This window comes from Lissotriton vulgaris, chromosome 4_1 (assembly GCF_964263255.1).
Source record: "Lissotriton vulgaris chromosome 4_1, aLisVul1.2, whole genome shotgun sequence".
NCBI lineage: Eukaryota > Metazoa > Chordata > Amphibia > Caudata > Salamandridae > Lissotriton > Lissotriton vulgaris.
The window spans coordinates 617,122,910-618,275,567 of NC_141691.1; the positions used below are offsets into that span (position 1 = coordinate 617,122,910).

General features: G+C 47.2%; 1 protein-coding gene and 1 long non-coding RNA gene across 3 annotated transcripts; one reads left to right on the top strand and one right to left on the bottom strand.

Moving 5' to 3' along the window:
* Positions 1–63,395: 63,395 nt before the first annotated feature.
* On the top strand, positions 63,396–905,029 carry CDK13 (cyclin dependent kinase 13). 2 transcript variants are annotated; one of them, XM_086964864.1, is made up of 16 exons: positions 63,396–63,629; positions 336,498–336,557; positions 378,164–378,238; positions 412,974–413,816; positions 444,650–444,817; positions 445,034–445,173; positions 495,095–495,265; positions 581,171–581,360; positions 623,403–623,459; positions 688,680–688,781; positions 688,878–688,955; positions 724,604–724,720; positions 774,954–775,085; positions 800,225–800,430; positions 829,252–829,692; positions 903,663–905,029. In XM_086964864.1, exons 1-16 carry the CDS (start codon positions 63,619–63,621, stop codon positions 904,499–904,501), a joined length of 3,630 nt encoding a protein of 1,209 aa, XP_086820990.1. In that variant the 5' UTR covers positions 63,396–63,618; the 3' UTR covers positions 904,502–905,029. The 2 variants fall into 2 exon arrangements, with proteins under 2 accessions (XP_086820990.1, XP_086820989.1); XM_086964863.1 differs by lacking the exon at positions 63,396–63,629 and adding an exon at positions 267,909–272,681.
* Positions 141,802–271,128, bottom strand: LOC147722338 (uncharacterized). Its single transcript, XR_015309870.1, has 3 exons — positions 270,904–271,128; positions 219,275–219,523; positions 141,802–145,379 (listed from the first exon to the last, which is right to left on the bottom strand). It is a non-coding gene; the product is annotated as an uncharacterized LOC147722338 (long non-coding RNA).
* Positions 905,030–1,152,658: the final 247,629 nt, after the last annotated feature.

The window sequence follows — 1,152,658 nt, forward strand, 5'->3', positions numbered from 1 at the left end:
ATTGGACATTTACAGGGCAAGGGGGGTGAGTGCAGCCCTTTATGGATCCGAATTATGTGGTGTTCAGAACATAGACCTTTTGACCAGATCGGAAAACAAATTCCATAAAGACCTCATGGGCCTGCCGTATAGCACACCTGCCCTTCCAATTTTGCTAGACGCAGGCACTCGTCCAATAGGGGATCAGGCGAGGTTGCGCCCCCTCCTCCTCTGGGCACGAATCTGGAGGGTACCAGAATTATCTAGCTATGCTGAAGGCTTAAGGGAACTGCTTTTAACATCTGGTTGGCCTAAAATCCGTTGGCTAAAGGAAGTCAAGTGTCTTCTTACTGAACTGGGCCTCGAGGATGCATGGGCTAATAGAACTGCCCCGCCTAAGCAGACCCTAAAGACGCTTTATTGGTCATGGGTGATGGACACCAGAAATTGCAACTCAAAACTTTGTAGAACTTCTGTTGAATTTATGATGATTAAGGATGTCCCTTATTGTGAACCATATATGGACTTGATTACCAAATCTTGGGATAGGGCGCTATATATTAAATTTAGGTTGGGGTTACTGCCAGTGGGAAAATTGATTGCCAGCTGGAGGGCATTCTCGCAATCATCATCATTTTGTCCCTTCTGTATCAATAGGCCAGAGTCTGTCCCCCACCTACTTTTTGAGTGCCCAGCCTACATTGCCCCGCGCCGCATCTGGCTAAAGCCTTTGTGTAGGAGCCTTGGCACTAGATCCCACCTTGAGGCTCTACGAATCTTAAGATCTGACCCCCGCCCTCTGTTTGCTTGTTGCCTTGCTAAATTTTTGGGCTGGGCATGGCGGACCTGATCCCTGAGGCTATTAACAGTGCCCCAATAATCACCCCCCTATTCTGCATTAATGCCCAAATTGTCTTTTTGTAAATAATGAATTGAAATGTTTTATCATTGTACTGAGTTTTTTTATATTTTATTGTATTGTAATGCTTTTTAAGATATGTGCAATATATCGAAATAAAGCTTGTTTCTACTACTACTACTACTACTTTCTCTAACTTCAATTTGAAAGAATGTATGCGAAAATCCTGCTGAGCATCCATGTAAGAGGAGAGGGTGTAGGATTTTTTTCGTAGTACATAATACCATTGACTGTTAAAACATTGACATGGCAAAAGGTAAAGAAAATGCAGGAGAGTGGTTGGATTGTGTGGGGAGGTGCAGATAAGTTTAGCCTAATCGATGCTAATAATGAAGCATAGGGGCATGTGCCTATTTGCCTAAACTGGAATCCCAGGTAACTATTTGGTCGTTTTTCCTATTGGAGTATCTGGGCAAGTCCCATTCATTGTTTGTAACTCTTAGAGCATTTGCTAACCATCTTGTCTTCAGTTGCAGGTATGCAGTCTGTAAGGTATTTGGATTTGAATGGTCAGGCGTGAGTACCCACAAGGATAAGGTAATTATGTTTATGTTCCACATTGGATTTGGGGGGTGCTGGGAAAATAGATTCACAATCTGCACCCCTTTTCTTTTGCAGGTTTGTGAGACCGTGCTACAAATACAGTTGTACAGGCAGACGTGAGTACAGGCAAAACAAACAGTTAATTGTTTGGTAGAGTTAAACTGTGGTGCATGTTGTGTATTGCAGTATAACAATATTCCTTACCCATGTTTTCTTGTGTTGTAGGTTTCACAGATAGTACCCCTCACATTTGAACGGGCACATGTGAGTACAAGCAGAGCAGGTAATTGTTTGGTAGAGTTAAACTGTGGTGCATCTTGTGTATTGTACTATAACAACATACCTTACCCATGTTTTCTTGTGTTGTAGGATTCACAGACAGTACCCCACACATTTGAACAGGCATCCGTGAGTACAAGCAGAGCAGGTAATTGTTTGATAGTTAAACTGTGGTGCATCTTGTGCATTGTAGTATAACAACATACCTTACCCATGTTTTCTTGTGTTGTAGGTTTCACAGGCAGTACCCCACACATTTGAACGGGCATGCGTAAGTACAAGCAAAGCAGGTCATTGTTTGGTAGAGTTCCCTTGTGGTGCGCATGGTATATTGCTTTATCACAAATTCACAATGTGCTAAAACAATCTTAACTTCTATTGCAGGCTCTACGGACAGTGCTACATTTAAGTTTGAAAGGGCAGGGCAGTGGACAGAAAAATCCATGTAATTACACTCTACGTTTTTCCGGGGATGCCTCCGTTTTATGTGACAGGTTGCAATCATGAGCATAGGCATCAACTTCAGACATGTTCCTTTATTTTGCAGGCTTTGTGGCATAGCAGGCTAAACCCAGTTATCACAAATATGTTCAAGCGCAAAGCTGTACCTTCTGCAGAGTGTGATGCTTCACCACAAAGGAAAAAATGTTGCCTTGTATTCAAGGAAGAGTGGATGAAAGAAATTGTGGAGGCTGAGACACAGAAATCATGAAGCATGCAACTTGGGGGAACTATTTCAATACAGTCCAGACGTGGGCTTGATTTGCAAAGCATGTGCTGAAGCCAAGATTGTTGGGGACTTTTCTACAGGTAAGAAATGGAGTGTTGGCTGGAAACTGGATTACCTGAAACGTCATCTAATTAGCAAAGTTTATGAGTCTGCCATGGTGACATTGAGAAACAGAAGTGCTGCTGCCAAGTTTGGTTTTGGAGTGCGGGCAATGCTGACAGAAACTGCCACTGACAAAGCAAATAGAATGGAAGTAGTTGAACGACAAAGATCCTTGCCTGAGGAGATAAAGATACTCATCAACAATGTGTTGCTGGCAGTCAAGATGAATACTTCAATGTTATCTGAACAAGACATCCATGACCCCCTAGCTTTGTATGTGAAGATACCAGACAGCTGGAGGAGTAAGAACTATGCCTTTGAGTTCCTTGAGGCTATCAATAGCGTGATACACTGTGAAGGTATGGCAGAACTTTGTAACGCTTTGTATCACACATTGATAATTGATGCGAGCACTGATATTTCTGTTACAAAAATGCTCATCCTGTACTTCAAGTTCCGACCTGTAACCTCAACAGAGCACAAAACACTGTTTGGGGGCATAGTCAAGCTGACTAGTTGTAATGCTGAGGCTATCACTGCTGCTGTGAAAAAATTCTACACTGCCAATGAACTGGACCTTATGAAAATGGTCATGTTCACATCCGATGGTGCGTCTGTGATGCTGGGTAAGAATAATGGTGTTGCTACTCGCCGTAAACAATCCATTCCCCATCTAGTTGAGCAGCATTGTGTCGCTCATCGAGAAGATTTGGGAGTTGATGATGCCTGGAAGACATTATTGAGGACTGTCTACACTGTGTTCTCCAGAGCTCCTGCAAGGAAGTCCAAGCTGGATGAAATGGCATCTGTCACTGATTGTGAAGTGGTCTCTTTTCGACCATTGAATGAAGTCTGGTGGCTTTCAAGGCATTTTGCAGTTGGTGCACTAATTCGGAATTACGAGGCTGTTCTTAAGTACTATGAGCATGAGAAAGCTGAAGAGAATGATCCAGTTGCTAAATATTGTTACAAAAACCTATCTGTCTCTAACTACCATATTTCCCTTGCAGTACTTAATGACATTCTGAGTGAATTTGCATCTTTATGCAAACTGTTCCAAAAAAGTTCTTTGACTACTTTTGAAGCTGTACAGTATGCAAGAGCAAAGATTGGGCAAATTAAGGAACAGTATTTAGGGGAAACTGTCTTTTGGAGCAGCAATGTAAGAGATATGATGTTGTTGTATGAGAATACACAAAGACTTGTTGAAAAGTATAAAAATGTCTTGGTCCTGGGTGATTGTGAAACACCAGAAGATGTTGTCCGACAATACAGAGACTATAAATATGTGGTGGCAGAACATGTAAAGGGTGGGTTATTTACCACCTGTCAAGACATGGTGAATTTCACTGTACGCAATGCTGCTCAGTATAGTGTGGTGTCTCAGCTTGTTGATGTCTGTGCAACATTTCAAGCATCTAGTGCAGATTGTGAACGAGGATTCAGCCTTATGAAAATATCAAAAGTAAATTGAGGAATAGACTAGAGCAGAAACATTTGGATATGCTGATGAGGACAAAGGTCTACCTCCTAAATGGGAAAGTTGACCTAGATAGAGTTTATCAGCACTAAAAAAATGGCAAGGATCGCCGTGAGAAGCAACCCTGTCACCCATCTAGTGATGCCACTTGACGTGTCTGAACGGCCCTCTCCTACAGTCCCTGTTTGCCTGGATGTCAGAGTTTCACAAACTATCTCTGGTGGGATAGCCCAACATTACTCAGTAGCTTTCAGATCAAATTGTAAATATGTTATGTAATTGTGCACTTTATTGTGCATATGTGATATTGTATAGGCTCTCAACATTTCCCCACCCAATGAACAGTGCTCCAGTTAAGAATATTTAGTAAAAATCTTATGATTGTACCACCGGTGGAGTCATGTGCTTTTCTAAACCTGAAGTGTACTTGCCTGTGTAACCAATTCATGTCATGGCGTGTTTATCCAATTTGCAAACCGGCCTTAAGACCCTTAACGTGGCGCTGTATGTGTGAAAATGCACCATCTTTTCACTTTTTTAAGTAAACCTTTAGAGTGACATTTGGGGCTGCACACACGTGTGGTCTGGTTCCTGGCGCCCATAGCCATGGTTGCAGCGCACAGAGACCCTCCACTGCCACACACAGAGGAAAAAAATGAGAGGGAACATTGTTCAGGAGCAAGAGAAAGACAGTCACTATACCAATCCAAAGGACTAGGAACAGTAAACCAATTGCAAAGCGGAGCTGTAGCCAGGAAAAAACGGTAAGTAAGTATTTTTCAGCAAAAGGTAGAAATCATGTATTTGTTATTTGTGCGGAACAGGCGGTGGCAGTAACTCTGGTTCTCATGGATCCGATGAGAAATCATCAAAATTGATGAAGTACCCAGAGGCAGTCTGACCTATCATTGGTAGCTCAGCTGGTTTTGTGGAACTGGCAGATGCCTCCTTTCGAGACATATTCATATAGATGTCGGTATTTGGCCGAATTCAGATCTGTGTGTCATTTGTAGTTTGATGATGCTCAGTTTCAACAGGTACAAGTTGCATTCCATTGTTGCTAACTCCTTCACTTCGAGGAGTAGAGTCTTCAAAAGTTATTAATCTTTCCATCTGAACTTCCTGTGTGGTAGTGAGTGGAGATCGGTAGCTACCCAGGAGCCCACACGGCCTACTGTTTGGTATCGGCCACATAGCATGGTTTGATCAGAGCAATTGAGACAAATCTCTTGTCTTTGCAGCAGGCAATAGGCGGAAGAAGTACTGTTCTTGTTCCTTGGACAGCCAGGACAGGTACAGGCGCTCTGTAAGATTGTATCTTGTGTGTTTTGCTCTGTAAGATTGTCCAAATTTTTTTTTGTCCACAATCTTTTCTCTGACCAGGTCTTCAACTTTCAGGACCTAGGCAGGTCTTGCCGGAACAGCTTTCGCTTCTCGATTGGCGATGTTTTTTACTTGGACGTTACTTTGTAATGCCCATAATTCATTGAGTTCCTGTAAGACAGCCAAACGATCATTGATGTCAAATATTTTTTCATCCGCCACTGGGCTGCCACAATCTAGGTCTGGTACCCACATTCTTATCCCAAACAGGACTTTATATGGAATATGGCCCCCAGGGATTTTCATGTTGTTAAGGGCCCTCTGGACCCCATATAGGAGATTGACCCAACTGCTACACCGAGCCTTATAGCCTAGCTATTAAGGATTGCTTTAAGCCCCAGTTCTTCCTATCTACAATCAAATATAACCATTAGCTAATGCTCTAAATTCCATGGACATTCTTTTCCATATGTTTGCTGATGACACCCAACTTTATCTGAAAGTATCCTACCCTGACAACATCATTTCACTCAACACTACCCTATTGATTACTCAAAACTGGTTAACTGAGAAACACCCCCTGCTCAACACCTCCAAAACAGAATTCCTTCTCATTTCTCCTCCAAATCACACTCCTAAGTTAGAACTCTGGATGAACCACCTCACCGCCTTCAACTGCTCCCCCCTCATTAATGACTCCGCTAAATCCCTCGGAATCACCCTGGACAAGCACGTGAACCTGAAGACTTATAATAGCAATGTTTGCAAGGGAAGTAACTACCTGATGAGGACACTTAGGAATCTCAAACCTTTCCTCCCACAAGCTAACTTCAAGCAAGTGGTTAAAGGGCTGGTTTTGCCTTATGCTAGACTATGGCAGTGCTACGCTCTGTGGTCTCCCAAAATATACCTTGGCTCTACTAAGGGCATCATTGAATGCGGCGGCCTGATTGGTCACGGGTACCAAAAGAAATCCGCACATCTCCACAGTCTTAAAATCACTAAACTGGCCCCCCTACGAAGCAAGAATACAGCTAAAGATTGCCTGCCTATCACACAAAAGCCCCAGTTATCTAGCGCAAAAGCTGGAACTATCCGGAGGGTGTAGACCCTCCAGGAGTACTAACTCCCCCCTCCTGAAACCTCAGATCTTTCACAAAAGGAGAACGGGTAACCGAGCTTTCTCTGGCTCTGCACCGAGGATCTGGAACTCTCTCCCACCAGAAATACGGAGAATCTCCTCCAAGGTTGCTTTCAAAGTGGAAGTAAAAAGATTCCCTATGAACAAGTTCTTACCTTATTAGGGTGCTGGATTGTTCTGCTCTAAGGCATTGGACTTACACTTTTAAGCCCTACGTTGGATGTTATTCTTGTATTTTACTTTATTTTTCCTTCTCAAATCATTTGCTCCCCTCCTATTTTGCTATGTACCAGTTATTATCTTACTCTTTGTCGACCCCTTGCATTTGTATACGTTCTTGTTCTGTGGGTTCTATTTTAATATGTGCTCTGTTTGGTATCTCGATTTGCACATGTAATGCAACTTTTACCTTCCTCTCCCTCCTATTGTACAGCACTCTGATATCCCTTGGGATCATGTTCGCGCTATATAAAACTTTATAAGTAAATACATTAATTTCCCTCGGGATGATGCAGGAATGAAAACCGCAATGCTACACCCAAACTTCCCTGACTTCTTTTGAAGGGCGTCAGCAGAGTGCTGAGGCCAAACCCACAGGAATCTGGAGCATGAATCCACTGCCACCAAGATGTACTTAGTAGCCCGGTCAGATTTTAAGGGGCCACAGAGGTCTAAATAGACACATGCGAGGGGTCTGCCTGATATCAATAATGGTGTTTGAGTTGGACATGCTGTGGTGGAACCTTTCATTTGCTGACAGATGTCTCACTTGAGGACAAAACCATTGCTCTGTTTAGCAAGACTTGGCCACCAATAACGCTGCTTCAGTAGTGAAACAGTCACAGCGATACCTGCGTGTGCTGAACGCAGACCCTCTTGTGCAGCTAGAATTAATTCTAATCTGTGATCCACGTTTGGTATTACTCTATCCCCCACTCCAATTTGAGCATACAGAATATTCTGCGCATCCAACTTGTAGGAGTACTTGAGTGGAAATTCTTTTCGTAAGGCTGAGTAGTTGCGCGCAGCTTTTACAGCTATCATTATTTTTCCATCTGTCCTCCTGCTGGAATGGTTGATTGCAGCAATGGCAGCAGTTTGCACTGTTGCCTTGGCAGCTTCAACAGCTAAATAATTCCCTTCAACGTGCACACCAACACGCTGATGACTGAATGTGTGAATTACATGAGCCTGTGGCACGCATTCTTTCAGTTTTGCCACCTGTTCCCAAAGCAGCTTCTGCTTTATTGTGCAACCTTTGGAATCTCAAACTCATTCTGGCCCCAATAGTGAGGATATTCATTGTATGACTGGGCACAATAAAAGGTCGGGAATTCCCGATCCGTATTTTGTAGTGCCAGTATCAGGACTTTAAGTTCTGCCAGCTGCGCATTGCAGTCCCCTAGATATTGCAAGTGCGTTTAATCGGGTCAGAACTTTCCGTCATGCATGTGCCCTTTAACGAATGTGCAAGCCGCGGAGTATTGCATGTTAGTTACTATGGCGGGCAAAGCAAATCCTTCAGTATAAATGATCCATTCATACTGATCAAGAGGCAGGATTTAATTTGGAGAGGATGTTCTTGTTTGTACTGCTGAAATGCTTGTGTTTTCAGTGTGGGATCATATCTGTAAACTACATCTGTTGCAGTGAGAGAATTAGCCCATTGTATCCATCTTTTGCGCTTGGAATGCTTGCTTTTGGTAACAGCCTCTAAGGTTGGTACTGGAGTCACAACATTTATGCGTTTCCCCTGTGCTAGTGCTCTTCCTCTCACAACATCAGTTTGTACTGCTTTCAGTATCTTTTCCATTGATGTAAAACGCATTTCATAGTTTGTGTACAAATGTGATTTGTATCTAATGGGTACAGTTTCTGTGAGGTGATTCAGCATCCCTCCCTACATTATTGCAGTAAAGTGCGGGAGATAGCGTTAATGCCCACTCCTGTCCTTATGAATATTTAAGCGACTCTGGAAAGAGTTTGGAGAAAGCTGGTAAAACGACATCTTCCACCTTAGGGCACTCCATACTGAACTAATGTCTTTCAGCCAAAAGAATGTTGTATCCATATGTCAGGTTCTTCCAAAAGAGGCCTTTCACTTTCCTGGATATGTTCCCCTCCATTTGGAGCGTAATTTGGTATACATTTTGAGGGACACTTACCTTTATATCCGGTGTCTCCACTGTTATATGTTCATTCAACGATGCTGTCACCAGAAATTCCATCAGGTTCTGGCGAGCTGTTGTTACTTCTGCTGTGCTGTCTAGCATTGTCAGAGCCCTTTCCCCATTTAGAAGCAGAGTCCTCAGAAGCTTGGGCATTTCCATTTTTAAGGCCAGCTTCCTTCTTCTTTTTGAGGTTTAGTTGTGTGTTTATCTTCTAGTTTTTATTTGTAGTCTGAGGTGTGATGTGTCTCTTTTTTTGGCTTGACTTGCTCTTCTGATCTATATTCTGGCTGCCCTTCCCTTTCCGAGACTTTTGATGAACTCTGAAAGGATCCTGCGTCAGTATCCTGATACCTGTTAGGTTTTTTGATATTATCACAGTGTCTAAGATTGTATCTTTTTTCAGAGGGCTCCTTTTGAGGAGACTCACCCCGGCGATCATGGTGCATTTTGCCTATTATTTTTTGATTGTTTGTTATCCCATTTTTTTACATAAGACTCGAGTGCTGGCTTTGAGTTATTCTTTTCAAAATTATACGCTACTTCTGTATTCCCAGGTCTGGCTCCCAAGTTATAATATAACATAACATATGTATTAGTAAAGTGCATGTTCACCTGTAGGTATCTTGGTGCTGAATAACAGATGTTTATTGTTACCCAACTCAACTGTACTCATTTTATTGACCTCAGATGGATGAAAAGCTGAGTGGGCCTGCTCAGATTTGACACTACTGGCCATGAGGTCAAACACAGGCCCCTGCAATGGACACATTAGTCCACTGACCCACCAAATCTCTAGCCAGCGAAGCAAAGCTTTCTTCGATAATCTTAGGTAGTTCTCGCTCCTGTTGTGCAGGAGTAAATTCTCTCAGGCGTTGGTGTATAGCCACTGCTGCTGCCTTCCCTTTTCTGTTACCTAACATAACTGCTGATACCCGGGCAAATTGCCCATCAGTTTCATCCCCAAGTTCAGGGTAGGTTCTGCCCCATACTCATTCTGTATTTGTTTCAATACATTTGGTGAAACTGCTATTAAGGGGATACCATGAGTTCTGGTATAAACAGCAGCGAAAACTGTATCCCAAGTGGTACTGTTATGTTTCATAGGGTACCCTAATATAGGCTTGAGTAATCCCATAACCCTTCACCTACATTTACCATACCATTAAACTATATAACAGGCTTTGGTATTGACATTTTACCTAGTTAAGCGCTACATAAATGTTGTGTGGTTTTCCCCAAAACCTCATTAATTATGTGTGAAGATTCTCAGAAACACAACAGGATTACCATCTTCTGCATTATAACTATGTATAAGAGTCATCCCTTCCGTCATCCTCCGCCGACATGACACAGCAAGGTAGAGTCACCTGAGGGTACCTTTTGGGTATATATACATCATATCTTTGCCAAGTCAGGCAGAGGAGAAAGACTTCCATGCTGACCCACTGATGCAAGACGCTGAGGTTCCTGCATGCAGACACTTAGGCTCGCAGTGGTCTGACATCCCTTGCAGGGTGTCCATCTCGAGACCAAGACAGGGTCCCACAGTCTCTTACTCTAGGTAATTGGCTTCAGCCTAGGTGGACTCTTGGCTCTACACCTACATACATGCTAGGTACACTTAGGTACATTTAGTTAGGATTGCATCATAGGAGTACCATGATTACTGTCATGTACTTATATGCTTGCAAATATTCATTTTTTAGCACTATGGTAGAAATCTACCATCCATTTACTCTGTTGGTGCTTATAATCGTTTTTAGCTGCTTCTGTCTTATTGTTGTTTCAGCACACCTATTTTACACTAGAATGATGCTGGTTAAATAAATACATATTGAAAAAAGTCCCCACCGTTTATTCTGTGTATCTCTCTGAGACAAAGCGAGCAATAGTGACTGAGCAAAAAGTACTGTACTGTTTCCACGATCCCTGATGAGACAGAGTTGTCATGTTTGATAGTTGCCAGGAATTATTCTCTCCTTGGTAAGAGGAGTTTACAGTGGCTCTGTGAGCTAGCTAGGTATACTAGGTATACAGGCATACTGGGTGGGGTTGTCTGGAATCAATCTAGATACCAATCCCAGAGTCTATGTTGTCTAAACACGCAGATCCTATGTAGGTTTATAGAAAATAATCGACATGGCGCCGCTAACGTTGGCTTGGTTCCTATTTAATTGTCAAATCTGAGTAGTTCAGTCGTGCTTTCTCAGAGACCCCTACTCACATTTACCCAGAGATGTCTGGGTGGGAAGGGAAAAGTCTGCCACAGTTGATTAGGCAAATTATATGTATTGACTGTAGGTTTTTTCAAGCTCGAAGGACAAATAATTCCCTATTGTGCGTAAAACCTTATCTCAGTTTCCTTGAAACTTTTTTAACAATGACTGAAGAAGACGATGCTGCAGCGATATTATGAATGAATGCAGCAAGGGAGGAAGAGCAGGAAGGAGCACTAAACATTTCAGAAAATGTTAGAACTACCCTTACTTTAAAACTAGCAGACTATGAACTCACAGCTAGTGGTGGGACAGTAACTTTCGTGACCAAGGCACACGAGTTCTACAGAACAGAGGTATTATATTGATGGATCAAATTCCGACCACCAGATGCGCGCACAAACACATTTAATTTTATACTGAAGATGAAATACCAGAGGAATATTGTCCATACAAGTACATTGAAGTTCTGCTCACCTACCAGGAGCACATAAACTGGTTTAAAGGCGCCCTCCCACACACAAAAGATAAAGTAAGACTCAGTCTGCTCAGTAGAGATGGAGCAACTTGGTCGATCCTAGCGGCTTACACACCACATCCAGACATTGACACAATGGCGGTAGCAGACCCGTCCACTACACAAATAAATTATAAAACTTTACAGAAATATGACACAATGAGTGATGAGAACACTCACACTTAACCCAACAAGGGCTACTACAGCAGGACAAATTCAGGGGTCTGCAAATCAAATAACTCCACAAACGCTAAACGCAGTTATGGGTAAAATGCCCACTAGACGTGAGCATATGCCATTCTGAATAGCTCTGAAAATCACACAGTTAGAGGCAGTGTATCCACACACAAGCCCTTAAGAAAAACACAGAATGCTAACAATCTGCTTGCCATTAGGGATGGCTCCCCAGATAGAGGAGTGTACCTCTTGGGGTACAGTGTTTGCTGCCATATATGCCAGAACTCATGGTATCCCTTCAACAGCAGTGATACCAGATGCATTAAGGCAAATACAGAAGGAGTATGGAGCTGAACCTGCTCTGAACTAAGAGATGAAATTGCTAGGAAATGTTGCCTAGGTATCAACTATTACATTAGCAAACATAAAAGGGGAGGCAGAAACAGTGGCAATATGCCAACACCTGAGGGACTTCACTACTTTACAACAGGACCGTGAGTTACCTACAATTATCGAAGACACATATGCTGAAATAGGTAGAGATAATTTGGGAGCTAGAGCAACAAAACCTCAACTTATGGGTGGCCCTTAAAAAAAGGACAACACCAAACAAGCACCTGATTCTTCCAAGAAGAAATGGGACAATAAAAAACAAAAGACTAGAGAGAATAGGTCATAATCCATGGGTGAGTCTCCTCAACAGGAGCCCTCCGAAAGAAGGTACAACCTTAGGAATCGTGATAACTTTAAAATAACTGACAGGTATCAGGATGCTGATAAACATTCCTCTCATTCCTTTCAGGGTTCATCAAAAACTCTGAGACGGAAGGACAGTCAAAACACAGACAAGAAGAACGGACAAAGTCCAGATCACCCAGCGTACTTGGGACTATAATATCAAAAAAGAAGATAAATAAAAAATGTATTTAAAATGAAGAAGGTAGCAGGTCTTAAAGGTAGACGTGCCGAGAATTCTGAGGAACCAACTTCCCGAAAGGGGAATGGGCTTAACAATACCAGACAGCGAGGAAGAAGTGAAAGGTACACGTGAACACCCAATTTCTATGGAGTGGGCGCACTAGAACTCTATGACTTTTTGGATTGTCACAAACCGGATTTGTTATTCTTGACTGAAACCTGGTTCTGTCCTGATTCCCTTCCTAACATCCTTGCATCACTTCCCTCCACTTACTATGCCTTACGGGCCGATCGACCGCCGGGCAGGGTAGGCGGAGGAGCTGCTCTGATCGTCCAGTCGGACTTCCATTTCCAAATTCTCTCCTGTCCGGTTATCAAGGGAACTGAGTGCTTGGTGATGCGCTCAGCGTCTTTTCAAACCCCCATTACTTGCGTCCTTGTTTACCGCCCCCCTGGCTCCGCTCCTCACTTCTTAACTGAGTTTGAGGAGCTACTGGCCACGTTAACAGTCACCAACTCCTCTGTTTTGGTCCTTGGTGACTTTAACTTTTGGCCCTCTGATCCCGCAGAAGATGCAGCATCTAGGAATTTTACAGATTCCCTCCTTAGCCTTAACTTTATCTCTCACGTATCCGGTCCCACTCACTCAAAGGGCCACGTCCTAGATCAAATCTGGTCATTGAATATTCTGGTCTCCCCCCCCATCATTACACCATGTTTGTGGTCCGATCACTTCTTGATCTCGTTCACTTTAGACCTTCACCGACCCAAACGCCCAGCCCTTTCCAGGAACATCTAGGCCCGCAACTGGAACAAGGCCGATATTCCTGCCCATTGCCTCACTCTTCAAAATTCCCACCCGGCCCTGGAGGAACTCTCCCCGTCATCGCAGGTCACCACTATTAATGATTGGCTATCCAGATCCTGCAATCAGGTAGCTCCCCTGAAACGCGTTGCGGTGAAACGCGCCCACAACGTAAATAAATGGTTCACTGATGAACTCAAGGGAAAGAAACTAGCTGCCCGCCAGGCCGAACGCGCATGGAGCCGCTCTTACTGCCCAATCTTAAAAGCCCAGTACTCACTTCTGCTTAATGCATATAAAAAGGCAATCCTCTCAGCCAAGACTGACTACTTCTCCGACACAATACTCTCATCAGGAAACCAGTCCATAGAAATTTTCTCCACCGTACATGAGCTGGCCCTGTCAGACAGAACCTCCCTAAAACCTTCCCCTTCCCAAGCCCTCTGTGACTCCCTAAACAACTACTTTATGGAGAAAATTGAAGCCATCAAAGCCAATATACCCCCACCCCCCTCCGGCTCCTGAACCCCCTCCCAATAGGTTCTATCTAGACCACATCCCTCAACTGACTAGAGAGACGTTATCTTCTCTAGCGGTAAAAGTCAAATCTGGCTCCCCTTCAGATGCTTGTCCAGCGCCCATCCTGAGAGAAATCTTCTGGCCCTGCCCTTCTCCCCCCTTGACATTCCTGAATGACTCACTTGAGATTGGTACAGTCCCAAAGCCTCACAAATCAGCCATAATCATCCCCCTTCTGAAAAAACCTGGTGCTGACCCTGCTTCCCTGACTAATTACCGTCCCATTTCCCTTCTCCCTTACCTGGGAAAAATCCTGGAGTGCCACGTCGCCACCGTCCTCAGCTCTTTTGTGGAGGACAGTGGCTACCTGGCCTCCTGTCAGGCTGGATTCCGCCCTCGCCACTCTACCGAGAAGGTTGTGGTTTCGGTCCTGGACAGCCTCAGGGAGGGAATGGACGGGGGCCATCCTCAGGCCTTGGTCCTTCTTGATCTGTCCGCTGCCTTTGACACGGTTGACCACTCCATCCTTCTCACCCGTGTCAGGGCAGCGGGCATCAGGGGGCCTCCCCTGGCTTGGCTCACCTCCTTCCTGAGGGACCGTACCCAGGCCGTCCATCTAGAAGGGTTTTCCTCTCCCCCACGTAAGGTGAAGTGCGGTGTTCCCCAAGGTTCTTCCCTCTCTCCTCTTCTATTCAATCTCTATATTCTCCCCCTTATTTCTGCTCTACAACAACTGGAGGTCACCGTCTTCAATTACGCGGATGACCTCCAGTTGATTTTTAACCTTTCACACTCTCCTGAATCTATCTCTAATTTCCAATCAATCATGATTTTCATCAGGGACTGGATGAACTTCAACCACCTCAAAGTCAACCCAGACAAAATTGAGCTGGCTTTGACTGGTGGTGCATCCAGTCCCTGGACTTCTATGTTTTGGCCCCCTTCACTTGGTTCCCCCCTTCACCTTCTCATTCTGTTAAAACACTTGGGATCACGTTAAATCAAAATCTAACTTTGCACTCTCAGATCAGTATGGTGGTGTCCTCCTGCTTTTTCACTCTTCGTACTATCAGGAAAATCTCTAGATTCTTCTCTCTTCCCGCTCTCAAACTCATCATGATGGCAATGGTCTTATCACGGCTGGACTACGGTAACATCCTGTACAATGGCGTCCCAGCCTATGCTCTTCGACGGCTACAGCTGGTACAGAACCAAGTGGCACGCCTCATTTATGGCCTCCCTAAATTCCATCATGCCACCCCTGTACTAAAGAACTTGCACTTGTTGCCCATTAGGGAGAGGGCTCTTTTCAAACTGGGTTGCACTGCGTTCCAGGCCCGAGCTGGAACTGCCCGAGCCTTCATAAATTCGGCAATCTCCAGCTATACACCAGTTAGAGAGCTCCGCTCCTCTTCTCAGTCCCTTCTTTCTGTCCCTCGCTTCAGGAAGATGAGGATGGGGGGGTGAAGTTTGCGGTCCTTGGCCCTACTTTCTGGAACTCCCTCCCCCCCAACGTTCGTTCTATCCCACTTTACCCTGATTTCCGTAAGGCCTTAAAAACCTATCTCTTCCTGCAGGCATTCCCAGCCTAGTCCTCCCATAGCTGCCATTTGGGTTCTAAAAGTCCTTAGCGCCAAGAAACCGCTAGGTAAAAGCACGCTTTATAAGTGTTTTTAAATTAAAATTCAAATTATTAATCCAATTCAAACAAGAGACTACAGCAGGAGAGACACCGGAGACAACACAGCCCCCGCCCTGCGACTCTTCTCAACCCCCCAGGTCACAAGCCCCAATACCGACCAAGTGATGCCCCGATGGGAAGATAGAATAGGTTAGGCAGTTAGTACCACCGAGACTGTTGTCTGCCCCCATGGCAGATCCTTCCCCCCCTCCCGGGTTACACTCAACCCACAGCTCAAACCAGTAGCCAGCTCACGCACCGCCCGCCGCAACCACTTGTCCTCGTCTGCCGCTCGTGCTTCCCCTCCCCTCCCTTTCTGGGAGACGTTTGTTCCCACGGTTTCCAGTTATGTTCCTGTCGGCGGTTTGGAAGCCGACTTATTCATAGAGTACTAATGATCAGACACATAGCAAGGGGTAGCACAAACAGACAGAGGGGAGGAAGCTACACCAGTCCTCACCACCATTTTTTTTGTAAATATCTTTTTATTGCAGCAAAATCAGAAAGGCATACAGTGGATTTAATCCATTCCCCTTGGAGCTCAGTGAAAGCGCCGCTCCCTCACCCTTGTATCACACAGCCATTTAGCTCACACCCCGGAGGTCGAGCGGCAAAGTCACGGGTATAATGAAACTTCGCTGGAGCTTTCTGAATATGGCTGTAGCCACCATGTGGGTGGGAAATGGCAGAGCTGCTTTTTGGGTCCTATCACTCCCTCTACCATGTCCCAAGTCCAGTTTGAACCAAGAGTCACTGTACACCCTCCTTGCATAAACCCCCCCCTCCCCCGTAACACCCTCATCCCCACCTACCCCGCCACCCTCGTCTAGGATCCCCCCTGACCACCCCCTACCCTTGCCCGGACCCCCCACCCCCCCAGGCGTGCCAGAGTATCACCAACCGAGCTCTCTACCCCTCCACCAAGATCAGATCCGAAGCATGACTCCAGGATTCATCAGCAAACATTCGTATATCATCACATTGGAACGCAAGGGCAGTGAAGCAGCAAAGTGGGCCTAAGCCGTCCCCCCGTCAGGCGGGTGCCCCGCCGGAGCCGGACTATGCACCGGGGAGTCCTCCTCTTCCACGTCCAGGAGCATGAGATCTAGGACCAGCCCCTCCCACGCCCTGGCTCTCTCCAGTGCCATGTCATTGTCTATCCTGAGCGCGGCCTGCAGGCGAAGCTCACCCTCACATCTGGCCCATTTTAGCAGCTCAGCCTTCCAGCGCTCTACCACGGGGCCCCGGGACGCCTTCCATTGGGACGTAATGGCCCGCTTCGCCAGGAGGAGCCCCAAGTCCAGAAACTTGCTAGTGACTTTATTCTTTGATGTGTGTGGGAACCAGTGTAGTATGCAATGTGCCATGGTGAGTTGCAGGTCTCTCTCCGTCACCTCCCTCAGAACCTCCACTACTTCCTCCCAAAAGGGCCCCAGCTCAGGACAGGACCAGAACATGTGTTGGAAGTCGGCGGGATCCGCCGGGCAACGTGGACAGGACGCCGGGTGTGCCGGGAAGTATTTATGTAATTTATCAGGGGTCAGGTATGCCCTATGTAGGACATAAAAGTGCACCAGCTGGAACCTTGCGTTGCGCGTGCCATTCCGGGCCCCCTCCAGTATACCATTCCAGGCCTCCTCAGGGATCTCAGTCGCCAAATCGGCTTCCCATTTCGCCTTCAAGGCCAGCAGGGGAGCGGTGGACTCCGAGACCATGCGTCGAGACAGGCACGTGACAGCCTTGACCGTCCCCGCCATCATCACGACGTACTGACAGCCCAGGGACAATGGCGGCTCTGACATGCCCGCCCCCCAGTGTTTGCGGATCGCCGCCGTTAAAGCCGCATGGAGGAGGAAGTCTCCACCCGCCAGCTCAAAACGGTCCTGCAGGAGGTCGAAGGGCAACATCACCCCGTTTTCGTACAGATCACCCATGGATGACAGCCCCTGCTGATCCCAACCGTCCAGCCCGTGCCACGAGCCCCAATGCGGAAGCGCCCCGCAGAGTCTAAGTGGGATCTCAGGTGCGTACGGAACCGTAACACTGCATCTCCGGCGATATCTGTTCCAGCATTTCCGGGCCGTCGCAAACTCCTGAGGGAGGTGGAAATCCCCCATCGGAAGTCCCAGGACAATCCGGGACAACACCTGGACCGGACCCGCCGGCTCTCCCGATCCGTCCGCCTCTCTCCTGGCCCGCGCCACCCACTGTGTCAGCCACTGCAGCTGCGCCGTCAAGTAGTAGAGCTCATAGTCCGGCACTGCTAGACCTCCGTCCGCCCTTGGGCGGAGAAGTGTGGCATAGGCCACCCTGCGCCTGCCCGCCCCCCACAGGAAGCCGATGACCATCGATCGCAGCCGTCGAAAGTAGCTCGCCGGGATCCAGATTGGGAGGGTCCCGAAGAAGTAAAGCAGCCGCGGCAGGGTTACCAACTTGAGTAGCGCCACCCGTCCCATGAGTGACAATGGGAGCGTGCTCCAAAAGTCGAAGTTCCCTTTAGTGTGCCTGATCGCCGTACCGATATTCCCCTCAAGGATATCGGCTCTGTCATGGAAGATCGAGGTGCCAAGGTATCGCAGGCCCTCCGTAGTTTGCGGGCATGCTCTCCGTGGGCGGGCCGGGAATAGGTGGGACTTCGCCCAGTTCACTCGGAGGCCCGAGATTGCACTCAGCGATTGCAGGAGAGTCTTAGCTCCACGCAGGGAGTCCGTCGAGTCCGCCAGGAACATCAGCAGATCATCTGCGTATAGTGCGATGTGGTGTACTTGGCCATAGACGCCCAGTCCCCGATACGCCCGGCCCAGCCGGGCCCGCGCCGCAAGGGGCTCGACAGCCAAGGCAAACAGCAAGGGGGAAAGAGGGCAACCCTGACGGGTGCCCCTGCCCACCCCGCACATCTCAGAGATGACCCTCCCCGTCCTGACCCTCGCCGTCGCGTTCGTATAGAGCAGTCTCGTCCAATCTACGAAGCCTTCGCCAAGGCCCAACGCTCGTAGAACATGGAAGAGATAAGGCCATTCCAGGCTGTCGAAGGCCTTCTCCATGTCGACAGCAAACACCACTGCCTCGTCGCCGTCATAGGTGTCGGCCTCTAGTATATGCAGGAGTCGCCGCACATTAAGCGCCGTATTGTGGGCCGGGATAAAACCCGATTGATCCGCATGTACCAGCATGGGCATGTGGGGGAGCAGACGCATCGCCAAGATCTTGCTCAGAATCTTGTAGTCCAGGTTGAGCATGGACAGTGGGCGGTACGCCGATCTGTCCCATGGCTGCTTACCCGGCTTCAGTAGGGGGACAATCAGCGCCTCTCTCGTGGTCGCAGGGAGACAGCCCAGCCGCTTCGACTCGTTGTACAGCCATGTCAGCCGGGGCGCTAGGAGATCCGCATAGGTGAGATAGAATTCCGTAGGGAATCCATCGGTGCCCGGCGTCTTATTCCTCGCCATGCTCTTGATGGCGACCCGCACCTCTCTCTCCTCGATCTTGTCCCCGAGCCGTTTCGCGACCTCCTCTTCCAGTTCCGGCAGGTCAAGACCCTCCAGAAAGGCCCGGAACTCCTCCACCGAAGGGAGGACCCTACTGCGGTAGAGCTCTGTGTAGTAGTCGTAAAACAACGCGTTAATCCCCTGTTGGTCAAATCTCGCCGCCCCCGCATGGTCTCTGAGCTCAAGAATGACCGAGCTCCGGCGGGTCGGGTTGGCCAGCCAGGCCAGGAGGGCCCCCGATTTGTCGCGTTCCGAGTGCGCTCGCGTGAGGTAGGCCTTGTAATCAAAGCATCGGAGACGCTCCACCGTCGCCTCCCGCGCCCCCAGCAGGGCCTCGTGAGTGTCCGGTCGCTCAGGCCTCGCCCTCTCCAGCCTCCGTAGGGTCTCGTCCTCCTTCTCAATTTCTTCCAGTAGCGTTCTCCGCACTCCCGATGTTGTCGCAATGCACTGGCCCCGTAGTACCGATTTAAAGGCGTCCCATTCCGTCGCGGCCGAACCCGCCGTGCCCGCGTTCACCTGGAAATATGCCTCGATGCCCGAGGCAATCGTGGTACGGAAGAGCTGATCGTCGAGTGCCTCAGGGCGGAGTTTCCAAGCCGGAATCCTCGGGCGGATCTGCGACCAGCGCAGCCGCACGAGTAGCGGGTTGTGGTCCGAGATCAAGCGCGTGAGAGACACGTCGTGCGAGCATAGGAAGGCGTCAATACGGACATGTAATTCGTGGAGAGCGGAGAAGAACGAGTAGTCCCTGTCCGACGGGTGGTTAGCCCTCCAGGAGTCGACCAGTCCCCACTGGCGTTGCCAGGCCGAGCGCGCGAGTGCAAGTCTACCAGCTGGTGCGTTCGGAAGGGGGGGGGGTGGGATCTATCCAGAGCAACGTCGGCCACGCTGTTAAAGTCGCCGCCCAGGAGCAAGGGCTCCACCAGGAACTGAGCTAGTTTTTTGGACAGTAGTGAGAGGAATGCAGGTTGGTCCACATTTGGGGCGTACAAGCAACCCAGGTTAAGGTCCCTCCCGTCCAGCTTGCCACGCACCATTACGTATCTCCCCTCCGGGTCAATTACCTGTTGTGTGCACTGGTAGGGTACCCCCGCCCGTACCCAGACGGCCACCCCCCTAGCATAAGCAGAGTAACCAGTGTGAAAGACCTGCCCCCTCCAACGCCGCTGCAGTGCCCTCCCTTCTTTATCCAGCAGATGAGTTTCCTGAAGGAAGGCGATGTGTATGCCCCGCCAGACAAGATAGGAGTGGATCTTATGACGCCTATGCATTGAGTGCATCCCCCTTACGTTCCATGTGAGACATTTGTAGCCTAAGTCGGATCCCATGATAGAGTCCACCAAGCCCCATCCACTCTCTCGGCAACCCCCCCAGCACGCCTAGGCCCCCCCCCGTCCACCCCCCAACTTGCATAACCAAACTACCCCAACTCCCACACCCCCGGACAGACAACCAACGTGGAAACCCCATCCAAACTCAAGTATCAAAAAGCGGATCACTACAAAATAGGGCTGGAGTGGCAGCGATGCCGGCTCCAGACAGGCCCGAAGCCCCCCGCCCCCGCCCCACCTCCCCTAACAACAATCAGGAGAGTTCCCCCGACTCCCCCCGTCCCCAAGGTTTCAGTAAGAAGTCCCGGGGGGCATCCGCACCCCACTGCATAGCGTCCAGAAGCGGCCCCCCCCCCGCCTGCGAACCCCAGTACCTTACTCGTGTGGCCAATGTCTCACGAACCGTCTCAGCCAAGGATATCATCCGATGTCTGGGGAGTCACCACCGGCAGGTCCGTTTCTGACAGTTCGTGCCCACTGCTGGAGCCAGGGCTGGGAGTACTGGCCTTCGACTGCTCCGACGCGCTGCTGGAAGGACTGGCGTCCCCCTGGCTGATGGCCGCCACTGCTTGCACCGCCTTCGCTCGCTCCTGTTGCCAGCCCGATGGGGAACCAGATCGTCGCGTCGGCGTCGCCTCCGTGGAGTGTCTCCCAGGAGGGGTCCGTGGCGTGGGGCCTGCGCCCAGCTCCCCCCTCGCGTCCATCCAGCTCCAAGCTTCCTGCGGCGTCAGGAAAAAGTGGGTGCGCTCTCCATCGACCACCCGCAGCCGCGCCGGGAACAGCATGGCGTAGGGCAGTTGCAGTGATCTCAATTTCCGCTTGACCGCCAGGAAGGAGGCCCGCTGCTTTTGCACATCTCTGGTGAAGTCCGGAAAGACCATGACCCTGCTGTTGTCGATCCTCAGGTCCGGGATGTCCCTCACCCTCCGCAGTATATGGTCTCTGTCCCTGAAGTGCAGGAGCCGCAGTACAATCGGGCGCGGAGGCGCCCCCGGCTTGGGGGGACGCGCAGGGACCCTGTGTGCGCGTTCAATGGCAAAGAACGGCGAGAGTGCCTCCGGGGCCACCTCAGATCGTAGCCAGCCCTCCAGGTAGGTGACCGCGTCTCGCCCCTCCGCGTTTTCAGGGACCCCCACGAGGCGGAGGTTATTGCGCCGAGAGCGCCCTTCACTGTCCTCAGCTCGGAGCTCTAGCACCCGTACCTTCTGCGCCATTTCCGCCAGTGTCGTTTTTAGCTCCGCCACATCCCCTGGCAAACTTTTCAGGGTAACCTCGGAGGTCGCCACCCGCTCCTTCAGCTTCCTGTGGTCGTCCTTCAGCAGGGTCAGGTCCGAACCAATGGTGTCTATGCGCTTCTCAAGAGCCTCCCGCGACGCCACAATCGCCTGCATTATGTCCCCCAGGGAGGGATCCCGTGGGCGGGACGAGCTCCCGGCCCCCTCCCCCGGTGGGACGTCGTCGACTAGGTGCCCCGGGTCGTCCAGCCTCAGGGCCTCGAAGCCTTTCTTCCTGCTGCCACGTACCATCCTGGCGGGCAGCGATCGTCAGGTGCCCCTGCGGTGGTCGCCGATTCTCCCGCTCTCCGCCCTTGGTCCGCCTCAAGTCTATCGTTCCCTCCGACCTCTGGGCCCGCGCCTCGTGGGGTCCAGTTCGTGTAGCCGTTCAAGGGCCAGGTCTCTCTTCACCAGGGTCGTGGGGCACCAGTGCCCCGGGTCCGGGCGCGTAGAAGGCTCAGGCAGGGTGTGCACCTATGAGCACCAGTCTCGATGTGGCCCGCTGCACTCGGGCGCCCCCGGCCAGGTAGGCACCTCTTCCCGCCCGGAGATTCAGTGCCTCGGGGGGGCGGGGAGCCAGCACCGCAACCCCTGCACCCCTTGTCGACCTCTTCGCACGTGCTCCGCCAACCACCAGTGGCGCAGGCTCCCTGGCAATTCCACCGCCAGGAGGGCGGGACAGGTGCTCCCCGCAGACCCAGCTCTCCACTCGGTCCCTGCGGCTCCGTGGACGGTCACCGAGGCCACCAAGGCCAGGTAGGCGCTTCTTCCCGCCTGCTGCGTCAGTGCTTCATGGGGGAGGGCAGCCAGCCCCTCGTCCCCCGCTCTCCCCGTCGTCCTCTGCACTCGTGCGCCCCCCAACCACCTGTGGTGCAGGCTCCCCGGCAATGCCACCACTAGGAGGGCGGGTCGGGTGTCTCACGCAGATTCAGCGCTCCACACGGGTCCAGCGCGATCACCGGGTCTCCTTCGGCGCCATCTTAGGGTCAGGCAGGGCAGTCGTCTCCCGTCCTCCAGATCCGCCCGCGAGGGTGCCAGCCAGTTCCCCTCACCTCTGCCCGCTCTCCGGTGGTCCCCGCCGGCCAGCGATCAGCCGCCACAGTGCTAGGGGGCTCCTCTTCGCCTCACAGGCTCCTCCGCCAGGCGCATCAGAGCGGGACGGCGGCCGCCATTTTGAGCGCTGTTTTCTCCGGGTGCCGCGCTCGGCTCCGAAAGTCCAGCGGGGGTAGTTACAGGGGCCCCCAGTCTTCCAGGATCACCCTGCGTGCCCCCGATGCCCTCCTGGGCCCTTTTGAGGGGTCGGGATGTGAGTCGGGGCGCAGGATATGTGGTGGTGCGAGGCGGGCACAGAGGAGCTCCGGAGTCCCGCTTCCACCTACATCGGCGCCGTAGCCACGCCCCCCACCAGTCCTCACCACCATATAGCCCAAGGGACCAGACACAACAGGATACATCATCATATAACGACCCGACCCAGTAATAGATCTATGAGAGATGATGTGAAACCACACTTGGAGGAATGGAACCTAAATGAAAATGATGTTCTGTAACCATCGCTGATGTTTAACAATTACATATGTAATGATTGAACTGTGATCAGTCTGACGTCCCACATGGGAATGTATAATGTAAAACCCTAATAAAAAGCTTTAAACAAAAAAAAAACCAATACCAGACAGCCCAGCAGAAGTAACAATAGCTAGCCAGAACCTAATGGAATTTCTGGTGACAGCAGCGTTGAATGAACACATCACAGTGGAGACACCTGATACTAGGGTGAGTGTCCCACATCTGTTATATGAAATAACACTCCAAATGGAGGAGGACAAACCCAGAAAAAATAACGGTCTCTTTTGTGAGAATCTGACTTATGGCTGTGCCAGCCTTTTGGCTGAAAAAGATTGCCCGCCTAAGATTGTTATGGAGTGCCCAAAGGGAGAATTGGTAATTTTACTGTCTTTGTCCGACCTCGTTCCAATATACTTACAACATTCATACGCACAGGAGTGGGCGGTAGCACTTGCTCCGGCATTATATCACAACCATGTAGGGTGGGATGCTGAGTCACCTCACAATGTAATCCCAGCAAAAACTTCTCCAACTCCACAGAGACAGTGCTCTATTAAACAAGAAGTGAAGAAACCGGTCAGGGAGATCTTAGATCAACTTGAATACCAATTTGTAATAGAAACTTGCATCTCTTCAATTAATAATCCTTTGTTTCCTGTAATGAAACCCGATAATTCATACCATCTAGTTTTAGACTACAGACATCTGAACACTTGCACAAAGACATTTGCATTACAAAACGCACACAGTGCCGCATTAATGAATAACATTGTGTGGAAAAATACAAAACAATACTAGATATCTCAAATGGATTTTCCTGCCAAAATATATCACCTGAGAGCAGATATTTGAAAGCATTCTTAACTATCGTCTCTCAGCATCAACTTCCCCAAGGGTATAAAAATAGTCCTGGGTTGTTCTCAGCTAGGGTAACAGTTACTTCAAAATTTTGCAGAAGAGGAATTATCCGATGCAGATGACATTTATCTGACGCATTATGATTTAAAGGATCATTTGACCAGGGTGAGCAACATCATTTTGGGGTTCGCCTCTGAGGGCTACAAATACAACATTAAAAAATTAAGAATAGCCCACCTCAATGTCCTATTTTTGGGACACAAGTTATCAAGTGAAGGAAAAAGCCTAGCGCCTAACTTTTTAGAAAAGCGCGTGCTGCTCCAACCTCCAAAAACTCAGAAAAACTTACAATCCATATTGGGATTCCTAAAATTTTGGCAAAACATACATTTTGGATTACCGCAGAAAAAGTAAAACCTTTCTACAAATTAATCAGACCTGATTTTTCAATTAGACATTAGACACAGGAACACACGGATGTCCTATGTTCCTTACAAGCTGACATGATAGCTTCAAAACAACTACACACACGTGTAAATACCACAAATTTGGTGATCGTTGTAATCGCGGGTCAATCAGGATACACTTACCTAACCTTCAATGAAGGAGAAAGAGTACCCATAGCATACAAATCGCACTTGTACGCAAACGCTGAAATGCGTTTTGCTTCTACGGGGAAACTTTTGACAGCAGTACAGACTAGGGAAACTAATAATTGTTGTGATTACGGTACCAGCCTTAGAGGCTGTTACAAAGGCTAAAGCTTAACATTCAAGATGGATACAGTGGGCTAATTCTCTCACTGCAACAAATGCAGGCTACAAATTTGATCCCACACTAAAAACAGGCATTCCTGCAATACGTACAAGAATATCCTCTCCCTAATTAAATTATGCCACTAGATCAGTATAAATACATAATTTACACTGATGGTTCTGGTCAGCCTGCCATAGGAAGAGAACATCAATAGAGCACAGCTTGTGCTATTGTAAAAGGACATATGCAGGATGGATAGTTCCATCCTAGCAGTATGAAGACGCAGTCTCTAGGAGATTGCACGGCACAGCTGGCAGAATTAAAAGCACTATTACTGCCACTAATACAAATGGATCAGGGAATTCCCCACACTTATAGTGTGTGATTCGTTTTATTGTGTCCAATCCTATAATGAATATCTTCATTACTGGGGTCAGAATGGGGTTAAAGACTCAAAGGTTTGCACAATAAAGCACAAAATGGTTTGGGAACAAGTGGCAGAGTTAGAAAAAGACTTGCAGAGAGCTCATGTGATACACACGCTGAGTCATCAACGTGATGGCGTTCATGTTGAAAGGAATTCATTGGCTGATGAAGCTGCAAAAGGGACAGTACGAACTGCTGCCATAGCTGCAATCACTCGTTCTAGCAGGAGAATACATTGAAGCACAATGATGGCTGTCATTGCTTCACACAAAAACAGCACATCCTCGCCAAAAGTCTTTCCACTTAAGTACTCCTACAAGTTAGATGCAAACAATATTCCGTATGCTCAAATTACAGGAGGAGGGATAGAGTTATACCAAAAATGGATCGCAGATTAGGTTTAATTCTAGCTGCACACGAGGGTCTGGGTTCTGCACATGCAGGGATTACTGCGCCGGTTTCATTTCTGAAACAACGCTATTGGTGGCCAGATCTAACTAAACAGATGAAAGTATTTGTACTTAAATGTAACATCTGTCAGCAGATGAGGGGTTCGACCGTAGCACGTCCACCACAAACACCATTACTGACATCAAACAGACCTCTCGCATGTGTCTATTTGTACCACTGTAGCCCCTTACTATCCGATGGGGCTTACAAGTACATCTTGGTGGCAGTGGATTCATGTTCTAGTTTCTTGTGGGTTTGGCCTCAGCGCTCGGCTGATGCTCAAACTGTTCTAAAAGATTTGCGAGTCTTCATAGGGACATACACAGTTGGCACTTTACATTCTGACCGTGGCCCTGCATTTAGCACTAGGGCTTACAAGGAAGCGATGTGAAGTTTGGGTGTTGCATTGGGGTACTCCTCTCCGTACCATACCGAGGGAAATTCGGTTGTGGAGAGGAAAAAACAGGACTTAAAGCAATCTTTAACAGCAAGTTTATTAGGTTCGGGTGGTAATTTGGCCAATCACCTATATGGGGTCCAGAGGGCACTGAATAATATGCCAAGAAGTTCCCTAGGAGGTGTCAGCCATACAAAGTCCTATTTGGGACAAGAATGTGGGTACCTGATCTCGACTATGAAAGCACAGTGGCGGATGAAAAACCTTTTGACATCAATAAACGTTTGGCTGTTTTTCAGGATCTTAATGAATTCCGGGCACTACAAAGCAACGTGCAAGTAAAATGCACCGCCACTGGCGAAGTGAAATCAGTAACAACAAGATCTACGTGGATCCCAAAAGTCGGGGATTATTTTTCTGGGTTTAATACATCAGACCTGCACTCATAACATTATAAGCTCGCACTTACGTCTGCAAAGAAAAGTATGCTCACTAACACACATCAGATTTATTCAGCCTCCTTCATTGCCCAACTGTCTGAACAGTGTATTGACTTATGGATGGACAACATTGACATAAAATCAATCTGGAGTACTAAGGAATGGCACGTTCACAGAACTAAGGCACTATTTAGAGCATGCCTTATACCACAACAGATGATTTTCCTGAACGCACTGTGCAACAGACTTCCTGTCTTGGGTTAGCCAACATTAAGGATCTAAACACACCTTGTATTCCCATTCTAACACACTTTGAGGGATGGCAAAACTATACAGACAATGGTGGGAAAGCACTTGATGATATCATGCACGAAGTTTCATACAATTCAACAGGCCAAAATTGGAAAGTTGGGTTTTCCACACAAATAGGTTAAATTCAAGATTCAAGGGTACCATCGAAGGGTTTAGTATCCATAGGCCTGGCTCACGCTATGTAGAACAAGAACATCATACAGTATTGGAAAGTTATGACTAGATTGGCAAAGAACCTCAACACTGTCACAGGTGAGATAACACATATCCCTACTGTCAGATGACATGAATCCTAGGGATTCTTTACTAGGTTCCCGAAAGCCACATCAGAAACGCTTCTTATATGCTGTTTATAATGAAATTTGGAAAATCTCTCAACAGGAAGCTGCGGAGAGATTGCGTGAAATTGACAGAATAAACTTGGAAATGGTTTTGGCTGTGGTTGACAATGGCATGACCACACTAACATCCAGAATTTATTCTCTGGGCAACATTGAATCTTCTGCTATAGATATAATAGAACAAGATCAGTTCATCTTACACTACGGACAATCACAGTTATGTTCCATTATGATATTAAGTTGGACGCCACAATCACTGCACTCTGTTTATATGCCCTGGCAATATATCAATAGAACGTCTCTGTTCTCTGCATATAATTTGACGGAAAGGCAGGCAACAATGGCACAAAGGGATATGAAATATACAATGCTGCGCATTTCAAAATTAAAATCAAAATTAAACCAATTACCTTTCACCGTGGCAGGGTCACCATCCACAGAATGGTTAATTCATGGCCATATAACATTGCCAGTAACAATTTTCCAGTTTCAATATTGCCTAGAACACCACCAGGTAGGCAGGTCTGATGCAATGGGTAGGGAATTCATCCATGAATCTTGGAAATTACTGTACAGATTTTGATACAGGAACGGGGACACTGAAATGTTTCTCAGCGGTACAGATTGTGAGAATTCTTTGAGCGGATCTCTAATTTGCCAGGATATTATGCTTCACGGGGCCTGTAATGGTTCAGTAGCTAACTTATCCTGTCATCTGAAAGATTCCCCGGCTGCTGTGATTAATCCAGTGTTCAGGCTGCTCTCAAATGGGAGTTACTTAATGCTGAATGAACAAGTTGTTGTGGGATGCTTCCAGGGATCGCATATCTTGTCATTGTAAGTTCCAGAGTTACTTGTTGTATGCAAGTATTGTTTCCACCGACCCACACGGTCAGGAAGTTGCCATTATGGCCTTTGTTGAATATTTCCTTTTGATACTGTGATCTGAATGAAAGACTCTTGATCTACAGGTTGCAAGGTCCTCCGCTGAGATACAGGCACTGGTACGGACTAACTGCCCTTTCCATTTCAGATAAATGGTTCAGCATATCTTTAAAATGTCTGATACAAAGGGTATAGTACACCTATTTAAGATCATAGGTCCATAAGCACATTTCAGACAGTCTTCGGAGTGATTCTAGTTTCCATACAGCATTTTTGGAGGGCTTCCGCTAATCCTGCTACTAGTAGTGGGTATCCTGATTTTAATTTTTCTGCTACGCAATGGACGTCCCAGTCACCAAGGAAATGGAAAAAGGAGCAACGTTATTGTGATCGCATGGTATTCCATCTTGGCTCACCTCAACTTCAGAAGCTAAGCTTGTCTTGGTTCCTCTTGTTTCAACCAGTCTGGATTGACAGTGTTTTGCCTGTCCTCCGCTGCTTGTTCTGCAGCTATGAATGGTTGTTGGACCTCTGTTTAACACTTCCATGGGTTGTGCCACTGGAAGGATGCATTGCTGAACCCGTAATGGCACATGTACTGCAGCGTCCCCAGCGTATTCTAATATTGATGTCTCCCGTCTTAGAGCTACCATGGGACGCTTCAGCTCCTGCTCGGTTGAATACTCGCTCTAATACAGGCACACAGGCTTTGGATGTTACAAATGCTTCCCCAGCATCGGCTGTGGGAACCAAGGAAGATCATCATTACTCAATTGACCTGATCTGTGAGGTGTTACAGGGACCGTCATCTGTGAAGGCAAGCCGCAGTAATATAGCATTTCCCACACAGGACACATAATCATTTGGCTCTCTGTGTGCTGGGAAGAATTCAGACTTTTTTTTAAAACAACCGAAATTGGAATTTAAAAAAATTCTTTCAATGCTATTACTGAGCTCCATGGCTTTTAGGCATACTCAGTGGCTCAGACTATATATATATGAACATATTTTAAAAGACTTTTGAAGTTGATTGTTTTGAGATTTTATGAATTTATAGAAGCTTTTTTAACGCCTTTTTACCAATGTTTAATGCTTTGAAGGTTTGAATGATTAGAAGGGCATTCCCTTTTTAGTATGTTGTCCAGTCAGATGAGGAGTGGGTGTTATGTTTCATAGGGTACCCCAATATAGGCTTGAGTAGTCCCCTAACCCTTCACCTACATTTACCATACCATTACACTACATAACAGGTTTTGGTATTGACCTTTTTTCCTGCTGCATAAATGTTGTGTGGTTTTCCCTGAAAACTAGCCTAATTAATTATGCATGAAGATTCTCAGAATCACAGCAGGATTACCATTTTCTGCATAATAACTATGTATATTGGTCATCCCTTCCATCATCCTCGACCAACATGACACAGCAAAGTAGAGTCCGCTGAGGATACCTTTTGGGTATATACACCATATGTTTGAAAGGGCAAGCAGAGGAGAAAGACTTCCATGCTGACACACTGACGTGAGAAGCTGAGCTTCCTGCAAGCAGACACTCAGGCTCGCATTGTTCTGACATCCCTTTCGGGGTGTCCATCTCGAGACCAAGCCTCCCCACAATCTCTTACTCCAGGTAATGGGGTAGGCTTCAGCCTAGAGGGATTCTTGGCTCTATACATACATACAAGCTAGGTACACTCAGGTACATCTAGTTAGGATTGCATCGTAGGAGTACGCATTATTACTGTCATATTTATATGCTTGCATATATTAATTGTTTTAGCACTATGGCAGAAATCTATCATCCATTTACTCTGTTGCTGCTTATAATCGTTTTTAGCTGTTTCTGTCTTATGGTTGTTTCAGCACATCTATTTTACCCTAGAATGACGGTGGTTCAATAAATACTTATTGGAAAAACATCTTCACTATTTATTCTGTATATCTCTCTAAGACAAAGTGAGCACGAGTGAGTGAGCGAAAAGTACTGTACTGTTTCCACGATCCCTGATGGGATAGAGTTGTCATGTTTGATAGTTGCCAGGAACTCTTCTCTCCTTAGTAAGTGGAGTTTACAGTGGCACTGCGAGCTAGGTAGGTATACAGGTGAACAAATCAGTTGGGGATGTCTGGAATCATTCTGGATACCAATCCCACAGTCTATGTTGTCTAGATGTGCAGATCCTATATAGGTTTATAGGAACTACACAACAGTACAATCCTCTATCGGGGGAGCTATCCCCATTGGCAAGCAAATTGTCAGTATTCTGTGTTTTCCTGCGTGCCGCCCGTAGGGGGAAATACTGCTTCAAGCTGCACTATTTTCTGTGGTATTCAGAATGGCATTCGCTCCTGCTTGGTGGGCATTTTTCCCATAATTGCGATCAACAATTATGGGCTGAAATTTGTCGTAGTCAATTGGGGTTGACCAGCTTGAGCTGTCCTCGCAGGTTAAATTGTAAGTATTCGCATTACAAACTGTGTAAGATTTCTGTATAGTTTTACTATGACTCTGTCAAGGGTAAGTAATTCTGCTGCTGACAATATGTCAATCTCTGGATGTGGAGTGCAAGCAGCTAGGACCGGGCTGGTCACTCCTTCTCTGGTGAGCGGACCGAGTTTCACATTTGTTGTGGTGTGGGGGAGGGCGCCTTTAAACCAATTAATATGCTTTGGTACGTTAACAGGACTTCTACGCCCACTTTTGGAAAGTTTTCTTTGGGTGTGTCCTATTCAATGTAAGTATGCAACAACTGTGTGCGTGCATCTGCAGGTGGGAATTTGACCCAAGAATAGAATACCTCTGTTCTGAATGCCCTGTGTGCCTCAATCATGAAGGTAACACCACCACCCATTGCCGGGAGGCCTCATTATAATATTTTCATAGTAACTGCATGTCTACTATTTTCTGTAATGTTAAGAGCAACTTCTTGGTCTTCTTCCCATGTACCCACGACCCGTCTCCATTAATAGACATTATCAATCAATCAATCAAGACATTTATACCGCGCACTACTCACCCGGAGGGTTTCAGGGCGCATAGGGGGGGGGTCTGCTACTGCTCGAACAGCCAGGTCTTGAGCTTCTTCCTGAAGGAGAGGTGGTCTTGGGTCAGGCGCAGGTCGGTCGGGAGGGAGTTCCAGGTCTTGGCGGCCAGGTAGGAGAAGGACCTTCCTCCTGTTGTCGCTCTTCGGATGCGGGGGACGGCGGCGAGGGCGTGACTGGTCGATCGGAGATGGCGTTTGGGAGCGTAGAAGTTGACGCGGCTGTTGAGGTAACTCGGGCCTTGATCGTGTAGGGCTTTGTGTGCGTGGGTGAGGAGACGGAAGGTGATTCTCTTGTTGACGGGGAGCCAGTGCAGGTCTCTCAGATGTCCGGAGATGTGGCTGCGTTGGGGGATGTCGAGGATGAGTCTGGCTGAGGCGTTCTGGATCTGCTGGAGTCTTTTCTGGAGCTTGGCGGTGGTTCCGGCGTAGAGGGCGTTGCCGTAGTCCAGTCGGCTGGTGACGAGGGCCTGGGTGACCGTCTTCCTGGTCTCGGTGGGGATCCCCGGAAGATCTTACGTAGCATGCGCAGGATATTGAAGCAGGACGAGGAGACGGCGTTGACTTGTCTGGTCATGGAGAGGGAGGAGTCTAGGATGAAGCCCAGGTTGCGTGCGTGGTCTGTCGGTTTGGGTGCGGTGCCCAGGGCGGGGGGCCACCAGGAGTCGTCCCAGGCGAAGGGCGAGGAGCCCAGGATGAGGACTTCCGTCTTGTCTGAGTTCAGTTTCAGGCGGCTGGTCGTCATCCACTCGGCTACGTCTTTCATCCCTTCGTGTAGGTTGGCTCTGGCGGCGGCGGGGTCGTTGGTCAAGGAGAGGATCAGCTGGGTGTCGGCGTAGGAGATGATGTTGAGGTTGTGTTGGCGTGCGATGGCCGCAAGGGGGCTCATGTAGACGTTGAAGAGGGTGGGGCTGAGCGAGGATCCTTTGGGGAAGCCGCAGATGACTTCGGTGGCCTCTGACTTGAACGGTGGTAGGCGAACTCTCTGTGTCCTTCCGTCGAGGAAGGAGATGATCCATTCCAGTGCCTTCTCCTGGATTCCGACGTTGCTGAGGCGCTGCACTAGGGTGCGGTGGCAGACAGTGTCGAATGCTGCGGAGAGGTCTAGGAGGATGAGGGCCGCTGTTTCTCCGTTGTCGAGCAGGGTTCGGATGTCATCGGTGGCAGGAGGAAGTTGGAAGGAAAAGGGATAAGGTTTTGCAGGGTTTGGGGAACGATAATCCTTCAAGCTTGAAAAACTTACTGCCATTGCAAAGGGTCTACCTACTCAGCTGCAGCGGATTTCCCTACCCACTCCAGACGTCTCTGGTTAAATGTGAGTAGAGATCCCTGAGTTAAATAAGAACCAAACCAACGTTGGCAGTGCCATGTTTTGTAGTTCCTAAAAATACATGGGATCTGTGCGTTTGTTCGACAACATAAACTAAGGAATTGGTGGCTAGACAGATTCTAGACACCCCCACAGGATAAACGTCAACGGCGCCGGGAACTATAGGAGGGGGATTACAAACAAAGAGGTGTACCCGCCTTTTTACTATTTGAGCGCTACTGCCTCAAACAAATCTCAACTACCACTTTCATCTCTTCTCCTCCCGGTTAAAGCTCCAATTGAATATAAAAGATACAACCTACTACGCAAGCAACTTTCACGCATTTCATACTTCACCCGAACCGGGTGTTTCAGACCACTAAATTTTCGCCCACATTCTATGAGGCCCTGAAGATTCGCAGTCTGTTCCCTGCGATGAAACACGTGTTGGCCTGTACAGAGGAACATTAAACTGGTGGACAACACCAAGAACATTACGTCTTTTGAACTTTTATATTTGCACTAATGTTCTCCTACCTTGAATGCTGACGCTGAAAGTCTTGATGTGCACAGCTAACTAGCTTAACCAAGACCGAATTTACCAAGAAAATATTGACCACATATAGTGCAGGGGCTGCGTTGTGTTTTTGCAATTTGTGTGGATCTCCTTGGTCCAACCTTGAGCGGTTGTGAGGGATTACCGCCCGCCCCTTTTGCCTATACTCTTTACTTTGTGTTACTTTAAACTTTGCGGTTACTCAGGTTGTGCGCCTAGTCCGTCTGGAACACCCTAAAAACCCTCTTAGCTGTATAACCACCCCCACAGGATATGTCAGCCTATAGATCAGCTAGCTAACAGTGCCACTATAAGCCCCCGAACCCTACCAAGGAGAGAATAGTTTCTGGCAACCATTGAACGTGACAACCCTTGACCCTTCAGGGATCTTGGAAACAGTATTGTACTTTTCCTTCAATCAATCGTGCTCACTTAGTCTCAGAGAGATACACAGAATAAAGGTTGGGGACATTTTCAATAAGTATTTATTGAACCAGCGTCATTCATGTATAACACATGTTTGCTGCAACAATCAAAAGCCAGAAACAAACGTAAGAGATTACAAGCACCAACAGAGTAAACAGTAGATACATTTTTACTGTGGTGCTGAGCAACGGATATATGCGGGCATACATGAAAAGAGTAATCTAAGCGTACTCCTACTATGCGTACCCTACCTAAGTGTACCTCGATGCACCTAGCATGTATGTCGGTGTGAAACCAAGAATCCCCTAGGAAAGAGCCAACTTGATGGGAGAGAATGTAGGACCCTGTCTTGATTATGAGTTGGACACCCCGCAAGGAACGTCAGACCGCTACATGTTGAAGCCTCAGTGTGCAGGGACCTCCGTGTCAGCGTAGAAGCGTCTCCTCTAGTTACCTAGTGAAGGTGCGGTTCTTTTTTACCAAAAAGGTAGCCTTGGGGTTCTATCACAATCGATATGTTGTGAGTACTATTATGTAGATGAGCTAAAATAATTAATTGTAATTATGCAAAGTAGCCCTGTCATCCTAGGAAGAAGATAGCGATGACTGTTATAGAGAGTATGTTAATCCTGTTATGATTGTCGTGTGCAGGGGATTAAGATATCATGCTAAGAATCTTCATGCATAATAAATGAGGCTAGTTTCAAGGAAACCAATCAACATTTATTCAGCACATAACTGGGTAAAAGGTCAGTGCTAGAACCGTTATGCATATCAAGGTAGAACAAATGTATGTAAAAGGTTGTTTTGCTACCTAGACTTAGGTTAGGAAACATAACATCCTCTCCTAAAAACACAATCTCTGGACCCCGATGACTTCAACAGCTTCCAACCTATTTCCACCCTGCCTCTCCTAGGCAAGGTGATAGAAAGTTATGTTTCCTCCCAACTGTCATCCCACATCCAGGACAACAACTGCCTCAATTCCCTTCAATTCAGATTCCGTCAGGACCACAGCACTGAGACTGCAATTGTGCAGATTGTGGATGACGCTCTCCGCATTCTAGACACAGGCAATTCCTGCCTACTTTTGCTCCTCAGCCTCTTTGATGCTTTTTACACAGTCAAGCACTAGGAGCTGCTAGACACCCCATAGCATCCAATGGTTATTGATGGTGTTGTCCTTAAATGGTTCACCTCTTACCTAACTAACTGCTCCCAAATTGTAAAAATTGGGAATGCTGTCTCAGATACAACCAGCCTGCAACAAGGGGTCCCACAGGGTTCAATTCTCCCCTCAACCCTTTTCAACCTCTATCTCAAACCCCTCTGCACATTCGTCAGGAACTCTGGAGGCCTCTTACACCTTCACAATGACACCCAAATCTACTTGAAGGTCGCATGCTCAAAAGTCTTCACCCACTTATTCAACTCCTTGATTATAATTCAAACTTGGATGGCTAACAACCACCTCAACCTAAACCCAGCGAAAACAGAATTTCTCCTCATCTCTCCGTAGAAAGCTAACTTGCCGATCCAAGACTGGATGTGATCTCCTCCCGGACATGGGCAGCCTCCGTTCCATCATACAGAATACCACATCTCTGGGATTTACCCTTGACATATGTCTTAATCTTCAGAACCATATCTCCTCCATGGCTAAGAGTGCCCATTTCCAGCTAAGGCTTCTTTGGGGAATCAGGAACCTCATCCAACACACAAACTTAATTCTGTTGATCAGGAACTTATGGTCTCTAGACTATAATACTGAATTGCACTTCTTTCAGGCATGCACAGTTTACCTAGGTCTCCTCAGAGCAGTACTGCATGTGGCAGCCTACTACATTACAAAATACATGAAATTCAACCACATCGCCCCCATTCTACGGACCGTTCCCAGAGAAGCAAGAGATCAATTTAAAACTTCCAGCATCACTCATAAAGTTCTGCATGCTTCTTTACCCTCATGCCTCTCCAAAATACCAAAAATCACAGGCGCCAGGCAAAATTCACAAAATGCTAAATTGCTCATCCTTAAACCCCCGACCTTCAAGTACAAGCGATATTTGAGCAATCCTTCTCCGGAAGAACCTCTCCCACCGAGCCCCTGCCTCACCACATCAGGCCACCTTCATAATAGACCTCTCTTTAAACAACATCTCTCTTAAACTGCTCCTACCTCCTCAAGCTTCGGCTAAGGGCAGACTAACCTCATTCAGAACAAATTATTTCTATCCAGCTCGTGGTACTGTAGTACCTGCTTGTCACTGCTATGTTTTACAATGAATACATGTGAAGCGCTCTACTTCACCGGAAAGCTAATCTGGTGTTCTCTCCACCTTTAACGTTTCATGTACATTTTCTATTTGTTTCGATATGTTCTGGCTTTTTAGGTTGAGCCTGAGCCAGCACGCATGCACTGCTCTGGCAATCTGCTGTAGTAGAGTATGGAAGAGAAGCCCTGCCCACTTTCCACCCATATTTTTCATTGGCTTGTGTCTTTGTCCTTCGTAAATGCTGGCTTCTGCTTCTGTAATTAGCTTGTTAGTCCCTCCTTAGTATGACCATGTTGTCATTTGTAACCTCCTATAGCTACTGGCCCCTTTACTTCGGTTGTTAAACAATTTGTGTTATTTAGTCTTATAAGCACTATTTTCTTTATTGGGTTTCCCCTACTTTAGGCACGACGATGTACTTTGCTTACATTCAGCGCGACATGCATGCTTTCACTTTCAAAGCAGCCTCTCTCCACTTTTTTTCGCGTGGCGCTAGTGGATGATGTTGTGCAACTGACATCGCAAGCTGTGCAGCCTGCTATTGATTCTGTTGCTGGGGAGGGAGAGGCTAGAGGTCGGAGCAGGGAGACAAAAGGGACAGCATGTTCCCTACAGCTGCTGGAAGCCATGTCCTACAGCTAGCGGGAAGGTGCAGCCAGGGAAGGTTGGTGTGACCAAGGGGACTTGTTTGAGAACTGACCAGTTAGGGATAGGTGGCAGGTTTTCAGGTCGTCTGTGTGCGACGCTTCCATTTGTGGTTATGTATGATACTTAGGGCAAAGCATTATCACCTGCGATACTGAGCTGATACCTCTGTGCAATCAGAAACATTTCAGGAATTATGAAGCTTTAGAAATGCAATGTGGAGCTTTGGAAATACAAGAAAAGATTTAGCGTATAGATTGGAAGTCCTGGCCCAGACAGCAGGTACATTTTGTGCTACTCTCTAGAGAACTGATATTGATTTAGAGGCTTGCAGTAGAGTTAAAAGCACACTACTCCCCAGTGGAAACAATATCTGCCCTGTGATTAGAATGGGAACAGGGGAAGCAATGGTCACGCTGCTGGCATACAGTGGGAAGCACCTGCATTCTGGTTCTGTCAGTTTTTGAGCTGCAATAATGTCGGCCACAGTAAATGATCTAGAGATGGTCTGATGATGTGTGCTGACACTGTAATACATTTAGGGAGCTCCCTTCATAGTGCCACTATTGGCAACGTTCCCCACCCACACAAATAAAAAGCATGCATGCTATATAAATAAATACACAACACAACTTTTGTTTTGGAAAATATTGCTGCAGGTTTATTCCATACAAATGGAAGCAATATGGTGGGTTACCTTGCGGGCGATCCAAGGGCAGGACGATGTAACTAACCTGTGCTGTCCTGCCCGCCTGATGAGCCAAGCACTGTGGAGAACCCAATCAGTGCTATCTTATGGGGTGATCCTCTTTCCGTATCACGTGACACATTGGTCCCTTATTACTCACGACTCTTTCAGAGCGGAACGAAGCAAGGCAAGCCCCCGGTTGTTCAGACCCACAACCGCCCGAAGGACTAATAGGGCGCTGAAGCGGTTTTCCAGGAACCTACCATGAGGCTCCTGGTATTTGGCTCTGGCACCTCTATTGTGCTGCGCAGAGATACCCTTCTATACCCATCTGCTTCCAGATCACCCTGTAACTTCACCACAGCTCTGGTGGCGGCCCCCGTTGTCGCCAGAGCCCCCCACCAAAACAGCTATATTCTCACCTGCAACCTGCTTTCTAGGGCCTCCTGCATGTTCCAGTGGAATGTGTCCATGCCCACTCTGACAAGTGCACTCCATGTTTGTCAACTTAACCTTAGGCGTATGACTGGATTGCCCATGCCTGAATGAGCCCAAAAGGGATCACATGTCTCTTCGAGCTCAATCCAGCTATAGACCTAGCTCCCTTTGTTATCCCTGGAATGATTCACCTCCCTTAAATCAAAGCCGCATTCGGCTTACCTTTTGGTCACCTTAAAATTCAGGGTGGAACATACATACCCCGCATGGCCACGAGTCGTGCGTATATTAACACTGATAGTGTTAGCATCTAATATTCCCAGTTGCAAGTATTGTAGCATCCCTCTTTAGCAGAGAGCCGGTTCCACACTTCCTCACCGCACGTTACATCCTCTCTTATGAAACTCCATTATGCTCTTGTGTGTCCCTGAAGAGGACCCGGCAGGCTATCTGATGAACTAGGAGTGAGTGACAATAAGAAAGTGTGTCCTCTTGTACTCGCCATGTATCCCCTTATTTCTTACGGAAGTTACCTTGTTCGGTGAGAAAGGGAGGTCTAACCTTAGCCACGGCTATATTACCCTTTCTGGCTAATGTAGGTTCCAACCTTCTGCAACCTGTAGTTGCCATACATCTAGCACTGTATGTGCCTGAAGACCTGTGTCGCCAATCTATGGAACAGCAGCCTACTTCATTTATTTATGTCATTTGTAGAGTGCTAAACGGGGTATCTCAACGCTAAGACAGCCCTAAACAGCAAAACCTGGAGATTAGAACAGTGAGGTTTTTAACTGCTTCCTGAAAGATAAATAGTTGGTGGAGTGGCAAATGTGAATGGGGAGCTGGTTCCAAAGAGATGGAGCTACATAAGAGAAGGATGTTCCTCCTAACCGGGTTTGTTTTATGCGGGGCACAAAAAAAAGCTCTTTGGCTCCAGATCGGAGGGTCCTCGAGGGGTTGCATCGGATCAATTTATCTGCGATGTAATTAGGTCCCAAGTTGATAAGGGCTTTATAGACCATGCAGCAGATCTTGAATTTAATCCTATTCCGAATGGGGAGCCAGTGCAGTTTACGAAGTAGGGGGAGAGAAGGAATTCTGGGGGTGCATTAGTCACCAAGCGAGCTGCTGTGTTCTGAACTACTTGTAGTCTGTTCAGGGAAGATTCCTTAGTGGAAATCAGCAGAGCATTACAGTAATCTAGTCGACTAGTTACTAATGCTTGGATTACAGTTTTCCATGTGGGTGACGGAAGTAAGGGGAAGACTCTGTGAAGTAGGCTCAGAGTATGGAAACAGGCCTTAGCGGTAGAGGTGACATGCTCCTCTAAGTTTAGCTTCTGATCCATTTTTACTGCTAGATTCTTTACCACTAGTTTGGAGGATGGAGATGGGCCCAGTTCTCCTGGCCACCAGTTGGAAGACCACCTTGTTACTGCTTCTATAAATAGCATAATTTATGTTTTCTCAGCATTCAACTGGAGGAAGTTGTTGCTCATCCAGTATGGTTCTCATGCCTTCCGAGAAGGTGGTCTGAATGCTGGTGTTTTTCTTATCAAATGAGAGAAGTAGTTGTGTGTCATCAGCATAGGAGATTGGGGTGAACCCTAGATTCCTTATCAGTTTAGCGAATGGCGTGACATAAATGTAGAATAGAGTGGGGCTCAAGCATGAGCCCTGAGGTACCCCCTTGGTGACATTGGTGGTTTGTGATCTAAAAAGGCCAAGATTATTGGTTTGGGTTCTTCCTGCTAGGAAGTTTGCCATCCATTTTAGTGCAGTCCCCTCAATGCCTATATCACTAAGCCTTCCCAGCAGGATCTGGTGTGAGATGGTATCGAATGCCGCAGACAGGTTGAGCAGTATAAGTACAGCCTGGCCCCTGTCTGCTAGCATTCGGATGTTGTCTGTGGCTGTTACTATTGCTGTTTCCGTACGGTCTAGGACGGAATCCTTACTGTGAGAGATCGAGGCTATTGGAGGATTCTAGAAATCCTGGTCAGGTGTTTATTTTATATGTTTCACTAGTAATTTACTTTGTAGTGGGAGTAATGAGATAGGTCGGTAGTTAGTAACATCATTTGGGGGGAGCTTGGCGTTTTTCCTGATGGGCAATATCTGAGCTGCTTTCCGTTCCGCAGAGAGCCTACCTTTTTTTAACCCCTTCAGCGCTAATGACAAGGGTAACTCGTCATGGAGTTTCCATTGATTTCAATGGAAATTACATTGAAGCAGCAGAAGAAGCATAGCATCCAAGTGGTTAAGGAGCTATTTAAGATGGAGCAGATAGGGGCGGCGAGCTCATTTGCTAGCAAGGCGGAGATCTTGGCAGAGATCAGGTCTGAAGGGGAGCCGGATTTAGTCGTTAGCAGTAGGGTTTTGGTTCCCTCAAGGGAGAGTGGAGGAAATTCCTCTAATTTGTGCACGTTGGGCAAGATTCGGGGTTGTTGCTTGATTGGGCGCCATTAGTTGCCGTAATCTTATCATAGATGTTGTCTATTTTGGAGGTGAGGTGTCTTGCAATGTTATCACATAGAGTCTGGGATGGTTCCTCTTCCGTGGTGCATGCTTTGGAGTTAGTACATGTGTTGAGGACTTGAAATAGTGCTTTGGAAGAGTTATCTGCCTGATCAAGTAGGTTTGGTAAGTCACAATGGGGTAACCCAGTATCCCTCAGAACCTGTGCAAAGTTTAAGGTATAGCAACAGTGGTCCTGTCGGGTACGAACAAGCTTCTTAGCACAATCTACTGAATAGTTAATACTTCATTTCTTTCCAATGGGTCAATCCAAGCCACAAAGCCAAAAAGCCAAGAAAATTTTGAAAATAAATACATCAAACAAATAAATAAATCCAAACCATATCGGGTATCTCAGACTATTTTATATGAATTATTTGCATTCAAAAGATACCTTATTTGCATTGAAAAAAACCCACAGTTTAAATAATTTACATGATTAGAATGGCGCATCAGTTGTGGGAACAGTGAAGTTCAAGTTCTCAGTGATATAGCGTGCAGTGATTTAGTCGTGACTTATATACAGTGAGAGGAGGAAGGGAGGTTTTGGTCAGTCAAATTTTCATTCGGTGATCAAGTAGGTTAGCAATATGTTTTTTGCTAGCTGTTTTTAAGTTGCAGTGGTATTTGGTAAGGGCGGACTTAAACCTTTCTCTATCGTGGCGTTCGTGTGTATGTCGCCAGCGTCGTTCAAGTTTCTTGCATTGGCTTTTTTCAGTCCTGAGATTGGTAGTATACCAAGGTGCCTGTGGGCGTTTAAGGACTGCAAAGTGTGTTTTCAAGGGTATCAACATATCTAGTGTAGACGCTATGTTTTCCTGAAAGGCGCTGAGGCGAGATTCAACACTGTCTGCATAGGTATACTGTGGTGGAACAAAAATGTCTTGGAATAGAGTAGGGGTGAGTTTATGCCAATGTCTGATTTTCCTGGCGGTGTGATATTTTGGGACGTTTTTCTCTTGAGGTCCAGTAATGCAGAATTCAATTTTAGAGTGGTCTGACCACTGACTTCTTAGGTGACTGCTACCCCAACTCGCCCGTCTAATTTGCCTGAATGCTTCCTCTTTAAATATATTTTTTAGCTCTACTGCTCATTCTACTAGGCCTTAACCTTTAAATAAAACACGGTACGACTGATATTTATATTCCCTCCTATATGCTATTTAATTTAACTTGGTCTTTATGTACTTTGTTTAATTCCGGTACTGTTTTTTGTTCTGTTCCATGAATACTTTTTACTCAAATGTTCAAATCTGACCTGCTTACACTTGATAATCCTGTACTATTACTGTCTACCTTTGTCATTTATTTTGATCTCTCTCTCGCATCTCCCTCTCTGTACCCTCCCCTTCCACTATTACCCCACCCATTGATTCCCAACCCTCCCTTCTAACTCCCTCTCATACACTCATTTCCGATCTGCTCGGAACCTACCCTCACAAGACCTTTCCCTTGCTCGCAGTTTCCTCTTCCTCTCCCAAAGCTCTCCTTCTCCTCACTTCTCCACACTATTTCTTATCTAATCAGCCTGTTTCCTAAACTGGATGTATTTTATTCTCTCACCTACAAGCTATTGTCCCTTCCCTATCACTCACTAACACTCTAATCCACCTCTACTATTTAATCTGATCCACCGCCATATGCACTTTAACACACTTGTTATGGTTCTTCGACTTTGTATACATGATCAAATGTCTGTATTGATACTATGTTTATTAACTACGCTGTTATACTGGACTTCCTGCATACTTGAACTCTTATTCTCCCTACCCCCATCCCTCCTGATTTCCTCCTCTTTTCCCTCGCTACAAATCCCTCCCCCCTACCTGATTACACATTGACCACCCTGGGCGTTAACCTCTAACTCTTGGCCTATGCGACACAGCTACTGTGACCACCATAATTTGCCTCATATCCCTCCCCTCCTACCTGATTAACACATTATACCACCCTGAGCGTAATCCTCTACCTCTCTGTCCCGTGCGGTGCGCCTCCTGGGACCCCCAAAACTACCCTCCCTCCTCTAAACCTCCCCCTTCTTTTAGCCTACCTGCCTATTCATTCCCCTGCCAAACCCCTTTATCATGTCTCACCTTAATTCTGCCCTTGCTCCTTGCCCTCCTCCAGCCCCTACAGACAAGTTTCCCGTCCTCACCAAACAGGGACCCAACTCCTGGACCATCCCATACCCTCCCCACCTCACCGAAAATGCCAAAAAGAATCTTAAACACAAACTCCTAGTCCGTCTTCCCGAAACCCTAATCGAAGACAACTACCACAGCCCCACGTCCCCTATTAAAACTAACTATATCTTCTACACCAAACGCCCCTCCAAATGGAAGAGCACCTTCTTACGGCACCTCCCAATCTCTAGCGCAATTAAAATCCTCCATGGCTACAAACTCACCACCTCCCCACCTCTCCCCACCCTGGTGAAATATCCATTTCCATTTACAAAACTGGAAATATCCTGATACAAGCCTCCGAACAGCACCTCACATACTTTGAACTTCTCTTCAGCACTCTCTCTGTCCAGCTATCACTACCCACACACTCCCCAATCACCCTCCCAATCCCCCAACACCTCCCAGCTATCTACCGCCACCACAATGCCAAACCCCCTCCCCAATAACATCCCCCCTCTTGAAACCTCCCATGTTGTAATTCGCTCCCCCCTCCCCGCACCCTTGCATGCCACCTACCAGTCCTCCACCGCCTCTCTTAGACAGACTCCTCACCCCCTGGACATAACCGCCCCAACTCACAACCTCCTCCCTAATGACTTCCCCCCTCGTGAACCCTTCCCTGTCTCAATCTGCTACCCTAGCCCCACACCTGCTCCCACTCTTGACCCCGTCCTGCTCTCCCCCTCCTCTTTAGGACAAACCCTACTCCCCCTGGACTTTCCCATCAGTAAGGGAACTTCAATCCCCTTTTCCCCTATCCTACCCCCCCTTGAACCTAGCCCCCCTCTTACCCCCTACGACACTCCTCCAAATTCCCCTGATCCCTAATGACAGCCCTCCCCCAACTCCCTTCCTCCTCCCTAGCTTCCCTCCTACCCCTCTGTGAGCTTTCGTGCGGGTTATCGAATAAACTCACGGACAAAGGTGATCTGGGTAACGAGGGTTTTATTGTTTTATATTGACGTCTCTTCTGTACAGGCACTCTGTAAAAGGGGAGCGGGTTTTCGGCGTCCTCTGCCACTTGTTTCGCAGTTCCAAACCGCCGAGATTCCGGTGCCTCCTGGGAGTTGTAGGCCTTGCTTCTGCCGTCTCGACTCCCGTCCGGAACGCCGCCCCAGAAAGAAAGAAACCAATATTAGGCAAAGGTTGTGATGGCTGTTTAGGGTAGGGGAGTGAGGGACCACACGTGTTCTCAACGATTAAGGTGCCGATAGGGTGAAGGGTGGGGTATTGGTGCACAGAGGGTCGGGTGTTCTGTCTCACGGTGGTTTGCCCCACTTACATCCCGCCCACCCCGTGAACCGTGACCGTACCTGCTCTAGCCACACTTCGTGGGAAGTGTGGCTGGGCGATGCGCCTTCCCGTTGGCCTCCCGGCTTGTCGCAGTCGTCTCGATTCCTTCTCCCTTCCGCTCCGCGGGTCAGTGAGTCACTGTCTTCCTCTTCTCCTGCCTCCGTCCTCCGCTGTTCCTCTCCCGCGTCCTCCTGCCGATGTTCTACGCTCTTCTCCTCTCCCGTCCTCCTCCGCTGTTCTCCCGCCTCCTCCACACTCGCAATCGTCTTCCTTGGTTCTCCTTCCTTCGTCCGCCACTCCGATCCTTCCTCACGCCACCACTCTCCACTCCCTCCGGGTGTAACACACACCTGAGTGTGCTTTGGGCGTTGTTTTACCTCCGGCTGGTGGGCGGGTTCAGGGTCCAGCTCAGCCCAATTAAAGTAACATGGCTCTTCTGGGTCCTGTGCGGGGTTGAACCAGTCTTCGGCCGTCTTCCATGTGTTGGTATGCTGTGCAAAAAGAGGGGACACAGGTAAAGGTAAGCCTGGAGGGCCCGAGTCCGGGTCCTCCTCGTCACACCCTCCTAACTGCCCCATAACGTCCATAGCCCCTCTTTCCCCTGCCCCTTCCTCCCCAAACTCTTCCCCCTATCAGTACGCCACTACCACATCCCCCCTCACCCCCCGCTCATCTCCCCCTTTCCTCCCCTCTCCACACTAGTCCACCTGCCATCTTGCCCATCCCATCCTCCCAATTCCGGTCCTCACCCCTCCCTCCTCCCCTGGCCTTCCCTACTCCTCATACTTACACTGCACCCCTGTCGCCAAAGCCTCCTAGTGTTCCACTATCCTCTAGCGGTAATCTTTCCCTCTCTAACCAATCTGTCCCCTACTCCCCCTCCATTCCAATCACGCCCAACTCCCTCCTATCCATCCTCAACCAAGCACTTCGTAACATTGACTTCAACCTATCTACATTAGTGGATGAACTTACCCTACTCAGGAAAGACTTTTATCGGCTCAAATCCGACAAATTCACAACAAGCCCCTCCTGTCCACCTGCTCCCTGCGCCAACCCTCGAAAACGTCCATACCTCAAACATTGGTCAACAACGCCTCTCCTACCCTGCTCCCACAGACCCCCTCGAACCTTGAATGCCTACTCCGCCCATGATCTCTCCGTACTCTGCAACACTTACACTAACAAACCCGCGCCTAAAGATCTGCCTCCCCCTCACTCCATGATCCTTGTTATCCTGGGGATGAACAGAACCCCCGACTATCCCAACTCCCCCAGACCCCCCCCCCCGGCAACTCACCTCCGTTCAACTACTCCCTGTCACTAGCAACAACCCTAAACCCCTCAACTGCATGCTTGTGAATTGCGTCTCGGCCGTTCGACATGCAACCGAAATCTCTGAAACCATTCTAAATGAAGATACAGACATCGCATTCCTCACTGAAACCTGGCTCAAAGACCACTCACGCCCATCCTTGACCTTCTCGCCCCCCCTGGCTAGTCTATTCTCAGAAAAGACAGACCTGTAAAAATAGGTGGTGGACTAGCAATGATTTTTAAAAAAGAAATTCAACTTTCCCCAATCACCAATGACGACTATTCAACATTTGAATACTTAGGAGCCGAACTTAAAATGAAAAGCTCCCCCCCATTACGACTTCATAATATCTATCACCCTCCCGGTGAACCCCTTCCTTTTGCTGAAGAACTCTCGGACCTAACAAAATCTCTACTCTCCAACTCCAAAGATATCTTCCTAGGAGATCTTAACCTGCACTGGAATGAACCGGATGACCCTCAATCAACCTTCTTGAGATTAGTGACCTCAAGCAACTCTGCCACTCCCCTACCCACGCCAAAGGAGCCATTCTTGATGCCATCATCTCCAACCCTGACCTGACATCCTTATCCAATATCATCCCTATCGACTGGTCTGACCACCATCTCATTCTGTTCAAAATATCCCCTCCAACCCCACCTGTTCCTATCAAAAACAACAAAACTATTATCTTGAACAGAAATCTTAAGCAAATCCCTCCCGGCACCCTTGAACTGAAACTCCAATCCCATCTCATCCTCACCCCCCCTCCCCCACCCCCCCTCTTCAAATCCAATTGAACTCACGGAACACTTTAACAAAACGGTCGCAGAGGTCTTAGACGAGCTTGCCCCGCTGAAAAGCAAAACGCTCAAAAACAACCCTTCCAAATCATGGTTTACCCTCGACCTTAATAGAGAGAGACGCTCACTCAGATTAGCGGAAAGAACATGGAAACAACACCCTACACCTACCCACCTTGCTCTCCTTAGAAATGCCAGATCCTCTTATAAAAAACACATCTTCTCTGAAAAAGCTTCTTACTTCCGCCTTCAACTCTCACATGCCAAAAACAGACCCAGGGAACTGTTCAACATTATTAGAAACCAAACCTCCCCTGCACCACCCAACCCAGTGGCCTCTATTAACAAGTGTGAAGAAATTGCCTGCTTTTTCGCCGAAGAAATTGCCAAAATCGACCGCACTTTCCTTAATACCCAACCCCCGCCCATCCCTCAACCTCCCCAGGATACTACACCTAATACCCCGCCCTTGAAATCTCCCACAACACCTTCACGCATCCTCCCCTCTCTTGCCCCCGGAACACCCCCTACTACCACTCTGCTTAAAAACAACGCCTCTTGGCTTACTTTCCGCTCCGTGTCTGAACGGGAAGTCTATAACATCCTATCAAATCTCAAACCATCCGCACACACTAAAGACCCTCTCCCCTCCTCACTTGTCCAAGATCTCAAACACATCATTGTCCCCTACTGGACCACTATCATTAACGCCTCCCTCTCAACAGGGAATGTCCCCCCTCCCTTCAACTCGGACAAATCACCCCTATTCCTAAACATCCTAAGCTGATCCTAATGACCCCAACAACCTCCGCCCCATCTCCAACCTTCCCCTCCTCTCCAAAGCTCTCGAAAAATGCGCCCTTCTTCAACTGGACGAACACATTAACACATTCAACCTTCTTGACCCCCTTCAATCGGGCTTCCGCAAAGGTTGTAGCACGGAAACTGCGCTGCTCAACAGTCGATGACATACACCTGGCCCTGGACAAGGGTGAGACTTACCTACTCATCCTTCTAGACCTCACCGCTGCTTTTGACACGGTGTATCACCCGACTCTACTCAATACACTCAGGGATCGCTTTGACCTGAATGGCACTGTCCTTAACTGGTTCACCTCCTACTTCCAACACAGAACACAACAAGTTAAAATTCTTAACTCCCTATCTTGCCCAACCCCTGTCTCCCTTGGTGTACCGCAAGGATCCATCCTCTCTCCTGCTCTGTTCAACCTCTTTATGGAACTCCTCACCCTGGTACTCAAACAAGCCAAAATCAATTACCATCTGTACGCTGATGACACTCAACTGTACTATAAAGTTAAAACCCACTCTGACATCCTACACCTTAACTCCGCACTTACTAAGATCCAAACCTGGTTCCACAGCAACCATCTTAAACTCAACCCTAACAAAACTGAGATTATCCTCTTCTCGCCCAAGAACAACCCTCTCCCCATTCAGTCATGGATAGCGGACCTCAATGCCCTAAATTGCCCTGTCTCCCTTGCAGAATCTGTCAAATCCTTTGGCATCACCATCAACAATAATCTTACTCTTAACTCCCACATTAAAAACACAGCAAAAAGTGGACTTTTCAGTCTCCGGCATCTCAAAAAAATCAAACCCTTTATTCCGGCAGAAGACCTCAAAGTTATTACCCAATCACTGGTCCTCTCCAAAATTAACTACGGAAATGCCCTTCTCTCTGGTACCCCCAAAATCCATCTTGCCCCCATCAAATCCGTCCTTAACCTTGCAGCCAGACTCACCACCAAGCGTTTCGAACACATCTCACCCGCCCTCAAGGCCCTCAAATGGCTCCCCATTGAAGGTAGATCCTCCTACAAAATAGCCTGTATCACACACAAAGCCCTCTATCAGAAGACTCCATCCTACCTATCAACTAAACTGAAAAAAGCGGGCATCTCCCGAACCCTGAGAAGCACCAATTCTCTCTTCCTCATACCCCCTCTCCTCAAAAAAAGCTTCTCTCAATCCTGCTCCTTCTCTGGCAATGCCCCAACCATCTGGAACAACCTCCCCAAAGACCTTCGCTGCAACCCCTCCTATTCCAACTTTAAAAGAAACCTTAAACTACACTTCCTCACTAAATATTGGGGAAAGTAGACTTCTGCTCTCCTCTCTGTATATTTGTTGCCTGCATCGCATTGCTGCCTTTTTTAGTCCTCCTTGCAGACTGTAAAATAGCTATATACTTTGACATTTTTGTTTCTTGTAATTGTCATTCTGCATATATGATCTGTACTCCTCACACTATGTACTCTAAATGGTTCCTCTAACTTGTATCTAACCAAATTTGGAACTTGTGTTGCTGCTTTACTGTGTATTTTCCCTGTTATGTAAAGCTCTCTGATACCCTTGGGTGGAGCTAGCGCTATATAAAACCTTCAAATAAAAAATATGCTTAACTAAAGCAACCCGTAAACTGCCCTGTGTCCCCCATTTATGGGACAGCAGCCCACTCATTAGGTGACCTCTCCCACAAGCAGCTTGTCTACTTTGGTTATCAAGTCGAGAAGTTTCTCTGCTTCACTGGGGCAACCCGTAACCTGCCCATGGGGCAGAGTGCACACATTTGCACAGTCCTCTTTGATTGCTAAATCATGGCGAACAGGAATATTCATAACAAACAGTATGTGACCCTGAGCAAGTGTGTCCTCAAGCACTTTGCTTATATCCTTTATTCCTTATGGGAATTTCGCCTGTTTTTGTTCCCTCTGGTGTAACCCCCTAGGCTTCCCAGGTTCGTGATCCCAAACCCTGCGGGGAAAATCTCAGACCAGCAGAGCTCACATTGTCCCATGTATTTACTGATCTCCCCAAGTCAGCGGTTGTTGTGAACAACAAGGTGGATGGGCAGGATGTTTTTTGGGACCTCCCCCCTATCACTCTCTGCTGTAGTTTGTGGTATGGGCTAAAATGTTCCTATGGAAGGTCCAGATTTAAAGCTTGAACCAAATGGCGCTATACAGAGACCCAGAGGATCCCGCAAATGGACGACCCCTGTGCCTAAACTATGCCCCTACGTGCTTTTGCATTGTAGGCCAGCGTGATACACAGTGTTCTGGAGCCCCCCTAATGGAACAGCCCGCTGTAGCTCAGCGGACTGGTGAAATTGTATCGCAGCCGTCTAATGTGTTGTTCACATGGTGAAGATTGGGGCTACTTTTAAAATCACTGGTGGTGGAGAACTGGTGGAGTACCGCGGACCTACTGCCAGCATCTCCCCTGCTCCGTTAGGGTTTCCTAAGCACCAGTCCCGTACCCTCCTAGTCCCCCTAGGATTTAACAGAGTTAACCCCCCAACCCGGGGTGCGATGACCCACTAGCCAATGGACCAGTGTGTGAGTACTGTCAGGGACCTAAAGCTTTCATCTATCTCAAGCAAGGAATGGCCACCCGCAGCGCTCCTTCGCTCCCTAATAACATTATCTTCACTGGCAAGTTAGCATAGCTAAATTATCACTTTGATGTCCAGTATGGGTCCAACCCAACACTTGCTTGCTTCCTCAGTGTAGGTGATGCAGCCTGCATATACTACACTAAGAGCAAAGTGCACCTGCTCTATGATCCCCTGCCTGCTTGTCTGGCCTTCCTTTATGCCCAGCGATACCTCAAGCAACGCTCTAATTCCGAAATGATGGGACTGTGCAAGAACTGTAATGAGTCCTCGCCTGCCCGAGTCACCCAACAGAGAAGTTGGCCCTGACTAACATTGTGTTCTGGTGCCAGATTTGGGAAAGCGTTTCCCATGTTCTGTCAACTACTGTGCTGTTGGAATGCTGAATGCAAGGTAGGGATGCTAACCTGCCTCAAACTCTGCGGGCACAACAGCCTTTACAAAATTGCATCAAACATCTGAGAAGCTTGACAACCAACAAAATCGTCCCCAACACCCGTGGGCCATGCCGCCATGCCTTGGCCTGCAACCATGCACAGATAATAGAAAATTTATAAACGTTCCGTAAATGTGACATATTTGGACTTGTCCCTCAAATTTAAGCCAGGCACCCCTAGGTGAGGTCTGGCTCGCCCAAACTTCTGCTAATCTGTACCAGGGAGCAGACAAGTCAGTGGGATAGTATGTCCAGCTACCTGCCCATACTTTAATACTGGGAATGCCTGGTGCTCCTTACTGCGTTGTTGCCTCTTGTGCTCTAAACCAGTGTTTCCCCAACTTTTTAAGCACAGCGCACTTGTAAGGTGACAAATCCCAAACTAGCCAAGCTGCCATGGCTAGAGGGCAGGTGATTCTAGCTTAACTGAAGCAACATGTCCATACTTGGTGGCATCGACCAGACATCAGCGCATGCAATTTTTGTGCTACACTACGGCGGCAATTGAATGGTGTTACTCTGGTTTGCGGATGTATGTCTATTGTGCATCAGACACGAAGTGCCCTACTGTTTCAGCTGGGTTAACTTGTTGCCTGCCCACCCTTACGGCCTATGGAAATTGTGCAAAACTCTAGCTTCCTACACTGCTGAGTGAGCCCACAGCATATCACAAAATTTCTTTAAAATTTCCATTTCTGACTATTGTGAATATGTTCATCCCATGGTATTTTGGCGCTGAACAACATGGTTATTGTTACCCAACTCCATGGTACTCGTTTCATCGACCTCTGAAGGATGAAATGATGAGTGGACCTACCGGGTTCTGAACTTGTGACCAGGAGGTCAAACCCAAGCCCCCTTCTGTTCTGCCGCTCCACAGACCTGTGAAATTGTATCCAAGCGCCTGCTTCTGGCACTTGGACCCTTACCTGGACAGGCCCGAGCTAGAAACCTACAACATCTAGAAGGCCTGCCAGCTGGCTGACCACTTCCAACCCCGAGTGTAACTCAGCCACCCCTTAGCCTGGATACTAAACCAGGTATAGATGTATCGAAAGACCCATCTCTTGTCGCCTGCCTGCCAGGGTCAGACTGATTTGCATATGGCCATGTCTGAACTGGGGTGGCTGAGTGAGCTAAAGAATGGTGATGGATTAAACACAGATCAGTTGACTGGGGGTGAGTGTTTGATTTGCTCAAACGCTCCGTCCATCATCCCCTTTTGTTTCGCTTTTTTCGCCCTAAGTTGGCAGGGTATGCTCAGATGTGAGTCCCTTGCTCACTTGGCCACTGGATTCAAGATAGCCTGGCTGATGAGGATTATGAATCCGAAACCGGTCCCAGGATGCCTGTTTCCGGACCAGGGAAGACATGGCTTGGCAGTTTGGGCTGGACTGTTCCCATGAGGCACAGGGTCAGACTGATTTGCATATGGCCATGTCTGAACTGGGATGGCTGAGTGAGCTAAAGAATGGTGATGGATTAAACCCAGATTAGTTGACTGGGGGTGAGAATTTGATTTGCTCAAACGCTACGTCCATCATCCCCTTTTGTTTCGCTTTGTTCGCCCTAAGTTGGCAGGGTATGCTCAGACGCGAGTCCCTTGCTCATTTGGCCACTGGATTCAAGATAGCCTGGCAGATGAGGATTATGAATCCGAAACCCGTCCCAGGATGCTTGTTTCTGGTCCAGGGAAGACATGGCTTGGCAGTTCTGGCTGGACTGTTCCGCTGAGGCACAGGGTCAGACTGATTTGCATATGGCCATGTCTGAACTGGGGTGGCTGAGTGAGCTAAAGAATGGTGATGGATTAAACCCAGATCACTTGACTGGGGGTGAGTGTTTGATTTGCTCAAACGCTCCGTCCATCATCCCCTTTTGTTTCGCTTTGCCACAAGTTCTGCTGCATGTCCTAGTCTGTTAAAACCAGGCGCAGGGTAGCCTGCAAATCTAAGGCCCCGAAGAAATCTCCCGCCAAGCCCCAAGACACTTCCTGACCACAAACAGTAAACAGAGCAGTTGTTTTTGTGTACTGTAGGATATGAGGAGCTCCCACTGTGCCTATCAATTTGACGCTGCTTTGGCAGGGGGGGGTCCTGTACTCACGCTTCAGTTTTGAAATGACAAGACAGTGCAGGATCTATGAAGAGATTCGTAGAAGCTACATTATAGTCGCAAAACTATCAATCAGTGACACTTATATAGCGCGCTACCTACCCGTAGGGTCTCAAGGCGCTGGGGGGGGGGGGGGTGCCGCTGCTGCTCGAACAGCCAGGTCTTCAGCTTCTTCCTGAAGGAGAGGTGGTCTTGGGTCAGGCGCAGGTCGGTCGGGAGGGAGTTCCAGGTCTTGGCGGCCAGGTAGGAGAAGGACCTTCCTCCCGTAGTCGCTCTTCGGATGCGGGGGACGGCGGCGAGGGCGTGGTTGGCTGATCGGAGGTGGCGTTTGGGAGCGTAGAAGTTGATTCGGCTGTTGAGGTAGCTCGGGCCCTGGTCGTGTAGGGCTTTGTGTGCGTGGGTGAGGAGGCGGAAGGTGATTCTTTTGTTGACGGGGAGCCAGTGAAGGTCTCTCAGATGTCCGGTGATGTGGCTGGTTCGTGGGATGTCGAGGATGAGTCTGGCTGAGGCGTTCTGGATCCGCTGGAGTCTCTTCTGGAGCTTGGCGGTGGTACCGGCGTAGAGGGCGTTGCCGTAGTCCAGTCGGCTGGTGACGAGGGCCTGGGTGACGGTCTTCCTGGTCTCGGTGGGGATCCACCAGAAGATCTTCCGTAGCATGCGTAGGATGTTGAAGCACGCCGAGGAGACGTTGTTGACTTGCCTGGTCATGGAGAGGGAGGAGTCCAGGATGAAGCCCAGGTTGCGTGCATGGTCTGTCGGTTTGGGTGCGGTGCCCAGGGCGGGAGGCCACCAGGAGTCGTCCCAGGCGGAGGGTGAAGAGCCCAGGATGAGGACCTCCGTCTTGTCAGAGTTCAGTTTCAGGCGGCTGGTCGTCATCCACTCGGCTACCTCTTTCATCCCTTCGTGCAGGTTGGCTCTGGCGGAGGCGGGTCGTTGGTCAGGGAGAGGATCAGCTGGGTGTCGTCAGCGTAGGAGATTATGCTGAGGTTGTGTTTGCGTACGATGGCCGCGAGGGGGCTCATGTAGACGTTGAAGAGGGTGGGGCTCAGAGATGACCCTTGAGGAACGCCGCAGATGACTTCGGAGGCCTCTGACTTGTACGGTGGTAGGCGGACTCTCTGTGTTCTTCCGTCGAGGAAGGAGATGATCCATTCCAGCGCCTTGTCCTGGATTCCGACGTTGCTGAGGCGCTGTACTAGGGTGCGGTGGCAGACAGTGTCGAATGCCGCGGAGAGGTCTAGGAGGATGAGGGCCGCTGTTTCTCCATTGTCCATCAGGGCTCGGATGTCATCGGTGGCGGCGATGAGGGCGGTCTCGGTGCTGTGATTGGCTCGGAAGCCGGACTGCGAGGGGTCGAGGGATCCGTTTGTCTCGAGGAAGGCGGCCATCTGCTTGTTGACGGTCTTCTCGATGACTTTGGCTGGAAACGGGAGGAGCGAGATGGGGCGGTAGTTCTTGAGTTCGGTGGGGTCCGCTGTTGGTTTCTTGAGGAGAGCGCTGAGTTCGGCGTGTTTCCAGCTCTCAGGGAAGGTGGCGGTGTCGAAGGAGGTGTTGATGATGTCCCGCAGGTGGGGTGCGATGGCAGCGTCGGCCTTGTTGAAGACGTGGTGAGGGCAGGGGTCGGTCGGTGATCCGGAGTGGATGGAGTTCATTGTGCGGATGGTGTCTTCGGTGCTGATCGGGGTCCAGGCGTGGAGGGTGGTGGTGGGGGGTGGTTGTTCGGTCATGGTGTGCGTTGGTTGGTTGTTGAAGCTGTTGTGTATGTCCGCGATCTTGTTGTGGAAGTATGAAGCGAGGGAGTTGCAGAGGTCTTGCGATGGGGTGATGTCGTTGTTTCCTGCGCTGGGGTTGGAGAGCTCTTTCACGATGTTGAAGAGCTCCTTGCAGTTGTGTGCGTTGTTGTCCAACCGGTCCTTGAATGCTGTTTTCTTGGCGGCGCGGATCAGCTGGTGGTGCTTCCGGGTGGCAAGCTTGAGGGATGTCCTGTTGTCCGGTGTAGGTTCCCTTCTCCAGACTTTCTCAAGGGCTCGGCAGTTCTTCTTGGAGCTCTTGAGTTCGTCGGTGAACCACGGGGCTTTCTTGCTGCCGGGTCTGCTGGGCGGGGTCCTCAGCGGGGCGAGCTCGTCCGCGCAGTTGCTGATCCACTTCGTGAGGTTGTCGGCGGCCTGGCTGGGGTTCGCTGAGCTGGCAGGAGGGTGCTGGCTCAGGGAGGTGGCGAGCTGGTCTGCTGTGATCTTGTTCCAGCTTCTGCGGGCGGCCTGTTGCTGGTGGTGGTGGGTCGTCGTTCTCTTGAAGGTGAAGTGGACGCAGCTGTGGTCCGTCCATTGAAGCTCTGTGGCGTGGCTGAAGTCGATGTCTGGGCTGGAGGAGAAGACTGCGTCCAGTGTGTGTCCGGCGAGGTGGGTGGGGGTGGACACCAGTTGCTTGAGTCCAAGATTGGCGAGGTTGTCGAGCAGGGTGCTGGTGTTGCGGTCGTTGCTGTTCTCCAGATGGAAGTTGAGGTCCCCCAGGAGGATGTAGTCAGCGGAGGGGAGGGCATGCGGGCTGACGAAGTCGGCGATGTCCTCGCTGAATTGTGTGCGTGGTCCAGGGGGTCGGTAGATCAGGGTGCCTCTGAGGGTGGTGTTCGGGCTGGTGTGGATCTGGAAATGCAGGTGTTCGGCGGTGGTCAGGGTGTTGTCGGTGCTGGTCGTGAGACGGATGGTGTTCCTGTGGATGATGGCGATGCCTCCTCCCATCTGGTTGGCGTTGCGGTCCCTCCGGACGATCTTGTAGCCCTCTGGGATAGCGATGGCGATGTCGGGAGCTGAAGAGGCATTCATCCAGGTCTCCGTGAGGAAGGCAACGTCAGGGGCTGTGGCGTCTAGAAGGTTCCAGAGTTCGATGGCGAGTCTGTGGACGGAGCGGGTGTTGAGCAGGATGCAATTGAGGTGGGTGCTGCTGGCGTTCGACTTGGCGGGTGCTGGTGCGAGGCAGGTCCGGATGCAGGTGAATTTGCAGGCGTGGCAGCTGAAAGGTCCGTGGGTGCGTCGTGGAGTGGCTTGATGGCATTCTGGGAGTCGGCCGGTGTTGAGTGCGATGAGGGTGGCGGCGGAGTACGTCAGGCGAGTCGGTCGGGGTCTTCGTGGGCCAGGGGTCCTGGCGCTGGTCGCGATCCGGTCGCGGACGGGCGTAGACGGGCTTACCTTTGGCGCGCCTTCGGCGCACCCGCTGCGCGTGACCGCTGCGCGTTCGCACGGTCGCCATTTAAGGCGAAGTGCGCGGGTGGGTGGAGCAGCTGGGAGGCGGGAGCTGGGAGGGAACAGAAGAGAAAAGGGGCGGGGCCAATGGCGGTGGCGGGAAGCGGGGAGGGAGAGCAGAGGGCGGCGAGGTAGGCGGGCAAACAGGAAGGAAACTGGACACGGCACAGAGGTTACAATTGAATTAACAGGCACAAATGGAGGGCAAAATAAAAGGCAAAACAGAAAGGAAAACGATGTTACGGCACAAGGAAATACAGGCACAAATGACGGGCAAAACAATGGAAAAACAGCTAAATAAACGATCAGACGGCACAAAAGAAACAAGCACAAATTTAGGGCAAAACAACTGGCGAAAACCAGAGGGCAGCGACCAAGGCGTCAGCGAGGCCGGCGGCGAGGCAGAAGGCAGGCAAAGGGAAACACACGCAGCAGCTGGTGGCCATGCGGCGCGGGGGTGTCCCACAAGTGGGTCACACTCACCTGCGTCGCACGGTCGCCATTTAAGGCCAAGTGCGCGGGTGGGCGGAGCAGCTGGGAGGCGGGAGCGGGGAGGGAACAGAAGAGAAAAGGGGCGGGGCCAATGGCGGTGGCGGGAAGCGGGAAGCGGGGAGGGAGAGCGGAGGGCGGCGAGGTAGGCGGGCAAACAGGAAGGAAACTGGACACGGAACAGAGGTTACAATTGAATTAACAGGCACAAATGGAGGGCAAAATAAAAGGCAAAACAGAAAGGAAAACGATGTTACGGCACAAGGAAATACAGGCACAAATGACGGGCAAAACAATGGAAAAACAGCTAAATAAACGATCAGACGGCACAAAAGAAACAAGCACAAATTTAGGGCAAAACAACTGGCGAAAACCAGAGGGGAGCGACCAAGGCGTCAGCGACGTCGGTGGCGAGGCCGAAGGCAGGCAAAGGGAAACACACGCAGCAGCTGGTGGCCGTGCGGCGCGGGGGTGTCCCACAAGTGGGTCACACTCACCTGCGTCGCACGGTCGCCATTTAAGGCCAAGTGCGCGGGTGGGCGGAGCAGCTGGGAGGCGGGAGCGGGGAGGGAACAGAAGAGAAAAGGGGCAGGGCTAATGGCGGTGGCGGGAAGCGGGGAGGGAGAGCGGAGGGCGGAGAGGTAGGCGGGCAAACAGGAAGGAAACTGGACACGGCACAGAGGTTACAATTGAATTAACAGGCACAAATGGAGGGCAAAATAAAAGGCAAAACAGAAAGGAAAACGATGTTACGGCACAAGGAAATACAGGCACAAATGACGGGCAAAACAATGGAAAAACAGCTAAATAAACGATCAGACGGCACAAAAGAAACAAGCACAAATTTAGGGCAAAACAACTGGCGAAAACCAGAGGGGAGCGACCAAGGCGTCAGCGAGGCCGGCGGCGAGGCAGAAGGCAGGCAAAGGGAAACACACGCAGCAGCTGGTGGCCGTGCGGCGCGGGGGTGTCCCACAAGTGGGTCACACTCACCTGCGTCGCACGGTCGCCATTTAAGGCCAAGTGCGCGGGTGGGCGGAGCAGCTGGGAGGCGGGAGCGGGGAGGGAACAGAAGAGAAAAGGGGCGGGGCCAATGGCGGTGGCGGGAAGCGGGAAGCGGGGAGGGAGAGCGGAGGGCGGCGAGGTAGGCGGGCAAACAGGAAGGAAACTGGACACGGCACAGAGGTTACAATTGAATTAACAGGCACAAATGGAGGGCAAAATAAAAGGCAAAACAGAAAGGAAAACGATGTTACGGCACAAGGAAATACAGGCACAAATGACGGGCAAAACAATGGAAAAACAGCTAAATAAACGATCAGACGGCACAAAAGAAACAAGCACAAATTTAGGGCAAAACAACTGGCGAAAACCAGAGGGGAGCGACCAAGGCGTCAGCGAGGCCGGCGGCGAGGCAGAAGGCAGGCAAAGGGAAACACACGCAGCAGCTGGTGGCCGTGCGGCGCGGGGGTGTCCCACAGTGTGATTCACCTGCCTGCATGCTGCACGTGGGTCACTGCCGGGAAATTTTCCTCGCCAAATGCCCCCGCGTAGTGTTCTATATAATTAATTATATAGCTTACCTCTGTTCTATATTGCCTGGGTGCATCCAGCAGGAGAAGGAGCACTCTACATGGGCAAAGGTTGCCTCACACAAACTCCTTCACAGCGCCATCGAGCCGGAAGGACACCAGGATGTCCCATCCAGGACACTAAGGTACCAGGAACCCGACGAATCACCAATTGGTCAATTCACCGGAACTCTGGCTCCGTTCTTAATTGTGAGCAATAGCTCCTCGCACCTGAACTAAATCACCTAATTGAACTCCACTTGGTTGCTGCCTTAATTACTGGAACCTACTATGAACAGCTGATGCCTCGCACCCCTGTGCGCCTTCATTCCTCTACAGGCACCAAACCTTGCCTTCGTCCCATTACATCGTATCTTCACCTATGCCACGTACAGAGCTCTACAAGGCTTTGCAAGTTCAGGCAATCTATTTGAGTCCTGATGATGATCCTTCATTGTACATAGGATCGAAACGCTGTCGACTGTTCATGTAGTAAACGCATAAATTGTCATATGTGTAAACTACATGAGGCTAGCTAGTTAAATTTTTTATCTTTCACTAACGCCTCCTTCTTGAATTGCCTGCAATCCCCTCTCCTTTTTCCCTTGTTTTGTCAATTATGTTTTATATACTGGATACAGGACTGTATCCCACTGTTTAATTGTTCGCTTTATACCTTCTCTTAAATTTTGAACATTGATTAAATCAGTGTCCGGCTGGACACTTGCTTACTTATAGTACAGATTGGTGTCTATAATTGCATCTTTTTCATTAATTGTTTATATTAAGGACCACTGTTGCTTGCTATACATCACACAAAGGCAAGGGCACCTCGGAATTGTACCTCATGCCTCATAGGGACCAGAGGCAGGCAGGCACTCAAGGTGCGAGGTCGGTGCCTTACATGCGTGTCTGAAGATAGTAAGCTGTAAATTGGAGCTGCTTAGTGTGCCGCCGGCTGGTACTTTACGTCTTCTGTCATTGCCTCAGGCTACATACCAAAAGTAACACCACATTTGCAATCCCAACTTAATAGGTGATAGTTGCAGAGACAGAACCACAACTATGACACTGTAAGCTGAAAAGTGGTGCTATGCTCCGTGTGCCGCCGACTGGCAATCTGCGGCCTCTGTCATTGCCTCGAGCTACCTATTACAAAAAAGACCCTACACCCACAAGCTAGACTATGCATCAGAAAATTAGCACAATTATGATTCCGTCGTAAGAATATTGAACATGCTACGGTTCTAGAAGGAAGAGGCAGAGCAAGGACATAATCAGTCACTTTGAAGCTATATCACGTAACAGCCGTCTACAAAACTACAACTTTATTGACGCGTTACTCCAGAGTGCACACTTCAACACCAGCCACCGTCGATACACCTAGCTAACAGCCACACTCCTTCTGTTACTCCTCTCCCAAAACCACAGGAGCCCGCAAATAATTGCCCATGTACTACCAAAGGTGCCACACCTCAAACTTGCTACAGTCCCCAGCTGCGCCACAACGTAACATAAACATTATCAAAGTGAAAATGCGTTTCCAATATTAGCGCTGTGAATGCCCCCCATTGCGGCATTTCCATTACACACGTCCGCAGTCATAAATTAACTTGTGATAGAATTGAGGCGTAGGTGCCCTCCTAACTATTGAATCAACCGCGCATTTTAGGCTTTACGTGCTTATTCTCAGTTCAACTTAACACACACAAAACTTGGACAGACCTGACGATCTACCAACAACAATAGCCCTTGAACTCAGCGTGACCTTGAGCAAAAACCTCTGTTGGCTCGCACGCAACTCAACCATTCATGAAGGATGGCCCCCGAAGGACCCGGCCTCCTTACTGCCCCCACAACATTCGGTCCCCTTGGCCCTTCTGCAACAATGTTGACCTCCCCATGGACTTTCAACTGTACAAAAAAGCTGGCCCTGTGCTTCCGGCACAATATTGGCCCTTGACCGGTCACCTGCGGCCGCCATCTTGGAGCGTGAGCATGCACTTAATTACCTGCACCCTTGCACCGTCACGGCCCCCTATCCAACTTCGCGCTACAAGTCCCTGCAACGCAACAAGAACGTCATACACATTTATACAATTAGCAAAACATTTAAAACGTGCACAGGGACAGCGCAGCAAGCCTTCGCACTCGCGGTCAGCGGCAGCCGGTGAACCGCGACCACCGCCTCTGCAGGCGGCCACATGCTTGTGGCACCTTCACCCAGACAGGGCACCCCATTCCTCCTGTCAACAACCTGCGCGCCCCAGGCTCCGCTGCTCTGTACACCCAACCACGCGCCCTGCCTCCATCGAGCGGCGCAAAGCAGGGGAATCTAGAGAATAGGAAAGGCACGTGTGTTTAAGGTATTCAAGAGCAGGGGCGGCTCTAGGGTCATGGTGGCCCTGGGCAGGGAGCGTAGGTAGGGGGCACCGGAAGAGTGGGTCCGGGTGGGGCAGAGCGCGGAGGCCAGTAAAGAGGGGGAGGGGGTCAGGGTGTTTAGAAGTGGAACTGAGCCGGAGGCCCCCGAATTCCTGCCAGGGGCCGCCACACAAATATGTATCCATCCTCAAAGGATAAATATATTGAGGATATATATTGGTGTGGTGGCCCCTGGGGTTTGGTGGCCCTGTGCATGTGCACAGCTTGCACATGCCTAAGGCCGGCCCTGTCAAGTGCCACATAGAACAAAAAACTCTCCATTGAACACGCATCAAAAGTGGGTTTTCAACCCCTGTTGGATGGATTGCATTCACCTGAGGATGATATCGACGTGAACCAGCATTAGAAATATCTCTTCCTAAGGGAACAATGCCGAGAGAGACAGCGAGGTGCAGGGTCCTGTGATCTGTGACATGCAGAGCTCACAGTGAATCCTGTGGCGTGTAATGTGGACATCACATCCAGAGATGAACCAATTAAACAAAGTGCGTAGAAACTGTGAATGACCCAGCAACAATAAAATGTAGTGATAGCATAAACACTACACTGCCGACTAATGCTCAAGAGAGTGGAGGAATTGAAAATGTGTGCATGCCTTGGTGACAGTAAACGCTGATCATGCTCTGATTAACCAATTGACGCAATGGACTGCATTTACAAGTGAAGCCACCATGGTAACATATCAGAGCGAATCCTAATACCACGCGTATCAAACAGGGTGGTGAATCACATCTTCAAATTACCGTACAGTAATAACACGCCCTTGTTTAATGGGATCTCAACCATTTCTATAATGAGAGCTACTTGTGCCTAATGAAGATTGTCTCGAGCTATTATATTATTAATGCAATAACAAGGACCACATCAGGCAGGGGTACATTAGTGGCCCCTATGGGCACGATTACTAGCAATGAACACATCTGTGCAGCCCGCAGGGTTGACAGACTGTGCAAACGGAAGCGAGACCCTTACGATGCCCACTACTTTAACTAAGGTGATCGCCGCCTGAGCACCAGAAAGGCTGTGCCCGGCCGCAAACCCTCCCCCTGCCGCTTCCCCGTGCAGAATCCAGACTTGGGGCCTTGGGCCACCGGGAATCATGGAAAAGGATGCACTCACCCAGGAAAATGATGCCAGGCCAAGGACATGACCGTGTGACCACCGCCAGACCAGCGATCCCTATTATGATGGGAAACGCAATCGGAAATTGTTTGTTCTTCTGACTCTAACGGTTGGTCCCACTGAGCGGCCTCCTGCCCCTTGCAGCGTTGACGCTGGAACCCTCATGGGGGGGGTGACAGCCACTGTAAGGGCCGCGCAATTAGAGGCTGGCGGGGGGAATGGACGAGGAGCCAGAGAAGCTCCGTGTACCGTTGCTTGGCAGGTCGGCCCATCATGAGGCCGAGACTAGACTCCATTTTGCCCCGACCCCTGGCCCCATCGCTAGCCACACCCTTGCAAGCTCCAACCCAGCGGGCCTCCAAGCGCGGCTGGGCCAGGGAGCGCCCGGGATCCTGCAGCTGGTTCAGGGTCCAAATTGATAATGGTCTACATGATAGGGCGGGGGGCTCACCTCGCTATTCACACGGCAGACCTTACAACCTCAGGACCCCCAAGGCCAACAGCAATCCCATACGACTAAACCGACGGCGTGTCCATCAACCCCACAAGACGGCGTGTCAGGGGCAACAGAGGATGCAAGGCTGGCGGGGGAAGCCATCTATTCGGCGCGCTGAATAGACGCGCCTAGCGCGCCACAGGCAAGGAGGGGGGACTCCTCTGTTATGATGTTAAGTTATCTATTCTTGTACTGTGTTCCTTACAATGCTTGTGATGTCATTCTTGTAGAATGTATGGTTATGTACCATTCTAGTTCTTGTTCAAGATAATGGAGTACAATTTATGTCTAGGATGGCAAAGGATTATTTTGAGAAGTGTGGTGTTAAACATAAGATTACAGCCTTATATACCCCAAGTGGCAACGGCACAGTGGAAAGACTTAACAGAGTAATTAAAGGTATCATTCAGGTGGCTGTTAACAAGAAGTTGGAATGGGAAGTTCAGGTATAGAAGGCTGTGTGGTCTTACAGAATAACATCTCAGATCAGTACTGGGTTATCCCCATTTGTCATGATGAGAGGCAGGTTGCCTAGATGCAAGGTCAACCCTGGTTGGCTTTTGGAGGGAAAGGTTACACCATGGTCTCTGATGGAGGTCAAGAATGAGTTGGATTGTGTTCATGCTAAAAACAAAGAATTCTATGACAAACATCATGGTACCAAGGATGTTGAAATCAAGGCAGGTGATTGGGTATGGCTTAAAAAACTTTTAAAGTACCGAAAGGTGAGAGCCGTTATGAACCACCTAGACAAGTAGCAGAGGTTTTGAGGAATTCAGTAAGGTGGAGTGACGGAAGAGTGTGGAATTTTAAAAGCATTGCTATTAATCCAGAACAAAATAGAATTCTGGATTCCCAAGAGTTGAACAGTCAAACTGGATTGAGGATCACTTTGAAAATAGTTATTTGCAATCTCAACTAGCTGGTAATTATGCGGATACAAATGAACGGGCTAATGACCTTTCTTCGGATGATGCATCCTCTTCCTGTAAGGTGGGGAAGGGGTTGGAGGTTGCAATTCTAAGGTTGTTGATACTGTTCATGGAAAAAGAACAAGAGTTTTACCAGGCTGGCTTAAAGGGTATGTTATGTAATTTACTTGTAGAAAGATACATTAGGTATTTCATTTTTTTTTTTATCTTCTCCTTTCTCATTATTATTTATTTCTTTTGTTATAAGGGGGGATGTGTTATGATGTTATCTATTCTTCTACTGTGTTACTTTAAATGCTTGTGATGTCATTCTTGTAGAATGTATAGTTATGTACCATTCTAGTTCTTGTTCAGTTATACAGTAGCATCTGAATGTGTTACTGCTTTCTTGGCACTCACCTGTTATTTATGAGACTCACCTTTATATATACACCAATAAAGGTATTTAATTCAACCTGACTCCTTCTCTACATCCTCCCTGAGTCCCAGCATTAGAGGGGGGTGGGTTAGTGTCCAAATGGCACTAAAGGGCCACCCGTTTGAGAGGCCCCCTGTGGGGTCCGCGGGCAGCCGCGAAGTGAAGATCAGCAATCTGCAACCATGACAACAAGAAGCACTTAAAATAAAGGAGCTATTGGCAATGATTAAGCTATGTTGTATAGCAGCAAGCCTGCTGTGCAGCATGGCTAAAAATAAATGTTAGGGGAGGGGTGGGGGGGGGGCTATGATGTGGCCAGCGGTAATATGTTTTTTCCTTCAGATTAAAACAAGCGTTTGTAATGCAATAGGTCTCGCATTTGCGAGAATTTAAGCTATTAGTAATGTAATTCACAATGCCTTTTATTTATGTTTTAAACCCGAAAACATAAATGTCATTGTCATTTACAATGCCAATAGCCAGGGCTTTAAGTGGGATGAAAAAACTGGGAGGGTCTCTCAAAGGGGCGTGGTAACAGTAATTAAGGGCTTGGCTTAAATACACGTAAGCTAAAAATCTGTGTATAGCACAGTGTGCGGCCCGACTTGTATTTTGCTGTTCCTATCATTGCGTCCAGATACATGATACAACAAGTCACATCATACCTACAAGTCAGGACTATTGGCTTTGTCAATGGTTGCATAAGATAAATAAGCAGCAACTATGGCTTGTATATTATATTGAAAACACTTCCACTTTTAAAGCCCTGGTAGGGACACAACGACAATGTTGCTGCTCCTGAGATTCAAAAAGAGAAGGGAAATCCAGAGTGAAAATGACTCTCTTTAAACGATTTCCCTTCCCCTACAACGCTCATCACGTGCAAATCAACGGCTGTCACTGCAGTCCAGGAAAAAAATAAACAGACCGCCTGTGCCAGGGCTCAAAACAGAGCCAGATAGAGACCCGTTTCGAGGCCCCCTAAAAAAGAACTGCTGGTGCTCAGAGACCCGGCCCACTTAAAGCCCTGCCAATAGCTCAAACTCGAATAAATGCGAGACCTATTGCATTGCCCATGTTTGTTTAAAGAGCTCTGCTGTCTACTGGCCATGTCACATGCTAAATCACTAAAATAAATAAAGACTCTGGGAGTGACAGTGCCAGCAACGCTTAGAGGACAATGTTCGACCTGGCCCGGAGAGCTTGGATAAAAGACACAGACGACAGCATTTTAGTAGGGCACTAATAGACTGCGACCTACCGATTTCTGGCCGTTCGTTCGCCTGACTCTGAGATGGCTTCCCAGGTTACACAGCCACGCCCCCTGTGCTTGGGACTGTAAGGAGCTCATGATGCTGTGGAAACAGAAGAAGGACTATCACGGTGGACGGGGCAATAAGGAGTACGCATCCCGTAAAGATGGGACGAAGGTATTGGATGGGCCGCTGCTCCCCTGTCAGCCTGATTATTGACCAGGCGTTTACTTTGGTAGTAGCGCGGCCTTTCTGTCACCTTTACGGTGACCAATTGGGGCCGTGCTGCAAGCCAAGTGTGTACGCCAAAACCCCTACAACCTTCCTGAACTGCGACAGGCCATTGGAAAAGCTGGTCTGACGAGCAGATATACAGTTGTCCGAATGAGGGAGCTCTCAGTGCCTAGTAGCAGCTGTAGTAGGAAAGCAAGGGGTGGTGGGGATAAAAAAAGTTACGTGGTTTAACAGACTAACGTTTTGTGGTGAGACTATACTAACGTGTCTTTTAGAGTGACTAATCAGTAGTCTGTGGGTGCGAGAATCGCTATATGTTAGTGGCTCTTCGGATGCTTGTATGGCTACAGCTTGAGCCTGCTTACCTGAGCTGTGTTTAAAAACGCTGAATTCCCGTCAGTTTCATGAATGGCCTTCTTTCTTTAATCTCAGCCGCGGTTCCGAACTTGAAAATGTTGAAATAAAACGCGACAAATACAGTGGATTTCGCTTTTGGTGGTGGTGTCCTCCTGTGCCCACGGGGGAGAGCTTGTTAGCGGCAGGTGTTTGTTGACTTTTCCCATCCGTGAAGTTCAAGGCACTTTGGCAAAGAGTTTGCAGAGCTGAGCCAGCAGTATACGCAGTGTTCCTGGTATCAAAGTCCTCAAAGCCTTGTTTGAGATCACAACCTGCGGAAAGGTTATTTTTACTGTTTCCGCCCTTTGTAGATATCGGGGAAAATGTGAAATGCTCGTATTGTCTTAACGTTTTAATAAACATTTACTGCTAGTATCTATATAGTATACATGTATCTATAAAAGTGGCAGGCATTAACGTTTTCCTTGCACTGCACCCACAGAGCTGCTTTAAGATGTTTAAATAGAAGTCCGATTTTTTTTTAATAAAATGCGGTTTGTATATTTAATTTAATAGATATTGCCATTTGATAAGGTACTTGTTCACAAAGTTTTATATTCACGAAATCAATAGTGATGACATTTTAAGGCTTTGATTCGGTTAGACAGATAGGTTGGCAATATCCCATGAATCTACTGCTACTTGTTTATTCTCTTTTACGTTTTTGTGTCTGGAAGTAAGAGCAACTTAGTCCTTTAATGGGCAGGTACCGAGCACCTGCAAATTCTGTAATTAGAAAGGAGTAGTACCCAGAAATCCACCACTTTTCTTCACTGGTGCAATATTTTCAATAGGAGAGCACCTGCACTTCTCAGTAGCAAACATGAACGCAGGGATAGTAAGTACCTGCTTTTTCTTTATTTACATTCAAACCCTGGCTTCTGAAACCTATTAAAGTGAAGTGTGATTAAAGTGACCAGAGGCACACAGTCGTTATAACCTTAATTCTGACTGCTGCAAAAGAGCTCCTCAATTGCAGTGGATTGTGGAGTAATGCTTTTTGACAATCGGTAAGGAAGCACACAGTCACTTGTGTAATTCAACCTCTCCACCCATTTCAGCAGTGCGTTGCTTTGTTCCCTGGGCGCCAATCTTTAATGTTAAATCCCCTCTTTACTCTCTCTGTGTCGACGGTCCCTCACCTAGATCTTTGTATCTCCCAGTCTTCACTGTCACACCATTGCCTGCAGTTTCTTGGGACAATGCTGACCTTTAGTAGATGGATAAAAAAGGCCCTTATTTATCTCACAGTTCTTATGAAAATCTCTCGAAAGACATTACTTTTTAACACTGTAGACATGCCAGACCAGCATCTGAAAATGTTGCACTGCTATGGATAATGAGGGATCATCTTGGTTTTGCCACTGCCCTGCCAGATTTCGGTGTGTGTGTTTGTGGAGCTGCTGCCCTTCAGTGTCTACTTATGACATGACATAGAAAAAATGAAACTTGGGGCAGTGCAGCTTTAAACCTACATAGTTTGAGGATACATGTGTGTAAATGGGAAGTTGGACATAGGAGGAATTTTCTGGACATACATGACTAGAAGGGAGGAGAAAAGGAATCGCCAACTAGAGTGTATTCTTCTAAACAGTGCGGTGCAAACCAAAAGTACTCTAGGGTAAGAAGCAACATAGAGATCCTGTTGTTTGGTTTTAAAGTTAATTAAGTTGTCATATGATGTGGAAGCAGTCCACACTTGTTAGTATGATCATTTGCTTCCTAGGCCTACTTTTTATAAAACAAACCACTGAGTTTTCATTTTCAATCATGTTAAAACAAAACAGAACATAAACGAGCACATTCTTGACTGACAGTCATAAAATATAAACTGTGTTACAGAACCTGAGTTTGATTTTAAATGTATCTCTCATTGTTAATCAACTAAGACTTTGAAGAACCCCTACGTCTGGGCAGGTGTGGGTGAGCATGTGTGTCTTAGTTTTGTGGTGTGTCCAATGGGTAGTATGTTAGTGAATGGGCCCTGATACATGGATCTTGTGGGTTTCCCTGCATTTGTGGCATTCATGTATGAGTATTCCGATCAGGTGTCTCAAATATGTGTGTGCTGGTTGGGGTATTCCCTAGCCGTGTACATTTATTTCCTAAAATTGAACAGCAGTCCATAATTCTGGCCGAGTCTTGGAGCAAAGGGAGGAAGTTCATCTCTCCACTTTTGTGCTATATCCCTCTTTGTAATTAAGCAGCTGTTCCTGATGCTTCCCGTAGTCCCTGGAGAGCAAGTTTGAATGTAAGCCTAATGTATTGTTCCATTACTTTAGTCTTTCATCAGCTTTAAATGTTTAGACTCTGGAGAAGTGGAAGGGTTGAGGGTTGGTAAAAGTGATTTGTAATGGGTAGATCTGTATTCTTTGCCCCAGTGAAGATGTACTATCTCTGGCTTGTAGGATAGGGAATAGTCTGACCGACCTATCCTTGACAGCGAGCCAGTAAGATTAGGTTAATAGCCTTGTCTCTAGAGTCATAGACCCTGCTGTAGGAGGCTATCCAGTTTCGTCTGGCAGTGTTTGGTCAAGGAGGTTTGTATTTGTCTCCAGAATGGTTGGCTTTGGAGGCAACCCCATGACCTGTAAGAATGTCAATAGCTGGGCACCCTAAGCATGTTGGGGTCCCCGTTCCCTTCTTCCATGGCCTGTTGTGACTCTAGTATGTTCTGTACAAATAACTGAGTTGTATCAGGCAGATATGGCAAGAGTATGCAGAGCCATCTTAGCCTCAGTCCAGTCTTTGTCTTCAAAGGGGCCAAGATTGGTTTCTCAGCCTGACTTGGCGGCCTATAGTGGGGTCGTAGCATTATTCACTAGTGAGTTATAGAGCTGCAAGATTTCTCTTCAGCCCCCTGTGCCTAGCATTGACTTGGCCTCTAGGGGAGTAAATGTGAGATGTTTGGTCAGTTGGTCTTTGTAATTCTCTAGGTTTTGTCTTATTTGCAGAAAGCTGGATATTGGGAAATGTAAATTGCACATTCTTCTTTAAGATCTGGGAGTCTAATTGTCAAAGTCCCTTCCCAACTAAATTCTGCATGCACCCTTTCTCCACAATGCCACCCTCTAGCCCTTGGTTGAGTGTGCAGCTGCCCCTAACAGTTTAACTGGTTGCTATATTACATTACAACTTGTTGGCATTAACCACGTGGACCAGCCCGGTCATAGCCTATGCTGATGCGTGACTCTAATATTCGTCCTCCTTTTCTTTTGTACTTGCGTCCCCAACCTCTCTTTCTCCTTGCTCTTTGTCTTTTTCTTCCCCCTCTCTGCCAACTCCCCCCTTCTCCCTCCCCTCGAATGTAAGGATACGACCATGGATTCCTGGCTTGTTTCAGTTTCTCCCTCAACTTACTTTTGTTGTTATTCTTCCCAGTCCCACAAGGGTCTCTGTTTGACCTGTGGCCATTCTTTTGCCTAGTTTTCACTGTACTCATTGATGCTGTAAACTTGTTTCACTATTGACTTTTTGAATGCCTCGCTCCCACCCCACCTTTTTGTAATGTCTTGATTTGTCCTTCAGTAAAGAATTGCGAAACAAAAAAATCCTGCATGGTGACCAAGGATGATTTGCCCCACTTTACATTCATCCCAGAAGCCTCTCCATATAGGTCTAGGATTATCATTGCCCGTTCGTACATTTTCAGGGATACTCTATAAAACAGAGGACATCATCTGAGAGATATGTGGTCTTCTGTCGGATCATTCCAATAGAAGCCTGTTATGCACATTTCTCTCCTAACTCATTTGGTTATTTGCTGTTTTGCAAGGAGGAAGACTAGCGGGGAGATCGTGCACCCCTACATTGTATGAATACAAATTGATCCGCCAGGTCTGGTGGCTTAGTGGACTAGTGTGTCCACTGTAGGGGGCCTGTGTTTGACCTCATGGTTACATGTTCAAATCCCAGCAGGTCGACTCAGCCTCTCATCCTTCTGAGGTTGATAAACTGAGTACAATTGAGTTGGGTAACAATAAACATCTGTTGTTCAGCGCCAAGATGCTCTTCATGGTGAACGAGCTCTCTACAAATACACCTTATGTAATGTTATTGGAAAGTACCCCACTTACTCTCACTTGGGCCCAAGTTGCCACGTATATGGTTCTTAGTCTGTTTATGAATTGGGACCCAAAGTTAATCTTATTTACACTTGAGGCAGAAAGTCCCAGTTTATGGAGTCAAATACCTTTTCAAAGTTTATAAGGACCACCACACAAGGCCCCTCAAGTTTGTGGCTTCTGGCAAGTGCTAATTCCAAGTGTCTGAGGCTTTGTTTAGTATCCACCTGATGGGAAACCATTCTGGTCTCGGTGTACCAGGGATGTGGTGACTTTGATCAGCCAAGTCACAAGTATCTTTGGAACTATTTTGCCTTCTTAGTTAATAAAGAATATAATCTGATAAGAGGAGGGGAGATCTGGAGGTCTTTCTTGTTTTTGGCTCATCACTATTGTTGTCTCCCCTGTAGGTTGTTCTGTAAGTTGCAAGAGTGGGTTGCTTCATTTAATAAAAGTAAGGAATAGGGATTCACAATGGAGGCAGATTTCTTAAAAAAATTCAATTGGGAAGCTGTTTGTGCGTAGGGTCTTTTCTGATTGCATTCCTGTAGTTTCCTCTGATATCTCCTTGGTGGTGGTGGGTAAATCTAGCATCTTGTTGTCTAAGGGGCTTAATGTTTTAAGTGGTAGACCTTTGATCCAAATGTGAGGGGTTTGGACATAAAGTGATTTTTAATATGTAGGAAAGACATTTGCTATGTATTTTGTGCAAGTGACCGTGGTACTGTCTCTGGCTTGAAGGATAGGGATTAATCAGACCAATCTATTCTTGACAGTGAGCCAGTTAGATTAATTTACTAGCCCTGTCTCCAGAGTCATAGACCCTGCTGTGGGAGGCTGTTGGAACTGGCACGTTCTGGTTGGCTGAAGCAAGGCCTTTCCCAGGCAGAACCTACCACCCCTGTCTGGGATGGGTGACTACACTCACTGTATAACCTGCGCTCAACCTTGGGTAACTTGGCACTGAGCAGTCAGTCTTATCAAATAGGCAAAGTGTAAAGCATTTGCACAGCATTCACAAAAGAGACTTCACAAGTGGTGTATGTAAAAAAAAGTTTGTATTCAACACCCATTAACTAACAGCATAAATCACATTTGGAAATATCACTAGGCCAATTGTGTTAAAATGAAATCAGTAATATGTACACTTGGGAAATATCCTATTTTACCCCATCACCCTTATTCAGTGCGAAATGTTGTCAGAACAAAGCCCCACCATGGCAATTATTATAATCCAATACCACATAGTTATAAGGTGGACCCCAGATTGTAACAACATTAGAAATGTGTACTCGCAGATAATTACAACACTTTTAAACTGCACCGAGGGCCAAGGCTGCATAGGTAAAAACCAATGTCAAATGAAGTATTCTTTCAGCAGGGAATTAACATGCAGGGCAACACCACAGTGCTTTGTAATTAATAACAGGCAGTCACTCCTGCATACTCACTCAGCACGGATACGCAGTGCCTCGAATATCGGGCAGGTCCGTATGGAGCGCACTCACACAAACACACAGCACTGTAATGCAGTGCAACTGATATCCGGCAGGTCAGTAGATAATGAACATGCTGACCCTGTGGCCCCAAGCCACCCGTCGGCTAACCCGGACTACCCTACAGCCACGGGCTGGAGATAAAGAAAACCTTCCCCCCTGATACTAGGCTGATCACAGCCAAAGTCACACTTAGTCAGGGTCCCAGGGAAGAAGGTGGGAGTAGGCAGCAGGACTAGGAAGTAGTTGACAAATGGGGGTTTGGCCACTACGTGGGAATGACACCCACAGTATGCAGAGCAGAAGCAGGGTTAGAGACATATGTGTTCAATTAAAGGATTCAAACACATGTGGAGCGTCTTACTGCTCCTATCGAACGCACAGCTTCAGTCCTTAAAGAAAGGGTAACTCCATTTATCTGTTTGGTTAATTTCTATTATTTTCAAGTTAATCCATAGATCAGAATAACTTCAATCCAGTTTTTCACGTTCACATGTGTGACAGTTCATGAATTTTAACACTTCAAATGCTGCAGATTGCCCATCCAGGCCTTTCTACTGCAACACGGTGAATACATTTAAAAACATCCTCGTTGTTAATCCAATGCATTTCGGGCTATATCCTCGCCCTTCATCAGGGATTCACTACAAATTAAAAAAAACACAGTGTTAACACAATGGCTCCATATCTTAATCTCAATGTTAATTGCCAAAACGACATTTCTCGATTTTTCTTACATGCCATGTTATGTTCTCGCTCCTATTTAACGTGTTCCCTCTAATCATTTAACACTGCATCAATATCTAGATCACAACCAGTTATTTATGCTGCACAAGACTTTTCCTTCTGATATCGCTTATAGCTATTGCCCCTCTTTCCCTCCCTTTGACCTAACGGTTTTCTCACGACTTACTTCAAACAACTTGCCCTCGCGCTTCCTGCCTTCACTGCAATGATGTACTCAGCGATATATCAAACCTTCCACTGGTTACCTCCCACTTTTATCTCGGTGTCTGCCTTCTCTCCACCCCTTCAAACTACTCAGTACTTCGTTACGATGTTAAAACTACTAGTCCCAGAACACCTTGCTTTTGGTTTGATGCATGAATCTTATCGACATATGTTCACTTTGTCGAAGTTGAAATGACTCTCATTCCCCGCCCGCCCTAGAGTGTTACACAACACATTAAATATGACATTTAAGCACAGAGTTTACTCATCGATATTCAAAATAATATGTTTTCTCAAATATGGAAAAAAGGCTCCACTGTGGCTCTTAAAACCTGTTGAATGTATGTCCGAGTCTCACATGTGTAAATCGAATTGCTTTCTTGATGCCATGGTGGGTGCAACATGTCATGCGGGCAAACATAATTATAATTACACACATTAGTGACGAAATGCGCACCTATATTTTTCTGAATGCTTTTGGTTTCAATTGATCTTTCAACCTTCTTGCGTGCAGTCCAGATATAATGGTTTTTGCCCATTTAACCATTCGAGTAAATAATCAAACACATGTGGAGCATCTTACTGCTCCTATCAAACGCACAGCTTCAGTCCTTAAAGAAAGGGTAACTTCATTTATCTGTTTGGTTCATTTCTTTTAGTGTCCAGTTAATGCATAGATCAGAATAACTTCAATCCAGGGCAATAGCTATAGAGATATCAGAAGGAAAAGTCTTGTGCAGCATAAATAACTGGTTGTGATCTAGATATTGATGCAGTGTTAAATGAATAGAGGGAACACGTTAAATATGAGTGAGAACATAACATGGCATGTAAGAAAAATCGAGAAATGTCATTTCGGCAATTAACATTGAGATTAAGATATGGAGCCATTGTGTTAACACTGTTTTTTAAAATTTGTAGTGAATCCCTAATTAAGGGCGAGGATATAGCCCGAAATGCATTGGATTAACAACAAGGATGTTTTTAAATGTATTCACCGTGTTGCAGTAGAAAGGCCTGGATGGGCAATCTGCAGCATTTGAAGTGTTAGAATACATGAACTGTCACACATGTGAACGTGAAAAACTGGATTGAAGTTATTCTGATCTATGGATTAACTGGACAATAAAAGAAATGAACCAAACAGATAAATGAAGTTACCCTTTCTTTGAGGACTGAAGCTGTGCGTTCGATAGGAGCAGTAAGACGCTCCACATGTGTTTGTTTATTTACTCGAATGGTTAAATGGGCAAAAACCATTATATCTGGACTGCACGCAAGAAGGTTGAAAGATCAATTGAAACCAAAAGCATTCAGAAAAATATAGGTGTGCATTTCGTCACTAATGTGTGCAATTAAAGGATTCCACACTGTCTCTTCTGGCACCAGCCTAGTTCTTCGAAGCACAGGGGTGTTAACGCAGTCTTTGATCTTCATCCTGTCGCTCTCTGAAGCATTCTTTAGCCCAGTCAATTACTGTCACCTCTCAGGCCTGATCTTGCAATACTACCTGGCAACATGAACTTGTCGTGGCGGAGTGAGGAGAGGGCAGTTGGTCCGCTGCACTGAGGGCACAAAAAGGCACAATCAATGGATGGGGGATGAAGCAGGGGAGCCTCTCAGAAGAAGGAGCCACCATGTCAGACACACATTGATCAAAGTAACACCCAAGCAATCCAAGAACTTTTGGGAACATGAATCCGCTCCTCCGTGCCTCCCTGAAAATGAGGCCCAACTTTTGGTGCCCATTCGTACGAGTCTCACCGGACAGTTCTGATCACCCACAAGGTAGAGTCGCAAACTCAGTACCTCTCTGGAAATGAGGCATAGCTTCTGGTGCTCGTTGAGCTGAGTCACACGAGACTATTCCGTCACACAACGAATAGTTGCTAATTCCTTACTTCCCTGGAAATGAGGCACAACGTTTGGGCGCATTGATCCGAGTCACATAAGAGAATTCCGGTCAGACACACAGTTGCATGATCAGCAGTACCGCACTATCTAGAATGAGGCACTACTATGGGTACTCATTCTCATCTGAGGGTCGCAACCTGTAAATTGGACACTGCACACAATGAGCATGCAGTCAGCATGTCTCACGATGGAGACGTGGCACGATCGACGTAGCAGGCCACGTGTGATCAAAGAACCAGTGAATCAGATCACCACCAACAGACGCTTATGTGTGTCGAGGTCCCACGATGCAGGGGTCACACTCCATAAATGTAGACAATCCAGTCTCCAGTCACTACCTTAGGTCTGCGCTCACACCGCCCTACCAGTTAGGATCCAGCAGATGATATGGGTACTTAAGAGGGCACCGGTTTCCAGGTGTCACAGGTAAATGGTGTGGTTTCTTCACTGGAGATCTTTGATGTCCCCGAGACCTCCACAAGAGAACGGGGCAAGCCAACATGCCCTTGTAGAGCACACTTCAGGGTGTCACACAGCAGCAGGTGGTTAGCCCAGGCCAGCCATTATTCAGGAAGGTTGCACAGTCCTTTCCAATGGCAGTAATCCTCCTTGTGTACAACAGATTCCTCCGAAAGTGTGTACCGCCCATTTACAGGATCTCCAGTCCTACATACCCACAAGTGTATCACTCCCTGGCTGAAGTATGGCACCAGTAGTTCTACTGAGGTGTGTCTTTGAAGTTTGGTGTTTCACAGGGTTTCCCTTTGAACCACAGATAACTCCCATAAATTTCATTCCTGTCTGCCAGAGGGCCTTGGAATGCAGATCTTAATCTTTACTGATGCCAACACCTTGCTCCCAGAGGCCAAGTATCAAAGCCTCTTCATCCAGTCTATCCAGCCAGGCCCTCAAATGGCAGAGGCCTCTCATTCTAGTTGCGTGTCCAATATTTCTAGCTGTCTCTGGGGAATGCTCACGGAGGCTCCAAAATCGTCATCAAGGAGCCACCATGCTCTCAGATGTCACATGCTTCTATATGGTTGTCAATATCCTCTTCTGTCTGAAGATTTTCCTGGATATTAGTATGTACTAATCTGTGTCTGGTTCAATGCTGTGGGGAAAGATTTATGCACAAGTATTGCTACTCCTCTGGAACAAGATGTACTCCCAAAGAAAGGGCATGGATGAATGGCCAGAGCCACCGACTTCTGTGTCTCTGTATTGGCTCACCATCCTGTGATTCTGGTCAAATCACTTAAACTCCCTGTCCCTATGGACAGCGCCTAGAGACCCTCACGGGTGATAAGCTGCGCTCATCAAATCTGAGTATTATTATTATTTACCAGAGCAGAATCCCCATAAGAGAGAGTATCCGGTGAGGCACCCACATTATGAGCCCATCACGTGTCTTTCCTGTAGGAAAAGCACATCTGGAGAAGGATGCTTGGCATATTGTAAGCCTGCAGGTCTCTTAATCTTCTTGTTTAACCTGTTGACATTCCTGGAAAGGAGTTTGTATGTATTGGGGGTTTCTGTGTGTTTATCTTGTTTCCTAACGAGGACCGTTGGCCCTGCCTGTCAAACCATTATGAATTAACTTGTTTTACAACTAATTCCACTTCCTCCAGCTCCCACCTTCCTAACACGCCTACCTCTGCAGCACCTGCTGCCTGAACTCTGAAACATCCTATAAAGAGATAAAATAATATAAGTTAGCAGTTCTTGATCAGTTTCTAGTCTTAGATCAGGGAGGGGCTGCTTTAGGTTGTAACCCAGATTGATTTACCAGTGGAAAAACATCGTGCCTGTTATCATGTATATTGCTATATGGTGTCTGTCTTGAGGTAGGGGTTTGAGGATATTCCTGGACGGACGGTTTGTACCCCACATTTGGGTTGTCTTCATGATGAGACTCTCTAGTCCTTAGGTTGTTCACCTTTTATTAAGAGGTCTTCATTTGATTGAGTTCTCTCTTTCTGCCAGGGGGTCTTTTCCCCATTACCCACTCCCAAGCACTTTCAGGCATGTCAAAGAAATGAAATTTACCCCAGATGTATCACTTTGAGGTTTGTGGGGTATAGCAGCATGTAGCTCAACTGCATGCCTCTTATTTTCTGCTTTAGTTCGAAAAAGGACTCATGTTGTTGCTGTAGTCGGGAAAGATCATAACCTTAAATGAGCCATGGTGTATGGTGTCTTTCTGTCTAGCTGCGCTCAATATTAGATCTTGGCCCAGGTGATTTAGAATACATGTAGTAAGGGGTCCAGGAGGCATTCGGATGGGATGTTAAGAGCCAAGGAATAGTGCATCCTCTAGATCACAAAGCAATAGGATAGTTCTTCTGTTAAGACCCATGATTGTAGTCATGTTGATACATAGTTTGTGAGATGAATTCCTTCTGTGCCCTTTGCGATTCCTACATTTTTGATATTGTTAAATCTACATCGTCCTTCAGCATCTCGTGCTTTATTGTTTAGTTGCTCAGATGCTTTTAGCATGTGTGTACTTTACTCTGGAGGGACTGGATCATGTCCTCAACACCAGTGATTCTACCCTCTGTCCCATAGACGCAGTCTACAATATTGTGGGGGTCTTGGTGCAGGGCTAAGGGTGTCATTGGTTCCCATCTCAAACAGTGCATGGGTTGCAAATATTTGTTGACAGTTAAGGCTATGATGGGCCTGGCATACCTGTTAATTTCCCCCTTTGTCCTTGGTCATTAAGTCAGGGAAGTGTGGTTGGTTTGTTTCACTTAGACAGGGGTACTGTTTTTTTAGGTCTCGCCTAGGCAGCGCATGTGGCATCTCTTTGAGACATGCTGTATTCAGAATGTGGGCTTGAAGCTCTGCCCATCTTTTTAATTGGCTCCTTTGACTGTTCTTCCTAAATGCTTTGTGTTTAATTAATTTGTTCATTAGTCCCTCCTTTTCTACTGTTGTAACCTCACATGAGGACCGCCCCTGTTACATGTGATCTTACTCTGTTTGCTTTTTACAGTTTTGTAGCACTCTTTTTTTTTTTACTGACTTTTTGGAGCTCGTGTTGGAGCCACATAGAAAAGCGCTCGCCCGCTCCAGTTCCTAAATTTGTTCACGTTGTTGCTTCTTTGCAGTTGGCAGCAATGCACTTCCCTTCGATTGTGCGTATAGTTTTTTTTATAGGCATTTTCTTAAAAATGTTGCACTTACAAGCTGACCTGTTCACATGTTTGTTGTTGCTTCTTTGCAATTGGCAGTGCTTCATTTCCTATATTCGCTCTCCCGCCCTTAATAGTTTTAACTAAAGGGGCTTTGCAATATTAAGCGTGGAGGGCTCCAGCGCTCCTTATAGGAAATGCTGCGCTCAAAGCGTAGTCCCTGAGGCTACCGGAGGTAAACTGCAGTGACTTTTATCTTCAGACCTGGGGACTGTCTTTTTACACACCAGCCCCCCAGCCTCTTCTTCCTCCTCCCTGGACTCTCACCGTAGTCCCTAAGGTTGCAGAAGTCAAACTGCAGTGACCTTCCTCTTCCAACCTGGAGACACAGAATCTGTACAGCAGATTCATTGTAATCTGCTGGTTCAGGGTCACCACTCTTGCCACTGGTCCTTATCAAGTAAGGAGGAATCCACACTGGAGCGAAGTAAAACCATAGGTTATTTATTAAGCATTCATGAATGGGTCTCCATCCGACAAGTACCATAGAGATACTTGAGGAGAGAGCACGCTTGAACGATGGGTACATGGGTTTTTATAGGGAAGATCACAGACAAGGAACACCCAGTGGTCAATAGAGCTCTGGGAAAAACACACAAATGAGACCATAAGTAAGAATCAACAACCTTGGTGCCTTGTGTAACTGTCGCGTCCTGAAGCTGCACGACAAGATAGGTTATCTGAGCAAACTTTATCTAAGGCTTTACCATTGTTTAAAAAACCCACAGTGCAGACATCGGCAGTTCTTTTGTGCTGACTTTGCATGTTTACGAACCCTTCAACGTCTCAATTTTAGATTTGTTACCTAATATTTATGCAAGTGTGGTGTCAAGGACAGAGCCAGGCTGAAAACAGGACAAAGGTGAGCATAGATGGAGCACAGCTAAATAAAAATATAAGAATTAGATTTTACATTTTAACAGTCCTTCCTTTTCAGCTATGCTGAATCTATCAGAAAAGATACACGTGTTAGTTTCATATACTAATATTCATTAGTTTATCAATTTCAAGTTGCAACATAATTTCTCGATTCAGTTCATGAACCCTGACTAGGGAAGGTTTAATACTACTACAGGTGTTTATACAGGTGGTATATACCATAGGGGAACATTGAATACAACAGCAGCAAGTGAGAACGATGGCTCCTATGATTACTATTCCCATTAATAACTTCCAACCCCAAGTGGAGATAAGTCCCTGTAACCATTCAGACCAGGACCATTTTCCTCGGTCGTGATGTATTTCTGCAGCTATTTTATGTAACTTTAAAATGGCGTTATAGACAGAAGGGGCGTAGTCAGGTATGAACACGCAACAACTACTACCGATGATGTGACATGCTCCACCACGATCGGCGAGCACTACATCAGGGACCATTCGAGTCTGAAGGGTTACAATCCTTGTAATTTGGAACTCTTCTGTAATATTTCCTAAAGCCATTGCTGTTAGATTAGTTGCTGCTTCTACTACTCTGGTTAGGCGTCTAATTTTTCTACTATTTAGGGGTGCACCAACAAAGAAAAAGAGTCCCAGATTAAAATCAACGTATTGCTGCAAAGCTGTATCAGTCTGATCTACTTCATCACTATTTATGGTTCTTTTGAATCTATTTAAAGAGATGTCATTAAACAATTTCTGGTCTTTGTGCTAGGAGGCAGGTGCTAAGAACACAAGGGGAAGCAAAAAGGACACATAGCAAATCCCAGACCAACTGACGGGTAATTAGTATTAACCCTTATTTCCACAATAAAGTAAGTATTGTGGAAAGACAGAAAAGTGCTATTGTTTGTTCCAGTAATATGTAAAACAGTGGTACAGTCACTTTTTCCCACAGAGATCCTGCCAATACTGCTCACACAAAGTTCTGCTCTGGCACTGGTTACAGCGATAACAGGAGGCCCATTACCCTTAGCTGTTCGGGTGTTGGGGAAAACGTATCTGGTGGAGGAATTTCCTCTGCGTTTTTCCTCCATTTCCCATACAGTTCCTTTGGCTTGGGGATCTCCTTCTTTAACGGACCCTGTTGAGCTGGGCATTGAGTCTACCCACATCAGCAAAAACCTTGTGACTTATTTCAGTGGCCCACAATAATGCAAACCAGGCTGTAGAGGAACCATTATATGAGATTGGCAAGGGAATAAAAGGTGTTCCTTCCTTTTTCTGATGAGCTGGCATCATTCCACATACCCAACATACCCAAGAGTTGGTAATGTTCGTAGCATTGTGGGTTTGATGTAGCATTTATTGAGGTAAGGCACCCAAAGTTTCTGTTCATGGTAGGGAAGGGAAAAATAAAAATGTTCTGTGGGAACAGGAGTAGTAGTGGGCAATAGGGTTCGAGCAGGAATGATTTTTTCCATTGTCCAAAAAACTGCTGCCAACATTATCAATGGTATGATCAGAGTCACCATACACAGTCTTGTTTTTGTTTCGCAACTGCAACTTGGATCCCAATTTCTGCATTTCTCCTTCTCGGTATCGATACAATCACAGGTCGGAGAGAGATCCAGGCAACACTGAACACATATCACAACCCCCTCGGAACCTCGTTCAGCCGATTCTGTGATCCCACAGTGCCGCAGCCAAACCATTACACTAATTGAAATCGGTCCTCCGGTATCTCTATCTGCTCCTTCCCTTCCTTGGTCGTCTATCGTACCTTGCTACTGGAAGCGTAGTTTGATCAGGAAACAAAGTATCTTCATTCAGGGCAGCAACACTTTTTTGGGTTTGTAAGATATCTTTCAGATCGTTTCTGTCTTCTGGCTGGAAAACAGTTGCTGGGATTCTTTTGCAGTGGCTCCCATGTATCCAGTGACGTCTGTTGGTGACATGGACAGCAGTTCGGGTTACCAGCAACACTTGCTCGACGTTTTTCCAGAGAGGTTCAGGATTCTTAGAACGCTGGAAGTTTTTTAGGACTACGAACTCTCCAGGTTGGAAACTATGGCCCGGACCCTCTGATTTGTCTGGAATAGCTTCACGCACCTGCTGACGAATCCGAAACAACCGTTTTTCAGTCAAGTTTCTAAGATAAACACTCAAAACAGGGTACTGTATTTCTTTAATCATATTTGGTCTTGGGGTCCCCATACATTCATAGGCCTACCAAAGACTCTCATAGGGAGAAAGTCCAACCTTACTGTGTGGCATGGAACTAACCGATAATGCTAGGGGCAAAGCATCTGGCCATTTAAGGCCCGTTGTTGCTTGGATTTTAGCTAGTTTGAGTTTCAGGGTAGCATTGTATCTTTCTACCAAACCCGCTGCCTGAGGATAAAAAGCAGCATGAAACTTCTGTTTTACCCCTAAACCTTTCATTAAGTACTCTATTATCTGGCCAGTAAAGCGGGGGCCATTGTCACTCCTTAAAATTCTACAAACCCCGAAACGAGGGAAGAATTCATTTAACAGAATTTACGCTGTTGTCAAGGCTGTGTTGTTTGGTGGGATAGGCTTCTACTCACTTACTGAAAGATCAGACTGCAACTAATACGTACTTTAGATTGTTACAGTGCTCCAATTGGATGTAGTCCATTTGGAGTGCTTCAAAGGGAACCTGAGGTGGAAAAAATCCACCTGTAGGGGTTGATACTTCCTTCCCAGGATTGTACTGTAAACAGATCATACAATTTTTAACCAAATGTTCAGCCATTTTCCGAATAAACGGACTGTCTCAGACTGGATCAAATTGGGAAATAATGTTCTTGGCACTAACATGAGCAGGTCCATGAGCCATAGTTACAAAAGGCGATACACAGGCATAGGGCAGTTTCCATTTCGACATATTATTTGATCTCCAACATTCTTAATTCTCTAACTCCTTTCTTTTGCCATTCTGCCCTTTCTTGTTCAGTGGCTGATTGCTGTATATCCTTAATCTCTGTATACATGTTTTCCCATCTTTCAGCTTGGGATCGTAGTGCATACATTTTACTTGCAAGTGCACTTGCAGTTTCTCGTGCAACTTCATCAGCAAAAGCATTTCCTTGTCCCACTTTGTCTGTAAATTTTTTGTGGGCTTTACATTTGATAATGGCTACACTCTTTGAAAATGTCAAAGCAGTAAGAAGACTATTTACCAATTCACCATGTTGCATTTTAGAGCCATGGGAGGTTAGGAATCTCCGTTCCTTCCAGAGCTTGCCAAAGTTGTGTGCCACACCAAATGCATACTGACTATCTGTATAAATGTTTACTCTTAATCACTGAGTAGGTTTGCAAGCTCTCGAGTGCAATGAGTACAGCTGCTTGGGCAGATTTTTGGTGGGATACTGGCTATTTCCACCACAGTCTGTAATGTAGTTCTGGCATAGGATACAGAGGTAGTGCCATCAGATAGTCTAAGACAAGAACCGTCCACCCATAGTTCTCCCTCAGGGTCTAACAAAGGTGTATCCTTCAGATCTATACTTCGTTTAGTTTGTTCTTCTGTGAGAAAAATAGTCATGTAAATCATGAGCTTGTTCTGCTGGCAAAGGTAACAATGTAGCTGGGTTCAATGCAAAGCATCTCTTAAGTGTGATCTGAGGTGCTGAGGTGCCAAATGTGTGAGTTTGTATCCTGTGAGTCTAGCGCTAGTCAAGTGCTGTGTCTTAGTCTGATTCAGGAGTGTATCCACAGAAGGTGGTACCATGACCAAAAGCTTGATACTCAACACTATTGCCTCAGATTGCCGTATAGAAATCGCTGTGGCGGCAACTGCTCTGAGACAACCTGGAAGTCTTCTGGCCACTGGGACTAATACAGCTGACAAATAAGCACAGGGACGATGCTTATTACCATATGGCTGTCTCAAAACGGACAATGCACATAGTCTGGAGTGCCTAACACTGGAGCAGAACAAAGGGATGCGCGAAGCTGCTGATATGCTTCCTGACATGCAGATGTCCATGGTAGAGGAGAGGGAGTGTCTTTAGTAACAAGAGACACAAGAGGTTTGATGATAAGGGAGAAATTTGGGGTCCACTGTCTACAGTAGGAAGTAATTCTAATAAGCGCCCTGACTTCTTTTTGGGTACTTGGAATAGGAATTTTTAGGATAGTTTGAATTCTGTCTTTAGTCAGAGTGCGACCTTCCTTAGACAAGAGGCAGCCTAAATAAGTGACCTCAGATTGACAATATTTCATATAAAACTTTATAAATAAATATTCTTAGAGACTTTGTCCCTTGACAGCAAGGTGCTGTAAAAGAGAAAGAGTGGCCTCTTTACAATGCTCAACTATGTCTGCAGCTAGCAAAATGTCATCAACATATTGCACTAGTATAACTCCTGGTAGCAAAAGAAGTTCATGCAACTGTCGCTTAAGTGCCTGACTGTAAATGCTAGGGCTTTCTGTATAGCCTTGTGGAGCCCTACAAAATCTAAATGAGCGACCTAGTAATGAAAACCCAAAAAGATATCTACTGTTTTCATTTACAGGAATAGAGGAAATGGCAGTTTTGAGGTCGATAACAGAGAATACAGTTGCTGTAGGTGGGATTAATGTCAACAAAGTCGTAATATCAGAGACAGGATATTGAGGGATCACTATTTTGTTGACCTCTCTCAAATCGATCACAAATCTGTCAATCTTATTCCTTGTTCCATCGCCCCGTTTTAGAATGGGGCTATTGCATACATTAGAGGAACTTCCTCAACAACTCTTGTACATATCATGTTGTCAATGATAGATATCAAAGCATCCTCACCTTCTTTTGATATTTATATTTTGGGACCCTTGGTAAGGAAGCATCCTCTCTGACCTGTATATATACTGTGGAAATGTCCATTCTTCCCACATCTGTGCCAGCAGTAGCCCAAACACATGAAGGGACAGAATCAAGATCCGAACATAAAGAAAAAGTATATTGTTTAGGCAATGTCATTTCCCCAAAAATAACACTTACTCCAGATGGGGAACAATGTATAGTAGCATGGAAATATTTCAAAAGATCAAGTCCCATCAGATTATCTGGAGCATGAGAGGGAAGTAAAAAAGGAGCTGTAGTGATGACATTCTCAACCTGCAAAGGTAGTTTTTGGGACACAGGACTAGGAGTTGGTGTTCCATCAAACTTTATTAATGTGATCATTTAGCCAGACAAGGGTGTCCCAGGTACCAGTTTCTGAGATATCGCACTACGTGTTGCCCCTGTATCCACAAAACGATTCTGATCTTGCCCAAGTATGGAGGCTGTTATATAGGGCCCTGACTGATCTACAGGTATCTCAACTGGTCCGCCTCGTTTTGCGCTGTCCTAGGCAAAATGTGTTCCCACAGTTGCCACTGATTCCCAATTCTCCATAGAATATTGATTATTTTGTTGATCAAAATAGTTTCCTGACCTATTCCTCTCTGGAGCTTGAACCTGCTGTGGCTGTTGTCGAGGAGCTGAAGTCTCTCGATTACTATTCACTTGTCCCCGTCCTCTCCCACCAGCAGCCAAAACAGGACATTCAAAATACCAATATCCTTTCTCTTTGCAAAAGGCACACTGATCCAGCCCTAATGTGTGTGTCTACACGGTGGCCCTACTGGAGGCACTTGTCTATAATTCTGACCATAATTTTGGCCTCGACCTTGGGGTCCATAGGCCTGAACCATCATCACCTTAGTATTCAATTCTTTTAATGGTCCTTCTTTTCGTTCTAGCTGAGGGGTAACCGGATTCTGGTAATAGTGAGCCATATCTAATATAGCTTTCGGAGTCACTGAAGCCCATGTGCTCTCAGAATTCTTTAAGCAAACCGATATCTCAGGAAGCAAATTTCTCACGAATCTATCTACAAATAAATGGGCACCCATAGGCGTAGATGTATCTTGCCCACTAAAATCATGGAACACTTCCTCAAAGCGAGTAAAGAAATCAGGGACGGCCTCTCCCTGTTTTTGTTTACAAGCAGTAAGGAATGCCCAATCTATTTTCCTAGCTGGAACCATCGTTTTTATGTAAGTAAGTATGTTACCAGGAAGATCCAGTATGAGCTAATTGGGTTTCTGATCAGGTTTCCTATCTCTATCAGCTGTTATTATGACAGGCCAATCTCCTCCCAAATCAACAACATAATCCTGTTTCTGGGTAGGTCGCCACATATCTGGTGGCAGGATCATTCTAAAAAACATATCAATATCTGCTAAAGTCATGCTACAACTAACAATGGCTGCCTGTACATCATCATAAAATCCTCTAGGATTTTTCCGTATGTCTGGTAGGGAGGCTTTTAAAGTAAGTTCAACCGTCCTTTTCCAGAGCGTATATATCCAATTATACAAAAAATGAGCTCTAGCATCAGATCTATTTGGGTCATCATAATTGTATTCCGTCTTCCAGGAAAGAACTGTGGTGCAGCTTCCCTCATAAGTCTTATTTGGGGAGAGGAATAGAGTTCATTACGATATCCAATTATCGTTGCTATGGCAGCATTAACTCTACTCACAGGGAAGGCCCCTATCTGACATTGACAATTAATAGCTCTAACATCATCTGGGCCATTCTGTCCTGTAATCATCTCCCACTGAACCATGAATTGATGAGAACGCTTATTTATTAGACAATGGAGCTAGCCTTCAGAAAATCCTTTATCTGATCAATCATTTCTCCTACCTCCATTTCTAGATCACTCAACCAATGTAATATCATCAATCTTATTGCATCCTGATGAAACTGAGGTACAGTAGAACGAAGAGCTCGAGGGTTCAGAACAGATACAGGAGGTACGGGATCATCAGTCATTTCAGGTGCAGTAGCCTGAGGTGGAAGCGCAGAGGTCTGGGATGGGGGTGCAGTACCCTGGGTTGGAGGGGGTAAGGAATGTACAGGTACTGGTTGGAGCTAGACAACCGCGGGCAAAGGAGGGGAAGCCGGGGGTACAAGGGGGTGACATTTGGTGGTCCCGGTGGAAGAGATGTTAAGGGTACATATGGGGGCGGGGGTAGTTCTATCAACGACCCATCAATATCTGAGTCCACATCTTCTTGGTGGACCTGAACTGCTATGGTTGGTCTAACTATATATTCTTTAGATGTTAGTAATCTATGCTTTCTATCTAAACATTCCTTTTTCTCCTGAACTTCCTTATCCTTCAATTCCTTATACTTCTGATACTCTGTTTTCCTTTCCTGCTTCCTTTGTACCTTCACTGCCTTGAGCTGCCGCTCCTTCACTTCTTTCCTCCACATACGCAAACTATCAAACATAGCTGACCTAACTTTCTTTAAAAACAATAATTTCTCTAAATACTCAAGTTTGTAAGGTTCCATGGTTCCCTCTAATGGCCATTGTAACTGGGGATCCCCTTTTGTATATTTGTTCCAGAATGTACTATACATGATGGGACAAATACCATATTTGATGTACATCTCCGAATTCAGCGTACCTGCTGGTGGCGCCGGCTGACTTGCTTCAAAAATTCCCTGCTTATTGTAGCAGCAACAACAAAACTTCCAAAGGGTGCTAAACACAGGTATGTTATATAAGATATAAAAAACTTATAAACACGGAGAAATAAAAAATATTCACACATTTACCTGTAAGAATAAATGTTAATCAAAACGAATAGCAAGTTCCAAAACAAAGTCTAAATTTCACAATTTTAAGCAGATACCAGACAGATACCAAACCAAGCAAATACTAGGCAAATCCTAACGAATAAACAAATGAACCTGTTCAATACAGATTTACCTCATGTGTAGTCTTCAACACCCACCTGTCGATCCTCCCTGATCCAAAAATGACCGTCCGAAGGTCCCAGTCAAGGCCAGCAGCCGCAAGAAAGATCCGAGTCAGAGAGCTGAAAAATCACCTTGGACCAAGAGCAACTCTAATCTCTTCAGGTGGTGCGCCCCTCAGCAAAGTTTGTCTTACCGACCCAATCTCCTCCCCTGTTCCGACTGCAAGCCTTTGAAGGGGCTCCGCGTTCGAGCGCAAATTTGTGGAGCAGATTAATTTTAATCTGCTGGTGCAGGGTCACCACTCTTACCACAGGTCCTTATCAAGTAAAGAGTAATCGACACTGGAGCAAAGTCAAACCATAGGTTATTTATTAAGCATTCCTGAATGGTTCTCCATCCGACAAGTACCATAGAGATACTCAAGGAGCGAGCACGCTTGAACGATGGTTACATGGGTTTTTATAGGGAAGATCGCAGACCAGGAACGCCCAGAGCTTAATAAAGCTCTGGGAAAAACACACAAATGAGACAATCAGTAAGAATCATCAACCTTGGTACCTTGTGTAACTGTTGCGTCCTGAAGCTGCATTACAAGATAGGTTATCTGAGCAAACATTATCTAAGGCTTTACCATTGTTTAAAAAAACGCACAAAACCCACAGTGCAGACATCATCTGTTCTTTTGTGCTGACTTTGCATTTTTATGCAGCCTTCAATGTGTCAATTTTAGATTCGTTACCTAATGTTTATGCATGTGTGGTGTCAAGGGTAGATCCAGGCTGAACACAGGAGAAAGGTGAGCATGGATGAGGCACAGCTGAATTAAAAAACAAAAGAATTAGATTTTACAATTTCACAAATCCACTGCTGGAGCCTGTTTGGGACTAAATAACCTCTCTGCCAAGCGAGCGGGGGGTCTGATCGCAGTCCTTCGCACCGTTTGACCAAGGTGATACTTCCTTAATTGTTCCCCGAGCACCGGCAAAGATAGCTCTCCAACTTTTTCTGCATGCCCACAGGGAAAAGCGAGCGCCGTGCCCCACCCCTTATTGTCCGGAAGGGACACCAACAACGCTATCCTCAAGGTACTGAGGTTCAGAGGGGATTTGCGCTACAGTCCTCACAGCTAAAGTGCTTTGTTTACTGAAATCCGACCTGAGTGGGCTAGGAGGTAGACCTGAGTAGTCTTTGCATTATTGTTCTGCGTCCCACGCAGCCTATTGTATATCCTGTGTTTTGTTTTCTTGGATTGGATCCGAGTGGTCCCATGACCTTTTTAATATTAGTTTAAAGCCTGTTTCCTTCATAGATGCCACTGATAGCCTTGCTTTTAACAATGAATAGTTTGTAAAATCGCATACACATTGTTCATCAGTATAATGAACCACAGAATTAAATATTTTCTTAGTTGTAGAGTTGGAGCAGCAGCCTTGGCAATATTGAGTTTTAACTCTGCGATTCATCTATGTTCAGGCTTCGCTGATAAATTCCATCTTCATGTTCAGTTTTTTTTCACTTCGTTTCTGATGCCTGGTTGGAAAACAGTGGGGTCTTCTTTCCTTCAGTCTGCTGGGCAATCTCTTTCCTCATTTCCTGTAAGATTGTTTCTTTATATCTCGGCGTATAAGGCCTACAGTTAACGCAGTCCCTCATTTAGAGTATCACCCACAAGCAGTTGCTTTTGACTTGATTCTATATCAGATAGTCACTAGTCACACTGCGGGGTACAGCTGGGGGCCGGAGCCCACAATTGGAGCATAGCCTATCAGCACCATATGGGTCCAGTTGGCACACTGGTGAGGGAAGCTACAGAACACTGCACCTTTTATATTTAAAAAAAACATATTGCTGAAGACTTAGAAAGGGCTTTTTTTTTATTCAGTAATACTTTAGTGTGACCGATTTGGCTAATTGGATCCTGTGCTAGAAAAAAAAAAGTAAAGGTTGTCTACTAGTGACATGGTTATTATTGTTATTTTCAGTTTTTTTTAAAGGTGTTCCTATGACATTTTTGTTTAGATAAGTCATTTATAATTTTCACAGACAGTCCTGTGATGAAATAGGATTTTCACAGATTCCTGAAGGTGAAAACACTAGTAACCCTCCAACTTTAGGATGATAAGCTGTATCTTTGGTAGACGCATAGTGATTTAGGTTAGAGAGGCCTCGGATGGGGTGCCCAAGCTCATAAGCCACACAAAGTCTTCAAACAAATTTAATTCAGTTTTCAAAATGACAAAAGTCCAATAACAGACGCTGCTAAGAGACAAATTGTGTTCTCGGTTGACAATGAGAAAGGATTGGGCTTGAAGTAGAGACGGAGATATTTTTGCCAGGCTTTTATTGCCTAGAGGGGTTTTGTGACTGAAGAACTTCGGCATGAGGCAGAGATTTCTAGAGCTAAACATGCAGGATAAAAGTGGTGTAAAAAGAGGAGGTAAGCTGTTTTGATTACCGTAACAGCAGCTTCCTTCCCAATTAAAAATTGAGTTAAAAAATATACCCTCTATATAGATTTTCTCCTTTGTCAAATATGTTTTCTGTTTCATATAAAGAACTGACTTCCATCATTGCGCTTCTGCACTGATTTTAGGAAATTAGGCCACAGAGGTCTGAAATAGAAGTAAAGTACTTGACTGCATAACAAAATCAATGTGGCAGGCCTGGACACCATGTTGGTGAAATAGAAGTTGTGGAATACACAGCAAGTTGCAAGAAATGCACATTGTGTGGCTTTTTGTACTGGTGTGTTATTTTTTTTTATCTTAGCTGGTTAAGAAGAGTGTGTGATTTGTGTAGGATTTAATCTCGTAAAAAAAGATTAAAGCATCGAGATTACCGCCATGTCTGCCTAGCACTTCTATCAGATTAGTTCTGTTTTTTTAACCCCCAGAGACACAGATCTGGAGTTTAGCTCCTACCTATTTTTTTTCGTCACCAAAAAGGCAAACTTATCCACACAGTTATACGTCACACAATTCGACTCCACACATTTCCAATCCACACTACAGAATTCAACACCAAACCACATAATTAAACTCAACAACACAATTACACATCAGCCCACATACATACCACACCACAGAATTTCACATCATGCCACAAAATTCAACAGAACACCACATAATTAAACTCCACTACATACTACTCGCATATTTTCGGTACACTCAATACCACATAATTACTATCCACACAATTCCACTGTACACCATGCCACATAATGCCACTCCACAAATCCACTCCATACAACAGAATTCCACAACTAACAATGCCAAACCAACTATTGAATGCCACTACACACCACAAACGTACATTCCAAAACACATATGTAAAAAACATTGTTTTTTTGTGGGGGTAGTAAAGTTGATGTGAAGTGGAGATTTGTTATTCTTGTCTCCAAGTTACGCTGGGTGTCTGGTAGGGGTTATAAATCCAATTTCCCTCTGATCAAGGCTAGGGTTCCCCTTTGCCTAATAATAATAGTGTACAAATAGGTTGCACAGTGCCGCTTTATGGGCAATAGATTTTGTTGCGGGCCTGGTTTGACTGTCCAGGCAGACTATCTCTGACGAGTGTATTCAGAGGGCGGCGGCTAGCCTCGCACTCACAGTTTTTTTCTTTACCCCTTTTTCCTGGAGGGGCAGGGCATGGCATGAGCACCACCATCCTCTCCCACTGACGACCATGCTGAACTCAATCCAGTTTGGGGTTTGAGGGAGAGGTCCTTTAAATGTTCCTTCTCACCTCCATTTTCTAAGCAAACATCTCCTGTTTGGTGGCAGGGAGGGGAAAGGTCTGTGTTGACTCCTCTATCGAGGGCCAGGGATATCAGACCTCCACCCGCCACACTCCAGCACCTCTCGAGAGTGGGAGCGGCTTGTGAGAGGGTAGTAAGATGCACAAGGCCATTGGTCAGCACAGGATGAGTTCAGGCCTAGTTCTGCACTTTACTGCTGTACCTAGTCGACCCAAATTAGTAGGGTGTTGAACAACAACAACAATTTTAGCTTGTGCGTCAAGAATTTTCAATTCTATTAAGGACACAGATGCGAGGATTATGCTTCTATTTTCTTTAGTGACATTTACAGCAGCCAATAAAACTTTGAACTTCCAATCATCACACTCCTTAAGGTATATTACTCAGTTCCAACAGATATCGTCCTCTTTGCGAGTAGTCCAACATGAAACTCCACTTCAAAACTTTGGGTCCTTTAACTGCCTTCTTAACCGGGAATTTCAACGAAAGAATCCTTTGTTTTCCTCGCAGCCAGATCTCTGGCTTAACCAAATCCTTCAGGTCGCCTTGCTCTCTGCACCTGAAAAGAAAATCTAAACCATAATATCTCTTGTCTCAACGATTTCATCCACAATGGGCGGGTATCTGTAATATGCCACAATCACAAGTGATAAAAGTCATTAACCATGATGCAACCATCTATTATTCCATATCTCAATATAACATTACTCAAGGTGGGATAATCCTCGCCTCCGTTTCCTTAATAGAATTGAAAATTCTTGACGTGCAAGCTAGAATTTCTTTTTATTCTATGTCAGGAAATGGAGGCTTCTGATTATGCTAGTTTAATGTTTTTCCACCACATTTGATACCACATTAGTTTATAATAAAATGTCTTAAACGTTGAAGCAGACGACCAATCCGGCGCAGTCCTAATGTCCTCAACGAGAACCAGCCATAAAGGCTTTAGAAGCCATAGCCCCTCTAGCAGAATGAGCTCCAAATACGGAGACGTCAATACCGGCTTTACTCGGCAGCGATTTGACCCATCTGGCCAGTCACTGGAGAGACTGGGCGAAAAGGTTTCTGAAGGGAATATTAATAATTGACCTGATACATCATTCCTAAATTCACAAGTACACACCTTGTAACATTTCAAACATTGGACTACACATAGTTTACTATGATGTGGGAAAGCAGGATAACTCACACATTTTGATTTTGTCTTAGTTTGTTTAGAAATTGAGAAAGAAACTCCAGAGGGAATAAATGCTCTAGTTGCCAAATGCAAGGCCCGTACATCCGAGACTCGACTACAGGAAATGAGGCATAATAACAAGGCGCGCTTTACTGACTGTTTCCATGAAAGTCCCTCATTCACCCGCCAACTTCTTACAAAACGAAGCACAACATCTACATACCAAAGGGTATATCTGGGCTTCCGAATTGAGTGCCTGAGGGTCCGGCCTCCAACTTTAAAACTGAGGCAACTCCGTGATCAATCGGTATGCAAAGAGATCTATTGTGCTGGACCCCATTTCAGATTCAGTTGCTGAAACACTCTGGGGTGCAGTCTCCAGTCGCTGGAGTCCCGAAGAAATCGGGAGTTCCAATCTGCTATTACATTGGAGCTGCCTGGAATATATTCTGCAGTGACTGAGATCTGATGTTGAAGACAATAGTGCCAGAACCTTTTGGCTATTTCCGCCAATAGGCGAGAACTTGTGCCCCCCAACCGGTTGATGTACCTCACTGCAGAAACATTGTCCATCAGCAAAAGGATACTACAACATGTTTTCTGTGGGGAAAGAGCCCGCCAAAAGGGCCAGACAATTTATGTTTAATTTCAGTTCCTCCGGGGACCATCTGCACCCTGACTCCACTGGCCCGCATCGTGCTCCCTAGCCCCACCAACTGGCGTCCGATTCTATCTCTACCTCTGGAATAGAAACAAAAATGTCTTTGCCATCCCAGGCATCCATGTGCTCCAAGCACCAGGATATTTCCATCCTAGCTTCTGAGGAAAGGAGGATTTGTGCAAGTGCATGATCTTCAGTCATTGTAAGGCCCGGTAATGCAGTGGGCCAGGAAAAATCACCTGAATGGATGAGGCTAACAGACCTTCTAGGTGAGCTAATATCCTCAAGGATATAGTGGAGGGGCAAGCACTCTCCTCAATTCCTTCTTGATCTAAATCCTCTTTTTCAGAAGTAGTAACAGTTGTGTCAACACAGTCCACTTGGAACCCCAAGACCTTCATAGATTGGGAAGGAATCAGGATCAACTTGTCCAATTTGATGATGAAGCGCAAGTCCTGAAGGCATTGGATCGTCCTTCATAAATGTAGTAGGATTATTTCCCTGATCTGCGCCATGATCAGGACATCGTCCATATAAATATTCAATCTCACCCCTCTTTCGCAGATCTTGCACTACTGGTTTGAGCAACTCTGTGAAGCACCAAGGGGCGGAAGAAAGGCCATTGCTATAAATTCGAACCATCAATGATGCCATTGAAACTGGAGGAAGCTCCGATGAGGTGGAAAGATTGGAACCGCCAAGTATGCGCCTACACACCATCCAGTCCTTTTCTAACAAGTCCCTCAAAAGGTGTATGCCATCCATTTTGAAATGGCGATACACCATCCAGGAATTTAATTCCCTGAGATTTAACACTCAGCAGAATCCCTGATCTTTCTTTGGCACTGGAAAAATTGTGCTGACAAAACCGTGAGGGTGAGGTGAAGACTCTATGATCGGCCCTTTTTTCAATAGGGATACAATCTTGTCTATGAAAGGCCTTTCTGTCAGGGAAAAATGAAGAGGTTGAGGCCTCTGCAGTTGCTATGGGGAGAAATAGAACTCCAGTTGAAAACCCTGTACAGTCTGAAGTACCCACGGGTCTGGTCTTAGTGTTTCCCAATTTTAAGGAACAATCCAATTCTTCCACCCACCAACACCTCCCCGGATTATACCATGCTTACCTGCATAGGAAGTGCCACCGGCGTTGTTGTTTCCGCCTCTGTAGGCACCCCTGTTGCGGGTGGGGTAGAAGTTGGATTGGGTGGTGCTGCCACGCCCTATGTTGGCAAGCTATGGAGGCCTGGAAGTTTCCTCTGCTGGTTGCTTGACCCCTGAAGTGCCCAGCACTGGTAAAAAGGCCACTGTGAAACACTCTTTTAATCAAAACCCGGGCCTTGTCCAGGGCAGTAAAGCTGGCCATGTACTTTCCTAATTCCTTGACAAACTTGTTGCCAAACAAAAGCCCATTAGTCCGCATGCCTGCTTCCTTATTGGCCATATCCACCAATCGGGGATCCAATCTCATCAAGAACAAGAACTATTTTCAGTGCTCTGTGTATAGCGCACAATTGGCGTTCCCTGGAAAGCACAAAGCTCTCTGCGCCCACTCTAGTAACTCTGTCGTACCAAGGGATGTGTTTGAGTCTAGAATCTTGGTGAGGGGCCCTGATACATCTAGCAATTTATCTTGACATCCCTACCATGCACTGTCTAACCCCTTCTTTGGATCCTTAGCAAATTTTTTAAGGTAGGTCGCCACTTTAGGGGCTAGTTCCGGGGTGTCCGTCACTTTACCTAGTAAGGAAGGTCTGGGACAATCTGACCTTAAAGTACTTCGCACCTCGCGCTGAAACTCATGCCTCATGTTCTCCTGCACATAGAGTGCCACCTTTTGAGCAGTGCACCCATTCCGTGGACCTCGGGGGGAATGATGTTTTTTGGATTGAATAAGAGAATTTTATTCAAAGTCTCTGCTTCCACATTTACGCTTGCGTTTTGCTGTTTTTTTTTTTTTTGGCTTCTTAGTGTCCTTGTCTGATTCTGAAGTATTATGCGCGTAAGGAGATGGCTCCTCCGCTTTCCTTGGGGTAGAAAGGGAGGAATTACCAAGGGAGGGGACTGCCATAGCCATGGTCTTTAAGGACCGTTGATGCCACCTTGGACAACACCTCAGCCGAGGCATTAAATGAGGGTCTCTCCTGACCGAAGGTTTGCTCCCCAGAGAGCACAGATTTTGCTGATGATTCTGAAGCGCTCAAGACTCTTTTCCCATAGTTTTTTAAGGGTTTAGCGAAAGACTGTAACGCCCTACTACCGAATGCTCCATGTGGGAATCCAGGTCCTCTACAAGCTGTGCCTCCTTTTGGTGCTCGTAAGACACCTCTTCAAACTCAGCATAGTCATTGTAATCGGCATATTCATCAACCTCCTCAGCGTACTTATCTCGCTGCTGCAGCAGCAGAGAATGAGGACGATGACTGTTGGAACAGTTATATATCTTAAGTGGTGTGGTGATGGGGCGTGGCTTGGCAGCCGACAATGGCGGACATCTGAGTACATAGCTCTGCACCGACCGTCCCTTTATTAGGGGGAAAACGCTGTCTCTTGTTCCCAGCCAGATGTATGACGTAACAACGCATACTTTTTCAACGCACACCATTACAACGCAATTTGTACAACGCAGGATCCTTTACAACGAAAGCCTTTACAACGCATGACATTACATAGCAGATGCTATTACAACGCATGCCATTACAACGTAAGTCTAGGTAAGTATATATATTTTTTTTAAATGTAATGAATAAATATTTACTTAATTTTATTTATTAAATTAATTTTTTATTAATATATTTGTAAATATATTTATATATTTTTTTAAATAGTGTAGGTGTTTAAAAATAATATACAAAATCCAGTTAGTGTAAAACCCAAACCCAGCCCTGAACCCTAAAAATACCCCTGTACCTCATAACCCAGCCCTGAACCCTAAAAATACTCCTGTACCCCATAACCCAAACCCAGCCCTGAACCCTAAAAATACCCCTGTACCCCATAACCCAAACCCAGCCCTGAAGCCTAAAAATACCCCTGTAGCCCATAACCCAAACCTAGCCCTGAACCCTAAAAATACCCCTGTACCCCATAACCCAAACCTAACCCTGAACCCTAAAAATACCCCTGTACCCCATAACCCAAAACTATATATATTAAATTACTTAAATTAATTTATTTAATTTATTTTTAATATTTATTAAATTAATTAATTTTTTGGATTTAAATAAATGTTTAAATAAAATGATATACTTACCTATACTTACGTTGTAATGGCATGCGTTGGAATAGCATCTGCTATGTAATGTCATGCGTTGTAAAGGCATTCGTTGTAAAGGATCCTGCGTTGTAGTAGGTGCGTTGTAAAAGTAGTTTGTTGTAAAAGTTGCGTTGAAACGGTTGTATACCTTCTCAGCTGCGCTCGCTAGCGCGACCGGAGTGTTCCTGCTGTCCCGCTGGACCTGCTGATGACCTTCTGAGGACAGCTGGACCAGGCCTTCCAGCTGCAACAGAGGTCTGCATGGCTGCCAGACAGGGTTTGTTGAGACGGCAGGCGACTGACCCGGGAGGCTGGGCCGACGCTGGGTCACGGCGCCCGGAAGCCCGGCAATTGAGGGGAGGCGCGCTGCACCAGGCCAGAGTGGTGTGATGCGGTCACAGCTCCAGGGCATATTTCCAGCACTGATGGGGACTGAGTATGGCTTGTAAAAGAAATGGTAACAGCTTAAAGGAGCGCACAGCACAAATCAAGGTATATGTAATACAAGCAAAGCAATATTAAAATATCAATGATGGTGCTCAGGAAGAGGTGGGGGACTGGTTACCACAGTCACCAAGACAAACCAAGGTTCCAAACATTAACTGTGTTCTTCCGAGCACTCAATTGTTATCAACAAAAGTCCTTATATAGTTTTCACTATTTCTTTTTATTTTCCAATCTTCATTCAGATCAAGTCCAATTTCCAACCAATAGTTGCTCGCAGCCAACGCGCTATTCGTCAAATCCGTATAGGAAAATTTGACTTCTTCAGGGCTGCAACCCAAATAATAACAATCAATCTTAATTCGCGCAGCTTAAGTTACAAAACATAAACATTTCATAAATTCTCAACACATCAAATTAGGACTATCACATTGATTTTTCCATCTCAAAACACGATCTAATATAAAAACAAATATTAACACATTGATTTCTCCAAGAAGGAACATATCTGCCAAAGACATGAATCTCAACATAAAGCAAAGCAAACCAATGTATTACAAACATTACCAACTCCATTGAATACGAGTCATGTATATACAATTAGTAAGTCTAAGGTTTGTGGTTCCCGATAACACCCATAGCTGACAGATCACAAGTATATAGCTCACCTAGTTGGTGGTAGATGTCTACATTCAACTCATCTTCACGTAGCAATCTATGATTTCATCTTTATTCAGTATATTCTTATGTCCTCACCTATAATTTAGATTAATATTTCAAGTATGGCTTGTAATGACGCAGATCAACGTTGGAGCGGTGCCCGGAGCTGCGTGCACTCGTGACTGGGCAGGCTTGTGAGAAGGCCTGCTTGGTGGTAGGAGCGAAGTTCTCCGGGTTCCCCACCAACTGCGAGGGACTGTACGTGGTGCGGGCGCCCCCGCCCACCTGGCTTTTGGGGTCCATCTGGCTCTTGGGGCCCATCTGCCATCTGGGCTGGAGCTGTACACGGTGAGAGCGTGTGAGAGGTGAGCCGATCCCGGTCCTTGCGCTCCCTCCCCCGCCTCTTTTGTGACACTGGACTGGCTGGCCAGATTGGAGGAGACTTGCAGGCCATTGGGTGACTGGTGGGCCCTGATGCCTGGGGGTGTGCATTGCGGTATAGCTGGACACGCCCGAGCTATTTGGGCCTTGGGATACCTGAGAACCCTGGCCCGGACCCCTATAGAGAAGCATTGCCTGGCTGCGGGAAGCTAGACCATGGGCCAGTTCTGGAGGACTATAGCCTGGATGTCTGTGGCCTGCGATGTGGCCCCCCTCTAGGCTTGTGGAGCTAGTGTTGCCAGAAAACGTGTGCATGCTCCCGGATGGTGAAGAGGAGGTTTTTCGTGGAGCGTGGGTGCATGGTGCATGGCACTAAAGTGAACTACGGGCGCTCTGTGAACTCTCACCTGGGAACAGTGGCTTGGGCTGCGACTGTCCCCAAGGAATGCGTCCCACACGAGGTGACCCCACTGTGTCCCACAGAAGTTGGGGGTCATATGCCCGGGGATCTTGACAGCTGTTCCCACGCTACCTGGTTTTTGTGGTGTGTGGGCTGAAGAACGTTTGGGACTGTGCTAGGTCACTGATGGCCTTGCAGTACAGTCATGGGCAAACCCAGAGGGAAGACACAGGAGTCTGCCCCGGAGCTGGGAGAGTAACTGCCCTGGAGACACAAGTGACAGAAGATTCTGTACAGCAGCAGTTTGCAAAAATCTTGGAGGCAATTTCGGACACTAAGTAGACACTGCACCAAGATATCATCACAGTGTCTATGGGACTGGGCCTCCTGCACGCTGAGCATCAAACTTAGTGAGCTAGTGAAGGTGGTGGAATCCTCCCTTGGGGAACTGTCTCCGGCCCACCAGGTGACGATTAAGCAGATGGTGGCCGTCACCAACAGGGTTAAACTACTTGAGCGTGGAGCGGAGCACAGTGAAGAGTGCAACCGAAGGAACAACATTCGCGTCCTGGGTCTCCCGGAGACAATTGGAAATGGCGACATGATGTCCTACCTCGAGTCCTGGCTGCGCACACTGGGACTAACAGAATTCTATACTCTGGCAAGAGCGCACTGTGTCCCGGCGAGGCTACCGGCGCTGGGCCTTTCCCCGAGGCCGGTGGTGGCCAAATTTCTACACTACAGGGACATCCTACCATGGCCGTAGGAACCGTGGGGACCATATCCCCCCCAGATTTTGGAATGAGGGGACACAGGGAACAAGGGTAGGGGGGACAAACAAATTCCCCCTCTCCCTCCCGAGATTGGCAGGCCATTTAGCGTGCCCTGCACTTGACCTTGCTGTGACCTGCTGCCTCTCCAGTTACCTGTGTGTGGCCAATCCGATAGTGACAGTATAAGGTGATGTCAGAGGCCACCCGCCCCCTGCCTCTGCCCTTTTGAACTGTTGGTTTGCGATTTTGCGCAGCACCCCTGAGGCTCCGGAAGTTATTTATTTCTCACCTCAGCTGCCTGCAGCCAGTGCACTGATTGATTTGCTGACTGACCTGACCTCGCCCTCGCCCTCTCCCTGTATCTGCTGCCGGCTTGAAGACGGAAGGGCCGCAGCAGCACGCTCCCGCGAAGTGTGAGGTCCCTCCTGCGTGATGAGTACCCATCCATAATCCCATTGAAGGGACTGAGGTTCAGTTAACTTGTAAGTAGAGCCAAGGGCTGTTACACTGCATTCATCTGTCGATCTGTTGTACTCGTTTTCCCCCCTCATTCTTTCTCTCTTTCTCATTGCGACTCTCTTCTGTGACTCCACTTTTCGATTGCTATTTGCTGAACTGATTTTACTTACATGACATTGACATGATTCTTCGGGTCAAACGTGTGTATTTACCCTTAGGGGCAGCCATGTTGTCAGCTTGTCCAGCTAGTTTATAAAGTGCGTGTTAATATGATTGGGAATTGGGGCTGGTGATAACTGCAAAGCCTGTCTCTAGACTCAGTGCGCGCTCAGACGACCCTGGACTGCCATTAAAACATTAGCTAGGTCAGAAAATATTTCGGTCATTCAAACCTTTTCACTCTAATTTGCCCTAATATTTTAATCCGATATTTATTTACGGAGGGTAATATTACAATTAGATTGTTTGTGGCTAGAAATCCGGGGCTTGCTATTTAAGGTTCAAGAACTCTTAAATTTGTTCTGACGTTTGCTGTATTTTTTAAAAGACCAGCAGTTTGGTGTTTTAAAATTAAAAGAAATGCGTAATTCCCCCCTTCAAGAGGTGAGCTTTCGGTGGAGGCGTTCTCTTTTGCTGAGCAGTGGGAGAAATATGTCCTTGAATCTGCCCCTAGGTGTAGCTAACAAAGGCCCCCCTGATTCCACCCAGCACCTGACAGTGATATCGGGGAGGGGGGTTGAATTACTACTAGTGAAACAGCAATAAAACCAGCTGATATGAAAAAATAGAATGATCCAGAAAACCAAGATGCTGTTGTGATTGGATATGTTCCGTGCCACACATTACATGTTTTTTTTTATAATACATGTGAAAAACACATGACTTTAGTTTTGGTTAAAATTCTTAATTTAGGGGAACAATTACTAATTTAAGGAATAAGCTACTTCCAGTGAATTTTGAAATGTATACACATACCTACAGTCTCTGCAAAGATTTTGCCTCGTTAGTACCAGTGTAACATAAAAATGCAGCAATAAGAAAGGTGACCAGTCAACCTTTGCAAAGGGCCCTCTACTTTGCAGCATCATAAGTCACATTTTATCTGTAATTTTTGATCCCTGTGAGCTACAAACCATTTTTTAGTTAAAATTGCCAGGTTATGCAGCACATGATGAATTATGTGGCAAATATGGCACAACTATAATTAAGTGCAAAACATTTGCAAACGAGGATATTTTGCTATTCATATTTGAACTGCTGAAAAGGGAAAAGTACTGATGACAAACTGCTTGGCTCAGAGACAAATGGCTTGTGATTCCACTTTTAAGCGTATTTGGGACATTCTGTGATTGGAAACATCCCACTTTGTGAATTTATTTTAATATCAATAACTCATATTAAACCTTAAATAAGCAAGTGTGTCTATTGGTTGAGTTAGATAGAGTAGTAGTTTGTAACTGGTCAGTGAAATTCCGAACAAATCCTAAAAATAGGGAAGTTTTGCTTTCTGGCCACCTCTGACTCTCCCCATAAATCTAATCATCAGGTTACGTTATTCTGAGCCTCTGATTCACTGACCACAGTTCTCCCCCCCCACCCCCCGCGACCACTGCGTTCAAGTTATTATGTTTTGAATGTCAAAGCCCCACAAACTGGAGTATTATCAGAGTTTGACTGTGAGGTTAAGCACACTAGTCTCAGATCACAGTTGGCTCGGGTGGGAACTGGGGCTTGAAATTATGAATCACGGGCTGCATAGGGCCCTTTCCCTATGCCTTGCCATTTTACTAATGAAGCCTAATAAAGGTACCAGATGACACTGTTTCAATAAAAACGCTATTTTGTAGTAACTGATGTTCCTTAAGCACAATAATGCATCCTGGGATGTGTAGTCTTGCATTACACCAGCTTAACCAAGTGGACTAATACACCTGAGAGCAATATCAGGAAAAAGGCAGACCCATGGCTTGACCACTGTGTTGTCTTGGTGCATGAAGATGCAAGATTCATATACATATTTATTTCCCATTTGGTCTTTATTGTGAATGTAAATGACAATAAAGTATACTTGCAGACTGTGACTACATGCCTGCCTTTCTCAATATTTCTCTTCATACTATGCGATTGTATATGTTTAACAGACGTACAGTCATACACAGTGGGCGATTTGCATATGGTCACTGGAAAGTTCACAAGGTTGTCCCTGCCCTCCCCCCCCCTACATTTTGTGTCTCCTATGCCCACGCATCCTACTCCAGAGAGCTTGCTCCAATGGTCCGTTTGATGAGAACAACAGTAAGGGCTCCCTATTCCCAGATTATACCCTGGAAGTACAACAGAATCAAGCCTCCTTCCTAGAGGTCAAGAGGGCGTTGAGAGCGGAAGGTCTCCAATATTCTCTTCTCTTCCCGGCTTTGCATCATTGAGGATGGCACAACGCACTTTTGTGATACTGCTTCTGCGGCCTGGGATTGGCTGGAAGAATACAAGACTGGGGTGCCCCGAACGGTGAAAGAACAGGTACCACCTCATCAGACCCGGTGATTGTCGAAAACGATCCAGGAGACGGCTGCAGCAGAACGCCCCAGAGAAACGGAGTGCGAACGGGCGGCTGTGGCACTACAGGCGGTGGCAGAGATGATGCTAGACGACAAGCAGTAGTCTGAGGTGGGCTCGCTTCATCGAGGGGCACGGGCGGGGGATCAGACACAAACTCTTTGAATATGGACATTTAATCTTGCCAGAAGTCACTCCGCGAACACCAGATGACATCATTTAGAGGGGAATGTCAGGTGGTGTGGACCAGCCTGTGGAGCTTGGGCTTCGGGAGGTGGCAGTACCACACAAGAACAATAAGGTCACATGGTCCAGATTTGATTATAGAGACGGTCGGTGCTCAGCATATCCCTTTGGTACACAACCTAAGTACTTTAGACTTTTGCCTGGGTCACGATCCCTCCCCCCCCCCCCCTTGAAGCTCCATACCATAGGTGGTTTGGGCCTCGACTGACTGTACATGATGCGGAGGGTTTGGGTCGGTGGCGGTTGCCAGGCTGTTCTGGGGACGGGGAGTTGGTCCATGTTGGGATCTGTTAATTTCTTTTTGTCCTTTACTTCTTTTGCCCTGGCTTGGTTTAGGCCTAAGACCTGTCTTGCCTATGATGTGGGTGCTGTGTTGCATTTTTTGGCCGGGGGAATACTTAATTGTTAAATGAATGCACAGCCTCTGAAATTTCTTATGTGGAATATTAGGGGGTTGGGATCCATGTCTAAACGTCATAGCATTCATAACTATCTTAAGAGGTGGGGGTCCAGGTGGCCTTCCTGCAAGAAAGCCATTTGTTCCAAAATGTGGTGGAGAGGCTACGTAGGCGATGAAGGGGGCAAGTTTCTGCTACGTCATTCTCGGCCTAAGCCCTGTGCTGTGGTCTTTACTTTGGATCTGGGAGGGAGTGTCTTTTGTACTTATAAGATCCGTTATAGATGAGGAGGGCAGGTTTGTCTTCCTATATTGCGGGCTGTATGGCAGGGAGGTCACCCTGGGTTGTGTGTATGCCCCCAATCAGAACCAATTAGCCTATATGGCTGACATTTCGACTCGAATGGCAAACATGATGGCGAGCCCAGTACTTATAGGTGGGGATTTCAATGGGGTAATTGATGTGAATCTGAATCGCTCACATCCCCCTCTTCCTGGTCCCCAGACCCGCAGAGTGGCGACTGGTCTGTGTGATTGGATGTCCCATTGGGGGCTGAATGATGTCTGGAGAATACAGGACAGAGACACACGAGAATATTCCTTTTACTACCCCATGCACCAACTCCACACCCGTTTGAATGCCTTTAGGTGCTCCCGCAGCCTTAGTGACTCTATCATATATACAGAATATCTGAGACGCACGTTGTCTGATCATAGCCCATTGTTGTTGACGTTCCGCCCTCATGGGCACACTCCCCCCAAACCAACATGGCGCCTCACTCCAGCGACCCTTGAGGATGATCCCTTTGCTGACGCCCTGCTATCCTTAATTTGTGACTACTTTATCGATAATGAGCAGTAGGCCTCTACTGCTTTGATTGAGTGGGAAGCGTTTAAAGTGGTGGTGCTGGGACATTGCATGGGACAAACTGTGGGGGTGCTCAAGGAGCTACACAGCGAACTGCTAGAACAAGAGGTGTTAATACAGGAGTTGGATAATCTCCTTGGATGCGACGCCCGAACTTGTGGGCGCCCACTGGATAAGCGCGAACAATAAACCTCCACAATGTATCGGCTTAAGTTATACGATTACAAGTCTTATATGGATGGGGTACTAGGAGAGGAGGGACGGGCTGGTTGCTTGTTGTCCTGGCCGGCCCAAGACACAGGGGTCCCCGATTATACGCATAGGGAGGTTAGATGGTGTGACCCTACTCGACCCAAGCAATATCAATGCATTGTTTAGGGATTACTATAAATCCCTGTATGCTGCCCTCCTGGGCCCTTCTAGTATAGCTATTGAAACTTTCCTGGAGCCACTCGGTTTTCATACATTAGACGAAGAGGCAGGTGTGAACCTAGGTGGGCCAAATACCCTGAAAGAGGTACAATGCCCTAAAGTCGCTATGGCCAATGGGAAGACTCCATGCCCCGATGGCTTCCCGGGGGAATTCTATAAGAAATATGGGAGTGAATTAGCGCCAAGGCTGGTGACGCTACATGCAGAATCCCTTCAGGTGGGTTGCCTCCAGGATACTACGTGCGATGCGTTTGTGGTCCCACTTCCTTAGACGAAGTCCCTGGATGCTGAAGTGACAGACTTCAGGCCTCTCTCCATGCTCAACACTGATTTTAAGATCCTCAGCAAAGTGCTGGGGTTTCGGCTGTTCCCACACATGTGGGACCTGGTCCACCCGGACCAAAACAGATTTATGCCTTCTCTGTTGATTGTATTCAGTACTTTACCACCCTGAGGCGCCAACACTTCAACAGGCTGCTATTCTATCAATTAACCTGGAAAAGGCCTTTGATACCGTAGTATGGGATTATCTGCTGGCGGTTATGAAGCGTTTTGGCATGGGGGATGATTGGGTGGCTTGGGTACAATTGTTATATACCTCCCCCTCGGCCAGGGTCAGAACTGGTAAGTCCATTTCCTCCCAATACAGGGTTGCCCTTTGTCACCACTTCTATTTGCCTTAGCGATAGAGCCTCTGGCTGAGCTGTTTCGGCAGGGAGGTGAGGGAGTGGGGTTCACCCAGGGGCAAGGACACATATTATCATCCTATACGCTGATGTTTTACTATTGTACCTCAGTGATGCGACTAGGGGGACAGATACAGCTCTGCATCAATTGGAGATGTTTGGGGACTTGTCAGGATTACGAGTCAATAAACGTAGGACACATCTTTTCCCTGTGGTTGGGCCTGTAGCGGGCCCGCCGGGGGTGCCTGCAGACATATATTGGGCATCGGAAACCTTCCAATATTTGGGCATTCAGATCTTCCATTCTTTGGAGGACCTGAGAGAAGGGAACTTGAGAAAGCGCTGAAATCCCTTAAATCTAATGTCCAGTTTTGGGGCTCATTGTATCTCCCCATCATGGCCAGGATATCCTTGATCAAAATGATTATGCTCCCTTGAGTGGTATATTATTCTCCAATACACCAGTTCTATTGTCCACAGCGTGGTTTCGTACCTTGGAATCCATGGGGAGAGACCTGGTGTGGGGGGATGGCAGGCGCAGAGTTTCACTTTCGATACTGCAACTCCCTATCGATGTGGGAGGTTTGTGAGTTCCTGACTTCGAGCAGTACTTGCGCATGGCCCAGATACAATGGCTGGCCCAATGGCTAGAAGGACCTTTTCTACAGAACCCGGCCAGATACCCAGCCTGATGTTGGCAAAACTCCTAATGCACACGACACGAGTTCCTTACACAACTGTATTACAGACTATGGTGTTGCAGTGCTGGAGGCGGAGCCTCAGGAGAATACCTGAAACTCCGAAATACTCACCAGAGCTGCCCCTGGTGGGACTGCCTCATGGCGAACCACAGCAGGTGATGACTGCTGAGCAATTGGGCCCTTGGGCGGCGGTGGGACTTGAAACTGCGTGGTACTGTTATCAGGAGAAGATTTTACTTCCCTTAGTAGAGTTGGTGGAGGGGTGTGGACCACCCGCAGGCCAATTTTTAGTATATGAAACGCTACAGAGGACATTTGCTCTGCTACGGGGCCAGAATAGGGAGGAACCTGAAACACTTGCTGTGCTGCATTCCTTGATTACCTTGGGAACAGCGAGACACTAAATTAAAAGGTTCTATGCGTCATTACGCAAGGCCTCACTGATACCCCTTGACCCGGTTGCGTGGGAAATGGGAAACTCATTTGGAAAGGGACCTCACAGACACGGAGTGGGGCAGGATCTATGCATCCCCTAAGAAATTAGCATGAAACACAAGGTTGGAGTACTTATAATTCAACTATGTGCACATGACGTACTTAACACCGCATCAGATTTTTGTAATTTTTGGGGGAGAACTACGGCGTTGCCCGAGATGCAACTGGGAGGACGCAGATTTGCTCCATATGACCTGGGCATGTGGGGTCCCGTAGACATTTTGGCACAAAGTACTTTAGGCGCTCAACGATACACAAGACCGTGTGCTTCCTTGCACTGTGGCGGTCTGCCTGCTGAGACTCTTCCCTAGGCCACTCAAACGTAAAGCTGGAAATAGATTCATAGATTTGGCCCTGGTGCATGCCGCCTGTAGGACCGCAAGCCACGGTGTGGCGAAGGGAGGTAACAACATGGCTGGGGCAGAGGAGAGAGCCCTACTTAGGTAAGAGTAGAGAGGGCTGCGACTGCGTCCGATAGCAGATCAATGGAGAGACATATTACATGCATGGGACCACCCCGAAACCCTGGGCGCCACGAACGGAGACCGCAACACCTCTCCGGAGACCAGAGGCAATGACTGACTGGAATAGATTTTTTCACCCTCTCTCCCTCCTCCCCCTTTCTCCCCCCCCCCTCCCCGAAGGGGCTAGGTTTGTTATGTGAGAATGACTGGTGAGGCGGGTTTGGGGGGGGGGTTCTCCTGCCTACCCCCCCTTTCTTTCCCGACCCTTTTTCTTCCTCTCCCTTTCCCCTCCTTACCTGGGCACTAACTGAGATTTACGATGCACCGCACATGTATAGTGCCCTACTAGGCACTGACAGGCAACTACTTTCCCAGATTTTTTTCGAATCCTCATTTGATGTGTTTTTAATCACTAATATGGCCATCGGGTTACGAAGTGGTGGTAACTCCACATGCCCAGACATAAACACGTTGCATGCTTCAGAGGGTGTATGTTTATATGGGACCAAGGAGCCAGAGGAACAGGCGTATAAAGTGGGGGCCCCGGAATGCCTGAATAAGGTACCTCTAAATGTTGGTATACATACCTGCTGGCCCATTCAAATGTTGAAATGACTGTTCGGAGTATTTGGTTAGTGTACTGACCTTTGTAATACTACTTCTCCAAGAACGATTGTATCATGTATGTAATGGGTACTGTATTATGGAGATATTAATAATGTATGTGGACTACTGTAAGATAAAATGTTAAACACATGTTTAACCCTTTGCGCGCTAGCGGTTTTCCCGCTGTGTGCTGGGTTTTTCGAAAACCCGCGTTACATGGCGAGCTCAGCAAGTTATCAGCATACGAGCGCCGTAGCTGATGACGAGCTGAGCTCGTCATCAGCATCGAAGGGGTTAAAAAAAATTGTACCTGCAGGGTAAGACAATTGATACACACATTTTTATAACGTTTTTGTGTGTATTTAACATGATGTATACTGGCTAGTGATCGTTTGATTGGATTTGTTTGCTGTAGGTTGCTACTATTCTGTTTGGTCCTGATCAAGACCCTAGAATTAACATCAGGGGGTCAAAACATTGACATTTTATATTGCTGACTGTTGAACTCCAATGCAACCAAAATCGTACTGTTATTAGGTTGACAGTGTTTTGTCCTTTTGTAAATAACACTTCTTATTAATCACCCTTCTCTTGATTCACTAGAACTGTGCCTTCTCTTTGTAGCACCTAACTGTTATATATTTTGTGTATAATTAAATACCATGCAAAGACAAAAAAAGGGGGGTGTGATGATTGGTGGAGACAGGGCATTCTATGCCTGATGGTTATTCTAAACCGCTAAAACACACATATAAACATTACAAACTTTTAATGTCAAAACTGCTAATTGGAGCAAATAACCAAGAATGTTTCCGTATATAAGCTGCATTTGGGGGCTACTCGATGGATATTTTATTCAAAAAAGGGAGAACTGTATCAACTCTGGATTTGCTTTGAAGTAAGTAATATTTTAGGGGAGAGAAAGTTTACAAAAATTAATCTTTTGTGTTAAAAAAAATGAGTCTCCCTTCTAAATAGCGGACAAGTAGCAGAAAAGTGCTGTACTTTTCAACAACGACTACTACAGGTGCCAACATTTGTCATCTAGTTTCTTATTCACATTTTATATCTAAAAAAACCGTGAGCCCAAATTTTAGCTCACAAAAAAGGCCAGCAGTGTGTGCCATGTTGTTGGTCGGAAATAGTTTGGGGTTTTTCACATTCTTGTCTAGCAACAGTTTACTTAGGAGAGATGTGTAACAGTTCTATGACAAACAGACTTACAGTTCAGTGCCCTCAAACTAGACAGATGTTAGTTTTATTTCTATATATATATATATATATTTTTAATAACCTTTATTTTTCAGTTTTGATTATTGACAAATGGAAGCCGCATCGAAATAGCACATATCACTTTACAGCACAAGGATAGGAACATCACTTTCCAATTAGCAACTACACAAGCAATAACAACACATAATATGCCAGGTTACTTGCATACACTTCATGCTTTCGTACCCATCATTCTGCTTTCATCACATCTATATCCCAGCACCCTGGACATTCACACCATCCTCCACACTCACATTCTATGTCGGGATCATCAGACAACCCCGTATTTGGTTCTAAAAACGCATCACACACCTCTCTGCACATTTGCAGCCCATTCTCTAATTTCTCTTCTCGTCTGTGTAATTTTATGTGGGATTCCTTGGATAGGGACCACTCCCGTACATCTCTTAGTCAGTTTTTAAAACTTGGGATCACACTGTCCCATCCACATGATGGCTACCTTACGTCGGGTTAGTACCAAAGCCAACTGCAGGACTTCATATCCCATCTTGCGCCCGTTTGGCCTCTTTTGTATACCCCAGCAGACATTGAAGTGACTGACAATCAATCCGCACATGTGTAGACCTCTACAACTGAATCACCACCTGCGTCTAGAAGGTCTGCACCATCAGGCAATGCCATGCAAGATGCAACAAATCTGCCCCGCCATCCATTACAGCGTGGGCAGACATCTGGCCATGAGAGAGATGTGCAGTGGAAATTTTTGGGCGTCATGTAAGTTCTATGGAGGAAGTTGTAGTGCACTTGTTTAAAGCGAGGATTACAATAGACCGTGTGTATAAGCCCATCAACAGTGATCCAAGTTTGTCATCTAAGGGTGTCCCCTAAATCCATCCTCCAAGCCTCACGCTCCGCCGGGTGGTAAACCCATGACATCTTCCCTCCTTGCTCTCTATATCTGAGTAATCCGTAGTCTTCCAGCTCCGCATGTCAGCAGGCTATGTAAGGTCTGCTTAGTCCGTGGCGAGGCGGGATAGGTTGGCCTGGTCACTCTAGCAATTTCATTCAAGTCAGCGTATTGCAAAAATGTACCATGTCGCAGAGCAAAAGGTTTGCAGAGCTGTTCATATGTGATATTCTCTCCGGTGTACACATCTCCCAGCTGGCTACAATCCGTCTAATCTCCAAGTATGAAAGGACATATTGTCCCTTAACAGTCTTACAGGCACCAACACCCATATAGGTAATTCATCATGGAAAGGGGCATATCCAAGGACCAACACTACAAATTGCTGCCTTATATGAGCTTGATGTCACACAATATAGGGCAAGTCCCCTACTGCTCCCGAACCCTCTATCAGAGTTCAACTGATTGAAATTCCTCCTTGGAATGGGACAGAGTGAGTTCTGCAAAGCATATAAGTATTGTGGTAATACCAACATTTAGACACCACAAGCCTGGCCATCAATGAAAGTGTTAGTGTGATCCAGATGGCCCTTGACTTCCATATTGCTGTTAGACCACTGTTATGTTATGTTATGTTATGTTATGTTATGTTATGTTATGTTATGTTATGTTATGTTATGTTATGTTATGTTAAAAAGACTTGTCACCGCGCACGGACACCAATTGGTTTCATGGCGCTCAGGGACAAGTGGAAAGAAGGAGCAGATGTAAGTGAGGGGATTAATCGTAAGCTAGCTGGAACAAATAGGTTTTCAGATTTCTACGAAAAGTGATGTAGTCAGGAGTAAGCCGGATTGAGAGAGGGAGAGAGTTCCAGGTAGAAGGAGCAAGAAAAGAAAAACAGGCACCACCATGTTTCTTGCGTTTGTACCTGGGGGTAATTAAGAGATTGTGGGCAGAGGACCTAAGATGCCTTGAGGGAATGTGACGGTTGAGGCTAAAAGAGATAAAGGCTGGGGCAAGTGCAGAAAGAGATTTGAAAACGGTGCAGCCCATTTTAAAGATACAGCGGGACGCAACTGGGAGCCAATGCAGTCTTTTCAACAGGGGCATGACGTGTTGGTGCTTAGGCTGTTGGAAAACCAGTCTGGCCGCCTGGTTTTGTACCAGCTGAAGCCGATGAAGGTGGTACGCGGGGATCCCCACATACAAGCTGTTCGCATAGTCAATGCGTGAAGTGACAAGGGCCATAATAACAAGTATGAGAGCCTCTGAGGATAGAAACCTTCGGATTTTACCAATTCTGCGTAGGTGGTAAAAGCAGGCCGAGGTGACGGAATTGATTTGAGGCCTTATCGACAAATCACTTGAGATGATGACACCAAGGCTCTTCACAGACTTGACTGGACAGGGGGGGGACCAAGAGCTTGGGGCCGAAGCTAGGACTCCAAGGATTTAAGGGCCCTCCTGTCAGGACCAACTCAGTCTTGCTGGGGTTGAGCTTCAGTGTCTGTGTTTAAATTTCCCTCCTGCCATGGCACAGTAAATTGGTGGAGAAACATGTAAACAACATTCTCACCAATCATCTCGAATCAAACAGTCTGTTGGATGACACCCAGACTGGGTTTCGACCTAACCATGGTACGGAGACTGCACTGTTGCTAGTAGCAGAAGAGGCAAGGAAATTGGTAGACTCAGGAGGAAGGGCAGTTATCATCCTGTCCTGGACCTCAGTGCAGCGTTCGACGCTGCCAAACATTCCATCTTGACCAACCGCCTCAGAATGAGCGGGGTGTCGGGCGCTGCACTGAATTGGATTGCCTCCTTCCTCAGTGATCGCTATTTCCAAGTCTTTGAGGGAGATATAGTCTCATCTATTCAACTGTTGGAATGTGGGGTTCCACAGGGTTCGGCATTGAGCCCAACACTATTTAATATTTACATGAAGCCGTTGGCAGCTGAGGTACATCCATTCGGGATTAAGATCGTCAGCTACGCAGACGATACCCAACTGGTGGTATCGCTGCGCCAAGATGCGGGTTCGTCTGATAGGCTGACACCCTGCCTTGAAGCAGTAGCCGGATGGATGGAGGACTCTGCCTCCGTCTTAACGGAGAAAAAACTGAAATCATGTTGTTTGGCAATGCCGCCCCTACTTCCACATGCCCTCATGGCCCACATGTTTGGGTCCAGCTCCACTACCCAAACCGCACATAAAGAGTTTGGGAGTGTGGCTTGATGACAAATTGACCTTTAATCACCAGGCCACAATACTATCATCAACATGCTACAGCCTGTTAAGGATGATGCGAAAAATTCTCCCTCTCCTCCCTTTTGTAGCACGAAGAATCATGATTCAGGCCTTAATTCTTTCCCGGCTGGATTATGGGAACTCACTATACCTGGGAGCTCCTCTGTCCACCATTAACAAATTACAGTTGGTACAAAACAGTGCAGCCAGACTACTCCTCCAAGTCCCTAGGAGACAATCAGCCAAACAAGCTCTTCGTCAGCTACATTGGCTGCCAATGAATGCCAGAATTCAATTCAAAACACTGTGCATAGCCTATAAAGCCATTTGGAAAACAGGCCCTAAAATTCTCCACCCATTAATGCCACTCTATTTACCATCTAGGCCGCTTCCATCCAGCAACCAATTTTTAGCCTCCACTAGAAAGATAAAGAAAGCAAGATGGGGGGGGCCGCTCCTTTTCACACCTAGCGGCTAAATTGTGGAACACCCTTCCCCTGTCTTTAAGAGAGACACGTAGCCTGACTGTCTTCCGCAAACATCTGAAGACACATCTCTTCAACTAGTGTCTTCACTGAATTGTCACTCTTGGTTCTGAAGCGCTACGAGGCCTCCGAGTAGTCTGGCGCTATATAAATACTCTTTCAATTCAATTCAATTCAATGTCATTGTTGTGTTTCAGAGCATGACACCTGTAGAACGAAATACCTAAAATGAGCTAGTTCCCAGTGTAAACCCTGGTTTGGGATGTGCCCCAAGGGTCTGGTAGCCAGGGGGCAAATCAGTGATTTGGCACGATTCAGGTGAAGGCATGAACATTTTCCAAATTCCTCTAATAGTTTGAGCAATTTAGGAATGGCTTCACTTTGGGAGAAAATGTTAAAAAAAGCACATCATCTGCATATAGCGATATTGTGTGGCAGACCTCTCCCAGTCATATTCCCCATTCATGCCAAATCTCATCACACCCAAACCGCCAAAGGCTCTATCGCCAGAACAAACATGAGTGGTGAGAGGGGATAGCACTGATGCGTCCCCATTGTCAGAGTCCATGATTGTGATCGACTCCATCCCACACACACCCTGGCTGTAGGTTCTGTATAAAGTAGTCGGATCCATCCTCAGAACTGTGGGCCCAAGTCCACACTTCGCAATACTTCCTGCAAGTAACCTCAGTCCACAGTGTCAAAGGCCTCTTCCAGGTCAAAAGATAGTAAGGTCATCCCCTCATCTCGATATGTTCTATAGTGAAGGACTTGGATCAACCTGCGAACCTTCATGCCCGTATTTCGACCTGGTATGAAGCCACATTGGCCTTCATGTACCAAAAGGGGCATGTAGGACGCCAGACGGTTAGCGAGTAGTTCACATAGTATATTTATATGTGTTTAGCATATTAAGTGGGTAGTAAGCAATAGGGTTAGACTCAATACCACCCTGCTTAAGGAACATACAATTATCTCCCTCTCTCATTGTGGTAGGTAAACACCTTTCTCAGATGCATCTAGTAGGACCTCACAGAGACCCTGTGTTACCACCGCTGAGAAAACCTGATAAAATTCTGATGGAAAGCCATCACCACGCAGAGCTTTTGCCCTAGGAAGCATGGTCAATGCATCACATATTTCTTCCAAGATCACTTTGTTCATCCAGCTCCTCGACAGCTTGCGGGTCGAGCTATGGAATTGGTGGACTTTCCAGAATTGGGACATAGCGGTCTGGTGTGACATCCTGGTCAGCAGCATAGACTTGCTGTAAGAGTTGTTTAAACACTTCTACTATATCTGACCTGGTGGCAACCCTTGCACCATCTGCCAATACCAGCTTAGTGGAGAAGTGTGGCTCACTGGTTAGAGGAGGCAGACCTGGAAGCAGAGGTCAGCCCGGGACCAGGGTTCAATTCCTGGCTCGGCGGGGTCTTAAGTCCTAAAATGTCCATGGACTTGACAATTCTCGCTCCGGTGCCTGCTCGATTCACGGGTTCACACTCTGCGACTCTGGGAAATAGCTTGCTTAATCTCCACAACGGCCCCTCGCGGCGGGATGCCTGGCTTTCACCATGCGGATACCTTGCCGGGGTTATCTCACAGGGGAATACCAGGACGGGTTCCCTAAGCAAGCGCTTAGAAACCGCTCGGTGATTTGCGCTACATAAATTCCTGTACATTTACATTTACATTTAGTCAGCTGCGGTGAACACTCCCTGAGTATCCAAGCCAGTAGGCGACCGGACTTGTCTGCCTCCCTAGGAAGTCACTGCCTGTATTGCTTAAGGATATATTTGTCAAGGCGGTCCCAAATATCACTTATGCACCCATGCACAGTCGGTTTCCTGTGGTTTACATCCAAGTGTGATTGCTCTTCTGTCGGAAAGAACCCCTCCTTCACCTGTAGTTCCCTTTGTAACCGCATGTTAAGTCATCGTACCCCAATTTGAAGTCATATATTCTGTTAATGACTGGAAGAGTGTTTTCCTTCTAACTGGATCCTCCAGGATATCCACTGCCATTCTCTAGGATCATGATTCTGACATGGCAGCCCCCAGTGTACTACACCGCTAACTGGTTGTGGTCAGACAGAAGATGTGCCAGATAGGCCACTTCTATATTATCCACTCTGGGGGAAGTCAAACACTAGGATTCTGTCAAGTCTGCTGTATCTGTTGTGAGTAACTGAATAGCAGGTGTATACCCACTGTGTTTGGTGGTGTCTACGACGACAAGCATCTTCATTACTTATAATATGCATCAACGGTTTAGAACCCAGTCTGGGTGTGTGTCTGTCCAGATCTGATGCCAGTATGTGGTTAAAGCCGCCCATCCACAATAGTTTCGTATCCATATCCTCCATTAACATATCTTGTAAATTATTTAAAAAATGGGTAATCAGTTTTAGAGGCATATGTGTTAAGGATTGTCAGTCTCAGTCTATCCAAGACCTCCTTAAAAGCAGAAACCGACCACTCGCCTCCAGATACATGAGAGAAAAGGAGATCCTGGGAGCCATCCAGATAAGCGTACTCCTGGCTCATGTTGAGTAGGAGCAGTGAAAAACTTGATTGTGCCATTTCTTGGCTAAGTGCGCAGCACCCACATCATCCAGATGTTTTTCCTGCAGACATACTATTAAGATGTTATGTTGTTTAAAAAAACATTAGTACCCTGTAATGCTTCATGTAAGTACCTAACCCCCTGACATTCCATGTCAGGAATTTAATATCTGCTCCAATCTTAGATGCAAATAATTGGTAATCGCCTCCTTTCCACCTACCATGCTCCAGTGCATTCCAATCACTGCTAAACATGAGAACAATAACGTGCAATTCACAATAAACCCCCCCCGCTCAACCCACCCTCGGACAATATACGTCAACTTCATGACTATCAATGCCCACCCCCATGCAAGCACCAGGACACAGTGCTCCAATCAGTCCAACAGGAACTGATATTTACACTCCACTGACCAACTCTCCATCCAGTCACTTTTCCTACCAAATAATTCAGGCAAAGTTATATTTACGACATTCCTCTCAACCTTGAACATCTCCCAGGTACGGAACAACCGCAGTGTCTGGCACAATGTCATGTGAAGAATTCGCTGTCTCAACATCCAATGTCTCGGGTTCTGGCAGCATGTCTACAATGCCAGTTCAAAGCAAAAGAGGAAGGTCCAGAGGTCCTGGATCTGGATATTAATTCCTATTATGATAGAGAAACTGTGCTCAAGGCTCTGGACCTTTTCAGCCTCAAATTGTTGAGTAATGGTGGGGGTGTGAGCATGTGTTTCTCTTTTCCTCGTAATCAAGTTCAGTCAATAGGATAATACCTTTTTTGTAACACAAGACAATAATCATCAGCGATTTGAGTAGAAGAAGTAATTTTGTTGGCATCAGCCACTTTGTCATTTCATTGTGCAAGAAATGCACTTTTTTAGAGTAAAGGAACAGCTTTTGCCTTTCGTGGCAATTTGAGCCAGGGCTTTCTCAAGGCTAATTATTGTATTCAGCAGTCATGCGGTCAGAAGATGCATATATGCATTCATATTTGCTTCAAAGGACTAATGTCAACATCAAAAGTATATGTGTCTGTACAACCGAAAGTGCCCCGGGTAATCCTGAGTAGGGTCGATCCAGTGGTGTTGTTCCTGTGCTTCCACAGGGCTATGCTGCATGGTGCCATCCTCACTGATACTTACCCTTCTGTCTCCTAATGGGATAGCATTGAGATCATCTCCGGTCAAGCCACAGCGACGCTGCATTCCCTTGGTCCTTGTGCCCCCATGTTCGCCTCTGGCCACGGAATGAGTGTGGAGGCAGGTCATCCCCCAGATCTCTAGCCATTCCCAGACATCTTTCAGAGTGTCAAAGAAGTGTGCTTTTCCTTGAGCCAGGACCTTTAGCTTCGCTGGATATATTAACATGTGATGTAGCTGGAATTCCCTTAATTTTTGTTTTACTCCTAGGAAGGACTGGCGTCATTCTTGGACCTGCTTGATGTAATCTGAGTAGATGGTCATTGTACTGCTGCCAAATTTTGGATTTGACCTGGCCGCCCGCAGTATACAGTATCTGTCACGGTAGTTAAGGATTTTAGCAATTATGGCTTTTGAGGAGGCACTCGGCAGAGGCGGGGCCCTAAAGCTCTGTGTGCTATTCATACAACAAAGAAGTCCGAAAGTCCCTGTGGACAAAGTTCTGTGTTCAACCAATCCTTTAGGAATTGTCTTTGACCCCTTTCCCACATTTTCTGGAAATCCCAAAACACAGATGTTACTGCACCAGGATCGACCCTCCTTATCCTCTGCTCGACGTTCCAGCACCTTACTTGTTTTAGTCATCTGGGCGATTTGTTGTTTGAGGGTGGCCAACTCTCCTTGTAATTCCTTTATATTGCCCTCTGATGTCATTACTTTATCCGGACCTTTAGTCAGATGAGCTCGTCAAATATTAACATCAATCAACACTGTCTCTATTTTGTTTTCTAATGCTTCTCCAGAACCCTTAATAATTGGCAATGGTTCTGCTCAGGAGAGCTCAAGATTTCCATTGGGTGTCTCTGTGTCACCATTTGAAAAAGTTTGCCACATTATTCTTTCGGTGGGGTGGCATGGCATAGTATATTGAGTAATAGTATTAGCAGCACTGGAACGAGACGCCTTGTCTTTGCCCATGTTGCAGTTTTACCAGAGGTCAGTCCCCCTTTCCAAGCTCCGGTGTAAACCAGTGCTACCCACCACCTTGGGTGTCTAATGTGTCCGATAGTTTACCTTCTTCCCAGCAAGAGAGCCACAGCGAGCCATTGGTCACTCACTGCCAGCTGCGCTGACAAAATTACATTTGCAATGCCTCCTCTGCAGTTAGGCCCTTCTGGGTTTGTTTGTCCATACACATCTGACCGGGGGACCCACTCATATAATCACGATAGGACTCCACATCTCCCTCGCTGGATATGGGGCAGCCCCTCCGGCAAGTTAATCTGGCACAAACACGTCCCAGAAGACTATGTTGCAAGTTCAAGGTCACAGGGCGCTCCAGCACACATATGCAACAGAAGAAGTAAAGGGGGCGCGCAATGAGTCAATAGGCTGATGCCTGCCTGCACCTACCAGTCGAACAACAGAGGCTCTACTTATGGGCAATTCCAACAGCTGACCCTGGTCCCAGTCTGATGTAATGCATACCTCAATACTGGAGATTGTGATTTTGCACATCCACAGTCAAACGTTCACCAATGAGCTCAGCCCCCCTTTCCTAGTTCTCTTCTGGGCCACAGCAGCTCACTAGGTGTGCCTATTCCAGGCGATGTGCTCTTGTCCAAGTGACTCCAATAAAAATACGCAAAGCAGCACTTGCAATAGGCTGCGTACAGAGCCCCACTCGAGGATTCTGCTGGTCTCGCCTCTTTCACGCTGCTGGCTGTCGGGCGATGCTAGCAGCCCCACAAGCCTCCCGGTCAGACAGGGCGCGCACCTTTAAGGGCCATCCACCCCAGAGGTGAAAAGATGGAATGGGAGAAGGGCGCAATGATGGCGGCACCTTGTAACTCTGGTAGGACAGTAATGACTGGTCTCTCCTCTGTGGATGAGACAGACTGCGACTCCAGCCACAGTGCGGGACCCAGATGAGGCGCAACAGGAGGCAGAGCGAGTAGCCCGAGCAGGTGTGCATGATATCCTGGACCGGCTTGATAAATATACCTTGGGCCAATACAGACAGAGGCTACATAGGGAGGGTGATAAGACGGCCGCCTGCTGGCCTGGATCTTACGGAGGGAAATGGCCCCGGAGAGGATTATCGCGCTGCGCAATGCAATGGGCATGGAGGTGCACTCTGAGGAGGCCTTACTTCGGGTCCTACAGTCCCACTTGCAGACGGTGTATACGGCTGACCACACAGTATCCGCAGACTCGTACCGGCCGTACTTGCAGGATGTAACCCTGCAGACCCTCTCTCGGGAAGAGGTGGAGGAATTAGGCGCAGCGATGACGATGGGGGAGATGCGGGTTGCCGTGGCTGGCCTCCCGAGGGCCAAAGCTCCAGGGAGTGACGGGTTCCCCCCGGAATTCTACCAGAACTTCATTGATACTGTTGCCCCTGGCTTGTTGCAGGTGTTCCTTGAGGCTTTTGAGAAAGGTGAATCAAGGCGAGATCTGCATGATTCTGAAACCGGGGGGCGACAAATGCGATCCGGCGGCATACAGACCCATTACGATGATTAACACGGACGTCAAGATCCTGACTAAACCATTAGCGAACCGCTTAGCACCGCACATGACGAACCTGATACATTTGGATCAGTGCGGATTTATACCAGGGCGCAACACGGCCATGAATTTGAGACGGCTGACGCACATCCTACATGAGGTTCGCGATCGGGGAGACAAATTGGTTGTCGTATCTATCGATATTGCCAAAGCGTTCGATACGGTTGACTGGGGTTACCTCCTGGAGGTCCTCAAGGCGGTGGGCTTGGGGCCCAATTTTTGTCGCTGGGTTCGCCTATTGTATACGGCTCCCTGCGCCAGAGTGAGGTTGGGCGCAGGGCGTTCTGCGGAATGGCGGCTCGGGCAGGGGACGCTGCAGGGGTGTCCCCTCTCGCCGCTCCTATTTGCATTGGCGATAGAGCCGTTGGCTGTCAGGATACGCGCGGAGATGGCACAATGGGGAGTCCTGGTGGGGGAAACGTCTAATGTGGTCTCCTTATATGCAGATGAAGCTCTTTTTTACCTGAGGGCGCCGGACGAATCGCTACCTATACTACTGCAGCACCTCGACCGCTTTGGAGAGGCGTCGGGTTTGCGGGTTAATCGTGTCAAATCCTTGATCTTCCCGCTGGCGGGATACGGGGACGACCCGACGACGGGCGCTCCAGATCTTGGACTGCGCTGGGAACAGGAGGCCTTTCACCATCTGGGTGTTCAGGTGGCCCGGACAGACTCGCAGCTGCTGGATCGGAACATAGGCCGGATACTTACCTCCTTGCAGAGCTCGGTAACTTTCTGGAACACATTGCCGCTCTCCCTTATGGGTAGGCTCGCTGTCGCAAAAATGGTGATGCTTCCTAGGACACTATATGTCCTTCGGAATTCACTCTGCCCTATCCCACCGCGAATCTTCCGCACCCTTAATACCTTACTGACATCGCTGCTCTGGGCGGGCCGACGCAGCCGGGTGGCGTTACACACCCTTGTTCGGAGCTGGGAGGAAGGAGGGCTGGAGGCTCCGAGGTTTGAATTATATTACTATGCAGCGCACTTGTTGCCGGCAGCGAGGTGGTTCGTGGATGAGGAGGGGTGGGAGATGCAGCTGCTGGCCGGGAGAGCCTCCGGGCAGATGCTACAGGTGGCGTTGATGAAGGGTAGGGGAGCGGACGCGACTCTTCCTTATGTGGTGCGGCATACGACTGCACTCTGGCAGAGATGTGTGGTGCGGATTCTGCGGCGGGCCTCCTTCCATAGGGAGTTGTCGGTTTGGATTCTGGCGCCTATTGTAGCTATGGAGGAACATATGTCTTTTCGAGATTGGAAGACAGGAGGCTGCGATACTCTGGCGGACCTGTATCCGGGCGATTCGTTTGTCTCTTACGAGGAGGCTGTGGAGGCCTTTGCCCTAGGTGGAGGACAATATTTACATTACCGCGGTCTACAGGAGGTGGTGAGAGAAACGTGGCCCCAGTATCCGGAGGCGCCTAAGACCTCTCACACTTTGAACATCATTCTCACCTGTGGTAGGGGTCGCAGGTTGATTTCCTTGCTCTACTCCGCACTCCGGCAGGACTCGGAGCCACCTGTCCAGCCCGCGTGGAGTGCATGGGAGAAGGACCTGGGGGTGACACTGGATGCCGGGCAGTGCAAGCGTGTAGGGGTCTCACACGTAAGGTCTCTTGTAACGCACGGTTTAAGCTCACACACTTTAACTTCATGCATCGCACATACTTGACACCGGTCTCTCTACAGCGCATTGTGCCAGACAGGTAGGACACTTGCCCTAGGTGCGGGTCAGAGGGAGCGGGGTTTCTCCACTTGGCCTGGGAATGCGCCTTGGTGCGGGACTTTTGGACGCAGGTGGTGGGACGGATAGCCGCCGCTACCGGCCTTAGCATAACCTTGACACTGCTCCACTGTTTGCTAGCTCTGGTCCCTCGGAGGAGGAAGTTCCCCTATAAACTATTGCAGCTTATGTTGGTCCTGGCACGGCGTAGGGTAGCCATTACCTGGATGGGGCGGAGGGCCCCTGAGATTTCTGCATGGCTGCGGGATGTCTGGGAGTGGACGCTAGCAGAAGAGACTCATATGCAATATACGCGTAGATATGGGAAGTTGCAGGAAGACCTATTGGCATGGAGAGTGATGTGCACGGCTGGGTTGACCATGAGTGACTCCGAGGGGAATAGCTCAGAACTGTTTACCCCTGAGGGATCGGGGACTGAAGGGGAGGGGGAGGGGGAGGGTATTGGGGAAGATCAGAGTCGGACTGTCTTGGTGCGATCGCCGTTGCCTTAAACTCACAGCTGCCCCAACATGTTCATAACGTAAGATTGCTTTTACAAGCCCAAACGTCTAACCGAGGATCAGCGGCGCATTGATCCCTATTGTGCCTTAATGAGGTTGTCGTCCTGTATGCAACGGTTCCGTGTGATGCCTCATTTGGGGGGGAATGTTTATGTTTTACTTGCATGATCAAAAATAAAGTTAAATAAATAAATAAATAAAATAGTGAAATGTGTCTAACCCAAATAGCACAATGTATCTATCCCAGATGGCACATAATATCAAGGAAGAGTCTTGTGATTATATATGACCAGGAAAGCTAAAAGCCAGTAGCTTAAACTCTCGCAAATGCGAGACCTATTGTATTGTTTTTATCAAAGCCCCCATGCAGCACTTTCACGTGCATGAAGGCGACTCCCCTTTCTTTAGAAGACCAGTGTCTAAGGAAAGGTGCGTAGCCACCATTAAAGTGAAACCGTGGCAGGGGGGCTTTTACAAAAAAAAAAGCATGTTTGATAAACGGATGTTTTTTTTTTTTGTGTAAAAGTCCCCATGCAGCTTTTTCACTTTAATAGCGGCCATATCCCTTTTGTTTGACACAGCTTTTTTAAAGATAGGGGGCGTGGCCTTCATGTATTTAAAAGTGTGGCATGGGGGCTTTGACAACTTTACAATGCCAATAGCTCAAACTCTCGTAAATGCGAGACCTATTACACTGCAAACGCTTGTTCTTTTCTGCAACCTGTCTTCATGTGTAGAGGTTCCTCCTCAAGCTTTGGGCGAAAGTGTAACACAGAGCTGTAAATGATAAGAGACATTTTATTGCAACCTTTGGGGCAGGCCTCCGAATAAGAGGGAGCATCAAACACGATGTCGCCGTTACAGATTTACTCTTCCTACAGTAACTGCGTTAAAACGCTGTCCCTGGACTATTCTGTTTTTATAATGATGTTCACCTTTATTCAGTCTTAAATGCAGGGCAGCGCAAGGCGTTGTTGTCTTGGAGGCCTCTGCTGTTTAATCAGTGAAAGAAGCGTTTTGGAAAGTGTGAAGATAGTTCACAATCGTCAAATTCGGGGTTTGAAACTGCCACACGCTCTAATCGGAGCACATAAAGAGTAATGCAGTTGCTACAGAATCTATTGTCTTAATATTTTACTAGTTAAATACGAGAAGAGGATTGACAAGCATAGAAAAGACACATTTAAGAAAATATGTTAGAACAGATTTTGAATTGTGCTCATGCCTTGATTGAAAGTAATGGTGTTGGCCTCAATTAGCTTCTTATCACTATTAAACAGTTAGGATCTGACAATTTTTTTTTAATATCATAGCTCGGTCAACGAAACAGCTCTTTATGGGCTCTCCCATTGGTGTTCATAAACCTCCTTCAACGTACTGTGTGCAGTCAAATCCCAGTGACTTGCTGGATAAACCCCTGGTATGCCATTTTCCTGTTTCCAGCTAAGTAGCCCGATTGTCTATTCAGGTTTTAAGATTTTCATCAATTCTGTGTGAGATCATCTGTCGAAGTACACAAAATGAATTCAACTGCACAGTGAAAAGATAGCAACGTTATCTATTGTTAATCTCGCAAGAGAGTCAAGGGAGGGTAGAATCTATGGTTGGTATTGAAGCCCCAAAGCAGTAGAGCCATTTGGCACTAGATGTTGACAATCCATTTCCAAGCCACTGTCACTTTTTGTTTTGAAACCAGAAATCTCTTTTAAGCTTGTGGTATGCTACTGTTTGCACTGCTTGGAAGACGAATTTAGATTTATTTTAGATACATGTAGGGAGTTGTTTTAGTAGAAAGCAAAACCCATTAACCAAATCTAGAATGAGGGAATATGAAGGTAGTAAACCATCCACCTACCAACTAGAACCAGTTTGTGGACACGGTAGCGGTCTGGATTTACATTGCGTACCCTGAAGTAGGACTGTAAATAATAATTTGAATAAAGAGCATGACGGGGAGGCTGTAACTTAGTCTTTACGCCTATGTTGCAGTTTCTGTTCTGAACTGCGGGAGCAGTATACGCTTGAAGCGCACACAGAATGAATTAGCTCATGAAACATCTTGGGAAATTCTGTTTATTCATTTTTTTAGCTCTGGCTTAGATACAGCTCAGTTTCGCAAACCTCTTGTTCTCAAAAAAAAAAAAAATAATCATCTATATGTACACATACTGGGGATTTTTGTCCGCCCTCTTTCTCCTTTAATCTGATCAAGTGTCATTCACATTTTGTTTCCGTCCACCACAGCATTCAGCATGAGGCAATGGGTCAGCCCACTACAGCCATTGGCCCTTTTTACTTTGAGTGGAAGCATTTTGCTTATGCACAACTGCCTATAAAGTAGGACCCTTCAGTGTCCGTGCTGGTTTCAAAACTGTGCTTTCATTTCATGTTTACTTTTGTGATGGGTCATTTCCTCTTTTTTTTTTTTAAACATATGACACCATTAGTTGATGTCATTTTTACTTGTTGTTTTTAAAACGTTTATATTGCAAATATTTGGGAAAAAACACCGCAGGCTTAACTATTGGCTTTGGCATTGATTTTTACCATTAGATTCAGGTACTTTATGAAAATGGAACTTAGTGTCATGGAGTACCAGAGAGAATGTGGATTTGCTATTTGACAATTTGGCCACCTGTGCCTCAAGGGGAATCAATCTAGAAATAATTGAGCTAGAACGGTAAACAAATATTTTTGGCACATAAATAGGTAACTACTTATATAGTTATATTTCATAGGGACTTTATTATCCAACATGCATGCTAATAATGCACCCTGAAAGTTTTTGTGTGTGTTGGGTGATATTAGCAGGCGAGTCTGGCGCACAAAGCAACCATTGGAGGAAATCCATTTATATAGCTGCAGTGTGCCCAAACCATGATATGTCCAATGTGCCCCTACAATCTAGATCCTTAAAAAGAACATCCAGAAGTGTGTCAGGTGAGCTAAGTGCAGCTGGTTCAGAGAAGCATTGAGCTTTATTCCCTGGTATTGATGAGGAGAGGAAGATGTCTGAAATCCTTACGTATGGGCTGTGGGCAAATTTCATCTGTGAGCATTGGGATACCCAGACCTGTGCTTTTGAGAAATTGATGAGGAATCCTGAGGCTTTGTCAAAATCTCAGAGTTTTGGAGATAAATGTGGGAGGAACTACGCAGGTTGCATTATGAAGCATACGATATCATCTGCAAAGTGTGCCAATTTATATCTGTTGGGACTCACGGTTCTATGTTGAATAAGGGGGTTATTAGTTATTTTTTGGACCATCGTCTTCATGACGGGGACAAATAGGGACTTGAGAAGGCATAACCCTGTTGTGTACCTCTTGTGAGTGTTGTGCTAGGAGTCTGCGCACCATTGATCTTAAGTCTAATGTTTGGATTTTTTAGGAAGTAATGTTGGGACCCAGTTCTAGTTTATCTAAAAGCTGCTTCTGGAACCTCCAGTTGACTCTTCCAAATGCCTTATCCCCATCCATCGAGATAAGGAGCATTTGAGACTTTGTTATGGACACCATGCGCCCAGGTCCATGGGCAGACTAACATTGTCCGTTGCTTGTCTATACTTAATATAGCACAATTGAGTTGCGTGAATCAGGATGGGCTAAAAGACCTTTAAACAAGGCACCAGAATGTTGTATTAATTTTTATAATCGACGTTCAGTAGTGCTATGGGATGATATGAGCCACGTTTTTGGGGTTTTTAATAGGTTTTAACAAAAGGATCGCTACTGACTCAGTCACTGTATTAATGACCTTGTGAGAGGTTAAGCAAAAGTTAAGGACTTTCACCAGACATTTCCCAATTCTTTATAATACGTGGCCATGAACCTATTCTGTCCTGGTTCCCTTGTTATTAGGGAGGCCTGTTATGGCAAATTTGACTTTATTAGGGGAGATATAGTCAGAAATGCTAACTATTTTTTGTTAAAAAGGAAGTGATTTAACATTGTACAAGTAATAGTTTTGGATTGTCTGTTATTTCTTCCCTTTAGATAGAATTGCAGAAAAGTCATAGAAGCATTGAGAAATATGTTTGGGAGACTCTGCTATGTCTCCTAAGGGTGTAATGATCTGCCCAATGACTGTGTGCAGATTGTATTTCCAATTTATGGACTAAAAGCAGATCAGCCTTATCAACCGTAGCATAAATTTGATGGTTTATTTGAAAAATATTGCGAGCTTTCTCACCCATTGAAATGAGTTATATTTCACTTTGTGCGAACCAGAGCTTCTTGTGTATATATGCCTAGATCCAAGCATTCATGGTGCAGTTTCAAGCCTCCATTTTTTTTTCTCTAATTCTTTTTTGCTTACCTTATTCAAGTGTGAAAGGTGGCTGTATGGGATATGAGTTTCCCACAAATACCCACTTTGATAGCATCCCAAATTGTGTCCGAGAAGTAATGTTCTATAGTTTCTCTAATCAAAGGAAGAACTACTGGGTCTCGGAATGCTATCTCATTGATACCTCATTGCCTAGTGTATGTTTGCATAGGAAACACTGCATTTTTTAATTCCTGAATCACTTGAGCATGGTTGTAGAAAAACTGTGTCCCTATTTCACTTGTTAAGATGATGTGAGTGACTTTCTCTTCCATAGACACGTAATCCATCCTTGAGGATGTTCTATGAACGTAAGAGTAAAACGTACAGTTCCTATTATTTGAGTGAATGTGACGCTTGGTGTCTGCCATACTTAGATAGGTTAGTCCAAGTGTCACGGCCCGCAGGGGGTTGAAGTGCCCACTTTTTGAGTCAGAAGAGTCCTCTTTTGGGTGTATTGTGGTGTTAAAATACCCTTCTATATTTATCAGAAGACCTGTGTAAATCCTGCAATATGATATGCAAATATACCTCTCCCCAGCTCATAGCACGTTACACTCTCTGCACCACCCCAATTAACCCTCCACCCCTCTGTCCTCCACCTCACTCCCGCTGAGCCTCTCCCCCCGCCCAGCCAAGATGCCCCCAGCCACACACTCGGTCACTCATCTTGGCCCCTCCTCTAACCTCCTTTCCCCCCAAGGACCGAACACCTTCGCTATATCGTTCCCACGAACCCTCTCTTTCAAATCTAAAAAACGCTTCAAACAGAACATAATAAGGCAACACCCCGAAACGCTAATTGTTGACATTTACCACTGCACAACTAGAGGTCAGAAAAAAATGGACTTCATTTTCCACACCAACAGACCTGACGTATGGGCCACCATCTTTAATTCATCCCTCCCCGTCTCCAAAACCACCTTCACTGATCACAACCGCAAACTAACAATCACCCCCCTGAATCATCTATCCCTGTCAGGAGACATCTCCATCACCATTTATAGGAACGGCACCATTCTAATCCAGGCGAAAGAGGAGAACCTAGAGTTCTTTGACTCTCTCTTCCCCACTCTTAGGATGGCTACCACCCATTACCCACTCAAAACTCCCCCCGCCCAACCTTCCGGCTCCGCTCAAACTCTCATTCTCCAGAACTCGCCTCCCCAGTGTCCTTCCACTACACTACCAAGTCCCTCCACCACCTAGCTGCTACCGACAGCCCTAGCCCCCCATAACTCACAACTCCCGCCCCCCGCCCGCCTCACCCAACCTCCCCCCACTCAGCCCCCCTCGCTCCCCCTAGGGACCCCCAACTCACCCCTCCCCAGCCCCCGTAACTCCCCCTACTCTCAGTCCTACGCCCTCATTGACCCGCCCCAGCGTCCCCTCCCGTCCCTATCCCTCCAACCTGTCAATCTCTCGTCCTCACCAGACCCAGCTCCCCCTTTCTCCCTAGCCCCGCCCCCCCCCATTGCGCCCAATCTCATCCCCAAAGGACCCCAACCCCCCTACTCCCTAGCCCACAAAGTTCCACTAACTCCCAGCCTCCCCCCCCTCGTGATCCTAGACCATTCCCTAGCTCCAGAAGCATCACCCGCTCTCTGCCTCCACCCCTCAGTGATCCCAGACCCCTCATTAACACCAGCGCTCAATCCATCCCCACCAATCCCCACCCCTCTTGTTCACATTGTACCCTCTAACGAAGAGAACACGCACCCCCTTTTGGCCAGCAATCCACCCCACCCTTTAACCCTCCCACAATTGATATATAGACCTGACAACCCCATCACTCAACCACCTAACCCGCCATCCCTCTCTCCTCTAGCTCTCACTTCCCCCTCCACTGAAGATATCTCCCTCCCCCGAAGGGACCGCAAAACCACACCCTTAACAGCCCTCTCACAACTTAACCCTAATCCAGATCCTGCCACCTCCCGTCCTTTTATTCCTCCCAGTGGAAACTCGCCCTTAAGCCCCTCACACCCAGGACCCAGTTTCACTGATCCTCCTCTCCCCCCCTCACTCGAGATATCGCACCGCCTCGACCTTGTTGAAGCACAGATCTCGACCCTGATACTAGGACTGAAGGAAACCCTTTCTGCCCTCGGGAATCTCCAGCTACCCCCCTCCCCCTCCGCCCCACCCCACATCCCCCCGCCTCCCCCTAGGAATGACTATCCCCGCACCGTCCAGGCTCATACTCTCCCTTGTGCCCTGCCTCCTCTCACGAAAGTCCAGACGAAGCCGCGAGCAGTCATTCCCAGCAGAAACGTAACCTCCCTCTCCCCTCTAGAAGTGAGCGCACTCGTCGCTTCATACGAACTCCCCCCGAACCAGCCTGCCCTGGCCCCACCCGTGAATTCGACCCTCTCCTCCTCGATCCAAGTCATCACCGGAGTAGGTAGGGACCTGCCCTCCCGTAGAACCGTCAGACCCCCACTCTATCTGTCCCCCATTCCCAGAGCCAACCCTGACAATCTGAAAGCAAAAGAAGACCCGCCCCACTTGAATTGCATGCTTATCAATAGCCGGTCTGCAGTCAAACATGCAACGGAAATAGCTGAATCCATCCTCTCCTATGACCTGGATGTAGCCTTCATAACTGAAACGGGGCTAAACTCCCTATCCCACCCCATTCTGGATATGCTGGTGCCTCCCGGCTTCTCAATTATCCGCAAAGACAGGCCCATTCACAAAGGTGGCGGCATAGCGATCATCTACAAAAGCAACCTCGCAGTCTCTGAAGCTCCCTCCTACCTGCACAGCTCCTTCGAATGCCTGTCGGTCAACATCAAATCTCACGGTCATAGCTCTCGTCAGTGCAACCTCCTCTACCATCCCCCAGGCAATTCCAACAAATTTAAAGCTCAGTTATCGGATCTGATCACCCAATCCGCACTTAATGGCGACGACAATCTTATTATGGGCGACCTCAACCTTAGATGGAACGACCACAAAAACCCGCTGATTCAATCTCTCAACACCCTTCTACAAGACAACAACTTGGTCCAACATTGTTCAGAAGAAACACACTACAGAGGAGCGACCCTGGATGCCATCATTGCGAACAAAACTGCAGTCTCGATTGACCACATCATCCCGGTGGACTGGTCAGACCACCACATAATTTTATTTCATATCATCCAGCCGGCTGTGTCACTCCCACCCACTCAAGCCCCCCCCAAATGGGTCAGGAACACCTCCAGAGTTCCCCGAGACAAGCTTGAGGAAGGACTCAGCACTCTCCTCTCGAACACGTCGGAGCCCCTCTCTACCTCGGAACTCACCTCGCTCTACCATTCCAATCTAGAGCTCGTCCTAGATCAGCTGGCACCTCTGAAACTAAAAAAACCCAGAAGCATCCCCTCCAGAGCATGGTTCTCTACTGACATTAATGAGGAAAGAAGACACCTTAGATCCTTGGAAAGAACTTGGAGAAACAACCCCTCCGCCATGCATCGGGACCAACTCAAGGCAGCCCGCAAAATCTACCATACTCACATCAAAAGTAAGAAGACTTCCTTCTTCAGTTCTGCATTAGACAATGCGAGAAACCGCCCCAAGGAACTCTTCGACATCATTAGAAACCAAACCTCCATTCCCAAGGCAGCCAACTTAGCTGCCTCCAGAACCCAATGCGACAACTTCGCAAGCTTCTTCAATGAAAAAATCGCCAAAATCGATCGCTCCTTCATCCAGAGCACTGCAATCATCCACAACCCCCCAGTAACCTCATCTTTCCGCTGGTCTTCTTTCCAGCCGGTCGAGGTTGAAATGATAAGCAATCTTATCGACGCAGCGAAACCCTCCTCTCACTCTCTCGATCTACTTCCCTCGAGACTGACCAAGGACCTGAAGCTCACCCTAGCCCCAATCTGGGGCAAGATCATCAATAGCTCCTTAAGCGAGGGCCTCATCCCTGACTGCCTTAAACTAGGACAAGTCACTCCTCTGCTCAAAAAACCCGGCCTTGATCTCACAGACATGAACAACTTCAGACCGGTCTCGAATCTTCCGTTCCTAGCCAAAATTCTGGAAAGATGTGTGCTTTCACAATTAAACCAACACTTAGAGAATTCTAACCTACTGGATCCTCTCCAATCCGGGTTCAGAAAGGGCTGCAGTACGGAAACCGCTATCCTAAATGTCCTTGATGACTTGCACATGTCACTTGACTCCAACCAATGTAGCCTCCTCATTCTCCTTGACCTCTCGGCTGCGTTTGACACAGTTGATCACTCCCTCCTACTTAATGTCCTCCGAGAAAGAGCGGGCATCGAAAACACAGTCCTAAAATGGTTCGCCTCCTTTTTTAACAAACGCTCTCAAAGAATAAAGATCAACAGTTTCGAGTCAGACCCCCTCCCCATCAACTGAGGTGTTCCCCAAGGATCAGTACTCTCCCCGCAACTTTTCAACATCTACATGGAACCCCTCACCTCTCTCCTAAGGAACTCTAACATCCCCTTCCACCTGTACGCGGATGACACGCAACTCTACTTGGAAACCACTTCGATCGCTGACATTCACAGACTGAATGCCACACTCATGGAGGTTCAACACTGGCTCTCAGCCAACCACCTCAAACTGAACGAAGAGAAAACGGAAGTCCTCCTAATTTCGAACAAAGATGAAAACCCACAAATAGTGGAATGGCTCAAAGCCTTAAATGCCCTCAATATCTCTCTTACTCCAACGGACTCATCAAAATCACTAGGAATCACTCTCGACCGCAAACTGGACATGAAGAAGCACATCTCCAATACCGCCAAAAGCGCGTTCTTGAACTTGAAACTTCTCTACAAAATTAAACCCTTCCTCCCCCCCAAAGATCTGAAACATGCCACCCAGGCACTTGTGCTCTCAAGAATTGACTATGGCATTGCTGTACTGACTGGAACAGCCAAGTCACACCTGGGACCCCTCAACTCCACCCTCAACGCTGCCGCAAGAATGATCACAGGAACTAAGAAATTTGACCACATCTCACCGGCACTCAAAGAACTGAAATGGCTCCCGATTAACCAACGAGCCAACTTCCGCACAGCTTGCCTCACACATAAAGCCCTGCATACAGGCAAACCAGAATACCTGGCCTCAAAACTCAAAAGGGCTGGACAATCCAGGAACCTCAGAAGCTCCAACACACTCCTGCTCATCCCGCTGAAATCACAGAAACGCAAGACCTCAAACAAATCCTTTGCGGGGAACGCTCCCAGGATTTGGAACTCCATCCCCCCACATATCAGAACGACCGCCTCCTTCCCACAATTCAAAACGCTACTTAAAGCCCTCTTCCTTGAACGCTCCGGTGCTTAGCGAGAAGCCCATCTCCCAACAGCAGAAATCTGATAGCCTTTGCGGAACTCAGAACTAACTGATTCGCCCCCGAACTCCGTCTCTTACTACGTTATCATTGTTGTTGTTCTGTTGGTGTACAGGCTATATTTCCCTCCTATCGTTTCCGATTCTTGTTTTCTATGCTTATTGCCCTGGTTGCATCTCTCTATTTGCTGTGAAGCGCTCTGATACCCTCGGGTCCAGCTAGCGCTATACAAAACTTCAATAAATAAAAAAATAAATAAATAAATGAAGGAATAAATTGGATAAAATTCTCTTTATTCTCATTCAGGCATAGAAGTTCATATGTTCTTTGGTTCCAAATATACCCTTTGTGAGGAGATATCTGCCATTTACACCCCACTGCATCCTGGTGAAGGTAAATGAGACTCCTCTTCTACATAGTGTTGGCATATTTGTTTTCAATGGAGATAAAGAGTCAAATAGTAAGGGATACAGTGGTGGCCTCATAGGTATATCGCACTGCAGTAAGTGTGTTTCTTGTGGTAAAGCTTTATTAATTTCCTGAGTACCTAACCATTTTAGTATGGCCCTGTGTTTTTAAAGGAAAATTCAACCCATACTTTTTTTAAGTTTAAATTATTGGACAATACATTGCCTTATCTGGGTCACTTTAACAATCTACATCAAGCAATCTGTAACCCTTACAGGGTCTACCTTAAATCCATAACCTGCAGCTAATAAGCATATTTCCTGGGGGACATGTAATTGCTACTGCATTCTAAATAGTGATAATGTAAAACTTGGAATACAAAACGACAGTAACAAAAACATGGGTGTAAACATTAGAATAAATTGGGGTGAATGACTACCCACCTCAAGGCATACTCACAACAGTTGTCAGGGTGAACCCTAAACGTTTCTAAATTAACCTGAGCTCAAACCCCGGGTAGCTGTGGCACAGAGCAGACAGGCTTAACTTAAGGTAATGTATAAAGTATTTATGCAGGACCGAAACAATAATGAAGTCAAAATGCAAAACAATAACAATTCTGAACCAAATTAGAAAAATAGAGTAAAATGTAATAAAAAAAAATACTCAAATGAAAAAAATCCAAAAAGGGTTATGTGGCATGGGGGTGTCCCGGGAAGTGGAGCAAAGTGTGGGGGCCCTAGAATTTGTATAGAGAGATATCTGCACCCTGCCAGCTCCCCTAAACAGCGATGAGACTCTAGAAATCCGATAATTGTCATGTTTCGCATATTGGAAATTGATTCACTGTAACCAAGGCTGGAAAATTGGATGATGTATAATCTCTTGCTCATGTTGTAAAATGATATGTAATGTTGATTTGTTTTATAATAAAAAGATTTATAAAAAAAATAAAATCCAATAAGGGAAACCAGAGTTATGAGTTTTTGAATTTCTTTTAAAGTAGAAATAGTGCCACAAAGCACTAATGATCGTGAATGGTCACACCAGAAGGGGACCTAGGCATAATATGAGACTAAACTAATTGGGGCATAAGTAGGATACACCAACCAGGTTCGTCCTAGTGAAAGATTTTGCCTTCTGTCTTAACAGACTATGTCCCAACCAACCACAGGAGTACACTTCTAAGGCCCAAGCAACCTCCAAGGAGGCACTTTGAAACTCACAGGTAGAGGCTAATAACATGGTCCAGTCCATGTCCAGTTGCCACTGGTCAGCTGGGTAGTTCCAAGAAAAGGCCTGTTGCAGCTTGTTGTCTCCCTGTTAGTCAACTGACCATTGGAATCCAACTTTTTGTTCTGGGTACAAGAGGGAGAAGGCCCAGTCCTCCAGGGCTCTTCTCGGTTCACAGACAGAAGGTCAAGCTCTCCTATGATCTTTCACAAGTTCTGAGGTGGTTGCCTGGAGATACTGCATGTATACCTGGCCTGAGCTAGTGGGTGAGGTGACTCTTGGCTCCTCTTAAACTAATGGGGTAGATCTTCCAGCCATGCCCACTTTGTTAGTAGTTCCTGTTTGCCTTACTCCAAACAGGTTCAAAATACAATTTGTCAAGTCATTTTCAAGATGAGAAAAGTCTTCTGCCACACTAAATTGGGCCCTGAGGGTTCGGTTGGGATGTGTGTGGGAAGTGTGCAATGGTAATCCTACTGTCCTCCCACATCTAACACGAATATCCAGTTTGGAGCTGGAACTGAACCCACAACAAACCTAGAGACAGAAGTCTTGTAGAAAAAAAGCAGGGTCCTTTAGCAACTAGACAGTGAATACACAATAATTGTCTTAGCATCCTGTTCTTTCCCTTACAAGTACACCCCAAGTGTTATGTGAACCCAGCAGACCTGTCATTCGGGATTTTGCACTGTAGTGTAAAAAAGGATGCCCACAGCACCGCACCCATCCTTCATATTCTGTGGCGTTCAGAGGAGTCTTTTCTGCCCATTCAGGTCAGCATATTCTTGTTCCTGGGAGGTATTTCACACCTTTATCATCACTACTCAAGGCTAATAACTGGCTAGGAGAAGATGGAGAGCCAGTGTAAATTAGCCCCCAGGAACGTCCGCTATAGGAAAGGTTCTGAAGTAACTTTTCCTTAATATTTATTCAAATCCGACTTCACCAATTGAATTGGATTTTTATTTTCTATTAAAAATAGTTGTTTAAATATTTTTGTAGCTGGTCCCATTCACTCAATACAGTATTAATATTTTACTAAAGCTCTCTGGTTTTATACATAGGACAGTTGGGCCTGCTACAGTGCAAAGCTACCTTTCTGGGCCATGTTGTGGTAAGGACATGGTAATATTAATTGTGCGCCCTTCTTTGTAGGCTAAAATGCTTACATGGGGCGAGTTGTTAATGTTTAAAACTGAGGTGTTCTCTTGTCAAAAAGGGTAATTTTGACGGGTCGGGCTGCAGGTTTAAAACTGCAGCAGCCTACACTGTAGGCCTGACTCCATGTTTGCATTGCCATGGTAGTGGATGGCACAATAACTACTGCTGTCCGCTAGTGCGTTTAACTTCCATGCCCTGGATACACCTTGTACCAAATGCTAGGGACTTATAAGTAAGTAGGTATATGCCAATTCGACTATGTTTTAAGGGTGAGCATAGGTACATCACCAACGGTTAGTAGGGGTAAAGTGCACAGAGTTCTAATGGCAGCAAAAATATAGGGTCCAGCAAAGGGCAAAACATCAAAAGTGACCACGCAGCAAAGGCAGATTTCCTACAATGGGGTATAAATTAACATGGTAATTGGGCACCAACGGGCAGGGAGAGGGAAAACTACCAATTAGTCTGCTCAGGCCTGAGGGGCAAATAGCTTATGTAGAGAGCAACATAATATAATGGGCTTGATTACCGTAGAAGGGACTAATAAATTGCAGGTATGTTCTTTGGTAGAGAGATGGCACACAAAAATTAGTCAAACTCTTGGCAGTACCAGCCTGAAACAATTGTAACTGTACATCAACCACAAAGGAATTAGTGAGTGCTGCATCAAACCATGATGTCTATCTAGATCCTCAAGGATTTTGCGCCTTCAAGATTTGCAAACAAATAGTAAAATCGAGACCTGTTAAAGAAAAAAATGCGATGACTTTTACAAAAGACCCACAAAATCTGAATTAAACCCTTTATTTAACCCTCCTTTTATTTATTTTTTTTAATTTAAAAAAAAATACTTTATTGTGCAAAAATAGCATTACAAGTATGGGCCTACAACCACAAGGGCCGGCCGCTAGAACATGTGAGGCATTTATGTAATTCACAAAGCAGCGACCGCTCTTCCGTGGTCTAACTTAACACAGGATACCTTTTCGGCAACACAGGATGTAGGCAGGATATAGAAATTTTAAATTTTTTAGAAAGAAAACGAGAAAAAAAAAAAAGAAAACAAAGGAAAGGGACTCAAGGCGAGAGACGTTATAGACAATGTCAAGCTCCGATGGGGGGGGACCCACAGTACCAAACAACGAATCAGGAGGGCATGAAAGATAGTTGGGGGGAGGCAGTGGGGAAGTCAGACAATAGGAGAAAAGGAATAAATCGTTCCAGGAACCTCCGGATCAGGGGGAAGGTGGAATGTCCAAAGTGTCTTCGAGGGGGGGTGAGCAAATGTTCCCTCGGGAGGCGTTCCACTGACCCCAGGTTTTACTCCACGCCCAAGGCTTGCCCCTAGCCAGATATACCGTCTTCTCTCTAAACATGCACCAGTCCATATTCTCCTTCCATGCCGACACGGTGGGAGGCCGTGGGGAACCCCACAACTGCGCAATATCTCTTTTTGCAATCATGTTCCCCAGTGCCGCCCACCGGGCCTGGGCAATGTTGTAATCATTCGGCTCTCACACATTCAAGAGACATCTACGAGCCTCAGGCAGCAGAGCAACCCCGGTAACAAACTCCATGACCGCATGCACCCGCTGCCAATACGCCGCCACCTCACGGCACTCCCAGAGGATGTGGAGAAAGGTAGCACTCATACCACATCCACGCTTACACAACCCATCCAAGGAAAAACCCATCGCAACCAAACGAGGACCAGTAACATATACACGATGGAGAATCTTGAGCTGGACAAGACGGAGACGGGCCGGAATGGCGACCTCTTTTGGGGAGGATAAGGCGGCCTGCCAGTCCTCGTCGTCCAACTCCAACCCGTCTACGGACCAGACTTCTCTGAGACGTACAAGAAGTTCTGCCCGATTGTTAATTAGTTTCTTATAGATCAAGGAGATTGTACTATCGGGCAGATGACCATCAAGTATACGGTCCTCGAGTGGGGAGGATTCAGGAACTGAATCACCAGCTGTGAAGACAGACAGCAAAGCGTGGCGAACCTGCACATATCTGAAGAACTCTCGATTCCCCCAACTCGTACTCACTTTAAAGCATCGCAAAGGTCTTCACCGCGCCTTTCACCCAAAGATCACCCACTCTGCTGATACCAATCATGTCCCAGTTCTCAAAACCTTTCGTTGTCCAGAGGCATCCCAATCGTTCCGATGCATACAATGGGGTCGCTTGCGTCAATCGATCATTCCATTCCATAGCCGCATGTGCATCTTTCCACACTCGCACCGCAATCTTAGTGGGTCCCGTGAGGTTCCTCCCCGCGGTCCGAGAGTAGAGTGTTCTATTGAAGTTACCACCGGGCAACTGATGTTTGTCCATCTCGAAAGCAGGAGCCGGACCGGGTTCATACGTGGCATGGTTGATGGCGGACAACTGAGAGGCCCAGTAATACCTCCTGATGTCCGGGAGCACAATGCCCCCGTCACACCATGGAAGAGTGAGCTTTGCAAGAGCGATGCGAGCACGACCGTCCCAAACGAGCCTCCTCTGCAAACCTTCCACTTCCCGAAAATACGCCGGCGGAATAGCGTCAATAGAATTTTGAAGCGCATAGAGAAAGCGGGGCAGAGACATCATTTTAAAGAGTGCCGCTCGACCAAGTGGCGACAACGGCAGTTTACGCCACCGAGCCACGTCCACCTTCAGTCGTCGGAGAGGAGGGAGGAGATTGTGCTCGTAGCGGGCAACCGGGTCCAACGATATATAGACTCCCAAGTACTTGAAGCCCGATTGCGAGATTTGAATGGGAAACCTACCCGGTAAGGGGGGAAGGCCGCCCGAGATGACATACACACACGATTTGGACCAATTGATAATCAGGCCGGAGTACTTGCCAAAAGAAGTGAGAACATCGAACAGGACGTTAAGGGATTTACGAGGGGAGGTAAGGTATAGAAGGATGTCGTCGGCGTACAACGAAACACGGTCTTCAAAATCGGGGGACCACTGGATGCCCTTTATCGACGGCTCCCAACGGAGCCAGGCTGCGAGCGGTTCGAGAGCAAGAGCAAAAAGCAAGGGGGACAGCGGGCATCCCTGCCGCGTACCCCTGCCGAGAGCAAAGGACCGGGACACTCTGCCATTGACGACGACCTGAGCTAACGGATACGAATACAAGAGTTTAACACAACTAATAAAGTCCGCACCGAAACCAAACTTCGCCAGAGTGGCCCAAAGATATCGCCATTCAATCGTATCAAAGGCCATCGTGGCGTCCAAGGAAGCCAAGATGGCCGGCTCCGATAGGGACTCCGCCCGAGCGAGAACACCGTGTATGCGCCGCAAGTTAAGAGCAGTGTTTTGGTGCGGAATGAAACCGGATTGATCCGGGTGGATCAGGTCACAAATTACCGTGAGTAAATGATTGGCAAGGACCTTGGCAAGGATCTTAGGCTCGGCATTCAGTAGGGAAATAGGCCGATACGACGCACAGCGATCACGAGGCTTGCCCTCCTTAGGAATCACAACTATAGTAGCCAAACGCTGATCACAAGGGAGGGCGCCAAGCTCACGTGACTCCCTGAACATTGCGCGAAGGTAGGGCGCAACTTTGTTCGGGCGCAGTGTATTAAGTTCGACAGGTAGGCCATTAGGGCCCATGGCCTTACCAGAGCGGAGGGAACGGATTGCGGTAGCAATCTCATCAACCGACAACTGGGCCTCCATTCGCTCTCGGTCCTCCTCAGACAAACAAGGCAAAGCAATGTCCCTCAGCAGCAAACGAGAGTCATCTTCATCTCCGTCGGACACCGGGAAGTAAACCACACGAAAATAATCGGCAAACCATTCCACAATCTCGCCAGGGTCAGTCACGCACACACCATCCGAAGTCCGTAGCACGGGAACCACACAATTCGCTCTTTCCTTTCTATCAAGCCATGCGATCAATTTACCCGCCTTATCATCAACATCATACAATCTACCCTGCTGTTCCCTGAACATTGTCTTGGCAGCATCCGTAACATGGGATTTATAATCAAACTGCTTCAAACTGAGGGCGTGGAGTTTCTCCCGGGTGACGCCTAATTCCAGGTCGGCCTCCAATTCAAGTATTTCTGCCTCCAGACTCTCAACCTCCATATTTTGGGCCTTCCTGGTCTCGGCTATTAAGGATAGGGCCTGACCACGAATGACAGTTTTGAAGGCCTCCCACAGGGACACAGAGGACGAGACAGACCCCTCGTTTTCCAGGAAGTAAGAATCTAGTGACTTTATCAGGCTGCTACGGGTCTTGCGGTTGCGCAAATACCATGGATTGATAGGGGTGATCCGCCCTGCGGCGTGTATCCCCGTGTCAAAACTAAGCCACAAAGGAGAATGATCAGAAATGCCTTGGGCCAAATGTCTGATCTCCTTGACGTAAGAAGACTAGACCGCGGGCATAAGGACATAATCGAGCCTGGATAGACTCCCATGAGCCCCGGAGTGAAAAGAGTACTGACATTGCGTCGGGTGCATTAACCTCCAGCAGTCCACCAGGCCAAAAGTGTCTATGAACCCACCAAGCCAAGATTGGGAAGTGGGAAGTGTCCTGGGAGGGTGGCGGTCCAAACTGCCTGAAAGCACAGAATTAAAATCCCCGCCCAAAAGGAGGAGACTGTCAGGGAGGCCCAGCAGCATCCGGCCAACATCCGAGAAAGTAGAGGTCTGGAGACCCGGGGGAATGTATACTGTAACCAAGGAAAGAGTTTTACCCTCCCACCTACCAGTGATAGCGGCGTAGCGCCCTCTGTCATCCAGGATAACATTATCTATCTCAATTGGGAGAGAGGACCGGATCAAAATACCAACCCCTCTGGAACCAGTGGTAAACCCCGAGTGAGCAACCAGTCGGTAACCCCACCTGTTTAAAGCATGACACACGTTTCTCACCAAATGTGTTTCCTGCAAGAGTACCACATCAGGAGACAAACGACGCAAATATTGCAACACAACACCCCGTTTGATACGATCCCCCAATCCATTGACGTTCCATGATACCAACCTCAACCCACTACCCACCATCCCCACAAGTGATGCATAGGTCACCCCACCAAGAGCCGGACACCAGAAGCAAAGAAAAGACCAATTTGTCGCCTTGGGAGAAAAAAACACACACCAGAACACCCCATCCCACCCCCCAACCAACACCTGTTACAACTCCCCCTTCCCTGCACCCCTGCAGTAGACCAAAAAGCCACCCCAACATGCAGTGTGCCTGTCGCCCTAAGAACCCCACTCTACAAAAAGACCCCGGAGGAGGAAAGAGACCCGTCGCCACCCGCCACCCAGACGTGGACCGCAATTAAACATATTAGGAAAAGAAATAGTACCCAGCTGAGAAATGTCTAATGTTCGGAGGTCAGGGACCAAAAAGTCACTTCTGCGTAGGCTCACCACCTTCGGCACCGCCAGGGTGCTCCGTCCGATCACCTCGGCCAGGGAGGGTGCCCAGCCAGTCACTTACATTGTCCGGCCGATCAAAAAAGAAAGTCCGCTCCTCATACTCCACTCGAAGCCTAGTAGGGAAAAGCATTGCATACTTCAGACCAAGGTCCCGAAGACGTCGTTTTACCCCCTGGAAAGCCATCCTTTGTCTCTGAACATGTTGAGTAAAGTCCGGGAAGAAGTTGACAGAGGAGTTCTCAAAGTTTACCGGGCCATGTACTCTCGATGCCTGCAGGATCGCGTCTCGATCTCTGAAGTGGAAGAGTTTTGCAATGATGGGCCGCGGAGGAGCGCCCGGCTTGGGCTTTCCACCGGGCACACGATGCGCACGCTCTACTGCAAAAAACTTGCTGAGTCCAGAGGGAGAAAGATGGTTCAGGACAAGATCCTCGACCAGGAGATCTACCGGGTGATGCTCGGGATTTTCTGCCACACCTATGACGCGAATGTTGTTGCGTCGCGCCCTGTTCTCAAAATCCTCCAGCCGATGGGACATCAAGTCATTGGCAGATTTCAAATTACCAACTTCTGTCTGAAGTTCCGACACATCGGCCGTGAGGCTGGAAGTCTTCAGATCCAAAGACTTCACTTTCTCATTGGTCTTGGACAGGTCAGCCCTGATCAAGGTGACATCAATGGCGACCGTGTCGATTTTACGAGCCAGTGCCTCATATTGCTGACCAATGGTCTCCTTCATATTGGAGATGGCGCCCATGATGTCCTGCAGGGACAGATCAACAGGAGCGGATGGGTCCTCTTTGGCATCCTCTGGGGTACGACTGGAGAGTCCGGGGGATCCTTTGGGCTGAGTGTAGCGATCGATGACATTTGTCTGGACCAGTCCCCCACGAAGAGATGTCTTTGTCTTTCGCTTCTCAGCGTCACCCTTACCAGCCATGTTGGAAGACGCGCCCCAGAGGGGCCCGCGAGACCTGGTGAAAATGGCCGCCGTCAGGCCGGGCACCAATAGACCACAAAGGCCAGCTCGTATTGCCAAAACAAAGGCACAAAAGTGATCCAAACGGCTGCGAAGTTAAGGCAGTGGGTGCATTAGATGGAGGCTGGAATGGCCCCAAGCCGAGGTATACGGTCTCACAATCAAACCGTGTCGGGATCCAGAAACGAAACCGAAACTGGTGATGGGGCTACTGAGGAGACCCCACAGTCGTTGTTGTTCGACTCCGTCCCGGATCCACGAGTCGCCCAATCCCCGGCTCGCCTCCCGGTGGGCCCAAGAAGTTCAGATCAACGCAGTTTCGGTTGCCCAAGTCCGATTTAAGTTCTGAAAAGAGTTATGAACTCAGCCGAGGTTCACCTCAAATAATCCGTCCAAGAAATCAGGATAACTTATGGATAGATTGCGAAGGGTGGCGAGGGTCCGGGGAGCCCTGTGCTCATGCGACCATCTTGGATGCGCGCTAAGCTCCTCCTCTCTAACCCTCCTTTTATTGACTCTGCGCTGCCGCGCTGGGCCTGTAAAAGAAGGCCTGGCAGTAGAGGTGTGTTTTCCTACTCTCTCTGCCTCAATAACATAGCAAATCAAAAGGCTGCAGGAGACCGGTACTAAACTGGTATTATAACGTCCCAGACTCATTTGGCAGGGTTTGGCTCTTACATCCCCACCATGGCACTGATCTGTGCTCTTCCCACCTCTAGATAACTATCACCCCATCTCCGGGACACCCATTACGCACAATCAGCGTGAAATACATGGCGCAGGAGGGGAACTGTTCTTCTAGCCCCCCTCTACCCTCCTCATACCTTAATTTATGGCGGGAGATGAGCAGAGGGGGTTAAAGTAACAGCTCCCATCCAGCACCATATATTTGATATTGGAAAGAATGACACCGGAGTGGTGACAGAGAGAGTACCTCTTTAAAATGTAAATCTGCGCACTCTCTGGCACCAAACATGTCTTCCCACCTCTGGGCAGTGCTGTTTTTTTACCCCATATCTGAGCCACAGTATTTTTGTGACAGGCATGTTTAGTGCCTGTCGCAAAAATTCTCCAAATGTTGCCCTTTTGAGATGGAATTTTTTTTTGAGACCGCAAAATGGACCTCAAAAGTTTGGTGGCAGGGGCCTATCTATCTGTCAATCATCCTCAGAGGAGGCATCTCCTGTCTCTTTGTTTTGTATTTGGTGAAAAGGTGTGGCTTATCTTTTGTCTTCCCCAGACATGTGCAGTATCCCAAGTATTTGTTGAATTTCAAATTTAGAAGTGATAGTGGTACTTTCCTTAGTAGGTAAACAAGAGCTGGAATTTGAAGCCCCATTAGGAGAGAACTTTTTCACAGCGAAGGTGGGCTGTGATATCTTTCTTCTCACATCTTCTCATCAGCGTGTAAGGAGAAACGTGTTGGAAAATTATGACCGACTCTTACCTCAAAATTAATGTTATCAATTCCTTTAGCAGCAACAGCAATTTCTTCTTTTCTCTGGTAGAAGTGGATCCAGGTCAGACATCTGGGGATACGTTTGTTTGATGTTGAAAAGTTCCGTAAACTCTGTGGGTCTAATTCAGAATAATTTCTGTTTCTTCAGGTGTGTCAAGAATAGTTCTAAAAAATTTCTGGACATGTTGGTGTAGGTCTTTATTTATTTTATTGGAGTGGATGCCTCCAATCCTTAGGTTGTTTCATCTTGACTGATTTGCTCAGTTAGCGGTTTTGTCTATCATCTCTTGTTGGTGTTTTTCGAGTGTGACTATTCTATCATGCATTTTATTCTCTACATGAGAACGATCTGCTGACGTCTCTAGCTTATGCATTCTCGTTTCGATCTTTTGGAGATGGCGGTTATAGTCCGATTTGGAGACGTCTTAGCGAAACAAAGATATATCTTTCCTTAATCCTGGTATGATCAGGTGGATGCCCCTTTTGGTGGCCGCAGATTGTAAGTCTTCTGTGATGGCTGTCTGAGTAGAAGAGGGGCATTAATCGAGGGAGCCTTAGGATTCTTATTCTTGTTGGCATTGTGTTCAGCAATCTGGCCCTTTGCTGACTGTATCTAAGTCATTGTAAATTATTGATATGGAAGTGCTAACTTATTATCAGTGTTCTCGTAATTGTTACAATGTGGTGTCCATACCAAGCCCGAGAGGACAAGTGAACAGGGCCACACAGTGAAGTGGAGGAGGTTACAGCAATCTAAATTAACAGGCCCCATTGATACGGACATTACTTCCTCTGAGGGTTTCAGCGTTCCCTTTTTTGCTAATAACGCTGCTTCACAATTTCCATTTTGAGCTTTAGTGTTGAAGTGCAAACTGCAGAGGGATAGCCACTTTACACAATGTGGGAAGTTCAGTATCCCCACTTACATCAAATGTGATTGACTTTTTCAGTCTCCCTCTGCAGGTGTCACAAGGTCCCCGGAAAGACTACTGCAATATGGTCTGTGTCTCAGGCCCAGGCAGGCCCGGAGCTAATAGCTGTATGGACCACCCCCACCACTCACTGCGTCTAAGATGGATCTTTTCAGGGGCCCTGTATCTCTGGGCAAAAGTCCGATTGTTCACAGCAAGTCTGCAGTCCATCTCCTAGCTTCTCCCGAATCCCCGGCAACCACTGAGTACAGCTGCCGGGAGTCTCCTGTGCAAGCGTGCCCTCTTTCTCTCATATGCTAGCCCACTCCTGGCACTCACTGGTAAACATCTATACTCTTTCAGTGCCAGTGAAAGTCCCTACACGGCTTTGTGGCCTCAAAAGAGCTCGGGGCTGCCACAGGAATTCACAGCGGAATGTTCTCTAGACCTACACTCGGAACCGGAATATCTCCAAGCTGACTAGAGATGGTCGCCGATCGCCATCTTGAACATGAGGCCTTCTCTCCGATTGGTTCTCTAGAGCAGGATCAAAGCTCCTTAGCTCTAATGATACCAACCCTCTATCAGCGTCCCGCATATACAGCATACAAGAAGATGACGTGGACTTGTCCATTTATGCCCATGCTGTGCACCATGGAGTTCCATGCATCTTGACCAGGGGCTGTATGGCCAGGGTAAACAACAGTGGGAATAAAAAACATCCCTGCTGCACCCCCCCTTTCGGTCAGCCAGGAATCTGGTGTCACTCTCCCAGTTTTGCCCTGAGATATGGAGCTTGTGTATAGTAGTTTGATACAGGGTAGGACCCCTTCACCCAATCTCCTGTTCTGTACGACCAAGAACTTGTACTCCCAGCCATTTGTGTCAAATGCCTTCTCCACATCGATTGAAGCCTCAACCGAATGTATGCAATTAGCAGGTGACGCTTTTATTAATTACTCAAGAGGCAAGTCAGTTGTCTTGTTTCTTCTACATAAGCCTTTCCTTTTTTATTGATTGAGCAACGTTATGGCCTATTTAACCATACACAAAAGAGGCTGTTGTGCAGAGTGCATCCTGGACTATTTCAAGGTACTCTCAAATATGATGGTTGTGGAAAAGGAGGAACATTGAAGAAAGGAAGAAAGTAATTGTCTAGGGTCACGCTGTTTGGTTAAGCTTGGAGGCTGGCAGTGCAGTTCTGATCTTGGATGTATATCATTCTTTCCCTCTTCTGCCTTGATAACAGTTCTATTAGTAGCCCAAGGGTCATGTATGTTGTCTTGTACCACCTTACAAAGCTTTTATTGTTCTAGATGAAACAACATTATGTTCTAGTAAACTACATACACAAGAGGTTTCTGTATAGTGAACATTTTGAACTGAACTATTTCAGGGTGCTTTCAAATGTGATATCTGCTGAAAGGGTGGCAGAGGAAAGAAAAGTAATTGACCAGGGTCAGTCAAATTGATCAAGCGGGGAAGGTGTGACTGACACCAGGCGCTCTAGGCCAGGGCCCCGCAACTAGTCATGCTCTCAAAGAACAGATACAGCTTGGGCGAACATAGTGGATGCTTCCCTCCTTCGGAGGACAGGTACAGCTAGGGTAGTATCAGCACAAGCTTTTCCCATCATAGGACAGCTACAAATAGAGAAGCAGCAGCAGTACACGTTTTAATGCTTCACAGAATAGGGACAGTATAGCAGTAGTAAAACAAGCTTCCCTCTCTCACAGAAAGTACCAAGTGCAATCTTCCATTTCCCGAATAACAGATCCAAAAGGGCATAGTTGCATAAGCTTTCATTGCTCACAGAACATGTACACTTAAGGCGCGAGTGTCCTGTACATGACTAGAGTTGGGGAATCAACAAGTAACATGGAGAGCCGGGCCAGTGGCTCTAAGAGCCCATGCAGGAACCAGACCTTAAAAATATTTGGGGTATCAATCATGCGACAAAGATGATAAGGTGTCTTCAAAATTCAACAAAGACAATTTCTTTAACAAGTGGAAGACAATTTCTTTGATAAGTGGAAGCATTTCACCTTAGTACATCAGATTGCTGGAGAAGTATTTATTAAAAGTGAGGACTGTTAAACATGAACTGAGAAACATTCCTGTCTCTGCCTTGATGACAATGCTATTAGTGAACTAAGAAGCAAATCAGGTTTCAGATTCATGTGGTAGAAGGAGAAACATTATAGGCTATTAAATTAAATGCAAGAGGTTTGTTTACAGCACACAGCCTAATCTCACATATTTGAAGGTTCTCTCTCATTATCGTAAACAAAATGAGGCCCTGTGAAAATAGAGTATTTGCCTAGGATAACAAATTTGGTCAAGTAGGAAAGCCAAGATTGGTCCCACAGCTTCTAATTACACACTGCAATTCAGCCACTGGATGAGTATCTCATTCTGACATCAAAGGTTAATACTTTGTCCTTAATGCTTGGAGGAGCAGATTAGAGAGTGAGTGACATGCAGAATCCACCTTTTATTTTAGGCAATTTTACATAACGCAAACCTTGCCCAAGGACATAAGGCACTTCATCACAGACCTAGATTATACTACACTTTTTTCTGCACAGGGAGTTTTGCCGCTATTCACAGGATGCTGAAACAATTCCAGTATTCAAACCTGGCTCCCTGTGTTATAAACCAGCTCATTTTGTGCTTGGGTTTCCAAGAGTATCCTGAGCTGAACTGAACCAGGCATGTGGCTCACGCTTTCAGGGGCTCGCCCACCTCTGTAGGAAACAGACAGAACTCTAGAGTGGGTGCTAAATTCACTGAGATGAATTTATAGATGGATAAAAGAGTGAATATGTGAGTTCTGACACCATTCTCACTTAGGTAATATTCCACATCAGCACCCTGAAAGTCATGCTGCAGTCACTCTTCTGTTTGTGTTGATTCTTTAGTTTTCCACGTATTGAGAAATTGCAATAACTAGTAGGTCACTGCTATTTGGAGCAACCTCACCACAGTCTAAGTAACTATGCTGTAGACCGGCACTGGTGCCAATCTTTTAGAACCGGTTAGTGAATGCATGCACAACAGGCTCTGTGTAATTCCTGAAGATGATTTATTTTGGGCCCCCTCTTTGGAGGACCTTTGAACATATTATCCATTTTCACAGCATTGAAGCTCTCCTGATGCAAAACAATATTGAATTAAATGTTGAAAGCTTCAAAAATGGGGGCACACAAAAAGCAGCCTACATCTCTAGTTGACAGCTGTCCACTAGTCAAATGGTACCAAAAGAAAGCTTGAACATGAATTCATAAGGCCATTTCTTTTTGAACATTTTATGTGGAATTTAGTATCTAACTCACATGTACGTTCCATTATAGGAAAAACATGCTACGGGTGCCTTGTTAGATGTTTAGTGGACTAGTGGTAGTAGTAGTAGTAGTATAAGCTTTATTCGAGATACCTTCTCATAAAAGCACAACATATAATCAAGTACAATACAGATAAAAACAGTTAATTCATTCATCAATATACATATACATATTCTAAAAGCAGTTGTTAGATGTTTAGTGGACTAGTGTTTAACATGAAAGTAAGGCTTGAAATGGTACTTTTAGTTGCTGAGTTTTTGTAATCACATGTATATTTGCCTTCATGGCATTGTTGTTGCTACAGTGAAAATCAAAGCACTACTCTGGCGATTTTCACTAGTTTGTCCTGCCTTGTCCCTCTGCTCCTCTTTATATGTGTTCTCTTCTCAGGCTTGAAAGCTGCCTGTGACCCTGCTGAATAGGAGAAATGGGATGGCACAGTTTACAACAGATGGACAAAGACATATAGAGAACAGTGTAGTGAGCGATGTGAAGTAGAGAAATAAAAGGATACAGATAGAGATAATGTACAGAGCTATGTGATGGAGGGAGAGAAGTAAACGGAGAAATATGATGTAGCCATTAGCAAAGAGAAGGAGAGGAAGATGTAAGTAGAGTAAGAGAGAGGAAAGTAAGGTTTTAGAGTGAAGTAGTGTGAAATAGAGCTTAGGAAAGAAAATGTATAGAGAGGATGAAGAGTACTGTAACCCTAGAGGTGAGGTAGAGAGAGATGTAATATAGAAATAGAGGTGAATTAGAGAAAGATAAAGGCAGTGAGAGGTAGCAGACAAGGAAAAACAATGAGATGCACAGTATAGAGGGACCAAAAATCAGAAGAGATATAGAAAAACGTGCCATGTAAGGAGTAGTGGGGAAAAGAGAAAGGTAGAGTGAGGGGTAAAAGGTAGGAATAAAAATGTGTAGAGAGAAAAGAGGAGGTTAAGAGACTAATGAATTAGACAAAGAGAAGTGAGGTTTATAATGAGGTAGAGAGGTGTGACAGAAAAATGAGTCTGATGGGATAGAAAAATCTATACAAAAGAGGGTGAGAGACTGCTGAGGGGGAGGGGTTGAGTGAAAATGGAAAGTGAAGTCCAGAGCGAGATATGCATTTGTGAAAAAGAGAGAGAGGCAGAGAAGCTGATGTTAGAGAAAAGGGGGTAGGTAGAGGCAGAGAAATAGAGCCGTCCAAAAAGGATTCAGATATTTCGAGGGCTGAAGGAATGCGAACTGAAGTAGAACAAGAGAAAGAGGATATGAAGAATGTAGAGTTCTAATCGTGGGGTAACCTGAGAAGTTAGGCAATGGAAGAAAGAGAGGTGGGTATAGACAAGTGAGGTAGTGAGGGAGATGTGAGGTAGAGTGAAATATAGAGAACTGAGAGGGAGTAGAGAAAGGATTGAGAGAGTTATACAGTTAAGGTTAGTAGTGACATGAAAAAGCACAGGTATGAGGTAAGCATAGGGATGAGGTTGTGTGAGAAGTGAAGTGGATGGAGGCTAGATGCACGTGGAATAAGTGTAATGAAGTACAGCGAGGAATGGGGTAGAGAAGCAGTTGAGGTAGACAGGGAGATTTATAGAGATAGTTATCAATATAGGCACAGAGTGCTAGAGAGAGGGTGCAAGGTCATGAGAGAGGAAGAGAGAAATTAAGTTGAGTGAGATATACTGAGAGAGGTGAGATGAGCAAAGGTGAGGTTGAGAGAGCTTTGAGAGAGGATACAAGTTCATTGAGAATCAGAGAGGGATGCTAAGAGAAAGGTAGATGAGGTGTGGTAGAGTAATGACTCGGAAAGATTATTTGTCAATGTAATTGCCACCAACTGCTGGGGAGTGTGAGAGTTAAGGCTGGGCTGGTCAGGTATCCACACTACTGGGCAGATTTTCATAACACATAGCTGCGCTGATTTGAACAGAGGGAAGCAAGCACCATGAAGCTATATCTTTTAAAATTTGCCTGCTACTGCTCATTACCCCTTTCCAGGCTGCTTAGCACTATGCACAACCTTGGCACCATAGTGCAGAGGTGTGTGTGTGTTTATGGTCTAGCACAATATTTGTACTGGAAGCATAGTTTACCAGTAAAAAATCCTTTGCCTAGACAAATTCTTAACCAATACACTTGTCTATATTTTGTGTAGTGCTGCTTACATGCAATGTGTAGAAAGGTTGCAGAAATCAAACAATTGTCAATGTTAGAATCTGCTTCAAGGAGGTGGTGTTTTTTTACACGAAGCCTTGTCAGGCTATCTTGTTAGTATGAGTGCTAGTGCTAATCTGTCCAAGTTATATACAAAAGAGGGGGGCCAGGAGCATTTAAGTCCAGCATACGAGCTACTAACACCATCTAAAGATTAAACAAGAGTATGCAATTCCTTGTGAAGATAATAGGGATAGTGTGTCTGAGAACAATTTGTTAGAGAGGGGATACGTACCAGTAGGAGCAAGGGCTCTCCCACACCCAGATGGGTGCCATGCTTCATCATTGGGCTAGCTCCTCATTGGGCCGGCACTGCAATGCCCGACAGGTACCCACAAAGAGGAACTTTGCCCGAAATCTTTATATAGGACAGCCATTCGATGAGGTGAGGGTGTGTTGGCTATTAGTGTAGATCAGTAAAACAGATGTGAGACCAAAAAAGGTTTATTAAAATAGAGTAAGGGATTATCAGAGACAAGGCATTTTAAGGAATGTGTTCACTTGCCTAGTTAATTTGGTGATTGATTTCAAAGGATAGAATGATCCTAGATAGCTTAATGGGTTTTTAATGGGTCAACGTGTTTCCCAGCTATTGTGTCAACTAAATAATGTGGCAATTCTTCAGGACCAACAAACGACCCTAATCTACACAGTGCCAGGAATCTCTGGGTGTTTATTCTCAAGAGGAGATAACCAATCACTCAACCAAGTTTATGACAAATCGTGTACCTCTAAGTCAGTAAAAACAATCCCAAATAGGGATATGGTTATGCCCTCGCAAGTGAAGGCAGAGTGAGCGCTAGTTAGCATCATGGACGCGGAACCGCAAAACCTACTGTGGCACTGCTTCTTTGGAATGTATCCGCCCTCTAACAAACTGTTCCTAGACACACTATCCCCACTATCTTCACAATGAACTGCATACTCTTGTTTAATCTTTACAAGTTATATCCAAGCAACGCTCCCTTACTACAAAGTGGTGCAAAGCAGCACCCAGTGCTGTTTTCACAGACACATGGGCATTTTTTCAGTGCAAATAACTTTGGCACTGGAATCTAAATAACCTTGGAAGAGTTTGTACTGATTTGTAACACTTTTCAAGACTGCCCCTTCACAAGTTCTTAGTAAATGTGCCTCCAGGTTTCGGCACAATGTACTCATCTGTAAAATTAGAAGACTTGCCTGTATTTTTTATGAGCAATGTTATGATGGCAAGAATTTCTACTTTTATTCTCACTTTACCAGGGGACTCCTTGGAAGGTGGGGGCCCAGTTAGTTGGGTTCACATGAGAAGTATCATCCAGGCCACTGCTGCCCCTGTCCAGCACAAACAGTTCTCCAGGTGCTGATACTGTCTGCTGCTGCCTCATGTTGCCAAAGTAAGTTTCCAGTCGGCTAGTCTCCTTGGTGTGTTGTGTCCAGATATTTGATGGCATGCCTTGGCTGGAAAAAAATGCAGAAAAATCAGCCAAAGATGGTATTTGTTTTTCTGTTTTCTCTAAAATTAAAGAACCAAAAATAACCAGAAATAATTCTAAACATGAACGTGGGCTACCTAAATGATTCCTGAATATTAATAATAGAAGAGAACTAAGTTCAAAGTTCAAAGTTCAAAAAGTACTTTATTCGGTTAACAAGACAATAACCATAAAAGCGACAAATTAAGATTCCATTTACAGTGAATAATAAAACAGTTTTTGTCTAAAGAGAAGGAGACACAATTTTTCCCTAAAAGAACAATTAAAATTCATCCGTACAGATCGATTTCCGCAGTTTAAAAACATGTTAAAAAAACTCTGATAGTGATGCAACAATAAAAACAGTGTCCATTCTTTGCAATTCATAAAATGCTGGGCGACATCTATTTAAATGAATCTCTTTAAGGATAGGGACAATAAACTTCCTACGAGGCAAAGTGTAAAATTTACAAAAAAATAAAACACGAATATCAGATTGCAGGGACAATTCATCACATGGGCACAAACACAATTCATTCGACCAAGAGTTAATTTCTGGGAAGATCAGTAACCTAAAAACAATATTAAGTCTAAAACGTGTAAGAAGAAATCTATCGTATTTAGACATAGGAAGGCTTAGGTATGGCTGTAATTTATCTCCGGTTAAAATCAGCTGGTGTGAGCAAACCGTCTTTTTCTTTGTTTCCTCTGACAATCTTTTTTCCCTCAGGTGTTCCATACACAGTTTTTTCAATAATTTTCTGGATATGTGTACCATTGTAGGTGGGTCCTCATAATATTGTAGACAGTCAATTTCTGTCAAAAAAGTTTAAACATAATTTAACCACTTAAGACCATTAACATTTTCAAGTTTTAACACATCCTGAGTATAGGAGAGTAGGGTCTGCAATCCTATGATCACCCAGATTTTTTGCTTTTGTTTCACTGGTTTACGACTTTCTCTGGCTGTGGGCCTGCTAATCAGACCCACAGCCTAGCTGTTCTCTCACTAAATTGACACGTGTACCTTAGGTGCATTATCCAATTGGTACTGGGCCACCTTATCAGACCCTGTAACTCAGGGCATAGGTGTACCCAGGGCCTACCAGGGGCTGAAGCATGTATTATGCCACCCCTAGATGGCCATCTAAATCTGACACAACTGGCTGCGCGACAGCTGGGGCAAGTTGGTGTAATCACCCTTTGCTTTAGATATAGTATACCTATATCTAACCCTAAAAATGGACACACAGATTCATATCAGTCACTCCTATGGCAGGCCTTGACAATCCTGAAGGCAGAGTGCTTGGAATCGTGTGAGATGGTGCTCTGGCATGAGCTGAGCCCGTTTGCAGCTTCCGGAACCAAGTCCTAATAGCTGTTCCATGATAACGCGTACATATACTCTTAAGTGCATTATAATCCTCGCGGTTAAATGCTATCTTTGGTATCGTTTTATCAAAACATGTCGAGTAAGGTGTCATACGAATTGAAATACTAACCCCTCGCCAATTCTGGCGACGGGGTTAGCATTCCACCCTTCTAGAGGGACATGACATGTATGTAACTGTGAACCCCGGTTAAAGTTAACTCAAGCCTCAGCATCACAAAATGGATGCTGCCACCACAGACACGAGTCTGACCCCCTGCAGCTGGGAGTCCTTCCATCGAGGGGAGCTCGGACAAAGGGTTTCCTGTCAGGGGCGGTGCTAGCACCATCCCAGACAGGGTTTTGTGTATCCTGGGTAGGCAGGGCTTTACAGGAAGGTGACTGCAAGTGGCACCCCGGTGCTCACTACGCATCTGCCGGCTAGAACCAGTTCCAGGGGCACACCAGCCCCTGGCCTGGGGAAAGTCCGGCATGGGAGAGGGGTGTAACCACCCCCCTTCCTGGTCCCACCCCTAGGGCAGGACCTAGTCGCGAACCCACCCCTTTCTTTAGGATAAAGGCAGGAGCGGGGACCCTTCCAAATTAGATCATCTTTGAATCAAGAAACTACTTTCCACGAAAGGAACTCTCGACTCTTCTCAAGATTTCTCCCTTGTGACTAAGGAGTAGTCACCCTGCATCCGCAGGCACCATCCAAGAACACTGCGGTTTGCTGCACGTCCTTCCTCCGGAATTCGACTGACCAGCTCGATGAGACCCGGCTTCCCTGGCACCTCTGACCTCTACCTACCTCTACAGCTAAGCTGAGAACCGTAGGTGCGACGAGACCTCGAGGGACCGGCCATCATCAGAACTGCACGACTTCTATCCAGCACGACCGCCGAGGGATCCTCTGGTGAGTGCTTTGGGGTCCGAGAAGCCCCGACCCTGAGCAGCTCCAGCACCGAAGTCCAGCCTCCCAGCATCCGCGAGATCTGCGTGGGGCCCTTCTGCTTTTTGCTGCTCACCGCGTTGTTTGGCTACTAGCCCGCTGCTGGTCTGGTTGCTCCAGACTGGCCCTTGCTCCCTTCCAAAAGAGGAGCACCCCGGACCCTCCTGGTCCACTCCAGACGCCATTTTGAGTCCACCGCGTGGGCTTGAATTTGCCAAGACTTGTTGCCCCAATCCTGGGTCCAGCGACGTCGACAGCATCATCCATCGTGGGACAGCTCGCACCTCCATCCTGGTCGCCGACAACGCCTCCTGGTCCGTGAGACTGCAGAACCCAGCGTCGCCCACTCACCTGGTCGAGGTGACTACCATCCGGTGCCCTCCTGGTGCCATCTGACTACTGGCTAGTGGTCACGAACTTGGTCCCCTCTGCTTTCAGGTGTCATCCATCTTCGATCCAGGCTTGGATCACTTCGAACAATCTTCACTGGTCGCCTGCCAGCAACTTCTTTCTTCAGGCTCCTGGTTCGTCAAGGAGGATTCCCGACGTCTTTTCAGACCTATGCAGCTGCAGCCCCTGGGCTAGGTAACTTCGGCATTTCGGTGCCCCAGCATAGCCTCACGATCCAAGGGTCAGGATCCACTGTCGTTTTCGATCTACCTTATCGGGTTCGCCCGAGAACACTAACTTTGCTTTTACTAGCTCCCATAGACTTTGTCCCGCATCCCGTGTGAGAGTGCACACTCTGCACCCGAGTCCCCTGGGCCTCCTACTAGTAATCGGAAGGTTCAGTAACGTAGTTCTAGCGATTCCAAAGCCTATTAGTCCAGTACTTACCTGCTAGTAATTTCGCATTCTACTTCCATAGTATATGGTCTTCCGTGCCCCTCGGGCATTTGTGTAAATTGTGCAACTTAAAGTATTTTCATAAGAGTTTTGTTGTGTGCTTAGTACCCTGTCCTCATAAAGAGTACAGGGCTGTTGTGATCTAAATAAATACACTGTTTATTTTCATAACACTTGTGTGATGTCCTTTCACTTGGTGTTCAAGGGGTATATGTGATGGTATAACAGCTGGCTCAACACGCCCTCTAGAGTTTAGCCCGAAGACTGCTCGTATCCACGCTACTAGGATAGCTGGTCTATAAGGTTGACTTACAACCAATCATCAATAAGGGTTGTTTGGACTGATACATAGTGATCACTAGAATAGTGAGCACTGCATATCAGGCCAACTTCTCACACTGAGTATGGCACGATTTACTACACACTCATTTATAGTCCATACCCTATGCCACAGGAGAATGGGCTGGGTTCTAATTACATCTGAGATATACGTCTGACCCAGCTCCGCGTGACAGATAAGGGTTGCAATACTTTCGGGTATGGACAGAATATACCGCAAAAACTTTTTTTTAACTAGTTGAATTGATTTTATGTTGGCATACCCCCAGAGTCCTGATCCATACAAAGCCACCGATAAACACGTTGCATTATAAATAGTTAAAATTTCCCTTATCGGTTTCTTTCCCAGTTTTTTTTTATTAAACTCTTTAAGGCCATTGTCTTAGAGAACAAGAGAGTTCTTGCCTTTACCGCACTTGTCCAGGAACCAGTCTCATGAAACAGGATGCCTAGATAAGGAAAGGTGGACTTATTTTCTAAGGAAGCATTATTTATGAACATCGTTTTCATTTGCTTCTTTGTTCGTGTTCCAGAGTTCATGGAAAAAGTTTTGCTACAATTGATTTTTAAATCCAAACTGAGCATAAACTTATTGAAGGATGGTATCCGGTTTTGCAGGGCCATGGGGGTACGAGCCATTAAAAAAGCGTCGTCTGCATACAAGAGTGCAGGGATAGATCTTTTACCAACCATGGGCATATCACTGCACTCTTGTAGGAGACGAGGCTCCAGGCCATTTATATAGATCCGGAATAAAAAAGGCGCCAGGACGCACCCCTGGCGTACTCCACGGCCTATCCCAAATGATCTACTACATTCCCCCCCTTTTCCATAGCGAACAGTAGCAGTGGCCCCTGAATACAATTCCCTCAGGAAGCGAATGATCGGTTCTTCCACGCCCAGCCATAGCAGCAGTTCCCATAATTTATTGTGAGATACACAATCAAAAGCAGATGTGAGATCGACAAACGTGAAATATAAACGCTCCCTTTTTATCGTTATGTATTTCTGCTGAACAATAAATAAATTTAGGCCCTGCTCAATGGTTCCTATGCCCTTTTGGAATCCGAATTGTAGATCACTTATTACCCCATTATCCTCTGCCCAGTTTTGTAATTTAGCTAAAATAACTCTACCAAGGATCTTTATAGATGAGTCGAGTAGGGATATTGGCCTATAACATGTACAGTTTTGTCTAACTTTTTTCTTGTAGATAGGAACAATGATCAATGTAAACCATGATGGACTCAGACCCCTCACTAATGCTGCGTTAAAAAGCTGTACCAGCATGGGGCCCCAGATGTCACTGTTGGCTTTATACAGATCTGCTGGGATCTCATCTGGACCTGCCGCCTTTCCACCCTTTATAGCTTTCAGACTCATTAAAACTTCGGGCAGAGTTACCACCAGTTTTTGTGCATCATCCCCTTTCTCGTGCATTAGGTTAGGTCCTATTTCTGGAGTTTCCTCTAGGGACATGTAGAGAGTGGAGAAATGTGCAACTCAGTCATCTTCACTAATCGCAATTTCCATGCGGGCTTTGGTATTATCATAAAGGAAGGGGGCATTTACCGCCCTCCAAAAAGCAGATGTGTCTTTAGATTGTGAAGCTGCACATAGATCTTCCCAAGCCACCCTCTTTATGGCATTCTTCCTGTTGATCCACGCCAGATTGTAGCATTTCCTTAGGTCTCTTATCAAAGAGGGGTCCCGGGGCACCCGGTGGATGGCATGTTTAAGCTCAGTGAGGGCCTTGGTGCATGCCTTATCAAACCATCTTCTACTATTCTTGGGCCCATTCCTTGACTCCACCCTCAGACTCTCTTTAATAGTAGATGCTATAATATTAAAATGTTCTATTATGTGTTCACTCTTGGAGTCTTCATCCAGGCAAATTCTGAAGCTATCTGTACAGTTATTCACCAGCTTAGCTAGGAATTCCTCCGGGACCACCTTACTCCACTTGAGTGTGTATCCATTTTGCCTCCCCAGCGTCACGTCCGGGGCTGCCTGCATAGGGGGCTGGTCATTTTCCCATACCACAAATGGGATATTAATCTCAAGTATTTGTGGGAGATGATCACTCATTGGTGAGTCAAGAATCTTGAAGCTACTTATCCTATGACCATAACTATTTGAGCAGATGCTAAAATAAATAGTAGTCGATGCTCCCCTGCCAATAAAGGTTGGGCAAATGGTGTTGGTCGATGGGCCATTTCATTTGCGTATCCCAAATCATAATTAAATAATATCTAATTTAACAGATCCCCGATTAAAGTATGATCAAAATGTGTAAGGTTAATGTCCTGCTCTAACATTAAGCCACAAATGCCTTTATGGCCCTTTTTGCAAAGTGGACAGTTAAAATCCACTCCCCACAAAATCATTACTTCCTTCTCCTTACTATCTATTTCACATTGTAAATCGTTACCTAACATTTTCAAAATATCCTGGATCGCACAACTTGGGATATTATTACAAAAATGTATGATAATGACACTAGCTCCTCTCCTAGTATCTATCACCATTTTATGATGAAAACTACATTTAGAGTAGAAAAGTACCCTCTCATATGTTAGACGATTTGAGAGGTATGTGATTAAACCGCCCTTAGGTCTCCCGTATGCTCCCCCCACTGCTGGCGTACAGTAAGTTTTGTAGCCGTTAAGATGTATAGGATCAATGGTCCAAGTTTCTTGCAAGGCCAAGATATCCAGACTATTTGTAACAGTTTCCCAGGAGGGATTAGTGGTTTTCTGTTTTAAGCCTGCCACGTTCCAAAACATCAGGCTACAGATTTCTTTATTCTCAGCCACTGCTGCCTCATCCATGACGGCATGTCCCATTTTCTTCCCATGTTTTTCAGATGTAGTTTTACCATGGGTTTTTGTGGACACAGAGATCTGATTACTCTTACTCTTAAGACCTACTCCCTTTTTGCATATATTAGTCTCCCCCACCAAAATGTTTGTCAAATTTATGGTTTCATTGCCAAGTGGGGCCCTCTTATCACTTGAGCTTCTTCTAATTATGTCAGGCATTTCCTGTAGTAAGCTACTATCAGATGGATTTGAGGGAATGGATAAAGAAGGGGAAGACTGGGGGGCCTCTTCACTCTCTGGGCGTCAGTCGACAGCCTCTAATTCGCTAAACCGATTGTAGCAGGGGATAAAGGGTGGAGCAAACTGTGGGCCCAACCATTCTCCACAGTGCTGACGGCCACCATGATGGGTTCTCCCAGCCCTTTGTTGTATTAAAGTTCATCCATCTTCTCCGCCCCCTCCCCAGCTATTTTGGTTGGAATCCCTATACATTTCATGCCCCCTCACTCCCCTGGCGTAGTTGGAGTCCCTAGTCCAGCTCCATCTGTTGTCTGGTTGCTCTACTGGCATATAGAAGTAGGACAGGGGTATAGCCACAATCGTTGATCCATGGTTTCTAGATACCCTCAAGCATATATGATCCACTGTTCGAGGGTCTTCAAAGGTTACAACCACACAATCCCCCTCAGATCTTTTTCTATTGTAACCCACCCAGGGAACCCTCTGAACCATTAAGATGTTACTAGTTATTGCTGGTGGTAAAGGATGACTGGAGTTTAACCAATGGAGCACCTTATTTCTAAGTGCCCAAAAGGGTTCCGTAATTTGAGAAGCCAATTCTGGAACCCCAGTCAAGACCACCATGTAGGGGCATGCTTCTGGTGGTAAGTTGATGCTTCTACGTTTTTCGGTCTTGTCTTGTTGAGCTTTGTCGGGATTATGAGTGGGTACATTGGGGCCAGCTGGTTTATTTGTGGTTGCCTCGATTGTCGGAGTGGATTTGGCACAGGTTTTACTTGCTTCAGAGCAAGTGGGGTTTGGCAAGGGGGTTTTAGTTACTGTTTTTTTCCCTTCCGTTACACATTTATTAAGTGTTTGGGGTTTATTAGCCGGTAAAATTGCATGGGCTACTCTTTTTGCCTGGCTAGTATACTGTGCTTTTATGTCCTTCTGCAGTTCCTGGAGTTGGGTTTCTATCCCATGAAGCCTCTCTTCTAGGGGAGTGAGTAGGGATTTAATTAATATCATCAAAGTACGTATTAAAGGATCTTCCCTTTCTGCTCTTGTACCTGTGCTATTAGCTGTGGTACTATTAGAAAAGATGTCAGCTAATGTGTCATCTAGGGTGGTGTCATTTAAAATGGTCATGGGCATAGTTTTAGAACCAACCTCTTCTTTCCCTGACTCATCCCCAAGAATTTCCCTCGCTGCCTCTTTACTACTATCATCACTAATACCCCCCGCATTTGCTGCTTTTGCCTTCTTGGCAGTGGAGTTGTTATTGTTAATACGCTTATTTTTAGGGATTGCCCCCTCCCTTTTCCCTCTCATTTGACTGTTGCTACTCTCAACCTGGGTATCTAATTGTACTGCAGTCATAATATTTCCCGAAGGTGCCAGAGCCTGAGGATCATGAGAGATCGAATCTTGAAGAGCAGGCTGGGTACAGGCGATATTATGGACCTCCACGTGTGTCTGCAAGGAAATAGATTTACTTAAGGTGTTTTCAGGGCTACGTGCCACGGCAATGTGGCCCATGGACGACCTCTTAGCAAACGCTAGGTCTTGAGATACCCTTCACTCCATGAGCACAATTCCTTGATCTATCAATGAATTTGTGCGTACTATGAAATCGTCAAGTGTTCCCGTCAACTTTGTCCCTCCTGCCGCAGCCTTACTTCTAGTTTCGCATGTCATTTTTGTGAGCTGCGGATATCAAAGTTCACAAAAAATAAGAGAGCTATATTCTAATGAGGCTATTTTTGGAGCATGTAGAAAATAGGTGAGGTAGACAGAGGCTATATACAATCAAAGTGATATGCTCCAAATATGTGCAATTAGCTGGTGCAGACTAAAGGATCCTCGATGGGATCCACAGTTCAGGGGTGACGATTATACTTTTAGACAATGTCGAGGACTCCCAAGGAAAAGGGTAAAAGAAGTACACTACGAAAAGGAGGATTGCTTACAGTTCCGTAGTCCTCAGACGAGTTAACAACCAGGGTCTCTGGCCCAGCCCAGTCTCCTCAGGCCTCTGAGGGCCTAAGAGGGCCCGCCCTTTGCCCGGGCTTCGCCCGGCTAGTCCCGCGATGCGTTGAGAGGGCGTGAAGAAATACACAACACTGCACGGGAAGAGGCACCAGCTGCAGGTTACTCTAAGAATGCTGGTCCTCGCAGTCCCGGCGTTCCGCTGTTGTAGTCCCACAGAATCAGGCTCAGGAATCCGCCGTCACCTCCGCACCTCCGACGCTGTGGCCAGAGCAAACAGCCAGCAGAAAGGGTCCAGTGAAGAAACAGGCAAAAAGATGGCAGGAAATTGCTGTGAGCGGCTCCCGTGGAGCGGGGGCCGCGAGCAGTTAAGGGCTGGCAAAGGTAGGCGGGACGGCACGGGAAGAGGCACCAGCTGCAGGTCACTCTAAGACTGCTGGTCCTCGCAGTCCCGGCGTCCCGCTGTTGTAGTCCCACAGAATCAGGCTCAGGAATCCGCCGTCACCTCCGCACCTCCGACGCTGTGGCCAGAGCAAACAGCCAGCAGAAAGGGTCCAGTGAAGAAAGAGGCAAAAAGATGGCAGGAAACTGCTGCAAGCGGCTCCCGCGGAGCGGGGGCTTCGAGCAGTTAAGGGCTGGCAAAGGTAGGCGGGGACGGCACGGGAAGAGGCACCAGCTGCAGGTCACTCTAAGAATGCTGGTCCTCGCAGTCCCGGTGTCCTGCTGTTGTAGTCCCACAGAATCAGGCTCAGGAATCCGCCGTCACCTCCGCACCTCCGACGCTGTGGCCAGACAAAACAGCCAGCAGAAAGGGTCCAGTGAAATGCCATTTTATAAAAGAATGCAAAGGAGTTTACATCAGGTAAAGTAGCCTGTCCCCATTCTTATAGAATCTTAAAACGTAAATAACTGCCTGGTTCTTTTTCCTGACAAAGGTAGCAATCCGTAGGATTCAGGCATGCAATCCCGGCATCCCCCCACTGGAGCACCCAGGCCTTAGAATGCCTTCAGTGGTGGTGACTTTGCTTTCAGTACCCGGCTGTCATATTAGACCTAGGTTTCCATTGAGTTGCTCGTCCTGCCTAGGATAGTGCCTCGCAGACATAACATATGCTGTTTGGTGACATTCCCCACAGTGCTCTGCCACCTACAGTGCCGCCACCCAGTGGCAATACCTGATTAAAAGTGTCTCTAAGTCGCTAAGAAATAATCGATAGCAAGTGTGATTAGTAGAGAGATGTTTCGTAATAGGCCTCAATAATAGGGAGAGTCTGATTGCTGCTGTAAAGAAGCAAAACAAGCAATCATTATTGTATGCTGAATCCCAGTCAGTGATAATTGTAGACATTTTTATGTTGAAGCCTACCTGCTGTCTGGTATGCTATAGACCTCTTGGGGACATTCAGAGAGCTTCTGTGGGAATGTATTCTCACCGTGGCTTTATGGCTAGTAACTCACGTTTTCTGGCTTTATATTTGCTGGCTTTATTTGTTTTTAGACTATCCAGGGTGAGTATGTTCCTCTCCAGGAGCAAAGCCTTTTCACACCAACTCCTTTGTATTCTTCCACAAGCAGTCCATCTGTAAACAGGCATGTAAATCCTGTTCTTATCTTGTCATGTTTGCAGTGCATTTAAAGACATAGCGAAATGTCAGGCTTTGTCCTCCGGGGAGCTTGGTGTTTTACTTTTCTTTCTCTGACTTCTAAGTGAGAGGATTTATGTGACAATCTTGCTCGATATTGGGGTAGGAAAGTTATTTTTTTTAGAACACAACCCCATTTAAATGAACTGCAATACTTCAGAATAAGGAAAGCACATATAAAGCACATTTTTTGTTAATTTTAAAGTATGTTGGAAACAAATACCTGAATATGAGCAAAACAAACCAATACACTAGTGGATGCCAATTCCACATTTTATCATTTGTGCGCTGTATAGTTTTATAAGTCAAACTGCGCGTCTGTATATATTGAATGGTCATTTCAGTTGAAAATGCGTTATCTGTAATGGCAGTGTGCTACCACACCATGCATACTGCACTATATACACCTCCACTCTAATCTGCCCCACTCCACGCAACAGGTTACATCACTCTGTGCCACCGCACTCTACTCCTCTCTGCACCACGCCTCTGCGCCTCTCTGCTCTAAACCACTCTACTATATGACAGTACACTCTATGCCTCTACATCTCTACAGCACTCCAGTCTTGCACACTCCACAACACTGGACTGTATGCCAGTACACTCTATGCCAATGCACTTTACTCTGTAACACTCAAATTTATGCCCCTGCACTCTACACCACTTTACTTTACGCCACTGCATCCTACTCCAATTCACTGTACGCACCTCTAATCCATTCTGCACCACTGCACTCTACAATATTCCACTCTACACCACTTCCTTTTACTCTGAAACAGTCTACTCTATGCCATTGCACTCTACTCCACTGTAGAGTGTAGTTTTGCCGCTACACTCTAGACCACCGAACTCCTCTCTATGCTACTCCACTCTGTGCCACTCTACACTAAACTACTGCACTCTACCCCTCTCTACTCTGCATTACTGCACTCCCCTCTGCACCACTACTCTACTATGCACCACTCTACTCTCCACTGCATTCTGCTCCACTGAATTCTATGCAGCCTCCCTTGGTACCACTGCACTCTACCCTACACTCTACTCCACTTCACTGCACTCTACTCCACTTCACTCTACCCTGAAACAATCTATTCTACACCACTGCACTCTACACCATGGTACTCTACACAACTGCACTCTACGCAACTGCACTCTACACAACTGCACTCTATGCCACTCTAAACCACTTTAATCTGAAAGAAACAATTAGTTATAGATTTCCTACCTTAGAATTACTCCCAGGCATCAGATTGGATCTGCAAAGTTTTTCGTCAGCAGAACCCCTGCGTGTCGGAAGTTGGCGTCGGTTGAATATGTATTCGTTCATTGTTGGCGTCGTGCTCACCAGCCAGATCCGAAGAGAGCGGTACCTCCAGTCACTTTTTGCCGACTTTGGTCGACACCATTTTCAAGTCTTTGACTCCTGGTGCATGTCAGAGATGCCCGGCTTCAAGACTTGCGGTTCCTGTAGCCGACTGATGTCGGTGACGGATCCGCACCGCGTGTGCCTGTAGCGGGATAACAACTCCAAGTCGTGCTCCGAATACCGGACCATGAATCCGAAGACTTTGCAGGAGCGGTCCCAAAAGCTTCTCTAGGTCCAGCAGTCAGCTCCGTGCCATTCAAGCTGCCGGTTGCGTAGGAAATCGAGGGACCGGCAGCGGAGTCATCATCACTCTTCTTCCAAGTCTTCGCACTATTGGCCTATTTCGCGACAAGGCAGGCAACGTTCTGGAGCGCTTTAAGGACTCTCTGGCTACGTACTTGGGCCTCTCCACCACACGCGCTGTGCAGTCTGCCTTTTGCCCCTTTCGTGGCTACGGAAGTGGTGCCCGCCACGTCCCGCCCAGAGCCATAGGCCAGTGCAAGCTGTTCAGACCCTGCGCGGCAGGGGACGTGAGAACAATCGCTGTGGTTCTGGGGGCCAGTGGGCGGGCCTATCCACCACAGCCTCCAAACCAACCTAGTCCGACCTTTCAGGGCCACCAAACGTCAGTGGGCAGCAGGATTCATCATCATCTCCCCCACTGGGGCACCATCACATCGGACAGGTGGGATTTGCAAATAGTCCGAAGGGGCGACTCCCTCCCCTTCGAGACTACCCTTCCTGTCATGCCACCTCAGTACCATCGCATGTCGGAGGATCATTCTGCCCTTCTCCAACAGTAGGTTTCAGCACTCTTGGCTAAGGGAGTCATTGAGCAAGTTCCTGTCCCAGAAGTAGGTCGTGGTTGCTATTCCCACTACTATCTGGTGCCCAAGAAGGACAAAGGCCTGCGTCCGATCTTGGATCGCAGGAATGGCAAACCCTTCCTACGGAAGGAGAAGTTCAAAATGTTGACGCTAGATCAGGTCCTGTCTGCCCTCGACCCTGGAGACTGGATGGTAGCGTTGGACATGCAGGACGCTTATTTTCACATCCTTGTCCTGACGGCCCACCGGCGTTACCTGCGGTTCATGGTAGGCCACAAGCACTTTCAGTTTACAGTGCTCCCCTTTGTCCTTACCAGCGCCCACCGGTGTTCATGAAAGTGATGGCGGTGGTCGCAGCTCATCTGCGCAGATCAGTCGTTCCAGTCTTCCCCCATCTCGACGACTGGCTGTTGAAGGCGGGTTCGCCCCAGGCAGTCGTCTCCCACCTCCAGACTACTGCTGACATCCTGCATTCGCTGGGGTTCTCTACCAACTTGCCAAAGTCACACCTGACTCCCTCTCAGAAGCTCCTCTTCATCGGAACAGTACTGGACACAACACGGTTTCGGGTCTATCCTTCCGAACAGCGAGGCCAGGATATTCGGGCTATGATTCCGATCTTTCAGCCTCTATCCCGGGTTTCGGTCAGGATGACCCTCAGGCTACTGGGCCTGATGGCCTCCTTCATCCTGCTGGTGGACCATGCCAGGTGGCATATGCGGGCCTGCTGTGGGACCTGAAGTGGGACCTGAAGTTCCAGTGGGCACGGGGCTGACACCAGAAGTTGGCACACTAGCGTACATCGCACAAGGGGCTTCTGGGAAACCTTCCGGCTGAGGATGGGTGTAACACCCTATGCCGGTAATCACCCGCTGGAACAACTATTAACCGTCCTCCATTGTTCAGCGGAGCCGCGGGGAGGCCAGACACGGCAGGGCAGTGTCCCAGGAGTAATTGCTACTACAGGCACCCCTCTCACCCATAACAGGCTCATGGGGACATTTTCTCATTTACGATCAAATAACAATATCAGGTACCTAGTTAGGAATCGTATAAAGTGCGGTGAAAATTCACATGCGCTTCACATAACCATTATTTGCATTAACACATATTGCAGATAAGTTTAGCAAATCACGCTCCACGTTAGTAAGTGAGTGTAAGAGGGATCCTTTTGGTCCTGAAGAAGGAGCCAGGGGAGGGCTTCGAAACATGTTGACAGACATAGGAGGCACAGCTCATTGAGGCAACATACCTCCTTCCCCATATTTTAATAATACCAGCTTAAAGGTATATTAACGTTTTTTTTGACCAACGAGCAAGGTATTTTTTAACTTCACCTTTCCATTTACCGCCATGTGGTACTGCAAAAAACAAGGAGGGGTGGGGTCGTGGACACTATGTCACTCCGCCTCTGGACATGGCTGGAACATCAGGGCATATCCCTGGTAGTTCAACACCTGGCAGGTTCGCTTGATGGATCATGAATGGCGTCTTCACTCGGAGGTGGTGCAAGTCTCTTTTAACAGTGGGGAGAGCCTTGGTTAGATCTATTTGCCACCGAAGAGAACACACAATGTCAGCAATTCGGCGTTCCAAGGCGCCACTCGCTAGGCTCCGCTTTTCGTCGCAAGTTGAGTTGCGGTCTTCTACATGCCTATCCGCCTTTACCACTTCTGCCTAGACTGCTAAAGAAGATAAAGCGCGACCGGGCCCAAGTCTTTCAATTGGCTCCGGATTGGGCATGAAGAGTCTGGTATCCCGAGCTGCTACACATGGCCATCCGTCCTCCGATCCGACTACCTCTTCGGGAGGATCTTCTGTCGCAGCAGCAGGAGACGGTACTCCACTCGAACCTGTCCAGCTTCCACCTCCTTGTGTGGAGATTGAGCGGTTGCGGTTGCAGTTGATGTCGTTTGACCAGCCTCCTGAAGTCTGTGATTTTATCTTGGCAGCCAGGCGTCCCTCCACTAAGATGGTATTCGCCTGCAGATGGAAAAAATTTGTGGCATGGTGCACAGCAAAGGCTGTGGATCCCCTAACTGATGTCCTCTTGTTCCTCCTTTCTTTGGCCCAGCAGGGCTCAGCTCTGGACACTCTTAAGGGCTACCACTCGGCCATTTCAGCCTTTCTTAGTCTTCCTGATCAGCCTTCTCTTTTCAAGTACCCAGTTGTAAATCGCTTCCGCAAAGGCATTGCTTATCTTTTTCCTCCTGTTGCCTTCGTAATGCCTCAGTGGGACTTGAGCTTGGTTCTTGCATATCTTATGTGTGCTCCCTTTGAGCCGCTACATAACTGTCCTCTCAGGCTTCTAACTTTAAAAACTGCCTTTCTGGTGGCCATCACCTCTTCGCGCAGGGTGAGTGAGATCCAAGCACTTTCTTCTAAGCCTCCTTTTCTGACTGTTCATCCGGGCAAGATTGTCCTACGAACTCGTCCTTCCTTCCTTCCCAAAGTGGTTACTCCTTTCCATATTGGACAGACCATCACTTTTCCCACCTTCTTTATGCCTCCACATCCTTCCAAATAAGAAGAGAGGCTCCACCATCTGGATCCAAAGCGTGCGCTTTCCTTTTACTTGGATCGCACAAAACAATTCGGGGTGGATGACCAGCTCTTTGTAGGCTACGTGGGTGCCAAAAAAGGTCGGGCCACGCACAAATGGATCATTTCTAGATGGCTTGTTCTGTGCATTTAAACTTGTTATTCCTTGCCAAAGAAGGACCCTCCTGTGGGTTTGCGTGCCCATTCCACCAGGGCGATGGCAGCTACCACCGCTTTGGACGTGGAGTCCCCCTTAATGACATCTGTCAGTAAGTTTCTTGGGCATCGCTGCACACGTTCACTAGACCCTACTGCCTGGATAGCCAAGTGCGAAGAGACCGCTTCTTTGGCTGTTCTGTTCTCCAGGACTCCTGGTGTGAAATTAGTTCGCAGACCCACCTCCGGGGTTGGTATGCTGGGGTATCTATTCTAAGGTAAGGAATCTATAACTAACTGTTTCTTTCAGATGAACAAGTTACTTACCTTCGGTAACGATATATCTGTAAGAAACATAGGTTAATTATAGATTCCTTACCGCCCAATCCATACTCCCCATTCTGCAACTGACTTCTAGGGTTAAGGACTTCCTTTCAGAGCCCTAGTTTTGTGCACCAGTGGTCAGTGTCTTGCATTGCTCTGAACTTCTGGCGTGGAAAGTCGTGTACAGAATGGATGTCAGCACCCAAGGGTGGCATCTATGTAGCTACTGCAATGTCATTCCGGCGACCACAACACCAACGACTAACGCAGAGTCGACTGACACCACCTTCTGACGCACAGGGGTACTGCTGTCGAAAAACTTTCCGGATCTAGTCTGACGCCTAGGGGTAATTCTAAGGTAAGGAATCGAAATTTGCCTAGCATAGTAACGGTAAGTTTAAATTCTATTAAGGACACAGAGGCAAGGATTATGCTATTTTTACTTAGCTTCATTCATGCCATAAAACCACAGCAGCCAAAAAAACCACAATACCTTGATATTTTCCCAACAACCAGGAAAAACGATCATTTGTGCAAAAACTAACACAAGTCCACGTTATGAAACTTCAAATCCCATCAGGCCATAGAAGACCGCTACATCCTTAGTCCTACAACAGTGTCCATGCAGTGTAGATAGCCCCCTCCATCTTGTCTGACCCTCCTCTTTCTTCGCGCGAGTCACGCCAACAAGTCACCAATCCTGTTTTGAACCGTCATTTCCTGAAACATAAAGAGACGGGTAAAACCACTCGATAGAGTGAGGAATATGAAACACAAGCCATCACTTAATACAGCATTTACAACATTTAACCTACTAAGAAAATATTTGCAAAAAACCTAATTACTTACACAGTTACGGGAGGGTTCGCACTGTGGCCTGCATCGGGAGGGATAATCTTCGCCTCTGTGTCCTTAATAGAATTGAAACTTATCATTACTATGCTAGGCAAATTTCGATTCTATGTCAGGACTGGAGGCTCCGATTATGCTAGTTCAAAGCTTACTTACCACTAACTGAGCCATGTCCACTACCGGTTTGAAATAAAACCGCTTAAAAGTGGAATCTGATGACCAATCTGCAGCGCGCATGAGATCCTTTAAACGGGCTCCCAGAGAAACACCTTTGAAAGCCATCGCACCCCTGGCTGAATAAGCTCTGTACTTCTTGGTATCAATCCCCGCTTCTTGCATGGTCCACCGCACACACCTGGCTATGGTGGGAGAGGAGACCGCTTTGTGGGGTTTCCTTAAAGTAGTTGTTGTTCGCCCGGAGGGCGAAGTTCAAGTGTCATATCCTCATATATTTTTAAGCAATTCACCACACACAGTTTTGACACGTCAGTAAAAGCTGGGTATGAGATCGTTCTAGATGATGATTTAGTACGACAACCTATTGTAAATGTTACCCTTCCGGGGAGAAAAACCTGGCAGAGATGTCAAATACCCGAACATACGACACTCTGCGGCAGGAAACAAGGCAAAGTAGCATTGCCAGGTTGACAGAAATTTCCTTAAATGAAAGGTATTTATTGGGTTGCCAAGAAAGGAAGAGATTCAGCACCAGATTGACGTCCCACAGGACTCAATAACATGGCTCTGGAGGCACCGAAAGGCGGATACCCCTAAGGAGCATGCAAAAAAAAAGGGTGTTCCCCGATCGGGGTGCCCTCAATTGGGCAGTGGGCCGCTGAAATTGCGGATCGTATTGCATTAATATACCGGTATGCCAGGCCATCAGTTGCCAACTCCGCCAAAAAATTCAAGACAAGTACGACGCCTCCGACCATGGGATCCAAATCCTGTAGAAGACCCCAACGCATCCATTTAGTCCAGGCTGATCAATAGCGCTTTGAGGTACTGTCTGCCCAGGCCTTGGACAGGAGCATCTCAGCCGATCCTGAAAGGCCTGGGAGCGACGCCTGAAAGCCGCCATGCCATGAGGTGGAGAGACCCCTTGGTGACAAGGTGGTGACATTCCCCGCTCAGACTCAGGAGGAGGTGAGCAAACAGGGGGAGTAGGATTGGAAAATCCCAGGAAAGTTCCAGAAGAACTTGAAACCAAACTTGGGACCGCCAATACGGGGTCACCATTACAACCTCCAATCTCTGTCGCCGTCTGCACCTCAATCGAGAATGGGGGAAAAGCGTAACCGTCTCCTGACTCAATCCTTGAAGGAAGGCATCCGTTGCCTCCGCGAGTGGGTCTGGCCTCCGGCTGAAAAAACGTGGGAGTTGGTGGTCCAGACTCCAGGCGAACAGATCCACTGTAAACGGGCCCCATAGATCGTGCAACCACTGGAAGGTCTGTACGTCCAATTTCCACAGGCTGGAATCCCTCAGATGTCTGGAGTGCCAGTCCGCCACTTGGTTGGCCTGACCCGGCAGATACTCCGCCGATACAGACACGTGATGACTCAGGCAGTAGTCCCAAAACACCTTCGCCCAGTTCGCTAGGGCTGTGGAGCGAGGGCCTCCCAAATGATTGATTTAGCGAACTGCCAAAACTTTGTCCAATTTTAACAGGTCCAGAACCGATCCGAAGATCGCCCGGCCATTCCACGCCTCCATGTGGGTGAGCCACCAAGGCATCTCCTCTTTCACTTCCTCTGAGAGGGGCACCGATTGATCGTACGATAAACCTCTCCTGAGGTGGTACGCCTTTAGACGTTGTAGGCTCGAAAATGAAGGAGTACGGGGAAGATTGCCTGAATGAACTAGGCGAGAAGGCCCACTACCCGGGCAATCTGCCAGAGCGAGGTTTGGGTCTTCGTGATGGTCGTCTTAGCACATGTCGAATCTTGGCCATTTTCCGGGATGGTATACTTAAGGAGCAACGGACTGAATCCACCACAAAACCGAGGATCACTATACTCTGGGTTGGGGAGAAAACTGGCTTGTCCCCGTTGATGACAAACCCGAGTCCTTGTAGAAGGGAGACCCTCTGCCGCAGTTGCAGAGTTGCAAACTGCGGCGGGGTCTTGTCCTTACGGGACCGAGTAGGATAGATATAATTTTAATCATACAACAATAACTCGGTCTCGATTTTGTTTTGGGCTACTCTATTTATTTTTGAGCAACCTGAGCATCTAGATAAACTTATTCTTAGATGCTTGTATTTTTATCATCAATTACTTTGTCATTTCACTTAGATCCATTTATACTGTTTCAAATGTCCCAAGTTTGACACACTACAATACATACAAAAATCATAAACAACTATAAAGAATTAAATCTAAACAATAAGGCATAAACAAAATGATTTTTTTTATGATTAATTAATATTTATTTTTAATATTAATCTACATATGATACACCATACAATCAAATGGAAATAATTAAATAATGTAAAGTATAATTAAACTGGTAAATAATTACCAATTTTGAAATAAATGTATATAATGTAATATCAATTTAAAAAAAAAATTTTTTTTTAACACCTTTATTGAAGTGGACCAAGTTATACACAGATATACGCCTACAACCCTCCGGCCGGCGATGCGACAATGATGTAATAGTGCATACAGACCATAAACCGTATATGTGAAGTACACAGCCCTATGCCGTCAACCCGGGGGTACGGCAGCGCAACATCACCTTATCATGGGTCGAGCCCCCATGAACTACTGTCCACACTATGACGATGTATCTGAGTATATCTCCACGCTCATGGAAGGAATTATACGTAGGTCGTATGCCGTGAAACTGGGAATGTAGGTGCATTTTGCATTTTATCCTCCCTCCACCACCTACGGAAACCTGCCCCCCCCCACAAACAAAAATAAGTAGGAAATTCCCCTTGAACTCCCCCTACCCCTCTCCTTCTCTCGTAGTATCCCGCCCGTGCGCTGCTCGGGCTGCTACTGAATTTGCCATATGTTAGTCTTTGTGTTGGTGTCCCCTTCTCTCGCCCCTAGTATAGCTCCCACTTGTAGGCCCGGGAACGTATCCACCTGTCCCTTTGTGTGACCACCACTCTATACTAGCGTGCGCTCCTCGCCCCACGACAGCCAGGCTTCGATACTCCACCCAGCCGTCGCCCTGTCTCTCCTGTCCCCGTAACTTCGCCCTCGACTAAGGTCCTGCGGCGGAGGTATATCAGTGTTGTTTATTGTGTATCCCCTTCCCCCTCCCGCTGCGCATCCCCCGTGTCCCCCCTAGTGGTCCTGAAAATGTTATATAATTCCCAGAAGTTCTTAGGTCTGCTAGTGGGGGGAGGAGTTCGCTGTAGTGTTCCGCCTGTGTGCAGCAGTATACCATGTCCCTGGCCCATCGCTTTTTTGTCAAGGTCGGGCCCCTCATCCAGCACTGCGCCACTGTACGCCTCGCCAACAGCAGACCCATGTCCGCCAACCTTCTACATGCTACCGGCAGGGGTTTCGAATAGCCCAGCAGGGCCATCGCCGGATCTATCGGCAGTTGATGTTCGAGTATCTCGCTTAATTCTGAAACAACCGCCACCCAGAATTCATATATCTTGCGGCAGCCCCACGCCATATGTAGGAAGTCTGCCACCGGAGCGTGGCAGCGCTCGCATTCAGGGGATTGTCTAAGGCGGTATCGATGCAGGCGTTCCGGAGTATAATAAACTCTTTGCAGGAATTTAAAGTGCACCAGTCTGTGGCGACCATTCAGGGATACCTTTCTAGAGTTGGCACAACAATACGCCCACATCGAATCATCTATTTCCATCTCGAGGTCGATTTGCCAAGCCAGTCGGGCCCTGGAAGGCTCCTGCGCGCTGTATGACACACTGCTCTTGTAGAGATGTGTCGTCAGATGTCGTGGGGACGCCGTCACTATGACGTACGAGAGTTCTGGGATGTCCGGTGTCTCAGCTAGATCCGGGCCCAGGACGTCTCTCATGGCACTCCGAAGTCGGTGGAACTGGAACCGCTGCAACAGAGTCGGGTCCTCTGCGCCCTGGGCGACCTGGTCCCACGTTTTTACCTTGCCATCCTCAAAGAGGTCCCCCGCTGACTTAAGCCCCATTTCTTGCAACGCTCTGAGTACGTTCCTGTCCCCAATAGGAGCCAGCCACTGCAGCCACTCCACCGCCATCGCAGGGGAGTATAGTAGCACTTCTTCCCTCGCCTGCAGCAAGGCGTTCCAGGCGTATTTCGTAGCCGTGATCGAGTCCAAAACGCCCACTCTACGGTCAATCGGGGTACAGATCGTGGCCGGAAGTGGAAGCGGTTCCGCAAAAAGTCGCTCTATCCGTACGTGCCGGATGTTACCATCACCATGGATCCATGTGTGCAGGTGTGCCGCCTGGGCCTCTCTATAATACCTCTTCAGATCCGGCGCACCCAGGCCACCTAATTCACACGGGAGTGTAAGAGTGCTCCATCGGACCCGTGGTTGTCTGCCCCCCCAAGCCAAACGGATCATGAGTTTCGTTAGGTTTCGAAAGAAGGCCTTCGAAAGAATGATGGGCAGAGTGTTGAACAGGAATAAAAAGCGCGGGAGAATCACCATCTTCATGATGGCTACGTGGCCCATCAAGGAAAGCGGGAGCTTACACCATCTGTCCACGTCGTCCTCACACGCACTGAAAGTCACCCCATAGTTTTCATTGAAAAGTACCTCTGGATCAGTGTGGATCATTATGCCAAGATACCGTACCGGGTCCGCCGACCATCGTAACGGATATTCAATGTCGAAGCAATCCGTCACGGGGGTCAAGGGAAACGCCACCGATTTCTCCCAATTGACCTTTAGGCCCAAAAGGGCTCCAAAGCGCACTACATCGCGGAGAACCGGCGAAAGGTTGGATTCCGGATTCCGTACATATAGTAGCGTGTCATCCGCGTACATTGAGATAACTATTTTGTAGGACGGAAAGCTAACTCCCCTGTGCCAATGATACTCTCGCAGCGCGCACGCGAGCGGTTCAGCCACGAGAGTGTATAACAGCGGAGACAGGGGGCAGCCCTGCCTCGTGCCTCTGCTAATGGGGAAGGGGTTCTAGACCTGATATCCAAGTCGTACCCTAGCCACTGGCCGCCAGTACAGTGCGCCGATCATTTGTAAAAACTGCTCCCCGAACCCCATATGGCGCAACACCTTCAGCATGAATGGCCATTCGACAGAATCGAACGCCTTTTCCATGTCCAGGAAGATGGCGACGGCCTTCGCATCCTGACGCACATGTTGCATGGTACCTAGCACCGTCCGTATATTATAGGACAAGTTTCGACCTGGTACAAAACCGGACTGCTCCGGAGCAACCACCTCCGGCGCGATCAGGGACAGTCGGGCGGCCAGGACTTTGGCGTAAAGGTTAGCGTCGACATTCAAGAGCGATATCTGTCTGTATGAACTGCAGACACCGGGGGGTTTACCCGGCTTTAGTATAGTAACCAGGAGGGCTTCCCTCATTGTGCCGGGCATGCTACCTTCCTCGCATATCTCGTCATACAGGGACAAAAGGTGTGGAATAAGTTTGTCCTTGAAGGCCTTATAGAAGCCGACTGTCAGGCCATCGATCCCTGGAACGCTGTGTGCTCTCATGGTAGACAGGGCCTCCAAGAGCTCGTCAGCCTGTATAGGCGACCTGAGAAACTCCCTATCCGACTGCGCCAAGAATGGTAGTTGAATATGCTCTAGATAATCGTCCATGTCCGCCTCCAGATCGTACGTTTTGGTAGTGTACAGGTCAGAGTAGTAGTCCCGAAATGTAGAGAGAATGTCCTTGTCGGACGTGACCGTGCCTCCTCCCGAGGCCTCCAGTTCCGTCAGTCTCGGGGTACGCTTATCTTCCCGTATTATTCTGGCTAACCGTGAACTCGGGCGTTCGCTCTCGCCGTATGTTCTCGCAGAGGCGTATTTCCCCATATAACAGACCTCCCTGTCCGCTTCTTCGTTGAATTCTGAGATTAGGGATCTCAGCATGTCCGCCACCGTGGGGTCCGAGTCAGTCAAAAGTTTCAACTCTAAATCCGCCAGTTGAGACTCCAATGTACGGAGACGCTGACGTATATCCTTCAGAACACTTGAGTGTTTGGACATGGCTACTCCGCGAATGAAGACCTTGAATGCCTCCCAGACCGTGTGAAAGTTGTCCACTGAGCCCAGGTTCTTCTCAAAGAAGAGATCTATCTCCTCCGCCAGTTCCCCTCTAAAGGTATCATCCAAAAGGGCATATGGCGGGAAGCGCCAGGTGACCGGGGGATCCTGCGATTCGGTGTCGCAAGGACCAGTAATATTGGCGAGTGGTCCGACAACGTTCGCGTGAGTACAGTGCATTCTACGATCTTGCTGGTGATGGAATGAGAGGCCAACCAATAGTCGATCCTAGTATGAATGTCATGGAAGGAGGAGTAGTGTGTAAACCCACCTCTGCCCGCATTCCTGCTTCTCCACACATCCACTAGATCTAATGTCAGCAGCTCTGCTTGTAGGGTTACCGCCGCCGCAGCCGGTCTACGCGCGGGACCAGAAGACCTATCCAGCCCTGGGTCTAGCACTAGGTTAAAATCACCCCCCCAGAGCATGTGCGCTGAAGCATAGGTCCTACAACTGAGTGCCAGCCGGGAGTAGAAGTCAGGGGAATCATAGTTCGGGCCATATATATTCACTACAATGAGATCATGTCCCTTACCCTCGCATCTCGAAATTAAATAGCGGCCCTCGGGATCCACCTGAAGCAGTCGTACAGTTAAGTTAGAGCGCGGATTCACCCATGTTAAGACACCCCTAGAATGTGTGGTGTAGCCCGCCACTGTGGAGTTCCCCTGTAGGCCCCTGTGCTGTAGGATTTTGCTGGTGAGTGGTAAATGTGTTTCCTGAATGAGCGCAATATCTATATGATGTCTCTGTAGATAATGGAGTACTTTCCTTAGCTTCCTGTGGTCATTAAGCCCCCTAACATTCTAGGTCAACACCCTTAAGGAATCAGGAGGATTATCCAAGTTCGTCACCCAGGCACTAGCCATCGGAGCCAGCTGAGGTCATACAGTAGTACAATGTCGCTATGACACAACATCACTCAAATCATCCAGAGGGAACAGCGCACAAGTCACAAATAACCTCTTTCCTCCCTCCCCTCCCCACCCCCCCCCCCCCCAGAACATCACCCTCCAACCCCCCCGTCCACAGCAGACCCACCCCAACCCGGTCCGGCAGTGTATTGCCCACCCCACTCCCCAGAGCACCCACCCCAACTAAAGTCAACCAACAAACCAATACGCTGAACGCGCGGGGGCCCAGGTAGCCAAATGTCATAGTCTCAACCTAAGTCTCAGAGCTCATGTCAGCCTTTCTACCCGCTCCCACCATGCATAAGAACCCTAATTAGTGCGACGTTCTACAGATTAACAATAGCCATTATCACATCGCCCCCGTGCGGGACCCGCCCATGACCTTGACCGGCAAATTGTCCCAGGTCCAGTGTCCGCACTCCTTGATGTCCACGGAAAAGTTCCATGTAGTATGCCCTTGCTGGTGTCAGGACTGTAGTCGCGTGGAACGCGAAACCAGGGTAGCCCCCCTCCCAGTCCGCCCCCACATCACTTATCTGTGCAGCTGGTAGTCCTCAGAAAGAGCATCGTGAGATTCTACACCCCGCCTGGAGACGGCCACAACGAGAATAGTCCAGGATCCCGCTTGCCATCCACCCAGCGAGTCGCGGGGGTGCCCCAAACCAGAGAGACTCAGTCCTGATCGTCCAGACGGCTGTCGCCATCACCGTTCTCGTGGTTCCCGTCCGAGCTCTCTTTCGCTTCCCTTGACCATCGTTTCGTTTCTTGTTGCAGCGCTTTGGGATCCGTGAAAATATGAGAGTGGCCTCCTTTGTTGACACGTAATTTGGCCGGATACAGTAGCGCGTAGTCCAACCCCATCTCCCTCAGACGTTTCTTGTGTGGTATGAACTGCTTCCGCTCCTCTTGTACCTTAGCTGTAAAGTCTGGGTACAGTGATATAGCCGACCACTCATACTGCAGGTTCTGTTTCGTGCGTGCCAGACGAAGAGCAGTGTCTCTGTCCCTGTAGTTGAGAAGTTTCGCTATGACAGGGCGCGGAGGCGCGCCTGGCTGCGGCTTGGGCGTCAGCGATCTATGTGCTCTCTCCACTGTAAACATATTGGAGAATACTCCGTCCCCCAGAAGTTTCACTAGAAGCTGTTCCACAAAGCGCTCCATAGGGCCCGTCGCCGTAGACTCCGGAAGGCCCGTGATGCGCAGGTTACAGCGCCGAGAACGCGCTTCCAAATCCTCAGTTTTGTCTTGCAATGTTCGCATCATCCGTTCCATCTTTTTCTGCGCCGTGTCCAGATCAGTTTGCGCCTCCTCCACCTCCGTCATCCTGCGTTCGGCCATATCATGCCTCTCAGCATGCTTGTCCAGCCTCTCCGCCATTCGATCCATTCTGTAGGACATTGCGTCGATCTTGGACCCCAGGGCTGATATGCTGGTCTGGATGCCCTGCTCCATGTAGAGAAGCATAGTTTTCAGGTCTGAGTCCACGCTCGGAGCCTCCACCACTCGCTCCGTCGAGGCGCCCTCTGCAGCCGGGCTCTGTTGCAATAGACGCTTCTGCGAGAATGGGAGCTTACTTTGGGTCCTGTCTCCTTTCCCCATGATGCCGCCACTCGCTCCCAGGGACCACTCAAGAACGCAGGGGCGCCGGGGTAGGCCTCAGGTCGGATCTTCACCAGACTCAGGCGCTTGCAGTGTGCCCTACCCCTCGCACCACCCCCGATTGGGGTTCAGTGGTATAGCTGGCCATCGGTATCGGGCCGCTGGCCGCCGGAGAAAGGATCAAACCTGGCTCACCTCTGGCGGGCGAGTCGGAATGCTTGAGGTTTCCGTCGGTCAGGTGGCCGTCCTCCTGGAAGTCAGTGGCCACTGTCTCACTCAGGAGCGATTGCAGTAGCCTCCTTGAGGTCTCCCCGCTCCTCCGGCTTAGCAGGCGCCGTGTGTAGGGAGGGCGCGTAAATAGCACGATGGGCAGCTCCTTGCCCCGCGCGAGTCCTGCAGAAGAGTAGCGCTCAAACTCTCTGACCCCTCAATGCGGATTGTTAGGAGGCCCCCGGGGTCCCTCTACCTCTGGCACTTCTCAGCGTGATCCCCGGAAGGGGGGGGGGGGCTGCAGCACCTCCTCGCCCCTTATCAGTGTCCTCGGAGGGGGCGAGGGGAGGGGGGCGAGGGCGTGGTTGGTCAATCGTAGTTGGCGGGTGGGAGTGTAGAAGGTCAGGCGGTTGTTGAGGTACCTGGGGCCTAGGTTGTGGAGGGCTTTGTGTGCGTGGGTGAGGAGGCGGAACGTGATTCTTTTGTTGACGGGGAGCCAGTGCAGGTCTCTCAGGTGTCTGGAGATCTGGCTGTGGCGGGGGATGTCCAGGATGAGTGGTGCGGAGGCGTTATGGATGCGTTGGAGTCTTTTCTGAAGTTTGGCTGTGGTTCCGGTGTAGAGGGTGTTTCCGTAGTCTAGTCGGCTGGTGACAAGTGCCTGGGTGACCGTCTTCCTGGTTTCGGTGGGGATCCATCTGAAGATCTTTCGGAGCATGCGTAGGATGTTGAAGCATGAAGACGAGATGGCGTTGACTTGTCTGGTCATCGAAAAGGTGGAGTCCAGGATGAAGCCCAGGTTGCGCGCGTGGTCCGTTGGTTTGGGTGCGCTGCCTAGGGCCGGGGGCCACCAGGAGTCGTCCCAGGCTGAATGTGTTGATCCAAGGATGAGAACTTCCGTCTTGTCTGAGTTCAGTTTCAAGCGTCTGTTCTTCATCTATTCGGCTACTTCTTTCATCCCATCGTGTAGGTTAGTTCTGGCGGTGGCGGGGTCGTTGGTGAGGGAGAGGATCAGCTGGGTGTCGTCGGCGTAGTAGATGATGTTGAGGCTGTGTTGGCGTGCAACGGCTGCGAGGGGGCTCATGTACACGTTGAAGAGGGTGGGGCTGAGTGACGAGCCTTGTGGTACGCCGCAGATGACTTCGGTGGCCTAGGATCTGAACGGGGGATGCGGACTCTCTGGGTTCTTCCGGCGAGGAACGAGATGAGCCACTCCAGTGCCTTCTCTTGGATTCCGACGTGGCTGAGGCGTTGAACCAGGGTGCGGTGGCAGACAGTATCGAAAGCTGCGGAGAGGTCCAGGAGGATGAGGGCCGCTGTTTCCCCGTTGTCGAGCAGGGTTCGGATGTCGTCAGTGGCTGCGATGAGGGCGGTCTCGGTGCTGTGATTGGCTCGGAAGCCGGACTGTGAGTGGTCGAGGGATCCGTTCGTCTCGAGGAAGGCGGCCAGCTGTCTGTTGACCGTCTTCTCGATGACTTTGGCGGGAAACGGGAGCAGCGAGATGGGGCGGTAGTTCTTGAGGTAGTTGGGGTCTGCCGATGGTTTCTTCAGGAGGGCGCTGAGTTCGGTGTGCTTCCAGCTCTCCGGGAAGGTGGCGGTGTTGAAGGAGCAGTTGATGATGTCTCAGAGTTGGGGTGCGATGACGGAGTCGGCCTTGTTGAAGATGTGGTGAGGGCATGGGTCGGTTGGTGATCCGGAGTGGATGGTGTTCATCGTTCGGATGGTGTCTTTGGTGTTGACTGGGTTCCAGTCGCGGAGGGTGGTGGTGGGGGGCGTTGGTTCTGTAGTTGGGTGCGTGGTCTGTTTGCCGAAGCAGTTGTGTATGTCTTCGATCTTGTTGTGGAAGAACGTGGCGAGTGAGTCGCAGAGGTCTTGTGAGGGAGTGATGTCGTTGTTTCCGGCGCTGGGGTTGGAGAGCTCTTTGACGATGCTGAAGAGCTCCTTGCTGTTGTGTGCGTTGTTGTCATCTCGAAGTGTTGATACACAAGCCACCCATTGAATTATTTGAAGTTTATTACCGGTAGTTTCCTCCCATCGGTTTTTTCCACCAGAAAAATGTTGCTGAGGAACCCGTTGGGGTGCTGAGCCGTCCGACAAATGGCTACTTTGTGTAGCAATTAGGCCACTTCATCGTCGACCAGCTGCGCATCCGCTACTGAAAAGTTGATGGGGCGTGGGTAACTGGTTCGCCGGGGAAGATCGTAAAACTGGATATGGAATCCCCGCACTGTTCTCAAAACCCAAGCATCTGACGTGATCTGAGCCCACGCTTCTTGAAAACTCGCTACACGGCCCCCAAACACACACCTGTTCTGCAGGTATAATACTTACTGGTGGTTCCATTGCCGCCTGAATTATGCTTGAAGCCGCCACGTCCTCGGAAACGCTGTCCTCTGGTAGGATAAAAGTTGTTGTACTTCACGGTGGTATGATATTGCCCCCGCCCAGAGCGTTGTCCCTTACTAAGGTTGTGCTGACCTCCGCGGCAGGTCGCGCGGCCCCTACCACGACCGGCCCCTTGGGAGAAACGTGACTGAAAAACCCTTTTGATGTTAGACTAGGCCTTATCTAAAGAGGTGAAAGTAGCCACGAACTTCCCCAACTCCTTGACGAGGGGGTCGCCAAAGAGGCCCCCTTGTGCCACTGCTCCTGCCTCCGAAGAGGCCAAGTCGCCCAATTTTGTTTCGAGTTTCATCAAAAGGGAGTGCCGACGCTCCGTTGGTAGGGCACAATTGGCATTCCCCAAAAATATGACTGCCCAGTTTGAGAGAACGTAGGGGGATATGGCGGAGCTTGTCGCTTTTGCCTCCTCCGCCATATCTAGAATCTTTGTCAGGGGCCCTATTGTGTCAAGAAGCTCGTCCTAACAGGAGCGCCAGGAGCCATCGATACCCTTGCAGGGGTCTTTCATGTATTTGGCCAGGAAGGTGACCATTTTTTAGTCTAGTTCTGGAGTCAGTCCTACCATTCCTTCAAGTGTGGGGCATGGGCACTCTGCTCTCAAGCTTTCCCTGGCCTCCTTTTCTAGGGGCTTGCGAAGGCGACCTGCCATGAACTTGGCCACCTTGTCCCCAGGCTCCCAGGCTTCAGACACCGGATGAATGATCTCTTCTGGGTCCAGCATGTCTGTGCTGTCCTGCGGCAACGCGGCCGAAGAGGTGGACGGACACTAAGACCGCGAAGGCCCTTTCTCATCATCCGTGTCCCCCGGCGTATCCCCTGCAGGAGATGGCGGGGGCAATGGAGGGAATGCTGCAGACTCCAAGGTCAGAAGGGGAGCAGGGCCAGGCGTGACCGCCTTTGCCAAAAAAGCACTTCTGAAACGTGCTCGAAGGCGTCTTTGTCCACCCCCTGTGTCCCCTCCAGGCCACCCGTGCAGGGCTTCTTCGAGGCTGGGGACTCTCCCCAGGTGTTGTGGTAATAGCAGGGACCAGGGTCCACAGGTGGGCTTGCGCTAGTTTTGCGCTCTCTACAATGATGTGATTAGAAAGACGCTCTTACATAGGGCCGACGACCTCATTAACGCATCTGTAAATGGAGTCGTCCACTGCGTCAAAAAAATCATCATCTAAAGGAAGGTACTGTTGTACTTCCTCCTCCTCATAATACTCTCCTTGGTCCATGACAGGAACCGTGAATCACCCCCTAACAAAGAAAGGGAATTAAAGGCCACTGAGGGGCAGGCGGGTAACCCAATAGTTGTGACCAGTCTGCTGTGCCAGACCAAAATATGGGCAGGACAGAGGTCTGCAGGGTTTACATGCGGTTCAAAGAAGTGCTAATCATGGTGGCACCAGCCTCCAGTGCATGCAGTCCCTCTCTACAGACCGGGACCAGGCTCGCCACCCAGCTTGCACTCAGAAATGGCCTGTAAGGCCTGTCAGTATAAACTGTGCCCAACGTGCCCGCAGGCGATTAAAGTGGCAGAGCAGCGATACGGACCCCCATAGGTGTACAACTAATAAAAATGGCCAATACTACCCCGTAGATCATCAAGGTGTGGCGGCAGAGGGGACAAGGCTCGCGGTCCAACCGTGTCTTGCAGCACGGCTCCTCAACTGAGACCGCGCCGCGCAAGCTCCCCCTAGCGGTGAAAAAATGTTGCGTCAAGTTGAGAATGGCCACGGAAGGAGCAAGAACGCTCCCGCGGCTGAAGGGAATCTGTGGGGGTGATAAGAATCACCAACAACACAACAATATACAAGAACAGAATACCCCGGAACCCGAAAACTGAAGAAAACCGCTCCGGTCCCAGATATACAGAATATACAATCCTTTTGTAGAGAAAACAAAGAGGAGTACTTAACTGGCTGTGAAGCAGCGTAGAAAGAGGAGGGTCAGACAAGATGGAGGGGCTATCTACACTGCATGGACACTCTGGTGGAACTAAGGATATAGCAGTCCTCTATGGCCTGATGGGATTTGAAGTTTCAGAACGTGGACTTGTGAACGTTTTTGCAAAAATGATCGTTTTTCCTGGTTGTTGGGAAAAGATCAAGATATTGTGTTTTTTCTGGATGCTGTGGTTTTATGGAATGAATAAAGCGTAGTAAGAATTGCATAATCGGAGCCTCCGGTCCTGACATAGAATCTATAACTAACCTATGTTTCTTACAGATATATCGATACTGAAAGTAAGTAACTTGTTTCTCTTTGACACTGCACTCTACAACACTTTACAACACTGCACTCTCCTCTACTGAACTCTACGCCACTCTACACTTCACTAATGCACTCTACACTACTCTTCTCTGCATCACTGCACTCTGCAGCATTCCGCTCTACACCACTGCACTCTCCACCACTGAGTGTTTGGAATTAAATAATGCGAAAGGACGAAAAGTGTTCTGGTGTTGTGAGCTGTTGACCTTGAGGGTATAAACCCTGACTGATCTGGCAATATTAGTGGCTGTAATCTGGTAGCTAGAATTTTAGCTAATATTTTTGTGTCTACGTTAATTAGTGATAAGGGTCTATATGAGTCACAGTATTCCGGGTCTTTGTTTAGTTTTAGGAGGGCAATCAACATGGCTTCTCTCAACGTGGGAGGTAATAACAGCTTGTCATGGGCATCACCATACATCGCAACCAAATGGGGCGCTAACTGATCAACAAAAGACTTATAAAATTCACAGGTGAACCCATCTGTGCCTGGTGCTTTACCATTGGGACACGATTTAATTATTTCTGTTACCTCCTCCACTGTTATTGGTTGAGACAGATATTTTCTTTGTGTGTCTGATAACCACACTATTACCACATCTTATAAGTACTCCATGATTTCAGAGGGTGAGGCAGTGGGCTGTGACGTGTATAATGCACCATACGTTTTCATAAACTCCTGCACTATCCCTTGTGCATCATTATGTAGTTTCCCATTTGTATTCCTGATAGCTAGGACTGTCTGTGGCGCGTGTTCCTCAAAGATTTTAGAACTGTTATGTGCCGCTGATGAATGCGTGGCCTCCATACGCCCTGGGTTTCTGGTTCTCCAAATGTCATTAAGGTGCATCTCAGTCATAATGTCTTTGGTGCGGTTCTGTTGACGTACCCGATCTTTCAAGATGCTCATCTAGAACAAGTTTGAGATCCCCCCTCCCCAAAGTAAAGTCCTGTCTGATAGATCATTGATTTTGCGCCAGATCGCCTGATAGAAATCAGGGTCGTCAATATTTGGGCCATATGTATTGATTAATGCTAACCGCTGCCCTCTGAGTCTCCCTGTAATAATGACGTATCTCCCCAGGTCATCAACGATAGTAGTTTCTACACTGAATTGCGTCCCTTTTTTGATTAGGATAAGAACTAACCCTGGGCGTAGTACTTCGCTACGCCCACGGAGTGGTCGTAGTGTTGCCTACTTCGCCATTTGCGAAGTAGGTGTAGCAGGTAACACTACGCCCACCCCGCGGGCGTAGCGAAGTTGCCCGCCACCCACCTCCCTCCCGCCCTCCCTAAATACTTAAATTACATTTTTGAAATGATTAAAAACCACTTACCTTGTCCGCCGCGTCATGCGAGAAATGCGCATGCGCGGGCGGCCGTGCATGCGCATTACTATCCAAGATGGTGGCGCGAATCGCGCGATGACGAGCGGGAGCCCCGGGGATGCGGCGGACAAGGTAAGTGGTTTTTAATCATTTCTAAAATGTAATTTAAGTATTATTTAGAGAGGGCGGGAGGGAGGCGGGTGGCGCGTAGCAGGGCTACGCGAAGTGCGTAGGTGGGCGTAGTGTCTCGCCCACTTCGCGTAGCTTCGCGAAGCCCCACTATGCCCACTACGCCCACCCTTAATAAGAACCCCTCTGGAGTAGGAGGTGTATGTTGAACTATGTATTGTCTCCGCCCATTTACGCTTGGTGTGACTGTTAGAGTGAGGTGCAAGGTGTGTTTCCTGTAGACGGGCAACGTCAATATGGAGCCTGTCGTAGTATACAAAGATTTGTCTGATTTTTTTCGGGTTGTTAAGCCCCCTGACGTTCCAAGTGATCAAGTTCAAATGCGCTGGTTGCAAGTTATAAGTGGTCATCTGTTAGTCATTAAGACATAGTGCAAAATAGTGTAACTTTCGTAGCTTGTGCCTCTCATGTATTTTTAGGAAAAGTTTGGTAACAATATACAGCATGAAAATAGTCTGGATATCCGCGATGTATCTCAAGTACAACAGTGTGCATAACATTTTCCAACTCCCCATGCACAACCCACCCACCCACCACCCACTTCAGCATCCCAACAGTGCCAAAGACAGTCCCCTATGTAAGAAGACAACATAACAAAGTACTTCGTGGGGAACACCCTCTTGGGGGGTCCGCCGAGTGCACACAACTTCATCCAACATAGTGGATGTGGTCAGGTATATGTTATTAATGCAGAGTTAAAGTTTCATACAACATAGTAGTTATCACAGTAACCTCCTAACTTTAATGCATCCTGTCGCTTGCAGAAGCGGTCGCTCCCTTCGCCCACAGCCATCACCTGGTATCGTTACTCACGCTCTGAACCGATCTGTTGTTATTATTTGCTGGCTCCTAGATTGATTATCGCTATAGCGCGATAACCATTGTTTGAACTTAAATCATTTGTAGCGCTTTTGGGGGTTTGTAGCACTGTGCTCGGAATCGCGCATTTACAGCTGTAGCGCTATTTGTGCAGCTTTGTTTAAAAGAGCATTGCCTGTATTTTAAAGCGATAGTGGTCGCAGTCGCCAGACAGATTGTCCCAGTCATTGTTTGACTCTGTGCCCCAGCCTATCGCCACTTTCGATTCTCGCGGCCATTTTGCTTGTTGTTGTGCCGAGGAGCCTGTCCTCCATAGCCCGCCCCGCCTCCCAGCTGACCCTCCCTCACCCCTCCCCTTCCACTATCCACATATGACAGATGCTTTCGCGCGCAGCGTTCACGCGCAGCGATCGCGCCCTATGCGCGCCGAAGGTGCGCCAAAGGTAAGCCCGTCTACGCCCGTCCGCGCCTGGACCGCGCCCAGCGCCAGATCCCCTGGTCCTCACAAGACCCACTCCTCCCGCATATCATATGACGCCGCCACCCTCCTAGCCCTTACCGCCGGACGCACACCTCAATGCTACGAAGCCGCCCCAGGACGTACCCACGGTCCCTTCGCTTGCCATTCCTGCAAATTCACCAGCATCAAGACCCATCCCACATCCACCAACCCCAAACACGGCTCCGACTCTAACCACCTGAAGTGCATCCTGCTGAACACCCGCTCGGTCCACAGACACGCCATCGAACTCTGGGATCTACTCGACACTACATCACCGGACGTCGCCTTCCTTACTGAAACATGGATGAACGCATCATCAACACCCGACATCGCCATAGCCATCCCGGACAACTACAAGATCATCTGAAATGACCGCACCGCCCAAACAGGTAGAGGCATCGCCATTGTCCATAAAAACACCATCAAAATCACGATCAGCTCCGACGATCACCTTACTACCGCCGAACACCTCCACTTCCAGATCCACACCGACCCTAGGACCACACTCAGAGGCACCCTCATCTACAGGCCTCCAGGAACACGTAAACAATTCAGCGAGGACATCACTGACTTCATCAGTCCACATGCCCTCGCCTCCGTGAACTACATTCTACTAGGAGACCTCAACTTCCACCTGGAAAAGAAAAACGACAACAACACCACCACCCTGCTTGACAACCTGGCCAATCTCGGCCTCAAACAACTTGTTGACACCCCCACTCATATAGCCGGACATACGCTCGACCCAATCTTCACTTCCAGCAAACACATCTCCTCCGATCGCACCACAGCTCTCCATTGGACGGACCACAGTTGTGTTCACTTCAGCTACAAAACCACCTCGACCCACAACACCCCACAACCTATTCCCCGAAGAAAATGGAACAAAATCACCACCGACCAACTCCTCACATCGCTCAACCAAAACCAACCCGCCCCCTCATCGGACCCAAACCAAGCTGCCATCAAACTCAAACAATGGATCACTCACAGCGCTGACGAATTAGCACCCTTGAAAAACCATCACACCAAACAAGACAGCAAAAAGGCCCCCTGGTTCAACGATGACCTCAAGAAATCCAAGAAGCTATGCCGTACTCTCGAGAAAACTTGGAGAAAAAACCCAACCACCGACAACATGACCGCCTTCAAGGCAGCCACCCGCAAACACCACCAGCTGATTCGATCCACCAAGAAATCAGCATTCAAAGATCGAATCGACAACGACGCCAATAACAGCAAGGAACTATTCAACATCGTCAAAGAATTCACCAACCCCACTGCAGCCTCAAACGACATCACTCCCTCCCAAGACCTCTGCGATTCGTTATCCTCCTTCTTCTACAACAAAATTGCCGACATACATAACAGTTACGAAAACAGTTCCAACGAGCAATCCTCTCCACCTCCCTCAGAACCCAAACCACCCTCCAACAATCTCAGTGCCTGGAACCCAATCACCACCGAAGACACCATCCGCCTAATGAATTCCATCCACTCTGGCTCGCCAACCTACCCATGTCCCCACCACATCTTCAACAAATCAGACTCCATCATCGCACCCCATCTCCGTGATGTCATCAACTGCTCCTTCAACTCTGCTACCTTCCCAGAAAACTGGAAACATGCCGAAGTCAGCGCCCCCTTGAAGAAACCCACAGTAGACCACTCTAAACTCAAAAACTACCGTCCCATATCCCTCCTCCCTCCTCCCATTCCCGGCCAAAGTCATCGAGAAAGCCGTCAACAACCAACTCGCCGCCTTCCTCGAATCCAACAACTCCCTCGATCCCTCACAGTCCGCTTCCGAGCCAAACACAGCACCGAAACCGCCCTCATTGCAGCAACATACGACATCAGAACACTACTGGACAACGGAGAAACAGTGGCCCTCATTCTACTCGATCTTTCCGCCGCCTTCGACACTGTCTGTCACAGCACCCTCATACAACGCCTCAGCAACATTGGCATAAAAGGAAAAGCCTTGGACTGGATCATCTTGTTCCTAGCTGGGACAACTCAGAGAGTCCGACTTCCCCCATTCAAATCAGAGGATACCAAAGTCATCTGCGGTGTACCACAAGGATCTTCACTCAGTCCCACCCTATTCAACGTTTACATGAGTCCACTTGCTTCCATCGCGCGTCAACACAACCTTAACATCATCTCCTACGCTGACGACACCCAGCTGATCCTTTCCCTCACCAAAGACCCCAACACCGCCAAAACCAATCTTCACGAAGGCATGAAAGAAGTAGCCGTATGGATGAAAAACAGCCGCCTAAAACATAACTCAGACAAAATGGAAGTGCTCATCCTAGGATCATCCCCCTCTGCCTGGGACGACTCATGGTGGCCTTCGGATCTGGGCTCAGCACCCATACCCACAGACCACGCATGCAACCTTGGCTTCATCCTAGACTCCTCCCTCTCGATGACCAGACAAGTCAACGCCGTCTCATCCTCTTGCTTCAACGTACTTCGTATGCTCAAAAAAATCTTCCACTGGATCCCCACCGAGACAAGAAAAACCGTCACCCACGCACTGGTTACGAGTCGACTAGACTATGGAAACACCCTCTATGCCGGAATCACAGCCAAATTACAGAAAAAACTCCAACGCATCCAAAACGCTTCAGCGAGACTCATTTTGGACATCCCTCGCCAAGATCACATTACCGGCCACCTGAAAAACCTCCACTGGCTTCCCGTCAACAAGAGAATAACATTCCGTCTCCTCACCCACGCACACAAGGCTCTCTATAAACTAGGGCCCGAATGCCTGAACACTCGACTATCCTTCTACACACCCACCCGCCAACTAAGATCCTCCAATCAAGGCCTCGCCGCAGTTCCACGTATCCAAAGATCCACCATGGGAGGTAGATCCTTCTCCTACTTAGCGGCCAAGACCTGGAACTCACTCCCCACTCACCTCCGCCTTACACAGAACCACATCTCCTTCAGAAAATAACTTAAAACCTGGCTATTCGACAAATAACGAACCCCTTCCCCAAGCGCCTTGAGACCCTCTGGGTGAGTAGTGCGCTATATAAATTCTTGAACTTGAACTATCTGAGTATTATACAATATAAAGAAGCATTACTCTCCCCCTCTCAAATTCAGAACAATTCACAGGAGCTGTCAGCTTAGTAGTTCAAGTAGAGAATGCCATAGTATATTCTCCTAAAAGTACGGTGCGTTCAGAGCCCAAATAGACGCCTCAGTTTATCCCCAGCTCCCTGATACAAACGTATTACTGTTCATTGAGATCCGCTTAGTGCTTAGTTCTTAGTTCGTCTTGATGTAGCTGTCAAGTGGCCAGCTTCCCAGAGCAGTTTAGGCATAGTTAACTGTTCTCTATGCCCGGGACATCAGCAATTCTTGTCCCCACCTAATACAGAACATTATAAGTACACTGCATACATTACCACCGAGTGTTCCAGCATCACCATTCTCTACCAGAAATAGGTGATCTAGCCACATGGTGTCCGGTCATCTCTTTTGTGACTCGATGCAGGCCAGGTAGCGTATCTGTCCAGCAGCAATCTCATGTAATGAAACCCATGTAGTTCCAGTTCCATGAACCTAATAAACAGCATGATTGTTCTGTCGTCTCTGACCATTACCACGATGAGCCTCACAGTCCCAACAGTCCATATCGATAGGGATCTAGGGATACACCCCCCGTCGGTCCGAATCTTGGTTCTGTTCAGCCCGTTTTTGCTCTTTATGCTTATTTGCAATTTTTTTTAATGGAGTCTTGGGCTGCCTTTGGTGTTTTGAGAATCGTAGAGTGACCATTCCACGTCACCTTCAGTCGAGCTGGGTATAGCATAGCATACTCTATACCCAATTCACGTAATTTGTTTTTTGCTGGGTTGAAGTCCTATCGTGCGAGTTCTACTGTCATCGTAAAGTCCGGGTAAAATGCCAGGGTGTTGCACTGATAGGTTATTTGTTGTTTTTCCCGTGCCATCCGCAGGACTGCATCCCGATCCCTGTAATTAAGGATACGCGTGACAATGGGCCTCGAAGTAGTGCCTGGCGGTGGCTGTGGGGCCAAAGATCTATGTGCATGCTCCACTATAAGGACCGTCGATAAATTTTCTGCACCAAACTCTGAGCGAAGCATATCTTCCACATAGGTTTCCATCCATCCTGTGTTGGTGGACACCCGCAATTCGAATGTTATTGCGAGGGGATCTCGCCTCTAAATCTTCCGCTTTCTTTTTTAAAACCTCCAACAATTTCTCCATGTCTGCGCATTTACTAGTCATGGCATGTGCTTCGTCCTCTACTGCAGTAATACAATTCTCTGCCTCATCCAGAGGCTCTCCTTGCTTGTCCAATTTCGCCGACTTGTTGTCAACCCACTGGGTGAGAGAATTCAGTTTCCCATTTATGTTTTGCAGACTTTGTTGTATTGCCTGAAGAGCATTTTCCATGACGTTGCATTCTCAGTTTCAAGTTCGGTGTCAGAATGTGCAGTCACACCCTTGGCCTGCCGTTTCGTTTCAAATGTCAGCTTGGACTGTTGCCTATCTGGCTTACCCATGATTCCGCTAGCCAACACTGCAGCTTATGATGTAGGTTGTCGCAGAATACTACAGTTCGATTTTAGTACTGTATGCCATTGCCACCTCCCAGAGTACTGCGCCCCTAGGCCGTGGCTCCGTCAGCCGTCGTATATCACGGACTCCGCAACTCCGAACATAAGCAATTGGTAGCGGTAGTGGTATATGTATGCAGAATCGTTTTGCCTCGGAACTAATCCTCCACACCGTATTTGCATATCCTCCAATGGAATCCCCAGGCATATAGTATCTCATTATAAGTCTCCTCTGGGCCTCAATCTTTTGTCACATATAGCGGTTTCCAGCAGCTCTATCTAGTTTGGAGTAGTAGGCCACAAGTCGCGTAGTCCCCAGTTTGCAGCACAGGCAGTTTCATCCGTGCACGTGGTGTAGATTCTGCATATATGGAGCTACACAGCACTGTTCGCCGTCATTCGCCCCACCTCAGCACCAAATCGATCTCTGCCCAGATTTGCATGCATCGAGACCTCAGATCCCAGTGTGGCGCAGTTGGTACGTGGTTTGCAGCAGATTTGCAACACTCGCCATCAAAAGCACCGCTAGACCAACATATCACTGCAATTCACACATCGCTAGCAGTGGGGCAGGCTGACTAATAGCACAAAGCAGAAACGCTTTACATTCGCATCTACATCTGCCATTGAATCGCTGTTGGAGAGCGGCAGTCATCAGTCACAGTTCCGCCGTTATTGCAGCCACCATTTTGTAGGGGGGTCTGAAATCCTCACTGCGTCTGCCTATCGTGCTTTTGCACTCCGATAGGTACATAAACTGAGAGTCTCCTCTCTTGGGGCAGGAAAGCCAGCAAGTACTACCGTCCCTGGTGCCTTGCACAACCTAACTGTGCTTCTCACCTGCTCCGACTCTGCAGTTTTTCAGGGCGCCGCCATTTTGCTTGTGTCGGTCAACCCACACCGCCAGCGCGCACTCACAGTTATACCGCTTCCAACGTGCTCCGCAGTACTCCCCTCCTGCGCAATTCAGGGGCCAAATATTCCGACTCTCACATTACCAAACCGTTGTCAGTGTTGGGGCCGAGCGACAGCCCTTATCACCCAATGTTCAGTCCCGCCTCAGGGCGCCGCCATTTTGCGTGGTTCAGTCTCCGCCACACAGTCAGCCCGCAATCACAATTTTACAGTGTCCACGATTTTCCACAGGTCTCACATCCTGCACAAGTTAGAGACCATCTATTCCGATGATCATTTCTGCAAATATCGATCAGTTTTAAATCTGCATGACTGTTTTTAGCGCAGATGATTTAGCCTGACCGGCGGAGCCATCTCAGAAGGCAGCCATTCCGCAGTGCGCCCTCTAGCGCCCCCTAGTCTTTTACAGTTAGTTGGATATTATTCACCCACTGGGAATAGCAAATAACGTTGGCCCCACTGGCTGGATAAGTCATATCAAACTGTTGAACGTAGATAAGCCCTTGGAAAGGAAAATAGATACAGCCATGATACCCTTCGACATGGAGAATTCGTGCTCTTCCCAATTCAGTATAGTGAGGGCCGGGAAGATGGTGGGTGTAGATCATATGGGCTTCCATATTTAAAATAGATGTTTCCTTTTCGTCCTTATGGGTGATCTCACTGTTCTGATCTGCTTTCCAAAAGCAGTTACTCTAGATTAATGTTACACCGATTCTATAAGAAGGATGATTCAGAGGATCCCTAATACTATCTACAAGTTGACCGTATTAATGTGGATGCTAAGGCGTTTGCTAAGCTTTTATTTTATTTAAAGATGGGGCATCAAAAAAGCCACATCTTCCCTTTAGTGAAACTGAGTTATTATTCCAATTGGCAAGTTAATTGCGGTTTACTAGCAGACCCCCTCAATATGCCAGCTCCCTTGGGCATGACTTTTTGTCTCTGTAATAAATATTGTAAAGTTGCCGTGTTTATGGTATTTATTTTTTTCCACATTTGTCTGTATTGATCTATATTTCGTTTTTGCTCATTTGTATCTGTATGCATTTTCACTTTTATTTAACCACTTGAATGCTTGGCAGAATTCAATGCTTTGACCAACTATAGGTGATGAATCAATACAATCATATGACAAAATGTACATTTCAGTAACATCTTTGTGCAGATCCAAAGCGGTTTGTCTCGTCAGGAATTGTGTTCTTTTTTTTTACTTCCTTACTTATTGCCCCTCACAACTATTGCCCTGATTGTTATGAATGACAGCATTTAGAATCACTCAAAACAAACTTTTTTTCTGCTTTTATTGGTTTTTCTCGTTCAACATTAGGCAATGCAAATAAACATACACCGTGATGATACAATGAGGGTATTACAGGGAGGATGGTATTTAACACTTGTTAAGAACCTGGGGAGGTAACAATGACGCAGGGTAAGAAAACAAAAAAGGCAAGCTTGGAGGGCTAGGCATGTGTTACAGGAGATATGGAACTTATGCTCACTGTGGCTGGGCCCCAAAGGGTGGGTTGAGGGTTAGCTACATGGTGAAGGGGGGGGGGGGGGGGGGGGGGGTAAATCTGCATTGCATCGTTGTAGCTGCGCCAGCTGTAAGTGCCAGATGTGCCTAGTTAAGGATCAGATGCCAAGGGACCTCATCTGAAGTGTTGGGAGGCAGAGGTAAGGGTTCGCTGTGTGCTACACACAGATAGATCTCATCATACTATGGGAGCTTTGATAGGGGTGCAATCAAGAATTAGTAGAACTGTCCGTCTGCCATCTCCCGGAATCTGAGCAGCAACGCGTTTAGAAAAACAACCTAATTTCGGTTTTTATCCATATTTAAAAATGACAGATGGAAAATAATTATTTTCTGTCTGTATTTATCTGTAAAAAACAGAAAATGTAGGTCTGAATTATAGTTAGAGATCTTGGCTTTATGGTAATTATTTTTTTATCTGTATTTATCCATACATATTTTTTGATAATTTTATGTGTATTTATCAATATTTATTTTGGGTTTTGTTAAAAGATGAAGCTTAAAATAGTATGTTTCCATATTTAGCTAGTAAATATACACTCCTACTTTAGGGCATGTCAGGTTTCAGTGATATAAACACCCACAGGTGATACATCAATACACATAAATGAAAACTAGCAAAGTTTATAATCAAGGTGAATATCTTCCCATTTGTATCCATATTAAAAAATAAATACCGACGGGGAGTAAATGGTTTCCTGTTTGTATCTGTAAAAATCAGTAAAACCGAAAAACAGGGACCCTTAATTGTAGTGCAGCATTCAGTGATGGTGACAGGGTCTTGGGCTGAGAAGGTTGCCATCTCAGGAATTGCTCATCTACTATTAAAATGATCCAGTCCCTGCACAAGAGGCCTGGATGTGGGTAAAGACAGATTAGGAATGTCTAGTCTCGGATGGTATTTTACTAACTGGAGGCGGAACCAGGGTTTCATACTCCTACATCTGCTTTTCAGCCTTTGTATGTAGGCTTCAGATCTGTGCCATCCAGGCTGACAGCCTTTCGACCTAAGTTAGGGGAGCAGATTATTTAAGTATTACAGGCTGTGGATGACATGGTCATTCTGGGCTGTAGGAGAATTTCACTGTAGAGAGTATAATGTACAGTAGATTAATATAACCCGACTAACAAATTTGCTGCAAACGGTGGAAAGTTAAGTAAAGGGGGGTTCACCCAAGTAAGTCACTGGGACCTGGGTACATATGTTGCTGAGAGAAAGGGGTCCCAGTAAACAACCACAGAATTAAATACAATTAACAAAAATCAATTGACAACAGTTTGCTAACATTGTTTTTATTTTCAATGTAGCTCAGCCATAATATTCAGGCAATTGAAGTAACACTTATAGTTTACTATAAAGTGCCCTGAAAAAGGGGGAGGGGATTAGTGCAGTGAGTGTAGGAAGGGTAAGTGACATAAAAAACAGAGCCAGAGGCTACAAACAGTCAAAGGAATTAAAGCTAGTTCGAATTGGTGATGACCATAGGTTCCAAATTATTATTTATAATATAACATGCTTCATGTAAGTATTAGATATCGTTGTTCATGGGATGAAGCTGAGAAACACACAAAACAGTCGACGTTTCGACCCCTATTGTGACCGCAGGAAGAAGTTGATGCCTTGCAATGGGGTCTTCATCAGGACGAAAAGAAGGGGGCACAACCGTAGATGCTTGTTATTGTTGGTGGAGAGCGATTTACTCCCACAAAGCAGAAACATGCAAGGACTAGATGGAAGGCATAAGTCTGGTCTCAAAACCACTGAAGAGCGTTGGACAGAACGCAGAACGTAGTTCTGGTTGGTCGAGTCGGTGTCTAGTACAAATAAGGGTACCGGTCCAGATTAATCATGGAAGAAGCAGCAGTCTCTGGTTATACACAACGTATTCTCCTGGTTAAACACAACGCATTCTCCTATGGATAGTAATCTCAGTGATCATACTACGTAAAAAATGCATCAGCGAATGAAAAAACTGATTGGACAACTTCGTGTCTACTATGGAAATTGTCACAATAAATATACTTTGTGGCGGGAAAATCCGCAAGTCTTATACAACATGACGAGATGTCATTTCAATAATAACCTCAATGAGCCTGCTACACACTAAGTGGATCAGCAGTTGAATGGCGGTCACCGTATCAGGAGGAGAATTCGGTGAGCTAGTTCAGGTCATAAGAATGTACAAGCAACATCTGCATCAAAGGGAATGAATCACGGAGTCGCCAAAAATCGGTGAACTAATTCAAACCATACCAGAGTGCAGGCGGCATCTGAAGCGAACAGAATGAATCCCTGAGTCGGCAGCCCTCGCGTAGCAGAAACGACTCTGAAGCCAAACGGTGGAAAGACAAACATTATGATCTTTGGTAGTGGCTGCCAAAATAGGGGAACCTGGATAATACTTATAATTATTTAGGTATCTGTTTATGCAAACTTGGGTTCCCCTGCTACCATCTTTAGAGTTTGAAAAATTAAACGTTTTCTTTGATCTTTACTTATTGCAAAGTTTAAGCTAAATTGTGGAGTCTATTGGCAACCACTCTAATTGAAAGAACATTTTTGCTGTCCCTCATATATGAGCCAGACGGTTATCCAAGGCAGTTAATGTGAGAAGTTGGCCTGATATATGATGGTCACTATTTCTAGTGATCACCTTGTATCAGTCCAAACAACCCTTATGGTGATTGGTTGTAAGTGAACCTTATAGACCAGCTATCCTAATGGTAGCATGGACAAAGCAGTCTTAGGCTAAACTCTTTTGGCATGAGAAGCCAGCTGTTTTACCATATATAACCCCTTGAACACCAAATGAAAGGACACCACACAGGTTGTTATGAAAATAAACAAGATATTTATTACTAACAAAACACCTCTGAACTCTTTATGAGATCAGAGGGCTAAGCACATGACAAGACTCTTAAGAAAAATACTTTAAGTTGCACAAATTACAATGGTGCCCTAGGGGCACGGCAAACCATATACTAAGTAAATGGTATAAGGAAATCGATAGAAGGAATGGAGCTGTCCAGAGGCTGTAGGTTCGCTGGGACTACACTACCCTAACCTTAGGTAAGGAGCAGGAGGCCCACGGGATGCGTGTGCAGAGTGTGAAATCACACGCGAGATGCGGGACAAAGTCAATGGACAGTACAAATTACGAAAAGGTAAGTAAAAGACAGTTCCAACTAGTTAGGACTAAAACGACTGGATACCTGGACACTAGGAGAGTCAATCTACCCTTGAGCACCGAAATTCTCTTGTTACCTCACCCACGGGCTGCGGGTGCATAGGTGTGAAAGTGTGTCGGGTTTCCGCGTCGAAGTCTATGGAGCCTTGAAGAAAGATGCTGCAGGCAACCAGGAGGAAGATGTCCGGAGCGATCCAAGAGTGGATCGAGGAAGATGAAGACCTGAAAGCAGAGGGGACAATGTTCAAAGTCACTAGCCAGTGACTGGAGTGGAACCAGGAAGGAACCAGGTGCTGTTGTCGCGATCAGGTGAAGAGTGGACGCTTGACACTGCAGCCAAGTGGACCAGGAGGGGTCTTCGACCACGATGGAGGCACGAGCTGTCCCACGCAGGCTCTCGCTGTCGGCGGTGTTGGTTCCGGATTCGGCGTCAACAGGCCTTGGCAAAGGCAACCCACGCGGTGAGTGGAAAAGGCGTCTGGTGCGGACCAGGAGGGTCCGGGGTGTTTCTCCTTTACAGGGAAGCAAGGGCCAGTCTGGAGCAACCAGACCAGCGATGTAGATTTTGTGGATCATTGTCTAGGAGGTCACTAGCCAGCCGGCAAGTGACCAGACAACGCGCGGACAGCAATCAAGCAAAAGGACCCCACGCAGATCTCGTGGATGCTGGAGGGCTGATCTTCTGTGCAGGAGCTGCTAGGGGCTGGGGCTTCTCAATCCCCAAAGCACTTTCTCGAGGATGCCTCTGAAGTCGTGCTGGAAGCGAAGTGCAGTTTCTTCAAGATGGCCGGTCCCACGTGTCTCCTTGCACCCACGGATCTCAGCTGTGCTGCAGATGTAGGTAGAGGTCTGGAAGTCCGGATCTCGTCGGGCTCTGAAGTCTAGTTCCAGGCAGAAAGGACGACAAAGTGAACCGCTAGGACGCTTGATGGTGCCTGCTTGTGCAGGGTGGTCACTCTTTGGCCACAAGGGAGATTTTCTTCAGTCTTCTATGGAGCAGAACGTCAAAGTCCAGAGTTTCTTCTTTGTAGAGTTTCAAATCAGGATAATCTAATTCGGAATTTGACCAGCTCCTACCTTTACTCTCCTAAAAAGGGCTGTACTGTGACTAGGTCCCTCCTATGGGTGGGACCAGCAAGGGGGGTGGTTACACCCCCTATCCTTTGTCCGGTTTCACGCCAGAGCTGGGGCTGGAGTGCCCCAGCAACTGGTTTGAACCGGTGTATGCACAGGGACACCTTGTGTGCCCCAGGCATGTCTCATTTTTTTCAACATGTCCTACCTCAATACACAAAATCCTGTCTGGGGTGGTGCTAGCATCGCCTCCCAAGGCAGGAAACCCTTTGTCCAGGCCTCCCTCGCTGGAAGGACTCCCAGCAGCAGGAGGTCAGACTTGTGGTGGCAGCATCCATTTTGTGATGCTGAGGCTCGAGTTAACTTTAACCGGGGTTCACAGTTACATACATGTCGTGTCCCTCTAAAAGGGTGGAATGCTACCCCCGTGACCGGGAACTGTCGAGGGGGTAGTATTCTAATTCGTATGACACCTTACTTGACATGTTTTGATAATGCTATGCCAAAGTTAGCAATAACCGCGAGGATTATAATGCACTTAAGAGTATATGGTATAGCGTTATCATGGAAACAGCTAAAGGACTTGGTTCCGAAAGCTGCAGAAAGGCTCAGCTCATGCTAGAGCACCATCTCACATAATTCCAAGCACTCTGCCTCCAGGATTGTTAAGGCCTGCCATAGGAGTGACTAATAGGAATATATGTGCCCATTTTAGGGTTAGATATAGGTATACTATATCTAAAGCAAAGGGTGATTACACCACCTTGCCCCAGCTGTGTTATCAGCCAGTTGTGTCTGTTTAGATGGCCAGCCAGGGGTGGCACAATACATGCTGCAGACCCTGGTAGGCCTTGGGTGCACTTATGCCCTGGGTACCTATGGTAGACTGTACAAGGACATACAAAAGTGACCCAATACCAATTGGTAAATGCACCTAAAGTACATGGATGTCAATTTAGAGAGAGAACAGCTAGGCTGTGGGTCTGATTAGCAGGCCCACAGCCAGGGAAAGTCGTAAACCAGTGAAGCAAAAAAGCAAAAATCTGGGGTGACCATAGGATTGCAGACCCTACTCTCCTACAGTTAAGTTCATCATTTATTTGGCACTGCATGGACACAAAAAAACAGTCCTTGGACTAAGTTTCTTGAAAGTCCTGTTGAAATTGTGGAAGTTAGCAAGACCTGATCGAGCGTCAAACCATTGTTGTTGTTCAGGCAGGCAATTTAGAACTATTTGATTACTGAATCAAGGATTTTTGGTGAGAAAATGTTTCATAAGGAAAAAGATTACCTGCTGTTGTATTTCTTTCTGGGAAACTCAAATGAAACAATGATATTTGGAGGAAGCAATAGATTGGGTAATAAGATATAAAATAGCTTGGGAACGCACAAATCAGGTACACTTGTCCGTTAATGAGAGACAGCAATCAAACACAGTTGTGGAGGTGTATTTATTTAAGCTTAGGTCTGAGAGATATGAAGCATTGTGCTTCCACGTATACTCTGCCAGACGCAGCTGACACAATCCTTTTATACCGTTTAAACATCATTGACATATTTTGATGTAGCTAAATAAGACATGTGTGCACAAAAAAAGTATGTATGTTAAGCTGAAGAAAATCATTAACAGGAATCTTATCAAAGCATGAATAAATGCTCACAGTGCTGACGACAGTTGTGATTTTGACATCTGCTGTTTACTGTCCTTTCTTACCTACCTGATCTTTCAATTCTTAAAAACAAGGAGACACTACAAGAATAAACAGTTCATGGATGATTTTTACCCTCCTGCAAATGCCAGGGTTGGTACAGCTGCAGGGTTTATGAAATCTCAGTCAAGAAAACATGAAGAATAATTATCTAATATCACATTTCTGCTCCTACAGACCACCAACTGTTCAGCATAGTTGAGATAACTTTTGCTATTCAGTATTTTTTTTGCATTAGTGCAGCCACTTCTTCCCGCTGTATTGTGACGCTTGAAACATGAACGCATAATTACACATAAACAAACAGCTAATATTGCAATACCTATAACTAAAAATACCTTTAATATAGACCAACCCTAGGCACAAAATGGTGAAAAAATAGTATTCCTTGTGACAATTAACAGAACTCCTGGACAGAGGTATCCATCTGCTCCACCTCTTTCCTCCTCTCGCTGTACTGTTTGTTTGCAGATATTTACCAACATGTTCCTTAGAATGGTGTGTAATATGGGGAAGCACAGATAACAGGACCTTCCACAACCCATGGGCAGCCAAGGGTATGCCTTTTGTCCACAAAGGAATAAATGCCCTCCCCTGCTGCTACTGATAACGAGGACAAAAAGAGGCACTGGCCAGACTGAGTACATGGGTGCAGTTACTCCATGAATTAAAAAGAGGGGGACTAGGAGCCATATTAAGGTCCAGCACCCGTGCTCCTCACTATAATTGACATGTCTAATCAGTGTGGGTACTTGTTCCTATGTGGAGAGAGTATAGAAAACATTAAAGAAAAGGTGTGGTTGGAATATATGGTTCCAGTGGGACCTTCCTTATTTAAAATGGTGGTCGTGCAGAACTTCAGTGAGCATGGTGTTTAAACCCAATAATTTCAGGAATAATAGATGCTGCACGTAGATGATGCTTTTAGGGTAGTAATGATGATCAGGACAGATGGTATGCACAATTTCCTTGTCAGCATTGTTCCCTTCAATCCTAATTATTCCTCCTGAGCAGTTGGGCATCTTTGCAGGGCTCGAAAAATCCAAACAATGTTACTAAACCTGCAGGTCTAGAGACTTAAATAATCTACTTGACCTAATTATAATGCTCTTGACCCATAAACTGGTTTCAAATCATTTTTTTTTTTTTTTTTTTTTTTTTAAATATATTTTTATTGCAGGAATCAGTAAATCAATACAGTATCGACCAGCATTGTGTTATGAACGATATGTACAACAGAAAGCCCACTGATCCCCCTCCATAACGTTTGTACACAGCCAATTAGCCCATATCCCTGGGGTCGGGCGGCAAATAAGCTGGGGTCAGTAGAATGCTGGAGCTGGTCCGGATGACACTCTGTCCGTCTTCTGCTTTTCTAAACAAACCCAAAACCCCCACAGTAACCCCCCCCCTTGAACTGCCCATTAACTACGGAACTCTCCCCCCCCCCCACCATCAGCGCCAGGGAGCTCATCAACGTAGGATCCATTGCTTGACCCACGGTGAAGGTAATAGTGCTATCAATGCTAATGGTTATCGGGACTCGGGGCGAGTTGCCTCATCACAATCGGAGTCGCTGGGGGTACAATAATCTCTGAGGGCCTGCACCAGCGTTTCCCACTCTAACGCGGCCTCCTGCGCCTTCTCGTTACCCTGCCTCCAAGCCAGCTGGTATCTCAGCGCGCTCTCACCCGCCGCCCACTTCAAAAGCTCACTGTGCCATCTGCTGCCTGCCGGACCAGCCCGTGCCTTCCAGTTCCTGGTCACCTCTCGCTTAGCAAGTAGGAGCCCCAGGTCAATGAATTTACTGGAGATTTTATTCCGGGGGGTGTGGGGGAACCAGTGCAAGAGCCCCACCGCCACATCGAATGATAGATGCCTCCCCGTCACCTCCTCTAAGGTCGCCTCTACCTCCTGCCAGTAGGACGTCAGCCCTGGACAGGCCCATAGCATGTGTAAAAGGTCCGCCTCCTGAGCCGGGCACCTAGGGCATTCTGCTGAAGCCGTGGCAAAATAACGCCTGATCTTTACCGGGGTCAGGTACGCTCTGTGGAGAACATAATAGTGGACCAGTTGGAAACGGGCGCTGCGTGTACCCTTCCAGGCACGCCTCACCAGCTGGGCCCAGGTCGTCTCCGGTATCTCCCTACCAATGTCCTCCTCCCAGCGGGATTTCAATGTGGTGAGAGGAACCAACCCCTCGGTGATCAACCTGCCGTAGAGGCAAGTGACCGCCTTCACCGTGCCCGCCGACATCATCACGTACTGGCATACCTGAGATAATTGGGGTTCCTCTAGCCCGTTCTGCCAGTGCGCCTGGGTCGCTCGCACAATGGCCGAATGCAGCAGAAAGTCGCCCCTGGAGATCCCAAAGCGGTCAATGAGATCCTGAAAGGACAAGAGCGCTCCGTCCTCATACAGGTCCCCGACGAGCTGTAAACCTGAGTCCTCCCAGTCCGCCAATCGTGACCAATCCCCTCCGTGGGGGAGGGCCGTCAGCATCCCCAACGGTATTTCAGGTGCATATGGATTCCGTGAGTGGCCTCTAGCGTGAGCCCGGTTCCAGCACAGTCGGATAGTCCGCTCCTCCATCGATAGGTCCCGTAGGATCAAGCGTTGTCGCAGCGCGATAAAGGAGAGGATGTGCCTGGCCATACCCGTCCCCCTTCCGTCTTCCGGGCCTCTGAATTCCCTGGCTATCTCCTGGGTGTAGGTCTGGAGCTGTGCCGCCAGGTAGTACTTCTCGAAATCCGGCACAGCAAGCCCCCCCTCGTCCTTTGGCCTCATCAGGGTGTTGAGGGCCACCCGCCGCCGGCCCGTTCCCCAGAGGAACCCGATCACCATAGAACGCAGGCGACGAAACGTGGCCGGTGGGACCCAAATCGGCAAGGTTCGGAAGTAGTACAATAGCCGGGGGAGCGCCACCATTTTGAGCAGGGCAATACGTCCCGCCACTGAGAGCGGCAGCGTGGCCCAGAAGTCCATGCAGCCTCGGAGCGCTCGCATGCAACGGGCAATGTTCCCATCTAGGAGGTCGGGTTGGTCATGATACACAAATACCCCGAGGTATTTAAAGCAGTCGGGCTCCCACCTGATCTCCTTACTTAGCGTAGGAGCGGGGGTGCCCCTGCGCATTGGGAAGAGGCAGGTCTTAGACCAGTTCACTTGGAGACCCGAGACTGCTCCGAACTCCGTTAGCGCTACTTCCGCTCCCCGCAAAGCGTCGACCGGATCCTCCAGGAAGAGCAACAGATCGTCCGCATAGAGCGAGACATAATGCGGGCCCGCCGCCGTCCATAAGCCCGTGTAGTGGGCTCCCGAGCGGAGGTGCATCGCCAGCGGCTCTACCGCTAGTGCAAAAAGAAGCGGGGATAAAGAGCATCCCTGCCGCGTGCCCCGTTCCACCGGATATCGCGACGAAATCAAAGGGCCCGATCGAACCCTGGCCGAAGCGGAAGCGTAGAGGACTGCGGTCCATTTGACAAATCCCTCCCCGAGGCCGAATCTCCGTAATACCGTGCATAGGTAGTCCCATTCCAGGCTATCAAAAGCCTTTTCCAGGTCTACCGACAAGACCACCGGGGACGGGGCTTCCACAAATGGTTCCCCAAGCAAGCGGAACAACCGTCGGATGTTCATAGTTGTATTCCGCCGTGGGATGAAACCGGCTTGGTCCTCATGTACTAGGGAACTCATATGTCCCAGCAGCCTCGAGGCTAAGATGCTGCTCAATATTTTGTAGTCCACCGTCAGCATGGATAGGGGACGGTAAGACCCCGGGTCGGACGAGTCCCGGCCCGGTTTGAGGAGAGGAACCACCAACGCCTCACACATCGAGCCAGGGAGACGACCCAACCTCTTCGCCTCCCTGTAGACCACTAGTAACCGAGGGGCCAAGAGGTCAGCGTAAGCTGCATAGAACTCCACTGGGAGGCCATCTAGGCCCGGGGTCTTGTTTCTCGCCATCCGTTTGATGGCCCCGCGGATCTCCCCTAAGTCGATATCGGATCCCAGGGTTTCAGCCACTTCCTGTCCTACTGTGCGGAGTTCCAGTGGGCTAAGATAGTTGTCAAGCCGATCCGGGTCACGCGCGGAGCGACTACGGTACAAACTTTCGTAGTAATGCCGGAAGCAACTAAGAATCTCCGGTTGGGTGCAAACCTCGGTCCCATCTGCCCTACGCATGTTTGTCGTTGTCTGGGACTGGCGCGTGGGGTTGGCCAACCACGCCAGCAACGCACTTGACCTATCTCCCTCCGCAATAGACCGGACCGTATAGGCCTTATAATCAAAACAGCGGAGCCGCTCGACCTCTACCGCTACCTTCTCCCTCGCCTCTACCGTTTGCGTTTGTAATTCCGGGTGCCCGGGACGGCTAACCTCAAGTTCGCGGAGTGCCCGGTCCGCTGTATCTAAATCTGCCAGGATAACACGCCTCATGCCCACCTTCTTAGAGATACAGTAGCCCCTCACCACCACCTTAAAAGCGTCCCATTCGAACGCCCTAGTACTCGCGGAACCGCCGTTGGACGCAAAATAATCCGCGATTTTCTCCCCTAGGTCCGCCTTGAAGACACTGTCCTCGAGGATCTCGGGGCGCATCTTCCAGGTGGGTACTGCCGGCGTCCCGGGGAACCAGCGAACGTCCAGCAGGAGGGGGTTATGGTCCGAGATGGTCCGCGATAGGTACTCCGAACGGACCGCTGCCGAAACTAGTTCGGGCGAACCAAGAAAGCCATCTAGCCTGACATGTAGCTCATGGAGGCTCGAAAAGTATGAATAATCTCTAGTCGCGGGGTGATGCGCCCTCCAAATGTCCGTCAAACCCCAGCGGGTCTGCCAATCCTGACGACCCTTGGCCGTACGCCGGACCGGGGAATCGGGGAGCGGGGGGTGCGAGCGGTCCATGTCCACATCTACTACGGAGTTAAAGTCTCCCCCCAGCAGGAGGGGCCCGGCAAAAAAGTGGGCCAGCGAGCCCGATAACCCGGAAAGGAAGGCAGTCTGGTCAACATTAGGAGCATACACACAGCAAACGTTCAGATCCCTCCCTCCTAGGGTGCCTGAGATGGCCACGAAACGCCCCTCTGGGTCCAACACTGTCCTCGTGACCTGAAAGGGGACTCCTGCCCTAATCCATATTAGCGCCCCCCTGGCATAAGCAGAGTACGCCGTGGAGAAGACCTGCCCTCGCCACCTACGCTGAAGCGCCGCCCCTTCCGCCTTGTTCAGATGCGTTTCCTGCAGCAGCGCCATTTGCACTCCCCTACGCACTAAATAAGCATGGACCTTGTGACGCCTGGACATAGTGTGAAGCCCCCTCACGTTCCAAGTAACACATTTCAAGTTAGCAACATCAGCCATTGTCCCATAGTGTTCTTGCACAGTCTTCCCGTTTGGGTCCCCCCAAAGAAAAAGCATCAATCCACTCAGCGCTGATGGCGGCCATTTTCCCCAACCAAAACCAAACCACCCAAAAACCAACAAGGCCCCCCCCCCAACCCCCCCAGAACAGGACCCAAACTGCACCATCTAGATCCCATCCAAACCTCGGCGTGTATCAACCCCAAAACCTCCCCTAGTCCCACGGTCGCCACCGTAGGAAGGCCTTATGGGCCAGGTGCGGGCTGGGCGGAGGCAGTGGGCTCTCGTCGCCCAGGCTACCAGGACTATAGCAAGCCCCCCCCGGTATCAAACCCTCCTGGGGCAAGAGCAGAGGCCCCCCAACCCTCCCTCCTCCGTTGTCAGCAATAAAGAACGGCAACCGCCTCCCCCCTGCCGGGCCCCCACCCAAAACAAGGCAGCGTACCCCGTCACCCTTGTCCGTCTAAGAGGTCCTCCACCGACTTCGGTGTGATCACCGGTGTATGGGTACTGTCTGCCACTGAATCCTCCGAGTCCGATGGTGCCCCCTGGGCACCCGGGTTTTCTTCCTCCTCCTCGAGAGTTTCATCTCTTGCTCCCGATAGTTCCGACAGAACCTCCAACACTCCCCTCCGCTCCGATGATGTCTCCGCAGTCGATGGCCCTCCCGTGCGGCCGCGGCGATTTCTGACTCTCTTGGATCGCCTCCTTTGTTCCGGCTCATCCTCCCGTTGGGTCGAGGCGCCGAAACCATCTTTCCCTGTCCGATACAGTTCGAGCCAGTTACAGACCTCCTCCGGGGTGTCGAAGAACTGGGCTTTGTCGTCGACAATGACGCGGAGCTTCGCGGGGAATAGGAGGGAATATTGGATGCCCTCACTTCTGAGTTCACGCTTAACCGCCAGGAAGGAGAACCGCTTGCGTTGCGTCTCGTAGGTATAGTCAGGGAAGATGTTCACCTGACTGTTCGCGACCTGGAACGGACCATTGTGCCTGGCGGCGTTTAGGATCAAGTCTCTGTCCCGAAAATGTAGCAACCGCGCCACCACCGGCCTTGGAGTGCGTCCCTGCTGTAGGGGTCGTGCTGGAACTCTGTGGGCCCGTTCCAGAGTGTAGAAGGAGGACAGCCCCTCCGGGACCACCGTGTCTCGGAGCCAGGTCTCCAAGTATCGCACCATATCACCATCCTCGATTTTTTCCGGTAGGCCCACCACTCGGATGTTGTTCCTTCTGTTGCGGCCTTCCGCATCCTCCGCCCTCCGTTCGAGGGTCTCGATTCGGGACATGGCATCCTTTATCGTCGCAGCTAAGGTTCTCTGCGCCGGTTCCAAAGTTTTCACCGTGCCCTCCACCTCCTTGACCCGGTCCGAGAGTTTACCATGGTCCGCCCTAAGGAGGCCCAGGCCTGTCGCCACCTGAGCAATGTCCTGTTGGAGGGCCGACCGAGTAGCCTCTATCGCCTCCAGTATTCGGTCGAACTGTTGCTGCAGCGGAGCGCCATCAGGTCTTTTGGGGTCTCCTTGCTCTTCCTTGTCCTGGGCTTCAGAGTCCGAGGTGGTCTGGGTGGATCCCTTGGCTCCTCTGGGTTTCCCCATGCTGCCGGGGGCTCTCCGTAGGTGTCCCGGAGTAAGTGTCTCCGCGTACAGGAGTCGATCGCGACCTTCCCGGGAACTCCGTCTCACATCGGGTCTGGGCGATCTCCTTCTCCAGTGCCTGTAGGGGCTCCGCCGCCTCGGCTCACACCACCGCCACGTCGTCCGAGGGCACCGATGAGGGGGCGGAGACAACCGTCGCCTGGACGGGCAGGCCTGTTCACCCACTATAGCTCCCGGGTGAGGGCCACCAACTCCCTCGGTCGTTCCGTGGCGCCAGAGTGTCGCGCCTCCCATGTAGTTGAATTGGCCGGGAGGACGTATCTGGCTGCGGAGTCGCGATGCGGGCCACCACCTGTAGCCGAAGGCTCCCACACCCGGTGCCCTCCAGTGCGTGGGCACCCGCCCAGTCGTCTAATCGAGTGTGAACCCGTTGCATAAAGTCTGAGCCCGTCAATGTCCACTGTCCAAAACAACCGAGGATGATGAAGCCGGGTGCCAGCCGACATCCGCGAGTCCTCCTCAGCTCAGTAGCTCCGATCGAGGGGACAAAGGGATCCGGGCGCCATGTTGGGTCGCACTCCGCCACTCCGCAAACTTCGGCATTTCTTCAGAGCAGTCCCCGTCCAAATTCCACTAAGGCCCCCGGCAGGGTGTCGTCGCCTCGCACAACCGAATGCGGGGTTTGGGGTGCCCCTCAGCCACCGATTTTCAGGATAAACTCGGGCTTAGTCCCGGAGCCGAGCTCTCAGGCGACCATCGCCATCGGCGCCCAAGCCACGCCCCCAACTGGTTTCAAATCATGTGATCCTGGGCAAATATTTTAATTGACTGAGACACCATTTTCGTCTTTAACACATATAAGAGCACCTTAAAATACAGTTCAGCGTGTCTGCTGTACAGAAAACGCTTTTGTTAGGTTTAATAGACTCACTAAACCTTGGCTCCATATAGAATTCAAATCTAGCCACATAAAAGATACACTTGATTGCAGACTTGCCTCTTAATTCATTAAATGCATTGTCATCAAGGCTTGGCCAGGAATGTCTCTCAAGTCATGTTTAAAGGCTATCACTTTAATTAAATACATGACAAAAGCATAAAGTAGCAGCCCACTGTTATTTGCAATCACCAGATTTTACAGGGAAATGGCCACAGACATGTGGGTTTAAAACTATACAGTGTACAATGTTTGGAAATAAAGTGTCTGCAAATATTTATCATCTGCACATCACCAACTAAACTGTCCTGACTTGTTTTCCTCCAGTTTAAATCTTTGTTTAAATCACACTTCTGACTTGCAAAAAAATATTTTTTCATAATTTCAGATCTACTTGTACTATTCATTTACACGCTGTTAAAATGTTATGGACTGCATTTTTTTTCACAATTATTGTAACATAGCTCATTTCAGAAAAAGCATTAACTGTACAAAGAGAAGGAAAAGTAAACACCATTTTCCAGGAACACATGAGCAGCAATTAGTAAAAAGACAAACTAACATTTCAATCAATCAATCAGGGAATTGTAAGCGCGCTACTCACCCGTTAGGGTCTCAAGGCGCTGAGGGGGGTCCACAGATCTGTTTAGCCGAAGAGCCAGGTCTTGAGGGTCTTCCTGAAGATGTTCAGGGAGGGGGCGCGTCTGATGGTAGCTCGTTCCAGGTCTTGGCTGCAATGTGAGAGAAGGATCTTCTGCCTGCTCTGGCTCTGTGGATGCATTGGTTTCGGCCAGTGCGAGGTTGAAAGATCGGAGGTTTCTTTTGGGTACTTGGAAGTTGATTCTGTCGTTGAGGTATTTGGGTCCGTTGTTGTGTAGGCATTTTTAGACGTGAGTGAGGATTTTGAAAGTGACTCTTTTCTCCACGGGGAGCCAGTGGAGACTTCGTAGGTGTTGGCTAATGTGTTCGTGCCTGGGAATGCAGAGGACGAGTCTGAGGGCGGTGTTCTGTATTGTCTGGAGTTTACAGAGTAGGGAATTGTTGATGCCGGGGTAGAGTGCGTTTCCATAGTCCAGTCTGCTGGTGATGAGCGCGTGGGTGACTGTCTTCCTTGACTCAGGGGGGATCCACTTGAAGGTCTTGCGGAGGATGCGGAGGGTGTTGAAGCAGCTGCAGGTGATGGCATTGACCGGTCGGCTTATGGTGAGTGATGAGTCTAGAACGATGCCAAGGTTCTTGGCGTATTCTGAGGGGGAAGGTGGGCTTCAGAGGGCAGTCTGCCACCAGGGACTGTCCCATGCAGAAGGGGTGGTACAGAGGACAAGTCTTCTGTCTTCTCGGCGTTAAGCTTCAGGTAGCTGTTGGTCATCCAGACTGCGACGTCTTGCATTCCTTTACGGAAGTTGAGTTTGGCAGTGGTGGGGTCTTTGGTGAGGGAGAGGATGAGCTGCATGTCGTCGGCGTAGGATACGATGTTGAGGCCATGTTGTTGGACGATGGCTGCGAGGCGGGCCATGTAGATGTTGAAGAGGGTGGGGCTCAAGGATGAACTCTGTAGGACTCCGTAGGTGATTTTCGTGGGGTCGGAGAGGAAGGGTGGGAGTCTGATCCTTTGGCTTCTTCCGGTGAGGAATGATCGGATCCAGTCCAGGGCTGTTCCTTGTATGCCTGTGTAGTGTAGTCTGGCAACTAGTGTGTGGTGGGAGACGGGGTCGAATGCCACTGATGGGTCGAGTAGGATGAGGGCTGCGGAGTGACCTTGGTCCAGGAGGGTGCGGATGTCGTCTGTGGCAGTCTTTGTACTGTGGTTGCTTCGGAATCCATATTAGGACGGGTCGAGGACGGCGTTCTCTCCAATGAATCGGGTCAGTTTCCTGTTGACTGTTTTCTCTGCAACTTTGGCTGCGAAGGGGTGGAGCGAGATGGGCCGATAGTTCTTGAGGCCGGTGGGGACAGCTGTGGGCTTCTTGTGCTAGGGTCTGACTTCTTCGCGCTTCCAGTCATCTAGGGGAAGGTGCCTGTTTTGAAGGTGGTGTTGATGGTCCTTTGTAGTTCGGGTGCTATGGCGAATGCTGCTCTGTGGTAGATGTGAGGGGGGCAGGGGTCGGTGGGGGCCCCAGAGTGGATGCTTTTCCTGATTGAGGCGGTATCTTCAACCGTGATCGGTGTCCAGTTGGAGATGGTGGGCTGGCTGGTGTTTCTGGGGGGCGGGGGGCCATCTGTGGCGCCTGGTGGATGGTAGATGAAGTTGTCGTAGAGGTTTTTGATCTTGAGGTGGAAATAGGTTCCAAGCTTGTTGCATAGGTCTTGGGATGGGGGGGGGATGCCTAAGGCTTCGCTGCGTGGGTTGGTGAATTCTTGAATGACACTGAAAAGTTCCTAGGAGTTGGTGGAGTTGGCCAGGATTTTGTTGTGGATGAATTCCTCTTGGTGGCTCTGATCTGGTTGTGGTAGTCCATCATGGAGTCCTTGTAGGTGGTGTGGTTTTCTTTTGTCTTGGTGTTTCTCCAGTTCTTTGCCAGGCGTCTGCAGGTGGGCCTGACTTCTTGGAGAGCTGTGGTGAACTAGGTGACTTTCCTGGGGCATTGTCTGTCAGGGTTGCGTAGCGGGGTGAGCTCATCTGCGCAGTTAGAGATCCAGATGTGGAGTTCTCTGGGTGCGTTGTTTGCGTCGGGTGCCCAGGTGTGGTTGTCTCAGGTGAGGGTGAAGTTAAGTTGGTTCATGGTGGGCGTGGGGCTGGTTTGGGTGCCTTGGGTTTGTTGATGGTGAAATGTACGCAGTGTTGGCGGTCCATGGCGGCTATGTTGTGTGGCTGAATTGGACGCTGTTTCCTTCTGCGGAGATGGGGTTGATGGTGTGTCCTGCTCTGTGGGTCGGTGTGTTGATGAGTTGTTTAAGTCCAATGCTGGCGAGGTTGTCTCGAAGGATAGTGGAGTTGGGGTCGCTGGGGTTGTTGAAGCGGAAGGTCAGGTCTACAATGAGTATTTAGTTTGTTGATGCGATGGCGTGGGGTGTGATGAAGCGGTGATGGTGGTGGCGAAGGGTGTTCGGGCCCAGGGGGTCTGTAGACTAGGGTGCCTCGGGAGTGTGGCTTTGGGGGTGGTCTGGATCTGGAAGTGCAGGTGTCCGGTGGAGGGGAAGGTTTGGCTGGAGGTGGTGAGGCGGAGGATGCTCTTGTGGGTGATGGTGAGGCCCCCTTTTGGGAGGTTGGGCGGTCTGCCGTCTGGATCTTGTATCTGTCTGGGATAGCGGTACTGATATCGGGGCGGAGGATGCATTGGTCCAGGTCTCTGTGAAGAAGGCCATGTTGGGCGAGAGAGAGTCGAGTAGGTTCCAGATTTCCATGGCGTGTTTGTGTATGGAGCGTACGTTGAGGAGGATGCATTTTAGGGTATCGCCTGTGCTGGCATCGGCTGTGTTGGAGGCCAGGGTGGCGGTGAGAGAACTGGCCATGGGTTGTGTTCGGCAAGGCCTGTTGGCATTCTCTACATCTTCCAGGGTTGAGTGTGAGGAGGGTGGTGGTGTCGTAGCGATGGGTAGTGGGAGGTCCAGGGTTACTGGTGCTGGCCGCAGTGGGGTCGCGGACGGGCCCAGACGGGCTTGCGTTTGGGGTGCCGGCAGCGTGCATCCCCTGCACGACCGCACAGCGGCTGCCATTAAGTAGGGGAGGTGGGAGGGAGGAGAGGCTGGGAGGCGGGAGCGGGGGAATACCGGGGGGGGGAGGGGTGGCAGGTGTAGCAGCTGCAAAAGGTGAAAGGAACAGCCAGGCACGAGAAAATAAAAACAGCGGTGGAATTAGAGCAAGATAAAACAGTGGTGGAATTAGAGTAAGACACAGATGGGCACAATAACAGTGGCACAACAGGGAATAATTAAGGAAAAAACATCTAAGAAAGGTTACGGTGGTTGCAGGCAGTCTGGTTCCAGTTGGAGCGGGCAGCAGCCTCGAACCTCCCAAGGAGGAGGTCGGGGTCTGGAGGCAAGAGACGGCACAGCGAAGCTGCGGGGAGAGACTGCTTTGTTTCTGGTTCTCCACCATCACTAGGCCGTGATAGGCAACTAGTATTTCGCGTCTCTGGACCCGATAGTAAACTATAATTGGTTGGGTCAAGAGGATGGACTTACTGTAGGGCATCAGTGCATGTTGTATCGACAGCCCACGCCCTTTATGGGCTGAGGTGGCACAGTCATTGGGGCAATCCAGTGTGCTGCAGTCGGTGGCAAGGTCTGAAGAAAAGGAGCTCTTTTCACATTTTAGGCATGAATCCAATTCTTATTTCCTGTGTATTTCATGCCTGTTTGAGTTGCCAGCAGAATTTGTACAGGATCCTTTCAGCGTGGGTGTAGGCAATTAGATCTCTGAAATATCTTGGCCATCACTCAATAGTGAGGCTGAATATTGTGTCTAGGCCCCTGCAGAGGCAATGGCAAGGCGTTTTTCACCTGTTTATTAATGGCAGAACCACATTCTGCCCATTCAACACAATACTCTCATAGCAGAGTATCAGTTATTTGTGTTGTAAGCAATGTTTTTGGGCCCCACTAACCGGTGAGGTTCGATCCAGTCACTATTTCATGTGGGATGATGTGTACAGTATCAGGGGTAGTTTGCATACTCATAAAGGGAAGTGGCAAGTCATCCACCCAAGTCAGTGTGGATTCTGCTCATATGTTGTTATTGTTATTTGACATTGGTTAAGCGCATATATCACCCTTAGGTCTCATAGCGCTGATACGAGCAATCAGAGTAAGTAACAGAGAGGACGAGCTGAGGGCGAGAGGAGTTAGAATAATAGGGTTTTGAGGGACCTACAGAATTTCTTATGCTCACTTTCTGTTCTGAGGTGTATGGGCAGCGTGTTCCAGATAGTAGGGGCAATTTTGGAGAATGATCGGCCGTCATATTTTCGGGTGCGGGTTGGTATGGTTAGGAAATGTTTGCTGGCTGAGCGGAGGGTTCTTGTGGGTTGATAAGTGATTAGTTTCTGCGCAAGGTAGCGGGGTCCCTTCCTGTTTAGGGTGTTATGTATGAGACAGCATATTTTAAAGGTGATCAGTTTTTTAATGGGCAGCCAGTGGAGGGACTTGAGACTGGGGGCAGAGGGCGAACTAGTCAGGCCGCAGTATTTTGTAGGACCTGAAGTATTGTTAGGTGTGTTTCATTGATGGATGCCAACAAGGCGTTGCCATAGTCAAGGCGGCTGATGGTTAATCCTTGCACTAATGGCATACGTGAGGAGAGTGGTATCCATTTAAAGATTTTTGTCAGGCTACGCATTAGCCCATAGCATGTGCGCACTACCTGATTGACGTGGTCAGACATTTAAAGTTTGGTGTCTAATATAACGCCAAGATTGCGTGCTGCCTTTTTAGGTGCAGGGCAGGGCCCTAAAATAGAGGGTCACCAGTCGTCGGTCCACAGTTGTTGGGCCTTTCCGAAGAGTAAGATCTCCGTATTTCTGGCATTAAGTTGGAGGTGGTTGGCGGTCAGCGGTGGTGAACCCAATTCGAAAGAATGCAGCCTTGCCATGGTCGGACCTTTCCAACCTCCGTCCTATTTCCCTCCTTCCTCACATCAGTAAGATGACCGAGAAACATGTGAATACCTATCTATCTAAGTTTATCGAGGCAGCGGGTGGTCTGGACCACTCTCAATCTGGGTTCAGACCTAACCACAGCACTGAGTCGGCCCTCCTCTCCGTGACCAATACCATCAGGATAACACAGGATAGAGGAGGTTCCATGATGTTGGTGCTGTTGGATTTATCCGCTGCCTTCGATACGGTTTCACATGACATTCTTCTCGGTCGTCTGCAAAAGGTGGGAATAGGCGGCTCTGCTCTGGCCTGGCAGGAAAGCTTTCTCTTGGGACGATCTCAAACCGTCAAGTTGGGCTCCCACTATTCGAGCTCCAGGGAGCTCACTAAGGGGGTCCCTCAGGGCTCATGCCTAAGCCCCACACTTTTTAATGTGTATGTGGCCCCCTTGGCGGATATTGTAAGAGAATATGGGTTCACCCCAGTATCGTATGCTGACGATACCCAGCTTTTGTTTCCTTTCCACACCATGACACCGGCAATTAAACATGCATTTGCCACCGGTATGAGAGCAGTATCCGACTGGATGACCTCCAATTACTTATAATGCAATGTGAGCAAGACGGAGGTCGTGCTTTTTGGAGAAGCCCCCCTCCTATGGTCGCCTGAGTGGTGGCCTACGGACTTAGGAGCTGCTCCGTGCCCTAAACAGATAGTAAAAAATCTGGGAGTGCGGCTTGACCAGACATTACTACTAAAGGAACATGTAAATCTGGTGGCGGGAACCTGCTTCAGGACCATTGGGCTCCTGAGGCGTGTATTCCCTTTTCTGGATGATTGCTGCAGGAAAACACTGGTTCAGACATTGGTCGTCAGTAGATTGGACTACTGCAATGAACTGCTCCTCTCAGTCAACGAGGAGCAACTGAGCCGATTGCAGGTGGTCCAGAATACGGCGACCAGATTAGTCCTTGATGCTCCAAATAGGTCCCCGTCCCGCCCTCTCTTGCATAAACTCCACTTGCTGCCCATCCGCCAGAGAATTGAGTTTAAAATCTGTTGTATAATTCACAGATGTCTTTGTGGATCTGGTCCAAAATATTTGGCGGAACTATTCAGCCTTATATTCCGACTCGCTCCTTGCGATCTAGCAATCTATCATTGCTGCAGATCCCACGGATTAAGAAGGCAAAACAAGGAGGTCGTGCTTTGTCTCATAAGGGCCCCACTCTCTGGAATACTTTGCCCCTAACTTTAAGACAAATCACCATTCTTGATGCTTTTAAGAGATCTTTAAAAACTCATTTGTTTCCTGCTGTGTAAGATCTAGGGCGCCTATGACCATGGCTTTATGATCTGGTATCTTGGTAGAACCTAAAGCGCGGAGATACCTGTTGGGGTCGATTCCGGCGCTATATAAGCAACAAAATAAATAAATCCTTGATGTTTGTCATACATTGTTTAAATTTGAGTTTCGTAGAGGTGGGATCTGGACCATGGGTGATTAATACTGTATCAAAGCCGTAAGCTTTGATTATTTTAGCCAGGGGGGATAGGTACAAGTTAAAGAGGGTGGGGCTCAGTATGGAACCCTGGGGAACACCCATATCTATAGGCTGGCTACTGGAGGTGAAGGCTCCTATTTGGACTTTAGATGTGCGGTCGACAAGGTAGCTCCTGAGCCAGTTCAGCGCAGTGCCCTCGACACCAAGCTCCCACAGGCGGCCCAGGAGGATGCTATGGGAGATGGTGTTGAAGGCTGCAGACAGGTCCAGTAGCACCAGGATGGCAGGTTGTTTGACGTCGAGGGCGAGTTTGATGTTATCAACCATCTCCAGTAGTGCCGTTTTGGTGCTGTGGAAGGCCCGGAACCCGGACTGCGAGGGATCAAGCAGGTTGTTATTCTCAAAGTGTTTGGACAGTTGCTTGTTTACTAGTGTTTCCAGGACTTTCCCAAAGAGAGGTAGAAGGGAGATCGGTCTGTAATTATTGTGCTCTTTGGGGTAGGGGTTGGGCTTTTTTAGGATGGGTTTCACTATGGCCTCTTTCCAGATGGTAGGTACAGTGGACAGGGACAGTGAGTTATTAAGTAGCTTGGTCAGTCTGGGTTTAAGGGCTGGTCCGATTTTGGATATAATCTGGGCAGAGGCTGGGTCAGTGGGGGAGCTAGATATGATCCTAGAGAGGGTTGATAGGACTTCTTCCTCGGTTGTGGGGTGGAATTCTTTGAGGAGGTTAAGATGCAGTCTGGAGGTAACCAGATTCCTAGCTGAAGGGGGTGTTCCTTTGGCTGTGAGAAAGAGCTATGGATGATACTGATTTTATTCACGAAGAAGACTGAGAGAGAGTCAACCCACTCTTGTGAGGAGGTCTGAATTAGTTGACAAGAGGGGGGATTGGTGAATTGTTTCAGGATCTTGTAGAGCTCTTTCTGTGGGTTGGATGCTCGATTGATTCTATCCCCCAAGTAGGTTTTTTTGGCGGCAGCTATATGGTCCATATAGCAATGGTGTCTTGTTTTATAGTCCTGCTTCTCAGAGCCGCTTTGTGTGTGCCTTTCTGGCTGCTAGTTTGTCATTTTTCAGGTTAAGTGTGAACCAGGGGGAAGTTTGTGAGGGCATTTAGTTTGTTTGACCTGGGCAATTTTGTCGAGGGCGGATGTGATGGCTTGCTCGAGCGACTTGGCTGCCTCATTTGGGAGCTCTAGTTTGGGTGGTGAAAGGAGGGCAAAGTGAGTGGAGAAAGAGTGTAAGTTTATTTTGTTCCAGGGCCTGCTAGGACGCGATTCTATTGATGGATTTGGTTGGGCCTCTATACCCAGTATTTGAAACTTAAGGACATGATGGTCAGACCACAAGACAGGGACTAGCTGGTCGACCTTTACTTGGGGAGAGTTAGTAAATAGGAGATCTAAGGTATGACCTGCTGTATGGGTGGGGGCCCTTTACCAGTTGGTCAAGGCCGAGAGTGTTGAGGATTGTCACAAGATCATCTGAGTGGGGGTCAAATGGTAGTTCTGCGTGGTAATTAAATTCCCCCAGGAGGAGGAAGTTGCCCACAGCGAGGACCTGCAGTGCAATTGCCTCCGTTAAATGGCTGGTAAAGAGACTTTTGTTGCTGGGGGGAGGGGGAGGGGGGCGATAGAGTAAGGCCCCTCTCCATGTTCCTTACCTAATGCTGTTTATTTTAAATATGCAGATTTCTCCCCAAGACGCTTGGACGGAGTCAATGGTTTGTATGCCAGTGTTGGCCCTAAAAGCTATCCCTATGCCACCTTTCCTGTCCAACCTGGTCAGCTGATAGTCAGGAGGAAGGGCTAAGGAGATATCGGGTTGTCAGGCCTTGTGGAGCCAAGTCTCTGTGATGAAGAATGTTATATATATAAATATTATGTTAGCTATATTGTTCTTCAGGATGTATTTCTCCTTTCAATGGCACCTGCTGCTTTGGGGTGATATAATCAATGAAACCTCTTTGGTACTCCCATTGCCTTAAAGACCACTTCCATTACAGTATTGACAAAGTACACCCCATGGCCACTTGAAATCATCTGGGGCAAACCCAAGAGAGGAAATCATTCTTTTAGCAAGCATTTAGCTGTGGTCATAGCATTACATTGCTTAGTAGGGTAGCCTTTGATCCACATTCACGTATACTAACCTTTTCTCAAAACAGTTTCATGCTGTTTTACAATGCAATCTCTTCTCAAATGGAAAGGGTCATGCATCATAAATGTCATAGGATATAATAGTTTGTCAGGTAGCATGAAATGATAACCATGTTGATCCTTCCAACAGCCATTCACAAGAATACCATTTTGTTGCCATTTGTGCATCTCTTCTTTAGTTGCTTGTTTTTTGCAAATCTGCGTTTTCCCCATCACTAAACACACATTATTTCTCTTTAATAAACATTCAATGGGAAACATGTGCGTATAACATAACATTCTGTGCAGTCTCTTTGTCTATCTCGTCAGCAAAAGCCATCTACTACCTTTTTGTGTGCATGATGATAGATACTCTTTTTGGCAATGATGAGCATTCAGTAATTTATCAGTGGACCATGTTGTAGTTTTATTCCTTAAGGCATGAGGACACCTCTTTCTGCCCAAAGACTGCAAAAATGTTGTGCAACTCCCAAAGCATACTGGCTATAAGTATATATATATATTCACATTTAATTCAGTGCTCAGCTCACAGGCTCTTGTTAATGCTATTAACTTGGTTCATTATGCTGATAATTCTAATAGTCTACAGGTTTTAATGACCTTGTGTAAGGTGGTAACCGCATAGGCTGCAGTAGTTGTCCCATCCTTAAAATCAGCCCATAAGTCACAATCTCTTTCTTCCACCGGTGTGAAATGAAATGAAAAGAATATTTATAAAGCGCAGTAGCTACCCTGAGGCGAACTAGCGCTACGGACAATCGCGTGTGGGAGGGCAGGGGGAGCCTGTCCTAGTCATTGAACAGCTGGGTTTTGAGCTTTTTTCTTAAAGACAATAAGTTGGGTTCCCCACGTAGATTGAGGGGTAGGGAGTTCCAGAGTTTGGCTGTGTTGTAGGAGAAGGAACGTCCGCCACATCTAACCTTCTTGATTCTGGGTACTGTGAGAAGGTGTGAAAGGGTAGATCTGAGCTGTCTGTTTGGTTGGTATGGGGTGACCAATGTGTGGTTGATAGTAGCACCTGATTTCCAGAAGGCTCGATTTGTGATGCACAGGGCTTTAAATGTGATTCTGTCCCTGATGGGGAGCCAATGGAGCTTCCTAAGTTCTGTTTTAACTGGGGTGCGACGTGGGATCTGAAGAAGGGTGCGAGCTGCACAGTTCTGGATAACCTGCAGCTTGTTCAAGGTGGACTGTGGAGCCCCTAAGTAGAGGGCGTTTCCAAAGTCCAGACGTGATAGGATTAAGCCTTGGATCATGATCCGTCTGGCATTTAAGGGTAGGAGGAAAGTAATTTTTCATATAAGCCTGAGTAGACCAAAGCAGGTGGCTGATAGTTTTGCTGCTTGGTAGTTGAAGTTGAGGTACTTGTCCAGCCAGTCTCCAAGGCTCTTGATTGTGTCCTTGGACAGCGGAGGGGGTCCAAGGCAGGTAGGCCAGAGGTGGTCGATTTTGGGGTTGGGGCGGTGACCTAGTAGCATTAGCTCGGTTTTGTCTCTGTTTAGTTTCAGACAGGAAGATGTCATCCAAGAGGTCACAGCCTCCAAGCAGTCCCTAAGATTAATGCGGGCGATGTGGGACTGACTCAGGGCCACCACTAGCTGAGTATCGTCTGCGTAGGTGATTATTTTTAGCCCGAATGGGCGGACGATCTCAGCAAGGGGGCTCATGTACACATTGAAAAGCGTAGGGCTTAAGGAAGATCCCTGCAGCACGCCACAGTCGAGGGGTTTGCTGATGGAGGCAGTGTCGCCTTCGAAGACCTGGAAGGATCGCTCCTTCAGGAAGGCTTCGAACCATGAGAGTGCTGTAGATGAGACTCCTAGGTTGGTGAGTCGATGCAGTAGTATGCTGTAGTTTACAGTGTCGAAGGCGGCACTTAGGTCTAGCAGGATGATGGCTGCAGTGCCTCCCTGCTCTGTGATCTTCCTTGCCTCTTCTATCACATTGATAAGGGCAGTCTCGGGACCGTGCATGGGTCGAAAGCCTGTTTGGGTAGGGTGGAGCAGCTGGTGGGTCTCTAGGAACTCCGTCAAGGTCTTATTGACGTGTTTCTCCAAGATCTTGCTGAGCCAGAGCAGCAGGGATATATGTCGATAGTTTCCTGGAATATTGGGGTCTAGGTTGGGTTTTTTGAGGAGTGCTCTGACTATGGCCCGTTTCCAAGGAAGCGGGACACTTCCGGTGGCTAGTGAGGTGTTGAGTAGTTTAAGATGGTGGGAAGGATGTGTGGGGTGGCTGCCTGCAAGGAACGTGGATGGTGCTGGGTCGTTGGGAGATCCGGATTTTACACGGTGCATTATGGATTGTAGTGAGGGTAGGTCCAGTAGGGGGAAGTTGACAATTGTCACTGGTATGTGTGGTAGTGGTTCAGAAGGAGTGATTAGTGGAGTTGGGGCTTGGGTATGGCGGAAGGAGGAGTAGATGGTTTGTATTTTATTGTGAAAGAATTCTGCCAGGTCGTTACAGCGGGCTTGGGGATTGAGGGGGGTTTGATGTTTTTCTGTAGGTTTGATTTGATTTTGCCTTTTTGTAAATTTTCCTTTGGTTTGGATGCAGCTGCATTGATCTTGCTCTCATAGAAAGTAGCTAGTGCTGTTCTAATTTCATTTTTATAAGTGTGTATTGCGGCTCTGTACGCCGTTTTCCTGGGGAGAGAGTAGTCTAGGCGCCAATGTCTCACAAGTTTTCTGCATTGGTGTTTCTTTTCTCGTAAGTCCTGGGAGTACCAGGGGGCGCTCTTAGTGGTGCGCTTTGGTTTCGTTATAGTGATGGGGAGAACGGAGTCTAGGGAGTTTGAGATCCAATTGTTGAAGTTCTCATTGGCAGTGGAAGGATCCGCATTGCAGGGTGGTTTGAAGGAGTTTAAGGCTGATGTCCACTCTGCTAGGGGAAGTTTGGACCAGTTGTGTTCCTTCCGGGTGGCTATGTTGGATGCTTGATGGTGGGCTGGGCATCCCCAGGAGGCAGGGATTAGAAAATGGTCAGTCCATGGCAGGGGCAAAGGATTTCCTGCCAAAAGACCTGGGCAGTTGGTGAAAATGGGGTCTAGAAGATGACCCTTAGAATGGGTAGGTTTTAGCACTAATTGTTGGAGCTGTAGTGCAGCTAGACTGGAAATTATTTCTGAGGCGTTGTTTTCTGAGGGGTTGTCAAAGTGGATGTTAAAATCTCCCAGGAGAGTGAAGTTAGAAGAGCTACACACTAAGTTAGCTATGGAGGATGGAAGGGAGTCAAGGATCTGTCCCTGGGTCCCAGGAGGATGGTATATAAGTATTCCTGACAGAGTGTTTGTGGGGGAGAAATCTAAGGCGAATAAAAGACTTTCGCAGTTGGAGTTTCGGTGAGGGGAGCTGCGACAGCTGTAGCAATCTTTGTAGATGATCGCTAGGCCGCCTCCTCTTCCAGTTGTGCGGTCTTCGCGCACAATTTGGTATCCTTTGGGTAGGGCCTGGACGATGTCGGCGTCTGCTCGAGATGGAGCCAAGTTTCGGTTAGAAACAGGGCATCAGGGCTATATTCTTCTAGTAGTAGTGAGATCTCAGTGGTGTGTTTTGGGAGGGATCTACAGTTTAGAAGGAGGATACTTCGCTGTGCAGTTTTGGTTGGGAGGGTGGAGGAGGGCTGGAATCCACACTGGGGGCAAGTTAGATTCTGGTATAGTGGATTGCAGATGGTGGGGCAGGGTGGTGGGGCTTTTGCTCTGAGTCTGTGCAGTGAGTCAGAGCTATATCTTCTGGCTAGGGTGGAAGAAGGGGCAGGGTTTGTGGCCCCTAGCCCCGGTCGGCCGCAGACGGACTTGCCTTTGGTGCACCGGCGGGGCGCCCGCTGCGCGGGACAGCCAGCATCTGATTAATGTAGAGGACGGGGCTCTAGGTCTCGTGACCTTCGGAGCTCTGCCTCTCTACGTCCCACCGGTAGTAAGGCAGGCAAGGGATTCAATTTACCTGTCACCCTCCACATCAATCAGGCTGTTAATTCTGCGGTGGACCTGGGTGAGTACAAGTGATTTTTTAAAAGGTATTCAGTGCAATTCAGTGGTTAAAAAGAAGCGCCTAGAACAAGCGGCGATTTTTAAAAACAATGTCTCTCTTGGCGTCTAATGACTTACTGTGCTCGCTGCACTCCTAGTGGGCGTCCGCTGCGCGGGACAGCCACCATCTGATTAATGTAGAGGAAGGGGCTCTAGGTCTCGTGACCATCGGAGCTCTGCCTCTCTACGTCCCACCGGTAGTCAGGCAGGCAAGGGATTCAATTTACCCGTCACCCTCCACATCGATCAGGTGGTTAAGCCTGAGGTGGACCGGGGTGAGGACAAGGGTGTGCCCTATAAATCTATTCTCCCTTTGGTCTGTTCTTCTGTGATCAGTACACAATCATGGGGCATGTCAGTATTATTCTGGGGAAAGTGCAAGAGGGTTGCTGGATTAAGTGTGTTACATTGATGTATGGTAACATGAGGGCTGAACAAACATAACTCATAATTTGTTAGTGTGGAATTTGTCAAATGTTGTGTTTACATTTTCACAGTATGTCTCTAAAGTGAGGTACATAAAGATGCACTGGGTAACCAAGAATCTCTTTAGTTGTGACATTTTTGCAAGGGTTTGGAAAGAAAGTTTAGGGATCCATTGTCGGCAATAATCTGTCCTACTCAAGAAGGTTTGTCCTTGTGTTGTAGGGGGTTGAATATTCAATATAGCTTTCACTCTTTTAGAGTCCAGTCTCATTTCCCCATTGAAAGGTGTCTAATTGTGCTTTTTTTAATACTCAATCTTTATTGATTTTTTAAGTGAACAAATGAAACAGTACATCACATTTAGGCAATGCAAATAAAAACAGTGATAGATTGTTTCCCTGCAGGGCTGTGACATACATTACGATTCATATTCCCACAAGATTTCGTACAGGTTAGTCAAAAAGAAGAGATAAGTAACTCCTTTACTCAATCTGTCCCAACCACTTGCCCCATATCCTGTGGTATTTGGCTGGGCATCCCCTGGCCTTCTAAAGAGGCTTCTCCTGCGCGGCGCACCAGTCCACCCCTCTATGCCACATATTTACACTTGTTTTTTTTTCCAGGCAGTAATGATGTCTCTCTTGGCCACCATAATAGCAGTATGAATGAATGAATACACATTTATATAGCGCATGGCTAGCCAGGGGCATCCCAGAGCATCTAGAAACCTAGACATTCCTCACTCTTCAAGGATACAGGAAGGTCTTCAGCAGTTTCCTGAAGCTGAAATAGTTGGGTTCCAACTGAATGGTGTCGGGGAGCTGGTTCCAGAATTTTGCAGCATGTAGAGAAAAACATCGGCCACCCATACGTGCCCGTTTAATCCTAGGGACTATTAGACATTTTTTATGGTTCGATCCAAGAGTCCGGGTGATCTGATGGAGTGGAAACATAGGCTGGATCAAGGCCGGTCCGTTGTCCGAAATGGACTTATGAACAGTGCACATGGCCTTGAACCAGATCCTTTGCTGCACTGGCAGCCAGTGCAACTAACGTATAGCTGATTTGGCCGAACTCCTCTTAGGGACATCCATTAACAGTCGAGCGGCACAGTTCTGAACAATCTGTAGGATTTGAATAGTTCCCTGAGGAGCGCCCAGATAGACTGCATTCGCGTAATCATGACGCGATAAAATAAGTGATTGGACCAGCAGACGCCTGGCTTCAAAAGGAAGGAGACTCAGGATCTTTCCTATCAGTCTAATCGGGCCATAACAGGTGGCCGCAACCTTGTGAGATTGTACAAGGAAACTTAGATTGGGATCTAGCCAAACTCCCAGACTCTTGATTTGTTTTTTTGGGGATGGGGGCGGGCCAAGGCAACTAGGCCACCAAGGGTCTAAATTGTTAGGGGCCATATGTCCTAGCATCATGATATCGGTTTTAGATCCATTAAGTTTAAGAAAGGACTCATCCATCCATTCAAGTACTTTGCTTAAACAAGAAGAAAGGTTATTGCCATAAGCGTCATGCCTGGAAAGGGAGACTGCCATCTGGGTATCATCACCGTAAGTGACCAACTGGACCCCCCAGGGAAGTACGACCTTAGCCAACGGCCTCATGTAGATGTTAAACATGGTAGGGCTTAATGAGGATCCCTGGGGTATGCTGTACTGCAGGGGGATCTGTTTAGAAATTGCCTCATCTTTAAAGACAGCAAAGGTTCTGTCAGTGAGAAAGGACTGTAGCCATTTAAGGGCCATACCTGATACCCCCACGTCACTCAGTCTCTGAATCATAATAGAGTGATTTACCGTGTCGAAAGCTGCGCTGAGATCTAACAGAATAATAGCAGCGCAGCTTCCGGAATCCACGATTTTCCTGGCTTCTTCCACTACGGCAATAAGGGCAGTCTCCGTGTCCTGCTTGCGTCTAAAGCCCGTCTGGGTGAAATGTAGGGCCTTATTATTCTCCAGAAAAGTTGATACCCAGAAATAGTTTATCCGCTCTAGAGGCGTCCAACCTGTCCATGACCCCCAGGGAGCATGTTCAGGGGGTTTTATGGAACCTCCTAGCCCAAGACTTCAGTAAGCTCAGTTTCTAGTGTTTTCCAATACGGGGAGAGATGGGGGTATGTCCACAATATGTGGTAGAAGTATGCCGGTTCTAGCCCGCAGTGACTACAGGATGAATTTGATCACAGGCCTAATCTGGAGTGAGGTAAGCAGTGTGAAGATAGTACAATTGGACCAGGCGGAGCCTGGCTGAGGCAGTGATAGTTTTGGGAGCCATCAGGGCGTCCCTCCAGTCCTCCACTTCCTGAGAACCCACCCAATTCTCCCATTGGCTTAGGAGCCGGTCTAGTGTAGTTGGGCCGTTGTTAGTTAATGACCGATACATTCATGATTCCCCTTCTTTCTCTAGGTTTACCATTATGGTCTGTGCTTCTATGGAGGTGTATTCTGTGAGTTTTGTGCCGTTTGGTATACATGTGTTAAGAGTGTGGCGTAATTGCAAATATTTATAGAATTGCGATGGATGGAGGGAATGGCAAGTTGGCAGATCCTGGAATGAGCGTATGTGCTCTCCGACCCATATATCACCTAACTGCAAAATATTAATAAAGTCCCATGCCCGGAACCCCTCTAAATCTCCCACTTTTTTAAGCCAGATGACTTGCCAGAGAGGTGTTTGTTGGGTCAGATATTCTTCCACCAGGTATAGCGCAGGGACGCACGCCAAACCGGCAAAACCGCGTGTGTCACCACAGCAAGGCCTTGGGTACTGGTCCTCCGTGCATCATTGCTTGGATTTTTGGGAGGCCCAGCTCTCTCAGTTCGACCCTGTATGCTGGATCCAACCAGCCACCATTGAACCAGTCATGTAAGGTCTAGTTGTGCTTTTAGTGCATGTGAATAAAAAACACAAACCTCCAAAACATCTTCGTTAATTTTTTCCAAATAATACAGGAAGGATCAGGGTATTGCATAGGGAGCCCTATATCTCTTTTACCACTCTGTTCTTAAATAAGTCCTGTATCACTATTTTCATTCGCTGTTCTCTCTGGTGATATTTTGTATTTTGGCACTCGTGGGAGGGGAACATTTTGTTTCACAGTTATTTGTACAGGTGCTATTGTCATATGTCCCACATTGTTCTTACCAGAGGCCCAAACATTGTTATCTACTTTGTCATACACCCATAGAAGTACTGTAGTTTGGGGTTGGGCTAAGAAGAAAGTGGGAAAAGGAGAGTTTTCAGTACATTCAAGTTATAAGTCATCTGAGGTGCATTTTATTGTTGAGTGTAATTTTTTAAGTCTTTGCCCAGCAAGTTAAGGGTGCATTTGTCTGTCAATACAAAACAATATTTATTTGTTATTGGGCCAATGGTATATGTCAGCGGGCCGTGAGGAGACTATGCACAAGTATATTAGAAAACCCCACAGATGTATTATATTTTCCTGAGAAGGGTGCATGTTGGATAATTTTCCCAGAAATTTAGCAATTGGCAGCCCCAATGTTCAGGAGGAATTTCACCTTCTGTCCTTCTACTATTGCTTCAACATAGGACCTTATGTGGCTCCACTGGATTTCTCTCCCATTACTTTCTACCTTCAGGGTCACCCTAGTGGGCAAAATCATAATCCGGCAAGGAGCCTGTTACCATCTAGGATCCGTTGGCCTGTCTGTCAGAGTAGTTGTGTTGGTGTCCCCTATGAGTGGTGTCATTAGTATAATATAAATAATTACATTGTTCAGCATTCTGTCCAATTGTTCTTTTTGCATTTGTGAACCCGAGTGGGCCGGGCAAGCTCATCCATGGGTCCTGTGCTTTACATGCCACTGGAGTCAAGCAAGCCTAGCTGATGAGGAGTGATACCCCGAAACCAGTCCGAGGAGGCTTGTTTCCAGTCCAGGGAGGACCAGGCCTGACAGTTCAGGCTGGAATGTTTCCATGGGGAGCACAGTCAAGACTGATTTGCATATGGCTGGGTCCAAGCTGGAATTGCATAGTGAGCAAGAAAAACAATGGATTTAGGCCCAGATCTCTGTACTGGGGGGAATGTCTGACATTATTCAGCATTCCGTCCATCAATTTTTCTTTTTGCATTTGTCACCTCGAGTGGGGTGGATATGCACAGACGCAGGTCCTGTGCTCTCCATGCCACAGTAGTCAAGCTAGCCTGGCTGATGAGACGTGATACTCCGAAACAGGTCCCAGGATGCTTGTTTCTAGTCCGGGAAGGACCTGGCCTGGCAGTTTGGGGTGACCTGTTTCCATGGGAAGCAGGGTCAAACCTGATTTGCATATGTCTTGGTCCAAGCTGGAATGGCATGGCGAGCAAATAACAAATGATTTAGGCCAAGATCTTTGTACTGTGGGTGAATGTTTGATATTGTTCAGCATTCCGTCCATCATTTGCTCTCTTAGCATTAGTATAATATTCGGCATAGGTGCCATTATTGGACATGTCATTATGTTGTGAATTTCTGTATGCTCTTTGGGCATGTCCTTGTGACATAGAGTGCCCTCTGTTAGTTTTCTGTAGTAACGGACATGCTCTAATTCAATTATTAGGGTCTTTGCAATTGTGGCACCCATTATCTATTTAGACAGTCTGGAGTCTGTAAATTGGTGCAGAGGATCCCCTTGTCCCTCCTCCCCAACCCTGTTGTCCCCAAATGTGGAACTGACTCTCCCTTGCTGTTGTTGTTGGAGCAATTACCTTACTCTTTATCCCCTTGTGTTTCTTGTCCTTATTCTGTTCTTCCTATGCCTTTCTCTCAGTATTGGTTAATGACCGATAATTCTGTTAGTGGCTTTTACTACCATGTATGGATGGATAATCTTGAACACTCTTGGAGGCCACTTGCAAAGCTGGAGGGGGGCTTGTTTGGCCCCATCGTGGGCAGTATCCGTCCCATTATGGGCAGAGAATACCTTTTGTATTCAGTAGAAGAAGGCAGTCACATTTCCATCCTTTTATTTTTTACAGCTGTTCAATTTTGTTCCATCTAGTCTCTTAGGGGCCACCAATTCTTACATTCTAACCATTAATTTGCCTGAGAAGTCTGCTACTTTATCAGTCACTTAACCATCTGCTTTCTGGGCATGTCTTGTAGCATATATTGGTCCAGTCGGCATCTTCAAAGTTTTCTTTCCGGTACGTCTTTCATATATCAAGCAGGAGATTGCAGGAAAAATTTGATTTATGTCATTTAATGTTAATTGGCCTATGTGCTATATATATCTTTATGTCCTGGTATACTATTCATCTGAGCTTTCCCTTATATCAGTATAGCCTTTGGAAAAGGCAATGAGTTTGGTTTTAGTCTAGGGACATGTACATGATAACTAGGGTTATTGGCATCGAAACCTGGTACTTCATGTATTGGGGCCATCATAGAGCCTCATTAGAATTGGTATGTGTCAATCCATTCAAGATTAAGGGCAAACGCAGTATTACATTAAGTGTCTATCAGGCCAGATGTCTCAGATTTGCTGTTATAATGGGTGAAATCATTAGACAGCGTCCGCTCCTGCGGCTGACCCTGTTTAAACCTTATTTAATTCTAACTATTGCATAGGGATGCATAACCTCTCCCATTTCTTGTATTATACAGTTTTTCACTGTATTTGTAAAAGGTATTCGAATTGCTATCCTCCTTATCTGCATATTGCTTAGTGCCATGTTTTTGGTGTTATGGTCCTTCTTAATAATTTAATACTGGGAGCAGTTCCCCTTGTAGGCAGCAAATTGGGGGGAGCAGGAGGCAAATGAGGGCGTTTCTAAGTCTCCCAGTTCTTCTAATGCAGACATATCAGAACTGAAGGTTTCTGATATGACCTGTGTTTGCTTTAACTGATCAGAGGTTGCTTGATAGGGTGGTGGGTGTGGTCTGTTAGTGAAAATGTGTGCAATCATAGGGTCCTTCGAATTGGAAGGAGCCGAGGCAATCAGTTCTGGTTTATATACAGCAAATGTCTTACTTTCCTTCATATAATGTTCCCTCATCTCCAGCAAATTCATCCCCTTGTTTTCTCCCTCTCTGTCTTCATTACTTCCTTCAAAAGTTTTTGCCTAGCTTATTTTTCCCACCTATTTAGCACACCAAACTTCAACAGTCTAAATTTCCACTCTCCTTTCTCAAACATACATTCTCTTTGATAATTCAATTTACCATAACCAAAAAATGCCATTCAATGGAAACTGTAATGAGGGATACTCTTCAGTATATTCATGCCATAAATTCAAAAACAGTGCAGTCTCCATCCCTTGTACAGTCATCATCTCCCATTTTGGATTTCCTTCTACTGGACATGGCTGTACTTAGTCTACATAATGTTTATTTACATCACACAATTTGCTACGATGACTACCCATTTTTCACTACTTTTATAAGATAATTATTTTTGTGTAGTAATGGTGAATCCTCTTTGTCACAATGAAAATGCTTCCCGTCACACCACTAGCCACTAAAAATTATCAACATGTGGGAATTTAACATAAGAAAGTACAGCGTGCTGTACTGTCCCTATTGCCATATTTATCATTAGACGTCTCTCATATCAATCCACATCATTACACACATCCATGATACTCCTTACCTGGTCTCGACGACTGTGTTGCCTCTGAGTTCTTTGGATCCAGCCCAGTCAACCTTGTGTATCGTAGCACTGGTCATCTCCGCAGTCTGCGAAAGCGGGAAACGCATTCCGCTCTGCGGGTACGCAGTTCAAAGTCAGTTGATTCACCAACCGGCCCCTTGACCGCGGCTCCTTCTGGTCCGTCTGGATTGACTTGGTGATCCCCGGATGAGCCTCCAGTTTCTTTACACACTAACCAGGTACACTTTTCTGTTAATGAGAGACAGCAATCAAATACAGTCCTTGAGGTATATTTATTTTAGCTTAAGCCTGAGAGATGCAAAGCATTGAGCTTCCAAGTATACTTTGCCAGACGTAGCTGACACAATCCTTTTATACCGTTTAAATATCATTGACATATATTGAAATAGTTGATTCAGACGTGTGCACAAAATAAAATATGCAAGTTAAGCTGAAGAAAATCATTAACAGGAATCTCATCTAAGCATGAATACGTTCTCACAGTGCTGAGGACAGGTGCAGTTTTGACATCTTCTGTTCGTCATCCTTTCTTATCTACTTGATCCTTCAGTTCTTAAAAGCAAAGGAAACCCGACAAGAATAAATAGTTTATGGAATTTTACCCTCCTTGGCTTAACTGTAAAATCCAGGGTTTGTACAGTTGCAGAGTTCATAAAAATCATGATGAAGGCAACAACATGAAAAATAGCTGTTCAATATAAAATTTCTGGTTATCCGTGTTCTCTTTTTAGGGTGGAGCCTACAAAAAGCATGCAACAGTGCGCTTGTGTGACACTGTTTTTTTTAGAGTTTTATATAGCGTGAACTAGACCCAAAGATATCCGGCACCAGTTGCGTTACAGACGGATACATTCATTTTTGTTGGGCACGCAAAAAAGGGCTTGGAGCCCTCCCATTGCTTACCATTTGTTGGTTTCAGTGTCGCTCTTCTTTGCAGTCTCCTTAATTGGCCAGTACTGGCCAAATGTTACTCCTGATCCTTTCAGTGGAGCAGGGGCAGAGTACAGATTTATTCAACGTAATTAGTGCCCATCCTCTGCTCCCAACGTGAATAAGGTACTATTTCTTCCCCCCCTACTGTGGTCTCCTCCATATATTGTTTTTTGAAGCATGTTGCGTCCATCTGGTTAAACCAAATGTTTCAGCGTGGTGGGCTCTAGCAATTTGTCATGGTACCCATTAGTTGTGAAACACTTAAGTGCACAACTTGCATGCCACCTCATAATTCATATATAAACAATGTCTTCACACAGTACTTCGACGTTTTGATTTTACCAGGCATCTTATCGTCATTGTTTTTATTCTTAGAGACCTCCCCCCACAAGCACTTGCCTTGTATAATAAGTATCCAGATTATAGTTTCGAAGTCTGAGTTTAATGCTTATTATGTTTAATTTATTGTAGGTGACACATTTTTTGTTGTTTTTTTTTTATAAATCTTTTTATTAACTTTGCTCATATCACCAGACATTAAAGAACATTGTTCAAATAGCATGTGATACTCAGACATTTCACAGTTTATCACAAGGCCGGCATAAAGCACAAACAGAATATTCAATTGGGAATCCCTGAACCCGAACCACCCCTCTTCTCCCTATACTTCCGCCAAGGCCCTCAAATCTGTTTCCATTTCTTGGTACAGCCTCTGCTCTTGTAAATGGTCTCCTCCGCTCTCTGACACTAATCTAGGTCACGTAACCACTGGTTCCATTGCGGAGGAGCCTGCGCCCCCAGGCACTGGCAGTTTCTTTTCGCAACCCTGGCCGCCAGCGCCAACCATATTTCATTATGCCTGGACCAGTCAGTAGCCCCAGTAATCATTAAAAGTAACCACCAGGGCTCCCGTAGGACCGGACAGCCCACCACCAACGTCATCGTGTCTGTGACCTTGATCCAGAAGGGCACGATCTTGGGGCACTCCCACAATATATGGTAGAAGGAGCCATCCTCCCGACATCCCCGCATACAGAGGGCCGACTGACACTCACCCCAATTATACAAGTGAGTGCGAGGGTGGTACATGCGGTGTAAAATTTTAAGCTGCACCAGCCGGAACCGGACACGGATCGCTATTTCTCGTGGGCTTTGCAGGGCATCCATCCAGTGGTCATCCTCCAGTGGACCAATATCGCAGGCCCATTTCTCCCGCAACAACACTAACGGGTCAGGCATGTTGTTTATAAGCTTGCGTTAGCTAGTGGAAGTGGGTTTCTCAGTGATGGGATCAAGGAGCAGTCTATCCTCCATGGGGGAATATTCCCGAATAGACCTGCCACTCCAGATCTGTGAGCGTAGGGTGGGTGCGTGAGGCGCAGGTATTGATAGCGCTGCAAGTCTAATAGGTCATTCTCTTTTTTTAGGTAGTCAAACGAGCGGTGGCGTTCCCTTTCCATACATCCCCCAAGTATTCTATGCCCATGAGTTTCCAGCCCCGAACACCATCCTGTCTGGCCACGAGCCATAGAGGATTTCTGCTCGTCAGGGAGCCCGTCCACCCCAGGAACCTGTTCGCCTCCCTCCAACACCGAACCACCACTCCTGTGTGCGGGGGCCAGTCTGCCCGTAGCCTACGGGCATACAGCATTGTCTCCCAGTTGCCATCCGGCATTACCAGTTGGTCCACCCTGTAGGCTGGTTCTGACCTGTCCGCATACATCCAATCGTTGACCACCTACAGCTGGGAGGCCCACTAATATAGTTGCACGTCTGGGAGGGCCAGCCCCCCGTTGTTTGGTGACACATTTTTGAAAGACAAATATATATGCTGACTTTAACTTGGTGATTTCCGGCACTGTGCAATGCCGACATCTGTTTCTCCAGTCCTATGGTCCAGTTCAGGGGAAAAATAACATTTCTTTTTTGTCAGGTTCATGGAAATTTATAGTTCAAATCACTTTTAGCCTATAACTATGCCAAAATATGGGAACCTCTTGGTTCAGTGGGGCCCCGTTGTGGTGATTTGGTAATCCTGTAGTGCACAGTCTGAAAATCACTAAGGCATCACATCGCTTATAGTAGTACAGGGACTACTATGAATTGTTTTAGGGGAGTGTTTTTTTAGATTGGAGTTTTATTTGATTTGTGGATATTTTATCAGTAGTGTGAATGAGTTAGTGTGACACCAGAGAAATGCCAGTCAGCGTACATACCCAAGATGTATGTGTGTTAAGCAGCTTGTGGTGACATGTGTTGTTGACTGCCATAATAACAAGTTAGTTGCATGTTTGGGCTGTGTTTGATGTGTATTCAGAGTTGTATCTTGTTAGTAATGGGGTATCTAGTGGGCAGAGGTAGGTACCTTTGTCCAAGTAGGCACCCTTCTTCCTAGTCAGGGTAAGGGGGATACACTTCTAAAATAACCCCTGCTCACCCACTTGGTAGCTTGGCACAAGCAGACAGGCTTATCTTAGAGGCAGTGTGTAAAGCATTTGTGCATGCATACAGTAACACAGTTAAAACACCACAAATGGACACCACACCAGTAGCTCCTTTTGGGGTACTGCGATACTGACCACGATAGAGTCTAACAATTCCAGCCAACCGCGTTGGTACGAGTTAGCTAAAGCGTGGACAGACTCTGAGACAGTACCTCCCTTGTTGCAGCCACCGCGTTGATGTGAGTCGGTCGGGGCAGCCGTTGTGGTTGCGATGTGAGTTGGAAGCTTTGCAGCGTGTGGTGTCTTCCCGGGGCGATGCAGGCAGCGGCTCATTGATGGAGTCGGGAGACCAAGGCTTGCATTGCAGGGTGAGATGGTGCTCGATGCGGGGCTGGCAAGTCACGGTGCAGTGACAGAGCTGGTTGATGTTCGAGTCGGGCAGCAACGGAGTCTGTGACGTCTGTGCAGCGTGTAGTGAAGCCCACAGGACGCGGTGCAAGCAGCGGCTCGTTGATGAAGTCGGCGAGACCAGGGTTGCTTTGCAAAATGAGGCGATGCTCTGTACAGTGCTTTCAGGACGCTGAGTCTATGACAGACTTGGAGATGGAGCTGGCTGCTCTTTTCTTCTGGGGCGACTGGAACCAGCGGAACCAGCGACTAATCCCAGAAGGATGGGGAGGTCTTTGCTGTTCCTGAGACGTCTTGAGCCGGGGGCAAGCTCCACTTCAAGCCCTTGGAGATGCTTTCTTAAGCAGGATGCACGCACAGTTTGGCAGAAACAGCCACTGTAGACCAACCTTAGACAGCACATAGCAAAGGGGCAGTACTCTTCCTCGAGTTTCTCCAGCTTTTCTCCTTGGCAGAAGTTCCTCTTGAATTCCCAAAAGCATTCTAAAATTCTGGGGTCTGGGCCACACTATTTATACAGGCACGTTTTTTGTTCTCTGGTGGCAGAGAAGATCTATGCCCAGTCAAAACCAATTCTGTCCTTTCTGGTGCAGCTTCCTGGTAGGAGGTGGAGACGACATTGTGTAAGACAGACCAGGGCCATTCAGGTTCAAGAAAATCTCCTCCCCCCTACTCTAAAGGCAGCCCAGGTCTATTAAGCTCAGCCCTGACTCACCTTGGAAAGGCTGGACACACCTAACACCCCCCCCCCCTCAAGTGGCTGTCTGAACACAATGCACATCCCCAGCCCCTCTCACTTCAAAGCCAGACAGTCAAGATATTTATAGAGCGCATAGCTACCCTAAGGCATCCCAGCGCTAATAGGAGCAGCAAACAGAGAAGACTGGTTACTAGGCGGGTTTTGGAAAAGCCATGTTTTGAGAAGTTTCCGTAAGGCCAAAAGATTGAACTCCAGGCGTAGCTGAGGGGAGAGGGCATTCCAAAGCTTTGCGGCGTTATTTATTTTATTTATTTATTCATAAAGTTTTATATAGCGCAAACTTAATCCCGAAGGATATCAGAGCGCTTTACAAATTGAGGGAATGAGGTAACATATCTGTACGAGATTCAAATAGGGAATATACATAGGCAATGCATAAATCGTCCACAAGAAAAGACCCAATATAGGCCTTGGCTAGGCGTATAATGTGCTAGGCATTGAAACATAACGGCAAAGGGGAGAAAATACAATAGTGAAATAACAGAATTACATCCTTTCTTGAAGAGTGTCCAATGCGCTAAGAGCTGACATTCGCTCTTCTTATGAAGGTAATAATTTGTTCATGAGGAATCTTTTTGCTTCCAGTTTGAAAGCAACCTTGGAGGAGATTCTCGGGATTTCCGGTGGAAGAAAGTTCCATATTTTTGGAGCGGAGCCCGAGAAGGCTCGTTGACATGTTCTCTTTTTGCTGAAGATCTGGGGTTTCAGGAGGAAGGAAATAGCACTCCTCGAAGGACTACCCCCTCCGGATAGTTTTAACTTTTGTGCCAGGTAAACGGGGGTTTTGAAGTGGAGGGCTTTGTGTGATAAGCATGCAATCTTTAGTTGAATTCTAGCTTCGTAGGGCAGCCAGTTTAGAGATTTTAGGACCGGGGAGATGTGGGCATTTCGCTTTGTGCCCGTTATCAGTCTGGCCGCAGCGTTCAATGATGCCTTTAGCGGAGCCAAAGTGTATTTTGGGAGACCGCATGGCGTAGCATAGTCAAGTCTCGGTAGAACAAGCGCTTGAACCACCTGCTTGAAATCGGCTTGAGGTAAGAAAGGTTTGAGGTTCCTGAGAGTTCTCAGAAGGTGGTTAGCTTCCTTTCTTATGTTGCTGATATGGGACTTCATATTCAGATGTTTTTCCAATGTGATTCCTAGAGATGTGCGCACATAATTGAGACTGGACGCATTTTTCCAAGAGTTTGGCTAGTGTAGGGATGCTGAAGATGGTGCGGAAGTTGATCTGTACTGTCTGCTGTAGGTTTTTTAGAATAGGTGTTACCTGGGCCTCTTTTAGACAGTCTGGGATTGTATCCTATGAGAGAGAAGCGTTGACGATGTTTGTCCAGATGGGGGATATAGAATCTTTAATTGCTTTGAAGATGGTGGGTGGTAAAGGGTCACTGAAATGATTAGATGGGTTGATACTCCAAAGGACCTTATTGATTTAATTTTCGTTTAGGATGGTAAAGGTGTTCTAGGAAGCGTTGTGCTTGATACCTCTGCTAAGTGGAGCAGCCTTGTCTGGTGTGGCCAGGGAGGTTGCCGGACCGTTGGATGTTAAAAGAAACCTCCTGGTTTCTAGATCAATGTTAATAAGTCTAATTTTTTCAGTAAAAAAGTCGGCCAAGTCAAAACATGAGGGAGGACTGACATCCGAAGCTGATCGGTTGGATTTTATGACAGATTGTTGTTTAACCAGTTCGAACAGTTTCTTGGGTCGATTAGTCGCTTGGTTAAGTTGGGATCTGAAATATTCTGCCTTGGCTGTCTTGATTTGTTTGTTATAAGAGCTTCTAGCTGATCTAAGGTTTTTTAGATGGTCCGCTGAAGGAGTGGATCTCCAGGAGCGCTCTAAGGCCCTAAGACTGCGACGTTCCGAATTTAGGTTGCTATTACTCCAAGGTTTCGATATTTTTGAGGGTACATTTTTTTGCTGGAGTGGAGCAATATCGTCCATGATGCTAAAAATAGAAGAGTTATAGAAGTCTGTGAGTGCATGTACTTCAACTAAGTCTCTGTGAAGAGAGAGGGCACACTTACAGCGGGTTGCTAGGTCAGCTGTGTTAATGTCTCTGAGATCTCTTCTCCAGATCTTTTTTGTTTAGTAGTTTGAGGTTTACTCTGAGATACCTCCACGTTGATATGGAAGGAAATGACGTGATGGTCCGACCAGTCGTAGGGTATGATGGAGTCCAGAGTAATTGAATGTCCTTTAGAAATGAGGTCAAGAATTCCCCTTTCCTGTGGGTAGGCTGGTCACAATATTGAACCAAATTGTGATCCTTCAAGAAGGAATTGAGGCATGCTACAGCTTGGTCGTTAGGGTTTGATCAATGAAGGTTAAAGTCTCCCAGGTAGATTTGGGGCTACCTTGAATCCACGTTGTCAGATATGATTTCTATTAATTGTTCAATGAATGGTAGGTTGTCGACCGGAGAGTGATAGAATGTATGGAGTTTGCAAACCAGATGCTTGTTACTGGAAATGTTGAGGCAAAGGTATTCGCAGGTTAATGGGGAAGAGGATTCTGAGAGGGAAATCGCAAGTGTCCTTCGATGTATACAGGCTAGGCCACCTCCCAATTTCGTAACTCTGTCCAGACGAATTATGTCATGGGAGGGGGCACCAAGAGATCTAGGATCGGAGTGGACGAAGGGTTGAGCCAAGTTTCTGTCAGGATAATGATGTCTATCTCATTATGTTCTATGAGGTCGAAGATCTCAGAGGCATGTTTGTTGGCAAATCTGCAGTTGAGTAGTATGCATTTGAGTGTAGCCGGAGTATGGGGGGAAGGAGGCTGATTGATGTTCACTCTCTTGAGGTTCTCATTATTTATGACTCTGCGGTTGTGGTGGGGTTCTCTGTTCGGGTTAGAGTGAATTGTTTGAATTATTCCCTTCGTACTCGAGTTGGTGTCTGTGTTTGAAGAATAGGGCTTGAGGAGGCTATCAGTTTCAATGGACGCAGCCCCTGACACTGAGCGTCTGAGGAGGGAAGCTGTGTTATGAAGAGGTACGGTAGAGGGGGAAGAGGGATGGTCATGGGCAGCTTTATCTGTGACATTGGCGGTGGTACTGGGCCAGTTTGGATGAGAGAGGAGGGGACTTGACAAGGGCAGATATTGAATTGAATTGAATTGAATTGAAATGGTATTTATGTAGCGCATGGCTACCCAAAAGCATCCCAGCGCTTGTAGACCCCCGGGCAGATGATACACGAGATTTATGGGAATAGCCACGTCTTGAGGGATCTGCGGAAGGAAAGATGATTGGGTTCGAGAATTCCACAGTTTTGCGGCATTTAGAGAGAATAGTCGACCTCCACTTCTGGTTTTCTTGATTTTAGGAATGGAGTCCAGGAGTAAAGATTTAGAGAGGAGGGTTCTATTAGGCTCATACCGCTGTACAATGTTCTTCAGAATGGGAGGGCCTTGGTTATGGAAGGATTTATGAACAATACCTAGTGATTTGAAATTTATGCGCTCCTGGATAGGAAGCCGATGTAGAGCCCTGAGAGCTGGTCTGGCTGATTGAGCTTTAGGAACATTAAGCAGTAATCGGGCAGCCTGATTCTGGGTAGTTTGTAACCTGGCGATGGTAGCCAGCGGAGACCCCAAATATAGCACGTTGGCATAATCCAACCTGGACAAGACCAGAGCTTGTACCATGATTTTCCTCGCCCCAAACGGTAGAAAGGGAAGAATTTTTCGCGCAGTTTGAAGAATGCCGAAACAGGTTGCGGCTGTCTTTCTGGCTTGGGGTTTGAAGGAAAGGTCTTGGTCCAGCCAAACATCCAAGCTTTTAAGCTGGGGTTTAGGCGAGGGGGCAGGACCTAGAATGGTAGGCCAAATATCTTTCACGTTGAATAATAAGCGATTTCCCAAGACCATGATTTCACTCTTATCTCCGTTAAGTTTCAGGAAAGAGTCACTCATCCAAGAGGCTATCTCTTGAAGGCACTTGTAGGGATCAGGGGAGGTACTGTCAGATTTGTTAAGTCCAATCACCAATTGTGTATCGTTAGCATACGTGACGATGTGGATCCCAAAAGGAAGAACTGCCTCGGCTTGGGTGCAGGTATAGGCATTAAAGAGGGTGGGGCTCAATGACGTGCCCTGTGGGACTCTACAGCAGAGGGGGGTTCTCTTAGAGATAGCTCAGCTGTGGAAGACTTGGAAGGACCTATTTTCGAGGAACAACTGGATCCATGCCGTCGCGGATCCGGAGATACCCAAGTCGTGCAGCCTTTGAATTAAAATCTGATGGTTCACAGTATCAAATGCTGAACTGAGATCGAGCATCAAGATTACCGCTGGGCCGCCCGAGTCCACTACTTTCCTGGCTTCCTCCACAACCGAGATCAGAGCAGTTTCTGTTCCCTGAAGAGGGCAGAAAACCTGTCTGGGTTCGATGGAGGAGATTATGGGTCTCCAAGAAGGAGGAAAGTAACCCATTGACATGTTTTTCCGTGATTTTACTGATCCCAGGTAAGAGTGAGATTGGACGATAGTTTCCCAGGACCAAAGGGCCAAGGGAGGGTTTCTTCAACAAAGCCTTCACCATTGCCTCCTTCCATGCATGAGGGACCACTCCTGATGCGAGTGAGGAGTTGACTAGGTCTAGAATCACCGGGAGCCCTACCCCTGCTACTTGCGTGAGCGCTCGTAAGGGAACTGGGTCTTTAGGTGAGCCGCTCTTGACTGTAGCAAACAGGATTTATAACTCTGGTAGATCTAATAGTGGAAGAGAATCCAGCAGCGGCTGAGTTCTACCTGAAGAAGAGGGTACCAGAACCTTGATCCAATTGTATTATTAGTTCTTTGTTTATTTTATGGCCAAGGCCACAGACAAGTCCTATTTCCATGGCGCTGTTTAGTGCAAAGTTTTGGTAAACAAGACGACAATTGTGGAGTATAAATCCCGATAGGGTTGCCGTATAGGCACCATTTTGAAGTAATTGGGTTGATGATTATTAAGGGCCAAGCGAGTCTTAATAGAAGAATGGACCCTATTGAGAACTCAGATACGGCCAGGTTATATAATTCAAATAGTATGCCTTTACAGGCCAAAGAAAACAAAAAGTTCACACAAGATAAATACACTGTAAAAACTGGAGAGCTAATTGGCCGTGTACTGTCCCAGACTCTGGGTCAAATTCCAAACAGGATTTCCCTAGGTGGGCGGTGGAGCATACCTCTGCTTAACACACAACTGGGATTAATCGTTCACTGTCCCTTTAAGACAGTCCCAGTTTCAGAGTCGATTTCAGGCCGTGACTCCTCTGGTCTGGCTCTGGAGCGTCCGCTGTAAGCACCCAGTCGGCTGCTGGGCTCCGTCGAGCTGCGTACCCCCAAGAGAACCAAGGCAAATGCACATCTCACCCCAGGCAAACATATCAACGAGAAAGAACCACAATGATTAGGCGGGCGGGCGCCCCGCCCTAGAGCCATTCCCCCGCTCGGCCAGTCACCAGCAGCAAGCGTAGCATGGATCATGGGACTCACCGGAGCTATGTAGAATGGGTCTCAGCTTTGACGCTCTGGATGGCGGCTCCCTGCAGTCATCGGGCGCGGGGGCTCAACACAGAATTACCGTACCTAAATCCTGTACAACTGGAGACCAACAGTCGTCCGCTGGTCTCCGTTCAGCTGTTCGCCGCTCCTGTTCCAGAGGGAGCTCGGTCCCCAAATTCCGCAGTTACTTCGGGCCTGGATCGTAAATAATTGTGATGGGCCACGGGCACGTCCCCCTAAAGAACATCGGGCATCGGGGGCTCTGTGTCGTCGTTTAGCCGCTGCGAGGCGAGGATCCGGCGGCAGAGGGCGATACGTAGAGACTTAAATTTGACTCTCTCTGATACAGGTAGCCAATGAAGAGCCTTCAGCACCGGTTTAGCGGATTGATGGTAGGGGGATCTGGAACAGCAATCGAGCTGCACAATTCTGAACAATCTGCAACTTGGAGGTGGTTGTTTGGGGAGCTCCTATATAAAGGACATGCCCATAGTCCAGGCGGGAAAGGATCAAGGCCTGGACCATTAATCTTCTAGCCAAAAAGGAAAGGAGAGGAAGGACTTTATGCAGCATCCTGAAAATGCCGTAATAGGTGGCCGCTAATTTTGTCATAGACACCCAAAATTCAGGGAGCGATCCAGCCACATGCCCAAACTTTTGATCTGATTTTTTGGGGCAGTGGTGGGGCCAAGACAATTTGGCCACAGCGACCCTGAATTGAAGATGGGAGAGTTGCCTAGGAGCATTAAATCCATCTTTTCTCTGTTCAGTTTAGGGCAGGAGAGCTTCATCCACTTAGCCACCTTCTCCAGATAGGGTCCCAAGCCGGAAGATTAATTCTCCGGCTGCTTTAAGGCCACAACTAGTTGCGTGTCATCAACATATGTGACTATATAAATTCCAAATGGATGGTCTATCTCAGCCAGCGGGCACATATATACGTTAAACAATGTAGGGCTCAGCGATGAGCCTTGAGGAGCTCCGCAGCTGAGAGACATACGCATGGAGAGGTTATCTCCTTTGAAGACCTGAAAAGTCCTATCCTCTAGGAAAGACTGCAACCAGGTGATGACCTCCCCATACACTCCAAGACTCCTGAATCTAAGGATCAGCATGTTGTAGCTGCCGGTGTCAAAAGCGGCGCTGAGGTGTAGGATGATGGCGGCTATACCTCCTTGGTCCAGGCTTTTCCTGGACTCTTCAACCACTGCTAAGTGAGCAGTCTTGTCCCTTGTTGGGGGTGGAAACCAGTCTGGGAGGAGTGCAGAAGGCTGTGGGTACTTAAAAACCCGGACAGGACTGAGTTAACATGTTTTTCAAGGATCTTGCTAATCCCTGGGAGTAAAGATATGGGTCGGAAGTTCCCCCAGGAGGTCAGGGTTAAGATTAGGGTTTTTGAGGACTGCTTTCTCCATGGCACATTTCCATGGCGGAGGGACTAATCCAGTAGAGATGGAAGAGTTGATCAGTTCAAATATCACTGTAAAAATTGTTCCAGTGGCTAGGTTCATAGAGTGAGTGGAAGATGGATCTCTGGGAGAGCCAGATTTTACAAGGGCCGAGATATCTTCTAATCAAGAGGATTTCCTCCAACAGAAGCTCAATATAATGGGGAGCAGTATCCATAAGGAGCGGGTCAATTTGGCAGGCCCAGAGACGGAAGGCGATACATATATCTTGAATTTTTTTGTGGAAATACTCTGCCAGTTCGTTGAAACGGGCAAAAGCATCATCAATTGGGGCTTGTGGGGAGGGAGGTTTGAGAAGACACTTTGCAATGCAGAAGATTTCCCACGAGGCTGATTTTTTCTTCATAGTAGGAGGCTTGTGCGGATTTGATTTCAGCTTGATAAAGTTTGATGGCATCTCTATATTTCAGTTTGCTTGATGCAGTATAGTCCCTTCTCTATTTTCTTTGTAGTCTTTTGCAGACTTGCTTATGTTCACAGAGCTTAGGGGAGTACCATGGGGAGTTATTGGTCCTGAATTTTTTGCGGATACGTTTTTTGGTAAGAGCACAGTCTAGAGAGGACTCAATCCACTGGTTACATTTATCGTTGGCAATGATGGGTTTTGGTTTGAGGGTAGGCCTGGTAGCTTCAAGAACCGAAGCCCATTATTCTAGTGGGAGTTTAGACCATGTGCATTCCTGGCTACTGACCGTGCCGAAGGAGGAAGATGGTTGGTGGTGCTCCAGGAAAGGGGAATCAGAAACTGATGTGACCATGGCACAGGGATAGCACCCCCCACTGATAGTTCCTCACTATTAGTAAAGATGGGGTCAGGTAAATGACCTTTGAAGTGGGTTGACCCAGTTTGAACTGAAACGCCAAGAGATTTCTAACTAACTCAGAGGCAGCTGAGTTCACTGGATCATTTAGATGTAACTTAAGATCTCCTAATATTGTAAAATTAGAGGGGGAGCTGGCTAAATTAGTGGCGGTTTCAGGAAGAACTTTGAAAAGTTGTCCATGGGCTCCAGGGGGATGATAAATTAAGATGCCTGAGAATGTATGAATAGGCAGAAACCTACTGCAAAAGAGAAATTCTCAGAGTCAGGTAAGTGGTCTGCTGTAATGTGGCACTTAAACTGACTTTTATATATAATGGCAACGCCAACACCTTTGCCTTTTTCGCAATCTTTCCGCTGGATGTGGTAAACAGGGGTAGGGATTGTACAAGGTCAGGGCCAGACTCAATGTTAGGCCATGTTTCGGTTAAAACAGGGCATCAGGATGTTCCTCTTCTAGTAGGCTAGAGATTTCAGCAGAGTGTTTGGAAGAAGACCTACAATTCAATAAAAACCTTTTGTAAAGTGCGGTGTTCTGCAAAGTGAGCTGGGGTTTAGGGGTCGGATGGAGTTTAAAAGACCAATGGAAACAAATAGTCATCTCTCATTAAAGATGAGGAGTGTAAACAATTTCCATTGATTTTTTTTAAACAATTTTTATTAGTTTCTTAATATTCAGTTACAAGATACCATTGCATCCGCTTTTAGCCATCTCTGCCCACCTTACGGACCCATATTCTCTTGACCTTGTGTCATCCTTATGTTACATGGTATCATTCGATAGTATACATTTGTAACCCCCTACTTATACTACTGTAACCCCTTCCCAGACCCTCCCTCATCCCTCCCCCCAGTGTGTCGCACAGCAAGCACCCAGTTCAAACCTTATTTTGCATATGTACTGCAATGTATCCATTCCTAATGTGTACCTGGAAAGGGCTTTGCAATGTCTAGTAGTCTCCTCCTATTCCCCTTCCTGGTTGACATCGGCTAGTGCTTGCACCATCATTTCCCAGGCGCGTGCTGTTTCAAATGCCTTCTCATTTTTCGAACGTCTCACCTGTTGTAATCTAAGTGTGCTCTCACTGTTGTAACCTCATTCAGTATGTTTCCCACTTCCGTCCAATAATCTCCTAAATTTGGGCACTCCCACAACATGTGTTCTAATTCCACCACCTCACTCCTACATCTGGGGCATGCCGCTTCTCCCACTTCGAAGTACTTCTTAATCTTTCCAGGTGTCTGGTATGCTCTGTGCAATATAAAAAAATGCACCAATTGAAATCGCGCATTCCTCGTGCCCTTCCAAGCACTACGCACTATTTGCTCCCATGTAGTTTCTGGTATCGATTTCCCAATTCCGGTTTCCCACTTTAACCTCAGATCCTCTAGGGGCGCTAAACCTTCATTTAACATTCTGGAGCACAAGCATGTGACCGCTTTAAAAGTTCCTGCCGCCATTACCACATACTGGCATGCCATCGTCGTTTTGGGTTCTGTTGGCCCTTCCCGCCACTGCAGCCGTATTGCATGCGCTAACTCCGCATGCAATAAGAAGTCTCCCCTGGGAAGATCATATTTATTTATTTATTTTGTGTGTTTTGTAAAGCGCACAGCTGCCCCAACGGGGCGTCCCGGCGCTGATAAATCTGGGAACAGAGAGGATCAAAACAGAAGAAGCATTATGTGGAAAAAAGGTAAGTCTTCAAAGACTTTCGGAATGCTGATTCTGTTTGACAGGCGCGTAAGGCAACCGGAAGCTTGTTCCAACACTGAGTGGCGCAAACCTCGAATGTTTTCCCTCCAGCACGAGTTCGTTTGAATCTTGGGGTTTGTAGGAGAAATAAGGAGTTAGAACGTAATGTCCTAGTGTTGACATACGGCCTCAGAGTGCTTTTCAGATGGGCCGAGCCATTGCCCTTAGAAGCGCGAAAAGCCAGAGTCATGGCCTTAAATACACATCTCTTGGCAATGGGTAACCAATTCAGTTTAAGGAGGTGAGGGGAGATGTGATGTCTAGCTGGAATTCTCTCTACCAGCCGAGCGGCAGCATTTTGGACAGTCTGTAGTTTATGACATAGGCCTGCTGTGATACCAAGGTATAATGCGTTGGAATAGTCAAGATGAGATGTTATCAATGCTTGTACCACAGTCTTACGGCAGTCCGCCGGCAGATAGTTGATAAGCCGGTTGATAGTCTTGATCTTTGCAAAACAGGATGCTGCTACTGTTTGAACCTGGGCGTTAAAACTAAGATGGTTATCCCAGCGCACTCCCAAATTTCTCACCGAGTCTTTAGGTGTGGGGGCTTGGCTCAGATCCTCTGGCCACCACAGGTTGGAATCTAAAGGGGATGGTGAGTTAAAAAACAGGATCTCCGTCTTTGCTGCATTGAGTCGGAGGGAGTTAGAGTCCATCCAACTAGAGATGTCTCTGAGACAGGATTTCAGCGGGTCAAAGGCAGAGGCGGAGGGTGTATCAAAGGTAAAAAGTAACTGAATGTCGTCAGCATAGGAGGTGGATTTGATCCCAGTTTGCGCAATCAGTTTAGCCAGGGGGGTAAAATAAACATTAAACAAGAGCGGGCTCAGGGATGAGCCCTGTGGAACTCCCCATTTGAGTGGTCTAGCGGAGGAGGTATAAGGAGAGGTATATACCTGCTGTGTGCGGTCGCATAGATAAGAAGAGAGCCACCTCAACACAGTTCCGCCTATACCCAGGTCCCCCAGCCTTTTCAGCAAGATCTTATGAGAGACGGTGTCAAATGCTGCTGAGAGATCCAGCAGCACTAACACCGCCCTCGACCCTCGGTCCAGCGTCCATCTCACTGAGTCAGCCATTTCAACAAGGGCTGACTCCGTGCTATGGCCTGACCGAAAGCCGTGCTGAGAATCATGTAGGAGCCCATTGGACTCGATGTAATTCGCCAGCTGGGAGTGTGCCAGTTTTTCCAGGATCTTAGCTGGGGCTGGCAGAAGAGAGATAGGCCTGTAATTACTGGGGTTGTCAGGGTCTAAATTGGGCTTCTTCAGAATGGGGACCAGAGAAGCATGCTTCCATTTGGCGGGGAAGCTGCCCATTCTCAAGGATTTATTCCAGATATGATTCAGGTAGGGATTGAGCAGGGATGCCAGTTTTTTATATTGTTTGGCTGGCCAAGGGTCATTTGGAGAGCCAGATTTACATTTGAGTAATTCTACCATAGTGTCGGCCTCAGAAATGTCTGCAAATTCTAACAGAGTGGGCGACTGTAGCGTGTAGGTAGTGGATTCCTCTTCCAATCCTTCACTGTTGGAAATGGGGAAGGAGGTGTAGATAGTCTCGATTTTGTCCTCAAAGAATTGCGAAAGTTTATCGCACAAAGACTGGGAGGCAGGTTGAATTCGAGTCAGCGTGTGGGGGTCCGTGAAGGATCTGACTATGTTGAAAATCTCCCTAGCACTGTTACTAGCATGTTTGATTCTGGAGGCCAGAAAGTCACTTTTGTGCTCCTCAATCATTCTGCGGTATTCTTTGAGGGCTGTCTTATAGGTGGTTTTGCTATCCGGGGAATAGTTCTGCCTCCAGGAGCGTTCGAGAAATTTACACGAGGCCTTTTTTTGACGAAGCTCGTCAGAGTACCATGGTGCTGATGGCGCAGCCCTGTAGGTTTTAATAGGTTTAAGAGGGGCCAACGCCTCTAGGGCTTGACCGATCCAGGTGTCCAAATGGTCAATACCACTATCTGGGTCAGACGATGGGATGGGTTGGGAGTTTTTTAAGTATTCCTGGAGCGATTCTGGGGTAATGAGGCTCAAGTTTCTGCCGGATGCTTTAGGAGTGATAGTGGGTCTGATGGAGCAAAAAATATCAATCTCAAAAGGGATGAGGAAGTGGTCCGACCAGATAACCGGGATGGGAGAGGCTGCCAGAATATTTGATAGGTTGGAACAGATCAAATCTAGTGTGTGTCCCGCTTTGTGCGTGGGAAAGGCTATTTTTTTAACTAGATTGCAGGCCGCCAGCGTAGAGATAACATTTTTGCTGTGCGTGCAAGATTCTTCATTTACGTGGAGATTAAAGTCCCCTAAGCCAGTGAAGTTGGCGTAGCGTGTGCTAAGCTGGATAATATAATCCGCCAGAGCCGGCAGGTAAGAGATGTTGGAATGGGGGGGACGATAGATAAGAATTCCCGAGCAGGAGGTAGACGGGGAGATTTGAACACTGAACGGGAGACTCTCTATGCAGTCAATTGGGTCATATATAGGGAAGGTAGCTGTCCATTTGGATTTGTGGATTAAGGCAACGCCACCCCCTGTTTACCTTTGGGTCTATTGGCACAAACAATACTATAGCCCTCCGGTAGGGCAAGGGTGATGATAGGGTTCGTGGTCTCATTCAGCCAAGTTTCTGTTAAAAAAAGCAGATCCCAATTGTTGTCCCGAAGGGGCTGACAGATGTCAATGGCATGTTTGCTCAACGACCTGCAATTAATCAGCGCAGCTCTGAGGGTCAGAGGAGGGCGGGCTCCACAAATGGAGGCAGAACTCGGAGCGTGGGCCGGACTGTATGTTAAATCGAGGGATGGAAAGGAAAAATGGCAGACTTGACATACGTAAACGTGGCTCCGAGCGTCAGGGATAGACCAGAGGCAGGTCGAACATGGGGAAGGTCTCAGGGACATCATCGCAGTCCGAGAGTATGTTACGGTGGTATTGCTGGTGCATCGGGCAGGGGAACCGGCCCCGGTCGCGTCAGGATCTCGGACGAGCGCAGACGAGCTTGCCTTAAGCGCGCCTTCGGCGCGCAATCGTCGCGCCCGCAGCGCTCGTCCGCTGCGCTTCCGGTAGATACACATGTATATAGTGGGAGGGCAGGTACAGGGGGCGTGGCCTCGAAGTGGGCGTGTCCCTGTCTCGGCGAGGGTAATGGCGGGAGAAGCAGGTCGGCGAATTCGCCCTTTCCAGCGCTCGTTCCGCTTTGTGAGGGGTGCCTGCACACTGTAATCGTGTGTCAGGAAGGGTAGGTAAGTGATTTTAAAAAGCAAAATTTTACTGGTAAAAACAGTGCATGCGCTAAGTTCTGTCTACTCCCGGCTGTGCCTCAGGAGGTTCCGAGAGTTATCATACCGTTCCTGCAAGACTCCGTAAGGCAGCAGTTCCCCGTCTTCATATAGATCCCCCATTACCTGAACCCCAGCTTGTTCCCAGTTCATAAAAGGTGTCCAGTCACTCCTATGTGGTAATGCTGTAAGCATCCCCAGCGGTATATATGGCTGTAGCACTCCCGCTTTACGTTTGCTACGATTCCAACACATTCACAGTTTTTTCTCCTCCAGGGAATGGTCTGCAAGGTCTAGTTTCTGTTGTAAAATTATAAAGGACAAAACATGGCGTGGTATCCCCTTCCCTCTCATATTTTCAGAGCCCCTAAACTCCCTCGCAACCTCTTGTGTTAGCACCTGGAGTTGTGCTGCTAGGTAGTACAACTCAAAATCTGGGACCGCTAGGCCCCCTTCTGCTTTTGGTCGTATTAGAGTTGCCTGGGCAACTCGTCTCCTACCTGTTCCCTATAGGAAGCCTATTATCAAGGATCGCAAAGATTCAAAGACTGAGTTCGGTATCCAAACAGGTAGCGTCCTAAAGTAATATAACAGTCGTGGTAAAGCTACCATTTTTAGTAAAGCTATGCGGCCCACCCCCGACAATGGGAGTGTGGTCCAGAAGGCCATATTACCCTCTAAAGCTCTCATACATCGGCCGATATTCCCCTCTAGCATATCCGCTGTCCCATGGTATATGTTTATACCTAGGTATACCAGGCCTGTAGGCTCCCAGCGCACTTCTCTCGATCTTTCTGGTGGGCGCCCATCGCACCATATCGGGAACAGGCATGTCTTGGCCCAATTTACTCGGCGTCCGAACACATCTCCAAAGTCCGACAACAGAGTCGCCGCTCCATCCAATGCCTCATCAGCGTCTCCCAGAAACATCAGTAGATTATCCGCACATAGTGAAATATACTGACGATCCCCCCTGAAATCTAGACCCTCTTAGTGCCGCACCAGTCTCGCTCACGCCTCTGCCGGAGAGAGCAAGCAGCCCTGTATTGTGCCACGAGCTACTCCACACTGTGGGGATATCAGTCCTCCTACCTTCACCCTGGCCCCCGCAGTATTATATAGCACCTTCGTCCAGCCCACAAAGTCTTCGCCTAGTCCAAAATGACCCAACGTCACATGTAGGTACCTCCATTCTATGCTATCAAAGGCTTTTTCTATATCCACCGAAAGCACCATCGGGTTCGGGATGTCTGGTCGTTCCTCTCCCATAATCCTTATCAGCTTCCGTATATTGTTGGCTGTATTCCTAGTAGGAATAAACCCCGCTTGGTCTTCGGGGATCAAACCTGTCATGTGTTGTAGCAGGCGGGTCGCCAAAATCCTGCTCAAAACCTTGTAGTCTGTGCTCAACATTGACAGTGGCCTGTAAGCCGCAATATCTGTGCTATCCCTCCCAGGTTTCAACAGCGGGATAACAAGCCCCTCTCTCATGGTACTAGGGAGACATCCCAGCTTCTTCGCTTCTCTATAAACCTCCAGCATTCGCGGAGCCAAAACAAAATATACTGGAGATAAAATTCTATTGGTAGCCCATCCACACCTGGTGTCTTATTACGGGCCATGTGTTTAATGGCACACCTAACTTCTTGCAGTGTGATCTCCTGACCCAAACATTTTGCCTGCTCCTCTTCCACCTACGGGAGGGGCATGCTGTCCAAAAAGGCTTCTATGTCTAAATCCCCAGCTACCAGTGAGCTTTTGTATAACTTATCTTAATAATCTAGGAACCTATCTAAAAATGTTCGTTGTGTGAAGACCGTGTCACCTCCTTATTCTGTTAATGCCAATATCGATGAACCCCGTGCCACAGGGTTGGCTAGCCAGGCCAACAGCGTCCCTGCTTTGTTACCCTCAGCATGCGCTCTTGTAAGATAGGCCTTGTAGTCATAGTTTCTCAATCTTTCCAATTCCCCCGCCACGGATTCCTTGGCTGTCACTACCTCCTCCTGCACCTCAGGGTGGCCAGGTCATGCTAACTCAGCTGCCTTCAGCTTGCTCTCAGCTCCATCTACATCCTGTAGCAGGACCTTCCTCAATCCCACATGTTTGCTGATCACTACCTTAAATGCATCCCATTCTATTGCCCTCGTGGTTGCTGTGTTCGCGTTCTCATTAAAGTAATGTGTTATACCCTCGCCTACTGTGCTGTGAAATACCGGATCGCCTAATGTCTCAGGTGGAGCCTCCATGTGGGGATGTCAGTCCGCGCTATCATCCAACGCATGGTGAATAATAGTGGATTATGGTCTGATAGCGTTCATGTGAGATATTCTGTGTGCGCTATAGAGGGAGCCATCTGCGAAGAACATAGGACAGCATCCAATCTAACATGTAACTCGTGCATTGCTGAAAAGTAGGAATTCTCTCTGGCTTGCGGGTGTTGTGCTCGCCATACGTCTATCAAACCCCATCTAGTCTGCCAATTCAGTCTACCCTTGGCCAATCTATGGACAGGGGAGTCCAGTAAAGGTGGGTGCGATCTATTCTGTGACACATCAACAATAGAGTTAAAATCTCCCCCCATTATCACCGGACCTGTGCAGTAATGCACTAGTGAACCAGACAGACGTACAAAAAAGCACGCCTGTTCAATGTTTGGAGCATAAATACTACACAGCGCTACCTCCTTCCCTCTCAGTCTCCCTTCCACTGCCACAAATCTGCCATCAGGGTCAATGGTTTGCTTCGTGGCTTGGAATGGCACCCCTGCTTGTATCCATATAAATGCCCCTCTAGCAAATGTGGAATATGCCGTGCTGAATACCTGTCCTCTCCATCTTCGTTGCAATGCTAATCCCTCTGTCTTTGTGAGGTGCGTTTCTTGGAGTAGTGCTATATGTATTCCTCTTCTAACCAAGTATGCATGTATCTTGTGCCGTCTCGTCATTGTATGCATCCCCCTCACATTCCAGGTAATACAACGTAAATCAGGTGTCGTCCCCATTGCTACACAGTACTGCCCTCATCACTTCACGCTTCGTAGCAGACACACCGGTGTTTCCCCTTTCCCTTCCCCTCCCCCAACTCCATTGAACCCTCGCCCTCTCAAGAACAGGACCTAGAGCAACATTGCTAGCACCCATCCAAACCTGTTTAACAACTAAGTCGTCACTTAGCCCACTAGTATTCACTGAGGGTAAGCCTTATGGGCAAAGGGGGGTGCTTAGTGCCAACCGGTGACCCTGCTCTCTTCGAATCCAATACCGCTGTCAAACTCCTTCGTCAGAGAGGCCTACGACCCGAAGTTCATCTCTTCTATAAGTCCAGGTGCCCCCATAATGAATCTGCAGCACTATTCTTCCAACGTCCCCAACCCCCAACAATTATGTTTCACTCGCTCAGTATACAGTTTTACTCATCCAGCAGTTCATCCGCCGCCCCTGGAGTGACCAATGGTATATGTACGCTTTCCGCCCCTGATGAGTCAGAGTGTTCATCTTCCTTCTCAGTGTCCTTGCCGTTCTGTGAGTGCCCTAACAGTTCACTGGATATAGCGGTTACTGCTTTCAGGACTCCCTGGCGCTCTACCTCAGTTTGCGACACTGACGGTTTGTGCAATCCCCGTCGTTGGTGTCTTATTCTCTGCGATTTGCGGAGCTGATTGCCCTCTGCGGGTTCATGTGCTTGGTGCTCTTGTCCGTCCTTACCACCAGCTCTGTAAGACTCCAACCATTCCCACGCTTCCTCAGGTGTTTCATGGAAGTGAGTCCTCCCATCCAGTGCTATTCTCAGTTTAGCTGGGAACAACAGAGAGTACTGCAATCCTTCCGCTCTCTGTTCCTTTTGGATCATCTGGAATGACGCACGGCGGCGTTGAATCTCAAAGGTGTAGTCCGGGAACAGTGTGACCTTACTATTACCTACATGGAAAGGGCCATCAGTTCGGGCCCTCTGGAGTAGCAAGTCTCTGTCCCTGAAGTGTAGTAAACGTGCTATAACCGGTCGAGGGGGACGTCCCTGTTGCGGAGGTTTCGCAGGGACTCTGTGCGCACATTCTAGAGTGTAGTAAGGCGACAATCCCTCAGGAGCTACCACCGTTTTCAGCCACTCCTCCAGATAGCACACCATGTCGGTCCCCTCCGCTTTTTCAGGCAATCCCACTACGCGGATGTTATACCTTCTGTTCCTACTTTCCACATCTTCAGCTCGCTTTTCCAGCACTCCAATGCGCTCCATTACCGTTGCCATGGTTGCTGTCAGCGCGGTCTATGCCGGTACTACCTCCTGGAGCGCACTTTCCACGGCCTTCACTCTGTCCGTTAATTTGGAGTGGTCCGCACGCAGGAGGCCAAGTCCCGCCGCCACGTGTGCAATGTCTTGTTGGAGGGCTGCACGAGAGTCTGCTATGGCTGCCAAGATTTGATCAAAATGTTGTTGTATGCCAGAGTCCTGAGGCTTTCCCTGTACCTCCTGCTCGGCTTGGTTCTGGGGTTCAGTGTGTGACTGCTGCTGCATCTCTTCTTTCTTCGCTCTGGATTTGCCCATGATAATGTGTATCTGCTGCCACCTACATAGTCTTATACTCCTGCACCGCTCTCGTTTATATAAGCGGGAATCAGAGTTCTCACCTCCGCGGTTTCTCATTGAGTGTTCGACCCAGTAGCCTGCTCCACTTGCAGGCACCAGTTCAGTTCAGCCCAATTTCGCCAGTTACCACCACGCTATGGCCGGCCCTTTGTCGCATCCGTCCAAAAGGGTGTCTGCCAATGTAAAGGAAGGTTGTGCACATGTGTCGCCATCTTTTCTAGTAATTACGGTTGCGTCGTACCATTGCTTTTTATCCTTCGTCAGTGCACTTGACAGCTCTAGCCCCTATCCAGGATATCCTGCATACCTCCTCCGCTTCAATTCCTAGCCGCGGTCCGTCTACCCCTGAGGTGCGTCGCTCCTCGGATCTCCCATAGGTCCTGCAACCAGCCTCTATTCTGAGGTGTTCCGCTTGCTGTCGTCGTCCCCCAATGCAGGCAAAATGGCGCCCCTCCTCCCGGGCTCTTCCACAAACGTCCTGTTTCCAGGTCTGTCGATGCTGGGGTCCCCAGAACTACACTTCGGTTCCTTTCTTGTCCCTCTGCCGCTTACCAGGGATCAGTCAACACCCCATGGCCCTTGTTACCTCCCCTCAACCCACGCTCACAGGAACAATTTCCATTGATAGCCCCTCTTAATCGTAGGCGGTGGTCAGAAGAGTAAAACCGTTTACCTGTAGGAAAACGAGCAGCGGTTATGGCCGCTGGCTCCAGTTGGATGCGGATGGGTACAGCAGGCTTGCCTTTGGCGCGCCTGCTGCGCGTCTGGGTTTAACTAGACCCCTAAAGCAGCTAGACTGCTAACCCTGTGGCTCTACCCCCTGCCTCCTGCCCAGAAGTGAAAGAAACTCTACCGCTAGTTCCCTCCACACAACCGGGAAAACCTGTGGTGGACCGGGGAGAGGAGCGGTGAGTCGCTGCAGGCGGGGGAGAAATGACAGTAAGACAACGACCAATGGCTAAGCAAGAAAATACCTACTTTATAAAAGTGGTATTTTCAAACACAGAATGTAAAAATCACCCTCACGAAAGATGAATCTTAATATTCTGAGTTCAGGCATGCTAAACTTTCTTTTCCTACCTTGTTCCCAGGGGTAGTTATGCTTACAAGATGTTATAAGCAAACTCCCCACTCTATCGTAAGGGAACAGATAGCCTTACACTAGCAAAAAACGTAATCTTGCAGTATTTCACTATCAGGACATGCCACACGCACTAGGGCATGTCCTACCTTTCACATACACTGCCCACAGTGGTTCATTGGGCCTACCTTAGGGGTGACTAACATGTAAGAAAAGGGAAGGGTAAGGTCTGGCAAGGGGGTGCACTTGCCAAGCCGACATGGTGGTACCAAACTGCTCACAGATACTTCAGTGGCAGATCTGGGTTACATTTACAGGTTCACAGATACTTCAGTGGCAGATCTGGGTTACATGTTCAGGCTGCTTATGAGCCCACTAGCAGCATTTGATTTACAGGCTCTGGACACACACAGTGCGCTGCAACTAGGGACCTACTAGTAAATCAAATATACCAATCATGGAATCACTAATCCATAAACACAATTTACAGGGAACACTTGCACTTTGGTACTGAACAGCAGTGGTAAAGTGTCCAAAGCATTTAGACCAGCAAAAACAAAGTCCAACACACAGAAAAATAACAGGAGGCAAAGGCAAAAATACAGGCAAATCCTAAGCCAAGGATGCCAGGTTTAACGTATCTTAAAGTTTCTTTTCTAAAAGCAACTGAAGTCTGCTTAACTCCCTAGTGTACTGTCATTTTCACATTTGGTTTTCTAAATATATAAAAAAAAAATTTTTATTGCACAGAGTAAGGAAATACAGTTTACACAGCTTCTGGCCCACAACCCCTCCGGGGCCGGCCGCGACATAATTAGTAGCTTCAAGCCTCAGGGCCGACAACCCGGGGGTCCGGCGGCGCATAGGTGCATCCAAGGTCCCTTATGTAGTGCAGGTCCTATCAATGGGCAGTTGCCCGACTTTCTGTGCGTTTTCTAATTTTCGCCCCCCACACCAACCCCTAAACTCCCCCCGAACAACTCCCCCCCCTTTAATCTTGCCCATAGCCTTTACCCAAGTATCTCGCACCTCATAGTGTAGCCAGCTCTGCAATGACTGCGGTCGCACCCCGTCCCCTCCCTCCATCCACGACCAACTCCTTGATAGCAAAGGGGACATGAAAGGGGGGGGTTTGATCTTGAATCACTCCGTGTGTACCCCTGCTAGTAATGAAATCGGACAGTGTGTGGTCCTCCCCGTAAAAATACCCCCCTCACAGGGCCCTTACTTCCCCTAACCGCACCCCCTGAGCCCTCTACTCCCCTGGTATCCTCCCTTCCCGGTGTCAGTACCCTATTCTAGATCGTGTGTGGGATCTGTAGCTGCCCTCGAGGGGGTGCTGTCTGTGGAGTCATCCTGCTCTGTCTGCTGTCCCTGCAAATAAGTCCTATAAAGGGCCCAGAAGTTCTTCGGGCGGGACCTGGGGGGTAACAGCTCACTGTATGCCTCTGTCTGTGTGGAGCAGAACAGCATATCTCGTGACCATCTAGCTTTGGTAGGAAGAGGGCCCCGCATCCAGCACTGAGCTACTGCTCTCCTCGCCATCAGCATCCCCATGTCCGTAAGCCTGCGCATCGCCCCCGGAAGTCTTTTTGAGTTGCCAATTAGTGCTAATCCCGGGTCCATGTCTAAGTCGACTTCCAGAATCCTGCTCATCTCAGAGAAAATGTCCCGCCAAAATCTATTTATCCCCGGGCAACCCCACGCCAAATGCAAGAAGTCCGCGTCTGCCGCTCTGCAACACTCACAGTGTGCCTCCGAACGCAGCCCGTACCTGTGAAGTCGCACCGGGGTGTAGTACACTCTTTGAAGGAATTTAAAGTGTATAAGTCGGTGTTTTCCATTTAGGGAAATACGCTTCTTGTTTTCGCAGCAGTAGCTCCACGTCGAGTCATCTAACGGGGTACCTAGGTCCCTCTGCCACTCCAAGCGAGCTTTCATAAGTTGATGCTCCCCCTGGGATCTCGCTATACTGTAGAGGTTCGTCAAGAGTTTCTTGGGGTCTTTACGTGTGATCACATATGTTAATTCCGGCATGTCCGGAGGCTCCGACATATCCGGACCCAGGAGTTCGGCGAGGGCACTCCGCGTTCTGTGGAAGTGGAACCTCTGAAGCAGCGGAGGGTCATCTCCATTTCCCCGCGCCTGATCCCAGGTTTTGGCCGAACCGTCTAGGAAGAGGTCTCCCGCCTTGTTCAGTCCCAGTTTTGCGAGTTCCCGAGTGGTCGCTTTGTCCGCCATAGGGGGGAGCCAACGCATCCACTCTATCGGCATTTCCGGTGAGTACAGCAGTGCTCCTCCCTGGCGAAATAGGAATGAGTGCCACGCGTGGTTAGTGGAGGATATGGAATCCAATATCCCCGTCCGGCGATCCTGCGGTTGGCAGATCATGGCCGGGAGTGGTACAGGGTGAGCGAATAATCGTTCGAGGCGGACATGTGGGACTAGCGGATCGCCATGTACCCAGGTATGGAGATGAGATGCCTGGGCGGCCCTGTAGTACAGTTCCAGATCCGGCGCTGCCAGCCCCCCCAATTTATATGGGAGGGTGAGCGTAGTCCATTTGACTCGCGGCTGTTTGCCTGCCCATGCCGATTGGATCAGCAGACTAGTTCGGCGATGGAAGAAGGATTTAGAGAGCACGATCGGTAGTGCGTTAAACAGGAATAGAAACCGTGGTAGTACTATCATCTTCATTAGGGCTATGCGGCCCATCAGCGTTAGAGGTAGTTTACACCATAGTTCTATCTCGTCTTCGAGCTTGCTGACCGCTCGTCCGTAGTTCTGCCCCAGAAGCAGATCCGGGTCCGTATGAATCTGGATCCCGAGATACCTGATCGGTTCCTCCGTCCATTGTATAGGAAACTCCGTCTCCACTCGAGTCGTCACAGGAGTCAGGGGCAGTGCCACAGATTTCGCCCAGTTAACCCTGAGCCCCGAGAGCGCTCCGAATCGGACCACCTCTCTCAGGAGTGGGGGAAGTGAGACGGCCGGGTCGTGGGCGTATAGCAAGGTGTCGTCCGCGTACATAGATACGACCAGTTTGTATGTTGGGAACCGAACTCCCCTGTGACTTTGATACTCTCTCAGGGCACAGGCGAGGGGTTCAGCCGCAAGCGCGTATAGTATGGGGGACAGAGGGCATCCCTGGCGGGTGCCTCTCCCTATGAACAAGGGGGGACACACCGCATTGCCTACCCGGACCCTTGCCGCCGGGCCATCATAGAGCGCACCAATCATTTCGATGAAGGGTTCGCCCAGGCCCATTCTTCGCAGTACCTGTAGAAGGAATGGCCACTCTACGGAGTCGAACGCCTTCTCCATGTCTAAAAAGAGCGCTACCGCCGGCGTGTCTTGTTTCACATGTTGAATGGCACCCAAGACAGTCCTGATACTATATGTCAGATTTCTAGATGATATGAATCCCGCCTGTTCTGGAGCTACTAAATCCGGGGCTAGAAGAGCCAGTCTGTTCGCAAGTACTTTCGCATATAGTTTGGTATCCACGTTCAGCAGCGAGATCGGGCGATATGAGCTACAGTCGGCGTGCGGCTTACCCGGCTTAAGAATGGTAACTATCATTGCTTCCCTCATAGAGCTAGGCATAGTACCTTGGGCCCCTATGTCGTCTAGGAGGGCATGGACGTGTGGCAGTAGTTGGTCTTGGAACGCCTTGTAGAAATCGACAGAAAGGCCATCCATGCCCGGCGCACTACCCGATCTCATGGAGGCTAATGCTTCCCCAATTTCATCCAACTGGATGGGGCACATCAGGAATTCCCTGTCCGAGTGCGGGAGAAACGGTAGCTGTATATGCTCTAAATAATCCCGTACTTCCTCCGTCAGATCACCGCTTTTGGAGGAATATAGCTCCGCATAGTAGTCCCGAAAGACTGCCGCCATCTCCGCCTCATCCGTCACCCTATCTCCGCTAGCGGTCCTTAAATAAGGAATATGCGCCTTTCTCCTCTGGCCTTTGACAATGTTAGCCAGGACAGCGCCCGGTCTCTCTCCCTCGCCGGAAGTACGTGCCGTGGCATATTTGCCCAGGTGTAGTACCTCTCTGTCGGCCGCCTCGTGGAATTCTATTAATAAACGCTTCATTTCATCCTCCACGGTGGGAGCGGGATCTCAGTTCCAAAGCGTGTAATTGCCGCTCAAGGTCGGCCAGAGTGGCTCTGGTAGTCTTCAAGACACTGGAGTGCTTGGACATCGCTATCCCTCGAATATAGACTTTGAATGCCTCCCACACCGTTTGGAAGTCGTCAACCGAGCCTTTCTAAATATATAATTAACCCCTGAAATGCCAGGAAAATGCATGTAGTGCGGGCAGTTGTGTCTGTTAATTCATTGGTTTGCGTGGTGATGTCTGGTGGAAGGTTTTTTCCTTCATAAAACGTATTTTTTTTCCGGGGGTCAGACATCAAATTGCTGCTGGCCCTTCTGCTTTATAAATAAAAGTGCTGTTGTGCTACTTCATTTTAATATTTTTTTATTTTCGGATCCATACTGGATCGGTAAATAAAAAAAATGGCATCAGAGCTGCATGCATGGGCCATAACTTGTGCGCTCTTACAAGATGGTGCAGCGTCATCACACCTCTTTGTGGGCCTTTTGTTTATGCTGTAGAACAATAGCATTTTTGGCAATGATGTACTGCATAAACAAAAGACATTAGGAAAGCCATTGGAGCTCAAAGGTGACCAATGGTCGTTTCTACTGCCTTTAGGAGCTTTAATGTGGTGTTGGAGCTCCTTTCCTGATAACAGTGGGGCTTTTAGATTACACAAACTCTTTTTAATTATTTTTACATATCCTATGTATTTTCAAACACGAGATCAGGTAGAACAGTGGTTCTTAACCTGTAGTCCAGGGACCCCTGGGAGTCCTCGAAGCCTACCCAGGGGGATCCGTGACTGCTTAGAATATTATATAACATTAACAAATTATTAAAGTGCATATAAATAAAGAAGACAACAAAATATGGTTCCCTTTTTCCATATATATATATCTATCTATCTATCTATCTATCTATATATATATATATATATATATATGGTGTGTGAACAAAAGTACAACGTACTCGAAACGCGTCAATTTGAAGGGTCCTAAATAAATATAACATCCTGCCTGTTAAACGTGGGGTCTGCCTTCTTCTTTCGCCACGCTGCCTGCGTGGAGGTTTGAGGATTTGCACTGTATATATATATATATATATATACACTCTGTTTCCGCAATTTTGAGAAAATAAAAAAATAAAAGCACTCGCGAGAGACATGTTTGGTTCGGAATAAATTGATGCCGAAGAAAATGTCTCGTGAGTGCTTTTATTTTCTCAAAATTGGTGAAACAGAGCTACAATATTTAGTGGCTTGCACCGCCACTCAAGAGCACCCGCCCGAGAGTGACCTTGTATCTGGTGCAGCTAGAGCGTGAATATATATATATCTATATATATATTTCTTAGAATAGTTAGGCACTAAAACTAACAGCCTTTTAATAAGTTACTTGAGGAAGCAAATTAACAGAATCCTGCACAGTTTATTTGACGAGCAATGGTGTTTCAGAATCCTTCAATGTAGATTGTAAACCACAGACTAGGTATATGACCAAGAATTTTCAAAACCCCAAATTTAATATAAAAACTATTTGCTTTTATTGTTTTCACTCGGTTTGTCGAACAAAACTCCAATAAAATACATTAAAAAGTTTAAAGCATATACATCTTTGACTATTTTAAAACATATTGAGTACATATTCTTCCTAAGAACCCATCATAATGTTAAACAAGGGTATCAAATTTCACAATTTAAATCCTTAATGACAATCGGGAATAAAGAAAAGGAATATATATAAAATTCATATAAAGAAACTGGCAGGTGGTTCTGTGGGTGGAGTTATTTATATATCTGTGATTTGAAATCCATTTCTAACCATAGTAAGTTGTTGTTTTACATTTAATTCTGCTTTAAGTATATATTTTAACGTATTGACGTACAAATTAAAATTTTACACAAAACCACGTCATATATAGGCAGTTAAGATGTGGCCTAAGGACTAAGCGTTTTACCTCGAAGCTGGGAAACCCGTGTTCGAGTCGCAGCAAAGATTGCTTGAGACTTGCTAGGTATTTGTGGGCACATCACTTAATCTCCTTATGCCTAACAAAATGAATGTGTCCGTCTGTAACGCAACTGATACTGATGTAAAGCACTCTGATACATTCGGGTTGAGGTCGTGCTATATAAAACTCCCCCCAAAAAAGCGATGGTCCCTGTTCTTAGGGTTTGCAAAGGATGACATTTTTTTGGGCGTGCCAGAGCTCAACTAGAATCAGGACATTCCATCTTACCCTGTCCAGTGACATCAAACCGGTGTAAATGATAACAAATTCAAATTACTGTCGCAGTATGCGATCATTTTCTTTTTTGAACGCAGAGGGTCAATTAAGAAGTTATATGTTAAGATATTTGATCCGATCTGGTTGGAAAATAGAAAACGGGGAGGAAGAATTTTACTCCCTTTATTAGAGCCTATTATGACTGATTGGGAAGAATCAACCTCGTCCAGATATTATGGTCCATTTGCCGCCACCAACAGTAGCTGGTTGTAGAACAGGGTGTAAAAGTGTCCAGAAAACAAGTGCAAATTACTTGGCAACTCTTGTTTTGTATAGTCAATCTTATGGCCGTGCTTAGGGGTCGATTATAATGGCGGACGGGTTGCCTCCGCAGGGCAATCCGTCCGCCATTCTCCCTGCAATGACCCCCTGCCACATTAGGATGGCTGAGGGTCCGCGGCGGACGGCAAGACCGTCCGGCGCTTTTCCGCCGGTCGCCTTTCGCGACCGGCGGGCAAAGTGCTCACATATGGTGGCGGTGTCTGCGAGACACCGCCAACCATATTATGATGCTGGCGGTCCAATGCCTTTGCACGGCGGCAATAGGCATACGGTCTTTTCTTTGGGGGCCTGTTGTGGGCCCCCAGGGTGAAGGGGGTGGGGGGTGCACATGGGGGGTACCTATGGTACCCCCCTGCAGTTGCATGCACCGCGCGGTGCCTGCCGCTTTGTGCATGCAAATGCACAGCATGCATTTTTAACTGCTTAAAGCTATTGGCTCTGTCAATGGTTGTTAGTTGCATAAGATAAATAAGCAGCAACTATGGCTTGACGATATGGCTTGGATTTCCCTTCCCTTACAACGCTCACCTAGCATGACGTCATGCCCTAACCTCCACTTGTGAGAAGTGAGCACACACACATCGATTTGCCTGCTGTCCCTGCAGTCCGGAAAAAAAGAGGACTGCCTGTGCCAGGGCACAAAACAGAGCCCGATAGAGACCCGGGTGGAGGCCTCCTCAAACAAGCATTGGCATAGCCAATAGGTCAAGCCTTTGGGGAGTTAAAAGTGTTCAGCCAGAGCTATTGGCTTTGTTAAACGTTTTTAATATGTTTTGTAGAGCATTGTGAATAGTGTGCAGCATGTTGAAAATGAATAAGTTATAATAAAAAAAGTGTTATAACCATTTCTGGCACCTTATATTGTTGTCTACTTCCACAACAAGATCACGGACATACACAACAGCTTCAGCACTCAACCAACGAACACCGCGACCAAACCACCGCCCCCCACCACCACCCTCCGCGCCTGGACTCCGATCAGCACCGAAGACACCGTCCGCACAATGAACTCCATCCACTCTGGATCTACGACCGACCCCTGCCCTCACCACGTCTTCAACAAGGCCGACGCTGTCATCGCACCCCACCTGCGGGACATCATCAACACATCCTTCGACACCGCTTCCTTCCCGGAGAGCTGGAAGCACGCCAAACTCAGCGCCCTACTCAAGAAGCCATCGGCTGACCCCACCGACCTCAAAAACTACCGCCCCATCTCGCTGCTCCCGTTTCCTGCAAAAGTCATCGAGAAGACCGTCAACAAGCAGCTGGCCGCCTTCCTCGAGACGAACGGATTCCTCAACCCCTCGCAGTCTGGCTTCCGGGCCAACCACAGCACCGAGACCGCCCTGATCGCAGTCACCGATGACATCCGAGCGCTGCTCGACAACGGAGAAACAGCGGCCCTCATCCTCCTCTACCTCTCCGCGGCCTTCGACACTGTCTGCCATCGTACCCTAGTACAACGCCTCAGCAACGTCGGAGTCCAGGAGAAGGCACTGGAGTGGATCATCTCCTTCCTCGCCGGAAGGACACAGAGAGTCCGCCTCCCTCCGTTCAGATCTGAAGCCACCGAAGTCATCTGCGGCGTCCCTCAAGGCTCCTCGCTCAGTCCAACCCTCTTCAACATCTACATGAGCCCCCTCGCAGACATCGCACGCCAGCACAACCTCAACATCATCTCCTACGCCGACGACACCCAGCTGATCCTCTCCCTTACCAACGACCCCGCCACCGCCAGAGCCAACCTTCACGAAGGGATGAAAGAGGTAGCCGAATGGATGAAGAACAGCCGCCTGAAACTGAACTCCGATAAGATGGAAGTCCTCATCCTGGGATCCTCACCCGCCGCTTGGGATGACTCCTGGTGGCCCCCCGCCCTAGGCAGCGCACCCAAACCAACAGACCACGCACGCAACCTGGGCTTCATCCTGGACTCCTCCCTCTCCATGACCAGACAAGTCAACGCAGTCTCCTCGTCGTGCTTCAACATCCTGCGCATGCTACGTAAGATCTTCCGGTGGATCCCCACCGAGACCAGGAAAACGGTCACCCAGGCCCTCGTCACCAGCCGTCTGGACTACGGCAACACCCTCTACGCCGTAACCACCGCCAAACTCCAGAAGAGACTCCAGCGGATCCAGAATGCCTCAGCACGACTCATCCTGGACATCCCCCACCGCAGCCACATCTCCGGACACCTGAGAGACCTGCACTGGCTCCCGGTCAACAAGAGAATCACCTTCCGTCTCCTCACCCACGCACACAAAGCCCTTCACAGCCAAGGCCCAGGATACCTCAACAGCCGCCTCAACTTCTACGCTCCCAAACGCCAGCTTTGATCGACCAGCCACGCCCTCGCCGCCGTCCCCCGCATCCGTAGAGCCACCACAGGGGGACGGTCCTTCTCCTACCTCGCCGCCAAGACATGGAACTCCCTCCCCACCCACCTCCGCCTGACCCAGGACCACCTCGCCTTCAGGAAGCAACTCAAGACCTGGCTGTTCGAGCAATAGCAGATCCCCCTCCCTCAGCGCCTTGAGACCCACTGGGTAAGTAGTGCGCTATATAAATGCGATGATTGATTGATTGATTGGTCTTAACAAGTTGCTGTAAATAAGATGCCACGTTTAGTGTAAAACGTGTCCAATCATAGAGTGTAGAATTAGGATAAATTCATGCAGTGCAGAACTGATGTAAACTGATGGAGTGAAGAACTAAGTGAAATTCCCAATGTAGATAAATGTCTCTAATTGATGGTGTGTGTTATTGGGGGAAACTGTATACATGTTTGAACATCCCGGAGTTTCCGGAATTCAGAAAGTGCAAAATTAGAGTACACATCCAGCGCACTATTGGAGTTAATATAAGACTACGCTGCATGCCTCTGCATGCGTGTTCTACTGTGGCAGACTAATCGAAGGGTCGTTATGGAAGTTGCATGCATCACACAAAGCTGCGTGTTGCACATATTCTGCAAAGGATTATTACCAGGCCATTGGCAGGAGAGGCCCAAATTATGTGGCAGGATTATGCGACTGGAAAGGACCAAATAATGTGATAGGGAGGACCAATTATGCTGCAAGAAAGAGCAAATTATGCGACCTAATTTGGTACCTTTACTGATAGTATTTTTTTTATAATTTTGTCCTTTTTTCCACTGTATTTTTAAGTGGTACATAATTGTACTGTGTCAAAAATATTCTAAGATATCACAAAACAGATGAGATCATAAAATACTAAAAACAAGACTTTGGAGCTTGAAAAATTCGAATTTAGGAAATCATTTAACCTTTTCTCAAAAATGAGGAGGTCTGTGTTTACTTCCCGATATTGTGTTACTTCTAGTTCCCTAATTATTACTGTGAAAAAATAAAATTTAGAAAGTGAGAAGAACAATTCGAACTCGAGTAGACACCACGAACTGGTAGTGAAAATGGAAGATGCTCTGAAGCGAGACAAGACAAAAACACTGACAAAAGTAGAAGGGAGACAAAGCTTACCGGAATGAGAGAGTGGCACTTGGTAATGAGGAGCTAGCTAACGAGGGGTGAAGAATAGCAGGGCACATTTGTTACAGAGAGGGTGGGGCAGCGATACGGGAGCTGATAAGAGGAATGACAGAGGCAGAAAATAGGAGCCAAAGATAGGGAATAAATGGAGCACAAACCACTTGCAAGGATAGTGCAGAAAAAAAATACTTGGGGGAGAAGGGCAGCTGGGGGACTTTAGTGGGGTGGGTGAAGGGGGTAAATACTGAGGAAGAACTCAGACTTCCGGGAGGGTGAGACTGAGTGCTCATGGAGGATGAGCACTCGAGCTCTTAAAGCCATCAGGTACTTAATTAATTTTGGAGAGTAGGGGATGTTTTCAGGACAGTTGAACCCGCTGAAGTCTAAGGGGAGGTGCTTTGATTGCTTAACCACAGCTGAAAAAGAATGCCACGCAGTACCACGCACTGAACCTGCTGTACTATTGATTGCTATGCACCTGTCCTGGTGACATATTCGATACTTCAGATTGTGGTCGAGTGCTAAGCGCCTGTTTCTCTGCAGCAACACATTGTGGGTGTGTCCCCACAGCAGATGCATGCTGCTCCCACCAGGATACTGCTAGCATCGGGTGGGCAGGGACTTCCCCCTACACATCCCTCTCCAGGAGGGTGATAATTCTTAAATGAGAGTTGATAGAGGGCTGGCATCAATCTGTGAGGGGTTCTGATTAGTTGGCATCTACAGAAAGTGTTGTATGTTTTGTCGATGGCCTATGCAACAAAACGAACAACTACAAGAAATGAGAGTAAAGATGCAGTGAAACAGACCTCCAAAGCAAGCACTGGTGGAGTGGGGGTGTAGTCAGAGGTGGAAAGTGTACTGGAGAAGAACACACAAGCAGGCAGAGGCATCTGGGTGGGGGGGAGCAAATTTCCACCAACTAACTGGGACGTAACCGGGTACACATCCTTAAGTGGGGTTCGAGATGGGCGTACACAACAGCCCTTTAGCAGAAATGTTTTGTGTAGGTTGAATTATCCTAACGAGGAGAGTGGGAATACTAGCACAACAAAAGAGAGCACTATTCGGCAGAGGGTGCTCTCAGAGGGGGAGGGGGTGTGTAGAGCAGATACACTTGTGCCAATGAAACTGCATTGTATGTTAGAGGTGTAGACAATAGGGCTGTTTGACCCCACTGCCATAATAACATACACAGAACTACATCGCCACCTCAAATTGGAGAAATCCTGTTACACGTAAAAACACACACCGTTTTCTGCGGCACTGCCCCCAAATCGGACCCTCGGATCAGTGTGCCCGCAAAGTCCCACGGGAGGGTTGGAGGAGATGTAAGTCAACAGAAGAGAGCAGTGGAGGAAAGTGCGCCACACAGGAGCAAACATCTACCATACAGTGCAGAAAAGCAGAGAATGGGGCCCGTGAGCACTTACACCGATGGCCGAGCAGAAAACTTTTTCCAAGCTTCAGCTCCTCCCCAACACACACACACATATTCACTCGAAAGGAATGCAACACCGCCCGAGAGAAATATCACACCATCCAGCCAGGTACCACACACACACTCACGTAAAAAGGTCCCTCAACAGCACACTCAATTCACGCAGGAGTAGGGAGAGCAGCTCCCTCCCATTTACCAACCAAGAGGGGCCAGGGGCCCTACGGGGCAGTATGATGTGGGGGGGGGGGGGTGAGGAGGGGCGTGGCTTGGACGCCACCGAGCAAGGACGCGTGAGCCGAAAGCTCTGTGTCGGCCTCGGACCTTATCCTGAATAAGTGACCCCCTGGCTGTGCTGGAGGCCTCAGTGGGGGCCCTCCGGGACTGAGGGGTGCCTGCGCTCGGATCGGGCCTTGATCCGGACGGCGGGGGCTGCTCGAGCGGCGATTGCTGCTACTGCCTTTTGAAGGGGCCCGGCCGTCTTGATTGCGGCCTACATCGGGCCTAGTATCCCCGGACTCGCACGTGGCTTTGCCCGCCGACGGTGGCCCGGTTGGGGAGCCGCGGCGGAGTGCGGGCGCTGACCGCACCGCTACGGAGGGCGGCGCCTGGGCGGACTGTGGTGGCTGGAGCGGAGAAGGGGTCGCCTCTGTGACGACCGATATTGGCGGTTCGGCAGGGCCAAAACTCGCCAATCCGAAGAGCATCTTGGACGGCGACGCCGTCTAGAAAGAGTCGTGGAGGCACCTTGTGGGTGCGGGCGCCTCGGGGACCTAGCATCGTGGGGTGCCCCCCCCTCACTCACTCACGTCCCAGTGCGCGGGCTGGAGGATCGAAGGACCCATTGGAAGGTGAGAGCGGGCAGGGATGCTCCTGCTGGCCCCCTGCCCTACAGCTCTGTGGCCAGCTTTCATGACTAGTGCCTGACGAATGAAGGGCCTACCGGAATGACTGCGCCAGACTAGGGAACACACTGACACTAGAGCCAAGGGGTGCTGGGCTCTGGCTGAGGACTAAAGCGGATCATGGGCAGAAGATTGTAATGCACCTGGAGTGGAGGCCAGAAATGCGGTGAGAACACCTGTGGGAGCCTCGCCGTGGCGAAGAAGAGGGCAGCCACAGTGGGCGGATCACCAGTGGGGTAGAGCGTGGCCTTCTCCTGGCGGACCTGACGAGGGGGCTCGGTGGAGCCATACCCCTGGCCGAGAGTAGCTGGGCTTTGACCCCCACTATATGTGCGACGAGCAAAGGGGCACCACCGTGGTGAGGCTGGGCGACGAGAACCACGGACGTTGAGGAGTATCATTGGTGCACGCCTTATCGTTCCTTGAGGGATGCGACTGGGAGCGCTTGGCCCAGGCTTCCTGCGTTGGGTCCCGGACACTGAGGTTGGGCCATGGGGAAACTGCGGCGCACTCCGGAGGCAACACAAACTGACCCCATTGACGAAATGCCAGAGTCTCCGGATCGGAGCTCGGCTGGGGGCATAGCTGCGGGGCTGCAACAATAGCAACTTGACCAAATCCTCAAGGCCATAGCGGACACGAAAGAATCATTGCACCACGACATAACGCAGGTGTCCACAAGTCTTGGATTATTGCGGGCTGACCACAGTAAATTAGCAGACCGCGTCAAGAACACAAAACTTGCGATTGAAATGCTGGAACCTGCCCAGAAGGCAATGGACGTGTCGCTGAGTGACCTGTCGCGCAGAGTGCAACAGTTGGAAAGGAGGGCTGCAGATGCATAAGGGCGCAACAGACGCAACAACATACGGGTAGTAGGCCTTCCCGAAAAGTGCGAAGGGGACAATATGGTTGATTTTCTGGAAAAGTGGCTGCGAGAGGTGGTCGCCCCTGAAGGCCTATCACAGTTTTATACCCTGGAAAGAGCCCATCGCGTGCCGGCCCGTCCTCCGGCCCAGGGTCGACCTCCCAGACCGGTGGTCGCACGCCTGCTTCACTTTAAGGACCGCGATCTCATACTGCAGAATGCCCGGACATCTGGCCCCTATAAAGTGGACAATGCCTCAGTCTCCCTCTACCCTGATTATTCCCAGGAGGTCCAGCGAAGCCGCTTTTTCTTTCTGACGGTCAAGAGGGCCCTCCGAGAGGAGGTCATACAATATGCTTTGTTCTTCCCAGCACGCCTGAAGGTGATGGTGGATGGAACTGCTACCTTCTTTGACACCTCAGATGATGCTTGGCAATGGCTTTAACAATACCGTGCGGGCAAGGACGGCCCGGGACAACGGGACTCTGAGGCTGAGATGCGGCCTAGACTTCGAAGGAGCCGCCGCACCAGGAAACGCAGAGTGCATGGACGATCCCCAACAACCTCCCAGACTGGGCTAGAGAGGCAGGCGGCACTACAGGCGGTCACTATCATATCTGGATCAGCGACTGCGCCCTCACAGGCGGACACAGAGTCTCAACAGGGGTCGGAGGAGGTGGGGTCGGAGGGTTCTGAGGAGGACGATGGCCATCTGCCTCAGGTTACCCCAGGGACTGCTGATGGCCTACTGGACGAGTGATGGTGCCTGACTTCAACATGCAAACAATAAGGGGGGACATGCCAGACGCGGCACTATGCCACTGAGAGGGGTGGATGTGGTTCGGCCGGAGATGGCGGGGGTTGGATGCCTGGCCCGGGTGGGGTGGGCGGTTGCTGTGGGGTTAGGGGGGGAGGGTTTCGATTGGGGGGCTCCCCTGGGGCGAGGCGTATCCAGGAGGAGGGGAATTTTGCATATGAGGCTCGACCGTTAGGCTGGACTGGTAAAGTTGCTGTTCGGCTCGTGCTGGTGTTGGACCACCCTCTCTACCTCGCACTTATTGCAAGACCCTGGTAGTTACCCGGGTATTTCCCTTAGAGGGGACTGTGTTTGGATGGGTAAATATGGTTTAGAGCCTGTTCTGGAGAAGGATGGGGTGGGGGGTTGTTGGAGATGTTTTGGTAAGGGGGTGTTTGTCAGTGTGCCCGCTGGATTGTGTTTTGTGAAACCCTTTTCTATGGCAACCCGACTTGAATTGAAATGTGTCACTTGGAACATGCGAGGGCTGAACTCCATGAGGAAACGCTATAAAGTACATGCATATTTGGTCCGCAGGGGGATCCAGGTGGCCTTCCTGCAGGAAACGCACATTGATCAGACAGAGGGGCGGGCGTTACAAAGGAGATGGAGGGGACAGTTGTTCTATACCACGTATTCTGCATTTGCCAGGGGGGCCTTAGTATGGGTGAAATCAGGGGTCCCTTTTCAGCCTACGAACACTATTGTGGACCCGGAGGGGAGGTTTGTGCTGGTGTTAGGACGCCTGGATGGCAGGGACGTGACATTCTGCAGTGTATATGCTCCAAACTCTGAACACACCGCATTCTTTGCGCGGCTCGCTGGGAAGCTAGCATCTTTCTTAGTTGGCACAGTGTTTATGGAGGGGACTTTCCGTCACTAACGTGGAGCTGGATCGCTCTCACCCTCCACTGGCTCAGTTGGTAGCACGGAGAGTGGCCACGGTGCGACAGGAATGGCAGGAAGCCTGGGGCCTTGTGGATTTATGGCGGGCACAACATCCCGCGGATAGGGACTATTCCCTTTATTCGGCGCCCCATGATTTGCATGTGCGGCTTGATGGCTTTTTGTGCACCCCGGGGGCATTGGAACTCACGCGTCATAGCGAGTACCTGGCGAGGACACTCTCAGACCACAACCCCTGCTTGATAACCGTGCTCTGGTCGCGGCAGCAGCAGGCGATCCCGACATGGCGGTTGAATCCGGCGGCGCTGGAGGACCCCACATTTACCACAGAGGTCGGGGAGGGCGTAGAGCGTTACTTCTCGGACAACTCGGGGACGGCATCGACCAGAGCCCACGAATGGGACGTGTTTAAGGCAGTGGTGAGAGGCATTGCATCTCCTCTATCGCGGGGACGCGTAAAGTGCTGCTGCAGGATGTAGATCGGGCAGAGGCTCGTCTGCGCCAGGCAGAATTGGATAGCCACGTGAATGGGAGCGGCCATTAGGAGGTGACGGCATTGCGCGAGGAAGTGGCCACGCAGGTCGAGCGGCTCCGCTGCTATGAATATAGAGAATACATGGCCCGTGCTCATGCTGAGCGGGACAAACTAGGGTCGTTGTTGGCCTGGCTGGCTAACTCGGCTGTCCGGGGATCCCCTATAGTGTCGTTGACCACGCCCGCAGTGGACCTAGTCTTTTCACAAAAGGGGGTCAATGACCAATTTTTGGATTATTATACTCTGTTGTATCAGAGCAGGATGAGGGACACTCGTGACGGCCTGGATGACTATCTGGAGGCCGCGGAGCTACCACAGTTGGACCCGGAGCAGGGCGCCAAGCTGGGTGAACCTGTATCGCTGGGAGAAATCAGGGCGGCGGTTAAACATATGGCTAGGAAAAAGACGCCAGGGGCTGACTGACTCCCGGTGGAGTTCTACGCCGCGTATCTAGACATCCTGGCGCCGCACCTGCAGTCGGTTTATAGAGAGGCGTGGGAACTGGGCAGGTTGCCGACCACCATGAGAGAAGCGATCATAGTGCCACTGCTGAAGAAGGGTTGGGACCCCACGTCTAGGGGGGCATACAGGCTGCTTTCCATGCTTACGGTGGACTACAAGATCCTTAGTAGGATCCTGGCCACGCGCCTTTTAGACCACATGGGCACTTTGGTGCACCCAGACCAATCGGGTTTTATCCCTGTTAGGCACACCGCGACGTGCATACGGCGGCTGATACGGATCTTGGGGGATGGAGGGGAAGGCTTTACGAGGGCAGCGGTGCTGTCGGTGGATATCGAAAAGGCGTTTGATAGTGTCGAGTTGTCATATCTGTTCAGAGTGCTGAAGGGCTTTGGACTAGGCGATCATTTTATACGCTGGACCAGCTTGTTATACAGGTCCGCCACAGCTAGGGTTCGTACAGGACGCACAATCTCAGCAGCTTGCCAGGTGGAGAGGGGTACTCGCCAGGGCTGTTCCCTGTCCCCGCTATTGTTTGCGCTGGCAATAGAACCGCTAGCGGCGCACGCACGACAGGGTTGATTGTACGAGGGGGTCCTGCTGCGTGGGGAGCCACATCACATTTCCTTCTATGCGGATGATCTCCTTTTATATCTGGCTGATACAGGGAATTCACTGCCGGGTGCTAGAACCTTGCTCAGAGACTTCGGTCGCTTGTCTGGCCTGTACGTGAATTGGAATAAGACCTATTTTATTTCCCCTGTCCCCTGAGGGCCGGCCTCCACCAGCGTTGGCTGACCTGAGGTGGGAACCAGACTGCTTGCTGTATTTGGGGTCCGCATCTTTCACGCCCCGCCGACCTCTTGAAGGGAATGTGGGAGGCGCGCTAAGGGGGCTCACAGGTAGCACAGCGTTCTGGCGCACTCTCCCTATATCGATGGCTGGGCGCGTAGCGCTCTTGAAGATGGTGGCGCTCCCTCGGTTGCTCTACTACTTTCGCACTTTGCCGCTTTGGATCCCTGTTTCTTTTTTTAAGACACTCCGGACGCTGATGACAGGGTTCATCTGGGGTTCTGGCAGACGGAGGGTAGCGTAGAACACCCTGATGTGACCAAGGGAAGAAGGGGGGCTGGCGACCACAGACTTCGAGTGGTATTACCTGGCGGCGCAGCTGCAATGGCTTACGCAGGCAGTGGTGCGAGAGTTCAGAGGGCCGGATGGACCACAGGGTAGGGTCATCCCCAGACACGTATTATCGTTCATTATCCTTCGGCAGAAACTTAGACTGGATCAGCTCACTCTTGAGGAGCGCACCCTCCGGTCATGTTAGATACGTAGTCAGAAACGACCAGGTTTTGCGAGGTTTCAACTGGTTCAATTTTGTACTCTTCACAGGGCTTATTTAACTCCGGTCAAAATTCTGCAGTTCTTTGGGGGGACCCAATCGTTGTGCCCTAGATGCAATGCAGAAGGCACTAACTTCGGCCACATGTTTTGGTCCTGTGCCGGGTTAGGGTCTTACTGGGCGGATGTGCTGGCGTGCTTGAATCAAGTGACGGAGCGGGAGCTGGAGGTAGAGATGGGAACCTGCCTTCTGCTGTGGTTCCCGCACAACCCCAACACTAAAATAACCAGCAAATTATATGATTTGGGTTTGATAATGGCGAAGAGGGAGCTTACCTTGCACTGGAAGTCGAGGACGGGCCCTAGCTTTCGGAGGTGGAAGGCGAGCTTCTTAAACTGGGCAAGGAGCGAGGGGACACTTTGGCTTCAGCTGGCCAGGCGTTCCTCTAATAACAAGGCGCTGGAAGCTGCAAGGGCTTGGGAGTTACTTGTAACGGAGCTCCATTCACTAGATGAGTTGAACGAGGAGGACGAGGTTCAGGCAGTTATAGATCAGAGTGTGGAGACCAGGGCAGGGACTCCTGGGAATGCTGAGGGGAATGTTTTGGATGGGGATACTTGAGCACATATGGAGAGGAGTTTGGCACGGCACGACACGTTCAGAAATACTGAATAGCCGGGAGGAAGAACTGGAGCACACATGGGTTGTCTGGCGGAGTTTCCCGTCTCTTGGGATCACTGCTGCTGTTATATTTTATTGGTTGCATTAGACTTGGCAGAACCTAGAGCTCTGGGAGCCTCCATACAGGGAAATAAATAAGGGTACACTGACAGGGGGGGTGGGGTTGGGGAGGGAGGGGGTGGGGGCGGGGGAGTTAGGGAGGGGAATAAAAATGTTGATTACTGGTTTATCCTGTTTTGAATACTGCCTACTGAACAGCCTTTCAGATGTTCTTGCATGTGATATTGATATGACGATATGCTGGTTTGAACCTCAATAAAAAATATATTTAAAAAAAATAAAATGATGTGGAGGGGTGAAGAGTAGGGGCCGTGACAGGGAAGAGGTGCATCGCCCAGGGGGAGAGAAGTAGAGGATATGTGCAGCCGCAAGGGCCCTCCAATAGTGCTGCTCAGCACAGGAAGTCGCTAAAGCTACGCCCACCCTCGAGAGGGGGGCGGGGAATGACATTTTAGTAGGAGGACGAAATGGTATTGGCAGGGTCAGACCGCCCCCCTCCCCCCCACACCACATACAAAACAACTGTCTCCACGCTGTGTTTAATGATCCAGAAAGGAATGTGTAGTAATGTGTTTTCCCCGATGTCTCAGTAGTAATAGATTGTTCATACTCTCTTGGAATATTGTGATAGCAGTGTCCATAGAACAACGGTTGGCTTCAGTCCTGTTTGCCGGGGGTACTGCTTATAAACCTGATTAAAGCAACTTTTACTCAACAACATTGTAAGCCACTTATTTCATGTGGCGACAAGCTGGAACGAAGTACCCCCGAAAAATGAACCCACTGGTAAAGCAACATAGAAGTTATTGGTGAAACACGGTACTCACCACATCTCTGTCGTGCTCTTCCGAAAGGGTCCAGTGGGCTGCCGTGCACTATGGATGGAGGAAGTGTGTCTGAGCAGCACCGCATGTTGTCGGAGGAGTGGTGTAGACCAAGACCGGCTACGGATGAAGGAGGAGTGAAACGAGGTGAACCCGGGCCCACCGCTGTAGTTTTGGTTTAACCAGGCTCCGTGCGTGGATGCCGTTGTAAGTGGGAGGCTGCAGGTACGATCTAATGACTTGTGGAGAGGAGTTGTGTTGCTCCGTTGTGTCAGAGACTAAGTCGGAGCTGGCTGGAGGCTGAGTGTAGCAGCTTTTCCCAAAAGACCTTCAAGGGTGATTTCTGCACGTGCGCGAGTGGCAATCTCAAGATTTCATGCCCTATTTCTTGTGAAAACATACGAGAAACACAGCGGCAATCTTATGAAGTTGGGAAGGAATATCCAGTACATTTTAGAACTTGATGTGCCAACGTACATTAGAAACAAGTAAAACCGGCGGCCATCTTTTAACTTTTGGGTTTAGTTTTCTTTGTAAGAAATACAGCAAGATCATTGATAAGACTACTTGGATCCCGCACAGCCTGCCCACGGTGCAAACTGGAAAATGCTCCACTTCTCCACATGCTCTGGGAATGCCCTCTGTTATACGGGTTTTGGGAAGGACATGGGCAAGCTACAAGAGGTAACAAATAGGGAATTGCAGCTGAGGCCAGGAGTTTGCCTGCTACATTGGTTCCCTCACACGGCTCGTAATAAGCTCACCAGTAAATTCGTAGACCTAGGGTTAGTCCTAGCTACACGAGAGATACTAGTCACTGGAAAGCGGTCACTAGGCCCAATGCAGCAAGATGGTTACTGGAATTAATAAAATGGGCCGAATGTGAGGGGATCTTCCGGCTGCAGATGGCTCGGAGAACCAATAATGACAAATTGCTTGATGTGGCTAGGGCCTGGGGGGCGATGGTGGACCAGCTCAAGACTCCAGCTGACTGGGATGGCTGACCTTCTGAAAGGGGTGACTTTTTCTACTGATAGGGAGCCTTACCTTGATACAGTGGGTGGGAAAGGTGCCGGATAAGGTGATTGACCTGGGAGCATCCTCCTCATGGAGACCTTGATCACTGACAAGGTATTTGGAAGTGGATGACAGGAGTACAGGCTCAACAGCGTAAGAATTGAAGGAGGGAAGCGACATGTCTGACGGGTGGTGGGGGCCCTGGGGGGAGGGGGGAAGGGAGTGAGGTTGTTGTAGGTTGCTAGTTATTTATATGATGTGAAGAGGAATGAGATTATGCGCCAGCCTAGAACAGTATGGGCTTACCGCCCAGGACAACATTGAAGGTTATAATAGCATAGACAACTCCACTGCATAGATGGCATATATGAAGTAATGAGTGCCGAGGGCCAAGAATGAAGTGGAGGGCGGAGAGAGCAGATATGACCAGACCAACATTTGTCAATCATGATACGATGAAATGTAATATGCAATTGAAATATGAATGTCTAACTGATTGAAAATTTGAATAAAATATGTTTTAAAAAAATCATTGATTAGACTACGCTTCAGGCATAAGATCTTACTGTTTCTGTAGATGGTTGAAGAAATGTGTGTTTTGTGTTATCACACTAATTTAGAAATCTAGAATTTTGGGAGCGATGGGTGCATCTAGATACAGGCCAGAGAAAAAAAATATTTGCTTCTACACTTGTTAGAATTTGAGGAGAGATCAACTTTTGAGCATTTACCTGATGTTCAGATCGAAGGAGGACTTGAACTACACGTTTTTGAAGAAGTTGTAAGGAAACTTGTCAACCGATTTGATGTTGCTCCCAGTTTAGTTGTTTCCAAGCATACATTTGTCAAAAGAGAGCAGAAACAAAGTGAAGATGTTGACACTTGTATTTCTGCTCTGCGTAAATTAGCTGCGGAATGCAAGTATGAACATTTCGGAGATCAGCTCATTCATGACCAGTTCATCTGCCACTGCACTGACAAGTCTATGAAGCAGAAATTACTTTCGTTAAAAAAATCCTTCTTTAACAAAAAGCATCAGTATTGCGACTTCTTTCAAATCAGCAAGGGAATTAGAGGACACAAGTGATGATTGTGTTAATGGTATTTCAACCAAGAATGACCAGGAAAACTTAGTTAAAATGCCTTTTTCATCATCTTCAAATTCACGATCTTAGTTTGTTCATCTTACACAACAAAACTCTTTTCTTAAGCAAAGCAATTTCTGTTCCAAATGTGGTTTTCCACAACATCAAAAAGGGAATTGGGTGTGCCCGGACAGAAATGCACAATGTAGGCTTTGTGGGAAATTTGGGCACTTAGCAAAAGTTTGTCTAACTAACAAAAGCAAGAATACTAGGGTTTCTGTTGTTGGTGAGGATTCTGCGGTTGATGTTGAAAATCAGTTGTCTGAAGTACATGACATGGTTGTGGTGGTGGGCGAAGACATGATGGGACAGACAGTGGAAGAAATGTGTGTTGATCCTCACGTGTATGTTGAAGTTGGTGACCAACAACTTTACCTTTTGGTGGATTCAGGTGCTAGAATAAACGTGCTCACCCATGAGCTCTTTAAACGAAATTGGCCTGAGCAGACTTGGTTTCCACCTGGTAGGTCACCCTTTTCTTGTGAGGGGAAAAAAATCGATCTTCAGTGTTATTTTGAAGATTCCATGATGTTTTAAGGAAACATATCTGTGGGAAGATGTACGTTGCGGTCAAGGGCCTAACCATCTTGGGATGGTTCAATCAAGGTTTATTTGATATGATCCTTCGCCCTGGCACTAAAGAACAAGTCTCTGTTATTAGAGACTCTAGTGGTATTGAGCTTTTATTAAATGAATTTCCAAGGGTGTTTTCAGGTGAACTTGGAATGATCAACAGTTTTCAACACAAGATAAAGGATAATGCTGTTCCAGCTAAATATAAGTTGAGAGGTGTTCCTTTTAGATTGCGTAGTGATTTAGCGAAGGAATTGGAGGGTCTGCAGACAAAAGGAATTATTGAGCTTGTGGAGTCATCATTATGGCTTTCTCCATTAGTTGAAGCTATAAAGGGAAATGGCGAATTTAGGGTTCGTGTTGATCTTAGGGCCCTTAACAACGAGATATGGGTGGATTCTCACCCCTTCCCAAAGATTAGCGAAATGTTGTCGTCTATTTATAGTGTCAAATTTTTCACAAAGCTTGATTTAGCATCTGCCTATCATCAGGTAGTTTTGGCAGAAGAATCAATTCATCTCACTGTTTTATCTCACTCTTAGGGACATTTCAGTACTGCTGTATGCCTTTTGGTTTGGCATCGGCAGCTTCTGGTTTTCAGACTGAAGGAGCCAAGCCATACTGGATTTGAATTGCTTGTAGCCTGTCCCTTGAAACAACAACAGCATCGGCGCCCATGCATCCCTATGACGCCATTTGAAGCCTGATATACTTGAATAACAGAATCTAATACGAAATCAGAGTTTTTATCCCTGTGCCCGTCCCAGTATACTGCCCCTTGCCCTGACGAAGGTGCGGCCCAATTGGCCTGTCACCGAAACGCGCGTCGGCGTATGTCTCCAGGAATACGGTCATTGTCCTCATTACATAAGGACCCGTAGCTAAAACCATCTATCCGGACGAACATCCCGATTTGACCACCTATGTGCTGTATTCGCAAGGAATAGTAGAATGAATGATAGAACGAATGGTGTATGATATTAGGAGAGAAAGAGTGAGTAGGGATTGAAGTGAATGATACTGTGTGTGTAAAGATTGGCTGTTACTGGGTAGGACGAACTGTCTTGATATTGTTGTTTTTATATCTGTTTGTTTTATTTATGACTTATATGTACCTATGATATACAAAAAAATATATTTTTCCCAAAAAAATCTTTTGTAATATCCCTGTTATCAGAAAACAATAATAAAAAAATATATATATTTTCTAAACTTGAACTGTATAGTCCTTTTGATTTGACCATGTGATTGTTATATGTAGTGTCAACCCCTAGGTTAATCACCCCTCCATATACATCAGTTAGGACCCCCTAGCCAGGGCCTGTATATCCTGAGGCAGGGTACTCTCCTTCTCTATTTATATTGGTTTTTCCCCCCTACTACCTGCCCATATCCTAAAGCTACCCACGGGGAACCCCCTTCTTTGTCTACTGCCCCATTATCTCTACCCGTCCTGAAGAAGACCCGTATGCAAGGAGTTCAATCAATCCTGCGTCTATTGGGTCGAAACGTCGACACACGTCCTTGTTTTTTAACACAGCCCCCTCCAACCCACTACGCTTGTATAATATGGACATTGGGGCATGTGCTATTTGAATTTTTTCAATGATTAATCATCTGTTTCACTGAATATTGGACATTGAACTCATATTATTGTTTGATCAATATCGTGTTTTTATTGTCACGAATTCCCCTCACTCTACCCTCACTACATCACATCCCTTCCACCCCCAGGGGCACCTATACCACTACAATTTTGTATGCTTTGTAAATGCTTATTACTGCCTTTTTCCTATAATGTGAATTAAACATTATAGAGGTATTCTTTGTTGACTAGATTTACTCAAATGGCTTTTAAATAATATGGTCTTTTCTTTCTCTGGGACTCCCTCATTCTTAACGATAGTCACCCAGGTCCCAGCGACTTTATTGGGTTAACCCATATCTTTATACCATACTCAGAAGAATGTTCATTCTGAATACACCATTGGCTATGCTTCCAGAGTATTAAGAGAGCCTGAAGTACATTACTTTGTTATAGAGAAAGAACTTTCAGCTTGTTGGTGGGCAATAGAATAATTCAAGTGTTATTCTGGGAGAGAAGTTTTATCTTGCAAACTGATCTCTAACCGTTAGTTTCAATTCTCAATGGTACCAATTGCAAGACTAGTTCTCCTAGAATCGCAAGACTTGCAGCAAGACTTCTACAATTCAATTTTGAGGTAATTCATATTTCGGGAAGAAGAAATGTGAGAGCGGATTATTTGTCAACAAATCCTATTGTTGAGAAGGATGAGTTGAATGGTGAGTGCCGTTTCATTTCTGCTTTAGATGTAGAGAATTGTTGTCAGTTCACGGAAGAAGCGTGGAGAGGAAGTTTGAAATGTGATGTTGTTTTAAATAAAGTCACGGAAATAGTCATCTCTGGTTGGCATAGAGAAAAAACTTTAGAGCTTAATTTACAACCTTTTTACAAAGTGTCAGAGGAGTTAACCATAGAAGATCGTCTTTTGTTAAGAAATAATAAGTTAGTTCCTCCTTCTGAGCTGTGGCACAGTATCTTAACCAAAGCAAATGAAGGTCATTTGGGTTCTTCTTTGACCAAGAGGGGAGTGAGAGAGTCATTTTGGTGACCGCTGATGGATGGTGAAATTGATAAGTTGGTCAAGAATTGTTGTGAATGTTCCACTTCTGATAAATCTTTCAAAATGTGTAATCCACCGTTGACACCCATTGATTGTCCTTTGGGGCCTTGGAAAAAGTTAGGCATTGTGCTAGTTGGCCTTTCAACACCCTTTCACTTAATTCTCATTTTGCTTTGGTCCTCATGGATTACTATTCCAAATGGCCGTTTGTAAACTTTGTCGGAGAGCCAGATTGCAAAGCTGTCATTCTTTTCCTCAAATATGTTTTTATGAGTGAAGGCTTTCCTGAAGAGATCATCTCAGACAATGGTGTCCCATTTGTCTCCGGTGAGGTTGAGACATTTTTATGTGAAAGTTCCATTCGCCCTCCTAAGAGTTCCCTTTACAACCCACAAACTAATGGACTTGTGGAACGTTTTAATAGAGTGCTGGGTGAGTGTGTAAGGATGGCTTTTGCCAATAAATGGGATGTCCATAATGCCATCCAATCCATGTTGTGGTTTTATAGAACCACTCCGCATTCCACAACAGGTTTCTGTCCTTTTGAGGCTCTCAAAGGATGGAAACCTGTTGTATTGATCAGCTTCTTCGCAATGTGGAGTGTGCTCAGCAAAAACAAAATGCATTATGATAGCAGAAAACATGTCAAAGTATGTCCGTTTAGTGTAGATGATCTTGTTCAGATTATAACTCCTACTTTGTGAAGAAAGGTGAGGCAAAGTTTTCCAACCCTATGGTGATTGACAAAGTGTGTGGGAACGTTGTAAAGGTCCAAGGTCGAAATGGGTGGAATTCCTCTCGAATTTTCAAAGTTCAAAAAAGAGATGTTTTGGTTCCTCAGTATGTTTGTGATGATCCTGTAAAATCTGCAGATTCACATGCGAATGCTAGACAACCTCTGCAGGTTCCCAACACGTCTCGCGGTGTTTGCGTTAGACACAATGAATGTGCTTTGATTCCTGATGAGTATCCACGGAGGAGATTTAGAGTACGGAAGATTCCCAGCAGTTAACATTAGTACTGTTAATCAATTATTTTCTATATTTTTAGTTTTGCTGTTTTCTTTATTGGGAAAGATATGTTTATTGTGTATATATAGCATAAAGTGATAAGTACTATCCTTTTCTTGCTTATGTTATTTCCATTTCATTTTGTTATTGCAATTTTAGTTTTTTTTTTTAGTTTTCTAGCTTTGGTTTTTTTTTCTTTACATGTTTTTGACAAGGGACTTGCCTTTTAAAAAAAGGGTAAACTCAATGTAGTAATGTTTTATCCCTGATGTCTCATTAGTGATAGATTGTTCATACTCTTTTGGAATACTGTGATAGCAGTGTTCCATAGAACAACGGTTGGCTTCAGTACTGTTTGCCTGAAGCGGTCGGGGGTACTGCTTGTTAACCTGATTAAAGCAACTTTTACTCTACGACATTGTAAGCCACTTATTTCAGAATGCAGCTGGCACCGTGCTCAACGCTGCTCGCTCCCGACATCTGTAGGCCGTGGAAGTGAACATTTACAGAAAAGGTGGGACATGCACCCACCTTTGGCCAATTGTGTGCTTTCATTTTTGAAAGCCACACGCAAATGCCAATAGAATGTGACATTCACACGCACGCACTTTTAGAAAGCTTTCAGAATGTCTGGAGTGATTCCAAGAGGCCCTCTCCTAGAGCCGCGCATGCGCATACATGCCAATAGAAATAGACCTGATTCAAGCGGGAGGATACCGATTTTTCAAGTGAAAAATAGCTTTATTTTAGCTGTCTCCTGCCTGAAATTGCAATTTCTACAATAGAAGTCAATGGATAATTTTCATTCTCCCGATTTTTGTATTTGAAATCTTCCATGTCCCTGACCTAAAATGTTGGCATTTATGCATGCGCGCTAGGCTCGACCAAAAAACTTCCGGTACTCCGCACTAGTGAGACCCGGCCCACTTTAAGCCCTGATATTAATAACTAATTGATGTTATGGCCATCTCTAATTTCAATAATACATTTATGCAAACTTTCAGCAGGAATTATCCTTTCACCTCTCAACAGAGTATTGTGAGAGACAACTCTGATCTGACCTCCCGAAAAGGTGTATTAGAATTGTTCAATAATTCTTTTTTTTTTTTTTTTTAGGCCAACCATTGATAACAAATGAAGATACAGACTTGAGAAGAATGTCATTCTCGTATTCTTTGTCCCATTCTTCTCTATCAATGGCAAAAAAACCCTTGTCATGGACAAAGGCAACTTGTAATTCATTCCATTCATTACTTTTGCACTCTTCAAGGATAACAGGCATTCTTGATAAAAAATCGGCAACCACATTATTCTTCCCTGGAACGTAAATTACATTATAAATCTGGAAACCATCTCATTCATTTTGGGTAATGGAAATTTATCTACAACTATATTGTTGTTCAAATGTCTTAAATCTACACAGAGGCGGATATTACCATTACTTCGTTTTGCTACGACGATCGGAGAAATCCAATCGGAGGCTTCAATCGGTTCAATAATATCAGATGAGACTCATTTGTCAAGTTCCTTACACACTTCATCTCTCACCATAATAGCAATATTGCGACATGTGTGTACTTTAGGAGAAGAATCGTCTTTTAAAATAATTTTGTGTTCAAAACCTTTTTGGTTACCTAACTCTTTGCTGAAAACTTTTGGAAATTGTTTTAGAATTGCTTTACCAGCTTCATGGCTCTCATCTATCAACAAAACTTGTTCCTTACTATTAGGATCTAAAATGATGTGTGGTTGCTTCTGATCAAACCAACCCAAAACTGGTGGCCCCTTTTTTGCAATGTATAATTTTCCTCCACACTCTCTACCTTTAAACTTGAAGAGAAACCAGTGATAACCAATTAGATCGATGGTTTCACCTCCATATCCTTCAGGGTGAACATCAGGCTCCAATAACCGACTTCCGACTTTCTGTACAAAAGAAGATTTCCAAAGTTCCTCATTAATAATTGTGTAGGGGGAGCCTGAATCGGCATAAATCTTTAACTGCACACATCCAATTTCCATAAGACATATAGGCTTGTTAACACATGACTCATCTCTGATATTCAAAACTAACCTATTCTGTACATTCATTACTAAATCGCCATCCTCTCTTGTTCCATTCTCTCCTGTATCATCATCATTCCCATCATCCATATTGTTTACAAATTTTACGTTTCTTTTCCTTTTACAGGCTTTAGTGAAATTACCTTCAAGTCCACAATTGGTACATTTAGCTTTGAGTGCAGGACAATATTTGCTATCAGCTAAATGTTGCAAACTGCCACACCTATAACATTTTGGTTTGGTTCCCATATTGCAATTAGACTTATTATATGGAGATTTCATATGAGTATTATCCTTAAAAGGTTTCTTTTTTTCATTCACATTCACTTTACCAACAACCTCACAAGAACTATTATCTTGCTTAAGAACGCTTGCGCACCTACCAGAGATTTCAGTTTTGTGTACAATGGCAATGATATCATCCAGAGAGGAATCACCATTTATCCAAAGCCCATCCTCAATGGAAGGGTTAAAAGCATGCATGACTATTTGGATCCTAATGAAATCCTCTTGAAGTACACCAAATGTACAATCTAACGCTAACTTTTTCAGTTCTGCAAACTAGAGATCAATACTTTCATCTTTATGCTGTTTCCTAGAAAATAATTTATATCTAGTGACTCCAATACACACTTTAGGAGCAAAGCAAATATCCAGATGAAGTAAAGCTAAAGAATACACATTTAAATCACCAGGAAAACAAAGTTTAGTCATGCCATCATATACTTTTAATCCAACTGGACCTAAAGAGTGCTAAAGTAGTCGTCTTTTTTTGAACAGCTGACATTTTTCCTTCTTCATCTAAGGCATCAATATAGTTAGCGAAATAAGATTTCCATTCAAGCCATTTTAATGGAGGTTCTGTCCCAGACACCCAAACTGGCTGAGGAGGGTTGCTATTATAAGACTGATGGCTCATGGTGTAGCTTTAAAGTGTAGTCTCCTGGAGTTAAATATTATTTGATGAAAATGAGGAGAAAGTAGACAACAATTAAGTTTGTAAAGTATTTAAAAAAATGCACTGTGGAGGTACAGTTCCTCACGAATGTCTTGGTTTACAAATAAAAGAGAGTTGCCAAATGCGGAAACAGTTTACCTTCTGATAACTTTCCAGTAAGGAATCCGCAAGATCCGACCTTCCGATATGACTTCAAGTAGAATCGGAGAGATCGTGTCAGTGAAGACTATTTCAATAGTTATAACAATAATGTTCTGTCGCCAGGCACCCAAAACCATCTGCTCAAATTAAGCACCGTAGGGACAAATGCCATTTACACTGCGTAGTTCTACTCCTAACCGTCCTTAGAAGTGGTTCTTATGTAAAGCGCTCTGACACCTTCGGGTAAAGTTCGCGCTATATAAAATCGCTTTAAATAAATAAATAAATAAATAATAAGTGCTACACTCTTGCTACCTGCTAGCCCATTCCTGTGCATTTGCATACTATGTTCTTAGATGTTTGCGTGGCACTATGAATAATCCAGCAACATAGTATCCGTGACTTTCTGTCTTGGTCGCATTTAGAATCAAAATTGAATGTGTAGGCAGTCCAAACGTTGTAGCTTAAAACACTGCTAATGTTTTGGGACGCCATTAGCACTGGACACGCATTGGCGTCATACGCACGTTGACGCTTTCTTGGGACTGCTGCGCAGCGTGCGCCGGAACAGGAAACCATCACTGACGGCCGGCTCTGGGGGAGGAGGAAGAGTAGGGGGTGGCATTACGCTTTAACGCCAGGCGACGACAGCGTTAAAACATATAAGGGCAGGTGGTGCCATCTTTAAACTGTCCCACTCCCCCGTCTCCGGTGAGAGTCTTGATACAGCCCGAATGAGCGTAGAGGCGATCTATTAAGAGGCACGGGGTATTAACAAAGAATACTTGACGTCCCCTTCCTCTCGTTCTGTCAAGGCGTGACGTCATTGACCCCCAATAGAAATCGGTGTCAAGAGACTGAGATCCGCGTCACAATCTCGCTCACTTTAATCCCGGGGGCTCTCCCCTTAATAGTAAACCCGATCGTACCAGAAAAAGGTCATCCGAAGGGGACACGGTCCAGGCAGCATACGTCCCTGGAGCCTGTCCTGGTGGTGTGACAGGACTGATCAACGCTCCACTGCAAGTCCTATCTGCCCCGTGTTCGGGGGTTAGCGGCCAGGATGTGAGGATCTCTCCTGAGTAGTGCGGACACGGCACAGGTTCAAAAGGGCTCGGAGTCGCCGCTCTCTAAGAGGCCGCGCTCCCCATGCCGGGCGGCGCCGAGCTGTTGCCCCTGCTGGGGGGTGGCCGGCGGCATCGGGGCGGTGTGGATCGGAGGAAAAAGCCTAAGAAGAAGACAGGGGGTCGCCGGTGGCGGCTGGGTCTGAGACGGTCACCGCTGCCGCCGCTGCTGCCCCCGGAAGCCTACGTGCGCCCGAGGGAACGTCCCTCTCTCCTTCAGCCTGACTACATCCGTGCTGCCGCACAGCCACAGCAGCCGGTCTCTACATCGCCGGTGCCGCAGCCACCGCCACAGTACGACGACGTGAGTTCACAGTCAGAGGAGGAGGAGGGTCTTTGCGAGGCTCAGAGCCCGTCCCCGGTGTCCTCCCCTAGCCGCCTCCGAGCGGCTCTGCCTTCTCTGTTGGACTGGGAACCGCTGCAACGGCCCAAACCCTTCCACTTGTCCGCGCCCGGGCTGGCGGCATGCAGCAGCCCCTATGGCCTAACCAGCATGGGATATACTGGGACGCCGTCCCTACTGTCTGGACTCGCTTCTCCCGCTGCCTTTAGGAGGAGCCCGGTCTCCAGCAACCTGTACGGCACCACCAGCTCTCCTAGCCCCTTCCAGTCTCGCTACAGGCGCTCAAGGAGTATCAGCCCCATGGCCAGGTAAGTGACATCAACACATACACGTGCTTTCATAGACTTCCTATTTCACAACTTGTTGTCAGCTTGTCCTATCTACCTTCACAGCTCAAACTATAGTAGATTCGTACAGAAATGAGTCCCCGAACCAGTAAAATCTTCTTTTAACCTGAAAAAATGTAAAACTGTGCTGCCGTATGTTGTATCTTGTTTTTATGCTGTATTACTTTCTTGACACTGTTCCTTTAACCTGTACATTCCTTTTGGATCCTTCCTTACTCTCGTGTTTTCTCTTTGCTTGGTGTGGCAGTTGCCTGCTAGCCTGGAGAGGGACACCAGCTGATACCTGTAGCTTACAATAAATATACCTCTTTATACTATTATTCCATGATGGACTTTTTATCTCTTTCCCTACAACATTTTGGCGACGAGGATGGGATGAGTCATCTTTGTGTGAAGGTTCAGTAGCACCAGTGGGTGATGTTGAGTTCTGTTAAGGTGCTGTAGGGAAGGAGAGATGGAATGAGAGCATGGCAAGTGATGGTGTGTTGCGTAAGGTGAAGGAATTGATTGTTAAGGGGACACGAAGAGAGAGTACTCTCGAGTGTGCGGTCAGACCTTTTCTGAAAGTGTTAGATGAATTGTCTATTTTGGACAAAAAGGAAAACATTGTAATGAAGGGTGACAAGTTTATACCACCACTGGATTTGAGATTCACTTTATTCAAATTGGCACACGAAGGCCATTTGGGTCAGTCACTCACCAAAAAGAGGTTGAGAGAATATTTTTGGTGGCCGTCCATGGATCAACATGTGCCTGATTGGGTTGAGAGATGTTCTGACTGTTTTGAGAGTGAGAAGAGGTTAAAGTTAGGCAGTCAGGCACCTCATGGCACTATTGAGGATCCTTTGGCTCCTTGGCATTCGGTTTGTATGGATTTTGTCAGTCCTTTCAATGGTCTGAGTGTGGATTTGAGGTTTGCCCTTGTACTGATTGATGTCTATTCTAGATGGTTAGTTGTGAAGTTTTGCAAGGAAATAACCACTAAGGTGACAATTCAATTGTTAATGGAAATTTTTAGGGAGGAGGGGTTTCCATTAAAGTTAATAACCGATAATGGGACTCAGTTAACCTCTGAGGAAATGAGAAAGTTCTTGTGCGCTTGTGGGATTGTTCAGAGTAGGACATCCTTTTACAACCCACAGGGGAACGGAATGGTTGAGAGGGCTAACCGCATGGTGAAGGGTGCAATCCAAATGGGTACAGCCACTGGAGGTTCTGTGAAATGCATGGTGGAGGAATTAATCTGGCATATCGCACGATTTAGAATTATTCTTCTGGTATGATTCCTATCACTGTGATGAGGGATCGTGCTGCTGGCACAAAGTTAATTCCGGCTTGGATGAAAGAGTGTGTGGGATTGGGGAATCCCAGTGGTGAGAAGAGTGCTGTGGAGGTGGTATGTAATGACTCACAGAAAGTCAGGGTGAATGATTTGGTCAAAGTGAAACCTGGGCGGATTACGGGTGGTTTGACAAAGTTTAGGGGTCTATTCAAGGTTAAATCTGTACATGATAGATATGTAATTTTGGACAATGGTGAACATTGGAATTTTAGAAGAGTGGCTCTTTACTAAAGACATGTCGATGTGGTTGATGTTTGTTCAGAAGAGGGACATAGTTCAACAAGTAGGGTCAGGAAGCCTCCTTCCTACTTGCAAGATTATTATTGTGATGATCCTTAGTTTTTTTTTGTTTGGGTTTCTTTTGTTTATTCTCTTTTTATAACTGAAGGAAAGAGGATATGTTGTATCTTGTTTTTATGCTGTATTACTTTCTTGACACTGTTCCTTTAACCTGTACATTCCTTTTGGATCCTTCCTTACTCTCGTGTTCTTTCTCTTTGCTTGGTGTGTCAGTTGCCTGCTATCCTGGAGAGGGACACCAGCTGATACCTGTAGCTTACAATAAATATAACTCTTTATACTAATATTCCATGATGGACTTGGTATCTCTTTCCCTACAACACCGTATTTAAGCAAAACATCAATTGCCACAATCCCGAATGCCCCGCTCGCTAACTTCACGCAGCGTATGATGGTGATCCAAAACCCGCCTCCAACTTTCTTTTAAGGGCCTGATACTTTTTTTTGACAACGTTTGCATTAGTTTATATTTTCAACCTGCCTTTCTGCATTTTATTTTCTACATGCTTGGGAATAACGTGAAAAGTCATGGTTTGTTTTCTTAGTCTAATTTGGGCCTAGATCAAAGCTAAAACACAGAATCCCTGTTTTATAAATCGTTTTTTGACATCACTTTACAATTTTTGGAAAGTTGAATAACCGTTTAATCAGATTTCCCTACTTGGTTAGTTTGCCCAAAGCTTATACCTTGCCGTTAATGTTGATTGCTGCTTTTTGAAAATCGAGAAACTGATTTTTATTGCTGAGCAACCTTTTTGAGTGATAATATGTATTACTATATATTAGTGAACTGTCTCAATGGAAGAAATAGTAGCATTATCTTCTGTTTCAGTGGAGTTGGGTCGGTATCTTAATCTTACTATTCAAAAGGCTGTACACAATTACTTTTGTTGCTTAATGTAGGTTAAGGGGTTGTGAAATAGATTGTTTACAAACTTTTTTTTTAATGTGAGAAGGAAATGGCGTTCATTTTATACTTTTTGTGTCCGTTCCCAACGAGATTTAAATAAAAAAAAAGTGTTTCATTACTTTACAGTTCTCTCTAAAGTTAGACCGAAATGTATATGGAACGCAGGATGGTCATTTGGGTTGAAAAAGGTGGCTGATATGGATGTACTTACGTTTACATCTGTGGCTGATGTAGTGAAGCACATCCCAAAAGCTTGTACGATGTTTTCACGGTGTATGTATGAATCATGTTTAGGTATGAACATATTTAATGATGTACGGTGTTAGGCAATCTCAATACAGCATTTATATTTAGGTCCTGTTAGCCAGTATTTAACAACGTAAAATACTTGCCCGTTTTAAAAAAAGTTGTGTAAGTCGCACGTTTTACGAAAATGCCGTATCGGTTCATTTGATGAATTCATCCTGCACCCAAATATTTTCTATGGATGTTCAATTGTGACGTTTCAGCACTAAGGAATCGTCCAATAATTACCTTGCTTTTTTGTCTTTTTCTCATGATTTCTTTTGTGTGATGTTAATTCCACTGCACTGGAGTCTCGACTCACGTGAATATCCAATAAGTGCAGAAGAAGTGTCTTCTGATTTTGTGCCCTCTTTAACTTTTGGGTGCATCATCAAACGCTGAAGAAATCTACGCGAGCTTGATCCCACCTTCTAGGTCTTAGTTTAGGGTTTTCTGCTCTGCTTCCTTACCTATTTCAACGCAATTATTGAGTAAAATGTGCTTTTCACACCAAGAGCCTAGCCATTGTCATCAGTTAAAAGCAGGACTTAACGTGAGAAGTGAAGGGTTGGTGGTCTTTAAAATGGGCGTGGCTTATGTCATTATAAGCGTGGCTTAAAAAAAAATCTACATTTCTGTGATTTGTGGTGTGCCATTCAACAGGTATTTGGTTTCTCTTTGATCTGTTATGCAATGTTCCCATGTATCAGCTCTGCTCCTATTGTGAAGCGCTCCGACGCCTTCCGGTCAAGTCAGCGTAATCTAAAACCCATTCCGTATCCTAGGTCCCCCACGTTCGTTATTCCTGGGTCTGAGAAGTAATAATCTGAAAGCCACATACAGCTAAATTGGACAAACTGATAGTACTAGAAAGCTCTTCCCTTTCCTAATTGCAAAATGAGTGTCAGTGCAGAGTGCGTGTAGAGTGAGTGCAGGTGCAGAGTGAGTGCAAAGTGAGTGTGACTGCGATTGCAGAGGAACTGCGACTGCAGTATGTGAGTGTGCATGGTGAACAGTATGTGAGTGTGCATGGTGAACAGTGTGTGAGTGTGCAGGGTGAACAGTGTGTGAGTGTGCAGGGTGAACAGTGTGTGAGTGTGCAGGGTGAACAGTGTGTGAGTGTGCAGGGTGAACAGTGTGTGAGTGTGCTGGAGACGAACACTCAAACTAAGTCCACCACACACATACATAAGACCACACACAAAACCACACCACACCACACACACATACACCACACACTCATACCACACTCACACACACCACACATCACCACTCGCCACCGCACACTCGCCACCGCACACTCACCCCCACAGACTCACCACCACACACTCACCACTACACACACAACCACACACCACCAGCCGTCAGTGCATGCTTTCACCAGGCGCAAACACCACCAGCCATCAATGTAGGCTTTCATCAAGCACAAACACCACCAGGCGTCAGTGCAGGCTTCCACCACGCACACAACACCAAATGTCAGTGCATGCTTTCACCAAACACACACACACACACGCCACCACCAGCCGTCAGTGCACGCTTTTAACAAGCACACACACCACCAGCCATCAGTGCATGCTTTCACTAGGCGCACTCGCCACCAGCTGTCAGTGCACCCTTTCACCAAGCACATACACCACCAGCCATCTGTGCACGCTAGTAACAAGCACACACACCACCAGCCATCAGTGCACAATTTCTACAAGAACACACACCACCACCCATCAGTGCACACATCAATTGTTAACGCATCTACAATTAACTATTGTAGCAATCGCAATATGGTGCCCTTTACTTTTAAACATATTTATCTAAAGCGCAGCATGCCACCATTCCTACTATTCCAATCCAACACACATTTCCACTACACACCACATGCATACACTCCATAACACATGGCTAAAAGACATTGCCATTTACAATTCCATTAGCTCTAACTCAAAAAAATCCGAGACCTATTGCATTTCTAATGCTTGTTTTAAGAGCGGGGGGACGAGAAGAAGAGCTTGTGCTTCTCAACGTCCGGGCGCAACCTGCTTTAGTGAGTTTGTTAGGGAGGTAGATTGGTGTCTGTTGAAGGGCTTTGTGTGTAATGCAGGCGATTTTTATAGGAGGATCTGCCTTCAATGGGAAGCCATTTGAGGTTCTTGAGGGCAGGTGAAATGTGTTCGGAACGCTTAGTGAGTTGTAAGCCTGGCTGCTAAGTGGAGGACAGATTTGAGGGGGGCAAGGTGAACTTTAGGTGTTCCAGAGAGTAAAGCATTTTCCGTAGTCCATCTTTGAAATCCTGGATAATCCTGCTGGGTGCTTGGAGCCAGAGTGCAAACTCTCTTTCTGCCTGCTTGCTTGAAAGGACTAGAAATTGGATATCCGATTTTGAAATCTTACGCTGGAATTACCAGTTTTATTTTTTTGAGGTGCAGGAGAGTGAAGAGTGCTCCTTTTGCCGAGTTTTTTATATGGGCATTGTGCGCAAGCTTATTGTTAATGGTGATGCCAAGAGATTTAGCTGATTCGGTGAGGGATAGAGAGCAGTTAAGGGCATTAAGGTCAGCGATCCAAGCTTGAATGTGGAGAGGGTGGTTTTTAGGAGAGAAGAGAGTGATTTCAGTTTTGTTTGGATAAAGTTTGAGATGGTTGGTGAAGAACCAGGATTGAATCTTGGATAGGGCAGTGTTGCGGTGTACGATGTCAGAGTGGGATTTGATTTTATAGTACAGTTGGTTGTCGTCCGCATACAGGTGGTAGTTAATTTTGGCCTGTTAAAGTATGAGGGTGAGGGGTACCATAAAGAGGCTGACGAGGGCGGGAGACAGGATAGATCCTTGGGGTACACCGAAGGAGACAGATGTGGGGTTGGAGAGGCAGTTCTGAATTTTGATTTGTTGGGATCGATGTTAGAAGTAGGTGGTGAACCAGTTTAGGGCAGTGCCATTTAGGCCAAAAAAATCTTTTGTGTATTGAGTAAGGTTGCTGTCTCCATGTTCTTTCAGCAAGTCTAAGTCAGGGGTGTGGAATGTATTAAAATATCTACTTGTCCATGGGACGGGTTGCTTCATAAACCTACTTGTCCTGTAACAAAATCCACTTGTCCCTTTGGTGCCATGTAGTGCGGAAACACATTACGGCAGCAATCTCATTATATAAGAGCTCTTATATAGTCTCTCTGACTATGCCAGGGCTCATACCATAGTAGTGTTTGAATACTAGCTATCCCTTTTATAGTGCCGCGTTTTGGCAGATCTACATACTGGGACAGAAGTTAGTGGTAAGCAATAGTTCCAGGGTTGGAATGCCCTTTTGAGTCTGTGCAAATCTACTAACTTGCATGTTTTAAGGGTTTTCAACAACTCTTCTCTAATCTTTTCTAATACTGAGAAATGTTGGTAATTTACTCCTGATAATGGCAGACGTAAACCTTCTTCCAGAGTTGGGAAAGAAGCGGTTGGAGGGAGAATGAGCTTGCAAACACTCAGGTTTTCGCATGAGCAAATCTACACATGCAGATTTGCTCATGCTAAAATGCAGTTCACAAATTTTCTAGGAGTACAATTTCGTGCTCTAATTCTTTACATTCTTGTGAATGTACGAAAGTCATATAGCTTCACTTAATGCAAGGACATATACCAAGGGTGCACTTTTGAGACTTTATTTAATAATTGGGCCCCTAATTTGGACTGGCGTAAACCATGACCTTTTGGGTTTATTAAAATTCTCTCTCTGTATCAGCTGCCTTCACTGTGAGTGACAGCATTCTGCTCTTTCGCAAGGATCATATCCGCACTCAAAATAGTTTTGTTCAGTGCCAATAACTAATGTGGCAGCGTGTGCTTTTTTGAGACTAAAACAATTTTTGCTTTTGCCAATATTTGTTATAATGGGGAGGGCCCGGCAGCTCTCACATTAATAAGGTTTTACAAAAACCATGTCAAAACAAGTCACACATTGCCAAAACTATAAAGCTGACCACCAATTTCAGACCTACTGGTGTTGCCAATGCTTATGTTTCCCATAATCATATTGAAACTTGTTACATTGATTTTCCAATATGAATATTTTTGGGAAGTACTAGCATGCATGAACATATTTTACTAAATGATGCTGCAAAGAAATGGTACCTGAAATGTTACAGTAGTTTAGCAAAATGTTTTTTTCCCTACTTTCATTTTAATTTTTTTAGGAACATTTTATATTGTAAGCAAAGAATCAATAATCTTGCATTCATGCTTCTGCAAATATTTGCATTCTGGCAGGATTTTGTAGGGCCATATTGCTAAACTTTGAAACTGTGTGCACCTATTTTTATACTGGAACCACTGTCAGTTGTGCAGTCAGAATTTACATTTACTTAGAGCGCTCACCCTAATAATAAAGGCTTTAAAATATTGAACCATAAATAAAAATTTGAACAGCATTAACATATGCACACAAATATTAACTTAACTGCAGGCACTGCCTTTCCCTGACCCTTAATGTGGTACTGCACCTGGCAGCCAAAGGGTTTGTGCTGCAGGGGGTTGGGCCTACTTGTCCCAAGGACAAAATATACATTAAAACGTGTTGCCCATGACCCCAAACAATATGTCCTGGGTGTCGGGCTATAGAAATTCCACATCTCTTCTAAGTGAACGTCTTTCCTTGTTGAGGTCAGAGGTAAACCATGATTTGGAGGGTGAACTTTTTGTGTTTTAAGTTGGAGCGGGGCAAGTTGATCTAAGACCTCAGCAACAGTTTTGTTAAAGTGCTCAGTAAGTTAGTTAGCATCGAGAGAGGGTGGGATGAGACTAAGTTGGGATTGAAGTTTGCCAGGGGGGATTTGCTTAAGATTTCTGATCATAGTCCTATCTTTATTGTTTTTAGCTGGGGCGGGCGAGATTTGGGGGGAGATCGTGAACAATATGAGGTGATGGTCGGACCAGTCGATAGGGATTATGTTTGATAGGGCCGCCAAGTCAGCGTTCGAGATAATGGCGTCAAGGATTGCTCCTTTAGAGTGGGTAGGGGAGTAGCAAAGTTGTTTGAGGTCGATAGTCTCAAGAAGATTAGAGAGAAGGCTGATTGTGGGGTCATCTGGATCATTCCAGTGGAGGTCGAGATCTCCTAGGAAGAGGTTTTTGGAGTTGGAGAGTGACGATTGTGTGAGAAGGTTTGATAGTTCCTCTGCAAAGGGCAAAGGTTCACCAGGTGGGTGGTAGATATTATGTAGTCTTATTGAGGGGGAGCTTTTCATCTTCAGTTTGGCTCCAAGGTATTCAAAGGTAATAAAGTCTGTGTTATTTACTAGTGAGAGTTGTATTTCACTTGTAAAGATAATTACTAGACCTCCCCCCTATTCTTTCAGATCTGTCTTTTCTAAGAATGGAGTAACCAGGGGGTGGTGAGAAGGTTAAAGATGAGTGTTGAGTGATCTTTGAGCCAGGTTTCTGTGACAAAAAGGCGATGACAATATTGTCGCTAAGGATGGTTTCTGATATTTCCGTTGCATGTCGGACAGCTCAGCGGCAGTTCAAGAGCATGCAGGACAGGGTTTTGGGGATGGTATTGGGAGGAGGGCATAAGTGAATGGTGGTAAGTTGAGGGGGGGTCTGGGGGAGCTGGGTGAAGAGTGGATTCTGCAAGTCCCCATAATGACAGGGATGCTGGAGTGAGGGAGGGATGGATCATTAGGTGGGGAATTGTTAAGGAAGGAGTTGCAGAGGTTCAAGATGTCGGAAGTGGAGTAGTCCCTCAAGGTGCGAAGAGGTCTGTGCGTACGGCTGTGAAGAGGCGTGGTTGACCAACGCTTGGGATATGGACGTTTTGGGGGGCCAGAGCATGAGGGTGGGGGGGCGCCCAGGCGGAGCGGATATTGGAGCTAAAAGATTTGAATTGATATCTGTTCTGAGTCTGGATGAGGAGGGGAGAGGGCGTACAGGGTGTGAGGAGACGTAGAATCAGAGTAGGGGGTAGGAGTGCAATTTGTGGAGGGGGTTTGGCAGGGCAAGAAGGGATGTCTTGTCAGAGGTTTGGTCTAGAGGGGAAGGAGGAGGGTTTAGGAAGGGATAAGGAGTAGGAGAGGGCCGGTCATTAGGGGGCAGGGTATTTTGGGGGATGATATGTGGATTAGTTGAATTGTAGGGGGGTTGAGTCAAGGGAGGGAGTTAGAGTAGAGAACAGAGACAAGGGTGTATCTTAAAGGACTGGAATGTCAAGAAGGAGAGGGGTTAGCATTGGTGTGGCGGGAGAGATCCCGGGGGAGTCTTGGGGGTGAGTAGGTGGGGTAGAGGAGTAGGAAATGACTCAAAGGGGGGTTCAGGAGAGGTGAAAGAATAGGTCAGAGGAAGGGAGGTGGCATTGGGGTTAGGTGTGACAGGAGGGAGCGGGGTTAGTGTCAGGTAGGCGGGGGAGAGCCATGGGGCGGGGGAGAGCCATGGGGCGGGGGCTTGGGGATGCATAGGTGTGGGGGGAGGAGTAGGTGTGGACAACTGGTGGGGTAAGGTGCTGAAATAGTGTTCGAAGATGGAGAGGTGGGGTCTGGAGGCTTGAATCAGGATGTTGCCGGTTTTGAAGATGGAAATGTTAATATCACCAGGAAAAACTGAGGAAGGAGTGGTGGATCGTTTATAACCAAAAGGGATTTTGCTTGATTTAGTTACTGGGAGGTGGCACAGGAAGGTACTTTTCCATTTGGAGGGTCGTTTGGTATAGAAAATGTAGTTGGTTTTAATGTGGGACGTGAGGCTGTGGTAGTGGTCAACAATCAGGGTTTCGGGATGTTGGATAAGTTGATTATGTTTAAACTTTTTCTTGGCATTTTTAGAGAGATTGGAAGGGTAAGGGATTGTCCAGGAATTGGGTCCATGTTTGGTGAGGGAGGGGTGTTTGGAGGTGGGGCAGGATTGAGGAGGAACGGATGAATGAGGTTGAGGAGGGACATAATGAATCAGTAGATAGGGAGGCGGAGGGGAGAAAAGGGGAGATAAAGAGAATTTAGCGACAGTGAGGGGTGAGGTAAGCGCTCAGATTAGGAGAAGAGGAGAGGTTTAAAGCTGAGGTGCGTGAGGACGTAGGTGAGAAAGGCAGTAAGAGAAAATAGATTTGGGGGGGGGGGGTATGTACACCGTGAGATGATTAAATGAGTGTTAAGCAGAGAATACCCCTTAATAGAACATAAGGCAAAACATTTGTAGTACTATGGGGCGTAATATTATAATTCCTAACTGTGTGATGTAAATATTCAGTCACGTCCAATTTGTTGGCAACAGCAGTTTGTACACCACCTTCTAACAAACGGTTTGCACTTTCCAAAAAACCATTGGATGCTGGACTAACAAAGGTGCACAAATATGCTTGATGTAATTTTTTTTTAAAAACATGTTCATCTCTCCAGCTACAAAATGCGTCCCATTATCTGTAACAATTTCTTCAGCCAAACCTTCAATAAAAAAAAAAAGCTCCAAGTATCAGCATTTTTGACAAAAGCAAAATACAACCACTTTGAAAAATAATCAATGGCAACAATAAGATATCTTTTGTCACCACTATGAACATTAAAAGGACCAGAAAAATCTAGACCTAACTTTTCCCATGCGCCTTTAGGCCATTCCACAGGACACAATGGTGCTGTAGATATCTTCCAATATTTATCAGAACACAAACATTCAGAGCACTATTCCACAAAAAGCTTGACTTGACCATCAACACCTGGCCACCAATACGTTTGTTTAATCTTCCTAATAGTGATACCTAAATGTCCATGGTGGACCAATGCAATGATTTTCCCTTGCAAACCTATATACTGTCTAACTAAAATGTCGTTGATGCCTCAGGAAAAAAACGTTACATGATGCCTGAGGAAAAAAACGTTACATCAGAAGACCTACTTCTATTACAAGGCCATCCTTCAATAAGAAATGTCTTAACACAATTGAAACAGTCATTCTTTTCACAGTTCTCAAACTATTCCTATGTTGTTTTCTTCTGTAATATCACCCACAGTCAAAACAAACTCCTAGTCACTCTTATCAGTATCAGTATCATAATCATCATTATTCTTTACAGGTAGACGTGATAAGCAGTCTGCCCTGAAATGTATCCCCTTTGCAACTATTTAATGTCAAAATTGAACTCTTGCAGTTGTGAAATAAGTCTGAGTAATGAAGATGGCTTATTAGACCAACGACCTCCCAACATATAGATCAAGGGTTTATGGTCTGTATATAACTGAAACTTAGTGCCCCAAATATACATTTTAAATTTCTCGGCAGCGCATGAACACGCTAACGCTTTGCGTTCTTTGGTGCTATAATTTTTTCAACCTGACTGAGTGTTCTAGAGGCGATCGATACAGTCCACTCTAGTCCTTTTAATAATCTGATTTAACACCGCTCCACTTCCTTTGGAACTAGCGTCTACAGTTATAACACTCGTTTCATCATGAGTAAAAGGGTTGAATGCATTAGCATTCATTATCAACTCTTTAATAGACATAAGAAATTCCTCCATACAAACATACTTGACATTTTTCCTTAATCGATTCCTCAGTGGCTGGACAATAACCGCTTACCCATGGACAAATCTGGCATAGTATTCACTTAAACCAAGAAATGTTCTAAGAGAATCTTTGTCAGGAGGTACAGGTGCATTATTAATAGCATTTAACAAAGACAATTTAAGTTCAATACCTTCATGGGAGATGTTATGGCCCAGATAATTCACTTCTTCCATGATAAATTTACAGAGGTCAATATTCAATACTTTTTCTAATAATAATACACATTGATCCAAACTCTCAGTATGTATTAGTATATCATCTTGAAAAGCTTGGATACCTTTTTCCCCTCCGAACATTTGATCCATATGCCTTTGAAATACACTGGCAGCGGAAGCCAATCCAAATGGCATCTTTTTGTTCATGTTCACACCAAATGGTTTCACAAAGGCTGTCAATGGCTGTGAATTAACTGATAAAGGAATTTGTTGGTACGCAGAACATAAATCTACTGTGGTAAAATACTTACTTCGCCTAGCTTAGCTAGCTTCTTGTGAATTCTCGGAAGGGTATGACCGTCTACACGGATATTTCGATTTGAGAACTCTCAAATCTGCACACAAGCGTACATCACCTAAACTCTTCCGTGCGACAAGAGCAGCTCAAACCCATTTAGAAGACTAAACAGGTGTTATTCTACCTTGAGCACACATCATTCAATACTTTTTAAGATGACCCCTGACAGAAAGGGGAACAGGTCTGAACTTATGTACTACAGGAGTGGCATTACTTTTCAGTCTAATGGTGTGTTGTAACCCATTGACTACCCCAACCTTATTGTCGAAAACATTGGTAAATTTAGAACGTCAATCATGCAAACATTTTCATATTGATTTTTAAGTTCCACAGACAAAATAGGTAAATCCCCACAGAATGTCCAGGTCTAAGTATAATACCAAGCTTACCCAGATCTTGCCAACCTAATATCACGACCATTGACAGCCACGTACATTTTAGTGTAAATATCTGTCCTCTTAAGATGTTGTATTCACCAAATGTCTTGGGATTAACACTTGTAGGTTTAAGTAACTTATTGGACCCAAAACGTATTAAAAGTATTTTCTGCTAGAATTGTTATAGGTGATCCAGAATCTGCCATGATTCAAACTTTAATTCAACCTATTTGTACTTCACAAATTGGTCCCTTACATCTTTTCTCAGAATCCATTAAAGCACTGACTTCCACACTCAATTGCATCACATACAGACCCTTCCTCCACATCAAGTTGACTAACTATAAATTTGTTTTTTATTGACCTGCACACCGTATAAAAATGCCCAATTTTTTTAACAGTAGCATTTTTTCCTTGTGCACGACGACTAGTGTTGTTTCCCATATGAAATTTTGATCCAGACCTATAACATGCTGCATTCATTCTGATTTCAAAAGGTTTCTTAGTATTGTTCTTATGAGAAATTGATTCACTTGAATTGTTTACTGAAGCGTCTGCATAAATTGTAGTATGGTTCTCCTTGGGAAACAGCCAGACGAAGTGTAGATTTCCACAAAGAAGATTATTCGGCAACAGGACCCATGACAGCCAGCCACAGCAGCAGGGCAGTCTATGAGCCAACATTCTTACAATCTAGAATTTCTAATAACGCACATTTTAAATTTAATACATCACATATTTAACCCCTTGCGTGCGTCGGATTTCCCCCGGCCGTCCGATGTCACGATGGGCGTGTGTGGAGGACGGCCAGGGGCCGTCAGAACTCCGCCAACTCAATACAACTGCTGCACTGCGTGAAAATTCGCACGTAAAGGGTTAAAGATATAATACCCTATGAATAAACATAAGAGAACTTTACCTACTCCCTTATTACAGTACACTATAAAAGAGTAATGTGCTACACGACAAAACACAAAGACACAGCAACCTGGATATAGCTTAAACAGGAACTAAATCACTGACGTGGATTACCTTTACAATTTAGGTTATTTGTAAAGTCTACCCCCCTCCCCCCTTTCCCCCCGGCACGGTTAAGGCAATGAATATAGGAATCCGTCTAAATGCCCTTTTAAAATTACTATCTGGTCGGGCACCCAAAGGGACCTTGCCCTCTTAAGGCCGTACATATATACGCTTTATACGCATCTTGTGTTATAGACTATAGTAGATGTGTTAAATTACAAGGATTATAGCTAATATAATTATTGGAAAGTTATGCATAAATGACCTTCTGTAATATAACTTGAATTTTTGCCTAATATTCGTTTTAAGCTAGTTTTTGAAGGGCCATTACCAGACCAGTTGGACATTGAGTTTTCTGGGTGCTTTATCTCCAGCTCTTAAACCTTATGGTTTCTTTGTTGCCACGTAGTCTCAAACTAACAAATATAAAATGATGTAATTTATATTTATACTATATTGTTGGATAATTGAACAATACACAGACTGCCCTGGGATCGGAAATGTTCTGAAAAACTGCGATTCCCCTACCCCCTTCACCCCTTACATGCTGAATAACAACATTTGTCACCCCGAGTGGGATGGGTATGCCCAGACGTGGGTCCTGTGCTCTCCATGCCACTGGAGTCAAGCTATCCTGGCTGACGAGGGCTGAAAGCCCGAAACTTGTCCTAGGAGTCTTGTTTCTAGTCCAGGGACGACCTGGCCTGGCAGTTTGTGCTGGACTGTTCTCATTGGGCGCAGGGTCAAGACTGATTTGCATATTGCTCGGTCCAAACTGGAATGGCATGGTGAGCAAAAACACAATGGATTTAGGCCCAGTTCTCTGTACTGCGGTGAATGTATGACATTGTTCTACATTCTGTACATCAATTTTTCTTTTTGCGATTAACATACACTGTCATGACCAGATCATTGAGGTGGAAGTTTTTATTGCTGCACAATTTTGAGTGACAATTAACTTTGAATATTAAAGATTTTTATCATGATTTTCAAGACGTAACTGATGAATGATTAACATTGCCCTTTAAATGATTTAAATGTCATTAAGAAGTGTTAACACGATTTTAGGTGTGCCTCATTTCTTGACTAGGACACCATTTTTAATTTATATGGATACTTTTCAGATATGTTCCTCTTGCTCCTACTCATTACCCCTTCCATTAAGTCCCCCTGCATGTCTTCTGTCCCCTGATTCTTCGCAGAGCACAAGATAATGTAACATAACTCTTTATTTTCCTCATAGTGCGTGCATTGGGAATGACCCTCTCATTCGTGTATTAAATGTTACAAACCCAACGACGTTTCCGCAGCAGTTCCAATGATTTGTCCAATATGTGTTATCACCAGCCAAGCAATGCTGAATTTACAGTTTTTGCTTATAAGTTTATAAAATACTAGCAGCCCGCCCCGGCGTTGCCCGGGGCAGAAGGGGCTGGGGGCAGCATCACAGCAGGAGAGACGCAGCAGAGCGGCCGTTTTGTTGGTCCTGTCCGCCTCTGCCCACGCTTTGTTTTCCCCGATGTCCCGAGTTTGTGGAAAAGGCTTTCTGAGCACTCAGTGTTCATGGCCCCCGCCCGTCGTAGGTCCTGGCCGCCTCTGCCCATGCTTTGTTTCCCCCGACGTCCCGACTTTGTGGAAAAGGCTTTCTGAGCACTCAGTGTTTATGGCCCCCGCCCGTCGTAGGTCCTGGCCGCTTCTGCCCACGCTTTGTTTCCCCCGACGTCCCGACTTTGAGGAAAATGCTTTTTGAGCACTCAGTGTTCATGTCCCCCGCCCGTCCCTTGGTGCGCACCCGCGGCTGCTTCACTTACCTCATCTGCCTCTCCTCCCCGCGCTGCTGAGTTTACCGCTCCACTGCTCCTCCGCTTCTCGCCGCTCCTCACCGCTTGTCCGCTCGCCGCTCCTCCCCACCTGTCCGCAGCTCCTCCCCGCGCTCATGTCGGCCACTCTTCCTCTTGCTCCTGAACGCCGCTCCTCCCCGCGCTCCCGATGTCATCACGCACGTCGAGGCCGGCGCTACTTCCAAGGGACTACTTTTTTTTTTTTTATTCGTAAATTTTTTAAAGATCGTATATTTTTTATTTTTATATAGCCTATGTCCTTCTGCTTGCCATGAAGTTTTCAAAGATGTCTTGGGTGTTTGAATTGGTGGTGTACTTTTCGAGTTTACCTGGCTCAAAGGACACAGTTCTCTCTTTATAATAGTAGTATAGATGTATAAAAACCCGAGGTTTTGTGGGTGAGCCAGAGACTTTCACTTTTCTCTTGAGATGCTGTCTGTTTTGCTTGTGAATCTGTCGTAGAATTTTCTGAGTCCAACCCCTTTTCTCTAGGGACACTGTGTGTTCTATTTATGGTTTGGCTGTTTATTGAGATTTTGAATAATTCTGATTTCTTAACTATGTTCTTTGTATCAGTCTTCATGACATATATCATAAATCTATTTCTCTGTGTTGCTTAAATGGAGTTTTTGTAATAACACTTTTTCCCATGATCTAGAAATCAGTTATTGAGTGGCTGCATTTACCTATTTATTACTCTGCTAAACTAATGTTGGGTCTGATGTTAAGGAAGGTGTTCTTTAACAACAGATCAAGGGTGCTAGTGCAGAATCTTTGAAAATAATCTTTTGGGGTGTCTTTAAGATTTTGTGGGTCTGAGTTCTGCTCCTACATTTGCTTGCTCTTATAAAATATGACACTTCCCACAGAAGTGTTAATAAAGAATAGATTCTGACCATTTGCATTTTTAATACATTGTATATTAATGTTTAAAATATATATTTGGAAAGGACAGCACTCATTTTATAAAAAAGAAAAAAATAAGTTTTAGGTACCTTATCAGTAACACAGATGTCCCTTATATTTAAGTGCATAATGACACAAAAACATGGCTCTATTTTAGATGATTGTATTAAACTTGTGTATTTTCTATGTTTTAAATGTGAACTGCTCTTATGGTTTTTCTTAGACCGCCTTCAGGGGCTTTTTTTTGTTAGGAAGGCATCATTACCTGCACACTTCTTAATAACCATTGCCATGCATCTCATGTTATTAACTTCACTGATGATTTTCATATGTAATTTTTTTGTTTATTTCCAGACATAAAGCATGCAGATATTTATTTTTTTAATATAGTCGCCATCTGTTAAAACAGAATCACTGATAATTTCCCTTGGCTGTAATCCCGTCACTGTTTCTCCCCCCCCCCCCCCCCCTGCCCCGTTTACTCTGACAGTACAGCTATGAATCAACTGTATGTAAATTAACTTCGCTGCACCTTGAGAATGACAGTCTAGTCCGAACTTTCCACCAGACCACATTCTGTATGGTAACATGCAACCCCCAAACACATTTCAAGCTAGGTGGGCCTTATCAATGAGGTTGAACTTGGTGGTTTGATTTCTGTGGCACAACATGCTAGGAGTAACGGGTGTGGTGCATAGGCATAACTGTCGTACTGGGACTATTTGCTTGTAGTAGAACAGTTAAAAAAACTACTGGAATGCAGACTAGAGTAATTACTAGTGGCTCAAATTAACTGAACTTTTCATACATCACATTTTATTCTTAGTGTTTGTAAGTAGGGCAAAAGAGCATTGGCTAACTCTGGCTTCTCCAGCGAGTTGCATGTAAAATACTGGTAGCATTCACCATCTCCAACGAGTAGCTTGTAAGCTACTATTAGCTCTCCATCTACCTGTAAGTAGCTTCCTCTGTGCAGCCCAGTTTATTAAATCTACATTTTTGCTTGGTTGAACATATACCAAAATTGAGATTGTGTTCGAAATGAAAATGTTTCTTTCAGTACTTTTAAGCTGATATTTGAGGAGAAATGGCTGAAATCTCAAAATATATATAAAGCTGGTATTTGAGTGATAAACCATGTGGCTTTGGGGATATGTTTTACAAATATTATTACCAGATGCATTGCAATTATGGCTGTTAAGTATTATTAACATAGAGGCATTCCATATGAACAAAGCCTTTGTTACATTACTGCTGACCGTTACGCCTGATGCATTGAAATGCTTGTTGGTGGCCACTAATTTAATCTTGTCTGATTTGGACATTTTTACAACACTAATAATATTAATGGCTCTCAATGAGTTAATTGCACATAAAGTAGCTCTCATTACAGAAAAGGTTGGGAGACCCCTGGGCAAAATGTTTATCCCTATGTCTGAATCCTAGTAGGTCAAGCGCTTCTGCCCTTCTAGCTGTACCTAAAATCTCCACACTAGATCATGTCGGTAAAATATACAAGTTTGTGAATTATGGAAACTTTTCCAAAAGATGTTGGGGACCTAAAAAATGTAGTTGGTTGCTAGCATTGATCCTAATTTTATTATATAACTGCGGTCAACTTGTGGAAAATTAAAGCTGTCATTCATGTTGTCTGTCTGACACGTTTTTGCCTATGACCAACTACTTGAAAAACATTTAATTTGTTACATGTCCCAATCTGCCATGAAAGCTCTCCTAGTTGTTTACTTACTAAACTTTTTCCCTCTTCTATCCTTCCAATCCAAGTACCTGACTAACCTATCCACCACTCAAATTACTTAATTATTTTCACTATACTAATTCACCACTAATTATTTATGGGTTCCGGAGTAGCATGCTACTTGCCGAAAAAGCGATTTGATGCCTTGTCTGGGATAGTAAGTGCTATATAAATGCAATTACAATACAATACACTTTTTTTAAATTAAAAGCAGCATTGGCAATACCAATACAAGTTTAAGTACCTTGTGTGGTTTTAAGCACGTAAGTCCTCATACAGGCTCTCTGTAACTCAACTTTGCACTTGTGCATTTATTAATACATCTGCCGACTCATTCATTTATTCAACATCTGACAATATCAGATTAAAATGCAAGCTCAACAACACATTCAAGACCAATTAAAATACAAGTAGAAAATGGAAGACATGCCTCTGCCTAAACACTTTGGGCATATGCTTCGAATAACAAAACTAGCATGTTGTCCATCTTGGAATGGTAAAACCTTCATAAACTATGGTCAATCGGCTTTAACTTGTGCAAAACCCTCTTAACAAACCACCAAAACCCTGTCCAAACTAAGCCAGCTATATTGCAGACATAAAGTAACATTGCATCCATCATCATCAATTCCAGTACCCTCTCATCCTGGTAAACCTAAATTTCCACCTGGCAGACTGCACCAACCCAAAATTGATTGCTTTCCTTGAAAATATCAGTAGCTTTGGCCTCACCCAGCCTGTCACCGGTTCCACTCATGTTTCTGGACTTCTCCTGGACCCAATTTTCTCATCCAACAACATCACTGTTCACAAATCATCCAATACCATCTGTTCCCACAACATCAACATTCTCTCATACACACAACTCGTACTACCCCCCTGACAAAAAGACTCTACACCAGGAACAAGCTCATCTATCGCCTGCACGACAGAGGCCGCCACCTGGATGAAATGCAACTGTCTAATGCTTACCACTGACAAAACATAAGTAAAAAAAACTAACCTCATTTTAGGACTCCACCTGGTATCTGTCCAATTTTGGACTCAAACCCACTCCTGCTCCTAGTTCAGGAACCTTGATATCATCATTGACAACACATTGGACATTTCTGCACAAGTGAAAGGCTGTCAAGGCATACTACTGCCACACTCTTAGGAAGCTGAGGTAGATCTTCAAATGGCTCTGGAACAACATCAAACAAACCCTCACCCTCTGGCTGGACTACTGGAACTGTGTGCTGGAATCTCCAAGCAACTCTCCAGGAAGAGTAAAACCATCCAGAACATGGCAGCCAGATTCGTCCTCACTCTTCCATTTAGGGCTCACTTCACACTACACCTTAGGGAGCTCGACTGCCTACTAATACACATGTGCAATCAGTTCAAACTACTCACCCACATTCAGAGTACTACACAACACCAGCCTTGCCTACCTGAAATATCTCCTTTCATCAGCCATTCAGAAACCTCCACTCAGTTTGACTTTAGTTAACGCACAACCCATGAACACATAAAAAAATGAATTGAAGGTCGAACTCCTACATCGCTCCTAAAATGTGGAACATCCTTCTGATACATACTAAAATCTCCTTTTTTTTCTTTCTTAAATTCCACAAGAAGCTGAAGGCTAGGCTCTTCCAGTAACCTTTTACTTTGAGGCGAGAGACAGCTCAGCATGAGAATACCTTTGCGGGTAATAACACGTTCTACAAATGCACATAAACTCACTGCAGAAGTCCATACTATCCTCCTGGTTTTCCGAGGAGATGGCCGTGTTGGATTCAGCACCCTGTAGATTAAATGAGCAGCAAGGAAGTGACCAGTTGACAGTGCGTGGAGACTAGTAGCATCCTCTAAGAAACATTAAAATGCAAGCTATAAAATGAAAGAGGAGCTATTAAAGGATAAACTAGAAAGCTAAAAGCCTGGCCAACCACCCGTAACACTACCTCGGTAGTGCTGCGCACGTCCGTTGGCGGACGCGGCCCCGCCCTCTTAATAGAACGTTCCGCACTGGCGCGGAACGTTCTAAGCAGCAAACTGGTTAACCCCTTGAGTTCTGAGGACGTTCTTGGCTGTGGCTCTAGTGTAACGGGGACCTAACCATTACATGCTCAGCACACCACCACCACCTAATCCCTCTGCTGTAAACAGCAGAGGGTGTTCCTTTTCCTTTCTGTTTTTTTTTAAGCCTGGCAGTGAGAAAGTTTCCCCCAACCTGCAGGGGTATATTTTTTTTCCTCAATGTAATGGCAATGGGTGCTAACATTAGAATTGGGCTTGTTTCAGTTTCAAATGGCTTGTTTCAGTTTCCCTGCTTTGGTCCTCTTGGGGCTATCTCGGCCCCCTAGCACGGAAAGACACTGGAAAGGTATTGTTGGAAAGGGGAGAATATCCCCTTTCCGATGGTACTCTTACCTAGTGGATCCCTGCTTGAAGATCTCCGCAGGAGAGAGATCCCCAAGCAGGGATCCACTACTAGATACCAGGGAGGGGGATGTGGCCCCTTGGGAAAGTTATGTTATGAATTTTCTAAAGCGCACAGCTGCCCCAGCAAAGAGGCGTCCCGGCGCTGGCAAATCTAAATGGTACATAATCCACCGAGAGCTAGCCAGTCATCATAATCCACAACACTATGTTAGAGGGAAAAGGAGGGTTTTAATTGCTTTCCTGAAAGCCAGAAAGTCCTCCATTCAGCGAATATGGACCGGCAAGGAGTTCCATAGCTTGGCTGCCATGAACCGAAACGACCGACCACCAAATCGGCAGAGTTTAGTCCGTGGTACAATCACCAAGTGTTGTCCCAACGAACGTAGGTTTCGGTGAGGAACATATGGGGTCAGAATTCCGGGCTCCCAGATTTAAGGATCTTAAATGCCAGACACAGAGCTTTGAGCTGATTCCAGGCATAAATCGGAAGCCAATGCACCCTCTGATCGTAGCTCTAACCGAACATCGGTTGGGGAGTCCCACCAAAATTCTCGCTGCCGAATTTTGGACTCGTTGTAGTCATTGTGTCTCGGCTTTATTGGCCCCCAAGAATAGCACACTAGCATAGTCCAGTCGCGATAATATAGTGGATTGGACAATGGGCTGTCGCACTGCTGGTTCAAAGAACTTCAGGAGAGGATTGAGGCCCCTTAGCAGACCCACACATGTGGCAGCCACTCGCTCAGTATGGGTCTGAAAACTAAGCGAGGAGTCCATCCAGACTCCCAAGTTCTTAACCAATGTCTTAGGCGTTGGCATAGTCCCCAGAGATGCCGGCCACCAATGCTCATTCCAAAGGGCGGTGTTCTTCCCCACCAGTAGGACCTCAGTTTTGTTCGCATTAAGCTGAAGACAGTTGTCTGCCATCCATTGGGCTACTGCTGCCATCCCGTCTCTGAACCTAGTGGCCGATGTAGATGGCCCTTCAGCTAAGGTGATCACAGGCTGGGTATCATCAGCATATGATACCATTGTTAGGTCCCAATCCTTTGTACATCCGCTAGTGGCTGGGCGTATAGATTGAACATAGACAGGCTTAATGCAGAGCCCCGAGGGACCCTTTGACCTATGGAATGGGATTGTGAAAGAAACGGCGGGCAGATACCCGAAAAGATCAGCCCCTCTGGAATGATCTGAACCACTCTAAGGCGGTTCCGATAATCCCTACTACCTCCAGACGATGTCGAAGAATGTCATTAGATACCGTATCAAAGTGCCTTTGCTCCCCCATATCAATGTGGGCATTTTTAGTCTTTTTGCCCCCCACCACCACGGGGGGAGCAGGGGATACAGTAGCTCCCAATCTGCCCCCAGGGGACCATGAAGCACACCAGACCCAAGGGATTATTTGTTAGTATTTAGGGGTGGGGGTTGCTCTAAATGGGCACTATAAGTTCGTTCCACTGAGCCATCAGTTATAGATTGTGCCACTGGTTACAGAACTATTTTGATTTGCCTCAAAGTTGCTGAGTTTCCCAGATCCAATGCGTGATGTGCTTCTCCAGTCCAGGTTTTTTCGTTTAGATTCTGGGTTTTGTAGTCTTGTTTTACAATGGCATATAGCTATGCAAGACTACAAGCCCACAAATAGGAACAAACCTAGAATTGAACACCAAATCGCACATAAAGTAGGGAAAGTTGACAGGGCTGCTGTCATCTTTATACTTAATTCCCCTAAGATGGGTCAGTGTAAGGGCCGTTTCTCCTGATTTTCTGTTTAGACTTTTAACCATTCATTACTCCAGACTATCTGCTGACACTACCTGGAATTCTCCTCCATGTCAGAGGCGTCAGCCTATTGTAGGTAAGCTTAGCCCGCAGCGATAGAACCCCGTTCCTCAAGCTGGGTGGGCTTTTCAAGGTAGTCTAGCCCAGCAGATCGAGGAATACAAATTTACACCACAGAAGAATGAGAACGGAGCTTATGGGTACAGAGCTGGTGGCAGAGGTAGTCCGGAAAAGATACTGAACAATTTGGGGGAAAGTAGGCAGCGCTGAGTGAGTGTGGGCAGCTGACCCCTCCCCGCGGAGAAGAGGAGGAGGGGCCATGACAACCGGGAAAGGACACTGTACGGACTGCGGTAATTAGGGATAACAGAGCAGGAGCTGCAGAACATGACTCTACTTACCAACACGCTCCCCTTCACGCGGTTCACCAAGTCGTCCTGTTGGCCGTGGCGTACACCTGCTAAGCAATCATTTGATGACGTCTCCCGAGCCCGCGTACTGATGGGAGGTGGGGCTTGCAGCAGCTTCATACTGCACCACTAGACCGTCTATATGTACGAATGCCACAGCCTAGGAACTGAATGAGATTTTTTTCTCCACATTTACATCAACTTCTGCCGTTCTCGTATCCCATGTGGCCAACCGTTTCCCCACCCATAGCGCAATAAGTTACTGTCGGTGCAGGAATGGAAGTTTAATTCTGATGCTGTGTAACATTTTCTCATTTCCACCTAAAATGCGTTGGGGCCTGCTTCCCGGCTGTTTTCACATTTCTGCCGTATTTACCAACGCCGACGGATGCAGCACTGCAATCCTGCCCACTAGAGGAGAGACACGCTTCAGCCCTGCGCCACGAAGAACAGGCAGAAGGAGCAGCGCTCCGATCAGAGATATTGCTAGGTATTCATTCATCGCTGTCCCTTATAGGTCTTCAAACGTTTTGCTCTGAGCCCCAATTAAGTGGAGTACTTTGAAGTCCGGCCCAGTGTTTTAAATGGGACAAAGTGCATACTCATTAACACGAGCGTTACGGGCACCTTATGAAAAAACAAATACATTAAAAACGATAGCGAGTGACTGTTACATATATATAACAAGCAGCTGTGTCTCCGAGCGTCATAGGGAAGGGTCTGCTCGGGGAGAGAGGCAGAGGTAAAGAGAAAATAAATTTTGCTCACCTCGTAATTAATGGCCATTGTGTAACGCTGTCGGTAAACGATCCAATCCCGGTGGGCGGTGCCGAAACGAGACAAGGCGGCAACAAGGATGGACTAAGAAGCCACCTTAACAGTGAGAAGCCTGCGTTTAGCCTAAGCTATGACGCGTTCCAGTGGGAAGAGGGGGCGGGGCTTTAAGTCCCCTTCCTCAACCGTATTGATTTCAAGAAGCTCTCTGATGCCGAGAGCTAAAAAAGAACCGTCTTCCTGCCCGCCCTGGAGGACAGATGATGGTTATTAGAAATCACACTAAACATCCACATTTCTTTTCTTTATAAAAGAGGGGTGGGGGTCGGCAATAATTGGCGATGCCAATGGCCCCCTCCAAAAAACAGCCACGGTTTTTAGGCTCCCTGACGGGTCAGAAAGTCCACTAGGCAGCAGAGATATGTTTATGGGCATATCAGGGAGGGACTCCTTAATAATGGTTTCCCTCCCTTTTTGGCAGCTTTGGGGGCAGATCAGCGATATTTTTAGGCATATCTGCTCCTGGGGGGGGAGGGGGGGTGGCAGAAAACCACTAGACACTGGGGAAAGTTTGTGTATGTGTGTGAACTGGAGTTTAGCTGACGTTCTGTGTTTGGCTGGCGATGTGCGTGGACTGCCGCTTGGCTAGCGATGTGCGTGGACTGCCGCTTTGCTGTGTGGAAAACTTGTCTGAACACTACGCTGGCACAAAGTTTCCATCACCCAGCATTTCTCGCAGTCTTCAGAAAAAAATGATACATCACTTGTATGGGTTCCCAAAGCAGAGATCCTTAAAACTTATAAAAGGAAAAACTGAGGGGGAACCAATGTGGGCCCAAAGGGGTAGTTCTTTTCATACTTTGTTTAGGCTGTCGCTGCTTTGGGCACCCACAAGTGAGGTATGATTTTTATTGGAAGACTGAGGGGAACACTGGGTGGTGGAAAATCTTTGCCTGGGTGGTGGTCACAACACTTCCCACACACAAATGTGAGGTAAATGTGACCTGTTAGCAAAGCTTGAGGTATTCAGGGCATTCTTGGTAAGAAAACTTAGGTAGAGCCACACATTTCTTGGACTAAGAGGCTGATACACGCAATTGCGAATGGAGCTCGTTGCGGGACGCGATTAATCTCCTTGATCGACTAACTACGAAGCCTTACCCTGACTTAACCAGACCGCCATCACATTTTTGATCGCGTGTATCAGCCTCTTAGTTCCGCCTCACCCGACGATACCTTGGACCATGCCATTAGATTAAATCAGGGGTCGTCCATTTACCCACTCGTGGTGTGTCCCCACCCCTGTCCTGATGAAGACCCCACAGCAAGGATAGCAACTCTACCTGCACACTAGGGGGTCGAAACGTCGACAACTATTCGGATTACCAACTCCACGCCGCATTGTTTTCATTTTCTGAACCATGTGGAGTATGTTGTTGTATGGAAATAATTATTTGAACCTTGTGGTCCCCATCTCTACACACACTGTGTAGTGAAGACAAATGATGTATATATACTGATTAAATTGTCACTTGAGAATTTCTTCTTCCTCCCCTCCACTTCCTCCTCACAGGATCACTTCCCCTTCCCTTGTCTCTTTGCTATACTCGGGGCACTGCGAAACCATGTTCACGTTTTGAGACTAAATTATATATTTGTTATATACATTTCACATTGTGATTAAAACAATGTGGACAGATTTGTTTCTTGGTTGATTTATTTGTTATCATTTAGTAAACTGTTCCTTGATTACTGGGACCCCTTCCTCTTATCACTTTGATAGCCCAGGTCCCAGTGACGCTTTCTGGGTACAACCCTTTGTTTATACCGTTTTTGCAAGGGAGGCACCTGCGTTTTTGGTCCTGGGCTCAGCGTTCAAAACTAGACACCAGAGTGAGTCCAAGGAGGTGTGACTTGCGTGGATCCCTCAACGTTTTCTGACCCAGAATACTTTGCAAACTTCATATTTAGCGGGGAAAATCCCAGTCTAGTTTTGAGAAATGACTGGGTTTGGTAGGTGAATATTATTTTTTTACGTCTCCTCAATAAGTTTTGGGCCATTTCCTGCTGCAGGCTCTAGGCCTACCCACACAAGTGAGGTACCATTTTTATTGACAAACTTGGGGGGATGCTGAATAGTAGAACAAGTGTTATTACCATTTGTCTTTCTATGAATTCCTGCCTTCCAAATGTAAGACAGTGTAAAAAAAGTCATTTTGAACAATACCCTCTAATTCACATGCTAAAATGGAAACTCACAAATTCAGAGATTCAAATATCATACCCGAGAGGGCCTAATAAGGTTTCTGACCTTGCAAATATTGTATAACCTCAGTTTGTCAGATGAGTAGGCACCAAACCTTTTGCCTCCTCCACCACTCATAACTGCAAATGGTTCCCATACTAACTCAAGTGCTAGAGGAACATTGTATAGAGCAGTACTGGTGAAGGCAAGAACACACAGAGGCTTAATGCAACTGGTGCAGTAATGGTGAATAGAATAGAAAAACCAGTGTGTTCCTGCATCCGTCACTCCGTATGAAAGGGGGGCCACAAACTGAGATTGACGAGGTGTTTGTGCCTTCAGAAATGTCAGAGCGTGGTCTTGTGGATTATCCTGTCTTGGCTGTTAGTAGCCACTGGGGCTAGCCCTTAATGTCCTCTATTGGAATGTTGCTGGTTTACGCCAAAAATACATTATGAATGACTGGGTGGACTCCATGTCCAAATTTAACATCCTTTGTCTACAGGAGACCTGGGCAGTTGAGCCTATCCATCTAAATGGTTTTCAAACATTTCACAGCCCAGCGACGGAGTCCAAGCACGGGCAACTAAAAGGGGGGCTGTGTATTTGTCTGAAACATTTTGGCTCCTTTAAAAACTACAGCAATTGTAACGAGTTTTTTTTACCAGATTGTGTCTCTTGTAATCTCTGCACATGCTTCTCTAGCTATTGTTAATTTTGACAACAACGCGTGTTCAACGGATGTTATTACAGCTCTCCACCGAGTAGATCATGACCTAGAGAAGGCTTTTCCCTCTAACTGTAGTGATCAAATTATTTTATGGGGTGGAGATTTCAACATAAGCACATTCCCCGTGACATCTAATAAGGCATGTGGTATGACATCCCCTGACCATTGTGAGACTACTTACTTTCTTCATTCGGAGTCTGGGGATACTCTAAACGATTTTATTTTGAAATACAACTTGGGGTTTTGTAATGAACTAACTAGTATGCCGGTCACAGTGAGGTGTACTTACAATGTAAGGGGGATAACAGTATGATAGACTTCCTACTGTTCTACCAGCGTTCTACAATACGGTTTCTAGAGTTCACTGTTTATGACATAGCACTCAGTGATCATTTCCCCCAAAGTGTCTTCCTGAATTTCGACCTTGCTGGACAGTCACGTGGCACACAGAACGTTACTGCATTAGAGGAAATTGCGATCTCTCCGCAATGGGTACGCGTTAAGGTGGTCCCTAGTGGATCCATCTAACTTCCCAGCAAAATTGATCTAACAAAGAGAGGGAGGATTTTGATGTTTGCCTAGATGAAACTACATAATCCTAAGGAGTTGGGTCCATCAGGGCATGGAGTGGGCTGGACCCTTTTTAAAGTAAACAGCAGAAAGTGTGCCCACACCACCCTTATTTTTACGCAACACAGTTTTTATATAGGTCAAAAATATTTATTGAATTTCGACCTGGTATTTTTATTTTATACCATTCATTTTTTGTTTTTTCAAAAACTTTTTTTGGCATTAATTAGCAAAAAAGGAACAGCTGCACATTCATTTATTTACACTATTGTACATAATGATTTACAAACATAGATCAAAAAATCAATAAACATCATCCATACAAAAAACAATTCTTACACAAAAACACATTATGTACATGTATATTTGATATCAGGTAATGAAAGACAAAATCAAAAGACGAGGAATACAGTCAAATGGATGAGATTAATCAATACTTTCTAGTCTAGTCACTGCTAGGTTCTACTGTAATAGATCATTTATTCCTCCAAGCTTGACGACACGTTTCGAGGCCATGAAACCAGTTCCTGGACTCTCATCAGGGCTTTTTCTTTTGTCTGTAAGTGATGTAAAGAAAATAATCAAGTTTTATTTACACGATTCGAAGCTAGTCTCCATTTAGCTACACAAAGGTCCTTACAGACTGTATCTGACTCAAACTGAGTATGCATACCGAATTCTTTTAAGGCGGGGGACTGTAGGGAAGATTTCCTTATTCTCACAAAGACCTTCTCTTTTAGATTCGAACGCGATATGCGCTGACTCCTGGTTCTATAAACCACACAACTCTAATCAAAAAAATGACATGTATTAGTCATTTGTGTTTATCGTGTCTTTACTTGATTTAAAGGAGGTATCCACACTTCGGCATACCTTTCTCGTAGTGTTCGTTCTTTTACTGTTTCTCTTTTGATACTTAAAACAGCTGTATTGCTTGCACACTGGCAAACGAGCCAGTTAGCCCACCATGTTGCGTATCCTATGGTAACTGTATCTACAGAGAGCCGAAAACAAGAACACGTTTAAGAATTATCGGCAATAATCGCCATGTAACTATGTAACAAACCGCTCGTGCGGAGGAAAGGGGACATACCCGTCTTATTTCGTGTAATGCCTCAGTGTGATATTTAAGATGCGCTCTAGTCCTGTGAAAAAAGTATATACCGGCGTTTTAGGATAGTATTCAAAACCAATGATCTTTCAAATGTACCCACTCGTTCCGCTGTCACATTACCTTTTAAACAAGTCTCCCTGCCGCCTGGATCCCAATTGAATCAAGATGGCGGCTTGGTTTTTTGCTCGTTTTATTTCGAAGAGCTGTGCATAAGGATTGTGGGACATGTAGTCACCCATTTAATGTATAAAATATAGCGCGCTCGTATGTAATGTGATTAAATCAACAAACACTGCCCTTATCCTTGCATGTTTTTGATCGGCAGAGTGGATGTTTCTAAAGCAAGAAGCGCACTCGTTCTTTATTGGACATGATGTCCATTCTAAATGGCAACTAGGTATTTACTATCCGTTTCTTTTGAAAGTAAAATCTTTCGAAATTGTGGGACATGTGATAGCCCGGTTCATATATGAGCGCGCTCTACGGCCAAGGCGCTGGGCTCTAAGGACTCCTTTATTTTTATACAATAGCTTATGGGCTTATTTGATAGACGCACATGCTTTATGGAGCACAATCTGTCGTGTAGTTACATTTTAATCACGCTTATGAATGTAGAGGTGATGATCTTTACGATGGCGCTAAGCTAGATCTTATTTTACAAACTGCCAAGTATGTGTACCAGCAACCAAGTAACTCCGAGAAAATGAAAAATTACACCACAACTATCGGTGGCTTCTGTCTCATAGGGATTTCACAATCTCGCTACCTCAGATAAATTGTTCAACCCTGTCTGTGCACTGTAAATTTCAAAATAAGGTAAGCCTCCTTTTGTAGTAGCGTTCGTCCTACATCTAAGGAACGATTCATTTGGTTCATTGTGAACAAGATGGACCATTTGTTATGTTATGTTAAAAGGATTTTTACCGTGCACGGTCACCTGTCGGTTTCATGGCGCTCATAGACAAAGCGGGGAGTATAGGCAGTGAGGTTTATTCGTAGGCTAGCTGGAAGAGCTGGGTTTTAAGAAGTTTGCGAAAGCAGGTGTAATCGTGACAGTCGTATGGTAGAGGGAAGGGAGTTCCAGGTTGAGGGGGCAAGAAAGGAAAAACAGGAGCCACCATGTTTTTTCCGTTTGAACCTGGGGACGATTAGAAGGTTGTGAGCAGAAGACCGAAGATTCCTCAGGGGAATGTGACGCTTGAGGCTGAGGGAAGTGAAGGCTGCGGCAAGGGCAAGGAGTGACTTAAAAAAAGTACAGCCCAGTTTGAAAATACATTGAGAGGCTACCGGGAGCCAGTGCAGTCTCCTCAGCAGGGGCGAGACATGTTGGTGCTTAGGCTGTTGAAAGACCAGTCTGGCCGCCTGATTTTGCTCCAGCTGAAGCCGATGAAGGTGGTAGGCAGGGATCCCCACATACAGGGAGTTAGCATAGTCAATACGGGAGGTGACAAGGGCCATGATGACAAGTGTGAGAGCCTCTGTAGTGAGGAACCTTCGAATTTTTCAAATTCTGCGCAGATGGTAGAAGCAAGCAGAAATGACGGCGTTAATTTGAGGTCTCCTGGATAAGTCACTAGAGATGATAACGCCAAGGCTCCTCGGGGTATTGACGGGACAGGGTGGGGGGCCCAGAGATTGGGGCCAAAAACTGGAGCTCCAGGGGTTGGAGGACCCTCCTGTCAATACCAACTCCGTCTTGCTGGGATTGAGCTTCAGCTGGCTAAAATGCATCCACTCAGAGATGGAAAGCATAGGGGATTGGAAGTTGGTACAAGAAGAAGGGGAGGAGTCGATGGGGAAGATTAACTGTAAGTCATCCGCATAGTTGAAGATGGTGACGGGGGTGTGACGGAGGGAGGCTAAGAGGGGTTGCATATAGAGATTAAATTAGAGGGGCGAAAGAGCAGAACCCTGGGGGACACCACAGGAGAGTGAGGAGTAGGGGGCAGAGAAGGTGGATAGATGAACCGATTGGGAGCGCTGGTGCAAGAAGGAACGGATCCATGTTAAGGCCAAGCCCTGAATGCCCGCGTTTCTGACACGGTCGATCAAGATGGCGTGATCGACTGTGTCGAAAGCAGCCGACAGATCTAATAGGACAAGGGCTTGGGCCAGGTTCTTATCCATTTGAACTCATGTTCCTCGTGTCCTTTTCAACGAAATGCTCAACCATTGGGGCTGTCATCACTTTCTTTTTTTTTATCCGAGATTTATGTTGGCTGATTCACAAGTTAACTTGTTGGCTTGTTTTGCCAATATAAATCTTCAGGCAAGGACATAGTATCACATGGACTACATTTTTAGTTCTACAATTTGAAAATTCCAAGTGCTTCCATTTTGTACCAGAATGACAAAATTATTTTCCTTCGATGGTATTGGCACACGCCACACAATTCCCACATTTATGGTGGCCCTCAATCTGTTTCATATTCCACTGTGATAACAAATTACTCTTTGGCCTTGGCAATAGCACATCTGCTGGATGATCTGTTGGCCTATACTCTGGTTCTTCCTATAGGCAAATATTAGCTTGGGAAAAGGACAGTCCAAGCCCTCCAGGAGGTGCCAGTTCTTCAAGACAGCCTGTCTCATGTTGTGTGTGTCAGGACCGAATGTCGTAACACACACCAATGGTTCCAGTGCTGGTCTCTTTTTAACTTGGAGCAGGCATTCACAGGGCGTAAACCGTGCTCTCTTGAATGAATGTTTCAGAGGTTTTTTGGGGTAACCCCTTTGTTTCATATCATTACAGAGATTGTGGGCATGTACATCATAATCTCGCACATTAGAGCAGTTCCTCCTAATTCGTAGTAGTTGCCCATATGTGAGATTTGCTTTTAAGTTTCTTGGATGTGAACTTTTGTAAAATAGTGTTCCTATCAGTGTTCATTTTGTATAATGATGTTTTTAATTGTCCCTGGACACATGTGAGTTCTACATCTAGAAATGTCCTTCTAGAATTGCTATACTCAATGGAAAATTTTATGTCCCCATGTATGGCATTGAGCCAGTCATGGAAGGCCAACAGATCGGTCTGACTCCCCTGCCACAGGAGCCAGACGTCGTCTATGTAGCGGTAGCACTGTAAGATGTATTTTTTGTACGGGTTATTGGTCTCCACAAATTTTTCTTCATACTGTGCCATGAAGAGGGCTGCCATCTCTGGGGCATAAGGACACCCCATGGCAGTGCCCTTCACTTGCATGAAGAATTCACCATTGAAGGAGAAGTAATTCTTTTTTAATGCGATTTCAGCTAGACTCAGGATGAAAGATGTTGGCACCCTATGGGGTCTCTCTTTTGTCCAAATACATCTCCATCACCTCCAATGCTATCTGCGTATAGAGGGATGTCCCGTCCATTGTTACCATTATCTGTGACTCAGGATCAAACTCTGAGCCCTCTACTTTCAACAAAAAATCTGTTGTATCCCTATGGTAAGATTTTACCTCCTTAAGAAAGGGCTTCAGAAAGAAATCTACATATTTAGCGATAGGTTTGAGGCATGAATCGCAACCCGAAACTATCTGGCGGCCAGGAGGCTCCTTTAGATCTTTATAACTCTTCGGTAGAAGATATAGCACGGGGGTCCTAGGGAATTTTTTAAGAAGATAGTCCTATTCCTTTTCACCTAGGAATGCCCCCCCCCCGTCTTTGCCTAGTTGTAATGTTTGGGCAATTTGACCTTGAATTTTCTTTACTGGATCCTCAGATAGTCGACGGTACCAGGTGACATGTTACTTGTTTAGCTCCTTCTGCTAAATACATATCGCGGGGCCAGATGACTACCGCCCGCGGCAGCTTGTTTGATAACAATCGAAGGGTCCTCTTTAAGGGACTTTATTGAGGCACGTTGTTTTTGACCTACATTCTGTTTAGTATAGCTCTTACTCCTCTCTAGTTTATTAATGGCTGATAGCAACACCTGCTCAAAAGCGTACACTTGTTTAGGAATATTATTATACGGAACAAATTTAGATTTGTTTCTAAGCCCTGTTTCCGTATTCTGAATTGCTGGTGTGTTTGCAAAAAAGGCTTTGAGTCTCACCTTTCGGCAAAATTCAATAGCCTCGAGTTTTAGTAAAATCAGTTTTTTTACAAGGTACAAATTTGAGGCCCAAATTCAACACAGCCTCTTCATCAGCAGCTAAATCTCTTGACGATAAATTTACCAAAGTACTAGGGCCACCTAAGATCTGTAAAAGCGGTTCCTCGTTCTCATTTCCCATGGTGTTTTGTAACAGGGCTTCGTTTGCTGTGCCTGGTCTAAAAAAGCTACACCTTTCTTTTTGTTATTTCTATTGTCTGATCCAGATGAAGATGTTTCAGAAAAAGTTGTGAACCTATTTCTGGAACGGCCCTGGTAGTTGGACAATGCCCTACGTGAATCAAGCAGACTATAATAGTCTTCCTTCAAAAAAGGGTAAACCTGTTCGATCTTTAATGCTTTTATATCCCTTTCGTATTTTGCAATTTTGTCATTAATTGTGTTGTCTCTGAAGACCTGAACCTTTTTCTATTTTCTCAAGGAGTGACTTGGCGTCAGTAACCCCCTGACCCTAATGGAGTTGGGTCCATCAGGGCATGGAGTAGGCCGGACCCTTTTTAAAGTAAACAGCAGAAAGTGTGCCCACACCACCCTTATTTTTGCGCAACACAGTTTATATAGGTCAAAAAATATTTATAGAATTTCGACCTGGTATTTTTATTTTATACCATTCATTTTTTGTTTTTGTTCCCCCAGACAATGCATGACAAGCTGCTCCAGTGAAGGGTTTTGCTTTGAATTCTGCTATGTGTATACCTGGATTTAACACTATAAATCCTAAAATAAAAGAATATTGACTAAAACTCCTGGTCACACATGCAACTGGTAAACTTGGGATGGTTGTTTGTAGTGTGGCTCAAATGGTGCAAGTATTCAGAGAACCAAATTCAGACACTTGAATAGGGTAATGGTTGAGAGTGGAGGTCTGAGGCTGCAGAAGATTGTTTGTGGCAGGCTGGATCAGGAATCCAAACTAGGGTTGACAGGGGATGAAGCACACATGCTGATAGGATGTGGAACAGGAAATCTGACCAGGTGTGTCCTGGCTAGCAAGGAATGAGCGGGAAATCTGGAGCTCCAATAACACCACTCCGCCACTAAGCTTTGAAGCTCGGCCTCACCCAACTGGACACCGAACCCACTCACAAATCCGGCCGCACTCTGCCCCATTTTAACCGACAGCGACATAATCAAATCCAGCCACACCTCAGAACTCGCTTAGACTAACCTCACCATCGTACACATCACCGACGCCCAGCACACCATCACCAGTATTCAGATCCCGCTAACCACAGCTGGAGCAGTCTCACCGAAAGCCCGTGGCCACAGGCCCTCACCACCTCAACAGACCTCAACCAGGCCACCCAGAACTACAATGCCTGGATCACCGATCGTGCCGACAGTCGCCCTACTGAAACCTACATCATACAACAAGACTTCCAAACTTACCATCTGGTACACTCCAGAACTCGGGACCACCAAGCTCAACAACCACCAACTGGAAAAGCGATGGCGCACTAAGAACCCCGCTTACTGAGCAGCTCGCAAAACAGCACTCTTCAAATATCACCGGCACACCAAGGAAGCCAAAAAAAGCAGCCATCACCACCTGCATCAACTCCACGGCCAACCACACACAAGGAGGTCTTCAAAATAATCAAAGAATTCTCCAACCCTTAAGCCATACAGAACACCATCCACGCCTCTCAAGAACTCTGCCACACACTTTGACTACTTCAGAGGTCTTCAAACTTCTTGATGCAGAGATCTCTGCCAAACTTTTTTAGACGTAAGGCCCTCCTCCCCCTAATCCCCACCCCTTTCTGACAAAAATATCTTGAACCTAGTACTAGTACTCCTCATTATTGACAACTATCAACAACCATAAACGCCCTACAGCAAATACTTTTAAACGTGTAATAATGATATTAAATAGTGTTTAGCAAACCAAAGGTCAGTGAGCATGGCGTTGTAGTAAAAGTTGTAGCTAAAAACAAAGGGACTAATTTATGAGGAATTGGCGTCGGGCAGCACCACAAGTCTTCTTGCTGCGCTGCCCTGCCCTGCCCTATGCCAATATGAAAGGGCAGGAATGCACAGTATTTATGAAATACGGTGCATTCCTGTCCTTTTCCTTTGCGCTCAAATTGCTGCCTAGCACCAACACAGGCAGGATTGTTTTTGTTCAGGAAGGGACACCTTCCTTCACAAAAAAAAATCCTGAGAGGAGTTTTCCTCTTTCTATGTGAGCTGTAGAATGTAGCACACATGGAAAGAGGAAAAAACAGGAGAAATGAAAGCATTTCTCCATGTCTCGCCTCCACTGGTGAGGTGTCCTTATTGGAGCTGCCCCAGGTTTACATGATTTTGTAAATACGGGACAGCATCTAAGTCCATGGGTGTTGCGTGGGAACCCCATCAAACGTCCACGGAACACCTCCTTAACGCGGAGTAAGGCAACGCAGTGGCCAGCGCTGCTATGTCTTACTCCATATCTATGAGGCCATGCAAAGCCAAGCAGGGTGACTTTGCACGGCCTCGTTGGTATGGTTGAGACACTTGTGCCACCAGCGCGTCAAAAAAAGTGATGCTCTGGTGATGTAAGCCTCTCATAAATAAGCTCCAAAATATTCTGTAAGTTCTTTAGGTCATTCACCATCCGGTATCTACTCATAAAATAATGGGCAGCGTAAATGAAAAATTAAAAAAAAAAATTGTTACTCAGTGGGAAATGCACTGAATTACGTTATGAAACCTCCATTAGATAGTGCCCTGGAGAGGTCTGTGCGTATCCAGAGAGCCACAGAATTAAATCTTGATTGGTGCATTGGAGAATAGGGATGTGTATTTTTAGTGTTACGAGGTTACAGCCTGTGACAGAAAGCCCTGTGAATATTTAAGTCATTATTTTATACTTGCATTACACACAGTGTAAGAGAGAATGCTGCAAAACGTGCAAATAGATTTAAGATAAAATGGTGGTTTCGAAATGTAGATTTTAGTAATAGCGGAACGTATGTATTGCAATTTAGTTTTTTTAGGCCAAGGACCGTAGGCTGCGCTTGCGCAGTCTCTGTCCGAGATTTAATGTTTCTTAGTATGTGGGCTTGAACCCGTCCCTCTTCTCCATTGCCTGGCTTCCTAAACGGAGGCCAGCCATTGGAGGAGAGGGGCGTCACTCAGTTCAAGCCCCGTCTTTTTCCGATTCGGGGGAGTCTTTTTACGCTTCTTTCTTGTTTTCTCTCTCTCTCCTCTTCCCATTGGCTGGAATTTTACCTTCCAGCCAATGGGAAGAGGTGAGAAAGTAAACCACGCCCGAATCAGAAAATTACGCTGCTTTCTCCGAGGTATTTCTGCCTCGCCTCGGAGAAAGATGGTGGTGTCATGGCGTTGTGCAGATAAGTTTTTTGCTGTCTGTTCCCTTTGTTGTGCGTCTGTTCCCTCGTGCTTTCTGCCCCCCCCTCGTTGTGTGTCTGTTCCCTCGTGCTTTCCGCCCCCCCCTCGTTGTGCATCTGTTCCCTTGTGCTTTCCGCCCCCCCCCTCGTTGTGCGTCTGTTCCCTAGTGCTGCCCCCTCGTTGCTTGTGCTTGCTCTCCTGCCCCTGCCCCTGCCCCCTCGTTGCTTGCTGTGCCTCTGTGCCCGGCTTGTGATACGGTTTTTGTGCCTCTGTGCCCTGCCCTGCGTGTGATCCGGTTTTTGTGCCTCTGTGCCCTGCCCTGCTTGTGATCCGGTTTTTGTGCCTCTGTGCCCTGCCCTGCTTGTGATCAGGGTTTTGTGCCTCTGTGCCCTCCTGCCCCCTCATTGCTTGTGCTTGCTGCCCGCTCGTTGCTTGTGCTTGCTCTCCTGCCCCCTCGTTGTTTGTTGTGCCTCTGTGACCTGCTTGTGATCCAGTTGTTGTTCCTCTGTGCCCACCTGCCCCCTTGTTGCTTGTTGTGCCTCTGTGCCCTGCCCGTGATCCCGTTTTTGTGCCTCTGTGCCCCCTGCCCCCTCGTTGCTTGTGCTTGCTGCCCCCTCGTTGCTTGTGCTTGCTCTCGTGCCCCCTGCTTGTGCTCCGGTTGTTGTGCCTCTGTCCCCTTCTTGTGCCTCTGTGACCTGCTTGTTATCCGGTTGTTCGTGCCTCTGTTCCCTAGGGCGTTACTGGGCAGAGAGCTCTGTCTGTGTGTGGCTCTGTCTGTGTGTGGCTCTGTCTGTGTGTGGCTCTGTCTGTGTGTGGCTCTGTCTGTGTGTGGCTCTGTCTGTGTGTGGCTCTGTCTGTGTGTGGCTCTGTCTGTGTGTGGCTCTGTCTGTGTGTGGCTCTGTCTGTGTGTGGCTCTGTCTGTGTGTGGCTCTGTCTGTGTGTGGCTCTGTCTGTGTGTGGCTCTGTGTGTGTGTGTGTGTGTGTGTGTGTGTGTGTGTGTGTGGCTCTGTGTGTGTGTGTGTGTGGCTCTGTAATACTCTCTACTGCTCTCTAATGCTCACCTATTGCCATAGTAAATGACAATACCATTTATTTATGTTTTTAAAAAAAACAAAAACTGAAAAAAATACCATTTGCAATGCCAATAGCTCTAACTTCAATAAAGCCGAGACCATTGCATTGTAAATGCTTGTTCTTAACTGTCGCTTAAACACATCTTTAGGGGTACTAAGGGCTGTGTAAATGCAGTCAAAATTAAAAGCAAGTGCTTCCCAGCCCAATTGTTAACTCTTTGCACTTCCACTCAAAAAAACAAATCTTTGTCATCACAAATCTTCGAGTGATATGATCAGTTAAAGCCAAAACTGCTTCCAAGCATCCTTTTCAATTGCAAGTCAACTGATAAGCCCGTTTGCAATTCATTGAGCCAAGCACCTGATAACGATCGGCAGTCTTTTTCCAAGTGGAAATGAAAAACTTTGGATTGCAGGGACTTGTGAAGCTGGTAATGCGCTAGCCCTTTACCAGGATTCCACACGCACCCGGGTGGTCTCGCCACACAGATTGAAAATCTATGGACTACTTCCCCAGCAGATGACCAGCTTAAACAATTTAAACCTCCAACCTGTCGCCCTCATCCAACCAGCGAACATCGGCTAAACCATTACCACCTCCGCATGCGGCCCCTGACCACCTCAGCCATCCTGTATTCCATCCACTCTGGTTTCTCCCACGACCGCCCCCCCCCCCCTTCCCCCCCTCCCCCCCCCCCCCCCAACCACCACCACCTCTACAACCTCACGACGGACCCAATCGGCAAGCAACTCACAATCTCCACAGCAACATTCCCGGACAGGTGGAAACATGCAGACGTCTGTGCCCGCCGACCCCAGCATTCTAAAAAAAAAAATCATCTGATATCCTACTCCCCTGCCAAAGTACCTGAAAAAACCATCAACCAGCAGCTCACCGAATTCCTACTTAACACCTCCAAGTCAGTATTCCATGCTAACCACAGCACTGAGTCTGCTCTTATTGTTGCAACAGATAGCATCGGAACATTCAACCCTGGAGCAACTGTGGCTCGATCCTCTTCGACCTCTCCGGTGTTCGACACCGTCTCCCAGAAAACCCTCATCAACAAGTTCTACAACATAGGCATACAGCAAGACGCCTGTAAAGTGGATTGCAACCTTCCTTACAGGATGCACACCGAGCATCCCACTGCCTCCTTTCACCTCCACCCCCAAAGACGACATGTGGCATGTATATGTATGTATGTGTGTTCTTATATAGCACTCGATGTACCCTTGGGCATCTCGGCACTTGCCTTGGGAACCCGTCCTGGTTTTTCCCTGTGAGATCACCCGTGCTGGGCATCCACAAGGTGAAAGCCAGGCATCCCGCCGCGGGGGGGCCGTTGTGGAGATTAAGCAAGCTTGTTGCCCAGAGCTGCATAGTGTGAACTCTTGCTTAGAGTGGGCACCGAAGCGAGAATTATCGAGTCCGTGGACAATTGAATTCAGGACCCTGCCACGTCGGGAATCGAACCCTGGTCCCGGGTCTGACCTCAGCTTCAGGGTATGCCTCCTCTAACCAGTGAGCCGCACTTCTCCACCATACCTAATGGATCATCCCTCAGCCACACCCTGTTCAACATGATTCCCTTCTCAGATGTCGTCAAATCCCACGTACTCCACATAATCTACGCAAACACTCAACTGTTCCTCTTCCTTACCGAGGACCCCCTCCAATGCCAAAACAGACTTCTGCAACGCCATGACCAGCCAAATGAATGAGACCACTGCCTCCAACCCAACAAAACTGAAGTACTGGTCTTTAGGAAGAAAATTGATCGACCATGCATGCTACCTCGGCATCATCCTGGACAGCCAACTGACCATGAAACAAGTCCACGCAGTCGCCCCCTCCTGCTTCCACACACTTTGCAGTGTCTGCAGAATCATCAGATGGATCCCAACTAACACCAGAAAGACTGCCACTCAGGCCCTCATCACCAGCCTCCTCAACTACGCTGACACCCTGTACGCCGGCATCGCCATGCAACTCCTCCAAGACTCAACATACAAATACAGAACATGCAGCCAGACTCCTCCTGGACTTCCCCAAACAAACCCACCTCGCCCCTACCTGAGAGACCGCCATTGGCTCCCCATCCAGAAATGATGCCAGTTTCCTCACACAAAACTACAAAGTGCTCCACGACCTAGGACCTGCCTACATCAACCATTGACTGAACTTCCACGAACCTTCCAGACGCTTGCGCTCATCTTCGCTCACCCTCTCCCTTCACCGCATCCTTCAACGTTGGCCGATCTTTCTCCTTCATCGCTGCCAATACCTGGAATGACCACCCCCTCCAGCTCTTTACAGCCCTGTTAGTGGCCGAAAGCACATGAAATGCTCCTCATAACCCCCAACTCTGTCAACTTTTTCCACTGACTGCATTTGCTGCCAAAAGGTAATGAACAATGTGATCCACAAGCTGCTGCCTGCTTAAATATTACCTTCAGGATCGCAAACTGGCTCCCACCCATTCCCTCATGCCTGCATTTCAATAATATATTTTAGAGTAACCTGTGCATTTAATTCTGTTCGACCGATTCTTTCCTAGGCCAATGAACTCAAGTAATAAGTTCCACAAGACATTTAGTAGATATCCTACATTTCACACTGTTAATGGATTTGCTTCATCTTCGCTGTTTGACGGTGAGCACCATGGTGCCCTTGCTTGTCTTGCAACCATAAAAAAAACTTGAGGCAGCACCTCAGATTGTAATCTGAACTACATGAATGTGTGGCTGTACTAGGAGGGCACGAGATAATGTCTGATGGACTAAAAAAATTACATTTCTTGTCACCAGCGAGAATCCCCTTTATGTACACGGAGGTTTTGAAAATAGAAATATCAGCTGTAATATATTAATTTTAATAACAATAACTGCTTGTTATAGGGAGTGTAAACACTCATTCTTATAAAAAAATCACCACATTTTATTTGTCAATAGTGGACAGAATCAAAACAAGCATTTACAATGCAATGGTTTCGCCTTTGGAAAAGTTAGAGCTATTGGCATTGTAAATGACAAAATTTGTATTTATGTGTTGGTTTTAAAAACAGATAAATAAATGGCATTGTCATTTACATTGCCATTAGCTTAATCTCTCGCAAATGTGAGACCTATTGTACCCTACGGACGAGCTCAGCAGACAGCAATTACTACCACACACACACACACACACCCAGAGCCACACAGACACACACACCCAGAGCCACACACACCCCCCCAGAGCCACACACACACACACCCAGAGCCACACACACACACACCCAGAGCCACACACACACACACACCCAGAGCCACACACACACCCAGAGCCACACACACACCCAGAGCCACAGCCACACACACACACACACACCCAGAGCCACAGCCACACACACACATACCCAGAGCCACAGCCACACACACACATACCCAGAGCCACAGCCACACACACACACATACCCAGAGCCACAGCCACACACACACACATACCCAGAGCCACAGCCACACACACATACATACCCAGAGCCACCCCCAACCACCCAGAGCCACACACACACCCACCCAGAGCTACACACACACACCCACCCAGAGCCACACACACACACACACACACACACACACACACACACACACCCAGAGCCACACACACACACACACACCCACCCAGAGCCACACACACACACACACACCCAGAGCCACACACACACACACACCCACCCAGAGCCACACACACACACACACCCACCCAGAGCCACACACACACACACCCACCCAGAGCCACACACACACCCACCCAGAGCCACACACACACCCACCCAGAGCCACACACACACCCACCCAGAGCCACACACACACACACCCACCCAGAGCCACACACACACACACCCACCCAGAGCCACACACACACACACACCCACCCAGAGCCACACACACACACACCCACCCAGAGCCACACACACACACCCACCCACCCAGAGCCACACACACACCCAGAGCCACACACACCCACCCACAGCCACACACACACCCTCCCAGAGCCACACACACACCCACCCAGAGCCACACACACACAGGAGAGTGCTACAGGAAATGTGGAACAAACAATAGAAATAAGAAAAAAAATGTGCCATAGCTTACCAAAGCAAAAGAAGAAAAAAAAACTAGATAGTCGTTTTTAAGAAATGCGATAACGCCAGGACACGTGGCTCAGTGATTAAGTTAGATGTAAAAATATATACACAAATTCGTTGCTGACACTAAAACCAAGATTCTGAAGTTTTAGAGCTGGCTTTCCCACTTGTGATCCTGGACAAATCTGTTACCTCCCTGCCACACGCTCCTCATCTAAAAGACACACCGACTGTTTACTCAGACTAGCTGCCACAAAAAATAACCACAAAACAAGAGATTTGCATAGATCTAACAGCTAAAAAAAAAAATCAATAATTATGAACAAATATGGAGGAGAAAAACCTTGAAGTTTCTGGCTTTAAAGAGAACGTTTCCCCAGGACCACAAATACACCGCACACCCCCTTCCCTACTTCTAACAGGAGCATTCACCCCAGAATCAAAGCACTGGCAGGGACCCACTGCAGCTGCCAAGCAGCATTTACAAGATCATCAGAGGTGTCTGCCGAGCTGCCAATCACATACATCTGATAGTGCAGTCCTCAATCACACTTCAGCTCTTCTCCTCACTTATACCCACTCATGTGTGGAGACAGAAGGGGCCACTAGAGAGTCACTGGGAGACAGACAGCAGAGGGCGAAGGCATGGACACGAGGAACACACACTGGGAGACAGAAGGGAGTCACAGATGTAGGGGAAATGGAAACGCAGGAAGAGGCAAACACAGGCAGTTACAGACAATGGGAGACACAGACACTAAGACACACAGACAGAGGCGGACCACAGAACCTGCTGACACTGGGAGAGAAAGACCATGGGAGATGTGGACACATGGGAGGTAGACACAAGAAATCACAGACACTGGGAGACACAGACACTAAGAGACACAGATACAGATGTGGACCACAGAGCCTGCAGACTCTGGGAGAGGCAGACCATGGAAGATGCGAACACATGGGAGATGCACATGGGAGAAACAAGCCCATGGGAGAAACAAGCACATGGAGACACAGAGGTGGCCCACAGAACCCGTAGACACTGGGAGAGACAGACTTTGGGTGATGCAGGCACATAGGAGATGTACACTGGAGACCAGACACATAGGAATCATAACGCAGAGACACAGAATATGGGAGACACATACACTAAGAGCGACACAGATGGACCACAGAACCTGCAAACACTGGGAGAGACAATCCGTGGGAGATGCATATGGGATATGACGGCACGTGGGAGAGAAAGACACATGGGTATCACAGACAATGGGAGACACAGACACTAAGACAGAGACACAGTGATGGACCACAGAACCCGCAGATACTGGGAGAGAGAGTCATATGGGAGAGGCAGATACATGGGTATCACAGACACCGGGAGACACAGAGACTAAGACAGAGAGACACATTGATGGGCCACAGATCGCGCAGACACTGGAAGAGCCAGACATTGGGAGATGCAAATGGTAGATACCAGGACATGGCAGAGAGAGATACATGGAAGAGAGAGACACATGGGAGAGGCAGATACATGGGTATCACAGACACCGGGAGATACAGACACTGTGTCACAGAGAAACATTGATGGACCATCGAACTCGCAGACAGTGGGCGATACAGACCTTGGCAGATGCAACACAGGGAGTATCAGACACATGGGAGAGGCAGACAGAGTGACTCACAGACACTGGGAGACACAAACACCAATAGACAGATGGACGACAGAGCCTGCAGACAGCAGAAGAGACAGACTTTGCGAAATGCAACAAGCAATACAGGGAGACTCACACATATGGAAGAGGCAGACAGAGTGACTCAGACACCGAGAGAAAGACACTAAGGAACAAAGAAAAAGAGATGGGCCACAGACACTTGGTGATACAGACTTTGAGATGCAACAAAGGGAGAATCAAACAAATGGGAGATGCAGACACTAAGAGACAGACGGACAACAGAGCCTGCAGACACTAGAAGAGACACACCTTGGGAGATGGCAACACAGGTAGAAACAGAGGACACAGTCACACAGACAAGAGCTGCACACACAGAGAGACTAAGAGAGACTAAGACACAGAAAGCAGACAAATATATGGACCAGAAAAGCCAGACACTGGGAGAGAGAGACAGAGAAACATCGGCAGCCACGAACACCGAGACACACGCTGCTGCGCACTTTTTTTTTTGAGACAGAGAAACACCAGCAGCCGTGAACACCGAGACACACGCTGCTGCGCACACTCAAGGGGGTGAAGACTGCAGCCAAACACAGATCACACCAGGGGCAGGAAGTTAAAAAAAAAAGTTTCAAAAGTGGCAGCTGGTAATCTCTCCCTGCGTCCTATCTGTCCGCACTGCTCTCGCCCCCTGCGAGGGGGGCCCAGCACCCCCTGGCCCCTCTTCACTGTGACCGGAAGTGGCCCCCGTAGCCCCGCGCCCCTCAGCACTGCACCGCTGCCTGGAGTCTACCGATAAAGGCTCGGAAGCCGCGGCCCAGCTTTCATACCTTCACCGTCCCCCGCACCCCTTACCCTGTGACGGTCACAACAGAGACAGCCAGAGGACTCAGTCGACGGCGGCAAGCAGGCGGCCACGCATGTTAACGGGCACCACGTGTGCTCTCTTTAAAGTTTGTAGGGGGACAGGTGCTGTCCGCACACTGGAACCAGCAGGGAGAGTTCGAGCACTGGAAGAATGGCTCCCTGATCGAAAGAGTGCGGGAACAAAACAAATGCATCAGAGGATGCAGTTTAAGTGGACGGGCACAGGACAGGGGCTAGCACAGGGAGGGAGGGTGGCGGGAACGGGCACAGAACAGGGGGGGGCGGGAAGCGGGAGGGGGGCAGGAATGGACCCGAGCTAACGGGCACCACGTGTTCTCTCTTTAAGGTTTGTAGGGGGACAGGTGCTGTCCGCACACTGGAACCAGCAGGGAGAGTTCGAGCACTGGAAGACAAAAACAAATGCATCAGAGGATGCAGTTTAAGTGGACGGGCACAGGACAGGGGCGAGCACAGGGAGGGAGGGTGGCGGGAACGGGCACAGAACAGGGGGGGGGCGGGAGGGGGCAGGAATGGACCCGAGCTAACGGGCACCACGTGTGCTCTCTTTAAAGTTTGTAGGGGGACAGGTGCTGTCCGCACACTGGAACCAGCAGGGAGAGTTCGAGCACTGGAAGAATGGCTCCCTGATCGAAAGAGTGCGGGAACAAAAACAAATGCATCAGAGGATGCAGTTTAAGTGGACGGGCACAGGACAGGGGCGAGCACAGGGAGGGAGGGTGGCGGGAACGGGCACAGAACAGGGGGGGGCGGGAAGCGGGAGGGGGGCAGGAATGGACCCGAGCCGAGCTCCAGAAACAAATCCCTTGCACACGGGGAGGGGGGCGGAACGGACACACGGGGAGGGGGGAGGAGGGGGCGGGAAGGCAAGATGAGCAACTGCACACGCACTTCCGAGCGGGAGGGGGGAGGGGGGGGGGGCGGGAAGCGGGAGGGGGCGGGAATGGACCCGAGCCGAGCTCCAGAAACAAATCCCTTTCACACGGGGAGGGGGCGGAACGGACACACGGGGAGGGGGAGGAGGGGGCGGGAAGGCAAGATTTAACACGCACTCACCAGTGAATTGTCTCAGGGAATTATCCCGCTATCACCATAGGGGCAGTGCGCGACCCGCCTGGATCTCTCTCTGTTTTCACTCGATCGCATGCTGCCCTCGTTATGGCCCCCGTTCTGCCCGCACCAGTCTCTACCTTCTGTGCCTGCTCCGGGCCCTTGCTCACCTCGACCTCGCCTATGTCGCCGTCCAACACCTGCCCGGCAACGTCCTCCGCTTCTTCCGGGGCTCCCTCCAGGCAGGCCACGGGAGCCCCGCGTGGGCCGCCATACTTGTTGTGGGCCGCCGTCTTCCTTCTTCCCCTGGGCGGCGGGGGGGCGGGCACTTCCGGCCGGCCGCGCTAGGATTGGCCGGCCGGCCAGTCACGGGGCGGGAAACGGGAAGAAGAGACGCAGTAGTGCCGGCAATGCCGGACCAGACACGGGGGCGTTCCCGGCGTCCCGTGACGTCGGCAAAAGCCAAAGAATGTCGGGAACGCCCCCGTGTCTGGTCCGGCATTGACGGACAGGCCCCTCGTCCAATGGCAAGGCTCCGTTTACGGAGCCAGCCAATCAAGGACGAGGGCCGGACAAAGCCACACTATGGAACTCAACAGGATTTCGCCTGCGCCGAAAAGGATGCGCAGAGCGCATCCTTCGGCGAGGCGAAACCTAACAAGCATTTACAATGCAATGGTTTCGCCTTTGGAAAAGTTAGAGCTATTGGCATTGTAAATGACAAAATTTGTATTTATGTGTTGGTTTTAAAAACAGATAAATAAATGGCATTGTCATTTACATTGCCATTAGCTTAATCTCTCGCAAATGTGAGACCTATTGTACCCTACGGACGAGCTCAGCAGACAGCAATTACTACCACACACACACACACACACCCAGAGCCACACAGACACACCCCCCCAGAGCCACACACACACCCCCCCAGAGCCACACACACACACACCCAGAGCCACACACACACACACCCAGAGCCACACACACACACACACCCAGAGCCACACACACACCCAGAGCCACACACACACCCAGAGCCACAGCCACACACACACACACACACCCAGAGCCACAGCCACACACACACATACCCAGAGCCACAGCCACACACACACATACCCAGAGCCACAGCCACACACACACACATACCCAGAGCCACAGCCACACACACACACATACCCAGAGCCACAGCCACACACACATACATACCCAGAGCCACCCCCAACCACCCAGAGCCACACACACACCCACCCAGAGCTACACACACACACCCACCCAGAGCCACACACACACACACACACACACACACACACACACACACCCAGAGCCACACACACACACACACACCCACACCCAGAGCCACACACACACACACACACCCAGAGCCACACACACACACACACCCACCCAGAGCCACACACACACACACACCCACCCAGAGCCACACACACACACACACCCACCCAGAGCCACACACACACACACCCACCCAGAGCCACACACACACACACCCACCCAGAGCCACACACACACACACCCACCCAGAGCCACACACACACACACCCACCCAGAGCCACACACACACACCCACCCACCCAGAGCCACACACACACCCAGAGCCACACACACCCACCCACAGCCACACACACACCCTCCCAGAGCCACACACACACCCACCCAGAGCCACACACACACAGGAGAGTGCTACAGGAAATGTGGAACAAACAATAGAAATAAGAAAAAAAATGTGCCATAGCTTACCAAAGCAAAAGAAGAAAAAAAAACTAGATAGTCGTTTTTAAGAAATGCGATAACGCCAGGACACGTGGCTCAGTGATTAAGTTAGATGTAAAAATATATACACAAATTCGTTGCTGACACTAAAACCAAGATTCTGAAGTTTTAGAGCTGGCTTTCCCACTTGTGATCCTGGACAAATCTGTTACCTCCCTGCCACACGCTCCTCATCTAAAAGACACACCGACTGTTTACTCAGACTAGCTGCCACAAAAAATAACCACAAAACAAGAGATTTGCATAGATCTAACAGCTAAAAAAAAAAATCAATAATTATGAACAAATATGGAGGAGAAAAACCTTGAAGTTTCTGGCTTTAAAGAGAACGTTTCCCCAGGACCACAAATACACCGCACACCCCCTTCCCTACTTCTAACAGGAGCATTCACCCCAGAATCAAAGCACTGGCAGGGACCCACTGCAGCTGCCAAGCAGCATTTACAAGATCATCAGAGGTGTCTGCCGAGCTGCCAATCACATACATCTGATAGTGCAGTCCTCAATCACACTTCAGCTCTTCTCCTCACTTATACCCACTCATGTGTGGAGACAGAAGGGGCCACTAGAGAGTCACTGGGAGACAGACAGCAGAGGGCGAAGGCATGGACACGAGGAACACACACTGGGAGACAGAAGGGAGTCACAGATGTAGGGGAAATGGAAACGCAGGAAGAGGCAAACACAGGCAGTTACAGACAATGGGAGACACAGACACTAAGACACACAGACAGAGGCGGACCACAGAACCTGCTGACACTGGGAGAGAAAGACCATGGGAGATGTGGACACATGGGAGGTAGACACAAGAAATCACAGACACTGGGAGACACAGACACTAAGAGACACAGATACAGATGTGGACCACAGAGCCTGCAGACTCTGGGAGAGGCAGACCATGGAAGATGCGAACACATGGGAGATGCACATGGGAGAAACAAGCCCATGGGAGAAACAAGCACATGGAGACACAGAGGTGGCCCACAGAACCCGTAGACACTGGGAGAGACAGACTTTGGGTGATGCAGGCACATAGGAGATGTACACTGGAGACCAGACACATAGGAATCATAACGCAGAGACACAGAATATGGGAGACACATACACTAAGAGCGACACAGATGGACCACAGAACCTGCAAACACTGGGAGAGACAATCCGTGGGAGATGCATATGGGATATGACGGCACGTGGGAGAGAAAGACACATGGGTATCACAGACAATGGGAGACACAGACACTAAGACAGAGACACAGTGATGGACCACAGAACCCGCAGATACTGGGAGAGAGAGTCATATGGGAGAGGCAGATACATGGGTATCACAGACACCGGGAGACACAGAGACTAAGACAGAGAGACACATTGATGGGCCACAGATCGCGCAGACACTGGAAGAGCCAGACATTGGGAGATGCAAATGGTAGATACCAGGACATGGCAGAGAGAGATACATGGAAGAGAGAGACACATGGGAGAGGCAGATACATGGGTATCACAGACACCGGGAGATACAGACACTGTGTCACAGAGAAACATTGATGGACCATCGAACTCGCAGACAGTGGGCGATACAGACCTTGGCAGATGCAACACAGGGAGTATCAGACACATGGGAGAGGCAGACAGAGTGACTCACAGACACTGGGAGACACAAACACCAATAGACAGATGGACGACAGAGCCTGCAGACAGCAGAAGAGACAGACTTTGCGAAATGCAACAAGCAATACAGGGAGACTCACACATATGGAAGAGGCAGACAGAGTGACTCAGACACCGAGAGAAAGACACTAAGAAACAAAGAAAAAGAGATGGGCCACAGACACTTGGTGATACAGACTTTGAGATGCAACAAAGGGAGAATCAAACAAATGGGAGACGCAGACACTAAGAGACAGACGGACAACAGAGCCTGCAGACACTAGAAGAGACACACCTTGGGAGATGGCAACACAGGTAGAAACAGAGGACACAGTCACACAGACAAGAGCTGCACACACAGAGAGACTAAGAGAGACTAAGACACAGAAAGCAGACAAATATATGGACCAGAAAAGCCAGACACTGGGAGAGAGAGACAGAGAAACATCGGCAGCCACGAACACCGAGACACACGCTGCTGCGCACTTTTTTTTTTGAGACAGAGAAACACCAGCAGCCGTGAACACCGAGACACACGCTGCTGCGCACACTCAAGGGGGTGAAGACTGCAGCCAAACACAGATCACACCAGGGGCAGGAAGTTAAAAAAAAAAGTTTCAAAAGTGGCAGCTGGTAATCTCTCCCTGCGTCCTATCTGTCCGCACTGCTCTCGCCCCCTGCGAGGGGGGCCCAGCACCCCCTGGCCCCTCTTCACTGTGACCGGAAGTGGCCCCCGTAGCCCCGCGCCCCTCAGCACTGCACCGCTGCCTGGAGTCTACCGATAAAGGCTCGGAAGCCGCGGCCCAGCTTTCATACCTTCACCGTCCCCCGCACCCCTTACCCTGTGACGGTCACAACAGAGACAGCCAGAGGACTCAGTCGACGGCGGCAAGCAGGCGGCCACGCATGTTAACGGGCACCACGTGTGCTCTCTTTAAAGTTTGTAGGGGGACAGGTGCTGTCCGCACACTGGAACCAGCAGGGAGAGTTCGAGCACTGGAAGAATGGCTCCCTGATCGAAAGAGTGCGGGAACAAAACAAATGCATCAGAGGATGCAGTTTAAGTGGACGGGCACAGGACAGGGGCTAGCACAGGGAGGGAGGGTGGCGGGAACGGGCACAGAACAGGGGGGGGCGGGAAGCGGGAGGGGGGCAGGAATGGACCCGAGCTAACGGGCACCACGTGTTCTCTCTTTAAGGTTTGTAGGGGGACAGGTGCTGTCCGCACACTGGAACCAGCAGGGAGAGTTCGAGCACTGGAAGACAAAAACAAATGCATCAGAGGATGCAGTTTAAGTGGACGGGCACAGGACAGGGGCGAGCACAGGGAGGGAGGGTGGCGGGAACGGGCACAGAACAGGGGGGGGGCGGGAGGGGGCAGGAATGGACCCGAGCTAACGGGCACCACGTGTGCTCTCTTTAAAGTTTGTAGGGGGACAGGTGCTGTCCGCACACTGGAACCAGCAGGGAGAGTTCGAGCACTGGAAGAATGGCTCCCTGATCGAAAGAGTGCGGGAACAAAAACAAATGCATCAGAGGATGCAGTTTAAGTGGACGGGCACAGGACAGGGGCGAGCACAGGGAGGGAGGGTGGCGGGAACGGGCACAGAACAGGGGGGGGCGGGAAGCGGGAGGGGGGCAGGAATGGACCCGAGCCGAGCTCCAGAAACAAATCCCTTGCACACGGGGAGGGGGGCGGAACGGACACACGGGGAGGGGGGAGGAGGGGGCGGGAAGGCAAGATGAGCAACTGCACACGCACTTCCGAGCGGGAGGGGGGAGGGGGGGGGGCGGGAAGCGGGAGGGGGCGGGAATGGACCCGAGCCGAGCTCCAGAAACAAATCCCTTTCACACGGGGAGGGGGCGGAACGGACACACGGGGAGGGGGAGGAGGGGGCGGGAAGGCAAGATTTAACACGCACTCACCAGTGAATTGTCTCAGGGAATTATCCCGCTATCACCATAGGGGCAGTGCGCGACCCGCCTGGATCTCTCTCTGTTTTCACTCGATCGCATGCTGCCCTCGTTATGGCCCCCGTTCTGCCCGCACCAGTCTCTACCTTCTGTGCCTGCTCCGGGCCCTTGCTCACCTCGACCTCGCCTATGTCGCCGTCCAACACCTGCCCGGCAACGTCCTCCGCTTCTTCCGGGGCTCCCTCCAGGCAGGCCACGGGAGCCCCGCGTGGGCCGCCATACTTGTTGTGGGCCGCCGTCTTCCTTCTTCCCCTGGGCGGCGGGGGGGCGGGCACTTCCGGCCGGCCGCGCTAGGATTGGCCGGCCGGCCAGTCACGGGGCGGGAAACGGGAAGAAGAGACGCAGTAGTGCCGGCAATGCCGGACCAGACACGGGGGCGTTCCCGGCGTCCCGTGACGTCGGCAAAAGCCAAAGAATGTCGGGAACGCCCCCGTGTCTGGTCCGGCATTGACGGACAGGCCCCTCGTCCAATGGCAAGGCTCCGTTTACGGAGCCAGCCAATCAAGGACGAGGGCCGGACAAAGCCACACTATGGAACTCAACAGGATTTCGCCTGCGCCGAAAAGGATGCGCAGAGCGCATCCTTCGGCGAGGCGAAACCTAAAAAGGAGCATCCCTGTAATTCCATATTAAAAAGAACTTCTGTCTTGGTTGTATTCACCTTGTATTCTCCCCAGTGCAAAAAAGGAAGCAATTGATTTCAATGCTAATTTAGTATTGTGAGTTTCAATATAAGAAAGGCTCCTTTATGGTTGAAAAAAGTACGATCTGGTTGGTATATAATTTTAGTTTCGGAGAGCCTGTGTCGGCATGGTCTAAAGTATTTACTATTTGTTCTTAGTACAGTGGCTGGGGGGGGTCCTGCAAGATTGGCTAATAAAATATTGGCGGCATAGGACATCCCTGCTTTTGTCGCCTGTAAAATTCACCATGATATAGAGTTTTGTCCGTTTGAGCTGGGATGGAAACTGGATCACTTACAGTATATTGACTAAAAAGTTCGACCTCATGAGGCCAGATCCCTTCTCAGCATAGCTCTTATTTTTAATGATTGTGGTCAGGAATTTGTTAGACTAAACATAACCCAGGAAGTGAATTTTAGAATGCAGTTGACGTGAGGGAATTAATCTATTTTGGTGGGGGTGCATCAGAATGTAAGTGAATGAAATCATTAAATCGCCTCACAATTTTGTAAATAATTTGTAATCTAAATTGAGGATTATGCGTCGATATGTATAAATTTCCAGAGGTTCTTTATTTTTGTTCAAGAAACAAATTAAAGTACGCTTATGAAGGAAAAGCAGGAACATTTTCCCTACCTTTGTATGTACCTTTTGTATGAAGTATTTGCTTGTTCTCTAATATTTTAGGGAAATGTTTAAAAAGAGAGAATATGTAATCTATCGGAGATTAGATATTTGAATGAGTCTTTTAAAGTGAAAATTATGTGCCTGGCAGTCGTATGTTTTGTCTTGCCATGCCACCAACTCCTTTGTGTTCTCTCCTTCTTCATAGACTTGCCCACTTGTCACAGAGAAAAGTAGTATTTCCTTCTCAACTAAGTAAAATTACATTTTATCTTTGACCGTTTCCCCTCTTGGAAATGTTGTTCATGTTGCAAAGTTAATATAATTCAGCTTCATAAAGTGACATTTTGTTGCAAGCTTAATTCACTTTTGTTGTTTTACTTCAGCTCTACTTTCCTATCTTAATGTATACCATCTAGCTGGACTGACTCCTCCATTTTTAGGTCTCGCCTAGCCCATTCCGCAAGGAATGGATAGTCGAGAATTATAGGAGGCAATAAAGTTCTCAAACCATCGGGCGGATTTCAAACAGTTCACGTGAACACAAGCACGCTTATTTCCCCACATCAAAGCCATCAGCTTCCCTCCTACAGGCTTCCCCCCAATTCAGGCACTGGCCTCAATTCTCCTCCCCCTAATTGCTTGCATTTTCACGGCTACTTCAAAGGGATCCTTTCCTGGCCGCCCGTCCACAATGGCTTTATTGAAACCACCTTAGGGCACTGACATGAGTTATTTTCTTTCTGTGCCATTCAGTCACTTTTTTTAGTTTTCGACCTGGCGATCTGCGCAAGCAGTTTGCGCAGGCGAAATCTATTGTTTACATATATTGGCTCAGGAACGTCCCCCGGCTCCCATTGGCTAGCTCCATAAATGGAGGCTAGCCATTGGGAGCCGGATCTGTCCGTCAAGGCCGGACCAGATTCGGGGGCGTTCCCACGATTATTTCCCTCTCCGCCTCTGCGATGTCGTCATCGCGGCGGTGGGTGTGTTATTTTTTTTTTTAGTCTGCCTGTTTTCGTCTTTTTACAAGTGTTTGTTGTTGGAGTTGGCTGCAAGATTCGAGTTCCCACGAGGCGATCAGGTAAGGAGCATTTTTATTTATATAATTTCTTTTTTTTGTTTCCTTTGTCGGTTCCGCCGTGTCGTGTGAACTGTCATGTACTTTGGCTCGTGAGCTCTGTTTCCCGCCCCCCCCTCCCCCTCCCGCTGTCCGTGTGTCTGTTCCGCCCCCTCCCCATGTGTCCGTTCTGCCCCCCTCCCAGTGTGCCCGTTCCCGCCCCCCCTCCCCTTTCACTCTCCGTTGAGTGTTTTCAGGTGCCCAGCTGATAACAGTGCGGAAGGAAATTTGTATTTGGAAAGGGTTTAGAGGAGTTTGGTAGAGGCCCGACTCTGCGTGGAGTGATGCCACGGCACGGCTTTCGAGCCTGCGAGGGCCTTCCAGACCACCTACCCCCGCTAATCCCCTGCTCTGAGCCGGCCTCAGCGTGCACGGATGCCACTGCAGGGGGTTCCAGGCAGCGAGGAGTCTTCTAGACCCTGCCGTGTGCACCGGGACCCTCACAGCCAAAAGTCAGGGGACCTCACCAGTCTCACGGTAGTCACGTCCCTTTTTACTCATAAATGCATGGGGTATTATGTAGACACCTGATCAGGCCGCTTTCTTACGCAAAGATCCGTGGGAAGGGGCCTCCAAATGTAGGTGTCTGACGGCCTCCCCTCGCAAGCTGCTTTCCCCCGACGTGCGCACAGACCTCGGGATCTTCGGCAGGCCCCTCTCCACTCTCCATCACCCCGCCCTCCCAGCCCGGGTCTGGATAAGCACTCCAATGCCCGAGTGAGACTGATCGGTTTCTAGTGAGCCTCCCCCGCCCAGACCGCAGCAGGCCAGGAGCGCTTATCGGCTTTTATAAATACACACACTCGGCTGTTTAGGCTGGAATTAACTGGGTCTTTCTCTAGTCGCAGCGCCTGTGTGGAGAGCCGGGCCGCAAGGTGGCAGAGGTGGGAAGGAACGGGAGGGAGGGAGCGGCAAAGGTAAAAGAGGGGAGGGGACCGTGGGACGAGGGTAGGAGGATGACTCCGGCATTCTGAACTGTCACTGGTTACACACTCAATATGTCTGATACTGTCACTGTTAGAAGAGCCACTAGTCGCAAGAACAGGTTGCGTGAAGGTGGTGTTATGATAAATCAAAGTGGGAGCAGGATGACGCCACAGTTCCAGCATTCTAAAATCACAGTGCGGCCATTGGCCATCACAAAGTCGGGCACAATGATGTCAGGAACGAGTAACGGAGAGCTCGGAAACTTGCAAGCTGGACAGTTCTCAAAGTCGAGTGCAAGGGGCACGGGGCGATACAGGGTGGGTCATCATGACGTCATAGGAAGTGGATAGTGACATCTCAGTAACTTTCATTCCTCTTTGGGCGAAGGTGTCAATGAGTACATAATCCATTATTCTATCACCTTAACTGGGTTTTTGACGTCGCAGATGGTGAGCCATGACATCACAGTAACTCTACCATTCATGTTCAGCGTAACTGATGCAGTGTAGCTTGCCCGAGTGCAGGGGGGGATACTTAGAATAAGGGCCCGCAGGTCCTGGCATCTGGACTTCCAAAAAGGTCACGTGTGACGTCACAATGCGCGATCTGAGATCACAATAGCTCTACCATCCTACTGGGTGGCCGGTGTAGCTTGCCACAGTGCAGTAGAACGGGGGGCCTGGGCATCACAGCAGTGCAGCATGGCATCACGGTACCTACACTATTTCTTCTTAAAGGGAGGGCTATTATGATGTCACAATTGTGAAATAAGGCGACATGGAGGGCAAGTTATGACATCACAATAACTCTAATGTTCTTGTATAACTGAAGTGCTAGTGCGAGGTAATTTGTCACAGTGCATGAGCAGTGGAAGTTACATAAGAATCTCGGGAGAGCTAGCATGAGACAACGCAAGAAGGTGCATTTTGCATCACAGAGATGGGTTTTGACTTCACAGTAGGGCTGATTTGTTACACTTTCAGTAGAAACACCAGCACTGCGTACCTGGCTATTCTGCATGAGGGATAGAGCAGGCAATCGCGTAGTGCTTAATTAGGAATACAATGTGCGCCATGGACCTTGTCCGGTGGCCACTGCAGCTTTAACCACCCATTGCCCCAGCCAGCACTGCCAAAAATACCTGCACAACTATTAACCCTAACACTCCTACAAATGTGATAGTTCAAACATTTACAGGCACCAAAGCTATAGGAATGGCTTGAGCAGCAGAAATGAATCTTTTTAATATATATTGAATTAATAAACAGTTGTTACTCTGTGTATCTCGAAATTACACAGGCAGCGCCACCATGTGGCTGACTGTCATACGTGCTGGTGTTCACAATTATGTGCCAGTGCCTAGCACAGAAACCACCAGCTCAAATTAAGCATTGCATGAACGCAAGAGGATCGTTACCATTGCATGCACGCAAGAGGATCGTTACGAGTCCACAACATGGTTATGACGTCACTGTAAAATAGCAAATAAAACATCTTGGGCGCATGCGGAAAATGGAAGTTGAATGCATTACAACAGTGGTTGTTATAAAGCCACAATTGCTTCACGATGACCTCGTGGTTCGTATGCACATGGACTGTGGGCCTTTTCATTCTGACATTTGCCACATATTTCTTACACAATGAGGATGTTAATTAATTCTTCCATTTCTCAGTTATTCAGCATTCATTAATCGCCGAGAATAGGCAAACACTGCCCAGGCTTACATTTGGTCATACAATAATACTTACGCTTTTGCTTCATTTCCTGGGCTTGGTTATCATTGCACAAAGCCACCAGTGACACTTCCAATCTTGATGCCCCATTTCATTGTGAACATAACAGCAAACAACCCCAGCATGCCACACCTGATTAATAGTCGGATAGTAACTGTTGCTGATGCAAGAAGGGAAAATGTTGGCAATTTGATTGTGTTTGGGCTGCCCGAAGTGGCACAGCAAGGATGCCCTTGTACCCAATAGAATCTGGAAAATGGGCATACTCCCCTGATTTGGTAGTAAAAAGGCAGTAGTGTTTGAGGTGCAGTAGGCCCTGCAGACCCCTGTGCCTCCATGCCAGCACACCTGCTGTTCTATTGATGTGGGGGGGCTCGCAGTGTGTGGGGGGGGCTCGCAGTGTGTGGGGGGGGCTCGCAGTGTGTGGGGGGGGCTCGCAGTGTGTGGGGGGGGCTCGCAGTGTGTGGGGGGGCTCTGTGTTGGGGGCTCTGTGTTGGGGGCTCTGTGTTGGGGGCTCTGTGTGGGGGGGCTCTGTGTGTGGGGGGGCTCTGTGTGTGTGGGGGGGCTCTGTGTGTGTGGGGGGGCTCTGTGTGTGTGGGGGGGCTCTGTGTGTGTGGGGGGGCTCTGTGTGTGTGGGGGGGCTCTGTGTGTGTGGGGGGGCTCTGTGTGTGTGGGGGGGCTCTGTGTGTGTGGGGGGGCTCTGTGTGTGTGGGGGGCTCTGTGTGTGTGGGGGGGCTCTGTGTGTGTGGGGGGGCTCTTTGTGTGTGTGGGGGGCTCTGTGTGGGGGGGCTCTGTGTGTGTGTGTGTGTGTGTGTGTGGCATTTGCGAGAGATTAAGCTATTGGCATTGTAAATGACAATGCCATTTATTTATCTGTTTTCAAAACCAACACATAAATAAAAAAGTTGTCAGTTACAATGCCCATAGCTCTAACTTTTGCAAAGGCGAAACCGTTGCATTGTAAATGCTTGTTTTTATTTACATTTAGTTTTTTTTACCCTTTTGCCCGTGAGTACGGCTGGTTTCAAGCCTCGTGCCGGGTCACCAGCAAATTTCGGTAACTGACCCACACCTTGTCTCCCTCTCCTGTCTTGAGCGCAATCATGACGTCAAGACCTGCGTCAATTTTTTCGCCATGCACCCCAAGACCTTGAGGGAGCGGTATCTTAAGCTCCTTGCTGCTCGACGTGCAACACTATGATTCTCTCGGTCGAGAGGAAGGTCCCGGGATCAGTCGCCTAGTCACTCAAAGCGCTCTGCTTAAGAAACAGTCATCTGTGTAAATCCCAAAGCGCAAAAAGAACAAGAAGTCAAAGAGGTCTTTGACTTAGCCCTATCAGAAGCCATCCGACGAGATGAGGGAGTGTTTGCATTCGAGCCCTAGCTTTGTAGTTGAGCTTCCCTCCCTAAGTTTCCAGGAGCCGAAGCGACCCCATGTGAATATGAGTCCATGCACATCATATTTGGTCCTTGCTGGAGCTCTTTCATACTCCGTAGGTTTGTCCCCAGTGCCATTCGGGCTCCTTGGATCCATGGACTGATCCGGACCAATGCTGGTTGAGCCACCTTGTACTTCTCATGCTCCACTGCTGGCAGCGTCCAACTCAGAGCCGTATGGGCATCGTCTTGTGCCGACTGGAGGCATTCCATCCAGGCCTTAGCATGCATCGTATTCCTATGGACTGAAGAACCGTAATAACCCACTTACAGGGTCTCGGCGGCAGGGGAACCGCCCAAATCTTTCATACCCTTCATACGTACTAAAAAGAGACACAGGAGCCTTCGTCTGCAGGAGGTACCCAGATTTATTTCAATATCCCGAACTATGGAACAGAGTCCAAAGCCAGTCAAAGACAAGACAGAGGAGGCTGCTACTTCACTCGGTAGCTTACATGCCTTTTTATATGTTTCTTAGTACATTCATTTGGCTGTTAGTCCATTATTCACTCAGGGCAGTGTTTGTTGTTGATTAGCTGGACCCAGGTGGTGTTTGTAGTTAGTGACCTGGTCAAGGCTTGGTACACAGAGCATTGTCCACTCTGCTTTGATCAGGGCTCTGTTAGAAGGGGCGATCCCAGAGGCCAGGTTATGTCTACCCGACTCCTCCGTGACCCACCTCTCCCACTAATAATGCCGATCCTTATGAGAGATCTCCACAGGGGAAGACCTCAGGTAGCGAATCGTACACACCAGGACCACACCACACTTACGAACAGACACCACAACGTGGGTTTCGTTATCAACTTCTTTATAAGCACATAAAAAGGATTATCACTTTTAGATACAATGATCGAGGGATCGCAGAAAGTCTCAAGTCTTTAGGGATGGGGTAGCGGGACAGTCTTAGTATCGTAGGCCAGTACGGAGCGTACCCTGCGCACAGCTCTAAATCCTCGAGCCGGGGGGATACGGAAGATGGGAACCCCGCTGGTGGTCCTACTCACTTGCCGGTGATTCACCTCGGGTTGGTAGCGTCGATAGTCCAGCCGAACTAAATTGTTCCTTCAGCCGTGACGTCGGCAGGGCTCGCTCTGGAGAAAGTTCTGGGGTAGCCGCGACCACGTCAGCAGGGCTCAGCAGGTTCGGTAGAGGTCTTCAAGATTCAAGCTCAAGCCGCGACGAGGTCAGCAGGGCTCCGATGGTTCAGTTCTAAGAACGAGCCGCAACAGCGTCAGCAGGGCTCAAAGAGTTCACGAGGTTCAGTTCAGCCGCGATCATATCAGCAGGGCTTCCTTGTCCAAGATACAACTCCCGCTAGTTCAGGGGTGGGCCTTGATATAGTCCAGTGGCCCTTTGATGTCCGGACCCTCACAGGCGGAGGTCCGAGACTTTGGGGGGCGGCCCGTGGGCGAGGTCCGGCGGTTGGTCCTTTGATCCCTTTGAGGATGCGTCCGGGAATTCCCAGACGCCAGCAGGTCTGGAGCCAGCACTCTGGGAAGCCAGCGGTGTGATCGAAACTGGCCCCCAGGGAAAGGCCAGAGGTGTGACAGAAACCAGTCTCTCAGGGGAGGCCGGAGGTGTCACCGAAACTCCTTGTCTTCGCTCACTAGGGTAGCCCTCACCCTCCCAACGGGGGCTGGTGCGTCTGGAGCCTATGCTGCGCTGGGGCTGGGGTCATGCTAGGCCCATGGAATCAGGGATCTCGGGAAGGGAAAATGGCTGCCGGGGGGCTACGGGGCCTTGCGGGTTCAGGGCGGGTGGGCTGGGAAGGTGGCCGGGGACAGGCCAATGCGGGTAGTGGGCGTTTGGCCGGACATGGCTAGGGCCGCTAGGGGTCTCTGGGTACGGAGCTGGGTTACCGGGGAGCCGTGTTGCGGGGGGGGGGGGAACCACGCCACGAGGCCAGGTCCAACAGGCTCTTTCTTTCAGGTGATTGTTCAACTGCCTGATCAAAGCCAGGTCTTTCAAGTCCTTGTTTACCCACCCTGATTAGGAGCCAGCAGTCAGACCATTGTCCAGATAACCTGATCAGGATGTCAAGGATGTGTTATCAGGCTGGGAGCAGGAGAGGAAAGATGAGTCATTAACTTCGGGTGAGGGCTATGTGGCTTTCTGATGAACTGCAGAGAACAGGGGGTTGGGCGGGTGACAGTTCCTGGGCAGAAATGCAGGCCTGCAAAAATGGATTTTTGTCGTGGTGATAAAATTTTCCTCGTACATCAGAAAAAACGACCAGGTTGGTCGTGTGGAAAGTGTTTGCCAAGAGATGGCAATGTAAAAATCAATGGAGTCCTGTAAAAATGATTGTCATTCAAAAAATACATTTCCTCAGGACTACGACTTGGAGAGGCCACTGGACCCTGAAGAATACTGGACCAGAAATGTGACATAGGACACCTGGTTGCCAGTGGACTGGACCCCTCCACAGATACTGGCTTGATCTGTTCTCCTACTGTGACTACAGAGGAGGGAGCTTCATTTGCTATGGCGGAGAGGAGGGTGGCTGAGGTCCTGGACCTTCAGCTGCTCTCCGTGGCTGTCTAGATAAACGTCTTGATGGAGGTGCTTCAGCCGGGAGTCACTCATTCCGAACCACTTCTCCCATTATAATAAAGCCCCCAAAAAAGTTGTACTCTGTGCCATAGAGTCTTGTGTGAATAAGACAATTGCCTAGCACCACTCCCTGGAGAGCTTGGTGATCCAAGCCCCTGCTTCTAGAGTACATCCTGGTGGATTCCATACCACTCCACGTACAGGGAATCCAAGAGACTGGATACCTTGGGATAGAAGATATTTTCTTCTGACAGTCTGGCACTGTGGTCTGTTAACACAGTGTGCCTTTTTAGGCTGATACTCCTATTTGCTCTATGATTCAGTTGTGCAGGTGTCGCCTGTGGTCTAGGAGGAGACTCTGGTCAGATTTCTCCGACGCTATTGCTGATGGGAGGGATGCAGCTAAGTTTGCCATTGGTTGCCTTGTTGCTCCACACCTGGCTGAAGGCGACAGGCATTTCTGGAGAAGTCCATTGATGGCTCCTGAAGCTCTGAGGACCAGGCAGACACTGCTTAGGAGCATTTCAACGACAGCAGGGCTAAGACCAGTTCTCTTGGCCTTTCCATGGTCTCTTGCCAATCACTGTCCACCTTCAATTCCCCTCCGACCATCAAGGGCATCCAGTGGTAGGCAGGAAATGCCATCACCTGCACCACTGATGGTTGAGAACATTCGACCGCTAGGTTCGTCATATTTTCCAAATGGGCTATTCCCTCCCCTTTGTGACTACCTCTCTAGCCACTTCCACCAGGCTGATGGAAGGCCATAACTTATTACACCACCAGGAAGTGGCAAACCTCTTGGCCAAGGGGGCAATAGAGAGGGTGCCAGCATCAGAAGTAGGCTGTAGTTGTTGTTCCTGTTATTTTACATCTTCTCCACGCTTGATCCCACCAGCATACTGGACGGCTGTGGAGAAGATTGAAGATAAAGGTTCTCTATACCAAGTGATTTCATATACCACCCACGGTGTCAAAATAGAGTTCCATATAAGGAATTGGGATGGCACAAGATTATCTATTGAAGATATTTTCAATGCTTCACCTATATTACTCGGAAATACATTTAGGGTACTGAATGTTAAGCCCTAATGAAGTATGCTTTACCAGGAACACCCTGAGACGAGACCCAAGTTGGCAAAGGGTGCATAAAACTCAAAGGAAATAAAAACTATTGAAATTGCGACCTATCTCTGTGTGCCTGGATACTCTTGTTTAAGACTTCTAAGTTAAGGTATCTGTGGCAAGATAGTCTCTAACAGATATGGGGTTACTGAGAGTAAGTAACTTGTTCTTTGGGTAGGTACTGGACGTCCAGGTCTGGATAGTGTGCAGAAAGTGTTTCCCATATTAAATGTCTGAAATGGTGGAGACTTCCTACCAGTTATGCTGACATAGGATGAATTTTGATGGTTATTGTATAGCCCTCAGGAACTCCCTGTTAAAGATAGTGAGGGACAAGTCTTTGAAGGATTACTCCGTTTTGACATGACCTTAGTTGTTAATGATGAGCAGGGTAATGTTCATGGTGAACCCAGTCCTGTGGAATATTGTTTCCATTGAATAGTTGGTGGTGTCGAAGTTTTGCATTTGAATAGATGAGTTTAATGACGTGAGAAGGGTGTGGTTTTCTTTCTTTTGGGGGGGGGGGGGGGGGGGGTTAGTATATCAGATCGATATAATAATGAGACCTGAGAATTAAGCTATAATGTCCATGCTAAGTCCCAGAGGGTGAACTGTGTTGTGATGGGCTTGCATGAGGCTTGAATGCTTTCAGTGGATGATTGGTGATGTTGAAAAGATAATTTAGAATGTGTTCTTCAGAATGTTGTGATTGAGAAAAGTTGTGCCATGTAGCATGCTGATGAGGTTGAGGACAGTGCAGTGTCTTGTTCTTCTCTTGCTTGAGCGTTGGCATGTCGGATGGATGAGGTGGTGCTTAAGTACAAGCATTTGTCTGTGAAGTCCTTTTTTTGAGTACAGGAGTTCTGTAGATGAGGTTGAAGGTGACCAACTGAGTTCCATGGAGTTAAAAATGTTGTGAGGTGCTTCGAAGATTTTTTGCGTTGCTTGCTTCGTTAGGGTGCAGGCCCATAAAAATGTATGGATGACAGCAAGGACTATTCCCTTCTTATGTACTCAGTCGAGATGTTGTAGCCTGTGGAAGGGAGAATGTCTGCATTTGTAAGGATGTGGGGCTGAGCATATTTCTGAGTGTGTCAGGAGTGTGATTTTTAATTCAGTCTGCTATGTCTGGGATGCAGAGTAGTGCAAATTATGCAGGTTGGAGTGTTTGCTTGATAGTTTGTGGTGAATTGATGGTTAATGAGATGTGTATGAAGTTGTTTCTGTTGAAAAGATGCAGGTAGTGTTTGTATTGTCTCGATATGATTGTGGAGATGGGCAATCTGAGTTGTCGGGTGTGGCACGTGGTGGGTATCGTGTAGATGCTCACTGTTGCAATTCGTTAAGTGTTAAGGTTTCATCAGGCCACATCAGGAAATGACCTTTTCCCTGTATGCCCAGGCTCTAACAGGAGACACCTTTATCTATTGTCTGCCTTTTGCTGAGGACACACCAAGTACGTTATTAAAGAGGGAAGTTAGGGAAGAAATTACAGATGGGAACCTGTGATGCCACTTCCATCGAGACGGATAGGATTTTTTTCCCTTTGTTTCCTGTTTTTGGAGATGGCAAATTTGGTGCCCGAACACTGCTTTGTGAACCGTTATCAAACTACCAAAATGATGCCCAATATAAAATATCCAGTTGAATTGGAGGCTCTTTAACAAGCTAAAATGTTATCTATTTGTACTTTTCTCTTTACAAAACACAAAAAGAGCTGGCCACACATTCCCCTAAGTAATAAATATTCATCTTTCCCATCGTATTTGCTTTATACATGTGCCAACATCTCTATGGCCTCATTGTGTGCCCCTCTCTTAGCCTGCTATTTTTTTTAAACAAATTTGTATTCCATTTCCTTCAGTCATCTTACAGTCGTACATTTCAATCAGGGCCATCACTTCAATGGGACTATCTTCAGAATGTAAATCAGCAGTACTCAATATCCAGTGTCTCTCGGCCAACTCCCCCTCTACCCCCACCCTCCCATGTCAGTGTGCCCTCTTCTAACCCCCCAATGAAATGGCATAAACCCCTTGTGCTCAGGTACCTTACTCCCTTTTGAGGCTATGTGCAACTATGTCCAATTCGGGAATCCGGTGGTTCCAGCTAAATGTCCAGGTGTGCTTTGTGCCCCTGCGCCAGGTCCGCATCTCGTCTCAGCTCAATGTGCGGCAACCGTCGCGTGACTGCGTGGTTCTAGGTGGTCCCGTCCGAAGTGTGCTCCCCTGCGTTCCACGACCCAGTCGCTAGTCCCTGACTCGCTGGCGCTTCCTCCCCATCCTCTTCATCTGCCTCTGCTGTATTCTCAAGTTCTACTACCAACACGCCCCAAGCCCTTACCGCTTCTAGCGCCTTGTCATTAGAGGTGCGTCTGGCTATTTGTAGTCTGAGCGCCCCTTGTCTTGCTGGAAGCTCCCTCGCCATCTCCGAAAGCTGGGTCCCACTCTAGACTTCCAATGCATAGTGAGCTCACTCTTAGCCATAATCAACCCCAGATCGAAGAATTTGCTAGTAATTTTGGTGGCAGGTGTATGTGGGAACCAAAGCAGGAGGCAAGCCCCCATTCCCACTTCAATCTGCCGCTCTGTTACTCTGTTCAGACCTGCCAAGACGTCCGTCCAATACGAACCCAGCCCCGCGCAAGACCAAAACATATGACCAAAATCAGCACCCTCCGTATTACATCGGGGACACATCGAAGGAGTCCCCCCCTCCCCCCACAAGCTTGTTGAATTTTAACCGACGTTAGGTAAGCTCTGTGTAATGTAAAATATTGAACTAATTGAAACCGGGCATTGCGCGTGCCTTTCCAGGCCCTCAGCACTAGCTGTGGCCAAGCAGTTTCAGGTATCGACTGGCCGAGGTCATCCTCCCAGTTACCCTTTAACCTGTCCAGGGGCGGTAGTCCCTCCAGCGCCAGTCTCCTGTATAAACAGGTGATAGCCTTGAAGGTGCCAGCAGCCATTGTGACATATTGACAGCCCAACGATGTGGGGGGCTCCACCAAGGCCAATCTTTAATTGTTTCTGGATTCCTGACACTAGGGCGGCATGTAACAAAAAGTCTCCCCTTGGCAGATCAAAGGCACTCTGCATCTCTCGGAATGGCAACAAGGCGCCGTCCCTAAATAAGTCCCCTATCATGTGGACTCCACATTCCTCCCAGCCCGCCAGCGCCGACCAATCCCTGCCATGTCGGTGCTCATGCCCAGAGGAATCTCCGGCGCGTACGGAACGGGGATTCTTAGCGTGCTATATACCTGGTGTTGTATTACTCTCCTCTGACCCCTTGTCCTGTAATTTTGTAATTATTCATGTTCGTTATTCTTACTTGATGTCGATATTGCATTTATTACCTTCATTTATTACCTGCCTTCCATCCTTTCGTAAAGCGCTCTGATATCCTTCGGGATCTTGTTTGCGCTATATAAAACTTTATAAATACATTAGGACCCTCCGCATATCACAGAACTCTGAAGGTTGGGTGGAAGTGTTTTTTTACCCCACAATCGATGTTTTACAGTACTGTCCTCTGTATCTCCATTTCATGTGGGCATTAATACTAAAGGCAAACGCAAATGTAATACGAAATCCATCTAATAATAAAGCTGACCTAAAAATCATATAAATTCTTCTTAGTGAGCACATATGGGGTCAATACTTTATGACTTGGTGATTTTGAGCGCTCTTGTCTTAAAGGTGCGGGCCCATGTTAAATGAGGATTGGAACTAACCGAGCCTCCAAACTAAGCTTGAGAAAAAGGTGACGGAGCTGCATAATCTGCCGACTTTCTAATGTTTTAACATTAATTCCACCAGTCTGTGGCATACTGGAAATCATTTCCCTATGTATTAAAGAGTTGCAGACTTAACAATGGAAAACCATTCTTTTAATTTTTAAAGGGGAGAAATGATTTTGGAAGCTTGATAACTGTTCTCGTAAATGCTTTTTTTCCTGTTATTTCCCAGTATCATCCTGTTAGTTTACAAACAGCAGTTTATTTTTGTACAGAAACAACCGGTCACAGTTTTAAGAAATTAATGTTTATTATTTTTTGCAGACATCTAACACGCAGGGAACGCAGTCGAAATCGTGACAGAAACGCTGGCTCTAAAGAAAAGTAGGTGCTTTAACTTTTATTGAATTGCACTGGGATTGTCTGTTGACTATACGTACATGATTTTGTCCTGTGAGGCAGACGGAAGCAGGGACCACATTAGAGAAAGAGAGCAAACCCTTCAGAGTGCTATAATTTGATTTTACTTAAAGTACTACTCCTATAGTTATGATTGGATACCCACCTCTATTTCGTAATCTTTCGTTTATTTTTAAGCCCTTTGCAATACCTTTTCAGTACTCACACAACATACATCCAGTGGTAGATTTTGTTACCACAATGTCATAGGAGTATAGTATAAAACGTTTTTGTTTAATACAAAAAGAAATTTGGTTAATGAGTAGAAAATTCAGAAGGCAAATTAAACAAAAGTAAACTAAGAAAAGATCAGAAATATATCAAAAGATATACAGTTAGTGCAGTTATTCTATTTAGCTTTCACTTTTTATTTTTTTAACCAGGTGACATGTTTTTCTTGATAGTAGGCTTTAAAAATCTACTTGTTGCAGAGATGACCTAATATACAGAATACAGTTGTTGACAATGCTCAGGATATAGTCTGTAATCTGATTTGAGGGTCTTTATGATGCTGTTGGTTTAGCTTGCTCATTTTTAAATAATGAAACAAAAATACATCTGACAAACACAGAAATAGACTGCAGATGATGTGTTGGAGCATCCAAGTTTAAACTGATGGGTGGCGTGTGTGTTTTGGTTGTGACAAATTACCCCAAGACTTGGGGATTTATGGGACACGTGTGTCTACTCCCAACTGGACAACTTTTAGGTAGCTTTTACTGCTGCCTAGTAAACCTATAATATCAACAACGTTTTCATATAGTGCTGTATAATGCACTTCTGGAATTGTAGCCAGATGACACCAAATTACCTTGTTGGAATGTGAGCTTTAGATTACAGCGATGCACATTTAACTCACTGGGTATTTTGCTGTTGTGAAATGTAAGATACTTTTATAATCCTGTAACTATTTTACCCCTTAGGGCCTGATTACGAGTATGATGGACGGGTTGCTTCGTCGCAGGCGTGACGGATGTCCGTCCGCCGTATTGCCAATTCCATTACATCCAATAAAAAATATGATGGAACTGGTGGTGTGGTGGACGGGGTGTCCGTCAAGTTTGTGATTGAGTGGCCCGTACGCCAGACTCCTAACCTCTCCCTTAGTGAGGTGTGTGTTGTAACTTTAACATCCTAGAGACACGCGCTGTCTGAGAGGACTGCTTGTGGAGATTGACAATATCGGCGAGGGAGCCAGCAGCTGGCCCTTGAAGATGCAGAGCGACTGCGCTGATAGGACACTGTGGTTCTGCGTTTGCCAACATACTGAATACTGGTCTCTGAATTGCGGCTTCTGTGCACTATGTGCCCTGCCACTGTAGTGTGTGTAGGAAGTATGTTAGAATCACCTGCCTGACCCCAAGATGGCTGCCACAGTTTTCCCTTCCACCAGACTCCGACCAGACCATGATCTCCTACCCCTATATGGTAGCCCTAGCTTCCTCTCCGGCTTGTTTTTACGCCCTCCCCCACCTTCTTTTTTTACCTCTATCCTCGTAGTCTATTCAAAACTTTTTTTTCCCGATCGTTGAGACCTGAGCAACATGGCTGATGCCGGGAGGAGTTGCTAGACAACTAATGAGGATATTGGCCCTGGCTTCCCCCTCGACCGTCACCTACCCAGCCGGACATGGACACAGTTCTTTCTCGTCTCCCTGCTAAGGCTCCTTCCTCCCCTCCTTTCCTACAAATTCTCTCAACTTCGTTGTTTGCTCTACCTTACCTCGCTATTGTAACTGATGTAATTTGTACTGCAATGTTTCTCTGTTATAGCGCTCTGATACCTTCTGGTCTAGCCAGCGCTATATAATCCTTTTGATGTACCTTATAATGCAACAATCCCCTGGTTAAGCGCTTTGATACCTCCGGGTCTAGGCAGCGCTATATAACCTCCGCAAATCAAATAAATTAATAATTGGTTTTCCTGAATGCTGAGGCCTGAGCAACATGGCTGATGTCCGGTGGAGCTGCTTGACCGCTAATGAGGAGATTGAACCTGGTTTCCCCCTTGACCGTTACCTACCCAGCCAGGCATTGGGCATAATTCCTCCTCGTCTCCTCGCTATTACTACCCCCTCCCCTCCCGAATTATTGAAACATTGTTTGTGTACTGTACCTTACTCTGCTCTTGTATCTGATGTTACTTTTAACGCAGCAATCCAAAATGTAAAGCGCTCTGGTACCCTCTTGGATCAAGTTTGCGCTATATAAAACTTTATAAATAAATAAAATCATGTTGGCTCTGGTTTTAGATTTTTTGTCTTATTTTAATTTTCTTTACTCTTTATCTTTCTACCAATCCTGATCCCCTACCCCTAAGAAAAAACACTACTAGAGGATCCATTTCTGGGGTTAGTTTTTCCTTGACATTGCGGACACATGTTGACCTACTTGGTGCATATGTGGAACTGCAGGTGATCTTTCTGCCACTTTCACCTCGGGTCTGCAATAAAATATAAGGACCCATAGAAATACCGCTGTTTCTTTCTGAGGAGAAGTTAGAGGAGGAAAGATTGTAGGAGGACATAAACATTACTGGTAATCATTACTTTAGATCAACACTGGTCATGGTTATATTTAAAAAAAAAATCTTTTTATTAAACAATAAGACACATTACAACAAAATGAAGAGAAATTAACTCTCAGGCGAAAGCATACGATTTCAACTCACGGGCCTAAATGGCACAATACAGAATTTAGTAAATGACAGTTAGCACTGGGGTCAAGGGGATTCCTGTGCTTCTAGGTCAGGCACCGGCATGGGCGGCTCGCAAAGTCCCCCCCCCCCCGGTAACTGTTCCATGCTCCCCAGATCTTCCCCTATTTCCGCGGGCAACCCCTGGCCACATATACTGATCTTTCTCGTAACATACACCAGTCAAGGTCTTCCGTCCACTTGCCGATGCGAGGCGGTTGACTAGCGCCCCAAAGCGGAGCAATATTACGCTTGGCCACCATATATGCTAGCGTGACCCACTGCTTTTGGTTCTCATTCAAATCAGTCGGCTCCCACACGTTCAACAAACATCTCTGAGCCCCAGGCCGCATCTCGACCCCCAACACCTCTCTCAAACTTGTCATGAATCTTTATCCAACACGTCTGTATCACATCACAGTGCCAGAGGATATGCATCAAGGTACCCACGTCTCTGAACTCTCTCCTAGAGTCTCCACTCTCAGCACGCCCCATTCGCACCAGGCGCGGCCCGGTAATGTAGGACCTATGCAATACCTTCAGCTGTATCAATCTAAGCCGCATCTGGATAGGGACTACCCTGGGGGATGATACCGCCTCCGTCCAATCTTCATCATCTAGCTCTAACCCATCCGTACTCCACGGAGTCCTGATCTTCAACAGCGGGTTTTCAGAGTTATTAACCAACTTCCGATAAATCAACGAGATAGCCTTCTCTGGGAGATGCCCGTCCAGTACCCGGTCCTCGAGAGGAGATGCCTCCGGGAGCTCCGTGCCCCTGGGGACTTGAGCGGCAAGAGCGTGCCTCACCTGCACATATCGGAAGTATTCGTTCTGGTGCAGACTATGCTGTTTGACAAGGGAGTCGGACATATGTATAGAGTCCTTCCCCCACACATCCTTAATCTGGGTAATACCTATAAGGTATCACCTATCGAACCCCTTGGTCTTCCACAGACTGCCCAACCTCTCAGACCTTAACAAGGGGGTAGCAAGTGTCAATCTGCCCTCCCACCCAAGACATTTAGTGGCAGCGTGCCATGCATGTACCGCATGAGCAGTTGGACCTGTCAACTGAAATCTCCCTGGCTTAGAGTACAAAGCTCTGTCTATCAGTCCCCCCTCTGGGGACTCAGAATGAACAAATGCCCCGAAGCCCTCTTAGGGATTTACACAATAAGGATGCCGCCTTGATGGAGTCCCTCACGGGGGACTCAACATTGCAATTGCCCCCAGGAAATGCGGCAACGTAGGAGCCCCGCTCGGGGGCTCAGACACAAAGATATGCCCCCTGAGCCTCAACAGGCTCTACACACCGGAGGGGGGGGCGTGGGCACCGGCAATGTGCCCCGACGGCCCCCCTTTCCCCTCTGAGCTGAACTCACCGGTTCTCTTGCCGCCGGTGTTCTTTCTGGTGTGGCCCAGTGCGGGGTAGGCTCTCGCCTGGGTCTGGACTCTGGTACCGGTCTCCTTCTCTTCACGGCAGCAGGCAGGGCTCCCCCTCGGTCTGGGGAGCCCCGGGAAGGCAGGCGCCGCTCTCCCTCTTCACCGGGCAGCTTCAGGCTTCCTCTTCCTGGTTGCACGTCAGGTCCCGGGCCAGCAGCTGTTCCCCGCGATTGTCCGTGGCAACCCCCCTTGCAAGGTACTGTAAAAGTGTGTGCTCGAGGGCGCAAGTCGAGGACTCGAAGGTCCGCCCCTCTTGGAATCTGTTGCTGGATGTTAACCCCTTGCAGGGCCTGATAATCTGCTGGTGCCCCAGTAACACGAAGCGCACAGAACAGCGCCTTGAAGCCAAGCAGCTTTCCGTAAAGAATTTGAAACAAAGCATCTTTTAGTCAAGAGTTCTGTCACAATCGCTTTTGAGGGCCTTTAAACCTGTTCCCCTTTTCATAAAGACGCTTTGCTGACAGAACACTGTTTTAAGGAAACCGGAAACCCCTTTGTCGTCTTTACTGATTTTAAGACGCTTTGCTGAGGGAACTGTATTTTAAAGTAACTTGAATTGAAGCATTGAAGCATTGAACAAGCCAAGAAAAGTATCAATTCCAACCCCAACAAAAGTATTGTGTGCATCCTGATTTAATGTTATTTATGGTCTTGTGATAAGTCTACAAATCAACTATTTTTACATAAAGTACCACTATTTTTATACATACCACAGCCTGGTGTCCATTTGTGGGGTCAGTGTTATTTAATGTGTGTGATTATAAATGCTTAACTAAATGCGCCCTGAGGATTAGCCTTGACTGCTCGCGCCACGCAACCTAGAGGGTTAGCAGGGGTTATTCTTAAAGGGTAGTTCCCTTGCCCTGACTAGAGGAGAGGGTCCCTGTTTGTCACAAGTGCATACTTGCGCCAACCAGAGACCCCCAATTCTAACAATTGCGCACCCGCCAACCGTCCACCAGCCCTGGGATGTCCAGGAAGTCAGAGAGCCATCTCTGTGCCGGCGCGAGCACTCGCGGCGGTCTACAATCTATCTCCCCATCTAATACAGAGTAAGTCACCACCCAACACAAGATCACCAAGGGGTAGCGTTAGGAAAATAGTTGTGAGGTCTCGGAAGGTCTCTGTCTGAAGGCCAGGCGGCACATAAATGGACAGGAGTGTGATCGTCCGGCCCCCAACCTGCCCCGAGACACCTGCATACCTGCCCCTTTGACCAATCCAAGTCGACTGCACTGACAATGGAAAGGAATTCTTGACCAGGATCTCAACTCCCCTGGAACCGGATGTAAATCCTGCATGCACCACCAGCTTATAACCTCCCTTATGAAGGGCCATGCATTTATTACCAACCAGGTGCGTCTCTTGAAGCAGGACCACATCCGGGGAATGTCGCCTGTAAAGTTGACCAACCATCCCCCTCTTGATGTTATCACCCAAACCGTTCACATTCCAACTACACACACTCATCCCGACCCTCGACTATATCGTGCCGCCGAACCCATGTGGAAAGCATGTCAATGAATTTTTGTCGTCTGAGACAAAAAAATAACTGAATAAACCACACACAATCCTCTTCAAACCCCACATCCAACAGGTCCGGCGGTTGGTCCTTTGATCCCTTTGAGGATGCGTCCGGGAATTCCCAGACGCCAGCAGGTCTGGAGCCAGCACTCCGGGGAGGCCAGAGGTGCAATCGAAACTGGCCCCCAGGGGAAGACCAGAGGTGTGACAGAAACCAGTCTCTCAGGGCAGGCCGGAGGTGCCATCGAAACTCCTTGTCTTCTCCCACTAGGGTGGCCCTCCCTCTCCCAACGGGGGCTGGCGCTTCTGGAGCCTAAGCTGCGCTGGGGCTGGGGTCATGTTAGGCCCACGGAGTCAAGGACCTCGGGAAGGGAAAATGGCTGCCGGTGGGCCTATGGGGCCTTGCAGGTTCGGGGCGCGCGGGGCTGGGAAGGTGGCCGGGGACAGGCTGAGGCTGGTCGTTTGCGTTTGGATGGACAGGGGCAGGGCGACCAGGGGTTCCTAGGTACCGGGCTGGGCTGACGGGGGGCTAAGTAGTGGGGGGGGAACCACGCCACGAGGCCAGGTTTAACACTCAAGTCGAGCACCCTCGCAATCATCGGCCGAGGTGGAGCCCTGGGCCGCGGCTGTCCCCCCCCCTCCGGAATCCTATGTGCCTGCTCCACTGTGAAGAAGTTTCCCAACCCCTTCGGTTTCAGGTGATTGAGAATGATGTCCTCCACAAACAGATCGGGAGCGTGACCCTCGGCCTTCTCCGGAACTACGATGATGGGCACATTGTTACTCTGGGCCCTCCCTTCGTATTCGTCCAGCTTATGGCTCGCCATTTCACTGGAGGCTTTAAGGTTCCGAACCTCTTGCTGCATTTGCGCTACGTCGTCTGTCAAACTCGCCGTTTTGATATCCAACGACTTTACTTTCTCGCTCGTTTTGGTGATATTGGCTCGAATTAGATTAACCTTGATGGTTACAGTGTCCAACTTGTGGTCTAGGGACTCCATCTTTTGACCAAGGGAAGTTTTAACCCCGTCTATTGCTGCCATCCCATCCAATAATGTGGGCTCCGACGCCGGGTCGAGGTCTCTCCACTCCCGTCCTGTGGCCTCCCAGACCCTGTGGGCGAACCCCTAGGTTGCGTGTAGCAATGTAGTTTATTCCATTGGACGAGTTGGGTCCCCCTGGAGGTTTTAGAGTGCTGTTTCTCTGTCTCCGGTTTAGTCACTATCTCACTATTGGGTTCGGGCCCGGCACCTCAATGTCTTGACGCTCAACAATTAGCAGGGGCTGTGCTCGGCGCAGGTAGATAATCTGGGCATCTTTCGGATTCTACAGATACTGTCGCCGCTGGGTCCGTGCATACAGAGCTGTATGGCCAGCCAGGCTCTCGGCGACCCTGTCGTGCTGCATCCGGGCTTAGCCACTTCCACCGGCCTGCACAGCAGCCACCCGGGTAGATTGCCCGCTCCGCAGCCGGGCACCAGTCGTCCTCCAACGATTAGGCACGGAACCCAGGGTCATTCCCTGCTATCCGCTTCGCAAACCATCCAGCAGACTGACAATGGCGCGCCATCCGGTCCGGCGCCCACCTCTGCAGGCGTATCTCTTATCCAAGGGGTCTGCGTCGCCCCCTCCAGCCCCAGCCACCGAGCAACAATAGACCCTCCGGAGGATCTCTCCTGGGCCAGTCCGGTGTCTCCCTTAGACTTCGCAGGGCTCAGCTGCCTCATCAAGCCACTTCGCCGCATCCATACACCATGTGGGCTCGCGCGGGTGGGGGGGAGTGGGGGGGTGGGGGGGGACGAAGTCCGAACTAACCACCAGGAGACCGCAGCCACGCCACCACACAGGAGTCTTTGGGCGTCTCCCTAGCCTGCCAGGAGTCTTCCGCCGGCCGCTCCCTCCACGCCACAGCCGGCAGTGATTTGCGGCCGCGGCACCAACAGGGGAGAAAAGGGTCTTCCCGCCCACAGTGTGTGGCCAAAGGGAAGGCCAGAGACCAAACAGGCTTTTGGCGCGATAGGCCGTAGGCGCCGGGTCAGACCGGCGACTTCCGGTTCTTGGGCCTGCTGTTGTTCGCTTTCAGCCGGGGTCGATATTTACTCGAGACTCCGGCTCCCACGGTCCGTAGGCCCAAATCTCGCCGACGATATTGCTCGGCTTCCCAGCGGCGAAATCGGCCGCGGAATGCAGCCACCGGCACCGCTTCATAAAGGCTTCAATTATCTGCCCATCAATGCCAGGATAGTTGTCAGGATAGTATCTGGCGCCGGGGGTCTCTGGAACCCCGAGCTCACGCGGCCATCTTGGACGCGCGCGAAGCTCCTTACTGGTCATGGTTATTTAATGGTTTACAAAGATGGCAAAAGAATTGAAGATGAGAAGGCACACTAAAAATAAGATTGCACGATTTTTATGTAGGATGTGAGGTTATGTTATCAGTACTAGTTAATGCCAATTTGCTTTTGATAAGGAAATTGATATATCTTGGGAAAGAATGAAGGATGATGCTCTTCCTTGGTGCAAATTACTTCAGTCTTTTTTATTTCTTGCACTTTGAGATACCCCTATAGAAACCTTGTATTCAGTATTTGCAAGCCTCACTTACGAACTTGTAGTTTACGAAAGAGCAAGACCAATGGGGAATGGAGACAGTATACCTACGACATAATTGAAGCCTACTCTACTTTGAAACGCTAGCCCTACTGAAAGTTATCACAGGTTTAATCACTCAGGTTATTGAGGAATCAAAATAACCTGTCTAGGCTGATTCCTAGAAGCCTGCATTTCGAAAGCACCAAATTTGTCTTCCTAGACTGGCTCCACACTGTGCCAGTGGATCCAAGCTATATCTGACTGATGAGCCCCTGAGGACGAAACTGGTCTTGGGTTACTTGCGTTCTGGTTCAGGGAGGACCTTGCAGTTCGAGCTGGACTGTCCTATTTGGAGCTATGCCAAGACTGATTTGCTTATGGCTGGGTCCACACTGAGGGGGTATGGTGTGCAAAATAAAGATGTACTGGAATGTGGTCTGAGTAATTACCAATGGCTGAGATTAATTCAAGCGTTACATCAATTACTTCTTTGTATACTTCAGTAGATCTTAATGCATCGCCATTCTCAGCAGAGCTGAAGTCCACCCTAAGTTTATTTCCTAGATCTTTCTCCCCCACCCGCACCCGACTCTCCAAACCAAAACAGCCGTGGCAAACCATTACCTTTTGCAGCGCAATTCCTTCACTTGAAATTGACGCACTAAACACCTTCCAAACCTTTATTAGACAATGGGAGAGTGGGTGGGCCTAGTGGGTTTTGCCAAATCGCTGCAGCCGCTCCCGAGATGTGCCTAATTACATTAAGCTGCTGCGCGATAGTCAAGCCTGTTCGCCCCACCCCTCCCCCACCTTCGCCCTAAAGTTAAAAGGATGGGCCTGTCGGAAGTCACCCAGGGGATACCAACTGGCGCTTCGCTCACTCGGGTCCCAACATTCTTATTCCCTCACTTGCTCCGTACACGAAACTGTAAAACATTCAGTGTCTTTGGTAGGTTGCAGCGAGTACTAGGCAGTGTTTCCATTTTGTCAGTAGTGAGGTACTCAGCTGGTGTTGTGGGCAGGCCTAGATGGCGATATGGACAGTATTTTGCCAGCTATTATACCAGGCTGCTCTGGCTAGGTTTGTTTTTGTGAAAGGCAGGTAAGTGATATGAAACCAGTAAATGGGGGTAGCTTATCAGAGAACATAATGTCACAAGCATGCTTTGTGGTAAGGAGGAAGGACTCACTGTTGACTTATACTCATGGTAGATAACACTTTCCTAATGATTTGGGGAAGGTGGAAAGACTTCGGGTCAACTCGTCCGTGCTCTAACTGCACAGCACTATCGCTCATAGCCCTGCAGCCGCCAAGCAGCAGCACCACCACATGTTTGCCATCATTGTTCTTTCAGCCGGAGAATCTGACAAGGATGAGCCCAATACCGCTCATAATGTCAACAGACCCAAAACAGTTGACCATATCTGTATTTGTGAACTGAAGGCAGCTCGGGAAATGGGTAGACTGTCCCCAGCATCCTGTTTGCTTCTATGAGACCATAGTTTCCCAGGTAAATCCTGCGAGCAGAATTAGGAAAGCCAAAAAATGCAGGTCAGGTGAGTAGGTATATTAAAGAAGTGCAGTACACCCCCTCTAGAGTAACCCCTAAGACTTTTGACTGCAATCTGAAGGAGGCATGGATGAAAGGTGCTTCAGGGACCTACATCACCTCCTCAATCTGCATCGTGAAACGTTGTGACTGGCACCAATCACAAATAATCTGATATGTAAGTTTATTGCTCTCATGTCTTCACATGGATGTCTACTGCTACCGGGTCACCTTCGCGGCGGTGATTTTCACCCAGTCCTGTTTTTTCAGTAAAAAGAAGCAAGCATGCTCTGACTTGTGAGAAAGGTGAAACTACAAGTCCCATCCTGCCTAGTGCTTTCGGCTGGAACCCAGGTTTTCTGTTCATCCTCACACAGGAGCTACAGCCCTTGACAGCTTGGACTCCAGTTCCCCTGTTATGACGTTGTGTGCCACAGCTTTGCTGATTGTTTGGCACCTGAACATTGTGTTTTGGTTCTAACTAGTGTCCTCTGTGATTTGTAGTTTTGGCGGGTTGCTTCTTTTAAATCAGTGGACCAGAGGAGCAGATTCTGCAGTTCTTAAAAGAAATACCCAGTACTGTAAACATTATATAAGAGTGGCATCCGGCTCAGATTACCAGGGGGTCTTCTTACTATGCAAACCGCAATGGATCAAAAAGGGTCTGATGTTATGCAGTTTTTGTCCTTCAGTAAAATTCCTTCAGAACTTGAAAATGGTGCTTTAGAGCTGAGCACCCATTACAGAAAGAATTAGTTTCCTATGTTTTGAAATGCATTTATTTTAGAAGATTTACGTTGAGTAGACCAAACCATAACAGACTCGTGCAACCTACAGGTTACAAACAGAAAGGCCTCAGTTGATTGAGTTATATTACATTACCTCCTCACAATCAACCCAAGGCTGGTTTCACCGTAGTTTGGGATCTTCAGTCAGGTGCAGCTCGTTTCCAGTGGCAAAGTGAGCTCAGGACCCACGTCTGGGTGTTCCTGTCACTACTGGGTGTAAGAACTGGGGTCACCAATTCCAAGGCGGTAACTTGGCACGAGCGGGAAGGCACCCGAAAGCTAGGTGTAAAGAAGTGCAGCACACACTCACACTGACACAGGGAAGCACTCGCAATAAAATGACACCACACCAGCTAGTCGTTTTAAAACTAGATTATTTTATCTAGCTTTGTCTCAATTAAAGCATCAATCCATCAGGCAACATTTCATTGTGTAGGCATAGGTAACAACATTGGGCCTAAGCAGATTCAGACTTGCAACATCTCATAGGACCCTTCAAGATTAAACATTTCCTAGTTTCAATTGAGAACATTTCATTATAAACTACTTTCAGTATAAACCATTTCTGGTGAAAGGGGGGGGGGGTATGACAAGAGCAACAGGCACATCCCCCTGTAATCATGGGCTTCAGAAACCCTAATTAAGCACTATCAACAGTTCCCAGGCAGGGGCACTCCGGAGAGAACCTTTCCCCTGGCAAGGGGTGGCTTCAGCCCTAACACCACTGAGGGCAATTCTTGCGTCTAATTCAGGGGTCCTTAGTCCCTTTCCTCCTTACTACACGCTTTTATCAGAGTGACAGGGGCCAACTGGGCCCAACTATAGTTCCCTAAGGGGAGGTTACCTCTTTCTTCAGCCTCCGAGAAGGCTCTTGCGGCGTGCTGCGGCGTGGGGCAAAGGGGGAGCTCTCGGTGACTGGGGAGCCCCCTCGCCGGTACTCTGGGCCTCCATGCGGTGTTGCGGCCACCCGGGGCTTGTGCTTGTTGGAGGGGTGGGCTCTTACCCTCCGGCGGGCCCTGCGCTGTCGTTGGACTGATCCCGGGCCTCTCAATAGCTCCTCCGGCCCGGGACCAGTCAGGACGCGGCAGTGAAGGAGCACGCCCGCCTCTGCCAATGTCTGGGCAGCTTCCTCCGGTGTCAAGCCTCAAGAGCCAGTAGGATCCTCTCCTCTTCGCAGGCGGGGACACGGACCGGCACGGGGGGGGGGGGGGCACGGCCGATGACTTGGCCCAGGCCCAGCGCGGCCTCCCCTGCTACAGCGATGCGCGTCGGCCCAGCGCGGCCTGCACTACTACAGCGTCTGCCCTCCCCTAGCTTTGGGGGCCGCAGTGGAGTCTCCGCTCACCTGGCGCAGCGATGATGACCGGCCCTCAGGCGCACTCCAGAGCAGCGCTGTCTCCAGCAACCGGGCCGGGCCCACAGCGGTGAGTTTCGCCCCTCAATAGAGCTTAGTGTGACAGGGTGCCACGGGGCGGACTCGATGCCACGGTTCTTGGCAACGCATATTGAGACCGGTGCTGTGGCGTTGATTCAGGCATGCAGCGCTTTGATGGGCACAGCGCTTTCAGAGGCAGGATGGTGCTTGGCAATTACAGCGCTCAGGGGTTCACATCACTTTAGGTACACGGGTAGTCTCTTGCAGTTCTGGGCAGTCCAGGGCAAGACAGCGGAGGCAAGACCGCACAGGGGGCACAGGTCTGGCAGGGAAGCGGTTGGATGGTGCAGAGCTGTTACCTGGTTGATCCCGCAGCAGTCCTCACTGTGGTAGGTGTTTCCTTGCGGTGCCTGGAGGTTTCAGCGCCCTTATTATGTAGTTTCTGGGGGGGGAAAGGGGGAGGGTGGGTAAGGGGGGGGGGTAGAGAAGAAGGGGCGTTGAGTTGGTGGCTCAGAGGCAGGATGGTTCACTTGGCTCACTGGAGGTGGTTCCCTGGGAAAGGGCAAAAAGTACGGGGTAAGACCACCCTAGGGCTGACGGGTCTAACACTGCTTCTTTGAAATGAAACCTGTCTTGTATTTACAAGAATTTGAGCTGTTGGCATTGTAAATGCAGAAGCCTTTTATTTATGTGTTAATTATCAAAACAGATGAATAAAAGGCTTGGTCATTTTGCAATGCCAATAGCTTTAACTCTCGCAAATGCGAGACCTAATGCATTGCAAATGCTTGTTATTGTAGGCTTTGTGTCCCACAAACTGCCACCACACCAGAGCAAGCATGTTTTCGGAATCTAGAAGTACAATTGCCAATGGGTTGTTAAAACTCTGGCTGTGTTAGATCAGAAAGGTGGCTAATTTAACATGCTAAATTATATCTCCGCAATCTTCAGTTCCTTGCTAAGGAGAAAGCAAGCACTCTAGCACGTCCTCTAGTCAGTATTTTGGAATCAATCTTAAGGCTGAAGTTTAAAAAGGATAACAGTTGGTAAGGACTGTAATCCTGCAGATCTTTGTGTTTTTTTGTTGTTGTTTTTCCCAGAAGTGTTGTAATGTTTGCTTGTTCAGGTTTCAGGTGTCTGACTTGGTGCATAAATTACTTCACACATTTAGCAAAAGTGGGCTTATTTCCGTAATTGATTTGTATGCACCTTGACCGGTATTTAATCACTACCAGTGTCGCTACTGAGGTGTAAGCTTTTAAAGACTACACTGTTTCTGCTAAATTGAATTCAGCTTTCAGCTGTTCTGTGTAGAAGATTATATGCAGTTAAATGTATATTGTTTTGATTGCTCACGCATAAGGCTTCTCGGGTGCGGGTGCAGGTCAATAGCTTCCATTTTTAGGTCCACGCCTACCAGACAGTGCAGTTGTCTGGTTTGCTAAAGGCATTTTGGTGACATTCAGGAACCTTCTTTGGGAATGTATTTAACCTGTTGCTTACTATTGGTTTTGTAACTCGCATTTTGGGGCTTTCTACTTGTTGGCTTTATTTGTGTTGGGCTGTTGAGGTTCAGTTTTTCCGGCCTAATGAGAAAAGTCTTTTCACACTTCCTCTCATTGTATTCTTCCACAAGTGCTACTTTCTGTAATCACGTTTGTAAATCTAGTTCTTTTCTTATCACATTTACTGTGCATTTAAAGACTGAGTTCAAAATGCCAGTTTCTGTCTTTCGCGGGAGCTTGGTGCTTACTTTCCTTTCTTCAAAGTGAGAGGATTTATGTGAAAAATCTTGCTGGATACCAGGGGGAAGAGGAAAGGTTTTCTTTCTAGCACACATTTTAAATGAAGTGTGCAAGTATTTTAGAATATATCAGAATTACCAAAGCCCTGATGAAGCACGTTTTTTTGTTAATTTGCATGTGTGTTGAAAATCCACTAGGCCAGTGGTTCTTAACCTGTGGGCTGGGTACCCCTCTTGGTCCACAAAGCCTTCTTGGAGAGTCTGCAACTGTTGAAAACAAATTATTAGCAGATAAATAAACTATTTATGAATAAAGAAGTAACATTGAAAATCTTAATGTTCTGTAAATGTGATGGAATTCGAAATTGAAGGCTAAAAATTAAGTTTGTTTCCTCATATTGAACTGTGGGAGCCCTGCAAATGCATCAAACAAAATATAGCATGGACGATGAGTGGCTTCAGGTGAATTTTGAACAGCTCCAACCTTTCATTAAAATTATTTCATTATAGTTGTTTTTGTGATTTAAATAAAATATTGCTGCATTTATGTTTTTATTTGAATGCTTGTTTCTGTATTTTTGTGTGTATTGTTTTCCGGTACAAATCATCAGATGCTAAAGCTGGGGCCCCCGTCTTCCAGTAATGACTAGTGGAGGTTCCCAGATTCCAAGAATTATTGAACAGGGGTCCCTGGCTTCTTGTAATGATTAAGTGAGGGTCTACAGAAGTTAATAGGTTAAGTACCACTACACTATGTGATGCCATTTCCATACCTTATAATTTGTGCGCTGTATAGTTTTATTGATATCTCTGGATGTCTGTGCAGATGGAATGTAATTTCAATTGAAAATATGCTGTCTAACTGAAGTATGCTACAACACCATGAATACGCCATTCTATGCCACTGAACTCTGTTCTGCACCACTCCATGCTACTTCAGTCTATGCCTCTCTAGTCTTTACCACTCTTATTCATGCCAGTGCACTCTACGCCACTGTACACCAGGCTATGCCAGTCCACTCTGCACAACTCCACGCCACTCTGCAACACTACCTTTCGCCACTGTACTCTACTTTGTACCACTCCATTCTACTCTGTAGCGCTCCACTCACGCTCTTTCACTCTGATTGAATCCACTGTACTCCTCTCTAATATATGCTTCACTCTACACCACTTTACGCCATGACAATATGCCACTGCACTTTACCCTGAATCACCCCACTTTACGCCTGTTCACTCTACACTGAAACAGTCTACTCTATGCCAATACGCTATATGCCAATGTACTCTGCCCCTGCCCTCTCTGACCCTGCTCTCTCCGCCCCTGCACTAGATGCCACTCCACTCCACACCACTGCACTGAACTCCACTTCATGCCACACCACTGATTTTTATGCAGCTGTACTCCAACACTGACGATGCACTTTACGCCTGTCCACCCTACGCCTGTCCACCCTCTCTCCCCCTCTCCCCCTCTGCCACCCTCTCTCCCCCTCTGCCACCCTTTCTCCCCCTCTGCCACCCTCTCTCCCCCTCTGCCACCCTCTCTCCCCTCTCTCGCCCCAACATCCTCCTCTACGCCCATGCTCTCTTGACAACTGCTCAACATCCCTCAACGCAGCTGCACTCTGCAGGGCTTCACTGTACCCAGCTGCACTCTGCAGCGCTTCACTGTACCCAGCTGCACTCTGCAGCGCTTCACTGTACCCAGCTGCACTCTGCAGCGCTTCACTGTACCCAGCTGCACTCTGCAGCGCTTCACTGTACCCAGCTGCACTCTGCAGCGCTTCACTGTACCCAGCTGCACTCTGCAGCGCTTCACTGTACCCAGCTGCACTCTGCAGCGCTTCACTGTACTCAGCTGCACTCTGCAGCGCTTCACTGTATGCAGCTGCACTCTATGCCGCTCTGCCCCTCGCAATGCGTGCAAGCAGTGCTCTCCTACTTACTTTCGCTAGTTTGCCTGTGGTGTGTGGAGCGGGCCCACGACTTCAAGTCCTGCTAAGACATCCGGGCCATGGCACTGAAGGCTTTGAGTGAGCGGTCCCAAAAGCTGCTATTGGCCTAGCATGTGATGCCATTCCTCTAAAGTCTCAGGTCTGGTCGAGAGAAAGGTCCTGGAACCGTTCCAGGAGTCCCAAGTTTTCTTCCTCCTACTCAATCATCAGGACTTTCAGTAAGAGGCACAAGAAGTCAAAGACTGCTCCCCACCCGTCTGCCGATGCGACAGAGGAACATCTGTGTTCAAAGGCTCGTTCTCCGGAAATTGCGCATGGATCAGCTCCTCGCCTCCCTTTTTTTCAGGAACCGGAGCGACCCCTGCTTAGTATAAAGAATTTGAGGTCCTGCCCCTACTTTTTGAGCGGCCTGCCCTGCCAGTGCTCTTCCGGGGCCCCGCTGGGTCAACCTGCGGCTACAATGGATTCCGCGCCAGTGGCTTCTGCCCTGGAGCCAATGCCCCCCAATGGATCGAATTCTAACTCCCAGCCATTGTTGAACCCCCGACAATACACACAGACTTTGGAAAATTCGAATACTCCCTAAGAGGCCGCCGCATCCCCACCACACACCTAATATCATAATAGCAACGGCATAACAACCCCCATGCAAAATGCACCCGCTTGGACACAACCCAACCCCTTTTACCTGACCCTAGTTTGACCCACAGTTAATGGTTAAGAAATCACACCAGTGGTTTAGAGACCGGAACGTACCTCCTAGAGACACTTAAGAGCATGCAACAACACCATCCGTTATGCATATAAACTCACATTCTTTTCACATTATTTGTTTCTCTTACCTTCCTGTCAACATTGGAGAAGCGTGGCTCAATGGTTATCACCCCTAGGCTATACGGAACAACCTCAAACGTATGATTTTACCATCTGTGTATCATCTGTGTATCATAACGATTTACCATCTGTGTATCATCTGTGTATCATAACGATTTTGACCTCCGGTTCCAGACCTCCAGTGCCCTGATTGGCTGGCCAGGGAAATGCATTGAAAAAGTTTCAGCATATTTTTCCTCAGAACCCCCTAAATTCCTCCTCGCACTGGAGCATTTGACCTAGCCTGTGTTTCCCTTGGTCTTTTGAGCTTGTGGTTATGGGACGTGGGTCTTACATTTTATGAGAAGCAATTCACACACTAAATACAAAATATTTTTGATGGAGTAGAATCCACATAGCCTATCTGCAGTATTTGATTCTGGGTCGGCTTGCACCCAGGATGACACACCAACCCCAGAATTTTTTTTAAATAGAAGAAAAAGGGGTAACTAGGGTAATGTGGCTTGCCTAAATCTCAAAACGTTTTATTCCCCGGAATCCCCTGCAGATGTCAAAATATGGGTAAAATAATCACAATATTGTCACTTCTCTGTGACTGGAAAACTACAGTAAATCAGACCAAAATCGGAGCAACCAATGTTTCTACACTTCTCCCGATTAAAAATGGTACCCCACATATGTGTTTCCCATTCCATTAGGCAGGGCAAGGCCAAAATGGACTTCAGACTGTCAAGAACGATGTACAACCAAACTGCACAAAATGAACCACGTTCAGAGTGTATGTTTGAAATAAAAAAGCACTACATAAAAGAACGGACAATTATTGGATCAGATTAAATGTTTTCTATTAAAACAGGAGGGCAGATGATTATAACACACATATAAAAATTGAATGCCAATAAACGATAACCAATGAATAAATTAATGTGCGCACAGATAAAAACACACATAAAGATAACATATATATATATATATATATATATATATATATCAATCAATGATCAGAGAAAGTACATCTCCGGCTGCAATATATTCATCTTGGCTCCCCCAAGAGTAGGGGGTCCCATAGACAGTCCTAGGGTCAAGAGACTCTTCAAGCCGGAAAACGCAGCACTGAGCAGATGCCAGTCGTGATCCCATTCTAGAAACCCCCGTTTTTAGGTCTCGGCTAGCATAGGCTGCGCACATGCGGAGACTCGCTGGCGAGATTTAATGTTTTGGAGTAGCGAGGTTAAGCCCCGCCCCTCTTCTCCATTGGCTGGCCTCCTAAACGGTGGCGAGCCATTGGAGAAGAGGTCCCAGTGACGTTTTTTTCTCGATCTAAGCCCTGTCCTTTTGCGATTCGGGGGCGGGGGTGGAGGCGGGTTTTTTTACTTTCTTTCGCCCTTTTCTCCATTGGCTGGAATGTAAACAACAGTCAAACACGCCTGTTGTTTACTTTCCAGCCAATGGAGAAGAGGGGACAAAGAAAAACATGCCTCCCAGTCTGAATGATTGAGACCGTTCTAATCTATTCCCTGGATTGATTTCAGCAGTAGCATTGAACTCACGAGATGGGGATGAGCTCTGGAACCCTGTTCTTTAATCGAAATAGGTGGTGCCCTACTTCCAGGCTGCATGTGGTCATGCGGCGCTGCGTGGCAGGATTCAGGGGCTTCGTAGCACTGTGTGTTGGTGCCTCTGGAGTCATGGAAGGAGAGTTGCATGTCCGGCTGACAGAGTTGTGTGTTCGTCCCAGTGCTGGAATGCAATGCTGTGTTTATACTTAGTGCGCCATGCCGCAGTTTAGCAATGCTAGGCGCTGTAATAAACGTGTTATTATGCAATGGTTCTCAAAGTACCAATCTCCCGTGTATTAGTGAGTCGGCTTCTTGGTCCTAATTTGCACTTCATGCGGCGCCGGGTGTCATCAGCCCAGCCCCAGGGTTGCTTGCTCTGCAGGGCTGGGCTGGGCAGAACGGCGCGTAGGCGTTGGGGCTGAATAGTAGGAGTTCTGCAGGATCTGGGGCACAGCAGCGGCAGAGCAGTATACATAGTTGTGTTATTGTTTACTTGATTCCTAGTGTCAGTGTTTAGTTGTCGTAGTAGCTCGCTCCTCTGCACATCAACACACCTCTCCGCTCTGCCCCTCCACTGCCGCCTCTCCATCACCTCACACAGGCAACAGGCAGAGCACTTACACGGGGGGAGGAGGGGTGGCGGGGTGGGCGTGCAACCTGACATAATTGATCCTTCATAGGGTCTGAACCGCACCCTCCAGCCTGCCTTTACACCAATCCACGCTCGACAGGATCAGCCGTAGAGCGCTGGGAAAATGCAGCAGCGTGAAGGTGAAACTGTTAAATAAATCTGTCCAGCACTTACCAATGCAGGGATAAATGTTCTGTCTAATTACAGCTCTATAAAACCTCCCTTTACAGCAACATCAATACTATCAAACATAGATTCAAGGGGAGGACGCCCGTCCCGACCCCCAGGTACGTGAAGCATAGCTCTCTGCAAGCTCGAGGAGATTCCATTAGTCTCGTCTCCAGCTCTGCCGAGGCTTCGCAGGCATGCTGTGACTGCACTTCCGGTCTGCTCCACTGCTGGAGCTCTCGCCCCCAGTAAAGTCTTGCAACACTCCAGCTGTCTGATCCACTCACACTCTGCCAACCTAACCAGTAGTGAGCGCCCCCTGATAATGCGGTACGGGGACACTCACACAACCCTGTCAATCACATCAGACCTGACCAGCAACAATTCCTACTTTTCCAGGAGTGGGGCCCACGCACAACTCTATCAACCTAGCCAGCCGCAACCCTGGGTAATGTGGTATTGTGGCACGCATGGCTGTGCCAATGTAGGTGAGATCAGACTGGCAACTTAGCGCTTAGAGACCCCTGTGGTTATAACGCGCCATATAAATTAAATAAATAAATAAACTCCTAGTCTGCTCCTGCACTGGCACCATCCCATGGCGCTCCCAGTTCAATCAACAGCTAGCAGGAGCATCTCATCACATGTCGGTATTGTGACCCTCAAGTGTGTACAGAAGGAGCGCCTGTGCCACAGAATGCCCAGAAGATGTTACTGCAGTGTAGTGGATTTACCATATCACCTCAAACGTAGCCAACATACCCTGCCTGCTATGTATGTACTGGCCCTGTCCAGCTCCAGCATGGCCCTGCTGTTCATGAGCTGGGTGCCACCCACATCTCTGTCCGTGTACCTCCGACCTAGCCAGTAGACCTCTTATATGCCTGTACTGGGGCCACACGCAACTTTTTCACTGCATCCTAACCTTGACAGCAGCATCCTACCATGTGCCAGCGTGGGCATCCTCATACCAGTGGTGCTGAAACAATTTTAACAATTTACAGAGTGGGGGTGCTGCCATCAATGTTGTATCACTGAACTCACAGGGATTTCGAGAAATCTGAGCGTCACAAAAAGAACAAGTGTAGCGAATGAGAAACACACATTTGGAAAGAAAGTGGTAGCAGGGCACCAGTTCTAAAAAAAAAAAAGTGGGGAGACTAATCAAGCAAGGCACTATTCATGGCACTTGACATCACAGCACATGACATCATGTTGAGTGACATCGCATGTGGAATCACAGGAATTGGCATTACAACCTATGACCTCACAGGAGGTGACATCACAAGAAGTGACATTAGATCTTGACGCCTCACACATGTTTAGCATATATATCGCAAGTACATTTAAGCGCATTATGAGATTTAACAAATGAGATTTTGCGTCACGGTTGTACCAAAATGCAACCTGCTGCAAAATCGTGGCCTCAACTTCTACATTTATTTTTTAGAAACTGACAAAAAAAATTGGAATCAAGGAGAAATATGACAGTGAATCTGTTCTGCTTAACTGCTTGAAAAATCTGCATTATAAAATATCTTATGGGGTTAAAGCACCTGCTGCAGAAATCTTTTTCTGCTAAGTACATTTCAAGGAATAATGATAATGGTAAGATAACTCAGGAGTTTAACGCAGTTGCTGGAGAGATCTGTTTTGTGTAGTCCCAGTTTTGACTCAAACTAGCATAGAGGGTTAATGTGTCTCCTGTAAAGCACATGATGTAGCATGCAGATGACAGATTTTTTATTTTATGTAGCCAGGCAAGTGGCTTACTGATTTTAACACAGCAATACCTTTGTTACTTCGTGTTCATAAGTTGTAATCCTTCTAATATAGCACATTAAACTATGAAAGACATGCGACTTACACCTTGTAAACATCACTGTCTTAAGTAACACATCCTGTAAATTGATTTACATAGCTATCTGATTTATTGTCAATGTATAATGTGAACTTGTGATATAAAGCGCGGTGACACCCTGCAATGAGAGGAGTAGCGCTATAAAAGAAAAAACAAAATAGTGGCATTTAAATTGTTATGCGTGGAAATACTGGGACAGACCAATACATCTGACATTCTTACAGTGCATGCATATCTCCTATATACAGGGCCACTGTATTTTTTTTTTTTTTTTGTAAGACCATTGTCATTCAGTAACAGTACACAGCGAGAAGCCTACAACCCGGAGGCTGGCTGCGTCTTTCCGAGTTAGTGTATAAGCTATATGTTACACAGCCCCTCAGCCGACAACTTTCAGTCCGGCGGCGGTCACTCAAGGAAATATCATCATCACATTCGTCTCGCTTACTCATTAAGAATTCGCGTCTTACTTTTACAATTTTTTTGAGTGAATTATAACCTACTTAAACAAATTGTTCTACATAAAAATTCAAGTACTAAATCAAACCGCAGCTGTGGCAGTGTCGACATTTTCACAGTTCTACCATTAATGTTAACGTGTAAACTGTGCGGGTCCAACGCTCGCTGACCACAGTCCATCATCCACACTCGACGGTTTCTATCTTGCTGTAAGTGTCACAACCCCCCCGTTTCTCTGTGTAGGATTGTCGCCTTCCGACTCCCCCTCATCGTCAGAACTTTCCATATCGTCCTCCAGCAATGGGTCACACAAGTCCCCCCGATACCCGTTCCAGTACAGCCACATTTTATTCCATTTACGAGGGTTCGCCCTTAACTGATATACTGCTCTTTCAATCAACATTAATACGTCCATATTTTTACACCATTGCAGCAAGGTAGGTGAGTCTGCTGCCCCCCATTTCTGAGCTATATCTCTCTTCGCGACCATTATGCCCACAGTTGGCCATAGCGTGTTACATCCTTCAGGTCCCATACATTCAATAAGCATTTTCGGGGGTCTGTTGGCAGGTATACCGACAGTGTTTGTGAGATTGTGCGAATCACCTGTTTCCAATACTCGGATATCATTGGGCATTCCCAGATCGTGTGAATGAAGTGTCCTTCCACCCCACATCCCCGGAGACAATAGGGGTGTTGCTCCCTTTGGAGTTTGTGAAGGGTAGTCCTGGTGTAATATACCCGGTGCAGTATCTTGAGTTGCACCAGTCTGAACTTGGCCGAAATGCCTGCCTCCTTTGGGGACGCGAGAGCTGCGTTCCAGTCTGTTTCGTCCAACTCCCCCAGTTCACCCACCCATCTCTCTCGCAGCTTAGGCGTAGGATCTGGTAGTTATTTAGCAACTTGCGGTACGGTACGTGAGTGAGGTGGCGCTCTGCTGCATAAAGTCAGTTAATAATCGGTCCTCCATCGGGGAGGCTTCAGGGACTACCGTGCCTTCTGGGATTGATGTCAGTAGTGCATGCCTAATTTGAACGTATCTGTATGTTTCAGTTGGGTCCAGTCCGTATTGGCGCTGGAGCTGGGAAAAGGGGACAACCGTCCCGTTCGCCCATAGGTCACCCACCGTAGAATTGCCAATATTGTCCCACTGTGTAAAGCCCTTGCTTTGCCACAAGCAGCCCAATGCCTTGGTGTCCCATAACGGAGTGAGTTTCGTGATTACGCCCCCCCCAGTTCCATTTCGTCTGTGCCCTATACCACAGCGCCACTGTGTGCTTGGTCGGTCCTATCAATGTCACCGCCAATCCTTTGTGATAGAGGGGCGCTAACACGCTTTGTGTGCCCAGTTGTACTCTATACGCCCGGTATGCTGAGTCATCCTGAGGGATATGCAGCCAGTGGTTGATGACTTTGAGCTGCGCAGCCCAGTAGTACATGTGTATGTTCGGCAGTGCTATCCCTCCCTCGTACCAACTCCTGGTTAGCTTCACGTGCGCGATCCGTGCAGGGCGGTCTCCCCACAACAGATCCGACACCAAAGCAGTCACCTGCTGAAAGTAGCGTGGCGGCACCAAATAAGGGGTGTTTTCAAGCGCGTAGAGGAAGCGCAGTAGCGCCATCATTTTAAATAGTGCCGCCCTCCCCAGCAGTGTGAGGGGCAGATCTCTCCAGTGCCGCACGTCCCTTCGCAGGCGGTCTAGTGGAGGGTTTAAATTTTTACCGTAGAAGTCGGACTCGGTCTGAGTGACATGAATCCCGAGATATTTAAAGGAGGCCTCCGCCATTTCCAACTGACAGCCGGGGGGAGGACCGATGCCGGGCCGCGCAAAACATAAACGATCGATTTTGTCCAGTTAATCGTGTAGCCGGACACCTTCCCATGAGTGTCACATAGTATTAGGAGTTCAGGTATCCCGCGTTCTGGCTCTGTCAAATAAACCAGCATATCGTCTGCGTAAAGGGAGATTCTATCTTCCAAACCCTCCTTCCAGCCAATCCCTTTCAACAGCGGGGTAGTCCTAATTAGGGTTGCTAGTGGTTCCAGCACCGGGGCAAACAGCAAGGACGACAGTGGACAGCCCTGGCGCGTGCCCCTAGCCAGATGTATCTCGCGAGAGATATGTCCGTTCGCCGTGACGTGCGCCACCGGGCTAGAATAGAGGAGTTGTATCCACGCTATAAATTTGGGGCTGAATCGCATACGGGTAAGCACTGCAAATAAATAATTCCATTCGACCATATCGAATGCCATTCTGGCATCCAAGGACAAGATTACTGCTAGAACCTGCAGTTGCGGCGCACGCGCCAGCGCCCCGTGAACGCGGCGAAGATTTAACACGGTACTTCTGTGTGGCATAAAACCAGACTGGTCCGGGTGGATCAAGTGTGTGAGGTGAGGCATCCATCTCGTCGCCAGCAGTTTCGCCAGAATCTTGGCTTCTGCGTTGAGGAGGGATATCGGGCGGTATGATGTGCATTGTGTTGCGGGTTTCTCTGGTTTCGAGATTGCCACAATCGTGGCCCCGCGTTGATCCAGGGGTAGGTCAGCAAGCTCCAAACTTTCAATGTACATTTCCAATAGTGGCGTACTCAATGTTTCTGACATCATCTTGTACCATTCAATTGGGATCCCATTGGGGCCCAAAGCCTTGCCAGATCGCATGGCGGCTATGGCCAGTTGTATTTCTCCAGTCGTGAGTGCGGTGTCTAGTTCATCTGCCGCTTCTGGAGTAAGTGTTTGTGTCGGTATGTTTTGGAGGGCATCCAGTGCCGCTTCCTTTGTCATCACCCCATCAGGTGTGTGGACCTTCTGGAAGTAGTCGGCTAGTTCTTAGACTATATCTGCCGGACGTGTGATGCAAGTTCCGTCCTAAGCGCTGAGCTGCAATATACTCCTACTGTTACCCCTTTTCTTGTCTAACCAAGCCAGCATCTTCCCTGCCTTGTCCCCCACATCGTAGACTCTGTGTGGTTGCCGTTATATTTTCCACGGTCCAGCGCTTCAGGTGATCACCGTGTTGCTGTTGGCATAATTGTAATGTATGGAGTGTGGCCGGTGTCGGGTCAGCCATATGGGCAGTGTTCGCCGTGTGCAGAGCCAGTTCCAGCTCAGTTAATCCCCCTCTTTGGGACCGCTTATATCCCGCTATTGATGCAATGGCTTTCCCCTCAAAACCGTCTTGTACGCTTAGGACCGTGGGAGACTCTACTGAAGCCATGTTCTCTGCGAAATAGTACCGGGTCGCCTTTTTTAGGTCTTTCTTAATAGTCAGGACTTTGAGGTATCCCGGATGAAGCGGGAATATTCTCTTGCGAGTCCTCTCCTGACAGGACAGAGTCAGCGTCATGGGGGAGTGGTCAGAGATACCCCTGGGCCGGATGCTTACATCATCAATAGTTAAGAGACCATCACCCAGTGTCAGGAAGTAGTCTATGCGGGACAAAGTACTGTGCGTAGCGGAGTAGTAGGTATACTGCTGTGTGGTGGGGTGCATGTGTCTCCACACATCTGTCAATCCCTGCGCCTCCAAAAAGCCGCTGAACCGAGAGGGGCCAGCCGTGTGTGACCGGACTGGGAACCGATCCAGTGTATCGTGTGCTACTGCGTTCAAATCCCAACCAAGGATAAGGACCCCTGCCGGGAGGTCTAGGATAAATTTCCCCAATGCTAGAAGAGCAATGGAGTGGAGTGCTGGAGGAATGTAGACAGACACTATGGTTAATGGCCTCCCCTCCCACTGTCCTTGTATGGCCGCGAAGCGGCCCTGGTCGTCTGTTTTGGTATGTTGGAGTATGAAGGGGGATGATTTGCGGAGTAAAATACCTGTCCCCCGTCATCCAGATGTGAACTCAGAGTGCACTGCCATATGGTAACCCCTCCTAGCCAATGCCTGACACGCCCTGCCAGTGAGATGAGTCTCCTGGAGGAGAACCAACGCTGGACCCAGTCGCTTTATACATTGCAGGACTAGTCCCCTTTTAATCTTGTCACCAAGGCCCCTCACGTTCCAGGTCATGATCTGTAACGGTGCCACTTGTGTAATTTGGGTTCTCCCTGTGGGGGCATATTCCCGTGTGTTGTGGGTCATTCTGAAGCTGGATGTGCGCAGGCGCGCATATCTTGAGTAGTAGCACGCATGGTGTATCTCCCAGTAACGTCGTCGCTGCACTTAAGTCGCTGTGCAGGGCCATTGTATTTTAGTAATCAAAAACAGAGGGAAAATTAAACGTAAATTTGGCACACAGTTATTTATTTATTAAGTTTTTTCCTTTGTAACTTCAGTTGCACATTGAGTGCTGTAGTTTCATTCTGCATGAGTATGCAAACCAATCGTGCATGTGCTTGAGAGTGAGATTTGACTTCCATCTATTTTTGGAGTTTACCATCACACCGTATGTACTTGATAAGGAGCTGGGACAAGTCAAATCTGAATGAGAGTAAAGCGTAAGAATCACCATGCACACGTGGTTGTAGGAAACTAAATTGCCTGGTGGGGCTAATTCTCCCATGACTACAAAAATAGCTCCTAGACCGGTAAAATCACCTTGTTGACACTAAGCAAGATGGCTTCTTAAGAGAATGCCCCTTAAGTTTTTGCATTTCTAACTTAACACTGGAATAAATCACTGTGAAACTCCCATGTAAAACGAAAAGGTTTTTTATGTTTAAAATAAGGCCAAAATACAAAAATTTAATTGGTCACTGATAATTTCAGAATAATCATTCCGTTCTGCACTTCTCCATTCTACTAGGATAGTCAAAGTAGTTTCTGTCTGTTACTAAGTGACCACTGGAGGCTTCCTTCATCTCCAAGAGCACAGTACAATTTCCTGATGCATGCTGCCTTTTACTTTAAGTCCGTCTGGAGTGACTGGATAAGTCAATAGCCTTGTACTGCCAGGCACACTACACAGCTTCCAAACTTCAGCGTTCCTATGGGGATGCTTCTTGCTTGCTTCTTCCCGGAAGACCGTCTCTTCTGATCCTTCAAAGTTTACTTAAGCCAGTAGAAGTTGCCTTTGCAGTTTCAGGTTCAGTATATGGTGCAGACAACAGAGTTCTTGCCTTCTATTGGGGAGTTCACCTTGTGGATGCCAATTCACAGCGAGTGAATGTTGTCTTGAATAGGTCTTGCATTTGCGAGAGATTAAGCTATTGGCATTGTAAATGACAATGCCAGTTATTTATCTGTTTTCAAAATCAACACATAAATAAAAATGTCATTTACAATGCCAATAGCTCTAACTTTTGCAAAGGTGAGACCGTTGCATTGTAAATGCTTGTTATAATATTCTCTCTGCACGAGAAGTTTAGAAAAGACACGCTGCAGGTTGTTGTTTTCTTGGAAGAAGTCTTTGTAGTCACGAGATAGATGACTCCGCCCTTGGACAATACTGCGCATGGTCATCCACTCCATCCTAAGATTGTTTTTTTTCCGCCACTGGGTTCGGATGAAAGTTTTCCGCTCCGGCTGGAAAATACTTTTTCAGCAACTCCGAAGCATGAAACTTTATATAAAAATTTTTGACATCGAATAGACTTTTTCGACATCACCAGCTACATTCCGGTGCGTCGACGCGGGCCGTTGGGCCTATTGGCGCCCTACGGCCTACGCCTCATGGACAGAACTCCATTCAAGAGATGCCCAGTATGTCAAGTCAAGTCAAGTCATAAAATTTGTATAGCGCACTACATACCCAGAGGGTTTCAAGGCGCTTAGGAGGGGAGGAGGATTATTTGTCAAATATCCACGTTTTAAGCTGCTTTCTGAACGCTAGGTGGTTCTGGGTGAGGCGCAGGTAAGCGGGGAGTGAGTTCCATGTTTTAGCAGCCAGGTATGAAAAGGATCTGCCTCCCATGGTGGTCTTGTTGATGCGAGGTACAGTGGCGAGGGCTTGGCTGGAAGAACGTAGTTGGCGGGGGGGGGTGTAGAAGGACAGGCGAGAGTTGAGGCAATCTGGTCCGATGTCGTAGAGTGATTTGTGTGCGTGGGTAAGCAGTCGGAAAGTGATCCTTTTATTGACGGGTAGCCAGTGGAGGTCTTTAAGGTGACCAGAGATGTGTTCGTTGCGTGGGATGTCTAATATGAGTCTGGCTGATGCGTTTTGGATTCGTTGAAGTTTCTTCTGGAGTTTGCAAAATGTCGAGCAAAATTCCCTCATAGCGACCATCACGAGGTGTGCAACCTCTGTCTATCGCTGGAACACGACGAGTCTTCCTGCAAAGCCTGTGCCTCCTTCCGATCGAAGAAGACCACTCTGGATCGGAGGGCCCTTCGACACGAAATGAGGAGATCAGCGCCAGCACCGGAGGCCATCTTTGAGGAGGAGATCGTCGGAGAGGACGTCTCCGGGGACGAAGAGCCACTCAAAGATATCTCCGAGGACAAGGCTCCACTCGTCACCGAGGTCGACTCGCCTAATCTCCAGATCATATCGGGGGCAGAGGACTCGGACGACTAGATTCCATCTCGACAGCCCGTGAGTACCCTTCCCCCGCACAACATACACTACCCAAGACCAAGGCAGCGGTCGGCACTCCGCCCATGGGGCCCAGTCGAGACCGAAATCTACCCGGCTCGGCTCCGAGGAAAAAGACTACACCTTCCGGTGCCTCGGCACTGAAAAAACATGTGCCAATTCCACCTCCTCCAATGGCACCGAAACATCCTTCGACACCGAAGGACTCTTCGACACCGAAGCCAAAACGCCCTTCGGTGCCCAAAGACAAAGACCCTTCGGCACCCACACTAAAAGATACATCGGCGCCGAAGCCAAAAACTGTACCGAATCCGAAAGATTCGACTCGAGAACCTTCCGGTTCCAAAGATAAAGATGGAAAGCCAGAGTCCGGCGCCGCAGGCCCAACAAAACCTGTCTCCACGCCGAAATCTCCAACATCCGTACCGAAAACTTAAAGGCCTGATACAGACACGCCTAAAAAGCCTACCAAGCCTAAACCACCTTCTGCACCGAAAAATTTGCCACAGGACTCCATAACGCCTCCTAAAGCAAAGGATACTAAACAGCCACTGTCGGCAACGAAAAAATAGACGCTGAAAAAGACTGTAGAAGAGGAAGAACTGTTTAGACCAGATCCTAAACAGAAAAAAATCCATAACAACCCAAAAACTGGACATGTGGAAGCAATTCCTTACAAGAAAAGACCAGCAGACACACCACTTCCACCTGTGATTCCTGCCAAAAAGGATTGTGCAACTTCTCCAATGCACCCTTCCCCTCCTTCACCTTCTTCCTCTCCTATCCCTCCTTATTTTGAACCCATAGCTTCTCCTGTTCAATCTCCTGCATCATCACACCACACTGACTGGGGGGGAATGACATACCAGAACCACACGCATACCCTTTAGATGAGGATATCAATCCAGAATATCCGAAGGATGACTACATATATGGTTTTCCACCACACAATGTGCCAGACTTTCCTGATCCTCAGTACTACCCAACAAAACATTCCCCTCCAGAAGATAGTATTGGGTTTAATCAGCTTTTAAATAGAGCTACCCTTTTACCATGAAGTTCCAATGCACTCTGATGCCATTGATGAGGATTTTTTACTGGACACTTTTGAGCAGTCACAAAGGTCTACACAAATACTACCCATGGTCAAAGGAGTCATTAAACATGCTCCAGACATATTTAAAGATCCGGTACGTTGTAGGGTGTTAAATCCCTGAATAGAAAAAAAGTATAGACCAGCACCATCTGATCCAGTCTATATAAAGGGACATCTGCCACTAAACTATTTGGTAGTGTCTAATGCACGTAAAAGACAATTCCCAGACCTCTGGTGACACGCCCCGCCTGACAAAGAATCTAAAGTTATTGATGTGTCAGGGAAACTGATTGCTGCGCTGGCAACAAACATATGGCGCATAGCAAACACACAAGCCTTACTCTCACGCTATGACAGGGCTCACTACGACCAGCTAGAAAAACTCATGGAGCACCTCCCAGATCAATACAAAGATCAGGCAGCAGAGCTCTTACAAGAAGGCAAATTGATATTCAATGCCTCAATTAAATGTGCACTAGATGTAGCTGACACAGCAGCCAGAGCAGTCAACACTAGTGTCATACTCCGACGTCATGCGTGGTTACGCATTTTAGGTTTCAAACCAGAGGTTCAGACTACCATCTTGAACCACCCCTTCAATCAGAACCAGTTGTTCGGGCCGGAAGTAGACAACACACTAGAAAAGATGAAGAAAGACACAGACACAGCTAAGTCTATGGGTGCATTACAATCAGCACAGACTAGAAGTTCTTTTCGCCGCTCCTTTTATAGAGGAGGCTCCAAGCAGACCGGCGCAGGCACATCATCTTTTAAGACGCACACACAGACCTCCTCTAATAAGGGTTACTTTAGAGGAGAATACAGAGTCAACAATAATAAGGGAAGAGGTAGATGTAATGACAACCGCTCCTCTTCCACTCCCAAACAGGAACTTCCCTCTGCCTCCCCTACAGCATTCCACTCCTGTGGGGGGCAGATCATCACATTTCCTACCTGTCTGAAATTCCATCACAACAGACAGGTGGGTAAGACAGATAATCCAACATGGCTACTGCCTAGAACTTACAGCAAACCAGCCCCCCCCCCCCCCCCCCCCCCCCCCCTCCAAACATACCACCCAGGCAGCGTCCAATGTCCACAGAACATATAAACCTGCTTCAGCAGGAACTTCTAGCACTTCTACAAAAGGATGCTATCCAAGTAGTTCCTTTAGAGGAACGGGGAACAGGCGTTTACTCCCTGTACTTCCTAATTCCCAAGAAGGACGGGACACTAAGACCAATTCTCGACCTCGGGCCCCTCAACCGTTACATACAATCAGATCATTTTCACATGATCACTCTACAACAAGTACTCCCATTACTACAACAGGGAGACTTTTTATCAACACTAGACCTAAAGGACGCCTATTTTCATGTTCCTATACATCCTGCGCACAGGAAGTATCTAAGGTTTGTCATACAAGGACAGCACTATCAGTTCAAAGTCCTTCCATTCGGGGTCACAACAGCACTACGAGTGTTTACAAAGTGCTTGGCAGTAGTAGCAGCACATCTCAGAAGACAACAGATACATGTCTTCCCTTACCTCGACAATTGGCTCATAAACGCAAAATCGTTCAACCAGTGTGTACAACACACAAAACAAACAATTCAGACATTGCACGACTTGGGGTTTACAATAAACTACACAAAGTTGCACCTAGAGCCTTCGCACGTTCATCAATATCTAGGAGCTACCATAGACACATCTACAGCTCTAGCGTATCCCAGTCAAGCCAGGATACAGAGCATTCAGACCTTAGTCTCCTTTTTCAACACCAGCAGTCTCTCCAAGCCAGAGTGTTCATGAGACTAATAGGCATGATGGCATCTTGCATCTTCATAGTTCCTCACACGAGACTGCAAATGCGACCATTACAAGAATGTCTAGCACAACAGTGGAATCAGGCTCAAGGTCAGCTCACAGACCTGCTGTTGGTAGACAGCCGTACATATCGCTCTCTGCAATGGTGGAACACTAAACACTTGACAAAGGGACGGCCGTTCCTAGACCCTGTTCCACAGATAGTGCTCACAACAGATGCATCCCTCTCAGGATGGGGAGCCCATCTCTTGCATTATACGACACAAGGCCAATGGAACAACCCACAGAAACAGTTCCATATCAACCATCTAGAGCTGCTAGCAATTTTTCTAGCACTCAAAACGTTTCAGGTACAAGTACGAAACAAGCTGTCCTAATCCGGACGGACAATATGACAGCCATGTATTATATACAATAACAGGGGGGGGACACACTCTCTGCAACTGTCCCAGCTTGCACAGAACATTTGGAGATGGGCCATTCCTCAAAACATACACCTGACAGTAGAACACCTTCCAGGAATTAACAATCCGATAGCAGATCTGTTGAGTAGTCAGTCACAACAGATTCACGAATGGGAGATACACCCACAAGTACTTCAACCATTCTTCCAAAGGTGGGGGCATCCACAGATAGATCTGTTTGCCACCCACGAAAATGCAAAATGCCTAACCTTCGCCGTTGGGTTTCCACACCCACGGTCGGAGGGCAATGCGATATGGATGAACTGGTCCGGCAGATTTGCGTACGCTTTTCCGCCTCTCCCACTCATTCCACTAGTAGTACGCAAGTTCAAACAACAGTCTCTCAAACTAATACTAGTGGCTCCCACATGGGCACGTCAGCCGTGGTTCACCACACTAATAGATCTCTCACTGGTTCCACATCAGAAATTACGGCTCAAGCCATCCCTGTTAACACAGAACCATGGAGAAATAAGACACCCAGACCCAAACCAACTGAATTTGGCGATCTGGGTCCTAAAGTCTTCGAGTTCGGTTACTTAAACCTACCACCAGACTGTATGAACATAATTAATGAAGCTAAAAGATCCCACTACCAGAGCATGTTATGCCGCTAAGTTGAAAAGATTTGCGATATATTGTAACAATAATCACATTGATCCACTGGATGTTTCCATCCGAAATATTATTTGCTACCTTCTACACCTACAAAGGTCCAATTTGGCTTACTCTTCGATACGCCTGCATCTGGCAGCAATTGCAGCCTATTTACAAAATAGACAACATCTATCTCTCTTTAGAGTACCTGCAATAAAAGCATTTATGGAAGGATTAAAACAAATAATCCCACCTAGGTTACCTCCTGCTCCAGTATGGAACCTAAACGTGGTCTTTACAAGACTTATGGGACCCCCTTTCGAGCCTTTACACAAATGTGAGTTGCAATTCCTTTTTTTTTTTTTAAAACACCTTTATTAATACAGTCTGGGACATACACAGCATACCGCCTACAACCCCCTCGGGCTGGCAATGCGATAATAATAGATGTGGTCAATAAACAGGCAGCTAGTAGTACACAGCCATATGCCGTCAACCCTGGGGTACGGCGGCGCAATGGAACCTTAGAGAAGGCGTTCAAACCGCTAGAGACTGTAGTTGCCATGACAGTGTATATGTTAAAGCCCCCGTTCACACAGAAGTGGTTCGCGTAGGCCGTATTCTGCAAAGTCAGGAATGTAGGTGTATTTTATATTATAAGATACCCCCTCCTCCCAAAGGTAAACTCCCCTCTCCCCCCCCACCCAAAAACTCCCGAGAAACCCCCCCCCGTTATCCAACCAGTTCGCTAACCTACGTGCTGCATGAAATGCCTCGTTGTATCTTGTGCCAGTGTCCATGTCCCCCGCCCCGAGTGTAACCTCTTTGGAATGTTTCGTGTGTAGCCCGTTCTCTCCCTGTTTAATATCCCGTGTGTGCCACAACCTGCCTCACACCACAGTACAGCCGGTCATCAATACTCCGTCCAGCCGTCGCTGTTTCCCCCAGGTCACTAACACACCCCCCGCTCCTTGATTCCACAGGGGTCCACCGTCAATGTGTAAGTTATTGCGCATCCTCCACCTCTTCCCGCTGTGTGTCCGCCATGTCGTCCCTAGTGTATCTAAAAGTGTTAAATAGACCCCAGAAGTTTTTCGGCCTGCTGGTGGGAGGAAGGATCTCACTGTAGTGTTCCGCTTGCGTACAGCAGTATACCATATCTCTAGCCCACCGTTTCTTGGTCGGTGTCGGCCCTCTCATCCAGCACTGCGCTACTGTACGTCTCGCCAGTAACAGTCCCATATCTGCCAATCGCTTGTACGCCACCGGTAAGGGCTTCGAATAGCCCAACAGTGCCAAGGCTGGGTCGACCAGAAGTTCATGATCTAGTATCTCGCTTAGTTCCGAGATGACCGCCACCCAGAACTCATGTATCCTACGGCAGCCCCACGCCACGTGTAAGAAATCCGCCACAGTCGCATGGCAACGCTCGCATTCGGGGGAGTGCCGGAGACCGTAGCGATGTAGGCGCTCTGGAGTGTAGTACACCCTCTGCAAGAATTTAAAATGTATCAACCTGTGTCGCCCTTTCAGTGACAGCTTCCTAGTATTGACACAACAGTATGTCCACATAGAGTCGTCTATCACGATCTCCAGGTCATTCTGCCAGGCCAAACGGGCCTTGGAGGGTTCCTGCGCTCTATAGAAGGCAATGCTCTTGTATAGGTGCGCTCAATCAATCAAAGCATTTATATAGCGCACTACTCACCCGGAGGGTCTCAAGGCGCTGTCATATGTCGTGGAGATTCAGTAGTTATAACGTGAGAGTTCCGGAAGGTCCGGTGGCTCTGCCAGGTCTGAGCCCAGAGCATCCTTCAAGGCGCTCCGGACCCTGTGAAATTGAAACCGCTGTAACAGCGTCGGACTATCAACTCCCTGTGCAATCTGGTCCCACGTTTTAACTTTCCCGTCCGTAAACAGCTCTCCCGCAGTCTTAAGCCCCAGCTCATGTAGGGCTCGGATCACGTTCCCGTCCCCGATGGGGGCCAGCCACTGCAGCCATTCCACCGCCATCGAGGGGTAGTATAGCAACTCTCCTTCCCTGGCCTTCAGTAACGCGTTCCAGGCATGCTTTGTAGCCGTTATCAAGTCTAGTACACCGACCCTACGATCCACAGGGGTGCAGACCGTGGCTGGGAGCGGAAGAGGATCCGCAAAAAGCTGCTCCATCCGCACATGTGGGATGTTCCTATCACCATGAATCCACGTGTGCAAGTGTGTGGCCTGAGCCACCCTATAGTATCTCTCCAGATCAGGCGCACCAAGCCCACCCAGCTCGTACGGGAGCGTGAGCGTGTTCCACTTAACCCGCGGCTGCCCACCACCCCAGGCCAAACTAATCATGAGTTTTGTTAGGTTCACAAAGAAGGCTTTCGAGAGTATAATGGGCAGGGTGTTAAACAGAAACAGAAATCTCGGCAGAATCACCATCTTCATGATGGCTATGCGGCCCATCAAGGAGAGTGGGAGCTTACACCACCTTTCCACGTCCTCACATTTACTGAAAGCCACCCCATAGTTCTCACTAAATAGCACCTCTGGGTCCGAGTGAATCATTATGCCAAGGTATCGTACCGGGTCCGTTGACCAGTGTAAAGGATATTCCATCTCAAAGCGATCCGTCACCGGGGTCAGTGGAAACACCACTGATTTCTCCCAATTAACCTTTATGCCCGAGAGGGCGCCAAAACGCACCACCTCTCGTAGAACGGGGGAAAGATTCATTTCCGGATTTTGCACATAGAGTAATGTATCGTCTGCGTACGTCGAGATGACTATTTTATATGTTGGAAAACTAACCCCCCCGGTGCCAGTGGTATTTTCGCAGCGCACACGCCAGTGGTTCAGCAACGAGGACGTATAGTAACGGGGATAGGGGGCAGCCCTGTCTCGTGCCTCTGCTGATGGTGAAAGGGTCTGATACGCGATCCCCCAGTCGCACCCTGGCTAAAGGTCTCCAATACAGCGCGCCTACCATTTGTAAAAACTGCTCTCCCAGACCCATGCGACGCAAGACCCTCAGCATGAACGGCCACTCGACAGAATCAAACACCTTCTCCATATCCAGTGAGTTGCAATTCCTAACATGGAAAACTGCTTTCCTTGTTGACATCACCTCTCTTAGAAGAGTTAGTGAAATACAAGCATTCACAATACAAGAGCCATTTTTTCAGATACATCCTAACAAAGTGGTTCTTAAGCCTAATCCTAAATTCCTGCCAAAAGTCATTACCCCTTTTCACCTTAACCAATCAGTAGAGTTACCAGTGTTTTTCAAAAACCGGACTCTGTTGCAGAAAGGGTTTTACACACCTGAGATGTTAGAAGAGCTCTACTATACTACACAGACAGGACTAAATCCTTCGGAAAGACAAAACAACTATTTGTATCTTTCTCTCCCCCACACAAGGGCAATCCCATCTCTAAAGGAGGAATTGCCAGGTGGATTGTAAAGTGTATACAAATATGCTATCAAAAAGCTAAACGTACACTAACGGTTCCTCCTAGAGCACACTCCACTTGCAAACTAGGAGCCTCTATGGCTTTCTTAGGAAATATACCACTAGAGGACATATGCAAGGCAGCAACCTGGTCTACAATACACACCTTCACTAAACACTATTGTGTTGATGTGCTAGCCAAGCAGCAAGCTGCAGTAGGCCAAGCTGTTCTTAAAACACTATTTCAGTATGCTGCAACTGGTACAAGCGACCAACGCTAGGGGAGACACTGCTGCACAATCGATGTTAAGTGTACAGTCTGCAGCTCATATGCCTCGAACGGAAAATGCTACTTACCAGTATGCATCTGTTCTTGGCATGTGGAGCTGCAGATTCGTACACGCCCTCCCGCCTCCCCGGGACTTGTATCCGTTCCAGTACTCATCCTACTTAGATGCACACGCATGGACATCCTTTCTCTTTACTTCTACTAACTCCATCATTTCCCATCATGGCGAAAAACAATCTGAGGATGGAGTCGATGACCGTGCGCAGTATTGTCCAAGGGAGTAGTCACCTATCTCGTGACTACAAAGACTTCTTCCAAGAAGACAACAACCTGCAATCATCCGAGCCCAACACCAGGTGGCGATCTATTGCTAATTGTACAAATCTGCAGCTCTACATGCCAAGAACAGATGCATACTGGTAAGTAGCATTTTCCTTCCCAATGTACAACACAATGCACATTAGTGCACTATCGCACTACATCATGTCCGTTTCGAAAGGCTACTGACATATTTAAGGTTCTGTTTTCAGCAAAAGTGTGAGAGCATTAGGTGGTGTGAGTTGTGTAGTTTCCCCACAAATTCCAGATTTTTTTTTTAGAAATGTGAGAAATATATACAAAATATGTGATGCGCTGCAGGGGAGCAGACCACAGGGAGGAGAGCGCCCGGGGAGGTCCAGCAACACTTACCAAGTGCCGTGAGGGGAACGGCCAAAGAGACTCTAGCGCCACATTAGCGCCAGCACCCTGACCGCCGCGAGGGCAAGGGACTACATCCCCCAGGTGCCCCGGCGGTCAGGTGTCGTCAGCGGAGCGCCCGGAGGCGCCGGCAAAAGACAGGAGAGCCAAGCGCTGGTGGCGAGCGCTGCAGGGGAGCAGACCACAGGGAGGAGAGCGCCCGGGGAGGTCCAGCAACACTTACCAAGTGCCGTGAGGGGAACGGCCAAAGAGACTCTAGCGCCACATTAGCGCCAGCACCCTGACCGCCGCGAGGGCAAGGGACTACATCCCCCAGGTGCCCCGGCGGTCAGGTGTCGTCAGCGGAGCGCCCAGAGGCGCCGGCAAAAGACAGGAGAACCTCTCGCAACGCGAGTCGCGCGCGGGAGCGCCGGGCTAAGTCCGGGCAAAGGGTGGGCCCTCTACGGCCCTCATCGGACAGAAGAGGCCGGGACGGGCCACCCCCCCTGGCCGTGCACCTATAATAGGTAAGACATCTCGTGCCAAACCACTCTCACTCCTCGTAGGTGCCTACTGTTACTTACAACATGCCTCGTAAGGGGGCCCCGAAGATTCCCACTGTGACTAGGGACTTGGCAAAGGGGTCGATGGTTCATTATTTATTCAAAACAACACCGCCTCTTGACGCATCACCAAACTTATCATTTCTGGAGGAACTTAACAGTTTATGCAAAACTAAATATGCGGCCGTTAAGTCGACTTCGGAGCATATTAATGCCTCCTTTTGCCCCTCAGCCATCACAAGCCCCCATCCCAGTACATCATCCCCACCCTATAGAAATCTCCTGGCTACTTCCCCCTGCCCACCTGAAATAGGCAGTACGAACCCTATAATGTCCTCCCAGGACATTTCAGGTGCAAGAAAACGATCAGCCGAAAACCAAACAGACTCCCAAGCCAAGGAAAATAAATTGCCTGCACCCCCAACTTCACTAACCCTCTTGGCCCAGATACAGACTATGTTTAATGCCGCAATACACCCTTTAATAGAAAAAATGAACGATCTTGGGGACAGGATTGCGGCAATAGAGGAAATGACTAGGACAAACTCGATACTCCTAAAAAACAAGGCCGACCCCAACCAACCACAGCCTTTACGCGATATTGTAAAGCCTCTGACAACTCCACAAAGTAGTGTTCTTCAACTCCATCGGGCATCACCAGGCACACTAACCCAAGCTACCGAGAAAGTCTCCACCAAAATAAAAACAGCAAACAGCTGTTCCTATAAGTCGGGACAGAACAAAGTAACCACGCCACCTAAAGGGTCACCTTCCAAGATAAGGAACATACAAAGAGGAACAAATCATATCCACCTACCACCAGAAGCTGCCCCGTTCGTGGGTGTCCTTTCTGGGGTCCCTGAACTCACAAAGGGAAAAACTGAAAGTGAACAGGAGCTGAGAAATAAGGCCCTATTTTGGTTAACTAAAAATAGACCCCTACCCCCTGACATTGATGGTAGTATACAATGTGTTAGAAGGGTGGGATGGTTGGGTCCGCTCCGAAAAGAGAGATCCGGTGACCTGGTTCTGATAAAGTTTATAAACAGTAATGTCGTGCCTTACCTCCAGTCCTGGAAACCACAGATAGGAGATGGTCCTATACATACCTGGGGATTATCTGACTTTTATCCCAGAGATTCACTTTATCCCCACACAAGAACATCGAAGAGGCCAATTTTTGGTTGGACCAAAACGGCTCCGGGTTGAGGGGTTTCTAATACCCAGACTCTTACTTGATACACTGTTCATTTGGGACCTGATTTTTCTTAAAGATTTTTAGCTGTAACGTTATTTACCGTGATATGATTTGAAATGTAATTGTGTATATATTTTGCAATGTGCTTTTATGATTTTATACCTAAAAATCGAATAAAGCTAAAGTTCAGTTCAGTTCAGTGATGCTATGCATAGGAAAAAGTGATGACATCTACACAAGGCACACCAGCTGAGACCTTCTCCAAGTGTTCAGAAACGTGAGAGGTTGGCAAGTTCCCTAAGTGGTGGCTGAACCTAAGCCCAAATGTTCCCCCCTACCCACATTCCAAAAATCACCCCATTTCTACGCTACTTTCTTGGGCTTTCCATGGTCACTTGTTGCCCTGTCCTAGGTAATACACTTGTGGATATCTGTTATAATGTGGGGGAAAAGTGTGGGATCACAGGACATTTCATACTGTTTAATGGGTTTCTTTTTTTTGCTTCCGATTATATTTGACTGTTCACAAAAAAAACACTTTGCAAAAACTTCTTCAGAGTTGCATGGCGTTATGGGCAATCTACATTGTGCTTGGTAAATATTTCCCAAGCTCCAATTTGGTTTTGTGTGTACATTTAAGAATTAAATAGCTTTCAGTCAACCCCTGCGTCCATTTCAATGTATTAGATTTTCCTCATCAAGTAATGCATCTAAAAAATCTTTGCAATCATTGCTCATTTGCTGGCTCTGGGTATCATCATTTTGTTTTTTAACAAAGTACGAACACAATGCATGTCTGCCGGAGGGAATGTTGGCTGTAATTATGTATTTTTGGGGAGAATGTACCTCCTGTGGAAGAATGGGCATGTGCAAACTTAGTGACCCTTTGCTCTTTTTCTGAAAATTGTGTGCCCAAGGAAGATGCTAGGGGCAGTTAAGAATCTTAGTCTAGGATGAAATCAAGACTGCATTTGGCTCCTTGCTGAGATAGCATTTGCCCCATTGGTTGGGCACAGGCACACATGGCTCTAGCCCTGTGAGGAGTCGAATGCTGGTTAGATTTTTTTTCTTTAGCTAAGTTAAAGAAAAAAAATCCAGGCTGCTCCTTACCAGGGTTTTTTTGTCCGCCACGGTCTCCTGGGTAATTTTCTCTATTGTTAGGGAGTAAGGGGTCAGAGGAGCTGACTTGTTCTTACTGCTCTCTCATTTGCTTCCCTTCCTTCTGACCAACAGAAAGTGCATTGAGCTGGTGACATGGCTAGGGAAGAGCTGGTGCATTAATGTCTTTCCTTGGCCCGTCCCATTGCCATTCCAACGAGTTTGATCCTTGAATTGACCTAGGTGAGGGAGGGGGGCTAGGCAATCATTCCCAGGTTAACACCTTGGCTGCTAGGGATATTTTTCCCCTGTGCTGGGATTCTGTAAAGTCTATACTTCATGACGAGCTCAGCTCGTCATCAGCACAGCTCAACCGTGCCTCATGACGAGCTGAGCTCGTCATCAGCATCGAAAGGGTTAATCCATGTGTGTGTAATATCACTTTTGTCATAACTCGCATAATAATGATGGTGCCAGGAAAAGAGCACTGGGTCCAGAAGGGTTTGTGGGCCAACCAGGTCCCTTCCAAACCCCCAGTTACCACCAGGAATCTTCTCCCATTGAGGTACAAAAATATGGATGCCAGCAGTTGTTAAAAATATCACACATGCACACTTCATAAGTGCCTTCTGGCGACACATTTAGATGACACGCAGTTAAATGGTCGTATATCGTTATGGCAGCAAAGAGGTTAAAACGGTCTGAAAAACGTAGTAGATTCTTGGTTTTTTTGTGGCTGGAAAAATAGTTACTTTCAAACAAGATGTTGCCAGGTCGAGGTATGCGTGCCGCTGCATTTAACTGTTTCTTTAACGTTTACTAAATATTTGCTTGGGGATGTTGGAGCCCATCACACTTAAAGATATGACCATGTGCTTGATGTAAAGTTTGTGTTGCATACATTTTTGAAGCATCTCTATTTTTGTTGGCACTTCTATACAATCAATGTAAAATGAACATATACCATTTTTTGGCTCCAGGTTAGATTAAAGATGAAAGAAAGCGGAGAAAACCCGCTGTGAAAAAGGCAGGTTTCAGGGATTTAAGATCATTGAAATTCTATTTGTATTGTGACCGGATGGTGCATAAAATGTTCAGATAAGGGGGTACCACATCCTGTGACTTAAAAGGAGTCTACACACTTGCTTGAAACATGAAATAACAGTTTATGTTAGTGAATGGGATGAGGACAAGCAATGATGGATCACAGCAAATGTTGTCATAGAGTACAAAACCGTATTATGACCCATAACATACAGTACTTAGTGAGACCTGTACCTGAGGTACAGTGTACTTAGTGATTCAAGCACAATTATGCTACTTATTGTAAGTTAGTGCAAGTTTTTATTTTTCTATAGAAATTGGTTTGTTTTAACGTAGTTCAGTACATTTTAGATGAGTAGCAAATAAAGTTTGCAAATGAGTCCTCTTTCAATATGTGACGTACAGAAGCAGTAATTACTTACATATTGACACTTTATTACAGAGTATTACAACTGAAAATACCGTCCATTTCCACCCTCCCAGATATGTGTATAGCTCCCCATGGCTCTTGGTATTCCCTCATCTCAGACTCCGATTTGTGAGTTTTTTTAAATACCTTCTAGCAAGGCAGGCAGTGTTGATAGTCTGACCTGAGTGAGAAACACTAAGAGCCCTTGCTTGATGCATGTAAGAAAGACTCCCCTTTGTAAGAAAAAAGTTGTATTTTTGCAAGGGAAATGGTCAGTTTTCTCAGAAAAAAAGATGGATCTCCCAAAGTAAATGGCCCGCATTGGGATTGGCATTTGAATAGGCTATAGTTCAAAATGTAAGTGAAGTTCATTTTTAGGTCTTACTGTGGCCCAAATAATGAGACTTGCCTAGTGCAACAGTTAGGTCTGAGTAATTTACCTATTATATGGTCAGGTGACCTTTACAAGCGAGTAGACTGGCCTTGTAATGTAAATGTGTTGTACTTGTATAGCGCACAGCTACCCTGGACCGGGGTCTCCCGGCGCTTGTACTCATACCGCTCAGGAACCCTTCCTGGCTTTCCTTGTGAAGTGTCCACTCCTGGGCACCTCCATGGTGAAACCAGGCATCCCTTGCGCTGTCGGGCCCTTGTGGAGATTAAGCAAGCTATTGTCCAGAGTTGCAGCGTTCGACCCATGATTAGAATAGGCACTGCAGCGAGAATATACAGTCAGAGGAATTTATGAGCACGAGACCCGCGGAGGCGGGAATCGAACCCTGGTCCCTGGCCAGAACTCTGCATCAAGGTCTGCCGCTTTAACCATTGAGCCACACTCCTCCACTATGGCCTTCTGAAGTTGAGTAACCTCATTTGTTGCGCAAGTTCATATTTCCAGAGTTATACATATCTTTCCAATCAACAATGTTAATATAGATTAATTCCATTTTATTTCTAAAAATCTGTTTATTGGATTCTATTTTAACTGGAAAAAGATCAACATAAGCACCATACGGCTTAGGATCAACTGTAACAACGGGAAAAATTACAGTGCAGGATCCATTTTAATTCACCATTTTCGTCACCCTCTTGCAAAACCTATATTATTTGTCCATCAATTACTGTTCTCAGAAGTCATTTTAACTGAAACTTTGTTTGTAGGCGCAAAAGCTACAAAAGCAAGAATCGGGATAGAGAAAAGGGTCGCACCGCTAATGGGAAAGAAAAAAAGTCCAAGTAAGTGTATATTTGCTAATTCATTTACTCGTTTCAAATGATGGCTTCCGGAATTTAATGAAATGAGGTATGATGACCTTGCAGATCAACATTTGCAAGCTAAAGCTCATTTTACATTAAGGTTGGTTTAAAAAAAGTAACACAAATTGGGGGAAATCCAAACCCAAATTTTGTGGTATCTCAAAGCTGCACATTGAATTCATTGTTTTTAATTTATTTATAAATGATCTGGTGTATTTTTCAAATTCTTTTTTTTGGGGAAACTCTAAACCGAATTTAAAAATAAGGACGTGTCAGAATGTAAAGAAAAATGCTTCACAAGGCCTAGTTTATTTCCCACAGGCTTAAGCCATTTGCACTACCACAGAGAGTAGTTTAATGAGTCTCTAGGAAAAATGTCATGCTAAGTACATCTCTGTTTCAGATGGATGCAGCTAAGTAAGTGCAGTGGACAGTTCAATCCTCCAGTGCCATGAAAACCATTGTGTGCCAAAGCTTGCGTTTGTGAAATCCGGGAGTTGGAAAAAGAAACCCTTATTTATTTTTTGCCTTACCCCAGCAAACATATCCCTGTTGCTGTACTTCCACAGGCAAGCTGGGAGTGGCGGGGTCAATGCAATATGGAGGGAGGGGTCATATTTTAGGTGTGAAGCAGCACAAGAGGGAAAAGGCTAGTAAACATGTACTTTCATGGAGTGCTGAATGGAAAATGAAAAAAGTGGTACATTATGTGAGCAGTGGAAGGCTACAAGTCAATAAACGAAAAGGATTGTAAAGAGGATATGATCAAGAGGAGAAAAAAAAAACAGGAAGGCACGCCACCAAGTATTAATTTCTATAAGGCCAACCTATGGTAAGAGAGGAGTGGGCTGGAGAGTAGGCTCGCAATAGATCTTTTGCAGCCAGACAGCTGTGCTGTATGGTAGGCTTGACGTAATTTTGTTTTACAATTAAGACCATTTATTTGCATCATTCTGATACACCTTACTGAGTTCATCATGACCTATATAATGTGAGTTACTGGGAGGAAGAGCTAGTTAATGCCTGCAGAATCTATTTTCTATTTGTAGATTAGCTGCATTTTTATAACCCCAAACTCTGGCATCATTCCTGCAGTGGATAAACATTTAGTTCCGTGGACCTCAGTAATGGGCTTTAAAGACTTGTGCTTAAGTCTAGTTTCAAAATTAGAAAATGAACCTTTTGCTTCCTTCTCAATGATAAGTTAGACCAAATATGATCTCAAAATAAAAGAATGATTGTACTATAGTGACTACCTTCTTTTTAATGTTTTTAATCATGAACGTGGGACACTTAGTACATTTATGACCTGTTCTTGTGAATTGACAACCTGTTCTTGCAAAGGTTTTAAATATGTTTGTACTAAGATTAGGTTTGTCCATAAAAGAAAGAAATACTTAGTTTTTTAGGCCATCAACTGTGCATGCTATTTGTTCAGTATTATCTGCATTTAGCAAGGCAGAAATGTGATGAATGCCTAACAGGGTATTTCTTGGCCCTGCACCCCTTGTGTTTTTCCAAATTAATGTTCAACATGAAGAGAAGTGGTGCCAGGAAAAAGTCATGTTGCACAGTTCTCTCCAAACTGATAGCCCAAAATGGTGCTAATGGTGAATGTACTGAGCCCATCAGAGAGAAGAAAATTATTAAGGTCAGAGTCAGCCCCCATAAAAATGAGGGTTATGCGAAATTGAAATTTTTCTTAATTACTTGAAATTGTGGGTAAAGTACATAAAATGCAAATCTGCCAGCGCTATATTTTAGTGTCAAATGGGTCTTTGAGATTTTTTTGGGTGCAAGGATGCATTTCACACTAAAAATAAAAAGTTGACAAATGATGGGTGTGGCCATGCAGCCAATATGGCTCTCTCAGCTTAGGACTGCTCCTGACCTCCATCTTGATCCTCCTTCATCCTCAATACTGCTAGTGACTGGGGGCCCACACTGCTCTTGTGCCAACAACGCAATAAGCTTTGGCCTTCGCTGCTTGTGCAAGTGGGCCAGGACCCCACCGGAGCCTCGCACCGCGGGTCCGAGAACAGGATCTTGGGACTGTGGCAGTGGCGCTTGAGCGGGCGGGCACTTGTGATTAAGATCTTGGCTGCTCGTGCTGCCCCTTGTGTTAAACTGGTTAAGACCCATCAGAACTTTTACCGACCACCACCCTGCTGGCCGCTTGGCAGGCACTGTCCATGCTGCGGAGGTCCTACCCTTGAGAGACTGGATCAGGGGGACATAAGATTTTCTGCACTGGAGGCATTCTGGAACTTGACCCTGGCTACACGTGCTGCCCCCTGTGCAAGCAGGCCAGGACACATCGGATCGCCCCATGTTCAGTCTTAATGTTTGGTGCCTCATGACGATCGTGAGAGTCCACTGAGTGCCCATACACAAACTAAGATGGCTAGATATTCTGCAGGTGCATTTGGATTGAAGGTAAGGAGTAGAAACTACGGTAGGAGAAGTTTAGATTGACTTGTGCCACTACCTTAGGAATAGAACCCACCGATTCACAGAGGCTGAAATGCATGTTTCTTCAGTGGGAGATGAAGTTGCCACGCTCCAAAAACGGGTCTCCAAATTACTCTCTTCTACCGGGACCCTGATGGAATGTGCTGTGAACACTGAAAACAAAAGTGGACAGGAGCTACTCAAGATTTTTGGGAATCCCTAAGGGTTCAAAGGCCTCTGATGCAGATACATTTCTTGAGCAATGGCTAGGGTCCTGGATCCTTTTAGATGTGCTGTCACCATGGAGTGGACCCACAGGTCACTGGCCCAGAGCCCCCTTTCTGGGGCTCCGGTGCGCCTGCTGATTACCAAACTGTTTAATTACTGGGATAGAATGCCATACTCAGATAGGCCCGGAGGCACCCTGATCTTTGCTTTGACAACTTCTGTATTATGATTTTTTTAGGCTACTCGAGCTTGGTTCAACAATGACAGCGATCTTGATTAGGTTAGGCAAAAGCTCAGAGCCTTCAATCTCTCATTTGTGGTGTTGTTCCTAGCCAAATTAATTGATTTGTAATCCCACAGCTCACATCTTTGAGCAACCCAAGCAAGCTTTGGAGTGGGTGACAAGAGGGGGTAACTTCATTGGCAGACAGGAGCTAAGGACACTGAGACCAGAGTGCCTCGGGGGTGGGGGCTCGCTGCCAGGGCCCGAAGCCTCCCAGGAAGAAATGCACAAGATCTTGAAAGAACAGTGTCTTTACTCACAGTTGCGGGGAATCTTCTGGCTCAGAGGACAAACCAGCGGCTGCCAGCGGGGACTTTTATGCTAAATCAACTATACGCACGGTAGACTCCGTGCCTTGAAGCAACACTACTATTGCCCCATCTTACAAGACATTGAGATGTTGCTGTTCAGTGGGGTGGTGAACCAAGCAAACCTTCAATGATGTTCAGCAGCATGATTAGAGGCTGATTTGTTATCCTGTACAGAATGAGGTCCCCTATACTAACGACAAATTTCTTTTTGTTACTTGTGAATGGTCTGGGGTTTTGAAGGGAGGGCATTAGTTGAATGCATGATGGGTAGGCCTACAGACCTTTCCCAAGTTGGGAACGTGGGTAGTAAAAAACCCATATAAGGGAAATGTTGGAAGGGGAGTACGGTTGGGCTTCTTTGTTCAGTTGATCAGAGATAGGTTCAATAAGGCACACAGCCGCTTGAACTCACCTCTGCAGGGACCGAGGGAGACCCCTAGTGAGCCATCCACAGACCAAGGAGAGTACAATAACCTTGCAAATGGCCCTATTGCACAGTGACATATGGATGGTCCTCTCGTGTGGCATCAATGGATTGGGTTCAAAATTAAATGGGGAGTGGTTATGCAGTACATACGACTGCAATCTCCTCACCTAGTGCTCCTCCAGTAAAACACTTAACTTGGAGCACAGAGTGCTGCCCCCCAAAGCAGTAAATATATAGTGATGGCTCATGCGGGATTCAAGAGGGGTTGTTAGGGAGTAGCGATTCTTGCTAGGAGGCCCTCCTTTTCTGGTTGAACTTCAGTGGAGCAATAAAGTCCTCATAGTCCGCATATATTCCCTCCTGAGACTACAGAAACGTGTATTGGAGGCTCTGAGGCCTATCCTTTTAGACACATCCAGTGATGTACTTCTAAGGGGGAGCATAGGGGACTTTAATTAGGACTTAGATTGGAATATGAATAGAAGACTACCTCAACCTAGAGCACCAACTGCACTAGCACGATTCGCCCACCATTGGGCCTGGGAGACGTTTGAAGGTACATCCATCCTGACCACAGACCGTTTTCCTTCCTTTCCGGGGCCCTTGGGACACGGATGTAACTGTTCCTATGATAACAGAAAGGGACTTTGATAGAGAGATAGAGACGTTCAATATTTAGCCCGTGGGATATCCGATCATTCGTCATTACTGGTTCGAACAGATGTCTTGTCTTGTGATAGGACACAGATCTTGATGCCTGGGCCCTGAAAGATAAAGAAATAACTGTCACTGACGGTGGTCACCCAAATTTGTTTCGAGGAAAATGAGGGGTCGGTTTCCTCTCTGGTCACCCATGGTGGGGCGTGCAAAATGGTGGTTAGAGACAGAGCCCCGAATATAATTGCTCCAAAGAGGCAACATAGGGACGAACCAATGCTCCTGCTGGAGTGCTGGGTCCTTCAACTGGAAAAAGCTTGGGTGTAGACCGGTAACCAGAAAACGTACCTGCTCCTGGGAGTGACATGCCAACTATACCAAAACAATACAACAGTCATGTACCCAGACAGCCGTCAGCATTACTTGTGGATTCGGTGGAAGATGTATGACACTGGGGATAAAAGGTGACGGAAGTGCGGTGGGTGGCCCAAGGACAGACTGGTGGGGGAACGTCACTTGCAGTGACATTGATATTGTCCAGGCATTTGCAGAATACTATCAAGCATTTTATGCGCCTCAATAAGGACCACACAGACCGGGGGAGGTACCGGTTCCTTTCCTCAGTGTGGCCAGTAAAGAGGAACTAGAGGCATACTTCATGGTGAAGAAAATGGGGGAGGCAGTGCCATCTTGGAAAATGCCTGGGGCTAACTGTCTCCCAGTGGAGCTTTATAAGTTTCTGGTCTCCCTTCTCAACCCCCCCCCCCCCCTACTTAATCTCCTTGATGCAGCGTTCCACAACGGGAGCTTGCATCCAAATCTGAATCATGTTACCATAGGGGTTATCCTTAAGGGAGGGAAACCGGCGGTTATTCATATAGACCCGTTTTCTTTCTGAGCGCCGAGTAAGATTCTGGCGTCACTCCAAAAAATGGTGAAATCCAACTTGATAACACCCGGATCAGACTGGCTACATGCCCAAAAGGGCGACACGCTCAAACGTCAGGCGGTTGCATTGTGGGTAGTAAAGATCAAAACCAACTGAACATAGTGATACTGTCGTGGTCTCCAACCCTTTCTGTATTAAGAGCTACTTAAGTTCAATGCAAATCAGCCCGAGCTACTAATATTAGTGATGTAATAGTGACAACCTCATCCAAGGTTGTCAGCAGTGATCACATCAGTGTATGAGGCAGGGTTTCCAGCAGTAATGTAAAAAAATCTTTTGAGAATTTGAAATGACTGGACATGGGCAATACATAAAATGCAATCTTCCTGGCAACAAGGTAATATGAGCAATAAACCTTCCTGACTCAATAATGGCTTTAAAAACATTTGGAAACACTACTTTTTTTTTTTGCAACATCAGCCTATGAGTTCTGAACATGTTAGTTCTTTCTTTCATCTTGAGAACATGCATTTTAGTATACATATAATAGTTCAACCAAGCAAAAACGTCTGTATTATTAGGCTTGGCTGAACACAGGAGAGCTACTCACGGGTAGCTGGAGAGCCGCTGGTAGCTCACAAGCTAGATACCTTCTCTAGACACTGAAAAAGCGTTTGATTTCATAGACTAGCGGTATTTGCTTGGAACTCTGAAACGATTTGTCAGTGGGTGGCCCTCTTATACAAAGCGCCCGCTGCAGTGGTGGGAGAGAACTGGGTGGTTTTGGAAACCTTCGAGATGGGGAGAGATGCAAGACCGGGTGTCCGCTGTCGCCTCTGATGTTCGCACTATGCTTGGAATCACTGGCCTGCTGTGTGCGGCGTAGAGCAGATATTGTAGGCTTTCCACAAATAATGGATGCCCCGGAAAACTACCCTCATATGATGACGACGCGCTGATATATTTAGTGGACCTGGAGTGGTCGATCCCAGCTGGACTACTACTGGTACCGAATTAATTGGTAATGTCAGTACATCACTAACTAGGAGGGTATGCAAATAATGAGTGACCTCACTGGCCAGGAACGGCTTCAGATACTTGAGCATAAAAATTAAGACAAATGCGGAGCGCTTCCTGGAAATTAACTTGGGTAGAATCCTAGGAGACTTCTGAAGAGTTGCAGAAGGATGCTTCAAGATTCCCCAAACACTAATGGGTGGAGCCGCCCTGTACAAAATGTTTACCCCACCCAAACTGCTCTTTGTGCTACAAAGCACTCCATTTACCATTATAGATAGCTACTTTCTCAGACTAGACAAAATATTCTGAATACTGCTGTGGGATGGGAGCACCCCTAGAGTAGCCCTGCAGACACTGTACTGCACAGTTTACAATGGAGGACTAGCACTACTTGATGTACAAGCGTACCATAATGCGTCGCTGCTTAAAACCATCAATGAGTGAGGGCCCATATGATGAACCGGCATATAGGGTGGAGAGAGCGGCAATGGATGCGAGGACTCACATCCACTACATATATGATAAACTGGACAGGCAGCCCCCTACCTGAGACAATCTGGACAATAAGGGCTTTGGACCAGGCTAGAAGGGCCCTGGGTTAGAAAAAAAGACGTATCACACTGGCTACTCTTCTTTGGAAGGGCGCACTCTTGACTGAAGTGGGCAGGCTCAATATTTGTCATCAATGGGAGTAGATCTGTATAGAGACAGTGGGAAATGTGCTAATGGGGGGGCTGGGGGGTGGGGGGAGATTGCAGCTTGCTCCAACCCAGCAATTCTGATACCTGCAGCTCTCCCATTCCCTGAGGGCAGAGAGGATTCTAGGAGTGGAACTTCCGCAGTGTAGTCCTTTGGAGAACTGCGAAACGGGATTACCCATTAGGCAGTGTCTAAGTTATACTGTACTAGTCTTAATAATACCCTAGATAATCTAGGTACATTTTGGGAATGATGCATATCGGATTTTGGTCCTCTAGAAGATATTGACTGGGAACCAGCTTTGATGCACCCCAGGGAAATGGCCCTCCCAGCTAAACTGAGATTAATTCAATTCAACATTCTTCACAGGTGCTATTATAACAGGCCCGGTTTACTCAAAATGGGGAGAGCTGACAGCCCCACATGTCTCTGGTGTGGAAATGGGTACCTTTTTATATATGTTCTGGGACTGTCACAGAATGCATTTTTATTGGGGTGAAGTTGTTACTGATTTGAAGACTGTGATGGAGGTAGACCTCCTCACGGCACCCCAATTGATAATCCTAGGCATACCCAATGATGAAACATCTCTCAGAAGCAATTGTTGTCTTCATGCTGGGGTTTCTCGAGGCAAAAAGAGATATCGTCAGATTATGGAGACAGGATCCGGCCACCATTAGCAATGGATAGAGAGTGGGAATAAACCGATGTATGGAGGTGGAGAGGGTTGTATATGCAAGCCGGGGATGCGCTCGAAGGTTTTCAAAAGTTTAGGGGAGATGGAGATCATACCTTGGTTTGTTGGAGGATATGTATGCTGCTGAGAAAAAGATGCCGCCTTCATGGCCCACCATGAGAGGGAGCATGCTGGTGAATTGTCTGGGAGAGATGGAGCTCAGCTTGGTGGGTCGACTGAGGAGAGAATGGAGGACTTAGATGGGGAGGTATGTGATGAGGGGATGAGTGCCAAAAGCATGTGCAAGGTTATGGAAATGAAGCAAATAACAGTTTTGCCGCATGAATCCTTATCTGGATTCACCTGCTGTGCATCATGCTGCCATCTAGTGTTTTTTTCTATTTCTTTTTTCTTGTTTTGGTCGCTGTGGACCTACATTTGGTGTCCGGTATGTCCCCTGTATGACTCCGAATGCATCCTGGAGGTCGACGTGCGTGGTGGCCATCTTAAGATTCCTTTTCTGCCGTTGGGTCTGGAAGCAAGACTGGAAGCTACGAAGAAAAGTATGGTTTTCCCGAAAAAACTTAGAGTAAAGAAGATAGTCATTGATAGGATCAACGAGAAGAGATCGATCATCAACGCAGATTCATAAACCGAAGCAGAGCGCCCTGTTTTTTCAACAACCGAGGAACTCTCCGGGCCACAAATGGCAAGGTAGGCTCCATGGAGAAGACCCCTTTTAAATTCTGCCCAAAGTGCCATCACAAATAAGCACAGCATGATCCACACACCGTGTGCAACCTCTGCCTACCCAAGGATCACCAGGACAAAGACTGTGAGGCCTGTGCAGCGTTCCTGCCGAAGACTCTTAGGACACGCAGAAACCAGAGACGGGTCCACTACACCTTGATGTTGATGCCAATCAAGAAACCTTCCATGAGGGAGATGGGTTTCTCAAGCGACAAAGAGGAGCACGCATCTCCTGCAGAATCCACACATGAAGGATCGGACATCGAAGTTATAGAAAAGGACACGTAAAAAAGCCTCACTGAGAAGAAGGTGAAGGAGTATAAGAAAGACAGACAAGGTAAGAACCAAAGATACGTCTGAGTCGAAGGGCCACAAACCAAAAACGGCCAAGGCAGCTCCGACGCCAAACAAAAAGGCGATCGAAGGTCAGCTGCGAACAAAACAAACCCACGGCAACCACCCAAGGGTTGCTGAAGAGGGGAAATCACACAAGGCCCAATGCCAAGGGTCAACGACAATGGACGCCAAAAACTAACGTCGACACCGAAAAGGAAGACCCCGGCATCAGACGCCAAAAGGGCCCTCAAAGTCAAAAAGAAGACTCTAGGAAGAAATGGCTGCGCTATTACATATGAAAAAGGAATTAGACAAATCATTAAAGGAGTATCGAATCCCTAAGGCTCCAGAAGTCCAACAGGAAACCGTTGACGCCGAAAAGGCTGAAGATGCCGAAGAAGAGGAGGATGCTATCCTCTAAACCCCGCCAAGAACGGAACCTCAAGGCGAAGATCCTGTGGAATACGACAACATACCGGAGTAAGAAGATGACAAAGAAAACTTTGAGGACGAATGGAACGGTCTGTACACAAAGAGTCCAGAATAGGAGATCTGCAACTATCCCTCGAAAGCATCTCCCCCAGATGACATTGTCTCCTACAATGAAATCATTAAAAGGGCTGCAAACCAGTTTGGCGTGCCCCTAGAGGAAGAAAAGGGGGATACATGTTTTCTGCTGGAAACCCTGGCACCTGCAACTAGGGGAACACTAGATCTACCCATGTTGCCAAGTATTATGGACCAAGGCAAGGAAGCCTTCAAAGAGCCAGTGTCTAACAGAGAAGTAACTCCTAGAGTGGATAAAAAATATAAACCCTCTTCAAAAGACCCAAAATATATACAGGGAATTATAACACCAGACTCCATCATTATAACAACAGCCAGAAGGAGAGCTAACAGTCTCCAACACAGGATCTCTACCAGAAAAGGGGAGCAAAGCATCAACTTGGTAGGTAGAAGAATGGAGACAGAAGCAGCATCGAAGTGGAGCATTGCTGATACAAATGCCTTGCTGAACAGATATGGCCACCAACAGTGGGATGAAATGGAGGAGTTTATAAACAAACTCCCAGAGGAGGACAAGAAAAGAGCAAGAACAGTAGCCCGGGAGGGAAAAATTTAGCTGATAAAGGCCTAAAATCTGCACTAGATACTGCAGGTATCGCAAGCCGACAAATGTTCACGGAAACCATAATCCAAAGACCTGCCTGGCTCAGGATCTCTATATTCAAACAAGAAGTTCAGACATCAATTATCAACAGGCCTCTGAACGGGCAAGAGTTATTTGGCAAGGAAGTGGATGAATCCCTTCAACAAATCAAGGACAATGAAACATCTAGGGCAATGGGGGCCCTACAACAAAGAGGATCTTTCAAAAGTGCAGGCTTCTCTAACAGAAAGACCACAGGAAGAGGCAGCTTTGGCCAAAACCAGCAGATGCCGCAACAGTCTCGGGAGCAAAACCCAAACCAACAAATGGGTCAACAATCTGGTTACCATGGCTGGCAACAACCAAAGCAGCCCTTTCGAGGGCGAAGAAATGGCAGAGGAAGAGGTAGTACCTCTAACTAACTTCCACACAAAAAAGGACCCACACAAGACACCAGTGGGGGGGAAGAATATCCTTTTTCCACAAGCAGTGGGAAAGTATCACAATGGGCAAATGGATATTAACTTTGGTACAACATGGATATTGAATAGAGCTAACAAACACACCACCTGCAAATCCACCAAGGATAAGATAATTATCGAAATTAAAACAAACACTGCTAATTGCAGAGATCCAAGAACTGGATCTAAAACAGGCTATAGAAACAGTACCAAAACAGGAACGGCACAAAGGAGCCTGCTTACCACACTTTCTTGTAACAAAACAAGACCTAACCCTAAGGCCAATTTTGGACATAAGATTCATAAACAAGTTCCTACGAACACAGCACTTGTGTGTACCCTTCAAGAAATAATCCCACAAATCCAAAAAGGAGATTTCCTAGCAACAATAGACCTCAAGGATGCCTATTTACATATTCCAATGAACAAAAGACACAGAAATTACCAAAGATTCCTACACGACGGAACACGTTACCAATTCAAGGTACACTCGTTCGGAATAAAGTCAGCTCCACAGGTGTTAACAAAGTGTCTAGCCGCAGTGGCCACCCACTTAAAAAGGGAAAAAATCCATGCATACCCTTATCTGGACGATTAGCTAACAAGGGGACGCACAAAACAAATATGCCACAATCCGGTTCAGAAGACGATCCAGACACTTCAAAGTCTAGGTTTCTCAATAAACCACAAAAATAATCAACAAACTCAGAAAGGGAAAAAACCTTTGGCTCACCTCACACAGAACAGGATACAAGCTATCTACAAGTAAACAGCCCTCTGCCAGAAGGGATGGTCTCTGACAGTGAGGAAAGTAATGAAACTGATGGGCATGATTGCATCATGCATCCCACTCATTCCTCACGCTCTACTACACATGCGACCATTCCAAGAATGGATCACCAACAGCTGGTCACAAGCCACAGGGAGTTGAGAAGATCTAGTGGTTGTTACACAAGGGAATCAAACAGAGACACAATGGTGGGCATCCAACAGCATAGCACAGGGGAGACCTTTCAGGAACACACCTCCATCTGTGACAATCACCACGGATGCATCCCTCAACGGTTGGGGAGCACATCTGAACCAACTACAGATTCATGGGCAATGGAGCGAAGAAGACTTCATAAAACGCCTCAATTTCTTAGAAATGAAAACTGTTCTCCTAGCACTCAAAGCATTCCAGAAACCGATTCAGGGGTAAGAGCTCTGCAATGTTTTACCTGAACAAACTGGGTGGAACGAAATCCCTTTCCCAAACTTGCGCGAGAAATCTGGCAATGTGCAATACCACAGCAAATCACTTTGCAAACTGTAGATCTACCAGGGGTAGACAATGTCACCTCAGACCGGCTAAGCAGGCAAAACAGTTCCTCACACAAATGGGAACCAAAGTAAACAGTAAAATACCTGTTCAACATCTGGGGAACACCAGTGTTGGATCTCTTTGCAACCATGCAGAACAAGAAATACAGAATCTTTGCATCCAGGTTACCACACCACCTGTCAAAGGGAAATGCGCTTTCACTTAATTGGTCCCAGACATTTGTCTATGCCTTTTCACCAATTCCCCTGATGCAAAGAGTACTACTAAAAGCAAACTAACCAGGAACAAAGATGATTCTCATTGCCCGCCGTTGGCCAAGACTGACATGGTACTCAACTCTCCTAGAACTCCAAAGGAGAGATGATCAGCATGTAAGCTGACAAAGACCTGCTAACAATACAACAGGGCCAAATCCTTCATCCAGAACCAGTGACGCTACAACTAGCAGCCTGGCGCCTGAGTACCTAGAATTTGGACACCTCAAACTGCCATCCAGAACCATGGAGAGTCTAAGGGAGGCAAGAAAACCGTCAACAAGGAAATGCTTTACAGCTAAATAGAAGCGATATACCACATGATGCACCGCTAACAGTACTAATGCAATAAATACACAGGAAACGGTAGTCACATATCTTACCTACCTTTTAGACAGCAACATTTTTTTTCAGCCTAAAGGTACACCTCGCGGCCACAGTGGCGTACACAAGAGGAAAAATATGCGAAAGCTTCTTTACTAGACCACTCATGAAAAGATTTTTGGAAGGAGCAAAAAGAATGGCTCCACCAAGAACTGCTCCTGTACCAACATGGAGTTTAAATACAGTGCTGTCTCAGCTAATGAGAAAACAGTTTGAAGCCATGCATACAGTGGATTGCAAACATATTACTCTCTAAACAGCATTTCTCATTACAATAACATCACTACGGAGAGTAAGCGAACTGAAAGCATTAACTATACAAGATCCCTATTTACAAATCCACATGGATAAGGTAATCTTAAAAACGAACCCACAGTTTTTACCAAAGCTGGTAACTAAGTATCACTTGAATCAAAACAACATCTTGCCAGTTTTCTTCAAGGAACCAAAAACTAAGGCAGAAAGAAGCCTCCACACTGTGGATGTAATGAGCGCTCCACTGTACTATCTGCAAAAGACCGAACAAGTAAGAAAAACAAAATAGCCGTTTGTTGCTTATTCACATACCACCACAGGATCAGCTGTCACTAAAGCAACCATTGTAGGATGGATAGTACAAGCTATACAACTAAGCTATACCAATGCCAAAAAAGAACTAACAATACAACCAACAGCCCACTCCACTAGGAAGAAAGGAGCAATGCTAGCTTTCATGGCAAATGTACCCATCAATGCCATCGGCGCAGCAGCAACATGGGCATCACCACAGACATTTATAAAGCATTATTGTGTCGATATACAAATGAATAAGGAAGCTCAAATTGGACAAAGGGTGCTTCAGCACCTGTTTGCTAAATCTTCCTCTCACCACAGTCTCCCAAACACGGGAGAAACCGCAACATAATCTGTTGCACATCATGTGAATCCAGGAAAGGATTCACGCTGCAAAACGAAATGGTTACTTACCAGTAGGAGAACTTTTTCAGCTTGAAGAGTTTTCTGGATTCACATGCGACCCACCCAGCCTTCCCCTAGAAGGAACACAAACGGATGGGGAAGCAAAGTACAACATTAAGAACTATAAATAAGGACCATCACAAGGATTAAACCACATAACAACAGAAAAAAGAATCTGAAGATAGCCACCACGCACGTCGACCTCCAGGATGCCGTCTGATGTCCTACAGGGGACGTACCTGACACCAAATGGCGGTCAACAGCGACCAAGACAAGAAAAAAAAAAAGACCATTCTGGACTCAACCACTAGATGGAGGAGTGATTCACAGCATGTGAATCCAGAAAAATCTTCAAGCTGCAAAACTACTCCTACTGTTAAGTAACCCTTTCAATATTTTATATTGAAAAAGGCATGACGAGCAGAAGTGTCATGTACAACTACTTGCGTTCTGTTTGCATGCATTATTCCTTTGCTAATATTTTGCTCGGAACTGGGCTTTAAATACACAGCATGGTACAATGGATTCATTTTGGGTATTACAATTCAGTAAATTAGAAAATGAACACTTCAAATAGTTTTTAAGGATGCAACCCAACAAAAATATATAAAACACACACTTAATCTTTAAAGTACTTAGTGGCACCATTAAGCAAAACATACATCCTCACTAGACAACACCGGATTACCTTACCTACAGGCTAGAGCTGGAAAGGGTCCACTTTAAATGTAAAAAAAGAATGTATAAGCAGCAGAACTTCTTTCTGCAAAAACCTTGCTGTATTGTAAAACAAACTCTTGGCCTACAATAAGGTAGACTGGTTAAGAAGGTGTATATAAAAGAAAAAAAACAATGAGTTAGTAAAATACAATCCTGAAAGAAAACAGTATTTTCAGGAATGCAGAACAATCAAAATTACATAGATGCTCAGGGTTATAAGTAATGCGCTATACAAGTATCAATTTATAAGGATTGCGAATATGCCATATGTCTAAGCAGTAATGAGACCCATCGTACAGTATTTCCCATATGGGAGAACCGGAATAGTAAAAGTCCACCCCCTATCTTAATCTAGAACTCCTAGACACAGTAGAAGCACTAGTCGAGTTAGATGTACCTATTATGATAGCAGTCTTGCCCAGCAATTGTATAAGCAATCGACAGTTAATGATCTTGCCAGAAGCTTGTATGGTCTAGTCTAAATTCTGTAAATGGTTTTAAGTTTTGAGATTGCTATTAGTCTACTGAATGATAAATGGCAAAAATAACTATCATGCTAGGTTTTCCAAGAGAGCTTAATACCTCTAATTAGGATACAATTGTTCTGCCAAATGAGTAATCTCGTTTGTGTGTGTTTGTAGCTTGTTCACTAGTGTATTGTCTGGCAGTCATTTTAGAACCACCCATAGTGGAGGTGGATCTTGTCTGTAGAGAAAACAGGCGAGCTGTGACAGATGATGTGCAAGATAATAGTAATGCATTTGTGGAACACAAAGCCCACCAGGGAGTCCATCTCCGGCAATTCCGTTTTAATATAAACATTTTAATGCTGCAGCCAGTAAAGGAAGTGACCTGATTAGGGCCACCTGGGTCACTCACGACCACTTCACAGCCTTCCATACAAATGGTCAGTCCGACAGTAGCAAATACAAACCAAAGTTAATTTATTAGGATTCACTCGAGCAAAGTCCAGTCTGACCAGCCTTCAAGGATAGCTGCCGAGAGACTGACTCCTGTCCACAAGGTAAAGTTAAATATACATTTCCAACAGCCCTAAGACACGCCCAGACTGGAATTTTCCTGCCTGGGCATGGATAAACAAAGGAGGCACTACCATCCTGAGACCAGATACACAATATCTTAGCTTCAAGGTTACTCAGCTCGTCCAAGTCTCTCTGAGAGGAGGAGCAGGGCTAAATAAAAAATTGCATGCAAACACAGAACAAGCTATTCATTAGTGCAACGAAGCTCAACCTTGAGTAATAAAAAGAAACAATCTAGGCTACTTTCTGCTGAGGCAGAAAGTATGAGACACAAGCTTAATTTCGATCATGGCACAAAATGGAGGCTGAATACAAAATGGTACCGCAAATGCTAACTTAACTGGCACAATGCTAGAAAGAGTCAGCTAGACATGTTTTCAGTCCAACAGACCCACCGGTTAGCATTTGCTAACAATTTTGGCTAATGCATAGGAGAGTAATAAGTGTTCACATCAGAAAAACTACTGGTACTATTTTTATTCATACATTATCAGTATTAATAAGTGCCTTCGTCAATGGCCATTAAATCGTGGACTACTTGCATCATCATAGTCAAAGACTTCACATCATGCATGGGGGCCTATGGTGTAGGTGTTTACTTCCCAATACATTAAGCACAACAGGCAGGAAGGCAATAGATGCATAAGCAACAAGTAAAAATAACACCAGCCATTACTACTAGAAAGATCAGGATCTTCCAACCCTAGGATGCTTCGAAACCCCACAATCAACCAGAAAAGGTCCAAGTACCTTTCTCTTGGTGAATGCCGGATGCAAGCCTGTGTAACTTCTGTATCTCAGGGTATACATTTGGAGCGTTGTCCGGTATGTATACACAGCAGCTGCTACCGATAACGTGACAGGCCCCACCCGATCAGCAAGGATGACATCGAACGCCATCCTGTTCTGAAGAGCAACAAGCCTCGTAGCTCAGCTGTAATATTTGTTAGAATTCCAGCCGTGGTATTAATAACCCCTTTTACTACCCTTGTGAGGCGACAAATATTAAGGCTATTAGACATAGGGCCCCAAAAGCAACAATACTCTTCATGGCATCAGTGAACTGCTGTAGGGTAGTATCTGTTGGATCAATGTCTTCTGAATTGATGACCCTTCTAATACAGGATAAGGTGGACATCCCTATGCTGCAATCGATGATCCCTACGGTAGTTGGATGAAGCTATATACACCGGGGGATGGAGGAAAGACATAAAATATGCCAGACCACACCCTTAGGAAGACTCACATAAGCTTGGGACCTGCAAACCAAATAAACATTATGGAGTGGAAGTAAAGGTGGGCTACCTATTGTGCTCAACACACAGGTATAGTTCCAAGTAACTCTGCTCGCTTGAACTATTCAAAAACATGGAACACTCTTTATGGCAGGTTAACTTCCAGTTGCTTTTATAGTACTCTCCTATTCTGTCATTACTTAATGCAGTCTGATTGTAACCGATTCTGCTTCTGACCCCTAGAACTTCACTAGTGTGCAGCCAATTTAGAACATGGCATTCAGACACCTTCTACCATGAAACAAATACTTTGAGACTAAGGCATTGTTGAGACAGGAACGTCCTCTGCATGGTAAAAGACGTGTACCCCTGCCCTGAGACTACACTGTTGTCTGGATCCCTAATGCTGATCTGTATTGTCATAGGGAAAGAGGGATCATGCTTGTGAGCCATGACATAGGCCTTTCTCATGTATTGCGGTCTTGTTGGACCGGTAGGGATGCTCAAAGTGCTACCCTCCTAGTAGTGGAAGGTTACTTCCTTCACCAAGATTTAAGCAGGGTGGTGGCAGCAGCATACCATGTAGTGATGAGCAGGAGTGAACAAGTCCTTTTTACCCTGTGTCACTGGAGTGAGGCCTACATGCTCACTGATCTTGTTTTAAAGTTTTATGTTCCTAACTCACCCTTGCCGTATATCCTTTAGATGTAGAGTGCAGCGCAGTAGTGGTGACTGCTGAACGTGTGTGTCTCTTGGAAGGGTACAGTATAGGACTAGGGCACTGCTGTGCAGTACAATCAATCCATTAGAATTAATGGGGTAACCCAGTAACCCTCAGAACCTAGGTAAGGAAACTAAACAACAACAATGGTTCTGTTGGGGATCTCACTTAAATTGAAGACTTATTGAATACTTAAATAGAACAATATATCCGGTGAAGGATATACCAGAAAACAAACACTGACCATAATGGACCATAAAGGTACATCTATAGTATTACCCTTTTAGCGGATTAATTCAAATTGCATTTGAGAAGCTGTCCAAACCAAACACATGGACTAAATATACATTGGGTGAGTGAGTTGTGACTGAGTGCTCAAAATGATTAAACAAGTGCCAAAATAATCATACATATAGACAAAACATTACATCATAAGTATCCACTGTAAATTACAATAGTCTCAGACGGATACATTATTTCTTTAGTTCGTTGAGACTCTGTGTGGATGGATACATAAACAGAACGTCGGCGTTTCGACCCTAGATGAAATGCACTGATTTATGTGCATCTATGGCTGGTCTTCATCAGGACTCCAAGGAGGTAGGCTGCATAACATCCTAAAGTTCACGAGTAAGTGGATGTCCACCAACTCCTTGAAGATCAATCCAGAGAAAACAGAAGTGTTGCCCATCACCATCTCGGGCAACCCATGGAACGATGGTTTCTGGCCCAAGGAGTTGGGTAGGACCTCAGTGCCAGCAGGCGTGGTGAAAAGCCTGGGCATCCATATTGATGGTAACTTGTCCATGAAGAAGCAAGTGTCCTCTGTGGTGGGCTCATGCGTTGGCCCCCTTAGGCAACTGCGAAAAATTTCCCAATTGCTGTCCTTTTCCACCTTAAGGAGTGTGGTGTCTGCAATGATCCTAGGACGTTTGGATTATGGGAATGCCCTGTATGCTGGGCTTCCCCAGCAACAACTCTCAAGACTACAAATAGTCATGAATGATGCCGCTAGACTGATTTTTTTAAAAACCCAGGAGCACGCATGCCTCTCCTCTCCTGTGTCAACTACATTGGCTTCCCATTAAGCAGAGGATAATATTCAAAGGCCTATGCATTGCGCATAATGCAGTCTATGACAATGCACCTAGCTATATCAAAGCCAGAGTGCCGCTGTATACCCCTAGGAGGGCCCTGTGTTTATCTGAGGATACTCTTCTGGCCAGCCCCCGCTACCGCCTGTCCACCCTTGGCGGACGAGCATTTTCAACTACTCTTCCGGCAGCTTGGAATAAATTACCACTCTGCCTTCGGAAGGAGTCTAATCTATTGCCGTTTAGGCGGATGCTAAAAACGGTGCTCTTCCGAGATGCATGGGGCGTGATATAATCTATAGCCCCTATCTCAAGGGGATTGTTTTGTAGATTAGGAATGTTGTACTACTGCGAATGTGTAGAGGTAGAATTAAAATGCCACTTTTTCATATAAAAGCAAGTATTTGACTGGGCATTGATTTATTAACATTACTTAGGGCACTTTGAGTTAATAGTTGTGTTCACTAACCTGTATCTATGCTCGCTCCCCTACCCCATCAAAATGGGAGCCCTTGACTGCTTGTCCACAGCTACCACTGAAAGACAAGTACAGAAGGTGCACTTGACCTACTTGCCTAAGATCCATAGTAGGTCGGGCACCTGGACATTGAAAGTAAACTACCTCAACCACCACTGTATCTGAGTATTAGGATGCAAGGGATTGTAAGAAACTAGAACGCTGTGTGGAGATTTGAAGGTATAATGTTAGAACAAAAATCTGTGAAGGAAAACTTATATGGGAGAATTCAGAAGTGTTTTGAATGAAATCTTACACATGCACCACTGATAATTATATGGAATGGATTTGAAGTGGTCTCTCACGGTTGGTTTATTACTTGGGAGATATGGAATTATAAGAAACATCAGTGTAAAAGAATAATTATTGGATAGGATAACGTTTGCAGCTATCCCATAGAAAATCTTAGCTGCCACAAAGCTTCTAAAACTAGTTATGAACTCGCGGCCGGGCAGCGCTGCTGAATGTACTCGCTCCGATGTGGTCCTGACAAAAACAAGCGGACCGCATGATTAGCTAACGCATCTGGAGGAGCCACGAAACGGACATAAAAATAATACACCGACTGTTTGGAAAGCCCCGGATGTCCCAGTCACTTTCAGCCACAGAGGAACCGATGATGGTCCAACCTTAAAGGCCACTGGACGGCCCAACAATAAGCACTCCTGCACCTTTAAGTCCTGAAGAAGACCCCAGCATGAGGCTTCAATCAACCCTTAATCCAGGGGTCGAAACGTAGACCGGATTGCATTTACCCTCTTAACATAGGAAGCAACCCATGGATAAATACAGATCCTATGTTAAAGAGTTTTTTGGAACTAATGAACAAAATTAGTCTGTAAAGGTTGCATTGAATACCACTGTGATTGTAGTATGGTCACAACATCCTTTACCCAGTCTTCACCTTTACCCAATCACACCCATCCCACCTAACTGTCTCTTTTTCTTGTCACTTTGAGCACGTCGAAATGTTACTATGTAGACAATATGTGTGAACCCACAAGGAAGTTTTTATACCAATTCCACTGAGACTCATGTCCTTCAGTATGTGCCTGACCCAATGAAGTAATTGGTCTTTTGCATATCTTATTACTTGTGGTACTTTTTTGAATGATACTAAGTACACCGATCACTAAAATGTTTGAATACATGGTTTTGTACTGCACAGAAGGAATCTTAAATAATTCATTAATGCTAAAGTTTTCTATGATATATTCTTTGTTGTAATCAATAGACCCTGACCACTGCATACATATCTACCTTAACTGACCCAGGTCAGAGAGTTCTTAGGGTATACCCCGTTGTAAACTCACTAGTTATGAACAAGAGCAGCGACAAACATATGAATAATTAGACAATTTATGAAGTAGGTAGCAAAGTTTGTAATATTAGTTTAGCAAGCTAAAAAGAAAATTAGAGCAGTGAAATTAAATGTATCGAAGATGAGGATAATCTAGCATTAGTTCATGAACCTCATAGATAACTGTGCTCTTTCATATACAGACGATGTTAATCTATATCTGGCCCCAGATTGTGGAAGTGTATAAAGAATCTTAAAAGCAGTTTTATAGTTTTCTACAGTATGAAGATACACAACCATTCACTCCTGAATGGAGCTGTTGGAGATTAGATTTGGAAGGAATAATTGCCTACACCAGTAAATGTTATCAAGACTAATAAGGATGTTTGATATATTTGGATATGTGTATAAATATTTTGAAAAATAGGATTTAAAGTTTTTAGCTGATAAAGAAAATCTACTACCCACTGTAGTCGTGGAGTCAACGTATCTGTTCTTTCACTGGAGGAAATGAGTGGTTCTTTTTAAGTGTTGCAGTCCTAAGTATTTTTAAAAAAATTAAGCAGAGTACTTTTAGGTGACTGTCTAAAGATAAAAGAAGCTTACAGGATAATGGCCCAATGTGCGATAAGTGTTTGGGTTACCCTACTGCAGAATAATGAATTCAAGCTCCAGAACTACTTAAATTGCATAGGTGTGGTACATTCTTTAAACATTTACAATTATAAGATTGGTGGCGAAGGACTAAACAAGTATGGGCAGTTTAACAAACCAAAAAGAATAATAGACCTTTGTAAGGAGCATCGATTCTCTTCCAGGGGATACTCATTAATAGTCAGAACCCGGAACATATAATAAAATGTGTGTGTGTGTGTGTATATATATATATATATATATATATATATATATATATATATTAGTACATAGTACTAAACCAATTATACACATATATATGTATAACCAATAAAATGCAGCCCAACATAACCCATAGTCGAATGAAGCCACAATTACATATTTTCTGCAGTATGAAAATAAACCATATAAACAATGCAATAAAAAGGCATGAGCCTTAAAAAGCATTCCATAATCAGCAAAGAAAACTTTTATTTTCATCAAAGAATTTGTAATAAAAGGCAATTAGCCTAAGAAGGCTGCATATAGAAAAACTATCCCTGTACAGAAAATCAGACTGACACCTCGCCTTTAAGGCCTCAGAGAATCTGAACACTTTGCCTTTAAGGCCTCCAGGGGAACTCTGTTCCCATCATGCACCACAGGTGACAGTTAGGTCAGTTCTTTTTTCCGTCTTGATCTGTGAGGAACCTGGAACTTGAGCTCGGCTGAATTTGGCTGTTTTCAGTCAGAATTTGTTTTTTTCCTGTCTTTTTTGACAGTATTGGCTTTTGGTGGTGTTTTTCTACCTTTTCTGACTTAATCTTGAGAAAAAGTTTAGTCAGTTATGCCACCTTTATTCTATAAGTGTCCTTCCTTTGGGAAGAAGATGTCCAAAACAGATCCTCGGTTTGTCTACCTTCCACACATGATGTGGAAAATGTTACCATTGCCTCAAGCTTTCTAGCAAAACTTTGAAAGAGAGAGAAAATGTTCGGCTTTTGGGGCTTATGGAGAGGACATCGTGAAAAGGGGGCAAGGAGTGTTTGTCATCTGGAAGGCCCCCTTCTCACTCAAACCGTCGAAGATCTGCTTCTCCGGAAGGTAAAAGCAAGAAAAAACGACATCAGGAAGAGTCTACGTCAAAGAAAGTAAGTGCGGCGTCAAAATCAAGATCACCGTTGACGTCGAGACCAGTGAAAACTGCATCGACGTTGAAGACCTCGCCGGTGAGGCATAAGTCGGCGTCGAAGCAGAGCTAGAGGTCGCCATCGAAGTGTATCTACGTCGGGACATCCGGTGTCGATTGCTGTGAGGACGACGTCGAGAGCAATGCGTTCGACGTCGAGAGGAAGAGTTCGATCGGCGTTGAGAGAGAAGTTCAGATCGACGTCGATAGACGAAGGTACGATGTCGAGACCTGAAAAGAGAAGACGATCCAGATCGCCATCGAGACATGGTTCGACGTCGAGGCATGCCTCGGGCTCGAGGCTTGAGATGGTTCAGTCGGCGCCGAGAAAATGTCCGACGTCGAGGAAGTCGACGTCGAGATCTCCGCTGCGTGTCTCACGGTCGACGTCGAGACATTCTAGATCAGCCTCTCGGACCTCTCATAGGTCTTTTTTCGGTGTCTGAAGCAGCGTCGAGGGTGTTGTTTGACCCTCCAAGGTCTGTTTCACACGACCTGCAGTCAAGGGCATCGGTGAACAGATCTCCAGGGGTTGGAGCCTCTCCACACCAAGATTCTTCAGTGGTGGCTCATTCTGACTCCATGTCCAGAAAGTCCGCGTCAGGAGAAAGACAGTTTGGCCCCAGAAAGGTGCAGGCTTCAGCTTCTGGGTCTCCATATTGAATTAGGAGTGCTTCCTCACCTGCTCCTTCTGCTTCTTCGTTGGGAGTGGAGATTGTGCAGGTTTCTCCGGAGGGCTCTCCGGTGCGTAAAACACCTCCTGCAGGTATGTCTCCAAGATGGCTAGTGAACAGCTGTCATTGGAAGATGCAGCCAAGGCCTAATCGGAGACCACTAACTATGGAGGCTTCGAGACCACCGGCTGGTGGGTGTCCAAGGAGATCCAGATCTCCAGTGCGAAGGAGTTCATGGAGACAAAGATCTCCTGCTTCTTCTTACAGAGACTATTCGCCCACGATGTAATCAACACCACCCTCCAGGGTTTCGCCTCTAGATGATTTGGGAACTTTCAATAAAGGTTTGTGTCGTGGGGCGAGTAAATTCAAGATTACTATGACAGTGCCTCAGGTGAAATCTTCTGTCATATTTGAGACTTTACATCAAAAGTTCTCTGCTAGGCCTCTTCTTCCACTGGTGCCTGGTTTGGTGGAACCGGCAATGAAGACATTTTTGACGCCAGCGACAGTAGGATCAGGTCTCAAGGATTGCGAAAAAATATAAGGCACCTGATCAAGACCCTATGTTCCTGCGTACAGATCCACCACCAGATTCTCTCATTGTGGCTGCAGCCAGGAAAGCCCATTCGGCTATGTCTGTCTCATCTGCCCCACCTGAGAAAGACAGTAAAAATATGGATTCCTTGGGCCGAAGGATGTGTAACACAGCTGGTTCGGTCATGAGGGGGGCCAGTGCTGCGGCTTTGCTGGGTCGCTATGATCGCCTCTTATGGGACTCTATGGCGAGGTTTGCAGACAATCTTCCAAAGGAAGATCAGAAAGATTTCCTGGAGATTGCGGAAGAAGGTGGTTTGGGGTTAACCAAAGTATGTGCGGCTGCGGATTCGGCTGATCTAGCAGCTCACGGTTATGCCCACGGCATATGCTCCAGAAGATCGGCTTGACTGCATCTCACGGGTCTTAAGCCGGATGCCCAAAGAAAGATAGTTAATCTACCCTTCAACAGGTCGACCTTATTTGGATCTCATGCGGATGATGAGATGACCAAAATGAAGTAGGAGCTGGACACTCTGAAGGCAGTGGGCCTGGAGAAGAAGAAAGACTTCTGCCGGTTTTATTTTTGTCCTTATGACAAGAGGTCGTTCCAGCAACGTGGGCAATCGTCGAACTGGTCATTGCAAAATCAAGGCCAGAACCAACAGAGGTCTCAATTTCAACAGCCTAGACCTGGGTGAGGCAGGGGAGGAAACAGACAACAGTCCTCTGCTGCAAAACAGCCTCAGAAGCAATGACAAGAGACTTCCTGCGCAACCGTTGTCCACTCCGGTAGGAGGAAGCATTGCGTTATACTTGGACGAGTGGAGAAGAGTAACAAAGGACAGGTGGGTCATCGGCATTATCCAAAATGGCTACCTCTTAAAATTCAAGAAACCTCCTTCCATTATCAATCCGAAGGTACTTTTTCATCAAAATCTAAAGCTTTTGCAAAAAGAAGCATACCTCCTTCTATTCAAGAAAGCAATAGAGTTCCTCGTCCACAGCGAAACCAAGGTCTGTACTCCCGGTTTTTCCTGGTGAAAAAGAAAGGTCCCAAAGCAGAATTCCGGCTCATACTGGATCTGAGACTGCTGAATAGGTTCATTCGAAAGGAAAAGTTTATTATGTTAGCGCTCCATCAAATATTCCCTCAGTTACATCAAGGGGACTGGATGTGTTCCATCGACCTGAAGGATGCATATTTTCATGTTCCAATCTCCAAAAGACATAGCAGATTTCTCAGGTTTCAAGTGTCTGTTCATCACTACCAGTATGCAGTACTTCCATTCGGGCTAAAGTCAGCTCCTTGAACGTTTTCCAAGTGTATGGCGGTGGTTGCTGCCTTCCTTCGAAAGCAGAGAATTTTTATTTATCCTTTCTTGGACGACTGGCTCTTAAAGAGTTCGTCCCAATCTCCGTTGGAAGATCATCTGTCCATATGTCTTCATCTCGTGCGCAAGTTTGGTCTCCAGGTCAATTTCAAAAAAATCAATTCTGAATCCTGTTCAGTGGATCCACTACCTGGGAGCTCTTCTGGACACAGAAAGAGAAAACCGTGTGTCCCTTGGAGGAGAGGTGGTTATCAATCAGGTCGAAATGTCAACTGCTTCGTCAATCCACTTATCCGACAGTTCGTCAAGTATCTTCTCTTCTGGGATCCATGGCGTCGTTCATCTTCATAGTGCCCAACGCAAGGTTGCACATGCGTCCTCTACAACAGTGTCTAGAGGATCAGTGCACTCAGAGGACGGGATATTGGGAGGATCGAGTTCTTCTTCATCAGTCCGCCAAAGATTCCATCAGGTGGTGGATGAAGAAATCACGCTTGATAAGAGGTGTTCCGTTTCATCAAGACCCTCCGGTGCAGACTCTGATCACGGACGCTTCACTCCAGGGTTGGGGTGCTCATATGGGCCCTCTGCAAGTACAAGACCTATGGTCCGACTCAGAGAAGGGCTATCACATCAACCTGCTGGAGCTGTGGTCTGTTCATCTAGCTCTCAAGTCCCTCTTTCCATCATTCCAGTCTCGGTCCCTCCTGGTGCAAACAGACAATACAACAACAATGTATTATGTAAGCAAGCAGGGGGGTACTCGGTCCAGGACTCTGTCCATAGAAGCCCAGACCATCTGGAAATTGTTATTGGCGAGAGACTTGTCGATAACCGCTGTACATCTGCCGGCAGCTCTCAACTCGCAAGCGGATTTCCTAAACAGAGACTTCCTCGAGGCTCACGATTGGGTCCTCAAGGAGGAAGTCACAAACAGTATTTTTCAGGCATGGGGAACACCAGATATCGATCTGTTCGCAGACGTGTTAAACGCAAAATGCCCAGTCTTCGCGTCCAGGTTTCCCCAGAACGGGTCTCGGGGAAATGCCCTTTTGATAGACTGGTGTCAGAACTTACTGTACGCTTTTCCACCGACCCCCGTTGATACCAACAGTAATCAACAGGATGTACAGAACCGACTCCAGGATGATTTTGATTGCCCCAGAGTGGCCACGCCAATGGTGGTTTCCAGATCTCCTTCAGTTGTCGGAAGTACCACACAGGAGATTGCCGTGTCGCCCGGATCTTCTGTCCAAACAGAAGGGGAGAGTGTTCCACCCCAATCTGTCCTCCCTGCGCCTGGCAGCATGGCTCCTGAAGTCATCCAGTATGGACACTTGCAGTTGAATCCTGACTCTGTGTACATCCTTAAGGAGGCGAAACGGCCTTCTATGAGGAAATCCTAAGGATTTAAGTGGAAACGATTTTATCTGTGTTGAGAGTAAGGGGTTTGACCCTATCCATGGTCAAGAACAGGTGATTTTGCCCTACCTCTTACATTTAGCAAGATCTGGCCTTCAATTTAATTCTATTAAAGTCCATCTTGCTGCAATCACAGCCTACAGAAAATCACCTACTCGGGTCTCCTTTAGGATGCCTGTAGTAAAGGATTTTCTGGAAGGTTTGAGAAAGGTGTATCCGCCAGTCAGGTCTCCTTCTCCACCGTGGGAGCTTAATGTGGTGTTAACTAAGTTAATGGGTGCTCCTTTTGAGCCTATACATAAGTCTTCCTTGCAACACTTAACTTGGAAAGTAGCGTTCCTGGTGGCTATTACTTCTGCTCGTAGAGTGAGCGAAATTCAGGCTCTGTGTTGCAAAGAACCATTTACTGTGTTTCATTCTAATAGAGTGGTACTCAGGACACATCCTGCTTTTCTGCCCAAGGTAGTGTCAGATTTTCATATTAATCAAACCCTAACCTTGCCTACCTTTTTTCCAAATCCTACTGGTTCTGCTGAAAGGGCTCTTCATTCCTTATATCTGAAGAGCGTCCTTAAGTTTTATTTAGATAGAACAAAGACTTTGAGACATTCAGACTGTTTGTTCATTAACTATGGTCCTGTTAATACAGGCTCTGCAGCATCTAAGAGGTCCATTGCTAGATGGATTGTTTCTTGTATCCTTCTAACTTATTAGTTGTCAAATAGGTCTTTATCAGGAAGACCAAAAGCACATTTTACAAGAGGGAAAGCTTCTACCATAGCTCTCCTTAGAAATGTTTCTATGGCAGAAATTTGTAAGGCAGCTACTTGGCGTTCAGTGCATACTTTTACTCGCCATTATTGCCTTGACTCAGATACACAGGCAGATGCACAAGTTGGGCAAGCATCTCTTAGAAATGTATTTGCTAATTCTACCTGAGATCTGTGTGTTTTACAGCTGTTTTTATTTTCTCTGTTCGCCCGCGTTTTGTGGGTATGAGCTTGCTACTCTATTCAGTGCTTATGACTATTAATGAGTATCCCTGAAAGAGAAGGATTAGGTTCGAGGCATGTGGGCTGCTGAATTCATATCTGTGCATAGATCGCCGCCTAGTGTTGGGTCCGGATGATTGCACATTGTTGTCCTGGAAGAGTCTTCGAAGTATCACAAGATAGGTGGCTCCTCCCCTGGACTACAGTGCGCATGGGCATCGACTCCATCCTCAGATTGTTTTTTTCCGCCATTGGGTTTGGATGTCTTTAATTCCCTCTTGTCGGAATCGATAGAAAAACTTTCTTAAGACCAAAAGGTCTTTCGTTCGGCTTCACTTCTTCTAGCTCGGCTCCGAGCCGGTTTCTGTACTTCCGCGTGCTTTCGGCGCGAAAGGCCTAGTCGACGCTCCTGACTTATCGACCATCCATCATGGAACGAAGTCCATTCAAAAGATGTCCGGTCTGTAACTCGAAGTACCCACACATCGACGTCCACCCGGTGTGCAACAAGTGTCTGTCGCCGGACCACGATGAGGCCAAGTGTATGGCCTGCTCACGATTTAGGTCCAAGAAGACACTCCAGCTCCGAAGAGCTGCGCGCCTGGAGGCCCAGCAATCTGCTCCGGCGCCTACGGACATTTTCGATGCTTGGGATGTCGGGGAAGAATATATCCAGGACGTTTCGGAATCGAACCCCGCGTCGGACATCGAAGAAGTCTACGACGTTGATGCTGAGGTGTTCGAAAGCGAAGAAGTCGTCGAGGAGGTAGCAGACGACGACGGTGCCCTCGGGGCCATGGAGGATAGCTCGGACGAGGAGCTCCCTCAAACAGACTCTGGGGCCGTGCCTATCTATAAGGCCCAGGTCGAGGGATCGCCTTCGGGCCTTACCCAAGACCTTGATATGAGTTCCAAGCCCCGCCATTGGGCCGGGCCACGGACAATGTTATCGAGCCACTCCCGGTCAAAACGAAACTGAAAGTGAAACCTACGGTCTCGACGCCAGATACTGCGCAGGTGCAAGTATTGAAACCGAAAGTGGGCATCGCATTGGTCGGATCAAACTTCTGAGGCCTCGGCGCCGAAGAAACCAAAGATGGCGGTCGAGCCGAAAGGGCAAGTCAAGGGCGCCGAGACAGTCTGCCGCGCCGAAGACTAAATCGAAGATAGTCGATACGGGCGCGTCGGCGCCGAGGACGGTCGCCGCCGGCAAGGGCCTTGTCGACCCGAAGAAGGCTGTCGACGACCCGAAGCAGACTCTCGGCGACCCGAAGAAGCGGCCCGATGACCCGAAGGTCCTCTCTGCCCCGCGTCCACACGACAAAGCCAAGGGTGCTGCGCCCCGAGAGTAGACTCCGAAGGTGGCCTCAAAGGACTCCACTCCAAAAGTGGCCTCAAAGGACTCCGCTGAACTGGGGCGTCCATCCGCCGCATTCACCAAGAAGGTCACGGACTCCCTGCAACGCATCAGGGACGGCACCGCGGCGGCCGAGCCGAAGGAACCTCCACCTGCGAAGCCTGTGGAGAAACTGGTTAAGGCGTCCACGCCGATCCTCTTTACCTTGCCGCCTAAGCTTTTGCTCCTAAGCCAGGGGCCGGCGTGCCCGAGAAGGTCTCCTCGGTGCCGAAGGCGTCGTCTGTGGTCCACGGCCCGCGACCTCGACACCCTTCGGAGGATGAGCGTCATGAACACTTCGACTCCGAAACGGGCAGGCTTTCCCTTCTGAAGCGGAAAATCACCCCAGAACCTCAACTGAAGTCTTACAAGATCCCTCTCAAGAAGAAGGACTCTGCTTGCTCTCCTGTCTTGGTGAAACTCCTTTCACCACAGACTCATGATGTGTCGCCCACTTACTCCGATGTGGACGCTGGTGAGGGTGATGAGAAGGATGAATACAGTTATCCAGTCTATACAGACCCTGAGGATACAAATAAGCCCTGGGCAGCTGGTGGTGACCCTGGGGATCCTCAATCGGGACAAGACCCTCAACTCTTTTCTGCTAAGACTTCACCTACTGAAGACTCTGCTGCTTTCAATGCCCTCATTGAACGGGCTGCTAACAATCACATTGTCCAGCTGCATGCTGACCCTGTGGATGTGGATTTCCTCTTTTACACTTTTTCAGTATCGGAAAAGACTGTGAAAACTCTGCCTATGCTAAAAGGTGTTTTAAAGCATGCTGCTGAGGTCTTTAAGGAACCTACCAGGGCGCGGGTGATAAACCCTAGGATTGACAAGAAATACAAGGCGGCACCTACTGATACTACCTACATTAAAGGACAGTTGCCTCTGGACTCCCTTGTCGTCTCAAATGCCCGGAAGAGGGCCAATTCTCAGACTACGGGTGATGCTCCTCCCCCAGACAAAGAATCCAATGTCTTTGAGGCTTCAGAGAAGAGGGTAGCAGCACAGGCAGCCAACATATGCATCTCTAACACACAGGCGCTCCTAGCGCGTTATGACAGGGCGCACTACGATACACTAGAGACCCTGTTGCAACACCTGCCTGATCAATACAAAGAAGGGGCTGAGATGCTAATTCAAGAGGGGAAGCTAATCTCCAACGCTTCCATTAAGTGCGCTCTGGATGCAGCCGATACCGCTGCCAGAGCTATTAACACCAGTGTTATGCTTCGGAGACATGCCTGGCTGAGAATCTCTGGATTTAAGCCAGACATCCAAACCACCATCCTGAACCAAACGGTTAACCCAGATCACCTGTTTGAACCAGAGGTTGACACCACCCTAGAAAAAATGAAAGAGGACACTGACACTGCAAAATCCATGGGTGCCTTGCAGTCCCAGCAGTTTCGGGGTGGGTCCTTTCGTCGCTCCAACACTAGAGGCGTCTCAAGGGGTCAGCTTTCCCAATCCACGCAATACTACAAGGGCAACACCCAGACTACTTATGCAAACAAGAGTCGAGGTGGATATCGCGGCAACAGCGCCAAGGGCAGAGGACGTGGCAACAACAGCTCCAGGTCCTCTACCGCCAGCAAACAGTGACGCCTTGTCACTGCCCCCCGACCATACAACACCGGTTGGGGGAAGACTCCAGCAGTTCATGCCCGTCTGGAAGTCTTATCACCACGGACAGGTGGGCCAGAAAACTTATCCAATACTGTTATTGTCTGGAGTTAACGTCCACTCCACCCAACATGCCCCCAAAACACCGTCCTATGTCGGACGAGCACTTGCACTTATTGCAGCAGGAGGTCTCAGTCATGCTGCAAAAAGGGGCAATAGAGCTTGTGCCTGTGCAAGAGAGGCACAGGGGTCTACTCCCTGTACTTCCTGATACCAAAGAAGGACGGGTCCCTCGGACCCATCCTGGACCTCGGGCCACTCAACTTCTACATCCTGTCGGAGCACTTCCATATGCTGACCCTGCAGCAAGTGCTCCCGTTGCTCAGACAGGGGGATTTTCTAGCAACTTTAGACTTAAAGGATGCGTACTTTCACATTCCACTGCACCCTTCACACAGGAAATACCTCAGGTTCACCATCCAAAACCAGCACTACCAATTCAAGGTTTTGCCTTTCGGTGTCACCACGGCACCCAGGGTGTTCACAAAGTGCCTGGCGACAGTGGCGGCACATCTCAGGAGACGAAACATCCACGTCTACCCCTATCTGGACGACTGGCTTATCCAAGCGAAGTCAGCCCAGCAGTGTGCCGCCCACATGTCCCACACCATTCACCTCCTGCACGATCTGGGATTCTCACTGAATTACCCAAAATCCCACCTTCAGCTCGCCCACATACGACAGTATCTGGGTGCGACCATAAACACTCTGGCGGCCACAGCACAGCCGAATTCAGTGAGAGTCAGCAGCATTCAATCGCTGATCCAAAAATTCTGGCCTCAACACTCACTTCCAGCAAGAGTGTTCATGCAGTTGATAGGCATGATGGCCTCCTGCATTTCCATAGTCCTGCACGCGAGACTACATATGCGCCTGCTTCAGGAGTGCTTAGCACGTCAGTGGACTCGGGCTCATGGGCAGTTGAAGGACCTAGTGTTGGTGAGCGGTCGGGCATACAACTCTCTGCATTGGTGGAATCCACGAAACCTTTGCAAGGGCCGACCGTTCCAAGAGCCTGTGCCACAGATTATCCTGACGACGGATGCTTCCCTCCAGGGTTGGGGAGCGCATGTACTCCATTACACTGTGCAGGGCCTATGGACGCAACAGCAAAGGAAGATGCACATCAATGTTCTGGAACTGATGGCGATCTTCATGGCCCTGAAAGCCTTCAAAGTACATCTGTGCAACAAGGTCGTGTTGATCCGGACGGACAACATGACGGCAATGTACTACATTCAAAAACAGGGAGGGACACACTCTCCGCAGTTGTCTCATCTGGCTCAGAGCATGTGGAAGTGGGCCATTCAGAGGAACATCTTCCTCATGGCAGAGCACCTCCCGGGCAAAGACAATCAGATGGCGGACCTGCTCAGCAGGCACAGCCACCAAATGCACGAGTGGGAGATACATCCATCAGTTCTCCAACCGTACTTCCGAAGTTGGGGTCATCCAGAGATCGACCTCTTCGCCACAAGGGAGAACGCAAAATGCCAAAGCTTCGCCGCCAGGTTCCCACACCCACACCCACAGTCGCAGGGCAATGCGATATGGATGAACTCGTCAGGCAAATTTGCGTACGCTTTTCCCCCAGCACCTCTGATACCGCTGGTGGCATGCAAGCTCAGGCAGCACTCGATGACTCTCATCCTGGTTGCTCCAACGTGGACTCGCCAACCATGGTACACCACGTTTCTGGTGGTACCGCATCAGAGGCTACGTCTCACACCCAGCCTTCTGACGCAGAGCCATGGCGACATTCAGCATCCGGATCCGCAACAGCTCAACCTGGCGATCTGGCTCCTGAAGTCCTAGAGTTTGGCTACCTGCACTTGCCTTCCGACTGTATGGACATCATTCGGGAGGCAAGGAAGCCCACCACTAGAGCATGCTACGCAGCGAAATGGAAGCAGTTTGTAATTTATTGTGCAGACCACAACATTAACCCGCTAGATGCTTCTATTCAGAATATCATCTGTTACCTTTTCCATCTGTACAAATGTAATCTGGCATATGCTTCCATTCGCATTAATCTATCTGCAATGGCCGCTTATCTCCAGAATAGGCAGCACCTCTCCCTCTTCAGGGTGCCTGCCATTAAGGCTTTTCTGGAAGGACTCAAACGAGTCATTCCTCCGCGTACTCCACCAGCTCCGGAGTGGAACCTCAATGTGGTCCTCACCAGGCTGGTGGGGTCCTCCCTTTGAACCACTGCATTCCTGCGAGATTCAGTTCTTAACGTGGAAAGTGGCTTTCCTCATAGCAATTACATCGCTACGGAGGGTTAGTGAATTACAAGCCCTTACTATCCAAGAGCCATTCATTCAAATTCACTCCAACAGGGTAGTGCTTCGCACCAACTCTAAATTTCTTCCCAAGGTTGTGTCTCAATTCCATATCAACCAGGCTATTGAGTTACCTGTTTTCTTTCAAAATCCCGAGTCATTGGCGGAGCGGATGCTCCACACCCTTGACGTCAAAAGGGCCCTAATGTATTACATCGATAGGACCATCGATTTCAGGAAAACTAAGCAACTCTTTGTCGCCTTTGCACCACACCACAAAGGTAACCCTATTTCCAAGGCCGGTATTGCTCGGTGGATCGTTAAATGTATCCAGATCTGCTATCTGAAAGCAAAACGTACCCTTACCATTCCACCAAGAGCCCACTCCACCAGAAAGTTGGGGGCCTCTATGGCATTCCTTGGAAACATTCCTTTGGTAGACATATGTAGAGCAGCCACATGGTCTACCACACACACATTTACAAAGCATTACTGTGTTGATGTGCACTCCAAACAGCAGGCAGCTGTAGGGCAGGCTGTTCTCAAAACACTTTTCCAAACTGCTGCAGCTGGCACGGGCGGCCGCCGCTAATGGAGGGACTGCTATGTATTCTATGCACAGATATGAATTCAGCAGCCCACATGCCTCGAACCGAATATGCTACTTACCAGTATGCATCTGTTCTTGGCATGTAGGGCTGCTGACATTCATATCGCCCGCCCTCCTCCCCGGCGCCTGTAGCAGCTGCAGAATTCACATATTCTTCTAGCATGGTCATCATTCACTGAGTTTCACTCCATCTTGGCCACAATGGCTAAAAACAATCTGAGGAGGGAGTCGATGCCCATGCGCACTTTAGTCCAGGGGAGGAGACACCTATCTCATGATACTTCGAAGACTCTTCCAGGACAACAATGTGTAATCATCTGGACCCAACACTAGGCGGCGATCTATGCACAGATATGAATGTCTGCAGCCCTACATGCCAAGAACAGATGCATACTGGTAAGTAGCATATTCGTTACTTACCTGTAATCCTAGTTCTCTTCCAGGGGTATACTCAGTCATAAGCAGCCTCCCTGGGCGAGCAGTAGCTTTATGATGGTAATATTGTGTTTCTAGGTGCAGATTCCTGCTAAGTTTACTGTACCGTACAAAAGAACTGACCTAACTGTCACCTGTGGTGCATGATGGGAACAGAGTTCCCCTGGAGGCCCTAAAGGCAAAGTGTTCAGATTCTCTGAGGCCTTAAAGGCGAGGTGTCAGTCTGATTTTCTGTACAGGGATAGTTTTTCTGTATGCAGCCTTCTTAGGCTAATTGCCTTTTATTACAAATTCTTTGAAAATAAAAGGTTTTTTGCTGATTATGGAATGCTTTTTGAGGCTCATGCCTTTTTATTGCATTGTTTATATGGTTTATTCTCATACTGCAGAAAATATGTAATTGTGGCTTTATTCGCTTATGGGTTATGTTGGGCTGCATTTTATTGGTTATACATATATATGTGTATAATTTGTTTCGTACTATGTACTACTATTATATATATTTACACACATATATATATATATATATTTTATTATATGTTCCGGGTTCCCGCTCATGGGCGGAGATTATTTAGTGCTTATGACTTTAATGAGTATACCCCTGGAAGAGAACTAGGATTACAGGTAAGTAACTAATCCATCTCTTCTATAATAAGATTCTGATTGAGGAGCAAGAAAAAGTTTGAAAGACAAGGGAGAAATGTTCAAGTGCAGTAATTGTGATACTAGCTGAAGTAATTTCTTATGCATGCAAAAAAAATTCTAACGTGGTGCTTATCAATGTATTGCTTAATCCTCCTTATTTATATGATATCATACCCCAGAGAAGGTTTGTTGCTCCCCAATGCTTCCGCAAATTGTCCTAGAGCTACGGATATAGGTTAATGGGAACAAAGGTTTCTAGAATGTGATACGATACAAGAATTTTAGCAGGGTATTCAGCTATCTATTACGCTATTATGTAAAATGCACTTGTGGATTAATAAAGAAAAAACTGCCTCATTGGGGCTACCGGAGTGTCGAGAGAGAGGTGGCTCCTTACGGATAAAGTAACATATTTTAAATTGTGTTATAAAATGTAAATTTTCTAACCTCTTGGTCTTTTGAAGAAGGGAAAAAAAGGTATGAAAGCTGGCGAGGTGGAGGCAGACTCCTCTAAAAAGCAGGCTTACCCTTAATTAAGGAAAAGGTGTGGGGTTTCTACTTGCTTAGGATTAAAACTATCCGAATAGACATTTAGAGGCCGTAACTGAATTGGTTTCCTGGGACAGATTTGCACAAGACAGGGACATTAAAATGGATTAACTGTTTATTACTCGGTTCAACTCGGTGTATGTTATTTGATTAGGTTGACGGTATTAAGTACACTCCTGTCATAGTAAACCAGAAATGGATAAATATTTAAATTGACTAAAAGAAATCATGTTCTCCACATTATTGTGTAACATCCTACGGTCTAGGTGCTTGGTCTAAATTGTATACTGTTCAAATTTACTTTTCAAAGTATTTATTCTTCTATTGTGACAGTCCTTATTTTGAGTTCATGTAAAAACGTACTGAATATGCCATTTGAAAATGTAGCTAAGGTGCTAAATGTAGATGTTTCTTCATGTAAGTATAGCTAACTAAATATTCTTTCTTGAATCCAGGCGGGCAGGTAAATCGAGAAGCAGAAGTCCCCATTCATCTCGACGTTCAAGATCTCGCAGTAGGCACAGATCTAGAAGTAGTCATTCAAGCATTTCTCCCAACACATTGATCATGAAAAGCAGCCTAGCTGCAGAGCTGAACAAGCACAAAAAAGCAAGAGAAGCTGAAGCAGCAAAAGCTAATGCAAAAGCTTCCAACACATCCACTCCCACTAAAGTTAATGTCGACAGTAGTGCACCTTTGAGCAAAGTAAAAGAGCAGAAAATGAGCAAAACTAATCACACACCATCTCCTCAAAAGAACAGTGTGAAAGAGTTGAAAACATCCAAAAGGGAGATTTTACCATCCCCTCAAAAGAGCAATGTGAAAGAGATGAAAAGAAATAAGACTGCACGGACACCATCGCCTCAAACTGAGGTGAAAGAGCCTAAAAAAACTAAGATGCAGCAACCACCCTCCCCTCAAAGTAATAGCATGAAAGAACAGCAAAAAATTAAAACTGAGCGTATGCGATCTCCACCTGCTGCTTCTTCTGCTTCTGTGTTAAAAACTGAGAAAGTACAAGAAAAGATTAAAGTTGACAAAGTGAAAGAGAAGCCGCCTAGCAACGCTTTAAAGGAAAAAACCACTGTCGTTGTGGACAAACCAATTAAACAAGCAGTGACCGCAGTGAAAAAAAAGACACCTGTTGTAGTTAAAGAGGAGCCTGCTGTACCTAAAGAGAAGAGCAAACCACATCCACCAATCACAGGAACCAAGGACAAAGTTAAGAATGCTGTACGTTTGGGTTCAACACTGCCAGCCTTACCCTTTCCTCCTCTGTTAACTGGAGACTTTGAAAGGTGAGCTTTAACTCCTTCAGATTTTTTGTGACCTACCCAAAACTTCCTGGAATGACCGGTATGGAACCTTTTGCATCACATATTGTTATAGGGGAAAACTGTTGTAGCTATGCATAAGAGTATCAATTTTTTTTGCTTGGGTAATGAGGAATGGAGTTAATATATTTAGCCTCAATTCATACTTCAGTTGATTGTTTCCACAGAAATGTAGAGACTATGAAGCGGGCGGGTGGGCGTATGTGCGTGTGCCTCAGTCTCCCTTGTTTGCACTGGTGGAATAATGAATACTTGAAATAGAAGCCCTGTAGTGCTGCTTCTCTGCCCTACAATCCTACAGCATATCTGGAGTAGACATGTTGGAGCTCTTGTGAAATATATATATATATGTGTGTGTGTGTGTGAATATATTTTATATATATTCCTTCGCCTGTACTCTTGTTGCTTGCTGCTGCTTCTCCTAATCGAAGGGTGCGTCGTCTTGGCGGACTTCACAAGAGAGGGTCCGTAGTAAATTAACTTCGCCTTCACAAAAAAGGATGATACACCACGTGTTAATACTTTAGACTTTTAATGTCGGCCCACCATCTAACGTGTTTCGGCTTCACCAGCCTTGCTCACTGATGCCGAGGTGCCATTACAGATAGTCTTTTAGCTATTTTGTTTACTGTGTGCATTGCCCTCTACGTGAACTATAGTGAAAACAGACTGGTAGTTTTTTTACTCATAAACATTTTTGTACCATTTAAACTCATTTGTCAGCTGATATTTCATCATGATATCACAATCCTTTTCAAACTTGTGAAAAATGTAACACAAGTGGGTAAACCAGTCAGGAATTTACTTTCGACTTTGTAATCAATAAAATGAGTACACAATCATTATTAAATGTTATCACGCCATCGGCCTCTCAATGCAATTCATATCAAATGCTGTGCAATGATTGAGCCCAAGTAGGCATTACTAAATATAGTTTTATTCATGGTACAGTACACACTTTTCTGCTTCCCCAGTCAAAAAAGGTGCTATATATTCGTGCTCTGTGCTATTTAAAATCTAACTTACATATTCAAACCAAGCTGTAAAGACACAAGAGATTGATTTCTATATCCTGTAGCTGCAACAATTTTATAAATGAGTGTTCGAGGCATATGGGCTGCAGATGGTACATTATGAATAGATCGCCATCTGGTGTTGGGCTCGGATGATTGCACTTTGTTTTTCTCTTGGAGAGTCTTTTGTATCTTGGTGACTCCTCCCTTGGTTGGTAGTGCGCATGGGCATCGGCTCCATCCTTAGATTGTTTTTTTCCGCCATCGGGTTCGGATGAGGATCGAGACGCTCCAGATCAACTTCAGAAGAAAGTGATTTATCGGCGCGTATTCCCTTTCCAATTCGACGGTATTGTTATCGAACGCGGTCATTTCCATTCCGACGCGTTGCAAATTAAAAATCAAAGTGAAAAACTTGGATCTACGTCGAAGAACAGGAGGCCTTTCTCGACGCAGTCAAGCCCGGAGTCCATGGAAAGGACTCCATTCAAAAAATGTCCAACGTGTGGTGCTAAGTTCCCACACAAGGACCTACACGAGGTGTGCAACCTCTGTCTATCGCCTGAACACGAATCCAGGGACTGCGAAGCCTGTGCAGCATTCTCCTCCAAGCTAACGATTAGAAATCGTCGAGCTCCAAGACACGAGGTTTCCAGAATGCAGGCGGAAGCGATCCCAGAGTTGTTCGGAGACGAGCAAATCGAGGAAGAAGAAGAACAGTCGGGGTCGGAAGGGGACCAGTCGGAGACCGAAGAACTCATCGATCAACAAACCGTGAGTGACGACGTCCCCTTACCGAAAAACCGACCCCGTGCGGTAACGACCCCGCCCTCGGGCCCGGTCAAACCGCTGAAAAAAGTTTCCGACGCCCCGCCCTCGGGCCCGGCAACGAAACCGAAACTGAAACCGAAACACTCGGACTCCCACCATGTCGGATCCGAGAAAAGGGCGACATCGACTTCGGCACCGAGGCTACATGCAAAAGAGAGCTCGGTATCGAAACATTCCATGTCGAAACATTCCATGTCGAAACATAAATATGACTTATCGCCCAAGAGACACTCGATACCAAGAAAGTCGGAATCGAGCAGGCATTCGGTGTCGAAAACAACAAGTCTGACGATCGAAAACAAAAGCAACTCTCGGAACCAGGACCTTCGGTACCGATTCAGGAGCAACAGACAGATCCCAAACAAAAGATCTTGTTTATTGATCCACAAACTGGGAAAGTGGTCACAAAGAAGAGAAAGAGTGAACAGTCAGAAGATAAACCTCTTCCTTCAAAAAAGAGAACAATGGGGACGAATATAACTCCTCCTGCTTCTCCTCGTCCTAGAGTTACACCCTCTTCTCCTATTCCTCACAATAGGCCAAATATTCCTACACCTTCCACACCAAGACCAGCTACACCTCAGTCAGATGTAGACAGTGATCTAGGGGAGGGAGAACCTCAGGGGGATGACGAAACTATCCCAGATGAGGAGGACCCATGGGAAAATTATGATGTAGGGTCAGATGAGGACAACGACCCAGAGCTATATCCCTCAAAGCCTTCACCACCTGATGATAACACAGGGTTTGTGCAGCTCATTAATAGGGCAGCAAAGTATCACAAACTAGATATGCACACAGAACCTCAAATAGAGGATTTCTTGTTAGAGACTCTACCTAATGCACAGAGAACATCAGGTACTCTTCCTATGTTAAAGGGTCTTCTTAGTCACACAGAGGAAATATTCGAAAACCCAGTGAGAGCCAGGGTGTTAAACCCGAGAATTGATAAAAAATACAAAGCGCCTCCAAAGGACCCAATATTTATTAGAGGGCATGTACCTCTAGACTCGCTGGTGGTCTCAAACGCTCGTAAAAGAGCAAACTCATTATCTACAGGAGAGGCTCCTCCACCAGATAAAGAGTCGAAGTTAATAGATGCATCAGGCAAAAGAGTAGCATCACAGGCAGCGAATAGCTGGCGTATAGCCAATACACAAGCACTACTCGCACGTTACGACAGGGCACATTACGATGAGTTAGAAAAACTTCTCATACATCTCCCAAAAGAACACCAGAAAAAGGCAGATCAATTAATACAGGAAGGTAAAATAATAACCAATACTTCCATTAAGTGTGCATTAGACGCAGCAGACACTGCAGCAAGGTCTATTAACACCAGTGTCATGCTAAGAAGGCATGCATGGCTTAGAATCTCAGGATTCAAACAAGAAGTACAAACAGCCCTATTGAACAAACCATTTGATCAGAAAACATTGTTTGGTTCAAGCACAGACGAGACATTAGAAAAAATGAAGAAAGATACGGAAACGGCTAAGTCAATGGGAGCATTGCAACAGCCAACACACAGAGGTTCCTTTCGTAGATCCACCTATAGAGGGGGCTCAAAGAACACAGGAACGAATCAGCAATCCACATCTTTCACACCAACATCACCCAGAGGTAATTCAAGAGGCAGTTACAGAGGTAACAACAATAAGGGTAGAGGCCGCGGAAATAATAACAACCGCAACGCCTCAACACCAAAACAGTGACTTCATAGAACTCCCCCCAGACCACATAACACCGGTCGGGGGACGTCTATCACAGTTCCTACCTGTCTGGGAAAACATCACGTCAGACAAGTGGGTGAGACAAATTATCCAACATGGTTATTGCCTAGAACTCACAGCTACCCCACCAAACATCCCCCCCAAACAGCGTCCAATGAGTCAAGATCATCTGACATTGTTAAGAGAAGAAGTGCTAGCACTTCTACAAAGGCATGCAATAGAGAAGGTCCCAAAGGATCAACAAGGAACAGGAGTATACTCTCTATACTTCCTGATCCCCAAAAAGGACGGGTCCCTAAGACCAATATTAGACCTCAGACCTCTCAATGCTTACATAAATTCGGAGCATTTCCAGATGGTCACGCTCCAACAAGTACTCCCTTTACTGAAGAAAGGGGACTTTCTTTCTACACTGGATCTAAAAGACGCTTACTTTCATATCCCAATTCACAAAGCCCACAGAAAATACCTAAGGTTTGTGTTAGAAGGACAACACTATCAGTTCAAAGTCCTTCCGTTCGGTGTCACAACAGCACCAAGAGTTTTCACAAAATGTCTAGCTGTGGTGGCAGCACACCTAAGAAGACAACAAATACATGTCTTCCCATACTTGGACGATTGGCTAATAAAGGCCAAGTCAAAGGAAGAATGTCTTCACAACACACAGAAGACAATCCAATTGCTGCACCACCTAGGGTTCACGGTGAACTACAAAAAATCACACCTGCAACCAAACCAGATTCAGCAATACCTGGGGGCTACAGTAGACACAGAGAAGGCAATAGCATACCCCAACCCAATCAGAGTACAGACAATGGTCGGGTTAATACAAAGATTTCAACCACAACACTTACTACCAGCACGAGTGTTTATGCAACTATTAGGCATGATGTCCTCCTGCATACTGCTAATACCACATGCCAGACTACAAATGCGCCCACTACAAGAGTGTCTAGCGACACAGTGGAATCAGGCTCAAGGTCAGATTACAGATCTGGTGTTGGTAAACGACCGGACGTATCGCTCTCTGAAGTGGTGGAACACAGAAAACATTTCCAAGGGACGGTCGTTCCTAGAGCCAATTCCACACGTGATAATAACAGCGGACGCATCGCTCTCCGGATGGGGAGCGCATATAGACAAATACACAGTACAGGGGAAGTGGAGTGTGCAGCAAAAGAAACTGCACATCAACTACCTAGAACTATTAGCAATATTTCTAGCACTAAAAGCTTTCCAAATGCAAATAGCAGGAAAAGCAGTCCTGATCAGAACAGACAACATGACTGCAATGTATTATATTCAAAAACAGGGGGGGACACACTCTCTCCAACTGTCCAGACTAGCACAGGACATATGGAGATGGGCCATTCCTCAAAAGATCTACCTGTTAGCGGAACACCTACCAGGAGTTCAAAATCAAATAGCAGACATCCTAAGCAGACAGTCAGAACAAGTACACGAATGGGAGCTTCACGACCAAATACTACAGCCATTCTTCCAAAAATGGGGGCAACCAGAGATAGATCTGTTTGCCAATCATCAGAACGCAAAATGCAAGGAATTCGCATCCAGGTACCCACACCAAAGGTCCCAGGGCAATGCACTGTGGATAAATTGGTCCAACAAATTTGCTTACGCGTTCCCTCCTCTACCACTAATTCCATTACTGGTTCGGAAACTACAGCAACACTCAATGACAATGATACTAGTGGCACCCACGTGGGCAAGACAGCCGTGGTTCACCACGCTGCTACAACTATCACAAGTACCACATCAAAAGCTAAGGTTATTACCCATGCATCTTACACAGAACCATGGAGAAATAATGCACCCAGATCCCAAACAACTGAACCTAGCGATCTGGCTCCTGAGGTCATAGAGTTTGGGTATTTAGATTTACCACCAGAATGCATGGAAATCATTAAGCAAGCAAGACGTCCTACCACCAGAGCATGCTATGCAGCAAAATGGAAGAGGTTTGCTATACACTGTAACAGTAAGAACATCAACCCTCTGGACGCATCCACTAAACAAATCATTTGCTATTTATTACACTTACAGCAATGTAACCTAGCATATACCTCTATCAGAGTTCATCTCGCAGCTATAGCGGCGTATCTACAAAACAGGCAACATCTGTCACTGTTTAAGGTACCAGCAATTAAAGCTTTCATGGAAGGACTCAAAAGAGTCATTCCACCAAGAAGACCACCTTCCCCAGTCTGGAATCTCAACATAGTGCTTACCAGACTAATGGGGCCACCCTTTGAACCTATGCATAGGTGTGAAATACAATTCCTCACATGGAAGGTGGCCTTCCTCATAGCTATCACGTCACTTAGAAGAGTAAGTGAACTGCAGGCTTTTACGATTCAAGAACCATTTATGCAGCTACACCAAAATAAAGTGGTTCTTAGAACAAACCCAAAATTCTTACCAAAGGTTATTTCAGCATTCCACATCAATCAGTCAGTGGAATTACCGGTTTTCTTTCCAAAACCACAAACAGTAGCTGAAAGAGCCCTACATACACTGGACGTTAGAAGGGCCATATTGTACTATATAGAAAGAACACAAACTTTCAGAAAGACAAAACAGCTATTTGTTGCGTTTTCTCCTACACATAAAGGCAATCCCATCTCCAAAGCGGGCATTGCCAGATGGATTGTAAAATGCATTCAAATATGCTACTTAAAGGCAAAGAGAACATTAACTGTTCCTCCTAGAGCTCACTCTACACGTAAACTAGGAGCATCTATGGCATTTCTGGGAAACATTCCACTAGATGACATATGCAAAGCGGCTACCTGGGTTACACCGCACACCTTCACAAAACACTATTGTGTAGATGTGCAAACAACACAACAAGCTAGAGTGGGACAAGCAGTATTGAAAACATTGTTTCAGACAGTTGCAACAGACACGGGCGACCACCGCTAGGGAGAGAACTGCTGTATAGTCTATTCATAATGTACCATCTGCAGCCCATATGCCTCGAACGCAATATGCTACTTACCAGTATGCATCTGTTCTTGGCATAGAGGGCTGCAGAGTGGTACATGCCCTCCCAGCCTCCCCGGAAACCTGTGTCTGTTCCAACATTATCTTATTTAGATACACTTACATGGGCACTCTTATCTGTATTTTACTATACTACTCCATCTAACCCTACTATGGCAAAACAATCTAAGGATGGAGCCGATGCCCATGCGCACTACCAACCAAGGGAGGAGTCACCAAGATACAAAAGACTCTCCAAGAGAAAAACAAAGTGCAATTATCCGAGCCCAACACCAGATGGCGATCTATTCATAATGTACCACTCTGCAGCCCTCTATGCCAAGAACAGATGCATACTGGTAAGTAGCATATTCCATACAAATCTTCTTAAATATTAATTCCCCCCCCCCGGGGGTCTTTGTATCGAGTTCTATTACATAGCAGGATTCCAATTTCCTCAATTGTTTTTCTCCATTACCCCCTCTGATGTTTGACGCCACTGCATCTATCACATAGTATGTCAAGTCTTTTATATCTCTATTGTGAAGTGACTCAAAATGGCGTGCCACTGAGTAGGTTTTGTCACCATTTTTTATGGCAAACATATGCTGCAAAAGCGCTTGTGCACCTCCAAAATTAAGTAGCGCAAACCACATGGGCACTGCAGTACATAGATGGCAAAATCCGTTTTGCATGTGTATCTGCCTTTGATCTTTTTCGTGTTGCTTGATAATCTATGTGAGAATATCTCTGTATTCTTGCCATGTAGACAAGCTTTATATTTGAAACATTTAAAAAATCCCGGTTTTCTACTTAACCATATCATCTTTGTTTTCTTAGTGTCTTTGATGGTATTGCTTACTAGTGTCTACTTCATCGATTTCCTCTTCTAAATGCGATTTGTGGTTTGCCTGGTACTACTTTCCCCAATAGAGGGCAATTTCTAATGAGGTACCAATATTTACTTGAAATGCCGTGCAGTGTGTTCTGTTTGCTATATATTATTATCATAAATTGTGTCTTCCAAGGGCTGTTTACTCTTCACCTTGTCCTTTTTGAACAAGATGTGTTCTCTAGACTGTTTGCTTGCTTTCATTACCGCTTCCTCAATGCAGTTTTCTGTATACCCACACACTCTAAATCTAATTTTTAGGTCTCGCCTACGCAGTGCGCATGTGGTGCTTAGGAGGGCCTTTAGGCGTCGCTCTGCTCATTTTCTTTTTTTTTAAACAATTTTTATTGCAGATACAGACATAATAAGGACCACATTGGCATTGTTATGCAGTCAAGAAACAGTTACATATTGAAATATAGATCATGGAACCCCCAATGTCACACCAGCGCGCAGAGCAACAGTCAGTTTATCAGTATCATCAAGTCTGTCTCGGCGGAGCCCCGCCACAGCATAGGGAGTGTCTATATTAGTCATCTGGGCATCTGCTTTTTGGTTTTTATTTGTACCCCTCCCCTCCCCCCTCTCAACAATCAGTACTATGAATCGAAACAACATCCTCTCAATCAACATTTAACGGTACAGTCATGGTGATAGCATACACAGTTCCCGCCAGCTCCAACCCTCCCCACCCCCCCGTACCAGGTACACAATTGGCACAAAGACATTCAAACATACAGTGTGTGTCTGGCTCATTAAGGTCCACTCCTAGCGTGTCCTATTGTACCCAACTCGCCCTTCCTCCGAACCCTGGGTCCGCTCATAGTTCTCCTCCCCCGACCCACTTTCTAGCCCATGGTATTGCCTCCACTTTGACCAGACCCTTTTAAACTTTTTAGGGCAACCCCTTGATTTATATGTCACTCGCTCCGCCGCCATGTAGAGGTCTGACCCTCTTCTCCATTCCTCCATAGTGGGGACGGACGCAGCCCCCCAATATTTTGCAATGTCTCGTTTCGCTACTAGTAAGGCCAGTGTCAGGAACATCAGTAGGGGACAGGGGAGGTCAACATCATTAGTCATTCCCAAGATGGCCAGTTTGGGCTCCTCGTCAAGTGGCACATCCAGGACCCACCTAGTTCAGCAAAGACGAGCGTCCAGTAGGATTGTATTTTACCACATGCCCATAGAATATGGAAGAAATCCCCACCCTCGTGTAAGCATCGCAGGCATCTATCATCTGGTGTTTTTCCCATCCTGAACAATCTTACCCTATCAAAGGATGTCCTGTGGAGCACATTATATTGGATAAGGCGGAGTCAGGATTTAATAGCCATATCCCTCGGGTGCATAAGGAGGAGGTCCCAGTCAATCTCCTCCAGTGTTCCTACGTCGTGTTCCCATGTGGCCCTAAGCTTCGCCAAATCTCCCAGCATGTTGTTTGTGAGTGTTTTGTATGTAAGTGATACGGCCTTGTTGGGTATCTGCTCCTGTAGTAGTCTGCCCTCCAGTGGCGCATATTCCGGGAGACCCTCTAAGATTATAGCCTGTGCCCTCCACGCATGACGCAGTTGAATGTATTTAAAAAACTGCGAGCGATGGAGCCCATACTCTGCTCTCAATGTAGCGAATGATTTTAGTTCGCCCCTGGCGATTACATCTCCCACTGTGGAAATCCCAATGTCATCCCATTGCTTGAAGCCAGTGAGTTTACGCAGCTCGTGGAGCCACGCGCAGTGCCAAAGTGGGGTCTGTCGGGTGGGCTTCTGATCCCAACCCATGCGTCTCGTGGCCATTCTCCAGGCCCGGAGCGTAATATTCGTGGCCGGAAGTAGGGGCTTCCTCGTCAAGCCCCCGTATAAGTACGAAAGCAAATTATGTGGGGACAGTTTGGTGCGCTCCAGCACATACGTGGGGTGGTCCGCCGGGGCATGGAGCCAGTCATTAATGGGGGACAGGTGCTCTGCCCAGTAATAGGCCTCAATGTTCGGCAGTGAGATTCCACCGCTGTACTGGTGGCGTTGGAGGGTGGTTAATGCTATTCTTGGCTGTTTACCCAGCCAAATGAAAGATCTACCTTCGGCATGTATTCTGCGAAGGAGGCCGTCTGGAATTGGGTAATATTCGTTTTGTAGGGCATATAAATATTTGGGCAATATTACCATTTTATACATTGCCGCCCTACCCAGGAGGGTCAAGGGAAGCTGGCGCCAGCGGGTCATATCATCTGCGGAATTCACAAGTATTCTTTCAACATTTTTGGAATGCGACAATTGCCTGTCCAGTGTGACGAATACTCCCAAATATTAGAAGCCCTCTACGGACACCACCAACCTATCCGGAAGGGCGCCCCTACTCGTTTCCCCTTTGGGGTCGAAAAGGACGGACTTGTGCCCATTTATTGCATATCCGGAATAGCTGCCATAGCCGTCCAACTCCGGGAACAGTTCAGGCACTGTGGTCTGTGGGTCAGTAATATAGAGGAGCATATCATCGGCGTAGAGGGACAGTTTTTCTTGTGTGTCATCTGCGGCTGCAACCCGGAAACCGGAGATCCCCTGGTTCTGTCGTATCCTGGCCGCCAGTATCTCGATCGTCAGTGTGAAGAGAAGCGGTGACAAGGGACATCCTTGACTGGTGCCTCTTTGGATCAAGATTTCGCGGGAGAGTTTCCCGTTCACCCGCTCCTTGGCCCTCGGGTTGGTGTAGAGCAGTTGTACCCATGTGCGAAATTTGGGGCCGAAACCAAATTTTTGCAGGGCGGCCTCAAGGAACGGCCAGTGCACGGAGTCAAAGGCCTTTTCTGCATCTAAGGAGAGGAACCAATGTGGCGGGTCCCTATCCTTCACCTCCTGTAGCCAGTTATGTGTGTGCCGGAGGTTGAATTTCGTGGCCCTGTCCGGCAAAAAGCTGGTTTTGTCTAAGTGTATCAGGTCAGGTAGCACTGTTCTTAGACGTCGCGCCAGGACCGTGGCAAGGAGTTTCACCTCCGTGTTCAGTAGGGAGATGGGACGGTAGGAGGCGCAGTCCCCCCCGTGGCTTACCCGCTTTGTGGATAGGGACTATGGTTGCCAAGGTGAGGTCAGGAGGTCGACCTCCCTCCTTATAAGCCTCAAGGAAGAGATTCTTCAGGTGTGGAGCTACGATGTCGGCCTTGCATTTAAAGAATTACGGGGGAAAACCGTTCGGTCCCGGCACCTTACCCGGCTTTATTCCGGTAATGGCATTTTTGACTTCTTCTAAGGAGATGTCGGCCTCTAACGCAGGTAGGGCCTCAGCGTCCACCACGGGGAGGTCGACCTGCGACATATATGAGTGAGTCCTCACACGAGCCTAGTTGTCTGGCTTCGTAGAAGCGTTCATAATAAGCTGCGAACGTGTCCGCAATGTGGGGGTCAGAGCGCACAATCCTCCCCTGTTCATCAGTGACTTCATCCACCCACCGCGCCGACCTCTCTTTACGACTAAGCCAGGCTAAAAGTTTACCTGATTTATCTCCCACGTCGTAAAGTCGGTGCAGTGTGGCCAGGTTTTGTGTTCTCGCCTCCTCCGACACCAAGTCCCGATATCGTCTCTGATTGTCCAACAGTTTACGCAAGGTCGTTGTGCATTTAGTACGCAGGTGTTCCCTCTCCAACTCCACTATAGTTCGTTCCACAGTCCCCACCTCTTCCAATAGTCTCCTCCTCTCCTCCCCCAGTCTGCCATTTATCCTGTCTCTCAGCACCGGCTTCATCGCCTCCCATAGGGTTACCGCCGAGTCCACCGACCCCTCATTTTCAGCCAGATAGACCCGTGTATCCGCCCTAACGCCTTTAAGTATTGTCTTGTTCGCCAAGTCCCAAGCGGCGAGTCGCCACCTGGCCTCCTTCCTGCTTCTAGTCCGGCCTATCGATATTAATAGTGGCGAGTGGTCTGAGAGACCCCTTGCCAGATATTCCGCCGCGTCCTCCATAGTTATTGCCTGCCGAGGCATAAAGACATAATCCAGTCTGGAGAACACCTTGTGCGCTGCCGAGTAGAAGGAGTAGGCCATAGTGTGCGGGTGTAATAGTCTCCAGACATCGGTCAGGCCTATCTCAGACATCATTTGAGCCAGTGGAGTCGGGGTACCCCGATTGCTGGCCGCCCCGGATCTATCCATATCCCGATCTATTACATCATTGAAATCACCCCCCACTATCTGTATTGTATCTGAGGTGTCTAAAAGTATGGTCGCAAGCAGCTTTAGCGCATTCGCTTGTAATTTGGGTGGAGCATAAATTGATACTAGAGTGTAGGTGCGCCTGCGTCATGACCCCTGTACTCCCACACATGTTCCCAGCGGGTCACCCCAGTACGTGTGATACGGAATGGGGAGGTATTCTTAACAATAATCGCTACACCCCTGGAGTCAGTTGTGTACCCCGCATGGCCCAGTACCTTATATCTACCTCTCGCTATGAATGCGCAGGCCGTGCCTCTCAGATGTGTCTCCTGCAGGAAAATGATGTCTGGGCCTACTCTCTTAAGAAAATTGTTCACCAAACCTCGCTTAATCTCATTACCCAGACCGTTCACATTCCACGTCAAGACATTCCGCGTTTCAGTGGCCATGAGTACAACAGTAAGGCACTTGCACCCCAGGACGTGGGGTCAGGCAGGCGGGCAAGCGCTCGTGACGGTAGAACCACAAAATACGCCAATCCTCATGACTGTTTTCCCCCCACACCGCATCTCCCCCCCCCCCCCCCCCCTCCGTAAACAACCAAACTGTATGAACAACCCCTGCCCCCCCACCCCCACCCCACCTGCACCTCCCGGCCATCCCGCCCGTACAACCATCGACGGTTCGGAATACCAGGCAGCAAGGTCTGTCGCCCACCCCTCAAACAACCCCAACTAGGAAATATCTAGCTGTCCGAACTCAAGTTCTGATGTGGTGTGTTTCCACCCCACAAGACAAAGAACGTTACTTGCGTGTCCCAAAACAAAGAACTCCTAAGTTGGATCTCAGTCCCGTAGCTTCTCAGGAGTGGGAGTCTTGCGTTTCAGTTTCAGTACCCTCTGTGTTGCTCGGCTCTCCCTGTTCCAAGTCGCGGATGGCCACAGCCAGTGGGTGTAGGGATTGCTCCGTCCGTTCTTCCACTTCCGAGACGTTCGTATCCTCCTCCTGGTCAGTCACATTTCCTGATCCTGGGAGCAGGTACCTGAATCTCGACCCCCGAGCGGGGTCCCCAGCGGCCACGGCGGCGCCACCTCCCCGGCCTCCTCCGGCCGCGCTCTGGTGTGACGGGTATGGTGTCCGTTGCGATTGTCTGCCCGCTCAATGTTGTAGTGATCTTTGTGACCCGCTCGGGTTTCTCCTGAAGTTGGCCGCCGCCAGTTCATCGCGGATTCTACGACCCTCCTCCTCCGCCTCTCTCAGCAGTGGTCTCTCCGCCAGCCAGTGCCAGGCCTCCTCAGGGCGAGTAAAGAAGTGCGATTTGCCCTTGAACAGGACCTTTAGTTTCGCAGGAAAGAGTAGCATATAGGATATGTTCAGTTCTCGTAGCTTAGCCTTCACAGTGTCGTAGGAGCGCCTTTGCTTTTGCACATCCTGGCTGTAGTCAGGGAAAATCATGACAACGGTGTTTTCAAACTTGATTTCTCCCATTTTCCGGGCCTCTCTAAGGATGAGATCTCTGTCTGCGTAATTGAGAAATCTCGCAATGATTGGGCGAGGTCTCGCTCCTTCTGGCAGCCTGGCCAGGAGTGCCCTATGCGCTCTCTCAACCACGAAGCAATTAGAGAAGTTAGCCTGTGGGAACATGGACTTGAGCCAAGAGTGAAGGAAAGCCGCAGTGTCGTTCTTCTCAATCCCTTCCCTCCATCCCTTCCCTCAGGCCCACGAAGCGCCGATTGTTTTGGTGTGCCCTGTTCTCCGCATCGTCCACTCGCCACAGCAGCTGTCTATGTGAGCCCTGTAGTTCCGCCATATCTTTTTTGAGGGAGGTAACGGAGTCCTCTGTTTCTGAGATCCTGTTCTCCGCAGTGCCCACTCTGTCCGATAAGTTCCTGAGATCTTGACGGAGCAGGAGAACTTCAGAGCCCACCTCTCCGATCTTGGTCTCGAGGGCCGCTCTAGAGTCCTGGATGTCGGTTCTCGAGGCCTGGATCGCCTCCAGGAGCATAGCGGTATCTGTGTGCGGTTCCCGGGTTCCCACAGTCGCATCTGTGTGCCCGCGTGGTGGTGAAGGTCTCAATTGATTCCTGCCTGGTGGGTCGCGGCGCCGGATCTCTCTTGCCCATGTTGTCTCCCCGGGGGTCCCCCAATACTGGCAGTCGGGACGCAGGAGCAGGAAGGCGGCAATGATCTCAGCCTCCTAAGGTGGTAGCCATACAGGGTCCGCGACCGGCCTCGCGTCCCTCCGGCACTGCCGTGATGTCTCAGCACAACACCCAGTCTCGTGAGCCCTCCACAGGGAGAGCAAAGCTAGTCCGGCTCCCCTCCCCAATGCAAGGCCCCCGATGGTTCCCCGAGCCCTCCGGGGGGTTGGGGGACGGGGGGGAATGGAAGGAGCTGGTGACGATCTTCAGGCCACCAAGGTAGAGCCCCAGTCAAACTGGCACTTCCGGATCCAGACCGGGGCCCTGTGTGTGTTCGCCGTCGTCTCCGTTAGCGAGGGGCGGGGGGGAGGGCCAGGTTATCCACCGCACCCAGGCCCCTCCGCGACTCCCGTAGAGCAGCGCCGGGCCCAGGGGATTGCCGTCTCTCACCGGTCCCGCAGACTGGGACACCCACTCGGCAGCAGGCAGCCGCAAATCCAGTCCCCGGCCTCACAGGCCTCGGCCCGCTTCCGCCTCCAGGGCTGCCAGAGCACCGGGGTGGGGGGGCCCCTCTAGCAGGAAGGCAAGGCCCAGGATCGCCCATCCTCGCGCGGGTGGGAGAGCACGCCTCCTGCCGCCTCACCTCCGCTTTAGTCGAGGGTCCCGATGCTACCGGGCGCCGCCATCTTAGGTGTCCCGGGTCTCGGGGGAGAAGCCGTCGAGTATTCCGCCTCCGTTCAGATGTAGGACGGAGCTGAAGGTCTGTTCAGGTGCCCCACGCCTTCCGACACCTCCCCAGCCGATTTTTATGTATTTTTTTATGCTTTCAGGTAGTTAGAGCGCCGGATCAAGTGCAGTTTTGCCGGGAGCTACGCCGGGGCACGTCTCACTCAGCCATGCAGTTGGCCACCCGCTCTGCTCATTTTCAAGCACACACTCGTGCTTGTGCTGGCATCCACCTTGCGGGAGCGAGCACCGGCGCACATGCTAATTGGATTTTGCTCACGACCCCAAGGCGGATGGTGCCACAAGCACAAGTGTGTTTAAAACCGCTGCATTAGTCCTTCTGCGTTACGTGTGCGCACCACTCGACTTGCGGGATGCTGCAGCTGCATTCGCGAACGCACTTGTCTTATTAGATTTAGCTTTCACTTTCGTGCTTTCTTATTTTCGTTTTGTGTCAGCCGCATTCACGCCTCTGGACATATATGAGTGTCTCTGTCAGGCTGTGTCATTATGTGTGTCACTAATGAGCTACCTTGTGCCCGGTCTTGAAAAGCGCCTGCTCTTGAGCGCTAGAGATGCTCTTGTTTTTTTTTGAGAAATGGCTGTCATTGGTGCGGTTGGAAAATCCACGCCCACCTACCAACAACACGATGAAAGGGTTTATGTTAATGGAAACACGGCCTAATTGTTCAATGATTGGTCTAATCAGTTTGGTCAAAATTTAACATATCCAGTTTAAAGCCAAACGCTTGAACAAATTCATCAATACTTTTGAGGCAGGAGACATGATCACGACGGATCCATTCTGTAGTGCCGCTTCTGCCAGCATCAACTGGCGTTCAGCTTTCATTTCCTGTTCCTCGACTCCGGGCATAAAACACTCCACAAATCCCAACAGTGTCAGGCAGCTATACCGCTGGACATCGCTGCCACACATAAATGCCATTTTATACATTTAGGCCTTTACCCATCCCACCACCTGCCAAAAGAACACGCCCGGTCACCAAATACTGAGAAATATCTTAATGTGAAGTAAAAGGTAACAGCTGATCACAATGTGTGTGGGGCTCCATCCAAAATGTATATTCTGCCTTTTTTCTGCAATTATAGTCATCGCAGGGTTCAGCTACATTAAAATGGGTTTCTTCTCATTCAAATGTTGCCACAAGCAGAGAAATTCCTCCTCTGTACAGAGAGCCACAGTGGCTAATCGACAACATTGCTAGGTAACAGCCACACTGCTGCCTCTACAAGTGCCATACCGAGTCAATTTATATTGTTTTGAAATGCATCGCATGCCTATGGAAGCAAAAAAAAAGTTTGTGCTCCTTCGCTGTCTGCAGGCTGAGAGCAGTAATGGTGCAAAAAATGACCACACACATATCTGGCCAACTGGTGAGGGCACCGTACGGAGGTAAAGCACCTGCTCTTGAGCGCGAGGGATACTCACATTTTGTTTGTATCAGGTCAGAGCCCTGTGGAGGTGGGTGTCAAGTGTTGCTAGAGCATGAGTGAGTCTTCCAAGGGGGGGGGGGGGGGGGGAACCATTTGCGGCCGTGCGCATCAGATGTCAGAAATATCGGCACCTCTTCCACCTGTCAATATGTTCTGAGATTGTCCGTGAGCTGCATACGGGTAACACAGATAAAAGGAGCGATAGTGCAAACCTACGTAACCGGGCTTGAAAATTCCACTCGACCGCTCACATAGTCGAGCTAAATTTAAGGTCGAGCTGTTTTTTAAGTCCTACTCGCCCTTTCTGGCGAGTAGGAAAACAAACCAACTTTTGTCCTCCGTCTGTCAAAACGGAGCAAATGTGACAAGATAGCCAGATTTAAAGGCATTTTTATTGCTCATAAAGTTAATGAGCAATAAAGATGCCTTTAAATCTTATCTTGTCACATTTGCTCCGTGTGTGGGGTGTGTACTGTATTTAATATAACACTGATAATTTCGCTGCCACTAGGCCCTCGCCTTAATTGTGCGTACAATGTTACAATATTCGCTGCTGTACTCACTAGGTAGGTGGTGTAGTGCATCACACGGACATGCCTGCCGCTACTAGGTGGTGTGCTGAATATCACATGCTGCTAAAGTGCTGTTTGCTTTACTGTTCTGGTGTACATTTTTAAACAAAAACAGATGCTTAATTTATTGTTTTATTCTGTATATTTATTCAGTGTTCTTGTACATTAGAGGGCCCGACTAGGACCAAGTTACCCCCAAGTGGACATTCTGGGAAATGAATTGATTCTATGTATTATATGCAAAGGAAGTGTGTTGATATTTTTATCCACCCGCTATTTTTATGTACTCAAACTAATTCTCTTTTTTATTGTGATATGATGTATTATAATTAAATGTACTGTATCTTACAAGGTTTTTTAAACCGAATAAAGATTGAATGAATGAATATCACATGTGAATAGTGTAAATAGGTGTATTGTGGCGCACTGACACGTGCACTGTTATTAGATGGCAGTGTTTTGCATCACGTTTGTATGAATGCTGATAATAATGTACTGCTTCACATTTATACAGACTGCTATTACAGAGGCATGCACGCTGCTGTATTTATTAACATCATAGCGGTATATACACTGGTGTTGGTGTTTTCGATGGCAATAGTGTGCACTGGTGTTAGAATTCCTGTTGGTGTTAATCACATTAGAAAGTACACAGGTGCTCTATGCCTCATTCAATATCACAGGGACATGTTATTCCCCCGCTGTGCTGGGGGGGGAGGGGACGCGCATAGCGCCCGCATGCTCATGACGAGCTGAGCTCGTCGCAGGTGCATTGGCTCCGTGGAACGTTCAGCACAGCGGGGGAATTCTCCCCACACCTGAGCCACGGGCCATGACTAGCTGTGCTTGTCATGGGCACTGTGGCTCATGACGAGCTCAGCTCGTCATGAGCATGCAAGAGGTTAAAGCTGCTGCAGTCTGGGTATGCACAGGAAACCTTCTGCACTGCTTGAATCCGCCTACATCGCACAAGGCACTTGTTCTGTGCCTGCAACAACGCACACACCCCCACCGTGTGCCCAAATGATCTCCTTTACACACCATCTACTAAGTAAGGGAGGAAAAAAAAACACCAGGCCTGAGTTGTGGATCCAGAGCAGAGGGTGGGGGGCAGGGCTCTTTCAGCACACTGTGCCTGGTTAGACTGAGGACCAGTCTAACCTTCCTGTGATGTATTGCTTGTTAAGAGTGTGCACTATTTAGCACCTGTACTGAAGAGTCATGCAGCATACTCTAGGTTGGGTTGTACAACGATACGTAAACATACAAAAGCGCATACATACATTGTCCTATGTATATACAGTTCTGTCCACACATCAGTTGCACAGATCTACAAAATAGTACTTACTGAAAGCAAACATATACAAACTCATAAACGGTGTAATATAATTATCCACACAATTGCGCACACACATTTACCACTGTCACACACACCTCCGCCTTTAATGACACACAGCAATAACCTACCTAAAACAATGAAACCTGCATCTCCTAGCCACTGCCGAAATACGCACCAACATGGTCACCACCTGCATCACACCTGTACTTTAGCAAAATGCACAATAATGATTATTTTGATAATTGCTGTGTAACGGCACCCTGCTCTAATTTCTTGCACTGTGCAGCACATATGGCTCTCCCAACCTCTCTTCGCCCTATGTACTTTCACATGTAGTACAGATCTCTTGGGTGTTATGGAAGTGGCGGAGATCAAGTCAGATGTAAGCGTAGTACCACTTCCAGAAAACTCTCAGGCTGCCCCATTTTTATATAGGCTGTGATGCTATTATTCTTTTGGTTGACTATGCATCTTGAGGTAAGTTAAAATGCCATGTACTGTATGTTAACGTACGCGTACAGCGAAAAGTGAGACACCGGGGAGTCCCGATGTCTATGGTAACACCTTGCACACTTTCACGTGAACCACTGGGTTCTCCTCTGGTGTATGTGTATACCAAAATAATGATAATTCAAACTTTTTCATTTGTATCAATATTCTTTGTTTATTCTTTCTTTTTCATTCACTTAAATCCTTTCGTTTTCAAAACAATCTTGGGTCTCATCTCTCATATACCCAATGCATTTCGGGTCTATGACCCTTCTTCGGGGGTCTCTATTAAAGAAAATCAAGAAAAGGTCGCAATCAGCCCTTAAACTTAGATTACATTAATGCATATTATACTGTGTCTAACAATGTGAACAAACATTTACGACTCTCCAAATATCCTCATAATCACTATTTACATTACACATCCTTGTTTGTGTCAGCGCTAGAAATTTTCAAACACCAAAAAAGCCGTATTTAACATAAAATACTAAAGTCCCATGTTAAAGGATAAAAATAACATTCATTCAACTGTGCCGCTTAAATAACACGGAGTTTTACTAGGGCAAACATTTTAAGCGCGCATTCTATCCCTCCTTCGTGTTATGTACTTACTGAGAAATGAAAACTGAAAAGCGTCCCTCGCTCGCATGTTCTCCACGAATCCGCTGTTACCTGACATACTGGGTGTCGCTATTTAAAGCTATCTATGCGCTGATTGGCTTAGTTAGCGATCACATGATCGCGACCTCGGACTCTGTAGCAGTCCTTATTCTATATTGTTTAAATCCGTGTAAATGAGGATCCTCTCTCACAGACTCTGCGCAGCTATGAAATTAATCTATTAAAAAGCAAACTATATTTTCTGAAACGGTTAAATTTTCTGAAACAGTTAAATTTTCTGGAACAATTAAATCATGCTAAAAGTTATTAATATTGCGGTAATGTTCAGCATTATATTATATGACTGGGCTCACACATGGTCAAAACTATATTAAATAAAAATATATTGAAATGAATCAAATTAACTTTGGTGTCGACCATTTTGGATAGGGAAAGTCTCATTGTCATGCAGGAATTAATAAACTCGGCTTCCCACAATGTCTTTATAAGAAGCAGGATAATTCTATCCTGTCATTGAGTCCATTCGGTTGTAGGCTTCCCATTTTCTTTATCCAGAAGTATTCTGATCTTAGTCTTGATATGAGTGTCTCTTTCAGGGTGGTGTTTAATGACTTCCAGTATTGTGAAGCGAAGTTGTGCTATGTTGTGCCCGGCTTCTAGCCAATGTGTAGCCAGTGTGGATTTCATATTTTTCAACCGAATATTGCTTTTATGTTCAGTTATTCTTATTTTGATTTTTCTCTCTGTCTGTCCTATATACAATTTTCCACATGGACACTTGATTCCATAAATAACATTCTTCGTATCACACGTTCCTGAGTGTAATAAGGTCACTTTTTTGCCTGTCATGGGATGGGTGAATATCTGTCCTGTCATCACATTATTACAATGAATACAATTTTCGCACCTCTGCATGCCTTTGTGGTTGGTTTCTTTTGGTGAATTTTTCTTTTTTAGCAGTTCTTTTAGATTCTTAGATCTGTTATATGCAAAAGTGATATTTTCAGCAAACAGTGGTTCCAGATCCGGTTCTTTAGTGATAAGTACCCAATACTTTTTCATGATAACTATTTTTGCTGATTGTAAAGAATGCTTTAGAACACATACTGTTTTCTTAGTATCTCTTTTTTCTTTGGTGACTAGTAGAGACTCTCTTTGCATATTCATAACTTTGGTTTTAGATTCTTCCAATAAAGGAGTGGGATAGCCTCTTTGTTTGTATTTTAGGATCTGTTTGTCGATGGTGGAGAGCAAGTCTTGTGGATCAGATGTGATTCTTTTCTGCCGAATGAATTGGGATATAGGAAGATGTTTCTTTAGTGAAAAATGATGAAAGCTTTCATAATGTAAACCACTGTTTCTGTCTGTTTCTTTGGTATATACACTTGTTCTCAACCTGTTCTGTTCAAGAAGAATTTTCACATCCAAAAAAGCCAATTCTTTTTGATCCATTTGGTGAGTAAATTTGATCCGGTCGTGTACACAGTTCAGTCTCTGAATGTTGTTAACCAATATGTCTTTATCACCCTTCCAGATTAGGAAAATGTCATCAATGTATCTTTTAAAGACCATAAGTCCCGATGACCAGTTTGTGTTATGAATTATGTGATCGTGCTCAAATTTGGCCATAAAGGTATTTGCGTAGGACGGTGCCCCCGCAAAACCCATAGATGTTCCACTGCATTGTTCATAAAAGTCACCTTCCCAATTGAAATAACTATGAAGTAGAGCAAACTGTAACAGTTCAAGCATTAATGTTTTTTCTCCTCCACTTATTTCATTGTTGAGTAAGCACCATTCCATAGCTTCGATGCCCTCCCTGTGAGGGATTGAGGTGTATAGAGCTGTCACATCTATAGAACATAGCCATATTTCTTCATTACTTGGAATGTTAATAGTAGATAGTATGTTCAAAAATGCAGTGGTGTCCTTTATGTGTGTACTCCATTTTTGGACTAGAGGTTGTAGGAACCAGTCTAGGTATTGGCCCAGTGGTTCTGATAGTGATCCACAAGCTGAAACTATAGGCCTGAAAGGAGGTTTTATTGGGTCCTTATGCACCTTCGGGAGCATGTAAAATTGAGGTCTTCTGGGATGTTTGATCTGTAAAAATTGATATGTTTTAACCGTAATCCATTTCATCTCCAGAGCTTGTTTTGAAAACGAAAGGATTTAAGTGAATGAAAAAGAAAGAATAAACAAAGAATATTGATACAAATGAAAAAGTTTGAATTATCATTATTTTGGTATACACATACACCAGAGGAGAACCCAGTGGTTCACGTGAAAGTGTGCAAGGTGTTACCATAGACATCGGGACTCCCCGGTGTCTCACTTTTCGCTAGACATTGAAGTAGTGGTTTCAGACTAAACCACCAAAGGTAACAGTGCACAAAAACGAATGAGTTTAATTAGGAACAAGTCAAATACAAGAGTGCTGGACGGACCCTATCACGAACGTACGCGTACACTCATGCATGCAGTCATATATTCAAACACGTAGGGCAGAATTTATAAAGATGCCACTGTGTCTTACTCTTCTAGTATTCAAGACTTAATCCCGAATTTTAAAAGTAAGACAGTACTCCGCGTGGCATGGCTAAACAGTTATGAGGTCCTAAAGGCGAGACCTATTGGCTGTGCCAATGCTCGTTAGCCTCTGTCACTTCACTGCAATTCCATCACACCCTCAAGCTTTCCCTATGAGGAATCCTCCTGATCAAATTTTTGGGGTGAGAACTAGTTGCATATAGCAACGTATTCCCTGCTGTAGGGTTTCTGAACAGCTTATTCTCCAGTTTAGATCTAGAAAGTTCACACTTTGTGTACTGATATTAATTGTAAAATGTAGGTTCAAATCGTTGTCCTCAATTTGATCCAAAAAGCTTTTGGCATCGCTCTCTGTCCCCTTCCAGACGACAAAGAGGTCATTGATAAAACAACACCAGTATATGACACGATTTTCCCAAATTTCGTGGTATTTAGATCGGACCACCTTCTCCTCCCACCATCCCATATGCAGATTAGCATTGCTGGGGATGAAGCAGGTACAAAGTGCTGCACCACACACTTTATGAAAGAGCTCCCAATTGAACACAAAATAATTACTTGTGAGACATCTTCCATCATATTCTAGCATCTGAGTGTGGTGCTATAGTTTTTTTTTTTTTTTTGAAAACCTTTATTTTGTAAAAAAGAAGTACAGTTACAGACCTACAACCACGGAGGCTGGTCAGAAGCAATCAATACCAATAGTACAATAATACACAGCTCATCAGCCGACAACCCGAGGGCCCAGCAGCGATAACGCACAATATTATAGAGAGCTTATGGCGATAGGAGGATGAATGAAAGGTTTCACATTTTATATTTTAGAAATAAACAAAAAAAAACACACAAAAAAGGGTTGAGGCAAATACTATACATCGTAGTGACTGTCTCATACGGTAGGGGGAGCCGATTGAATAATGAGCAATGCTATAAGGGAGGAGAGATCTGAAGGGGGGAGGGACCGAGAGCAAACCAATAAGTCCTATACAAAAGGAAGCAAATGACCTGAAACGCACAGTTAAGGGGATTGAGGAATGTCGGAAGCTTCTATAAAAGGGGGAGTTCCATACGCAAAAGACCACCCGCATAGCAGGTGGGAGCAGTCTGAGCTCTTTTGGGGTATGGGTATGTAAGAACAAATGCGGTAATGTGCTGCCTATGACCATCGTTCCACCTGGCATGCTGCGTCATTTCTATTTTGTACCACCAATCGTTCAGCACCAAGAGATGAAATACTGCGTGATATGATTGACTATCCGGTATCGCTCTCCTCCCCCACAGTAGGTAGACTAAAAGCATATTTCTAGCACGACCCTAGTGGTCTGATCATTCCAAGGAAGCCGCTTGATCTGAAATTAGGCTGCCTGAACCAGGCGGGCGGGATTTGAAAGGGATGATTCTGCAGTTGGTAAAGAAGGTGCGGGAGTGACACTAGCTTGAAAATCGCCAACCTACCCAATATAGATAGGGGCATACGTGCCCATGACTTCATTTCGATCTGGGTACGCAGCCCGATAGGGGTGATTTTCTCCAGCCCATGCACCAAATTCCGAGCCCCCGCTCAGAGGCCAGAGTATAGACTTACAGGCGTTCATATATAATCCTGAGGTCTCTGCAAATATCTGCATTATGTGGAGCAAACGAGGTCCTCTCCGATGCCGCTCTCATAAAAAGAAAAGGACATTGTCTGCATAGTGTGCAATCCGATCAGATATCCCCGCCTCCATGCCACTCCAATGCCCTGAGCTGTACAACAATCCAGACCCATGAGGCCAGTGGTTGCAGTGCCAGCCCAAATAAGTGGAGAGAGGGCACCCCTGACTAGTGCCACGCTCTATAGAGAAGGGGTCAGAGACTGCACCCACCACTCTAACCGAGGCTGTGAGATCTGTATATAGCAGCCGAATATAGGACAGAAGACGTTGGTTGTACTTTTGGTTGTACTTATGTTAAACTATAACTTGTGGCCTAAAGTTACTTAATGTCGAATTTCTATGGTTTTGTGTGAGTAAACCGTGAACCTAACTATAAAGTCTCTTTAACCTTTGTTTTATTCAGTGAGTTTGTTTTTTTCACACAAAGTAATATACAGCATTACTGTACGTTAATGCAACCTGCAGCGGGGCTTGGCTGCCTGCCCTGGGCTACGGCCAGGCCCTGCAGCCACCCTCCCAGCCCCTCAAGCATGCACCCACCCCTACGCTGCGCATTGCCTTTTGCCGTGAACGGTGAGGGGGGAGGGGGGGAATATTGTGTGGGAAGCGGGTGAGTTTTTATTTTTTTTTATTTTTTACCTCCAATGGACTTCAGATCCGAGGGTGCCGGCGGGATCCGTGTCCCTAGATATACACATTTTTATTTCTTTATTAACTCAATAACTACTGAACAGAGTTGAGAAAAATTACAAAAGGCCACTTTCTAAGCCAATAGCTAGTTTTCTGCCAAATGTGGAGTAAATCTGTTCAGCTGTTCGGCCTGTAGTCGTGTTAAAAGAAATGCGAATTCCCCATAGAGAATGCATGAGGAGAAAGTGTTTTGAGATCCCCACCCCCTTTTCTCACCCCCAGCTTGACAGATCACCCTGAAACTTTTCACCTCAGATCAAGGTACAAAAGGGCACGTTTTTGGGAGGAAAATTTCATAAAGATTCGGCAAATTGCGCCAAAGTTATTAACAGAACAAAAAACGCTCTGTCTATGGAAAAAGTTGGTCTTAACTATAATATATATATTGCAGTGATGAGGATGCTAACACTAGTGTGCATTGAGGTTACATGCCGAAATGCCTGTGAGAAGGGAACAAACAAGTGTGCCTCTCACTATTTGATAGAAGCCAAAAATCAGGGCGTTTGAAGACGCTATTTGTCGTATTCAACACGGTATTTTTATTTTTACCATTAACTTAATAATTTGTCAAAAGTTTGTCGCAGACAACATATGATCAGCAGAAAAGAACTGTAAAACACGACAGTTTTTACACAACGTTTGTATCAATCATTGCAACACATTGTCAAACTTAAACATAGACCTGAATGCGGTCAACAGATAGAGACATAAAACATGTATAACAAAGTACAGAGTGCAACACATAATATTTGTATCAGTGCAAAATTTGGTTAAAGCAAAAGCATGGTGAATGAGAGAAAGGATTAGAAAAGATTAGAAAAAGGAACGCGAGTGAATTCAAAACTCAATATTATCATCAGCAATAGCTTGGGTTTAAATTGTCCTTTTCTAATTCGCCGACGCGTTTCGAATCCGGAAATTAACTGTCGGGATTCTCATCAGGGCAAAGTTTATCTATCGCTTTTTAAGGGAAGCAGGTTCCAGTCTGGGGTTGCGGGTGCAGACTCAAAAGTGGGTCCAAAACTGAGGCGCCGTTGTTGGGTTGAAAGTCAATCAGAACGGCTGCTCGATGCGGGACAAGGGCTCCGCGGCGTTTTCGCTGCCTGTGGCTGGGCTGAAGCGCTTTGGCGTTTGCCGCCGCTGTTGTCCAGTAAGGGATCCTGTTTTCTGAAATTAGGCTGCCTGATCTTGGGAAACCAAACAGTATGCTATGAGCCGCCAACCGAAACACTTCGAGCGGAGTTGGAACACGCCGATTAAATATTAAAACGAGGACTGCGCCCCTCAGAAAACAGGATCCCTTACTGGACAACAGCGGCGGCAAACGCCAAAGCGCTTCAGCCCAGCCACAGGCAGCGAAAACGCCGCGGAGCCCTTGTCCCGCATCGAGCAGCCGTTCTGATTGACTTTCAACCCAACAACGGCGCCTCAGTTTTGGACCCACTTTTGAGTCTGCACCCGCAACCCCAGACTGGAACCTGCTTCCCTTAAAAAGCGATAGATAAACTTTGCCCTGATGAGAATCCCGACAGTTAATTTCCGGATTCGAAACGCGTCGGCGAATTAGAAAAGGACAATTTAAACCCAAGCTATTGCTGATGATAATATTGAGTTTTGAATTCACTCGCGTTCCTTTTTCTAATCTTTTCTAATCCTTTCTCTCATTCACCATGCTTTTGCTTTAACCAAATTTTGCACTGATACAAATATTATGTGTTGCACTCTGTACTTTGTTATACATGTTTTATGTCTCTATCTGTTGACCGCATTCAGGTCTATGTTTAAGTTTGACAATGTGTTGCAATGATTGATACAAACGTTGTGTAAAAACTGTCGTGTTTTACAGTTCTTTTCTGCTGATCATATGTTGTCTGCGACAAACTTTTGACAAATTATTAAGTTAATGGTAAAAATAAAAATACCGTGTTGAATACGACAAATAGCGTCTTCAAACGCCCTGATTTTTGGCTTCTATCAAATAGTGAGAGGCACACTTGTTTGTTCCCTAAATTTAGGCCCAGCCTTCTCACTTGTCCCCTAAGGGCCAAGCTCCCCTTGTTCTACTAATGCCTGTGAGAGTCCAGACAAACATAGTCTCCCAGTGTTTCTCTGCATCTTGCGGCTCCCTGCCCCCTGGTCCCCTGTCCCTAGCCGGAATTACAGCGAGGGAACAGCGACTGTCGGACCTCAGGACAGGAACATAGTGCTGCATACCTGAGAGCTTGGAGGAACTTGGTGGAGCGGGCGAACGAGGACGTAGGAGGCGGCATGTGAGACTTTATTGCAACGTATGACCGCCAGCAGCCGCAGAAATGGCCGGCATTAGGCCGATTTGACTTGCTCTTCCTGGGAGGGCCACACTTCTCCTTTTTAGTTGCCTCTTTTTTTCTCACCACGCTGAGTGCAGCAAGGAAGGAGAGGAGAACGAGGAGTGGAGATGCGAGGAGGTTGAGGACTGTTTGTTTGGCTTTGCCCATCTACAGCGGGTGCTGTTGGGTTTTACCGCCCTGCTATGTGGTCTTTTGCCTCCCCCCCAATACACCCCCTCTCCCAAGACCCTACTATGCCATCGGCCACTGGGTGCCTTTGCTGTCAGCCGCAGAGGCTGTTTCCCGCTGGGCTGCGTGGAGGCTTTGCTGTTGCTGCCAAGAGGAGAGGAGAACCTAGTTTTTTAGAGTCCAAGAGCTCTCCCTCTGTCAAAAGTCTGTTGGAGCGTAGTCTCTCTCAAGGCTGTGAAGTCCAGGTTGGCCCGATATACCATTGCTGTTGCTGTACTGAGCCGAATCTTGGAATCTTGAAACGTCACCCCTGACCTACCCCTCCATTTAGAGATCAGAGTTATAAAGTTTTTTGAAAGTTACAAAATTAAAAGTTAATAATGACTGTGAGAAAGCAGGGATCGGTTTGTTTACCAAATGGTAGACATGAGCAAAGAATAAATCAAACCCTCTCCAGAACAAAGATGCCCCTGTACGATGCGGTAAGGGAAAAATCAGATGTTCAATGTATGGGAAAAGGGACAGTAGAAACCATTCCAAGTGGAGCCAAATGCTTTGGTTGAATCGAAGGGGGGGGGGGGTCTAATGCTAATACCAATGTTATTGCCACTGATAATTTGCATTCTATGGAATCTGTTAAGGGGATGAGTTGACTATATTGCAGAAAGATTCCACACAGTATTGTGGGTATATTTAGTCCATCCCTTACCATACTTCCTTAGGGTCTCCCTCTGTCAGTGTAAGTAATTCATAGCCCTCATATAATTTTTAAAGGAGTCCCCTCGTCCTCTGATGGTAGCACATGTCCAGGGTGAGGATTTTACCTTGCCAGATTTGGACATAGCTATGTAGGAGGTACAGCTTATGTGATATTATTAAGACTGTGGGTACACCTGCTGTGATAGTTCCCAATGGAATTAACTTGTTCAGGAGCCCTCCTTCAAATAATTCTTCTTTGATACCTCATCTCTCTATTACCCTGATTTTGTTAAAAGTCGTATCTAACCCTGCCACCCTCCAAATGAAAAGGTAAAAGTATCATATTGCGTAGAGAGCTTTAGAATTGAGGATAATAGCCTTTCTAAGCAGTTAGAAAAACGTGTTGGTGGTTCTGATTGCGTTCTTGATACTGTGATAAAAACATTAACATTTTCCATGCGTCGGGCGTGTGTGGAGAACGGCCAGGGGCCGACCGAACAGCGCAAGCGTGGAATTCCTCCGCACCGCGGGGGAATTCCGGCCGCAGCGAAGCGGTTATAGAAGCTGGTAAGCATCAAAAAGGGAAAAGATGCAGACCCAGGGAACCAATAGAAGTAGAACGGGTTTAGATGTCCTGTAGAGGTAAATTATCAGACGGATGTTGTTTGTGAAATAGATGTTTGTGCTCAGTCTGGTAAACCATAAGGAAGAAAATGGTTTAAAAAAGTTACTTTCCGAGGATTCATTTCAATCCATAAAATCTATCTCCAATATTAGTCCTAATAGAAGAGTCTGGACGGTAACTCTCTGAGGTATGCATAGGAACTGTTTGCAATCATTAAATCCCAACCTAGACATTAAGTACATTTTGGTGATTTAAGTGCCCCACTGGTAAAGGGGAAGGAGAGGAAGGAAAAGCAAAGAGGAAAGAAGATAAAAAACCATGTACAGATTTGCTAAAAAGAGACAAAGGAGACTTTCAGAGAAGACCTAGACACATATGGTATACTTAGTGCAGAAGGTATAATCCAACTCTTGCAAGTAGTTAATCAAGTCATGGACCGTGAAAGTGTCCATGTTAACATATCAGCAGAGGGGTTTGCTTATGGGGCACCCTCCCCTTTATATACCATCTTCATTGAATCCAATGGATTCGGAAAGTGATCATACTAAAGTATTGGCTGAGGGGTCTACAGTGATGCCAATTGTAGACCAAAGGGCATCCCTCTCTTATACACCATCTTCTCTAAATCCGATAGCTACTCCTTTCTTAGATACTGGTATAAAGAGATGCCCTCCAGTGTTAAAAGGGTTAGAATAGTTATGTAAAGTGATCACTAATCTATTTTATTCCCCTGTTCAATGTAGATTCAATTCTAAATAGGGCTTTATTGCTTAAATGTTTCTGGGAGATTGAGAATTTGGAGCTTATCCAAGGTAATGATATGAATATGGTTTCCTTCTGAAGCCGTTTTTAAATCGAGGGTAACCTTTTATTCTAAAATTACTGCAAATCTGATATTAAGACTGTCTGAAGGTCTACACAGTAGGGGGATTTTGTGCCTTGGCTAAAAGGTCCCCATCATATTAATATCTACCTTTTCAGTAGTGGGATGCTAACTGATGTAAAGGGGATAATAATCTGGTGCATTAGCTAGTGTTTCCCAAAGCAGCCACTCGCAATGTCCCTCGTATTTGCAATGAGTTCAAAATGATATCCTGGAACGTGGCGGGAATAAAGTATAGTAGGGAGAAGTTCTATTACCAGAGTTCATTAGAGGCAGGCGCGGTTTGTCTCCAGGGGACTTGGTGTATGGGTGAATTGATTTGTGATGTTTTTATCATTTTGAATTGTAAACCAATACCCTCAAGGAAGGGGACATGCAAACGGAAGGGTTCCCTTTATAGGGCCACAGGGAGAAGACATTTTGCACTTTTATTGGAGGTTTATCGTGCTTCTGTTCCTGCCTCCTTATTATATGGCACAGAATTGATTGATGTATCGAAATGGGGCTTTGAAATACAATGGAAGGCCGAATTCTCAGAAGCCTGGCTTCGGTTAACTCTGCTCTTTCTGTGGCACCTTTAAGGCTAGAATGTGTGTTAAGTGCTTTGGTGCAGGGCCTCGCCGGGTAGTGCATTGGGCCGTGTGCCTAGCAAGGAGTGATTACGGTACACTAAGGGTCTGGCTACAAAAAAAAAAATTTGATGGCCCAAAAGAAAATTCATTCATTTACAGAAATTTTGTGACTACGGAAGATCTGCCGCAATTAGACCCTTCTCTGATTTTTACTTTGACGCCTCAGGAACTAAATGTTACTCTAAAACAGGCCACCTGGTCCTTAAGTTTTAATATGGACATGGAGGCCCGGTATTTTAAAAAGGTGTCATCGTCCGGCTTCTTTTTTCATGTTTGATAAAGTACAGGCATATATTTCATGGAATCCGCATCTTGGAGTGTGCCGTTTCTGGATACTGCTGAGGCAGGACATGCTCCCTTTAAACCCCCTCCTGGCTAAATGGTATGGTTCATCAGCGGTTTGTAACCTGTGTAAAAATGGTTCACAAAATATTAACCACGTTCTGTTTATTTGCCCTGCTTTGCTCTTATGTTGGCGGAAATGACTGAGGTCAATTTGTTTGCAGTTGTCTATTCTCTCAGCGTCAGCAGTATTGCTAAGTATTACAATCACTTTATGTTCCTCCGTATGAAATATTTTGTAATAGAATTATTTACGAAGTGTTTTTTAAAGTTATATTAACTTATACCAGTTTGCACGTAGTAGAGGTTGATGGTGTTTCATATGTGGACATTCTTTGCCTCTTATGTTTCAGATATTTGAATTGTCTTATTGCTACTTTGTGGTATACAAATCAATTTGTTATGTAATTCTTAAATCCTTGCATTGACTGCACGAATGACACGTTATAGCCCGTTTTGTAGAACAGGCTGTTGCTTGCTTGGATTTTGTTTTTAGAACCCTGGATATTTTCTATGATTGTTGCATCTTTGGGTGGATTGATGCATTTTACTGTGTGTATTCAATTATGAATTAGAATTTTATTTTATCTATATGCATGTAATTTTGAGATTTTATGCAGACTTCTTCTGAGTTTTTTAACATAAATAAACTTGAACTATATATCTTCTTACCATGTGTGGCTTTAGATACACAAGTTGTGTATGCTCCTGCCATCTAGTGTTGTGCTCGGACATTGCAAGTTGCAAGAGCATTGCCACCCCTCCTGGGTGTTGTGTGATGAAGGCAAGGGTGTGTTTTAATAGAAAGGAAGTATGTGAGCAAGCCATGTAGGCGGGGTGTTCCTCGCTATGGCTTCAGATTTAATAAAGCTATACAAACTCTGTGGTCCTGTTAACTGCTTCAGGATTCTATTGGGTGATTTAAATGAAGCTCAGCATTGGGAATTTTTATTAATCTCTTGTGCTGGACTTGATAATACAATCTGATCCATATGTGACTATATTGCATGCCTCAGTCCACTGTAATTTTTGTTAACCCCTTCGACGCTGATGACGAGCTGGGCTCGTCATGGCGTAGCCTCCTCGCACGCTGATGACGAGCCCAGCTCGTCACGTAAAGTGCGTTTTTTAAAAACCCAGCGTGCAAGCGGAATTCCGCTAGCGCGCATGCGGTTAAACGTGAGGTGTACAGAAAATTAAGAAAAGTAGGAGTGCTTGTACCTAGAAATACTAATCAGTTGATTTTCTTTTTTCCGTCTAGTTTTCGAGGATGCATTCCAGCATTGGCAGTTCAGAAAGAAGTGGAGAGAAAACTGCGGTTCTTACTTGCAGACTTGCCGTTGCCACCTTATGTTCCAGGAGTGGAGAATATCTCTGGGAGTTCTGAAGCAAAGAGAAAAACTCAGGCACAGCCCAAAAAAAGGCCTAAGTATGTAGAAAGCTTCCCTACAAATACTAACAAATCCTGAATTTTGTTTTGTCAGTAGTTTAAGATTTAGTTATTCTATGTTTTGATCATCTGAGCCTGCTTATACCATTAATGAATCCGAAGGCCGCATTCCATATTCTGTGTAGACTACAATCCATTGTTCTAATAAAATGTGTTTAATCATAGAAACAATTTTCTTTTTAAATTATTCTACAGAATATGTGGACCACGTTGTGGTGAAATCAGTGAAAACAGTATTGACTGGGGAAAGCGTTGTGTTGACAAGTTTGATATCATCGGTATTATTGGGGAAGGCACTTATGGACAAGTTTACAAAGCCAAGGATAAAGATAAAGGTAAGAGTTGAAATAAATATTCATAGTACACCTTTATGAACCCTAAACTGTAACCGGTGTAAGTGAAGACCTTTTAAAGAAAGCAACACAAGCAGTTTAGCAATATCGGTGTTCCTATGTAACAGTACTGTACACAGAAATGTAATGCATTTCTGCTCTAGCCTCTGCCAACATTGTAGCTTGAGAGTCTTGGGTGCAAACTCTGTGCAGGCCTCGCGGGTTTCATCCTTGTCTTTCAGGAGACAAAGATTTCAGACTTCATGGGGTTTTCTTTGTGTGAACCTGTTGTGGCAGTTATGGCAGAACTTAAAAGGTGTTTTTTCCATAACCCGTATCTGCCTCTCATTTTTTCATTCTCCGACCATGTGGTTAACTGCAGGGCCCCCTGTCAGAATCAAGAAGATTCCTTTTCTCTGTTAATCACTTTTCTGGCAGCCTTGGTTCATTTGGTAGTTTTTCGTGCTTTTTTTCTTCTGTTTCCCAATATTATTTGACTTATTGGCGGAAAAAATAATCTAAAGATGGTGACTAGGTACAGGAACCAACGGGACGCAGTCTGACGTCACAGGGGATGGACAAACCATCAAATGCTGGTCTCAGACGCTCGCAACAAAAAAAACAAGCATTTACAATGAAATATGTCTCACAGCATTAAATTTTGAATTACTGGCATTGTAAATGACAATACTTTGCATACATTTTTTTTTTAATTTGCAATTGGTATATAAATATTGTTTGTGATAGTTAGCTGTTGCTTATGCTAAGCAAAGTTGGCAGTAATACAGAGTGCTAGTCTTGCTTGTTATAAGCATGCTGATTTAAAGCGCTCTCAATAACTGTAAACAGACTTTACAACTGGCCCCGATCTTTATATTCTTAGTAGATTTACAGGCAAAAGCATTGACCATTTTCTCAGCAATTGCTCATTGCGGTTAACAAATTGTTTAATTGTTTTTTGACGCGACATGCAGGATTCTTGCTCGGTTCGTATTGTTGACCCGAGTGGCCTCCAGGTACCGGGCGGGTCCGCATTGATGGTGGTGGTTTCGGGCTGAGGCTGGTCTGTCGTGGGCGTCTCTGCATATGCACCAGTCGTAGTAGTGTAGCGGGTTTGCAGGGAGTGCACTGACGGAGCCAAATGAAAAGTGCTTACAGGTGAAGGGTGGGATGCGTGGGTGGTGGAGGGGGTGATCGGAAATACGTAGGTGAGAGAATGGACGGGCTGAGAAGGAAAGGGATGACGCATGAAGTATATTCAGAAACATACGGGAGCAAAATGAGCGCAAGTCGAGGCTGCTGCAAACATAAAATATCCAGGAAAATGCAAACCTAAAATATCCAGGAAAATGCAATGTCTAATAAGGGATTTGACTAAAAGATATTAAAAACTCACCGCCGCAGCCCTGCTTGAACAGGAAGCCAGGCAACCTGTGTTGGGACGGGGGCGGGGCCGCAAAAAGACAGGAAGCAGACGGGAGCCTACCCCACGCTTCAGGTGTGTGTGTGTGTGTGTGTGTGTGTGTGTGTGTGTGTGTGTGTGTGTGTGTGTGTGTGTGTGTGTGTGTGTGTGTGTGTGTGTGTGTGTGTGTGTGTGTGTGTGTGTGTGTGTGTGTGTGTGTGTGTGTGTGTGTGTGTGTGTGTGTGTGTGTGTGTGTGTGTGTGTGTGTGTGTGTGTGTGTGTGTGTGTGTGTGTGTGTGTGTGTGTGTGTGTGTGTGTGTGTGTGTGTGTGTGTGTGTGTGTGTGTGTGTGTGTGTGTGTGTGTGTGTGTGTGTGTGTGTGTGTGTGTGTGTGTGTGTGTGTGTGTGTGTGTGTGTGTGTGTGTGTGTGTGTGTGTGTGTGTGTGTGTGTGTGTGTGTGTGTGTGTGTGTGTGTGTGTGTGTGTGTGTGTGTGTGTGTGTGTGTGTGTGTGTGTGTGTGTGTGTGTGTGTGTGTGTGTGTGTGTGTGTGTGTGTGTGTGTGTGTGTGTGTGTGTGTGTGTGTGTGTGTGTGTGTGTGTGTGTGTGTGTGTGTGTGTGTGTGTGTGTGTGTGTGTGTGTGTGTGTGTGTGTGTGTGTGTGTGTGTGTGTGTGTGTGTGTGTGTGTGTGTGTGTGTGTGTGTGTGTGTGTGTGTGTGTGTGTGTGTGTGTGTGTGTGTGTGTGTGTGTGTGTGTGTGTGTGTGTGTGTGTGTGTGTGTGTGTGTGTGTGTGTGTGTGTGTGTGTGTGTGTGTGTGTGTGTGTGTGTGTGTGTGTGTGTGTGTGTGTGTGTGTGTGTGTGTGTGTGTGTGTGTGTGTGTGTGTGTGTGTGTGTGTGTGTGTGTGTGTGTGTGTGTGTGTGTGTGTGTGTGTGTGTGTGTGTGTGTGTGTGTGTGTGTGTGTGTGTGTGTGTGTGTGTGTGTGTGTGTGTGTGTGTGTGTGTGTGTGTGTGTGTGTGTGTGTGTGTGTGTGTGTGTGTGTGTGTGTGTGTGTGTGTGTGTGTGTGTGTGTGTGTGTGTGTGTGTGTGTGTGTGTGTGTGTGTGTGTGTGTGTGTGTGTGTGTGTGTGTGTGTGTGTGTGTGTGTGTGTGTGTGTGTGTGTGTGTGTGTGTGTGTGTGTGTGTGTGTGTGTGTGTGTGTGTGTGTGTGTGTGTGTGTGTGTGTGTGTGTGTGTGTGTGTGTGTGTGTGTGTGTGTGTGTGTGTGTGTGTGTGTGTGTGTGTGTGTGTGTGTGTGTGTGTGTGTGTGTGTGTGTGTGTGTGTGTGTGTGTGTGTGTGTGTGTAGCCCGATGATTGGTGGGGGGAGGGAAAGTGAAAGTAAGCAGCAGGCTTGCAGTGGAGATAGGAGATGGATGTGTGTGTGTGTCTGCCCGCGCCAAGCAGAGCCGGTGACAATAGGTCTCTTGCAAGACCGCGCTTTCGCGTGGTAATCGCCACGAGACCTAAAAATGAGAACGATTCTGGACCCAACCACTAGATGTTGGAATAATGCACAGTATGAGAATCCAAAAAGACTCGTACTACAAAACTACTCCTACTGGTAAGTAGCCATTTAGTTTTGGAATATCAGTCCTTCTGTATAACAGTACTGTATACAGCGATGTACTGATGGATTAGGGTAAATAAAATACTATTGTAAAGGAAATTTAGAATGTCATTGAAACTCAAGTTGTGCATTTCACTTTGCAGTGCTGGGCTCTGGGCTTCAGAGTAGCAATTTTCAAATAGTGAAATATTTTGGTGGGTAGCACTAACCTGGGAATCTATTTTCAATTAATAATATATGAAATGCAAACATTTAAAATATAAAAATTGACGGTTTTGCAGTGTGTGTGCTTTAACTGAAGAATAGCGACTTGCAGTTCATTAAGGTTTGTAAAATATCCTTAAAAAAACCTCTTCTAGTCTAGACCTTTCAGTTCAGCCCTTGTGCTGAATTCTCAAGTACTCTGAACAGATGTCAGAACTTTCAATTTTCTCTGGTCCATGTGAGTAACTTTTCAGTCCAGACATTTTTGTTGAATTATGTGACATGTGGTCCTAGCTTTGCAATGGATTAAATAAAGCTACAAGTTATGTGCATGCAGTGGAAAAAACTTGGAAAGAATAAGGTCCTTATTTGTGGAACTGGGAAACTTGACAACTCTATAGTCTCCTACAAAATTTTTATAGATTCCCTAGTCTGATTTGCCATTAGCTCTACCACCCTAAGACAGTGTGTGAGAGCTCGGACTATAGATTTCAATGGCACACCAGTGGATCTAGACATCAAAAAAGCGCTCAGTACTTCAAACTGGAAATATGCGCTGAGTGTACTAAAAAAAGATGTGATTGGGTCACACTTTTTTGGCCAGGTAAAACTGCTATACACACTGTTGGTTGGGTGATGTCCAGAGGTATTGTATCAGCTAAATCGACTATAGAGTGGTGCAGAATGTCCCTTATCACCCTTACTATTCAAGTTGATGGTTAAACCATTGGCGGTCATTCTTACAGATGTGTATCTTGAATGGGAGACACAGTGCACAGGATATAAAGACAGAACAGGGGGTATCCATGAAGGGATTACCCCTTTAAGATCTTGCATGAAAGTTTTAATCACAGGAACTTTGCTTCTTATTTTGTAGCTACACAATTACTGGCAAGTATGTGCTATAGACAAACCCAGTGTAGCACATAACTGTTCTGTATAATTCCATGAACCGGCTTAATTTGTTGACTTGATAGTAAACCATAAAATGTAGCCGCAAAACATGCGCCAGTTGTAAGTTTTCTAGCTTCTTTCAGGATTTGCATACATACCTTGGATCATTATAAATGTTAAGACCATAGGTGCTAAATGGTCAGACAATGTGACTTAAGGTCTGGATTTGAGAAGTGCCCGTGATCTTGGCTTAGAAGTTGTGGGCCGAGTGCCAATCTTTACGTTTCATTGACTCCTGTGTTATGTTGTATTCTTAAATAGATGCCAATGAGTAGCCCCTCTGACAGCTACATGTTTTCCTGCTGCATTTGCAGATAGAGTGGGGTCTGGGAGGGACAGGCAAAGGGCTATTGGCTTTTGCACATCAGGTCTGTATACATTTGAACAACCATGGGCTATTTCTGCTTTTAGAGAGAGAACAGCCCTAGTGTGATTCAGAGAAAGAAACAAAGAGCTGCTGTGTTTTATAGAAGGTTTTGTCCTGTCCTGTCATGTATTAACATGCGGGACCTTTTGACATCTAGTGCACGAACAACCGCCTGGTCTTGGGGGGCTTTGGTAGGATAGAGGTTCAGGCCAATGTTGCCAGGTGGATCTAAGTCTATCATCCTGAGGTTCGGGGTCAAAAGGGGCCTCATAAGGATGTAAACGACCGGAAGGCTTACTACCCACCCCACCCGATCCCACCCCACCTAGTGATGGGTGTGGGGAACCCCCATTAAAGTGTGATATGGGGTGACCTTGCGGTGGAGAGGATGAAGAAGGAGGAGGATGAGAAGGGGACAGAGTTGGTTGGATGTGCGCTAGTCCCCTGATCCTGGTGCTTCCTGGGCTTGGCTGGTGGCTCAAGCTCCAAGGCAGGAGCCTTCTCAAAAGTCAGCTTCTTCTTGTGAGAAACTGTGTCCAGACCCTTGTGAGGAGGCTGCGTGAAGGTCCTGCCAGTCTGCAGATGGATTTGGACAGCTTCTGCTTCGCATAGAGTTCCTGCTGCAAGCTATTAAAAATTGGCTGCTCCTGATCATCTCAGGCACTGAAGATGGTATCTGGCCTGACTGAACAGATTGTGTTTTTGGTCCCGAGGTCGGCCTCAAGGCCAGTTTTGGTGTTGGTGCCGAGGACGATCTTGGCCGACCGTTTTGGTGCCGAAGGCTGGATTGGTGCCAGATCTGAAGCAGTGGGTTTGTTCCCACCATAGCCCTCAGCAGTGACGGACCAGAAGCTTGGAGTCTGGGTTAGATGTCCGACCTCGGGAAGGCAGTGCTGAGCCTGAGAGCGGTATTGGGATGGAGATGGAGGAGTGGTGGTGGTAGTCACGGTTGAAGTCTTCTTCACAAGGACTTCAAAAATGTGAAGCTTCTCTGACTCTGATTGCAAGCTCAGGGCTGACGTGAATGGCCTGCTTGGCCGAGGCTGTAAATTATTGTCCCACGATGTTGTGGTCCCCCAAAAAGGCCAGGTTAACATCTGTTGTCGCTATGCCCTTGTGAACGAGCGAACAGCCGTTCACGTCAATACCTAGCGGTCCTATTTTTTAGAGTGGAAGCCGAGACTGGCCATGCAAGACGTCTCATCCTGCTCTGGGACAAGGCAGGTTGCAAACCTGATGACTGTCAGTCTGGGGGTACTTCGCTCTACATATTGGGCGGCAGTTCTGGAAATGGGCCCTTCCCATCATCATTGCATTCTACAGGACCAAAGATGGAGGATGAAGGCTCTAGGAGGCGCAGGCCCCTAAAGGTTTTCAAGACTAACTCCCTCGCCAAGCGGACAAAGGTCTCAACAAAGCTGAAGATTGTGCAGACGGCTGTATCTTTTTTCCTACAGGAATGGAGAAGTTCAAAGGCGACTGATTGCGAACAATGGAGCTGATGCCCATGCTCATTACCGGTAATAGGTGGAGTCACTATACATCGGGACTCAGTCTTCTTTGAAGAAAAACAGGTTGCACATATCCAAATCAAACTATATGCAGCAGAAGCATGAACATCATGTGTCTATGCAGCTACACATGCCACAAACATATATTTGAGAGTAGACTAAAGCGAGACTGTAGTTAAGGTTCAGTGACCCTTTAGATACATCAATTTCAAGATGGTCAGATATCTCCCTCTCTGAAAGTGTATAGAGCCAAGGCGTATGGCAGTGCATTGTATAGGGCTGAAGTGTGGGACAATGCTGATCTGACCACATCCAGCGTGGCTGAAAATACCTTTATCAGAGCCCTTACACGTCTACCAAAAAAACCACATTGATACCCCTCTGACGTGACTTGAGCCTCAAGCCCCTTTCTTTTCAGGATGTAGCTTCTCACAATAAGGCTAGCAATATCAAATGACTCTTGTCAAAAATATGCTGCATAAGATAGGCCTTTGTGAATTTTGGTCCTTATGCCCTGTTTCAAAGCACTTGGACATAGCTCAAAAAGGCCTTTTGGGAATATATGTGGACTGAAGAACTCAGACACATCTCGGAGGGATCATTTGCAGACACATTTTAAGAGTTCAAGATTTATATAGTCTTTGTGCCTCTCCTAGATTCTACAACCCGGATAGCTGCTAAGAGCATGTACCTGACATTTCAATATGGCACTCTTCTGCTACAGACGCTCCGAGCAAAATGGAACCTAGGTGGCACTGGGACTACTACATATTCATGTCAAAAAGCAGAGGAATCTCTAGCACACTTTATATTCTTTTGCCCATCATGTTTGTGCCCTAAAAAATCCTGGATTATTCCACTATGTAAACAACTCTGTCGGCAGCATTAGGATGCTGTACGGCTGCTGTGCACTGAATTCAGTCAGGCTATTGTCTGTACAGCTTCAAAATATTTATACTGTAGCTGGTGCATTAGAATAAAAGCATTTGTCTGACCTTCTGGATAGCATAGTTTTACCTGACAATGTGACAAACTTTGCCTGTCTTTTAAACCCTTTTTTCCTCATCGATTTTGGTTAAAAACCATCTTTTTAATAGGGTTCTTTTTTATAAATGATATGATTCAATTTTTAATGCTATTGTCCCTTTTTAAATATCTCTTTATAAGTTGTGGAAAACTCAGAACTTTTGAGGTGGTCCATCTCACTACAGGGAATGGACTTTACAGTGGAACACAGACCTGGGACTGACCATGCCAGAGCAGACGGCCTTCACATATTCTTTTGCGCAGACAATGAAGACTGGCTTGGGAAAGGTGGGCAAGGTTGTGTAGGAAAGTTCCTGTTTTGACATGGTTACTGTGACTTTTTGCCTGATATCTGGTGCAACTGTGACTGAAAGTGTACTGGATTCCTGCTAACCAGGTCCCCAGTGCCAGTTTTATTTCCCTAAACTGTACGATTGTCCCACGGATGACATCCCTTTAGGATCCTTGCAAGTCTCTAGTAAGTGGTAGCCCTGGTACCTAGGGCCTTAGAACTAAAGAGGGTTCATTAGGACCGCAGCACAAATTATACCACCCTAAGAGACCTCTCACCAGGCTCATGCAAACTCCCACTTACGCCTGTGTGTCTTTGTGCATAGAAAAGCGAAGAGTTGACATGACTCGCATCCCTGTGTGCCTTGTCTACGAAGCACTGCCATGTGCTATAGGCAAGTTGCCCCTACGGCAGGTCTTACAGCACTATACCCACATGTGGGCATATATGCGGGAGTGTATATGTCCCAGTGATACCTAAGCTCACTCGAAGATATTACACTTGTACAGGGAAGCAATGACGAGTACTTGGATTGGACACTTATGATTACGAGTTGATAGCTTCACTGTACCCTAAGGTGTTTGGTACCAACCACATTGTTTTGATAACCCCACACTGATGCCGGAGTTAATAAATACACCCAAAGAGCACATTAGAGGTGCTCCCCTGAAAATCTACTCACTACTGGTGGGTTGACTGACAGGTCTCGACCAGTCAGTCAGTCACAATAGGCTGGTTGCTGGCCTCCTGAGGTGAGCGACTTCATTCTAGGAGGCCAGGAACAAGGCCTCCTCTGGACGAAGGTGTTCACACCTTCTCCATGCAGGATGTGCATTCCATGGTAAGAAGCTTTAAAGGCCCTGATGCCTTTGTTATGTGACCCAGGCCTCTCCAGATAGTGAATATGCCCACCCCTTGTCCTGACCCCACTTTTTGGTGACCAGACATGTGGGAAATATAGTAATATTGAGGTGTACCCACATTCAGCCAGCAATGCCCTTAGAGTTGGCCAGCCAATGTGGACCCCATTATTTAAATTCCTCTATCTGGTTTTGGGCGCAATTCGCATTCTAGGGTCAGGGATATGCCTGCTTTAGGGTGTAGACACCCTAAAGGTAGGCAGCCCATTGGTTACTACCTGTCACTCTCCTTAACACCCCTAATTTGACTATTTAGATGACACCCCTGAACCCACGAAATAGGATTCAATGGATAAGGACGAAGAAGAGTCCATGCCTGGCGAGAACTGCGGCAGACCTGTGGACTTTGGCGAGAAACCCTGCGCATCATCCGCCCTCTCCTGACAGTCGTGACAGTGACTCATCCTGCGAGCTGGAGAACTGCCAAAGCCTTGGATAGCCTGCCAGCAGTCTCCCTTGGAGTATAGGAGCTACCCCCTACAGTCCGCTGGTACTGACGAGAAGGGTCCTGTCCACCGCCTTGCAGCTCCGTGCCCAATGCCACAGATGACCGGGTGATTCGTGCTCTGGAAGGTCAGATCTGTCTTCCCACCGAGTGTGAAGACAACAGGAACAACCGGAGCTGTGCAGCAGCAACCCCCACCCTGCACCAAACTCCCAACAGTGAGAGTCCAGATTCTCACTGCACCAGGACCAAGCAGCCGTCTCGGGACATCAGCATCCATCCATGAGACCCACTTCGAGAGTGGCCTAGCTGCCTATATTTAGCCCTTGCCAGCTGTTTGTCCCTGACCGTGGGGTACATCTTTGCTCGCCCAGCTGAGCAAACAACTCTGCACCCGAGCTGCCTAGCCCGGGTCCGGACAAACTTGCTTTGCCCAGTTGCTCAAGACCCCTTACGACCTATCATGAATCAAACAAATTTGTAGAGAGCGCTACTCACCCGCTAGGGTCTCAAGGCGCTGGGAGGGGGGAGGGAGGGCGGAGTCGCTACTGCTCGAACAGCCAGGTCTTGAGTTGTTTCCTGAAGGAGACCTGGTCCTGGGTCAGCCGTAGGTGGGTGGGGAGGGAGTTCCATGTCTTGGCCACCAGGTAGGAGAAGGATCTTCCTCCAGCGCTGGCCCTGCGAATTCGTGGGACGGTGGCGAGGGCGAGGCCGGCGGATCGGAGCTGGCGGTTGGGTGTGTAGAATGTGAGGCGGCTGTTGAGGTATTTGGGGCCCATGTCGTGGATGGCCTTGTGTGCGTGGGTGAGGAGTCGGAACGTGATCCTCTTGCGGAGCCAGTGCAGGTTTCTCAGATGGGCAGAGATGTGGCTGTGACGAGGGATGTCAAGGATGAGTCGTCCAGAAACGTTCTGTATGCGCTGGAGTCTTTTCTGGAGTTTGGGGGATCCGTTTGTCTCTAGGAAGGCGGAGAGTTGTTTGTTGACGGTTTTCTGGATGACTTTGGCAGGAAAAGGGAGGAGCGAGATGGGGTGGAAGTTCTTGAGGTCCGTGGTGTCAGCGGTGGGTTTCTTCAGGAGGGCGCTGAGCTCGGCATGTTTCCAGCTCTCCGTGAAGGTGGCGGATGCGAAGGAGCTGTTCATGATGTCCCGGAGTTGGGGTGCGATGATGGAGTCGGCTTTGTTGAAGATGTGGTGTTGGACAGGGGTCGGTTGGGGATCCGGAGTGGACGGTGTTAATCATGCGGGTGGTGTCTTCGGTGCTGACCGAGGTCCAGGTGCAGAGGGTGGTGGTGGGGGGGCGCTGGTTCGGTGGTTGGGTGCGTGGGTGCGTGGTCTGCACGCCGAAGCTGTTGTGTATGTCGGCGATCTTGCGGTGAAAGAACGAGGCGAGTGATCCGCGGAGGTCTTGCGAGGGAGTGCAGCAGGTTTTCTTGGAGTTTTTGAGGTCGTTTGTGAACCGCAAGGTTTTCTTGCTGCCGGGTCTGCTGGGAGGGTTCTTCAGTGGTGCAAGGTCATTGGCACAGTTGGTGAGCCACTGTGTGAGGTTGCGGGCGGCTTTGTTGGGGTCCGTCGTGTTGGTGGGAGGGTTCTGGCTGAGGGAGGTGGTGAGCTGGTCGGCGGTGATCTTGCTCCAGCTTCTGCGGGGAACCTGTTGCGGGTGGTGGTGGGTCGTGGTTCTCCTGAAGTTGAAGTGGACGCAGCTGGGATCTGTCCAGTGTAGTCCGGTGGAGTGGCTGAAGGAGATGTGCTTGCTGGAGGAGAAGATGGGGTTGAGCGTGTGACCGGCGTAGTGGGTGGGGGTGTTCACCAGTTGCTTGAGTCCGAGGTTGGCGAGGTTATCCAGCAGGGCGGCGGTATTGCGGTCATTGTTGTTCTCCAGGTGGATGTTGAGGTCCCATAGGAGGATGTAGTCTGTCAGAGAGCCCCTGTATGGGAGCTCTCTGACTTGTCCTCAAGCCCCCCTGTGCAGCCTAGTTCCAGGTGACCCCTGCGACCCCCCCCCCCCTTCTCCTTCTTACCACGCCAGCTACCAGCCTCACCTGCAACCTGATCCCTGTAGATCCCGAGCGGTTGTTGGACTGCTGGTAATTCTTTGGACCATGGCCCACTACAACGCCGAACCCTGAAGGTGAACCCCTGAAATAGACTGCCCCTAACTTTAGGTATCTTTGACTTTTTCATGTTGTTGATCATGTTGTCAGCATACTGTGACATACATTGATCCTGTGATATTGATCACATTAGCTATTGGTTCCAAGGTTAATGCAAACCGCATTGGCTTTAGTAGTCACCCTTGTCTGGTGCCTCTGCTGCCCATGTAGGTGTCAGGTATGACACAGCCTGTCTTAATGCAGGGCATTGGATTTGTGTAAAGTAGCCTAATCCAAATGATGAACCCACTGCGCAATCCCTTGCCCACCATTGCGCCATAGATGAAGGCCCTCCTCGTTCTTGGCAATATAGTTCGCCTCGCCTCTTGCATGCTACTTGGAACTTCTCTTGTGTTCCGAGCCATATTAAAAAAGATGGTCAACCTGGGAGCCAGTTGATCCAGGTAGGTCGCATAAAATTAGACCGAGGGACGGTCAATGCAGCACCTTCTATATAGAGCAGTGAGGTTGCATGTTGTCTTCTGGTTAGCTCGCAAGTACGTTAAAGTCTCATGTGAATTGTGTGTTTGATTTACCTAGGACTGCATTGCACCCTTGTCCAGCTGCTCCATGATGGCATCACTCAATGGGACCACCTCTGTTGTTGGGAGTGCTCCTGCTGCCTGCTGAGGATGTATTTGTGAATCGGTTGCGCCTTTCACTGTGCGTTTGATGCATACAATTGCTTGTGCTATTCCAGAAACTCTCAATTAATTTCAATTTAAGTTGACCACCTATATTCTTGCATTCTTCTTGCTGAGTATTGGAGATCCTCTCTTTTCAGGTTTGGCTTGCCAAGCAAGGAACCTGCCAGTTTTATCACACTCCACACGTCTACTAGGGACTGTCACATCGCCTAGTTTCATTGACCGGATTCGCACCCCATGTTTCTTCTTGTCAGTGTAGTAAGTCTTCCTGCTTCAGGATATCTCCATTCAGTTGTGCTCAGACGCTACATGTCCCTTATAATCACCATGCTTTGACCTCGTAGCACCACCTTACACATTTCTCACTCATGCAACCTGTTGGTTGCCATTCTCTCAATCTCCAAACAATAATTGTTGGTAGTCTCCTCCAGTATTTGCTGGAAAACAGAGTCCTCCAGCAATACAGTGGGTTTCAAACATGAGACTAGGGGCCTTGGAGTGTCCCATTTGAGGGTTAGCATTAGCGGGGCTTGATCATATTGTGTCATGGCTTGGTATTCCACCGTCGGTACTCTCTCTTGCAGTGATGCATTGCAGAGGAACTTTTCTAGCCACATGTGCAACAAATTTATTTCCAAGAAGTAGAAGTACCCCTCTGCCAAGAGTATTTAGCACCATTCCTTATCCACCATCTCCAACTGAGGCTTGAAAGAGACCCATGGGCTGTTCCATAATCAGCACCTCCTTTGCAAATGCAGAGTATCTTGTATAATGCACTTTGACCTCCATCGTTTTTTGCAATGCCTGGCCTTCTGCGCAAGTGTCTACTGCAAGAAAACTACTTGAGCCTTCCTTTTAAGGCACTGGTGGAGTTAAGTCCCCTTGCATTCCATGTTAAGACTCACACATGCATTATTATCCAGTTGCACAATATCGTAGCAAGACTCGACCACTGCGAAGCCCTCCTTGGGTTCACAGCTGCATCTAACTTTCTCTCTAGGAATGGGTAACAATATTTCTGTAGTAGGGGATCTCTGTGTATAGTCATAATCTAGTGAATAGTCCCGCCCATGTGCGTGGACCCCGGCAATCAAAAATAATCTCTTAAATTGTCAAATCCTGCAGAAACTGCAAAGACACTTAAGAGAGAATTTAAAGACAAATAATGCAGCCTATATCCACAGGCTACACTGTCCAGTACTTCAACTAGAAATTCCACCAAACATCACCACACACAACACATCCTGCCCAGTTTCTACCATAGAGAAACTTGCCTCCACCAGTAAAAGACTCTGGAATGATAGAGAGGAAGGCATGGACAGACAACCCCCATAGGCTGCCTTTATGTGGCTTAAATAGGATACTGTGCCTTTAAGAGAACTTTCCAGAACTTTCTCCCAGTATCCCAGAATGCATAGCAGGTCCCTCTTACTTTCAGTTCTTTTTTCCGGCTCCTGCTAACAGGACCCTGGCATTGAGCTCTCCCTTGTTTCAAGGATTTATTGGATTTTTGTCACTTTTTTGGATAAAAGTGTTTGAGTATTCTTTCTTGGTGCTTTTCTTCTCTCCTGTGTGTTGGTTCAGGCTTTTTAGGGCTCTAAAATGCCTGGTCTTTTTGACAAATGCCCAGCATGTGGAAGGAAGAAGGCCAAGAGTGATCCACACGACGTCTGCATCGTTTGTCTCCCTGACACACATGTCCCTGAAGACTGTGACATCTGCCAGCAATTTTCAGCAAGGACCCTGAGGGACAGGCTGAAGATTAGGCTTCAAGGCCTTGAAGAAAGACGACTGCAGGCTGCAGGTGGGTCTGGGCAGGCTGGGAGGGTTCCCTCTGCCTCTGCTGAGGCCTCTGGGGGGCTCCCCAGAGGCAGGAAGGCCAGCAAACTGTCCCGGTTTCCGTCTGCGTCAATTGCATCGACGACGACGTCCAGAGGGATGACGACGGTGTGTTCCCCATCTCCCCGGGGCTCCGGTTCGAGGCGGCGTGAAGATTCGACGTCGAAGGGCCTGGATAGGCCGCCGTCGAAACCACCGTCGACGGCGTCTTCATCGTCGACGTCTGAGATGGAGAGACAAGCATTGGCGCTCGCCGTCGAGGTGACACCGCCGATCGCCGTCGAGACAACGGTCGGCGTCGAGGGGCTCCTCTACGTCGAGGACCTCGAGAAGGAGGAATCGACGCTCGTCGTCGAGGATGGAACGGTCGACGTCGCGGAGGCGGCGTTCGACACCGGAGTCGCGGAGGCGACGTTCGACACAGGAAATGCGACGGTCAGCTTCGAGAGGAAGAGATCGGCGTCTAGGAGTCGCTCCTCCTCTCCTAAGCGGCGCAAGAGGAGTTATGGCGCCAGAAGTCAGGCTGGATCTAGTGGAGGACGCAAGAGGAAGAGATCGCCTGCTGAAGGGCCTGGGCCACAGTCCCCTTCGCAGAAGGAGTCACCGGGCTCGGTGTACTCGGTGGTGTACACACCAACTCGGCCTAGGTCTCCCCCTCCTCCTATACCTAAGGAGGACCCTCCCACCAACCCTCCACTTCCACCAGGCTGACCACTACCACCACTTCCACCGCATGGGCCTGCCCCTCGGTCGGTGATACCTCGGGTCCCTCCGCCGAGGTCGACGTAATTACCTCCCCTGCCGACACCTCCTAAGGGGACCCCGAAACCTAGACCCCAGGAGGAACCGAGGTAGACTCCCCCACGGAAACCTGTGGAGCGTCCACGGGCTGGGAGATCACGCGCTCGCTCTAGGAGGAAGGAGCTATCGCGCCACAGATCGTCCACGCGGTCGAGACACCGCCATAGGAGGCACAGATCTCGCTCTCGCACGAGGTCCTCAGGGACCAGGGACTACTCTCCAACCTTGTCGGGAACACCAGACACGAGGGTGTCTCAGATTGATGACCTGGTAGCGTTCCATGATGTTCTTTTGAGGGGCGCTGCAAAATTGGGCATATCTTTTACGGTGCCCACGCCGAAGACATCAGTCATTTTCGAGACACTGCACCAGAATCACCTGTCTCGTCCACTGCTGCCTCTGGTGCCGGCGTTGGAGGAACCGGCCATGGACCTTTTCCTCACCCCTGCGGTGACCAAGGCGGCCCCATCGAGATTGCTGAAGAAATACCGGGCTCCCGATTCGGACCCGGCCTTTCTAAGGGCGGAACCTCCTCCGGATTCTGTAATTGTGACGGCGGCCCACAAACAACATGCCACCACCCCGTCATCAACGGTTCCCCCGGATAAAGAGTCTAGATGGATGGATTCAGCGGGTAGGAAAGTATGTGGAACATCGGCGACCTCTATGAAGGCTGCGAGTGCCACGGCTATGTTGGGGACGCTACGACCGCGCCCTCTGGGACTCCCTCCAGCAGTTTGCAGAACACTTGCCCCGCGAGAAGCGGGAAGACTTCCAGGAAGTGCTGAATGAAGGGATGCTGGTAGCGAATCAGATTATCAGCGCTGCAGCAGACTCGTCCTTATTAGCGGCGCATGGTTTTTGCCATGGGGTTAACCAGCGACGTCACGCCTGGCTCCGCCTTACGTCACTAAAACCGGACGCACAGCAAAGGGTAGCCAACCTTCCATTCTCTGGCGAGACCCTTTTTGGGAAACATGCGGATGACGAAATCGTACCGCCCATTCCAACGGCGGTTCGGTGGACAGGGCAGAGGACGTGGCCAACCTTCGGCACAGTCACAGCAACATAAACAGTTCCGTAAGCCGTTCCAGAAACGCCAGAAGGGCGGAGGAGGCCAACAGTCGGCCCCAGCGACCAAAGGCCCGGCCGGGTCTAGGCCCTGAGCACTTACTTCCCCCGGATCTGTTACCCACTCCGGTAAGGGGAAGCATTCAATTTTTTCTGGCAGAGTGGAGAAAAATAACTCCGGACAAGTGGGTGCTGAATATTGTTTGCAATGGATACAGTCTTCGGTTCACCAGCCCTCCTCCAGCAATTCCACCGGTCAGCTGGCAGTTTCAGCTGCGCGAGCTCCAGGCGGAGGCAGATATCCTGTTAAGGAAAAGGGCGATAGAAGACGTACCTCTGTCTCAGAGAGGAAGAGGTCTGTACTCTCGTTTCTTCCTGGTTCGCAAGTAGGACAAGAACAAGTTCAGGCACATTCTGGACTTGCGACAGGCAAACAGATGGATTCGCAGGGAAAAGTTTTGCATGCTGTCGTTGCATCAGATTTATCCTCAGTTGCAACAGGGAGACTGGCTATGTGCTATAGACCTACAGGATGCATACTTCCATGTGCCCATTGCACACAATCACAGGAAGTTCCTGCGGTTCCAAGTCGGCGCCAATCATTATCAATACACAGTACTCCCATTCGGACTGAAGTCTGCGCCGAGAACATTCTCGAAGTGCATGGCGGTGGTAGCAGCACACCTACGGAAGAACAAGGTGTTTGTCTACCTGGACGATTGGTTGATCAAGGCATCCTCCTTCTCGGAAGCGCGAGCACACTTCCAGAAGACGTGCTTTCTCTTGAACAAGCTGGGGTTGCACATCAACATGTCCAAGTCTGTCCTGACTCCGGTCCAATGCATACAGTACTTGGGAGCCTCCATCAATACGCTGTCAGCAAGCGTGTCTCCTTCGGAAGAGCGACGATTATCACTCCTTCGGAAGGCTCAGGCTCTTATGACGACTCCATCTACAACAGTGAGGACGGTGTCTCCTCTACTGGGATCGATGGCCTCTTGTATCTTCCTGGCGCCACATGCACGGCTGCACATGAGACCGCTGCAGGAGTGCTTGGAAGACCAGTGGGATCAGAGGAAAGGATCTTGGGACGTCAAGATACGACTGTCTCTGCATGCTCTGCAGTCTCTGAAGTGGTGGTGTTCAGCAGAGAATCTCCTCAGAGGGGTTCCCTTCCACAAGGACATTCCCACGCAGACTGTCGTGACGGATGCTTCTCTCCTGGGGTAGGGAGCGCACTCCGGAAACCTACAGATTCAGGGAACGAGGTCCCCGATGGAGGCCACGTATCACATCAATTTCCTGGAACTCAGAGCTATTCACTTGGCACTGAAGGCCTTTCTTCCGTCCTTTCAGACCAACTCTCTGCTTGTACAGACGGAAAATACCACCACGATGTATTACCTCAACAAGCAGGGGGGCTCGAGATCACGCACTCTGTCGCAGGAGGCACAGACGATCTGGCACTGGCTTCTGGCCAGAGGACTGACGATAACCGCTACCCATCTGCCAGGTGTGCAGAATGTTCAGGAAGACGCACTGAGCAGGCTGGTTCAGGAAAACCACGAATGGGTCATAAACGACGAAGTACTAGGAGAGGTCTTCGCAAGGTGGGGAACTCCAGAGGTAGATCTGTTCGCCACCGCCGAAAACAGCAAATGCCGAGCAGCTTTGTGTACGCTTTGCCACCCATTCCCCTGATTCCAGCGGTGCTCATCAAGCTGTCCCAGTCCAGGGCACGGATGATCCCGATTGCCCCGGAATGGCCCAGACAGTGGTGGTTCACGGACCTGCTTCACCGGTCTCTCCTTTCTCACATTCGGCTGCCGTGCAGGCCGGACCTTCCCACGAAGTTCGGGGGACGGATGTTACACCCCAACCTCTCGTCTTTGAGTTTGGCGGCATGGCTCCTGAGATAGTGCAATATGGCCATCTGAATCTGCCCGATGATTGCATGGACATACTGAAGGAGTCTAAGAGAACTTCCACTCGGACTTCCTATGCTTACAAGTGGAAGAGGTTCTGTATCTGGTGGCAGTCTAAGAACCATGACCCGACTACGTGCAAGGAAGATGTCATCCTTCCTTACCTTCTACATTTGGAGCAGTCTGGACTTAATGTTCATTCCATTAAGGTTCATCTCGCTGCATTGACTGCCTACAGGAAATGCCCTTCACAGACTACCTTCTTCCAGATCCCTGTAATCAAAGATTTTTTGGAAGGCTTGAAGAAAGTATTCCCTCCTGTCAGGCTTCCTTCGCCTTCATGGGAACTGAATGTGGTGCTGTCCAGGTTGATGAAGGAGCCTTTTGAACCTATTCATAAGGCTTAGTTGCAGCACCTGTCCTGGAAGGCGGCGTTCCTCGTGGCCATTACATCGGTCCGCAGGGTGAGTGAAATTCAGGCGTTGTGTTGCCAAGAACCTTATACTGTATTTCATGCTGCTAAGGTTGTTACGCGTACTCACCCTAAATTTCTTCCCAAGATTATTTTAGATTTTCATGTCAACCAGACCATAACTTTGCCTACGTTTTTTCAGAATCCTTCGTCTCCAGCGGAAAGGTCTCTCCATTCCCTGGATGTTAGGAGGGTGTTGAAATTTTATCTGGATAAAACCAAAGATATTCGTAGGTCTGATCAGTTGTTTATCAATTATGGATCAGTCAGGACGGGTCTTGCTACCTCTAAGCAGTCCATTTCTAGGTGGATTGTGTCCTGCATACAATTGTGTTACAAATTGTCTTTCAAAGCTCTACATGGCACAGGCCCCAAGTACATTGGGAAATGCCTTTCCCGGTATTTACCCAGCAGGACCCTGAGGTCATCCTGCTTGTCCAAGATGACAGTTCCTGCCATTAGGCGCGTAAGAATGGGAGGTCGGTCGTTCCGTTACCTAGCCCCGAAGGCTTGGAACGAACTACCACTGTCCCTGAGACAGGCTCCCAGCCTTCTTGTTTTTAGGAAGGACGTGGCTTTTTACTAAATAGTTTTTTCCTTCTTCTGTCTGCGTTTTAGCTGTTATGTTGTTGTTCTACCTGCTGATATTCTTCGCCAAAGCGCCGGGATGCTCCTAGGAGTAGCCGAGCGCTATAGAAGAAATAAATTAACATAACATAACAAAAAGCTAATAAGACCTTAGGAGGTAAGCCTAAGGCTCATTCCACCAGGGGCAAAGCTGCCACGACCGCCTTGCTCCGTAACGTGCCGATTGCTGAAATCTGCAAAGCAGCCACTTGGAAGCAGGTTCATACCTTTACTAAGCATTACTGTCTGGACACTGATGCCAGGGCAGATGCTCAGGTTGGACAGGCTTCGCTGCGTAATTTATTCGCACAATAGTGGTGTTAATTTCTTTCTCCACCGCCGCTTTGGTGTGGGGATGGCCTTGCCATTCTATTCACTAGATTATGACTATACACAGAGATCCCCTACTACAGAAGGAGTAGTTTCTGTCCTGTAACTCCAGTTCTGAAGTAGGGGTATCTCTGTTATAGTCATAAGCGCCCTCCCTCCTCCCCGGTGGAGATATTTATTCATGTAAGGAATGCTACAGGTCTGGCGTGCTTCGCCTTCAAAAAGAACTGAAAGTAAGAGGGACCTGCTATGCATTCTGGGATACTGGGAGAAAGTTCTTTTAAAGGCACAGTATCCTATTTAAGCCACATAATGGCAGCCTATGAGGCTTGTCTGTCCATGCCTTCCTCTCTATCATGTGGTGATGTTTGGTGGAATTTCTAGTTGAAGTACTGGACAGTGTAGCCTGTGGATATAGGCTGCATTATTTGTCTTTAAATTCTCTCTTAAGTGTCTTTGCAGTTTCTGCATGATTTGACAACTTAAGAGATTATTTTTGATTGCCGGGGTCCACGCACATGGGCGGGACTATTCACTAGATTATGACTATAACAGAGATACCCCTACTACAGAACTGGAGTTACAGGACAGAAACTACTCCATCTCAATCAAGCGTCAGTGTACTTGAAACATCCCCAGGTCCCCCACCCAGGTCTTGGGGGTAGAAACACCCTGTACAAACTGATGAAATTGTCCACAATGGTGCGCAGGGCTGAGACCCACCCATCAGCCGTACAAGCATGTCCCCATCCCCCATGCAGAGGCTTGTGTCCTAGTTCATCTGAAGATGAGAAGCATGTCTCTGAAGCAGTTGGCATTCTGTTTTCCAGGTCCTAATTCTCCCCACCATGAACCGGTTAACCCCATGTTCGCTTCGTTTACCGTGGGCACACAACTGGCTCTGGTCATTTTCAAATCTAAATCACTGGTCTCCGCTGCCGTGCCCTACCCAACCCTAGCCAGGATCCGAGTCTAACACCTCAAACAAGTTTTGTTGTAGTGCTTAACTTCCTCTACAATCTGTCTCTCGCTTTGGCAGACTGCTCCTCCTCTGAGTGGCTTCAGGCAGGCTGGTTGGGTTTTCCCTTTGAAAAATTGCATTTCCAGCTTCCCACGTGAACCAGCTAAGACCATCCCAGTTAGCCATTGTTTTAGGAAAAGTTTTATGTTGGGGCCTCTGGTATTAGTATTAGTATTATTAATTTTTATTTATTTATTTGTATCCTGAAGATCCGAATGGTCTTCCAACTAAAGCAACCTTCACCATCTTTCTTTCTCATCTGGAGTTCTTTCACCTCCTTGACTACCTGCAGCAGTTGAGCTTGTAATTCTGTCACTGTGGGATGCAGTGCTGTTAATGAAGATTTTGTGTCTTCTGAAAGGAGGTTCTGTGCTCAGTCCACCTTGTGGCTTAATGCAAGCTTCCTGCCAAGGAGAGGGATGTTTTGTGAAACAGGCACTGCGTCCCCACCTTGTTAGTGCTCTCAGATCACAGCTGATGCCACATGACTGGGTGGGTGGCACTGGGTCCCAACAGGAGCTCCTTGTGACTAGGGGAGGTAGGCTCTGCCTTTACCTCAAGCTTGACGACCACCAGGCCCTCAGAAGGGCAAGGCTCGGGCCATGTCTGGTTGGCCACTGCAACCCTGTGCCTTTTACAAAGTGAAGGGGTCAGCGTTTCTCTCACCATCATTGGTCATGTTCCCAGCACTCTAGCAAGCACTTTGGTTCCACAGTGGCTGCAAGGGCAGCTGCACCACCTCCAGAAACTTTGATCCATAAGGCCCTCAGTAAGTGGATCCTGTCTCCGGCGCCCCCAACCTGTGACTGCCTGGGAGGATGGTGCCTCTCTCAGTAGGTATGCAGAAGCAGTAGTGGGGCCAGTCGGCAAGGCGCCATAAGGTCAGTCGTGCAGCCCTGACTAGTTTGCGCCTGGTCCCCACCATCACACCTGCAGAGCTTGGTCCCGGATAGAGCTATAATACAACTAGCAATGGCTTATTCCTGGGTGCCGCTGAACTTGTTCTGCAGCCCCGCTGCTCCCTAGGGCTGCAGCCTTGTGCCCGGTTCTCCTGCCGGCATGGCATCTGAGTCCATTTTGTCTCTCCCTAAGATCACCAAGTCGGGGGTCAGGGCGCTGCTAAGAACAAGGTCTCCTGCAGCGACAGCTCTGGTGGACTCTGTGGCGGGGGTTCCAGGAAGTAGGGGGTTGCACCATGATAGAGGATTTACTCTGTCACACTCTGACCCAGGGGTCAGAGCATCCGTTCAGATCGATGTCTTTGCTACGCCCCTTAGTTCGATCTAAAACCAGCACTGGCATACAGTGGAGGCTAGGATTCGCCATCACCTGCCCCACTGGTAGTCCATAACATCAGACAAGTGGGTTCTACAAATCGTCCAGCGAGGCTACTCCATTCCCTTTCAGAAAACCCCTGCCACCCACCTACGACCGGCTTGCGGCGGACCATCTTGCCTGCAGGAAGTGTTGTCCTTTCTGTCTAATGGGGCTATCAAAGGGATTTCTGCATCAGAAGTAAATTACGGTTGCTATTCCCGCTACTTTCTGGTGTCCGAAACAGGACGGAGGGCTTTGTCCTATTCTAGATCTGCACCGTCTCAAACTCTTCCTGAAGAAAGAGAAGATCTGATTAAAACTTCTAGCTTCAGATTCCTTACCTTAGAATTATTCTCCGGCATCATACTGGTTCCGGCAAATTTACGTGATCAGTACCCCTGCGCACCCATAGGTGGCTTTGATCTACTCCGCGTGGCGTCATCCGCGCTGGATGTGACACGCGCGGTGCTTGTATAGGCGTCTACCCTGTGTTGACATCAGTTATTTTCTTTACGTACAGTCATTGCAGATCTGGTGAGAGCTACTCTTTAATCCATTTATGACTAACCTTTTCTGACTTTTTGTCAAGACTTTTTTGAGGTTATCCTCCTTGTGTAGCATGGATGTGCTCTCTGAAGGCAGGCTTCAAGCCCTGTGGCACCTGTCACCGCTCTGTTGATGACAGACCTATACCGTGCATTACTTTGATGCCTTTAGCGCAACCACGACCTGAAGGCCTGATTATATTGCTGGGCCATGAACCTGAAGGTTTTGGGGGAGCGATCCTTGAAGCTCCTGGGTCTTGACATATGACGGTCGAGAGTAAGGTCCCCTGAATCGGTCGTGGAGTCAGATCCTTGTCGTACCCCAATGTCGTCGGGTTATTCAGGTAAGTCCCACAAGAAGCAGTCATTGACGAGGTCTTCAACTTCTAGTCCATTGGCCGATGAGATGAGAGAGTGTCGACATTAGAGGTCTGGCTCTCCTCCTTGGCCGTATCCACGCCTCCCTGCGTTTCCGAGAGATGGAACGACCCCCTGACCCAATTAAGAGTTTTAAGAGGCCATGTGCCTCATATTTGGGCGGCGAGTTTTGTCTGACTTTCCTTCATTTCTTGGTGGGGCCCCTACTGGATCCGTGCCTGTGGCGGCGAGCCCTATGAATCCACAGATAGATCTGGCCCGGCGCCAGCTGTGCCATCTCGACTTTCCCCGATGCTGACACTCGTGTTGTTGCCGTCCCCGTTCTGATCTCCGACACTGAACTCAATGGGTGTTGCCCGACTAGATTCTTATTCTTATGGGCTCAGGGCGGAGTGGTAGGAGCTGCTGGACCCTGAAGAATACCAGCAATATGACCCTAACATGGACGGGTGTGACGGTTTGGCACATGCCAGTGGGCTGCATACTTCAAATACTGGCATGCTGCATCCTCCTCCTGGCTGCAGAGCAGGGTGCATCATTTGCATTGGCGGTGACCAGGGCAGCAGAAGTTTCGGACCTTAGCTTGCCCTTGGTGACAGTCAAGACCAACGTCTCGACAGAAGTGCTTCAACCAGGAGTGTCCCTTTCAGAACTGCTTCTCCTGTTTAATGAGGCTCTTACTGACGTCCTGCTTGGGACTTGGTTGTAGCCCAAAGCATGGACTCCTGTGAGCAGGACCGTTGCCCACCAAACACCTCCAGTCCTAGGGGATACCAACTTACTACGCAACACCCTACCCGGGTGAGCTTGGTGGTCCAAGCTTCCACTTCCCACGTAAAGCCAGGCGCATTCCCAACCGCACTATCATATCGGGAATCCAAGTGGCGGGGCAACTTAAGCAAGATGAATGTTTTCTTCCATCAGCTTGGCACTGCAGTCTGTGAACACTGCGTGCTTTTTGAGCCGCCATTCCCTCACTTTTGGGGGATACCGTTGTGCCAACGGTCCCGGAGGAGTCCCAGGCTGTACTCTCCCAGGCAGTTGCCAATAGGAGAGATGCAGCTAAGTTCACAAACCGATGTGTAATGGACACCAACGACTCACTGGGTGCAGGGGTTTTGTCAAAAGAGGGCTTAAGGTGCCACACCTGGATGATGATGACTGCCTTTCCTGGGATGGCCAAGCATTGCTGATTGACATGCCCTTTGATGGCCATCACCTCTACTGAGTCCAGGCGGATTTAGCTTTTATTTTTCTTTTCTTTTTCTTTTAAGAGTTTTATATAGCGCTGGTTAGACCTGGAGGTATCAGAGCGCTTTACATGAGGTTCCACAAAATTACAAGAATACGCCAGTTCCAATTTACATCAGTTGCTAGACAAACAATTACAAGAGCATAGAAAACGAGATAAGTGAAGTGTAGAGGGGAAGGGGGTAAGGGTAAAGGGGTGGGAGGGAGATACGGCAGAAAGACGAAGGAAAGTATGCCCAAAGTCGGGCTGGGTAGGTGACAGTCGAGGGGGAAGTCCCAAAACCCATCTCCTCTATAGCTATCAGGTAGCTCATCGGGCTTTGGCCAAGTAGCTAGGTCTTAATGGGAAACATATAAAGAACATGGAGGGCAAAATAAATGGAGCGTAGAGGTGAGGGGACAAGGAAGGTGAGAAATGGAGGAAGAGACGAGGAAAGACGAAATGAAGTCTGGCTAAAGGGTAGGTGACGTCCAAGGAGGGAATCCCCAACCTGTCTCCCCTATAGCTAAACAAGGTATCTCCAATGGGCATCAGACAAAATAGCTAGATCTCAAATGACTAGGGAAAATTCACAGGTAAACAGGGTGGGGACTAGGGTGAGGAACAGGTGAGGGCAGAGGTCAGTAGCAGGAAAGTGGAGAGGAGTACAGCGGGGAGGGGTATGGGGTAGGTAGTCCGGTAACAATTACATGGCTACAAACAGTTACTGGAGCATGGTGATGCATACTCAAAAAAAGACAAACAAATAGCAATGTTACAAAGGTACATGATACAAGACTAATGTGGCATGGGAGGAAGAGGTGTGAGGTAAGGGAAAAGAGGTAGGGCTATAGACGATGAGAACTATGTCCAAGGTCCGGCTGGGTCTTCACTCTGTTCCTCTGAGGACCCAGAGGCCTCTGGCTTTTGACCTCCCACTTATCTGGTGCCTCCTAGGCCTCTGTGACTGGGGTTTGTCCGCCTTTGTGCTGCAGCCGCCACGTTGGGATCAGGCGCGCCGAAAGAGGGAATCTGCTCCACGCTTGAGGTTGCCTCCTTGTATGTGGCTAGGAGTTATTGGCTTTGGAGAGTGCAGGTAAGTGCGCCCCAGCTGAAAGCACCACGTACACAACTCCTCTGGCTCACTCAGTGCCCCAAGAGGTGCCAGAAGTCTAAGTTTGCTGGGACCTATATAGTATCCCTTCTGTAAGACAAAACCAACAGGTTAATGTACCAGAAAAAAACATTCCAATAGCGTGAATGTAGAACCACATAGGAGAGGAAGCTCAGAAAGAAAGACTGAAAAAATGCTTGAAAGAATACCCATCACCCCACTCAATAGCGGAACTTCGTCATCTGGGTTTGTTTGGTTGAAATAGTGGTGTCCAGCATGTCCTTCCTCAGGACAAACCCGGGGCTAGCAAACCTGGAACCACATGATTGACCCTCAACCATAGAAGATGAGCGAGTACAGGCTGTAGGGGCAAAGTTGCAGTGCTCAAAAGAAAAGTAAAGATAAGGAAAAATTGTGATCAAAGTGTGATAAAAATACCTATCTTGATGTCATAAGTATAACTTTATTGGGTCTGTCCATCAAGATGGTATGGTTAAAAGCAGAGTGATAATAGCATGCAAGGAATTGCTATTTACCAAGATTGTAAGTTGGTCGACATGTTTCAGCCTGGGTAGGCTTTCTTCAGGACCTATGATTCACTACTGCAACACTTACTTTCTATATTGTGAGAAAAACAAATCCAATCTCTTGAATAAGAGAATTGGTGTATCCTCTCCTGTGTGGAAAAAACAAATAGACATAAGCTCCAGTTAGAGTTCATGTTCTCAGGACTATCTTATGTCCTTATCAACCTTCTAGTTACATTGTGTTCAACTCACCCAAATTGTAGGGAGGAACCACCTCACCTCACCTGGCGCCCGCTCAGGAAAAGGGAGGCCACGCACTGGAAAAATAATAAAAACACCTATTCAATTCATCTATAAAATGAGGACTTTTTGATAAAAAATCCAAATAGTTTCTTTCAACAGTGACATATGAACGGCAGGTCAGGAAACCATAGGCAGGATGAAATTCTTCCTATCTGGGTAAGGTACAACATACCTAAGGCAGTCTGCAAACTCCCTATGGTCAGAGACAAGGTTATTATCTGACCTTGAAGCCCTAAGACTGCCCACATAGGACAGAGCCTCCTAAGTAGTATAAAGGATTTATCATCCAAATAAATTCTTATAAATTCTTAATCCCAAATTTTGGTTCTAACAAAATGAAATGAAGTATTGCTGTACAGGAAGATATCTGAAAAGAGCTCCTATTTTAAAGAAAACTAACTCCATGCTCTCTTCATTAGGACTCTAAACTCCCTGCGCAGCTGATCTTACCCTTCACTTCTTATCAAAAGCGCTCTCACCTCTCCGGCGTTGCCTCGGTCTTTGTGCTGAGCCGAGGGGGAGGTGGAGACGCTGTGTACTAAACCGCGTGATATACGGCTCATGCAGACCTAAGAGCGAGCCGGATACAGTAATGCTCTAATTGGATAATCATCAGCCAAATGTCTTACTCTGTTCTCAAACCTATCCAATACAGCCGCGGCTCACATACAGAGCTTCAAGTAGCAAGTTATGACACCCATGAGGTAGAAAACTTTGTGATTGGTCCATTACCAAAAGCCGGAAATAAAGAAACCGGAAATAAAATAACAGCCCGCTTTGTTTGCATAGGAATCATTCGAAGAAACCGGAAATAAGGATACCGGAGATGTAATCCCAACCCGCTTTGTTTATACGCGAGTCATCCACCTAGTTGTAAATGACGGGCAAAACACTAGGCCAACCGATATGACTTCTGACTCCACTAATGACCTGGTGGTCAATCTCAGCACCCGTGTTCTAACCCCTATGGAGCAAGCAGTACTGAACAAAGGTTTGGGTTTTGTTCCCACCAATACTGGAGAACCGTTCCAAGCAAGAAGAGAGATTGAACGATTCTTCAGGACTGTAAGATTACACTACTTCTTCAAAAACAAGGAACATGAAATTCCGGTGGATACAAACACAGGACTAAGGGTAAAATCTACCTTTATGCCCATGCTCCAGCAAGTACCTTCGAAAGTTGGTGCTTTCGAGGCCGCAGTTTTACATGAAATGAAGTCCCTCAACTTCACCAAACAAGGGGAGTATCAAAATCTATCGAAAATAGAAAGGACTGCACTTGAGACTCTGTCCAGAGACACTAATATCACAATCAAATCAGCGGACAAGGGTGGGGCCATTGTCATTCAGGACACCACAGCTTACTGCACAGAATGCTTGAGACAATTAGAGAATACTAATTTTTACATCCGTCTCAATGAGGACCCAACTGTCAGACTCACAAATGAGATCAAACATCTAGTAGAAGAAGCAAGTACGGAGGGATGGATCACACCACAAGAGGCCGTATACTTGGTGGCAAGGTTTCCAACTACCCTATACTTCTACACATTACCCAAGATTCACAAGCCGACCAGACCACCTCCAGGTCGGCCAATTATCTCGGGTATCGGTTCTTTATTGGAACCCTTATCGTCATTTGTTGATGTTTTCTTACATCCTCTTGTTAAAATGATGCCAACATATCTCCAGGACACGAAAGACGTTTTACGTCTACTGCCAGAGGTACAGTTCAATACAGATTCTGACATATTAGTAAGCTTTGATGTAGAATCATTGTATACCTGTATACCTCAAAGAGAGACTCTGCAAACGATCCAAGAACTCCTGGAGAATTCTTCCCTGGAGAGTGTGACACCTGTTCATTTCATAACAGAATTAGCAAGGATTGCCATGACAGAAAATGTTTTTGCATTTGAGGATTCCCTGTATCTCCAGAGGTCTGGGACCTCAATGGGCAGTAAATTTGCGCCAAGTTTGGCAAACCTCTATGTCCACCAGTTTGAAACTCAATGTATCCTCACGACCACCAATCCACATCATCAACAGTTGGTGGTGTGGAAGAGGTACATTGATGACATCCTGGTGGTATGGCGTGGAGATAAACACTCTACAGGTTTTTTATGAATGGCTCAATAGCCAAAATCCTTACCTGAGGTTTACCTTAGAGCATAGCAAGATGAGACTCCCATTTTTGGACCTATTGATCTTCCCAGAAGATGGGCATCTAGCCAGCTCTTTATATCGAAAACCTATGGCGCGTAATGCATTACTGAGATTTGATAGTTACCATCCCCGGTCTCTACGAGAGAACCTCCCCTTTGGACAGTTCCTGAGGGTGAGGAGAAACTGTTGAGATATTGCAGACTTCCATTCTCAGGCAAAAGATCTTTCTACAAAATTGAAGATGCGCCGGTATCCTGGCCATCTAATCAGAAAATCACTGAAACGTGCCTCAAATAATCATCGTGAGTCACTCTTCGAACCCCCAGTGGAAAAACCACCATTGAACAAATTAGTTTGCGTCACTACCTTCAACACTTCCTCGTCTAAACTCCAGAAAATCATAAGACAGAAGTGGAAGATTTTGAATAGCTCAGGTGAGAACATCCCTCTACCACTATTCTCGTTCAAAAGAGGGATGAACCTGAAGGATGAATTGGTTCACACCAGACCCCGACAAAGCACGGAAGACTCCACATCTACTTTGTGGAATCTCCCTCCGGTACAAGGTCATTATCCGTGCGGGAATTGCTCGGTGTGCCCGCAAACAAAAAAAAACGTATCAGTTGACATAGGCACCAACCGACCATGGTTGCCCAAGCGCCACACGAACTGCAATAGTGAGAAGGTGGTGTATTTAATTACTTGCCCATGCGGTTTGAGATACATTGGGATGACAACGAGAAAAATTAAATTGCGCATACAAGAACATAAGAGTACAATCAGGCGCAGTAAGCAGGCAACTCGGCTCACTTCTCATTTCTTGACTGAGAAACATCAGGCAGAAGACCTTGAGTGGGTAATTTTGGAACAACCATTCATACCCAACCATATCACAGACATTTCTCAGTTTCTACTAAGAAAAGAACAAAGATGGGTGTTCAAACTCAGAAGTGATACGGAAGGATTGAACGATGAGATCCCTTGGATGCAACTATAAACTGATTTCTAAGTTTATATTCCTAGGCATTATATGATTGGGATAACAAAATACTATGACCTTTCTTTACTCCAATTGTTGATTCCCTATAAGAAAGGATCTTGTCACCTGCACTCTTATAGTCATAAGGGTAGATGTTCTTTCTCACACAGTGCATTGCACGTTTGATGAGGCTGAAAATTACAATAACAAGTTATGACTTCGAGTGAAGATATCTGTTAGGACATGTCTGAACAGACACTGGTATGGTATTCACTTAGTCCAATATACTCGGTCTAGGGTTACCATCCAGAAAATCATTTTTCAACAAAATAGAAGGGAAGCACTGGGAGTTGGTATCTGCTACACACACTCAGTTTGCTAATGGGATTCCATTTTAGTCTCAGAGAACAATGTAAAGGTATACCGTCTGGTGACTACAACGTACTCGATGCGCGCCACACGACATACCTAAGACACACACACGGATACATGGTGTGTTGTGTGATTATATTGATTGACATTCAATTATATACTATGCAATAATTGGATTTGGGGCCGTAACATTGGATAAGTACAAGACACTAAGGGCACATGGCCAGATACACAGACTGTTGTGTCTAAATGATGCACATATAATTGAATTGTAAGGATATGTATGACACACTAAGGGCACATATTTAGATATATAGACTGTTGTGTCTTAATGATCTACACATAACTTAACATCCACGCTACAGTCAGATTCTGTGAGCTTCAAGATCGGGCATGTAGACACCCGTCATACTAATCGATACACTACATCTAGGTCATGCCTAGATTTGAACATAAGGGAATTCGATAAAATGCCTGTCTTAGAGTTATGTTTAAACGGGACATCTATGTATGCTGAGTTTTGGGATTGATTTCTCTCCCTAACGACTACACAATATGGTCACATATGTAATTATGTTTCCGGTCGAGTTGACCTAATGATTATCCCGCTGGTTCAAACACAGGCTAGTGGATTTACAGACTCCGCGATCTCGTTGGAAGTCAGATTTTGGCCCCCAGTCTGCCCGTCATTTACAACTACGTGGATGACTCGCGTATAAACAAAGCGGGTTGGGATTACATCTCCGGTATCCTTATTTCCGGTTTCTTCGAATGATTCCTATGCAAACAAAGCGGGCTGTTATTTTATTTCCGGTTCCTTTATTTCCGGCTTTTGGTAATGGACCAATCACAAAGTTTTCTACCTCATGGGTGTCATAACTTGCTACTTGAAGCTCTGTATGTGAGCCGCGGCTGTATTGGATAGGTTTGAGAACCGAGTAAGACGATTGGCTGATGATTATCCAATTAGAGCATTACTGTATCCGGCTCGCTCTCAGGTCCGCATGAGCCGTATATCACGCGGTTTAGTACACAGCGTCTCCACCTACCCCTCGGCTCAGCACAAAGACCGAGGCAACGACGGAGAGGTGAGAGCGCTTTTGATAAGAAGTGAAGGGTAAGATCAGCTGCGCAGGGAGTTTAGAGTCCTAATGAAGAGAGCATGGAGTTAGTTTTCTTTAAAATAGGAGCTCTTTTCAGATATCTTCCTGTACAGCAATACTTCATTTCATTTTGTTAGAACCAAAATTTGGGATTAAGAATTTATAAGAATTTATTTGGATGATAAATCCTTTATACTACTTAGGAAGCTCTGTCCTATGTGGGCAGTCTTAGGGCTTCAAGGTCAGATAATAACCTTGTCTCTGACCATAGGGAGTTTGCAGACTGCCTTAGGTATGTTGTACCTTGATGGACAGACCCAATAAAGTTATACTTATGACATCAAGATAGGTATTTTTATCACACTTTGATCACAATTTTTCCTTATCTTTACTTTTCTTTTGAGCACTGCAACTTTGCCCCTACAGCCTGTACTCGCTCATCTTCTATGGTTGAGGGTCAATCATGTGGTTCCAGGTTTGCTAGCCCCGGGTTTGTCCTGAGGAAGGACATGCTGGACACCACTATTTCAACCAAACAAACCCAGATGACGAAGTTCCGCTATTGAGTGGGGTGATGGGTATTCTTTCAAGCATTTTTTCAGTCTTTCTTTCTGAGCTTCCTCTCCTATGTGGTTCTACATTCACGCTATTGGAATGTTTTTTCTGGTACATTAACCTGTTGGTTTTGTCTTACAGAAGGGATACTATATAGGTCCCAGCAAACTTAGACTTCTGGCACCTCTCGTGTTTTTTACTGTCAAGTTGGGGGACAAGGTACCAAGAGGTCTATAAACACGTTTCCCCTTAGGCCCTCCATTACTCTTAGTTGTATGTGTCACTCAGTGCCCAGCCATCCACGGCAACCAAGACAGCGTACCCTGCAACACCTCTAGTACCGTCCCAGTTCCCGGTACCTCTTGCCCTGTATTCGCTCACTTAAAGAGCACAATATGGACGGTGAAATCAACACTGTATAGTCCGGTGTTTGCGCCACGCGCTTCACTTGGCGCGGGACAGTGTGGCCCCTCAACGCACGGCTGCCGCGATGATCTGCATGCCGCCCCCAGCAGCCTACAACAACACAATGTTGTGATCCTAAACAGCAGCGTTGGCTTGCCACTGTCACCGGTGTTCCTCCCACAGTCCACAATAGTACGCACTTAGTCACGAGGTCGGCCAGCGTTTAATTCCAGGGTGCCCAGATAGTAGGACAAAATCACCATTAACACTGTAACGTGTGCGACGCCGTCATCTCCAATGTACTTATGAAGTAGATTATATGAGTTGTGAAGTAACTTGCCATTGATGCTTATGCCGTATAAGTGCTGTAGTGAGACGCACTCTCCCTGCACACCACAACTGCCTTCCACATTATTAGCCATCTTTACTCAGCATTATTGCATTTGCCCCAAAGTTCGTGGAGACAGCCGCCTCCCATAGATATCTGCCGCCCCCACACCTTACTTGGAGGACTGTGCATTTCTTAGGTTCCACCCGCGCCGTTGATTCTGCCATTTACACCAGGGGCCGCCATTTTAATAATCCAAACCGGTCTTCCCGGATGTGGCCTACAACCTGGCGATTGGAGCGCACAGTCTGGTACCTGATGGTGTTAGTATAGTGTGCAATGAAGGAGCGCTCCCCGATCCATAGCCCCGATTGTACCGGTATTGTACGCCCGCGCAACACAGGACGCTGCCACATTGGGTCCCGTCCGCCATTTTGTAGAGGTGCTCAGGGAGTCCCACGCACCAGCCCTCCGTAAATACTATCAGGCGGCCATTACAGTGCCCCCAGAGTTCGCTCTCCTCCACGTACAGCCGGTACATCGGCGCCCTGCTACCATGCGTTGTCCCACACGTTCTGCGCTCAAGCGTCAGCTCGTCGCTCTGAGGATGCGAAGCGGTGCCATCTTCGCCAGCGCAAAGCCGCTCCCAGAGCCGACCCGTGATGGCCAATTTCGCCCGCACTCGTTGGCCAACATTATGGACAAGAGGGCTATGGCCTCATCCATGGGTCTTTCCATTCCCCTCGCCACCTCAAATTTGCCTTTTGTGGCCTTGGAAGGAACTTCCAGCTGCGTGTCTTCCTGCCAAACCACCGCAGCGCACAAGCTTCTGCGTTACGGAGGACGGCCTACCCACAAACCTTGTTGGTCGAGCCAGTTCACCACCCCCTCTGCCGCAGCCTTCAAGCCCTTATAATCTGCCCCCTTTTCATGGGCACCTAGTGGGCAGCAGGATCTGCCATCTCCTACACCATGGCAGTCTGTCATATTGGACCAATGTGTTTTGCAGATTGTCTGGAGATGATTCTCCCTTGTGAGATAGTGGCTCTATATATACTGGACCAAAGTAAGGTACAGTGTGTATAGAGTCCACAATCCCCAGAGGTTAGTCAGGTGTGACCTTACTCTCTAAAGTGGTAGCTTGGTCGAGCAGTAAGGCAGTACCAGAGGACAGTGTAAAGCATTTGTTGTACACACTCAGTCAGCAAAAGGTTTCACACACTCAAAAACTGAACTCCAGGCCAATTGTTGTTATATCAAAAGATATAGTTTTACTTTTAGAACCAACAGGTATCAAAATATACTGTTCGAGGCATATGAGCTGCGGATCTCACACTGTGCATTAAATCGTCACCTGGTGTTGGGCTCGGATGATTGCATGTTGTTGTCTTGGAAGAAGTCTTTGTAGTCACGAGATAGGTGACTCCTCCATTGGACGATAGTGCGCATGGGCATCAACTCCATCCTTAGATTGTTTTTTCCCGCCACTGGGTTCGGATGCAACTTTTCCGCTACGGTTGGAAACTACTTCTAAGTAGTTCGACGCGTCAGAAAACTTACTTCAAACTCTTCTAAACAACTTTCGACATCAATAAACATCGACTACATCTCATCAGCTCGATTCCGGTCATCGACGCAGGCCGTTGGGCCTATCACACCGTGAGGCCTACAACTTATGGAAAGGACGCCGTTCAAGAAATGCCCCCAGTGTGGAGCAAAATGACCGCACAGTGAACATCACAAGGTCTGTAACCTGTGCTTATCACCAGAACACGACGGGTCCAGCTGTCCGGCCTGCACATCCTTTCGATCCAAGAAGACTATTAGAGATCGAAGGGCCCGTTGACAAATCATGCAGAGATCAGCTCCGGAACCAGAACACCTTTTCGAAGGTCCAGATGTCCCCGAGGAAGGTACTGAAGATCACGAAATCTTATCTGGGGCAGACGACTCCGATGACTTCATACCTTCAGGTCAACGCGTGAGTACCACTGCCCCAACACCAACACCAACCCCAACACCCAACACCCAAATCGAAGGCAAAGGTCAATACACCGCCTCAGGACCCAGTCTCGACCGAAAAACTACTACAGAAGCCTTCGATCGAGCTCGGCTCTGAAGAAAATACAAAAGCCTTCCGGTAGCTCGGGACCGCATGTGCCGATACCACCAGCTTTATCGGCACCGAAACCGAAAAAAAGTCCAGGTTCCGAAAATAAGTCCGAAACCGTAGACTCCGAAAGACAGATCTGCTACGAATGTAAAAAAAGACTGCTTCTGATGCTACCACGCCGACTAAACCAGCTTCGGCTTCAAAGCCAACATCTTTGGTGCCAAGTTCTACGCCAAAGGACTCTGTCACGACTCCTAAGGCTAAAGACATACAAAGGACACAACCACGCTCGGAAGTGGAAAAATCTGCACCGAAAGCGGTTCCTGAAGAAGAGGGGCTTTTTCACCCATATCCTCTACACAAAAAGATCTATATTGACCCAGACACAGGACATGTGTCTACTGGGCCACACAGAAAGAGAAACCTATATACAGCACCTCCACATCCAGTGCCTGTAAAGAAGGACTCTGCGACATCACCTATGCGCCCTTCTTCTCCTATACCTCAATCTCTCTCCTCCTCTTCTTTCACCATCTCACAATTCTCCAACGCATTTCTCACCACAACATACCCCTCCTAATAATAATAACGATGATATTATAGGGGGAGGGAATGACCCAAATGACCCTTTTAACTGCCCAAAAGATCACCTGACTGGGAGTACCCAATCCCACCATATGTTCCACAGGATGTACCACATATTCCTGATCCATAGGCATACCCATCCAAACCTTCTCCTGAAGATAATATTGGGTTTGGACACTTACTCAATAGAGCTGCCATCCATCATGGGGTCACAGTGCACTCCGATGAGGCAGAAGAGGATTTTCTACTTGACACTTTTGAGCAAGCCCAGAGGTCAGTGCAAATTCTACCTATGATCAAAGGAGTAATTAAACACGCACCAGAAGTGTTTAAAGACCCTGTACGGGCTAGGATCATAAACCCCAGAATAGAAAAGAAATATAGCCCTGCTCCTGGGGATCCTACATACATTAAAGGTCCGTTACCTTTAGACTCACTAGTCGTTTCCAACGCTAGAAAAAGAGCAAACTCCCAAACATCAGGTGATGCACCACCGCCTGATAAAGAGTCAAAGATGATAGACGCTTCAGGCAAGAGAATAGCTGCCAAGTAGGTAACACGTGGCGCATAGCTAACACACAAGCCCTCCTCGCAAGATTCGACAGGGCTCATTATGATCAGCTAGAAATACTCCTACAGCATCTACCTGACCAGTATAAAGCACAGGCTAATGACCTTTTACAAGAGGGTAAGCTAATTTCTAATGCTTCTATCAAGTGTGCACTTGATGCAGCAGACACTGTGTCTAGAGCAATATATACTAGCGTCCTCCTCAGACGACATGCATGGCTACGCATCTCAGGTTTTAAGCAAGAGGTGCAAACTACCATATTACATCAACCATTTAATCAACAGCAGCTTTTTGGCCCAGCTGTGTAGACAGCCCTTGAAAAAGTGAAAAAATACTGAGACTGCCAAATCTATGGGAGCTTTGCAGTCCACACAAACAAGAGGCTCCTTTCGTCGCTACTTTTTATAGAGAGGCTCCAAACAAGCTGGAGCAGACAATTCAGCTTCTTTTAAAAACAAAACAATCATCCTCCAATAGAGGATATTTTAGAGGAAGCTACCTAGGCAATAACAAACAGTGGAGAAGTGTGGCTCACTGGTTAGAGCAGCAGACTCTGAAGCAGAGATCGGGCCCGGGACCAGGATTCAAGTCCCGACGCGGCAGGGTCTTGGGCTCAATGTCCGCGGACTTGATAATTCTCGCCTCAGCGCCTACTCTAATCATGGGTCCCACGCTGCAACTCTGGGCAATAGCTTGCTTAATCTCCACAACGGCCCCAACTACACTGGGATGCCTGGCTTCACCTTGGGGGTGCCCAGGAAGAGCATCTAACAGGGAGAGCCAGGAAGGGTTCCACAGCGTTATACAGCGCCGGGACACCCCGTTGCTGGGGCAGCTGTACGCTTTACAAGTATACTACATTTACGTTTACATTTACAAAGGCAGAGGGAGACGTAATAACAACAATCAAACCTCTCCCAACACAAAGCCGTGACTTCCTTCTGCTCCCCCAACAGCATTCCACTCCTGTAGGGGGGAGAATAGCACAGTTCCTACCTGTCTGGTATTCCATCACAACAGACAAGTGGGTAAGACAGATTATCCAATATGGCTACTGCCTAGAACTCACAGCTACCCCTCCACATATACCACCCAGACAGCGTCCAATGTCTGCAGAACATCTTGCGCTGCTCAAACAAGAGGTTCTATCATTGCTTCAAAAAGACGCAATAGAAATAGTTCCATTACAACACCAAGAGACAGGGGTTTACTCTCTGTATTTCCTAATACCCAAGAAGGGCGGGACACTAAGACCAATTCTCGACCTCAGGCCCCTCAATATGTATATACACCTAGATCATTTTCATATGATCACTTTACAACAAGTGCTCCCATTGTTGCAACAAGGCGATTTCCTTACTACACTAGATCTCAAGGACTCCTATTTTCACAATCCCATTCATCCTTCTCACAGGAAGTATCTAGGTTTGTGCTAGAAGGACAACACTATCATTTCAAAGTCCTTCCATTTGGGGTCACAATCGCACCAAGAGTGTTTGCAAAGTGCCTAGCAGTAGTAGCAGCACATCTCAGAAGACGACACATCCATGTCTTCCCATACCTAGACGATTGGCTCATAAAAGCCAAGTCATTCAACCAGTGTGTCGAACACACATCTCAAACAATTCAAACAATGCACGACTTGGGATTTACAATCAACTACACGAAGTCGCATCTCCAGCCCTCTCATGTACATCAATACCTAGGAGCCACAATAAACCAGTCTACAGCTCTGGCTTATCCCAGTCCAGCCAGGATACAAAGCATTCGAGCCTTAGTCACAAGGTTTCAAAACCAACACTCTCTCCCAGCCAGAGTGTTCATGCAACTAATAGGTATGATGGCATCTTGCACTTTTATTGTACCATATGCATGACTGCAAATGCGCCCACTGCAGGAATGTCTAGCACATTATCAGATGATATAAAAATTAATTGTATAATTTTTAAATAAGTAAAAACCTATCAAAAAAGAATATTCAATAAAAATAATATTTTTCTATCTCCTTGTTCAGCGCTATTTATAATTAGAAGTGTTCAACGTATGTTGTTTGTATAAATTCATGCACGTAACCCGGTGCAATTTGTCCTTTTTAGGTCGAGCATTCGAGACCTCTTGTATACTTTAGTATTCCTCTTTGCTTACTTGAATATGTGTACACGAGTCGGACGCGTGCTTTTTCAATGTCAGATTTGTCCTTGTGAGCGCGCCTTTGCTGCTGGCATGAGCTGTCAGCGTGTACGGCGGCGTCAGCAGCGTCTGTTCTCGCGTTTCCCCATGCTTTCACTTTTGCGACGCCACATGAGCCTCTCGCAGGAACCTTCACTGCCGCCGACCTCTCCCCCACAGTGCCTGTTTTTATTTTTTCCCGACTATTCAGCTTATACTGCTTATGCTCCCCTGATGAACATTGACAGTCAAGTGATATCGCCACCACACAACGCGCCCCCGCTTCTCACCTTCTGCCTTTCGCCTCCAGCAGGCTGATCGCCGAGTCGAACATTGATAGCTCCAAAACAAGAAACGGAGTTAGGGCGTGGGGTAAAGGCAGCCATCAGTGTCTTTTGAGATTCAGCAAGTTTTTTCTCCGGCGAGGCTTTTTCCCACAGACCACCCCTGTACAAGACACCAGCCGGCAATATCCAAGAGTATCAGCGGTATCTTTCAGGTATCCGAAGGTATCAGCTCAACCGAGAACTGTAAAAAAAAAAAAAGGGCCAAAGGACAGCTGGCTACAGTTTTCCTGCAGTTCCTTTCGCGATCCTTTCCAATGGATTGTTTTTTATTCCTACAACAAACAGAAAGATAGCTGGAGGGTCTGAGCGAGTGTTTAACGACCTCAGCACAGTTACAATCCCCCTAACAAGCTATAGAAAACACAAAAAGTAACTGTGGGTCTTTGACAATGGGAAGGCTATGTGTGTATGGAGATGACTGTGTCTGCTTCCAAATTGGAGTGTAAACTACCGGACATTTACCCTATATGAAAAAATGTCCATCAGTTACTCTTCCTGTGCCACCCAATTCATCATTTGGTCTACTTCACATAGTAGGTAGTCCGTATTTTACCATCTCCAGAGGTATTACAGAGAGATGGTTGGTTCTGGTGATGTTAATATACAAGATAATTGGTGGATGTTGTTTGTTCGTAACTGAAAGCAGTGCATATGTGATTAGTGTAAAGAAAGAAAAGTGCTTGTGGTAAAATTGGATAGTGTACGCAATATAATTTTATTCTGTAGTCGTGCACTTCCAACAATAAAAACAATAGAGTGCAAAAAAGTCAAATGGTTTCAAACAAATAACTTTTGACTGGGTTATCTGGTCGACATGTGTCTGCGGACATTTAAAGGCCCAAAATGGTACATACCGCTTCTTCAGGACCCATAAACTTAATTGCTACTGCTCTTGAGTGATGAACTAAAAATCAATAGTGAACAACAATGGTAAATGTCACCTGTTCACTTCTGGTAGTCCTCCTTGTTAGATGGAAGAGGTCCAGATGTCGAATCACCATAACACACACACATAGACAAACACAAGAACAAAGTAGGATAACAAACCATCATTAGTATGGGTTACCGCTAACTTGACTAGATTATTATTCTTAGCATATACGGTCAAGTGACCTTCATTTACAACCTATTTTACAAAGTACCATAGGCTCACCTTGGTTTCAAGGGGAACGTGCTTCACCTCACCTGGCAAGCAGCTCAGGACAATGGGGCACCGCTCTAGAGGGTAGAAAATTGTATAGTTGTGAAACTTTGTGACTACTCAACAGACAGAGACTCATAGGAACAGTACATTTGAAGAACTAGTTTGGTGTTTGTTCTCCTATATTTTGGTGATTATATTGGCTTTTAAGGAAAAGTGTCACGTTTTCTTATTCTTATCTTTGTTCTGATTTGAAAGTGCTAACATCTTTGCAAATTGATAAATTAACAGAGCGTATTATGGCTTGTTGTCAGAGATAGTGCTAGTGTTTTTGAGCATATCTCCGCTGTTAGCACTGGGGGGGTCGATGCCACGCTTGTTATATGTCGGATTTATTTCTCTCCCTCATTCGCTCTCCTCTATTAGCATTGAGGGAATGGATAACACGCTTTTTTCAAACAGGGCTCTTTACTCTCACCCGTAATGGGGGCCCGCATTTGGAAGACGCAACAAGATCCAACCGCTTAACTCCGCTACTATCTATGTGAATTGGATAGCACGCTTGTTACTACGAGGGCTGCATTGTCTCACCCTGAATCGGGGACCGTATTTAATGGCTTGTTATTGCCCATTTCTTTTACATCGCGCGCCTCGTTTATTGCGCGACAGCTGCATCGCCTGGCTCTTACCTGTCCGTCGCTACTATCTATGTGAATTGGATAGCGCGCTTGTTACTACGAGGGCTGCATTGTCTCACCCTGAATCGGGGACCGTATTTAACGGCTTGTTATTGCCCATTTCTTTTACATCGCGCACCTCGTTTATTGCGGGACAGCTGCATCGCCTGGCTCTTACCTGTCTGTCGGGACTCCTAGCAGCCTACCGGGCTGTTTGGGGAGGTACCGTGGCAGGAGCTGGCTACTTCCTTATTGACTTCTGCTGGATTCTCATTGGGTGCGGATGAGAATCATGGGAAATGTAGTCCACAACTGAGAGCACTGGACAGCGAGATGAATTGGCGCTTATTCGGTAAGGGTTATTCAGTGGAATAAGTATCGCTTAATACTTCCATTAACTACAGTATATCCCTGTATGTTTTTTGTAAGGTAACTGCTTGAAACCACAACCTTTATAAAAACGGGATTTTTGATTGTTATGGCACCCTGATTAATTCTGACATTCAACCCAAACTACGTATATATTTGGAAGACAAAGACCAAGTATGTGAAGTATTAGAAATTGTCTATCTGTGTATAAGGTGTTAGAAATTGACTCAATGACTCTCCGTATACATCGCATTTTAGAAGAATGTTATCAGGGGATTATCAATGACGTCCGGGATAGCTCCGTGACGAGGTGATGCACAGGTTTAGAGATGCGGTTGTTTCTATACCTAGACCTGTGACACAAGCCGGGAGAATGAACCCATTTATGTATGATGTATTATGGTCATACTCCCTTCCAACATAATGCACTCGAGAGGCCAGCATAGATGGTTGTTTTCATTTCCTTCTGCTAAGAGGACCGCTTACCAAGATCGAGGATTTCATAGTGACAACCAGGGGATGTCCTCGTTAAGGCCAGCCTTGTCGCAGTTTAATTTGTACACCCACTTTTGCTCTATTTTAAATAGATGTTTGGACACGTCAGTTATGTGTGCTGGAATAGTTGGTTGTTCCAGTACGGTCCATTCGAAGTCAGTTGGTTTGTGACCTACTTCTAGGAAGTGATTCGTTAATCGAGTCGCCTGCTTTTTGCACCTAATCGTGCTTTTGTGTTCGGAAATCCTTGTTCCTATTTTGCGAGTAGTCATACCGACATACCTGAGTGAGCAGGGACAGGTGATGAGATAAATCAGTTGACTACTATTGCAGTTCGTGAAGTGCCTTTGCTCCCAAGGGCGACCAGTCCCTATGTCGATAGTTGTGGAGCGTTTAGTCTGTGGGCATGCAGCACAGTTCCCGCACGGATGGTGCCCTGTCACTGGTGGCATATTCCATAATGTGCCTACTCGATGTGCCTCTCTAGTTGGTGGGATACTTTGTGGCTTGAATCTTCGACTGCAGCGACTCAGCAGCAGCTGAATTTCCTTTCTTCTCCGCCAGCAACTCGCGGTACCCGCTTCGCGGGTCCCGCGTCGTGGGGGCTGCTATTTAGGAAACCATTTGCCAGCAGAGGAGCCATTTGACACCTGAACCTGCAGGGCTGCGAGCGAGCGGAGGCGCAGGACTACCAGTCCCAGGAGCGCCCGCCTGCCCGCCCTCATCGCTTACACCTGGGCAGCTCTCCCTGCAGGCTCCTCCCCAATTGGATCTCTAAAAAGGCTGCTGAATCAGACCCTCGGTGGGATACTTAGTGGCTTGAATCTTCAACTGCAGCGACTCGGCAGCAGCTAAATTTCCTTTCTTCTTCTCATCGCTTACACCAGGGCAGCTCTCCCTGCAGGCTTCTCCCCCTCACTCGGTTTCCTATAAATACATTGGTTCAGTCCGGGAGCGCCCGGGAGAAGCCCGGGACAAGGGCGGGACCGTCTAAGGCCGTCCAAGGGCGATCAAGGACGGGCCGGGCCCATTCTCTTTCTTCGTGGATATGAGGACTCAAAGTACTCGTTTTAATTACTGTTATTAGGTATTTTACTTGTTCAGGTTTAGACCTATCGCCTTTCTTAATCTTGTAAATTGTACTGTTTAAATTTTCATGATGTCCTTACGATCAGGGAAGGGTAGGCAGGTAACTGTAAAGACGAGTAGTGGGAAAGCAACTGGAACTTTAGATGATTTTATTATTCAGGCAACAGGGATATTAGAAAAAGAAATTGCCCTTACAGAAAAGCGTTTGTCACTAGACTTGGTAACAGGGAAACGCTCCTCTTTGTGACGAATTGGCTCTACAATTACTCCCGAAAAGAGTATACCTAATAATTTGGAAGTCAGCCCAACTCTTGTAATAATTTCTGATTCCCAAACAACCACTGTTGATGATATAGTGGACTTTCCAAATGAAGACCGTATATCATCAAGTATCACGGGGGATAGTACCCAACATTGTAATTTGAGTGCCGCTGGGCCTATCCCCACGCAACCCCAGGTCTTGGACTCTGATCCAGTAGTTACAAAAACTAGTAAACGAAAAAGAGGGGAATCATAAAAAGGGAAGCAGAGCCAAATCAGCAAAGACGGCTGCATCAAGAGTCTTAGCAAACTCAGTTAGGCAAAAGGGAATACCCCCGGGAGATGTGGGACATACAACCCTTTCTTGTCCAAATAATAATGAAGAACTATTGGTAAATATTGAAAACATGGTAAAAAACCTCCTGTTGCCCCTCTTAGAGAGAACACAAATTGTTAATTTAAAACTGGATCAATTAGAACATCTTATTTCACTTAACACTCACTCTCTTGAAATTTTGGCTAATAAGAGCAAACTCCCTGACACTGCGGGTAATAGTACTACAACAAAGAAAGGGGGCCAGAAAAATCAAAGTAAAGCTCCCCAAACCCCTACAATTGCAGACCCTCAGGAAGTCCCTGTACAAATAGTTTTGACTAAACCTGCAGTGGCTACTGTGGGTTCTCAAGGTAAGATTGTAGCAGCCACAGCATCAACATCTAAGGCAACTACATCTAAGCAGGCAGTCACTTCTGGGTCCAAGCCAACTCCATCGCAGGGAGTGACAGTCTCTAGTGAAAGAGCTCCCTTAAAAAAACAATTTTGCGTAAACTTGCCACCCGACTCTGCCCCTTTTATGGCAATCCTGACAGGAGTCCCAGCAGTTGTGCCAAACAAATCGGAATCAAATCAGGACCTCATAAATAAAGTAACATTCTGGCTTAATAATAATAGGCCACTTCCCCCTGTTGCTAAAACAAAAATACTTAGTGTGCGAAGGGTCCCCTGGGTGGGGCCAAGTGAGAAAGACATAGAAGGGGATTGTATCCTGATTAATTTTAGGGACAGCTGGGTTAAAGATATGATTTGCCGTAAACCGAGGTTCGCCAGATTGGGAGATATTCAATGTATAGGTTTGGAATACTTTTACCCTAATCTGAATCATGTTCCTCCGAACCTATATCAAAACAATTCTGGGTTAAGATTTCAGAGTGAAAGACATCCTGGGTGGACACAGAGAAATGTTGTTGCATGGCCGACCCAAAATCACCCTGGAATGAGGTACCAGGGTGATGGTTACTTTAGGGGGCCGCCATGTAATGATAATAGTTTCCTGCAACCACCCTACAATGACCCAAGACTAAGATTTCAGGGAGAGGAATATCTAGGGTGGATGCCAAGTAATATTCCCCTAAGAAACCGCTTTGATCCACTTGTGGGAATGGAGGGGCTGGACTGACCATCAGTTAACCGAAAGGAAAATGTTTTCCCCATAGGAGAGTTGAGCTTGAGGGAGAAGGGGGATGAAAGATGTCACGATACCTTTGTGGAGGATGTCTCAGTCTGTGAAGCACAGATTACTAACCCCCTAGAATTAGAGGTCCCTGTTATCTCAGAATGTGAGCCAAATTTACCCATCCAAAGGCAAGATTTGGCAACACGACCAGAACCTGTGGGTGGTAATATAGGGGAACCAAGGCTTTGCCTGATCTCATGGAATATCGCTGGACTTGCTGGTAGATTAGAGGATGAGGCTTGGTTGGATTACGTAGGCTGCCATGATATCCTGTGTTTTCAGGAGACATGGAGCCGAACGGTCCAGGACATTAATGGCTTTCAACCATTTAACGTCCTGGCGGTGCCATCACCAGCGGGGAGGGCAAAGGGTGGGATAATGACAGCAATCTCTCTTAAATTGAATAACCTGGTAACTTCTAAGATAGTTGACACCCCATGGTACCAACTGCTTTTGTTGGAAAATCTGTTCCCTGAACCGCTGTTACTGGTCAACTGGTACCACAATATCTTTGATGATAATGAGATATCCATAATTACGAGCTTGGAGGAGCAATATCTAAGGCACGCTGTGACCGGCCTCTACATTTCATTATATGGGTCGGGGATTTCAATTGTTCATTGTGTAAATATGGTGGCTCAAATGTGTGCGGTTTGGAGGACTTACATGAACAACCCCTGATACGTTTTAAACATACACCCCAGGGGGATGCACTAAATAACATCATTGTTTTAAATGATTTATGCATAGTAGAGCCTTGGGTTGCCCCTAATTCATCCCCAATACCAACCTTTCAGGAAAGTAGAGGTTTGATGAGTGTTATTGACTTTGCAATTGTGTCTAGTGGCTATTTCCATTACGTTGACAAGCTTGAGATAATTGCAAATGCTGCAAGTGATCATAACCCCCTAATGTTCTCCTTGTGTTGTCCTGTTATCATAAAACATCCAGTCTGGGAGCAACCCATAAAATATAACAGGAACCAAGGAGTCATCTTGAAATGGGGGAAAATAGATGCTGTGGGCTTAGAGGCAGAGATCTTAAACACTTACAGCTCCGAAATTGAGTCATGTTTATCGCCTACAGCTAACCCTGAAAAGATTATTGGGAATTTTGAAATTCTGTGTGGGCATGTGGCCGAGCATCTCAAAAAACCAATTGGGAAAAACAAACCAAAGGGCTTCAGATGGTTTGATGCCGTGTGCTCTGCATCGCATAAATCCCTAAAAATGGCACTAAAACAAAAACCAAGAAATTAAGAGTTGGTAAGAACGACTCGAATTACCTATAAAGAGGCCATTAGAAAAAGGAAGCAGGATTTAAAAAACCTTGCATGGGAAGATCTAGAGAAGGCCTCGGAGCTAAAAGATAGTAGGCTCTTCTGGGAAGTAGTCAATCGCCCTCTTTTTACGAGCGATGGAAAAGATAATATAGTGATGCAGATTACTGGTGAATCATGGGAAGCCCATTTTGGAATTTTTTTTAACCCAAATGTAATACCATCTCTGGGCCTGCCGGAGGACTCTAGGGAGTTGGTGGCCTCACAGACAGCTCTGTCTCTGAGCTCTTCGCTTACACTGCAAGAGGTGGAGGAGGCCTTGAGGAAAGGCATATTACTAAAAGCCCCTGGTCCCGATGCAGTACCTTTGGACTTCTTTAGGCATAATATTGATGTATGGGCACCATTGTTATTGAATGTGTTTAGGGCAGTTGTTATTGGCCGTATCCCGGCATCATGGAAGGAGGCAGTGGTGGTGCCGATTTTTATGAAGGGTGATAGGTGTGACCCCCGATGCTATCGCCCTATAGCATTAATCGATGCATCATGCAAATTGTTGGGACGGGTTATCTTGGCCAGACTGGAAACATGGGCAGACTTGGTGGGCCTTATCGTGAATTCCCAATATGGGTTCAGAAAAGGAAAGGGGACGGTCGAACAGTGTCTGAATTTGGCACTAATTATAGGCAAGTATATGAAGGCAAGGAATTCCTCCATCCACCTTGCCTTCATGGACCTTTCAAGTGCATTCGACACTGTTCGTAGAAGCAAGCTCTGGCAAATGATGGATGATCTGGGCTTTGAGGAACTTTTAGTAACATTGCTTCGCAGATTGCATGAAGCGACAACTGTGGCTATAAGGTTCGGACCGGGGGGGGGTTTCGACACTGTTTGTAGAAGCAAGCTCTGGCAAATGATGGATGATATGGGCTTTGAGGAACTTTTAGTTACATTGCTTCGCAGATTGCATGAAGCGACAACTGTGGCTATAAGGTTCGGACCGGGGGGGGGGGGGGTTGGGGGAACAAAATCTATTCCCACAACCGAGGGTGTGCGACAAGGCTGCATTTTGGCGCCTTTCTTGTTCCTAGTGTATACAAATGGCCTGGAGAAGTACTTGTTGGATCATTGTTGTGATTTCCCAAAGGTAAATAGCAGGAGTATCCCCATGCTCTCTTACGCCGACGACACGGTATTAATGACCCTTACAGGAAATAGTATGCAGATTTGTCTTGACCCCTTTAATACCTTCATGCTGGACCTGGATCAGAAGGTAAACTTTGCAAAATCTTTTGCAATGGTCTGTGGGCCAAAAGGGTCAAAAACTAGGAAGTTCATGGTAAATAACTTCACCATTGAAAAGGTAGATAATTTTAATTACCTGGGAAACCTTTTCAATAACAAACTGAGCTGGGCCCCACTTATGAAGGCTCGAGTTCAGAGTGCCAGTCGTTCCATAGAAGGTCTGTTCCGCTTTTGTGGTAAGCTAGGTCAAAAACCGGTCGCACACCTAAAAACCCTGTATAGATCTAAATGTCTGTCTGTGGCAACCTATGGGGCAGGGGTATGGGGGACTGAAAGCCCTGCCACGATACAGGTCATGGAAAACAAATTTTTAAAGCGTGTATTATTAATTCCATTGGGTTCACCGAATAGTTTGTCATGACGAAATGGGAATGAGTTATGTGAGTGATATCATTCGCCTCTCGCCCTTATTATTATGGGGCAAAATATGGTTATCCGAGGACCTCCAGCTTTCCAGAGATATTCTCCAAGACTGTAAGAGCCTTAATAATGCAAAGCAGATCCCTTGGTTGTCATATGTCAGTGACATGTTACATAAAATAGGCCTGGGTCATGTTTATGACAATCCTGAAAATATCCAGGGAGACATTAAAGCCCAAATTAAAACAAGTTACTGGAAATCTTCACACACTTTTTCCTTGGTCAGGTCAACAGGATGTGTGGTTAAATTACAGCACCAGTTCTACTTAACTTTTACAACCCATGTGCAATGGCGGTTTTATCTTACAAGGTTCAGGCTAAATACTCTGCACTTTCTTTTCGCCTTTCCTAAACAAGGGGGTCGGTGTGAAAGGCTGCCCCCTTGTCCTTGTAATAACAAAGTTAGTCAGAGTACCTTACATGTTGTCCTCTTTTGTTCTTTATATAAGGAACCAAGGACCAGATTTATTAAGCCCATTTTGAAGGGGCGGCAACCATGTAATTATAAAGAAGGTTATGACTACTTGCTAACATTATCATCTTCTGGAGTATGTTGCGCCATGTTAAACTTTATACGAGTGTCACTCCTGATTAGGAAACGGTATGGCTAACTCGGCCTTAGACCTGTACATTGTTGTGGGAATTTGTATTTACTTGCTGCTGTATGAAGGCCATTCAATTATAAATACTCTGTGAAATAACACTTGCTGACTAAGGTGATCAGTACGGGTTCTATTGATAAATGACTTGTGGAATATATCAATTTGTTTTAATTTTCTTTATGTGTAATTTTAGATGGTTCATTTTAAAATTAAAATTGTAATCATGCTTTGTAATTTAAAATGTATACTTTTATGATTCTCTGTTCGAATCGAATAAAGTTTTTGAACCGAACCGCCTACTCGATGTGCCTCTCTAGTTGGTGGTCTGGTATGTGTCAATTGGTCTCTTAGGCTAATGCCTTGTTTAAAGGCAAAGAGAGGTTGTTCAAGAGTCGGTTCTAGTGTTCAGGATCTTCCAGTGTTTTCGAATTATGCGCTGGATTGCATTGGATCTTGTGCTAAAAGTATTGACACAAGTCATTCTTTTGTTCTTCTCCTTTTGGACAGATGGCTCCAATAGGGCCTCCCGGTTGTTATTGGCTGCTCTCTTTTTGGAGCGTTTCATTCGTTTTTTGGGGTAGTTTCTGTCTCCAAGTTGTTCTTCCTAATCCTTGGAATGTTTATTGAAACCCTCTTTTGTTGAGCAATTCCGCTGTATACGTAGAAGTAGAAACTGCCCATATGGCAGATTATCACGTAGTGACTTAGGGTGGCAGCTGTTGTATTGTAACAGGGAGTTGCGAGCCATCAGCTTCCTATATAGCTCAGATTTGAGACCTTCTGGTGTTACTTTGATTAGCAAATCAACGAAGGCCAGTGAATGTTGGTTATGTTCTACTGTGAAACGCAGAAAGCCATTGCGGTTGTTTAGCCAGTCATGGAACGACAGAAGGGAGAGTTCCGTGCCACGTACACCTACAAAATATTGTCAATATATCTCTTCCAGACCCGCACTGATGTTAGATACGGGTTCCTGGTATGTAGTACGTGATCTTATTCGAATTTGTGCATATACAAATTAGCCAGGCTCGGCGCAAAAACGCTGCCCATGCTAGTCCCAGATGTTTGTAGGTAGCATGGGCCTTCAAATTCAAAGACATTTTCTTTCATGGTTATTGTAGCCAGATTCATGATCACGGAGATGGGCGTTATAGAGTCCAGATCTTGTTCACCTAGTTGGGTTTCTATAACCTCTAGTGTTTCATTCTGGGGAATGGAGGTGTACAGTGACTCCACGTCAAAGGACACTTAATTAAGATACAAACCGTGAGAGGAGTGGGTGAAGCAAGACAGAAAGGCAGACGTGTGGAAGGGCAGCGTATTAAAGTAGAAAAATGCAAAACAGTCCGAACAAGGACAACCATAAGGAGTAGAGGGAGAAGCTAGGAAAGGGGGGGGGGGGCGGTGGGAAAATGTATATAGCAAGAACTGGGATATATAAGACAGATGTAAAATGAATCAACCATGAAGAAAAAAAGTAATTTGAGCAGATAAAAAAACCAATTGTGCAAAATAACATAACAGCCAAAAATGGGATAAATAAAACTGATGTAAAATGTAACATGAGGAATAAAAAGCAATTTGCACTGATATAAGAACAGATTGTGCAAAATAACATACAAAATGAAACATGGGCGTAGCATACAATAAATGCAACTAGCATAAATTTCGAGAGGAGCAAATCTTTTCCAAATGTCTAGTACAGCAGGGCTCACATCAAAGATGGCCGCAAGTTTTGTGGAGGAAGAATGAGTCCTTTCTCCCTGTTTATTCCTCAGCGAGGCCGGGGGACAACAACAACAAAAAATAGGAGGGAAAATGGCGGCCCCATAGGCAACGATCGTGAACTGGGGACAAAATGGGCACCATAAATCTGTGACCAAGTGTCAAACAGCGTCGGAAATCGCCTGTAGAGGGAGCGGCCGTAGCGCGAGGGAGGGGAGGGTAGAGGGCGCCGGGTGGGGCCGGGCGAGTCCATGTCGAGCCTGTGCCGTGAAGGAGGGAAAGGTGGGGGGGCGTCGTCACACAGCCTCGAAAGCAGGGTGGCCCGAAACTGAGCCGAGGGCACCACACAGCCTCCCAACAAAAGACCCCTAATTTCTGCAACATTCTGCCTGAGATTGTGTAGGCAGGCCTTGAATTCAGATTTGAGGGAGACAATCCCCGTTTTTTCTCTCTTCGAGAAAGTTATTCATGAACGCCTGTGCGAGGGGGCTTGTCGCAGGCTCACCAGGGGCTGTTGCCTGCAAAGGGTCAGAGGGGACCGAAGTAGAGGGGCCCGACTTAAGCCACATAAAGACAACCATATTATCTCTGAATGAAGCGACTGATGCCTCTTTGCCAATTTTGCTGTGGGCATAGTCTGCAAGAGGCCCCTCCAAGTAAGATGCTCTGGCGAAGATTGCAGACTTGCATTGAGAGCGGACAATAGTCTGGGTAGGTGCTCATTCGTTGTGGGTTGGCCCACTCGTGACGGGTGCCCTGTAGGGGTTGGGGCCCTGCTCAGATCTGAGGTCGTCTCTCCTGTCTGGTCGTATGGTTGGGAGGCCTCTGGGATGGGGAAGGGATAGCCCTCTCGTGCCTATCAGATTGTGGCAGTACCTCCTCCTGAGTGTGGTACCCCCAGCTTCCCCAGCACCCGTAGAAGTTCGGGGAGTGCTGAAGCGATGGAGACCCAAGGGGCATGAGTTATCCAGGGAGGCCAAGGGGAACACCGGCTCTCCAACGAGACCGCAGGATCAAGGTGCACAAAGGGGTGTCCAGCAAGATGTCCTCTGTGCTGCCGGGTGAGTTGAGGCAAAGGTAGGGCAGATAAAAGACCCCGGATGGAAACCTGAATGGAAATCCAGGCCACTTCAGCCTGCAGGACCAGTACGTCCCTGGGGCAGTCAAACCAGGGTTTCAGTAGTCTGTCCCGAAGTAACACAGGCTGCTCTAAGGGCGCATAAGCAAGGCTAGGCCCTAGCTCAGATGTTTGTGTGAGGGAGGATGCCTGCTGCTCGACGTTGCGGCTGATCGCCCCTTAACTTAGTGGTGAAGTCCCTTCTTCAGTCGACGCCCGCCTGTGTGATTCATCTTATTAGGTCCGGGATACAGTTTCCGCGGGCGTAAGGTCTGTATGCTCCCTGCCGCTGCCAGGGAGGTGCCACAGGAAGGCACTCCCAAATATGGGGCGTTCCTAGGGGGCACTTGGGAGGGCGTGGGGGGGGGGCAGCACTCCATATCAGGTAGCCGACCCGATCAACAAGCCTCCCAGGGCTGGGACCAACGAGGCAGGGTCCATGCGTAGTCCACAAGCTGCGCAGGAGATGGACTACAGGGTGCAACGCGCACCACCGTAGTAAGCCCAGGGTGCCGGGAGACCAGTAGTCCTGGCCCTTTGGTTTCGCTTCAGTGGCATACATCGCACTGTGATGCAGTTGGCCCCTCTCTGTTCCCCAGGAGGCAGGGGTGTTGCGTTGTGGCTCAGCAGTGCCCCTGGTACAATCTTGCATGGGGCCAACAAGAGGAACGTGGGTCAGACACCAGGCCCTGATGCTGCAAAATGGCAGTGCAAGTCAGTTCGAATCTCGTGTCAGGCTTATCCCCCCGAGACGGAGGGGAGGAGACACCAGGGACCAGTTTACACCCCACCATCCTTACCCCCCCCCCCAGCCACTCCTGACCCGCCGCAACAAGGAGACTGGGAGCAAGTCCGCCGAGGACTCCCAGGATCAGCAGCGGATCTCCCCGCGGACCTCAAGATGGCAGCTCTAGTGGCGGTTGCTTGTCAGGTAGAGGCCAGTCGGTCCGGCAACCCCCGGCACATCAGACTGCAGCAGACAGCGGCAGGAGGGTTGCAGCAGTCTTGATGGGCATTTTCCTGGTCCCGATGCTACAGGATCCGCTTTGACCAGCTGTGGGGGTGCAGAGACACCGCAAGGTGAGTCTTACTCCATTGGCAGCCTAGCTACGCTCCCTTTAGAATTTAAGTTTTGAAATCTGTATCAAGCTCAATAATGCAAACATTGCTTTAGTTTGCTATCCTGTGTACTTAAAATACTTTATTTTTTGTTATAGGAGAAATGGTGGCACTGAAAAAAGTGCGTTTGGATAATGAAAAAGAAGGTTTTCCAATAACAGCTATAAGAGAAATTAAGATCCTCCGACAACTGACCCATCAGAGCATCATCAACATGAAAGAAATAGTGACAGATAAAGAAGATGCTGTGGATTTTAAGACTGATAAAGGTATTTACTTATAATTTGACATATTGGGGTCAGTGAATGTTTTGTGCAATTAACCATTTTATCTAAGGTGTATTACAACTGTCTCGAACATATAATCACCCCCTTTATTTAACATGCTCCAAAGATTCACCAGCTTTTTTCCAGAAATATTTTTTTCCAAGCTTGACAGTAGTAGGGCTTGTCATTTTAGAATATACATGGTGAGTGCTTGGTGCCAATTTATCTGGCATGACTTTTATGGATGCCCTTAAAATTAGAAAAAAAGCAAACATAATGGTGATGCTTCCAAGATGACTTTCCAGCTGTTCGATTAGAATTTGAGTTCTTTTAACTAGAATCGAAGGCTTTAATTCCCTTGGTTACTCCAGTATTGGAACTTTCACAGATTCCCATGCTTGTATCATTCCCCGTCATCTGAATGGGAGTCCCCGGTATACATAAAATAGCAATTGAAACCATCACTAATATAGAACCTAGGCCCATTCCTGTTTTGCAACCTAGCCACCTTTTTGTAAAAGAAACCAAAAAATAAAAATGAACAACCAATCAGATTAGCCTCACCCTGTAGAACCCTCCTGAGAGAAGCTCAGAAGCTCAGATTTTCTAATGCACATTGTGCAAGGGAGTCCCAACTGAGCTTTACTCAGTTTTTACTAGAACTTTGTTTCTACAACCTTTTCAACAGTTTTTTCTACAACAACTTCTTCAGGATGTCGGATAAAGAAGGCCCTCTTTAAAGCATGTGCCACTTGTGCTAAGAAGAGGTTATACATTGAAGACAAGCACAAAGATTGTATTTGCTGTCAGTACCCAGACCATAAGGCTGCAGACTGTAAGATGCCGCACCTTTTCTCCCAAGACTTTGCGTAATCGTGTAGGGCGTCTTTTGACCTGGCTCCAGAAGCTAAAGTCAAGAAAGGAGCCAGTGACCGCGACAAAACATCTTCTGCGACCTCTTCCAGAAGGTCTGTAAAAAGGGGTAGACCTTCTCCTTCACCTTCTAAGAAAAGCTCTGGTAAGGCCTTGAAAAAGACCTCCGATAGGTCTAAAGGGCTTAGTCCTCTCGAATCTCCTCACCAAGGTGTAAAGGAGAGGGAAGGGCTATCAAAAGGAGTAAGTCTTGAGAGGAAATCCAGTTCTCTTCCAGGGGATACTCATCAATAGTCATAAGCACTGAATAGTCCCGCCCTCGTGTGGGACCCCGGAGCAATAGCCAATAATATGCATATAAAGCAAGCGGCGAAGATAGAAAATAAAAAGAAGTTTTCACCACATTGTTGTCATCTCCTCTCCAGACGAAGTGTTGAGGTTGAGTCCGTAATATCTAAATATATATATATAAAACCAAATAAATACGCATAAAATAACCATATATATATAGATAATATGCATATACATATGCAGCCCAATATACACCATACTAGGCTCCAAAACTGCCATTACTGACTGTAAATCTTTACATTTGCTAAATAAAGACATATAAATTACATTATATGACAATGCAAAGAAGAAAACACTGCCCTGGTTTTCTCTGAAACACACAACCTTTATTTTCAAAGGTAAAACAGGCAGGGTCATAGTGGCAGCTTTAGCCTAGATAGGCTGCATAGTAACAACAGAAAAAACTGGCACTCTGCCTTTAAGACCTCTGTGAGCCTCCAGCTCCCATCATGCACAACAGGTGACAGTTAGGTCAGTTCTTTTTTTCCGGCTCCTTCCGTGAGGATCCTGGAGCATTGAGCTCGCCAGTTGGTGATATTTTTTCACTTTCTTCTGGTATTTCTCTCATTTTTTCGTCTTTACTCGACGACTTTAGTCATTATCTGCCTAATCCAACAATTGTTTGCGTTTTTTTGGCTATTTCTCCAGTCATAATGCCGGACTTATTTGTTAAGTGTCCGGCCTGTGTTAAAAAAATGGCCAAGACTGACCCACATTCGGTCTGTGTAGCTTGTCTACCATCTTCTCACAAGCCAGAACTCTGCTACCACTGCAGCAATTTGTCAAATAGAACTTTGAGAGAGAGAGAGAGAAGAGCAGGCTTCAGTCTCTGCATGACAGCCGAGAAACTGTGAGTGGAAGAGAAGAATTTCATTCCAGGAAGCCTTCTCGGCGCAAAGAGCGCAAGGACAGAGGGCAGAAGAGAAAACATCGGTCTCCTTCAACTTCTAGGGACAGATCTTCTTCTAAGGTACCTGTGTGCTCAAAATCTGTATCTAAATAACTGTCGCGGCATCAGTCGACATCGAAATCGCCTTTGAAGAAGAATTCGCCGTCGAAACAAGGTGAGAAGCGACATGAGCGTAGGCGGTCCAGGTCTGGCTCCCCTACGACTGTGAGAGGACGGGAATCGACGTCGTTTCATCGACGTAGATGGTCACCACCGAGAGACTCGAAACATCAGTCAAGGTCGCCGTCAAGTGGCGCAATGACGTCAACTTCGAACCAGGCAGTAGAGGTTTCGATGTCGAAGAGCCCAAGTCATGTGGCGTCGAGGCACACGACACCGAGAAAATCATCGCCGTCGAGGCGCATGACTAAAACGCCGAAGAGACAATCGTCGTCTAGGAGGTGGCCGCCCGAGGAGGTGGCCGCCCGAGGAGGTGGCCGCCCAAGGAGGTCGCCGCCGAGGAGATCGCCGTTGGAAAAATCGACGTCGAGGAGGCTGTCGTCGACGTCTCCTGCAGCTGAGAGGCCTAGAACGGTGTCCAAAGACCGATCTAAGGTTTCTGTTGTGTCTTCTGGGAGTTCCTCTTCCTCCCCTGGGCTGCGGATTGTACAAATCTCTCCAGAGCCCTCAAGAGCACCTTCACCTACAGGGGCTAATGTCTCACCACAATGGCTGGGGGAGATCAGAGACTGGAAGAGAAGGAGGATTAACCTTCTAAGATCTTATTCCAGGTCTCCTGTGTCGGTAAGACCTGTTTCAAGATCAAGATTGCCTCTTGTACAGTTGGTCCACTCTCCGAGAAGACGTGAGCGTGCTCCTCCGAGAAAGTCTCCATCAGAGAGGAGGCCGGCTTCACCCTCTCCTAGGTCTTCGCGTCACCGTTCTTCTAGGAGACGCGATACTAGATCATCGACAAGGTCTACAAATTCGAAGAGGGACTACTCACCGATGCGGTCATCAACTCCTCCAAGTAGGATATCACCGATTGATGACGTGATTACCTTTAATGAAGTTCTCTGTCGTGGAGCAGCGAAACTTAATATCGAGATGCCGGTCTCTACTGCCAAGACAACGGTCATTTTCGAAACGTTACATCAGAAATTATCATCAAGGCCTTTACTTCCTCTGGTTCCACGTCTGTTGGAGCCTGCGGAGCACAAGTTCTTAACTCCTGCATCTTTGGGAGCGTTTTCTTCGCGGATCGCAAAAAAGTATAAGGCTCCGGACAATGATCTATTATTTCTGAGGTCTGAGCCACAACCTGATTCGGTCATCGTCTCAGCGGCACGTAAGAATCAGGCAGGAGCGATGTCATCCTCTCTGCCTCCTGATAAAGACAGCAAAACTATGGACTCAGTAGGGAAGAGAATGTGGGCCACCTCCGCTTCCTACATGAAGGTCGCCAGCGCCTCCGCTGTACTGGGTCGCTATGACTGCGCAATATGGGATTCCTTGTCTTGGTTTGCAGAGAATCTTCCCAAAGAAGACCAGCATGATTTTCGTGAAATTCTTCTTGAAGGTGGGCTAGTGGCTAACCAGGTGATTAGCGCAGCTGCTGATGCTTCCGACCTGTCTACACATGGTTACGCTCATGGACTCTGTGCCAGGCGCTCAGCTTGGCTAAGGCTTACGGGCCTTAAGCGCAACACCGAATACTTAATCTACCGTTTAATGGAAAATCGCTCTTTGGCTCTTATGCTGTCGATGAGATGTCGAGAATGAAGTCGGAGCTTGATACTGTGAGAGCTGTTGGTCTCGAGTAGAGAAAGGACTTTAAGAAAAAATACCGTCCTTATGATCGGAGACGGAACCAACAGAGGGTTCAAACCCCTCAATGGTCGTCACAGCAGAATCAGGGAAGATCTCAGTTCTCCCAGCGTCATTCTGGTAGAGGAAGGGGTGGCATTTCCAGACAGTCTGCACCTGGAAACAAGCAGCAGCAACAAAAACAGTGAGTTTTTGCTTCCCCTGAGCCCGTTACCCACTCCGGTTGGGGGGAAGTTTTCGTTTTTTCCTGGAAGAGTGGAAAAACATCACAATCGACAAATGGGTGCTGAATATTATAAAAAATGGATATACAATCAGGTTCAAGTCTCCTCCACCTTCCATTCCTCCTCAAACGACTGTGATCCATCAACTTCATCTTTTGAAGCAGGAAGTGTCTGCATTAATCCTTAAGAAGGCCATCGAGGAGGTCCCGAGGGCACAGCGTCGACAAGGCATTTACTCCCGATATTTTCTAGTTCCAAAGAAAGGTCTAAACAAGGAGTTCAGGCCCATACTAGATCTCAGACGCCTCAATTAATTCATTTGGCGAGAAAAGGTCAGAATGCTGGCGTTACATCAAATAATTCCACTGTTGCATCAAGGGGATTGGATGTGCTCTATAGATCTTCAAGATGCTTATTTCCACATCCCCATCGCTCCAAAGCATCAGAAGTTTCTAAGGTTTTGCATACAAACCAGCCATTACCAGTTCACAGTCTTGCCCTTCGGGCTAAAGTCAGCTCCTCGCACCTTCTCAAAGTGCATGGCAGTCGTAGCGGCTTTCCTAAGGAAAAGACATATTTTCGTCTATCCTTATCTAGACGATTGGCTGCTAAAGAGTGCGTCTTGGATTCTGCTTCAACAACTTCTCACGTTCTGCATACATCAGCTACGGAGACTGGGCCTGCACGTAAACTTCAAAAAGTCTATCCTCAATCCCACGGAGAGGATGCACCATCTGGGCGCACTTCTGGATTTAAAGGACGCAAAAGCGTATCCTTCGGACGAGAGACTATCCTCCATTCTCCTCAAGTGTCAAACCTTGCTAGAGACTCCTCGAACAACGGCCAGACAGATCTCGTCTCTGCTAGGGTCCATGGCGTCTTGCATTTTCCTCGTTCCGAACGCCAGGCTGCACATGAGACCTCTGCAGGAGTCTCTGGAGGATCAGTGGTCCCAGTTTTCAAACCGTTGGGAGGACAAACTTTCACTACCTCGGTCAGTGCGGATCTCCATTCGATGGTGGATGCAGCGGAGTCATCTGGTAGTGGGAGTGTCTTTTCAAGAGAACATGCCCAGACGTTCGCTGGTGACAGATGCGTCCCTTCAGGGATGGGGCGCCCATCTGGGGTCCCTTCAAGTTCAAGGAGTGTGGTCGGAGAAAGAAAGACTGTATCATATAAACATGTTGGAACTCTGAGCTGTCCACCTAGCTCTCAAGGCTTTCTTTCCCGCGATCAAGACATCCTCACTGTGAGAAGTTGGCCTGATATGCAGTGCTCACTATTCTAGTGATCACTATGTATCAGTCCAAACAACCCTTATTGATGATTGGTTGTAAGTCAACCGATAGACCAGCTATCCTAGTAGCATGGACAAGAGCAGTCTTTAGGCTAGACTCTAGAGGGCGTGTTAAGCCAGCTGTTATACCATCACATATACCCCTTGAACACCAAGTGAAAGGACACCACACACGTGTTATGAAAATAAACAGTGTATTTATTTAGATCACAACAGCCCTGTACTCTTTATGAGGACAGGGTACTAAGCACACAACAAAACTCTTACGAAAATACTTTAAGTTGCACAATATACACAAATGCCCGAGGGGCACGAAAAACCATACACTCTAAAAGTGGAATGCGAAATTACTAGCAGGTAAGTACTAATCTCATAGGGTTTGGAATCGCTAGGACTGGCCTACTGAACTTTCAGATTGCCAGCAGGAGGCCTAGGGGACTCGGGTGCAGAGTGTGCACTCTCACGCGGGATGCGGGACAAAGTCTATGGAGGCTAGTAAAAGCAAAGTTAGTGTTCTCGGGCGAACCCGACTAGTTAGGCTGAAAACGAAAAAGGATCTGGACCCTTAGATAGTGAGGCTATGCTGGGGCACCGAAATGCCGAGTTTACCTAGCCCAGGGGCTGCGGCTGCATAGGTCTGGAAAGACGTCGGGAATCCTCGTTGCAGTCTATGGAGCCTGAAAGAAGAAGTTGCTGGCAGGCGACCAGTGAAGATTGTTCGGTGGATCCAAGCCTGAATCGAAGATGGAAGACACCTGTAAGCAGAGGGGACCAAGTTCTGAATCACTAGCCAGTGATTAGATGGGCACCAGGATGGCACCGGATGGAGTCACCTCGACCAGGTGAGTGGGCGACGCTGGGCTCTGCAGTCTCACGGACCAGGAGGCGTTGTCGGCGACCAGGATGGAGGTGCGAGCTGTCCCACGATGGTTGCTGCTGTCGACGTCGCTGGACCCAGGATTGGGGCAACAAGTCTGGGCAAATTCAAGCCCACGCGGTGGACTCAAAATGGCGTCTGGAGTGGACCAGGAGGGTCCGGGGTGCTCCTCTTTGGAAGGGAGCAAGAGCCAGTCTGGACCAACCAGACCAGCAGTGTTGTTGTCGTTGATCGTCGTCGGGAAGGCCACAAGCCAGCGGGCTAGTAGCCAGACAACGCGGTGAGCAGCAAAAAGCAGAAGGGCCCCACGCAGATCTGGTGGATGCTGGAGGGCTGAACTTCGGTGCTGGAGCTGCTCAGGGTTGGGGCTTCTCGGACCCCAAAGCACTCACACGAGGATCCCTCGGCGGTCGTGCTGGATAGAAGTCGTGCAGTTCTGATGATGGCCGGTCCCTCTAGGTCTCGTCGCACCTACGATTCTCAGCTTAGCTGTAGAGGTAGGTAGAGGTCAGAGGTGCCAGGGAAGCCGGGTCTCGTCGTGCTGGTCAGTCGGATTCCGGAGGAAGGACGTGCAGCAAACCGCAGTGTTCTTAGATGGTGCCTGCGGGTGCAGGGTGACTACTCCTTAGTCAAAATGGAGAAATCTTGAGAAGAAGTCGAGAGTTCCTTTCGTAGAAAGTAGTTTCTTGATTCAAAGATGATCTGATTTGGAAGGGGGCCCGCTCCTATCTTTATACTAGGAAAAGGGGCTGGCACGTGACTAGGTCCTGCCCATTGGTGGGACCAGGAAGGGGGGTGGTCACACCCCTCTCCCATGCCGGACTTTCCCTAGCTCAGGGGCTGGAGTGCCCCTGGAACTGGTTCTAGCCGGCAGATGCATAGTGAGCACCGGGGTGCCACTTGCAGTCACCTTCCTCTAAAGCCCTGCCTACCCAGGATACACAAAACCCTGTCTGGGATGGTGCTAGCACCGCCCCTGACAGGAAACCCTTTGTCCAGGCTCCCCTCGCTGGAAGGACTCCCAGCTGCAGGGGGTCAGACTTGTGTCTGTGGTGGCAGCATCCATTTTGTGATGCTGAGGCTTGAGTTAACTTTAACCGGGGTTCACAGTTACATACATGTTGTGTCCCTCTAGAAGGGTGGAATGCTAACCCCGTCGCCAGAATTGGCGAGGGGTTAGTATTCCAATTCGGATGACACCTTACTCGACATGTTTTGATAAAGCGATACCAAAGATAGCATATAACCGCGAGGATTATAATGCACTTAAGAGTATATGGTACGCGTTATCATGGAACAGCTATTGGGACTGGGTTCCGCAAGCTGCAAACGGGCTCAGCTCATGCCAGAGCACCATCTCACACGATTCCAAGCACTCTGCCTTCAGGATTGTCAAGGCCTGCCATAGGAGTGACTGATAGGAATCTGTGTGTCCATTTTAGGGTTAGATATAGGTATACTATATCTAAAGCAAATCTAAATCTAAACACCACCTTGCCCCAGCTGTCGTGCAGCCAGTTGTGTCAGATTTAGATGGCCAGCCAGGGGTGGCATAATACATGTGGCAGCCCCTGGTAGGCCCTGGGTACACCTATGCCCTGAGTTACAGGGTCTGATAAGGTGGCCCAGTACCAATTGGATATGTACCTAAGGTACATGGAATCCATTTTACAGAGAGAGCAGTAGGCCTGGGGTCCTGATTGGCAGGGTCCCAGGCCAACTAAGTTGGAAAACCAGCAAAACACCAGGCAAAAAGTTGGGGGTAACCATAGTCAGGTATCCACCTCCCTACACTCACTGCTTGTTCAAACAGACAACTCAACAACGATGTACTATCTGAACAAGCAGGGCGGAACGAGATCCAGACCTCTATCGCTGGAAGCGCAAGCAATCTGGAAGTGGCTTCTGGCTCGGAGTATGAAAATTTCAGCTGTCCATCTGCCCGGTGTCCTCCACATCCAAGCAGACACTTCGCAGAAGCACACGACTGGGTCTTAAAAGACGAAAGTGATGAGATGTCTTCCAGGCCTGGGGGTCACCAGAAATCGATCTCTCTGCGGACGCCGAAAACGCTAAATTCTGCGTCTTCGTGTCCAGGTACCCACAACGAGGGTCCAAGGGAAATGCTCTATGGATGGACTGGTCAGAGACATTACTCTACGCTTTTCCACCGATTCCACTCATTCCCTTGGTGATCACGAAGCTGTACAAGTCCAAGACAGACATGATCCTGGTAGCTCCGGATTGGCCTCGCCAATGGTGGTACCTGGGTCTCCTGTATCTATCCAAAGTACCGCACAGGAGGCTTCCTTGCTGTCCGGATCTGCTGACCAGAGAGAACGGCAGGGTGTTCCATACCAACCTGCCCTCCCTGAAGCTAGCAGTATGGTTCCTGAGTTCGTCCAGTATGGACATCTAGGCCTCTCGCAGGACTGTATGCACATTTTAAGAGAGGCAAGGAGAGCTTCTACAAAAAAGTCGTATGCTTTCAAGTGGAAGCGGTTTTTCATGTGGTGTGCTGCTGAAGGTCATGACCCTATTAGAGGTCAGGAACAGGTACTGTTACCTTACTTACTTTTTTGGCCAAAGCAGGTTTACAATATTCTTCTATAAAGGTCCATCTGGCAGCAATAACAGCATATCGAAAGTCCCATGCGCAGGTCTCTCTTTCAAATGCCAGTTGTGAAGGTTTTCTGGAGGGTCTCAGGAAAGTGTATCCTCCCGTGCGGGCTCCTTCTCCTCCTTGGGAGCTTAATGTGGTTTTGTCTAAATTGATGGGTCCTCCATTGGAACCTATTCATAAGGCCTCCCTTCAACATCTATCGTGGAAGGTGTCCTTCCTTGTAGCTATCACTTCTGCGCGCAGGGTGAGCGAGATTCAGGCCTTTTGTGCTACAGAACCCTATCTCGTTTTCCATGCGAATAGAGTGGTGCTTCGGACTCATCCAAGATTCCTTCCTAAGGTAGTCTCGGATTTTCACATTAACCAGTCAGTTACACTGCCTACGTTTTTTGCTAATCCGAACACTCCAACTGAAAAAGCTTTACACTCTTTGGATTTGAAAAGAGTTTTGAAGTTTTATCTTGATAAAACTAAATGTGTTAGAAAGACTGATCATCTGTTTGTGAACTACAGTCCTCTGAATACGGGCTTGCCTGCGTCTAAGAGATCCATTTCTAGATGGATTGTGTCATGCATTACGTTATCTTATCAATTGGCACGGAAACAGCTCCCGGGCAAACCGAGAGCGCACTCCACTAGAGGAAAGGCTGCTACGATAGCAATGCTTTAAAATGTTGCTGTTCATGAAATTTGTAAGGCAGCTACGTGGCGTTCGGCTCATACCTTCGCTCGCCATTACTTCCTTGATTCTGATACTCAGGCGGATGCTCAAGTTGGTCAAGCATCCCTGAGGAATTTGTTTGGGTAATATATATTAGTATACTGTTTAGAGAGTCTGGTTTTCGTCCGCTGGGCATGGGATGGGCTTGCTACTCTATTCAGTGATTATGACTATTTTGTTTTTTTTTAACAAATCTTTATTGAGATTTTTAACTTTTTTTTTTTTTTTTACATCACGGTTACCCCGCCCTCCCCCCCTGAAAGCCCTCCTCCCTGTACAGGTAACATTTTGAAATTTGAAAATTAGCAGTAAAAGAATAAAAAAATATAAAGAAAAAATAGGAAAATACAGGCTTCGAAGAATAAGAAGAAAAAACAAAAAGAAATACATCGTTACATTCCTAAAGCACTCGATACATCTCGGCCTAATTGATCTATGCTGGGCTCACTAGCCATAATCTAACTGGGTCCCACATTTTTAATCCCTTAATTTTTTTCCTGATACCTTTCCGGCTATAAATGGCAATTTCAAGATTATATGTAGCTAAGAAGCGCATCCGCCACTGTTGAAATGTGGGTGGATATTGATCCAGCCATGCGGAAGTCAAACAGATTCTTAAGACTGCCATAGCAATATATATTGATTGACTATTGATGAGTATCCCCTGGAAGAAAAGGATTAGTTACTTACCTGTAATCCTAGTTCTCTTCCAGGGGTATACTCATCAAAGTCATAAGCAACCCACCCTCCTCCCCGGGCGAATACCAGAGCTGTCTATTTTACATGTTACCCATGCAGTTATCACACTGTTATACGCCGTCCAAAAGAACTGACCTAACTGTCACCTGTGGTGCATGATAGGAGCCTGGAGGCTCACAGAGGTCTTGAAGGCATGGCGCCAGTTTTTTCTGTTGTTACTATGCAGCCTATCTAGGCTAAAGCTGCCTCTATGATCCTGCCTGTTTTACCTTTGAAAATAAAGGTTGTGTGTTTCAGAGAAAACCAGGGCAGTGTTTTCTTCTTTGCATGGTCATATAATGTAATTTATATGTCTTTATTTAGCAAATGTTAAGATTTTACAGGCAGTAATGGCAGTTTTTGACCCTAGTATGGTGTATATTGGGCTGCATATGTATATGTATATGATATATATATATATATAGTTGTTTTATGCGTATTTATATGGTTTTATATATATATGTAGATATATGCATATTATTGGCTATTGCTCCTGGGTCCCGCACGAGGGCGGGACTATTCAGTGCTTATGACTTTGATGATTATAACCCTGGAAGAGAACTAGGATTACAGGTAAGTAACTAATCCTTCTGTTTCTCCAAAATCTCCTCCTGCGGCTTCATACACCTTCAGAAAGCCATCATCGTTGACTTCTGAGGTAAAATCATCAAAAAAGACTCCTTTGACGACACCGTTATCGATTCTGTCGACGAAAACATCAAAGGTACAGTCTTCATATTTCACCTCATCAACAGTGGTTTCCTAGTCACTGGTACTGGCACCGGGCTCTGTGTCGAGTTCAACACAGTTGAACATTTTTCGATCTTGTTCAAAAAACACCGGAGACTACTTCGCCAAGGAGGGTGACTCCTTTACCTCCTGCACTTCTCCTCAAAGAAGAGGAATCGGATGAGGAGGAAGGACCTTTTGGCTATGCTGATAGCTCTTCTCAGCTACACGACAAATGGCAGGACACAGATTCTGAAGGGGAGTACGAGGATTTTGAACAGTATGGTGCTCCCTCTCAATATCAGGAGATGGTCCAAATGCCCTCCTCCTTACTGACAGACTTACAAGCTATACTCTTGGATTACAGGAAAAGATTTGCAACACAGCCTCCTCTTCCAGTAGGAGTGCCGGTTACTGTCCTGTGGCCCCACAATTACCACCGCTTCCGCCAATGCTGGAAGCGCAGGATGTTCCACCTGTTGCGCCTACCGTCCAGGATGACACCTCTGACGACGACCAAGGAAACGTCACGATACCGGATCCAGATGCGGAGTTGGATGACTGTTATTCCAGATCTAGCTTCTCCTGCTCCTGTTGATTACCCCCTCTGTAGATATAGGGGGTTTTCATGACTTAATGGAGAGAGCTGCCTAATGGTTCGAACTGACCAAGGTGTAATTGGAGTGCTTCCTTTATGACTTTAAGGAACCTTATAAGGAATTGGTCCAGTCAATTCCAATTGTGGGGCATGTTTGGGATGAAGGCTTAAAGGTAATGAAAAATCCAGCCACGGTCATTCCAGTTCCACCTCGCCTGGATAAAAAATATAAGGCTCCGGAGGATCAGCCAGCCAGCCTAGACCGGACTCTTGCAGGCTGCCCAGAGGAAACTTAGAAATCCTTCAGCTCCCCTTACCACTCCTTCAGAAAAAGAGGGCAGGCGTCTGGATAATGTAGGCAGAAGATTTTCTCTATGTCCAGCCTGCTGGTCAGAGCAGCTAATTCTTTGGCCATACTTGGATGATACGATTGTCAGATGTGGTGCGACCTACCCCCCTCAAGTCAAGTCAAACACTTTATTCGATTTAATTAAAATCATAAAAGCAGGTAACAAATACATCATTTCATCTCTCCAATAAATACAAATATGGGTTCAAGTTCATCATACAATATACAATAAAAGTAATAAAAATATCATAATATGGGTTAAATACAGTCTACAAGCAAATAATAAAATCAAACAGGGAGATCACTAGCCTCTATTCTTTTTGCTTTGTTGCGAACAGCGGCCACCAAGAAGCAAGCAACCCCATAAACCCTGGTACTACTTAACAGTTGTAAATAAGTGAGGGCAGGCCTAACTTGAACAAACCCAGCCTCTCTCAATAGTGGTACCAAGAACTGTTTCCTTATGTCAACGTAGTGCTCACAAAACATAATGAGATGCAACGTATCTTGGAAGGAAAAATTGTTACAACTGTAGGGGGTGGAGGATTCGGGTTTGCCCCAAACTGGAAAATAACCCAGAGTAAAATGAATTATGTTAAACCTGAATCTAATTAAAAGGTGACGGTGAAAGGGAATAGTGACAATCTTAAGGTATGGCTCAATAAGTAATTAAGTTGAAAGGACATAATAAGCTCTAACACAGGTTTCTTCAGCTCCATTTCCTCCCGTTCCAGTGTCAACATACCCAAGAAATCTTTCTTAACCCAGCTCAAGTCATCCTTTCTAATCAAATCTGGAAACCTATACATTTCTGGGCGTCCAAGTTTAAGAAACATCTCCTGAAGATAGACTAGCCAGGGAATATTCTTAACCTTCTCTAATTTTTTTTTTTTTTTTTTTTTAAATATATTTTTATTGCAGGAATCAGTGAATCAATACAGTATCGACCAGCATTGTGTTATGAACGATATGTACAACAGAAAGCCCACTGATCCCCCTCCATAACGTTTGTACACAGCCAATTAGCCCATATCCCTGGGGTCGGGCGGCAAATAAGCTGGGGTCAGTAGAATGCTGGAGCTGGTCCGGATGACACACTGTCCGTCTTCTGCTTTTCTAAACAAACCCAAAACCCCCACAGTAACCCCCCCCCTTGAACTGCCCATTAACTACGGAACTCTCCCCCCCCCCCCCCCCCCCCCCCCACCATCAGCGCCAGGGAGCTCATCAACGTAGGATCCATTGCTTGACCCACGGTGAAGGTAATAGTGCTATCAATGCTAATGGTTATCGGGACTCGGGGCGAGTTGCCTCATCACAATCGGAGTCGCTGGGGGTACAATAATCTCTGAGGGCCTGCACCAGCGTTTCCCACTCTAACGCGGCCTCCTGCGCCTTCTCGTTACCCTGCCTCCAAGCCAGCTGGTATCTCAGCGCGCTCTCACCCGCCGCCCACTTCAAAAGCTCACTGTGCCATCTGCTGCCTGCCGGACCAGCCCGTGCCTTCCAGTTCCTGGTCACCTCTCGCTTAGCAAGTAGGAGCCCCAGGTCAATGAATTTACTGGAGATTTTATTCCGGGGGGTGTGGGGGAACCAGTGCAAGAGCCCCACCGCCACATCGAATGATAGATGCCTCCCCGTCACCTCCTCTAAGGTCGCCTCTACCTCCTGCCAGTAGGACGTCAGCCCTGGACAGGCCCATAGCATGTGTAAAAGGTCCGCCTCCTGAGCCGGGCACCTAGGGCATTCTGCTGAAGCCGTGGCAAAATAACGCCTGATCTTTACCGGGGTCAGGTACGCTCTGTGGAGAACATAATAGTGGACCAGTTGGAAACGGGCGCTGCGTGTACCCTTCCAGGCACGCCTCACCAGCTGGGCCCAGGTCGTCTCCGGTATCTCCCTACCAATGTCCTCCTCCCAGCGGGATTTCAATGTGGTGAGAGGAACCAACCCCTCGGTGATCAACCTGCCGTAGAGGCAAGTGACCGCCTTCACCGTGCCCGCCGACATCATCACGTACTGGCATACCTGAGATAATTGGGGTTCCTCTAGCCCGTTCTGCCAGTGCGCCTGGATCGCTCGCACAATGGCCGAATGCAGCAGAAAGTCGCCCCTGGAGATCCCAAAGCGGTCAATGAGATCCTGAAAGGACAAGAGCGCTCCGTCCTCATACAGGTCCCCGACGAGCTGTAAACCTGAGTCCTCCCAGTCCGCCAATCGTGACCAATCCCCTCCGTGGGGGAGGGCCGTCAGCATCCCCAACGGTATTTCAGGTGCATATGGATTCCGTGAGTGGCCTCTAGCGTGAGCCCGGTTCCAGCACAGTCGGATAGTCCGCTCCTCCATCGATAGGTCCCGTAGGATCAAGCGTTGTCGCAGCGCGATAAAGGAGAGGATGTGCCTGGCCATACCCGTCCCCCTTCCGTCTTCCGGGCCTCTGAATTCCCTGGCTATCTCCTGGGTGTAGGTCTGGAGCTGTGCCGCCAGGTAGTACTTCTCGAAATCCGGCACAGCAAGCCCCCCCTCGTCCTTTGGCCTCATCAGGGTGTTGAGGGCCACCCGCCGCCGGCCCGTTCCCCAGAGGAACCCGATCACCATAGAACGCAGGCGACGAAACGTGGCCGGTGGGACCCAAATCGGCAAGGTTCGGAAGTAGTACAATAGCCGGGGGAGCGCCACCATTTTGAGCAGGGCAATACGTCCCGCCACTGAGAGCGGCAGCGTGGCCCAGAAGTCCATGCAGCCTCGGAGCGCTCGCATGCAACGGGCAATGTTCCCATCTAGGAGGTCGGGTTGGTCATGATACACAAATACCCCGAGGTATTTAAAGCAGTCGGGCTCCCACCTGATCTCCTTACTTAGCGTAGGAGCGGGGGTGCCCCTGCGCATTGGGAAGAGGCAGGTCTTAGACCAGTTCACTTGGAGACCCGAGACTGCTCCGAACTCCGTTAGCGCTACTTCCGCTCCCCGCAAAGCGTCGACCGGATCCTCCAGGAAGAGCAACAGATCGTCCGCATAGAGCGAGACATAATGCGGGCCCGCCGCCGTCCATAAGCCCGTGTAGTGGGCTCCCGAGCGGAGGTGCATCGCCAGCGGCTCTACCGCTAGTGCAAAAAGAAGCGGGGATAAAGAGCATCCCTGCCGCGTGCCCCGTTCCACCGGATATCGCGACGAAATCAAAGGGCCCGATCGAACCCTGGCCGAAGCGGAAGCGTAGAGGACTGCGGTCCATTTGACAAATCCCTCCCCGAGGCCGAATCTCCGTAATACCGTGCATAGGTAGTCCCATTCCAGGCTATCAAAACCCTTTTCCAGGTCTACCGACAAGACCACCGGGGACGGGGCTTCCACAAATGGTTCCCCAAGCAAGCGGAACAACCGTCGGATGTTCATAGTTGTATTCCGCCGTGGGATGAAACCGGCTTGGTCCTCATGTACTAGGGAACTCATATGTCCCAGCAGCCTCGAGGCTAAGATGCTGCTCAATATTTTGTAGTCCACCGTCAGCATGGATAGGGGACGGTAAGACCCCGGGTCGGACGAGTCCCGGCCCGGTTTGAGGAGAGGAACCACCAACGCCTCACACATCGAGCCAGGGAGACGACCCAACCTCTTCGCCTCCCTGTAGACCACTAGTAACCGAGGGGCCAAGAGGTCAGCGTAAGCTGCATAGAACTCCACTGGGAGGCCATCTAGGCCCGGGGTCTTGTTTCTCGCCATCCGTTTGATGGCCCCGCGGATCTCCCCTAAGTCGATATCGGATCCCAGGGTTTCAGCCACTTCCTGTCCTACTGTGCGGAGTTCCAGTGGGCTAAGATAGTTGTCAAGCCGATCCGGGTCACGCGCGGAGCGACTACGGTACAAACTTTCGTAGTAATGCCGGAAGCAACTAAGAATCTCCGGTTGGGTGCAAACCTCGGTCCCATCTGCCCTACGCATGTTTGTCGTTGTCTGGGACTGGCGCGTGGGGTTGGCCAACCACGCCAGCAACGCACTTGACCTATCTCCCTCCGCAATAGACCGGACCGTATAGGCCTTATAATCAAAACAGCGGAGCCGCTCGACCTCTACCGCTACCTTCTCCCTCGCCTCTACCGTTTGCGTTTGTAATTCCGGGTGCCCGGGACGGCTAACCTCAAGTTCGCGGAGTGCCCGGTCCGCTGTATCTAAATCTGCCAGGATAACACGCCTCATGCCCACCTTCTTAGAGATACAGTAGCCCCTCACCACCACCTTAAAAGCGTCCCATTCGAACGCCCTAGTACTCGCGGAACCGCCGTTGGACGCAAAATAATCCGCGATTTTCTCCCCTAGGTCCGCCTTGAAGACACTGTCCTCGAGGATCTCGGGGCGCATCTTCCAGGTGGGTACTGCCGGCGTCCCGGGGAACCAGCGAACGTCCAGCAGGAGGGGGTTATGGTCCGAGATGGTCCGCGATAGGTACTCCGAACGGACCGCTGCCGAAACTAGTTCGGGCGAACCAAGAAAGCCATCTAGCCTGACATGTAGCTCATGGAGGCTCGAAAAGTATGAATAATCTCTAGTCGCGGGGTGATGCGCCCTCCAAATGTCCGTCAAACCCCAGCGGGTCTGCCAATCCTGACGACCCTTGGCCGTACGCCGGACCGGGGAATCGGGGAGCGGGGGGTGCGAGCGGTCCATGTCCACATCTACTACGGAGTTAAAGTCTCCCCCCAGCAGGAGGGGCCCGGCAAAAAAGTGGGCCAGCGAGCCCGATAACCCGGAAAGGAAGGCAGTCTGGTCAACATTAGGAGCATACACACAGCAAACGTTCAGATCCCTCCCTCCTAGGGTGCCTGAGATGGCCACGAAACGCCCCTCTGGGTCCAACACTGTCCTCGTGACCTGAAAGGGGACTCCTGCCCTAATCCATATTAGCGCCCCCCTGGCATAAGCAGAGTACGCCGTGGAGAAGACCTGCCCTCGCCACCTACGCTGAAGCGCCGCCCCTTCCGCCTTGTTCAGATGCGTTTCCTGCAGCAGCGCCATTTGCACTCCCCTACGCACTAAATAAGCATGGACCTTGTGACGCCTGGACATAGTGTGAAGCCCCCTCACGTTCCAAGTAACACATTTCAAGTTAGCAACATCAGCCATTGTCCCATAGTGTTCTTGCACAGTCTTCCCGTTTGGGTCCCCCCAAAGAAAAAGCATCAATCCACTCAGCGCTGATGGCGGCCATTTTCCCCAACCAAAACCAAACCACCCAAAAACCAACAAGGCCCCCCCCCAACCCCCCCAGAACAGGACCCAAACTGCACCATCTAGATCCCATCCAAACCTCGGCGTGTATCAACCCCAAAACCTCCCCTAGTCCCACGGTCGCCACCGTAGGAAGGCCTTATGGGCCAGGTGCGGGCTGGGAGGAGGCAGTGGGCCCTCGTCGCCCAGGCTACCAGGACTATAGCAAGCCCCCCCCGGTATCAAACCCTCCTGGGGCAAGAGCAGAGGCCCCCCAACCCTCCCTCCTCCGTTGTCAGCAATAAAGAACGGCAACCGCCTCCCCCCTGCCGGGCCCCCACCCAAAACAAGGCAGCGTACCCCGTCACCCTTGTCCGTCTAAGAGGTCCTCCACCGACTTCGGTGTGATCACCGGTGTATGGGTACTGTCTGCCACTGAATCCTCCGAGTCCGATGGTGCCCCCTGGGCACCCGGGTTTTCTTCCTCCTCCTCGAGAGTTTCATCTCTTGCTCCCGATAGTTCCGACAGAACCTCCAACACTCCCCTCCGCTCCGATGATGTCTCCGCAGTCGATGGCCCTCCCGTGCGGCCGCGGCGATTACTGACTCTCTTGGATCGCCTCCTTTGTTCCGGCTCATCCTCCCGTTGGGTCGAGGCGCCGAAACCATCTTTCCCTGTCCGATACAGTTCGAGCCAGTTACAGACCTCCTCCGGGGTGTCGAAAAACTGGGCTTTGTCGTCGACAATGACGCGGAGCTTCGCGGGGAATAGGAGGGAATATTGGATGCCCTCACTTCTGAGTTCACGCTTAGCCGCCAGGAAGGAGAACCGCTTGCGTTGCGTCTCGTAGGTATAGTCAGGGAAGATGTTCACCTGACTGTTCGCGACCTGGAACGGACCATTGTGCCTGGCGGCGTTTAGGATCAAGTCTCTGTCCCGAAAATGTAGCAACCGCGCCACCACCGGCCTTGGAGTGCGTCCCTGCTGTAGGGGTCGTGCTGGAACTCTGTGGGCCCGTTCCAGAGTGTAGAAGGAGGACAGCCCCTCCGGGACCACCGTGTCTCGGAGCCAGGTCTCCAAGTATCGCACCATATCACCATCCTCGATTTTTTCCGGTAGGCCCACCACTCGGATGTTGTTCCTTCTGTTGCGGCCTTCCGCATCCTCCGCCCTCCGTTCGAGGGTCTCGATTCGGGACATGGCATCCTTTATCGTCGCAGCTAAGGTTCTCTGCGCCGGTTCCAAAGTTTTCACCGTGCCCTCCACCTCCTTGACCCGGTCCGAGAGTTTACCATGGTCCGCCCTAAGGAGGCCCAGGCCTGTCGCCACCTGAGCAATGTCCTGTTGGAGGGCCGACCGAGTAGCCTCTATCGCCTCCAGTATTCGGTCGAACTGTTGCTGCAGCGGAGCGCCATCAGGTCTTTTGGGGTCTCCTTGCTCTTCCTTGTCCTGGGCTTCAGAGTCCGAGGTGGTCTGGGTGGATCCCTTGGCTCCTCTGGGTTTCCCCATGCTGCCGGGGGCTCTCCGTAGGTGTCCCGGAGTAAGTGTCTCCGCGTACAGGAGTCGATCGCGACCTTCCCGGGAATTCCGTCTCACATCGGGTCTGGGCGATCTCCTTCTCCAGTGCCTGTAGGGGCTCCGCCGCCTCGGCTCACACCACCGCCACGTCGTCCGAGGGCACCGATGAGGGGGCGGAGACAACCGTCGCCTGGACGGGCAGGCCCGTTCACCCACTATAGCTCCCGGGTGAGGGCCACCAACTCCCTCGGTTGTTCCGTGGCGCCAGAGTGTCGCGCCTCCCATGTAGTTGAATTGGCCGGGAGGACGTATCTGGCTGCGGAGTCGCGATGCGGGCCACCACCTGTAGCCGAAGGCTCCCACACCCGGTGCCCTCCAGTGCGTGGGCACCCGCCCAGTCGTCTAATCGAGTGTGAACCCGTTGCATAAAGTCTGAGCCCGTCAATGTCCACTGTCCAAAACAACCGAGGATGATGAAGCCGGGTGCCAGCCGACATCCGCGAGTCCTCCTCAGCTCAGTAGCTCCGATCGAGGGGACAAAGGGATCCGGGCGCCATGTTGGGTCGCACTCCGCCACTCCGCAAACTTCGGCATTTCTTCAGAGCAGTCCCCGTCCAAATTCCACTAAGGCCCCCGGCAGGGTGTCGTCGCCTCGCACAACCGAATGCGGGGTTTGGGGTGCCCCTCAGCCACCGATTTTCAGGATAAACTCGGGCTTAGTCCCGGAGCCGAGCTCTCAGGCGACCATCGCCATCGGCGCCCAAGCCACGCCCCCCACTTAACCTTCTCTAATGCCATACAGTCTCTTAAAATAATATGATTTAATGTAATCTCGCTGTTAATCCACGTTTTTGCCCAGCAAATCAATGGGGCCACTTTCAGTTGGTCAATAATGTACCTCAGCCCTAGTTCAGAATGCAGGGAAAATGTGGGGGTCGATTGGGGAACCACCAATGAAGATCTTAAAAATGTTTTTATTTTTTATTTATTTGGGGTAGAAAGCCCCACAGTGAGGCACCATAAGAGGCTATGGTCAGACATTTAGACTTGTATACTTTTAAAAGAGCTTCAATGGGTCGTGACCCCAGCCGCTTTGCAAAGCCTAATAATGCAGATGTTGACCTTGCTACAGAGTTGCATTTAGCTTTCTGTTGAGGACCCCAAGTGCCCTTATCGTCAAAAATGATGCCTAAGTAAACAAACACCGGTACCCTAGATACCTCCGCCCCATTACAAGTTAATCGTTTTATTTTCAGGGCCTTAGAGCGTCTGCCCACAACCATGACGTGCGACTTTCTGTTATTCACCTGCTGGTCTAAAAAACCCATAAAACCTCCGAACCATCCAGCAGATTCTGCAATCCCCGGCCAGTACGAGGCAATAGCACTGCGTCATCCGCGTAAAGGAGGACTGGGATTGCAGAATCTCCTACACGCAGGACGTCAAGGGATGCCCCCTCCAAGGATTTATCCCGAACATTTATATACAAAGTAAACAAAAGGGAACCCTGCCTGACACCCGCCTGGACTTAAAATAACTAGTGCAACCCCCCTCCTTATTAACCCTGATTGATGCTGAGAGCTCCTTGTGAAGGTCAGCTAAAAAATTGACTAAAGATGGATCTATCCCTAAGTGCAATAAAATTGCCCATAACTTGGCCCGATTAACCAGGTCAAAGGCCGATGAGAGGTCCATAAAACTCATATAGAGCATTCCATCCTTTGCCTGGGTATATTTGCTTATTAACAGGTGCAAATTTAGACATTGATCAAGGGTACCTCTTTTAGCCCTGAACACGTATTGAAGGTTTGAGAGGACCCCTCTCTCCTCCAGACAGTCTATGAGCTTATGCAAAATGACTCTGCCCAAGATTTTAACGGCAGAGTCAATCAGATAAATAGGTCTTTAGCAGGAGGGGTCACTCCTCAAGCCCTTTTTAAAAACTGGGATTATTATAGAGGTCGTCCAGGATAACTGGAACCCATTAATGCTTGAGGCATTAAAAACATTTGTTAGGATCTTTGCCCAGAACTTAAGAAGAGACCCATATAAGTCCGCGGGGACGCCGTCCGGTCCTGGAGCTTTGTTTTTGGACATCTCTTGAATCGCCCTTTGAACCTCAGTCTCAACAAATTGTAAAGGTGGGGCTAATTGCGTAGGTACATTGCCCCGGTCTGTCGAGGCACCACCCTCGATACCATAGATCTTACTAAAGTGTAGGTGCCATTTTTCATCAAGGATCACACAATCTAGAGCTGATTTATCTTGCCCAGAAAAAAAGGGGTAGTTAACGGCTGCCCAGAATTTACAACTGTCCCTTAAGATGTCAGCTGACAAGAGGTTGTTCCAGTTCTCGGTCTTAATGTCTTTTTTCCGATTAGCAATAGCTAATTTGTAATTCTTCCTCAAGCCAGCAACGAGCTCTCAATATCTAGGTTTTTGTTTTAATGCTTGGAGGAGAACCCTATGGGCTTTGGAACAACAACCATCAATCCATCTAGGATGATCTTTAAGATTCCGTTTTGTTTTTGCCTTCAGGTCCTTACAGATCTGGGTACTGACGTCAACATAAGCACTAATAATTTTGCAACCTAGAGCAGAACTATCTAAACACACTACCAGGTCCGCGTCTGCCTTAACCAAAAGATCCTCCATAAAGGCATCTGGAACCACCCTAGCCCAATTGAGCCTCCTATCTTGGTCTTTAGGGATTACGGTGTGAGTATCCACTGAACTCACCACCCTACTAGCGGTTACGTCCCCCAAATCCAAGACCAAAGATAGAGGATTATGATCACTGTACACTGAAGCAACTACTTCGTAAAGGGTGATACTTGGTTCCGCCTGGAAGCCCAGTATAAAATCTTGGATATGCCTTTTGATGGGGAAGCGGTGTTTGGAAAACATATTGATGATGCGCTCCAAGATATTAAGAAGGATACAGAAACAGCAAAATCCTTGGGGACTCTGCAGTACCGCAAATTCCCATTCCAAAGATCGAGGGGAAGAGGTAACTACTTATAGGGGAGGTTATCAACAACAGCGTTACTCCTTGTATGGTTCCCAGTCACAATGCTACAGGCTGAACTATAATTAATGGCAGAATCCATCTTCGTCTTTCTCTCGCTCGAACAACGGAGGTAGACCAGATCGCCAGGGAAGAGACCACTCTAAGAGCAAAATGCGGCTTGCTGGCTCTGACTACTGCCCCCTCTCCTCCTGTGTCATCAGTGGGAGGGAGTGTTAAATATTTCCTCCACAACTGGTAGAAAATAACATCGGAAGGTTGGGTATTGAGCATCATTCATTATGGCCATACCCTGGAGTCGGTCCAACCACCACCATCCAAGCCAACTCGCGCCACGGTATCGAAACATCTCCGTCTGCTACGGTTAGAGGTCCATCAAATGCTCCTCAAAGGGTCTATAGAACCGGTAGGGGAAAGGGGTTTCACTCCGGGTTCTGCCTGAGCCGGAAGACGTTAGAGAAGTGGCGCCCTATACTAGATTTGAGGGAGCTCAACACCTATCTCATCAAAAAATCCTTTCGGATGGTTTCTCTACAGTACATCCTTCGACTTAACTCAGGGGATTTCAAGGCCACTCTGGATCTAGAGGACGCCTATTGTCACGTCCCCCTTCACAAAGCTCACAGGAGGTATCTTCGCATCACAGTAGCCAAGAGCCATTTTCAATTCAGGGTTCTTCCCTTTGGACTGTGATCTGCTCCACGGATCTTCACAAAGGTATTATCTCCGGTAGTAGCCTTTCTGTGGAAATAAAAGCTTCAAGCCTTCCCTTACCTGGACGACTGTTTGCTAAAAGCTCCTACCAAACAGGCAGCACAAGAATCAGTCATAACATGTACATGCCTGTTTGCCAAGCTCGACCTAACACTCAATGAGCAGAATTCTTCTCTCCATCCGTCAAGGACAGCCAGATTTCTGGGAGCCATTCTAAACACATCCGTAAACAAGGCTCTCCCGACCTTGGAGAGGCAAGAGAAGCTAATGTCTAAGGCAGGGCTCGACAAATCCGAAAAATGGTACTAGTCCTGCAGGTCTAGTACCATGGAAAATCCCCTCGACCTGACTGCAACCCACTTGACCTCCAGTCTCTAAAAACGGAGCAAAAGTGACAAGATAACAAGATTTAAAGGCATCTCTATTGCTCATTCCCGTTAGGAGCAATAAAAGTGCCTTTAAATCATGTTATCTTGTCACTTTTGCTCTGTTTTCAAAGACAGAGGACAAAAGTTAGTTTGACTTCCTACTCGCCAGAAAGGGCGAGTAGGACCTAAAAATAGCTCGTCCTGATCCATTCTCCCTCGCAAATGCGAGCGGGCGAGTGGATTTGTCGAGCCCTGTAAGGCTTCCTGATTGTTCAAAAGATCACTTTCAGTTCGCCTCTACCATTCCCTGCTGGGTTCCATCTCCCCATGCATACCCCTGATTCCTCACTGCAGATTACGAATGCAATCTTTCCAGGAATAGTTAGACTTGCAGTGGCGCCAAGTAGATGGATCCTTTGACGTCAAGATATCACTTACCGAGGCCATGAGAGACGCCACATCATGGTGGATGACCAAAGAAATAATTTCTCAGTGTCTCTTTCAGGCTAGCCCCGGCTTCACACATAATAACTACGGACGCCTCTCTCGAAGGCTGGGAAGCTGTGTTTTCAAGACCTTCGTGTAAGCGCCCGATTGCGGCCTCAGCATTGTCTGTTGCATATCAATCTGCTGGAGCTCAGAGCGATTCGCCTAGCCTTGCAAGCCTTTCTTCCACGAATACAACAGTTGACAGTTCTTGTACGTACGGACAACACAAAGGCCATGCATTATATAAACAAAGGAGGCACCAGATCTCTACTGTTGTCGCAGGAAGCCCAAACTATCTGGGAGTGGGCAATTCAGCAAGAGATATCACTCTGATCAGAACATCTTCCAGGTGTCCTCAACAAAGCAGCGGACACGCTCAGCAGACTGAAGTCGGTCAGCCACGAGTGAGAACTGGACAACTTCACTGTATCGAAGGTTTATCACTGATGGGACGTGTGAGAAAGTGAGTTTCTGTTGCAGTACCCCTCAATTTTTGCCTGATACCTGATGCACTTTTCCATGGTGTGCCCTGGGTCCCTGCCAATCAGGTACCCAGGGCCTGTGTTCCTTCCCTAAAAACTTTACTAAAGCCTAAACCCAATTGGCATCTCTGGCCACATGTCTGCCCCTAGTAAATGGTACCCTAGGTACCCAGGACATTGTGACCGGAGAAGACCCCTAAGGGCTGCAGCATTTATTGTGCCACCCTTAGGGGCCCTGTACCCTGACACACAGACACACACAGACACACCCAGACAACCCCCCCCCCCCCCTCTTTGCAGGCTGAGTGTACTGGTGCAGAACTAAAGAGAGTTCGACACGGCACACCTCAGTGTGCCATACCCACTGCCCTGGCATACATCAGCCACCCCTCTAGCTGGGTGCCCTATGCCAGTTGTGTGGGCACAGGTGCAGGAGCCCTGTGCCCCTACAGTACCCACGGCCATTCCTGGGCACTGTAAGTGCAGTGATGCCATTAAGAGTATATGGTGCTAGGAGGTTGTCATTACAAACTCCACAGCACCATAAAGGCTACACTGAAGGCTGACACGTTTGATATCAAACTTCTCAGCACATTAAACCCACACTGATGCCAGTATGGGATTTAATGTAAAATGCACTACAGAGGGAATCTTAGAGATGCCCCCTGAAACGTAACCTGCAATCCACTTCTTGTCTGAGAGGCTGCCACACAGCAGACATGTTGCTGTTCCCCTGGGTGGAGAGCCCCCGCTCTCCTGGGCCTGCAACAATGCACATCCTGGGACGAGGTGCCAATCCTCTTCCCCCAGGATGGGCTGGGGAAGCTTCAAAGGCATTCCGCCTTTGTGAGCTTTTCCAGACCACTTGCTCTACTCGGCAACTGGCCGCCACCAGTTCTGACCCCCACTCTAGCGGGAAGACTGGTGGGAAACCCTACGTCAGAAAGGGGGGTGTGCCAGCCTGTTCCAACTCCACTCCTCATGTGGGAGAGGCGAGGTGATGCCCGACCCCGGGCTCCGGCCATCTTGAAGATGGGATGCCCTGCCCAATCACAGCTAGGCTCCTGCCACCCTCCCACAGGAGAGGAGCAGGCTAGGAGGTGTGCCCATCCCAGGACAGGGACCCATTGGTCCCTGCCCTTGCCCTAACTGTAACACCCCTAAATTTAGTATTTAGGGGCACCCTGAACCTTCTTCCTTAGATCCAGATTCCGAAAAATGTAAGAAGAAAGAATAAGAAGACCTACCGTGCAGCTGCTAAAAAGAGATCAACTGATTTCGCCCCAGACCTGACTGCCTGTCGACCCTCGAACCTGCTCCTGCTAAACCCTGGCGTCTCCAGTGGCCAGCAACTTCACAAACCCCGGAGGACCTGACTGCCTTGTGACTCTGAAACCTGGGTCTTCCACGAGCAGTGGTACTGCTCAAAGCAAGTAACGAGCCCTGGCATCAGCCCGGAACCTCAAACCCTGCCCACTCTACACCTGCCAAGCCTGGCCTGTGCTGGAGTGAATCAAGACCCTGAGGACGTCCCCCGGTGATTCTGACCTGGAATCCAGTGCCCAAGGACCCTCCTCGACGACGCCTGCAGCCTCAGGACAAGGGACCCCTCCAACCGCGACCAGCTGGGGGTAAGATTTCCCGACCTCAAAAGACACCCCTGCACCCGGCACCCCACTGCTCCCTGTGCCCAACTCCTGTGTGCCTACCTATCCTCCAAGATCCCAATTTACCCCTCGAAGTTTCGCACCAGAAGATCCTCCGTCCCAGAGCCTGTAGCCTTTGTTCCCTTGTCAAGGTCTCCATTGAATAGCATTGAGCGCCTGACGGCTCAAAAGCACCCTGTACCCTGCCGCCCGAGTGCCCCTGGCAGTGCAACCTTTGTCCTGATCTTCTTCCCCATTTGCCCTGAGCAAGTGACCAGGAGCCCAGCTTCCACAGCCGCGTGGCCTGCTAGGCAGCAGGCACCAACCGAAGGCCCCCTGCCTCGCATTAGATAACATTGGGCCTAACTACCTCTGCACCCGGCTGCCCCTGTGCTGCTGAGGATGTATGAACTGTACCTACCTGACCCTGGGAGACCCCTGAGTCTATGCCCAGAACCTTAACTTCACCAGTCGAGTACTCACCTGAAAACCGATACCTCACTCTCCTGCCATAGGATAACATTGACTGGTTTGATTTGAAAAAATCTTTGAAGTTTGAAGTTTTGAAACTCTAAAATATTCTTATAAAACCAGCTGAATACCGAATTCCGAAGTACTCACCTGTGATCAGGAGAGAAGCCAGTACTGTACCTTGTAGCCCAGTACTGAACCGCATCCGTAATCCTAACCTGGTTTACTAGTAACCTGAATTTTCTCCATTGGAATCCATTTTCTGCTTTTCTATGAAATTTCTTCTAAGTGTCTATTTTTGTAAACTTAAAATATTCCTTAAAAATCGTACCAACTACTAAACGTAATGACTTACCTGTCTTAGGTAGAGACCCCGGTGCTGAACCTAGGAGTCCAGTACTGGATTGCAAAAGTAATGAGAACCTCCTTTACCTGTGACTTGAATTTCCTTCCTTTGGATAACATTGCTAATTTTTCACTGCAAAGTTTCCAAGTGTCAACTTTTAAAATACCTTTATATTCTTTCAAAATCATTGCAATAACTAAAACGTTTTTACTAAACTGTTTTCAGCTTAGACCCCAGGACTGAATCTAGGATCCAGTCCTGGAGTTACAAAAGTAATCTATAAAGTAATCCGCTGCATTTATGTAGAAAAACCGATTGAGCTCAATGTTAAGTGTTTAGAATTGTGTTGCCTACTGCAACCACTGTACCTAATTGTATTTTCAAAGTTTATTGCCTCTTTGCAAAGTAATGATCTGAGAGTGCTTATATCGAGAAGCATATTTTGATGCCTGTTGGTTCTAAAAATAAAACAACTATATCTTTTGATATAAAAACAATTGGCCTGGAGTTCAGTCCTTGAGTGTGTGAAACCTTTTGCTGTCTGAGTGTGTACAACAAATGCTTTACATTGTCCTCTGGTATTGCCTTACTGCTCGACCAAGCTACCACTTTAGGTAGTAAGGTCACACCTGACTTTAACCTCTATTATACCTCTGGGGATTGTGGACTCTATACACACTGTACCTTGGTCCAGTACATATAGAGCCACTTTCTCACAGGGCGCACCTTCCATAGATCTCTTTGCCACTCGGGAACTAGAAATGCCGGTTCCGTGCAGGCAGGATTCCTTAGCTGCTGACGATGTCCCAGGGCCAAGTCTGGCATCCGGATCCTCAGTCTCTTCAGCTCTCGGCATTGCTCCTGAGCAGCGAGAATTTTTTTGGCTGAATCTCTCAGCAGAATGTAAAGAGGTGCTTTCTCAGGTAGGAGCCCCAATTACGGTTAAGTCTTACAGATTGAAGTGGAAGCGTTTCTGTATTTGGTGCCAGCACACCGGCCTCCATCCTTGTAAATCTGAGCCGCATGAAGTTCTTCCGTACATTCTATCATTAGCAAAAGCGGGACTGGCCCACTCTTCTATCAAGGTGCATCTGACCGCAATTTCTCGCGTCAGACGCACGTCTTCAGACCCTTCCCTCGAGTCGGCAAGGATTATTAAACAGTTGCTCAAGGGACTTTTCTGAGTTTTCCCTCCAGTCAAACCTCCTCGTCTTTGGCATCTGAACTTGGTTCTCGCCCAGCTTATGAAGCCTCCTTTCGAATCTATTCATAAAGCAGAGTTGAAATTCCTCTCCTGGAAGGAAGTGCTTCTTCTAGCTTTTACTTTTGCGAGGCGTGTAGGAGAAATGAAGGCTCCCACCATTCAGGAACCCTTTCTACAGTTCAAAAAAGGAGCAGTGATTCTATGTACTAATCCAAAATTCATTCCTAAAGTTCGGACTTTCATTTGAATGAGCCGGTAATTCTTAAGACTTTTTTTTCCCTCAACCAGCTACTCCAGCAGAGAAAGCACTTCACTCTCTGGACATTCAGAGGTGCTTAAAGTTCTATCTTCAACGAACTAAAGACTTCAGAAAGTCTTCATAAATGTTTGTGTCTTTTAGTGACCCTTGTAAGGTTTTCCCCTTTCCAAGCAGCGGATCGCTCGTTGGATTACCAATGCTATCCAGTATTGTCACAAGGCAGCGGGCAAGCCCCTGGAAGGTTGAGTCTGCTCATTCCAGAAGGGTGATGTCTTCTTCTACAGCCCTCTTTGCTGGTGTTCCTATCCGGGAGATCTGCCGTGCAGCGACCTGGAGCAGTACACATGTGTTTACAAGGCATTACTGCCTGGATTCTGCGACGCAGTGGGACACAGCAGTCGGCCAAGCAGTCCTGAGGAACCTCTTTCAGTAGTGGTGAGCTTCCCTTTCATCCCTCCTTCCAAGTTACTGTTTTATCAGCGCTGCCACATTTTTGAACCTCATGTGTTTGTTTTCTGAAGTTTCTAAGTATGTTATTGACCATTGAAAATGTATTTGATATATTTACTATGACTTTGTTCCCAGTTTGATATTAGCCATGGTTCCAAAAAATGTGCGGGTAACTACTAGCTACTCTGATACAAGCATGGGAATCTATGAAAGTTTCCAATACTGTAGTAAGAGAACAAGTTACTTATCTGTAACTTTGGTTTGCCATTATTGGAAACTTTCATAGATTCCCATGCGACCCACTCGCCTCCCCCTGGAAAGCTCAGCCTCTTCCATCTTCAGTGGTTTGGTTACACAACAGCTATGAAAATCTGAGGTTCTGAGCTTCTCTCAGGAGGGTTATAGGGGATGAGGCTAATCTGATTGGTGGTTCATTTTTTGTTGTTGTCTCTTTTACAAAAAGAGGTGGATAGGTTGCAAAACAGGAATGGGCCTAAGGCCTAGGTTCTGTTTTAGTGATGGTTTCTATTGATATTTCATGTATACCGGGGACTCCCATTCGGACTATGGGAAATGATACAAGCATGGGAATCTATGAAAGTTTCCAATACTGGAGAACCAAAGTCACAGGTAAGTAACTTGTTTTCTTGCGTTGGGATTGAAATCAGGTTAAATACGTTTAATGTGATGTCGCATTTGACTTATTCTAATAATTGAGCAGATTTCTCATCTAAGTATGGTACGTTTTTGGTTTCTGCAAAGCTTGCCCCTGTCTCACGAAGTCAAAGCTTGGAGAGTGAAGAAAAATATCTAAACAGCCTATTTACATCAAATAGAAGAAGCCTTGTGCATTAGTTAGAATTTTTCAGATTAGAAAGTCAAGAGAAGAAACTCTGTGATAATATAATTGGAAAGTTAAAATACTCGGTGTTCTACTTATTCTGTACATAAAAGGACACAAATAATCTTCAGCCTATTTGAAATTTATTTATGTTGTACTGAGGTCCAGCTTTCCCATTTGTAAATTTGCAGGATAGTCATTCTGAGTTACTGTGCTAAAACACTGATATGACATCTTTCAGCTGTTATGATATTTGGCATTAGACTGGATTTGTTGTTTCCTTGATCACAGAGGAAAGGCAGTCTATATACCCCCTATTCATCCTTCACCAAGAATTTTAACCAGGGTGTACCATTGGCTGCATTAGTTGAGTCTTTTGGTGTTAAGGTTATTTCCTATGCTGATGGCACTCAGCTTGTTCTATGATAATAGCTCTTCGACTGCACAAGAGCATTATTCTCCGCATTTGTGTGTGCAGTAATGATTTGGGTGCAGACCAAAAACCTGGTATGTATGCCTGGTAAAATGGAAGATCTTGTGTTTGTCCCAGCCCCCACCTGCTGATGGGAGAGTTGTTAGCCAGTCATGCTGCTTCCCTCACACCGCAGCTGCCTGGAATTCGGTAGTTTGATTTGACAATCATTCTTTCAAATCTCTGGTATTGATGGTGGTTGGATCGTGTTTTGCGAGTGATAGTGCTAAAAGAAGTGCTAAAAGAAATGTATTCTCTACCATTTGATGCCCAGAGAATGGTGTTTCATAACTTAGTTATGTCTAGGCTGAACCATGTCCATGCACTTTGCCTTTCCTCCGGTATTATCTCATTAAGCACCTGCAAGTGTCTAGAATGCACCTGCATGGCTCTTACTTAAAATACTACATTGTTCCTCTACTCATCTTGCAGAGCAGCATTAGTTGCCAGGTAGGAAGAGAATTCTGTTTAAATCGCTGGTAGTGGTACACTGTGTTTTTATGATTCAGGTGCCCAGTATTGACGGAGGCTCTGACCTTACTGTCCGGTGGGGGCACTATGCTCCACTGAAGCTCTTTTCATAGTAGTCCCCTGATTCATACGCTCAAGCAGAGGCTTGTCTTTTTCTTATCTGACCTCGCAAGCCTAGAATCAACTTTGATCGGACCTGCGTGACACCCAGAACAAATTCAAATTTAAACTTAAACCCTATTGTTACCCTACATTAAGAAGCTGACTGTGTTGCTAACCAGTCCTACAAGTGTCGGGACACTTTTTAAGTAGCTTGGGTGTTACGTCAACACATTCATTCATGATTAGATTGAATTTTGAAGTACACCTACACACATTACCTCCCTGCCACATTACTAATATTTCCCTAAACAGAAAGGCATTTTCTAGTGGATACTGCTAACTGCAAATTCCTTACATTCGAGTACTCCATAGGTGCCCGATTGGATTTGGATAAGATTGACTAACAAAGCTCCTGCTTGCCCCTAAGTGGTACTGTTCTGCTCATTGTTGACTCTATTCCACCCTAGCAGTGACTGATTGTAGCCACATTTAAGTGCCCCACCTGCGCTATGACATCTGTTACCTTTTACCTGTACCTTCCGATGTGGATCTGGAGCTCCACTCCTTATTTAGTCTGCCTTCTGATGACTTCTGATACTGATGAAAATCCCGTATGCTAGGTAATGATACCCTCTCCTAAGACTTTAGGTTTCAAACCATGCCCACTACTGTAGAAAACAGATGTTGGTCACAAATCTGTGCAATGTGTGTAGCTGTTGCTGGTGCTTGGGCTCGGTCAGGACTCTAAGCCATACGACAAGTGTCCCTCTAAGGCGAAATCAAAGTCCAAAAGTAAACAAAAGAAACCAAAGTAGGACTTAACTCTATCCTGCCACGCTGTATCTAAACAGAAGGCATAAACACATAACAAAAAGGGGGTTGGGAGCACACTGCCTCACATCCCAGCGCAGTTCGTCTCTTTGCATCCTGGAAAATGCAGTACACAGTTCATACTTACTTGTAATTAGCTGTAGTTTTTCACCAAAGTTGGTGCAGACATTGCTGTATTTCTCTAGAAACTGGGTTGAGCTCTTCATCAGTAGAGAGCAGCAGTATTTGAGAGCAAAGAAAAGTCATCTGGGGTTGCTGGAAATGCTGCCAAATTCCTCGAAGGTCACAGTACCACACACAGATGCATCTCCAAAAGCTTGTCAGCTTGCTGGCTCAAGGGAGCCTTTTAAACAGAATGGGGGTTGGGAGCACACTGCCTAACATCCAAGCACAGTTCGCCCCTTTGCATCCTGGTAAATGCAGTACACAGTTCATGCGGTCTTTCAAATCTCCGGTTGTAGAGCAGATTTTACAGTTATCACGGTGTGTCCCTTATTCCTTGAGCTATCGCCTAAGACGTTGCCAAATTGGCCCCTTTAAGAAGGGGCCCTCAGGCAATTGCCAGCTAATAAGTATTTAGCCCCATCTGACCCCCTTAGACGTTACAGGATGCATACCAACGCCAACTCCAGCTCTGATTCTGACCTAAGCTTGACACCACCAAAAATTGACGACGATAGTTGGGGGGGCAGGGGGTGGGGGGGAGGGGGGGTATAATTTAGAACCTAATCATGATGCAAAATTTTACATAAACTTATAAGAGACCTGTGGGCTTCATGAAGCTCTCTGATGCAGGGATGATCTCTGTTTTAGCCTCCAAAAGAAGAGTACATCACTTTCAGTGATAATCCAATTAGCAGCTAAGGTCCTGGACCTACAACTTCCCTCTATTGAGGTTACAACAAATGTCCTTATAGAAATCTTGCAACCTGGGCTAGAGCCACATCTGAGCCCTTGCTCCCTTTCAGTGAGGCTCTCACTGACACCTTAATGGCTAGCTAGTGAAAGCCCTGTTCTTGCACAATGGTAATTAGATAGGTGGCTAGACATCAGCACCTGATAACTCTGAGGTTCGAGGCATGTGTACTGTAGATACACATGATTTGCATAAGTCTGCCATCTAGTGTTGGGGTTAGATGATTGCAAGTTGTTTTTGTTCCAAAAAGATTTCTTTGAGTCACAAGACTGTGTGACTCCTCCTCTTGGGAATACTTCGCACGGTCGTTTATGCCATATTTAGATAGTTTTTCCACCAACTTGTTCGGATGTTGTATCTCTCTCCGGTTTGAGGCTCCTTTGATCCATATATATCTCTACTGTATTGTCTCAATTCATATCGTATTACCTCTCATACTTAGACTTTCGTAGCAGGTTTTCAACTGGTTCACTTGGCCTGCCGGCCATACCTGTCCGGGTAACACGTCTCTATTTCCAACGAGATCGAGAATGCCCGGCTAATGGAACACACTCCGTTCCGTTACCGCCTGAAGAGCTACTCCAAATACCCTCACACAGACCAACATCCTGTTTGCAACTTGTCTCTCGCCTGAACATCGAGAAGACACTTGTGAGGCCTGCAAATCTTCCCGGTCAAAACAGACTCTTTGAGGACAAAGGGCTAGATTACAAGAAATGGAGCACAAGCAAATGTACAATGTCCCTGATACCTTCGCTCGACAAGATGAGGAAGGGAAGGCGACTTCAGCGGCACAGGAGGAATCACTTTCCATACATGACTCCTAGTCTCAGTCAGAAGAGTACTCGGCCACTCCATCCAGCACAGAAACAATGCACCGTGAGTACTTTTACCCCTGCTCCGAAAACCAAGTATCCGTGAGGACGATCAGTCTTTTGTGGTATTCTAAGTGACAAAGAAAGGGAAGACTATAGAGAAGAGGACCCTGTTGAGGTTGATTGTCCTCTGCATCAAGCTTTGCTATGCACTGGCCAAGATGCAGCCTCCAGAAGGTCTCTAATCCAAAATATCGGACATCGCATCATGGCTTAGCCTAAGACCAAGTCCACCTCAAAGGTTTCATCTTTGTCTTCATTAGAGTCCAAATGCTTCAGCAACCGCTACTACCCCATCTTGGCAGGGACTGCTACTATGTCCTACCCTTTGGATTTTCCATTGTATCATGTAGGTGAAAATGTATTCCTAACTGCATCATCTCAAAAATAAATTGCATAGCTTTTCCAATCTGGTAATTTATTTCTTAGTTTTTAGCAATGTCTCTCCTCAGGTAAGCAGTTTTAAAACTCTTGAAGCAGCCAATGATAGTTCTGTTGCTTAAGGAGCTTAATTTCAACCTCCCTTTATCCCTGCAATTGTCCTTTCAGTGGGTTTCCAGCTATCAGCAAGACTTTAGAAAAAGTAATAGCCAGACATCAGAAAGCCACTGTTTGACTTGGCCTTTGTGCAGGGTCATCCCTGAACATTTTGCCTTCCTCCTGTATTTTGTCTGACCTGTTTTTGTTGGTTCTATGACTGGGCACTTTACCACTGCTGATCAGTGCTAAAGTGCATATGCTCTCCCTATTGTAAATTGATATATTAATCAGTGGTTCCATGTTTAGCTATTTGGTTTACTTGTCAGACCCTAGTCTAGAGTGTGCCCAGGGTGTGTAAATCCAAATGCTGCTGGTGGGCCTGCAGCACTGGTTGTGCTACCCACAGAAGCAGCCTTGTAAAATGTGTCTAAGATCTGCCATTGCAGAGCCTGCGTGCACTCTGTTACTGTCATGCTGACTGGGCAAGTGCACCCACTTGCCAGTCCCTAAACCTTCCCCTTTTCCCTTTTCTTCATATCAGTCACCCCTATGGTAGGCCCAAGGGCAGGGTGAATTGTAAGTTTAAGGTAGGATAAGCCCTGGTGTGTGTGGCATGTCCTAATAGTGAATAACCGCAATTTTCGTTTTTCACTATTGCAAGGCTACCTGTTCTCCATAGGCCAGAATGGGCTGTTAGATTATTACATGTTTATAATCCGAACACTCGGAGACCATGGTAGAAAATAGAGTTTAGTATGCCTGAATTCAGAATAATAAAATACATCTTTTAGTGAAGTTTATTTTAATATTCTTTGTTTGCAAATACCACTTTTAAAAAGTAGGTATTTGCTTGCCTAACCTTTCAAGCCTGCCTCTGCTAGGTTGTGTATTCCTTGTCTGGTTTTGTGAGTGACAGGGCTGGGGGATTCCAAGAGACAGGATGAGTCACCCAGTGGTGAATAGAGATCTGCATCTAGATGGGAGGGAGGAGTTGCACCTGAACCTTGAATAGGGCTGTGCCTGCCTTCCACAATGCTGGCTCCACCCCCTGGGGAGCGGCTGATGTCTGCCCTGCACACTAAAAAAAGAGAATGAATCCTGTAAACAAAGTGCTCCAGGACTGTACTTGGCTTCCACAATGCTGGCTCCACCTCCTGTGGGGCGTCTGATGTGCCTGCCCTGCACTGTGAAAGGAAAGGAGAAGTCTGGTAAACGGAGTGCTTCAGAACTGGTTTGGACTGGGCAAAGTCCCCTCTCCCCTCAGAGAACAATGGATTTTGGGTTTTAAATATTGGGACCCTGATCCCATGAAATTAGATCACTTTGGACTACAAAAAGAAACCTTTACTGAGGAGAGGAGCCTGAAGAAACTAAGGAGAGACTATTCCCAAGCTGAAGTGCTGCTTTGGGGATTGGCCTGCAGTGGTTGCCTTACTGCCAAAGGAAGTAGAAAGGAACTTTGTGTACTTTGCTTTCCACTTGTGATAGATCTCCAAGGGCTTGGAAAAGAGCTTGACTCCTGCTGAAGTCTCAGGGACAACATACTTCAACACCCAGCTCCCCAGAGTTCTTGTGGAATTGCCTGCTGCTGTTTGCAAAAACAACAGTTGATGGACAGAATGCAGAACAATGTCATACATTCACCCCAGTTCAGAGATCTGGGCCTAAATCCATCGTTTGTTTTGCACTCCCCACCATCCCAGTTCAGACATGGCCATATGCAAATCAGCTCTTGACCCTGTCTCTCATGGGAACAGTCCAGCCCGAACTGCCAAGCCATGTCTTCTCTGGACCGGAATCAAGCATCCTAGGACCGGTTTCTGGCTATCAGCCGTCATCAGCCAGGATAGCTTGACTCCAGTGGTGTGGAGAGCACGGCACTCATGTCTGAGCATACCTGTCCCACTCGGGGTGATAAATGCAAAAACAGTTGATGGACAGAATGCAGAACAATGTCATACATTCACCCCACTGGAGTAAAGCTATCCTGGCTGATGACTGCTCAGTGGCGGCATCCGATTTTTACTGCCTTCTGTGTTCTTGGGCTGTTATGTTCTCTTATGTGTGTTTTCTAGATAAATGCAATTGTATACATAAATGAAATGACAAAATTAATTTTGTATGGCTCTTCTTTACTATTTAAATGTGATATAGAACTGCATGAGATTTAAAACAAAAATAACAATTTGAAAAATATTCAGCTGTTCTGTGAGCGTTTTGGCTTATATTTGGAACCTCTATGTTCCTTTTACATTTGGGAGTCCCCTTTTCATGTTATTCAATATTTACTTTGCACTGGTGGGTTGGTTCCCCTCCCTTTATCCTATTTAGGCTTCAGGGTCCCTCTTCTGTTCTTTGCATCGCGGCATCCGATGGTGCCGTCGGTGAGACCAGGGTGGCGGTGTGAGTTGAAGACGGTGCTCGTCACGGCACCAGCAGCGGCGTTGTCGGCTGACGAGCTGGAGTGGATGGTGCCGGCGCCGGTAGGCCAAGGCTGGGGTGCGGGATAAGGGTGGTGCATCGTGTGACTTACGAGTGGTGCCCTCGAACCATGGTGCAAGCAGTGACTTCTATTTCGGCGTGGAGTGTCAGGGAGGCCAAGGTGTCCTCGTGAAGCAAGGCGGTGCGGAGTGCGGTGCCCACAGGTTGTGGTGCAAGCAGTGCTCGGTGGCAGGGTCGACAGGCTTCATCGGTGAGACCAAGGTTGCGTTGCCCTCCGCGGTGCCTTCAGGACACTGAGTCGGCAGCGTCGTCGTAGACTTTGTCGAGTTGCTTTTCCTCTAATACAGCACAAAACACTCATTCCCGGTGTTGAGGGCAGAAGAGCTTCAAGTCTTTGCTGTTCCTGAGACTTCGTGCACAGGGGGCAAGCTCTATTTCAAGCCCTTGGAGAGACTCTCAAATTAGGTTGCAGAAAGTCCAGTGCAGGCCTTTCACTGCCCAAGACAGAAGTAGCCACTGCAGGTCAGCCCAGCAAAACACACATCAAAGTGGTAGTTCCTCCTCACAGCTTCTCCAGATCATCTTCTTGGCAGTCTTCTTGATCTAGATGAGGTCTAAAGTTCAGGGGTCTGGGCCCCAGTATTAGTACACAAAAATCCTTTGATCTGGCAGGAAGAGGGTGTCTGTGCCCGGCCAAAACCAGTTCGGCCTTCTCTGGTGTGATTTCCTGTCAGGAGTTGTAGACGGCATTGTCAGAGGTAGACCAAGCCCTTTGAGGTGCAAGGAAATCTCCTCCCCCATCACCGCCCAGTTCTATTCAGCACTTTCCTGACCTACCTAGACTCTCTTGAGATCCTCTTGCTCCCCAGTCTTCTGTCATCCAAAACTCAGACAGGCAATCCACATTTCAGCAGAGGCGCACAGGATGACTGAGCAAGAAAATACCTACTTTCTAAAAGTGGTATTTTCAATCACAGAATATAAAAATCACCTTCACCAAAAGGTGCATCTTTAAATTCGGAGTTCAGGCATACTAAACTTAATTTTTCTACCTAATTCCCTGGGTCAATTAAGTCTAGAAGATGATATAAAGAAACGTCCCATTCTCTCCTATTGGGAACCGGTAGCCTTGCAATAGTGAATTACGAAATTGTCTGTAATTCACTATCAGGACATGCCACACACACCCGGGCATGTCCCACCTTTCTCATACACTGCACCCTGCCCACAGGGGTACCTTGGGCCTTAGGGGTGCCTGACATGTAAGAAAAGGGATGGTTAGGGTGCTGGCAAGTGTGTGCACTGGCCAAGTCGACATGGCAGTTACAAACTGCGCGCAGACTGTGCAATGGCAGGTCTGAGGTACCTTTTCAGGGCTTATCACGTGGGTGGCACAATCAGTGCTGCAGGCTCACAAGTAGCATTTGATTCACAGGCCCTGGCACACTCAGTGCACTTTACTAGGGACTTACAAGTAAACCAAATATCCAATCGTGGAAACACCAATCCATAACGCCATTGACACAGAGAGCGCCTGCACTTTACCACTGAGCAGAGCGAAAAAGTGCGCAGAAACGTTACACCAGCAAAAATCGTTAGATCAGAAAGTAAAAACTCAGGGAAACACGCCAAAAGATGCCAAGTCTAACATAAGTATTAGGGAGGGGTGACTTTTCGAAGGTGTTGGGAAAAGTGTGAGTGACAGGGGAAGGAATTGTGTCAGTACAGACACTAGTTTGGGTCCCTAGTGAGCTGTGTGCTGAGTAAGGGGAGATGTTTAATAGTAATGGCCTTCAGTTCTCTTGAGTTCTTTTGTGAGAAGACGCAGGTGACACAAGATTTCATCAAGACAAACGGCCCAGTCTGGTTTTTGGTAGTTGGATAAGGGTTGTGTGGGTGGTTCCAGGAGGGTGGTGGGTCCGTGAGTGATCGCTGCGGGCCCAAAGTGGCATAGAGGAGGTTAAAGGGAGTGCATGAATCCGTGTGGTCTTGAGTCCCTGTTAAGGAGGGGCAAGGAGCCGTTCTTAAGTGGCGGTGATAGGGTTTATGTGTGACAGGTGGGATGAGGACAAAGAAAGGGGTGTGGTAGATCAAGCACCGAGGTTCACCAGAAGAAGAGGGTGAGGAGTATGGAGAGGGATCCTCACCAAATGATCCAGTTTGGAACCCTTGTGGAGCCCGAGGAGGTGTGAGGGACTGTAGGTCCAGTAGCAGCTTGGTTTGTAGTTGATGTAGGCTTTGAAGGTGTTAATGATACTGAGTCAGGGGACTGAATGGAACCGAGGTCGCTTCGGGATTGAGGGGGGTTATGATCAGATTTGTTCACACCAGGCCTGAGGAGGGATGGGAAATTTCTAACGTTGTAAGATCATGTTTTAATGGGGAAGGAGAAGACTTGGTATTAACAGCTGTCTTGAGGGTCTGGACGATATTATCCTTCTCCAGTATTGGGGTGTCTTTCATAGATTTGCATGCCTGAATCATTCCCCGTCGCCGGAATGGGAGTCCCACCGTACATTAAAAAGCAATAACTATCCACATAATAACCAAAAACCCTTGGTAGCATAAAACCAGGAAGTAAAGTAGCCCAAAGCTTCAAGGGAAACACTTCCACACCTATAACTATCCTAGTCATTATATACAGTCCAAACTGCAGCCAATCAGGTGACAGCACCCACCAGAATGTTCTCCCCCTGAGGCTCAGGCTCTCAGATTTTCTACTGCAAGTCACATGAAGGGAATCTCCCTCAGCTCTGCTCAGTACTTCTCTATTTTTCTGGATTTCACCTCCTTTTCAGGATGTCATCTGCTAAGAAATCTCTTTAGACCTTGTGTATCTTGTGGGAAGCTCCGGCTATTTTCAGAAGATCCCCACAAAAAGTGCATCTACTATCTTTATCCAGATCATTTGGTGAGAGATTGTAAGATTTGTAGGACCTTCCCTCAGAAGACTCTCAGAGATAGAGAAGGACGCCTACTTCTTTGACTACAGAAGATTAAAGATCAGGATAACCCTTTATCTGAGGTGGGAAGTGTGGCCTCAGGTTCATCTGTGTCCTCCCGGAAGAAGATGGCTGAGGGAGATTTATCTTCTCCTGGGGCTAAGGTGTTGAGAAAAGTTCAACTCTCTAAGGGTTCTAGCTTGCCTTCTTCAAAAAAAAGCTTTTCCACCTTCAAAATCAGCTCCTGTTTCACCCCCAAGAAAGACTGGAAAGTCTCTGGCATCAAAAAGGCTTCCTGAGAAAGATTTTCCTGAGAAGAAAACCCTGTCTTCGACAGCGTCGTCGACTGCTCATCCGTCGCCGATTTCTCATCGTCAACGGTACTTCAATGTCGACAGTTACCTTCTCGTCGCCAAGACCCAAGGTGATAATGTTGTCCGCTTCATCTCCGTCGACGCTTATCTCTGTTGCTGTTAGACCCATCTCGTCGACTAAGGAAGTGTCATCTATTGTCGACACTCCGTCAACACCGACGAAGGTTAAGAAGATCCTGTCGACGGTTGCATCGTCGACGAAGATTGCCTCGTCGCCGAAGAACACTGCCTCGTCGCCGAAGACAACTGCCTTGTCGCAGAAGACAACTGCCTTGTCGCCGGTCACTATCCTAACATCAACTCCATCGTCGACTGCAAAATAGTCTACGCCTTTTCTGCCCCACTGGCTACGGCAGCTTCTTTGCTGGAAAGACGTGGCTCTTCATTCGAAGCTCTCTCCCCACTGAAGGTACCGGAACAATTGCTGGATTCTGAACATGACGAGGAACAATCAGATGTAGACGACAGATTCCGCACTGCTACGAGTCAGTCAGAATTGCTCATTAAGTATCAGGATGAAGCTCAGGAGGAAGAACAGTTCCCTGAGCCTGTATATCAAGCTCCTGCCACGGTGCCCACAGCTCAGATGCCTTTGGCCCTGCTCAATAACTTACTGGATGATTACTATCGCCGTTTCCCTCCATCTGAATCGGCAGAGTCTCTCCCATCGACACCCATGCCTCAGAACTCTGTATCTTCTTTAAGATCTCCAAGACCACCTTCTCGAGCACCATCTCACCATTCCCAGGATGCTAACACCACGGACGAGGACAGAGAGGAGGGAGAGGTGGATGACAAATCTGTTCTGTCGGAGTGGGATGAATACCAAATTCAAACTCCATCACCATCTGCTCCAGCTCCTGCTAACTCTCCTCCAGTAGACATCGGAGGTTTCCATCTCCTGACGGAGAGGGCTACAAAGAGATTTCTAATACTGATGGAGATAAAGGACGATTGCTTTCTTTATGATTTTAAATATCACCCGCAAAAGCAAGTAAGTACCATTCCCATCATAGATTTCACCTGGAAGGAAGGGTTAAAGATAGTGACAACACCTAAATCTCTTCCTGCAGTCTTGCCTCGTTTGGACAAAAAGTGTAAGGCACCAGGCTACTCACCTGCATGCCTCATAGGACAGCCTAAAGCTGATTCGATTGTCGCCCAAGCGGCACAGAGACGAGCCAGGAACCCCTCTTCGCCTATAACTGCTCCACCAGATAGAAATGGCAGACAGCTGTATTCCATTGGGAAGAAAGTCTCCACAATGGCAGCAGCAACTGTCCGTGCCGCAAACTCTCTAACACTATTAGGGAGATATGACAGGCAGATGTGGTCAGACATCTCACCCTATGTTGAAATGCTACCAGAACCTGCAAAATCCGAGGCAAGGAAAATCTTATGGGAAGGAGAATGTACTTCTGTGGAAACGATCGGCACAGCAGTGGATGTGGCATCTACAGGATTCAGGCAGCTAGCGGGTGCCGCAGTGCTAAGGAGGCATGGTTGGCTGAAATCTACATCCTTTCGCCAAGAAGTCCAAGCTAAAATAATCAACATGCCATTTGATAGAGAGTTTCTCTTTGGCCAGCATGTCGACCAGACCCTTCGGGCTATCAAAAAGGACCCGGAAACTGCAAGATCTCTGGGTAGCCTTCAGTTTCGTAAGTCGTCCTTCCAAGGTGCTAAAGGACATGGATCCTTCTCCAATAGAGGGGGCTACAATCAACAGAGGTCATACCAAACCTCTCAAAGTAATCAGAGATACCAACCCTACAAGCAACAGTCGTACAGACAGCAAGGTAACTCCTAATCTCAATCAAGAAGGAAGCCCTCCTACCGTGGACGAGAGTCCACCAAGAAACAATGAGGCACACCACCTGCCACCATCTCTGCTCCCCCCCTAGTCAAAGGTTGGAGGAAAAATATCCCAATTCAACTCGAACTGGTCCGCAATTACTACAGACAAGTGGGGTGGATATTGTGGCCAGAGGCCACAATTTGGAATTCATCAAGATCCCTCCAAACTCTCCTCCCAAGGGCCCACCTCCTGCTCATCTCAAGGAGCTGTTTTCCCAAATAAATGTGATGATTTGTAAGGGAGCGATCGAAAAGGTCTGTCATTTGCAAAGAGGAACAGGATTTTACTCAAGATTTTTCCTCATACGGAAAAAGTCAGGAGAATGGCGCCCCATTCTAGACATGCGCGCCCTCAACAAATAGCTGAAAAGACTGTCCTTCTGGATGTTACCACTTCAAGAAATCCTCCAGCTTCTTTCGGTAGGGGATCACATGGCCACCCTCTACCTTCAAGATTCTTATTTTCATGTGCCGATCCTCCCCAGACGCAGAAAATTCTTACGATTCAGAGTGGCTGGCAGGGACTTTCAGTTCAGAGTCCTTCCCTTTGGACTACGGTCAGCACCCTGTGTGTTTACAAAAGTTCTAGCTCCGGTGGCTGCACACCTTCGCTTAGAAGGCATTCAAATTTTCCTATACTTTGACGACTGCCTTAACAAGGCAAAATCTTTTTCAAGGGCAAGCGCGCACGTTCAAAGATGCCTATTGCTGTTCCAATCTCTGGGTCTCTCCATCAACTTCGACAAATCTCATTTGATTACGTCGCAAAGAAAGACCTTCTTAAGAGCCACGCTGGACACCCAACTCACTCAGGCTTTCGTCGCAAGAGAGACGACACAGGATCTGCAAGCTAGCTCGCCTATTGCAAGAAAAAGAGTATGTTTCAGTTAGACTATTCAAATCTTTCCTGGGGATGATTTCATCCTGCATCCCTCTGATACCCAACTGCCGTCTCAGAATGACGGCTTTGCAAGAAGAACTTAACCTCCAATGGTTGCAGGTTTCAGGGTCGTTCGACGTCATTCTCATAAATCCACGGATGTTAGAAGCCTTTCTCTGGTGGACTCTGTAGGAAGGTGGATACCGGACTATGGTTACCCCCAACTTTTTGCCTAGTGTTTAGCTGGTTTTCGACTTAGTTGGCCTGGGATCCTGCTATTCAGGACCCCAGGCTATCTGCTCTCTCTGTAAAATGGACTCCATGTACTGTAGGTACATACCAAATTGAATATTTAGTCACCCTTGAGAGTCCCTGTATAGTGTACCATAGGTACCCAGGGCATAGGTGCACCCAAGGCCTACCAGGGGCTGCAGCATATATTATGCCACCCCTGGCTGGCCACCTAAATTGTCACAACTGGTTGATCACTCAGCTAGGGCAAGGTCGTGTAATCACCCCTTGCTTAGGTATAGTATTCCTATACCTACTTATATAGACACATACTTACCTATAAGTCACTCCTGTGGCAGGCCTTATCAATCCTGGAGGCAGAGTGCTTGGTTATGTGTGAGATGGTGCTCTAGCATGAGCTGAGCCTGTCTTCAGCATTCAGAACCATGTCCTTATAGCTGTTCTATGATATCGCCATTCCATATACTCTTAAGTGCATTATAATCCTCGCGGTTAATGCTAACTTTGGTTTGGCTTTATGTAAACATGTCATGTAAGGTGTCATACGCTTTGGAATACTACCCCCTCACCAATTCTGGCGACGGGGGTATCATTCCACCCTTCTAGAGGGAGAAGACATGTTGTTGCTGACTATCCCGGTTAAAGTTAACCAGAGCCCAGCATCACAAAATGGATGCTGGTGCCACAGACACAAGTCTGACCTCCTGCTGCTGGGAGTCCTTCCAATCACAGAGGTTTGGACAATAGGTTTCCTGCCTGGAGCGGTGCGAGCACCACCCCAGAGAGGACTTTGTGTATTGGGACAGGGAGGGCTGAATAGATTGATACACTGCCTGGGGCACACTAGGTGCTCAGTGCATACCCCAGTTCAAACCGTTTGCTAGGGCACTCCCGCCCCAGCTCTGGCGCGAAACTGGACAAAGGAGGGGGGGTGCAACCACCCCCCTTCCTGGTCCCACCCACAGGAGGGACCTAGTCAGTAATCCAGCCCCTTTCAGTTGTATAAAGGTAGGAGCTGAGTCCTGAGACTTAAGATTAGATCCTGACTGAAACACGAAACGAAACTCCGGACCTTCGACATTCTGCTGAAGCTGAAGACTGAAGAATCTCCCTTGTGGCCAAGGAGTGACCACCCTGGGCAACCAGGCACCATCCAGCAAATCAACGGCTTGCTTTGTCGACGTTCCCGCCGGAACCCGAGCACAGAGCCTGTCAAGACCCAGACTTCCAGACCTCTCTGACCCTCTCTTCACGTCTGCAACATAGCTGAGATCCGTGGAGGCGACGAGACACGTGGGACTGGACATCTTTAAAGCCTGCAACTTACTACCCGAGCAGCTCCTGAGGCATCCTCGAAGCTGTACACTGAGGACTGAGAAACCCCGAACCCGAGCTTCACCTGCACCGAAGATCAGCCCTCCACACTCCACGAGTTCTGCGTGGGGCCCTTCTGCTTGTGTTCTGCTCAATGCGTTGTCCGGTTGCTGGCCCGTTGACTAGTAGCCTCTGTGACGACAATCCTTTCGAATCACCTCGCTGGTCTGGTTGCTCCAGACTGGCCCTTGCATCCCTGCAAAGGTGAGGTACCTCAGACCTTGCGGGTCTGCACCAGAAGCTCTTTGAATCCTGCGTGGTTTGCCTTTGCCAAGGCTTGTTGACGCCAATCCGGCAGTCAACCCCTCCATTTGCGAGAACCTTCGTGGGACAGCTCCTCGCCATCACCTGGTCGTCGCCGACACCTCCTGGTCCGCGTGGCTGCAAAGACAAGCTTCAAGACAGCACCTGATTGCTCCTCGACATAGTCTATTTTCTTCCTGGTTCCACCCGGTTGTAGGAAGGTTGATATCGGACTATGGTTGCCCCCAACTTTTTGCCTCGTGTTTTGCTGGTTTTCGACTTAGTTGGCCTGGGATCCTGCTATTCAGGACCCCAGGCTTCCTGCTCTCTCTGTTCAAATGGACTCCATGTACCTTAGGTGCATATCTAATTGGATACTGAGTCACCTTATCAGTCCCTGTACAGTGTACCTTAGGTACCCAGGGCATAGGTATACTCAGGGCCTGCCAGGGGCTGCAGCATGTATTATGCCACCCCTGGCTGGCCATCCAAAACTGACACAACTGGCTGATCAATCAGCTGGGGCAAGGTGGTGTAATCACCCTTTGCTTTAGATATAGTATTCCTATATCTAACCCTAAAATGCACACATATCCTCCTATCAGTCACTCCTATGGCAGGCCTTATCAATCCTGAAGGCAGAGTGCTTGGAATTATGTGAGATGGTGCTCTAGCATGAGCTGAGCCTGTCTGCAGCTTTCGGAACCAAGTCCTATAGCTGTTTCCATAATAACGCTATACCATATACTCTTAAGTGCATTATAATCCTCGCGGTTATTTCTAACTTTGGTATAGCATTATCAAAACATGTCGAGTAAGGTGTCATACGAATTAGAATACTACCCCCTCGCCAATTCTGGCGACAGGGGTAGCATTCCACCCTTCTAGAGGGACACAACATGTATGTAACTGTGAACCCCGGTTAAAGCTAACTCGAGCCTCAGCATCACAAAATGGATGCTGCCACCACAGACACAAGTCTGACCTCCTGCTGCTGGGAGTCCTTCCAGTGAGGGAGGCTTGGACAAAGGGTTTCCTGCCTTGGGAGGTGGTAGCACCACCCCAGACAGGATTTTGTGTATTGGGTAGGACAGGGCTGAAAGGAATGAGACATGCCTGGGGCACACAAGGTGTCCCTGTGCATACACCGGTCTACACCAGTTCCTGGTGCTCTCCAGCCCCAGCTCTGGCGCAAGACCGGACAAAGGATAGGGGGTGTAACCACCCCCCTTCCTGGTCCCACCCAGAGGAGGGACCTAGTCGCAGTACAGCCCCCTATAGCCGGATAAAGGTAGGAGCTGGCCCCATTCCAAATTAGATTATCCTTAAAAACTTTACAAGAAGAAACTCTGGACTTCGACGTTCTGCTCCACAGAAGACTGAAGAATCTCCCTTGTGGGCAAGGAGTGTCCACCCTACAACTGCAGGCACCATCAAGCGTCCAGCGGCTTCACTTTGTCGTCTTCCCTCGAGTATCCAGACTTCAGAGCCCGACGAGACCCGGATTCCCAGATCTCTCCGACCTCTACCTACATCTGCAGCACAGCTGAGATCCGTCGGTGCGACGAGACACGTGGGACTTGTCATCTTGAAAGAAACTGCACTTCGCTTCCAGCACGACTTCTGAGCTAATCTCGACGAAGTGCTTTGGGGATTGAGAAGCCCCAGCCCCGAGCAGCTCCTGCACCGAAGATCAGCCCTCCAGCCTCCAAAGGATCTGTGTGGGGCCCTTCTGCTTGCCTGCTGCTCGACGCGTTGTCTGGTCACTTGCCGGCTGGCTTGTGGCCTCCTAGACGACGAACCTTGAAATCTTCACTGCTGGTCTGGTTGCTCCAGACTGGCCCTTGCTCCCTTCCAAAAGAGGAGCACCCTGAACCCTCCTGGTCCGCACCAGATGCCGTTTCCACTCACCGCGTGGGTTGCCTTTGCCAAGGCCTGTTGACTCCAAATCCGGATCAGACGCCACCGACAGCGAGAGCCTGCGTGGGACAGCTCGTGCCTCCATCCTGGTCGTCGAAGACACCTCCTGGTCCACGTGGCTGCAGAGACTAGCGTCCACTCTTCACCTGATCGCGACAACGACATCTGGTTCCGCTCCTGGTTTCACTCCAGTCACTGGCTAGTGACTTTGAACATTGTCCCCTCTGCTTTCAGGTTCTCCTCTTCACCGATCCACCCTTGGATCGCACCTATATCTTCCTCCTGGTCGCCTGCAGCATCTTTTCTTCCAGGCTCCATAGACTTCAACGCCGGAACCCGACACGACTTCGCACCTATGCACCCGCAGCCTGTGGGTGAGGTAACAAGAGCATTTCGGGGCTCAAGGGTAGCTTGACTCTCCTAGTGTCCAGTTCCATTGTCTAGTCAGGATTGTCCGTACTCACCTTTTACTTGAACTGTACTGTCCATAGACGTTGTTACGCATCTCGTGTGTGAGTTCACACTCTGCACACGCATTCCGTGGGCCTCCTATTACTTATCTAAAGTTAGGGTAGCGTGGTCCCAGCGATCCTACAGCCTCTGGACAGCTCCATTCCTTCTATCGACTTTCACATTCCACTTACTTAGTATATGGTTTGTCGTGCCCCTAGGGCACCATTGTAATTTGTGCAACTTGACCGTATTTTTCCTAAGAGATTGTCATGTGCTTAGCCCTCTGATCTCATAAAGAGTTCAGAGTTGTATGTTAGTTAATAAATATATTGTTTATTTTCATAACAACTTGTGTGGTGTCCTTTCACTTGTTATTCAAGGGGTTATATGTGGTAAAACAGCTGGCTTCACATGCCAAAAGAGTTTAGCCTAAGACTGCTTTGTCCATGCTACCATTAGGATAGCTGGTCTATAAGGTTGACTTTACAACCAATCACCATAAGGGTTGTTTGGACTGATACAAGGTGATCACTAGAACTAGTGAGCATCCTTTATCAGGCCAACTTCTCACACCGGTCACTGGCCCGTGACCCAGACTCTGTCCCCTCTGCTTTCAGGTCCTCTTCATCCTCGATCCACTCTTGGATTCACCCGGACATCTTTCTCCTGGTCGCCTGCAGCATCTTTCTCCAAGGCTCAATAGGACTCAACGACTAAACCCGACACATCTTCACGCCTATGCACCGGCCGTCCGTGGGTGAGGTAACGCGAATACTTCGGTGCTCCAGAGGGTATTGACTATCCAAGTGTCTAGGTTTTCAGTTGTTTCCTCCTAGCTAGACCGGAAGTGTCCTAAATCCTTTTAAATCTAACTTCTAAGTTCCAATTGACTTTGTATTGACTCACGCGTGTGTGTAAAGACACTGCACGCGCTGCCTGTGGGCCTCCTACTCCTAACCTAAGGTTCAGATAGTGTAGCCCCAGCGATTCTCTAGGCCCTAGGCCTTCCCTTTTCTCGTGACGTGGTACTTATACCACTTTCTTAATTTATGGTTTGCTTCGCCCCTAGGGCCTAACTGTAAATTGTGCAACTTAACGCATTCTGACTAAGTATCTTGTGATGTGCTTTTGCCTCTGATCTCATAAAGAGTTCAGAGGAGTGTGTTAGTAAATAAATACATATATATTTTATATATATCCTGTGTGGTTTCCTTTCATTTGATATTCAAGGATTTACATATGGTAAAACAGCTGGCTTTACACGCCCTCAAGAGTCTTTTAGCCTAAGACTGTTCTGTCCACGCTACCTCTAGGATAGCTGGTCTATAAGGTTGACTTTACAAACATCACCATAAAGGTTGTTTGGACTGGTGCAAGGTGTTCACTAGAATAGTGAACATCCTATACCAGGCCAACTTCTCACAGACTCGGATGAAGAACTTGCAAGAAGGATGTACATTCCTGGCCGAAGTATCAAATTTCACCATCACCATGGAAGCTTCCCTTGAAGAATGGGAGGCACACCATCAGGGAATGATGGTCAAGGGAAAGTAGAATGTACAGCAAAGGAAGTGGCACATCAACCTCCTGGAGTTGCAGGCCATTTTCTTGACCTTGATGTCCTTTCGAACGGTCGTCCAAGGGGCTTCAGTACTATTTTAGACAGACAACACTACGAGTATGCATTACTTAAACTAGCAGGGTAGTACGAAATCGGCCCTGCTCTCAACAAACCCAGGAGATCTGGTCACTGCGTCACAAGATCAACCTTTTAGCTGTCCATGTTCCAGGGTCTCCAATGCCCTAGAGGATTCACTCAACAGATTTACAATATCCAATCACGAATGGGAGATGCATCAACCAACATTGGATCGAGTCTTCCGGAATTGGGGCCATCCCGATCTGGACCTGTTTGCAACCAGCCAGAACCACAAATGCCCACACTTTGCAAGCTGGCTTCACCACAAGGACTCACGCGGGAATGCGCTTTCGATGAACTGGTCACAGATATATGCCTACGCCTTTCCTCCAATTCCGTTGGTTCCCAGAGTCATCCGCAAGATGAAGAAACAGCCTTGTCGCTTCATTTTCATTGCCCCCAGATGGCCACGCCAATACTGGTTCACCGAACTTCTCCTTTCGAAGTGCAATCCCATTCAGTTTCCACCAATACTGAACCTTCTGTCCATCCAAGGGTCAGATCTGTCACCTGGACCCAGCATCCTTGAGATTAGCAGCCTGGCTCCTCAACACCTTGAATTCGCACACCTAGATATTCCTGTGGACTGTCAAGAAGTTTTAGCCAATGCTCGAGCACCTGCCACGATTAAGACATATAAACTCAAATGGAAGAGATTTTGCACTTAGTGTCAGTCTGTCAATTTACATCCAATTCATGCCAAACCAGAACAGATCTTACCGTTCTTTCTTCAATTGGCAAAATCGGGTTGATCTCATTCCACGTTGAAAGTGTTCTTGACAGCTGTTTCAAGGTTCCGACAGGATGGTTCCAACACTCTCTACTCTACTAGAGTTATTCAACAATTCTTCAACGGATTATTTTGAATGTTTCCCCCTATTCGGCGTCTCCTTCCATCCTGGCATATAAATGTTGTGCTCGCGCAACTTATGCGGCACCCCTTTGAACCTATTCATAAAGTGGATTTAAAGCTTCTTTCTTGGATGGTATCTTTGCTTTTGGCGCTGACATCAGCAAGGAGGGTCAGCGACATTCAAGCATTCATGATTAAGACACCTTTTCTACAGTTCACCTCAAATTCAGTGGTACTTCCTGCCAATCCCAGCTTCATGCCTAAATTACCTACAGATTTTCAACTTAATGAAACGATAATTTTGAAAACTTTCTTTCCAAATCCTCAAACATGTGCTGAAAGAGCCTTGCATTCCCTTGACATCAGGAGATGTCTCAAGTTCTATCTTCAACTAACTGCTACAATTCGGAAATCAGGTCCCCTATTTGTAGCATACGGAAGAATACGTCAAGGTTACTCTGTATCCTAGCAGACCATAGCTCGTTGGATGTCTGCGGCGATTAGTCTGTGTCATCAGCAGGCGGGAAGACCTTAACACACAATGCCGAGAGCACATTCTACGAGATTGATGTTCGAGGCATATGAGCTGCAGATCCTACACTTATCAATAGATCACCACCTGGTGTTGGGCTCGGATGATTGCAGGTTGTTGTCTTCTTGGAAGAAGTCTTTGAAGTCACGAGATAGATGACTCCTCCCTTGGACAATACTGCGCATGGTCATCGACTCCATCCTCAGATTGTTTTTTCCGCCACTGGGTTTGGATGAAAGTTTTCCGCTCCGGCTAGAAAAGACTTTTTCTGCATTTTCTAAGCGAGAAACTTAAGATAAACTTAATTTGACATCGAATAGACTTTTCGACATCACCAGCTCCATTCCGGTGCGTCGACGCGGGCCGTTAAGCCTATCGGCGCTGTACGGCCTACGCCTCATGGACTGAACTCCATTCAAGAGATGCCTGGTATGTCGAGCAAAATTCCCTCATAGCGATCATCACGAGGTTTGCAACCTCTGTCTCTCGCCAGAACACGACGAGTCGACCTGCGCAGCTTGTGCCTCCTTCCGATCAAAGAAAACTATTCGGGATCGGAGGGCCCGTCGACACGAAATGAGGAGATCAGCGCCAGCACCGGAGGCCATCTTTGAGGAGGAGATTGTCGAAGAAGACTTCTCTGAGGATTAAGATCCGATCGAAGATATCTCCGAAGACGAGGCTCCACTCGTCGCCGAGGAAGACTCGCCTGATCTCCAGATCATATCGGGGGCAGAGGACTCGGACGATTCGATTCCATCTCGACAACCTGTGAGTACTACTGCCCCCGCACAATACACACTACCCAAGACAAAGGCAGCGGTCGGCACGCCGCCCATGGGGCCCAGTCGAGACCGAAATTTACTCTCCGACGCCCGCCTTCGGGCTCGTATCAGAGGAAAAAGACTACGCCTTCCGGTGCCTCGGCGCCGAAAAAACATCATGTGCCAATTACACCTCCTCTATTGGCACCGAAACATCCTTCGACACCGAAGGATTCTTCGACACCGAAGCCAAAACACCCTTCGGTGCCCAAAGACAAAGACCCTTCGGGACCTGAACCAAAAGACACATAGGAGCTGAAGCCACGAACCGTACCGGACCGGATAGCTTCGACTCCGAAACCCTCCGGTTCCAAAAATAAGGAAGGGAAACCAGATTCCGGCGCCGCAGGACCAACAAAACCTGTTTTCACGCCGAAATCTACAATGTTCGAGGCATTAGGGCTGCTGAATTCATATCTGTGCATAGATCGCCGCCTAGTGTTGGGCCTGAATGATTGCACATTGTTGTCCTGGAAGAGTCTTCGAAGTATCACGAGATAGGTGGCTCCTCCCCTGGACTACAGTGCGCATGGACATCCTCTCCATCCTCAGATTGTTTTTTTCCGCCATTGGGTTCGGATGTCCTTATCTTGACTCCAGTTTCCAAAACTTGTACTCTTTACTCCTAAGGCCAAAAGGCCTTCTCAGCGTCGGTATTGTATCGTTCGGTGCCTGTCCCTTTCGAGTTCTTCAATCCACGTCGAAAGACTAATTTATTTCGACAACACCGGCCCAGACTACATCGACGATTAAACGGACCCCGTTCAAGCGGTGTCCCTTTTGTAATTCGAAATACTCCAACTTAGATGTGCACCCAGTGTGCAATACATGTTTGTCCCCCGACCACGACGAGTCAAAATGTTTCGCCTGCTCGAAGTTCCGCTCGAAGAAAACTATCAAACTTCGACGCGGGGGGGAGGCGAGGCAGTCGGCCCAACAGTCGGCCCCTGCACCTGCGAACATCTTCGATGCCGGAGACGAAGAGGTCCTCCCTGAAGAGGAGGAAGTTGAAGAAGACGTTCCCGAAGAAATGTCGGAACCGGCGTCGGAGCAGGACTCCAACTTCGAGGCGGACGAGCAAGCTGAAGAATACGTCCACAATCAAGACGTCGTCTAGGTAGGGGACGACGATGAGGCCCTTGGGGCCGTCGATGACGACTCCAATGGAGAGCCGAGCCCGCCCGCAGTTACGGGGCCTATCACTACCATACCGCCCCCTCCGGCTCCGGTCGAGGCATCGCCGAAAGGCCTTAGCCAAGATCCTTCTGCACGGTCTACAGCCCCGCGCCAAAGCCAGGCTAAGACCCTTTCCAAGGAGCCATCGGTCGATTCCACGAAATCGAAACCGAAACAGTTGGAGCCGAAATCGAAACCGAAACTACTCAAGATGGTGGTCGGTTCGACGTCGACGCACGACCAAACAAGGGCTGTCGACGATCCTTCGGCATCGAAGATGGCCGTCGGCTCCAAGACTGGGTCATCGAAGCAGGCCTCGACCAGCAAGCACGTCGCCTCGAAGGGCTCGGCGTCAGCGTCGACGACCAAACATGGCGAGAAGAGCAAAGACCTTCCGTCGAGGAAAAGTCTCGAGACAAACCTGCTGGACTCAAGACTGTGTTTGGAAAACGCGCTGAACCAACAACCAAGGATGCTCCGAAGGTGTCGGCGACGCCCAAAGATGGGGTCCAACGCCCCGGGACCTCGATTCGACGCGAGCAAGCGAGCGGCCTACACAGGCGTCGAAAAGGCCCGAATCAGCCGCTTCATTCTCGAAACCTACGGGCTCGGCGCAAATAAAGTTTGGACTTCCGCCTACAGCCCGCCCAAAGCATCTCGAATGCCATGAAACCGCAGAGGCTTCCAAGACGTCGAAGGTGTCCTCCAAGTCCACGCACGAACAGGTCGTCTATCACGAGCCTTCATATGATAACCAGGCTAAACTCATGATTGACTCGGAGACAGGCAGACTTACCGTCCACAAGCGGAAGGTCGCGCCTGAACATCCGTTGGAGGGTTACAGGATTCCCCTCAAAAAGAAGCTGGTCTCATCTACATCTCCTGTTCTTTTTGAGCCTGTTCAGGACTATTCGCAACATGTGCCTCATTCTCCAGCTCAGAGTGAGGAGGACTTTAATACAGACTATGGCCAAATGGCATACTCTTACCACACAGACCCTGATCAGGATGACTCGCATCAATGGTCAGGGACGGGGGATCAAGGCGATGACCCTGATGACCCCCATACAGCTCCGGACTCACAGTCCTACAATGTTAAACCATCTCCAACTGAGGACACCGCAGCATTTAATGCATTAATTGAACGTGCTGCCCTTAACCATGACGTCGACATGCATGCTGAGCCAGTGGATGAGGATTTCTTATTGGACACCTTCTCAACATCTGAACGCTCCACTAAAACACTACCCATGCTTAAAGGGGTCCTCAAGCATGCGACAGACATTTTCAAGGAGCCTAACAAAGCCAGGGTTATTAACCCCCGGATCGACAAGAAATACAGGCCTGCCCCAGTGGACCCCACCTATATCAAAGACCAGCTCCCCTTGGACTCCCTCGTGGTGGCTAATGCACGCAAGAGGGCTAACTCTCAAATCAGTGGTGACGCTCCCCCTCCGGACAAAGAGTCAAAAATCTTTGAAGCGTGTGGCAGCGCAAGACGCTAATATTTGGAGAATAGCCAATACACAGGCCCTGTTGGCTAGATACGACAGGCCCCACTACGATACACTAGAACAGTTAGTGCAGCACATGCCTGATATGTACAGAGACGGTGCAGAAATGGTTATACAAGAGGGGAAATTAGTCTCCAATGCGTCAATCAAATGCGCTGTGGACGCAGCAGACACAGCGGCAAGGGCAATTAATACTAGCGTGATGCTGCGACGCCATGCATGGCTGCGCATCTCAGGCTTTAAACTACTCTTCTCAACCAGCCGGTTAACCCGGACTTCCTGTTTGGACCGGAGGTTGACACAACACTTGAAAAAATTAAAAATTAAACTGAGACGTCGAAATCCATGGGGGCTCTGCAGTCCCAGCAGTTTCGGGGCACTTCCTTTCGTCGCTTCGGTAACAGGGGAGCTACAAGAGGACAGGCTCTACAGCACTCCCAATACGCCAAGGGCAACATGCAGTCTACCTACATGAAAAACACCAGGGGTGGATACCGTGGTAACCGCGCCAAAGGGAGAAAACGTAGCAATAACAACGCCAGATCCTCCGCTCCCAACAAACAGTGACTTCTTGTCACTGCCCCCCGACCATCTAACACCTGTCGGGGGAAGACTCCAGCAGTTCCTGCCTCTCTGGGAAGACATTACAACAGACAGGTGGGTGAGACAACTTATCCGGTACGGCTATTGTCTAGAACTAACCTCCACCCCCCCCCCCCCCCCCCCCCCCCCCCCCCAACATACCCCCAAGAAACCGTCCTATGTCCGCAGAGCACACACACTTATTGCAGCAAGAAGTACTCTCCATGCTGCAAAAAGGAGCCATAGAACTCGTGCCTGTAGAAGAGCGGGGTACAGGGGTGTACTCTGTACTTCTTGATTCCAAAAAAGGATGGGTCCCTGCGGCCCATTCTAGACCTCAGACCCCTCAACCAATACATCCTTTCAGAGCACTTTCACATGCTAACCTTACAACAGGTCCTGCCGCTGCTTCGTCAGGGCGACTTCCTAGCCACCCTGGACCTCAAGGATGCATATTTCCACATTCCCATTCACCCAAGTCACAAAAAATATCTCAGGTTCACTATCAACAATCAGCATTACCAGTTCAAGGTTCTGCCGTTCGGGGTCACTACTGCTCCCAGGGTCTTCACCAAGTGCTTAGCGACTGTGGCAGCGCACCTTCGCAGGCAAGGTGTTCACGTGTATCCCTACCTGGACGACTGGCTCGTTCAGGCCAGGTCAGCCAAGCAGTGCGGCCACGATATGTCGCGGACGATTCACCTCCTTCACAGTCTGGGGTTCTCACTCAAATACGCGAAGTCTCACCTGCAGCCTGCCCATGTGCAACAGTACCTAGGCGCGACACTAAACACCCAGTCGGCCACAGCGCAGCCGAACTCTGCCAGGGTCAACAGCATGCAGCTGCTCATTCGGAGGTTCAGACCTCAGCAATCCCTCCCAGCGCAGGTGTTCATGCAACTGATCGGTATGATGGCATCCTGCACATGCGTCCCCTTCAAGAATGCTTAGCCCTACAGTGGAACCAGGCTCATGGCCATCTAAAAGACCTAGTGTTGGTGACCGGTCGTGCTTACAACTCTCTGCATTGGTGGAATCCACAAAACCTTTGCAGGGGACGACCAATCCAAGAGCCTGTCCCACAAATAGTGCTAACGACGGACGAATATCTCCAGGGTTGGGGAGCGCATGTCCTCCACTACACGGTGCAGGGACTATGGACAACACAACAGCAGAAAATGCATGTCAATGTGTTGGAGTTGATGGAAATCTTCATGGCACTGAAGGCATTCAAGTTGCACCTGTGCAACAAGGTCGTGTTAGTCCGGACGGACAACATGACCGCCATGTATTACATCCAGAAGCAGGGAGGCACGCACTCCCCGCAGCTGTCTCATCTAGCCCAGAGCATGTGGAAGTGGGCCATTCAGAGGAACATCTTCCTCATGGCGGAGCATCTCCCGGGTGTCGACAACCAGATGGCGGACCTGCTCAGCAGGCACAGTCATCAGATGCACGAATGGGAGATCCACCCGTCAGTACTCCATCCATACTTCCAACGGTGGGGTCATCCAGACATCGACCTCTTCGCCACAAGCGAGAACGCAAAATGCCCAAACTTCGCCGCCAGGTTCCCACACCCGCAGTCTCAGGGCAATGCAATATGGATGAACTGGTCAGGCAGATTTGCGTACGCTTTTCCGCCAGCCCCCCTCATACCTCTGGTGGCGCGCAAACTGCGACAGCACTCCATGACACTCGTCCTGGTTGCTCCAACGTGGGCACGGCAAGCTTGGTACACCACGTTCCTGGAACTTTCAGTGGTGCCTTCCAGCGGCTGCGCCTCACTCCCAGCCTCCTCACTCAGAGCCATGGCGACATTCAGCACCCAAATCCCCAACAGCTGAACCTTGCGATTTGGCTCCTGAGGTCATAGAGTTTGGATACCTGAACTTGCCTCCTGAGTGCATGAACATCATCAAGGAGGCAAGACGACCGACTACCAGGGCCTGCTATGCAGCCAAATGGAAGCGGTTTGTTATTTACTGCTCCAACAATGACATTAATCCGTTGGACGCATCTACGCAAAACATCATATGTTACTTGTTGCATCTGTACCAATGCAACCTGGCATACAGTTCAATCAGGGTCCATTTGGCGGCCATAGCCGCTTACCTTCAAAACAGGCAGCACCTTTCCGTTTTCAGGGTGCCTGCCATTAAAGCCTTTTTGGAAGGACTTGAGAGAGTAATCCCTCCCAGACACCCCCCTTCACCAGTCTGGAATCTAAATATCGTTCTCACCAGACTCATGGGGCCACCCTTTGAGCCACTCCATTCCTGTGAAATACAGTTTCTTACATGGAAGGTGGCCTTCCTCATAGCTATTACATCGCTGCGGAGGGTCAGTGAGCTGCAAGCCCTCAAAATTCAGGAACCCTACCTGCAAATTCATGCAAATAGGGTGGTGCTTCGCACCAACCCTAAATTCATGCCAAAGGTGGTTTCGCAGTTCCACCTTAACCAAAACATAGAACTGCCAGTTTTCTTTCCTAACCCTGACTCAGTGGCAGACAGAGCCCTGCACACCTTGGATGTCAAAAGGGCTCTCCTGTATTACATCGACAGGACAAAAGACTTTCGAAAGACTAAACAGCTGTTCGTTGCCTTCTCTCCACAACATAAAGGGAACCCCATCTCCAAGTCAGGTATAGCCAGGTGGATTGTTAAATGCATCCAGATCTGTTATCAAAAGGCTAAACGCACGTTAACAGTTCCCCCTAGAGCGCATTCCACACGCAAGTTAGGGGCTTCCATGGCTTTCCTGGGTAACATTCCTCTAGAGGATATATGTAGAGCAGCCACATGGACCACCATACAGTATATTTACCAAACACTACTGCGTAGATGTACACTCCACACAGCAAGCTGCTGTAGGACAGGCTGTTCTCAGAACTCTTTCAGACTGCTGCAGCTGGCACGGGCACCCGTCGGTAAGGAGGTAACTGCTATTTATTCTATGCACAGATATGAATTCAGCAGCCCTCATGCCTCGAACGGAATATGCTACTTACCAGTATGCATCTGTTATTGGCATGAAGGGCTGCTGACATTCATATCGCCCACCCTCCTCCCCGGTGCCTGTCGCAGCTGTAGCTCTCAGAATCATTTTCAGGCATGGTCATCACTTTCAGTATTACACTCCATCTCTGCCACAATGGCGAAAAACAATCTGAGGATGGATCGGATGCCCATGCGCACTGTAGTCCAGGGGAGGAGCCACCTATCTCGTGATACTTAGAAGACTCTTCCAGGATAACAATGTGCAATCATCCGGACCCAACACTAGGCGGCGATCTATGCACAGATATGAATGTCAGCCGCCCTTCATGCCAAGAACAGATGCATACTGGTAAGTAGCATATACCATCTGTACCAAAATCTCCAAGGCATGATACGGAGAAGCCTAGACTATCTTCGGCACCGAAAAAATTGCCACAGGACTCGATCACTCCTTCTAAGGCAAAGAACACTAATAAACCTCTATTGGCACCTAAAAAATCGACGCCAAAGAAGATTATGGCACAAGAAGAACTGTTTAAACCAGATCCTAAACAAAAAAAGGTCTATATTAATGCAAAAACTGGACATGTGGAAGCAATTCCATACAAAAAAGACCAGAAGCAATTCCCTATTGTGAGAAGTTGGCCTGATATATGATGCTCACTAGTTCTAGTGATCACCTTGTATCAGTCCAAACAACCCTTATGGTGATTGGTTGTAAAGTCAACCTTATAGACCAGCTATCCTAATGGTAGCATGGACAAATCAGTCTTAGGCTAAACTCTTTTGGCATGTGAAGCCAGCTGTTTTACCACATATAACCCCTTGAATACCAAATGAAAGGACACCACACAGGTAGTTATGAAAATAAACAAGATATGTATTAACTAACAAACACCTCTGAACTCTTTATGAGATCAGAGGGCTAAGCACATGACAATCTCTTAAGAAAAATACGTTTAAGTTGCACAAATGACAATGGTGCCCTAGGGGCACGACAAACCATATACTAAGTAAGTGGAATGTGAAAGTCGATAGAAGGAATGGAGCTGTCCAGAGGCTGTAGGATTGCTGGGACCATGCTACACTAACTTTAGGTAAGTAATAGGAGGCCCACGGAACGCGTGTGCAGAGTGTGAACTCACACATGAGTTGCGTAACAATGTCTATGGAAAGTACAGTTCAAGTAAAAGGTGAGTACGGACAATCCTGACTAGTTAGGACTAAAACGACAATGGAACTGGACACTAGGAGAGTCAAGCTACCCTTGAGCACCGAAATGCTCGTTACCTCACCCACAGGCTGCGGGTGCATAGGTGCGAAGTCGTGTCTGGTTCCGGCGTTGAAGTCTATGGAGCCTGTAAGAAAAGATGCTGCAGGCGACCAGGAGGAAGATGTCCGGTGCGATCAAAGGGTGGATCGGTGAAGAGGAGAACCTGAAAGCAGAGGGGACAATGTTCAAAGTCACTAGCCAGTGACTGGAGTGGAACCAGGAGCGGAACCAGATGCCGTCGTCGCGATCAGGTGAAGAGTGGCTCCTTGTCTCTGCAGCCACGTTGACCAGGAGGTGTCTTTGACGACCAGGATGGAGGCACGAGCTGTCCCACTCAGGCTCTCGCTGTCGGCTGTGTCGGATCCGGATTTGGAATCAACAGGCTTTGGCATCTGGTGCGGACCAGGAGGGTCCGGGGTGCTCCTCTTTTGGAAGGGAGCAAGGGCCAGTCTGGAGCAACCAGACCAGCAGTGAAGATTTCAAGGTTCGTCGTCTAGGAGGCCACAAGCCAGCCAGCAAGTGACCAGTCAACGCGTCGAGCAGCAGGCAAGCAGAAGGGCCCCACGCAGATCTTTTGGAGGCTGGAGGGCTGATCTTCAGTGCAGGAGCTGCTCGGGGCTGGGGCTTCTCAATCCCCAAAGCACTTCGTCGAGGTTACCTCAGAAGTCGTGCTGGAAGCGAAGTGCAGTTTCTTTCAAGATGGCCGGTCCCACGTGTCTCGTCGCACCCACGGATCTCCGCTGTGCTGCAGATGTAGGTAGAGGTCGGAGAGGTCTGGGAATCCGGGTCTCGTCGGGCTCTGAAGTCTGGATCCTCGAGGGAAGACGACAAAGTGAAACCGCTGGACGCTTGATGGTGCCTGCAGTTGCAGTGTGGACACTCCTTGACCACAAGGGAGATTCTTCAGTCATCTGTGGAGCAGAACGTCGAAGTCCAGAGTTTCTTCTTGTAAAGTTGTTAAGGATAATCTAATCTGGAATGGGACCGGCTCCTACCTTTATCTGGCTAAAGGGGGCTGTACTGCGACTAGGTCCCTCCTCTGGGTGGTACCAGTAAGGGATGGTGGTTACACCCCCTTCCTTTGTCCGGTCTTGCGCCAGAGCTGGGGCTGGAGAGCCCCAGGAACTGTTTTAGAATGGTGTATGCACAGGGACACCTTGTGTGCCCCAGGCATGTCTCATTCCTTTCAGCCCTGTCCTACCCAATACACAAAATCCTGTCTGGGGTGGCGCTAGCACCTCCCAAGGCAGGAAACCCTTTGTCCAAGCCACCCTCGCTGGAAGGACTCCCAGCAGCAGGAGGTCAGCTTTGTGTCTGTGGTGGCAGCATCCATTTTGTGATGCTGAGGCTCGAGTTAACTTTAACCGGGGTTCACAGTTACATACATGTTGTGTCCCTCTAGAAGGGTGGAATGCTACCCCTGTCTCCAGAATTGGCGAGGGGGTAGTATTCCAATTCGTATGACCCCTTACTCGACATGTTTTGATAATGCTATACCAAAGTTAGCAATAACCGCGAGGATTATAATGCACTTAAGAGTATATGGTATAGCGTTATCATGGAAACAGCTAAAGGACTTGGTTCCGAAAGCTGCAGAAAGGCTCAGCTCATGCTAGAGCACCATCTCACATAATTCCAAGCACTCTGTCTTCAGGATTGATAAGGCCTGCCGTAGGAGTGACTGATAGGAGGATATGTGTCCATTTTAGGGTTAGATATAGGGATACTATATCTAAAGCAAACCTTGCCCCAGCTGATTGATCAGCCAGTTGTGTCAGATTTGGATGGCCAGCCAGGGGTGGCATAATACATGCTGCAGCCCCTGGTAGGCCCTGGGTGCACCTATGCCCTGGGTACCCAAGGTACACTGTACAGGAACTGATAAGGTGACTCAGTGACTCAGTATCCAATTAGATATGCACCTAAGGTACATGGATGTCAATTTAGAGAGACAGCTAGGCTGTGGGTCTGATTAGCAGGCACACAGCCAGGGAAAGTCGTAAACTAGTTGAAGCAAAAAGCAACAATCGGGATGCCCATAGAATTGCAGACCCCACTCTCCTACACCTATAACAAAAGACCAGCAGACAAACCACTTCCACCTGTGGTTCCTGCCAAAAAGGACTGTGCAACTTCTCCAATGCACCCTTCCTCTACTTCACCTTCTTCCTCTAACTCTTGCATTGAACCTTTAACTTCTCCAGTTCAATCTCCTGCATCATCACACCATACTGACGAAGAGTATGATTTAGGTGGGGGCAATGACGTAACATACCCTTTAGATGAGGATGTCAAACCCCAATATCCCAAAGAGGATGAGGCATACGGTTTTACACCATACATCCCTGAGCCTCAGTACTACCCAACAAAACCTTCCCCTACAGAAGTTAGTATTGGGTTTAATCATTTATTAAACAGAGCTGCTCTTTAACATGGGGTGTCAATGCACTCTGATGCAATTGAGGAGGATTTCTTACTAGACACTTTTAAACAGTCACAAAGGTCTACTCAAATATTGCCTATGATTAAAGGGGTTATTAAACATGCTCCTGACATTTTTAAAGATCCAGTAAGATGTAGGGTGCTAAATCCCAGAGTAGAAAAAAAGTATAGACCGGCACCAGCTGATCCGGTCTATATTAAGGGACATCTGCCACTAGACACTTTGGTAGTGTCAAATGCACGTAAAAGAGCTAACTCCCAAACTTCTGGTGACTCGCCCCGCCTGACAAGAAATAAAAAATTATTGTTGCGTCGGGAAAAAGGATTGATGCACAAGCAGCAAACATATGGCGCATAACAAACACATGAGCCTTACTTTCACGCTACGACAGGGCTCACTACGACCCACTAGAAAAGTTAATGGAACATCTCCCTGATCAATACAAAGATCAGGCAGCAGAGCTCTTACAAGAAGGCAAACTAATATCTAATTCCTCAATTAAATGCGCACTAGATGTAGCTGACACTGCATCCAGAGCAGTCAATACTAGTGTGATTCTCAGACGTCATACATGGTTACGCATTTCAGGTTTTAAACCAGAGGTACAATCTACCATCCTGAACCAGCCCTTTAATCAAAACCAGTTGTTTGGGCCGGAGGTAGACAACACACTAGAGAAGATGAAAAAAGACAATGACACAGCTAAGTCTATGGGTGCATTACAATCCACCCAAAATAAAGGTTCTTTTCGCCGCTCCTTCTGTAGAGGAGGCTCAAAGCAAACCGCACAGAGACCACATCATCTTTTAAAACGAACACACAAACCTCCTCTAATAAAGGATACTTTAGAGGAGGATACAGAGGCAACAACAACAAGGGAAGTGGCAGAGGTAATAACAACCGCTCCTCTTCCACTCCCAAACAGTGACTTTCCTCTGCCCCCACTACAGCATTCCACTCCTGTGAGGGGCAGACTTTCACAGTTCCTACCGGTCTGGAACTCCATCACAACAGACAGGTAGGTAAGACAAATTATCCAACATGGTTACTGCCTAGAACTCACATCAACTCCCCCCAAACATACCACCCAGGCAGCGTCCAATGTCCACAGACCATATAACCCTGCTTCAACAGGAAGTTCTAGCACTTCTACAAAAAGATGCTATTCAAGTAGTTCCTTTAGAGGAACAAGGAACAGGAGTTTACTCACTGTACTTCCTAATTCCCCGAAAGGACGGGACATTAAGACCAATTCTCGACCTCAGGCCTCTCAACCATTACATACAATCAGATCATTTTCACATGATCACTTTGCAACAAGTACTCCCATTACTATAACAGGGAGATTTTCTGTCCACACTAGGCCTAAAGGACGCCTACTTTCACATTCCTATACATCCTGCGCACAGGAAGTATCTAAGGTTTGTCATACAAGGACAACACTATCAGTTCAAAGTCCTTCCATTCAGGGTTACAACAGCACCATAAGTGTTTACAAAGTGCTTAGCAGTAGTAGCAGCACATCTCAGAAGACAACAAATACATGTCTTCCCTTACCTCTACGACTGGCTTATAAAAGCAAAATCGTTCAACCAGTGTGTACAACACACAAAACAAACAATTCAAACATTGCACGACTTAGGGTTTACAATGAACTACACCAAGTCGCACCTAGAGCTTTCGCACGTTCATCAATATCTAGGAGCTACTTTAGACACATCTGTAGCTCTAGCGTATACCAGTCAAGTCAGGATTCAAAGTATTCGGAACTTAGTCTCCCTTTTTCAAGGCCAACACTCTCTCCAAGCCAGAGTGTTCATGAGACTAATTGGCATGATGGCATCTTGCATCTTCATAGTTCCTCACACGAGACTGCAAATGCGACCACTACAAGAATGTCTAGCACAACAATGGAATCAGGCTCAAGGTCCGCTCACAGACCTGGTGTTGGTAGACAGCAGTACATATCGCTCTCTGAAATGGTGGAACACCAAAAACTTGACAAAGGGACGGCCTTTCCTTGACCCTGTTCCACAAATAGTGCTCACGACAGATGCATCCCTCACAGGATGGGGGGCCCATCTCTTGCATTATACCACACAAGAGCAGTGAAACAATCAACAGAAACAGTTCCACATCAACCATTTGGAGTTGCTAGCAATTTTCCTAGCACTCAAAACTTTTCAAGTACAAATACAAAACAAAGCTGTCCCTGTCCGGACGGACAATATGACAACCATGCATTATATACAAAAACAGGGGGGGACACACTCTCTGCAACTGTCCCAGCTAGCACAGAACCCTTGGAGATGGTCCATTCCTCAAAACCTACACCTGACAGTAGAACACCTTCCAGGGATTCACTATATGATAGCAGACCTGTTGAGTCGTCAGTCACAACAGATTCATAAATGGGAGATACACCCACAAGTTCTACAACCATTCTTTTAAATGTGGGGGCATCCACAGATAGACCTGTTTGCCACCCACAACAATGCAAAATGCCCAACCTTTGCCGCCAGGTTCCCACACCCACGGTCGGAGGGGAATGCAATATTGATGAACTGGTCAGGCAGATTGGCACGCCAGCCGTGGTTCACCACGCTACTGGATCTCACTGGTTCCACATCAGAAATTACTGCTCACGCCATCCCTGTTAACATAGAACCATGGAGAAATAAGGCACTCAGAACCAAGCCAACTGAATTTAGCGATCTGGCTCCTGAAGTCCTAGAGTTTGGTTACTTAAACTTACCACCAGACTGTATGAATATCATTAAAGAAGCTAGAAGACCCACTACCGGAGCATGTTATGCTGCTAAGTGGAAAATATTCGCAATATACTGTAACAACAATCACATTGATCCACTGAATGTTTCCATCCAAAATATCATCTGCTACCTTCTACACCTACAAAGGTCCAATTTGGCTTATTCTTCCATACGCCTGTATCTAGCAGCAATTGCAGCCTATTTACAAAAATTACAACATCTATCTCTCTTTAGAGTACCTGCAATAAAAGCATTTATGGAAGGATTAAAACAAATAATCCCACCTAGGTTACCACCTGCTCCCGTATGGAACCTAAATGTGGTCCTGCCCTTACAAGACTCATGGGCCCCCCTTTTGAGCCTTTACATAAGTGTGAACTGCAAATTCTAACATGGAAAACTGCCTTCCTTGTTGCCATCACCTCTCTCAGAAGAGTTAGTGAAATACAAGCATTCACAATAGAAGAACAATTTTATCAAATACATCCTAACAAGGTGGTTCTTAGACCCAATCCTAAATTTCTGCCAAAAGTGATTACTCCATTTCACCTAAACCAATCAGTAGAGTTTCCAGTGTTTTTTAAAAAACCGGACTCTGTTGCAGAAAGGGCTTTACACACCTTAGATGTTAGAAGAGCTCTACTATACTACACAGACGGGACTAAATCCTTCAGAAAAACAAAACCACTATTTGTATCTTTCTCTCCTCCACACAAAGGCAAACCCGACTCTAAAGGAGGAATTGCCAGATGGATTGTGAAGTGTATTCAAATATGCTATCAAAAAGCTAAACGTACACTAAAAGTTTCTTCTAGAGCACACTCCATACCACTAGAGGATATATGCAAGGCAGTAACATGGTATACAATACACACCTTCACTAAACACTATTGTGTTGATGTGCAAGCCAAGCAGCAAGCTGCAGTGGGCCAAGCTGTCCTTAAAACACTACGTTCGAGGCATGTGGCTGCTGAATTCATATCTGTTCATAGATCGCCGCCTAGTGTTGGGTCCGGATGATTGCACATTGTTGTCCTGGAAGAGTCTTCGAAGTATCACGAGATAGGTGGCTCCTCCCCCGGACTACAGTGCACATGGGCATCCTCTCCATCCTCATAGTTTTTTTCCGCCATTGGGTTCGGATGTACTTTTCTTTACTCAAGTTAGGAAACTTTTCTAAAAAGGCCAAAAGGCCTTCGGGGTCGTCGGTATTATTTCGATCGGTGCCAAGTTCTTTGTTCCAGTTCTTCTCGAGTAGGACGTCTAAGAGAGCCGCGTGACCTTTTCGACATCAGAGGCCCGATCGTTGATGGAACGGAGCCCGTTCAAAGGATGCCCCCTTTGTTACTCTAAGTACCCGCACATTGATGTACACCCGGTGTGCAACAAGTGCTTATCACCAGAGCACAATGAGGACAACTGTCTAGCTTGTGCTCGATTCAGGTCGAAGAAGACGCTTAGGCTCCGACGCGCAGCGAGACAAACTATGACGAAGCCAGCGCCCGACCCGGTGAATATCTTCGATGAAGAGGACGATGAGGTCGTCGAAACTGAGGATCCAGAACAGCAGTCGGATTACGGTTCGGAGCATGACTCCAACTATTATGAAGACGACGAAGAGAACGTCGAAGATGAAAACGTCGTCGAGGTAAGGGACGACTTATCTCCCATCGGAGCCGTCTATGACGACTCGAGCGATGAACGAGGCCCAACAGTGGGTACGGGGCCCGAAACAGACACTGAAAGACTTCCAAGGGCTCAGGTCGAGGCATCGCCAGAAGGCCTTAGCCAAGATCATGACGAACATTCTATAGCCCCGCGTCTCGGCCCGGCTAAGAAATATATTACATGAGCCATCGGTCGACCTACTTAAAGCGAAACCGAATGCCATCGAGTCGAAAACGAACCCAAAACTGCTGAAGACAGTCTTCGGATTGAAGAGTTCGAACCCATCGGATTCGCCAAAGAGAAGAAGTGTTGACGACCCGGCGGGGTCAAAAATAAAGGGTGTCGAACCGAAGATCGGTGCGCTGAAGGCCATTACTAAAGTCAAGCACGTCGAACCGACGAGGTCGACGTCGACTGACAGCGACACAAACAAGGGACTCGAATCTCGGAAGGTTCTCGATCCGAAGCAACGAGTCGACAGGCCATAGCTCGTCAAAGGCCTCGATCCGAAATCCAAAAGCGCCTCGAAGGAGCACGTCGAATCGAGGCAGAAGAGCGCGCCTCCAACGCAACAAGCACCGAAGTCAACGCAGGGCCAAAAACATATTGTCGAAAAGGCAAAGTCGGTCGGACCTATATCGACGCCAGCTCCGAAAAAGGTCAGTCTGTCTAAAGACATTATGCCACCGATAAAATTCGGACTTCCCCCGACTGCACGCCCTAAGGCGCTCGATCCGAAAACTGGGGTCGAAACACCCAAGAAGGTGTCAATAGGAAAGAGGAGTCATCCTCTAGAAGAGGACATTGTGTACCAAGAGCCCTCATATGATGATCAGTTGAAGCTACATATCGACTCCGAATCTGGCAGACTTACTATTTATCAAAGGAAGATCAGGTCGGAAAATCCTCTGGTATCATATAAAATTCCACTCAAAAAGAAAAGGGATTCTTCCACATCGCCTGTCCTTTTTGAGACTGTAAGGTACCATGGCCAGGACACTTCTGCATACTCACCCACACGCACTAATGAGGATATGGGGTATGACTATGATGAACAATATAATTACCCTGTGGACACGGATCAGGATGACCAGACTCAAGCCTGGACAGACCCTGTTGACCCGGGGGAGTCACAGACTATTCCTGACACTCCTTCTTATCCTGTCAAAACTTCGCCAACAGAAGATACAGCTGCGTTTAACGCATTAATAGAAAGGGCAGCACAAAATCATGATGTTGAAATGCATGCTGACCCAATTGAAGAGGACTTCCTGTTTGACACTTTCTCCACATCAGAATCAGTCAAGACATTGCCAATGTTGAAAGGTGCCCTTAAACAAGCAGGAGACATTTTCAAGGAAACCACAAGAGCAAGGGTTGTTAACCCCAGAATTGAAAGAAAATACAGACCGGCGCCTGTGGACCCTACATATATTAAGGGGCAGCTGCCATTGGACTCTTTGGTGGTCTCAAATGCTCGTAAGCGTGCCAACTCACAAACTACTGGTGATGCTCCTCCTCCAGACTAGGAATCTAAGATATTAGAAGCTTCTGGGAAAAGGGTAGCTGCTCAAGCAGCTTAATATCTGGAGAATTTCTAATACACAGGCCCTATTAGCCAGATACGATAGGGCGCATTATGACACACTAGAGCAACTGCTACAACATTTGCCTGATGCCTACAAAGACTGAGCAGAAACACTGATACAAGAGGGGAAACTCATAGCCAACGCATCCATTAAATGTGCCCTAGACGCAGCAGACACCGCAGCCATGGCCATCAACACAAGTGTCATGCTCAGGAGACCTGCTTGGTTGTGCATCTCTGGGTTCAAACCTGAGATTCAAACCAGAGATTCAAACCACATTATTAAATCAGCCTGTGAACCCTAATTTTTTATTTGGCCGTGATGTGGACACAATCTTAGAGAAGATTAAAAAAGACTCAGAGACAGCCAAGTCTTTGGGTGCCTTGCAGTCACAACAATTCAGAGGAGGCTCCTTTTGTCGCTCAGGTAACAGAGGAGCTACACGAGGCCAGGCATCCCAGCAGACTCCATACAGTAAAGAGAGCACACAGACCACCTATAATAAAAACAATAGAGGTGAATACAGTGGCAACAGCAGCAAAGGCAGAGGACGAGGGAATAACAACACCAGATCCTCCGCCAATACTAAACAGTGACGACTTGTCACTGCCCCGGACCATGTAACACCGGTCTGGGGACGATTACAACAGTTCCTGCCAGTCTGGGAGAGCATTACCACAGACAGCTGGGTGAGACAACTTATTCAGTAAGGCTATTGTCTAGAGCTAACCTCCACTCCACCCAATATACCCCCAAGACACCGTCCTATGTCAGCAGAGCACAGAGACTTATTGCAGCAAGAAGTCATCAGCATGCTGCAAAAAGGGGCATAGAACTCGTCCCTATACAGGAACAAGGTACAGGTGTATACTCGCTGTACTTCTTAATCCCCAAAAAGGACGGGTCTCTCAGGCCAATACTGGACCTCAGGCCCCTAAACCAATACATCTTGTCAGAACATTTTCACATGCTCACTTTACAGCAGGTTCTACCATTGCTCACTCAGGGAGACTTCCTCGCAACACTAGACCTAAAGGATGCGTATTTCCACATACCAATACATCCAGCACACAGGAAGTATCTCAGGTTTACCATACAGAATCAGCACTACCAGTTCAAGGTCCTGCCTTTCGGGATGACAACAGCCCCCAGGGTGTTTACCAAGTTTACCTAGCGACAGTAACGGCGCACCTACGGAGAAACCATGTCCACGTCTACCCCTATCTGGACGACTGGCTTATCCAAGCCAAGTCAGCCCAGCAATGTGCCAGCCACATGTCTCGCACTATTCACCTCTTACACAGCCTCGGATTCTCATTAAACTACGCAAAGTCTCATCTCCAACCCGCCCACTTACAACAGTACCTAGGAGCGAGAATAGACACTGGCAGCAAAGGCACAGCCAAACTCAGCAATAATCAACGGCATTCAATTACTGATTCAGAGATTCAGACCCCAACACTCGCTCCCAGCACGAGTTTTTTATGCAGTAGATAGGCATGATGGCCTCCTGCATCTTCATAGTCCCTCACGCGAGACTACACATGCGTCCGCTTCAGGAGTGCTTAGCACGGCATTGGAACCAGGCTCAGGGACAATTAAAAGACCTAGTGTTGGTGACCGGTCGCGCATACAACTCTCTGCATTGGTGGAACCCACAAAACCTTTGCATGGTTCGACCGTTCCAAGAGCCTGTACCACAAATACTGCTGACGACGGACGCATCTCTCCTGGGATAGGGAGCGCATGTCCTCCATTACACAGTGCAGGGACTATGGACGACACAGCAAAAGAAGATGCACATCAACCTGCTGGAACTCTATGGCAATCTTCATGGCAATGAAGGCGTTCAAGGTACATTTGTGCAACAAAGTCGTGTTGATCCGGACGGACAACATGACTGCCATGTACTACATACAGAAGCAGGGAGGGACACACTCTCCACAGTTGTCACATCTAGCGCAAAGCATGTGGAAGTGGGCCATTCAGAGAAACATCTTCCTCATGGCGCAACACCTCCCAGGCAGGGACAAGCAGATGGCGGATCTGCTCAGCAGGCACAGCCACCAGATGCACGAGTGGGAGATACATCCCTCAGTGCTACAACCGTACTTCCAGCAGTGGGGTCACCCAGAGATAGACCTGTTCACCACAAGGGAACACGCAAAATGCCAAAGCTTTGCCGCCAGGTTTCCATATCCGCAGTCTAAGGGCAATGCGATATGGATGAACTGGTCAGGCAGGTTTGCGTACGCTTTTCCCCCAGCCCCGCTCATACCACTAGTGGCACGCAAACTGCGACAACACTCACTGACACTCATCCTAGTTGCTCCGACAGGGGCGAGGCAACCATGGTACACCACGTTCCTAGAACTTTCCGTGGTGCCTCATCAAAGGCTGCGATTAACACCCAGTCTTTTAACGCAGAGCCATGGAGACATTCAGCACCCAGATCCGCAACAGTTGAACCTTGCGATCTGGCTCCTGAAGTCATAGTTTGGTTACCTGAACTTGCCTCCTGACTGTATGAATATTATCAAAGAGGCAAGAAGAACTACAACCAGAGCATGCAATGCGGCGAAGTGGAAACGATTTGTCATCTATTGTAACAATAATTACATAAATCCGCTAGATGCATCTACTCAAAACATCATATGTTACCTGTTACATTTACACAGATGCAATCTAGCCTGCAGTTCCATACGTATACATTTAGCTTCGGTGGCAGCTTATCTTCAGAACAGGCAGCACCTTTCACTCTTCAGAGTACCTGCTATTAAAGCTTTCATGGAGGGACTCAAACGAGTGATTCCTCCAAGACACCCACCTTCACTTGTCTGGAACCTAAACTTGGTTCTAACCAGACTGATGGGACCACCCTTTAAACCTCTACACTTGTGTGAGATACAATTCCTATCGTGGAAAGTGGCTTTTTTAGTGGCGATTACATCACTTAGTAGAGTTAATGAGCTGCAAGCCCTAACTATTCAGGAGCCATTCATACAAATTCACGCAAATAGGGTAGTGCTACGTACAAACCCTAAATTTATGCCAAAGGTGGTATCTCAGTTTCACATCAATCAAACTATAGAACTGCCAGTGTTCTTCCCAAATCCAGATTCAGTGGCAGAAAGAGATCTACATACCCTATACTTTAAAAGAGCTCTCCTGTACTATATAGACAGGACAAAACTTTTCAGGACAACTAAGCAACAGTTTGTTGCCTTTTCACCACAGCACAAAGGCAACCCCATTTCCAAATCGGGTATAGCCAGATGGATTGTTAAGTGCATACAAATTTGTTATCAGAAAGCTAAACGCACATTAACAGTTTCCCCCAAGAGCGCATTCAATATGCAAGTTAGGGGAATCCATGGCTTTCCTAGGAAACATTCCTCTAGAAGACATATTTAGAGCAGTCACATGCACTACCATACATACATTTACCAAACACTACTGCGTAGGTGTACACTCCAAACAGCAAGCAGCTGTAGGACAGGCTGTACTCGAGACTCTTTTTCAGACTGCTGCAGCTGGCACGGGCAACCACCGCTAAGGGGGAGACTGCTATACATTCTATGCACAGATATGAATTCAGCAGCCCACATGCCTCGAACGGAATATGCTACTTACCAGTATGCATCTGTTCTTGGCATGTAGGGCTGCTGACATTCATATCGCCCTCCCTCCTTCCCGGTGCCTGTTGCAGCTGTAGCACTCAGAATTAATCTCTCATGGACATCACTTACTGTATCATACTCCATCCCTGCCACAATGGCGAAAAACAATCTGAGGATGGAGAGGATGCCCATGCGCACTGTAGTCCGGGGGAGGAGCCACCTATCTCGTGATACTTCAAAGACTCTTCCAGGACAACAATGTGCAATCATCCGGACCCAACACTAGGCGGCTATCTATGCACAGATATGAATGTCCGCAGCCCTACATGCCAAGAACAGATGCATACTGGTAAGTAGCATATTCCTTCAGTATGCTGCAACGGATACAAGCGACCACCGCTAGGGGAGACACTGCTGCACAATTGTTGCTAAGTGTAGGATCTGCAGCTCATATGCCTTGAACGGAAAATGCTACTTACCAGTATGCATCTGTTCTTGGCATGTAGGGCTGCATGCCCTCCCACCTCCCCGGGACTTGTATCCGTTCCAGTACTCATCTTAATTAGATGCACACGCATGGACATCCTTTCTCTTTACTTCTACTAACTCCATCATTTCCCATCATGGCGAAAAACAATCTGAGGATGGAGTCGATGACCATGCGCAGTATTGTCCAAGGGAGGAGTCACCTATCTCGTGACTACAAAGACTTCTTCCAGAAATACAACAACCTGCAATCATCCGAGCCCAACACCAGGTGGCGATCTATTGCGAAGTGTAGGACTCTCCAGCTCTACATGCCAAGAACAGATGCATATTGGTAAGTAGCATTTTCCTTCCTCATCTACCTCTCTCTTTGCTGGTGTGCCTCTTCAGATCTGCAGAGTGGCAACTTGGTCCAGCAGACACTCTTTTACCAAGCATTACTGTCTGGAGGCTTCAAGTGATGCAGATATGTCAGTGGGACGAGCTGTTCTCCGCAATCTTTTTAAATAAGGTGAGCCTCTGTTTTCCCTCCTGCACTATGCACTTTCTTAGACGCTTACCAACATATTTTTTTTCAATATCTTAAATTGTTCTGCATATGTTAAACACAATAATATATATGCTGGAGTATGACCGTGTTGATATTTCATGCATAAGTATGTTTGTATGTTTTTAGATATCTTTATGGATATATATATATATATATACGTCTCACGAGCACTGTTACTGTACTGCGATCTATTCTGATTCAGGCATGTGAATCTATGAAAGACACCCCAATACTGGAGAAGAACAATAGTTACTTACCTGTAATCTGTGGTTCTCCTGTAGTGGTGTCTTTCATAGATTCACATGCAACCCGCCCACCTTCCCTCAGAGGCTGAATATGCTCTTATACCTTTAGTTCACTCCTGTGCGAGAAAATCTGAGAGCCTGAGCCTCTGGGGAGAACATTCTGGTGGGTGCTGTTGCCTGATTGGCGGCAGTTTGGGCTGTATATAATGACTAGGATAGTCATAGGTGTGGAAGTTTTAGCTTTGGGCTACTTTACTTCCTGCGTTTTATGCTACCAGGGGTTTTTGGTTATGTGCATAATTATTGCTTTTTTTTTGTACCGTGGGACTCCCACTCTGACGACGGGGAATGATTCAGGCATGTGAATCTATGAAAGACACCAATACTGGAGAACCACAGATTACAGGTAAGTAACTATTGTTCATCTTGGCTAAGTTGTCATTCGAGCTTGAATAAGGATAATCCCGTTATTGTAAAGGGAAATGGTGGCGTTTGCATTGTAGAGTGACGAGGGAGAGGCTGCAAGTTTGAGGCTGTACTGTGTTTTCCTGGTACCCGTTATCCGAAGCATAGAGTGGAAAACGTTCCTCCATCGTGCCCGTTTTCTGGTGTAGAAGATCAAATCATTGGTTAATTTCCCCTTATTTCCACAGAAGTAAAAGTCGGAGATCAGAGTTTTGTGTCCGGTTTTTAGCTGCCTATGTTTGTGCATCTTGGCCTCATTTTTTGATAGGTTGGGGGTTAGTTGATCGTGAAGGCGACCGGCAGGGACAAACTCTGTATCCATTCTGTTCCTAATTGTATCCATTCTTTTCCCAATTGTTAAGTCTCTGTGTGGTCGGCGTCTCACAAATTCTCGCTATATTTCTTTTCGCTATCACTGCTGCCAACAGGAGCTAGAACTTCGTATGTGTTGGCCACCTTTCCTCTGCTCAGACCCCCAACAGGTGTCACCGGGCATCGAGTTGTAAGTGTTGGACATCACCCCGACTATTTCCGCCCAGTATTGCTGAATTTTCGGGCATGCCCAAATTGTGAGATCTATTCTTGAAGGATCTAGTACAAACTCGTGGCTTAGTTGAAACAATGCCTTGTATCTAAGAATTGTTAAGAAGAATGTTTGGTTGCACGCGCAAAATGAACTTTCACCTGGTGTTTAGTCTCAGAAAACAGGCTATCTATTAGTGTTCAGACATACCCAGCTCTTGCTGCCAGTAAAAACCACTGAATGCTTATATATTTAAATGTAAAAAAGGAATGCACTAAGATGCTTTCAACAGATTGCTCAACCATATTTCCTCACACAAAAACAGGGTATCTAGTGAGAGAAATGTAGCAGTACGCTCACCCCTTTTAACCCTGTATGATTAACGGTGGACACTTTGAGATATTTGCGTGGTAAACCTTGTATTGTAGTTTCCTGCATCGTTTTGTAGCCACTTAACATTTATTATTATTATTATTATTTTGGTTTTTATAGAGCGCGTAGTCACCCTTGAGTATCCCAGCGCTAAAACCTCGAACTCCTAACGGGGGGCACATGGAGATTTCGAAGGAAAATCAGGGAAAGAGGAGGGTTTTGAGGGACTTTCTAAATCGAAGGAGGTTTGGTTCAGCTCTGAGGTTCGAGGGGAGAGCGTTCCATTTTCTGGCCGTGTTTACCGAGAATCTGCGGCCGCCGATGCGGGTTTTCTTCACCCTAGGGACAACTATAAGGTTTCCCTGTTCGGATCGAAGCGCTCTCGACGGTCTGTATGGAATGATCCAGGTGCTCAGAATGGGGGGACCCGCATTGTTCAGGACCTTGTGTGCCAGACAGAGGGCCTTGAAAGCGATTCTTTCCCTCACGGGGAGCCAGTGGAGTTTTCTCAGGGCAGGTTTGGCCGATGTTCTTGCTGGGGTGTTTGTGAGCAAGCGGGCTGCGGCATTTTGGGTTTTTTGTAGTGTTTGCAAGGTGGCTTCCGGCGCCCCGAGGTAAATAGCATTGCTATAATCCAACCTTTCTAGCACTAAGCCTTGAATTAGCAGAAGGCGGGACTGGAATGGCAGTAGGGGGAGCACTTTCCTACATGATCTCAGGAGCCCGTAGCAGATGCCGGCTGTTTTCCTGGCCTGTGTATGGAAAGTAAGATCTGTCTCTATCCACACTCCCAGGCTCTTAACCTCTGTTTTAGGGGATGGGGGGTCACCCATACAGGTGGGCCAGATGTTAGGGGGGAGGCTCGAGGTTTTGTGACCGAGAAGCAAGATCTCTGTTTTTGACCCGTTAAGCTTTAGGTCAGAATTTAGATTAGATTAGGTCTGCAGCTGTACTAGTACCCTTTATATAGACCAATTGGACAATTGGACCATTGTACCCTTATATAACGCCTCTCCTGCAAAACCAGGTTGTTTTGTGATCGGTAATTTGGATGTCCCCTCAATTCTTTTTGGGCCCTTGCCTGCTGCGGGTACTTAACTGACCCACACGGTGAGTTCCCATTTTATCGGAAAACTTTGGGTAATGCGGGGAGGGTGGAATTTTCTTGATCCATGCAGATTCCACAACTTTCAATCACAGAAATGTGAGGAAAATTTGTGTTTGAGGCATGTGAGCTGTAGATCACATGCTGTGCATAGCTTGCCATCTAGTGTTGTGTCCAGATGTTTGCACTTTTTTTTTTTTTTTGTTCGAAGAAGCCTTTTCCAGTCACAAGGTAGGTGATCCTCCTTTCGGTAATAGTGCGCATGGGCATCAACTCCATTGTTAGATTGTTTTTTTCCGCCATCGGTTTCGGATGTCAATTGCTGCGCTCCGGTTCGGCACCGTTTCTCAGGTACCTTTCGACACATAATCCACTAACCTAGACGGTATTGTTTCTCAATCGCGTTCCCATTTTCCGTGTATCGTCTTGAACTAAAAATCATCGATTGGAAAACTTGTGGAGGGCCGTTGGGCCTAACCGTGCCGGCTCGTTAGCAGTCGATAGAACGGACTCCATTCAAGCTCTGTCCTGTGGCACCAAGTTTCAAGTCCCGACCTATACGAAGTGTGTAATCTCCATTTGTCCCCAGAACACAACGAGAGAGACTGCGCGTGTGCCGATCGTTTCGATCAAAGAAGATGCTTCGTGACCGGCAGGCTTGACGTCACAAGATGCAACACCAAGGTGGGTGCGAACAGGACATCTTTGGCGAAGATTCTGACCTAGAAGAAACACATCCTCAAGGAGCCGAGGAAGAGGAACATGTCTCCGTGTCTGAGGCCGACTCCGCTATGGAAGAAGAGGATCAAGTTACACTGGGTCAGAGTACTGTGAGTTCAGAAATCCCCTTTCCCCAACAACCATAAATGAAAAAGGCTCCGGTCCTTCCTCTGCCTGCGGGCCAAGGTTGGCACAGAGAAAGTTTTGACCACATGCCCGTGGACTCCGCTCCAAAACACAGAGAAAAGCCTTCTGGCTCAGGCTCGAGTAGCCGCCGAGCCAAAATCTTCACCGAAATACAAGCGCATCCATGTTCCATCTTTGTTGAAAACTAAATCCATGTGCCAAAGAGTTTGGAGCTGAAACATTTGACGCCAAAAATTGCAAGTAAAGATAAAAAGACTCCAACAAAAGAGCCTCGGTCCGATGTTCCACCTTCGGATTCGAAACAAAAAGAACTGGTTATTAACCCAGATGCTGGACATATTCATGCCAAGTTGCCTGAAAAAGGAAATTGGCTCATCAGGATGAACATCACATACCCCTGAAGAAAAGGAATGTGGGTACAAATCCATCACAAACTTATGTGCCACCTCTTTCACCTACTAATCCTCAACTACTCGTTACACCCACTAATTCACCACCACCATCGCCTGACCCACAGGATGAAGAGGATGTGGATGGGTATGAGGATAGGCCACAAGATGTTGACCCATTGGAGGGTTATGATACTGATACACACACTGACCCGGACTTATATCCGTCAGGCCATTACCCCCAGACAACAATATATATTACAATGAGCTTCTTAACAGGACTGCTAATTACCATGAGGTGGAACTACATAAGAAGGCTTTAGAGGAGGACTTCTTTTTTGAGACATTAAGCTACACTCAGAAAAGCACACATACATTACCAATGCTTAAGGGGATGCTTAAGCATGCTGTTAAGGTTTTCAAGGACCCTGTCAGGGGAAGAATCATCACGCCTAGGGTTGTGAAAAAATATAAGCCAGCACCTACACCCTGGCTACATCAAGGGTCAGCTCCCCGTAGACACTCTTGTGGCCTCTTATTGTCATAAGAGAGCGAACTCTCAGACCACTGGTGAGGCCCCTCCTCCTGATAAGGAGCCCAAGCTAATTGATGACTGGTAAAAGGGTAGATTCACAGGCAAATACTCACTGGCTCATTGCTAATGCTCATGCTTTGCCAGCCAGAAACTATAGGGCTCATTATGATGAGCTGGAAAAATGTATGCAATTTCTGCCTGAGGAGCACAAATCTAAGGCAAATGATGTGATCCAAGAGGGAAATCTTATCACCAATGCTTGCATCAAGTGCGCATTAAAGGCAGCAGCCGTGCCGTAAACACCAGCATATTGCTACGCAGACATGCGTGGTTGAGAATTTCAGGTTTCAAACCTGAGGTACAGGCCTCCATTCTCAATGAGCCCTTTGATAAAGAACACCTCTTCGGTCCAGCAGTTGACACCTCGCTGAAAAAAAATAAAAAAGACACGGAGGTTGCAAAGTCCATGGCTGCTTTACCATTACCTACAAATAAGGGTTCCTTGCGCCGCTCCTTTTACAGGAGTGGCTCCTAAAATGTTACCACAGAAAATCCCTCCCCCTCCTACAAGGGCAACATCCAATTGCTTATCAAGAGGATTTTTTAGAGGAGGTTGTAGAGGAAACAATGGTAAGGAAAGAGGCAGAGGCAGCTCCACACGCACTTCCACCGCTAACAAATAGTGACTTCCTTCTGCTACCCCATGATCATTCCACTTGTATCGGAGGACTTCGCTCAATTTCTGCCTGTCTGGAACATCACCTCAAACAAATGGGTTTTACAAATCATCCAATATGGTTACTGCCTAGAACTTAGACACTCCCCCTAACATTCTTCCAAGGTCATATGCAATGTGTCAGAAACATCTTGCCCTTCTGCAAAAAGAAGTTTTCTTTCTGTAAGAAAAAAGAGCAATAGGGCTAGTCCTGTTAACCCCTTCCATGCTGATGACTGCTCCCGGCCGTCCTGCATCTCGGTGGGCGTGTGCTGATGACGGCTGGGGGCCGTCATGAACCCGCCCACTCTCTAAATTGCCCGCACAGCGCCGAAATTCGCCGCACATGCAAGGGGTTAAAACATCAAGTGACCGGAGTAAACTCCCTGCACTTCCCAATTCCCAAGAAGGATAGCTCTCAGGCCTATACTAGACATCAGAACTAAATCTATGCATTCAATCGGACCACTTTCCCATGGTCACTCTCCAACAAGTTCTTCCGCTCTTTTAACAAAACGACTTTCTGTTAACTCTGGACTTGAAGGACGCCTATTTCCATATCCCAATACATCCTGATCATCTGAAATGCCTAAGGTTCGTAGTAGCAGGTCAGCATTATCAGTTCAAGGTCCTCTCATTCAGAGTAACAGCACCCAGAGTTTTCACCAAGTGTTGCAACTCATCTTTGGAGACAACACATTTACGTCTTCCCATATCTGGACGACTGGCTCATAAAAGCCAACTCTCAAAAAAGCTGTCGGTCACACTCACAAAAAAGCGCAGTTGCCCCACAAACTTGGATTCACAGTATACCTGTCAAGTTCTCATCTACAGCCGTCCAACACATAGGTAAATGTAAATTGAAAATGTAAAAAATTTAAATTGATACTTGTATAGCGCACTACTCACCCGCAAGGGTCTCAAGGCGCTTGTACGAATACCGCTGTGGAACCCATCCTGGCTTTCCCTGTGAGGCGTCCACTCCTGGGCACCCCCAAGGTGGAGGCCAGGCATCCTTAGCGTTGTGGGGGCCGTTGTGGAGATTAAGCAAGCTGTTGCCCAGAGTTGCAGAGTGGGACTCCATGATTGGAATAGGCAACGAGGCGAGAATTATCAGGTCCGTGGAATTTTGAGCCCAAGACCCGTCGAGGCGGGGAATTGAACTCTGGTCCCGGGCCAGACCTCTGCATCAGGGTCTGCCGCTCTAACCATTGAGCCACACTTCTCCACCATTGAGCCACACTTCTCCACCATTGAGCCACACTTCTCCACTAGGTGTATCTGGGAGCCACAATAGATGTACAAAATGCTTTGGCCTACCCCAATCCGGCCAGAATCCGCAACATGCAGACTCTGCTTTGCCAGTTTCAGCCACATCACTCATTGCCAACTCTAGTGTTCATGCAGTTACTAGAGATGATGGCGTCTTGCGTAAGGGACTATAACTGTGGTTCCCAAACTGTGCGCCGCGGTGCCCTGGTGCGCCTTTATCAGGAGCCAGGGGCGCCGCGCACGATGTGGGAAAGTAAGTGCGAAAGTCGCACTAAGATTGTGTCACTTTCGCCCCCCTGCCTCCGTGATGAATAGGTTGCTCTGCCCAGAACTCGGCTACAGACATAGCTGTGAGCCCCGCCTGCCAATTTTGGAGCTGGGGAACCGGGTTCAACCCTCGACATCAGCTCAGAATCCTGTGTCATTCTGGGCAAATCACTTAATATCCCAGCGCCTACAGAAACAGAATACACGAATGTATCCTTGTGTAACGTGACTGGTGCTCTTCGGGTCGAGTTTGCGCTATACAAATCTGCAGCCAAAAATAAATAAATAATCCAGCCGACCAAAACACAGAAAAAAAAAGCCAAAACTTTTCAACTGTCAAATGACATTCAGGAACCTTCCTATTATGACGGATTTTTCAAATTCATGTGCAACGTTGTACCAAGTCCATTATCAGGCCGAAAAATCACATTATTGATGACATATATTTTGGATTCTTTAAATGGTGGAATAATTTAATAATTGGGAGACAGAGAGGGTGTTCGTGCGCTGCTTAATAAACCTGTGGCAGTATCCCAGTGTTCTCTCTGGGAGCACAGATACGCATAAAATGACTGTCTTTAACCTCCATTGGGTGGGTGGGTGTGGGGTCAGGGGCCTGGTGGAGAGCGTTGGGTGGGTGGGTGCAGGGTCAGGTCCTTGTGGAGAGCATTGGGTGGGTGGGTCAGGGGCCTGGTGGAGAGCGTTGGGTGTTTGGGTGCAGGGTGAGAGGCCTGGTGGGGAGCGTTGGGTGGTTGGGTGCAGGGTGAGAGGCCTGGTGGGGAGCGTTGGGTTGGTGGAGAGCGTTGGGTGGGTGCAGAGCGTTGGGTGGGTGCAGGTTCAGGGGCCTGGTGGAGAGCATTGGGTGCGTGCAGGGTGAGAGGCCTGGTGGAGAGCATTGGGTGGGTGGGTGCAGGGTGGGGAGCCTGGTGGAGAGCATTGGGTGGGTGGGTGCAGGGTGGGGAGCCTGGTTGGGAGCGTTGGGTGGATGGGTGCGTGGTCAGGGGCCTGGTGGAGAGCGTTGGGTGGGTGGGTGCAGGGTGGGGGACCTCGTGGAGAGCGCTGGGTGGGTGCATGTTCAGGGGCCTGGTGGAGAGCATTGGGTGCGTGCAGGGTGAGAGGCCTGGTGGAGAGCGTTGGGTGGGCGCCTTATGCCCTGATGCAGCCGCACTCTGCTAGCTTCTGTCTTTGCATCACTCCACGTTGAGGGGTCGTCACTCGTGACTGCTGCATGTTGGAGAGTGTGAGGGGAGAAGGATGCAAGGCAGAGGGGAGAAGGGTGCAAGGCAGAGGGGAGAAGGGTGCAAGGCAGAGGGGAGAAGGGTGCAAGGCAGAGGGGAGAAGGGTGCAAGGCAGAGGGGAGAAGGGTGCAAGGCAGAGGGGAGAAGGGTGCAAGGCAGAGGGGAGAAGGGTGCAAGGCAGAGGGGAGAAGGGTGCAAGGCAGAGGGGAGAAGGGTGCAAGGCGGAGGGGAGAAGGGTGCACGGAGGAGGGGAGAAGGGTGCACGGAGGAGGGGAGAAGGGTGCACGGAGGAGGGGAGAAGGGTGCACAGCAGAGGGGAGAAGGGTGCAACGGGGAGGGGGAGAAGGCGGCAAGGCAGAGGGGAGAAGGCGGCAAGGCAGAGGGGAGAAGGCTGCAAGGCAGAGGGGAGAAGGCTGCAAGGTAGAAAAGGGTGCAAGGCTGAGGTGAAGTAGGGTACAAGGGTAAGGGGCAGAAGGGTGCAAGGCAGAGGGGAGAAGGGTGCGAGGCAGAGGGGAGAAGGGTGCAAGGTAGAAAAGGGTGCAACGCTGAGGTGAAGTAGGGTACAAGGGGAAGGGGGAGAAGGGTGCGAGGCAGAGGGGAAAAGGGTGCGAGGCAGAGGGGAGAAGGGTGCGAGGCAGAGGGGAGAAGGGTGCAAGGCTGAGGAAGTAGGGTACAAGGGGAAGGGGGAGAAGGGTGTAATGTGGAGGGGGAGAACGGTGTAAGGCAGAGGGGGAAAGGGTGCAAGGGGGATGGTGCTGAAGTTAAAAATGTGCCCCCCCCCAAAAAAAAAAACATTTCTGCGGATACCAATGATCAGAGCCCACCTCACGTAAACTTCTTGTAACTTAACAGACCTCCTTTAGCCTTTCTCTAGCCTGGTTACTTTTAGTGGGAGTGCTTTATACTACTCTATGTATGCATTGAGATGTACTTTATAAGATCTTTGTGATTGCAAATAAAGTTTTATGACAGTGATGGCTACTCTCTGAATCCTTCATCACGTCTAGGCTTGATTCCTCATGTAGACCAGTGGTTCCGAAAGGGTGCGCCGCGGCACCCGGGTGCGCGGGTAAAAAAATGGTGGGGAGCCACGGCCAACTGCCAATTAGGTCAAGGGAACCACCGGTCAAAAAAGTTTGGGAACCACTGGAGCATAAGTATAGAAGACTTCACATGCGTCCCCTTCAAGAGTGCTTAGCACGTCAGTGGAACCAGGCTCAAGGTCTATCAGATCTAGTGTCAGTGGGCGGCCACACCCATTGCTTTCTGCAGTGGTGGAACACACAACCTTTCAAAAGGGCGGCCTCTCATCGACCTGGTTCCACAGATAGTGTTAACAGAGGACGCATCGCTCACTGGTTGAGGAGCTCATCTCCAGACACATACAATTCAGGGCATTTGTAGCCTGCAGCAAAAGCAGCTCCTCATAAACCATCTGGAGCTGGTAACAACTTTTCTAGCACTCAAAGAGTTTCAAGTTCATCTAGTAGGCAAAATTGTCCTGATCCATGCAGACAACATGATAGCAATGTACTACGTACAAGAACAAAGGGGAACACACACACTCTACGGATGTTACAACTAGCACAGACCATCTGGAGATGGGCCACACATCACAGAATGTTTCTCCTGGCAGAACACCGTCCATGAGTAAAAAATCAGATTGAAGATGTTATTTTAATGTGATTTATAATGCACACAGCTACTCGAATAGTGTCCCGGCACGAAACCATACAGAGGCTGAGATCGTAGGATCGTTAGATAAAAAGCAAAGTTTTCAACCGTTTTCTGAAGCGCTTCGGGTCCTGGATACCACGAAGGTCCAGGGGAAGAGAATTCCAAGCCACCGCTGCCTTATATGCCAGGGACCTGCCATTAATTCTCGGAAGGCGAAAGCGCGGAATAACCGCCAGAAGCGGCGCAGCAGTCTCGTGGGAACATAGATCTTAAAGCGCTTCCTTAAGTATACCTGGCCAAGTTCATACAGGGCTGAGTGAGCCAAAGTAAGGGCCTTAAATTTGACTCTTTCGGCCACATGGAGCCAGTGAAGATCGTGCAGTTGTTGCTTTATATTAGATCTCCCTGTAATATTAGTAAGGGACCGTGCTGCAGCATTCTGGACTACCTGCAGCCTCTTCAACAAGTACCCTGGCAGGCCAACATATATGGCATTCGCGTAATCAATACGTGAAAGGATTAAGGCACGAGTGACCATTTCCTTGGCTGCCCTAGGAAGGACAGGAAGGAATTTCCTAAGTGATTTAAGGGTGCCAAAGCACTGCCCAGCTAGCTTATTTATCTGTGTAGAAAACCTGAGGTTTTCGTCAAACCAAATTCCAAGGTTTTTGGTAGGTTGGCCCGCAGAATTTGGCAAAGGATAATCAGCCGGCCAGAGTGATTCCCTAAACTGGGGAGGAAAAGTCCCAAATAATAGCACCTCTAATTTTTCCTCGTTCCACTGGAGCTGCGCAGAGAGGAGCCATTGAAAGACAGCCGAAAGGCATGTTATAGCTCGAGAAGTGGATGAATAGTTTTTTTCCCCAAGTGAAGAGGAGCTGGGTATCCTCAGCATAAGGGATGATCTTGGCATCCAACCCCTTCGCCAGCTGAATGAGCGGGAAGACATATATATATATTGAAGAGGAGGGGGCTCAAAGTGGAGCCCTGAAGCACTCCTGTAGTTACACTTTAAGGGGCCGACGAAGATGGGGGAATCCAAAGTTGCTGCGTTCTGTCCTCAGGAATGATTTTAGCCAGTTCCATGCAGACCAAAAGGTACCAATATCCGTGAGTCGGGCCAGTAACAAGGAGTGAGGCCCGTTATCGAACGCCGCAGAGAAGTCTAACAAAATCAAAGCCGCTCTACCACCAGTGTCCAAGCAATCCTGAATAGCTTCAGAAATTTCGACAAGGACTGTCTCCGTGCTATATGAGGCTCTGAAGCCTGATTGGGCTGAGTGAAACAGGCCAAAACCCTCAACCTAGTTGGTGAGCTGTTTATTAATCGCTTTCTCAAAGACTTTCGCCACGGCAGGAAGGCGAGAAATAGGGCGGAAGCTAGCTGGTAAAGATGGCTTCAAAAAGGCCTTTTTCAGCAGGGGAAAAGTTTGGCCTGCTTTTAAACTAAAGGAACTGTAGTGATCTGTAATGACATGTTGAAAGACTATTAACCCCTAGGTTAGCAATCTCTGCGGCAGAAGCCAACAACCTGGGCAGGCATGAGTCAGAATGGGAGACTGATTTCAAGGGTTTAAGCATCCTCCCGTGAATCTTGCAGAGTAATAAGGGAGAATGCCGCCAGAGATGTTGATAAAGAGGTTGTACCTGTTTGCCCTTTAGGGAAGGAAAACCCTATTGGTGCCAATATTTAAGTTCACCTGGAGAGCCTGAATATTATCAATGAAGAAACTAGAAAGTTCCTCACACCAGGTGACCGAGGTAGAAAGAGTGATGGTCTCTGCACTAGGTGCCAAAACGCTCTGTACAATGGAAAAAAATTGCTTGGCATTGTTTTCGGAGAAAGCTATGCGCTCGGCATAATAAAGGCTCTTAGCGTTTGATATGGACGCATGGTAGGATTCCTGAGCCTTTCATAATACTGACTTGGCTAATGGGCAGTAAGTCCATCTCCAGCGGCGCTCTAGTTTTTTACAATGATATTTCAGCGCTTTAAGCTCACTGGAGAACCACGGTTTTGACGGGGAGTCTCTGGTTGGCCTGTGTGGTGATACAGGAGGTAGGTGCTCAACCGCCTGCAAGATTAAACTAGAGAAGCTCTCCAAGTCGCCTCCCAGATCCTCAGCCAAGACATGCCGCGTCCTGGCCAGAATCAGACTAAAGGAAGCGGGATTAATTTTCATCTGCTCAGTTGTCAAAGACAAATACATAAATAGGAACCCTGCCTTCAACTTCTCCTTCCATTCTTTCAAATGTGGTTCTTTCCAGACATGGATCAGTTTGCCACAAACCTAAATGCAAAATGCCCAAACTTTGCATCCAGACATTCACACCCATTGTCCAAGGGCAATGCACTATGGATTAATTGGTCAGAAATATTAGCCTATGCTTTTCTGCCTCTCCCACTCATTCCATGATTAGTTCGGAAGCTCAGACCGGTGTCCGTGACATTAATCCTAGTTGTTCCCACATTGGCTCGATAACTCCTTTTGAGCTCTCAGTAGTTCCTCACCAAAAACTACACCTCACTCAGTGCCATGGAGAAATAAGACATCCAGATCTCAGACATCTCAACCTTGCGATCTGGCACCTGAAATCTTAGAGTTTGGCTACCTTAATCTTCCACAAGACTGTATAAATATTATCAAAGAGACTAGACGTCCTACCACAAGAGCATGCTATACAGCAAAGTGGAAGCGATTTGTGATATACTGCAATAACAATCAAATAGATCCACTGGACGCTTCAATTTAAAACATGATTTGATATTTACTATATCTGCAGTGTTCCAATTTAGCTTACTATTCCATACGCTTACATCTTGCTGCAATAGCTGCATACCTACAGAATAGACATTTGTCTCTTTTTAGAAAGCCTGTCATCAAATCATTTATGGCTGGACTTAAAAGAATCATTCCTTCAAGACTTCCACCTGCTCCAGTGTGGAATCTCAACATTGTCCTCACCAGGCTAACGGGTCCACCTTTTGAACCATTGCATAAATCTTAATTGGAAGGTAGCTTTCCTCATATCGATCACATCTCTGAGGAGAGTGGGTGAGCTTCAGGCACTAATCATACAAGAACCAGTCTTACAAATGCACCAAAACAACGTGGTTCTGCGGACCAATCCTACATTTCTACCAAAAGTCATACTAAGTTTGATGTTTGCAGGGGATTGTCGGTAACGGATCCTGATGAGAGCAACACATAAAAGTCACCCCCTCCTGGATTCCCCTGGTTGTCTAGTTTTCAATAATGTATAGGTGTGCTAGGTTTCTCTAGATGCCGGCAGAGCAAGGGTTCGAAATCTTACAGCTAGGCAATTTGCAAAAAAACTGTCAGTTTCCACTGTAAAGATGTGATGTCTATGTTGCGTTTTGCTAACACAATTACTGATCACCACTGGGTATGGGTTCCCAAGCAGTAAGGCCAAACCCTGCCTTAAATAGTATCACAAAACAAATCGATTTTGTGTAGGGTTGTTATCAAATCTCCTTCATCCGAAGGGTATACCTCTACATCCAAGAATGGGATTTTGTTTTTTGAATATATGAGACTAAATTTGATCTCTTGTGTTCTATTACTGAGCCACTGATTGAAAAGCTTTAATTCCTCTTCAGAGCCAGACCACACAAAGAAAACGTCGTCAATGAAACGACTCCAATGACTGATTGAATGTCCAAAGGGGTTCTCTTGGTAAATGAATTTATCCTCATAGATTGACATAAAGAGGACGGCTAATTCCGGGGCGAATGGACAGCCCATCGCCACTCCACCTATCTGAAAATAGAAATCTCCATCAAAGTAAAAGTAATTGTGTATGAGTGCAAACTGAGCCAGCTGTATGATGAATTCAGGGATTTATACTTATTAATGAGATTCTGTGGTTTCTTATTCATAAATTGTATATAAATTGTAAAAAAGTGTATGTCGTTTTAGACTGGTAGTTGAATTAATGTTTTGAGTATGAATGAAATGTCTTTCAGTATGAATGAGTATGAATGAGATTTAAGGAGAAAAGTACTTTCATGTTAGTTTTTGTAATGTGCTTCACTAAAGAAAGTTTTTGTTGAAATATAGAAATGTTTAAAAAAAATATATGAAAGAAGAAAAGTGTAAATAAAATGCAAATTCGAACTGATTGACTCTATGATTAGAATTTCTCTTGCATATTGTTTTGTTCATATGTATAGAATGAAATAAGATCTCAGAATTATTTGGCAGTACTGGCATTTGTTTTGTGATACTATGTTGCGTTTTGGGCCGTTTCCTGTCGCGGGCACTAGGCCCATCCACACAATTGAGGTACCGTTTTTCTCGGGAGGCTTAGGGGAACTCAGAATTGTAGAGCAACTGTTATTACCTATTGACTTTCTATGCATTTCTGCCTTCCTAATGTAAGACAATGTGTAAAAAATAAGTCACTTTGAAAAATGTCCTACCATTCACAGGCTAGTATGAGTAACCACTATTTGGAACTGTGCAAATAGCTACTATTTCTGAAACTCTATATTTTGTTCTCATTTCGGAACTACATAGGTGTCTTTGATACCTATGATTCACCCTTTATATTTTTCCAAATTAATTGCTATATATCCGGTACACAGTGAAAAACCACTGCAAGACGTTGCTCAGTTATTGGCTCTGGGTTCCTCTGATTTTTGGTGAACCTACAAGTCCTATATATCCTCACAACCTGAAGGGTCCCGCTGATGTAAAGGTATATTGTTTTCAAACATCTGTTATACTTAGAAGAAGTTAGTTGAAAACGTTGGCAAAAATGCCAGTTCTTTCGAACTCCTTTTCAATTTTTCTGATTTTTCAACTGTCCGTTTCTATGAAAGAAACTTGAAGGTTCTACACAAAGAACCTCATTCTGAATTCAGAACTTTGTTTAATTTCCTGAAATGTAGGTCTTTCAGACATCCATTATTGCTTTCACACCCACTAACTGGAAAGAGGTTGAAAGCTCAAAAAGTAACAAAAATAGGCTATATCCCAGTAAAATGCCAAAACTGTAAAAAATGTTGGGTTTCTGACAAAAGTGTGCTTATTCCTGAAAGCTGGGAAGATGAGTTCAGCACCACAAACCCTATGTTGATACCATTTGCAGGGGAAAACCAGACTCTTTCTTCTGCAGCACCTTTTCCCTATTTTTCCCCCCAAAAACAAAATTTAGCTGCATATTGGCTTATTTCTGGGTATATAAGACTGTCAAGATTCTAAGAAGTTTGCTCATTGGATTAGACATACACAGAATCATAATTGTCCTTATTTGTTGTTTATTCTGCAGTAGTCCTTTTTTCCCACCCCCCCAGCCAAATCGTTGGTCTTGAATGTCTTTGTGCGCTCCCTTTTAAAGAGAGCCCTGTTGCTTTTGCACACATTAATTCTAATGTACTAGTGTCCCTGCAAATGTAATTTTTTTTTATTTTAGGCATGTGTAAGTGCACATTTTACTTATCGTGTAAATGGTTCCTGAAAAATGCTTTTCTTACTAGATTATGTATACCTTACATGGCGATTTGGAAATGTATTTGATTTTTATTGCTCATCTTTTTATGCTCAGTGTTGATTGCACAGAAACTGTAAACACGTGTAGCTTGTCCTATTTTCTTTTAGCAGATCATATCAAATGTCTTCTTCTGTTTAAAGGTGCGTTTTACTTGGTGTTCGAATATATGGATCATGACCTCATGGGCCTTTTGGAATCTGGATTAGTTCATTTTGATGAAAATCACATCAAGTCATTCATGAGGCAGCTGATGGAGGGCTTGGACTATTGCCATAAGAAGAATTTTTTGCACAGAGATATTAAGTGTTCAAATATTCTACTGAACAACAGGTAGATTTATATATTTTAGCATCACAGCAAATTACTTACGTTACATGCTCAAAATGATTATTCTGGTCATCGCATATACAATGTTCTGATATCACATACTCCGTAATCACATCTTATTAATTGATCTAAATCTGGGGCTAAATATGCTTGCCTTGGTGACTAAAGGTTGTCTGAACCTTTCCCTCCCTCCATGTTTTAATGTGGTTGCTAAATTGGGATATGTTATAATTAACAGAAAACATTTGTATTGTAAAATTAAATTGAATGCACAAATACCCATGCAATGCTTCAAAAGTATAGTAGAGGGACTACAAACACACCTATTTGTTTTCTAACCCTCGCTGGGAGTCTGTTCATTCCTTAAGTCTTTATTGGCTTCATCTGCATTCAATTCCTAGTCCCGTCTCTTGTTGTCAAGGCAATGTCATTCTTCAAATCCCTTGTCAGCACGGTTTGAAAGTGTTTCTAGTTGTATCTGTGGATAGGTTTCTTTTGATTTGGGACGCTTGTGTAATTATGGAAATATATCTTCAGTCCCTTCACATTTTTTTCCCAAGAAGACGCATCCCAGATGTGATGGGCATAATGTACTCTAGCGGGAATTCCGTTCTCCTACAGAACTCTGCATAGAGACCTGGAACCTCCGTGAATTAGGATGGCCAAAACTCACCTCAGTACCCAAAATCCCCTTACGGAGCTAGCTACAGTGTCTCATTGGTCAAGACAGGGAAGCCTCCAAACAAACTCGAAAAAATAGAATGAAAGAAAGCAGGGATGACCCCAAATATTTTTTCAAATGAAGTCACGAGACCGCTGCTAACTAATTTAAAAAAGTGAGCAAGGCCGGAAGTGGAGGAGGAATTAAAGATTTGATGAACCAGCTCGCTGAAATGTAACGGTAAATCAGTATTTAAAAGCGCCTGCACTTCTGTGCGTGTGTTAGCTATGTGAAGGACGAATGTTTCTCGGGCCGAACTCAGGGCCACCTCTTTCTGAGACAAAAGGGCTCTTATTCTAGTCATGCCATTGAACTCTGCCTTCAAGGTTGGGATGCGCGGCCAGATGAAAACATCTGAATTCCCATGTGTAGGGGGATACATAACGTTTTTGCAGCACACAACACGTTGAGATAGTTACCAACAATTAAACCACAACACTCCTCGTTATTCAACAGCAAATAACTACCATTTGCCAAAAGTGTAAACGTGGGAACAATTGAGGAACAGGAGTTCCTTTTAATACACAGGCCAGATTAGGTCGTTCCTGGTTGCAGGAACCATGTAATTGGATGTGTCTGCATAATAATGAATGGTCAGGAGACTCAGTGCATTCCTCCCCATTAAGATAAACTTCTTTGCCGTCTTTCAGGCACCTATATGTGAAAGGAAGAGACCATGCTTCATGGAGGAAGGCACCACCTAACGGTTCATAACGTCCTATTGCAACATGTCGCATACAACTAGTGAATTTGTACAAGGCGAATGGTAATGTAATTAATCCGTGGATAAGCCACGTTGCATCAGTGGCCTCAGCAACAGAACGTTAAAGATTCCAACCTCTCAATGTGTAACATGGAAAATGATGCATCTCGCATTGAAAGCATGCGCTGTTTCTCAGTCAAATTAAACGGGGCAAAGAGGGAGGAAACGTTCATGTAATTCCAGGGCACACGGCCAGACTTAACAGTCTGCAGAGTCCATGCAAACTGCATTGCAGAACGCAATTGATTTTGGCCATGGTATAAAACAGACACCTCATCATTTACAATATCAACCACTGAAGAAACAATGTTATTCAACGTGTATATGCGGGAAGAAAGCATGTTAATACTGTTATCGACAACTGCAAGCACCTTTTCTAAATTTGCTTGATCAATTGCTCTCAGGCGCTTAGTAGCCTCAAACTGTGAAAGCTTCCAAATTTCATTGTAAGCAGCATAAATCCAACGTTTAGATCTACCGCTTGCCGGGCCTTTTATAAAATCATTAATATCCACCTCATGAGTTACCTTAGATAGATGTAATTTAACAGCAGCTAATGTAGTATGTTGTAACCAATTTTGACATAATTTGCCAACTGAGTATGTTGTAACAGTGTGGTCAGGATCAAAACGTGGATCAGGCCTGACTTGTGTAAAACCTTCAGTTAAACCCAGAAAGCGATGCTGGCAAGAGTCAGAGCTTCTGTGCAATAGCAGCCCACCCTTTGGATCAAAACTGAACACATTAGAGGATGCATTATTCATTAATGTTTGCAACTCTCTAATGGAAAACTTTGTGTAATTATCCCAACCTGAATATTCATCTAAATCAGGGACAGCAGGGGTATTTAACTTTTTTGAAGTAGCCAATCCAAAGCACGTTGTCTGAGAAATAGTAGAATTCAAAAACAACATGTGATTCGGGATGAGACATGCACGGTGCAAAGCCTCAGTGCCTTGTACCTGACAACTTTTAGAACCCCAAACCGATTTAAGGTCAATTGTTTCCTTCCATAGCTCGTAGCCATCTTCAGCCAATTTTTCTAGAAAGGATTTCGAATACAATAATTTAGTATCGGTAAGTCTAACTTTGGACATGGGTTTCTGTGTCATCTTAAAATAAAATGACTCAGGACTCGATTGATTAAAGTCGGTAAAGTAAGAGTACTTCTTCAAAAACGTACTGGAGCTGCCTTGTAATGGTGCAGGGCAATGTTCCCACTGTGTGTAATTTACAGTACCCCTTCTAGAACTTTTCTTATGCAAAAAATGATTACCAAAATGTTGAAAGCAAAATAAATCATCATAATTAGCAGATTCTAAATATAAATCTTCAGCATCAAAGGCAGCATAATATTTTAAATCCGAGAATAATGATTCTACGGCCTGAACATTCCAATCATCAGAACGTATGCTTTGTTTTACCACATCCCCCATGTTCACTATCAGTACATTTGGGACATTAACCTCTTCAGTGGGGCCATGAATTTGAAATTTAACTGCATCCCACACAATCCCATCAAGAACCGGCCAAGCTGTGATGTTAACAAAGTTCAAGTCTCTTTTTAGTCTGTGTGCAGAATATGAAGAGAATAAGGGGGCCAAAGTTCCATTAAGATGTCGAATGCATGTTCTCTCCTCGACATAGTGTCCATCCATGATATGGAAAAAATAAAACACAAAACCAAATGACATAAAAAGGTATACTGAAAAAAGCATTAGCCAAATATATGTCAAAGGGGGAACCAAAAAATGTTTCTTGAATAAAGAGGCATAAATTGCACAACGTGAGGGTTTTGTCGAAGTCACTGAAGCAGAGTCAAATGAGAATCTTGAGTCTGTGGCCAAACGTGTTTGTAAGTCAGGCATCGATAAATCGTCAGGATAGGAATAATCTAGGTCATCAACGTTATTAACTGGGAAAGTGTTCATTAAAGGATTGGAAATGACGGGCATCTCGAGGGCCACTTCTGGCTCAGCAGCTGCAGTAATGGCCAATACAGAATTTCTCACAATCGAAGGACAAGAGACTGCCGGTGTCATGCTATGAAGAATCGGCCACCCTGTGTATCTTGACATTGTCAATTGAGATAAACCTGTTTTCCTTACGACCTGGAAGTGGTGGTAAAATGACTGTTGTTGTGCCCTTCACTCCAAGAATGGGGACCGGTGCTCGATAGGAAGGACCAAATTCTTTATTGTTATCGATCTTCTCTCGAGCCAGTTCTCCAACTTTGGGTAGCCAGCCAACTACCGGGATCTGCAATGCATCATCCGATGTGGAGGGCAAATGTTCCTTTGCAAGACTGTCTCTGGTCTTTTGTAGATCCTGTAAAACAGCGCAATGTTCATCTACGTCAAAGGCCGTGGCCACGCAGTCTAGACCATCGAGGTCAGGGACATACATCTTGATACCAAAGAGCATTTCGAACGGGGTCCGCCCACCCAGAGACCTTCTAGGGAGATTATTAAGAGCACGCTGCACGCCATTGAGATGGGCCAGCCAGTTTCTGCCAGTGCCTATAACTCGAGCTGTCAAAGATTGCTTTAAGTCACGGTTCATTCGTTCCACTACACTATTACCCTCAGGTCTGTACAGAGACGAAAACTTGACTTGGACCTCCAACGAAACCATAGCATCCTTATACGGCTTAGAGGCGAAAGCCGGACCCTGATCCGAATGGAAGGTACCACAGGCAAAAATCCCTATAAAGACACGCAAATCTCTTATGACAGTCCGTGATCTAAATAAACACACCCCAGTGGTTTATTAGAAATGTACAACTGTGTCTGTGGCAGACGCGCAGCAGTCGAAGGCTTGATCTGCTGGCAAATGTCACATTGAAGGACATAATCACGCGTCTGTTTGTACAGTCCCTGCCACCAGAACCTCTGTTGTAGCTGAGTTACAGTGGCTGAGACGCCCGCATGCGCAGACGCTACACCTTCATGAGCCGCTGTAATCAAAGTAGCTCTGCGATCCGAGTTGGGAATCAAACGTTCGCCAACATCAGGAATTTTCACATAAGGAACCTTATCGGGACTTAAGTGGTATGTGTACTTCGAAGGGAACCCCGTAGGATATTTACCTCCCTTCTCAGTGGCAGCAACAGCCGCCAAGATGTCCTCATCTATTTTACTTTTGGACCGTGTAACTGCTGCAACTAAATATTTAGATACTGCTGACTTTGCTGCTTCATCAGCAAGTGAATTACCGACAGCGTGGACTCCCACACGCTGATGGCCGAGAGTATAAATCACAAACACAAGTGGCTACTGCTCTTTAAGCTCAGCCACTCGGACCCAGATCATTTTATGTTTTATTGTGCTACCCTTGGAATCACGAAACTCCTTCTGAATCCAAAAGAACAAGTTCTCATTGTAAGACTGGACACAGTAGTAAGAATCACTTACGATAAGAGTAGTCAACCTAGGATCTGCGTACTCCAACGCAAGCATCAGAGCACGAAGCTCTGCTAATTGTGCAGTGCAGTCTCCAAGTGTCTGCGTGTGCACGACACTGAACTTGAACTCATTGTTCACCATGGCACCGACCACAATGGCGCATGCGGAAACGTAGGCATGTTTAGAGCCATGCGCAACCTGCGCCGATAATCGGTGTAAATGATGCAATGGAAATCCTCCAGGGGTCGCATTGCTAATGGAGCCGGATGAACAAATTCATACTGTAAGTACTCCTGGGACCGTAATGTGGGGTCAATGATAAACATGACATCCTGAGATGTCAAGGACGCAGCCCATTGAATCCACCGAGGGTACAAAGCTTTAGAATCAGGTACACTGGCATTTGTGACTGCCTCCAAGGCAGGACACGGGGTAACAACCAACATGCGCTTTCCCTGTGACAGGGCACGTTCCTTAAGAATAGCCATCTGCACAGCCGTCAAAACTTTCTCCACAGTGGAAAAGCGCAATTTAGCCTAAGTGTACAAGTGTGACTTGTAAGCAATAGGTACTGTGTCTCCTTCATTAAAAGTTAGGTACGTGAAACCCACCGTCCCAGGGATAATTCTTATCACCAGGTTGGTCTGATTATCACGAGTCAGTAAGAATTTAGAAGCGAGCAGATCAGCCTGCAAAGACTGCAGTATAGCCGAATGCTCAGGCAGCCAGCATGATTTGGAAAAAGATGGTTGTATCAAAGCATACAAAGGCTTGATACGCTGGGCATATTCCGGAATGTAAGTTCTCCCGAAATTCAAAAAGCCCAGTAAAGATTGTAATTTTTTCAGTGTTGTTGGAGCGCGCAATTGTGCGCATTTCTCCAGGAAGTGAGGAGCCAATCCCTTTCCTTCATTGTTAAGCTCGTAGCCCAGAAACAACACTGTGTACTCTGCAATGTGCGATTTTGCAAAGTTTAACTTGTATCCTAGATCTGCAAAGTTACAAATTATACTGTTGACTCGACACAGATGCTCCCAAAGTTCGTCATCTGTGAGATATGTCATCCACATACGAACAAGCATCTGGGTCGATTCTCTCCAAAAGAGAGACAATGCGGGCGGAAAAAACCCCAGGACTATTCTTATAGCCCATAGGGAGACGCCGAAACATTTTTTGCACACCGCCGCATGTAAAAGAGGTCCATTGGGAACTTAGACCGTCCAATCTGCGGGCATAAAAACAATAGGAAATGTCAAGCGTGGTTTTAAACTGCTTACGCACAAGACTATTCACAAGAGCAGAGCCGTGAGTATTCTGTACTGCACAGTTACGGCCATGCGAGTTCAAATGCTGGTAATCCAAAACCAAAAACGATATGAACCGTCAGGCTTGTTTACAGTAAAAAGAGGGTTATTCATCGGTGACACACACATTTCAATTACACCTTGATATTCCAATTGTTCAAGGATTGCCGCGACGGAAGGTTTTGCTTCACGTCTTATAGGATATTGAGGTTGAGGCTGAGACCGTAAAGGTATCTCGTGGCTCAGGGACAATTTATCCCAACCACACTGATTTGCGGTACACAGCCGGCACCAGAGCTAGAGCCCACTCTTCTGCAAAATGCAGCGCATCCTCTTTCGAGACAGTGTTCGCGAAACTGGGGAGGATTACCTATTCCCCTCGCGGAGTTGCGAGCACAAAAGGTGGGGGCCAGTCAGCCTCTGAAAGCAAAATGTCATATGTAGACGAAAGATTTTCCCAAAATACCCCTTTTATGGTTCGTTGTATATCACCTTCAATTAACAGGGCAATTTCAAAAAGTCTATCAGGGGGAGCAACTCTGGTGTCAGCTGTTTCAATGACAACATAAGTAACAGTAGTGGACAGAGCGCCTCTCTCACTATGGTAATCTCCGCCGCGCTGTCCAGCAAGGTCTGAGCCCACGTCAGATTCCGAAGCCGCGTTCTCACTATCTGGGGCATATCGATGCGCTGTTAAGGCTGCGACTTTCTTCTTGGCAAACTGTGGTCTCCCAGGCATAGAGCCTTCCTGCTTTTCTGCACCGTTCCTTGGGCGGGGCTGGTCACGTCCTTGCTGGCCACCCCGACCCCTGCCACCGCCCCCTCCACCACCGGTCGTCGGAGCCGATGAGTCCTGAAAGGAACGAGGAGAGCATTGGTCAGAAGCCTGAAATCGATCAGGAGTCTTAATCGTCGCGCGGTCGCTTAAGTCATAAACACGTTCCGACTGCGTAGGCAACGGAGACGCAGGACGAGAAACCTGTGTTTGTTGTTGTCGGGGTTGCTTTCCCTGTTTCTGTTTTTTAGGCCGATTTTGTTTATTGGACTTGGGCTGAACGTCAGTCTCCGAAGCTTGTCACTGGGGCTGCTTCTTCTCTTTAACAGAAAAAGGCTTAAGTCCCTTGGCATTGCGACCCACGGTCTTATAAGCCGCCACAATGATCTTCGCTAACTGTCGGGGTTTCTCGGCCTCGGGAAGCGCCGCTAACGCGTTAGCAACCTGAAAGTTCACTGCATCCCCCTTGACATTAGCAAGGATCAGATCGCAAACTACGTCAAAGGTGCCACACAGGCGCATGCCCAACTCGACCGCAGATTCCGGTCCGTGATCATCATGAACACGTTTAAGGACCGAAGACAGCACGGACATAGACTGGGTGCCGTAGCACCGAGCATAGACTGCCGCAAAAGTCTTCCCCCAGGTCTCACAGTTAACGAGCTCAGGGGCCAAATCCTTCGGCAAACTAAGCGTAAGAAGCCAGTGTTTTTCACCAGGAGTCGTATTAGGAAACACAGCTTCCAGCTGGTCAAATTTCTCGGCAAGCCAGAAAGGAAAATCATCCTTTTCCTGGGGCTTCTTGCCCATAACGGCATTGACCATGACAGGACTGATTTTCAAACCACCCTGCCCTGCCGGAAGCGCCGCACCCCCTGGGGCTCCACCCGGAAGATTACGGCCCATGTAATGCACTAAGGCTCTAATCACGGCAATCTCGACTACATGTAGTCATCGGAGTTCAGCCACATTACAATTGCCGTGTAGAGGATGAGGAGTAAATCCTGCCAAAACAGGCCAACTAGCGCCTGGAATGGACAAAGGACCTAACCTCGGAGCGGTTAAAGAATGGGGTAGGGCACCACCAAACCAAACTCCATGCTGCCATACATCAATAGGTACTTCCTGTGCTCTGTACGGAGTATACTCATTAGGTACAACCGTGGGAGTGTATGTGTGGAATAGGCCTGAATTAGCGTCCACCGCCGGAAATGTCACCCACGAATAAGAGTTCGTAGGGGTAAGCATGTTCCGCACTCTCCACCATAATCACAGCCAAACCTTCCAAAGGTACATTGTAAGCCCGCAAATGATCTCGCACTGCAATGCGACTATGCTGCGGAATGTCCACGGGTTAGGCCATGACCGCACAGGAATTAGAAAAAACAAAGTAAACTTTGTAGCACAACTGGGTAGTAATTCAAGGAAACCGTTTTAGAAAGAATCAAGCTTGAAAAGACCTATTTCAAAAATAGGTAGGTTTTTCCGACACCACCGTTTACCGGAAACGTCAATGAAGGGGTTAAGGATTGAATTATATACTACTAGAGTGTCATGATATAAGGCCAGCAACGTATGGGCTCCATGTAGCGGGAATTCCGTTTTCCTACAGAACTGTGCATAGAGACCTGGAACCTCGGTGAATTAGGATGGCCCAAAATTCACCTCAGTACCCAAAATCCCCTTACCGACCTAGCTACAGTGTCTCATTGGTCATAACAAACTCCCAATGCTTAGACAGATCAGAACATGAACTTAGAATACCTCCGGAATCGTGGAACACATGAACACTCTTTCGTTATATAATCATCACAAACCAGAACGTGGAGTAAAAGAGGACACGTGCATGTTTGAAATATTTATTTACTAATGCAAGGTTCTCGAACGCAGTATCTTGTTTAATACTAGCAAACATATTATAAGCAACAAAGTTATCAGCATAGTTATTAGTCCATAAAAGGCGAATGAAGACAGCATACTAAGATGCTGGAATGAATAGAAATTAACATAGTCTAATTCACACCCTCCCTATTTAGCATTTAGTATTTTATATCTATGAAGGTCTCATTTGGGTTTTAGCAGGGCGGGCCCATACCTCAAAATCTCTGTGGCAGGAGGATCACATCACCTTCCACCAGCTCTCTGCATGCGAAGCACATCAAGTGTGTTTTTGTGCGTTCAGCACAACAATATAAAACTCGCCTAGAGCCAGATTTTGGCAGCAGCATGTGTGTTATGTCTATAGGGGTGCGAAGATCAGACCTTACAACAACACTGGGTTAAGTTATCCGTGTAGCCTTCAGCACTCACTGTGCACACAGAGTGCAGAACAAAACTGATATCAGAGCAAAAACATATTATTTCTCTAGTAAATCACAAAGCTCTTCTGGGTTGAAAGCTAAAACAACAATTATGTGTTGTGTGCAAAAGTGAAGCAAGAATGAAAACGGCGTGCAAACATTTAATAAACTCATGCTAACTTAACACAGTATGTAGAAAAGAAGTAGCTATATGACAGTTCTTTTTCTTAGCTCGGGGAGATATTTATACATTTTGTGAGAGCCACATTTGTTTCTGTCCACTGTTTTGCCACCGCCTTAGTTAATAACTTTGGGTTCCCTTTCTACCATACTATCTGATTGCCTCCTCTTGGATAACTTCCTAGAGTCCCCTTTACAAGGCCTCCATTCGTTCCAGATTCACAATGGTGTCATTTTGTGACTCATTTGCATCCTGGAAACCTGATCGTATCCTTACTGAGGACACTTAACCTTGATTATTCTCAAAGGATTTCTTTGCGTCACAGCTTTAAAGCTCCTTGACTTCTAATTGCTTTACATTTATTTGCAGCTTCCTTGATGATTCCTTTCCAGTGCTACTTACATTTTTATCCAAATGTGGGAGTGATATTCACCTGGGTGTAAGCTCTCTGAGCTATTTGAGGGCATAGAAGTGTGTATTTGTGTTTTTTATATAGATGTTTCTATATAATACCTGTAGCCATGACTAGACAAATCACTTCTGCCTTGCTACTTGCTTCACCCTTCTCCAACTTCAAATTCTATCCTGCTACCTACCCTTTACAGTAAAGTTTTTTTTTCAGGGCGTACTTCTCCAGCAGAACTTCTACCACTAGTATTGTGATTGTCATGAAAATATGCTTTCGTTGGACATATTTTCCAGAGGAAATGCTGGAGGCCATGATTTATCTATCCTAGCCATCTATTGTGATGTTACTTGTCAAGTATGAGTTGCTTCTTCATTGTTTCTCAAGTCCTTTAACATGTTGTAAAATGCATTTATTTAAATTCCTTAACTAATCCCCTAATTTACTTAAGCACATTAACAGGGGTGTCTCCTGCAGTAGAAGTAAGTTTGGGAAACATCAGATGCTTCTTGACCTAGTTAAACATCACCCCCCTTTTAATCTTGTCCAAGATCGTTCATTTATTTATAAAGTTGCACAGCATCTGTGTCACTGGGTTTAGGCTGATGCAAAACTCGGTCTAATTTTTGCAACAAAAGTTCCACATTTTGCTACTTGTGTCATGCGTTTTTTTGGGTCATTTTACCAATCCTGGCCTATTTTCATCAATACTACTGTTCCAGCACCATCCATAACTAGGACCCACACCCCTAACTACCACCCTTGACAGTATGACCGTACTTCAGCCATAGGCAGCATTTGAATCCTTCCAGCCTAATTGCTATAAGTCGGGCCCCCACCACACACAGTGTTGTCATCAGTGATGTCTTTTCAGTTTTCACATTGATGTTAACAGTAATATAGAACAGCTCATGATTGATGTAATATGCGAAGTAATAAGCAGTGTGTGGCGAGGGTGCTAATTTTATTCACTTTCTCTCTCTGGTGAATCTCAATGTTTTTTTTAGTTCAAAATGTAATGCTTTAAATGAGTTTACCTAATATAGCATCATTTTAACTTTTGTATTTTTCAGTGAATTTCTCAGGTTTCTTAAATGTAAATTATGATACTATAACCATACTTAGCTATAAAGTCAATTTAACCTTAACATTTTTTCAGTGAATTTCTTGGTGTAAAAAGAAATGTAAAGTAATGTTTATTACTGGTTAAACTTGACTTTTGGCAGGTTTACCCCCAGACTTTTTGCTTATTGGCCTTCTGTGTGTGAGCCTGTTTTTGTTGGTTTTCGGACTCTGGGCTCTTTACCACCGATGCAGTGCTAAAGTGCATATAGTCTCCTTATAAATTATATACATGTATTAGTGTTTCCATGTTTGGCTAATTTGATTTACTACTATGTCCCTAGTATAGTGCACTGTGTGCGCCCAAAGCCTGTAAATCAAATACGGCTAGTGGGCCTGTAGCACTGATTGTGCCCCCCACACAAGCAGCCTTATAAAGGGTTCTCAGACCTGCCACTGCAGTGTCTGAGCGCAGTTGTAACTACCATGTCGACTTGACAAGTGCACCCACTTTCTGATCGATACATCTGCCAGTGGATTCCTCACCTTGTGAATATCCCCCTGTGTCAGCAGCATTCGGAAATTCTTTTTGTAGCTTTGCGCCAACGTGGTCCGACTTCACAGAGGCACGGCATCGCGCGCGACTCCGCTGACGTCACCGACACCATAATAGGCCCACACCAGCGTGATGACATCAGTTACCTTTTTTCCGCGTTGTCGACGCCAACGGTTTTCTGGGATCGTACAGTAGCTTTACAGTAACTTTGTTACTTCGTGATTGTTTTCACTGTATCTTCGTCTTCTGTCGAGATGTCTTCGAAGAAGACTGGTTTTAAGGCTTGCGGGGAGTGTGGCAAGACTATGTCCATAAGTGACCCGCATGAATGCTGCGTCTGGTGTTTAAGCTCCGATCATGACGTCGAAGATTGCCAATCGTGCAAGAAAATGACTCCGAATGCCCTTCGGGAGAGAGAGACGAAGCTCCTTGTCGCGAAGCTTAAGAACAAAAAAGAAAAGAAGTCTTTGAAATCTCGGTCTCGACGTTCGAGGTCTCTGTCGAGATCGGAGTAGTCATCTGCCCATGCTTTAAAGTCTTCCAGGAAGAAGCATAAGAAGAGGCGTCATGAGTCACGTCATCATTCAGGTAAGGACTCCAGTTCGCGACCGAAGTCGCAAGTGAAGCTTCTTCGAAAGGAAGTGGAGGTTTCGGCGTCGGAAGCTCAGGACACTGATGGTGAGGCTTTGCGTCCAAATTCGCCAGAGTCACCGAAGCAGCAAGCGAACCCTTCTCCGAATCAGTCTAATCCTTCTGGTCGGGAGGATGAAGGTGAGGTGGAGGAGGTTGGTAATGATGAGGTGCAAGTGCCAGCGGGTTCGTCGACCCCGGTGCCGCAGGTCGAGGAGGAGCTCGAAGTCGTGACGACTCCGTCTCCTCGAGAGCAACCAGGTGGACCTTATCCAGCCTTCCCGGCTCCTGGTCAGGATCCATCCCAGTTCCTGAATGCAATGTTTGGAGTTTACTTCAGGGCGATGTACCCCTCTGGTGCACCTGTTAGTCCCACGGGTCCTATGGCATTTAACTTGGGCGTTCCCCAGGCTTATGCTCCTGCCCCCTTCATGCCTTTTATGCCGGCTCTTACACCGCAATGGTATTTTCCGACGCCGGCGAAGCCTTCAACGCCGAAGCCGTCAACGCCGATTCCATCGACGCCGGTGCGCACGACTCTGAGGCAGGATTCTGTTCGACCTAGACTTCGCCCGACTTCGGATTCGACGCCAGCTCGGGACGAGTCTGTTCCAGATCCGTCAGCTTCCTTTACTAAGGAGAGGTCAAGGCGTGAAGCCCAGAGACTTCTGGAGGAAGAAAGGTATTAGTTTGCTGATGCTGAAGAAGGGGAGTTACAGGATTCTGATGATCCTTTTGATGAACTGAGAGAGGCCAGTGGGCTTGAACTGTCCCCTGAGTGGGATTTGGCGTCTGTGTCGGATGTACCTTCAAAAGATGTGATGCCATATCATGTTATTAAAAAGGCAGCAGGCTTATTGAATATCACTCTGACAACTACGAAGTATAAGTCTAACCTTCTGACAGAGGTCCTACACTCTCCTTCTTCAGTCATTGAGCCAATGCTGCCGTTTAATGATGCTTTGGCTGAACCTATCTATGAGGTCTGGAAGAAGCCTTTGACGGCTCCAGCTGTTTCAAAATCTGTGGCCAGGAGGTATAGGGTTGCGCCTGGTGACCCGGACTTTTTGTCAACACACCCTCTGCCTGAGAGTCTGGTTGTGCAGGCTGCCTGCTCGCAGAAGTCTGTAAGGGCCTTTCCGCAGGTTCCTGGGGAAAAGGAATCCAGAAAGCAAGACCAGGCGTCCAAGAAGGTCTTCTCTTCAGCCAGTATGGCATTAAAATCTACCATTGCAACTTGTCTTATGGGACGGTACATCCATGCCTTGATGGATTCCGTAAAGCAGCTAGTGCCAAAAATTCCTGAGGTAGACGGAAAGGATTTTCAGGAAGTAATTGCGGACACTCAGGCTGTTGAGAGACAAGTTATACAGAGTGAGCTGGACACTGCGGGTTCGGTGGCGAGAGTCATGAGCTCTTCGGTGGCCGCTAGAAGAGCTGCGTGGCTAAAAACATCAGAGTTTTCTACAGTTGTACAGTCTGCTTTGATGGACTTGCCATTTCATGGCTCAGGATTGTTTGGCAAGAAAGCTGACGCTGCCTTTGAACGTTTCAAAGATAGTAGGGCCACAGCAAAATCTTTGGGACTTCAAACCAGGGGTACTACTAGAAGGCGCTTCAGAGGATTTGGAAGATCTTCCTTTTGTTCCTATAAAACATCGCAGCAGCAGCCACAACAGCAGAATACGCTGTATAAGTCCTATAGAGGAAGACAACGAGCTCGTCCTAGAGGTCGTCAAGCCTCCTCCTCCTCCTCTTCACCTTCCCAGCCCCCTGCCACCGCCGCAAAGCATTTCCGGATCATGTGGGCCCAGTTGGGGTCCGGCTTACCCATTTTATACAAGATTGGGAATTGATTACCTCAGATCTTTGGGTTCTTAATCTCGTGGTGAATGGGTATGCTCTTCCCTTTCGGGAATTTCCCCAAATTACCCTCCTTGCCAGGGTTATTGTTCGGAGGACCACCTGCTTCTCCTGCAGGAAGAAGTCCTGGCTCTGTTCAGAAAGGGTGCGATAGAGGTGGTACCAGAGCAGGAGAGTGGTCAGGGGTGCTACTCGCGGTATTTTCTGATCCCCACGAAGGATGGCAGACTCCGTCCAATCCTAGATCTCAGGATCATGAACCTTTACCTGAAGGAGGAGAAGTTCAAGATGCTCACCCTTGCACAGGTTCTTCAAGCGATGTTGGAAGAAGACTGGATAGTGTTGATCGACTTGCAGGATGCGTATTTTCACATCCCAATCCTGAAGTCGCACAGAAAGTATCTCCGTTTCACGGTTGTTTCGCAACACTACCAGTTTGCAGTCCTTCAGTTTGGCATTACTACTGCACCTCGAGTCTTCACTAAGGTGATGGCAGTGGTGGCTGTGCATCTCAGAAGGTCTGGGATACCTGTATTCCCGTATCTGGGCGATTGGCTGATCAAAGCAGAATCTCCAGAGATAGTGCTGGATCATCTGCAGGAGATAACTCCGTTGTTGCACAGGTTGGGTTTTTCGATAAATGTACCCAAATCTCACCTGGTGCCCTCCCAGCGCAACCTGTTCATAGGTGCGGTACTGGATACAACTGTGTGTCGTGCATTCCCTCCTCCTCAAAGGATTCGCGACATACAGGAAATGATTCCTTTGTTTTTCAATCGAGCGGTCGTTCCAGTCCTTCGCTTGCTCGGTCTGATGGCTTCTTGCATTCTGTTGGTCAGTCATGCACACTGGCACATGAGGGCACTCCAGTGGTGCCTCCGCAGGCAGTGGTATCAACACAACGGGGATCTTAGGGAGTCAGTGAGGATCTCCAGAGAAACTGCAGCGGATCTGACTTGGTGGGACGTGGAAGGCAACCTGTCACAAGGAAAGCCTTTTCATCTACCTTCATCAGTGGCCACAGTGATAACGGATCCATCCACTCTAGGGTGGGGTCCTCATCTGGGGGATCTGGAGGTCAAGGGTCTTTGGTCTCCAGAGGAAAGGTTGCTTCACATCCACCTTCTAGAGTTGCGGGCGATACGTCTGGCGCTCAAGGCCTTCCTCCCTTCCCTTCCCTTCGCAGTCAGTCCAAGTCCTGACTGACAACACGACCGCGATGTGGTATGTCAACTAGCAGGGAGGAGTAGGGTTGCAGTGTCTCTGCAGAGAGGCTCTGCGTCTCTGGTCCTGGGTTCAGGACCATCAGATTTGTCTGATGGCAAATCATCTGGTCGGAGTTCAGAACGTGCGAGCAGACAGTCTGTCGGCAGTTCTCCGCCGACCTCGAGTGGAGGCTTCACCCGGAGGTAGTTCATCATGTCTTACGGACTTGGGGAACTCCTCGGGTGGACCTGCTCGCCACTCGCGAGAATGCTCACTGCCAGTCATTCTGCAGCCTCCAATATCCGATGCAGGGAGCCTTGGGGGACGCGTTTCAGTTGAGTTTGGACTCGCAACTCCTTTATGCGTTTCCTCGCATACCCTTGATTCCTCGGGTTCTGAGGAAGGTTCGCCAAGACCGGGCCCTAGTTATATTGATCGCCCCGGATTGGCCAAGAAGTGTGTGGTATACAGATCTTCTCCACCTCTCCTTGTGCCCTCCGCTCCGTCTCCCTCACAGGGCAGATCTCCTCTCCCAGATGGAGGGGCAGGTTCTACATCCCCACCTTCAGACCTTAAACCTTCATGCCTGGAGATTGAACGGGGCAAGCTGATTTCCTTTTCTCTTCCGCACAATGTGGTAGATGTCATCTTGTCGGCCAGGCGTGACTCTACCAAGTCCATTTATTCTTATAGATGGTCTAAGCTTGTTGCATTGTGCGGGGAGAAGTCCGTTGACTCTGTAAGGGCTTGTTAGTCCAATATACTCCAATTCGCACTTTCTTTGGCCCAGCAGGGTTTTGCAGTGGCAACTGTCAAAGGTTATTTGTCAGCCTTGTCTGCTTCCCTTTGTTTGCCAGACCAGCTCTCTATGTTTAAGTCTCCAATTGTTTTGCGTTTCATTAAGGGCCTAATACATTTCCTCCTACACCATTTATTGTACCTCAATGGGATTTGAACCTTGTTCTTACGTTTTTGATGGGTTCACCTTTTAAGCCTTTACACACATGTCCCTTGAGACTTTTGGCTTTCAAGACTGTTTTTCTGGTGGCAATTACCTTGGCAAGGAGGGTAAGTGAGCTTCAAGCTCTTAGTTCTAAGCCCCCGTTTTTATCCATCCATGCTGAAAGAATGGTTCTAAGGACCAGGGCTGCTTTTCTGCCTAAAGTGGCTACTCCTTTATATCTGGGGCAGTCCGTGACCCTCCCTACCTTTTATCCTCCTCCTCACCCTTCCAAGGAGGAGGAGACTTCACCGTTTGGACCCTAAGAGGGCGGTGAGCTTTTACCTGGACAGGACACGGGAGTTCAGGTTGGATGACCAGCTGTTTGTGGGCTTTGCTGGCTGCAAGAAGGGGAAGGGGGTGCACAAGTGCACGCTCTCGAGGTGGATCATCCTCTGCATTAAGATTTGCTACGTCCTTGCGGGTAAGGACCCTCCAGAGGGTATAAGAGCTGACTCTACTAGAGCAAAGTCATCAACATCTGCTTTGTCTAGGGGTGTTCCTGTTGAGGACATTTGTAGAGCCGCAACTTGGGCCTCCCTCCATACTTTTGCGAAGTATTACTGCTTAGATTCCGAAGTTAGGAGGGATGGCCACTTTGCGCGTGCTGTCCTCCAGGATTTTCTGGTTTAGGAGAGTGGACACCCTCCTCCGGGAGTGGGGACTGCTGTGAGATTCTACATTATAGTTATAAAAGAGTGGACAACATGGAGGCGGGAGGAATCCACTGGCAGATGTATCTATCAGAAGAAGTTACTTACCTTCGGTAACGCTTTTTCTGGTAGATACAGTATCTGCCTGTGGATTCCTCCCTATTGTCCACTCTTTTATAACTATGATGTATTTACTTTGTTGTCAAGGAATTGTTTATTTCAAATGTTTATTTGCATTTGTTTCACACTGTGTGTGTTACCTTGATATTTGTGTATTGTGCATACTATGTATATCTCTACTGTCATTGGTCCGTCCGTGTGCCTCGAAGGCACGGAAAAAAGGGCGGAACTGATGTCATCACGCAGGCGTGGGCCTATTATGGTGTCGTGGACGACAGCGGAATCACGCGCGATGCCGTGCCTGTGTGACGTCTGACCACGTTGGCGCGAAGCTACAAAAAGAATTTCCGAATGCTGCTGACGCAGGGGGATATTCACAAGATGAGGAATCCACAGGCAGATACTGTATCTACTAGAAAAAGCGTTACCGAAGGTAAGTAACTTGTCCTTCGAGGCCCTAACCTTCCCTTTTATTACATATGAGTCACCCCTATGGTAGGCCCAATGTTCCCCTGTGGGCAGGGTGCTGTGTATGTGAAAGGTAGGACATGTACTGGTGTGTGCGACATGTCCTGATAGTGAAATACAGTGTATTTTGTTTTACTCTATTGAAAGTCTATCTTTCTCATAGGGTAGAATGGGAGGTACTTTGTAACATCTTACAAGTATATCTTCCCACTGGGACCAGATCGAGAAATGAGTTTAGTATGCCTGACCTCAGACTGTAGAAATGAGTATTTTATTAAAGATTTTTTTATGTTCTGTGTTTGAAAATACCACTATTGGAAAGTAGGTATTTTCTTCCTTAGCCATCTGTGTGCCTCTGCTGGATTGTGGATTGGCTGTCTGGTTTTGGGGTGACAGGGGCTTGCGATGTGCATTCTCTTTCAGGCAGCCACTGGGTGGGGTCGAGATGTGCCCTGCCTTTCCTAGATGAGTCAGGGCTGGGCTTAATAGACCTGGGCTGCATTCAGAGTAGTAGTAGGAGATTTCACTTGCACCTGAATGGGCCTGGTCTGTCTTGGACAATGCTGTCTCCACCTCCTGTCGGGAAGCTGGACCAGGGAGGACAGAACTGGTTTGGGCTGAGCAGACACACACTGCCCAAAAGGACAAAGAGAAACAGAGTATAAATATTGGGGTCCAGACCCCAGATCTTTAGATTACTGTTGAACTATAGAATGTGCCAGGAAAAAGAGCTGGAAAAGCTGTCTGGAGAAACTGCCACTTTGCTCCATGCTCTGCCGTGTTGGCCTGCTGCTTGATGCTTCTGTCTTGGTGCAGAAAGAACTGGATTGTACTTTCATTATCCTGCTGTTAGTTTTCTCTTTGGGCTTGAAGTAGAGCTTGCCTATTGTTGAAAGTCTCAGGGAGATAAAAGACTTCAGAGAACCCGCTGGGATCAAGGAACCTGCAAAGGAGAAGAGCAGGAAGAGATGCCTGAGGAGTACTGCCTCTTTGATGTTTTGTTTCTTGCTTTGCTGGATTGGCCTGCAGTGGCAGTTTCTGCCTTGGGCAGTGAAAGGAACTGGGCTGGACTTGATTTTCTTCACTTGTGGCAGAGTATCTCCAAGGGCTTGCAATAAAGCTTGGTTCTTGTTCACGATGTCTCCGGGAGAGCAAAGATTTCACTTTCTTCTGGGACCACGTGTCTCTGTTGCCACAGAGAGAAACTGCAACTGGACGCCGCCAACAAGATCGCCGGCGGTTCTGTTGCCTGAAGGCACTGCAGAGTGCACTGCCGCTTTTAACTCCGCCACCCAGGTTTCACCGACGCCGTTGCCAGCTGACATCGTCACCATGGTCTGCACTGTGGTCTGGGGGCACTGCTCATAAGGTACACGCAGCACCGGCCTGTCCCGTCCTACAGTGCAGCCGCAGCCCACCAATGGCAGCCTAATCGACTGCTGATCCGCAACGGCCGCCAAAGCTTGCACAGTGACAGTCCGCACTGCCAGCCTGTTCTCACTGACAACCGCGGACTGAGCCACTGCTTGCACCTCAATCGCACAGCTCTGCTTCACACGTCAGCCTTGACCACCGCTTCCGGAGCCCACCGCCGCGGCGGAACTGGTTACAAGTCTTCTCCCACCGATGCCGGTTCACACTGAAGCGGTTGACCAGCCTGGTGGATTTGATTGTTTTCAGCATTGCAGTAGCACCGGACGGAGGAGCTACCGCCTTCAAGTATCTGCATTTTTAGGGTTATTCTTGCAGAGTACAGATTCTGTCCATTGTATGTTGGACATTTATCGTTTTGATCTTGTTTGCACAGATACAATATTGGTTATTTTTCTAAAACTGGTGTGGTGTTCTTTCGTAGTGTTTTCACTGTATTGCTGTTGGTTTTGTGAAAATGCTTTACACACTGCCTCTAAGATAAGCCTTTCTGCTCGTGCCATTCTACCAAGGGGATGAGCAGGGGTTATTTCAGTAGTGTCCCCCTTATCCTGACTTTGAAGAATGGTCTCTACTTGGACAGGGTAACAACTTGCCACCTAGAGACCCCCTTTTCTAACAATTACCATCTTAGCTAGGCCTACCCTACCCCTCTTTAGCTGCGAGCTTCACTGGGTTGGCTGCTGGGCCTGGCCACAGCTGTACTTAAACACTACAGGTGCCCAGTCAACTGCGGTGCACAGCCTGCAGCCAGGGCCTACACTCAACTCCCTGCAGGTGACCAGTCCCCTATCTTTCATGGTAATTTTTCATTTAAAAATTCTATCAATTGGCTCTATGCGCTTTATCAGATTCAGATGTTCCAACATAAAACGTGGTATTTTATTAGTGAGTTATGAGCTGAAAGAGACAGTTATAGATTCCTTACCTCGGAATTACCCCCAGGCATTAGACTGGATCCGTAGAATTTTTTGTAGCAGTAACCCTGCGTGTTGGTAGGTGGTGTCTGTCGACTCCAAGTCTGGCGCCGTGTTCGCCAGGACGACATCGCAGTGCCTACTTAGATGCCGTCCCCTGCGCGCTGACGTCAGTTATTGCTTTTTGTGCACCAGCCTAGCTGCTCCTTTAGTCACTTTTTGACTGTACTTTTTTCGACGTTTTGTTGACTTCTTTTTGTGTCTTCGACTGCTGGTGTGCAAGGCTTATCCCATTGTCGGACCGTCTTGAAGCCTTGTGAGGCCTGTCCCAGGCTGATGTCAGTGACCGACCCGCACCTCATGTGCCTTTGGTGTCTGGAGCTCGACCAGGACCTGGATCTGGGACCCAGCGGGCAGGCCAGAAGGGTTTGGAGGCTGGGCTTCGTGGGTTTTGCAAATAGTCCGAAGGGGCTACTCCCTCCACTTTGAGACTGCCCCTTCCTCCATGCCGCCGTCTTTCGATCGCATGTTGGAGGATCCTTTGGCACTTTCTGCTCCAGGAAGTCTGAGTTCTCTTGGCAAAGTGGTTGCTATTCCAGCTACATTCCGCCAGAAGTAGTTCGTGGTTGCTATTCCTGCTACTTTCTTGTGCCCAAGAAGGACAAAGGCCTGAGTCCCATTCTAGACCTCAGGGTCCTCACCGCTTCCTCCGGAAGGAGTAGTTCAAAATGCTCATGTTGGCTCAGGTCCTGTCTGCCTTCGACCTTGGAGATTGGATGGTGGCGTTAGACTTGTTGGACGCCTATTTCCATATTCCCGTCCTGCCAGCCCACAGACGCTACCTACGGTTCATGGTAGGCCACAAGCATTTTCAGTTCACCGTTCTTCCCTTTGGCCTTACCAGTGCCACTCGGGTGTTCACAAAAGTGATGGCGGTGGTCGCAGGTCCTCTGCATAGATCAGAGGTTCCAGTCTTCTCCTAGCTCGACGACTGGCTGTTAAAGGCAGGTTCGCCTCAGGCTGTCGTTTCCGACCTCCAGACTACGTTGGCCCTCCTGCACTCGCTGGGGTCCAATTTAAACGTGCAGAAGTCACACCTGACTCCCTCTCAGATGCCCTTTCATCGGAGCTGTTCTGGACACAGTGCAGTTTAAGGCCTATCCTCCCAAGCAGCGAATCCGGGATATCCCGGCTGTAGAAAATCGACACCTGTTTCGGCGACGTGGCGCCTTCATCAGGAAACCCACATTGAAGAAAACAACTGGAATCAAACTAAATCAGGTATCTTTACGTTTATATGTACTTCGGAAGAAGGCCACTTGGGAGGCATCAAGGAATTCAGAAGGAATAGATTCTTTTGAAATGATGATAAATCAATAGGTATGATGACTAAGGATATTTCGCACGACTCAGTCTGCGAAATAGCCTTCGTAGACCATAACCGGAGTAGAGGCCGCGAACCCGGAGTCATTCCCCCCAGGAAGACAACTTGTTGAAGACTTTGTCTCTCTTAGGATTAAGAATCGAGGTTGTGCCTTTTATCCTAGTATTTTCTCCTTTCGAGCATTACATCATTTGAGTAGCCCCTGCTAACGTTTAAAGATATTGTTTTATTCTGCGTCAACATCCTCTACTTCACATCAGATTAATTTACATCATACCTATCGATTTATTGTCACTTTACAAGAATCTATTCCTTCTGAATTCCTTGATGCCCCTAAGTGACCTTCCAAAGTACATATAAACGTAAAGATACGTTATTTAGTTTTGGTTCTGGTTGTTTTCTTCAATATAGGTTTCCTGATGAAAGTGCCATGTTCACCGATACGCGGAACGATTTTTTGAAGAACTAACATTGTATTATTTTTATCAATTAACTGTTTCTTTTGTGCTTTATAATTTTATTTGGCTTGTTTTATGTATAGTTGTTGGACCTGGCCCTTTTTGGCAGGTTCACCCCGAAACCTTTTGCTTTTTCCTAGCCTGTTTCTGTGACCTGGTGTTGGTGATTTTAGGCCTCTGCGTACTTTTTCACTGTGGTACAGCGTAAAATGCGTGAGCTCTCTGTGTGTGTGGTGAGAGTGACCTGCCCTCCCATAGGAATGAATGGGGAATATGTATGCCCATGGTAGTTCCTGATGTGTGGGGAGTGCAGGGTCGAGTTTGGTATGTGCATACTCGTGAGATTGAATGCTGCGCAATGATATATGCGGCATGATTGTGTCTAGTGTAGAAGGGCCACTTCTAGAAGTTGGCATATTTGTGTAATTTATGTCTGGCGTGTGATTGGCTGAAGCTGGCTGGAGCCTGGCTCCAGGAGTGTGCCTGGGCCTGCTTGTGGATTGACTGTCTGGTTTGAGGGTAGCAGGGGCTGGGGAGCCCCCAGGAGGTTGTCTGAGTCAGCCCTTGGTTGAATGACTTCATCTGCAACTAGAGTGGTGGGAGGAGATAGCACCTGGGAGTGAATAGGGCTGGGTTTTCCCCACACAATGCTGGCTCCACCTCCTGTGTTGCGTCTGGTGTCCCCAGCCTGGCCAGTGAAAGGAGTTCCCTATAACCAGTTGTAGCTGGTTCTCACATTGCCTGCACCCTGCCAGACAAAGGATTTTACAGTATAAAAAGGGGCTGTGTCCCCTTACAAAATGTTCTTGTTCCCAACTTGAATCCTACCAGGGGCGTGCTGCTGCTCCTGCCCGGGGGAAGGCTTGCCTCCCTGGGCCCTGCCCAGCCCCTGGACTACTGCAGCCCCTGGACCCCTGAAGGACTTTGCTGGACTGTTGGCTCCTCTAGCACCTGGGGGCCCTGGATGCGCTTGTTCTTTTCCCTAGTGCTGGGGAGCGCTGTATCAGGCCATTAGCGCTTGGGAGTGCTGATTTATTGCCCTTCTAGCGATTTGGAGCCCGAGAAGTAGGGACAGCCCTGGGGTCGGCAGCAGAATAAAACCCAAGTGTTGCGGGGCTCCCGTGGGCTGGAGGGAGCCCCGGTCGAGGGGTCAACCTTCCCCCAAGTCCTGGTCCCGAGATGGGGGACCAGGCGAAGCATGGTGCGCAGCCGTCGAGAAGCCGCACCGAAGAGACCGGTGAGTGGTTCCCAGTATTGGTAGTTGCAAAAGGGGGGCGTCCGGGCACATCGCCGGTGCCCCCCCATAAGTGTGCTCTATCTCCGTGGGAGGACACTTGTGATTTAGAGCCTGTGAGAGGCTCTGGGGCGTTACGTTGTTCCCGAGCCCGGAGAGGCTCCAAAGGCGGCATTTTATGATTGAGAGCCCTGAGAAGGCTCCGGGGGCACTAACGTGCCCCCCCCCCCCCCCCCCCCCCCCCTTTTAGGTCTCGCTTGCTGCGGAGTTGGTTCTCAAGGGAGATAGACCTGGGCACGAGCGCCGATTTCATATCGTGGAACCGCCTGCCCAACCTCCCGAAGCCGTGCACATCTTCTGTCCCGCAGGGAAACCAGCATTCAGTTAGACAAGAGATGGCATGCTGTTCTCACACACACACACACACACACACACACACACACACACACACACACATGCGCACACACGCACGTACATTGCCCCCCCCCCACCCCCACTCACCACATCGGCGCACACACACACAGGCACATTGCCCCCACCCCCCCCCCCCCACCACATCGGCACACAAGCACATTGCCGCCCCCCCCACACTCACCACATCGACACACAGGCACACACGCACATTGTCCCCACCCCCCCCCCCCCATTCACCACATCGTCAGGATGTCAGCGAGGAGACTCTCCGGAGCCTGCCGCAGAGTCTCTCAGCCCCCGTACCTCCACCTCAGGTCTTGCTGGGTGCTGCCGTCAGGTCCTGGACAGAGGATGCTAGCTTTTTGCGGTGTCTGTTCCCTCCGGGGTGCCGGAGGCTGGAGACCCCAAAATGGCGGCTGTGTGTATGTGTGTCATCGCGCTCTCCTGCCAGTGCCGCTCCCTCTGCTGCCCGCTAGGTCCGGGGCCCCCCAAGGGACAGCCCAGCACCTCTGGGACCATCAGCAACAAGGTCCGGAGGCCCAGTCAGCTGTGGATGTCCCTGCCAGGTCTCCGTTCCCGCTGGCTGGGGCCCCGGCCGGAACCGGCTCTTCTGAGTTCCAAAATGGTGGCCAAATGGGATGTCAGTAGAGTTCCCTCCCCAGGGTCCGACCGCAAGGCCTCTCAGCCCCCACACTTCCCTCACAGCTCCCACTGCGAGTCGCTGCTGATTCTCTGGTGGAGAGTGTAGGCTTGGCCGTGATGCTCGCTCAGTCACGGGCTCCTGCAGCTGCGGGCGCTAAAATGGTGGCTGCAGCCTCGTAGGCCTGAGCGTTCTCCTACCGGTTCTGGTCATTCGGGCTCCTGCAGCTGCGGGCGCTAAAATGGTGGGTGCAGCCTCGTAGGCCTGAGCGTTCTCCTACCGGTTATTTCACCGCAATCCACGAGATCCGAGGCCCCGCAGGGGGGCAGCCAAACACCTCCGGAGTCAACGGAAATTGGGCCAGAGGGGCCAGTCAGGTGCGCAGTATCACGGCCAGCTTGTAGTTTGCGCCTGGAGGGCCCGCACGGGACCTGCACAGCGAAGTACCCAAATGGCGGACAGGCGGGATATCAGTTTAAAGGTCCCTCCTTCAGGACCGACTGCAAGTCTTCTTGATCCCCCTCCTACAGGTGGGCAGGGGATGTGCACGCGCTTTCCCTCAGCGATTTTACCTCGTGGGCGCGCACGCCCAGCCCGGCGCCGTGCACATCCCCTGTCCCACATTCAGGGCCATAACTCATATAGCATGGCTGTTTACAGCGTGTTCTGTGTGTACCCCGCGCTCGGGGAGTCCTGTATCGCAGCGCTCCATGCGGTGCTCAGCCCAGGGCACCAGGCACTACTCCAAGGCCTGCTTAGCCCTCCTAACTGCGGTGGTGCTGCGGTCCCTGGGGGAGCAGGAGAAGCGGATACAGATGGAGGCAGTGAAGTGGCATCCTGGAGGGGCTGGGGCGGCACAGACCTCCGCCCACCCCCCAGAGGCTGGACAAGGAGGCGCTACATAGAAAGAGACTAGAGTCCATCTCCTAACTCCAAAATGTAAGTCTGCCGATCTCTTTAACTTTTTTTGAATTCATGAGGATGATACATGTATATAGCGCAATACTGCAAACTGCATTGCCTCTTGGCGCTCACAGACTTTAAAGAATAACCAACTCCACAGCGTGGCTTATTATCGGGTGTCAGTCCGTGTGTTTCTATTCTAACCACTTCCGATTTTGTCCTGTGATGGAGATGATAAATCTCTTTGCTGACGCTCACATTGAATAACAGAGGAAGCCGTGGTTCAAATCCGCTTTCTATTCATACTGGTTTCAGTTCACTCCCAGGCTTATCTTGTTATCACCGAGAAGCTTCAAAACAGAATACCTTTAACAATAGGATACTAGTGAGAACTACCTGAGCGGACTCAGCCTTTCATCATCCGGAGGTTCACACAATTAAGCTGGCAAATAAGGGCATTGTTGTCTTGTTACAACTGGGATTACTGATGTTAACTTGGCAAGAACAATTTTCGATTCTAACTTTTTAAATACCAGCCCCTTTCACCCTCTCAGATATTGTGTGTGTCTGTCTGTGTCTCTCTCGCTCTCTCTCTCTCTCCTGACTGGCATTCAGACTCCGAGTGTTTTTGTTTTGAAAGCGTTTAAACATTGCAAATACTCCACCTTAGTGTTTTGGTTTAACTAGATAACAGTACAATAAAAGCCAAAATAATTTGATAATGGTGCATTTCTTAAACATTTGAAAAACGCTATGCATTCGGTCAAAATAAAACTTTTAAGTCAGAGTGACTCAGTGCCCTGTTGATGTATCATGTTAATTGGTCCTTTGTGCCTTTTGTTATTCACGATTCGCCTTTTGCACCTCCTGCATTTAGCACTCATGTTACCTTTCTTCTATTCGCTGGGAAAAGACACAGTGCACAGAGCAACAATGCGTTGGAATACTCGTAAAAATGTTTTCTTCCTACTTGCTTTTGTACTTGGTGTGCTTTTTATAAACCTGGATAATTCAAAATCCCTTTGGAAGAAAATAGGTTGAGGCTTTAAGTAGTACTGTGCTATACCAACAGACGAGAAAAGATTTGTATCGGACAAATAAAATAACAGATTCTCCTGCTGGTTCAGATCTTTTATTCTACCAAGGTCCGCACAATTAACCCCTGTTCCAAAACTACTAGCAGACAATTATGCTCATGGCAGAGCAGCTAGCGGTCAAGGCAAAGTGTGAATAGAATAACTGCGCATTGTTGCTACATTATACATACAACATCTGAGTTGAGTTATAACTTTTTATAACCTTGTTACTGTTGGTTATTTTGTTAATCTTATTTCAATAACTCAAGGCTGCTACATACACCGCGAACATTACTGACAGTTAGTTATTTTCACACGAATGTCCAACATCCCTCCCTGTTGCCTCCCATCCACCCTCGCTCCTTCCCTGTTGCCGAAATGTGTTTAGTTCCAAACGCCCTTCCTACATCCGTGTTGTCGTCGACTGCCCTCCCTCTGTATTGCATCCTGTCTACCCTCCCTCTGTGCTGCCTCTGCCCTCCTTCCGAGTTGCCCACTGACCACCCTCCCTCACTCTGTGTTGCCTACCATCCACCCTCTGTGTTGCCTCCCACATGCCGTCCCTCCTTCTGTTTTGCATCCTGATCTATCGCCCTCACTCTATCTATCGCATCACCACAGCATCAATCTGTCCAACCTTTTAACAACTGGTTCAAATATCTTCTCTCAATGTTTCAAGCTTTATTACAAATGAAACCAAAAGATGTTAATATTTCACTTCTGTTCTTTGATTTTCATCACAATAAAATACAATGGACATAATCTTCACAAACGTTATTTACAAAAGTTTAAGCTATTGCCATTATAAATTACAATAACTTTTAATTAAGTATTAATTATTAAAGCCATTGTTATTTGTAATATCAATACATCTAAGTCACGTAAATACAACACATATTGCATAACAAATGGTATAGGTGTCACATTTGCGAAAGTTAAAACTATTGGCATTGTAAATGACAAAGCTATTAATTTGGCTATTTTCAAAACCAACACATCAATAAAAAATATGTGTCATTTACAATACCAATAGCTCAAACTTTCCTAATGCGAGACCTAATGCATTGCAAATGCTTGTTATTTAGAGCCCAGAGAGGCTCACAGCCCACCTTGTTTGTATAGAGCCCAGCGAGGCTCTTGAGGGGCAGTTAGTTGTTTAGAGCCACAAGGCTCTTGGGGTCACAAGTGTTTTGGCCTCCTTGTGTTCTTGAGCCCAAGAGGCTCCAACGTTCGCATCCACATTGCGCACAACTACCCAGCACTTAGTTGGCAGTTGTCACGTTTAGGCTTGAGTTCTTGGCTGCCTGCGCAGCCTGCCTGACATTTGACTATGAGCATTTGAGCCCTTGCGAGACCAGATGGCCTAGGGACTGCCACAGGTGGTGGCTTATGTAAGTTTGGCGCAATTGTGTGGTTTTTCCTGCACCTCTGAATGTTTTTTGGCATCATGTGTTTTTGCACTATTGAGTTGTGGTCTGGCACCTCTGAATGTTTTTATGCATCATGTGTCTTCCCTGTTCTTACACCGCTGAATGTATGTTTTATGCATCATGTGTTTTCCTTCCCTACACCTCTGAATGTTGTGATGCATCATGTGTAATGTGTTCTCGCTTATACCCCTAATTGTATTGTGATACTTAGGTGGTTGTTCTTTCTAGTACAGGTGGTCCTGGTTCCCTGCGTGACATTCTCCTAAGGTGGTTAGGGGTGCGTAGGGGGTACTTACCTGTTACCAGTGATTACTGGTTGTGTGCTATATTTGCTAATTTGTACTACAGTGATTTTATATCCTATATTCTATGTTCTAGAAGTGCTATTTCTACTAAGTGCTGATTCAGACAGTTGCCCATGTGGCCCTGTCCTGTAAATAATCCCTTGTGAATATTGCCTGTGCCAGTTGGCACAATGTACATTGTGTGATACTATCTGATGTGTGTTTACAATACAAAAGTTATTTTTATATAACCTTGTGTGGAGTTCCTTTTGTGGTGTGCCTAGGATGTTGTTGCTATTGTGTGCTTGCGATAATGCTTTACACATTGCCTCCGGAATAAGCCTGTCTGCTCGTGCCAAGCTACCAAGGGGGTGAGCACAGGTTATCTTGGCGTGTGACTCCCTTGCCCTGACTAGAATGGTGGTTTCTGCCTAGCTTTGGCGTCAGCCTTAGCCAACCAGAAATAGCCAGTTCTAACAATAGTTATATGTATTGTTTGTATAGTTTGATGTATAGTCTATTATATCCATTCCTGTGATGATTCATACTTCACTGTGAAAGCAATATCGAAGTTTCCAGTGTTACATCAACTTCACTGTAACACTGTTATTATTCATTTTGTCTATATTGTATTATATTTTGCCAACTAATGTAGATTTCTTTGATCTGGTTTACAAATTTTGAGCCTCCATCTTGATATTTTGTATTCATAAAATTTAGTATTTTATATTGAATAATGGTGCTTTTGGTTTAGCATTACTATAATTAATTTATGGTCTAATAATTTTCAATTGACCTTTATGTTGCCTAGAGATGTTTTATATTCACAATTGTGATTTCCCTGTCCTAGGAACATCTATTATTGACATGGGGCCCTTATTTACACATACTGAAGGCATTCCTTCCCTCCCTCAATGGGAAAGTAGTGCAGATGTTTACCGACAACACCAATGCCATGTGGTACTGCAACAAACAGGGCGGGGTGGGTTCGTAGACCCTATCTCAAGAGGCTCTTTGCCTTTGGACATGGCTGGAACATCAGGGCATAACCCTCGTGGTTCAACACCTGGCAGGTTCTCTGAACGCCAATTGAGACTAACTCAGCCGTCGGTGCCTGGTAGACCACGAATGGCGTCTTCACTCTGAGGTGGTGCATGGTCTCTTTCACAGTAGGGAGAGGCTTGGTTAGATCGGTTTGCCACCGAAGAGAACACGCAATGTCAGCAGTTTTGCGTGTAGGAGTTTCCAATACGGCAGTCGCTCAGCGACTCTTTTCGTCGCGAGTGGAATTACAACCTCCTTTCCTCCTGTACCACTTCTGCCCTGACGGAGACGGGAGTTGCAGCGAGCCATCCCGTGGGTTGTCCTGTGAGTCGGGCCCCCCGGCACAACACCTGACAAATCTTTCCAGTAGAACTGGTTGCCCGCATCCAGCCAGACAGTCAGCGGAGGAGGAGCTGAAATCTGCACCCTGGGGAATAGGTGAACAGGTGCCAGCAAGGTAAGAGGCGGTGGCTAGAGGGAAAGAAGAAAAGCAAGCGCGGCCGCCGTTTGAGGCGTCCGCAAAGTAAGAGCCGGAGGTGGACCCAGGGAGGCTGGTTGACTAGGTCCCCCTAGCCTGCGGTCTCCCCGTGTGCTCCGCTTGCTTTCTCGCTGCATGCCACTCGCAGTTTGCTGCCACCTTCTGTCATTTGCCATTCTCTGACACCCTTATCACAAGCGACAAAAAACCCAAAACAGAAGCAAATCAGTTAACATATCAGATAAACCAACAACGCTACTCACCACAACTCACCACGAAGTAGCATGAGGTCGGGGAAACTACGAGGCGAGGACGCCATAGCAGCTATACCACAGGGAAGACAAAGAAGGTCAAGGGGGTCCCCCCATGTATGACCAACGAGGTTGTGAAAGAGGCGGAGGAGGAAGTCGAAGGGACAGTCGTGGGTAGGGGCAAGAGTCCCACAAAGTCAACCCAGGAAGATCAAGGCTGTAGCACAACAGCCCCCGCTACTGACTCTGCAGGCCTCGCAAAAACCCCCCAAGGCACGTCACATCAACCTCTCAATCCTGGTTCACTAAGCTTGGACGAGGGAGCCAATAGGATCAACAAGGATAGTACAACCAGCAGCCCTGTAGAGAAGAATGAGGGAAATAATTTGAGAGACGTAACACCACTCCCTGCACATAGCGAACAGGCCCCGCATTTAAAAGCAAGCTAAAGGGCATTGATCACAGACTTCCTCAAAGTTTGTCAAAGACTTTCCACGGGGGGTGGGAGTGGGAATGTACCCCTACCACATGACTCCGGTTCCAAATGTAAAAGCATACAATACAACGCTCACATGGAGGGCACAAATAAGGAAGCCCCACGGTCTGCATCACCACCATACCGGCCAAGGTGTTACAGTGAATCCTGCAAAGCCCATACCACAAAGTCAAGAAGGAATTCCGGGTGAAAGGGGTCCGGCCCTCTCTGGTCAAACGTTTCAAAGACCCAACAAACTGCTAAAGACTCAAAGCAAGCTAAGGGGGATCCACCCTTTCAATCACCACAAACGACCCACATACTACGGCGCGTGCCCTAGTACACTGGGCCCCGGACGCAACTGATGAATCGGGTTTTTCTAGAGCAGAGTGTTCATATAATTCAGAATACGTCCCCGACTACAATTGAGGAATCAACTCCGCAGTCTCAGGTGCAACCTTGCGTTGAAAATCCGTGTCCAACGCCACAGGCAAACTCTCACAGTCCAACGTCCAGACAGCTCACGCCGGGTTTGGGAAAAAAGTACTGCTCTTTCCACCGGGCAAGTTAATAAAGACACGGATGCTATCAAAGATAGTCTGCCATCGAAGCCACAGGAACTAAATGTAACAGCAATTGAGACAGCAAAACTCGAACTAAGTACAAGCGAGCTATCAGCTCAAGGTCCTGGGAAGGAAGAGAGTACCGACAAAAGGCCAGGGAACGACCGACTGCGTGAGCATTTTATCCAATCAGACCCCTTTGTCTACTCTGCTAAATCACCCATCCCCATCCCCAGACACTCTCAGGGGGAATCGCCAGAGATCAGCCAATCGGTTTCCATTTGGCCGCAATTATTAAAGACAATGGAAACCATAGGAGCCGCCATGTCCTATCACGCGGACAAACTGGATACTCAAGTCGACCTGCTCAACCTCCTGGCGTTCCACGTCCAGGGGATTGAAGCAAACCTCCAAGACTTAAATACCTTGATTACTAAGGTTCAACTAAATAAGATCAGACTTTCTACACTTGCCACTGCTCCAACATAATAGACAAACTGGCCACAGTACCCAGGCTGATGACCCAGATACTGGGGGCTGTTAAGGATTCGTCGAAAGACTCCCCAACGGAAACAACCACAACAACCAGTGAACCAACCGGCAATCGGCACTCTAAAGAGGGCCCTGGCAGGCTGACAAGGCTGTCCAATGCTAGCAGGGGTGAAGAGAGCCTGAAATCTCAAGACCATCTACCCCCCCCCTGTAAAGTAAAACAGGTCGCCAGCAAGCCTAGACGAACACAACTCTGTTAACCGCATAATAGAGGTAGCCAAGTTAATTCAGGGGCCAATTCCCAACGTCCCGCCAATCGCTATTCACATCAAACAGGCTCCAACGCTCACAAAGAGAGAACGGACGCGACTAAGAAAAGCCAGAAATGCAAAAGCACATAACCGATGGGTTCCACAAACCTCTTCGGAAAAATCCATCAACAACACTGAGATCAAGGAAGCCAAACATCACCCCGAGAGCGTCTTACCACAAACTAGAACAACGCCAGAGCAAGGGTCCAAGCCGACGGTTCACCTACCCACCAAGGTAACATCAATTTTAATTTCAAAAGGAGCGATAGGTGATACAACTACAAACCAGAACACATTAAAAGTGTTCAGCATTTTTAAACCCGCGGGACAAAAACCAGATTGTAAAGTACCACTTCAAGCGTCGGGGAAAAAACATAAACATTAATCAAAGGAAGGAATCAAGCGATAACTCACCTAGCCAAGCCACAGGCATCAAAAGTCAAGCCAACTTAGATAATGCCGCAAAGATCAAGGGAATCAATTTACGAGACACACAGGGCGGAGAACCTCATGTATCATCAGCTCCAGTCTCCAACGGACAATATTTTGCCAACAGCGTACAGATTGCAAACTCTCACACATTAGAGCTAGAGGGGGACCAGGTAGGATCGGCCCATCTACCTAATGAAGAGAGCAGACGACCAAAAATCCAAAATCGGTCCACGTCAAACAACAAAATAGAGTTTACTCCACTATTGTTCAAGAGGGTCCTACGACATCCTGAACAGAGGGGCCATTTTAAGACTTCTAGAAGAACTGCCAGGTCTGCGACACCTAATATCGAGCGACCTCGAATCAATAGAGTTCAAACCAAACCCTCTTCAATCAGTCTCCGACTCGACGATTACAAAGTGGACCAATCACACCATCACAGACCTAGTCCTGTCTCATAGGGAGGCTTTCGCCGCATGGGGCATTGAATTAAAAAAAGTGGAGCCCGCACGATATCCCAGCCCGCTGCGGAAACAAAACCCTAAAATAAGCCTTTTAAAAAACGCCAAAGGGCCAGATTTAAGAAGCAGTATCGAAGTGGAAGCGCAGCGACTAAGACAAATCACAATCACTTTCGCTCACCAAGAGGCAGATATGCCCCAAAGCCCCCAACATGCTACTCAGGTACAATCCCACAGGAATGCAGCTTGAACTGACAGTAGACTAACGATGGGGGAAAAGCAGGGCTGGACAATCTGCTCATGGAACATCAATGGTTTAAATGCAAAGCTGGAGGAAGACGACTTTATTGAGTTTATAACCCAATTCAACATACGTTTGTTCCGAGAAACATGGCAGATCAAAAACTCGCCTCTAGTGGGATACAAAGACTTCTTTGATCCAGCCCAGAAGGATGGACGCTCCGGCAGGGCCAAAGGGGGCCTATCCATTTTCACATCAACAGAGTTTACCTGGACACCAACTAGCATCGACTTAGACTCTACATGGATGCAATGTATCAAAGTGGAAATTTCCCCAAACCTGGGTCTCTTGATCGTGAATCTCTATATGCACCCCGGCGGAAAACATAAAGGGAAAAGGATAAAACAACTAGTCACCACATTCAAATCACTGAAATCAATCTACCCAAGTGAAAACATGATTATAACGGGAGACTTTAATCTGAACCTAATTTGTGGTCAGGAGGGAATCCTCCCTATTCCCATCGAGCCACGGCAGGGCAATCAATGCAGACAAAATGCATTGGGAAGGAAAAGCGCCTCAGAACTGGAAGCTCTTCATCTGCACACCCTAAATGGGAGAGGCCATCTGGACAGACCAGCCGCCCTAACTAGGGTCTCCAAGAACTCAGGCTCTACCTTAGATTATACCCTGGCTGACCCCGACCTATTTCACCATATTAGTGACTTCCAGATTCAAGAACGCGGAGAAAGCGATCATTTTCCACAGAGCCTTATCCTGACCATCCAACCTACAAAGTCGGAGAAGGCCGTGCCTCTGTCCTTGAACACAAAAATCTTTAACCTAAAACGGCTAAACTGGAACGGAGGAAATCTCACTATCCTAATGGCGTCATGCCACTTATTGCTCCAACTATCTGAAACATCGAGAGACATAGTTAAAACTTGGGAAAACTTCGTAATGGAGATCAACAAGAAACACCAATCCAACAACAGAGGTCGCAAACCCATAAGAAAAAGAGGTGGGGAATGGTACACACTGAAACTGCGCCAGCTAAAAAGGTAATTAAACGCATTCCTTAGAGCCGAACACAAAAAAGACCCTCAGCTATTACAACCTACGCTGAACACAATCGAATCTCTAAAAAAAGAACTAAAAAGAGAGATCAATCTGGCCAAGCGAATGTATAAGGAAAAATTAGCGTGCTCCATACTCCACGCAAGCAAATTGCAGAATTCAAAAGATTTTTGGGAAAAAATAAACTTTATGCTAAATGGCAAACATCGCCAGTTTAACTCAGACATGACGGACCAGCTCTGGAGTAGTCACATTGACTTATTATATAATTCCTCGCACAATTCACTCACGGATAATAACGTCCTGAGGAGCGTCCTCGCTCCAGCCTGAGCACAAAGCTAGTTCCAAAAATCATTGGGAATTCACTGCCATCAAAGAATACAGGAGACATGGAATCATTCTCATTAAAGAAGGTCTCAAACACCATAAAATCATTGAGAGCAGATGGAGCGCCCGGACCAAACTGGCTTCCCAATGCCTTATTTAGGAAAGATCCAACGTTATGGGCCAGCCAACTAACACCTTTATTTGGTCACAGCCTAAAGACCGGGAACATTCCCGAATCATGGAGAGGCAGCATTCTTCATCCAATCTACAAATTCGGGTCCCGCGCAGACCCTAACAACTATAGGCTGATAGCCTTAATAGATGTGGAGGCCAAGATCTATTCTTCCAACTTGTTGGTGGAACTGGAATCCTGGGTGAGCAGCACAGGGATAATTCCTCGGACACAAACAGACTTTCGGCCAGGACTGGGCACCTTGACCAACTTATCCGCGTTAACCCTCCTTGTTAACAAAGCAATCCACAACTCCACCCCGCTGTACACTTGTTTCCTGGACCTAAAAGCGGCCTTTTACAAAGTGCCCAGATCCAATCTTTGGGCCAAAATGAAAGCCTGGGGCATGCCGCCAAAGTTGTTGGGAGCAATAATTGAGCTTTATTCAGACACTTGGGTCCAAGTGGAAAAAGGAGATGGTCGACGCCTGACAAAGAAATTCCAAACAACCAATGGTTTAAAGCAAGGCTGCGTACTGGCCCCCAGCCTCTTAAACATCTCCACCGCAGATCTAGAAAGTGACCTACGTACCATTCAGGGGGTTCCACCAAAATTGGACCACTCACCTATAATAAGTCTTCAATATGCAGACGACATTGTGCTCCTCTCAAAAACCCCCATCGGTTTACAACGCCTGATCTCCAAACTGTCGCAGTACCTCTCGAACGCACAATTGATTATAAACCTAAAAAAAAAACATCCTATGCTTCTGCGGCTCAAGAAAGAAAAAACAAAATTTCTTCTGGAAGATACATTCCACCTCTCTAACCCAGGTAGATCAATATAAATACCTGGGAATCTTATTGGACCACCAATTAAAGTTTAAACAGCACCTGGAACAGGGGAAATCGAAAGCCAAGCAGCTTCAATTTGCTTTTAAAACTGTCCAAAAGCAATTAAACGGACATTACACTGGCCACATTCTTAAGATTGCAGCCGCTAAATTTCTGCCATCACTAACATATGGTTCTGAATTACTGGCAACCCGGGACTTCGCAGAGTTGGATCTCGCCCAATCCAGGCTGTTCAAAAACCTTTTCTCAATCCCGCGTCATATCTCTCAAGCCCAAATTCGTTTGGAGTTTGGTCTTACTAACCAGCTCCCGGCAAGACAAGGAGCACTTGTCAAATATTATTGGCGCATGAGGGACGCAGCAGACGAATCCCTGGCGCACCTTTGCTGGTCAGAAGTTGAAAAACAGGCCGGGCTTCCAGACTCGACATATAAGATCTTGAGGCAAGCTCTCAAAGCTTTAAAACTGGAAGAATCCTGGCTTTTGCCCATGACTTATTCTGCTTTCAAGCTGATAACCAAGAAAGCAGTCAAACAAGCATCATTACTCATGGATAAAGCAGCAATGGTTGGCAAAGACCATGCCTGGATCATTTTGCCGTCATATACCCACTTAAAGCCTCAGGAATATTTGAAAGAATGCTTTAGGGACCACTACAAAAGGAGACTAAGCCTGTTACGGCTGGGCTGCTTTTCGTCCAAAGATCTCACTCCAAGATGGCTATGGCTGTGGGAAACTCCCGACTGCCGCCTCTGTGGCAACGGCGCCGAGTCTTTACTGCACCTTAAATGCATATGCCCGGCACTTCAGATTCTTAGAAAAACGCTTCTTCAATCACTTCTAAGAGAAGCCCAGGTGAGAACTAGTAGGGAGGCGGTGATAAGATGCCTAAGTGGAACTTGGATAGAACTCTCATGTAAAACCATAAACTTTTTGAATCTCGCTGCCATAGAGCTGGAAAATAGGGCAGCAACCAAAGAGGTCTCCGGACAATAGGTCGGCTTTGGCAGGCCACGGACTCTACCACTCTTTTCCCTTCCTCTCCACACGGTCGCCTTTTTGTATTACGAGTTAAGAATTAACGTGCCCCCTGTTTGAACTCCCATTATTCTCCCATACCTTTTCACCTCTCCCCTTCTTATTATGAGTTAAAAATAATGTGCATTCAGAACGAACACACAAGATTCCTTTCATTCTTTTTCCTTTTAGACCTTTCCCCGCTAATTTTGCACATTTTAGGATATCAGTTTTTAAGTTGATTTAAAGTTGATTTTGTGTTTTTATGATGAAAAAGTTGCTTGCATGGTGATAAGTCCACCCTTTTATGATTTTTCTTAATCAAATAAAGTATTATTACCTATTTCTATCACTTCTACCCTGAGTGCGGAAAAAGATTAAGGTCGACCAATCCCAAGCTATTCTTGTGGCTCACACTGGACACGAAGAGTCTGGTACTCTGAGAGCCTATGATCGGACTGCCCCTTCGGGAGGATCTTATGTCGCAGCAGCAGGGGACGGTCCTCCACCTGAATATATCCAGCCTCCACCTCCTTGCGGGGAGCTTGAACGGCGACAGCTGACAGCTTTTGATCTCCTGCCCAAAGTCTTGGCAGCCAGGTGTCCCTCCACTATACTCCTGTTGATGGAATAAGTTTATGGAATGGTGCACAGCAAAGACTGTGGATCCCCTCTGTGCCCCTCTTTATGAGGTTTTCTTGTTCATCCTTTCTTTGGCCCAGCAGAGCTCTGCTCTGGGCACTCTAAAAAGCTATCTTGCAGCTATTTCTGCTTTCCTTTGGCTACCAGATCAGCTCTCTTTATTCAAAACGCCTACTGTACACACATTCTTTAAGTGCATTATTCATCTCTTTCCTCCATCTCCTTTCATAATGCCCAGTGGGACTTGAATCTCGTTTTAACTTGTCTTGTGTGCGCTCCCTGCTAGCCTCTTCTCATCTCCGGCTCCTAACCCTGAAAACTGCTTTTCCTGTTGCCATTGCCTCTGCTCTCAGGGTGAGTGAGCTTCAGGCTCTTTCTTCAAGCCCCCTTTCTTCTCTGTGCATCCTGACAAAGTGGTGCTAAGGACGAGACCCTTGTTCCTTCCTAAAGTGCCTACTCCATTTCACATCGGACAAACTATCACTTTGCCCGCCTTTTTCCCACCTCCTCACCCTCCCAAGGAGGAGGAGAGACTCCACCGTATAGACCCAGAACGTGCGCTGTCCTTCTACCTTGACTGCACAAAAGTCTAGCGAGGCAAGCCTTGGTTGGATCGATTCACTACCACCAAGAAAGACCATTCTCTCGCATTTTGTGCTTCAGTTTCCAAGGCTGCTTAATCTCAGGGACGCTTTTCATCGCAATTGAAACCCCGCCTCCTGTATGCCTTTCCGCCAATACAACTCCTCCCCAGAGATCTTAAGTAGGTTAGGAGCGATTGGACACAAGTCATTCTTTTAGCTCAGGATCAGGAATGGAGAGTCTGGTATCCTGAGCTGTTGAGCATGATCTGGCTATTTCTTCAGGAGGATGTTCTTTTGCAATAAGAAGGCAGGATTTGGCACCTGAATCTGCACAACCATCACCTGCATGTGTGGTGATTAAGTGGCACCAGTTGACCGCTTTAGACCTTCCACTCGAAGTCTGTGATGTTATTTTGACATACTAACACCAAGAGGGGTAGAGAGGAGAAAAAAGTGATAGACATGCATCGGGTCTGCTTATAAAAAAAAACCTGTTGTAGCCATGCACAGGATGGAGCATAGGGAAGGGGGAAGACCAACAACTTAAAAATAAATCAAAATGGTGTATATATGTGCTATAACCAGCGACTGGGGACAGTGATAGAACCAGGTGCAGTGAAAAAAGTGGTTAAAACTGGCTCGTGGGTATTTACCCAAGTCACCCAATCATGATCTTTTTAATTCAGGCTCTGGTGGTGGCTAAGAGAGATGTGGCGCAGGCGTGGGGGGGGCCCCACCCCGCCGAGGTGGGATTAGTGGAGGAGGGGTATGGATCTATACATGGCAGCAGAGGGTCACGTACAAGGCAAGGGGGTGCCCTAAGAAGTTTAATAGATAATGGGAAAATGTGAGGGAGGGATACTCGGCTGCTCTGGTTGGGAGCGGGACTAACTTGGAATATTATTTTAGCACTTTGGGGCTCTTGGAGAAGTAATGCACAGTTCTGTCAAGAGAAAGAAAGGAATGTGGTTTGGCGGGAGGGGGATGCGGGGGATAAAGGGTGGCGGCTGATGGTTTTCTGTGACATGCTTGTTGTGTTCATGTACTGTAAAAAGCAAATAAAAATATTTCACAAAAAAAACTGCCTCGTGGGTAACCGATCAATCACCTGTATTCCAGGGTCCCATGGCCAGGATTGAAATAGTGAAGTATGGGCGTTATAGAGAATGCAAGGTACTCACAACACCCCTCCTTAAACTGCCTATGTCAACATGTTTCGACCGTGTAGTTATGCCCACAATAGAGGATCCCGTCGGTCTTCCTCAGGACTTCTACCAGTCCCAGCCAGGATCCCCACATTACCTTAATCTGGTCAATTGCCGGGGATTCGAGACCTAAAGAGATCCAAGCGTGTGGAGGCAGGTCCCCTAACGCGGGATACAAATACTGAAAAGAATATAACATATATCAGGAGTAAGATAGAATCTAGTAATTTACAACGTATCCCTAGGTAGGCATAACTACATGGTCGAAACATGTTGACATTGGCAGTTTAAGGAGGGGTGTTGTGAGTACCTTGCCATCTCTGTAACACACCCATTCTTCACTATTTTAATCCTGGCCATGGGACCCATTGAATAAAGGTGATTGATAGGTTACCCACGAGCCAGTTTTAACCACTTTCTTCACTGCACCTGTTCTATCACTGTCCCCAGTCTCTGGTTATAGCACATATACGGTATAAACCATTTTGATTTTTTTTTATGTTATTTGTCTTCCCCCTTCCCTATGCTCCATCCTGTGCGTGGCTACGCCAGGGTGTTTTGTAAGCAGACTTGATGATGAAGCATGTCACACACATTTGTGTGTGAGGGCAGTTTTCAATAACACAACTTGTGCCACTGCATGTGAATCACTTTTTTCTCCTCTCTACCCCCCTTGGTGTTAGCATGTCGAACGAGGGGGTTTGAGGTAGATGAGTAGCTGACCCTCTCCCCTTTTTTGTGTTAAGTATGTTATTTTGGCAGCCAGGCAACCCTCCACCAAGTTGGTATACCCCTGCCATTGGGATAAGTTTGTGTCATGGTGTGCTTCCCACAGCGTTGAGCCTCTTTCTGCACCTTTAGCTAAGGTTCTTTTTGTTTGTTCCCATCTTTTTTTTTTTTTTTTTTGCAGAGTTTTATATAGCGCGAACTAGACCCGAACCGAATCTGGTATCAGAGCGCTTTACATAGCACCAGTTACGTTACATGAGGATACACATTCATTTTAGGCACGGGGAGATTAAGTGATTTGCCCAGAATCACACGAGGTTTTGGCGTCATTACCGAGACTCGAACCCAGATCCCCAGATCCGAGGTCGAGCGCCCTAGCCGTTAGGCCAACTCCGCTCAGGTGGGCAATGCTGTTGGCACTGTTGAAGGGTATCTGTCTACAATCTCTGCATTCCTGCAGTTGCCAGATCAACCTTCTCTTTTCAAATCCCTTGTGTTGTAGCCAGGTTCCATAAAGGTCTGCAGCACAGCCCCCGGCACTTTTACCATACCTTAGTGGGTCCTCCACTTTGTTCTATCTTTTCTGATGTGTGTGCCATTCGAACCTTTGCATTATTGTCCTCTATGGCTGCTCACCAATGAAACTGCCTTTTTACCGGCCATTACATTGGATAGGAGCATCATTGAATTGCAGTACCTCTGCAGTACCTCTCTGTGCACCCTCCCTACATCACAATTTTCCTGAACAAATTGGTAATACGGACACGTGCCTCCTTCTTTCGGAAGGTTGTCACTTCCTTACATGTTGGCCAGAGCATTACTCTGCCTACCTTAAATGCTCCGCCTCATTCCTCCAAAGAGGAGGAGAGACTCTGCCATCTCCACCCATAAAGAGCATTGGTGTTCTACTTTGATCTATCAAAAGAGTTCCCGTGGATGATCAACTCTTAATATGCTATATTGGAACCATAAAAGGGAAGACTATGCAGAAACTGACAATCTTGCAATGGAATGTCCTGTTCATTAAGATCTGCTATGTATTGGCCAAGAAATAGCCCAATTAGTGCTTTTGGGCTCACTCTACCAGAGCCAAAGCTGCAGCCTCAAAAATGTAAATTTGTGTGTGTATTCCCAGCCTTCTTTTGTGTTTGAGTAAGCAAGAAGAAAACTCAGTTCCTTTTTAGAAAAGCCTTTTTTGTACTTGTTTTGTAAAAACCTTGTGAAGTCCAGCACAGGGATAACATCCTTGTTTTTCAAAATATTCTAAACATCATATTGCTAGAGCTGCACCAGCCGACACGTATTTCACCTTCAATGGTCAGTTGGACCGGGGGTTTCTCAAGACTTCTTAAATCATAAGTACATCACAGTTGGTTCGTATAGTCCGCTTTAAAAACTGTTGTGATCTTCACTTTTATATTATTATCGAGATTTGTGTCTTAGTTCGAACATTGCAGGTCCAGGGTCAATCCCTCATTGCTGCGTCTCTATGGTCTTGTTACAGAAGGTACGTAATTTGTTCTTCTGGTCACCTTAGCAGAGTATGCCAACATTTGGGCCATTCCTTCTCTGATAGGGCTCTGCCGAATCTGCTTCTCACTTAGCCTTCAGGTCAGAAGGAGGCAATCTGGTGTGTTCACCAAGGCCTCTAGCCAATGATTGGATTAGAGATCTACCCTGTCCCGTGAGATGTAGATACTCAAGAACTGAATGTTGATTCTCCACATCTGTACCCTAGTACGAGCAGAGCACCCTCTGAAGAGTATTACATGCAAGGAAGTTACCTGTAGATACGACATATTGATCTGTGATCTCAGCAAAAGAAAGGAGAATACCATATTTGAAGAGATCCCCCCAAGAATTCTAGACCCACCGTCATTCTGGAGGGGATGGCCAGTGCATGGCCAGTTCTCTTGATGCATTTATGTGCCACATTGAGCAAGCTGGATCCAGTAGGCCGGGCTTTACTTCTGGGTGAAAAGGGCAACTGAAGCATTTCTAGATGCAACAGATCTGCTTTATTAATGTAAACCACTGAATGGTACAACATTAAACTTGTATTTGTTTCATCTGTTTTTTTCTTCAAATCTTTGCCTCCTACTCTTGATTTGACCTATCGTTAATGTGTCTGCCCATTATATCATGGGGACAATCAACACCACCTGTACTACATCCTTTGTTGAGCTTCTTCCTTTGTGAGGATTTCTGTCAAATGTGCCATTTTTGCTGCTGCTTTCCTTCTCTCCTTGGTTCCAAGCTAATCGGCCTTACTAATCATAGGCTGTCATTGGATAAGTCTCTCAACCTCCTTTTTGTCTCCTAAAATAACCCATGCAATGAAGCCAGCACAACCCTCTTATAGATGGGACTGGACTTCTATTCCTGTAAAGCACAGCTGCTGTTTTGCCCATCACCCAGGCATGAGTATCGCCTTCAATTTATGGTTTCCATAAGTGATTCTCATTGGGGACAAGGTGAGCTGCAGTTCTCTTTTGTGTTCTTGCTCCTCCAACACTCAACTACAGCCTGGACATTGACATTGTGAGCCACAGAAGGGAACCCATAGCCTCAGTTTCCCAGAACCATGTCCAGTCAAGAGTCCAGTTCTCCCAGCTAAGGAATTCTGTGACAAAATTGTAATTTTTGTTTTGCAGCCCGCAAACTTTATGCAGCTTTCATCTACCTGGGTGCTAGCTAGCAGTTAGTTATTAGTCTCATTAATGGGGGGAAAGAGGGGGAGGGTGTTGGATTGATTTAAAAATACTGTTACTATTGATTCCCTCTCCTTTCTTAATGATCCACAGTTACAACCCCATAACTGTTTGGGTGTTCGGGAAATGCCTAAATACTTTCCATAAATGGAGAGCATATATTGGACTTTGATTGGCACATTTTCTAAAATCACCTTTCATCTTAGACTCACACATTTTGTATGGATGAACCTTTATGATTAGGGAAACAATTACTTAAACGTGTGAGTAATATTTTCTTTGTGTGATGCACATTTATTTGTAATCCAGTTGTAGGAAAAATATGCCTATATACAGTCTTGCATTTTGAACACTTACTGATGTGTAACAGTGCATTTATTTTTTGTTTTGTAACAGAGGCCAGATTAAGCTTGCTGACTTCGGACTTGCTAGATTGTATAGTTCTGAAGAAAGGTAAGACTGCAGTTCTTAACGTTTGTGACGAAAACCTTTTTCAGTGTAGTATAAATTTATTTATTTGCATGGTTTTGTATACTCACTAAAATAATTCTTACCTAAAGTATGTTTATGCAGTGCACCTTTGAATAATCTTGGGATGATTTTGTGAGGTTGATTAGATGTTGGTCAGTGTAAGATATTTAATTTAAAAGGTATTGCCCCCTGAATTAATGATAGGAGTTCAAGTGTAATTTGTTTTGGATTTTGAGTTAACGTGTTCTTTGTTACTGAATAAATGGTTGATTTCTCTGGACATTGGAGTTTGTTCAGAAAGATAGTTATTTAAGCAAAGTTTATTACGTAGGAAAATCAGTTAGGCCTAATGATTTTGTAAATAACCTATTCAAATGTAGTCGCTGTAACTGGAATTTTGTGTCTGAATTTTGCAAAATAGCCTTCAAGACATGTGCTTTTGGGATACAAAGTTTTACTTCACCTCACCTTAATATCCTGTGATGAATTTTTTTTTATTGCTATTCTTTACAGTGTCATTCTAGCCCGAGCGGATTGGAAGCAGAACCAGATGTTACACTTTTTCAGGCATTGGGCAATTGCGAGAAGCTGTGTTCTGTTGCAGTAACCCCCCCCCCACTTTTTGCCCAGCTACTGATGCACTTTGACTTGATGTTCCTTAGCTCCCTGTCAATCAGGTTCCCAGAGCCTGTGTTCTTTCCCTAAATCTAACCCAAACCCAATTGGCATCTCTGGCCACAGGTCAGCCCCTGGTAAATGGTACTAGAGGTACCCAGGGCACTGTGACCAGGGACGACCTCTAGTTCTGCAGCAGTTACTGTGCCACCCTTTGATGCCCTGTGCCTTTACACTCACTCCATGCCTTTGCAGGCTGCATGTTCTGGTGCAGAACAAAGTGAAGAGTTGACATGGCACACATTCCTGTGTGCCATGCCTGCAAACCATTGCCCTGGTATAGATCTTTCACCCCTCTAGCTGGATTCCCTATACCAGTTGTGATGGTTCAGGTGCATGAGCCCTGTACCCCTACAGTGTCTAAGCCAATTCTTAGACCATGTAAGTGCAGTAATGCCATTAAGAGTATATGGTGCTGGGAGTTTATCATTAAGAATTGCACAGCACCATAATGGCTTTACTGAAAACTGGGAAGTTTGGTATCAAACTTCTCAGCACATTAAACCTACATGGATGCCATTGTGGGATTTAATGAAAACTGCATTTAGAGGACATCTTAGAGATGCCCCCTTAAAAATGACCAACCTCTGGTGGGTTCTCTGACTGGTACACACCTGCCTGCCACCACGAGACATGTTTCTGGGCCCCTAGGGTGGGAGCCCAGAAACAAAGCCTTTACTAGGCGGAAGAGTTCACACCAGGAAGAGTCATCTGACAGGGGAGATTCAAAGGCCTGGCAGCCTGTGTAATGCGACCCCCAGCCTCTCCTGCTATCAGGAGCAGGTCCCATTCCTGTCTCCCCTCCTTTTGGTCTGGAAGACATCTGGAAAAAAGTAGCCAGCCCAGGTGTGCCCAGCTCTGCCAACCCCACACCAAGTGGGGGAGGCGAAGTGAAGCCCACTCTTCAGTGCCTCTTCACTCTTCAGTGTCTGCCATCTTGCAGATGGCAGGCACTCCCCAATCAGGATTAGCGATCATGCTCACTCACGTAGGGTGAGCACACCCAGGGGGTTGTCACCCTAAGGTCAGTAACCCATTGGCTACTGACCTAGACTCCTAAAAACACCCCTTAAATACAGTATTTAGGGGCAGCCCTGAACCAAGAAGCCAGACAAGAACCTACAAGAAGAAAAGGACTGAACAGCCACGCCGTTGCTAACAAGAGGAGGCTACCCCCTGACATGGCCCCAGCCCTACGGGCCTGTCCCACCTCAAACCTGCTCCAGAGAAATCCCTGTGTCCTGCAGCCAGCAACCTAGACAAACCCGGAGTAGCTGCCTGCCTTCACGCCCAAAGACTGTCTCCTTTGAAAACCGGATTTGTTCAAACAGACTCCAGCTCCGCAAGGATCTGTGAGTTTGCACCACTCCATACCGGACGCCCGTGGCCCATCACCAAAAGGAGGTCTCCCAGTTGATCCTGACCCGAGATCCAGTGACCCCTGACCTGCCTGAAGCCTCCAGCCGACACCTGAAGCCTCAAACCGGAAGGTCCCTACAACCGCGACCAGGAGCTGGTACGAAGATCCGACCCTAAAAGGCACCCCTGCACCCAATGGCCCACGGCCTTGGGTGGACCAACCGACGGTACCTAACCAACTCCCAACATACCTCTTCAAGTGGTGGTTGCACCCAGAAGACCCTCGTCCCGAGCCTTCAGTGCTTTTGCGAACCGAAGACTCCCCCACGAAAGTTACAGGGATTCCGATGCCAAAACAGCACCCTGCACCCGGCCACCCCAGTGCCGCTGACTGGACACCTTTTGTGCTGGCCTAAACCACCATTTTCGCTGAACTGAAGTCCAGGAGCTTTGCTCCCACAACCCAGTGACCTGCTCGTCAGCAGCCACCAACCGGAGTTCCCCTATCCCCCATTGGATAACATTGGGCCTCAGCACTCTGCTCCCAGCGCCCTAGTGCGGCTGAAGGTGTAACAAGAGTGCATCCTTGACCTTGGGGGACCTGTTGGTTTAACCCCAGGATTCCAACTCCTTCAACAAAGTACTTAACTTTAAACCGATAACACTATGTTTGAGTCAGCTGTAGATCATATGCTGTGCATAGATCCGCATCTATTGTTGGGTCTTCTTCGAAGAAGTCTTTTCCAATCACGAGGTAGGTGACTCCTCCCTTCGGTGATAGTGCGCATGGGCATCGATTCCATTGTTAGATTTTTTTTCTGCCATCAGGTTCGGATGTGAACTGTTGCACTCCTGTTCGACACCATTCTTAGGGCCCCCTTCGACTCGCAATCCACTACCCCCGATGGTTTTGTCTATCGATCGCTTTTTCCCATTGTCTGTGTATCGTTTACACTCAAACCTTTGATCGGAAGATTCGTGGAAGGCCATTGGGCCTACCAGCGCCGGGGTCGATAGCAGTCGATGGCACGGACTCGGTTCGTTTTGTCCAGGGTTTCGTGCTAAGTTTCCGCGCACCAACTTGCACGAAGTGTGACGCTCTGTGACAGGCGGACTCAACGTCACAAAATGTACCAGCAAAGAGGCTCCGCGCCGGATCTCCTCGAAGACAAGTCCTAACCCGAAGAATCACAAGCGCAGGGACCCAGAATGGAGGAGCATCACATCTCCGTGTCTGAAGCCGACTCCGATGCTGAAGACCTGACACCGGGACAACCGATCGGGAGTAAAGAGACTTCCTTACCCTACCATCTCCTCCATAAAAAGGCTGCTGTCCCTTCTCTGCCTTTGGGCCAAGGTCTGCACAGAGAAAAAAATGTGAGCGCCCCGTCTTTGGGTTCGGCACTGAAACATAAACAGCCTTTCGGCTCGGGCTCAACTCGTGCCCACGCTGGTGCCGACCTGAAACCTTCGGCGTCGAAAGCCAAACCCCATCTGGTTTCCATGCCACTGGTGCATAAGGCTAAACCTTTGGAGCCGAAAACATTGGGGCCGAAACGTTCAACACCAAAACCAGCATCAAAAGAAGTACTTCAACTACAAAGTCTCGGTCCGATATTCCTTGTTCGGATCCAAAACAGGAGATTGTGATTCATCCAGAAACTGGACATACTCATGCCATACTTCCAGATAAGAGGAAAATGGGCTTACTAGAAGACTACCACAGTCCTCTAAAAAGAAAGTGTGGGTGCTAACACTCCTCCACCATACATTACACCTTCATCACCCATTGATCCAAATGTTCTCATTACACCTACACATTGTCCTCCACCACCATCACCTGACCCACAGGATACAGGGGATGAGGATATAGATGACTACACACGACTACACACCACAGAATACTGACCCATGGGATAATTATAATGCTGACCCTCAGCCAGATAACGACCCGACCTATATCCATCCAGACCTTGTCCTCCAGATGATAACATTGGATATATTGAACTCTTTAACAGAGCTGCACAATATCATGGGGTAGAGCTTCGTAAAGAGACTTTAAAAGAGGATATTTTGTTGGACACACTAAGTTCATCTCAAAGGTCTACACAAACATTACCAATGTTAAAGGGTATGCTCAAACATACTGATGACATCTTTAAATACCCTGTAAGAGCTAGAATCATTACTCCTAGGGTAGAGAAAAAGTACAAATCTGCACCTTATGACCCTGTATATATCAAAAGACAGTTATCCTTGGACTCTGATAGTTTCCAATGCTCGTAAAAGCGTTAATTTGCAAACATGTGAAGCACCTCCTCCTGATAAGGAGTCCAAATTAATTGACGCTTCGGGAAAAAAGGTAGCATCACAAGCAGCTAATCATTGATGCATTGCCAATTCTCAAGCACTATTGAAAAGTATGATGGAGCTCATTATGATGAGCTTGAAAAGCTCATTGAATTTCTTCCTGATGAGCCTAAGTCTAGAGCTAGTGTCCTGATTCAAGAGGGTAAATTAATAACTAATACCTCTATCAGGTGTGCTCTAGATGAAGCAGACTGTTACAATAGGGGCGGGTTGCGGCGCAGAAGTTATGGGCAATAGGCGAGTTCTTGGCAACTTAGGTTTTATTGCTGCAAACAGTTGATCGGTACAGCTTTTACGATTAGGATATTTCCTCGGTGACCGGCTTCGACTCCGTCGACGGTGGATGACCTTTTCCTTCTTCCGGGTCACGTCCGGTCTTCGGATAGGGGTCTCTTCTGCCTCGGAGTCCATCCCGACTGTCGGAGTAGCTCTCCAGCGATCACCCAGCCAGAGGAAAGGAAAAGAAAGAAAAGTGTCAGGGGTCTGTTCCAAATAACAATCGGTGCAGGGGAGGGGAAGTGAGGGGACTCCCGGTGCTCCAGTTAACGAGTGAACGGCGGGGAAGGGTGCCTGAAGGATACCGTTAAAACTACACGTCCCGCGGGGTGGTACCTAGTGTACGCTGACCTCCTACCCAGCCCCTTAAACAGTCACGTACCAGGAGAAGCCACGCACCTCCCCTGGGTGAGTGGCTGGGCGGCTCGTGGGAACGGTGGCCTCCTGGCTTTCCTCCGTCCTGGGCAGGCGCCGACTCTGCTCGCGTTTCCACTCCTGTCGTCCGACTCCCACTTTCTCTCCAGCTGCTCGGCTCTCGATGTTTCCCGTGTCGTCTCCCGCTCTCTCCTCCTGGGCTTCGATCCTCCTCCGTTCTGTACCTTCCTCCTCCTGAATCTCCGTCCTCCGCACTCTCTCGCCTTCCGTCCTCCAGGTGAACAAGCTCACCTGAGATGCGTCGGGTTCTCCTTTTGAGGGGCAGGGCTGGTATGCCGACTCCTCCCACTCGGTGTTTTCCTTGGAGTTAAAGGGCCATTCCACAGCGTTTGTCTCCGTCCAGTTTGCCGCTGGGTCCTGTGATTGAGACAGAGAGAGGGGAGGGGAGGGAACAAGAGTTAAGTCGGACCTCCCCTCGGTCGTCCCCTTTTCGCGAGGTAGACTAGCACCTGGAGGCACTGAGTCTTTCCTTCCCTGCGGGACCCGTTTGTACACCCCGTTACACACCTCCCCCCTAGGACGCTCCCGATCGGGGAGGGGATGGCGAGACAGGTAGTCCGCATTAATGTTTTCAGTTCCCTTTTTATGATGCACAGTAAATGAATACGGCTGGAGCGCCAGGAACCAGCGCATGACCCTGGCGTTGTTGGACTTGTTTCTAGACATCCACAAGAGGGGAGCGTGGTCAGTGTACAGGTGGAACGGTCGACCCTCGAGGTAGTAGGCAAGTTTATCAATAGCCCACCGTACAGCTAAACATTCTTTTTCGATTGTTGCATATTTCAACTCCCTGGGAAAGAGTTTGCGGCTGACGTATACCACAGGGTGTTCCAGCCCGTCTTTTCCTATCTGGGACAGAACGGCGCCTATGCCGTACTCTGAGGCATCTGTATGGAGAAGGAACGGGACAGAGAAATCTGGTGAGGTGAGCACTGGTGTAGTGGTTATGATGCGCTTCAAGTGGTTGAAGGCATCGGCCATGCACTCAGTGGGCTTGATGGGAGCGTTGGATTTCCCTGTCTGGCGTAGGGCATCTGTAAGGGGGGCGGCAATGTCCGCAAAGAGTGGGATGAACCTCCTGTAATACCCCACCAACCCTAGGAAGGCCCTCATCTCTTTCCGGGTGGAGGGGAAAGGGGTGTCCACTATAGCCCTGACTTTCTCAATCTGAGGTTCTATCATGCCATGTCCCAAGACATAACCGAGGTACTTCACCTTCTGGTAGGCTAGCCGGGATTTCTTGGCGTTTACTCTTAGTCCGGCTTTCTCTAGTTCCTGAAACACCTGATGGATGTGCTGTAAATGATCCTCCCAGGTCCTGCTGTGGATGACGATGTCGTCTAAATAGGCCGATGCCATGGAAGCTACGGGGGCTAGAACGGAGTTCATAAGTCTCTGAAAGGTGGCGGGAGCCCCGTGGAGCCCGAACGGGAGGACGGTAAACTCGTAATGTCCTTCGTGAGTGCTGAAGGCGGTCTTCTTCTTGTCCTCTTCCCGTAAGGGCACCTGCCAATAACCTTTTGTAAGGTCGAGTGTCGTGATGTACCGGGCTTCCCCAAGGCGTTCTATGAGTTCATCCACTCGAGGGATCGGGTAGGCATCAAATTCCGAAATCTCATTGAGGGCTCTGAAGTCCATACAAAAACGCCGACTACCGTCTGGCTTCGGAATCATGACGATCGGACTGGACCATTGGCTGGTGGACGGCCTTATTACCCCTAGTTCCAACATGTCATGTACTTCTTTCTTTATGGCGTGTCTTCTGGCTTCAGGAACTCTGTATGGTTTGATGTTAATGACCTTTCCAGGCGGAGTGTTTATTCGATGTTCGGCCAGGTTGGTTAGTCCGGGCTGGTCGGAGAACAGTCCCTCATGTTGGTGGAGTACCGTCTGAATATCCCTCTTTTGGGCTTGAGTCAACTCATCATTGATGTTCAGCTGGTCTTGAGTGGAAGTAGACGGAGTACTGCTAGTCAGGATTCTTACGTCGGCGGCGGGTGGGGCTCCCAACCATTTCTTTAGAGAGTTAATATGGTACGTTTGCGTTTTTCGGGGTCCGATCTGTAGACAATAGGTGGTTTTACCAATGGTTCTGACAACTTGGAAAGGTCCCGTCCAACTGGCACGGAACTTCTGAGTGGAGGAGGGTAACAATACGAGGGCCCATTCCCCTACCCTCAACTATCTCCACTTCTTGCCTTTATCGTAGCATTGTTTCTGTTTTTGCTGACTGTTCCCCATGTTGGCATAGGCCAGGTCTCGGAGCTTTCCCAGTTTGGATTTGAGGTTCTGGGCATAATCCAGAGTGGCTGAGGTTTCTTCGGGAACCTCGTTCTCCCAGGCTTCTTTTGTCATCTCCATCAGAGAGCGGGGTAGTCGACCATATAAGAGCTCAAACGAGGACACGCCGAGACTGCTTTGGCGTTGCCCTCTTATAACGTATAGAGCCAAGGGAAGGATCTGGTCCCATTCACTCCCATTTACTTCCATCATTTTCCTCAATGTCGTCTTTAAGGTGCGGTTATAGCGCTCCACTAGGCCATCCGTCTGCGGATGGTAAGCGGAAGTCCTGATTTGGTGCACGTCTAGGCACTTGCATACTTCTTTCATCAGCCGTGAGACGAATGGGGTCCCCTGATCTGTCAGTAGTTCCTTTGGGAACCCCACACGGCTAAAAAGCTCGATCATTCTGTCTGCTACTTGCTTCGTTGTGGTAGCCGTGAGGGGGAAGGCCTCAGGGAACCGAGTGGCGTAATCCACCAGAACCAGCACATACTGGTGTCCTTTTCGGGTTTTTGGTAACGGACCGATGATGTCCATACCGACTCTCTCAAACGGTTTTCCGATAATGGGGAGGGGCTGGAGAGGCACTGCCGGTGGTCTTGTCATGTTCATGGTTTGGCATATGTTGCACTCCTGGCAATAGCGTTGGGCGTCCTTATATATACCGGGCCAGTAAAAAAACCGTAAGATAAGTTGAGTGGTCTTTTCGCTCCCGGTGTGCCCAGCCACTAGATGGGTGTGGGCGAAAAATAGAATTTGTTCTCGGTATGAGACAGGCACCAGTAGTTGTTCGGGTTCGCCTCCCTTAGCCTGACGGTACAGTAGCTCCTTGGAGATGAGAAATCGGGGGTATCTGGGGTGAGGGTCGTCCATCTCCCTGTGGGCCTGCTCCCATGCGTTAAGGAGGGTGGTGTCGTTGATCTGGGCGAATTTGAAGCTCCGGTCCATGACCCAGGGTTCAGGGGTTAGAAGGGCTGGTTTCGGAGACTGCGAGCTGTTTTCCCCTGTTCCCAGACTCTGCCTGAACCAGTGAAGGAATCGTGGATTGTCAGTGCCTATTATCAAAGGCTCCGGGAGGGTATTGAGGACACCTACCCTTACTAGCTGTTGGGGGCCTCCCTTGGGGGCTATGGGTATTTGGGCAAGGGGGTATGTCCTAACATCCCCGTGTACACATCTTATGGTCACGGTTTGGTTATCGAGGTATTGAGACCTGAGAACATGTGGGGCCTGAATAACCGACTGCCTGCACCCTGAGTCTAAGAGCCTGGATGACCGCTCCGTTCACCTGTACACTCACCCGATAAGTGCTCCCCATCTCCGCGGAGTAAAGTACGGTCCGGGGCAGGCATCCCACCTCCATCGGTTCTTCTTGGGTTTTCTTCGTGGGGCAGAACCGGGCGATGTGGCCCCAGTTCCCACAATCAAAGCATTGGGGTCCAGAGCTGGATGGAACCTCAGGTTTCCAGCTACGGGGCTTCGGAGGTTCAATGGGTCGTTGGACGGGGCGTCTCTCGTGTTTCATGGGCTGCTTCGGGTGGCGTTCATTTTCCCACCCTGTGGAGCGGGGTTGTGCTCTGGAGAAGGTGGTGGCCATCTCCACGGCTTCCGCAGTCGGCAGGTTGTGATGTTGGCGGAGCCAACGCTGCGTCGCATAGGGAAGGGCTTCCAGGAATTGTTCGAGATATATATGGTCCATTATCTCGGTCTTAGTGCTAGTGTTAGGGGTCAGCCATTTATCGGCGGCCATCTTCAGCCTCACGAATAGGGTTTTAGGGGTCTCTCCGGGGGTGCCCCTTTCTTTCCGAAACCTTATTCTGTAGGCCTCGGTGTCCAGCCCTAGGTGATCGAGAATGATCTTCTTTATATCGTGGTAGGAGGTATCCCCGTTAGGGTTAGCGACCTGGTAGGCGGCTTGCGCTTCACCAGATAGGAGGGGCGCCAAGAAGAAGGGCCACTTGCTGATGGGCCAGCCACAGGCCCTGGCGGCTCTTTCAAAATTCAGCAAGAAGGCATCAGGGTCGTCTCCGGCATGGTATTTCTGCAGAGCCACTGCAGAGGAGCCATGGGGGATGGTTCCTTCTCCTCTAGATCCCCCTGTGGCGACGGGATCTACCCAGGGCTGTTGAGTCTCCTCTCTGGCTGCTAGGGCTTTCTTTAGGATCTCCCGGTCGGCCTGGGCCGAGGTCAGCTGCTGTTCCGCCACCCAGCCGAGCTTCTCCTGTCCTTTAACGAGCTCTTGCAGAATGGTTTCCATCTCAGTATCGAGATTTAAGCTGCCCGCATTCTCCACCACTGTTACAATAGGGGCGGGTTGCGGCGCAGAAGTTATGGGCAATAGGCGAGCTCTTGGCAACTTAGGTTTTATTGCTGCAAACAGTTGATCGGTACAGCTTTTACGATTAGGATATTTCCTCGGTGACTGGCTTCGACTCCGTCGACGGTGGATGACCTTTTCCTTCTTCCGGGTCACGTCCGGTCTTCGGATAGGGGTCTCTTCTGCCTCGGAGTCCGTCCCGACTGTCGGAGTAGCTCTCCAGCGATCACCCAGCCAGAGGAAAGGAAAAGAAAGAAAAGTGTCAGGGGTCTGTTCCAAATAACAATCGGTGCAGGGGAGGGGAAGTGAGGGGACTCCCGGTGCTCCAGTTAACGAGTGAATGGCGGGGAAGGGTGCCTGAAGGATACCGTTAAAACTACACGTCCCGCGGGGTGGTACCTAGTGTACGCTGACCTCCTACCCAGCCCCTTAAACGGTCACGTACCAGGAGACGCCACGCACCTCCCCTGGGTGAGTGGCTGGGCGGCTCGTGGGAACGGTGGCCTCCTGGCTTTCCTCCGTCCTGGGCAGGCGCCGACTCTGCTCGCGTTTCCACTCCTGTCGTCCGACTCCCAACTTTCTCTCCAGCTGCTCGGCTCTCGATGTTTCCCGTGTCGTCTCCCGCTCTCTCCTCCTGGGCTTCGATCCTCCTCCGTTCTGTACCTTCCTCCTCCTGAATCTCCGTCCTCCGCACTCTCTCGCCTTCCGTCCTCCAGGTGAACAAGCACACCTGAGATGCGTCGGGTTCTCCTTTTGAGGGGCAGGGCTGGTATGCCGACTCCTCCCACTCGGTGTTTTCCTCGGAGTTAAAGGGCCATTCCACAGCGTTCGTCTCCGTCCAGTTTGCTGCTGGGTCCTGTGATTGAGACAGAGAGAGGGGAGGGGAGGGAACAAGAGTTAAGTCGGACCTCCCCTCGGTCGTCCCCTTTTCGCGAGGTAGACTAGCACCTGGAGGCACTGAGTCTTTCCTTCCCTGCGGGACCCGTTTGTACACCCCGTTACACAGACACAGCAGCTCGGGCAGTTAACACTAGTGTACTGCTCCATAGACATGCTTGGTTAAGAATTTCAGGATTCAAGCCTGAGGTGCAAGCCTCTATTTTTAATCAACCCTTCGACAAAGAACATCTCTTTGGTCCAGCTGTCGATACATCACTAGAAAAGATGTAAAAGGATGCTGAAGTTGCTAAGTCCATGGGGGCCTTACAGTCCTCTTCCAACAGAGGATCCTTTTGTCGCTCATCTTACAGGGACGGATCCAAAAAAAGGTTTCTATAGACCATCTGTTGGACCTAAAGTTGTCAGGTCACCTAGGGTAGCCTGGCCTAGGGTAAGACAATCTCTAATAGAGGCACATGTGTGAAGGTTGCATACCACCCAGCAGTAACTTCAAGCAATTCCACTAAAAAATGACGCTACACCAATCTTTGTGTAAAAATATGAGCTGGTTTATAAAAATATTCTTTGTTTACTTCTCACTCTCCTCTCGGTTGCTTTGCAATTAAATACAATGTACAATTTTTAAAAGTTCTTTCCACACATATCCAATAACATAAGGAGAATCCGGTTCAGCAGTGCTTAGTCTTTTTACAGTAAATGACTCTGGAAAACACTTTCTTCTTAGACGGCTAAAGCACCCCCCTTTTCTAATAGAATGAACACCCAGGCTAGGGTGTTTATGGTTTCCCCAAGAGGATTATTACACTTTAACACAATTCAGATTATCACTTCAGGAATATCTAGATCTTTGGACCCAAGGAGGTTACCTCCCTGCCCACTGGGTGACCCTTCCTTGCAATAGAGGAAGCAATACCAGAATTACAGTTTTCATTTATGATCACATAAACAGTTCTATTATCACCTCTTCTCAAGTAGCACAGGATAAGGTCATAACGTCTTCTTCCCTTCCTCCCCTGTAAGAAAATCCCAAAATATACACCTCTCTCAATTTGATACCCACAGTGTCTCAGGCTTCTTTCCCAGCCTTGAGGTGACTTCCTGCTTCACTCACTCCACTGTGCCTTTTAACCCCACCAGCCTTCCAACGGACCTCTCCCACTAATCAGGCCAGTCAGAAAGTTAATCAGCTTAAGAAGGGAGAATGAGAGAGGGCTTCGACAGTTCTCCAGAAATTGAGGCCGGGACGAACTCCTCCCCAGACGCTCTGTACTCCTCCACCAGGTTCTCCACCTTACTTGGGGCCTGAACGGAGGATATCGTTGCGTCCAGACTTCAACACTCCCTCCTCCTGAAGGCTCTTGCACAATTTCCGGCCCTTCACCCACTCGCCAGCAAACGGAGGTGACAGGACTGAGGTGGCCGGTATTGCAGTCCGACGCGAACCTCGCCGAACACTTCCTGGACTTGCTGTAGCGCTTGCGCGGGTGATCATTGTTCCTGCTCGGCGCCGCCTCCCTCACGCGGAGGTCCGATGACTGCTACAGAGCCTGCGCAGGAAATTAGCAGTCCGCCGGCTCCCTCACCTCCTTCAGCCGCACCACTGGGCCTGCGCAAGGATTAGCGCCACCCCCGCTCAAGCGCTGCAGCTCAGCAACACCTTCACCAACACTTGCCTCAGATACCGGGGCTCTCTAGCAGCGCAGGGCAGCGGCTCTCGCTCTGGTCTTCTCCCCTGCTTTAGCGGTGAGGTGATCTCACGGAAGGGAATGGGGCGTTCTTCCAGCCAGCAGCTTGGGGAAGTGGGGGGGGGGTCAGAAGGCTCCGGGGGCCTACAGCCACGGCCACACTGAATCCTTCGGGGAGTAACATCCAATGAGAGGGATTGGTCAGGGGCAAGAGGGGGAACGTCTCCTCAAAGGGGTTGTCTATCCCTTAGACAAACTAACTTCTTCCAGTGCGTCCTCCTCCTCACACCACTGCCTCTCTCCTCCAGCTCACTGATTGCACAAAATGGCTTCCTGACCTCTGCCCTTATATAGCCTGTCCACACAGGGTCCAGTAGGGTCCAGAAGGTTCTGGAAGGCCTAATATTAATCTATGGGGCATTCTAGGGAACTGACAGTTGTGGCAGTTAGTAGCCACCATTTTGTTGAACTAAGTGAATTCCTGTCATGAAAGGCACCTAGGCCTGAGGTGAAAAATCATGAGGGCGAAAGAACATCTATCCCCCAGGCCAACACCATAAAAATCTAGTGGACCCAAAAAGATTTAAGGGGTATGAGGGGCAAAAAGGGGACAAAATAAATAATAAATAGTAGGGGCTACGCACAAGGCCAGACAGGTCTAACACCATCCCTCCTCCACTTACAAGGTAACTATCAGTCGCCCTCATCAAATGTTTATTTTAGAGGTGGATATAGAGGAAACGGCAAAGGAAGAGGCCGAGGTAAGTCAACACGCACTTCCTCTGCAAATAGCAAACATTGACTTCCTTTCCATACCCCCCCCCCCCCCCCCCCCCCCCCCCATCATTCCACTCCTGTCTGGGGGATGTCTTTCCCAATTTCTACCCATTTGGAATATGATTACATCAGACAAATTGGATCTACAAATTATCCAATCTGGTTATTGCCTGGAGCTTACAAGCACTCCACCAAACATTCCTCCAAGGTCACACCTCGTGTCACAAGAACATCTCACCCTTCTAAAGCAAGACATTTGTAGTAGAAAGGTGCAATAGAACCAGTCCCTTTACCATAAAAGGTAAAAGGGGTGTACTCCCTCTACTTTCTACTTCCCAAAAAGGACAGCTCTCTCAGGCCTATGTTAGACCTCAGAGAACTAAATCTATACATTCAGTAGGACCATTTTCATATGGTAACACTCCAACCAGTGCTTCCCCTTCTTCAGCAAGGCGACTTTCTCTCCACTCTGGATTTAGAGGACGCTTAATTTCATATTCCAATACACCCTGCGCACCGCAATGCCTCAGGTTTGTGGTGCCAGATCAGCACTATCCATTCAAATTCCTCCCGTTCGCAGAACCAACCGTACCCAGGGTTTTCACAAAATGCTTGGCAGTAGTTGCAGCCCATCTGTCTTCCCATACTTGTACGATTTGGCCTTTATGAGCCAGTCGTCTAACAGTTGTCTACACCACACACAAAAAACTGCAATTGCTTCAAGAGCTAGGATTCACAGTAAATCTGTCCAAATCCCATCTCTGACCCTCCAGGCCTCGAGCATATCTTGGAGCTTCAATAAACACACAAAAAGCTCATGCATACCCAACTCCAGCCAGAGTCCGGCATATACAAACCCCGATGTCTCAGTTTCAGCCGTAAGACCCCTTACCAGCCCGAGTGTTCATGCAGTTACTGGGAATGATGGCGTCTTGCATTTTTATAGTCCACTACACAAGACTTGAAATGCGTCCCCTACAGGAATGTTTAGCACGTCAGTGGAACCAAGCTCACGGTCCGTCATCAGATCTAGTGTTGGTAGACTACTGCGCCCATCGCTCTCTTCAGTGGTGGAACACACAAAACCCTTTAAAAGGGTGGGCCTTCAGCCACCTGGTTCCACAGATAATGCTGACAGACTCATCACTGACAGGTCGGGGAGCCCATCTCCAAACCCACACAATCCAGGGCAATTGGAGCTTGCAGCAGTAACAGCTTCATATTAATCATCTAGAGCTGCTAGAGATTTTTCTGGTGCTGAAAGCATTTCAAGTTCAGCTATTACGCAAGACTGTCCTAAATTGTACAGACAACATGACTGCCATGTACAACATATAAAAACCGGGAGGGAGACGCACACTCCAGTTGTCACAGCTAACGCAGACCATGTTTGCATTCAGGTATCCACACCCATTGTCCAAAGGGAATGCACTATGGATGAATTGGTCAGGGATATTTGCTTACACTTTTCTGCCTCTCTCACTCATTCCATTAGTGGTTCGGAAACTTAAACAAGTTTCCCTGACACTAATCCTAGTTGCTCCCACATGGGCACGTCAACCTTGGTTCACAACCCTATTGGAACTCTCAGTAGTTCCTCACCAAAAAATACGTCTTACACCCAATCTCCTCACACAGAGCCATGGAGACATAAGACATCCAGACACCAGTGAACTCAATCTGGTGATCTGGCTCTTGAAATCTTAGAGTTTGGCTATCTTAATCTAACACCAGACTGCATGAATATTATCCTAGAGGGTAGACGTCCAACCACTAGAGCCTGCTATGCAGCAAAGTGGAAGCTGTTTGTGATGTACTGTAATGACCACGTCAACCTGCTTGATGCTTCTGTACAAAACATTATTTGTTACATCTACAACAATCCAATTTAGCGTACACGTCTATATGCTTACATCTGGCTGCAATACCTGCATACCTCCAGAAAAGACAACATCTATCTTTTTTAGAGCACCTGTTATCACAGCCTTTAATGGAGGGATTCAAGAGTCATTCCCCCGAGACGTCAACCTGCTCCAGTTTGGAATCTCAACATTGTTCTCACCAGACTAATGGGTCCATCTTTGACACATTGCACAAATGTGAACTTGCAATTTCTCACATGGAATGTTGCTTTCCTCATTGCTACCATATCACTCAGAAGAGCCGGTGAGCTTCGGGCATTAACTGTAGGAGTACCCTTTTTACAAATGCACCAAAATAGTGATTCTTCGGACTAAGTCATTTCTGCTTTTCATATCAAACCATCTGTTGTGTTACCCGTGTTCTTCCCTCAACCAGATTCAGTGGCAGAACGTGCCCTACACACATTAGATGTGAAGAGAGCATTGCTTTATTACATAGAAAGTACAAAACCTTTCAGTAACATAAACAAATCAACTATTTGTCGCTTTTGCTCCACCACACAAAGGCAATCCCATATCATAATCAGGTATTGCAAGGTGGATAGTCAAGTGCATTCAAATACGCTATGCAAAAGCAAAACAAACGTTAACAGTTCCCCCCTAGAGCACACTTTACACGCAAACTGAGGGCTCGTATGGCATTCTTAGGAAATATACCCATAGATGACATATGCAAAGCTGCAACATGGTCCACAACTCACACATTCACAAACACTATTGTGTGGATGTGTTAGCAAGACTACAAACTAGAGTGGATCAGGCAGTTTTACGTACACTGTTTCAGTCCACTGCAAGAGATACAGGTTAGCCACTGTTTTGGCAGATAACTGCTTTGTAGTCTTTGCACTAACAAGCAGTACAGAAGGGGGTTGTGATGGACGGAGCATCTGAACCAATCAAACACTCACACCCAGTCAACAGATCTGGGTTTAATCCATCACCGTTCTTTAGCCCACTCTGCCACCCCAGTTCAGACATGGCCTTATGCAAATTAGTCTGAAACTGCTCAGACGCGAGTCCCATGTTTTCCACACCACTGGAGTCGAGCTATCCTGGCTGAAGACGGCTGATAGCCAGAAACCGGTCTTGGGATGCTTGATTCCGGTCCAGGAAAGACATGGCTTGGCAGTTCGGGCTGGACTGTTTCCATGAGGCACAGGGTCAAGGCTGATTTGCATATGGCCATGTCTGAACTGGGGTGGTGTGGAGTGCAAAAAAACGATGGATTTAGGCCCAGATCTCTGTACAGGGGTGAATGTATGACATTGTTCTGCATTCTGTCCATCAATTGTTGTTTTTGCATTTGTAGTCTTTGCACAGCATATGATCTACAGCTCATATGCCTCGAACGGAAAATGCTCCTGACCCAGTGAGCATCTGTTCTTGGCATATTGAGCTATAGAGTCATATGCGCCCACCCGCCTCCCCGGGTACCTTTACCTTTTAAAGTAAAATCTTACTTAGATACATGCGTTCATGGACATCTCCTTTTAATACTCTTACTAACTCAGTTATCACCCTCTGCGAGAAAACAATCTAACAGTGGAGTCGATGCTCAATCTAACAATGGAGTCGATGCCTATGCACACTGTCACCAAAAGGAGGATTCACCTACCTTGTGACTGGAAAATACTTCTTCAAAGAAAAACAAAGTGCAAACATCCGGGTCCAAGACTAGATGGAGATCTATGCACAGCATGAAGCTCTACAGCTCTATCTGCCAAGAACAGATGCTTACTGGGTAAGTAGCATTTTCCATTTGAGGCATTTCTATTTCTTAGTAAGTTGACGTTCAAAGATACCCCTGCATCAGAGGGTGTACCTTCACAGTCATAAACATGCATGCATATGTACAGTTCTAAAGTGTCTCAAAAGCAGCTCCTTGGGAAGCCCTGCCGTGAAACTTCCAGAGTACGCTGGCCTATGAAGCCATCTACACTCTGAGCTAAAGGTCAACTTAGTGGAGTTCACATCAAAACATGCATCAAAGATATCAGTCTATGATGAAATTGCCCAAGAAATCCTTATCAGAGAAGTCCTTGCCAACAACAGTCAGCGAGACCGTTGTCATTAACCAAACATCGCCTCAGTTTCTGCAATAACCCCTTTTTTGATGACCACATTATCAACAATCTTCTCATCAGAACCTACTCCTTTGATGTCCAATAAGAGTGGAACTTCCAGCAGAGGTATTGTATACTCACAGTGGATCTTCCAGCAAAGAATGGCACCCGCCGGTTACACTTCATCTACTTCAACAACTACCAAGATCCTAACCATGATCTTCAATAGAACCGTCTGATAGAGGGATTATTTATTATTTATTATTACTTGTAGGAGGGGGAGTTCGTCAGGCTTTGATAGAGGCCTGTTAAACCAGATTTCCCCATCCACATATCACCCACCACTAGCTTTATCACCTTCACTTCCATTATCAATGCAGCAATTGCTTCAGCTGCCAGTAGAACCTGAACTCCTCCTCAGCAGGCTGCTGCTAATACTCCAGAGACTCGCAAGGCTGAAGAAGATGACCAAAACAGTGAAGGAAAAGTGTGCTTCAGAGACTGAATGGGCAGAATACGTTGCTCGGGCAAGTAAAAAACACGATCCTTATCTGGTTTCCCAGCCGATATTTTGTGTTTTTTCTGTTTGAGAGGGCCTTCAAAAGATTTGATTTTCCAGTCACCCCAAAGAGAACCTGCTTCTTTTACAACTTTCTCACCTTTAGAAAAGCCCCCAGTAAACACCTCCGCTTGCTTGAGAATTTGAAGTTGGGCTCAGTTGTCATGTAGTACTCAAGTGTCTCTCCTGCTATAGGGACTCTCCTTGCTGCGAAGGGAAAGGAATGGATAACTTCAGAATAGGAATTATCCCTGTGGCAGAGACATTAATTAAGTTGTCTGGGCCTAGACGATGAAAGAGGCAGCGAAGTCTGTTTTCCATGAAGGGAAGTTCTCCTCTGCTGTCATTGGTTGGTGCAGCCATGGATGTGGCAAGTTGGGGCTTTTGATCCATATCTAGATCAGTAGCTCTTTGCCAGGTTTGGTGGCAGGGTACCTCCTTCTGATGGATACTTCTTCCCACAAATTCCTCTCCTTATGAAAATCCTTAGGCTGTAACAGGATCTGGCATTTTTTCTTGCTGCTGTTCTATAACAGTGCAAAGTGGTGCTACAGGACTCCAGACCATGAAGTCACACTGTCACCTTTATACAGCGGAGCTTTGTTGCTGCTGCCAATTCGGTTTTCGACATCTGGATCATCTTATTTATTTCCTATTGAAATCTTTGTTTATTAATCAGGCTTCATCAAATAACACCTCTGGAATAATTAGAGGTTCAAACACTGTTCATGGTGTGGCAAGCATATGTCCCTGTGATGCCTAGGATTTGGATTACAATCCCTCACTCAAAGTGCAACTTCTGTGCCCCCTTGCATCCAGTCGTGGTCTTATCCAAGGCCCACATTGATACCCCCCTTAGCCCTCCTTTTCCTGACAGGGAGTGACCCTCAAAAGGGTCCTCTAAAAAGAAACATAAGAAACAGCATAGAAAAGAGAAGCCCTCCCCTTCATCATTGAAAAATCTGTCCTACTCTGAGATTAAGTCCACTGCACTGTTCCCAGACATTGGCTTCATCAGTTCCCCCTCCGAATGGATTCTGGTTCTTAAGGTTTTGGTTGGCAATTTCTTCATCTGTTGATCATTCTCTTGTTGAGACTTTTCAGCTGGCCATTTTGGATCTTTTCAAGGAAGGCCCTCCTCCTTCTAGGACCCTTCTTTTTCCCAAGGTATGGCCCGATCCATGGTACTGTGATTCAGGCTTTTCTCTCTCTAATGATGCCCAGCTCAACGTCTTCACAGGGTCCAGCCTCAGTGCTGCTTCTGCAAATGCTGATATTTACTGAAGCTCTAATGACATCGCAGTTGTCTCTGATGTGGTTTTCTGAGCCATGCTAGGTAACATCAAAATCCTCAGAAATGATAGACATCCTTCAAGTGGCTAGAGCGGTGGTAAACAATTGTTTTGAGAACCGGGCTCTTACTCACACTCTACCCACGTGCCTGAGAGTCACACTAATGTAAGAACTCTTTGTCTCCGGTTTGGACATGCTTTATTCACCCGGCCTAGGCTTTTAGTGACTGAGCAGGGTGGTTCAGAGGTAGATAGCCTCCTCCATCCATATCCTACAGATGTGGGCTTTATTCAGACCTTCAAAATAACAGTTATGTTATGTTATGTTAATAGGCTTTTATAGAGCGCACTTACACTCCAAGGAGCATCTTGGCGCTAGACATCACTGTCCTGAAAAGAAGGGGGGGGTGCAGCTCAAGGCTGGTCATGTTAATAGGTCCTGGTCGATGAATACAGAGAGGGTTAGATTAGTGCTAGGCAGAGTGAGTCTTCAGCTTTAAAGATCCATGTTTTAAGCGTTTTGCGAAATAGTTTTTCGCAGTGGATTAAGCGCATTTGATGTGGGAGTTTGTTCCAGGCTTTGGCTCCAAGTACTCCGATGGATTTTCCGCCTTTCGTGGTTAGTCTAAACTTGGGGACTGCCAGTAGGTTTAGGTTGGAAGATCTGAGTGATCTTGAGGGAGTGTATCTTCCAAACCTTTGGGACAGGTAGGTCGGTCCTGACTGGTGGTAAGCTCTAAACGTGATGAGTAGGATTTTAAATAATACTCTTTTGTGTATAGGTAGCCAGTGCAGGTCTTTGAGTGCTTTTGAGGCCGAAGATTTCCGGGGTAATCTTAGCACCAGACGGGCGGCGGCGTTTTGAACCATCTGCAGCTTGTGCAGAACCGCTCTGTTTGAGCCTGCGTAGATGCTGTTGCAGTAGTCTAAGCGAGATGTGATGAGGGCTACTGCAACGGTCTTTCTGGCTGTTAGGGGAAGGAAGTCAAAAAACCGTCTAAGACTTTTTATGATATTGAAGCAGGACCCTGCCACTGTGCCTGCTTGTTGTTTAAAGGATAAGGCTTCATCAAACCTTATCCCAAGGTTACAGTGCCTTTATTAGACCCCAATGGTGGATATTACCTGTGCTCCAGGCTGTCTCTCTGGGGAAGTCTTTTCATTCCCAGCCGTGGTGCTTAAGAGCTCAAATTTGTAGTCAATGACCCCCCACCTCCCATCCACATTCTAGCAGAAATCTTACCACCATCATCTGCACCCTAACAGAAATCCTACCACCAACATCTGTAGCTCAGGAACCACTTCTGTATTTCAGTCAGTTATTGGTGGAACTGATAATGGCTGCAGAAATTGCGTCTTGGGCAAGCAATTTCACAGTTACCCTCCCGAACTTCCCATTGCCGCAGGAAGTGACTCAGATGTCAGACTACTGGCTGTTTGCCTTGCTAAGGTGAACACTGGTGACGAAAGAGGTCAGCCCTGTCTTGTGCCTCTTTCGATAACCCACTTCTTGGAAACACAGCTCCTTGATCGACCTCTGTCTGTGTGGTTTGTCTAGAGCAGAAACCAAACTCCAAAATGTAGTGCCAAATTGCAATTTAAAGTTTATCGTCATCATATTTTCCCAGCCTATTGTATCAAATTCCTTTTCGATATTCAAAGCAACCAGTACGGCTGCCAGATTGAAGCCCTGCGCAGAGTGCATGATACGAGTAAGTCTTCAAATGTTCATTTGTGCTCCTGGCTGGGATGATGCCACATTGATCTTCGTGCACGAGTGAGCTGATCATTCCCTGCCATCTACAGGCCAACAATGTAGACACCACCTTGGCATCAACATTAATCATGGACAGTGGGTGGTGGGAGCTAATATTTATAGCGTCCCGGTCTGGCTTACACAACATCACTATAAGCCCTTCACACATGGATATCTGGAGTTCTCTTCCAGGGTATACTCCTCAATAGTCATAAGTAGTGAATGATTCCCGCCCATATGCGGGACCCCGGAGCATATATATAGATAGATAGATAGATAGATAGATAGATAGATAGATAGATATACTAATATACTAGCAGCCCGCCCCAGCGTTGCCTGGGGCAGAAAGGGGCTGGGGGCAGCATTTGATGCTTCCGTGCCCGTCCCTCTGTGCACACCCTCTCCCGATCGACTCCCTCCCGCCCGTCCCTCTGTGCACACCCGTTCCGACCCCCTCCCGCCCCGACTCCAATGTGCATTTACCTTACCTGAGCTGCTGCTTCCTTCCAGCGCTCCTCACTTCACCGCAGCTCCATGTCCGCCGCTCATCATGACACACCTGAGCCGCCGCTTCTCCCCGTGCTCCTCACTTCACCGCCGCTCCATGTCCGCCGCTCGTCATCACGCACGTCCTGGCCAGCGCTACGTCGTGGCCGACGCTACTTTCAGGGCACTACTTTTTTTTAAAAGTTATATTTTTAAATGTACGTTTATTTTTTTATTTTTTATCGCCTATGTCCATCTGCACACCCTGACAATTTCTACAATGTATCGCGAGTGTGGATTGGCGCTGTGGTTACCGAGTTTACCTGGCTCAAAGGTGTGTGTTCTCTCTTTATAATAGTAGTATATATATATATATATATATATATATATATATATATATATATATATAGAGAGAGATAGAGATCTCTAGATTCTAGATAGAGATCTCTAGATTCTAGATAGAGATCTCTAGATTCTAGATAGAGATCTCTAGATTCTAGATAGAGATCTCTAGATTCTAGATAGAGATCTCTAGATTCTAGATAGAGATCTCTAGATATAGATTCTAGATAGAGATCTCTAGATATAGATTCTAGATAGAGATCTCTAGATATAGATTCTAGATAGAGATCTCTAGATATAGATTCTAGATAGAGATCTCTAGATTCTAGATAGAGATCTCTAGATTCTACATAGAGATCTCTAGATTCTACATAGAGATCTCTAGATATAGATTCTAGATAGAGATCTCTAGATATAGATTCTAGATAGAGATCTCTAGATATAGATTCTAGATAGAGATCTCTAGATATAGATTCTAGATAGAGATCTCTAGATATAGATTCTAGATATAGATTCTAGATATAGATTCTAGATATAGATTCTAGATAGAGATCTCTAGATATAGATAGAGATCTCTAGATATAGATAGAGATCTCTAGATCTCTAGATAGAGATCTCTAGATCTCTAGATAGAGATCTCTAGATCTCTAGATAGAGATCTCTAGATCTCTAGATAGAGATCTCTAGATCTCTAGATAGAGATCTCTAGATCTCTAGATATATATATATATTCCAAACTAAAAAGGGACAAACAGCCAGAAAACAACTCAGCCATACTTGCATAGTAATAAATTACTTAAGAAAACTTGTAATAGAGACTATACACCCAAATGGCTTCATACAAGAATTTCTTTATTTTCCAGAACAATGAAAATAACACAAGAGTATTTGAAGGCAGTTTGGCCCATAGGCTGCATTGGAATTACTGTCCTGAAACAGAAAAGAAAACAGGCACCTTGCCTTTAAGACATCTAGGTACTTTGCCTTTAAGAACCTCAGAGAGCCCTATGCTCCCAGCATGCACCACAGGTGACAGGTCAGTTCTTTTTTTTCGGCTCCTTCCGTGAGGATCCTGGAGCTTGAGCTCGACAGTTTTTTGACTTTTTAGTCAGAAATTATTTTTCTTGCTGTTTAGCATTTCTCTTGTGGTGGAAGAAGTTTTACCTTCTTTTTCCGACAGAAACATGTCATCTTTTTCTGTCAAAATGCCAGCTCTCTTCAGAAATTGTCCATCTTGTGGAAAAAAGATGGCTAGGTCAGATCCACACTCCTTGTGTATCGCCTGCATTCCTTCTTCTCATAAGGTAGACGCCTGTTATCACTATCACTGCCAAAGGTTTTCCTCAAGAACACTCTGTGATAGAGAGAGGATTCGACTTCAGGCGAGGATGGAGACAGGAAAAACACATCCAGAAAGTGGCCTTGGGGATCAAGAGCCCTCCTCTCATCAGAAGCATCGACACCTACAATCTGCCTCTACAACGTCGAGAAAAAGGAAGATTCCAGATTGTTCGCCGTCGGTGTCTCAGCCACCGTCGAATAAAAGGCCTGAACAGTCTCCGTCGTCGAGAAAGACGTCGAAGTGTCCTGCTTCTGATCCGAGGTATGGCCAAGATACGGGTCTATAGACTTCGAAGCATGTATCGTCGTCTAGACCCCCATCGACGCCGAGACGCTCTCCGTCACCTCGCCGTAGGTCGATGTCGAGAAGCTTGCCGACGTCTGAAGAGACCTGAAGACCATTCGACTTCTAGAGTAAGGCACCATTCGACGTAGAGATAACGACACTGTCGTTCGACGGCGAAGTCAAGATCGCCACAATGTCATGCCAGGTCGACGTCGAGGTCTCCTTTGAAGACGTCGAAATTTGCGCAGCCCTTGACTCCTACAGGGCATCACCAGGGTCGACGTCGAGGGAGGGTCATTTGTCGACGTAGAGGCCATCGATGTCGAGGGACAAGGAACATGCTGGGGCCTCGGTGGAGGTTGTTGGTGCATCTTATTCTCCCTCAAGAGCTTCGTCACCTGAACTTAATATTGTACAGGTTTCACCGGAGGGCTCTCCAGAAGTTGGTGAAGAACCTAGGCGGACGAAAGCTAGGTCTATCAGCAGTCCTGGTTCGGACTATTCCCGTACCTACTCTCCTCGCCTGTCAAGATCTCCAATTCAAGCACCTCGGAGATCTCCACGAAGATCAAGGACGCCCACTGTGGTATCTTCATGAAGAAGATCTCTGACTAGATCACGCTCTCCGCGATCCCGTCACAGACATTCAAGGGACAGGTCTAGGTCTTTTCATTCTTCATCAAGGAGGAGTCCTCGAAGACCTCGCACTTGTTCTACCTAGTCTACCAAGTCCTCTAGGAGAGATTACTATCCTACTTGTACTTCTACACCTCCATCACGAGTTTCACCTGTGGATGATCTTACTACTTTCAATGAGGTGTTAGGTTGAGGAGCGAGCAAATTGAATATTATGGTGTTGGTTCCTACTGTGTCCACCATGGTAATCTTTGAAACCCTACATCATCGTTCCTCAGCCAGACCATTGCTTCCACTTGTTCCTGGCATTATTGACCATGCCACTCCGACCTTTGTAACTCCTGCAACAGTGGGGGATGTGCCTTCACGAATAGCTAAGAAATATAAGGCCCCTGATCAGGATCCATTATTTCTTCGCTCATATCCGCCTCCAGATTCTATCATTGTGGCAGCGGCTAGGAAAACTCAGTCAACGATGTCTTCATCCTCCGCTCCTCCAGATAGACAGCAAAGTGATGGATTCCATGGGCAGAAAAAGGTGCAACACATCAGGCTCTTTCATGGAGGTTTCCAGTGCCTCTGCTCTATTGAGAAGATACGACAGATCCTTATAGGATTCCCTGGGTCGTTTTGTAGACCAGCTTCCTAAAGAATATCAGCAAGTTTTTCGAGAAATCTTACCGGAAGGATGTCTTGTCGCTAACCAAGTTATTAGTGCCACAGCGGACGGGGCTGATTCAGCTGCTCACGGATACGCTCATGGGATCTGTTCAAGGCGTGCTGCATGGCTGCGATTAACAGGCCTTAAACCGTAACTACAGCGAAAGATCACTAACTTACCGTTTAATGGATCTTCTCTCTTCGGTCCTCATGCAGACGAGGAGATGCCAAAAATGACGGCGAAACTGGACACAGTTAAGGCGGTAGGTCTGGAGAAAGACTTTCGTAAGCGTTTTCGTTCCAATGATAAACGCCAGTTCCAACAAAAAGGTCAATCGAACCAGTGGTCGTCTCAAGGTCAACAGCAGCAGCAAAGGTCTCATTTCCGACAAAGACTTCCAGGGAGGGGAAGAGGCAACAATAGACAACAGGCCTCTACCTCAAAACAGCCAGCGAAACAATGAGCAGTTACTTCCTCTAAACGTGTTGTCCACTTTGGTAGGAGGAAGTATTGTTGGTTTTCTGGAGGAGTGGCGCAATATAACAAGCGACAAACGGGTGCTGAATATTGTCGAAAATGAATATCTACTACATTTCCAGCCTCCACCTCCTTACATTCCTCCGAGGGAACTCGGTTTGTGTCATCCCATCCTTCAAAAGGAGGTACGCAGTCTTTTGGTAAAAGAAGCCATAGAACGTATCCCAATTCATCAGAGGCGCCAGGAGATATAATCTCGTTATTTCCTGGTCGAGAAAAAGGGTCCTTCTGTGGAGTACAGGCCTATTCTGGATCTTCGCATCTTAAACAGATACATACGAATAGAAAAGTTCTGGATGCTGCCTCTACACCAGATCTTCCCCCATTTACATCAAGGAGACTGGATGTGCTCCATAGATTTGCAGGACTCTTATTTCCACATTCCAGTGTCCAGGAAGCATCAAAAGTTTCTCAGTTTTCAATTAGCTCTGCATCATTACAAGTTTCGAGTTCTGCCATTTGGACTCAAGTCCGCACCCAGAACGTTTTCATAGTGCATGGCAGTGGTGGCGGCTTTTTAGCGCAAACGAGGAATTTTCATTTACCCATACCTCGCTGACTGGCTTCCGAAGAGTTCCACTCCATCTCTGCTTCAGTCGCATCTGTCTTACAGTCTTCACATTCTGAACAGCCTGGGTCTACGAGTCAATTTCAAGAAATCGATTCTCAACCCCACTCAGAGCATTCACTACCTGGGATCGTCTCTGGACACCGTGGAAGGAAGCGTGTGTCCGGAGGAGAGGTTCATATCTATCAAGAAGAAGTCTCAGGAGCTTCTTCAGACTCTCCTCCCTACGGTCAGACAAGTGTCTTCGCTCCTGGGCTCCATGGCCTCGTGCATCTTCATTGTCCCCAATTTTCGATTGCACATGTGTCCTCTTCTGCAGGCTCTGGAGGACCAGTGGGCACAGTCTTCAGGGAAGTGGAAAGATTGAATTGCACTTCCCCAGTCTTCCAGGGACTCCTCAGGTGGTGGACAAAGATCGAATTTACTGCAAGGGGTTCCCTTTCACCAAGAGACTCCAACACAAACTATTGTGACAGACGCCTCACTACAGGGCTGGGATGCTCATATGGATCCCCTCCAAGTTCAAGGTCGGTGGTTGGACACAGAGAAGGGTTACCATATCAACTTCCTGGAACTGAGAGCGGTCCATCTAGCTCTCAAATCCTTCTTCCCGTCTCTGAGATCAAACTCCCTCTTAGTTCAGACAGACAACACCACGACAATGTTTTACCTGAACAAGCAGGGAGGCAATAGGTCCAGAATTCTGTCCCAGGAGGCGCAAGCAATTTGGAAGTGGTTACTGGCAAGACGTCTGACCATCAAGGCAGGTCACGTCCCTAGTGTCCTAAATGTTCAGGCGGACTGCCTCAGCAGAGAGTTTGTAGAGGCGCACGACTGGGTGCTCAACAACGACGTAGCTCAGGGCATTTTTCAACGCTGGGGGTTTCCAGACATAGACTTGTTCGCAGACGCAACAAACGCCAAATGCCCCGTCTACGAATCCAGGTTTCCCCAACCAGGTTCACGCGAGAATGCGCTGCTGATAAGCTGATCCCAGAATTTGCTCTATGCCTTTCCCCCACTTTCTCTCATTCCAGTGGTGATCACCAAATTTTACAAGACCAACTCCAGGATGATACTGATAGCTCCGGAGTGGCCGCGCCAATGGTGGTACCCGGACCTTTTACAGCTCTCTGAAGTTCCACCCCAGAGGTTGCCTTGCCGTCCGGACCTGCTGTCCAAGAGCCAGGGAAGAGTATTCCATCCCAGCCTTCCTTCGCTGACAGCATGGCTCCTGAAATTTTGCAATATGGGCACTTAGACTTGCCAGATGAGTGTATGAACATCCTCAAGGAAGCTAAAAGACCTTCCACTAGAGCTTCCTACGCTTTCAAATGGAAGCGTTTCTACATCTGGTTTTTGAATAACGGACATTACCCAGTCTCAGGACAGGAACAGGTCATACTGCCATATGTTATATCTGGCTAAGTCTGGGCTGCAATTTTCCTCCATGAAGGTACACTTAGCAGCCATCACAGCGTACAGAAAATCTCCTACACAGGGTCCTTTCTTTAAGATGCCAGTAGTGAAGGTTTTTTAGAAGGATTAAAAAAGGTGTATCCACCAGTTCGAGCGCCTTCTCCTCCGTGGAAGCTCAATGTGGTCTTGACCAAGCTGATGTGAACACCTTTTGAACCAATACACAAGTCTTCTTTGCAGCACTTATCTTTTAAAGTGGCCTTCTTGGTCGCAATTACCTCTGCTCGTACAGTAAGCGAATTGCAAGCTCTGTGCTGTAAGGAACCCTACACAGTATTTCCTGCAAATAGGGTGATTCTTAGAACTCATCCTAGTTGTCAGAGTTCCACATCAATCAGGGAATCCCGTTACCCACTTTCTTTCCCAATTCCTCTACTCCTCCTGAAAGGGCCTTAAATTCTTTAGACTTTAAGAGGGTGTTGAAGTTTTATTTAGATAAGACTAAAGGTATTAGAAAGACGGACCGGTTATTTGTCAATTATGGTCCCTTTAATACTGGTTTAGCAACCTCTAAGCGGTCCATCTTAAGATGGATAGTTTCCTGTATTTCCTTGGCCTATCAGTTAGCTAATAAAGTTCTTCAAGGAAGGCCTAAAGCGCATTCAACCAGAGGAAAAGCCTCAACTACGGCTCTCCTCAGAAACGTTTCCATAGCAGAAATTTGCAAAGCAGCCGCATGGCGGTCTGTTCATATTTTTTCTCGCCATTACTGCTTAGATTCAGATACTTAGGCAGATGCTCAAGTAGGTCAAGCATCTCTGAGGAATCTGTTTGGTTGATTATTGGTACCTATTACTTTAAGATTGGTGTTATTACTAGTGCTACATTGCTAGTCCGCGAAGTGTGGGGTATGGGCTTGCTATTCTATTCACTGCTTATGACTATTGATGAGTATCCCCTGGAAGAGCAGGATAAGTTACTTACCTGTAATCCTAGTTGTCTTCCAGGGGTATATTCATTAAAGTCATAAGCACCCTGCCCGCCTTCCCGGTCTAGCAATGTTTAGTACATGTTTTAAGTGTTTTTTTATACGCCTTTACAAAAAGAACTGACCTAACTGTCACCTGTGGTGCATGCTGGGAGCATAGGGCTCTCTGAGGTTCTTAAAGGCAAATTACTTAGATTCTTGAAGGTTTTAAAGGCGAGGTGCCAGTTTTCTTTTCTGTCTAAGGACAGTAATTCCTATGCAGCCTATGGGCGAAACTGCCTTCAAATACTTGTGTTTTTTTCCTTGTTCTGGTAAATAAAGACATTCTTGCATGAAGCCATTTGGGTGTATGATCTCTACTACAAGTTTTCTTAAGTAATTTATTACTATGCAGGTATGGCTGAGTTGTTTTCTGGCTGTTTGTCCCTTTTTTAGTTTGGATTTTATAGGGCTGCATGGTTATATATTATGTGTGTGTGTGTGTGTGTGTGTGTGTGTGTGTATATATATATATATATATATATATATATATATATATATAATCTCAATCCCGTTGTTTGCGCAAACAAAAATTCCTGCGCACTCTCAGCTTCTCACACCAGTGCCGACTAGTACTCCAAACGTGCTTTCTGATACTTTATTCTCATAACAGCTTATCCAGCAACATTGCTCGACGCGTTTCGCGGCCCACGCCACTTGTTCACGAGACTGTTTATGACAGTGTTTGTGTGATTTAATAAAGTGAAAAACTTTTTTTAAAACAGGAAGTGACTTGATATGTGTCAATTTCCTGTACTCACCGCTAAGCATAGTGGTATATGTAGTCTGTAATTGTGTTAACAATTCACACAATAATGCGTATGTAGTATCCCCAATTCTTTCCTCTAGTGGATCTTTTGTGTCGTAGCGCAGCTGAACAATTGACCTATTGGGACTACCATTTCTCACATCTCTACCCTACAGTGGGTCTTTGATTAGATTAATGGAAACTCTGGTATATGTTGTATATGTATAATATTGGTGAGATTTTTCTAAGTCCTTTTCTATCAAATTACTTCTTCCCTCTAGTGGGTATTTACAACATGTATTAACATGTTTGTATTTCTATTGCTGCGCCTCTGTCAGGGGTGCCTACTTGTTCATGGACCCCCATGTACATTGCCTTTGGTGCCTGTCATCTGACCACACTGTTGAGGGATGCTGTTCGTGTTGTTGTATGAACCCGAAGGCCCTCAAGGAAAGGGAAGCAAAACTGTTCGTGGCTCGGGTAAAGAAGCAGAAGAGGGGTCGAAAGAGAACAAAGTTGCAGGCTCCCCACACACCTTGAGGTCATCGAAAAAGCATTAAAAGCGGTGTCATAGGTCCAGGTATCGCTCTTCTAAAGACAAGTCGCTGAAGTCAGGGTCCTCTGCCCGGAGGCGTCACAGGAAGGATGACATCATGCCATCTTCTTCACTGCAGGTGACTCCGGTGCATTCTCCAACTCAGAGGGACTCTCGGTGACCAGGAAAGCGACTTTTGCCCCTCCGGCCTCTCCGGCCCTAACTCCGGTGTATCCAGTGCCGCAGCCCGAATCAGCCTTGCGACCTCAGTCTGTTCCAGAACAGGCGGTTCCGGATCCGCACCCTTCTTTTCCGGCTCCAGGTGCGGATCCTTTGCATTATTTAAATGCAATGTATAGCATGTTTGCCAGAGCGGTTAACCCATCCGGTGCGCCTGGTGGCCCCATGGGACTGCTTTCCTATAATATGGGCATTCCTAATCATTATGCCCAGGCACCCTTTATGCCTTTCATGTCAATGACTCCGTCTTGGCCTCTCCCGACGTAATCCTGAGCCAGGAGGGAAAGGTGGACTGTTCTTCGACGCTCTCAGGCTCCGGTCTGACACCGTCTAGCGTGCAGCGCTGCCAGCTGTCCTTGAAGGGCCTCCATCGACACTGGCTCTGAGGTCACCGCACCGCTTCTGGCGCTGCCAATACCGAAGATTCGATCAAAAGGATGGCTCAGAGGCTTCTGGAAGAGTAGGAATTCCAGGAGCAGCAAGAAGAAGCAGAGGAAGGTGAAATACTGGATCCCATGCATGATTTGGAAAGGACTTCAGAAACCTAGTGGCTGGATACATCACCTTAGTGGGAACTTCTCCCAAAGCTCTTCCTTCTCAAAGTTTCCTCCTACCATTCTGTTCTAGGAAGGCTGCTGACCTTCTGGATTTACAGTTGCCCACCGCAGAGGTCAAATCAAACATTTTGATGGCGGTTCTTCACTTCCCTTCAGCAGTGATAGAGCCTTTGCTTTCCGTTCAATGAGCCTCGACTGAACCCATCCTGGAGGTGTGGCAAAAGCCTATGTCTGCCTCAGCTGTGTCCAGATTAGTGGCAAGGTGATCCAAATTTGTACCTAGGGATCCAGTATTTTTTTCTACACACCCTTCACCTGAGAGGTTGGTGGTTCAGGCTTCATGTTCATCTAAGCAATCTTCAGTTTTCATGTTCATCTAAGCAATCTAAAGGTTCCTTTCCGTTCACTCCTGGGAACAGGGACTCAATGAAGCTGGAGCAGTCAGCAAAGAAAGCATTTTAATCTGCCAGTTTGGCTTTAAAGTCGACAAATGCAACATGCCTGCTGGGACATTACATCCATGCGCTGATGGACTCCTCTAAGGAAGTAATTCCTAAACTCCCAGAAGATGTCCAGGGCCACTTTGTAGAGGTGCTGCAGCTTGACACTCATCTGGTTATTCTGTGTGGACTTGACATGGCTGACTCCGTTGCCGGAGTGATGGGTTCTGCAGTAGCTACTAGGAGGCACGCCTGACTGAGAGGATCAGTGTTCTCTTCTGAGGTTCAGTCTGCAATTTTGAATCTTCCTTTTGATGGCTCCAGACTTTTTTGGACCAAGATGGACTCAGCGCTACAGCTCTTTAAAGACAGTAGATCTCTAGGTTTGCAATCTCTGCCTAGGGGCTTTGGATACCAGAGATTTTGGGGCTTGGGAAAGACTGCTCCTTTTCAGGCCCAACAGCAGCAGCAAATACAACAGCAAAACCGCTGCATAGAAAATTCAGAGAGAATTATAGAGATAATCTTTGGGGAGCCTCTTGCTAACAAGTCTTTCCCTCCTCTCCTGTACTAAAAGAAACCCTAACTGGACCGCAGGCAAGCAGTTCTAGATCCTCCCTCCATCTTAGAGCATGTTGGACCCGAAGTAGGGCGGGTGTCCCATTTTCTACAAAATTGGAAATCTGTTACATCAGATCTTTGGGTTTTGAATTTTGTAGAAGATAGTTACACCTTCCTTTCAGGGATTTTCCCCCCTTGTCAGGGTTGGTGTTTGGAGGACCATCATTTGCTTCTGCAAAAGGGGGTTCTATCTCTGTTATAGAGGTGTGATAGAGTTGGTTCCGGAGCAGCAAAGGGGTCAGGGATGCTACTCTCTGTATTTTGTGGTCCCAAAAAGGACAGTTTGAGACCTATCCTAGACCTAAGGATTTTGAATTTTTATCAAACAGGAGAAATTCAAGATGTTGACACTAGCTCAGGTTCTACTGGCACTGCAGCAGGACGACTGGATGGTGTTGATCTATTTGCATGATGTGTATTTTCACATTCCCATCCTGAAGTCGCAACCGAAATATCTTCTTTTTACATTGGAGTCTCAGCACTACCAGATTTCAATCCTTACGATCGGTCTTGGATCCGCACCACGGGTATCTTCACAAAGGTGATGGTAGTGGCACATCTCAGAAGGTCGGGATTCCGGTTTTCCTTATCTGGATGACTGGCTGCTCAAAGCAGTCACCAGAGATGGTGCTGCATCACCTGCAGGTAACATGTCTGTTGTTTGACTTAGGTTTTTGGATAAATGTACCCATATCTCACCTGGTGCCCTCTCAGCGCAACCCGTTCATAGGTGCGGTACTGGATAGAACTGTGAGTCTTGCCTTCCTGCCTCCTGCGATGTTTCTAGACATGCAGGCCATCAATCCAATGTTTCAAGATGGTGCGGTTATTCCAGTCCTGAAGGTGTTGAGCCTGCTTTGTCTGTTTGATTCCTGAATACTGTTGGTCAACCATGCACGCTGGCACATGAGGGCACTTCAGTGGTGCCTCCGCAGACAGGGGTTTCAACACAACGGAGATCTCAGGGAGGTGGAATATCTCCAGAGACACTGCAGCGGGGCTGTTATGATGGAGTGTTCCAGGCAACCTGTCTCAAGGGAAGTCGTTTCAACCTCCTTCGCCAGTGGTGAAAGTGATAGCGGATGCCTCCACTCTAGGGTGGTGAGCTCATCTGGGGTATCTGGAGGTCATGGGCCTTTGGTCTCCAGAGGAAAGATGGCTTCAGATCAATCTTCTAGAATTGTGGGCGATACGTTTGGCTTTCAAGGCCTCTCTTCCCTCCCTTCGTGGTCATTCAGTTCAGGTCCTGACTGACAACACTACTGCGATGTGGTACTTCAACAAACCGGGAGGAGTAGGGTCGTATCGCCTTTGCAGAGAGGCGGTCCTGAGCACAGGACCATAAGATTTGCGTAATTGCAAATCATCTGGCCGCCACCAGTCTTCTTCAGCTTTAGCTAGAGCTGTCCCTGTTGTAGACATCTGCAAGGCGGCGACTTGGCCTCCCTCCACACTTTTGCGAAGCATTACTGCTTGGATTCAGAGGTGTGGAGGGACAGCCACTTTGCACGCTCTGTGCTGCAGGATTTTTTGGTGTGGGGTAGGTAGGCACCCTCCTCTGGGAGCGGGACTGCTTGGGGATTCAATACAAAAGGTGAGGAATCCACAGGCAGATGTATCCATCAGAAGAACAAGTTACTTAACTTTGGTAACACTTTTTTTGGTGGCTACAGTATCTGCCTGTGGATTCCTCACTGTCTCACCCTCCTGCCAGTTGCCTGTCTACCTACACCAAAAGGTTTGTTATGAAGTTCCTGTATTTTTGTCATTCATGACGTTGTGATTCTATTAGTTAGGAAATGTCTATTCTTACTATAATTTCCAGCATTTTCTCTTCTCTATTTGGAAGTTTTTTGTATACTTTGGAAGAACAGACGTCAGCACGCCGATGAGGTCTTCATATGGGTCTGATGACGTCACACAGATTTGTGTAAAGGTGACGTCGACGAGGGAGAGCTGTGAAAACCTTTTCTGGGGAATGCTGCGCAAGGGGTAATTCAAAAGGTGAGGAATCCACAGGCAGATACCCACCAGAAAAGCGTTACCAAAGGTAAGTAACTTGTTTATCAAGACAAATCTGCCCTAGATGTCTGCGTATGCCTTACGAAACCGGAATGGGACTCTCGGAACAACCTAAATGGACAATCCACTTGCATATGTGGAAGAGTAGAATTGACCTCCATTTTATTATAATTTACCAGCTTCCGAATCTCTGAGTTTCTTTTTTTAAAGAAATTATAATAAAAAACTATGCCCACCTTGTAGTGTCAAAGGTATGTGTGCACTCTGTAAGACTTTGTGTAATTACCTGACATTACAGGTTAAAACCTTTTACATCCTCCACCATGTCCAATTATATTCTCTTGGTGCTGTCTGCCTTTTACGGGAACAATCAGAGCTGCATTCTGATTGAGGCTCTAGTACAAGTCTAATGTATATAAATTGATGGCTCCTCATTGAATTTTTTTTAATACAGCCATGCTAAGAAGTGCTTTTGTGCTCGCTGCCCAACTACACAAATTCAGCAACAGTAAGGTCACTTACATAGCATTATATGAAACCAGAATTCCCGGCAGCGGCAGTTGTACGAACCATTTCAAACCCTGCACCTGTAATCTGCTACGTTGATGGGAGAGGTGCATTTAATATTTTCAAGCAGCACTTCTGATCTCTGGTTGCTGTATTTGCTAGCAGGTGAGGAACCCTCCCCTTTTCTCTTTCCTGGAGCACCTGCTGTCTGTCATGAATGGATCACCCTGATGCTGAAAGCGGAGGTCCGAATCTTGCTTCATAAAAGGGAAGTAAAAGTGGTACCCTTGAGAATAGGGACATGGGATTCCATTCCCTCCACGAAGGACAGCGGCCACGGGTCCATTCTGGACTTTAAACTCTTAAACTGGTTTGTCCATCTGGACAAGCTCAGAATGATTTACCTTACGCATAGTCTTATGACCTTGAATGCAAAAGACTGGATGGTGTCGCTGGTTCTCCAGAACGCCTATTTTCACTTCCTAATCCTTAAACCATACCTCGCAGCATACAGGCATTACCTCAGCTTCATGGTGGAAGTCCCAACACTACCGGTTCATGGTATAACCTTTTAGCCTTACTGCTGCTCCTCAGGTCTTCACAAAAGTGCTGGCTTGGTGAAAGCCTGTCTTAGAAACACAGGAGTCCACATAATTCTGTAAGATTAGCTGGAGAAGGCTGAGTCCCCATGCTGCGTTCAAACCACTTGATGTCTAAACTGCTGTTGGAGTAATCCTGGAAACCCATCACCATACAAGCCTATTCCTCGCCCTCAGAAGAGTTCTGGTTCTGAAAGTTCTCTATCTACTGGGTAGGATGGCCCCATACATTTCTTCTGATGTCACATGCTTGGAGGAGGATTGAGTACTTCGGGAAGCATTGTTTCCATAATCAATGGAGCCTATTCAACTGGTGGATATCATCTTTAAACCTCAAAATGGTAGTCCCCTTTTCCTCCTCAATTGCTGGCCACCATTGTAGTGGATTTCTTCTTGCTGTACTATTCGGTCAGCTGGGGCTTTTATCATTCCAAGACCGTTGGCCCCAGGCAGAACAGCCTCCGCACATAAGTGTTCTGGAGCTGCAGGCCGTTTACTTAGCCATAGTTGTTTCTCCCCTCCAACTCTGGTCATGCTGTCCAATTTTTTTCTTGCACAATACTGCCACTGAATATTACCTCAACAGAACAAGCATAAAGTTTGTTGATCCTGTGCTGGGAGGCCTTGTTCTTATGGGACTGGTCTCTGGAATTGGAAAATTGCCAGAGCTCATCTGGTGGGGCTCTTTATGATTCAAATCTGTTTTATTTGTTATTTCAAGGAGCACAGAACTTTAACTCTCACCTACGTTCAATGTCCGGTGAGAGCGAGCATATTGATGTGACACAGGAGGGAAGAGTAACTAGCAGGGTATTGAAGGTCGAGGTGGGTGTGGTTGGGAGGGAAGTGGTCCAGGGGAAGGTTTTCTTTGCGACAAAGTCCACTTTATACACTGTGCATAGTAAGTGAAGTGAGTCGTAAAGATAATCAGTTCGTCTGGGATCTGCCTTTATTGGTCCATGGCTTTCTCTGCACATGTTAGTCGGAGCACTCCTCGTAAGCTGGGCAGGAAAGTTCTCAAAGTCCCGTGCTAGCAATTTAATGTATGGGCCCCATTTTTGTCAACGTGTGGTAGTTTATTTTCAGTGGAGGCTGTTAATGTTTCCATGCAGAGAAGGTCCCATAATTTACGCAGTTAATCTGCATGGGTTGTTGTAGTGTATGTTCCCCACTTGGACAAGATGACTTGTTTAGCCAAGCATATCGCTATGGTAATGGATTTTCCTTTTTTGGAGCGTAGCTGTTTAGTCAGCATATTCTGAAGCCCCAGGATGATATAACTGGGAAGGTTGGGAATGTCTGTTTATATCTCATTGTCCTTCATCACATCTTCCTAGTACTTTTTAGGTTTGGGGCCGTGCCAAAGGAGGCAAGTCCGTATCCTTGCATGGACACAATTAGTCCATTCGGTTTCCATCTGGCCGGGGTGCAGTACCAGTTGTGTGTTATTTTGAGCATGGTTTCTTTTCCCTCTGCACTAAAAAAAAAGATATGCTGTTTCGATGGAGGATGTTTGCCCATTCCTTTGGGGGGTAAAGGGGAGCTCTAGCTAGGATTCCTACCTTCTCTGGCTCTGAGATTTGTTGGGATCTGTGGATTTGTTGATGAAGACCTGCATATGTAAGAGAAGGCCTTTGTCATTTTGGCAGATGAGCAGCCATTTCTCAAAGTGGGTGAGGGGCCTGCTTGCATGGGGGTGGACGAAAGGGTGATTGACCAAGCGTAAAATAGCAGTGTAGTGCCAGTATTCACTGTTTGGAACGCCGTAGCTGGAGTGAATTTGTACTAAGTCTATGAGGCCTAGGTGGTCAAAAAAGTCAGAAACTCCTTTGCAGTTAGCCTTCTGCCACGGGAGAAATGTGGAGTACTTCATGGTTGTGTGGAACTGTGGGTCGTCTCTGATGGGTTTGTATGGAGAGATGTTTGTGGACAACTGTTTGGCAAACTTGTTTCCAATCTGTGTCCCGAATGTCACCAATGTTATCATCGAGATAAAGACTCCTGGTGCAAGAGGTGTTTTTTTTGGGAAGCCAGGCAATTTTCTATATGTGGACCCCAGCAATATCACCAGTGTTTTTCAGTGAATGGTCTTTTCGATTCCACTATGCATCACTTTGGGCTGCTTGATAACAGTGGGTTAGGTGGGGGATGCCAAGGCCTTCCTCCTCTATTGATAGCTACGTTGGACTTCTTGCTGTCCCATATATGGGTCTCAATCAAATGTTGGCATTTACCTGTCCAGTGTGGATGGGGCTCCAGTAGAAGGGTCTTCATTATATAAAGGATTTGGGGAGGAGGGTCAATTTTAGGTTTTGCCTGAGAAATCTATTGCTTTTATTCCAAACTCAAAATGGACATTCAAACGCCTCCTCTCTTTCCTGGCTTCCTATTGGTTCCTTTGCATGCCAGTTACCTTTCCGCCATTTCTATTGTCTGTAGCTTATTTTCCTGAATTCATCAATGCTTGTTCCTAGTCTGCTTCTCTCATCAGTTTCCCACTGGCAAAATACTGTTAATATCCACTTTGGTGGAACTATATTTTCGAGGCATATGAGCTGTAGATCATATGCGTTAGCATAGATCGCCATCTGGTGTTGGGCCCGGATGTTTGTACTTTGTTTTTCTTCAGAGAAGTCTTTGTAGTCACGTGGCTGGTGACTCCTCCCTTTGGTGATAGTGCGCATGGACATCCACTCCATCCCCAGATTGTTTTTTCCCACCATCTGGTTCGGATGTGTTTTGCTTTGCTCTGGTTCGGTATCTTTTTTGAACCCCTTCGACAGGCAGTTCTCTACGGTATTGACTTTCAAACGTAGTTTCCCATTCGCCGCGCATCGTAGAATTTGTAAAACCTTTGATCAGGAACTTTGAGGCGGGCCGTCAGGCCTACCCATGCCGACCACGCCAGCAGTCGATGGAACGGTCTCCATTTAAACTATGTTCCGGGTGTTGTGCTAAGTTCTGACACACCGACCTGCACCAGGTTTGCAACCTGTGCTTATCCCCGGAACACAACAAAAAGGACTGCGAAGTGTCAATCGTTCCAATCGAAAAAGACTCTTCGTGACCGTCGGGCTCGATGCCACGAAATGCAAAGAGACAGCGGCTCCGTACCGGTTATCTTTGAAGCAGATTCAGAGGTTCCCCGTACAGATGTAGAGGCTGAGGAAGAAGAACCGGTCTCTGCTGACGCCAACATGGAGGAAGACCTGAACATCACCCCGTGTCAGCGTACCGTGTGTACTGTAGCAGGGTTTCCGTTCTCCCACAGAACTGTGCACAGAGACCTAGAACCTGGGTGAGTTAGGATGATCCAAAACTCACCTTTGTTTCAGAAATCCCCTTACCAAGCTAGCTACAGTGTCTCATCGGTAGTAATAACTTACCAATGACTTAGACAATCCAGAACATGAACTTAGAGTACCTCAGGTATCGTGGAACACATGAACACTCTTTCGTTATATTATCATTCCAAACTGAAACTGGGAGGCAAAGAATACACGTGCAAGTTTGAAATGTTTATTTTTCAATGCAGCATTCTCAAACGCAGTATCTTGTCAAATATCAACATACATATTATAAAAATCAGAGTCAGCAGCATAGTCACTAATCCATAGTTAACAAAAGGTGATAACATGTTATGATGCAAAAATCTATAGAATTCTGTATCACCTATATTTCGCGCACCCTAATTAGCATATTATATTATATCTAAGAAGGTCTCATCTGGGTTCTAGCAGGACGGACCCATACCTCTAATTCTCAGTAGCAGGAGGTCACATCAACAGCTACCAGCTCTCTGCATGCGAAGCATCAAGTGTGTTGATTCATTCCCTGTAACTGTATCTTAAACTCGCGTAGAGCCCAATTTTGGCAGCAACATTATTTGTGTTATGTCTAACGTGGTGCGAGGATCAGGCCTTCAGCAACCTTGTGTTAGGTTATTCTTAGAGTGTGCAGTTCTCGGTGTACAGACAGTTGTACCAAGTGTACCAAGCACGACTGATACTGGCTCAATAACATATTATTCTCAAATAAATCACATCTTTTGTCTAGGTTGAAAGCTACAATAACAATTAGGTGTCGTGTGCAAACTCAAGCTGGAAGAAAATATTGCGTTCAAACATTTAATAAGCTCATGCTAACTTAACACAATATATAGAAACGTAGTAACCATATGACACTCCCCCAATGATCCGAGGACGGTTTAAAAAGGAGAAAACACAAGCTAATACCATATGAAAGGTAAAACATGAAAGCAGAGTTCAATGATATTGAGCCAAGCTAAATGTATGCAAATGTATGTAAAATTTAAAAAACAAAAATATGTATGAATGCCTATAGTGGCCACACAAAAAAATAAAAGTCGAACTTAAGGTCTACTCTCAGTTCTTAGGCTCAGAACATATGAAAATCGAATGTTCGTATTAAAAAAGGCACCATTCAGAATTACTAAAAAGTCACGTGCCACAATAATGAAAGTCTTCAAAGTCACTCATGGGTTGAATGAATATGAAAAATAGGTAGCTACAGCTTCCAACATGAAATCACTGTCATCATCCGAAAACAGTTCAGCCATCCAATCAAGCAATGGGAAAGAACATACATGCTCCTCAAACACCGATTCCTCTAGCAACATCAGAGGACAACTCAGTGGGTTCTCGAGAACGCTATGTGCCAGAAAGTCATGCGCCGCTGCGAATATGTCTCACTGACCCATTAGTCCATGCATCGCTGCCACAGCCATAACCCTTTCGCCAGAACAGATCAACTCGTGAGCCACTACGGGGTTCATCAGCTGATCAAAGTCGACGTCAGGAGAAGTCGTAAACAGAGACACAAATCAATGGCCCAGTCGAAATCACAGCTCAGGCAATGAAACACGGGCTGGACACATGTGAAATAGGAAAATCTGAACGATAATCTAAAAGCCGTGTTTAAAGTCGCAAGGGGCAAGGAGCCATAGTAATCAAGCATCCGGTTGCGAAACTGCATCAGTAGGGGCTGAGCGTTTCCTTGCGCATGATGGGCATCCATGTTTTATAAAGTAAAATATCACCAGAACGCCTGCAGCCAAAGCCAGCAAAACAGGAAATCCGCCAAACAGGCTAGCGAAAATAGAATGAAAGAACGCAGGGATAATACCAAATACTTTTTCAAATGTAGTCACGAGACCACTGCTAACCATTTTAAAAAAATGAGCCAGGCTTGTTGTGGAGGAGGCATTGAAGATTTGATGAACCAGCTCGCAGAAATGGAACGGCAAATCAGTACTTAAAAGTGCTTGCACCTCTGTGCGCGTGTTTGCTATGTGAAGGACATAGGTTTCGCGGGCAGAGCTCGAGGCCACCTGCTTTTGAGACAATAGTGCTCTTATACGGCTTAAACCATTGAACTCAGCTTTCAAGGTTGGTATTCTTGGCCAAATTAAAACATCTGAATTCCCATGCGTGGGTGGATATAACACATTCTTGCAGCAAACCACCCTCTCTGAAACGGTAACCACATAAGCGATACCGGCCTGTAACCCACAACAAAGTTCGTTATTCAAAAGTAAATAACTACTGTTGGACAATAAAGTGAACGTGGGAACTATTGCAGGAACTGGTGTCTCTTTCAAAACACAGGCCAAATTAGGTTTGTCCTGATTACAAGAACCATGCAACTGGATGTGTCTGCATATTAGTGAGCGGTCAGGCGACTGTGTACATTCTTCACCATTCAGATTCACTTCATTTCCCTCTTTTAGGCATCTGTAATTGTATGGTAAAGACCATGTCTCATGGAGGAAAGCACTGCCTAATGGTTCATATCGCCCAATGGCTATATATTTCATACAATTTGTAAATTTATACAAAGCAAAAGGTAAGGTGATAACACCATGGATAAGCCATGTAGCAGCAGTCACCTCAGCCACAGAAAAGGGCAAGGTTTCTAATTTTTCAATGTTTAACATAGAAAATGTTGCATCTCTCATTGATAGCATGCGCTGTTTTTCAGTCAAATTAAATGGGGCAAATAGTGATGAAACGTTCATAAAATTCCAAGGCACTCGACCAGACTTAAGAGTCTGTAGTGTCCAAGCAAACTGCATCACAGAACGCAATTGATTTTGACCATGATATAACACGGACACTTCCATCATGTACAATGTCCACAACAGAAGACACAATATTGTTCAACGTGTAAATCCGGGAAGAAAGCGTGTTAATACTGTTATCGACAACTGCAAGCACCTTTTCTAAATTTGCTTGATCAATAGCTCTCAGGCGTTTAGCAGCCTCAATTTGTGAAACTTTCCAAATTTCATTGTAAATCGCATACAGCCATCTTTTAGATCTACCTTTAGCTGGGCCTTTTATAAAATCGTTCAAATCCACACTATCATTTAATTGAGACAGATGTAGTTTGACTGCAGCTAATGTGGAATGTTGCAACCAATTCTGACACAGTTTTCCCACAGAATAAGTCGTGACAGTATAATCAGTTCCAAAACGGGGATCAGGTCTGACATGTGTGAATCCTTTAGCCAAACCCAGAAAACGACGTTGGCAAGAGTCAGCACTTCTATGCCACATCAGCCAACCCTTGGAATCCAAACTGGAAACGTTAAAGGATGAATTGTGCAAAAGAGCTTGCAACTCATGAATGGACAAATCAGTAAAATTACCCCAACCTGAATATTCCTCTAAATCTGGGATGGTCGGTGTATTTAATTTTTTAGAAGTAGCCATTCTGTAGTAGGGGATCTCTGTGTATAGTCATAATCTAGTGAATAGTCCCGCCCATGTGCGTGGACCCCGGCAATCAAAAATAATCTCTTAAGTTGTCAAAATAATGCAGAAACTGCAAGACACTTAAGAGAGAATTTAAAGACAAATAATGCAGCCTATATCCACAGGCTACACTGTCCAGTACTTCAACTAGAAATTCCACCAAAAATCACCACACACAGCTCAGCCTGCTGGTTTCTACCATAGAGAAACCTGCCTCCCCCAGTCAAAGACTCAGGAATGATAGAGAGGAAGGTAGGGACAGACAAGCCCCATAGGCTGCCATTATGTGGCTTAAATAGGATACTGTGCCTTTAAGAGAACTTTCCAGACTTCTCCCAGTATCCCAGAATGCATAGCAGGTCCAACTTACTTTCAGTTCTTTTTTCCGGCTCCTGCTTACAGGACCCTGGCATTGAGCTCTCCCTTTTTCAAGGGTTTATTGAATTCGTTTTTGCACTTTTTGACTTTTAAAGTGTTGCAGTTACTGCTTGGTGTTCTCTTCTCACTTTTGTGCTGTTTTTTAGGCGTTTTGGGGCTCCGAAATGCCTGGCCTTTTTGTTAAGTGCCCAGCATGTGAGAGGAAGAAGGCCAAAAGCGACCCCCATGATGTCTGCATCGTGTGCCTTCCAGAAGATCATGGCCCTGAGGAGTGTGTTATCTGCCAGCAACTTTCTGCTAGGACCCTCAGGGACAGATTGAAGATCAGGCTGGCTGGCCTGGAGGATAGGCGCCAACGTGCTGCAGGTGGGTCTGGGCAGCCTGGGAAGGATCCCTCTGCCTCTGCTGAGGCCCCTGGGGGGCTCCCCGGGGGCAGGAAGTCCAGCCAACGATCCCATTCTCCGTCGACGTCGAGGGCTTCGACGACGGCGTCGAGAGGGATGACGACGGCGTGCTCCCCGTCTCCCCGGGGCTCCGGGTCGAGACGGCGTGACGGCTCGACGGCGAAGGAGAAGCCGACGTCGAAGCCGCCGTCGACGTCATCGTCTTCGTCGACGTCGAGGTCTTCATACCGACGCCGAAGGCGCAGGAACGTGTATCGGCGCTCGCCGTCGAAGCGGCACCGACGCTCGCCGTCGAGGCGACACCGTCGGTCGTCGTCGAGGCGACACCGCCGATCGTCGTCGAGGCGACGACGACGATCGACGTCGAGGGCGGACCGCCCGACGTCGAGAGGGCGACGTGAGAGGTCGCGCAAGAGGAGATCGACGTCGAGGAGTCGACGATCGACGCCGAGGATGAGAGGGTCGACGTCGAGGGGACGACGTTCGACGCCGGAGAAGCGTCGTTCTGCGTCCAGCAGACAGCGGTCAGCGTCGAGGAGTAGATCTCCCTCTCCCAAACGACGCAGAGGGGGCTCTAGCCCCAGGAGTCACGCCACTTCCAGTGGTCGCAAGAGGAAGAGGTCGCCTGCGGATGGGGATGGCTCTCCGCAACCGTCCCCTAAAGGGTCACCGGGCTCGGTGTACTCGGAAGTGTACACTCCATCTCGACCCAGGACTCCTACTCCTCCACCCGTACCGAAGGAGGACCCTCCGCCCATACCACCACTTCCTACGGGGGATCCTGCTCCACCTCCGGTCCCACCGCATGGGCCCACCCCGCAGCCGGTGGTTCCTCCGCCGAGGTCCACTTCACTGCCGTCACTGCCTGCTCCTCCCAAGGGGACCCCGAAACCGAAGCCCCGGGAGGATCCGAAGAGTCCCCGTGAGAAGCCACGGAAGACCCCTCCTCGCAAACCGAAGGAGCGCCCTAGAGCTGGCAGGTCTCGTTCTCGCTCTAGGCGCAGATCTTCCACGAGGTCGAGACACCGCCATAGGAGGCGCGAATCTCGCTCTCGCACGAGATCGTCTGGGACCAGGGACTATTCACCTACGCTGTCGGGGTCGCCGGACACCAGAGTGTCCCCGATAGATGACCTGGTTGCCTTTCAAGACGTCCTGTTGAGGGGCGCGGCGAAGCTAGGCATTACACTGACAGTGCCTACTCCGAAGACGTCCGTCATTTTCGAGACTCTGCATCAGAGGCACATGTCTCGTCCCCTCCTGCCCTTGGTGCCGGGCTTGGAAGAAACGGCTATGGCGCTGTTTCTCACCCCGGCTGTGACGAGAGCGGCCCCGTCCAGGCTACTAAAGAAATACCGGGCTCCCGACTCGGATCCGGCCTTCTTGAGAGCGGAGCCTCCGCCTGACTCCGTCATCGTCACGGCGGCCCGCAAGCAGCACGCCACCACTCCGACCTCCACGGTCCCCCCGGACAAGGAGTCTAGGTGGATGGACTCGGCAGGGCGAAAGATCTGTGGGACTTCCGCGACATCCATGAAAGCGGCGAGTGCCACGGCTCTGTTGGGGCGTTACGACCGCGCCCTCTGGGACTCCCTCGAGCGCTTTGCGGAACATCTACCTCGGGAGCAGCGTGAAGACTTCATGGAGGTCCTGAGTGAGGGGATGCTGGTGGCCAACCAGATAATCAGCGCGGCTGCGGACTCTTCCCTGTTGGCTGCTCATGGGTTCTGCCACGGGATCAACCAACGGCGCCACGCCTGGCTCCGGCTGACGTCCCTGAAACCGGACGCGCAGCAGAGGGTGGCCAATCTGCCGTTTTCCGGGGAGACCCTCTTCGGGAAACACGCAGATGATGAAATGGCCCGCATGAAGGCGGAGGCCGAAACGCTGACGGCTGTGGGCCTGGAAAAGCCCAAGGAAACCAAGAAGCAGTACCGCCCTTTCCAACGGCGGTTCGGAGGACAAGGCCGAGGACGGGGACAGGCTTCGGGGCACTCGCAACAGCAGCAGCCGTTCCGTAAGCCGTTCCAGAAGCGGCAGAAGGGCAGAGGAGGCCAGCAGTCGGCTCCGGCGCCCAAGGGCCAGGCGGGGTCTAGGCCCTAGGAACTTACTTCCCCCGGATCCGTTACCCACTCCGGTAGGGGGAAGCATCCAACTTTTTCTGGCAGAGTGGAGAAAAATTACTCAGGACAAGTGGGTGCTGAATATTGTTTGCAATGGATACAGTCTTCGGTTCACCAGCCCCCCTCCAGCGATTCCCCCGGTCAGCTCGCAGTTCCAGCTGCGCGAGCTTCAGGCGGAAGCGGATATCCTGTTGAGGAAAAGGGCGATAGAAGGCGTACCTCTGTCTCAGAGAGGAAGAGGTCTGTACTCCCGGTTCTTTCTGGTTCGCAAGAAGGACAAGAACGAGTTCAGGCCCATTCTGGATTTGCGACAGGCAAACAAGTGGATTCGCAGAGAAAAGTTCCGCATGCTGTTGTTGCACCAGATCTACCCTCAGTTGCAACGGGGAGACTGGCTTTGCGCTATAGACCTACAGGATGCTTACTTCCATGTGCCCATTGCACACAAACACAGGAAGTTCCTGCGGTTCCAAGTCGGCACCAATCACTATCAATACACAGTACTCCCATTCGGACTGAAGTCTGCGCCAAGGACATTCTCGAAATGCATGGCGGTGGTAGCGGCACACCTGAGGAAGAACAAGGTGTTCGTCTACCCGTACTTGGACGATTGGCTGATCAAGGCATCCTCCTTCTCGGAAGCGCGAGCACACTTCCAGAAGACGTGCGTTCTCTTGAACAAGCTGGGGTTGCACATCAACATGGCCAAGTCTGTCCCGACTCCGGTCCAATGCATACAGTACTTGGGAGCCTCCATCGATACGCTGTCAGCAAGCGTGTCTCCTTCGGAAGAGCGACGATTATCACTCCTTCGGAAGGCTCAGGCTCTTATGACGACTCCATCTACAACAGTGAGGACGGTGTCTTCTCTACTGGGATCGATGGCCTCTTGTATCTTCCTGACGCCACACGCACGGCTGCACATGAGACCGTTGCAGGAGTGCTTGGAGGACCAGTGGGATCAGAGGAAAGGATCTTGGGACGACAAGATTCGCCTGTCGCTGCATGCTCTTCAGTCCCTGAAGTGGTGGTGTTCGGCGGAGAATCTCCTCAGAGGGGTTCCCTTTCACAAGGACATTCCCACGCAGACTGTCGTGACGGATGCGTCTCTTCTGGGATGGGGAGCGCACTCCGGGACTCTGCAGATTCAAGGCACGTGGTCACCGATGGAGGCCACGTATCACATCAATTTCCTGGAACTCAGAGCTGTTCACTTGGCGCTGAAGGCCTTTCTTCCGTCCTTCCGGACCGACTCTCTGCTTGTACAGACGGACAATACCACCACGATGTATTACCTCAACAAGCAGGGGGGGTCGAGATCGCGCACTATGTCACAGGAGGCGCAGGCGATCTGGCACTGGCTCCTGGCCAGAGGACTGACGATAACGGCCACCCATCTACCAGGTGTGCAGAATGTTCAGGCAGACGCACTGAGCAGACTGCTTCAGGAAAACCACGAATGGGTCATAAACGACGAAGTACTAGGAGAAGTCTTCGCAAGGTGGGGAACGCCAGACGTAGATTTGTTCGCCACCGCCGAAAACAGCAAGTGCAGAGACTTCGCCTCCAGGTACTTCCAGCAAGGGACGCTGGGGAATGCGTTGTGGATCGACTGGACGAACAACTTTCTGTACGCCTTTCCTCCCATTCCCCTGATTCCGGCGGTGCTCATCAAGCTGGCCCGGTCCAGGGCTCAGATGATACTCATCGCCCCGGAGTGGCCCAGGCAGTGGTGGTTCACGGACCTACTTCACCGGTCTCTCCTTCCTCACATTCGGTTGCCGTGCAGGCCGGACCTTCTCACGAAGTTCGGGGGACGGATGTTACACCCCAACCTCTCGTCTTTGAGTTTGGCGGCATGGCTCCTGAGATAGTGCAATATGGCCATCTGAATCTGCCTGATGATTGCATGGACATACTGAAGGAGTCTAAGAGACCTTCCACTCGGACTTCATATGCTTACAAGTGGAAGAGGTTTTGTTTCTGGTGCCAGTCTAAGAACCATGATCCTACGACCTGTAAGGAAGATGTCATCCTTCCTTACCTTTTACATTTGGCGCAGTCTGGCCTTAATGTGCATTCCATTAAGGTTCATCTGGCTGCATTGACTGCCTACAGGAAATGCCCTTCACAGACTTCCTTTTTCCAGATCCCTGTGATCAAAGATTTTCTGGAAGGATTGAAGAAAGTATTCCCTCCTGTCAGGCTTCCCTCGCCTTCATGGGAATTGAATGTGGTGCTGTCCAGATTGATGAAGGAACCTTTTGAACCTATTCATAAGGCTTCGTTGCAGCACCTGTCCTGGAAGGCTGCGTTCCTCGTGGCCATTACATCGGCCCGCAGGGTGAGTGAAATTCAAGCGTTGTGTTGTAATGAACCTTATACTGTATTTCATGCTGCTAAGGTTGTTATGCGTACTCACCCTAAATTTCTTCCCAAGGTTATTTCTGATTTTCATGTCAACCAGACTATAACTTTGCCTACGTTTTTTCAGAACCCTTCATCCCCAGCGGAGAGGTCTCTCCATTCCCTGGATGTTAGGAGGGTGTTGAAATTTTATCTGGATAAAACCAAAGATATTCGTAGGTCTGACCAGTTGTTTATCAATTATGGATCGGTCAGGACAGGTCTTGCGACCTCCAAACAGTCCATCTCTAGGTGGATTGTGTCCTGCATACAATTGTGTTATCAGAAGGCTAATAAGACCTTAGGAGGTAAGCCTAAGGCTCATTCCACCAGGGGCAAAGCTGCCACGACGGCTCTGCTCCGTAATGTGCCGATTGTTGAGATCTGCAAGGCAGCCACTTGGAAGTCGGTTCATACCTTTGCTAAGCATTACTGCCTGGACACTGACGCCAGGGCAGACGCTCAGGTTGGACAGGCTTCGCTGCGGAATTTGTTCGCACAGTAGTGGCATTATGTATTTACTCTCCACCGCCGCTTTGTTGTGGGGATGGGCTTGCCATTCTATTCACTAGATTATGACTATACACAGAGATCCCCTACTACAGAAGGAGTAGTTTCTGTCCTGTAACTCCAGTTCTGTAGTAGGGGTATCTCTGTTATAGTCATAAGCGCCCTCCCTCCTCCCCGGTGGAGAATTCTTCATGTAACCAATGCTGCAGGTCTGGCGTTTTATACGCCTTCAAAAAGAACTGAAAGTAAGTTGGACCTGCTATGCATTCTGGGATACTAGGAGAAGTCTGGAAAGTTCTCTTAAAGGCACAGTATCCTATTTAAGCCACATAATGGCAGCCTATGGGGCTTGTCTGTCCCTACCTTCCTCTCTATCATTCCTGAGTCTTTGACTGGGGGAGGCAGGTTTCTCTATGGTAGAAACCAGCAGGCTGAGCTGTGTGTGGTGATTTTTGGTGGAATTTCTAGTTGAAGTACTGGACAGTGTAGCCTGTGGATATAGGCTGCATTATTTGTCTTTAAATTCTCTCTTAAGTGTCTTGCAGTTTCTGCATTATTTTGACAACTTAAGAGATTATTTTTGATTGCCGGGGTCCACGCACATGGGCGGGACTATTCACTAGATTATGACTATAACAGAGATACCCCTACTACAGAACTGGAGTTACAGGACAGAAACTACTCCATCCAAAGCATGTTGTTTGGAAAATGGATGAATTTAAAAACATGTGATTCGGGACGAGACATGCACGGTGCAGAGCCTCAGTGCCTTGTACCTGCCAATCTTTGGTACCCCAAACCGATTTAAGGTCAATTATTCCTTTCCAAAACTCGTAGCCATCTACAGCCAACCTGTCTAGAAAGGACTTCGAATACAGCAATTTTGTATCGGTAAGTCTAACTTTGGACATGGACTTTTGTGTCATTTTAAAATAAAACGACTCGGGATTAGATTGATTAAAGTCTGTGAAATAAGTGTGTTTTTTCAGAAACGTATTGGAGCTGCCACCTAATGGAGCAGGGCAATGTTCCCATTGTGTAAAATTTACAGCAACCCTCCTGGAATTTGTCTTATGTAAAAAATGATTACCATAGTGTTGAAAACAAAACAAATCACCATAATTAGTAGAATCTGAATACAGATCCTCAGCATCTAAGGCAGCATAATACTTCAAATCAGAGAATAATGCTTCTACGGCCTGAATATCCCAATCATCAGAACGTATATTTTGTTTAATCACATCTCCCATGTTTACTCTAAGCACATTTGGAACATTAATCACTTCAGTGGGCCCATGTATCTGAAACCTAACCGCATCCCACACAATCCCATCAAGGACAGGCCAAGCAGTAATGTTGACTGTATTTAAGTTTCGTTTCAGTCTGTGCGCTGAATGTGAAGAGGAAAGAGGGGCCAATGTTCCATTTAGGTACCGAATTCCTGTTCTTTCTTTAACGTAGTGACCATCAATCAGGCGGAAAAATAAAACACAAAACCAATTGACATAAAAAGGTAAAATGAAAATAGGATCAACCAAATGTATGTCCATGGGGGAATCAAAAAATGTTTTTTAAATAACTTGGCATATTTTGCAATAGTTGAGGGTTTCTTTGAAATTTCCGAAACAGAGTCAAAAGAGAATCTGGATTGGTCTGCCAAAAGGGTCTGTAAATCAGGCATCGATAAATCAGCAGGATAAGTGTAGTTCAGCTCATCAATGTTAGTAACAGGAATAGTATTTAATAAAGGACTGGATATGGCAGGCATCTCGAGGGACACCTCCTGTTCTGCACCAGAAGTTATTGCTAGCACAGAGTGCCTCACCATGGAAGGACAGGATACAGCCGGTGTCATGCTATGAAGAATCGGCCACCCTGTGTGTCTTGACATTGTCAATAGAAATAAATCTGTTTTCCTTACGACCTGGAAGTGGTGGTAAAATGACTGTTCTTGTGCCCTTCACTCCAAGAAGTCGAACCGGTGCTCGATATGAGGGACCAAACTCTTTCTTGTTATCGATCTTCTCTCTAACCAGTTCTCCAACTTGGGGTAGCCAGCCAACTACCGGGATCTGCAGCGCATCATCCGATGTGGAGGGCAAATGTTCCTTCGCAAGACTGTCTCTGGTCTTTTGTAGATTCTGTAAAACATTGCAATGTTCATCTACGTCAAAGGCCGTGGCCTGGGCCTTGCAGTCTAGCCCATCGAGGTCAGGGACATACATCTTGATACCAAAGAGCATTTCGTACGGGGTCCGCCCACCCAGAGACCTTCTAGGGAGATTATTAAGCGCACGCTGCACGCCCATGAGGTGGGCTAACCAGTTTCTGCCAGTGCCTATAACTCGAGCTGTCAAAGATTGCTTTAAGTCGCGGTTCATTCGTTCAACTACACTGTTACCCTCAGGTCTGTAGGGACTCGAAAACTTGACTTGGACCCCCATCGAAACCATAGCATCCTTGTACGCCTTAGAGGCAAAAGCCGGACCCTGATCCGAATGGAAGGTACCACAGGCAAAAATTCCCACAAAGACTCGCAAATCCTTAATGACAGTACGTGAATCAGCGCTCCGATGTGGCCATACCCACACAAAGCGTGTGCATGAATCTACTGCTACTAAGATGTACTTGTATGCAGTATCAGAAGAAAATGGACCGCAGTGATCCAAATAAACGCATCCAAGCGGTTTATTCGAGATGTACAACTGTGTCTGAGGCGGACGCGCAGCAGTTGAAGGCTTAATCTGCTGGCAAATGTCACATTGAAGAACATAATCGCGCGTCTGTTTGTACAGTCCCCGCCACCAGAACCTTTGTTGTAGCTGAGTTACAGTGGCTGAGACGCCCGCATGTGCAGACGCCACACCTTCATGCGCTGCTGTAATCAAAGCAGCTCTGCGATCCAAGTTGGGAACGAGACGTTCGCCAACTTTAGGGATTTTCACATAAGGAACCTTATCGGGACTTAAGTGGTATGTGTATTTAGAATGGAACCCCGCAGGATATTTACTTCCCTTCTCCGTTGCAGCAACTGCTGCCAAAATGTCATCATCTATTTTGCTTTTGGACCTCGTGACTGCTGCAACTAAGTATTTTGATACCGCTGACTTCGCTGCTTCATCAGCAAGCGAATTGCCAACAGCGTGGACCCCCACGTGCTGATGACCGAGAGTATGAATCACAAACACGAGTGGCAGCTTCTCTTTCAGTTCCGCCACTCGGACCCAGATCATTTTATGTTTTATTGTGCTACCTTTGGAGTCACGAAATTCATTTTGAATCCAAAAGAACAAGTTCTCATTGTAAGACTGGACACAGTAGTAAGAGTCACTTACGATCAAAGTTGTCACACTAGGATCAGCGCACTCCAATGCAAGCATCAGTGCACAAAGCTCTGCTAATTGTGCGGTGCAGTCCCCAAGCGTCTGCGTGTGCACGACACTGGACTCGAACTCATCGTTCACCATGGCACCGACCACAATGGCGCAAGCGGAAACGTAGGCATGTTTAGAGCCATGCGCAACCTGCGCCGAACCATCAGTGTAAATGATGCAATGGAAATCCTCCAACGGCCGCATTGCTTAAGGAGCAGGATGAACAAATTCATACTGTAAATATTCCTGCGACCGTAAAGTGGCGTCAAAAATAAACGTGACATCTTGTGAATCCACCGAGGGTGCAAAGCTTTGGAATTAGGTACACTGGCCTTCGTAACTGCCTCTAAGGCAGGACACGGGGTAACAACCAACATGCGCTTCCCTTGTGACAGGGCACGTTCCTTAAGAATCGCCATCTGCACAGCTGTTAAAACTTTCTCCACAGTGGAAAAACGCAATTCAGCCGAAGTGTACAAGTGTGACTTGCAAGCAATAGGTACTGTATCTCCCTCATTAAAAGTCAGGTTACGTGAAACCCACCGCCCCAGGGATAATTCTTATCACTAGGTTGGTTTGGTTATCACAAGTCTGTAAGTATTCAGAAGTGAGCAAATCAGCCTGCAAAGATTGTAGAATGGCTGAATGCTCAGGCAGCCAGCATGATTTGGAAAAAGATGGTTGTATCAAAGCATACAAAGGCTTGATACGCTGGGCATATTCCGGAATGTAAGTCCTCCCGAAATTCAAAAAGCCCAGAAGAGATTGTAATTTTTTCAGTGTTGTCGGAGAACGCAACTGTGCGCATTTCTCCAGGAAGTGGGGTGCTAAACCCTTCCCTTCGTTGTTAAGCTCGTAACCTAGAAACAACACTGTGTACTCTGCAATGTGCGATTTTGCAAAGTTAAACTTGTAACCTATGTCAGCAAAGTTACAAATTATGCTATTTACTCGACACAGATGCTCCCAAAGATCGTCGCCTGTGAGATAAATGTCATCCACATACGAACAAGCAACTGGGTCGAAGCTCTCCAGAAGAGAGACAATGCGTGCGGAAAATACTCCAGGACTGTTCTTGTAGCCCATTGGGAGTCGCCGAAACATTTTTTGCACACCGCCGCATGTAAAACTGGTCTATTGGGAACTTAGACCGTCTAGTCTATGGGCATAAAAACCATTGGAAATGTCAAGCGTGGTTTTAAACCGTTTACGCTCAAGACTATTCACTAACGCAGAGCCATGAGTATTCTGTACTGCACAGTTACGGCAATGCGAGTTCAAATGCCTATAATCCAAAACCAAACGATACGAGCAGTCCGGCTTGTTCACAGTAAAAAGGGGGTTATTCATCGGTGACACACACGTTTCAATTACACCTTGATATTCCAATTGTTCAAGGATAGCCGCGACTGAAGCTTTGGCTTCACGCCGTATGGGATATTGAGGTTGAGGCTGTGGCTGAGACCGTAAAGGAATCTCGTGGCTTGGTGACAATTTATCCCAGCCACACTGATTACGGTACACAGCCGGCGCAAGCGCCAGAGCCCACTCTTCTGCAAAATGCAACGCTTCCACCCTCGGCACAGTGTGCGCGAAACTGGGCAGGATTACCTCCTCCCCTCGCGGAGCTGCGAGAACAAAAGGTGGGGGCCAGTCAGCCTCTGAAAGCAAAATGTCATACGTAGACGAGAGATTTTCCCAAAATACCCCTTTTACAGTTCGCTGCATGTCACCTTCAATTAGCAGGATAATTTCAAAAAGACGTTCAGGGGGAGCAATATGCGTATCTGCAGTTTCAATCACAACATAAGTATCAGTCGCTGTCACCTTCAACAGTGGACGGAGGGCCTCTCTCACTATGGTAATCTCTGCTGCGCTGTCCAGCAAGGTCAGAGCCCACGTCAGATTCCGAAGCCGCGTTCTCACTATCTGGGGCATAACGATGCGCTGTCAGGGCGGCGACTTTCTTCGTGGCAAACTGTGGTCTCTTGGGCGTAGAGCCTTCCTGCTGCTCTCCACTGTTTCGCGGGCGGGGCTGACCACGTCCTTGCTGGCCACCCCGGCCCCTGCCGCCCCCTCCACCACCGGTTGACGGAGCCGATGAGTCCTGAAAGGAACGAGGAGAGCGTTGGTCAGAAGCCTGAAACCTCTCAGGCGATTTAATCATCGCGCTGTCGCGCAAATCATAAACACGATCCGACTGCGCAGACAACGGAGACGCAGGAGCAGAAACCTGTGTTTGTTGTTGTTGTTGCTTACCCTGATTCTGCTTTTTAGGCCAATTTTGTTTCTTGGACTTTTGTTGACCACTAGTTTCCGATGTCTGACTCTGGGGCTGCTTTTTCTCTTTATCAGGAAAAGCTTTAACCCCCCATGGCATTGCGACCAACCGTTTTATAAGCAGCCACAATTATCCTTGCCAACCGTCGGGGTCGTTCGGCCTCGGGAACCAACTCCAATGCGTTAGCAACCTGAAAGTTCACTGCATCGCCCTTGACATTCGCATGGATCAGATCGCAAACTACATCAAAGGAGCCACACAGGCGCATACCCAATTCCACAGCCGACTCCGGTCCGTGTTCGTCTTGAACAGGTTTAAGGACCCCACCCAGATTGGTCACAGACGGGGTGCCATAACACCTCGAATAGACCGCTGCAAAAGTCTTACCCCAGGTCTCACAGTCAACAAGTTCAGGAGCCAAATCTTTCGGTAAACTTAGTGTAAGAATCCGGTGTTTATCACCCAGACTCGTGTTGGGAAACACAGCTTCCAGCTGGCCGAATTTCTCAGCAAGCCAGAACGGAAAATCATCCTTGTCCTGGGGCTTTTTACCCATCACGGAATTCACCATGACTGGATTGATCTTCAGACCAGCATGTTCTGCACGAAGCTGTGCACCCCTAGGGGCCGCGTCCTGAACATTACGGCTTGTGTAATGAACAAGCGCTCTAATCACTGCCACCGCGACTTCATGAAGCCGCCGCAGATCAGCCACGTTACAAGTGGCGCGTAGAGGGTGAGGAGTGAATCCAGCCAAAGCGGGCCAAGGAGTGCCCGGAATGGACAAAGGACCTAACCTCGAAGCGGATAAAGAGTGTGGTAGGGCGCCACCAAACCAAACTCCATGCTGCCAAGCATCAATAGGAACCTCCAGTGCTCTGTACGGAGCATACGCAACCGGTACAGCTGAAGCAGTGTATGAATGGAACACTCCAGAATTAGCGTCCACTGGCGGAAATGTCACCCAGGAATAAAATAGTTTGTACGGGTAAGCATGTTCCGCACTCACTACCAGAACGACAGCCAAGCCATCCACAGGAACATCATAAGTCCGCAAATGGTCACGCACCGCAATGCGACTATGCTGCGGGATGTCCACGGCTTGTGCCATGTCAGCACAGGAAAGAGAGAACACAAAGATTACTTGGTAGCACAACTGGGTAGTAATTCAAAGAAACCGTTTACAGATAGATTCAAGCTTGAAAAAGACCTATTTCAAAAATAGGTAGGTCTTTCCGACACTGCCGTTTTCCGGAAACGGGAATGAAGGCGTTAAGGTTTGAATGATATACTACTCGAGTGTCATGATATAAGGCCAATCAACGTATGGGCGCCATGTAGCAGGGTTTCCGTTCTCCCACAGAACTGTGCACAGAGACCTAGAACCTGGGTGAGTTAGGATGATCCAAAACTCACCTTTGTTTCAGAAATCCCCTTACCAAGCTAGCTACAGTGTCTCATCGTTAGTAATAACTTACCAATGACTTAGACAATCCAGAACATGAACTTAGAGTACCTCAGGTATCGTGGAACACATGAACACTCTTTCGTTATATTATCATTCCAAACCGAAACTGGGAGGCAAAGAATACACGTGCAAGTTTGAAATGTTTATTTTTCAATGCAGCATTCTCAAACGCAGTATCTTGTATAATATCAACATACATATTATAAAAATCAGAGTCAGCAGCATAGTCACTAATCCATAGTAAGCAAAAGGTGATAACATGTTATGATGCAAAAATCTATAGAATTCTGTATCGCCTATATTTCGCGCACCCTAATTAGCATATTATATTATATCTAAGAACGTCTCATCTGGGTTCTAGCAGGACGGACCCATACCTCTAATTCTCAGTAGCAGGAGGTCACATCAACAGCTACCAGCTCTCTGCATGCGAAGCATCAAGTGTGTTGATTCATTCCCTGTAACTGTATCTTAAACTCGCGTAGAGCCCAATTTTGGCAGCAACATTATTTGTGTTATGTCTAACGTGGTGCGAGGATCAGGCCTTCAGCAACCTTGTGTTAGGTTATTCTTAGAGTGTGCAGTTCTCGGTGTACAGACAGTTGTACCAAGCACGACTGATACTGGCTCAATAACATATTATTCTCAAATAAATCACATCTTTTGTCTAGGTTGAAAGCTACAATAACAATTAGGTGTCGTGTGCAAACTCAAGCTGGAAGAAAATATTGCGTTTAAACATTTAATAAGCTCATGCTTACTTAACACAATATATAGAAACGTAGTAACCATATGACAGTACAAATCCCCATGTGACCACGCACCCTGAAAAACTTAAGGCTCCGGCATCACCCCCACTCTCGAGCTTGGGTCGACGACGACAAAGTTTCCAATGCCTGCCCTCCAGCCCGGCTACGAAACAGAAGGACAAGTCTTCGGGCTCGAGCCGGCCCGATTCCGGTGCCGAGACGCCACCTTCGGCACCAAAACATAAGCCGCCTCATGTGCCACTCCCCACATCTCTTGCACAGAAGACACCTTCGCACCGAAGGCCTCAAACCCGAAAAAAGCTTCAGAGCCGAAACTGCCCACGCCTAAATCCTCGGCACCAAAAAGCTCGGAACAGTCAACCTCTGCACCAAAACACTCGGAGCCGAAACATCCAGCTCCGAAAGATTCAGGTTCTAAACACAAAAGTGAGGATTCAGTGTCCGAACATTCGGCGCACAGAGACCCTCATAAATCTTTCACGCCGAGACCCATTTCTAAGGAAAAAGACACTCCTTCCAGAGAATTTCCATCCAAGGACACAGTTTTGGACACAAAACTGAAAAGACTCCATATCTATACCAAAACTGAACATCTTACAGCTACTCTTCCAAAAAACAAAAGCTGCATTTCTCAGATGACTGTCCTAGTGCTCTAAAAAAGGAGGATATGGGTAATAACCCTTCTCCCCCTTACATATCTCCTTCTCCTCCACATAACCCGCATCTAACGAATCCCACCATCAAATTAACCACCACCCCCGTTTTCATCTGAACCACCGGATGATGATTATGGGGATGGGGACAAGGATCAGGAGATACCACAAGACATTCCACATGACACTGATCGATGGGAAGATTACAATAAAGACCCGGATCACACTAATAACCCTGACCTGTATCCCTCCAGACCCACCCCACCTGATGACAATATAGGCTTTGTACAGATTATTAACTTGTCTGATCAATACCACTGGGTGGAGCTACACTCAGACCCTTTAGAGTTAGATTTTCTTTTGGAGACATTCACAGAAGTCCACTAATACTTTACTTCTGCTCACGGGCATGCTAAACCACATAGACAAGGTCTTTAAGGACCTAGTCAGAGCCAAAATACTGACCCGTAGAGTGGAGAAAAAGTGCAAGCCTGCTCCTACAGACCATGCATATATTAGGGGACAGTTGCCCTTAGACTCTTATCAGATCTAGCGCCCCCAGAAGAGCTAATTCACAAACTACGGGAGACACCCTCCTCCTGATAAGGAGTCTAAATTAATAGATGCATCAGGCAAATGAGTGGCCTCAGGCTGCTAACCATTGGGGAATCACCCGTGCGCAGGCCCTGTTAGCACGCTGCGACAGAGCTCACTATGATAAGTTGGATGAGGTTTTCAAACACTTGCCTGATGAGTACAAAACAAAAGTCAACTAACTCATTCAAGAAGGGAAGCTTATCACCAATGCTCCCATAGAATGTGCACTTTAATGCAGCAGACGCAGAATTTCGTGCCATCAACACCAGCATATTATGCAGACACGCTTGGCTTCGAATCTCTGGATTCAAGTAGGAGGTCCAATAATCAATCAGCGCTTTGATAAAGAGCATTTTTTTGTATCAACAGTCGACACTTCACTTGAAAAGATGGAGGACACCAGAACTGCTCAATCTATGGGGCCTTGCAATTACCTTCCAGATGGGGTTCCTTTTGCCGCTCCTTTTATAGAGGCGGCTCAAAAACAGTGTCGTCGGACTCCTTCCTCCTCTTATAAAAATAACCAATCCCACCTCCTTCAGAGGTTATTTTCGAGGAGGCTACAGGGGAAATAATAACAAGGGACGAGGCAGAGGCAATTCCAACCGCACTTCTGCTGCCAATAAACAATGACTTACCTACACTACCCCTGATCACTTAAGACCTGTCTCTCACAGTTCCTACCTGTCTGGAATTCGAACACCGCAAACAACTGGGTAATACAAATTATCCAACATGGTTATTGCCTGGAACTTACCAGCACGCCACCAACTATCCTTCCGAAACAGCGTGCAATGTCATCAGAACATCTCACCGAGATAAAACAAGATGTTCTCTCTCTGTTACACAAACATGCAATAGAACTGGTCCCAATACGTCTTAGAGGGACAGGAGTGTACTCCCTATACTTTTGGATTCCAAAAAAGGACGGCTCACTCAGGCCCATATTGGACCTAAGACAACTAAACCTCTACATTCAATTGGACCACTTCCACATGATCACCCTTAAGCAGGTGCTCTCATTTCTTAAGCAAGGCGACTTTCTTTCCACCCTAGATTTAAAGGATGCCTACTTCCATATTCCCATTCACCCAGCTCGCAGGAAATATCTCCGGTGTGTGGTGGACGGACAACATTACCAATTTAAAGCTCTCCCATTCGGGGTAACTACAGCAAAAAGAGTCTTTACCATGTACCGAGCAGTAGTCGCAGCTCATTTAAGAAGACAACACATCTTCCTTTACTTAGACGACTGGCTAATAAAAACCAAGTCGCAACACAGCTGCATACATCACACTCACAAAACAGTTCAGCTGCTTCAGGACTTGTGATTCACTGTCAACCTAACCAAGTGTCATCTTCAACCCTCCAATACGCAAGCATACCTAGGAGCCACAGTAGACACTTGCAAAGCTCTAGTGTACCCCAACCTAGTCAGAATACGCAACATCCAAACACTAATATCACAGTTTCAATCGCAGCACTCACTACCAGCACAAGTGTTTATGCAGTTGATCTGAATGATAGCGTCTTGCATTCTAATAGTTCCTTATGCAAGACTCCAAATGCGTCCCCTACCAGAATGCTTAGCACGTCAGTGGAACCTGGCTTGAGGTCAGTTAAACGATCTGGTGTTGGTGGATGGCCAAACTCATCGCTCTCTGCAGTGGTGGAACACACAAAGCCTTTCCAAAGGGCGGCCATTACTCGACTCTGTTCCACAGATAGTACTCACAGCAGACTCATCCCTCACTAGTTTTGGTGCTCATCTTCAACAATATACCATTCAAGGCATATGGACACTAAAACAAAAGCAACTCCACATAAACCATCTGGAGCTGCTAGCAATTTTTCTCGCATTGAAAGCTTTTTAACTGCACATAATAGGCAAGGCTGTCCTAGTCCGTACAGACAATGACAGCAATGTACTACATACAAAAGCAAGGGAGACACACACTCTCTACAGTTTTGACACCTAGCTCAAAGCATATGGAGATGGGCCATGCCTCAAAAGATATATCTCCCTGCAGAACATCTCCCAGGAGTAAACAATCAGATTGCTGATCTGCTCACAGATCGTGAAATAAGTGCAGGGCGCCAAATACACCGGTGGTGCAACATTGTTTAGAAAAGGAACATGGCCCGCACGAGATGTAGTGGACTGTGTTGCAACATGTGAGAGGGAAACGTTCAGTTTCACTTATGTCCAGATTTGAAGCAAAACTCATCCTGAAATTGGGCACTAATGAAAACTGGCTAAATGAAATGACGGAGATCATGCATTGCTTTTAAGAGTAAACATCAATCCAACAAGTGTATCAACAGGATTTCTTCCGTCCCTGCCTGGTATGTGGCAAGTTAGGCATGAGTATAATCCTGACAAAATACATCTCTCCACAGAAATCATTACGGTCAACTAGTGTTTCCATAACTACGATAGCCGGAAGTCAGACAACATGTGCGGGCGCGACGATTGCGCGCCGAAGGCGCGCATAAGGCAAGCTCGTCTGCGCTCGTCCGCGCCGAGACCGGGCACAGGGCCACCCCCCCTGATCCATCACTCTCCCACCCCGGCAACAGTTCTTCACCAATAACGTATACTTCGGACCAACTGCTCAGCATCAAGCAAACAAGTAGGTTGTCCCACTCCATACCTAAATTCTACTACAACAATCCCAGGATCGGACCTCTTAAGTGTCCTACCTGTACTGAGACGCCATCTACCTCTCACCCTACACCTCCGCCACTAGTGTCAGCAGCACTTATAAATGTAAGATCACTGCCGAAACACAAATTTGAAATCGCAGATTTCATAGAATCGCAACATTTAGATATTTTATTCATCACCGAGACGTGGGGAGACGAAGCCTCTGGCCCGGACTTCAGAGACGCCACGCCTAACAATTACTGCGTGTGTAAGTTAGATAGACCGATAAGGAAGGGTGGAGGAGTCGCGATCATTTACAAAAATCACCTTACGATAACTACAGCAGACACAACATACCCTGAATGCGAGGCCCTTCTCTTCTCAATAGGCTTATCCAGTAAAGCCACTTTCAAAGGTATGTTGATCTACCGCCCCCCAGGATCCAGAGCCAAATTCCTAGCACGCTTGGATCATATAATCGAGACATCAATTGGATCACCACAGTTTACCATCTTAGGAGATCTAAACTTTCATCTCGAAGTTTTAGATGACCCAGACACCATAACGCTCCTGGGAGATTTAGAGACAGCCGGACTCACACAAATTGTTAAAAAACCCACGCACAAAGCAGGACATACGTTGGATGGATTATTCACCAACCACCCTGAAATCTCCATCACCGAGGTCTTCCCTTTAATCTGGACAGACCACTCAGCAATATGCTTCTCTATTCCCACTAAACCCACTTCCCCGTGCTTGCCTCTTCCCCCTCCCACCAAATTCAGAGACTGGAAAAACTTAAATCTTGAACGTCTCACTCAGATGATACAGGACAGCCCACTACCTAATGAGCATGATCCCATAGCAGCATCACATACTTACATGGACAATCTGATTGAAGCCTGCGATAAATTAGCACCTTTCAAATCATCCCATCGGAGTAGAAAACTTCCTTCAGCCCCTTGGTTCTCTGAATCACTCAGACTTCAGCGCCAGCACTGCAGAAACCTCGAACGGCAGTGGCGCCGTAACTTTAATACGGCTGATAAGATCACTTACAAAAGCGCTCTCTCTAACTATAAAAAAATCATTAAAACAGAGAAAACCACGTATTACACAAACCAAATTAATCAGGCTAAAAACTCCTCAGGGAAACTATTCCAAGTAGTAACTTACCTGTCTAGCCCACCTGCCCCCCAGTCAGAGGGATCCCAAGCCCTCTCTGATTCATTGGCAAAATTCTTTGAGGACAAGGTCAGAGCCATTTTTAATACGTTCACACCTGACGTAGTGCGCTCTCCCCCTCAATCGATCGCCGATACTGGCCCCATATTTGCAGCTTTTGAACCTACCACCTGCGAAATCACCCTTCCCCTGATCGCTCGAACCAAATCTGGTTCACCTTTGGACCCTTGCCCTCCAAGTATCCTTAACCTCATCCCGGAAGTCATTGCCCCACCTCTAACCATCATATGCAATGCAATGTTTGCATCAGGTGTCTACCCCTCAGTATGGAAAAAAGCAATAATCAAACCCCTACTCAAAAAACCCAGTCTAGACCCTCTCCTGCCTGCCAGCTACAGGCCCATTGCCTGCCTCCCATTCCCTGCAAAAATCTTTGAAAAGATTATGAACACCCAGCTGTCACACTATATTCACCATAACAATCTACTAGATGACACCCAATTTGGGTTTCGACAAGGCCACGGAACGGAGACGGCTTTACTAAAAGCTGCGGATGAGATTAGGGCTACGATGGATAACGGAGGAGCCGCAGTACTGATACTCCTCGATCTATCCGCGGCCTTTGACACGGTCGACCATGCCACCTTGATCGACCGTGTCGAGGCCATAGGAATCACAGACAAAGCCAAAAACCTCCTGGCCTCTTTTCTGGCAAACCGTCCGCAAACTGTAAAGCTAGGCACTTTTACATCCCAGACCTTCTCCCTGCCATGTGGAGTACCGCAGGGATCCTCGCTAAGTCCGACACTATTCAACATCTATGTGTCGGACCTGGCGAGGGTCATAAAATCCTGCGGAATCTCCCTGACTACTTATGCCGACGACACCCAATTGGTGCTGTCAATACACAACGATGGAATCTCGGTGGCAGCCAACTTCCAAATGGGAATGATGGCAATAAGCTCCTGGATGTCATCCAACTGTCTTAAACTCAATTCTGATAAGACAGAAGTGATGACATTCGGGAGGCTTCAACCTACCTGGTCCCCACAATGGTGGCCCCACCAGATGGGACAACCCCCAGAACCTGTAACGAAGGTACGCAACCTGGGCGTTATCTTCGATAACAAGCTGTCATTTCAGCAACATGCTAATGCAGTGGTTTCTTCTTCCTTCCACACACTAAAAAGGATAAAAAAATTAATCCCATACCTTCCTCCTCATGCAGGCAAAACCCTGGTCAGTACTTTGGTATTCTCCAAAACTGACTACTGCAACGCACTGTTTCTCAATGCACAACAAAAGGTCCTCAATAAACTGCAAACAGTGCAGAATGCAGCAGCCAGGACACTGCTATCCATCCCTAAGTTTGCATCGGTCTCCCCCTACATCCGACAGCTGCACTGGCTGCCGGTGAGGAGCCGTATCAAATTTAAAGCATTATGCATAGCATATAAGGCTATCCATGATCACGGACCCCTATTCTTAAGAAGAGCCTTCCGACCGCTTGAACACACAAGAACCTTGCGGTCATCCTCAGCACATTTACTCATGGTCCCCCGTACAAGAAGGGCCAACTGGGGCGACAAACGCTTCTCAGTGGCAACAGCCATTTTGTGGAACACACTCCCTCTACACATAAAGTGTGCTCCGACCCTTCTGAATTTCAGAAAGAAACTAAAGACCTGGTTGTTCCCTGCCTAAACCTCCCTACCCCCCCCCCCCCATGAGAGTTCTGCATCTACAGCGCCGAGACACCCAAGGGTATTTGCGCGCTTTAAAAATTGCCAAATAAATAAAGAAATGTACTCACGTGCTCAAAGTCACCGCATATGTCAAGGTAACAACGCTGCTGAAATGCCAGGAATCAGAACGACACACCAGACCGAAAGGAAGTACGAAGAAAAGCAGTTCGGGTCCACAACAGTAGGACAAACAAACTCCAAGCCTACTTAAATAAACCTGCACCGGGTCCTCGCCACCCAGCATGCTTAAAAATAACAATGTCACGGGTCAAGCTAAGGCATTCCCTATGAATGAATAGAGGGCAGACCCAGCGCATTTATTGAGATAACTCACTTAGCTCAGAGGTGTTATAGCCATGATAAATTGCATTAGCATTATCTATATAAAAAGAAGCTCCTCCTCACATCTTACTGCCCAAATCTTCTAGATTTAAATAGATGCATGCACAATCATGAGCACTGTTCTTACTTCCTCATTAGAACACCTTTTAAATCACCGCTCCTTTTGTTCAATCCATAGATAAGAAATTATATGAAAAGGGCAGAATATAATATAACGACGTATAGGCACAACCTTCTGATTCTGACATCACATTAAAAAGCAGCATGGCACACACCAGGTATGACATTTGAGTGTTTGTAAAAGAAACACACTCCAGTATGGATTATGCCTATCAGTAATAACGGATTAACACAACCTTTCACCTTATTCAATTTCAGTGTCCTACAAAAGTTCCCCAGCCCTGAGTAAGACCTTCTGAAAATCCTCTCGGTCCCCACACGAAGGTCAAAACGCGTCTGCACATCCCACACAGGCCAAGAGTATCTCCGCTTAGAACAACTAGGTGTTGAAAGACACATACGTTTAAGCCTGATTAAGTTGGCTTAGTCAAGGACTAACTCGGGTGTTCTCTGACCTCTCCCTTGTTTTTGGACCTAACATTGAAGCAGTATCGAGGAGTCATAAGCAAATGGTCCCGATATATCCAAATAAAGTAGGACAGTTCATGTCCACACTAGCTTATATATGAATCTGTTGTATGTTTTTTGATTTATTAATTCCATGTATGTATAGTATGTAAAGTTTTACGTATAGCATTTATGTAAATAATTGTAGCATTGCTAGTAGGAATGTGTGTTTGAAAAGAAAAATATAATGTACAAAAGACTGAAGTAAAAAAACCATTCAACCTAATTTTTATTTCCTGCATTTTTCGATGGAAAAACAAATGTAAGACGTTTTTTGAAAAAACTATTGAAGTAAATGCATTTCATTAAGTGAATATACCCTTAGGTATCAGTAGGAGACCCACAAGGATAAAGATTTGAGAACTTGTGGTCCGAGTGGCATTTGTTTTTTGCACAGTAGTTCATTGAGAGCAGCACACCTGCCAGGTATCAGGTGTCAAATGCAAAAACCACAGTTGATGAACAGAATGCAGAACAATGTCATACATTCACCCCAGTACAGAGATCTGGGCCTACATCCATTGTTTTTTTGCACTCCACACCACCCCAGTTCAGACATGGCCATATGCAAATCAGTCTGACCCTGTGCCTCATGGGAACAGTCCAGCCCGAACTGCCAAGCCATGCCTTCCCTGGACCTGAAACAAGCTTCCGAGGACCGTTTTCTGGCATTCCAGCCGTCTTCAGCCCGGCTTGGTTGAATCCAGTGGTGAGGAGTGCTCTCCACACCACTGGAGTCAATCTATCCTGGCTGAAGCCGGCTGATAGCCAGAAACCGGTCCTGGGACTGTTCCACAAATGTGACTTCCGCGATCTTGAAGAGATTGGGGACAATGCCTGTGGGAGTAGCGATAGGGGGGTACAGGGAGGTGGACGAAGACTTCCCGGGAGATGTGGGGGTGGCAACTGTCTGTCATTCATCGCCTTTATACACTGCACTCTGCTCCACTGCACTCTACATTAATGTATTCCTCACCACTCTGCTCCACACCACTATACTCTGACAGTGTACTCTGCATCACTCCATGCTGTGCAACTGCACTCTGTCTCGCTCTACACCAAGCCACTGCACTCTGTCTCGCTCTACACCAAGCCACTGCACTCTGTCTCGCTCTACGCCAAGCCACTGCACTCTACGCCAATACACTCTAAGCCACCCTAATCTACTCTGCGCCACTGCACGATAGGACACTACTCTATACCACTGCACTCTATGCAACTTCACTCTACTCTGAAACAATCTTCGTTTTGCCACTGCAGTCTATGCCACTCTATTCCACTCTGTGCCACTTTATTATACACCACTGTACGCTACACCAATGCACACCCTACCACTTTACTCATAACCAATATATTCTACACCACTGCAATCTACTCTGATTCACTGCACTGTACGCCACTATACGCCACTATACTCTACGCCACTGCACTCTACGCCCCTCTGATTTACACCACTGCACTCTACGTCACTTTTGCCTGCACCACTGCATTTTACTCTATGCCACTCCACACCAATCTACTTTGCACCACTGCACTCTACTCGACTGTATGCCTCTATTCTCTGCACCACTCTGCTCTATGCCACTGCCTTCTTCCCAACGCTACTATGTACCACTGCACTCTGTGACTCTACTCTACACCACCACACTCTGCATGATTGCACTCTACAACTGTTAAAAAAAGAACAGATGATGACCTGAATGCTGAACCACTAAAACATTCACCGCAGTCAGAGATCTGGGTTAAATCCATCGGTTTTTTGCATGCCATTCCAGTTTAGACTCAGCCATATGCAAATCAGTCTTGGCCCTGCTCCGCATGGGAACATTCCAGCCCAAACTGTCGGGCCAAGCCCTCTCGGGACCAGAAACTAGCATCTTGAGACTGGTTTCGGGGTTTCACCCCTCATCAGCCAGGCTAACTTGAATCTGGTGGCTTAGCGAGCACAGGAACCACGTCTGGGCATACCCTTCCCGCTTAGGCTGAGACACTGCACCGCTGCACGCTGTGCTGCTGCACTGCACCGCTGCACGCTGTGCTGCTGCACTGCCACTCTATACCACTCCACTTAACTCTACGCCACTGTGCTCTACAATACTCCACTCTGACAGCCCACTCCGCTCATTGCCATTCTTCTCTACAGAACTCTACACAATGCCCTCTACACACTATACCACTTCATTCAACTCTTACACTGTACTCCACACTTCGCCACTCCATGACACACTGTGCCACTTCACTCTACAACACTTCTCTCCACTGACCCTGTACTCCACTCTATGCCACTCAACTCTATGCACTTCCAGTGTACGCTACTCAACTCTACACCCTTCCACTGTATGCTACTCCATGACACTCCACGCCACTCTTCTTTACACCACTCCATGCTATGACACTTTACGACACTCTACTCCATGCCACTCTCCTTTGCCCCACTAACTTTTAGCCATGCTGAACAGCAGCCACTCTAAGGTACAACATTGCTAAAACATATTTGCAAAGTTAATAGCGGTCATATAAGAGACCTATTGGCTTTGGCAATGCTTGCTATTTTGAGTGGTTTTGTTGGCATTAAGAACAGACTAAAGAATGTTTTTAAACATTGTCATCCTGAAGTATTTCTGTACTGTTTGAGAAATGTAAATGTTAAGATGTCCTCTTTCTTTATGATGCAGTCGACCATATACTAATAAAGTTATTACATTGTGGTACCGACCTCCTGAACTTCTGCTCGGAGAAGAAAGATATACACCTGCTATTGATGTCTGGAGTTGTGGGTATGTTTTCAAATTTTAAAGTGATTATTGTACAATATCATCCAGAGTTAAAAGTTCATAGCTTAAATCTTTTTTTTAATTCTTCTTTCTAAACAGTTGTATACTTGGGGAATTGTTCACGAAAAAACCAATATTTCAAGCAAATCAGGAACTCGCTCAGCTTGAACTAATAAGGTACTAGTACTTACTGCACCTATTAAATATGCTGGTTAATATGTATGGGAATTGCTGTTGGGCACATTGATTGTTTTATCCTTGATGTGGAATACTTGTTGTGCAGTGTGTGATCTGGAATAGATTAAAATGCTTACACCCTATGCCATTTGCTGTTTGCATTCTTGTACAGTCTTAAAACCAATGTCACTTTTTTATCGTATAGACTTTATTAAGATTGACTGAAAAAATTAAAGATGACCACAATCCACCTGCATTTGAAGCAATATCCTAATCCTTTTAACCAGTATCCAACTGCAGTCACTTAATAGTGTGTAGGCATGTTAAACATAGTCTTTGTGCAAGACAACATATCAGTTGACTTGTGTAGTTGAATTGTCTTCACCAGGCTTCAAGTTCGTCACGTAACCAAATTCAAAATTTAACTAGTGCAGTATATGTTAGAGGGTTATAATGGGTTTCAATATGTACAATGTCTCTTTTACTGCAGTCTCTAAAAACAATAGAAACACTGACTTTTTGCTCCTTCAATGCAAAGATTTTGAAAAAAATAGTTGATTAGCTTCTCCAGCATTTAATTTTTTTTAGCTATAGATATTATGTAATTATTCCCCCAAGTCCAACAAGGAACGTTGCTACTAAAAGAAGTAGCACAGTGTGACACTACACCGTAACGCTGGAAAGTTGCTGTGATCTAAAGTTAAGAGAAAGAATGGAGGCAGCACCAAGCATGAAGTAAACCAGGACCACGTTGTATCAAAAATATATTTTCCTTTATTTTTTCATTTTTAAGACAGCCAACGCGTTTCGCTCCCCAACCTTGGGAGCTTCGTCAGGGCAAAGATATTAGTAGATCTTGAAGCGACGAAATGACGTAGATGAAAAAGTTTGACCAGAGAAGTTATGTAGATGCCAATATCAAGATTCCGATATCAGGATAAAGTTGTAGACACACGTCAAGGGCCTTTAGATGAACGACACCACTAACCAAGGAGGTAATATTTCAAAAAAATATTGTGGACTTTACGTCGAACGGCGTGTGCGTGTGCAGGCCTTAATAAGCTGCTACCACAAATGCTCCATGCTACCTATTTCAGCAGTGGCCCCATGACGAATTCGGTCGAACGTGATCTAAAGTTAGTTCTGTACACTTTTCACAATATCTCTCTGCCCTGCAGCTATGCCTTTCTCAAGCACCACACTTCCTCAGATGCTTACTACACATCCTAATGATTGGGGGACTCTTAGAACTCTGCCTGTCTTGCACCATAAAACCCTTCAGTGCCTTGCGGCTACTGGCTGAAAGCTGTAGATTTTTGCACTACCTGTTCCAGGTTGAATATTTGTCTTGGCAAATGATCCAGAAAATTCCCTAACTCAGTATAAACAATTACAAGCCATTCTCCCTCAGGAAATGATGGTGATAATATGAAGGTTAATGTACTTTGAGTCTGGGAAACCAAGGAAAGCTAACTTGAACTCCAGTTCTAACCCTCATGCAAGTGAGCAACAGGATTGAATCCCAAGCACTGATAGAGGAGAGGACACTGGGTGTAAGACAAAAGAACCCCTTCAGCCCCTGGTTCACCCTTTGGGTCACCCACCTTATCTGCATTGTACTCCTTGTACTAGTCTTCATCTCTGCCCAATATCCATCAGTTTCTTAAGCAACAATTGCCCCCCCCTTTTCTCCCCCATGCCAGGAAACTAGAGATGAAGCTGATCTCCATCCTCTCTTGATACCTTGCTCACCATCAATCTTAGTCTGTCTCAATTGCGCAAATCACTTGTTACGATTCTCCACCTATTTATCTTGAAGTCAACTGCTAGTGAATTTTCTCAAGACTAGACCTATTTAGAGAGATACAGAAAAGAGGGAGATGCGAAAGAAAGATGAAGTACTATAAATAGAATTGGGATCTCCTGCACTTCAAATGATATTAGAGGAAAACTGAATGTTGCTCAAATTGATCATCAAACTGTGAGGGCAGTAGGCAAATCCCTACTTACATCGCTAGCTACAATCAAGAACTGGGTACATCAGCTGCAGACTGCACATTGAAGTACCATAACAGTTCATTCCCGGAAGGCTACTAGGTTTTTATGTGAATGGTGATTGTCTGTAAAGCAGCAGCCCTGCAGGAGTTTGCGGCAAGTTCGATGCTGGTCAATAGTTCTCACTTCTTCTGCTCTTCTTTGTCCTTCTACTACTTTCAGGCATGCAAATATGAGTTCCTGATTTCAGGGTGCACTCCAAATACTAAATGTAGGGGTGTTAAGGCAAATGAAGGGTAGTACCCAATGGGCTACTTAACGCAAGTTCACTACACTACCTATATGACCTCTTCCTGTGGGTAGTTGTCCCAGAGTTCCTAATTCCACCAAAAACAAGATGGTAACCCTTTTCAGAGGAGCACGTCCAGTAGCTCACCTCAGGGGTGTGACTAGCCTGGAGGTGCAAAACGCCTACTGCATAGCTAATTTAGCACCTGTCCTGGTGCCAAATGGGCCTCAAAGCAGGGGATGGCATCTCCCAGTTCTGGGGGAATCTGGTGTCTCATGTCAAATGCAGCAGGGGATTTGAAGTCCCTTCCCTTCCTTCTGGAGGAGGTTTGAACGCCTTCCTTTTCAGGGGCCATCTGTAAGGTATTCTCTGGGTGCATGTCTTAAGTTTAGTACTGGCAACAGAGCAGGTTTACTAAGACTACGTGTTTGATACGAAACACCGTAGGTTTTCAGTAAACCCATCATGTAGCTGGGGAGCTTGTCATGACCAGTGCCCATAACATATACATAATATGGCTTCCCTGTTCACTTGTACTATCTGGTAATTGAACTAGACAGCACCGGGTCAGATCTCCTCATGCACGCATGTCCTCGCATGTAATATATAATACATCCTGCCTTTGGGCTATAAAGCTTGCTCTATGGGTGCCTTGCATATTTTGCATGAAGTGTCGGTGGGCAAGGCACACTGGGGGTGTGCCATGTTGAGTTTTTTAAATGGTTTCGACCGTTTCACTCCGCCTGAAATGGCAATCTGCATGGATTTGGGTGTGGGTCCCGTAGGGTAGCACAAGACATACTGCAACCCTTAGGGAGCCTCTTTAGTACCCATACCCCAGGGGTTCAGTGCTGTATCAGTCGAAAGCCAACTCCTAGTAGTTCAAATGAAGGTAAAAAGAGTGGGGGGACAACTTCAAAACAAATTCCTGATTGTTACATAAACCCTCCAGGGAGAGATAAGTGCTATTTTTGATAACCCTATCTTAGCCATGCCAACAGCCAGCTTACGCAAAGAGGTTACCCATAACTTGAGTAACCCCACCATGACCAGCAGAGTCAGGGAGCTTAACTTCAGACCACCATGCCAATGACAATATACACCCAGAGGAGGATACTGACAGCTGTCAGTACCCAGCACCACACCTTTATCGCTCCACTGACAGATGGATGTGCTAGGAAATAGGTTTCATTGGGTTCAAGGGGTCCTTCTGCTGTTTCTGAGTGGGGGTATGGGGTGGTTACTACCTTTTAGTAGCAAGCACATTTCTTCCACTCTCTCTTCCGTTAGCTGGGTTACCACACCCTCCATCTTGATAGTTGCTTGACTAGTCGGGACTTCTTGTGGGGCAGGTGAGGCCTCACCTGTGCCACCTTTGAAGTTCTTCCTTACTGTAGCAGAATCTCCTTAGCTCACTGGAAATTTCTCTTAAATGTGCACACCTTTCTTACACTTCTTTTTCTTGCTGCTCATCTGGGGCCTACTTTTACTAATTGTAGGTTTAGCTCCTCCAGCATCCTGGGTCAGTACCTCCTTTGGGTTCAGACCAACCTCTGTGAGATCATTTCCAAGGAGACAATCAAGTGGAAGGTCTGGACTAACTACCTACCACCCTCTTCCAACTGAGGGACCCAGCATTTTTTAAGTTTACATAAGCCACAGGCCTAATACTAACCTTATCCTGGACGGCCCTTACTATTTCAGTCTCTCCTGGTAAATACTGGTCTGTGGATACCAACCTGTCACGTGCCATTGTGTGACTGGCACAAGTATCCCTCAGGGCATTCACCTGGATGTGATGGAAGATTTTGCTTCCTCTGGAATGACCAACTGGCCACCTGGGCACACTTCACAGTTAAAGGCTATGAGGATGTCCTCGTCTGAGGAGCAATCCTCAAAGGATACCCTGACAACCCCAGTGCCTACCTTTTTCTTGGAACAAGCTGAGTCCCTCCGTTGTGCCCATCATGTTGACCATAAAAGCAGTGCCTGCTATCTATTGACTTTTTAAGATGAGGGTCCCCAGTACTTTGCTTACCACTAGAGTGGGGTGCACTATCCTCTATTTTAGGGTTGTGGTTCTCTGAGGAAATCTCTTTGGTGGGTTAAGCACGTCATCCATTGCCTTCTTTAGGCCGAGCCACTCCTTTCTTAGGATCTCCCTCCTAATGCTTTTTGAGAACTCCAGTCTTAACCTACTCATCAGCTTTCGTAGCCAGCTTCATGGGACTAGAAAATGATGCTTCTACCAGATGCTGGTGAAACTTGTCTGAGGTACAGTTTGCTAATAGGTGCATGCTACTTCATTATCAAATTATAAAGCCCATCATAATCCTGCACCTGATTAACTTTCAACCAGCCACCTAGTGTGTTGGGCTGAGAAGTCAAACTCTACCCAGGTCTGACTAGAGGTTTTGTGAGTCTCCCTGATTCTGTACTCTTCAGTGGTGAGTCCAAAGCCCTCAATCAGGGTATCCTTCATGAGTTCACAAGGCTCAGCATATGCCTCATTCACTGTCAGGAGTCTATCTCTGCACTTATCTGAGAACAACTCTCCCAATGTAGAGAGCCCTAGTATATCTGTTGTAACTTATTTTGCATGCCCCCTCAAAGGCAATAAACCATTGACCCAGCTCAGCCCATTCTCTTTCTATGGCCAGGATTTTGGTCTCCGGGGCTACTCTACTGTCTTGTCTCTCAAGGACTAGGTCCTCTTCATCTAGCTCTTAAGTCATTCATGGCCTGATCAACCCCCAATAGTGACCAATGCTCCAGGTACAGTTTTAGGGTAAATGTGAGGTCTACCTCATCATTTTCTCTAGTGAGTTTAGGGGGACTGTCTTCTGAAGTATTGTCCCCACTGGCATGTTCATTGTCAGCCTCCTCTAAGGTGTCAGGGTCGTCTGTGGAGTTTAATAAATCAAACTCTGCAAGGAGCTTTTGGAGCTAAACTTTTGCTGTATTTGAACCAGTTTTGATTTTTCTGGCTGTGTAGAGGTTCCTTAACTGCTACATGCTAAGATGCAGAGAAATAGTCCGGTTGAGTTCCTAGACTATCTCCTCTGTGTCAGACATTTTCAGTGTACTTCGGACCTTTTTATAAAATTGAAAAAGAAATTCTAAGCAGACTTTTAAGGCCTTACTGACTAGTATACTTTATACTTCTTTAATACAGTGAACTGGGGGACTACACACAAGGCCGTAACAGTTAACAATAGAAAATTAAGAACAAATCAGAAATGTGCAAAAAAGTGAACAAATATGTTGGACTAAAGTCAAGCTTGGGGTGGGGGGGGGGGCGCTAGAGGACGCACGGCAAGATGGCCGCATCTGTATGAGGCTCTGCCTGGCCGGGCACCTATCCTATTATTATGCGCAATACATCCTTGACATTTGGGGCCCAGGTGCGGCGGATCGGACAGGGCACAGTGCCCTGAACTACTTGCTGTGTTTCAGGTGAATATTGGAGGGCGGATGACCAACAACCCGGCATTGCCTACCTCGGCGGCTGAAATGGCGGCGTTCGCGAGGCTGTCTCCTTGATTGACTCCTGCCGGGATCACTGGCGGTGATGGTGCGTCTGGCGATTAATCCCTTGCTGATACTTGGCTCCCGAGTGAGCTGGCTGTGACCTGGACTGTATAACATCACCCCGCTGACTGAGGCTGCTGGGATCGAGAGGCTTGCGGCCTGGCTGGAACTCAGAGCGGCGGAGCGGATGGCCCTGACCAACTGCGGCACCTGGGGCTGCGGTACCGGAGGCGGGGACGCGGCGGGCGTAGGGCCTGTGTCTGCGGGGACGATCCTGGTACTTGCTGCTGCCCGGTTTGATCCGCTCGGGGGCCCCCTGGGTGGCTGGGGGGGGGGCTATTACTGCGGATCCTCATGCTTACTGGGCCTGGCGGCCATTACATCTCTGCCTGCTGCTGCTTAATTTATTCGCTTTGGCCCCCTGAAGTTTACCCGCTGAACTTTACAGCGCTAGTGGCCCGGAGGAGTGACGCTTGTGCTTGCCGCGTGGAGAGGGATCTGCTGGTGTACTGCGGCCCTTGTTGATTGTGTCCTGCGGCCTAGGAGCTACCCTGCCACTGATTGCAGTATTGGAGGCCTGCCTCAGAAGGAGGGGGATCGTGGACGTGGTGGTTTCTTTCTGCTGGGATATAGTGCCTCCTGCTCTTAGCTTTGCAGGTACTGTACTTGACTCTCCCTGTGCCTGGTGTGGGTTGAGGACCCTAGTTGCAAGGAGGACTGCTACTACTGATGAATGCTGTGCCTCGCGTCAGCTACTAGAGTGTTGGGCGACAGGACATATGGACGTTTGCGGCCTGCACTGCTGTGGGATATTGTACTGGATTTCTCATGGCTACTGGTGGGGTGCTGCTGTGGTGCCTGCTTTTGTAGAGGGCTGCCCTAACTGATCACCTTATCCTGAGCATAGGGGGTGTGTCATATTTCTGGTGGGCAAAGTGACTGCTTGAGGACATTATGGGCCGTAATGACAAGTTGCAGTCGCGCCTCGCGTTTGAGGCACGTAAGACTCCTAGCAGCTTTGGACTCGGAGGCTGATGCCCCGGGTCAGGAACAATCCTCATTGGAAACCATGCTCCTCGCTATGCAACGAAGCCTGCAGTCTATTGAGGGCACGATGGCGGCGGTCAACCATCGGCTGGATCATATGTCCTCCCAGCTGGAAAAACAAAATACACGAATGGGGGAGGTGGAGCAACGGGTGTCTGCTGCTGAAGATGGTTTGTGACGTAGCGGGAAAGACCCTAAAAATGGAAAAGGTCCTCTTCCCTCATACAGGCAAAGAATGAGGATTTAGAGGCTCGTTCCCGAAGGAACAATATACGCATTCTTGGCCTGCCTGGGTCAACAAATGTGGGGAAAATAGAGTCCTACATTGAGCGCTTGATCACAGATTTTTGGCGCTAACCATCTATCGCCTATGTTCATCGCTCACTTACTCCTAAGCCAGTGCCGGGTGCGCCTCCGCGCCCAGTCATCGCGCGAGTGCTCAATTATAGGGACCGTGTATTCTGCACATGACCAGGGAGAAAGGGCCTATTGAGCATCAAGGGAACACACTATCCGTTCCCTGAATTTACTGTGGCCTTGCAGGCAGCTCGCAAGGAGTTTGGTGCTGTTAAAAAATGTCTTCAAAATGAAGGGGTCCCTTACTTGATGTTGTACCCAGCTCTCCTGCGGATAGTGTCGGAGGGCGTTTACAAAATTTTCAATTCTCCTAAAGCTGCCATGGAACATGCAAAGCAATTGAATAAGCGACAACGTGAATCCCACTCGACCTCTGAGACTGATGTGGGTAGTGGTATGGTGGCCTGGCTATTGTGTACCTATCATATGTATGCCGAATGTGTTGGATTACCAGGAGGTGTATTTAGAAACGTGTACTGTTATGATCGGATATATTACTTTGCAGGGGTGCTATGTTCTACTGAACCGTTTGTTGCCGCCCTTTGGGGCCTCAAGTCTTGTGACATGATGCTATATACTTGATTACATTAATGTATGCTTGGCCACGTCCTAGTAGATGGGAGGATGGAAGTTCTCTACGCCCCATTATGGGTGAACCCCATTTTTGTATTTTGGCTGTTCTGGGTGGGGTTAGGGAAATTCAGGGATGAGATGGCTTTGGCAAGTTGGGGGTGCTGAAGTGAGAGGGGGGGTTGTGGGGCTGGGCGGCTGGGGGACATCTTTTGCAGGGGACAAATCACTGAGTTGGGATGTTTTATGATTCATGTATATTGGATGCCCTTTTTACATACCGCAGTCTTTCTACCAAGCCTGGGGTGTGGCCTACTGCAGGGAGGCTATATTGTTCTGTACTATCTAATGATGACCATGCATAACACGGTTCGATTCCTCACATAGAACGTGCGAGGGCTTAACTCCCCTAAGAAGTTGAGGTCTGTTTTTGCTTATTTGGATTGTATGGGGATGCAAGTGGCTATGTTGCAGGAGACCCACCTGATTGTGGATTCTGTACGAAAGCTGGGAGCTCGCTGGGCGGGAGTCAAGGTGGCATCCTCATACTCCTACTCGAGAGGAGTGCTGGTTAAAAAAGGGGTCCCGTTTACAGTGATTGGGGAAGAGACGGATGGGCAAGGCCGTGTGGCGATTCTGCATGGTTGTTTGGGTGGCATGAACGTCCTGCTGGTGAACGTGTATGGCCCGAATGTGGACGACCCCTCTTTTTACTCTGATGTGTGGCGTAGTATAGCTTGGTACCCTTCTGCGGCGCTTATATGGGGTGGCGATTTTAATGTGTCTGGATGTCACGTTAGATAAAACAGTTAGTGATGAGGCTCGCTCGAAAAAGGCAGCGGAGGCATTACGGGGAATATGTGATGCTGATAATTTGTATGATGTTTAGAGGTGTCGAAATCCGGGTGGTCAGCAGAGTACCTTCATCTCTTCGGTGCATGGGTCCTGGTCCCGACTTGATTTTTGGTTACTCTCTGATTCTGCTTGCTCGTGGGTGATGGGGGTGAGACACGAGGCGCGTACGCGGTCGGATCATTCTCCGGTAACCCTGGATCTGAGTATTCCCACATGCGAGTATCCGCCGTACTTGTGGCGCCTTCAACAATCTGAGTTAGCGGACCCAGTTTTTAAGCAGACGGTCACTGAAGGGATAGGGAACTTTTTCAGAGAAACTGAGGGGACTGTTTACAGTGCGGGGTGCTTTGGGAAGCCTTTAAGGCTACTATTAGGGGAGTGTTCATTGGGGCCCAAGCGGGAGTATTGCATGATATCCGGCGTTAAATCGCAAAGCTTGCCTCCGATATTTCTGTGCTTGAACGTGAGTATGAGTTTAGTCGCACACCAGCTACGCTGGCAGCCATGAGGTCCCTTATAACTGAGCACAATGAGACGGTCGACCAAGAAATGCAGCATTGTACTCGCCAGAAGATAGCGCGCTATTATGGGGAAGGAGGACGTCCTAGTAGATCACTAGCGCAGAAATTGGCTGCGCCTCGGTCGCAAGATTATATTGCGGAATTGAGAGATTCCGAGGGGGCGGCTCATTACTCTGTCTCCGGCATTAGCGATACATTTGTTCAGTTCTATACCCAGTTATATGCTACCAAGCATGATTTGGCAGCAGAGGAGATAGGTGAGTACTTGGATGATGTGGCTTTGGGTTGGCTCTCCGACACGCATCGGGAATATTTGGTGTTACCATTTGACGAAGAGGATGTTAAGATGGCTATAATGGCTTTGCCTACTTGCAAAGCGGCGGGCTTGGATGGACTCCCTAGTGAGTTTTATAAGGCGTATACATCTGAGTTGGACCCGCGCTTACTGGAAGTCTTTGCTGAGGCCTATGATACTGGGAAGTTAACACCGACGCTTAGGGAGGCCCTATTAGTGACTCTGTTAAAACATGATAAAATCCCGACGAATTCTGAATCGTATAGGCCACTCTCAATCATAAACATTCGCAACCCGGATGCAGCCATTGGTCCCCTTACTGGTGTCCTACCTGACCAATCCGGCTTTGTTACGGCACGCTCCACTGCAGACAATCTTCAAACTATTTTCTCAACTCCATTATTTTGATCCTGACATGCAAGCAGTAGCTGTGCTATTAGATGCAGCAAAAGCTTTTGACTCTCTCCAATGGTCCTATATGTTTACAGTCTTGCTTCTGATGGGCTTTCCTCCTTTCTTTTAAAAACTGATTCGGGTGCTCTATGAAGAACCAGTTGCTAGAGTGCGTGTAAATGGGTGGGTCTCTTCAACGATCCCCATTGGGGGTGGCACGCGACAGGGGTGCCCACTGTCACCTATGTTGTTCTCGCTTGCACTTGAACCTCTCGCCTGCATGATTCGGCAGTTGCATGCTGAGGCTGTGTTGCAATTTAATCAACGAACATTGATAGATTTGCTATGCGCAGATGATATGCTTTTATATGTCCGTGACCCTAAGGTACACCTGCCTGAATTGTTACGGGAGTATGTTAAATTTGAACGGTTTTCAAGACTGGGGATCAACTGGTCGAAGTCTTTAGTCTTCCCGCTTACGGCACGCACGAAGGAGATTGCACTGGAGTTCCCGCTGATTTGGACGTCTGACAGTGTAAAATATTTGGGGGTTTGGATCAATAGGGATCCGGAAGTTGTAGTATCAGAACTATGGGCGGGTGATTACTAGTATCACAGAAAAAGCGGAGCGATGGGCTCACTTGCCCCTATCGCTAGAGGATAGACTTCCAGTTGTAAAAATGACCTTTCTCCCCAAACTGCTGTATTTCTTCATTAACATTCCGATCAAATTAAACATGGCCTTTTTCAAGAATCTTCAGTCTTTACTAACGTTATTTGTCTGGGGTGGGAAACGGTCAAGGTGCAAATAGGAACTACTGGTGCAGCCGTATGAGCGTGGAGGTTTTGAGGCTCCGGACTTTCGGCTATATTATCTCTGTACTCCAGCTCAGTTCGCCCATTATTGGCACTTCCTGCCGCGTTATCAACCCCATGTGGCCATAGAGGCTGTTGCGGTACTCCCGTTGCCGGTTCAGGCGGCAACTTTGTCCTGCGGCGCGGGTGGTCCTCGGTCAGAGATTAATCCTGTGCTTTGCACAGTTGTCAGAAAGGGCGCAGCTGCCGTATCTCTGTGCCCCATTGCTGCCTCTGGCCTCCATCCTGAAATATCGGCTGCACGTGAACCACAGGCCCTAGGAGCATTGGCTAAGGTAGGGATTACACGGATTGGAGATCTATATTAGAAGGGCAGCTTTAACTTTCTGCAGGAGGTACAGAGACGTGTGAACAGGGTTTTATGTTCGAGTTTACGTATGTACGTGTGTGCCAGGCCATCAGAGCTGTGTACCCCGATTTCCTGGCTGAGCCCCCCACCACTCTACGTGCTTTACAGACGATGCTGGCAAGTGCTGAGCGACAGGGTCTTATCACCAGAATTTATAATGCATCAATGCGGGAGCGTGACCAACACGAGTCCCCCTCATTTGTGAGATGGCAGGCGGTTCTGGGTGGCGCCCTCCCCCTGATAAATAGAATGCGTGTTGCGCTGTTACGGGGCGTTTGACATCGAATTGCAACCTGAGAATAAACCATTTTAAGTACTTGCACCAGTTGTATTACACCCCGCTGCAGCTTTTTAAATATGGTCTTCGTGAGAATACCAATTGTGTGAGGTGTGGAATGGCAGATGCGGATTTCATGCATGTGGCCTGGCAGTGTGGATGAGTGTTTGCATTTTGGGAGGAAGTGACGAAGATGCTGACTAAGGTCATTCAGGAGCTGGTTCCATGCACCCCTGTTCTTTGCTTGTTAGGCTATGTCAAATGTTTTAAACCAGCCAATAGGTGCATAGTTGCACTGTCTACCTTGTTTGCGAAAAGAGCTGTGGCGCAGTGTTGGGGCGCGATAGGGTCTCCTACCAAGAAAAAGTGGCTCCGAGACTTGATATACTTGATATTCCTGAAGGACTTCTGGGCCCCTCTTACGGCCTATTTGCTAACTTGTTCGAACTTGGACTAATCACCTGGATGTGGGTGGGTGCGGACTCCTGCGTTGGCGGGCAGGCTCTTTTTGGGTGCCGTTCCGTGGGGAGGGTATGGTGTTTGTCATTTGTACTGCTCATGGTTCAGATTGGCCCCACTATGTGTCCACCTCCAGGCCTTTGTGGTATCTAATGTTTATTTTTGACTGCATGGTGTATCTATGCCTACTATTTCTATCCCATCGATGTCGATTTTATATCTCTCTCAGTTGGGGAGGGTGGGGTGGGAGTGGGGTAGGGGGTTTGCTCTTGTTTGGCTCCTATTGTGCTATTTGATATGTCTATTGTAGATTTTTTTTTTGTTCACAAGTTTTTATTGGGAGTTTAAGAGATGATCAGCATGTAAAACAATCTTAAGTTCAGAGTAATATTACATGAAGCGAACTCAAGGAAACCAGTAAGGGGTAAAAAGTTTACATAAATTTACAATATACATAAATGATATGCAAGAAATCATATAACGAATAGAATACAATATCGTTGCAAACAATACATTGGTATGAAGGTAAAACAAGCAGGACTACAGGATATATAAGAGCGTAAGCAGCCGTACTTTAAGAACGCAAGTGTAAAAGGAGGTCATGGTGGTTTGTGTAAATCAAAGTATGCATCCAGGGAATTCCAGAGTTTCCTATATGGGGGGCGCCAAGGGGTGGAGGCAAGGGCTAAATTATCGGCTCCTCTGAGATTTGAGACCCAATTGAGCCAGTGGGGGAAGGATGCTTTAGCAGAGTCCTTCCACTTGTTTAATATGATCTTAACCGCTGCCGTCAGTAGAAGGTCAAGAAGGGCTTTGTCATTGTCATTGAGTGTGTTGGTTTTGGCAAACCCCAACACGAGGGCTGAGAATTCTCTCGGAAATGAGACGTGTAAGACTTTGGTGATGAAGTCAAAGATTCTGTCCCAATAGGAGGTGACACATGGGCATGTGAGAATTAGGTGTTCGAGATCCCGGCTTTCTACCTTGCAATTCCAACAGATGTCCTCTTCCCTAATGTTGTGCAGGAATAGTCTCTTAGGCGTCCAGAAGGCTTTATGGAGAAGCCAGAACTTAGTTTGGGACAAAGTAGGGCTAATTTTGTGACGTGTGGTGGATTCCCAAGTTCTGGCCCATTCTATGTCAGAAGTTGGTGTTGATGAATAAGAATCCCAGAACACCCTCAGAGAGTCAGTCAAGGTGGAAACTTGTGGGCGGAGTAATTTGTAGATTCTCGAAGCTTGATGGCCGAGTCTGTTGAGTGTATGGAGAAAGTCAGGGAGGGAGGGGATGCGATCACTTAGGTCTGCCTTTGTGAGTGCCACTTTGATGTTTAGAAAGTAATAGAATTCCGTGTGTTGGAGCTGATATCTGGTTTGTAATGTGCTAAAAGGGAGCGGTGACAGGGCCTCATAGAGTTGGTGCGGAAAGTGTATCCCTTTGGCTATCCATGAGGTGAGGTATAGTGGTTTCCCCTTGTATGTTAGTGTGTTGTTCTGCCAGAGTGATTCCCATCTAGACTGCCGGAACTGGTTTGGCAGATGTTTGCTCACTTGGAGCAAGGCCGTTTTGGTATTTTTAAAAATGGGGCAGGAGCCTAGGGTTGGATTAATTTTAATGGTGAGAAGAGTGGCGGGATCAAGGCCCTGGAGGAGGGATTTTTCCACAGATAACCACACCGGGGTGTAGTCCGACGGAGGCGTTAGCCAGTATGAGCCTTGTTTGGCTAGGAAGGCGGTTTGATACAGTTTACAGTCCGCTAGATTAACGCCTCCTAGGTTTTTATCCAAACATAGTTTTTTTAAACTAATCCTGGCCTTTTTGCCTTGCCAGAGGAAAGAGGAAATCAGTTTGTCCAGTTTGTTGTGGAATTCTTTGGAAAGGACTAGGGGTAGCATCGTACTAAGATAGTTGACTAAGGGGGACACCATCATTTTTATGGTCTCTACACGACCCCACCAGGTGATGAACCGGGGAGACCAACCATCGAGTAGGCGTTTGATTTTGGTAAGGGTGATGGATTCATTATGTCTAAGTGTGCCTAGAAGTGAGTCGGTAAACTCCAGGCCCAGGTATTTAATAGCGTCCGTTTGCCACGTTAGTCCGGAGTCTCCTAGAACCTCCTTGTTGGTGTGGACATTTAGAGGCTTGACTTCGGACTTCTCTATTTAATTTATATCCTGAGAGGGTTGAGTATTTCCCGATGGAGGACATGAGTCCAGAGATAGAATTAGCGGGGTCTTCTGTAGCTATTAAGATGTCGTCAGCGTAGGCTGCTAATTTTACCCGAGTGGGACCGAAGGAGACACCAGCTATTTCTTCGTTGCGCATTATGTCAGTTATAAGGGGTTCAAGGGCTAGGAGGAAAAGTGCAGGCGAGAGTGGGCAGCCTTGCCTGGTTCCCTGGTAGAGTCTGAACGAGCTGGAGAGGGTACCATTAATTGCTATTCTGGCTGATGGGGAGGAGTAAAGGGCCATCACCATTTTAATGAAGGATTGACCAAGGTTGAAACTGTGCATACATTGTTGGAGGAAAGACCATGAGACCTTATCGAGGCCTTTTCTGCGTCCAAGGTTATCGCTACCAAAGGGGAGGTAGAGGTCTTAGCTTTTTCTAATAAGTGACACAATAATCTAGTATTGTCATTCGACAGTCGATGCTTTAGGAAACCAACCTGTGCTGGGCTAATCAGTTTTGGAAGGACAGTATTTAATCTATTCGCAAAAATTTTGGCATAAATCTTGCAGTCAATATTTATCAAAGATATGGGGCGGTAATTCTTGGTGAGAAGAGGATCCTTACCCTCTTTGGGGATGACTATGATTGTGGCTTCACTCATCGAGGGGGAAACACTACCACTGATCGCTGTAGAGTTAAAAAGGGAGTGGAGCGCCGGGTTGAGTTGGTTATTGAAGGCCTTATAAAAGGCCTCCGAAAAGCCATCCGTGGGCCTTATTGCTCTTTAGCGTTTTGATCGCCGCCGTAATCTCAGCGCGCGTGATGGGGGACCCTAATTGAGATTTGTCATCTTCCGATAATTTAGTAAGATGTAGGAACTCGAGATATTCAGTGCAGGCTGTTATGTCCAATGATACCTCGTTTTTGTATAGCTCTTCGTAAAAAGTTTTGAATGGCTCAAGAATTTTTGGCTGTTTTGTATGGGTATGGTTTGCGGAGTCTTTTATCGAGGATATAGTGGTTAATCTCTGTTTATGCTTGAGGTACGAGGCTAGGAGTTTACCCGCTTTGTTACCTTCACATAGTTTCAGGGCGTTGAAGCGATTGATCCAAACACCCGCTCTCTTACTAGTGATTGTATTATATTCATATTTCTTTTGGGTCAAAAGATCTAGAGAGACGGAGTCGAGGGGGTCAGATTTATGGCGGGATTCTAGGAGTCTGATTTGGTGTTCTAGCAGTTCTAGGTCTTTATTTAGAGCTTTGTTAGTTTTAGCTCTGATGTTGATAATGACACCACGGATCGTAGCTTTCAGTGCGTCCCACAAGGTATTAGGCGAAGTGTCTTGAGTGACATTCAATAGATATTCCTCGATGGCGTTAGCTATAAGTAGTTTGTTAGAGGGATCGGACAGGGTTTCCTCGTTAAATCTCCATCTCTTAGGGGGGAGAATTGACCGGGAGCCAGCAAGTTTGGTGCGGATGCAGGCATGGTCGGATACCAATTTAGGGGCTATTTCAGTTTCCTCTATTAGGTGTGTGTAGGAGCTTGAAAGAAGAATGAAATCAATTTGTGAATACGATTTATGTGGGGCAGAGAAGAAGGTATAGTCTCTACCGTCTGGTTTTTGGAGGCGCCAGGAATCTTTCAGGCAGTATAGCTAACATAGGCGTAAGAGGGCTTCGTGTGAATGGGAGGGCTGAAACATGCATTTGGATTGTCTGTCTAGGATTGGGTCCAGAGGGAGGTTGAAGTCGCCCCCCATCTCACAAGACAACCTACTATTAGTAGGTTGTCTTGTGAGATATGTTCTAACGAGCGAGATACTGAGTCCCAGAATTCGGGGTCATCAGAATTGGGGCCGTAGATATTCACCACATGGATAGGGTCATCTTCCCTTAAGAGGTGTGTCACCAGAAGTCTACCCATAGTATCTTGCGTGTGCGAGACTAGAGTCAAGTTGGCTTTTTTCGCTAGTAAAGTGATAACTCCTCCTTTTTTGTGTGTCGCGGGGGAGCTCAGTATGTGCGATGACCAATGTATGTTCAGAAAGCGCATGTCCTCTTCTGACAACTTAGTTTCCTGGAGTAAGACGACATCCCCTTTTGTTTTAGCAAGGTAGTCAAAGATTTTCCGCCTTTTAACCGGGTGGTTAAGCCCTTTGACGTTCAGGGAAATGACGGTAAGGTCGTCAGCTAATGATTTGGAGCTAGCCATCATAGTGGGAGTTATTCGCTAAGGAGCGATCTGGTGGCAAGAGTGTACGGTTAGCGTGGCAACGTGCTTGCCCACGTGGGTCGAGTAGTGAATGTAGACCTTGACTTGCTGTATGTAGAAGGTGTAGCCTGCATACTTTAAAGTTTGGAAATGCAACTGTAAGTAAAGGGACCAGGTTACAGCATGTGGACATCGATGAGTGTGTCGTGATAAGGTTGGTGCTGTGCCTGCAAAGAATAAACCTAAGAATAAAACAGTACAAAAAAGAGCTAGAAACTCTTGGATTCTGGATCATCTTAACTCTCTGAATCTCCCTCCCACCCGATTTCACCCCAGGAACCCCCCCCCCCCCCCCCCCCCCCCCAATACGTACGTAGGGAGTACGACGACAGTACCCAGCTAGGTAGAACAGGAGTAACCTTAATACAACATAATAACATAGTAACATTCCCAGTGATGAAGTAATGTGGGATAGTGTAGCCCCGCTATAATAGCCGGGGTAATCAAACGATAAGCCATCTAAGGCGGTAATAAAGTTAGTCGGAGTGACTAAGTCTGGAGCCTGAAGTGTGAGTACATTGGCATGGTATGATAACCAAAACAAACCAACATAGGGTTGAGGAACCCCCAAGTCAGGGAGATAACAAGGATGTAAACGAATTACAAGACTGGGTTATATAGAGACAGATTGATTGCGGTGAAGGCAGCTTGTGGATAAGAGTACATCACAAGAGAGAGAAGTGTGCTATGTAAAGTGTTAGTGGCAGACAACCCAGTTCATAAAGTCCCAGATTATAAACTCACAGACCATGGGAACACCTAGTCAGGATGCTGCACTTCTTGAACTTAACAACCTCAGTCCAGGAGACCATACCGTTGAGCACGTCTCGGGACTGTGGATAGCAAAACCTCAGTTCTGACAGGGAATGACGTCAGTGGAACGCAGAAGCTGCATCATGAGAGGTTGGGGTAGTAGTTTTCTTTTTGTTGGAAAGCCCGGTAGATTGGTCCATTTCTTGTGCAGAGTGATCTTCGAGTAGGTGTGCAAGGACCTTGGGATCCGTGAAGAATCTGGGACGATCGTCCAGCACATTCTTGAATTTGACGGGGCCTGTGAAGGAGAAGGTGATGTGTTTGGATCTGAGCTTGTCACGCAGGTCTAGAAACCCCTTGCGCACTTCCACTGTGTCTTTCGAGTAATCCTGTGTGAAGATGATTCTCTGGCCCTCCCATAGTATGGAGTGGTTTTTCCTTGCGTATTGAAGGATCATCTCAACGTGCTGGAACCTGAGTGGCTTACAAATCAGTGGCCTTGGGCCTTTGGAGATTTTGCTAGTGAAAGTGGGGATCCTGTGTGCCCTGTCTAATTCGAGGCCATGAGGGAAGACTAGCTTGGTGACCATGGGGATTTCCTATTTGCTGAAAATCTATAAAGAATTTTTTTTTTAAGTCCAGTTTGGGTTACTTCCTTGAATCACCTATTGACCAAGTGGCATCTGCAATTGTAAATCCTTGTGTCCCACAGCTGATTTACTAATTACGGAAGCTGGCTTGTTATGTAGTGCACCTAAATGAGGTACACTATGTAGAAAGTCCAGATTACCCTTATTGGTTTATGGAGCTTAAACTAATAATCCCAAATGCTCGATTTGTGGTAGTATGGACAAGCAGTTTAGGCTTATCAGAGGGTAGTGTTAAGCATTTGTTGTACAAAGTCAATAATAAAACGAGAAGAAACTCGAGACCAATTTGGAAAAATAACACAGAATTGTGTATAATTTTAGGCACCAAGATTATCGAAATTGGGCAGACCCTCCAGGATTTCGCGGTATGCCGCGAAATCGGCACTTTTGTAAAAATGCAGTGATTTTTAAAAAAGTTTCAAACACCTTAGTATTGTTCATTCTCTTATGTAGTTTCATCGCACAAGTGATTGGTTTCTGAGGGGCTGTGCTTTGCAAGAGGGCGCTTTGGCTGTGAGTGTGTGGTTTTCTGTTGTTGCTTTTCCTTTTCTCTCCTTGGAACTCTGTTCATCGCTGATGGATTATACCCCATGCACTGGACTGGAAGCCACGCCATGCACTAGAGCTTTGCTTAGCGCTCCTGAGTTCCATAGCGCCTCGCACATCTTGGAGCACCACGAGAAGTGTGCTCCATCTACGAGAATGTGGTGAACCCCGAAAAATCACGGGGCTAGTGTGTGTTCACAAACACTCTCGAAGCCTTTGTCGCACTCGTTGCACTTCTAAACATACGGCTAGTTCAGGTAGTTGTAAATTGTTTAATGAAAGTGGGAAAGTGCTAGAACCCACCAGTGTTTTCAGAGGGTCCACCTGAAGGGATTTCCTTGCAAGCAAAATTGTTTTCACTTGAAGAAATGTGGCATGAAAAGGTCCCCTTATGATGGTGGCCTTTCATCTCTGCCTACAATCCATCGCTGCAAGATTGAATGTGAGCGGCCTGTGCTGCTTGTAAGTCCCCAAGGAGTAAGCCTGTCTGTGTTGAGAATCCAATAAATGAGTAAAACACACAAATAATAGATTTATACTTATTCAAGCATGGTTTGGCTTTTATTTTCTAAGAGGTGGCCCCACTGTGCTTCAATGTTGCACCTGCTCAGTGCTCCTGATGTGATGAAACCGTTCTCAGGAGTAGTGCCACACTGTGTGAGACTCCACCTCCAACCTCTCTGCCTGGAGCTTATTTTCTTTCGGGTTTTTATTTCATGTTCCTCCCCGCATGGGATGTACTCGCATGTTCTTGGTAGCTGGTGATGGTGTGACTGGCCTGTGCAAGATTTCACAACATATTTTGATATCGCTGGATGTTCAGGGGTTCGTCAGTGGGGGAAACCTACTGTGCAACACTGTGAATCAATTGCTATGATGCTTGATGATGAGACAAACGGCGGCACAAAACATGTAGAATGACCTGAGCCATCAAATAGCCCTTGTTAATTTAGAAAGCCAATATGGGAACCTTTTATTAGAGAAGCTTTCTCTTTTGTGGCCACCAATGCTCTTAACACATGGCCAGAAGGTGTTGCCTTTCCATATAAACAAATTAGCACTCTCCAGCAAAGGGTGGAGAGGGGGCGAAGTTACGTTCCTTTTGAGGTCGATTATGAGCCACAGCCAAGGTCCTACTGGAACCTCGACAAGCAGAGCTCTCGTGTGACTGCGGCTTCTATCTGTCTAGACTACTGGTATGTTATGTAAAGGCCAGGGCTGCCGACTGTGGAGCGGGGAGGCAGGTTCGAGTCTCGACGTTAGCTCGTCATCCTGTGATTCTAGGCAAGTCACTTAATCTCCCTATGCCTGTAAACAATGCATGTGTTGGTTTTGTAATTGTGTAGTGTGACTGGTGTGCATGTGAAGCGCATCAATTCCTTCCAGTCAAGTTGAAGCTATAATTAAAAAAACTACAGAAGAATGCACTAGGAGGTTTGAACTTAAAACAGTCTTAACGTAAGGAAAGACAAATAGATACCCACTTGCTGATTTGTACAGAGTGGAACCAGAAAATCTGGATAAAATCGTGGCTTCCATGCTAAAATTGTGTGATCTTAGGCAAATATTTAATTTTACTAAGGTAGGTTCTGGGATGCCATTTCCTATGGGATGCTACCAGGCCGTCTTTGATGGGCGTCTCAGAACGTATACTAAAGCAAATGGAGGATTGCATTTCCAAGGGATAACAGCCTTTACCTGTGGGGGCTGATTCCTCTGTTCCATATCCCAGGTTGCCCATTTCAAAGCGGAATACTCTGCTAAAACAGTTTCCTTTGATTTAAGTGGAAAGACCTGAGAAGGCCCTTAAAAAGACCACCCTAGGGTCTTCTGGGAGCAGTCCCGCTAAATCTCCTCTAAGTAAGAATAAGGAGAACCAGGGCCATGCTTCAGGGGTAGAACATACCAAAAGAACAAGTTCAGAGCCCTCAAAATCACCCCTAAGGTCAAACATTCTGTCAAGAAGCCGGCCTCAACGCCTCCTGAGGGAAGATTGGAGAAATCTACACAGTCGACGGGAGGGTCAACGAAGAAAATGACGTAGTCAACAAAATCTGAGGTGAAACTTACTTCTAAGACTTTATCACCGTTGGCGATACCATAGTCGACGACCATGTCAACGCCTAGATCTGTGGCGACGACTGCATGGATGACGACAATGATTATGGCTACGATTGTGTCGTCAATGGGATTGTCGACGTCGGCGACCACGGAATCGTCAACGACGACAGTAAAGCAACGTCGACAGTAGCGTCGACGACCATGATGTCGGCGGTTTCGATGACTATCTTGTCGATGGGCTCATCAACAAGGGAAAAAACCCCAGAAAAACTTTTTTTGCCAGGAAGAGGACAATTACCCCAGAACTTACCTCTCCAAATAAGGTGACACCTCTGGTACCATCTCACCTTTTGGAGGAAGAGAAGTCAGAAGAAGGGGAGGATGATGGCAGTCCTTTTGACTGCGCTAGTAGCCTGTCGCAGTTACAAGTGAAGTACCAAACGGATGACTCAGAAGACTAAAATGAGGGGTGTCAAGATCGTCCCCAGCAACAATACCGCCAAGAGTATCAGGAGGAGATGGTGAGTGTTCCATCTTCATTTCTAAAGGATCTGCAGTTCATGCTGGAGGATTATAAAGAGACATCCTGTACCTCATACCTCTAAAGAATTACTGATGGTTACGCCTCAACTACGCTCTATTCCAGGTACGCCAACGCGTAGGCGAGAGGTTTTACCAGAGCCCTTGCATAGATCTCCACCAGCAAGATCTCATCAAGAGCCAGTGATCACGGATGATGATCAGGAGTGATTGTCGATCATCTATGGAAAGCAGGCCTGAAGGTCATGGAGACACCGGCAACGGTGACTCCAGTACTTGCCAGACTGGATAAAAAATATAAAGCGCCTTTGGATGCTCCAGCTTGTCTTCTAGGCCACCCTAAGCCGGACTCAGTCATAACCCAAGCGGCTCAGCAGAAGTCAAGGAATCCATCAGCTCCTATTACAACGCCTCCTGACGGAGAGGGTAGGAGATTAGACAATGCGGGGAAGAGGTTTTTCTCTAGGTCTGCCCTTTTAATTAGAGCTGCGAATGCCCTGGCCATTCTGGGCAGGTACGATTGACAGATGTGGTGTGACCTCTCACCTTACAAAGACCGCATCCCAGAGGCTGATAGACCGGAGGCCAGGATAATTCCTCAAGAAGGAGAGAGGACTTCGGCTGAAGTCAAAGATTGCGCTATTGACATCGCAACAACAGCCTTCAGATCGTTGGGAATAGCTGCAGTCCTACGTAGGAAAGGATGGCTGAGAGCAACAGCATTTAGGCCGGAAGTCCAAAAGAGGATCTCGGACCTTCCTTTCACTGGAGAGAATTTAAAGCTACTGAAACAGCAAAATTATTAGGAACCCTACAATATAGGAAAGTTCCTTTTTGAGGCACTATAGGTAGAGGCCAATCATCTTACAGAGGGGAAATATTAGTCTTACTCCACCTCATCTCAGCCCTACCATCAGTAGTATACACAATGCCAGTCAAGAGGCTACACAAAATCTACTCCTAGAGGTAAAGGCGGTCGTCAGGGGAAAGGCAACACCCGACGACAATGACAACCTTCAGGATCCGGCTACACCTTTCCCTCTTACATCACATGTTCCCCTGGGTGGAAAGATTGCTTAATATTTTCAAAATACGCAGCAAATAACTACGGACCAGTGGGTCCTCAACATAATTCAATTCGAGCACACTCTAGAACTTCTACAAACCCCCCCTTGTACACCGCCAAAACATCAATAGGTCAAGCACTTACTTCAGATGAGTCTGGAGTTTCGGACCATGCTCAGAAAGGCAGCAATAGAACCCGTGTTGAACTCTCAGAGGGGAAGGGGATTTTACTCCCGATTTATTTATTTTTTTTCGAGTCAAGAAAAACACTCTTCAATGGCGTCTTATTGTAGATCCCTAAACACCTATCTCAAGAAGCAATCTTTCAGAATGGTTTCTCTTCAAGATATCCTTCTGCTTTTAGACCCAGGAGACCATTTGACCACATTAGACCTACAGGATGCACACTTTCACATCCCCATCCATCCTTCCCACAGGCAGTACCTTCGGTTCATGGTAGCCGGAGAACATTACCAATTCAAGGTACTGCCGTAGGGTCTGAAATAAGCCCCAAGAATATTTACGAAATGCCTGGCACCAGTGGTGGCTGTCTAAGGAAACAGAAACACCAAGTATTTCCTTAACTCGACGACTGGTTGGTCAAGGCGTCAGCAGCAGCATCGACCTGATCGTCAACAGCGGCTTGCGTGGAGTTGTTTGCCAGATCAAGTCTGACTTTAAACGAGGAAAATCATCCCTTCAACCAACAAGAAACTTCACCTTCTTGGGAGCAATACTGGACACAGAGGTAAACAAGGCGTTCCCCCTCCAAAGAAAGGCAACTGAGAATTCAACTCTTTTCAAAGACTTTACAAAAAGAAAGTGTCCTTCAGTACGCAAGTAAAAGTCATTGCTGAGAACAATGTCATCTTGCATGCCCCTCCTACCTTGCTGCAGGTTAAGGATGCGTCCGTTACAAGAGCAACTAGATCTACAATGGCATCATACTGAGGGATCCTACGAAGACCTGGTCAAGGTGACGCCGATCATGGTTCAAGCGGCGACATGGTGGACCCAAAAGCGGAACGTCTCGCAGGGTCTTTCTTTCCTCACTATTATTGTACTGAAGTCACCCCTGACTCCCTCTAAGATGCTTCCTTTCATCGGAGCAGTTCTGGACACAGTGCATTTTCGAGCCTATTCTCCCGAGCGGCGAGTCCTGGATATTAGAGCCAGGAGTGCAGCAGGACTTCACGGCTGCCATGGGGGCAGCTCATTCTCCATAATGCGCCGCAATGAAGGAAAATGCACCACATGTATAATGCGGCCCCTGGTCTTTTAACATCTGGCAGGTTCTCTGAACGCCAGAGCGGATGATCCCAGCCGAAGGTGCCTAGCCGATCCCAAATGCTGTCTCCATCCAGAGGTGCTGCGAGGTCTCTTTTGACAATGGGGAGAGCCTTGGTGATATGTTTGCAAAGAGCGCGGAATGTCAGCAGTTCTGCATGCTGAAGTTTCTAAGGCGGCTCTCGCTTGGAGATGCTTTTTGTCTCAAGTGGAGATCATGCCTCCTGTACATCATTCCGCCCATAACACTCCTGCCCAGAGTGTTCAAGAAGTTTTGCTCCGAACTGGGCACAGAGTATCTGGTATCCCGAGCTGTTGAATATGCCCTTTGGTCCTCCAATCAGGCTGCCCTTCAGGAGGATCTCATTTGTAGGGTAGGGTTTTCCACCGGACCTCTCAACCCTCCGCCTCATTGCATGGAGATTGCGCAACAACAGTTGATAGCCTTAGAACTTTTGCCCGAAGTCTGCAATTTTATTTTGGCAGCCAGGCATCTCTATACCAAGACAGTTTATGCCTGCTGCTGGGCTAAATTTGTACGAAGGTGTTCAGAAAGACACATATTTCACATTTCTTCTCCCTTTCTCAGGTTCTCCTGTTTGTCCTTTCCCATGTCCATTAGAGCTATGCTCTAAGCACCCTTAAGGGATATCTGTTTGCTATTAATGCTTTTCTTCTGTTGCCTGACCAACCTTCCCTTTTCCAATCCCGTATTGTGCATAGGTTTTTGCAAGGTTTGCAACATATCTATCCTCCCCCTCCCTTTGTTATGCGCCAGTGTGAACCTAATATTGTTCTCACCATCCTTATGTGCGCTTCCTTTTAGCCACTGCACAATTGTCCACTCAGACACCTTACTATCAAGACAGCCTTTCTCGTGGCCATCACAAATGCTTGGAGGATTAGTGAGCTACAGGCCTTGTCATCCAAACCTAATTATCTTTTCATGTACACGGACAAACTGGTGCTTAGTACAAGAAATTTCTTTCTTTTGAAATTGGTGACTCCATTTCACTTAGACCAAACCATCAGTCTGCCTGTTTTTTATTCTCTGCCTCATCCCTCTAAGGAAGAGGAGCGACTTCACTGTCAGAACCCAAAAAGAGCGTTGTCGTTTAACTTTGATCGCACAAAAGAGTTCTGGGTGGATGACCAACTCTTCGTGGGGTATGTCGGAGCAAAAAAAAGGACAGGCCTTGCAAAAGCAGACCACCTCCTGATGGATCATGCTCTGCATCAAAATCTGCTACGCATTGGAAAGAAGGAACCCCTGAGGGTTGCTTTCTCATTACACCAAAGCTGAAGCCGCAACCCCTGCGTATGCTTACGGAGTTCTAGTCCTGGATATCTGCCAGGCAGCAACGTGGGCCTCATTGCACACGCTCACCAGACATTACTGTATAGACAATCAGGTCCTTGGAGATGGGCTTTTTGCCTGCTCGGTCCTGCAGAACTTCCACGTGTGACATTGGTCCGCAGACCCACATCCCGGGAGGTATTGCTTTCTTATTTACTCTAAAGTAAGAAATATGCAGCTAGAATTTTCTATCAGATAAACAAGTTACTTGATTTTGGTCACGTCTTATCTAATAGAGACTTACAGTGCAGAAGGCGCCACGCAGAGCAGAGTGATGCTACCTACCAGTGCACAGGGATACTGCTCACGAGAAATTTCCACATCTACTCTGAGGCCTGGAGAATATTCTAATGTAAGGACTCTGCAGCTAGATAAACTTTACCAGATAAGGCGTTACTGAAGGTAAGTAACTTGTTCATAATATCAAGTCTACACTGGCCTGGAGAGTACACAGAAACAGACCATAGTGTCATTCCAGTTAGCAGTACTCTAGGTATAATGACACTGTAGAGTATTATTGGCCAGACACTTCTGAATACCAATATAGCAATTAACACCATGGTCTGTCTAGTATTTATCTGTGTGATCAGAATAAATTACTTTTTCATATAACAGGAGAACAGCCATTACTGGACATAGGTTTTTTTAAAAAAAATTCTTATTCTGAGCCTTGTTGATTTCAAAGTCTCTAACCCACACCACCTTCTTAAGTAAGCCTTTGGCTCCTGTACCTCTCTGCTAGGAGTCACGCGCAAAAGGGGTGTACTTGGTGGTCAGTTTTGCATCTTAGAATCGCTAGGACCCAAGAGGTGAGAAGTAAACTGAACTATTAAGTACAGTTGGGGGCCATTATCTTTTGTTTCCTCTGTGGCCCCCGAAATAGTTACCTAAAACACATTTTGAAAAATGCCCTCAGAATCATCTTACATTATGGGTAATCCAAAATTCGCAGTGCTACGGCTAATTCTTGTCTCCAAGTTCAGATTGCTAGGCACTATTAAAAAATATTGAAATCTAGCTCAACAGATGTTTCTGGGTATTGCCTCTTTTTGGTCTTCCAACAAACACTATATATAAGTCTGTGACCTGAAGAGCATAACATTACGTGATTTTTGTAGACCACTTACTTTCACTATTTTTTCTATTTCTCCTATTAGTTCCTTAGGGAAAACCTATTGCGACTTACAAAAATGACTATAGGAAGAATTAAAACCTTTGAAATATATTCCATTCTGGGATTACCAATGGTTTTCACACCTTTCCCCAAAACACTTTGGTTTAGTAGAAATCAAAAAATGATAACTTTTGAGCTATTAACCAACACTTGGTGGGAAAAAATGACTTTCCTAATTTCTGAAATCTGGAAAGAATACAATCTTGACACTGAATATTTTTTGGTGATGCCAGTTTTCCTTTCACAGCACTATCGCCATTTTTTTTATATATATAAGCCAACAGTTCCATATTTTTGTCGTTTGGGTGCATTTTCATGCCCCTAAAAGACATCTAGGTGCAGAAGGCAAATCTGTTTGTCTCGGATCACAAGAAATGAGGCCAGCACCAAGTTTCAGGCTTGTTCGCTTCTGGTTCTTCTGTCCCCTTGGGAAAGTCTTAGATGAAATTGAAGGACACAAGCCTTGGTGCAAGCGCAAGATTTCCAGACTGGAGGCCTTTCTCCGTTATTTCTCTCCAGCGAGAGCTTGCTTAGTTAGCACTCAGAAGGCCCAACCCCACACCAGTCTTCCAGCTTTGATCTCATTCCCTTGCCAATGTGTCCCAGATTTCCTATGATATTGTTGAATCTGCAGCAGATAAGGGCTTTCAAGAGCACAATTCTGCTGCTTTTTCTTTTTCTTTCTACTATCGCAGAATGCCTTTGAGCCCCATGGTTCCACTGGGGCCCTCAATTGAACTTCCATCGACTGGTCCTTCTCTGGCACCAACTGACTTAACTTCTTTTGGCTCAATGTGCTGACTCTGTATTGTATTCCAACGCCTATTTCTGATCCGGTCGTGAATTTAGCTAGGTGTCTGGTTACGAGATCACCAAGCCACCAGCCCATCATGTGGGAGGATTCCCTAGCAGTTACTTTGCCTTTTCATCATCATTTTAACCACCTCGAGAATAGGGTATGGCTAGATTCAGATACAATACTAAACCTGCAGAATGTTCTACTTGGCTAGGATAAGTCTCACCGTTACCCCCTCACTATAATGGTGCTGCTCTGTATTTCGTTAACCAGAATGTTAGTGGCCTTGACACCTTACCAGAGACTGAATTGGGGCCCCTCACCGAGGACACCACATCCTTTGTAGTGTTGGTCTTCATAGCCAGAGGTGTAAGGACCCACAACCACCACTGTGGAAACAAAAAGCTAATTTGCTCAGAGAAATTTTACAATCTCATTGTTCAACTTGGGAAGTGAGAGGTTATCCATCTGGAATACCACCTGCGAGTTTGCCCTTGGCCCCAGTTGGACTGCCTGCTTAACCAGCACTTTGACCTAGCTCCAGCTTCACTTACACACTGAGGCCTTGCAGGCTGATGCTTACTCCATTGATACGGGAAAACTAGTTGCAACCCATTGTACTCCGACTTGGCACCACCTGGCGAGGCTGGAACTGGTTTTCATTGATGCACATCTGTCTCCTTCTGAGCTGCTTAGTCTCACCTCCGCAGACCAGACCTCACAGCCAGCATTCTTTGTTTAGGATGGACTCCTATAATATTCACAATGAGGAAGATGAAATTAGCCCACACTACCATGAGCAAAACCGGTATGATGACTTTCAAGATGCCAGTGGTCTTCACACCTCTCTTGACAATGGCCTCCTCTCATCCGCCAGTCTTGCCACTGAAGAAAGTGCCTTCTTTGCAATGGTCGTGCGGAAGTCGAAAAAAGTTTTTTACCTTAATATATCTACCATACAGGTCAAGATTAATTTCCTGACTGAAGTTCTCCAGCTGGAGTGAAGCAATACTGAGCCCCTGCTAGCCATCAATGAAGCACTCTGACACCCTCTTAGGGGCCTGGGTCAAACCTTCCTCTGGCCCTTTGTAAATGGCTAATTTACCAGACTCAACTTACCTGTCCCCCTGCCACCGACCTTTGTCTGGGCACCCCTCTCCTGAGTGGTGTTGGCTTCCACTAGTCAGACGAATCCAAATACTTTCAGGACTACTACTCCGGATCTGGAGACGGAGTGAAGACCTTTGGGAAGAGGGTCTTCTCTTCCACTAGTTTGGCCCTCTAGTCAATAAATGCTAGTTGTTGGCTGGGCTGGTATTACTATGTCCTCTGTATTTGTCACTCACATCCTCCCAGGTATTCTTGAAGACCTTTGCCCTGTACTCACCCAGGCTTTATTTGATGGACATCACACTGCAAACTTTAATTTGTTGTGGACAGGATACTACTGATTTTCAGGTGAGCCAGGGGCACTAGTGTAGCTAGTCATCACCACACCGGATTGCTGTTGACAGGTTTTTCAAGTGATGTCAAGTTGTCCCTCGAGGACCTGCACTTTGACCAGACTCGCCTCTTTGGTGCATCAGAGAGAGCAGGGCCAAAATAATACTTTTTGGGCTTGTCTGCCCCACCACGTTCCAGCTGCATCAATCTTATTGTTCGTTTTGCCACTTTGGCAGGGGTACCCCATAATGACAGCAACTGCAACCTCAGCAAGCATCCCAAATGTTTTGAGGCCATAGTCGTGGCACCCACTGACTGGCTCTGTCACTGATCCAGAGGTTTGCTACTGCCCTTCCCACAACCACACCTGATAAATCCATTTAGGGTGCCCTCAGTGGTACATGGCCACCTGATTGAAGGCAGGATCCAATTAATCTTACTCGGTTGGCAGGTCATAACATTGGACAGGTGGGTCCCACAAATTATCCAGGTGGGGTACACCCTACACTTGATGGCTGCTCTTACACCGTACACCGTTCCTGGAACAAGTGACTTAAGATCATCTGTCCATCTTACAACAGGAAATGCAAGCCTTTTGGCCAATGGGGCTATAGGGAAGGTGCCTGTTTCAGCTGTTGTGTTATAGAACGAAGGTCACAACCCAGGGACCTGGGCTGGACAATTGCTATAAAAAAAGTTGGTCTGTTTGGGAGAAGTGTAGCCTTTCACTTCCACGGCAATAGTGTTGAAAAAAACGATCTAAGTTTCTTCTTAAGCTCTTAGCGCATTTATTTTTCCAAATCCTGATCCCATAATGCAAAAATGGATTTCAACAGTATAACACAATATTTACATTCCTCAATACACCTGGTACTCCCAAAAAGTAATGGCACAGTGGAAGTGATATGTAGTGAACAGAGAGTGCGCTTGTGCTATGTACAAGAATATGTACATGTGACTGATTGGAACAATTTGATGTTATCACCAGTTCTCGTAACATCTGAAAGAGACACCTTAGTGATAGATTCCTAACCTTAGAACATCCCCAGGTGTAAGACTGTATCCGGAAGGTTTTGCTTAGCAGTACCCCTGCACGTCAGTAGGTGGCGTCCTGCAGCTCTGCGTCCGTCACTGGCGTCGTAAGCGGCGAGATGACGCACAGAGACTAGGCGCCACCCATGCGCGCTAACGCCACTTCTTTCTTTATCCGTGCCACCAAGCGCAGATCTGGATAGAGCACGTAGCTCCGTCACTTTTTTACTGCTTTTTTGAGACTTTTGTCTTGCCCTTTGTTTCTCCTGGTGCACGTAGGGATATCTGGTTTTAAGTCCGGCGGGGCTTGCCGCTGTGATATGTTGGTGGCGGACCCCCACGATGTTTGCCTCTACTGTTTGGAGACTGACCACGACTCCCGGGACTGTCGAGCCATGACCCCGAAGGCTTAGAGAGAGCGGCGCCAGAAGTTGCTGGAGCTCCAGCATACTTAACATCGCCTCTTGGGCCGTTCCCGGGACTGCTCGCGGGACCTGAGTCGTCGCTTTTTAGGCTCCAAGTCTTCGCCCTCGGATTCCGGTAAGCAACACCATAAAAAGTCGAAGTGTGTTCGCTCTTCGACGTCCCCCCGCCCCTCCTCGGATGCGGAGGAGGTGGACAGGGGTTCTGCCCCTGCGGCTCCTCTGGAGCCGGGGAGTCCCACTGCCTACCTGCCTTACCCGGGTTCATCAGCTACTCCAGAACAGTTGCAAGAGTTTCTTGCTGCCATGGACCACCTTTTTAGGCCTCTGGCTCCCGCCGGCGCGCCTTCTGGACCCGCGGTCCTGTGTCAAGATCATGTTGGCCCGTCTGCACCGCCGGCGGATCCAGCTTCGGCACCACAGGATCCTACGCCGCTGGCTCCAGCCCCGGCGCCACGAGTCCAGCGCTGCCAGCTCCAGCCCCAGCGCCGCCCTCGGCTCTGCAATGGGTTCTGTTAATTCCACCCTTGCCCCGGTTCGAGGACCATTTTGTTCCTACTTGGGACCCAAATTGGGAGGAGGTGCCGGCCTGGCCCCGGCCGGTGCAGTTTCCGACGCAGTTTATCCCTGCTCCTGCTGTACCACCGCAACCGGCTCCTCTGGCACCGGAGGCGGAGGAGGACTGGGAGGGGTCAGAGGACCCTCTTGCCCGGCAGTGTGACTCCGAACAGGATTGGGTGGACGACTTGGAGGATGCAGGCGACCTCAGTGTCTCTTCTGCCCCGGCGTTTGCTTCTCCCCCGCCGATGATGGAGAAAGGGGCTTCCTACACGATGGTGCTCTGTCGGGCTGCGGAGGACCTTAACCTCGACATCCCCACAGTGACCCTCAAAACTAACCTCCTCACCAAGGTGCTCCAGACCTGGGCGGTAAGTAGGGAGTGGTTGTTGTTCCCTCTACTTTCTAGTCCCCAAGAAGGACAAGGGGGTCCTGCGCCCCATCTTGGACCTCTGGAACGTCAATTGCTTCCTCCGGAAGGGGAAATAAAAAAATGCTGACTCTGGCTCAGGTCCTAGCTGCCCTGGAGACTGGATGGTAGTGTTGGACGCATATTGTCACATCCCCGTCCTGCCGGCCCACCGGAGTTGCCTGCGGTTCACGGCAGGCCAGGAGCATTTTCAGTTCACCGTGCTCCCCTTCGGTCTTACCAGTGCCCCTCGGGTGTTCACGAAAGTGATGGGGATGGTCGCAGCTCACCTGCGCAGGTTAAGGGAGTCAGTCTTCCCCCTACCTCGACGACTGGTTTTTGAAGGCGGGCTTGCCCCAGGCAGTCGTCGCCCACCTTCAGACTACGTCCGATCTCCTTCATTTGCTGGGGTTCTCCATCAATGTGCCGAAGTCTCACCTGAGTCCCTCTCAGAAGCTCCCCTTTATCGGAGCGGTTCTGGGTTCGATGTGGTTTCGGGTTTATCCTCCCGAGCAGCGAGTCCAGGATATTCAGGCTATGATTCCAATCTTTCGGCCTCTAGCCCGGGTTTCAGTCCGGATGACCCTCCGGTTCCTGGGCCTGATGGCCTCATGCATCCTGCTAGTGCAGCATGCCAGATGGCATATGCGGGCTCTACAGTGGGAAATGAAGTTCCAGTGGGCACAGCATCCGGGCAACCTGTCCATGTCCAGATCTCGGAGGGCACTGCATGACGATTGCAGTGGTGGCTCACGAATCTCGATTGGGTCAATAGCAGATCCCTCTTCCCTTCCCCAACCGGAGCACCGGAAGGAGAAGTTCAAAATGCTGACTCTGGCTCAGGTGTTAGCTGCCCTGGACCCAGGAGACTGGATGGTAGCGTTGAACCTGCAGGACGCTTATTTTCACATCCCCGTCCTGCCGGCCCACCGGCGCTACCTGCGGTTCACGGTAGGCCATGAGCACTTTCAGTTTACTGTGCTCCCCTTCGGCCTTACCAGCGCCCCACGGGTGTTTACGAAAGTGATGGCGGTGGTCGCAGCGCATCTGCGCAGGTTAGGGGTTTCAGTCTTCTCCTACCTCGACGACTGGTTGTTGAAGGCGGGCTCGCCCCAGACAGTGGTAAGCCACTTCCAGACGACGACAGACCTCTTGCACCAGCTGGGGTTCGAAGTCACACCTGTGTCCCTCTCAGAAGCTCCTTTTCATTGGAGTGGTTCTCGACTCGGCGCAGTTTCGGGTTTACCCACCCGAACAGCTGGTTCAGGATATACAGGCTCTGATTCCAATCTTTCAGCCTTTATCCCGAGTTTCGGTCAGGTTGACGCTGCGGCTTCTGGGGCTGATGGCTTCCTGTATCCTTCTGGTGCATCACGCCCGTTGGCAGATGCGGGCTCTGCAGTGGGACTTGAAGTTTCAGTGGGCCCAGCATCAGGGCAACCTGTCCGACCATTTCCTGATCTCGGAGGGCACTGCGAGGCAGCTGCAGTGGTGGCTCACGGACCGCGATTGGGTCAGCTGCAGATCCCTCTCCCTTCCCCAACCGGAGCACGTGGTTGTGACGGACGCGTCCTTCCACGGCTGGGGAGGCCACATGGGAGAGGCGGAGATCAGAGGCCTCTGGTCTCCGGCGGAGTCCCGGCTCCATATCAACCTTTTGGAGCTACAGGCGATTCGTCTAGCACTGAAGACATTCCTCATCTCTGTCCGGGGGAGTGTAGTGTAGGTGTTCATGGACAACACCACTGCCATGTGGTACTGCGGTACTGCAACAAACAGGGCGGGTGGGGTCGTGGATCCTCTGCCAAGTGGCTCTGCGCCTCTGGCAATGGCTGGAACATCAGGGCGTGACCCTGGTGGTTCAACACCTGGCAGGTTCTCTGAACGCCAGGGCGGACTAACTCAGCCGCTGATGCATGATGGATCAGGAATGGAGTCTGAACTCTGATGTGGCGCAAGGTCTCTTTCTGCAGTGGGGAGAGCCTTGGTTAGATCTATTCGCCACCGAAGAGAACGCGCAATGTCATCAGTTCTGCGTGTTGGAATTTCCAAGGCGGCACTCGCTCGGAGACGCTTTTCGTTGTGAGTGGAGTTGCGGTCTGTTGTACGCCTTTCTGCCTATACTACTTCTGCCCAGAGTGCTGAAGAAGATCAAGCGCGACCGGGCACAAGTCATCCTTGTGGCTCCGGACTGGGCACAAAGGTACTGGTATCCCGAGCTACTCAGTATGTCAGTCGATCCCCCGGTTCGTCTGCCTCTTCAGGAGGACCTTCTGTCGCAGCACCAGGGGACGGTCCTCCACCCAAACCTGTCCAGTCTCCACCTCCATGCTTGGAGATTGAGCGGCGACAGTTGAGGCCTTTTGACTTGCCTCCTGAAGTCTGTAACATAATTCTGGCAGCCAGGCGTCCCTCCACAAAGTCGGTATACGCCTGCAGGTGGAACAGATTTGTGGCATGGTGCACAGCAAAGGCTGTGGATCCTCTCTCTGCCCCTCTTTTTGAGGTTCTCCTCTTCCTTCTTTCTCTTGCCCAGCAGGGCTCTGCTCTGGGCACTATCAAGGGCTAATTTTCTGCCCTTTCAGCCTTCCTAAGGCTGCCTGACCAGCCATCTTTGTTAAAGTCTCCTATTATAAATAGATTCCTGAAAGGCATCACACACACGTTTCCACCTGTTCCCTTTGTGATGTCTCAGTGGGACTTGAACCTGGTTCTAACTTTTCTGATGTGCGCTCCCTTTGAGCCACTTCACAACTGTCCTATCCGCCTTCTTACTCTGAAGACTGCTTTCCTGGTTGCCATCACCTCTGCCAGGAGAGTGAGTGAGCTCCAGGCCTTATCCTCTAAACCTCCTTTCCTTTCTGTCCATCCGGACAAGGTTGTGTTGCGGACAAGACCCTCTTTCCTGCCCAAGGTTGTCACAGCCTTCCACATCGGGCAGTCCATTACCTTGCCCACCTTCTTTCTGCCTCCGCATCCCTCAAAAGAGGAACAGAGGCTCCACCGTCTGGACCCAAAACGTGCACTCTCTTACTATCTGGATCGCACACGTCAGTTCCGGGTGGATGACCAACTCTTTGTTGGTTACGTGGGCGCTAAGAAGGGAAAGGCGGTGCACAAGCGGACCATCTCGCGGTGAATCATCTTGTGTATCCAGGCGTGTTACTCCTTGGCTAAGAAGGAACCCCCTGTTTGGCTGAGGGCCCATTCCACTCGGGCCACGGCGACTAAAACTGCCGTGGGCCGAAGGGTGTCCGTGCAGGACATTTGCCAGGCAGCTACGTGGTTCTCGCTGCACACGTTTGCAAGACACTATTGCCTGGACAGCCAAGTCCGGAGGGATGGCTTCTTTGGCCGTTCCGTCCTCCAGGACTTTCTGGTGTGATTATTGGTTCGCAGACCCACCACCGGGGTTGGTATTGCTGGGGTATCTATTCTAAGGTAAGGAATCTATCACTAACGTGTCTCTTTCAGATGCACAAGTTACTACTTGTGTAATGATATATCTGTAAGAGACATTAGGTAGCGATGGATTCCTTACCGACCCACCCATCCTTCCCATTTCTGCAAACCGATATCTAGGGTTAAAGTCATCCCCTTTCAGGGCCCTAGTTTCATTGGCACAAGTGTTGGTTTTTACCATGGCTCTGCGTTTCTGGCGCGAAAAAGCTGTGTCGAAGAACTGACGTCAGCACGCGGAGGCGGCGTCTAAGTACTCCGACGACGTCATCACGACGACGGACGCGGAGCCGCAGACAACGCCTACCGACGTGCAAGCGTACTGCTACGCAAAAATTTCCGGATCCAGTCTGACGCCTGGGGATATTCTAAGGTAAGGAATCTATCACTAACTAATGTCTCTTACAGATATATCGTTACACAAGTAGTAACTTGTGCATCAGCTGTTCATCTCTTTTGGACAGCCTGAAAGAGACTGTTTTCTCTCAGTCTGCATTGTCTTCTATCACACCAAGGCCACTTAAGGGTCCACTCAAGGGAAGAGTTGTACAGTTTCAAATGTGTCTCCTTATGCTGATATGCCCTTGCAAAGCTCCTGAAAGAGCAGGCACACATTCACGAAGCTCTATTGCCTAGACGTGAGCGCAAAAGATGATAGAGCAGTGGAACCGGAAGTCCTCAGAAACCGGTTTCAATAAAGGTGAGCCCCATCTTCATATTGCATGGATATATACTGCTTTCTAGTCTGATACGGTAAGCAATAGAATATGCTTACCATTTTTATCCAAGCATGTGAATATATGAAAGATTACAACATTGGAAAACTTAAGTAACAGTTAAGTAACTAATTTCATTCCTGAGCTCAGATCTTTTTTCCCCATCTGCACTGGAGGTGATTCAGGACCCATCCATCAATTCTTAAATCTGCCTGTGCCTTTTTGTTCTAAAAATGTACTAGCTTTTGCCAGCCTAGTTCTGCAGTGAAACAGTGCTCTGCTGTAACGAGTCAGGAAAGGCAAGAAAAACCCCTAGCCACTGTCTGGGACAGGTTTCTGATTACACACACTTCTTAGGAATTATCCATTTCCAGTTCCTTCCCTTTTTTTGACTTATGCAAGGTGTCCAACTGCTTTACACTCACCTAATACCCACTTTGTACATACAAAGGCAACTCCAACCTGGGTTCTAATCTGGAGCACTTCGCAGTTGCCTTCACCTGGCTCAGTGCTTTGCCTGTCTATCTCACTAGGAACCTTATTCGGTCAGTAACTTATTTTGCATTATCTACAAGACTAGTAAAACATTATTTTTGTTAAACTAAAATGTTTAAGTAGCAAAGCGTTTTAAAACTGCATAAATTAAGCTTGGTTTTAGTGTTTGTAACAGTTATTTTTTTTAAACCGCACACATCTAATGCCTGGCCAACACCATGAATCTTGTGTTGGAGTATTGTTAGAATTAAAGAGCATTATTTCAGGTGTCTCTTACTAGATATACATTCTGTCTTTTTGGTTATTGTTTTTTCCCTACACATGTTCTCTTGAGGATTTTCGTACAGGTTAAAATCCAAAATAATGACCTATCTTTTTTATCCAGAGTCCAGTTTATTTCAACCGAAGTATGAAAAGAATGTAAAGGTTGACATGAGGGTTAAGTATGTTGTCAGTGTCTATAGTACCTCTACTATTTTTATTTAATTCATAGATTGGGAAACATTTCTTAATGACGTACTGGTCGTTGACTGCTTAATGTATTTTTCCTTGTAGTTCTTTAGTATGATTTCATTTTCCACTTACATTTACACCTGCCTATTTAACTGTTCCTTTAGTCGTATTTGTGGGAGTCCTTGTCCTGCAGTTTGGCCTGATGTCATAAAGCTACCATATTTCAACACCATGAAACCAAAGAAGCAGTACCGCCGAAAACTCAGAGAAGAATTTATTTTGTAAGGATACATTTTTTTCAAGTTGCTTATTTAATTACAGTTTTATTACAATCATCATTATAATGAATGTATGTGTTTATCATCCTTTCAGTGGTGTAGTCCTGTATTAAATTATGAGCAAGTGCTTTTCTGTGGTGTGGGTAAGTGTGAGTAAATAAGTACATACACCTCACCTTTAGAATAACCTCCTGGTGACAAACTAGATCCGGAAAATGTTCATAGCATTGCTGTTATGTGCCGATCGGCAGAGCCATGTGACTGAGCTGACATTACACCCCTTATGTGATGAGGCAGAGCAGATGTATGTCGATGCCACACTTGCACACAGACGTCTGTTCGAGGCATGTGGGCTGCTGAATTCATATCTGTGCATAGATCGCCGCCTAGTGTTGGGTCCGGATGATCGCACATTGTTGTCCTGGAAGAGTCTTCGAAGTATCACGAAATAGGTGGCTCCTCCCCTGGACTACAGTGCGCATGGGCATCAACTCCATACTCCGATTGTTTTTTTCCGCCATTGGGTTAGGATGTATATTGGTTCCCTCTAGTCGGAATCGATGATAAACTTTTTTAAGACCAAAAGGTCTTTAGTTTCTTCGTCGGTATAGTCTTGCGTTCGGTGCCTAATTCTTCCAGCTCGGTTCCGAGCCGGATTCCATATACCCGCGTGCTTTCGGCGCGGAGGGCCCAGTCGACGCCACAGACCCTATCGACTACTCATCATGGAACGGAGTCCGTTCAAGAGATGTCCCGTCTGTAACTCAAAGTATCCCCACATCGACATCCACCCGGTGTGCAACAAGTGTCTGTCACCGGACCATGATGAAGCCAGTTGCATGGCTTGTTCCCGTTTCAGGTCCAAGAAGACGCTTAAACATCGACGCACTGCACGCCAGGAGGCCCAGTAGACTGCACCGGCGCCTGTGGACATCTTCGATGCCGGGGATGTTGAGGAGGAAGCAGACCGGGAAGTTAATGAAAACCTGTTGAATCCCGCGTCGGAGGTCGACTATAACTACGACGCGGACGCTGAAATGTTCGAAGCTGAAGAAGTCGTCGACGAGGTAGGAGACGACGACGGGGCCTTTGGGGCCATGGAAGATAGCTCGAGCGAAGAGCTAACTCAAACTGACATTGGGGCCGCAACGCTTCAGAAGGCTCAGGTCGAGGGCCTTACCCAAGATCTTACAATGGGTTCTACAGCCCCGCCTTCGGGCTCGGCTACGGACATTACTATTGAGCCGCACCCTGCAAAAGCGAAACCGAAAGTGAAACCAACGGTCTCGACACATTCAAAAGCACTGGTGCCCCCCTCGAAACCGAAAGTGCGCATTACTTTGGTCAGATCGAAGGCCTCGGAGCCCTCGGCGCTGACAAAGCAGAAGGGTGTTGTCGATCCGAGGACGCAGGTCAAGGGCGTTGAGACGAAGTCTGCCACTCTGAAGACAGGTCAAGGTGGACGAGCCAAGTAAATCGGCGCCGAAGACGGTCGACACCAACAAAGGACTCGGTGATCCAAAGGTTCTCGAGACTCCGCGTCAACAGGACAAGGCCAAGAGCGGTGCAACTCGCGAGTCCACGCCTAGTGGTGCCTCGAAGGATCCCGTCTGCTCGACGCAACCGTCCGCCGCTTTCTCCAAGCAAGTGGCGGACTCCCTAAAGCGCATCAAGGAGAAGGCCTCGGCTGTCGGCCCGAGAGATCCTCCACCTTCGAAGCCGGTCGAGAAACCTCACAAAGCGTCGACGCCCATTCACTTCACATTGCCGCCGAAGGCTTTCACCCATAGGATGGTCGCCAGCGGGCCCGAGAAGGTGTCCTCGGTGCTGAAGTCGACGACGGTGGTCCCCACCTTGAAACATCGGCGATCTTCATTGAAGGAACAACAAGAACACTTTATTGATGCCGAAACGGGCAGACTTTCCCTCCATAAACGGAAAATTGCCCCGGACCAGCCAATGGAGTCCTACAAAATTCCTTTAAAGAAAAAGAAGGATTCCACTTCGACTCCTGTTCTTGTGGGACCACTTTCTCCACATGCCCATGATGTCTCACCCACTTACTCTGACGTGGATGCTGGGGATGGCGATGATGAGTACAGGTATCCTGCCTACACAGACCCTGATGATACCAATGAACCCTGGGCTGCTGGTGCTGACCCAGGTGATCCTCATTCTGCCCCAGACACTCAACTCTATTCTGTGAAAACGTCGCCTACAGAGGATTCAGCAGCGTTTAATGCCCTCATTGAACGGGTGGCTAAAAACCATAACGTCCAGCACCATGCTGACCCCATTGACGTGGACTTTCTTTTTGATACCTTTTCCGTCTCAGAAAGAATTGTCAAAACTCTGGGGAGATCTTTCAGGAGCCTACCAGAGCTAGGGTGATAAACCCTAGGATTGAGAAGAAGTATAACCAGCGCCTACTGATCCTACTTGCATCAAGGGACAGTTGCCTTTGGACTCTTGTTGTTTCAAATGCCCGGAAGAGGGCCAATTCTCAAACAACGGGTGATGCTCCTCCCCCAGACAAAGAATCTAAGGTGTTTGAGGCATCAGGGAAAAGGGTGGCAGCCCAAGCGGCCAATATCTGGCGCATTTCCAATACACAAGCGCTTCTAGCGAGGTATGACAGGGCACACTATGACACACTGGAGACCCTGTTGCAGCACCTGCCAGACGAATACAAGGAGGCAGCTGAGATGCTCATTCAAGAGGGGAAGCGGATATCCAATGCTTCAATTAAATGTGCACTGGACGCGGCTGACACTGCGGCCAGGGCTGTCAACACTAGTTTCATGTTGAGACGACATGCCTGGCTCAGAATCTCGGGGTTTAAGCCAGAGATACAGACCACCATTCTTAATCAGACAGTAAATCCAGATCATCTCTTTGGCCCAGAGGTGGACACCACCTTGGAAAAGATTAAGAAGGACACTGAAACTGCTAAGTCCATGTGGGCCTTGCAGTCCCAGCAATTCAGGGGTGGGTCTTTTCGTCGCCCAAGCACTAGAGGTGTTTCCAGAGGCCAGCTCTCCCAAACCACGCAATACTACAAAGGCAACACGCAATCCACATACACCAAACAAAGTCTAGGTGGATATTGTGGTAACCGCGCCAAAGGCAGGGGTCGTGGAAACAACAACTCCAGATCCTCTGCCGCCAACAAACAGTGACGCCTTGTCACTGCCCCCCGACCACGCAACACCGGTTGGGGGGAGACTTCAGCAGTTCCTGCCGGTCTGGAAATCCATCACCACAGACAGGTGGGTCACACAGCTCATACAGTACGGTTATTGTCTGGAGTTAACATCCACTCCACCCAATTTGCCCCCAAGACACCGTCCTATGTCCGACGAGAACTTGCACTTATTGCAGCAGGAGGTCATCGTCATGCTGCAAAAAGGGGCAATCGAGCTCGTGCCTGTGGAAGAAAGAGGCACAGGAGTTTACTCACTGTACTTTTTGATACCAAAGAAGGGACGGGTCCCTCAGACCCATACTGGACCTCAGACCCCTCAATCAGTACATTCTATCGGAGCACTTTCATATGCTGACCCTGCAGCAAGTACTCCCGTTGCTCAGTCAGGGGGATTTTCTCGCAACTTTAGAACTCAAAGATGCGTATTTTCACATTCCGCTGCACCCGACACACAGAAAATACCTCCGGTTCACCATCCAAAACCAACATTACGAGTTCAAGGTTTTGCCTTTCGGGGTCACCACGGCACCCAGGGTGTTTACAAAGTGCCTGGCGACGGTGGCAGCGCACCTAAGGAGACAAAACATTCACGTCTACCCTTATCTGGACGACTGGCTCATCCAGGCAAAGTCAGCCCAGCAGTTGCCGCCCGCATGTCCCACACCATTCACCTTCTTCACGATCTGGGATTCTCACTGAATTACCCAAAGTCCCACCTGCAGCCTGCCCACATACGGCAGTATCTGGGTGCGACGATAAACACTCTGGTAGCCACAGCACAGCCAAATTCAGTGGGGGTCAACCGCATTCAATCGCTGATACGATTCAGACCCCAACACTCGCTTCCAGCGCGAGTGTTCATGCAGTTGATAGGCATGATGGCCTCCTGCATCTCCATAGTCCCGCACGTGAGACTACATATGCGTCCGCTTCAGGAGTCCTCAGCACGTCAGTGGACTTAGGCTCACGGACAGTTGAAAGACCTAGTGTTGGTGAGCGGTCAGGCATACAACTCTCTGCATTGGTGGAATCCACAAAACCTTTGCAAGGAACGACCGTTCCAAGAGCATGTGCCACAGATCATCCTGACGACAGACGCTTCTCTCCAGGGATGGGGAGCACATGTACTCCATTACACTGTGCAGGGACTATGGACACCACAGCAAAGGAAGATGCACATCAATGTTCTGGAACTGATGGCGATCTACATGGCACTAAAAGCCTTCAAAGTACATCTGTGCAACAAGGTCGTGTTGATCCGGACGGACAACATGACTGCAATGTACTACATTCAGAAGCAGGGAGGAAAACACTCTCCACAGCTGTCTCATCTGGCTCAGAGCATGTGGAAGTGGGCCATTCAGAGAAACATCTTCCTCATGGCAGAACACCTCCCGGGCAAGGACAATCAGATGGCGGACCCGCTCAGCAGGTACAGCCACCAAATGCATGAGTGGGAGATACATCCATCAGTACTCCACCCGTACTTCCAAAGGTGGGGTCATCCAGAGATAGACCTGTTCGCCACAAAGGAGAACGCAAAATGCCGAAGCTTTGCCGCCAGGTTTCCACACCCACAGTCTCAAGGCAATGCGATATGGATGAACTGGTCAGGCAAATTTGCGTACGCTTTTCCCCCAACACCTCTAATACCGCTGGTGGCACGCAAGCTGAAGCAGCACTCGATGACTCTCATCCTGGTTGCTTCAATGTGGGCTCGCCAACCATGGTACACCACGTTTCTGGAACTGTCCGTGGTACTGCATCAAAGGCTGCGCCTCACACCCAGGCTTTTGACGCGGAGCCATGGCGACATTCAGCATCCAGATCCGCAACAGCTCATCCTGGCGATCTGGCTCCTGAGGTCTTAGAGTTTGGCTACCTCAACTTACCTCCTGACTGTATGGACATCATCCGGGACGCAAGGAAGCCCACCACTAGAGCATGCTATGCGGCGAAGTGGAAGCGGTTTGTCATTTATTGTGCAGGCCACAACATAAACCCGCTGGATGCATCTATTCAGAACATCATTTGTTATCTTTTACATTTGTACAGATGTAATCTGGCCTATGCTTCCATTCGCATACATTTATCTGCAATGGCTGCTTATCTCCAAAACAGACAGCACCTCTCACTTTTCAGGCTGCCTGCCATTAAAGCCTTTCTGGAAGGACTCAAACAAGTCATTCCTCCACGGACGCCACCAGCTCCACAGTGGAACCTCAATGTGGTCCTCACCAGGCAGATGGGTCCCCCTTTTGAACCACTGCATTCCTGCGAGATTCAATTCTTGACATGGAAAGTGGCTTTCCTTATAGCGATTACGTCGCTACGACGAGTTAGTGAACTCCAGGCACTAACTATCCAAGAGCCATTTATTCAAATTCATTCTAACAGGGTGGTGCTTCACACTAACCCTAAATTCCTTCCTAAGGTAGTGTCTCAGTTCCATATCAACCAGACTATAGAACTACCTGTGTTCTTCCAAAATCCAGAGTCACTCGCGGAGAGAATGCTCCACACACTTGACGTCAAAAGGGCCCTAATGTATTACATTGATAGGACCAAGGATTTTAGGAAGACTAAACAACTCTTTGTTGCCTTTGCGCAACAACGCAAAGGTAACCCCATTTCTAAGGCTGGTATAGCCAGGTGGATCGTTAAATGTATTGAGATCTGCGATCAGAAAGCCAAGCGTACTCTCACCATTCCACCACGGGCCCACTCCACCCGTAAGTTGGGGGCGTCCATGGCTTTCCTTGGAAATATTCCTTTGGAAGACATATGTAGACAGCCACATGGTCTACCACACACACATTTACAAAACATTACTGTGTTGATGTGCACTCCAAACAGCAGGCAGCTGTAGGGCAGGCTGTTCTAAAAACACTTTTCCAAACTGCTGCAGCTGGCACGGGCGGCCGCCGCTAATGGAGGGACTGCTATGTATTCTATGCACAGATATGAATTCAGCAGCCCACATGCCTCGAACCGAATATGCTACTTACCAGTATGCATCTGTTCTTGGCATGTAGGGCTGCTGACATTCATATCGCCCACCCTCCTTCCCGGCGCCTGTAGCGGCTGCAGCATTCACACATACTTGGTCATCATTCACTTAGTTTCACTCCATCTTGGCCACAATGGCTAAAAACAATCTGAGGATGGAGTTGATGCCCATGCGCACTGTAGTCCAGGGGAGGAGCCACCTATCTCGTGATACTTCCAGGACAACAATGTGCGATCATCCGGACCCAACACTAGGCGGCGATCTATGCACAGATATGAATGTCAGCAGCCCTACATGCCAAGAACAGATGCATACTGGTAAGTAGCATATTCGTTTTCTTGCTTCCCTACTTTGTCTGTCATTTGATAAACTTTTTGCCTAAAAATTTTTCCCCAATCTTGAAACCAGTTTACAAGAGAACAGGTTCGGCTCCGCGCTTCCTTGCATTTTGCGGGAGCCAGAACGACCCCTGTTCAATTTAAAGAATTTTATGAGGCCATGCCACATTTTTGAATGGCCTCACCCCTCCGGCATGTCCGGCATGTCTTTTGGCCACCCTGGGGGGTATTATGCACCAGTGACACCAAACCTGGCGCCAATGTCCCCCACTGGATCTGCCCATGGATCCAGAGTGGTGCTGGTTCTGCCACTGCAACCTTTGCCGATGCTCCCAGCGACTCCAGCCCTATTCTCGTTCCCGACGACCTGGAGCTGGTACCGTGTCGACCAACGCCGAATCCAGTGCCTACAGCTCCTAGGCTGCTTCCTGAGCCCTTTTTAGGGAGAAGAATGAGAGTGGTCGCTGGACCCTTTAGAAAACCAGCCTTATGAGGACATGAACCGGTATGAGTAGTTGGGTAAGCCAGCAGACTGGATACCTCTCCTGATACTGGCATACTTTCTCCCCCAACCGTGGCAATGAAGGAAGGGGTATCTTACGCAATGGTGATGCGTAGGGCGGCCCTCAGTGTCGGTCTAGACTAACATCTTAACAGAAGTGCTACAAACCTTGTTTCCTTTTAATGAAGCCTCCACAGGCGTCCTTCTGGGAACCTGGTCCAAACCCAGCACAGGGTCTCCTGTGATCAGGAGGATCGCCTACCCCCACAGCCCTGCCCGTGGCGACCCAAACTTCCTTACTACCCACCCCTAAGAGCTTGGTGGTCCAAGCTTCTACTTCCCAAGGTGAATTCCCTGCTGCTTTCACTGACAGGGAATCATAAAAGGCTGGACAGTTCGGGAAATACTTTTTTTTTTCTTCCACAAGCCTTCCTTTGCAGTTTGTCAACACTGCATTCTTATTGGGTCATTATTGGCACTCTCTGTAGGAAATGGTTGCACAAGTACTGCCACAGGTCCCGGAGAAGGCCCGGGCCATCCTGTCACAAGTCGTAACACATTGGAGAGATGCAGCAAAGTTAGCCATTCTATGAAGATTAGATGCGACCGACTTGCTGGGCAGAGTGATTTCCACTATGGTGGCTGTTAGACACCAAACCTGGCTGAGAACATCTGGCTTTTCCGGGTTTTGTCCATGCTTTGCTCACGAACATGCCCTTTGATGGCAACCGTCTCTTCGGAGACATGGCGCTGGAGCACTTTAAGGACTCGCGGGCTGCGTTCAAGTCCATGGACCTCTCAGTTGCCTCTCTTCCTCAGTCTGCCTTTGGTGGCCATAGAAAGGGTTTTCAACTGTGCCAGTCAGTGGTGCAAGTTCCACAGCCCCTGTGTGGATAAGGGCGTGGGTCAGGTAGCCAGAGGTCCGGTCAAGCCACCACCCTTCTTGGCAGCTTCTGCCTCCAAACCGTCCTAGTCTTGCCCTTCCAGACCATGGGTGTACAGTTAGTGGCAGGCTCCGCCATCACCTCACCACTGGCAAAAAATCACATCTGAAAGAGACACGTTAGTGATAGATTCCTTACCTTAGAATATCCCCAGGCGTCAGACTGGATCCGGAAACTTTTGCGTAGCAGTACCCTTGCACGTCGTCTGCGGCACCGCGTCCGTCGTCGGCGTAGTGGGCGCCGTGATGATGTCCTCTGAGTACTTAGACGCCGCCTTCGCGTGCTGACGTCAGTTCTTCTTTTTTCCGCGCCAGCCAGCGCAGATCTGGAAAGAGCAGTTACCCTAGTCAATTTTTGACTAACTTTTTGGTGATCATTTTGATCCTTTTTGAAGTGTTCACGACTCTGACGGTGCCGTAGGGATGCCCGGCTTCAAGCATTGAGACGAGTGCGACCGCACCATGTCGGTCACGGACCCCCACCGCCTGTGCCTGACGTGTTCGGGCGTCGACCATGATGACGAGGCCTGCCCCGACTGTCGGGCCCTTTCGAGGAAAGCCAGGCGGGAGAGGTCCCGCAGGCGGCTTGAACTCCGGCAGTCGGCCCCGCGCTGCGTGAGGTCCCGGTCCCACGTGAGGTCCCGGTCCCACGTGAGGTCCCGGTCCCACGTGAGGTCCCGGTCCCACGTGAGGTCCCGGTCCCACGTGAGGTCCCGGTCCCACGTGAGGTCCCGGTCCCACGTGAGGTCCCGGTCCCACGTGAGGTCCCGGTCCCACGTGAGGTCCCGGTCCCACGTGAGGTCCCGGTCCCACGTGAGGTCCCGGTCCCACGTGAGGTCCCGGTCCCACGTGAGGTCCCGGTCCCACGTGAGGTCCCGGTCCCACGTGAGGTCCCGGTCCCACGTGAGGTCCCGGTCCCACTCCCACGTGAGGTCCCGGCCCCACTCCCACGTGAGGTCCCGGTCCCACTCCCACGTGAGGTCCCGGTCCCGGTCCCACGTGAGGTCCCGGTCCCGGTCCCGGTCCCACGTGAGGTCCCGGTCCCGGTCCCGGTCCCGGTCCCACGTGAGGTCCCGGTCCCGGTCCCGGTCCCACGTGAGGTCCCGGTCCCGGTCCCACGTGAGGTCCTGGTCCCGGTCCCACGTGAGGTCCTGGTCCCACGTGAGGTCCCGGTCCCACGTGAGGTCCCGGTCCCGGTCCCACGTGAGGTCCCGGTCCCACGTGAGGTCCCGGTCCCGGTCCCACGGGAGGTCCCGGTCCCACGGGAGGTCCCGGTCCCACGGGAGGTCCCGGTCCCACGGGAGGTCCCGGTCCCACGGGAGGTCCCGGTCCCACGGGAGGTCCCGGTCCCACGGGAGGTCCCGGTCCCACGGGAGGTCCCGGTCCCACGGGAGGTCCCGGTCCCACGGGAGGTCCCGGTCCCACGGGAGGTCCCGGTCCCACGGGAGGTCCCGGTCCCGGTCCCACGGGAGGTCCCGGTCCCGGTCCCGGTCCCGGTCCCACGGGAGGTCCCGGTCCCGGTCCCGGTCCCGGTCCCACGGGAGGTCCCGGTCCCGGTCCCACAGGAGGTCCCGGTCCCGGTCCCACAGGAGGTCCCGGTCCCGGTCCCACAGGAGGTCCCGGTCCCACGTGAGGTCCCGGTCCCACGGGAGGTCCCGGTCCCACGGGAGGTCCCGGGACAGGTCGCGGGGACGGAGCCGTCACAGCTCCGGGAGTCGGCACCACTCCTCCGGGTCCAAGTCGTCAGGTAAGAAACACAAGAAGTCGAAGAGGCATCATCGCTCTTCTGACTTCCCCCGACGCTTGCGCAATGCAGCTGGGGGTTCGGGTGACACAGCCCACGCAGCTCCTCGGGAGTCGCGGGCGTCGCGTCCGGCCCCATACCCTCCGGTCCCTGGGCTGAACGCGACACAGGAGGAGAATGAGCGTTTCCTCGTGGCCATGAGGTCCCTTTCTCCTCCGACTGGTTCCGCGGCGCCTCCGGACCGAGCGAACCCGTCTGTGGGGCCCTAGTGGGTCGGGGGCTTCGACCCCGACGCCGTTGGGTGCTTCGGCCGCCGGCGCCGCAGGGCCCCACGATCCCGACACCGCCGGTGCCCTCGGGCCTGGCGCCGCAGGGAACAGCGGCACCGCCGCCGCCGACTCCTTCGGGCCCGGCGCCGCAGGACTCCGCTGGGCCTTCCTCGGGCTCTGGATCGTCACCGGTGGACCTTACGACCCCCCCGGCGTCGGTCCGTCTGGTGTCACCTCCGGCGCCGTCCTTGGGCGGCGCCGTCCCCGATACCTCCTTTGTTTCAGTTCCGACGTCGGGACGGCGTCTATCGGCGCCATACCCGACGCCGTTTGGAGATTTCCACTTCTATGAACCGACCTCATTTAATTACAACCCTGAATCTCAGGAGATGGGTGATGAGGAGGATTGGGAGGGGTCTGAGGACCCTCTGACCAAGGAGTGTCAGTCTAATATGGACTGGGCAGGAGACCTTGGGGAGGCCAGAGGCCTTGACTGACGTTCTTTTGGGCACTTGGTCCAGGCCCGCTACGGGTTCGCCCGTAGATAGGAACGTGGCCAGACGCCACTGCCCGGCTCCGGGCGACCCATGTTTCCTGTCCTCCCACCCCACCCCCGAGAGTCTGGTTATCCAGGCCTTTAATTCGCAGACCGCATTCCCGACGGCCCCGCCGGACAGGGAATCCAAGAGGTACGAGAATTATGGGAAGAACATATTCTCCTCCCTTAGTTTGGGACTGCGGTCTTCCAACACCGCATGCCTCTTGGGCCGCTACACCCACTCTCTGTGGGAGACGGTGGCGGAAGTGCTGCCAGAGTGCCCGTTGGAGGTACGGGCCAAACTCGGCCAAGCCCTTGTGGAGGGCCGGGATGCAGCCAAGTACTCGATCAGGTGTGGGCTGGATACTACAGACTCGCTAGGCAGAGCGATGGCTACGACAGTGGCGGTGAGACGCCACGCCTGGCTGAGGTCCGCCAATTTTTCGGCAGATGTCCAGAACACTCTGATGGACATGCCGTTCGATGGCAGTCGCCTCTTTGGCACGCGCTTGAGCGCTTTAAGGACTCCAGGGCTACGGCTAAGTCCTTGGGCCTCTCGGCCCCGCGCCAGCAAACGGGTGCCTTTCGCTCCTTTCGTGGCCAGGGAAGGGGCGTCCCCACACGTGCCGCCAGCCACTCGCCGCAGACTGTCGTCCAGCGCGGCGGCGGCCGTGGAAACCGCCGCGGAGGCGGTCGGGGAAACAGGCGAAATCAGTCGACACCTGCCCCCGCGGCATCCACCTCTAAACCCTCCTAGTCCGTGCTTTTCGGCCCATGTGACGCCAGTGGGAGGCAGGGTTCGCCATCACCACTCTGAATGGCGCACTGTCACTTCGGACAGGCGGGTGCTGCAGATCGTCCGGAGGGGCTACTCCCTCCCCTTCGAGACGACTCCTCAAGCCATGCCACCGCAACACCACCGCGTATCGGGGATCACTTGCAGCTCCTGCAGGAGGAAGTTTCGTCCCTCTTGGCCAAGGGGGCCATCGAGCGCGTTCCTGGGCCAGAAGTAGGATGTGGTTGCTACTCCCACTACTTTCTGGTACCCAAGAAGGGGGCCTATGCCCTATCTTGGAACTGAGGAACGTCAACGGCTTCCTCCGGAAGGAGAAGTTCAAAATGCTGACGTCTGTCCGAGGGAGTGTAGTGCAGGTGTTCACGGACAACACCACCCCCATGTGGTACTGCAACAAACAGGGCGGAGTGGGGTCGTGGACCCTCTGCCAGGAGGCTCTGCGCCTCTGGCAATTACTGGAACATCAGGGCGTGACTCGGACGTGGCGCAAGGCCTCTTTCAGCAGTGGGGAGAGCCTTGGTTAGATCTATTCACCACCGAAGAGAACGTGCAATGTCATCAGTTCTGCGCTTTGGAATTTCCAAGGCGGCACTCGCTCGAAGACGCTTTTCGTCGCGAGTGGTGCTGCGGTCTGTTGTACGCCTTTCCGCCTATACCACTTCTGCCCAGAGTGCTGAAGGAGATCAAGCGCGACCGGGCACAAGTCATCTTGTGGCTCCGGACTGGGCACGAAGGTACTGGTATCCCGAGCTACTCAGTATGTCAGTCGATCCCCTGGTTCGTCTGCCTCTTCAGGAGTACCTTCTGTCGCAGCAGCAGGGGACGGTCCTCCACCCGAACCTGTCCAGTCTCCACCTCCATGCTTGGAGATTGAGCGGCGACAGTTGAGGCCATTTGACTTGCCTCCTGAAGTTTGCAACATCATTCTGGCAGCCAGGCGTCCCTCCACAAAGTCGGTATACGCCTGCAGGTGGAACAGATTTGTGGCATGGTGCACAGCAAAGGTTGTGGATCACCTCACTGCCCCTCTTTCTGAGGTTCTCCTCTTTCTTCTCTCTCTTGCCCAGCAGGGCTCTGCTCTGGGCACTGTCAAGGGCTATCTTGCAGCTCTTTCAGCCTTTCTGAGGCTGCCTGACCAACCTTCTTTGTTCAAGTCCCCTATCGTTAATCGATTCCTGAAGGGCATCACTCATACGTTCCCTCCTGTTCCCTTCGTGATGCCTCAGTGGGACTTGAACCTGGTTCTTACGTTTCTGATGTGCGCCCCTTTTGAGCCACTTCACAACTGTCCTCGTCGCCTTCTTTCTTTGAAGACTGCCTTTCTGGTAGCCATCACCTCTGCCAGGAGAGTGAGTGAGCTCCAGGCTCTGTCTTGTAAGCCTCCTTTCCTTTCAGTCCATCCGGACAAGGTTGTGTTACGACAAGGCCCTCCTTCCTACCCAAGGTAGTCACGGCCTTCCACATTGGGCAATCCATCACGTTGCCCACCTTCTTTCCGCCTCCGCACCCCTAGAGAGAGGAGGAGAGGCTCCACCGTCTGGACCCAAAACGTGCGCTCTCATTTTATCTGAATCGCACACAACCGTTCCGGGTGGATGATCAACTCTTTGTTGGATACGCTAAGAAAGGGAAAGCGGTGCACAAGCGGACCATCTCCCGGTGGATTATCTTGTGCATCCAGGCGTTACACTCCTTGGCTAAGAAGGAACCCCCCTGTTGGGCTGAGGGTTCATTCCACTCGAGCCACAGCCACTACAACTGCCTTGGGCCGAGGTGTGCCCTTGCAGGACATTTGCCAGGCGGCTACGTGGGCCTCGCTGCACATGTTTGCAAGACACTATTGCCTGGACAGTCAAGTCCGGAGGGATGGCTACTTTGGCCGTTCCGTCCTCCAGGATTTTCTGGTGTGATTATTGGTTCGCAGACCCACCATCACGGGGTTGGTATTGCTGGGGTATCTATTCTAAGGTAAGGAATCTATCACTAACGTGTCTCTTTCAGATGCACAAGTTACTACTTGTGTAACGATATATCTGTAAGAGACATTAGTTAGTGATAGATTCCTTACCGACCCATCCATCCTCCCCGTTCTGCGAACCGATATCTAGGGTTAAGGTCATCCCCTTTCAGGGCCCTAGTTTATTTGCACCAGTGTTGGTTTTTTGGCATGGCTCTGCGCTTCTGGCGCGGAAAAGCTGTGTCTAAGAACTGACGTTAGCACGCGGAGTCATCACGGTGCCCACGACGCCGACGACTGACTAGGAGCCGCAGACGACGCCTACCGACGCGCAAGGGTACTGCTCCGCAAAAGTTTCCGGATCCAGTCTGACGCCTGGGGATATTCTAAGGTAAGGAATCTATCACTAACTAATGTCTCTTACAGATATATCGTTACACAAGTAGTAACTTGTGCTTCAGACAGGTGGGTTCTCCAGATTATTCAAAGGGGCTACTTTCTCCCCTTCAAGACTGCTACTCCCTCCAACCTCCCACTGTCTGACAGAGAATCTACTTGTGTTCCAAGAGGAATTTATGACTCTTGACCAAGGGATCAATAGAGAGGGTTCAGATGCCAGAAGTAGGGTGCGGTTGCTATTGCCGCCTCTTTCTGGTCCCTAAAAAGGACAAGGGCCTACATCCAATCCCAGACCTCCGGGCCCTCAGTTATTTTTAAAAATGGAGAAATTCAAGATGCTCACGTTGGATCAGTTCTTGTCTGCCCTGGAGACTTGATGGTAGCTTTGGACTCTAAGGACGCTTATTTTCACATCCTTGTCCTGCCTGCCCACAGGCGTTACCTGCGAGTCACGGTGGTCCACTAGCACGATCAATTCACAGTGCACCCTTTTGTTCTTACTTTTGCCCCTCGTGTATTCACCATGGTGATGGCGGTGGTCGCATCTAATCTGCAGAGATCAGGGGTTTCAGTCTTCCCCTATCTTGACGACTGGCTGTTGAAGGCAGATTCGCCACAGGCTGTCGTCTTCCACCTCCAGACTACGATGGATCTTCTGAATTCGCTGGGGTTCACTGTTGTGTCGAAGTCACACCTGACACCCTCTCAGACACTGCCTTACATTGGCGCTGTACTGGACACAGTGCAGTTTCTGATCTGCGAGTTCAGGATATTCAGGCTATGATACCGATGTTTCACCCTCTAGCCTGTTTCCTGCATCCTACTAGTCAGGTGGCATATGTGGGCTCTGCAGTAGGAGCTGAAGTTTCAGTGGGCGCAGCATCATGGGAATCTCTACAACATGATCCAGATTTCAGAGAAGACACAAGACCTGCAGTGGTGGTTAACAAATCGTGATTTGGTCACAGGCAAACCCCTCTTCCGTCCCCAACCAGATCTTACAGAAGTGACAGATGTCTCACTTTTGGGATGGGTCGGCCATCTGGGAGAGGTGGAGATCAGAGGACACTGGTCTCTGGCGGAATCCAGACTCCACATCAACATGCTGGAGCTTTGAGCAATCCGATTGCATTAAAAGCCTTTCTACCTGCCATCAAGGGGTAGGCTTGTTCACGTGTTCAGACAACACCACAACCATGTGGTACTGCAACCAACTGGGTGGAGTTGGGTCGTGAACCTTATCAAGATGGTCTGTGTCTCTGGACTCTGCTGGAACAGGGGGGCAAATCACTGGCGGTTCACCACTGGCAGTTTCTCTGAACGCAAGGGTGAACTACCTCAGCCATCGATGCCTAGCAGATCACAAGTGTCCTCTCCATTCAGAGGTGGCACAAGGATTTTTAGCTGTGGGGGACAGCCTCGGTTGGATCTGTTCACCTCCACAAAGAACGTGCAAAGTCAGCAGTTTTGCACGCTGGAGTTTCCAAGGTGGCTCTCACACTCAATCTTGTGTGGAGCTCAGTCCTCCTGTATGCCTTTCTGCCCCAGACCACTCCAGCCTAGTGTTCTCAAGAAGATCAAGCCCAAGTCATCCTTGTGGCTCCAGACTAGCATGGAGAATCTGGTATCCTGAGCTTCTGTAAATGAGCAGCAACAGTTGACAGCTTTTGACTTTTCTCCTGAAGTTTGTCTTGTTATTTTGGTAGCCAGGTATCCCCTCCACTAAAATGGTATATGCCTGCTGGTGGAAGAAATGTGTAATATATTGTACATAGAAGTCCATCAACCCTCACTCTTTCTGATGTTTTATTGTTTAGTTTGACCCTTGTCCAGCAGGGCTCTGCTCTGGGCACCCTCAAAGAGTATGTGGCTTCTTTCATGACGCTCAATCAACAATTGGGGCATTTCTTTTGCCCCAAATCAGTGGCGACAGATTTTTTTCAAAAAGTGCATTTGCATCTATTTCTTTAAACTCATATGTTTTTTATCCTCGTTTTTTACTCGATCATCAGAGACTTCTTAATCCATTAATTTTACATCCTCCTGCAACGTGATGCATTTTTCAAAGTTTCTCATGCTATGGTCGGCCTTTCGAACCTTTCTCCCTAAGCACGCACTGAAGCAAAGTTCTTCCAAAGCAGTTTATTAAAACCCAATGCATTTCGAACCCCAACGGGTTCTTCGTCTGGGGTAACTATAAATAACAATAAGACACATTTTGTAAAAAAAACTGGTATGTGTACATTTCCTCTTCTCACTTAAAAATATGAATATACATTAATTAACATTTCAAAACTATTTGTCTGTTTTTTAATTCTTCTTTCCAGGAGTGACCCATTTCTTTCAAACTACTCCTCTTCGCCTCCACTCTCATCTTAATTAATAGCTCCCCCCTCCACTCACCAACTATTCGCTTTCCATTTCTATGCTTTCCTCGTTCTAACCACTGAACATAAGTACGAATACAAACTTTAGACTCTACGGGACACTTCCACAGTGTATCAACCGTTCACTTATCTCCCTCAAACCAGCTGGAAACCTCCTTTCATAACAACTAACCGTTGTATTCCTTCCGATTATAAAATAAATCTGCAGTTCGTTTCTTCTCGTTCTTTCCCCTCACGTACCTGCTCAAAGCTTTGTCTGTCTACCTCTTCCTTTACGCAGCAGAGATTCCCTCTTTGGCAAAACCTCCGTTTTTTAAACCGCATCTTACGCCCTCTTTCATTTTCCCGCCCACTCTTCTCACTTTAACTGTTTTACCTGGGCCACCCGCTCGCACCAGGGACACTTCAATTCCCATGGTGCAACATAATATATCGGAAACGTAAATCAATGTTACTCAACCTAAAATGCCTGACGTTATTTAAATAAAGGATTGTACATTGTATCACTCTTGTCAGTTCATGTGTCTTGCTTTTCATCTCGTTTCTCGGTCACCATCCGACATCATTCAAAAATAAACGTCTTTAAAGAACCAAGATGTTTAACTTTGCAGGGGGATATAGAACACATCTTCTCAACACAGTTTTTATCTCAGTGGGTGCTAACCCGTGAAATCGGCTTGCATTTTGATGTAGTTCATTTATAAGCGGGTTGCACTCCTTTCATCAAACTTTTAATCCACATTATTCAAACGGTTTCTTCAGGGTAGCGTGCTCACTGTTGACGTGCCAAGCCCAAACTGCACGTATTGAACCAAACTCAATCAACAATTGGGGCATTTCTTTTGCCCCAAATCAGTGGCAACAGCTTTTTTTCAAAAGGTGCATTTGCATCTATTTCTTTAAATCAATGTTTTTTATCCTCGTTTTATTACTCGATCGTCAGACTTCTTAATCCATTCATTTTATATCCTCCTGCAACGTGATGCATTTTTCAAAGTTTCTCATGCTATGGTCGGCCTTTCGAACCTTTCTCCCCAAGCACGCACTGAAGCAAAGTTCTTCCAAAGCAGTTTATTAAAACCCAATGTATTTCGAACCCCAACGGGTTCTTCGTCTGGGGTAACTGTAAATAACAAGACACATTTTGTAAAAAACTGACGCTGCCAGACCTACCCTCTTTATTTTAGTCACCCATTGTATGTAGATTCCTCAAAAGCCTTGTTTTCCACTTTAATTATGCCTCCGTGGGATCTTCATTTTGTTCTCACCTTCCTTATGTGTGCTTCTTTAATATACCCATCCCACAGACACCTCAAGTTCAGGATAGGGCAAGAGCATTACCAGTTTGCTGTGCTTGTATTCGCCCTTACCAGTGCCTCTCTGTTATTAAAGAAAGTGATGGTGGTGATCTCAGCAGGTCTTTGGAGGTTGGGGATAGTAGCATTCTCATACCTCAACGAGTGGCTTTAAAGGCAGGCTCACCTCGGTCATTCATAGACCACCTCCAAATGGCCACAAACCTTCTTACATCTCTGTAGTTCATGATCAATGTGCTGAAGTCACATCGTACTCCTTAGCTTTCTTTTATAGGATACCTCTTGGATATTGTGCTGTTCCGGTCCTTCCCTCTGTTGTGATTCCAGGAACTTCAGGCTTTGATCCTGGGTACAGGATCTCATTAGGAGTGGCTCTGAGGCTTCTTTGCTGATTAGCATTCTGAATCCTGCTTGTGGACTGTGTGCCAAGTGGCATATGCAGGCTCTGCAGTGAAAGGTGAAGTCTCTGCGGGTCTAGCAACTGGGGAACCTTTACGATTCCATCCAAATTTCAGAGGAGCTTGCGAAACATCTGCAGTGATTGCCTGCATTTCCAGCAGCACCCAGAGATCATGGTCTTAAAGCATGTGTCACTACTAGGTTAGGGGCGACATTCGGGCAAGATGGAGATCTTATGTCTCGGGTCGAAATAAGACTCAATCTGTTTGAGTTGCAGGTCTTCACCTGACTTTCAAAGCATTTCTCTTGCCCATCAATGGGACACTGGTGCAGGTTCTCCAAGGCAACCCAGCTGCCATGTGATGCTGCAACAATCTGGGAAGGGTTAATTCCTGGATCCTGTGCCACAAGGCTGTTCTTCTCTGGAGTTGGCTTTGGCCATCAGGGAATATATCTGGCCATGAACCACCTTGTGGGATCTTTGGATGCCAAGGTGGACTGACTCCGCCAACTGCGCTTTGTATATCACGAAAGACAGATGGAACCTGTGGTGGCGCACTGAATTTTCCAACAATGGAGAGAACCGTGGTTCGATCTTACCACCACCTTCAAGAGCACTCGATGTCAAAACCTTGGTGTACTTGAGCTCCCACAAAGGCTTTTTCTAGGGGATGCATTCAGGCAAGAGTGGAACACTGGCGTCACGTACGATTTGATTTTCTGCCGCTACTGCTCCATGTTTTCAAGATATTCAGCAATGACCAGGCCCAAGTCATCATAGTTAGTGGATTGGGCTAGGAGAGTGTGGTACTCAGAACGTCTGGGCATGAGCACCTGTCCTTAGATCGGGCATTGGTTTAGACGCAACGCGAGCAGTTGGCGCCAGTCAGTCTACCTCTTGAAATCATGGATGTTATTCCTATCACCCTGACCTGGACCCGTTGCAAGCTAAACTTTCAAAGTCTTTGTTTTGTCTTTGGCCCAGCAAAGACTTCCTAAACAGTTTGTGATGCCTCAGTGGGATCCTAATTTAATTGTGACCTTCCTCAGGCTACCCCTTTGAGCCAATACACAACTGGTTGTTGCTTCTTCTCACTCTCAAAACTGTTTTCCTCACTGCAATCACTTTAACTTTTTGTGAAAGCACTGTGAGCGAGCTCCAGCCTCTCTGTGTACCCTCCCTACACCAGCTTTTTAGGGGGGAAACTAGTGTAAAGGAACAGGGCAGTCTTTTTGCCAAAAGTCGTAACTTTTTCACTTTGGTAAATCCAATCTCTTACCAACTTTGCTCCACCTCACATCTTGAAAGAGGTGAAACTCCATTGGCTGGACCCTGAAGGAGCTTTGACATCTATCACACCAAAGACAACAGTGGAGTGATTATCGGCTCTTTGTAGGATTTGTTGGGCACAGAGCAGAAAGGTGATACACATAAGGACTCAGTCCAGGTGTCTAGTCCTCTGCATTAAGATCTGCTTCCTGAATGAAATGATATCAGTATTCAGACTCCCAGTGCCACCTACTGGAGCACAAAAGCACTGCTTTGAGAAGCTTCTGGGTCATGTATGGCGCCTGGGGATTATCCTAAAGGTGAACAATCTGCAGTTAGAGTATCCACTAGAAACAGCAGTACCAAAGGTAAGTAACCTGTTCATTTCCATTCTGCTTGGCTCCTTTATGTTGTACATTAGATAAACTGATGGACTGTGAACCATTTATCTCCCCACACTAAAATGATTCCTCTTATTTACTGAATTCTCTAATTTCTTCAACTTACTCTTTCATTCATCCACTTCTCCTATCTCCGGTAATGTGCATAGGTATCTGCTCCATCATTAGGTTGTTTTTTTCCAGCGCGGAGGAAGAAGATGTAGCTTGAGCATAAAGAATATAGAGAAGATGTCCATGCAAAGTAAAGGTGAAAGAAGCTAATAGGATCTGCAGCAACCAAAGGTGACCTGGCAGGAGAGTTGGGCCAATGTGAATCTGCAGCACTGCATACCACAAACAGGTTCTTACAGGGTAAGTAACATTTTCCTTTCCGGCCTAATTGGGTCCTGAGGAACCCATCCCCTGGGGCCGAAATGTAAATAAAAGGAGAGGGAGCCACGCAGCTCCCTTACTTTAGCCTTACCAAGGCTCTGGGGACCCAATCTCCTGATGCTGTGATTCTCTTTAAAGGGGGCGGGGTGCAGCTACTCTCTGTAAGCCTTTAAAGGCCCTGGGATCCCAATCCCCAGGTGCTGGCTTAGTCAGTGTCTCTGGACTCAGTAGTTTTCATGTCCACGCTGGCGTGGGCTGGGAAACCAGTGTTTGCTCACCGTCTGGCGGGCGACTTGTGTTCCGTTTCCCTGCTGGCACTCCAGATATAGATCCCGCCTGGACGGAGCTTGCAAAAAACAGCTGCTTCTTTTGGACGGTAGAAATGCTGGCTCCCACATTATAAGGGAAGCTGGCTGCGTCCGCCTAGAGACTGTTACCAAACGCCAACCTACTGCCAGGTTCGGCTGTCAACAGTGGCTAGAACTTACCTTCATGAATAATACTGTTTCCCTGCTGGCACTCCAGATATAGCTCCCGCCTGGAGGTAGCTTGCAAAAAACAGCTGCTTCTTTTGAACGGTAGAAATGCTGGCTCCCACATTATACGGGAAGTTGGCTGCGTCCGCCTAGAGACTGTTACCAAACGCCAACCTACTGCCAGTTTCGGCTGTCAACAGGGGCTAGAACTTACCTTGGTGAATACTATTCCTTAACCCCTTCGCTGCTAGGCCTTTCCTCCCCCTGTGCTAAGCCTTTTTTGGGCTATTTGGGGTAGTTTGCGCTTAGGCCCCTGTAAATTTTTGTCCTCATAAGTTATCCACGCCAAATTTGCGTCCTTTTTTTTCCAACATCTTGGGGATTCTAAAGGTACCCAGGGTTTGTGGATTCCCCTGGAGGGGACCCATAAATTAGCCAAAATGAAGCTAAATTTGTTTTTTTTTTTTGAAAAAGGGGAAAAAGGGCTCCAGATGAAAGTCTGTTTTTTCCCTGCAAATGGTATCAAAAAAAGGTTGTGGTGCTGAAATCGCCATCTTCCCAGCTTTCAGGTACATGCAGATTTTTGTCAGAAAACCAAAAATTTGTACAGTTTTGCCATTTTTCTGGGACATTTCCTATTTTTGCTATTTTTTCTGCTTTCAACCTATTTCCAGTAAATAATGGTAGAAATGGGTATGAATGCAATAGTGGATCCTGGAAGTAGACACTATTCTGAATTCAGCAAGGGGTCATTTGTGTAGATCCTTCAAGGTTTCTTCATGGAAACTAACAGTTAAATATAGGAAAAATTGAAAATTAGTTGATAAAAACAGCCATTTGTGTCACCCTTTTCACCTGTAACTTCTAATTATGCCCGCTGTTTGAAAGCTATATAGCATTATTCGCGCGACCTTTCTAGTTGTGGGGATATATAGGACTTGTAGATTCACCAAGAACCCGACTAACCCAGAGCCAATAACTGAGCAGCGTCTTGCATTGTTTTTTTTTATGTACCGGGTATATAGCAATTATTTTGGGAAAATGCATACATGGAAAAATCGGTATGAAAGACACCTATGTATTTCTGGAATGGGAATAAAAGTTTAGAAACCGTAGATATTTGCACATTTCCGAAATTGGGATTACCCATACTAGCATGAGAATTATAGGTAATTTTGCAAAATGACTTCTATTTTACACATTCGATGCATTTTTGCCTTCCAAATGAAAGAAAGTCAATGGGTAATAACAGTTGCTCTACACTTCTGTGTTACCCTAAGTCTCCCAATAAAAATGGTACCTTACTTGCGTGGGTAGGTCTTGTGCCCACAACAGGAAAAGGCTCAAAACGCAACGTGGATTCACCACATTTTCACAAAATCACCCTTTTTTTGCAAAGTGCCTAGCTGTAGTTTTTGGCCCTAGCTCTGCCTGCACCTAGGGAAACCTAGCAAACCTATATATTTCTGAAAACTAGACGCCCAAGGGAATCTAGGATGGGGTGACTTGACTGGCTTGCACCAGGTTCTGTTACCCAGAATAACTTGCAAACCTAAAAAATGTGTCCAAAAAAACACATTTTCCTCACATTTCCATGTTGGAAAGTTCTGGAATCTGCGTGGATCCACAAAATTCCACCCACCCCGCGTTCCCCAAAGTCTTCAGTGAAAAAATGGAACCTCACTTGGGTCGGTAGGCCTAGTGCCTGCAGCAGGAAATGGCCCAAAACGCAAGGTGGACACACCACATTTTTACAGTGAAAAATCTTTTTTTTTTTTTTTTTGCAGTGCCTAGCTGTAGTTTTTTAACCCTAGCTCTGCCGGCAGCTAGGGAAACCTAGCAAACCTATGAATGTTTGAAAACTAGACACCCGGGGGATGCCAGGGGCGTATGGCTTGCGTGGATCCCCAACGTTTTCTTACCCAGAATCCCCTTCAAACCTCAAATTTAGCTGAAAAGAAATCACGTTTTCCACCCATTTTTGTGTGGGAAAGTTGTGGCATTACTGGGCTGACACAAATTTCCTACCACCCAGTCTTCCCCAGGTCTCCCGATCAAAAAAAAATGGTGCCTCACTCGTGTGGGAGGTCAAAGTACCCACGACATGCAAGGGCCCAAAAGCTATTGAGGCGACATCCGGCACCCGGGGCCCAGCAGCATTTTGAGGGGGAGGGGTGCACTCAGCCACCTCCCAGGTCGATTTCAGCCCCAGGGGCCCACACCTGGGGCTCAACAGCATTTTGAGGGGGAGGTACACACAGCCCCCTCCCAGTGTCTATTTCAGCCCCAGGGACCCCCAACCTCTGAGGCCGAGCAGCATTTTGTGGGGTGCGCAAGCAGCGCCCCTCCTCGGGCCGATTTCAGCTCGAGGAACCTTATTTCCCAGGGCCCAATAGCATTTGGAGAGGAAGGGGTTGCACAGGCCCACCTTCCCCAGGACAAATTCTACCCCCGGAACCTCATCCTCAGGAGCCCAGCAGCATTTTGAGAGGCATTGGGGAGGGGGCGACTTCCTCTCTGAGCCGATTCCTTTCTCTGGAACATCATCACTGGAGCCCGCCAACATTTTTAAGTGGAGGGGAGGTGGGGGGGGGGCAGCGAGGCTCGGCACACTAAAAGGTTGGTGCCTACCTAGGGCACCAACCATATGGTGGAGGCCATGGTAGTAACACTAAGGACCTGACTGGTTCCTTAAATAACAGCTGGCATTGCTTCCGCACTCAGGGAGCAGCTAATAATTCTGCTCGCTGAGGGACAGAGTAATCTTTTTATCTGTTTTTCTGCCCGCTTCAGTGTAGGCATGGAAACGGATGAAAAGTTCACTTTGTGCAGGTTGGTGCATTTGTGAAGCTCGGCCCGCTGGGAGTGGACTTTGTGTTTGCTCCCACTTGCCTAGAGTTTTGAAAATGCTCCCGCCAAGCGAGAGCAAACACCTGCCTGTGCTGCTGCGGGCAGAGAAAACGCTATTTCACAGGGGGTGGGTCCCCCAAGACATAGCACCTAAGCCGTTAATGGCTCAGGGACAGGGGTTGTGCACCCCCTTTCGTCAACGAATCGGCTCTGTGGGTGGGCTCCTCTGGCACTTTTTAGGCCAGAAAAAGTAATGTAGCCCCGGGATTGGGCTTCTCAGTGCTTCTGGATGCACAGGGATAGGGGGGCTGTGCAACCCCCTCCCCATATAAGCTAATTTCAGCCACAGGGGTGGGCTTCCTGGGGTGCGTGACAGTTTGGGGAGAAGGGGTCGCTCAGGCCCTCTCCCTTATATGAAATCAGCCCCTGTGGGTGGGCTTCCTGGGGTATGAGGTGTTGAAATGCGGCCCTGCAAGTGTCTTGTGAGTGTGGCGTTTTGTTGCGTCTTTTTATTCTTTTTTGGCCTCAGGTAGGGTACCTGTAGGTCCTCCCATTTGGGCTAGTGGATCAGGGTATGCCGAACCTGGCCCCATATATGTTTGTTTTTTAGAACTTTAGGACCAGGTAATAAGTCCCCAGAGTTCTGTAATGGCTGCAAGCAACATTTATCTCAGGTTACTGACAGCCAATCAGAGTGCTCGCTCTCGCAGGTGTCTGAGTCCCACAGGTGTCACCTGGCCCAAGGTAAATGAAGCTACCTGGGCCAATCAGAAAGCTCCTGCAAGATTCTCTGAGACATTTGTGGACAGAACTGCTATAATATCCATTTATTGTTTACCCATAATAAATCAAAAACCACTCAATGACTTAATACCAAATCACAAAAAGCAAACAAGCATTGGAAATGCAATAGGTCTCGCAATAGAAAAGTTTGAGCTTTTGGTGTGGAAAATATAATTTTTTTAAAATTTTTGTTTGTTTTTCAAAATATAAAAGTATTAATTTTGTTATTAGAAATGCCAATAGTTATAAAATTAGCAAATGTTACATCTATAGCATTAGTAAAGGTACATGTTTAGTTTTCCCCTGTCTTACATGTATTGATCTGACAAATCACAATGTTTTAACAAGAACAGAAGTGAAAACATTTAATATCTTTGTATGACATTTGTAATAAAGCTTGAAACATTGACAGAAAATATTTGAACCAGTTGTTGTTGCATGGTTGCACAGATTGATGCTGTAGTGGCGCTGAGTGATGTTGATTTGGCGACAAGTGATTCTGTGGTGTTCAGTGATGCTGTGTAATGGATAGATAGAGGGAGGGTGATAGATAGAGGGAGGGTGGGTGATAGAGGGAGGGTGGGTGATAGAGTGATGGAGGGTGGTAGAGTGATGGAGGGTGGTAGAGTGATGGAGGGCGGTAGAGTGATGGAGGGCGGTAGAGTGATGGAGGGCGGTAGAGTGATGGAGGGCGGTAGAGTGATGGAGGGCGGTAGAGTGATGGAGGGCGGTAGAGTGATGGAGGGCGGTAGAGTGATGGAGGGCGGTAGAGTGATGGAGGGCGGTAGAGCGATGGAGGGCGGTAGAGTGATGGAGGGCGAAGGTGTGATGGGGGGCGGTAGAGTGGGGGGCATTAGAGTGGGGGACGGTAGAGGGGTAGAGTGAGGGCGGTATAGTCCGGCCAAGGAAAAGTAACAAAGGAAGCTAAGCATGCAGGCAGAGAGGTGAGTGAGAGACTAGCGCTGCCTGATCCGTAAGCATTAGAAAGAAAAGTGTGTGGCAGAAGTATAGGCTACCTGACTCTTCGCACGCACCCATTCAGATGTTGGCCTCTCAGCGGAGTCTGCCAACTAGACAAACAAGTGCTGAGTTGCAGATTAATGTAGGTATTAACTCAACCAGAAGACAGCTGAGCTGACACCTGCGCTCTCTAAACGGTCACAAAGTACAGCAACGTTGCAAGGATTCAGCGTTTGAGTTTCAGAGCTATATATACCATCCTGTGTGCACCTTATTTAAGGCAAAAGAGTCTGCTCAAACAAGCAAGGGTTACTGTGTTTTGCTCAACAAACCATTTCTAACAGACATTGGCCTTTTCTGAAATAGCTTGTAGGTCACTATGATCCATTGCCAACAGGGAATTTAGACTCCAGTGCAAACCACATGCATTTCTAAGAACTACCCACAAACAATATCACTTTTCCTGTCCAGCTCTGTGAACCTGCGGGAGCCTAATAGCAGCTCTAAAACGTACTCCAGTGCATGACGCTAGCAGTTTATCAGGACAAATATTCACATTGATATTGCTGTTCTTCAAAAGTAAACACAACAGTGTTGGCTAGGCAGGAGCTTTTGTTGATTCACGTACCTATAGTTTTAAAAGAAAAGGTACAATAGGGAAAAGAGGTGCTGTTTCCACTTAATGTGCGCCAATGATCCAGTAACTTCACCTTAGCTTAAAGATCCGCAGGGGAAACGCCAGTTGGTCTAGCACAAATGCAAGTTGCCTGACATACTGCTTCACACGCAGGCTGGCTGACACATAACAGTGTTCCGCACATAATGTGGGGGTAGACGGACAGACACTGGCATGCAGGGAGGCAGGAGGAGAAACAGTCTGGCATGCAAAGGTAACTTATATAACAAAAAATCTAATCTAGAAGTTTAGTATCGCAAGCAGAAGAAGATGCCATTCAGAGTGAGAGGTGATGGTACATATGAAAGACGCTTGCAAGCAGCGGACAGAGAAGTGCAAGTAGAGCAGTTAGCATGCACAGGAAGTGGGGGCGCAGAATGGAATTTAAAAAAACAAGGAGCGAGCTGGACTGGCAGGAATGGTGACGAGAAGCACAGGGAGCAGCAGGCCGTGCAGTGAATAATTAGGGGAGGAGAAATGCCGGCACACGCTGGGAGAAGCTTGTGGGAGGGAAGCTGGGCTGCCTTCGATGTGGTAATGCGAGGCTGGTGGCATTTAAATAAAAAAAATTTGTAACAAAAAATCAAGAACGAACAAGTTCAAGTTCACGTACAGTAATTTGTATAGCGCGCTACTCACCCAGAGGGTCTCAAGGCGCTTGAGTGATGGTGGGTGCTTTAGTGCATCATTTATCGAATAGCCATGTTTTTAGCTGCTTTCTGAAGGAGAGGTGGTTCTGTGTGAGGCGGAGGTGGGTGGGGAGGGAATTCCAGGTTTTGGCCTCTAAATAGGAGAAAGATCTTCCTCCCATGGTGGATCTATTGATGCGCGGGATTGTGGCGAGGGCTTGCTTGGATGAACGTAGTTGGCGGGTGGGTGTGTAGAAGGATAGTCGTTTGTTGAGGCATTCGGGTCCTAGGACGTAGAGGGCCTTGTGTGCGTGGGTGAGGAGACAAAACGTTATTATTTTGTTGACGGGAAGCCAGTGGAGATCTTTCAGATGACCGGAAATGTGAGCTTGACGGGGGATGTCCAGTATGAGTCTGGCTGAGGCGTTTTGGATGCGCTGGAGTTTTTTCTGTAGTTTGGATGTGGTTCCGGCGTAAAGGGTATTTCCATAATCCAGTCGGCTGGTGACCAGTGCGTGGGTGACTGTCTTTCTTGTTTCGGTGGGGATCCAGCGGAAGATTTTTTTGAGCATGCGTAGGATATTGAAACATGATGAAGAGACAGCGTTGACTTGTCTGCTCATCGATAGGGAGGAGTCTAGGATGAAGCCTAGGTTACGTGCGTGGTCTGTAGGTGTGGGTGCTGTGCCCAGGGCCGGTGGCCACCATGAGTCGTCCCATGCTGAGGGGGATGATCCTAAGATGAGGACTTCCGTTTTGTCCGAGTTTAGTTTTAAACGACTGTTCTTCATCCATTCGGCTACTTCTTTCATTCCTTCGTGTAGATTGGTTTTGGCGGTGTTAGGATCTTTGGTGAGGGAGAGGATTAGCTGGGTGTCGTCAGCGTAGGAGATGATGTTGAGGTTGTGTTGACGCGCGATGGATGTGAGAGGACTCATGTACACATTGAAGAGGGTGGGACTAAGTGATGATCCTTGTGGTACGCCGCAGATGACTTCGGTTGCCTCTGATTTGAATGGGGGGAGGCGGACTCTCTGGGTTCTTCCGGCGAGGAACGAGATGATCCAGTCCAAAGCTTTTTCTTGTATTCCGACGTTGCTGAGGCGTTGTATGAGGGTGTTATGACAGACTGTGTCAAAGGCAGCGGAGAGGTCAAGTAGGATGAGGGCAACTGTTTCTCCGTTGTCCAGTAGCATTCGGATGTCGTCTGTAGCAGCGATGAGGGCGGTTTCGGAGCTGTGTTTGGCTCGAAAGCCGGACTGCGAGGGGTCAAGTGAATTGTTGGATTCAAGGAATGCGGCGAGCTGACTATTGACGGCTTTCTCGATGACTTTGGCCAGGAAGGGGAGGAGTGAGATGGGGCGGTAGTTCTTAAGTTCGGAGGGGTCCGCTGTGGGTTTCTTCAGAAGGGCGCTGAGTTCGGCATGTTTCCAGCTTTCTGGGAAGGTAGCGGAGTTGAAGGAGCAGTTGATGACATCGCGGAGATGGGGTGCGATGATTGAGTCTGCTTTGTTGAAAATGTAGTGGGGACATGGGTCGGTTGGCGATCCTGAGTGGATGGAGTTCATCAGGGGGATGGTGTCTTCAGTCGTGATTGGGTTCCAGGCGCCAAGGTTGTGAGATTGTTGTTTTGGTTCGGCGGTGGGTGGAGTGGGTTGTTCTTCGGACAGGTTTCCAAAGCTGTTATGAATGTCGGCGATTTTGTTGTGGAAGAAGGAGGATAGGGAATCGCAGAGGTCTTGGGAGGGGGTGATGTAGTTGGTGCCGGCGGTGGGGTTGGTAAATTCTCTGACGATGTTGAATAATTCTTTGCTGTTGTGGGTGTTGTTGTCGAGTCGATCCTTGAACGGTGATTTCTTGGTGGATCGGATCAGTTGGTGGTGTTTGCGGGTGGCGTCCTTGAAGGTGGTCAGGTTGTTAGTGGTTGGGTTTTTTCTCCAGGTTTTCTCGAGGGTACGACATATCTTTTTGGATTTCTTAAGGTCATCGTTGAACCAAGGGGCCTTTTTGCTACCTTGTTTGATTTGGTGGTTTTTCAGGGGTGCTAATTCGTTAGCGCTGTGGGTGATCCATTGTGTGAGTTTGGTGGCAGCTTGGTTTGGGTCCGATGTTATGGTGGGGGGGTTTTTGTTAAGCGAAGATTTGGTTGGTGGTGATTTTGTTCCAGTTTCTTCGAGGAATAGGTTGTGGTGGGATGTGGGTCGTGGTCTTTTTGTAGCTGAATTGAACGCAGCTGTGGTACGTCCAATGGAGAGCCGTGGTGTGATCGAAGGAGATGTGTTTGCTGGAGGTGAAGATAGGGTCGAGCGTGTGTCCGGCAAGGTGGGTGGGGGTGTCAACAAGTTGTTTGAGTCCGAGATTAGCCAGGTTGTCCAGAAGGGTGGTGGTGTTGTTATCGTTATTCTTTTCCAGGTGGAAGTTGAGGTCTCCCAGTAGAATGTAGTTCTCGGAGGTGAGGGCATGTGGGCTGATGAATTTAGTGATGTCTTCATTAAATTGTGTGCGGGATCCTGGTGGTCTGTAGATGAGGGTGCCTCTGAGTGTGGTCCTGGGGTCGGTGTGGATCTGGAAGTGAAGGTGTTCGGCAGTCGCGAGGTTGTCGTCGGAGCTGGTCGTGATTCGGATGGTGTTCTTATGCACGATAGCGATGCCTCCTCCTGTTTGGATGGTGCGGTCTTTTCGGATGATCTTGTAGTTGTCCGGGATTGCTATGGCGATGTCGGGTGCTGATAAGGCGTTCATCCATGTTTCAGTAAGGAAGGCGACGTCCGGCGATGTAGAGTCGAGTAGAACTAGATAAGTCCTGTGTCATCGATTAAAATGTCACAGCAACAGCACTGCAAGAGTAGAACTAAAGCTAGATGTGAAAGCACACAAAAGAAGCCGTACCACTGCACTCATTTCCTAAAGTGACCGTGCTTCCTGCTAAAGGCGGCAACTAAATAAAGGCCATCCGTACTGCTCTTGCAAGATTCCAGCAAGGAGTTGACACCCAGAGACTGTACCAATTAAAGCTTCTTTCCCTGACCGTCTTAATTGACATGGGAGTCCTGAAACAAGGGCATTTTCACCATGCTCGTAACCAGAATATTCCTGCTGGCACACCACAATAAAGTATCTTTTTTTTTTTTTTAATAAAAAATTAAATCAAATGTATTAAAATATACGTCTGCAGGAGGACAAATTGAGATGCTGCCATTTAAAGTCTTCCCAAACACATTGCAGCCACTGTCTATATGCATCACCATGAGAGGAAAAAACAAGCGGCTAACGTAATGAAGCTCGCGTTGCTGGTTGAAAAGCGGCTGCGAGTCAAATGGCGGCCATGAAACTGAAAGTTGATGCAGCAGGGGGTGGAGCGATAGTGTTTCCACCAACAAAGAGGCAATGTGCATGTAAAGAATACGAACGTGTTCAGCTGCTAAATCGTCCTAGACAGGAAATATGCATTTATATAAAATAAACTATTTTTAGAAGCACTAACTAGATAAGTCCTGTGTCATCGATTTAAATGTCACAGCAACAGCACTGCAAGAGTAGAACTAAAGCTAGATGTGAAAGCACACAAAGGAAGCCGGACACTGCACTCATTTACTAAAGTGACCGTGCTTCCTGCTAAATGCGGCAACTAAATAAGACACAAGTTTTGTTAATGGTGATCAGGCTCACATAATAAAGACAAGCCCGGAGTTGTGTTTAAAGTAATTTTAAAAAACGAGACACGGCCTGCCGGCCGTGAAAGTACCGCCGGCCGTGAATAATTAGGGCAGGAGAAATGCTTTGAAGAGCTGCTGGGGAACAGATGGCTGCAGATTTGTTGCTGTGCACGCGCATTTTTGCTCAATGCGCTTACGCATTGACCTAAAAGCGCACGGGCACAGCATCAAATCGCCAGTTTGGTTAAACTCTGGATAAGCCCCTATATCTCTCGCCAGCTCGAATGCGCAAGCGCATCGGCAGGCGAGACCTAAAAAAGAGGCGCAAGATCTAGCATCCTGCCGAACTTGGTGTAACTCCATTCAGCAGTTTTTGTTGTAGCCGTCTTAAAGAAGTCTATGTAAATTGGATTAGGATTTAGCATTTTGATACCCCCCTTTTTTCATCTCTGTCCACGCTTTACAGATCACCCTTAAACTTTCAAGGAAGGAGATGAGGTGGATGAACTTTTTTGGTGTAAGGTTTTGTGAAGATTTGTCAAACAGGGCCAAAGTTATTAGCAAACCAAAAAAACTCTTTCTATGGAGAAGCAGACCTAACTATACCTATCTAGTGGCTACTGCATGTATGATAGTTTATCATTCGATGGCGCACAACTCACCGGGAGGGTATTCTAGTGCTGAAATAGGACCTGCATGGGCTGAGTACAATCTGAGGTTAGGTGAAGGGCAAGGTCTTAGTTTCTTCTAGAATTCAAGCACTAAGGTAGTGGTTCTGGTGTGCCGACGCACATTGTTGTAGACTTTAGGAGTGAAGTAAAAGGCACATCTGGTGGATCTGGTTCTGCGTATGCACGGGGCTGTGACTAGGAATCCAGCTGAGTGTGGGGTGGGAGTTTGAGAATGATCTTGTTTGCTGAGTTTTGTATGGTCGTGGAGCCTTCTGGTCAGTTGAGCATCGATTCTGTCATAAATTGTGTTGCCATAGTCCAGCTTGGTGACAGTTCTATGAGTGTTGATAGGAGTCATTTTAAGATCTTCGCGAGAATCTTCACTATGTTACAGCAGGAAAGGGAGACTGCATTCAGTTGACCGCTCTCTGTGAGTTGGTTGTCGATTTAGTATTCTAGGGTTGTTTCTGTGAGTTACCAGGATGAGTGAGGGTCTGAGCTCTGCAGGGCATCAGGTTGAGTCCCAGAGCAAGGTGTTTTTACAGAGGATAGCCACTTTGTCTTGGTTGTGTTTAGCTTAAGGCAGTTGGTTTTTATCCATCTGTGTATTTCGGTCATGCAGGCGTAGAAATTGGTCCAGATGTTTGGCTTCATGTCATACGGAGCGTATGAGCTGGGTGTCGTCGGCATAGAATGATATTGATTCAGTGGGCGCGGATGATGCTTCCCAAGTGGGGTCGTGCAGGCATTGAGCAGAGTGAGGCTGAGTGGCAGTCCTCAAACTCTGCAGATAAGGTAGATGGCATCTGAGGTGAAGCGGACCAGGTTGATACACGGGGTGCTGTCTGTCAGAAAGGAGCAAATGAGCAAAGTATGGGAGATGGATGCCGACTTTGTGCATTCGCTGGATAAGGATGAGTTGGAAGACTGTGTTGAAGGCGGAGGAAAGATTCAGTAGAAAGGGTGTTGCGTCACCTCTGTCCATGATAATCCAGATCTCTTTGGCAGCAATGAGGGCTGTCTCTGTACTATGATTGGTCCTGAAATTGGATTGAGTAGTGCTAAGGAGGTGGTTGTCAGTGAGTTTGGTGGATAGGCTTTTATCAGATTTTTCCTAATTTTTGCCAGGTGGGGTAGTAGGGTGATAGGCTGGTAGTTGGCTAGTTTCTTTGGGTCTGCTGAGGGTATCGTGAGGAGTGGAAGTACTGTGACGTTTTTCCAGACCCCTGGTTAAGTGGCTGCGAAGATTGTGTCTTCAGGATTTGGATGAGGGCTACAGTGATGGGGTCCAGTCCTTTGATGAAGACGTGATTGAGGCAGGAGTCCGAGGGTGCGCTGGAGTGTATGGCCGTTGTGGTTTCTTGAATGGGGATAGTGAACTAGGTGGTTAGGGTGGCCTTATGGACGTTTGATAAAGATGGGCAGGAGGGCTTTGATGGAGAAAGCAAGGAGGCTCAAAGTTTTTGTAGGTGTTGGTGATTGTGTTGCTGAAGAAAAGGGACAGTGGGTACAAAGGTCATGAAAGGGTGTTACGGTGGTAGAGCTTGCTGCTGAAGAGATTAAGTCTCTTACAATGGCAACAGTTTCCATGTCGCTGTTGGTGCTGCTTTTGGATGTGGTTGGTGAGCGCAGAGCTTTTGGTGACTGATTTGCTGATGGTAGTGTCTGATGGCAGATTTGTAGGTGCGCTTTTTGGTGTTCAATCTTGATGTGCGTTCAAGTTGCTTACAATGGCATTTTGTGAGCCTGAACTCTTGTGTACTTGCCTGCTTGTAGTCTAGTTCTTGTGACTTTGTTGTCTTTGAGAGGAGCTTTGTTTCTGTCAGGCAATGAAATGTATTCTGATAAGTTGTTGTCTACACTGTTGGTGTAGGACTTCAGAAGACCATGATGCCTATCCTCTCTTTTTCCAGTCTTATCGTGAAGAGTTGATGATAGTGCTTCTACGTGGTGTGTGATGGGTATGCTGAAGTTAATGAGGTTGTAGTCGGACCATGTAATCAGTGTGGGCTTTTCTACTGCGATGTTGACGAAGCTGTTGAATATGGGGTCCAGTGGATGTTTGACATGTGTGGGACCTTCCACTCGCTAGGTAAACCTGAGGTTGGACTGCTCTTTGTGGAGTTGGTCTTGTTGGAATCGGTGAGGTCCTCGAGATGGTAGTTGAGGTCGTCTAGTAGAATGAAGGTGCTAGAATAGAGAATCAGTGATGCAACAAAGCCAGCAATGGTGCTGCAAAGTTGGTGCGCGATCTGGGAGGGCGGTAGACCTGGATGCCTCTTGGGTATAGTTGGAAGTGGTGAGGTGTTTGAAGGTCAAGTGTTGCATGTTGCTGTTGATGCTTTCTGAGGTGGTGAAGCATTTGATGGATTCTTTGAAGATGATAGCGTTTTAGGGTCTATTTTCTTATGTCTGGGAGGCATTGTTGCTGAGATGACTGGACCAACAAGGGAGCCAGCCAGGTTTCTATAGCAATCGTAATCCAGTGTTCTCTCTGTGGTGGAAGGGCACTGAAGACATATATTCCCTCACGTAAGTACACCATTTGGATCTAGGCTGCATTTTGCCTTTAAAGGGGTATGACATTTTTCCTTAATGTACATTTGAATGACTCCAGTTATATCCCAGTACATGTGATTTTTATTTTTAGCTGTAGTACATGGCTCTGCAATTAAGCCTATTTCTCTTTATCTCTAGTTGGATAAATAAGATGGATGACCGTTTGAGCTATTGGTCATAGCTATAGCATATAGCAGAGGTCAATCTGATGTAATATGTCTATGTACTTTTGTTGAATTGGATGCCAAGGAGTGTCCTCCAATGTGGAGAGAACAGAGTAAGAGGTATCTTAGGCACAGAGTATCTTTTTGTCCTTCTAGCTATTTACACAGCTACAGCAACGGGATTTGTGAATACGGATTCTGAATTCCATTATACCAAGTCTTTGGTCTTTGTTGGTGGATGACTGTCCTTGCTAGCTGAAGGATAGAATTGTTTTCACATTAGTATGTCCATGGGTTCGTACACTTAATTCTTGAGGCTTATTTTATCAAGTCTTTTGTTGTGCAATGCGTGTAGAAAGTGTGCTATATTGTAACATTATTCTGAGGGAAGCTCAGGCATTGCAAGAGTTTTTAGGTCCTGCTGGAGGCAAAGACCTATTGTGAACAGGAGAATTTCAGTACTGCGTGAAACCACGCCCCCTTTTTCCATTGGCAGGCATCACGAAATGGAGGCCTGCCATTGGAAAAAGCTCCTGTTTAGCAGATTTGTCTGCTCTGGATCCCGCCTCTCGAGGACTCCATGACCTGCCTTACGGTAGCACGACAATATTTTCAGAAACATTGCCTTGGCAACCATGAGGCAGGTCAGGGAGTCCTGGAGGGGCGGGATTCAGTATTCTGTTCCTGCCCCGTTTTTTTTTTTTTTTTTTTCGTTTGTGCCGTCATTCCAGCACGTTCCTGGGCGGTGGAGGAGGTAGGGGAGAGGCGGTGCTGGTTATGTTTGTTTAAATTTTATTTATTTTATTTATTTTTATAAATGCAGATGATCCTTTGCACGGCCGTGCAGCTTTACTGCACGGCTGTGCCTCCCTTCTTCCCCGGCTCTGCTCAGTGCTTATTTTGTATTGCCTGCGTAGCAGACACGGAAGGCGTGCGCCATTTGCAGCCCAGACTGACCCGAGAAAGCCAGCAGCCGGCAAGGCAGGACGGATGCGTCCCAGCTGGACTGTCGATCTGCCACGAGCCCCTGCATGGCCCTTTCCACCCTCCACACCCCCCCTTCTTTTTTGGAGCCAGCCTGCAGATGTGGAGTGAGCTCCTGGAGTCTGCAACCTTAAGGCTGCACGCTTCCGTCCTACATTTAGGCTCCCTCGCTTCACCACTTTGTGCTACAGGCTCTGCCTGTGGACACGCAGCGTCGGATGCCTCTTCCCTCTTTCGCCTGCTCCAAAACATCATGTTAAATTTTATTTTTTAAAAACCCACACCAGCAAAACAGAGCAGTGGAACAGCATTCTGCTCCGCAGGACCAGACACACATTCCTAGTGTGCCTGATATGTCTGCTTACCATGGCAGTTCAGGTTTGATTTGGCCTCGCCGAGAGCAGTTTAGCCGGAGCTGCATAGGCAGTATGAGAAGTGCACTGGATGAAAGCAAGGCTCTAGGGCTCTCGTGACTCAGAGGCTTGTGGCGCTCGCTGTCTAGGAAAACGCTTTTTGAGATTTTGCTAATCACGATATTCCTTTGAAATCCGCTGAAGCACATGATGGCCGCTATTTTTAACAAATGTGCTGCTATAAAATAAATTGTGGCCTCTGGTGGTTTTTTCTTTTTTCTTTTACTACTGTGTGATATTAGTTGTGTGTGCCATGGTTCAGGCACACAGCCGTCTCTTGCTGCATAAGTTGTGCACTGCACGGCAACCACGGCTTTAGCTGCCCTCATAGTCTCACATTTCCACCGATATGTTAGGGCAGGCAGTTTTGCAAGAGGCATGCGGATACAGAACATTCGCTGACACCGTGTCCACAGGAGCAGTATGGGCATTCACTGGCTCTGTCTGATCTGGGGCTTAAAGGGTAAAGCGCTTTAGGGATGCTGGTGGTGTAGGGGTACAGCATTACATGGCCATATGCTTTAGAACTGTCCCTGATAACGTGAAACAGGTGCAGGTTGTGGAAGCTTAACATGACATCATGGGCAGAGAACTTCGGACCCGGCCGGTAGGTACAGGAGGAGGCTACAGAGGCTCGGCGTTGCACAGAGTGCCAATGGACCATGGCGAGGCTGCAGAGACTCCGCTTTTCCCAGTTAAATGGGTAGAACGCGTTATCTGTGCATGCAAGCTGTTAGGGGAGTAATTTGGTGCGTAATTTGTGAAATAATAAGTGCCGGGCCCAGACCTTTTTGCTCGTATGCTGCTACCAGCGATGCACAGTTGTGCCGAAAATCAAAACTGCATAGTCATGATTTACCCTCATGCATATTGAATCCATCACAAGACACTCCATGCCCCTTAAACACACTCCTGCACGTTCTTTTTCGCCCCTACTTTCTCTCTTTGTCACACTTTTCTCTCTTTCTTTTGATCCCTTTAGCAGGGTGCGTGCTGTTCCAGCGAAGAGCAGTAGAGTTACTGCCGGGCACAGTGTTACATGGGCAACAAGCAGGCGCGCTACGTGTATAAAACTAGAACCACCATAGCTTCCAAGGTTTCAGACTGCTTATGGTGACATTTTCATAATTTCAGTGTACTCTTGAGTGACAATCCAATGATTTAGTGACACTTTCTCGTGAGCAAAACCAAGCAATGAAGACAGGAAAACATATAAGCCCTCAGGAGAGTAAGTATGAGGCACACATAGGTCAAAGCCAGGCTGTATTATTTTAAAAAGACTTAAGCTTTCTCAACCCTATAAAAACGCTATAAAAATCATAAGCTGAGCAGTCTGCCCTGGTCCGGCACATTGCATGCTACCTGCCCAGCTCCACAACTGGCACCAGATTACACCAGGAATAAGTCAATGCAATAGGTCTCGCATTTTCAAAATATTGACCTATTGGTATTGTAAATTACAATGTCTTTTATCATTGCATGTTTGTTAAACACATATAAAAAAAACTTTCCCATTGCAGGCCATATTCAGATGCATTCATTCTATACGTACACTTACTTACACACCGCTTCACTGGCAGCCAACACATCAATTTTAAGTACACGGGAGCTCTGCTTTGTCTCAACGCAGGACCGCTTTCAAGTTAGGAAAACATGAGCCATGTTTTACGTAAAACCTCACCGAGCAGGTGCTCCCGCTGCAGGCAGACATCAGAAACAGACAATACTTTAGCCGCACTTTTGATCTGCACGGCTCAAACACCTTCATTTTAAAGAAATCTAACAAACTGAAATGCGAGTAACAGCCTTGGGGCAACTTTTCACAGCGTGATTTCAATACCTGGTGGGATTATTTCATGGAAGCATGTCAAGAGTCTAAAGCCCAAAGCGTGCACTGGGTAGCCATGTGTCATGCGTTGTCAGCACCTCAAGCGCTGCCCTTTGCTTTTCTAACAGGTCGGGAAAACTTGTTAACGCTGTGAACTGCAGATGACTTGTGCCTCCTTATTCTTTCTGCCATTTTTTGTTGTTCTCAATTTACTTCCGAAGTGTCTCCTAACACGTTATACAATAATAGACAACAACATAATGCTCCCTCCCACAAGTCTGCTCCTTTGCTGACCTCAGTGCCTTGACCCACGGGCCCTACGCAAGAGTGCACTTTTTAGCTGGCCTAGGTTTTATCTTGCCCAATTACAGCTGTGAAACCTCGCTAATTGACCATCATAAATATAAATTGCTTTCGGTCTTCGACAGTGACAGAAACCGACAGGGGGCAAATCACACTTCATGGTGAAAAGTGCAAGGTTGTGCAGTGTTGTTTTACGAAATAGGATTTTTCTAATCATAACTGTTTTTTCCCTCTGTGCAGGTGTGCCCTCTTAGCATGTGTCCCAATTATTAGATTAAAACAGAGTTCTTAACCATTCTGTCCGCGCTTCATGTTTAAAAAAAACCCTATCCCAAAATGGTGAACAAAGGGAAATAACAAGAAACAAGCTAACCTCTACTTTCTTTGCGAAAGAAGGAGCTCAGCTCAAACGTCTACCAAGAATGATACCTCCTCCCAGAACACAGTTTTTAAACAGTTCTGCAATATACTCAGGTAGCGTTTTCTTCTTTACTTAGTTATTCCTCTATGTATGGGGTTAAAACTCATTTGAAGTGTGTGTGCTTTGAAAACGGAGCTTATACTTGTACCTGATGAGACAATGATGGCTCTGCTTTAGTAAACAGGAAGTTGTGCCCCACCACCAGGAACGAGGGGCCAGCGTACGACATGCACATCATGGGCCAACTTTGACTTAACTGCTTTAGGTGCAGTATTATCAACTGGTCTGTGCAGATTTTATGTCCCTTTTTGTCGGCAATTTTTGCATCCTTTTGGGTTTAACATCTTTTTTTGCCTACATATTGAGGGGTAGCTATTCCAGCAAGTGTTCTTCTAATATTGTTTCCCACCTAATCGCAGTGTTTGTCAAGTCCACTTTAAAAATGCTGCCTGATTCCCGTTTACTCCTTCTATCTCAGTGTCAATGTTGCTTCTTTCTTTTTTCCTGCCTGTGCTGCTTCTTTCGTTTATCCTTCTCTCCGCTCACCTTCTCATTGTCTGTGTTAATTCTTCACCCCACCTCTCACTCAGCCATTGTTTGTGTTACCCCAACCATAAATTAAACAAGCATTTGCAATGCCTTGGGTCTTGTTGTGCCTTTCTGCCCTCTGCATCACCACATCATCACTCAGCACTACCACAGTATCACTCAGCACCACCACAGTATCACTCAGCACCACCACAGTATCACTCCGCACCACCACATTATCACTCCGCACCACCACATTATCACTCCGCACCACCACATTATCACTCCGCACCACCACATTATCACTCCGCACCACCACATTATCACTCCGCACCACCACATTATCACTCCGCACCACCACATTATCACTCCGCACCACCACATTATCACTCCGCACCACCACAGCACCACCACAGCACCACTCAGCATCACCACATTATTACTCAGCACCATCACATTGTCATTCAGCACCATCACAACACCACTCAGCACCACCACAGCACCACCCAGCACCACTCAGCACCACCACAACATCACTCAGCAGCACCACAACATCACTCAGCAGCACCACTCCGCACCACCACAGCATCACTCAGCAGCACCACTCAGCACCACCACAGCACCACCACATTACCTCTCAGCACCACCACAGCACCACCACAGCCCCACTCAGCGCAACCACAGCCCCACTCAGCGCAACCACAGCATCACTCAGCGCAACCACAGCATCACTCAGCGTAACCACAGCATCACTCAGCGCAACCACAGCATCACTCAGCGAAGCCACAGCATCACTCAGCGCAGCCACAGCATCACTCAGCACAACCACAGCATCCCTCAGCACAACCACAGCATCCCTCAGCACCACCACAGCATCACTTAGCACAACCACAGCACCACCACATTATCACTCAGCACCACCACATTATCACTAAGCACCACCACAGCACCTCCCAGCACCACCACAGCATCACTCAGCACCACCACAGCATCACTCAGCACCACCACAGCATCACTCAGCACCACCACAGCATCACTCAGCACCACCACAGCATCACTCAGCACCACCACAGCATCACTCAGCACCACCACAGCATCACTCAGCACCACCACAGCATCACTCAGCACCACCACAGCATCACTCTTCAGCACCACTCAGCGCAACCACAGCATCACTCAGCGCAACCACAGCATCACTCAGCGCAACCACAGCATCACTCAGCGCAACCACAGCATCACTCAGCAGAACCACAGCATCACTGGTTCAAATATGTTCTCTCAATGTTTCAAGCTTTATTACAAATGTCACAAAAAGATGTTAATATTTCACTTCTGTTCTTGGATTTTCGTCACAATAAAATACAATGAACATAATCTTCACAAAAGTTATTTACAAAAGTTTAAGCTATTGCCATTATAAATTACATTTTATGAAAACAACGGTCCTTAGGATGAACAGCATGAACAATACAATGAAATATAGACTGGAATCAGTGCTATATCAAACAATTTCAGTGTCCAGCCGGGCCTGAAAAACTTTATTCAAATATATACACAGGTAAGCAAGACCACCAGGGGGGTCAAATTCACTATCTGATAGGGTACAAGCCTGCACCTATCCAGAAATCAATCAAAATAAGGGTTCAAGAGTGGGGGATAGAAAAATAGAAAAGGAAGAGACAAAGAATATCAGGCAAGAAGGACGTGGGAGCCAACTGTCCCTTGCATTCACATCAACTTTAAGCAAGTTCGGACAGACAATTACTGTAATAAAATAAACACAATGGCAAGAATTACAGAATTGCTTAAAGTGTCGACGGCGTTTCGATCCCTGGCTCCTAGTAAACTGGGATCATCATCAGGACTTTGTGTTAAGTTGCCTGTTTTGCTATTGGAGCGCCTGTTCAGAGTAGAAAATAGGAAAAGACGAGAAGAGAAAATTCTTATTTAAAAGCGACACATCTGTCTGACAGTTTACACAGAATTCCACATGTTCTTCTATTGCAACATGCCATAGTGCCCACCAGTTGATTGTACACACCTGTTCATGCTGTCATTCCATATTAAACCGTCCCAATTTCTGGAATGGTGCACAAGCGGTACGTATGATAATGAGTGCCGCGGTTTGGGAGATAATGATCAAAAGTGTCTGCCGACGTTATCATGCTCGTGTGCTATAGTACTGGTGACGATTCTGCCCAGTGCTTGAACTTTGTAGGATACTCGGGTGTATCGTACATATAACAGGTTGGTGAGGTGGTATGTGATCATGCAGATCGGTTTGAAATCGGAGTTGAGCAACAAAAACGGTTTAAGTGCCTATTTCGGAACACAAGGTAATGTGGTGACTGGATGTGAATGAGGGTTGGTGACAACAGCCGCGGCACCGTGAGTAACAAACGGGGGGGGGGGGGGCAAGCCTGTCAAGTTCTACTTCAATGCGAGAATCAAGGATGGTGGTGACGTTGGCGCTGGACGAATTGAGGATGTTTCCTACAATTATGGAAGGTTGGATTAAAATGTAACCCTTGCGTCATGCAGCACAAATTGTTCCAAAAAGGGGGGGGGGTTGCATAATTACCTCAGAGACTGAGAGTCGGGACCTCAGGCTAATAGTTGTAAGTCACTCGACTGGGTTGATGGAAATTATTCCAAGTGGAGGCGTGGGCTGAAATAAATCCACGCGCTGTAAGAGATATGGGATTATATCAGGTAAAAATAATTAAGACGGGGATCAGTTTAAAACCCAGGGGCTTACAGGCTTACCTCTGTTCGACAATTTTATCAGTCTTGCTCATGGATCGAGCAGTGATCAATCGGCAGGCTCGATGGCACTGTTCCGACGGCACGGGAATCCGGAAGTGATTTCGGCATACCAAGCGACCCGGTGGGTTTAAGTGAATGAGGGAAAGGGAAGTGAGGCTGCGTGTGACTATAGCGGCCATATTGGAAAGGGGTCAAATTAAACCACATGCATTAGTCGTCGGTCAGAAGCCTGTGAATGCGTGATTAAAAATAAACGATATCATATAATTTACAATTGTTTTTACAATTTTTGGGAAAGTATACAATTAATAAGAAGTAACTGTGGTATTCACCCATCAAGCTTGGGCAATAATTAACTGGATAATTAAAACAGTTAACAAGCCATTACATGTTTGTTCAAAGACATTCTCAGAAGTCTAAGGAAATGGTGTGCAGAGGAGTTACAAGAGTCCAGCCCAATCCTCTGTGCGATTTAGGCCATTCTGTATTGTGTCCAAAAGTATTATACATTTCAGTTCCATCGTGGATGTAGACTGTAAAACAGACAACAAATCAATTGAAGACTCCATCTCTCCCTTCATATTTGGGGAGTAATCAAAGAAACAGAAGCCATTGGATTCAGTGAAAGTTCTCGGTGTGGAATGCTTGGAGGCATACTATTCAGTATCGGCCATATGGTGTAGCTTGACATATTTAATGGAAATGTAACGATTCTCCTTACGGCCAGGTAGTGGAGGCAGAATCATAGTATGGGTGCCTTTCAAACCAATGACTCTGACTGGTGCACGTTATGATGGACCAAATTCTTTTTTGTTCTCCACCTTCTCTCGGACCAGATCTCCAACTTTAAGAAGCCAGCCAGACACAGGAATCTGCACAGCAGACTCCTCGGAAGAGAGCAAATTTTGCTTGTGAATCGCGAGCCTTTTGTAGATCCTGTAACATAGTGCCATGATTATGTACGTCAAAGGTTGCGGCAGCCGCCACAACATCTAGACCATCAAGGTCTGGCACAAACATTTTAATGCCAAAGAGCATTTCGTATGGGGACCGCCCACCTAGAGATTTTCTTGGGAGATTATTAAGAGCATGCTGGACTCTGTGAAGATGAGTCAGCCAGCCCGACGAGTACCTAAAACTCTTGCTGTTAAAGATTGCTTTAAGTCACGGTTCATCTGCTCTACAACAGAATTGCCCTCAGGCCGATATGGAGATGAGAATTGCACCTGTTACCCCAGAGACTTCATCGCATCACGTTAAGCTTTAGAGGCAAACTCCGGACCTTGGTCGGAATGGAAGTTGCCACAGGCAAATGTACCAACAAAGACATGCAAATCTTTTATGACCGTTCAAGCGTCACCAATGCCTTGCGGCCAAACCCAAAGGAATCTAGTGCACAAATCCACTGCAACGAAGATATGTTTAAAACCAGTGTCAAATGTAAAAGGACCGCAGTGATCAAGATAAATACAACCAAAGGTTTGATTTGAAATGTAGAGTGTGGGGTGGACGTACAACAGTAGAAGGCTTAATTTGTTGACAAATGCCACAAGAAATAACATATTTACATGCTTGTTGATCTAAACCACACCACCAAAAACTTTGCTGTAAAAGAGAAAATGTTGCAACTACTCCGGCATGGGCAGAAGCCACATCTTCATAAGTGGCAATGATCAAAGGAAGTCTGCTGTCCTTTGGCCCCCAACAGACTGAATAGTTGCAAATGGGTCTTGGTCGGACGACAAGTGATGTGTAACATGAAGGGAAACCTTGGGGAAACTCAGTTCTCGTTTGTCGCAGCTATAGCCACAAAATGTCATCATCAATTTTAGTCTTAGACCTAGTGACTGCTTCTACTGAACATGTGGCTACTGCAGATTTGGCTGCCTTATCAGCCATTAAATTACCAGAAATGCCAGAAACCGGTCCTCGGAAGCTTGTTTCCATTCCAGGGTAGGCATGGCTTGGCAGTTCGGGCTGGACTGTTCCCATGAGGGAGGGGAGGCTGAGCTACACATTTAACACAGGGCTTGGCAACTGCAGTTAGCACGTTCGCATACTGGATTCCATCCATTACCCTGGATACCATTCTAGTCCCATAGCCAGTGCGCACACTTTAGTGTAACTCGTTGATTTGGTCACGCCCCTACCAACACTAGGCACAACCGTTCCATCTGCTCTTATTTAAGGGAGCCCGCATATGTTTACGATAATGTGGTTACATTTGCCGAGTGTAAACCTAGCCTTTAACCGCAATTATGAGCCTTTTCCTGACTCTCACCTCCACTCAATAATGGCCGCCATACTTAACACCCACATCACGTGACATCCCTTACGGAGGCGGACGAGCGTACGTGGGGGCGGAGCCACGTATCAATCATTGACTCTACCCGGCATTAAATGGCGACCGCCGCCGAGCTCTGGTATCTATCTGAGCTCGGCGGCGATGGGTAGGTGATGAGACCGGTATGCAGTGATTGTGAGGTAAGGAGGACTTATTCCCGTTGCTGTCTGGACCCGCGGGTTGGAACTTTGCTAACTTAACCAACTCGAGGGGCTATTATTCTGGAATCCCTACATGACTGACTGGCTGTTTCTGTTGTCATTATCTTTCTCTCAAAGACATGTACTGACCATGTATACGTATCCTTCTATACCCCTAGTCAAACCTTAAGGGCCCTTTCCTGCAGTACTGACCCGCTGAGCATTGAGGTGGCCTCTAGTCCCTGATTACTAGGTGAGTGGGTTGCCCACTACGTGACAAGCCTTACACTAAGCACATAAAGTGCACACAACTTCACTGCGAACTGAACGACCGACCAATTAGGAGGGTGTTGCTCCTGATAGACTGCTGCTGTTTTTGAAAGTTTTTAAACCTTTCACTTTTATAAATTTGGTGTGACAGTATTATCCCACTTAGTCACAATACAGGCACGCCGAATTTACGCTAGTACACTTCCACTAGCATGACACTGTGTGTTAGATTGGCTATCACCATATACTTCTTCTGGCGATAATCCATGCTACTAACTATGTATTTGTATATATTTTTTTCCCATCCAGGTTTAGGACAAAAAACTACAGAGGTAACGTTTAGCATTGCACAATTGCGGCATTAGGCACATGACATATTGCATGCTGTTTATAGTTTGTAGACCATACTTTCATCCACTTGAGGTCCTGATGAATTGCGGGTACTACTCCCATGCGAGAAACATGTTGACCAGTCCGTTGCAAATCTAACCTAGGGCCATTACACCTAACTTGTTGGCACCTAGACCATTAGATTCACGTTTTTAATTGCAGTAGGGGACCCCCTGAATAAAATAGTCTTCGGTACCCGCTACTCCATTTTAATCACCACCTAGGCTACATTCCTAACTACCCACACACCCGCACTTCACCATAAGGCAGTTGGATTTAAAAGATCTCCGCCAAAGAGCCCCTCTCTAAGGTGAGCCCGTCGGGGATTGCACCGCCTCCCCGACGAGGAGCAACGCCGATGATGAAGCATGACACTCATATGGGTGTGTGAGGCAAATATTTCCAACATAATGGATGCCCAAAGGTGTTATATCTTCACCCTTGGCCCCGCCAGTGACACACACTTTCCAATTTAAGGAACAGTCCAGCAACCCCCCTTTTTGCTGACCCATAAGGCACAGGGTCAGACTGATTTGCATATGGCCATGTCTGAACTGGGGTGGCAGAGTGGGCTAAAGAACGGTGATGGATTAAACCCAGATCTGTTGACTGGGTGCGAGTGTTTTGATTGGTTCATATGCTCCGTACATCACCACCCCCTTTTGTACCGCTTTGTTCACTGTAAGTTGGCAGGGTATGCTCAGACGTGAGTCCCTTGCTCACTTGTGGAGAAGTGTGGCTCAATGGTTAGAGCAGGCAGACCTCGATGCAGAGCTCTGGCCAGGGACCAGGGTTCGATTCCTGCCCCGGCGGGTCTCGGGCTCATTAATTCCCCTGACCGGATATTCTCGCCTCAGTGCCTATTCTGATCATGGGTCCACGGTGCAAATCTGGGCAATAGCTTGCTTAGTCTCCACAACGGCCCCCACAACGCGAGGGATGCCTGGTCTGCACCATGGGGGTGCCCAGGAGTGGACACTTCACAGGGAAAGCCAGGAAGGGTTACCTTGCGGTATTCGTACAAGCGCCGGGAAACCCACTGCGGGTAGCTGTGCGCTATACAAGTACAAAAACATATACATTTACTATGCCACTGGATCCAAGCAAGCCAGGCTGAAGATGGCTGAAATGCCAGAAACCGGTCTTCGGAAGCACCACCCCCTTTTGTACCGATTAAATTAGCAACAACATGTGCTCCCTCAAACTTATGTCCTAAGGTATGGATAACATGTGTGAGCAGCAAACGTTCCATAAGAGCGGCCTCTCGAACCCAAAGCGTTTTATGCTCAATTGCGCTACCTTTAGAACCATCAAAATCATTTTGCGTCCAGAAGAACAAAGTGTCATTAAAGGATTGTACACCGTAAAACAAATCACACCACAAGTGTTGTAAAGTCTGGATCAGCAAACTCTAGAGCCAAATACCAATTGAGCCATGCAATCTCCTAGCTAGAGACTGTGTGAACCAAGGAGGATTTAAAATTCCCATCAACGATCTTCTCTGCCACAATTGCGCAGGCTGCAGAATAAGCATGTTTTGAACCAATGGCTGGCTGCGCAGATCCATCAGTGTAAATTATGCATTTGTACTAATCAAGAGGAAGTAAAGACAAAGGAGGGGGATGAACATGTTCATATTGTAAAAACTCCTGTGTTTGCAAAGAAGGGTCAAAGCTAAAGTTGACATCAGCCGACGTCAAAGAACTAGCCCATTGTATTCAACATGGATGCAAGGCTTTAGAATTTGGGACACTAGCCTTTGTAACTGCTTCTGAAGCAGGTACCGGCGAAACCATGAAAATTTCCCTGAGCTAGAGAGCTTTCCTTAAGAAAAGCCATCTGCAAAGCGGTCACATTCTTTTCTGTAGAAGAGAAATGCATCTCAGCTCAAGTATACAAATGCGATTTATATAGAATGGGGACAGTGTCCGCCTCATGAACGTCAAGTAAGTAAAGCCTAACGCCCCTGGTACAATCTTAATGAACAAATTCGGAGAATTGTCTCTTGTTAACAAGAATTTGTGTGCAAGCAGATCAGACTGCAGAGATTAAAGAATTGCGATATGTTCCGGAAGACCGCTGGAAAATGAAAAAGTAGGTTGTAATGAGTAAAGAGGTTTGATACGCTGGGCATAATCAAGAATGTATGTCCTCCCGAAATTCAAAAAACCCAACAAAGATTGCAATTCTTGAAGTGTAGATGGAGGTTGCAATTGTGCACATTTCTCCAGAATGTGGGGGGCTAATCCCCTACCTTCATTATTGAGCTCCTAACCAAGAAAATGAACCACCAAGAAGGCGATGTAAGACATAGCAAAATTCAATTTGTAACCAAGTTCGCGAAACATGTGATAACGCGGTCCACAAGTAAGAAATGTGGCTGTAATTCATCATCCGTCAAGTATGTCATCATTGTACGAGAATACATCGGTATCAACCTCATGCAAAAGGGACATTATGTGCGCCACAAGCACGCCAGGGCTATTCTTATATCCCATAGGCAATCTTGCATATCGCCGCTGATTGCCCAACGCACTGAATTCGGTCAAATCATGGCTCTCGGGAGCCAAAGAGTGGCTGAAGAAGCCATTGGAAATATAAAAAGTGGTTTTGTACTTTTTGCAAACAATGTTGTTCGAACAGGACGGTTCAAATGTCTGTAATCTAAAACTATACGATATGAACCATCCAGTTTATATATCGGAAACAGAGGATTAATCATCAACGAAACAAAGTTCACTCACACCCTGGTATTCTATTTGATTCAAAATGTCAGACGGTTTAGCGTCTCGTTTGATCACGTGTTGTAGTTGGGGCTGAGCTGTAAAACGCAAAGTAATCACATGAACTGGGAAATCCCTGTCCCAACCTGCCTGATTCTGATATAATGCCGGTGCCAAGAATAAAACCCACCTCGAGGCGAAAGCCAATTTATCGTCATCAGAAACATATTGTGAAAAACTAGGTCGAATAACATCATCTTCCCTATAGGAAGTTAGGACAAAAGGTTAAGTCCAATCAACCTTCGCCGAAAAATATCATAGGAAGAAGTGAGATTTACCCAAAAGACTGCTTTAATCGGGCGTTTCACATCACCTTCAATCTGGAGGCTCACTTCATAAAGCCTATCTAGAGGTGCAACTCGAGTATTAGGTGTTTCTACGTTAATTAAAGTGTCAGTTGCTTTTGCCTCGAGACGCTGGTGGAGTGTCTTCCGCACTATGGTAACCTCCGCTGTGCTGTCAAGGAGGGTTATCGTCCAACTCCTGTCGAGGAGCAGGGTTCTCACTGTCTGAGACATACTTTGCAGTCAAAGCAGCAACCTTTTTCTTCTGAAAATGCAGTCCATATTGAGCTGGTTCCTTCTTGACTTTTAGATCAAACTGGCGCTGCGGTTCACGTCTAGTTGCGCAGACGCGCCTTGTCTGCAATCCTGACTTCCTCCCCAGCCCAACTGTTGATATAACGATTCCTGAAAGGAACGAGGAGAATGAGGATCAGTAAACCGGAACCTCTCAGGTGTCTTAATTTTAAAGCGGTCACCCAAATCATATCTACTTCAGCATCAGGTGGGGGCGAACCAGCACGTGAACCAGGCTTCTGTTGTTGCTGCCCCAGATTCTTGTTCCAAGCCTTTTTAGGAAAGACTGGACGACCCTCCTTTTCAGGAGGATGTTTAGATTGTGGCTAAACAAATGGCCGAATCCCCAACTTATTGCGACCCAAAGATGTATACACATCCGTAATGATCGGCAACTGACGTTTGCGATCCACGTCCGTCACCGCCGCTAGGCGTTAACGTACTTGTAAGCAAACTGCTTCACCTTTCATATTGGCCATAATCACATCAGAGATAATAGGAAACATTCCCACTAACTTCATCCCCAAATCCAGGGCTAGACCAGCCCCGTCTTCATCTTGTACCTTTAGTACGCTCATGAAGGGGGTGCCAAAGCACAGTGTATACACTGAAGCAAACACGGTCCCCCAGGTGGTGCAGTCAGCTAAAGCGGGAATCGGACCACTCTGTAAACTCATTGTAAGGATCCTGTGGGTTTCTACAGGTGTATGTGGAAAAACCCCTTCAAGTTCAACTTTATGTGCAAGCCAAAATGGCAAGTCATCCCGGTTTTTAGGGCGTTTGCCCATCACCGAGTTTATCATGACTGGACTAATGACCAGACCACCACCATGTCCTGGTTGTTAAGGTGCGGCTCCAGCAGAGCTACATGAATAGCGTGTGACCTAAACTGTATTGCACTTCTGTGTATGTGAATCAATTATGTATGTAGCTGACGTATCTCTGCGAGTGTAACATTGAGATAGTTCGGATGTGGAGTATAACCAGCCAAAACTGTCCATGTGGCCCCGTCAATAGATAAGGGGACCCATTGGAACAGCAGTATTAGGGTGAGTAAAGGCGCCATTAAACCAAATGGTATGGTCCAAGTCTGTCAACGGAACTTGAAGTAATGCATAAGGACGATCAGCACGCGGAGCCGCAGCCCCCATGTATTCATGAAACAAATGATCATTCTCATCCACAGTAGGGAACGTAACCCAAGAATAAAAGACTTCAAATTGAAAAGCAGTGTCCGCTTTGACAACAAAAATGTTGGCCCAAGCAACAGGGACTCCATGTTTAGTCAAGAAAGCTGTAACCGCTGTTCGGTTATCTGCCGCAATAGCGACTGGTTGTGCCATATTAGAAATGGGACAAAAAAAATGAGGAAACTGTGACACAAAATAGGGTAAAGAAAACCTTCTCAATTTCAAGCTTGAAAAACGTATAAATACACTAATATAGGAGGCTGTGGCTAATCTCCTACCTACCTACCCCCCCCCCCCCCCCCCCTCCCCCCCCCAACCACCCACCCCGCCTCCTCCATGGACGTCTCTGGAAACCGGTGAGAGGGTATTGTGGACAAGCACTACTCGGGTGTCTTGTAAATAAGTGCCAGACCAAAAGTTGGTGGCGCCATGTAGCGGGGATTCTGCACAAACACAGAACTGTGCAGGATTATAGGACCTTGGTGTATAGGGACTGGGTCTTCCTACCACCTTACTACCCACGAGCCCCGACAGACTAGCTATAGTGTCTCACTTGCTCTCCTACTCACTCACAGAGAAACAAATGATTAGGCACCCCACAACACTACTAGATCTTGCAGAAATCGCAGTAAGAAGACCCCCTTTCCCTCGCATTCTTGTACTGGTCCACATAAGATCTGACAAACATGAAACAGTTTAAAATATTTATTTAAGCTAAGGTGCCCTAACATGCAGTATATGTTCCACGACCAGCAGAAAAATGCATAATACAAGTAAATTCATCATAGCAGCTAGTCCATAAATCGTGAAGGGGGATGTCATCCAAAAAAAGACAATGGAGCCTAAACTCCCTCCCCTTGCTAAGAAGCAGGATTATTGTATATTAGAAGATCTCCGGGCTTTGTCAACAGACCTCATACCTTAGCGTATAGATGGTAGATCTACATCATAGGTACTGTCTCGCTCTTCTCCCTGGAAAGGTCCCTCTCCTAGTGTCTGCTACTTATTTGCGTACTCTAATAAAAACCAAACTACGTTTTTCAAAACAGTTGCATCGGTATGTTTTATCTTGCGGCTAAAGCCTGGCCAGAACAAAATAATAAGGGCCATTGTTGTTCCACCTTGCACATAATGTTCAGTCAAAATCCCAGCAATATGCAGAAAGTGAACACAGCGATGAGTTCTCATGTGAAAACAGCCATAGAAAATATTAAAAGAAAGACGTGTGGTAACGTGCGCAAAGCAGCAGGCAGACTGCAACGTGCTCAAGCTAACTCAATGAAGACAACAATGGGCCATGTAACACCATAGGAAATAATGGCGTTTAGATTTCGCCGGACGAGTTATACGTCACCATTGTGACAGAGCAACCCGTCCGCCGAAATCTAAATCGGACCCTTAGGTTTTAGTAGGATCAGAAGTACAAGTAAAAAAAAATACACTGAAATCCAATTGTCCACACCTTCTCTTTTGTTTGCAGTAAGTATAGTTTTATCTATAAGATTGTCTCTACGAATTAAATGACCATGTAAATGAAAAATGTGATTTCTGCAAATAACAATTTGCTACCACACAATGGTTTATTACCTTAATAAATTGTCGGCCTCACGTACATTAAAGCTAAATGGGTTGCAAAAGTTTGTTGTACTAAAAAGTGGGTCGTGATTCTAAAAAGGTTGGGAAGCACTGAGCTGCATTAATTTAACCATGTTCTCCAGCCTATTTTCCTACAGTGTGATGTATCTTTTCTAGAACAGTTTGACTCTGACCTCTCAATTAAATTTTATTCTTGTATACTGTATTAATACGGCACCTTAACAGCTGCATAACCACTGTGTGCTTTTGTGTATGTGCTCGTTCGTGCAATCAAAAAAAGTTTATAAATATTCAGAAGTTTCTAATTTGTGGGTACTCTGCTTCAAACATCAAAATTGGGCATGTCCTAAACCATAAAAATTATGCACTCATTATAAACTTATTTGAAGCATCACATATCAGACCTCTGAAAATATTTTTTTTTCTTGCCAGTATTCCTACACCTGCATTAGATTTATTTGATCATATGCTTGCATTGGACCCAAGCAAACGCTGCACTGCTGAACAAGCCCTTTTGTGTGACTTTCTTCGTGACGTGGAACCGTCTAAAATGCCTCCACCTGAGTAAGTCCCATCAATATTGGTTAGTTTTGTTTAAAATGTCACCAAGGGTTGGATTGGCTTAATTATGTGCATCTGAAAGAGACAATTAGTTATGTATTCCTCACCTTAGAATTAACCCCAGGCGTCAACTGGATCCGGAGATTTTTTGCGCATCGGTAGGTGGTGTCGTGGTCGCCAGAATAACGTTGCAGTATCTACTTAAACACCGCCCCTGCACACTGACATCAGTTCTTTCTTTCTCCGCACCAGACTAGCACTGATTCGGAGAGAGCTGTACCTAGAGTCACTTTTTAGGTCTCACGCCTGCATTGCAGTGCGCAGCATTGCTCGTGCAGGGCGAGACCATTAGTAATTGAAAACAGAGATTTAGCACTGACCTAGGAATCGCACACGGTTGTGCGTGTGCTTTTCCTTTTGTGCTATCCCATTGGCCTTTGCGTGCGTCTTTTTATAAAAGAGTGCCCGCAGTTGGCCAAAGGCGGGGGCATTGCTCCGCCCATGGCCTGTTGGTGTGTATTACTCACTTGGTACGCAAAATAGACACCAATAGGCCATGTGGTTTCAATTATCGTGCCCTGACACAGGCGCGATAATTGAAAGCATATGGCTCGCAGTGGCATCCACGCACCACTCGCGGGCTTCTTTGTTTTTCAAGCGGAAGTGAAATCGAAAGCTTTCCCTGTCGCTTGTTTAAATAATAAGAGACCCCTTTGCGCTGAAAATTGTGGAACAAAGAGCCGTGTATTATGTCATTTGTTTCTCTGCAATATTTCCATTTTTGTTGATTTTTCGCCTTTTTGTGTGCAAGAGATCTCCATTCATAGTTTGTGTATTTCACATGGCGAGTTATAGTAAATATCTGTAATTGAAATAATGGCGTTTCGTTTGAATTATTCCAATATCCTGAATGTAAAATTGAAGTAAACGAGAATAGTTAAAGTATTTGAAAATATTGAAATATAACTTTTCCTGGCTGTTACATCTCTTTTCATGTAGGACGCATGTTTGTGTGTTGAAAATAAGTATGTTTCTAAATAAAAATTTATGAAATCAAACATAAATCAGAGTACTGAACAACGAAAAACAATCTATATTTCGAATTACTTCTGAGAGAAACACAAGCTCAGTAAATATCTCAAACGGTTTGGTGCGTTCTCAAGTGTTTAGGAAGCATCCTGCTCCCAGAAGTGCGGCAAGGCAAACGTCTCTGCCAGTCGCTCACTGGCACTGGGGTTTCTTCAACTTTAACCGATGGCGCGTGAATTTAAACTTAGAAGGATCCATGTTTCTAGTATAAAAGTGTAATTTTGGTGCAGATTTGCTTGAACTGTCCGCCTTCCTCAAGGCACAGCCGTGGGAGTATTGTTACATGGTCACCAAGTTGGGTGACATAAGTCGTTTTCTGTGTCAAATAGATTGGTGTTTCAACATATGGGCTAAGTAAAAAAAAAATTGGTTGTGGCATGTGAGCCTTTAATGGTAACGTTCTGTAGTTGCTTTACTCCCACATCCTTTGCACCTACTAACTCGCAGCAGAAACAAAACTGTCCCTGCTCTTTTAAATTCTGCAACAAGTTCGAAAAATCAGGGAGGCGCCTGAAGTCACAGGGCGGCCGAGGGGCGAAGTCAGCCGGTCCGTGCACATTAAGTTGGAATCCATGTCTGAACATACATTACAGGGTTCACGTGCGTCAATCCTTATGTCCGCCCTCTGCAGTTGCTCCCTCTTCCCAGTCCACACACTTTCTCACTCTTTCTAACTCTCCTCTCTCACTCTCTCGTTATGCGTCTCTCTCACAAACACGCACCCTCTCTCTTCTGTCTCTCTTTACTTCTCCCTCCTAAGGCCCCCTTGCTTTTTCCACATTGTTCCTCTTTCTTGCTCATTTCTTTATCGCACTCACCCCCCAGGGTCTCTCCTCTTTGGTCACTATTTAAGCACTTCTCTCTCCTACTCTCACACACGCGCCCTCGCTCTCTTCCCTTACCAGTAGCTCGTCTCTCGTTTTCTTGTCATTCGTTTTTGCATCCTCGCGCTCTCCCACTCTCTAACCTCCAGTTTTTTCTTTCTCTTCTCTTGACCACTCCTTTCTATGTCTCCATTCTTTCCTTCCTGTTTCTCTCTTTCTCGTACTCCCGGTCTCTCACACACACTTTATTAGTCTTCCCTCTTCCTGTCAACGTTATATGTACAGCGACCTCCTTTCCCTTCTGCCATCTCATAACTTTCCAGTTGATTGGACTACAACAGTTGTCTCTCACTATTTAATAGAAGCATATTTAATAATTCACTCTCTTCGTGGCATGGGAGGGTTTTTAATATAATGTATAGTAATTTGAGTTTTCCAAGTTTAACCCCAGCGCAAAAGCGTTATTTGCCAGAAAGAGAGGTGCGCGTGGCCCTAAGTGGCAGGCACTCCGATGCGCTGTGAGAGGCAGGCAGACAGACAGAAAGAGGTAGACAAACAGACAGAAGGAGCGAGAGCAAGACAGATAACAACACTCCCTGTAAACAGTAGATAAAAACACATCTCCGTATGTTGCAGTTCTTATCTTCCCCGCCCCAACCACCGTTTTCATTCCTTTTTTATTCAGTCTCGCCTGAGACAGCGTATGCTGTCTCTTCGAGACATTTAGTAAGTGGCTTTTAAAAGTGCCACCATAGGCTTTTGGTGGCCTACAGCTTGCGCTCGTACACGTGCACTGCTGCCAACAGTGTTTTTATTGCCGTAATCAGGCGCCTCTGTTCGCACGCCCCCCTCCCTCACTCCTGGTCAGCTTCATTTACTCCCCCTTCCTCCCTCCTGGTCAGCTTCATTTGTGTCTTCTAGCTGTGAATCATGCTCCTCTGCTAGTACTCCCCCTCCCTTCTCCCCCTCCTCTTCGTCAGTTTAATTTGTGTCTTCTCTTACTGTGAATGCTCCTGCTTCCACCAGGCACACACACCAGCAGTTGTCAGTGCACACTTTCACACGGCACACACACTACCAGCCGTCCGTGCACGCTTCCACCAGGCACACACACCACCAGCCGTCAGTGCAAGCTTCCACTGGGCACACACACCACCAGTCGTCAGTGCACGTTTCCACTGTGCACACACACCACCAGCCATCAATGCACGCTTTCACCAGGCACACACACCACCAGCCGTCCGTGCACACTTTCACCAGGAAGACACCACCAGCCGTCAGTGCAGCAGGCAGGCTCTTCTCAGAGTTTCTTGGTAAATATTTGTTTGATGCCTCTGAGGAAGTGGGTAGAGTTTCCTTAAACCATGCTGAGTATGCAGGTGCAGTTCGTGAACTCCTGTGTGAGTGAGTCATGCTGCCTTGGGCTCACTCACTCCACACTTGTACATTGCGCCTGCACCAGGCTTTTTCTCATTTGCAAAGTTCGGCGCTCAGCTAGGCAGCCCCCACACCCCCGGGAATGACTGCTTCCTACAACCAGAATGGAAACAACATTCAGAGCAATGAAAACAAGTTCATTTGATGCAAAGAACTGTTAACAAAAAGCATGTCCAGCTATTGTGGATCTGGCAACTTGAACAATACAGCAACAAAAAACAAACAAGCATTGACATAGCCAATAGGTCTCGCTTTTTGGACCCTATAAGAAGTTATGTTGCAGAATATCCTTGGTGCAACAACATCAACTGTTGGATGGCTAAACACTTATAAGGTCCCAAATGCAAGACCTATTGGCTATGCCAATGCTTGTTTGTTTTATTTTTAATAAATGCTTCCCACAGTTGAGCTACTGCTGTTCCCTGTCCTGGCCCCGAGTCACACCTTTCTGCTCTGCCTTTCTTTTTTCATCTCATTCTCGCGAATTCTAGTAGTTTACTTCTGTGCCCCCATCCATCCCCTACCCACGTCCGCTCCACCTGGTTCTGCGCCGTTCTCTAATCAGAGCCTTATTTCGAATTAATCATCTTCTGGCTCTCTGTGTTGGAGCTCTCTCCATTTCGTCCCTCCACCCCCATCTTATTACCCACTTGCCTCTCAGCGCGTTCTTTCTCTCTTCTCCTTCTCCTCGCTTCCCTCTCATCACTCCATGTTTCTCACATCTCCACTCTCCTCTTCAGTCTCTAACCAATCTCTTTTCCTCTCTTATTTCATTTAGTTCCCCAGTCCCTCATTTTCTTGTTCCCTCTCTCCCAGTTTACTGTTCTTCTACTCCTCACTTCTCTTTTCTTTCTCCTCTGGCAATGCAAAAGGTCTCGCATTACTAGAGTTTGAGCTATTGGCATTGCTAAATAATGCAACACCAATAGCTCAAACTTCAATAATGCGAGACCTATTGCATTGCAAATGCCTGTTGACTCTATTTTTGCGACTTTTTGTCAACGTCTTTTTGAGTCGTTTCGACTCATGGTGCACAGGGATGTTAATTCGGGGGACCGGCTTCAAGCCTTGTGACTGGTGTCACAACCTGATGTCTGTGACTGAACCGCATCTTGTGTGCCTCTGGTGCCTGGAACGCAACCACCGTCCAAAGTCGTGCTCCGACTGCCGGGCCATGGCCCGAAGACTTTGCAGGAGCGGTCCTGCAAGCTTCTGGAGGCCTGGCAGTCGGCTCCGAGCCGATCGAGGTCCCAGTCGAGAGGGAGGTCGCGGTAGCGGTCGCAGAGCCATCACCACTCCTCGTCGAAGTCTTAGTCTTTGGGTAAGTCAAAGCACAAAAAGAAGGCGAAGAAGCACCGTAGCTCTTCGCTTTCTTCCTGTCCGTAGGCCAACGCGGGATTTGGTTGGTAGTAGCCCGTGAAGCGTGTTGCGTCAACCTGAGCTTCCCTACCTTCCCGGGAGCCCGGGCAATGCCTGCCCAACTTCGTAGCTTTTACGAAGCTCTCCATTCTATTTTTGGGCAACTTGACTCCGCTGGCACGCGTTTTTGAGGCCAGCGAATCATCTAGGGTCTCCATGCTCCGCACCCCCCTCCAACGACGGTTGTGTCCCCAGCTGATGTCGACCCCGGCCTTCCCCTCAATCTGGACACGGAGCCGGACCAACGTCGCCCCGGCGCCGACAGGTACTTTTCTACCCCTGTGGCGACCAGAGGAGGGGTCTATGGACCCTACGCAAGACCATTTGGAAGAACCGGACCGGAGAGAAGAGTTGGGTGAGGCCAGTAGTCTGGACACTTCCCTAGACCTTGGCATGCGTTCTCCCCCTACCGTGGCTATGGAGGAGGGTACGTCATAGGCAGTGGTGCTGCATAGTGCAGCTGAGGCCTAAAACCTCGAGCCTCCTACAGTGGCGGTTAGGACTAACCTCCTGACCAAGGTGCTTTAACTGGCAGCAGCATCTTCGGAGCCCCTGCTGCCTTTCATTGAGGCCCCTACGGACATTCTTTTGGGCACTTGGTCCAAGCCCAACACAGGGTCTCCTATGGACAGGATGATTGCCCGACACCACTTTTTCATTTTCCACCACTCTACCCCAGAGAGCTTGGTTGTCCAAGCCTCGACTTCCAAGGGTGCATTTCCTACCGCACCACCTGATAGGGAATCCAAGAAGCTTGACCACTTTGGGAAGATGTTTTTCCCCTCCAGCTGAGGACTGCGGTTGGTGAACACCGCGTTTCTCTTGGGATGTTGCTCTCCCTCTGTGTGGGACTCAGTGGCGCTGGGGCTGCCCCAATGTCCGTAGGAGGCCCGCGCTGTCCTCTCCCGTGCAGTGGCCGAAGGGAGAGACACAGCATAGTTCGCCATCTGATGTGGGCTGGACACCGCCGTATCTCTCTGGGCAGGACGATTTCCATGTTAGTAGCCCTTTGACGCAACGCCTGGCTGAGGTCCACTGGATTTTCGGGTGCTATCCAAGCTACTCGTATGGACAAGCCCTTTGATAGCTGTTGCCTGTTCGGCGACAAAGCAGACAACTCGCTCGAATGCTTTAAGCACTCTGGGCCCACGGCTAGATCCTTGGGCCTCGCTTCCAACTATTGCCCTGCGCAGTCTGCTTTTCGCCCCTTTCGTGGCTACAGAAGTGGTGCCCTGCCACGTTCCACCCAGAGCCACAGGCCGGCGCAAGCTTTCCATCCTATGCGCAGGCCGTGGACATGGCCGGACGTGGCGCAGATTGGGAATGTGGGACCCACCGTCTTGGGTGTGGAAGCCAGCGGGCAGGCCAGTCCATCAGCGCCCCCTCTGCAGCAGCCTCTAAGCCCTCCTAGTCTGACTTTCAGTGCCACCAATCGCCAGTGGGTGGCAGGATTCGCCAGCACCTCCCTCACTGGTGCAACATCTCTTCGGACAGGTGGGTTTTGCAGACAGTCTTACTCCCTCCCCTTCGAGACTACCCTCCATCCATACCACCTCAGTTCTATTGCATGTCGGAGGATCACCTGGCCCTTCTCCACAGGAAGTTACGGCCCTCTTGGCCAAGGGAGCCATCGAACGTGTTCCTGCCCCAGAAGTAAGTTGTGATTCCTATTCCCATTACTTTCAAGAAGGACAAAGGCCTGTGTCCTATCTTGGATCTCAGGAACGTCAACGCTTTCTCCAGAAGAAGTTCAAAATGTTGATTGTTTTGGGAAAAAAAAATAAAAAAATGTTTACATTGGCTCAGGTCCTGTCTGCCCTCGACCCTGTAGACTGGATGGTAGCGTTGGACTTGCAGGACGCTTATTTTCACATCCCTGTCCTGCCAGCCCACAGGCATTACCTACGGGCCACAAGCATTTTCAGTTCACAGTGCTCCCCGTTGGCCTTACCCGCACCCCTCGGGTGTTCACGAAAGTGATGGCTGTGGTCGCAGCTCATCTGCGCAGATCAGGGGTTCCAGTCTTCCCCTATCTCGACAACTGGCTGTTAAGGGCTTGCTAGCCCCAGGCTGTGATCTTCCACCTCCAGACTACAGACGACCTCCTGCATACGCTGGGGTTCGCAATCAACATGCCGAAGTCACACCCGGTCCCCTCCAGAAGCTCCTTTTCATCTGTGCGGTTCTGGACACAGCGCAGTTTCTGGCTTATTCTCCCGAGCAGCGAATCTGGTATATTCGGAATATGATTCTGATCTTTCATCCTCTATCCTGGGTTTCCATCAGCATAGCCCTGTGGCTACTGAGCCTCATGGCCTCCTGCATCCTGCTGGTGGACTATGCCAGGTGGCATATGCCAGCTCTGCCATGGCACCTGAAGTTCCAGTGAGCACAGCATCAGGGGAATCTTTTTGATTGCGTCCAGATCTCGGAGGGCACTGCACACAAATTGCAGTCGTGACTAACTAACCAGGATTGGGTCACCAGCAGATCCCTGTCTATTCCCCAACCAGAGTTCACAGTGGCGACAGTTGCATCGCTTCTGAGGTGGGGTGGGCACATGAGAGAGGCAGAGTTCAGAGGCCTCTGGTCTCTGGCAGAGTCTGGGCTCTACATCAACCTTCTGGAGCTTCGGGCGATCTGTCTTGCACTGAAGGCATGCCTTCCTTCTGTCAAGGGGAGAGTAGTGAAGGTGTTCACCGACAACACAACCTCCATGTGGTACTGCAACAAACAGGGCGGGTGAGGTTGTGGACCCTGTCAGGAGGCACTTCTCTGGAAGTGGCTGGAACGTCCGGGCATGTTCCTGGTGGTTCAACACCTTGCAGGTTCTCTGAACGCCAGGGCGCACAAACTCAGCCGCTTGTGAATGATGGTTCACAAATGGTGCCTTCACTCGGAGGTGGTGCAAGGTCTCTTTCAGAGGTGGGGAGAGCCTTTGTTAAATCTATTCGCCACCAAAGAGAACGCGCTATGTCAGCAGTTCTGCGTGCTAGAATTTCCAAGGCGGCACTCGCTCGGCGATGCTTTTCGTTACAAGTGGAGTTGTGGTGTTCTATTCGCCTTGCTGCCTATACCACTACTACCCAGAGTGCTGAAGAAGATTAAGCGCGACCGTGCCCAAGTTATTCTTGTGGCTCCGGACTGGGCACGAAGTCTTGTATCCGGAGCTCTTGCACATGTCCATCGATCCTCCGATCAGACTACCCTTTCGGGAGGATCTTCTCTTGCAGCAGCAGGGGATAGTCTTCCACCCGAACCTGTCCAGCCTCCACCTCCTTCCGTTGACAGCTTCCTCCCAAAGTCTGTAACGTCCTCTTGACAGCCAGGCATCCCTCCACCAAAACTGTATATACCTGTAGATGGAACAAGTTTGTGGCATGGTGCGCAGCAATGGCTGTGGATCTCCTTTCTGCCCCCCTCTCGGAAGTTCTCCTCTTCATTCTTTCTTTGGCCCAGCAGGGCTCTGCTCTTGGCACTCTAAAAGGCTATGTTTTGGCCATTTTTACCTTTCTCCGGCTTCCTGACCAGCTTTCTCTTTTCAAATCCTCCATTGTAAATCGCTTCCTTAAGGGCATTACTCACTTGTGTCCACCAATTCCTTTCGGAATTCCTTCAGTGGGGCTTGAACCCTGTTCTGACCTATCTTATGTGTGCTCCCTTCGAGCTGCTACATAACTGTCCTCTCAGACTTGTGACACTTAAAACAGCCTTTCTGGTCGCCATCACCTCTGTTTGCCCCTGATGTGTTTAAATGCCATGTCTGGGGGCTGGAATTCTCAACCCCAGAGTTGATAAAAAATATATACCAGCGCCAAGTGATCCAGCTTATATCAAGGGACAGGTCCCTCTAGATTCTCTGGTAGTGTCAAATACCCGTAAACTGGCAAATTCCCAAACAGGCGATGCCCCTCCTCTGGATAAAGAATCTAAATTATTGGACGCATCTGGTAAACTGGTTGCGTCACAGACATCAAATTTCTGTTGCATTGCAAACGCCCAAGCTTTGTTGGCCAGGTATGATAGGGCGCATTTTGATGAGCTTGAGACACTCATGCAGTATCTTCCAGAACAATATACGTCTAAAGCTAATGACCTCATACAAGAGGAAAAGCGAATTACAAACACCTCTATCAAATGTGCTCTTGATGCAGAGGACACAGCATCTCATGCTGTTAACACAAGTGCTTTACAGCGCAGGCACGCATGGCTACGCATATCTGGTTTTAAACAAGAGGGACAGTTTCAAATTCTTAATCAACCTTTGGATCAAGAACACTTGTTTGGACCTACGGTAGTTACATCTTTAAGAAGATGAAGAAAGAAAGACACTGAAACCGCTAAATCCATGGGGGCCTTACAGTCACCAACAACTAGAGGTTCCTTTTGTCGTTCCTTTTATAGGGGTGCCTCCAAGACCATTAGACAAGACCACACTTCTTCCTACAAAAGCCCAACTCAAACATCCTATAACAGAGGATATTTTAGAGGGGGTTATAGAGGAAATAACAGCAAAGAGGCCGCGGTAATAACACCTGCAACACCCCTAGCACAAAACAGTGACTTCCCTCCACTCCCACCAGGCCATTCCACTCCGGTCGGGGGAAGACTACCACAGTTCCTACCTGTCTGCAATTCCATCACCACAGACAGGTGGGTGACACAAATTATCCAGTATGGTTACTGCGTGGAACTCACCTCTACTCCTCCACACTTACCACCCAAACAACGCCTGATGTCCACAGAACATCTCACGCTTTTAAAACAAGAGATTCTCTCTCTTGCGAAAGCCCACAATATAACCCGTTCCCGTACACCATCAAGGTACTACTTCATCCAAAAAAAGGACAGTACTGTAAGGCCAATATTAGACCTCACACCGTTAAACCTGTACATACAATCAGTCTACTTTTACATGGTCCCTCTCCAACAGGTCCTCCCAATGCTCCAACAAGGGTATTTCCTTGCCACTCTAAATCTCAAGGTCGCCTATTTTCACATTCCTATTCACCCTGCTCACAGGAAATATCTATGGTTTGTAGTGGACAGTCAGCACTACCAGTTCAAAGTGCTCCCATTCGGAGTGGCTACAGCACCCAGATTCTTCACAAAATATCTTGCAGTAGTAGCAGCTCACTGGCAAAGACAATACATTCATGTGTTTCCTTACCTCGACGACTGGCTCATAAAAGCCAAGCCATGCAGCGATTGTGTACACCACACACAACGATCCAGCTGCTGCACAACTTTGGATTCACAATAAACCTCCCCAAATCACATCTTCAACCATCCCACACCCAACAGTATCTAGGCGTCACAATAGATACTTCAAAAGCCCTTGCATACCCCAACCCAGCCAGGATAGCCAGCATGCAAGCTCTCCTAACAACATTTCAACCTCAACACTTACTACCAGCTCGATCGAGTGTTTATGCAACTAATGGGGATGAAGGCCTCTTGCATTTTAATTGTACCTTATGCAAGACTCCAAATGCGTCCATTACAAGAACGTTAAACACATCAGTGGAACCAGGCTCAAGGTCAGCTTACAGATCTGGTGTTGGTAGACAGCTGCACACATCGCTCTCTGCAGTGGTGGAACACACAAAATCTTTCCAAAGGGCGGCGCTTCCTAGATCCGTTTCCACAGATGGTGCTAACAGCTGCCGCATCGCACACCGGCTGAGGAGCTCGTCTCTTTAGCCGTACCATTCAGGGTATGTGGACCCATCAACAGAAACTGCTTCACATCCATCACCTTGAATTACTGGCGATATTTCTCGCATTAAAAGCATTCCAAATACATCTCGTACACAAAGCTGTCCTCATCTGTATGGACAATATGACAGCAATGTACTATAAACAAAAACAGGTGGGGGGGGGGGCATTCTCTACCGCTTTCACGCCTAGCGCAAAGCATATGGAGACGGGCCATTCCTCAAAATATATACCTCTTAGCAGAACATCTTCTAGGGGAACACAATCTGATTGTGGATCGGCTCAGTCGTAAAAAAAACAGATCCACAAATGGGAACTTCATCCGTAAGTTCTTCATCTGTTTTTTCAAATGTGGAGCCACCCAGACATAGATCTGTTCGCCACACATTTAAACACAAAATGCCCAAGCTTTGCCCCCAGTTATCCACACCCATTGTCCAAAGGCAATGCAATATGGATGAACGGTTCAGGCAGATTTGCGTTCGCTTTTCCACCTCTCCTGCTCATTCCATTACTGGTGCTCAAGCTCAAACAGCAGTCTCTCACATTGATCCTAGTTGCTCCGACATGGGCCCGGCAACAATGATTCAAAACCTTGCTGGAACTGTCAGTAGTTACGCATTAAAAGCTGCACCGTTCCCCAAAGCTTCTCACGCAGAACCATGGAGAGATGAGTCATCTAGATCCATCTGAATGGAACCTAGTGCTCTAGCTCCTGAAGTATTAGAGTTTGGTTACCTCAATCTCCCGCCAGACTGTATTAACGTAATTAAAGAGGCTAGACGTCCTACCACTAACCTCTAAACATTATTTGTTACCTCCTGCATCTACAAAAATGTTATCTGGTATTCACATCTATACAATTACATCTTGCTGCCATAGCTGCTTACCTACAGAACATATAAACAAAAAAGAAGTGCACGTGCTGCTACCTAGTTAATTGCCCTAGTTTTTGCAAAACATCTGAAATCAAACCAATGTTTTTTGATCAAAAGTATCGTTTTTTTATTAATGCTTGAGTCAATTATTCAATTTTGACCTTTTTTGAAAAATTAATTTTTACAAAGTTTATATTTTAAGACCTTATGTTCAACATAGAAGAAAAACAACATGTTCGAGGCATGTGGGCTGCTGAATTCATATCTGTGCATAGATCGCCGCCTAGTGTTGGGTCCGGATGATTGCACATTGTTGTCCTGGAAGAGTCTTCGAAGTATCACGAGATAGGTGGCTCCTCCCCTGGACTACAGTGCGCATGGGCATCGACTCCATCCCCAGATTGTTTTTTTCCGCCATTGGGTTCGGATGTGTTTCGGTTCCCTCTGTCGGAATCGATAGTTGTTTAACTTTCTTTACTTGAGACCAAAAGGTCTTTAGGACTCGCGTCGGTATTGTTTAGCGGTCGGGTTGGTTTATTCATCGGCTCCGATCAACTGCTGTCCTTCTGCGTGCTGTCGGCGCGGACGGGCCTACACGACGCTCCAGACTACTTCAACATGGAACGAAGTCCATTTAAGAGGTGCCCAGTGTGTGCCACAAAGTACCCGCACATCGACGTGCACCCAGTGTGCAACAAGTGCTTGTCGCCGGACCATGACGAGGCCAAGTGTATGGCCTGCTCCAAGTTCCGGTCGAAGAAAACTCTCAAGCTACGTCGAGCCGCAAGACTGCAGGCCCAGAGTTCGGCACCCCCACCGGCGAACATCTTTGAAGAGGATGTTGACGACGACACCATCCAGAATGTCTCGGACTCTAACCCGGCGTCGGAGGTCGAGGAAGACTACGACGCGGAAGACTAAGACTTCGAGGAAGTCGTCGAGGAGGTAGGGGACGACGACGGGGCCATTGCCACCGTAGAGGATAGCTCGGAAGAGGAGCTTCCTCAAACTGACTCCGGGGCCACACAACATTATAAGGCCCAGGTCGAGGGATCGCTTTCGGGCCTTACCCAAGACCTCAAATCTCGTCCCACGGCCCCGCCTCCTGGCCCGGCCACGGACATTGGTGCGGCACCACTCCCGGTCCAGTAACCGAAAGTGAAACCATCAGGGTCGACGCCATCCGTATCGAAACCGAAAGGGCAAGTCGCACTGTTTGGATCAAAGGCTTCGGAGAGGCCTCGGCGCCGAAGAAATCCAAGATGGCCGTCGAGCTCAAGAGCCACGCCAAAATGGCCGATCCAAAGAATCCGGTGTCGAAGCCAAAGGCGAAAACGCCCGACGCGGCTGCGTCGGCGCCGAAGTTGGTCGATGCGCTAAAGAGTCGCGTCGACGCCAAGAAGGTCGATGACCATAAGAAGGCCCCAAAGAAGCATCGGGACGACCCCAAGTCTCTGGCTGCTCCGCTCCCAGTCGGCAAGGCACAGGGGGGTGCTGCGTCAGCTCCGAAAACTGCGGCTTTGGTTGCCGACCCGAATCCTGCCTCAGAGGACTCGCTCGAGCCGTTCCGTCCCTCCGCCTCACTCACCAAGAAGGTCACGGAGTCCCTTCAGCGTATTCGGGAGGGGGCCGCGGAGAACAAGCCGAAGGACACTGCGCCGACCAAGCCTCTACAGAAACCGGCGAAGGCGCAGACGCCAATTCACTTCAAGCTGCCGCCGAGGACGGCGCCGAAGGCTTTCACTGCGAAACCTGCGGCCGGAGTGCCCTTGAAGCTGGTTTCTACGCCGAAGGCACCATTGGTCGTTCCAAACCCACGGCACCAACCACTAGCAGAGGAGGAGCGTCGAGAGGTCATCATCGACGCCAACACAGGCAAGCTCTCCTTAAACGGAAGATCACCCCGGAGCCGGTGTTGGAGCATTTCCACATCCCCCTTAAAAAGAAGTTGGACTCTGCGGGTGCATCTGCCCCTATAGAGCCTGCATCTCCACAAGGTCTGGAGCTCTCACCCACTCATTCTAACGCTGGGGAGGGTGACGGAGACGAAGAGGATGAGTATACTTATCCAGTTTACTCGGACCCAGAGGATGTCAATGAGCCATGGTCTGCCGGGGGCGACCCTGGGGACCCTCATTCGGGACACGAGCCGCAGCTTTTTGCTGCAAAAACTTCCCCAACAGAAGACTCTGCGGCCTTCAACACTCTAATTGAAAGAGCTGCAGCCAATCATGACGTCGACCTCCATGCAGACCCAGTGGATGTCGATTTTCTTTTTGACACTTTCTCAGTGGCTGAAAAAACTGTCAAGACATTACCAATGCTCAAAGGAGTGTTAAGACATGCGCCAGAGGTTTTCAAGGAGCCCACCCGGGCAAGAGTCATCAATCCTCGTATTGACAAGAAGTACAAGGCAGCACCCACTGATCCAACGTACATCAAGGGACAGTTGCCACTAGACTCTTTGGTTGTCTCCAACGCACGTAAACGAGCCAACTCACAAACAACGGGTGATGCTCCTCCCCCAGACAAGGAATCAAAAGTGTTTGAGGCTTCAGGGAAACGTATTGCTGCGCAGGCAGCCAATATGTGGCGCATATCCAACACGCAGGCGCTACTTGCACGCTACGACAGGGCACACTTCTACAGCACTTACCAGATCAGTATAAGGAGGCTGCTGAAATGTTGATTCAGGAGGGGAAGCTTATCACCAATGCCTCAATTAAGTGTGCTCTAGATGTGGCTGATACCGCCTCACGAGCAATAAACACTAGCGTTCTGCTGCGCCGGCATGCATGGCTCAGAATATCAGGCTTTAAACCAGACATTCAGACAACCAAACAGTTAATCCTGACCACCTCTTTGGGCCAGAAGTGGATGCCACTCTCGAAAAAATGAAAAAGGACACTGACACTGCTAAATCTATGGGTGCCATGCAGTCCCAGCAGTTTCGGGGTGGTTCCTTTTGCCGCTCCAATAACAGGGGCACCTCAAGGGGTCAAGCGTCACAATCCACGCAATTCTATAAAGGTAACACCCAATCCTCATATACCAACAAGGGTAGAGGTGGATACCGTGGCAACAACGTCAAAGGCAGAGGACGTGGAAATAACAGCTCCAGGTCCTCCACCGCCAGCAAACAGTGACGCCTTGTCACTGCCCCCGACCACACAACACCAGTCGGGGGGAGACTCCAGCAGTTCCTGCCCGTGTGGAAGTCCATCACCACGGACAGGTGGGTCAGATCTCTTATCCAATACGGTTATTGTCTGGAACTCACTTCCACTCCACCAAACATACCTCCAAGGACCCGTCCTATGTCCGGCGAGCACTTGCACTTGTTGCAGCAGGAAGTCCAAGTCATGCTGCAAAAAGGGGCAATAGAGCTCGTTCCACTACAAGAAAGGGGAACAGGGGTTTACTCCCTGTACTTTCTAATCCCAAAGAAGGACGGATCCCTCAGGCCCATCCTAGACCTCAGACCTCTCAACTCGTACATTCTGTCAGAACATTTCCATATGCTTACACTGCAGCAGGTTCTCCCACTGCTTCGGCAAGGGGACTTCCTGGCAACTCTGGATCTCAAGGATGCATACTTTCACATCCCCCTGCACCCTTCACACAGAAAATATCTAAGGTTCACCATTCAAAACCAGCACTACCAGTTCAAGGTTCTGCCTTTTGGGGTCACCACAGCGCCCAGGGTCTTCACAAAGTGCCTGGCGACAGTGGCGGCGCATCTAAGACGTCAGAACATCCACGTCTACCCCTATCTGGACGACTGGCTCATTCAAGCAAAGTCGGACAAGCAGTGCGCCGACCACATGTCCCAAACCATTCACCTTCTGCACGATCTGGGGTTCTCACTGAATTACCCAAAGTCCCATCTCCAGCCCGCTCACATACGGCAGTATCTGGGTGCGACCATAAACACTCTGGCGGCTACAGCACAGCCGAATTCAGTGAGGATCAACAGCATTCAATCGCTGATCCAAAAATTCAGACCTCAACACTCGCTTCCAGTAAGAGTGTTCATGCAGTTGATAGGCATGATGGCCTCCTGCATCTCCATTGTCCCGCACGCGAGACTACATATGCGTCCGCTTCAGGAGTGCTTGGCACGTCAGTGGACTCAGGCTCATGGGCAATTGAAAGACCTAGTGTTGGTGAGCGGTCGGGCATACAACTCTCTGCATTGGTGGAATCCACAAAACCTTTGCAAGGGCCGACCGTTCCAGGAGCCTGTGCCACAGATTATCCTGACGACGCACGCTTCTCTCCAGGGTTGGGGAGCGCATGTACTCCATTACACAGTGCAGGGACTATGGACACTACAGCAGAAGAAGATGCACATCAATGTGTTGGAACTGATGGCAATCTTCATGGCCTTGAAGGCGCTCAAAGTACATCTGTGCAACAAGGTCGTGTTGATCCGGACGGACAACATGACGGCCATGTACTACATTCAGAAACAGGGAGGAACACACTCTCCGCAGCTGTCTCATCTGGCTCAGAGCATGTGGAAGTGGGCCATTCAGAGGAACATCTTCCTCATGGCAGAACACCTCCCAGGCAAGGACAATCAAATGGCGGACCTGCTCAGCAGGCACAGCCGCCAGATGCACGAGTGGGAGATACATCCATCAGTACTCCAGCCGTACTTTCGAACATGGGGTCATCCAGAAATAGACCTGTTCGCCACAAGGGAGAACGCAAAATGCCAAAGCTTCGCCGCCAGGTTCCCACACCCGCAATCGCAGGGCAATGCGATATGGATGAACTGGTCAGGCAAATTTGCGTACGCTTTTCCCCCAGCACCCCTGATACCGCTGGTGGCATGCAAGCTCAGGCAGCACTCGATGACTCTCATCCTGGTTGCTCCAACATGGGCTCGCCAACCATGGTACACCACGTTTCTGGAACTGTCCGTGGTACCGCATCAGAGGCTTCGTCTCACACCCAGCCTTCTGACGCAGAGCCATGGCGACATTCAGCACCCAGATCCGCAACAGCTCAACCTGGCGATCTGGCTCCTGAGGTCCTAGAGTTTGGCTACCTTAACCTTCCTCCAAATTGCATGGACATCATTCGGGAGGCAAGAAAGCCCACTACTAGAGCCTGTTATGCGGCCAAATGGAAGCGGGTTGTCATTTATTGCGCAAACCACAACATCAACCCTCTAGATGCTTCCATTCAGAACATCATCTGTTACCTCTTTCATCTGTACCAGTGTAATTTGGCATATACTTCCATACGCATTCACCTGTCTGCGATGGCCGCATATCTCCAGAATAGACAGCACCTTTCACTTTTCAAAGTGCCTGCTATCAAAGCTTTACTGGAAGGATTCAAAAGGGTCATTCCACCACGGACCCCACCAGCTCCAGAATGGAACCTCAATGTAGTCCTTACAAGACTGATGGGTCCTCCCTTTGAGCCACTACACTCCTGCGAACTGCAGTTCTTGACTTGGAAAGTGGCTTTCTTAGTAGCAATTACATCGCTACGGAGGGTTAGTGAGCTGCAAGCCCTCACAATCCAGGAGCCATTCTTCCAGGTTCATGCTAACAGGGTAGTGCTCCGCACTAACCCCAAATTTTTACCCAAGGTTGTGTCTCAATTCCACTTAAACCAAACAATTGAGTTGCCAGTGTTTTTTCAAAATCCTGAGTCACTGGCGGAGCGGATGCTCCACACCCTTGACGTCAAAAGGGCCCTAATGTATTACATTGACAGGACCAAGGATTTTAGAAAGACTAAGCAGCTTTTCGTTGCCTTTGCGTCACACCACAGAGGTAACGCTATTTCCAAGGCTGGTATTGCTAGGTGGATCGTGAAATGTATTCAAATCTGTTATGCAAAAGCTAAACGTACTCTTACAATTCCACCAAGAGCCCACTCCACCAGAAAGTTGGGGGCCTCTATGGCCTTCCTTGGAAACATTCCCTTAGAGGACATATGTAGAGCAGCCACATGGTCTACCACACATACATTTACTAAACATTACTGTGTAGACGTGCACTCCAAACAGCAGGCAGCTGTAGGGCAGGCTGTTCTCAAGACACTTTTCCAAACTGCTGCAGCTGGCACGGGCGGCCGCCGCTAATGGAGGGACTGCTATGTATTCTATGCACAGATATGAATTCAGCAGCCCACATGCCTCGAACTGCAAATGCTACTTACCAGTATGCATCTGTTCTTGGCATGTAGGGCTGCTGACATTCATATCGCCCGCCCTCCTCCCCGGCGCCTGTAGCAGCTGCAGTATTTACATGCATTTCATGCCATGGTCATCACTCACAAAGTTCACTCCATCTCGGCCACAATGGCTAAAAACAATCTGGGGATGGAGTCGATTCCCATGCGCACTGTAGTCCAGGGGAGGAGCCACCTATCTCGTGATACTTAGAAGACTCTTCCAGGACAACAATATGCAATCATCCGGACCCAACACTAGGCGGCGATCTATGCACAGATATGAATGTCAGCAGCCCTACATGCCAAGAACAAATGCATACTGGTAAGTAGCATTTGCATTAGTCATATTTACAACCAACATTCTAGATACATTTCAAAAAATATCTCATCCAACAGTCAATCATACAACTTTCATACCACACGAAAATACATACAACAGACAGTGCGAAAAACATACATTATTTTCTGGTTGGAATACAAATATTCACAACAAAGCCATAAACGTTTCTTGTGCTCAACAGAAACCTGTTAGTATTTTTTAAGACTTTTACTTAACCATCTCCTTTACATCAAAATCTGCTATTCCTTAGCGAAAAAAGAACCTCCAGTGGGGTTGAGCGTCCATTCTCCAGGGCCACGGCAGCCACTACTGCTATGGGAAGTGGGGGTCCTCCTTCATGACACCTGCCAGGCAGCTACGTGGGCTTCCTTGCACACGTTTACTAAACACTGCTGCCTGGACAGCCAAGTCCGGAGAGACTTCTTCTTTGGCCGTTCTGTTCTCCAGGACTTCCTGGTGTGAACTTGGTTTGCAGACCCACCTCTGGAGTATTGTAAGAGACATAGATTAGTTATGGATTCCTCACTGCCCCGCCCATCCTCCCCGTTCTGCGAACTGACTTCTACTGTAAGGGACTTCCCTTCAGGGCCCTAGTTTTGTGGTCAGTGTCTTGCATAGCTCTGCGCTTCTGCTGTGGAATGTTGAGTAAAGACCTTCCGTCAGCACCCGGGTGCACGACGCCAACGACAAACGCGGAGTCAACCGACGCACACTACTGACATTCAGGGGTACTGCTAAAGAAAAATACTCTGGATCCAGTCTGACGCCTGGGGGTAATTCTAAGGTGAGGAATCTATAACTAATCTTTGTCTCTTACAAATATATCGTTACCGAAGTTCTTTACGTCTTGAAGTTTAGTTTTCGGCATTTCTTTTCACTATATCTTAGGAAATCATTTTTGTCCTTTGGTTGAGCAAAATACAGGTCTAATATAAACTTATTTTTCATAGTTTAAATTAATACCTTTCCTTCCAAGCAGTGCATAGCCCTTTGAGCTTGTTGAATTGTACTGTTGGTAATGATAAAACAAGCATTGGAAATGCAATAGGTCTCGCATTAGTAAAGTTGGAGCTATTGGTCTTGTAAATGACAAATATTTTATTTATTTCTTGCTTTTTAAAATAGCTAAATTGATAGCTTTGTCATTTACAATGCCAATAGTTATAACGTTCGCGAATGTGACACCTATAGCATTTGGAATGCAACATGTTTTGTATTTACGTGACTTAGATGGCAGCTCTGGTCGTTAGGCCACATCTCTAGAGAGCAGGAGAGTGCAGCAGGGGAGAGGAGCACAGCAATGCAATAGGTCTCGCATTAGGAAAGTTTGAGCTATTGGTATTGTAAAGGACACTTTTTTTATTTATGTGCTTGTTTTGAAAATAGCGAAATTAATAGCTTTGTTATTTACAATGCCAATAGTTTTATCTTTCGCAAATGTGACACCTATTGTAACACAATATGTGTTGTAGCACTGAGTGGTGTGAGGGTGAGGGTGAGTGGGTGTGTGAGGGTGAGTGAGGGGGTGTGAGGGTGTGTGAGGGAGTGTGAGTGAGGGTGAGGGTTAGGGGGTGTGAGAGTGACTGAGGGTGTGTGAGGGTGAGGGGGTGATGGTGAGAGGGTGAGGGTGTGAGGGTGAGGGTGTGAGTTTGAGTTAGGGTGAGGGTTTGTGAGGGTGAGAGAATGTGAGGGTGTGTGATGGTGAGGAAGTGTGAGGGTGACTGGGGGTGTGTGAGGGTGAGGGGGTGAGGGTAAGGGTGTGTGAGGGTGAGTGGGTGTGTGAGGGGGTGTGAAGGTGTGTGAGGGTGAGTGAGGGGTGTGAGGGTGACAGGGTGTGTCAGGGTGAGGGGGTGAGGGTAAGGGTGTGTGAGGGTGAGTGGGTGTGTGAGGGGGTGTGATGGTGTGTGAGGGTGAGTGAGGGGTGTGAGGGTGACGGGGTGTGTCAGGGTGAGGGTGTGGGTGTGTGAGGGGTGTGAAGGTGAGTGAGGGTGAGAGGGTTGTGAGGGGGGTTGAGGGTGTGAGGGTGTGTGAGGATGAGTGGGTGAGGGGGTGAAATGGCCTTGGTACTGTGTGAAGCAATATCTAGGTCCCTTTGGCTGTATGCCTGTATGAAAAAAATAACACCTCAAATGGCTGGGCTCCGCGGTTGCAATGGACTGTGCTTACGACACAATTCAACAAGCACTGGCAAGGGCAGTGAAGAAAGTTTAAGCTATTGGCATTGTAAATGACACTTTTTTATGTATTGGTTTTGAAAACATACATTAATAGCATTGTCATTTACAATGCCAATAGCTTTTCCTTTCGCAAATGTGACACCTATTGCATTTGTAGTGCAATATGTGTTGAGTGGGAGAGTCAGTGAGTGAGTGGGAGAGTCAGTGCTCTGTGTGCTTTCATATTGCAGTGACTCAGTCATTTAGTATGGAAATGCAATTCCTGGTACAGGAATTGTGATATTAAGTTGAGTGTTGCATTGTGGGTTGAATGCTTTATGGCATATGTCTTTATTTAAAATTCTGGGTTCTGTAAACTAAGGCCGAGGGTAAACACATTTTCATTGTCTTTTTAGGACGTTGTTTAGTTGTAAACATTTACAATAAAATTATGGATGAGAAAACAGTGCTTGGCAGGGATGCGAGTTAGTTACTTGTCTAGTTTGCAAGGGTGTGTGAAAGTGCAGAGGGGAAAAAGGAGTATGTGTGCGTGTTAAAACGATCTATAAGGGTGGAATGTATACAATTTATTGAATCCCCTAGTGGCAGGATGAAAGAAACTTGGGGGGAAAAATCTACAAACTGAGGTCTACATTTGTCTGACCATTCAATCCTCCAAGGAAGTGTCAGTGGCATTCCTCAGGAATGTCACCCTCCCTGCTAGCACGGTATAATCAAGGCACTCGTTTTATACACTACCCGGAGCTGCAGTGTATGTATGATGTCAGGTATCCACTCCAGTAACTGAACTATAGGTTTGTAACGAGAAACGAGAAACTTACAACATCAATACAAGTTTCAAATAAGGAATACAAGACGGCTGAACCCTGATGGACTCCTTATGTTGAAAATGTAGCAGTGGTGGCCGTTTTTGCCCACAGTGAGTAGCGTCTGTGTCCCAGCAAGGATGCCAAACTATCTTCATGCTGCCTATATGGATGTCGTTCTTCCCGATAGCGTCCAAAAGAATGAAGAAAATGCACTTAGTGAGGTTTTTGCAAAGGTAGTAAAATGCATGCTGCCTACTCCCAAGATGATTTACGGAGTGCCAAAGACTTGCACGACCTTTGACCTTTTGAAGCCAGATCCTATTCTGGTAAGCGGCCACGTTACGCAACGATCGTAATAGATACGTATGCCTGGGCTGAGGCGCGAGATAATAGGAACACAAACTGCAGGGGCGTCTGCGCATGCGCGGTCCATCCGCCAGCGTCCTTTCGAGTCTCACTAATGTAATATTTCGAGTGTGAAACAAACCAGGCCAGAACCGCACTCAAGCGACCTAATGTCCAATTCCTGCAGACTCTTTCCCCTCCACTGATCGAGCCCCAGGCATATAAGTAATAATCCTATAACTTCTGATGCCAGCCCGTAATTAAAGTAACGGCTATCCCGCAGCCCCCTTGGTCAAACCATTACAGGTTTATAGCCTGCTTGTCACTATCACCGAAAGGGATACGCAGCTCAAGGCAAACCAAAGCTGGTTGCTGCATTAAAATGGCTTCCGCATCCAGGCAGCTGGTTGCTGACGTCAGCCTTCAGACAGAGGAGCAACGTTTGTGAAAACATTTCAGACTGCTATCGTGTTTTAAAGTAAGATTTTCATCCCAGCAAGGCTGGTAAAGTAGACGTTTTCTCATACATGACGACTAGAAAATACCAAGGGCGCGGGCCCCACTCTAGCCCTCTGAAAGACATCCAGCAACGCTCAGCAAAGCTGAGCAAAGCCGTATGCCCTGTAGACACGTTGTGCAATCCCCAGTGTTATTCGAAATTCATTTTTTATTAAAAGCACATTCCTAGAATTCTAAAAATACTCGAACTTGATAATTCTGATTAAAAGGGCGGCACTCCTCAGTGCCTGTCGGGGACCAGCGCTTGCTTCAGCAGGATTTGGCGTGTCGGTTACAGGAGCAGAATACCATTCCTGCGAATCCTTTAAGGCAATCCTAATCAGGTGCCTGAGGAAGGGAAATCAAGGGACCACCGTGTTCAATTTCCTCACACTACAAGTGTAGATGAACGAAGAATAGTGCATATGTTGACTACATGCTGTGCTCCAGCTCGCAGAATAATTATGCAGACAAAAAACTAGCTTTGTGCTTCAAAGCACTATTTCTGTCTCACATCTACGCAGTCTCACACAGACGCCCTTGGGCAGCAACCGCGCTATATAAATGACAATACATACACATACATACAAACGGGTCAAAGCAATCTCACACAAATGGGACAAAGCCCTGTCAGCTGCATTATGCAAAATTAACAGAAATGGATCAGGCGGTATTATCAAATAGGAAAGGTTTTGAATCCTGGTTATGGTGCAATAGGGTGCTCGGAAGAGGAGCTAAAATATGGGGCTCAGAAATACAAAGCAACACAGAAAATAATAGTTATTCTGTCAAGGGTTCAAACAGGAGAGAGCATCACCCTGTCCCAGGAAGATTTAATAAATCAGTGCCCATCAGGAAATTCCCAGAGATGAATACATGCAATTTCAACACTGTGGCTCTGCAACAGAGCACATGAGCAAAACCTCGGTTTGGGATCGCTCACCATGGTGTCCGCCCATCCCTGTACGTAAAATGGAATAATGGCGACATTAAGCAAAATCGTAAGCCGTATTACTCCAGCAACACTTATGCTTTGTAGAGAGTCAGGCGGCACAGCAGAGCTGTCGGCAGAGAGGGTTCAGTTCACACCAATGCCTCACACTCCATTTTCCACAAAATAATTATTCTCACCAAGCGGAGAGCAGGGGATCAAGAGATTAAAGCCTGCTGCAGCATTCTTTCAGCACCTCGATTAAAACTGCCTAGATGTTCAGGAAGCTTATGGTTATTCTGATGAAATCTAGCAGGCTGTCAAGGATGTGGTATGAGGGGCGAGCGACTCGCACCTTAAGAAGATTCTTTTAAATGATGACGCACCTAAGGTCCTTTGGCAGCCACAACCTCAGACAGAGAAGGGACAGGCATAATGAAATCATCTCCTACGCAGAAATAAAGTACGAGGTTTGAATTACAGCGGTGAGATTTGGTATGCAATGATTGTGGATTCTGCCTTTGAATATATATATAACAAGCAGATCAGAGAAGCAAACTGGCCCGTAATTCTATTTTGACGCAACGCTCAGCAAAGGCCTAACTAAGAGAGAGAGAGAAACAAGACGGAGGGCATTGCTGTGGGGAGGGGGGAGGAGAAATGCGACACGGCCGCACTTCACACGGCCGGCCAGCCGTGAAACTGAAAGCACGGTGGGCCGGCTGTGAAAGCCTTTGATGCTGCAGGGGGTGGAGCGGCACCAAGCTGGGCAACAGATGGCTGACAATTTGATGCTGTGCACGCGCATTTTAGGTCAATGCGCTTGCGCATTGACCTAAAAGCGCACAGGCACAGCACCAAATCGCCAGTTAGTTAAAGTCTTTTTAAAGCCCTATAGTCTCGCTTCTCCCAATGCGCATTGATAGGTCACGAGACCTAAAAAGGTAACTAACTCTAAAATGTGTGATGGATATATCCTGATTATTACACGCTATAGGTGAGTATAGGTACCATACTAATAACTTTACTAAGGCAGAAAGATTTGATGTTATAAACTTTATTACTTTGTTCATTCACAAGGCTCCTTATACCTTAAATTCTAGCACAGCAGTAATAAATCGGGTCCTTCTTGATCAGCATTTCTTAAACTTTTGAATTCTGTGGATCCCCTCTGAAACACTACTGGAATCCAGAAACCCCAGCCTAAGCTACTATGATTTGAACCTCAAAACAATACACTAAAATACAGAAACAAGCATATGTTAGTCAAATATGCAAAATATAAAATACTTTAATTCACAAACAAATAGTAATTATCATTTTAAGAGGAAAGTTTGAGCTTTCAAAATCTGGGTTCATTTCTAAAATGAAGAACGTGGTGCTAGACTAGCATATTGTCTTTTTTTTCTCTTAAATGCTTGGTCTTTGTCATGTATCTTTACCACCAATGATGCCACTACTTTCTCAAACTAGATTTTGCTGTACTTTTGCTGCTGTCTCAAGTCAACCTAAAGGTGCCAACCTAATTTTTACCATTGAATTTCAAATCACTTCATGTTCATAGGGCGATTCTAAAATTAAAAATGTTCTTTTTATGTATATGCACTTTAATCTGATAATATTAGTCTAAGGCAGCAATTCTTATCCCGTGGTCCGCTTACTCAGAGGATCCATGACTTTGTGGAATGATAAATAATATAAGTAGATTAATAAAGTATATACACATCAAAATAAAATGTAAAATCAAAAATAGTAACAGATGCAGCAAATGTGAAGGTAGTGTGAAGCACTAGTATACCCCAGCACAAAGAAAAGCTGTGTGTCTTAGGAACGTAAAAGATAAAGCAATGTATGAGAACCTGGTATATCACTAAGTCTTTTAAAAATAGAAGCACACTTTTAAAGGCTCCAATTTTCCCATTGAAATTAAACTTTCCATTGTGTGTGGATCATCAAAAAATTGTATAAATTGTTTATTTGTTTGATGTAGATTTGTGAGATTTGTGTTTCTATAGTTTGAGGTGCTTTTGGGAGTTTCACGTCATAGAAATTGTTTGGGTGGGATCAGCAACTTCCAGCAGTGGTTCAGGGGGGGTCCACGAAAGTCAAAAGTTAAGAACCACTAGTCTGAAGAGTTGAAGACCTCTTAGGTTGTGCCCTTGAACTTCAGGTTAAGGACTGCTTTCTAGCCTATTGAGTGCTGCCTCTTCCAATTTGTATTGATGTTGAACAGTAAGTCCAGTTCGCTGTTTAAAAAAAATAAAAATCTTTCATACTTGCCATCACCAGACCATAGAGGTTACGTTTCATTGTTTTTTGTTAAAACTCTAGGATTTTTTATTGAGACCAGTGAGGCCAATATTTTCTTCACAATTGGATGCGCTGGTTTGGTGGTATTTCAACTTTGAGTAGAAATGACATAATCGCATATGCAGTGTCCTGACATCTGTTACACATTGCTATTTTTTCCATCTTTCAGCCTCCCGCTGTGGCAAGATTGCCACGAATTATGGAGTAAGAAGCGTCGAAGACAGAAGCAAATGGGATTGTGTGATGATGCAGTAGCAGCAAAAGTTCCCAGAAAAGATTTCTCTCTAGGTACGGATGACAGCAGAAACAACACACCTCAAGGGGTACAAACCTCTTCGCAACTCAAAACTCAGGGAAATTCTAGTGCAGGACTAGGTGAGTATGTATTTTACCTTTGAAGTAAAGGTTTTTCTCTTGATGGAATATTTACAGTATGCACATTTATCATACATTAAATGTACAATAAACATTTTAGGTGCAGTTCCCTAGTATCATCATTCATTTTAATTCGCTTTTAAAAACCGCCGAGAGTGGAGACTGGGCATCACTAAAATACAGTTTTAAGCCTTACTTTGACAGTGCATGCACTCTCCAACTTTGGCATTCAATCAGTGGGCTTGTAGCCCGCCCTTTGCTTACCAGTGGTTGGGTTTAATGTCACTCTAGTATGCTTACTACTCATTAGACAGCTGCCATAGGCTTCCTTCCTATTAGTGTGTCGTAGCTTGCACTCCCAACCCTCCCCCGCCTTGTAGCTTCCCCCGCCTTGTAGCTTCCCCCGCCTTGTAGCTTCCTCTGCCTTGTAGCTTCCCCCGCCTCGTAGCTTGCCCCCCACCCTCCCCCGCCTCGTAGCTTGCCCCCCCACCCTCTCCCGCCTCGTAGCTTGCCCCCCCACCCTCCCCCGCCTCGTAGCTTGCCCCCCACCCTCCCCGCCTCGTAGCTTGCCCCCCCACCCTCCCCTGCCTCGTAGCTTGCCCCCCCACACTCCCCCGCCTCGTAGCTTGCCTCCCCCACCCTCCCCCCACCTCGTAGCTTGCCCCTCCCCCACCTCGTAGCTTGCCCCCCCCAACCTCCCCGTCTCGTAGCTTGCCCCCGCCCTCCACCGCCTTGTAGCTTGCCCTCCCCGCCTTGTAGCTTGCCCCCACCCTCCCCCGCCTTGTAGCCCTCCCCCGCCTTGAAGCTTGCCTCCGCCGCCTTGTAGCTTGCCCTCCCCCGACTTGTAGCTTGCCCCCACCCTCCCCCGCCTTGTAGCCCTCCCCGGCCTTGAAGCTTGCCCCCCCTCCCCGCCTCGTAGCTTGCCCACCCCGCCCTCCTCTGCCTCGTAGCTTGCCCACCCCACCCTCCCCTGCCTCGTAGCTTGCCCACCCCACCCCACCCTCCCCCGCCTCGTAGCTTGCCCCCACTCTCTCCGCCTTGTAGCTTGCCCCCATCCTCCCCGCCTTGTAGCTTGCCCCCCCCACCCTCCCCTGCCTTGTAGCCCTCCCCCGCCTTGTAGCCCTCCGTCGCCTTGTACCCTCCCCCGCCTTGTAGCCCTCCCCCGCCTTGTAGCCCTCCCCCGCCTTGTAGCCCTCCCCCGCCTTGTAGCTTGCCCCCGCCCTCCCCTGCCTTGTAGCTTGCCCTCCCCCGCCTTGTAGCTTGCCCCACCCTCCCCCGCCTTGTAGCCCTCCCATGCCTTGTAGCTTGCCCTCCGCCCTCCCCCGCCTTGTAGCTTGCCCTCCGCCCTCCCCCGCCTTATAGCTTGCCCCCCACCCTCTCCCGCCTCGTAGCTTGCCCCCCCACCCTCCCCCGCCTCATAGCTTGCCCCCCACCCTCCCCGCCTCGTAGCTTGCCCCCCCACCCTCCCCCGCCTCGTAGCTTGCCCCCCCACCCTCCCCCGCCTCGTAGCTTGCCCCCACCCTCCCCCGCCTCGTAGCTTGCCCCCCACCCTCCCCCGCCTCGTAGCTTGCCCCCCCACCCTCCCCCGCCTCGTAGCTTGCCCCCCCACCCTCCCCGCCTCGTAGCTTACCTCCCCCACACTCCCCGCCTCGTAGCTTGCCTCCCCCACCCTCCCCACCTCGTAGCTTGCCCCTCCCCATCCTCGTAGCTTGCCCCCCCAACCTCCCCGTCTCGTAGCTTGCCCCCGCCCTCCACCGCCTTGTAGCTTGCCCTCCCCGCCTTGTAGCTTGCCCCCCACCCTCCCCCGCCTTGTAGCCCTCCCCCGCCTTGAAGCTTGCCTCCGCCGCCTTGTAGCTTGCCCTCCCCCGACTTGTAGCTTGCCCCCACCCTCCCCCGCCTTGTAGCCCTCCCCGGCCTTGTAGCTTGCCCCCCCTCCCCGCCTCGTAGCTTGCCCACCCCGCCCTCCTCTGCCTCGTAGCTTGCCCACCCCGCCCTCCTCTGCCTCGTAGCTTGCCCACCCCACCCTCCCCTGCCTCGTAGCTTGCCCACCCCACCCCACCCTCCCCGCCTCGTAGCTTGCCCCCACTCTCTCCGCCTTGTAGCTTGCCCCCATCCTCCCCGCCTTGTAGCTTGCCCCCCCACCCTCCCCTGCCTTGTAGCCCTCCCCTGCCTTGTAGCCCTCCCCTGCCTTGTAGCCCTCCCCCGCCTTGTAGCCCTCCCCCGCCTTGTAGCCCTCCCCCGCCTTGTAGCCCTCCCCCGCCTTGTAGCCCTCCCCCGCCTTGTAGCTTGCCCCCGCCCTCCCCTGCCTTCTAGCTTGCCCTCCCCCGCCTTGTAGCTTGCCCCACCCTCCCCCGCCTTGTAGCCCTCCCATGCCTTGTAGCTTGCCCTCCGCCGCCTTGTAGCTTGCCCTCCGCCCTCCCCCGCCTTATAGCTTGCCCCCCACCCTCCCCGCCTTGTAGCTTGCCCCCCACCCTCCCCCGCCTTGTAGCTTGCCCCCCACCCTCTCCGCCTTGTAGCTTGCCTCCCACCCTACCCCGCCTAGTAACTTTCCCCCACCCTCCCTGTCTTGTAGCTTGCCCCCTCCCCCGCCTTGTTGCTTGCCCCCCACCTTCCCCCGCCTTGTACCTTGCCCCACCCCTCCCCAACCTTGTAGCCTGCCCCCCACCTTCCCCCGCCTTGTAGCTTGTCCCCTACTCTCCCCGCCTTGTAGCTTACCCCCCCACCCTCCCGCCTTGCAGTTTGCCTCCCCCGCCTTGTAGTTGGCCTTCCCCGCCTTGTGACTTGCCTCTCCCGCCTTGTAGCTTTTCTCCCCCGCCTTGTAGCTTGCCCCCGCCTTGTAGCTTGCCCCCTAACCCTCCCTGCCATGTAGCTTGCTCCCCCACCCTCCCCCGCCTTGTTGCTTGCCCTCCCCGCCTTGTAGTACATAGAATACCTAGGGTAATTTCTCCTGCCGCTTGCCATTGGTTAACTCTGGCATTGCTTTTCTTATTGTGCTTATTGTTAGCTGGCGATCCGATTTTGTAGGAAGTAGCACCGACCAACTACAGTTTAGTTGCGTTGCTGGGCTGTTATCTTTTCATTTAGGGACTGCTTCCTTGTTTCCATGTTTAACACTGTGACGACTGAACATTTGGAGTATGAAGTCGCTGCGTTGTGTGCTTTTCTGTAATGGTGGTGCAATTTTACTTTTTTAACAAGCTTCCAGTTGTGCGCTTTCGTGTGATGGCAGACGTGCCACTTTGGGTTTTTTACCGAGTGCCCTGTTGTGCAGTTTCATGTAATGGTGGCCGCGCCACTTTGTTTGCACGCGGGTCCTTTAACTTACTTTGTTTTTTAGGTCTCGCCTAGGCAGCGCTCATACGCTACTCTAGGAGATGACCTTTAGAAATTGGTCATCTCCTTTTCACGCACATTCGTTCTTGTGGTGACATCCACCTTGCGGTTACGAGCAGTGGCTAATGCGCACACACCACTCGCGGGACGCTGCAGCTGCTTCTGGGGCCATGCTTGTTTTGAGTGTCTCGCACTGGACTTCAATACGCATGACAACTAATTGCTCAAGGCCCACAACCACGATACCAGTAGAAGTCCAAAAGGTATGTCCATCCAACGTCTTCGAAGCAGTCAAAGAGCACCATTTGCTGCAATATTGTGAAATAAACAAAACACCACCCTCCACACCAACAAGGATACTCGCCTGGTCCTTCATTGCAAACTAGGAAGTATGCACCTTCCTCCTTTAAGAACAACAGTCAGGCACTTAACCTCTTTCACATAAAACCCTCTTCCTTCCTCCTTCGAACAAGCGAGCAATAATCCTCATTTCCCTTCAAGACTACAACTGTGCTGACAACTATTCACTCTCACCGAAGAATAGAAGCATTGAACATTCGTCTACAAATGTGGACTGCTGCTCAACAGCTAAGTGCGTACTCTCCTTCACAACATACATAGCTGAACTACTCTGTCACACGCAAGCATGCAGTCTGCTTCTTATCATGCAATATGTACCCTACTTGGAATCACAATATGCGCTCTCCTTCCCCCCACACACAAAACGTAATTCTCCCTTCACACACACAAGCAAGCACTCTGCTTCCCCACACAAGATTATATTCTCATGTTACACACCTAAGTGTGCTCTCTACTTCTGATCACACAATATGTACCAACTTTCATCACACAAATTGCGCACTCATTGCCCACACACATGATTGTATTCTCATGTTAGAAACATTACATAAGCATAAACTCTACTTCTGATCACACATTATGTACCCTACTTTCATCACACAATATGCACTCTCCTTCCCAACACATAAAATTGCATTCTTCTTTCACATACAAAGGCATGCCCGTTCAGTCCATGAACACAGTATGAAGTCTCCTTTCAAACACACACTACAACACTTTCCAACACATAGATATGCACTTTTCTTTTCCCCACAAGCACATCCCCTACAATTACAAAGCATACACTCTCCTTCCATGCACAGAAGCATGCACTTCTTGTACACAAGTGCATATACACACACACATATGTTGCCTTAAAACGCAGCACATATATAAGACCAGGGCCACTGCAATTATGCGACAGGGGAGAACCAAATTATGTGGCTGACTAAATTATGCAGCAAGTAAATTATGCGTTGTAATTCAGCACATTTTTCTGGACAAGTATTTCACCTTAGTACCAGTTTAAGACCCAAATAAAAAAAGCAGTTGAAATATGACTCTACGCAGAGATGTGGAGCCACGCTTTTTATAACTTTTGACCCCTTTGAGCTGGAACATTTTTGCTGACATTTGCTGATTATGCAGCCGATGGATTAGGTGGCAAATACAACAAATCCATAATTATGCGAAAAACGCTGCATCTGCATAATTCAAGTAGCCCTATATAAGACTACCACCACCTATGCATACTTCAGATCGTAATCCAGCAGCACTGCAATAGCACCACTATACACTATAAAAATGACACAATTATGCTCTCTTGTTTCAAACACACAGCATCGTTCCCAATATAAAGCATGCACTGTCCTCCTAAGCACAGTCATAAAGCCTCTCACCACATGCGCGCGCCCGCACTCTCCTTCGAGATGCACAAGTGTGTACTCTTCAACTATGCATGCCTTCTTTCATAGGTCAGAATATTTCCATATGGTCAAGCTTCAACTAGAGCTTCCAGTTCTATAACAAGGCGATTTTATGTCCACACTACATTTAAAAGACCCATACTTTCACATTCCCACTACCAGTACTCCCATTAGGAGTAACTACTGCTCCCAGACTGTTCACAAAATGTCTAGCAGTAGTGGCAGCTCATCTCAAAAGACAACAGATTCATGTCTTCCCATACTCGGACAATAGGCTTTTCAAAACCAGTACACACCAAAAGTGTTTGCAATACACTCAGACTACATTAGACCTACTCCACCAATTAGGTTTTAAGGTCAATATGCAAAAGTCTTATCTTCAGCCTTCACAAATGGAGTCCAATCTGGGATCGACTCTAAACACTCGGAGCTCTAGCCTCGCCCAATGCAGGCCGAATGCGAAATATTCAAACTGTTACTAGTTTCAGACCATCCAATACTTAGCTTTCAGGAATTTCAGGCAACTGCTAGGTATGATTGCATCATGCGTTGCAATAGTGCCTCACGCAAGATTACACATGCGCCTTAACAAGAATGCTTAGCATGTCAGTCAAATCAGTGACAGGGTCAGTTAACAGACCTAGTGTTGGTAGACAGCTGCACCCATCACTCTCTACAGTGGTGGAATACACAAATTTACACACAAACTTATGAAAATGTAGGCCCTTCATTGACCCTCTTCCACAGATCATGCTAACAGCTGACTCCTCTCTTACAGGTTAGGGTGCCTATCGACAGAACTTGACAATTCAGGGTCTATGGGACAACATGTGCAAAAGTCTCCACATCAACTATCTAGAGCTTCCAGCGATGTATCTAGCACAGAAGGCTCTTCAGTCTCACCTATAGGGAAAGTTCTCTTAGTCTGCATTGACAATATGACTGGTATGTACAAAAACAGGGGGGAGACACACTCAGCAATTATCACGCCTCTCTCAGACCATTTGGCTTTGGGCAAACCATCACAGAATTCATCTTCTGGCACACCACCTCCCAGGAGTGAACAATCAAATTGCCAACTTCCTCAGAAGGTTGCAACAACAAATAGACAAGTGGGAAATTCATCCCCAGGTTCTCCTTCCATACTTTCAAGAATGCGCATTCCCACAAATAGATCTGTTCACCACAATGGACCACTCGTAATGCTTAAACTTCGGCACCTCTATTCAAAGGCAATGCCCTATGGATGAATTTGTGAGGGATATTTGCCTACGCTTTCCATCTCTCCCTCCTTCCGCTTTTGGTTCGGAAGCTCAGGCAAACATCGTTCAGACTGATGTTGGTGGCTCCCACATGGGCTTGTCAACCATGGTTCACCATACTCTGGGAACTATCAGTAGTTCCAGATCAAAAGCTGCATCTCAATTCCAACCTTCCTACTCAGAACCATGGAGAAATCCGACACCCAAACCTCAAGGAGCTCAAGTTAGCGATTTGGCTCCTTAATTCGTTAGGGTTTGGATACTTAAATTTGCTGCCAGATTGTGTGACTATTCTTAAAAATGCAAGAAAACCTACCACCAGAGCATGTTATGCTGCAAAATGGACAAGATTTGTTGTTTATTGTAACAACAACAATATTGATCCACTAGATGCCTCTATTCAAAATATTATTTGTTACCTTTTGTATCTACAGCGAGCTGGTCTAGTCTACACATCCATTTGATTGCACCTTGCAGCAGTAGCCGCATATGCACAAAACAAACCAGATTTATCTTTGTTCAAGGTTCCAGTAATTAAAGCCTTTATGGAGGGTCTGACATTGTTCAAGTTGTAAATGCGAGATGACAACGTATTAATACAATGAGCACTTTATCTAAATTATCTTGGTCCATTTGTCTTAAGCGTGCAGCAGCTTTTATTTGGGAAAATTTCATTATAAGTAGCATATAGAAAACTTTTAGAACATGGGGATTCATGTCTTTGGACAGTAGAGGAAGATCTTGTTTAAATGCATACATTGTGGAATCTTCCAATCATTGTTGACATAACTTTCCCACAGAATAGTTGGTAACCATGCCAAAGTGTGTAGACTGTGAGTATCGGGGATCAGGTCTTCTGGATGTGAACTCTGGCACGGTTTTGAGAAAATAAGCATTACAACCATTCGTGTCCATCGGCCACAACAACCATCTGCCAGGACTCGCAAGTGATGAATTAAATGTACCATTTGGACCCATGCTTTTTAATTGGTCTTCACTGTAGTTTGTCAAATTCTGCCAGTTATAAAAGCGGGCAACAGAATGAATGGTTGGGGCTTTTATTTCTTTATTTTTTGTCAATCCCAGACAGGTAGTCTGTTGGATTGTTTCATTCAAGAAAGTCATTTGGGTGGGAATTAAACAGGCTCAAAAATGAGGTTTCTGTGCCATGAACCTGCCAGGACTTCGTCCCCCAAATCGATGTCAAATTCGTTGTCTTTTCGGTAATCATAACCTTTGAGGGCTAATTGGGTGACAAAGCTGCATATATGAGCATAGTCTGGGTAAGCATTTATTTCTTTGGTGAGTTTGGAATTTAAGATATTTGAACAATGTTCCCACTGTGTATAATTAAAATAGGGACACTGGCCAGTAGCCCTATCCAGGAAATTATGTCCATAATGATGATAGCAAAACATATCGGCAGAATTAAGATAATTCAACTTGGGCACCGATAAGGAGGAACAGAGATATAACAGTTTGAGGGAGGAGGTCGATTGGTCTCAGTGGAGGGACAGAGGGATACACTTTGTGGATGATTTAACACAGGGCGGCATGGTGATCTCATTTGATACTCATGTGAGTCTATAGGTTGCTACATTCGTAACGCTGGAAATACCTGCAACTTACACATAGCCTGTGATGCATTTTGAATGGGGAATTCTCCCCATTATGATCTCAAGACCAACCCGCTGTTGAACTATATCCTGACGTGGAAGTGTTACAGGGGCACCATGGCTTGACTATATGTTACTCTGATGGACTGTCTTTCATGCCCCACTGCCCACAATTTAGGCTGGTGGTTGGAGCTGAGGCTAGGCCTCTCACTCTCTGAACAAGACTGTCACGAACCTTTGGAGGACCATGACGGTTTACTTTCGGAGGTCTGGTTGAAATTGTTATGTTCGAGGCATATGGGCTGCAGACCACACAGTATTGCATTAGATCACCATCTGGTGGTGGGTCCGAATGATTACACTTTGTTGTTTTCTTGGAAGAGTCTTTATCTGTTGGATGACTCCTCCCTTAGATCGTAGTGTGCATGGGCATCGACTCCATCTTCAGATTGTTTTTTTCCGCCATCGGGCTCGGATATATTCATCGTTCGGTCCAGTTACCGATCTCTTTTCGAATCCATAAATCAATCATAATACCATTGGCATCGTCGTCAACAGTGTTTCCGGTTACCAGCGTCAGAGAGGCTTCACTTCTCGATTCTAGCGTTCGGCGGGGCCGTCGGGCCCAACTGTGCCATTGGGCCTTTGGCTCATGGAAAGAACACCCTTCAAGAATTCCCCTCGGTGTGGACACAAATTCCCTCACTCAGATCTTCATGAGTTTTGCAATCTGTGCTTATCTCCAGAGCACGAGAGTCGAGACTGAGATGCCTGCGCTTCCTTCCGGTCCAAGAAAACCATCAGGGACCACCGAGCTCGAAGAGTAATGGCGCAGTCATCTTCATCGACACCAGACCTCATCATAGACGAGGCTCCGATTGAAGTAGACGCAGAAGAACAGCAGCACGAAGACATCGCTTCCGAAACAGAGGATTCAGCTTCTGGAGCCGAGGATCAATCCGAAGATGACTTATCTTCCAGCTGGTCAACAGGTCGTGAGTACAGAAGTCGACCCTATTCACACCACCATACCGGGACAGGCTTGCACACCGAACAAAACCTTCCGAGGCCCAGCCTACTGGCTCAGCAGCGAAGAATATAAAAAAGCCTCCAGTCGACTCGGGCTCTAGTCAGTCTGTTCGTCCCGAAAAGCTGAAGGTCCTTAAGCCAAAATTAACACCAACACCAAAGCATCCTTCGGTACCCAAAAGTGATCAAATCGAAAGAAAGTTCAGCACCGAAAGAGGTTCCCAAAGCTACCGAACCAAAAAAAACCCTGGTTCCGAAAAAAGTGGACCCGAAGACTGTTCCGGTACCGAAACATACTTCGACTCCGAAGGTAGATGAGTCTAAATGTACTCCAGGAACAAAAACTCTGAATCCAAAGAGCACACATCCTAAGAAAAAGTCTTCGGAACTGAAACAAAAACCTGCTCCAAAGGCAATAGACACTGGTAAAGATGAGCATTCCGGCCCCAAACCACATAAATCAGTGCCGAAAAAGGATTTCCCAGTAGAAGAGCTTTTTAAACCTGATCCAAAGCAAAAGACTCTTCATATTGATCCAAAGACTGGACATATTACTTCAGTGCCTGAAAAGAGGAAAATGGACTATCCTAAACTACTGCCAGTTCCTCTAAAAAAGCATGCTCAAACTTCACCCATAAGGATTCCTTCACCAGAAGTAGAAATACCAGTAGATATTTCTCCTGTACATTCACCATCTAGTACACATAGTCTCATACCACAAGATGAGGATGATGGGGATAGCTACTCACAAGTGTTAGAGAGTGAACATCACATAGACAACATTAACGACCCAGATGATATTCCTGGGCCATCAGGTGACCCATGGGAAGATTGTAATGCACCAGATCTGCCACAAGATGATGTATACCCGTCTAGACCATCTCCCCCAGATGACACTAGTGGGTTTACACAGCTCATTCATAGAGCAGACACTTTCCATGGAGTAGACTTACACACAGATACAATGGAAGAAGACTTCCTAATGGAAACACTAATGTTGTCACATAAGACCACAACCACACTTCTAATACTTAGTGGAGTGGTAAGACATGCACCTGAAATATTTAAAGACCCAGTTTGAGCAAGGGTAATTAACCCCAGACTAGAAAAAAAGTACAAAGCGGCTCCAACTGATCCAGCATACATTAAAGGACAGTTGCCATTGGACTCACTAGTAGTGTCAAATGCGAGAAAAAGAGCTAACTCGCAGACAACAGCGGTTGCTCCACCCCCTGAAAAAGAGTCTAAGCTTTTAGATGCTTCAGGAAAACGCACCATTTCACAAGCAGCCAATGTCTGGAGGATTGGTAACACTCAAGCTTTGTTAGCTAGATATGATAGAGCTCATTATGATGAGTTAGAGTCAATCATGCAACACTTGCCAGAACAATATAAAACCAGGGCTTCTGATCTAATACAGGAAGGCAAGGTTATTACAAATACCTCCATAAGATGTGCACCAGACACAGCAGACACAGCCTCTAGAGCAATAAATACAGGGGTACTGTTATAGACATGCATGGTTACGCATCTCTGGGTTTAAACCAGAAGTACAACCCAGTATCTTAAACCAGCCATTTGACCAACATCTTTTCGGTCCATCAGTCGTGCACTAGAAAGGATGAAAAAAGATACAGATACGGCAAAATCCATGGGAGCTTTACAAACACAAGCCCATAGGCCTTCCTTTTGTCGCTCCTCATATAGGGGCGCCTCTAAAGGTTTCCAAACCGCCAATACCTCCTCTTCCTACAAAGCGCCCAACCAAACCTCGTCTAGTAAAGGATATTATAGAGGAGGTTATAGAGGAAATAACAATAGGGGCAGAGGTAGAGGAAACAACAACACCTCTACTCCTAAACAGTGACGACTTCCCTTCCACCCCCCCAGACCATTCCACTCCTGTCGGGGGGAGGTTACAACAGTTCCTACCTGTCTGGAACTCCATCACCACAGACAGGTGGGTAAGACAAATCATTCAAAAAGGCTATTGCCTGGAGCTCACTTCCACTCCCCCAACAATACCACCCAGACAGCGTCCAATGTCACAAGAACACCTTATACTGCGAATACAAGAGGTGGAATCTCTACTGCAAAAGAATGCAATAGAACCAGTCTCAAAACAACATCAAAACACAGGAGTTTATTCTCTATACTTTCTCGTACCCAAAAAGGACGGGCCCCTCAGACCTATTTTAGATCTAAGGTCCCTAAACCTGTACATACAATCAGACCACTTTCATATGGTCACACTACAACCGGTTCTACCGTTGCTAAAGAAGGGAGACTTCCTTGCCACACTAGATCTCAAGGACGCCTACTTCCACATTCCCATACATTAATCGCACAGAAAGTACCTGCGGGTCATTCTAGAAGGTCAACACTACCAATTTAAGGTACTCCCTTTCGAAGTAACTACAGCACCTCGAGTGTTCACAAAGTGTCCAGCAGTAGTAGCAGCACACTTAAGAAGGGACAACATTCATGTCTTCCCATATCTGGACGACTGGTTAATAAAATCCAAGTCATACAACCAATGTGTACAGCACACGCATGAAATGATATGCCTGCTACACAAACTGGGATTCACAGTAAATCAAAAGAAGTCACACCTCCAACCGTCCCTGTCTCAGCAGTATCTAGGTACTACAATAGATACCTCCAAGGCAAAAGCGTATCCCAACCCAACAAGGATACAAAGTATGCAAAATCTTAAAAAAAGATTCCAGCCACAACACTCACTACCAGCTCGAGTGTTCATGCAACTAATAGGAATGATGGCATCTTGCATTTTCATAGTACCATACGCAAGACTACAAATGCGCCCCATATAAATGTGCTTGGCAAGTCAATGGAATCAGGCTCAGCAACAAATAACAGATCTGGTGGTGGTAGACGACTGGACATTCGCTCTCTGCAATGGTGGAACACCAAAACCCTTTCCAAGGGCCGGCCGTTTATAGAACCTGTTCCACAAATAATACTAACCACAGACTCATCTCTCACAGGATTGGGAGCGCATTTACAAAGACACACAGTACAAGGTACATGGACAATGCAACAAAAACTACTCCACATAAATCATCTGGAGTTACAAGCGATTTTTCTAGCTCTAAAATCGTTTCAGCATTACCTATCAAACAAAGCTGTACTAGTCCGGACGGAAAATATGACAGGAATGTACTTCATTGAAAAACAAGAAGGAACACACTCCCTACAGCTCTCCCGGCTGGCGCAGAGCATATGGAGGTGGGCCATTCCTCAGAACATTTTTCTGTTAGCAGAACATCTACCAGGAGTTCACAATCAAGTTGCAGATCTGTTAAGTCGTCAGAGACAACAGATACACAAATGGGAACTTAAGCATCAAGTTCTTCAGCCATTTTTTCAAAAGTGGGGTCAACCAGAGATAGATCTGTTTGCTACACACCAACTCCAAATGCCCAAGCTTCGCCGCCAGATACCCAGACCCGTTATCCAAAGGCAATGCGGTATGGATGAAATGGTCAAACAAATTTGCGTACGCTTTTCCACCTCTCCCACTAATTCCATTAGTGGTACGCAAGCTTCAGCAACATTCTCTCACATTGATTCTCATAGCACCAACGTGGGCAAGACACGTGATGACCAACTTAGGGATGGCACCGCAATTGACGGGCCCACCAGGCCTTTGAAGTGGCGAAAGTGTTAATCTTGTGCCACTGAAAATCATCCATGCCGCCGTCTCACAGTACATGGCTCTCAGATATGCATGGCATGGCCTCTTATGAGAAACTCACAAATGACTTACTGCTGAAATGTTCACAAGGTCTTGGGTGTGAGGGGGCTTCCTTCACACGTAGACCCTGCCACCAACCAGTCTGGCCCTTCCCCTGTCCCGGGGGTGTGGTGGGAGTTTGCTTCTTCTGGGGCTGCCGTCACGTATTCAATGCCCCATCCCACTTTCCCTTCCCCACTTGTTGGCCTTCTTACTCCTAACCTGCTCACCTGGGGAATCTCCTTGTCCACATAACCTCTACCTGGAGAAATTGTTCTGGGTCCCTTGTTAACATCGTCTTCTCAGATGTTGTGAAAAACCAACTCAGGGACTTTTAGGATATGATGTTTCAAGATTGTTTCTGGATTCTTGTATGGGCATTTCAGGGCTGTTTTGTCCGGCATCAGTGGCTCCTTGCCATAGACTTCTGTGTAATGGGATATAGGATGCTAAAGTTGCTGTGCAGTTGTGGTGGTGTTGGGATGAGTCGATGGGGACATCCTAGGAATGCTTTGCAGTCCATGGCTCTGGTAAGGTATTCTGGCCACAGGGTTTGACATCCCTTGGGGTCAGCACAATACCAGTCACCACTTGGCTACCGGTCATGTGGCACAGCAGTTTCCTTCTTTGGGCGATAATGCTCCGTCTGGGCGACAAAACTGCACTGAGACGACTCTCCTGGGTCCAGCAAACACAGCGAGACCGTTCTTTGTCTCTCAGGCTACACAGCGGCGGTCCAGTGATCTGGGCTAGTAGCTCAACCTAGGAGGCTTCTTCAGCTTTTGTGGTCCTGTCCTGCAAACAGGAAGTCAGCAAACTGACTTTTGGAGTCTCTGCTTCTGACTGGGCTCGGAGGATGTTTTTTTCATGAGCAGGACACAGCACGCAGAGCCCTTTCTTTCGCTAGCTCAAAGAGCTGCTGGCGCAGTTCAACTTTGGTGCAGGGAAGTCTCGGTTGGAAGGCATGTAAAGTAGTAGTGGTTCATCATTACAGACATCCAGTTAGCGTGGAGTATTCATATTCTTTGGCAGTACATAAACATTATATAAGATTACACCACATACTAATAGATTAAAGGCTCCATTACAGTAATAAGGATGTCAAAGAGGAAGTCTTGAGCCCTTTAAGAATGGTATCCACTCTTCTGCACGTTTGCATGGGATATACCCTCCAACACTGTAATCCTAAGCACTTGAAGTCTGAATGATGCTTTGGTGAAAGACTCCATAGTGTTGATGAGCACTAGGCAACAGGTCAGAGTACATGGACATTAACAATGGAGAGGTGGGAAAAGGAATGTTCTTAAAGGAGGCTTGAGGGGACTCTTGATACCGAAGCGGCTAATCTAAAGAAAAGAAAAAAATGATATATATATATGTGTTGTTGAAGAGGGAGAACGGGGGAATTAGAAAGCAAACACTGAACAACGCAGAAGCAAATAATGGCAGAGCATTATTATACTTAGTGGCTAATCAAAACCTCAGAACGAGATACACTAAAGTATTTGCTTGCTAAATTAATTCGAGTTATTTGAAGTATTATCAGGGGGTGTAAACTCCTTGGGGTTAAAAGATTTTTTTCGGGGGGGGGGGGGGGGGGGTGGTGGTGGTGTTGGTAGGGATATCTAAAAAGGAAGGAAAAGAAATTGAGCAAGTTACATAATTCGAACAAACTGTTCACATGCCCCTCTTACATGTGGAGTGGCTGAAATGCATCCATTCGGCAAAGTTGTCCACAATATGTGCAATGGATAGCTAAAAAATGAGGTCTTAGCAGCCACTAGTAGCTTTAAGAAGACCAAGGCCCCAGGGTCAGATGGCTTTTTGAAGAGCTTTAATGAGTTATTTTCCCCAATTTGATAACCTTTCTAACAAAAGTAATATGCAAACATGTCTAAACACAGATGGTAATTCCCTCCTATGATCTCCCTTAACTCAAACCTGATGAGGATCAACCGTTTGCCTTTCTTCCCCACATGGACATCCCATTCTACGGGACTCCGCTCTCAAGTGGTTCATGGAGAGCAGGGCCATGGCTGTTCCCTGGGCTTATTTACACCACACTTCACCATCCACATCAACCCTACCGCTCCGTTTGCGTCTTCAGCAGAGACTCCCTGTACCACCTGCTAATCCAACTGCCATAAGGGGCCGAGCAGTTTCACAGTCAAGGCCATTGGTGCCCAACACCCCCGCGGCCGAGGTCATTTGGACCCCTTAATCCACCAGCCCCCTGCCCCCTTGCAGTCCCACTTGCTAAACCCCTTTAGCATTCCCTTAGCAGAGAGCAGCCACCCAGAGGGAGGCAGGATGCATTGATTCTGGTCATACTAGCAGTCCTTAACATTGGATGGGTGGGTTGTGAAAACTGTTCGTCAGGGCTATGCCCTACTTTCATTATCTCGCTGCTGCACCTTCCATCATTCCCAAACAACTAACAGCGGACCATCTGTCCATTGATCGGTACGAAGTGCAAGCCGTTTTGACCTAAGGCACATCAACCTTCTGGAGCTGTGGGCGATCCGACTTGCACTGAAGGCATTCCTCCCCTCTGTCCGGGGGAGTGTAGTGCAGGTGTTCACGGACAACACCACCGCCATGTGGTAGTGCAACAAACAGGGCGGGGTGGGGTCGTGGACCCTATGCCAGGAGGCTCTGCGCCTCAGACAATGGCTGGAACATCAGGGCGTGACCCTGGTGGTTCAACACCTGGCAGGTTCCCCGAACGCCGGGGTGGACGAACTCAGCCGTTGGTGCATGATGGATCACGAATGGCGTCTGAACTCTGACGTGGCGCAAGGCCTCTTTCAGCAGTGGGGAGAGCCTTTGTTAGATCTATTCGCCACAGAAGAGAACGTGCAATATCATCAATTCTGCGCGTTGGAGTTTCCAAGGCGGCACTCGCTCGGAGATGCTTTTCGTCGCGAGTGGAGTTGCGGTGTATTGTAAGCCTTTCCGCCTATACCACTTCTGCCCAGAGTGCTGAAGAAGATCAGGCGCAACCGGGCCAAGGTTATCCTTGTGGCTCCGGAGTGGGCACGAAGATACTGGTATCCCGAGCTACTCAGCATGTCAGTCGATCCCCCGATTTGTCTGCCTCTTCGGAAGGACCTTCTGTTGCACTTCTGTTGCAGCAGCAGGGGACGGTCCTCCACCCGAACCTGTCCAGTCTCCACCTACAAGCTTGTAGATTGAGCGGCGACAGTTGAGGCCATTTGACTGGCCTCCCGAAGTCTGTAATGTCATTCTGGCAGCCAGGCGTCCCTCCACAAAGTCGGTATACGCCTGCAGGTGGAACAGATTTGTGGCATGGTGCACAGCAAAGGCTGTGGATCCACTCTCTGCACCCCTTTCTGAGGTTCTCCTCTTCCTTCTTTCTCTCGGCCAGCAGGGCTCTGCTCTGGGCACTATCAAGGGCTACCTTTCTGCCCTTTCCGCCTTCTTACGGCTACCTGATCAGCCGTCCTTGTTAAAGTCCCCGATTGTAAATAGGTTTCTGAAGGGCATTACACACATGTTCTCTCCTGTTCCTTTTGTGATGCCCCAGTGGGACTTGAATCTTTTACTTACCTACCTAATGTGTGCTCCCTTTGAGCTGCTTCATAACAGTCCTCTCCGTCTTCTTACCTTGAAGACTGCTTTCCTGGTTGCCATCACCTCTGCCAGGAGAGTGAGTGAGCTCCAGGCTCTTTCTTCTACACCTCCTTTCCTCTCTGTTCATCCGGACAAGGTTGTGTTGCGGACGTGACCTTCGTTCCTCCCCAAGGTTGTCTCGGCCTTCCACATCGGGCAGTCCATTACCTTGCCCACCTTCTTTCCGCCTCCTTCGAAAGAGGAAGAGAGGCTCCACCGTCTGGACCCAAAACGTGCGCTCTCTTACTATCTGGATCGCACACGCCAGTTCCGGGTGGATGACCAACTCTTTGTTGGTTACGTGGTGCTAAGAAGGGAAAGGCGGTGCACAAGCGGACCATCTCACGTTCGATCATCTTGTGTATCCAGGCGTGTTACTACTTGGCAAAGAAGGAACCCCCTGTGGGACTACGGGCTCATTCTACCCGGGCCATGGCGACTACCACTGCCCTGGGCCGAGGAGTGCCCTTGCAGGATATTTGCCAGGCAGATACGTGGGCCTCGCTGTACACGTTTGCAAGACATTATTGCCTGGACCGCCAAGTCCGGAGGGATGGCTTCTTTGGCCGTTCTGTCCTCCAGGACTTTCTGGTGTGATTATTGGTTCGCAGACCCACCACCGGGGTTGGTATTGCTGGGGTATCTATTCTAAGGTAAGGAATCTATCACTAATGTGTCTCTTTCAGATGCACAAGTTACTACTTGTGTAACGATATATCTGTAAGAGACATTAGTTAGTGATAGATTCCTTACCGACCCACCCATCCTCCCCGTTCTGCGAACCGATATCTAGGGTTACGGTCATCCCCTTTCAGGGCCCTAGTTTCATGGCACCAGTGTTGGTTCCATCATGGCTCTGCGTATCTGGCACGGAAAAGCTGTGTATCAGAACTGACGTCAGCGCGCATGGGCGACGTCTAAGTACTCAGACGACGTCGTTACGGCGCTAACGACGGCCGGCGACTGACTCGGAGCCGCGGACGACGCCTGCCGGCGCGCAGGGTATTGCTACGCAAAATTTTCCGAATCCAGTCTGCCGCCTGGGGATATTCTAAGGTAAGGAATCGATCACTAATGTCTCTTACAGATATATCGTTACACAAGAAGTAAGTTGTGCAACAGGAGCATTTTTTGTTTGAAGTGCTTCCTTTTGGTCTGATCATGGCCCCTCGGTGTTCTCGAAAGTTATGGCGGTGGTGTCAGCACACCTATAGAGGTCAGACGGAGTCATTCTTTTCCTGCCTTTTAAAAAAAATAATCTTTTTATTGAATTTGAACAATAGAAAATCGCATCTATAATCAAAAGATAATTGGCATATTTCATCATAAATAACAGTCCTCTATTTAATACATGCAGCGTGATCAGGGTGTAACTTGCCGCCTTCATTTTGATTCTTTTCCTACCTTGATGACTGGCTCTTAAAGGCGGGCTCATTCCCACTAGCTCCAGACTACTACGAACCTCCTCTCCTCTCTGGGGTTCTCTGTCAATGTGCCGAATTCAAACCTGGCTGCTTCTCATTCGCTCAGAGCCTTTCTGGGCATGGTTCTGTTTCTTGCTTTTTCCCTGGGAAAGATAGTCCAGCGCATTCAGGCTATGATACTGATCTTCTAGTATTAGTCCTGGATTACTTTGAAGTCGACTCTGAGGCTACTGGGATTGATGGGCTCCACCTAGTCAAGTACACCAGGTTGTATATGTGGCCTCTGCAAAGGGATATGAAATCAGTCAGTCAGTCAAATTCACTTTATTCGATTTTTAAAAAAATCATAAAAGGCATAAAACCGTGAGCCTAACTTCAAGGGAATCTCTCCAACCATGTTCAGATTTCGGAGCAAACTGTAGTGGTGCTTACTGAACCATGATTAGGTCAGTGGCAGACCCCTCTCCCTGCTTCATCCAGCTGACTGATGCGTCACTTCTGGGTTTGGGCTGCCACCTGGGAGAGATTGAGATCAAGGACCTCTAGTCTCCGTCAAAATCCAGACTAGACTCCATTTCAAACTTCTGGTGCTGAGGCCCACATGCTTTGCTTTGAAAGTCTTACTTCCATCCCTCATAGGGAGGCTGGTACAGGTGGTTATAGACCGCACCACTGCTATTGCTATTTCAAAAAACATGGCCTTGTAGGGTCGTGGCTGTGTGCGTCTGGAAACGGCTTTCCTATAAAGATATGTTCGAGGCATGAGGGCTGCTGAATTCATATCTGTGCATAAATTGCCACCTAGTGTTGGGTCCGGATGATTGCACATTGTTGTCCTGGAAGAGTCTTCGAAGTATCACGAGATAGGTGGCTCCTCCCCTGGACTACAGTGCGCATGGGCATCCTCTCCATCCCCAGATTGTTTTTTTCCGCCATTGGGTTCGGATGTCTAATCTTAACTCCAGTTAAATAACTTGTAATCTTTCTATTCCTAAGGCCAAAAGGCCTTCTTAGCGTCTGTATTGTATCGTTCAGTGCCTGGCCCTTTCGGTTCTTCGATCGGCGTCGAAAGAAGATTCTCTCGACAACACAGGCCCAGACTACATCGACGATGGAACGGACCCCGTTTAAGCGGTGCCCCGTTTGTCATTCAAAGTATTCGAACTTGGATGTGCACCCAGTGTGCAATACCTGTTTGTCCCCCGACCACGACGAGTCGAAATGTTTCGCCTGCTCAAGGTTCCGCTCAAAAAAGACTATTAAACTTCGACGCTCGGCAAAGCAGTCGGCCCAGCGGTCGGCACCAGCGCCTGCAAACATCTTCGATGCCGGGGAAGAGGAACTCTTCCAGGATGAGGAAGAGGCGGAAGACGACGTTCCCGAAGAAGTGTCGGAACCGGCGTCGGAGCAGGACTCCAATTTCGAGATGGACGAGCCAGATGAGTTCGCCCACGACCAAGACGTCGTCGAGGTAGGGGACGACGATCAGGCCCTTGCGGCCGTTGATGACGACTCCGGTGGAGAACCGAGTCCGCCCGCAGTTCCGGGGCCTATCATTAACATTCAGCCCTCTCCGGCTCCGGTCGAGGCATCGCCGAAAGGCCTTAGCCAAGATCCATCCTCTCGGTCTACAGCCCCGTGACATAGCCAGGCTAAGACCCTTTCGAAGGAGCCATCGGTCGATTCAGCGAAATCGAAACCGAAACTACTCAAAATGGTGGTCGGTTCGACGTCCTCCTCGAAGGCTGTTGACGATCCTTCGGCACCGAAGATACCTGTCGGCGCCAAGACTGGGACTTCAAAGCAGGGCTCAGCCACCAAGAACTTCGCCTCAAAGGCCTCGACGTCGGTGCCCGCGTCAACAACCAAACATGGCGAGAAGGGCAAAGGACTTCCGTTGGGAAAAGATCTGCAGCCACCCCTCTCAGGACTCAAGACTGGGCTGGCGAAAAGGGTCAAAGCCACGGCCAAAGACGCCCCGACTTTGTCGTCGACGCCCAAGGATGGAGGCACACCGCGCCGGGAGCTCGATTCGACGCGGTCGAGCGAGCGGCCTACACAGGCGTCGAAGAAACCCGAAACGAGCGCTTCAGGTTCGAAGCATGCGGACTCGACGCCACTTAAGTTTGGCCTTCCGCCCACGGCCCGTCCATAGCAGCTCGAGGTTTCCAAGATGGCGAAGGTGTCCTCCCATGCACAGGTCGTCTATCATGAGCCTTCTTACGACAACCAGGCAAAACTGTTTATTGACTCGGAGTCGGGCAGGCTTACCGTCCACAAGCGGAAGATCGCGCCTGAACATCCCTTGGAAGGTTACAGGATTCCCCTCAAAAAGAAGATGGTCTCCACCACCTCTCCGGTTCTTGTTGAACCTATTCAGGACTACTCGCACCATACTGTTCAATCTCCAACACAAAGTGAGGAGGACTTGAATGCAGACTATAGCCAAATGGGTTTCTCTTACAATACTGACACTGATCAAGATGTCTCAAATCAATGGTCAGGAGCAGGAGATCAAGGCGATGACCCTGATGACCCCCATACCGCTCCAGTCTCTCAGTCCTACATTGTAAAACCATCACCAACTGAGGACACTACAGCATTCAATGCATTAATAGAGCGGGCAGCCCTCAACCATGACGTCGAGATGCATGCTGAGCCAGTGGATGAGGATTTCTTATTTGATACCTTCTCCACATCTGAACGCACCACCAAGACTCTGCCCATGCTTAAGGGAGTCCTCAAGCATGCCACAGCCATTTTCAAGGAGCCAACCAAAGCCAGGGTTATCAATCCCCGGATCGACAAAAAATATAGGCCTGCCCCAGTGGACCCAACCTATATCAAAAGCCAGCTCCCATTGGACTCCCTCGTGGTGGCTAATGCACGCAAGAGGGCTAATTCTCAATCAACTGGTGACGCTCCCCCTCCGGACAAAGAGTCAAAAATCTTTGAAGCGTCTGGGAAGCGTGTGGCAGCGCAAGCCGCTAACATTTGGAGAATAGCCAATACACAGGCCCTGTTGGCTAGGTACGACAGGGCGCACTTATTATTATTATTATTATTATATGAAATTTATAACGCGCTCAGCTTACCCGGGGGCATCCCGGCGCGAAACAGACCAAAAGGAGAGACTCAATCTAATCACTACTGTGGGAACAAATAGGTCTTGAGAAGTTTCCTAAACAGTAGGATCTTGGGCTCTGAGCGAATCTTAAGGGGCAAAGAGTTCCACAGAGTCGCCACCTGCACAGAGAAACGCCTGCCCCCAGAACGAGCTCTCCTTACTCTCGCTGACTGCAGAAGATGTTTTTGGTCCGAGCGTAAAAGACGTGTGGGCTTATAAGGACGGGCCATGTTAAAAAGAATGGGGGGGCCCTTGCCATGCAGAATTTTGTGGGCCGTGCATAGCGCCTTAAATTTCACTCGCTCCTTCACAGACACCCTACGACACCCTAGAACAATTAATGCAGCACATGCCTCACATGTACAGAGAGGCAGCGGAAATGGTTATACAAGAGGGTAAACTGGTCTCCAATGCGTCAATCAAATGCGCACTGGATGCAGCAGACACTGCAGCGAGGGCAGTCAATACTAGCGTGATGCTGCGACGCCATGCATGGCTGCGCATCTCAGGGTTTAAATCCGAGATCCAAACTACTCTTCTCAATCAGCCGGTTAATCCGGACTTCCTGTTTGGACCCGAAGTTGACACGACATTTGAGAAAATGAAAAAAGACACTGAGACGGCGAAATCCATGGGGGCTCTCCAGTCACAGCAGTTTCGTGGCGGTTCCTTTCGTCGCTCCGGTAACAGGGGAGCAACAAGAGGACAGGCTCAACAGCATTCACAGTACGCCAAGGGCAACACGCAATCTGCCTACACTAAAAACACCAGAGGTGGATACCGTGGGAACAACACCAAAGGGAGAGGCCGCGGCAATAACAACGCCAGGTCCTCCTCTCCCAACAAACAGTGACTTCATGTCACTGCCCCCCGACCATCTAACACCTGTCGGGGGGGAGACTCCAGCAGTTCCTGCCACTCTGGGAAAACATCACAACAGACAGGTGGGTGAGACAACTTATCCGTTACGGCTATTGTCTAGAGCTAACCTCCACCCCCCCCCCCCCCCCCCCAAACATACCCCCAAGAAACCGTCCTATGTCCGCAGAGCACTCGCTCTTATTGCAGCAAGAAGTACTCTCCATGCTGCAAAAAGGAGCCATAGAACTTGTGCCTGCCGAGGAAAGGGGTGCAGGGATTTACTCCCTGTACTTCTTGATTCCAAAAAAGGACGGGTCCCTGCGGCCCATTCTAGACCTCAGACCCCCCAACCAATACATCCTTTCGGAGCACTTTCACATGCTAACTTTACAACAAGTCCTGCCGCTGCTCCGTCAGGGCGATTTCCTAGCCACCCTGGACCTCAAGGATGCGTATTTCCACATTCCCATTCACCCAAGTCACAAAAAATATCTCAGGTTCACAATCAACAGTCAGCATTACCAATTCAAGGTTCTGCCGTTCGGGGTCACTACTGCTCCCAGAGTTTTCACCAAGTGCTTAGCGACTGTGGCAGCACACCTTCGCAGGGAAGGTGTTCACGTGTACCCCTACCTGGACGACTGGCTCGTGCAGGCCAAATCTGCCGAGTAGTGCGGCCGCGACATGTCGCGAACAATTCACCTCCTTCACAGTCTGGGGTTCTCTCTCAACTACGCAAAGTCTCACCTGCAGCCGGCCCATGTGCAACAGTACCTGGGGGCAACACTAAACACCCAGTTGGCCACGGCGCAGCTGAACCCAGCCAGGGTCAACAGCATGCAAACGCTCATCCGGAGGTTCCAACCTCAGCGATCCCTCCCAGCGCAAGTTTTCATGCAACTGATCGGCATGATGGCATCCTGCATATTCATTGTCCCGCACGCGAGGCTGCACATGCGACCCCTTCAAGAATGCTTAGCCCGTCAGTGGAACCAGGCTCATGGCCATCTAAAGGACCTAGTGTTGGTGACCGGTCGTGCTTACAGCTCTCTGCATTGGTGGAACCCACAAAACCTTTGCAGGGGACGACCGTTCCAAGAGCCTGTCCCACAGATAGTGCTAACGACGGACGCATCTCTCCAGGGTTGGGGAGCGCATGTCCTCCACTACACAGTGCAGGGACTATGGACAGCACAACAGCAACGGATGCATATCAATGTGTTGGAACTCATGGCAATCTTCATGGCACTGAAGGCATTCAAGCTGCACCTGTGCAACAAGGTCGTGTTAGTCCGGACGGACAACATGACCGCCATGTATTACATCCAGAAGCAGGGAGGCACGCACTCCCCGCAGCTGTCTCATCTAGCCCAGAGCATGTGGAAGTGGGCCATTCAAAGGAACATCTTCCTCATGGCGGAGCATCTCCCGGGTGTCGACAACCAGATGGCGGACCTGCTCAGCAGGCACAGTCATCGGATGCACGAGTGGGAGATCCACCCGTCGGTTCTCCATCCGTACTTCCAACAGTGGGGTCATCCAGACATCGACCTCTTCGCCACAAGCGAGAACGCAAAATGCCCAAACTTCGCCGCCAGGTTCCCACACCCGCAGTCTCAGGGCAATGCGATATGGATGAACTGGTCAGACAGATTTGCGTACGCTTTTCCGCCAGTCCCCCCTCATACCTCTGGTGGCGCGCAAACTGCGACAACACTCCATGACACTCATCCTAGTTGCTCCAAAGTGGGCACGGCAGGCTTGGTACACCACGTTCCTGGAACTTTCAGTGGTGCCTCACCAACGGCTGCGCCTCACTCCCAGCCTCCTCACTCAGAGCCATGGCGACATTCAGCACCCAGATCCCCAACAGTTGAACCTTGCGATTTGGCTCCTGAGGTCATAGAGTTTGGATACCTGAACTTGCCTCCTGAGTGATGAACATCATCAAGGAGGCAAGACGACCAACTACCAGGGCCTGCTATGCAGCCAAATGGAAGCGGTTAGTTATTTACTGCTCCAACAATAACATTAATCCATTGGACGCATCTACGCAAAACATCATATGTTACTTATTGCATCTGTACCAATGCAACCTGGCGTACAGTTCCATCAGGATCCATCTGGCGGCCATAGCCGCTTACCTTCAAAACAGGCAGCACCTTTCCGTTTTCAGGGTGCCAGCCATTAAAGCCTTTTTAGAAGGACTTAAGAGAGTAATCCCTCCCAGACACCCCCCTTCACCAGTCTGGAACTTAAATATCGTTCTCACCAGACTCATGGGGCCGCCCTTTGAGCCACTCCATTCCTGTGAAATACAGTTCCTCACCTGGAAGGTGGCCTTCCTAATAGCTATTACATCGCTGCAGAGGGTCAAGCTCTCACAATTCAGGAACCCTACCTGCAAATTCATGCGAATAGAGTGGTGCTTCGCACCAACCCTAAATTCATGCCAAAGGTGGTTTCGCAGTTCCACCTTAACCAGAATATAGAACTGCCAGTTTTCTTTCCTAACCCAGATTCAGTGGCAGACAGAGCACTGCACACCTTGGATGTCAAAAGAGCTCTCCTGTATTACATCGACAGGACAAAAGACTTTCGAAAGACTAAACAACTGTTCGTTGCATTCTCTCCACAACATAAAGGCAACCCTATCTCCAAGTCAGGTATAGCCAGGTGGATTGTTAAATGTATCCAGATCTGTTATCAGAAAGCTAAGCGCACATTAACAGTTCCCCCTAGAGCGCATTCCACACGCAAGCTGGGGGCTTCCATGGCTTTCCTGGGTAATATTCCTCTAGAGGACATATGTAGAGCAGCCACATGGACCACCATACATACATTTACCAAACACTACTGCGTAGATGTACACTCCAAACAGCAAGCTGCTGTAGGACAGGCTGTTCTCAGAACTCTCTTTCAGACTGCTGCAGCTGGCGCGGGCACCCGCCGATAAGGAGGAAACTGCTATTTATTCTATGCACAGATATGAATTCAGCAGCCCTCATGCCTCGAACGGAATATGCTACTTACCAGTATGCATCTGTTCTTGGCATGAAGGGCTGCTGACATTCATATCGCCCGCCCTCCTCCCCGGTGCCTGTCGCAGCTGCAGCTCTCAGAAGCATTTTCAGGCATGGTCATCACTTTCAGTATTACACTCCATCTCTACCACAATGGCGAAAAACAATCTGGGGATGGAGAGGATGCCCATGCGCACTGTACTCCAGGGGAGGAGCCAACTATCTTGTGATACTTCGAAGACTCTTCCAGGACAATAATGTGCAATCATCCGGACCCAACACCAGGCGGCGATCTATGCACAGATATGAATGTCAGCAGCCCTTCATGCCAAGAACAGAGACATACTGGTAAGTAGCATATTCCTTTCCTGGTTGTGAACCACCTGGCTGAACTTTTGAATGCCAGGGTAAACTAGGTCAGACGTTCACATCTAGCGAATCAGAAATGGCAATTGCACATGCTTGTGGCACAAGGTCCCTTCTGCAATTGGGAAGAACATTGGCTCGATCTAATCACCACTGACAAGAACATACAATATCAGCAGTTCTGTGCATGGAGTTTCCGAGGCGTCTCACTAGGAGACGTGTTCTGCCTAGATGGAGTTCTGGGACTACTGTATAACTTCCTGCTGATACCTCTCTTGCTCAGTTGTGAAGATCAGGACCGGCCAGGCCCAAGTCATTTTAGAGGCCCCGTATTGGGCAACGAGAGTATGGTATCAATAGCTCCTTGACATGAGCATCTGTCCTCCGATCAGTCTGCCCCTCTGGTAGGATCTGCTGTTTTGCAGCAACTGGGCAGGATCCTGCACCTGATCCTTCTCTATTTCAATCTTAATGCTTGTTGATTGAGCAACAAGTGAACACCTTCAACCTTCCGGCGGTGGTTGATGTCATCTCTGCAGCCATGCTCCCCTTTACAAACCCTGTATATACCTGTAGTTGGGAACAATTTGTGGCATGGTGAGGAAAATGCCAGATAGACTCTCTCCATTCAAAGTTATCTGGTGTTTTGTAGTTTTTGTTCCTTACCGGCCAGGCTTTGCTCTTGACACAGTTAAAGGATACCTTTCTACTCTTTCTGCCTTTTTACAGTTGTCAGATCAACCCTTATTATTCTGATCACCTTTTGTGGTGCGTTTTTTTAAAGGTCTCCGACTTCGGTTTGCTCCCTTGCCCTTTGTTATACCACAGTGGGACCTTAATTAACGCCACATATTTTATGTGGACTGCTTTAGAGCCGTTTCACAGTTATCCTTTGTGGATTTTGACCCTCAAGAATGTATTCCTTGTCGGCATGGCATGTGAGTGAGCTTCAAGCTCAGTTAATCCTCCATACATCATTGCCTTCCCAGACAAATAGTTTTGCAGATGCAAGCAGCATTCTCAACGAAAGTTGTGACCAAATTACAAGTCGGTCAAAATATCACCTTAACAGCGTTCTTTGCCACAACTCTCCCCCGTAAGCAGGAGGAGACTCCCCACCACTTGAACCCCAAAAGATCACCAATTACACCAGAGAGCACCTGGTGGACAATCCGCTTTTCTAGAGCAAAAAAGGCAAGGCCTTGCTGAAAGGGATTCTCTCCTGCTGAATTGTACTCTGCATCAACAGCTGCCCATAAGGGATGTGAGCTCAAACGTCTCGGGCCAAACCTGCTACCACTGCATTGGCACACTGAGATTCTGTTCTGGACATAGATTTGTGAGGCAGCCATGTGGGTATCACTCCATACACTGACTAGGCACTACCGTCTGCATAGCCAAATTTGCAAAGAGTAGCATTTGCCCACTCGGTCCTACATGACTTTTGGTTTGAGTTCACCAACAGACCTACCTCCAAATAGGTACTGCTTTGGTATCTATTCCAAAGGTGAGTAATCTGCAGGCAGAAGTCTCTATCAGATGAGCAGGTTACTTACCTTCTGTAACTCCCTTTCTGGTAAAAGAATATCTAACCGGAGATTCCTCACCTATCCTCCCTGTACATTGGACTTCATCCCTAAATAAGATGCCAGTCTAGGAATCTGCACACTGGTCGCAACCATTCAAATACAACCGACGTCAGTTCGTGGAATTGTGATGTGATGTGAAGTGACATTTATATATGGCGCTATCACTCCAAAGAGCATCTTGGCGCTTTTACTCAACCAGCCGAATGAGGGTCGCAGCTGTACTGTCCACAGAGGGGATGAACCTTACACTAATGCTTTGCATACTGGATCAGAGAGGCTGTAAATCCAGGTCTTGGGAGATTTCCTAAAACCTTTTTCAGATGTGATCTGAAGCAGGTGGTGGGGGAGTTTGTTCCACGCCCTAGCGCCCATCACTGCCAGGGATTTACCTCCCTTCGTAGAAAGTCTAAATTTGGGAGCAATGAGCAGGTTGGCCGTGGCAGACCTAAGATTACGCGGGGATGATATCTTGTAAAGCTTTTGCGGAGGTATATCGGCCCCTGCATATTAAAGGCCCTATAGGTGATGATTAGTATCTTAAACAGAATGCGTTTGTCGATGGGGAGCCAGTGTAGGGCATCCAGTGCAGCCGAGGCAGAGCACTATCTGGGCCATCCAAGTACCAGGCGGGCGGCGGCGTGCTGGACCATCTGAAGCCTGTTGAAGGGCCGCTTTATTTGACCCTACATACAAGCTGTTACAGTAGTCCAGTCTTGATGTAATTAATGCCACTGCCACCGTACGCCTGGCTTCCAGGAGAAGCAGGTCGAACAATTTCCTCAGACCCTTTATGATGTTGAAGCAGGAGCCTGCTTCCTCCCCTGCTTGCTGTTTAAATGAAAGGGTGTCATCAAATTTAATCCCCAATTTTCGTGCTGCACGAATAGTGCTCGGAGGAGTTTCCGCATTCTCTGGCCACCATACCTGAGGAGAAAATGGATTGTTTTGTCCAAATGGCAGAATTTCCGTTTTGGCGGAATTACACTTCACGTGGTTGTTTTTCATCCATGTGAATGTCGCTGCTAGACAGTTTTTAAGGTTTTGTTCTGCATTTGCCATGTCCTTATCCAGGACTAGAATCAACTGCGTATCATCAGCATATGCAATCGTGCTGATATCAAAGGAAGAGATTAACTTAATCAGGGGGACCATATAAAGATTGAAAAGCGTTTGGCTCAAACTTGAGCCCTGAGGTACCCCTGTCTTCAATACTTTTTCCCCTGAGCAAAAATGCCCTAAAACAGTTACTTGACTCCTATGCGACAGGAAGTTCTTGAGCCACTCTAATATGGTTCCTGCTATGCCAGCAGTAGCCAGGCGGTCTAAAAGGATAGCATAGGAAACTATATCAAAGGCTGCGGATAGATCTAAAAGGATCAGGACAGCCTTCTTGCCATGGTCCATGGCAGCTCGTATAGTTTCAGTTGTAAACAAAAGGGCAGACTCCGTGGAGTGCTGGGCTCTAAAGCCTATACAGGGTCCGCACGCCATTTACCGAGCGGAATGGTGTTAATGCGGAGCTGCACAGTGTCTGCTGAAGATGTTTCTGGATCCAGTGTGACTCTTGGGCAATATTCAAAAGGCGAGGAATCTGCGTTTAGATCGTTTTTACCAGAAAGAGCATTGCCAAATATTTTTGACTTGTTCCTCTTGATTCATTCTGGCACATGGAGGAGATGCATGAGGTAAGGAACCTGCAGATAAGAGTATTTTCAAGAGATCTCTTTACAAAGGTAAGCAACCTAATCTTTGAGATACTTTTTTTATGTTTAGTAATTTTTGAACAAACTGATTTACGGCTGTAGGTTGTGGATTCAATTGAATGAGTATTTTTTTTAAATTCTGAAATACTTGAAACTGGTTGTTGTCTGGTTCACAGCATTAGTCTTGACACGCCCTACTGTTCATTTAGCTTCGATCTATTTTAGGGGTATAGAAAAACTGCAACTATTAAAGCCTTTGCCAGTGGGGCATATTTTAGTGATCAAAATTTAATGTCGTGTTAACGCTAATTTCTGAGTGTTGTTAATTTTAGGTAACCAGAGCTCTGGACATCAATTAAACCAGAATGAAGTGGCAATCTTGCTGAATTTGCTGCAGTCCAATTCAAGTGTCAATATGGCTCATTTTGCGCAGGTATTGAACATTAAAGTGAATCCTGAGACTCAACAACAATTAAATAAAATAAGCCTTCCTGCTGGAATCTTAGCAGCAGGTGATAAGCAGCCAAAACCTCCTGAACCTGTTAAAGCACCGACCGTGATCCAGCCTATTTTGCCACCTGTTCAGACAAAGCCACCCAGCATCACTTCAGACAGCGCTCAACCATCTGTTCAAACTGCGTTTTCAGTGCTGGTTTCTCAACTTATTAAGATCCAGCAGTCCAAACAAAAACAGACTTTGAATGAGAAAGAAAATGGATCTGAAGCATCATTAAAATCAAGGCCCCATCATGAGCCCAGAACCCCTAAAATTGGTAAGTCGCTTATTCATCTTTCATTCCAGTTTGATTTAGCTGTTTCTATGACACTAAGGGCATGGCCTCAGTCATGACAGGGCTTTAAAATAATACATACAATGAGTGGAATGTATGCAAAAATATCTAGCATTGCCTGTCACCCGGGCTGCATTCCAGTTCAGGTCCGAACTAGTGCTAGTAGCTGCGAAATTTACAAGCATTCTGCCCCATTTGTTTTTAATGTGTTTGAAGTACAGAAGAGAGCACAGGAGTATCGCTGAAATAATTGGGGGCTGTACTGGTGTAAATATGCTGGTCTTAGCTTTCTATGTTCACAATGCTTAAATGCACCGAAAATGTTCTCTAAAAAGTGTAAACGATTGTAGCAAAGTGTCTGTCTCCAGATAGAAGCTGGGTATCACTAGTTTTCCAGAGAAGAACTGGGATAAAGGTAAAATGGATTGGAAAACATTAAGGAGGCCGGTGCACTGCTGTAAAAATATTGTTGCCTACTTTCTTGTATTTTCCTCATGAATAGTCTTGCAGCTAGTTTATATGGGCATTTAAGAAAACACAGTGAGCTGTCCTATTCTTACCAAAGTCAAAGCAGTTGGGCCCTTCTGCATTTCAGCTGGTTTTACTGAAATTCACAAGGAATAGTCTGTTGAAACATGTCTAACACGAGCAAATATTGCAGTTTTGTTAATTGACTCTCGACTGATGCAAGCACCCGGTATCTTCTCAAGCAGTGGAAATATTGCCCCAGTATTGGAACTTTCATAGATTCCCATGCTTTATATCATTCCCCGTCGTCGGAATGGGAGCCTCTGTAAATAAAAAATACCATAGCAGTAAGCACAAAGTGAAAAAATAGGCCTAGGCCTCGTCTCATTTTGTAGCTTATCCACCTCTTTTTGTAAAAGAGACCAAATTCTTGCAATAGCCAATCGGAGCAGCCTCACCCCACAGAACCTTCCTGAGAGAGCCTCAGATTTTCTACCGCATGTTGTGCAAGGGAGTCTCCATTGAGCTCTGCTCAATTTTCTTCACTTCTGATTAGATATCTACAACTTTTTGCCTGTTTTTTCGTCATGTCTGACAAAGAGAAGAAAGCACTTTTTAGAGCCTGTGCTACCTGCTCAAAAAAGAGGTTGTTTGTTGAAGGCAAACACGAAGACTGTATATACTGCTTGTACCCGGACCATAAGGCCACTGAGTGCAAGATTTGCAGGACCTTCTCCACAAAGACCTTGAGGGACAGAGAAGGCCGCCTGCTGACTTGGTTGCAAAAGATGAAGGATCGCAAGGAGGTTCTGTCTTCGAACAGTGAGGGCTCTTCTTCTGCTGTGTCATCAAGAAGATCAAGGAAGGGGGGTAGGTATTCCCCTTCAACATCTAATGAGCCCCATGTGAAGGCCTTGCCTGGGACCTCTGATAGGTCTGATAGGCCTGCTTCCCTAAAATCTCCTCACCACGGTGAAAAGGAGAGGCAGGGACAGCCTGAGGAGTTGCAACCTACAAAGAAGGCTAAGAAAATCGTCTCTGTGACTTCACCAACTTCAGAGAAAGAAAGAGGGGTGAAAAAGCCTCGTCTACGCCTCAGGACATTGCTTTAGACAAGAAACAGCGTCCGTTGACGGTGAAAACTACAGGTACGTCGACGATTCCTGTCAAAGACTTGTCTCTGAAAATGGCCTCTTCGACGGGCTAGTCGACGGCATCTACACCATCGTCTATGTTTGAGACGCCTGATTCCTGTTCGTCGTCGACGAAGCTGACATTTTCCACGTCGACGCCGAGTAGAGTAGTCCACGACGAGAACAACGTCTACGACGACAGCTGTCATGATTCTGACGACGAGCTCATCGACGACGCCGTCAACGATCCAACCATCGTCGACGAAAGCCATCTCACCGTCGTCGACTCAGCCTTCGACGACGAGCACAGTCTCTTCTTCGGCACTTAAGTCGACGAAGATTAAACCGTCGACGACTGGGAAAATCTGCATTTCTCAAAGGAAGAGACGTATAACTCCAGAAATGACATCTCCACGGCGGGTTACGCCATTGCCTCCTTCATTACTGCTTGATGATGACTCTGAGGAGGAGAATGACAGCACTTATGGGCCAGCTTATAGCCCATCTGACTTGCAAGTCAAATTACAGGAGGTCAGTTTTGAGGAAGGCGAGACGGAGCAACACCACTATGCTCCGCAAGACTGTTATGACCAGCAAGAGGGGCCTTGCATGCATGATCATTCGCAGAGATCTCCACGAAGGTCTCAACAGGAGATGGTAGCGATGCCGTCCTCACTCATCTCAGACCTGCAATTAATGTTGCAGGACTATCGGAGGCGGTTTCCAACTCAACAGGAGGTTCAACACGTACGTCCTCCAACACCTCTACCTCCAGTCCCGCAAGCAGTGGCGAACGCCTCTTTGCCCTTAAGGGTGCATGACCCAGAGCCCGTAGAACATCCTCAGGAGGTGGTTGCCACTCGGGATGATCATGATGATGCCTCATCAGATGCGGATCAGCAGGGGGACCCTGACCAAGATCGGAATGTGGACTGGAATCAGGATGGCCTTCAAGATCCAGATGTAACAGGGCCTGATACCGCAACCTCTCCTCCAGCAGATATTGGAGGTTTTCACAACCTCATGGAACGAGCGTCTAAGAGATTTGGTCTTCTCATTACCACAGTTCAATCTGACTGTTTTTTGTACAACTTCAAAGAACCATTCCGGAAGTCAGTTCGTTCGATCCCCATCCTTGAGCATGTTTGATCAGAAGGAATAAAGGCTATGCAAAATCCAGCCACGGTCCTCCCAGTGCTTTCCAGACTGGAGAAAAGATAGAAGGCGCCGGAGGGCAGCCCCGCATGTCTTACAGGTCAACCAAAACCGGACTCTGTTATCTCCCAGGCCGTACAGAGTAAGTCCAAGAATCCATAAACACCGCTAACGACACCACCTGATAAAGATGGGAGGCGTCTGGATAATGTAGGAAAAAGATTCTCCACAATGGCCAGTCTCCTCGTTAGGGCGGCTAATGCTCTGGCGATTCTTGGGAGATATGATCGCCAGATGTGGTGTGACCTATCCCCGTTTGTGGAAGAACTTCAGGATGGGTCTAAGGACGAGGTCAGGAAAATCTTGATGGAAGGTGAGCGCGCCTCTTCGAAGGTAATCGACTGCGCTATGGATATAGCAACAACGGCCTTCCGAGCGCTAGCAGGCTCGGCTGTTTTGAGACGCCAGGGCTGGCTGCGAGCCACGTGGTTTAGACAAGAAGTACAGAACAAAATTCTGGACTTACCTTATGACAGAGAGATGTTATTCGGTAAACATGTGGATGACGCCCTACAAGGCATAAAGAAGGATACTGACACGGCTAAATCCTTGGGAACATTACAATACCGCAAAGTTCCTTTTAAGGGGGCAAGAGGAAGAGGTTTCTCATCCTACGGAGGCGGCAATCAGCAACGCTACTCTTCCTACTCTCAACCTGGTCAGTCATACAATCCCCAATATTCGCAGAGGCAGGGTCTGTCGGGGTCTTTCTCTCGCCAGCCGCCGAGAGGCGTCAGGGGCAACAGAGGAGAGACAATTCTAAGAGACAGTAGCGGCCATGTGGGTCTTTCTACTGTTCCTGTTCCCTTGTTAACACCAGTGGGGGGCAGGATTGCCCATTGCCTAAATAGCTGGAAGGTCATAACTTCAGACCAGTGGGTCCTGAACATCATCAAAAAAGACACACGTTGGAGTTTCAACATCTTCCTCCAACGAGAGCTCCAGACGCCATTACACCCAAACATCTAAGACTTCTTTGTCTCGAAGCCCACCAACTCTTCATCAAGGGGGCAATAGAGCCTGTACATCACTCCCAAAAGGGGAAAGGGTTCTATTCCAGGTTCTTCCTGGTTTGCAAAACGAAGGAGAAGTGGCGTCCGATTTTAGATCTACGGTAGCTCAACACCTATCTCATAAAGTTGTCTTTAAGGATGGTCACCCTTCAGGACATTCTCAGTCTTCTCAATCCAGGGGACTACATGGCAACCCTAGATTTGGAGGATACATATTTCCATGTGCCCATTCATCCAGCTCACAGGCACTATCTTCGATTCACAGTAGGCAAGAGCCATTTTCAATTCAGAGTACTACCTTTTGGTCTCCGGTCCGCACCGAGGATCTTAACAAAGGGACTAGCTCCTGTGGCAGCTTTTCTCAGGGAGCAGTCTTTCGAAGTCTTCCCATATCTGGACGATTGGCTAGTAAAGGCTCCTTCGTTCCAAGAAGCGTCCAGGGCAGTCACGAGCTGCAGTCAACTGTTCGAGCAGCTGGGCCTTCGGCTCAACAAGTAGAAATCGATTTTGCGCCCCTCCAAAAACAGCGAAGTTTTTAGGTGCTATCCTAGACACGGATTGCTGCAGGGCTTTCCCTTCGGAAGAGCGCCAGACCAAACTGATTCTCTCAGCTCGCCTCGTGCAAACAAGGAAATCTGTCAGTCTGCCAATACAAATTGCTTCTCGGATCGATATCATCCTGCATACCATTGATACCGCACTGCAGGCTTCGAATGCGTCCACTGCAGGAACAGCTGGATAAGCAATGGCGTCAGGTGACAGGCTCCTTCGACGACAAAATCGTGATCACACCAGGAATGCGGAAAGCAAGCAGCTGGTGGTTGCTAAAAGAGAATCTTTCAGTAGGTTTGCAATTCCAACTTCCACCATCTCCCATGGTGTTAACAGATGCTTCCATGGAGGGGTGGGGAGCGGTCCTCCAAGAACTGAAAGTCAGTGGTCATTGGAGCACAGTCCAAGGCAAGTTCCACATCAATCTGCTGGAACTTATGGCCATCCGTCTGGCCTTACAGGCTTTCCTTAATAGGATCTGCAACCGTTCAGTGCTGGTTCGTACAGACAACACCACGGCCATGCACTACATAAACAAACAGGGCGGGACGAGATCCTGCACCCTTTTGAAGGAAGCACAGAAACTTTGGTATTGGGTGATCCAACACAATATCACTCGCTCAGCAGAACATCTTGCGGGCACACTCAATGCCACAGCGGACGCTTTGAGTCGCCAAAGGACTATCAGCCACGGATGGGAATTGGATCAGACCATTCTAGAGGAACTGTTTTCACGTTGGGGGACCCCAACCATCGATCTGTTTGCGACTCCTCAGAACGCCAAATACCAGTGCAACGCAAGCAGGGATCCTTGGGGAATGCGCTTTTGATAGCCTGGTACAGCGCATTTGTTTACGCCTTTCCACCAATTCCGCTGATCCCGAGATTGATCCGCAAGCTCAAGGCGGAGCCGTGCAGAATGATTTTGATTGCACCAGCATGGCCGAGGCAGTTTTGGTACACAGAACAACTTCTTCTCTCTCAAGATCAACCAATTCTCCTGCCGCCTGTTCGATCACTATTAACAATGGCTCACGGGCAGGTTCTGCATCCAGATCTGAATTCACTCCAATTGACAGCGTGGCTCCTGAGTCCAGAGAGTTCCAGGGTTTGAATCTTCCAGGAGAATGTAGAGACATTTTAGCCCAGGCCCGAGCGCTGAGTACGAATAAAACCTATTGGGCGAAGTGGAAGAGGTTCTGCCTTTGGTGTCAGAGACAAGGTCTACATCCATATACTTCTGCACCGCACCAACTCTTGCCTTACATCCTTTCTCTTGCAATATCTGGATTGGCTCATTCTTCTGTAAAGGTTCATCTGGCGGCCATTTCTAGATTTAGACGATCATCATCAGGTCCTTCCATTTGGTCTGCGAAGATTGTTAAACAGTTCCTGAGAGGCTTTTTCAGGGTTTTTCCTCCAGTCCGGCCTCCACCACCAGCCTGGCATCTTAATTTGGTCCTGTCACATCTGATGAAGGCTCTGTTTGAGCCTATTCACAGGACCGATATGAAGTTTGTATCATGGAAACTGGCTCTTCTCTTGGCCCTGACATCGGCTAGAAGAGTTAGTTAGCTCCAGGCATTCACAATTGAGGAACCCTTTCTACAATTCAAGAATGATGTTCTCATCCTGCGGACAAATCCTAAATTTATCCCAAAGGTCCCCTCAGAATTCTATCTGAATGAGCCGGTGATCTTAAAGTTCTTCTTCCCGCGGCCCTCCACGCCAGCAGAGAGGGCGTTACATTCTTTGGACATTCATAGATGTCTCAAATTCTACTTGGAGCGGACGAAACTGTTCAGGAAGTCTTCCCAGCTTTTTGTCTCATACAGTGCTCCGCGAAAGCGTTGTCCAATTTATAAACCCTGTATTTCCCGCTGGATATCAAGTGCAATCCAGTTTTGCCATCGAGAAGCAGGCAAGCCACTTCAGCGAGCAGTTCGTGCTCATTCTACGAGGTTGATGGCTTCATCGGTGGCTCTATTCTCAGGTGCCCCGATCAAGGACATATGTAGAGGGGCGACATGGAGCAGTGTCCACACCTTCACTTGCCACTACTGCTTGTATGCGGATGCAGCAGTGGGCCATGCGGTCTTGAGGGACCTTTTTCAATAAGTCGGTGAGCTTTCCTTTCTATCCCGCCTTCCTGTATTGCATATTTTGTATTACTTGTGGTTGTTCTGCTTTGTGATGCCAATGTGTATCTGTTTTTCTTATCAGGATTATGCATGACATTTACAGATATACAAATGACAAAATATGCTTTACTGCTAGTTATTCTGATACAAAGCATGGGAATCTATGAAAGTTCCAATACTGGGGCAAGAAAACCAGTTACTTACCTGCAACTTTGGTTCCCCAGTATTGGTAACTTTCATAGATTCCCATGCGCCCACCCTCCTCCCCTGGGAAAGCTCAGCCTTATTGTACAATGATGTTGCTGTTCACAACGGCTAAGAACATCTGAGGCTCTCTCAGGAAGGTGATGTGGGGTGAGGCTGCTCTGATTGGCTATTGCAAGAATTTGGTCTCTTTTACAAAAAGAGGTGGATAAGCTCCAAAATGAGATGAGGCCTAGGCCTATTTTTTCACTTTTTGCTTACTGCTATGGTATTTTTTATTTACCGAGGCTCCCATTCCGATGACGGGGAATGATACAAAGTATGGGAATCTATGAAAGTTACCAATACTGGGGAACCAAAGTTACAGGTAAGTAACTTTTCTTCAGGCAGCATAATCTGAAGAAAAACACATGCTAACTGGCTAATCAAGCTTGATAACTCCTTTATGCTAGACCATCCTCAAACTAACAGCAAAATTAGCTGGATATATGCCATTCTGCTGCAACATCATCTGGAATGCAGCGTGGACTCCCTCCTATTGGACATGAGTTTTAGGTACGGTAGTTTCCTGTGAGGACAATGATTGGTCTTAGTCGTTCAGAATATATCACTACCAGCTTATTGCAAACTGCAATACGTTGGATCATTGTGTAATCAATAATTCACTCCACAAAAGCATCATCAATCCACTTAGCAACAAGAGTTTTCCTGGTTAATATGTCCCATATAATTTTTGCCTTGAAGAGCTGGTCTGATGTTTTTCTCAGTTTTTCTTCCCTATAAAGGTTAAGGATCGTGCCTGAAAAAAACTATTATGATTTGAGAATATTTATCTCTAATTCTAGAAAGGAACTGAAAAAGTGTTCAAATTCCAAATTGACAACTAAAATAAGATATGCTGTTTTACTGGAAAAGGGGATTTTTTTTATAGCCAGTAGATGGAGGACAGATCCTGGGGAAAATAGAGTGCCTTACTCCAGTCGATTTGTTTTGGCTGATTGCTCTTATCATGGACTGATGCATCTTCCTGCAAGTTTCTTCTCTTAAGAATATTTTCTATTCCCCAGCTGTCAGACCGGTCCAACAGACCTTTTGCCTGAATGACATTACTTCGCATACCATTAGTGTGCATGTTTTAAGTGCGATGTTTTTACTTTGCGATTACCGTTACACCACATGTTTTCAGTGCACGTGCTTTTACTTCGCAAGATCATTGAAATGAAACAAATATGCTTTTACTTCGCTTAACATTAGTACGCATACAACTACAGAGTGTTTTTAGCTCGTCAAAGGGGTTTTGGGTAGGTAAGTACTTTTAAAAATCAAGTATTAAATACTCATTCGTGTATTAAAGTAAACACCTTTTTTTAAAAAATACACACGTTTTGTAACCATTCTTCGTGTTTATTATTTCCTTTACTCTTTAAATATATGTCCGTTAAAAAAACTATTATTTTTATAAATACATTCAATAATTGAGTTCATAAATTGAACATTAAACATATAAATCAATATTCTATTATAAAATGTTTTGATATGTCGACAATTTCTTTTCATTCTTGATTGTAGCACCTGCCACTATTTATACACATTCACATTTTTCATTTTAATCAACAGAATACACTAACCCTCAAACACTACTCCACCCTACACTACTCTAACACCACTACACTAAATACTAAAACACTACCCCCTACACAACCTTCCCCCTTCCCCCAGGCAGTGCTCTACACTCTAACACTACCCAGCACGACCCCCGACACTACCCTACACACCCACAACGCCACTACCCTAAATCACTACCCCCTGCATGACCTTTTACCTTCCCCCACTCCTGTCCCTATGCTCTAATAACTACTCTGCACAACCACTCAGACACGTCCCTAAACCCTAAAACACTACACTACACATACACCACAGCACTACCCTAAATCACTACACCTGCAAGACCCTCCCCCTTCACCCAGTCGATATGCAAACACTACCCTCCACGTCCCCCCTACACTTCCCTAAAACACTACCCAACACTACAAATAGACCACAACACTACCCTAAAACACTACACCCTGCACTTCCCTCCTCCGACCCCATGTCCTGTCCCTAATCCCAAACCCTACCCTTCACAACCCCCAACACTACCCTACACCCAAATACACTACTGTACACTACACAAACTCAAACCTACAACCTATTAGACTACCCCATGCACAACCCTAAAAAACGACACAGCCCGCTTACCTCTCTCCTCATAATTCACCTTCCACTTCTCCTGTGTCAGTCGCACAGCATTATTTAGAATCGGAATGAAAACAACGATGTGGATAGCCTGCAAAGTTACGGTATTTGTGACCATAGAAACAATTTTAAAACCTTGCAAAGACTTTTATATTAAACGTTTGTTTTTTTTGTGCATTTTAATACTCTTACAACACTGAAGTAATTTACTTGCATTGTGGTAATGGTATTTGCACAGTAACATATTTGCGAAGTAACAGTATTTGCTTACTAGTAGCATGCGTAGTAAAAGCATGCAACGTAATCGTACCTGCGAAGTAAAAAATGCATAGGAACGGTAAATCGTGGCCGTGAAGTAAAGGTAGAATACTCTTTTGCCCCCATCAGTAGCACTCCAGAGCTGCCACATGGCACCATTTGCTCCTCATATGACTCCACCTGCTTGGCATAACTGTGCCAACATCTGTTTGTTTTTCATTCAAACACTGATAAAAGTACTGAAAGCAGTTGTCTTTTTTGAATCTTTACGACACATGCATGTGGGGTCTTCGATGCAACCATTTTCCCTGACACATCCGGTGGGCCATCAGGAAGCAGGATGCCAAGGTATTTCGGGCCAAGGCTTGGTAGGACACACCAAACTCCTCCTCTTCCTCCAGATAAAACACAAAAAAGCTATTGCAGGGCTTACTTTTCTTTTCCTCTAAGAAATTATCCTGCATCATGGAACCATTCAAATTCATTGCACTATTCCTTTATGCCAGACTCTTAAATAATTCAGCATGAATTTGTGACTCAATCTTTTGACCCTACCAGGCCATGTTCAACATTTTCAGATGGCCAGACACCCTCTAGGTCACTTCCTAAGGACGCCCCTGCTCCTTTGTCCTTTGCAACTCTGGCAGCTCCAAAGCCTCTGAATGCCAGTCCTCTGTGCCTTATAGGAAGTTTTTAATTACAGCACATCCTCTGTCTGTTGCCATCACTGAGATTTCCCCCAGAGATGTTTTTGGTATTGAGTCTGGACTGCCACCTCCCCCCTAAGGCAGGTGAAATCTCTGAGTAGTGCAAGAGAAGATTAGAACTTCACTTGAGTAACAGTGTCTTCCCACGAAACAGCAATTTGACCAGAGGGAGTTATTTCAACTCCAACACCATAATCATGCCTTATAAGAATTGTGGGTGCAATAATTATGGTTCGAAGACAGACAATCGGCTTCCTCCTCCTTACTCTGATGCAGGTCTTTACCATTGACTTGAAAACAATCCAGTGGCCTAGATACGTCTGCTGAAGCGAAAATTTGATGTAGTCACTGTCAAAATTGGGAGACAGGGAAGGCCAGCTGCACCTCACTGATGAGGAATTGAAAAAAGATATATATATTGGCATCTGCAGGATACGGAAGAATGAGAACTACACCCCAAAGTGGCAGAGGTGTTCTCCAAATTGTGGTGTGCATCTATGGATCAGTTTTAGATTTTGCTGGTCTTGGGGACTGCTATGGTCTTTCCCACCAATTCCAATTTTGCTTCTAGTCCTGGTGATAGTGCAGTACGACAAATTACAGTTGCTGCCCCAATCTAGTACGACGATCTATTGATCCTGATGGACAAAGGAGAAACAGCCGCCCTCATCCTTCTGGACCTATCAGCAGCCTTCGACACGGTCTGCCACCACACCCTAACAGCACGCTTCCATGACGCCTGAATCCAAGAGAAGCTGGACCACATCCTTCCTCTCTGGCAGAACCCAGAGCGTCCGCCTCCCACCCTTCCGCTCCAAGACCACCAAGATCATCTGCGGCGTCCCAGAGGGATCTTCCCTCAGCCGGACGCTGTTCAATATCTACATGGCACCACTCGCCCACGTCGCACGACAACATAGCCTCAACATCATCTCATACGCCGACAACACCCAGCTGATCATATCCCTCACCAAAGACCCCCACACCACCAAAGCCACCCTCCACAGAGGAATGAAGGCTGTCGCCGAATGGATGAAGGACAGCAGGCTGAAGCTGAACTCAGACAAGACGGAGGTCCTCATCCTCTGCACCACCCCATCAGCCTAGGACGACTCCTGGTGGCCAACATCGATAGGAACAGCCCCAGAACCCCCACCGACCACGCATGCAACCTGGGGGTCGTCCTCGACTCCGCCCTCTCCATGACCAAGCAAGTCAACGCCGTCTCCGCATCCTGCTTCAACGCCCTCCGAATGCTCCGCAGGATCTTCAAATGGATCCCCTCAGACACGATAAAAACAGTCACCCAGGCCCTCGTCACCAGCAGACGGGAGTACGGGAACGCCCTCTACGCAGGAACAACAACCAAGCTCCTGAGACGGCTGCAACACATCCAGAACGCCTCGGCATGACTGATCCTCGACGTTCCCCGACGCAGCCACATCACACTCCACCTGAGAGGACCGCATTGGCTCCCCGTCAACAAGATGATCACCTTCAAACTCCTCATCCACACACACAAAGCCCTTCACAACGCCGGGCCAGCATACCTCAACGACCGACTAAGCTTCTACACCCCCACCCGCAGCCTCCGCTCTGTCAACCTCCCCCTCGCCACAGTTTCACGCATGCGGAAAACCACCACCGCCGGCGGCAGATCCTTCTCCTACCTCTCCGCCAAGACCTGGAACACTCTCCCTACAGACCTACGACAGAACCAGGACCTTCTGGCCTTCAGAAGACTTCTCAAGTCCTGGCTCTTCGATCAGTAGCAGCCCCCCAGCGCCTTGAGACCCTCACGGGTATGTAGCGCGCTTTACAAATGTTTTGATTGATTGATTGATTGATTGATTGACACTCAGCAGTTGGCACCTCTTATGTCCAAGTTGCCCTGCTCTTGCAGTATATGGCTTGCCCTCCATCCCAATTCCTTGGCGACATGAATGGAGATTGAACGCTTGGGTGTTGGGGGCTGGGGGAGGGCGGATTGCATAGAGTAGATCCTAGGCTTGAAGTTTCAAACTACATCCAACAGGACATGGTGGATAATTGACTCATTGTCGTTCTTTGTAAAGTAAAAGGGAGACGCCCTACTATCCAAGGGACAGGATGCCCAATATAGTAACAATAAAAAAGTTTTTCCCTTGGATTGACTCACCAACTCTGATCAGCATTCAACCATCTGTCATACAAGCTTCTTCTCTAAATTATATATTGTTGATAACCCCACATATAATTATAAAAATACACAAATTATTTTTAAAAATTCACAATTTTTATTCAGTGTACATTGTCGGCCATTAGTTCAAATAATAGATGTTAAAACAGAAAAACACTGTTCACAATTCATAAAAACATTTCATATCATAAATTCACAGAGACAATAACAAGTGACATATTAATCATCAAAAATCTTGTTAATTTGATAGAATTCTATATTGTAGTCATATCGCATGGAAAGCCTTTAGACGCAATAGTTCCTCGAATGTAACACCCCAGAAGCGTCGACGCGTTTCGGATCGGATTTTCCAATTGCAGAGCAGCGTTTGATCGGAGATGACAGAGATATCGGCTCAAATAGAAGTCTTATAGAAGGGTGAAGGACGTATACCTGACTGTGAATAAAAGAAGTTCTTCTTCTGTATGAAGATTTTGTAGAGATTTTAAATAAAGACTAAGAGAATGTATACCAAACTATCGGCAATCGCAGGAAACGTATGCTTGAATAAAATATATCATGTCTAAGCGTGAGAAGTTGGCCTGGCAAATGCTGTCCACTATTCTAGTGGGCACCTTGCACCAGTCCAAACGACCCTTATTGATGGTAGGTTTAAGACAACCTTTATAGAAAGCTATCCTAGTGGTAGCTATGGAGAGCAGCCTTTAGCCTAAGTCTTGAAGGAATGTAAAGCAGCTTGTTTCACCAGTCTATAATTTAATGAACGTCCAAATGAAAAGAGAACCACACCAGGTGTGGATATATATAAAAAATATATGTATTTATTCTAAACACACCCCTCTAGTCTCTTTATGAGGCTAGAGGCAAAAGTACTTACTGAAAACCAGTAGCACACAGTAAAATAGCACAGTATACGTTTTGCCCTAGGGACCTCACAAACCATATACTAAGAAAGTGGTATAAGTACAGCTGTAAACATAAAGACCAGGCCTAGGGCCTATAGAACCGCTGAGGCAACCAGAAACCGACCAAGGTAGGGACACAGGAGACCCACGGGGGACGCGTGCAGTGTCTAAACACAGCCGCAAATCACCATGGACTTCTATGGAGAAAGTTACGGTTAGATTTTTAAAGAATAAGGACACTTAGGAGTGGACTAAGAACAAACCCCTTCAGTACTGGACACTTCGTCAATCAAGACCCACGGGAGCACTGAAGTACTTGTGTTAAGTCACCCAGGGAAGCCGGGTGCATAGGTGTCTTTTCGTGTCTGGTTTAGTTGTCGTTTCCTATGGAGAGCTGCAAAGAAGTGCTGCAGGCGACCAGGTGAAAAGTGTCCGGGTGGATCCAAGGGTGGATCGAAGATCTGAAGAACCTGAAAGCAGAGGGGACAGAGTCTGGGGCACTAGCCAGTGACCAGGAAGGCGACGAGAAGATGTCAGCAGATGTCGGGTGATTTCAGGTGATGGAGGTGAAGCTTGACTTCAGTCACGAGGTCCAGGAGACGTCGACAACCACGAGCTGGATTCGAGCCGTCCCACGTCTGATGTCGAGTGCTGCAGCGTCGGTATCCGGATTGGACCCAACAAGCCTTGGCAACAGCAACCCATGCAGAATGGAAAGAGTGGCTTCACTGCAGACCAGCAAGGTTTGCGGGACTCACCCTTTGGAGGGGAGTTAGGGCATGTCTGGAGCAACCAGGAAAGCCCAAGAAACAAGAGTTTGCTTCGTGGGGACCCAACAGTCGACGGGCCAGGGATTGCGAAGGTGCCTCGAGAAGGAATGCAGGAAGCGGGCCCACGGAACACTCGTGGAGTGTAGGTCCTCAAGCTTTGGTGCAAAAGGTGCTCCGGGCTTGGACTACAAGTAGTCCAATGAACAACTTTGGGAAAGCTTGGGAAGTCGATGCACTAGCAAATGTGCTGGATGTCCAGGAGTCCCGGTCCAACGTCTCTCGTGATGGCTACAGGTCTCAGCTCTGCTGAGATCTTGTGAAGGACTCGGAGATTTCTGGAAGTCTGTGTCGCAGATTCTTCGGGATCCGGCGGGAGCCTCGAATATGCAGACTGGCAAGATGCTTCTTTGCTGCCTGTTTGAACAGGGGAGTCACACCTTGACCCCTAGGGATATTTCTTCCATCTTCTAGTCGATATAGAATATCGTAGGTCCTATATAAATGTTGCAGAGTTTCGTCCAGGGTAATCTAAAGTCCTAGGGACCGGGTTTCTATACTTATACTAAGTTTAGGGGTTGGACTAACTCTAAGGTCCCACCTATGGGAGGACCTGGGGAGGGGGTAGTTACCCCCCTTCCCCTCTGTCCAGTTTCACGCCAGAGCAGGGGCTGAGTGCCCCTGCAACCGGTTTGAACTGGGGTATGCACAGGGAAATCCTTGTGTGCCCCAGGCAGTGTCTGAAAAGCATTCTCTGAATGCACCCACCCTGCCCCAATACACTAAAGCCTGTCTGGGGAGGTGGTTATACCTCCCTGGACAAGAAACCTATTGTCCAGGCCTCCCCTCCCTCTAGAAGGGTGGAATGCTAACCCGGCCACCAGAACTTGTGAGGTTATAATGCACTTAAGAGTATATTGTATGGCTATATCACAGAACAGCTATAAGGAAGGGTTTTGAAAGCCGCAGAGGGGCTCAGCTCATGCTTGGGCACCCTCTCACACAAAACCAAGCACTCTGCCTTCAGGATTGTCAAGGCCTGCCCTAGGGAGTGACTTATAGGTGTATATGTGTTTGTTTTAAAAGGTAGATATAGGTATACTATATCTAAGTAAGGGGTACAAGTACCACCTTACCCAGGCTGCATAATACATGCTTCAGGCCCTGGTAGGCCTCTGGGGTACCTATGCCCTTGGTACCTAAGGTACCATACTAGGGACTCACAAGGGTAACCCAGTAACCATACTGGAGTGTACCTAATGTACATGCAATCATTTTAGAGCGGGAACAGCTAGGCTGGGGTCCTGTTTAGCAGGGCCCCAGCCAAACTAAAGTCGATAAATCAGTGAAACGCAGCAAAAAGTGGAGGTAACCATAGGAAGCAGATCCTACTCTCCTACAACAAGGTCCTTATGAAAATGTAGGTCTTCGCACGGTCCAGGTTGGCTTATCCTATTAAATACGGTATTGTGAAAACTATGACCCATTGATTCAGATAATCCAAGGTCTACCACAAGCGCTAATAATAACAAACCGATATTAAGCTCTGGGTGTAACCCTAATTTTAAGGCACACATGATTTTAGTTTTACTTCCGACAGACAATCTTTATAAAGTCCTAATGAAGGGGGGTGCGAAAGCTGTTTGCACAACGAAAAGCGTCAACGCTTCTGGGGTGTTAGATTCGAGGAACTATTGAGTCTAAAGATATTCCATGTGATATGACTACAATATAGATTCAATCGAATTAACAAGATTTTTGATTTGTGTATTTTTATAATTACATGTGGGGTTATCGACAGTATATATTTTAGAGAAGAAGCTTGTATGAAAGATAGTTGAATGCTGTTCAGAGTTGGTGAGTCAATCCAAGGGAAAAACTTTTTTTATTGTTATCAATGTCAGTCTTGCCAGATCCGAGAAATGCAAGGATGTTAACAAACACACTAATTTGAGATGGATAATTCTCTTTATCAAGATCAGCAGCTCCTTGGAAAAGAAAGACCCTCTCTAAGGTATTTGTTCCCACTGCACTTTGGTCATGGCTGTTTCTGAGGCTTTCAACAGAGGTCTTTTAGTGGCTAACATCTGCCACTTTGTCATCCAGAGATACGTTTGCTAAACGTTACTCCGGCACATCACAATTATGCAGTTATGGATCTATTGCCAGGGCTGTGCTGCTGGGTATTGCTTGGGGACTCATTGACAAGTTGAGGAAACTGCAACAAGATGTATGGATTGGAAAGTTACTTACCTTCGGTAGCAATGTTTTTGATGAGTACAAAAACTCCAGATTAGTCACTGCCTTCTCTCCTCCAGTGATGAGTCGGTGCTGTATATAAGATCCCAAAGTATTCAAACATACAATTCTCAAGCGCACAACTATCTAACAAGGTGTCCCGGCGCTAATGGAAAGGATTGCCACAGTGTCAAAGCTGCTGTTGCTGACGTTCTCTGGGTTCTTGTCTGCATGTTTCACTGTGGTGTAAAAATAAAAAATCAGTATGTGATGTCCGCACACAGGTTGGCACCTATTGTGCACTGGTGAGGTCTTATCGGGCAGGCAGAGTCTGCTGGAGCCGTACAGCACCACTTGCCAGCGCTAGAGAGGTACTGCTCCATGGAAACTGTTTTCCAGAGCAGTCTAACAACTGTGGGATATTGTAAAGGCAAGGGATCTGCCAGAAGATTGTATTACTTATTAAATTAGACCAATTCTGAGGATGCTCCTCAGTGTGATGTTTTCATTAATTTCATTTTTTGCTCTTTTTTTGTTTGTTTTTTAACTGCTATTAGCCTGTTAGGGACACTGTCAAGAGGGTGATGCTCTGTTATGTGTTCGCTAGCTTAAAGTCTGTCGCTTTTGAGTTGAAAGAGAAGGGTGATATTGCCCTTTCCATCTGGTACGTGTATGATAGATGCAATACTTATTAAATGGGTATATAGGGTGCCGAGCAGCAGCACATCTTTCTTTTAGTACTGGAGTTTTCTTCATCCCACTGGAGATACATTCCTTGATATTTAATCTGTTATTTGGCCCTTCTTAGGTGTCACTGTATGGTCATCCTTTCTCTTATTCTGGAGAACAATATGCAAAATGTATACAAAATTATCTAATAAGTTTACTCAATTCAGAGTTTGAAAATGTTTGTGTAGTTTGGTCAGGTGGAAAGTGCAAGGTTGTGAGGGGCAAAATTTGTGGAGCACAAATGAATCAGTTCCTCAGTGATAACCCTACCAAAGGAGTACAAAAGTTTGAAATTGGCAGTTCGTATCCTGCCTTTCTGCCTTTTCTAAAGAGGATTTCCTAGTATGTTAGCCTTTTGGCTTACCGTACTTCCTTGCTGTCCTTTGACACAACAGTTTTTCGACTATAATGTGGGGTTTGTCCATTGTGACACTGTTAGGCAGAGCATTTTGAAGGAGATTCTGACCGATACTGGTAACCAGTGCATAGCTTTGAGAGCCATGTTTGTGTGCTCATGTTCACTCAAAACAGAAGCCCTTAATATGTCTCACACACCTAATACTCTGTACGTGGGATCCTCCTATTCTTTTGCATGGGATTTCCATGTATAGTCATAAGCGCTGCATAGTCCCGCCCACATGCGGGGACCCCGGAGCAGTTGTTCTATATATATCTTAAGTGTAGAATTTTTGCCTTACTTCAGGCAGGCCTGCAAAGACACTTAAGAAAAAGAGACAAATTATGCAGTCTATTTGCCCAGGCTACACTGACAAGAATCTTCATCCTGAAGAGAAAAAGGGGCCAGAATAAGTACATTTTAGATCATTTTAGTTTAGTCAGTAGAAATCTCCCCCAAACCTTTTTTATCTTTGATAGAGATGAAGGGAGCAGGGCAGAGTAGCCTCATAGGCTGTCATTATATGTCTAAAAAAAGAACACTGTGCCTTTAAGGGACCAGGCACCAGCAGTATCTCATCATGCATAGCAGATGGCAGTTACTTCAGTTCTTTTTTTCCGGCTCCTGCTGACAGGATCCTGGAGCATTGAGCTCGACCAAATTGTTTTTTCAATCAAATATTCTTAATTGAATTTCAACTTTAAACGTTTTACTCAACATTTTTTGTTTCTCCCTGCCTTTTTCTGTTTTTTCCTGCCAGAAATTAACAGCATTTTGTCAAGAAATGCCATCCCTCTTTGGCAAATGCCCAGCTTGTGGGAGAAAGAAGGCCAAGACAGACCCTCAAAGGGTCTGTATCATCTGTCTTCCAGACAGTCATGTTCCTTAGTCATGTCAACACTGCAGGAACTTCACCAAGCGTACCCTGAGAGACCGGGAGAAGATTTGTCTCCATGGAACAGAAGAGCAGAGGAGGCTGCAGTCTGAAGATGGGACCTCAGGACTTAGGGAGGGTAGAACCTCTATCAAGTCTGTTGGCAACTTCCACAGAGCATCCCAGGAAGAGGGGGAACTCAGACGACATCGGTCCTGCTCGACATCGAGAAGAGGTACGGCGCCGAAATGCTCGCCGTCAATTCAAGACACAAAGTCGAGCAATCACCGGAGGAGGATGTCGAAGACTCCAAGTAGGTCTCCATCGTGACACCGGCAGCGAATATAGACGTTGAGGCATGGACTCCAATAGGCGTCGAGCACGGAGCTCGCCGCCAAGGCACCGAAGTTTGCTGTCGAGGCACCCTTGAAGCTCGACATTGAGGCGCCAACAGGCCATGGTCGGCTCTGTCCATCTGCTGTGGACACCCAACCCTTGGGCTTGACACCAAAGACAAAGACAAAACCATTCCCTTCTGCACAGAGTCAACCAAACTCTACCAAGCTGACCAGCTGCCAATTCGGTTTAGAGCACTCTGCCGTCTGCCGCTTTGTCCCCGACCACCTTGGCTCTGAAAAAGAAACCTGTTTCGGTACCAAAAACTTCAGCATGAGCATCCGTGTTTCCTAGGGAACCAATCCTCCAAATAATGCCAGAGTGGCTTGATCCGAAGCAGAAAAACTGCATATACAGCCTCAAACTGGCCATGTTTTATCTAAGACTGTGCAGCCGGTACCCCAACCATCCAAGCACCAGCTTTCTTTTGAAGAGGCCATAGACTAACCAGTGCCAACTAAAAAGGACATAGCAGCCAGTCTTCTGCATCCTTCACTTCCTCGGCCATCTCCTCCATCCTCTTAACCACCACCTTCATCACATCATTTACATGAAGACCCAGGGGACATTACACCACAGGGGATCTGCACAGTTGTCACTGATCATGTATAAGGCTTCCAGTTTTCAGTTTTAACTGATTTTTACATATAAATATAGACAGAAAACAATCTATTTCCTGTCTGTATTTATTTTTAAAAGCAGAAAAATACAGAAAATTGTGCTTCTGAGTAACTCTTCTTGTTGTCCTTCATGAATTCCAGACCAACTGCTAAGCAGGTAGACCCCATTTGGATTTAAACCCAGATGAGATTTCCTTAAATATAGGCATATGTTTATATGTATTGTATATAATGCTGATATTTACCTGTTGGAGTTTTGTTATATGTGCCTGCTTAATTTGCTAAAACGCAAAAGTCCTCAAAGTACGAGTGCATGTTGATCAGTTAAATAATTGTGGCAAGATACCATCTTACTTGTCCATTTATTCTCAAAACCTAAAATAAATTGGGATAAACACCAATAAAATAGCCCAAAAATAAAAATGGATTAATACCGACGGAAATGTTTAAAAAATATAATACTATGTAATTCGGGAGCCCTAATCATGAACCAGTACCATTAAATCCTATTTACATCAAAGGTCAGCTTCCCCAGACTCACTAGTTGAGTCTTATGCCTGTAAAAGGGCCAACTCATAATACTCAGCGGATGCTCCTCCACCTGACAAGGAGTCCAAACTTACTCCTGTTGCAGGGAAGCGAGTGGCAGCACAATCCTCCAGTCATTTGCGGATAGCCAACACATAGGCTTGATTGGCAAGGTATGACAGGGAACATTGGAATGAGCTGGAGAAGCTCCTCCAACACATAAAATAAGAACATTAAATTGTAAATAATGGCAAATTAATATCCATTAACTCAATCAAGTTTGCCCTAGATTAAGCAGTCACAGCTGCCAGGGGCAACAATCCAAGTGTATTGTTGCGAAGACCTGCTTGGCACGGTATATCTGGCTTTAAGCCATAAGTGCAGCAAACTCTGTTGAATGTGCCATTTAACAAGGATCATCTATTTGGTCCACAGGTGTGCCAAGCATGTCAAGTCAAGTCAAAAAAATTATATAGCGCGCTACATACCCAGAGGGTCTCAAGGCGCTAAATTTTTTTTTAAAAAGGACACCAAAGTAGCAAAATCTATGGGGATGCTCCAAGTATCTGCTTCACATGGCTCTTTTCAGCATCCCTCATACAAACCGGGGGCCAACCTACACCCCCTGATGCTTCTACCTTCTTGTACAGGCAGCAACATCGGAACTCAACCCCTCAAGGGGATACTAAAGAGGTACATATAGAGGAAACAATTCTAAAGCTCGTGGTAAGGTTGCCTCAGCACACCCTACATCCTTCCTCTTTAGACAGTGCTCTCCTCATTCTCCCAGACCATTTGACTCTCTTTGGGGGCCAACTACAACATTTCTCCCCACTTGGAAACTATAACATCAGGCCAGTGGGTGTTGGACATTAGCCAACATGGTTAGTGTCTGGCGCTCATCACTACACCTCCAAACATTCCTCCTCGCAGACACAATCTCTCCATATAACATTAAAACCTACCAACACATGAAGTGCAGGTTGTTGCTCAAAGGAGCCATAGATCCTGTCCCTCTTCAGCGCCAAGGTTCCGGAGTGTGCACACTATAAATTATATTTCCCAAAAAACACTGATCACTACGACCCATCTTCTTTCTCAGGCCTTTAAATTATTGCATACTATCAGAACACTTCCATATGGTCACTCTTCAGGATGTGGCCCCACTCCTCCAAAAAGGCGACTTTGTCATCACTAGACTTAAAGGACACCTGCTTTCACATCCAAATCCATGCAGTTCATCACAAATACCTCAGATTCATTATAGCTGGAAGGCATTACCAGTTCAAAGTACTCTCATTCTGAGTCCCTACTTCACCCCTTGTGTTCACCAAATGCCTATCAGTGGTAGCAGCACATCTGCGCAGACAGAACATTCATATCTTCCTATATCTGGACGACTGACTTGTCAAAGCCAGTACATTTCTCATGAGTCAACAACACACTCAAACTACTCTCGATCTTCTCCATCAATTTGAATTTACTATCAACATAACAGAAATCACACCTTGAAGCTTTACCAATCAGCCGTATTTAGCGGCCATGCTCAACACACAATTTTGCTTAGCATAACCAAATGTGGCCAGAGTTCAAAATATTCAAATGCTACTACAAACAATTCAACCCAATCAACACACAAGTCAAAACAGTTATGCAAGACTAAGGCATGTTGGCATCTTGCGTTGCAATAGTACCACATGTTCTGCATAATGCACCCGCTGCAAGACTGGCCAGTGCGCCAATGTCAGCTAAAAGATCTAGTATTGGGAGACAGCTGCACTCCTCGCTCTGTTTTTTTTTTTTTTGGACAACGTCCCAATAGCTGACATTTGTGAGGCAAGCTACCTGGTCTAAACCAAACACTTTCACCAAACATTATTGTGTGTATGACTTAGTACGCCATGAAGCCACTGTAGGTCAGGTAGTGCTACGGACTCTTTCAAACACCTGCATCACCCACAGCTTAGCCACCACTTTTGGAGAGGAAAAGCTTTACAATTTATGCAGAGCCTGGTAGCTACAGCCACACATCCTCGAATGGAATGTTACCCTGTAAGCATCTGTTTGTGGTATGTAGTGCTGTTGATTCGCGTGCCCCACCCTCCTCCCCGGACACATGTGGCTGTTGCAGTTCCTTTACACTATTTTATTTCCATGGACATTTTTTTACTGATACTTATTCTTACTCCATTCTCACCCACCTACGGGAAAACATTCCTAACAATGTAGTCAATGCCCATGCGCATTATCACCGAGAGGAGTCGTCACTTTGTCTTGTGACTCGTATGACTTTTATGAAGAAAAACAGCTTGCAATGTCCGGACCCATAACTGGATGGCGCAGGAGTTTATGCCATTTGAATCTACAGGACTACATGCCACAAACTGATACTTACAGGGTAATTATCATATTCCTGTTTAGGTCCTCCCAGATGGAAATTAATGCTTATTACGTACTTTTTCCTGGTCTGCAGCCTGTCTGTCCTAGGTTAGTTTGGGTTTCTCAACCAAATGAGTTCCCTGGCAATAAGTAAAGTTAAGCATAGTTTAGTGTTTAAAGCAACCAGGTCTTGAAAGACTCGAGTTTGTAACACCCTGGGTTTAAGACAAACTAATGGGATTGAACAAGCACAACTTGCCAAGAACAGAACGTTTGAAAAACCTGGTGCTTACTTCAAAAATTGGTTGCCCACCTCACATGAATAAGCTTGCAAAACTGGGCCGGTGGACCTTGGAGAAGGTACACCTGTATAGCAATGTAGCGTTCATGTTTGGAGCAATGAAAATGTAGGTTCTCCAATTTAAAATGGAGAGAATGAAAAATGTCCTAGCTAGTGTAACGGAAAGTTTCAGTTCTATTAAGGACTCTGAAGCGAGGATTATGATATTCTTTCTTCACTTTATTGAATAGCAGGACAAGTAAAAACAACTACTATTCCCATGAACCATAGGGAATTAACAGAAACAATAGAGAATGTCCATAGCAAGAGTGTCCCATCATCTGCACCAATCACAGGTCCCCAGGGTGCTGATGGTCCTCTGTCTGACTATCCCTCCTCTTTAGTCACTCCGTCAGCCATCAGGAACGCTTCAAGAATCATGTTTGGAATCGCCTGCAAGGAGCAAAGGAAAAGGGTAAGGAACAGAAGAAGTGGCTGAGGTTTAACTCTGTGGGGAAAACATCTCAAGTACAAACACAACAGTATGACAATAGATCAAATAGCTATGGTCAAAAACTTTACTTACTCAAATTCGAGGGAGGAAAAAACCAGCAAGGAACTTGTACCCTGGGTGGGATAATCCTCGCCTCCGAGGCCTTAATAGAATTTAAACTCTGTTACGCTAGCTAGGACATTTTTCATTCTATGTCAGGACCGGAGGCAGGGATTATGCTCATTTAAAGCTTGCTCACAACGAAATGAGCCCTATCAATAACCGGTTTAAAGTAAAACCGCTTAAAGGTAGATTGGGAAGACCAATCTGCAGCATTCAGAATGTCTTCCAGACGAGCTCCCAGGTTAAATGCTTTGGAGGCCATAGCTCCTCTAGTAGACATTGTGCACCAAACAGACGGAGGTCTATACCAGCCTCCTGGATCACCCAACGGGCAATCGTGGGCGAGGAAACAGCCCCGTGAGGCTTCTTGAGTGCAATGAGGATCTGCCGCTCCCCTGGAGGGCTGAATTCCTCAGGCATTTCTTAGTACGCCTTAAGGCAGGCCACAACACACAATTCCGCAATTTGTGCTCTGACGGATTATAAAGGTAACCCCTGTAGGAGAAACAATCCTACCAGACACGTCCAGGGCCCAGACTTCAGAAACTCGTCTGCAGGAGATTAAGCAAAGAAGCATGGCTAACTTCGCAGAGAGTTCCTTCCTAGAAAGGAAGCTGTTTGGCTGCCAAGACAGGAAAAGGTTCAAGACCCGGTTGACATCCCATAGTTGGGAGTACCTCGGTTCTAGAGGCAGAGGCAGGTGGATGCCTCGAAGGAGACGACAGACCAGAGGATGTTCCCTGACTGAAGAGCCGTCCACAACGGTGTGCCCAGCTGAGATGGTGGAGCGGAACGTATTGTTGGTCCTATACGCCAAACCTCCTTCCGCCAGGGGGGGCCAAAAAGTTCAGGATGGAAGTCACATCTGCTGCCACAGGATCGAAACCCTGTCACAGACACCCACAACACCAGGTTGAACGTTATCGCTTGACCGTGCTGTCTGCCCAAGCTCTGGACATGAATCGCTCAGCCGCTCCCGAAAGGCACCGGACCGCCCATCGTCCCCTGTAATCCGTCACACAATCAGGGACAGCGACCCCTATTATATCAACGGATGAGGGACTCCCTCCGGACTGCAGAGGAGAGTTGGGAAGGGGGGGAGATGGATTGGAAAATCCCAAGAAAGTTCCATTAGAACCAGAAACCAAACTTGCGACCTCGGCGAAATGAGAACCACATCTGCTTGCTGCCGCCGCACTTGGGCTGAGACCCAGGTGATCATGGCAAACGGGGGAAAGGCATAACCCGCTTCCTCCTGCCAGTTCTGCAGAAATGTGTCCGTTTTCTCCACTAGAGGGTCCGGCCTCCAACTGAAGAACAGGAGAAGCTAGTGATCCAGCCAGGACGCAAATAGGTCCACTGAGAACGGTCCCAAAAGGTCCTGGAGATCCACAAACACTGTAGCTTCCAGAGGCTCACATCGTGGAAATAGAAGAAAGACCCTTGCGCAAGTGAGTAGCCTTGAGGCGTTGAGTGGAGCCGGGAATATAGCCTGGATGGAGGCCAACAGAAGGGCCACAATGCAAGCAAGTTGCCTGTGCGAGATCTGAGGCTGGGCGAGAGCCCTCCGAATCTTGTGACGGATTGTGATCATGGGCGGTCGGCGGACTGGAAAAGCAGGCGAGGAGGCCTGATATAGTGGGCAATAGTAGTTTTTTTATTGCACACTGAGCAGTTTGATAACCAGAGAGAAAATCCAAGGTATGACATAAAACACGGGATGCGTAGACTTTTTCTTTCTCCTCCTGATGTTGTGGGGGTCCAGTGGTGTTCCTGGTCTTGGGTGTAGACGTCTCGAGATGGTCGGGAAGGCACCTCGGAGGGCAATAAGAGAGAGAGGAGCCGTTGGTCTCACTGGGACTAGAGGTCAGATACTGTCACCGTTAACTAGGAGTGAGAGGAATATAAACGATCGTGAGGAAGGGGCGGGACGGATAAGGGAAGGTAAAGTGCAAGAGGTGTTCAGGAAGGTTCGGTGGGGGTGTGATGTTTAAACAGTGTCAGGTGCTATATATATATATATATATATAAGGTGTCCAAGAGCAACAAGTGACGTGTCTAGGATAGCGGGAGTATTTATACAAGGGGGGGCCGTACTATTTACACAGAGCACCTAGCGTGCTTTAAAGGTAGCTGGTACTCACGCGCTCCGCCGTAACTCTCCTTCGAGTTACGGCCGCTCTTCAGCCACCTCCGTGGGACTACACCAGTCTTCGGACCACTCCTCGATGTCTCCACTCCCGTCTTCTCCTTCTGTCACAGCTCCAGCCGAAATCTCCTGCCACGATACTCCGACGCTTTCCACCTCTCGTCTTCTGTCTTTTCTGTGTGCAGGGAGGAGGGACTTCCGGGGTCAAGGGGAAGTCCTTACGGTCCGTCGTCGCTCCGGATTGGATCCTGTAACAGAGAGAGGGGCAGGGTTCCTGTCGTCACGTACGCTTTTGTGGTGGATTCAGATTGTGTGCCTGGATATGGAGAGCCTCGGAGGGGTGGTAGTCGTGGCGGGGTGAGTAAGGGTCTCGCGACCGGCGGGGCGATATCACACGGATCTTTGTCAGTTTCCGGGGTGAAGGCTGAGGGTGGATTCTATGGAATCGATGGAAAACCCAAGAAAAACAACTCTTTGAGAGGGAACGAGAGTGGATTTGGCCTCGTTGATCACAAACCTGAGGCCCTGAAGGAGGTTGACCGCCGTCTGGAGGTGACGAGAGAGGGTAACAGGATCTTGCGCCATCAGGAGGATATCGTACAAATAGATGATGAGTCTTATGCCAAAGGCCCTCAGATGTTCAATTTGCTGGTCAGTGAACCTTGGTAAAACACCATGGGACGGAGACAGACCAAACGGAAAAGTGGTGTACTCGTACACCCTGTCTTGCCAGCAGAACTGAAGAAACCGCTTATGGGGCTGGGAGATCTGAATCGCGAGGTGGCGTCTTTGAGGTCAAGGCGCGGCATTCAGTCGTTGGGGTGCAGAATATCGCAGAGTAGATGGATACCCCCCATCTTGAAGTGACGGTAGACCAGCCATGCATTGAACTCTTATAAGTTGATGACCGGTCTTAAGCCGCCATCTAGCTTGTCCACCAGAAAGAGGTTGCTGAGAAAACCTCCAGGATGCGGACGAGATTCTGTGATCGCTTCCTTGTACAGCAGAGACTGAACCTCTTGGTCGACTAACGCGGCCTCCGTTGCCGAAAAACAAAGCGGGCGAGGCAGCACGCCCTCAGTAGGATCCCCCTGGAACTCTATGTGAAAACCCTGCACGGTTTGCAACACCCAGGCGTCTCCTGTGATGGAAGTCAAAGCTGGGGGAAAACGTGCCAGACAGCCCCCCACCTTCACTGGAGGAAGGGAAGGAAGGGGAGCACTCACCGGAAGAGCTGGAGGCGCCACCGCCTCTGTTATTACCACGTTGCGGGACTGGTCTTGCCCGGAGGAGCCTTGACCTCTCTTGGTTAGGGTGGCCAGACGAGCGGCCCGTCCTCGTCCGGCCCCTCGGAAAACCCGAGGGCGAAAAACCTTCCTGATGTAAAGGTGTTGACAAACCTCCCTAACTCTTTAATAAAAGGCTCGCCAGACAGGCCGCCTTGAGCAATCGCTCCCGCCCCCAGCTTGGGGTCAACCTTGATGAGCAGGGACCTGCGCTGCTCAGTGGAGTTCGCTCAGTTGGCGTTTCCAAGAAACACCACCACGCACCACGCGCTGGGCCCCAGATGACAGGTTTTCAGGGGAAATTAGGGAACCAGAGGCCATGGCCTCCTCTGCCATATCCAATTTTTTAGTGATGGGGCCCAAGATGTCTAACAACTTGTCTTGGCAGGCGCGCCAAGACCGATCTATGCCCTTTTTGTGGTCCTTTACTAATTTCTGGAGGAAGGTAGCCATTCTGGGGTCAATGTCTGGGGTGGCGGCTACCTTGCCATCAAGGGAGGGCCGAGGGCATTCTGCCCGTAGACAATTACGGGTTGCAGGCTCAAGGGGGCGACGGATCCGACTGGCCACGTATTGGGCGACTTTGTCCGAGGGAGCCCAGTCGGAGGACCGTGGGTGTAGTATACCGTCCGGGTTCAACATATCCGCACAGCGATTTTGACCAGCGGAGGCCGAGGCATTTTGCCCATCAGCGCCAGATGTGGGGCGTGAGGCCGGACGCCAAGGGCATCAGTGTTCCAGATTGTCACCATCATCACCCTGGGCCCCCATCCCCAGCGGGAACCGGAGGAGCAGTGCTGTCCAGGAAAGCCCGCTTAAGGCGGTCAAAGGCTTCGGAGTCCACCCCAGCATCCCTAGCGCGTTTGGCTGCAGGGGTTTGGGGGTCTGCCAGCGGGCCACTAGTGGAAGGGACAGCAATGCGAGACTGGGTGGCCCTGGAGAACCTGTCACAGGCTAGATCTATTTTACGGGACAACGTCTCTTCGAGGGGTGTCTTTACTTGTTCCACCGCCTTATATATGGACGCATCCACAGCTCATAAAAATCCTCGTCCCACTGAAGGGCAGAGAGAGGTTCCTCCTCCCACTGATAGTCCTGATAAACTTCCTCTTGATATTCCTTCATTGTAGTCAGGGAGGTACCCTATGTAAGTGTATGGGAGGGTAGTACTGTACCAGGTAAGTAAGATTATGAGGGTAGGTAGGAGAGTACCAGGAGGAAGCACAAGAGGTGGAGCGCCTCAAAATATAGGGGGTGGGGGTCAGCCTGAATTTAGGGCGGGCAGTGCTCGCAATTAGGAATGGGCCTTAAGCCCGGGATCCAAAAGCCCAGGTGCCAAGGAATCTGTAGGGCGGCCTGCCAACAAAGGTCCCCGCAGACACTGTCTGCAATACAGACTCGAGTCTAATTAACCTCTGAGCGTAGGAGTAGAACCTAAGGGCATGAAACTGACCCTCCGGCAGGATTTGCCTCACGATGCCTAATGGCAGAATACTGACCAGAGAAATCTCAGGCGTTCAGCGGGGGTTCAAGTGAACATACTGCCTAATGGCAGTGGAAAAACAGACCCACGTCAGGGGTGTAGAAGGCAGGCAAGACCAGGCACTCGCGGCGATGCTGCTCAAGGCTCCTCTGCGCGCTTCTGACTGCGCGGAGCCAGACAGCACGGAGCCAGACAGCACGCCGTGAGGCGGCACGCACACGCGCCCTCTGGCGGTCAACCGAGGTCACCGCAGCAGACAGAGCAATTAGGGAGCTCCGACGCTCCCACGGCTGAAAGAGACGCCGCGAAGCTGCGGACTCGCAAGCTGAAAGGAAATGCCACGAGAAAAGAAATGACACGGAAAGGCAAGCACTTCTGAAAAACAAGCGGGCGCGCACCCACAACATGCAGAGACGCGCGCGCCATAAACCCAGAGCTGTGAGGGAAACTGCACTGAGTCCCACAATAAATACAAGCGTCAGCACAGTACAAGATGCAGAACGCGCGGTAAGAAAAACGCAATTACAGTAATATGAAAACTAACAGTAAACCATTCAGCACAACAGAAATAAATATGCCTTATCTTGGCTGCAAGCAGTGAAGAAAGAGGAGGAATAGTCTGGGTCAGAGCATGGGCGTCCGCAGAAATTTTTCCAGGGGGGGGCAAAATGTTATCATCACCATCCTCCGACATGAAGTGTGCCAGGAGGGCCACAAGAAACACTGGGGCGCAGAACTGGGATAGACTAAATTAAATGCCAGGAATCCAGGACATGTGACTGACCCTGCCACAGGCCAACAAACACCACCTGTAGGGAAAATGCTAAACTTTCTTACAAGGGGCTTTATCTCTGTGTGCTAGGTGTGCAGACTTCCGGGTCCTCAATCCAACACCAATCAAGGCTGTCTTCAGCACGATTCGATTTTTATCAGAATACTTTAAAACGGCCTATGATTAAAGCACCAGATTAAATATATTGTATGCACAGTGTATGTTAGGGATTATTTGTAGCACAAATATTTACCAATATTGGCTTCTTGGTGCTAGAATTCATGATAACTTTTATCCAAAGTTAAAGCACAACGTCAAAGTTAGTAATAAAAAATTCAGCAATCACTCTCGCTAGTGATTCGCCAATGGGTGCTCCCTTTACTAGAATTCCCCGGGCATTGCTAAATTTCACACACAATCAATTAATTTATACAAAATAAAATGTATAGGTCCAAATGTTAGCTATATTTTTTAAAAGAAACTTAGAGTCCCTCTACGACAGAGGTCTTCAAACTTTTTGATGCCGAGACCCCCTTGTAAAACCTTTTTAGGGGTAAGGACCCCCTTCCGACAAAAGTTTCTAGAAACTGGTACTCCTCATAATCATCTTTTGACAACCATAAATGCGCCAGTTAGACCTCATCACATCCATCCATCATTCATCCACCCACACTTTCACACATCCATTCATCCTTTCATTCTTCCATCGATCCATCCTTCATCCATCCACCCTTTCAATTTTCCGTCCATACATCCATCCTTTACCCATCCACCCTTCCATCCATCCATCCACCCATCATTCATCCACCCACCTTTTCACACATACATACATCCATCATTCATCCATGCAACCTTTTATCCATCCATACATCTATCCACCCATCCTCCCATCCATACATCCATCCTCCCATCCAAACATCCATCCTCCCTTTCATCCATACATCCATCCACCCACCCTTTCATCCATCCATCATTCATCCCCCACCTTTTCACACATCCATCCATCCATCCATGCATCATTCATCCATGCAACCTATTATCCATCCATCCATCCTTCATCCGTCCACCTTTTTATCCTTCCACCCTTTCATCCATCCATCCTTCATCCGCCACTCTTTCATCCTTACATCCATACATCTATCCTTCATCCATCTATCCTTCACCCATCCACCCTTTCATATTTACATCCATACATCCATCCTTCATCCATCCATCCACCCTTTCATTCTATCATCCATACATCCATCCTTTACCCATCCACCCTTCCATCCATACATCCATCCGTCCATCATTCATCCACCCACCTTTTCACACATCCATCCATCATTCATCCATGCAACCATTTCCCTTCCATCCATACATCCATCCATCCATTCATCCTCCCATCCATCCTCCCATCCATACATCTATCCATCATCCATCCACCCTTTTATCCATCCACCCTTTCATCCATCATTCATCCCCCACCTTTTCACACATCCAATCATGCATCATTCATCCATGCAACCTTTTATCCATCCATACATCCATCCTTGATTCCATCCACCCTTTCATCCTTCCATCCATTATCCATCCACCCTTTCATCCATCCATCATTCACCCCCACCTTTTTACACATCCATCATTCATCCATGCAACCTTTTATCCATCCATACATCCATACATCCATCCATCCTTCATAAGCCCACCATCCTTCATCAGCCCATCCTTCCATTCATCCACCCTTTCATTCATCCTTCATCCGTCCATCCTTTCATCCTTACAACCATACATCTATCCTTCATCCATCTATCCTTCACCCATCCACCCTTTCATCCTTCCATCCATACATCCACCCTTTCATCCTTCCATCCATACATCCATCCACCCTTTCATCCTTCCATCCATACATCCATCCACCCTTTCATCCATCCATTCACCCATCATTCATCCACCCACCTTTTCACACATCCATCCATCATTCATCCATGCAACCTTTTATCCATCCATACATCCTTCACCCATCCACCCTTTCATCCTTCCATCCATACATCCATACATCCATCCACCCTTTCATCCTTCCATCCATACATCCATCCACCCTTTCATCCATCCATCCATTCACCCATCATTCATCCACCTACCTTTTCACACATCCATCCATCATTCATCCATGCAGCCTTTTATCCATCCATACATCCTTCATCCATCTCCCCTTTCATCCTTCCATCCATCCTATCATCCATCCCCCCACCCTTTCAACCATCCATCCATTCATCATTCATCCACCCACCTTTTCTGTGCCTCTCTCATGGGGGGGGGGGGCAGTATCTCTCTGCGTCTTCTTCCTTCTTTCCCGATCATGGGAGGGCATCTCTGTGCCTCCCTGCTGGGGGCGCGGGACGTGTCACGGGACCCACAGCTCCAGGCGCGCAATATCCATTGACCTCAAAGGGCTACATTACAGCCTGCTCCCCCAGCCCCTTTCCGCCCCACCCCCCTCCCCACATCCCCTCCTCCCCAGCTCGAAACGGCTTCAGGGACACACACACACACACAGCCACACCCGAGTACTTGACAGGTCTTTAAAAGACCTTTTACTTGTTAATGAGGCTTTGATGTTTTTCATACCTCGGTGTGATTTAGGCCCCCACCCTGAGCACCCTCGATCAGCCCAAGCCAGGAACTGCACTCTGACAGAATCTGCGACCCCCTTCCAAGGACTCCACGACCCCCCTGGGGATCACGCCCTACAGATTGAAGACCTCTGCTCTACGTGTAGTCAATTTCAAACTGACAACGTGCCCACGTTTAGGGATACAATAATGGCCACCTCCCTTATACGGAAGCCTGGCACCGTAAATGTGTGGCACATGCGGTGCCCGCAGCAGCGGCACATCACAGGTCCAGGGATGCTGAGTCTTACACAGTGGTCGAAGTGGGGGAAAAAAGTAGGGGAACAGTGGGTGGAGAATAAAAGGGCAGGAATAACCCAAGGATTGGATCTGTGGGGGGAGCCAGAGGTGTGGCCAGAATGGGCAGACATCCCAATTTTTTTGTATTTGTTTGTCATTTCACTGTCCAGTTTAATCAACCAATGGATGCACAATTGTTTAGGGTTATAATGAGTTATTGACATTAAAATATATTCACAAAGTGGTATATGCTTCTAATCACAGAATGTACCAAATACGGTAAAATGTGGAAACACAAGCCATTTGTCTCCGAGCCATGGAGTTTGTCATCAGCACTACTCCCTTTTTCCACAACAGCAGTTCAGACATGAATGGCAAAATATCCTAGTTTGCAAATGTTTTCTCTAAAATTATGGCTCTGCCATATTTGCCTCATAATGCAAGATCTGCTTCATGATCTGACCATTTAAACGAATAAATTGTTTGTAGCTCAAACATATCAAAAGTTAATATAAAATGTGACTTGTGTTGCTGCGGAGTGGATGGCCTATTGTAAAGGTTGACTGGTCATCTTTCTCACTGCTGCCTTTGTATGTTACACTGGTACAAATAAGGCAAAATCCTTCCAGAGACTGTTAGCATGTGTACACATGTCAAAATAATAAAATATCTTAAAATATACTCCATTACGCTGCAGCCTTTTTTTAATGCATAATTTAGTCAACACTACGGCATAATGTTGTCATCCTTTGCTAACTTAGTTTGGTAACTTAGTTTGGTGTGCGTGCAAGTCCTGCACTGCCAATCCCTGGTGAGTTGCAGCTACTACTGCTGAAACAAGGCCAATGGAGGTACCAATGGGTGAGGGAGACTGGCCTCAATGGTAGGGCCAGCCACAGCACTGGTGGTGTCCTGTGCATTAATGTTTGTTAGTGCCCCCCAATGACCACCTCTGCCATGGATTCCCTCACTACCACCCTTTAACTGTGCCCCCCATTTTCCATAACCACTCTCTCTCAGATGCATTTAATTTGATTTACAGCGCCCCTCATACCATTGTAGAGTGTCAGAGTACTTTACATCACACACATTACACAGAGACAATCAATATGTGTGTAAATCATTGTATAGAAAATGTTACATAAGACTAAGGACTACAAGGTGTAGGAGTCACATGACAGCCATACTAGTAGCCCGTATAGTTTTATAGTGATTGGTCTGGAGAAACCCAATACCCAGAATTTAAAACGTAATACCATGGTGGGGGTTTTCCTTGATAATCAGAATTGATTTCTGTCCAAAAGAACCCTTTTTGGGACATTAGGATAATCAAAGACTGGGGGGAGAGGGGGGGGACATAACGCTCTAATTTATACCTTGCAGTTTGTATGCAGCTCTTAGATGACAGTTAATAGCTCACTGTTCTAAGTTAGGATTTTAACTTCTAAACTGCAAGTAACAAAAGGATCTCTCTGACAAAAGCAGAAGCTCACTGACCTATTTACATTATGTGCACTTTGTGATCTGCATGGCGCATGTTCTGTGCAACCGGTACATTAACCCTCTGAGCTACCTTTCCATGAGTTAAAACTTCCACTGAAGGACTGGGCTATTCTAAGGCCCAGCGGTGCCAGGGGACAACACCTGAAACCTTTGTGGGTTACCTGTTCCGGCGTACAAATCACAGAGACACGGGACACTTCCTTCGGCGTCAAAGATCGAGATTTATTTACTGCTGGGAACACAGAAGTCACAAGAAGTATAACGTGTGTAGGTTCTAGGAGACTGCTTCAAATTGCAACAGTGGATCGCTCCTTTTATACATATTTCCGTCATAGCACAACATGGCGAACAAAAGGTTACAACTCAGTTCCCACAGTAAACTTCAAAAGGGTTGCTTTCATGTATTCAGGAGCCCGGAACATAATTACAGTAGCATCGCCGGTTCCCAACTGTAAAAGTACGTTATCCCAACATTAAGTACATTCCATTCCGGCTGTAAACGAGTTTGAGAGAAGACAGAAACAGGTGCAAGGAAGACGAAGATAGACAACAGAGAGAAAAAGAGTGTAGGGGGCGATATCGGAAGCACAATTGCAGGATCAAAGGATTCGTGCCTAATGTATGCACTGCTGAAACAATAGACCGGCACGGCAAGATGAGCCTTGAGCGGGGCCATCTGCCTTTGCTGTGTCATCCCCCTCGTCATAAAGACACCCTCAAAGGAACACGTGTCTCCCGCAAGAGCTTGGGAATCCCAGGGTCACGAAGCGGACAGTGTCCGTTTGCTGGCTACTTGAGGGCAAGAGACAAAATGGATGCCGTATCTAAAATGGAACCCGTGGGTTCAGATGAAGAAACCCACGAATAAGACGAATGGTTCAGGCCAGCATAGCGAAAACGCGTACACCCACTAAACTCGTCATTTGCGGTTCATAGATACCAGACTCGTCCATATTCGAACGAGTCGAAAACACCACTATAATTGTCACGGAACCTCAGACGCTCCTTTTGCCCTCCTGTAGGCAAGCACTAGTCGATATCAGAATCGATCTCGATATTCATCAAATCATTCAGATGTTGCTGCAACATCATTCTATCCATCAATGCTTCTTTGGTAACAGATGGCCGTCTTATACACGTCGTAGCACAGAGGCCACATAAGGCAGGACCACACTGTACTTAAAGACAACACGTGAACAGAAATGCTACAACAACCCCAATGATCATCAGAATCTTCCAACCCCACGTCGACATCAGGCCCCAAAACCATCCTAGTAGCGTCCAATCACCTGCGTCCACGTGTATGGACTCTGAGATCTTGTGCAACTTCGAGATGGCTTGATAGACAGTTGGAGCGTTATCAGGGATGAAAATGCAGCAACTCGAATGGATCACCTTACATACACCACCTCTATCTGCAAGAACAACGTCTAAAACCATACGGTTTTGTAACGTCATAAGCCTGTCCGCCTGGAGCTCTGCTGTTAGATTACCAAGAGCACTTGCAGTTATATTAGCAGTCGATTCCACCACACGAGTCAACTGTCTCAGGTTCCTTCTATTGATCATAGGTACCCAAAACGGCAGGAAACCCTTAAAGAAGTCTCCTGCTTCTTGACCGGCAGTGTCCTCTTCGCTAATAACGCCTCTCACAACTCTAGTCTTGTGATAGTCCGACCCAACTGTGAAGGTCGGTGGCAACAGATTCGCAATATAACAGGTGCCCGAGAAATCACGAGGCAACCATGTGTATGCGCGGTCGTAACATACAAAGTATGTACCCTTGGCAGTCAAAAGAACAGGGGAAGAGCGTTGGTAAAACATACGTTTCAGTGCAAGCACTCCTCCCAAACTGAGCTTGCGGGCTTCGGCCAAGACCCTTCAAGCAAAAATTACCGAGATGGGGTACGATCCAGATCGGAGACGAGCTTTTAAGCTGTCTATCACCCACTGACATGCTATACTCAGCCTCACTCAGATCCCTGTATGCTCGCACCTCTTCCTCTGGGATAAGCGATGCATCAAAAATATCTCTATCTAAGTCAGCAATCGCTCTTGCCAAAGGGTTGTGGTACGGGCCAGGACCATGATCTGCAGTGCGTGGCTCTCGAGTGCGCTACGAAACATAGTTTGGATTTCTCGAGCGGACCCCTGGGAACTATAAGGAAGGACCAAATACGAAATTCCCCTATCCATGGTATGTGTCATTAACCCACACACCCAACAGTTAGTAGTATTCATCACCAACTGATGTTGATGAAGAAGCTGGACAAAGGAGTTGTTCATGAATTCCGCATGTCTAACCTGTTCGTGTTGGGGCAGAGGATGAAAGGAATGTAGAGAAACAGTGGGAATAGATTTCGGTTCAGAAGAAGAAGTTGGTAAAGCAAAAGGCAATAACGACTGTAGTCCAAAATACACTCCACCCACCAATAACATGGAAACAGTCAGAAACAGCAGGAACACCTGAAACAGAAAGCATTTTGTTCGTACAACCCTATGTAACGTCGATCTTTGAGCTGGCATCTTCTCCACTTCCGACAACTTTGAAAATTCCATCCTCTAAAAACCGTCTGCAACGTTCTTGACGCACTTCGTTCTGAGTAGCGATTTATCAATTCCCAGGAGTTCCCAGGAATCGACAAAAGTACCGACCTAGTGTCAGGAACCTGCTAAACAGAAGGAAGTACCCGCACGGCCCTACGGTCAACCCGGATGTAAGGTTTTCTTTAATCAAACATTCAATTTTAGTGCAAATCTCCTAGCTGTGGAGAAAGAAACATGCGTGGAAAAGAACTCAAAAATTAATAGAAGATGCAAATGTTCATAATGTTCAAAATGACAGTAAGGGGGGTAATATGAATTCAAAAAGGGGAAAAAAACAAAAAAACGTTTTTATTAGTCTTTGTTGTGAGAACGAAGAAAATATCTGCTTCTTCCAGGACGAGTCTGCTCTTCAAATAATTGTTCAGGTTGCGGAACAGAGTCCTGTCGATCAGATGATAGTTCAAGTCTCGAGTTCTCCAATGACAAAGGTTCAACAAATGTATCTGACTGCAATGAAGTGTCTCCTACAGGTTGAGCATCACTAAACGGCACAAATCTTGTTGGGGTCTCCGTTTCTGTTGCGGCAATTCCAGTCCTCACCCAAGAATCTGCTGGCAAAGGGATAGGCACTTTTTTGGTGTGGGTGGCATGCACCCAATTCTTCCTGCCTTCCAGACGAACTGCAGTCCTTGTGGCTAGGAGGACTTTGAACGGACTCACAAATCTCGGCTCCAAATTGCACTTTCTGCCGAAGTTGCGGGTGACCACCCAGTCACCCGGTTGGAGCCGATGTCCAGGACCCTCAGTCTGTGCCGGTAGAGCTTCAAAGACCTGTTGATGAATTAACCTCAGTTTAGCAGTCAGATCATGAAGAAAATCAATTAACATTGGGTACTCAAGACTATCAAAGGCCCTAGGCCTCGAGACCCCCCAAATGTTCGCAGGACGGCCGAACACCATCTCATATGGGCTAAGCCCTACTCGAGAGTGTACAATCGCCCTGGTCGACAAGAGAGCCAGAGGCAAGGCATCAGGCCATGATAAACCAGTCGTAGCTTGGATCTTAGCAAGTTTCAGTTTCAGGGTACCATTGTACCCTTCAACTAAACCTGCTGATTGGGGATGATTGGCGCTATGGAATTTTTGTCGAATTCCAAGGCCCTTACACACACTCTGCATCACACTCCCCACAAACTCACTTCCGTTATCTGACCATACAATCCGTGGCATTCCATACCGAGGAAAGTATTCCTTCAGTAGGACTTTCGCTGTGGACAAGGCAGTATTATCTTTGAGAGGATAAGCCTCGATCCATCTGGAGAATGCGCAAACCACAACTAAAACGTACTTCAGATTATTACATCTCTCCATATGGATGAAATCCAGTTGGATAACCTCAAAGGGACATGTAGGATGAGCAAAATGGGCAGGTGGAGTAGGAGTGCCCTTACCAGGATTGTACATCATGCATACCATACAATTCTTAACCACTCTCTCAGCACACTTAGCGATACCATCATTCTTCCATACAGGGGACAGCAAATTGCAGATACCTTTCGCGCTAATATGTGACAAGCCGTGAGCCATAGTCACAACGGCTAGCACATATGCATCCGGCAACATCCATCTCTGACTTTCCGACAAATCAATCCAACATCCGTGCGCATCTAACTTTCCCGTACTTTCTTTCCACTTAGTCTTTTCAGTTTCGGTGGCCTCATTCTGAATCGCTTTCATGCTCTCAACAGTGTCCTCACACATACCAGTCTCTGCCGGCCACCTTACTGAACTCGTAACGTACATTCGGGTTGCAAGGTTCTTAGCTGTCTCTTTAGCAATCTCATCCGCAAACGCGTTACCACGACCAACATCATCCGTCACCTTTCGGTGCGCGCTGCATTTAATAATCGCCACCTGCTTAGGCAATGTAAGTGTGTCCAAAAGATCGTTCACGAGCTGTCCGTGTTGGATCTTCGTGCCATGCGATGTCATGAATCCTCTTTCTCTCCACAATCGACCAAAGCTATGTGCAACGCCAAATGCATATTGACAATCAGTAAACACATTCACTCGCTTTTCCTTCGACAAAACACACGCTCTCGTCAACGCAATCAACTCTGCCGCCTGCGCGGAATTCTGACTCGATCTCGCAGTTTCCACAACCGTACTCAACGTCACCACAGCATACGCAGTCGTCACATCACCATTCGGCAACTTAAAACACGAACCATCAACATACAAAGTACCATCGGGATCTGCCAATGGAGTGTTTTTTAGGTCAACACGACCCTTCGTTTCTTCCTCAGTTCGCAAATAACAATCATGTGGTGGTACATCATCTGATTCCATATGAGTTGGCAACAACGTCGCCGGGTTTAGTACATTACATCGCTTTATTTGTATATGACTTGCCAAAAGCGTCAACTCATAACCGGACAACCTTGCGCTCGTCAAGTGTTGGGTTTTTGTACGATTTAAGAGAGTGTCAACTGCATGCGGAACCATCACCGTAAGCATATTATCCATGACCAATCCTGCAGATTGTCGGATGGACACTGCAGCCCCCGCTGTCGCTCTTAGACAACTTGGCAACGCTCTAACTACTGGGTCCAAGGTCGAGGAAAAATATGCACATGGACGCTGCTTACCACCAAATTGCTGCGTCAAGACACTCAACGCACAACCCTCTCTCTCGTGAACGTATAATATAAACGGCTTGCTGTAGTCAGGAGTACATAACACAGGGGCCGAACACAACGCATCACGCAATTCAGAAAAACTTTTCTGACACTCTTCAGTCCATGGCAAAGGAGTTGGAACATCCTTGCATGTGAGGGCTACCAATGGCTTCGCTAGCAATGAAAAATTTGGAATCCATTGCCTGCAGTATGACGTGATACCTAGAAAGGCACGCACATCTCTTTGAGTTGTTGGCACAGTCATTCGAGCGATCGCTGCAATTCTCTCTGGGGTCAACCTTCTTCCCTCCTTTGACAATAAGTGACCTAGATAGGTTACTTCTTGACAACAATATTGCAGTTTAGAAGGTGACACCTTATGATGTAAGTCACAGAGATGCTGTAACAGCGATACTGTAGCAGTTTTGCAAATCTCTTTGGTATCAGCAGCCACTAACAGGTCATCAACATACTGGATCAAAGCTGCACCAGCCGGTAACACAAACGCATCAAGTTGACTCTTCAGGGCTTGGCTGTATATCGATGGACTCTCACAATAGCCCTGAGGAGCGCGTTTAACCCTGAAGCTGCGACCACCTAATGAGAAGCCGAATAGATCTCTGCTTTCCTCAGCAATCTGAATGCTAAAGAAAGCATTCTTCAGATCGATCACTGAGAACCAAGAAGCAGAGGCTGGAATCAGTCAGTAAAGCCGTAATGTCAGGCACCACAGGAAATTGTGGAATCACAATTTTGTTCACCTCCCGTAAATCAATGACAAAACGATACACAGGAGGCTTAGATGGATCAGTTTGTTTCAAAATAGGTAACACAGGACTATTACACACATTTCCCCGAGTTTCCTCGATAACATCTTTCTTGATCAAGTCATAGATGATCGCTAACAACGCTCGTTCACCATCGAGAGAGATACGATACTGGGGAATACGTGGCAATCGTACATTCGATTTCAATTGGACAACATAAGGTGATATGTCCAGCAGGCCCACATCATTAGGACCTGTTGCCCACAAAGACTCGGGAAGAGAACTCAATTCCGGTGGGAGCTTATCAGTTGATAAATACATAGGAGAGATCACTCTCTGACCCAAAGTAAGCTCCACTCCCTCAGGAGAACAGTACAGGGTCGCATATAACCGTTTCAGCAAATCCAGGCCCAAAAGATTCTCACCACAACCAGTAGTCAAAATCAAAGGAGCTTGTAGCTCACGAGGCCCAATTGTGAGGGGCAAAGGGCTAGAAACCGGATTGCTAACAGGGGCGCCAGAGAATCCAACGGAAACATTCGTTAAGCCAGACAAAGGTGCGCCAGGGAGTTTCGAATGCATGATGGAACTTTTCGCGGCACCAGTGTCCAACAGAAAAGGCTCAACTACGCCCGATGTGGCAACTGCGACGTAAGGCCCTCTCTGATCAACCGGAACTGATACTACTCCCTCTCTTTGTCTGTGGCTGTCCTAGTAATTACCGTCATCAATATCATGCTCGACGTAACAGTCATCCACATGATACTGTGCAGATCTACCTGACGAGGAACCACGCTGATCAAAGCAATTGTTTGAATCTGATGAAGTATTAGAACGCTCATTCTGATTTTGAGTAACACCACGACCTCTACCCCGTGAAGCCTGTTGAGGGCCACTCCGACCTCGCCGAGCCACCATTATTTCGGTCGCGCAAAACCGGACAATCAAACTTCAAATGGCCCTCACCTCTACAGTATGCACATTGATTATATCCGAGCATAGATCTCGGCGTGGAAGAGTCATTATGCGACTGCGACCTAGAAGACTGTGATTGCGATCTATTTTGCTGCCGAGAATCATTCTGATTCGAGCGCGGAGGATACGCTTGCTGTAACAAAACTTTTGTTTTGAGATCCTTTGTTTTCTTATCCGCACAATCATTTTCCTCCTTTTCCCTATTTTCGTAATATTGAGCCGTAGCTAATATCTGAGCAGAAGTAGAAACAGCCCACAAACTTTCGGAATTTTTCAATTTGTTGCTAAGGTCAGGCAACAAATTCGATACAAATTTATCGACGAACAATCGCTGACCTCCCTCAGTACTCATATCCTGACCACTATCATCGATGAATGCCTCCTCAAATCTCGTAAAGAAATCGGAGACACTCTCGTCCTTCTTTTGCTTGCACGCAGAGAGTTTATCCCAATTAACTCTCATAGCTGGCATAAGCGTCTTCATAAGTGTAATTATCCTCTGGGGCAGATTCTCAATGATCTGTTCAGGCTTAGCCCCACCAACTTGTCGGCCGCCGCAAGAGCAGCCCAATCACCGCCCAACTCGGCTACGTGATTCTCTTGACGGATTTTTGCCCAAATTGGTTGAGGTACTACATTACCGAACAACATGTCAATATCGGCAAGGTTCATAATAGTAGCATCCACTAATTGGGATAACTCTTTGTAATAACCGGCCGGATTTTTGCGGGGTCAGGTAAAGTTTGTTTCACCTGCAAATCTTCCGACCGCTTCTATGGGAGGTGTATCCAAACTCTCTGGAAGTGTGGCGGAATGGCAGGATTAGCAGCAGCATCACCTGGCATCCATACTGGGGGAACTTCTCGCATGGGATACTGACCAGGTGTTGCCATCCACTCCTCAGTTTCATCCTTAAACAATGCTCGAGGTAGTACAGTAGGCCGAAAAGATAGATGTTCTACAGCACGTCAAACATTACCACCCACAATTATACCACTCGAAAACTGATGCTGAAGTTCAGTCACTTCGGGCGGCACATTGTCTACCTCATCATTATCCATTACTTCTCGTAAACATTTACACATTTCCTCAAACACAAATCTCTGTGTGGGCTCATTAAATTGAGAGAAGGTCTCAAATTATGCGCGGGGTGTTTTTAACGGGATACCTAATCCAAGTACGCGCCATTTTTATTAACGTATCACTCTCCCTACCACCAGGGATTTGACTTCGACGTTGAGGGACATCGGAAACATCAGATCCAAGGATCGGTCCAAATGGAGAGTAAAGATTAGCAACAGCATTAGGTATGCGACTACGAACAGACGGAGAAGAGGAGAGAAGTACAGGAGCAACAACATGGGGACTAAACACAGGAGCAGTAGGAGTAGCCAAGAGAGCAGAGGTAGCGGGAACAGTAGACTGAGAAGGTATAGGCAGTGGAGCAGTGGGAAGAGGAGCAGGTAAGGGAATAGGGACAACTTGGGGAACAAGAGGATTCGGAAGAACAGGACCAGCGATAGGCTGACCAGCAGCTGCCGGAACGACAGGTTGAGGAACAGGAGGAACCACAGGAGCTGTAGTATCCTGTGCGTATGGAGGTGGTGATTTCAGTAGATAGGACAACAAAGGGTCCTCTACCGCTTCCTCTCCCTTCTTATCAGTACTCGACGGTAAAACAGGATAACACTTATCCACCGCCATATGTTGCAGTCTAGCAAAAACTTCCTTTTCCTTCTCTTCTTTGTCTCGCTGAAACTGCTCTGCATTTCTCATCACCGTAACAATACCTTCCCTCTTATTTTTCATAAGCTGTTTGATTTCTTTCTGCTTGGCCTCCTTACGCCATAACCGAAAGGAATCAAACCTGGCCGGCCTAGACTTCTTTTTGAACAATTTTGCTTCTAGATTATCCAAAATTGCTGTTTCGAAACTACCATGAGGTGGCCAACTAAGGACACCATCATCTTTAGTGTAGCGGATCCAATAATCATTATACACGATAGGACCCACTCCATGGCGGCTATAGAGCTCATAGATCGGAGTTCCAACTGGAGGTATCTGACATGAGTCCTCCAATCGGGAATCCGCACCACAATTTTTAAAGCAACTAAACAAAGTACTACGGCCAGGCATCGTGCACACTAACCGAGTTTACAAACTTCAAGGGTTATCAACACCTGAAACCTTCGTGGGTTACCTGTTCCGGCGTACAAATCAGAGACACGGGACACTTCCTTCGGCGTCAAAGATCGAGATTTATTTACTGCAGGGAACACAGAAGTCACAAGAAGTACAACGTGTGTAGGTTCTAGGAGACTGCTTCAAATTGCAACAGTGGATTGCTCCTTTTATACATATTTCCGTCATAGCACAACATGGCGAACAAAAGGTTACAACTCAGTTCCCACAGTAAACTTCAAAAGGGTTGCTTTCATGTATTCAGGAGCCCGGAACATAATTACAGTAGCATCGCCGGTTCCCAACTGTAAAAGTACGTTATCCCAACATTAAGTACATTCCATTCCGGCTGTAAACGAGTTTGAGAGAAGACAGAAACAGGTGCAAGGAAGACGAAGATAGACAACAGAGAGAAAAAGAGTGTAGGGGGCGATATCGGAAGCACGATTGCAGGATCAAAGGATTCGTGCCTAATGTATGCACGGCTGAAACAATAGACCGACACGGCAAGATGAGCCTTGAGCGGGGCCATCTGCCTTTGCTGTGTCATCCCCCTCGTCATAAAGACACCCTCAAAGGAACACGTGTCTTCCGCAAGAGCTTGGGAATCCCAGGGTCACGAAGCGGACAGTGTCCGTTCGCTGGCTACTTGAGGGCAAGAGACAAAATGGATGCCGTATCTAAAATGGAACCCGTGGGTTCAGATGAAGAAACCCACGAATAAGACGAATGGTTCAGGCCAGCATAGCGAAAACGCGTACACCCACTAAACTCGTCATTTGCGGTTCATAGATACCAGACTCGTCCATATTCGAACGAGTCGAAAACACTACTATAATTGTCACGGAACCTCACCACTAGACAAAATTCTGATCTCTCTCTAGGAAGAATATTAATCACCAGAGTCATCATGACATTTTTATTGTTGCCGAAAATTGCTGGAGGCCAGGAAGGAGGCAGCAAGCGTGTTTAAAACCATAATATACTTGCAAACATGATGCCTCCACCTAAAGTCAGCACCTGCTGCGGTCCCACTGGTTGCACTGCCCTAGAGCTGGCCCTTCTCAAGGGTCCTGTGACCTCAGTGACTGTTGTTCTAGGGCGTGCTGCTTCATAGGCCTGCCCGCAGACTGGAGGTGAACTTTAGTATGGATAGTGGTGGACAAGCCTTGAAGGTTAACCTACACTTGTCATGCTAGGGTCCACCTGCTGGTGCGAAGACACCAGGACTTCTAAGGTGTTGCTAAGCCTTCTAAGGTCTAGCATGTGATTGTGCTCTCGCAGGAGAGTGGTCTGGTGGACTGGTTATTAAGGTTGAACCTGGTTCCCAGTTCCAAATTCAGCAGCTCTGACCATAGTGCCACATCCTCTCCCCCACTGAACACCGTACTGCCCCACTGAAAAAAACTCCCACTGTCTTCAACTACAACCCAATTGTTGCCCGCTATAAAAACCTGGATGCGGCTCAATTTAAATTACGCACTAGACAAGAGCAATATGCGGCCTACAAAAAAAAAGTAACATCATCCTGGAAAAAGCAAACACTTAGAGGGAATGCAAAATTTAGCAAACCATGGGAAATGTAAGCAGGAACAACATGGTTACCTTAATGCTTTTACACTCACTATTCAGAAATCAGTGAGTGCTTTTGCCTGAAAAGTTAAGGACACGACTACAGGGCCCTGAATGGACCCATTTCAATGGCCATTGCTTATATCCTTACTAAACACAAGCAGTATGGTAAAAAAGGCCACATCCCTGGACGCAGAGCCGCACCACACATTTTGTTTTCCAATCCACAGATTGCAGTACCTCCAGGATTGGTGCACTAGTTCCAAGTCCAGGGAAAACAAAGACAAGAAAACAAAAATAGTGCTTCACTGGCAAACTCTGTACTTCACTGGCAAGCTCCGTAAAAGTGGCGCTATTGTGTTTGTGTGAATAAAATCAGTTTGGCTAGTTTGCTACCACTCTGTCTTACTTTATTTGGTTATTTATCTATTTTTCATGTTTTTAGCCTGTTATTCCCAATGCTGCACTTTGGAATTAAAATGTCAGAAAAATGACATTTCCAGCAAAAGTGTCTTTCTTTTTTGGATCCATTTCCCAGGGAAGCAAATAAAAGAAAGGAGAGGAAAGAGAGTGAGAAGCCCGCCTTGAAGTGATGGTTTTCATGGGCGTCCGCAGGGGGGGCAAAGAGGGTCGCTCCTAGGGGGGGGGGGCCAAGTGCCCCTCCTTGCCCCCCCCCCCCCCCATTGCGGACGCCCATGGGACAGAGGACTATCAGCACCCTGGGGACCTGTGATTGGTGCAGAAGATGGGACACTCTTGCCATGGACATTCTCTATTGTTTGTTTATTCCCTATGGTTCATTGGAATAGTAGTTGTTTTCACTTGTCTACAAATGGCTGCTATTCAATAAAGTGAAGAAAGAATAGCATAATCCTTGCCTCCGGTCCTGACATAGAATCTGGATTTCATGTCAAGACCAGAAGGTACAATTATGCATTACTCATTTACTTAAACTTTAAGTAGTCTCTTAAATTAACATTAGCAAAACTTAAAATTCTAGAATCTGAACACCATAGTCGATTTATGTCAGAGCATAACAGCCATCTTCATCTTAACATCTTCTCCGGCACGCAAACGTTTCTAAGATAAACTTGAAAACCTACACCAAAAATTCTTTCTACTAGTTTTTAGAAGATGTCCGATGCTAAAATGAATTCCAATAATGAAATATATCAACTTCTTTTTATTTTTATTTTTTTTACTTGTAAAAAATTTTTTGCATTGGTTTTTCGAACAAAAAAGCTGGTGGTGGTAACCCACCATCAAATGACAGTCTGACAACTTCAAGTACACCATATTACCCCAATTATATAAACAGTAGATGACCACATAATGATGATCTACCTGGATCCATTCCCACCTATACATCTTCCTTGGTCTATGCCCCCACCATGCTATCCAGATCTGCTTTCATTCTGCCCCTTCCTCAGCTCCGCTACCCCCCCAAACCCCATACCCCCTGTCAGTCCGTATAATTGGCCTGTGTATCTTCCCATTCAGACCAACTCTTTTTGAAATTCCTGTAGCATCCTATTGCCTTATACAAGGTGGCTACCACCTGTATGCCCCAGTTCATATTGTGAACCCATTTAACTAGGCCCTGTTGATATTGCCCCCAATATTTGCACAATATATCTTAGCTACCAAGTCTGTATATCCCACTACCCCCAATTGGGGCCCCTATTGGGGGAAGGGGAGAGAAGCTATCTCTGGTGCCCTGACATCCCAAAGCAACATGCGTGTAGTATCTGGTACCACATGGGGTAATTTGAGGACCAAGAAATTTCCGGGAAGGGGGGTTGTCATCTTCAATCAATTTTGAGATTTTAACTTTACACCTACCCTTAATTTTTTGCTCTGAAGTTGCTTAACACAAACTGACTTTTTGCCCAATTCAAAGATGGGCATAATAATCCTTCATATAGAGCTTCATAAAGAAGCTTTGCCCACAGCAAAGATGGTGCCCATTACAGATATATAACAATGTCAATGCAGCCCGAGCATTTCAAAAGAAAAATAAAGTCCAGCCAGGCCGAAAAAGCATTAATGATCCATAAAAGAGGCACTGTGGGCGGCCTAAGATGCCCACTCACGCAGGCGTTAAGAACCATTGAAATTGCCCGGTCCTCCAGCCAATCCTTAGGAAAACTACAAAAAAATAAACTATACTCAAAAGGCCTGAATTAAAATGATATAAGTGAAAACTGAATCATACCTCCCTTAAACTAGTTATTACCTCTAGATAAAATCACAAACTACAGGTTAAGAAAAAAATATATACATTGAATTTCACATGTGATAAACAATCTCCTTTTTAACATTTCAACAAAGCAATATAAGGTTATTTAACTGTCCCGGAGCAGCAATGAAAAGCAGTCACTGGCTCTTTCGCATGGTTTTCATGTGTGGAAATGTTGTTACACCTTTGCAGGAAACTACCCCACTCAAATCAGTCCATGAGCCACCACTAAGTTAGTGTTGGACCCCAATCCCACTTCACTTAATTTAGCCTTATGGCTTCTTAAGTCATTGTTCGATTAATTCACCTCTTAAATGTATCACAAACCAGAAGGAGCATACTGCCAAATCAGGAGATGCTCTGCAATTTAAACGGAGACCTTTGTAAACCATTTGTGGCAGTTTGATCCATTAAATACATCAATGCAAGCCATGTTTAAACATAAATCAGTTTGCGTATGCTTGGCAACAGTAGCATTTTATCTTCAGACTAGGAAACATATGCCCATAGGCAGAATTTCTGTGATTAAAAAGCCTCTATGGAAGCACTCATTTCAATAATCCCACCTTGGATAGTCACAGCACCATGATGGGATTCACTGTGGTCATTGGGAGTCTGATGGGCCCTCTATTTCTACCAAGGCTTTCTCGTTGTCTCAAAAAGCTATCCTTTCTAGTTGCCGTAAGCTATTTACATAGATAGGATCAATGTGCTTTAGACCTAAGAATTGAAGAATTCTGTCTGCAAGACAGACTGCTATTGCATACACCACCAAAGTTCCTACCTATGGTTGTGTTTTCCTTTCATATCAATATAGCTGTTTCACTTCTCTTTTTCCCTAGTCCCTTAAGCATAACCGAGCATTCCTTACACATCCTAGGTAGAAAAGCAACTATTATGTAGTATAGTACCTGCTCAAACCTTTCTCATACAACAAACCATATCTTTGTAGCAGTTGCTTAGCAGAATCGGAAGGGGCATGTTTTCAAATCTCATCTGGCAAAATGAATTGTATCTTGTGTAGAAAATGGCACTCTCCATTTTACAACTTAAATCTTCACCTTAAGCATATTCCACACAAAAGGAAGATGCCACCATCTCTTTGCTAAGGAATGTATATATTGCAGACATGTGCAAAGCTGCATGGTGGTACTTTGCCTATCCTTCCACAAGCATTGTTTAGAAAGTCATGCTATAAGATTCCAGTGGGTCTCACAGTTCTGAGTGCCTTATTTACACCCTCCTCTTCCACTACTTCTTTTGGCAAGGTGAAAGGCACTGCTTTACAGTCTACCGTAGACTTGTGCTACAAACAGAAAATGTTAGCCAGGGTTTTCAGTTTGATCACTTGTACCTAGCTTCCTACAAGGTGGCGGAGCATGAAGATTGTTTTCAATATTATTCATAGGAGAAGTCAGATCATACTGGGGAAAAGGTAATCGAAGGTGGAACATGTTTACTACTTATATTGGACTGCATGAAGACTTAACGATGAGCCATTAGTGGTGTGTGAAACAGAAAAAAGCAATATTTGCTTTGATTAACTCTTTTAATATAACCTAATCTAATCTATTACTTTTTTAATACTATTCTTATGTTATGATTTGTCCTTTGTTTCATAATCTTTATATCAATAAAAAGATTAGAGCTAAAAAAGTTCACACTTTGAAATCATATACCATCAGACTGAAGATCAAGCAGTAGAAAATAGCAGCCCTGGCACTGTCCTCATATCCATATCCAAATTTCCCCATGTGATATCCATCTCCGATTGAGAAAAATCTGAAACTGGGGGGGATTAGGGATGCATTAATGACGAGAACGTTCAGAATGGGGACCTTCATAAGAATGATTCCACCATCACTTCTTCCTCTGTGGTAAGACTACATGTTCGAATGGGGCATTTAAAATAATGACTCCAATATTACTTCTTTCTCCAAGGTAGGACTACTAAGCCTGATCATTTTTAAAAATACCAAGCAGTCACAAAAAGACCAGTTAAGGCCATTTTGGCTCATTTGACGGCTGTAGGTTAGAAGCTGTGCTTTCTCTAACATCTCATGTAGAAACCAGAAAATAAACATCTATACTTCTGATGCTGGCTGAGACATTCTGAAAGGCAGGTGGGTTTTGCAAATAGTCCGAAGTGGCTATTCCCTCCCCTTCGAGGCTACCCCTCCGGCCATGCCACCTAAATTCCACCACATGTTGTAGGATAACCTGGGCCTTCTCCAAAAGGAAGTTACGGCTCTCTTGGCCAAGGAAGCCATGCTATAGAAGTGCGTTCCTGTCCCAAAAGTAGGTTGTGGTTGTTACTCCCACTACTTTCTGGTAACCAAGAAGGACAAGGGTCTGCGTCCTATCTTGGATCTCAAGAACTTCAACCGCTTCCTCCGGAGAAGTTCAAGATGTTGATGCTCGCTCCGGTCTGGTCTGCCCTTGACCCTGGAGACTGGATGGTTGCATTGGACTTGCAGGACACTTATTTTCACATCCCCGTCCTGCCGGGCCACCTGCATTTCCTGTGGTTCACGGTAGGCCACGAGCACTTTCAGTTTAACCAACTCCTTTTGGCCTTACCCCTCTGGTGTTCACAAAAGTGATGGCGGTGGTCGCAGCCCATCTGCGCAGATCAGGTGTTTCAATCCTCCACTATCTCGACAACTGGCTGTTGAAGGCGGACTCGCCTCAGGCAGTCATCTACCACCTCCAGACCACAGCTGACCTGCATTCGCTGGGGTTCTCCATCAATGTGCCAAAGTCACACCTGATTCCCTCTCAGAAGCTCCTCTTCATCGGAGCGGTTCTGGACACAAAGCGGTTTCGGGATTATCCTCCTGAACAGTGAGTCCAGGATATTCGGGCTATGATTCCGATCTTTCAGCCTCTATCCCGGGTTTTGGTCAGGATGACCCTGGGGCTGCTGGGCCTCATGGCCTCCTGCATCCTGCTGGTCGATCATGCCAGGTGGGATATGCGGGCTCTGCAGTGGGACCTGAAGTTCCAGTGGGTGCAGCATCGGGGGAATCTGTCCGATTGCGTCCAGATCTTGGAGGGCACTGCACGACAATTGCAGTGGTGGCTCACGAACCATGATTGGGTCAACAGCAGATCCCTCTCCCTTCCCCAACCAGAGCACACACTGGTGATGGATGCATCTCTTCTGGGATGGTGCGGCCACATGGGAGAGGCGGAGATCAGAGTCCTCTGGTCTCCGGCGTAGTCCGGGCTTCATATCAACCTTCTAGAGCTTCGGGCGATCCGTCTTGCACTCAAGGCATTCCTTCCCTCTGTCCGGGAAAGAGTAGAGCAGGTGTTCACGGAAAACACCATCGCCATGTGGTACTGCAACAAACAGGGCAGGGTGGGGTCGTAGAACCTATGTCAGGAGGCCCTCTGCCTCTGGACATGGCTGGATCACCAGGGCATATCCCTGGTGGTTCAACACCTGGAAGGTTCCCTGAACGCCAGGGCGGACAAACTCTGCTGTAGCTGCATGATGGATCACGAATGGGGTCTTCACTCTGAGGTGGTCCAAGGTCTCTTTCGGCAGTGGGGAGAGCCATTGATTAGATCTATTCGCCACCAAAGAGAACGCGCAATGTCTGCAATTCTGCGTCTTGGAATTTCCAAGGCGACACTCGCTAGGCGACTTTTTTCGTCACGAGTGGAGTTGTGGTCTGCTGTACGCCTTTCTGCCTATACCACTTCTGCCCAGAGTGCTGAAGAAGATCAGGCACGACCAGGCCCAAGTCATCCTTGTGGCTACGGATTGGGCACAAAGAGTCTGGTACCCCGAGGTGCTCAACATGGCCATCGATCCTCTGACCCGTCTGCCTCTTCGGGAGGATCTTCTGTCGCAGCAACAGGGGACGGTCCTCCAGCCGAACCTGCACAGCCTCCACCTCCTTGTGTGGTGATTGAGCAGTGGCAGCTGACATCTTTTGACCTGCTTCCCGAAGTTTGTGATGTAATCTTGGCAGCCAGACGTCCCTCCACCTATACGGTATATGCATGCCGGTGGAACAAATTTGTGGCTTGGTGGACAGCAAAGGCTGTGGATTCCCTTTCTGTCCCTCTTTCTGAGGTTCTTCTTTACTTCCTCCTTTCTTCTCTACTCTGGGCACTCTTAAAGATTACCTTGCAGCCATTACTGCTTTTCTTCGGCTACCAGATCAGCCCTCTTTGTTTAAGTCCCCTATTGTAAGTAGGTTCTTTAAAGGCATTATTAATGTATTTCCTCCATCTCCTTTCATAATCTCTCTGTGGGACTTGAACCCTGTTTTGACTTACCTTATGTGCGTTCCCCTATAGCCTCTTCACAACTGTCCTCGTCAGCTTCTCACGCTTCAGACTGCCTTTCTGGTTGCAATCACATCTACTCGCAGAGTGAGTAAGCTTCAGTCTCTTTCTTCTGAGCCCCCTTTCTTCTCTGTGCATCCTGACAAAGTTGTGCTTCGAACGAGGCCCTCATTCCTACACATCGGACAGACTATCACCTTTTTCCTGCCTCCTCACCCTTCCAAGGAGGAGGAGACACACCTCCGTCTGGACCCGCAACGGGTGCTGTCTTTCCACTTTGACCGCACAAAGGATTTCCAGGTGGATTATCAACTCTTCGTTGGCTTTGTAGTTGCCAAGAAAGGTCTGGCTGCGCAAAAGTGTACCATCTCTCGATGGGTCATCCTCTGTATAAAGATTTGTTACGCTTTAGCTAAAAGGAAACCTCCAGTGGGTCTGCGAGCTCATTCTACTAGAGCTACAACAGCAACCACTTTGTCCCGTGGAGTCCCACTCCTCTGGTGGCCATGTGGGCTTCTATGCACACATTCGCCAGACATTACTGCCTGGATAGTCTAGTCCGGAGGGACAGCAATTTTGCCCATTCTGTCCTACAGGGCTTTCTGGTGTGAACTTGGTTCGCAGTCCCTCCTCTAGGGTTGGTATTGCTGGGGTATCTATTCTAAGGTTAAGGAATCTATAACTAATAGTCTTTCAGGTGAACAAGTTATGAACCTTCTGTAATGATGTATCTGTAAGAGACATATATTAGTTATAGATTGCTTACCACCCCACTCATCCTCCTCGCTCTGTGAACTGATTTCTAGGGATAGGGACTCCCTTGCAGGGCCCTAGTGTGGCGCAACAGGGGTCAGTGTCTTTTATGGCTCTGCGCTTCTGGCGTGGAAAGTCTGATCCGAACTGATCAGCGTGAAGGGTCTGTGTGTAAGTAGGCACCGCAACGTCATCCCGACGACCGTGAGGACTGACGCGGAGTCAACCGATGCGCAGAGGTACTGCTAAGAGAAAAAATTCTCCGGATCCAGTCTGACGCCTGGAGATAATTCCAAGGCTAATTGATCTATAACTAATATAGGTTTCTTACAAATAAATAGTTACTGAAGGTAAGTAGTAACTTGTTCTTTATTGCTTCTCCAGCAGAATCTGATCCTACCCTGAGTATGGGAATATACAGTTTCTGAAAAATGAGGTGATGATATGAATGACTTCATAATTGCAGATGCCATACAGAACTGCGGCCATTTTGGATTGGTCAGCCATTTATGACTAAACACCGTCACAACCCGCAGCCTCAATTTTGAATTCTTGACACGAAAAACATCCATCTTGGTTGTTACTCTTCGCCAATAAACATATCATAGAAATAACTGAAGGACTCCCTATCGCATTGAACTTTGGCCATTTTGGATTGGTCCTCTTCGGCTGACCTCCTTCAGATCTTTATGTCCCTACTGGTCTCTGTATACTCTCTCACCTAGGAGAATTCACCCACATCCACTAAAGATATTGAGCAACTTGCTTCAGAAAATGCATACCGCCACAACACTCCTCTCACACCCACAACTAAACAACCTAAAATCACATGGCCCAAACTCCTTCTACATCACCTCCTCCTCCACCTCTCAGCTGATGCTACCAAAATTTCAAACAGACTGCTCAAGCAGCACCTCAAAACACTCATAACTGACCTCTATTAACACTTCCAAAGTTCGAAAGTAACCTATAGATCTTCTACAACTTACCAAAATTCAATATGGCCCCAAACTGTCGATCTCCAGCTCACCCAATTTCAAAGGCAATGCGACCATAATTATCAATGGAAATATCATGATCCAAGCTAATGACACTAACCTATGCTCTCTTGAATCCTCATGCCCAATATTGCACAACGCCATATCCCACTCCCACAACATTCCAGCATTAACCCATCCCTACCCTCCTATCCTAATACTGGGGAAAAAATCCACACAAGACACTCGAAACTCATTCATCATCTCCTCCAACATTCACACTGCTTCCGCTCTGGCTACCTCAATTTCTGAGGACTCCATCACATCCCCACACTCACCTAGCATAAAAAACCCAGCCAACCAGCAGATAGACCTGCTCCCAACGCCGGCCCAGTCACCAACCCAACAATTCCCCTAATAACCCTCCCATCAACATACCCTTCCACAACTCCTCACCCACACTCTCCCACACCGTTCAGGATAAAGACTAAGAGGCACCTGTTCTGAGAAACCCCAATCTGCACTTAATCTGCACACATGCAATGACTGGAAATACACAAAGGTGCACACAGAACGCGTGCCCTATTCCCACCTTCACTGAGGATGAAACACGGGGCAACTTTAACCACTCTGCCAATATAATTCCACACAGGACAACCCGCCCATCAATGCACCCGCTCTCCTGCCATTCAACCTTTCGCCCTTGAGAGACTCAGTAAAACTCCAAACTCACACTGAGACGCAACTCGAACCTCTATCTCCACTGAACCTTATAAACACGACCAACATAACTGATCATTTAATTCACACGGAAAAACAGCTCTACACAGTAACTCTGTGTATCAACAGCATCCTAATGAGCATTATAACCTACCATACATTAGATCGACAACCCTTTCCTCCTCCATCACCAGCAATCAACCCCCACATTGATCTCTGGCCCAACCAAACAGCTGCCGCACTACTCCTCAACTACCAATATCACAGACCAAAAAGAACGAGCTCCCAGATGTCTCAAAGCGAGGCGACCGATTTAGCTAAAACACACGGCCCCTATGACATCTGTGGAGTCCCACTCCTCACAAGATCCAGGTGATCACTGGAGTAGATGGAGACCTAAACCCTCCTCGGATTGCCAGCCCAATACATTGACATTCTTATGACAGCCCCCTCGCAGAAGCTCATCAGCACCAGCAGTAAATGCATGGTCATAAACTGCAAGTCAACAACCAAACATGCAACAGAGCTGGCTGAAGCAATCCTTACAAGATCGCTACTACAAAGAGAAATCTTCTGGATCAGGAAATTAGACACAACAACCAAAGGGTTTAAATGAAATAAATGAAAAAATTGACATGAGTTGCTTTCTATAATGGTAATAAGTGTTGTTATTAAACAGACATAAGTGAAGCTGATCCATTAATTCAGATGTGGCCTGACGTTAAACAGGATAACGTGCATGTTGACCACTCACGACCACCAACTTTCACACAGGACATTTTTTTGTATTTGGGAGCTTTTACACCTTTGAGGGTCCATGTTGAACTATGCTAATTGTTTGGATCATTATTTGTGTGTAATATGGCAGTACCGGACAGAACGTTATTGTTTTTCCTCTCTTGGTGTTAGAAGTTAGAATATGTTGTTCACTTGATAGACTCTCATTGTGTACCCACCCCACAAGGGTTCACTATGTTCTGTTCACTCTTCAGGGCCTTGCCAGTCACACAATGTTAATTTTCTGCACCCTTTTTTGTCAACCTTTTTTACAATGACATTACCATCTCTTAGTGAGATTTCTCACCATTTGAAGATGGTGATTACGTTTTTTTCACATTAAGAGCTCTTCAGTTCTTGAGTCTGTTCATTTTTCGGAATCTTTGCCGTTTATTACAAGTTACGAGCGTGTCGCATACGTCAAACGAAAGCCATCCGTGTAGTGTCGAGCGTTTTCTCGCCCGTATGATTCAGTTGAGTAGTTACATACAGGATTCTTGACAGTGGAGATACCATCGATCATGGTCTTCGTGAAGCTTTAGAGTCATTGTGTGTTTTCGTGTTTTTATGTTTTGCAGAAACAGTTTGTCATTTAATTTACCGCAGAAAGGTGTATCTATCATTATTCAGGTCAGTACGTTCAGGTTGTTTTCATGCATATAGAAAGGCGAGAGTAACAACACTAGTAGGTTCCAACAACCTTTTGATTTATGTTAGATTATTAAAGGAGAGTTTATCAGTAAGTTTGTAGTTAGGGAATATTTTTGGCTTGGAGCACTGGTATTTTCGCTTTTTACACTTGTGAGTTGTGTATGTATTGGTACCATTAATGTGCACATAGGGTTCTGCAGGTTTTTGAAGTGGAGGTTTTACCTTGAAAGAATAACATCTATCACAATGTAGTGTCAACAACTATTCATAGTTCGCACCAGACCACAAGGACTCACTAAAATAACATAAGAGATGCGCATGCACAATAACGACAGACACAGCAAGAAATAGACTGGCCCATATTATAACTCATAATTAAACATTTTGAGGTTTTGCTCACTATACTCAGCAGTATGAATTGATTGAAAGGAGGCCTAACACTCCCTGCACATTGTTTTCATGGTATTTTGTGTTATTTGTAGATTTAAGCCCCAGAAGAAAGTCTGTGTGGCCCAAAATGCATTGAGCATGGACGTTGAACAGAGAAACTTGATAGATCTCTCAGAAGAGATGCATTTTCTGTGACAAAAAACAGAATAAATCCTGTTCAAGTTTTCTTTGTAAAAGTTCTTGCTTTGAAAATTGCTTTTGTATATGCTGATGAAGATATGTATACAACATGTGTGTTTAAGTTGTACTAAGTAAATGTTTCATGCTAAATTGGTAGCACTGGCTTAAAGTAACAGTGGACATTGGTCAGGTACCAGGACTTGAAGTATGTTTGAAGCAATCCTTAGCCATTTTTTTTATAAATATATTTTTATTGCAGCAAGATCAGTGATACATACAGTATGTTCGAGCCATTTCCCTCGGCGCTCTAGGAATGCGCGACTTCCCCACTTCCGTGTTACACAGCCATTCAGCTCACACCCCGGAGGTTGAGCGGCAATACCATGTGGGGACAAGCCGCCCCGAAGAATACTGTGTTGGAACATAGTCACCAGGCGTTAGGGAAATGGCAGTGCTGCTTTTCAGACCTCATGCTCCCTGTCCCGCAGCCCACGTCCAGTTGAACCAAGAGTCACTCTCCATCACTGCTGGACAGCTCTCTTCCCCCCCCCCCCAACTCTCCCCATCCCAACTAACCCCCCCCCCCCCACCCAGAACCTGCCCAAAACCGCCCCCGCCCTCTCCCGGACCCCCCACCCCCCCAGGCGTGCTAGAGTACCACCGAACCGAGCCCTCAACCCTCCCGGCTAAACCAGATCCGAAACAAAGCATCAGGATTTATCAGCAATTATTCATAAGTCACCACAGTGGAATGCAAATAGGGGAGCAGCACAGGGGGCCTAAGTCACCCCCGCGTCCGGCGGGCGCACCACCGGAGCCGGGCTATGCGCCGGGGTGTCATCCTCGTCCATGTCCAGGAGCGTGAGGTCCAGGACCAGCCCCTCCCACGCCCTGGCCCTCTCCAGTGCCATGTCATTGCCCGCCCTGAGCGCGGCCTGCAGGCGAAGCTCACCCTCACACCGGGCCCATTTATGCAACTCAGCCTTCCAGCGCTACACCGTGGGGCCCCTGGATGCCTTCCATTGAGACGTGATGGCCCGCTTTGCCAGGAGGAGCCCCAGATCCAGAAATTTGCTAGTAACCTTGTTTTTTGATGTGTGATCGAACCAGTGTAGGATGCAGTGTGCCATGGTGAGTTGCAGGTCCCTCTCAGTTACCTCCTTCAAAACCTCCACTACCTCTCCCCAAAAGGAACCCAGCTCAGGGCAAGACCAGAACATGTGTTGGAAATCGGCGAGATCTGCCGGGCAACGCGGGCAGGACGCCGGGTGGGTCGGGAAGTATTTATGTAGTTTGTCGGGGGTCAAGTAGGCCCTGTGTAGTACATAGAAGTGCACCAGCTGGAACCTCGTGTTGCGCGTCCCTTTACGGGCCCGTTCCAGTATACCATTCCACGCCACCTCGGGGATCTCGGTCGCCAAGTCAGCCTCCCATTTCGCCTTCAAGGCCAGCAGTGGGGCGACGGACTCCGAGACCATTCGTCGATACAGGCACGTGACAGCCTTGACCATCCCCGCCATCATCACAACGTACTGGCAGCCCAGAGATAGCGGTGGCTCTTGCATGCCCGCCTTCCAGTGTTTGCGGATCGCGCCGCCGTTAGTGCTGCGTGAAGGAGGAAGTCCCCTCCCGCCAGCTCAAAGCGGTGCCTCAGGAGGTCGAACGGCAACAGCGCCCCGTTTTCGTAAAAGTCGCCCATGGATGACAGCCCCCGCTGGTCCCAGTCATCCAGCCCGCGCCACGAACCCCCATGCGGGAGTGCCCCGCAGAGTTTAAGTGGGATCTCAGGTGCGTACGGAACCGCAATACCGCTCCGTCGGCGATACCTGTTCCAGCATTTTCGGGCCGTCGCAAACTCCTGAGTGAGGTGGAAATCTCCCACCGGAAGTCCCAGGACAATCCGGGACAACACCTGGACCGGGCCCGCCGGTTCCCCTGAGCCGTCCTCCCCTTGTCTGGCTCTTGCCACCCACTGCGTCAGCCACTGCAGCTGCGCCGCTAGGTAGTAGCGCTCATAGTCCGGCACTGCCAGTCCTCCATCCGCCCGAGGTCGGAGAAGCGTGGCATGCGCCACCCTGCGCCTGCCCGCCCCCCACAGAAAGCCGATAACCATCGATCGCAGCCGCCGAAAAAGCAATCCTTAGCCATGACATTGCATTCATCACAGAAACATGGCTAAATAATTCAGTGTATCTAATCCTTGACCTTCCAGTATCTCCAGGCTTCTCCATCTTTAGGAAGACTGAGAAATCAGCCAATGTGGTGGCACTGCCATCATGCACAAGAACAGCATCATCATAACCAAAACAATTCCCTACTCCACCTTCGAATATTTTAGGACTTCCATAACACTAAGAAACAAAGTGACAGTTTCACCTCCTCTACCACTCACAAGGAAACACGCTGTCCTTCGGTGAACACCTGTTGGATTTGATAACACAAAGCTCTCTCTTCAACGCTAATAACCTAATCCTAGGTGACTTCAATGAAATTGAAATGATGAGAAGACACTAATCCAATCTCTAAACAAATTTGTACTCCGCAAAGCCCTCGCCCAACGCTGCAAGGGGCAAACTCACGACTACGGCTCAACCTTGGGCGGCATCATAGCCAAAGCGAAGTGGTAAGCTAGATAAGATTCTTCCAGTCGGCTGGTCAGATCACCACGTCATACTATTCTATCGGAACCAAGTGGAGGCACCCCCAAACCGATCTCACAATGATCTCAAATGGTTGAGAAACATCAACCTGACCCCGCCCACTCCCCCCCCCCCCTCCCCCCTATCTCCCCCCCCCCCTCCCCCCTATCTCCCCCCCCCCCCCCCCCCCCCCCCCCCCCCCCCCCCAACGCTTCTGGAAGAACAAATGATGTCCCTACTCCTCCCGCACACATCCTTACTACGGGCGAACATACAAACCTCTGCAATCCAACGATGAAAACCGCCCTTGATTAAATAGCCCCATTAAAACTGAAAGAGACAAGCCACGCTCTTTCTGGATCATTGTTTAATGAAGATCTCAACCCGGAATGAAGCAAATGAACAACAGAGAGATGGTGGAGAGCCTGCCCCTCTAACCCATCTCTACCATTTAAGAGAGGAACTCGGAAAATACAAAAACCACATAAGGAGACACAATGTTCTGCAGTACACCCGACAAATCAAAACAATTCCTAGGCGAGGACTTAAAATCATTCAGCAACAAACCTCTAACCCAATCAAAGAAACCCCACCAATAGTAAAAAAATGAAAAAACACTGCGACTGCCATAGTCTTCAACAATAAAATCTTAAAGATCGAACTCTCCCTTAACTCACTCGTAGATGCCCCATGAAAACCCTCCCCCTCTCCCTCAACCCAGAGGTTCCCAGCTCCACAGCTCACTCCTCGGTCCTGCCAGCAGAGGTCTGTTTCAATCATCACAATGACCACCAGAGTCCAGGGTCCCATGCAACACCCACAAGCTGAAATGCTTTCAACCCACTCACAAAAGAGGTCATATACAGGGTAATTGCTAAAGCCAATCCCTCCTCCACTATGCAGACCACATTCCTGCCTCTCTAGTGAAAATTCTTAAACACACCTCAACCCCTCTCTGGACCAGGATAATAAACAGCTCCCTTAGCGTGGGGTTATGCAAGACTGCCTCAAACTGGGCTAAATCACCCCACTTGAAAATTAATTCTCGAAAAATAGATCTCGTCCAACTCAACCAACATTGTGACACCAACACCCTACTCTATTCCCACCAATCCGGTTTCAGGAAGGGATGCAGTACGGAAACTGCTATTGTAAATATAGCACACAATGTACATAATTCTGAGCAGACAGCACTGTTATGCATTGGTTTGCGTCATTCTTGCACAAAATAAAAATCAATTAAACTTCTGATAATTCCGCTATCACCGGAGGTGTCGCCAAGGCTCAGTCCTCTCACCTACACTCAATCAATCAGTCATTTGTAAAGCGCACTACTCACCCGTGAGGGTCTCAAGGCTCTGAGGAGGGAGGGGAAGCTAATACTACTCGAATAGCCTGGTCTTGAGTAGCCTCGTGAAGGTTAGCAGTTCCTGGCTCTGCTGTAGGGGCATGGGGAGGGTGTTCCAGGTCTTGGCGGCGAGGTGGGAAAACGATCTGCCTCCAGAGGTCTCTCTTCGGATGCTAGGGGAAAGGTCGGCGGAGCGGAACTGGCTCTTTGGTGTAGAAGGTGAGTCTTCTGTTGAGGTATGCCGGTCCGGTGTTGTGGGTGAGGAACTTGAAGGTGATCCTCTTGTTGACGGGAAGCCAGGGCAGGTCTCAGGTGGGGTGTGATGTGGCTTCGGCGAGGGACGTCGAGGATCAGGCGTGCAGAGGCGTTCTGTGTGCGTTGAAGTCGTTTCAGGAGTTTGATCGAAGCTCCTGCGTAGAGGGCATTTCCGTAGTCCAACCTTCTGCTGACGAGGGCCTGGACCGTTCTTCTTGTTTCGGTGGGGCTCCACCTGTAGATCTTGTGGACCATGCAGAGGGTGTTTAAGCAGGAGGACGAGACGGCGTTGACCTGCTTTGTCATGGAGAGAGTAGAGTCTAGGATGAACCCCAGGTTGCTTTCGTGGTCGGTGGGTATAGGTGCTGTTCCCAGTGCGGTTGGCCACCAGGAGTCGTCCCAGGCCGAGGGGGTGGAGCCGAGGATGAGGACTTCTGTCTTGTCCGAGTTAAGCTTCAGGCGGCTGTTCTTCATCCACTCAGCGACTGCTTTCATTCCTTTGTTGAGGTTGGTTTTGGCGGTGAAGGGGTACTTGGTGAGGGAGAGGTTCAGCTGGGTGTCGTCGGCGTAGGAGATGATGTAGAAGTTGTGTAGTCGGGCGACGTGGGCAGGAGGTGTCATGTAGATGTTAAACAATGTCGGGCTGAGGGACGAGCCCTGGGGTACGCCGCAGATCTTGGTGGCTTCGGAACGGAAGGGGGGAGGCTGACGCTCTAGGTTCTGCCGGAGAGGAAGGAGGTGGTCCATTCCAGAGCCTTGTCTCGGATCCTAGCGTCGTGGAGGCGTGAGCGTAGGGTGCGGTGGCAGACCGTGTCGAAGGCGGCTGCCAGGTCCAAGAGGATGAGGGCCGCAGTTTCGCCGTTGTCCAGCAGGGCCCTGATGTCGTAGGAGGCGAGGGCGTTTGTACTGACTAGGTCGGCTATGGAGTCGCTGAATTGTGGCTGGGGTCCGGGGGGTCTGTAGATGAGGGTTCCTCTGAGGGTGGCGTTGGAATCGGTGTGGATCTGGAAGTGCAGGTGTTCGGCAGTGCTGAGGGTGTAGTCTGTGTTGGGCGAGACTCTGAAGGTGTTACTGTGGATGATGGCGATTCCGCCTCCTGTTCTGTTGGTGCGGTCCCTGCGGGTGATCTTGTAACCGTCAGGGATGGTGATGGTGATGGCGATGGCGATGTCTGGTGCACAAGAGGGATTCATCCAGGTCTCCGTCAGGAAGGCGACGTCAGGGGAAGTAGTCGTGTAGGTTTCAGAGTTCAGCGGCGTGTTTGCGATCGGAGCAGGTGTTGAGAAGAATGCATCTGAGGTGGTTGCGATCTTTCGCAGTGGGTGGATTGGCGGGTTGGATGCTGGTGAAACTGCAGTTCCGGCACAAGAAGGGTCCTTGGGTGTGCCTCAGGCGGCCTGGAAGCAGGTGTGTGATCGTCCGGTGTTTAGTGAGAGGAAGGTGCTGGTATCGTAGCAGAGACTGGCGTTGTTGCTTTCATGGGGGCCAGGGGTTCTGGCGCTGGGCATGGTCCGAGTGCAGACTGGTTCGCCTTCGGCACGCCTGCCATATAAGGGGAGGGAGGAGCAGCTGGGAGGCGGGAGCTGGGCGGCGAATGGGAGAGCAGGGGGACGGGGACGCAGCAGCAGGAAACGAGCGGGCGGGGTATACAGAAGGAAAAAATGGGGACAAAAGTAAAATGGAAATACCATTTCAAATAACTGAATGAGAAAAAAGAAACCACTAAACACTACGCAGGAGCAGATGCACAATTACAGTCAGGCAAAAGGCTGAGGCACAATAAAGCCATAGGCACGATAACAGTCTGGCAAAAGGCAGAGGGAAGGGGCGAACTCACAACTGCGGCAGCAGCAGCCAGGAAGGCACGGACACACAGGTGGTGCTGTGCGGCGTGGGTAGCGGCCTACCCTGAATACAGGGTCATGGGTCGCTCCTATATACATGGAACCCCCTATATACATGGAACCCCTCACAGTAATACTTAAACAAGCTAACATTTCATACCACCTTTAAGCAGATGACACACATTACTTGAAAGAATCCTCTCTCAATGACATACGATGACTGAACTCCACTTTCATAAAGGTCCGAAACTGGTTGACTCTCAACCACCTCAAACTCAGCAAAGAAAAGACTAACTTTCCTTAAATTCAACCACATCGAGTCCCCCAGATCTAAGAATGGCTAAACAACCTGGACCCTCTAACCTGCAATAGGACTTTGGCAGATCCTACCAAATCCCTGGGAATAACCCTGGACTCCAGTCTAAACATGAGCTCTTGCATAAAGAGCACAGCAAAGGGCGCCTTCTACACCCTAAAACTCCTTAACAGTATTAAGCCCTTACTCCCACAAGCTGACCAAAAAAACGCCACACAAGCTCTGGTCCTCTCCAGACTGAACTATGGTAATGCCACCCTCAGGCACCCCAAACTCTCACGTAGCCCCACTGAGAGCCATCCTATAAATGCAGCATCCATGATGGTACAATGAGCAAAGAGATACAAACTCATCTTCCCCTCACTGAAAAGTCTAAAGTGGCTACCAATCGAAGCTCATTGTTTCACAACGGCCTGTCTCACACACGAAGTTCTTCACTCTGGAAATCCAACCTACCTTACATCCTAACTCACAAAGGCTGGCCAAATGAGACAACACTGCTGATACATATCGGATCTAATCCCTCCTTCATGAGGTTCAAGGGATAACTAAAATAATCTCTCCTCAACCTCCCAGGTAAAAACACCTGACTCTCCCTGGAAGTACTACCGCGCTCCACGCATGCATCTCCCAAGGACTCTACATTGGCTCAACTCTCAACACTTTAAAATGCCTCTGACAATGTTTTAAAGCACTACTATTGATTGATAATTCCTAACAAATGCTGTAAAGCGCTCTGATACCGTCTGGCAGTGGCGGCTGGTGACATTTGAAAGTGGTGAGGCGTAAAATGAAAGTCTTACTGCACCGTAGCTGTACGCCTCTGCTCACAACACATTATAATTAAAAGCACCAATGCGCAAGGCACTGCATTCCTTCAGAACTGATATGAGAGCAAGTAGGTGTGTGTGAAAAGCCCACGACCCTATACAAGGTGACCCCAATAACAAGGCGAAAGGATGTAAGGAAACATGAACTATTAAAAGTTCCTACAAGTGCCTCGTGATTTTGGTCTTTTGACTTTTACAATGACACGAGTCGGCTCATGAGCCTGCCGCCTGCCATGCACCCCTCCCTGGTGAGCTCTGGCACCTGTTACTTGGGCACAGCCACCCCCATCGCATCAGATAACATTTCTGCACTTCAACTGTTGTTTCACGCGCTACACATTGGGGCACCTGCAATGGTCATGCCTCAGCCTGTTCTGGCAACTTTGCAATCTGTATTCATCTTAAAATTTTATCGCTGCGCGCCGTTCGAACTGCGTATAAACAATGAGTACAGTTTTTACTGAATGCCTAGTTCAAGTGACTGATTGGCTTCTGACTCATCAGCACCCTGCTTACTTGTGCATGCAGCCGGGGTCAGGAGCCTGGCCTGTGAGTGTCTGATCTGGTCACCTGATAGCGTTCGGAGCGCACACACAGCGGGACCCGCCCCAGAGCGCAGGGCTCCCGAGGTGACACTGGACCTTGGTGTTAATTGATCTGGAGGTGTGAGGGCCCCCCCTCCCTCCACAGACACCCCCACCCCACTCTAATCCCCGCGCCAGGTGGGCCGCCTCCAATCCCTTCAAACAGATGATGAGCAGCAAATGGCTTCCACTAGCCTTAAGGTCACAAATGCTGAAGACACGTGTAATATCTAATTGCGTGTATGCAAACTAAACTTCCATTCTGTGTTTTCTGCACCATAAAAATATGAACGAATGTTATCATTAAATAATTGTGAAATAAAGTAATCGGGTTGCCGACGACTTCCATCATTTCTCGCCATGGCCTCGGGGTTTCGAACCAGGCGCGATGCCGGGGGAGGGACATCTCTGGTATGTGTCGAGGGGGGGTGGCGAGCTGGCTATCCAACATTCCGCAGCGCGTGACTCACTCTGGCATTGAATATACACTTAGAAATGCTACCGATGCCGCGCGAGGCGGAATGCTTGTAAGTTGTATTCATGAGAGAGCGAGAAGGGACTTCAGCCGAGAGGTTTTAAAAGGTCCAACCATTAAAAAAAAAAAATTATGACGGTTAAAAGACATGCATGCTCTTGTACGGCGCATATATGACTCTTCGGATCGATGTACACAGTTTATACACGATTTGAAACAGAATTCTACTGTTTTGCATCAAAAAACTTTTGATTCACATTTTATAAACCAAGGGTGAACAGCCTTTAATGGCGGGCTCTAATTCGCCGGCATTACGGGTTGGGGGGGATTGGAAATGGGGTACGACAACCAATATATTTTAAATAAAATAGTATAAACTAAACTTACCAGAGACTCCGTCCCGATTCCCGCCGTCCTCGTTTTCAAGTCCTGTCCTGCGCTGCAGCACGTCATCAGGAAGGCGGCGCGGCAGGCAGCCTCCCTCTCCACTGCCGCAGATTGATTGGTGCGGCCAGCTGCCCCAGGTGACGTAATTTTCTGACGTATGCTGCTGCTGCAGCATACAGAGAACAGGGAGAGTTGAGGCCAGGGGGGTGGGGGGCTTGGGGGAGTGGCTTTCCCACTGTAGTTAATACTGTCTGTTTGGGCGCCGGCCTCAGGCTGTCCAAACAGTCAGTATTAACAATAGTGGGCAAGCCACTCCCCCAAGCCACTCCCCCTGCCCTCGAGTAACACACTCCCACTGTAAACAAGGAAACTTCTGCTTTCTCGCCGTGCGAGAAGGCACAAACAAATGCTATTTATCATATTATATAACTTATATAATATGATAACTAGCATTTGTTCTGCCTTCTCGCACGGCGAGAAAGCAGGGGGGGCGGCGCCCAAACGCCCCCATGTAAGAACCGCCACTGCCGTCTGGTCTAGCTAGCACTATGAAAAACTCTCAAAATTATATAAATTGAGAAGCAGTTCTCCTGTGGTTGTGGGCGCAGTAATGGTGAATCTTACCAATAACCGCTCATATAGCAGTCTTCCTCAGTGTAAAAGGAGATGCTCTCAGTGACCTATCTAGAATATTCATAAGATGACAATTGCAGGAAGAAAATGGGTCCACCATAAATATTACCGAAATTACATTATTATGTATTGTCCAGTCTCAATATGCACTCTGATTGTAATTTGCTGTCCTCCTAATTCTTGTGCAGAAAACTACAAATAAGATTGACATCACTAAAGCTTCTGTGATTAGCATTCAGTCATGCTGGGTGACTTTATTCTACATATTGATGATTTGGGAGACTTGAAAGTGCACACATTTCTATGCTGTAAACCAGGCATGGGAAGCAAATTTAATGTCCTATAATTAAATCTAGTTAGTAGCATGTGCTGTTTGTTTTTCTTTGATGAAAGCTTCTGAGTTACACAATGGCTGGTGACTCAACCCTTAGTGGGCAATGCTCATGGGCACTGACTTCACGTTAGATTGTTTTCCCCCCCATTAGGTTTGAAAGTGTACTGGTGGGACTTGAAAATCAACAAGTTCTCCAAGTTTTTTTGCGCCCACATGTTGAATTCACTACACCCATGGTCAGAAAAATATTTAGCATCCGCTTCTCTTTCGACACTATCTGGAGAATGCCTACCAATCGAGTCCCTGAACGCCAGGGTCCTAATGCCCTTCACAGGGCCTTGCTCCCTTTTTCATCGACCTTCAACTCAGGAGAATACAGAGCCTCTAGGCTAACGATATAGACAGCCTTTCAGTACTGCCCTCAGGGGCACACAAGATACCCGTGGTTGGATCATTACGAGGTTTGTATCCGCTCCCCCTCCCCCGGACCACCATGACAACAACACCTCATGTGAAGCTTGCTTTGCTTTCCAGTCAAAGAAAACCATATGGAACTGAAGTCAGAGGTGTTTGGTGCACCACAAGATGCATCAGCAGCCTGCACCTGACCTCTTTGATGAATAAGGCTCCTACCACACCAGGGAAAGTGACAATGCCAGTCCTTCTGGCATTCTGACGCACCAGCATACACTCAATCCAGGGACCATCTCATCCAGAGCCTCTGGCAAAGAGGAAGAAGAGGAGCCTCCACTGACCTCCAGGATTAGTTATCCTCAACTGAAGACCTTACCCAGGTTTTTAAGAACAGTTAACTCCAAGCCTTGCAAGAGGCCTCATGACGAGGCAGAGCACCTCTCCTGAGGTATCCTGGCGTTGAGCCCCGTGCACAAGCCAATACAGCCCCAGGACCTATGCCATCTTCAGGCTTTGTAATCACTATGCTAAGCCACGGATTCAAATAATGATCAGTCCAGCATTGACCCCTCTTCGTCATTGAGCCCTGCCAGGCCTAAGTTCCCCAAGGCCACCGATAAGCCTAGGCTCCACTCAAAGCCAAAGGCTCTATTGACCCCAGCACCTAAACCATCATCAACAGTGAGAGCATCTTCGCGCATATTCGGAGCAGCCGATCCTAAAAAAACTCCAGAAGAGCTTGATGTGAGACAGATGTCTTAATAATCCGATCAGCTGGAAGATTTCAGCTAAACGACCCCTGCCGAAGCCTACAGAGACTGCCTTGAAAGAGGACCCCCACATTGTTGGGCCATCTGGGTCTCATGCCTCGAGAAGGAACTTACATCTGAGGCCTCCCAGGAGGCCAGGACCCCATCACAGACTGGAACCACCCCCCCACCTCATCCCTCACCACCAGTGCCGCACTCACACAGAGCATCCCCACAATATACACCAGAGGGATCTTCACACACTTCAGGAGACGCAAGCAGTCATTTAGCCCTGCTGATCCTTACAATGCACTTTTAGAGCCAGGGCCTACAAACGAACCTTGAGACTGCTAAAATATCATTCTCCCCCACCCGTGGCGACCTAGAACTCGCCCAGTAGCGCATTTCCCCCAACAATACTACAGCCTATCACAGGGTCATCCAGTGGGCAGCCTCCTTCCACAAAGTGGACATGCATGTTTTCCATGGGGCAGACTATTTCCTCCCCAAGATGCCCTGGAAATTGGAGCAGACTGTGCAGTTTCTGCCAATGTTGAAAACCATGCTCGAGTCTGCCCTTGAGATATTCAAAGAGCTAGGATAGTTTTCTGTGGTGGAGAAGTGACCTCAGTAACGTGATCCGATTTATATCATTGGCCATTCATTGCTCCCCCCCCCCACCCCCCCAACAGCCCAACCAGACATTCTGGCCCCTGCATACTTATTTATTTATTTACTTTTAACCTTTCTAGAGCGCACTGTTACCCGGAGGTGTCCTGGCGCTAACATAATTGAACTAGTGTATGTGGGTAAAGGGCTTTAGTGAGTAAAGAGCCAGGTCCTAAGCGCTCTTCTGAAAGATAACAGGTCGGACGACTGTCTGATGTTGAGTGGTAATCTGTTCCAGGCTACTGCTGCGCCTAGGGAAAAACTCCTAATGCGTGGATGAGGAAAGAGCCTTGATCTGTGGTTTGAAGGATAATGAATCATCCACCAGGATGCCTAGATTTTTCACCTTCACCACTGGAGACGGGAGGGTTCCCATTTCTTCTGGCCACCATCTCGGGGACCAGAAGTTGTCTTTGGAACCAAAGAGTAGCACTTCAGTCTTTGTAGAGTTGAGCTTAAGACAGTTTTGTGCCATCCAGTTACCCACTTCTCGCATACAGCCTTTGAACCTGTCAGCTGTGCTATCTATTTCCCAAGGCAGCAATGACACCACTATCTCGTGTCATCAGCGTATGCTGTGAGGTTAAAACCAAGGGATCAAATAACCGGCGCTAGGGTAGAGACGTACACATTAAAAAGGGTCGGGCTCAGTGAGGACCCCTGGGGAACTCCACAAGGGAGCACAAAAGGACGTGATTCGAAGTCCCCCAGTGCCACCGTCTGAGTCCTATTGGAAAGGAAGGCCTGTAAGATCTTCAATGCCTTTCCTTGAATTCCCCAGGCCCTCAACCGGTCCATCAACGACTTGTGATGGACTGCGTCGAAGGCCGCGGAAAGATCCAACAAGATCAGGGCGGCTCTGCCTCCTGCGTCCATCACTCTTCTAATGTCTTCCACAGACTTGATCAGGGCGGATTCCGTGCTATGTACTGCACGAAAACCATGTTGGGATGGATCTAGATGTTCTCCTGTCCTCAAAAAGGCACTTAGCTGCGTGTTTAAAGAGCCTTCCATAATTTTAGCTGGGGGGGGTAATCTGGCAATAGGCCGGTAGTTATTCATCTCGGCTGTGTCCAGGTTGGATTTTTTTAGGAGGGGTAGGAGGGAGGCTTGTTTCCATTTCGCGGGAAATTCCCCCCTATCCAACATGAGATTGAGGAGGGGAGTAAGTCCGGCTGCAATAGTGGCTGGAGCTAATTTGGCGATTGCAGCAGGGCAGGGGTCATGAGGGGAGCCCGATTTTATCTTCTGTAGTCGGCTCACTACCTCCTTCTCACTAATTTGGGTAAATTGTAGGAGTTTTTCCGAATTGCTGTCTAATTCCGGGCCAATGATAGAGGGAGGAATTCTTATTTGACTGTCTAGTGGAGAGAAGGTTTTTTTCCACTTTTTCTCGGAAAAAAGTGGCAAGATTCTCACAAAGTGAAAGACTGGGGGGTACTTCTATGGTCTTGGGGACTGCCAGGGATGACGCCGTCCGGAATAGTTCCTTCGGGGCATTACTGGCTTCTTTAATCCATTTCGTGAAAAAGGCCCGTTGTGCCTGCTGTATCCTCTTTTTATAGGCTCTTTGCTCAATATTGAGAGTTTTTTTGTCTGTCTCGCAAAAGGTTGTCCGCCAAGTTCTTTCCCTTTTTTTACACAACATTTTGTGCTCCCTGATCTCTTCGGAGAACCAAGGGGTGGAGGGATTTGAGCGTGTGGAGTAAAAAGTTTTAGGGGGAGCCAGTTGTAAGCATGCTGATTCAAGCCAGTTAGTATAGGCCAAGGCTGCTTCCTCCACATTTCCTGAGAGGGGCTCCAAGGAAATTTTTAATACACCCTCCAGCACCTCCCCATTTATGTTGTTCCATTTCCTAACCTGCCTTGGTGCGTTTCTGGCTCTAGATGATCTCACGGGGGGGGGGGGTGGGGGGGGGGGGGGGTTAGAGTAACATTAAAATAGACTGCTGCGTGATCGGACCAGGGTACTGGCTGCACTGTTGTTACTTAAAGGCTAGGATGATTTGAAAAAATCCCGTCCAGGGTATGTCCTGCCTTGTGAGTCGGACCACAGACCCATTGCTTCAGATCCACCCCCTCCAGTAGGTCAATCAGATCGCGAGTGTCTGGGTCCAAGCCGCATTCTAGGTGGAAATTAAAATCGCCCAGCAGTATAAAGGCTCGGGCACAGGTGGCAGCTTCGAGTATCTTACCCAGAGCTACAACAAATGGGGCTTCTGAGGGTTTGATGATCGGATAAGGTGAGATTAAAGAGAAGAGTCTCCTCTAGACCTATGGGTCCAGGTTGAAAAGACCCTCTAATTGAGCTGTGATAGATGATAGCTCGGCCTCCACCTTTCTTCTTTTCTCGATTTAGGGTATAGCAGACATATTCCGGCGGCGTGGCGTTAACTATGTCAGGGCCAGAATCGGCATCGGTCCAGGACTCCGTAATAAAAGCTATCGTCACTCCAGCGTCCTGAATCAACTCTGCTACTTCTGTGCTGTGTTTGACCAATGATCTAGCATTGAGGAGAAGGCACTTGGCCGAGGGATGGTTTTTCATCAAAGGCTTTTCCTTATTGTCCCTAGGGGGCGCAATAGGTTGCCAGCACAGTCTAGGCAAAGCCTGTGAGCAGTAAGTGCATAGGAGAGGATTCTTCCGTGCGTTATCCCCCAATTCCAAGATTGTGCAACCTGCTAAATTGGTACTGTACCTTAAAGCCCACAAAGTCTCGCTGGTATAAGTGAGCCTCGAGGTAGGGTCGGCTTGCCCCAGAGCAGGGGTCCTGGCCCTAGGCACGGGTCCGGCGCGCCCGCTGCGCTCTTCCGCTGCGCTTCCTAGCAAAGGCTGCCATTTTATGCACGTAGGGGCGGAGGGGCAGAGCACTAGTCTGCTCGCCCAGCTCCTCACTCAAGATGGCGGGACCCACGGGGGAATTGGCTCCGGTTCGAGCCCACCGTGAGTAGTCTATCACTATTAGAACCAAAGTGCAAAATCGCTTTTAAAATCAGCAGTAATGTGGGGTATTTAAAAACAATTAAGAAATAGCAGCAATATCGAAAATCAGGCTTCTGGTCCCGGCTTCCGCCTCAAGACCGTGCAGTCACACACACACACACACTAGTCAAGACACACACACACACAGTCAAGACTGTAAGCGAACCTCGGCTCAAGCCACAGGCAACACCCCACCAGCTGACAAGCAGCAAGACACAGCATGCAAAAGTGTGGCATAGGGGCAGTTACCCAATGGCGCATATCCAACTCTCTATATTTCCTCTCCTGCTACTATATATCCCTGTGGGATGAGATGCTCAACTGGTGAAACATCTGCCTGAGTAGTTTAGTAAAAGAGGATAGGAGATAGTGGAAGATAGTGTACGAGGTAAAGACCATCTCCACTTATAACATAATTTGCATCCTTGGCGCTGCAGACACAGCCTCCCTGAGGGGTAACTCCAGCATCCTTCTCAGACACCACACCTATCATCGTATCTCTAGGTTAAACCAGAGCTCCACGACTAACCACCTTTTTGGGATGTATCTGGGTCACATCCTAGGCCCAATTCACTGAGGTATAGTGGAGATTTAATAGGCCTTACAAGTAGTGACGTTTGGTGCTGGATCTTCAAAGCTCTGACCCCTTTCTTTGTTAGTACAGTTAAACCAGAGCTCCAGCTGCATCTCCACAACCTACATTTCGATGGGGAACACCTCTTTGAGTTACTGGTTGACGAGATGCTGGAGAAACATGAAGACCAATCGAGAACGCAAGGTGAAACTGTATATCGCCAAGCACAAGACGCAGCGTCGGGACTGCTCCAAGTTATTGGCTCGTTCCCAGAGTTGCTCCCAAAGCCGGTCTTCGTGTGCTACAAATCCACAGGTTTATAGCGCCCATGCTCAATCCAGGCCCTGGCATGTGTGCACAAATGTCCACCTAGCCGTCCAAAGACCTAGACCGGATTGTCCTTTCTGACTCAAGCTTTAATTCGACCTACATCTCAACCGAATCAGACTGAGCAATCTGCTCTCATTTTACCACCAGGCAGACAACACTCCTTACATTCTCTTTTTGGTACTGACTCCGACAACTATCCTGATCTGGGGGATGCGTTTGCTCAGCCCCATCAGAATGACAATTGGTATGAGGGACTTGCAAGAAGCTAGTGGGCTAGAGTCCTCCCCTGAGTCAATCCTTTTCTTCCCTCCTTGCCTGGCCACATAATAATTGGCATTCTACACTATGGTTACACATAGGGTGGCTAAGGTCCTAGACCTTTAGCTTCCAACTATGGAGGTGAAGCAAGTGTAACCTTCGGTAACAATGTAACTAGTAGAGACATAATCTAGCCGCAGATTCCTTAACTTGTGAATTCTCCCAGGCGTCAGACTGGATCTGAAGATTTTTCAGCAGTACCTCTGAGTGCTGGGGAAGGTGTGGTCCAGCTCCGTGATGATGTCCACTCCAGTTGTGATATCAATAGAGCCATGCAAGTCCCCTCTGGCAAGCGGATGTCGGTTTCTTTTGTGAAACCTTGCGCACCAGAACGTGGAGCCACTACAAAAACTGGCTGAGAAAACAGTGTGCCTAAAAGATCAAAAATCTTTGAAACAAATCTTATAAAGTAGCAATAAATGGTATGTGAACACCAGCCAAGGACTTAAAGGAAAAGACCAAATGAATCACCGATGCACGCAAGCTACATGAAACCCTGCGCATTGGTGTTTAAACCAGCCTTGCAAAACAAAACACCTCTCACTCTAGCATTCACCCAGGAATGGAAATGAATGGTATGGTAATACCAGAACAAGACTGCGTGGTGTAAATCACCACTGCACAAAACTGTGATCCCTGGAATAAAAACCAGTACTGAAAAAAGGGATTAACCCCTACATCATGTCGTTCTCAGAGCAGGGAGGATGGGCTCGGCGTTAAAGAATCTGCGGCTAGACTATTTCTCTATCAGATACATCATTACCAAAGGTACGTAACTTTTTAATCTGATAGACATCTAGCCGCAGATTCCTTGACTTGTGAGTTAAATACCATATAGCTATACCCACTGGGAAGATTGTCTTCAAACTAAGAATCTCATTGACTGCTGGGCACCACTGCCTCTCCAGCGAAACTACGAGGTTCCTTATTTAGGTGTGATGAGCTGGCAGTAGTGTTGCTGGCAAGGCTGGATGAGAAGACCCAGAGAATGAGTGAATGAACATGTCACCTGTTCTTAGCCAGCTCGAGCTCTCTGGTCAGAATAGATTAAAAGGCCTAAAAAATAGCTTGCCCTGATAAAATCTGCCTCGCCATAGCAAGTTGGGCGAGTAGATTTTCCGAAGCCTGGTTTATGTTTCTGGGTTTGAAATGGAATATCTCACATGAAGGTTTTTATCAGCGAAGCAGAAATTGCTACTTTTTAAAAATGTGAAAATGTATGGTACAACATAATCTTGATTTGCTCAGATCTGTAGGTGAGAACATTGTCATTGGATCAGAATTAAATACCTGAAGGTTGTCCATCCATGTCCAGAGGAGGGACGGAGCCTCATATACAATACCTGAAGGTTGCCCATCCATGGCCAGAGGGAGCGAGCCTCATATAAAATACCTGAAGTGTGTTCATCCATGGCCAGAGGAGGGGGCAAGCCTCCTATAAAACTATAAAATCCCTCGCTTTTAGAAGATCGGAAGAGGTCCTGAAGCCGAAACACGATGCCACAGAACAGACGCCAAAAGTAGTCACAGGAGCCTGCAATTTGAGCTTGCATCTTTCATGGTGCCTGGATCTTGAATTCTGAACTACAAAATTCAGCTGAAACCTTCAGGTGCGAGAAACAGGTTCTCTCCTGTGGGATGTAAAAGTTCTGGAATTAAAGGCATGTAGGTGGGGGGTGAGGGGGGACCTGTTCACCTGCGATTAAAATGATAGGCATAGGTGTCTCTTAGCATTTTAGCCTTGTATTAATATTAACCCATAGCTAGAAGAGCTATGATGTCGAAAGTTCCCAGCATATAAACTTTGTGTTGTCGACATGTACATGCTTCGAAGTGGATAAAAGCGTGACAAGAAACCGGTGCAAGGTTTACTTTTTTAATCGTTACAGATGTCTCTGATCGCACGCACATAGCCAAGGTGTGCCTTTTCCCCTAACCGGGCCAAAAGGGTACAACAGCTGGTATGAGAGAAATTAAAACAGTTCTGCTAGTAGATTAAAAACGTTTCTTGTGATTCACGCTCTTCAGTAATTAAGAAAATAGATTGTTTTTTTACTTTCATGCTAGTCTTATGTATGTTTATACAAAGACCATCAATAGTAGGATTAGTTTACCTCGTTATTAAGGGAGGAATGCAAAAATAAGTTGTCTTCAAAAATTAGAATGTGGACATAAATAGTGCTGCCGTTTGATTGAGGATCCTGCCGCTGAAAAGCAAAATTCTAAAGGTAAAGTAGGTAAGAGCTGTTTGTAGAGGCAAATAGAATCACTGAATGCGAAGGTTGCAAGGCACTATATCTTGAGTTACATTAATGTGCTTCAATGATTTAAAACAACTTAGTTTATACACTTGCTTCCACATTTATACTTTAGCCCACAGCCACATTTGTGTAGATTTTAATAAATAATAAACTGCAATATTAACTTTTCTGTAAGTAGAAAACCAATATATCCAACCTTGAATAAGTATTGATGGTTCTCTATTTAAAGGATACTGGGATCATCTAGAAGGACACAAGCAGAACATAATCTACATGCAGGCAGTAGGTTTAAACAAAACTGAGCTCTTATGTGTTCGTGGGAAGATTTAAAATGGTAGAATGTTTATGGAGACCCAAATACTGAGATGAGGCATAATAGATTAGTGCAAATTATCCACCGTCTGTAATGCTGTTTTTCAATGTGTTTTTGTTTATAGACACATCAATTTAGTCAACCACTTGAATCAATGCAGAAGAATGCCTGTATTTCCCCTTTTAGGGCAAAATTAAGTTGGGAGGTTCCTAAAACGAAGGGTGACTATCTAAATTTGGTTATGGCATGAAGAGACGAGTCACAATCCTTAAGGGTTCCAGAGTAGCGTGCAACTCACCAAGAAAATGCTTCAACACCCCATTAGGAGTAACAAGCGCCATATAAATGTAAACCTTTTTTCCCTTTTCTATCCCTCCACTATCCTTCTCAATCCAAATAACTGACTAATATCCACCACTCAAATTACTTGAACATTTCACTATACTAATTCACAACTAATCCTTTATGGGTTCCGGAGTAGCGTGTTACTCCTCCCCCCAAAAAAGCGCTTCAACACCCCATTAGGGGTAACAAGCGCTATATAAATACAAAGCTTTTTCCCTCTTCTATCCTTTTGAATCCAAATAACTGACTAACCTAACCACCACTCAAATTACTTTAATATTTCACTGCACTAATTCAACACTAATCCTTCTTGGGTTACAGAGTAGTGTGCTACTCACCGAAAAATTGCTTTGACGCCTTGTCAAGGGTAGTAAGCGCTATATAAATCCAATTACAATACAATTCTCCTTAAAGTGATTGGGCCAACTGTTGAAAATAATTAATCATGAGTTCGTGGACACAATCAAATATAAGAACGCCGCAAAAATGAGAATGTTTTTGATATTTAGTGCCAACGTCAGACCTTTGCAGTAAGCAATAGCCAACGATGAGACACTCCAAGTCACACTTTTTTCATTTGTTTTAGGTTAGTACAAGCTAGACTCGTAATTGATATAAATTGTCACAAGTTCATTCAATATGAAAAGGTTAGTTCTACAATTAAGTGATACTTTTGTTCATTCTATGCTAAAACACTAAATTTGGAATGTCCTTTTTTCAGATGAGAATCGCAGTGAACAATCTGATACACCTGTCCTGGACTTGTCACCTGAACGGGAACAGCCCATCATATTGCCTCCAGATCAACGCCCTCCAGAGCCTCCCGAACCTCCTCCATTCTCTGAAGAAGATCTAGATTATCGGACAGAAAAACCGCACACTCCTAGCATTAGCACTAACGCCACTGACCCGCATGCAGCTGTGAAAGAGGCTCTACTTCAGCTGCTTGCTCACCATCAGGCTCAAGAGGAAGATAAAAGCATTATCGATTTTCCGTCGGGGGGTCCATTGACAGTGGCTCAAGATTACACTGATCATTACAAATGTACTTACTCTTCCACCCCTTATGGCAGTGATGGAGGAGGTCCTGGATCTACTGGTGCATTAGAAGGAAGAAATTTTGTTGGAAACGCTGACAGTCAGCCTCCGGATAACTACAGTACTGCTTCATCTCATTCTAGTGGTGCACCTCAGCCCCCACCTGCCTTTACAGAGCCATTTCCGAGCTCAGTGGCTGGTTACGGAGACAATTACCTCAACACTGGTTCCATGATGTTTAGTGGCGATAAGGACCATAGGTTTGAATATATGCATGGGCCTATCTTAGTGCTTGGAAACAGTGGTGACCCCTCGATAGGTGCAGACGTTGCGCATGGTTTATCAACAAAGATGCATAACTATAATTATAGCACTAATTTACAGGACATGCCTCGTGGCCCTGGCCACATTCAAGGACATACGTGGTCTTCACCTGCTCATGTACAGGGATATTCCCAAGGTTTTAGAGGACATATGAATCCAGCAACAGTACGGGGGCGTGGCAGAGGATTGCCGTACTGAGATTTTTCAGGCACATAGTCTATATTAGGAAAGACTTATTTTTCCAACCCATAACACCACAGCTGCAATTAAAAGCAGCAGTTCAAAAGACTTGAATAATAATTCAACAGCTTTATTTTTATGCCAGAAAGGGTCTTGCAAGAAAGCAAGAGCAAAAGTATGCAGTTTTCAAAAGTAAATCAATTGATTGTACATCTTCACAAACTCTAGTCGTGTTTCTTTTTGTATTTTGCCTAATCTAAGTGAAAAATAACTTTAGGGGTTTCAGCTTTTTATGGATATTTGCAGACCTGTTAAAGAATTATGCACACTTGTGCTTTTTTGTAAGTTTGGACCAACTTTTATGTAAAAAGAAAATTTTACAACAGTCAAAATGCCAGATAACAATTTCCTTTTGGGTATTTTTCTTTTTACAAAACTACCTTTTAGTCAAAGGTCGCTGTCGGTCTTTGCACTGCTTTCAGTGTTATTGTGGAAGATGTACTTGCTCACTTCAGATGAAATAAAACAACCTTTCAGATAAAACCACCATTTATCCTGATGCAAATTTTATAAACGGTCAGTTACATGGTTTGTTTAAACCACTGATTGGGTGTTTCAGATAATAGCTATTTAATTACAATCATGGTTTTGAACAAGGATGTGCCTTAACTTTTCTGCTTGTAGTCTTTAACTAATCCTACTTGATTTCGTTTGTACTTCAGAACATTTGTGTGACTCACTTACTGCTACCTTTTCAGGTAATGCAAAACTAGAAAGTTAAGGAAGTTGAGATTCCATGGCAGTTAAAAAACTAGTTTGGAAACTGAAAGCAAGGGTTAAAAAAAAGTACTTAATTTTTAAACTGTACCGGGAATCTCTGCCTCCTCTCCAGCTTTTTATATTTCCATACGAAGCACAGACTGGTGAGACAACAGTTCATTTAGACTAGTTTCATACTGAAACACGAAGTGGATTGGTATTCCCTGGAAGGCTTGCGGCCAGCTTACATTATGGAAGTTTATTTTGTGATGACTAACGTACCAAAACGTGGTGAATTAATTGTTTTAAGAGCAGATCTCGGTCCATCTCAAGCACACTCCACCCCCTTTCAGGGTGGAGATGCTTCTTACGGTATTGGATAAAACTACACGCCTTAACCGATTACCCAGTTCTTATATGAACAAAAAAAGTATGGCTTGTTCTAGGGCATGTAGCCGGAATTGTGCCATATTGAAAAATGTTTACACAAGGCCTCATTTCTAGGGTGCGGTAAGAGGTGTAAATGTGAACTTGGCATAGGACCTGAGAATATTTGACAACCTTTCAAAATTACGTGGGAAGAAAAGCCCCCATTTTCTTATTAACATAAACCAAGATCCAATGCATCGGCCTAATCATTTTTGTGCTGAAATAGCCATATTTCACTTACTGAATTAGCTGAAGATGAAAACTACCAGGTGATTACAAATGCTTTTAAAATTTCAATTTGTCCAGGTTAGTCTTATTGCTGATTTACGGAGGTGAGAAAGCCTGTTTTATACAGAACCAAAACCAATATTTTCTGTGAAAAAAACATAGTCAACTAATTTATTACTGGTTATTTTACGGCATATGAGACACTCTTGAAACGCCTTCTATCATGCCATTTGATTCTGAACATCAAATATAAAAAACATAAGTCTGCCTTCACGCATCAAGTAATTCTCTTGACTATTTAATCTTCATTAGACTCCCACTGAATGAATGCTTGCCTTTTGCTGCGAGGATTGCAAAACTGATACATGGATATTTTTTAACTAAACTTTATGTGAAACCTAAAATCCTTGCATCCTGTTTATGGGTAGCCCTCTTTTGTGTATTCTTTTTCTGATCTAGTGGGTCACATAGCGTTTCTTTTTTTGCTTTTTTCCCCCAAAATGTTTTTTAAAAGCTATTTCTTATGGGGGTCATGAATCGAAAGTATAATTATTCAGTGTCCACAGAAAATGCCAGGTGACCGTTCCAGTCATGATGATGATAATATATTTATTAGAAGGCAATAGGAAAGTAGAAAAGCATAGTAAGAACGAGGTTTACTGACATTTGGCCTAAGTTGGTGACTCCAGCTCTTTTTGTGAGTTTTTAGATCGGATAAGTAATTGAAGGGTGCTACAGCTTTAATTTTATTGTGGATCTGTATTGGTTTGATTTGAGGTTTAGCATTTTGGGGGTGGTATTTAAGAAATAGTGTTTCTATGTAGAGGAAACTCACCAGTAATAATTTGCTATGGCAACTATGCACCATTAGGACTTGACATTAATTAAATAAGCTGGTTGGGAATATGAACTGATGTTATCAGTTAGAGAATGAAGAAGACATCTAACTAATCTGTGTGTGTGGGGGGGGGGGGGGGGGGGAATCTGTGTTTTTTAACGAGATTCTTACTACAAATCTGCAACCAAAGAGAATACCTTGTTCCATTCACAGAGATTAAGTATATAGTGCATAATCGAGATTACGGCTGGGAAAAATGTGGGATAACCCCTCTAGGGTCCTTGGCAAAGAAGGAACACTAGCAGATGGGGAGTCTCATAGCCCAGATGGGGTAGTGTAGAAATGAGTACTGAATCTTTAAAACTTTCTCTTAGTAAAAATAAAAGAAATGAACCTAAATTGCTATAATGGTCTGTAGATCTGCATACTCCTTTTGAGGCCTAATAGGTATCTCAAAAATGGAAAGAAAGGTGACTTGCTACTATGCGTTGGCAATCCAACTGCATCATTTACCGCACAAAGAAGGAATTTCCCTCTCCTCGCTTGTGGGGTAGTTAGCAAGACTTAATAACTACCATGTCATCAGAGCTACTCGCACCACAATGTGGCACCTATATCACTGCTGATTGTTAACTTCCACAGTGAGCTCCTAATAATCCTGAATAGTTAACCACTGAAGCATGTTTACCTGCCCACAGCTTAAACCTGATGTATGCAACTAAATAACAAAGTGCTTTGATTGATATTGACTGGCTTGTGATAATAATACATTGGGTCCATGTTAAGAGAAATTAACTCGGTGTTGAACTTCCCTGGGATCCCTTTCAAAACTGCTTTTCAAACACTTTCTGAAACAAAATGTTTTCTTAATTAACTTTGACTGCTTTTGTGCTAGCGGCAGATGACATTTCAATCCAGTCATAAATACGGTGTCAAGATCAAAATTTAAACAACCACCATGTTTTGTCAAGTCATCCATGTCACGGGTGTCCTCATGCACGTATACCGTTAAAACTCTTTTCATGTGTCTTTGAACACATTAACCAATGGAGTTTCGGGAACTTATATTAATTACTTGATTGTAGAACTATAAAAAAGTTACTTTGAGATAATGGTTATAGAATCCTCAGCTCTAGAGCATTGTCCTTTTTCCAAACTCGATATTAAAACATCCATCTCCATTATGCTATAAATAGGAAGAGAAATCAAATCCCTCTAAAATGTAGGAGATTGGTGTTTCTGGAACATTATGAGAAATCCTTTGTTTTCAGTGGAACGGAAATGTGCATTGCTCTTCTTCAATCAGAACTACAAATAGTTCAGTCTTCTCTTTCAAGGTGGCCATACACCTAACAATTATGGTTCGTTTGTTCTCTGGAACTTTCATGAAGTTTGTTTTCCATCCCTCAACTTATTCAGCAGTATGCCTTACACATCAAATAGTTAAGTCACTTTGAGGCTAGTACGGTTTTATTCTATTTACATGGTACAAAAGTAATCCATATCCCTAGTGGTGAATATACTAGGGAAACGTGCTCGAATTCATCTTACGAATGCAATGTGGGTGATTATCTTATGCATACTTATGCACATTTTGTTAGTGCATATTATGGTTCACCGAAATCTGTTGGATCTCCGTCAAATTTCTTGTCTTGAAAACCTGAAATTTTCTGTACTCGCACTCTGACAGTTGACAGAAAGACAAATGAAATAAACTGTATTATTCATTCGACATGGAAACAAATATCTTAGCAACTGCCGTTAGCTTATAGGAGAATGGAATTTCTTGCTAAAAGTGACACCCGCCACTGGAATATCTGTTTAGAACACAGGAACGAGGGATGCAACTTTGTTTAAATAGAAAAGCACATGCGTGTCTGCTGTTCACAAGGCCAAGTGGAGCAAAGCAAATCCTTATTCACTGCAAGATTAATTTATTTCGGTTTTAGTTGAATAACTGCATTTTTCTTCTACTGATTCTCTGACTTTCTTAGTAATCCAGATGCAACTTTAAAATGTGAGATAATATTTTTCTAAAGTTAATAAAATTGATTCTAGCATCGTAAATGCATGTTTTATGTGCCAAGCAGTACATTACACGAGGAATAAAGAGAAACGTGGCAGAAGTGATGGGGTCTCAAAAAAGTGCAACTCCCCCATACTTCAAGACTAACTTAGTTTTGTACTGTTATTGTTTTCTAACCTCTTCAAAAAGAAACGATTATCTGCAAGCAGCGTATTGCAAGCTCATTTTGTCTCTCGTTTTCTAGCAGGGCCAAAGAGCTAGAGGGTTCCAAACTGAAGATTTTCGCAGTTAAAATGCATTTCACTACTCTGCCAGTCTGCCGCAAAATTAATACATGAGAATATTGGGAAAATATAATTCTGCTGCTCTTGAGGTAGTGATCCTGACACCAGTTAGGCTGCAATCCCTTAAGCTCATACCTTTTGCTAAGGTGATTGCCCTAAGTTTAAAACTGTGATTGATGCTTAAGATGGGCAATTTTGAAAGACTAACAAATGCAAGAGTTAGAATTCCCATTTTCCACCTCATGAATGCAGTGATAAATGTAAATGTTTTTGTTGAAGGTTAAGAATACAATAAAATCGGGTTTCTGACAGTACTTTAGCTGAAAATAGATAGTTAGTGGTGTTTGGTATGAGACAACCATTCAATCAGCACTGAACAAAAAAAAGTGTTGGGTATGGCTGTACTAAATCTGTCTGCTACTGAAGGGATCATTTAAGGATAGAAGTGGCATTTCTACGGTGATAAAATATACAGTTGGTTTCGTGTTAAAATATGTTTGTAATTCATTAAAATATATTCTAGATTTTCTAATAGCAATAGGGCTTAATGGAAGAAGCAAGGCAACAAAACAGTGATGTGGGAGTCTGTTTTACCTGACAGTTCTGCAAAAGAGGTTCTGTGGTTCTAGATCCACCATTCCCCAAATCACGATTCTTTTTTTAAGGTACCTATATAGTTCTTCCTATAGTTATTAAATCCTATAGTCAAATAGATTTTTGAAACTAAAATAGTTTGTTTTGAGATGTGAAGACCAGTTAGTCACCTGATGTTTTTTTTTTTAGTCTTGTAATAGGCACTCTTGTAAATCTGAAACTCCACAAGTCACACTAGAGCATATTTGTGACCTCAACTGTGTAAAAAGGAAAAAATAAATTAAAGAGATTATCTATAAATACATAAATTGAGACTATTTTGTTTTCCTTTCTCAGAAGTAATTCCTACTCTGTGTTTATAATGCTGTTTAATTACATTTTCATTACACTTGTAGTCTTCCAAATTACAAACTTCTCTCTTTCTTTATATCCTGTGAATTATTCAGTTGCCTAGGGCCTTGCAACTGCTTTGTTCATGGTACTCGCCATAATTCCGTTATTTTTCTACTCGAGAAAATTCAGAACATGATATTTTCTTTAGTTCTTTTTTTTTTAAATCCCGCTTACTTCTCTAATATGGTATTGTTGGGGGATTTCCAGTCTCGAGATACATCCAAGTTTGACTAATATAAACCATATGTAGATTATTCGCAGCATCCTGCTAATAATTTAAAAAAAGACCACGGTCTTCTTCGTGCAAGCACGTTCAATATAGGAGACCACACCTGCTTTTTAGAAGAGTTTTTGGGACGAAAGATTTCAACTTACCTCATCTGTATGAAGGAGGAACTCAATTACTAGTCAAGCTGATAGTAAGCTCTATCTAATGCAGTAATGGATGTGTGAATACGTTCTTGAAGCATTGTTATACCGTGAGCAGGTCCGAGGTGTTTGTTAAGTAGGACAGTCATTCTGAAAGTTGGTAGCATTCACAGAAGTTTACCAAGTCCGCATTCAAAATCCTCAAGAATTACGGACTATGAACCTGATTCACACAGCAGTACGTGCTTGCAAAGGTCCATTAGCAATAGTATGCAAATTACCTGAAGTCCCGGACCTGGACATCACTGACATACAACGGTGTTAGACTTGCAAGGGTGGAAAAGGGTTAAGCATACAGCCCTTAACCCACTGATGTGAACATAACATTGTATACACGGTTAGAAGCAGGGTGTGTTTGGTATCAAGTAGATATTCTAACAACGAATACATGCTGCAGAGAGAAATGCTTTAATTAATGAGAGCCAAAATCAATTTAAAGTAGTCTCAGCTGACCATTTTTTATCCACTGGTATACTCTACTCAGATACGAGAGATATGCATCTAAGTCTTGGTTGTGCTTCACATGGTAATGTCCAAAAAAATATGATGGGCGGAATGCTGAACTAATCAAACATTCAGCCCCAACTAAACTGCTATGGGACGGAAAGTCTGCCCTTATTGCCATGAAGAAACTAGTGAAAGGATTGTATGTCGGAGGTGTCGCCCTCCCAAATTTACAAATGTTCTATTGGGCGTCACAGCTCATTGTGATAAATCAATGGCTTCATGCATCACAGGACGACCCAGCATTCCGTGTGGATAGGCATCTCCTAGAAGCTAAAGGGATCGTGGGGGTACTATATAATAGATCCAGGAAGACGACTCACACAGGTCCCACGGCACATACAATATACGTCTGGCACGCGGCACAGCGGGCATTGGGTTGGGAAGGGTTTTTTACACAAGTGACGCCACTGTGGGACATCCCGAGAATTGGGGAAACTACGAAATACCAAGGGATTCCAACAATGGGACATGATAGGTATATCCAGGGTGGGAGACCTATGGAAAAAAGGTGTCGTCCCATTTGCCCAGCTGCAAGCCACCTACGGATTGGCACAGGCAGAAACCTTCAGAAAAATGCAAGTTAGGCATGTGCTCATGGCAATAATTCCACCAACCACTCAACTCCCAGAGGCCTCACCACTAGAGGACAGACTTCTAACAGATCACTTGAGTAAAAAAGCCATCTCCCGAACATACTGAAAAATAATCAACAATCAGCCGGACCCCACGACCACTCTTAAGGAGGGATGGGAGGCAGAAGTAGGAGACTTGGAAGCCGAGGACTGACAGGAAGCCCTTACTTCCCCGGGAGAAGTAGCAATACCTTCTACTCTAAAACGAATAAAACTGAAAATCTTACATCGCACCTACTACACACAAATCCTGCTACATAAATTAGACAGGGCGGATACTCCGCTCTGCCTCAGACAATGCGGTGCAATAGGCACCTTTAAGCACACAATTTGGGAATGCCCGGAAATTACATTGAAAGGCCATAATGCACACTATTTCACAAGTAACTAGAGTAGAGGTCCCACTGGAACCAAAGAGATGTCTGCTTAACATTTGGAACCCACAGATCTCAATCACGCGGCTCAAGATTGGTGGTACTGGCAAAGCGCAATATAGCACAGCACTGGGGTTTAGGAATGACTCCGTCTCATCGACAGTGGTGCTGTGATATGGATGGCACAATGATAACTGAGAAGTCTGGGATGTCTCAAAAAAATGAGCCCGGGTATGGGGATGATGGAACACATTCCGTGGTAATATTTGCAAACCCACTCAAGAGGAGCGGATGTCGGCAGATAGTGACTAACTAATGGAGATGGGGATACCAGCGTTTGGGACACATATAGTAAGCAACAATGGTCCTTAATACAAACAAACAATGAAAAATATGCAATTATAGACACCAATCTGTACTATAATTAGGTAAGTGTCCAGCCGGACCCTGATTTAATCAATGTTCAAGGTATGAGACAAAATATAAGCCGAACAATTATACAGTGGGATACAGTCCTGTATCCAGTATATAAAACATAAATGACAAAACAAGGGAATAAAAGAAATTTGCAGGCAATTCAAAAAGGAGGCGCTAGTAAGGGATAAAAAGTTCAACTAGCTATCCTCATGTAGTTTACACATTTCAATGAAAATGTTTGCGTCACTACACAAACAGTCGATGACGTTTCGATCCCATGTACAATGAAGGATCATCATCAGGACTCAATGAGATTGCCTGAACGTGAAAAGCCTGTGGAGAAGGGAAGCAAGGGAAACAAGGGACAGGATTTAGCCCTATGGCATACACAGTATTGTAGTGCTGGTAACCATGTCACACTTAATGTGAAAACTTCCATCCGTGCGTGGGTATGTGCTCGTAACGCATTCCGTGAGACAGTTTAAAATATGTGACTTGGTGAGTGGGAGGGAGTGTTGGTGAGGCGTAGGGATGTGGATTACAGGGCGAGGGAGTCTCACTTCATGGGACTGTAGTTGTGAGGAGGATGAAGATACGGAGTGGTGGGATGAAGGCAATGTTGCCGAGCCTGTGGAAGATACAGTTGGAATTAGCCACGGCGCAAAACCGGTAATGAGAGTTAAAAGTTAAGGCTAGAGTAGCCTATTACCTGTGGAGAATTAGAGACGCACAGGCCTAGGAAGGCGCATCGGTTGTGCGATGCAATAATTGTTCAGCAGTAGGTTGCGGTATGGAGGCCAACAACCAGTTGGAATGGGTGAAAGGGGTGAAAACGGAATTAGAAGGCCTTAATTAAGGCTGAGGCGAGCGAGTGGCCAGAGGAAGGAGCCTTACCGGGTATTTTAATTCTCGTGTAATGAGCAAATGCTCAAAATTAGCAAGGTTACCGGGAATCCGATGGAGTGACCAATTAGTCATTCGACGAGTTGCCTGATCACTTAAAAAATACAATTAAATAAGGGCTAAGAAGGGCATCTAACGCGGAAGATACCAGCGTTTGACAACATTGGGATGCACAAGGGAGCATAGGCGAGGCCTTACCTTAGTGTCCTGGATAGGTCATCCTAGCGTCCTTCCGGCTCAATGGCGCTGTGAAGGAACAGAAGGTGAGTAGCCCCGGTCGTTCTAACCTCGCGCCGGAGTGGGCGACATCTTGCGTGTGGCCAAGGTGGACGTGAACGTGAGGTGCGTGGCAATAGTGGCGGCCATTTTAGTGGGGGCAAAGGACTAGAGTGCTCTAACCTACCCGAGATAGTGAACGGTTGTGCATTGGAACAATAGGGAAGTGGTTATTTACAGCATCCTCTGAGGGGTAATAAGCAGCCATGTTGGAACGGCAGCCAGGGTTTGGGTCACAGCACGCAGCAGATCAGTAGCTACTAAGTGTGAGTTGAAACCTATTGATAATGTAAGAGATGTACTATTATTACATGATGTTTGTCATCTACTGTATGCACTACTGAGTATTCCACTGATGTATCGATTGTCTATTTATATAAAATGCCAATAAAATGTTAAAAAAAAGAAATTTCAGCTCCAGTCACAGATCTGGGTATAATTCATCGTTTTTTGCTCACCATGCCACTCCAGTCTTCAGTCTTGACCCTGCTCTCCACGAGAACAATCCAGCCCAAACTGCCAAGCCAGATCCTCCGTTGACCGGAAAAAGCGTCCTGGGACCGGTTTTGGGGTACCCCCACCCCCACTCATCAGCCAGGCCAGCTTGAATCTGGTGGGGTAGAAAGCACAGGACCCATGTCTGGGCATATCCTTCCCAATGGGGCGACAAAAGCAAAAAAGAACAGATGAGGGAATGAATGCTTAACAAATCAAACATTCACCCCCTGTCACAATCTGGGGTTAATCGATCTTTTTTTTGCTCACCATGCCACCCCAGTTTGGACCCAGCCATATGCAAATCAGTCTTGATCCTGTTCCCCATGGGAAAAGTCCAGCCTGAACTGCCAAGACAGGTCCTCCGTGGACCAGAAACCAGCATCCTGGGACCGGATTCAGCAAGCCCAGACTAGTTTTGGCACACTTAAGCATCATCAATTACGTATAGCTTGAGTTCTGTGGTGCAGATAATGTAGTGGGTCGCAGTGAATGGAAGACTAGATTGGGATGTGTCCCAAGTGATCACTAGTGCCTGAATTAAACAAAATCTTATTTTGTTGTGGTGGATGCCCTAGGTGCAACATGTATGCCCAGACATGGGTCCCTTGCTCACTGTCCTATATGATTCAAGCTATACTTAACCGACAAGGCCTAAGTAGGCCGAAACAAGTCTGGGGTTGCTTGTGTTAATGTCTTGACAAGAGTTGGCCTTGCAGGTCGGGCTGGCCTGTTTTCCTTGGAGCAGGAGCAAGACTGATTTGCATGTTTAGAGTATCATTGTGGCGAAACAAAATGGATTGGAACATAGACCCAGCCAGCAAATGGCTGAGATTAATTCAAGCATTCACCTTGTTTGTTTGAAATGTTGCACATCTTTCCAACAGACTACCTAAAAAGAATGACTTCACAAATGATGATCCATTTTTCCTGTAGCACCAACCTATACACTGTAAATAAGAGAGTAGACCGCTTTGTTAACGCAAGGTAATGAAATAATTGCTAATATTTGTGTTTCTCTGGTAATTAGGCTTCTGAAATCCAGGGCCTTACGGTATGTCCTAAAATAAGCCAATAAACGGATGCCACGTGAGTTGTGCTTCCTATCTTAATATCTAAATCATCAGATTTTCCAACAACAGAGACTATGATGGCCTTTATCTTTTCTTTTTAATTTAGTTTTTTAGTCCTCATATATGACATAGGCAGGAAACATAAGCTAGGAGTGACCTGGGAGTACAGCAGAGCCAGTAATGGATTAGTCTCCTTGTCACACCTCCTTCAAACCATTTGTGGGGGAGTTTATAACCATCGCACCAACCTCACCAACTATTGAAGTTTATCTTAATCCTTGGACTATTATGAGTATAGTAGGGCATTGTACTTGCAGATCTGGCCACCAAGAGATATAAAACCGCCCCACCATGTTACTTTTAGCTAAAACCCGGCATTTAAAAATAAGGAGTCCTACATTTCCCCATTTTTACTGAATTGTTAGAGCAATCCAGCCTCCCAATGTTTAGCGTAGTCTACCCATTCAGAGATTAGGTGATATGGGGGAGACCCAATTTACACATATATCTTTGGGAAATTATCATCAGAGTGAAAAGCAGTTGAGTGCAAGATTTCCCTAGTTAACAAGAGGCCCTGTCGCCAGGTAAAACCCCAAATAATAACCAGCTCAAGGCTTACCTCTATATTCTCCCCAGAGAATCCCGGAAGAGATTTACCCACATCTTGCCAGAAGAGTTGGATGGCTGGGCACTGCTATAGTAGAGGAACATAGTCTGCGCACACTTAGGGCAAACCCTCTTCTTGTGTCCTCCCATCTTCGAAAGCTTCTTAGGTGAACCATATGTTCTGAATAAGGTAAACAGATTGTGCCTCCTAAGGGTTGCAGATCTCAGTTACCAAAAGTGTAGACATAGATACTTGCCATAAATGTATAATGTCCGGTCCAGGCAGGTCCACATTGAACCAGAGCCAAATACCACTTGGACACCTCTTTTGTGTAAGCCTGGTTTCTCTGTATCTCTTCCTCCCAGTCTCTTTTGAGCCCGATATAACTTGATAACCTATAATATTTGAATCTGGATAGAGTATAATTAGTGGTCTTTGCTAGGGAATCCCATGACACCAACGATCCTTGTTCAAATAGCTAACCCCTGCTTACCAAACCTGCTGGTAACAATGTGATGGCTAGCACATCTTGAAAAAACTGAGGGGTCCCAGGTGACTTCCATATCGTGGCATTACTGCTATAATAAGGAATTCCAGGAATCCATTTGCCTTGGATCCATAGTTTATAGGCTGCAATTTAGAATTTTGAATTTGATCTTTTTAAAGTACTTAGGATGGCCAAAATTGAAGAGAGAATAGTTACCTTGATCCGGAAGGTTTTTTGTTACCACCCTGAGTCGAGGTGGAGTATGTTGACTGTTATCCATTAACAGCAGTCTTGTATTTATTTAAAGATGTGGCCCAATAATATAGTTGGAAGTCCGGGAGTGCTATCCCTCCATCTATTTTCTTTTTCTGAAGTTTTTTCCAGGCTATACATACACTTGTTCTTTCATATAAAGCTACTCCATTCTCCTTGGGGACAATCATCATTTTGACTACATTTGTTCTCCCTAAAATGGAAAGAGGTAAATGCATCGATAAGTGCATCAACCTTTTAGTTTCCCACATCATTTTAATGAAGTTTATGTATACCATTTTCTCCAAGTTCTTGACCACTCTTACCCCCGGTATCACATTTCTGACTTTTCTAGCAAGGAGTCCAAAGGGCCATTCCAACTCATAATCTCAGTCTTAGCCTCTAACTAGATAACCATAAACTCTCCCATAGTCCTCCATTAATTCCATTATTACTGGAAGTGATGCTTTCCAGTCATGTGTGTAGATTATAAAATCTGCGTATAACGCTTTTTAAAAATCTAATCTAGGCATTGAAAGGGCAAGATTTTCTGTTCTCTTATTCTTCTTGCCAATGGTTCTATATATATATATAGGTTGAATAACCAGGGCGACAGTGGGCATCCCTGCTGATAGAGTATGTTGATGTGAGGGACCCATTAATCACTATCCTTGCTGTAGGGGCATTATATATTGATCTAAGTGTGCTAAGGAAGTTGTTCCAAAATCTATTTGTTTACTTTGTACAAATAAGGGTAGCTGACTCTATCAAAAGCTTTTGCGGCATAACCCATAATGATAGATAAATGAATCTTTATATTGTAACCACATCAATCGCACTCCCCAATAATAAATGTAGAAAGCGCATGCGTCCCCGCGGTGCGGCAAAAAGACAACCGGTTCCAGGCAATGAGGTGAGAACAAAAAGATAAGACAGGAGGACTTACAGATGGAAAAAGCCAGGTCTTAAGCTTTCTCCGGAAAATTGTCTCCGAAGACTCCAGCCAGAGCCCTATGGGGAGTTTATTCCAGTGCATGACAGCTAAAAAGTGGAAGGAACAACCTCCCATCCTAGCTCTTCTGTAAGTCGGAATGCTAACCTGCCCTGTCCCACTTGATCTCAATCAGCGGGTAGGAGCATAGGGGGTTAAGAAGGTCATGCAGATAGGTGGGCCATTTCCTCTGTAGGATGCAGTGGCTGACACACTGAGCTTTAAAAAGAATTTGTTCCCTAACCCGGAGCCAGTGAAGGGAAGCCAGGACCTTGTTCGATGAAGCTCTCCTCAGAAGCATTAAAACGAGACGAGCTGCAGCACTCTTAATGCATTGGAGTCTCTACACATTTGATATTATCCCCTAGGTAGAGGACATTCCAGTAGTCGAGACGTGATGTCACCAGCACGTGGAACATCGTTTTCCTCGCTGAGAGGGAGTACATCTAAGGTCTTCTGGAGTCCTTGCAGAACCCTGAAACAACTACCCGCCACCCGCCTGGTGTGTGTTTCAAAGGATAGTTTGGTATCCAACCACATCCCCCGGTTCTTTACCTGATCCGTAGGGGCGGGGACGGTCCCAACATCTGAGGACCAGATCGAGGGTACTTTGCCAATCACTAGCACCTCTGTTTTATTGCCATTTAGTTTAAGGCAATTATGGGCCATCCACGACCCCAGTTCTTTGAGGCACGTTGATACATTGATGGCTGCCTTATAATCTTGAGTTGGGGTCACCACCAATTGTGTCATCAGTGTATGACACACCACTGACGCCCAATTTTGAATAATCTCTGCCAGAGGGGTGATGTAGAGATTAACCCCTTCGACGCTAATGACAAAGCCAGCTCGTCATGGGCGTTACCTGCGCTGCGCGGATGACGAGCTGGCTTTGTCACGTTACGCGGGATTTTTAAAAATGCCGCGCACAGCGGGAAAAGCCGCCGCAGCGATGCGGTTAAAGAAGGTGTAGCAGGGATTCCATTCTCCTATAGAACTGTGCATAGAGATTTGGAACCTCAGTGACTTAGGATGGCCCAAAACTCACCTCAGTTCCCAAAATCCCCTTACCGAGCTAGCTACAGTGTCTCATTGGTCATAACAAACTCCCAATGTTTAGACAAACCAGAACATGAACTTAGAATACCTCCGGAACACATAGACACTCTTTCGTTATACTATAATTTCAAACCAGAGCGTGGAGTAAATGAGGACGCGTGCATATTTGAAATATTTGTTTACTAATGCAGGGTTCTCAAACACAAGCAAAGATATTATAACGAGCAAAGTTATCAGCTTAGTTATTAGTCCATAGAAGGCAAAAGGTGACAACATGCTAAAATGTTAAAATTAATAAAAGTTAACACCTAATTCTCACCCTCCCTAACTCGCATATTATATTATATCTAAGAAGGTCTCTTTGGGCTTTAGCAGGGCAACCATATACCTCCATCTCTCAGTGGCAGAGGATCACATCATCTTCCACCAGCTCTCTGCATGCGAAGCACCATCAAGTGTGTTTGTGTGTTCTTTGCAAAGCAATATGAAACGCGCCTAAAGCCTCATTTGGCAGCAGCTGCATTTGTTATGTCTAGGAAAGTGCGAAGATCAGACCTTACAATACCATCGTGTTTACTTATCCTTCAAGGCTTCAGCACTCACTGTACAGACACCATATAATAAGCAATGTTATCAGAGCAATAACATATTATTCTCGAATAAATCACAACGCTCTTCTAGGCTGAAAGCTAAAGCAACAATTATGTGTTGTGTGCAGAAGCAGCAAAAGGTAAAATGGCGTTTAAACATTTAATAAGCTCATGCTAACTTAACACGGTATATAGGTAAGCAGTAACTATGATATCCCCCCATGATCCGAGCACGGATAAGATAAGACAAGATAAGATAAGATAAGGCACAGGGCACATCAAGAAGACAGAGTTCAAGAACAATGAGCCAGGTCAAATTATAAAGATTGAATGAAAAAACGCATATGTAAGTCAATTTAGAAAAAATCCAAGTCAATAGGTCTGGGTAACTAAAAACTCACGCATAATTTTCCAAAAATTTCCAAAAATCAGTGCAATTAAGACGGGATAATTAAGCAATAGTCTTGAAAGGCATTCGGGACAGGACTGAATATGCAAAATATGCAGCAACAGCCTCTAGCATGAAGTCACTGTCCTCATCCGAAAACAGTTCAGCCATCCAATCCAACAGTGGGAAAGAACATACGTGATCTTCAAGTACCGGAGTCTCTAGCATCATCAGAGGACAACTCGGTGGGTTCTCAATAAAGCTGTGTGCCAAGAAATCTTGCGCTGCTGCGAGTATGTTCCAATGACCCATTATTCCATGCATCGCTGCTATGGCCATAATCCCTCCGCCAAAACAAACCAGCTCGTGAGTAACTATGGGACTCAGATGATTAAAATCGACGTCAGGAGACACCGTCTTGCAGAGACACAAATCAAGGGCCCAGTCGAAATCGCAGCTCAGGCAATGAAACACAGGCTGGACACATGTGAAATAGGAAAATCGAAACGATAATCCATATGCCGTGCTTAAGGTCGCAAGCGGCAGCGTGCCATAGTATTCAAGCATCCTGTCGCGAAACAATGCCAGGTGGGGCTGTGCGGCGTGCAACACAGGACGGGCATCCATTTTTAATAAAGCAAAATATATCCAGAACGCCTGCAGCCAGCGCAACAGAAAATCCACCAAATAAGCTTGAGAATATGGAATGGAAGAAAGCAGGAATGACTCCAAATATCTTTTCAAAGGAAGTCACAAGACCACTGCTAACTATTTTAAAAAAGTGTGCGAGGCCAGAAGTGGAGGATGCGTTAAAGATTGAATGAATCAGCTCGCTGAAATGCAATGGTAAGTCAGTATTTAACAGCGCCTGCACCTCTGTGCGGGTGTTAGCAACGTGAAGGACAAATGTTTCACGAGCCGAACTCAGGGCCACTTCTTTTTGAGACAAAATGGCTCTTATTCTACTCATTCCATTGAACTCTGCCATCAAGGTTGGAATTTGCGGCCAGATGGAAACATCTGAATTCCCATGTGGAGGAGGATACAGAACGTTTTTGCAACACACCACACGTTCAGATACAGTCACCACATAAGCAATGCCTCGGATTAACCCACAACAATCTTCATTATTTAAAAGTAAATAACTACAATTTGCCAGTAATGTGAAAGTTGGAACGATTGTGGGAACCGGTGTACCTTTTAAAACACAGGCCAAATTAGGACGTTCCTGGTTGCAAGAACCATGTAATTGGATATGTCTACACATTAAGGAGTGATCTGGTGTTTCCGTGCACTCTTCGCCTTTAAGATAAACCTCCTTCCGATCTTTCAGACATCTGTATGTAAAGGGAAGTGACCAGGCCTCGTGCAGAAATGCACTACCAAGTGGTTCGTATCGGCCTAACGCGATATATCGCATACAATTTGTAAATTTAAATAGAGCAAATGGTAGTGTGATTAACCCGTGGATAAGCCACGTTGCAGCAGCGGCTTCTGCCACAGAAAACGGTAAGGACTGCAGCCTCTCAATGTGTAACATAGAAAAAGATGCATCCCTCATTGAAAGTAAACGTTGCTTCTCAGTCAAATTAAAAGGGGCAAAGAGGGAGAACACGTTCATGTAATTCCAAGGCACTTTTCCAGACTTAATAGTCTGCAGGGTCCACGCAAATTGCATAATGGAACGCAACTGATTTTGGCCATGGTATAACACAGATAATTCATCATGCACAATTTCAACAACAGAGGACACAATACTATCGAACGTGTAAATGCGGGATGAAAGCATATTAATGCTATTATCTACAACTGCAAGCACTTTTTCCAAATTATCCTGATCAATGGCCTTAAGGCGTTTTGCCGCCTCAATCTGTGAGGTTTTCCAGATTTCATTATAAATCGCATATATCCATCTTTTCGATCTACCACTAGCTGGGCCTTTAATGAAATCATTCAAATCTACATCATCTGTCAGCCTGGATAGATGCAGTTTAACTGATGCTAAAGTGGAATGTTTGAGCCAATTTTGACATAATTTGCCTACTGAATAAGTGGTGACAGAATGGTCAGTTTCAAAACGAGGATCTGGCCTAACATGAGTAAAGCCATCAGTCAAACCCAGAAAACGACACTGGCAGGAATCCGCACTTTTGTGCCACACTAGCCAACCCTTCGGGTTCAAACTGGATATATTAAATGACGAGTTTCGCAAAAAGGAATGTAATTCTCGAATTGAAAAATCAGTAGTGTTGTTCCAACCAGAAAATTCTTCCAAATCAGGTAGGGCAGGAGAATTTAACCTTTTTGAAGTAGCCAATCCAAAGCATGTGGTTTGAAAAATGGTAGAATTTAAAAACAACATATGATTTGAGATGAGACATGCACGGTGCAAAGCCTCAGTGCCTTGTACCTACCAACTTTTAGAACCCCAAACCGATTTAAGGTCAATGGTTTCCTTCCACAACTCGTAGCATTCTACAGCCAACTTGTCTAGAAAGGACTTTGAATACAACAATTTAGTATCGGTAAGTCTAACTTTGGACATGGACTTCTGTGTCATTTTAAAATAAAAGGACACTGGATTGGACTGATTGAAGTCAGTAAAATAAGTGTACTTTTTCAAAAAAGTACCCGAACTGCCTTGTAAAGGAGCCAGGCAATGTTCCCACTGTGTATAATTAACAGAACTTCGTCTGGAACTTGTTTTGTGCAAATAATGATTACCAAAATGTTGGAAGCAAAATAAATCACCATAATTAGCTGATTCCAAGTACAAATCTTCAGCATCAAAAGCAGCATAATATTTCAAATCAGAAAACAACGCTTCTACGGCCTGAATATCCCAATCATCAGAACGTATGTTTTGTTTCACCACATCCCCCATGTTCACTCTGAGCACATCTGAAAGAGACACGTTAGTGATTCCTTACCTTAGAATATCCCCAGGCGTCAGACTGGATCCGGAAATTTTTGCGTAGCAGTACCCTTGTGCGTCGGTAGGCGTCGTCTGCGGCTCCGCGTCCGTCGTGGGCGCCGTGATGACGTCGTCGGAGTACATAGACGCGCCTCCGCGTGCTGACGTCAGTTCTTCTTTTTTCCGCGCCAGCAGCGCAGATCCGGAAAAAGTGGTACCTTCGTCACTTTTTGACTAACTCTTTTTTGATCATCCTTTTTCGAGTCTTCGACTCCGATCAGTGCCGATAGGGATGCCTGGTTTCAAGCCCTGTGAAGATTGCGACCGACTGATGTCGGTCACGGATCCTCACCGTCGGTGTCTCCACTTTGACCACGACTACAAGACCTGCCTCGACTGCCGGGCCCTTACTTCGAAAGCTAGACGGGAGCGGTCCCGTAAGTGACTCGAACTCCGGCAGTCGGCCCCGCACCGAGAGAGGTCCCGGTCCGGACAGAGGTCGAGGGACCGGTCGCGGGAGCGGAGCCATCATAGCTCCGGGAGTCAACATCACTCCTCAGGGTCGAAGTCGTCAGGTAAGCACAAGAAGTCGATGAGACGTCATCGCTCTTCCGACGCTCGCGCGACGCGGCCGGGGGTTCAGGTGGCACCGCCCACGTGGCTCCGTCTGAGTCGCAGGCATCACGTCCGGCTTCATACCCTCCGGTCCCTGGGCCTAACGCGACCCTGGGGGAGATCAAGCGGATCCTCATGGCCATGAGGTCCCTCTATCCCCCGACGGGTTCCGCGGCGCCTTCGGGCCCAGCGGTCCCGTCTGGGGGTTCTAGCAGGTCGGGGGCTTCGGCCCGACGCCGTCGGGTTCTTCGGCTCCGACGCCGCAGGGCCCGGCGCCGCAGGGCCCCGCTGGATCTGGTTGCGGATCCGGGTCGTCGCCGGTGGACTTAACGACCTCCCCAGCGCCGACCCCAATGGTGTCACCACCGGCGCCGTCCCCGACGCCTCCTTCAATCCGGTTCCGGCGCCGATTCAGACGCCGTTCGGTGAGTTCACTTTCCATGAACCTGCCCCATCCTTTGCTGACCCTAAGTACCAGGTGATGGGTGATGAGGAGGATTGGGAGGGGTCTGAGGACCCTCTGACACCTGAGTGCCAGTCTTATGAGGACTGGGCAGGTGAACTTGGGGAAGCCAGTGGTTTAGACACCTCGCCTGACACTGGCTTTGTCTCCCCTCCTAGCGTGGAGGAGGGGGCAACCTATAGTGTGGTGTCAATGAGGGCAGCCAAGGCCTTGGACCTTGAGCTCCCCGTCGCGGCCGTGAGGACTAACCTCCTCACCAAGGTCCTTAAGCCGCAGTCATGCTCAGCCGAGCCTCTGCTGCCGTTTAACGAGGCCTTAACTGACGTTCTTTTGGGATACGGTCGCGGAAGTGTCCGTTGGAGGTACGGGCCAAACTCGGCCAAGCCCTTGTGGAAGGTCGGGATGCAGCCAGATATTCTATCCGGTGTGGACTGGATACCACCGACTCACTGGGTAGAGCGATGGCAACGACGGTGGCAACGACGGTGGCGGTCAGACCCACGCCTGGTTGAGGTCAGCCAATTTCTCAGCCGATGTCCAGAACACACTGATGGACATGCCGTTTGATGGCCATCGCCTTTTTGGCGACAAGGCAGACCATGCGCTTGAGCGTTTTAAAGACTCCAGGGCTACGGCCAAGTCCTTGGGCCTCTCGGCCCCACGCCAGCAATCGGCTGCCTTTCACTCCTTTCGTGGCCACGGAAGGGGTGTACCCACACGTGCTGCCAGCCACGCTCCGCAAGGTAATACCCAACGAGGTGGCAGTCGTGGAAACCGCTGTGGCGGTGGTCGGGGACAACGGCGAGGTCAGTCCGCACCTTTCCCCGCAGCATCCGCCTCAAAACCCTCCTAGTCCGTGCTTTCAGGCCCATGTGACGCCAGTGGGTGGCAGGGTTCGCCATCACCACTCCCACTGGTGCACTGTCATGTCGGACAGGTGGGTGCTGCAGATAGTCCGAAGGGGCTACTCCCTCCCCTTCGAGGCGACTCCTCCAGCCATGCCACCGCAGAACCACCGTGTATCGGGGGATCATTTGCGACTTCTGCAGGAGGAAGTTACGGCCCTCTTGGCCAAGGGGGCCATCGAGCGCGTTCCTGGGCCAGAAGTAGGGTGTGGTTGCTACTCCCACTACTATCTGGTACCCAAGAAGGGCAAAGGGGGCCTACGCCCTATCTTGAATCTACGGAACGTCAACCTCTTCCTCCGGAAGGAGAAGTTCAAGATGCTGACACTGGCTCAGGTCTTAGCTGCCCTGGACCCAGGAGACTGGATGGTAGCTTTGGACTTGCAGGACGCTTATTTCCACATCCCCGTCCTGCCGGCCCACCGGCGCTACCTGCGGTTCACGGTTGGCCACGAGCACTTGCTCCCCTTCGGCCTTACCAGCGCCCCACAGGTGTTCACAAAGGTGATGGCGGTGGTCGCAGCTCATCTGCGCAGGGTAGGGGTTTCAGTCTTCCCCTACCTCGACGACTGGTTGTTGAAGGCGGGCTCGCCCCAGACAGTGGTCAACCACCTCCAGACGACGGCAGACCTCCTGCACCAGCTGGGGTTCTCCATCAATGTGCCGAAGTCACACCTGTGCCCCTCTCAGAAGCTCCTCTTCATCGGAGCGGTTGTCGACTCGGCGCGGTTTCGGGTTTATCCGCCCGAACAGCGGGTCCGGGATATTCAGGCTCTGATTCCCATCTTTCAGCCGTTATTCCGGATCTCGGTCAGGTTGACGCTGCGGCTTCTGGAGCTGATGGCCTCCTGCAACCTACTGGTGCATCACGCCAGGTGGCGGATGCGGGCTCTGCAGTGGGACCTGAAGTTTCAGTGGGCCCAGCATCAGGGCAACCTGTCCAACCACGTCCTGATCTCGGAGGGCACTGCGAGACAGCTGCAGTGGTGGCTCACGGACCGCGATTGGGTCAGCGGCAGATCCCTATCCCTTCCCCAACCGGAGCACGTAGTTGTGACGGACGCGTCCCTCCAGGGCTGGGGAGGCCACATGGGAGAGGCGGAGATCAGAGGCCTCTGATTTCCGGCGGAGACCCTGCTCCATATCAAACTTTTGGAGCTGCGGGCGATTCGTCTAGCACTGAAGGCATTCCTCCCCTCTGTCCGAGGGAGTGTAGTGCAGGTGTTCACAGACAACACCACCGCCATGTGGTACTGCAACAAACAGGGCGAGGTGGGGTCGTGGACCCTCTGCCAGGAGGCTCTGCGCCTATGGCAATGGCTGGAACAGGACGTGACCCTGGTGGTTCAACACCTGGCAGGTACTCTGAACGCCAGGGCGGACGAACTCAGCCGCCGGTGCATGATGGATCACGAATGGCGTCTGAACTCTGACGTGGCGCAAGGTCTCTTTCTGCAGTGGGGAGAGCCTTGGTTAGATCTATTCGTCACCGGAGAGAACACGCAATGTCATCAGTTCTGCGCGGCACTCGCTCGGAGACACTTTTTGTCGCGAGTGGAGTTGCGGTCTGCTGTACGCCTTTTCGCCTATACCACTTCTGCCCAGAGTGCTGAAGAAGATCAAGCGTGACCGGGCCCAAGTCATCCTTGTGGCTCCGGACTGGGCACGAAGGTACTGGTATCCAGAGCTACTCAATTTGTCAGTCGATCCCCCGGTTCGTCTGCCTCTTCGGGAGGACCTTCTGTCGCAGCAGCAGGGGTCGGTCCTCCACCCGACCCTGTCCAGTCTCCACCTCCATGCTTGGAGATTGAGCGGCGACAGTTGAGGCCATTTGACTTGCCTCCTGAAGTCTGTAACATCATTCTGGCAGCCAGGAGTCCCTCCACAAAGTCGGTATACGCCTGCAGGTGGAACAAATTTGTGGCATGGTGCACAGCAAAGGCTGTGGATCCTCTCTCTGCCCCTCTTTATGAGGTTCTTCTCTTTCTTCTTTCTCTTGCCCAGCAGGGCTCTGCTCTGGGCACTATCAAGGGCTATCTTTCTGCCCTTTCAGCCTTCTTAAGGCTGCCTGATCAACCATCTTTGTTCAAGTCCCCTATTGTAAATCGATTCCTAAAAGGCATCACACACACATTTCCACCTGTTCCGTTTGTGATGCCTCAGTGGGACTTGAACCTTGTACTTAAATTTCTGATGTGCGCTCCCTTTGAGCCACTTCACAACTGTCCTCTCTGCCTTCTTACACTGAAGACTGCTTTCCTGGTTGCCATCACCTCTGCCAAGAGAGTGAGTGAGCTCCAGGCCCTCTCTTGTACTCCTCCTTTCCTTTCTGTCCATCCGGACAAGGTTGTGTTACGTACTAAGCCATCTTTCCTGCCCAAGGTTGTCACAGCCTTCCACATCGGGCAGTCCATCACTTTGCCAACCTTCTTTCCGCCACCGCACCCCTCTAAAGAGGAAGAGCGGCTCCACCGTCTGGACCCAAAACGTGCGCTCTCATTCTACTTGGAACGCACACGCCAGTTCCAGGTGGATGACCAACTCTTTGTTGGCTACGTGGGCGCTAAGAAGGGGAAGGCGGTACATAAGAGGACCATTTCCCGATAGATCATCTTGTGTATCCAGGCATGCTACTCCTGGGCTAGAAAGGAGCCCCCTGTTGGATTGCGGGCTCACTCCACCCGAGCCACGGCGACAAGAACTGCCCTGGGCCGGGGAGTGCCCTTGCAGGACATTTGCCAGGCAGCTACGTGGGCCTCGCTGCACACGTTTGCAAGACACTATTGCCTGGACAGTCAAGTCCGGAGGGATGGAGTCTTTGGCCGTTCTGTCCTCCAGGACTTTCTGGTGTGATTATTGGTTCGCAGACCCACCACCGGGGTTGGTATTGCTGGGGTATCTATTCTAAGGTAAGGAATCTATCACTAACGTGTCTCTTTCAGATGCACAAGTTACTACTTGTGTAACGATATATCTGTAAGAGACCTTAGTTAGTGATAGATTCCTTACCGACCCACCCATCCTCCCCGTTCTGCGAACCGATCTCTAGGGTTAATGTCATCCCCTTTCAGGGCCCTAGTTTCAATGGCACCAGTGTTGGATTTTAACATGGCTCAGCGCTTCTGGCACGGAAAAGCTGTGTCTAAGAACTGACGTCAGCACGCGGAGGCGGCGTCTAAGTACTTCAACGACGTCATCACGGTGCCGACGACGGACGCGGAGCCGCAGACGACGCCTACCGATGCGCAAGGGTACTGCTACGCAAAAATTTCCGGATCCAGTCTGACGCCTGGGGATATTCTAAGGTAAGGAATCTATCACTAACTAATGTCTCTTACAGATATATCGTTGCACAAGTAGTAACTTGTGCATTAGGGACATTAACAACTTCAGTTGGGTCATGGATTTGAAATTTAACCGCATCCCACACAATCCCATCTAGGACAGGCCAAGCAGTAATGTTAACAAAAGTTAAGTCTCTCTTCAGTCTATGTGCGAAATGCGATGAGGAAAGGTGGGCCAAAGTTTCATTCAGATGCCGAATGCATGTTCGCTCCTCGACATAGTGTCCATTGACAATTCGAAAAAAATAAAATACAAAACCAATTGACATAAAAAGGTAAATCGAAAAAAGCACCAGCCAAATATATGTCCAGGGGGAATCAAAAAGTGTTTTTTAAATAAACTGGCATAAATTGCAAAGCTTGAGGGAGTCTTTGAGTTATGCGAAACCGTGTCAAAAGAAAACCTGGATTCTGTAGCCAAACGTGTTTGCAAATCGGGCATAGACAAGTCAGTTGGGTATGTAGTTTCATAAGTCTTTATTTTGATTATCAAATCATAAAAGACAGAAAGTATCAAAGACAGGATAAGAAAATTGGTAAAAACCATCATAACAATCATCATTTAAAAAATACTAAACCGTATAATAAAGACTTTATAAATATAATACCCCATAAAACATTTTCCATATTAAAATACATTTGGGTTCCTAGTTCGAATAACTCATGCCCACCCAAGGTATTTTGCAACACTAACCGCTACCAGCTCAGAAGTGTTGGTACGAAATATCCTCATGGCTTCGGTGCTCCCTTTTAGTTTCTAGCCTACAGCAAATAGGCCTGATCCATTTAATTCTTGGGGCATGATATGCAGGGCAGGCAAAAAGAAAATGGCCCACACTCTCCGGATGGTCTAAACAGAAAGGGCAGGTATTGTTTAAATTGGCATACCACTTTTTGGTAAAAGAGTTAATAGGTAGTGACCCAACTCGGAACTGGTGATATAATTTCCGGTCGAGAGTCTTAGTAATCACATCCCAGTAGATCTCTAGGGAGGGGGTCACTTTATGAGCCAGAAAAAGACCTGTTAGGCTAGTGGCATCAGACTGTACAACAGCTGAATGCTTAACTGAAGCCCAATACAGATCTTTGAAATCCTGTTTAGAGGGGAACGTAGAACTCCCCGGGGAGGCCCAAAGCTGGTTTAGACCCATCTCTTCCAGCACCAGTTTCACTTCCCTTAACCATGTAATTTTGGAAGCGCCCCATAATGATTTTACCTCGGCTAGTTCGTTGGCAAAGAGGCTGAGTTCTGGAGAAGTCCAGAGCCGTCGCCACAATGCCACCAAACGATATCGAGCCAGCTCATTAATGGGTTTACAGCCCAGATCTAACAGAGGTTTGATAGGTGTAGATTGAGGAAGACCTACCACGTTCCGCAAGAATTTGTTTTGGGCTTTAACCAGGGAGGTTAGATCTTTGAAACCCCAAAGGTTGGCACCATACAGAGTGGTTGCATTTATTTTTGCTTCATAGATCTTAAGTACTGGAGCAATACGTTTGGTCAAGGACTTCTTATGCTCCTGGATTAAACAACCTGTGAGGCGTGCAAATTTAAGATATAATGCCTCAACCTGGGTTTTCCAGCAAAGGCGATAGTCTAAAGTCACGCCCAAATAAGTCATTACCTCCACTTGTTCGATACAGGCACCATTTAAACTAACCAAGCTTTTAATGGGGCGGTTTTTACTAAAGACCATAAATTTAGTACTTACCAACATTAATTTGCAGATCGTTTACCCTGCAACACTCATCAAACCTGTTGAGTGCTGTTTGCAGCCCCCCTCGAGTTTTTGAGAGAAGCAAAGTATCGTCCGCAAAAATTAACATTGGGTACTTTGTCCCACCCAGAGAAGGGGCATCAGTTGGGGTGTTAGCAAAAAACTTAACTACCTGATTGATAAACAAAAGGAAGAGGGTGGGGGCCAGCACACACCCCTGACGGACGCCACGTGTTACTGGAAAGCTATCCGTCACCTGCCCTTGTTTTCCCCATCTCACCCTGGCAAAGTTTTCCTCGTGTAGCCTAACCACCATGTCCAGGAGTTCTGGCGGCAGGCCCATTGATCTAAGAACATCCCACATTTTCTCCCTTGGCACAAGGTCGAAAGCCGACTTGAGGTCCACAAAGACGGCATAGATTGCTCCTCCTCCCAACAGAACAACCTTCCAGTACAACATGGTTAGTCTAAAAACCTGGTCTATTGTACTGGTGCCTGATCTAAATCCGGCTTGCATTGGGGAGATAATGTTATCCTGCTCCATCCGCCCGTGGATTCTTGCGAGGACCATCCTAGCAGCTATTTTTTGGATTGAATCAATTAAACTTATCGGGCGGTAATTTCCCGGGGCCGATCGGTCCCCTTTTTTAAAAATTGGTAAAATTTCCGCCCCTTTCCAAGAGTCCGGGATCCTTGCCCCTTTAGCGATGGCATTCACGAGCATGGTTATATAGGGAACCCAAATATGTAAATTAATTTTGAAAAGGTCTGCCGGTATTGCATCCATCCCTGGGGCTTTCCCTGATTGTACTACACTGAGGGCCTGCTCTGTATCGGAGATGGTAAAAACAAGCGTGAGGCTAGAGCTGGAAGGCGAGAATACTCCCTTCACCTGCTCTGTATGGTGATCTATATTTAAAGCCCTAAACTGGGATGAGTAGAAAGCCACCCATTCATCAGGAGAGACATAATTGACTGGAATTCGGGAGTCTGGATTCATACCCCACTTTACAATTTCCCAAAACTTGATTTGGTTGGATGATTGACACGCTAGGAGGAGCTCGGACCAGTGATGCTCATCCCACTCTTTCTTCGCGGCCCATTGAGCTCTTTTATATGTTTGCCGCGCCATTTTAATGTCACCAGTGACTCGAGATTTTATCGCTCTGATCAGACTGCAATGCGCTACCCTGCAACTCTTGTTATACCATTTATTTTGGGTGCCTAGTGCCTTTTCTTTCCTTAGATTTGACGGTAGCGTAAGAAGGGTTTTAAGTTTTGAGAAGCACTGGTCACGCAGGTCACTAATCTGAGGGATAGCCTCCGAGGGGGATGGGAGAGCTTTCATGGCATTCAATGTTACCGAAACTTCCTTCTCTATGGCATTTATTAAGGTAGGATCTTCGACTACCCTGGGCCATCTAACCCTTCTCCTGTCATTGGTCAAAATAGCCTCTGACGTTAGACAACTGGTTTTAGGGGGCCCGCCCCGATCGCCTGGGAGCTTCAAGCCTAACGAAAGGGGGTTGTGATCGCTCTCTGGGCGAACTAAAACCTCCATGTCAATCACCAGAGACCAAAATTCTATTTTAGCTAAAATATCATCTATTCGACTCTTGCTGACCCAGTTATTGAAGGTGGGATGCCCTGCCTTGTCAGAGGTCGTGCGCCCATTAACTGCTCGCAGACCCCACTCCAAACACAGCCCTAGCCAGAGGAGTGCCGCATCAGTAGCCTTTACACCCTTGTTTAAAAATAAAGGCGGGATATCCCAAACAGCGTCTTCCTCTGCCCCCAGATACTTGCCCACACTAAACAAGGGTTCAAACGTGAGGGAGTCTTTGAGTTATGCGAAACAGTGTCAAAAGAAAACCTGGATTCTGTAGCCAAACGTGTTTGCAAATCAGGCATAGACAAATCAGTTGGGTATGTATAATCAAGCTCATCAACGTTAGTACCAGGCAACGTACTTATTAAAGGACTGGAAATTGTAGGCATCTCGATGGCCACCTCTGGCTCAGGATTAGAAGCAGTGGCCAAAACAGAATTTCTCACAATCGAAGGACAGGAGACCGCCGGTGTCATACTAAGAAGAATCGGCCACTCTGTATCTTGACATTGTCAATTGAGATAAACCTGTTTTCCTTACGACCTGCAAGTGGTGGTAAAATGACTGTTCTTGTGCCCTTCACTCCAAGCACTGGAACCGGAGCCCGATACGAAGGACCAAATTCTTTATTGTTATCGATCTTCTCTCAAACCAGTTCTCCAACTTGGGGTAGCCAGCCAACTACCGGGATCTGCAAAGCATCATCCGATGTGGAGGGCAAGTGTTCCATTGCAAGACTGTCTCTCGTTTTTTGTAGATCCTGTAAAACATTGCAATGTTCATCTACGTCAAAGGTTGTGGCTTGGGCCACGCAGTCGAGACCGCCAAGGCCCGGGACAAACATCTTGATACCAAAGAGCATCTCGTACGGGGTCCGCCCACCCAGAGACCTTCTAGGGAGATTATTAAGAGCACGCTGCACGCCATTGAGATGGGCCAGCCAGTTTCTGCCAGTGCCTATAACTCGAGCTGTCCATGATTGCTTTAAGTCACGGTTCATTCGTTCCACTACACTATTACCCTCTGGTCTGTATGGAGACGAAAACTTGACTTGGACCCCCATCGAAATCATGGCATCCTTGTACGCCTTAGAGGCGAAAGCCGGACCCTGATCCGAATGGAAGGTACCACAGGCAAAAATCCCTACAAAGACACGCAAATCTCTTATGACAGTCCGTGAATCAGCGCTGCGATGGGGCCAGACCCACACAAAGCGTGTGCATGAATCAACTGCTACTAACATGTACTTATACGCAGTATCAGAGGAAAAAGGACCGCAGTGATCTAAATAAACGCATCCTAGTGGTTTATTAGATATGTACAACTGTGTCTGTGGCGGACGCGCTGAAGTGGCAGGCTTAATCTGCTGGCAAATGTCACATTGAAGGACATAATCGCGCGTCTGTTTGTACAGTCCCCGCCACCAGAAACATTGTAACTGTGACACAGTGGCCGAGACCCCCGCTTGCGCAGACGCCACACCTTCATGTGCAGCTGTAATCAATTTATTCCTGCGGTCAGTGTTGGGAATCAACCGATCCCCGACTCCAGGAACTTTCACATAAGGAACCTTATCGGTACTTAAGTGGTATGTGTACTTCGAAGGGAAACCCGTAGGACATTTACCTCCCTTCTCAGTGGCAGCCACCACCGCCAAGATGTCATCATCTATCTTACTTGTGGACCTTGTAACTGCTGCAACTAAATATGTAGATACCGCTGATTTCTCCGCTTCATCAGTAAGCGAGTTACCCACAGCGTGAACTCCAACACGCTGATGGCCAAGAGTATGAATTACAAACACAAGTGGCAACCGCTCTTTAAGCTCAGCCACTCGGGACCCAGATCATTTTGTTTTATTGTGCTACCCTTGGAATCGCGAAAGTCATTTTGAATCCAAAAGAACAAGTTTTCATTGTAAGACTAGACACAGTAATGGGAATCACTCACAATAAGAGTCGTCACACTAGGATCCGCGTACTCTAATGCAAGCAAAAGAGCCCGAAGTTCTGCTAATTGTGCAGTGCAGTCCCCTAGAGTCTGCGTATGCACGACTCGGGACTTGAACTCATCGCTCACCATGGCACCGACCACAATGGCGCATGCGGAAACGTAGGCATGTTTAGAGCAATGCGCAACCTGCGCCAAACCATCAGTGTAAATGATGCAATGGAAATCCTCCAAAGGCCGCATGGTTAAAGGAGCTGGATGAACGAATTCATACTGTAAATACTCCTGCGACCGTAATGAGGCGTCAAAGATAAACGTGACATCCCAGGACGTCAAGGAAGCAGCACATTGTATCCACCGAGGGTGCAAAGCTTTCGAATTTGGTACACTGGCTTTCGTAACCGCCTCCAAGGCAGGACACGGGGTAACAACCAACATGCGTTTTCCCTGTGACAGCTGTACAGAAGGCGATTCTTAAGGAACGTGCTCTGTCAACTTTCTCCACAGTGGAAAATCGCATTTCAGCCGAAGTGTACAAGTGTGACGTGTAAGCAATAGGTACTGTGTCTCCTTCATTAAAAGTAAGGTACGTGAAACCCACCGTCCCAGGGATGATTCTTATCACCAGGTTGGTATGGTTGTCACGAGTCAGTAAAAATTTAGAAGCGAGCAGATCAGCTTGCAAAGATTGCAGAATAGCCGAGTGCTCAGGCAGCCAGCATGATTTGGAAAAAGTTGGTTGTATCAAAGCATACAAAGGCTTGATACGCTGGGCATATTCCGGAATGCATGTTCTCCCGAAATTCAGAAAACCCAGTAAAGACTGTAATTTTTTCAGAGTTGTCGGAGCGCGCAGTTGTGCGCATTTCTCCAGTAAGTGAGGAGCCAAACCTCTACCTTCATCATTGAGCTCGTAGCCCAGGAACAACACTGTATATTCTGCAATGTGCGATTTTGCAATATTGAATTCGTAACCCATGTCTGCAAAGCTACAAATCAAGCGGTTAACGCAACACAGATGCTCCCAAAGTTCGTCGTCTGTGAGATAAATGTCATCCACATACGAGCATGCATCCAGGTCTACTCTCTCTAAAAGAGACAATGCGGGCAGTAAAAATCCCAGGACTATTCTTATAGACCATAGGCAAACGTTGAAACTGTTTTTGGACACCGCCGCAAGTAAAGGAGGTCCATTGGGAACTTAGACCATCCAAACGATGGGCATAAAAACCGTTGGAGATGTCAAGCGTGGTCTTAGAACGCTTACGCACAAGACTATCCACCAAAGCAGAGCCGTGAGTATTCTGTACTGCACAGGTACGGCAATGCGAGTTCAAATGTCGGTAATCCAACACCAAACGATATGAACCGTCTGGCTTGGTCACAGTAAAAAGAGGGTTATTCATAGGTGACACACATGTTTCATTCACACCTTGATATTCTAATTGTTCAAGGATTGCTGCGGCGGAAGCTTTTGCTTCACGTCGAATGGGATATTGCGGTTGAGGCTGTGGCTGAGAACGTAATAGAATCTCGTGGCTCTGGGAAAATTTATCCCAACCACAATGTGTACGGTACAGAGCCGGCGCTAGTGCCTTAGCCCACTCTTCTGCAAAATTCAGCGCATGCTCCTTCGAGACTGTGTGCGTGAAACTGGGGAGGATCACCTCCTCCCCTCGCGGAGCTGCGAGAACAAAAGGTGGGGGCCAGTCAGCCTCCGAAAGCAAAATGTCATATGTAGACGAAAGATTTTCCCAAAATACCCCTTTTATGGTACGTTGTATGTCACCTTCAATAAGCAGGACTATTTCATAAAGTCTGTCAGGGGGAGCAACTCTAGTATCAGCTGTTTCGATCACAACATAACGATCAGTCGCTGTCACCTTAAGTAGTGGACGCAGGGCCTCCCGTACTATGGTAATCTCCGCCGTGCTGTCCAGCAAGGTCAGAGCCCATGTCAGGTTCCAAAGCCGCGTTCTCACCATCTGTGGCATATTTCGCTGTCAAGGCGGCGACTCTCTTCTTTTGAAACTGCGGTCTTTTCGGCGTAGAGCCGTCCTGCTTTCCTGCACCTTCCTTCGGGCGGGGCTGTTCACGTCCTTGCTGGCCACCCCGACCCCTTCCGCCTCCTCCTCCACCGGTCGCTGAGGCCGATGAGTCCTGAAAGGAACGAGGAGAGCGTTGATCAGAAACCTGAAATTGATCAGGTGATTTAATCATCGCGCAAGTCATAAACACGTTCTGTGGGCGCAGGCAATGGAGACGCAGGACGAGACTCCGGTTTCTGTTGCTTTCCCTGTTTGTTTTTTAGGCCAATTTTGTTTTTTGGACTTGGGCTGAACGTCCGTTTCAGACTTCTACCCTTGGGGTTGCGTTTTTTTCTTTAGTCGAAAATGGTTTTAGTACCCTACTATTGCGACCCACTGTTTTATAAGCCGCCACAGTAATCCTCGCTAACTGACGGGGTTTCTCTGCATCAGGAAGTGCTGCCAAAGCATTGGCAACCTAAAAGTTCACTGCATCCCCCTTGACATTAGCAAGAATGAGATCGCAAACCACATCAAAGGTGCCACACAGGCGCATACCCAATTCAACCGCAGCCTCTGGTCCGTGGTCATCTTGAACACGCTTAAGGACCGCATGCAGGACAGCCATTGACGGAGTGTCTTAACACCTCGCATAGACCGCCGCAAATGTCTTACCCCAGGAATCACTGTCACCGATTTCAGGGGTCAAGTCTTTGGGCAAACTAATCGTCATAATCCTGTGTTTTACACCAGGAGACTTATTAAGAAATACAGCTGGTCAAACTTCTCGGCAAGCCAGAAAGGAAAATCATCCTTATCCTGGGGACGCTTGCCCATCACAGCGTTGACCATTACGGGACTGAGCTTCATACCGCCCTGACCTGCCGAAAGCGCCGCACCCCCCGGGGGCCCACCCGGAAGGTTGCGGGTTATGTACTGCACCAAAGCTCGAATAACGCTAATGGAGACCACATGTAGTCGTCTCAACTCTGCTACGTTACATGCTCCGTGCAGAGGATGAGGCGTAAATCCAGCCAAAACAGGCCAACTAGCGCCTGGAATGGACAAAGGACCTAACCTCGGAGCGGACAAAGAATGGGGGAGGGCGCCACCAAACCAAACTCTATGCTGCCAAACATCAATAGGTACTTCCTGTGCCCTGTACAGTGTATATTCATTCGGTACAGGAGAGGGAATGTAAGTGTGGAACACACCAGAATTCGCGTCCACAGCCGGAAAAGTCACCCACGAATGAAAGATTTCGTAAGGGTAAGCTGTCTCCGCACTCACCACCAATATCACGGCCATGCCATCAACTGGGACATTGTAAGTCTGCAAATGATTGCGCATCGCAATGCGACTATGCTGCGGAATGTCCACGGCAGCCATGACGGCACAGAAACGTAGAAAGACAAAGTAAACTTTGTAGCACAACTGGGTAGTAATTCAAGGAAACCGTTTAGAAAGAATCAAGCTTGAATAGGACCTATTTCACAAATAGGTAGGTTTTTCCGACACCACTGTTTTCCGGAAACGACAGTGAAGGGGTTGTGGAATGAATGATATACTACTCAAGTGTCATGATGTAAGACCACCAGAAACATTGGGCGCCATGTAGCAGGGATTCCATTCTCCTATAGAACTGTGCATAGAGATTTGGAACCTCAGTGAATTAGGATGGCCCAAAACTCACCTCAGGACCCAAAATCCCCTTACCGAGCTAGCTACAGTGTCTCATTGGTCATAACAAACTCCCAATGTTTAGACAAACCAGAACATGAACTTAGAATACCTCAGGTCACGTGGAACACATAGACACTCTTTCGTTATACTATTATTTCAAACCAGAACGTGGAGTAAATGAGGACGCGTGCATATTTGAAATATTTATTTACTAATGCAGGGTTCTCAAACGCAGTATCTTAGATAACACAAGCAAACATATTATAACGAGCAAAGTTATCAGCATAGCTATTAGTCCATAGAAGGCAAAAGGTGACAACATGCTAAAATGTTGAAATGAATATGAGTTAACAACACCTAATTCTCACCCTCCCTAACTAGCATATTATATTATATCTCTTTGGGCTTTAGTAGGGCGACCATATACCTCAATCTCTCAGTGGCAGAGGATCACATCATCTTCCACCAGTTCTCTGCATGCAAAGCACCATCAAGTGTGTTTGTGTGTTCTTTGCAAAGCAATATGAAACGCGCCTAAAGCCTGATTTGGCAGCAGCTGCATTTATGTTATGTCTAGGAAAGTGCGAAGATCAGACATTACAATAACATCGTGTTTACTTATCCTTCAAGGGTTCAGCACTCACTGTACAGACACCGTATACTAAGCAATGTTATCAGAGGAATAACATATTATTCTCGAATAAATCGCAACGCTCTTCTAGGCTGAAAACTGAAGCAACAATTATATGTTGTGTGCAGAAGCAGCAAAAGGTAAAATGGCGTTTAAACATTTAATAAGCTCATGCTAACTTAACACGGTATATAGGTAAGCAGTAACTATATGACAAAGGTGGGGCTAAGTATGGAGCCCTGTAGGACCCCTTGGTCCAGCTTGATGCTTTTGGAATAGAAAGGTTCCTGCGACACCTGGAAGGTACGGTCATGTAAGAAGGACCTTAACCACTCCATGGCTCGGCCAGCCATACCTCCTTTTCTGAGGCCCTGAAGTAGAGTATGATGGTCAACAATGTCAAATGTGGCATGGGGGTCTAATAGGACTAAAGCAACCATCTGTCCCTCATCTACATGTCTGCGGATGATTTCTGTAGATAAGAGCAGTGCCGATTCAGTAGAGTATGTAGCACGAAAACCCGATTGAGTGGGGTGAAGTAGGTTATGTTTATTGATGTGAGCTGTCAATTGGGTGTTAACCACTTTCTCTGCTATTTTGGCAAAGTAAGGCAGCCGTGAAATGGGGCGTAGATTTTCCAGTTGGCTCATGCTAACATTCGGTTTCTTTTTTATGGGGATGACGATAGACTCTTTCCATCTTTTAGGGACAGTTCGAGAGGTAAACGAGAGCTCAAAAAGGTGTCTGATATAAGGCTCTAGTACACTAGACTCCTTCTTAAAACCTTAGGGGTGGCCGGATTTCTAGGTGAACCTGACTTGATGCTTAAGGCTACATCTTTAAGTAGGTCACCTGTGGGGGCTACAAATTCACAGAGACATTCCTTCTCTACTATATTGGGTGTCTCCTCACTATCCGCGCACCCGTTTAATGCTGTGTCAGGGAAGGTAGAGTAGCTCTTTCCCACCTTCTCCGCAAAGAAGTCCGCCACCATATTGCAGGAGTCAGCTGAGCTGGTGTCAGGAGCTGTGACTCTTGCTAGTGACGAGATTTCTTTAAAGATAGTGAAGAGTTCCTTTGAAGAGTTTTCCGCTCTCCCAATCCTATCATTATAGTAGGTGGCCCTCACTTTCCTGATCAGAGAGTGAGATTTATATTCAATTTACCTAAGCTCAGAAAAAGTTCTCCTCCACGCTCTTTCAAGGCGCTTACAGGCTGATTTAGCTATTCTAAGCTCACTACTGAAGCATGGTGCGGTTTTTAAGTGCCTACCAGACGTTCTCGAGGACCAGGGAGCATTACTGTCTAATGCCTCTACGATTCGTTTGTCAAGTGCGTCGCAGGTGGAATTAATATCTGTGCCGCCAGGAGGCCCACCCTGTTGTAAGGCCAAGTTGAAACTAGACAGTGAAATCTTAGCCCATTTCCTCAGCTGTTTCTTAGTGCCCGTCTTTGTCGATACATAAGACTGAGGCAATGTGACACTGAAGGGATCCACAAAATGATCAGACCAACGGACAGGGACCGGGGCTTCAGTTTGTCAGGCACCCCAGTTAGCAAAAATCCGATCTTGTAGATGGCCAAGTTGGTGAGTAGAAAGCGCTGATTTAAGTGTTAACTGGAGATCAGCCAATTCCTGGCATATCTCCTGCGCGCCAGTGTTTGAGAAATCATCCGAATGTAAGTTCAGATCCCCCAACAACAGCATTTTGTCATAAAGCAGTGGGGTTGCATTATTTGCTCCATAATGCTGGCTGTAAACAGTGATAGGGCCCAGGAGGCCGGTAAATCAGATACCCCTTTATAATGCAGTTAGAGGACGCCATAATAGAGAAAAAGCCTGCTTCACTATCTTCAATGTCCGTCGGCTCTAAGGTGCACTGAATAGATAGCCTGTGAATATTAGCAATCCCTCCTGCGCGTCCGTTCTGGCATGCGCAATAAATAGGCACACTTCCCCCCAGACTAGACCGCTAACCTTGCTCCCTTCGAGAAGCGGAAGTACTTGGCTCTACCTTCCACGCCCTCCGCTCAAACGGCACTAGCTGCAGCGTCGGACCAGGGCGGGAAGGAGGACAACAGAGCACAGGTACCCGCGAAAGGAAGCCAAAACACTTTCAGCCCACTAAGGTACGGGAGGCTAAAGGGTGTGAAGATGATTAAAAACAATAAGGATGGTAAAAAGTTATATTTTTTTTAAAACAGTAATCCAGTCAGCGGCTCAGCGTCTGTCGTCCGCGTCGTGGGCGCCGGGATGACGTCGCTGGAGTACTTAGATGCCGCCCTCGGGCGCTTAAGTAGTTCTTTTTACCGTGCCGATCCGGAAAAAGTGGTACCCTTAGTCAATTTTTGACTAAACTTTTTCGATCATTTTCGATCTTTCTTCGAAGTCAAACAACTCAGACGGTGCCGGTAGGGATGCCTGGGTTCAAGCCCTGTGTCGACTGATGTCGGTTACGACCCCCATCGCCGGTGTCTACATTGTCTGGGGCCCAACCACGATGACAAGTCGTGCCCCGACTGCAGGACCTTGACGTCGAAGGCTAGGCAGGAGCGGTCCCGCAAGCGCCTCGAGCTCCGGCAGTTGGCCCCGAGCCTTTCGAGGGCCCGGTCCGGAAGGAGGCCTTCCTCACGGCCATGAGGTCGCTCACTCCTCTGTCTGGTTCTGCGGTGCCTTTGGGCCCCGACTGAGAGCCTAAGCGGGCCGGGTGCTTTGGCGCCATCGGCAACTTCGGTCCCGGCGCCGCAGGGCCCCGCTGGATCCGGTTACGGATTATTGCCGGTCGACCTTACGACCTCGCCGGCCCTGGCCTCTAGGGTGTCGCCCCCGAACGACGTCGTCCCCGAACGACGTCGTCCCAGGTCCCACCCTCGACCCGGTTCCGACGCCGTAGCGGCACCGCTCGACGCCGCATTCGACGTCGAGAGAAGACTTTTTCTTCTATGATCCGGCCCCATCGTTTGACCCTGAGTAACAGGAGATGGGTGGCAAGGCGGATTGGGTGGGGTCTGAGGTCCCTCTGGCACGTGAGTGCCAGTCTTATCAGACCGGGCAGGTGAGCTAGTGGATGCCAGTGTTTTGGACACTTCGCCAGACACTGATTTTGTCGCCCCTCCTACCGTGGCTTCGGAGGAGGGGGCTGCCTATAGTGTGGTGTTGACACGGGCGTCCAAGGCCTTATTCCTTGAACTCCCTGTCACTGCCGTGAGGACTAACCTCCTCACTGAGGTCCCTAAACCGCAAGCAAGCTCTTCGGAGCCTCTGTTGCCGTTTAATGAGGCCTTGTCTGACGTTCTTCTGGGCACCTGGTCCAGGCCAGCTACAGGTCCCCCTGTAGATAGGAACGTAGCCAGACGCCACTGCCCGGCTCCGGGCGACCCTTGCTTCCTGTCCACCCACCCCACTCCCGAGAGCCTGGTCATACAGGCCTCTAACTCCCAGACCACATTCCCGACGGCTCCCCCTGATCGGGAATCCAAGAGGTACGAACAGTATGATAAGAAGATGCTCTCCTCACTGAGTTTGGAGTTGCGGCCAGTTAACACTGCGTCCCTCTTGGGCCATTATTCCCACTCTCTGTGGGACACGGTTGCGGACATGCTGCCACAATGTCCGGAGAAGGCCCAGACTAAACTCACCCTTGTGGAGGGTCGAGATGCGGCACGGTCTTCCATCCAGTGTGGACTGGATACAACGGACTTGCTAGGCAGAGCGATGGCAACGACGGTGGTGATTCGTCGCCACACCTGGCTGAGGTCCGCCAACTTTTCAGCTGATGTCCAAAACACCCTTATGGACATGCCGTTTAATGCCCATCGCCTCTTTGGCGACAAGGCAGACAGTGCGCTTGAGCGCTTTAAGGACTCCAGGGCTACGGCCAAGTCCTTTGGCCTGTCGGCCCTGTGCCAGCAAACTGCTCCCTTTCGCTCCTTTCGTGGCCAAGGAAGGGGTCGCCCCCACACGTCCTGCCAGCCACGGGCCGTAGACTAACATCCAGCGCGGTGGCCGACGTGGTAACGGACGTGGTAACGGCCGTGGCGGTGCCCGGGGACAACTGCGAGGCCAGTCCACATCCACCCCCGCAGCATACGCCTCAAAGCCCTCCTAGTCTGAGCTTTCAGGCCCATGTGACGCCAGTGGGGGGCAGGGTTCGCCATCACCTCCTCCACTGGTGCGACATCACTTCGGACAGGTGGGTGCTGCAAATCGTCCAAAGGGGCTACTCCCTCCCCTTCGAGGCGACCCCACCAGCCATGCCACCGCAGTACCAGCGCGTGTCGGGGGATCACGTGAATCTTCTGCGAGAGAAAGTTACGGCCCTCTTGGCCAAGGAAATCAAGCGCGTTCCTGGGGCAGAAGTAGGGTGTGGTTGTTACTCCCACTACTTTCTGGTTCCCAAGAAGGGCAAAGGGGGCCTACGCCCTATCTTGGACCTGCAGAACATCAACCGCTTCCTCCGGAAGCATAAGTTCTAGATGCTGACACTGGCTCAGGTCTTAGCTGCCCTGGACCCGGGAGACAGGATTGTAGCGTTGGTCTTGCAGGACGTTTATTTTCACATCCCTGTCCTGCCTGCCCACCGGCGCTATCTGCGGTTCACGGTAGGCCACGAGCACTTTCAGTTTACTGTGCTTCCCTTCGGCCTTACCAGCGCCCCACGGGTGTTCACGAAAGTGATGGTGGTGGTCGCAGCTCATCTGCGCAGGTTAGGGGTTTCAGTCTTCCCCTACCTCGACGAATGGTTGTTGAAGGCGGGCTCGCCCCAGACAGTAGTCTGCCACTTCCAGACTACGGCCGACCTCCTGCATCTGCTGGGGTTCTCCATCAATGTGCCGAAGTCACACCTGTGTCCCTCTCAGAAGCTCCTCTTCATCGGAGCGGTTCTAGACTCGGCGCAGTTTCTGGTTTATCCTCCCGAACAGCGGGTTCGGGATATTCAGGCTCTGATTCCGATCTTTCAGCCGTTATCCCGAGTCTCGGTCAGGTTGACGCTGCGGCTTCTGAGGCTGATGGCCTCCTGCATCCTTCTTCCTTCTGGTGCATCACGCCAGGTGGCGGATGCGGGCTCTGCAGTGGAACCTGAAGTTTCAGTGAGCCCAGCATCAGGGCAACTTGTCCGACCATGTCTTGATCTCAGAGGGCACTGCAAGACAGTTGCAGTGGTGGCTCACGGACCGCGATTGGGTTAGCGGCAGATCCCTCTCCCTACTCCAACCAGAGCACGTAGTTGTGACGGATGCGTCCCTCCAGGGCTGGGGGGGCCACATGGGAGAGGCGGAGATTATGGCCTCTGGTCTCCGGCGGAGTCCCGACTCCACATCAACCTTCTAGAGCTGCGGGCGGTCCGGCTTGCACTGAAGGCATTCCCCCCCTCTGTCCGGGGGAGTGTAGTGCAGGTGTTCACGGACAACACCACCGCCATGTGGCAACACCCTATGCCAGGAGGCTCTGCGCCTCTGGCAGTGGCTGGAACATCAGGGCTTGACCATGGTGGTTCCAAGACCTGGCAGATTCCCTGAACGCCAGGGCGAACGAACTCAGCCGTCAGTGAATGATGGATCACGAATGGCGTCTGAACTCTGACGTGGCGCAAGGCCTCTTTCAGCAGTGGGGAGAGCCTTGGTTAGATCTATTAGCCACAGAAGAGAACGTAGAATGTCATCAGTTCTGCGCGTTGGAATTTTCAAGGCGGCACTCGCTCGGAGACTCTTTTCGTTGCGAGTGGAGTTGCGGTCTGTTGTACGCCTTTCCGCCTATACCACTTCTGCCCAGAGTGCTGAAGAAGATCAGACGCGACCCGGCCCAAGTCATCCTTGTGGCTCCTGACTAAGCACGAAGATACTGCTATTCCGAGCTACTCTACATGTCTGTCGATCCCCCGATCGGTCTGTCTCTTTAGGAGGACCTTCTGTCGCAGCAGCAGGGGACGGTCCTCCACCCGAATCTGCAAAAACCACAGGTGATGGACAGAATGCAGAACAATGTCATACATTCACCCCAGTACAGAGATCTGGGCCTAAATCCATCGTTTTTTTGCACTCCACACCACCCCAGTTCAGACATGGCCATATGCAAATCAGTCTGATCCTGTGCCTCATGGGAACAGTCCAGCCCGAACTGCCAAGCCATGCCTTCCCTGGACCGGAAACAAGCTTCCGAGGACCGGTTTCTGGCATTCCAGCCGTCTTCAGCCCGGCTTGCTTGAATCCAGTGGTGTGGAGTGCATGGGACTCACGTCTGAGCATACCCATCCCACTCGGGGTGACAAATGCAAAAACCACAGGTGATGGACAGAATGCAGAACAATGTCATACATTCACCCCAGTACAGAGATCTGGGCCTAAATCCATCGTTTTGTTGCACTCCACACCACCCCAGTTCAGACATGGCCATATGCAAATCAGTCTGACCCTGACCCTCATGGGAACAGTCCAGCCCGAACTGCCAAGCCATGCCTTCCCTGGACCGGAAACAAGCTTCTGAGGACCGGTTTCTGGCATTCCAGCCGTCTTCAGCCCGGCTTGCTTGAATCCAGTGGCGTGGAGTGCATGGGACTCACGTCTGAGCATACCCATCCCACTCGGGGTGACAAATGCAAAAACCACAGGTGATGGACAGAATCCACCCGAACCTGTCCATTCTCCACTTACATGCGTGGAGATTGAGCGGCGGCAAATGAGGCCATTTGACTTGCTTCCTGAAGTCTGTAATGTGATTCTGGCAGCCAGGCGTCCCTCCACAATATCGGTATATGCCTGCAGGTGGAACAAATTTGTGGCATGGTGCACAGCAAAGGTTGTGGATCCCCTTTCTGCCCCTCTTTCAGAGGTTCTCCTCTTTCTTCTTTCTCTTGCCCAGCAGGGCTCTGCTCTGGGCACTCTAAAGGACTACCTCTCTGCCATTTCCGCCTTCTTAAGGCTCCCTGATCAGCCCTCTTTGTTCAAGTCCCCAGTTGTAAATAGGTTTTTGAAGGGCATCACTCATTTTTCCTCCTGTTCCTTTCGTGATGCCTCAGTGGGACTTGAACTTTGTTCTGACTTTTCTGATGTGAGCTCCCTTCGAGCCACTTCATAACTGTCCTCTTCGCCTCCTTACTCTTAAGACTGCATTCCTGGTTGCCATCACCTCTGCTAGGAGAGTGAATGAGCTCCAGGCCCTTTCTTCTAAACCTCCTTTCCTTTCTGTCCATCCGGACAAAGTTGTGTTGCGGACGCGACCCTCTTTCGTGCCCAAGGTGGTCACAGCCTTCCACATTGGGCAGTCCATCACCTTGCCCACCTTCTTTCCGCCTCCACATCCCTCGAAAGAGGAAGAGAGGCTTAACCGTCTGGACCCAAAACGTACGCTCTCATTTTATCTGGATCGCACACGTCAGTTCTGGGTGGATGACCAACTCTTTGTTGGTTCCGTGGGCGCTAAGAAGGGACGGGCGGTGCACAAAAGGACCATTTCGAAGGGTCGTCTTGTGCATCAAGGCTTGTTACTCTGGCTAGAAAGGAGCCTCCTGTGGGGCTACATGCCCATTCCACTCGGGCCACGGCGGCTACTACTGCCCTAGGTCGGGGAGTCCTCTTGCAGGACATTTGTCAGGCAGCTACGTGGGCCTCGCTGCACACATTCGCAAGACACTACTGCCTGGACAGCCAAGTCTGGAGAGATGGCTTTTTCGGCTGTTCCGTTCTCCAGGACTTTCTGGTGTGATCATTGGTTCGCAGACCCACCACCGGGGTTGGTATTGCTGGGGTATCTATTCTAAGGTAAGGAATCTAATACTAACCTGTTTCTTTCAGTTTCACAAGTTACTTACCTTCGATAACGATATATCTGTAAGAAACAGTAGTTAGTATTAGATTCCTTACCGCCCCACCATCCTCCCAGTTCTGCGAACCGATATCTAGGGTTAAGGTCATCCCCTTACAGGGCCCTAGTTTCATGGCAACAGTGTTGGTTTTTATCATGGCTCTGCGTTTCTGGCGTGGAAAAGCTGTGTATAAGAACTGACCTCGATTCAGAAAAGGGGGTGGTGATGAACAGAGTGTCTGAATTAAGCAGACCACTCTTACCCAGTCCAAAGATCAGGGCTTGATCCATCACCGTTATTTATCTCACTGCCCCATCCCAGCTCAGAACCTGGCTATATGCAAATCAGTCTGTCCCTGGCCCAGTGCATCATGGGAACAGGGCAGACTAAACTACCAAGCCAATTCTTCACCAGAAAGGAAACAAGCTACCAGGGACCGGTTTCTGGCATTTCAGCCGTCTTCGGCCCGGCTTGCTTGAATCCTGATGGAGCAGTGAGAAAGGGACTCATGTCTGAGTATACCCTGCCACACCTATAGTGGCCAAAAACGATTCAGAAAAGGGGGTGGTGATGAACAGAGTGTCTGAATTAAGCAGACCACTCTTACCCAGTCCAAAGATCAGGGCTTGATCCATCACCGTTATTTATCTCACTGCCCCATCCCAGCTCAGAACCTGGCTATATGCAAATCAGTCTGTCCCTGGCCCTCAGCACGCGGAGGCGGCGTCTAAGTACTCCGGCGCCGACGACGGACGCGGAGCCGCAGACGACGCCTACCGACGCGCAAGGGTACTGCTACACAAATGTTTCGGGATCCAGTCTGACGCCTGGAGATATTCGAAGGTAAGGAATCTAATACTAACTACTGTGTGTTACAGATATATCGTTACCGAAGGTAAGTAACTTGTGCGATACGAACCTAAGTGCAAGTCATGAGTTAGTTCATGAAACTGCCTATGCTTCGTGAAACCTTTATGATTTTAGTGCACAATATCTCCTAGCACACTAGCTAGCCTTTTGGCAAATTTTTGCGTGTATATCTTGTTATCATTATTAAGCAAGGATATTGGTCTACATGACTCACATTTCTTTGGGCCCTTACTCGATTTTAAAATTAGTGTTATGACTGCCTCATTCCAAGATGATGGGTAGAGCAAGTGGTTAATGTAAATACTGTTCAGTAATTTGGTGAGCTCTTTCTTTAAAACTTTATATAGCTCATTCGGTATGCCGTCCGGGCCTGCTGCTTTCCCGCACTTTGATCGCCTGATTAATTTATCTATTTCCAGGGAAGTTATTTCCTGATTAACAGACATTTTATAAAATAATAATAATTTGGGGAGAGTGTCCTGTTGTACCCACTCCTTCACTTCTATCTGTGTTGATTTTGTGTCATCGCTGTATAGATCTTGGAAGAAATCCATCAATGCACTCCCAATACTGTGCTCTTCCAAGCAGCTTTCTTTGGTACAGATCTGTACCTCTTTGATCTCATTTCGGATAGCCTTGTCTTGTTTTCCAATCTAATAATTTCCTGCAACCTTCCCGATGCTCATAGTGAGCCAGTTTCCTAGCATCCCACCTCTTCCGTACCCTACCTTCTAAAAATTATGCTAAGTGTTCCTTGGCTTCTTTGAATTTCCTGTGGAGCTCTGGTTTTAGACTGACATGTTTGCAGTTTGCAAGGTACTTCTGAATCTTATCAATTCTAGATTCATGTTCTCTGAGTTCTTTTTTGCCTTCTTTTCTTTTATGAGCTGCATAACTTATTGGCCTCCCACATACGTATGTTTTAAATGTGTCCCACACAATGCACACAGAAGCTAAGGCTCCATTAATCTCTAAAAAAATCTACAGTATCCTTTTTCAAGGCATTTACAACATCTTGCTCCCCTAAGAGACTTTTGTCTAGGGTCCATCTGGACTCGGGTTGGTGGTTCTTAACAGAGAACACTACTTTAAAGCGACATGATCCAAAAGATATTCTGGTAAGTTTACCACTGTAGAAATATATTTACTTAACTTTGCATCAAATAGAAAGAAATCTATCCAAGAGTCATGAGAATACTTTTTATTCTGATAAGTAAACTCTTTCTATATCCTGCCCTTGACCTACATATATCTATCAGATCCAAATTCCTTATTAACCCCTTCGATGCTGATGACAAGCTCAGCTCGTCATCACCCACGGGGGTCGTGTGCTGATGACGAGCTGAGCTCGTCATGAATATATGGCAACAAGAGTTTTCCAGCACTGGGGGGGAAAACGCCTAGCATCCAAGTGGTTAATTGATGTGTGGTCTCCCTCATTTTGGATGAGTTTGCTTTTTGTCTTACTGTAGATGTATCAAGGACAGGATCCAACAATGTATTGAAATCACCCCCTATAATGATGTAGTGCCTTGTGTCAAGTAGGTGTTCCTATATTTCCCTAAGTGGGGACGGATTATCTACATTCAGCCCATAGTAACCCACCAATGCATATCCAATACTATGTATTTTAAAGTTGCTTATTACCCATCTATCCCCTGGGTCCACAATGGAACTCTCTATCTTAGCTTGTACCGATCTTTTGAATAAAATTGCCACCCCTTTCACATTGCACGATTGATCAGTGCATGCAAATTGTACTATCCATCTATGGCTCTTCAAAATCTCATCTCATCTCATCCCAATCCTCACGACGCAAGTGTGTTTCCTTAGTATTATAATGTCATTGTTAAAGAGTTTTAGTAATTCCAGAATCTTCCTTCTACTATACACACAAAGGCCATTCACATTCCAGGATAGTACCTTTACTTCATGGGGTTTATGCTCTTCTATTATCATCATTTTATATATGTTTTTAAAAGCCAGCGCCTTCTAATGCACCACCTAATGACAGACGATTACCCTTTGTTTTCTTTTCCCCATATGATACCCACCCAGTGCTTACAAAAACAGCTATTTGTGTGTAACCCCACTTTCCTCAACCCAACCACACCCACCCTGTGGAACGCTCCCTGTATCTAAACGGAGTAATACATTATACTCCTAGAGCTCTAACTTGCTGGCCTATCTTCCTATGAACTCTTAATCTGGCTAATTAGACCCTCAACCTTGGAGACCTCCTTCATGTTGTACATATTATTGTCCTTAATGTTGCTGGGAATTTTAGCTGTGCATTTGCCCTCCTAGTGATTTCAAGATTTGAATAGAATTCCTTAACTCCCACTGGCGGTCTTGTGTTACTTTTGCGGTGTCTGACCTTATAGTAAAAGACCAGTCACCCCTCTGACAGTTTTTGACTCTGAGAACTGCTGAAAGAATTCATTCTTTTAAAACAGGAAAAAATAGGAGACTGCCATCGCCCATGCCAAAACTTGTTTGGCTGCAGTGTTCAATTGGCTTACTTCTGCCCAGCTAAAATATAATGAAGACAAAACCGAGATGCTACTCTTTGGGGAGTTCCCCCCTTTGTTCTAGCATACTCTCCGGCCGGATGCGTACCCTAGGCCCTCTCCTTCAGGTCTCCCAGTAAACAATCTCGGGATTTGGGTCTACGAAAAGCTTATCTTCTCCAACCAAATTAGCAAACTGGCAGGCACATGTTTCGGCACCTTGAAGCTTCTTAAAAAATTCTTGCCTCATTTGCCTTTGGTTGCAAAAGAAATGGTTATCAGATCCCTTGTTACCTCACGAATTGATTATGTGAATGCTTTGTATGTAGGCATTCCCGGTTACCTGATGGACAGACTTCAGGTGGTCCAAAATGCCGTTGCTCGTTTTCTCTTTGACCTCCCCTGCATGAGCTGCACTGGTTACCAGTGAGGGCAAGGGTTACGTTTAAGACTCTGGTAACAGTTCATGCGGCGCTCTGAGAATGGTCCTCTGTATCTCAGGAAAAGCTTCCAGTTTTATACCCCTGGCAGGCACCTGCGATCTTCTAACATGCTTATGGCCACTTTTCCTAGATTTTGCCTGAAAAGAAAGGGTGGCAGCTTCCTGGCTTATTTGCCAGCTATGGCCTGTACTCCCTCTCTTTTGACTTGTGCAGCTTACAGAACGCTACCCAATGTAGGAAGAGACTTAAAACGTTTCTTTTTAACTAAGCTGGATTTGTGTGTCCTTTTTTCTCCTTCTTCTGCTGACTCTTGGGCTCGCACCAGGACACTCTGAGTAGCTGTGGCCGCTTTAAAACAAGATAACCTAACATACATACGTATGAAAATTTACTAAGATTTTCCATCGTTTATCTAATTTTGGGTTTCTTCTAAATAGATCCTGGTATACTCTTTGGATGCCTTGTTCCAAGTCAAAAGCAGTAGTTTTGGGAATTGTTTCTTTAAGCAAATCTATAATAAAGCCTTTTAAATTACCCCCTACCACTCCCTCAGGAATATATTTAACAGCTATAGGTTAGTTCTTCTGGAGTTATTCTCCAGGGACTCCAATTTGTACCGAAGTTCTTTTTCTCCGGTTTTTAGGATTTGAATTTCTGTATAATTAGACCTGACCTCCTCCCGCAATATTCTGAGTGATCCCTCTATCGTCAGTAGTATTTCTGTGATGTTTACCGTTTTGGTTTTAAGGTTCTCGCAGGCCTCCTCAATTTTTGCTTGATTTGTTTTGTAAATTCCGAACCTTTCTTTAACGTCTCTAGAGAGTGAGAACAATAGGGAAATCGTATCTGAAATCTATGTACTATTAGATGAAGTAGCACCTTCCATACAAGAAGGCATGTGTCCCTATTCCTTCCGGGTTATCTTCAGAAAGTGGCGAGGAGTTATTGGAAATAGGAAAATCTAGCACTTAAGCCAGCTGTAAATGGGACACCTGAAGGAGCTTGGTTGATACCGCGCTCTCTGTGAGGCTTATGGCATTTGAGGAGAGCATATTACCCTGGAGTTCTATCTCTCTTACTTTACAGTAGGATCTTAATGATGCTGTAACTTTAATTTTGCTGCCTGAGGTTCTGGTGTTTCTCAAGGTCCCTAACTGCTTCTGTGCTTGGGTTGTGGTCTGTATGTGTGTACAGGTAAGGTGGGAGAGATATCTGCTCTGTTCGTACTCTGGTCTTTAGGGACTCCAACACCCTGGACCTGCAAAGGCCCAAACCCAGTGTTCCTCAAAGAGTACCTGTTTTTACCTGCTGCCAGAGCGGCTTCTGCGGTGGTTATTCCTGATGAATTGACCAATGGTAACCCCCCCTTTTTTGGGGTAGAGGGATCAGGGAGTCTCCAGCTGCTCTCACTTGAGTGGCTCGTCTCCCTGCTGTTTGAGCACCGTTTCTTTTTAGCGCCGGGCCAGTGGCACCTCTCTTGGCTCATACGTTTAGAGAACGTCTCCCCTCCCTCCTCCTCATCTCCAGGTGTGCACTGTGGCTCCAATCAACTTGTGTGGACACTGCCAGTTGCCACTGCTGCAGAGTCCCAGAAGCCAATGCGGGCTGCCGCACAGCGATCTCGTCGCAATGCCGAGCTGCGAGCAACAGAGGAGAACCTGGAGTTGTCAGTGCAGAGACTTCGGGTGTGACCGTGAGATCCGAACGAGGGCGCATAAAACCTCGGACAGAGGTAAAATTCAGAGAGGGTTTATTGTAATGAAGATGCATTTGAGTTGGACACGATGCTGTGCATTGCGTGTGTGCCGAAGAGAGCAGAGCTCGCAACTAACGCGCTGGCCGGCCACCATGACTGTACCCTCTATGTCCAGATGCACAATTTTCCGGCCTTTATCCTTTCTTGCACGTTTTTCAAAGTCACCTGACTACCCTAGAGAATGATTATGCCGGTCATGTTGCAAAGAGACAGTTTTCAGTTTCCTGATAGTTTTTACTTACCATTATGTACTATGAACAGCCAACACTTGTTGCACCACATTTTACGAACTGCGGATGTGTCAGTAGTTGATTGGTGATTAGTGTTCTCCAGGCCAAATTAATGGCTCCAGGATTGGGAGCCAACTTCCCCCTTTTAAAAGGATCCCTGTTTGAAAATCACCTCTTCTCAGAGATGACTCCCAGTGGGCGCTTTAAAGTTTCCAATATTACAATACTATACAAGGTCAGAGTTTCTCCAAGTGTCAACAAAGGTATACACAACAAGAAACTTCCTTCCTAATGTATAAAATGTAGTTGCAAATAATTGACATAGAAACAGAAAACCACAATTTCATATGTACTACCTGATCATAAAACATATGAAATTTAAGTGGACGGACAAGATCATGCAGGATTCGTCAGTCCTGCAACTCGCAATCTCTGGGGTGGGTGCTTCGTGGTCTTGCTTTTGTTTCACTATCGACTATCAGATTCTGGAACTGATACACTCAGAGTTTTTAGGTCTATCTGGAATATTGCAACTGATGGGCGCATTCAGAGAGGCCATGTGGCGAATCTCCAGCTCCCACTGGTGCGCCTTAGGGCACCAAGCATTTGTGAAGGCCTCCAATCGGGATACCACCAGCAGGTCTGCCCTAGGTGCTGTCTGTGCCTCCAGAACCAACGTCTGGTTCCACCTCTACGCTGGAGCCAATTTCCATTCTGACACCAAAATCAACACCGGGCCCTGCAACATCAACATTGGCACTGATGCTGCAGTTGCCAGAAGACAACCACATTCCTATTGTTCTTTCTGACTCCGAGCTGAATTCATCTGGGTTGCGACCAAGGTTCACGTCTCAACGACCCAGCTCCAATTCATATAGACTCTTACAGAACCATGCTTTTATCTGGGAGCCGGGCCACAATGTCCAACATCATTTCTGTTCAGAGTCAACCTGCACTTTGGGATGACAGTGATGATGGTAATTATATTCCCCAACACTATAATGACAACTTATAACTGGACTTGCAGGATGCCAGTGGGCTGGACACTTCCCAAGAGTTTGGTGGTTCAAGCTTTCACCAGTATGGTGAACCATAATTCTTTCCCCATGATGACTCCCGACATAGTGAAAACATCTTGAGAGTTTTGGAAAGCTGATTGTTTTTCCTCAGCCAGCCTAACCCTATGGTCAGTCAGTGCCAGCTGTTTGTGGGGAAGATATACCTGTGCTTTATATGACATGATTGGTTAGATCTTACTGGCAGTTCGGCTCAAACCATCCAGGAAGTCAGGATGCCTCAAAGTACACTATCCATTCTGGACTGGGTGTTACTGACTCCTTGGGCAGGGCAGTTGGCACAAGCATCGTGCTTCAGTAGCACACTTGGATGTGATACTGTCTTCTCTGGGAATGTGCGAGCCTCTCATGGATATGTCGTTCAGTGGTTCTTGTCATTTGGTGAGAAAGCGGATTCAGCATGGGAATGCTTTAAAGAAAGCCAGGCCCCAGAGTTTTCGCTAGGTCTTTCTGTGAGACAGTATCCTCAACAATTTTGCACCTTTAGAGGCTAGTCCAGAGGATTGGTTTCCATACTAAAGCCCACCACCTCAGTAACGCACTCTACTCCTGTTGTGGTGGGAATCAAGCAGACAAGGCCCAGGCAATCTGAGGCAGTGATTTTCTCAGTCCTCCAGCATCCACATTCAAGCTGCTTTTCTTTGCCCTTAGTGGCACAGGACCACCCTGTGGGAGGCAGGATCCCCTATTTCCTCTCAAGGGTGGCAAAACATAACATCTGATATTCCTTTCCTTTGAATTTTCCAAGCGTCAGACTGGATCCGGAAACATTTGCATGAGCAGTACCCCTGTGTGCGGTCCGGTTCCGTGCATCGTCTGTAGGTGCCACCCAGGTGCGCATGTGTCAGTTCTCTTCTTTCCATGCCAGTTAGTGGTGATCCGGAGAAGAGCTACCCTCTGTCTCTTTTGGACTGACTTTTTTCCATGTTTTATCAAAGATTTTTTTCTTGTATGTCAAGGAAATGTCCTCTAGAAAGGTAGGGTTCATGCTGTGTGGCTCCTGTCACCACAGTTACCGACCCTTAACATGTGAGCTTATGCTGTCTTGAGTGTGACCACGACTCAGTCGTGCTCAGACTGTCAGGCCATGGCCCTGAAGACTTTGAGGGAGCAGTCCCTAAACCTGCTTGCGGCCAGGCAATCTACACCATTTAGCGCAACTCCTAGGACTTGGACCAAATGGGATCCCGCTGGCTCTCTTTAAACAGGACAGGGACTATTTGGCAGAGATCCTTGACCCTCTTTTACGAGAGGTCCGAACCTTTGGAGAAAATCTCAGCCTCCTTGAAGGACTTAGTCATCGTCCCTTTACATTAAAGCAGAGACTGACTGCACCAAAAAACTACAGTCTGGTCGCTTTGATAGACAATGAGGCAAAGTCAAGAGACAAGAGGGAGGACTTCCAAGAGATTCTCAAGGAAGGGATGCTGGTGTCCAATCAGGTCATCAGCGTGGCTGCGGATGCCTCCTTGTTGGCTGCCCATGGTTACTGCCCTGGAATCAATCAGCGGCGACATGCCTGGCTCCGGCTCACGTCCCTCAAGCCGGAGGCCCAGCAGCGGGTGGCCAACCTGCCCTTTTCCGGAGATACCTTGTTCGGAAAACACGCAGATGATGAGATGGCCCGCATGAAGGCGGAGGCGGAGACCCTTACGGCTGTGGGCTTGGAGAAGCCCAAAGAGAAGAAGTCCTATCGGCCGTTCCAGACGCGCTACGGCACTCAAGGAAGAGGACGGGGACAGTCTTCGGGAAAATCCTCGATCGAATCCGTCACAGGCCATTGCTAGAAAACGAAGCCTGGAGCACTTGTGGTAGCAGCTTACCAAGGACTGCACATACGCTCATCGCTCTACATACAGTCTACTTCAAATACTACTATGCAATTGAAATACTACCCTTCATGTTACTGATGACATCCATCTAACGGCCCGTGACGTTTGTCTGCATCTTTATTCCCAATATCGGAATCTTGATATTAGCATCTCTACCACTTCCTTGGCCAGCTTTCTTGTCAACGTTATTGTGTCGCATCAAGACTTACCAATATCCGTGCCCTGACGAAGCTCCCACGGTTGGGGAGCGAAACGTGTTGGCTGTCCTAAATATGAAAAAATAAAAATAAAATATATTTTTTGATACAACGTGGTCCTGTTTTACTTCGTGCTTGGTGCTGCCTCCATTCTTTTCTACAGCAGCAGCAACAACAGCAGCAGTTCCGGAGACCCTTCCAGAAACGACAGAAGGGTAGAGGGGGACAGCAGTCCTCTACCGCGAACAAGGGCCCGGCCGGGTTTCGACCCTGAGCGGTTACTTCCCCTTCATCCGTTACCCGCTCCGGTGGGGGGAAGCGTTAAATTTTTTCTGGCAGAGTGGAGAAAAATTACTTCAGTTCATCAGCCCTCCTCCAGCGATCCCTCCGGTCAGCTCGCAGTATCAACTGCGTGAGCTCCAGGCGGAGGCCGATATCCTGTTAAGGAAAAGTGCGATAGAAGACGTACCTCTGTCTCAAAGAGGAAGAGGTCTGTACTCCCGGTTCTTCCTGGTTCGCAAGAAGGACAAGGACGAGTTCAGGCCCATTCTGGACTTGCGGCAGGCAAACAAGTGGATTCGCAGAGAAAAGTTTTGCATACTATCGTTGCATCAGATTTATCCTCAGTTGCAACAGGGAGACTGGCTTTGTGCCATAGACCTACAGGATGCTTACTTCCACGTGCCCATCGCGTGCAAACACAGGAAGTTTCTGCGATTTCAAGTCGGCACCAATCATTACCAGTACACAGTGCTGCCATTCGGGCTGAAATCTGCGCCCAGCACATTCTCGAAGTGCATGGCAGTGGTAGCGGCACACCTCAGGAAGAACAAGGTGTTTGTCTACCCGTACCTGGACGATTGGTTGATCAAGGCCTCCTCCTTCTCGGAAGCTCAAGCACACTTCCAGAAGACATGCGTTCTCTTGAACAAGTTGGGGTTGCACATCAACATGTCCAAGTCTGTCCCGATCCCGGTCCAGTGCATTCAGTACTTGGGAGCCACCACCAATACGCTGTCAGCAAGCGTGTCTCCTTCGGAGGAGTGACGGCGATCGATCCTTCGGAAGGTTCAGGCTCTTATGACCGCTCCATCTACAACAGTGAGGACGGTGTCTTCTCTACTGGGGTCGATGGCCTCTTGTATCTTCCTCACTCCTCATGCACGACTACACATGAGACCTCTGCAGGAGTGCTTGGAGGACCAATGGGACCAGAGGAAAGGATCTTGGGACGACAGGATACGACTGTCTCTGCATGCTCTTCAGTCTCTGAAGTGGTGGTGTTGAGCGGAGAATCTCCTCGGAGGGGTTCCCTTCCACAAGGACATTCCTACTCAGACTATTGTGATTGATGCCTCTCTCCACGGCTGGGGAGCGCTTTCGGGAGACTTACAGATTCAAGGAACGTGGTCTCCGATGGAGTCCACGTATCACATCAATTTCCTGGTACTCAGAGCTGTTCACTTGGCACTGAAGGCTTTTCATCCGTCCTTCCAGATCAAGTCTCTGCTTGTACAGACGGACAATACGACCATGATGTATTACCTCAACAAGCAGGGGGGCTCGAGATCGCGCACTCTGTCTCTGGAGGCGCAGACGATCTGGCACTGGCTTCTGGCCAGAGGATTGACGATAACGGCTACCCATCTACCAGGTGTGCAGAATGTTCAGGCAGACGCACTGAGCAGACTGATTCAGGAAAACCACGAATGGGTCATAAACAACGAAGTACTAGGAGAAGTCTTCGAAAGGTGGGGGACTCCAGACGTAGATCTGTTCGCCACCGCCGAAAACAGCAAATGCCGAGACTTCGCCTCCAGGTACAACCAGCAAGGGACGCTGGGTAATGCGCTATGGATCAACTGGTCGAACAGCTTTGTGTACGCTTTTCCACCCATTCCCCTGATTCCAGCGGTGCTCATCAAGCTGTCCCAGTCCAGGGCACGGATGATCCTGATTGCCCCGGAATGGCCCAGGCAGTGGTGCTTCACGGACCTGCTTCACCGGTCTCTCCTTCCGCACATACGGCTGCCGTGCAGGCCGGACCTTCTCACGAAGTTCGGGGGGCAGATGTTGCACCCCAACCTCTCGTCTTTGAGTTTGGTGGCATGGCTCCTGAGAGAGTGCAATATGGCCACTTGAATCTGCCCGAAGATTGCATGGACATACTGAAGGAGTCTAAGCGACCTTCCACTCGGACATCCAATGCTTACAAGTGGAAGAGGTTTTGTATCTGGTGTGCGTCCAAGAACTTTGACCCAACGACGTGCAAGGAAGAGGTCATCCTTCCTTACCTTCTACATTTGGCGCGGTCTGGCCTTAATGTTCATTCCATTAAGGTTCATCTCGCTTCATTGACTGCCTACAGGAAAAGCCCTTCACAGACTTCCTTCTTCCAGATCCCTGTGATCAAGATCCCTGTGATCAAAGATTTTTTGGAAGGCTTAAAGAAAGTGTTCCCTCCTGTCAGGCTTCCTTCGCCTTCATGGGAATTGAATGTGGTGCTGTCCAGATTGATGAAGGAGCCTTTTGAACCCATTCATAAGGCTTCGTTGCAGCACCTGTCCAGGAAGGTGGCGTTCCTCGTGGCCATTACATCGGCCCGCAAGGTGAGTGAAATTCAGGCGTTGTGTTGCCAAGAACCTTATACTGTATTTCATGCTGCTAAGGTTGTTATGCATACTCACCCTAAATTTCTTCTCAAGGTTATTTCTGATTTTCATGTCAACCAGACTATAACTTTGCCTACGTTTTTTCAGAATCCTTCATCTCCAGCGGGAAGGTCCTTATATTCCCTGGATGTTAGGAGGGTGTTGACATTTTATCTGGATAAGACCAAAGATATTCATAGGTCAGACCAATTGTTCATCAATTATGGTTTGGTCAGGACGGGTCTTGCGACCTCTAAGCAGTCCATCTCTAGGTGGATTGTGTCCTGCATACAACTGTGTTACCAGAAAGCTAATAAGACCTTAGGAGGTAGCCTAAGGCTCATTCCACCAGGGGCAAAGCTGCCACGACAGTCTTGCTCCGTAATGTGCCGATTGCAGAAATTTGCAAGGCCGCCATTTGGAAGTCGGTTCATACCTTTGCTAAGCATTACTGTCTGGACACTGATGACAGAGCAGATGCTCAGGTTGGACAGGCTTCGCTGCGGAATTTGTTCGCACAATAGTGGTGTTGATTTCTTTCTCCACCGCCGCTTTGGTGTGGGGATGGGCTATCCATTCTATTCACTACATTATGACTATACACAGAGATCCCCTACTACAGAAGGAGTAGTTTCTGTCCTGTAACTCCAGTTCTGTAGTAGGGGTATCTCTGTTATAGTCATAAGCGCCCCCCCCCTCCTCCCCGGTGGAGAGATATTCATGTAAGGAATGCTACAGGTCTGGCATGTTACGCCTTCAAAAAGAACTGAAAGTAAAAGGGACCTGCAGTGCATTCTGGGATACTGTGAAGTTCTGGAAAGTTCTCTTAAAGGCACAGTATCCTGTTTTGAGCCACATAATTGCAGCCTATGGGGCTTGTCTGTCCATGTCTTCCTCTCTATCATTTCAGAGGGTTTTTGCTGCTAGGGCAAAGGAAATCTGGACAGGCTTTGCTGTTTGTAGATTTTTGGTGGAATTTCTAGTTGAAGTACTGGACAGTGTAGCCTGTTTATAGGCTGCATTACATGTCTTTAAATTCTCTCTTAAGTGTCTGTGCAGTTCTGCATTGTTTCGACACTTTAAGAGATTATTTTTGATTGCTCCGGGGTCCACGCACATGGGCGGGACTATTCACTAGCTTATGATTATAACAGAGATACCCCTACTACAGAACTGGAGTTGCAGGACAGAAACTACTCCTTCAAGATGCTCACGCTGGCTCAAGTCTTGCCTGCCCTAGACCAGCAAGACTGGATGGTGGAGTTGGACTTGAGGACGCCTATTTCCATATCCCCATCCTGCCTGCCCAAAGATGCTACCTGCGATTCACAGTAGGCCACGAGCATTTTCAGTTCACCGTGCTCCCCTTTGGCCTTACCAGCGCCCCTCGGGTGTTCACGAAAGTGATGGCGGTGGTCGCAGCTCATCTGCGCAGGTCTGAGGTTTCAGTCTTCCCCTATCTCGATGACTGGCTGTTGAAGGTGGGCTCGCCCCAGTCAGTTTTCTCACACCTCCAGACGACAGACGATCCTGCATTTGCTGGGGTTCTCCATCAACGTGCCAAAGTCTCATCTGATTCCCTCGCAGAAGCTGCTTTTTATCAAAGCAGTTCCGGACTCTGCGCAGTTTCGGGTTTATCCTTCCGAACAGCGAGTCCGGGACATTCAGGCTATGATTCCGATCTTTCAGCCTCTGTCCTGGGTTTCGGTCAGGATTAACCTTTGACTGCTGGGCTGATGGCCTCCTGCATCCTGCTTGTGGATCATGCCAGATGGCATATGCGGGCTCTGCAGTGGGACCTGAAGTTCCAGTGGGCACATCATCAGGGCAACCTGTCTGATCACGTCCAGATCTCGGAGGGCACTGCACAGCAATTGCAGTGGTGGCTCACGAATCGTGATTGGGTCAATGGCAGATCCCTCTCCCTTCCCCAACCGGAGCAGACAGTTGTGACGGACGCGTCTCTTTTGGGATGGGGCGGCCAAATGGGGGAGGCGGAGATCAGAGGCCTCTTGTCTCTGGCGGATTCCCAGCTCCACATTAAACTGTTGGAGCTTCGGGCAATACGACTGGCACTGAAGGCATTCCTTCCCTCTTTCCGGGGAAGTGTGGTGCAGGTGTTCATGGACAACACCACCGCCATGTGGTACTGCAACAAACCGGGTTGGGTGTGGTCAGGGACCCTATGCCAAGAGGCTCTGCATCTCTGGGTTTGGCTGGAACATCAGGGCATGTCCCTGGTGGTTCAACACCTGGCAGGTTCTCTGAACGCCAGGGTGGACGTTCTCCGCCGTCGGTGCATGTTGGATCACGAATGGCGTCTGAACTCGGACGTGGCGCAAGATCTCTTTCAGCAGTGGGGATAGCCTTGGTTAGATCTGTTGGCCACCGAAGAGAACGCGCAATGTCATCAGTTCTGCGCATTGGAGTTTCCAAGGCGGCACTCGCTCTGCGACGCTTTTTGTCGCAAGTAGAGTTGCAGTCTGTTGTATGCCTTTACGCCTATACCACTTCTGCCCACAGTGCTGAAGAATATTAGGCGCGATCGGGCCCAAGTCATCCATGTGGCTCCGGACTGGGCTCGAAGAGTATGGTATTCCGAGCTACTCAGTATGAACATTGATCTTCCGATTCGTCTGCCACTTCGGGAAAATCTCCTATCGCAGCATACAAAGGATGGTCCTCCACCCGAACCTGTCCAGCCTCCACCTCAGCGGCAGTTGACGTCTTTCGACCTGCCTCCTGAAGTCTGCAATCTTATCTTGGCAGCCAGGCACCCCTCCACAAAAACGGTATACGCCTGTTGGAGGAATAAGTTTGTGGCATGGTGCACAGCAAAGAGTGGGGATCCTCTTTCTGCCCCTCTTTCAGAGGTCCTTCTTTTTCTTCTTTCTTTGGCCCAACAGGGCTCTGCTCTGGGCACTATCAAGGGCTATATCTTGGCCATTTCCGCTTTCCTGAGGCTCCCAGATCAGCCTTCCCTTTTCAAGTCCCCTGTGGTAAATAGATTCTTGAAAGGCATCACGCACATGTTTCCTCTTGTTCCGTTAGTGATGCCTCAAAGGGACTTGAATCTAGTTCTTACCTTTCTGATGTGCGCTCCCTTTTAGCCACTTCATAATTGCCCTCTTCGTCTTCTAACTCTAAAGACTGCTTTCCTGGTTGCCATCACCTTTGCCAGAAGAGTGAGCTCCAGGCTCTTTCTTCGAAACCTCCTTTTCTTTCTGTCCATCCGGACAAAGTTGTTCTGAGAACTCGTCCTTCCTTTTTGCCAAAGGTTGTCACTGCCTTTCACATTGGGCAGACCATCACTTTGCCCACCTTCTTTCCGCCTCCGCATCCTTCTAAAGAGGAAGAGAGGTTCCATCGTCTGGACCCAAACTTGCGCTCTCTTTCTACCTGAGCCGCACACAACAGTTTCGGGTGGATCACCAACTCGTTGTTGGCTATGTGGGCACTAAGAAAGGTTGGGCAGTGCAAAAACGGACCATTTCTCGATGGGTCATTCTGTTCATAAAGGCTGGTTATTCCTTGGCTAAAAAAGAGCCTCCGGTGGGGCTGCGCACCCATTCTACCAGGGCGACGGCAGCCACTACTGCTCTGGGACGCGGCGTTTCCTTGCAGGACATTTGTCAGGCAGCTAAGTGGGCCTCACTGTACACGTTCACCAAGCACTACTGCCTGGACAACGAAGTCCGGAGAGACGGCTTCTTTGGCCGTTCGGTTTTCCAGGACTTTCTGGTGTGATCTTGGTTCGCAGACCCACCACCGGCGTTGGTATTGCTGGGGTATCTATTCTAAGGTAAGGAATCTATCACTATGTGTTTCTTTCAGATGCACAAGTTACTTACCTTTGTTAACAATATTTCTGTAAGAAACAGTAGTGATAGATTCCTTACCGCTCCACCCATCCTCCCCGTTCTGCGAACTGATTTCTAGGGTTAAGGTCATCACTTTCAGGGCCCAAGTATCTTGGCACCAGTGGTCAGTATCTTGCATGGCTCCGAGTACCTGGCGCAGAAAGTCTTTTACAGAACTGACGTCAGCACGTCTAAGTAGCTCCAGAGAAGTCATCAGGGCGCCAACGATACACGCGGAGCCGCACGAAGACATCTACCGACGTACAGGGGTACTGCTGATGAAGAAACTTTCCGGATCCAGTCTGACGCCTGGGGGTAATTCTAATATAAGGAATCTATCACTACTAATGTTTCTTACAGATATATCGTTACCAAAGGTAAGTAACTTGTGCATCAAGGTGAATGAACTGGAAGGACTTTTGCGAAGCGACACAGCTATCTCACTCATATCCCACCGTATTTGGATAGATTTTGGTCTAAGAAAACAGTCCTTGGCAAGACCAGGTGCATTCATTGTCTGCTGGCATAAGATCAGGAATGCAGCTGCCAATACCCTGAATCATCTCTTAAGGCAAGAGCTGCAGCACTGAAGCATGTCGCCGGCCAGGAGCTTTATTCAAGAATCTCTTTTGAATACTCAGGTCTGGGATACTCCAACCAGTCACGCTGTTATAAAAAAAAAATTGTTGTAAAATCAATGAAAAGACTATTACTGGTAGAAGACAAGGCCATCTTTTCCGGCCGTAGCAATATCTGGATGACAATCGGCAGCTATAAATCGCCTCTCAAAATTTTTTCAAGAAAGGCTACTCAAGAAAGGCAAAGGAAACATTTTTAAAATACCGTTTGGGGATACTCCCCTCAATTCCGCATCTCCCACCATGGCCAAGGGCACAATTCTTGAACTGTTGATTATGTGGGTTAGCAACAGAAGATCTGCATCTGCTCTATATCTGCAGCGAACTGAAGGACAAACTGATCTGTCTGCTCAAAACTCAGTTTAACTCCAGAGGAAGCCACACGTGGAGATGAGCAGTTATGGCCTGCTTCAACACAGAGGATACACAGCTCAACTGCAGGCTGGTAAAATTTCTCATGCTGGCCCTGGCAGGTTCTCTGAACGCCAGGGCAGGTGAACTGCGCCATTGAAGCGTAGCGAATCGCTAATGGCGTCTCCACTCAAGGTCTCCTTCAGCAGTGGGGAGAGCCTTGGTTAGATCTGTTCACCCCTTAAGAGAACGCACAATGCCAGCATTTCTGTATCATAGAGATTCCAAGGCTTTTTGTTGCAAGCGGAGATTAGGCTTCCTGGTATGCCTTTCCACCTATACCACTTCTGTCCGGAGTTCTCAAGAAGATCAGGAATGACCGGGCCCCAGTCATTCTTGTGTATCTTGACTAGGCACGCAGTTTGGTATCCAGAGTTACTGAAAATTAGTGTTGATCCTCCGATCAGGCTTCCCCTTTAAGACGATCTTTTGCTGCTTCTGTCACAGAAACAATGGAGGGTCCTTTGCCTGAACCTCTGCCTCCTTGCATGGAGATTGAGCAGCAACAGTTGATAGGTTTTGACCTTCCTCCTGAAGATTGCAAAGTTATCTTGCGGCCATGCGACCGTCCACCAAAGTGGATTACGCTTGCTGTTGGCAAAAATGTGTAAAATATTGTACATAAAGGTCTATTGACCCTCTTTCTGCTTCTGTTTCTAATATTCTTCTCTTCTTTCTTACCCTTGCCCAGCAGGGTTCTACTTTGGGCACTCTCAATTGTTATGCTCTGTCTGCTTTCCTGCGGCTGCTTGATCAACCTTCTTTAAGTCCCCCTATTGCAAATAGGTTCCTGAAAGGGCTTGTACATGTTTCTCTCTTTGCCCTTCATAACACCTCAGTGGGATCTAAACCTGGTTCTCACTTATCTCATGTGTGCTCCCTTTGAGCTGCTTTACAATTGTCTAACTTGGCTGCTTACTATCAAGCCAACCTTTCTAGTGGCAATAACATCTTCCAGGAGAGGGGGCGCTAGGTGGCGCAGTAGCGTGAGGCTCCCGCAGCCCGGAGCTTTGATCCTTTATTTTATCCTGCTTTTGGCCCCATCCAAAGTTTGAAACCTGGCCAGATTGTAGAGCAGCACTTCCAACGACCCAGTTAGAAATCTGGAGTCATTTGGGCATATTGTGTGCCTGTGCAGTGGCGTGGAAGATTTGCCCGAGGAGCGGCGTAGACCTGGAGGACTCGCCAGTGCGGACAGGGGCGCTACTAGAGACCGAGGCTGTGTGGTAATCAGCCAGGCCCGGAGAGGCCACGCAGCGCGGATAAGCGAAGAGACGGCCTCTGTCGGACGGCGCCTCCCGTCACTGCAGGAGGCCAGGAGACAGCGACCCTATCTACACGCTGTAAGGAGGGGGCGAAGACAACTGCAGGCAAGTGGGGGCCAGCCGCGGAGCCCTGTGAAGCACAGAGGAGTTGTCAGGCAGCTGCGGAGTGTGATAGAGAGCCGCGCTGCTGGGTGCGAGTGACGCTAGCGCTGGGAGACGCGCTGAATGCCCGGCGGTGATGGAGGACAGCCGGGAATATGAGGGCTCCGGGTCGTGTTTGACCGGGACGAATGGTAGAACTGCACATGTAGCAGCACTCCGCCCCCCCCCCCCCCCACCCCCCTACCTCACCCCCCTGCGCCTAAACAAACTACTCGTGGGTATGGAGGCCACTGTGGAGAGTACTGGCTGCCTGAGTTAGTGAATTTATAAACTGTGGTGCTGAGGCCATTGCTACAGTGCCCCCTCCATCCCACACAGACTCCTAGTTGATTATTGAGGCCACAGAGAGGACAATCAGGTCGGACTGCCAGGTGACAGCGGCGGGTGGCCCCTGCACTTAGTGGTTAAGCCAGACAGACCCCCAGGTTGGACGCCATTCCAGGAAGGAGAAAAAGCAGTCGCCATCTTGGAACCGACTAGCAGGAAAAGGCATAACTTGGCCCGAGGGGCGCACACTCCTGGAGGGATCGCCAGACCACTGCTAGCGGGCAGCGTAGCGCCACGCAAGGTGAGGGCACCCAAGAGCTATAGCCCCCCATCGGGTGCACGCCTGGGGCGAAAGAGAAGCCTCAAGAGAGGACTGGGGAAGGCTGCTGCAATTACTGACGAGCGGTCTCGCCCAGGGACCGTGGTGCGCAGGTTGGCTGGGGAAGACACTAAGACACTGGCAAGTCATACATTATTTAACTGGGGAGTGACTCTCAACTAGGAAGGAGCACATGTGACGGCGGAGGCGAGCCCCGATATCACCAGGGGCCAGCAAAACCCAATCTGTCAAGGTCACCGACTACAAGTAGGTGAGCTCTACAAGAACGCTGAGTGCTGAGGTGGTGGAGTACGAGAATTGGCCTGAAAGTTCCCACCTGGCCATTGCATCAATATGGGGCGGCCAGATACAAGGCAGCCAAAACTGAATTTCGAAGCGAAGAAAAGTACTCGTAACGCGCAAGAAGAGAATGGAGGCAGGAGGAAGCGCTCAAGATGATAACTCCAGTCGGCCTAATCACGTGCAAAGCATACTGCAAGAAGTCCGGCAGGGCTTTGCCACCATTGTTGACAAGGTGGGCTGCATGTCCTCGTGAATGGACGCAATTGCGCACAAGATAGAGGGCCATGAAGATAGAATTAAGGAAACAGAAAGGCGCATCTCGGACTCCGAAGACACAACGGCTAGTCACACCGCGCAGATTGCACGCATGGACAAATTGTTAAGAGTCATAGCTTCCAAGAATGAGGATTTGGAAGCGTGCAGCAGGCGCAATAATATACGCGTAATTGGGATTCTGAAATCCACAAATACTGGCGAAATGAGAGAATATGTGGAGCAAATGCTGCTATAGGCAATAGGCGCAGAATCTTTTTCAAGCCAATTCATCGTGGAACACGCCCACAGATCACTTAGACCGCAACCGCCCCCAGGAACCAATCCAAGACCCATCATAGCAAGACTGCTAAATTACGCGTGATGTAGCCTTGCGGGTAGCAAGAAGCAAGCTAAAACTGTCATATGATAGAAATACATTTTTCATCTATCCGGACTTTACACCCATTGTGCAGGAGGAGAAGTTTCTGGATGTAAAGAATAAGTTGAGGAAGGCGCAAATTGATTACGCGTTGCTCTACCCAGCGCGACTCAGAGTGACGCACCAAGGCAAACAACGTTTTTTTACTAATCCGCAACATGTGGAAGAGTTTCTTAAGCACGTGAAGCGCACGCAGCGATCTGAGGAGAACATATCGGCCTCCCAACAATCTGCCTCGAGGGGCGCTGAAGAGGACTCGCAATGAACATATCTTTCTCATAGACACTTGAGTATTAACAGGTTTAATACGGGGTGTTGGGAGTAGGGGCGGGTTAATGCACCAAGTTCAGAATTGCAAGACGATTGGTTGGGAGCATTGAGCTACACTTATCATATATGGGGCACCCCATCCCTCTTTAGAGTCCGATGGCTCCTTCTCAGATGGGCTCAACGGAGGAGGGGTTTCTCTGATGCCACCTAGTTATGGCCCCCATTGGGTGTCCCCCCCCGTGAAGTGCACTGCAAAAGGTTAGAAGGAAACGCAGTGTTGCATTTGTTTTTTTCTTGTCTTTGACTTTGTTTGAGATGTGGGGAGGGAGGGAGGGAAGGGTGGGAGTCTGATACTGGCAAGTTGGGGCTGCTTCAGTGGGAGGAATGTAGGGGGGAAGACATGGGGTTGGGCGGGAGGGGAAGGAACTGTAAAGTTGTAAGTTTGCAATGTTTAGTGTTTACAGTGCACATTAGAGAACATGACAGGGTCCGAAGGAATTGGTATGGCCGATCTGTACATCATACTAGGTTCATGAAATGTAACAAATCGCTAGAGCAGGGATATCCTCCGGGAGTGCCAGGCGTTGTGAGAGGCGCAAGTGGAGAGTATGGCTGACACAACGGTACATAAGCTGAATATTATCACATGGAATGTGTGGGAGCTAGGGGATCCCAGGAAAAAGAGGCAGGTCTTGTCGTATTTGGACAGACACAATGTACACATTGCGATGCTACAGGAGACCCATTGTCCACGTAATGTCCCAATCACATTCGCCAATAGGTGGGAGGAAACTAGAATTTTCTCCTCATATTACACTTATGCAAGAGGCACTGCAATATTGGTAAAGAAAAATGCACCGTTCCAACTGGCGTGTGCCGCAAGTGATTCGGAAGGCAGGTACTGTATAGCCTGGGGGTGGTTGGGATCCCAATCTGTCACGCTGGCCTGTTGTTATGGGCCAAATGTGGATACACCAGGGTTCTTTGAAACTCTTTGGGCAAAAGTATTTGAAACAGAGTCTACGCATGTCATATGGGGGGGGGGGGGGGGGGGGATTTCAACGTCACATATAATCCTGTGATGGATCGATCCCACGCAGCATCGCACCATTACACCAACGCTCAGGAAGTGGCAGAGAACATCAAGATAAACTTTCAACTGATAGATGCATGGCGTCATATGCATACAGAAAAAGAAGCCTCTAGCAGAGATCTGAATTGGATTTATTCCACATAATTTTCCCCCCGTTTTTTCAAGTACCCTTATGAAGGAAATATATGGTTAACCTCCTCCCTCACTCGGTATATACAGGAAATGAGTAGATCTTTATATAGAATGAACTAAATATTATTATTTTTCAACCCTTATAGTATTATGTTCAGCCAGCAAAAAGATCGAAAGGAATTGTTAACCACTCAAATATAAGAACTGCCCCATTAGTTGCCCTGAGCAATCACCAGTCTTCTGTCTACAATGTAGACATTATTCCTAAACCCTTTACTTTCTTTTCTCACTTCAGACTAATCTTTTTCTTTAACTCTATATAAATCTTTACCAATACAATATGGAAAAATGTGTACTACAATGTAAAATATCCAGGTTGTTATTTTATTGAAAAAATATGTATTATGTGTTATTACAAAAGCGGTATATCATGTTACACCATCAATTCTCTGGCTATGAAAAGTTCAAGTAAATTGTTTGCATTAATGTATTGAACAATGTGCACTGCTTAACATAAACTAAAAAAATCGATGTAAATATTATTTATCTATTTTTAGCTACAAGATGGTAGCGTCCTGAGGAAGACACTCCCAACGTGTCGAAACGCGTAGACGAAATCCATCCTCCCTTCATATTATTGGGCATTCTTTTACTTATAAAGAGTAATACAAACTCAGTGAATATTGACTGTATAGACTTTTTAATGTATTTTTATTTGTTTCTATGTGTTGATTATCCTCATAACACTTTTAATCAGATTTATTAAATACAATCTTTGTATGCTATTTCAGTGCCTCCTTATTTTCATTAAATATTTTTTACTTTTACCTTGAACCTTGCCAGTACTTGTATTTTGCCTGGGTTGTTACTTTACTTCAAGTCATATGCACCCACAACAGAGGGAGGGTACACACTTCACTGCATATGCCCGATCATGGGCTAGATTGGATTTTTTTCTGGTTACTAGGCGTTTGGCTCCTGCGCTCGCTGACACAAGACACCTTGCTAGAAGGTACTCTGATCATGCACCGGTGTTGATGGCAATCTCCACTAGGGATTCTAATGTACAACGCAGCCCATGGAGACTTTACGCACCTATCTTACTTGACACAGTCTTTCAGGAGGAGCTACATGAGGAGATTAGCGATTTCTTTCGACGAAATAAGGACTCGGTAGACAGTGTGGAAATAGTCTGGGGGGCATTTAAGGTGACAGTGCGTGGGTACTGTATAGCAAAAGGGGCTGGAGTTCCTAAGGATATACAGGGCACGCTAAGATCATTAGATAGAGATCTAAAGCATCTGAAAACTGAACTGTCTGTGGCAACGAGCGGAGAGACTCAAGCAGCTTTTAGAGACACACTGACTCTCTACATGGAAGAAGCAAATAGGGAAGCAAGGTTTAAAAGTAAATACTGGGGGCCAGAAATTTCCGAGAAGGAAATAGATCGGGTAGAACCTTAGGGCAAAAGGTGAAGAGACCTAGGTGCTCAACATACATAACGGAGATTAGGGACTCGAATGAAGGGGTCTGCAGAGATACACACACTATACTAAACGAGTTCTTGGACCACTATAGCACACTATACACTACAACGAGACAAGGCGATAGCGGGCTGGAAGAATTTCTAGGGGATGTAACACTGGGGTGGCTAAGTGGCGGACAAAGAGCATTCTTATGCGCACCATTCAAATTGGATGAGGTACGGGTCGCAATAATAAATATGCAGGCAGGCAAGGCCACAGGCACAGATGGGATTCCTGTGGAGTTTTATAAAACTTACATTGATATTATGGCTCCCGTGCTTAGAGAGGTTTATGAAGACGCCCTGGAAGTAGGGCCCCTACCCCCTTCTATGAGAGAGGCCCTCATCATGTCACTGTTAAAACCTGGAAAGAAGCCGGACCTTTGTGAGTCATACAGGCCACTGTCGCTGCTTAGCTGCGACGCTAAAGTGCTGGCCAAACTAATAGCTACGAGATTGAGTCTACTCATGGAAAACCTTATCTTACCAGGCCAATCGGGCTTTGTGCCTGGACGGGCCACCTCGCATAATTTAAGAACTTTATTTGCTGTCTTGCACACGGTATCCCCAGACCTTCCTATGGAAGCAATTTTTTTAGCCGCAACCAAGGCATTTGACTCAGTGGAATGGAGTTATATTTTTGCAGTGATGAAGAGAATGGGGTTCCCGCCTCTCTTTATCATGGATTAAATTATTATATACTAAGCCAGTGGCTAGGATTCTAATTAATGGACACACATCACAGACATCTGACATTACGAGAGGGACTAGACAGGGGTGCCCACTGTCACCGTTATTATTTGCCCTAGCATTCGAGCTACTGGCAGCACTGCAATGTTTTCAACGACAAATACTTGTATCCCTTTATGCAGACGACATCACCCTATATGTGCGAGACCCGCAACAGAACCTTAACCCCATACTGAAAGAATTTATAGTTTTTGGTAGACTTCGGGTGTACAGATTAATTGGGCAAAGTCTAGTATCTTCCCGCTTACGGTTGCCACGACACGTTTCTCATTAGACTACCCCTTGGAGTGGTGTGACGACGACCTGCGCTACTTGGGGATTCGTATTGCGAAAGATAAGGGTGAACTCCTTAGATTGAACTATGGAACAACAATGTCCAAACTGACAGATAAAGTCACACGTTGGGTGGTGCTGCCATTATCCATGGCAGGCCGAGCATCACTAATTAAAATGGTGATATTGCCACAACTTCTCTATCTCTTTCAGAATGTTCCATACTACCCAGGTGCGCATTTCTTCAAAACGCTCTGATCGAAGTTGATAAGACTAGTGTGGGGAGGCAAACAGCCCAGGTTACAATGGGAGATAATGACACCTCCCTATTTACAGGGTGGCTTTGGAATACTGGATTTTGAACTTTATTTCATGGCAGCGCAAGCACATTTTGTTTGGTATTGGATTAAGCAGCCTGGATATATGCCACAAGTGGCAGCAGAGCACTGGCTGGCACACCCTACACCATTAGATGGGGCGCTACACATGCCTGTAGGACTAAGAGATAGACGGCCTGATGCTCTACACTGCACGATAACCGCCTGGTAGAAGATTGCCCGACTACTAGACGTGCCGTTCTTGTACTCGCCGCTGTTGCCTCTAGTGTACCATCCTGACATGCCACTATTACAGGAGGAAGTGTTTCATATATTTAAACATAAGAATTCTATAGTTTCTTGGGGAAATCTGTGCCATGAGAAAAAGTTCCGTACTCTTGACCATATGTGCCCGGTGGAACAGAGGACACCCCTAGATGTTTTTTTGTATATTAGACCGCTGCACGGCATACGATCACTAACTCTCAAATTCCCGGAGGAGCCTACGGTGCTTGCCCCTTTGCACTTCATACTGGAAAAAGACAGACCTGTAAGACTAGTATCTCTATTGTACAACTCAGTACATGCCCAGAGAGAGAGAGGCCTGACACACTGTTGCGTATTCGATGGGGGAGGAACTAGGCACAGCTTTGACCGATGACCAATGGGAAAATTGTTGCCTGCAGACAGAGAGAATGTCAGCGAGTAGTAGACTCCGAATTATACATTATAAGTTTTTACATCGGCTGTATTACACTCCAGCTAAGATGTGTAGATTCAAGCTTAGACTAGTTGATAGATGCGACAGATGTCACGCTGAAGGAGCGGACTTCTTACATCTGGCTTGGAATTGCCCGAGTGTTAGGGAATACTGGGCTCAAGTGTTTAGTGGGCTGCAACAGATGATAGATACCCCGCTGGAACTGAAGCTTTTGATGGCATTACTAGGGTATGTGCAACCAGTAAGGGCAGAACATCGTAGGTTCACAGCAATAGCCCTATTAATGGCCAAGAGGAGGATAGCCTGCTGATGGGGAAGGGGGAGGGCACCTAAATTTAAGACATGGCTGCAGGACTTGATAATGTGTCAAGAGAAGCTCGCCACATATGCGGAACTGTTACCAGTATCCTCAAGGCCTAATGATATATGGGCCCCGCTGACGTGTTATCTGATTAATCACCCAACAGCTACACCATAGTACTGCAAAGCTGACTGTAGGGTGAGTGTGGATAGGTGATATTACAGGCAGGTTGGGTACTGGACGTAGGAGGAGGGTAGAGAGGCGGTGGTATAGTGGGTGCTGAATGCATGCGGATATTAATATTGGATTGTGCAATGTCACGGTAACAAAGTCAGGCCACCTGTCATTGGGTGCCGGATAAATTTAGGGTCGTTCAGAATGTATATGGCACTACAGGACAGTGATTGTTGAACCTGGCATACTACAGTGATCCAGAATGTGATAATTATAGATGTATGGTGTATAATACATGGAGAAGTAATTTTGTGTACCGAGCTTTTGGACCCACACAATGCTTCTGTTATGAAGGGTAATGGAAATGTATGTATATGTAACCTAAAATCAATAAACAGAATGTTAAAAAAAAATGGGTCTATATAGAAGAGCCATGTCTGACAGATCCTGCTCTAGTCACAACTGCTGTTAGTTCAGTTGTAGGTATCAAATCACCATACAGCTTATAGATATCAAGGGTACATACTAGTGTAACTAAATCGAGAGCACAAGTGTTTGTCAGTGAGACTCACATAAGAAATAGTAGTGGATTCCCATCAAATGTCTTGTGATGATCTGTATTCTCATCTGGTCATCCAAAAAGCGTGGGTTGGCTGTCCCTCGATCAGTGAGACTATATCCACACCCAATCGCTAGAAAAGTCTCAGTGAGTCAAACCCACAAACACTGTGCTGACCATGAGATAGATGACAAAGTATGGGAATATGTGCAGTGCAAAGGATAGTGAGTAGTGTAGTGAGATAAAATAGAGTGGTGAAAATAGTAACTCCGTTTTATTCAAAAGGTTGTTTCACCTCTAATTAAAACCAAGAACAGTGCAAATCGAAGGGCAGACCTAAACAAATATCGACTGCGAAAAAAAAAGGCCAACATGTTTCAGGCACTAGGAAAAAGAGGTTCCACAGGCTTTCTTCGGGGCCTCTGTTCTCAAGAATTTGCTACCGCTAATATGAATGTGCATAAAATGAAAGTAAGTGAAAGTAGAAAAAGGATATGGGTGGACATATTAGTCCATCATCAGCTTGATCCGTATCAAAAACTGGTGTAGTCTCACATCTAAAAAGAAAAGGACAAACACAAGGCTCTCAGTTCAGAATGCACAGCATTAGTACCCTACTGTGTATGAAAGCATTTCAATAGTTCATCACTCACCCAGATTGACCGGGGGCTACGCCTCACCTCTCCTGGACCCTGCTCAGGAAGATGGAGGCCCGCTCTATGGGAGAGAAGTATAAGGTGTCTTGAATACAGCATGTTGCTCCTAGAGCGTCTCCTGTTTCTACCAAGTCCACACCTAATGGTATCTCCTCTCTCAATGAATGGTGGTTACATTCAAAGGTGGCACAAGGCATCTTCCAGCAGTAGTGAGTACCCTTCCTAAATCTTTTCGCAACCAACAAGTACATGCAATGTCCCAGCTTTTGTGCATTGGGGTTTCCTAGAATACACACTCTGAGATGCATCACTTGTAGAGAGGAGCTCAGGACTCCTGTATGCCTTTCTGCAGTTGCCTCTCCTGCCCAAAGTACTGAATATCAGGAACGACTGGGCCCATGTGTAGGAAACTGTACTCTGTTGCTGTATCCCCCCAAGTTGTGCATGTTATCTAGGGCAACTCTGACTGAAAGTGTACTGGGTTCGTGCTAACCTAGTCCTCAGTACCAGTGTTACCCAATTGGCACCCCATTAGGATTCCTGTAAGTCCCTAGTAAGTGGTACCTAGGGCCTTGGAACTAAAGAGGGTCCCACAAGGTTGCAGCACGAATTATGCCACCCTAAGGAGCTCCTCACCAAGCTCATGCAAACTGCTATTGCAGCCTGCGTGTCTTGGTGCAGAGAGAAATGAAGAGTCAAACACCCCTAATTGCCATGCCAGCAAAACACTGCATGTGGTATAGGTAAGTCACCCTAAGGCAGGGTGCACATATCCAATGTGTGGGCATATCTGCTCCAGTGGATATGTCCCTGTTATATCTACGCAGAACTGTAGATATTACACAGGGAAGCCATGGCGAGGACCTGGGCTGGACTCTCGTGATCACGAGTTCCCCAGCAACATGATGGCTTCAGTGTACCCTCGGGTGTTTGATTCCAAACGTCCTCATCTTGATAAATCAACACTAATGCCAGTGGTGGATTTATTAAGCAATGCACCCAGAGGGCAACTTAGAGGTACCCCCTGAAAACCTACTGACTACAAGTGTGTTGACTGACTGGTCAGTCACCTAGACAGGTTTCTGACCTCCCGAAATGAGAGCCTTCGCTCTCAGAGTCCAGGAACAAAGCCTGCTCTAGGCAGAGGTGCAGTCCAGGGCAGGGAGCTTCAAAGGCTCTGCCGCCTTCGTTTTGCGATCAAGACTCTCCAGATATTGGAGATGCCCACCCCTATCCTTCTCCCACGTTTGAAAGCAAGTCAGGCAGGAACATTTGTAAGATTAGGAGGTGTGCCCATATTCAGCTAGCACCACTTTTAGTGCGGGCCAGCTGATGTGGACCCCACTTTTCAGATTCCTCCATCCTGTTTTGGATGGAGTCTGTGTTCTAGGGTCAGGGCTATGGCCACTTCCCACAGGAAGTGGTCATATAGCGGGTGTCAATAACCTACAGGTAGGTAGTCCATTGGCTACTACCTTTCAATAAACCAAGGGGACCCCTGATATTGATTGAAGTGGAGATGCAGGGGAAGGGAAACAATACAATAAAACAAAAGAGCTCCACATCTATTAAATCAATAAGTGCTTATAAGGTCACTTGATATGTAGGTCTACCTCCCAGGAGAAAAAAGGTCAACAATGTAGCACAAAGTTATGGATACATGGGTATGTTTTAATCAAAATTCATAGAAAAACAATTCATGCATTTGCAAAACATTAAATGACAAAACATAAATAACGGTTAATAATCCCCCACACAAGAATAAAACATTCACACAAAAGCTTACACTCTCACTCGTTCATTCACATGCGTCCAAAAACTGCAAAGATCCATTCATTCAAGGGAACTAAAATTCTAAAACTAATCAAAAGGGGGCGAAAACCTGTGAGTTAAAGTACAGGGAAAAATATATAAATTTAAATACTCCAAGCGAGTAAAATGTTATATCCTACCTATCAATAATGAATCAACGTCCAGACTAAACAGAATTTATCAATGAAATAAATATTGTCACAAAGTAAAAATAAGGGTAGACAATAGAAAATAACTTTCTTCACATGTAGTAACAATGGGGATGTAGGGAGAAACTGCAGTTCACATAGGTTTCGCCAGATAAGGTTCGTAGTGCTGACGTACGTTTCGGTGTGCGACCTCAACGAGGTCTCACCTTCATCAGGGCACGTGTCAGTAAAAAGACACTGGTGGGGGTATCTGGAGAGTCAATAGGAAGGCGCGCAAATCTACAAGCGGCAGGAAGGCAAATAAGAGCACTGAGGAAGGGCGAGGGTGGCTCGCTCGGGAGCTAAGCTTGCAATTGACTATGCGGCACGTCAGGAGGAGTCGGGAGATTCCCGAATAAGAAGGTCCTGGGGCGGTACCGGAGTTAAGGCTGGAGCACGGGTGTTTGTCATGTGATAAGATCAGTATTCCATCTACTTTCACTCTCCATGTGAACTCAGACACTGAAGGTTCAGAACGAGAACTCTGCCAACACAAAGAAAACAAGTCGAGCACCTATATACGAGGAGGCACGTCCGGTGGGGAAGGGGGGCATGAGAGATAACCGGAATCAGACAACGTCTCGAGCGACACAGTGCAAGTAAACACCAAAAGCCATAAGTCATATCAGACAGGCCTTAAACTGAAATTCAAGCAAACCCCTAGTCACCATGGAAGAAAGACTACTGCCCGAGAGTGTTTGAGCGAGGGAATCCTGTCCTATTAAGAGTATAGGAAAGAAAAGATGGCAGACCTTATATTATAGGCCAGAAGAAGGCTGGGCGAGTCCATATGCCCTAGAGGTGGCTAGAGATACTGCTGAATGGAGTGTGAACTAGTAAGGTCTGACACCAGCTACCAGAGAACACTGACCTGTGGCAATGCCTTCTCAGAGCAGTAACATTCAGCCCCGGATGAGCTGTCCTTTCCAACCCGGAGCCTGGGAGAAAAAAGCCCGGGTGTTGTATGCGTGCGTGCGCTGAAAGAAAAAAAAAAGCACGCCAGCCAAAGTAAAAAAAAGACAAGCGCGCGCGCCTCGCGCTGCAAGAAGAAACAGAACATTGGAGAGGTGGAGCGAGGCGCGAGCACTTGTGCGCGTAAGAGTAAGCTGGTGGCCTTTGTCAGCACTTTTAAAAGCCAGCTACTAAATGTCTCGGCCAGACCAGCGCATGCGCTGGATTAGGCCGAGACCTAACAAGGGTTATTTTTTCTAAATTGGTCTCAGACTTTTTTTTTTTTCTTTTTATTGAAATATACAAACAAGCAAGGCATAAGAACATATTATACAAAGAGCCAGTTCAAATAAGGGAGGAAAAATACACTGAACAGTAATCGATATAAAGAAAGGGGATGGGGGGAACAAGGGTCAAATATAATAACTATACATGAGAATGGTCAAAATTTATGGGTCAGGGGGAAGGTGAAGCATCAATGTTATCGATTACAGGCGGTATACATATATTTCCACGATAACAATTCCAAGGTCCCCACACTCTACACCACTTCCGGGGACGGCCCCTGGCTAGGTACACAGTCTTTTCCCTGAACATACACCAGTCCATGTTTTCCTTCCATAAGTCCACTGTAGGAGGCCTCTGGGACCCCCACAACTGAGCAATATCTCGCTTGGCAATCATGTCCCCCAGGGATGCCCACTGAGTCTGAGCCACATTATAATCCGTAGGTTCCCAGACGTTCAACAAGCAGCGTCTGACCTCCGGCAGGAGAGCAACACCAGTCACTTCCTTCATGACCTCATGGACCCCACTCCAAAAAGCAGCAATCTCGCGACATTCCCAAATAATATGAAGAAAGGTAGCGACCTGCCCACATCCTCGTTTACATAATCCCTCCTCAGAAAAGCCCATCTGGACCAAACGGGGGCCCGTGACGTAAATCCTGTGGAGGATCTTAAGTCTGCAGATCAGCAACATTGCTCGTTAAGCTGGAGGTCTTGATGTCCAACGACTTGACTTTCTTGTTAGTTTTTGTCAGGTCGGTACGGATCAGATTGACATCGATCACCACAGTGTCGAGTTTATGGGCCAGGGCCTCCATTTATTGCCCAAGGGAGGACTTGATCCCATCTATGGCGCCCATAACGTCTTGTAGGGTCGGTTCGGTTGCCGAAGTCGGAACATCCCTAGTGTCCTCCAGCGCTCTGGCCGATCCGCTAGGAGATCCTCTAGTTTGGGCATAACGGTCCATATTGTTAGTCTGGGTATAGCCACCCAGCGGGTTGTCTTGAGCTTCTGCTTTTCACCCTCTGGTTTCCCCGCCATTGCGGTGTACAGACCAACGTGAGGCAGATATATTAGGGAGGAAGATGGCGGATCCAGGACCTCAGAACCGTGGCCCAGCGTCACTCAGAACGGCATACACCAGGTATAAGACCAAGATTCTCAAAGCGATGAGGAGGTACACTCGGATGTAGCATAGAATAGCCGACCCCGGCAATAATGGGCCGCCTACTGTCGAATCTCCCTGGGGGAAAGGCCAAATCGAAAGTGAAAGTCAACCAGACCGGTCGACCCCACCACCTCAGGCCGATGTTGTTCAACTGCGGCTCGGGCACTGTGCCAACTCAACAGCCGGGCATCATGGGAGGCGTAGGCCGCAATCTTCAGATCACCACAACTCCGGTCTCCGGGGTCCGTTTCGGAATCTGAAAGTAGATCTCGCCTCACCCGTGGATCATCTTCACAGATATGTCAATGAAGGACAAGATAAACGACGGGATAGACGTGGGAAGCTACAAGGGTCTCAGGAGCCCTGGGCTCACGCGGCCATCTTGGTCGCGCGCCAAGTTCCTCCCTCCTCAGACTTATTATTAAAGTGTGCGTCATGTATTGCCTCTTTGAGTTCAACAAATGCTTAACACTGCCCTCTAAAAAGCCAAACTGCTCGCCCACACTACTACAAAGAGTGTCCGTATTATCTACTTTAGCCTCTGTAAACCCCTTGGGGACCCACTTGACTCTGGACACAGTATACTTCTTTTTAGTAAACTATATTGCTTCCTACACCAAGTCATCGTAGTGGCTCCAGATTCAGCAAGGAGAGTATGGAACCTGGAAATTCTGTGCACAAGCCTCTGTACTACGTTCAGGCTATCACTTTGGCAGGGTCTCCCGTCGCTGCACCAGAGCCTTTCGCCTGCACCTCCATGTGTGGAAATTAAGCGGCGTCAGTTAGCTGCATTTGCTCTTTCTCCCAAGGTTGTGGATGTCATTCCTGCTGCACGGGGCCTTTCTACAAAGTCTGTCTATGCTGGGTGCTAGGACAAGTTCGTAGCCTTATACAGCTCCTGCAGTGTTGACCCATACCAAGCCATGTTGTTGGATATTTCCCTATATGTTTTCTCCTTAACCCTGGAAATACTTGCTGCAGGCACTGTTATTTGTCTGCACTTTTGGCATTTAAAAACCAACCATCTTCGTTCAAATCATTTGTTGTGATTAGTATTCTAAAAGCTTTGACTCGTGATTGCTCCCAATGCACAGGTGTCCACTGCACCTCCTGCCTCTTTTGACTGTATTTTTGGTTACAGTGACTTCAGCTTGTCACATGAGTGAACTCCGAGCTCTGTAGGTGCAGCCATCTTACACTACCTTTTTCCACAAAGTGGTACTGCAGACCAAGTGGTATTTTTCTTAAAGTTGTTACTGCTTTTCACATTAGACAATCCATCAAACTTTCAATGTTCTTTGCCCCATGTCACCCCTGGAAAGAAGAGGAGGCACTCCATTGGTTGGAGGTTTAAGCTTCTACATAGATCACACCAAAAACTATTGGGTGGGCAATCCATTTTTGAGGTATTCTCTGGTGCGGTAAAAGCTAAGGCAGTGCAGAAAAGGACTTCGTCAAGGTGGACAGTCCTTTATATCAAGATCTGCTACGCATTGGCCAAGATGCAGGCTCTGGAAGGACGGAGGGCTCATTCCAACAGGTCCAAGGATGCTTCCACTTTACCGACACGTGGAGTGCCTGTACGTGACATTCATCAAGTTGTGTCATGGGCATGAGTACACAGGTACACAAAGTACCATTGCCTTGACATCCAGTTCTGATGAGGTAGGGCATTTTACTCGTTCAGCCCTGCCAGATATATTGAACTGAGCCATTCCACAAACCCACCACCTTGGTGCAGTCCTGCTTTAGTATCTTTTCTGAAGATGAGAAATCTGCAGTTAGAAGTTTCCATCTGAAGAACAAGTTACTTATCTTCAATAATGCTCTTTTGGGGGATACTCTATCCAACCTCACCAAGTTCCCTCCTTCCATGCCACCAAGTTCCCTCCTTCCATGCCATTGCAGTACAGCATTTTGCTAATACTAAGGCCAAGTCCACAAATCCCCCTACGTGTTTAGTCTTTTTTGGCTGGTGTCGACAAACCCAGTATGCAATGTGCCACCTCTTTTGGTACCAGTCTGCTAATTAACTCAATATAATATAGTAGTATCTCATCCCAAAATCTTGTGCATTGCCAAACCATGTGGCAGAAGTTCGCTTCAGAATATCATAGGCATACGTTCAACGCACCCTGATACATTTACCCTATGAATTTTGGCATTAAATAAGTGTGGTGAAAGCAGATAAATCAAGTGTATCTGAGACATTTAGCCACAGATTCCATACCTTAGAACATTCCCCATGCATCAGACTGGAGCTGGAAAATTTTCCGGAGCAGTGCCCCTGCACGTGGTGTTCTGCTCTGCGTGGTGTTATTGCTGTTGTCCGCACAAGAAGGGATGTTCTCTGTGCCTATATAGGCGCTATCCATGTGCCGTGACATCAGTTCTTTTCTTTCCGCACCAGCCAGTGCAGATTCAGAAAGAGCGACCCCTCAGTCACTTTTTAACTAGTTTTTTAAAAATATTTTGTTGAAGTCTTTTTTTGTGAGGTTTACAGCCTGGTGTGGCATGGATGTCTTCGAGGAAGGCCGGCCTTAAGCCCTGCGGCACCTATCACCGACAAATATCAGTCACTGATCCGCACCTTGTATACCTTGGTGTCTGGAGCGGGACCACGATCTGAAGGTCTGCCAACCAAGTCACCCGAATGCCTTGAGGGAGTGATCCCTCAAGCTGATGGCGGCGCTACGTGCAATGCAGCTACGTTCAAGGACAAGGGAAAGGACCCGGGAGCGGTCACGCAGAGCCCAAAATCGTAGTCTCATTCAAAGTAGTCAAGCCATTTGGGTAAGTCCAATGCATACACAAAGAAAAAAACTACTAATCCTTTATGGGTTATGGAGTAGAGTACTACTCGCCGAAAAAAGACCTTCAACACCTTATCAGTGGTTGTAAGCACTACATAAATGCAGACCTTTTTCCCCTCTTCTGTCCCTTCACTATCCTTCTCAATCCAAATAACTAACTAACATATCCACCACTCAAATTAATTTCATATTCCACAATACTAATTCACCACTAATCCTTTATGTGTTCCAGAGAAGCGTGCTACTCGCAGAAAAAGCGCTTAGAAGCCTTGTCAGGGGTAGGATGCGCTAAATAAATGCAAACCTTTTTCCATCTATCCCTCCACTATCCTTCTCAATTCAAGTAACTGAATAACATATCCACCACTCCAATTACTTTCATATTTCACTATACTAATTCACTACTAATCCTTTAAGGGTTCTGGAGTATTGTGCTACTAGCACAAAAAGCACTTTGACGCCTACTCAGGGGTACTAAGCGCTATATAAATGCAAATCTTGTGTTTGCCACTGACTAACTAGGCAGAGCGCTTTTGTCAACGGTGGCCCTGTGACACCACGCCTGGTTGATGACAACTGGCTTTCTGAGGATGTCCAGTACTCACTCATGGACATGCCCTTTGATGGTTCTTGTCCCTTCAGAAACTAGGCAGATTTGGTGCCAGAGTGCTTTAAGGACAGCAGGGCTATGGCCAGGTCCTTGGGGTATTCTAAGCCCCCTTGTGACCCCCAATCTGCCTTTTGTCGCCATGTAAGCGATGGGCAACTGTGTCTTTACCCATCCAGCCACCCCAGAGTGCAAGGTTCCCAAGCCTCTGCATGGCAAAGGAAACGGTTCCTACCAGCTCAGAGAATTGGCTGGCCATCAGCAGGTCAGTCCACCAAACACTCCCAGCCTGCCCACGTATCATGATGGGCACCCAGTTAGTGCCAGGATTTGCCATCGCCTACCCTGCTGACAATCCATACCATCAGACAGGTGGGATTTGCAGGTTGTCCAAGGGGCTACTCCCCTCCCCCTTTGAGACTTTCCCTCCCTCCATGCCACCCACTTACAACAGGCTGATGGAGGACCACCTATCTCTTCTCCACCAGGATGTGATAGCTTTTTTGGCCAAAAGTAGCCATAGTGAGAGTGCCTGCGCTAGAAGTAGGTCGTGGTTGCTATTTCCCCTACTTCTGGTGCCCAAGAAGGACAGAGGCCTTCGTCCTATCCTTGACCTACACTCTCTCAATTTCATAAATTCAAGATGCTCACTCTGGCTCAGGACCTGTCTGTCCTGAATTGTAGTGTTGGACTTACAGGACGCCTATTTCTACATTCCCATCCTGCCTGTCCACAGGCGCCAACTGCGGTTCACAGTGGGCCACAAGCATTATCAGTTTGCTCTGCTCCCTTTTCGCTTCACCAGCACCCCTCAAGTGTTCATCAAGGTGATGGCGGTGGTTGCAGCTCATCTGCAGAGTTCAGGGGTGCCATTCTTCCCCTATATCGACGACTTGCTGTTGAAGATGAGGCTCACCCTAGGCAGTCAGCTTCCACCTCCAGGCACTACGACGAACCTCCTGCATTTTCTGGGTTTCACTATCAAATTCACACCTGACTCCCTCTTAGATGGTCTCTTTCATCAGAGCTGTTCTGGACTCAGTGCAGTTTCAGGCCTATCCTCAAGAATGGCGAGTGCAGGATCTTCAGGCTGTGATACCGAGGCTGTGATGAGGATGATCTGATAGAGACATCTAGCTGTAGATTCCTTAGCTTTTGAATTCTCTCCAGACGCAAGTCTGGATCCGGAAATTTATCAGCAGTACCTCTGCACGCTGGGGGGTTGTACGGCTCTGTGATAACGTCAGTGGAGCAATATCTGTCCCCTTCGGCACACGGTCGTCAGTTTCTTCTTTTGCGCGCTGTAACGCGTAAATCCGGAGAAGCGGTTTCTCTGGTCTATTTTTTTTTACCTATCTCGATGACTTTGTTGTCGGTTTAACCGGCGCCTCTTTGGCGCCGGTTTACAATCCTTCTGGATCTCGACCTTTGATGCAGGTCTTCGATCTGCCGACTCCAACACTGATGTCGGGGGAGTCTGTTGAAGTTACCTCTCCTCCAGCGTGTAGGCGTTGTACTACGTCTGATGCAGAGTAAACTATTCAGACTGAGGGAAATATGCAGTTTTTTATTCCTTCTCAGGAAGAGGTTGTGGAAAGACAGCCTATGTCGATTGAGGCAGGGCCCTTTCAGCCTATTTCTGGAGGAGAGCTGTTTTTCTGCTCTGGGAGAGGCTAGTGGCCTGGATTAATCACTAAATTCAGGGTTGCTTTCTCCCCCTGGCCTTGCTTCGGAGGCAAGTGCCCCATTTGCAGACATACTAAGAAAAGTGGCTACAGTGTTAAACTTGTCACTTCCTATGGTGCAAATGTGCCCAGACAGGAGAAGAACCTGTTCTTTCATTTGTGGAGGCCCTTTTTGATATTTTATTAGGTACTTTGCCCGGCCTGGGTCGGGGACCTCATTGGACCAGGATATTGCACGTAGACACCTGCATGCACCTGGAGACCCAGTTTAAATTCATAAACACCCCTCCACCTGTAGCTTGGTGACTCAGTTTACAACTTCTTCACAAGATGTAGATTCTGTTCCTAAAACTCCAGTGGGTAAGTAGTCTAGGAATCGTGATGCAAGTGGTAAACACATCTTTGCTTCGGCAAGCTCAGGTTCGAGATCCATAAATACATCTTGAATGCTGGGGCAATATTCCCATGTTATTGTCAAGAGACATGTCTTCTTGTATGGAAGATTTTCTGATGCAAGCTTGTTCTAAGCGGTTCAGTATGATCTCATAGGTACATGTTGGTATGCAGGGATGTTCTGGTCTTTACTCATTGGAGTACTCAGAACAGTATGTCCTCACTACTCGTGTGGTGTGCATTTTTATTACAGCGCTGATGGATTTTGGGCCTCTGCTTTGGATGCTTTTAAATACATGTTCTTGGGGTTCATCCTTAATTAAAGTACTTTTGGAATTTGTGTTTAATGGTGCAGGTTGTTGTCTCCTTTTGAGTGGACTGCCTATCTACATTTTATTATATATGCTTCACCTTTTGGAAAATTGTGTGAGTAAACTCAGAGTTTATGGTATATTCTTTGGAAGACTAGAGTTATTTGCCTTCTCTGTGGAGGGATAGGTGATTAATTTGTTCATTCCTAGACCATAATGGGATAAACTCTGTATTTTATGCTATGTGCTAGGTAGTGTTGGAAAACAATCTGATGGAGACTTCTACCCGCAGTTTCCTTAACTGTTTTTGGTCATACAATCTATGTTTGGAGTTTTTAGGCGTTAAGAGTATGCTCTTCTTGTTATTCCCACAATGCTTTTTACATCAGTCTGAAGGATATATATCACCTGTCTTTTTGGGTATGTATCTATTTTCTTAGTGTCACAAATACTTGGAAAATCATGGCTGTTACAATTTGACCAAAAAATCTGCCTCAAGAAGTGTTTTGTATCACAAGTGCTGGTGCATGAGCTTGTTGCTTTTTTCCTTTTAATGTTTCCATATGTAATATTTTGGTATGCACTAATAGGTGTGTCCCCCTTTTCAATATACATATTTGGTCTTATAGAGAACAGAAAGAGGTTTTAATGGGAGATGTGGTTTGTTTTCTTTTCTCGCTTTCCTTGGTACTTTGAACGTGCCCATGGCTCTGAGTCATGTTCAGACTATCGGACCATGACACTGAAGGTCATGCGGGGCAAGCTTTGTAGATGCTTGCAGTTCGGCAGTAAATCTTGGCCAGCAAAATTCTCAGAGTTGTTGGGCCAATCAGTCTACTGTGACACAATTTTATAATTATTATGTATATGTCCATATAATACATTTGTGTGGCAACATTTTATAAAACTGGCAAAATTGATGAATATTTATATTAGAGTCAAATTTATTTTGGTGTCATTTTAGTTTCTTTACAGTGCATTATGTTACCTTAGAGTGGTCATTTTGATCAAACAAAATTATTTATACCATGGAGGTATTATTATTCATCTTTCTTTTGGTGCTTATTCATTTTGGTATAATGAATGAGTTCTGAGAATCCCTCTTTGGATTTTATCACAACAGTTCTTTCTCTGACGTCTCTTTATTGTAGTGAAGAATGAGGATTACATGACTTTTGTTTTGCACTTGGCTGTTTTGGTCAAGGAGTTCTCTTTCCTCATGGGGGATAGAGGAGAATGTCTGATTACTGACAAAATGGTTTTAAGGGGTTTTTCTCCCCTTTTCCTTCAAGGGCAGATTCCTTTGGGTCTGTAGAGTTGTTTAATATTTGTATGTTCTGTGACAGTGATCATGGATCCTTTTAAGAGCCAAGCTCTTATTCCGCTATTCCTACATACATTTGGTCAGTTGTTAGTTATGACTGGCTAGTTCTCTTTTGAGAACTTTTGTAGGATTAGTTTGCAAATCCTCCTTCAGAGGCGTGTTGTGTAGTTCCTAATAATACATAGTATTTGAGCGTTTAGACTACATAAACGAAGGTATTGGTGTCCAGACTGATTCCAGACACCCCCAAAGGATATGTCAGCCTTTATACCAGCTAGCTCACAGCGCGACCATAAGCCCCCCAAACTTACCAGTGAGTGAATAGTTTCTGGCAACTATAAACATGACAACCCTTGATCCTTCAAGGATCATGGAAACAGTGTAGTACCTTTCGCTCAGTAAATCGTGCTCACTTAGTCACAGAGTGATACACAGAATAAACAATGGGGACATTTTCAATAAGCATGTATTGAACCAGCGTCATTATAGCATAACACATGGTTCCTGAAACAATAATTAGACAGAAACAGATATGTAAGATTACAAGCACCGACAGAGTAAACAAAAGGTAGAATTCTACCATGGTGCTAAAACAGTAAATATATGCAGGCATATCGATATATGGCAGTAATCAAGTGTACTCCTAAAATGCAAACCCTCCCTAAGTGTACCTTGCAAGTATGTGGGCATAAATCCAAGAATCCCCTTGGAAAGAGCCACTCCCCATTACCTACTTTTGAGAGAACGAAGGACCCCGTCTTTGTCTCGAGTTACACACACCGCAAGGGATGTCAGGCCACTGCGTGCTGCAGCTTCTGCATGCTGGGATCTCAGAATTAATAAGCACTATTCACACAGGTTTGGAATAGGCAGATAACTAGGCAAGATTGCCCCATAACCACTCTTTGCCATGTTCCCTAATTACATTTTACTTTCAATCAAAGACCCAGAGACAATCTTACCGAGCAATTATGATTGAACGCTCGGGTCTTGGCCTTCAGAATTAATCTGAAGGCCTCAATCTCATAGAAACAGGGGACGAGGAGCGCATTGAGGTCCAGTATACATGCTCCAAAACAATAGTACAGACCAAGGGGGTATGCAGTTCCTTTAGAGAAGAGGAATAGGGAAGATTTCTACTCAAGGCGGACAAGTCCTTAAGGGTCAGCAGAGAGCCGACTCCTTGGGAACAAATGCCCTCACACACTTAGGTAGGTGTAATGCTTCATCATTGGGCTTTTGCTCCACATCAGGCCAACTCTGCAATGCCCAATGGGCACCCTCAAGGGAACACTTTCCCAGAGATCTTTTCAATGCAGTCAGTGAAGGATAGGTGTGTAGATATTTGTGTAGATTGGGGGTGATTAGTGTATAAGTGTAAGTGAAAAATGAAAAACAGGGTAAGGGCTGCTCAAAAAAACTTTTTAATGAGCGAGTCCTTCTGCCTATATTGAAACAGTGACACTGTCTGCTCAAATTATTTATCCACTCCACACCTCAAGTACGGCTCAGAATGAAGAGGCGGCACACCAGGAGACGGTACAAAAATGTATTGTGCACTCAAAATCCAAGTCATTGGATTTTGAGTGCACAATAAATTATTGTGCCGTCTCCTGGTGTGCTGCCTCTTCATTCTGAGCCGTACTTGAGGTGTGGAGTGAGAAACCTTGTGATACTTGGTGGTTGCTGTTACCATGGGTAGCGCCAACACTGAAAGGAATGGGAACTGCTGAAGCAGTACACTTGGTGAATATATATATATATATATATATATATATATATATATATATATATATATATATATATATATATATATATATGAAAAAAACATAGGTTTCAGGCAGGTTATAGTTCGGAATTAGAATTTAAAAAATCTTAGAAATTCACTGAAAAAAAACTAAAAATCCATAGGTTTTAGGAATGTTATAGTTAGCTGGACATTTCACTCATACAAAACCATTGAAATTCCTCTGTTATAGTTAGTTGTACTAACTGTAACTCTTGCGCCCAGAATCCACTGGTGATGATTTCACATATTACATCATTTAGGACATGGTCAGTGACATCACTGATGACTCGTGACTCCACATTAAGATAGTAACAATTACCAAACATAACATCTTTCTTTTACTATCTTTTAGATGTAGAGCTTCAGGGTGCATTATGTCCCAGCACCTGGTGAAAAACACACCGGTGACCGAAAGTTGAGCTGTGAATATTCTTTGCAGTCACTCTCTTACTTCCTCTCTCCTTTGATAAAATAATTACACACAAACACACAATGTTAACTTCCTTTTTATCTTACAGGTTGTGTTTCACAAATTGGCGTTCTCCCCCCCCCCCCCCCCCAACACCTCTAAAACTCAACGTTCGAGGATTCTGCGATGATGCGTGGCCATCGTATCAGCGTTTGAGAAGTCTGCTGCAACACGTGGTGCACCCTCTTTGAATCACGCCAATGGCACAAGGTGAGCAAAAAAGCTTCTTTCCGAAAAAACGACAAGTCATCTGTGAAAGGAGAGAGTGGGTATTGTGCAGCAGCTTTACTGCATAGGAATGTACAATTACCTCCGAGCAGTGACAATAGATAGATTACAAGTCTGAGAGACAAATTTAAAATCCCCCTACACCACTTTTGCATGTACTATACTATGACTAACTCTATATACTATATTTCAGATCACTAAACTGGAGGGTGCACTATGAACCAGCACATACTTGGACACAAAACCAAGGCAAAAGGTGAGCTACGAGTATTTTCTCCACTATTAACTGCTCCATCTATAACTTTCACTCTCTCACAGTTTTAATGTCGTTTTCTCTCTCTCCCTCTCACATAATTTCTCAATCTTTTTTAAAGTTATGGACGCTGTTGTCCACTCTGCCGTGACCAACCAAAGCTTAGTTCAAGTTGTGAACTCTGTTGGCCACAGTGTTTACATAAGGTAGGCAGAGCGACCTAGATATACAATGCCTCTGATTTAAATGCATTAGAAATGAAAGAACTTATTTACAAGCCCCTTGCGCCACTTTTGCGTCACTTTCAACATGTGAAAAGTAACACAAAACTGGCGCAAGAGTCTTGCAAATAAGCCCTAAAGAATATTGTCCTGCATAATGACTTGATCTCTCACCTAATTCTGTCTCATCTCTGAATCATTTTAAAGACCTGTTGATCTGTAATGTAAATCTGACACAGTAGGCCCTTCCATACAGACACCACTTGAACGCAAGCCTATAAGACAAGTGAAATGTATCAGGCACACTGCACACGTTAAATGAAGGAAATATCTTTAACTGTTAATTTGACTTGTAATGTTTGACCTCATTTAGTCACATCGATCTAATTTTAAACACTAATTTTCTTTTTTGTTCTGCTGATTACCTACCGTACTTCTATTGGACTCCATATCACATTTTGTTCATTATATTCTTTTGTTAAAGTTACATTTCCAGTTATTTATTGTTTTAATAAAAGTTAATAAAAAAAATTATACAAGTCTTTTTTTTTGGGGGGGGGGATAAGCAGTCCACAATAGAAATGATATTTATAATTTTAAGTATAATTCTGAGGCTAACTCTTTTCCAGATCTTTACCAGAGTCTATACCTACGACTAACATTTCCTATGGAAAAGTTTAAAAATTCCAACACAGTAACTTTTTTCCATTACCAACATAGTGTGATGAACTTCTAACCTCTGTGCTGATTTGAGTTTTCCATGAACTGTTACTATGGTAACAGGTAGAAAGCCTTTTCGGAGTAGAGTTGAAAGGTACTGGCTGTACAAAAACTGTTAAATTAACCCTGGATCCTCTACAAGACCAAAAAAGAAAGCAAACTAAAACAAAACACTGTGTACCAGATTTACAACCCCCTTGCACCCACCACTGTTGCGTCCAAGGCCCCCCTTACAAAATTAGAAGGGTGTGGGCCTCAACGACCCCCCTCAAGCCCCGGGAACCACCACCCCCGGAAATGTGTGTATTGTGAGAGACAGACTGCCTACAGCCCTCGAGAGCCCTGGAGCCCTCAGCGCTCGACGGCCGGCTCATGTAGTGTCCCGGGGTGCCTACCCCCGGAACACTGGTGTTTGCTTTGAGAGGGCGGGAGCCTCAAGGCTCCCGCCCTCCCATAGCAGACTTAGTTTGCATTTTGAAAGACAGGGCAGAGAAATCTGTTCTCACTTTCAAAATAAAAAGCAGATTGCATTTCCACATACAAGTTAGCATCTCCCCTTGCAGAAAAGCAATGCCGACTCCCGAAGAACGCGGGAAGCCGGCGGGACTGTGGGGCATTGTAGCTCCCATCACGGTCCCCAACATTTTGTATAAGCCCCGGGGGATAGGGTCCCTGGAGATATTAGAAATTACTGATAGGGGCTATTTTCTTATGGTAAAATTACAAGTGGCGCACCCAGCTCAGAGCGGCACCCTGGTGTGCAGGCGCTGGATGCACGACACATAATCTGTAGGGTGCGCAACTCCAGCGCCTTTGATGCACAACTTCTATTTGGGAATCGGCATTACTTTTCCACATCACGAGCTACTAACATACAACTCCCCATGTGGAAAAGCAATCTGATTTTGATTTTGAAAGAGAGAACAGATTTCCTTGCTATGGGAGGGCGGGATGGACATTCCGGAACACTGCAGGAACCGGCCCTCCCACAATACATTAAGCCCCAGGGAAAGGTGGTCCCCGGGGCTTTGGAGACCTTAGAGCCCCCCTCCCTAGCCATACATTTTTTTGTAGCCCCAGTGGGTAACGGGGCCCTCGAGTGCTCCAGTAGAGAAGCCATGTAGTCCCCCTCCCACAATACATAAACCCCCGACGGGTGATGGTCCCCGCGGCTTTCAGGACCTTTGACCCCTCCCTCCACCATTTTGATTGTCTTTTTAGCCCCGGGCGCTGACGATCCCCGAGGCTGGGGGTCCCCTCTGGGCCCCACATAAAATGTATTAACTTTGCCCCCGGAGACTATTTTTAAAAAACTCCTTTTTATTTTACGGCACAGTCCACGCACCCTACACGCATCCCGGTTTAAAATAAATAAATAAATGTGGGCCCTGGGGGTCCTTCTAGGACCCCCTAAGCAGGTTTACAGGGTAACATTATTTCTACCCTGCCCCCTTTCTCTGTTTTGAACACATATTCCACTGACTTCCTCAGCCTCGCTTCTACCAAGGCAAAAAATGGCTGCCAACAGTTCCTGGTTTCGAATGTTTACAACCGCTTGACAGCCAATTAGCATTGACGCGTGATCAGGACAGTGCGCTTATGCTACGATGCCCGTCCTTGCACAATCCGCGGATCCACCGCGCCCATAGATATATAAATGACTTTAACCGTAGGAACTACTGAACAGATTGACACCATATAAGCAAAAGGCACAAGTCGGAACTGAGGAGTACCTCTCTGCCAAATTTGGTGTAATTCCGTTCAGCCATTCGGGCTGTTGCCGTGGCTAAATGTCCTATGGGAAATTGCATGGGGAAAACACGTTTTGGGATCCCCCCGCTTGACCAATCACCCCCAAACTTTCAGGAAAGGAGCGGAACTGAGCTGGGCAAAAGTTTGGAAAATTTCAAGAAGATTCATCAATCGACGCCAAGGTTATTGCCAACAGAATGTTGCTGTTTTCCTATGGATAATAGGTCCTAACCATAACTACCTACTGGCGGCCGCCAGTAGGAGATATATATATCCCCAATATAAGATTACTCATAGATCTGAAATAATCATCCGGCACTCCAGGTAAAGTTAAAGACACTTTTGTTCTTTTTATTACAACGAGGATAACATCAATGCGTTTCAGCATCCACTGCTGCCTTGTTCACGATGTTTGCGGCACCATTTTTTCTCATTAAAATACCAAACAGGCAACATTGAGAAGGGACACTGCATGCTATAAAAACAGGACTAAGCCTTCACGTTCGTGGCTGCCATATTTGAACGTGTTTCTTTGCATGTATTTCACTATCATAACAGTATATTTCATTTTGAAATCAAGTGGTTCCATAGATAGTAAAGTACATTATTTTCAGCGGGAAAAATTATTTCTCACATTTTTAAAACGCTATTTCACATCTAAAGTGCCATCAAAAGTCATTCGCAATCAGTGCTTGTCAGAGATTTAAAGTGCAAGTGCATGATCACCTTTCAAATATAGGCAACAACACATTTTTCTGGCTATTGCCTTTTCGAATCGAGTTTTGAATGCCAAAAAGATAAAGTGCAAGTGCGTTAGTGCAAAAGTATACAACTCCTCCCCTCTATTCCATAATCACTATCCTTCATTAGTTACTTCAGTATAATGTGCAAATGCTAAATAAATACAATATCTAATGATTCACATAAAATAATCGATTTCAAAAATTATTTTAAAAACCATCATTTCATGTAGTTAATTACACAATTACATATAAAAGGGTTCAAATGGGAATCTCAACGTGCAAATGCCTATGTAAAGTAAAGAAGTACTGCTCTTTCTTCAACCAGAGCAGCATTTTTTATCCTTTACCCTATAAGCATCTTGCCACCTCCAAAATATGTATACTCTGCCAACATCCATTCTAGAGTGCAAATGCATTCATACCGGACACAATTAATGAAAACCAATTAGAGCACCTCACATGTCCCTAATCCCTACTGTCTTCAAAGTTTGCATTAAAAACATAAATTTCATGTATTTATACGTGTGAAGTTTCACGTTATTACTCTGTTTCATTTTTCAAGTCAGGCATGTATACAGATCCTCATCGACATTGGGTCCATATGGTTCCTTGTAATTGAACTCCAAGATCAACTATGTCTCTAACTTTCGGAGCTCCCTTTCCCTGTCCCCTCCTCTTTTTTTTCTCGGGACCTCTGCTATACAGGTATACTGCAGGCTCACAGGGTTAATCTGGTGATGGACCTCAAAATGTCATGCAATGGGATATGTCCTGTCTAGATTCACATTCGCTCGCCGATGTTGGAGAATTCTTTGAAATACAGGGAGAGTTGTACTCCCTATATACATTTTAGGGCAAGAGCACTGTAGTAGGTAAACAACAAAGTTAGATCTACAGGTCAAGAAGCTTCTAATGGTCACAGTCTTATTAAAAAAGGTTTTAAACTCAGTGCGATTCATGCCATGCTGACATGCTTTACATTTCGAGCACTTTTTAAAACCAGTTTTCTGTGCCAACTAATTCGGGGGACCCCCCTTCCTCTTTTCCTGGAACTCACTCTTTACAATTAAATCCTTCAAGGATTTAGATCTCTTGTAGGTGATCTCAGCATTCTTCTTAACCTTAGGACCTATCACAGGATCACTTTTTACCAAATGCCAGTGACGATTCAGGATGGATCTAATCTCTTTGTGTTTCACATTAAAAGTGGTTATAAATCTAGATGAATTCTGATCATTCGCATCATTTTCTTTTGTTGGCGTTTCTTTGTCCTAGATGTTTCAAACAATATTTTGTGTCTTTCTAGATTTCTTGCTTTGGTTGATGCACCTTTTAAAACCTCAGGCAGATAACCTCTCTGAGGGAACCTCTGTGTCATTTCATTTTCAATTTTCTCGTACTCCCCCTGTTCGCTGCATGCTCTTTTAGCTCTGTAATACTCCCCAAATGGTATACTCCTTATTAATGCAGCATGGTGAGCACTTGCCGCATGAAGAACTGAGTTCCCATCTGTAGTTTTACGAAACACAGATGTTTCCAACTTACCATTGCAGGCCTGATCCGAATATCTAGCAAATCTATGGATGTTCTGCTATGGTGTCCCACAAATTCCAAATTATGGGAATTGTTGTTTAGATCTTTGATGATCAACTCGATCTCCGTCTCCGTGCCCTGCCACAGCACGAAGACGTCATCAATAAATCGGACCCACAACAGAACATGTCCAGCCCATTGTTCCATGGGACTGCCCCTGAGCACCTGTTCTTCCCATCTGCCCAGAGGTAAATTGGCATAACTTGGGGCAAAACAGGTGCCCATCGCAATCCCCTGTTCCTGCAAGTAGTAGTCATCACCAAAGAGAAAAATATTTTTGGTCAAGCATCATTCTATTAATTTTAGGATCATTTTGTTCTGATTCATCAATCGTACTGGTCTTCTACTTAAGAAGTATTCTGATGCTCTAAGGCCATCTACATGTCTTATGCTGGTGTAAAGTGTAGATATATTGAGTGTCAACATTATCATACTATCTTCATACCAGCAGATGTCAAAAATACATTTTAAAAAGTCTGTAGAGTCCTTAATATACAATGGTAGTGTTTTCACGATTGGATTAAGAAAATAGTCAATAAATCTCGATGCATTTTCGAATAGGCTATCACAAGACGAGATAATGGGTCTCCCTGGTGGACTAGTGATACTCTTATGCACCTTCGGAAGCATGTAGAAAACTGGGATTATCGGTTGATGAACTTAAACTCATCCCAGTTCAATAATCCTTCCTCTTTCCATGCTTCCAGTCTTACGAAAAATAGTTCCTTCACTTTCTCATATTCTTTGATACTGATCTTGCTGTAACACTCGCGATTGCGCAACTGGCTGAGAGCTTCTTTTTTTGTACTGCCCCCTTTCCCATAACACGATATTCCCCCCCTTGTCCGAGGGTTTAATCGGTACTCCTTCCTCATCTTGTAATTTTTTTACTGTTCGATGAAAAAGTGCTCTTTTGGGTCAATTTTCCGCTTGTTCTGGTTTACTAAGGTACACATCTTTAAGTTCCTTCGTTACATTTTCCCCAAAGATGTCCAGATTATCTCTCGCAGTTTGAGACACGAACTTTAATGGCATTCTTAATGGTGGGTGATCAGTTTTATCTAGTCCTGTCTGAATTGCTGTTATTGCCTCATTCCCCATTTGGCTATCCATTAGAGATATCATATCTGTCAAGCCGGGGGCATCGCTTACACTCAAAAAGTCTCTATCACTCGAGGGTTCCATGACCAATACCTCCGATATTCGATTAGCCCATGTTGATTCATGTGCATTTTTGACAACTTGAGCTTCCGGATGAAGCGATATAAGTCCATCCTGCTATTTGGTTAATTCTACTCATTATCATCGCAGAATGACAATCCTAATTTCAATATTGACTCTTCATCCTCTATTAAAATCACAGTACTCAAGTTGATGATAGTCATGTTATCCGTTATTCCTTTATTCACTTCTTCGTGTTGAAGCGCAGTGATCTTTTTGTGCTCCTCCTGTATCCCTCGCCTCCTGTTCTTTGCCTCCTCTTTCTTGGCCCCTCCCCCAACCCCGTCCTCTGCCCCTGCGATGGCCGTTCTGTTGCTCTAGTAACATAAAATGGTATTCGTCGGTGATGGCCAATCTCAAATCCCTGGTTCTTATATATATATATCTGAAAGAGATACGTTAGTGATAGATTCCTTACCTTAGAATATCCCCAGGCGTCAGACTGGATCCTGAAATTTTTGCGTAGCAATACCCCTGCGCATCGGTAGGCGTCGTCTGCGGCTCCGCGTCCGTCGTCGGCGTCGTTAGCGCCGGAATGACGTTGTCTGAGTACTTAGATGCCGCCCATGCGCGCTGACGTTAGTTCTTCTTTTTTCCGCGCCAGCTAGCGCAGATCCGGAGAAGCTCTACCCCTAGTGATTTTTTGACTAAACTTTTTGATATTTTTGATCATTTCTTTCTTTGAGTCTTCGACTCTAACGGTGCCGGTAGGGATGCCCAGGTTCAAACCCTGCTCGAAGTGCGACCGACTGATGTCGGTTACGGACCCCCATCGCCGGTGCCTGAAGTGCTTAGGCCTCGACCACGACGACCGCACCTGCTCCGACTGCCGGGCCCTGACGTCGAAGACTAGGCGGGAGCTGTCCCGCAAGCGGCTCGAGCTCCGGCAGTCGGCCCTGCGCCGCTCCAGGTCCCGGTCCCGGTCCCACGGGAGGTCGAGGGACAGGTCGCAGGGTCGGAGTCATCGCAGCTCCGGGAGTGGACACCGGTCATCAGGCTCCAATTCCTCAGGTAAGAGGCATGAGAGGTCGGAGAGACGTCATCGTTCCGCCGACCCACCCTGACGCTCGCACGATACGGCCGGGGGCTCGGGCGACACCACCCACGCGGCTCCGCTGGAGTCGCAAGCGTCGCCGCCTGCCCCACACCTTCAGGTCCCTGGGCACGGCGCGACGCCTGAGGAGATCGAGCGGTACCTCATGGCCATGAGGGCCCTCCCTCCTCAGTCGGGTTCCGTGGCGCCTCCGGGCCCAACGGTCCCGACTGGAGGCCCTAGCGGGTCGGGTGCTTCGGCCCCGACGCCGTTGGGTGCTTCGGCCCCAAAGCCGGTGGCGACTTCGGTCCCGGCGCTGCAGGACCTCACCGGATCCGCTTTCGGATCCGGGTCGGCGCCGGGCGACCTCACGGGCGCCGGCACCACGGGTGTCGCCCCCGGCGCCCACTGTGGACGCCGTCCCCAATGTTCCCTACGGTCCGACTCTGGTGCCAGAACTGCGCCCCTGGGCGCCGCTTCCGACGGCCTTTGGATATTTCTATTTCCATGAGGAGGCCCCGTCTACTAATCCTGTTTTACAGGAAACGGGTGACGAGGAAGATTGGGAGTCTCAACAGGACTGGACATATGAGCTTGGGGAGGCCAGTGGTATTGACACTTCGCCAGACACTGGATTTGTCGGCTTCGGGGAGGGGTCTACATATAGTGTACTGTTGACGAGGGCGGCCAAGGCCTTAAACCTTGAGCTCCCCGTCACGGCCGTGAGGACTAACCTCCTCACTGAGGTCCTCAAACCGCAGTCAAGCTCCAGCGAGCCTCTGCTGCCGTTCAATGAGGCCTTGTGTGACGTTCTTGTGGGCACTTGGTCCAAGCCTGCCACAGGTCCGCCTGTGGATAGGAACGTGGCCAGACGCTACCGCCCGGCCCCGGGCGACCATTGCTTTTTGCCCACCCATCCCACCCTGAGAGCCTGGTCATCCAGGCCTTCAATTCCCAGACCGCGTTCCCGTCGGCCCCGCCCGACCGGGAATCCAAGAGATATGAACAGTTCGGGAAGAAGGTGTTCTCGTCCCTAAGCTTAGGGCTGCGGTCTGTCAATACCGCCTGTCTCTTGGGCCGCTACACCCACACTCTGTGGGACGCGGTTGCAGACGTGCTGCCAAAATGTCCGGAGGAGGTCCGGGCTAAACTCGGCCAAACCCTTGCGGAGGGTCGTGATGCAGTGCGATATTCCATCCGGTGTGGGCTGGATACCACGGACTCACTGGGCAGGGCAATGGCAACAGTGGCGGTTCGACGCCACGCCTAGTTGAGGTCCACCAGCTTCTCGGCCGATGTCCAGGCCACACTTCTGGAAACGCCGTTCGATGGCCGTCGCCTCTTCAGTTTCAATGACTCCAGGGCTACGGCCAAGTCCTTGGGCCTGTCGGCCCCACGCCAGCAATCGGGTGCCTTTTGCTCCTTTCGTGGCCAAGGTAGGGGCGCCCCCACACGTGCTGCCAGCCACGCGCTGCAGAATGTTCAACAGAGCGGTGGCGGCCGTGGAAACCGCTGTGGCCAGTCCACACCTCCCTCCACAGCACCCGCCTCAAAACCTTCCTAGTCCGAGTTTTCAGGCCCATGTGACGCCTGTGGGAGGCAGGGTTCGCCATCACCTCTCCCACTGGCGCACTATCACGTCGGACAGGTGGGTGCTGCAGATCGTCCGAAGGGGTTACTCCCTCCCCTTCGAGGCGACCCCTCCATCCATGCCACCGCGTGTCGGGGGATCACTTGCAACTTCTGCAAGAGGAAGTCACGGCCCTCTTGGCCAAGGGGGCCATCGAGCTCGTTCCTGGGCCAGAAGTAGGGTGTGGATGTTACTCCCACTACTTTCTGGTACCCAAGAAGGGCAAAGGGGGCCTACGCCCTATCTTGGACCTGCGGAACGTCAACGGCTTTCTTCCGGAAGGAGAAGTTCAAGATGCTGACTTTGGCTCAGGTTCTAGCTTGCCTGGACCCAGAAGACTGGCTGGTAGCATTGGACTTGCAGGACGCTTATTTCCACATCCCCGTCCTGCTGGCCCACTGGCGTTACCTGCGGTTCACGGTAGGCCAAGAGCACTTTCAGTTTACGGTGCTCCCCTTCGGCCTTACCAGCGCCCCACGGGTGTTCACGAAGGTGATGGCGGTTGTCGCAGCTCGTCTGCGCAGGTTAGGGGTGTCAGTCTTCCCCTACCTAGACGAGTGGTTGTTGAAGGCGGGCTCGCCCCAGACAGTCGTCAGCCACCTCCAGACTACGGCCGACCTCCTGCATTTGCTGGGGTTCTCCATAAATGTGCCGAAGTCGCACCTGTGTCCCTCTAAGAAGCTCCTCTTCATCGGAGCGGTTCTCGACTCGGCGCAGTTTCGGGTTTACCCTCCCGAACAGCGGGTTCGGGATATACAGGCTCTGATTCCCATCTTTCAGCCTTTATCCTGAGTCTCTGTCAGGTTGACGCTGCGGCTTCTGGGGCTGATGGCCTCCTGCATTCTTTTGGTGCATCACGCCCGGTGGCGGATGCGGGCTCTGCAATGGGACCTGAAGTTTCAGTGGGCCCAGCATCAGGGCAACCTGTCCGATCATGTCTTGATCTCGGAGGGCACTGCGAGACAACTGCAGTGGTGGCTCACGGACCGTGATTAGGTCAGTGGCAGATCTCTCTCCCTACCCCACCCAGAGCACGTGGTTGTGACGGACGCGTCCCTCCAGGGCTGGGGAGGCCACATGGGAGAGGCGGAGATCAGAGGCCTCTTGTCTCCGGCGGAGTCCCGCTCCATATCAACCTTTTGGAGCTGTGGGGGATTTGTCTAGCACTGAAGGCATTCCTCCCCTCTGTCCGGGGGAGTGTAGTGCAGGTGTTCACAGACAACACCACCGCCATGTGGTACTGCAACAAACAAGGCGGGGTAGGGTCGTGGACCGTATGCCAGAAGGCTCTGCGCCTCTGGCAGTCGCTGGAACATCAGGGCGTGACCCTGGTGGTTCAACACCTAGCAGGCTCTCTGAATGCCAGGGTGGACGAACTCAGCCGTCGGTGCATGATGGATCACGAATGGCGTCTGAACTCGGACGTGGCGCAAGGCCTCTTTCAGCAATGGGGAGAGCCTTGGTTAGATCTATTCGCCACAGAAGAGAAAGCGCAATGTCATCAGTTCTGCGCATTGGAATTTCCAAGGCGGCACTCGCTCGGAGACGCTTTTCGTCGCGAGTGGAGTTGCGGTCTATTGTACGCCTTTCCGCCTATACCACTTCTGCCCAGAGTGCTGAAGAAGATCAGGCGCGACCGGGCCCAGGTTATCCTTGTGGCTCCGGACTGGGCACGAAGATACTGGTATCCCGAGCTACTCAGCATGTCAGTCGATCCCCCGATTCGTCTGCCTCTTCGGGTGGACCTTCAGTCGGATCAGCAGGGGACGGTCCTGCACCCGAACCTGTCCAGTCTCCACCTACAAGCTTGGAGATTGAGCGGCGGCAGTTGAGGCCATTTGACTTGCCTCCCGAAGTCTGTGATATCATTCTGGCAGCCAGGCGTCCCTCCACAAAGTCGGTATACGCCTGCAGGTGGAACAGATTTGTGGCAAAGGCTGTGGACCCACTCTCTTCACCCCTTTCTGAAGTTCTACTCTTCCTTCTTTCCCTTGCCCAGCAGGGCTCTGCTCTGGGCACTCTTAAGGGGTACCTTTCTGCTCTTTCCGCCTTCTTACGGCTACCTGATCAGCCTTCCTTATTCAAGTCCCCCATTGTAAATAGGTTTCTGAAGGGCATCACACACATGTTCCCTCCTTTTCCCTTCATGATGCCCCAGTGGGACTTGAATCTTGTACTCACTTATCTAATGTGTGCTCCCTTTGAGCCGCTCCATAACTGTCCTCGCCGTCTTTTTACCCTGAAGACTGCTTTCCTGGTTGCCATCACCTCTGCCAGGAGAGTGAGTGTGCTCCAGGCTCTTTCTTCTACTCCACCTTTCCTCTCTGTTCATCCGGACAAGGTTGTGTTGCGGACAAGACCTTCCTTTCTGCCCAAGGTTGTCACGGCCTTCCACATCGGGCAGTCCATTACCTTGCCCACCTTCTTTCCGCCTCCGCATCCCTCGAAGGAGGAAGAGAGGCTCCACCGTCTGGACCCAAAACGTGCGCTCTTTTAATACCTAGATCGCACACGCCAGTTCCGGGTGGATGACCAACTCTTTGTTGGTTACGTGGGCGCGAAGAAGGGAAAGGCGGTACACAAGAGGACCATTTCGCGGTGGATCATCTTGTGTATTCAGGCATGTTACTCCATGGCCAAAAAGGAGCCCCCTGCTGGATTGCGGGCTCATTCCACTCGAGCCACGGCAACAACAACTTCCCTGGGCCGAGGAGTCCCCTTACAGGACATTTGCCAGGCAGCTACGTGGGCCTCGCTGCACATGTTCGCAAGACACTATTGCCTGGACAGTCAAGTCTGGAGGGATGGCTTCTTTGGCCGTTCCGTCCTCCAGGACTTTCTGGTGTGATTATTGGTTTCCAGACCCACCACCGGGGTTGGTATTGCTGGGGTATCTATTCTAAGGTAAGGAATCTATCACTAACGTGTCTCTTTCAGATGCACAAGTTACTACTTGTGTAACGATATATCTGTAAGAGACATTAGTTAGTGATAGATTCCTTACCGACCCACCCATCCTCCCCGTTTTGCGAACCGATATCTAGGGTTAAGGTCATCCCCTTTCAGGGCCCTAGTTTCATGGCACCAGTGTTGGTTCTATCATGTCTCTGTGTATCTGGCGCGGAAAAGCTGTGTATCAGAACTGACGTCAGAGTGCATGGGCGGCGCCTAAGTACTCCGACGACGTCATTCCAGCGCTAACGATGCCGACGACGGACGCGGAGCCGCAGACGACGCCTACCGACGCACAGGGGTATTGCTACGCAAAAATTTCCGGATCCAGTCTGACGCCTGGGGATATTCTAAGGTAAGGAATCTATCACTAACTAATGTCTCTTACAGATATATCGTTACACAAGTAGTAACTTGTGCATATATAAAATTGGATAGCTATTCATCAGGACCTATGTAACCTAATTCACAGACTGATAGAAGTATCAGTAAATTAATTCTCCATAGGCTCCCAATCACACATACCTCTCTGGGTTTCTGAACATGTTCTTAAACAACCTATTGAGTAGGAATCAACATCAAAAATTCATCAGGCACATATATGCTTGTTTAATGCCTGTAATCTTGAAATCGGATGCATGCATTGCACTGCAGACCATGCCAACTCCAAGGGGACTACCACTGGTACAAGATGGAACAAGCAAACAAACACCACAAACAATACGTGAAACATATAACACAAAGTTCCAAACACTGTGTCGATTTCGGGTTAACTTATCCTATTCAGGCTCATAAGCTTTTATACTCTACATCAGGCATACATCCCCCCGGAACCAATAAACCGATACTTCCACAGAGAGGATGCAGAGTGCCCTAGATGCAGGGAAGTAGGAGCGAATTTCATCCACCTGATGTGGAATTGCCGAGCATTATTTCAGTAATGGCAGGAGATCAGGGGGGAAATGGCCTGAATCACTGAAAAAAATAGTACCCTGCACACTGCCTGCTCAACATGTTCCCACACACGGCCAAGACTAAAGTTACTGCCAGGTTTCAAGATCTGGCTTTCATATTAGCTTTTTTATAAATTACACTTTGTACACTCGCCGCAAAGCTTTTTTGTTCTTGCCTGATTGTGCTGACTGTAAAGCACCTTCCCGTTCCACCACGGAAAGTTCCGCTTGTGTGGAGGGAGTGTCGCACCACCGTGACTTCAGGGACCAGATCAGCTGGCCTCTGACGAGAACAATAGAATCCCATGCTCTGGCCGACGTGCTAGAGGTTAGTTGTCAGACCTTTGAAAGGAATGCTGACATAGAACCCTCCTGACTCTTCCCCTCTGATGCTCGCACGCTCGCTATTGCCACACCACTGATAAGCGCTACTGAGACCGCGCTGCCTGTAACCAAGCCTATGCACTTTTAAACTCACAGACTTCACTTGCTTTTAAAAATTACACTTTGTACACTCGCCGCAAAGCTTTTTTGTTCTTGCCTGATTGTGCGGACTGTAAAGAGCATACCCATCCCACTCGGGGTGACAAATGCAAAAACAACAATTGATGGACAGAATGCAGAACAATGTCATACATTCACCCCAGTACAGAGATCTGGGCCTAAATCCATCGTTTTTTTGCATGGCCAATGTCGGCTCTCTCCCCAAACATGCCACTAATATCTGGGATTTACTCTCCTCCTCTCTCCCTGACATCGGATTCCTGACGGAAACATGGCTAAAACCTTCCTCCTCCCCAGCCATCGCTATGCCCCTACCTGATGGCTACCGCATTTTAAAACTTGATAGACCACGCAAGGCGGGAGGTGGGACGGCTGTTATGTATAAAGACCCTATAAAAGCCACCATGTTAGACCAATATATCAGTGATAAAATAGAAATCTTCATTTTTAGGTTGGACCTTCATTCTCAACTGAGTTGGAAGGGCGCCCTCGTTTATCGCCCCCCTGGGCCTGCTCCCCATGAGATTTCCTCTAACAAATGTATTCTTCTTGTCGACTTCAATGTCCATAGTGAGAACTCCCAGGACCTGGAGGCCGCCACTTTTTTGAAGGAAATATCAGCCCTTGGCCTAAAAAAAAAGAATGGTGCTCCCTCACGCATTGCAGGTCACACTCTGGACCAGGTCCTTTCCAACTCTTCTGATACAATCTATAAATCCACCAATTCACTGACATGGTCTGATCATTCGATAATCTCATTTGACCTGGCGGGTCCATGCGAAAAAGTATCCAATAAAGCTTCAGTTACCCGTAGCTACAGACAATGGCACAATCTTACGCCTACTCTTTTTCATGAAGCACTTGTCCCTTCTCTCCAGCCACCTGTGGACACAGTGGAGGAATGCCTGATGGCTTTCCAAGACTCCATCAGACACACCATAGACACCATTATTCCCGTGAAAAAATCGTCCGTAGCCCCCACCCGCCTCCAGACCCCCTGGTACTCATCAGAGCTTGGATCAGAGAAGAGCAAATGTAAAAAACTAGAACGCCAATGGCCCCGAACTAAAGGCCCGATGGACAAGGAAAAATATTAATCGGATCTAGATATTTACCACAAAAATCTAAGAAAAGCTCGTAAAAAGCACATAGCAATCCAACTCGAGCAATCAGACAATACATCCAAAACACAGTTTCATATTCTTAACACCCTTATCAATCCCAAAGCTTGCAATCCAGATGAAGAGCCATCCCATTCGCTATGCGATAGCATAGTGAATCATTTCACACAAAAAATGAGGACATTTATAATAAGATATCCACTCCCAGTGCCAACTTCAGGCATAACCCGACGAATGAGATTCCCCACCCACTCAGTCTGTGCACTTTGAAAGACTTTCCTTTGCTTACCACCCAGGACACAGAATCCTTACTAAAGTCAGGTTCTCCCAAAGACCTAATACCTGCCAAAACTGCCTAAAAACTCTCAGCTGAACTGGCCGAGCCTCTCTGTTCCATCTTAAACAGCACAATTAAACAAGGTAAACTTCCTAAAGAATGATAAGATGCTCAGAACATGCCAATCAGAAAAAAAAATTGTCGTTCAATGTCATTACCAACTATTGCCCCATCTCACTGCTTCCCCTATACAGTAAACTACTAGAAAAACACATTAATAAACATCTTTCAGCTTTTTTCGAGTTCTCCAACTGTCTTGATCACTCCCAGTCGGTTTTTAGCCCCCGGCACAGTACCGAATTAGCCCTGGTTAACGTAACAGACGACATGCAGGCGGACGCTGGTCGTGCAGTAATTCTCATACTGCTCGACTTGTCTGCCAGATTCGACACCATTTCACACCAGATCCTACTAGAAAGACTACACTCAATAGGCATTCAAGACACAGCCTAAGACTGTCTGAGAGACTTTCTCAAAGACAGGACCCAAACAGTAAACCTTGGATCTTTTAAATCCAAAACTACCTTAGTAACCAAAGGGGTACCCCAGGGCTCCTGTCTCAATCCTACTCTTTTCAACGTGTATGTCACCCCCCTTGCTGCGCTCCTCAGGAATATCGGGTTCAACCCGATTTCATACGCGGACGACACACAACTCCTTCTGGCCTATGATAAGGACACCCCCAACATTCAAAACATATTTGCGGATGGCATGAAAGCGATAACATCCTGGATTAGCTACAATTTCCTGCAGCTAAACAGGGAAAAAACGAAATCATGCTCTTTAAAGATGCAGTAACCAGTTGGTCCCCCAGCTGGTGGCCAGAAGAACTTGGCTCCGCGCCTTCTCCTAAACCAGTGGTTAAAAACTTAGGAGTCCTTATCGACAACAACTTGAATCTGGATGACCACATAGCAGCAACCAAATGAGCCTTCTTTCATGCCCGCAGTCTGCTGCGTACAGTCTTCCACTTTCTCCCCTCTTCTACACGCAAGACCCTTATTCACGCCTTAGTACTCAGCCGTCTGGATTTCAGTAATGCTTTGCTGATCTCCGCCAAGGACTCTGCTTTACAGAGTCTCCAGGTGGTGCAGAACACAGCAGCCCGTTTGGTAACCAGCGCTCCTTACCGCGCTCCCTCTCTTCCACTCTTACGTAAACTCCACTGGCTACCTATTCGTAAAATAATTCACTTCAAAGTCTGCTGCATAGTATTCAAAGGCCTAAACCAGATGGGTCCGATCTATCTGGCTGACAAACTAATCAAATACACACCATTGCGCACCCTTCGCTCAGAAGGGAATGGCCTTCTTGTCATCCCTCGTATCAGACAATCCAGACTGGGGGGTAAATCATTCTCCTATCTTGCTCCCAAACTCTGGAATTACCTACCCCGGGATATCCGCCTTTCCACTAACTACCTAAGTTTCAGAAAAAAATTAAAAACATAGCTTTTCTAAAAAACACTGTCTGCACTACCTCTTTACGCCTGCAGCGCAGAGATACCCCATTTGGGGTGATTCATGCGATTTACAAATGATATAAATAACATTTTCAAAAAATTATTAATAGGAAAAACGCGGAAAACAATGGAAGGCGAGACTTGTGATGGCCTGCAATGCGAGGGAGGGGGGAATGTTTGGGCGGGGTGGAGTTGGGGAGTTTGAATGAACCCAACCAATTTGATGATACCATGACTGTAATTGGGCTACTGAGAAAAACAGAATGTAATTCGCTAATGCATGGCTGAGTATGTTATGTTATGTAATTCTAATAAATGACAATATGATAATGTGTGTCACACCAAACCCCAATAAAATATGTTTTAAAATTTTTTTATTTCTTTAAGTCACAAATTGCAAAGAACTGGCGTTTATTGTTCTGAGCTGTCACGAAAAGGGCCACTGATGGTTTTCCCCACCTTAGAAAAATGCCTTCTAAAATTCCCTGATCGATTTCCCACTCGTGGTAGGTTGATTTGAGCCTGCTCAGATTGTCCGCCTTGACATTTTGATCTCTCGGAAGGTGTTCGGCTTTTAGGGATATTCCATTTTGGACTGCCCAATTCCAGATTTTCTGGGTTTCTTGAGACAGGGAAAGCGATCTCGTATCGCCCTGTTTGCTGAGATAATGCATTGCTGTTGTGTTGTCTGTCCTGATGAGCACAGCCAAGCCCTGTATTCTCGGCAGAAAAGCCAACAATGCTAATCTCACTGCCCTGACTTCCAGCAGGTTGATGTGAAGATGCTGTTCCTGTAACTTCCAATGACCACTGACCTGGAGGTCCTGAAGAAAAAACCCCCAACCATCTAGGGATTCATCGGTGGTAATAACCAGTGGAGCCGGTGCGGTGAGGAAGGACAGGCCGACAGATATTTTGTCGCTGGATCCAGCAGGCTACTGCCTGAACCATGGCTGGTGTGATTGTGAGAATGTCTTCGAGGGATCCCACCGCCTGACGCCATTGTCGATCCAGTTGCTCGTGCAAAGGACGCATCATTACTTGGCAGAAAGGAAAGAGAGGGTTGCAAGAGGACATTGTCCCTAGTAGTGACTTGTAACAGCGTACTGAAAGACACTTTCTTTTTGCGAATGCCTGGGAAAGAGATATTAGCCTCTATTGTCTCTATATGGAAGGAAACGCTTGTTTTACTGTGGTGTCCAGAATCGCCCCCAAGAATGTGATGCTTTTCGCAGGCTGGAGGGACTACTTCTTGTTTAGAGTCAGGCCCAGCTCAGCAAATAATTCCACACATGCCACTGTTGATACTAGGCTGCTGCTCGTGAAGGCGCTTTAATTAACCAGTCGTCCAGGTAAGGAAACACCTGATGTTTTTGTTTCCTTAGAACAGCCGCCACTGAAGCCAGACATATTGTGAAAATCCTTGGGGCTGACTTGAGGCCCAATGGCAGTACCTTGAACTGGTAATGGTCTCCGGCTACAACAAACCGAAGATACTGCCTGTGGGAAGGATGAATGGGGAGGTGGAAATACGCATCCTGCAAGTCTAAGGTGGTCATATGATCCCCTGTGTTTAGGAGTAGCAGAATGTCTTGGAGGGACCCCAAACGGAAGGACTGCTGTTTGAGAAGTATTTAGGGTTCTCAGATCTAGAATAGGACGCCATTGATGAAAAAAAATCCATCTAGGAAAAAACGGGACTAAAAACCCCTTCAATTCTGGGAGATTGGCACTGGTTTTATTGCTCCTTTTCGGAGCATTGTCTGATTCTCCAACCGCATCAGACGTAGAAGTTTGACCTCCTGTCGTGCTGGAGGAGTACAAGGGGGAATTTGAAGGAACTTCAAAGTATGTCCAAATTGTATTAGATTCAGGACCCATTGGTCCTTTGGTATCTTTTGCCAATGGTAAAGATGAAAGGAAATGTTTCCACCAAGGAAACTTCTGGAGAAGGAGGGATAAATGTAACTGAAGCCCGAAGGTTGTCATTGGCGCCGCAAGTTGTCCTTTCCCTGACGACCTCCTCTTCCTCTAGGGGCAGATTTAGAGTAGCCCCCTGCTTGTCGTTGAACATACTGTTGTTGGTATGGTTGAGAAGATGTAGAGTAAGAGGGATATCTGTACTGCTGGTATTCCCCTCTATATGAAGTTTGGCCTCTCCCTTTAGCGCCTCGAAAGGGCTCTTTCCAATACTGTGGTGTCCCTAGAGCCTTCGCTGTATCTGTATCTTTTTTGATACTCTGTAGTGCATCGTCAATAAGCTTCCCAAATAAAGCGTCCCCATCAAAGGGAAGATCCAAGATTTTATTCTGGACCTCAGGTCTAAAAGCTGTTGCTCTCATCCATCCCTGACGGTGCAAAACAGCGGCTCCTCCTAGCGATCTGAAAGCCGTGGAGCGATGTCCATTGCACAATTATTGACTTCAGCTGAAGCCCTTTCTCCCTCTTGAAGGATCTTCTTCACCTCCTGTCTATTTTCTTCTGGAATCAGATCTATATATGGCGCCAGGTCACACCACATCTGTCTATCATATTTGTCCAAAATGGCAAGGGCATTTGCATCTCTGACCAGGAGAACTGACATTGCAGAACATTTTTTACCTGCATTATCCGGGCGCCTACCCTCTCTGTCAGGAGGTTTTGTAATCAGAGCTGACGGGTTTTTGGACTTCTGCTGAGCAGCCTGGGAAATGACAGAGTCAAGCTGGAGCATCTCCTGGAGCCTTATACTTTTTCTCCAGTCTGGAGAGTACCGGTTTGATTGTCACCTGTGTCCTCATGACCTTAAGGCCTTCCCCCCAAACATGACTAATTATAGGGATGGCTCTAACTAATTTCCTGTATGTTTCTTTGAAATCATATAAGAAGCACTACGTCTGGGTAGTAGACATAGGAAGGCTGAATCTCTTTGCGATAACTTTCCAGCAAGTTATGGAATCTGCCGATGTCCGGTGAATCAATCGGCTCTGGAGAGGGAGGAGGTGAAGGAATCAGGTAGTCATCCCACTCCTTGGTTGGGTCAGTTATGCCTCCCTCCTCCTGGTCATCATCCGTAGTGACTGGATCATGTTGAGGCAATGGCTGTGGTGATCTTGGCAAAGGATCTGGTAATACCTCCCGGCTTCTAACTGGAGTAGTTGGAATGGAGCGTAGGCGCGTAGCAGACAAGGGAACTTCCTGAGATGCCAGAGTAGGTGGAAACCTCTTTCTGTAGTCCGCCAACATAAACTGCAGGTCCATCAATAAAGAAGATGGCATGCCAACCATCTCTTCCCGGTAACTCTGGTAATATTGTTGTTATTGGGGAGGGTATTGATACTCCCCATATTCCTCCTCATAGTCATCCTCCTGACACTTCACCTGCAGTTGTGAAGGGCTACTAGTACAGCTCCTCCTCTGAATCCGGCTCCTCCAGCAGGTGTGATGAACCAGAGGCATAACCTTGATTGGTGAGGTTATTTCGGGCGTAATCCTCCTCTTCCTGGCAACTTCTGACTTTTCCAGTGTTTTTTCTCTTGTCGATGAGCCTGTCGACAAGATCGTTGACGAGATCGCCGACGACACAGTCGTCAAAAATGCAGCCGTCAACACCAACAGCAATGTCCCATGCGCCGTAAACGACGTAGTTACCTGCCGACGTTGAAACCGTTGTCGATGTCTTCATCGTCGAGATCCCTCCGTCGTAGACAGTGAAGCTTTCTTAGGAATTAACTTAACTTTAATTTTTGTCGTCGATGATGAAGAAGTTCTCTTCGTCGATGATCTCGTCGACGATGCAGATTTCCCTGATGACTTTACCTCAGGAGGTATTGAGGAAGGCTTCTTGAAGGATTGCCTTACCTGAGGGGGCGATTTAGAGGGCTCAGCACCAGTCTTCTTAGTAGCTTTATCCCCTGAAGTACGTCCCCTACTCTCCTTTTCTTTAGTTTGAGCAGATTTTGATGGACTTCACCCAGAAGACCCGTGAGTGGTCTTATTAAGGGCCTTCTCGGGACATTCCTCTGAGGAATGAGCATGAGGAGATATACTTCTTTTCTATGAAGAAGAAGAGGATGCCTCATAACTGTCACTGGAAATAACTTCCTTTCTGGCCTTAAGCTTTTAAAGCTATTTCCAAAGGCGCCCTTCACGGTCCCTGAGGGTTTTACTTGAAAAGGTACGACATACCTACAGTCTTTAGCTTGATGGTCCGGATAAAGACAGTAAATACAGTCAGCATGAGGGTCATCAGTGAAGAGATTTTTCTTGGAACAAGTGGCACAGGCTCTAAACAAACCCTTTTTCTCCTTACGAGACATTTTCAGGCAGGATGTATTAGTAATCAGCAATAGAGCTGATAATAGTAGATGAAAATCACTGAAAAAATTCCAAATCTCAAGTGACAAGAGAGTTTTGAGCAGAGCTCAAAGGAGACTCCCTAGCACAACGTGCAATTGAAAATCTGAAGGGCTAATGTTCTCCCAGGAGTGTTCTAAAGAGTGAGAGGGACAATTTTGGTCTCTTTTACAGAACGAGAGCTATGGGTTGCAAAACCGAAATGGGCCTAGGCCTTTTTTCTGCTTTGTATTTACCTAAGCATTGTTCTTTTTGTTTTTTTTATATTTCTTTTTATTTAATCAAGGCATCAAACTGAAAACACACAATACAGATGAATCGTATCATAATTTGCAGTACATTTGACAAAATGTGGAGGGGAGCCGAACCAAAAAAAATTACATTGTGAAGGGTATCACGGGGATGGGGGAACATTAAATACAGAATTTCGAGGCGGTGTGCAAATCTCGCCTCTATACCGATTCCATTGATTCCAAATTAAAGCCCACTTCCGGGGACGCCCTCTCGCAATATACACAGTTTTTTCTCGGAACATACTCCAATCCAGATCCTTCTTCCAGTTATCGAGGGTAGGAGAGGTCTCAGCACCCTATTGTTGGGCAATATTTCTTTTAGCAATAATATAACTCAGTGTGGTCCACTGTGTCTGCGCATTATTCAGATCTGTAGGTTCCCATACATTGAGAAGGCACCTTCAGCAAGAGTGGGACTCCAGTGACCTCCTGAATAACATTATGAATCCTACCCCAGTACTCAGTCATGTAGCGACACTCCCAGAAAATATGCATGAAAGTACCCACCAGTCCACATCTCCGTCTACACAATCCTTCTTCCGACAATCCCATCTGTACAAGGCGAGGACCAGTAACATAAACCCTGTGCAGTATTTTTAATTGTACCAGTCTCAATCTTGCTGGAATAGCTACCACTTTGGGGGAGGACACAGCTAATTGCCAATCTTCATCATCCAGTTCTAAACCATCACTTGTCCACTTTACCCTCAGAGCCGTAAGCAAGTCTGCCCTATTATTGATAAGTTTCTTATAGATCAGGGAGATCGTTTTATCAGGGAGGTGACCATTGAAGATTCTATCCTCAAGAGGCGAGGCCTCCGTTAATTCCTCCCCCATAGGCAGAGCAGCCGTTAAAGAGTGTCTGGCCTGCAAATAGCGGAAGTGCTCCGAAACTGAAAGCTTGTACTCTACTTGCATTTCTTCGAACGATTTCACTCGCCCCTTGCTCCACATGTCCTTAACAGTTGAAATCCCTATCAACTCCCACTTATCAAATCCCATAGTGTTCCACATGTTACCTAATCTCTCCGAGGCAAAGAGTGGGGTAGCCTGCGTTAATTTATTTTTCCACCCCAAAGAACTTGTGGTATCATGCCAGATTGTTACCGCATGCTTCGTTGGTCCCATGAGACCAAGTTTCACTGGGTTAGAATACAGTGCTCTGTTGTAGTTGCCACCTGGCAAAAGCCATTGATCCATGGCATATCCGGGATCCTCAACTGGCCCATAGGTTCCATGATTAATAGCAGCCAGCTGGGAGGCCCAGTAATAGCGCTGGATGTAAGGGAGGGCGATACCACTATCATACCATGGGATCGTCAACTTGGCCAGAGGAATGCGGGGCCTCCCCTCCCATAGCAGGCTTCGTTGAAGTCCCTGTACATCGCGGAAATAGCTTGCGGGCACTGCATCTTAAGTATTCTGAAGGTCATAAAGGAAGCGCGGAAGGGACATCATCTTGAAAAGTGCTGCCCGTCCCAACAAAGAGATCGGAAGCCTTCGCCAATGAGCAGAGTCACTTCTAAGCCGCCCCAGAGGGGGAAGTAGATTTTCAACATATCTAGTCGTCGCATCTAACGAAACAAAGATACCGAGATATTTAAATCCATTCGTGGCAATCTGGATATGACAATTTCTCGGAGGGACCGGGGCCTCTCTACTAAGGACATACAGCACAGATTTACCCCAGTTAATGGAAAGTCCAGAATTTTTACCAAAAGAAGTTAGCACATCACATACCACCATGAGGGACTTCTGGGGAGAAGTCAGATAAAGCAGAATATCATCTGCATATAAAGAAATCCGATCCTCCCACTCCGGGGACCATCGTATTCCACGGATTGATGGCTCCCAACGGATCCACACTGCCAGGGGTTCCAGGACTAACGAGAAAAGGAGAGGAGAGAGAGGACAACCCTGCCTTGTGCCTCATCCTAAAAGAAAGGGTGCCAAGACTCGTCCATTAACCACTACCTGGGCAAGCGGCTCAGTGTACAATAGCCGTACCCAGCCAATAAATTCAGGACCAAATCCAAATTTAGCCAGGACCGCCCACAAATAGGACCATTCCACCGTGTCAAAGGCCATGGTTGCATCAAGGGAAGCGACAACCGCTGGTTCCCTCAGAGTATGTGCTCTAGCTATCACTCCATGCAACCTCCTTAAATTCAGGGCAGTATTTCTATGAGGGATAAATCCTGATTGGTCAAAGTGGGTCAATCCGCTAATCATTTTTGTCAATCTGTTTGAAGGGATCTTAGCCAATATTTTGGGCTCCGCATTCAATAAAGAAAAAGGCCTGTACGAGGTACATTTATCTTTGGGCTTACCTTCCTTATGAATCACTACCACCGATGCCACTCTCTGGTCCCATAGGCAGGATTCCCTTCTCCCAGGCCTCAACAAACATACCCTTTAAATAATGGGCTAATTTATCCGGTTTCAATTTGTAAAGTTCAATTGGAAGTCGATTAGGACCTAACGCCTTGCCTGAGTTTAATGAGCGGATAGACAGGGCTATTTCATCAGCTGTTAGAGGGCTATCCATAAAATCAAGATCTTCCTTAGACAAACAAGGGAGCCGTATATCACGAAGTAATAAATGGGAGTCCTCCTCCGGTCGTTCCGAGACTGAGGCATAAACAGTATGAAAATATTTCGCAAAACAGTCTACTATATTCTGGGGGTCCGTGATTGTAGGGAGGTGGATACCTGACTATGGTTACCCCAGATTTTTTGCCTAGTGTTTAGCAGGTTTTCGACTTAGTTGGCCTGGGATCCTGCTAATCAGGGCCCCAGGCTATCTGCTCTCTCTTTAAAATGGACTCCATGTACCCTAGGTACATCTCCAATTGGATTCTGGGTCACCTTATGAGCCCCTGTACAGTGTACTATAGGTACCCAGGGCATAGGTGCATCCAAGGCCTACCAGGGGCTGCAGCATGTATTATGCCACCCCTGGCTGGCCACCCAAATTGACACAACTGGCTGATCACTCAGCTGGGGCAAGGTGGTGTAATCACCCTTTGCTTTAGATATAGTATACCTATATCTAACCTTATATCTAGATACATATATACCTATAAGTCACTCCTATGGCAGGCCTTAACAATCCTGGAGGCAGAGTGATTGGTTTTATGTGAGATGGTGCTCTAGCATGAGCTGAGCCTGTTTGCAGCTTTCGGAACCATGTCCTTATAGCTGTTCTAGGATATTGCCATACCATATACTTTTAAGTGCATTATGAACCTCGCGGTTAAATGCTAACTCTGGTTTGGCTTTATCAAAACATGTTGAGTAAGGTGTCATACGATTTGGAATACTACCCCCTCGCCAGTTCTGGCGACGGGGGTAGCATTCCACCCTTCTAGAGGGGGAAGAGATGTTGTTCTTACTATTCCCGGTTAAAGTTAACCAGAGCCTCAGCATCACAAAATGGATGCTGCTGTCACAGACACAAGTCTGACCTCCTGCTGCTGAGAGTCCTTCCAGCGAGGGAGGCTTGGACAAAAGGTTTCCTGCCTTGGGAGGTGCTAGCACCACCCCAGACAGGCTTTTGTGTATTGGGGCAGGGAGGGTTGAAGGAAATGAGACACTGCCTGGGGCACACAAGGAGTCCCATGCATAGTCCAGTTCAAACCGGTGCTGGGGCACTCCAACCCCAGCTCTGGCGTGAAACTGGACAAAGGGAAAGGGGTGTAACCACCCCTTTCCCTGGTTCCACCCATAGGAGGGACCTAGGAGGTTATCCAGCCCCTAGATTTGGTATATAGGTAGAAGCTGAGTCCCAAGACTTTAGATTAATCCTGACTGAAACTCTGAAACGAAACTCTGGACCTTCGACGATCTACTTTGCAAGAAGATGACTGAAGAATCTCACTTGTGGTCAAGGAGTGACCACCCTGCACAAGCAGGCACCATCCAGCGATCAACGGCTTGCTTTGTCGCCGCCTCCTGCCGGAGCCCGAGCACAGAGCCTGACAAGAACCGGACTTCCAGACATCCAACAGCCCGATCCACAGTCCCAGCAAAGCTGAGACCTGTGGAGGCGACGAAAGACGTGGGACCGGCCATCTTGAAAAGTCTGCGACCTGCTAACTGTGCAGCACCCGAGGCCTCCTCGAAGCTGTGCATTGGGGATTGAGAAGCCCCAGCCCCTAGCAGCATCTGCACCAAAGATCAGCCCTGCACCCTCCACGATTTCTGCATGGGGCCCTTTTGCATTTTCCTGCTCGAAGCATCTGCCCTGTCACTTACCCGTTGGCTAGTGGCCATCTTGGCGACGATCCTTTGAATTTACACAGCTGGTCTGGTTGCTCCAGACTGGCCCTTGCTTCCCTCAAAAGAAGCAGCCCCTCAAACCTTGCTGGTCTGATGTCAAGCTGGTATAAATTGGTTGCCTCAGAAACACCATACATATGAAGCTTAGTCCTCAACTCCCCCTCACCGGTTCACTCCGTCCCAAGATATGTAGAGTGGTAACGAGAAGTGATGCCCGTGTGGGGAAAGCAGGGAAACAAAACAAGGAAAGGCGGGGAAACACAAGGTCTTTGTACACAGTAGAGAAGATAGTCTGCTCAGGGGACAGGGAGGCTTCTGTTAACCGTCTCCTACAAGACAAAGAATAGAGGTTAATACCAATCTTTATAGCGCTACTGATTATATGAAGGGGAATGATGTATGGGACTACCTGTTCGTATGCTGGATGTAAATATGTGTTTGGATAACACCACTGTCCTGTTCACTCCACAGAATAGAGGTATATAGAGAAAGAATGCTGGGGACACCCTGTAAGATAAGGTAATATTTCACTCTAGTGCCTATTGTTTGTAAGGGTTCATAGAACTAGAGGGACATATGGTTACCTAAATGAGGTATCACTGAATGGGGTAAGCTGTTCTCCTGTTAACTCCACAGAAGAGAAGAGAGGGCGATGATGCGGTGTACTCCCTGCAATACAATATGAGAATGACTCACTTTATGTATACCACTATAACCATGTCTCTCCACATATACATATATATATAGTCTATTACCTGTGTTAGGATATACAGGAACGTATACGGTATCGTGGGTCTTTATCTACATAATGAGCCCATGAACACAAACCAAAAGAAACAAAGAGGAACTGATCGATTTCAGTACTAACTTTCCTGCTTTGTATGAAACTATTAAAGGACCAATCACTAGAAACAAATGAGTCCTCATAAAGGACACTCGGAACAAAAAGCCAACCGCTCGAGCCAGCAACAAAGAACAAATACCTGCACCAAGACTCTCGGGTAGGAATACCTGTACTAGCATGAAAGCGTGATATGCAGGGAACTGGAACCGCCGATAGACGAGCCCGATGAGACCCGCTAACGCCACCACCGTGACCCGGAAGAACTGCTGCTAGAACCCGGAAGGAACGCGAAGCGTTCTGTAAAACGCGAGGAAGGGTTTTATGCAATTTACACGCATGCGCGAACCTCCACGCATGCGTGATGATTTTCTCCGCATTTTGCCAACCATTTATCGGGAGAGACGCCAACCACGTACTTGCCGTTCGTGCAGGCACGACAGTACACCCCTCCTAAACCCCCTCCTACCGGCTTGGGTTTTCCAGCGTATCTTCTGTGAAATATACGCGACAGCCGTGGCGGAGGTATATGGCTAGCAGGCTCCCAACTTCTCTCCTCAACACCATAACCCTTCCACTGAATCAGGTACTGCAATCTACCCCTACTTCTTCGGGAATCAATAATAGCCTTCACCTCGTATTCTTCCTCAGAATCCACAACAACAGGATTGGGGGTCAATGGAAGACGCGTACCAGGTGCAACAGGTTTAAGGAGCGATACATGAAAAACAGGGTGGACTTTCATGGATGGAGGAAGTTCAAGCTTCATGGCCACAGGGTTGACTATCTTGGACACAGGGAAGGGACCTATGTATTTGGGTTGGAATTTACAAGCCCCTCTCAATGCTATGTGTTTGGTTGACAGCCATACTTTGTCCCCTATTTGATACGTGGGTTCAGGTGTTCGATGTGTGTCCGCCCCTTTCTTGTACTGAGTATTGGCAGTATCAAGATTGTCATGGATTGAATTGTGTACCACTTGTAAATGTTGGACTAATGTCGACACTGCTGGGGTGTCACAAGAGGTTGAAAGGGGTATAGGTAACACCCGGGGATGGAAACCATGAGAACCATAAAAAGGAGTGAACAAAGTAGAGAAGTGATGACTGTTATTGTAAGACAATTCTGCCAACCAAATTATCTCGTCCCAATCTCTACTAGACTGGAGACATTGGCATCTCACAAATTGCTCAAGGCTTTGGTTAACACGTTCGGTTTGTCCATCCGTCTGGGGATGGTGGCTCGATGATAACCGAACTTCTACCTGTAGCAACTTGCATAATTGTCTCCAAAATCTAGATATGAATTGTGTGCCTCTATCTGTGATCAAAACAAAGGGAATGCCATGTAATCTGACAATGTGTTGCAAAAACACTTGTGCTAACTTCATCGACGTAGGGAGACCTGGTAAAGGAATAAAATGGGCAGTTTTGGTGAATGAGTCAACCACCACCAACAGGGTAGTATTTCCATTGTTAGTGCGTGGCAACTCCACAATGAAGTCCATAGACACGGTGTGCCATGGACCCGGGGGCGTAGGAATAGGGCAAAGAAGACCTACTGGTTTGATGTGTGAGGCCTTTCCTTGTGCACAGATATGGCACATTTTAACATACTCTTGAACATCTTGGGACAGGTTAGGCCACCAACAATAACGTTTCACCATTTCTATAGTCCTTTTGTACCCTGGATGGCCGGCTATTTCCTGAGTATGACACCAATGTAACACCTTCTGTCGCAGTTGATTGATGGGAATATACAAACTCCCCTGTACATAATACATCCCTTGTCTACACTGGGTGTCTTGAGATTTAAGATATTCAAGGGTGATAGGAGACTGTTGGGCTTCCTTGACTTCATGCATGAACCTTTCTTCAACCGAGAGTACCCCTATTATCTTGCTGGTGTCTAAGATGTTAGGTGGATCTTCTGATAATGGAGGAGAATCAAAACCAATGCGAGAAAGAGCATCTGCCTTCCCATTCTTTCTACCAGCCCTGAAGTGAATCTCAAAGTCATACCCACTAAAGAATTGGGCCCATCTTAGTTGCCTCATGGATAACGCCTTGGTAGTCTTAAGGTATTGCAGGTTTCTATGATCTGTGATGATAGTGACTGTGTATCTCGTCCCCAACAAATACGGCCTCCATTCTTCTAGTACCTTCTTTATTGCAAGTAGTTCTCTTTCCCCCACGGCATAATTGATTTCAGGAGCTGTAAGCTTGTGAGAATAAAAAGCCACTGGATGTAATTCTCCTGTTTCGGGGTGGACCTGTGATAACACACCTCCCACTGCTACTTGTGATGCATCCACTTCAACTATGAAGGGGCTCTGTTGATCAGGATGTCGGAGTATCGGAGCACTTTTGAAGGCTTCTTTCAAGGTGTTAAAGGCCTTTTCCGCTTCAGAAGACCACACAAACGGGGAGCCTTTCCTCAATAGTCTGGTAATAGGAGTCACAATTTCAGAGAAGTGGTTGATAAAGCGTCTATAGAAATTAGCGAATCCTATAAATTGCTGCACTTCCTTAACTGTGTTAGGGGATGGCCATTGTACCACTGCCTGAACCTTATGGGGATCCATCTCCAGCGCGTCTGATGATATCACGTATCCCAAAAACGTTACCTGGGACCGATGGAAAAAACACTTGTCTAACTTACAGAATAAAAGATTATCTCTTAATTTCTGTAAAACAGATTGCACATGAATGACGTGTTCATCCAAGGTAGCAGAATAAATTAGTAAATCGTCAATATAGGCGATTACACATTTGTCCAATAGGTCCTTTAATACATCATTGATGAAGTATTGAAAAGCTGAGGGTGCATTGCACAAGCCGAAGGGCATCACAAGATACTCGAATAATCCGAACTTTGTGCAGAACGCCGTCTTCCACTCATCGCCTTCCCTTACTCTTACCAAGTGGTACGCTCCTCTTAGATCTAACTTCGTGAAGTATTTGGCAGTTTTCACTTGATCGAGCAGGGAAGAGATGAGTGGCAGAGGGTATCTATTCTTAATGGTAACCGCATTAAGGGAGCGATAATCAATACAGCATCGCAATCCCCCTTCCCGCTTCGGGATGAAGAAGAGAGCCGATGAGGCTGGGGACCTAGACACTCGAATGAACCCGAGGTCCAGCATTTTATCCAAGTATTCTCTCAGATACACATTTTCTTTTTCCGTCAAAGCGTAGACACGGCTAGTTGGTATGCGAGCCCCTGCCTGCAAATCTATACGGCCGTCATATACCCTATGAGGGGGTAGACATGTAGCTTCCTTGGCATCAAATATCGACTGAAACATCAGATACTCTTCAGGTAAAGCGGAATCTGGTTCATCTGCGTTAAGATTCCTGATAGTGGCAGTCAAAACGGGTTTGTCTTGGGCTTGATTAGGATCCTTGATACTGACCCTTTTCTGCTTGATGTCCCTTTCCTGTACGTCCATAAGGACCAAGTGTTCTGTACATGATAAGGAGTCAAAGTGCACTGTACCTTCCTGCCAATCAATCAACGGGTTATGTAACCTCAACCATGGAAGACCTAAAACTACAGGAAATTGAGGAGACAGAATAAGGTCAAACTGAATGGGCTCTTTATGGAGTTCTGCTAATGTCATGATAATGGTGTCGGTAGCATGTGTGATAGGACCTGATTTTAAGGAGCTCCCGTCTATGGTGAATACTTCCTCTACTGCGTCCTTGTGACGTGTAGTAAGATCTAATCTTTGAGCCCAGTGTAAGTCCATAAAATTCCCCGACGCACCAGAGTCAATCATAATGGGTATCTCTGTTTGATGCTGTTCCCATTGCAATAAAGAAGGTACAAAGAAATGGCCTTGAGTATGAGAGAGGGAGGAGACTATAAATAGGGAATGACCCGATGCCTCAGTCTCTTTTGGCTTCGGGTCCTCTAGTTTTCCGACTTCCTACTTTGTCTGGGTTTGATAGGGCAATCTCTTAAAAAATGCCCGGCTTTGCCACAATATAAACACAATTTTTGGTCCCTTCTTCTCTGTTTTTCAGTTTCGCTTAACGGACCTTTCACACTCCCAATTTGCATGGGTTCTGTACTGTCAGAATTGGGTACAGACCCAGACTCTGATTCAGTTTTCCTTTCCATATAGAAGGTTCTGTGAAAATCAAACTTTGTCTTATCTTTCCTCCTTTCTCCCAGCCTGTGATCTAATTTTACAACTAAATCAATTAATTCAGGACAAGAATCAGGGGGATCCACAACATGAGCCAAAGCATCTTTTAACTCTTCACGCAACCCTTTATAAAATAAAGCGCTGCGTTTTTCCCTAGGCGTTTTTCAGCTTCAGCCACTAGTCTGTTAAAGGTGGCAATATATGTAGGTCGATCTTTTGTACCTTGTCGTAGGTTAAGCAATTCAGTATCCGCTGCTTGGGTGAATGTATGTTTATCAAACAGCTTACGCAGTTCGCTCTTAAATGTTTCATAATCCAATAATAATGGATCATTCCTTTCAATTAGTGGGATGGCCCAATTGGCGGCCGAACCCCCTAGATAGGAAATCATAAAGGCGACCTTAGCCTGATCTGTAGGAAAACATGTTGCCTTACACATGAAGTGCAGTTGGCATTGGCTGATGAACGCAGCACATTTCGCAGGTTCTCCTGTAAATCGTTCAGGGGGGGCTAAAGGTATTGGTGGTGAGGGAGTGACTACTTGTATGACTGGATTCTGCGATCCAGAAGCTCCTCCCACTCCGTCTCTATCAAGTCTATCTAGCCGACCTGCTAAGGCTTGAGTTTCTAATTGGAGGTTTCCCATCATGTTGGCTAAATCACCTAGTGTCACATCCATGGTGTTTGGGTGGCAAATCTATATGGGCTTCGCGTTCTGTCAAGCTGGTATAAATTGGTTGCCTCGGAAACACCATACATATGAAGCTTAGTCCTCAACTCCCCCTCACGGGTTCACTCCGTCCCAAGATATGTAGAGTGGTAACGAGAAGTGATGCCCGTGTGGGGAAAGCAGGGAAACAAAACAAGGAAAGGCGGGGAAACACAAGGTCTTTGTACACAGTAGAGAAGATAGTCTGCTCAGGGGACAGGGAGGCTTCTGTTAACCGTCTCCTACAAGACAAAGAATAGAGGTTAATACCAATCTTTATACCGCTACTGATTATATGAAGGGGAATGATGTATGGGACTACCTGTTCGTATGCTGGATGTAAATATGTGTTTGGATAACACCACTGTCCTGTTCACTCCACAGAATAGAGGTATATAGAGAAAGAATGCTGGGGACACCCTGTAAGATAAGGTAATATTTCACTCTAGTGTCTATTGTTTGTAAGGGTTCATAGAACTAGAGGGACATATGGTTACCTAAATGAGGTATCACTGAATGGGGTAAGCTGTTCTCCTGTTAACTCCACAGAAGAGAAGAGAGGGCGATGATGCTGTGTACTCCCTGCAATACAATATGAGAATGACTCACTTTATGTACACCACTATAACCATGTCTCTCCATATATACATATATATGTAGTCTATTACCTGTGTTAGGATATACAGGAACGTATAAGGTATCGTGGGTCTTTATCTACATAATGAGCCCATGAACACAAACCAAAAGAAACAAAGAGGAACTGATCGATTTCAGTACTAACTTTCCTGTTTTGCATGAAACTATTAAAGGACCAATCACTAGAAACAAATGAGTCCTCACAAAGGACACTTGGAACAAAAAGCCAACCGCTCGAGCCAGCAACAAAGAACAAATACCTGCACCAAGACTCTCGGGCAGGAATACCTGTACTAGCATGAAAGCGTGATATGCAGGGAACTGGAACCACCGATAGACGAGCCCGACGAGACCCGCTAACGCCACCACCGTGACCCGGATGAACTGCTGCTAGAACCCGGAAGGAACGCGAAGCGTTCTGTAAAACGCGAGGAAGGGTTTTATGCAATTTACACGCATGCGCTAACCTCCGCGCATGCATGATGATTTTCTCCGCATTTTGCCAACCATTTATCGGGAGAGACGCCAACCACGTACTTGCCGTTCGTGCAGGCACGACATCTGAGTAAGAAGCCAACTTCGTATCCTACGTGGGTTGCCTTTGCCAAGGCTTGTTGATTCCAATCCTGAAGCCGACACCGCCGACAGCGAGAGCCTTCGTGGGACAGTCCGTGCCGGACTCCTGGTCTTCGTCGACGCCTCCTGGTCCACGTGGCTGCAGAGACAAGCTTCCCGACAGCACCTGATTGCTTCACGACATCGCCTGGTTCCTTCCTGGTTCCTTCCTGGTCACTGGCTAGTGACCCAGACTCTGTCCCCTCTGCTTTCAGGTCCTCTTCATCTTCGATCCACCCTTGGATCCACCCGGACACTTCCCTCCTGGCCGCCTGCAGCATCTTTTCTCCAGGCTCCATAGGATTCGACGACGAAACCCGACACACTTTGACACCTATGCACCCGCTTCCTGTGGGTGAGGTAACACGAGTACTTCAGGGCTCCTGTGGGTATCAACTATCCAACTGTCTAGGTTTCAAGTAACTTTCACCGAGTCCAGTCAGAAGTACCAGAACTAGTTTGTAACTTGTACGTTCCCATTAATTCTCTATGGTAACAAGCGTTTGTGATTAGACACTGCACACGCCTCCTGTGGGTCTCCTGCTTCCTAACTCTTGGTAGCTCAGCGTAGCCCCAGCGATTCCCTAGGCCCTAGGCCTATTCACTTTCCGTGTAGTGGTCCTTATACCACTATTTTAGTACATGGTTTAGAGTGCCCCTAGGGCCCTACTGTATTTTGTGCAACTTATTGTATTTTAATTGAATATCTTGTATTGTGCTTGTGCCTCTGACCTCATAAAGAGTTCAGAGGGTTTGTCTAGTAATAAATAACATATATATTTTATATATATCCTGTGTGGTGTCCTTTCATTTGGTATTAAAGGTGTTACATATGGTAAAACAGCTGGCTTCACATGCCCTCTTGAGTTTAGCCTAAGACTGCTTTGTCCATGCTACCACTAGGATAGCTGGTCTATAAGGTTGACTTTACAACCATCACCATAAGGGTTGTTTGGACTGGTGCAAGGTGCTCACTAGAATAGTGAACATCATATACCAGGCCAACTTCTCACAGTGATTACCTCCCCTACATCTGTAACTAGTTCCGGGACGACACGCTCAGCAATTTCTTTCTTATCCAGCCACGCTATTATCTTCCCTGCCTTATCTCCAAGATCATATAGTCTCCCCTTCTGTTCCCTGTCGACAGCTCTGGCCCTATCTGTAAACAGCGAGTTATACTCATGCTGTTTTAGACTAGTTTGTCCCGTGTCACCCCCTGCTCCAATTCCTCCTCTGATCTTCCAATTTCAGTCTCCACCTCAACAATTTCTTTATTCTTTTCTTTTTTGGTTCCAGCTATTAAGCCCGGAGCCTGACCCCTGATAACCGTTTTGAATGCCTCCCAGAGTGACACCATAGATAACACTGACCCTTCATTCTCTATAAAATATTCGCCTAACGCCTTTATACAATATAATACTTTATTTGATTTGTTAAAATCATAAAAGGGTGGATCTTACCACCATGTGATAAACATCAACATCTTTGAGTCAGCATAAAAACTACATAATGCCTTTATGAAGTCCCCCGAACCTTAGGGTTTCGAATGTACCATGGGTTGATAGGAGCAATTCTATCCGCAGAGTGTGATGCGATACAAAACCAAATCCACAATGGGGAGTGATCAGATATGCCTCTCGCAAGATGCATCACCTTTGTAATATAGAATGCTTGATCCGCTAGGACCAAACAATAGTCTAGCCGGGAGAGGCTATTATGCACTCCTCAGTGGAAGGTATATTGCTTTTTGTCCGGGTGAAACAATCTCCAACTGTCTACCAAACCCATCGCCTCCATAAAATCAGGCAGCCATCTTTGAGCACGTCTCGTATCTTACGCGGGCACCTATCCACTATTCCAGAAACTACAGCATTAAAATCACCGCCTATAAGCAATAGACCACCAGGTAGCTCAAGCAGTAGCTTCCCAAGATCAAAAAATGTTGTAGACTGCAGACCCAGAGGGACATAGACCGACAAGAGGGTTAAAACACGCCCCTCATATCTACCCGTAATCCCCACATATCGTCCTCTATCGTCTATCCACGTGGAATCTAGCACCAAGGGGAGAGCCTTTCGAATTAGGATGCCCACCCCCTAGACCCAGACATAAACCCTGCATGAGCAACCAATTTATACCCTATCCTAGGCATAGCCATGCTTGTATTTCCAATTAAATGCGTTTCCTGGAGTAAGACCACCTCTGGCGCACGACACCTTAAATATTGAAGAACCACACTACGTTTGATTTTGTCCCCCAATCCATTAACGTTCCAACTTATAACCTTAAGTTCACTACCCCCCATCATCATAGAAAAAGGAAAGATAATCATCTGGTGTCTGTTGCATGTTAGTCCAAACTAATACAGTAATGCCAACTATAACACAACACATAGAAAAAAAGAGACCAATTACTAATAATATGACATACAATTTTACAAAAAATGTTACAATTCTTCTTTCTCCATCCACCACCCTGCACCCCTGCATTTCGCTTACGCCCGTCCCCAACTAGCAGTGTACCTGTCGCCCCCCAGCGCCCCAATACTAATCTACAACTATAGTGAGGTAGAAAATAGAGGGAGGGCCTACACTCAGCGGCCTCCCTCCCTGACCACGACACATTTCTACATAAGCCCTATGCTAACATTCACATTATTCTTGGTCTCCCATCTCGCCCCGATCAGGCCTTACTTCTCCGAGGCAATCACACTGTCCAACCAGTCCGCCGCCACCTCAGGATTGTCAAAAAGCATATCTTAGTCCTTTTTCCCCTCAGTTTTTTCTTTACGGAAAGAAAGCTCTGACGCTGTCTCTGGACCGACTGGGTAAAGTCCGGGAAAAAGGAGAGGGTCACGTTCTCATACTGCAATGGGGGTCCATTCCACGCAGCCTGTAAAGTTACATCCCTGTCTCGAAAATTCAGGACTCTCGCAATCATAGGGCGAGGGGGCGCTCCTGGTTTCGGCCGACCTCCGGGGACTCTATGTGCATGTTCAACGGTGAACAGATTACTGAGTCCCTTAGGTTTGAGATAGTTAAGGACCAGAGTTTCAATAAACAAATACAGTGTTTGGCCCTCTGTTTTCTCCAGTAGACCAAGAACGCAGATATTATTGCGCCGAACCCTTCCCTCATAGTCATCAAGCTTACGATCCGTAAGAGTATTTGCCGCCCTGAGGCCCTGCACTTCCCGCTGCAGCTGACTCACATCATCAAGTAGGCCATTGGTCTTAAGTTCAAGTGATTTGACCTTCTCGTTTGTTTTTGCAAGGTCTGTCCGGAGTAATCCCATCTTGATGGTGACAGTATCCAGCTTGGCGTCAAGGGCTTTTATCTTTTGTCCCAGTGCCGCCTGCACCCCATTGATGGCCGCCATAAGATCCGTTAGTGTTGGCTCGGAGGGAGCACCGATGGCATCTTCTTTGCGTCCCCTGGGTATCCCTTAGATATGGTGTACCGATCGAGCTTATTGACCTGTACAATTTTGGAACCCCTGGAGGAACGCAAGGAGGCCTTCTCTGATTCCAGACGTGCCGCCATTCCGTCACAGGCTATTGTTAAATCCAGTCACGTCTCTTTCCACTCGTTAGGCCCAAGGCATCCGTAGCGCCCAACGATCCTACAGTCTATTGTCGGGGACCGGGCATTAGATTTCAGTCTACCTTCCTTTCTTCGCACCTCCGCATATCGTGTTTCTTCAAGGCAGAGGGTGCGGTTCTAGACACCTCCAGTCCCGCAGCTCATCCTGGATGGTGGGCACAATACTTGTCTCTCTTTTGCCCCCTCGTCGACCACCGCAATCTTCCAGCGGGGGAAGCGGGACGTGGCCACGGGTCGCGACCCCACACCGCTCCGCGTCCAACCTCCGGAACCGGCAGTGGAGCACTATCTTCCGTACTTCAGGTCTTCTGCCACAATTTACCAGCGGGGCGGCTGAGAGATGCCACTATATCGGGCTGCCAACTCCAACCTTCGGCCCTTGGGGAGATCACTTCGCGGCCCGAAGTTGTTGCATTACTAGTCGGCCTTCAGCTTCACGCGAGGTCCCAGCTTCTCTCCCGACCAGGCCCCAAACTTCCAGACGGCACAGCTTCGCTCCAAAATCACGGAGACGAGCCAGGGGAGCAGGGAAGGTCGTCACTTACGCTCACCGATCAGGAGGTGATAAAAGCGATCAGGATAATTGAGAGGATATCTCATCAAGGAACGGAGGTCGGCGGAGCCGAGGTTCTACGCGACCATCTTGGTCACCGGCTTGCCTCCTCCCCCCAAGCATTGCTTTTTTATATACCAGGGACTACCATCTCGACGCCGGCGAGTGATTCAAGCATGTGAGTCTTAAAACGAGATTATGGATTACAGAGCCCCTGTCCTATTGCTCCTAGTCTATTTGACAAACTGGTAAATGTAAATGTAAAATGTAAATGTACAGGAATTTATAAAGCACAAATCACTGAGCGGTTTCTAAGCGCTTGCTTAGGGAACCCGTCCTGGTATTCCCCTGTGAGATAACCCCGGCAGGGTATCCACAAGGTGAAAGCCAGGCATCCCACCGCGAGTGGCCGTTGTGGAGATTAAGCAAGCTATTGCCCAGAGTCGCAGAGTGTGAACCCATGAATCGAGTAGGCACCGGAGCGAGAATTGTCGAGTCCATGGACATTTTAGGACTCAAGACCCCGCCGAGCCGGGAATTGAACCCTGGTCCCAGGCTGACCTCTGCTTCCAGGTCTGCCACCTCTAACCAGTGAGCCACACTTCTTCTCAAGAAGTACTTGTGATATGTGTTACAGTTAAAACTAACCCAGACGTCATTGTGCCTGTTGAGAAAATGTATTTCTCAAAAGGCAAAAAGGAGAAACAGAAGTACAGTTTGCAGGTCAAGACTTGGCTTTTCTCAAACTAGCCTTTTCCCCTCTTTTCTTGTCAGCTGCAGGTGAGTGCTTTAAGGCCTTGCGCTAGGAAGCCCCATTGTTGAGGCAGCCACGCGCTCTGTAAATCTTGTAACATAACAGATCAGCCCAACACTTCTTTCACCTATCTCCAAGTACATATCCTGCAAAGAGCCACCACACCCAGTGCCTATTAAGGTAAGGCATTACAAACCATGCGTTCATAGTTTTATTTAGTCTTCTGACATTTTACAATAACATTTTCATAGTGTGTTTCAATTGTTGGTGGGCAATGAAATACTACTGTATGTATAATGCAACAGGGTGCAATCTGAATAATGTATGTGTAGAAGAAATCACCAATTTCTCAAATTGTTTGCCTGTAACTCAACCATACACTCATCTGTCTCACCCCCCACCTAAGGATCTCCCACCTATCAGTGCATAATCCCAACAGAAATAATATGTAACAAAACAGTAATAAACCCAGGTGATTAACATATGGGAATGTGGTACCCAGCCAGCCATCCACAACCTAAAACTTCTAATCCGTATCATGACCGGTATATAGCAAGTGAGGTTAGATTATATCCACATCACCTTTACAACTAATATGCCAACAGTAATTGATATATACCATGGTCTTCAAAAAGAAGGAATGCATTCTTCAAAGTAAAAGTAGAAATTCACATAATGTCCACTCCACATCAGACTTCAACAAATGACCATAGTAAGTGCCAATAAAGTAAAACAGTTCATTATTTCATTCAGTAATCACAAGAACAGTGCCAACGCATTTCGTTCACCAACATGGAACTTCATCAGGGCAGTAAAAGTAAATTTATAAAGACTAAGAAACCACAGACAACATGTCTTGCATACCCACAAAGACATGGGGGCACACCAAAAACCAAAAGAATGATTTATTTTTTAATACAATATACATGTGCAGATAAGCACTCTTCTTAAATATGAATGAATTTATATGCAAAGGGATTTAGAAATGTACAACATCAAGTTGTTTTATTAGTTGTTTAGAAAAAGTTCACTGCTTCCCAGGACGACTACCAAGCTTTTTCCTAACAAGGAGTGCAAATAAAAATAGAATGTATAGGCAGAAAAGTGATTGATGACAGACGGAGGAAGGACAGATTGGTGACAATTAATTAATAAAAACGTTAAAATTATGTGTCAAATGGCCAAAATACTAATCTGCACAAGATTAATACAGGGGTGACGTTACGAGATAAGCGTTTCAAATTGTTGGCTAGATGCAAACACAAGAGCAGAACATACCCTTTAAAGGAAAAGCATTATTCGACTGGTTAGTCCATGAACTCTTATATAAAATAAGGGAGGGAATAGAAGGCAAGAGCAATGGTAATACTAACATGCCTGGAGTCTTGCAGTACAACACCCTTAGGATGGGGGCATTCGTTTTAAGGGTATGACCAACAGGGGGGGGGGGCATGGCCTGCGCCCAAGGAAGATGGCGGTGACTCCCTAGCTCTCCGTGAGGCGGAGACGGAGACCGGCCCGGCGCGACTCCTCTTTCCATGTGAGGATGCCAGAATGCGGGACACGTCGTAGGAACATTTGAAGCTTTACCAGGTTTCCGAACGAAGGCTATTGGTGCACTCTGAATCCACTTTTTTACCAAGTAAGTGCTGCGCAGAACTGCCGCAGTTTCGGCCGCCATCTTAAGGTGACTGCTGATGGGGCAAGTCTCCAACGCGGTCTTTAACCTCCGCTCCTGGTGTACCTTACCTGCCTCAAATGCCTTCGTTTTTTCCACATTGCACCTCGTTTCACCTGGATATAATGAGGATGCTTTCTTAATTGTGACATCTCTTTTGCTTTCATCTCACCCACGAATTGCCGCCATTTTGCTTAACGTCGCAGGTAAAGTTCCCACTTAAACGCGGCATTTTACTACCAGGCATGCAACGCTGATGTGTTTACCCTCGTATGCATTTTTGGCGCTGTTTCTCTACATGGAGATGTTTGGTGGCTACTAACTGGCTTTTATGCCCTTTACCATTTCTCTGCAGCACTGATTTTCTACCACAACTTTAACGTTGCTACTTGCCTTCAGCCTTTTCTTCCGACGCTCCAGCAGATTGTACCAAGGGGCGTTTCACAACGTGCTTTTATTTTACCTCAAGGAATATGCTTTTATCCTCCACTGACCGAATGCTTATCTATTGCCTGAGCATTTCCTCAGTTACTTATACCTTTTAACTGCTCTGTTGTGCTGCGCTGTTGTCTTTTCCTGCTCCAGTAATATATTGCATTCTACAGTGTGGTTTTCTCTATTTTTAGAATACATGTCAGGCCCCCTTGTTGCCTATGTATTTTCAATTGCCTGAATATTGTATTGCTCATTACCAGCTGTATAATGTATTACTATGCTGCGTTGTTGCCCTGAATTTACGGCGTTGATCTCTACTTCATGCATACTTGGTCCTCTTTGTTTCAGCTGTGTTTTTTCATTTATCCTATTTTTCCATGTATTACTCCACTGCTTATGTATGACTTGTCCTCTTTTTGCCGAACGATATGCCTATTATGCCTTTGCATTCATTGCTTCTATACCTGCTGTATTTATGTCGTAGTTCTGGCCTTTGACATCTGTATCATATTTAATATATGTTTATAGTGTCTTCTGCCCTAGACACATTTATTCAGTCATTAGTTGACTGTTATGCCATTCGAGTTTTTGTGCACTGGGGTTTCACTGCTCTTGAACTTTACTCTTTGAATTGCTCTACTCCATTATGGGGAGGTTATCTAAGGACTTGCATAAACCATCTTCCTCCTCACGTAAATTCTTGATTCACACGAGTTCTCGTTATCAGTGCCTCACAATGGATGACGCACCTGACACATCGCCTAAAAGTTCATCAACATCTTCAACTGTGTCAACGTCTTGTGCTACTAAAGGCTCCATCAAAAGGCTAAAGAAGGATCCCCCTTCTCCTCCCAAGCAACCTACTTCGGTTACAATGGATATCTTGTTGGATGAAATTTGGGCCCTACGCCTTTTATTGAGGAGACTTAAACTACACTCCAAATGCTCTCTGAGAAGTGGTCAAATGTCGATGATCGTGTTACCATATTGGAGCAGAATGTTGTTACCCTCAATTCCTCTGCCTCCAATGTTGACACACTGTGCGCACAAGTTTCAGCTCTACACAGGCAAATTGAAAATTTGGAAAACAGGAACAGAAGGAACAACCTTCGCATTTATGGTCTTCCGGAAGGATCGGAAGGATCAGAAGGCTCCGATCCCATTGTTTTTTTCAAATCCTTCTTGCCAAAACTCCTTCAACTACCAGAAAGCAATAATCTCAATATACAGTGAGCACATCGTCTAGGTCCTCCACCAAGTGCGTTGTCCGCTTCTGCTACCAAAAAACCAAGAGGTGTTATCATTAACTTTCTTAAATACACTGATCTGCTTCAAATTCTCTCAGCTGCCAGAGCCATGAATCGAATTTACTGGTCAGGTAACCCTCTTTTCTTCTCACAGGATTATGCTAAATCTACTGCAGACCGACGCAAAGAGTTCTTATCCCTCAGACCACAGCTTTGCTCTTTGGGAGCACGTTTTGGGCTGTTTCACCCGTGCCTTTTCAAAGTAACTCTCAACAATAAAACCACCACTTATGATGACCCGTTGAAGCTGAATAGCTTTCTTTACTCCCACACTGTTGTCACAATGGATATTGCCTCTACATCGAGCTCTAAATAATTTCTCTTTGCTGAAGGTTTCTGACCTTACTGAGTTCACAGTTGTTGTTTATGATTTTTACTTATAAGAAATGTATTGTGGTGCATACTTAGTTTACTTCTTCGCTCATTAATTTTGTTGTGCATTGTTCTTTTTTCTTTCCATACAGATTTTCTTCCTACGTGTTATCTCCCCTTCCTATGTTTTTGGAGTTCGTTGAGGTCGTTTTCCCTTCCCGCCCTACCTCCTGAGCTTTGGACAGGTCATTGTTCTGTGTGGCCTCCATCCTCCCACCCCATGTATGTTTTGGACGTTATGTAAGTTAATCACTCCTTCTACTATCTTATTTTACTCTGTCATCTCTCTTCCTCTTTGTCTCTTTCTTTCTTCATTTCTCTCTTTTGATCATCTTTTTAACTTTGTAATCTCCTCTGTTTTGCCTCTTTTTCATGACTTTCAATTGACAATTTACTACTTTCCCTTTTTCCTCTTTCTCTTCTTCTTCCTTTTTTCTTCGTTGTTTCTCATTGCATACAGTTCGTTTGTTGTTGAATACAGTTTTTACTTTTTACGATATTGCTTCAATTGGCTTTTAATGTATGTTTACAGTTTTCTCATATGCCTTTAAAAATTATATCTTGGAATGTCAGAGGGTTACACTCACCCATAAAAAGACAGAGAGTTTTAACACATTTAGCAAAACTTGGTACAGATATTGCATGTTTACAGGAGTCACATTTATCTGCTGAAGAATCAATCAAATTAAAGAGAGGTTGGGTGGGGGAGGTCCTTTATTCCCCAGGCGATGGTAAACGTAATGGAGTCCACATTCTGTTTCGGAAATCCCTTCCAGTTAAGATTATTACACATTCTACGGACCAAATTAGCAGATGGGTTCTTGTTAAATTTACAGTAGATAATGTCCCTATTTCCCTTTTGAATCTTTATGCTCCTACGACTGGTGACGCATCCTTCTGGACTTCCTTAGCTCCACACATTACACAATATTACGACGATAACGTCATACTAGCAGGTGACTGTAACAAGGTTTTTGATCCTTTTTTAGACAGATACTGCTCCAGTCCATTCCTCCCTCATAATTCTCATAAAGCTTTTACACGTACTATTAATCAATACAAACTTATTGATGCATGGACGCTATGTAATCCTACTTTGAGAGAATATTCTTCTTATTCACTGACACACCACACTCAATCACGGTTAGATTATTTTTTCCTTTCTCACCATCTTTCCCAATAACTTGTAGCTGCAGATATTGGCTCCATTTTGATCTCTGATCATGCTCCCGTCACTATACATCTGGATATACTGCAAAAACCCACCCTAACTCGAAAATGGCGCTTTAATAATTCTCTACTTCTGGACCCGATTTTTACAACTTCTTTTGCCTCTTTCTTTCAGGAATATTTTCTTTTCAATCAATCGGGTACTGTCTCTTTTCCTGTTTGGGATGCCTTGAAAGCATCAGCTAGGGATTTCATTCTTAGATACGTCTCTAGTAAGCGGAAAAAAGCGCACCAAACTTCCAATGACCTATTATCCAAAATTAAACGGCTAGAACATTCTTACTACTCTTCTAAGTCGAAAGAATCCTTATCTGAACTCATCAAAATCAAATTTCAATTTAATAAAGAAACTATGAATAATGCCTTAAACTTTTTGTTAAGATCTAGTGCTAAATTCTATGGTGGCCAGAACAAAGCTGGGAAATTATTGGCTAATTATTTAAAAGTAAAACAGAATAAACTCAACATAGACTCTATTTATGGTCAGGACCGCTCATTAAAACACAAAGATGATGAGGTTCTGAATGAATTCCTTCAATTCTATAAATCACTTTATTCTTCTGAAACTCTTTCCTCTGATCAATGCATATCTCAATTTCTTTTCAAGATCCAACGCTCTTCTGAAGATCGTCCTGATCTCCCATCATTGGAGAATGACCTTACGCAGAAATAACTTTTTGCTGCTTTGAAGTCTCTTAAAAAGGACAAGGCTCCTGGCCCGGACGGTTTTACAGTAGAATTTTTCACTCACTTCTCGCATTTACTTATTCCTAAATTACATACGCTCCTGTCCACCTTCCTATACTCTGGAACTTCCTCTGGTTCTTTCTCGGATGCTCTCATATGCCTCATTCCTAAGGAGGGTAAAGATCCGCAATTTAGCAAAAATTACCGACCCATCTCCTTCGTCAATATTGACTACAAAATTTTCTCCAAAGCTTTAGCCTTGCGCTTGGAATCCTTGTTGCCTGACTTACTGGGTAAGGAAGAATCCGGTTTCGTTAAAGGTCGATTACTCACGGATAATACTCGTTTGCTTTTTGACACCCTTTCTAAGACCTCACATTCCTCCCATCCTCTGGCAGCTATAGCTCTTGACGCAGGGAAGGCGTTCAATAGAGTTGAATGGCCATATCTTTTTCGCACATTGAATTGGTTTGGTTTTGGCCCAGAATTTTCCACTTTAATTTCTATCCCGTGTTCTCATCCTAGAGCAGCGGTTTCGGCAAATGGTGGTATTTCTTCATATTTCTCCATTGGCAGAGGCGTACGGCAAGGATGTCCACTTTCTCCTTTTCTCTTTAATCTCGCTCTAGAACCATTTTTGTTATGGCTGCGTCAAAATGACAAGATCCATGGTTTCAATTTTCAACAAACTGAAGTCAAAATGGCAGCTTACGCTGATGATGTTCTATTATTCTTATCTCAACCCCAATCGTCTCTTCCTGCTTTCTTAGATGAGGTTAATTTTTTCGCATACGTCTCTGGATACAAATTGATTAAAGACAAATGTGACATTCTGCCTCTTAGCAAATACACTTTTAAAACAGAGTTTGCTAATTCGGGGTTTACATGGAATCCCAAGGCTATCAAATACCTAGGTCTTCATTTCACACCCTCTCTTTCCGGTACAGTTGCTCGTTGCATGGAAGACTGCATACAAAGATTGATTACCCTAACTACGAAATGGCATCCTTTATATTTATCTTGGTGGGGCAGATTGGAAACCATTAAAATGATGCTTTCACCTATCGTCCTCTATACAATCTCCAATATTCCGTTATCAATCCCTTCAAAACATTTTAAGAAAATTAGTTCTATTCTATCTGCTTTTCTATGGGGCCATAGGAGGTCACGGATGTCCATTTCAAAATTAATTTGACCTAAAACAGAAGGTGGGGTCAATTTTCCTGATTTTCCCCTCTACCATAGATCCTTTTTACTAAACCAAGCATCAAGATGGATATTCGAACCCTCCGCGAACTATCCCCTTTGGACTACACTTGAACAATCGTTTATTTCTCCATTCTCTTTAACGGAATATCTTTCAATTTATCGCAAGCCACAATCCTTGTCTACCCCTATCCTTAAACACACGTCTAAGGTTCTTCCACCCCCTTTTTTGACTTCATTTTTTGATCATCCTATATGGCATAATGCTTCTATTTTAATAAATAATAAGCAGATTTTTTGGAAATCTTGGAGACAACGAGCCGTTATCTGGGTACACCAATTATTTAATCAAACTCAAGATCAGGCTATTTCCTTCCCACAGGCTGCTACCTCTTTCCATTTTCCATCCAATTTTTGTTCTAATTATCTTAAGTTAATACAGGCACTTCAACTCGCTCACACAAATCACATCAATTCTACTGCTTGTCCTGAACCTCTACATGTGACTGCATTGCGACCCTTATTACTCCATGATACCAGCGCTTCTAAAATCTATAAGCTTCTAAACAGTCCATCTGTTCCAAGAATTAAAACCAAGACGGAAGCTGCGTGGGAGGAGGTTTTGGCAGTTTCTTGGCCTGTGGAACTATGGGATAGACTTTGGCTTAAGTTACGTAAATCCTCTAGGGCTGCAAATACTACTCAGACACTCTTTTTTGTATATAATAGACTCCTATTGTCGCCACTCGTTCTTAGCACGAGACATTCTGACATCTCTGATAAATGCTGGACTTGCTCCTTACCACGTGCAGACTTATTTCATTTACTTTTTAATTGCCCCCTTGTTCATAAGTTTTGGAATAATGTATGGTCTCAAATTAACTCTATTTTTTCCTCCAATCATCCTTTTTCTACTGCTCATATTTTCTTAGGCAGTATTTCTCCTATTTGGAAAGATTGTGATGTTAATACTAAAATAATAGATCTACTGTTAGAAGTTGCCTTCCAACAAATAACCACTAATTGGAAGGATTTTACAAAATTATCATATCAAGGGTGGTGGTATGCCATTTGCTATAACCATCGACTAGACACGACTTTTGTTTATCCACTCCATTTAGCACCAAAACGAAGAGACCTCTAGGACCCGGTTACATTGTTTATTGACTCAAGTGCCAGCCGCTCTCTGTCTAAAACGCCCTTTCAGCAAGAAGTACCTAAACCTCCTTGACTTCCTTCAAGTTAATGTTTTCTAACTTTATTTATTATGTTTAGCTCAACATTTTCCACCTGTTTTATTTATTATTATCAATTCTTACCAGTTCTCTATGGCATATTGCTAGGTTATTACTTACTGATTTATATGCTTGCCAATTTCATTTGCTATACTGTGTGTTCTTTCTTATTCTTACTGTAACTATTTCTTACATACTGTTACCTTATTTATATCAATAAACTTATTTTGAACTTTAAAAAAAAGGGTATGACCAACAGCATATTTCCAAATATGAAACCCAGTGGCAACAGTCATTGTTTCCAAACTTATGGACTGAAGAGCAGCAGCCCAATGAAAGCAAGAAATGCCGAACAGAGCCATTCAACCACAAAGTCTGATGAGTAGAAGACCAGTTATTTTCACTGCACTGGCAAGAAATTAGGACATTACCACAGATAAATGGGTCCAAGATCATTTCTGCATGCAGTTTTCTAAAAGAAAAAGGTTAGCCAAACAATAAGACATTAAATAAAGAACACAGATACCTACTTCAGAACAAAAATGTAAAATAAAACAAAAGCGCTCACCACAATATTCCTCAATTCGATCCCAGACCCCCTCAGCAAATGGTTGGTTCTGAATTGAATCTGACTGCTAGACGTCACTGGACTTCTACAGGAAAGCCACTGATAATAAAAAGATCTGAAGAATGAAAGCGTATTTACATATCCCAATGCACTAGAGAGACACAATCTTGAAATTCAAGAGGGTTGTAAAACACTAAGGCCTAGATGTAGGTAATTTTATTTTACCACTTCTTAAATACCGAATTTTACCGATTCGGTATTTAAGAAGTGGTAAAATAGAGGGGGGGATGTAGGTATTACAGAATCGGTAAATACCGAATCGTTAAGATTCGGTATTTACCGATTCTGTAAATACCGATTCGGTAATGCCCATTGATTCCTATGGGCATTGAAGCCCATAGGAATCAATGGGCATTACCGAATCGGTATTTACCAATTCGGTAAATACCGATTCCAGCAAGGGTGCAGGGGGTGTCACTTTGACACCCTCTAGCACCCCAAATACAGGCATGTGTGCCATGTGGCACACAGACATGCCCTAAGGGCATATCTGTCTGTCACATGGCATAGGTGTGCATGCACACATGTGCATGCACACCTGGATTCGGTATTTTATCACCCAATTGGATTGGGTGGTAAAATACCGAATCTGAAAGGCCTTTGGGACTCAGAAGAGTCCCACTTACATCTAGAAGTTACCGAATCGGTAAAAATACCGTTTCGGTATTTTACCGATACGGTAAATTTACCGATTCGGTAAAATTGGCCCCCTACATCCCAAAAACCCATTTATCGGTCGGTAACGACCGAAATCGGCCGTTAGCGGCCGGTAAATGGCCACCTACATCTGGCCCTAAAAGTTTACAGCATCGGTATGGGAAATAAAGTCTGCATCAACACTTTTCAGTTAGTAGTAGTCGAAGTCATTCATGTTTACTTAAGTCTAGAAGATTGGTGAACGATTATTCTTAAAAGAAATTTGAAAGATACTCTAATAGCACAGCGCAAATATTGCACTGGGATTCATAGTGAGTATTCACAGCTCAGATTAGGTCTGCTATTTTCGTTGGAATCTAACAGTATAATAAAACTGCTAACTTGAACTGAACCATTAGGGTTAATCATGGCAAACTCTATGAAGAGCAAATCTTCTACAGTGCCAAAGACTACGGGCCATATGTATCAAGCAAAATTGCATACGCAAACGCCGAAATTCATAGAATTTCGGCGTTTGCGAATGCAATTTTGCCAAATGGTATGTATTAAGGCAAAATAAGGAATCTCAAAATTTGCGATTCCTTATTTTGCGATTGCATTTAAGGAATTTTTTGCGATTCCTTAAATGCAATGTAAGAAGCACCAAAAAAGTGCAATTTGGCCTTAAGGAATCGCAAATTACCACCAACTTCAAGTTGGTGGTAATTTGCTTATTTCAGGGGTGCAACACGGTGTCCTTTTGACACCCCTGCACCCTTGAAACTGCATTCTCAATTTGCGATTCGCTAATTGCGAATCGCAAATTGAGAATGTCTTCCCACACATTCCTATGGGCCTCTCGGCCCATAGGAATGAATGGGGAGGTATTCTTTAATTGCGAATTGCAATTTGCGATTCGCAATTAAGGAATATGTAGGATTCGTAAAATGTATTGCAAATCCTACATACATAGCATTTTGCGATTCGCAAATAGCGATTCGCAAAAAATCGCTATTTGAGAATCGCAAAATGACTTTTTGATACATATGGACCTACAACTTTAGATAGCTAGAGAAGAAAATCTCTCAGCACTTTAGTCTCTCTTCAGCACAGTCATGACGAGTTATGGATAAACGCTGTCTTTCACTCAAAAGGCACCAGGCATCACTAAAGACCATTACAGAAAATGCATGTTGCGCCAGAAAAGATGTGAATTCCATCTAGTACCACCATTGATCAAAGATGATTCTAGATGCCTGGGTGTTCTCAATTGGCAGAAATTACTGTACTCTACAGATGCACAGTTGCAGCAGACAAGACTACAAATTTGTCCGTCAGCTGGCCCAGAACTTCTAGGCTAGAACACATTCCTCCACTCGGATTAGTTTGTTTTTTATAAATTTTCTGGTGACCAAAAAGGGAACAATTGGCTCCATGTTATCTCAGTACACTTTAAATCACTCTCGCCTTCCCAGAATTAGCAAAATACAGACGTTGGTGCAGTTGATTGCAGCAGCTCATGGATGGAACACATTTCATATTTGTATTCATGCATTTCAAACAAGGTATTGCATGAAAAAGTATGGATGCTTTGCTACATGGAACAAGTGGTACTATGGAACATGTGGTACTCAGTACCTAGGGGCATATTACCAACAACTAGCGATAATTATCGCTATGTTGGTTTAGCGGCGATATTTTTATCGCCGAGCTGCGGCGATTTTTATCGCTTAGGAAGCTTGCTATTATCAAGGTTTATCTCCTAAGCGATAAAAATCGGCCGAAATGCATGAATATCGCTGAAAAGTCAGCAATATTCATGCATTACCGAGCTAATGCTCTTAGCCATGTTATCCACCTACCATTGGATAACATGACAAAGAACTGCTCAGGGGCAGGTGTTAGCTTTTGGAGATATTCGCGCTTAGCGCGAATATCTCCAAAAGTTGGTAATAGGAGATAGCGATGTTAGCGACTGTTTCCAATCGCTAACATCTTGGCACGCCCACTTTGCATGTCATTAGTGATAAATATCACTGACATGCAAAGCGGGCCCAAGATGGTCGCTATCTCCTACTAGCTGTCGCTAGCTGGTGCTAGCGACAGCTAGGTAATAGGGAGATAATTCTATCTCCGCTTTCTTGGCTTATAAAGCCAAAAAAGCGGAGAGAAACCCCCTTGATAATATGCCCCCTAGTTCTCATGGAGGAGATGCCGGAAAATAATGTACATGTAAATGTGGAGTCCAAGATCCAGGTGGGCTACATCCTCCTCTAAAAGGGAAGCCCAAGCAAAGCCAACAGGCCAAAAGACACCTGAGTGTGAATGAAGTAAATGTAAACCAATGAGTGGAATGCAGACACGTTCAGTGGGTGGGGATGTAGGTGTTACCCTAGAGGGGGCAGAGACTAATCTAAGCAAAAATGAAAATTATATGGCCCGTCATCACGTTCCTCTGGGGTTGGTAGAGGTGGTGAAGAACGTGATAGGAGGAAGTGGGGATTAAGTGTTAAGCATAATGAAAGAAATCTGATAGAGAAGGGGTGGGAAGAAGAGGTCTAAAGAATCCAAGGTGGAGTAGCATGGCACATATCCTCTAGTCGATCCACAATCTGGGGCATATTTACCAGAGGTTTGCATTATGCTTGCACCAGACAACGTGGTACATGTGTGACGCAAACCTCCAAGTAAGATTTTTTTAAGCTACGCAAAGCCACTTTGCGTGTCTTTGAATGGTTTAAACAAATCTGGAGTAATGCAACACAGTGCAATTCATTGTGTTGCATTACTCTGTACTGCATTATTTTGCACAAGGGAGGCACTCCATGGGCACTGCATGGGTTCCCACGCAACTCCCATGGTTTTTGATGCATTTCCAGATTTACAAAACCTGGTAACTTGGGAATGCACCAGAAAGATAGGTCTCCCCCAAGAGAGGCGTAATGAGGAAAAATATATTTATTTTTATATGCCTCTAAGGATTTGTTTTTGTGCAGGAAGGTTCCCCTTCAGACACAAAAACAATCCTGCATGCAACGCAGGCCTTCTTGCACCATGGTGCAAGGGGGCCTGCTTCGGGGCAAGGCAGCCCATTGTATGCCAGCACAGGAGGAAAAGACAGGAATGCACTTTGTGCCTTAACTATGGCACATTCCTGCCCTTCCCGGTAACACAGTGCAGCGCAGCAAGGGGATTTGCTGCGCTGTACTGCACCACTTTGCCAGAAGCATGCACCCTAGTTTCTCGGCATCTCTCATGATGCACCAGTTGAACAGTAAGGCAGGTGCAGGTACTCGTATGAGCAGCACTCAAGATGTGTCGGAGTACCTTAAATGAAGCCTGCTTCCGCATTCCTCATGTAGCTGCTCAGTCCCAAGGTACTTTTCAGGACTCCAATGTTAAGTACTAATCCTCCAATTCGAAGGAAGAATCTCCAATGGATTTAGAGAAATGAGGTTTGTTCATGGGGATGGTTCACAATGGAGTAGGGGCCGCTGTGCTGATGACGGAGCGGTTCCGTCATGGCCCGCTCGGCGCGCCTGCGCGGCGCGAATTCCGCGCCTGCGCTGGACGTTCTATTGAACGGGGCGGGCCATGACGGAACCGCTCCGTCATGAGAACAGCTGTTGATCATTTCCGTAGTCCTTTTATGTGCTCAAAATGGTCCTCTACATTTTTGGAGCATAAAGAGGGAGTACCCTTTTGGTCTCATAAGGGATATTTTTACCGTATTCCACTCTTTGTAATTGCCCCATCCTGCACCTCCAAGGGGTCCAGGCTGGAGGCGAAGGAGAGGCTACAGTCATCTCCGAGACGGAACCTTTTAGTTTGCAGGTTGAATAGTAGGGTCGACAAAGAAAGGAGTTATCCTTTGCTCACACAGCATCTCTGTTGTCCTTCCATTTTTTAGCTCTTATAATATGCACTATATGGTGCCTTTCATGGCTTGTACTCCTCTAGGTAGAGAGATCCTGTTGACTGCTCTACCCCTACATTGCTTCAGTTTGTTCCTTGTCAATTGCCGCATTAACTCTGCAAACAGCAGGTATTCAAGCAATTGCAAATCAGCGGAGAGTGAGAGCTAGTGAGGCAGTGCTAGTGAGGCAGCTTCTTGTTTTTTATCCCATCTCTGATCTGGCTACGCAAGGGATTTGACTATGGTTTAGAATGTCTTTCAGAAATAACTTCGTGAATTCAGATATCATTCAATATTAAGTTCCTGGCAAAACAATTGCATTCTTGATGGCCACCACTTCGGTTAGATGGTTGGGTGAACTGGGTTCTGTTTTAAACAGGGAATCATTTTTATGGACAGTCTTATCCTTTGATGTGATTCATATTTCAAGACTAAGGTGGTGTCCTCTAAAAGGTCTTAGGATACATTCTTACTTTCCTTTTATATGTCCCCAGCATGCCCTCAGAAATCTCAATTGTATTTTCTTGATGGTGCAGTGCAGTTCTAGCATAGCTTGAACACATTTCGCAAGCCGGAAAGATTCTTAATCAAATTTGGGGCAGTAGAGCAGGGAATGATGGTTTTCACAACCACCTTCATATCATTGGGTGTCTCAGCTGCTCAGATGATCTTGCCAGATGGCAGTAACGGAAGGTTAAGAAGGAGAATATCTAGTATCTGGATACTATCATGAGAGAGCCCTTAGAAACACGCAGTTCACAGAAATAAATGTCCTTTCCTTTCTGCAGCATCTCAAAAGGTTTCAATGAACACTCCTTACACCTCAACTTTGGACATCATTTTTTAAAAACCTTCATGATTTTATGGTATTTACAGAGTTCAGTACAGCAGCTGCAATGTTGTTAAATATCTGCCATCTTCTGAATGAGATCCGCAGGGTACATTAAAGCAGAATTATGAAAATAGGAGTTTTCTTTATACTGACGTCCGCTGTATTTACTGTCTGATGTATTTCAACAAAAATGTGTTCAATACATTTAGTACAATCTTTTCCTTCTCTTTAATTTGGACTATTTTATGACTGCATCACACTGTAGTTAATAGATGTTGGGTAATACTAACATCACTTGTGATTTATTATCAGGTCCCCAGGCGTTACTTAGGGCTGCTCAATACAAATGAGGGAAATGGGGAACATATAGGTCCACAAATGAGGGTAAAGGGATACATATTGGTCCAGCAGGCAGGCCCCAATCAAAACAGCATACCACCGAAGGACCATGCAGTTCCTGTAGGGTGTGGAGAGAAGAGAAGAGAAGGAGGCTAGGTTGGTCAACAGCCTTGCTCAGAAGTAGAATATGGGTGTCCACCACACCCTCTTTCGGGTGTCATGCTTCATCATAGGGCTTGCTATTCATCAGGCTGGCGCTGCAATGCCTGATGGGCACCCTATGAGGGGCTCTTTTTCGGAGATCTTTTCCCAAGCCGTATAGGTGAGGTACGTGTGAGGGGCCTAGTGGTGTAGATGTGCGGTGATGTGAGGAGAAATAAAATCAGGCGAGGTGGTGCCATAAAATGTATTTTAATCTGCAAGCCCACTCGTCTCAATTAAAACCAGTGTAGGGACCGCCAATTATAATGGTCAAAGGTGCCTATGTGTGTGTAGTCATGGTCAACATGTACCTCGCCTTATGTGTATAAATCATGCGGCAATTGTTCAGGACCTATCTTGCACTATCTACATGGGTGGTTGGTTATGGAAAATGAACCAATCACTCTGTTGACCTTTCAATGAGGTACCTTAATAATTTGAATCATGGGACAAACCTAATGAGATTCAAAATAGAAAAAAAAACAATAGTACATGAATAAAGTATGCCTAAAAACATGCCAAAAACACATGCACAAGTGGTTAGTGCAGCACAAGAGGTGCATGGCCAAACAAACATCATTAGTAGAGACTTGTGGCACACGTGACATACACAAAACATACTAGTGTCATTGGTGGTAACCAACCACCGTAGGAAATGGAGCAATATCCCTCACACAATTCAGGTTCAAGTCACGCCTCTTCAATTGTTAGGCAGAGCAACAATTGTTACAAAAGTTAATGTAATGCTGGTTTGAGGAGGGAAAGGGGGGAAAGATAAAAACACGATGAGTACAAGCAAAAATTAAAGGTTGCCCAAGGATGAGCATTCTGCCAAGGTGGTAAAGGTCTCTGGTGTCATAGAGGGAGAGGGGACCGCTTACATAGTTTTCCTGGAAAACAGGTGCCGGGAACTTATCCCACACTCTGCCTCGTTGGAAGGAAGCAAGGTGAATGAAGCCGGTAGGTTTAAAAAGCCCGGTCCCGGCCAACGGTGAAAACGACACGGCAGTGGATGGGTCAGGTATGCACATGTATGTGCTAGTGCGTTCTAGAAGTCGAGGGACATTCAGTGGCCATCTTTGAAGGGGGTTCAATCTAAAAGCTATTGTTCAAAACAGTGGTGGCCATCTTAGAACGTGGAATGTATTTGGCATCTACAAGTGAATGAACATTCGGCAGCCATCATTGGAGGGGGTTGAAGCTTAAAGCTATTGATCAAAACTTTGGAACATGGAAAGCACATAGCATCCAAAAGGCGAGTACTGTATTGGGTCGGTCACACGTGCGCTGGAGTTTTCCAGCCCTCGTGGAACAATCTGTGGCCAACACCATGTGCAATGTTAAAAAGACTAAGAGAAGTACCCAATTGACCGACAATGTCGGTATATAGGCCGAAGTCAGACATTGTAAATGTAAATGTAAATGTATTTGAGCTTATATAGCGCACAGCTACCCACAAAGGGTTTCCCGGCGCTTGCTTAGGGAACCCGTCCTGGTATTCCCCTGTGAGATAACCCCAGCAGGGTATCCACAAGGTGAAAGCCAGGCATCCCGCCGCGAGGGGCCGTTGTGGAGATTAAGCAAGCTATTGCCCAGAGTCGCAGAGTGTGAACCCGTGAGTCGAGAAGGCACCAGAGCGAGAATTATCGAGTCCATGGAATTTTGAGCCCAAGACCCGCCGAGGCGGGGAATTGAACCCTGGTACAGGGCCGATCTCAGCTTCCGGGTCTGCCGCCTCTAACCCCTGAGCCACACTTCTCCACATTCATAGCAGGACACACAGATCATGTAGTGGAGAGACTACAAGTTGGTGAAGTCCCAGCAATATTGCTGGCCCTTGAAATAGAAACCTCTACATGTAATGAATACCAATTGGATGTCATGATACTCATCCTATGTGAGAGGTGCCGTAGGAAGTCCACAGGGCATTGGTGTATGGAACTATACTTGGTTGTTATAGCGAGGATGATTATGTTCAAGGAATACTGGGTCCCCACTGGTGAAGGCTAGTATCCGCAGTTAGTGACATCAGCAGCTTGCAGTGGGAATCCAGAGGTCAGACAGTGGGTGGAGGAGGCTTTAATTATTTACCTCCCCCATCCTCATTGAGCCCATCACTATCACAGAATAGTCTGGAAATCCAGTGTTGTTCTCTTCTAAAGAGACCTTGTTTGTGAAGGTTGGGTGGGCCTTAATTACTGTCCACCTTAATCTATCAGGTGCGTGTCTCTTCTCTGTGTAGTGTTGGCAAAGTGTGGTAGTTAGTATGTCACAGCGTATGTTGCTGCGGTATTCCATAATCCTGACCTTCACTGCCCTGGTTGTCATGTCATGTTTACAAAGGCAGGTAATGGTGTAAATACAATTGCTGGTGTTGCAATTGGTGTGAGACCTTTGGACCCATCTAAAATTGGGCGATAGCTGTAGTTCTTTGGTTCTCTCAGTAAGAGGGCACACTGAGCACGAGCCACACGCTGAGTGACCTGTAACCGGAGGAAGACCCCATAGAGATGGTTGGTTATTGTGGCGTGGGCCAAGGCGGGGATGGGTGTGGACCAACAGATCCTTCAGGTTGTTTGTACGTATGAATGCAAATCTGGGAGGGGCCAGTGCCAGGTTCCCGGTCTGTAGTTTGCCGCAGTTCTTCCTAATGATTTGTTTAATCCTGTTTGAATGTGGGGTGAATGTTGTCGCACAAGTCAGTATGTCCTCCTCAGTTTTGGGTATTTTCTCACATTACTCCTCCCTGTTATTGTTCCTGACCCTCTTTCTGGCAGTATTTATGCTATGTACCAGGTAATCCCTTTGGAATAGGTTTTGTGTAAATAGTGATGCCACATCGTCATACTCCTGGGTGGTGCTGCAATTACGCCTAAGGCACAGGAACTGCCAAAACGGAAGGTTGTCCCTGAGAGCCTTCGGATGATGGCTTCCATACAGTAACAAACTGTTATGGTCAGTTGGTTTTTTGTGGACCGTGGTGTGTAATCTGCCCTCTGTAAGTGTTATTTCCAAGTCCACAAATGGAATGAGAGTGTCAGAGATGGTGTTTGTGAAGCGTAAGTACAGGTTGAAAGTGTTCACCCACCTACAGAACAAGTTACATGTCTATTCGTCCCCCTTCCAGAATACCAAGAGTTCCTCTATGTACCTTCACCATAGGAGTATGTTATAGGAGAATGGGTTAAAGATGTCATAGATGCACCTTGCCTCAAAGGCTGCCATACTGTCAGGATTATCAGACCTAATATAACAAGAGTGCTGAAGGTAAACTCTATAGTGTGCAAAACAAGCCTAGGACGACAGAAGATAAAGAAATGGAATAGTACTAAAAGACTACTACTACCTAAAATGGCCGCCCAAAGTGGTTTACAAGCGTAGCAGGCTAGTGCTCTAGACATTGCTGGCAATCGCGAGGATTCAGGTGCAGTGCCCAACTTGTGGCGCACTTCACCTAAGCAGTGAGGATAGAAAGTTGAGAAAGGAACGCGTTTGCGAAGTTAGTTCAGGGAGAAAACTTTGTTGCACGTTTACTTCGAGGGCTTTCAGGTCGGAGAGGAATTCCAAGACGTCGTAGAGGAAGTAAGACTGTTCCATTGTGTTTATGTTGAACAGAAAGCAGGCAGCGATAGGAACTGCAGTTAAGTTAAATTCGAGAGTCAGCACAAGTTGTTAAATTAGAAAGCAAGTTCCAGCTAGGAAGAGTCACATTGCTCTTAGTCTGACAGTGATAGGAACTCGATAAATTCAAAAGTCAGCACAGTATAGTTTTTCTTTTTGAAAGCAAGTTACAGCAAGGAAGGAGTAGTTTCTGTCCTGTAACTCCAGTTCTGTAGTAGGGGTATCTCTGTTATAGTCATAATCTAGTTAATAGACCCGCCCATGTGCGTGGACCCCGGCAATCAAAAATAATCTCTTAAATTGTCAAAAAAAATTGCATAACTGCAAAGACACTTAAGAGAGAATTTAAAGACAAATAATGCAGCCTATATCCACAGGCTACACTGTCCAGTACTTCAACTAGAAATTCCACCAAAAAACACCACACACACAACACAGCCTGCCCAGTTTCTTCACAGAGAAACTTGCCTCTACCAGTAAAAGCCTCTGGAATAATAGAGAAGAAGGCATGGACAGACAAGCCCCATAGGCTGCCATTATGTGGCTCAAATAGGATACTGTGCCTTTAAGAGAACTTTCCAGAACTTCTCCCAGTATCCCAGAATGCACAGCAGGTCCCTTTTACTTTCAGTTCTTTTTGAAGGCGTAACACGCCAGACCTGTAGCATTCCTTACATGAATAACTTTCTCCACCGGGGAGGCCGGAGGGCGCTTATGACTATAACAGAGATACCCCTACTACAGAACTGGAGTTACAGGACAGAAACTACTCCTTCTGTAGGGGATCTCTGTGTATAGTCATAATCTAGTGAATAGAATGGCAAGCCCATCCCCACACCAAAGCGGCGGTGGAGAGAAGAAAATGAACACCACTACTGTGCGAACAGATTTTGCAGCGAAGCCTGCCCAACCTGAGCGTCTGCCCTGGCATCAGTGTCCAGACAGTAATGCTTAGCAAAGGTATGAACCGACTTCCAAGTGGACGCCTTGCAGATTTCTGTAATCGGAACGTTACGGAGCAAGGCTGTCGTGGCAGCTTTGCCCCTGGTGGAATGAGCCTTAGGCTTACCTCCTAAGGTCTTATTAGCTTTTAGGTAACACAACTGTATGCAGGACACAATCCACCTAGAAATGGACTGCTTAGAGGTAGCAAGACCCGTCCTGACCGATCCATAATTGATAAACAATTGGTCTGACCTATGAATATCTTTGGTTTTATCCAGATAAAATTTCAACACCCTCCTAACATCCAGGGAATGTAGAGACCTTTCCGCTGGAGATGAAGGATTCTGAAAAAACTTAGGCAAAGTTATAGTCTGGTTGACATGAAAATCAGAAATAACCTTGGGAAGAAATTTAGGGTGAGTATGCATAACAACCTTAGCAGCATGAAATACAGTATAAGGTTCTTGGCAACACAACGCCTGAATTTTACTCACCCTGCGGGCCAATGTAATGGCCACGAGGAACGCCGCCTTCCAGGACAGGTGCTGCAACGAAGCCTTATGAATAGGTTCAAAAGGCTCCTTCATCAACCTGGACAGCACCACATTCAATTCCCATGAAGGCGAAGGGAGCCTGACAGGAGGGAATACTTTCTTCAAGCCTTCCAGAAAATCTTTGATCACAGGGATCTGGAAGAAGGAAGTCTGTGAAGGGCATTTCCTGTAGGCAGTCAATGCAGCGAGATGAACCTTAATGGAGTGAACATTAAGTCCAGACTGCGCCAAATGTAGAAGGTAAGGAAGGATGACATCTTCCTTGCACGTCGTCGGGTCATAGTTCTTGGACTTGCACCAGATACAGAACCTCTTCCACTTGTAAGCATAGGAAGTCCGAGTGGAAGGCCTCTTAGACTCCTTCAGTATGTCCATGCAATCTTCAGGTAGATTCAAATGGCCATATTGCACTATCTCAGGAGCCATGCCGCCAAACTCAAAGACGAGAGATTGGAGTGCAACATCTGACCCCCGAACTTCGTGAGAAGGTCCGGCCTGCACGGCAGCCGTATGTGAGGAAGGAGAGACCGGTGAAGCAGGTCCGTAAACCACCACTGCCTGGGCCATTCCGGGGCAATGAGTATCATCCACGCCCTGGATCGGGCCAACTTGATGAGTACCGCCGGAATCAGGGGAATGGGTGGAAAAGCGTACAGAAAGCTGTTCGACCAGTCGATCCATAACGCATTCCCCAGCGTCCCCTGCTGGTAGTACCTGGAGGCGAAGTCTCGGCATTTGCTGTTTTCGGCGGTGGCGAACAGATCTACGTCTGGAGTCCCCCACCTTGCGAAGACTTCTCCTAGTACTTCGTCGTTTATGACCCATTCGTGGTTTTCTTGAATCAGTCTGCTCAGTGCGTCTGCCTGAACATTCTGCACACCTGGTAGATGGGTAGCCGTTATCGTCAGTCCTCTGGCCAGAAGCCAGCGCCAGATCGCCTGCGCCTCCTGCGACAGAGTGCGTGATCTCGAACCCCCCTGCTTGTTGAGGTAATACATCGTGGTCGTATTGTCCGTCTGTACAAGCAGAGAGTTGGTCTGGAAGGACGGATGAAAGGCCTTCAGTGCCAAGTGAACAGCTCTGAGTTCAAGGAAATTGATGTGATACGTGGACTCCATCGGGGACCACGTTCCTTGAATCTGTAAGTCTCCGGAGTGCGACTCCCAGCCGTGGAGGGAGGCATCCATCACGACGGTCTGCGTGGGAATGTCCTTGTGGAAGGCAACCCCTCTGAGGAGATTCTCCGCCGAACACCACCACTTCAGAGACTGAAGAGCATGCAGAGACAATCGTATCTTGTCGTCCCAAGATCCTTTCCTCTGATCCCACTGGTCTTCCAAGCACTCTTGCAACGGTCTCATGTGCAGTCGTGCGTGTGGCGTTAGAAAGATACAAGAGGCCATCGATCCCAGTAGAGAAGACACTGTCCTCACTGTTGTAGATGGAGTGGTCATAAGAGCCTGAGCCTTCCGAAGGAGTGATAAGCGTCGCTCCTCCGAAGGAGACACGCTTGCTGACAGCGTATTGATGGAGGCTCCCAAGTACTGTATGCATTGGCCCGGAGTCGGGACAGACTTGGACAAGTTGATGTGCAACCCCAGCTTGTTCAAGAGAACGCACGTCTTCTGGAAGTGTGCTCGAGCTTCCGAGAAGGAGGAGGCCTTGATCAACCAATCGTCCAGGTACGGGTAGACGAACACCTTGTTCTTCCTCAGGTGTGCTGCTACCACCGCCATGCACTTCGAGAATGTTCTCGGAGCAGACTTCAGTCCGAATGGGAGTACTGTGTATTGATAATGATTGGCGCCGACTTGGAATCGCAGGAACTTCCTGTGTTTGTGTGCAATGGGCACATGGAAGTACGCATCCTGAAGGTCTATAGCACATAGCCCTGTTGCAACTGAGGATAAATCTGATGCAACGACAGCATGCGAAACTTTTCTCTGCGAATCCACTTGTTTGCCTGCCGCAAGTCTAGAATGGGCCTGAACTCGTTCTTGTCCTTCTTGCGAACGAGGAAGAACCAGGAGTACAGACCTCTTCCTCTCTGAGACAGAGGAACGTCTTCTATCGCCCTTTTCTTTAACAGGATATCTGCCTCTGCCTGAAGCTCACGCAGTTTAAACTGCGAGCTGACCGGCGGAATTGCTGGAGGCGGGCTGGTGAACCGAAGACTGTTTCCATTGCAAACAATATTCAGCACCCACTTGTCCTGAGTAATTTTTCTCCACTCTGCCAGAAAAAATTGAACGCTTCCCCCCACCGGAGTGGGTAACGGATGCAGGGGAAGTAATCGCTCAGGGCCTAGACCCGGCCGGGCCTTTGGTCGCTGGTGCAGACTGTTGGCCTCCTCTGCCTTTCTGGCGCTTCTGGAACGGCCTTCGGAACTGCTGCTGTTGTTGCTGCTGCTGTCCCGAAGGTTGGCCACGCCCTCTGCCCTGTCCGCCGAACCGCCTCTGGAAGGGGCGTTATGACTTCTTTGTTTCTTTGGGCTTCTCCAGGCCCACAGCCGTGAGCGTCTCAGCCTCAGCCTTCATGCGGGCCATTTCGTCATCCGCATGTTTCCCGAACAGAGTTTCGCCAGAGAATGGCAAATTGGCAACCCTCTGTTGGGCGTCAGGTTTTAGCGACGTGAGGCGGAACCAAGTGTGTCGTCTCTGGTTAATCCCATGGCAGAAGCCATGCGCCGCCAGGAGGGAAGAATCGGCTGCAGCACTGATGACCTGATTCGCCACCAACATCCCCTTGTTTAACACCTCCTGGAAATCTTCTCTCTTGTCGCGAGGCAGGTGTTCCACAAACTTCTGGAGGGATTCCTAGCGTGCGCGGTCATAGCGCCCCAACAGGGCCGTAGCACTCGCCACCTTCATAGACGTAGCCGACGTCCCACAAACCTTCCTCCCAGCAGAATCCATCCACCTAGATTCTTTATATGGTGGGACCGTGGATGACGGAGTGGTGGCATGTTGTTTACGAGCCGCTGTCACTATCACAGAGTCTGGAGGGGGTTCCACCCTTAGAAAGGCCGGATCCGAATCGGTAGCCCAGTACTTTTTCTGTAGTCTTGAGGGGGCCGCCTTAGTCACCGCCGGGGTGAGAAAAAGGTCCATGGCCGGATCCTCCAGGCCCGGCACCAGTGGCAGTAATGGTCGAGACAGATGTTTTTGGAGCAGCGTCTCGAAAATTACCGACGTCTTGGGAGTGGGCACCGTCAACGAGATGCCCAACTTTTCTGCACCCCTTAACAGGACGTCGTGAAAGGACACCAGATCGTCCACCGGTGATACTCTTGTCTCCGGTGACTCCGACAGAGTCGGGGAGCAGTCCCTGGTCCCTGATGACCTCGTATGGGAACGAGACCTGTGCCTCCTGTGGCGTCGTCTCGATCTCGTGGATGACCTGTTGCGTGATCGTTCCCTCCTCCTGGAACGAGAACGCGATCTCCCAGTCCGTGGACGTTCCGCAGGTTTCCGTGGAGGTGTTCTCTGTGGCTTATCCTGAGGTTTCGGTTTTGGCGTCCCCTTAGGTGGTGTCGGAAGGGGAGGCAGTGACACCGATCTTGGTGGAGGAACGGGAGGTGTCTCCGACCGAGGGACGGGACCACGAGGTGGAAGTGGTGGTGGTTGTCCTGAGGGAGGAAGTGGTGGAAGTGGTGGAAGTGGAGGGTTGATGGGAGGATCCTCCTTAGGTACAGAGGGAGGAGGAGCCTTTGGCCGAGGTCAGGGCCGGACTGGCAATGCCGGGCACCGGGCATTTCCCCGGTAGGCTGCCAGGGGTGGGGGCCGTTTTTTTGGCTGGGGGCCGGTTTTAAGCTGGGGCCGATTTTTATCCACTCACTCAGACTCAGTACAGTAGTCACTGACTCACTACTCTGCATATGTGCAGCGTCTCACTCGTTGCGGGGGCAATAAAAAGCTCAACTATTTATTATCAATACTTTTAATGTCTCACGATCATCTGTTCCGTATAAATAATGCATTAGCGCATCACCATGATTTAATAGGGGGCGTGTTGTCATTGCACACGCAGCGCGCGGATGTCCCAGTCGCCGCGTCTGCACGGTCTCTACAGTTCACCCACGTTAGGGTGGGGCTGGTGGTGACATGCGCATTGGGTGTCACGCAGTAAAAAAGTGCACGAGACCCGCATTCCAGAACAAAACATCGTGTTCACAACGAGACGCCCTCTCTCGGTACCCCATAATTTAATTATTTCTAACCCCTGCTGTGCTGCCTGTCCCTGCTGCTGACTGCTGCCCTCCGCCTGCAGGTGAGTCACTGGCTGATGTTGTTTGCATTCAATAATTGCATTCATCATGACACCACATTGTGGCCCGGGCCGGGATTAAACAAAAGGTAAAGGCCGCCCCCACCCCCCAAAGCACAGGCCTAGGGACTTGGCCTATACCTTTTGTTTAATCATTCCGTGGCCCGGTTCTGCAGGCAGGTGGCACAGCGAACTCTAGCAATCTGGCCCCCAAGTGGCCCCTGAGTGTGGAATGGATTTATTTATGAACAGGCCTTCCTGGTGTTGTGTGTAGAGTCGCAGCAGCCAGGGCGTGCGTAAGGTGATCCTAGCAAAGCACCTACCTCTCAGGGGAAAGGTTATCCCACCTTAACCTTCTCTGTTTAAATAGCAAACGGAAAATAAAAGGTAGTGTGGTGCCAGAAACTAACTTGTCTTGAAACCCCGACATGAGTTCCTTTTTCAGACCTATGTGAAAGAGGCCAGTGGGTGGGCTGAAGAACTTAAAAAATGTGCGTACATATAATCCTTCAATTCAGTAGCAAAATGACGGTTTATTCCATTCCCTGTATCCAGGAATCTTATGTCGCGACTCCAAAAAGCAAACTTGCCTAAATTAGGGCAAACAAGCATTGACATATAACAAGTCTGCCTCCTTTAATGCCTCTATAAAGGTTTTGCAACCTCGATTTTTACTTCCCACACAGCTTTCATCTGCGACCTCAGGAAAGTGAAAAATCATGAAACTGACTTTCAAGACCACGATGCATTTTGAACTCTCAATGCTTTAGTGTAACTTTTTATTCTGAGCTCCAACGTTTACGGAAGCCACTCCGATATCCCCGCTTTTCCTAGCAGCAAGTCTATCGCCTTGTAACACAGTCTGTCTCTCAGATAAAGATGTAATTATCATGAAAGGAGCCAAATACACTACAATTGTCATTCTTTTTTTAGTTAAACATTACTTTTTGGCAGTGCTAAGTTTTGAAAGGTAGATTAATAATGAATAGATTCATTAAAAATAGATAGACAAATAAGTAAGTGAGTGCAGGGCCCCAATGTTCTTCTTAGAGCCTGCTGATTGCCAAGGATGTCGAATAACAGGGCTGCTTAGTCTTGCGCAGGGCCGGACTGGGATCCCGAAGCAGCCCTGGCCTTCTGGGTAGAGCTTTAGCACCAGCACTCATTTTTGTTTTCAATTTAAGCACTGCAGCCCCCTCAGTGAGACCTTTCTATAACTTACGCCACTTAAGCCTTAATTGTATATGTTCTAAGAGTGATGAAAGCTTGTACCCTAAACTAGCCCATGCCCCTTCCCCTGTCTCCTTCTTCACTCTTCTATACTACTTACTGCTGTCAGGGCCAGATTTGCCGTACTGGGCATGGGGCAATTCCCTGGAGGCTGGAAGGGTGGGGGTCCGGTTTTACAGTAGTGCTGCAATATGGGCCCCCAGGAACAAAAACAGTAAGCAGGAGTTACCAGTCTCCCTGTGCCTGGACTTTCTTCCCCAGGGGCTGGTCCAAGAAAATTGCCAGGGCTGCTTCGGGATCCCAGTCCGGCCCTGGCCGAGGTGGTGTATAAACCACTGAGTACACCAAGCCTGGTGACTTCTTCGGGGGAGGGGACTGCGAACCAGCCCCTCCAGCAGGTGATCGCCGTCTCCGGCACCCTCCACCAGAACCAGCGTGACTTCTGGCGCCAGAACTCCTTCTGCGCCGCTTAGGAGAGTTGGAACAACTCCTAGACGCCGATCTCTTCCTTCTCGACGCGAGTCTCCGGCGTCGAATGTCGCCTCCGCGACTCCGGCGTCGATCGCCGCCTCCGCGACGTCGAACGCTTCTTCCTCGATGTGGAAGGCCGCCTCCGTGACGTCGAACGTTCAGTCCTCGACGATGAACGCCGGCTCTTTCTTGACGCCGACCGCTTCTTCGAGGTCCTCAACTTCGAGGATCCCCTCGACGACGATCGTCTTCTCGATGCCGATCGACTTCTTGACGCCGATCGTCTTCTCGACGTCGATCGTCTTCTCGACGCCGAACGGCGGTGTCGCCTCGACGGCGAGCGCCGACGCCTGTCATACCTTCTTCGGCGTCGATGGCTCGACGCTGACGTCGACGCCGACGACGCCGAAGCCATCGACTGAGATCTCGACGGAGGCCTATCCAGGCCCTTCGACGTCGATCTTTCCCATCGACACAGGAGTGAAGGGAAAGCACCAAGACACAAACGGAAAACACTTTTAAATCACAAAGTGCACAAAAATCCAATAAACCCTTGAAAAAGGGAGAGCTCAATGCACCAGGGTCCTGTTAGCAGGAGCCGGAAAAAAGAACTGAAAGTAAAAGGGATCTGCTGCGCATTCTGGGATACTGGGAGAAGTTCTGGAAAGTTCTCTTAAAGGCACAGTATCCTATTTGAGCCACATAATGGCAGCCTATGGGGCTTGTCTGTCCATGCCTTCTTCTCTATCATTCCAGAGGCTTTTACTGGTAGAGGCAAGTTTCTCTGTGAAGTAACTGGGCAGGCTGTGTTGTATGTGTGGTGTTTTTGGTGGAATTTCTAGTTGAAGTGCTGGACAGTGTAGCCTGTGGATATAGGCTGCAATATTTGTCTTTAAATTCTCTCTTAAGTGTCTTTGCAGTTCTGCAATTTTTTTTGACAATTTAAGAGATTATTTTTGATTGACGGGGTCCACGCACATGGGCAGGACTATTCACTAGATTATGACTATACACAGAGGTCCCCTACTACAGAAGAGTCACATCGATTTCTCCCTAGTAAATATAACCAAGAAATAAATCAAGAAATTCTCGAGTGAGGAAACTTAGAGAACTTACAGTAGGGAGTTTACCAGCTCATATTAAGTTACTTAAAATACTACAAGAGAGTACTTGGGTGAAGCAACAATATACCAAATAAATACTTACCAATCAGAATCCCGGTACAACTAGCTGCTCATAAATAAGAGGGGAGGAACCTGGAATACAACTGATGTTCATGCCCCTAGGCTTATTAAAGACTTTCCCAGAAAATGTCCAAACAAACCCAGACAGAAAGAAAGTACTTTGAGGGAGGGTACTGTCAAGATTATCAGACCTAATATAACAAGAGTGCTGAAGGTAAACTCTATAGTGTGTAAAACAAGCCTAGGACGACAGAAGATAAAGAAATGGAATAGTACTAAAAGACTACTACTATCTAAAATGGCCGCCCAAAGTGGTTTACAAGCGCAGCAGGTTAGCACCCTAGACATTGCTGGCAATCACAAGGATTCAGGTGCAGTGCCCAACTTGTGGCACACTTCACCTAAGCAGTGAGGAGAGAAGGTTGAGAAAGAAACGCATCGCAAAGTTATTTCAGGGAGAAAACTTTGTTGTGCCTTTACTTCGAGGGTTTTAAGGTCGGAGAGGAATTCCAAGACATCGTAGAGGAAGTAAGACTGTTCCATTGTGTTTATGTTGAAGAGCATGCATGAGGTGAAAGCGAAGAAGAGTTCTTGCCTCAGCTCATGCGCACATTAAAATTCCAGGGATTGACGACAATGCTTTTAGTCAGGCGGCAGGAACTGCAGTTAAATTCGAGAGTCTGCACAAGTTGTTAAATTAGAAAGCAAGTTCCAGCTAGGAAGAGTCACATTGCTCTTAGTCTGACAGTGTTAGGAACTCGATAAAATTCAAAAGTCAGCACAAGTCTAGTTTTTATTTTTTAAAGCAAGTTACAGCAAGGAAGAGTCACATCGATTTTTCCCTAGTAAATGTAACCAAGAAATAAATCAAGAAATTCTCGAGTGAGGAAACTTAGAGAACTTACAGAAGGGAGTTTACCAGCTCATATTAAGTTACTTAAAAATACTACAAGAGAGTACTTGGGTGAAGCAAGAATATACCAAATACATACTTACCAATCAGAATCCAGTTACAACTAGCTGCTCATAAATAAGCGGTGAGGAACCTGGAATACAATAGAAAAAGATACAGAACATAAGTACTAGGAAGGACGAACTAACATATATATATTTAGTTACAGCTGCAACAGACAGAATAAAAGAATAAGCAAGAAGAGGAGCAAAGGTTACACACATACAGGGTAGGATACAGAGAGGTGCATAAAAATAATATTGAGAATACATATAAGAGGTCATGTATTAATGAGCACATTCCTTTTCAGTAAACTACAAGCCTGTAATATAGAAGATAAGAAAGGAGAAATTAGAAGAGAAAGAAGAAATTGGAAGCTGTGTGATAGTCTCTTCTCTGTCCCATATCCCCCCCCCCCGGGTTCTTTGGCATTTGTGCTTATGCGCATGGTGTGATTGAATCTTGGAGAGGCATTGAGAACTTGCGACATTCTGCTCCTGTGCATCAACAGAGAACGATTTGGCATCTGGCACATATACAGGCAGGCCAGGCGCGAAGGTGCTACCCCCTTGATGTGCCCTGTGTTTGGTGATAAAGTTGCCTTTTGAATTGGAAGAAATTTTGGGTCCGTGCTAGAGAGGCACACTCCATATTGAAGCTGATCGGCGTGGGAGAGACCCAATCAACTGATCGCAGTGCTGCTTCCACAACTGCAAGTGTAGCTCCCTGTGGAATGTTTGTGTATAGAAACTCCACATCAAGTGTCACTAGTATTTGAATCTCCTGGTCAGTGTCAATAGTGTTGATAAGTCTAAGGATGTCCTTGGTGTCCTGCAAAAATAATGGGCTCTTCTGGAACACTGGTTGGAGTAAGTGGTTGCAGAACCTGGAGAGGTGTTAGAGCAAAGAATCAATCCCAGAGACAATTGGACATCCGGGTGGGGGAATCCGATTTTTATGGATCTTAGGGAGTACATAGATGTAAGGGACCTTAGGGTCTTTTTTACCTGGAAGTCTGCTTCTTTCTTGCTTATCCACCCCTCAGTCTCAGCAGTGTACACTATGGAGGTGATACGAGTGGTTAATACCCCTGTCGGGTCTTGGTCAATGGGGGTGTAATACTGGCGATTAGACAGTTGCGCCAAGCATTCCCTATCATAATTGTCAGTGGATAAGATCATGATGGCCCCACCCTTGTCTGCTAGTTTGATCGTGATAGAGGTGTCATTAGCAAGGGTGTTGACTGCTGTGGTCTCAACATAAGAGAGATTGTAGAAAGGTTGTTTCTTGTTCCCCTTGGTTGCCTCTTTCAGAACAGCCTGAGCGAAAGTGAGGAACTCGTGGGGGATTTGGCCCGCATGAGGAGTGAACTTGGAAGGGTTATGTAAACCAGAGTCGTCCCGTGGCTGTTCCGGTTTGCCCTGGAAGAATGCTCTTAGGCGTATCTTCCTAAAGAACTGGTGTAACTCACTGGACTCCTGGAAGTCGTCCTGGACTACGGGCTGGCCACCTCTGTTACCATCATTTATGGCTAAGCCTGCGCACAGATTTCAGAGCACAAAGCAGAACAAAATCTACTGACACACACAATGGCTTCTGAGTTAGCCATACATGTTAAGATTACTACAGGTTTTTTGGATGCAAATTCGAATCAACAAAAAAAGATCCTCCATCCCAGACAGCTCCTTCACCAAATCCTAGACGAGTACTAGTGAAGTCAGAGGACTTCAATTTATAACAAATGAGAAACCAAAACAAGTAGATGACTGAAGGATCACTATGGAAAGCAAAATTGTGGAAGTGGAGCAATAGGTTAGTGATTTTCAAGATATGACTATCAAAATTACCAAGATTGAAAATGGAATTCTGTTAATGCAAAAACCTAGACCATATGCAAAACAGGAAAATATATGGTAACCTTAAGCTATATGGCATTCATGAAGGATGTAAAATGGTACCATTTCTTAAAAAATGAATACTTGATTTATTGGGCCCAATTCTTCTCCCACGTTATATTTCGAGAGAGCTCACTGATTGAGCCAATAGAATAGTCTTGATTCCAGTCAAATTAGTGGAATAATAATTCTGCTTCTATAATACACAGACTAATTGTGTGTCATTAAAACAGCAACATAAAGAAGCAGATTGGTCTGACCAGAACATTCATCTCTGAAGATGTATCTAACTCTGCTAGGAAGAAAGAATTTCTAACACAGAAACCTTCTCAGAAACAGCTAAGCATCCATCATGGTCTCATCCACCAAATTATCTTGTCTTTTGAGGATCAATCGAAATTGAGAGACTAAGGGCCTGATTCATATATTGGTGGAGAGGGCACTTTGTCACAACAATGACAGAGTTGCCTCTCCGCCAATAGAGTGGCCTGTCTGCCAAATTTTATTGCAGGCAGACCTTAAGTTTGGCCACAGCAGAGACTACTCTGTCTCTGCTGTGACCAAACTTCTCCAATGACCCTGGGGACTAAGGGCAATCGGAAAAATGGCTACATGTCCACCGACCCAACTTAGGGGCCCATTAGGATGGCGGGCGGATCTCCCCTGCCAGGCCGGCGGTAGCCTGGCGGGGGCGATCCGCCCGCCATCCATGCCGGAATGACCCCCCGCCATACTAGCATGGTTTGGGAAGTCCACGGCGGACGGAAAGACCGTCTGCCGCTTTTCCGCCCTGGTCGCCTTGTGACTGGGGTGGAAAAGGGTTCAAATGGTGGCGGTGACTATCAGACACCGCCAGCCATATTACAATGGGCATTTACCAATGCCTTTCCGTGGCGGCAGAGAGGCATGCAGAGTCTGCTCTGGGGGCTGCTTGCGGGCCCCCAGGGACTCCGGGAGGTGTGGGGGGTGCACATCAAAGTATAACGTGGCAGGCACTGTGCAGTGCCTGTCACGTTGCGCTTTGAAATGCACAACATGTATTTTTACCATTGCTGAAAGCACTGCCGGCCGCAATGGTAAAAATACAGGATGCGCCCGCCACTGTGTCGGGCGCATCCTAATGCCTCCCACGGGACATCCACCCTTATGGCAAAGTCCGCCCGCCATCCTAATGGGGGCCTTAGATGGGTGCACATGTAGTCATTTTTTTTACTGTTCTTTACCTCCTGGTAAAACCTGGTGGTAAGAAATAGTCGAACCATTCTAATTATCCCCTCACCATGGGAGAAACCTCCCATGGTGAGTGGAAAATTACTTTCTTTTTAAAGAAAAAAAAGAATATAGTTTGTTGCAGGGCTGCGTCCTCTGATGCAGCCCTGCAGCAAACTGTAAAAAGCATTGACAGAAATTGTCGTGACTGCAGTTTTTGCCCATGTCTTTATAAAGGAACGCCTTATTGGTGGTCATTTACAAATTAGGTGGGCAGCCTCTCCATTATGAGGACAGAGTAATTTACTCGATCCCCATGGGAGAATGGCAGTCCGCCAGCGTAAATATTAAATCAGGCCGTAATTAACTAAGAAAAACAACACTAGTTAAAAGGTGGAAAAATAGTTAAAAATATTCTTTACTATACCCCTTTCATTCATCTCTCCTCTGATGTGCTATCTTAGGGTCTTGCACTATTATTAATACCACAACAGTGGATCAGGGTCTCACAGTTGCTTTTTTTTTGTTTCTTACCACTTCTCCGCTGTTTTTATTTTCCATTTTTTCTTCGGTGGTTGACTTTTTTTTTAGATTCTTCTCACATTGCCTTTTGTATTTTGTAATGTACTACTGATGTTTTTTTTAAATTTTACTCTATTTTTATATTTATTTAATCCTTCCTTATGTTTAATATAAACTATTCAAATATGAAGTGGGTAGGTAATCCAATCAAAAGACAAAAAAGTTCTTTCAGACTTAGATAAGTGAAATACTCATTATAAAGACGCAACGCTTAATCATTTGGTTGGAAAGGTTTATTTTTCCCCTGCTGTCTGAAAAGCTGTTGATACTCTTTGTCATGAGGCATTGAGGTAACCGCTCAAGAGCAAGATAATTAAGGTTGTGGGATACCCTTAGAGATTCAAGCTAATAATCACGCTTCAATATTTATAATCCACTTTAATCAACTCCATTACGGTCATTTATGAAATAAAAAAAATTAAAAAAAAGTAGCAATGGAACTTTAATACTTGCTGGTGATTGCAATCCTATCTACGCTTTGATTATTTGTGTGTTAGGAAGACCAAATGTAAATGTATTCCCAACACAACTTAAAAAGCTTTTAAATCAGCCATTGAATGTTGATATCTTGGTGGTACAAGTAAATGTGTAACATAGACTCGATAGTTTCCTCCCCTACACAAATTCCAGATGAGAATGGATTATATTTTGCAAGTAAACATCTTACTTCTAACATGCACCATGTTTAAATCAGCTCCAATTAAAAGATTATTTAATTCTATTGTTACTTCTGAACAAACAATAGATGGTGTTTTTATAATTATTTTCCATCCGGTCATAACTTTAATTCTGAATGTGATACTTTTACTAAAGATTTGTTCCCATTAAACAACTCAGATGATACCCCATTCCAAATATCTGAGGTTTTGTCATTTCTTATTTTGCCAAAAGAAAATCTTAATCTAAATTGATTTGTTGCATCACATTAAATGTTAGAACATACATAGTGTATTAGTAAATCTTTAGATATTCTTTCTGAATTGGTAAAAAGAAAATGTACTTTTAATGTCTGGCAAAGCAAAATATTATGGTGGTCTCACATAATTGCCTATCTACTTGAAAATTTAAAAAGGTAAAATTATTAAAAGCATTATTAATCAAGATACTTGCCATTCTCAATAGCAGACAAAGATACATCACATACTTTTCCTATTTGTATATAATCTTATATACTAAGTATTTTGGTCCTACAAATTCAGAGCCTGAGGACTACTCTGATATTATTGCGGGAAGAAATGAGGTGATGAGGGCTCTGCAGGTTCCGATGCAGATATTTCTTTGGAGGAGGATTAAAAACCGTGTATCGGCTTTAAAGAAATGCAAAGCTCTGGGATCAGACAATCTATGCATTCTTTTCTTGAGCTCTTGGCTTTCAAGTTTTTAGAATTATTTACTAACTTTTAAGTAATTCATCAGTCCATGAACCTAAGACTAAAGATACTGGAAACATTACAGGCTTACTTCTCTAAAAAAAAAAATCAAAAATCACAACTAAGATTTATGTAAAAAAACGAATTAGCAAACAGATTGGGGACTCTCATGCATGCTCATTTGAAGTCTGACCAATCTTGCTCTGTTAATGGTGTACATTTGCATCTAACCATGCTAGAATGTTATTAATGTAATATTGAAAACTTTTACTAATGCTCTTGTTGCAGCAGTATCTGTAGACACTGCAGAAAGGAAACTTTGATAGGATTAGGTGATCTTTTTGTGGTTAACTTTTGATCTTACATTTAACAGTTATTAAATGATCATTTTTGTACCCGTTGAGCCTTCATGTTTATCACCTATATTTAATCACATTATTCTCAGTTGTAACATAGAACAAGGCAGGGTTGCCCATTATTCCTTTTATTGTTTTTTTTATAAGTTTAAAAGTCTTCTTAGAGAAGACAAAGGATAACACTTTAATTAAAGGGCTGAAATGTATATCTATATTTTACTTTATATGGCAAATCCAGAGTTATTGTTTAAGCAGTTTTAGTGATAATGATTATATTCCAACATCCTTGTTTATAAACTAAATGTTAACAAAATGGAAATTCTCCTGCTTAACAATTATTGCCTGAAACATTTTTTTGCTAACTAAATCCTAAATATGTTTTACAAGATAAGTATTCAAAAAAATAAATATCTAGTAAAATGTTTTGAGAGTATATTTGATACACTGCTAGTATTAATTTATCATAGAAATGTGGTCTTTATTATATATATATATTGCATGGGATCCTTAAATTCCCGTATAAAAGCCTATCTCTGATATTCTTATTTCAGGAGACTTGTGACTTTGTTAATTGCCAGTAATAAAAAAAATGGTGTCGCTGCTCAACTGTAAGCAGTTATTGCAGTTGAGTTCAGATATCACAATGCCTGCTGCCAGAGACAACATACAGAGTGAAAGGCAGGTCATAATGCATAATTACACCTGCAGTTTAAACTAGGAAAAGAGGAATTGCTTTTGCTTCTTCTGATCGGTTTTTCAAGAATGAAATAGGTTCAGCAGAAAGGAGATAATGATGGCAAGATGTTTACTTTTTCCATTGCTAGAGGTGATTAGAAGAATCTATCTCTGCATGCTTCAATACAGCATTTTTAAAATTCTGATATATATTAAATTGAATCTGATACCCTTTGACAAAGAAATAACAAAATGCTTTTTGGTGTATCTAATTTCGCAGTACAGATATAGTTTCTATCCTTCATTTCTGCAATGAACACAAAAGAGCAAGACACTAAGGAGTTAAGTGAATTAAAGGAGGTGAAATGTGTGATCATATATCAGAACAAATAAATGTCCTCTGCCGTACATTAAAAGAATATAGCAAGTCACCTTTGAAGTTTCACAACCTGATAAAAGAACTCAGCCTTCAGCCTCATTCCTCTACAAGGTCATGGATATCCTTTGTGGCCTGCAATATCCCTATAATGTACGGAAGGTGGTACTTTATCCCCTATATCTTGGTAGGATAAGTTAAATTCAATAAGGATTATCTAGCTCCATATTATACATTATTTATGTTACCAATTAAATACCCAATCAGGTCTTTAACGCTTTAGATATATCATCTAAATTTTATGGAACAAAAACATCCTCACAAAGCTCCAATTCGAATCGAGATAAACCCAATGATGTTAGATTTCTTTACTGTAAATTTTATCACTTCTATGCAACAAGCTAGTTGTTTAGTGTACGATTATAACAATATCATACCTTTTGGGTGGCTTACTGAAAAATCTTTATTATCTCACTTTTCTTCGAAAGAGGTTATTATTTTAGCTAACTGACGTAAACTAAAATCAAATACCATGACAGCATTTTCCCATTAACAACTAAATAATATGAAGGTTTTTGAAACCAATACTGGAAAAAATCCAGATTGTAGCTTTCAAGTGGCACAGGGTCCCTTACGATCGAACAAAATTGATCTAAAACAGGGAGTACCCCAGGGATCCAGTCTCAGCCCAACTCTCTTCAATCTGTATGTAGCTCCGGTTGCAGACATCACTGACAGATTTGGGATAGAAGTAGTATCTTATGCGGATGACACGCAATTGGTGGTGACACTGACACAAGCTAAGGAGCAATGTGCCACCAATTTTAATGCGTGCATGCAGGAACTCGCCATGTGGATGGCTGAGAACTGCCTTAAATTGAACGGAAACAAAACGGAGGTGCTGATTGTGGGCAGGGCCCCCTCAGTATGGACCTCGGCATGGTGCCCTTCCATGCTGGACAATCTACCCATTCCCAGCAATCCAATAAAAAATCTTGGTATCTGGCTGGACAATAAGATCTCATTCGAGCACCAGACCAAACAAGTGGCAGGCACTTGTTTTGGAATGCTGAGGATCCTCAGAAAAACCCTGAACCTCCTACCACAGTCGGCTAGACAGACTCTAATCCATGCCGTAATCACATCTAGACTGGATTATGGAAATGTCTTGTACTTGGGAGCCAGCGCTAAGTGCTTACAGAGGTTGCAGCGCGTTCAAAACGCGGCGTCCCGCCTGATTCTGATGCTCCCTAAGAGAGCGTCAGCTAAGAAAACACTTACAACCTTGCACTGGCTGCCAATCAAGGAACGGGTGGTTTTTAAAGCACTTTGTGTAGGACACCGGATCCTACAGAGGAAGGGCCCTAAGTACCTTCACAATATGCTTGAACCCTATCTTCCAACGTGCCAACTGAGATCTAGTGGAACTGGGCGAGTCCAGGTCCCAAAGTTCACCAGAGCTAGAATGGGGGGAAGATCCTTCAGAGCCATGACTGCTACCCATTGGAACAAACTCCCTCAGAGATTACGACTTGAAACATCTGAAGCGGTTTTCCGCAAAGAGCTCAAAACCAGCTTGTTTCCCACTGGCTAACGTACGCGCCAAAGGCCTCCCAGATCTCTGCTCTCCAGTCCATCACTCAGTTTGTCTTCTTAGTGCGGGGACACACTAGCTAGTGTAACCATGTGCTTTATAAGCTTCATATAAATAAATAAATAAATACTAAAGAGGGATTTCTTACTATATCCACAATAAAATAATAAATTGGACTATATGGTAATATAGTTATATTTCTAGTATGGCATATTCATTGATGGGGATGTGTTGTCTTTTAATAAATTACACATTTCTATTTATGAATAGGTTTTATCGTTGTTATTTATCTTTAATGTTAGAAGCATTATGGGACCTATTCCAGATAATAGGAACAAGAATGTGTACTTAACTCAATTTTGATAAGCATATTAGTAAATCTGTATCTAAAGCTGTACTTATTAATAGACAAATGAATGAGACTCACTATCCTAAAATTGAATTACATTTAGAGTCCTTATGGGAATCTGCAGTCCTTGTGGCACCAGAAGTATGGAATAATAATTGGTCTAAGTTAGACTAGTTTTTTTTACACCAGCAAAAATGGTGTAAAACACAACTAAATTATTCTAATGTTCATGTAACTCCCCTAGTTCTAATTTATTACATGCATTTTTCACATGTGAATATGTAAATGTGTTTTGGCTAATGATCATACATTACTTTGGCATAATCATCGACACAAATCTCACTATGTCAGCCCAGGTCTCGGCGGTGGTGGGCACCTGTGTAGGCCTCCTGAGACAACTGCGCAAACTATCTCCCATCCTAAAGGCGGACACCCTCAGAAGAGCAGTGTCAGCTTTAATTCTGGCCCAACTGGACTATGGCAACGCCATGTATTTCGGTATTCCGAAAAAACTTACCAAAAGACTTCAGATCGTCATGAATGACGCAGCCAGACTCATCTATAATAAACCAAGAAGGACACCGGCCACCCCCTTTCTTCGGGAGCTGCACTGGTTGCCAGTGAACCAACGAGCCAAGTTCAAAGGCCTATGCATCACGCAGAAAGCCTTATATGGGCAAGCCCCGAAATACATCAAAAAACGCCTAGTCCCATATGCCCCCAACAGGAACTTACGCTCAGCCGATGCCGCCCTATTGATCTGTCCTAGGATCAAACGGTCCTCCATCGGTGGACGGACGTTCTCCCACACAATGCCCAAAGCCTGGAACCAACTACCTGAAAATTTGCGCAAAGAAACCAGACTCCTGCCTTTTAGGAAAAAGCTAAAAACCGTGCTTTTCCAAGAGGCATGGGGTAATATCTAGTCTGTTTTCTTCTTACCAGTATCCACTCGCCTGTCAAGCGCTTAGAGACCCCGGGGTGATAAGGCGCTCTACAAGTCTAAAAATACAAATACAAATACAAATACTTGATATGCTTATCTTAATTGCGTTTCAACCGGAAACGTTTTATTGGAACAATTTCATCCAACTGAATTTAAACTCCAGTTGGAATAATATGTGCTCAAATCATGGAGTGGGCGTGTTTAGTGTTCTTTGTAGTCATGATAAAATTAAGAAGGATTGTTTTGCTTACACTTACTACTCATCTAATATTTCCTATGGAAAATTGACATCTAGCTCACACAATAATATTTGTTATCTACAATACGTACATTTATAACTTTTTTATGTTAGCATTATAATAATACTTATTAATGCATTATTTCCTCCTTCTGGGTGATACAAAAAACAAATAGAATAATTGCTATTGTGTATAAATATCTTAACCTTGCAAAATCTTAAGGATTTAATTAAAGACAACCTCTTTTTCTCTCTCTATTGTATCTATTAACACCATGTACTTAGATGTTTACCTTCATTATTACAAATGAAACAGCTTTTGTTGCTATTAGTTACTAATCATACATGTTCATATATTGCTATATTTACTTGTGTATAATGATATATTACATGGAATTATTTAATGTCTGTATAGATGCACATCTCTGATTTCTTTATACTTGACGACTAGTGACACACTCAGTCCCTGATTATAAAGTAACTAGTTTGCCCGTCGCGCATTGCTGCGATCTCAGAAGAAAGGGAATTTAAGGAACCTTGTTATGATAACATTCAATTTACATTTTGTCATTTTTATTGAAACTTATTCATTTTAATATGGAAAACATTTTACAGTGTTGTTTTAATTCTGTTTATTTATTCGAGTGCTTGTGGATACACGGTATTTTGTGTTTTTCCGTTTGGTGCGTACACGAATAAATCAGAAGGTTTTCCGACGCGTGAGCTGGCCACATACAGTTGTCCATGTGAGAAGCACGGATTCTCCAAATCTAGTCCACACACTTGCAGCGATTGTCCTTGTGCTTTGTTGATGGTCATTGTAAAAGCGAGTCACACCGGAAACTGTAAACGTTCAGTATTGGAAAGATTATGAGGTCCCTGGGGGGCCGGGGGGCCGATATTTAACAAATTTTTCATTTTTTTTCTTTTCTTTTTTGCTAGAAACCTTCGCGGGAGTGTACTCAACAAATTTTAACAATTTTTTACATTTTTTTTTGCCAGAAACCTTCGCGGGAGTGTACTCAACAACTACCCAAAGTTTCATGCTGATCGGATGAATGGTGTAGTAATGCATAAAGGACAAACAGACAGACATACATTTGTTTTTATATATATAGAAGACATCAGAACTACACTATTATAAGTTATTACAGTTGAGTTCTGACACAACAATGCCTGCTGCCAGAAAGCCAGATTAGGTCACAGAGCATAGCTGAAGCAGCTGTTTAAAGCAACGAAAATGGAATGTTGCTTTTCTTTCTTCTGCTCTATTTTAATAGCTTACGGTGATACACAGAGAGAATGTTAACTTTTTTAACTCCTTAGATAGAGAAAAGCTAGATAGAATCTCTGTTTCTACACATTCCCAGCTACTGCAATTTTTTCAAATAAAAAAACCCTAAACAAGGCCGACTTGTATTGAACGTTTTTAAATATCTGCTTGCCACAAATATTTAACAGGTTTTTGATGTGTTAAAAGGTTTTATTTTGTATTCTTCATATTTGTAAACATGCTCGCTCTGTCATATGAAAGAGCTATGCACTGAAGTTTTAAGATGTTGGTGGGAAAGGAAATGGTGTGAGCATGTATTATATAGGATAAAGTACCACCTGGCATACATGATGAGGATATTACAAGTCACCTCAGATTTCCATAACCTTAAAAAGGAACTCGGCCTTTGGCTTCATTCCTCTGTATGCTTATGGAAGTCCTCGGTGCCTTGCAATCTCCAATCTCCTCATAATATACAGCAGGGTGTACGTTATACCTTATATAATTCATTGTAACATACATATACCTGCACTTACAATATTGGTAAACCAAATGTATATGTTCACCGTATGTCTTTAATATTTCATTAAACTAAATTAAAACAATGTCTCATGAGAGCACAGAAACTGCTGGTCAGGAAATGGAAATCTATATTCGCTGTATCTATTTAAGATTGCCTCATAGAAATGTTGGCATTTCAGGTTATGGACAAAATAACCTTAAACTGAAAGACTTTACTGTAATACACAGTAATCTTCTAAACTGTTAATTTTGCTTTCTATTATTGCCTCATTATTATTTCCAAAAGGGCATATGTCAACATGCCGTAGAATTTATTGTTATTGCCTTTATGTCCCACTCAATGTGACAGGAGACATTAACTCTCCTACATTGTTAGCTGAACTGCCTTGCAACTAAAAACGCTGCATTGATTCAGAACCATCTCAAGTTTCCACTAGCCTGTTAAGGTGTTGATGCTTTATAAATGGTAATAATGTGTTCAAAAGAAGAATGACATGGAACTACAGGGTGGCTTTTGCTGATGATACAATATACGCATGCCCCCCCCCCCCCCCAGGTGGAATATACTAAAATGAAAATACGCAGTGTAATATTTACTTTCAGTGTAATGCCCTGAGCTCACCACATTACAAAGGTGTTTGCTTCTTGCCAGTGTGAGTCTACTGGGTACAATATATAAACAAATTAGATGAATTCAAAGGAAAGACTGTACACTAGCTACTGCTGAACATTTGTTGGATGGAACGCAAAAATATTGATCTTGTTTTTTTCTTTTTATGAAAACATTCTACCATGGAATTATTTTAGGAACTGGTGAAATTATAAACAATAGGCCATTCAAACAATGGTGGAAGCAATAAAAAATGTACCACAATTGTACAAGTTATTTCCATGTTAAACAGACAAATTAAGAGACTGAAACAGGTATGTAGTACATTTTCTTTTTTTTTTTTTTTAACCTTTATTTGTAGTACATGCAGTTACAAGTATGGGCCTACAACCATCCCGGCCGGCCGCTAAACAAAACGAGAATACTGCAAGCAATATGTATAGTTATAGCAGTTCGAACCCCGGGGTTATAAAATAACGGTACATGACTTGTAATCAGACACAAACGGATTGAAATCAGGATTGAAGAGGTTCATTTTCAAATAAGAAACTAAGGAAGAGGTGTCGCACAGTCGTACACAGTCCCGCAATAGGGTGCGAATCAGGATATCTACAAACAGTGTTAATACGAAGGGAATATCGGGGGGTAAGATATACAAAGCAGAAGAAATGCAGGCGCAACCCCAGCGTGTAGCAAGTCCAACTCCCGCCCCTCATCACCAAACATACCGCAAAGAGCGTGAGCGACGACGACACTAAAAAGAGAAGAAAGACTAAAGGGCCATAGAAACAAATATCGCTCAACCACCCATCCCGCAACCCACCACCCTGCACACCCGCAGAAGGTCATGGCCTACCCCCCCCAGCAGCGTGCCTGTCGCCCTAATAGAGACCCGAAATATAGAAAGATAGAGAAAGAGGAAAAGAAAAGAAAGTAAGCGGAGGAGGGCCCTCATTGTGCCGCCCGGCCCCGCCCCTCGCCACTACACCTCGGAAATCCCAGAAAGGAAGTAATACTGTAATGAAGAACAATAAATCCCAAGCACAATAGCGATGAAGTATCGATCGAACATACCCACTGCACCATCTGTCCACAATAAAGCCAATAGACCATGAACCCCTTCATCCCTGACCCTGTCTGGTAGCGGTACCGCTACCAGACCAGAAGTCCATTCATTAATCAATTTAAAGCACAGTCCTGAGGGTCCAAACAAAATGGGTGGATCCGGGTGGGGCGCCAACCCAGAAAAGCGCAACAATCCAAGTCCATCAAAGTACAGACAGCAAAGATCAGACAATATCAACTCCGGTCTCGGGAACTTCCAAAAGCTCACAGTTAATAACACCATCCAGGAGAGGAGAGTCACACAGTTTGGCCACCGCTGCGACATAACCAGGCCAATCCAAGAGGGAAAACAGCGCTCCATCCCCAGCCGCCAGTTGGACATGTGTCCCAAGGAGACATCCATACGAGCAATCAAGTCGGTCCGCATGGGCACGGGAGCCCGAACCTCGAGCGGCTCCCGGTGCCTCTGCGGAGCTGGAACTTCCTCCATGGACACCGCAGCAAGTTCATCAGCAGCTCCCTGGAATCGGACCGTGGCCGTTAGAGACGGCGAGACAGCAATGGCGTCCATTCTTTCACCCAGGTCCCAGGCTTGGCAAATCATGGTCTCGCGCAAAGCTGCTAGGGCAGCAAACACGTCCCAGGATGTAAACTCCTGCGTATGTTGTGAGCATCCCGGCCCCATCCGTGCAACAGCCACCTGGCGTGGACGCGGGCCGTAGAGGAGAGCCCCAGCCGCCATCTTAATCCAGTCGCCGCGTCCCTCTTCACCACTGTCAGGGACCAGGCCTCACCTCGAGGGCGCCACGGGATGCGTTCCAGGGGCAAAAAACTGTGAGGCAGGCTCCTGAAAGGAGAGCCACCAAAAGTCTAAAATCCCTGCCGGGCCCCGGGAGTCGCCCGCCTATGTCAGGGGCAGTCCTTGGCTATACCCGGGCAACAAAGTTTGGGGAGGGGGCAGGAGACATGCGCCCCCTCCGATCCTGTGCCACCACACTGCCCCTCAAGGGTCACCGCCCAGCGGACCGGGTCTTCACCGCTAGCAGCGGTTCTTCATGTCAACGGCACCCACCGACAGGCCCCCACCGCCATCAACGGCCGCCGATGCTGCAGCTTCGGCCGGAGGCCCTGACGAGTCAACGCCAGGTCTCATCGCCGCGGAGCCGTCGGGGACGGTTCTCAGGATCTGCTGCACGCAGGAGCTTCGGGAGCAAACGGTAGGTGCCCGTTTTCTTTCTCCTATTAAAGTAAGCCTTCGTGGCTCAGGATAGACGTCAGGATAGACGTCTGGGGCGAAAGGGCTCTCGGAGCCGAGCGACTATGCGGCCATTTCGAATGCCTGCTTGACATTTTCTGAACTTAACGTGCAGTAATGTGATTATGTGTGTGTAAGAAAACAAACGAGTTTAATACATTCCAGATTATACCAAAGAAACAAGACGTTTTCTGTCAACAGTAAAACCAGTGTAACTGTCACAGATTGGAAAACAACGACATTGCATTAATATCTCAAATCAAATGATTACAAAAATATACTGTTTGAGGACCAATACAATAAGAACCTCTGAAGCACTGCTACAAAAATAGTAGATTTGTTGTAGATCTTTCAATATGTGGCTTGTCTGCTGAGGCATCCTTATCCCTTTTTTTAGTTTCCATAAGGCCTCAGTATACACACTCAATTTTCCCATGATGTTATGTATATTTGGAGGATAATGGTTTCAGTGCTGTGGCCTGGTCTAAACCGAAAATCTCATACTAATTGTTGATCGAATATGTGTTTTCAGTTTGTTAGTCACACAGTTCTTTGGCTAGAAAGCGGACAGTGGTGATGAGTCAGGAGTTGTCTGGATCATATGTCTCACTATCAGTTTTTTTTGTTTTATTAGGGGCTTCACATAATTGTTTAAAGACACAATACCTTTATTCAAGGCGGTATAAACATAAAGGGATAAAGACCCTTTGGCCTTAAAACAATTGCATGTCTAAAATGCATCAGGCTGATGTGTCCCACAAATCTCCTGTTACAAAACGTACTTTACAATCCAGATCTGTAGGGACCGGTATTAAAATACATGAATTTCGGGTAGCTACCATTGCTGGAGAATAACTGTTACGCGTTAAATAATGGTTCCTGGCTGACGGGCCCACAAGTCTGCCCATTAGATAATGAATCATGTAGATAGACAGTCTTCAGACCTTGCTTTGGAATTACTAGTTGCATCAGCCTAGTAAAGTGACATAGGTGAAGAGAAACAAGTATGTATCCAGAGACAGTACAACTCACTGACTAAGAATTCATGTAATCTCCACACAACAAACATAGTGACAGAGGCACTTAGAAAACTACCTTTATCTGTGGTTCATGTAGGGTGGGCTGTGTAGAGTCAATTTGGACTGGCTCAGTGGTGAATATCCTCCTTGAAAGGGACTTTCTTTGAAATGCTAATGATGCCTATACTTTTTGCATACCTAAAAGGCAACAGATTGGTTTTACTTTTCAAAACAACAAACAAAAGGACTGAAGATAACAACAATCCACCAATCCTCCCCAAGAAAGTGCTTTATACATTTTTTTCACAATTTCTGGATAAAAAAGTCACAATTTGGGAAATTGAGAATTGACTCCACATCATTCTACTCTTAACTTAAGGGTGAGTCTGACGAAACAAACTCCAATTTCCATGGAGCACAATGTTTCTTGCTATACTGGAGGTAGGCCACCAAGAAAGGCACATTTTTCTGAATTCACCTCAATGTGCTTTACATTATTTCAGAGCACAAACAGAAATCTTTAAATTATTTCCAGTTTCTATTTTTATGAGCATATGATCCACTTTCATCATACAGATGAACGGTTCTGGTTAGAAAAAAATAAGCACATGTAAAGTACTGCTGTCTCTTTTGCTCTAATAACTTTGTCTGGTTTAGTTTTTCAAAGTTTGACCCAAGCTGCCGTCCCACCTCCTGCTATTCCGAGTTTTTTTTTTTTTAACTAGTTCTGTTCTTCATATCGTTTAGAAATAAGTATTTGCCCAGGTTCTTTAATTTAACCCTGCTGGAGATAATTACCAACGCATCACCTTGCTCCTTGCTATCAGTAGAGTCTACACAAATAGCTTCCAGAGCACTTTGAAACAACTGGATTTCTAGATATCACTCTAGTAGATTTTAGGATGCCGAGCAGTACCGACAACATACTGGCAGAGATACCCAACAACCTCAGGATTATGGTGGAGGGCAGAAGATAGACCCTTTAAACCACTCAGCCACCTTTGATATGGTCAGTCATTCCACCTTCACTGCCCAGTTTCACAGAGAAAACGTTTAGCTGGACGTTGAGTCTGGTGACTCAAATGTTGCCCTGTCTAGATTCCAATATGGTAGAAGGAACAACGTTGAGTGTTCCGCTTGGGTACGGAGACCATTGGGCTCAATGATAATATCCCTTGAAACCAACTGAACTAATTATCAGGCTCTTTTGGAGGTGCACATGTGTGCACATGTGTGACCAGGTGGCTACCCCTTGGTTCACACATTGAGACCCTCGCTGCCTTTTTCCTCTGTTTGCTGTCCGTTTTCACTGCCCATGTTTTTCTGACCCTAATAAGGGTCCACCTTGATAGTGCCTTTTTTGCTGACCACAGGCAATCGGGTGACATGACTAGGGATTAGATAGACACATCCCGCTGCTGCTCACTGCTGCGGTGATTTTAATTTCATTGTTTGTTCTTTGCTAATGCCGCCAAAGCTGATTTAATAGCTGTGTGGTGTTTTTAACTCTTGCCTTACCTTCCCTGTTGCGTGTCTGCGCCGCTGGACTCCCCGTTCCACCGTGAGCTGACTTGTGCTCGATTGTTGTGGAGGGGGCCCATTGGCACTCGACACTTCCGGTCGAAGGAGGTGAGCGGTCTAGCGCTCGGACCTCTATCTTCCCCATAAAATTGGATGCAGTTCACAACGCGCAGCGGGCGGGCCGGCGGCGCACCAAAGGCAAGCCCGTCTGCGCCCGTCCGCGCCTGGCCGGGACCAGGGAGCAGTCCCCCTGCTGGGCACCCTCTTATTCGGGTGTACTCATCAGAGGAATTGATTTCCTTACGCGGCCTGTAGTCCACCCTAAGTCCTCGCCAGATATGTGCGCATGTCCTACTTTAACGCAACACTCTTCCTTTGCCCCTACTATCACGCCACCGCCAACTGGCGACTCGGATGCAGATCCATCAATCTACAGACCCCTCTCACATCACCCTCCCGCTACACCTGATTGTCTGTCAATTTGGTACCTGAACACCCGTTCGCTTGTCAAGCATCAAGCAGAGATATTTTATCTCCTCGACACTGTAAAGCCGGTCATACTTTTACTGTCAGAAACTTGGCTCACAGCTGAGTCCACCCCCGATGTTTTGGCAGCCGTTCCTAACTGCTCCTATGTTCTCCAGGCAGATCGTGCCCAGGGCAAAACTGGCGGGGGAGTGGCGGCCATTATCTCTCACTCTTATAAATCCAAGGCCCTTACGATGCTTCCTATACCGTCTGTAGATTTCATTACCTTCACTCTCGAGTTGGATATTTTCCCTCTCACCTTCGTTCTGCTTTACCGCCCCCCTGGATCACTACCCAGCTTCCTGCATCATTTTGGAAACATGATAGCCGAATTGGCAATTAATCATGCCAGGATCCTAATAATTGGGGATTTTAATTACTGGCCAAACGCCTTGCATGAAAATGCCCCCTCCAGGGAGTTCACCGCCCTCTTAACTGGTCTTACTTTTTCGCAGTTTATCCATGTTCCTACCCACGCTAAGGGTCACACTCTTGACCAGCTTTGGTTATTAAATCAGGACATTCTCAACCTACAGATTTTCCCATGTGTCTGGTCGGACCATTTTTTTATTTCCTTTGTTGTTCCCAAGGCCTTCACTACAAAAGCACGTTCTAACAACCCCCTTTGATCCACAACTGGGACAGAGTCGACCTCCCTTCACTCTGCCTTGCATTGGCCACAACAACTCCCTCTCTCACGGGGACGGCTGGCTCTCCCTTGTCGGTCCATGATCAGGCTGATAACATCAACACCTGGCTGGCGGACGCCCGAGACGCCGTTGCCTCACTTAAGAGACTTAGAAAAAAGCGCCCCAACAATGTTCAGCGTTGGTTCTCCAAAGAGTTAACCGATATGAAACTTGCCCTTCGGCAAGCAGAGCGAAAGTGGAGGGCCAACTACTGCCCCATCAAGAAGATGGCCTTTTTGACGGCATTGAAAGAATATAAATCTGCAATCCTTGCAGCCAAAACGGAGTATTTTCACAAAAGATTCTCAACTCCTCTAATAAATCGAGGGAGATGTTCACCATAGTGGATGAACTTGCTAAACATGATAGGGTTACGATGACGCCTCTGTTCTCTCAGCCTCTCCGCGACTCTCTCAACAATTATTTTGTTGAGAAGATTGATTTAATCAAAGCAAGCATTCCTAACCCTATATCAGGAATAGATTTAGGCTGTCCCCCAACAAATCCCTACTGTCTCTTGACCCTTCCCTTAGTCACCAAAGAGACGTTCCCCTCACTTCTTTGCAGAGTTCGATCAGGGTCCCCCTCTGACTGCTGCCCTGCCCATATAGCCCGTGAGATTTTTTCAGGTCTTCCTGATGTCCCCCTCTCTCTGCTCAACAATTCCCTTGGCCAGGGCCTGGTCCCCAAGTCCTTTAAAACGGCTATTGTGGCACCTATACTCAAAAAAACAGGGGCAGATCCGGCCACTCTTATCAACTTTCGACCAATATCCCTGCTCCCTTTTTTGGGTAAACTATTGGAGGCCCACGTCGCCAGTTGCCTTGGCTCCTTCATTGAGAGTTCACATTTCTTGGACCAGCATCATGCGGGTTTTACACCCCAGCACTCAACCGAATCGGTCATGGTGGCAGTTCATGAAGAACTCAGAAAGGGGGCCGACCAAAACGTCTCCCAGGCCTTGGTGCTCCTTGATTTGTCGGCGGCGTTCGACACCGTTGATCACTCCATCCTTCTTCAGCGGGTCAAGAACGCCGGCATCAGGGGCACCGCGCTTGGATGGCTTGCATAATTTTTACAAGATCGTAAGCAAGCGGTTCGGCTTGGTTCTTTCATGTCTGAGGCGAAGGACCTTACCTGTGGGGTCCCTCAGGGTTCCTCCCTGTCTCCCCTGTTATTTAATTTATACATCCTTCCACTGATCTCTAACCTTAGGGAAAAGCCGGTGGTCATCTTAAATTATGCAGATGACTTCCAGCTTATTTTTAACATTGATTCATCCCCTGCCTCAATTGAGAACTTCCAGAATACATTGAGGTATATCAGTAGCTGGATGAGCGCCAATCAGCTCAAGCTTAACCCAGATAAGACTGAGCTGGTACTTAAAGGACCCCTGACCAACCCATGGCATCCGGGCTTCTGGCCACACTCGCTGGGCTGTGCTCCCTGCCCTGCGAGCTCGGTCAAAAGTCTGGGTGTAACCATCAGTAAGGATCTGTCTATGAAACATCAAATTTTTAAATCTGTGATATCGGCATGTTTCTTCCACCTACGCCGTATCCGTAAGATTAGCAGATTCCTTACCCATGACGCTTCGGTCCATGCCACACTGGGGCTAGTGGTTTCCCGCATTGATTACCCGAACTCACTGTATATTGGAATTCCTCTCTACCAGTCCCACCAACTCCAACTTGTCCAAAACCAAGCTACAAGACTGGTTTTCGGCAGCCCAGGACAAGTTCTGCAAAATCACTGTTGAGAAACCTACACGGGCTCCCTGTAGTCCTATCAAGCCCTTAGCAACCAAGGCCCATCGTTCATTGCTCCTCTCCTCCACCGTTATACTCCTTCCCGAGCACTCCGCTCGGCAGGTCTTAATTTGTTGTCCTCATGTCCTTACAAGCGGAAGAGGCTTGGGGGCCTAAGATTTGCGTCGCAAGCCCCCCACCTTTGGAATTCCCTCCCGCTTGACCTCCGTCTCATTCCTTCTTATCAGTCATTTAGGAAAGCTCGCAAGACGTGGCTGTTTTCTCAAGCATTTGATTAAGATCTCCCCGTTTTGCAGTTAGCTCTTGCCTGTCCCGAAGCGCCAAGAAGCCGCTGGTGTACGTGCACTCTACAAATGTCTTCATCATTCATTCATCATTCATCATCCCATCCACCTGTCTTTCTAGATGTTTTACCTTTATCAGTGTTAGTGGCGCAACATTTATTTACTTTTGTTAGAGTGGGACTCAGTATTCTTAATTATGACCTTTGGTGTCCCCCCAGGGCTTGTGTAGTCCTGCCTTCTTAACTTTATTTATTCCTTTAGTGCAAACACTGACTTTGAACTTTATTTACACCCTTTAGTGTAGCACCGAGGTTGAGTGCATGCGCATCAACTCCGGCAGGCAGCGGTCTAGTTTTTTTTGCCGCATTCCCCACGCGCATGCCCAGAAGATTCGCAGCACATGGAGAATCCAGCCACCTTGCGTGCCACATCCGAGCTGTCTAACCCCTTGCCGGCCATAGATCCTTATTATCGGCACTCCCAGTTGTTTTACGGCATACACCATCGGGGCATTTAACTTTTCCCAGGTGGGACGTATCTCATGACAATTAGTAAGGGTATATATATGACACTCCCCGACTCCTCATATCACCATGTAGCCGCAGAAGGGATGTACGCAGCAGGTAGCAACTCTACGATTGTCAGTATGGCATAGCCGCCTTGTCCTCTCGATTCAGTGTACCCACCAACTAGTGAGTATCTCCAACGCTGTATTCCGGTTTTTCTTCTACAGAGTGCCATTGAGCACAGTTTCCTTCCCACCCTATAGGCTCATGATGCCATTGGCTTCATTCTAGCAAGTATGTTTTTTACCTTTCACACCCCTTTCTTTTACATCTACAGGTTCAACCTAACCGACCTTGTGGACCTAGCTAGAGTGTGTGCTTTATGTTATATGTTGTGTCTACTGTACGTCATTTCTTTTTACAGAGCACGGACACTGCACTGATAGACTGATAATTGTGTTAGGACACCATATGAGTCACTTTTTGCAGGTCACAATCACTATTCGTGAGTGCCACGTTCAATCTTCTTTCTTTCTATTTTTTTGTGTTCTTTTACAGATTTTATGAGGATTCATCTCAAGGCCAAGTACCATAGAAGGCACACTAGGCTTTTCCAGACATGAACAATGTTTATACCTATACATAAGTATGTTATCACATTTGAGTAAGGTAGGGATCTGTGCACCCGTCCTGGACAAGAGGCTTTAGGCCTCGAAACATGTTAACGCACTTAGGAGGTATTGTACATTAATTACACTACACCTCCATTACACCCCTTTCAACAATACCAGCACAGAGGTATATTAAAGTTTTCTAGCCCTCACTTGCCAGGTATTTTTTAATACTCACTTAGCAGTCACCTCTGACCCTACCCTTTTCACAACCCTCACACACGACACATAGCAAAGTTATCAGTGCTCTCACATATTCACTGGTCAGTAGCATGCCGCATTCCGTAGAGGGACATGAAGACCCTATGATGAAGCATGACACCAAGGGCCCTTTTGGTGTGTGAGGGGTATTTAAATAACACTGTGTGCGCCTCGACTTCGTAGGAAGCACACCCTCTTTCATCCTTCTCTCCTTCCCGCCTTTCACATATCTTAAATGGGTGGATTCTCTTTGTTTATAAACTGTAACTGGGGAGATTGGGTCCACCCCTGGTGTCTGTTTAGACACATTTCCTCCCCACTCCCTCCTTTGATTTATATAGATTCCAATATGACCTTGCCCTACTCATTGTAACATGTGCCTGAGGTCCCCTCTTATCCTGATCCTTTTCTAGGTGTATGCTCGCTCACTGCATTAGTTTGGGGCATTCTCCTATAGATCTAATTCCTTGGATCAGGTAGATGGTGTGGCTCAACCTCCTAGCTCAAGGTACTGCTACCTTGTTGAAAGTAGAGTTAATGCAATTAGACTTATCTTTGGACCACAGTAAATGACCATTACATTAAGAAGCAAAGTCCCAGGTGATTCCTCAGATAAATTATCCAGCTGCAACAGAAACTTTACAAGCTGGCCTGGTCTGCCGAGTCAGACCTTAAGTCTCTTTTCTTTGATGATTCTTAGCTTAAAACAACACTCTCTCTAGCATTTCCATTGTCACCTTTGGAAACTGCCCGTTAGCTCCTAGTAGAGGATGAGCAAGCACATGCTTAAACTTAACTTGAACAAAACTGAGGTAGTTATCGTGTGAATGAACTATTCATGTATTTATTTTAAGAGCTTATAACAAGCTATGATTACCAAGAAACGTGTAATGGTGCTAGACTTGATCAAGAAAGCCAATTGCTCTCGGAAGAAAAGTTACTCTTAGGAGAAGAGACAGCTTTTCAGCAGTCTTGTAATAGTAGCATTATGGTCTTCAAAGACAGCTTTCTCCAGAAGGAAGCAGTAAGGTGGGAAAGCCCACCTAATTAACATTTTTGAAGCAGGGCAGTGTCATTAAAGAAAGACAATGAACAGAGATGGTGAGTAGGCAGATATAGTTTAATCTCCTGCAGATAAATTGGAGCCTTTCGCCAAAGCCACTTAAACCTAATTGTCTTTGCCACAGGCAGTCACATTGTAAATTGGCAAAGTAGTGAAGGATATGATCTGTTTGTGCATAAGTAGTACTCTTCGGTGTTCTAAATTACTTAAAAGCGATACACAGGGGAAGAGCATGGCCTCACCCAAGATGGCCATCTCCCAATAAATTGCTCTGGCCGCCTGGCACCCCGCATCGATTTCTCTCCCACCAGGTGGATGGTCGCTCTGCCAAACAGTAGTCCCAACATACGGAAGATGTCAGGTACACCAGGGGCCTAAACACTAGAATGCCGCTGCAACCGCCCTGAGTGCGGCCCAAAATGCTGAGGGCCCCCGGCCTCCTCTGCAGGAGCAGAGAGCGGAGCCACTGCAGACTATGGCAGAAGGACCCAGCATCAGATGAATGCTCGTCGTGCCAAACAGTGGCCACTGCAGGGAGAGGATGTAACAACAAACAAAAAGAAGCTTTATTTGGTTTCAGTTTCGAGAATCCATAAAAGCACATAAAAATATAGAACAGACATTACATAGCTTTCATTATTACATTAAATAAAACCCATTTCATAAATACAGAGAGAAACATACCGAATTGCCACTAAAAACCAATGTAAAAGAAAATCAATTCATTGACAATCTAAAACGCAGTAGGCTCTTTAAAAAAGTTGTCACACCATACAGAGTAAAATCGTCCTCCAACATTTGTAGTCTGAGTAGGGCAGGTCTACATTGTCTCAGTCCCCATTTTTTAAATAAACTGAGTATATACCTTCGCCTGATTGTGGTGTAAAATTTACAAAATAGGATGCAGTGTTATATGGATTGTTGAGATACATCGTCCCAAGGACAGGGGGTCAAGGATCTTAACCAGGAGTAAACCTTGGGAAAAGGGGTTAATCTAAAGAAGCTGCCCCCCACAAAGCGAGTTAGCAGCACACTAGAATGCAGCTGCAACCGCCCTGAGTGCGGCCCAAAATGCTGAGGGCCCCCGGCCTCCTCTGCAGGAGCAGAGAGCGGAGCCACTGCAGACTATGGCAGAAGGACCCAGCATCAGATGAATGCTCATCGTGCCTAACAGTGGCCACCGCAGGGAGATGATGTAAAGTTCACGGAGGAGCACCTCCAATACCACCATATAGTAGGCATACAGTGGCACGGCCTTCCGGCATCTACTGCATTCCGGATCCAGACGCAGGTACTCTGATCTGAGCCAGCTCCTTCCACACCAGCAGTGCGCTCTACACTGGTGCTCCTTACCTCACGAAAGCAGCTACACACACAAAGTATCACCGTAGCGACCTAAGGCAGAGAAGCCCAGCACTACCAGCAGCACGAGGATGATTTCTACAGAGTTCTTGGGACCCAGGGGGAGTTGCCCGCTGCCACAGCACCAGTCCTTCACCAGACCACCACACTCTGCTCTTCATGTGGAAGCAGTATACTGCACTTTACTCCAGTGGGGTTACATTCTGAAGGCTTCTAGTGTAACATACCCAGCCCTTAATGCCTACAAGAGCTGTTGTGATGGGGACTCTGATCTGGACACAGCATTCTGCCTCAGAGCTGTGTGCTCTACCACAAGAAGGCATCTTAGTAGCCCCAGGCATCTCGCAGTTTGACACCTGTTTGCAGCCCCACTTCCTACAGGACACTAAAACTGCAAACCTGGGTGCCCAAGACATCAATAAGCGGAATCTCTCTCTCTAGGACTACAACATACCCGTGCCGTAAAGCACACACCCCTTAAGAACTGCCGTGGGGTGGTCACCGGAGGATCATTGGATGCATAGGATGTTGACAAGGACCATTCCCATCTGTCTCCCTCTCTCTCAGGAAGTGCTTGTGAGACTCCTTCCTGTTGACTGCTTTTCAACTATATACTCCTGCTGATGAATCCCTGGTGAAATATTTGCTGTAATACACCACTGCCCCATGCCAAAGGTGGATAGGGTAAGTGGCATCATAAGCGTCAAGGTTGCAACCCCTGCACCACCGAAGTCCAAGAACAAGGTGAACCATCAACTTTTTTTTTACATAAGTTGTGGCAGGAAAGTACAATCCTCCCCAATCAGCAATGGCCGAAGTGACGCTGGTAGCCCTACTGAAAGAACTCACTTCCATCAAATGGACTATGGATTCAGTACGAGGGGAAACAAAATCCACATCCAGCTAAATAAAATTCCTGCAATCTGACCTATGAGCTTTACAAACTAGATACCACTGAATTAAAAGTTGAGGCTCTCGAGAGTGAACCAAACCTGGGCTAGGAACAGTGGGCCAGGGCCGGACTGAGACCAGCAACCAGCCCTGGCAGGTTGCTTCTCCACCAGCCCTGGTAACGGGAGGGGAGGGAGGTTTTTACCCGCAAAAAACTGCTAACGATTTTCTTACAGAGGGCCGATTTTGCAGCGCTGCTAAAAAACCGGCACTCTGTAAGAAAAGCGGCCCCCTGCGGCCACAAAACCGGCCCCCACCCCTCCAGCCCACCGGGGAAATGCCCGGTGCCCGCAAATGCCAGTCCGGCCCTGCAGTGGGCTCTTAGAATGAACTGGTGTACTTGGTAAATCGGAGTAGAAGGAACAAACAATGTCAGCTTTATGAGGATCCTTGAAGTAGTTGGGTCAGATGATGTGACTAGTTTTTTTGACAATCACAGTCCTTTGCCGTTCATGGGGTCAGGGATGGGGGGGGACAGGAATGCGGACTTTCACCCCTCCTTTTGTTAATAGTGCTAGGACCACTTGCGGTGGCTATTCATCAATGTGAACAGATAAATTGTGTTGAAACTGCTGCCAGTCTAATCAAAATTCTGCTTTACGCAGATGACATACTCCTTATGCTCAGTGACCGTGATGTCTCATTTCTCCAACTGATGTCCTTGATTTCAGATGCAAAAAAAAAAAAAACAATTGATGGGCAGAATGCAGAACTCTCTGTACAAGAACTACTAATCACAACGTGCCCGATTAAACTGTCCAATAACGACTTTGGCTTCACATGGCATACAACCAGACTCAAATACTTGGGCTTCCAGGTCTGAAAGGAATGGTAATAGCCAATCTACATAATCTGATGGCACAAATGGACTGTGAATTCCAAATGGGGACCGCATTACAACTCTCGTTATGAGGCAAAACATAGGCGACAAACACTGTGACCGCACCTAGGGTTAATCACGATTTCAGGATGATACTGCTCGTGATACCTAAAAAGTACCCCCTGACCCTACATAAATACTTTCAAACATTCATCTGGGCTGGCAGGCAGGAAACTTCGACTCAAACCTACCAAATCTTATACAGACAAAAGTGGGAGGCCTCCATCTACCGGATATGTATGTGTTCTATCCGACTCATCACCTCTAGCAAGTGGGAGCGCTTTATGTCCCCTTAAGAGAAAAGGCCTACCTCGGTGACCATAGCAAAATCTATGGTACTTCTGCCAGCCCTGGGAACACTATACAGTTATCGTAATCTCCCTTCAAAAGTATTTGCCCCCATGATGACAGCAATGTAGCTGTCTGGACAAGAATATACAAGGGCCTAGGAATGAATAGTTTCTCCATCGGGGAGCGTTGCTTAGGTCCAACACGCCCATTAAAATAGAACACAACACTTTCCACTGGCCATAATGGTCAGAAAGGGGATCATGAAGATAGAGGATCTTTAGGATACCAATACCAGTGTGATTAAGTTCTTTGATGCCCTTTGTACATACTTTTAATTACATCTAACACTTTTAACTACATTTGACACATGATTCTTTAATGCAACATCGCATTTTGCAATGCCTACTAGCATAGCATTTAGGGAATCGCAAATTGCGATTCTCTAAATGCATACGCAAAATAACGAATCACAATTTTTGCGATTCCTTAATTTAAGAGTAGGTTTTTGTTTAACTACATTGCACACAGTTAAATTACGAATTTCAGCATTTGCGATCGCAATTTAGCTTGATACATCTGGCCCTATGTCACCATAGTTCAGCATTGATGATAGGAGTGGTAGGATTACTAGAAGCTCACCAGAGACCTCAAGAAAATGCACTATTATCTTTATCGCTTTGATCTGCAAAAAACATGAACACAAGAGCTTATTAACCTGGATCACAAAAGTTAGAAAAATGTCAAAGATAAAACCCAGCCTTTGGGCAGAATTGCCTGGTTTCCGAAGTGCACTGAGTTGTTCAAGACACCAGGCAGAGTCTCCCTAGCACTGTAAGTCACTTCCCATGTGGGAATTGCAGTGTTGGTCACATCACGGAAACCACAAAAAGCCACGAAACCATGAAAAGCCTACAAATAGAACCAGGCAAGACGTGGCATATCAGACAGCACACAAACTGTAACCCTGCAAATGCCATTTACCGCATTGTTTGCCCATGCGGTCTCACATACACCGGCATGACTAGCCGCAAAGTGAAAACCTGCATATGTGAGCCCCGCAGCACCATCCAATGCAAGAAAAACACCACCCGGTTAACCAACCACTTCCTCAAGTCAGGGCACACCACCAACGGCATGCAGTGGGTCGTGATAGAAACACTTAGAAGATTCCCAACATACAGAGCCGCCTCCTGGGAAAGGAACAGCGTTGGATTTATCGTCTGTCCAGCCATCTGACGGGCCTCATCGATAACATTGTGTGGAACTCCCTGAGAAAATCATTCTGCGATGCCTAATATCTGTAGTTACCATCCTACTGTATTTAGTCCAGTGGCTACCGGACTCTGTTTAGCTTCAAATTGCCTACATACTAATAGAGTTTCTTCGAAACATCTGGCAACTATTATCTCACAATTCTGAGATACATGTTAAGTAGGCCCTTCTCTCTATTGCAATTAAGTGTGTTATGCTCTACAAGTTCGTATCAACCTATGACCCTTTTTTCCCGGTTGCACACAATTCAGAACTCCAGCACACACCAGCGAGTGCTCCTTTGTTATACTTCCAGGTAGCCTTTACTAATTACTCTTTAATTTTCCCCAAGAATGTGCCCTTGGTCCTAATGCCCATTCTATAATGCCTTTTTAAATCGCATTCACAAGGGACATAATACACCTAACCCAATGCAGGTTTTTTGCCATCTCCAATATGACATCCTTATTTGCGAATTCTCTCTATTTTCCCCTTCCCATTCACTTGTGATGGCGCCCACACATGCACCATTGCTTCCCATGACAACGAGCCTAGTTTGTTTCTGATTACGTATTTTCATGCGCAACATGGCGCCCACGCATTTACCGTACACCCTTAGTCCCCGGTCTAGTTCTTTTCCCCTCCGTGGGCTCTACGCACACAGATGCCCACACGCCAAAGATGGTTACCATTTATACCGGCAGCTAGCAGGGACACGCCAGCAGCCAGGATCTCGGGAGACCACAATAGGTTTCAGCTGGTTTCTCGTCTTGATGAAATAAGGCGTTTCTGCTCCCTCTCCTTGTCGGCATTTTAACATTGTTATCTGCTAGTTGTATATGCTGGTAATGGCGCTTCTCCACACTCTCTCTCTTTCCCTAGAGTGTGACTATAGACGGTACCCCTCCCGTGCCCTGAATTTCTGCCTCATACTATAATTTAGTATAACTATTTTCCTTGTGTTACAACTATGCTGTTTCCAATACTTTTCAATGCAAATGATTTAGTGGCCACGCATGCTCCAGCCAAACGCCGGCACAGATGGCCACTACCCTGCCGATCACCAGGCACCTCAGTACCACTCGCTTACAATCACTTGGGGGTACTCGCAGCACTTCACAAGCATGCCACATGTTAGTCTATTATGTAAAGGTGATATAGACACACCGTTCAGGATTATTAGCATGCTGCATTATAGTCACAGCCGCATACCTGTTGAGAGATCCTTGTGAATAAATATAATATTTCTGCCACTCGGCCTCAAACTACAGATGGACTCACTGTTGTGCCTACTTACCTAAGACCAGCACTAAGGCATACACCAAAGACTTCATTTTATGTTGCATTTTCCCTTTATGTGTCTTGTCTTCTTATTTCCACAGGTTTTTACAGTGGATCTGTAAGTATACCAATACCACTGAGCAGGCGCGCAACACCCATTGGGCTCACCGGGCTTCAGCCTCTCCCCCCCCCCCCGTCGCCTCCTCTGCCCGGGCTAAGATGACAGGCACTGAAATGGTGCAGGAAGGCTGCGCATCCGATCCGAGAATGTGATTGTTTTAATGATTTCTGAGAGGCCCAGCAGCCCGAGCCAGACAGCGAGCCTCTGAAAAGTTTCAGCGAGTGAACCGACCCCCCTGCCCTGACCTCTTGTGTTTCCTTTAGAGTGGCGCAGAGGTGAAATCCTTGCCTGAAGGCAGGGATTTCACCTAAGCACTTGATGGGTTGTGAGCATGGGGTGTGAAGATGTGCACAGCAGGGGGAAGGCATGGCCAGTTAAGGTGATGCTTTTCCTTTGTAAAGGAATTTCTGCTGGCATCTTAGCACAGGGTGTGCTGTCTGTGCACTTGTATAGATGTGTATTCCATACAAGTGCACAGACAGCAAACCCTGGGCTATGGCGCCAGCAGGAATTAATTTACAAAGGAAAAGCTTCACCTGCACTGGCCATCCCTTTCCCCCTGCTGTCTGTGCATTTGACCCACATTGATATACACAGTGAGACCTTCGGGAGGAGCTGGATGCCAGGACACAGTGCTGCTGATCAGCCAGACTCCACAGTATAGTATCAGAAGAGCAGGCAGCAGTTTTTTGGTGTAAATTCCAGTAACTTTAATGCATTTTTCAGCACAGCATTACCTACTGCCTGCATATCTAGGTTACTGTGAATGTTGTTCTTGACTTACATAGATAGAAACGTCAAAGAGGACAGTCCCCTCCAAATATGCAAATGTAGTGTAAGTTTATAGTGTTTATTTTTTTTTGGGGTGCTAGTGGGTAATTTTAGAGTTCAGGGTGGGTGTGGGTTTTAGGGTGCCAGTGAGTAATTTTATGGTTCAGGGTGGGTTACGGATTGGGGTGCCAGGGGGTAATTTTAGGGTTCTGAGCGGGTATGGGTTTTGGGATTCCAGGGGGTAATTTTAGGGTTCTGAGCGGGTATGGGTTTTGGGATTCCAGGGGGCAATTTTAGGGTTCAGGGTAGGTATGGGTTTTGGGGTGCCAGGGGACATTTTAGGGTTCAGCGTGGGTATGTGTTTTGGTGTGCCAGGGGTAATTTTAGGGTTCAGGGCAGGTGTGGGTTTTGGGGTGTCAGGGGGCAATTTTAGGGTTCAGGGTGGGTATGGGTTATGGGGTGCCAGCGGGGAATTTATGGTTCAGGGTGGGTGTGGGTTATGGGGTGCCAGATGGGAATTTATGGTTCAGCATGGGTATGGGTTTTGGGGTGCCTGGGGTAATTTTAAAGTTCAGGGTGGGTTTGGGTTTTGGGGGGCAAGGGGGAATTTATGGTTCAGCATGGGTATGGTTTCTGGGGTGCCAGGGGTAATTTGAGGTTCAGGGCGGGTATGGGTTTTGGGGCTCCAGGGGGTAATTTTAGGGTGTGGGGTGGGTATGGGTTTTGGGGTGCCGGGGAGGGATAATTTTAGGGATAGGATGGGTATGGGTTTTGGGGTGCCAGGGGTAATTATAGATTTCAGGGCGGGTATGGGTTTTAGGGTGTGAGGGGGTTAATTTTAGGGTTCAGCGTGGGTATGTGTTTTGGTGTGCCAGGGGTAATTTTAAGATTCAGGGTGAGTATGGGTTTTGGGGGGCAATGCATCAAGCTAACAAAAATGTGTGCTTTAATTGTTGTCCAGTTTCAAATGCAGAATTCACCACATTTTTTTCTCAGCTTGACCTGAGCATTAACCGATCCTGATTATATGCCATTTTAGCTCCGCCCCATTGATTTACATTAGCCACACCCCTTCATCTGCCATGTTAGCCCCCCCCCCCCCGAAATTAAGACCTAGTTGCGCCCCTGCCACTGAGCACCACAACACACCTTAGTGCGTGTGTTGGATAATCACCTTTCATGTGGCATGATTTTTGCCACTCGCACACTCTTCGCCCGGTCCTGACGAAAGTCTGTACACTATCAATCCAGGGCTGAAACATGTAGACCATATTTTAGACAACTAAGAGTAAAATTCACTCCAGCAGTTGCGCTTTTTATTTTAAAAGTATCCTGGGCCGCCACTAATAAACATATTAGGCAAGGAGTCAAAAAGATATTTTTTAAATCCTCACTACACTATTTCACACAAACACACCACACCAGCTACGCTGTAATCAGGCATCGCAGCAGTGTCTGAGGGGTCTTTTAACAAAACCTAATGGTTTCCTGGCACTTTCATCATAACAGTGAGTCCTAACTCTTTTCACAGTGGGTTCGTCCACATTGTTTCTCATATAATTGAACTGGGGATAGGGACATTCTCCATAACTTCCTCTCTCTCTCCTTGATTTAGACAGATAGATGGCCACCAAACCCCAGGACTTCCATTTTATTGTAGTTAAGACAGAATATTGGCACCTCTCCACTCTGCTACTGCTACAAGAGAAGAAGGAACTGGGCCTTTGTATGTACCTGTAGCACCACTAAGTTACACCAAAGGTAGGGTGCCATTAGCATACAAATAGACTGTAACACCATAGCTTCTCATCAAGGATTAAGAGTGGGCAATGTAGCTGTTAAAAACATCAAGGCAGATCTCTGTAGTACACTACATGGAAGATGTTTATGTTCCAAGCTGTAGGGTGCTGGAGGTACTACTTGAGAGCCATCTATAAGAATGTAATCCAGCCCATGGCCTCTGAACGAACAACCATATCTCTCAGTCTCCCAAAGAAAGCTGGATAATAGACACTGTAAAAACCTAGACAGATGTAGCAGTATCGTGGGCAGTGACATTAGCTCCAATAAGCACCAGTCTGCTAGCTTTAATAAGTGAGGTTTCATGCCAGGGGCCCGCCTAAATTGAGACTGCTTTGGGCCGAGCGCCTTGCTGATACTAGATAGTTTGCTGATTGTTTATTCACTACTTTCTCCAGAATTCTTTAACAAAAATCAGTAGCCATGAGATTGGTATATACATTTTCAGGTGCCCAAGATATGCATTTTGGTTCCTAAGAACAGGGAAGACTAATGCTTGCGTGAGGAAGGTAGGTAGATCAATAGAAAGTAAATGATTCAAACCATTAATCCAGCATGATATGATAGTCTGAACAATCTTTATAAGGTGGCGTGGTAGACAGGAATAGCAAGGTGAGCCTGATTTAATCTAAGAAAGCACAGTAATCGCCTACTTTTTCGAACAGTGGCATGCAGGAAGAAAAGATATTTGCCACCCTAGTATCGTCAAGGCTGATTCGACATGGGGGGGGGGGGGACGACGACGACGGGGTGGGGGCAGATTTTAGCCCTAGAAGGGGTTACCTTCTATCCTTGAACTTTATAGAACAAAATAAAACTCCGAAAGAAAATGGCAGCATTCTGGAGTCAATATAATAATATTATATAATTTATATAATATAAACCATTGGGATTTTCCAATTTAAGAACAGGAGCACCTTCTATGCAGTTAGAAGCTGTGTAGCGCTGGTCCTCCAAATACTGGCACCTGGCACTACAATACATTTTTAGGTCTTTTACGCACCAGACTATTTTGTCTGTAGGTCAAGATAATAGCCTGGACACCATTCGCATTCAAGCTTTTGAAAACTGCCTCAAGAATCTGGAATTCAGGAGTATAGCAAGAAGCAGAGGCGGCGTTTTTTGCTTTTTTTCTTTACAAGCGGTGTAGTGGATTATGAGAGCAATAGCACTGTTTATTCAACCCTTTATCTGAATACATTCTAATTAAGCATCTTCTGTAATGGAGGTAGTTTTCTCCAAATTTTTAGCTCATTTTCAAAGGAATGTTTAGATTAAGGCTCGTAGTTATTAAGGAGAAGAGACAAGTTTCTTTTTTTATTATTTTCTTTATTCAATGTTATAATACAGAACAAAAAATAAAAATACAAACAAGCAAATAAAAACACGACAAAAGGAAATCATAGCGCAGGATAGACAAGTTCTTTCAAAAGTAGGTCAACTTATGAACAGCAAAGTAAACTAACTAATAAAGCGGCCGGTCACAGTGATCAGACATACTTTTCATGGCAATATGCATATGACGTAACTGAAGGCCTTGGCGGACAAAGACAGCCGATACTTTTGTTCCCTGCTAGGTTGGGTAGCTCTATATTTGTATCTCTCCCTTCTGGCCATCTAAGTAGCTGTTCTATAAACTCCAAAAGTTTTTCGGCCGGCTCCTAGGGGGAAGCAATTCCCTGTACAATTGAGTCTGTGTTGCAGATCAGCATATCTCTAGTACATTGGGTCAGGGAGGGAGGGGGGGCCAAGTGCCCAGTGCATCGCCACCACCTGTTTGGCTATCAAAAGTCCCATGTCAACTAAGCATATAATATTTTTCCCAAGGCGTTTTGAGTAACCAAGTATAGCTGGTGGTGGGTCCAGGCTAAGCGGCGCCCCCTTGATCTCACTTAAAAAATCTGTATCCAAAAGTTAGCCAAGTGTAGAAAGTCTGCTTCCCTCTCCCCACACCTCTCGCAGCTGTCCAAGTCTCGCAATCCAAATCTGTGCAGCCGGACAGGAGTATGGAATATTTGATTAAGGCATTTAAATTGTAGGAGGCGTGTCTACCGTTGGGGGAAATGTGTTTAGCAGCTTCGCTACAATAATCCACATGTCGTCATCTACTGTAAGTTCCAAGTCCAGCTGCCATTCTAGTCTGGCTTTTACATAGTGAGTGAGGCGCAGTTCTAGGGTCTTTTTATAAATGTGTGAGATCACCCTACTCGAAGAGTCACAGCGGAGCATGGTAGAGAGAGGAAGTACCTCTAGTGGCTTCAGTAGTTCGTCTCCCAGCAATAGGCGCAAAATCTAGGCAGCACTACCATCTTCATAATTGAGATCTTGCCCAGGAGCGCGAGGGGAGGGCAAATCCAACAAATATCATCTTCCAGTTAGGAAATAGCTCTGCCATAGTTTTCCTGGAGTACTACTTCAGAGTTTGTGTGTATCAGGATCCCTAGGAAGCGCACCGGGTCCATGGTCCAAGTCAAGGAGAAATCTAGGGCTTCAGGGAGAGTCGCAGAGATTAGGGGAAAATAATGGATTTGCCCAGCTGATTTTTAGTCCTGAGAATCCCTCAAATTTCACCACTTCACGTTGCACTGGGGAGAGATTAGTAGCTCGGTCACGGATATATAGAAGTGTATCATCAGCATAAAATTAGATTATAAGGTTATACCCAGGGAAACGGATCCCCCTTTGGACATGATATTCTCTAATCGCACTGGCCAATGGCTAAGCAACTAGGGCGTAGAGAAGTGGGGAGAGCAGTCAGACCTGGAGTGCCCCTAGATATCGCATGGGGCGCAGTGACTATGTTGCCCACAAGTACGCATGCCGTCGGGCGGTATAAAGGGTTTTCATCAACTGGAGGAATAGGTTACCCAAACCCATATGTTCGAGCACCAGTAACATGAAGTTCCACTCTACGGAGCCGAACAACTTTTCCGTGTCTAAGAATATCACGCCCACTTTGGTGTCAGGGTTGGTATGCTGGATTGTCCCAAACACAGTGCGCAAATTTTGCATCAGCGTGCGTCCTGGGACGAAGCCCGCCTACTCCGGGCCCACTAAGGATGGTACAAGGGGGGCTAAGTGGTTAGCCAGGACTTTGGCGAAAATGTTTGTGTCTACATTTCTGAGATATAGGGGCCGATAAGAGGCGCAATCGTGTGGTGATTTCCCTGGCTTTAGGATAGCGACAAGTAGGGCTTCGCGCATCGTAGGGGCATGGAGCCACATTGGTCCACTTCCTCAAACAAAGATATTAAGTGGGGGGTACCTTGGTCTTTAAATTCCTTATAAAATGCCACTGTGAGCCCATCTTGGCCCAGCGCTCCGTAGGAGCGCATTGAACTCAGAGCATCATGGTCGTCTGACAGCCAGGGCAGTTCTATGTAGTCCAAGTAGGATAGCATATCTGTGTCCGTGGCATCGGATCTGGAGTGATATAATTCAGCGTAATATGCTCTAAAATGCTTGGCCACCCTGTCCGGCTCGCTAATCTTCTCCCCTGTGTTCGCAGTAAGCTCTATGGGGTTAGTGACTATCCAGTGCACTTTTTTTAAGGTTTGCCAGGGAAGCGCCCGGGCGTTCCCGCTCCCCTTAAGTTTTAGCTTTGGCGTATTTACCCAGCAGCATAACCTCCCTATCGGCCTCCGCGTGGGATTCCTCTAGAGTAGACTTGAGAGCGCCCAGAGACCGTGTATCACAGATTTCCAACGCTTCTTGTTCTAATTTATCTAAGTTCTGCTCCAGAAGGGCTAGCCTTCCTCTAATTGATCGCAGTACTCCAACATGTTTAGAGATGGTGATACTGCGAATATAGACTTTAATTGTCTCCCAGATGGTAGCAAACTGCGTCACTGAGCCGATATTGGTGGTGAAAAAGGTGTCTATGGACTAACATTTCTGCTTTAAAAACGTCACCTAGCAATGCAGACAGGGGGAAATCGCCAGGTGAATGGGGGAGGGCGTTTAGTAGGGGATACCAATGTAAGAAGTATCAGTGAATGGTCGGAGTAGGAGCGAGGGAAACCCTCACATCCTCAAATAGCGTGCCCCAGTCAACCCGCCAGGATCCAAAAATCTATCCTGGTGTGTAGATTATGGGGGACAGAGTAGTGTGTGAACCCTCCCTCTCCAGGCGGAAGGAAACGCCAGACATCAGTTAATCCAAGTTCAGACAGGCCGTCCATTATCGCTCTAGCCGCCATGGACCGGTGTCGCACAGGGTCTATATCAGGATTGAACAAACAATTGAAATCGCCTCCCCATACCGGTGGCAGCGTAGGTAGTTTACACGCTAACGTCATCAAGTCATGGAAGAACTGCGGGCAGTTGTATTTGGGGCCATATACATTAATTTAAATACACTACATACCCCTTGCATTTGGATATTGCGTATCTGCCATCAGTGTCTGTATAGAACTCCTCTAGGGACAGTCAGGCTTTGGGATTAATCCAGGTAAGCACCCCCATGTATGCGAGGTGAATCCTGCAGGTTGCAAAACTGTCTACGAGTAATTGGGAGGTTAATTGTGGAGAGGTGTGTTTCCTGTAACAGCGCCTGACTCCTGCAGAGGTGGTCGCTCCCCACGCTCCCTGATCTCGTAGCGCTGGACTGCTACATTGCCTGCTTTCATATCGTGCCAGATTGGTATAGTAGCGCTGCGCTGGACTGTAACATTGCCTGCATTTAAATTGTGCCACATCGTAGCGCTATATCGTAACGCTATATCGCATTGCCTGAGTGTTTTCTTAGCCTGGTTTCGCTTTTGTTTCTGCTGCCAGTTTGTTTGCCTCCCAGCCAGTCCCTCCACCCCGCTCCCACCTCCCAGCTGCTCCTCCCTCGCCCCACCCCCTCCACTATCCACTTATGACAGTCACACTTACGCGCAGCGTTCACGCGCAGCAGACGCGCCGAAGGTGGGCCAAAGGTAAGCCCGTCTACGCCCGACCGCGCCTGGACCGCGCCCAGCGCCAGACCCCCTGTTCCTGCAAAATCCACTCCACCCGCATAACGTACGACGCTGCTACCCTCTCAGCACTTAAACACGGCCGAATCCCTAACTGCTACCAAGCCGCCACAGGACACATCCATGGACCCTTCACCTGCTGCTCCTGCAAGTTCGACAGCATCAGGACCCACACCAAATCCACTAACTCCAAAGAAAGCTCCAACACTCACCACCTGCAATGCATCCTACTCAACACCCGTTCGGTCCACAGACACGCCATTGACCTTTGGAACCTACATCACCGGATGTCGCCTTCCTTACAGAAACCTGGATGAATGCCTCATCAGCTCCCGACATCGCCATAGCCATCCCGAACGGCTACAAGATCATCCGAAAGGACCGCACCAACCAAACAGGAGGAGGCATCGCCATCGTCCATAAGAACACCATCCGCATCACGACCAGTTCCGACGACAACCTCGCTACCGCCGAACACCTTCACTTCCAGATCCACACCGACCCCAAGACCACACTCAGAGGCACCCTCATCTACAGGCCACCAGGACCCCGCACACAATTCAGCGAAGACATCACTGACTTCATCAGCCCACACGCCCTCCCCTCCGAGGACTACATTCTACGGGGAGAACTCAACTTCCACCTGGAAAAGAAAAACGCCAGCAACACCACCACCCTTCTGGACAACCTAGCCAACCTCGGACTCGAACAACTTGTTGATACCCCCACCCACTATGCCGGACACACACTCGACCCAATCTTCACCTCCAGCAAGCACATCTCCTTCAACCACACCACAGCTCTCCATTGGACGGACCACAGCTGCGTTCACTTCAACTACAAAAAGACCACAACCCACAACCTCCCACAACCAGTTCCCCGAAGAAACTGGAACAAAATTACCACTGATCAGCTCTTCACATCGCTCTACCAAATCATTGGAGCCAAACCAAGCAGCCACCAACCTCACACAATGGATCACCCACAGCGCAGACAAACTAGCACCCTTGAAAAACCATCAAATCAAGCAAGGTAGCAAAAAAGCCCCCTGGTTCAACGATTACCTTAAGAAATCCAAGAAGTTCTGTCGCACCCTCGAGAAAGCCTGGAGAAAAAACCCAACCACTGACTACCTGACCACCTTCAAGAACGCCACCCGCAAATACCACCAACTGATCCGATCCACCAAGAAATCAGCATTCAAGGATCGACTTGCCAACAACGCCCACAACAGCAAGGAACTATTCAACATTGTCAAAGAATTTACTAACCCCACCGCCGGCACCAACATCACTCCCTCCCAAGACCTCTGCGCATTCTTCCACAACAAAATCGCCGACATACATAACAGCTTTGAAAACCAGTCCGGAGACCAGTCCGCTCCACCCACCTCCGAACCAAAACCCCACCCTAACAACCTTTGCGCCTGGAACCCAATCACCACTGAAGACACCATCCGCCTGATGAACTCCATCCACTCAGGATCGCCAACCGACTCATGTCCCCACCACATCTTCAACAAAGCAGACTTCATCATCGCACCCCATCTCCGAGACGTCATCAACTGCTCCCTCAACTCCGCTACCTTCCCGGAAAGCTGGAAACATGCCGAACTCAGCGCCCTTCTGAAGAAACCCACAGCAGACCCCACTGAACTTAAGAACTACCGCCCAATCTTGCTCCTCCCATTCCCTGCCAAAGTCATTGAGAAAGCCATCAACAGTCAGCTCGCCGCCTTCCTCGAATCCAACAAATCCCTCGACCCCTCACAGTCCGGCTTCCGAGCCAAACACAGCACCGAAACCGCCCTCATCGCAGCAACAGACGACATTCGAACACTACTGGACAACGGAGAAACAGCTGCCCTCATCCTACTTGACCTCTCCGCAGCCTTCGACACAGTCGGTCATAGCACCCTCATACAACGCCTCAGCAACGTCGGAATACAAGGAAAAGCATTGGACTGGATCATCTCGTTCCTCGCAGGAAGAACCCAGAGAGTCTGCCTCCCCCCTTTTAGATCAGAGGCCACCGAAGTCATCTGCGGCGTACCACAAGGATCATCACTCAGTACCACCCTCTTCAACGTATACATGAGTCCCCTCGCATCCATCGCACGCCAACACAACCTCAACATCATCTCCTACGCAGACGACACCCAGCTGATCCTCTCCCTCACCAAAGACCCAAACACCGCCAAAACCAACGTACACGAAGGAATGAAAGATGTAGCCAAGTGGATAAAGACCAGCTGTTTAAAACTGAACTCGGACAAAACGGAAGTCCTCATCTTAGGCTCATTCCCCTCTGCCTGGGACGACTCATGGTGGCCACCGGCCCTGGGAACCGCACCCATACCAACGGACCACGCACGTAACCTGGGCTTCATCCTGGACTCCTCCCTCTTGATGACCAGACAAGTCAGCGCCGTCTCATCATGCTTCAACATCCTACGCATGCTCAAAAAAATCTTCTGTTGGATCCCCACTGAAACAAGAAAAATGGTCACCCACGCACTGGTCACAAGCCGACTGGATTACGGAAACACCCTTTACGCCGGAACCACAGCTAAACTACAGAAAAAACTCCAACGCATCCAAAACGCCTCAGCCAGACTCATACTAGACATCCCCCGCCAAGATCACATTTCCGGTCACCTGAAAGACCTCCACTGGCTCCCCGTCAACAAGAGAATAACGTTCCGTCTCCTCACCCACGCACACAAAGCCCTCTACGACCTAGGACCCGAATGCCTCAACACGCGCCTGTCCTTTTACACCCCCCACCAGACAACTGCGATCGTCCAATCAAGCCCTCGCCGCAATTCCGCGCATCCGTAGATCAACCATGGGGGGTAGATCCTTCTTCTTAGCGGCCAAAACTTGGAATTCTCTCCCCACCCACCTCCGCCTTACACAGAACCACCTCTCCTTCAGAAAGCAACTAAAAACTTGGATATTCGATAAGTAAAGTACCCCTCCCTCAAGCGCCTTGAGACCCTCTGGGTGAGTAGTGCGCTATACAAATTTTGAACTTGAACTATGTCGATGTTATGTCTAGTAAGATACGGCATGACCTTCCTAGTTATGCGTTGGTCATTTAGGCCTCTGATATTCCAAGTCAGTAACCGCAGTCGGTCCTCCATGCCATCTAGAGGTTTGGGGGCCATGAGGTCTCAGCTGTATTGACTAGTCTCTCTCCAATTGAGGGGTGTGTGGCCAATGGCAGTCTGCCTGTGTCCACAAAAATGTATTCTATGTACCATCTATTCATCGTGACTAAAGAAAAAAAAACAATAAAAGACAAAACCCGCAGCAACCCTCCACCCTCGCTTCCAAGCCAATTCAAATTTAGCATAGTCAAAATCCTCCCTCCCCACAGAAAAAGAAGGCAACAGGCCATGTAGTGTGTAACACGTGTGGGTGGATGTTACTTAAGCACTACAAATAACCAGCAGCATAAACCTACGCTATTATAAACAAGGTTGTGCATTCAGACTTAACTTTTTTGCTGGGGACTGCTGTAAACAGTAAGGAGGAAAACCACAGCAAGGCATTTACGATCAACAAAGCATTCTGCAAGGATTAGAAGATACAATAATCAATAGTTGCAGTGTTGGGAGTTAGATAGAATCATTTTGCGCCCAAGTACATAGGTATCAACAATACTTGCAAAAGTTCCGGTTTGGCGTGCCTCCCGCTTATCATATGCAAGGGCTTGGAGGAGACTGTGAAACAGCAATTCTGCAGTCCAGGACTTAATCAGACTAGAAGTTACACAGCCAGCAACAGCAGGCCGGGCATTTTATAGGGAAGTTAACAGGGCCGAAGTGATTCAGTCTTGTTCATTGAGGCTGCCCTCTTTGGCCCTATCAGCTTCCCCAGTCGGACTCTATCGCAGTTTCTTGCATGGCTTTCTTTGAGAAGTCCTTCATTGACTTTTGTCGCGCTTTAGGGTCCGAGAAGATTCGGGATGACCCATTGAAGGTGACTCTTAACCTGGCCGGGTAGATCATGTCATAAGCCATATTTTGGTCTCGGACTGGTCGTTTGAGGGAGTTGAATTGTTGTCTTGCTTCTTGGACTTTCATTGTGAAGTCTGGCCAGAGAGATTATTGAGCACTCATATTGAAGCTCCCCCAGTTCCCTTGCTAGTAAAGCAAAGTCTCTGTCCCGATAATTAAGCAATTTTGCTATCATCGGATGTGGGGGTGCCCCGGAGGCGGATGCGGCTCCAGCGATCGGAGAGCTCTCTCCACCACAAAGATATCCGAAAAGGTGTCTCGGCCCAGCAAGGTAATAAGGAGTTTTTCTATGAATTGCTCTGCGTTGTTCATTGAGGTGGACTCCGGAAGGTCAGTAATTCAAATGTTGCTCTGTGTAGATCTGGATTCTAAATCCTCCGCTTTATACTGTAGCGTCGTGAGGGCCTTGGCCATTTATTTTTTAACCTGTTTCCGACTGTGCTTCTTCTACCTCGGTAACCCTGTGTTCCGTCATATCTATCCGCTCCGCATGCTTGTCTAGCCATTCCGACTTCTGTCCATACGGAAGGCCAAGGAGTCAATCTACCCATCTATCATCAACAGACGTTTTTGCAGAGCAGCGAACATTTGTTTCACCTCCCCAGGCTCTTCCTCCGAAGCGTCTGTTTGACCATCTGTGGAGTGGGCTCCTCCCGTGTCTCTAGTTTTCTTTGCGTCAAAAATCAGCGTTGTCTGCATCTTGTCAACCATGCCCATGTTGTACGGTTTTGGGGTATGGGCACCACTCTCTCAGGGCTGCAGCACCGGAGCGGGTCGACCAGCGCGCCACATACACCAGGCCGTCCACGGTAGGCCACCCACAGGCACTGCCCCTCCCCCGCTAGTATTTCTGTTGGAGGGTCCGGTTTGAAGCTCCCTGGCGACAAGCAAGGCTATGGCAGAGAGCCCAGCATGCCTCCCTCCGTGGATTGGTATGGCAATTGGGGGTCTGTTTCGCAGGAGTAACTGCTCCACCAGGGTCTGGGTAGAGGGGGCGAGTTGGATCCGCCGCGACAGGTTCTTACTGTAGATAGCAGCACCACTACAGGGTGCAGATCAATTACGTGCATCCCAGCAGGGTGTAGGGGTCTCTGTCACCTCACCTCAGGACCGCCCCAGCTCTGTGTTGTGGATTCGGGCGATCGCGCAGTTCCAGGTTGTTTCAGCGCCCTCTCAATGTAGTGTGGCAGTGAGTCGGCTCCACTTCCTCACTTCTGGGCAGCCCCTTAGTTAAAGCCCAGTCACATCCCACGTTTCAGGAGAGAATGGAGAGGGCCCAGTGGAGGCACTGTATTACAAGGCCAGGCACTGTAACGTAGTCCCAGTGCCCCCTCCGGGAACCGCACTTCGTTCTCAAGGGGGGCCCACAGCAGTCACAGGGCGCACACACCCCGGTCCTTCACCATGGGCAGCTCCGAGGGGGGGCCCAGGGGCAAGAGCCCCCTCTAAAGGTTGAGGAGGCCTTGCGTAGGCTGCACACTGAGTGGTATGGGCCCCTGGTTGGCGCAGTGTATGATGCAGATCGTTGCTAAGATAGTTTGGATGTCTCACCTCTGCGATTTTCTTCCAGGGGGCTCAGCCATGTGGGGCACAATATCCGGAAGTCTCAAGGCCCTTCAAACACAACTCTGCCGCTTGAAGTCGGGTGCCAAAGTGCGTGCCGCGCCTGGCCCTCCGGCCGCACCAAAATACCTCCGCCGCGCCAGAGGTTTAACTCAGGGCCCTGGTCGCCTCTGTCAGCGATGATGGCTCGGGATGGTAATAGGCCCGGGCGATATCCCAGATGTGCTACGTGTGGTGCCAGAGGATCTGACAGTGGACACAGCGCCGCCAGATGTGAGCCGTCGGGATCCAGCGGCTCCCCGCAGCTGAAGTTCTCTGCCGCGTGTGAAGGCTCTCCAGGACACGGCCGTCTTGCAGACTCGCCACAGAGGTACCAGCTGCATTCTTCACCCTACGGAGCGAACATCTCCTGTAAAGGGGTACTGGGAAGGGCCCCGGGTGAGCGCCACTTGAAACTTTATAGTATACTCAGCTATAGGTGCCGAGTGCCAGGATAACTGATGCATGGTGCTGCTGGCTCGCAGAGCTATTCCCTCACACGGCAATCTAGCTCTGCGGCAAGCTCCGCCCGAGACAACTTGATCTTTAGATCTTACATTAATCTGAATCATGTCTGACAGAAAGGGAACAATGCCATCACATGGTCAGTGATGATCTTTGGACCAGTCAGATGATATCAGTCCTGAAGAACAGAAAGGTACTCGAATACCTCTAAGAACTCTGGGCAATTATGTTACTCTGACCGCATGCTACAATCCCACAAAAGCACCATTTTAGGGGTGTAACTGTTATACAAGACAAAAAGTTGGCCAACAGTTCCGCAAAAGAAAAAGTACATTCTGGTGAGTGATAGGCAACTATACATATTGTGGCAGGGAAAGAGCTCATTAAATGAAGTAAAAAAAACAGGCTCGCTAAGAAGAAGGGGTACTCCACGATGCAAGACAGTAGTTTAGTTGGCACAGACTATTATGTATTCTCAAGGAGTGGTCAGTGTAGTTTTCTGACAAAATATCATGGAAAGAATACAAGAAAACACAAATATTCGGTCTTAAATATTGTGATGTCAAAAATATTGTGGGTCAGAATATTGCAGGTAAGATTGTTTTTTATTAGTTGTAATAGTTTTTTGAATGCCTTGTGTATTTTTTGTTTGAAGTTCTTTGTGAATTTTTTAAAAATAATTCTAGGTTCAGGATGATAGGATTAGAGGGAAATAGGGTGGGGAGTAATTTAAAGTTTTTCACTTTTCAAGCGTGTTTAGTTTAAAATTGTGTCCATATTTCTCTATTTTGAAAACTGTTTATAATACATTATATCTTGCAAGATTTTCTTCATTTGAATTTATTTAAAATTCAGATTTTTATATGTAATAATTTATTAAAAATGGATTTAATATGTGTACCGATGCAATGTTGTTGGAGCTCAAATACAAAGGTTTTTTAAATAAATGGATTTAATATCAATTTCTTACATTTCTAGTAAAAAAAATGAAATTTGATCTTTTTGGGTCATTGATAAAACATATTTTTTATGGATTAATCTAACTGAATTTATTTCAATTTAAAAATATATTTACAAAGTCTTTTTAATGTTTTGAACAATGGATTTTAAATGTGTTATTTATTCTTATATATTAAAAAAATGGAGCATTTTTTTGTATTTTTTATTTAACTGTTTTTTTAAATTAGTTAATAAGCTTGAAACTTGTAGTAAATATTTAAATATTTGTCCTACACTTTCCCTGTGAAGGTACATTTGGAGTAAGAATAGTAAATCTTACCCTCCACACCATACACAAAGGCCAACACCTTCCAAAGGTGGTTACATTTAGAGTAAAAGTAATAAATTGGAACCCCTCCTCAAAGTCCAACATTTTTGGAATCATAAATCTGAATCGCCCCCCTCCCAAGTTCAACGCTTTCCTCATGTGGTTACGTTTCAAGTTGAAATGGTTCATACGAGCCCCCAAAGATCATAACTTTCCAAATGCTGTAGTTTACATGCGGAATAGTAAATTTTAAACCCTTCGAAGTCTGAGAGTTTCACAATTAGGTTACATTTAAAGTGTAACTAGCAAATCCTTGGTGGGTACTAGGGCATACACTAATGGGATGTTTGTATTTTGATACTAACCACATGTTGTGCATATTTAACTGAATGGTGCCGGGCATGGTTTAAAATTGCCATCCATCATCCATGTGTTACATTGTACTAAAGGGAAAAAAAATGTTGGTAGAATAACTTTTTGTTTGTCATATAGTCAAAATTTTTGATTAGCAAGTGTTGGAAAGGTCTATTTTGTTATTGCTCTTTGGGATTTTTTAATTTAAAACTATACAGATTCTTTAGAAAGACACAGTTAGAAACCCAGGATAAATCAGTAAGCCTGGAAGCAACTTTTACCATATGCCATGAGCAGATTCATCATGTAGGGAATAACACATGATGAGAAAATAACATTGGAAAGGTTCAGTTGCGCCTCTTGCAGAATGTGATGAGGGGGCCCTTGAGTCTCACATGCGTCATAGATATACATTTACTTTGGGCTGAATGGGGACCCCTTGAAGTGCTGGGACCTATGGGGGTGCCTCTGCACCACAGGGGCCTATGTCACACCTCTGCTCCACAGTTAAAACATTAAACCCATAATAATGCATTTTGCCACTGGCGCTACTGTGCAGGTGAATGCCAGACGCCTCACTAATCCTAAATGGGAGAGAAATACTGGTTCAAGTCGATTGCTCACTCAGAGCAATTTATTATGCATGTTTTCACCCCACTAGTACTTAGTACATTCACCAGCCGCCGCAGACTTGCTGTATTGTTGTGTTGGTAAGGCGAGGCTGCGGGGGAGATGGTGCGCTTTTGTTTAGAGTGTTCATGTTAATCCCAGTTTGTAAAGGGGCTACAATTAACATGAATTCTTGAATAGGGGCAGGCCATCTCCCCCGCAGCCTTGCTTTACTAGTAAACAATGCATTAAGTATGCAAACAATGCATGCGATTCACGTCAATCAAAAAGAACACACAGCAGGTCTCGCTACTGGGGAAAGAAACAAAAGACAGCAAGTGCCCTCATTGTAAAACTTACCTGCCGCTCCCGAGTGTTCACTTCAAGGTGGTCAATTTCGCCGTACTGCGCAATCAGGAAATCCCCGTATTTCGCGCCGCTCGCTTTTTAAAAGTGGCGGCGCGAATACTCTCGTGTGATGTGCTGTGTGTGCGCGCGCTCCACACATTGCACTGCGCGCTCAGTGGTACAGTAGTGCGCGGGCGCTCAGCCGCGCGGCTTATTGGGAACAGTGTCTGGAACTCACTCCCCCTTGAAACCAGGCTCATCTCCTCCACCATACTTTATAAGAAAGAAGTAAAGGCTATCCTCATGGCTAAATACACTTGAATAATCACTAGGGAAGATTTTTACAATTGCTGAACCATCCTGTTCTACTGATCTTTTTGCAATTTTGTATGACTTGTGTTACTGACTTACCTGATTGTTTACGCTACCACCTATTTTTATTTGTATCACCATTGATGTATCTATCTGACTACGCTCCTGCATTTACCCTCCCCACCCCAATTGTTATTTACTCACATGTTGTACCCCTCGTCTGTAAAGCGCTCTGATATCTGCAAAGATCTTGTTCACGCTATATAAAAATTTCAAAATAAATAAATAAACAAGGCTGCTATCTGCAGCACATCCATTCTGCATTAAATAGATGTTACAAATATTCCCAACCATCAGTCATTGTCACCCCGCCCACACCATAGGGTTCCATTCCATGCTAAATGTGTCCCATATCATTCCCACTTGCGCACCCCCATCGCTTCTCTAAGGTAGAAAGTGTGTCAGCCTTGGCCTTGGCCCACTTTCCCCCATAGGTTCACTTCAGGAGCCTTGTTGGATTGTGCCGTTACAATGTGACATTTGACCAAGGCTAGAATTAGATCTCTAAACCTTGCGAGATACTTAGGGCATCATTTACAAGTTTTGATGCACGGCCACGCAGCAAGTTGTTGCTGCGTTGTCCAGCGTCAAAAGGAAACGGCAGAAATGTATTGTATTTATGACATATAGCACGTTCCTATCCTTTTGCACTGCACCGGCACCGTCTTGGCTACCTTCACCAACAGAGACATCCTTTTAGGAATGGTTGTTTTTGTGTGCAGGCACACCTTCCTGCACGAAAACAATCAATGGAGGCATTTTCCTCCTACATGTGTAGCACACATAGAAAGAGGAAAAAACAAGGAGAAATAAAGTTATTTTGCTTTAAGCCTAGTAGACTTTTGATGCATTCCTAAGTTTACAAGCCCTTCTAAATTTGGGAATGCGTCAACATATACGGGTATTGCAGGGGAATAACCACCGTAACATTCATGGCCGCCTCTTTGAGACAGAGGAAGGCAATGCAGCGACTTACACGGCTTTGCCTTACTCCATATCTACGTGGCCATGTAAAGCCACACAAAGCAGCTTTGCGTGGCCTCGTAGATATGGGTCTGCACTCCTGAAAAAATGTGATGCACGGGCAGTGCAACGGGCTTGAAAATAACCCCTTGAGTTTTCTTAAATCTGGGCATTAAGTCTAGAAGGCACAAAGCGAGTTCCAGCAGCAATGTTTCCCGGTCAGTTAAGTGAGCACTGTGCTTTCTCCCAAAAGTGGGATATTACAGGGCATTCAAGCAACACAATATGATGATGGAAGGAGCGCAGAAACTTTTCAGACACTCGCCCTCGGTCACGAGAGCTGGGTTGGATCCATCATCGTTCTTTTGCTCACTTCGTAACCCCAGTTCAGACCCAGCCATATGCAAATCAGTCTTGATCCTGTTCTTCATGGGAACAGTCCTGCCGGAACTGCCAAACCAGGTCTTTCCTGGACCGGAAACAAGCATTCTGGGTAACACCCCTCATCAGCCAGGCTACCTTGAATTCAGCGGCAAAGTAAGCAAACTTGGGTGGCTTAGGGAGCAGAAGAAAGATGATGGATTAAAACCAGATTTATGACTAAGTGAAGTTTCAGCACTCCGTCCATCAGCTAATTTTGTTTGCTGTGCTAGCCGTAAGTGATCAAGGTATGCCCAGAATTGGGTCCCTTGCTCACTTTGTCACTGGATTAAAGCTAGCCTGGCCGATGAGGGGGTGAATCCCTGAAACCAGTCCCAGGATGCTTTTTTCTGGGCCAAGAAGGACCTGACCTGGCAGTTTGGGATGGACTGTTCCCATGAGGAATTGGATCAAGACTGATTTACTTATGGCTGGGTCCAAACTGGGGGTGACTTAGTGAGCAGAACGTTGATAGACTAAACCTAGATTTTTGTGTCTGAAAAGTTTCTGCACTCCGTCCATCATCTAATTGTGTTTGCTGCTGTTTCACAGGGCATTGCCTTTCCATGATAGAAACCCACCTCAGAATTTTTGCAGTAGGGGCATCTGGAGTCTGCGCCCTCAAATATGCAGGTTATGCGTTAGTGGGGAGAGGTAGATCTGGTTGCTAGTTGGATTGGTAGTATTTCGTGTGGGCGTAGTGCGATATTTTGTTGACAAATTCTAGAATGAGGGACCATTTCTCGTTAGTTATGTTCACCATGTACTGCCCCAGCTGTGTTTTAAGACAGATGTTAAGCTTGCATGCAGAATCAGCAGTGAGGCAAACAGGGTGGTGACTGCCTTTCTCACTTGGCCACACACAAGTAGGGTTTGAAGGACAGAGAGTTGTGGGGTCACCCTCCCAATACAGCCACAACGTTTGTCCCCATGTGTACACTGAAACATTAGTGATGAACTGTCTGGATCTCAGGCCATATTGTCTTAGAGGTCCTGTACCATGCAGTGTGCCATGTGTAATATAAAAATAAAAGTCACCCACTGTCTAAATGCGTGCCTTGGGCCAAAGATATTTTTCATGTGCAGCACTTAAGGGCCTAAAGGGTGGGGTGGACCTAAGTAGGAGATCTGAGCCTATGGATTTGCACAGACCCCTGGTATATTGATAGTATCACCAACAGTGTCTGGCTATTTCACCAACGTGTGAGCCCAAGCTCTTTTCGCCCCCAGTTATCAACCAATGTAGTATGTCAGTGATCTGCAAAGTTTCAAATACACATTGACTCCACAGGCCCGAGTTGATATGTAACCATCTGGCCACCCACTGTAACTAAGCCACTGCATACTATAGTTCATATGTGGCACCCCTCAGTCCTACAATGTCAATTGGATTCTACAGTTTCTGCAGTGCTGCTCTTTTACTGCCCAATTCCCCAGATGCGGCCAGAGTGGATCTTGTATCGATCCATGAAAATCTTCTTGGCAGGCTGACCAGGAGCACTGCAAAGAAATAAACAAAGTCTGGGAAGGACCAGTATCGTGGAAACCACTATCCTACCCAATGGGTATAAAGGTAGGGTTGCCGAAAGTTTGACATATTGGTGTATCATCATGACCAGCCTTCCCAGGTTCCACTCTACCAGGTTCACATCTGTATCGCAAACTATCATCCTCAAAATATTTGAACAAATTAAGCCTCAATCCCCCTAACGGAAGCTCTGTATGCTCCTCAGACAATAGGTGATGAAACAAACAAGATTTGCTTCAATTGATCCTCAGCAGTTGTCCAAAAAATAATTTATGAAGCCCATCACTCCTGGGAGGGAATCTAGGTCCTCTCAGGGATGGGTGAGGGCATCATCTGTAGAAAGAGAGCTGACCTGCTAACTATCTCTGAAGCGCATTTCCCAGTCTGCCTCTACAATGTGCAACAAAAAAAGCCTGTGGTTCCAGGACAGTTGCAAAGAAAAGGGGAGTCACATGGCACTGTTTGCTGTTTTTAATGGTCACCAATTGCTCTATTACCTGGCTTGCATGCACCCGGCTTTGTGTACAGTGGCTGAAACAGCAACCAAGAGTGGCTATGTACAACAGATAGAATTTGGTTAACGGACTGTCTGTATCCAAGGCTGTATTCTGTGCAGTCTGTCCCATCGACTAACTCACTTCGTTCAGTCAATGGTTCCTCCCACAAGGACCACTGAAGACAGTGTGTTTATACCCTCTTGATATGCCCTAGTTCATGATCTTGTGGTGCCATATACAGTGTACAGTAATAATCTTCAAATAGATGGTTTATTTCAGCTGGAGTTGTCAGGTCCATGTCAGGTTCAATCTTGAGGCCCCCGTCAGTCCCCATTGTCAAAGGAAGAGTTAACGCATTGCTGCAGTTTCCAATCTGGGGCTCCATCCAGAAACTAGTTCATGTTCGCAGTCAGAGGGAGGGTTGGTTAACGCTTCCCGATTGTGCCGCTGAGGTGTAGGGTTAGCGTTCTAGCCTTTCCAGTTCAGCCCGCCATTTCCTTATCCCGCGCGTTCTATGTGGCGCACTTCAACTGTTCCTTTCCGGCAGTTCGACGCCCCGATTTAGGCTCCCGTCAAGTCACTTAGGAATTTCCAGTTTTCTGCCCGTTTTCAGTCAGAATCTCAAAAGACTTCATTTGTGGGCTTAGAGAGCTAGTTTGTCTCTGGTCCAATCAGTTTTCTGCCTTCTGTATCCAGCCACAGCTCCGCTATTCAAGGGTCCAGTGGAGTCGGTTGGAATTCCTGTGAGCAGCATTTAACAATGGACAATTCAGTTGGCAAGTAATTCTTCCGCTTCTCCTCAGCACACTAGCGGTAAGAATATTCTTTCCTCTTTTAAGACTTCTTGTGGCGCTTATTCAGTCTTGCGCCTTATTCTCTGCCGGCAATGTCAAGGTTCGAGCAAGTATATTAAAGACAATTTGCAATAGAGAAACAGTAAAGACTCTCCGGTGATTCAGCCTTTTTTTAGAGAACTGTGAGCCTTAGAAGTCTGGTGTGGTAATTCAACTAAACCGCGTCTACGAACTTCTACAAGTAAATTAGAGTATTCATTATATGCATATGGTATGACTGTTGTCTACCACCTCTACTACTCAACTATCAAATAGACACAAAAATCAACAAGAGTCCTACTATTCTCCAAGTTAAGAACCTTTGGTAGCGGGCTCTACAAGAGAGGCTATATCCACACAGTAACAGGTATATAAAAGGTGGAACTGAGAGAGAGTAGAATGCCCCAATGTTATTTTGAACGTTAGTAATGATCTGTTAACTGTTTCAGGTGTTCACCAGCTACTCGAATTCAAGAGGTAGTGACGAAGACACCGGGTGGAAGTCTCTCTTTGTTGTTTGTTATCCACTTCCCCTTTCCCTTCCATTCCTGGGCTTGGAGAAATCCGGGTGCAGGGGTGATTGGGAGTTTGGAAATATTCATCATAGAAGCCTTGGCTACTCGCTCCCACGGAAATCAGGATAATTCAGGTACTGCTTCTGACAGATTCAAGTGCCTTAAATTACCTTCTTTCTGGGCGAGATGGCTGAAGGGTTGGATGTCAAAGCCTTGGCTTCGGTGTCAGAGGGATTACAGAAACAATTGAGCGAAACTAGGGAGGAAGTTAGGAAATCCAATCAGGAGGCTAGTTACCTGCGTCAGAGAATTGAAGAACTTTGAGTGTCCTCGTACAAATTTTGGGAGTATTAAGTCATCAACTTTTGGTTCCTCTCCCTCTTCCTCTTCTTCTACAGAGTTAACTACACAGGTTGTGCACGCTATGTCCCCTACCATTCCATTGGCCCCCCCGAGAGATTTCAGGGAGATACCCATAAGGCCCAAATTTTTCTTACACAGTGTTCGTTGCATTTCCCCTGGTGGCTTGTAATGATCCGGTGTTGTATAAATTTGAAGAATTCAAGGCCGAATTTTTGCGAATCTTTGATCGAAGAAACGTTTCACAAACTACAGACAATGAACTATTGGAGTTGAAGCAAGGAAATCGAGACCTGGTGGCATATTTAGCACAATTTAACAAACTAATTGTTGAAACCAGTTGGCCTGAATCCAAGAGGGCGGCAATTTTTTACAGAGGTTTAAAAGATGAATTGAAGGATGGACTGGCTCAGATTCCAAAAAGACCCACCGATGTAGCTGAACTTATTGATCTAGTTTTGCAGATTGATCAGCGGCAGGCGGAAAGACTAAATGAACGTCGGAGGGATGTTCCTACTCTCCCACCACGATTTGATCGGGCCGGGTCCGAGTTGGTCAAGAACCAAGAAGGCCAAAGTCATTCTAATGAAGAACCCATGCAGGTGGGAACAATTCGAGGCCCACTTACGAAGGAGGAAAGAGAAAAGAGGCGTCAAGGCAAGCTGTGCATGTATTGTGGTCAGTCGGGCCATTTTGTCAAGGAATGTCTGAAGAAACCCAAGACCAGCCCGTGGGTAAAAGACCGGCTCCACCAGTAGACGGAGTTGCACTGGTGGGAGCGAGTGAAGAGACAACTCCAAAGCCACAGCTTTTAGCAAATACTCTACAGTCTGCAGCCCCGCATTTAATCTTGCCAAGTAAAATTGTGTTTGGAAAAACTCATTTGGAAGAAGTTTCCGTAATGGTAGATTCGGGGGCTACAGGGAATTTTTGTGATATCCAATTTGCCAAATCTTTAGGAATTCAATTTGAAAAGAAGTTAAGACCAGAACCAGTTCGAGCTGTTGACGGCACAAATTTGTCCTCTGGGCCAATAGCCTATGATACAGAACTGATAACCGTAGTGGGTCCAGGAGAACATCGGAATTACATCTGATTTAATCTCATTGATGCTCCCCAGTTTCAGCTCATACTGGGTTTGCCTTGGCTTACAGAGCATAACCCACAGATTGGTCCCGACGTACTGTAGAAATGAGTTCAAATTTTTGTCGTGAGCATTGTTTTCAGTCAATACCAGAGACCACCAGTTCCACCATGTCAATAAATTTGGCCAATCAAATTCAGATGATTTGTGCCTTGGAAGCTCCTGTGATTCCAGAAGAATATCAAGACCTGAAGGAAGTTTTCAATGAGAAAGAAGCTCGAAAATTACCACCTCATCGAGAGTATGATTGTAGGATTGAATTGGAGCCGGGAGCTTCTCTGCCGTGCAGTCGAATCTATGCCTTATCTGAACCAGAGAACATCCATCTGAAGGACTACATAGAACAAAATTTAGCCAACGGTTTCATCCGCCCCTCACAATCTCCTGTGTCTTCGCCCCTATTCTTCATCCCAAAGAAGGATGGAACTTTGAGAACCTGCATCGATTATCGGGCCTTGAACTTAGTCACAAAAAAGAATCGTTATCCACTACCTCTCATTTCAGAACTTCTCGATCAGGTCAAGGATGCCTGCGTGGATACCAAGTTGGATTTACTTGGGGCATAGCATTTGGTGCACATGGCTGAGGGTGAGGAGTGGAAAAGTGCATTCCGAACAAGACTAGGGTTGTTTGAATACCAAGTGATGCCCTTTGGGCTATGTAATGCCCCAGCAGCTTTTCAGTATTTTGTGAACGATGTGCTTCGTGAGTACTTGGACCGCTTTGCTGTAGTTTATATCAATGACATCCTCATTTATTCAAACAGTTTGGAGGAACATGTCGGCCACGTAAGTGCAATTCTGGAACGGCTACTGGAGAATCATCTGTTCGTCAAGTTGGAAAAGTGTGTTTTTCATTCTTCCAGTGTGGAGTTCTTGGGCTTCATTTTATCTCCAGAGGGTGTATCCATGGTTGATTCCAAGCTGCAGGCAATCAAGTCCTGGCCTGCGCCAAGGTCAGTGAAGGAGATACAGACCTTCTTGGGATTCGCCAATTTTTACCGGCGCTTCATTCAGAATTTTTCTGAAAAAGTGAGCCCAATTACCCGTCTTCTCAAGAAGAATGTACGATTCGTTTGGGAACGTGAATCGGAGGAGGCTTTTCAGTTGTAAAAGGAGGCTTTTGTCACCGCTCCTGTCCTGCAACAACCCAATTTGAAGGAACCATTCTTCATTGAAGCTGATGCGTCCAATTTGGCTATTGGTGGAATCTTATCCCAACGTCAGAAAGACACAGGTCCGCTACATCCCGTGGCCTACCATTCTCGCAAACTATCCCCAGCCGAGATCAACTACTCCATTGCGGATAAAGAACTTTTGGCAGTTAAGGAGGCTTTCAAGGTGTGGAGACACTACTTGTTGGGTGCGAGACATGTGATCACTGTCTTTACAGATCATCAGAATTTGCAATTTTTTTAATCCGCTCGAACGTTAACTCCTAGGCAACTGCGGTGGTCACTCTTTTTTGCAGACTATGATTTTGTCCTGACCTATAGGCCAGGTTCAGCTAATGGAAAAGCTGACGACCTTTCGCGTTTGAGTATGGGAGAAGAAGTTGATGCCAAGGTGGAGGGATTTATCATTCCAGAAGAAAAGATCGTAGCCATTGCTGTCGAGGATAAATTTGAGAGTCGGATCAGAGAAGATTTCACTAAAACTGAATTTTCCAATTGGGTATTGGAAGGCCCAGATCGAATTGTGAGGGATGGGAAACCATTCTTACAAGGAAAGATGTTTGTCCCCAGCGATAAGTTACAAAAAGAAGTCATTCAGCAATTCCATGATCATCAGTTAGCGGGCCATAGGGGAGCCAAGAAGACTTTAGAATTGATCAAGAGAATCTTCATTTGGCCAGGCATGGGCGCTCAACTGAGACAGTACATCGCCACTTGTGAACCATGTGTTAAGGGCAAGAGTTTGAGACAATCCCCGCAGGGTCTCTTAATGCCTTTACCTGTTGCCCCATCCCCCTGGCACACTAAATCCATGGATTTCATTGTAGATCTGCCCACTAGTCAGGGGTATTCAGGGATCTGGGTGGTGGTGGATCAGTTTACAAAGATGAGTCATTTCATTCCTCTGAAGACTCTACCCACAGCATCGCAGTTGGCCACACTATTCATTGAAAACATTGTCAAATTGCATGGGATCCCTAAGGTGGTTATTTCAGATCGTGGACCCCATTTGTTTCCCGGTTTTGGAAGTCCTTCCTTAATGGTTTAGGAGTTGACTCTCGTTTGTCCACCAGTTTTCACCCAGAAACGGATGGACAGACGGAAAGAGTGAATCAGGATTTAGAACAATATCTCCGGATATATTTGATGGATCAGGAAGGGGAATGGCCTTTGTTGAGCACTGCAAAGTTTGCTGATAATAATTCAATCCATTCCGCTACAGGTTTTTCTCCATTCTTTTTGAATTCTGGTCGTCATCCCAATATGCTGGTAGGGCGGGTGGATGTTGAGGTCACTGCTGCTGAGGAGGTGATACAAGAATTACAGAGATCCTATCAGACAGCTTCTTCAAATCTTAAAAAGGCAAAGGGGGCATACAAGGTGCAGGCAGACAAGAAGCGAAGAGCAAGTCCCATTTATGAGGCAGGGGAAAAGGTTTGGATTTCCACTCGACACATGCGGTTGAGGGGGAATCAGAAGTTCCAACCGAGGTTTGTGGGTCCTTACCCTGTGGTTCGGATGGTGAATCCAGTGAGTGTTAAAGTAGGGCTCCCAAAGTCTCTGAAAATCCACCCAACTTTCCACGTCTCATTGATAAAGAGAAACCCTCCAAATTTCAGACGTGTCCTACCGCCAGCCCCAATCCAAGTGCAGAGTTCAGAAGAATTTGAGGTCAAGAGAATCTTAGACTCAAAATTGAGAAGAGGGAAAATCTTTTATTTAGTGGATTGGAAGGGATATGGTCCTGAGGAAAGGTCTTGGGAACCCAGTAGCAATGTTCATGCTCCCAGATTGGTCACAGAGTTCCATAAGACTCATCCTCTGAAGCCCAGGGAGGGGGCTTTGGTGGGGGGTACTGTCAGGTCCATGTCAGGTTCCGTCTTGAGGCCCCCGTCAGTCCCCATTGTCAAAGGAAGAGTTAACGCATTGCTGCAGTTTCCAATCTGGGGCTCCATCCAGAAACTAGTTCATGTCCGCAGTCAGAGGGAGGGTTGGTTAACGCTTCCTGATTGTGCCGCTGAGGTGTAGGGTTAGCATTCTAGAATTTCCAGTTAAGCCCGCCATTTCCTTATCCCGCGCGTTCTATGTGGCGCACTTCAACTGTTCCTTTCCGGCAGTTCGACGCCCCGATTTAGGCTCCCGTCAAGTCACTTAGGAATTTCCAGATTTCTGCCATTTTTCAGTCAGAATCTCAAAAGACTTCATTTGTGGGCTTTGAGAGCTAGTTTGTCTCTGGTCCAATCAGTTTTCTGCCTTCTGTATCCAGCCGCAGCTCCGCTATTCAAGGGTCCAGTGGAGTCAGTTGGAATTCCTGTGAGCAGCATTTATCAATGGACAATTCAGTTGGCAAGTAATTCTTCCGCTTCTCCTCAGCACACTAGCGGTAAGAATATTCTTTCCTCTTTTAAGACTTCTTGTGGCGCTTATTCAGTCTTGCGCAATTCTCTGCCGGCAATGTCAAGGTTCGAGCAAGTATATTAAAGACAATTTGCAATAGAGAAGACTCTCCGGTGATTCAGCCTTTTTTTAGAGAACTGTGAGCCTTAGAAGTCTGGTGTGGTAATTCAACTAAACCGCGTTTACGAACTTCTACAAGTAAATGAAAGTATTCATTATATGCATATTGTAATACTGTTGTCTACCACCTCTACTACTCAACTATTAAATAGACACAAACATCAACAAGAGTCCTACTATTCTCCAAGTTAAGAACCTTTGGTAGCGGGCTCTACAAGAGAGAGGCTATATCCACACAGTTACAGGTATATAAAGGTGGAACTGAGAGAGAGAGTAGAATTCCCCCCAATGTTATTTTGAACGTTAGTAATGATCTGGTAACTGTTTCAGGTGTTCACCAGCTATTCGAATTCAAGAGGTAGTGACGAAGACACCGGTGTGGAAGTCTCTCTTTGTTGTTTGTTATCCACTTCCCCTTTCCCTTCCATTCCTGGGCTTGGAGAAATCCGGGTGCAGGGGTGATTGGGAGTTTGGAAATATTCATCATAGAAACCTTGGCTACTCGCTCCCACTGAAATCAGGATAATTCAGGTACTGCTTCTGACAGGAGTGTTGAACACTATGTTGCCATGGGGTTTAATAGCTTCAATCAGTGCAATGTATTCTATGTAGTAAAAGTTCCCTTTTTGGGTCGACAAGGTCCTTATGTTTCTTTCCGGGCTAAGATGATCTGCATGACCTCATGTGAGTAGTGTTCCTTTCATTGGAGTATATCTATATAGTCATTTTCTTTTGGGTATTACTGGCGTTTCCCAAGCTGCTCTAGCAATTAATCTTTTTAGAGTTAGAATGCCATTTCAGTTTTAGCGATAGCCCTGCCATAGCACACATTTCCAGTGTGTTTTGTTACCAGTGTTGCACTCCTTACTGTATCTAAACTTTAATAGCAGTGTCTTTTTTGGGATTCGATGTATTTTGCAGTTTCAAAATGTTATATTGGGGTTTAGAGTAAAATATACATTATTTTATCAGTGTGAAATGTCATCTACTTTTAGCTTTATGCTTTGGTTACTATACTTACTTTTAACCCCTTAAGTGCTGCCTCGGTGCATTGGCCGACGGCAGCACTACCTCCCCAGTGCTGCGCACGACCATTGGACGTCCATTCAGCACTAGTTCCAATGGACAGCGCAGCACTGGGGAGGAATGTGTAATAGCATCTATGAGGTTAAGGTGATCAGTGTGTTAAATATTTTCTTTCACTATTAGTGTTTGTTTCCTTCTAGTACAGGGTGCACCTGTATTTTGGAGAAACAAACAAGTATCATAGCTTTAACCGCTTCGCCGCAACGCACAATCTGCCGAGGTGCAGCAGAATTGGAAGCGTGCCCAGATCGACAGCCCGGGCCGTCTGAGGCACCCGCCCACCGTGACGTCAGACGGCGAGGGGGGGGTGGGGGGGCACCCAAAGCATGGAAAAGTTGATTTATTATCTTAACTGTTGGACCCGGCCTCGTGGCGTGGTTCCCCTCCACTACTCAGCTCCCCGTTATCCCAGCTCCATACCTAGAAACCCCTAGCTGCCCTGCCCATGTCCGACCAAACGCCAATGGCCCGCATCGGCCTGTCCCTGGCCACCTTCCCAGCCGCGTGCCCCAAACCCGCAAGGCCCCATAGGCCCATCAGCAGCCATTTTCCCTTCCCGAGATCGCTGATGCCGTGGGCCTAGCATGACCCCAGCGCAGCGTAGGCTCCAGACCCGTCAGCCCCCGTTGGGAGGGTGAGGGCTACCCTAGTGAGAGAAGACCAGGAGTTCCGATGGCACCTCCGGCCTCCCCTGAGAGACTGGTTTCGATCACACCTCTGGTCTTCCCCCTGAGGGCCAGTTTCGATTGTACCTCTGGCCTCCCAGAGTGCTGGCTCCAGACCTGCTGGGCGTCTGGGAATTCCTGGACGCATCCTCAAAGGTATCAAAGAACCAACCGCCAGACCTCACCCACGGACCGCCCCAACAGCTTCGGACCTCCGCCTGCGAGGGTCCAGACATCAAAGGGTCACTGGACTATATAAAGGGCCGCCCCTGAACTAGCGGCAGTTGTATCTTGGACAAGGAAGCCCTGCTGATCTGATCGCGGCTGAACTGAACCTCGTGAACTCTTTGAGCCCTGCTGACGCTGTCGCGGCTCGTTCTTGGAACTGAACCATCGGAGCCCTGCTGACTTCGTCGCGGCTCGAGCTTGAATCTTGAAGACCTCTACTGAACCTTCTGAGCCCTGCTGACGTGGTTGCAGCTCCTCCTGAACTTCCTCCAGAGCGAGCCCTGCTGACGTTGTCGCGGCTCGAGGAATATTCTAGTCCGGCTGGACTATCGAAGCTACCAACACGAGAGAACCATCCTCAAGTGAGTAGGATCACCAGTGCGACTACCACCTTCCGTATCCCCCCGGCTCGAGGATTGAGAGCTGTGCGCAGGGTACGCTACGTACTGGCCTACGAGACTAAGACTGTCCCGCTACCTCCTCCCTAAAGACTTGAGACTATGCGATCCCTCGATCATTGTACATAAGTGTGATAATACTTTTCTTCGTGATTATAAAGAAGTTGATAACAAACCCTTCGGTGTTGTGTCTGTTCATAAGTATGGTGTAGTCCTCGTGTGTACAATTCGCTACTTGAGGTCTTCCCCGCTGGAGATCCCTCACAAGGCTCGGCATTATTGGTGGGAGAGGTGAGTCACGGAGGAGTCGGGTAGACATAACACGGCCTCTGGGATCACCCCTTCTAATATTGGTGGCAAGCGACAGGATAAGAGCCTACGTCTAGAATCGTACAGTAAAGCGACTGACACCATGCGAACAAGACCAACCATGAGTCTCACCGGAACCAGCGAAAAAAACGCATTTCAGAAAGAAAAACGAAGATTATACCCACAAAGAATTAAAACAATTCTGTAAAGATTTCCGCATCGCTACCACTGGGTTGAGCACCAAAGACTACTTCCAGAAAGCCCTAACGGCCTGGGTAGAAGCCGGGGCCTCTCTCCCCACGACTGAAAGAAATGGTGGAGAGGAAGAGCCGCCGACCGAAACTGACGGCCCGAGGGAAGAGGGAGCAGACTCCCAGCCACGGAATGCTAGCATGGAGAGAGGTCTGTCGATAGAAGAAATGGCAGACCGAGAGCGCAACCGAAACCACGAGCTAGAACTGGCCCGACTTAAAATCGAAGGAGAACTAAAGGTGGCAGAACAGAAACTAGCCATCGAGCAGTTACGGCTGCAAGGGGAATTGGAAGACAAGAAGCTCCAGCAAGAGCTAGAAGAAAAGAAGCTCCAGCGGGAGCTGGAGGAAAAGAAGGTCCAGCGGGAGCCCGAAGGGAAGAAACTCCAACTCGAACACGAGCGCAGCTTGAAAGAGCTCGAAATTAAAGCCCAGAACGAAGAGACCCGACCCCCCGGTGAACAGAGACCCTGGACCCCCAGTCGAACCGAAAGTACACATCCCCAAAGATGTGGTGAAGGAGTATTATAAGAATGACAATATCCAGCAGTGGTTCAAAGCGTACGAGGTCGCCATGACCTCAGAAGTACCTGAGTACCTGAGAAGGATTGGGGGGCCGGATTATGGGGCCGCTTCCTTAGCGAGGGGAGAGACACCCTGCTGGATCTGCCCTCCGCCGTCATGAACTCCTACACCCATATGAAGGACGCCCCCATGGCTCGCTATGGGCTCACTCCGGAAATGTACCGGCAGAGGTTTCGAGACTGCAAAAAGATACCGGGCACCACATGGGTAGAATATGTGAATTTCTACAGCCGGGCTTTGGAAGGGTGGATCAAGGGCAGCAAAGTGACCACCTTCGAAGGACTTGTAGACCTCATCGCCTATGAACATCTATCCAACAATTGCTTTGTAAAACTGAGACAGCACCTTCTCGATAGCAAGTTGGCCAACCCCCGGAAGTTGGCTGTCGAGGCTGATCGATGGGTGAACACCAGAGTCCCACGAAGTCCAATGGGAGACTAACAGAAACGAGCAAGAATCGCCACGACAGAGGGGCGGGGGGGAATCAGAATAGACAGAGGGGTTCCCAGGCAGGGCCTCCTCGCAGTCCCCCTAGGAACCAGCCAGGGACCCCCCCCCGCCAGACGCAAGGGCCGGATTCCCTCCTGTTAGATCAGGACCCAGAATAGCCACAGCCTGCTACCGATGTAATCAAACAGGGCACTATGCCAATAACCCCAACTGCCCACTGCTCAAGAAGACCCCTGCTGCAGGTCCCCCTGCACGCCACCTCGCCAACGTAGCTCTAGAAGAAGAAGAAGAGGAGATAGAGGACCCCGAGGGGTGGGAACCAGCAGCCATGACCTTAGTTTCCCTGGGGGATAGAGAAATGGTCCCCGGAAACTTCCTACCAGACAACACAGAGAAATACCGACAGCAGGTGACTGTCAACGGGTTCCGCATAGGAGCCCTCCGAGATACCGGGGCCAGTATCACTGCTGTGAAGGAGCACCTAGTCACCCCAGACCAGATAGTATCCTGTGCCTCCTGCAGAGGGATCTCCGCTGACAACTCCGTCCGCACCTGTAGGATAGCTCAGGTCCCATTCGAGTGGGAGGGCGTCTCCAGAGAGTCAAGAGTTGCGGTCGGCAACGACATGCCCATGGACTGTCTCCTCTGTAACGATCTGGAGAGCTCCCCATGGAAGCAAGTAGAGCGAAAGACGCACCTCGAGATGGTGGGCCTACCTGAGTGGGCCTGCGTGACCACCCGATCCATGTCGGCCCGGGTGGTCGCTCCCGATGAGGTGACCACTGACAACCCTCGCCCGTCTCCGCCGAGCCAGAGGGCAGCGGTCAGACCGAAGGCCTTGACCTCTTCCCCAGCGAAAGCAGCGACCCCGACCCCGGTCTCCTGGACCAAGCTGGTGAACCAGCCCTGAGCACGGACGATCTCCCTGAGTTGGCCCAGTGGCGCCAAGAGGGGGGGCCCCCTCCAAAGGGAAGTTCTGCCTGGAGCAGACTTCTTGTCCCTCTCTAGTGGGGCCGCGGCAGCAGGCCGCCGGCGACCAGTCCGGCTCCCACCACATCTATTGGGAAAATGGCCTGCTATATAGCGAACAGAAGTCCGCCGAACTAGGGTCAGCCCGAGTGCTGGTGGTACCCCTACGTTTCCGCAGATTCCTACTGAACCTGGCCCACGATGTGCCCTTGGCGGGACACTTGGGTCAAGACAAAACGTACCACCGGTTGGTCACCCATTTCTACTGGCCACACATGCGCTCTGATGTGGAGGCCCACTGCAGGTCCTGCCCCACGTGTCAGGCCAGCGGAAAGAGCGGAGGGCGACGCAAGGCTCCTCTCCAACCCATACCCCGTGGTCAGTACCCCCTTTGAACGGGTGGGAATCTATATCGTCGGGCCCCTTGACCCCCAAACGTCCTTAGGACACCGGTTCATTCTGGTCCTGGTGGATCACGCCACCAGATATCCCGAAGCCATCCCACTCCGAACGGTGACAGCCCCAGTGGTGGGGCGGGCCCTCAAGGGGATCTTCTCCCAGGTGGGGTTCCCGCGAGAAGTAGTGAGCGACAGAGGAACGAACTTCATCTCCAAGTACATGAAGTCTCTCTGGCAACAGTGCGGGCTGACGTACAAGTTCACCACCCCATACCATCCCCAAGGGAACGGCCTGGCCGAGCTGTTCAACCGCACCCTCAAGGGGATGATCATGGGCCTCGAGGAATCCCTGAGACGCAAGTGGGACGTCCTCCTCCCCTGTCTCCTGTTCGCGTACCGCGAAGCCCCCCAGAAGTCCTGGGGTTCAGCCCCTTCAAGCTGCTCTACAGGCATCCCGTCCGAGGACCCCTCAGCCTGGTCAAGGAAGGGTGGGAGACGAAGTCCTTGGAGCCCCCACCAGATAGGTCGATACATTCTGGCTCTTCGCAACCAAACTCGGAAGTTCCGAGAGCTGGCCGAGGCAAACCTCGAGGCCAGTCAAGAAGAAATGAAAATGTGGTATGACCAGAATGCCACTCTGGTCGAGTTTTAGCCCGGAAACAGGTCTGGGTGATGGCACCTGTGGAAGCCTGTGCCCTGCAGGACAAGTGGACAGGTCCCTTCAAAGTGGTGGAGCGAAAGAGTCAAGTTACCTACCTCGTTGATGTGCAGTCCCAGAGGAACCCCTTGCGGGTTCTTCATGTGAACCGCCTGAAACCCCACTTCGTGCGGTCCGAGTTGAGGTTACTCCTCGCCACCGACGACGGGGCAGAAGAAGAGACAGGTCCTCTCCCCGATCTCTTGTGTGCGAAGGAAAAAGATGGCTCCGTAGAGGGAGTGAGTCTCGCCCCCTCCCTCACCCCCGAGCAGCGCAAAGACTGTCACCAGTTATTGGGACAGTTCTCTGACCTTTTCTCCCTCGTCCCCGGAGTCACCAGTTGGTGCGTCCAAGATGTGGACACCGGGGACAGCCCTCCGGTACGATACAGGGCCCACCGCGTTCCCGACAGAGTGCGAGCCTGCATCAAGGCCGAAGTCTCCAAGATGCTAGCTCTGGGAGTGGTCGAGGCCTCTGACAGCCCATTGGCCAGCCCCGTGGTCCTGGTTCCGAAGGCGGCAGCCGCCCCCGGCGCTGTTCCCAAGCTGAGGTTCTGCGTAGACTACCGCGGTTTCAACGCAGTCAGCAGAACCGACGCTCACCCCATTCCCCGAGCAGACTAGCTCATTGACCGTCTAGGGTCTGCTCGATACCTCCGCACCTTCGACCTGACCAGAGGATACTGGCAGATCGCCCTGACCGAAGGGGCCCGAGAGAGGTCCGCCTTTTTCACCCCGGATGGCCACTACCATTCCCGGGTGATGCCCTTCGGCATGAAAAATGCCCCCGCCACCTTCCAGAGACTAGTGAACCAGGTACTGGCTGGGTTGGAAGAATTCAGCGCCGCATATCTGGACGATATTGCGGTATTCAGCTCCCACTGGCCTGAACATCTCCTCCACCTCCGGGAGGTCTTGTTAGCCCTACAGAGGGCAGATCTCACCATTAAGGCCAGTAAGTGTCAAATTGGACAGGGGTCCGTGGTCTACCTGGGGCACCAGGTCGGCTGCGGCCTCGTGGCACTTCTCCAACCCAAGATCGATGCGATCGTGGCCCGGGAGGCCCCCTCCACCCAAACGGAGGTGCGGGTGTTCCTCAGGCTCACGGGGTACAACCGAAAATTCATAAAGGGATACGGTAGCATCGCAGTGCCCCTCACAGAATTGACCTCCAAAAACCAGCCGAAGAAAATTAGCTGGATCCCCGCCTGCCAGGAGGCGTTTGAAGCCCTAAAGCACGCCATGTGTACTGCCCCCGTCTTGCCGCCCCCCCCCCCCCCCCCCAACTACTCCAAAGAGTTTGTGGTCCAAACGGACGCCTCCGAGCATGGCATCGGGCCGTCCTGTCCCAGTTGAACGAGAAAGGCCTGGATCAGCCAGTGGCCTTCATTAGCCGGAGGTTATTCCCTCGAGAACAACGGTGGAGCACCATCGAGCGGGAGGCCTTCGCGGTGGTTTGGGCTCTGAAGAAGCTGAGGCCCTACCTGTTCGGTACTCACTTCCGAGTCCAAACCGACCACCGACCCCTCCGGTGGCTAATGCAAATGAGAGGGGAAAACCACAAATTGTTGCGATGGTCCATCTCCCTCCAGGGGATGGACTACACTGTTGAGCACCGGCCAGGTGTTGACCACTCCAACGGCCTGTCCCAATTCTTCCGCCTCAGTGAAGAGAACCCCCAAGGGGATGGGTAGTTCTCTCCGCCTTTCAGCTGGGGGGGGAGAACGCGTGTTGGACCAGGCCTCGTGGCGTGGTCCCCCCCCCACTACTCAGCTCCCAGTTAGCCCAGCTCCATACCTAGAAACCCCTAGCTGCCCTGCCCATGTCCGACCAAACGCCCATGGCCCGCATCGGCCTGTCCCCGGCCACCTTCCCAGCCCGCGCGCCCCAAACCCGCAAGGCCCCATAGGCCCATCGGCAGCCATTTTCCCTTCCCGAGATCCCTGATGCCGTGGGCCTAGCATGACCCCAGCCCCAGCGCAGCATAGGCTCCAGACGCGCCAGCCCCCGTTGGGAGGGTGAGGGCTACCCTAGTGAGAGAAGACCAGGAGTTTCGATGGCACCTCCGGCCTCCCCTGAGAGACTGGTTTCGATCACACCTCTGGTCTTCCCCCTGAGGGCCAGTTTCGATTGGACCTCTTGCCTCCCAGGGTGCTGACTCCAGACCTGCTGGGCGTCTGGGAATGCCCGGACGCATCCTCAAAGGGATCAAAGAACCAACCGCCGGACCGCCCCCACAGACCTCCCCCACAGCCTCGGACCTCCGCCTGCGAGGGTCCGGACATCAAAGGGTCACTGGACTATATCAAGGGCCGCCCCTGAACTAGCGGGCAGTTGTATCTTGGACAAGGAAGCCTTGCTGATCTGATCGCGGCTGAACTGAACCTCGAGAACTCTTTGAGCCCTGCTGACGCTGTCGTGGCTCAATCTTGGAACTGAACCATCGGAGCCCTGCTGACCTCGTCCCGGCTCGAGCTTGAATCTTGAAGACCTCTACTGAACCTTCTGAGCCCTGCTGACGTGGTCGCGGCTCCTCCTGAACTTCCTCCAGAGCGAGCCCTGCTGACGTTGTTGCGGCTCGAGGAATATTCTAGTCCGGCTGGACTATCGAAGCTACCAACACGAGAGAACCATCCTCAAGTGAGTAGGATCACCAGTGCGACTACCACCTTCCGTATCCCCCCGGCTCGAGCATTGAGAGCTGTGCGCAGGATACGCTACATACTGGCGTACAAGACTAAGAGTGTCCCGCTACCTCCTCCCTAAAGACTTGAGACTCTCTGCGATCCCTTGATCATTGTACATAAGTGTGATAATACTTTTCTTCGTGATTATAAAGAAGTTGATAACGAACCCTTCGGTGTTGTGTCTGTTCATAAATGTGGTGTAGTCCTCGTGTGTACGATTCGCTACTTGAGGTCTTCCCCGGTGGAGATCCCTCACACGGCTCGGCATTATTGGTGGGAGAGGTGGGTCACAGAGGAGTCGGGTAGACATAACCCGGCCTCTGGGATCACCCCTTCTACCATTAACAGTTTTAGTTATTTATGTTTTTGGCTTTTTGCAAAACTCAGTTTGTAGTATTTAAAAATATGTTGAAGTCTTAATGTAGGTGGGCAATGTGGCAGAATGGCGCTGTACTGTTGTAATTCTTTTTGGGAATCCTCTTTACTCCACCTTCAGGAAAACTGTTTCTATTTTTCTGCTGTTTTATTGGTTGGAGACTAGTTTAATTTTTTTTGTAGTTTATGACAAACTCTTATTAATGGTTTTGTTATTTAATTATATATTTTTGTGCGTGTATTCATTTAATGCAATATTGTTTTATTTTGCATTACTTTGATTTTTTCAGTTGTATGTTTTATTTTTTGGGATGGTTTGTATGTAGCCTTAATTTTAATGTGCGGGTTACATTTATTTCTGTACTTTTTTGATGATATGGTTTTATTTTAGATTTTTTTTCTTGTAACAGTTTGGTCATCAATGTGTTTACGGTTTAAAATTAGGGTCACAATATATAGGTTATCAATATATTTTGGCAATATTTGTGTATGAAAATATTGTCTCTTAGTAAACTGTCATACACTTGTCTGTGCAATCTCAGGTGACAAATGAGATCGCAAACACTTCAACAGAAAGAACAAAAATTTAGTCAGGTATAATGTTGTGCCACTAAGTTGCAAATACTTTAAATAGGCTTCCCAAAAGACAATGCAGTCTGAACCCTCTAGCTTCAGGGCAGGAAACCCAAAACCCATGTCCTATGCCCTGCATCAAATAAAATAAAAAATAAAAAAAACACACTGTTTAGCCTTACAGAAGTTCAGCCTCAGTTTTAGCGCATTTTGGAATACTCCAGCTCTATACAGTAGATCTTTACTTCTTAATATACTATATTTAATTTTTGCATATGATTCATTGTGCCTTTTGCAGCAGTAGGGCTACATGCAACGTATGCTGAAGCCCTGAACTTCCACTTTTAGGTTCAAAATATGGGAACCCTGCACTTGCCATCTATTTCACATTTCCAATTATCTTGCCTTGAAGAAAGTGCTTAAAAACTAATATCCTTAGTTTTGATTGCCAGTCTGCGTCTCCTAACAGTTGTTAACTCTATCCAAGCAACAAAAGGTGTCCAGGAACCCACGCAGTCTATAAAGATTAGCCAAGTTCTTGTCAGAGACGGAAGTTTCTCCTGAATGCTGAAGATTTGCCACAATTGCAAAATATTTTGAAGGTTTCCTTCTTCACACCTGAAATGGCAAGATGTATAAACAAGCCTTGACAAAGTCAAATGGTATAGCTGACTACTGTGCAGCGTGGCTGAGGGGAAAAAAAATATAGAAGTGCTTTTCTGATGGCCCATCATTGTAGTATTGCCTGTCATTGTAGAGTAGGATATGGTATGGCCCGTCACTGTATAGTGGTGTGGTGTGGTATGGTGTGCCCATTCAATGTGTGGTGCAGTTTGTCATTGTGTAATATGGTGCGATTTGTCACTGTATAGTATGTTATTGTACAATATGGCTTGCTGAGACCTGTAATGGTATAATATGGTAAGAGGTGTAGCGCAGAGGCCAGGGTGTCCGATTCCGGAGCACAGGGTTCATGGTTTGATCCCCAGGGCCGGCAGCAGGTTAGCCCAGCACCATGTGACTCTGGGCAATAGCTTGCTTAACCTTCCCTTCCCCAGCGCCAGGACACCTCACCGGAGCTTGTGCGCTTTACAAATGCTGATATTTATTTCAATGAGGTATCAATAATTCATGATGCATCTTCTGCTTTAGGAAAAAAAGACAAATAAAACATACCTTAGCTCTGAAGTGCAGATTCACCTTTAAGTTTCAAAAACATTTAAATACTTCAATCTTTTAATGTAAAAGTTGGAAATGACACTTCCGGGTTTCTTAATCTGGGCACGAAAGCCACTCCCCATGGCAGTTGTAAAACAAAACCTTTCCAATTAGCTCTTGATTCATCCTGATCAGACCATCAATGATAAAGCTTTCGCCAGTTAATGACCATTTTCCATTTATCAGGAGTAGGCATTTATTTCCTCGGTCACTCCCAGACAGGGGAATCAATTGTTTACAAAATCTCTGCAGAATTACAAGCGCACGAAAGCTAGCCGTTTAGGAACCAGGCACTCAGTGCTTCAGATCTCCTTATTGTGGCTGAGCTTCTTATCCCTCTAGCATACAGAAAGTCCCTCCTGTAAGAGCTATGCATGTGCTACCTCTGAAGGAGATGTAGAACAGTATCACCAGCATGACAAAGTAATCAGACTGGCGCTCCTCTTTTGCATGACTCCTGGGATCAAAATGAAGAAATATGACATTTGTTTCTCCTGAAATGTTTCCAGTGGCTCGCAACTGCCAAATCTTCTTTCAAGCTTTTGTTTTGCCTTATTCCTACAGCATTAAAAGCAAAGGAACAAAATTGCATTAAAAAAAGCCGGCACGAGGGGCGTGGCCAAGATGGCGGCTTAGCAAGACGTGTTCTCCGGAGGCTCCCCGTCCCAGTTCCCCAAACTGAGTCTAAAAGCAGACCGTTTCATCTTCTAGCACCGGGGCCGACACCGGCAGGCGCAGGGGACTCCGCAGCAGTGGTCGGGAACTCAGGCAGACCTTGGGGACGGAGCAGTGACCGACAGGGCGAAGCCGCCGGTGGAGAAGTGGGAGGCGGTGATCTCCCGCCTCGGCGAGGGAAGCGGGCGCACCCCCCGCCTCAAGCTATTGGCCTGGGGTGCTGCTCCGAGAACCTCCCTGGTTGGTGTGGAGTTCCAGGAGAGGCGTTCGCTGGGACGCAGCAGCGGAACTCGAGGGGACGACCTGAGAGGGGCGGCGCTCACAAGGCCGGCTTTGGAAGGCACTCTAGGCCCCGGCTTGGGCCTACCCGGCAGGGACGGTGCTTCCGTAGGTGAGCGAGGCGGCGCAACACGACCAGGGAGTGCACCGCTGGGGACTACAATCGAGCACTTCGGAGCCTGACGGCCCTGTCTGGTGTAGCAGAGGCCCAGGGCGACACGACCAATCGAATCGGTCGACGCCATATGGCCCACTGCGGCTGGCCGCCGGCCGAAGCACGGGTGCCACAGCTGCGGAGGCCCGAGAGCGGGGGCGTTGGTCAGACCAACATAGCCACGGGCGAATGTGCGGATTTTCGTGCTGGGGAGTGAATTAAGAGGGAATCTGCCGAACCCCTGCAAGGGCGCACGCCAAGACCGGGCTCCCTGGCTGAGCCCAACCCATCACGAGGCGCCGCGATCCGGTGTGGCCCAGGCCCGGACCCATAACCGAACTGTTGGGCAAAGGCCCCCCAAAGACCGACAAAAGCCCTGACAAGCTGGCTCAGGCTCCCCCACCTAAAGGGAAAGATCACGGCGAGGGAGAGGCCCCTGCGACCAAAGCTTTCATGGAGACTCTCTTCGCCTCCCTTAAGAAGGACTTCAACTCCCTCCGACAAGAAATGGCGGGGGAATTTAAGGAGCTGCGCCGGGACGTCGATGACTTGGGGGAAAGAGTGGCCTCCACTGAACTCGCGGGACAAGCAAGGAGCGAGGAAGTGGAATTTTTGAGACAAGAAATTATCAGGCTCAAGGACCAACAGACCGATCTCCAATCGCACACGGAGGATCTGGAAAACCGCTCAAGGCGCAATAATATCCGGGTCCGAAATGTGCCGTCCAAGGCAGAGGGGGACGACATGACAGGATACTTGCAGGCACCGGTCCGATCGGTGCTGAACAAGAGCGAGGACTTCGAAATCCGCATCGATAGAGCCCATCGGGTGGGCCCAGCCCGCCGAACTCCGGGTCCCCCACCGGACATTCTGGCCTTCCTCCCAGACTACCTCCTCAAGGAACGGATTCTGAAAGCAGCGTGGCCCAAACAACCTCTTTGCTTCCAGGGCCACGAGGTGGAACTTTTTCAGGATCTTTCGGCAATCACCCTGCAAAAGCGGAGATCGTTCAAAATGGCCACCACCTTCCTCCGCAAAGAGGGGGTACCGTACTCATGGGGGCATCCCTTTACACTGATCTTTAAATGGAACGTGGTGCTCCATCAGCTGCGCTCCCTGAAGGACACTTGTAGCCTACTGGGCTTATCGCCATAGGAGGACCAACCAGATGAGGAGGAGGGTGGACATTCATCTGGGGCCCCGTCCGGTTCTCTCCGGACACACGGAGACGGCTGGCAAAAGGTGAGAAGAGGACGCCCCTCCAGGAAACACCTCAAGCCGAACCTGGAAACGATGGAGCAAGAAAAAGCAGCGGCAATCCAAGAAGTATCCAGAGACACTGGCGCCAGCTCATGAGACATTGAAGCTACGGTCCTGATTAGCTAAGTATGGCAGCTCGTTTTGGGGTCGGGCGGGGGGTCTTGAGCCGTCGAGCCGCCATTGCCACATAACCCACTCTTGTTATAATGTACTGCAGGCCCGGACCGACTGGTTAGGCCTGGGACAATGTACTATTCTTGTTCTTCTTTGTTTGGCTCTACGAAAATTTTGTTTGGGGGGGGGGGGGGGGTTTCAGGGGGGGAGGGGAAGGGTGGAGTGGAAGCAGCACTGGATTTCGTCATAGGCCTTCTGGGGGACACGATGTGGATTGATTTTGTGCGGCACTAGAGGGGGGGGCTGCAGGAGGAGGGTGGGAGGCCTTACTGCTCCTGCTGAAGATCCGAGGGGGGAACCACAAGTGGAAATGGGAAGGTATGGCCCGCTACAAGGGGGAACGGGACCGAGAGCAGCTTTCACTGCAGTAACTCCAGGGTCTGCCCTAATATGCAGCTTACTATAGGGACTTGGAACGTCAAGGGGCTTAACTTCCCGCAGAAACGCCAGAAGATCTGGAAGTACATATTAGACCACCAATTAGATATAGTGGCTCTCCAGGAGACTCACTTGTTAAAGACGGAGGATCATCGTCTTAAACATAAAAGATATCCTCTCATCTATAAGGCCTCGGCCTCCACTAAACAGAAAGGTGTGGCTCTCCTCTTCAGTCCAGGGGCACAATTCCAACCCTTGGCCACTCAGGGTGACAAAGATGGAAGGGGGCCGCTTGAAGGGTAAGCTTTGTACGTTTGTCACACTTTAAGCCCCCAACAAGGGGCAAAAGCACTTTTTACACTTATTACTGGGGAAGGTGATCGATTTTACAGAGGGACCCTTATTTCTTTTGGGGGATTTCAACCTAGTATGGCAACCGGACCTTGAAAGCACACACACGCGCCGCTCTGACACAGGTTCCTTCCCAGAGGCCCTGCAGACACAAATTGGGGACATGGGCCTACTAGACACCTGGTGTACCCTATATCCACTCACACAAGACTACTCCTTCTCACCCGTACACCAGAAGTACTCTCTGCTAGATTACATTTTTATGAGTCAGTCCCTGCGGGGTAACCTTCAGGATGCCAAGATACTTCCTATCTCAGTTTCCGCCCCACGGTATGTACACTATGTGCCTTTCCTGGCTAGGTAACGCCCCAAAGCCAGCCCGTTGGTCCTTCCCGGAGGCTCTGATGAGGGACAGGGAATCCAGGACACAGCTGAGGGAGACTATAGCTGAATTTTTTACCCTCAATGCTCCAGATGCGACCTCTGAGTACAACACGCGGGACGCCTTTAAGGCGGTACTGCGCGGTAAATGCATCTCACTCAACTCAGTCCTAAATAAACGCCGGGCGAAAGAAAGGGAGGGCTTAGAGGAGGAACTGGAGAAGGCTGAGCAAGCTCACAAAATCAAACCCACTAGGCAGACACTACGCACCCTCACGGCACTCAAGGGTAAGTTACGTGCCATATACAACAGGGCAGAATTCACCCTCCTTAAACTACGCAATCTATCCTAAACCCAGGGCAACAAGATAGGGAAACACCTTGCTAGACAACTGAAGGACAAGAGGGAAAGGGAATACATAGGGGGACTTCAAGATAAGGCAGGGAACATACTACATAGAGACGAGGATAAGGCAGGACTCGAGTCCTTTTACGGTTCACTGTACTCAGCTGACACTCCCAACACGGTCCACCAGCAGGCCTTTCTCAAGGATCTCCCTGTCCCGCAAGTCTCCCCAGAATGGAATGAGAACCTCACAGCGCCAATTACCCTAGAGGAAGTACAAACAGCTATCAAAGCACTGAAACCCCATAAAGCACCCGGTACGGACGGGTACACAGCAGTCTTTTATAAGACCTTTGCGGGGGGGATATTGGTCGACACCTTGTCCGGCTTTTCAATCAGATGGCCCTAGAAGGCGACACCCCTGCCTCCATGGCGGATGCGGTAATTGCTGTAATCCCCAAGCCTGGAAAGGATGTCACTTGCTGCTCTTCCTATCGCCCCATTGCCCTTTTGAACAGTGACGCAAAATAGTACTCCTCTATTCTGGCCAGGCGGCTGACGGACCTTATGACGTGTATTTAACAAGGACCCCCTGAAAGTGTGGATACGATGGTTCCTAGGTCAGGGAAAACAAAGCTTTCGACAAGAAACAACCTAGGCAACTAACGTATTAAGACATACAACAATATAATATACAAGGACAATTGGCTACAGCTTATTACAAAAATACTTATTTTATTATTAGTTTTGGACATATAGAAAAATCAATGACACAAATGCAATTAAAAATGACAAATGAACAAAATTGGAATCATATCATACAATATCAATAGAAATCATACATTCAAAACATTTTATACGAACAAAGGTTAAAAAGATTAAAAATCTAAGTGGCAGAATGGGTCTACGCGAGTTTCGGCAAACCAGCGCCTTCTTCTGGAGTAGCCACATAAACTCTAAAAAATACATATAAAGAGAAATCAATAATTATACATTGATCAATTAAAAGTAACAACATAGTATCTTTAGTTCTAACTAAGTAGCCAATTTATACCTTTTCTAATCAGAATATTCATACATGACTGATACGATTATTTGTAATAAGGCTGACGAACCTTATGCCACTCATCATCCATCCCGACCAGTCGGCTTTTATAAAAGGGCGCCAGACACATGACAACACCCGCCGTATCGTCCATTTAATCGAAAAAGCCAACAAATGTAAAATTCCTGCAGTATTAATCGGTCTGGATGCTGAAAAAGCATTTTATCGAGTCGATTGGCAGTTCTTATGGGCCACCCTAGCACGATTTGGCTTCTCCTCCACATTCATAACGATGCTCCAGGCCAATTGCAGACGTCTTACTTCCAAAGTCTGTCAACGGAGTGCAATCCTCTTCCTTCGGCCACACCAGGGGGACCAGGCAGGGTTGCCCCCTGTCCCCCATGTTATTCGCCCTTAGCATAGAACCCTTAGCTATAAGCAGTAAGGGAGCACCCGGGAATCGAGGGTCTCCCCTTCACTGGGGAGTCCCATAAAATTTCCCTCTTCGCGGATGACTACCTCCTCTCCTTGTCAAATTCGACTAGTTCACTCCCACACTTGCAGGCAGTTCTCAGTTCCTTTGAGTTGGCGGCAGGCTTTAAAGTTAATCTGGGTAAATCCCATATACTCAACCTAACCCTCTCCCACACGGACTCCCTGCTTCTCGGGTCTTTAACATCGTTAGCGTGGGCGCCCTCCTCCATACAATACCTAGGGATGCAACTCACGCCCACACTGGAGAAATTGTATTCAGCCAACTTTCCCCCTATCCTCGCCCGCATCCAAACGGAACGGACAAGATGGAAGCCGCTCTTTCTCTCCTGGCTGGGACGTGTGCACGCTATAAAAATTACTCCTCCCCAAATTACTATACTTATTTCAGGCTCTCCCCATAGAATTAGATGAGGACTTCTTTAAGCGCATTAAAACAATGATTCTGCGCTTCATTTGGCAGGGAGGACGGGCCCATCTCGCCTTCTCCATACTTCGGCGGCCGCAAAGGGAGGGAGGAGCAGGGCTCCCTGACCTTAAACTTTATTATAAAGCAGCCCAATTGCGCATCTTAGTTGAATGGACGCAGATGGAGTCGGGAAAGCATTGGCTCCACATGGACCGCAGTGTAGCAGGCAGGACGATATGAGACTTGATTTGGCGCGTGAAGAAAGATAGGCCCCCAAACGCATACCTCAGCATCCTGAAACGCACCACTCTCAAGGTGTTGGACACTGTAGCTACAAGGGAGGGTTGGACAACTTTCCCCTCGCCACGGACACCTCTTCATTTCTCCTCCCACTTCCCCCCTGCACTGATGAAGGGACCATTTGACGCCTGGAGGGAGGTTGCCTCGCACTGACACACCTATTCCACAACTATGACCCACTTAACTTTGAGAACTGCACAAGAGAATATGAGGTGGGGGACCGTGAAAGGTATCATCATGCACAACTGTTACATTGGGCCCTAGACCCCCGGATCAGGGAGGGAGCCACTAGACCTCTCACTAAACTTGAGTTACTCCTTCTTAAAACTAAATCTATGAAGGGGGCGATTTCGGCGCTATACAAGCTCCTACTCTATGGAAACTAGCCCCCGCCCGAGATACCAGGCCTGGTGGGAGGGGATGGCCCAGCGCGACATTTCGGAGGACGACTGGAGCCACCTATGGTCAGATATCCTTAAGTTTAACCAAACCACAGCACTTAGAGAAGCCCTTCTGAAAGTAATGATGGACTGGTATTTATACCCGTCCAAACTAGCTAAAATATTTCCCGGCACATCGGATCGCTGTTGGAGGGGATGTGGCCTCTTGGGGGATTTCCAACACATCTGGTGGGACTGCCCCTCCATTCGACCATTCTGGGAGGAGATCCTGGCACAGATAAAATCCATCCTGGGGTATCCCGTCCCGACCTCCATGACCGAAGCTCTACTGGGCATTAGAGACCCTACACTAGAACATCAAACCAGGGCCGCTAAAAGGATCATGTGGCTATGTATGGGGGCGGCTAAACTGGCTGTAGTGGCGGCGTGGAAGAAGAAGGCAGCACCTGCGATGTCACCGTTGCACTCCCGCCTGTGGCAGTTACTTAGCTTAGAGCATATGGCCGACACAGCCCGTGAAGATTAAGAACTTTGAATTCCGTTGGGGTCCCTTGGTCTCCTTTCTATCGCAGGGTCTGCCATCGGCAGTATGCCCTTCCACGATCAGGGCCCTTCACCTATTTCAAATCTAAGATCCACTCTACGATGGGACACAACTTAGTGCGGCTCCACCTCCACTGGGGGGGTGGGGGTGGTTTGGGGGGGGTCTTTGGGGGAGGGGGGATGAGTTGGGGTCCTTTCTCCTTTGTTTGGCGCTTTTCTATTTTTTGGCTCGATATGCACTACCCACTGACGATCTTCTTAGAGTTCATTGGGGGTCTTGGCGAGCCAGTGGCACAAACTGGCTTCATGGCAGTCATGGGAGCATTGACGGAAAATGGAGTGTAGGGACACCCAGAGACTTGATAGCATTCTTCCTGATGGTCCCCTGTATGTGATGTGTCAACCGCTCCCCATTTGTCCCACCACCAACGCCTACCCAAGTGCTATGGCCTGAGAATGGGTACACGGTAGCTAAGGGGCGCTCAGATTTATTGTATACCAGCGATGCAACTGTTGTAATTTGCACTTTGGAGAACCCTGCGAGGGCATGTGGGCGGATTGTGCCCAGAGTCGTGTTTTGAAAACCAAAAAAAAAAGCCGGCACAACCTGAAATAATTCCATTTTACAGGAAGAAAAACAAAGGTGACACTACTTCTTCCATTCAATTTGACATGGGGTGGAATTCCCTACCAGGAGAGGGTAAAGCTACGAAGAATCACTTGGAGATCAGTACAATGGTTAATAGTTTGTTATTCTCCACCTGATCCATTAGAGAAATCTGTATGATGATCTTCCCAAAGACTTTTGACAATACTAATTCTGGCCTTGCTGTCTGCAAATAGATGCAATGCACTAATCATTGGTGATTAACCCTTTCCATGCGGCCACGATTCCCCTGGTGTGCTGTAAACAGCACGAACTGGGGCGGGCCGTGACAAACCCCAGCCGTCATCAGCACACGAGCACCGTAGTGCATGACGGCTGGGGTTCGTCATCAGCATGGAAGGGGTTAAGGGAGACCCAATCAGCCCAATCTCCTAATAAATATTCCATCTCTAGGATCAAGAGAGAACCAGCTCAGTAAGTTCTTTTCAAGTTCCAATTTAAGCTTTTGGCATTTGCATATACATATTGTAGGCATCTCTGTGTAACATGCTATCTGTGGGTAGGTGTTTGGGTGCCCCACATAGAACGGCAAGTGCTATACAAATGCTATAATGCAATATGGTATAGCACACAAAAATATAATTTCTTTCTACAGTTTTACATCTTTAAATTGCTGCAATCTCAAAAAGACTTCATGTGCCACAAACCATGCATGAAAGCGGCTGACTTACAACTAGTGACCTTTCTATTTAAGGCCTCTCCCCTTACCCTCCATCCTCTACAAGCCTACCCTGTCTGCTTACTACCAATTGTAGTTCCGCGGGTTGGCTACACCTTACCTCATATGATAGCCATTTCAATCACCTTCTTTGAAAGTATATCTGTCACATAATGCCTTATCTCCTCTCAACTAACGGTTGAGCTTACCAACTATTGCATGAACTCTCATAATAGTTTACTTGACAGGGAATAGCTTCCTTGACAGCACAAAAATAAGCCCAACAACCAATGATAACCAAATACTCCTCAATCAGCATCTAAAGCAGCCTAATGATCCACTAGCCTTAGGTCTGTTAGGTGTCTGCTACCTGCCACAAAAGTCTCCACATCTCATCTACAGTAATAAGCAATGTATGAATGCAATTACAATAAAAACATAGCATGTTTGCACTGCTCTAATGTATGAATGCAATTACAATAAAAACATAGCATGTTTGCACTGCTCTAATGCAAGCCCACATGGAAGTGAATCTTATTGTGTTTTTCTTAAAACAGATGTCTCTGCTGTCCTCATGCATCACCACCACTCTGGATCACATGAACTGCATGACATTTTTCAGCACGAGGAACACCGTCTTCGGCTACAGTTCTGGGATGCATCTGTTCACCTGCAAGGAACCCATTTATCTTCCATGGGGGCCCCCTACAACTCCTACCCATACTTTTATTTATTTTGAAATTTTTATATAGCGCGAACAAGATCTTTGCAGATATCAGAGCGCTTTACAGACGAGGGGTACAACATGTGAGTAAATAACAATTGGGGTGGGGAGGGTAAATGCAGGAGCGTAGTCAGATAGATACATCAATGGTGATACAAATAAAAATAGGTGGTAGCGTAAACAATCAGGTAAGTCAGTAACACAAGTCATACAAAATTGCAAAAAGATCAGTAGAACAGGATGGTTTAGCAATTGTAAAAATCTTCCCTAGTGATTATTCAAGTGTATTTAGCCATGAGGATAGCCTTTACTTCTTTCTTATAAAGTATGGTGGAGGAGATGAGCCTGGTTTCAGGGGGGAGTGAGTTCCAGAAACTGTTCCCAATAAGCCGCGCGGCTGAGCGCCCGCGCACTACTGTACCACTGAGCGCGCAGTGCAATGTGTGGAGTGCGCGCACACACAGCACATCACACGGGAGTATTCGCGCCGCCACTTTTAAAAAGCGAGCGGCGCGAAATACGGGGATTTCCTGATTGCGCAGTACGGCGAAAGTGACCACCTTGAAGTGAACACTCGGGAGCGGCAAGTAAGTTTTACAATGAGGGCACTTGCTGTCTTTTGTTTCTTTCCCCAGTAGCGAGACCTGCCGTGTGTTCTTTTTGATTGACGTGAATCGCATGCATTGTTTGCATACTTAATGCATTGTTTATTAGTAAAGCAAGGCTGCGGGGGAGATGGCCTGCTTTTATTTAAGAATTTATGTTAATTGTAGCCCCTTTACAAACTGGGATTAACATGAACACTCTAAACAAAAGCGCACCATCTCCCCCGCAGCCTCGCTTAACTAACACAACAATACAGCAAGTCTGCGGCGGCTGGTGAATGTACTAAGTACTAGTGGGGTGAAAACATGCATAATAAATTGCTCTGAGTGAGCAATCGACTTGAACCAGTATTTCTCTCCCATTTAGGATTAGTGAGGCGTCTGGCATTCACCTGCACAGTAGCGCCAGTGGCAAAATGCATTACACGCCTGGCTTTAAAAGGGCCTCAACTGCTCCGAATTTTTGTCTCTCGCTGACGCTTTTCCTTTGCAGCGAGAAGTCAGTTCTGGTTTCTGTGGCAGGGTGAGACCCCGCGATGCCAGACTCTGGATTCCAGGTATAGAAGCGGCAAGAAAACACTACTCAGCGAGGTATGCTAAGGGCCATGCCACGAGAGTCAGTGTGTACAGAGGCATTAAGTGCACCAATTACAGCGGCGAGAGAGTGCAGCGTCTGACTCGTCACTGGAAGGGGAATATGTTAAGTTATCAGCATGAAAGGAAAGGCAAAATTGTCATAGTAAAGCCAGTATTACAGAACACCACACAGAGGGAGTTAAATCACAAATACAACATGTGACACCAGGGTCCGATTAACAGACAATTTACAGAAGCTTCACCTGGAGGTAACAGCACTTCTTTACAGCGTAAACGTGACCCGAACATATTGAAGCGCTTTACATGGGCACAAGTTAAATTACACAGAGTTTCAGACACTGGTGGATTGAGTGATTTGCCCAGAACTTTAGGCTTTTGAGGACCCGGAAGTGTCTGTGTATGGTATGGATAAACAGCAGGCTGCACTGCACACCGGTCCATGCTGAGTCTGGGAACTGAGCCCACACAGCGATTTGCACCTCAGCGCAAGTCCCTCCCGCCTCAACTGGCTTTTAATCTGTCTGCTGTCTTTGAATAGTGTGTTCTGTGCAACGCACCTAACTTCCCCCTAGAAATAGAATGTTTACATGAGACTGAACGCCGAGACTGCCTTAGTTAGCCGATTGCTTTTTGTTTTCTTTACTGATGAAGTGATGATACCCGTTCGTGTTTTCATGTGTCACTAGGATGGGTGTGAAATTGAAAACCAGCACCGCCTCACAAGTGAAAGGCTTTAAGGCCATACAGATTCCACTTGGTATGTACAGAGTCCTCAAATAATTGGCACCATCCAGACCTCTAAATGTCCGGATTTACGAAGAGCATGTACACACAGGGACGAGTAAAGATTTGCTCCAATGGTGCCCGTTTGACTTTGTGCTTCCTTCTGTGTATTGGGTGGCTCGCAATACTCGCAGGGGGTGGGGGAGGGGAGGGGCAGGGTGAGGGGGGGGGGGGGGGGGTGGTGGTGGGGTTTAGAATAAAAGAAAAAGAAAATGTACCTGTCCGTGCCGCCTCAGCTCCTTGGCAGGGGTCCAGGTCTTTTCTTATTGCAACTCTTTTTCTTATAACACAGTAATTTTCATTGGCTGGATCATTTGCAGTCCTGGTTTGTGGAAATGTTCTACGTGGCCCATTTACTGGTCTGGGCAGTTCTGTCGTTCTTGCTTTCATTCCACCATGGGAAAGACATGTTACTTCCAGCAACACAGCTTTATGATGGGCTCTGGGAATTTCTTTCCCTTGACAATCTACCTTCCAGGCCTGCATAGCATTTAAGCCACAATACTATAAGTCTTAATCAACAACTGCATTAATAATAAACAGTGTCAAAAATATTGAGCCGTCTGCTGTATACCGAGGAAGTGAAAGAACAATTCCTCACAAGAGCACCAAGGCTAGACACGCGGGTCAGCAATGCACCAAAACTCTCTGTATCATTAGAGTCTCTCTCAGCTACGGTGTGCTAAAGGCACTGGTTCTCGGTGTTTTGAGGGGGGGGAGCATTTGTTTTATTTAATTTTTTTTCCCCAAACAGTTTTCTCCTGTGCAGTCAATACCCAAGCTCTGTAATTGGCTGCAGCAGTGCCATTGAAGTGACTTTCAAGTTTGGCTCTTACAAATATGCTCTTTACTCGCCCACTCTGATGGTAGTCTGTTTTGCATAAAAGGATTGCATCTTCTGAAGATGCTTTAATCCATTAACTAAACCCTGAGGTGTAACATGATTTGCTTTAAGGTAGCCTAACTGAGTGTTCAGTGCTAACCATGCACCCTTCCCAGCCACTTTCACTGCTGTTGGTATTCGCTACCCCAGCAAGTTTTTTTCTTTCCAGCCCCCTTGCACCAAGGTTTTTCCATTTCTGCCACCTCCTGATCTGTGACTGCACTACTCCCCTACCCACTTGTAGCAAAGGGTGCATTTGAGACGTGGTGCGTCGATGGTGGAGGGGGGTTCTAGAGAGAGGGGGACTTTTAATTTAAGTTAATTGTGACAGGGAATTGAGGCAAAGCAACACCTACGAGGTTGGAAGCATGTGTCGGCCTTTGATCTAGAGTAGTATTCCAAAACCTACTCTAGACCTACCTAGGCAGTGGTCTGAGTTCACCCTGTTTAGCCTTGCGGCATTCCTGCTAGAACTGAGCAAATGCAGGTCAGGTTCACCTGGCGTTCCCTGCCCAGCTAAGTTCTTTAAACTGCCGGCTGATGGGTTCAATCGGCAACTGAACCCCATATGGAACTGCTTCCAGAGGACAGGTATCCACCCCTCCATCTGGAAATTGTCCTACGTCTTGTCCATCTTGGAAAAAGCGGACACCGTTCCTTTGGAGCTCAAGAACTTTAGGCCCATTTCCCTCTTGCCGGTCCCGGTCAAAATCCTTGAGAAGGAAGTACAGAAGCAATTATCTAACTTCCTTGAGTCTAACAACTGCTTGCATGACTCTCAATCAGGCTTTAGATCGGAATACAGTAGAGAGACTGCCCCCCTGGAAGTGACAAACTGTACATGAAGCCTTAGATCAGGGTAGCTAAACAATGCTTGTGCTGTTGGATCTCTCCACTGCATTTCAAACGGTGACTCGAGCACCAGGGACCAACATGTACTGTGCTGACTTAATTCCGCTCGTTCTTAGAGGGCAGGTCACAGCAAGTTTTTCTTCACCCCCATGTTTCTGCTCCTAAATCCCTTGTGTGTGGGGTGCCCCTAGATTCTGCCCTGAGCCCCACCCTGTTCAATGTTTATCTGGCCTCGCTGGCTGTTCTCGTTGAGCAGTGGGGAGTGAAAATTGTCTCCTATGCTAATGATACTCAGCTGATGTTCACCTTCAAAAAGCATTCAGAAGCAGCATTCAACAACGTCAAGAATGGTCAGGTCAATATCTCGACCTGGATGACAGATGGATGCCTCAAATTAAATACTGATACAACTGAGGTGATATTTTTTTAACCAACCTTCTTCTCAGACTCCTGATCGCTGGTGGCCTTCAGAGCGGAGCCCCCCCCCTCCCCCATACTCCAGACGAGGAGGTAAGGAATCACATACTCCAGACGAGGAGGTTAGGAATCATGGGAAACCTTGCCTTTTGAACGACCTGAGCACCGTGTGGAGGCTCTACCCTTCTGGATTTCGTCGCTGGATTTCATCGCGGAAAAACCTACACCTTGCAGGACCCGCTGCGCGGGTCCCGCTGCGCCTCCAGCTACCGAGAGGCTCGTGTGGGGAGCTGGTAACTTCCTGGACCATCTGCATCCCACCAGAAGTTGATGTAGACTCGCTGACGATAACTCACGATAATAATAATCTCGTCATAGAGAATGAAACTAGTGGGGTACCACTCTGCGTTATAAAAGGGAAAGATGTTGAATTTCTGACGGTGGTATGGGAAACACTTAAAAAAAACTTTTAAATCCCTTTGAAGATAGATTATCTCAGATAGGATCCCAGCTATCGAACATGGAAAAAAGCTTCTCAAATTTGGGGAAAAAACCATCCCATAAGGAAGATAAGGATCTCATGGCCAGTCTTGAGAAGCTTACAAAAAGTCTGCTGAACCCCCTGATGGAAAAAACCCAAATCATAAATATAAGATTAGATCAATTGGAGTTTTTAACATCCAAGAACACTGCCTTACTGGAGAGTACAATCCGTTATTACTATTAGTATTATTGTGACCACCAGTAATAACAGCAGTTTAGGGAAAAAGGGCCCCAAGAACAACCAGATACATTCACAGCAACCTAAACCGGCAAAATCTACAGATCCTAACAGTATCACCCCTTGTATAGCACCAGCTCCTTTAATTAAAATTAAGCAGGTGACTACAGCAGGCCCTAAGTCTAGCAACTCTTTGGCGGTGACTACACCGGTTAACACAGCTGCCCCGACCTTGCCTAACACTGAAGGGAAAGAAACCCCAGCTAGTAAACCTCTGGTCCCTAGTAAAATCCCCTTACAAGGTAAACAGATTTATGTAAACATACCCCCGGAGTCTGCCCCATATATGGCAATCCTGACAGGTGTTCCATTAATCCCAGAGAATAAATATGAGAAAAGCGAGGACCTCTTAAACAAAACAAAATTCTGGCTAAATACCAATAGGCCTTTAACCGAGGACACTGCTACGAAAATCTTAAGTGTACGGAGGGTTCCCTGGGTTGGGCCAAGTAAAAAAAGACCTGGAGGGTGATTGCATCCTGATTAATTTCAGAGACAACTGGGTTAAGGATATCATTTGCAGTAAGGCGAGGTTTGGTAGGGTGGGGGATATTCAGTGTGTGGGTCTTGAATATTTTTATCCCAACCTCTACCAGACTACCCCAAACCGAAATCCCTATCATCGTGGTTATAGTACAAATGGCAAACAGCACATGGGCTGGGCACACAACATGAATATGAATCAAGGCCCGCAAAATTATTATACTCCTTGGCATGAGACAGCTCGCTTTATGGGGCCACCAAGTATGGGCCCCTTCACACAAGTCCCTTATAACCCACAAAGACCAAGGTTTCAGGGCGCAGATTATCCTGGTTGGTTCCCAAATAATAACAATAATATCCCACTGAGGAATCGCTTTGACCCTTTAATGGGTATGGATCGGGTAGATTGACTACCATCCGGGACTGAAGGCATTGCACAAAGTATCTTGAATGTGGGAAAGAATGAAGATTTAGGGACACGCATCAATGATGATTCAGTGTTGGTGACTCTTGAATGTGACAATGCGAATACTGGACCTCCTCAGCCAGGGACTCCTGTCACGCCTGTGGGAAACATCTCCATCTCCATGGGCTATGAGAGGAATAGGTCATTATTGCCTGAACAAAGCACCTCCGCCACAAGAGATGCTTTGGGAAGCATCCATGGAATACAAGGGCCATCATCACCATCATTATTATTATCCTTACTATCCTTGAACATTTCCGGATTAGCGAGTAGACTGGAAGATGAGGCATGCCTGGTCTTTGTGGAAGCTCATGGAATCCTGTGTTTACAGGAGACGTGGTCTAGGACCACTTCTGACATAGAGGGGTTTCAGTCATTTACTGTTCCGGCTGTTCCATCTACATCGGGGAGGGCAAAAGGTGGAATAATGACAGCATTGTCTACAAAATTACAGGAATTGAAAACCTCGAAATTGGTGGAGACAAACTGGTACCAAGTGCTGTTATTAGAACATCTCTACCCAGATCCCGTTCTATTAATTAATTGGTATTATAACATTTTCAACGACCATGACATCTCAATAATCCAAAGTTTGGAGGATGCATTGGGTAAAGCACGCAACAGGCACCCTACATCGTCTCTCATTTGGGTCGGCGACTTCAACTGTACTTTGTGCAGTTTTGGAGGCTCAAATGTGTGTGGACTAGAGGACTTGAATGCCCAGCCCCTGACCCACTTTAGACATACACCTCAGGGGGATGCTTTGAATAATATTATCACAAATGATTTGCGTGTAGTAGACCCTTGGTCTGCCCCAGATACCCTGCATATACCAACCTTTCAGGGTACGAGGGGGGAGATGAGCACAATTGACTTTGTCTTGGTATCTAGTACCTTTTTCAAGTATGTTGATAAGTTGGAGGTGGTGGCAAATCCTGCAAGTGATCATAACCCCTTAATGTAAATGTACATGTATTTATATAGCGCAAACCGCCCACATCGCAGGCATCTAAGCGCTTGCTTAGGGAACCCGTCCTGGTATTCCCCTGTGAGATAACCCCGGCAGGGTATCCACAAGGTGAAAGCCAGGCATCCCACCGCGAGGGGCCGTTGTGGAGATTAAGCAAGCTATTGCCCAGAGTCGCAGAGTGTGAACCCGTGAGTCGAGTAGGCACCGGAGCGAGAATTATCGAGTCTGTGGAATTATTGAGCCCAAGACCCGTCGAGGCGGGGAACTGAACCCTGGTCCAGGGCCGATCTCAGCTTCCGGGTCTGCCGCCTCTAACCCCTGAGCCACACTTCTCCACAATGCTGTCATTGTGTGTGCCAACAAAAGAATCACCAAGGATTTGGGAACAGCCAATTAAGTATAATAAGAATCAGGGTGTCACATTGAAATGGGGGAAGGTAAATGTGACAAAACTGGAGGAAGACATTGTTGTTAATTGTGAAACGGAAATAGAATTCTGTCTAGCCCCAGGATCTGACCCCCATCATGTTACTGAAAGCTTCGAGAAGTTGTGTGGTCATGCAGCAAAGCACCTTAGAAAACCCAAGGGGAACGGAGGCCAAAAGGCCTTTAGATGGTTTGACTGTGTGTTCTGCTACACACCGATCGTTAAAACTAGCCCTGCGCCAAAAGCCAAGAAACAAAGAGCTTGTAGGGACTAGCAGAAAGGCTTACAGGGATGCTATTGCAAAAAGAAAGCAAGACTTAAAAGTCAGTGCTTGGGATGATCTCGAAAAGGCTGCAGAACTAAAAGATAGTAGGCTCTTTTGGGAGGTCATAAATCGTCCTCTCTTCAAGAGCGACAATAAAGAATCTATAGTTATGCAGGTTACCGCTGATCAATGGGTTCAACATTTTACTAAGATTTTTAACCCCAATTCTATCTCAATAATGGCAAGTACCGAAGGGACAGGGGATTGGGTGGCACCTCCCTCGGCTTTGACCCTCAGCTCTTCACTTACACTGATTGAGATTGAGGAAGCCTTAGGGAAAGGAGCATCACTAAAAGCCCCAGGCCCAGATGCTGTCCCCCTGGACCTTTTTAAATCCAATGTCAGTCTGTGGGCACCCATCTTACTGAATGTGTTCAAGGCTGTTGTGGTTGGGCGTATTCCTGGTACATGGAAGGAGGCAACTGTAGTGCCGATTTTTAAGAAGGGCAATAGGTCTGACCCACGCTGCTATCGCCCGATTTCCTTAATAGATGCCTCATGTAAGATTCTGGGTAGGGTAATCCTGGCGAGATTAGAAAGTTGGGCAGATTCCACAGGTTTCATAGTTAACTCTGTATGGTTTTCGACGTGGAAAGGGGACAAACGAGCAGTGCCTTAATTTGGCACTCATTTTAGGCAAGTACATGAAGGCAAAAAAATCCTCTGTCCATCTTGCCTTCATGGACTTGACGAGTGCTTTTGACACGGTTTGCAGACATAAGTTGTGGCGGATGATGGATGATATGGGCTTGGAGGTACCTTTAGTCACATTGCTTCGCAGGTTACATGAAGTAACAACTGTATCTATTAGATTTGGTTCTGGAGGGGAAATAACAAAACCAATACCTTCAACCGAAGGTGTGAGTCAAGGGTGCATCCTGGCGCCTTTTCTTTTTCTGGTTTACACGAATGGATTAGAACAGTACCTATTAAAGCAGGGTTGTGACTTCCCAAAAATCAATGGTAAAAGTATTCCCATGCTTTCTTATGCAGATGATACTGTCCTCATGACATTGACAGGAAATAGCATGCAAGTGTGTCTAGATGCTTTCAATACATTCATGCTTGATCTTGACCTAAAGGTGAATTTTGAGAAATCTTTTGTGATGTCTTGTGGCCCTAAAGGGTCAAATATTAGGAAATTTGTGGTCAACAATCGCATAATTGGAAAAGTGGGAAACTTTAGCTACCTTGGTAATCTGTTTGACAGCAAACTAAGTTGGACACCGGTCATGAAGGTTCGAGCTCAGAATATGACAAGGGCGATAGAGGGTATTTTTCGTTTCTGTAGTAAACTAGGGCAAAAACATATTATGCACCTCAGAACCCTTTACACCTCAAAATGTTTATCAGTAGCCACCTATGGGGCAGGGGTGTGGGGGACCGAAATACCATCCGTAATCCAGGTGGTGGAAAACAACTTTATAAAAAGGGTCCTATCAATTCCTAAAGGTTCCTCAAATATTTTCTGCCACAAAGAAATCGGTATGGCCTGTGTTTCTGATATAATTCGCCTGTCCCCTCTACTGTTATGGGGTAAAATTTGGAAATCTGAAGACCTGCAACTTACCAAAGACATTATTACCGATTGCATGGCTTTAGAAAACTCAAAACAGATTCCCTGGTTGTCTTAGGTCTATAATATGTTGAAAAAGATTGGACTGGGGTCATATTATGACAATCCGGAAAGAATTGAGGGAGACTATAAGGCGGAGATAAAAGCAAGGTATTGGAAAACAATGAACCCACCGCCTATAGTCAATGTTACTGATAATGCTATTGCCTATGCCTGTAAATCCCAACCTCCGTTTTATTTAACTTTTACTGTTAATGTGCAATGGCGATTCCTTCTAACAAGGTTTAGGCTGGAGATTCTGCACTTTTTGCTTGCATTCCCGAAACAAGGGGGGTGGTGTGAGAGGCTGCCCCCTTGCCCTTGTAATAATAGGGAAAGACAAAGCACTTTACATCTGGTTCTTTTTTGCTCCCTATATAAGGAGCCAAGACTCCGGTTTATTAAACCAATCCTGATGGGGAGGCAACCTTGCACTTATGAGGAAGGGTACGAATATCTCATTATCCTCCATAGAAATCTGCTGTTCCATGTTAAATTTTATTAGAATCTCACTAAAGATTAGGAAGACTTATGGGTAGTATTACATGTATAGAATTTTTCCTGTTGAAATTCATGTTTTGTATATTCTTTTATGGTTATTATTATGTCTTTCTAATGTCTTTCTTAAAATTTTGGAAAAATCGTGCTTTTTAAATCAGAACCTTTTAATCCTATGAGGCATGATGAATTGTATGTTCAATACTTTTATGATTCATTTTATGTATCGAATAAAGTTTTTGAAACGAATCTTGGTTTAAAATGCAATACACACCTCTCCTGTAAAGCTCCGATTTGCCAAGTCTTCAGCTTGTTTCTGGAAATTAAAAGCCTTGTGAAATTTTAGCACTTCCTTCGTATGGACTGTCGGAAGACGGTAGTCCACGCCATGGTAACATCAAGGTTGGACAGCGCTAATAGCTTGAAACTGGGTCTTCCTGCCTGACTCAGGTTGTTCAGAATGAGGCCGCCAGACTTATTAGAAATGTGCTGTTTCGTCAACGCATCTCCCCCCACCTGCGGAGCCTTCACTGGCTGCCTGTCCAAAAAAGGATAGAGTTCAAGGCACTTACCATCACCTATAGAGCAACCAGGGATAAGAGCCCAGTGTACCTGAGACAGACTCCAGAAATACCATCACACGAGGACCTCGAGATCTAATCTTCAGCCACTTCTCAGGGTTCCTTCCCCGCTTCTTTAAAACCAGGAATGGCGGTAGAGTGTTTTCAGTGAGAACCGCATCCTTGTGGAACTCCAAGCATTTCCACCTTCGTAATGCTCGTTTCCAGTCCAGGGAGGTCCTGGCTTGGCAGTTCAGGCTGGACTGTTCCCGTGGGGCACAGGGTCAAGACTGATTTGCATATGGATGGGTTCAAACTGGAATGGCATGGTGAGCCAAAAAAAACGATGGATTTAGGCCCAGATCTCTGTACTGGAGTGAATGTATGACATTGTTCTGCATTCTGTCCATCAACTGTTTTTGGATTTGTCCACCTTCGTAAGGCAGAGACTGAACTTGCATTTTGGTAAGCGTTGAAGACCTGTCCATAATGTACAGCAACTTCATTTGAACCACAGATAGGTCAGCAGCAATATTGGTCTAGTAACAGTTGTGGGGGAAAATAGAAAAGAAAAAAAAACTGAAACGGCAATGAAGACTGACAGTTTACCCAGTAATGTCACTGGAATTTCATGGGTCCCTTGAGGCCAAGGTAACAGGCTTTATCTCCCCCCTGCAATGCTGTCTTACTGCCAGCTCCGTCACACTTCAAGAAAGAGGTAGTGTTTGCGCTGTGGTTTGCTGGTTGTGGGCTTACTTTTTTAAGCCTAGGAATGCTCTGCATTTAAGAATACCAAACTGAGATCCAAGTGCTTCTCTGCGAGAGGACCACAATACATACAGAATGGCGCCCTGTGATTTCTTGGTGCTTACCCCGCACTGTCTTCTTTTAGGTATGAAGTAGAGCTAGCCAACCAATATTTAAAATAAACATAAAAAACCCACCACCCCCCACACAAAGAGCTTAGCCAGAGGTGGTAGACCAATATTTTTTATATTTATAATTCCACGAATATTTTTGCAAGCATATGCACACCAACCTCAGGCAGTGTTAACTTTTGATACTTATTGCATGCTTGCAATAAGAAGAGCTGTGAAGATCAAAACCTATCTGCCTGATCTGGCATATTTTAATGAACTTGCAGATGCATACAGCAATTTACTTGTACAGATCTCCATGCCAAAAAATGTCCAGTGGCCATCACTATCCTCTTTGAAGGAAATCCAGGAGTCACAATTGATGAATGTAAACTCCTGTACCACTACACAGCGAGGGTTGGCACGCAAATTAACTCTTATTTTCTGCTACTCATAAGTCCCTATGACTCAGTCTTGACTTAAAGCTCTCTCACATTGCTAATTCCTTCCTTCTGCAGTCTATGAGATTTACTCTAGACCCTGCTCAAGTTGAAGGCGCACATAGCCAAACTAATAATATTGTCTTTTTTAATGTCATGTGCATACCCCCAAATTAAACTGTTCCAACTCTGCTTCTGACTTTATTCAATCACATAGGCTCCTGTAACTTTCTAGACTGGCTGGATGAAACATAGTGCTGATGGTCTCCCTGCCTCTACTCTACTCTGCCAGTTCTAAAATATATATTTTTTGGAATCACTAGCAGAAATGAGGGATCAAGTTTGTTCGAACACATTAAACCTGCTTTCATTTCACTTGCTTTTTAGTTCATTCGATTCAAGGTTGCACTTTCATGCATTGGTTTAGACAGCATGTATTTAGCAGATGCTGAATTGGTCTCAAAAGCTCCAGATTGTAGATAACAAATGTCATACAGTCTAAGCTTTAGAGATTCACAAGCATTTGAGGAATATAGTTGAACATTTTCATAAGCAGCACCCATCTTGTGAAAATCCCCACACGACACCAGTTTATAGTACCACATTATGGATTAGGGAAGAGCATTAGCTACAGCCAAGGTAATATTTTTGTCCATATGTTAACGCTGTTCGAATTTATATGTATAGTTCATTAATATAAATCCTTTCTTATTAGGGTGAGCGCTCTGAGGAAATTTAAGCTTCAAATGCACTAATAACAGTGGTTCCAATGAAAAAATGTACACAGGAGTTTGCAAATTTTAACAATATTAAGCTACATAGAATGCTCCCAGAATGCTCTCTAATTAGAGGCAAATATCTGCAGAAGCTTGAAAGCAAGATGAATGCTTCTTTGCCTTCAAAATGAAATGTCACCCCCCCAATTGCAACTTGGACACAGACAAAAAATAGATTTGCTATACTATGAAATTGTAGGTAACATTTCTTTGAAGCATTATTTTAGGAAAATCATGTTGATGCATGCGTACCATCGCCAAATTGTCAAAATTGGTGAAAATTCACCAATGGCAAAAGAGGGTGTTCCCAATGTAGGGAAACTTCTTTTTGTTCCTGAATTTGAACAGCAAGGTTTGCAAGATCACTTAAACCGTGGGAACATACTCCGCTTATCAGCTATTCCTAGTCTTGGCTACCATACTTCAGCAGACCTCCTGTCGGTTGAGTTTACAACATGAGTTTACAACATCGGAGGATGACCCAAAAAAAGAATGCACAGTTACGACATGGAGGGAGGCTGGAATGGTAACTCACATCCTCTCTGAAATGGCTAAATTTAAGGAATGGGGAATCCTCTTGAAGGAAATGGTCAAGGCAGCGTATCCATCTCCTCTCCTAAGAAGGCAGACCAAGAGCGTAAATTTGCCACCAAGGAGTCGACCAACGCACTCGGTCCTACAAGGAGCAAGGGGAGCCGGAGCAGCAGACCACGAGCATCTCCAGTCGCAATTGCTATTCCCAAATCGAATGCCCGGCAAGTCAACTAACACTGCAAGTCACGTCATAAACATTCTTTGCGGGTGCTAAAGACATCATGAACAAAAACGGCAAAGCCGCTAATTGGGATCCATATGCAATTATAGCCTTACAGGAACCGTGGCAAACCGACCCAATTGACATACCTGGCCGCTTGGGCTATCACGTAAGCGCGACCCGCCTACAGCGCTATGGGCGAGCCCGTGGGGGCCTCTCGGTCTACATATCAACATCTTTAAATGTCAGAGCAACACAATCTCCAGACTCAACTGCGGACATGCAAATCTTAAAATTAGAGAGTATAACAACGGCCATAACCAGAACCCTAATTTTAATGAACATATATGCAAATCCAAAAAATTCTATCAAAAAAACACTATTCCAACGTATCACCTTGGTAATCACCAACATGCGTTTGGAACATCCAGACTGGGAGATAATCCTCACGTGCGACTTTAACACAAACCTTCTACAGGTACCAGAGGACGATGTCAACATCAATGCCCTCCAAAATGAGTTCTGGTCCAAATTACTGCATAACATCAAGAGAGCCGACTCGCAGGCTTTCTGGCTGCAAGTTAACTCTGTAAACCGGACAGCCCAACCAATAGGCATGGCCTGCATAACTGAATCCCAATGGTCTCAACACCTAACGGATACATTCTCAATCAACAACACGAGTGCAGCTACCATCTTGCCTCTCGAAGCAACAGATACACAGTGCGGGTAGTCACTGTCCCAGTCCACCAAGGGACCGGTGCAAAGGGAAATGGACCAATAGCTTCATGGCCCAGGCATGATGGCGAACAAAGTATTTTAAAAATAATTGGGAAAAGCAGGCAAGACAGCGCTCCAGGTCCAAATGGCGTTCCACAAGCCATCTACAAGATGGACCTGCAGTATTGGGCTAGCAAATTGAACTTACTGTTTCGAACAGTAACTAACACAGGCGGTATTCCTGAGAGCTGGAGGGGAGCTATTATATCCCCAATCTATAAAGGCGGCGAGCGCAAGGATCCAAAAACCTATCGCCTGATTGCTCTCCTTGACGCTGAATCAAAATACTATGCGTCACTGATACCAGCGGACCTGGCTGAATGGTCAGAAACGAACAGTAAAATACCACTGAGCCAAACCGGCTTCCGGCGCGGCATGGGTACAACGACGAATGCCATGGCCCTATGCCTTATTGCTGAGAAAAGTCTACAGAACTCCCACGACCTTCATACCTTTTTTGTGGACTTTAAAGCGGCATTTGACCGTGTCAACAGGCAAATGCTATGGGCAAAATTAAAACATCAGGGCCTACCTGACTCAATTCTCTTGCCCATTATTAACCTCTACACTGAAACCTGGATGCAGGTAAAAGTCGACAATGGGCGACGTCTGACCAGGAAGATCTACACTGTTGACGGACTAAAGCAAGGATGCGTCCTGGCCCCACATCTATTTAACTTATTTATGAGCGATCTGGCAGAAAGCCTTGACATGGTTAACGCGCATCCTCCTAAGTTAGGCACCTAACGCATTTATCGTACCAGGGCGATGTGGTACTGCTGAGCCAGACAAGAATTGGCCTCCAACGTCTGTTAGAAGACTTGTCCGCCTACACAAAAAGGAACCTGTTAACCATAAACATTAAGAAAACAAAGACAATGCTCCTATCACGATGACGCAAAAATCCGCTAATCTTTCGAATAAACAACGACCAGCTGGAATCCTTCAAGGACTATAAATATCTGGGGGTACACCTAGATAAGCATTTAAATGCCATGGAAAGAAAGGGGGAAGCATTATTGCATGCCTTCACCAACTTGACAGCTGAGCTAAAGGGCCCTCATCTCCCCCCTGCTAATTGCAATGAAAGCCAAACTACTGCCTACAATAGCGTACGGGAGCATTCTGCACCACGGGAAAAGCACCACCCTCCTGGACAAAATACAAACTAAAGTCTATAAGAGGGTCTTCTAGTTACCGAATAATTCTTCCCCAGCACAAGTCAGACTCTAATTTGGATTACAATCTCAAGTCTTACTGGAAAAATATGAGGCCATTAAACTCTGGTACTATGTCTGGAGGAACAAGAAGAACAAAATGAATGGAGCACTTTAGGGAGCGATCCAGACAAGCCCGAACTCTGAGTACTCAAAATATCTAAAGCTCTCACTAGAGGAAACTGAGCTCGGAGCACTGTGGGAAACAAAACTCCCAGCCCCTTCATTTAACCAGGTAGTCAAAAGGACTGCTAAGAAGCACTCGTTCCTCAAGGACAAAATAATTTTTAGTGCCCGGTCTCACACCTGGATGACTATTAAATCGTACACAAGGCCAGCACCTTATCTAGGCACAGCATTCTCGTTGAACTTTAAACGTAAATTCCTCCATTTAAGGCTGGGCATTTTACCCACAAGACTAGACCAACCTAGATGGAGACCACAAGTAACAACAGAATGTGATCTCTGCAGTGCAGGTAACCAAGACTTTTTACACATAGTCTGTATCTGCCCAGCCATGTACCGCAGACTGCGGCACTGGCTTAAGGACAAACTCAACGAACTAGGAGTCCGTACCTGCCGATCCGCGTTAGTCCAGGCCTTATGTTCAGCTGACGCCCAACTGATCTGTAGATTAGTAAAATTCCTGGACAGTTTCGCAGAAAAAGAAGGCACGCTGCCGCTTGCCGGACCCCCATTGAGACTTAAGATAATTGTTGATAGATAAACCTGTATCGCAGTAAATCCTGCTATGACCGGTTGGAATCTTTGTAACGCAAACTTTTCTTTTAACTCCTTTCCCTTTACTATTTATTTCCTTGCCAATATTTTAAGAATTTTGTTTTAAATGTTGTAGTATGCTACAAATTGTAATGGTTTTAATCAACCGAACAATAAAGAATTTACTTACTTATGTTGATGCATGCTATTTCCAGAAAAAATATTCATAATGGAAAAGGGGTGCAACTAGTTTCAACAAGATAATGGGAAACAAAAATAAGCATTGGCAAAGCCAATAGGTCTGATATTGGTGGTTAGCCTTTTGATTTTGTCAATGCGTGTCTTGTTTTGATATGTTTAAAAAAATCTGTGGGAGCTGCCAGATCCTCACCATTACACCAAAGTTCAGCAAAACGCAATAACCTGTTTTGGTCTCAAAAAGCACACACTGCCATAGTACTCACTGCCACTGAACAAAACTATTTTATGTGCAGCTATGCTCTTAGAAAAAAAAAAGAAAAAATAAATAAATAAATAAAGCAGGAGATCGAGTTTTAATTTTTTTTTAAAAACGTCTTGGTTAACTCCAGACATAATTAGGGACCCAATTCTCAAAGTCACAAAATTACACCCATGGTATAGGTCTTTGCATTAGTGCAAATTTTTGGCTTTAATGAATTCAAGAATTTACAGTAGTATGCCAGGAAATCATATTCCTAGAAAATATTTGTAAACTGCTTTTTAGCTCGAGCAAATATGCAGGTGTCCATTTGCTCGAGTGTTTACAAGTTCTCTTTCCCTCCAACCACATTTTGCCCTACTTTGGAAGACGTTTTACTTCTGCCATTGGCAGGACTAAATTGCCAACCAATCTCAGTATGGGGAAAAAAAAAAATCAGATAAGAGCTGGCGAAACCCCTAAAACATGCAATTTAGTAGGTTTGCACAGACTGAAAATGGCATTCTAACCCTGAAACTTTTGCTTAATGCTAGCCTCAGTATGTAGCTCTGATGAAAGGTGGCAAAATACGGAAATTGCTAGAATTGAAACCCTACTACAGTATGAGCCCTGGCATAATCAGAAAGGCTAATAAGAGCTTTCATATAATGAGACTGTGCCATGACTTGTTGTACACTACATAGCAGCAGACAGACTTTTTTTTATAACAGACAAGAGGATTTATGAAGAAACCAGTCCCATGGACAAGTAGATATTTTATTAAATTCCACAACCCTGAAGAATCATGTCCCCATAACCTCTGAGGAGAGAAAGCTTGGAGTAAGGGCATATACAGTACCCACTCTGTGAAAAGGAGATGCTGGGAGGGCTCCAGATGAAACCTTGGTACACTGACAGAAAACCCCAAATCAAACAGCAGTGAAGCTGTAAACCTGCAGATGGTCCGAGACCATCTGTGGCAAATCGGCTTTGAGCAGCCAGTCGCCCGGGTACGGGAACACTTCAACCGTGCGCTCTTGAGAAGGGCCACAACTGTGCCATCACCATCACCTTAATGATGCCTTAAGGCTTTGATGTCAAGGAACTGCTAATTTTGAACAAGTAGAGTTTAACACAAGTGCTTCCTGTATGAGACCGGGTAGTTTGTAAAAGTATGCACCCTAGAGGTTGAGGGACATCATTCAGTCGCCCTTATCCAGCACTAGCAAAACCTGAACAAGGGACAGCATCCTGAACTTCCCCTTTAGCAAATAACAATTCAGGATCGATCAAAAGACCACTGCCCTTTTTGGGAACCCGTAAATACAAAATGTAACACCCCTGCCCAATTTCCTGCTCTGGCATCAACTTTACTGCTCTTTTTTGCAGCAGTGCTGTCATCCCCTGCTGCAAGATGCATAGATAGTCTTCTGAAGTAAAAGAGGGTGTTTTTTTCTCCAGGCAGAGGGTTGGTTGCTGCTGGAATTGGAGGGGAGACCCTTTTCCTAGGAGTTGAAGGACCCACTGGTCTGATGTAAAGGACAGCCAGAACCATAGAAAAGAGGAAACCTCCTTCCATCAGCATCATGTGCTCCTTCACAGGGGGACTATTGTGGCTTACAAGGCTTCACAGATAAAGTACAGTAGCCTTCATGGTGGTGCAATGGAGAAGCAGGAAGCAGGCGGCTGGACCAGACTGCTGTGTTTGCCCCTTTACGGAGACCAGGGAATTCTGCTGCTGTTGACCAGCGAGTGCAGGCTGCCTGCACTTAAAGTCTCTGCCAAAGGATGTGGGTCCACACAAGCTGCAAAAATCATCTGTTAATTGAAGCCTAAGATGTCACCATGGCCTTGCCTTCTTTTAAGTGCTGAAGCACTGCATATGATTATTGCAAATGCTACTTACCAGTATGCATCTGTTCTTGGCATGTAGGGCTGCTGACATTCATATCTGTGCATAGATCGCCGCCTAGTGTTGGGTCCGGATGATTGCACATTGTTGTCCTGGAAGAGTCTTCGAAGTATCACGAGATAGGTGGCTCCTCCCCTGGACTACAGTGCGCATGGGCATCGCCTCCATCCCCAGATTGTTTTTAGCCATTGGCAGAGATGGAGTGAAATATGTGAGTGATGCCCTATGCTAAGAGTATGAAAATATGTGTAAAGAAAATACTGCAGCTGCTACAGGCGCCGGGGAGGAGGGCGGGCGATATGAATGTCAGCAGCCCTACATGCCAAGAACAGATGCATACTGGTAAGTAGCATTTGCAGTTAGAGGCATGTGGGCTGCTGAATTCATATCTGTGCATAGAATACATAGCAGTCCCTCCATTAGCGGCGGCCGCCCGTGCCAGCTGCAGCCGTTTGAAAAAGCGTTTTGAGAACAGCCTGGCCAACAGCTGCCTGCTGTTTAGAGTACACATCTACACAGTAATGCTTAGTGAAAGTATGTGTGGTAGACCATGTAGCTGCTCTACAAATATCTTCTAAGGGAATGTTACCTAGGAAAGCCATAGAGGCCCCCATCTTTCTGGTGGAGTGGGCTCTTGGTGGAATTGTGAGAGTGCGTTTAGCTTTAGCGTAACAGATCTGAATGCATTTCACTATCCACCGAGCGATCCCAGCTTTGGAGATAGCATTTCCCTTGTGGTGTGAGGCAAAAGCAACAAAGAGTTGCTTGGTCTTACGAAAATCTTTAGTCCTGTCGACGTAGTACATCAAGGCTCTTTTAACATCAAGGGTGTGGAGCATCCGCTCCGCCAGTGACTCTGGGTTTTGAAAAAACACTGGTAACTCAATTGTTTGGTTCATGTGGAATTGAGATACAACCTTGGGTAAGAATTTAGGGTTAGTGCGGAGCACCACCCTGTTAGCGTGTACTTGGAAGAAAGGTTCCTGGATGGTGAGCGCCTGCAACTCGCTAACCCTCCGTAGCGATGTAATTGCTACTAAGAAAGCAACCTTCCAAGTCAGAAACTGAAGCTCACAAGAGTGCAGTGGCTCCAAGGGAGGACCCATCAGCCTTGTAAGAACCACATTGAGGTTCCATTCTGGAGCTGGTGGTGTCCGCGGTGGAATGACCCTTTTGAGTCCTTCCAGAAAAGCCTTGATAGCAGGGACCTTAAAAAGGGATAGGTGTTGTCTATTCTGAAGGTATGCTGCCATCGCAGACAAATGAATGCGGATGGAAGAGTACGCCAAATTGCATTGGTACAGGTGGAACAGGTAGCAAATAATGTTCTGAATGGAAGCGTCCAGTGGGTCAATATCGTGGTTTACACAGTACATGACAAAACGCTTCCACTTGGCTGCGTAACAAGCTCGAGTAGTGGGCTTCCTTGCCTCCCGAATGATGTCCATACAATCGGGGGGAAGATTGAGGTAGCCAAACTCTAGGACTTCAGGAGCCAGATCGCCAGGTTGAGCTGTTGCGGATCTGGGTGCTGAATGTCGCCATGGCTCTGCGTCAGAAGGCTGGGGGTGAGATGAAGCCTTTGATGCGGTACCACGGAGAGTTACAGAAACGTGGTGTACCATGGTTGGCGAGCCCACGTTGGAGCAACCAGGATGAGAGTCATCGAGTGCTGCCTGAGTTTGCGTGCCACCAGCGGTATCAGAGGTGCTGGGGGGAAAAGCGTACGCAAATCTGCCTGCCCAGTTCATCCACATCACATTGCCCTGCGATTGCGGGTGTGGGAACCTGGCGGCAAAGCTTTGGCATTTTGCGTTCTCCTTTGTGGCGAACAGGTCTATCTCTGGATGACCCCACCTTTGGAAGTACGGTTGGAGTACTGATGGGTGTATCTCCCACTCGTGCATTTGGTGGCTGTGCCTGTTGAGCAGGTCCGCCATCTGGTTGTCTTTGCCCGGGAGATGCTCCGCCATGAGGAAGATGTTCCTCTGAATGGCCCACTTCCACATGCTCTGAGCCAGATGAGACAGCTGCGGAGAGTGTGTTCCTCCCTGCTTCTAGATGTAGTACATGGCCGTCATGTTGTCCGTCCGGATCAACACGACCTTGTTGGACAGATGTACTTTGAATGCCTTTATGGCCCTTGCAAAGGTTTTGTGGATTCCACCAATGCAGAGAGTTGTATGCCCGACCGCTCACCAACACTAGGTCTTTCAATTGCCCATGAGCCTGAGTCCACTGACGTGCCAAGCACTCCTGAAGCGGACGCATATGTAGTCTCGCGTGCGGGACGATGGCGATGCAGGAGGCCATCATGCCTATCAACTGCATGAACACCTTCGCTGGAAGCGAGTGCTGAGGTCTGAATCGTTGGATCAGCGTTTGGATGCTGGCGATTCTCACTGAGTTTGGCTGCGCAGTGGCTGCCAGTGTGTTCATCGTCGCGCCCAGATACTGCCGTACATGGGCGGGCTGGAGATGGGATTTTGGATAGTTCAGCGAGAATCCCAGATCGTGCAGGAGATGAATAGTGTGTGACACGGGGTCTGCGCACTGCTGTGCTGTTCTTGCCTGAATGAGCCAGTCGTCCAGATAAGGATAGACGTGGACGTTTTGGCGTCGCAGATGCGCCGCCACAGTCGCCAGGCACTTCGTAAAGACTCTTGGCGCTGTGGTGACCCCGAACGGCAGAACCCTGAACTGGTAGTGCTGGTCTTGGATTGTGAATCTGAGATACTTCCTGTGGGAAGGATGCAGGGGGATATGAAAGTATGCATCCTTTAAGTCCAGTGTGGCCAGGAAGTCCCCCTGTTGAAGCAGAGGGAGTACCTGCTGTAACGTGAGCATATGGAAGTGCTCCGAGAGAATATACCAGTTGAGGGGCCTGAGGTCCAGGATGGGCCTGAGGGATCCGTCCTTTTTGGGGATTAGAAAATACAGGGAGTAAACCCCTGTTCCCCTTTCTTGCAGTGGAACGAGCTCTATTGCCCCTTTTTGCAGCATGACTGTGACCTCCTGCTGCAACAAGTGCAAGTGCTCGCCGGACATAGGACGGCTTCTTGGAGGTATGTTTGGTGGAGTGGAAGTAAGTTCCAGACAGTAACCGTACTGGATAAGAGATCTCACCCACCTGTCCGTGGTGATGGATTTCCACGCGGGCAGGAACTGCTGGAGTCTTCCCCCGACCGGTGTTGTGTGGTCGGGGGGCAGTAACAAGACGTCACTGCTTGTTGGCTGTGGTGGACCTGGAGCTATTGTTTCCACGTCCCCTGCCCTTGACGTTGTTGCCTCTGTAGCCACCTCTACCCTTGTTGGTGTATGAGGTCTGGGTATTGCCTTTATAGTACTGAGTGGATTGCGATGCTTGACCCCTGGAGGTGCCTCTGGAATTGGAGCGGCGAAAGGAACCACCCCGAAACTGCTGAGATTGGAGGGCCCCTATAGACTTAGCAGTGTCTGTCTTTTTTCATTTTTTCCAGTGTCGCATCCACCTCGGGGCCAAACAGGTGGTCAGGATTAACTGTTTGGTTGAGTATGTTTGTTTGTATATCAGGTTTAAAGCCTGAGATTCGAAGCCATGCATGCCTTCTCAGCAACACACTAGTGTTGATCGCCCTGGAGGCAGTGTCAGCCACATCTAGCGCACATTTGATGGAAGCGTTAGTGATTAGCTTGCCCTCCTGAATTAACATCTCCCCAGCCTCCTTGTACTGGTCAGGTAAGTGCTGCAACAGTGTTTCTAGGGTGTCATAGTGAGCCCTATCGTAGCGTGCAAGTAGGGCCTGCGTATTTGAAATACGCCAGATGTTAGCTGCCTGCGCAGCAATCCTTTTTCCTGAGGCCTCAAATATTTTCGACTCTTTGTCTGGGGGAGGAGCGTCACCAGTTGTCTGTGAATTCGCCCTCTTCCGAGCGTTGGATACAACCAAAGAGTCCAGTGGCAAGTGTCCCTTGATGTATGTTGGATCCGAGGGCGCTGCCTTATACTTTTTATCAATGCGAGGATTGATGACACGCGCCCGAGTGGGCTCCTTGAAGACCTCCGGCGCGTGCTTTAGCACCCCTTTGAGCATTGGCAATGTCTTGACTGACTTCTCGGCCACTGAGAAAGTGTCAAACAAAAAATCCACATCCACAGGATCTGAGTGGAGCTCGACATCATGGTTGGCTGCGGCCCTCTCAATCAAGGCGTTGAAGGCCGCAGAGTCCTCCGTCGGTGAGGTCTTTGCCGCAAAGAGCTGCGGTTCCTGACCCGATTGCGGGTCATCTGGGTCGGCTCCGGCCGACCAAGGTTCATGTTCCTCCTCCGGATCCGAGTACGCCGGATAGTTGTACTCGACCTCCTCCTCATCGTCACCTTCCCCCGCGTTAGAACGCGTAGGAGAACGTTCCACTTGTTTGGGAGACGAAGGCTCCATAGGGGCCGAAGCGTTCGTCGAGTCCTTGTTTTAAGAGGAATCCGAAAATGTTCTAGCACCGGTTCCGTGGTGATTTTCCGTTTGAGGAGGGACAATTTCCCAGTATTGGCGTCGATGATGACCTCTCGGCGCTCTTCATCTGCGAGCGGCTGGAGCCGAGGCTTCGACACCACCAACGACGCTTTGGGCGTCGACATCTCCTTCGAGGGCACGTCCGCCCCCTGCTTCGGAGCGAAGGCTTTCGGCGTCGACTTTGGCGGCAGGGTGTAGCGAATAGGCGTTTGCACCTTCGCCGGCTTCGATGCGGTCTTCGGCTTCACTCCCTCCTGTTCGGGAACCGCAGCGTTCCGAATCAGTTGCAGGGATTCAGCGACCTTCTTAGTCAAGGTTGGAGAGGGCTTGACTGTCTCGAGCGATTTCCCCGAGTCGGGAGTCGAGTCTGCCGGGGGCAGCGTCTTCGGAGCCGACACCTTGCCATCCTTGGCCCCGACGGCCGTAGCCGGCACAGCCGGAGCTTTGGAATCGCTTTGACGCTTCTTTGGAGCCTTTTTCGGGTCGTCGACCTCGACCATCTTCGGCGCCGACGCAACCGCGTCTGCCGCCTTTGTCTTCGGCGTCGACCCCGAGGCCTTGGGGTCAGCCATTTTGGCGTGGCTCTTCAAGTCGGCCATTTTGACTTTCTTAGGTGTTGACGCCTCCAGAGCCTTCTGTCCCACCAGTGGAGCTTTCACTTTCGGTTTCGAAACCGATGGTGTGGATCCCGATGGCTTCACTTTCGTTTTCTTCAACGGGAGTGGCGCATCAGAAATGTCCGTGGCCGGGCCGGGAGGCGGGGCAGTTGGACTATTAGCAAGGTCTTGGGTAAGGCCCGAAGGCGATCCCTCGACCTGGGCCGTATGTTGGGGATTGACCCCTGAGTCAGTTTGGGGGTGCTCTTCTTCCGAGCTATCCCCCACGGTGGCAATGGCCCCATAGTCGTCCCCTACCTCGTCGCCGGCTTCATCAAACTCCTCATCTTCTGCGTCGTAGTCCTCTCCCTCCGACGCAGGGCTAGAGTCCGAAACCCGAAAGACGTTTTCGTCTTCTCCAAATTCTTCAAAGATGTTGTCCGGCGGGGGCGCAGGGGGTGCCGACAACTGGGCCTGGAGTCGAGCGGCCCGACGATGCTTTAGGGTCTTCTTGCACCGGAACTTTGAGCAGGCCATACACCTGGCCTCGTCATGGTCCGGTGATAAACACTTGTTGCACACAGGGTGCACGTCGAGGTGTGAATACTTGAAGGTGAGTCCGTTCCATGTTCAGGAACTTGGAGCGTCGAGTAGGCCCGTCCGCGCCGAGAGCACGCGGAGGGGCAGGAAGCGTTCGGAGCTGAGAAGGAAGACAAACCCGAACGAAAACAATACCGACGCCCAGCCTAAAGACCTTTTGGTCTCAAGTAGAAACGTAAACTACTATCGGTCCCGACAGAGGGAACCGAAACACATCCGAACCCAATGGCGGAAAAAAACAATCTGGGGATGGCGGCGATGCCCATGCGCACTGTAGTCCAGGGGAGGAGCCACCTATCTCGTGATACTTCGAAGACTCTTCCAGGACAACAATGTGCAATCATCCGGACCCAACACTAGGCGGCGATCTATGCACAGATATGAATTCAGCAGCCCACATGCCTCGAACATATATATATATATATATATATATATATATATATATATATATATATATATATATATATATATATATATATATATATATATATATATATATATATCTCGATTTGAAGGCAGCTTCCACTGCGCGGGGAAGGGGTCCGTTACGGAGACAAATCAACCTACATTGAAAATACACCACGTGACTCCTCCGAATCTCTCGGCGTCTCAAGCTAGCACGCCAGCAAACAGAAGGAAGACGGACCACGGTAATTCAGCATCAGAAAGATTTTATTTCGGTACACAGAAAGCAGCTACGCGTTTCTGGCAAGTTATGCCCTTGATCACGCTGCAACATGTAATGAAGACATAATGCTTTTTTAAATGCAAAGTTAGAAGGGAACACCCCCTCACAGTGACGTAGTGTGTCATGTGACAATTAAAAAGTGAAGACTTACTGCCGCTATTAATGGAACAAAGTCTAACTGTATAAATACAGAGTTCTCATAGGACGTACCAATGTTACCACATACAATATGATACATAAAGTGCCTATATAATCATAAAAACAGAGGCAGACAATTGAAAGTATGAATAATAACTCCATGAATTTAAAGTTCACTGCACATATTGACCAGCATAGGATGCAGTTCTTGGATGTAGAGATTTATGTGGCAAACTCTAAACTTAACACCACACTTCATAGAAAATCTACCGCCGGTAATATGACTTTGCATGCGGCTAGCATGCACCCTAAACATACCATCATGGGAATACCGTATGGCGAGATTCTCAGGCTCAAAAGAATCTGTAGTTCCCCCTCGGATTATGAACATTGCCTAAAAGAGTTGTTAGTGCATTTAAAAGATAGGGGTTACTCAGACATCATTCTGAAAAAAGCAGTTGAAAAATCTAAACTCAGATCCAGAGAGAGCTTGTTTCCAATATCAAAGTTAGAATCAGAACAAGAAAATATCTCTGTCATCCAAGAAGACGGTCCGCGCATGATCACTGCTTTTAGTAGTGAGGACAGAAAACTAAAAGCTATTCTATAAAAGAATTTGCCTATTGTCCTTAGTGATCACATTCTGAACACTAAGTTGTCGGCCAACCCTATCATCACCTTTAGGCGGGCCAGAAGCATGGGTTCTGCTTTGGACAAAGCAGTCCCTGAATTGAAGTCTAAAACTCCCTGGTTGAAACCCTCTAGGGTTTTTTTCAAATTTTCCAGCTGCCGCTCGTGTAGGTTCGGTATTAACACTCTACATTATTCAACTCCATTTGATGTAGAACCCAAAATGATTACCGGCAATTTCAATTGCAAGACTGACTTTGCCGTGTATGTCCTGACGTGTACCTGTGGGTTAAGATATGTTGGAAGCACCAAACTGCAGGTACACGTCAGGATTTTACAGCATTTATGCGCCATACTACACAGTGACCCGGCTTACCCTGTAGCTCGTCACTTTAAAAGAATACATAATAATGACTTATCCTGTTTAAGATATTTTATGATTGGAACCATACCCCCCCCTCAAGAGAGGTGGGGACAGGGAGTCATTAAGGCAGCTGGAAACCAAGGTGATTTTAGAACTAGATACCCGTTGACCGAATGGATTGAATAATATTGATGAAATGCATCACTTCCTGTGATGAGTCTTTCTGATTCAGCAATCCCTTATGCATTAACATCTTTGGACCCGGTATATTACTTTTTTCTCCCTCTTAGTTAGGTTCCCTATTTCGAGGTCGAGGCCGGGCCCTATATCTGTCCCACACTTACGAATCTCACTCAAGAGGTTTGAGATGACCATGGAATAGGTGTTGATTGAAATATGAACGCTCTGACCTATGTGTGTTTAACTTACTTATTTATTATCATATTGATCATAGTTTTTACTCTTTGTATATATATATATATATATATATATATGCATGTATACATTATATTGTATATATGTATATATATTGTTGAATGAGAATTTAGGTGTATTTATTGGGTTTTTATCACATTCTTTTGATACTATTTTTATACTATTTATTATTGAGTGATAAATCATGTTCATGAACTAGGCATATTTGAATGTTTCCAGGGACCTGTGAAACTGTTTTATGTCATGATATTTCCTGTCCATTGATTAATGAATGGTATTGCACTGAAGTTTTTTGCTCCCTTTCCTGCCCTTTCTTTTTTGCACTGTATTTACTCTCACACAGCACTTTGTCTGCCTCTGTTTTTATGAATATATAGGCACTTTATGTATCATATTGTATGTGGTAACATTGGTACGTCCTATGAGAACTCTGTATTTATACAAGTTAGACTTTGTTCCATTAATAGCGGCAGTATGTCTTCACTTTTTAATTGTCACATTCACTGTGAGGGGGGTGTTCCCTTCTAACTTTGCATTTAAAAAAGCATTATGTCTTC

Excerpts from the sequence above, each read along its gene's own strand:
- CDK13 (XM_086964863.1), top strand. The coding sequence starts at position 272,056 with ATGCCGGGCGGCGCCGAGCTGTTGCCCCTGCTGGGGGGTGGCCGGCGG. Across the intron at positions 272,682-336,497 it reads AGTATCAGCCCCATGGCCAG|ACATCTAACACGCAGGGAAC; the intron begins GTAAGTGACATC and ends TATTTTTTGCAG. Across the intron at positions 623,460-688,679 it reads TTGTATAGTTCTGAAGAAAG|TCGACCATATACTAATAAAG; the intron begins GTAAGACTGCAG and ends TTTATGATGCAG.